General features: G+C 43.5%; 1 protein-coding gene and 1 pseudogene across 13 annotated transcripts; both read left to right on the top strand.

Moving 5' to 3' along the window:
* The first annotated feature begins 395,091 nt into the window (after positions 1 to 395,091).
* LOC114115444 (U6 spliceosomal RNA) lies at positions 395,092 to 395,185 on the top strand (annotated as a pseudogene).
* A 159,838-nt stretch (positions 395,186 to 555,023) lies between these two features.
* On the top strand, positions 555,024 to 1,023,425 carry LDB2 (LIM domain binding 2). 13 transcript variants are annotated; one of them, XM_060417462.1, is made up of 9 exons: positions 555,024 to 555,400; positions 727,164 to 727,266; positions 931,009 to 931,181; positions 941,135 to 941,257; positions 943,608 to 943,691; positions 1,011,701 to 1,011,824; positions 1,015,979 to 1,016,124; positions 1,018,770 to 1,018,909; positions 1,021,800 to 1,023,425. In XM_060417462.1, the coding sequence occupies exons 1-8, from the start codon at positions 555,269 to 555,271 to the stop codon at positions 1,018,872 to 1,018,874; spliced, it is 990 nt and encodes a 329-aa protein (XP_060273445.1). In that variant the 5' UTR covers positions 555,024 to 555,268; the 3' UTR covers positions 1,018,875 to 1,018,909; positions 1,021,800 to 1,023,425. The 13 variants fall into 13 exon arrangements, with proteins under 13 accessions (XP_060273445.1, XP_060273441.1, XP_060273442.1 ...); XM_060417458.1 differs by having other exon boundaries at positions 1,015,979 to 1,016,130; XM_060417459.1 differs by having other exon boundaries at positions 1,015,979 to 1,016,130; positions 1,022,059 to 1,022,171.
* The last annotated feature ends 130,008 nt before the right edge of the window (positions 1,023,426 to 1,153,433 follow it).

The following is a 1,153,433-nucleotide window of genomic DNA, read 5'->3' as shown; positions in this document are numbered from 1 at the left end:
GGCTGTTGCAAAGCTCTTATAACAGAAAGGCTCAAGGACAAAGTGAAGAGCCTCCCATTGCATGGTTTAGTGCAGGAATTTAAAGCACAGTGCAAAGCAAGAGGAACAGGGTGAGTAGTTGATGGGTTTAGGGCATGGAGCAAGTAGGGAAGAAGGACCATATTGCCTGCACCTGGGTTTATACAGTGCTCCCACGTCCCAGCTCTGTCTGCTTCCTGTCTTCCTGCCTGATGCAATGGTCACAAGGGGGAGAGTTGAGGCTAAAGAATGCTGGGCGGTGCTCAGTTGCTCCAGTCGTGTCTGACTCTTTGCGACCCCATGGACTGTAAGCCCGCCAGGCTCCTCTGCCCGTGAAATTCTCCGAGCAAGAATACTGGAATGGGTTGCCGTTTTTACTCCAGGGGATCTTCCCAATCCAAGGATCGAAACTGTATCTCCTGCACTGCAGGCAGATTCTTTAGGACTGAGCCACAGGGTAAGGAGGCTAAAGAGGGATGATGACAGATGAAGATGCCTGGGACCCACATGGGGTATTTGTTCTGTTGGAGGGATGGAGGGGCAGTTCCTCCTGACCCACAGCTGAAGCTCAGCACCTGATGAGCAGCTGTGGCCTCTTTCATTTGGCAGAGGGCTCGTGGGCCCAGAATGGGAGTCACCCGTGGGTGGCTGATTTAAGAGCTCATAAACGTAGAGTGCCTGGTGTACACCGAATGCACTGTGAGCATCTGGAACCTCAGGAGCTTCATGCATATTTAGTGAGTCATGGCAACTTGATGCCTCTCGGCCTTTCATCCCCTTCTACATTCAGCACACACGTGCTCTCCTTCACCTATGCCAACATCTCCCTATGTAACTTTTCTATATCTGTATGCACTTAACACGCCTAATGAATTCTGCCTGTATCTCGCAAACTGCTTGCTTCTTTACTTCATTTTGCTTATTCTCTTTGTGTTTTTTATTTCTACTTAGCAGAACTGAGTATCTTAAATAACGCTATAAACATCTTACAGATGTGTAGCGGTGTCTGCACGTGTCTTTGTGGGGACCAGGGACTAGGAGCCTTTTGGACAAATGGATGGTCAGAGGCAGCCAAATACAAAGAACATATGTAAGCTGTGGAGTTAGGCCAGAGCTTGAGCTCAGCTCCATCACTGCTGGGGCCAGGTTATTAGCCTTGTTGATCTGTTTCTCATGGAAAAGGGTGTGAGTACATATACCTCCAAGTGTTTGAAGATTTCATGATTTATTAAATAAGATGGAAAGTTTAAGCATGTACTAAGCATTAACACATGCCCTACAAGTACTCTATAAATGTAGTTTTACATTGATGAAAGAGTTTTACTCCGACGAAATTTTGCACCTCCTTTCTGTGCCTTTATAAAAAAAATGAGATATAATTGACATTGAACATCAGTTTCAGGTGAATAATATGATTCAATATTTGTATATACAGTGAAATGATCACCATAGTAATATGGTGATGAAAATCTAGTTAATATTTGTCATCATATGTAATTATAATTATTTTTCTTTAGTTGAGAACTTTTATGATTTTTTGTCTTAACTGTCAAATGTGCAATACAGTAGTATTAGCTATCGTTACCAGGCTGTAATTAAATCCCCGTGACATATATGTTTTACAACTGGATGTTTGTATCATTTAACCCCTTTCACTTATTTTGCTTATCCCTTACCTGCAAACTCTGGCAACCATTGATCTCTTCTACCGTCATTCAGATTCCATATATAAGTGAGATCACGTGGCATTTGTCTTTCTCTGATTTATCTCAGCATAATGCTTTCAAAGTCCACTCATGCTGTTGCAGATGGCAAGATTTCATTCTCTTTGTAAATAATATTCTTCTATCTTTTGCAATCTATTCGAATGCAAAAGCTGGAAGTTAAGAGATACCTGGAGTAATAGGCAAGTTTGGCCTTGGAGTACAAAATGAAGCAGGTCAAAGGCTAACAGAGTTTTGCCAAGAGGATTCACTGGTCATAGCAAACACTCTCTTCCAACAACACAAGAGATGACTCTACACATGGACATCACCAGATGGTCAATACCAAAATCAGACTGATTATATTCTTTGCTGCCAAAGATGGAGAAGCTCTATACAGTCAGCAAATACAAGACCAGGAGCTGACTGTGGCTCAGATCATGAACTCTTAAATGCCAAATTTAGACTTAAATTGAATGTAGGGAAAACCACCAGACCATTCAGATATGACCTAAATCAAATCACTTATGCTTATGACAAACAAATTCAAGGGATTAGCTCTGATAGAAAAAGTGCCTAAAGAACTATGGATGGAGGTTCATGACATTGTACAGGAGGCAGTGATCAAGACCATCCCCAGGAAAAAGAAACGCAAAAATGCAAAATGGTTGTCTGAGGAGGCCTTACAAACAGCTGAGAGAAGAAGAGAAGTGAAAGGCAAAGGAGAAAAGGAAAGATATGCCCACCTGAGTGTAGAGTTTCAAAGAATAGCACAGAGAGATAAGAAAGCCTTCCTAAGTGAACAACAAAAAGAAATAGAGGAAAACAATAGAGAGGGGAAGACTAGAGACCTCTTAGAGATACCAAGGGAGCATTTCATACAAAGATGGGCACAATAAAATACAGAAATGGTATGGACCTAACAGAAGAAGACGATATTAAGAAGAGGTGGCAAGAATACACAGAAGAACTACACAAAAAAGATCTTCATGACCCATATAACCACAATGGTATGGTCACTCACCTAGAGCCAGACATCCTGGAATGCGAAGTTTAGTGGGCCTTGGGGAGCATCACTATGAACAAAGCTAGTGAAGGTGATAGAATTCCAGCTGAGCTAGTTCAAATCCTAAAAGATGATGCTGTGAAAGTGCTGCACTGAATACGCCAGCACATTTGGAAAACTCAGCAGTGGCCACAGGACTGGAAAAGGAGTTTTCATTTCAATCCCAGAGAAGGGCAATGCCAAAGAATGTTCAAACTACCACACAATTGCACTTATTTTCACACCCTAGCAAAGAAATGCTCAAAATTCTCCAAATCAGGCTTCAACAGTATGTAAACTGAGAACTTTCAGATGTTCAAGCTGGATTTAGAAAAGGCAGAGAAGCCAGAGATCAAATTGCCAACATCCGTTGGATCATAGAAAAAGCAAGAGAGTTCCCAAAAAACATCTACTTCTGCTTCATTGAGTATGCTAAAGCCCTTGACTGTGTGTATCACAAACAGCTATGGAAAATTTTTCAAGAGATGGCAATACCAAACCACCTTACCTGTCTTCTGCGAAACCTGTATGCAGATTAAGAAGCATCAGTTAGAACCAGACATGAAACAATGGACAGGTTCAAAATTGGGAAAGGACTATGTCAAGGCTGTATACTGTCACCCTTCTTATTTAACTTATACGCAGAGTACATCATGTGATATTCTGGGCTGGTTGAAGCACAAACTGGAATCAAGATTGATGGGAGACATAATCATAACATCAGATATGCAGATGATACCATGCTTATGGCAGAAATCAAAGAGGAACTAAAGAGCCTCTTGATGAAGGTGAAAGAGGAAAGTGGAAAAGTTGGCTTAAAGTTCAACATCCAGGAAACTAAGATCATGGCATCCAGTCCCATCAGTCTAGTTCATTCGCTCAGTCACGTAGACTTTTTGCACCCTGTGGATTGCAGCACGCCAGGCCTCCCTGTCCATCACCAACTCCCAGAGTTTACCCAAACTCATATCTGTTGAGTCGGTGATGCCATCCAGCCATCTCATCCTCTGTCATCCCCTTCTCCTCCTGCCCTCAATTGTTCCCAGCATCAGGGTCTTTTCTAATGAGTAAGCTCTTCGCATCAGGTGGCCAAAGTATTGGAGTTTCAGCTTCAACATCAGTCCTTCCAGTGAACACCCAGGACTGATCTCTTTTAGGATGGATTGGTTGGATCTCCTTGCAGTCCAAGGGACTCTCAAGAGTCTTCTCCAACACCACAGTTCAAAAGCATCAATTCTTCCGTGCTCAGCTTTCTGTATAGTCCAAATCTCACATCCATACATGACCACTGGAAAACCATAGCCTTGACTAGATGGACCTTTGTTGACAAAGTAATGTCTCTGTTTTTGAATATGCTATCTAGGTTGGTCATAACTTTCCTTCCAAGGAGTAAGCATCTTTTAATTTCATGGCTGCAATCACCATCTGCAGTGATTTTGGAGCCCCCCAAAATAAAGTCAGCCACTGTTTCCACTGTTTCCCAATCTATTCGCCATGAAGTGATGGGACTGGATGCCATGATCTTCATTTTCTGAATGTTGCACTTTAAGCCAACTTTTCACTCTCCTCTTTCACTTTCATCAAGAGGCTTTTTAGTTCCTCTTCACTTTCTGCCATTTGGGTGGTGTCATCTGCATATCTGAGGTTATCACTTCATGGGAAATAGATGGGGAAACAATGGAAACAGTGATAGACTTTATTGTCTTGGGCTCCAAAGTCAATGCAGATGGTGACTGCAGCCATGAAATTAAAAGATACTTACTCCTTGGGAGAAAAGCTATGACAAAACTAGACAGCGTTTTAAAAAGCAGAGACATTGCTTTGCTGATAAGTGTCTGTATAGCAAAGCTGTGGCTTTTCCAGTAGTCATGTATGGATGTGAGAGTTGGACCATAAAGAATGTTGAACACTGAAGAATTGATGCTTTTGAACTATGGTGTTGGAGAAGACTCTTGAGAGTCCCTTGGACTGCAAGGAGATCCAACCAGTCCATCTTAAAGGAAATCAGTCCTGAATATTCATTGGAAGGACTGATGCTGAAGCTGAAACTCCAATACTTTGGCCACCTGATGTGAAGAGTTGACTCATTAGAAAAGACCCTGATACTGGGAAAGATTGAGGGCAGGAGGAGAAGGGGATGACAGAGGATGAGAGGGTTGGATGGCATCACCAACTCTATGGACATAAGTTTGAGCAAGTTCTGGAAGATGGTAAAGGACAGGGAAGCCTGTTGTGCTGCAGTCCATGGGGTCGCAAACAGTCAGACATGACTGAGTGACTGAACAACAATATCTAGCTATCTGCCACCTTTTATCTATCCTTTAATCCATGGATGGATACTTAGATTCTTCAATGTCTTGGCTGTTGTTTGGAATGCTCCAATGAACACAGGAGTGCACAAACCTTATCTGGTTAGTGTTTTCACTTCCTTCAGATGAATACCCAGAAGTGGAATTGCTGAATCATATAGCAGAGCAGGCTCAAAACCGGCAGGTAGACTCAGTGAATTTACTGGACTTCCCAGGTGACCCCAGCGGCAAGGACCTGCCTGCCAATGCAGGAGATGTAAGAAAGCGGGTTCGATCCCTGGGTTGGGAAGATACCCTGGAGAAGGGCACGTCAGTCCACTCCAGTATTCTTGCCTGGAGAATCCATGACAGAGGAGCCTGGTGGGCGACAGCCCATAAGTTCGTAAAGAGTCAGACAAAACTGAAGCAACTTTGGGGCACGTATATGCTATTTTTTGTAGTGGCTTCACTAATTTACATTCCTACCAACAGTGCAGAAGGGTTCCCTTTTCTCCATATCCTCATCAACACTGATATTTCTTTCTGATGATGTCCATTCTAACGGATATGAGACAATATCTCATTGTAATCTTCATCGCATTTCCCTGGTAATAAGTGATGCTGAGTACCTTTTCATTTACCTGTTGGCAATTTGGATTTCTTTGAACAAATGAACTTCAGATCCTCTGCCTGTTCTTAAGTAGGATTGTTTGCTTTTTTGCTGTTGAATTGTGTGAGTTTTTTAAAAAAATATATTTTTTTGGTTATTAATCCCTTATCAGAGATGTGATTCATAAATGTTTTTCGCTCATTCAGTAGGTTGCCTTTTCATTTTGTGGATGGTTTCCTTAGCTGTGAAGAAACTCCCCGTGTCCTTTAGATGCCATGGAACTCTCCTGCAGAGCCACATTTCAGTTGCTCAAGGTTGCTTTTCTGGTCAGAGAATACAATGGATGGGAATTTATACCTGCTGAGCCCCCAGCAGCCATTCTAGTTGCTGTGTGCCTGCTGTATTATTATGGTCCCACCAGGGAGGGAAGCACAGGAGTTGTGGGGACACAGTTTACCTAGTCAGGAGCAGAAGGGAAACTCTAGGAAGGCTCCCTGGAGTTGGTGAGCTTTGACTTGAAATTTGTAGGATGAGTGGGCATCAGCTAATTAAAATTGGGAGGAGGGGAATCTAGAAAGTCCAGCTGTAGGCAGGCAGAGTGGTATGGTTGACGAGTGACTTCTTGCTCCACATGGACCAGTCCTGAAAGATTAAAGGCCCAAAGATGGATGTAGAGTTGAAAATTTATATTTGCCTTTATTCAAGTCTAAGGAGTAAGAACTGCAGTGAAATTAGGAAAATGGATGAAGAGGAGGAGTAAGAAGTGTTTGTGTGTTGTGATTATGGAAATTTCACTTTTTTGTTTTTAATGTGTGAGATGCTTCTGTGCGTGTGTGCTGAATCACTTCAGTTGTGTCTGACTCTTTGCAACCCTATGGACTGTAGCCCACCAGGCTCCTCTGTTCATGGGGTTCTCCAGGCAAGAATACTGGAGTGGGTAGCCATACACCCTCCTCCACAGGATCCTCCTAGCTCAGGGATCAAAGCCTGGTCTCCCACACTGTGGGCAGATTCTTTACCATCTGAACCCCTGAGATGGTTCTAGCCTCTGGTGAATACTACCCAATATAATGGTTTTATTTTCATGTCAGGAAGGTGGTAAGAGTGGAGGGTCTGAGCTGCCTCTTCCAGGATTCTTAGTCAATATGCACGAGGCTGAAATGACAGGGCACGTATTCAAACCTGGCAGTGGTGGAGTTAAAAGGCAGCTTCATTTTTTTCTCCCCTGAGGGAAAGTAGGGAGGCAGAAGACTTAGCATCCGTTGAATTCATTCTAATTTCTTCCTGTTGGAATGTATCCCCTGCTCCCTGGTGAGCTGCAATAGAAAGTGGCCTTGAGAGTTAGGGCGGAGGTTATCTTTATGGTTATTTTAATGTAAATAGAACTTTAAACAATTCTTCCAGGAAGCAGCACTCAGACAAACTGACAGGTCTGAGGTTTTATTGTATTAAGTGGTTCTTCCCAGGAAAAAAAACGTGAGTGAGTCTGGTCACCTCTTATCCTGACACAAGCTTTTTCAGGAAGGGACACACCAAACTTCATTAGGGAAAGCAGAAGGCCCCATTATGAACCACTTTAATACAGCTTTTATTCAGTTGGCCATTTGCTAATTTAATAAAGATTGCATATCCCCTGGCTGATACTCAGAAGTTTGAGATGTCAATTCCTGAAGGAGTCAGTGGAAAAGCTTGAGAGAAAACTAGAGATGAACATTCCAGTTTTTAGAGAGGGAGACGTGCCTGGCTCATGTTCAGAAGGAGAAGCCAGGAAGATCGAGAGAGCAGTGGACCCAAAGACAGTACCTGGGCTTGGAGTCCCGACTTTGGCATTCTCAGGCTTCGTGCCCTCTCCGAGTGCCTGGACTTCTCTGAGTCTTAGCTTCCTTATCTGTAAAATGGACATGCTAATAGCTTCCTTCTAGAACTGTGAGCACTGGGTGAGATGAGGGGTATAAAGACCTTAGCCTTGTGTTTGCAATGCAAAGTCTTTGCCTTTGAGTGAGTTGGCACTGCAAGAGGAAAACGAGGGAGTTATGGGAGCCCATGCGGAGGATGGGGAGCCTTGCCAAGGCGGACGGCTGTGGCCCGATGCCTGCAGCCCTGAGCTCTGTTCTTGCGGCAGGTGTGGGAGGAGTGGGAGGAGCCACACCTAGCTTAGACTCTTCCCCGGAACCGTTAAAGGCTGAAAGGTGGGGGCCGAATTGCAAAAATTCTATCTGCCTTTATTCAAGTCTAAGGAGTAAGAATTGATGCTTTTGAACTGTGGTGTTGGAGAAGACTCTTGAGAGTCCCTTGGACTGCAAGGAGATCCAACCAGTCCATCCTAAAGGAAATCAGTTCTGAACATTCATTGGAAGGACTGATGGTGAAGCTGAAATTCCAATACTTTGGCCACCTGATGTGAAGAGCTGACTCATTAGAAAAGACCCTGTTGCTGGGAAAGATTGAAGGTGGGAGGAGAAGGGGACGACAGAGGATGAGAGGGTTGGATGGCATCACCGACTCAGTGGACGTGAGTTTGAGTAAACTCTGGGAGCTGGTGATGGACAGGGAGGCCTGGTGTGCTGCAGTCCACGGGGTCACAGAGAGTCGGACATGACTGAGTGACTGAACTGAACTGAACTGAAGGAATAGGAATGGTAGTGAAATTAGGAAAACTGATGAAGAGGAGGAATGAGAAATATTTATGATTATGTGAGTTTTTTTTTTTTTTCAGTTGTGGGATGGTTCTAGCCTTCAGTGAATGCAACCCAATATAACAGTTTAATTTCATGTCAGGAAGGTGCTAGAAATAGAGGATCTGCGCTGTCTCTTCCAGGGTTCTTAGTTATATGCACGAGGCTAAGATGACAAGGCACCTATTCAAAGGCACATATTCCTTACAAAGAACAGTTTCAGGCAGGAAAGGCATGTCGGCAAAACTCAGCACCTAGGAAGTAAAGAAAAGTACAGGTGCTCTCAGGTGGCAGGGCGAGTGATGGAGCTGGGAACTGACTGTAAGCCTGTGCTCCATCGCAGCCTCTCCAGGGCAGCTGGAGCTTCAGATATATTGACCAGAGGCCATGGGTACCCTGGAAGTGGTCCATCCAGTGCTCAGTCTCAGGGTCATGATGGGGATGCCTCTAGGAGGGGAGGGCAGAGTTTCAGGCAGTGGGTGATCCCCACAGTCAAGAGCCTTTGGGGAGAAGCTAGTATTTGGGGAAGGAAGGTTAGGACCCTTCGATGGAAGCCCCCTCCTGCTGAAAATGACATCACACTCCAGAAATTACAAGTGAACTGCTGAGTTAGAGTCAGAAAATGCAAGAAATGGTAAAATGCATACCCTAGAAACTGTAGATCATAAGACAATCCAAGAAAGACTTTCAAATAAATACATTTATAATCTTCAGAGAGATAAAGGAAGGGATAGAAGCCATGAGGTAAGAACAGGGCATCATGGCCTAAGAATGAGTGAATTTGAGGAAGAAACGAACAGAAATTTAAGAAATAAATATGTAGTAACTGAAATGAGACAAAAAAGGGCTCATTAAGTGGTGCATGGTAAGTTGCTTCAGTTGTGTCTGACTCTGCAACCCCATGGGGAGTAGCCCACCAGGCTCCTTTATCCACGGGATGCTCTAGGCAAGGATACTGGAGTGGGTTGCCATTTCCTCCTCCAGAGGATCTTCCTGACCCAGGGATCGAACCTACATGTCTGTCTTTTTTGTCTCCTGCATTTGCAGGTGGATTCTTTTCCACTAGCTTCCCCTGAGAAGTCTCATTAAGTGGCAGACTAGGGTATTTGAAGAGATAAGTAATCAAGTGGAAGACAGAGCTAAGAAAGTAAGCAAAATGGAGCGCAGGTATGAAGGAGGAACTATTAGAAAAGGAAGCTAGATCAAAACAAAAATACATCTAATAAGAGTGTCAGAAAGTTAGACTGGATATATCGGAGAAGAAGTACCCCTTCAAGGCAAAATGATAGAGACTTTTTGTGTTTTGAAGAAAGCTATAAGGTATTAATAAATTTCTCAGAGTTTTGAAAAGTATAAATAAAACAAATTAATTCATAGCCATACCTTAGAAAACCAGAACATCAAAGAGAAAGAAAAGTATTAAATTTTGCAAAAGAAAGAGGCATATTATTTATGAAAAATGCATGCTTCTTACAGACTCTGAAATATAACATCGAAAGTAAAGAAAAGCAGCATGCATAATTCAGTTTTCATCAACTACTCTATTTTGGCTGTACTTCTTTCATTTTAAGACTTTTTTCCTTCGAATATCTCTTTTTAAGAAAGTTTAACTCTTCAAGTATGCCCAGTTTTATGTCCTGCTTTTTCATTTAACCTGTCATGAATTACTCAATATTATTTCTGAAAACAATTTTTAATGTTGAGAAGTCTCAAACCTGCAGAAATGTGTCAAGTACAAGAAAAAGAACACCCCCTCCTCAGAGCCCTGGAGAGACAGTTGTCACTGATGCTCCATCACCTCCCGATACTTAGTGTTTATTTCCTACAAATAAGGACAGCTTTGCATATAACTACAATACAACCATGAAAGGCAGAAAAGTAATATCAACGGATTGCATTTAATCCTCAGACACTGCTCAAGTTTCGCAGACACAGACGGATCTAGCTGGTTCAGAATCACCGCATTTACCTGTTAGTCTGGAAAACTCTTCAGTCTTTTCTTGACTTTCATGACCTTTACACTTTTAAAGAGTAAAGGTCACTTATTTTGCATGGTGTTCTGAAGTTTAGGTTTTGCTATTTCCTTGCAGCTAGAGTCAGGTTACAATTGTTTTTGGCAGAAATATCAAAAACAGTGATGCTATCTCATCATTGTACCCTTGCAAATGGCAGAGATTCAATTTGCCCCAAAAGTAATGACACTCACCTTGACCACTTGATTAATGAACTCTTGGCCAGGCCTCTCTATTGAAATATTACTCCTGTTCCTTTTTAATTAATAAGCATTTGATGGGGGCAGGGTATTTTGAATCTGCGTAAATATCCCATTCCCCTCCAAACTCTTCTTTCTCTAGTTCTCCGTTAGTTATATCAGATGGACTCATGGCTTCCTGTTTTATTTAATGATGATAATTTATAACCATCTTTTCTTTAATGCTAAAATTTTCCAGATTTAACCCTGAAGCATCCTTCAAACTGGCTTTTGTGTCCTTTGAAATGTTCACATCCTTGTTGGAGCATTTCCTGATTCATCTGGTACATGTCTTCCTCCAGTCCTGCCTGGAATCTACCCCTTCTTCAAGGAGCTGAGTCCTCTTACTAAAGAAAGACATTTAGAAAGCTAGATCTGGATGCTAGGTGTTCTCACTGTTACTGGGGTATTGCTGTTTCTGGGCGCTCTCTCACATAGTCACATTTACATCTATTTTTCCATCCATCAGGTCTATCACCTGTCTCTCTACTGGTCCATCTATCGTCTCTGTATTATGTCTCTCTCTCTCTCTATCATCTATCTGTCTACATTTCTATCATCTATTATCATCTATCTATCTATCATAGCTATCTATCTATTGATCTATCATCTATGTATTATCTATCTATCAACCAGCTCAGTTGGTAAAGAATCTGCCTGCAGTGCAGGAAACCCGGGTTCGATCCCTGGGTTGGGAAGATTCCCTGGAGAAGGAAGTGGCAACTCACTCCAGTATCCTTGCCTGGAAAATCTCATGGACAGAGGAGCCTGGTGGGCTGCAGTCCATGGGGTCGCAAAGAGTAGGACATGACTGAGCAGCTAACACATATACACCTGTCACCCATCTATCTATCTATACCTATCAGCTACCCACCTAGCGTATCTATTGTCTATCTATCATATCTATCATCTATCTATTGATCTATCATCTGTGTATTACCTATCTATCTACCTATCATCTACCCATCTATCTACATACCTACTGAAAACCATGCATTTACATCAATGCCTTCAGTTCCAAACCAAGTAACACAAAGTTCATTCTTGTTTTCTCCCTCTTAATATGTGTAAGTTCTTTCTGCGGCGGTGAGAAACTCGCCTCCCATCACCTCAATGTATTTATTTACTCCATCAGTCACGCAGCAGGTGACCACTTCCACTGCAGCAGCTGCCTCTTTGCCGTGCACTCCTGCGGGGCTGCGGCCCCTACTCCCTCCAGCCCCGAGAAAGTCCTCCCCCAGCCCGAGAAAGTCCTCCCCTAACCCCAAGAAAGTCCTCCCCCAGCCTGAGAAAGTCCTCCTCCAGCCCCAGGAAAGCCCTCCTCCATCCAGGCTCAGACACCCGATGCTACACTGCCCCACCTACAGACAGTCTCTCCCCTAGATTATGACTATTTTTCATTGTAGTAAAATAGCCACTGCTTAAACCATTTTAGAGGATATAATTCATTGGCATTAAGTCCGTGCACAATGAGGTGCAGACATTGCCATGATCCAGCTCCAGCCTGGAGTTGCCCGTCATCCAAACCGAAGCTCTGTACCCGTTAAGCACTAGCTCCTCAGTCCCCTCTCCCCTCAGCCCCTGGCCACAGCCTTTCTACTTCCAGTCTCCATGAATTTGATGGTCCTCGGTACCTCACATAAGTGGAATCAGACATTATTTCTCCTTTTGTGCCTTATTTATGTCATTTAGCATAATATTGTCAAGGTTCATCTATGTTTGGAATATATCAGAACTTTATTAATTTTTAAGGAATAACATTCATATATATGTGTATATACATACATCTGTCGGTCGGTCTGTCTCTACATATATGCATATGTACGTATGCTATTGTTTTGTCACTAAGTAATGACCAACTCTTTTGTGACCTCACGTACTATAGCCCACCAGGCTCCTCTGTCTATGGGATGTCCTTGGCAAGAATACTGGAGTGGGTTGCCATTCCCTTCTCTAGGGGATCTTCCTGACCCAGGGCTTGAACGCGCATTCTGCTTTGGCAGGCGGATTCTTTACCACTAGCCACCAGGGAAGCCCATATATGTACACAAGTATATACTTTTGTTTATCCATTCATCTGTTGATGGATGTTCGGATTGCTCTAAATTTTGCCTCCTGTGAATAATGTTGCTGTAAATATTGATGTACGAATACCTGTTTGAGTAGTTACTTTCAATTCTATTAGGTTTATACCAAGAAGTGATATTGCTGGATTCATACTGTGATTCTATTTTTAATTTTTTGAGGAACTATCATATTGCTTTCTCAAGTGGATGCACCATTTAAAATTCCTATCGGCAATGCACAGGAGTTCCAGTTTCTCCACATCCTCCCCAATACTTGCCATAATAACTGAGGGTTATTTATTTCTTGATAATAGTCATCCTAATGGATAAACTGATATCTAATTTTGATTTTAATTTGCATTTCCCTGATGATTAGTGGTGTTCAGCATCTTTTCACATGCATGTTGGACATTTGTATATCATCTTTTGGGAATATGCCTGAAGTTCTTTTCCCATTTACTTAACTGGCTTCTTGTTGTTTTTGTTGAGTTGGTGGCTCAGTGGTAAAGAATCCATGGACCAATGCAGGAGACATAGGAGACGTGTGTTTGATCCCTGGGTTGGGAAGATCCCCTGGAGAAGGAAATGGCAACCCACTCCAATATTCTTGCCTGGAGAATCCCATGGACAGAGCAGCCTGGTGGGTTATAGTCCATAGGGTCACAAGGAGTCGGACATGACTTAGCAACAGGATACGCACATACAGGAGTTCATTATATGTTTTAGATATTGACCTCTTATCAGATTTATAATTTGCAGATATTTTTCCCATTCCATGGATTGTCTATTCACTCTGTTGAAAGTATCCTTTGATGCACAATGGTTTTTAATTCTGTCTAAGCCCTATTTATCTATTTTTACTTTCATTGTCAGTACTTTTGGTGTCATAGCCAGGAGATCATTGCCAAAGCCAATGTCACGAAGATCTTGACCTATAGTTTCTTTTAAGCGTTTCTAGCTTTAGCTCTTATGTTTAGACCTTTGACCCATTTTTTGAGTTAATTTTTTAATATAATGTAAGGTGTCCTGTATTATTTTAAATTCCTTATAAACAATTTAAAAGAGGAGCTGAAGTTATCTTAAAAATTACTTTTTTTTTGGACCTTTGGAATGCTTCCTTACATTTTGCTTTTATAATTTTATCACAAAAATCTTGAGCATTTCCTAAACTTTGGTATTCAGTAATGCCTGAACTGCTGGTGGGAGACAGCAAGGCTCAGTTGAAGACAGTGGAAGGATCAAAGTAGGGGAAGGTGAATGGTGGTGGAGGGATGGAAGGAGGAGGTTTTATGGGTTGGCTGCCTGCCTCTGGTCGGTAAGAACCAAGTCCCCTCCCATCCCCAACTTTCCCCTTTAGTCACTGCCTGCCCCTGGTCTTCAGGTGCCCTGCAGAATCTTATTCTCCCATGAGAATGGGTTTATTCTCCTGTGATTATTTTGTGGCCGTAGTACAGGACATTTGTCCTCAGGGTGGTGACAGTGGTTTTGTTGGAGCCCAGAGGACCAAGGGCACTTAAAAATAGCTGCTCCGAGAGATGCCGAGCAGAGCGACCAGCACTGCCAGAGAGGAAATGGCATCCGTTATTTAACCCACGATCTAGGGTAACGATTTTTCCCTAAGACATCTCCCAATTAGAGCGCTTAAGAAAGTTCAGTTGTGATTGCTTATCATTCTCTGATTGATTTCAAAAATGAAAACACATTGCCCATTGCAGAGTTCTTCTATAAATGGGGGTCAGTGGAGAGAAATCACAGACTATTGGACAATGAGAGATGGAAGGAACTTGCAGTATTTTTCAAATGTTTTTTAGCCACTGGATTTTTTTTCCCCAAGTGCAATCAATCATATGATCAATCCCAATAAATAAATAAACATGGAAAAATCATCTGCTTAGATTTCTCTCCTCCTGAGGCTTGGAGAAAGGAACTGGTGGGTTCAGAGTCATCCAGCTTGTGACTGGTAGGTTGGGACCAGAACTCATGTTTCCCAATTCGTAGGACAGGGCTCCTTAAGTCAGGCAAGACATGGCATGTTCCTCCGAGGTCTTTTGTTCTTCCAGAGCTCAGATGAAGAGAGAATGAAAAAGAAAGATTAATCTGGTCCCTTGTAGACACCCTCACAAGTCAGCAGGGAGTATGACTTAGCCAAGGGCACGCAGCTGGCCCTGGTTAGAAGGCCTGCTGGCAGGAGTTGTGTAAGGGTGCCTCGAGGTAAAAAATAAGGCATCTGTAAGGACTGGGGATGAGAAATTCTAGGAATACTATGCAAGGTGGCCTGAACTGTAGACAGGTACAGAGAGATGGAACAGTCCATTCTTGGGAGTCTCTTCCTGAATTTCTTTTGCAAACAGCAGGGGGCTTCCCAACCTCCCTCCTGTGGGGTGTGAGAGTGAGTTGGGAGGTACAGAGGCCCTGCTCCTCCCAGCTGCAAGAGGGAAGTCTCCAGCAAGGGCGTCTACTCTTTTGAAGGTTGTTGTGGGGGCTTGATGGCAGCAGGAGGCAGTGTGATGGGAAAGGGGGATGAGGGAAAGGTTTCTGAGCCTCTGTGATGATTGGGAAACTCTGGGCAAAGGAAAGCAGGGAGAGTTAGGGGATGATTAGAGCTAGAGAAGGGAGCTTTTTTTTTAAAACAAAAATTATTTTTAACTGAAGGATTATTGCTCCACAATGCTGTGTTGGTTTCTACCATACATCAACATGAATCAAACATAGGTGTAGATATGTCCCTTCCCTTCCTGTGAACCTCCCTCCTACCTCCCATCCCTCTAGGTTGTTACAGATGCCCAGTGTGAGTTTCCTGAGTCATATAGCAAATTCCCACCAGCCAGCTGTTGTACGTATGGTAGTCTATGTGCTTCCATGCTACTTTGCCCACTCATCTCACTCTCTTCTTCCTCACCTCTACCCCCATGTCCATAAGTCTGTTCTCTATGTCTGAATCTCCATGCCTGCCCTGCAAATAAGTTCATCAGTACCATCTCTCTAGATTCCATATGTATACATATGTATATGTATTCAGTTCAGTTCAGTCGCTCAGTCGTGTCCGACTCTTTGTGACCCCATGAATCACAGCACGCTAGGCCTCCCTGTCCATCACCAACCCCCAGGGTTCACTCAGACTCACGTCCATTGAGTCAGTGATGCCATCCAGCCATCTTATCCTCTGTCGTCCTCTTCTCCTCCTGCCCCCAATCCCTCCCAGCATCAGAGTCTTTTCCAATGAGTCAACTCTTCACATGAGGTGGCCAAAGTACTGGAGTTTCAGCTTTAGCATCATTCCTTCTAAAGAACACCTAGGACTGATCTCCTTCAGAATGGACTGGTTGGATCTCCTTGCAGTCCAAGGGACTCTCAAGAGTCTTCTCCAGCTCTACAGTTCAAAAGCATCAATTCTTCAGTGCTCAGCAGTCCAACTCTTCACAGTCCAACTCTCACATCCATACATGACCACTGGAAAAACCATAGCCTTGACTGGACGGACCTTTGTTGGCAAAGTAATGTCTCTTCTTTTTATGATATTTGTTTTTGCAGAAGAAAGATTTCAGGAGTCATTGTCAGAGAATTTTTCTGGACTCTACTGCTCGGTAAGGGAGAGAGACAGCCTGAGTAAAGAGACTGATCAAAAGAACTCTACTCAAAGGATGATTAAAATATTTTGCATTCATCGAGAACTCACTGGCTTTCACCATTTATTTCCTCAAGGGGCTGAATGAAGAGTTAAATTAGTTTAGAGCTCCTTTAAAAGAAAAACAAAACTGCTGGACTCTGATTCTTTGAAATGCAGAAATTGCAGCATGCAAAGTCTTGACTGTGTTTGGAATACTTAATGCATAGTGATCTGGTGGAGACAGTAAGGGAGCTGGGGCAGAGGGCCTCGGCTTTTGTTGGCTGTACTCTGATTTACGGATGCTCGCATCTCATGAAGCAGTGGGCTAACTTGAAGCAGAAGCCTATAAAAATACCATGGTGGAGAGGCTTGTTTCGTCTGCAGGTTGATGGCTGGCTGAGTGATGGATGGGCTGAGGCACAACCAGAAGTCTCATCTTCAGTTCCCTCAGTGTCAACCCATTGAGGTTCTCTCAGTCCCCAGTCCTGAGCTTTCCCTGGGATCTGGAGTCCTGGTTTTTTCACCCACTCTGTCTTGAGACTTATATTTGAATGTAGAGTTGTTGATAACAAGCCTCTGTTCTATTGCTCCATGCCCATGCAGATCCGGTTGTTAAATATTTAGATTTATCACCCCAGGTTTATCCTGCTTTCCAAGTATGCTGGGTGCAAAAATCTATCCTCCTGGTGAACATGCGAGCTTAACATTCTGTTGCAAAAGGTGTTGAAATCTGGGCAGCTTGGAGTGCTGTGTGGGTATATGGGCTGTGACTGGGAGATAGGGCTAGTGAAATTGACACACTGGATTCATAGGAAGACTGCAGGCTCTGGGTCTATGTTTAGGCTCTGCTTCTTGCCTCACAGATTTTGGCTGCAAGATCTTGTTTCCAAATGCAAATGCGAATATCTTAGTACTCCCTCTCAGTGATAAATAATATGAGCAATTTTTTCATTAATCACATCTCTTCCCACATCTATTCTGTGTTTGAAATTACACTGGTTTGCCGAACTTCTGAATTAAGCTTTTCTCAGAGGTAATTTTTTGGATTTGTCAGAATTCTTGATTGCAAGTGACAAAAATTCTACTGGAAGTAGTTTAGGTAGAAGGGAAATGTATTTTCTTGGGTAGACAACCCTGAATATTCATTGGGAGGACTGAAGCTGAAGCTCCAATACTTTGGCCACCTGATGCAAAAAGCTAATTCACTGGAAAAGAACCTGATGCTGGGAATGATTGAAGGCAGGAGGAGAAGGGGATGACAGAGGATAAGATGGTTGGATGCCATCACTGACTTGATGGACAGGAGTTTGAGCAAGCTCTGAGAGATGGTAAAGGACAGGGAAGCCTGGCGTGCTGCCGTCCATGGTGCTACAAAGAGTCAGGCACAACTGAGTGACTGAACAGCAACTCAGAGCATTAATTATGTACAATGGATTGAAGAGATCAAGCTGGATGGAAAAGTCACATCTTGGAGAAGATGCCACTTGAGCCGGCTGTTGAAGGTTGGGCAGAATTGGGGAGTAGGGAGAAGCAGGGACAGGGTGAGGGGAGGGAAACGGTTGTAATTAAAATGGTAAGGATGGAGGTTGGGAGGGATAATAAAATGCTAACTGTGCTAATAAATGTTAATTATAAATGGTAATTGTCATTACCACCAATAGCTAACATTTATTGAGTGGCAAAGGAAGATGGGAGATGTGAGGTAGAGAGCGGTGGGAGAGATATTTTGAATAAGAACTGAGGTATCACTGGTAGATGTATCAGTGCTGAATAGTGGCCGAGGGAAACCAGTTAGGCAATATTCAACAAGTATTTATTGATCCCTGATAAGGTCCCAGCCAGTGTGCAACTTTGCTTCATAACATTAAAATATGTTGCAAGTTGGCTCTGTAGCCTTTGCCTTTAAATTCTTATATTAGCCAAGTTAAGATAAGTAGTGCTGCATTAATAAAACACCCCCTAAATCTCAGCAGCTTAAGAAACCAAAGTATACTTCTTGCTCATTCAAGTCCACTGAGCATTTGGACCACTATCCAGAAAAAAGCTTCAGTGGCACTCCATCTCACCACAAGCCTTCTGATTCCAGTATGATTATCCTAGCAGGGGAAGAGAACACAGAGGGGGCTATGCCAGCAATTGAAGATGTCAAAGCAGACTCGTTACATGAGACCACCTACCTCCAAAAAAGGTAAGGACGTGTAATCTCTTCTGTGTCTGCAATAAGAAAACTGGTTATGAAGCACTAGCCCTCCAGCGTGTTTCCTGAATTAAGATACATGGTTATTTTCTTCCTTCTCTCTCCCTCTCCTTCCCTCCCTTCCTTTCTTCCATCCCTCCCTCTCACTCTTTCCTTTCCTCCATCTGTCTTCAGGACTGGCTCTAGACTTATTTCAGGCTTCCGAGGTGACACCGGTGGTAAAGAACCCGCCTGCCAGTGCAGGAGATGCAAGAGACGTGGGTTTCATCCATGGGTTGGGAAGATCCCCTCGAGAAGGAAACGGCAACTCACACCAATGTTCTTGTCTGAAAATTTTCATGGACAAGAGGAGCCTGGCAGGCTGCAGTAGAGTCAGTCAGACATGACTCAGCGCACACATACGCACACTGGAATTATTTCTAAGCCTTGGACTCGACTCTTGGAGACATCTAAGTGACCGTCCTTTGTTTGAGTTCTGCAGGTCTAAATTCAGAAGCTAGGGACCAGGGAAGCTGAGGGTGATTGATGACAGTGCTTGTGTGTGCATATACAGTATTGTACCACATTTTCAATCACAGTGCGCATCGGATAACTCTAAGACAGGTGAGGTGCACCTGCTCCAGGTGCAGCGGCCTCCAGGAACCCTCAAGAACCGCCCCAGGCGGGGGCAGGACAGCCGAGCTATCAAGACGGCAGACGTCTTCAGCAGTTGTTTACCTCTGAAATTCAAGCTGTGGGGAAAGTCTCTCCAGAAATAGGGTTTCTTTTAAGGGTTTTTTTTTTTGGTTCTGTTTTTTTACATGGTTAGAGTCTCCTGTGTATGATGGCTGATCTCTTATGCAATTTTTGTAGCTCTGAAGTGATAATTTTTAGATGACCTTGGTAATTTCTTCACCTGATAGAAGAGAATCTGTATGTCACCACTTTATAGCTTGAACTGTTTCAAACCCTACTCCTGGATGGCCCTCTGTGGTGGCCAAAGGACTCATCAGTGACACAGAACCATAGTATTCTCAATGCCCCAAAGAAACTAACACCCGTTTGCCTACCATTAGGCAGCACAGACACATGAAACTAATTTTTTTTTCTTTTGTTAGGAGTGTATTGGCAGAATAACAATGTTTAAAAGTATGGTTCCTGCTATCAGACCTGGGTTTAAATTATGGTTTGACCTTTCGCTGAACATGTGACTTTGAGGACGTAGCTCTTTAAACCTCGATTTTCACATTGATTAAAACTGGGGAAAATAGTAGTCCTGATGTCACAGAACTGCTGTGAGGACTCAGAGAGTTAATGCACAGAAAGCACTCTGCATGGCGCCTGCAGCAATAAGTGCTCAATTTACACAGCCTTTTTTTTTTAAACTCAATATTTATTCAAGAAGGAAAAAGAGAGGCTAGTAATCTCTCGTCGGCTTACTTGTGGGTCTGTGGTCAGCGTTGTCAGGCAGCTGCACACTCGTGCTCTGGAAAAGGTTGGAAGCGGGTCTTGCCAGTCCAGCTTGGGAACCGTAGGGCTCTACCATGTTTGAGACCAGGTTCAGGTCTACGTCCAGTGGCATCACAACAGACCCTCCTGCGCCAGAATCTTCCTCCCCTGAGTCGTCCTTGGCAGTCTGGGATAGAGGCTCCACTCACTTCTGGGTGGTGAACCTTTTGCCAGGGCTGGTCCGTGCTCGCTCCCAGTCCATCTGGGCCAGGATGACTTGGGATCATATAGACTCTCTTTCACAGATGCTTCTTCTCCAGGCTCCTGTGTCTCAAGACCCAGTCATCATCGCTGTCTAAACATTCTGAGTCTTCCTCATCCAGATCATCAGAGTCTCACTCCCCTCCCACCTCCCTCCCCATCCCACCCCTCTAGGTTGATACAGAGCCCCTGTTTGAGTTTCCTGAGCCATACAGCAAATTCCTGTTGTCTATTTTACATACGGTAATATAAGTTTCTATGTTCGTCTTGGAACAAGGAACACTCTTGGGGGGTGAGGTATATGGAAAGAGTTATATTGACTTTTAAAATATTATTATCATTTTTTAACTTTTTATTTTGTATTGGGCTATAGCCGATTGACAATGTTGTAGTAGGTTCAGGTGAACAGCAAAGGGCCTCAGCATATATACACAGGCATCCATTCTTCCTATAACTCCCCTCCCGTCCAGGCTGATACATAACTTTGAGCAGAGCTCCCTGTGCTGTAGAGTAGGACCTGGTTGGGTATCCATTTTGCTTTATTTTTATTTATTGTTAAACTCTGCTTTTTAATTGGAGGATAATCGCTTCACAATATTGTGTTGGCTTCTGCCTTGGTCCAACCTGACTTAGCCATAAGTATACGCCACATGCATGCATATGTCCTCTCCCTCTTGAATCCCCCTCCCATCCCCCACCTCGCCCCACCCCTCCAGGTTGTCACAGGATAGAGCTCCCGGTGTTACATGGCAACTTCCCATTAACTGTTTTACAAATGGTAGTGTGTATGTCTCAATGCCACTCTCTCAATTCATCCCACTCTCTCCTTCCCCTGCCGTGTCCAAGTCTATTCTCTACGTCTGTGTCTCTGTTCCTGCCCTGGAAATAGTTTCATCCATACCATTCTTCTAGATTCCATATGTATGTGTTAATATGGTTCGATGGCATCACCAATTCAATGGACATGAACTTGGGCAAACTACGGGAGATAGTGAGGGACAGGGAGGCTGGGGGTGCTGTAGTCCACGGGGTTGCAGAGTCGGACACGACTTGGCAACTGAACAACAACATAATATTTGCTTTCCTCTTTCTGACCTCCTTCACTCTGGGTAACAGATTCTAGGTCCATCCACCTCAATAGACCTGACAAATCAGTAAGTCTGTGTCCATCACAACCCCCCTAATCATCTCTCCCCCTCATCCTTCCACCCTGGCAACTGTGAGTCCATTCTCTGGGACTGCGAGTCTCTGTTTCGTAAGGAAGTTCATTTGTAACATTTCTTAGTAGATTCACATCAGCTTTTACTATTAATAAGCCCTATCTCCAGCTGTTCTTACAGAATACAGATATCAATCTTTTTCTTTGGCTAGTAAAACTTTGGAAAATGAATCATTATTTAATAAATAGCATTTATTTATTTATTTGACCCTATTAAAATCTGGGGTTCTAGGTAAGAGATAGAAAAGGGGGCTTTTAGTAGTGAAAAAAAAGTTAGGAATCACTGCTCATGTACAATAAGGCAAAAAAGTTACAAGCTACAGCCCACAGGCAAATGTGACCTCTAGAGGAGTTTGACTTGAGCAAGGCTATTTGGCTTTAACTTGATCTGGTGAGCATCCCTCATGGCTCAGCAGTAGAGAATCTGCCTGCCAATGTAGGAGATACGTGTTCGATCCCTGGGTTGGAAAGATGCCCTGGAGAATGAAAACCCACTTCACTAACTGTGCCTGGGAAATTCTATGGACAGAGGAGCCTGGCGGACTACAGTCCACAGGGTTCCAAAGAGTCTGACATGACTGATAGACTCAGCAATAGCAACAACTTGATTTGGCTGCTAACATTTAAGAACCAAAAGATTTCACATAAAAATTAGCATCTCCTTTTGGGCTTGTGTCTGGCTCATTTTCCGCTTTTACATGACCTGCTATGAATGACGGAATAATGGTCCTCCTGGACTGGAAGAAACACAAGCTGGAATCAAGATTGGCGGGAGAAATATCAATAACCTCAGATATGCAGATGACACCACCCTTATGGCAGAAAGCGAAGAGGAACTAAAAAGTCTCTTGATGAAAGTGAAAGAGGAGAGTGAAAAATTTGGCTTAAAGCTCAACATTAAGAAAACGAAGATCATGGCATCTGGTCCCATCACTCCATGGGAAATAGATGGGGAAACAGTGGAAACAGTGTCAGACTTTATTTTTCTGGGCTCCAAAATCACTGCAGATGGTGACTGCAGCCATGAAATTAAAAGATGCCTACTCCTTGGAAGGAAAGTTATGACCAAAACTAGAGAGCATATTCAAAAGCAGAGACATTAGTTTGCTGACTAAGGTCCGTCTAGTCAAGGCTAGGGTTTTTTCAGTAGTCATGTATGGATGTGAGAGTTGGACTGTGAAGGAGGCTGAGCACCGAAGAACTGATGCTTTTGAACTGTGGTGTTGGAGAAGACTCTTGAGAGTCCCTTGGACTGCAAGGAGATCCAACCAGTCCATTCTGAAGGAGATCAACCCTAGGATTTCTTTGAAAGGAATGGTGCTAAAGCTGAAACTCCAGTACGCTGGCCACCTCATGTGAAGAGTTGACTCATTGGAAAAGACTCTGATGCTGCGAGGGATTGGGGGCAGGAGGAGAAGGGGACAACAGAGGATGAGATGGCTGGATGGCATCACTGACTCGATGGACATGAATCTGAGTGGTCTCCGGGAGTTGGTGATGGACAGGGAGGCCTGGCATGCTGCAATTCATGGGGTTGCAAAGAGTCAGACATGACTGAGCGACTGAACTGAACTGAACTAAAAGATGTCCTGTCCAATTTCCTGGAACCTGTGAATGTGTTAGGTTATACATGGCAATGGCAAACTGAGGTCGTAGGCAGAATTAAGGCTGCTGTTCATCATCGTTAATATAAGGAGATGATGCTGGATTTTCTGAGTGTGCCCCATGTAATCTCAAGGGCCCTTATAAGTGGAAGAGGGACACAGAGCAAAATCAGAGAGAAGCGCTGTTGCAGAAGAAGGGTGGGAGACATGCAACTTGGTTGATTTTGAAGATGCAGGAAGCGGCCAGCAAGCCAAGGCATGTAGGTGGCCCCTAGAAGCTGGAAAAGGCAAGAAAAAAAATTGTTTCTTAGAGCCTCTGAAGAGGGACCCAGCCCTGTGACACCTTGGTTTTAGCCCAGTGAGGCCTATGTTAGACTCTTGACCTTCAGAAGTGCATGATAACAAAATTTGTGTTTATGGGACTTCCCTGGTGATCCAGTAGTTAGGGCTCCACCAAGGGATGGGTTTGATCTCTGGTCAGAGAACTAAAATCCTGAATGCCACATGCTGCAGCCAAAAAAAAAAAAAAATTGGGCTTTTAAGTAAGATATGAAATTTTCTGCAACTTGCTACAGCCAAAAACAAACAAACAACAACAATAAAAACAAACAAACTGCTGAATTCCCAGAGGATAAAATTATGTTTGCCTCTTCTTGATCCTTACGTTTTCAACCTAATTCTTTTGAGCTGTTTCATAATCCTGGCGAAATCACTAAGCCAAGCAGACCTGCAGAAGCTCCCTGACTTTCCTATCAGAAAATGTTGATCAATAAGACCGCTTGCTGCCTTTGATCAAGCTTCAGTGCTGGCGTCTGTAAAGGATTTTCACGTACACAAGACAGTGGTACTTTCACTGTTCTAAGAAAGTATTGAGTGATAATTGTTATTGTGGAACGGTTGTATTCCCTCCTCTGTAGGATATTAGCACTGGATTTTCACATGGTTTGGAAGTTGTTGTTGTTCAGTTGCTCAGTCATGTCTGACTGTTTGCAAGCCCATGGACTGCAGCTGGTCAGGCTCCTCTGTCCTTCAACTGAGATACACTGAATCGATGATGCCATCCAACCATCTCATCTCCTGCCACCTGCTTTTCCTCCCGCCTTCAATCTTTCCCAGCATCAGGGTCTTTCCCAGTGAGTCAGCTCATCGAATCAAGTGGCCCAAGTGTTTTAGCTTCAGCATCAGTCCTTCCAATGAATATTCAGAGTTGATTTCCTTTAGAATTGACTGGTTTGATCTCCTTGCTGTCCAAGGGACTCTCAAGAGTCTTCTCCAGCAACACAACTTGAAAGCATCAATTCTTCAGCACTCAGCCTTCTGTATGGTCCAACTCGCACATCCGTACATGACTACTGCAAAAGCCATAGCTTTGACTAGACGGACCTTTGTTGTCCAAGTGATGTCTCTGCTTTTAAAAGCACTGTCTTTGCTTTTCACAGCTTTCCTTCCAAGGAGTAAGCATCTTTTGATTTCGTGGCAGCAGTCACTGTCCATAGTGATTTTGAAGCCCCCCCAAAATAAAACTGGCCTCTGTTTCCACTTTTTCCCCATCTATTTTTCCATGAAATGATGGGACCAGAAGCTGTGATCTTAGTTTTTTGAATGTTGAATTTTAATGTTTGGAGGACTTCAACATTTTTCTCAAACACAAATTTCCTGGTCTGGATGCATCACGCTAGTTAGGAGGAGAAAGTCTTATCTGAGAACGTATGTTTTCATTTGTCTTTGTATGAAAGACCATGAAGCCCCTTGGAAGGAACTAGGACTGAGAGGTAGGAAGAAATAGCTCTTCAAAGATGCCCTGGAGCAAAGGGCAAGGGTGAGGGGAACAGACACATCTTGCACCCAGATGAGAGCCAGTTAGGATCATGGAAGGGCCTGAGTCCTTATGTGCAAGGTGCAGCCAGAGAAACTTTGGGAAACTTAGGAAAATACCCTTTTCCAGGTTGATGTATGCATAGAGTTCCAGGCCCCTCCCAGCCAAGGTCTTTTGAGAAAGGCCAACTCATAGAATGGACATGAGTTTGAGCAAGCTCAAGGAGATGGCTGAAGCCTGGCTTGCTGCAGTCCATGGTGTCGCAGAGTTGGACATGACCGAGCAACAGAACGGCAACAACTTACAGAAATGGAAGTGGCAGCCTGGTCCATTGGGGGGTTTGCAGAGTCCCAGAAGACACTCTTCTCTGGGCCTGACATCAAGACCATTTGAGAGATGGAGGCAGGAGTCAGGAAAATGGAGACATCAATTTTACTTTTGAGTGTATACCCTGAACAGTCAAAAGCAGGGAAAAGAACTAATATTTATACAGCTCTATTCTTTGCAGTATTGTTCAAAGTCATCAGAAGTTCAAAGCAAACTAAACATCCACCCACAGACAAATGGTTAAAAACAGTGTGGTGTCTGCATATAAAAGAATATTTTTCAGCCTGAAAATATAAGGCAATTATGAGGCACGCTGTAATTCAGGCTCCCCTTGTGGCTCAGCGGTAAAGAATCCACCTGCCAATGCGAGAGACGCAGGAGACGTGGGTTTGATCCCTGGGTTGGGAAGATCCCTTGGAAGAGGAAATGGCAGCCCACTCCAGTGTCCTTGCCTGGAGAATCCCATGGACAAAGAAACCTGCTGGGCTACAGTCCATGTGGTCACAAAGAGTCAGACATGACGTAGGGACTAAATATCAACAATATGCTTGGCAAAGGTGTCCCTTAGAAAATACTTTGGGGTAGCTGGGGAAGAGCCACTCTGGTGGGAGTAGAGGGCTCCATGAAATGGTGGTCTTGGTTCATGTTTAACTTGGGTCTTGATCTTGAACCAACTGTGATATTGACACGACCTCAGAATAAATGCAATTGTGACATATTCCACACTTTACCCTCCTGGACTCACTTATCCCCTCTCATGTTCTTTCACCTTTCTGAGTGTTATCATATTCTTGTGGGGTGACAGCAAGGGACACTGGGAATCAGTTGGGGGGCAGATCAGATGGATGAGGGATGGGTCTGCCCCGCCCCAGCCCCAAGCTCCTTCTCTATCTGACCCTCCCGCAGTGTCTTCACACCATTGGCTTCTGTTTGGTCCTGGGTCTCAACACAGAAAGAGTCCTGTCTGACTCTTTGTGACCCCATGACTGTAGCCCATCAGACTCCTTTGTCCATGGAATTCTCCAGGCAAGAATACTGGAGTGGGTTGCTGTTCCCTTCTCCAGGGGATCTTCCTGACCTGGGGATCAAACTCACGTCTCCTGCATTGCAGGCAGATTCTTAACGGTCTGAGCCACCAGTAAGCTGTGATTGCTACCAAATCCAATAGTTTCAATTTACTCCAAAGTATAAAACCTGCCACTAAATGGAATGCTTACCATTTGTCTTTGCATTTCAGAAGCGTGTGACTTTAAGGTTCCTTCCTGTCTCTCCAGCATTCATGCTGTGAAACTGAGCTTTTCCCAGACACAGGCCAATCCCTTCCTTCAGCGTGATGAATTTTGAATGCATTTTCGTAGATAGACTCAGACGCCGGCATGATCTCTAGTGACGTCTTAAAGCCAGGTGACTGAGGAGATCCGTTTAGTAACTTGGAAATTGCCTGAGCAGAGCTTTTCTGAGGTTTATGACATAAGCCCCGGTTCAAGTGGTACTTGTCTGGGATGGAGCAGAGAGAAATCACACACACAATGGCCACTGGCAGCAAAGAGACCCCAAGCCAAACACCATCTGACTTTCTCCTTCCTTGTGGCTGGGAATTTACCAGGTAAACGGTGGGATCTATATTGCCTAAACAAAAAAAAACAAGCAAAGCAAGAAAAAAGTCTGATAGTAATTACCTTTTGCAGGGGCACAATTTACCTGAAATCTCTAGACAGAAGGAGGGGATTCTAGCTCCCAGAAATGATGCTGCCAAAATGCTATTTGGAAAGCGAATCCATGGGCGGGAGCTTCATGCACCAGATTTATATGTGCTGTTAGCTTCTGAGCAATATAATTATTGTGGTTTTTCTGCCTTGAGCTACTGCCTCCAGTTTCTGGAAATAGGGCTCGAATATTTCCCACTTGGTGACATTTATTACCATCACCCCTCATGGCAAAACTCACCTTAGTTTTCCATCTCTCCAGCCTCCACTGAACCTCTTGTTTACAAAGAGCCATAATTTCTATTCTCAATTGTTAATGCAAATATGAATCAAGCGTCAAAGATTCATTTTTGCAATATTGTACTGAGGTAGACTTCCTTGTCTCAGAGAGCTGAGAAATCACCGATGATTCAGATCCCTGTAAAGCATCTGGGCTGAAACAGATGAGAACCCAGGCACATAATCGCTGGCTTTGTAATGTGGACAGGTCTGAGGATAGACCCCATAAGTGATGCCTTGATTTATGAATGCATCATGCTGGGGGATCATTGCCCCGAGAAGATGTAATTATTGGAGGCGAGGTTCTCCTCTGTGTGAGCATCAGTTCTCTCTCTCTGGTCTGTCCCGTCCTGACTCTGACTCAGAATTGGTGGCTGGGTGGCACGTGCTTTTACTTATTCAACTCTACAAGTTGAGGAGCCTATTCAGTGGGACTGTGCAGATGAACAATAGCTGGTTTGTGTCCTATTTTTCCAGCATCACCATCCTCATTCTCATCCTTATCATCATCTCCATCACCATCAAAATAGTGGCCCGCCATTACTAGGGCTTCCCTTGTAGCTCAGCTGGCAAAGAATCCACCTGCAATGTGGGAGACCTGGATTTGATCCCTGGGTTGGGAAGATCCCCTGGAGAAGGGAAAGGCTACCCACACCAGCATTCTGGCCTGGAGAATTCCATGGACTGTATAGTCCGTGGGGTTGCAAAGACTCGGACACTACTGAGCGACTTTCACTTCACTTGCCATTACTATGATCACCTTTCCTAAAATTTATTGAGGGTCTTCTCAGTCCAGCTCTGTTAAGCACTTCATTTGCTGCTGCTACTTACATATGTATTTCTTGTTTCTTTTTTTGTTCACTAGTTCGTTGTATTTTTCAGATCCCACATATCAGTTGTATCATACAGTATGTCTTTCTCCATCTGACTTAATGTCACTTAGTCTAAAACCCTCCAAGTCCATCTGGGTTGTGCAACGGGCAAAACTTCATTCAGTCTTGTGGCTGAGTAGTATGCCATTGTATATCTGTACCAAATCTTTAAGGTACTTCGGGTGCCTCCATATCTTAGATATTGTAGGTAATTCTGCTGATAACATTGGGGTGCGTGTATTTTTTTCAAATTTGTATTTTCATTTTGGGGGATGTGTTAGGCCCTTTAGCAGTATAATCTTGTTTGTAATTCTTAAAACAACACTGCAAGCTGGATATGATTGCTCTCACATGGCAGTAAGGTAGCTGCATTTCAGAGGGCTTAAGTGTCTTACACTAAGTCATAGAGTGAGACTTGAACACTGATCTGTTTGACTTTGAAGCCAGTATCCTCACTATCACACTGCCTTTCTTAGAGTCTAACTAACCATTTCTCTAAACAGAGGTTTTGTCATGCCCCACATTAGTGGGATTGGTAAAGCCAGATTAAACAAAAGAACTTCATTCAAGCTGCATGCCAAGATGAAGCAATGAACTTGTTTCCCCAAGCTCATTACAAGTATTAAGTGTTTAGTGATTTAATTAGGATGTGTCTATTAACAGCGTTTACTGAGGTCAGTGGAATACAAAGGTTTTACAGCTTGGTGTTACTGTTTGATTTTGTCTGGCTTTACCTCTTTGTGGATCCACCCGCAAGACCCTCTGAATGAAAACCTTCATCCTTCTAATGGTGCATTCCCATGCATGACTGTTTTATTAATTTTCTTGACTTCAAGAAAAGGAGAGGTTGGGGAGATTTTCCAGTTCATAAAACTTCATAAGATACAATGACCAAGGATGTTAAAAAAAAAAAAAACAACAACAACTGAAAAAAAATTCAACTCTCTGTTGGATTCTTGAGCAATGGATGGAGTGTCTGTGAGAAGTGGGGTGTCTGATGGAGGGCTGGAACCATTGGAGGTGGTGGAGGGAGGTGGCTACGTTGTAGGATAAAATACACCATTTGTGTCTTGTAAAAGTTTTCTACCAGCTGTTTTCTGCTCAACTCCATCATCGTTTCTTGACATGCTCAGGAGCTTGTCCATTGCCGATTCATTTACTTTATAACAGAAATATTGGATTAAGGTATAAGGGAAAAATCATTACAGTGATAGACTGAAAAGAGAAGAGGAGATTTGACCAGAAAAATCTTTAGGGAAAACACGTAAACTGTCCTTTACTCTAGTTTCAGTTATTTTTTTAAAAAATTGCTGCAGGACCCGATGCTCTCGAAGGATGGAGTCTTAAATATGAGACTCATGTTTAAGAGGAGAGAAGAGAGAATTATTTAAAATTGGAATTAGAGAGAATAGTGTTGAAACGTGTACATTATCATATGTGAAACCGATAGCCAGTCCAGGTTCGATGCATGAGACAGGGTGCTCGGGGCTGGTGCACTGGGATGACCCTGAGGGATGGGATGGGGAGGGAAGTGGGAGGGGGTTTCAAGATGGGGGACACACGTACACTGATGGCTGATTCATGTCGATGTATGGCAAAAGCCACTACAGTGTTGTAAAGTAATTAGCTTCCAATTAAAATAAATAAATAAATAAATAAAATTGGAACTAAAACACAAGATAGTGAGGGTCTCTAGGTTCTAGAGAAATCTAGAAAACATGTTTTCTAAGCTTAGAGAACTTGGGTTCTCCTTAGATCCACCTTCATTCTCTTGGGTGGTCTCAGCCCTTTGGGATGGATGCTGGGGAAGAGGGGTTTAAATCAAGGCAGCAAGCATAACTCATGCTAATTTTCCAACACCTGACTTGGGCAAGAGCTTTCCTGGTGCCAGAGTTTTCTTTCTTGCAGAGGTAGTGGTGGAATAAATCCGATGGGGTGCTTTGGGCTCCCAGACATTTAAATTATTTACACTCACTGAACCCTTGTCAATGAAAAATGCAATGCAGAACCAAAGAAAACTCAGACCTAGATACCATTCTTGTTATTGACAGTCAACCTTATTTCCTCACCATCTCTTCTTTTGCCCCTGCACACCCCTCCCACACCTCTTCCAAGACCCTTTCCTAAGGTGGAGCTACTTAAGCTAAATGTTGCCCTTATGTCTAGTTGTCTTTATGTGTTTGTGGTTTAAAAAAAATAAAAAGAGAGAGAGAGAGAGTATCATAGACTGGGGAGGGGCCTGGTTACCAAGGCAACTGAATTGGTTGCTGGTGTTTTTCTGGTGTCAACTGGACGCTCTGCTCAATTTGCTAGATCATTTGTGGAGAGTTGTTTCTATGATGTATGACCTTTTTAAAGCCTTAATGACCCAGAACACTCGAATTGTCTCATCACCCCCTGGGTGATCAGTTACTGGGAGCCCAAAGACAGAGGATCTGAAAAGACACATTTGAGCAAGGCCAAGTTCTGTCTTATGGTCTGGGGTCTACACACCTGGCCTTGGGGATAATGTACCGTCTGTATATGCCCCTGCCAGCATCAGACAGCTGGGCTCCCAGGAGCCCTTCATGGCTGAAATCTTCCCCTGGGCTGGCAGCTCCCTCTCCAGCTGGGTCCGCCTAGTTTTACATTTCTCCTTTACTCTTTTCAGGCAGTTGTTCATTCACCAGGGTTGTGGGGCCACATTTTATTTATTTTTGTGATGTTGTCCAGCACCTAGCTCAGGGCCTGGCATATGGCAGGAGTTGATAAATATTTGTCGAAACATGTGTGAAATAATTGGGGCTTCTGTGGTGGCTCAGATGGTAAAGAATCTGCCTGTGATGCAGGAGACTCAGGTTCAATCCCTAGGTCGGGAAGATCCCCCTGGAGGGGGCATGACAACCCACCCCAGTATTCTTGTCTGGAGAATTCCATGGACAGAGGAACCTGGCAGGCTACAGTACATAGATCACAAATAATCAAGTCTTCCCTTTACTTCCTGAGACCCAAATAACCCATATATCAATCAGTAAAAGTGTACAGAGTGCCCAGCTCGGTGCCTGCCCGGATAACTGACATGGTGTAGGCCCAAGAGGGTGGGGAAGGCAGGAGCGGGGTGAGAGAGGGCTCAGGGCAGCCAGCCTGCGGTGGGGCTGGAGTGCCGGCGCTTTGAACTCCGTCGAAGGTGAAGTACAATTTTGCAACTCATGCTGGTGGCTCTCCTCCCCCCAGGATAATGGATGCTGTTTTCTAACCGCAGAAGCAGTCTTGTGACCAGATTCAAGAAGCTTGAGGGCCTCATGAATTACTCTTGAAATATAAAGAGTATTAAAGTTTAAAGAATCAGTTTGTGAGGCTTCTTGGAGCAGGAAAAAGTGCTGTAAAAGATACTAACAGACAAAACAACTTCTGAATGCTGGCAGAGGACCTCAGGCACCCAGAAAAGCAGATCATTGTCTTCAAAAACAGATGGAGAAGTCATGAAGCTACTGTAAAAATGAAAGTGAAAACCAGAAGCAGGAGACTTAAGTCCAAATCCTGAGAACATCAGAGAACTCCTGACTCCAGGGAACATTAATTGATAGGAGCTCATCAAACGCCTCCATACCTACACAGAAACCAAGCACCACCCAAGGGCCAACAAGTTCCAGAGCAAGACATACCACGCAAATTCTCCAGCAACACAGGAACACATCCCTGAGCTTCAATATACAGGCAGCTCAAGTTACTCCAAAACCATTGACCTCTCATAACTCATTACTGGACACTTCATTGCACTCCAGAGAGAAGAAATCCAGCTCCAGCCACCAGAACTCCAAAACAAGCTTCCCTAACTAAGAAACCTTGACAAGCCACTGATGCAACCCCATCCACAGTAAGGAAACTCCATAATAAAGAGAACTCCACAAACTGCCAGAATACAGAAAGGCCACCCCAAACGCAGTAATATAACCAAGACGAAGAGACAGAGGAATACCCAGCAGGTAAATGAACAGGATAAATGCCCACCAAACCAAACAAAAGAGGAAGAGATAGGGAATCTACCTGATAAAGAATTCTGAATAATGATAGTGAAAATGATCCAAAATCTCAAAATCAAAATGGAATCACAGATAAATAGTCTAGAGACAAGGATTGAGAAGATGCAAGAAAGGTTTAACAAGGACCTAGAAGAAATAAAAAGAGTCAATATATAATGCATAATGCAATAAATGAGATCAGAAACACTCTGGAGGGAACAAATAGTAGAATAACGGAGGCAGAAGATAGGATTAGTGAAATAGAAGATAGAATGGTAGAAATAAATGAATCAGAGAGGAAAAAAGAAAAACAAATTAAAAGAAATGAGGACAATCTCAGAGACCTCCAGGACAATATGAAATGCTCCAACATTCGAAACTATCCTGATTCTGGGAAAGATTGAAGGTGGAAGGAGAAAGGGACGACAGAGGAAGAGATGGTTGGATGGCGTCATCAACTCAATGGACATGGATTTGGGTAGACTCTGGGAGTTGGTGATGGACAGGGAGGTCTGGCATACTGCGGTTTGTGGGGTCACAAAGAGTTGGACACGACTGAGTGACTGAGTGACTGAGCTGAACTGAACTGCTTTACAATGCTGTTAGTTTCTTACAATGAAATGAATCAGCTGTGTGTGTGTATATATATATCCTCTCCCTCTTGAGCCTCCCTCCCCCACATCACACCTCCCTAGGTCATTACCTAGCACCGAGCTGAGCTCCCTGTCTATACAGCAGGTTCCCACTCAGCTGTCTGTTTTACACATAACAGGGTATATATGTCAATCCTAATCTCCCAATTTGTCCCACCCGCCATGTTCCCACTGTGTCCACACCTCTGTTCTCCAAGTCTGCATGTCTATTTCTGCTCTGCAAATATTTTATTATTCCTATTTAACAGATTAGGAAATCAAGGCTTAAAGAAGCTGAATGACTTGCTGCAGATTACAAAGCTAAAATGTGATTAAGTTGGAGCATGAACCCATTACTTCCTGATACCTTTAAAAAGTCACGTGCTCTTAAATATGACGCTGCTCTAACTTAGGGTGACGAGGACACTGGGCCTTGAGGATGAGCAGGACTTGGGCAAACCTGGGTTTTGAGGACAACTTTTTCCCACCTCCCAAGAGTTAACTTGGATGTCCTCATTGTCTGGGTGAGAATCAAATCATTTACTATTGATCCTAAAAAAGCTACTGTTCCTTTTTCCTAAAGTGTCTCTGTAAATGCAACGTATTGATTTCCGAAGGACAATTCGAGCCAATTTATTTTTTTAAAACTAAGAAAATATAGATTTTGTTAAAAACTTGACTGTAAAGTCATTTTGATTTCTCATTATTGTGTTCTATCTTCTAACTCTCATCCAAGAAGGCCGAACGTTAACAAAGTACAGGAAGGGTTGATATTATTGACATACTTTGTCTTCACAAGGCTGAAGGCTTTAACTGAAGCGCAGAGGGCTTCTTCAGTCCCGCTCTGTATGTGCATGCCTGTGTGTCTAACGGCCACCAACATGCTTCTCTGTTCATGCTTTTACTTGAGAGTCTGGAAGGGAGGGTTTGGTATCCCTGTTCTTCAGCTGAGGAAAGGAGGACTCAGAGGGATTAAAGTGCCTAGGTCACAGCTCTAGAGAGAGAAGAACCTGTACCTAAAACCCCACCATCTGTCCCCCACCGCCTAACTCCTAGGGCCACTGGTTGGCAAAGGCATCTCCATCTAGAACTGGTCGGCCTGTCTGAACCCAAAACCTGATGTGTATTTTCCATCCCTCATCCAAGCTAAGGATACCAGTTTCCACTCAACTGTCTATGACGGAAGCCCCAAATATTCCTGAATCTTCCGCTTCCTATTTGCCTCTTTGCCTCCTCCTCCATTTAAAACTGCATCTTTTAATCTTGTATCCAAATATTGCTCAGACCTCACTGCACTTTGTCTGTATCATCACTGCCAGATTCATAATGCAATAGTCCCCTAATTGGTATAGAGCTGGAAAATGGATGTTCTTGGAGTTTCTAGGTAGGCTACAAATGTGGGATGCTTTGTCTCTTAAAAAAATTTTTTTTTTTATCTCTCTTTCTGTCTTCTATCACTGAGATAACCAGTACTGTTGCATGATACTGAATAATAGTGAAAGTGAAAGTCGCCCATTTGTGTTCGACTCTTTGCAACCTCATGGACTATGCAGTCTATGGAATTCTCCAGGCCAGAATACTGGAGTGGGTAGCCTTTCCCTTCTCCAGGGGATCTTCCCAACCCAGGGCTCGAACTGGGGTCTCCTGCATTGCAGACAGATTCTTTGCCATCTGGTCACCAGGGAAGCCTAACAGAAACTATCACTTAATGGTGAAATGCTAGAATAAGGCCCACTCATTGACTTATTCTGGCCTGGAGAATTTTCCATGGACAGAGGAGCCTGGCGGGCTACAGTCCATAGGGTCACAAAGAGTCAGATATGACTGAGCAACTTCACGCACACGTACACAGGAGAAAACATCATAGGCATCACACGCAGGATTAGGCGCCCACTGGGGGATTCACAGTGCATCTTCCACTGATAACAGACGGCTGCTCTATGTATGTGTGTGTGCGCTCAGTTGCTTAGTCGCTCAGACGTGTCCAACTATTTGCAACCCCATGGACTGTAGCCCACCAGGCTCTTCTGTCCGTGGAATTTTCTAGGCAAGAATACTGGAGCTATACTGGAGTGGCTTGCCATTTCCTCCTCCAGGGGATCTTCCAGACCCAGGCATCGAACCCACATCTCTCTCATCTCCTACATTGGCAGGCGGATTCTTTACCACTAGTGCCAACTGGGAAGCCCTTACTGTATATATACATACAGATATGAAAAAAGAAATATACATTATATATGTATGTATATATGTAAAATTATATACATACAATTATATAAATATATAATGTATACATCTTTTGATAATTTAGAGTTGTATACATACATTTCTATTTTCCTAATCTTTCATGATAGTGGATTTCATTAATGTATTTTTTCCTATTGTTGACTCACTCCTAATGTTTCCCCTAATATCGACAAAATACAAACCAGATTCGTTTGTTCACATTTTACAGGCATACCTTGGAGATACTGTAGATTCAGTTGCAGACCACTGCAATAAAGAATATATTGAAATAAAGTGAATCATCCAATATTTTTGGTTTCCCAGTGAATATAAAAGTTATGTTTCCATTATACTGTATTCTGCTACGTGTGCAAAACTATTGCTAAGAAGTGGTAACTACCATCTGAGCCTTCAGCAAGTCATAATCATTTTGTGATAATAAGATCAAAGATCACTGATCATGGAAGACCATGACAAATAATATAGAAAAAGTTTGAAATATTTTGAGCATTACCAAAATGTAATAAAGAGACCGGAAGCGAGCAAATGCATAGACTGACTTAGTGCAGCCTTGCAACAAACTTCCAGTTTGTAGGAAGTGCAATATCCATGAACTGCAAGAAAGTGCAGTGCAAGAAAACGAGGTGTGCCTGCAACTTGGAATTTTCTGTTTATGCTTGTAATTAAGTTTTGGCCAAAGTGGTGCATGTTTGTATAATGTCTGTACAATATATTTATTTGGATCTGGTTTTAGTACCAGGATGATGGTAATCCAATAGAAAAAACTGAAATACTTCTCATATTTTTCCAAGCTCTGAAATAGTTGCCATAAGGCTTAGTACTTCTCTTGCAAAACAATTTTATTGAACAAGTCTGATGCCTGATTAGTCCAAAGTTCTTGACTATATTTCACATTTCTTTCTTAATTATTAACCTATTCAGTTTTTAAGTTTGGAGTAAAATTTGTTCATTTATGTATTTTTAGAGAATCATACATTTTATCTGTCAGCTCCTGTTGCCAATGTTTCATTGCAGGATATTTTGCTGCCAACAAATTAAGGAAGACGTGAGCTCACAATAAAGGATAATTTGAAAGTATTAAACACTTTATATATTTAGCTTTGGAACAGTGAAGGACAGGGGAGCCTGACGTGCTACCCCTTCCATGGTGTCAGAAAGAGTTAGACATGACTTAGCGGCTGAACAACAACAATAACAATATTTAGCTTTTCAGAAAACACTGCCCTTGTCGTTCTGTTTCACTGTGGATCAGTGAACACTCTAGCGCGGCCTGACACTGAGATGAGGACTGGGTTTTGGGAGTCACTGGTTTACAACTGATATTTTAAGGCTCATCCCCCTCCCCCACATCCCACCATTTCTTGAATATTCCAAACCCTCTCCTTTCCTTTCCCTTCCTCCCTCCCTTCCTGTATTTCTTTCTTGCCTCTATGTATTTGCAAACAATTCCTATCTCTTCCTGAAATGTCCTTCCTCTGCTTCCATACACAGAAGTGACAGTTTATGTGAGGGATAGATTTTTGAAAAATTTACATAATTCAAAACTAGCATAATTAAAAAATTAATTTTCTTACAGATCTAATAAAAGTATTTCTGATGGTATTTGTTTCTTTTTTTTTTCCTCCTAAATGTTATTTTACTGTAAAATCATAAATACAGCAATGACAAGAAATCATTTCGACAGCTGATCATCTAACCATTAAAACCCTTGGCATCAACCAACTGGGAAGCAAGAATTTGGAGAGGTAGGGTGATGAGTTCTGGGCTGGAGCTTTAAGAAACCAAGTGGGCCCTTCCTCTTCTCCCTGTCGGACAAGAACAGACAGGTAAAAACAGCAACACTGAAACAGCTCAGTTTTCAGTTTTATCACTTTGTAAAATTCTTTTTTCTGTTCTTTTCCTCCGTTTGACATCAGTAAAAGTTTTAATTATCACAAAACTGATTTTGTTGTAAATGGAGAAAGGGCACAAAACCAAAATGTAACGAAAAGCCCAAAGGTCAGACCGCAAACCCTAAATAAACCCTCAGGTCTGATGAGGGTTCACACATCAGAAGGACCGTCAACTCCAACCCCATGCAATGTGACTCTTTGGAGGACTGTTGCAGCCACACCAACTTGACGCAGGAGTGTAAGCAAGGTCTGCTGTTAATTAACACGGCAAGGGCAACACTAGTAACTTTTTACAAAATACAGTAAAAGGTACACAGGGTCCCAAGAGAACCCTGCAGAAAGCCCTTGTGGAGATCTGAGCCAAGCACTGATTCTAAAGATACCATGTTGCTACAAAAGTACAAATTAATGCTACTGGTGTTAAGAAATATCAGACACATACAACTCAAATATTCATTAATACTTATGAAAACTCTCCCCTAAAAACAAGATGTTTTTTGTTATTTTGTAATTTTTTATGTATTTTTTTTAAAGATGAGTTTCTTGCAGTAAAAGAGAGACACAGTCAGACGTGCCTATAGTATTGCCTAGAATGTCCTCACTGCTGAGAAAGGATGGGGTGCACACTAAAGACTACTGGGTGAGGCTGGGAGGGAGGGGGCACCAAGATTCACCTGATAGGAAAAGATTACTGATGTGAAGTCTCCGGGGAAAGAGGAAGTAGGTTCCATACATGTGCGTTAATATAGGTTTAGTTGCTCAGTCATGTCTGACTCTTGCAAGCCCATAGACTGCAGCCCACCGGGTTCCTCTCTCCATGGGATTCTCCAGGCAAGAATACTGGAGTGTTCTGCCATTTCCTTTTCCAGTGTTAATATATGATATTTGTTTTTCTCTTTCTGACTTACTTCACTCCATATGACAGTCTCTAGGTCCATCCACGTCTCTGCAAATGGCACTATTCTGTTCCTTTCTATAGCTGAGTAATATTCCATTGTATATATGCACACATCTTCTGTATCCCTTCCTCTGCTGATGGCTTTCAAGTCCTGGCTATTGTGAGTAAACAGTGCTTCAGTGAACACTGGAGTTAACATACCTTTTTTGAATTATGGTTTTCTCTGGGTATATGCCCAGGAGTGGAATTGCTGGTTCTTATGGTAGAGATGGATTTATTTTTAAAGCAGAAACAGACACAGATGCAGAGAACAAATGCATGGATACCAAGTGGGGACGGGGCAGGGGCAGAGTGGGTGAGATAGATTAGAAGATTGGGATTGACATATATGTACTGTTGATGCTACGTATATTGATAAAATAGATAACTAGTAAGAACCGACTCTATAGCACAGGGAACTCTATTCAATGCTCTGTGGTGACCTAAATGGGAAGGGAAACCCAAAACAGGGCTATATGTATGCGTGTAGCTGATTCGCTTTCCTGTACAGCAGGAACTACCACAATATTGTAAAGGAACTATACTCCAATAAAATAAGAAGAGGCAGGATAATCAGAAAACGACTGAAAATAATTTTTGCTTTTCAAAAATATCTCTTCTTATTAGGGTGATGGTGGCCTCATAGAATGAGTTTGGAAGTTTACCTTCCTCTGCAATTTTCTGGAAGAGTTTGAGTAGGATAGGTGTTAGCTCTTCTCGAAATTTTGGTAGAATTCAGCTGTGAAGCCATCTGGACCTGGGCTTTTGTTTGCTGGAAGATTTCTGATTACAGTATCAATTTCCGTGCTTGTGATGGGTCTGTTAAGATTTTCTATTTCTTCCTGGTTCAGTTTTGGAAAATTGTACTTTTCTAAGAATTTGTCCATTTCTTCCACATTGTCCATTTTATTGGCATACAACTGCTGATAGTAGTCTCTTATGATCCTTTGTATTTCTGTGTTGTCTGTTGTGATCTCTCCATTTTCATTTCTAATTTTATTGATTTGATTTTTCTCTTTGCTTCTTGATGAGTCTGGCTAATGGTTTGTCAATTTTATTTATCCTTTCAAAGAACCAGCTTTTGGCTTTGTTGATTTTTGCAATGGTCTCTTTTGTTTCTTTTGCATTTATTTCTGCCCTAATTTTTAAGATTTCTTTCCTTCTACTAACTCTGGGGTTCTCCAACTCTTCCTTTTCTAGTTGCTTTAGTTGTAGAGTTAGGTTACTTATTTGACTTTTTTCTTGTTTCTTGAGGTATGCCTGTATTGCTATGAACTTTCCTCTTAGCACTGCTTTTATAGTGTCCCACAGGTTTGGGGTTGTTGTGTTTTCATTTTCATTCGTTTCTATGCATATTTTGATTTCTTTTTTGATTTCTTCTGTGATTTGTTGGTTATTCAGAAGTGTGTTGTTCAACCTCCATATGTTGGAATTTTTAATAGTTTTTCTCCTTTAATTGAGATCTAATCTTAATGCATTATGGTCAGAAAGATGCTTGGAATGATTTCAATTTTTTTTGAATTTATCAAGTTTAGATTTATGGCCCAGGATGTGATCTATCCTGGAGAAGGTTCCATGAGCACTTGAAAAAAAGGTGAAATTCGTTGTTTTGGGGTGAAATGTCCTATAGATATCAATTAGGTCTAACTGATCTAATGTATCATTTAAAGTTTGCGTTTCTTTGTTAATTTTCTGTTTAGTTGATCTGTCCATAGGTGTGAGTGGGGTATTAAAGTCTCCCACTATTATTGTGTTATTGTTGATTTCCCTTTCATACTTGTTAGCATTTGTCTTACATATTGTGGTGCTCCTATATTGGGTGCATATATATTTATAATTGTTATATCTTCTTCTTGGATTGTTCCTTTGATCATTATGTAGTGGCCTTCTTTGTCTCTTTTCACAGCCTTTGTTTTAAAGTCTATTTTATCGGATATGAGTATTGCCACTCCTGCTTTCTTTTGGTCTCTATTTGTGTGGTATATCTTTTTCCAGCCCTTCACTTTCAGTCTGTATGTGTCCCTTGTTTTGAGGTGGGTCTCTTGTAAGCAGCATATAGAGGGGTCTTATTTTTGTATCCATTCGGCCAGTCTTTGTCTTTTGGTTGGGGCGTTCACATCACCCTAATACCAAAACCTGACAAAGATGTCACAAAAAAGAAAACTACAGGCCAATATCACTGATGAACATAGATGCAAAAATCCTCAACAAAATTCTAGCAATCAGAATCCAACAACACATTAAAAAGATCATACACCATGACCAAGTGGGCTTCATCCCAGGGATGCAAGGATTCTTCAATATCCGCAAATCAATCAATGTAATTCACCACATTAACAAATTGAAAATAAAAACCATATGATTATCTCAATAGATGCAGAGAAGGCCTTTGACAAAATTCAACATCCATTTATGATAAAAACTCTCCAGAAAGCAGGAATAGAAGGAACATACCTCAACATAATAAAAGCTATCTATGACAAACCCACAGCAAACATTATCCTCAATGGTGAAACATTGAAAGCATTTCCCCTAAAGTCAGGAACAAGACAAGGGTGTCCACTTTCACCGCTACTATTCAACATAGTTCTGGAAGTTTTGGCCACAGCAATCAGAGCAGAAAAGAAATAAAAGGAATCCAAATTGGAAAGAAGAAGTAAAACTCTCACTGTTTGCAGATGACATGATCCTCTACATGGAAAACCCTAAAGACTCCACCAGAAAATTACTAGAGCTAATCAATGAATATAGTAAAGTTGCAGGATATAAAATCAACACACAGAAATCCCTTGCATTCCTATACATGAATAATGAGAAAGTAGAAAAGAAATTAAGGAAACAATTCCATTCACCATTGCAACGAAAAGAATAAAATACTTAGGAATATATCTACCTAAAGAAACTAAAGACCTATATATAGAAAACTATAAAACACTGATGAAAGAAATCAAAGAGGACACTAATAGATGGAGAAATATACCGTGTTCATGGATTGGAAGAATCAATATAGTGAAAATGAGTATACTACCCAAAGCAATTTACAAATTCAATGCAATCCCTATCAAGCTACCAGCCACATTTTTCACAGAACTAGAACAAATAATTTCAAGATTTGTATGGAAATACAAAAAACCTCGAATAGCCAAGGCAATCTTGAGAAAGAAGAATGGAACTGGAGGAATCAACTTGCCTGACTTCAGGCTCTACTACAAAGCCACAGTCATCAAGACAGTATGGTACTGGCACAAAGACAGACATATAGATCAATGGAACAAAATAGAAAGCCCAGAGATAAATCCACACACATATGGACACCTTATCTTTGACAAAGGAGGCAAGAATATACAATGGAGTAAAGACAATCTCTTTAACAAGTGGTGCTGGAAAACTGGTCAACCACTTGTAAAAGAATGAAACTAGATCACTTTCTAACACCGCACACAAAAATAAACTCAAAATGGATTAAAGATCTAAATGTAAGACCAGAAACTATAAAACTCCTAGAGGAGAACATAGGCAAAACACTCTCAGACATAAATCATAGCAGGATCCTCTATGACCCACCTCCCAGAATGCTGGAAATAAAAGCAAAAATAAACAAATGGGATCTAATTAAAATTAAAAGCTTCTGCACAACAAAGGAAACTATAAGCAAGGTGAAAAGACAGCCTTCTGAATGGGAGAAAATAATAGCAAATGAAGCAACTGACAAACAACTAATCTCAAAAATATACAAGCAACTTATGCAGCTCAATTCCAGAAAAATAAACGACCCTATAAAAAAATGGGCCAAAGAACTAAATAGACATTTCTCCAAAGAAGACATACGGATGGCTAACAAACACATGAAAAGATGCTCAACATCACTCATTATTAGAGAAATGCAAATCAAAACCACAATGAGGTACCACTTCACACCAGTCAGAATGTCTGCGATCCAAAAATCTGCAAGCAATAAATGCTGGAGAGGGTGTGGAGAAAAAGGGAACCCTCCTACACTGTTGGTGGGAATGCAAACTAGTACAGCCACTATGGAGAACAGTGTGGAGATTCCTTAAAAAATTGCAAATAGAACTACCTTATGACCCAGCAATCCCACTTCTGGGCATACACACCGAGGAAACCAGAATTGAAAGAGACACATGTACCCCAATGTTCATCGCAGCACTATTTATAATAGCCAGGACATGGAAACAACCTAGATGTCCATCAGCAGATGAATGGATAAGAAAGCTGTGGTACATATACACAATGGAGTGTTACTCAGCCGTTAAAAAGAATTCATTTGAATCAGTTCTGATGAGATGGATGAAACTGGAGCCGATTATCAAGAGTGAAGTAAGCCAGAAAGAAAAACACCAATACAGTATACTAACACATATATATGGAATTTAGGAAGATGGCAATGACGACCCTGTATGCAAGACAGGGAAAGAGACACAGATGTGTATAACGGACTTTTGGACTCAGAGGAGAGGAGAGGTGGGATGATTTGGGAGAATTACATTCTAACATGTATACTATCATGTGAATTGAATCGCCAGTCTATGTCTGACGCAGGATGCAGCATGCTTGGGGCTGGTGCATGGGGATGACCCAGAAAGCTGTTATGGGGAGGGAGGTGGGAGGGGGTTCATGTTTGGGAATGCATGTAAGAATTAAAGATTAAAAAATAAAATGAAATAAAATAAAACGCAAAAACAAACAAACAAACAAACAAACAAACAAACAAAATATCTCTTCTTTATATGGTTGTACAAAATGGCCTCCTGACGGCTGGGATCTGAATAGCCCCTCCAGTCCTTCAGGCCACTCTGTCTCCTGGCCGGTGAGCCCCAGTCCTGTGCTAGTCCATGAGCTCGCTCACCACTTGGGAACCAGGCCCCCCGGCACACTGGGAGAGAAGGGTCTCGGGCGGGACCAGCTGACACCAGTTTTGGGAGCAGTGTACCTTCAGCTGGCCTCAGACTCCATGGTCTCTGCCAGCCTGGATTTCAGGACGTGCTTTAGGGCTCCCAGGCCCCTGACATTGTGAACATGGCTGAACTGTGCCCCTTTAAGGAACTTAGGTTCCAAGAGTCAAGGTGCCTGGTGGGATGTTGGGTGGGGAGCATCCCCGTGGGTCCTGATCCTGACACCCCACTGCAAACCTAGCAATTCCTTCTCTGCACGTGAATTGAATCTTTAAAGCAATGTCTGTGGTGGTGGTGGGGAGGGGAGGGTCATGACTAGAACAGACAGCAATCCCACGCCCTTTACCCTCATCAAAGTAGGGGCAGGTGCCTCTCCACACAGAATCCACAGGGCCCTTCCAGGGAACAGCGAGCCTCCTCAAACCCAAATGAGAGCAGAGATGGTGGGTATTTCTGTTTACCAGCTCACGTGCTAGCAGTGTAAACACTGTCTACAATTCACTTGGCATAATGACATAAACAATCCCTGATGAATTAAACAATGGTTTGAAAATTGCATAATTTTGAATTTTGTGCATAAATCGGGACTTTATTAATATTTTTATTCACATAGCTTCAAATTAATTCAATGTTGCATAATATGCAGTCAGCCTCCATTATACTCCCTTCTCTGATTTCTCATTAGCGCTTGATTATGTCTGTGATATAATTGCAGTAGTTACGGCAGGCGCCTTCACTCATTCTCAACACAGGAGGTGCTGTCTGATTGGGTAGAGCCTGAGCCTTGATTGGGCAAAGTGAATGTTTAACTGATAAGCGTGCAGTACCTTGAAGGGAGGTGACTCTGCATCCAGTTTGCCTGACCTAGCCCTGGTTAATTACATTGGCCACCACGTGGTCACCCCTGACCAGGACTCATCAGCAACTAGATTCCTTGTACCTCCCACTTTCAGGTGACAAGCTCACCTAGATGGGGCCTGCTTGCTCTTTTGGTTCTGCTTTGCTCCCTGCTCTTAGAGGAAAAGCTCAGCCCCACAGACCCTGGTACCCAAGGTTCAGGGGGAGAGACTCTCTGGCTTCTTTGGACTTTGAGCCTTTCCATATATTCCAGTCTAGCATTTACCTGAAGACAGGGTATTAGGAGTTCCCAGTTTCTCTCTCTTCCATTAATGTGCTTTGTTTCCTCCAGTGGCTTGTGTGTACAGACAGACACACCTCAGAGATATTGTGGGTTCAATTCCAGACTACAACAATAAAGCAAATATTGCCATAAAACAAAGCATGTGAGCATAGAAAAGTTGTGTTTACCCTATACTGTTGAAGAATTGATACTTTCAAATTGTGGTGCTGGAGATGACTCTTGGGAGTTGCTGGGACAGCAAGGAAATCAAACCAGTCAACCCTAAAGAAAATCAACCCTGAATATTCGTTGGAAGTACTAATGCTGAAGCTGAAGCTCCAATACTTTGGCCACCTGATGCGAAGAGAAAACTCATTGGAAAAGATCCTGATGCTGGGGAAAGATTGAAAGCAAAGGAGAAGGGAATGGCTGAGGATGAAATGGTTAGATAGTATCACTGACTCAATGGACATGAAGCTGAGTAAATTCTGGGAGATGGTGAAGGGCAGGGGAGCCTGGTGTGCTATAGCTCACGAGGTTGCAGAGAAATGGACTCTACTTAGTGACTGATTCCAAAAACAACAGCAATTGAACAACTACAAAAACCCTACACTGTAGTCTATAAATTGTGAAATAGCATTGTGTCTAAAAATAATATACCTGTTTTAGTTAAAAATTACTTTACTGTTAGAAAGTGCTAACCATCATCTGGGCCTTCAGCAAGTTGCAATCTTTCTGCTGGTGGAGGGTCTTGTCTTGGTGTTGATGGTTGCTGACTGACCAGGGTGCTGGTTGCTGAAGCTGGAGTGACTGTGGTGATTTCTTAAAATAAGACAGCAGTAATGTTTGCTGCACTGATTGACTCTTCCTTCCATGAATGATCTTTCTGTAGCATGCAGATGTGTTAGACAGCGTTTTACCCACAGTAGAAATTTTAAAATTGGATTCAGGACTTTCCTGGCAGTCCAGTGGTTAAGACTCGGAACTCCCAGTGCAGGGGGGCACAGGTTCAATCCCTGGTCAGAAAACTAAGATCCTGTATGCTGCTCAGCCAAAAAAAAAAAAATTAAATTAAATTAAATTTGAGTCAATTCTCTCAGCTGTTGCTTTATCAACTAAGTTTATGTTAAATTCTAAATCTCTTGTTGTCGTTTTAAGAATCCTCATAGCATCTTCACTAGGAGGAGACTCTGTCTCAAGAAACCACTTTTTCTGCTCATCCATGAGAAGCAGTTCCTCCTCTGTGAAAAGTTTGTCATGAGGTATCAGAAGTTCAGTTCAGTTCAGTCTCTCAGTCGTGTCCTACTCTTTGTGACCCCATGAGTCACAGCACACCAGGCCTCCCTGTCCATCACCAACTCCCGGAGTTCACTCAGACTCACATCCATCGAGTCAGTGATGCCATTCAGCCATCTCATCCTCTGTCGTCCCCTTCTCCTGCTCCCAATCCCTCCCAACATCAGAGTCTTTTCCAATGAGTCACCTCTTTGCATGAGGTGGCCAAAGTATTGGAGTTTCAGCTTCAGCATCATTCCTTCCAAAGAACACCCAGGACTGATCTCCTTCAGAAAGGACTAGTTAGATCTCCTTGCAGTCCATGGGACTCTCAAGAGTCTTCTCCAACACCACAGTTCAAAAGCATCAATTCTTGGACACGCAGCTTTCTTCACAGTCCAACTCTCACATCCATACATGACCACAGGAAAAACCATAGCCTTGACTTGACGGACCTTTGTTGGCAAAGTAATATCTCTGCTTTTGAATATACTATCTAGGTTGGTCATAAATTTCCTTCCAAGGAGTAAGCATCTTTTAATTTCATGGTTGCAGTCACCATCTGCAGTGATTTTGGAGCCTAAAAAAATAAAGTCTGACACTGTTTCCACTGTTTCCCACCTATTTCCCATGAAGTGATGGGACCAGATGGCATGATCTTCATTTTCTGAATGTTGAGCTTTAAGCCAACTTTTTCACTCTCCTCTTTCACTTTCATCAAGAGAATCAGTAGATGAAATGGAAGTAACAAGAGAACTAGAATTAGAATGGACTGAACTTCTGATAAAGCAGAAATACTTAAAAAAAAAAAAAAGTAAAAGGCATTTCTGCTTTATCAGAAGTCAGTCACTTCTGATTCCAGTTCTCTTGCTACTTCCATTTCATCTATAGTTACTCCTCCATGGAAGTCTTGAACTCTCAAAGTCACCCATCAAGTGGGAATCAACAACCTCTTCCTGTGAGTCATGAATACTCTTCATGGCATCTAGAATGGTGAATCCTTACAGAAGGTTTTAAATGGTCTTTGCCAGCTCCATCAGGGGAATCACTATTTATAGCAGCTATAGCTTTATGGAAAGTCTTCCCTTGTGACTCAGCTGATAAAGAATCTGCCTGCACTTCGGGAAACCCTGGTTCAATTGCTGGGCTGGGAAGATCCCCTGGAGAAGGGAAATGCTACTCCTGTATTCTGGCCTGGAGAATTCCATGGACTGTATAATCCATGGGGTCGCAAAGAGTTGGACACGACTGAGCGACTTTCACTTTCATCTAAGAGATGGGCTTCCTAGGTGTTTGGTAGCTCAGTTATAGGGAATCCACCTGCAATGCAGGAGACCATGGTTCAATTCCTGGGTTGGGAAGATCCACTGGAGAAGGGATAGGCTACCCACTCCAGTATTCTTGGGCTTCCCTGGTGGTTCAGCTGGTAAAGAATCTGCCTGCAGTGTGGGAGACCTGGGTTTGATCCCTGGGTTGGGAAGATCCCCTGAAGAAGGGAAAGACTACCTACTCCAGACTGAGTGACTTTCACTTCACTAACTTTATGAAATGCATGTTTTAAGTAATAAGACTTGAAAATCAAAATAACTCCTTGATCCATGGGTTGCAGAACAGATGCTGAGTTGTGTGCTTAGTCACGCAGTCATGTCTGACTCTTTGCTACCCCATTGACTGTAGTCCACCTGTCTCCTCTGTCCATGGGATTTTCAGGCGAAAATACTGGGGTGGGTTGCCATTTCCTCCTCTAGTGGATCTTCCCTCCCCAGGGGTCAAACCCCAGTCTCCTCTGTCTCCAGAAATGCAGGTGGATTCTTTACCTGCTGAGCCATCAGAGAAGCCTGGATGCTGTATCAGCAGGCATGAAAATAACACGGATCTTATGCATCTCCATCAGAGCTCATAGGTGACCAGGTGCACTTCGGTGAGAAGTCTTATTTTGAAAGAAATCTCTTTTTCTTCTATGCAGCAGTTCTCAAAGGTAGGCTTAAAGTATTCAGTAAACCATGTTATAAAGAGACATGCTCTCATCCAGCCTTTATTGTTCCCTTCATAGCACACAGACAGCGTAATTTTAAGGTAAATTCTTCAGGGCCCCGGGGTTTTTGAAATGGTAAATGGATATTGTTTTTCGGTCAGGAGCTTCATTAGACCCCAACAAGAATCAGTTTGTTCTTGGAAGCTCTGAAACCAGGCACTGACTTCTGCTCTCTAGCTGTGAAAGTCCTGGATGGCATCTTCTTCCGGTTGAGACTGTATGTCCACATTGAAAATCTGTTCTTTAGTGTAGTTTCCTCCATTGATAATCTGAGTTGTATCTGGATAGCTCGTGTCAGCTTCCATCAGTACATCAGCTCTTGCTGCGTCACTTTGTACTATGATGTTATGGAGACGGCTTTCTTTTCTTACATCTCATGAATCAAACTCTGCCAGCTTCAAACTTTTCTTCTGCAGCTTCCTCACTTCTCCCAGGCTTTGCAGAATTACAGAGAATTACGTCCTTGTTTCAGATTAGGTTTTAGCTTAAGCGAATGCTGTGGCTGCTTTGCCACTAAAACCTTTCCCATGTCAGCGATAAGGCCGTTTCACTTTCTTACCACGTGTGTGTTTACTGGAGTAGCACTCTTAACTTCCTTTAAGAACTTTTTCTTTGTTTTCACAACGTGGCTAACTGGCACAAGAGGTTTAGATTGTGGTCTCTCTTGATGTTTTACATGTGTTCCCAGGTGGTGCAGTGGTAAAGAACCCACCTGCCAATGCAGGAGATGCAGGAGACGTGGTTTCCATCGCTGGGTTGGGAAGACCTCCTGGAGGAAGAAATGGCAACCCACTCTAGTGTTCTTGCCTGGAGAATCTCATGGACAGAGGAGCCTGGTGGGCTACAGTCCATGGGGTCACAACAGTCAGACATGACTGAGTGCAACGCAATACTCACTAAGCTTAATCATTCTAGTTTTTTACTTGAAGTGACAGATGTGAGACTCTTCCTTTCACTTGAACACTTAGAGGTCATTGAAGGGTTATTAATCGGCCTAATTTCAACATTGTGTCTCAGGGGATAGGGAGGCCTGAGGGGAGAGGGGGAGATGGTGAAACAGCCAATCAGTGGAGCCACCAGAACACATATAACATTTATCAGTTAAGTTCTGTACTGTGTGGGCATGGTTCGTGGTGCCCCAGAACAATGACAATAGTAACAAGAAAGATCACTGATTACAGATCACCATGACAAATATGATAATAATGAGAACATTTGCAATATTGTGAGAATTTCAAAATGTGACATGAAGACCTGAATTAAGCCAATGCAGTTGGAAAAATGGTGCCTCTAGACTTGCTCTATGCAGAGTTGTCTCAAACCTTCAATTTGTAAAAATGCGTGAGTGCATGCTGAGTCATGTCCGACTCTTTGTGATCCCAGGGACTGCAGTCCACCAGGTCCCTCTGTCCATGGAATCTTCTCAGCAAGAATACTGAAGTGGATTGCCATTTCCTCTTCCAGGGGATCTTCCTGACCCAGAAATCAAACCCATGTTTCCTTCGTCTCTTGCCTTCCATGTGGATTTTTTACTGCTGACTCACTGGGGAATTTTTAAAAATGCAGTATCTGCAAAATGCAGTGAAGCAAAGTGCATTCAACGAGGTATGCCTATATAGCTGCCTCTGCAGAGAATGGATGAAGGCACGAGTATGGCGTTGTCAACAGCCCTCTTCCTCTTCCTAACAAGCTTGCCAGTGTTCGCAGGTTGGGTGTGAGGCAGTGTAGACCCCTCCCCACTCTCCATGGGAAGGTCCTGCAGCTTAGAATCTGTGTCTTATTTATTCTTTAGGCTCAGTCCCCGCAGGCTCTGATGCTTAACATCCTTTTGATTAAATGAAACTGCTTCCCTGTTTAAACGGTTGCCTCTGATAGACAAGTCTTCCTTCTGGCTAAATGAAATGTCTTCCTCGTTGTATATTAAGTGCAGCTTTCTCCGTGTGCGTGGAGACCATCTGACCGGCGCCACTTCTTGTGACTCTTTTGGTATCTGAAGGCAGGCATCATCACCCTCGCATTCTATTCCTCTGGATTAGAAAGCCTCAGTGCAGCCAGTGTTTCCCCATGGTGATTCTGTGATCCAACAGTCGGGTCATTTCTCCAATTCCTTTTCACCCCTCTTCAGAGTGGCAGACCAAAGATGCAAGCCGAGTCTGGAGGAGGGATCCCTGGCTGGTATGTCTACATCCTTATCTCTCAGCTCAGCCCGTTCATCTTCTTTCTGGACACGTTTCTGGCTCATTCCACTTGCTGCCCATTGTGGTCCCTGTGGGCTTTTATTCTCTATTTTTTTTTTTTTTTTGCAGGTCATTGACCCGCTTGTATCTGTGGCTTTTCTTTGTTTTGGTTACAGTCTGATATCTTATACTTAAAGCCTCTTAAAAGGCATCCTTTGATTTCGTGGTTTGTTGAATTCCAGGTTTACTTGACAAATTATGTTGTGGAATTTTAGGAATTCTGCCCAAATCCTCACAAACTATGCTAATTGCTGCTTGGAAGTGATTGTTATGCATCTGTTTGAGGCATTATTCTAGGGCTGCTCTCTCTGACACAGTAGCCACTAGCCACATGTAGCTATTTAAAACTAAATCATTAAGGTTAAATAAAACTTAAAATTCGGTTTCTCTAGCCGCATTTCAAGTACCCAGTGGTCACGTGGGGCTAGGGGCTGCCATAGTGGGCACACAGATACACATTTTCCTTATTGCAGAGCATTTTATTGGATGGCGTGGTTCAGGAGGCATTCCAGCAGTTTTGGTAGCAGAAAGTGGCCATATTTATGATCTCAAATCATACAGTGTGAGATACTGAAGTCCCGTAATTCTTAGTATTCTTACTTTTTGGATTTCCTTCCCATTTAAGTCACCACAGAGGCTTGAGAAGAGTTTCCTGTGTTTATACACTTGTTTCTCATTAATTATCAATTTTATATATAGTATTGATGGTGTATCTAAGTCAATCCCAATCTTCCAGTTCATCTCATCCCCCCCCATATAAATCTATACACTTTTTCTCTACATCTGTGTCTCTATTTCTGCTTTTAAAATAAGACTTTTCTATATCCGTTTTTCAGATTCCACACATATGCACTAAATACTTAATCTCATTGGTTTAAATTTTATACTTTTCATCCAACTTATTGGTACCACATGTAATGCGTGTACAGTGTAGGCGTATATTGTGTCCAAATTTCTTTTCAACGATGGTGCACAGTCCGGGAGTGTCGAGGTTCTGCTGACCATTGCTTAATCTTGGCTGTACACGTTGAGATGTTCCTCTGGTGAAAGGATTTTCATGTTTGCCTTCCCCTAACCTATGCGAACCCTTTGCCCTACCTGTGTTCCTGTAGACTCTGCCTCCAGGAAATGGCCTCTTACTCAGCATCTTGTAAAAGCAGCTCCAATAGTCCCACTTGTTTTAGCAGAAAGGCCACCTGCTGATCCTCTATGACTTTTACAACCCTTAGCAGCCCAGGGATTTGAAGCTGGAAAACTTTGGTCTTAACCACATTCGTTTTCCTTTTTTTTCTAACTTAATTTTTGGCAGTGCCATGTGGTACATGGGATCTTAGTTCCCTGATCAGGGATTGAACCTGTGCCCTCTGCATTGGAAGCTTGGAGACTTAACCACTGCACTGCCAGCGAAGTCCTTTTGTTCTTTCTGTTTTCTGAATCTACAATTGATTCCATTCCAGACTTAGGAAAAGATTCAAAAAGCCGCATGTATATGGCTGAAAGGGTGACCTGTCATTTTAGTTTTGTCCAGCCTATCCCCGCTTCTCTGTCCCGCCTGCTCCTGCTCCCAGGGTATTGCCTGCCATACGAAAAGGGTGACATTTTTCCAAGCCTCTGTTCTTGGTCTCACTCATGAACCCCTCACGTGGAGGTATCTTGTGAACCTCCTTTTGTCTCGTATGCAAATGACTCTTCATCCACCCTCCTGGCTCAGTTTTGTTTTGCTCTTTGTCTGTTTGCTTTTTTGGGGTCTTGACTTCCTGAGTCTGACCTGGATTTCCCTTGACAAGTGTCTGGACCTGCTCCTGGTTTCCTTGGTCAGACTTTCTTGGGAATGAGTGGCTCAGTCAGTAAAGAATCCTCCTGCAATGAGAGAGACCACCTGCAGTGCAGGAGGCCTGGGTCCGACCCCTGGATTGAGAAGAGCCCCCTGGAGAAGGAAATGGCAACCCACTGCAGTATTCTTGCCTGGAGAATTCCATGGACAGAGGAGTCTGGTGAGTACAGTCCATGGGGTCATAGAGGCAGATATGCCTTAGCGACTAAAGCACCACCACCGTATCCTTTTACCTACTTGGTCATTATTCTCACATCGTTTATCCCAGTCCTTTGTGCTGTGCTTAGCTGCTCAGCCTTGTCTGACCCTTTGCAACCCCCATGGGCTATAGCCCACCAGGGTCCTCTTTCCATGAGGATTCTCCAGGGAAGAATACTGGAGTGAGTTGCCATGCCTTCCTCCAGGGAATCTTCCCAACCCAGGGACGAACCCAGGTCTCTGGCATTGAGGGCAGATTCTTTACTGTCTGAGCCACCAGGGAAGCCCATGAATACTGGAGTGGGTAGCCTATAACTTCTCCAGGGGATCTTCCCAATCCAGGAATCGAATCCGGTCTCCTGCATTGCAGGAGGATACTTTACCAGCTGAGTTACCCGGAAAGTCCACCCCAATCCTTTTAGGGCATGTCAAATATTTTCTTCACCCTCCACTTTCATTATCATCCGCTTTTCTCAGATCACTTCATTTACGAGTTGGAAGAGATCTCAGAGCTTATGTAGCCCAACTCTTTCCTCTTCTGAAAGCATGAATTACATAAAAGGATTCTCTCTAGACTATAGATAGGGAACTAAACGGGAGAGCTCACCTTCAGCTTTAGGTCTCCTGATATCCCTGCTGGTTGTCTTTTCATTTAACTAACATTCCCCAAACATTCTTGCTCAAAAAATGGTTCTGGGGTCCAATAAACTTAAGCAATATTGGGTCAACTAAATTAATATAAATTTCTTTGCTGCAAGACTTTTTTGAACCCTTAAGATGGAGATCCCCAAAGTGAAGCTCAAAGGTAGGTGGACTTGCACTATATCCAAGAATTCCCAACTTGTTTGAAAAGATAATTTTATATTGACTCAGAATTACTCTAGGCGGTGTTTCTTAGAACACTCGGTAAATATGATACTATCTGTTCTTTAAGGTCAGAATTCCTTGACTATTTGTTGTGGGTAATTAAGCACTCCTCAAATAGACATGTTTTTTTTCTTTTACCCACCAAAAAGTCTTTTTAATACCAGACTTTTTGATTCTTGAACCATCTTTACCGGATGAGGTCAAAATGCCAGGTGTTGTAAGAAGATAGCAGTCTCACTCAGTGTGGAATTTCCTTTAACTGCCTTCGGGGAATACACGTAGGATTTTGGGCATTCTGATTTGTTTTTAAGTTGGGTCCCTATTTGTCAAACCGTTAGATTTGGTTTATAAATATCAAGGTTAAATGGAGGTGAAACCAAACAGTTCTAGGAAAGTCAAGAGGCAAATGCTCATAGTTAATCCAAGTCTGTTCTCAGGGCATTTAGCCTTTCCTGGCATTAATACCCAGACACTGTTATTAGCACATAGACACCCAATCACCCCGTGTGCATTAGCCAAATTGGCTGTGTTGATTAGAGATACTAATTATGTGATATGTTTAACTATCAAAATAAGATGGATTTAGCTTGACAGGAGAGCATTGCTTTGCTGTGTATGTGTGTGTGTGTGTGTGTGAGAGAGAGAGAGAGAGAGACAAAGAGAGAGAGAGAAAAAGGAGAGATGGGATAAGTTACCTCCAAAATTTCCATTTTGCAATTTTTGAGAAAGCAGTTTCTAGCCAGAATCTAATTTCTACTATCTGATGTGGTATTACTGGGATATTATTTTTTTTTAAATTAGCATGACTGTACTGTGAAAATCCTAGTAAGTGTGAAATCAGTTAACAAATCAAATAAATCTAATATTATACCTGCCAAGTGGGGCGTTGCTGTATGCTGATGAGTGTTATACATCTCCAAGTCCTGTGTCACTCATCAGAGAACATGTGATTCTAGCTGGAACCATGTCACTTTAAGGAATACTCTCATTTCCTATAGAGGTGTATTTAATGGGACTAATAGATCATTTATCATCTTTCAAAATATAGTCACACACAGGAATGTTCACTGGGCAAAGGAAAGAGTTAGTCACAAAGAGCTTTCCAAGATAGATGCATTTTTTTTTTATCTTTCACAAAATTCATAAAACAGAATGGAAGAGGTACAAGATTATCTACATGTAGAACATAAAAACGGGAGTGAAATATTATACTGAGTGTTTAGATTGTAGTTACTGTAGCCTGTGCCCCTTCATCTCTTAGGTTTTACCCTCATCGACTGACAAGATAAAACCACATCAGATATTCACCTCGGGCACTGAGGGGCAGAGTTACTTTCTAGGTTCCCTGCAACCATTTATTTTTAATTACTTGCTGCAGGAGAGTTTAGCAAAGTCCTCATAAATCTAGCTCTTAAATTCTCTGATGTTTCCTCTAAGGAAGAAATGCATTTGCAACAACGAGATTTCCTTGACCTTTTCCCCTTATTTCATCATGGATTTCATTGAACACTATGGACTGTAAAATGAAGTATTATTTCATGTACCACTAAGAAAGAGAGATGTTTCTGCTTAAACTATGACATCTCATTATTTACAAGTTGCATCCCAAATGTGAGATGTGAAAATTTGAGAAAATGTATTAAAATAAATTACCTTGCCACCTTGACATCATGGTTAGAGACAGGTACGAGAGGGTTTAATTTTTATTCACAATTACCTGTGAATTTGAATCTTTTAAAATTATTTAACTTCTCATCGACTTAGGATTATCTTCCTAATTGAGTTGTAAGATTTTTTAATTGGATTTTCCAATCTCCCCCATAGTAGTGACTCTTACAAACAGCAGTTCTTGGTAGGCGTTTCATTTATTCATTCAGCAAAAGTATTTGCATATCCGACAGCTGTGTTGCTGCCCTGTCACTACTTTTTGCAACCCCAAGGACTGCAGCATGTCAGGCTTCCCTGTCCTTCACTATCTCCTGGCGTTTGCTCAAACTTAGGTCCATTGTAGTTCTTGCTTCTTCTGGTTGTCATCACTTCATGGCAAATAGATGGGGAAAAGTGGAAAAAGTGGCAGAGTATATTTTCTTGGGCCCCAAAATCACTGCAGACAGTGACTGCAGCCACGAAATTAAAAGACAGAAATGTTCAACACGTCCATTGAGTCGATGATGCCAACCATCTCATCCTCTGTCACCCCTTTCTCCTCCTATATGCCAAGTCCTATGCCAGGTAGAAGGAAGCCAGTGAACACAGTGCAACGAACATGATCCTTTGCAAGCATCTCACTCAAGAGTGGGAGAGGCAATGAGACATATCATCATAACACAGAATGTGAAGTGATGTCGGGTAGTGGTTCTGAGCTGCATGGGAGCACAGAGAGGGCCACCTGCTTGAGACTGGGGTCAAGGACGGTTTCCTGGAGGCAGTGAGGTGAGCCATGTTGGGGGGGAGGGTATGGATGTCAGCCTTCTAAACAGAAGCACAGCAGGTGAAAAGGTCAAAGGTAAGGAGAAGATGGAGAGCTTACAAAACTGAAAGAGGCTTATCAAGGGTAGAGAACAGACTCCAGAAGCAGGTGGGGAAATAGGAAGTAAGGTTGGCCATGGAACAGGATCAGATCATGATGATCTTAGACCTCTTGTATCCATAGCATCCAGATGATGCTGTGAAAGTGCTGCACTAAATATGCCAGCAAATTTGGAAAACTCAGCAGTGGCCACAGGACTGGAAAAGGTCAGTTTTCATTCCAATTCCTAAGAAAGGCAATGCCAAAGAATGCTCAAACTACTGCACATTTGCACTCATCTCACACGCTAGTAAAGTAATGCTCAAAATTCTCCAAGCCAGGCTTCAGCAATATGTGAACTGTGAACTTCCAGATGTTCAAGCTGGTTTTAGAAAAGGCAGAGGAACCAGAGATCAAATTGCCAACATCCGCTGGATCATCTATAAAGCAAGAGAGTTCCAAAAAACACATCTATTTCTGCTTTATTGACTATGCCAAAGCCTTTGACTGTGTAGATCACAATAAACTGTGGAAAATTCTGAAAGAGATGGGAATATCAGACCACCTGACCTGCCTCTTGAGAAACCTATATGCAGGTCAGGAAGAAACAGTTAGAACTGGACATGGAGCAACAGACTGGTTCCAAATAGGAAAAGGAGTGCGTCAAGCCTGTATATTGTCACCCTGCTTATTTAACTTATATGCAGAGTCCATCATGAGAAATGCTGGGCTGGAAGAAGCACAAGCTGGAATCAAGATTGTTGGGAGAAATATCAATAACCTCAGATGTGCAGATGACATCACCCTTATGGCAGAAAGTGAAGATGAACTAAAAAGCCTCTTGATGAAAGTGAAAGAGGAGAGTGAAAAAGTTGGCTTAAAGCTCAACATTCAGAAAATGAAGATCATGGCATCTGGTCCCATCACTTCATGGGAAATAGATGGGGAAACAGTGGAAACACTGTCAGACTTTATTTTTTGGGGGTCCAAAATCACTGCAGATGGTGATTGCAGCCATGAAATTAAAAGACACTTACTCCTTGGAAGGAAAGTTATAACCAACCTAGATAGCATATTCAAAAGCAGAGACATTACTTTGCCAACAAAGGTCCATCTAGTCAAGGCTATGGTTTTCCTGTGTTCATGTATGGATGTGAGAGTTGGACTGTGAAGAAAGCTGAGCGCCGAAGAATTGATGCTTTTGAACTGTGGTGTTGGAGAAGACTCTTGAGAGTCCCATGGACTGCAAGGAGATCCAACCAGTCCAATCTAAAGGAGATCAGTCCTGGGTGTTCTTTGGAAGGAATGATGCTGAAGCTGAAACTCCAGTACTTTGGCCACCTCTTGCGAAGAGTTGGCTTATTGGAAAAGACTCTGATGCTGGGAGGGATTGGGAGCAGGAGGAGAAGGGGACGACAGAGGACGAGATAGCTGGATGGCATCACCGACTCGATGGACGTGAGTCTGAATGAACTCCGGGAGTTGGTGATGGACAGGGAGGCCTGGTGTGCTGCGATTCATGGGGTCGCAAAGAGTTGCACATGACTGAGCAACTGAATGGAACTGAACTGATCCATATCATCAGTTGGTCAGTCAACAGGGATTTAGCCTCTTTCATGTACTTGGAAAAGAAAGAATCGTGATAATAAAAGTTTACATAGCACCAAATGCTGTTCCAGGTGCTTTGGATAAATTGAGTCATTTATTATTACCTTTTGGTGGCTCAGACAGTAAAGCATCTGCTTGCAATGCAGGAGACCTGGGTTCGACCCCTGGGTCAGGAAGATGCCCTGGAGAGGGAAATGGCAACCCACTCCAGTACTCTTGTCTGGAAAATTCCATGGACAGAGGAGCCTGGTAGGCTACAGTCCATGGGGTTGCAAAGAGCTGGACATGACTGAGTGACTTCACTCTAATATTCACAACCACCCATGAGGTGAGTATTACTGTCTTCCCATCTTTCAGACAGGAAAACTGAGGAGCAGAATGATGAAGTACATTGCCTGAAATCCCCCACTTAACACCAGTCTGTAATTCCTTCTGATGGTCAGTGACAGCTCCTGTGCTCATCACAGCTGTGCCCTCTGGTAGCTTATTAGGGTGATGATGAACGGGAGGGCTAGAATTCTCCTTTCATCCCTGTGCGTGGGGATGTGAGAGAAGATGAAGGCATGCTAAAGATGCTTCTAAATGGAAACAGTAGATAGAAGCTTGCTTTCCAATATCAATGGCTGAGAGACCGACGTAGGAAGGGACACCAGCCCAGGACCTGCTCCCAACATTGCTCTTCACAGATGAAGAACCTGTACAGTTTACACCAAATATCTCTCAGGGTCATTCACTTCTTGAGCTTGATTTCTTTTTTTCCCCCTTGTATCTATTTAAGCCTTTAATTATGATCTTTTTCAAGGATTGGAACCAAAATTATATACCAAAATATATAAAGAAATCTTACAAGCCAACAATAATACTAAACAACCCAATTTTTTCTAAAAGAAAAAGCTAAGCAAAGTATTTAAACAGACACTTTACAAAAAAAGATAGGCAAAAGGCCTGAGAAAATATGCTCAAATCATTACTAATGAGGGAAGTGCAAATTAAAACTGCACCTACTGAAGTGGCTAAAGTTCAAAAGACAGACAATACCAAGTGTCGATAAGTTTGGAGAGTAACTGGAAGTCTCAGTCCTTACTTGTAAAGGGGGAAATGATACCACATGTTTAGAAAATAATCTAGAAGTTTCTTTAAAAGATAAATATATACTTAACCATCATTGTTGTTCAGTCACTAAGTCATGTCTGGGACTCTTTGTGACCCCATGGACTGCAGCATGCCTGACCTGCCTGTTCCGTACCATGTGCTAGAGTTTGCCCAAGTTCATGTCCATTGAATCGGTGATGCCATCCAACCATCTCATCCTCTGTTGCCCCCTTCTCCTTTTGTCCTTAATCTTTCCCAGAATTGAGGTCTTTTCCAATGAGTCAGTTCTTCACATCAGATGGCCAAAGTATTGGAGCTTCAGCTTCAGTCCTTCCAATGAATATTCAGGGTTGACTTCCCTTAGGATTGACTGATTTAATCTCCTGGCAGCCTGAGGGACTCTCAACAGTCTTCTCCAGCACCACAGTTTGAAAGCATCAGTTCCTCAGATTTCAGCCTTCTTTATGGTCTAACTCTCACATCTGCACATGACTACTGGAAAAACCATAGATTTGACTATACAAGCCTTTGTCAGCAAAGTGATGTCTCTGCTTTTTAATACACTGTCTAAGTTTGTCATAGTTTTCCTTCCAAGGAGCAAGTGTCTGAGTCTTCAGTAGTCAGGGGGAAAAATACAGAAAATTGTTTACAGAAAAGAAATTCTGTTGGACTCACAGAGTGGAAATTTTCACCTACTTCTACCCCAAGGGTGCCCTTGGGGGAAGTGTTTCTGTCAGTTCTGTTTCACAGCTGTGAGATGTTGCTGCTTTGAGCTTTGATTTGGTGAGAATCTCAGAGGCCTAAACCCCCAGGATGGAGCAGTGAGCTGGACCATCTCTGAAAACAGTTCTAAAGGATCTTCCCATGAGGTGATGGTCTTGCTCACTCTGTGTCTCACCAGGGCTCTTGACTCCAAACTGTGAACCACTGACTGTACATATATCCTTCACCTCCCCCCTCCTACTTATTGATCTTGGACTGCGGTACTCTCCTCTCTTTGTTTTTGAGGGAAGTTGGTGTGAAGGAAGAGGCAGCATAATTTAACTGAAAAAGCACAGTTTTGTTGTCAAACAGACCTGCATGGCTCCACCACTTACCAGCTGTGTGACCCCTGGTCCAGTTGCTCTCTGAGCCTCAGTCTTGGGAAATGGAACCCATTATACTTGTTCTTCAGGGCTGTTTCCGTTGGGAGGATAAATGGAAATTACATGCACAGTAAAATGATGAGTCATGTGCCTGGCACACAGTAGATACTCAATGGATGGCATATCCCTCTAGTGGGGATTCCTTGTAATAGCAAAAGTAAGTATTTGTAGAATATTTACAATATTTCTGCATATTCACTATTCATGGCAAACCACTTCAGCATTCTTGCCGTGAGAACCCCACGAAGAGTATGAAAAGCTGAAGAGATGACACTGAAAGATGAACTCCCCCAGTCAGTAGGTGCCCAATATGCTACCGGAGAAGAGTGGAGAAATAGCTCCAGGAAGAAAAAAGAGGCTGAGCCAAAGTGAAAACAACACTCAGTTATGGATGGGTCTGGTGGTGAAAGTAAAGTCTGATGCTGTAAGGAAAATATTGCATCGTAATCTGAAAGGGATGGACATACCAGACCACCTGACCTGCCTCTTGAGAAATCTGTATGCAGGTCAGGAAGCAACAGTTAGAACTGGACATGGAACAACAGACTGGTTCCAAACAGGAAAAGGAGTACGTCAAGGCTGTATATTGTCACCCTGCTTCTTTAACTTCTATGCAGAGTACATCATGAGAAACGCTGGGCTGGAAGAAGCACACGCTGGAATCAAGATTGCCAGGAGAAATATAAATAACCTCAGATATGCAGATGACACCACCCTTATGGCAGAAAGTGAAGAAGAACTAAAGAGCCTCTTGATGAAAGTGAAAGAGGAGAGTGAAAAGTTGGCTTAAAGCTCAATATTCAGAAAACTAAGATCATGGCATCCAGTCCCATCACTTCATGGCAAATAGATGGGGAAACAGTGGAAACAGTGGCTGACTTTATTTTGGGGGGCTCCAAAATCATTGCAGTTGGTGATTGCAGCCATGAAATTAAAAGATGCTTACTCCTTGGAAGGAAAGTTATGACCAACCTAGATAGCATATTGAAAAGCAGAGACATTACTTTGTCAACAAAAGTCCGTCTAGTCAAGGCTATGATTTTTCCAGTGGACATGTATGGATTTAAGAGTTGGACTATAAAGAAAGCTAAGCACCAAAGAATTGATGCTTTTGAACTGTGGTGTTGGAGAAGACTTTTGAGAGTCCCTTGGACTGCAAGGAGATCCAACCAGTCCATCCTAAAGGAGATCAGTCCTGGGTGTTCATTGGAAGGACTGATATTGAAGCGGAAACTCAAATACTTTGGCCGCCTGATGCTAAGAGCTGACTCATTAGAAAAGACCCTGATGCTGGGAAAGATTGAGGGCAGGAGGAGAAGGGGACGACAGAGGATGAGATGGTTGGATGGCATCACCGACTCAATGACATGGGTTTGGGTGGACTCTGGGAGTTGGTGATGGACAGGGAAGCCTGGTGTGCTGTGGTTCGTAGGGTTGCAAAGAGTTGGACATGACTGAGTGACTGAACTGAACTGAACTGAACCTGGGATGTTAAGTCCACGAAAAAGGTAAATTGGAAGTGGTCATACAGAAGATGGCAAGAGTGAACAGCAACATTTTAGGAATCAGTGAACTGAGATGGACAGGAATGGGTAAATTTAATTAAGGTGACCATTGTATCTACTACTGTGGGTAAGAATCCCTTAGAAGAAATGGAGCAGCCCTCAGAGTCAACAAGAGTCTGAAATGCAATACTTGGGTGCAGTTTCAAAAATGACAGAATGATCTCTGTTCATTTTCAAGGCAAACCATTCAATATCACAGTAATCCAAGTTTATGCCCCAACCACTAATGCTGAAGAAACTGAAGTCGAACGATTCTGTGAAGACCTACAAGACCTTCTAGAACTAAAACCAAAAAAAGATGTCCCTTTCATTAAAGATGTCCTTCACCCAGCCCGGCATTTCGCATTAATGTACTCTGCATTTAAGTTAAATAAACACGGCGACAATCTACAGCCTTGAGGTACTCCTTTCCCTATTTGGAACTCCTCTGTTGTTCCGTGTCCAGTTCTAATGTTGCTTCTTGACCTGCATATAGATTTCTCAGGAGGTAAGTAGGTGGTCTGATATTTCCACCTCTTAATAATTTTCCACAGTTTGTTGGATCGACACAAAGACCTTGGCATAGTCAATAAAGCAGAAGTAAATGTTTTTCTGGAATTTTCCTGCTTTTTCTGTGATCCAACCGATTCTGGCAATTTAATCTCTGATTCCCCTGCCTTTTCTAAATACAGCTTGAGCATCTGGAAGTTCTCAATTCATGTTGAAGCCTAGATTGGAGAATTTTGAGCATTACTTTGCTAGCGTGTGATGAGTGCAGTTGTGTGGTAGTTTGAACATTCTTTGGCATTGACTTTCTTAGGGATTGGAATGAAAACTGATCTTTTCCAGTCCCACTGCTGAGTTTTTCAGATTTGTTGAAATATTGAGTGCAGCTCTTTTCACAGCATCATCTTTTAGGATGTGAGATAGCTCAGCTGGAATTCCATCACCTCCACTAGCTTTGTTATAGTGATGCTTCCTAAGGCCCACTTGACTTCGCATTCCAGGATGTCTGGCTCTAGGTGAGTGATCACACCATCATGGTTATCTGGGTCATGAAGATCTTTTTTGTAAAGTTCTTCTGTGTATTCTTGCCACCTCGTCTTAATATCTTCTGCTTCTGTTAGATCTATACCACTTCTGGTCCTTTATTGTGCCCATCTTTGCTTGAAATGTTCCCTTGGTATCTCTAACTTTCTTGAAGAGATCTCTAATCTTCCCCTTCTATTGTTTTTCTCTGTTTCTTTGCATTAATCCCTTAGGAAAGCTGCCTATCTCTCCTTGCTATTATTTAGAACTCTGCATTCAGATGAATATATCTTTCCTTTTTTCCTGTGCATTTTGCTTCAGAAATCCTCTGACCAGATCACTGGCAAAATTAGAAATCATGTCTCCAGCACCACCCTGTAATTAGAGCCTTGTTAGAGTCTTACCCCTTCTTCAGCCATGGACGTTGTGCTGGACTGAACAGTTCAGTTCAGTTCAGTTGCTCAGTCGTGTCCAGCTCTTCACGACCTCATGAACCACAGCACACCAGGCCTCCCTGTCCATTGCCAACTCCCGGAGTTTACACAAACTCATGTCCATTGAGTTGGTGATGCCATCCAACCATCTCATCCTCTGTCATCGCCTCTTCCTCATGCCTTCAATTGTTCCCAGCATGAGGGTCTTTTCAAATGAGTCAGCTCTTCGCATCAGGTGGCCAAAGTATTGGAGTTTCAGCTTCAACATCAGTCCTTCCAATGAACACCCAGGACTGATCTCCTTTAGGATGGACTGGTTGGCTTTCCTTGCAGTCCAAGGGACTCTCAAGAGTCTTCTCCAACACCACAGTTCAAAAGCATCATCAATTCTTCTGTGCTCAGCTTTCTTTATAGAAAGCTCTCACATCCATACATGACTACTGGAAAACCATAGCCTTGATTAGATGGACCTTTGTTGACAAAGTGATGTCTCTGCTTTTTAATATGCTGTCTAGGTTGGTCATAACTTTCTTCCAAGGAGTAAACGTTTTTTAATTTTATGGCTGCAGTCACCATTGGCAGTGATTTTGGAGCCCCCTCCAAAATAAAGTCTGACACTGTTTCCACTGTCTCCCCATCTATTTGCCATGATGTCATGGGACTAGATGCTATGATCTTAGTTTTCTGAATACTGAGATTTAAGCCAAATGTTCAACTCTCTTTTTTCACTTTCATCAAGAGGCTCTTTAGTTCTTCTTCACTTTCTGCCATAACGGTGATGTCATCTGCATATCTGAGGTGATTGATATTACTCTCGGCAGTCTTGATTCCAGCTTGTGTTTCTTCCAGCCCAGGTTTCTCATGATGTACTCTGCATGTAAGTTAAATAAGCAGGGTGACAATATACAGTCTTGACATATTCCTGTCCCAATTTGGAACCAGTCTGTTGTTCCGTGTCAAGTTCTAACTGTTGCTTCCTGACGTGCACACAGATTTCTCAGGAGGCAGGTCAGGTGGTCTGGTATTCCCATGTCTTTAAGAAATTTCCGTAGTTTGTTGTGATCCACACAGTCAAATGCTTTGGCATAGCCAATAAAGCAGAAATCGATGTTTTCCTGGAATCTTCTCTCCCTGCAGCCCAGACCGTGAAGCATTCACCCTGTAAGGCCACCTGATCGTTCCTCGGTGTTGCTGGTTATGTGCTTTTTGTTTGTTGGTTTGTTTGTTTGTTCACACTTCAGTACCACTTACAAAAGAACAGACTTTGATTGTCAGAGAAGAAGATAGGAGTAGAGCATATGAGAAAAGGAGGTGAAACTTTAAGTAACCCAATAACAGACTATGATCTGTAGGTACTAAACTGGAGGGAAATACTGCCCCCTGCCCATCCCCAAACAAGAGTGATAGTACAATGTTCACGGTTTCCTCTTTGGAAAGTCATCATTTGTGGATTTCATGGTGTTTGGACGTGGGGAGGCAGTTGTATCAGCAGACTCATTTAGGCAGAAGCCTGTATGACATGGCTTGGCCAATAGCCTCAGGCACACCACAAGAGCAGTCTAACGATACGGATTAAACTGTGGATCTGACTATAGGCAATGATCTCCCCAAAGCTCGGTGTCTGGTCTAATGGTACTCTGCTGGGGCTTCAGAACATCCATGGCGTTGCAGGATGGTGAGCAGGACTCCAGGTTTCTGGGGAGTTCCTTGTACACCGTGATCATTCAGTCCTCCCCTAGCTCCATGAGTTTTCTGCCTTTGACCTTCCTCTGCTTTCCATCTGGAAAACTCTCTTTCTCAACAGCAGGACTCACAACTCATGCCTCTTTTGAGCTTGTGGTTAATCTATTATGTATCTGTCCTTCCACTAGATAAAGGGCCAGCACTACTTTTTTTTTTTTCTGAGAAGGGCCAGATAGTAAATATTTCAGGCTTTTTGGTTTGTCTAGTCTCTGCCATACCTACTCAGCTGTGTCATTGTCACGTGTGAGCAGCCTTAGAGAGTACATAAGTGAACGCATGTGGCTGTACTCTAGCAAAACTTCATTTATGGACACTGAAGTTGGAATCTCAGACAATTTTCATGCGTCACAAATGGTCTTCTTTTGACTTGTTTTAATGACTGAAAAATGGAAAAATCCTCCTTAGCTTGTAGGGCTTGCAAAAAACAAGCCGCAGAACAGATTCGGCTTATAGACTATAGTTTGCCAGGTTCACTTTCTAGTGCTGCGTGACAGATGACCACAAATTGAGCAGCTGAAAGCAACACACATTGATTATTTCATAGCTTCTGCAGGTCAGGAGTTCAGGTACAGCCTGGCTGGGTCCGCAGAGTCTGAAAAGGCTGCAGTCAAGGTGTCAGCCAGGCTGTGCTGTCATCTGGGGGCTTGACTAGGCAAGAATGTCCTTCCGAGCTCATTTAGGCTGTTGGCAGAATTCATTTCCCGTGGCTGTGTGACTGAAGGTTCTGACGTTCAGCTCACAGTTAGCTGCAGTTCCTTGCTGTGTGGGCTTCCTCAGCATGGCCCCGTACTTCATCAAGCCAGCCAAAAGGGGGCTTGTAGGTTGTAACTCAATCATTGGGAGGGATGTCCCACCATCTTTGCCATATCATATGGATTAGAAGCAAGAGAGCCTGCCTGCATTCAAGGGCAAGAGATTATACAAGGTTAGGAACAGACCCCAGGACTCCCACCTCCTGATGTTCATAACCTTGTATAATCTCTTGCCCTTGAATGCAGGCAGGCTCCTTGCACTAGTTGATGAGTTCTGGGGACAGGAGCTGTGGAAGTAATCATGAATCATTAGGTATTTTCAGCCTTTAGCCCAGTGTCTGGCACAGAATGGGAGCTTGGGAAAAGTTGATTGAAAGAATGCCTCAACAGTGGCTCACACACACTCAGAAGAGTAGAAAAAGATCCTTGGAATTCTCCAGTAAAATTGTCACAATATTGTAATCCTTCCTGGTTCACAGCTACCGATAACACTAAGAACACTATGCTGGGGAAGATTGAAGGTGAAAGGAGGACAGGGAAGCAGAAGGTGAGATGGGTAGATGGCATTACCAACTCAACGGATATGATTTTGAGCAAACTCCGGGAGACAGTGAAGGACAGGGAAGCCTGGCGTGCTGCAGTCCATGGGGTTGCAAAGAGTTGGACGTGACTTAGCAACTGAACAACAGCAAAAGCATGTGGTAAATAGGATTTTCAGCAGAAACTAAATTTGGCCCACGTTCTTAGGTTTGGATTAATAGCTTGTTTGAGCACATCACATATCAAGAGAACTCTCCACGTGGGGAATAATGTGTCACTCCAACCACATTACAGTCAATCAGCCTAAAACAACACTGAGACAGGGGAACCAATTTTAAAGCCCCAAGCAGGCTGCTGGTATGACAGAAGATATTCAGAGCAGTTTTTGAAGACATGCCAACCGCAGCTTTTCTGGTGTTTACTTCCCTGAATAAGTTTAGCTAAAAACAAAGTGAATTTTTGTTTAAATGAAGGCTCCAAACTTCTGAGCAATAATAGGGAGTAAATAAAAGAGAGCTAGAATGTGAAGTCAAAAGGCCGCAAAATAATGGCATTGAAGTACATGTCTACGAGGTGAACATGACTCTGAGAAAAAGCTTCCAAACTACCAGGCTTTCCCCAAAGCCTCAGTTACTGAGAATTTTTTAATTGAAACACATGGAGCCACAGTCTTAACACCTGTTTTGTCTACCAACTTTTATCAAACACCTATATCCAATGCCATTGATTGCAATTTCTGTTGTGTTATCTGTCTAATCACCTATCTGTATGACTTCAGGTTTACAGTTTACCTTCTTATTTCCCCTTCCATTCAGAGAAGGATCTGGGGTGAGGGTTCCTTTATGTGCGGCTTGTTTTGCATCCCGGATAGAACAGATGGCTTCTGTAAACACACATCTGGTTGTGGACTATAAAAGGTCTCTATGTGAGCTTGCCAATGGATAGCAAGATGTGGCTTTCTTTTCTTTTGGGGAAATATCCTTTTTTTTAACTGAGATTACGGAAAATCTTCTGTTAATAAACAAATCACAAAAGTCAGAGCCTGAAGTTTTGGATTCAAAGAGCCCAATGGCTTTTGAAAGAATTAATTAGATTATTTGTTTTGCTTTTTATTGGAGCATAGTTGCTTTATACTGCTGTGTTAGTTTCTGCTGTACTGTAAAGTGAATCGGCCACACACACACACATATCACCTCTGTTTTAGATTTCCTTCCCATTTAGTTCACTACAGAGCATTAAGTAGAATTCCCTGGGCTGTACAGCAGGTTCTCATTATTTATCTATTTTACACATAGATAACTCTTAGTTATCTATTTTATCTGATTTGTTATCTATGTACATATTTTATAAGTGAAAATGAAAGTCACTCAATCATGTCTAAACTCTTTGCAACCCCAAGGACTATATCGTCCATGGGATTCTCCAGGCCAGAATATTGGAGTAGGGTAGCCATTCCCTTCTCCAGGGGATCTTCCCAACCCAGGAACCAAACCTAGGTCTTCTGAATCACAGGCAGATTCTTTACCAACTGAGTTACCAGAGAAACTCAAGAATACCGGAGTGGATAGCCTATCCCTCCTCCAGCAGATCTTCTCGGTCCAGGAATAGAACCGGGGTCTCCTGCACAGCAAGCAGATTCTCTACTAGCTGAGTTACCAATTTAAACGCAGCATCTATTTTATACAAAGAGTCTGACACAGTTGAGTGACTGAACTGATATACACACATCCAGTTCCATTCTCCCAATCCATCCCACCCTCCCCTCTGTCTTGGTATCTGTGTGTTTGTTCTCTATGTCTGTGTCTCTGCTTCTTTATCAGCTTTGACATACATGAATTGCTTTGGGTCACCATCTTGTCAACTCCACCCGTAGTATCACCTTCCCAAATCAAGGTGGTAGATTGTATGGTATCCAGGAGGGAGGGTCGGATATTTGGGTTATAGTTTGGGTTTTGGTTTTGAACCCTCATTTTCTCCAGGCCTGTTATCTTATCTGTTCTTTGAGATGACTGAACTAGGTCATCTTTACATCATCTTCAAACTCAAACTCTGTAATTCAAGGGTTACTATGAGAATTTACAAAAAAATAAAAAAAATAATGAGCTCAGATCATGTCTACATTTTTTTATTTTGAAAAATTTATTTTTATCTTAATAAAATGCCCGTTCAATTAAATTATGCCTTTATTAATGAAACACATACAAGAAAAATATTTTTGTGTCTTACATCTCTAACTCTCCCACTACTAACCAAACACACAAAAATGTCTGTTTTTAATGAGATTTGTGATAAAATCATGTGGCTTGGGAATCTCATTATTATATAATAGAAGAGCAGGTTGTTCCATGGCAGACACTGAGGGTACAAAAAGGAATAAAACATGGACTCTTACCACTTAAATCCAGCCTCCATCCTGGTGCCATGGACATAGATGGTACATGAAAGATGTTTCGTGTCTCTTGCCCATTTAAAGCTTTTCAGTGCTTTTCTTTTCCACCCCACCCCCACTTGGTGTGGACCATTTTAAAAGTCTTTATTGAATTTGTTACAATATTACTTGTTTTATGTTTTGGTATTTTGGCCCCAAGGCACATGGGGTCTTAGCTCTCCAACCAGGGATTGAACCCACACCCCCTGTATTGGAAGGCAAAGTCTTAACCACCAGACTACTAGGGAAGTCCCAACACTTCAGTGTAGTCCTTGATTTAATCTATTTAAATCAAGACTATAGACCAGACATTGGACTTGACATTGGGCTACAGAGTGAATGAGACAGACAAGGCACCTTCCTCCATCATGATTACTTTTCTAGTGGGAAAATTCAGGTTACAAACAGGAAGACAACAGATAAACTAAGATCTTTTCAGAGTTCCACAAATGTTGAAATAAATAGAGTGATATGTGAGATACTTAGTCTTGGTCCTGATTGACGCATGTGATCAGGGCATTCACTCTGAGGAGGTGCCATTTGAACTGATCCTTGAATGATGAAGCCTTGGGCTTCCCTGATAGCTCAGGTGGTAAAGAATCTGCCTGTGATGCAGGAGACTCTGGTTCAACTCCTGGATCAGGAAGACTTGCTGGAGGAGGGATAAACTACTCATTCCAATATTCTTGGGCTTTCCTGGGGGCTCAGCTGGTAAAGAATCTGCCTGCAGTGCAGGAGACCTGGATTAGATCCCTGGGTTGGGAAGATCTCCTGGTGAAGGGAAAGGCTATCCACTCCAGTATTCTGGCCTACAGAATTTCACAGACTGTATAGTCCATGGGGTTACAGAGTCGGACACAACTGAGTGACTTTCACTTTCACTTTGAATAATGAGAAGAAGGAGAAGGTACAGTGGGACAGTTAGATGTAAAGGACCTGAGGTGAAAAATACCTACACATGTTGAAAGGAAAAAAACAGAGAAAGCAATAGAAGCCTGCTTCTGAAGCTTGATAAGCAAGGAAGAGAGTAATACGGAAAATGCCATACAGGAGCCAGATCATATTAGGACTTATAGACTAAGATTGTTGTTGTTTTGCAGTTGCTAAGTTGTGTCAGACTCTTTGAGACCCCATGCACTGCAGCACGTCAGCCTTCCCTCTCCTCCACTATCTCCCAGAGTTTGCTCAATTTCATGTCCATTGAGTCGGCCGTGCTATTTAACCACGATGCTGATGCTGGGGAAAATTGAAGGCAAAAGGAGAAAAGGGCAGCAGAGGATGAGATGGTAGATAGCATAGATGTTTTTTCTAAGATTTTTTTTCTTAAATGCAATCAGAAGCCATTATAAGGTCTTCCATGGGTGAATGGCATGACCTGATCTATATTCTAAAAGGATTATTCTAGCAGTTCTGAGTATAATGCCTGCGTGTAGATGCTGGTTGGAGTGGAGAAAAGAGAGGAGGTCAGGAAGAGTGGCAGAGGGAGAAAAATTAGGAGATAGAGGGAGAAGAATAAGAGAGCTTGCTGCTTTGGGTTTTGAGTAGTGAAGATGGGGAGGCAGAAGATGGAGAGGGGACGTTTGAGATAGTTTGTAAATAGAGATTGTAGGACTTCTCAAAGCTGAGTGAGGGCAGTGAGGGAAAAGAAGGAACAAGGATAATTTCAAGTGCCTGGCTTGGGAAATGGTAGACAGCGGTGTCATTTACTGAGATGGGAAAACCTCAGGGGAAAAAGGGTTAGGAGATACAGTAGAACCAAAGAGTTCTGGTGGATGTGATGTGTTGGGATATCTTTAGCTGATTCTAGTGAAGGTGTGAAGGAGGCAGTTGGATTTGCAAGGAAAGGAGGCAAATTTGGCACTTGAGAGAGTATACGTGGTATTTTTATTCAGAGCTTAGGTGGTAGTTATCTAAGAAGAAAGAGAAGATGATCAGGAGAAAGGGACCTTAGACAGAGACATGAGAGGCATCAGCATTTTTGGTAGCACATTGTGGAAACCAAGTCCAACCAGCTGAAGCATATAAGGGAAAGGGGGGATTTACTAGGAGGATCTTGGGGGTGTTTCAGGTGACCAGAGGCAAGAACTGGAAAGGAGATTTCATGGACTCTAGATAGCCTTCTCTTTTGTTTTCTGGTTCCTTCTTTATCAGGCCCATTTGCTTATTCATCACATCCTGAGAACAGCTCTTGACACTTTTCCCTGTGTGTGGCCACCACGTAGCTTTTACATTTTCATCTCTATTCAAGAGAACAGCCTAGTCTTACTGGGAGAGTCTTATTAAGTACTGAATTTACCACAGAGAATCTGATTGGCCAGCTTGGGTCACATGGGCACCATAATCCAATAAACTGCACCCAGGAAGGTCATGTGACAGAAGTGTGGCTGCTGGGAGCTTACTCCTGTGGGTTAATATGGCTTCCCAGAGAAAGGGTGTTCCTGTTAGCTGGGCATTTACTGCAGTTCTCACCCAGGCCTTGCTTATCTCAATTTTCCACACTTGTCACATGCTGCTAGCTTCCTCCATAGCTGGGGTGGATTCATGGCACCATGACTTCCTTTACGTGGTTGCTTCTGACAGAAACATCAGGCCCCTCACTTTTTGCCTATGTGTCTCCAACCACTCAGGCTGCCGTAGCAGGATACCATAGACCGGATGGCTCAAGCCACAGAAATAGTTCTTAAGGCTGAAAAGTTCAAGATCAGGGTGTCAGTGTGGTTGATTTCTGGTGAAGACTCCCTCATTTCCCTTTTCCTTGTGTCCTCACATGGTGGGGAGAGAAGACAGAGAGCAAATTATTTGGTTTCTCTTCTTGTAAGGGCACTAATCTCATTGTGAAGGCCCCACCCTCACAGCCTCATCTCATCCTTATCACCCTTCAAGGGCCCCCACCTCCAAATACCATCACATTGAGGGTTGGGACTTCAACACATGAATTTTTGGGGTTAGATAGCATCACTAACTCAATGGACATGAATCTGAGCAAAGTCTGGAAGATAGTGGAGAACAGAGGAGTCTGGTGTGCTACAGTCCATGGGGTCGCAAAGAGTCAGACATGACTTAGATGCTGAACAGCAGCCATAAGGACAAGATACAATTCAGCCCATAGCACTGCCTAACCCTTTTCCAGGCTTCCCTGGTGGCTCGGGTGTTAAAGAATCTGCCTGCAATACAGGAGACCTGAGTTTGATACCTGGGTCAGGAAGATCCCCTGGAGGAGGACATGGCAACCCACTCCAGTATCCTGTCTGGAGAATCTATGGACAGAGGAGCCTGGCAGGCTACAGTCCACGGGGTCTCAAAGAGTCAGACACGACTGAGCAACTAACACTTTCACTTTCACTTCAATCCTTTTCTATCCTTCAGGTCTCAGATCCCCTGTTGCTTCCTCCAGGAAGACTTTTTTAGATTCTCCAGGGAGTTAATGGAAGGGGCTGTGTTGGATTAATCACTGTATTCCCAGATTCTAGCACACAGTAGGCTTTCAAAATGCTATTAGAGCTCAAGAACAACTATCAATTGCTAGTTGAGGAAGCCAGTGAATAAATCATGACATGGTCTGATCAGCACCATGGTGGAAGCAGCTTCAAGGTACAGAGAGCATAGATGATTCATTCTAATACCTAGGGTGGGGGGTGATGTCTCAGGAGCTGTGATCCTGAGCTGGCATCTGGAGGGTGCTTAGGAACTGGTGCATCAGACTCCGGTGTGTGTGAGCTGGGGAGACGTTAAGAGAGATCTGTGACAGTCTCTGCTCTGAGGAAGTAAATTTTAATTAGGTAGAGGGAGTGAACTGAATCAGAAAGCAGGGCTGCGGGGATGAGTGCAGAATGATTTGCTACTTGCTGATAAGAAAGCCAGTGAGTTACGCCATGCTGGCTTGCCACAGAGAAACAAATGTATGTGCAGCCTCTTCCCCCTGCCTGTGTGAGAAGGCCTAGGGAGGCCTGACCAGGGAAGGGCTTGGACCAGCCAGAGGAGGGTTAAAAAGAGTAGACTCTATAGACAGGAAGTGCTCATTGGTATCCTTTTTGATCATTGGGAGCCATTCAGTAGTAGTACTTTATTCATAAACTTCTGTTGGTGATAACATCTCCATCGACCATTACTGTAACAGGGCTTGTTATTTGCACCATGTCAAGCACACCACAGGGTACATGCCCAGAAATGGGGTTTCTGAGTCATATGGCAGTTCTATTTTTAGTTTGTTTCAGGAACCTCCACACTGTGAGTTCAGGAACTCTCCATAGCAGCTGCACCAATACCAACAATTACATTCCCATCAACAGTGCAAGAAGGCCCCCTTTTCTCCACACCCTCTCTAGCCTTTATTGACTCAGCAATCCCACTTCTGGGCGTATATCCTGAGAAAACCATATTTCAAAAAGATATATGCACCCCAATATTCATTGCAGCACTGTTTACAATAACTAGGGCATGGAAGCAACCTAAGTGTCCATTGACAGATGACTAGATAAAGAAGAGGTGTTATATACATACAACGGGCTATTACTCAGCCATGAAAAGGAACAAGACTGTGCCATGTGCAGCAATGTGGATGACCCAAGAGACTGTCATGCAGAGTGAAGTAAGTCAGAAAAACAATTATCATATTTTAATGCATATATATATGGAATCTAGAAAAATGGTACAGATGTATCTACTTGCAGAGAAGGAATAGAGGTGCAGATGTGGAGGGTGGACGTGTGGGAATAGGGGTGCAGGGAGGGAGGTGGGATGGATTTAGAGACTGGAACTGATGTGTGTGCCTGCTCCGTGTTAAATAGATAGCTGGCGGGAGCCTACTCTCCAGCGCAGCGAGCTCAGCTCGGTGCTCCGGGGTCACCTAGATGCATGGGATGGGGAAGGTAGGAGGGAGGTCCAAGAGGGCGGGAATACATGTGCACGCGTGGCTGACTCACTGTGTTCTACAGCACTGTAAAGCAACCACACCCCAATCTAAAGAAGAAAAAAGCACACCACACACTGTCTCACTTAGTCCTCAGAACAATGTCAAGGCAGGTGGGGGTTGCTGGGCGTCTAGAGAAAATTCTCATTTTTTCATCTGGGGTAACAAGGGCTCGGCTGAGGCCAAGGGAATTCCCTCCCCCCGCCCCCATTCCTGGCTGGTCCTGTTCACCCCTCAGTCTCCTGCGTCAACATGATTCCTCTGTGGAGGGGTCTCCACTGTTAGCCTCACAATTTAGTCTCCAGCCTGGGCTTCCTCAGGGCAGCCCACTCTTATGCTTCGTGTTGGTTTGCTTTTGCTAGGTAATAAATTGCTACGAACTTGCTGAAACCAGCACATGTTTATTACCTCATACTTTCATGAGTCAGAACCAGTTGCCCCAAAGAGCCTGGTACTTAGCAGGTGCCAGGAAGTATCCTTGGGCTTCCCTGGTGGCTCAGACGGTAAAGCATCTGCCTACAAAGCTGGAGATGGGCTTGAACCCTGAGTTGGGAAGACCCCTGGAGGAGGACATGGCTACCCACTCCAGAATTCTTGCCTGGAGAATCCCGTGGACAGAGGAGCCAGGCGGGCTATGGTCCATGGGGTCGCAGAGAGTCAGACCCGACTGAGCACAGACCAGTACAGGAGGCATGTCTTGGCTGAAAGAATGCTCAGTTCAGGGTCTCACTTTGACTTATCTGGTCAGTCTGTCAGCAGAGTCTCTGATCTTTCTAGTGCAGTTACTCCCTACCATGAGCACAAAAAAAAAAAAAAAAAAAAAAAAAAAGAAAGAAAGAAAGAAAGAAAGAAAAGAGGAAATTTTGTGTAGAAGGAACCGTCTTTTTCGTGTTGTCTGATGAAGGGCACTGGAGACTGTTCTTCTCCAGTCTGTCAAATTAAAATGTGAATTGTTTGGCAGAATGTTGCTTCCTGGAGCATGGAGAACTGACTTTGACGTCCACTAATTGATGTAATGAATTTTCTTCAACTCTATTTTTTATTTGTCATCATTATAATAGAAAGAACTCAAACATTCTCTTCTAGGATTTGAAAAAAAAAATTGAGAGAAAATTCTATTATTCTCATCCTTGCATGATCTTTTAGCCTTGGAAGACATGAAGGCCAGTCAGGATTTAATAAAGAAAACACGGATCATGGTAGAGGGCAAAATGTCCGATGGAGTAGATTTGAACTCTAGTTCCCACTGTAGCTCTGTGACCTTAGGGAAATTGCTTACCTTCTCTGGACTTCAGTGTTCTCGCCTTGTAATGCTCCCCACAAGGCAGAGTTGTGGTCATTTTAAAGAGGTTATGTGTATGAAGCTGCTGATGCTTTCTGCTGCTGCTGCTGCTAAGTTGCTTCAGTCGTGTCTGACTCTGTGCGACCCCATAGACGGCACCGCACCAGGCTCTCCTGTCCCTGGGATTCTTCAGGCAAGAGCACTGGAGTGGGTTGCCATTTCCTTCTCCAATGCATGAAAGTGAAAAGTGAAAGTGAAGTCACTCAGTCATGTCCGACTTTTAGCGACCCCATGGACTGCAGCCTACCTTTCTGGGGTTTCACAAATGGTAGTTACTTTCTTTTCTCACCGTTGACTACAGAAGAATAAAATAACTTTAAAATAATGAGAAAATGAAATGTGTAGAGAAGGGAGGAATTATAGCTACCACTTTCCAGTCCTTGGTTAAGGAGAAATATGCCCTAGAGCTCTGGTTTAGGGTGGGGAGGAAGAGACAAGCTGAGAAATACCCTCAGAACACTGAGGGTGGTGAGGGGTTGTCATTGGCTGTCTGCTGAGACCAAAGCAGTCTTCAGCTTACTGAATTCTTGTTCTGTTACTCATTGGAGCATCCTGGAAGCAAGAGGGGTGAAGCCATCAAAACGCTGTAGATTAAGAGGATGCTGCGTTTTCACTCCTTCTCTATGCAACAGCTTGGAGCGGAGTGCCTCTGCGGCAGGATGAAGTTTGAAAAGTGAATTTGTGCTTTGCTCTCCTCTCTCTCTGTTTTGGAACTGAGACTCCAGCTTTCTTCACTTCCAGGAAAATGTGCTTCAAAGGTTCAAGATTGGTCCTGGGTGGTCTCATGGAGAATTAGAGAGAAAGGTAAAAGCCCTTGAGAGCAGGGAGGCCAAATCTCTAAGAGAAGAGACGTGGACCCAGGACTAGAAAAGGACAGGGTGGTTTTGTAAGTACTGAAGATCCTTGCCCTGCAACTTCCTAGTATTTGGGACAGGAGAGGGCAGAACCCCAGAAGAGGAAAGACCCGAGGGGCACAGAGTTTAGGTTCCAGAGTTTCCAGGCCCAGCCAAGGCTCCCACATCCAAACCCGGAGTGTGAAGTGGAGGCTCTTGGTACTCTGCCCACATCTCCAGACCCATTGCTTCCCTGTGTTCCTGCGGGCTTCTATCTGCCAGTATGCACATCTCTGTAGCATAGGCGTGTATCCTGCTAATGGAGGTCTGCTCTGCTCTTCACCAGAGTCAGCCAAGTGCCAAGGAATTAATACTCTGGGAGCAGCCCTCTTCCAATGACTCTAGGGAGCTGGAGTATCAACACCCCAGCTCCCTCACCCCTTAGTTAGGATAACTCTGAGAAGGGTATTTTGCAATTTTTCTCATGATTTTTCCTATGGGATTAAGCTCCACTTGGCCAATCCTTTAATTGCTGCCTTCCCTTCCTCCTTTCAGTCCTTTCACCCTTCTGTCCTAGCGGTGCCTGCATCTCCTAAATAAACTGCCTCCCCTCAAGTCCTTATCTCTGGGTCTGCTTCTGGAGACCCAGAATGAAACAGCCAGGAAGCATAGTTCTAGAAGGGAAAGCAGAACCCTTTCCCTTATAGAACTATGACAAGGATATGGAATACATTAGCAGTGACCAGTGCAGACCCAAGACTGGGAGAGTTGCCTTGAATTTTCTGTTGTGAGATAGATCTCTGCACCTTCCTGGAGAGTACAGAGGAGGAAGTAGGGATTCTACCAACGTGATTGTCAGGAAAAAATGGTGAAAGACCAAAATGGACAAAGATGACTCAGTTCTCTGTGTAAATACATCCTTCCTGTTTATCTGTCTTTCACTGACTTTGAGCTATTTTTCATGCCGTGTGCTTAGTTGCTCAGTCATGCCCAACTCTTTGCACCCCATAGACTATAGCCCAATGGAATCCTTTGTCCTTGGAATTTTCTAGGCAAGACTGCTGGAATGGGTTGCCATTCCTTTCTCCAGGGGATCCTCCTAACCCTGGGATTGAACTCAAGTCTCCTGCACTGCAGGCAGGTTCTTTACTGCCACCAGGGAAGATTTTGAGCTGTTTTACACCTCTGTGAGTTGGAGAAACCTGTTGCTAGTGAAAGGATTATTGATTATGGAGATGCAAGTCAATTATGCCTGGTGGGATGCAACTGATTATTGCCATGTGGACAGATGCATGTTTGTAAATTCACCTTGGGGTTCTTTACATGCCTAGATAAGGTGTGGTTCTCGATCTCCTCCTTAAACTGGTGTTAACACCTTGCTAGTTCATCATTGAATAAGTTATAATAAAAATTTTAACACACGTTCATTTCATATTTATATGCAAATCTTGATATTACCTTAAATTTTTTTGTTTTTTAACACGACCAAGATAGAATTTTCTCTAGCCTTGGGGGCAGAGTCAGATTGAAGGTCTGCCTCTTGAAGAAGTCTCTGGGAAGATGCACAGGAGATGGGGACACTGGTTGTTGCCTTCAGGAAGGGAAACTGGGTGACTGGGGACTGAGGTGGAAGGGGAAATTTTTGTTCCTTTTGACTTTTGAACCGTTATCTATTCAAATGGATTTAAATGATCAAGGAACAGCTAAATTGAAATTTAATTAAAAATTAAATTAATAGAAAACTCTACCAAGGTTTAAAAGGAAATTAGTATTTCTAGTAGCCTCTCTGGGTATCAAAATAGGAAGAGAGCAGACAAGTTTTACTTATTTTGGCTTTTAGGATTTCTTTTGTGGAAAACTTTTCGGAAGTATTACAAGTATTGAGAAATTAACAAACATATTTTGGGTGAGAATCACCTTTGTCATTATACACAAGCGTTTAACAGATAGGAATTCTCCACAAATTCAGGTATGCCCAAAACGATTATTTCAGTCTTTTTCTGTACCATTTTCCCCACATAATAGCTTAAAAAGTTTATTTTTCTAAGAGAGAACACATTAAAATAGTGAAAAATTTAAAAGGCATACAAGTTGTAAAGTGGAAAGGAAGGCCTTTACGTAGATGACAGTTCTTGATTTCAAAAACATGCACAGTTTTGTCTGGTGCGTAGTGTAATTGTGCTTGTTTTGGAGTAAATGTAATTTTATTTCCTCCTCAGAAGTAGACGTGCTGGGGAAGGGGTGTGGATGTATCTATCCTGTCTTCACACCTCTTGGCACAGAGCCCCACAATGTAAGAGACCAGCTCCTTCATTAAGTGTTTATTATTTCACCTTTGTTAGAAACTAACTGAATTGGTGAAAGTCATGCCGGCTTTGTTAGCTAATTAGAAAGGAAAAAAGTTGTCTTAATTTTATTGACGTTTAAACAACTAACAATAATTCTTTTTTTTTTTTTTTTTTTGGTCAAGGTTTAATAGTTATTCAGCGGAAGGTTTACTTCCACATTCTGATAATAAAAACACATTCAATTCCAAGTTCAACTAATTACTTGTTGAATGCTTTGAAAATGTAATGTGCTTATGTAAACGCCTAGCAGCTATAATGGGGTGTTGTCTTGGTTTTGTTTTCTTATGAGTAGGGATTCCAATTTTCCTTTTGACTAACTGGGTAAAATCACGTAATAACACTGATTTTTAGTATAGGATGTTAAGTACCTGATGAAATGGCATGATACTTACACTAAAATGTCGTATATAGGTTGGATTTTCCCCAATTCTTATTGATGTGTAAAGACAATTAAAGTACTTACCAGTTTGGGGAACATGAGTTTTAATCTAGAATACTCATAATTTACCTTCATTTCTACTTTTTTATCCAAATAGATTCACCTTAAATTGCATAGTTCCCTTTAATCGCATCGCCTAGTTATTTTCTCTAGATAATGACATCAGTTTTAAGTGGCTTTTTTTGAAAAATAATTGATTCATTGAAACAGTTGTACCTTGAGTTAGCGCCTCACACATTCACATATACTTATTTAGTTTAACACTGTGTATAAGTACTCATAGATTCAGAAATTCTGACATACCTACCCATCTAAATCTGTTTTTCTAATCTGTAAAATTGGGTATCAGTCGCTGCTTCAGAGATTTGCTGAAAGGATAAAACGACATATCTGTGTATCATGCTTAGCATATTGCCTTTCACAAAATAAGTGCTCTACGTGTGTGATGATGAGGATGATAACGATGGTGATTGCAAGGGCTAGTAGTCCTCAATAGTATAGTATTGATTGTACTAGTGACAGATCAGGATGATGGACAATTTCTAGAAGAGGTTGACATTTTCATGCTGGAGAAAGAAGAGAGAAAAGATAGTGAAGTGAAGGAAAGGCACGGGAGGGTTAAAACCAGAAAGTGTCAGCAGTGTATTTGGGGAGTGAGAGGGTGGAGGGAGATAAGATTCAGAGTGAGTTCAGCTAGTGCGTTTGAAATTTATCTTACAAATCAAGGGACTCTACCCCAAGGACCTACTGCATAGCGTGTGGAACTCTGCTCAGTGTGGTGTGACAGCCTGGATGGGAGGGGAGTTCAGGAGCAGAATGGATACATGCATACGTATGGCTGAATCTTTTCGTTGTCCACCTGAAACTGTCACAATATTATTTATCAGCTATGCCCCAATACAAAATAAAAAGTTAAAAATAAATAAATCAAATCATTATGCTGTACACTTAAAAAAAAATCAAGGGACTCTCAACATTAAATGAGACAATCAGATATTTGTTAGCATTTATCCTAAAGAATGATTACAGAAATATCCTGAAGATATATGTTCAAGAATGCTCATGTGTGTTGCCTGTAATATCAAACATTCAGAAACCACCTAAATGTTCAGTAATAGAGAATTAGTTCAATAGTTTATGCTAAATTCACAAAGATCATTGCATGTTTTTATGTACTAAGAGGGAAAGTTGTGCATGATATTTTGAGTTAAAAGCAAAGAGGTCTTAAAATAGTCCTATTCTGATATTGTTTTCTAAGGATATATATGCATATCTGTGTTGGTTTGCTGAAAGTCTGGAAGGATTACACCGACATGTTAATAGTCACTATCTCTGGGTTGTGGGATTCGGGTGATTTAAAACTTTAATAATTTTTATTTTCTTATCTTTTTCTTTCCCGTCATTTTATAATGAATACAAATTAGGGATTTGATTGAAATGACAAAAAGGATAGTGCTTATGTTCTGTCAAACTAATGTTATTCATAAGTAAAGGGAGAAAATTCTTTTGTTCCAGAGAGAACAATTTCATGAGCGGTGCTAGCAAAGCAGATTGGAATAGGTGGAAGGTGAACTGCCTGGAATTGAAGGGATGGAAAAAAGGAGCCTGGGGTGGAGGGAGGATTTTGAGAAGATGGGAGAGGGAAGGCCTGGCAAGCTTATATCCTATTGTGTTTATTCCCCCCAGAACCCCACTTGCCTCCTCCTCTTCTGGACAAATCTCCCTATTGAGCTAGAACCCCTCCGCTGGTCTGCTGCTAGCATGAATGAGGGCTTCCCTGGTGGTTCAGACAGTAAATATACCTGCAAAGCAGGAGACCCAGGTTCAGTCCCTGGGTGGGGAAGATTCCCTAGAGGAGGGAACAGCTACTTACTCCAGTATTCTTGCCTGGAGAATTCCATGGACAGAGAAGCCTGGCTGGCTACAATCCCCATACCACCCAATTTTCACCAAAGTGTAAAAATATATTTTTGCTACAACTGCATTTACCATGGCAACAAGGCCCATAAGGTGGAGTTGAGGTGTGTGTGTGTGTGTGTGTGTGTGAGACAGTCTGATCTAAACAAATGTATATCACTTCTGAATTTTTAATACTATGTAGCATCGTTGCACAGGCTTCCCCAGTGCCTCAGTAAGTGAATCTGCCTGCACTGCAGGAGATGCAAGAGACGCAGTGTGGATCCCTGGGTTGGGAAGATGCCCTGGAGAACTGCTTCCGTTCTATGTTTTGTTTGTTTAGCCTCAAAGCACGTGGGATCTTAGCTTCCCAACCAGGGAGGGAACCTGTACCCCCAGCATTGGAAGGTGAGGTCTTAAACACTAGACTGCCAGGGAATACCCCTGAGCTCCATTTTTGCTGGAAAATGCCGTTCAGTCATAACATATGATTCCAGTCATCCCCACCATCCTCAGGAAATGGTCATCCTTTCTGCTGCTTAGGGTGACAGAAAGCAGAATGGGGACCTTGACTTGGTGTCTTTGGCAGGGCGTATTTGAAGTGTTCTAAAAGCAACCTTCTAGATTCTTGTTTGGAAATGTATGGAAAGCTTGTGCATAAGGCTCCTTCCACAGTGCACCAGTGTCTTTGGAGGAGAGTTTTGTTGCCAAAATCTTGGCTCTCTGTGTACCAATGCCAACATGAATACAGGGACAGAGTTATGGAGGAGAAAAATGGAGTGACTTTGTTACTTTGCCAGGCAAAGGGAAACACAGTAGTCTAGCCCATCAAGAATGGTGCCCCCTTCCCTGGTGAACAGGAAGAGGTTACGTTTAGGCAGGGGCATGTGATAAGGATCAAGGCAGTTAACAGTCTTGTATTCTTTCTTCTGCGATTTCTAAAGGATGGGGTTGCTGCCAAGATTAGGCTGTGTGCAGGGCCTTAGGTAGTCTCCTAAACTTGATGAGCCTCTTCCTCCGGTGGTTTTGTGTTTGATTAGCCCTTTGGAACTCAGAGGAGGTCATGGAGGCAGGAGTCCTGCCTACAAGGAATGGGGGACAAAAAGGCCTCCATGCCCCGGAGTCCCACAGGACCCTGCTCCGCTTCAGTTTTGACTTTTTCAGTGCTTTCACATAATAGTAACGACCAGTGGCATAAGCACTAACTATAAGTCACACACCTTGGTGAATGCTTTCTGTATATTGACCAATTTAATCGTCACAACAACCTTCTAGCAAAGAATCTTTCCTTTTTCCCTGTTTCAGATAAGGAACCCGTGGTATGGGCAGGGTAAATTACTTGCCTGCAGTCATGGAGCTCGTAGGCAGCAGAGGTGGAGTCTGAACCCAGCCAGTCCGGATCTTGAATCAGAGCTCTTTATAGTAATGCCAAGCTGTCCCCTAAATTTAATCTTCCCAGTGACTCTTGAAATAGTCAAGATAGATATCATTAGTTGTTTTTGGATAACAAGCTCAAGTTTCAGTGAACTCAAGTGACACAATTCAGTGAAAAAGTCAGTGGCCTAGAGCCTGCCAGTTCAGTTCAGTTCAGTTCAGGCGCTCAGTCGTATCCGACTCTTTGCGACCCCATGAATCGCAGCACGCCAAGCCTCCCTGTCCATCACCAACTCCCAGAGTTTACTCAGACTCACGTCCATCGAGTCAGTGATGCCATCCAGCCATCTTATCCTCTGTTGTCCCCTTCTCCTCTTGCCCCCAATCCCTCCCAGCATCAGAGTCTTTTCCAATGAGTCAACTCTTCTCATGAGGTGGCCAAAGTATTGGAGCTTCAGCTTTAGCATCATTCCTTCCAAAGAAATCCCAGGGCTGATCTCCTTCAGAATGGACTGGTTGGATCTCCTTGCAGTCCAAGGGACTCTCAAGAGTCTTCTCCAACACCACAGTTCAAAAGCATCAATTCTTCGGTGCTCAGCCTTCTTCATAGTCCAACTCTCACATCCATACATGACCACTGGAAAAACCATAGCCTTGACTAGATAGACCTTTGTTGGCAAAGTAATGTTTCTGCTTTTCAATATGCTCTCTAGGTTTGTCATAACTTTTCTTCCGAGGAGTAAGCGTCTTTTAATTTCATGGCTGCATTCACCATCTGCAGTGATTCTGGAGCCCAAAAAATAAAGTCTGACACTGTTTCCCCATCTATTTCCCATGAAATGATGGGACCAGATGCCATGATCTTTGTTTTCTGAATGTTGAGCTTTAAGCCAACTTTTTCACTCTCCTCTTTCACTTTCATCAAGAGGATTTTTAGTTCCTCTTCGCTTTCTGCCATAAGGGTGGTGTCATCTGCCAAACCTAGTACAAATCTCTCTCTCTCTCTCTCTCTCTTTTTTTTTTTTTTGCATTAGACCTTGATTAACTCTTTAGATTGCCAGGAGATAGAGGCAATTCAAAGTGCTTTATGTATACAAGGCCAGGCTTATTATCCAATAATTACCTCCTGTTGGGAGTGAGTTGAGATATTCCCCTGTCAAATGTTTCTGAGTCTTAGGGTTTCTCAGTAGGGTGGGGAGGGATTGGGGAGAAGAGCAGAGTGGAATCTTGCCAGAAGCAAACAGCCAAAACCTTGGAATACTGGTTCTTAAAAAGCGGGGACATCACTTTGCTGATAAAGGTCTGTATAATCAAAGCTATGGTTTTTCCAGTAGTCATGTATGGATGTGAGAGTTGGACCGTAAAGGTGGCTGAGTGCTAAAGAACTGATGCTTTCAAGTTGTGCTGGAGGAGACTCTTGAGAGTCCTTGGACTGCAAGATCAAACTGGCCAATGCTAAAGGAAATCAATCCTGAATATTCATTGGAAAGACTGATTCTGAAGTTCCAATATTTTGGCCACATGATTCAAAGAGCTGACACATTGGAAAAGACCCTGATGCTGGGAAAGACTGAGGACAGGAGGAGAGGGGATGACAGAGGATGAGATTGTTTGATGACATCATTGTCTCGATGGAGATGAGTTTGAGCAAACTCCGGGAGATGGTGAAAGACAGGGAAGCCTGGTGTACCGCAGTCCACAGGGTCGCAAAGAGTCAGACACAACTGAACAACAACCACTGGTTCTACAAGGGTAGGGGACATACAGCTGCCTTTAAAGTCTGCCCTAGGATCATAAATTGTGAGCCCATGTTGACATTGGATTGGAACTTACACTTTGCCTTTTGGAGGGTATATGTAAACAAGGCAAATTTCTTTCTTTCTTTTCTTTTTTTGGTCTTGTGGCATGTGGGATATTTGTTCCCTAACTAGGGATTGAACCTCTACCCCTGCAGTGGTGTGTAGAGTCTTAACCACTGGACATCAAGGAAGTCTCCCATAAGGCAGATTTCTAAACCAAGGGACTTTGAGGCAGGGGATTTGCAGGTGGTGTTTATTTTCCTCTCTCACTGCAGATGTGTGTCATATCTTTCAGGAAGGGACACAGAGAACATGTCATTTCTGCTTTCCGGATCAATAGTATTGACTTAAAAAATAGTCTCAACCTAAAATTTTTAGGACTTCAGGTTGGGGAGACACCATCGCCAGTGAACCTGAGAGAACTCTTTCCAAGGAGGTGAGGGGAGGAGCCAGGTTATATGGAAGTCTTGCAACAAAGGGCAGGTAGCCTGAACATTAAACAATTATTGTTAGTTACAGAAAACAAGATATCTCAAGTTAAGGAATTTAGCACTTTTCCGTGTAATGGAAGATCTAGTCGGGGCTCACCGAAATCATGCTTTTTACGTTCATCTCAGCTATCTGGCGGAGAAGGCATGGCACCCCACTCCAGTACTCTTGCCTGGAAAATCTATGGATGGAGGAGCTTGGTAGGCTGCAGTCCATGGGGTCACTAAGAATTGGATATGACTGAGCGACTTCACTTTCAATTTTTACTTTCATGCATTGGAGAAGGAAATGGCAACCCACTCCAGTATTTTTGCCTGGAGAATCCCAGGGACGGGGAGTCTGGTGGGCTGCCGTCTATGGGGTTGCATAGAGTCGAACACAACTGAAGCGACTTAGCAGCAGCAGCTCTCTGGGGCCAGTATTCTGCATTTTTTGCATCCCGAGTTCTTCAATACTTACCACAGGGAGTGGCTGCAGCCTGAGGGCTGCTGAATCACAAGCATCGTTCTCCTTCCTGGGTGCCCTTGTTCTTGTTGTTGTTCAGTTGTTAAGTCATGTCTGACTCTTTTCAACTCCATGGACTGTAGCACACCAGGCTTCCCCGTCCTTCACCATCTCCCAGAGTTTTCTCAAACTCATGTCCATCCAGTTGATGATATCATCCAACCATACCATCCTCTGTTGTCCCCTTCTCCTGCCTTCAATCTTTCCCAGCATCAGGGTCTTTCCCAATGAGTCAGTTCTTCGCATCAGGTGGCCACAGTATTGGAGTTTCAGCTTCAGCATCAGTCCTTCAGTGAATATTCAAGGTTGATTTCTTTTAAGGTTGACTGGTTTTATCTCCTTGCAGTCCAAGGGACTCTCGAGAATCTTCTCCCTCAGGGCTCAAACAGTCACATTTGGAGGGCCGGAAGGGCTGATGACTGATGTCCTTGTTTACTGATATGGCAGGAAACACTCCATTTCTCAACGGTCCCCATCTAGCCACTGCACATGTGCCTAGGAGACAGGAAGCACAGCTGTCTCCCACCCCACTGTGGGCCTTTGGAGAGTTTCCCACAACAGTCACGAAACTAGTAAACCATGGTGTCATGAGAGGAGCCCACGTTTTCAGGCAGACGAGGATCTCTCTCATCTGTTACGGTTCCCACGGCCTCACATTCATTCCTCTTTTGAACCTTTTGAAAACAATTTTAGTGCAACTGTTCAAAGTTCTCCTGTTGCAATAGAGTTGCCTCTATTGTTTCTCTAGATTGTGGGTTGAAAATGTTTGGCTGTGCTGGGTCTTTGTTGCTGTGTGTGAGTCCCCTCTAGCTGCAAGGAGCAGGGACCACTCTACTTGGGGAGCGCAGGCTTCTCATTGTGATGGCTTCTCTTGCTGCGAAGCCCAGGCTCTAGAGCGTGGGTCCTGGTGATTGCACTGCTCAGGCTTATTTGCCCTGCAGCATGTGGGATCTTGGACCAGGGACCAAACCCCTGTCTCCTGCACTGGCAGGTGGATTTTTAACCACTGGACTACCAGGGAAGTCCTAGCCTATAGCTTTTTGATGTTTGGCTTGTCACTTTCAAGTCCTTTTACCCCAAGCTTCATCTATAAAATAAAATCTACATCATGGGATTGCGGTAAGGATTATTGAATCATTACATATGTGTGTGCGTGCTCAGTGATGTTCAACTTTTTTCTGATTCCAGAGACTGTAGCCTACCAGGCTCCTCTGTCCATGAGATTTCCCAGGCAAGAATGCTGGAGTGGGTTGCCATTTCCTTTTCCAGGGGATCTCCCTGACCCAGGGATCAAACCCGTGTCTGTTGCATGTCTTGCATTGACAGGTGGGTTCTTTACCACTAGCACCACCTGGGATGCTGCGACCTGGGAGCTCTCAAATTCCTCCTGCGAAGCTGACTGCAGCCCCAGATGCAATAATTGTAGGAATGAAGACAATTTACAGCAGAATATTATTGTAATGGAGGGGGATCAAGTCAGCCTGGCGAGTGTGGAGGAGCTGGGAAAGTCAAGGAGATGTCTCATTATCTGATCCACTGGGCTCTCAGAGACATACTGAGCAGGAGGGAGCAGGATAAGGACCCAAAAGGCTAACAGGTACACAGCTTCTCCCAAAGTAATCTCATTTGGGATACAATTGTCCCACCAGGAATTTCCCTAAAATTCAATGGAAAACACTTCACCCTCTCACATTCACAAATTTTCCTTAACTGAATCATTTGAGGAAAAGCTACAGATGTGATGTCACAGTCTAATACTCCAGCAGGGGTCTCCCAGAACAAGGACATTCCACAACAAATGTTAACACTTTTGTTCACCTGTAAGCAGCTTAGTTTTTAAGTCTTTTCAGGATTTTAAAACCAATAAAAATAAAACAAATGCAATTAGATAAATATTATTATTTAAATAATAACCAAACTTGCAAGGAAGGTGACTACAGTGTTTAAAAATATGTGAAATAGGCTAGAGTGCCAGATGTGTAACCAATAACAAAACATTCCCTTTGTGTAGGAGGTGCTGTGAATTGGCAAAGGGAGAAATGATCTGAAGATTCAAGTGGCGCTGATGTGGTCTGAGCTCAGGTGTACCTGCTGCTCGAGGAAGGGCAGGCTGCAGTGGCTGAGAGTGGCTGAGGTTGGCTGAGGATGACCGAGGGTGGGTGGGACCCGGGTGGGAGCCGCGGATGCCCTCCCAGCTGTTCAGGTTTTACAGATCTGAAGAGGTCATGGCCTGTTTAAATGTGGACGTTGGATGCTCTAGCATCTTGGGGGAGTGGATTGAGAGGCTGTGGGGAGGGAGGGTGCAGGAGGTGTTAGAAATGGCAGGAGGGCAGAGACCAAGACCAGCTGGAAAGATGTTGCTGTCGCAAATCAGAGGAAACTAACCATCTGCTACCTGCCCTCTGACCTTCTGGAAAATTACTGAACTGTGTCAAAAATTACAAAAATAAACCCTGGAGTTCTCAACAGTGCCTTTCCTGCATCACCGGGAGGACTGTTAACATTACTGCTGGAGGGGATCTGATTTTCACATAGAATTTTCTTAGTGATTAAGAACTCTCGGGGGTTCTGTGAATGTGGGCTCATCACTTGGTCTGCCCTCCCTGCATTTTAAAATCTAATTTTTTGGGGGGTGAGACTGCTGGCTGAGATAAAGAGTAGGAATACCGCCTACCTAAATGGAATTAGCAAATAAATTATGGTGGGATTAGATATTGACTTTTTACAACCATCTATCACTTGTTGAGGCCAGCATAACTTCATACTTATTCAGATAACTCCCAAGGTTCAGTTGAAGAAAATAAGAAAATGCCCTGAGGACTAACAGCATCTTTAAAGACACCTTGCCTGATTTTGAGATTTTGAACCTAAAAATGGGTTGTAGGTAGACAAGCAAAGATCCTGCTTCTTTAATGAATGCTGCTTTTTCCTGGAAAATCCCATGGACGGAGGAGCCTGGTAGGCTGCAGTCCATGGGGTCGTGAAGAGTTGGACATGACTGAGCGACTTCACTTTCACTTTTCACTTTCATGCACTGGAGAAGGAACTGGCAACCTACTCCAGTGTTCTTGCCTGGAGAATCCCAGGGACGGGGGAGCCTGGTGGGCTGCCATCGATGGGGTCACACAGAGTCGGACACGACTGAAGCGACTTAGCAGCAGCAGCTGCGGCTCTAAATTAGCAATTATTAGCAGTGATTGCTCACGCAAAGTGTAGAAAATGTGTTTGCTCATCACGTGCTCACAGATTCTGTTTTCTGGAGCCTGTGCTGCATGGAACACTTACCTGGGAGAGTGGGAGGTGGGCTGGGAAGGGGTGACCTGAGAACTTGCCCTGGGGGAGGATGTGGCTGAGAGGAGGAGGCTGCAGTACTTGGTGCTGGGAGGAGATCCAGGGGTGGAAGCGGGGGGTGTGGGTTGGAAAGCTGCCACAGGGTGATAGGATCTCAGCATCTGACCTGGCTCTACCTCTGGAGCGGGATGTAACAGAGTAGGGAGTGGGCAGTCAAGAAAATGAACCTAACTATTTCTAGCAATTTCTAACTATTTCTGAGTCATCCATGATGGTTACTTCACCATCATGGATGACTCAGCCAGCTGGAGGAGGGAGTGCAGAGAGCGTGAAGCAGGTTAGACATTTATGGGGATTTCTCAAATCGAACAATAGCATAAGCAAGCGTTTTTGTTTTTTAACTCATCATATAGGCATCCTATGTGCATTCACATTCTATTTCTCATTATCCTCCATATCTGTTTTCTAGAGCTGCTGTAATTAATTGACACACACATGGTTGCTTAACACAGCAAAAAATTATTCTCTCACTATTCTGGAGGCAAGAGCTCTGAAAATAGGTTGCTGGAAGGGCCCACTCTCTCTGCAGGCTCGGAGGGAGAATCCTTCCTTGCTTTTTCCTACCCTTTGGAAGGGATTTCCCTGGTGGCTCAGTTGGTAAAGAATCCACCTGCCACGCTGGACACTGCCTGCAATGCAGGAGACATGGGTTCGATCCCTGGGTGCCTGGGAAATCCCATGGACAGAGGAGACTGGTGATTCCCAGCCATCTCTGGGATGGCTTGTTGACACATTGCTTGGATTTCTGCTCCATCACCACATGGCCTCCTCTGTGTAGGGCCCACTCATATCTGGGGCTTCCCAGGTGGTGCAGTTGGTAAAGAATCTGCCTGCCAATGGAGGAGACAGAAAAGACTTGAGTTCGATCCCTGGGTAGGGAAGAGGAGGAAATGGCAACCCACTCCAGTATTCTTGCCTGGAGAATCCCATGGACAGAGGAGCCTGGCGGGCTACAGTCCATGGAGTTGCAAATAGTCATACACAACTGAAGTGATGTAGTATACATGCTTCAACCCATTATACTCCTGTTACCAAGAGTAAGTAAGGGGCTTCCCTGATAGCTCAGTTGGTAAAGAATCTGCCTGCAATGGAACAGACCCCTGTGGGAAGATCCGCTGGAAAAGGGATAGGCTCAGCTCAGTTCAGTTCAATCGCTCAGTCGTGTCTGACTCTTTGTGACCCCGCAGACTGCAGCACGCCAGGCCTCCCTGTCCATCACCAACTCCCAGAGTTTACCCAAACCCATGTCCATTGTGTCAGTGATGCCATCCAATCATCTCATTCTCTGTCGTCCCCTTCTCCTCCCACCTTCAATCTTTCCCAGCATTAGGGTCTTTTCCAGTGAGTCAGTTCTTTGCATCAGGTGGCTTCAGCTTCAACATCAGTCCCTCCAATGAACACTCAGGACTAGTCTCCTTTAGAGTGGACTGGTTGGATCTCCTTGCAGTCCAAGGGACTCTCAAGAGTCTTTTCCAACATCACAGTTCAAAAGCACCAATTCTTCTGCACTCAGCTTTCTTTGGAGTCCAACTTTCACATCCATATGTGACTACTGGAAAAACCATAGGTTTGACTAGATGGACCCTTGTTAGCAAAGTAATGGCTTTGCTTTTTAATATGCTGTCTAGGTTGGTCATACTTTCCTTCCAAGAAGCAAGTGTTTTAATTTGGTGGCTGCAGTCACCATCTGCAGTGATTTTGGAGTCCCCCAAAATAAAATCTGCCACTGTTTCCACTGCTTCCCCGTCAAAGACTTTGACTGTGTGGATCACAATAAACTGTGGAAAATTCTGAAAGAGATGGGAATACCAGACCACCTGACCTGCCTCTTGAGAAACCTGTATACAGGTCAGGAAGTAACAGTTAGAACTGGACATGGAAAAACAGACTGGTTCCAAATAGGAAAAGGAGTGCATCAAGGCTGTATATTGTCACCCTGCTTATTTTATTTATATGCATAGTACATCATGAGAAATGCTGGGCTGGAAGAAGCACAAGCTGGAATCAAGATTGCCTGGAGAAATGTCAATAACCTCAGATATGCAGATGACACCATCCTTATGGCAGAAAGTGAAGAAGAACTGAAGAGCCTCTTGATGAAAGTGAAAAGAGAGAGTGAAAAAGTTGGCTTAAAGCTCAACATTCAGAAAACTAAGATCATGGTATCCAGTCCCATCACTTCATGGCAAATAGATGGAAAAACAGTGGAAACAGTGGCTGACTTTATTTTTCTGGCCTCCAAAATCACTGCGGATGATGATTGCAGCCATAAAATTAAAAGACGCATGCTCCTTGAAAGGAAAGTTATGACCAACCTAGATAGCGTATTAAAAAACAGATACATTACTTTGTCAACAAAGGTCCATCTAGTTAAGGCTATGGTTTTTCCAGTGGTCATGTGAAAGTTGGACTCCAAAGAAAGCTGAGTGCAGAAGAATTGGTGCTTTTGAAATGTGATGTTGGAAAAGACTCTTGAGAGTCCCTTGGACTGCAAGGAGATCCAACCAGTCCATCCTAAAGGAGATCAGTCCTGGGTGTTCATTGGAGGGACTGATGTTGAAGCTGAAACTCCAATACTTGGGCCACCTGATGTGAAGAGCTGACTCATTGGAAAGGACCCTGATGCTGGGAAAGATTGAAGGCGGGAGGAGAAGGGGACAACAGAGAACGAGATGGTTGAATGGCATCACCGACTCAATGGACATGGGTTTGGGTGGACTCCGGGAGTTGGTGATGCACAAGGAGGCCTGGCGTGCTACGGTTCATGGGGTCACAAAGAGTTGGACATGACTGAGCAACTGAACTGAACTGAACTGATGGGACCAGATACCATGATCTTAGTTTTCTGAATGTTGAGCTTTAAGCTGACTTTTTCACTCTCCTCTTTCACTTTCATCAAGAGGCTCTTTAGTTCCTCTTCACTTTCTGCCTTAAGGGTGGTATCATCTGCATATCTGAAGTTATTGATATTCCTCCAGGCAATCTTGATTGCAGCTTGTGCTTTTTCCAGCCCAGCGTTTCTGATGATGTACTCGGCATATAAGTTAAATAAGCAGGGTGACAACATACTGCCTTGACATACTCCTTTTCCTATTTGGAACCAGTCTGTTGTTCCATGTCCAGTTCTAACTGTTGTTTCCTGACCTGCATACAGATTTCTCAAGAGGCAGGTCAGGTGGTCTGGTATTCCAACCTCTTTCAGAATTTTCGAAGTTTATTGTAATCCACACAGTCAAAGGCTTTAGCATAGTCAATAAAGCAGAAATAGATGTTTTTCTGGAACTCTCTTGCTTTTTCGATGATCCAGCGGATGTTGACAATTTGATATCTGGTTCCTCTGACTTTCCTAAAACCAGCTTGAACATCAGGAAGTTCACGGTTCATGTGTTGTTGAAGCCTGGCTTGGAGAATTTTGAGAATTACTTTACTAGCATGAGAGATGAGTGCAATTGTGCAGTAGTTTGAGCATTCTTTGGCATTACCTTTCTTAAGGATAGCAATGAGAACTGACCTTTTCCAGTCCTGTGGCCACTGCTGAGTTTTCCAAATTTGCTGGCATATAGAGTGCAGCACACTGACAGCAGGGATAGGCTACCCACCCACGTCAGTATTCTTGGGCTTCCCTTGTGGCTCAGCTGGTAAAGAATCCACTTGCAATGCAGGAGACCTGGGTTCAATTCCTGTCTCAGAAGATTCCCTGAAGAAGGGAAAGGCTACCCACTCCAGTATTCTGGCCTGGAGAATTCCCTGGACTGTACAGTCCATGGGGCCACCAAGAGTCAGACACGACTGAGCGACTTTCACTTTCACCAAGAGTAAGTACACGATGCTTTTAATCTAGCCAACATGTGTGCTAGACTCTGGGCAAGGAACTGAGAATGAATAAGACACAGGAAGTACCCACACGCTGCTCAGTCTTGTGAACGGGAGGCAGGCAGAGACACAGGTAGACCCTTCTAATCCAAGCCTGGGGAGTCCTAGGGGAGAGTGTGGACAAGCTGCTAAGGATTCCAAGGGATTGGGCACCCAACTCAGCTGGGGGTGGGGCTGGGCTGGGCTGGGCTTCCCCTGGGTGTTCCAGGGGAAGTTTAGGCAGAAAAGAGATGAACAGGGTCAAGGAGGTGCAGGAGGGCTCTTCAGGCAGAAAGTATAGCGTGTGCAGAGGGGCAGAGTGAGGCAGGAGAGGAGGAGGGCGTGATGCAGCCCTAGAGCTGCGGGTCTGACTGGAAAGCTGAGCCTGGAGCTGAGGGTGGGCAGGTAGGCGGCAGTGAACAAGTCAGGGGGTGTCATGAGGAGGGATTGGACTGCGGCTTTAAAAACAAGTGGGAAATGAGTGAAATGCCTTAGAAACTAAAAGTGTTCTAAAGTGCAGAGTTCCAAAGAATAGCAAGGAGAGACAAAGACTTCCTAAGTGAACAATGCAAAGAAATAGAGGAAAACAATAGAATGGGAAAGACTAGAGATCTCTTCAAGAAAATTTGAGATACCAAGGGAACATTTCATACAAAGATGGGTACAATAAAGGACAGAAACTCTATGGAGCTAAAAAAAGGAGAGCATATTAAGAAGAGGTACAAAGAATACACAGAAAAACTCTACAGAAATTATCTTAATGACCTGGATAACCACGACAGTGTGGTCACTCACCTAGAGACAGATATCCTGGAGTCCAAAGTCAAGTGGGCCTTGGGCTGGTGGCTGTGTCAGGCTGGGCTTCCGCTGGTCACTATCACGATAGTCCAGCTACTCAGCCAGACTCGGACAGCAGGAATCAGCCTTGACTGGAACCTTCTCCCTCACAGCCCACCCCCCGTCACCCGCCAAGTTTTGTCAATGATACCTCTGCTCACTGTGTCCATTTTCTTCAGCCACTGTGGGATCCAGGCACCACCCTGTCTCCCGCGCCTGTGACTCTCTTTTCCTAATTTGTCCTCACCTTGCCTATCTCTCTTTGGCTCCAACTCACCCTCCAGATAGAAGCCAAAGGAGCTTTCCAGCCAGCGCTAGTGGTCAAGAATGGGATTGCAGAATCAGACACAACTTAGCAACTGAACAACAAAATGGACTTTCTAAGCAGGGGCCTTTTCATCCAACTTTAAAATACGTCCGATTGGAGCTTTCACAACATTGTCAATCGGCTATACTCCCGTATAAGACAAAAAGTTTAAACAATTTTTAAAAAGGTAAATAATGAGAACCTACACAGGGAACTCAAAGCTCTGTGGTGACCTAAATGGAAAGGAAATAAGAAAAAAACAAAAATGGAATATATGTATCCATATAGGTGATCCCTGGGTCAGAAGTCCCTAGAGAAGGGAATGGCTACCCTCTCCAGCCCTCTTGCCTGGAGAATCCCATGGACAGAGGAACCTGGCGGGCTAGAGCCCATGGAGTCACAAAGGGTCAGACATGACTTAGGTCCTGAATGACAGCAACAACATAGCTGATTTGCTTTGCTGCTCAGCAGAAACTGATGCAACATTGTCAAGCAACTACATTTCAATAAATATTAATTTAAAAAAATATGACTATGTGAGAAAGCACACGAGGAGAGACCTTGACCCCCTCTGACGTGATGCTTTGGATGTTGATTCTTCTGTGGCTGGTGCTGAGAGCTGTGCTCTCCAGTTCAGCAGACACTGCCCACATGTATCAGTGAGGCCCAAAATGTGGTCAATCTGAAATACAGCTTGTCCTCTAAGTGTAAAGTGCACCTTCTGTTTCTTTGCAGATTTAGTACAAAAGAGAGAATATAAAGGATCTCACTAGTAATTTTACAATGAATGCAACATTCAAGGGATAATATTTGAGTTACACAGAATAAATCATTAAAACTAATTTTACTTGTTTCTTTGTACTTTTTTGTGTGTGTCAATACTTTATTTTTGTGTAAAGACAGGAAGCTGGAAAATACATGTGTTTAAAATTTTCTTGGTTCCCCCTCACGTTGTGGAAGCCGCCTCCCCCCAGAGCTCATCTGTTCAAACTCAAATACTTAAAAATTACAGAAGAAAAACAAAAGTGCAGGAAGAAGAAAATCAAATAGAGAAGGTAGCCTGGGTCTTTTTATTTTCTAAATGTAAAATTACATATGTGGCTTGCAGTATATTACTATTGAAAGTCACTGGTATAGAAACCGCCCTGGTAAGAGTAAATATTTAAATTGTTACAGTAACATATCTTTTAACTGGTTATAGTGTTTTTGTTCATTGTAAAGCATTTTGAAACTATAATGATGAAAATAGAAATCTCCAGCAGTGTCATCTCTGCAATGAGCAGATACAATTTTCGGACATATTTTCTTTCATTTATAAAACAAAAGTGAAGCCATACTAAATATCCTCTTGAAAACTAAGCTTTTTTCCCACTTACACTTATGTTGTAAATATTTTACAGTGTTATTAAATGCTGTAAGAAACAACTATCTGGGTGGGTGCACAGCATTCTGAGAGTGACTCAGGGAACACACGTCTTTCCTCTTCTCTGGGGTTCTGACCAGTGGACTATACACCTGGGGATCAGTAGCCAGTGATGAATGGAGGACTCTATTAAGTGATGTTCAGGCAGGCTCCCAAGAATCCATCTTTAATTATCTGGTGAGAGATGGATTGAAGACCATAATTTAGGCTTACATCGGAATCTTGAGACTTGCATGGTGTGTGTGTGTGTGTGTGTGTGTGTGTGTGTGTGTGTGCGTGTGTGAGAGAGAGAGAAATGCCCTCCCCAAGTTTCCCCATAGAGGGGAGGATGAGGTACCCATGGACACAGACTGAATGCTTCCCACACATTCCAGTGCTTGCCAGGTGGCACAGTGGTAAAGAATCTGCCTGCTGGGTTCAATCCCTGGGTCAGGAAGATCCCTTGGAGAAGGGAATGGCTACCCACTCCAGTGTTCTTGCTCAGATAATTCCATGGATGGGGGGCCTGGTGGGCTACAGTCCTTCGGGTTGCAAAGAGTCGGACGCGACAGAGCACACAGCATATTCCAGTAGTATTAGTCCAAGCTCACTTTACAGACAAAGGTCTGTATAGTCAAAGCTATAGTTTTTTCCAGTAGTCATGTATGGATGTGAGAGTTGGACCATAAAGAAGGTTGAACTCTGAAGAACTGATGCTTTCAAATTATGGTGCTGGAGATGATTCTTGAGAGTCCTCTGGACTTCAAGGAGATCAAACTAGTCAATCCTAAAGGAAATCAACCCTGAATGAATAATCACTGAAAGGACTGATGCTGAAACTGACACTCCAATACTTTGCTCATCTGATGCAAAGAACCAACTCATTGGAAAAGACCCTAATGCTGGGAAAGATTGAAGGCAGGGGCAGAAGGCGGCAGCAGAGGATGAGATGGTTAGATAGAATCACCGACCCAGTGGACGTGAATTGAGCAAACTCCAGGAGACAGTGAAGGACAGGGGAGTCTGGCGTGCTGCAGTCCATGGGGTCTCAAAGAGTCAGTCACCGCCAAGAGACTGGAAGACAAAAACAGCTGTTGCAAGCTGTCCTGTCAGTTGGGCTGTTTGAAATTGTCATGCTGTCTTGGTGTATGTTAGTTGCTTACAAGGATCGTAGGTAAGTGAGAGCAATAGTCTCTTCACCCATGACCTTGGGACCAAGTGATGTTATCGGGAAGTTACAGTGAGTTCCGCCGCCACGCAAACATTTAGTAGGAAGCAGAGCCCACAGCAGTCATAGCCACGACCTTGTAATCCTGCTGAAGTCCCAGTTCTCTACCCTTTGACAAGCTCAAAAGCACCTTGCAAGAAAGACTTCCCACAGTCAGATGTAGCAGTAGTCTGCCTAGAGGGAGGGTTAGCTAGCTTTCCAGTTGGATCAGGAAAAAGAGTTCTCAGTCAAGTGGTATAACACTATTAAAATGAGATCAAGCCAGGCTCCCCACTGAAGTAGACTGTTGGGCTTCTCAAATTTTTATCCTTTATTTATGCTGAGATGAAGATACCTGTGTGGTATTTCGAATGAATCTGCATGTTTGAACACTATTCATTTCAACAGTGAGAAATTATTTCAAATATTCCTTGCGCGAAATGAATGATTCCTATATTTTAGATTAAGAATTTGATACTTGAAATGACTGTCATGGAGCTTCTGGAGTTGGGACTTCTAATTAGGATCTTTCAAATGTTAATTAATACTCCTGGGGTGTATATTTCTGGGAAGGGTTCTTCAAATGTTAACCAACCTACCCTATGGGGGAGATTGAAACTAATTCAGACACATGCATGGGCGAACACACACACACACACAGACACACACACTACGCTTCCTACACTGATGCACTTTAAAACAAATGATAGACATTATAATATAAAAATTCTGAAAAAATTTGGAGAATGGTACCATCCTGAATTCACTTTTCAAAGCCTTTATTCAAAATTGAAAAATTGGTCTAGAAATGTTGTAAGAACAGGTTTATTAATGAGTTTTTTTCGCTCAGTCTGTGGCTTTGTTTTCAAAATAAGCCAGGCTGGAAAGGTTTGATGCATAAACCATCTTCTGGCTTTTCTTTCCCCAGATCATTTTAGCAGCTTTTTTTTTTTAAATTAGTATCAGATATTTGTGGCACAGGAGTTAAGCTATTCAGAATTTCATATTTAAAACACAAAACCAAAACTTTCCACAGATACAAAATGAAATTCATTAAAGGTGAGACTATGAAAAATAAAGTCCACAGTTTCTCTTTCCCAGTGAAGTCACTGTTATTTATGTCTGCTGTTGTCTAGACTCTGTCTTTTCGAGGGCATGCGGGGACAGCTGTTTGTGCAGCTCCATCCGGGATTTCTGGGGTTAGAGTGGGCATATTCTGTTATGGACTGAGTAATTAGTCCATCTGGTCATAGTCTCAGAAAAGTGCCGAGACTGGAGAAGTAAACTCAATACCTATTTCATGTATCTGTTCTGGGAGTTAAAAGATAAAGTTTATGAAATTGCTTTGTAAATTGCAAAGAGGTATGTATTTACCGTTAAGATTCCCTGGTGGCTCAGACGGTAAAACATCTGTCTACAATGCGGGAGACCTGGGTTCGATCCCTGGGTTGGGAAGATCCCCTGGAGAAGGAAAGGGCAATCCACTCCAGTACTATTGCCTGGAAAATCCCATGGACAGAGGAGCTTGGTAGGCTACAGTCCATGGGATCGCAAAGAGTAGGACACGACTGAGTGACTTCACTCACTCACTCAAGATGATTACCAATAGCTCTATAAACCCCTTTGCTCCACAGTCTGGCTGCTTTTGTGCATTTTATTAACAGAGAATGCGTGTCTAAGGACAATCGCATCTTTGAGTTTCGTGTTTTTGAGTCCCTTGATGAGCACATTCTGAACACTGACCAGCAGCGCTGGGCTTGGTGTGAGCAGCAGCTGCAGCTTCTGCCTTTGCAGCCATCGGCGCACGTGGGTAAACAAAGCGCACACTGGACGTTCAGGGAGGGAGGCGGCAGTCTGCTCAAGTGTCAATCTCCTATTTGGTTTCAATGATCAGGAAGTGCTGGAGGCCAGATTAGTGGGCAACATAGACTAGTTCGGTTCAGTTTAGTTGCTCAGTTGTGTCCAACACTCTGTGACAGGCTTCTCCCTCCTCCGCTCTCTCCTGGAGTTTGCTCAGACTCATGTCCAGTGAGTGGGTGATGCCATCCAACCTTCTCATGCTCTGTCGTCCCCTGCTCCTCCCGCCTTCAATCTTTCCCAACATCAGGGTCTTTACCAATGAGTTGGCTCTTTGCATCAGGTGGCCCAAGTATTGGAGCTTCAGCTTCAGCATCAGTCCTTCCAATGAGTCCTTACAGTTGATTTTCTTTGGGGTTGACTTGTTTGACCTCCTTACTGTCCAAGGGATTTTCAAGAGTCTTTTCCAACACCACAGTTCAAAAGCATCAGTTCTTTGGCACTTGACCTTCTTCATGGTCCAACTCTCACATCTGTACATGATCACTAGAAAAACCATTGCTTCGACTATACAGACCTATGTCCACAAAGTAATGTCTCTGCTTTTTAATACACTCTCTAGGTTCATCATAACTTTTCTTCCAAGGAGCAAGCGTCTTTTGAGAGTTTATTTTCACTGAAAACATTTTCAGGAAAACTAGAAGGTGCTTTATTCCACTTAAGCTTCTTGCTTCTTGGGAGTGGATGTGCGGGCTCTGTTTGGTACTTGTTCCACTGGCATTTTCTTGAGTTTTCCCTAAACATTTTCCTGGGCGGGAGAGCAATCTGGTACTTGCTGTTTCCCTGATTTGTATCTGTTTCCTCCCTTCCCGGAACACCCAGCTTAGGTGGAGGACGAGGCACCAGGGGGAGCAAGGTGAGGGCAGGGTAGAAGGAAGAAGAAGTGGCCTGAGAAAATGCATCTGTGTTGCGGGCTACAAAGTCGATATCTTTAAGAAAGACTCTTTTGTTTTCAGATAGCAAATTAATGCAGCCTCATAGTAAAAAGAAAATAAAAAGTGTGAAGCAAATCCACATTAATCGTACCATTTGGTCTTAACAACTCTTAACATTTTGGCAGGTTTCTTCTCACTTTTTTCTTATCAATACTCACACTTTTCTTATTTTGGTTTAAAATATTTGATCACATCACAGGTAGCAGTTTTGCATCCTGTTTTTTTTTCATTTAGTGCTATTTTTTTTTCCATTTAGTGTCATTAAAAATACTTTGGAAACATCATTTTTGATGGTTACATAATGTTCTATCTTTTGATGAAGTCATAAGCGGAATTGTTGTATAGTTTGCTTCTAGTTTTTAAAATAATTACAGTAAGTTAGATCTCTCCCTGATAGCTCAATTGGTAAGGAATCTGCCTGCAGTTCAGGAGACCCCAGTTTGATTCCTGGGTCAGAAAGATCCCTTGGAGAAGGGAAAGGCTACCCACTTCAGTACTCTGGTCTGAAGAATTCCATAGACTGTATCGTCCATGGGGTCACAAAGAGTCAGACACGACTGAATGACTTTCACTCACAGTAAATTAGTGGTGACAATATTTGTGTCTAAATTACTGCCTTTGTTATTTGATTATTCCATTCAGGGGCACTGCTAGAAGGGGAATTATTGGGCCAAAAAGTAGGAATCTTTCATGGACTTAGAAGCATGTTACCACATGATTTGGTAGGACTGTGACAATTTACCTGGAGTGTTTCTGATTTAAGAGCCTTCCTGGAACAGAACATGGTTTGCTGGGTCTGGAGAGAAGCACTTCTGGCCAAATTTGGGTGAGAATTTCACGCTTCGTAAATCAGACTGATTGTAGGTTTCCCTCAGTCTCTGTGCTCATACCTTCTATTCTTCCACTTATTTAACTTATACTCAGAGTACAGCATGCGAAATGCCAGCCTGGATGAAGCACAAGCTGGAGTCAAGATTGCCAGGACAAATATCAATAACCTCAGATATGCAGATGACACCACCCTTATGGCAGAAAGTGAAGAGGAACTCAAAAGCCTCTTGATGAAAGTGAAAGAAGACAGTGAAAAATTTGACTTAAAACTCAACATTCAGTAAACTAAGATCACGGCATCCGGCCCCATCACTTCATGACAAATAGATGGGGAAACAATGACAGACTTTTTCTTGGGCTCCAAAATCACCGCAGATGGTGACTGCAGCCATGAGATTAAGAGACTCTTGCGCCTTGGAAGAAAAGTTATGACCAACCTAGACAGCATGTTAGAAAGCAGGGAGAATACTTTGTTGACAAAGGTTCATCTAGTCAAAACTATGGTTTTTCCAGCAGTCATGTATGGATGTGACAGTTGGACCATAAAGAAAGCTGAGTGCTAAAAAATTGATGCTTTTGAACTGTGGTGTTGAAGATTCTCGAGAGTCCCTTGGACTGCAAGGAGATCCAACCAGTCAATCCCATTGGAAGGACTGATGCTGAAGCTGAAACTCCAATACTTTGGCCACTTGATGCGATGAGCTGACTCACTGGAAAAGATCCTGTTGCTGGGAAAGATTGAAGGCAGGAGGAGAAGGGGATGACAGAGGATGAGATGGTTGGGTGGCATCACTGACTGGATGGACATGAGTTTGAGCAAGCTCTGGGAGTTGATGATGAACAGGGAAGCCTGGCGAACTGCAGTCCATGGGGTCAAAAAGAATCGGACACGACTGAGTGACTGAACTGAACTGATTTTCCTGCAACAAATGTAGGAACAGCGTTGGGAAAATTCCAGACTGTCTCCATGGTGCTCAGAGCCGACAGCAAAGGGAATTCTGTGCATACTTGATACAGAACTGCCAAGAGGAGAGGGTGTCATGTCAAGGGTTCGGCTGCCTGATGGCAGGAAGGGGCCATGTGAGACCCTCAAGGGAGAGATGACATGGTAGGGGAGAGTGGAAACTTGACCTTAGAAATCTCGTGTTTTGTTTTAGGGAGAGTGGAACCACCTGGTGTTCGTTAAAACAGCACCCATGCTGTCTTGGATGGACTTTATCATAAAGACATTAATTTTTGTCTGTTTTGTGTATTAAGGGTTCGTTTTGTTTGGATGGTCCTCTGACGTCTTCTGAGGACCGTTTCTAACATCAGCATTTTTTGGTTCTATAAGCAGGCTTTATTATCCCATTTGATGGATGGATACACTGAGACATTCATAGGTAAAGTCCTACAGAGAGTTAGCTTTGCACTGTAGGAGTGACTGTTCTTGAGTGAGTTAGTTAATTTCCCTGAGCCTCCATTTGCTCACTTCTAAGGGCAGAATGATAGTACCCACTCAGCAGGCTGATCTCAGGTTGGGAACCAAGAGCTAACATTTTCTCGACCTGAGGACCGGGCTTTGGGAATGAGCATCTAGTCCGTATTTGCCCAAATCTGACTTCCCTCTTCTCTCCCAGACTGCCTTGATTAAGTTGAAGTGCCCTGGTCATTTTATACATGGAAGAGGAAAAAAAGAAATGTGTGTTGGGTGTGTACCTAATGAAACTTCAGATCTGTTAGAACACACACCCTCACCATGCAATTCTTTTGTACTAGCAACATTTCTTTTGTGGTCTGTGGGGAAAGACCTTTTCCCCCTTCCATTAAGGAATTAAAATCCGGTCCCACAGAATCTCTTGCAACCTTTCCTTGTACTGCTTCCCAACTTGACTTTAACGTGCTGTGTGACTTTTGGGACCCCTCTTTACCTCTCTGAACCTCTTCTTCCTGTAAAATGAGGTGGCATCCATGGATCTTCCAGCTCCCCAGTTTTAAAATTTGAAGAAACTTCGGGAGTTAAAAAAAAAAAAAAAAGCCTTAAGTTTCTTATCTGAAGGGAAAAAAATTACCATCATTCGCAGTTGGCCACTTGGGGTCGCTAGCGGTCTAAGAGACTGGCTGGTGAAGCCCTGAAACCGTGTGGCACTTTAGCTAAGACTCAGGATGGTTCATGAAATTTTCTTTTTGTCTCTTCCTTTAGCTCCAGGATTCATCTGAAGGTGTGATCACAGCATTAATGTTGAGTGGACCACGAGCCTGTGCCAGAAGGAGCGTCCCAAGCTGGACTGAGGCATCCCAGTGCCCACTCCAAAGCAAAGGAGAAGGAAAAGAGAGAAACTATTGTTATCGTGGGTCTTGGTTGGCTTTCCTTTTGACTCTCACTGAAGTTGCTACTTATTGCAGCTTTGCAATTCCTTGACTTGAAAAGTAGGTCTCACAAAGTGAAAGTGCATGGCATCAAGCATGCCTTAGATGGTGGCGTAAAGGTTCGTCTTGGAGAGTCGGGAGTTATCAAAGGAAATTCCCACTGGAGAAGAGCTGATGGCAGTCTCTCTTTTGGCAGTTTTCCTGGTGGGCTTTGCTGATGCTTGAGGCAGAGGAGGGGCAGATTGGGAGGTCCCTGTAGAAATCGTTGAACAAGAAATAAACAAAACAAAAATCTAAAAGCTCAGTATCTGCCCACGCTGGGGATAGGGCCTCAGCAGAACTCAGGGCCAGATCGCACTGTGGAAAGTTGGCTGAGCCCTGCCCTCTGGGCACAAGGAATAGCGTCTCTCCTGCCAGGATCACTGTGTAAACATCCTTTCCCTACAGGACCCCACGGCGTGGGGCTCCAGAGGAGTGAAGGGTGAGGATTCTCGTGGAGACAGATCTCAACCTCCTGCCGTCCCTTCTCAGGTCATAAATCACTGCTAATTCTGATTATCCCCCCCTTTCCTCTCGTAATAGTTACAGAAACAGTAATTGACAACGAAACCAAGGCCCCAGTGGGTGTAGGGCAAGCTCTGGCTCCGCTGGCCGAGAAGCGGCCAAGTGTTTCCTTGTCGTCAAGTCCCTGCAACAAAGGTCCAGTGTTCCTGGACCACAGGTGCTCTTCCTGGCCTCCTGCAGTGTCCTTTTGTAGTTTTGCTGTTAGGGAGCAGGGCAAGAACTTTGATGATTTCTATTTAATTGGAAAGGTTTTTTTTTTTTTTTTTTCCCACTTTCTTTCCCTCCTCCAAGTCCAGGAGGCTACACAAACTGGCTCTGTGAGCTGTGAGAGGAAGCTGCTGAGAAATTGACCCCAGGTCTGTGTTGTTTCTTGGAGTTCAGGCACCATCTTACTTTGTAGAATTCATCCACCCATGGTGTTTGCCTAAGCCCTCTTTGCTTTAGGGGTATGCCCAAGCTTGAAATCAGTCAAATCAAAGTTTAAATTCTAGGTCAATCCACTTATTTAGCTGTTGAGTTCATCTCTTAGAGTCTCAGTGTCCTCATCTGTAAAATGGGTATTATTATGAATACTTTCCTAGGAGGATGATTGGGAAGATTAAATACGAGTGGCTGAGGCTTTGTGAGACCTTGTTAAATGCCAGTTCTTTCTTTTTTTTTTAAATTTTATTGAAATTTAGTTGACTTACAGTGTCATGTTAGTGTCAGATACACAGCAAACTCATTCCAGTCATACATATATATATTTTTTCTTTTTTAGATTATTTTACATTATAGGTTATTATAAAATACTGAGTATAGTTCCCTGTGCTATACAGTAGGTCCTTGTTGGTTGTCTATTTTATGTCTAGTAGTATGTATCTTGGAGAAGGCAATGGCACCCCACTCCAGTACTCTTGCCTGGAAAATCCCATGGATGGAGGAACCTGGTAGGCTGCAGTCCATGGGGTCACTAAGAGTCGGACACGACTGAGTAACTTCACTTTCACTTTTCACTTTCATGCATTGGAGAAGGAAATGGCAACCCACTCCAGTGTTCTTGCCTGAGAATCCCAGGGACGGGGAGCCTGGTGGGCTGCCGTCTGTGGGGTTGCATAGAGTCAGACACGACTGAAGCGACTCAGCAGCAGCAGCAGCAGCAGCAGCAGCAGCAGCAGCAGCAGCAGTCTGTATCTGTTAATTCCAACCTCCTAATTTATCCCTCCCTCACCCCTTTCCCCTTTGGTAATCAGACATTTGTTTTCTATGTCTGTGAATCTATTTCTGTTTTGTAAATTTGCATAGTTTTTTTTTTTTTTTTTTTAGATTCAGCATGTTGTTGCTTTTGTCCTGGCACTGAGTCGTGTCCGACTCTTTGTGACCCCATGGACTGCAGCACACAGGCGTCCCTGTCCTTCACTGTTGCCTGGAGTCCGCTCAGATTCACGTCCATTGAGCTGGTGACACCATCCAGCATCTCATCCTCTGTCACCCACTTTTCCTGCTCTTAGTCTTTCCCACCATCAGGGGCATTTCCAGTGATTCGACTCTGCACGTCAGGTGGCCCAAGTACAGGAGCTTCAGCATCAGCACCAATCCTTCCAATGAATATTCAGGGTTGATTTCCTTTGGGATTGACTGGTTTGATCTGCTTGCAGTCCAAGGGACTCTCCAAAGTCTTCTCAGCACCACAACTGGAAAGCATCAAAATTCTTCAGCATTCAGCCTTCTTTACATCCAACTCTCGCATCCGTACATGACCACTGCAAAGATCATATTTTTGACTATATAGACCTTTGTCTGCAAAGAGACCTTTGTCTCTGCTTTTTTAATATGCTGTCTAGGTTTGTCATAGCTTTTCTTTCAAGGAGCAAGAGTCTTTTAATTTTGTGGCTGCAGTCACCATCTGCAGTGATTTTGGAGCCCAAGAAAATAAAATCTGTCACTGTTTCCACTTTTTCCCCAACTATTTGCCATAAAGTGATGGGACCGGATGCCATGATCTTAGTTTTCTGAGTGTTGAGTTTTAAGCCAGCTTTTTCATCCTCCTCTTTCGACCTCATTAAGAGGCTCTTTTGTTCCTCTTCACTTTCTGCCTTTAAAGTGGTATCACCTGCATATCTGAGGTTACTGATATTACTCCTGGCATCCTTATTCTAGCCTGTGTTTCATCCAGCCCAGCATTCCACCTGATGTACCCTGCATATAAGTTAAATTAGCACGGTGACAATATACAGACTTGACGTACTCTGTTCCCAATTTTTCCCCTTTTCGTGAACAGTATGAAAAGGCAAAAAGGTTCTGCATGTGAGTGGCACCTTGTGAGGTTGGTCTTTCTCCGTCTGGCCCCCGTCACTTAGTAGGGTGATCTCTAGGCCGCCCGCGTCGCTGCAGACGGCGTTGTTTCATTCCTGCTGTGGCCGGGTGATATTCCATTGTGCATATAGTACATCGTCTTATCCATTCATCCTTCAGTGGACACTTAAGTTGCTTCCATGTCTTGACCATTGCAAGCAGCACTGCACTGAACATCGGGGTGCCCAGGTTTTTTCCCTTTTTGACCCGTGCTGTGCAACATGTGACTGTCGAGCACTAGAAATACAGCTACTTACAACTGAGACGTGCTGGGAGTGTAACACACACATTAGAGTTCAAAGACCTAATGTAGGAAAAAAGTTTTAAACATTTCACTAATAATGTTCTATACTGATTACATGTTGACATAATAATACTTGCATATAATGGGCTAAATACGTATATTTTTAAGTAAATTTCATCTTTTTTTTTTTTTTACTTTTAAAAAATGTGGCTATGAGAAAATTTTAAATTGCGCGCGTGGCTTGTATTTGGGGCTCACAATATCTTTCCATCAGACTGCCCTGCCCTAGTCCCTCCTTCACCCATCCCTCTATTCAAATTTATCCCTTCCTTTAAAGCCTAGCTCAAGCTTTCCCGGCTCCCTGAGGCAGTAAGGCCAATCGCTTCCTTTTCTGAAACCTCCTGGAGCTTTTGTCATTGGAAAAAGGGACACCGTGGATATCCCTAAGCCTAATTCAAGCAGGAAATGCATGTAACGTGTTTAGCTCAGTGCCTGGTAAATTGTAAACACATAGCTATTGTAATCCTGTCATTCTTACTATTATCACTGAAGTCTGCCTGCCTCGTCCAGCACTATATGGTGCCTCAGATCCTTCTTTAGTTTTTCTCTCGTGTGTTTACTCTTGTTGAATATAGTATCTCAGAGGACAGAGACCACGTCGACTCTGTCTCCTGGTTCTGTCCTTAACGCGGAGGGCAGCGCTAGGCACAGCAAATTCTCCCCCGTGGTCGGAGGGATGCCTGTTGACTGACGGACTTGGCTCCTTAGGGTCATTGCCATTCTTCCCTTCACTCCACAAATACTGGTTCATCCTGGAATGCTTTCTCCACCTCCCTTTCTTCGCTGAGCTAACTCGTATGCCTCCTGAACAATGCTAACAGTGGTGGATACACTCAGCGCTCACTGCGTGCTCACCCTGCTCTAAGACGCTTATGTGTGTTCTCATTCGCTCAGTCGTGTCCGGCGCTTTGTGACCCCGTGGACTGTAGCCCTCCAGGCTCCTTGGTCCAGGGGATTGTTTCCAGGCAAGAGTACTGGAGTGGGTAGCCATTTCCTTCTCCAGGGGATCTTCCTGACGCAGGGATCGAACTTGCATATCTTGCATCTCCAGCACTGTAGGCAGATTCTTCACCACTGCGCCGCTTGGGAAGCCCGAATAGTTTATAGCTATCCGGAGTCGGACGCGACTTAGTGACTGAGGAACAACAAAATGTTAGCGATTCTTTCATCTTACAGATGAGGAGACCGAGCTGTTAAGTGACTCATCCATGCCGCACAGCTTGCAACTGGTGGGGGTGGTATCGAGACCCAGGTATTTTGGTCCCAGAATCCTTGGTGCTTGGAATCTCCAGGCTCAATGTCAGTTTCACTAGGAGCCCTTCCGCAGCACTGCTCTCCGGTCTTCAATGTCCTATTTCTTTCCCTTCTCCACCACACGTTTGTCATAGCTCTTCCACCCGTGATTGGCATCCCTGGTTTACAAATGAGTTCCCCTCCTTGACCTGAAATCTCCCCAAGGACCTCAGTACCTGATGCCTCACCAGCCCTTGGTGAGTGCCCCACGGAAGACAGGGCGTGACTTCCAGCTGCTGGTGACAAATTCTGCGAGCATCCTAAGCGGTGGGTTCTAACAGAGACCTTCCTCTTCCATGTCATCATCCTGTTATATTTTTAAAATTCCATATATAGCAATCTTTAGCCATCTTGTTTTTTTTTTTTTTAAACTTGATGAAAAAAAAAAGTCTTTCCCGCTCCCAAAAATGAAGGTGGGGAACTTATCCATCTTGTTCACTCTTCTACCCCAGTGCTTGGCACAGAATTCAGTAAATATTCAGTAAATATTTGTTAAGCGTATAAAAGAATGAATGACTTCATAAGTGTCTACTCTGTGTGCTGGAGGCGGGATAAATGCCAAGGTTCTCGAAACTGGGTCATTTGTAGAGCTACAGATGGACCTAGAGGCTGTCACACAGAGTGAAGTAAGTCAGAAAGAGAAAAACAAGTATCACATATTAAGGCACATATGTGGAATCTAGAAAAACAGTATAGATGATCTTATTTGCAAAGTAGAAATTGAGACACAGATTTGGAGAACAAACGTATGGATACTAAGGGGGAGTGGAGTGGGAAGGATTGGGAGATTGGGGATTGACATTTATACACTGTTGGTACTATGAATAAAACAGATAACAAAAAAATAATGAGAGCCATGAGGACATACTGTGGACCACAGGGATCTCTACTAACACCTTGTAGTGACTAAAATGGGGAGGAAATCCAAGAAACAGGGGACGTATGTCTACGTATAGCTGATTCACTTTGCTGCACAGCAGAAACTAACACAGCATTGTAAGGCAACTACACTCAATAAAAAATTAATTTAAAAAATGCCACGGTTCTCATCTTCACAGGGTTTGCATGTTGAAAGTGTGACGGTGGTCGTGGGGAAGGTGGATCCAGAGGCAACAGCAACACAGAGGGAGAGAAAGGACAGGAAAGCCCTCGGCCTGCAGCATGAGCGGAATCCAGGAAGGATTTCTGCAGGAGGTGACTACCGAAAAGAGACCCAGCACCTAACGGGAGACAGGCACGCTGAAGCACATGGAAGGATGAGTGACGGAGGAGAGGGAGGCGATCTCAGATCAGGGGAGGAGACGTGGGGAAGACATGGCAACGTGGGCAGTCCCCCGTCCATTGGGTGCGAAGAAGAGGAGGAAGAGGCATGAGAAGTGAACCAGAGCACCTAGTTGCCCAAGGCCGGGGACGTATTGCACCTGCTCCTCGCAGGTTCCCTTCTCCACCGCCAGCCACCTTCCTCGTCCTTTCCATCTTTGTGTCTTTCCAGCTTCACTAGGTTCAGTAGGATGGTTTCAGCAGACTGGGTTTGCGTTGCTCTGCTTGTCAGGAGACAGCACCCTCAGCTGCTGATGTTCTCATAATTTTTTTTTGTCATCTCAAGATCTATTTTTTTCCATCTAAGAATGTTTGCATAGCTATCATTTGACCCCTCACAATAATTAGCTGAGTTATTCTCAGCCTAGACCTAACACTTGCCTATTATCAGTCCTCCCTGATCCTACCAGGATTCTCATAATTTTATTCATCTTCTCTGATCGTCCCTATATAGATGCTTCATGTACCAATGAATTTGCATTGCCCACCCCCCTTTCATATCATTTAAGAAACTTTCAAGCCAAAAGCACACCATCTGATGAATACTTAGAGGGTAATATGATGTCATATTTATACTCAGATCTGATCTGGGAGGTCAAGAGTGTGTTTTCTTAAATTTTATGTTTTGGATATTTCTCTTGTTGTTGAGACTGTCTAGTATATCTTTGGAGAGCTGGTAATGTTTAGAAATTTCTTTTCCTAGTGAGCTTTGATGTGTCTACCTATGGAGTACATTCCTTGGTCCTGGTTCTACAATTGGTCCAGGTGGGACAGAATAACATACGAACTAAGTGGGTCTGTGACATAGTTCTTTCAAGAAGCTGCAACTTTTCCTACATCATTGAAACAGCATCATAATAGTGTTGATAGTTGTAAGACATAGGCGGTGGCAGCTGTCTTTCTGCAGGGACGAGGACTAGAAGCAAGGGTGGTATTATGTCCAGATGTGGTCCCAGCTTCTCTCTGAATGATGACCCCAACCAGGAGCTTGCTTCTCACCTCGGAGCTGTTGTTGATTCTGTTGTTAACATCAAGTGTTGGTCTTTGGTAAAAACACAGTGGAGAGGCAGAGAAAGTGGGCCCACTGCCCCCAAGAGAACTGGGCGGAGGGCTGGGTCTATCCATGTGACACGACTCCCTCCCACCCCATCCCCAAGTGACACAGCTGAAGATCTCTTGGAAAGACAGCAGGCAAGCTATGGTGTCAGATACAGGGAAGATCTCCTGGAGGGGAAATTGTGGGGGAGCTCAGAGTCCTAAAAGACAGGGTCACACAGCTACCCCAGACTGCTCGATGTATGAGTTGGGTGCAGTGTGAAAATTTTACTGAGATCTGAACCCAGGACTCCTGTACCCTGGCCATTTTAGAGCAAATAATGAGGAAATGAGTGAGAAAGAGGCTGGAATTTCCCTCCGTTTCCCAGCAAACAGAGATCTCCAAGCACGTACATTGAAACGAATGAGTTCATTCCATTTCCGTTAAACTCTGTTCACACTTGCTGCCTTCAGAGTTTAAGCCTTGCAGTCTTCCCAGACCTCTTTGTTAGGAAAGAAATCTGAATTCAGGATGACAACTGATTTGTGGGGCGTTAGCCAGAGGAAGTGAATCTGGGCAAACAAACCCGGATGCTGTCACTTTATTTGTTAAAAAATTATATTCCAGTTCCTGTTTCTCTTTGGCTGTTGGGCAAAACAAATGCCTAATTAAGAACTTCACCTTTGACTGTTTAGTTTTCTTTTATTTTTCCTTTTAACACAGGTAGGAAATTTCCATTTTCATATAGTAATATCAAGATACCCTGCTACACAGAATCAATTGGTAGCTTTTGAAAATAAGCATAACAAGCCATATAAAAAATAAGAAAATCCACTTTTAGGGTTTTAGATTCATGCCGTTTAATTGTTCCTCTATTTCCATGATAAGGTGAGACGGGTCCTGTGTCACTGGAGGGCCTGTATCCTGCTGTTTTTTTCCCATCCTCATTTACAATGATTATGTTATCAGGCTAGCCAGGCAAAAGGGTGGAGCAACTATAATTTCAAAGCAGGATTAGGTTGAAATAACGAGGTCACCAAGTTGTGGTTACCAAGGCAACGTCACATCTAAGAATATGGGATGCTTCTAGGAGAGGAGGCAAAGCCCGGAGCCTTTTTTTCCCTCTTTGCACAAAAATCACTCATTTCCTAGATAAAAATTGCTTATTAATTGCTTTTAAATGCATCTCTTCTTTATTTTAGGCAAACAGTTTTTAAAATAGAATCTTGATTTAACCTTTTCATTTTTATTATTTTTATTTTTAAGTACTAAATATCGGAATAATCGATCAGACCATTATTTCCTTCTTTTGGGATTCATGTATACTTTCTTTTCTTTCCATTTTTTCCTTTCTTTCTTCCCTCCCTCCTGCCCTCCCTTTCTTTCCTTTTTTATCTTTTAGTATGGCAGAGAAGAGACATGGAACAAAAAGAGAAAACGGAAAGTTGGATGCTCTGGTCATATTTTGAGATTATAAAATTGAGACAGGGAATGAATGCTATAAGCTACCCAGAATACTTGTCCTACCCCCATCCCCTGCCCTCCTGAAAATTACTGAGCTTGAGAGAGAATAACATTGGTCTTCATTGTCTTTTCTTAAAATTTCAATCCATCTTTAAAACTGTGGACTCTGGAGGCAAAGCAGCTGAAGGGCAGAAGACCCATCGGTCCGTTTCTGATCAATATCAGCTAGGATCTGAACAGTTCCCACCAATTAACCTCCTTTCCCTCTGAATTAATTTCTGTCGTCTGAATTTCTAGATAATGGCATCAAGTTTCTTCATCTTTTTTTTTTTTAAGCAGGCTTATTTTAATATGAGCTTGTATTTGTGAAGCACAGATTTTACATAGGTTTATTATTTTTTTTCTTTTCCTAAAAGAACTTTTCTGACCTAGTGTCGGATCAGTGGACGCAGCCATTGGAACCGTCAGATTCCCTGACATTACAGCAGGGCTGCCCTTTAGGACGTGTTAGCCATTCATCTTTTTCCCTGGCTTTGCATAAGGAGCAGAGAGTGTGCTGGCCAACAGGACCCCGCTGGTGCACCGAGGTCTCCACCTCCAAGAAATCCATGTCAGAGCATCCCCGTTGCCTTCATCGAGTCCTCAGACTTGAGCCTACAGCGATGGCAAGTGTGCTGGTTACACGGGCTGCCTGATCTGTGTGTGAAGTGCTGCTGTGTGACCATGGGCATGTGCCGACATCTCTGACTTTCTTCCCAGGACCAGGTGAGGACTGAACGGAACATTATGGAGACAGCTCTTAGCTCAATGTCTGACACCTGTAGGGTCTCAAAATGAACCTCATCTTTCAAAAATAATAAAGAAATCTACGAAGTTAATCTCTTTCCTCCTGTCCTATCATTACCCTTAATATCATCAGAAGTGTCCCTAAAATATAAATCAGATTATATCATTCCCCTGCTATATACTCGGTTGAATAGTGTCCTCCTCAAATTCATGTCATGTGGAATCTGTGACTATGCCTTTACTTGGAAATAGGGTCTTTTCCAATGTAATCAAATTAAGATTCATCATCAAGGATGAGGGTGAGTCCTAAATTTAATACGACCAGCGTCCCTGGACAAAAAAGGGCATTTGGGCACACAGAGGAGAAGTTCATGTGACCGAAGTAAAGACTGCCTACAAGCTTGGGTGCATGCTAAGTCGCTCCAGCTGTGTCTGACTCTGCGACCTTATGGACTGTAACAGGCTAGGCTCCTCTGTCCATGGGGTTTCCGAGGCAACAATACTGGAGCGGGTTGCCATGCCCTCCTCCAAGGAATCTTCCTGACCAAGGGATCAAACCCAAGGAACATCAAAGATCTGCAAGTCTAGGGAGAGGCTGGGGAGTCTTCCTCCCCTAGAACATATGGCCCCGTGGACAGCTGGGTTTCAAACTTTAAGCCTTGAGAACTGTGAAAAATAATTCTGTTGTAAGCCTCCCAGTTTCTTTGGTTTCTTCTTTAACTTTTAATTTTGTATTGGCATATACTGATTAATAATGTTTGCAATAGTCTCAGGTGGACAGCAAAAGGACTCAGCCATACATGTACATGAATCCATTCTCTCCCAAATTCCCCTCCCATCCAGGCCTCCACATGACATTGAAGAGAGCTCCCTGCACTGGACAGTAGGTCCTTGTCGGTTGTCCACCTTAAATACAGTAGGGTGTACGTGTCTATCTCATGTTCTCTCTAACCACCCCTTCCTCCCACTCTTCTAGCCTGGTCACCATGAGTTCTTTCTCTACGTTTGTGAGTCTGTTTCTGTTTTGTAAATAAGTTCATTTCTGTCATTTCTTTTTAGATCCGCATGTAAGCGATATCATACAATATTTCTCTTTGGCTCACTTCACTTACTATTTACTAATAGTATCTAGGTCCACCCATATTGCTCCAAATGGCATTATTTCATTCTTTTTAATGGCTGAGTAATATTCCATTGGATATATATACCAAATTTTCTTTATCCTTTCCTCTGTCAATGGACATTTAGGTTTCTTCCATGTCTTAAGCCTCCCCACTTGTGATATTTTGTTGCAGCAGCTCTTCCTAGAACTATTATATGTGCTTAAAGTCCTACTATGGCCCTCCCTGTCATTAGAGTGAGGTCTAGAATTACTAATATTGCTCACGCCTCCTAGACCTGCTCCCGGGGATCTGTCCAGCCTCCTCATTGCTTATCCTTCCTTCTGAGCTGAATGTTCTTCAATCTTTGCAAGCAGATCTCCCTCTTAGCTGAAACCATCTCTTAAAGACCATTTGCTCATCTCTTCTTGGGCATGTTTTACTCTGTCTGGTCATGTGATTAACTCCTGCATATCTTACAGATATCAGCTTAACCATCCCTTCCCTAGAGGTCTTCAAAGACTGGAGAGTGATGTAAGCCCCTCCATGTGCGGCCTCAATGCTGGTCAACAAATGTCTGATTCCTTATGTTGAAGGCTCTCTTTCCACCTAGACCCAGAATCTGAGGAGCTCGGGGCTTGTTTTTTTTCTTGCTGATAGCTGTATTCTACATCCCAATATGAGGCCTGGCACAGTGTGGGCCCAAGTGGTCAGTATAAACTGAGTGATTCAGTGAAAGAATGATGGAATAAATGGCTATTTGGCATGAAGTTAAAACTCTTACTAAGATTTGGTGAGATGTTGACATGTTGCTGATGGGGTCAGAGATAAAATAGTAGCTAATTACAACTTGAATTGATTACTATGAACTGAAACTGATAGGGATTTTTACTGTCTTCATGAAGGATAGACCCACAGTTCTTTCTCCCCCCCATCTGATTGTTCTCTTTTAACTGAAAATTAGTATATGTTCATGGTAGAAAATGAAAACATTTCAGTGAACAGTATGTTTTCTTCCCATCTCAAAATCATGTCTCCTACAGCCTTCCCTAGAAGAAACAATTATTATAAGTTACTACTATTAATAAATTATTATTAAAGTAATAAATGTTCAATGAAAATAATGAAATCTTTTAAGTGAAATATTTTATGCATATAAAATATGTAGTATACATAATATTCTGCAGTTTGCTCTTATTCACTTATACTCTATCTTATAATCCATTTTGTATTGGCTTGTGTAATTGTATCTAATTTTTTATTGGTTGTAATTTATTTAATTTATTTAACTAGCACCGAATGTTGGAGATTTACATAGATTTTCTTGCTTTTTGATACTATACAATGCCATAATTAACATTTTTGTACACGAATCTTCATAAGAGCATAACTATAGAAGAAGTTTTTAAATGTGACATTGTTGTGCCCTTGAAAACATTATATGCGCAAACTAAGCCAACCACAAATGTATTAGGCCAAGTGATTAATTGCAGAATAACAATAATTTTTATTTAAAAAAACTCTAAGTACTGATAGAGTATAAGTGGAGACTGAAAAAGCTATTTGGGTTCCCCTGGTGGCTCAGTGGTAAAGAACCTGCCTGCAATGCACAAGATGTGGGTTTGATCGCTGGGTCGGGAAGATTCCCCTGGAGAAGGAAATGACAACCCACTCCAATATTATTGCTGGGAAATTCCATGGACAGAGGAGCCTGGTGAGCTACAGTCCATGGGGCTGCAAAGAGTTAGACATGACTTAGCAACTGACAACTAACCTGCACACGTGTGGTATTTAGTCGATTATTACAAGTTCTTATTATTACTTTTTGTCAGGGCTACTTATTTCTTTTTCTAACTTGGGGCAATACACTCTAAAGAAATGACACCTTGGCAAATTTTGAAATTATTACTCAATTTTGTTTTTGCTTTTGTTAACCATATGGTTTGATTTTTAATGAAATACATTAAAAAGAATAATCAAATTGGGGAAAAAAGAAGTAATGGCCCTAAATAACTACATTTTTACAAACTAAACACAAGCAAAATCTTATTTGAATTTAAGAAAGATTTAGGTAATCATTGTGAATTTATTATGCTAGTCAGGAGTATGTGTTTTAAAATGCTTTAAAAAAAAAAACAAGACTTTAACAGAATTAGAAAATTCACAGAACCGAGATTCTTGTAACTTATACAACATGATTTTGAAGACTTGAGATATTTATAAGTCAGCAGAAGAGAGACTTATAATCTAAAAAATCAAGACATATTGCAGCCTTCTTAGAGACAGGGGAATAAAAAGTCCATATAAAAAATGGCAAGTTTCAAGCCCCGGGAGTGCTAGGAATTTAATTCAATACTCATTTATTAAGGGCTTACTGTGTGTGTGTCATTTTAAAGAGTATAAGAGGGATGACTCTTAACCAAAGGAACTGGAATTTGTAATCCAAGACAGCCATTTCTGAGGACAACATCGCTTTATGCTGCGGAATTTCCCACTGGGGGAAAAAAAAAAGTAGGAATATGAATTGCTATAAGTCATTTTACCTTAAATATGTATTTAAACTTTTATCCAGTTTTGGAAATGTATCATAAAGGAGACAGTCTTGGACATGGGAGAGACTGCAAGAGAGAGAGGGAGAGACTGCAAGAGAGAGAGGGAGAGACTGGTTTGTTTTCAGGGTTTGCTTTGGTTTTGTTGCAACCAGATGTGAGCTGGCTTCTCCCCGCCCTTCCCCTTTGAGCTCAGGATAAAACTAGGATACGAGGATGTCTTCTGACTGTCTGCTTCCTTCTTCCTTTCCTTAGAGCTTCTCTTTTCATATGTCAATCCAGATATAAAATCCAGTTCCTTCAGTTCTGGAGGAAAGAAAAAAAAACAAAATATTACCCAAAACTAGGCTCAAGGGGATGATGGTGCACCACAAACTGCCTTCTGTTCTCCAGGGTCTGATGGGTCACCTGTGATCAGGGCCTTGCTCATGACCACCCATCCCCATCATCACATGCTGCCCACCTCACTCTCTCTACTCCTCCTTCCTCTCCCTTCCACCCACGTTCTCTCTCAGAACAATCAGAAAAGTCATCTCCTCTTGCAGTGAAGGCAGTTAACTCCTCTTCTTTGAAGTTTTGGGGGCCAGTTGCCATATACTCCTTAGAATACCACTGTACCTCGAAACTCTTAATAAGAGATTTTCCCCAAGTAAAACTTCCCTCCTAAAAGAAACTTTAGCACCAAAGATGCTTGAATAATATATTTTTTTTACGTCTCTTATTTTTACCATGGTAATAAACATTTGCAAACAATCTAAATGGCCAGAAATAAGAGAATGGTGGTTGTTGCTTTTCAGTTGCTAAGTCACATCTGACTCTTTGCAACTCCATGAACTGCAGCACGCCAGGGTTCCCTGTCCTTCCCTACCTCCCAAAATTTACTCAAACTCATATCCATTGAGTCGGTGATGCCATCCAGCTGGCTCATCCTCTGTTGAATGGTTGGATACTGTATAATCACACCTATATTGACTTTATACTATTTACAAAATTTTGTTTAAAAAGCTATTTGTCCCTTCATCCACTTATTTATTCATTCAGTAAGTGTTTATGAGGGTCTATTATGACTTGGCTTTTGAACTGTGGTGTTGGAGAAGACTCTTGAGAGGCTCTTGGACTGCAAGGAGATCCAACCAGTCCATTCTAAAGGAGATCAGCCCTGGGTATTCATTGGAAGGAATGATGTGGAAGCTGAAACTCCAGTACTTTGGCCACCTGATGTGAAGAGTTGACTCATTGGAAAAGACTCTGATGCTGGGAGGGGCTAGGGGCAGAAGGGGATGACAGAAGATGAGATGGCTGGATGGCATCACTGACTTTATGCATGTGAGTTTGAGTGAACTCCGGGAGATGGTGACGGACAGGGAGGCTTGGCATGCTGCGATTCATGGGGTCGCAAAGAGTCAGACACGACTGAGCAACTGAACTGAACTGAACTGATTATGAGAGCTGTGTCAGGCATTGTAAATAGTGGTGGTTTAGTCACTAAATCGTGTCTGACTCTTGAGACCCCGTGGACTGTAGCCCGTCAGGCTCCTCTCTCTATGGCATTTCCTAGGCAAGAATACTAGAGTGGGTTGCCATTTCCTTCTCCAGGGGATCTTCAGAGACCTAGAAATCAAACCTGGTCTCCTGCATTGCTGGCGGATTCTTTACCAACTGAGCTATGAGGGAAGCCCCCGTTGTAAATAGAGTAGTGTTGATAAAAGAGGAAAAATCTCTGTTTCCATCTAACAGAAGGATAGATAGAAAACAAATGGTTTTCTATTAGCTAATGAAGTACAGTTGTGGCAAGTGCTATAAGCCAGTGGTACTGGGACATTGCAGAAGTGGGTCCAGAACTGGTCTGGAGGAAGTAAACTCTGGAGGTCGCCTCTGAAGCCCTGTTACCCAAGCAGGTGAGGAGGGAGTGGTGTTGGGAGAGTTCCAGGCAGTGGGATAGCATATGTAAAGGCCCCGAGGTGGAGAGAAACAGGCTGAGTTTGAAGAACAGAAAGAGGGTCGATGGGGCTGGCTTATAGACAGCAAAGCAGGGAGGTTGTGAAATGCACCTGGAGAAGATGCTGAGGTGAGAACGTGCAGAATCCCTTGGGGCTTCATTAACAAAATTGGACTGTAGTCCTAAAAATAAGGGGAAGCCATTGCATGTGTTGGGTTTTAAAAGATCAATCTTGCTGTAGGGTAGAACGGACCGCTAGAGGTTAAGAGGAGATAAAACGGAGCCCATGAAGGAGTTACTGAAGGTGTTGTGGGAGACAGTGGTGGTGGTTGTGGTTTGCCAATTAGTCAAGCCAGACACCTAGGATTCATCTTTGTCACATGCATTCCCCTTTCCCCAGAATCCAATCTATCAGCAGCTTGTATCAATTGCACTTTCTAAATGTATCTCAAACTCATCTACTCCCCTTGTTCCCCATTGTCCATGTGAAAACGTCACGGCTACCGGTATCGCTCGTAGCTAACACTGATGGAGCCTCTAGGATGACTCTGACCGTGTAGTCTTAAGGACATAGATAAGCAACAACAGCACAGCTAACATTTTGGTGACTGTTAGAGATACTCAGCTGAGATTACGTCTCCCCTTCTGGGCACATGATAGGATTGTGCTTTCTCATCCCCATGTGGTTGGATGAGGCCACATGACCCCTGTGGCCAGTGATTTTTGAGTGGAAGTGTGACGTGTCATCTACATTATGGAATAGTTCCTTACTGGTACAAGACCTTCAGGGCTCTCTTTTCCTCTGACATTGTCAACCAGCAATATTCAAGATGATGCTGATGGTCAGCCTGGGTGATGTGATGAGCAGAAATCCCTAATAGATCTGATCAGTGTGTAGCATGAAGAAATAAATCCTCGTTTGTTCTATGCCATGGGCACACTGAGGCTGTTTGTTAACACAGCACATCAGAACTTATCCTGACACGAATGCTTGTTGAACCCTTGCTGCACGCTAGGAACTTAGGCAGTGCTTCGCATTTGTCATCTCACTAAATTCTCACTGGGCTTCCCTGGCAGCTCAGCTGGTAAAGAATCTGCCTGCAATGTGGGAGACCTGGGTTTGATCCCTGGATAGGGAAGATCCCCTGGAGAAGAGAAAGGCTACCCACTCTACTATTCTGGCCTAGAGAATTCCATGGACTGTATAGTCCATGGGGTCGCAAAGAGTCGGACACGACTGAGCGACTTTCACTTCACTTACTTTTCGCATCAACTTTAAGCAGAAGGTATGGTGATTGCCTTCATTTTCAGGGGAGGAACCTGGAACATGGAGCAAGTAACTTGCTCCAGGTAACGAGTTAGTGCAAAAGCTGAGATTCAGGCCAGGGAAGTCGGGCTCAACTAAGCCGCCACATTCTCATGGATGTTATACAAGATCCTTAGAGTTAACAAGAAGGAAATAAAGCTCTTGCCTTGAAAGATATTCCCAATTTATTTGGAGGAAAGCAAGGCACATCTTTGTGAAAACTTAACTGACAAAATTAGGCACAAATCTCATATAAATAAATACCAAAGGAAAGGCGTTGTCAACAGGCACTTTGAAAGCAGGATTCAGAGGAGGGAGAGAAAACAATGAGATCTGGGAACAGAAGGAAGCCTCCCATAGATGGAAACTGATCTTTGTTATGAAGGAAAATGGGAGCCTGGAGAGAATTTCATTGGGCAAAAATTTTATCTGAGATTTTGTAGAAACATAACTTCAAAGAGGACACAGATTCTATTTTTCATTCTCTCTGAATATTTGTTAAACTTTCTAAGGAATTAAATAAGTCATAAGTATCAATCACTCAGTCATTTCTGACTCTTTGCAACTCCATGGGCTATAGCCCACCAGGCTCCTCTGTCCATGAGATCTCCCAGGCAAGAATACTGAAGTGGGTGCCATTTCCTTTTCCAGGGGTTCTTCCCTGACCTAAGGATTGAACTCAGGTCTCCTGCATTGCAGGCAGATTCTTTACCACCTGAGCCTCCAGGAAAATCCAAATAAAATGGTAAGAACCCACTACAAATAAAACTTCTTAACCAGATTGATATTTCCCATTCTTTCTTGGACAATCATGCTTGACTTTCCTTTGGCATCTTAAACCCAATCTGTCCAAACCTGGTTCTTCTTGATAAATGATGTCAATTTCCACCCAACCTTTTAAGATAAAAATCTTATCACTCATGCCTCCTCTCCTCCCTTATCCTCCCTATTTAATTGGCCAACATGTTCTGTAATCAAACATGTCTCTCTGATTTACTCCCCTTTATTACTGTTGCCAGTACTTCAAATCAGGCCAGTATCATCTCAGACTTAGACAATTACGGAAGCTTCCATAAATGTTTCTTCTCCCCTTTCTCTCATGCTCCACACAGCCCCCAGTGGTCTCATCCATGTTATTGCTCTCCTGATTTCAAATTCCCATTGGCTTTCCAGTTCAATCCTTGGATAATGGCATGGTGAATAAGATCCCAAGAAACTGTCCTCCACCTTTTTGGTTTCATCTTGTGTTTGCCTGCCCTGATGCTGGGGAAGATTGAGGGCAAGAGGAGAAGTGGGTGACAGAGGATGAGATGGTTGGATGGTATCACCGACTCTATGGACGTAAGTTTGAGCAAATTCCAGAAAACAGTGAAGGGCAGGGAAGGCTGGCGTGCTGCAGTTCATGGGACTGCAAAGAGTTGTACATGACTTAGGGACTGAACAACAACTGCTTGTTATTCAAAGACATGGGTTGTACTCTGCAGGCACATACCTTGATGCCTTTGCTCTGCTGTTTCCTTGTGCCCGAATGTCCTTCCCCTGCTTCTCCAGCTGACCAGTTCCTGCTTGTCATTTATGGCCCAAACCAACGACACCTTTCATGGAGGCATGCGTGACTTCTGTATAGGGGTTGTGGAACCCTTTTCTCATGTCAGGTAGCAGTTTTCATTTATCTGAGTGTAACACTTTACCCAGTGTATTTAATTACTGCCTTCCAGATCTTCCTTCCCCGTTAAGCGGCATGATGTCTTCTTATTCTTTTAGGGAGGCACTTATCCCACTGCTTTTATGCTGGTCTTAAATACAATTCCTTATGTTGTTACTGTGAGGGATTAATCTACTGTCTTGAGTTCATTTTATTGGTGAGAAGAAAGAAAGATGCCCACTCTACGGATTTCTCTTTAAGCCTTCCTAATCACTGGGGCTCCCCTGGCGGCTCAGCTGGTAAAGAATCTGCCTGCAATGCAGGAGACCTGGGTTCGATCCCTGGGTTGGAAAGATCCCCTGGAGAAGGACATGGCTACCCACTCTGGTATTCTCGCCTGGAGAATTCCACGGACAGAGGAGCTTGGTGGGCTACAGCTCACGGGGTCATAAAGAATCAGACACAACTGAGCAACTAATACTAACTGTCACTGGGGAGATTTCACCACCATGGACAAAGGGAGTCAGTACTTGAATGCTTTTCTCTGCTCTCAGTAGCAGAACAGACCTTGGGTCCTTCACGAACAAGCGCAAGACCAAGAAAGGCTTGGCCAGAGTGTTTCAGCTAGGAACACTGTCAGGATGACATGGGTTCCCAGATCAAAACTTCAGTCAGAAATCTTTGCTGTGTACTTCCTTCCCACTTGCTGAAACTGTCTTTGGTATAAGGAGTGGACTGTTCATGAGGAGTCTGGACTTCTCCCTTTCCTTTTTAGTTTCCTCTTTTTTTTTTTAAAAAAAAAGTGGAAGTGGAGTTTATTTATAATTTTGCATTAATTTCAGGTGTACAGCAAAGTGATTCAGTTAGCTATTTGTTGCTGCTGTTTAGTCCCCAAATCATATCTGACTTTTTGTGACCCCATGGACTGCAGCATGCCTGGTCCTCCTGCCCCTCAATATCTCCCAGAGTTTGCCCAAGTTCATGTCCGTTGAGTGGGTGATGCTATCCAACCGTCTCATCCTCTACTGCCCCTTTCTCCTTTTGCCTTCAATCTTTCCAAGCATCAGGGTCTTTTCCAGTGAGTCATCTGTATATATGCTTTTTCAGACTCTTTTTTCTTCCTGGTGTCCTCTTAGGTGAAAGTGTCCCACAGTCAGCTGGTCACTCACCCCTCTGTAAAAAGGCCCATTTTGCGTGTATACTGATGTATCTTGCATGTTTGCTATGAGATGACGATGCATGGCTTGGATAATTTAGACATGGAGCAATATTTCAAATTGAAAAATAAACACACACACACACACACACATACACACACACACATGCAAAAGGATCATTTCACCTGGCTGTGCCTGGAATTTCCAGGATGGTCAGGTGGGCACAATTCATCAGCTAGACTATTGGCTAAACTTCAGTATTGGATCATTATCATTTTCCTCTCAAATTAGTTTACACATGAATATAATACAGACAACCCACTTGTATCCAAATTCCATTATCCAAACCAGCAATGTAGACATGGCTAAGGTTCCAGCCTCCTTCCCCAGTTGGGAACTCTTGGCAAATGTTGCCTTTGTGTCTCAAGGCATCACCACCCCTTGCTTCACTCACAAAATTGATTTTCCTCAGGATGGATCTCTCCCCTGTACTTATTCAGAGTCTTGAGGATGGAATATGCAGTTCTAAGGAAAAACACATTACATATTCTGTGTGGAAAAAAAAAAATCTCCCTGGGTATGATTATTTTTAACCATGTGAAGTTTCATGAAATATACAACCGTTCTGGGCAGAATTTTGAGACAGAGCAGGTGCTGTACTTTGTGACTGAGCCTCCAAAAGCATTCAGGCTGCTGGTTATCTGTCCTAAAGGCAACCAAGTTCCCACTTCTCATTTCCCTTCTGGCATCTTCCCCTCCTCACCCCAGATTTCAAGGGTTTGGTCCCAGCTCGTACAGGGAAGCAAGGGAACCAAGTGGAAGAAATAAACAGAGAGGTCCTTGGTACAAGTTCAGCAAAGTCTTAGAAAGATAAACAGCATCAATTGTAATAAGCTACATAAATAAATATCTGTATGAATGAAAGGGGAAGTGTTAGTCTCTCAGCAGTGTCTGACTCACTGTGACCCCATAGACTGTAGCCCACCAGGTTCCACTGTCCATGGAATTCCCTAGGCGAGAATACTGGAGTGGGTTTCCATTTCCTTCTCCAGGGAATCTTCCCGACCCAGGAATACAACTCAGGTCTCCTGTTTTGCAGGCGGACTCTTTACTGTCTGAGCCACCAGGGAAGCCCAACAATGCATGTGTGAGCGGGCGCTAAGTGGCTTCAGTCTCGCCGGCTCTTTGCAACCCTACCGACTGTAGCTCACCAGGCTCCTCTGTCCATGGGGTTCTCCAGCCAAGAACACTGGAGTGGATTGCCACGCCCACCTCCAGCGGATCTTCCCCACCCAGGGATCAAACTCTAGTCTGTTATGTCTCCTGCAGAGGCAAGCTTGTTCTTTCCCACTAGCACCACCTAACAAGTCTTATTTAGTAAGACAATATTTTTACTCATTTTACTCTACCTAATAGATTAGTATATTTTATATAGTTAAAAATAACAGCAGTGTATCGGAGAAAAGATGAATAATTTGCTTTAATGACTGGTCACCGGGTACTGGCTTCCTCTGTGGCTCAGAGGGTAAAGCTTCTGCCTGCAATGCGGGAGACACGGGTTCGATCGCTGGGTCAGGAAGTTCCCCTGGAGAAGGAAATGGCAACCCACTCCAGTACTCTTGCCTGGAAAATCCCATGGACAGAGGAGCCTGGTGGGTTACGGTCCATGGGGTCGAAAAGAGTCGGACACGACTGAGAGACTTCACTTTCTACCGGATATTGGAAATATCTTCCCAGAGAACTGTTAGACCCTTTCTTTATGAACTTTGGTGACCTGTCCTGATGATGTTACCGCAGAATAGATTAAAAACAGCCCCTACTTTCTGTTCAGCCACGATCAGAGGTGAGGGGACAGCCTGGTTCATTAATCTTTCCGATAAGAAGTAAACTTGTTTTCGGTAAACTGTTGGGAGACGGCTGCCCTCGCCCCTGGGCCGTTCTGTTTATTTGGTGTGGGAACTGTCTGGGCTTGTGGGCCCTGTCCTTGATTTGCCACCTCAGGAGAAGATAATGTGGGCTCTTTACACATTTCCAAATGACATCGTGCCGAAGCAGCTGACAGATGAGAGGTGCCCGCAGCGCCACTCCGGAGGGCGCACGCCACGAGGGGCCGGCGGCGTGCGCGGCGCGGCGCTTCGTTAACAGACACGTTTGATTCCCGAGGCTAATGTCTCTGCGCACAAGCCGAAACAATCTGCCCCCTTGAAACCAGACACTGAGCTGCCAGGAGGCCGGCTGGGCCCCCAGCAGCTTGCTCTCTGAGCTACTGTGGAGGCGCGGTGCCTTCAGGGGAAGCGGCAGTGGTCTTGCTTCCTGCAAGTTACTGCTCCTCCTGGCTTGCTGGAATTGCCCTCTTCCTAGCAGCTGCGGTTTGTCTGGCTGCTTTCATTTTCCTGTTGCCTGCGTGCTGAGTTGCTTCAGCTGTGTCCAAGTCTTTGTGACCCTGTGGACTGCAGCCTGCCAGGATCCATGGGACTCTCCAGGCATGAGCATGGGAGGGGGGTTGCCATGCCCTCCTCCAGGGGATCTTCTGGACCCAGGGATCAAACCCACTTCTCCTGCACTGGCAGGCAGATTCTTTATCACTGGCTCCACCTGGGAAGCCCTTCGCTGTTAAAGTGGAATTCATTGAAAAACAAAAATGGGGATAAGAATTTGGCTTCCACACTGGTGAGTGGTAAAGAATCTACCTAGCAAGGCAGGAGGTGGAAGAGACACAGGTTTGATCCCTAGGTGGGGAAGATTCCCTGGAGGAGGACATGGCGACCTGCTCTGGTATTCTTGCCTAGAGCATTCCATGGACAGAGGAGCCTGGTGGGCTGCAGTCCAGTGGGTCGTGAAGAGTCGGACACGACTGAGGGCCTGAGCACACACACACGAGAATCTGGGAACCCTGCTGGCTCACAGAAACTGTCACAGTCCCTAGTCCAGCACTGAGTCGTGTCATAGGTTCAATTACGCACATTTGTATATCAGATAATAGTAGTGAAAATAACCACATTCATCGGAGTGATTGCCTGGCACCAGACAGTGGTCCAAACTCTTCATGGATTAACTGAGTTCATCCTCACTTCAAGATGAGGTGGGTGCTGTTATTGCGTTCATCATTTTATAGACAAGGAAACAGACACAGAGTACCTTGCCCAAGGTTAGTACTGAAGAGAGAGAATCTCAGCAAATGCTCTTTCAGCTGAAATAAAGACAGCTGCAGAGCAGCGTGGGGAGTGGCCATCACTCTGAGCTGTGGAGACACGTGGCTCACCCAGGTAGGGATGACCTCATCTGGGGTCTCTCAGATTTCTTCATTTGTCTCTCCAGGACCTAGAGTCTGGCACTTAAGATGAACACCAGTTGAGATCAAACCAGTCAATCCTAAAGGAAATCAACCCTGAATATTCACTGGAAGGACAAATGCTAAAGCTCCAACACTTTGGCCGCTTGATGCAAAGAACTCACTCATTGGAAAAGCCCCTGATGCGGGGAAAGACTGAAGGGAGGAAGAGACAGGGGTGGCGCAGGATAAGATCGGTGGATGGCATCACCAACTCAAGGGATGTGAGTTTCAGCAAGCTCCAGGAGATGGTGAAGGACAGGGAAGCCTGGCATGCTGCAGTCCATGGGGTGGCAAAGAGTCGGACATGACTTAGGGACCAAACAACACCACCAGTTGGGACAGTCTTCTTTGACAACACGAAGAAGTGCTTTCTCGACCCCTAGCCAAGAGTTGTCTGACTTGAATCAAGGCTTTTATGCCAGGGGCTGAGAATGCTTAGTCTCCTTCTGTACAATTGATCCTAGCTTTCCTGATTGCTGGATTTCTATAGCCCTGGGTTCCCCTGTTAGCTACTGCACAGGTTTGTGTAAGAAGAAAGAAATGACATCCTTTCCTTTCCTCCTCCTCTGCCTCCTTCTCCATTATGCTTTCTGTTAAAGAGTCCTTGAGCCTGGAACACTGTCTCATGGATTCTGCTGGTCGCTTGGCATGTGCTTTTTTCTGTAGAGGCAGGAATCCACTGATGCTCTTCCTGAGAAAAGATGGTTGCCAACTGGACTACAGTTCAAGAAAGAGTCTTGTCTACCCCAACTCATTGGGGGGGGGGGGGAAACAAACAAACTTGGATTTAAAAAATCAGCTTTATTGAGGTATAATTGTTAGACAATGAAATTCACTGATTTTGAGTACAACTTGATTTCTTTTGAAAAATGTATATAACTTTGATTCACTCATCACTATAGCTTTGTCTTTTCTAGAATATGACATAAATAGTCATACAGTATTAAAAAAAGGAACCTCCTGCTGTTCTTATTTGTCTCCTTCCCACCCTATGGTATCTTCAGCAACTCTAACATTTGGCCGTTATCCATTTTCTTTCTGTGCTGGGTGGGTGACTCTGTAAGAAAACACAACTATCACCATCTCTCAATTTCTTTTATTTTATTGGAGTATAATTGCTTTACAACATTGTGTTATTTTTTTCTGTACAACAATGTAAATCAGCTATATGTATACATACATCCCCTCCCTCTTGAGCCTGCCTCCCAACCCCTCCATCCCACCACAGAGGTCATCGCAGAGCACTGAGCTGAGCTCCCTCGGCTAGACGGCAGCTTCCTACTAGCTATTTTGCACATGGTAATGTGTATATTTATGGCAAACCTAATCTCCCGATTCATCCCATCCCTCCCTTCCCCTATTGTCAACACTTCTAACTCTGCATCTCTGTCTCTATTCCTGCTCTGGAACTAGGTTGATCTGTACCATTTTTTAAAAAAATTCCACATACATGCATTAATATATGATATTTGTCAATTTCTAAGATGCAGGTTTCTCATTTTAACACAGAATTTAGGATGTTCCAACCAATGGTGCAGGAGGTTTAAATGGCACCATTTTTTTCTTTCTTAGAGATATTTAAAATCATAGTGAATGATAATAACTGATGGTCAGTTCAGTTCAGTTCAGTTCAGTCGCTCAGTCATGTCTGATTCTTTGCGACCCCATGAATCGCAGCACGCCAGGCCTCCCTGTCCATCACCAACTCCTAGAGTTCACTCAAACTCATGTCCATCAAGTTGGTGATGCCACCCAGCCATCTCATCCTCGGTCATCCCCTTCTCCTCTGCCCCCAATCCCTCCCAGCATCAGAGTCTGTTCCAATGAGTCAGCTCTTCACATGAGGTGGCCAAAGTACTGGAGTTTCAGCTTTAGCGTTATTCCTTCCAAAGAACACCCAGGGCTGATCTGGATCAGAATGGACCGGTTGGATCTCCTTGCAGTCCAAGGGACTCTCAAGAGTCTTCTCCAACACCACAGTTCAAAAGCATCAATTCTTGGGTGCTCAGCTTTCTTCACAGTCCAACTCTCACATCCATACATGACCACAGGACAAACCATAGCCTTGACTGCATGGACCTTTGTTGGCAAAGTAATGTCTCTGCTTTTGAATATGCTGTCTAGGTTGGTCATAACTTTTCTTCCAAGGAGGAAGCGTCTTTTAATTTCATGGCTGCAGTCACCATCTGCAATGATTTTGGAGCCCCCCAAAATAAAGTCTGACACTGTTTCCACTGTTTCCCCATCTATTTCCCATGAATTGATGGGACCAGATGCCATAATCTTTGTTTTCTGAATGTTGAGCTTTAAGCCAACTTTTTCACTCTCCTTTTTCACTTTCATCAAGTGGCTTTTTAGTTCCTCTTCACTTTCTGCCATAAGGATGGTGTCATCTGCATGTCTGAGGTTATTGATATTTCTCCCAGCAATCTTGATTCCAGCTTGTGTTTCTTCCAGTCCAGTGTTTCTCATGATGTATTATGCATAGAAGTTAAATAAGCAAAGTGACAATATACAGCCTTGACGTACTCCTTTTCCTATCTGGAACCAGTCTGTTGTTCCATGTCCAGTTCTACCTGTTGCTTCCTGACCTGCATACAGATTTCTCAAGAGGCAGCTCAGGTGATCTGGTATTCCCATCTCTGTCAATAAAGCAGAAATAGATGTGTTTCTGGAACTCTCTTGCTTTTCCATGATCCAGAGGATGTTGGCAATTTGATCTCTGGTTCCTCTGCCTTTTCTAAAACCAGCTGGAACATCTGGAAGTTCACGGTTCATGTACTGCTGAAGCCTGGCTTGGAGAATTTTGAGCATTACTTTACTAGCGTGTGAGATGAGTGCAATTGTGCAGTAGTTTGAGCACTCTTTGGCATTGCCTTTCTTTGGGATTGGAATGAAAACTGACCTTTTCCAGTCCTGTGGCCACTGCTGAGTTTTCCAAATTTGCTGTCATAATGAGTGCAGCACTTTCATAGCATCATCTTTCAGGATTTGAAATAGCTCAACTGGAATTCCATCACCACCACTAGCTTTGTTTGTACTGATGCTTTCCAAGGCCCACTTGACTTCGCATTCCAGGATGTCTGGCTCTAGGTGAGTGATCACACCATTGTGATTATCTTGGTTGTGAAGATCTTTTTCGTATAGTTCTGTGTATTCTTGCCACCTCTTCTTAATATCTTCTGCTTCTGTTAGGTCCATACCATTCCTGTCCTTTATTGAGCCCATCTTTGCATGAAATGTTCCCTTGGTGTCTCTAATTTTCTTGAAGAGATCTCTAGTCTTTCCCATTCTGTTGTTTTCCTGTATTTCAATGAAATGAAATGTGCTATTATGTATTTGAGGATCAGGAGGAAAAGAAATCTCTTTTCACACCTATATGTGTTGAAATCCTGCTATGAATAGATGTGAGGCCTTCACCAGATGCTGGGGAGATAGACCTGATCCTGCTGTGAAGCAGTCCCCAGCCTCCAGTTTGATGGGAGCAATAACAGGTTAAGAGGGCAGCACCTGGATGCACTAATGCCTGCAGAAGGTTTTATAAGTTTAAAGTTTAAAGCAATTGATCAGTATTAGGTATTATTTCCTGAGTTTTGTAATATGAAGATTGCCTGCAGAATTACCAGGCAGGGCTGTCAGCCCTTCGAGGCTGTCAGTGTGTCTCCTTGATGAAACATTTTCCTGACAAATCTGACAGGAGTCGACATGTCCTCAGAGCTTTCACTCTTGGAGTTTCTCTCAGCCTAAGGAAGAATCCTTTGTCTTAATTAGGTTTAAATATATCTCTCTTTTTTATTTTGACCCTAATCAACCTCTAGTGTAGAGCTGTGAATTTCTTAAAATTTTTTTTTTTTTTTGGTCTTTTCGTTGTTTTTTCTTAGCAAATTCGTTCAGTGAGCAGCTGCCTTCAGAACATGAACAAGGGGATGAAGCACAGGAGAGAAACTGAATTCTATGGAATGTTCTGTGGAGAGCTGTTCTCCTCAGGGCCTTGGGTCCTTGCTGCTCTGAGAGGGGTCCACAGTCCTACAGCCTCAGCACCATCTGTGAGGTTTTTAGAAAGGCTGCATCTCAGGCTCCACCCTGGACCTGCCGAAATAGAATCTGCTTTTTACCAAGAATCTTAAGGGATTTCCTAGCATCTGTGCTATTATTTACTGATAAGTTTTCTTTAAACATAGCCACCACTAAGTACTAATATTTATGAAACTATGGCTTAGAAGACGTGCTTGTTATATCTAATAATTACATCAGTACTGAAAATTTCTCTGCTTGAGTAAACTATCATTCATATGTGGACCAGTAGCATACTTTAGGAAACTTGCCTTGATGCCATATTGTCCACTTTTTATTTTTATTGTTTTAAACTTTGTATTTTATATCAGAGTATAGTTGATTAACAGTGTGGTGATGGTTGCAGGTGTACAGCAAAGTAATTCAGTCACACATACACAAGTATTCATTCTTTTTCCATTTAAGTTGCTGTATAACATTGAGCAGAGTCCCCTGTGCTGTAGAGTGGATCCTTGGTGGTTATCCATTTTAGATATAGCAGTGGGTACATATCCATGCTACACTCCCTAACATCCCTTCCCCCAGCCCTTCTCTCTCCCCAGCTGTAAGTTCATTCTCTGAGTTTGTTTCTGTTTTTAACACAAGTTCATTTGTATCATTTCTTTTTGGATTTCACATGTAAGCTGTATCATATACTTGTCGTTGTTGGACTTACTTCACTCAGTGTGATAATCTGTAGGCCCATTCATGTTGCTACAAATAGCATTTTTTCATTCTTTTCATGGCTTTGTAACATTCCAGCATATATATATGTATACATCAGTACTGAAAATTTATCTGCTTGAGTAAACTATCATTCATATGTGGACCAGTAGCATACTTTAGGAAACTTGGAATATATACATTCCAATATATATATATTACATCAGTATATATACTGTTAATTATATATATATATATATATATATATTGTTCATTCAATATGTGTATATATATCTCATCTTCTTTATTCATTCCTCTGTGAATAGATATTTAGGTCACTTCCACGTCTTGGCTATTGTAAACAGTATGGCAGTGAACACATATTGTCCATCAAGAAAAGCTTTAGAAATAGATTTAAACTCACAGAAAACTTGTAAGAATAATATATGAATTTCTACATGCCCTTCACCACATATTGCAATATTTATCCTTCTCTCAAAATCATAAAAATTAGTATTAATACAGTATTACTGGGCTTCCAGAGTGGCTCAGTGGTAAAGATTCCACCTGTGAAGTAGGAGACCCAGCTTTGATCCCTGGCTCAAGAAGATTCCCTAGAGGAGGAAATGGCAACCCACCCCAGTATTCTTGTCTGGAATCCCATGGAGAGAGGAGCCTGGGGGCCTAGGGTCCACGGGGTCGAAAAGAGGTGGACACAACTCAGTGACTAAATGACAACAAGACTATCATGTAATCCCTAAGAAAGGCAATGCCAAAGATGCTCAGACTACCGCACAATTGCGCTCATCTCACACGCTAGTAAAGCAATGCTCAAAATTCTCCAAGCCCGGCTTCAGCAGTACGGGAACCGTGAACTTCCTGATGTTCAAGCTGGTTTTAGAAAAGGCAGAGGAACCAGAGATCAAATTGCCAACATCCTCTGGATCATGGAAAAGCAAGAGAGTTCCAGAAAAACATCGATTTCTGCTTGATTGACTATGCCAAAGCCTTTGACTGTGTGGATCACAATAAACTGTGGAAAATTCTGAGAGAGATGGGAATACCAGACCACCTGACCTGCCTCTTGAGAAGTCTGTATGCAGGCCAGGAAGCAACAGTTAGAACTGGACATGGAACAACAGACTGGTTCCAAATAGGAAAAGGAGTATGTCAAGGCTATATATTGTCACCCTGCTTATTTAACTTATATGCAGAGTACATCATGAGAAACGCCGGACTGGAAGAAACACAAGCTGGAATCAAGATTGCCAGGAGAAGTATCAATCACCTCAGATATGCAGATGACACCACCCTTATGGCAGAAAGTGAAGAGGAGCTAAAAGCCTCTTGATGAAAGTGAAAGAGGAGAGTGAAAAAGTTGGCTTAAAGCTTAACATTCAGAAAACAAAGATCACGGCATCCAGTCCCATCACTCCATGGGAAATAGATGGAGAAACAGTGGAAACAGTGTCAGGCTTTATTTTTGGGGCTCCAAAATCACTGCAGATGGTGATTGCAGCCATGAAATTAGCTTACTCCTTGGAAGGAAAGTTATGACCAACCTAGATAGCATATTCAAAAGCAGAGACATTAATTTGCCGACTAAGGTCCATCTAATCAAGGCTATGATTTTTCCAGTAGTCATGTATGGATGTGAGAGTTGGACTGTGAAGAAGGCTGAGCACCGAAGAATTGATTCTTTTGAACTGTGATGTTAGAGAAGACTCTTGAGAGTCCCTTGAACTGCAAGGAGATCCAACCAGTCCATTCTGAAGGAGATTAGCCCTGCGATTTCCTTGGAAGGAATGATGCTAAAGCTGAAGCTCCAGTATTTTGGCCACCTCATGCGAAGAGTTGACTCATTGGAAAAGACTGTGATGCTGGGAGGGATTGGGGGCAGGAGGAGAAGGGGACGACCCAAGATGAGATGGCTGGATGGCATCACGGACTCGATGGACGCGAGTCTGAGTGAACTCCGGGAGATGCTGATGGACAGGGAGGCCTGGCGTGCTGCAATTCATGGGGTCGCAAAGAGTCGGACACGACTGAGCGACTGAACTGAACTGAACTGAACTGAACCCTTATTCAAATTCTGTCCCAATTTAAATTGTCCCCAGATGTTCATCAGATAGCATTTCTAAACAGTCTGGTCAAGATCTAAACCAGCATCACGTATTGTATTTGGTTTTCGTGTTCCTTTAGTCTCGTTTCCTCTGCCTTTCTGAGCATCAACATCTCTGAGGTGTGCAGGCCTCTTGTTTGCTGGAAGACCCCTCAGTTTTAGCTTGTCTGATGTTTCCTCCCAATTAGCTTCATGGTGCACTTGTTTGCCTGGAACACCACAAAGATGATGCCAGGTCCTTCTCAGTGGCTTAATTTATTTTCAGTTACTGTCCTATCCCCACTAAGAGGAATAAAGCCTCCTTAGAGACATGTCTGATTTCAAGGCTGGGCAAGGAAGTACAGATAAGCCTGGGACATTTTGCTGCCAATAAAATAAAGACACGCTGAAAAGCCTCCAGGAGCCAGTTGTAAGGGGCTACCTCTGCTCAAACATGGGACATTACAAACGAGCATTAAAATTACATCACAGTAGTGGATCAGTCACCCACTGAATAAAGTATCCATACTCAGTCAATGGGAGAGGTCTTCCCTGGAGTAAAATCCCAGCTAATATAAGTAAAAAAGAATGAAGAAGAAATAATAGACGCTAACTGATAGGTAAAGAGAAAGGAGTAACTGCCAACCAAAAAATTAGGAAAAAAAAAAAATCACCATTCTACAACCATGATAGTAATAATTGGTTCAGGCAAGGCTCCACCATGGATGTTAAAACTAGGGGGTAAAAGATTGCAGGACTTCATAGTGTCTCACCATATTGTCTTTTGTAACCAGATAGATATTCTATTAGAAGTAACTTGAACCCGGAAATGTTCTACCTGAAAAGGAAGATTTCAGTCCTGCCAGACTCATCAAATCGGAATGTCTTGGATTAGAGTCCAAGAACCAGCCTTTTTATAAGCATATTACAACTGATGAGGTGGTTAGATAGCATCAGTGACTCAGTGGACGTGAATCTGAGCAAACTCTGGGAGACAGTGAAGGACAGGGAAGCCTGGTGTGCTGCAGTCCAGGGTGCTGCAAAGAGTCAGACACGACTTAGAAACTGTCACAACTGACTTTGGGGTGAGTCTTTGGGGTGAGGAGAATTTCACCCTTGTTCTATTACTCTGTCCTGGGTGGGGTGATAGGTACCAGAATCACCAATATCATTTCCTTCTGATTTTGATCAGATTATTTCAGACCAAGGTCAAATGCTGTGTTAACTGGGGCTCTTGTGCTTGCTATAAAGCATCTTCCTTTTTTTTTTTTTTTGTTTCCCCTGCCAATCCAGCAACCAAGAATTCAGGTTACAATGTTCTATTTGCTATCCACGTGGCTTTAATTAAGTTTTAACTAATTCCCTTTATCTTGTCATAGTTATTATGACCCTCCAAGTCATGTCACATTAATATGTGAAAACAGCTCGCTGGCATGTCAGCCAAGGAACAAAGCCATTATGACCTGTCTTGCTAAATTAAAGTGGGGAGATTGATCAACTTGCATTTTGTTATTGTCTTTGATAACTGATGCTAAAGGTAAGCAAAGGTATAAAGGAGACAGTGCATCTCAGTCTATTACCCCTGCTGAGAATCCAGCAGATAGGAGTACTGCAGACTCGAGGTTTACATACATCACCGGGGGATTGAAAAATGAGGTGGCAGATTTTACAGAAGCTATTGAATTCATCTATTCCGACTCAAACTTTTAGGAGGGTTTGAGGCAGCAGAGAATGAGCACCACAGACTCGGATAGCATCACCGACTCAATGGACACAAGTTTGTGCAAATTCTGGGAGACGGTGAAGGACGGAGGAACCTGGCGTGCTGCAGTCCGTGGGGCTGCAAAGAGTCAGACACAACTTAGCAACTGAACAAAGTCTCTGTCATGACCCCGTTTTCCCTAAATAGGAAGTTGGCACACATCTTCAGACAACGGATTTTTTTGTTCCCTCCCAGTTCATGAATTCATTTAAAAGAAGGGTTTTGTAAACAAAGGGAAATGCATTGATCCAGTTGCTTTTTATCGAAAAGAATGACATGGAAACTCACATGGGAAACTCTGGGAAGAGTCACTGTAGGTGGGAACTACGTTTTGGGTAAAGCAAGATGAGGTTGCTGGCAAAGACAGTGCATGGTCCCCCTGCTGCAGCTGCTGCTGCAAACATGCTGACAACTCTGGGTGTGGTTAATGCAGGCGCGCTCCAAGCCTCTTGCTGCGCACACTCTCCAGTAACCTCACAGAGCAGGACTGCCAAGCCTCATTAAATCTTTCTGCTCATACATACTTCGGTGCCTACTCAGCAAGCGGCCTGTGTGTGCAGTTTGAGAGACCCTTAATTTAAAAAATTCTCATTGATTGATCTTTACATCTAGCTATCACTAATTGAGGGCTTCCCTGTGGCTCAGAGGTTAAAGTGTCTGCCTCCAATGTGGGAGACCCAGGTTCGATCCCTGGGTGGGGAAGATCCCCTGGAGAAGGAAATGGTAACCCACTCCAGTATTCTTGCCTGGAGAATCCCATGGACGGAGAAGCCTGGTAGGCTACAGTCCACAGGGTCGAAAAGAGTCGGACACAACTGAGCGACTTCACTCACTCACTCATCACTAATTGAGGATCTGTGATAGGCCATGTGCCAGGCTGAATCCTATACCCAAAAGTAATTTAACGCAAACAGTAAGCTTAGAAGGTAAATACCACGTCCTTCTACATGAAGAAGGTACCAAGCTCAAGGAAGTTCAGTAACTTAGAGGGAGAGTAAGGATTTGAACTCAGGTCTCTGATTTCCAAATCCATGGTGTCTGTTCCATTCCAGGGCTCTTATAAGACCCTCCCAAGAGTGATTCAGACGAGTCTTGGTCATGCTGTCCATCTGTCTGTCTTGGCTTTCTAGCCATTTGCCTCCCCGCTCTGTGAGCAGGACTTTATTCCGTGCCCCCTCCTGCACCGGTTGTTGTTAGTCACTAAATCGTGTCTGACTCTTTGAGACCCCATGGACTGCAGCACTCCAGGCTCCTCTCTCCTCCATTCTCTCCTGGCGTTTGCTCAAATTCAAGTCCATTGAGCCAGTGATACTATCTAATCCTTAATATATCTCATCCTTAACCGCTAACCGCCCCCTTCTCCTTTTGCCTTCAATCTTTCCTGCATAAGAAGCAGCCACGATTCCTCCCTGTTTTGTTCCCATGGCCCATTTATATTCTTCATCATAACAAGCACCACGCCTGATCAGTTCTGCACATTAAGTGTTTTTATTCACCGCTAGATTGTGGTGGCTCCATGAGGGCTGCAGCTGTGCCTCCGCCGGTCACGACTCTATTTTACGTATTGCATAGCGCATAGTAGGTGCTCAGTGAAATGGAATAAGTGAATGTTGGGCTGAACTCACCACTGGATTCCTGACACAGAGAAGAGTCTTTTCTCCAGATGTGAGTTTGCGCCTTTGTACTCATTCCATCTTTTCTTTCTCTCCTACGTTTTTGTCCTGTCAAAACGTGTGCAGTGAAAGAGCCAAGGTTCGGAAGGAGCCTTTCTTGTTTCTCCATTCCCATCCTTCCTTCACCCTACAGCGTGTTTGAAAGTGTAGCGGATGTGGCTGGCTGTGGCTCCTATCCAACCATCAGATGGTTTTCCTTTTGTTTCTTACTTTCTATCCCTAACATTTATATTTTTAATTTTATTTATATATTTTTTTCCTAGCACTAATTTTTAACTGGCTGCGGCACCGTAGCTGGAAAGCACCACCCTTGGAAAGTCCTGCTTACTCAGCTGAAAGCTGCAGCTGTTCCCATAAGCAATTTGACGTTTAGCACCTGAGATTGGCTCCCTCCTTCCAGCAAGACTGCAAGCTCGACAGAACGTAGGAAAGCGTGAAAAAGTTTCCAAGCCTTTTTCTCTTAATGCCGCAAAGAGCAAAGAGAGCAGCTCAGGTTGAGGCAAGATATTTGCTTCTGGACAGGAAGACCTGGCTCCCCCACACACAGTTTCACTTGGACTTCTTTTGAGGGAGTCCCAGGAATGAGGGATGCTTTGCCTGTCAAAGGCTATGAAGAAAAGACTGTCTAAGAGATGGTTTTGTTAGAACCCCAACTGTCTGTCCTAAGCAGCCTGCTGGTGTTCTTTCACTCCAACAAAGCTCTGGTTTGTTGTGTTTGCCAATTTCTGTGGTGTAAATTGGAGAAGGAAATGGCAACCCACCCCAGTATTCTTGCTTGGAGAATCCCAGGGACAAAGGAGCCTGGTGGGCTGCCATCTATGGGGTTGCACAGAGTTGGACACAACTGCAGCAACTTAGCAGCCCCAGAGACAGTGGTATAAATACTCCAGTGGGGGCTAATTTCAAGCTAGCAACATGATGTCATTGACTGTATAATAGAGAGATGATGCACGTGACAGGGCGGTCTAAGCCATGATCAGATGACCTAGCATAGCACAGACTCTTTTGTTCCCACTAGCCCCTACATGGAGAAGGCAATGGCACCCCACTCCAGTACTCTTGCCTGGAAAATCCCATGGACAGAGGAGCCTGGTAGGCTGCAGTCTATGGGGTCGTGAAGAGTCAGACAAGACTGAGTGACTTCACTTTGACTTTTCACTTTCATGCATTGGAGAAGGAAATGGCAGCCCACTCCAGCATTCTTGCCTGGAGAATCCCAGGGACGGGGGAGCCTGGTGGGCTGCCGTCTACGGGGTCGCACAGAGTCGGACACAACTGAAGCGACTTAGCAGCAGCAGCAGCCCCTACATAGACACAGACTCTTTCATTCCCACAAGCCCCTACATGGACACAGAGGGTGGCTTAGGCCCTGAGCCAGTCCTGAGGCTTCCCATGGGAGATGATGGTGGGCAGTGAGGCCAAGGGCCAAGCTGGTGCCTGTGGCAGACCGACAAGGGCTACAAGATCGGGTGTACAAAGGTAAACGTCCCCTACGGCAGGCCTGGGTGGGCGGTGCACTGGGAGTCAAGGGAGGGGTCTCAAACTCAAAAGTTGAGCACCAGAAGCAGATGGACTTGGAGAGGAAACATGGGTGTCACCATTGACCATCTGGTTGACCTTGAACGTGCTACCGAAATTCTCCATGCTTCTGTTTCTTTAGCTCTAAAGTAGGGATATATAATAGCAATTCTTATTTCAAAGAGGTTTTGTGGTGATGGATTATTATGATACATGTAAAGTGCTTAGTGTGGTGCAAGGTGAGTTTTCGATCTATACTCAGTTGATGCACACTTAGTCGTACATTCAGTTGCTCAGTCATGTCCGACTCTTTGCGACCCCATGGTCTCCAGCACGCCAGGCTTCCCTGTCCATCGCCAACTCCTGGAGTTGTACAGAAGCTATTAAAATTAGGCTGGAGTGGATAGGAATGGGAGGGCCTTCCTGGGGAATTGTCTCGAACACCAGGAGGTACTTGAAAATCATTCTCAGGGGCTGGTGGTGGGGTTGTGTGGGTCAGCTGACAACAAGTGTCAGGCCAGAGGTGAATGATTCACTGTAACTGTTGGTGAGAAGAAGCATCACAAGATTTGTTTTCGCTAATTGGTAACGCTTTTTATTTAAGAAAGAAATCGCGTTCTTTCCTTTGCGGCAGGTTGTGTAAACACATCTTTAAAGTGGGCTTAAGTAGCTCGTGAAAAACCAGAGTGCATTCTCATGCTGAAATTATGTTTAAGGAGAGATTGGAAACCATGTATGAAAAAGGTGAAGAGATGACAAAGCTGTTGCACCTAACGTCTAGTTCTGAGGGCTTCCCTGGTAGCTCAGTTGGTAAAGAATCCGCCTGCAATGCAGGAGACCCTGGTTCAATTTCTGGGTCAGGAAGATCCGCTGGAGAAGGGACAGGCTACCCACTCCAAGATTCTTGGCCTTCCCTTGTGGCTTAGCTGGTAAATAATCCACCTGCAATGTGGGAGACCTGGATTCGATCCCTGGGTTGGGAAGATCTCCTGATGAAGGGAGATGCTACCACCTCCAGTATTCTTGCCTGGAGAATTCCATGGACTGCATAGTCCATGGGGTCGCAAAGAGTCGGACACGACTGAGCGACTTTCACTTTAGAGAGGATGGCCATGTACGAGAGTGTAATCCATTACATAGCCAGCACTCATCACACGGCAGCTCTTCAGGCAAGACAGTCCTTTTTTTTAAGATTTTTTTTTTTTTTGATGTGAACCAGTTTTAGAGTCTTTATTGACTTTGTTACGATATTGATTCTTGTTTTTTTTTTTTTTTTTAAGTGGAGGATTTTTGTTTGTTTTTTGATTGCGGTGGGTCTTCTTGCGATGGGTCTTCCTTTCTTTGCATGGGCTGTCTCTAGCTGTGGCCATATGGGCGACCCTTGGTTGTGGTGTGGGGGCTTCTTGTCGCAGCGGCTTCTCTTTTGGAGCACAGGCTCTAGACACATGGTCTTCAGTAGTTGCAGCCCTTGGGCTTAGTAGCTGTGGTACTCAGGTTTAGTTGCCCTGCAGCATATGGGATCTTCCTGGACTAGGGTTTAAACCCACGTCCCCTGCATTGGCAGGCAGATTCTTATCCACTGTACCACCAGGGAAGTCCTGCGTCTATGTTTTTGAATTTTTTGACCTCGAGGTATATGGGATCTTGGCTCCCTGACTAGGGATCAAACTCACACCTCCTGCATTAGGAGGTAAAATCTCAACTACTGGACCACCACGGACATATATTTTCCCATTTTTGTTTCTGTTGTTCATTACATTTCAGTAGATTACTGTACTACCACTAGTCGCTCTGATCTTCAGAGTCTGTAAACTTGAGAAAAGCAGCCGCTGAGAATTTGCTGGGCCTTTTCTACAAAGCGCATTGTGTCCTAATGTTGCTGTTGTTCAGTTGCTCAGTCGTGTCTGACTCTTTGTGACCCCATGGACTGCAGCACACCTGGCTTCCCTGCCCTTCTCCATCTCCTGGAGCTTGCCCAAACTCATGTCCATCGAGTCGGTGATGCCATCCAAACATCTCATCCTCTGTCATCCCCTTCTCCTCCTGCCTTCAGTCTTTCCCAGCATCAGGGTCTTTTCTAGTGAGTCAGTTCTTCGCATCAAGTGGCCAAAGTATTGGAGCTTCAGCTTCGGCATAAGTCCTCCCAATGAATATTCAGGGTTGATTTCCTATAGGCCTGGGTGTATACTCCTGCCCTCAGTCTATTCCTCAAACAATATAAAAAGTAATGTTACGCTTCTAAGTTTGGACCAGGTCATTTTGTGGCTTGAACTCTGAATGCCCTGGGAATTGAACCAAACTCTCACCATGGACCACCCAGAGTTTGACTCCGACATCACTGCTGTGCTCTGTGCTGCCCGAGGTTCCATGATTCCTCTGTTCTGCCCCAGGGCCTTTGCACACAACCCTCCCTCAGCCTGGGATAATCGTCCCCTCTTCACAGAGGTGGCTCCTTCCCTGCTCCATGTGCTCCTCAGCCTCGCTGGTTGGCAGTTCCCAGGGCAGATTCCAGCTCTACTGTCTCCCTCTCAGATTCTTTTTCACTTCTCTAACGGGCTTTGGAAAAGGCTATACTGCATAAGATAAGATCAGAAAACAGCTTTATTTTTCACCTACACAACTTCAAACCTGCCTGGGTAGGCTTCTTGAGGAAGACTCTGCAAGCAGATTCTATGGCTTTTATGATAAGTTTCGAGTCTTAAAATCATCTAGTTTTTAGGTAAGAAATAGCCCAGTCCAATTTAATGCCAAAATTTCAGTTCTGCGTCCAGTTTTAGGCGTTTTCTGTCCTTCGAGGCTCGGGCTCGGCCTAAGGCCCTATCAACCAGAAGCAGGCAGGAATCCTGCGGTTTGACCTTCTAGTCCTCACCTCCCCAGTGGACCGCTACCGCCTGCTCCGAGTCAGGCTGAAGAGAAGGGTTGGGAGGAATGAGAGGAGTAAGAAGACCTTTCTGGGGAGCTGGTGCCGCTCTCGGTTCTGCCCTGATGGATACTTGCTGGTTCCTCCTCTGGACCAGACTCCCTGCTGGAGGCCTCCCTTCTGCCCTCCTCTGCTCCAGGTGTGCCCCTGAGAATGCTGACCCCGCAGCTCCTTCTCTGATGCTGTAGCGCACATCATCTTTGTCTGCCAGGGTGGTCTCACTCCGCTAAGTGGTCCTTTCAAGAGGAAGGCCAGGTGGCTCTGGTCCCCCTGGGAACGAACATCAAGTGTCTTGCCTGTGACACTCCAGAAGGACAGGCCCTTCCTTGGCTGTTCCATCACTGGCAGCTCCAGCCAGCCTCTCACCTTTGGATCCTTCCTCTGGCCTCTGCTGTGGATGCTGGAAGTCTACCCCAGGCAGTCTGTCTTCACGCTCTGCTCTGGTGCCATAGCAACACTTGGGACCAGAGTCCCTCATGCCCGCTGCGCCCCCCCCTCCTCGCCCGCCCCCCAGCAACTCCACTCCTTCTCTCCAGGCTGGGGACGCAGGTGGACCGTGGTCACAGGACCACACCCTGGTCTGGCTGCCTCTTAGGACGTGGCAACTGGGCGGTCCTCCCGTCTTTTGTTTGAGTTTGCAGGGATGTAGAGTGTGATTTCTTCATCACCTATTGTTCTCAGCCTGGGGCTTCAGCCTGGATTCTAAGATGACACCAGAAATTCTGTTTGATATTTTATTTCATCCTGGGTAATTATTTTATTCATTTATTTATGTTAGGAGCTCAGCAGAGCTGCAGAGCGTGCTGAGCTGCTGGGTATAGGAGCTGCAGACTAAAGCATCAAGGAGCCGGAATGAAGCACAGGGGAGCGTGCGCTGGTTGCATAAGGGAGAGGCTGAGCCAGAGGAGGCGAAGACCCTCCCCCATCCTCCCACCTTGCAGTGGGTCCTGATGGAGGGTCTGGCAGATCAGCACAGATGTGGGGGGCATCTGGTAGTTGAGTGAGCTTTGAGTAAAAGGCTCCAGCAGTTTTATGGACCTGGGGTGGAGGAGGAGAGTGAGGAGGGCGAGGAGAGCTAAAAGTGGAAAAACACTGGGTACTCACAGTGGAAAAACTTGTCTCCAAGGTTTCCTTTCCCCCTGCCATACGGAGGTTTTGGCAGAGGTGTCTGAAGACCTCTGCCCAAAGCCTGGAAGAGAGAGACTTGGGAATGCAGGAGCCAGCTTGGAATGCACGTGTGAGGGGAGTGTGACCAGCCGGGGGAGTCCAGTCTTTAACTGCAGCCCCTCCGGAGCCTGCTGTACACTGGCTGCTCCAAGCCTGGGGTTGGGGCCAGGGGGCGCAGCTGAGCACACAGAGAAGACCCTCTTGTGGCCTTTGCAGAGCTGTGGTGTGTCAAAGATGAAGCCTGAGTCACAGCGTCTCACAGGACAGCCCAGGCTTAGCCTCCAAAAGTCTTTCATTCTCATTAGAGGGAGAAAAGATGACTGTGATCAAAGGGGCCAGGAGAGCCTTCAAAGCGGGGCGTGGCTTGAGTTCATGGGTCCTTTCTGGATGGGATTTGGAGAGGTGGAACTCGGCAAGCGCCATTTGGCTCATAAACTTGACGTCAAGCTCACCTACACTTACTCAAGCATCTGTCTTGGTACCTTCACCTCCCTGCTCCTCAGCAGGAACACCCAGAGCAACCAGGATCTGCTGGTGCCTGCATGGCTCTCCCCAAGCACCAAACTGGGAGGAAGAGGGGTGGGGGAGTATTTGGGGGCCCTTCTTTTTTTTGGAGTGGACATTTTACTTCCTTGGGCTCTAGATCATTGCCTGTATTTTTCCCTCCAGATCATTTTTACTCTGTTTCATCCTCTGTCACTGCTTTGTGCTTCCTTTGGATGTGAAGCTCCTGTTTATTGAACATGGACGAGAGTACATTCAGGTTTGTACAAATGCACGAAGAAAGGAGATTTGCAAACGCACAGCAGTCATCACTATATTCTAGAAAGCTTTGATCCATACAGTTTGTGAAACGTAACCCTCCCATACATGACCCTAAAGGGTGGTAGTGAGGTTTGTGTTCCTTGTCTTTTAACCTTTTAGTCATTTGAGTAAAACCGCAGAATCATGGAACTCCTGTGTCTGAGAAGATCTTGTATGTATGTACGTATTTTATTGAAATATTGTTGATTTATAATGTCACGTGAGTTTCTGGTGTACAACAAAGTGATTCAGTTTCTGAACAGTGTTAGTATCTGCCAGACTTCTAATTTATCCCTCCCTGCCCCACCACCCTCTCTTTTGGTAATCAAACTTGTTTATCCTCCGTAAGAGAAGACCTTTTAAATTCTACCATATGTTAAAGGCAAAATTTATCTCTTGGGGAGATGAGTCTATTTTGTTAATATTGTTGTTCAGTCACTAAGTCCTGTTCAACTCTTTGTAACCCATGGACTGCAGCACTCTAGGCTTCCTTGTCCTTCTCTATAAACTTCTTGGCATTAGCTCAAACTCATGTCCATTGAGTTGGTGATGCCATCCAACTCATCCTTTGTTGTCCCTTTCTCCTCCTGCCCTCAATCTTCCCCAGTATCAGAGTCTTTTCTATTGAATCACTCTTCACATCAGGCAGCCAGTTTTGGAGCTTCAACTTCAACATCAATCCTTCCAATGAATATTCAGGGTTGATTTCCTTTCGGATTGACTGGTTTGATCTCCTTGCTGTCCAAGGGACTCTTGAGAGTGTTTTCCAGCATCAGAGTTCAGAAGCATCAGTTCTTTGACACTCAGCCTTCTTTATGGTCCAACTCTTACATCTATACATGACTACTGGAAAAACCATAACTTTGACTATATGGACCTTTGCCAGCAAAGTTGTGTCTCTGCTTCTTAATACACTGTCTAAGTTTGTCATAGTTTTTCTTGCAAGCAGCTGACTGAAGTCACTGTCCATAGTGATTTTGGAGCCCATGAAAGCAAAATCTATCACTGCTTTCACATTTCCCCCTTCTATTTGCACTGAAGTGATAGGACTGTATGCTGTGATTTCAGTTTTTGAATGCTAAATTTTAAGTCAGTTTTTTCAATCTCTTCTTTCATTGTCACCAAGAGGTTCTTTAGTTCCTCTTCACTTTCTGCCATTAGAGTGGTATCATCTGCATAGCTGAGGTTGTTGATATTTCTCCTGGCCATCTTGATTCCAGCTTGTGATTCATCCAGCCTGGCATTTTGTGTGATGTAACTTATATACTTTGAATATAAGTTAAGTAAGCAGAGTGACAATATACAACCTTGACATACTCCTTGACCAGTTTTGAGCCAGTCAGTTATTCCATGTCTGGTTCTAACTGTTGCTTCTTGACCCGCATACTGGTTTCTCAGGAGACAGATAAGGTGGTCTGGTATTCCCACCTCTTTAAGAGTTTTCTATAGTTTGTTGTGATCCACCCAGTAAAAGGCTTTAGTATAGTCAATGAAGCTGAAGTAGATGTTTTTCTGGAACTCCTTTGCTTTCTCCATGATCCAGTGAATGTGTGTGATAGTCTTCAGAATAACCACTGAAAGAATGATGGTATGTACATAAGTAGAAAATATATATTATAAATAATATATTTAAATTATGCACACTTAGAATATTTATCTATTGTACATATATAAATATATATTTAACAAAGGAAGAAATTGAACACTTAATATATCCAAACTGAGGCAGGAATTTAAAAGAAATAGAAAATATAACAGTATGATACAATTAACTCTGACTAGATCAGTATACATTAAGTGAAAGCTACTATCCCCATTGGGCTTCCCTGGTGGCTCAGAGGTTAAAGCATCTGCCTGCAATGTGGGAGAACAGGGTTCGATCCCTGGGTCGGGAAGATCCCCTGGAGAAGGAAATGGCAATGCAGTCCAGTACTCTTGCCTGGAGAATCCCATGGAGTGAGGAGCCTGATAGGCTACAGTCCATGGGGTCCCAAAGAGTTGGACATGACTGAGCGACTTCACTTTCACTTTCACTATTCCCATTAGAAAGCAAAATTGATCAAAATGAATGAAAAAAGACTGACTCTTTTCAAACCTCCTGATTCTGAACAGCAGACAGCCATGGAAGAGTACTGTTTATAATGGCTAACGTTACACTGGGTTATATCTCTTTAAACCTTTATAACTGCTTTGTCATTTACCTCTTGAGGTTGATCCTACTGTTTTCATCTTCTTGTAGGTGAGGAAACAGAGACACACTTGCTTAATGTCACATGGTTATTGCATGGCAGGGTGAGGTCCTCTGACCCCAGGGCTCATGTTCTTATCAAGCTGCTAAAGCAGTTGAGATATTTGGACTACTCTGTGTTTTATGGCATTTCTGGGAGTCTCAACTGATGGTATTTTTCCCACAAGTAATTGAATGATATTTTCAGAATGTATTTCCTTATATTTAGTTCAGATCCATTCTAACAGTCTTGGGTGTTCTTTGGAAGGCATGATGCTAAAGCTGAAACTCCAGTACTTTGGCCACCTCATGCGAAGAGTTGGCTCACTGGAAAAGACCCTGTTGCTGTGAGGGATTGGAAGCAGGAGGAGAAGGGGACAATAGAGGATGAGATGGCTGGATGGCATCACGGACTTGATGGACGTGAGTCTGAGTGAACTCTGGGAGTTGGTGATGGAGAGGGAGGCCTGGTGTGCTGCGATTCATGGGATCGCAAAGAGTCAGACATGACTGAGTGACTGAACTGAATATGTAAGAGCCCCTATTATCCCTATGCTTTGTTTTTTTACAAATAGCATTTTTTCTTTTTAATTTTTTTTTAATTGAAGGATAATTGCTTTACAGAATTTTGTTGTTTTCTGTCAAACCTTGACACGAATCAGCCATAGGTATACACATATCCCCTCCCTTTTGAACCTCCCTCCTGCCCCATTCCAGCCATCTAGATTGAGGCAGAGCCCTTGTTTGAGTTTCCTGAGCCATACTACAAATTCTCATTGGTTATCTATTTTACATATGGTAATGTAAGTTTCCATGTTACTCTTTCCATACACCTCACCCTCTCCAAAATAGCATTTATCGCACTCAGAAGTTGACAAACCACCTGAGTAGTCCTGCTGCTCTGGGATGGGCTTGGCTGATCTTGGCTGGACTAGCTCGTGGACCTGCAGTCAGCAGGAGGGTCAGTTGGTGGGTCATCTGGGAACTCCAGTCCAGTGTGGCCTCAGGCAGGCTATCTCTTGTCTGACTCTTCAGTCAAGCAGAGCACCCCACCTCATTCTCCTGAAGCCAGCTGGGATCCAAAAGAGCAAGTGGAAGCACCCAAGTCCTCTTGGTGTCCAAGGGGCACGTCTTGATTTCTGCTGCATTAGCCCAAGCAAGTCACCAGCCTAGTTTCAAGGGTGGAGGGATAGACTCTATCTTTTTTGTAGAAGTGCTAAAATTTCACATTTTCAAGAACCTGTTTACATGTTGAGGTTGAAAAGTAAAGTCTTTAAAGCAACCAGTCTACCACCTTAGCATCTTGACGTAACAGCACTGATTCTTCTAAATCAAAAGAACTTGACTGAAGGTAGGTGGCAGTGCTTGGTGAGTGGTGCCAAAGTGGCTGGCAGATTTTCCCCTGCTGTGTCCTGTCCCTATGCTGCGTTTTAGCCATATTTTCACTCTGGATCCTTTGGTTACAAGTAGCAGAAAAGGACTCTTCTTGCCTTAAGCAAAAATGAAATTTGCTGAAAGGGCATGGAAAAGTTCATAGCATTGACTATCAGTTCAGAAAAGTGGGCTCAGAAGTCAAGGCATTTATGAAGGAGAGTGGGGGTGTAGAGGTGGCAGGAACAGGGCAGCTGTCTTATTTGGCAGTTGCACTGGGATGTATGAGCTTTAACCCTTCCTTCCTTTCTCTTTCTTTGTTTTTCCTTGTCTTTTTCTTTCCTTTTTCCTTCCTCTTTCTCTCCTTCCCTCGCTCCCTCCCTCCCTCTCTCCTTCCTTCTCTGTCTCTCTTTATTCAAGGTGCAAATTTCAGCAAAGGAGCGTTCAACTGGCCTAAGTTCATCAGATTCCCTCCCCCATGGTTAGGGGAGCACAGGACATTCCAAGTGGCATTCCTATAAGACATATTCAATGGGAAATCATACCCCAAAGATAATATGGCACAGTTAACAGAAGAGGGTGAAATAGATGCTGGGCAGCCAGAATAGCTTATATCCAGTATATCCTTCCCTGGTGGCTCAGCTAGTAAAGAATCCGCCTGCAATGCAGGAGACCTGGGTTTGATTCCTGGGTTGAGAAGATCCCCTGGAGAAGGGGACATCTACCCACTCCAGTACTATGGCCTGGAGAATTCCGTGGATAGAGGAGATTGGCGGGTTACAGTCCATGGGGGTGCAAAGAGTCAGACACAACAGAGTGACTGTCACTCCACTATATCCTTAAAAAAATCCAAGTAGCTACTATGATTGCTTATTTTTTCAGGAAAAAGCAATTAACAATGGAAGAGCGTGTATATAGGGATGAAAAGACTAGGAAGATTTATAGGATAAAAGTAATTCTTTTTTTTTATTGTGGACTGGCTGGTTCCATTCTTTTCTTCAGTAATTTTTTCCTAATAGTGTGCTTCTATGACTTTTTAAAATTAAAAGTAAACTTTATTTTTAGGATAAATGAAGTGAGGGAGGTGTGTCTCTTTTGATGATCTGAGGATACAGTCACTGTGCATGAATGCTCAGTTGTGTCCCACTCTTTGCGACCCCATGGACTATAGCCCGCCCGGTTCCTCTGTCCATGGGATTTTCCAGGCAAGAATGCTGGAGTGGGTTGCTATTTCTTTCTCCAGGGAACCTTCCCAAGCCAGGGACAGAAGCCTCATCTCCTATGTCTTCTGCATTGCAGGCAGATTCTTTACTACTTGAACCATCAGGGAAGCCCATATTCACAGTTACTCTATGTTCATATCCTATATCTCTTTGTTAATATCCTCATATTAATATTATATATATATTCCTTTTGAAATGCAACAATGATCTGATATATTAAACTTTAAACAGAAACAAAAAGGACAGCCAAAAAAAAAAAAAAAAAAACCCACCCAATTTGGAAAGGGCTTATGCTTGTGAGTTGGGTCCAGAAGGAAGCAATTTCCCTCCATTTTCCACCAGTCCTTTTGCACATTGCCTTCTGTTTCACTAATAAGGTGTTTCATTATTTCTCCCACATAAAGAGCCTGTGCTGTGACGAGTTGCTGTCGAGGACTCTGGTTTGCCAAGATGCGTCTCATGTGTTGCCCATGAGACTTCTGAGGATGACTGGACCTGCGGGAAGAAGGGATCCTTTCTCAGGGTTTAGAAAAAGAAAAAGGAAAAAAAAAAAAAAAAGCCATTTGCCCTGCAGGGATGACAGAACACATTCTTCCCTAATCAGTGGGTCGCTCACCTCTGCTGTGCTGGGAGAACCATCAGCCAATTTCAAGCCTGGGGCTGGGTCATCGGATACACTGTCTTCTCCCAACACTTCTCTGAGCTCTGTACCAGTTTTCATCAGCAGCTCTCTCTGCTCCTGTGGACCAGAGGAAGAGAAGTTATGAGCTCTCTCCATCATTTGCCAATCTCTTAGGCCCTTTGTCCTTGGAAGTTTCCTTATCTGAGAATCCTTTTATCGCTTCCTCTCTGTGTTTCTTCTCCTTCCTCCATAACCTTTTCATCCCTGGAGAGTTCTGTCTGTGCCTCTGGGCCTCTGTCTTTCTATTTAGTTCTCAGAGCCCATTCTGGGATTATATTTTAGTCCATCCATCTCTCCACCTGACCTTGGTTGAAGCTGGGAGCGTGATCAGTCCCAGCGGCTGGAGGCGGCAGCTTTGGTTCTGCCCCACATCTGGGGATGTTTTCTGTTTCCTGTGATGCTCCAGGAAAGCTGCCCACTCAAAGCTTACATGGTGCTCTCTCTGCTCCTGCCAAGGAGCCCTGCTTCCAAAACCCAGAGTAGAAAAGATGGGACATTTGGAAAAGATGAGTTTGTACTTTCTCAGCATTTCCTTTTCCAAAAGCAGAGTTCTTGTGTGTGTGTGCTGTGTGCTCAGTTTTGTGAGACTCTTTGTGACCCCCATGGACTGTAGCCGGCAAGCCTCCTCTGTCCATGGAATTTCCCAGACAAGAATACTGGAGCGGGGTTGCCATTTCCTCCTCCAGGGGATCTTCCCTATCCAGGGATCAAACCTGGGTCTCCTGCATTGCAGGTGGATTCTTTACCACTGGGCCACCTGGGAAGGCCTTGGCAGAGCTGTGATGCTCTGTTAATTCCAGTGTGGGAACACAAAATGATCAGTGGGTTGTGATGGAGATCTCTAGCTGGAGATAAAACTTTCCTTTGAGGCCTCTTGCTGCCCTGTGCCCCCTCCTAGCTCTTCTCACTCTGTATTGATATGATCTGTTTAAAGGACTATGCTTTACCCACCAGCCGGAAGGCTCGGAGGACTCCTGTCTCCCAGGTCTGCTGGCCCCATAGGTGATCAACATGCATGCCTATTAAAGATCATTTTCTCCTCCTAAAAATTTGTCTTTAAGCTGAGCCATCCACTGAATATGTTCTGAGACCTTGGATGGTTTCAGCGATTCCAGTTGAGAAGGGCTACGCTTGCGGGGAGGAAGCTGAAAACAAAGAAGCAGGTTAGATGGAGGAGGGTAGAGGTGTGTGGCCCCAGGAGTCAGGACTGAGTGGATGCTGCTGAAATAGAATCAGAGGAAAGGGTCCCTTCAGTCTTCTCATCCTGGAGGACCTGCTTTCTTCAAATCTCCCACTTCCAAGAATAATAAAAGCAATACCCTCAATGATAATAGTGTTGAGTGATTGACACTGACATCGCCTTGCACGAACTGTCTTAAATGTTGTACCCTCACTAACTCATTTTGTCCTCCTAACAATCCTAAAATTAAAATGTGCATCCTGGTCTCACCACCCCCATTTCACAGATGCAGAAATGGAGGCTGAGAAACTTGCCTGAGGTCACACTGCTAATAAATGGTGGACTGGAAATGGTGAGTCCAGGTAGGCAGCTCCAGGGCTTGGTCTTGTCAACACCACACTCTGTGGTGATTCCCAAAGGCTGATCTCCAGGGCAGACTTGTCTCCTGAGGGTCCACTGATTGCAGCCTGCATGGGAGGACTACACGCTAGGACACTGATGTCTCCTGGCTTTGCTCCTCCGAGGTCATCTAGAATGACTCAGGGATGAAACTGAATGAGGGCCTGGGAAGATGGGGGATGGAAGGAAGGAATGGGGACCCCCCCCCCACCACTGACTTAAGCAAACCTGCTTTTATTCCTTCTCGCCTGAAGCAAATGGCACCTTCTCGCAACAGTTTAGGAACCAAACAGCCTGTGAATTTCCTGTGCCTCTTCTGTCCTCAGTCCCTTGTCACCAGGACTTGTTCTTCTGGCCTCTTAATGCTACCTACACCTTTCCCTGGCAAAGACCACCACTACCCACCTTCAGGTCCCCTCAGCACTCTCCAGGGCCCCTGCAGCAGTATCCTGTTGGGTGTTCCAGCCAATGAGAGCAGTGTCTAATCTAGCGCTTCCCACATCATTAAAACAGAGGTGCTAGGTCCCTGCCTGATTCTGATTCACTGAGCTTGACAATCTGCATTTCTAACAGGTTCTCAGGTACTGCCGGCTGTTCTTGGGGAATCACTGTCCTAACATACTATCCACATAGCCTTCAGAGAAAGCACCTCAAACCACGGACTCCCATGCTTTGAACCTGCCCTGAGTCTCCACCGCCCTCAGGAGGAAGTCCAGTCACTCAACCAATGCAACAGCTTACTACCTCTGCAGCTTCATCCTGCCCTGTGGGTTACTGGACTGATTCAGGGCAGAGCTGCTACTGGGACCACCCCTCCCTCCAACTCCCCAAGTCTGCGTGCTTTCCCACCCTTTCCCAAGCTCTGGGAACACAACTCATGACAGCTATTGTCCTTGTAGGATTAAAACTGATGGCTGCGGAGGCGCTGTTGGTGGCCGTGTCTGCATCTTCCCGTAGGTTCCTGAAGTCCCCTTGCCTGGCCTGGGGGCTACTATGATTCCCACAGGCAGAAGTTGCTCCTTGGTTCCCCCTCCCCTCTGCCCAGGCTGGGATGGCCCCTCTCTCTTCCCGGCCCCTTCGTCTTTGGATCTGACTTTGCACGTGCACGTGGGGCCTCCTGAGACAGACAAATCGCTAGCTTTGCCTCCCTGGACTCGTGCCTTCCTGCATCCTACTGCTCCGTAGGCAATCTCGACAGGATGGAACCTGCATCTTTGCAGCGTGGTCCCAGCCCCTTCCAGGGGGAAATCCCCTGCTAATTGCCAAGGAGATCATTCCTGTCACTGTCTCAGATGCTCTCTTGCTGCCAAACCAGGGGCGAGAAGGAGGGAGAAGAAACGCTGAACTGGAGAGAAGACTCATGGAGTCTGAGAGGAAACTGCAGTTACAGCATCGTTTCCCAATTTGCTCCTGTCTTAGGATCCACGTCAATATTCTACGCTTTGGAACGGATCTAAAGTGCCCAAGGAAACCTGCGTGACTTCATGGGTTAAATCCCTCCCCGCTTTCTCCAAGCCAGTGGGCAAGTCCTAGCGTTTCCCCAGAGGCTCCTGTTCCCTCTTTCATGGAATAAGAGCTCTGGAATAATGAGCACTAAGGATTTGTCCTTAGAAGTCCTGACTCCTGTCACTATGGGAATGTTGTCTGTTCCTAATTAACCCTGACCTTGTTCTCTCTGTAACCTCAAGCTAAGCATGCGCAGTGAACTAAAAAATGCAGGATGCGTTAGAGCAGGGTCAGAGGGAGAGAGTTCACTCTAAGGAAAATCCACTGGGATTCAGCAACTATTTGTTGAGCCCCCTACTCTATGTTCATGTCCTGTGCGAGATTCCCCTGCAGATGCACAGATTCTTCCTCAAAACCTGTCTTGCACCAAGATGTCCACATAAATAAGCAAATAAACAAAACAGTGAGATGACGAGCTTTCATCTGTCGTCACAACCCTCCCTAACCAGTTGCTTGTTTTGTTTGTTTATTTTAATGGAATTTGCATGTTTGATTTAGTCTTTTTTGGTGGGGATGGGTGCAGAATCTTTGGTTTTCTCTGACCCTGCAATTAAGACATTTGCTTTCAGATTGAAGACATTTCAAAAGCTGAAGTCTTTCTTAAATATCTTAACATGACTCAGGGAAAAGGCTCGAATAAGAGAATCCAGAATCTACCCACAGAGGCTCAACTCAGCCTGTTGTAAACTCAGCCTGCTGCATGTGCGATTTTCTGCTGCAGGAATAGAGCTCCCAGGGGAAGATGAGCGATCCCACGCTCTGGCACCTCACTGATGGGCAGAGGGTCAAGGCTTATGAAGTCCTCTTCTCCTTGGGAGTCCTTCTTCTCTGCTCAAAGCATCTCCTGCAAATTAACAGTCAAGCAATCAGCTGCAAATGTAAATGAAACAAAAGACAACAGAACACTCTCCCTAAATCTTCCATCACCCGCCCTGTTCTTCACCCAGGTCTCAGAATCCAAGGCCCTGATTCTCTTCCCTCCATCCTGTTCTATCCATCAGCCTTGCTGGCTCCTCCCACCGTGGGTTTGCTGAGGGCAGCTTCGCCATGCTATCTGCCCTGACTCTGTGTGCCAGACATCTGTTTGTTGTCTCTACCTTTTAACTCACAGATACTTCAAGTTTGAAGAAAGTCCAAAAGCTTGGAATTCTTGTTCGCAACTTTTGGATTCCAATGGGAGTCAACTCCAGGAATTCAGGAGTGAGTTGTTCAGTAGAATTTAACCTTAATAAAGGATAAGACTTTCAGCCGGTTATTCTCTGCCTGTTAAATATTGCCACAATATAGCAGAGGAGCCTATTTTTCAAAACTTTCCCTCTCAATGCCCTCTAGTTAGTTGCAGTTCAGTCACTAAGTCATGTCTGACTCTTTTTGATCCCATGGACTGCAGCACGCCAGGCTTCCCTGTCCTTCACCATCTCCTGGAGTTTGCTCATGTTCATGGAGTTGGTGATGCCATCCCACCATCTCACCTCTGTGATCCCCTTCTCCTCTAGCTAAGGTAAAAGGGAAAATGGGATTATGGGGAATATGGAATTTTGTATGGACCAGTGCATCGTACATGGTAGGCACATAACACAAGTCGGTTCTCCCAGACACTGTCCTAAAGGGTGATCTCTCTACAGATTCTGAAGCAGAAATTCTAACCTCAGTCCATAAGTGTGGATGGAAGAGAACTTCATCACTTCCACTATTTCTACCTGAAATTTCGGGTGTCTTTTAACAGCATGTGTGAGTAACAAACCACAGCAGTGTTAGCGACCCCCGTGCCTTTGTCACCAGAGACGCTCTCATGTTCTGTTACAACCATGGCAGAGAGCCTGCGGCATCATGTATGCTGATTTGCTACTTCAATCAGGTGCGCCATTTATTATTTAAGGCTTCCACAAAGAAGCACAGGCGTTACTTAATCTCAAATTTGTGGTTTTTAATGTGTTGGCAGCTGCATTTTTATAGAATTGGTTTCTTTCGTACGCATATGCATTTTACTTTATGTATTTAAGAACTTTATTCCGAGAAGGGCTCCATAGGACTCACCGGGCGACCTTCATCTTGGCTCAAAGATGAAGGCTTCCCTTTCAGAACACATTCTTAGGCTCTTTATATGGGTTATATGTTTCTTGTTGATCCCTTCCTCTTTAATGTCGCTTAGGATGTTTAAATACCTCTTTTTCTTTCTTTCTCTGTCTCCCTCCACCCTCTTTCTCTAGGTAAAAATAAAACACACACATAAAAAGTTGCAAGGGATAGAGAAAAATAACTGTTGTTTAAGATGCCAGAATCTTGGTGAAATCTAAGAACTATTTACTTTTATGCACGTATGCTCAGTTGTCTAGTCATGTCCAACTCTTTGCAGCCCCGTGGACTGTAGCCCACCAGGCTTCTGCGTCCATGGGATTCTCCAGGCAAGAATACTGGAGTAGGTAGCCATTCCCTTCTCCAGGGGATCTTCCTGACCCAGGGATCAAACTCACATCTCCTGCTTTGGCTGGCAGTTTCTTTACCACTACACCACCTGGGGTGTTCTTTATTTCTTAACATACTTGTAATCAAATGGTAGATTCTCATTTTGCAACTGGCTTCATTTTTTAAAAAGCTAGTGAAGCCTCGTGTATCATCGTAGCTGAGGCACCCTCCTCCCTTAATATGGTTGAAGATTGTGTGGTTCTTTGTTTGTTCTGAGTTATAGCTGACTGCTTTGCCTTTTGAAATTAGGTCAGGACACTGTCCTTGGAATATATCTGGCCTCCTTTAGGTTCTCGTGCTCTTAGTTTAGATAAAGTTTTGGGTCTTGCATATTTAACCCAGACCACTGAGGATCATCCGGGCATATTTAACATCACTTTCATTCTAAGAGGATAAACTCTGGGGAGAATTGATATGGGAAATTTGAATCCATAATGGCTTAATTGGAGGGGTCATTAGGCTTTTGGATACATTGTCTGGTTCTGTCTCTCAGATAACCAGGCCCCAGGGCTCTGACATTATGGGAATTTAGGTCAGTCATTTGCATGGGGGATGGATATAAGGCATGCCTCTTCTGAAGTTTATCCACGGAATTCAGGCAAACACTGGATCGGTCTTCTACTGCAGGCTGAAGGAATACACGTGTTCCAAATCCTCTGGAATCCATGGGATGGTTTGGAACAATCTTTGGAGACAGCTTCTCTAGTCCAATTATGGGTGGGAAATGTCAGTCTTAGTCTCTCAGGACCCACCCAGAGTGTCTTCCTTTTTCTTCCCTCTTCTCCCACATACCCCGTTGGCCATTTTCATCCTGTTGCATCTTTCTTTCAGCCTCTTCCTTCTCCCAGGATCTTGCTTTGAATTTGTGTTCTCAGTCTCTGCTCCATCCGGTCCCACTGATGGGAATGGCTGGGGGACAGACTGAGGGGCTTCATATCCTGCCCTGAGAACAAGGGAGAGGGCAGAGGTCCTCACCAAAGCCTGGCTTCAGAGCAAGGGGGCTGCTCTTTTTTTTATTGACACAAATTTTTAAAATCTTATTTTTTAATTTTTGGCCATGGAATTGAACCCACGTGCCCCTGCAGTGGAAGCGCACAGTCTTAACCACGGGACTACCAGGGAAGTCCCAGCATTTCACCTCTTGCCCTGTGAGAGTCAGCTCCTCTGTGCAGCACCTTCGAAGAGTTTGTGAGTCTTTCTCTTCTCTGAGCTACAAAGCACAGTCCTCTCTCACAGGCTTAGTTGCTGGGGTAGCAGAGAAAAGATGATGGGAAGAGGGGAGAAGTGCCCGTTCCACCACAGCGGAGAGCACGGATGGAGAACAGATGAGGCGGTGAGTGATTAAATGGAGTTCTTGCCTTGCCTGTGGCGCCTCACTGTGCAGGAATTTAGGGAGATGCAAAGCAAGATGTAAGCTTCCTGGGAGGCACTAGTGGTAAAGAACCTTCTGCCAAATCAGGAGGCATAAGAGATGTGGATTCGATTCCTGGGTCGGGAAGATTTCCTGCAGGAGGGCACGGCAATTCACTCCAGTATTCTTGCCTGGGAAATCCCATGGACAGAGGAGCCTGGCGGGCTACAGTCCATAGAGTCACACGGAGTCAGATACGAGTGAAGCGACTTAGTGTGCTCATGCACACACACACACACACACACACACACACACACACACAGAGTCAGACATGGTCCCTTCTGCCACACAGCTTCCAGGCTGGTGGTCAATCAGTCATTCCAAGTAGATTGAATTTTAGTAGGGCAGGAATACAAGGGGTTTCGACATCTGTAAGGGGTGACCTAGGTTGGCATGTGGTGTGAAAGTAAGGTTCAGGCTACAGTTTAAATGACTCGACAGAATGAACTAGATAGGAGTGAGTCGGGGGTGGGGTGGGGTAGAGGATGGGCAGGGGAGAGGACCACTCTCGGAGCAGAGAAAAGCATCATGAGAATCCTGAGGCTGAGCGTGTGTGGCCCCCGCATGGGACAGCAAAGTGCTCACTGGCCAGAGACCAGGAAATCACGGGGTGAGGACAGGCCGGCTCCCCGGCCGCGTGATTCTCTCCGAGGAGTTTGAGCTGTTTCTGAGGCCGAGAGGAAACGATTGAAGAATTTTAAGTAGTCAAGGGACATGAATAGATTTGCACTTTAAAAGAAATCCATCTGGAATGAGAGTGGAGAAAAATTGGTGGATGGAAGGGAACGGGGCAAAGCAGAGGCTGTTGCTGTGAACTCAGAATGAGAGAGGGTGAAATGAGGGGTGGTGGGGAGAATGGGAGGGCAGAGAACGGGGGGAGGTCCCCAGGTTCCATCCAGAGGACGCACTGGAGGCTACAGAGACGGAAGAGGAGTTTGTGTGGGGGATCTGTCTATGGGGCGCGTGCGCGCATGCTCAGTTGCTTCAGTCGTGTCTGTCTCTTTGCGATGCTATGGGGTGTAGCCCCTCAGGCTCCTCTGTCCATGGGATTCTGCAGGCAAGAAGAGTGAAGTGGGTTTGCCATGCCCTCTTCCAGGGGATCTTCCTGACCCAGGGATCGAACCCGTGTCTCTTACATCCACTTGCTTTGGCAGGCGGGTTCTTTACCACTAGCGCCCCCTGGGAATCCCCGTCTATGAGAGGTGGGGTCTGAAGATCCCAAGGTCTAGCCTGCACTGTGCCACTCCCAGCCAGCAACTGGTTAAAAAGAGGTCTTCTTGTGACGTGACGACTGCTCAGATGAAGAAGCAGACTCTGTCGGGGGTTAAATTATTAGCTCCATGTCAAGTAGTTGGAGATGGCTGATCAGGACTCACACCGAGGCAGAGGGACTCAAAAAGTCCACATCCTTCTCCATCCCCATAGTGTCTGGGGAGAAGCCTTCATCTGGATGCACCCTCCCTTGCACTATGAAGACTGACTCCTGATGTGTCATGCTCAAGGAGTCTGTGATTCCTTCTGTCTGAGTTGCTAGCACAGTTCTTCTCTTGCAGACTTAGTTTCTGGAGTTAGAAGGGGAAGAGGGATGGAACATGGAGAGACATGCCCACCCCATTAAAATGGACACCGCGGCCACCCTAGAGTGGAGAGGATCCAGCAAAGAAAAATTAGGAGTTGAGGGAATGTAGCAGGAGAGATCAGTGGGGGAGAGATCTCACTGTGAGTTTAGAGGACCGTGACCCTTCCTTCTCCCCATTGACCCCTGTGATCCAACCACGTGGCAGAATAGAAAGAGCAGAACTTTGACCCCTGGTGGTCCAGGAGGGGAATTTAGCCACTACCTATTGGTTGCTCTGAGGTTTTCAGCCTTTACACAAACTTGCTGAACCTCAATGTTTTTATCTGTGAAATGGGCATAATAACTGCTATATTGAGAGTTTTGAGGTAGATTGACCAAGAACATGTACTAAAAGAGCTGGTCAATACAACTGGCACATGGTCAGTATCACGGACCCTGGGTTCCCTCATTTCCAAGGTGACCATTACCTTTATCATCCAATGGGGATATTTGTAAAGCTGAAAGGAAATGTTCTAATAATTACACCAGGACAAGTGAAAACTGGGACTGTCCCCGAACCCTGGGACAGACCAGCAGTCTGTTCAAACCCACTCGTAGCAGAAGCGCTCACGTTGCTGTTCCATCAGCTCTGTCCGAGCCCAGACTTCTGCTCGTGGGCTGTCAGAACGCCTCACTCCTTCAGGTCATTCATTTGTTCTTTAAGCAAATAATGCCAGGTCCAGGGGGAAGTGAAAAGGCGGCCGCAGCTGACAAAATCCAGTGTGCGGTACTTCTCTTGGAGGAGCTCAAGGTTTGATGGAGGAGCCAGGCAGAGACCTCACCCTGTGATCACTGCAAGCTTAGTGTGACAGTATTGTGTCTGGAGGTGGAACAAAAAGGCATGGAATCCAGGGTTGGAAGAGATCCTTGGGTTTAGCGCATTTCCTTCATTCCATAGGCAAGGATGCTGAGGCCCAGAGAGGCAAACCAACTTGATTAAAGTCACCCAGCTAATTAGCGTTCCCATGGGAGACTAGAGCCCAACATTTCATCCCGAGGCAGGACCCCCAGGATACTGGTGACGCAGCCAGTGTCTCTGGAGCCTTGGGCCCCAGCTCTCCTCCCTGGGCTCCGCCCCGCGCCCCCCACCTTGTCTCGTATCAGGAGATCGGGCTCATCCCTCCTCTACATCCTGTTTCTCCTCACCATCTTCTTTTCCGTGCATTTGGTTGGGTACCATGGGGGATGCTGACATGGGTCCAAGAGTCCTGGTTCTTAAGGGAGATGGATAAACAAATACCGGATGAAAAAAAAATAAAAGGCAGAAAGAAGAAATTGTTCATCAGTGGTAAAAGCAATGTGTAGTTTAAGGCGATTAACTCTGATGTTCAGTTACTAGGTCGTGTCCAGCTCTTTGTGACGCCGTGGTCTGCAGCATGCCAGGCTTCCCTATCCTACGCTATCCCCCGGACTTTGCTCAGATCATGTCCATTGAGTCAGTGATGCCATCCAACCAGTTCATCTTCTGTCACCCTCTTCTCCTCTTGCCCTCAATCTTTCCCAGCATCAGGGTCCTTCCAGTGAATATTCAGGGTTGATTTCCTTTAGGACTGATTGGTTTGATCTTGCAGTGCAGAGGACTCTCAAGAGCCTTCTCCAACACCACTATTCAAAAGCATAAATTCTTTGGCACTCAGCCTTCTTTATGGTCCAACTCTCACATCCATAATGACTACTGGAAAAACTGTAACTTTCACTATACAGACCTTTGTTGGCAAAGTGATGTCTCTGCTGTTTAATACACTGTCTAGGTTTGCCATAGTTTTCCTTCCAGGGAGCATGCATCTTTTAATTTCATGGCTGCAGTCACCATCCAGTGGTTTTAGAGCCCAAGAAAATAAAATCTGTCACTGCTTCCACTTTTCCTCTTCTATTTGCCATGAAATGATGGGACCAGCTGCCATGATGTTAGTCTTTTGAATGTTGAGTTTCAAACCAGCTTTATCACTCTCCTCTTTCATCCTCATCAGGAGACTCATACTCACTGATAATTCAGTGCCTGCAACTTGCGAGCCAAACCAATCATAGTTGTTTAGATTTAGAGCTCATGACAAATTATTTGAGTTGGATGTTAAAGCTTCGTATTTTGGATGAGGAACTCAAGACTCATAGAGGTTACCTATTTATCTAAGTACATGCCAGGCGATACTTTGGCCACCTGATATGAAGAACTGACTCATTGGAAAAGACCCTAATGCTGGGAAGGATTGAAGGCAGGAGGAGAAGGGGGTGACAGAAGATGAGGTGGTTGGATGGCATCACCAACTCGATGGACATGAGTTTGAGTAAGCTCCAGGAGTTCATGATGGACAGGGAAGCCTGGTGTTCTGCAGCCCGTGGAATCACAAAGAGTCGGACATGATTGAGTGACTGAACTGGACTGATGACAGGCAGATGAACTATTTGATTCTAGACCTTGTTGCAATAGGCAGATGCCTCAGAGAAAAGTGGACGTGCAGTGGGAATGGTCTTTGCCACCAAGTGACCTGGATTTGAATCTTGCTGATGCTCCCTTCCAACCATGAGGCCCTGAGTGTGTCACCACTTTTCAAAGCTTCAGTTCCCAGGTCTTAGGCGTATTTACTGAGTGTGTTCCAGGTGCTCATTGCTTGTGCTCAGCCGCTTCAGTTGTGTCCAACTCTGTGTGACCCTATGGAGTGCAGGCAGTCAGGCTCCTCTGCCCACGGGATTCTCCAGGCAAGAATGCTGGAGTGGGTTGCCATTTCCTCCACCAGGGGGTCTTCCTGACCCAGGGATCGAATCCGTGTCTCCTGCATCTCCTGTGCTACAAGCAGATTCTTTACTAGGAAAGCCTTGGAATAGTATTAAAGGGATGTAACAACTGGTTGGCTTGGCACTGACCGGGCAAGATGGATACTATCTCTAAACAGTCAGGATGGCCATTCTGAGGACCAGCTTTGTCCATTTCCTTAGGCTGTTCCGAAAATCAAGTGAGATTGTACTTATAAATCATGTAGAACAATGCTTAGCACCTTGGAGGCACCCAGTAAATCTTGGAAAATCAGCAGGTTTAGGAGAAAACAAGAACAGAGCTTATAAAGAGAGGTCAGAGAGGAGTGATGAAGTGGGATGGATTCTAAAGAAACTGGCTTTGGAATACAGCTCTACAAGAAGGTAGGATTTAGGGTGCAACACATCCAGGTTTACATTTCCCACTTAGTGACTGATGTTGTCATGTGACCTTAGGCATACTGCTTAACCTCTTTGAGCTAGCACCTTCACATGTAAACAAGATTTTTAAAATACCTTCCTGTAGAGTGATTGCAATGACCATACATTATGGACTGAATGTTTGCGTCCCCTCAAAATTCATATGCTTAAATCCTAACCCCTGATGTAATAGCATTAAGAGGTGGGGGTCTTTGGGAGGTAATGAGATCATGAGTAAGAGGCAGGAAATACCCCCACCTCTCTCTGTCTCTCTCTCTCCTCACCCCCACCTCTTTCTCTCTCTCTCTCTTTTGCTCTCTGCTCTCTCCACCATGTGAGCAAACATTGAGAAGATACCATTTGCAAACCAGGAAGAGGGCACTCATCAGATACCACATCAGCCAGCACCTTGATCTTGGGGTTCCCAACCTCTAGAATCGTTAGAAATAAATGTTTACTGTTTAAATCACCCAGCAACTAGAGCTAAGAAGACATGTTAGTGATGTCTAGGAAGAGCTAGCACTCATGGCTTCACACAGTTTCACAGAAAATGACTTTTTTCACTATGGAGTGACTTACTGCTTATTTACAAGGGGGGTTGGTTTAATTGCGATCTTTGTTTTCTCTTCCCCACCGAATCTAGAAAAAAACAGATGGAAGTTTGAAATGGTGCTTGAAAATACCTTGATGTATCATAGTAATGTAGATTATTGTAGTCCTAAGTATATTTTTCTTTAGTTTATTGTGCTGAAGATGGTATTGTCTGTGTGCTATTATAAACCGAAACATGTGATGAGCTTAGACCAGGGAATGCACGCAGTGGCCACTAATTTGTTTGTTACTTAAAATGGCGCAGAGAAGAACAAAGGTCAGTTGGTGACATTAAGCTTGTACGTCTTCTGTTTCCCCCATGCTGCTGGTTGCCTAGCAAGGTGTGGGTGGGATGCGTGTACTCTGAGTTCCCAGGATGGTTAAAACTAGAGGAGACAGATTCTAGTGCAGGAGGTGAAGGGATGTAGGCAGCGGATCTTGGCTGAGTGGGAGTTTTGAAATTCAAGAGATTTCAGGTTGAATTCAGGCTCTGAAAAGTGTGTGTCCTTGGGCGGGTGGCTTTATAAATCTGAGTAACTGATCTTAACCATGGCATGAGACGAGTGCTGGAGGGAAGGAAAGAATGGGGCACTATTGGAGGAAATGTGTTGCCTCAAAGGACCAAAACCGTGTCCACATCTCAACATCAGGTGACTCAGATGGTACAGAATCTGCCTGCACTGCAGAGATGCAAGTTCAATATAAAAACACACCAGTGCTTAAAAGAGAGAAGAAGATGTGGTCACAAGGAGTCGGACATGACTGAGCGACTATCACTTTCACAGAGGAAAGCCACCCTTTGTGCCCTCCAAGATGTCTGAGCTGGCTTCATCAGCTTGGATTTGAAACTGAGTTTTTCAGGCTCCGAAGCTGAAGTTCTAGGCTTCATTTTTCTGAACTATTTTGTGCTTTATCATTTTGGCATGTTTATTCATGAGTTCCTTTACTACGGATGCCTTCATCCTTGCATGTCTAAATCTTACCAATCTTTTAAAACCAGCTCACATGCTACCTTGTCTAAAAAAACCTCATGTTTTTCTCTCTTTAAGCACTGGTTTGTTTTTATATTTTTGCTAGATTACAAGAATTAGCTTCCCTGCTAAGCAATAAATTCCCAGGTAAGCTCACCTCTGCGTCTCTTCCATAGCACTTAGGGTTGTGCAGTGTTCGTGATAGGTGGCTTATGCTTGTTTGTTGTGTTGCCTAATGTTTGCAGAGAGAAAGACTATTTGTTGCAAGGATTCAGGAAGCAAAGAAATGCAGCCTGAGAGGGGCCAGGAAGACAGTGAGAGTCTGGAAAGTAGGTTTAAGCACTGCCCATAGAAGTATTTGGTCATTAATACTTCTTAGATCTCTCATTGCTGTAATGTTCAAAGGGGGAGATCATGTTTCCACAGGGTGATTCTGTTTGCTCTACTATTTGTTTGTATCATTGCCAAGGCCAAGTGGATCTCCATAAGATGTATTTCTGGATAACAAAGCCCTGCTTTGTTGTTGGCCTCTTCCTGTGGTGATCAGAATCTTTCTATACTTTGCATAATTTGAAATGAAGCAGGTAGGAAGGGAGAGCAGAACCAGTCTAAGAAGTATTTGCTATGGTTCTCTTAAGCTCTTTTTTGGAGGGGGAGTTATCATACGAACAAAATGATTAGAATTCGTGGTGAAAGCAAAGGCCAGAATTAATAAAAGACAGCAGATTTGGGATGAAACTAGACCCAAATGAGATGAATTTTGAAAGTGAAAGTAAAACCCAAAGAGAGCTTATGTTGTGTGGTGTGTATGTTGAGAATAACAGATTCAAGATGCATTACTTGGGGGCAGTTACTAACCCGTGACTTTATTTAATAAAAGCAGCCTTGTTTTTGCAGATACTCTCCTGTTGTTTTTTTTTTTTTTTTTGTGCATGTTAGTTGCTCAGTCATATCCGACTCTTTGTGATCCCATGGACTGTAGCCCACCAGACTTCTGTATCCATGGAACTCTCTAGGCAAGAATACTGCAGTGGATTTCCATGCTCTCCTCCAGGGGATCTTTCCCAACCCAGGCACTGAACCTGGGTCTCCTGCATTGCAGGCAGATTCTTTACCATCTAAGCCACCAAGGAAGCTCTTTGTACAGACACATTTCTGGAAACAGGGATGGGCTAACCTCAGAAGTGTCAAAGGCACAAACACTCAGGTTAGTATGGGAGCTCCATTCGAGAATCCAAAACACTGTCTTCACTTTTAGTCACCATCTTCAATAACATATTATTAAGATATAATTAAGATATTTTGTACATAATCTTTCATTTCTTCTTCACAGTTACTTGCATGCCTGGTTGACCCAAGCTAAGTTCATTCAGCATTGACTTGAAGCGAAGCTTTCTGCTTTGGGTATGCTTGAAGAACTCCATCTTAATTTAGATAGCAACGTATATGAGGCTTAAGTTTCCTATTGCTTGTGACAAGGCTTTTACTTTTCCAGTTTATCCGGATTTTTATTAAAAATTAGGGACAAAATATAATAAAACAATGGTTTTTTAAACGAACAAACCATGAAACTCTTTTCAAATAGAATCTTTCCTGGACCCTAGCCTGTAAAGCCCATAGAAATGGAATAGTCTTGATGAGAATCAGGAGAGGGACACAGGACATCAAACACACCTCTCCAGGCCTCATGGAACACTGTTTGGTAAGCTTTGCAATATTATGCTTAGTCGTGGTCCAACTCTTTGCGACTCCATGGAGTGCAGCATGCCAGGCTCCTCTTTCCTTCACTGTCTCCCAGAGTTTGCTCAAATTTGTGTCCAAGCTGTTGGCAGTGCCATTTAGCCATCTCATCCTCTGCTGCCCCTTTCTCCTTTTGCTTTCAATCTTTCCCAGCATCAGGGTCTTTTCCAACAAGTTGGCTCTTCACATCAGGTAGTCAGAGTATTGGAGCTTCAGCTTGAGCAGTGGTCCTTCCAATGAATATTCAGGGATGGTTTCCTTTAGGATTGACTGGTTAGATCTCCTTGCTGTCCAAGAGTCTTCTCTAACCCCACAATTCAAAAGCATCAGTTCTTTGGCACTCAGCCTACTGTCCATGGCTAACATCCCAGAATTATAAAAGATGTTGGACTACCTTTGTTTCATTTATTTTCTATACTGATGGATTTTTACAAGATTGAACTCTGTACAATTGGCTGAGTATCAAGCTGAAAATATTGAGTTATGCTCTTGCTTTTTCTTCCACTGTAAGAAATGGCCATTTAAAGTAAAAGCTTAAACTGTCTTTTCTCTTTCCTTGTCTTCTCAAGTGCAACCTTACTGAGGATGGAAAAAAGCAGAAATGGAGAATGTTCTGCATATTACAGTAATTCAAACTAATAATGAGCCAGATCTTTTTCTGATAGCTGAGTTTTAATGCTGGGTCTCGTGAAATAAGAAAATAGGAGTCAAAGGATGATAGAAAGTTGACCAGTATTTTAGAATTTATTTAACACAATCTAACTAAAGCAGTGACAGTGAAAACTGAGATGAGGGAATAGGGTTTTGAGTTCTTCAGGACTTGACTGTCGGATGTGGGGGTCTCTAAAGGAGAAGGTGGAATTGGGTAGAGAGTGAAACTTTATCTTGGGCATCTGGGTATAATCATGGAATCAGGAAATGCCGGAGGAGGAGCAAAATTTAGGAAGAAAGTGTTGCATCCTGTTTAAATGCCCTGTAAGCTTCGCTAAAAATCACATAAGATGTGTTCTATGAGCTCAGTGGCTGTCTCCCAAGGTTATGGTCATCGAAGTGGGGATGGTTTAGTCTTGGTGGATTTTTCTGCTTGTCAAGTTGAATGCGGCACACCACCACAGTGTGCAAAGGCAAAATGGGCATGGATGTGGGTACACGCCTGCATGCGCGCATTTAAAAATATTCACTGTGTGCCTGCTCCGTGTCAGGCGTTGTTCTGGTGCTGAGGGACAGCTTGGTGAAGTAATGCGCAGGGGCCTTGCCCTCCTGGAACTCAGGCATCAGGCACTAGGCAAGTAAACGAACAGGAGAAATACGAGGCTGAGCTCTGCTCTGTGCTAAGACTGAGAGGTCCGCTGTTCTAGAGCATAACGAGCGCTATCTTGGACTGGATTCTGTGGTCACCGCTTCTGCTTATCTTTCGATAGTAATCTCTTCCCCAAGCCCAGCCTGTACCAGCTGGTACAACCTCAGTTTTCCTGGGGTGCTTACCCTCTGGTCATCTTAGGGAATGTGACTCTTCGCCAGACTCCCCTTCAATATCAATCATGGTCGTTTCTTCCTTTTTACTAGTGACTGGTTTCAGTAAAGCAGGTCCTGGCCAACGGGATTGAAGAGCTGCCAACTGTGGGACCTCTGGTAAAGGTTTTCCTACTGCTAAAAGCTGCATGGGGGGAAATGCCTGTCTTCTTTACGGGACACCGTTGTGTCTTCCTGACGGCTGGAGCATTTGCAATCCTCTTGTGATCCTGACAGGAGGATTGCTGGCCTGCTACAGATGGCAGAGTGAAAAGGTGGAAAGGACCTGGGTCTTTGCTAAAGTCCTAATGCTGTTGAAGATCCAATGTCAAAATTCTCCTTCCGCTATGTTCTGTGTTGCATGAATTACCAAAGCTTTGTTCTGGCTCTTTCTATTTGGGTCCTCCTTATTACTGTTGCTGAAGGCATCCTGACTGGTGTGTGTAGGTCGGGGAGGACCTGTTGAGATGGCTACTTTCAAGCTGCTGTTTGAATGTCATGAAGGTGCCGGGTTCCATAGAGAGCTGGGGAAAGAATGCACTCCAGGCAGCAGAATCAGCCAAACACAGATGCCCAAACATGGGAGCAAGCATGACATGTTTGGGGAAGAGAGAGGTCAGAGGAGTAGGACTCTGCCAACCTAATAAGAAGAAAGGAGCTGAGATTCTTTTCAACTATAGTAAAATAGAGAGGCTTGGATTTTAATCTAAATATGGTGGAAGTCATGGATGAAGTAGGCCCATCTCTTTTGTTTTTTTATCCCCTAACCCAGCATATAGCTGAACTAAATTCTAGCTTACAGGTTTTCAGTCTGATCAAAATAATTCCAATAATAGAAAGATCATTTGAAAGTGAATATTTCCCTCTAACGCTCTAGTGTAAAGAGGTAGCCTTCTCCTTGACAACAGGCAGAGGGTTTTCTCACGCTTCTTTTTATCAGACACAACTTCAGAAACTAAGTTTACAGGTAAAGAAAGTCAGAAGCCCATGCCGAGCTGCAGAGATGACGACTCTTAATTAGCTGCATCAAATGACTCTTGGCATTCCTAATTTTCACCTTTTTGTAACAATTCAATTCATTCCAAGGTTTTACCAGAGTAGACAGGCATGAAATGTATTCTCCATGGTAGGTTACCAATGGCAAAGAAATTGCGAGCTTTGAAATGGCTGGGAGGAACCACGTGAGCTCTGGCACTTGCTTTCCTCTAAACTCTGTGAATTCTGTCAACATTAATTCTGTGAAGTATGTAGGCTGCATTATTTGGGAGAAATGTACAATTTTATTTTCTCTAAGCTCTATCTGTATTGCCTCCTTTTCCTTAAGCCCCACTCACATCTCTGGTGGGTGTGTGGTGTAGTGGGTGATAACTGGAAATCAGAATACCTGGATGCTGGTGGAGTCTGGAGATGAGAAAAAGATAATGACTCGGGGAGGTTTAGCGGACTGTGTGCTCTGTGTGACTCAGTAGTGTGGGGAGCTGCCGTCGTCTTGTGTAATGAGCTTTCTCCTCGATTTCTTCTCCTATGTTCTAGTAGGCCCCTCGTTTGCCAGACGTGTGTTACGATTTGAGCTCTCCTGAAGAATCCACAGTTTCCTCCCATTGGGTTTTTTATTTTTTATCTTCTTCTTCTTCTTCTTCTTTTTTTTTTTTTTTTTTTTTGTCCTCACCACCTGGCATGTGGGATCTTAGTTCCCCAACCAGTGATTGAACCTGTGCCACCTGCAGGGAAAGTGCAGAGTCTTAACCATTGGACCACCAGGGAAGTCCCCATTCGTTGTTGCTCAGGTGCAGAGTCCTGTCTGACTCTTTGCGACCCCATGAACTGCTGGGGAAGATTGAGGACAGGGGTTGAAGGGGGAGACAGAGGATGAGATGGTTGGACGGCATCACCCACTCGATGGACATGACTTTGAGCAAACTCTGGGAGATAGTGAAGGACAGGGAGGTCTGGCGTGCTGCAGCCCACGGGGTGGCAAAGAGTCGGACACGACTGAGCGACTGAGCGAGAACAGAATAGCCGCTGTGGGACAACAGAAGCTCTCCTAACCCACCTCCTCTCACCAGCTCTTGGGCTGTGCCTGGCTCCCCGTTCCTTCCGTGTGCTCTGAACGCTCGCCACCGGTAGACTCCTTGCTGTGGTCTCATGCGCACTTATGCTTCCACCTGAGCTGTACACTTGTCCAGAGTCACTTTTATTCTCTCCAATGTTGTGTATGCAGGGTCCCCTTGTTATTATAATCATACAGTTAAATGTTACATAAGCCAGTACATTATGGATGTGAAAATAATAGAGCTGTGTCTATGAAAATACAGTTGAATAATTTAGATATATGGGCTGCTTTAAAAAGAGGCCTCCCGGGTGGCTCTAGGGGTAAAGAACCTGCCTGCCATGCAGGAGACATAGAGACATGGGTTCCCTCCCTGGGTTGGGAAGATCCCTTGGAGAAGGGCATGGCAACCCACTCCGGTATTCTTGCCTGGAGAATCTCTTGGACAGAGGAGCCTGGAGGGTTACAGTCCATAGGGTCTCAAGGAGTGGGACATGATTGAAGTGACTTAGCACGCACGCACGCTTAAAAAGGAACCAGAGTCATTACTTTTTGACCTTTTGGCTAAGATCAAGTATAAAAGGAACTAGAGTCAAATTAGATATGATAAGATAATTATAAATATTTTGGGGGAAATCGTAACATCTAGAAGGGTTTTATAATCACATGGCTTTCCGAGTGCATTTAAATTCTCATTCTACTTTAAATAAAACAAACTTATCAGATATATTACTGGTAGGGTTATACAAGAAAGAATACACAGAATACCAACCTGTGGACCAATAGGTACAGAAAAGGTCTTGACCCTACACCAGAAAATTGGCAGCCCTGGAAACTTAACAGCAACAAATGGATAATTTAAATGTAGAGAACAGCCATGGTACTCAGACAGTGGGCCCTGGAGGGCACAAGTTACCCCCTGATCAATTTGCTGTTTAAAAATCCACAGAGGAGCTAAAGTTACTTATCAATAGGAAAAATTTTATTAGAGAATAACTCTCCGATAAGGTTGATAGAGTTCGAAGATGTTTTCTAGAAAGTCATGGTGCAAATGATAATACAGCAAGCACTACGAAAATACACAAAATTCAAGCAATGATTTTCAGCAGCTGCTGGTAGCAATGCAGGTGGAATTCCAAATTCTGACTTTTTATTATGGGCAAAAGAAAAATCTCTGAGATTTAAGAGATATAAATTGGTTGTTTTTACAAGATAAGTACTCTTCACAAAAATCAGCACAGACAGACTGAATTATTCTATAAATTGATTTTTTTCCCCTATGAACATACACATTCCGTGAAGAAACACTTGAAGAAAATAGACACCTACAAAGTCTATGCTTTATCAATGTTTTTTAAATTATAGCTTTTGACTCTTGGTGGGTTGTGAAATACATTTAGCGAGTTGGGAAAAGAATTTTTTTTAATAAAATGAAACAGAATAAAATAGAATAGAAAATAACAGTGTGAATTATAGGTTGTAAGGGCACGTCATGAAAATTTTTCATTATACATGTGTGTATGTGTGATATAAAATTTCTCGCTGTGATGTAAAATTTCTCTTACCTTTCATTTCTGGCCCTAACTTCCAAGACCTTTGGTCTAATGTATGCTTCTTCATGTTTTAGTTATGAATAATGTAAAGAAAGTGATTTACATAAATGCCAGATTCTTATAACATGACGCAACTCCTTTGTTCCAAGCTATGGGTCATAGGGTTACAAAATGTTTTAAAGATAAATTTGAAGTTTCATTTCAGAAATAAAAGACATGAAAGTATATACAGACTATATGTAATCATTAAAAATCATTGACATTAAAGGAGATTTTGCTTCTCAGTTCAATATTGACTAAATCTCAAGAGACGACAAAAATGTTGCCTGAGGTTGACAACATTGGAAAAATTCTGAACTACAAGAGGATAATTAAGAACACGGTTTAGTAACTGACCCCAGACAAATTGGAGGGGCCAATGATTTACAGAAAGATGTTGTATAACAATGGACTAATGATTCCTATTTATTGCAATATATACTTAGTGTCAGGGATGAAATCCTTCAGGCCATACCAGAAATAGACAAATCAAAAAATGAGGAAGACAGGGAAAAGGAAATATAATATCAGAGCCCAATCTTCTCAGCAAGCAGAAGCCAAAGTTGCCCTGGGTGGAATTCTGTTGTATTGAACTGGTAGTCAACTGTGTTATGAAATGCACATGCTTCAAAAATATGTTTCACGAAGCATGTTTCTTTTTCTAAACAACTTCCAGATAATAAACAGATGAATAGCTATATAGTCTAAATTAAAGGAAAATATTAAAAGTTTACATGGATCATTTCTATGATTCTCTGCTTTAACTTCCCAGGTGGCTTAGTGGTAAAGTATCCGCCTACCAAGGCAGAAGACGTAAGACATACAGGTTCCATCCCTGAATCAGGAAGATCCCCTGGAGGAGGAAATGGCAACAACCTCCAATATTCTTGCCTGGAAAATTCCATGGACAGAAGGAGCCTCTTGGGCTGCAGTCCAGGGGGTTGCAAAGAGCCAGACATGACTGATCATGCATGCACTCTTTAACTGACTCCCCACTTAGGAAGCCATCACAGGTCTTGAGGGTTTGCGGAAGACTCTTGTTACTGCCTTCTGTTGCCAGCATTATCTTTCTGTCTTTCATGCCAGGAGCTGGTGTCATTCAAGCAGGTTGTTTCTGAATTCAAACCTCCTGAGTTGGACTGTAGCTTGTCTACCACACACTAAGGAGACCCTGGGTTTATAGTGCAGTCTCTTGGGGCTTCAGTTCTCCCGTTGGAAGGATGGGGCTGAGATATCACTTGATTTCATCAGATTTGAACTCAGATAACATTTGCAAAGCCCTTCCCTGGTGGCTCAGACAGGAAAGTGTCTGCCCACAATGTGGGAGACCTGGGTTCAATCCCTGGGTTGGGAAGATCCCCTGGAGAAGGAAATGGCAACCCACTCCAGTACTCTTGCCTGGAAAATTCCACGGACAGAGGAGCCTTGTAAACTACAGTCCGCGGGGTCGCAAAGGGTAGGGCACGACTGAGCGACGTCATTTCTAAGCATAGCATCAGATACACTGTGAAAGCTCAACAATGGTGGTTTTCCCCTCTCTGATATCTTAGATTTACCCTAAACACAATTTGTGTCATCTTTAATCGTTTCAAAACATTTTTCAGGGTATATTTCAGATGGCCTGCCATCAGTTCCTTTCAGTCGCTCACTCATGTACAACCCTTTGTGACCCCATGGATTGCCTGGCATAGCAATCATTTTTATTGCTCCCCAAATCTTTAGGAGTTTTCTCAGAATAATAGCAGTTAAAATGATAACATCATATATATATATATATTTTTTTTTCTTTTGAACTTTTGTATTGGAGTATAGCTGATTGGCGGGAGAAGGAAATGGCAACCCACTCCACTATTCTTGCCTGGGAAATCCTGTGGACAGAGGAACCTGGTGGGCTACAGTCCGTGGGGTCGCAAAGAGTCGGACACAACCGAGCAACTAAACAGCAGCAACAAGAGCTGATTGGCAGTGTTGTGATAGTTTCAGGTAAGTGAAGGGACTCAGCCATACGTATACATGTATCCATTCGCCAAATCCCCCTCCCATCCAGGCGGCCACCTAACATTGAGCCGAGTTCCCTCTGCTGTACAGTAGGTCCTTGCTGGTTATCCATTTTTAAGTATAGCAGTGTGTACAGGACCATCACAAACTCCCTAACTGCCCCTTCCCCTCCGGCAACCACTAGCTTATATACTGATGGCACTTTATAACTTTTAAATTTGAAGTCAGTGGCCTAAGAGGCCTCTTTTCCAGATTTCATAGTTCAGGATTACAATGGTCAGAAAGATTAGTTTACCCACTCCAGGTCATGCAGCTGATGGACAGAAAGGGGACTGACCCAGGCTCTCCTGCGAGGGAGCCCGTTTCTGGCCACCCCTTGTGCTCACGTGCACAGTCCTCTGCCTGAGCCAGCAGTAGATTGTAACGCCTGGCCAAGATGCTTCTCCTGAGAACTCGGAAACTGGTCCAACTTGGAGGAATCTCATTAGCACTTTTCAAAGCTTTACCCTGATCACATTTTAAGTTGTATAATTTTTCTGGATCTGAATCTCGAGTGGATGCTGCTTCTTGGTATCTCATTCGAGTGGAATTTTTCTCATAATAAGATTCAAACTGCATAAAAAGAAAAACAACCTAGAGAAAAAGGCAAAACAAAAACCCCTTCAAATAAAAGGCATTTAGAGCATCTCCTGCTCTTTGATTTATAAATATAATGGCAATGATTCACAAAGTTTGTTATCCAGTTCCTTCAAGACTCAAAGGTTCTTGCCATCTGGGCCTCTTGATTGGTCTCTGCTCAGCTTCTCTATCATGCCCCTTGCCTCTGTGTCTCCACAGCTGAAATACATTAGTGGGCTTCTCTTATCATTCATGCACACAATTCCAGACTTTGAAAAAAATATATACATAAAAAAAAAAGATTTCAGTAGCTTGAAGCTTTGCAATAGTTGTAATGTTTGGTGCTTTTTGTCTTGATTGTATTTTTAAATCACATCTAAAGCTCTTGGCTGGCATCAAATTATTCTACATTTTTGCTGTGTTATTCGCTTTCCCCAGACTTCCTAGATTGTGAAAGCTTAATTTTATTCCCTTCTCCATTTTATTAGGCTTATAGTCACCCTTAAAAGAATCAAGTTCTCATCCAGAAACAGCTTGCTGACTTTTTCCTAGAATCTATGGTTTTAGAGAGAGCAGTGAACTGATTAAATAAAATATAAGTTCTGTTTTGAAATTTTTTTCTTTGTCCAGCTCAGTTCCCATATTCCATATGTGAGTATATATTTAACTTGAAAAAAAATTTTTTAATTGATTTTTCTTCAAACTATGGCATGAACCCCAGGTAGATCTGGGTTTGAACCCCCAGTTTCATCTTGTGTGTTTTTAGGGCCCTAGGAGGACAGGTGCTTCTAAGAAGAGGTTTCCCATGCCCTGCCGGGAGTTTAGGGTGGCCAGCATTCCTTCCTTGTGTTCTAGAATAATCCCTCACGTATGGCCATGCTGGGGAGTGGTGAGGGAAAGTCAGGGGCAAGACAAATACAAGGAGGAAGGCGTGAGAGGATTTGGAGAAGGTTATTTTTCTCCCCAGCACATAATCACTTTACACAAAGAAGCCACCAAGCAGGATCTGGGGATGCCTGAAGTCTGGAAGAGGGGTAGACAGAGCTTAAAGCTGAAGTCTTGATTTTCTAGAATAAAACTCCCCCAGGTCTTCGAGACTTAGGCGATTTAGAGGCAGTAATCCATTTAGGATGCACTTATCTTCACTATGAGTGAACACGCGTCTTGGAAACACACAAAGCAGTCCTTTCTGGAAGATGAGCTCATTAGGACTTTTCCTGAAATGGTAGATCTGTGTGCATGCCCCGTCACCCAGTCGTGTCCAGCCCTCTGTGACCCCATGGGGTGCAGTCCACCAGGCTCCTCTGTCCATGGGATTCCCAGGCAAGAATATTGGATGGGCTGCCATGAGCTCCTCCAGGGGATCTTCTCAACCCAGGGATCAAACTTGTGTCTCCTGCATCTACTGCATTGACAGGTGGATTCTTTACCGCTGAACCACTTGGGAAGCCCATATACATGTAAGCGTGTGCTAAGCGGCTTCAGTTGCATCCGACTCTTTTCAACCCGATGGACTGTAGCCCACCAGGCTCCTCTGTCCATGGGATTCTCCAGGCAAGAATACTGGAGTGGGTTGCCATGCCCTCCTCCAGGGGAATCTTCCCAACCCAGGGATCAAACTTGCATCTCCTGTGTCTCCTGCAATAACAGGCGGATTCTTTACCACTGAGGCACCTGGGAAGCCCATAAACATGTAGATACACATAAGCATCCAGAAGAGAATACATCAGCTTTAACAATACCTAATTTTAGGTTCTGAGATCATGAGTGATGTGTTTTAAAAAATCTTTTAAATTACGTGTATTTGACTTTTTTAATGAACAGATATTATTTTTGCAATACAAATTAAAAAAAAGAGAAAAAGCACTGTGTCACTAACACATATTCTTCAAACACAGGATGATTAATTTCATTAATTATTGTTAGATATTAGGTGATTTCCAGTTTTTCCTCACTATAACAAAGTGACCTGCCCTTATTCAGGTAGAGTTTGTTTATTTGTTTTTTTTTGTTGTTGTTGTTAGAAAGGCATCTTTGAATACTTGAGTGGCTTATTGTGGCTATTTTTAATTTGCTCTCGTCTTTCCTTTTCAATGCATTTTATTTATTAAAAATTTTTAATTAATTAATTTTAATTGGAGGCCAATTACTTTACAATATTGTAGTGGTTTTTGCCATACATTGACATGAACCAGCCATGGGTATACATGTGTTCCCTATCCTGAACCCCTCCTCCCTCCTCCCTCCCCACCCCATCCCTCTGGGTCATCCCAGTGCACCAGCCCTGAGCACCCTGTCTCATGCGTCGAACCTGGACTGGCGATCTGTTTCACGTATGATATATACATGTTTCAATGTTATTCTCTCAAATTATCCCACTCGCCTTCTCCCACAGAGCCCAAAAGTCTGTTCTTTACATCTGTGTCTCTTTTGCTGTCTCGCATATAGGGTCATCATTACCATCTTTCTAAATTCCAGCCATGCATTAATATACTGTATTGCTGTTTTTCTTTCTGATTTACTTCTCTCCGTATAACAGGCTCCAGTTTCATCCATCTCAGTTCTACTGATTCAAATGCATTATTTTTAATAGCTGAGTAATATTCCATTGTGTATATGTACCACAGCTTTCTTACCCATTTGTCTGTTGATGGACATCTAGGTTGCTTCCATGTCCTGGCTATTATAAACAGTGCTGCAATGAACATTGGGGTACACATGACTCTTTCAATTCTGGTTTCCTTGGTGTGTATGCCCAGCAGTGGGGTTGCTGGGTCATATGGCAGTTCTATTTTCAGTTTTTTAAGGAATCTCCACACTGTTCTCCTTAGTGGCTGTACTAGCTTGCATTTCCACCAACAGTGGAAGAGGGTTCCCTTTTCTCCACACCCTCTCCAGCATTTATTGCTTGTAGACTTTTGGATCACAGCCATTCTGACTGGCATGAGATGGTACCTCATTGTGATTTTGATTTGCACTACTCTGATAATGAGTGATGTTGAGCATCTTTTCATGTGTTTGTTAGCCATCTATATGTCTTCTTTGGAGAAATGTCTGTTTAGTTCTTTGGCCCACTTTTTGGTTGGGTCACTTATTTTTCTGGAATTGAGCTGCATGAGCTGCTTGTATATTTTTGAGATTAATTCTTTGTCAGTTGCTTCATTTGCTATTATTTTCTCCCATTCCTTTTTCAATGAATTTTAAAGGAAAGAATGTTCACATTCCCTCTTCTCTACCTCTTTATGTAATGCCCTTGTATTTCCAGAAAAGACTGAGCTCTAAGGCAATTTGGAATTCTGATTTTTCTGGACATTCATGAAATGAGATAATCATGCTAAACTGCAGATAGAATGCAGGTGCTGTTGCATGCTCTCTTCATTCTGAAGGAAAGAAGACACTGCACGAAACCGAAAGGGGAAATAGCCAAACTGAACAGGCTCTTTACAATATCAGATATTTTACGTTTTCTCGCTTGATCATCAAAACAAAACCAAGCTAAACCAGAAGGAACATTTCTTTACCGCACGTTCATTGTGCCAACACATCCCTTTATATTAAAAATGAAAAGACCTTAAAATACCCTAACAGATAGCAAAGCCTTAGAGAGCAAGTTTACATGCAGGGCTGGAGATATTCATTAAAATTGTAATTAGACTCACGATTAAATTCATTCACAGTAGAAACTTTGCTTGTAAGTGTTGCTACAGGAAGAAACCTCCAGTCTGAAAATTAGTTCAGCCGTCTGAGCGATTTTAATTATGCAGAGTTCATTATCGCTAGAGAAGGAAACCTTTATTGCGGCAACAGAATGAAGATCTTTTTTTTTGCCCCCTTTTTGGTTCCCTCAGTTCATATAAGGTGCATATTTTGATAACCAAACGTTTCTGTGGGCAGAGAAAAAGTGCACAGCCGAAGAGAAGTTATTAAACAGCCACAGAAGAGATAAGACACACGATGCCAGGCTCAGCATCTTCTTTTCAGCGTAAGTCGATGGCATCATTTTAAGGGAAAGGCAAATGGATAGAAATGCATTTATTTCGCATCAACTATGTGCAATCGCTTGTGACAGGCAGCTGCTTTTTTCCCTGGCCCCCCTTTTGTATTTCCATTTTATAGATGAGCAAACTGACAATCAGGGAGGCTAAGCAACTCCAGTAGAGAGGAGGGGCATGCTTGGTTTGCCTCTCTTCCCTCTCCCTAGGAAGAAGCAGCCCAATGCGGCCCTTCCCCCTGAGCTGCTCTCCCTCATTCAAGTGCACACTCTCACGTGTTGTGCGCTTCCTTTTCTGCCGTCACTCAGTATCTTGGAAGATGCTTGCACCCTACCCGACCCTGCCTTGAACGAGCCAGTCTAAGTGGGACTAAGGGCAAAACTTTCTGCAGATCTGGCTCCATTTCCACCATTGGTCCAAAGCTCAGAGCCTGCAGAGCTGTTGAGCGCTGGTTCTAGTGGAAAGGTCCTGGATAAACATTTAGGAGATCGGATTTCTGCTTCCAGATCGCAGACCTATAAGCTGTGGAATTTGGGAAAAGCCGTGGGGTCTCTCTGGAATTCCATTGCTTCTCTATAAGATGAGCAGGAGGTGGCCTTGATGATGTGGGATGCTCTCACAGCAGTGAGTTTCCAGGATACCCTGAGGGTCTCACTGAGTTTTCAAATCAACCAAGGAAGATGAGGCCCCCTGAACACTTGGCCTTCCTCTTCTCCAGGCCCCAAAGCCATGCTGGGCATACAGAGCTTTAAAAATAACTAGAACCAATGTCAAACAGTAGAGAGAAGGATATAAGGAACACTTGTATACCCATCAGGCAGATTTCACAATTGTTTACATTTTTCCCATATTGATAGTATGTCTAACTTTGTCCTGCAATTTAAAGCAAATCACAAACATGATGTCATTTCAGCCATAAAAACTACATTTCTAAAAAAATAAAGGCCATTTTTCTATATATCACATGATTTTCACATCTAACACAAATGATAGTTTCTTCAAATCTACAAATAATGAATTCACGCTCAGATTTCTCCAGCTGTCCCCCAGATATTATTTAGCTGGCTTGTTTAAGGCAGAATCTGATCCCTGTCTGTATGTACAACACGTTTCATTGCTATGTCTCAAGTCTCTTTTAATCTCATATATTCTCCTTCCATTTCTTTTATGGCATTGACTTGACGATTTCAGAGAAACTGAGGCTGCTGTCCTGCCAGACTCTCTTTCTGAATTGTCTAATTGCTTCCACATGGTGTTAGGTTTCTTGTTCCTAAGTCCTGCATAAGCGGGAAATTAGATCTCCAGTGGTAACGAATTTGCCTGCCAATGCAGGAGATGTGGGTTCAGTCCCTGGGTGGGGACAATCCCCTAGAGAAGGAAATGGCAACCACTCCAGTATTCTTGCCTGAAAAATTCCATGGACAGAGGAGCCTGGTGGGCTACAGTCCATGGGCTTGCAAAGAATCGAATATGACACCAACTAAACAATTAGTCATAGGCTGGGTCAGCTGGTTGCTGCTGTTTTTGCTGTCACCCAGGAGATCCAACCAGTCCATTCTAAAGGAGATCAGCCCTGGGTGTTCTTTGGAAGGACTGATGCTGAAGCTGAAACTCCAGTACTTTGACCACCTCATGTGAAGCGTTGACTCATTGGAAAAGACTCTGATGCTGGGAGGGATTTGGGGCAGGAGGAAAAGGGGACGACAGAGGATGAGATGGCTGGATGGCATCACCGACTCAATGGACATGAGTTTGGGTGAACTCCGGGAGTTGGTGATGGATAGGGAGGCCTGGCACACTGCAATTCATGGGGGCGCAAAGAGTCGGACACGACTGAGTGACTGAACTGGACTGAACTGAGGAGATATCTTTGAGTGTTATAGGCATCTTATACTCTGCCTAGAAGGTACAAAGGATGTGAACATTTATGAACAACCACAGCTTGAGCCTTTGGTCAATGATGACGTGAATTCCAACATTGTAGAGCTTCCATGTAATCACTAAAGGAGAAAGTGAAGAGCCCTCCAGAACGGTGCACAGGGAGGTTATCTTCAAGGGAAGACTCTACTTAACTGATGATATGTAAGCAAGAAATCATTAGAGACACTTATCCTCTAATTAAAACAAAGCTTCCATAAGATCGTATAATCCCACTCCTGGACAGATATCTGGAGCAAACCATAAATCAAAAACGCACATGTACCACAACGTTCACTGCAGCCCTCATTTACAAAAGCCAAGCCAAGGAAGAAACCCGTGTCCGTCAGCTGGTGAACGTATAAAGCTGCGGCATATATACGATGGAATAGTACTCATCCATAAAAATAATGCTATTGCATGGATTACTTTAGATTATCATACTAAATGAAGTAAGCCAAAAACGAGTATCATATGATATCACTTACAGGTGGAATTAAAAAAAAATGATACAAATGAATTTGCATACAAAACAGTAACAAACACACACACACACACAGAAAAAAAAAAATCTATGATTACCAAAGGGGAAAGGCGAGGAGGATAAATTGGGAGTTTGGGATTAGCATGTACATGCTACCACATATAAGATATAATAGATAAGCAACAAGGACTTATTGTATAGCACATAGAACTGTACTAAATATTTTGCAATGACCTATACAGGAAAATAATCTGAAAAAGAATATCTCTATCTATATAATGGAAGCACTTTGCTGTACGCCTGAAACTAATGCAATATTGCAAATAACTATATGGCAGTGATTTAAAGAAAGAACACTTATCTTGAAGTATCTGGACTTCAGACCTCCAAATCTTAAATGGAGGACCTAGATAATCAACCCTGAGATGCACCCTGACCATCAGAAATAAAACAAGAAGACTTGCAAAGGGCTACTTTGATAAGAAGACTTATCAAGGGGCAACTATGATAAAACCAAAGGCTCTTTGCAGGGGTGCCGCATGAGCCATACTTAGAGTTTTCTGGGGTGGTGTAGTTTAGAGTTAGGCAGACCTGGGTTCCAATGTCAGGCTTCCCAGGTAGCTCAGCTGGTGAAGAATCCTCCAGCAATCCAGGAGACCCTGGTTTGATTCCTGGGTCGGGAAGTTCCCCTGGAGAAGGGATAGGCTATCTATTGCAGTGTCCTTGAGCCTCCCTGGTGACTCAGACGGTAAAGAATCCAACTACAATTCGGGAGACCTGGGTTCGACCCCAGGGTTGGGAAGATTTCCCTGGAGGAGGGCATAGCAGCCCACTCCAGTATTCTTGCCTGGAGAATCCCTATGGACAGAGGAGCCTGGTGAGCTACAGTCCATGGGGTCGCAAAAAGTGGGACTCAGTTGAGCAACTAAGCACAGCACAGCACAAGGGTTCCAGCATCAACCCCTACCTTTACCAGCTGAGTTAACTTATTAACCTTTCTAAAGCTCATGTGTCTCATTTGTACATAACGGGAGTCCCATGTGAGTCCAAGTTGGCATTCAGAGATACCTTTGTGATCCACCAAATCCATAGGCCTGTCCTGCTAGGAATCACTTGACATGAGGAAGTTTGATCCAGGGGGAATAAGCAGAGGTTTATGTCTGTGTCTCAGTGTGGGGAGGGAAAGGTGAGGGTTCTTTGGAGCCTGTGTTGGACGATGGCTTTTAAGTCTCAGGTCTCAGCCTGAAGATTGTGTCTAAACTGGAAGTGATGTTGGCTGGAAGCTGAGTATCTGCTCTCATGGCCCTGAAGGTTTACTACTGGGGCCCAGGAGTCAAAGTGATTCACATAGTGGGTAGACAACTGTGGGTCGTCCCCATACTCCTGTGTAGAGCTTAGCATGGCTGTGGTGTAGTGAGAACAGCAACGAACAAGGCCCACTTGGGCAGTTTAAGAGCTGATCACTTTGGGAGCTCCCCAGAGGAGATGCTTGGCAGAAATACCAGCTAACTCCCAAGTGGGAGCTAGTAGAGGGGGTTTGAGGGAAGTACTGACTTCGAATGCTTTCATAGGCTTCCTGGAGTGTCTGGAGCTTGAGAAGGATGCTGTGAGCTTAGGAAACACTCCAGCATCTGAGAGAGGAGGCAACAAGGGTGCAGGCTGGCCTGCACGGTTTGCATTATACGTAGAGTGGTTTGAGCCTATTTGCATTTCTAGGCTTGTGTGATGTTCTTGCTGGGGGTAGATTTACAGGAGTTTGGCCAACTGCAGAGAACTGCTTTAGGATTAAATACAGCAAGGAAAGCATCTAGCCCAATACTTGGCACAAGGCAGCAGTTTTATAATCACGAGCTCCCTCATGTTTTATTTTTATTCCCATCTCCATGGAGATATATGAGGTCTTCTTTTGAGGTCTAACTATTTGGGTAAGTGTTACCATTGTTATGTTCCTATTTATTTATTTTGCTGAGTTTTCTGTGCAAGAACACATTTTGGTATTGTCCTTTTGAGCTCTTTTTGTTGTTCTTAGAAACAACAGCAGTAACAGCTAAATATGGGTGGCCTTCCATTACAATCCCACAACTGTAAATGAAACTGGATTTTAAAAATATGTCCAGATTAAAGCGATTAACGTCTTCCTTGTCTTCTTGTTAATGCACACATGCCCAACCTGCATAATTTTCTCTCCCAGTCATGCGAGAGGCAAGGGTAATTTAGAAACAGTCATGCTGTCTTTGTACTGCTGTTGACAAAAGGCTCAGAGAAAAAAAAGTATAATACACCTTTGTTGAAAATAAACATGAATAAAGGCCTTAAGGCATACAAAGCAAGGTCTATAATTTGGTGCACATTTTTTAGCCTGAATAAATCATGCCTGTTATTTTCTTAGTGCCAAAGCAAGGAGAGGCTGCCCCCGGAGGATGACACTTTCTACCTGTTTCCAAAAGGCACTTGATGATGTTAGGAGGCAGTGTGCTCTGTGAGAAGGTCAGGCAGAAATCATCCAGTGAATATTCATGATTTGATGTTGTCGTTGAGTCACGAAGTCATGTCCAATTCTTTGTGACCCCAACTGCAGCGTGCCAGGCTTCCCCGTTCTTCACTATCCATCTCCCAGAGTTTGCTCAAACTCATGTCCAGTGAGTTGGTGATGCCATATAACCATCTCATCCTCTGTCGTCCCCTTCTCCTCCTGCCCTCAATCTTTCCCAGCATCAGCATCTTTCCCAATGAGTCAGCTCTTTGCATCAGGCGGCCAAAGTATTGGAGCTTTAGCTTCAGCAGCAGTCCTTCCCATGAATATTTAGGGTTGATTTCCTTTAGGATTCACTGGTTTGATCACCTTGTGCCTCTCAAGAGTCTTCTCCAGCCACAGTTTGAAAACATCAATTCTTCAGCGCTCAGCCTTTTTTACAGTCCAGCTCTCAAATCTGTACATGACTACTGGAAAAACCATAGCTCTGACTATATATAGACCTTTGTGGGCAAAATGATGTCTCTGCTTTTTAATATGCTATCTAGCTATGTCGCAGCTTTTCTTCCAAGGAGCAAGCTGCAGTCACAGTCCATGATGGGAAAGGGTAATTTCTTATGGATCTGAATCCAGGTCCAGTTAGTTTCTAAATTAGAGTAAAAACTCCCTCATTTATAGTCTCTCATGTCTCAATCTCATCTAGCCCTGTCAGGTGAACCCCTGCTGCCCTTTAAATGCAGATTCCATCCTCTCCCCCATCTGCATGGAGCTGACACCCGTCTTCCACGATACTTTGGCGCTCGGTATGTACTCCTGTTAGGGCCCCTGCCATGCATATTAGAGACTCCTGTTTCCATTCTTGTGTCCCTCACTCGAGAATTATGTCCTTGAAAGGAGAACCTCAATTTACTGTCATTTGATTCCCCAAAGTGAATTCTGTTCCTACCTGTGGAGTAATGTGTTTTGCACATTTGCTAAATTAAATCAGAATCTCAGGTTTGGAAGGAAACTTTCCCATCATTCTAGGAAGCATGGAACAGGAGAGCCAATGACATCTATGGCCCGTCCACCCTTCATTCAGTCAATGGGGTTACAGGGCTGGTTCAAGACCTCACAGCGAGTTGGTGGCAAGCCAGAGACTAGAATCCAGAAGGTCCCATAGCAGTCCAAGGACATAACACTCAGTGGAACGCCTGCATGTTATCAGTTTCTTTGAGAAAAAAAAAAATGTGCTGTATCTTCCAGTTAGTTGGCCTGGTTTCTTCACCATAAAACTCTCTTGTAAAGTTCCAAAACTAAGTGATGGTATGCCGCGTTTCCCAAATACGTTTCCCCATGGCACCTTTTCCTCACACCATCTGACTCAGCTGGTGTTCCCCAAAACACACTTTGGAAAACACAGTTGTGGTGGGCAGAATAATGACCCCCCTCCCCACACACACACCCAAATGTTCAAGTTACAATCCCCAGAACCTGTAAATATGCTATGTTACTGGACAAAGGAGGAATTAAGGTGTTGGATGGAATTAAATTAGATAATCAGCTCACCTTAAAATAAGAAGATTTTCCTGGATTATCCAGGTGGGCCCAGTGTGTGTACATGTGCTAAGTTGCTGAGTTATGTCCAACTCTTCGAGCCCCCATGAACTGTAGCCAACCAGGCTCCTCTGTCCATGAGATTCTCCAGGCAAGAATACTGGAGTGGGTTGCCATTTCCTTCTCCAGGGGATCTTCCCAACCCAGGGGTCGAACCTGTATCTCTGTACTGGCAGGCAGACTCTTTACCACTGAGCCCCTGGGGAAGCTCCTCTTAAAGGAGAAAGAAAGTGGCCAAGGAGGCCAGAGAGATGCAGTGTGGGGAGTGCTCAGTGCATCACTGTGGGCTTTGAAAGTGGAGGAAGGGGCCACAAGACAAGGGAAGCGGGTGGCCTTTAAGCTGGAAAGGGCATGGTAATGACTCGTCCCTCAGAGCAGGGCCCCAGCCTCAGGATCTAATGCCTGGTGAACTGAGATGGAGCCGATGTAGTCATAACAGGGGAAAAGTGCACGGTAAGGACAACTGGCTGGAATCATCCTGAAATGGTTCCCCCTCCTCCAGTCTGTGGAAAAATTGTTTCCTACGAAACCAGTCCCTGGTGCCCCAAAGGTTGGGGACTAGTGCCTGGGGGCCTGCAGAAAGGAAACGCAGCCCTTCCCATGTCCTGATTTTAGCCCAGTGAGGCCCGTGTCAGACTTCTGACCTCCAGAGTTGTAATACATTTGTGTTGTTTTAAGCCACAAAGTTGGTGGTAATTTGTTACAGCAGTGAAAGTCAATTAATACAATGGTTCTAGTGTCTCAAAATGCATGTTTTACTGTGCCTCCACAGTTCAGTTCAGTCCCTCAGTCGTGTCCGACTCTTTGAGACCCCATGGGCTGCAGCACTCCAGGCCTCCCTGTCCATCACCAGCTCCCGGAACTTGCTCAAACTCATGTCCATCCAGTCAGTGATGCCATCCAACCATCTCATCCTCTGTCGTCCCCTTCTCCTCCTGCCTTCAATCTTTTCCCAGCATCAGGGTCTTTTCCAATGAGTTGGCTCTTTGCATCAGGTGGCCAAAGTATTGGAGTTTCAGCTTTAGCATCAGTCCTTCCAGTGAATGTTCAGGACTGATTTCCTTTAGGATTGACTGCTTTGATCTCCTTACAGTCCAAGGGACTCTCAAGAGTCTTCTCCAAAACCACAGTTCAAAAGTATCAATTCTTTGGTGCTCAGCTTTCTTTATAGTCCAACTCTCACATCCATACATGACTACTGGATAAACCATAGCTTTGACTAGATGGGCCTTTGTTGGCAAAGTAATGTCTCTGCTTTTGAATATGCTGTCTAGGTTGGTCATAGCTTTTCTTCCAAGGAGTGAGCATCTTTTAATTTCATGGCTGCAGTCACCATTTGCAGTGATTTTGGAGCCCAAGAAAGTAAAGTCTGCCTGGGCATTATCAACAATCGTGATTATACGCTTTGTATTCACGGCTCTGTGGTGACAGGGAATGATTCTACTAAATGGTTGCAAGCTGACCCCTGAAAACCATGGTTTTCTTCTATTTTTATAACTTGTGCTGAGTTCTGCTCTTTAGAAGCTAGTCACTAAGTCCATTCCACATGCTCAGAGAGGAGATGACACAGGACCTGGGTACCAGGAGGCAGGGGTGATTGGGAGGTATTATGGAAGCTGCCTGACATAGACAGAAAGGATTAGTGACTTCTGTTTTCTAAGACTTTACTTCTTTTACCAATGATTTTGAAAGCCTCTTGAAGTTCTAGCACAGGTAAGGAACCATAAAATTTATCACCCAAGCCAAAAGTCTTCTGAGATAATGAAATGAGGGATGCTATAAATAACTATAGGCTTCCCTGGTGGCTCAGATGGTAAAGCATCTGCCCCCAGTGCAGGAGACCCGGGTTTGATCCCTGGGTTGGGAAGATTCCCTGGAGAAGGAAATGGCAACCCACTCCAGTATTCTTGCCTGGAAAATCCCACAGACAGAGGAGCCTGGTAGGCTATAGTTCATGGGGTCGCAAAGAGTCAGCCATGACTGAGTGACTTCACTCACTCATAAAAAACTACAAGGGGCAACAAGTATAAAACAGACACAAATGGTCACCCCACACCCAGATATAGGGTCACCCAGGCCAGGGTCGTCTTTCTCGGTATCTTTCTCAGCCACTAGCACAATGCCAGCATATAGCAAATACTTATTGTATACCCGCATGGGGAACAGCAAAATGATTTGTAGATACATGAAATCGTCAGGTGGTGCTAGTGGTAAGGAGTCTGCCTGCCAGTGCAGAAGATGCAAGAGACTCAGGTTCAATCCCTGGGCCAGGAAGATCCCCTGGAGTAGGAAGTGGAAGCCACTTCAGTATTCTTGCCTGGAAAATTCTATGGACAGAGGAGCCTGGTGGCCTATATAGTCCATGGGGCCACAAAGAGCTGGACACGGCCGAGCGACTAAGCATAAAGTTACCTGGGCTCTAATTATTTGGTTCTCAGGTATTGTTCATCATAGTCTAATTAGGGAGGCCAAGAAACCTTCTTATCATATTTAATGCTACTTTGCAATGAAAAACTAAATCTATGATGACACAGTGATTTCACCTTAGGAATCATGCCAACAGAAGGGTGTGTTGAATTACATAGCCATTGGCTCTGGCGTTTGGTCTCATAAACACAAGGCCATGTGGTGTGTGGTGAAGAGCAAGCTGGGTTTCTGGCACCAGAGACTCCTGAGAGCAAATCCTAACTCTGCAGGAGGTAACCAGAGGCAGATAATCTGACACTTCTAAACCTTAGCCTGCTTGTTTACAAATGACAGTTAATTGGATGTGACAATATTAATAAGGCACATAGTACATTTATTCAACACATCAACAAATATTTGGGCATTTGCTATGTGCCAACTCAGAGTTCCTAGAAGCTAGAGTCCTAGAATAATCTTTGTTTTTTTTTTTTTTTTAATTTCAGTTTTATTGAGATACAGTTGACATACAGCATTGTATCAGTTTAAGGTAGACAACATAATGACTTGTATGTACTGTGAAATGGTGACCATGATGTTTAGTTAATTTCCATCACCTTGTGAAGATACAAAAAAAGAAAATATATAAAACATTTTCCCCTTGTGATGAGAACTTTCAGGGTTCCTTTCTTAATAACGTTCAAATACACCATAAAACAGTGTTAACTACAGTCATCATGCTGTGCATTACGTATCTAGTGTTTACTTATAACTAGAAGTGTGTTCCTTTTGACCACCTTCTTATAATTCCCCACCCTCAACCCATACTAGAATATTTTTGATAGATGTATGTATTGCTACACAATCTGGGGTTTACAAAAGTGTTCTTGACATACTATAATTCTTAAGCTTATGGTAATTTACATTTTAACAGTGAATGATAGCAGCAACTGAAAATTTTAACCAATTTGAAACGAAATCAATAGCTCACGGATGAAGACAATTGGTCCTTATAACTTACAGGGATTTTATTCACATAAGTTTTCCCTCTGATATATATGTTCTTTCTCTGGACAGACTTATAAATGTTGTACTTAGATGGCAGAGTAGAATAATAAATTCAAGTTTTCAGTAAATTAAAAATGCTGCCATAGCTAAAAAACAATGTTTGTAACTCTTTTATAAGTCTATTTACTAGTTATTAGCTCCTCATTATACATGAAAATAGAATTTTATACAATTTTGCTTCTCACAGAAGAGTTAAATTTGAATTTCAGATGCTTTTACTATAAGTGTGTCCCATACAAGTTAAATTTGAATTTCAGATAATTTCTTACTCTAAGTATGTCCCATACAAGATTTGGGACATATTGTATTTGTTGTTGTTGTTCAGTTGGCAGGTCGTGTCTTTTGTGACCCCACGGGCTATAGCCCGCCAGGCTCCTCTGTCCATGGGACTTTCTAGGCAAGAATCCTGGAGTGGGTTGCTGTTTCTTTCTCCAGAGGATCTTCCCAACCCAGGGATCAAACCCATGTCTCCCGCTTGGCAAGCAGATAGATCCTTTACCACTGAGCTGCCTGGGAAGCCTCAGAACATACTGTATTTAGACTAAAAATTATTCAATCAGTATTTATCTGAAATTAAATTTTAACTGGATGGCCTGTTTTTTAATTTTTAGTTTTAATTTTAGTGGGTTTCCCTGGGGGCTCAGATGGTAAAGAACTTGCCTGCAATGCAGGAGACCTGGGTTCAATCCTTGGGTTAGGCAGATTCCCTGAGAAGGGAATAGCAATCCATTCCTTATTCTTGCCTGGAGAATTCCATGGACAGAAGAGCCTGGCAGGTTACATACAGTCTATGGAGCAGCAGAGTTGGACACAACTGAGTGACTAATACTTCACTTTTAATTTTAGTAAAAACTACACAATATAAATGAACCATTTTTACCATCTTTAAGTGTATCATTCAGAAATGTTAAGTATATTCACAATGTTGTACAACCAAACTGCAAACTTTTTCATACTGCAGAGCTGAAACTGTATACCTGTTAAGCAATAAACTTCCATTTCCTTCTCTTCCTTGCCTCTGGAAAATACCAGTCTTTCTGTTTTTATGAATTTGACTGCACTAGATATCTCACAGGGGATTCCCAGGCGGCACAGGGTTAAAGAAGCCACCTGCCAATGCAGGACACACAAGAGACGTGAGTTTGATCCCTGGGTTAGGAAATCCCCTGGAGGAGGAAACAGCAACTCACTCCAGGATTCTTGCCTGGGAAATTCCATGGGGTCTATAGTCTACAGGGTCTCAAAGAGTCAGACAGGACTGAGCACATCCCGAGTATTAACTCCAGGTAGTAGTGATTTAATAACAATTTAATGATGATTGTTAAATCTTTTCTCTGATTCTGTAGGTTATCTTTTCTCCTTATTAACTGAGTCCTTTGACACAAAAAAGTTCTGAATTTTGATGAGTTCCAGATAATCTATTTTTACTTTTATTGTCTGTGCTTTTTGGTGCCACTTCCAAGAAATCCTTGCAAAGTCTAATGTCATGAAGATTTTCCCCTATGCTTTCTTCTAAGAGTCTTGTACTTCAGCTCATACATTTATGTCCTTGATCCACTTTGAGTTAATTTTTTGAACATGGCACAAGGTTAGAGTCCAGATTAATTCTTTTGCATGTGAATCTCCAGTTTTCTGTGTTAAATGACTATTCTTTTCCCATTGAGTCTTGGCATCCTTGTTAAAGATTATTTAATTATATACAAAAAGCTGTATTTCTTGGCTCTATTCTATTCCACTGGTATACATACAAGTCTTTATGCCAATACACATTGTTTTGATTACTATAGCTTCATAATAAGATTTGAAATTAGGAAGTGTGAGACCTCTAAATTTGTTCTCTCAGAAGACTATCTGTTATTTTCTTGAGACTCAATGTAAATTTTAGCATGAATTTTTTTTATTTTTGCAGAAAATTTTCTATTCTGCAAAAAATTCTACTTGAAAGTGACAGGCAGTCTATTAAATATGTAGATAGTTTTGTGTAGTGATATTTTAATATTAAATCTTCCAATCCACAAGTGTGGATGTCTTTCCATTCATTTGTGTCTTTTACAATTATTTCAGCAATGTTCTGCTGTTTTTAGTGTACAAGTCTTTCACCTCCTTGGTTAATTTTATTCCTAGGAATTTTATTCTTTTTGGTGCTACTGTATATAAAATCATTTTCTTAATTTCCTTTCCAAATTGTTCATTGTCAGTGGATAGAAATAGAACTGACTTTTGTGTGTTGACTTTGTATCCAGCAGGTTTTTTTGTGTGTGTGGAATGTTTAGGATTTTCTACACATAAAATTAGGACCATCTGCAGAGATTGTTTTGCTTCTTTGTTACCAACTTGAATGCCTTTTATTTCCTTTTCTTGCCTAACAGCTCTGGCTAGGACTTCCAGTAGTACTCAAGTAGCAAAAAGGGCCTTCCTTATCTTATTCCTAATGTTAGAGAAAATGTTTTTATCTTTGTACGATGTTAGCTGTGGATTTTTCATATACAGTCTTTATAATGTTGAGGTAGTTTCCTTCTATTCCTAGCTTGTTGAGTGTTTTTCAATGATGGAAAGAGTTGAATTTTGTTCAATGATTTTCTGCATCAGTTGAGGTGATCAAGTGTCTCCCCTTTTATTCTATGGTGTATTACATTGATTTATTTTATACATTGAACTATCTTTGCATTCCAGTAGTAAATCCCATTTAATCATGTGTAAAATCCCTGTAATGTGCTATTCAATATGATTTACCAGTATTTTGTTGAGTAATTTTGCTTATTTAGCTTATGTGCAGAGTACATCATAAGAAACGCTGGGCTGGATGAGACACAAGCTGGAATCAAGATTGCCCAGGGAAATATCAATTATCTCAGATATGCAGATGACACCACCCTTATGGCAGAAAGCAAAGAACTAAAGAGCCTCTTGATAAAAGTGAAAGAGGAGAGTGAAAAAGTTGGCTTAAAGCTCAACATTCAGAAAACTAAGATCAAGGCATCTGGTTCCATCCCTTCAAGGCAAATAGATGGGGAAACAGTGACAGACTTTATTCTTTTGGGCTCCAAAATCATTGCAGATGGTGACTGCAGCCATGAAATTAAAAGACACTTACTCCTTAGAAGGAAAGTTATGACCAACCTAGACAGCATATTAAAAAGCAGAGACATTACTTTGCCAACAAAGATCCATCTAGTTAAAGCTATGGTTTATCCTGTAGTCATGTATGGATGTGAGAGTTGGACTATTAAGAAAGCTGAGCACCAAAGAACTGATGCTTTTGAACTGTGGTGTTGGAGAAGACTCTTGAGAGTCCCTTGGAATGCAAGGAGATCAAGCCAGTCAATCCTAAAGAAATCAGTTCTGAATATTCATTGGAAGGACTGATGTTGAAGCTGAAACTCTAATATTTTGGCCACCTGATGCAAAGAACTGACTCCTTGGAAAAGACCCTGATGCTGGGAAAGATTGAAGGTGGGAGGAAAAGGGGACAACAGAGGATGAGGTGGTTGGATGGCATCACTGACTCAATGGACATGAGTTTGAGTAAACTCCTTGAGTTGGTGATGGACAGGGAGGCCTGGCGTGCTGCAGTCAGACATGACTGAGCAACTAAACTGAACTGAACTGAATTTTGCATTAGTACTCATCAGGGATATTGGTCTTTTTTTTTTTTTTCTTCTTGTAATATCTTTGACTTTAGTATCAGCGTATTTCTGGCCTGAAAGAGCAAGTTCGGAAGCATTTCTCCCTCTTCAATTTTCTGTAAGAGTTTGAGGAGAATTGATGTTAATTTTTCTTTAAATGTTTGGTAGAATTCACTAGTGAAACCATATGGTCCTGGGCTTTCTTTGTTGGAAGGTATTTGATTACTAGTTCAATCTCCTTACTAGTTACATGTTTATTCAGATTTTCTATGTCTTCATAATTCAGTCTGATAGATGTATTTTTAGGACTTTGTCCATTTCATTTAGATCATCAGCATTGTTGAAGTACAATTGTTCATGGCATTCTTTTATATTGCTTTTTATTTTAGTAAAATTTGTTGAGAGCTGCTTTCTTTCATTTCTGATTTGAGTCTTTTCTCTTTTTCTATTAATTTAGCCAAAGTTTTGTCCATTTCGTTAATCTTCTGAAAGAATCAGCTATTGTTTTTTCTGATTTTCTTTACTATTTCCCTATTTTCTGTTCCATTGATTTCTGCTGTAATCTTTATTATTTCCTTCCTCCTGTTAGCTTTGGATTTAGTTAGCTCTTTTTTTTTCCTAGTTCTGATTTTCAATTTAATGTACACATTTATAGCTATAAATTTTCCTCTTAGCACTGCTTTGGGTGTCATGAATTTTTATTTGTTAAACGCAGAAACACTACTTATAAAAGTTTTGTGACTTTTGACTTACATCTTTTCTCACGCCTTCCCGCTTTCCCACTCTGGTGAAACCAGCTGCCACGCTGTGAGCTGCTCTCTAGAGGTCAAGAAAAAAAGAAACAGCGATCTTAGGCCAACAATTAATGAGGAAATGACTCCTGTCAACAACTACTTGAATGAATTTAAACATGGATCAACTCCCAGTTGAGTTTTAAGATAAATGCAGGCCTGGCCCACTCTTGGTTGAAGCCCTGTAAGAAATCAGAACCAAAGAACCCTGCTGAGCCGTGGCTGGATTCTGGACTCACAGATAGTCTGAGATAACAATTGTTTGTTGCTTTAAGCCATTATACTTTGGGGTAATTTGTTATGCAACAATACACAGAAGAACTGTACAAAAAAGATCTTCACAACCAAGATAATCACGATGGTGTGATCACTCACCTAGAGCCAGACATCCTGGAATGTGAAGTCAAGTGGGCCTTAGAAAGCATCACTATGAACAAAGCTAGTGGAGGTGATGGAATTCCAGTTGAGCTATTTCAAACCCTGAAAGATGATGCTATGAAAGTGCTGCACTCAATATGACAGCAAATTTGGAAAACTCAGCAGTGGCCACAGGACTGGAAAAGGTCAGTTTTCATTCCAATTCCAAAGAAAGGCAATGCCAAAGAATGCTCAAACTACTGCACAATTGTACTCATCTCACATGCTAGTAAAGTAATGCTCAAAATTCTCCAAGCCAGGCTGTAGCAATACGTGAACCGTGAACTTCCTGATGTTCAAGCTGGTTTTAGAAAAGGCAGAGGAACCAGATCAAATTGTCAACATCTGCTGGATCATGGAAAAGGCAAGAGAGTTTCAGAAAAACATCTATTTCTGCTTTATTGACTATGCCAAAGCCTTTGATTGTGTGGATCACAATCAACTGTGGAAAATTCTGAAAGAGATGGGAATACAGACCACCTGACCTGCCTCTTGAGAAACCTATATGCAGGTCAGGAAGCAACAGTGAGAACTGGACATGGAACAACAGACTGGTTCCAAATAGGAAAAGGAGTACGTCAAGGCTGTATATTGTCACCCTGCTTAATTAACTTATATGCAGAATACATCATGAGAAACGCTGGGCTGGAAAAACAAAAGCTGGAATCAAGATTGCTGAGAGAAATATCAATAACCTCAGACATGCAGATGACACCACCCTTATGGCAGAAAGTGAAGAAGAACTAAAAAGCCTCTTGATGAAAGTGAAAGAGGAGAGTGAAAAAGTTGGCTTAAAGCTCAACATTCAGAAAACAAAGATCATGGCATCTGGTCCCATCACTTCATGGCAAATAGATGGGGAAAGAGTGAAACAGTGTCAGACTTTATTTTTGGGGGCTCCAAAATCACTGTAGATGGTGATTGCAGCCATGAAATTAAAAGATGCTTGCTCCTTGGAAGGAAAGTTATGACCAACCTAGAGAGCATATTCAAAAGCGGAGACGTTACTTTGCCAACAAAGGTCCGTCTAGTCAAGGCTATGGTTTTTCCAGTGGTCATGTATGGATGTGAGAGTTGGACTGTGAAGAAAGCTGAGCACCGAAGAATTGATGCTTTTGAACTGTGGTGTTGGAGAAGACTCTTGAGAGTCCCTTGGACTGCAAGGAGATCCAACCAGTCCATTCTAAAGGAGACCAGTCCTGGATGTTCATTGGAAGGACTGATGCTGAAGCTAAAACTCTAATACTTTGGCCACCTGATGAGAAGAGTCGACTGATTGGAAAAGACCCTCATGCTGGGAAGGACTGGGGGCAGGAGGAGAAGGGGACGACAGAGGATAGATGGTTGGATGGCATCACTGACTTGATGGACATGAGTTTGAGTAAACTCTGGGAGTTGGTGGACAGGGAGGCCTGGCGTGCTGCGATTCATGGGGTTGCAAAGAGTTGGACACGACTGAGTGACTGGACTGAACTGACCTGAATGGGCAGCTAACTGTGACTTAACATTTCTTTGGATCTGCCAGTATACTCTGCATGGCTTTCCTTATATACATGCTTTCCACAGTCTTGGAGGTGTCCCTTAAGCATATATCTGATATGTGGGTTACTCAGGGACATGAATTAGAGAATCTGCCATAAAATTCAATTATGTAAATGACAGTATAGATACAATAAAGAATGCCTTTTGATTAGGCATTTCATTGGTCATAAAGCAACTACATTTATAAGACTTTCGTTGAAACTGCTGGAGAAGTTACTTCTCAGAGATTCAGCAAGTAGAAACTGAATCTTACAATATTTTGGTGTTTGAAATATGCTCCTTTCAACTTAGTGAACATATAAATGGCTTATATAGTATCATTCTTGAGCTGTTGTACATATTGATTACACTAATTATGATGTACTAATCAATGGGAGGTTCCATGGTTATTCAAGATGAGGTTCACCATGGAGACCAGATTTGTGGTTGACAAGGGGGAGGGCTTTGGGGGAAGGATGGAATGGGAGGTTGGGGTTAGCAGATATAAGCTTTTACATATAGAAGGGATAAACAACAAGGTCCTACTGTGTAGCACAAGGAACTGCAATATCCTTTGATAAATCACAATGGAAAAGAATATGGGATACGTGTATATGTATGGCTGAGTCCCTTTGCTGTTCACCTGAAACTATCATAACATTGTTAACTGGCTATAACCCCAAACAAAATAAACAGTTAAAATATGTATATGATAAAGTATCCAAAAATGAATGTATTTATATGTATAACTTTGTTATACAGAAGAAATTAATACAACATTGTAAATCAACTATGCTTCGATTAAAAAAATAAGAAAAAAAGATGAGGTTCACAAACGTATCTACAGATACAGAGATTTGTTCACAGTAAAATGCTAGTTGAAAAAGGCAGATTGATTACAGTGTTGCTATCATAAACACCACAGTGATGAACATCTTCGTAGCAGGAGACCAATGTCTCAGCTCAAAGACAGATTCAGAGGAAGAATTCTTTCTTCCTCAGCCTTTTATTCTATTCAGGATGTTAATTTCATCCAGAAACAGCCCCAGACACACCACTGAATAATGTTTAACAAAATATCTGAGCATCCTGGGGTTCCACCAGGTTGACACATGAAAAAAATGAGCCATCAGGGTGATTATTTACTTATAATGAATTCCTGGAAGTGAAATTACAGGGTCCAATATGCCACTTTTTAAGGGTTGTATCTCAGTTTAATCCTTTTCTGAGCATTCCCGGTGACCATGATAATGGATTTTATCCTCATCCCCAGTGTCTGCTAGTCTTCCTTGGTGGCTCAATGATAAAGAATCTGCCTGCCATTCAGGAGACCCCAGTTTGATCCCTGGTTCAGGAAGGTCCCCTGGAGAAGGAAATGGCAACCCACTCCAGTATTCTTGCCTGGAGAATCCCATGGACAGAGGAGCCTGCTGGGCAACAGTCCAGTGGGATTGCCAAAGAGTCCCTAGGACTGAGCGACTAACACTCACCTTTTTCAGGGTTTGCCTGAACCTTTGCAAATCACTAATGTAGACTCCGTAGGAGGGTCTCAGGAAACCTCTTGTCTCCAGGCTCCCTACCCTCCTCCGTAGTGGAGAGGTTGACTGACCCGGCCTCCGTCATTCCTGCTCCTCTGCTAAGTCCACTGCTGGACAGCGCTTTTTTTTTTTTTCCTAACATTATATTGATGACAGGTTCTGCATAGAATATATGTTTACCAGAGACGATTCTTCGGTTAAAATCCACACAATTTTCCCTGAGTGTGTGTTAAACAGAACACAACTGTTTATATTCAGAGGGAAACTAACCTGACTTTATCTGTAACTTAATTACCATGAAGTCCCATGTGTGGTCTGCAGAGCTGCATAAATTAATAATGCTGTAATTGCAGAGTTCACCTACCGGGATCCTTGCTGCGCCTTTCTCCCAAGAACCTGGTGAGCAAACAGGCTTTGCATTAACATACATTCTCTGAGTGGACTTTCTTTTTTCTCCCTGAGGCATTTCCCACCTCCTCCCTGCTCCCAATCCGCTCCCCGCGCCCCCCCCCCCCCTTTTTTTTTATTGTTCCTTTTACTCTCCTTGGAAGCCGTCGCTGGCATTCTTATGGCTACTGTTTCTCCTCCGGGTGCCTGTTGAAATACCCCACTAATATTTCTCCATTATAATGCGAGCCGTCAATAGCACAATGTCTTGTTGGCCTGCCTTTACAGGATGCAGTACAGAGCCATTCCATTACTCTGGCGTCCATCAGGATCGTAAGCCACAAATCTTTCTCAGTGCCGCTCCAGACGGGGCCGCCTTTGGGCTGGAAGGCAGGGAGCGGCAGAAATGTTTCCCCAGTGTGGCGAGAAATCACATCGGGGTCCTCGGTTTTCTTCCGCGTGGGCTCTTTGAAAATGAGTCACTGCCTCGATTTTAACGAGAGGCGGTGATTGGTAGGAAGGGAAATTTTCTTTGGCGAAATGATTTAGTCGGAGAGATTGCCCAAGCCCATTAGGGAAAGGATTCCAATATGTGCTTAATTTTCTTTGGAGGATTTACTAATGATTGGTGGGAGCCCCGGCTCTTATTTATTACTTACTTTTCTTGATAATGAAAAAGAGACCATATGTTGGGTGTGCTCCTTGCTGATAAACTCAGTTGCAGTAATGACTGGCAAGTATGTATATTTCCTACCTTGTGCTGTTACAAGGGAAATCCTAAACTCTATTTAAGAAACTTGCAGCCTTTGAAGCTAGTACCACTTGGCCTTCGAGGTTTATGCTAATATCAGCTAAACATGTGGGGTGTTAAGTGTTTTATTATGTTTTAGAAGAATTTTGAACATTTCTTACCTCACTAGGAACATCAAAATAAATTCCAGATGGGTTAAAAAGTTAAATATTGAAAAAATCTTAACTGTTAGAAAATCTGGAAGAAAATAGATGTGAATATTTATCCAACCTCCCAAAGGGGAGAATTTTCTAAGCTTAGAACTGATGGGATAAATCATCAAGGATGCGATGGATAGATCTGACTACATAAAAATTTAAAACCTTTATACATCAAAAAAAAAAATCACCAAGATTAAAAAGCCATCAATAAAACTGAGATAATGTTGCAGGAAGTTTAACAAACAGTAAGGTTTTAATAAATATAAAACTCACATAAATTTGGAAATACAAATACTAGGACCCTAGCAGATATGCACAGAAGAACATAAATAGGTCAAAGACAAATATGAAGTATGCTGATGAATAATTTCGGATTTTTTTTAAACTTTCCTAAGTAACCAAATAAATGTAAATAAAAGCATAGTGAGGGATTATTTCTTCTTTCAAAATTTCTCTATCAAATTTTCTGTTATCTAAAATGAAATGATAAAACCTAGTGTTGAGGAGGGTATAGTAAGATGATTGATTCAATCAATCATTCATTCCTTCAATCAATCAATCATTCATTGATTTGGAGAAAGTGAACAGATAACTTTCACGTTAAAAAAGTCCTTTAAAATAAAACCACATTAAAAACGATTTTAAATCATGACACTTTAGAGTGGTTTAAAAATGTTCTTAAGTAAAATTTTTTTCCTTTAATCTTTTCTTGAAAGAAAAGTGAAGTCGCTCAGTCGTGTCCGACTCTTCGCGACCCCATGGACTGTAGCTTACCATGCTCCTCTGTCCATGGGATTTTCCAGGCAAGAGTACTGGAGTGGGGTGCCATTTCCTTCTCCAGAGGATCTTCTTGACCCAGGGATCGAACCCAGGTCCCCTGCATTGTAAGCAAGACGCTTTACCATCTCAGCCACCTCTTTTCTAGGTTTTCTAAATTTCCGATAATAATCACGTATTACTTTTAATCTGAGGTTAATCCAAGCCAGAGTCAGCTGTGTGGTGCCCAGGAGGCCCAGCCACTTTCTTTGTGTTTTTTTTTGTGTGTGTGTGTGTTTGATTTGTTTTCATTGTTTGTTTTTTTTTCTTTTCTGCTACTGCTAGTTCTCATAGTGAGCAGATTTGGTTTTCTCTTTCTTGGAATCCTAGCCCTGAACATTTACACGTGATCCCATAACCTCCTTTCCTGCCATTAGTTTGTGAGTCTTTTCTGACAAACGTAAGTCCTTGTATTGCCTACGTCCCTGGCTAATACTCTCTCCTTCCAATCTGAGTGCTTTCCCCATAACTGAAAGGGAAAGTGTTAGTCTCTCAGCCATGTCTGACTCTTCCCAACCCCATGAACTGTAGCCCGCCAGTCTCTTCTGTCCATGGGATTCAGGAGTGGGTTGCCATGCCCTTCTCCCGGGATCTTCCTGACCCAGGGATGGAAACTGGGTCTCCTGCACTGCAGGTGGCTCTTTACTGTCTGAGCCACCAGAGAAGCCCATAAACCTACCTATAACCACAGCTTCTTTCTCTATGAACTTCCTCACTTTTACTGTGAATGCTTATTCTCTCTGAGCCTCAGTTTCCTCTTCTACTAATTGGGCACAATAATAATATCTACTATACAGAGTAATTTATATTACCCTGAGAATTTACTTCAACGACAAAATGGAAGGAAACATTCTTTGCAAGCCCTACTGCTCTAGGCCAATATCATTGCTGTTCTGAATGCTCTTGTTTACCCCATCTGTATTCAAATCTTGGAATTGTAATCAGAGATATTTTCTATCTGGACTCCTGATGAACTATCTCCTCTGCACACCCAGCCTCCATTGGAAGGAGGGCCACTTGGCCTCTGTCTTCATTTGGGAGAGCCTGGAGAGAAGAAGGTCTTTGCAACTTTGGGGAGAGCATGATTCAATGTTCTGTGTCCCAGAGCTGCCTCTGCTGGCGTGAATGGAGGAAGATGGGACAGGTCTGGAGCACTTGTAGAGGAGAATGGTGATTCCCAGGCCCCAGGGCAGGAGGGTGGAGGGTTCTACCTTTGCTTCTTAGTCTCCTTACTTGTCCTACATCAGAAGAACCTCATCAGTTCATCTTCTCATGGAGTGATGGATTGGTGGATTGCTCTTCACTGAGGGCCCATCCCAGTTCATCAGGCATTCCCTAGTGCCGGGTGCTGAGCTCAGAGATCAGGAAGGCAGGCCTGATCGTCAGGAACCTACAGCCCAAGGGAGGAGCCCTGACCTGTTAACAGATGGTCCCCATCAGTGTGGCCTAGGTTCTAACATGCATGCGGTTAAGAGCACAGAAGAGCTGGTTGCTAAGTTTGTCTAGGATATGGGAAGGGGCAGACAGGGTAGAGATGGCTTTATAAAGGAAGAAGCCTTTGGCATGAGCTCTGAAAGGTGCAGAGTATTCTTCTGGATAAAGAGGTAAGTTAGACCTGTCTCCCTTCCATATCCTGTATGGGAGCAACTGAAATGTCCTCAGCAGAGGAGTGGGTAGAGAAGATAGGGCGCATGTATACGATGGACTCTTTGTTGCTCCGTCGCTCAGTCGTGTCCGACTCTTTGTGATCCCATGGACTGCAGCACACCAGGCTTCCTGACCTTCACCATCTCCCAGAGTTTGCTCAAACTCATGTCCATTGAGTCGGGGATGCCATCCGAACGTCTCATCCTCTGTCATCCCCTTCTCCGCCTGCCTTCAATCTTTCCCAGCATCAGAATCTTTTCCAATGAGTCAGCTCTCATATCAGGTATTACTCAGCCATAAAAAGAAATGAAACTGCGCCATTTGCAGAGATGTGAATGGACTAGAGACTGTCATACACAGTGTAGTAAGTCAGAAAGAGAAAAACAAATATTGTATATCGATGCATGTATGTGGAATCTAGAAAAATGGTATGGATGAACCTGCTTGCAAAGTGGAAATAGAGACCCAGGTGTAGAGAACAAGCATATGGCCATCAAGGAGGTGGGCACAGGATGAACTGGGCAATTGGGACTGATGTACGTGTGCTGTGCGTGCCAAGTTGCTCAGTCGTGTCCGACTCTTTGTGACCTTATGGACAATAGCTCGCCAGGATGCTCGGTCCTTGGGATTCTCCAGGCAAGAATGCTGGAGTGGGTTACCATACCCTCCTCTAGGAGATCTTCCCTACCCAGAGATTAAACCTGTGTCTCTTACATCTCATGCATTGGCAGGTGGGTTCTTTACCACTGGTGCCACCTGGGAAGATGTGAAGATAGGTGAAGTAGGTGGCTGGTGAGGGCCTACTGTCTAGCCCTCATGGGGAAAAATATAAGGTACAGTCTGTACCTAAGTTAACCTTAAAAATGCATTCCGGTATACATTAGGTGCAGACAAACACTGTTTGATTCCGCTTATACGAGTTACCCAGAATAGTCAAATTTATAGAGTCAGAGGTCCATTAGTAGATGGCAGGGGCTGAGGGCTGGTGAGGAGGGTTGGGGACTTAGTGGTTAATGGAGACAGTTTCAATTTAGGAAGGTGAAAACTTTGGGAGAAGGATGATGGTGAGAGACGCACAACAATGTGACTATACTTCGTGTTACTGGACTGGACTGTTAGATATAATTAAAATAGTATGTTTTATATTATGTGACTTTTACCACAATAAAAAGCAGAAAATAAAAATTCTTTTAAAAACTTTAAAAAGAAAAAAAAAGGGGGGAGTGACAGAGAGATAATTCCATTCGGTGGGAGAAGTACACCAAGCCCTGGAGGAGGGGGACTATAGCAAAAGATGATGCTGAGGACTCAGTGTGTCTGGAAGAAATGAGCTTGAGGTTGCAGAGGGTGGGGTTGGCAGGGGCTGGCCACTGGGGACCATGTTTATCTTGAAACTATAAGCCCACAATCTGTTGTTCAAAAACCTTGGGGCCAGATGTGCTGTTGGAGTTAGAATTTTCTGGATTTTAGAGTGTAATATGGTAATTATATTGCATAAATCATACATATTCCCAGTGGGCCTGGGGCACTGCCCTGTGATAATCCTATTCGTTATTTTAACACTGAATAGTCACACCCAAGAAAGAAAGAACATAGATCAAGCTTTGCTGCCAAATATGTATGAATAAACTTTGAATTTCAGAGATGACTGAATTTTGAAATCAAGGGTAAGAAGGGTAGTAGGCTTGTTTGTTTGTTTGTTTAACTACTGAGGGCAACATGTGGCCATTAAAAGACTCTGCAGGCTTCCCAAGTGGTGCAAAGAATCTGCCTGCCAGTGCAAGAGATGTAAGAGACACAGTTTCTATCCCTGAGTCAGGAAGACCCCCTGGAAAAGGAAATGACAACCCACTCCAGTATTCTTGCTTGGAGAATCCTGGGGACTGAGGAACCTGGTGGTCTACAGTCCATGGGGTCGCCAAGAGCTGGACACGACTGAGTGACCGACCAGCCTGAAGGCATGCCAAATACTCTGCACAGGTCAGTGTTATCACCTTAATAATTGGATGACAGGGAAATGTACATGCAGCCTCTGTAGGGGGTGAACTGGAGAGGAGGCCGAGGGAATCTGATTTTCCCCAGCACTCTTCTCCTGACCCTGTTGCTCTCTTTGAACCTCCTCTCGTCACTTCCTTCTATCCCTTCCTGGTGCTCGCTGTCCAGGACATCTGTGTCTCAAACCAGGGGGTTGACTCCCCATGTGCTGGTCCTCCCTCCTGGCTCTGGGGTGGGGGGTGGGGGCTGTGAGTCTGCATTCCTCTTAAGCCCCATTTGCTCCACAGTCATCCCCTGCTTATGCAGGAAGTCCCTGTCCTTTCTTCCTCAGAGTTCACACTTGTCTTTCATCTGCCAGTAATCTTCCTTTAGCATTCAGAACTTCAGCATCCCATAAAAGAGCTATGAGGTCATTGATGGGTGAGTGTTCTAGAGCAGGGTGGGACAGAGCAAGTTGGCCATCCAAGATGGTTCTAGAGCCCAGAGACTATGGACTGAATGCGTGTGTCCCTTCAAAATCCACGTGTTGAAGCCTAGTCTCCAACAGGACGGTATTTGGAGGTGGGGTCTTTGGGAGGTAATTATGTCCTGGGGGAGGAGCCCTCATGAATGGGATTAGTGCCCTTTATAAGAAGAGACATGAGAGAGAGGATTATCCCCTCTGCCTTGTGAGGAAGACAGCCATCTGCAAACTAGGACGTGGATTCTCACCAGAAGGACCATGCTGGTACCCTGATCTCAGACTTCCAGCTTCTGCAACTGTGAGAAGTAATGCCTGCTGTTTAAGCCATAAGCCTATGGCAGTTGATGATAGCAACCTGAACTCAAAGCACCCCAGGCCTCCTTGACCCTCTCCTAGAGTCCCTTTCTCTGCACTGTGCTGTTCATGAGCTGTGCCTTTCTAGGCTGCCTTTCCACTTTGATGATTTGCTTTTTTGATGATTTTGCTTTTCCTTTTGATGATTTCCTTTTTTCCTTTTTGGGTAATTTGATGTCTATGTTGGGTGCTTTTGTTTTTATTTTATTCTTCATGATGCCTGACAAGATGCCAAAGAAATGATGGTTTAGATTCTAAGCTAACCTTTTTATACTTGATCTTTTTAGCATTTGTTAGCTGGAGTCACTATTTCATTCTTATCCGATGACATTTCTTATATACAACAGTATGCTGCTGCTGCTGAGTCACTTCCATCATGTCCGACTCTGTGCGACTTCATAGACGGCAGCCTACCAGGCTCCTCTGTCCACAGGATTCTCCAGGCAAGAATACTGGAGTGGGTTGACATTTCCTTCTCCAATGCATGCATGCATACCAAGTCACTTCAGTCGTGTCTGACTCTGTGTGACTCCATAGACGCCGGCCCACCAGGCTCCTCTGTCCACAGAATTCTCCAGGTAAGAATACTGGAGTGGGTTGACATTTCTTTCTCCATACAACAGTATAGTTATTATTGTTTTAGGAAAATTATTTAACAACTGCTAGTTGCATTTTACTACCTAAAGAGCGGAGAGTTTAGCATAATAGGAACTGAACGTTGAGGAAATGCAACAGAGCTCTGAATTCTTTATCAAATTATGATGCTGAATCTTTTCTCCTTTAGCAACGAAAAGGAGAAAGCTAGGAAGGAAGCTTGTGTCATACTTCTAAAATAGCACATCACCAGCTTTTCTGGTGGTCCAATGGTTAATATTTTGTGCTTTCAGGGCAGGAGGCAAAGGTTCAATCCCTGGTGAGGGAACTAAGATCCCACGTGCTGCACGGTGCCACCAAAGAAATTATAAATAAATTAATAAATAAAATAACACACACCTAAAGACCATTATAGGTGGCTCAGTGGATAAAGAACCAGCTTGCCAATGTAGGGCACTGGAGTTTGATCCCTGAGTCAGGAAGATCCCCGGTAGGAGGAAATGACAACCTACCCCAATATTCTCGCCTGAAAAATCCCATGGATAGAGAAGCCTGGCAGGCTGCAGTCCATGTGATTGTATAGAGTCAGATGTAACTGAGCTGCTGAGCATGCACACAAAAGACCGTTATATAAGTAAGATATTGCCTTTGGCCAAATGTTTTACTGAGCATTCAGTTACTAGAAAGAGAAGCTAAAAAGAGAAGAGGAAAGAGAGAAATATTAATCTATGAGCAGATTTCAAACGCCCTAAGTCACGTACTTTTTTTTTTTCAGCAATTTTATTTTCCTTTGTCCCTTGAATTTTCCCTTGCAGTGGGAAAAGGAATTCCTCCCACAATGCTTTGCAACAGGCACACATGAACTCTTCTTAAACATATTTCAGGTGATCTATAAATAGCTCACCAGAACAGCAGGGCACAGTTGCTGGGAGTCAGGGAAGCAAGGCAGAAGTCTGAGATCAGCAAAGCCTGTTGGAACATTCCAGGAGTAATTCTGATTCATTTAGGTCTGGTGATCTTGTGTTGGTTCTGACTGTTAGGGATTTTCTGGTCTGGCAGCTGGGGCTTGCCGAATGCCCGAGACATGATTGCAGCTTGTTCCTCTGAGGAAAGGGAAGTTGTTGTTCAGTCACTCAGTCGTCTCCAGCTGTTAGTGACCCCATGGACTGCAGCACTCCAGGCTTCCCTGTCCTTCACCACCTCCCATGCTGCTGCTGCTGCTGCTAAGTCGCTTCAGTCGTGTCCGACTCCGTGCGACCCCATAGACGGCAGCCCACCAGGCTCCCCCGTCCCTGGGATTCTCTAGGCAAGAATACTGGAGTGGGTTGCCATTTCTTTCTCCAATGCATGAAAGTGAAAAGTCAAAGTGAAGTCGCTCAGTAAGTGTCCAACTCTTTGTGACCCCATGGACTGCAGCCTACCAGGCTCCTCCGTCCATGGGATTTTCCAGGCAAGAGTACTGGAGTGGGGTGCCATTGCCGTCTCCATAGTTTGCTCAAATTCATGTCCATTAAGTCGGTGATGCCATCCAACCATCTCATCCTTTGTCTCCCCCTTCTCCTCCTGCCTTCAATCTTTCCCAGCAACAGGGTCTTTTCCAATAAGCTGCCTCTTCACATCAGGTAGCCATAGTATTGGAGCTTCAGCTTCAGCATCAGTCCTTCCAATGAATATTCAGGGTTGATTTCCTTTAGGATGGACTGGTTTTCATTCCAATCCCAAAGAAGGGCAATGCCAAAGAATGTTCAGACTACTGTACAATTGCACTCATTTCACATGCTAGTAAGGTAATTTAGCTCAAAATCCTTCAGGCTAGGCTTCACCAGTTAGTGAACTTCCAGATGTACAAGCTGGATTTAGAAAAGGCAGAGGAAAAAGAAGAGCTGGATCTTAGCTCTGCCACCTGCTAAACTTGTGACCTTGGGCTTGTAACTATTTCTTCCAGCCAAATTTCGTCACATGGCAAACTGATACAACTGACTCAAAAGACTGTTGCCGAGTGGAAACACGATTCTATGAGCTTCCCTGGTGGCTCAGTGGTAAAGAATTCTCCCGCCCATGCAGGAGACACAGGTTTGATCCCTGGTCTAGGAAGATCCCACATGCCAGAGAGCAACAAAAACAGTGTATCACAACTATTGAGCTTGTGGTCTGCAGCCCGGGATCGGAAACTACTGAAGCCCACGCACACTGGAGTCTGTGCTCTGCAGTGAGAAGCCACGCAGTGAGGAGCCTGAATGCTGCAGAGTGGCCCCCACTCAATGCAACTGGAGAAAAGCCTGAGGGCAGCCGCAAAGACCCATCACAGTGAAATATACGTTAGGAAATAAATAAATGCGTAAAAATTACAGGGAAAAAACGGGGAGATGGATACTATGGAAATACACAGTGTTGCACCCAGCACGGAGATGCTCAACAGATGTTGGTCTAACAAGGCCACATGACATAATGATAAAAGCGTGGTGTTTGGACTCATGCACCCTGGGTTCAAATCCGGCTCCCTCATTTACCCAAGAGGTAAATTAGAGTTAAGTTACTTAGCTTTTCCAAGATGCAGTTTCTTCATCTGCAAAATGATAATAACAAGTTGGTGCAGAAAACAATGCCAAGGGTTTACCATTATTTATTAAACCAATATTTGTGAAGTTCATATTGTCAACTAAGCACGGCTCTGGGCACGGGGCATAGAATAGTGCGTGATGCTTATTTCTTGCCCTTAGGTGCTCAGCTCTTAATCCCGGAGATGGATAATTGAGCAAACAGTTATATTATAGTGATAAGCCCCCTGCTGGATCATGCCAAGGCTCACGTGGGAACAACTATTGGGGAACCCAATCCAGAGTCTGGGGGTTATAGAGAGATTTTTAAAAGAGCAATTGCTCAGATGGAACCTGAAAAAAGTGGATAAGTTGGCTAGTTGAAGTGTGACTGGGAAGAGTTTTTATGCAAATGCATCATCTAAAAATGCTGTGTATTTCTCACTTGATCCTCATGATGACCCTAAGAAGTTCCTGTTATCACCCCGGTTTTAAGGGTAAGGAAACTAAAGGTTAGAGTACCATGTTCTGATTTACTCTAGAATGTTCCTTTTGAAGGTTTCATGGAGCTCATGACAATTCTTTCTTTTACGAATGCCTTCGCTTCACTCCCAAAATGCACACAGTGGGGTCACTAACAATGGGTTTATGCTTTGCGAGTGTGTGTGTGTGTGCGCCTGTGTGTGCTCAGTCGTGTCTGATGCTTTGTGACCCTATGGACTGTAGCCTGTCAGGTTCCTCTGTCCATGGGGTTTCCCAGGCAAGAATACTGGGATGAGTTGCCGTTTCTTCCTCCAGGGGATTTTCTTGACCCAGGGATCGAACCTGCATCTCTTGCAGCTCCTGTGCTGGCAGGTGGACTCTTTACCACTAGCACCACCTGGAAGCCCTCTGTCTTATATACCCATTCCTATCATTCAGATCAAGGACGAACACCTGACCAAGCTTTAACTGCCTACATTATCTTGCCATTCTGTAATGCAAGCCCTATTTACACTCAAATCATTTTGAGGAAACATGGAGGTTGGCTTTACACATAACCTCAAAAATGAACATACTCAAAATACCGTGCACCATGCCCAGAACATAATAGATAAAAATGATGGTTGGTTTTTTTCCCCTTATATTCTTTGTTCAGGTGAATATGCAAACAACAGGCTGAATTCAACCTAACACCAGCACCGTCAACATATTAGGATTGTGTTTTTCCTCACTTCGATTCCCAGCTCAGATTTTAACTTCACATTACAAATTATCTCTCCCCAAGCACTTTCTCCTTTATTTTGTTTGCTTACAACTATTTTATTAACTGACAGCTTCTAGAATGTCAATGGAAGTTCCAAATAATCATTATCTTGTCCATTTTCTTATACAGCAAGGAAAGGGTGAGAAAGAAATTTATTTGACCAGGAAAATAACAAGCCACTCAGCAATGCAAATTGAAGAAAACTAAATTATACTTGAACTAAATTAATCAATATGAATTAGACTGGTATTTAAACTGTTTTCTTTATATGGATTTTATTATAGTCACCTTAAACAGCCTGCTGTATAGGATGTAAAGTGGCTCATGAATGAAGCTAAAAAGCCAAAAATAATAATAATAATAATAGCAGCTGTGCAGTGTGCAGAATTTGAGCTTTTTGTTTGTTTTTAGAATTTGAGCTTTATTTAACTCCATTATGATTTTCCTTTTTTGCTGATTGAATATTGCCATACTTAAGTGTGGGAAGCGAATTTGAAGAGGATGAACCTTCAGACATAGAGCAAGTGAAGAATTAAGTACCCAGGTAAGAAGGGATGGGGGCAAGCTACCGGCTTTCCGTTTGCATGGAAGCTGCCTTTCCTTCACAGCTCACTCAGCTCCAGTGCTCTGAGCATGCTCTGCCACATCTTGCTCTCAGCAAAGCTGCATGTTAACTCCAAACTCCCAGAGGCAGCCGTGCAGCTGGCTCCGCAGTCTCTAGTCTAGGTTCCTTGACAGTCCTGAGACAACTGGGTTAGTCCACGTCAGGGTGACCACAGCCCAGCCCAAATGAAGCAAGGTAATCCGTCACTCTCTTGAGTGGGCTTAATACAGTGCACCTGTGTGCTAAGTCACTTCAATCATGTCTGACTCTTTGTGACCTTGTGGACAGTAGCATGCAGGCTCTTCTGTGCATGGGATCCTCCAGGCAAGAATACTGGAGTGGGTTGCCTTTCCCTCCTCCAGGGGATCTTTCCAACCCAGGGACTGAATTCACATCTCCTGTGGTTCCTGTATTGCAGGCCAGTTCTTTACTACTGAACCACTGGGGCAGTCCCTCGATACAGTGAAACATCTGCAGATCCCTAAATGGATTTCAAACCACTGGAGAGCTAGGTGCAAAGTCCATCCGACCATGCCCTTCAGACCCATATCCCTGTAGCTCCCCCAGAATAATAGTGCAATAGCCCCTTCTACTGGGGGGAATGCATTAGGTTCATATCACTTTTGGAGAAGGAAATGGCAGTCCACTCCAGCACTCTTACCTGGAAAATCCCATGGATGGAGGAGCCTAGTAGGCTACAGTCCATGGGGTTGCAAAGAGTCGGACACGACTGAGCAACTTCGCATTCATATCACTTTGATTTTGAGATTCAAGCTGTCCACAGCACCCACCATATCCACATTAGTAGAAGAGCCAATATCCCTTCCTCTCGTGTCTTGAATTATCCCGGGGAATTCCCCGGGCGTCCAGTGGTTAAGACTCAGTGTTTCCACTGCCATGGACCTGGTTCAGTCCCTGGCTGGGGAACCAGGACCCCGTAAGCCACATGGCATGGCCAAAAAAGAGAATTATCCTAGAAGCTTGAGGTCTACTCAGCCCAAAAGGTCCGGTCCTGCCCCAAAATTGTTCTTGGAGAGAAAACGCGACAATCTGTAAATGCTTTCTCAGCCCCTGTTTTTTTCTACCATTACCTTTGTAGCTATCATGTGGCTTTCAACATGAAGAGAGAAGATCGCGTTCAGCTCTGTGTCCTCCAGGCCTCACACTTTTCTTCCTGACTGTCCTGTGCTATTCTGGTCATCAGACCAGTCCACCTGCTGACAGGAGGTGCAGAGGAGGAATGGGAAACCCTCCCCAGAGTGTTATCTGTGCTCCTGGGAATTTAACGGGATGCTGGACATAGCCCTTTTGTAGCGTTTGAGGAAGCAGCTTTCTGCCTCTGCAGGGTTGCATCAGCCAAGGATTCTCTGAGCCACACTGCCGTAGCCTCGACATTATAACCCTTGGTCCTCTCAGATGAGGGCACTGGCTAGTCCCCAGGATGCTGTACAATAGACAGTCTAGAGCCCCATGGCCTCAGGGGCCCTGAAAACATCCCCCTTCTACCTTCATGTGTCTGCCACTGAAGTCCCTGATGCCCTTTGTTCCAAGTCCCCATCCACGTTCTGTTGCAGAATGAATACTGCTTTTAAGAGTTAAACTCTGTTCAACCACATACCAAAAGTAATGAAAAGAATGATTCCAAATGTAGTGGTCCATGCATGAGAAACATATGAGGTGACTTTGTGTAATTTTATAAATGAGAACACAGCAACCTAGCAAGGTTGACTCTAGCAGGGACACATAGCTGAGCCAGAGCTAGACCTCAGGTCTGCTGGATCCCCAAACAACGAGCCTGTAGGCATGAGGGTTCTGTCGGGCATCATTAGCTGAGAGGAGAGGAAGGGATGTGCCTGCGTGTGAAGGCTGTGATTCCAGTGACCACAGCGAGGACGCCCAGAGGGATCAGGAGAAACACATCCAGAGCGAATGATGGAGCTGGGTCCTCTCAGAACCCTCTGTCTCTTTCAGTCCTGACACTTACTTCCTTTTTCTTCCCCCTACTATTGTGCATGAAACCAAGATTTCAAGTCCCCGTGATACGCTAGGTAGCATCCGCATCCTTTTAGGTGCCACCATTGATTGGACCATGAGGGCCAGAATGAGAGCTCCCTGAGAGTCCAGGGCTCAGCAGGCACTGGCTCATGGTCTCTTTAGCTGATGTTTGACGATGGATGTTCATTACATGTACTCGTTGCAGCATCTGCAATCATATCACCTTCACAACTGAGTGTCTACGCACAGATAGTTCTTTGAATAAGGAGATTTACTTATGGGATGTGTAGTAAATATTTGATTAGAGTGCTGCCGATTTGTAGGCTGGCCACTGAGTCCTGATGAAGATGGGCCTGAGAAGTGTTAGTCATTCAGTTGTGTCCGACTCTTTGTGACCCCACGGATTATAGCCTGCCAGACTCCTCTGTCTGTGGGATTTCCCAGGCGAGAATACTGGAGTGGGTAGCCATTCCCTTCTCCAGGGGATCTTCCTGAGCCAGGGATCAAACCCAGGTCTCCTGCCCTGCACCAGATTCTTTACCATCTGAGTCACCAGGGAAGCCTTTGGGCGATGGTAATTAATGAGACCAGCTAGACTTTCTCCCTTTAATCTTGCTTGAAAAATAAACCAACTTCTCAGGGATGCAGACCAAGAAGACGCAAGCAGATGAGAGAACAAATGGCGAAGCCCCGGGATTGGTGATGCCTTGCGTTTTAGACAATGACCTGGCTTCCTTTGTGATCCAGTCTCTTTTGTTGACTTTGCCTCCCGACAATAAAGGTTTATTATCTGAAATAGCTTAACACAGTCTCCGTTTCTAGCAAAACCAAAGGAACCCTTTCTGAAGGTCAGGACCTGGCCCTGCCTTGGGGGTGCTGGCTTCTCACTATCAGACCACCTGCCCCTCCTGCCCATGCCTGGCCTGGCTCCCTGCTTGGTTCTGGATTCAGTTGGAACCTTTTCTTTCTAGCTCTCCCAGGGCTGTTCTTGGCCTCCCTGGCCCTCCTCAACATGGGGCCTGCCGCGTCCTAACACGGGGGCACCGAGTTCAGGGGGCAGGTACTGCATTGCTGGACTGTGGGAAATAGAAAGCGCACCTCCTCCTGCCTTCTCCATCTGTCTTCAGCTTTTGTGTTCACACGGCTTCTTCTGACAGCCTGAGCTTGCTGCTTCCTCCCCAGCGCCACAGCTCTGGAACGGAGGGATCAGCCTCTCTCGCGGATCTGGCTCCCTCTCATTTGTCTAGCGTCTCTCAAGGTCTCAGCTGCCTTCAGGTTTCTCGTGGCATCCTTTGGTTTTGCCGAGATCTCCCCCAAGGGGACCAGCCTCATCAGCAAAAGGAAAATAGTGGAGTCAGCGGTGACTGACGTCCCAAACTGTGTTGAAGGAGATTTGCAAATCTAGAGCAGTTAGGAGACTGTGCTCCTGGACAATGGCATAACTCTGTGGTTAATTTAAACACAAAACAGGGGACAAAGACTATTTTCTAGAACAATCAGTTCTTCGTGGATGAGGAAATTGAAGATTATAAAGGTCAACCCTTTGCCTAAAGTCACACAGGAAGGTATTTTCAAATCCACTGAAGAACTCTCAAGTCCTGACACCCGTGACATTTCTTCTCAACCAAAGACCCTCCATGAATGTTTTATTGAAGGTACAAGCTACGGAATTAGTCAGTCTGTAAACAGCATTTCTCCGAAAGGGGTGAGGGGATGAGTTGTGAGTTTGAACAAATTGCGTGGTCTGCTCGCGTTAGAGCCGTGCTATACAGGGCGGTCATCTAACTATGCCATGAGACGATTAGTACCGTACCCACTTAATAAACAGTAAAACTGAGACTCAGGAAGTTTCATAATAATGAAAATGATGACAGTCATTACATATTAATGACTTTATTCAGCACTTGTTATATCCTAGTTCCCAGTGATTCGCATGTATCACCTCCATCCTGCTCATAGTAACTTTACCAGGTAAACACTATTACTAAGTGAGTTCCCTAAGGACACACAGCCTGAGTGTGCATCGGGTCCCATCGCCCCGACAGCTGCCTTTGAGCCGAAGCAGATGTTCTTAGGAAAAATCAAATTTCTATGTAAAGATATGTGGAAATGTTTACTGAACCAGCATCAAGCATGCAAACACATTTATTGCATTTGTATCCCAGATAAACAAGCAAGAATCCCTGAGAGGTGGGTGAACCAGGTTTCCTTCGTGTCTGTCTCCCTGGACCACTTAGCATGGGAGGGCTCAGCAAGTGTCATTGAATGGGTAAATGAATGAATAAGTCTGTTTTCATTGCTCTGCCATTAACTGCATTGTGATGTTGAGTGATGACTTGGTCTCTCTGAACCTTTACTTCCCATCTGTAAAACACACAGGCAAAAAAGAAGGAGGCAGGAAGACCTTAAATGCTCAGGTTAACCTCTTTTGGGTGGGGTAGGATGGGGCTTTGAACCACTGTCCTGCGGCTTCTTGGGAGGAACAATGCAAGCCCTGAGCTACTCCAGCATAGCTTTCACTTTCACATCAGGTTTTAGGAATCACCTCTTAGGAGACAAATTGGTCCTAAAAGATGGGAGTCCTGATCTTTACTACTAAAGCTGTTATAATCGCATGGCAAAAGGGACTTTGCAGTTGGAATTAAAGTTACTAATCAACTGACTTTAAAATTGAGAGATTGTTCTAGATTATTCAGATGGGCCAGATATAATTTCATGGGCCTTTACAATCAGAGGAAGAAGGTGAAAGAGTCCATGAGAGAGAGAAAGCAAAAAGAGGAGACAAGAGGGAAGAAAAGGTGCAGCCTCACAGGACTAGACCCCCTGTTGCTGATTTAAAGATGAAAAGTGGACCATGAGCTGAGGAGCGTAGGCAGCCTCTTGAAGTTGGGAGCAGCCCCTTGTGACAGCCAGCAGGGAAATGAGGACCCTGCTTCTACAGCTGCACGGAAGCAAATTCTGCAGATAACCCGGATGCCAGTGAACATGGAGAACTCACAGACAGATCATTTGAAATTAGGCAGCTAAAGGAGCAAAAAGAAAAAAAAAGGATGAAAAAGGGTATGTGAATTATGGGACACCATTAAGTAAGCAAACATTTCTATCATGGGAGACCCAAACGAAGAGAAAGAAAAGGGGAAGAAATTCATTTAAAGCAATAATAGCTGCATGCTCAGCTGCTCAGTTGCGTCCAGCTCCTTTGTGACCCCATGGACGGTAGTCCCCCAGGCTCCTCTGTCCGTGGGTTGCCATTTTCTACTCTAGGGGATCTTCCCGACCCAGGGGTTGAATCTGTATCTCCTGCATCTCTTGCATTGGCAGGTGGGTTCTTTACCACTGAGCCACAAGAGGAGCCCCAATAATAGCTCACAATATCCCAAATCTTGGAAGACATATGGACATCCAGGTACAGGAAGCTCAAAGTACTCAAGCAACACCAAGCCAAAGATTCGTTCCAGACACATTATAATCAAAATGTTAAAAGAAAGTGTCCAGAAAAAGTGGTCTATCACATACAAGGGAACCCCCACAGGATCATCAGTAGATTTCTCTGGAGAAGTGAGTTGGCTCTTTGTATCAGGTGGCCAAAGTATTGAAGCTTCAGCTTCAGCATCAGTTCCTCCAATGAATATTCAGCATGGATTTCCTTTAGGATTGACTGATTTGATTTCCTTGCTGTCCAAGGGACTCTCAAGAGTCTTCATCACATTTTGTGATGTAAACATCAACTACTGATTTAACCAAAATTGTGGTTTAACGGCTATGTTTGGAGGATGAGGATGAAGCATGCATATAGGTGGGTACGTGTCTGTTTTAGTTACAAGGGTAAAATACCCTCCTTCCAAAATAGGAAATCATGGAAAAAACTGATTGTTGCCCATCAATATATATTCTTTTCTTTCAGAGCGAGAGAATTTTAGTCAATAGTGTGGTTATCTAGAATAAAGACCAGAGTTTCCAGCCTTCGTTGTGGGACCCATGACACCAAGTTCTGGACAACGGGATGTAAATGAAATTGATATGTGCATTTTCTGGGTGGTGTCTTTAAGGGGAAGAAAGATGTCTTTCCATTCCCTTTTCTCCCTTCCCATTGGATGAAATACAGCCATGGTGACAAGCCGTCTTGGATCAGGTGAATACGAGTCTTTTTAACTTGGTGCTCTGCCATTTACAAGAGAAAGATAAGCTATTTTAAGGCTCTGCCATTGCTGTCTTAGTCTCTGTCACAGCGCCCAAACCTATATCATATCTCAGGAACCAAAAGATCATGTCTGAAGTTGAACAATCAAGAACAAGTGCTATAAAGATGTTATTTAGAAATATTGAATCAAATACCAGAAGAAATTGCTAAAAGACATGAAATATGTTGTCACTGGGAGCCTTGAATTTATAGAGAAGGGTGGAGTAGGGGACCACTATTTGTCCTTTTAAATAGCTACATCAGTATTCCTGTTAAATGACATTAAAGTAAGTCATTCTCACATACGTGCACACACAAGGTTATAATTTGTGGTTGCTGTCACCTTGAGTGAAATATGTTTTCACAAGGAGATTGTGATTTAAGGTATTGGAGAAAGCACTTAGATATGGAGTCTTATTTGGAACCATGCAACCGCTGACAAAGGTTTGATCAATGAGATCGCTCTCGTGTTTGTAATCCCACAGCATAAATATATTATAAGACTGGAGGATGGTTTCAAAACAACCAAACTATTACATGATCGTCAAGAAATTTAAAAGGAAAAAAAATAGAATTTTGATGAGACCATTGGTCACCATTTCAGGAGTAAAGGAAGCAATTACTGTCAAGGACATTATAAACTTACCTTCCTGAAATGTGATCATGATTTCAGAAAATATATGTGATCTACCTGTGACATGGGATACAGAATGATACACTAGCCTTGGCAATGGTGTCAGGGTTGAGAATGTTAACAAGACAGGTCATCGATGTGACTGTTTGGAGCTCCCAGGGCTAGTGACATGTCCGCTTCATGTCCTGCTTTTACTGATAACATGCCTAATGGGCCCATGGTTTTTATGAGCCTGTAGATGAACAGGACAGTTAGGAGTTCAAACATTATCAAGGCAATGTGGACAAATGAGTTGATACTGTGTCAGAGAAGCAGAGGATCTGTCAATATTAGCTTTGGAAGGGGTTGTAAAGGTCCATTCCTGCAACTGTCTCACTTTGGGGAGGAGAGTGATACCCGGTGATGGTTGCTAATGGCCCAGTCACCCTGTGACTTGAAAGTGCTTACCCCAGATGAAGGAAGTGAAACATGGAAGCCGCAGAGAAAGGGGAACATTGTAAAGTAAGCGGGAAGGACAGGGCTTGTCTCCCTCTCTTGGTGTAGGCCCTTGGTCCATGGGTCAGGATCCATCGTAGACAGTGCTGGTGTAAGGGGGCGGGATGGGGGAGGGAAGACTGGAACAGTGAGAGACTGAAGCTGTGGTTTTAAGAAGATTGGCACTGAAGCACTGTTTACGGTAGCCAGGACATGGAAGCAACCTGAGCGTCCATCCACAGAGGAATGGATAATGAAGGTATGGGCCGTGCATGGAATGGAATGCTACTCACACATAAAAAGGAACAAAACTGGGTCATTTGAAGCAATGCGGATGGACTTAGAGACCATCATCCAGAGCGAAGTAAGTCAGAAAGAGGAAAACAAGTATCTTACATCTATACATACATGTGGAATCTCATACATTTACACATACATGTGGAATCTAGTCCTTAATGTTCATTGGAAGGACTGATAGTGAAGCTGAAACTCCAGTACTTTGGCCACCTGATGCAAAGAACTGACGCATTGGAAAAGACCCTGATGCTGGGAAAGATTGAAGGTGGGAGGAGAAGGGGATGAGATGGTTGGAGGGCGTCACTGATGCGATGGACCCGAGTTTGAGTGAACTCTGGGGGTTAGTGATTGACAGGGAGGCCTGGTGTGCTGCCGTCCATGGGGTCACAAAGAGTCGGACATGACTGAGTGACTGAACTGAACTGGACTGTGGAATCTAGTAAAATGGTGCAGGTGATCTTATTTGCCACACAGAAATAGAAACACAGATGTAGATAACAATCCTATGGACACCAAGCGGGGAACAATGGGGGTTGGGATGAATTAGGAGATTGGGATTGACGTATATACACCATAGATATCTGGTGAGAACATGCCGCATGGCTCAGGGAACACTACTCAGAGCTCTGTGGTGACCTAAGTGGGAAGGAAATCCAAAAAAGAGAGGATATTTGTACATATATAGCTGATCAGTTTGTGGTACAGTGGAAAATAATACAACATCATAAAGCAACTCTACAAAAATTAATTAAATAATTAAAATAGAAATTAAAACCAAAAAGATTGTACTTGAAAGTGAGCCAGAGAGAACTCAAGGTGGTCATTCTTGTAACTGAACATGTTCTGTAAGACACATATTGTACTTGAAGTACCTTCCAAGAAAGGACAAAGATGGGAGGTTTGATCAGGAATGGTTGATTTCAGTGATGATGGAGAAGTATAACCTTTCCCTGATTGTACCTCAATGAGTGAAGCCTGTTCAACAAGTTACATCTGTTTACACCCCATCCCACCTCCTGTCTCTTGGAGACTGTGTAGTTGATCCTGGCTTTCAGGGAGATGAGGAGGAGAGAGTAGTAGAGACAGCTGGGTTCAGTTTGCTGATGTTGAGTTGCAAGAGTTCATGGAATACTTGAAATACACTCTGACTTTCTCAAGTCTGACGCTTAGGCAAAAGGTCTGGAATGGAGTAGATAGAATTTGAGATCCATTAGGTGGTAATTGAAATAACGAAAATTGATAACACTTTTCAAGGAGCAGTGAGAAGAGAAGAGGCTGAAGGTACAGCCCTGAGGCACACAAACATTTGGAGTCTGAGTTGAAAAAGAGTAGCCCACAAAGAGAAACAGGGAGATGTGTCCAGAGATAGGAGGAAATCTGGAAGGATTAATGTCATGGAAACTAAAGAGTGTATGTCTTAAGAAGGAGTGGTTTTCAATAATGTCAGAAGGATCAAAGAAGAAAAAAATGAAGGCTAGAATTGTCTTCTGGATTTAAGGTCACTTGTGACCTTGCTAGGAGAAGGCAGTGGCACCCCACTCCAGTACTCTTGCCTGGAAAATCCCATGGGTGGAGGAGCCTGGTGGGCTGCAGTCCATGGGGTCACAAAGAGTTGGACACTTACTGAGCGACTTCACTTTCACTTTTCACTCTCATGCATTAGAGAAGGCAATGGCAACCCACTCCAGTGTTCTTGCCTGGAGAATCCCAGGGACGGGGGAGCCTGGTGGGCTGCCGTCTATGGGGTCACACAGAGTCGGACACGACTGAAGTGACTTAGCAGCAGCAGTGACCTTGCTAAGAGAATTTTAGAAAGTGGTGGGGGTGGAGACACAGCTTTGAAGATACACATTCTTTTTTTAAGATGAGAGACTTGAGCATGATGAAAGCTGCTTGAAAGGGACTGCAGATAGGAAGAGGATGTATAGAAAGTAAGGAGAGTGGTGGGGGATGGTGTGAAATCCTTGGAAAGGCAGAATGAGATGGGGTTATGAGTTCAGGGGAGAGATTGATCTTAAACAGTGGGAGGTACATCTCTTCTTAAAATAGGAAATGGGGAAAGCGTGGGAGTGATCACGATATATAATAATAGTTTAGTGGCTACTGGACATGTTGATGTGCTGGGGCCTCACTAATAGAAGTATAGCATTAATATCCAGAGAAGGCAATGGCAACCCACTCCAGTACTCTTGCCTGGAAAATCCCATGGACGGAGGAGCCTGGTAGGCTGCAGTCCATGGGGTCGCGAAGAGTCAGACACGACTAAGTGACTTCACTTTCACTTTCCACTTTCATGCATTGGAGAAGGCAATGGCAACCCACTCCAGTGTTCTTGCCTGGAGAATCCCAGGGACAGCGGAGCCTGGTGGGCTGCTGTCTATGGGGTCACACAGAGTCAGACAAGACTGAAGCGACTTAGCAGCAGCAGCAGCAGCAGCACCAGCACCACCAGCACCACCAGCAGCAGCAGATGTTCAAGGCAATGCTGTGTGTAGTCCTGGCTGGTACATCCTAAGTGAGAGACTGACCACCTGAAGAGCAGGCCTAGAGGAGTTAAAACCTGATGAAAGTGTTTGAAAATGACTGAAGAATAGGGAAATACTTGGCTCGAGAAATACAGATTTGGCAGATAAGTAACCATGGTCTTTAAATATTTGGAAGAGCAATTAGTGTTATTCTGTTTTGGTATTAGAGGGCAGACACAGGCAACTAGAGGACGTTATAGGAAATAAACCATTTTTGGTAATGTAATATGACTTGAATTTAAATGCATACTGACTTTTGTTAAGAAATATTAAGAAAAGTGGTTCATGGGAAAATATCTTCCTTAGCCAAGTTTTTCCAGAGAGTTTAGGACTACATAAATGTTTCATTCAAAAAGTATTGAGTTTTCAACATGTGCCAGATACTATGCTGGGCTCTGGCCACACAATCTGAATCAGGCAATTAGCCTGGAATCAAGTATGGGAAACAGATATATAAAAAGATACTTAGGATACAGCCAGCTGCACTTGGCGTTGCACTCCCCATCCTAGAAGACAGTCAGCTATTAATACAATATTAATGTGCTCTATTTATTTATTCATATATTTCATTGCAAACACAATTAAGAATCTCATTCTTCTCAGATAGAACATTTTATGACCTCAGTGATAGAACCCTTTAAAGAAAAACATAGTTGTTCATAACTAATATCAAGTTTCAAGAAGCAGAATTATGTCAAGCCTTTCTATTTTGCTGTAACAGACTAGGACCCTGTGAGGCTTTTCCAGGATAGATCCGCCCCTCTCCCCGTGTCTTCAACCTACCTCTTTCGTAAAATAATAAATTTAATCAGAGAAATGAGAAAATACAGAAACAAAGGAAAATAGTCAAGAAATACAGAATAAAAATGCATGAGTGCTCATTCGCTTCGGTCATGTCCAACTCTTGGCAACTCTGTGACTGTAGCCCACCAGGCTCCTGTCCATGGGATTCTCCAGGCAAGGATACTGGGGCAGGTTGCCATGCCCTCTTCCAGGGGATCTTCCTGACTCTGGGGATCAAACTTGCCTCTGCTTGCATCTCCTGCGTTGAAGGCAGATTCTTTACCCACTGAGCCAACTAGGAAGGTCAAAGTAATAATAATTAAGTCACTAAACAGAATCAAGGACTCAGTTACTTATCATGAACTAGAGGTAATATTCTGAGCTATGTCTTTTGACTGTTTTGTAGATACTGAAAACCCCACCAGGTGGAAGAAGTTAATTACATGAGAACCAGGCTGTAGCCATGATACAAACTGCCACAGTTCTGAGAACTGGCCTCAAGGAAATGGGAACAAAGCAACCCTGGAACTGAAGACTAACTGTACTTCAAACAATCAATCTGACGCTCGTCAGACCACTGCGTGACCAATTGCAAGACGACTGTCAGAGTTGACTGTTCTGGTCTGCATGTAGCCCCCTCCCTCCACTTATACCTCCTTGGCATTCCTCTTTCAAACTCTTGCCCCTGATCAGCAACGGGGAGTTTGCTCTTTGGGACATGAGTCCACCTTTCCCCCAGGATTGCTGGCTTCCTCAGTTAAGTCATTCTCTTCTTCCATCCAACACTTGTCTCTTTGCATTACATTCTTGAGTGACAAGCAGCCAAACCTGTGCTCAGTGACACTGCTCCTCTGAGAGGACTAGAAAGAGCGCAGGGGCACCACATTCAAAACAGTCCAAAGTTTAAAAATCTAAAATTAAAAAAGAGGAAAAACTGGCGCATTCTCTAACTGCCCGTCACCCCTTTGTGTCAATATTTGTAAGCCGACAGGGTTTTCACATGATGCCTGCATGCTAATTGGTTAAATGATTGGGAGGAGCCGGGGCCAGCTAACTCTGGAAAGCCCATGTAAGGCTTTTATACCATGCACATTGAATTTAGTGTGGGACAATGATGGAATCCTAGGAACAGGGGAACGGAGAGTAGAGATTCCTAATCCAGGGTGTGGGGTGTGGAAGGAGAACAGTCATGGGAGAGGACGTTGACACTGAATGGAACCAGCCAGAGGGGTGGGAAGTAGAGTCAGCCACATCAGAGCCCCCAGACAAAGTGGTGCATGGGTGAGCTGATGTGGCCTGTGTGTGTGTGTCTGTGTCTGTGTGTGTGTGTGTGTCTGCCATGCATGCCCTCACTGTGAGCAGCTCAGCAGTGCTATAGGCATGCAACGGGATGCTGGGGGTCAGTAAAGAAAAAGGCCTTTTGAGCTTAGTTGGAAAAGTTGAGTGGAGTGTGGAGATGTCAGAGTGGGCCAGACTGAAACAGAGATCCCTGGAGCCTGCAGCTGACATCCAGAAAGAGCTGACATGACTCTGGACCACCATGGTGAGCCCAGGGTGGAGGAGGAGAAGCCTTTGAAGAATCTGTAAACTTTGAAGATGATGTGGAATATCCTCTGCCTGTGGTAGAGGAAAGGGCCTTGATCAGAAATTTGGGAAATAAATATGAATATCATTCTAGCTCTGCCCTATTGGCCCTGTGCGTGCCTCTGGCAACCTGGTGAGCCTTGGTGTCCACATCTGCAAAATAGACAAGCAGGAGGAGACGGTGACAAAGCTTTTTCCAAGCATGGCAACTCATGACTCTCTTGTTTTCCACCCAGGATGAACAAAGAATAACAATTTTGTTATTCTTCCATTCCAGTAATCACGTATGGATGTGAGAGTTGGACCATAAAGAAGACAGAACAACAAAGAATTGATGCTTTTGATCTGTGGTCCTGGAGAAGGCCCTTGAGAGTCTCTGGGACTGCAAGGAGATCCAACCAGTCCATTCTAAAGGAAATCAACCCTGAATACTCATTGGAAGGACTGACACTGAAGCTCCAATATTTTGGCCGCTTGATGTGAAGAACTGATTCTCTGGAAAAGACCCTAATGCTGGGAAATGTTGAAGGCAGGAGAAGGGGACAACAGAGGATGAGATGGTTGGATGGCATCACTGACTCAATGGACATGAGTTTGAGGAGGTTTTGGGAGATGGTGAAGGACAGGGAAGCCTGGTATGCTGCAGTCCATGGGGTTGCAAAGAGTCGGACACAACTGAGCGACTGAACAACATTCAATCAAGACATATTTGGGACCGCTGAGGTGGCAGACAGAGAGTGGTAATAAACATTTTCCTTCTCTCAGAGGGGTGGATTAGGTCCTGGTCCCCAGAACAAGTTTATTCTCCTCGCTGATGGAAAGGAGCTTTTCACCTTCATTCGTATTCTCCTAGGAACCAAGCCCATTAAGCATGATTAAAAACAGGTCTTATCTGGAGTTGAAGCTGGTGTTCTGAGATGAAAATCCTAGGTGCAGCGAGCTACATTTTTGTAAGGATAAAAGAAGCCACAGAATGCTGGCCTTGCTATAGCTACTCGGTCTGTGCTCCAAGTGTAGTATTAAGAATTATCATTGATCTTCATCATGCTAATTTGTCCTTTTATGAAAGAATTTTGGAATCTGTGCTTTTACCACTCTTAGAAAGCTGGTGGTTTTGACAAATTCGCAAAATATGTTTCTAATTTCATTCTGCTCCTATCGCATCCCAGTAATTCTCACATTATTTCTGGAAGATTAGCAGACACACAGTTGTAGTGACATAATTAGTATTCAGAGTAGATAATAATGTCAAGGGATTTTTGTTGCTCTTAAAACCTAAATGAAAATATAAGGATAGCAGAAGTTGGATTTGTGATAATTTCTTGGCACCCATTGTGTGCTTATTCAAAAAAAAAATTAATGCCACAAATGAGATTGTTTAATGCAAACAGTTGGACAAATCATTTAGAAGAAAGTAAATTTTGTTTTCTTTGCTTCCTATCTGTAAGGGAAAAGCATTGCTCCTTCTGTAGAATTTCCTGTCTGCTGTGCAATGGTTAATCTTGAGAACAGTTTCAGGCAATAAAACACTGACTGGAATCTTTCCGACAATACTTTTCCTTCTTGATCTTTTTTTTATGACTAATTGAAATGAAAGCCTGGGGAAGCTTAATGTTAAGAAAACACTCTGTGCTCTGTGATGTGATTCTGTGAAAGGGGTGTCTGTGTGGTGGGGAGCTCTTGGTTCTGGAATTTTAAGTTGGAGACCTAACTGAAGAATCAATATTTCAATTAGATGCCTTAGTGGGTTGAGGATTACTGTTACTGTAGCTGGAAGATTGCTGGGTGTTTTCTTGGGAGGGGTCATTACTTTCTTTTTAATCAGAGCTCCCAGAATCTGTCTGCTTTGTTTGCATTTGAACCACTGAAGTGACCAACTAGGAAAGAAGAAAGAACGTAAATGATTAATATTATACTTCCCTAAAGACAGCTAATGGTGTATTCTTTAGCAGCCATTGGAGAGAAAGCAATCATTTGTTGTTGTTCAGTTGCTAAGTCATATCTGACTCTTCGAGACCCCATGGGCTGCAGCACACCAGGCTTCCTTGTCCTTCCGCTATCTCTCAAAGTTTGCTCAAACCTATGTCCATTGAGTCAGTGATGCTATATAAACATCTCATTCTCTGCCACTCCTTTTTCGTTTTGCTCTCAATCTTTCCCAGTATCAGGGTCTTTTCTGATGAGTTGGCTCTTTACATCAGGTGGCCAAAGTACTGGAGCTTCACCTTCAGCATCAATCCTTCCAATGAGTAGTCAGGGTTGATTTCCTTTAGGTTTGATAGCCTTGCTGTCCAAGGGACTCTCAAGAGTCTTCTTCAGTACCATAGGAAAGCAGTCATTATCTCTTATTTTATAGAATCCTAGAAGCAGTGACCCTTTGAGTTAGCAGAACCAGTTTTCAAATAGTGCTTCAGGGCTCACCTGGAGCCTTGGTCAGTGAGGTGATGGGGACTCAGTGTGAGTAGGGTCCTTCTATCCCACAGTGGATTCAGGAAACCAGAGTAGTTCCCCTTTGATCGGTTCTGTGTATTGTTTCACATGAAGTTTGATTTGAAAGATTATTTTATAAACCATGAGTGAGAAGGACAGACGCTAGGTCAGATTCCTTTGGGCTTCCTCAGGGACAGTCATCCGGTGTCTACAGAACCATTTCCAAGGCAAAACACTCCTGACTTGATCCCTTTATGTGAAACTACCGCTAGTCCTGTAAGGGGAAGCACACTGGCTGAAGCTACCCACCCTGGCCAGTCACCATGGTAGCCATTTGCACAAGTTATTTTACCACAGGAGGTCCTTGTAAGGAGCCACCAACAGGAAGATTTTGGGAAAGGTCAAAAGGAGACACCACGTGTCCAACCACCTCCCAGAATCCTTCTCACTGGCATCCATCTTGGCTGAGCAATGCATGCACAACCAGGAAGTGTCCTGAGTCCGAATGATTGGACAGAGACAATCTGGAAAGTAATCGCATCACCATAAAACCGGAGAGTGGGAGCCACCTGGAAGAGCTGTTCTCCTGGGTTCCCTTGCCTTGCTGCTCTCCACCCGGGTGCCCCTTCCCAATAAGCCTCTAGCTTTGTCAGCATGTGTGTCTCCTCAGACAATTCATTTCTGAATGTTAGACAAGAGGCCACTCAGGTCCTGGAAGGGGTTGCCTTCCTGCAACAATCTCAAAACGTTTTCTTGAGATTTGAAATATCTGGTCCATGATATTTCCATTTACCTTTGAAAACCTTTTCTTCATCAGAACCACATTTTGCCACCAAATGCTCTTTCACAGTATGGCCAAGAACAGTTATTTTTATAATCCTGGGGATAAGTGGAATGTCTTTCCCTCTTCTGATTTTTCCAAAAAAGGTTCAGCAACTCCATAAAATGATAATTCCTCAAGTCTCTTTGATCTGTGTTTCTCTCAATACTGGCTGCCTTTTAATCTAACATGTGTATCACATAACATAGAACATGATTAGGAAGAGATGCCCAAAAATACTCTTTTTGTTTAGCTTTTTAAAAAATTTACTCTTGCCTGGAAAATCCTGTGGACAGAGCAACCTGGTAGGCTATGGTCCATGGGGTCTCAAAGAGTCAGACATGACTGAGTGATTTCATTTTTAAAATTTTAATTAATTATTTATCTTTAAATGAACCAAAGATGACTATTTTAATGATAAAAATTACAATCCACAAGATAGAATCATAAACTATTAGACACCTAACAACCAATAAAGATTCATGAAGCAAAAATCAAGCGAAAAAATATATAATCATAGTGAAACATATTAATGTTTCTCAGAATATTTTATCAAATGCAGAAAAATAAGAACAGGAGCATTTTATAAAAGTTTATTTTTAATTGAGGGATAATTTCTTTATAGTGTTGTACTGGTTTCTGCCATACCTCAACATGAATTAGCCATAGGTATACACATGTCCCCTCCTTTCCACCTCCCACCCTGTCCCACCCCTCTAGGTTGTCACAGAAGCCTGGTTTGAGCTCCCTGAGTCATACAGCGAATTCCCGTTGGTTGTCTATTTTACATGCGGTAGTGTTTGTTTCCATGTTACTCTCTCCATACATCCCACCATCTCCTTCCTCCCCCTACCCCACCAGGTCCATAAGCCTGTTCTCTATGTCTGTGTCTCCATTGCTGTCCTGCAAATCACTTCATCAGTACAATCTCTCTAGATTCCATATACATGCATGAGTATGCAATATTTGTTTTTCTCTCTGACTTACTTCATTCTAGGTTCATCTACTTCGTTAGAACTGACTCAAATGCGTCCGTTTTTATGGTTGAGTAATATTCCATTGTATATTTATACCACCGATTCTTTATCCATTCATCTGTCGACGGACATCTAGGTTGCTTCCATGTCTTCCCTGTGGTAAATAATGCTGCAAAGAGCATTGGGGCACATGTGTCCTTTTCGTTTTCGGTTTCCTCAGGGTATATGCCTAGTCGTGGGACTGCTGAGTCATGTGGTAGTTTTAGAATAGGAGCATCTGGAATGACGTCATCACGGAAGAATTTATTTTTATCCAGCGATGTTATATTCCCAAATCATCTACTCCACTGGTACTGGCATTGCACCAGTTGAGTAAAGGCTGAGGGTTTTGACTGTTAGTATTCATTTACTTATTTTCGGCTGTCCTGGTCTTTGTTGCTGCTTGGGCTCTTTTCTAGTTGTGACAAGTAGGGGCTGCTCTTTGGTTGTGCCGCTTGCGCTTCTCACTGCAGCAGCTTCTCTTGTTGCAGAGCATGGGCTCTAGGGGCGGGCTTCAGCAGTTACAGCTGCTCAGCCTTAGAGCACAGGCTCAGTAGTCATGGCCCACAGGCTTAGCTGCTCCACAGCATGTGGAATCTTCCCAGACCAGGGATCAAATCCAAGTCTCCTCCATTGGCAGGCAGATTCTTTGCCAATGAGCCGCCAGGGAAGCCCGAATATCAGGTTTTTGTGTGTTTGTTTCGTGTACTTGTTTTTTCTATCAACTCTTTGATAGCAAGGATTACATTTTCTTCAATTATCTATTCCCAGAGATGACTTCCCTGGTGGCTCAGACGGTAAAGCGTCTGCCTGCAATGCGGGAGACTTGGGTTCGATCCCTGGATCGGGAAGATTCCTTGGAGAAGGAAATGGCAACCCATAGATAGAATTGCCAACATCCATTGGATCATAGAAAAAGTAAGAGAATTCCAGAAAAAAACACCTACTTCTGCTTTACTGATTACACCAAAGTCTTTGACTGTGTAGATCACAACAAACTGTGGGAAATCCTTCAAGAGATGGGAATACTGGACCACCTGACCTGCCTCCTGAAAAATCTGTATGCAGGTCAGGAAGCAACAGTTAGAACTGGACATGGAACAACAGACTTGTTCCAAATAGGAAAAGGAGTACGTTAAGGCTGTATATTGTCACCCTGCTTATTTAACTTCTATGCAGAGTGCATCATGAGAAACGCTGGGCTGGAGGAAGCACAAGTTGGAATCAAGATTGCTGGGAGAAATATCAATAACCTCAGATATGCAGATGACACCACCCTTATGGCAGAAAGTGAAGAGGAACTAAAGAACCTCTTGATGAAAGTGAAAGAGGAGAGTGAAAAAACTGGCTTAAAACTCAACATTTAGAAAACTAAGATCATGGCATCCAGTCCCATTACTTCACAGCAAATAGATGGGGAAACAATGGAAACAGTGACAGACTTTATTTTGTGGGGCTCCAAAATCACCACAGATGGTGACTGCAGCCATGAAATTAAAAGAAACTTGCTCCTTGGAAGAAAAGCTATGACCAACCTAGCTGCTAAATTGCTTCAGTCGTGTCTGACTCTGTGCAACCCCATGGACTGCAGCCCATCAGGCTCCGCCGTCCCTGAGATTCTCCAGGCAAGAACACTGGAGTGGGTTGCCATTGCCTTCTCCAATGCATGAAAGTGAAAAGTGAAAGTGAAGTCACTCAGTTGTGTCTGACTCTTCGCGACCTCAGGGACTGCAGCCTACGAGGCTCCTCCATCCATCGGTTTTTCAGGCAAGAGTACTGCAGTGGAGTGCCATTGCCTTCTCCGATGACCAACCTAGACAGCATATTAATAAGCAGGGACATTACCTTGCTGGCAAAGGTCCATCTAGTCAAAGCTATGGCTTTTCCAGTAGTCATGTATGTATGTGAGAGTTGGACTATAAAGAAAGCTGAGCACTGAAAAAGAAGTGATGATTTGAACTGTGGTGTTGGAGAAGACTCTTGAGAGTGCCTTGGACTGCAAGGAGATCAAACCAATCAATCCTGAAGGAAATAATTCCTGAATATTCATTGGAAGGACTGATGCTGAAGCTGCAACTCCAATACGTTGGCCACCTGACACGACGAACTGACTCATTTTAAAAGATTGCTGGGAAAGATGGAAGGCAGGAGGAGAAGGGACCACAGAGGGTGAGATTGTTTGATAGCATCACTGACTCGATGGACATGAGTTTGAGTAAGCTCCAGGAGTTGTCATTGGACAGGGAAGCCTGGTATGCTGCAGTTCATGAGGTCGCAAAGTGTTAGACATGACTAAGAGACTGAACTGAACTGATCTATTCCCAGCCCCTAGTGCCCTGTCTAGTACATAGTAGATACTTAACAAATGAAATTTGTTAATCTGGAATCAGAACACCTATGTTTGAGTCCCTTCCAAGTCAATTACTGTCTGTTTGACCTTTAACAAAGCATTTCACTCTTCCGGGATTCCACTTCCTGAAATGTAATTTGGAGGAATAAGAATAGTGTTGGAAGAGTTGAATGAAAGATCATAAAAACATATCAAAAGTTTGAGTGAAGAAATAAACAGATTGTTTGAAGGATTTAGAATCTGAGCATTTTTCAAGACATTTGAAACTTTGTCTTAAGATCAAATTAAATTACAAGACAGCCACATACTTGTAACATATTATAGGGAGATTCTCATAGAATCTCCTTCATTTAATAATTGCTAATTATAATTCTATTTTATTTCATTGTACGTTGAAATACATTATAAGAAACAGTTAATATGTCCTTACAAATGCATTTCCTACACGAATGTTGACAAAGAAGATAATGCTCAGAATCTTCATATAGGATTTATACTCATTTAATATTTAGTGCCATGTAGAAAGTTCTTTCATTTTAGAAAAGGCAGAGTAACCAGAGATCAAATTGCCAACATCCACTGGATCATGGAAAAAGCAAGATAGTTCCAGAAAAACATCTATTTCTGCTTTATTGACTATGCCAAATCCTTTGACTGTGTGGATCACAACAGACTGTGCAAAATTCTGAAAGAGATGGGAATACCAGACCACCTGACCTGCCTCTTGAGAAACCTATATGCAGGTCAGAAGCAACAGTGAGAACTGGACATGGAACAACAGACTGGTTCCAAATAGGAAAAGGAGTGTGTCAAGGCTCTATATTGTCACCCTGCTTATTTAACTTCTATACAGAGTACATGATGAGAAATGCTGGGCTGGAAGAAGCACAAGCTGGAATCAAGATTACTGGGAGAAATATCAATAACTTCAGATATGCAGATGACACCACCCTTATGGCAGAAAGTGAAGAGGAACTAAAAAGCCTCTTGTTGAAAGTGAAAGAGGAGAGTGAAAAAGTTGGCTTAAAGCTCAACATTCAGAAAACGAAGATCATGGTATCCCGTCCCATCACTCCATGGCAAATAGATGGGGAAAGAGTGGAAACAGTGTCAGACTTTTGGGGGGGGGCTCCAAAATCCCTGCAGATGGTGATTTGCAGACATGAAATTAAAAGACTCTTACTCCTTGGAAGGAAAGTTATGACCAACCTAGATAGTATATTCAAAAGCAGAGACATTACTTTGCCAACAAAGATCCATTTAGTCAAGGCTATGGTTTTTCCAGTGGTCATGTATGGATGTGAGAGTTGTACTGTGAAGAAAGCTGAGCACTGAAGAATTAATGCTTTTGAACTGTGGTGCTGGAGAAGACTGTTGAGAGTCCATGGACTGCAAGGAGATCCAACCAGTCCATCCTAAAGGAGATCAGCCCTGGGTGTTCATTGGAAGGACTGATACTGAAACTGAAATTCCAATACTTTGGCCACCTGATGTGAAGAGCTGACTCATTTGAAAAGACTGTGATGCTGGGAAGGATTGGGGGCAGGAGGAGAAGGGGACGACAGAGGATGAGATGGCTGGATGGCATCACTGACTCAATGGGCATGAGTTTGAGTAAACTCCAGAAGTTGATGATGGATGGGAGGCCTGGTGTGCTGCAGTTCATGGGGTCGCAAAGATTTGCACATGACTGAGTGACTGAACTGAACTGAGAAAGTTCTTTTAAAGGACTGGTATACATTGATATTTAGAATGATGTAAAAGCAGAAATATTATTTTGCCAACAAAGGTCCGTCTAGTCAAGGCTATGGCTTTTCCAGTGGTCATGTATGGATGTGAGAGTTGGACTGTGAAGAAAGCTGAGCATCCAAGAATTGATGCTTTTGAACTGTGGTGTTGGAGAAGACTCTGGAGAGTACCTTGGACTGCAAGGAACTGAACTAAACTGAGCTGAGTATGTTACCATTCTTCCTTTGGGTGCTGGGAATCTCAAAGCAAACTTTGAGGCTCAATTAGGAGAAATTCAATCACTGTCAACAAGAACAAGAGTAACTCATCTGGTCATTTTTTATGGAATAATTAACTAGATGGATAAAAAAATTGCTGGATATAAAACAGCATTTTAAGAAACTTAAATTTCTTGAAGTTGATTGAAATGGTTAGCACCTGGCTCAGTTTCTGAAAAATTCAGAACAAAATTGCCATAGACCTTAACAGATAACTTATTGTTAGAATCTAACATGGATTTCTAGTTAGCTCTAAGATTGCTGAGTTGAATTAAGAAAAACGGTTAGAGACACACATGATTCATTACATGAAACCAGAGGAATCTGCCTGACTGATAAATTGCAACAGCTATCACACTCTTAGAGATTAGTTCCCCAAATAAGGTACTGAATGTGTGAGGAGTGACTGGCAGAACACTTATTCCATTGGCTCATAGTGTCAAAGACTCAGGTGTTCATAACTTTGAGTGGGCTTCCCTAATGGCTCAGATGGTAAAGAATCCACCTGCAATGTGGGAGACCTGGGTTCGATCCCTGGGTTGGGAAGATCCCTTGGAGGAGGGTATGGCAACCCACTCCAGCATTCTTGCCTGGAGAATCCCCATGGACAGAGGAGCCTGGAGGGCTACAGGCCATGGGGTCGCAAAGTTCAACATGACTGAGCGACTAAGCACAGCGCAGTGAATTTTAGGGGAGGAAGGGGAGGTGATATTCAATGTCCAGCCTCCCTTCCTCTTTAGGGATATCTCCTGTTATATCCATGAGTGAGTGAAAGTCACTTAGTTGTGTCCGACTCTTTGTGATCCCATGGACTGTATTCTCCAGGCCAGAATACTGGAGGTTATTATATCCATTATATGTCTAGATTTGATGGGATGCAGACCCTAGTTAACACTATGTGAAAGATGAAATCTGAAAGATTCTTATCATATGTCCTTATCACCTAGGGCATGAGTATGTAACTTGAGTTGTCCAATATAAGCGCAGCATGAGACTTTGATTTTATGATATTGATAAAAGGAACACAGAGCTTTTTTGGATAGTGAAGTATATAGAACTTTCACAGCCACACATAAAATTCAGCTAAAGATAAAAGTGGTTACGGAGAGAGGTGGGACGTATAAAGAGGAAGGCAGAAAGTGGACCTAGAGCCCTGATCCTACTATACCTGAAACCTAACTTATCTTTGGTATTTCTAATTATTAAGCTGATTTGCTAGTCTTTATGTTACTTGCAATCAAAGCATTGATATAACCCTCACCCCTCAACCTCCAAAACACTCACCTTCTAAACACAGTAGATTTATGTATCTGTGTATATGAAGATCTAGTGGATTCTGGGAATGGTTTAGAGTCTATATCCTATCAACTTCGCTCTGTCAGGGACGTCATGGACAGTGAGTCTGGAAAATCCATTATAATTTTAATATGAAAAAATATAATCGAAAAGAACATGAAGCTAAAAGTGAAAGTGTTAGTCAATCAGTCCTGTCTGACTCTTTGCAACCCCATGGACTGTAGCCTGCCAGGCTCCCCTGTCCATGGGATTTTCCAGGCAAGAATACTGGAGTCATTACCATTTCCTTCTCCAGGGGATCTTCCCAACCCAGGGATCAAACCAGGGCCTCCAGCATTGTAGGCAGATTCTTTACCATTTGAGCCACCAGGGAAACCCATTGTAAGCTAAACCATACATCAAAACTCAGAAGAAGCACAGTTGTTGCAAACTGACTTTCCACTGGATCCAAAAAAAAAAAAAACACTTGAGAATTTTCTTGGAAGCCTCAATAATATTAGGAGACCATGGTCTCTATGAGAGAATAGAAACTGATATGAAAGCTAATATGATGAGAAATGTCACAGTATAAATTCAAAAGTAGAAAGGATAAGATGTAAAGGCAATAATAAAGCATGAGGGGTGAACTGGGCAAGGAAAGGATCATTAAAAGGAAGCAAATATTGCCATCAGAAAATTAAATTCTATATTTGAGGAAGTAAAAAGTAGATTGACCTTAGAAAATTAAATCAGTTATGTAGAAATTAAACTTCAGATCACTGAGAGAGATAGAGATTATATATACATATATATTATATATATATATATGGAGGAAAAGAATCACTTCTATTTGGTTAGGTGATAGGAAATTTTATTTTTTCTTTTGTTAGTTTTCAAAAGCGTTTCTTCTACAGTGAATATGTATTAATTTGGAAAGAAAAAAGCTGGTTTTTTAAAAATTGTGGTGATTTTTGTTGCTGTTGTTGCACTTTTCTAGAAACTTTGGCCACTCCTCGTGGCTTTCAGGATCTCAGCTCCCTGACCTGGTATTGAACTTGGGTCATGACGGTGAAAGCACCGGATTACAACCACTAGACAACCAGGGAACGCCCTCAAAGTCGCTACTTGCAGCAACATGAACGGATTTGAAGGGCATTATGCTAAGGGAAATAAGTCAAAGAAAGACTAATACTATATGAAATCACTTACATGTGAAACCTAAAAGAATACAATGAACTAGTGATTATGCCAGCAAAGAAGAAGGCCCACAGATATAGAGAAGAAGCTAGTGATTACCAGGGGGTGGGCGGCAAGCACCATAGGGAGGTACCAATTACTGGGTGTAAGAACATGGAGAATATAGCCAATATTTGTAATAACTATAAATGGAATGTGAAACAGTGGAAGTCGCTCAGTCGTGTCTGACTCTTTGTGACTCCATGGACTGTAGCCTGCCAGGCTCCTTTGTCCGTGGAATTCTCTAGGCAAGAATACCAAACTGAGTAGCCATACTGAATTGGGTAGCCATTCCCTTCTCCATGAGATCTTCCCAATCCAGGGATCAACCCCAGGTCTCTCAAATTGCAGGTGGATTCTTTACTATCTGAGCTACCAGGGAAGCCCAAATGCAGTGTAACCTTTAGCAACTGTATAAAAAATTTAAAATTTAAAATGGAAAGAAAATTGATACATTACTTAGATGGGAACAGTGATTCAAATGGCAGATGATTTCACACTGGAAACTGCAGAGTCCAGAAGGAAGTGATATATTTCTAAACTGTTGAAGGAAAAAAAAAAAATTCTATTTCCACTGAAAATATTCTCCAGCAATTAAGATGAAATAAAGACATGCTCAAATGAAGACTATCTAAGAGAATTTGTTCCCAGCACATGTGCTGTAAAAGAATTGCTAAAATTGTCTAATTTCTTTCGACAAAGGAAATGATAGCAGGAGGAAACTTGGAACATCAGAAATAAAGGAAGTACACCAGAGATTGGAAATGTATGGGTAAATATTATAGACTATATTTCTCTTCTTGCATTATTTGAAATGCTTGTTTATTTAAAACAGAAACTATAACAGTTTCCGATAAGGTATTCAATGTAAATATTTGTAAAACATAAGCCAACAGCATTATAAAATAAAGAGGGTAAAGGGACTCATATGATGAAAAATTTCTACATTCTACATGAAATGATAAAATGCTGATTTTAAGTAAAGTGTTTCAACTTAAGTACGTATATTGTCATCCCTCAATAATTAAAATACACAAAGAGATACCTGAGAGCACAATAGATAAAATAGAATACAAAATTGTTCATATAATTTAAAAGAAAGCAAGGAGTGGAAAATAGGCAAAAAGGGAAAAAAAACAGAGGAAACAGAAAGAAAACAAATCATAAAATGGAAATTTAAAGCCAAACACATAAATACTTGCATTAATTGTTAATGGTCTAAACACACTAACTGAAAGACAGAGATTGTCACAATAAATTCAAAAGCAGTATTTGACTATATGATGTCTACAAGAAGCTCACTTTAAATATAGTGATATAGGTATGCTAAGAGTACAGGGTGAAAATATACCATGCAAACACTAATCAAAAAACAAACAAACAAACAAACAAAAAACAGTATATTTATATTTGAGACTTCAGATCAAAGAAAATTGTCAGGGATAAAGAAGAACATTACATAATGGCAAAAATGTCAATCTTCCAAGAAGACATAACAATCCTAAGTATATATATACCAAAGATAAAACTTCACAATATGCAAGGCAACAGCCATCAGAACTGAAGGAGAAAAAGATATTTCTGTAATGACAGTTGGAGATGCCTCTCTCTGTAACTGATAGAACAGGTAGAGAGAAAAAATTGCAAGTAAATAGAACTGAACACCACTGTCTACCAACTGGATTGAATTGACATTTATAAGATATTTCACCCAACAACAGGGCTTCCTTGATGGCTCAGTTGGTAAAGAATCTGTGGGAGACCTGGGTTTGATCCCTGGGTTGGGAAGATCCCCTGGAGAAGGGAACTGACACTCACTTCACTCCACTGTTCTTGCTTGGAGAATTCCATGGACAGAGTAGCCCGGCGGGCTCCATGGGGTCACATGGGGTGACAAAGAGTTGGACATGACTGGGCCACTAACACTTCACTCACCCAACAACAGCAATAAACATGCTTTTTCTGACTGCAAATGGAATACTCCTCAAGGCAGATCCTAAGAGTTAAAAGAATTTGAACCAACATAGTACATTCTTGAACCCTGGTGTAGTGTGAACTGGACATAGTTTATAGAATTTCAAAATAGGATTGCTGAAATGAAACACACACACACACACACACACACACACACACACACACACACACACACACACACTGAAAAGACTAATAATAAAATGACCACATACATGGCTGAACACCATGAAAGACTGAGGGAAAGAATTCTTCCAGAATGAATGAGAAAAGATAGTGATGTAAAAAACTTAAGATTTCTAATGAATTTAATTTAAATTTAAGAAACAGAGAGAGCAGTCTGCACATCCGAGAGTAATTCAACAGGAGAGAAACGGGAGGCAGAGCGAGGTTCTCACAGAGGAAAATGTCCCTGGGTTGCAAATGTGGTGAAATCTGAGGTGCCACAGAGGAGGAAGAGGAGTTACAAGCTTCCTGAGAAAAGAAAACAAACAGAATAAAGTGCTGTATTAATCAGCATTCTCCAGAGAAATAGACCCGACAGGAATTGCTTGTGTTTTTTTCCCTCTTTTGTTGATTTGTTCTTTCATTCATTTACTTGCTTGCATGTTTCTTTGTTATTTATTTATTTAAAGTAGCAATTGACAGATTTTATAGATTGGCAAATCTCAAATGTTTAGGATAGGGTGGCAGGCTGGAGACCCAAGGAAGAGTTGCTGTTCGAGTCAAATGCAGTCTGGTGACAGAATTCCTTTTTGCTTGAAAGAGGTCACTGTTTGATCTATCCAATCCTTGAGCTGATTGGATGAAGTCTGTCCACAGTGTCGTGGTTGTTCAGCTGCTCAGTTGTGTCTGACTTTGCCACCCCACGGACTGTAAGCATGCCAAGCTTCCCTGTCCTTCCCCATCTCCCAGGGCTTGCTCAAACTCATGTCCATTGAAGACTGAAGGCAGGAGGAGAAGGGGACGACAGAGGAAGAGATGGTTGGAGGGCATCACCGATTCAAAGTCCTGGGGTGGCAGAGTCAGACACAACTTAGTGACTGAACAACAACTTCTAAGTCTTAATCTGCCTCTCCTCCTTTATCTCTCCTTTACTCATTGCGATTTATTTGTAGAAGAAACTGGGTTGTTTGTTCTGTGCAGTTTTCCACTGCATGTCTTTCGCTGATTACACTCCTGTGGTATCATTTACCTTGTTCCCTGTGTTTCCTATAATTTGGAAGCTTGACTTTTTTAGAAGTTGGAGGTTCAAGTTCAGGTTTTATGCAAGAATATTTCATAGATGGCATCATGTCTTTTTTATCAAGAGGCACTAATAGCTGATTCTCACTTTGTGATGTGAGTCAGATGTTGAAGGTCAATGACAAGATCCTTTACTTAGTGTTGTAAACTGGTGACGCTCCAACTGAACCATTCATCATTTTCTAAAAGAAATATTTCTATAAATAGACACTTACCCTCATCAACTTTTGGGTTACCCTGGAGTATAATTGGAGAAGGCAATGGCACCCCACTCCAGTACTCTTGCCTGGAAAATCCCATGGATGGAGGAGCCTGGTAGGCTGGAGTCCATGGGGCCAAGAGTCGGATATGACTGAGCGACTTCACTTTCACTTTTCACTTTCATGCAGCGGAGAAGGAAATGGCAACCAACTCCAGTGTTCTGGCCTGAATCCCAGGGACGGGGGAGCCTGGTGGACTGCCATCTCTGGGGTCACACAGAGTCAGAGACGACTGAAGCGACTTAGCAGCAGCAGCAGGAGTATAATTTGCACCAAAAAGACAAAATACATGTTTAAACTTTCTTTTTTTTTTTTTTACTATAAATTTTAGAGTACATGGTCTGTGCCCTAGCTAGTTTCAGTGATTAACCAAAATGTTTTTGTTTATTTTTGCTTATTTTTAAGCATCATTATGACATAAGATTTTAATATATGGACGTGCTTCAATCCATTGCATATACTACCCTTATTCACATTCAAGTCATCCCATATTTGGCCAGTAGGAGCCAGATATGACCTTAGTCATCTTTAGCTGCCTGTTTAATTTCTCATTTGACAAGCATTTTAGGCTTATCCTTTACATTCCTCTATTTATCCTTTATGTTTCTGTCCCAGACCAGGAATGAGCTATTTCTCCAGGCATTATTGATTCTTATTAGTGGGAAATAGTCCTAAGACACCACAATATGAACTGCTAATTTTTCTCTCTTTTAAAAAATTCTCTTATCTGATATTTGCTGCTTTTTTCTCCACTTAGTCTCTCATCTGTTACATTGCTTGTGATGTTTGTATTCCATACACTTTTGCTGTCATATAGATCTCTCATTTAAAAGATGTTGACTAAATTAAATCAATGACTAAAATATTGTCAAAAAGTATTCATAACTGAGAATTCTGTATTTATCACTCAATGTTGAGGACAAAGATCTTTTCTAAAATTAAAAAATGAAATCCTAGTAAGCTTGTCACCTATGCAACTTTTCTGAGGATATTAGCACAAATTAAAAAAAAATTAAATGTATTATGGGAAACACCATTAACAGTCATTCCCTCTTCATTTTCATAACAGAATTATTTTATCCAAGTACCAGACAGACATATATACTTAGGGTATGAGCCCCCTCCAACCACAAGGTGTTGAATCATGATTAGGTTAAGCCAGTCGTAGTGGTCTCATTCTCGTTGGCAGTGATGGGAGAGGGGAAACATACTAGGCTGCTTCTGGAAAAGATTTTCCTTGAGTCCTCTGGGAGGAGACATCTTTTCTGACATAGATGCTGTTTACTGAAAGTGACACTGGGAAATGCTATCATTGTTTTAAAACCATCATGAGCTCATTGGTTATGCTGAGCCTGGCAGAGCAGGAAGATGAGGGACCTCTGGCACCTTGATAACATGGCTGAGGTGCTAAACAGCCTAACCTGGCAGGGTCTACATCTAGACTTCTAGTTGTGATACACTAAAGGCCCCCATTCTACAGCCCACTGCTAGGGGTGGGGGTGAGGGTGAGGGTCTGCCTCTCATTGCTGGCAGCATCTCAGTTGGCACATTAGCTCCATAGAAAGTAAGTTGAATATAAGACATACTGATGAGCAAAGGAGCCAGCTGAGCTCATAATTATGCCTAAATAACTGTTATTAATGAGACTGAAATTAAAAGGAAAGGATTCCCAGAACATAAAAAGCATAGTGTTTAAAAAAAAAATCTGAATAGAGTAAAATTCCAGGTGTTTTTGCAAAATTTGGGGGAAATGGTGGTACAGAGGAGAAATAAATCTACAGTAAGGCTTGTAGCCTGTGTGTAATTCCAGGAGAGCTGCCCACCATCTGTCTTAAGACCTGAGAAGTGAAGTTGCTCAGTCCTGTGCAACTCTTTGTGATCCGGTGGACTTAGCCCACCAGGCTCCTCCATCCATGGAATTTTCCAGGCAAGAGTACTGGAGCGGGTTGCCATTGCCTTCTCCAGGGGATCTTCCTGACCCAGGGATCGAACCCAGGTCTCCCACACCGCAGGCAGACGCTTTACTCTTTGAGCTACCAGGAAAGCACCGCTTTTAGCCCTTCTCGTGGAACATTTAGCGCTGGCACACCAGTCCCTCTCTAGATGAAGGACCTCTCTGTCTGAGGTGCCTGGTTATCATGTATTTTTGTTTTTAATTTTTTAAAGGTATTTTTTGATGTGAGTCGTTTTTAATGTCTTTATTGGATTCGTTACAATATTGCTTCTCTTTGTCCTATGGGGACCCTGATAGCTCAGTTGGTAAAGACTCTGCCTACAATGTGGGAGACCTGGGTTTGATCCCTAACTTGGGATGATCCCCTGGAGAAAGGAAAGGCTGCCCACTCCAGTATTCTTGCCTGGAGAATTCTATGGACTGTACAGAGTCCAGTTGCAAAGACTTGGACACGACTGAGTGACTTTCACTTTCGCTTTGTCTTTTGGACCCACGTCATGTGAGATCTACACATGGACATCACCAGATGGTCAACACTGAAATCAGATTGATTATATTATTTGCAGCCAAAGATGGAGAAGCTCTATACAGTCAGCAAAAACAAGACCGGGAGTTGACTGTGGCTCAGACCATGAACTCATTGCAAAATTCAGACTTAAATTGAAGAAAGTAGGCAAAACCACTAGGCTATTCAGGTATGACCTAAATCAAACCCCTTATGAGTGTACAGTGGAAGTGACAGATTCAAGGGATTAGATCTGATTGACAGAGACCCTGATGAACCATGGACAGAGGTTTGTGACATTGTACAGAAGGTGGTGATCAAGACCATCTCCAAGAAAAAGAAATGCAAAAAGGCAAAGTGGTTGTCTGAGGAGGCCTTACAAAGAGCTGGGAAAAGAAGAGAAGTGAAAGGCAAAGGAGAAAAGGGAATATATAAGCATCTGAATGCAGAGTTCCAAAGAAGAGCAAGCCTATTCTTCGGAAAGAGAATAGGAAAGAGATAAGAGATAAGAAAGCCTTCCTCAGTGATCAGAACAAAGAAATGGTGGAAAACAATAGAATGGGGGAAGACTACACATCTCTTCAAGAAAATTAGAGATACCAAGGGAAGATTTCATGCAAAGATGGTACAATAAAGGACAGAAACAGCATGGACCTAACAGAAGCAAAAGATATTTAGAAGAGGTGACAAGAATATACAGAAAAACTGTACAAAAAAGGTCTTCATGACCTAGATTATCATGATAAGTGATGACTGGGCTAGAGCCAGACATCCTGGAATGTGAAGTCAAGTGGGCCTCAGGAAGCATCACTATGAACAAAGCTAGTGGAGGTGATGGAATTCCAGTAAAACTATTTCAAATCCTAAAAGACGATGCTGTGAAAGTGCTGCACTCAATATGCCAACAAGTTTGGAAAACTCAGCAAGGGCCAGAGGACTGGAAAAGGTCAGTTTTCATTCCAATCCCCAAAAAAGGCAATGTCAAAGAATGTTCAAACTACTGCACAATTGTACTCATCTCAGATGCTAGTAAAGTAATGCTCAAAATTCTCCAAGGCAGGATTCAGTAGTACGTGAACTGTGAAATTCCAAACGTTCAAGCTGGTTTTAGAAAAGGCAGAAGAACCAGAGATAAAATTGCCAACATCTGCTGAATCACCAAAAAAGCAAGACAATACAAGAAAAACATCTACTTCTGCTTTATTGACTATGCCAAAGCCTTTGACTGTGTGGATCACAACAGACTGTTCAAAATTCTGAAAGAGATGGGAATACCAGACCACCTGACCTGCCTCTTGAGAAATCTGTGTGCAGGTCAATAAGCAACAGTTGGCACTTAAGCACAGGTGGCTGCGAGCCGGTGCACTTAAGCGCGGCCGAGAGGAGCTACCTGGCAGAAAGTGAAGAGGAACTGAAAAGCCTCTTGATGAAAGTGAAAGAGGAGAGCAAAAAAGTTGGCTTAAAGCTGAACATTCAGAAAACGAAGATTATGGCATCCAGTCCCATCACTTCATGGGAAATAGATGGGGAAACAGTGGAAACAGTGTTAGACTTTATTTTTGGGGGCTCCAAAATCACTGCAGATATGAAATTAGAAGACACTTACTCCTTGGAAGAAAAGTTATGATTAACCTAGATAGTATATTCAAAAGCAGAGACATTACTTTGCCAACTAAGGTCCGTCTAGTCAAGGCTATGGTTTTTCCTGTGGTCATGTATGGATGTGAGAATTGGACTGTGAAGAAAGCTGAGCGCTGAAGAATTGATGCTTTTGAACTGTGGTGTTGGAGAAGACTCTTGAGAGTCCCTTGGACTGCAAGGAGATCCAACCAGTCCATTCTGAAGGAGATCAACCCTGGGATTTCTTTGGAAGGAATGATGCTAAAGCTGAAACTCCAGTACTTTGGCCACCTCATGTGAAGAGTTGACTCATTGGAAAAGACTCTGATGCTGGGAGGGATTGGGGACAGGAGGAGAAGGGGACGACAGAGGATGAGATGGCTGGATGGCATCACTGACTCGATGGACATGAGTCTGAGTGAACTCCGGGAGATGCTGATGGACAGGGAGGCCTGGTGTGCTGTGATTCATGGGGTTGCAAAGAGTCGGACACGACTGAGTGACTGAACTGAACTGAACTGAAGCAACAGTTAGAACTGGACATAGAACAACAGACTGATTCCAAACAGGGAAAGGAATACATCAAAGGTGTATATTGTCACCCCGCTTATTTAACTTATGTGCAGAGTACATCATGCAAAATGCTGGGCTGGATGAAGCACAAGCTGGAATCAAGATTGCCGGGAGAAATATCAATAACCTCAGATACACAGATGACATCACTCTTACGCCAGAAAGTGAAGAAGAACTAAAGAGCTTCTTGATGAAAGTGAAAGAGGAGAGTGAAAAAGTTCGCTTAAAACTCAACATTCAGATAACTAAGATCATGGCATCTGGTTCCATCACTTCATGGGAAATAGATGGGAAACAATGGAAACAGTGAGAGACTTTATTGTTTTGGGCTCCAAAATCACTGAAGATGGTGACTGCAGCCATGAAATTAAAAGACACTTGCTCCTTGGAAGAAAAGCTGTGACCAACCTAGACAGCATATTAAAAAGCAGAGACATTCCTTTGCCAACAAAGGACAATCTAGTCAAAGCTATGGTTTTTCCAGTAGTCGAGGTATGGATGAGAGTTGGGCCATAAGAAAGGCTGAGCACCAAAGAACTGATGGTTTCCAACTGTGGTGCTGGAGAAGACTCTTGAGTCCCTTGGACAGCAAGGTGATCAAACCAGTCAGTCCTAAAGGAAATCAACCCTGAATATTCATTGGAAGGACTGATGCTGAAGCTGAAACCCCAATACTTTGGCCACCTGATGGGAAGCACTTACTCATTGGAAAGTCCCCAATGCTGGGAAAGATTGAAGGCAAAAGGAGAAGGGAGCAGTAGAGGATGAGATGGTGGGATGGCATCACTGATTTAATGGACATGAATTTGGGTGAACTCTGAGAGATGGTGAGGGACAGGGAGGCCTAGTGTGCTACAGTCCATGGGGTCTCAAAGAGTTGGACATGCCTTAGAGAGTGAACACAGCAACAACACCATGAAACATTCTGTGGGTGGAAGCAAATCATGAGGTCAGCCCACATTCAAAGGTTGAGGAAATATTTCCTCTTGGTAGGAAATTCTACAAAGTCTCATTGCAAGGGTGCATGGATGAAGGTTGGTGTGATCAATTTCCATCTTTAAATATCATGCCTTAAAGCATTCCTGTCCCTTCCTGGCACCAGGGACACCACATTTAGCCATACAAGCTGCATATTATACAATTCCCGGGGTAGGGGAAGGAGCCACACTGTAAATTTATTCCACAAGGACTATACCCTATCATGCTTTCTTAAGATGTCCTTCAGGACTTCCCTGGTGGTCCAGAGGTTAAGACTTCCACTCTTCCAAAGCAGGGGGTGTGGACTTGATCCCTGATTGGGGAACTAAGATTGCACATGTTGTGTGATGAGGCCAAAGATTCAAAAAGAGTTGTCCTTCAGATATTCAGTGAAACCATCCCTTCATCTCTCTTCACCCCCAACCCCCACCTCACACACACAGACACAGACACACACACAGACACATACACACACACACACACACACACTCACACACACACACTCACACACACACACTGTTCCCAAAGGCAGATCAGTTTACTATAAAATTGGATCCTGGGGCATGAAAATGTCTGCTATTCTAAAATGTAGCTAACAATCCTAACATATTACAGGTTTAAATATACTGATTCTCTTTAACTTCAGCTGTTTTACATGGTGGTATTAAAGTTGCTTAGACAACAGAAAACTCACCCTGTTGATCCTTTAAAATAAATATTTACAAGTTTCATTTTCAGAAAAAAAAATTTAAATGTCTCTTGGTTTGTATTATCTAAAACTAAATGTATTCTGCAGGAGGTTTAATATGGACATTTCCAACATAATAATTCCCAGGCTTAAGTATACATTTCTGGTGAGGCCAGGAGATCATTCATGTAAATTAAGAGACTTACTTTTGTTGCCTCACTTTCTTATTTCAGTGAAAAAGGGGACTTTCATCAAGGCAGAGTTTTCATTTTGAAAAGATTATTCCATTAAAGTTGTTGCATTGCTGGGAGAGTAGATGAGTATCTATTTCTGTACATTAAGATCCAAATTCCATGTAAGCTGCCTCCTTGAAACTAACGATGCTATTAATAGGTTCTTCCAGTGTTCGGTTCAGTGTGGAAAGTGGGAGGCTGCCTCTGTAATTTACCGGGGATCGCAACACCCTTATACAACTGTTATTTCTGAAAGTAACCTTTACCTTTCCAAATGATCTATTTGTCCAATAGGATGGATGTTGCAGGTTTGACTTGCCAGAGGTTAGAAATCACTCATTTATGTAATATCTCTGGCAGGCTGATTGCACATACATTTTTTTGTTGTTGTTTTGGTTCTTTATTTGAACTGAACTTGAAGGTTTGTTAATAATCTCAGTTTCCAAACTGCATTTATGTTGACTGAATCTCTATGAATGCATTTACAGCAAAAGCATATTAATTTGGCCATGTTCATTAGGAATCTATTATTATTTAGACAAAGCTGAAGTTCATCTTTTAGTGATCTCTGAAAGATGGGATTAATAAATCATAAAATGGTTTGAACCCTACTTCTAGGAGAATGAACATCTCCTAAAGAACTTAATCTGCTCTAATGCCTTAGAAACACCTATTTGCCTCCAAACAACATAATCAAAGGTCATCTCCGCCAAAGCTCGTGTTTGAGTGTGCTAATTATGAATCATTCTTGCCTTTGTAATGAGGAAAACCTTGAAAAAATAAGCCCACATTTCTAGTAAAAATATTATATAATTTAGATCACTGCTGAACAATAATTTATGCAGGAGGGTCAATTCAGGAAATAATACAATGTTTGCAAGCTATGTTTAATTATTTTCTTTTTATTCAAAACAGGATAAGGTCAATGAGAAACATTGGTATTAGTTTTCAGTCATTAAATTTTTAATATTAGGGGATTGTGAAGAGAAGCAGTATGGGTTTCTATCTCCTTTATATTCTGAGACCTTTTAGATTTAATGAGATGTGTACATGTGTAATACTTCATTTTGTGTTCAAGTAGCATCCTAAATTAATGCTCACTTTACAGACAGGACAGAGAGGTTCTCATTTGTCAAGTCACATAGTGAGATGATCACAGTGCTGGGGGGATAGGGTTCATTTTATCTAGGGCGATATGTGTTACAAACTTCTCAGGTGGCTCACGGGTAAAGAATCTGCCTGCCAGTGCAGGAGATGCAGGTTTGATCCTTGGGTCAGGAAGACCCCCTGGAGGAGAAACTGTCAACCCACTCCAGTGGAGACACTGGAGAATCCCATGGACAGAAGAGCCTGGCAGGCTACAGTCCATGGGGTTGCACAAAGTCATATACGACTAGGTGACTGGGAGCAGGTGTGTGTCACAAGCTGGGGTGGACCGGGCACTAATCTAGACAAAAAGTTGCTTTAGACACATGTGATGCAATCCCCAACTTCCCATTCCTCCATCCTGATCAAGCCCATCTCTGGTCCCATCTTCACTTATAGATGCTATATGAAACTGACAATGTCCTTTACATTTCTGAGCTTCAGTTTTCTCATTTGTAAAGAAGAGGCTTAGATTTGATCAACATTTTCCAAACACTGGGCTTCCCTAATAGCTCAGCTGGTAAAGAACCTGTCTGCATTGCAGGAGACCCTGGTTCGATTCCTGGGTCAGGAAGATATCCTGAAGAAGGGAAAGGCTACCCACTCCAGTATTCTTGGGCTTCCCTTGTGGCTCAGCTAGTAAAGAATCCGCCTGCAATTTGGGAGACCTGGGTTCAATCCCTGGGTTGGGAAGATCCCCTGGAGAAGGGAAGGGCTACCCTACTTCAATATTCTGGCTTGGAAAATCCCATGGACTATACAGTCCATGGGGTTGCAAAGAGTGGAACACGACTGAGTGACTTTCACTTCTAAACACCATCCTTCCATACTACTTTCACTTCTAAACACCATCCTTCCATGTACTACCTGCAGAAATCACTCATAAGTATTCTTGGCTTGATAGGTTGCTATAATTCAATGGATGCTACCTTCCTAAATTTATTATTTAGAGGGAAACTTTTCATTGCTACTTTAAAAGGAAACCTAGCCTTATTCATCTTAGAGGGAACAAATACTGTAAAACAAAATAATAACAATCAACCTTCATACCTGCTATTGTGCGCTCTGCCATTGAAGAGGCCTCTCAGTTAAAAAAAAAAACAAAAACAGCAAAAAACCTATTGGCCAGTGTTAGGTGGAAAAGACATCACCTCGGAAAGGCTTTCTCCTTTAGATAACCAAATAATGAAAGGGGAAGAACTGATGCTGACGCTGAAGCTCCAATACTTTGGCCACCTGATACGAAAAGCTGCCTCACTGGAAAAGACCCTGATGCTGGGAAAGATTGAAGGCAAAAGGAAAAGAGGGCGACAGAGGATGAGATGGTTAGATAGTATCACTGACTCAATGCAATGAATCTGAGCAAACTGCAGGAGATAGTGGAGGACAGAGGAGCCCGGCGTGCTATAGTCTGTGGGGTCACAAAGAGTCAGATATGGCTTAGCAACTCAACAACAACAAGCAGGTGGAACTGGAAAGGGAACACCTCTGCTGCTTTGTGACACAGAGTCACTTAATTCTGTCTCTGCAGCACTCAAACTTCTCTGCTAGCAGTGGCCTGAGTCAGGTACTTTGAGAAACACTGTCAGGGAGATGGGTCTCTCAGTGTGCTCAGCGTCTCCCATTTATCTGATTTTAAAGACCTGCACTGCAAGACCCTGGCAGGTTCCAGGGCAGCCGATGCCTGTCCTCGACAGCTTTCAGGCGCTGCAATTCTTTTCCTTTTGCAGCCTATCCTGCTGTTCTGGAAGCTCAGGTTATCTTAACCAACCCTCGGTGGAAACAGAGAACTGCTGTTCACAGTTTTTTCCCAAATCCCCCTCTTAGGCTTCAAAAATTGCCAGTGAGCCACCTCTTGGACTTTGCCACCTTAAACCAAATTATGTCAGGTTCTTAACTTTCTCCTCCTCCATACTGTTTGTGGTTCTCTGATTTCCAATAAATTCTACATGCATCATTTGGCTTCTTGATTTCTCCCTAGCCTCAAGTCATGGTAGAAGGACTCCTCTGGAGGTCTCATAGCTCACCCCTCCCTTTAAGCATGCTCCCCAGAGCAGCACTAGGTGTCTGTAACACAGTAGCCTCTGTCCCGGGACCAGGGTGTTCTTGGCTGTCTCCTGCTTCCAGTTTCTTTCTCTAAATCTCTAGAACAGAAGTGCCAAATAGGCTACACAGTACTGGAGCTGGTACCTTTCATACGCTGCCCGATACTGTTCTAAGTGTGGTCCCTGGGCTGGCAGCATCAGTTTACTTGAAAACTTGTATGAAATGTACATTTTTCAATCCACTGACACCCAGATAATCAGAAACTCTTGCGATGGGGTCCTAGAATCTGCTTTTTTTTTTTTTTTCCTTTCTTGTAATTGTCTTGTCTGACTCTTTGCTACCTCACAGACTGCCTCCCACCAGGCTCCTCTTGTCCATGGGATTCTCTAGGCAAGAACACTAGAGTGGGTTGCCATGCACTCCTCCAGGGGATTCTCTCACCCAAAGGATCAAACCCGAGTCTCTGGAGTCCATTGCATTGTCAAGCGGATTCTTTACCACTGAGCTACCTTGGAAGCTGGAATATGTCTTAACAAGGTCTCCAATTGACACTCAGGCCCAAAAAAGTTTGAGATTTAACTGGGCCTCCATAGCCCTTCAAACATTTTAGCATATGACTCTATCTGGAAGTACCGGGCTTCCCCTCCCTCCTGGAATCCGCATCGCCAGTGCTTCGCCCCCCTGGTCCTGTGTGGTTCTAGTCTCCACGCAGAGGTGCAGTATCGCCTGGCAGTTTTCATCATGCTTGCGTTATGTTCTTCCTGGTGTGCAGGTAGTGGGATGTCAGATAGTTCGTGCACATATACTGCTTTCAAAAGTAGTCAAACCAAAGTTAGACCCAGAGGGCCATGTGAGTCATAGAAATGAAAAAAATAAAAAAAAAAAGATTTCTCAGTGAAAGCAGTCAGATTTACTTTAATCATCTATGTTGCTTTCCTAGCCCTGTAAATGTTTGAATATCGGATTCCTACTATAGATGCTACATCTTTTTGAAATTAATTTTATTGAAATATAGTTGTTTATAATGTGCTAGTGTCTGGTGTCGGAGAAGGCAATGGCCCCCCATTCCAGTACTCTTGCCTAGAGAATCCCATGGACGGAGGAGCCTGGTAGGCTGCAGTCCATGGGGTCGCTGAGAGTTGGACACGACTCAGTGACTTCACTTTCACTTTTCACTTTCATGCATTGGAGAAGGAAATGGCAACCCACTCCAGTGTTCTTGCCTGGAGAATCCCAGGGACGGCGGAGCCTGGTAGGCTGCCATCTATGGGGTTGCACGGAGTCAGACACGACTGAAGCGACTTAGCAGCAGCAGCAGCAGTGTCTGGTGTGCAGAAAAGTGATTCAGTCACACACACATACATCTACATTCTTTTTCCTGTTATTTTCCATTATGGTTTATTGCAGGATATTAAATATAGTTCCATGTGCTATGTAATAGGAACTTGCTGTTTATCCATTTTATATATAGTAGTTTGCATGTGCTGATCCCAGACTCTCAATCCATCCCTCCTCTCCCCCTTTCCTTCAGGCAACCGTAAGTCTGTTCTCTAAGATCCAGATCTTTTTAAAACCTTGTCTTATTGAAGTATAGTTGACTTGCCATGTTGTGTTGATTTCTTCTGTACAGCGAAGTGATTTAGTTATATATATATATATATATATATAGTTTTTCATATTCTTTTCTGTTATGCTTTATCAAGATATTGAACACAGTGCTATAGAGTAAGACCTCACTGTTTATCCATTTTATACATACTAATTTGTGCCTGCTAATCCCAACCTCCCAACCCATCCCTCTCCCAGCACTCTCCCTGTGGCACCCACAAATCTGTCTCTATGTGATGGATTTTTAATACTTGTTTGCCTTTTCCGGTAGCAGCTCTCTCCTTTGACCCTCCATATTGCCTTTCTGACCTCTACTTCCTGCCCAGACCCTCCTATCTATCCAAACCCTTGATCCTGGTCTCTTTCAACCCACCCTATCCCCTTTCTATCCGCAGCAGCAAGGCATTAAGGCCACACATCACTCTCCAATTGATTAACACTCAGTCTGTTCTTGGTTTAGAATGCTGATTTGTTCAGAATGTGCTGTGCTGTGGAGCATAAAGGAAATGCCTGGATTTTGGAGACAGGAGAGTTGAGTTTGATTTCAAGTTCTGAACTTACTGGATTGCTATAATAATTAAGTGAGACATACATGGGAAGTCTCAGGCACATAGCAAACATCAAGTAAGCGATATTTATGAATAAGAGTTTAGTCCTCGCTTATTTGGTCACAACGATAACTGTGTATTTAGCACCTACATTAGGCCAAGGCTGTGCTAAGTAGATACTGTAGTATAAAGATGAAGTGAGGGAGTCAGACACATGAATGCTTGTGATAAAGCAGTTTGTGCAAAGTGCTCTGGGATTATGGCAAGGGAGAGGTTTTGTGAGGTTTGAAGTAGGTTTCATGTAGGAGGTGGCAGACCAGCTTGACAGTCAAGGCTGAATAAAATTTTGTAAGCAGAGAAAAGAGTGACGGGCTCATAAGAGCCATTCTATATATAAATACTCAACGATGAGATAGGACATGGTGTGTCCTATGAATGTTCTAAAAATAATGACTACTTCCATAGTCCTGGATTACAGGGTCTGCAGAGAGAGAACATGAGCTCAGAAAGGTAGGTTAGGGGGAACAGTGAAGGCATCTTCCCAAGCTAGACGAGCTTCGATTTTATCTTGGAGTCAGATGTGTGTGTGTTGGAAAGGCCATGGGTACCTGAGTCACCCAGAAAACTTCAGTTAAATTAGACTCCATGGATCACACGAAAAGACAGAGACACAAGGAAAGAATTTGAGACATGTCCATCCAAAATGGCAACATTTTTCAAAGGACTCACGTGTCAGATTTATTGGAAACTTAAAGAACTTATTCCTCCCACATTTCAGTGACTTAAAGTTTTGCTGCCTCAGACGTTCAGCCAAGTCCATAGGAAGTTTGTGTTTGAAACTAAAAACGACCCTGGTTGTGACAGTCATTATCTTGGCAACACTGGGAAAGGCACAGTGAAGGACTATGGGTAATGGGCCAGGCGGTAGGTAAATTACTGTTTGGTCTGCTCTGGGCCAGTAAGTTAACACCACAGAAAAGCCTACCCTGGCATTTCCTGACTTGGAAGTGCTTTAATTCGCTCCTTTTGGCAAACTATCCCCAAGGGCTTCACTCTAGGTTGGCCCTTTGTGAGGCCCACGTGTGATTCGATGGACTTTGACAGGCCTGCCTGGCTAAAAAAAAATCTTGCTGGGCCCAGCATTCCCACGCGGAGAGTTTCTTCTGTTGGTTAACACATCACTTCCAGAGAGCTCTGCCAAGATGTACATGCATTACTGGGGAAATGTGACATACTATGAGGCAAAGAGCAGAGAAAAATACAGGTAGTGTTGAAAAGAGAAACTGGATCGGCAGGCAGACCCCCTGGATTTCAGCTTTACACTAACTCCAACACAGCCCTCTGGCCTCAGCCAAGGCCGTTATTATTACTAACATTTTTATTATTGTTAGAATCTTGGTTTCATCATGTACATGGATATAATAATATTTGCTCTCTTCATTGGTCAGTTTTAAAGGTTAAATGACATGGTAAAGGTGCCTTTGCAAACTGTAAAGTGTTATACAAAAGATAAGGGGCTATGACTGTATTTTAAATATTTCTAGGACTGAGATCCAGGATTTAACCTTTTGATTGGAGTTGAGGAGGGAAGGGTGTGATGACTGTAATATGGGGGAAAAGACAGTGACAGAGATGATAGGAGGGATAGGTGTTTTCTTGAGGTCACAGCATGACTCCCAAGTCCATGATACCCAACTGTCTCTTTGTATTTCAGCCCTCTGCCCTGCGGACCACACCATTTCTTGTTCAGGTCCTAAAAAGACTGTTCTGTTTGCCTGGATTCCCTCCCTCATCTCATCCACTTGAATCCCTCCCTCTTTTCATTGAAGATCCACCTAGACTGGTTAGAAGCTCCACTCTGAGAAATACTGGATACTTTTATAGTATTTCTGCCACACTGTGACAATTGTCTGTACATATTTCACTTTTGTACTTAGATGGTCTTGGAGACAGTATTGTGTCCTCCCCAAAATCTGTATGTTGAAAACCTAACCCTTAGAATGATTGAATATGGAAAGAGGGCCTTGAAGGAGCTAATTAAGGTTAAATGACATCATAAGGGTGGGGCCCTGATCCAACAGGATTGGTGTCCTTAAAAGGAGAGGAAAGGCACCATGAGCATGCACTCACCCAGGAAAGGCCACGTGAAGACACAGTAAGAAGGCTGCTTCCTACAACCTAAGGAGAGAAGCCTCATCAGATGCCAACCATGCTGACACCTTGGTCTTGGAAGTTCAGCCTCCAGAACTGTGAGAAAATAAACATCTGTTATTTAGACCATCCTGTTGTGGTATTTTGTAATGGCAGCCCTAGCAAGCTAATATAGCTGGCAAATATCTTAAGGGTGAAGACTTTATTTAATTCATTTTTGTACAACCAGGAACTGGCAAATAATAGACGCTGAGTAAATGATTCTTGACTGAATGAAAAAAATTAATTAATGTAGCACCACCTTGTCCCCACTGAGAGATCAGATGAGGCTAGGAGCTGAGACCAGATATTTATTCTGGGGCAATGACTATGGAGGGATGTTATTCATGGTCATGGGGGAAAACCAAGGCCAGCAGATGTAGAGCTGGGGGACTCACAGGGGGCCACAGGGAGATGTTCAGGCTGGCCCTAGAAGAGATGGTGGGAAAGGCGTCCAGTATCAGGGGAGGCTGAGGTGTGGGTAATAGCCATTTAAAACTTTCTAAGAGCTCCATCATCCACTGTGTAAGGTCCAAGCTTTCAACTTGGTCAATGAACCCAGAGTAACCCTGTGGTTAGCTGGTAGGTGTTCATCTAATGTCTGCCGCTCAAGAGCAAGGACCATATCTTCTTACTTTTGTTTACATCTAGAACCTGGATGGGGCTTCCCAGGTGGCTCAGAGGGTAAATAATCTGCCTGTGATACAGGAGATGCAGGTTCAATCCATGGATCAGGAAGATCTTTTGGAGGAGGGCATGACTACCCACCTCTAGTATTCCTGCCTGGAGAATTCTATGGTCAGAGGAGCCTGGTGGGCTACAGTCCATGGGGTCGCAAGGAGTTGGACACAGCTGAAGTGACTCAACACACATGCACATAGACCCTATACTATAAGAAGGCCTGCCATATTGTAGGTGCCCAGTAAATGTTTCTTTAATGAAAAGGCTGGGATATAAGGAGGTGGACTGCCAGCTGCTGGGACACTTACCTGTAAGGAATGTTTCACAGTGACTGGGAGAAGGAATCAGAACAGGACTCCTTTGTAGGGCTGTGTATAGTTCCATGTGGCTGCTGTAGCTAGTTACCAGAAATTTAGTGGCTTAAAACAATAGAAATTCATTGTCTTAAATTAATCCTTCTTTCTTCCTCCAGCTTGTGGTGGCTCCAGGGGTCCCTTGGGTTGTAGCTGCCAAACTCCCATTTCTGCTTCTGACTTCACATGACCTCTGCTCTGTGTGTTCTCTTCTGGTGTGTCTCCTCTCTCTTTGCTCTTGTAAGGACGTCTGTCTTTGGTTTCAGGGCTTGCCATTATCCAGAATGACCTTATGTCAAATCTTTAGCTTAATCACCTCTGCAAAGATTCCTTTTGAAATAAAGTCACGTCCAGTAAGGGTCAGTATGAATTTATCTTTTTGGAGATCACGCTTCAACTCACACACATCTAGAAACAAAGAAAGAATCACATATATTGTTGCTCAGTCACCCAGTCATGTCCAATTCTTTGTGACCCATGGACTGCAGCTCACCAGGCTCCTCTGTCCTTCACTATCTCCTGCAGTTTTCTCAGATTCACATCCATTGAGTTGGTGATTCTATCTAACTATCTCATCCTCTGCATCTGATATATATACACACACACACACACATATAGTAGTGTATCTCTATGTCCATATCTATATCTGCACATATCAGGGGAGATGATTGTATAAATCTCATTCCAAGGCCTGGAGAAAATGAAATGAAATGCCCCAGCTCATACAGTGAGGCAAGGGGGAAAAAAAAAGGGGGACTTCTTCTTTCTTCTTTCTGATCTAGTCAGGCCCTCACTGTGTTGGGTGATGCCCAAACACATTGGGGAGGGTAACTCACTTTACTGAGTCATTGATTGAAACGACAGTCTCATCTGGAAACACCCTCACAGACAAATCCCTAAATAATGTTTAATCTGGGCATTCCTTGGTCACACAAGTTGACATACGGCAGATGATCAGAATGAATTGGGACAACATTTTGGACACCAAGTATTTAAAGTTTTTTATTTTTTTTTTAATTTAAATTTATTTATTTTAATTGGAGGCTAATTACTTTACAGTATTGTATTGGTTTTGCCACACATCAACATGAATCCACCACGGGTGCACACATGTTCCCCTTACTGAACGCCCCTCCCACCTCCCTCCCAGTACCATCCCTCCGGGTCATCGCAGTGCACCAGCCCCAAGGATCCTGTATCGAACCTGGACTGGCGATTCATTTCTTATATGATATTATGCATGTTTCCATGACATCCCCCCAAATCATCCCACCCTCTCCCTCTCCTGCAGAGTCCAAAATACCGTTCTATACATCTGTGTCTCTTTTGCTGTCTCGCATACAAAGTTATTGTTACCATCTTTCTAAATTCTATATATATGTGTTAGTATACTGTATTGGTGTTTTTCTTTCTGGCTTACTTCACTCTGTATAATAGGCTCCAGTTTCATCCACCTCATTAGAACTGATTCAAATGTATTCTTTTTAATGGCTGAGTAATACTCCATTGTGTATGAAATTGAAAAATAAAAGCCATGTGATTATCTCAATAGATGCAGAGAAAGCCTATGACAAAATTCAACATCCATTTATGGTAAAAATGCTCCAGAAAGCAGGAATAGAAGGAACATACCTCAACATAATAAAAGCTATATATGACAATCCCACAGCAAACATTATCCTCAATGGTGAAAAACTGAAAGCATTTCCCTAAAGTCAGGAACAAGACAAGGGTGCCCACTCTCACCACTACTATTCAACATAGTTCTGGAAGTTTTGGCCACAGCAATCAGAGCAGAAAAAGAAATAAAAGGAATCCAAATTGGAAAAGAAGAAGTAAAACTCTCACTGTTTGCAGATGACATGATCCTCTACACAGAAAACCCTAAAGACTCCACCAGAAAATTATTAGAGCTAACCAATGAATATAGTAAAGTTGCAGGATATAAAATCAACACACAGAAATCCCTTGCATTCCTATACACGAATAATGAGAAAGTAGAAAAAGAAATTAAGGAAACAATTCCATTCACCATTGCAACGAAAAGAATAAAATACTTAGGAATATATCTACCTAAAGAAACTAAAGACCTGTATATAGAAAACTATAAAACACTGCTGAAAGAAATCAAAGAGGACGCTGATAGATGGAGAAATATACCATGTTCATGGATTAAGTTTTTAAAAATATACATACTCTATATTACAACAATACTTCAAATAGTCCTGGGTTCAATCCCTGGGTTGGGAAGATCTCTTGAAGAAGGAAACAGCAACCCACTCCAATGTTCTTGTCTGGAGAATCCCATGGACAGAGGAGCCTGGCAGGCTATAGTCCATAGAATCTTGAAGAGCTGTATATGACTTAGTGACTAAACAACAGCAGCAACAGCAGCATACACATTGCAATTGGAAAAAAAAAAAACTGGAAATAACTGGTATTTCCAGTAATAGGTGATGATTTGAATACATGGTGGCTATCCATACGACAGAAAGCCACATTCCAATTAAATAAAACAACAGTATTGTCCAACCATAAAAAAGAATGAAATGCTGCCATTTGCAGCAATATGGATGGACCTAGAAATTCTCTATGAGAAGGCGCTGGCGACCCACTCCACTACTCTTGCCGGAAACTCCCATGGATGGCGGAGCCTGGTAGGCTGCCGTCTATAGGGTCACACTGAGTCCGACACGACTGACGAGACTTCGCAGCAGTGGCAATAGCAGAGATTTTCTAAGACATGCTGAGTGAAACAAGTCAGACAGAGAAAGACTAGTATCATACGATATTACTTATACGTAAAATCTAAAAAAAGTGGTCCAAATAAACTTATTTACAAAACAGAAATAGAGGAGTCACAGATATAGAAAATAAATGTACAGTTACCAGGGGGTAAAGGGGTGGGATAAATTTGGAGATTGGGAGTGACATATACCCACTGCTATATATAAAATAACTAACTAACAAGGATCTGTTGTCTAGCACAGGGAACTCTACTCAATACTCTGTAATGAGCTATATGGGACAAGAATCTAAAAAAGAGTGGATGTATGTATGTGTATACGTGTGTGTACATATATAATTGATTCACTTTGCTGTACACCAGAGACTAATACAGCATTGTAAATAAACTGTATTTTAATAAAAATTGAAAACAGAAACAAAACAAAAAGCAATGATATAGTTGCAATGTGATCCTTCATCTGAAATGATGCTCCTCTATTGTTGGATTTTAAAGAAGCAGATTAAACACTGTATTAGGACTACCATGCAATTATAGTTAAATCATATTTTGCAAAATAATAGGAACATATGTACTTACATGTGAATAGTAATTATCTCCATTTGGAACAATTATAAGCAATTGCTACTTTTTCTCTTTAGGCTTTGACTATGCTAAAGCCTTTTACTGTGTGGATCACAACAAACTGTGGGAAATTCTTAAAGAGATGGGAATATCAGACCACCTGACTTGCCTGCTGAAAAGTCTGTATGTAGATCAAGAAGCAACAGTTAGAACTAGACATGGCACAAGGGAGTGGTCCCAAATTGGGAAAGGAGTACGTCAAGTCTGTATACTGTCACCTGGCTTATATAACTTACATTCAGAGTATGTCATGTGACATTCTGGGCTGGATGAATCATAGACTGGAATCAAGATTGCTGGGAGAAATATCAATATCCTCAGACATGCAGATAATGTCATCTCAATGGTAGAAAGTGAAGAGGAACTAAAGAACCTATTGGTGAAGGTGAAAGAGGAGAGTGAAAAATCTAGCTTTAAATTCAACATTCAGAAAACTAAGATCATGGCATCTGGTCTCATCACTTCACAGCAAGTAGATGGGGAGACTGTGGTAACAGTGACAGATTTTATTTTTGGGGCTCCAAAATCACTGCAGATGGTGACTGCAGCCATGAAATCAAAAGACTTTTACTCCTTGGAAGGAAAGTTATGACCAACCTAGACAGCATATTAAAAAGCAGAGACATTACTTTGCCAACAAAGGTCCGTCTAGTAAAGGCTATGGTTTTTCTGGTAGTCATATACGGATGTGAGAATTAGACCATAAAGAAGGCTGAAGCCTGAGGAATTGATGCTTTTGAACTGTGGTGTTGGAGAAGACTCTTGAGAGTCCCTCGAACTGCAAGGAGATCGGACTAGTCAATACCAAAGGAAATCAATCCTGAATATTCATTGGAAGGAATGATGCTGAAGCTCCAATATTTTGGCCACCTGATGTGAAGAGCCAACTCATGAAGACCCTGATGCTTGGAAAGATTGAAGGCAGGAGGAGAAGGGGATGACAGAGGATGAGATGGTGGGGTGGTATCACTGACTCAATGGCCATGAGTTTGAGCCAGCGGCAGCAGACGATGAAGGGCAGGGAAGCCTGACGTGCTGCAGTCCACGGGGTCACAGAGCTGGACATGAAACCTCTCCAGGTAAGCCATTTATCACTCTGCCTGAGTAGCCTCTGCCCCAACTCCACTCATCAGTCTCCAGTTCCCTACTCAACAGGCAAGCTCATACCTCCATTTCTTGTTCATTCTGCAAACTCCGATGAGTTTCCATTTCTGCTTGTTTGCATTTCACGGTTCCTCTGGTGTTATTTCCTTCCCGAAGCCTTTCTTGACTTCCTCTCCTAATTTGACTCTTTTTCTTTGGAGAGAATCATCAGGACTTATAAAATTATTTATTACTCTTATTGTCCATTTCCCCGCTGAATCTAGGCTCGTTTAGTGTAGGGGCCTTAGCTGTATTTCTCCCACTTGATGCAAAGTTCAAACACCATAGGTATTCAGTCAGTGTGAGTTAAATTCAATGAACTGAAATGGATTGAGTGGACCAGTATCACACAATCCACAAATCTAGAGTGGTCAGAAGTACTGTTTTCTCCTCCTCCACCCCTGCCCACACTCAGCTCATTCTCCGCATAGACCCTGGAGGTAGCTTTTAAATGCACAAAACTTGATTATCAGACATCTACTCCTTCCACCTACTGCAGTGGTTTTCAATGTATTAAAAATGGAACCCAAACTCTTTATGTGTTAGAATTGTTCACAGTGAAGGTTCTGCCAGTAAAGCAGCTGCGCATCCAAGGCAGGACATATGCACAGTTATTGTGGAGATCCCAGACGATACTCTGTATGTTACCAGATTCCTCTCCTTAGCTTGGTCTATGATGCCACATATGAGTCGGTCCCTGTCACTTCTTCCAGTTCATCTGTGTCACTTTCCAGATCCTTATCACATTCCAGTCACCCTGGTCTTCTATCACTCACTCCAAACTCAGTCCCATTTCATGGCCTTTTGAGCTTGCTGTTTTCTCCACTGGGCATGGCCCTTCTCCAGATCCCAGTGAGAGAGACCCTACTAATTCAGGGCTAGTCACAAATGTCATGCATCAGAGAAGAATACCCAGGCAAACTTATCCCTACTCCAACCACATTGGAGGACAGGGAAGTCTGGTGTGCTGTAGTCCATGGGGCTGCAAAGAGTCAGACGCGGCTGAATGACTAACTGAACAGCAACAACAACCAGTCACATTGCATTGTTGTAACTTTTGATACCACTTATCACTATTCACAGATATCTTGTTTACTGATTTGTTTCCTTTCATCTTGTCTTATTTCTGTGCACCAGGATGTCATCATGATAGATTACTGATGTAGTTCATGTTACTTTCTCTGTGTTAATTCTAAGTGTTTTTGTATTTATATGCAGTCTTTACAAGGACTTCATTGAGGAAAGAACTATTCTAGTTCCATTTTAAAGCTTAAGAGACTGAGGCACAGAGAGGTTAAAGACTCGGTCCAATGCCTCACAGCGAGTGAGTGAACATGTGAAGATACGGAGCCAGGTAGTTCCCTGATGGCTCAGCGGGTAAGAATCCACTGCAGTGAAGAAGACACAGAAGAGCCGGGTTTGATCCCTGGGCCGGGAAGATCCCCTGGAGGAGGAAATGGCAAGCCACTCCAGTATTTGTGCCTGGAGAATCCAGTGGACGGAGGAGCCTGGTGGGCCACAGTCCATGGGGTTGCAAGGAGTCGGGCATGACTGAGCATATGGCACGTGACCTGACCTGAGCTGGCTCCAAAGTCAGTTCCCTTAATCACCGCGTGAGGCTGCCCTGTGGGTGGGTGTGGATCTCACAGATTTTGTTCATTGTTATATCCTTCATGCTGAAAATATCGTTTGCATCCCTGTGCCCTTGAAAATAAATGAATGATGGTACAGTATTAAGTCCGCTCCCTCCCCTGGCCTCAGTAGACAATGGTTCTACCATTTCAGTGAAATGGATCCTAGAGGCAAAGTCAAATGCTTTTTGGTGTAAGTAAATGATCTTCACACTAATTCTTTTGGCTACATTTTTCTAGACACAAGTCTAAGAACCCCACCAACAACCCCCTAAACCACAGAAACAGCAACAAAAACCTTTATTTAAGCTAGAATCTTGTTGGTAAGGTTCACCACATTCTTGGGAAGACATAAAACTTCACTTTCTATGGTCCATAAAGTATCCAGAATAATTCTATGCATAATCATTAAAGAACTCTATAAAATGCACTGAATATCAAGACCACTCAAGCAATCTGATTGCTTAATTAAATCTCTAGAAATGTTCAATATGTGCCAATTGAAACTGTATCATCCATAAAAAAGAGCTACATGCCTTTCTTCTTTTTTTTTCTTTTTCTTTTTAGTTTATAATAGCAATGCTGACCTTGGCTCTGGGCATTTCCTGAAGATTAATGACCAGCTAGGTTTAATGGCCCCCTGGCTGCCCCTCCAATGGACCATCAGCTCCTCCCAGCTTGTCATTCTTGCTCTGAAAAGTACCCCAAGTCTCACTCTGGTTTGCCAGGGGATGTCAGGATTTGTCAAAGCTGATGGGGACTGGTGTATGACTAGTGATTTGTGGATCCTTGAAACTTTTATGAGAATAACAACATCTCTAAAGAAGACAAGTTCCTCGATACACTTAGCATATACCTAAGACAGGGAAGATGCCCTGGAGAAGAAAATGGCAGCCTACTCAAGTATCCTTGCCTGGAAAATCTCATGGACACAGGGGCCTGGTGGGCTGTGGTCCATGGGGTCGCAAAGAGTCAGGCACGGTTGAGCAACTAACACTTACTTACTTAAAACTTGCTTTCTGCCATTCCACTTTTCTGCTCAATGTGGTTAAAGGGGCTGAGAAGAAATCTCTTTGCTGTTCAAGTTTTGTTCTCTCGTCTTCTGCTATGTGACTTTCTTAAATCTGTGTGCGGGCATGAGATGCCTTGGAATCATGGAAAGAGCTTCTTCTGAAATGAAAGATGGTGGTGGTTACATCTAAGGAAATAGTTCTGAACAGCGCACAAGACAAGCGTGCTTTAATTCCTCCACCCCATCTTGCTCAGGCTGCCACTCCTCTGGAAGAACCTACAACTGGTTGCAATTCTAATTCTACTTTCCTGGCTTCCCAACTGTCAAGAGAGACAAAAACAAATCACTCTCTCTCCAGTTCCAGGATGCCAACGTGGCAAATCCTTAGCTACTGCTTCCCGTCTGTCCACAGGCATGTCAACGCTCTGTGAGCCTGTTATTAGTGTGTTCTTGAACCATTTGTCCCACTGCAATAATAGTAAAACTCTGACCAGTTGAATAGAACCATAGAATTTACAAAGTGCTTGGGGGCTCGGGATTAATCTTGTATTTACAGAAGAAGAAGCTGGGTTCGAGAGATAAAGTGACTGGCCTCAGATCATATATCCTGTAAGTAGGGGAGGTTTTCCTGATTTTCTGACTCTAAATTCAGTCTCTTTCTCAGTCCTTTCAATTTCTCATCTGCCAACTACAGTTCATCATCCTCCTTTTTTGTCCTTTAAATCATTTCTTTTTGATGTGTCTGAACAAGTGAAGGGATCTTGAGAATTGCTACCATTCACTGAGTGTTAACTATGGACACACGCTTTACATACATTGTTTCATTTTATCTTCCCAGCTCAGTGGGGCGGGAGCTATTACCAGATGACAGAGGAGGTGAATATAGTCAAAGAGGTCAAGTATCCCATCAGAGTTCCCACTGGGGCAGATTTGACTCCAAAACCTGTGCACATTGGCTATACCGCCACGGCACTCAAAGGGGGCTTGCTCTCCATGGGACTTCCATGGTTTGCCAATTTTTTCCTGTTGTGCACTATCGAATATGGCTGTTCATTAAGCCAAGAATGAAATCTTTGAGAATTCCAGACAAATAATGCTGCTGACCCCAGCAAGATGAAAATACCCACAGTTGGATGGCAGCCAGGCTGAGATCTCTTTCATGGTGTGTGGGATGGACCTAGGTACTGCATCGAATAGGAGAGAAAGATGTAATTTGACAAAAACCTGCACATTGTTTATTTTTCCCAACTGCGACTCCAAGTGATGTATTAAGAAACAGGGGCTAGCTGTCATATCTCTGGACATCTGTCTGTAGATTTTGTGATTGCTATGCTTTTCATAGTAAAATAGTGAAGGACAGGGAAGCCTGGCATGTTGCAGTCCATGAGGTTTCAAAGAGTCAGACATGACGGAGCAACTGAACAACAACAAAAAATGCTTAAATCTTAGGAGCAAATTAAAAAAAAACACAACTTTTTATTTTATATTGGGGTAGTCAATTAATGTGGTGTTAGTGCCAGGTGCACAGCAGAGGGGCTCAGCCAGGCACACACACGTATCCACTCTCCCCCAAACTCCACTCCCATCCAGGCTGCCACTCAACATTGAGCAGAGTCCCCTGTGCTACACCGTAGGACCTTCTGGGTTACCCATTTTAAATACAGTAGAGTGTACATGTCCATTCCAAACTCCCTAACTTAAGGGCATATTTTGTAGCTTCATGGGGCTATAAGTAGCCAGAAGAATCATTTAATTCATCTTTTATGTTTTTGATAATAAGGAAACTAAAATGCAGGAAAGCTAGATTAGTTGCTCAAAGTCTTTAAGCAAGTATTGGTCATGTTTTCCTGTGGCAAATGGATGGTTGGTGGGATGCCTTTCTGCTGTGTGCCAAACACTATTGCAGAGACTGGGAACACAGTCAGGAATAAGACAGACCCAGGCCCTGCCCTCAGAGAACATAGGGTCGAGCAGGCAGAGGTTAGGAATTTTGCTCTGACATCACTCTATAATCACCTAAGCATATTACTCATTTCTATGTGTAGTCAAAGCTATGGTTTTTCCAGTAGTCATGTGTGGATGTGAAAACTGGACCATAAAGAAGGCTGAGTGCCAAAGAATTGATACTTTTGAACTGTGGTGTTGGAGAAGACTCTTGAGAGTCCCTTGGACTGCAAAGAGATCAAACCAATCAATCCTAAAGAAAATCAACCCTACATATTCATTGGAAGAACTGATGCTGAAGCTGAAGCTCCAGCATTTTGGCCACCCGATGAAAGAGCTGGCTTATTGGAAAAAGACTCTGATTCTGGGACAAATGGAAGGAAAAAGGAGAGAAGGATGGCAGAGGATAAGATGGTTAGATAGCATCACCAACTCAATGGACATAAATTTGAGCAAACTCCGGGAGATAGTGAAGGACAGGGCAACCTACTGTGCAGCAGTCCATTTGGTCGAAAAGAGTCCGACATGGCTTAGTGACTGAGCAACAACATATTCCTCATTTGGGAACTATGCCTGTGCCTTTTCTCCCTCATCACCCTACCCGCCCGGCCCCGCCCCAAATCCCTGCCTGGGTGCATAGCCCCACATTCCCACAATACAGCACAGGGAATGTCAGTTCCATGCCCACAAATCCTAGCTAGAGTTTTCTTCTTTTAACTTGATCAGCTTGGGTTAATCTTCACATAATTCCAGGCTAAAACCAGGTCTGGGGGTACCTGCCACTTTCTCCTTGCCTTCTTTTCCCTGAGAGCTTAATTCCAGGGCTAGTCTTCCGGATTAGCAAGGGATACGAAAGGAAAGAGGTCGCTACATCCTTCCTCCTCTGCCTGTCTGCTCCTTTTCAAGACTATTTCATTCTCTGGTGGTCCCACGGGGCCATGTTGTTCTTCGGATGTCCCGATAGAGATGAGAGCGCCCCCTAAAGGTTAAAGGGAGGAAGGCAGGATGTGGTCAAAAGTGCATACCAGCAGGCATTGAAGAAAATCTCCAGAAATAAGATTGCTCAGTCAGTTTTTTCGAGTTGTTCATTTATATGATGTTATTACATAGCCTCAGGAGAACACCAAAACAAAACCAAACAAAAGCAAAGTTTAAAAAAAAAGGCATCTTGGAACTCTGGAGTCCATGAACATTTATTTTCTTAAGAAAGTTTCTCCTCTCTGGCTCCTAACTCTAGAGAACTTGATTTGCCATCAATATTTTAAATGAAAATGTTAAAGGTAGTTCATAAAAAAAAAAGAAAATAAAGTAGTTCAAGAAGATCACCAGTTACGTTTAATAGCATTTTTTAAACTATTAAAGTTGAGTGGTTACTTTTTATTTTGCATTTAGTCACTCATGGGAGACATTTATTTAGTCTTATGTGCTACAAATAGTGATGCTGTTAGTAGAGAAGATTCTCATTTTGAGTAATGGTCTCATTTATATAATATCTCTTCGTGTAATATATTCATACCTTACAGAGGAATGAAAATGCACCAACTGGTAAGAGAGCGAAAATACTGTGAAACTTATGCCCTTAAAGCTACAGGATTGTGAAATCAAGAAATGTGATAATTATTTTGAGTTGGTTGAATGGTATAGAGATACATATTTTTTAATCTACCTATGGGGAAAGGGACAACATCAAAAACCAAGCAAGCAATGTTTAACTTTTATTTCAGTAAGTGTAGGATGCAGTCAGTACCCCCAGTCCACTTCCACATCATGATCCAAAAGAACAAGAATTGAAAGGAAAAATATGGAGTGTAAATGAGATACTTTTTTAACCCTAAACCTCACTTTAAGAAGCAAATTTAAATTGCCATCCTGGCTCATCTGATAGACTGGTAGTCATTTTTCAATATAAGACTGTGATTCTGTACAAAACTTGCACCTTTTTCTTTTAATTGTCCAGTCTCCTGTCCACCAGTTTCTTGTGAACCAGAGAAAACTGCAGGTTCTGGACAAAAATGGCATTACCTTTTGAATGTACAGTTTTCTCCAAGGACCAAACGGAAATGTGGAAAGGACTGAAAACACAGCAGAGGGCACAGGTGTGTGTTGTAAGTCGCTAAAAACTGAATGAAGTCGCTCAGTTGTATCCCGGCTCTTTGCGACCCCATGGACTGCAGCCTAATAGGCTTCTCTATCCATGGGATTTTCCAGGCCAGAGCATTGAAGTGGGTTGCCATTTCCTTCTCCAGGGGATCTTCCCAACCCAGGGATCAAACCTAGGTCTCCCACATTGCAGGCAGATGCTTTACCCTCTGAGCCACCAGGGAAGCTAACTGTTACCTAATTCCTATGAAGATGGCATCCCATCCACGAGCACTGGGAACAAGTTGTTTTGCTGGATTCCCTGTCCTGGCTGGTTCTCGTGTGAGTTGTCCCCTTTATGAAGACAGCAACCTCCTGTTGGGTGCCTATTGTATGTCAGGCATTATGTTCCATTTGTTCTTGTTGTTCAGTGACTAAGTCGTGTCCGACTCTTTGCAACCCTATGGACTGTAACCCACCAGGCTCCTCTGTCCATGGGATTTTCCAGGCAAGAATAATTGAAGTGTGATGACAACCAAAAACATCTTAAGACAAGGCCAATTGTCCTGTGGGTGATGAGGGCAAGCTAAATCTCCTTCCTTCCCTCCAACGAACACTGCTAGGATATACATGAAGATACCTGCCAGATACTAAAAAGCAGAGACATCACTTTGTCAACAAAGATGTGTGCCGTCAAAGCTATGGTGTTTCCAGTAGTCATGTACAGAAATGAGAGTTGAACCGTAAAAGAAGGCTGAGAGCCAAAGAATTGATACTTTCAAATTGTGGTGCTAGAGAAGACTGTTGAGAGTCCTTTAAACGGAAGATCAAACCCGTCAATCCTAAAGGAAATCAACGCTGAATATTCACTGAAAGGACTGATGGTGAAGCTGAAGCTCCAGTACCTTAGCCCCCTGATGCACAGAGTCCACTCATTGAAAAAGACTCTGGTGCTGGGAAAGATTGAGAGCAGGAGAAGGGGGCAACAGAGGATGAGATGGTTGGATGGCATCACCGGCTCAACGGACGTGAGTTTGAATAAACTCCAGAAGATAGTGAAGGACGGGGAGCCTGGAGGTGTGGAAACTGGACTAGCAAAGAAAAATTATAAACAAGAAAAATTACCTTATTTTCCCAACAGCTCTCTGAGGGTCAGAGAGAGTCAGTAAATTGCCCAAGGTCACACAGCTAATGAGTGGTCAGGCATACAATCATTGTATTCTCTAATACAAAATAAACGGGTAATGAATAACATTTTTAAAAAATGTCTCTGTTATTCTTCAATGGCGGACTCGCCATGGGTTAACATAGTCTTAGGACCCAAGGAGACATGTTGTGTGTGTGTTAGTCATTCAGTCGTGTCCGACTCTTTGTGACCCCCTGGACTGTAGCCAGCCAGGATCTCTTTCCATGGGCTTCTCCCGGGAGGAATACTGGAGTGGTTTGCCATGCCCTCTCCAGAGGATCTTCCTTATCCAGGGATCAGACCCGGGTCTCCTGAATTGGCAGGCAGATTATTTACCCTCTGAGCTGCCAGGGAAGCCCAAGTGGATATGTTATACCTCCCTAATGTCAGTAATTTGCTAACCCTTTAGGGAAATAGAGTGGAGATATCTACTGGTCTAATTTAAAAATTAAAGTATATTTCTCCACAATTATAGTATCATAAGGGGTCAAATGATATATTTAAAATAACACTGTTTTAGGGATTTCTCTGGTGGCCCAGGGGTTAAGACTCCAAGCTCCCAATTCAGGAAGGGCAAGTTTGATCCATGGTTTGGAAAGTAAGACCCCACATGCTATGCGGCACAGCCCAAAAAATAAAAATAAAATGAAATAATAACAGAAATTAAAATAATAAAATAATGCTATTTTAGTATTAACACCGTCTTTTGAGTCATGATGAGTTAAATAGAGTTTTTTGCTCACTTAGGAAAGCAGCTATGATGACGAAACCGTTTCAGTGGGAGAATGTGTTCTGAACACTCACTCGTCAGCTTCCCAGTGAACTTCTGGACTGCAGTCCATTTCTAAGCTGGAGGCTGCCTGTGTTATGAAGCTGACACTGGTCTTTGAGGTTATTCATTTCTTCTAGGAGACTTGAAGTATTTGTTCCAAGTTTCAACCTGCTGGTAGAATTCCTAATAATAATGAAATCTATACAAGTTCCCACATTACAAACCAGAAAATGATCCAAGTCTAAGAATTTAGGAAACAATGGAAAAGTCCACACTGAAACTAGAGAGATTTACCTGTCACAAGCCATCTATATTCCCATTTTTAATCACAGGTCTTTGTTAATCATATTTGGACAGGTTATAAGTCACTGTATCTTAAGAGATTTCAACTCAATATTGAGCTCACAGTTGATTTACTTGCATTAGGCGGTAAGGAAACAGGATTGTTTTCACTTCATTTTAAAACTGCCCGAATCTGTGAAAGCCGAGATCTCCGTCCTCTCGAGGGACAGCATTTTGATGTGTCTTTAGAAACGTGGTGCTTCCTGCAACGTTTTCTTACCTGCCTCGCACATACATCTTCAACAATTTAACATATTCCCTTTAAATAGGCTGCCGTCTATTTCTTAACTTTTAAGCCTCTCTTTTGTATAAGTTGATGTTAATTATTAAGGGGAATCCCGTTACTTTAGTCAAAGTTTAACCCGATCAAGGGGCCTCTGGTGAGTTACTCTCTTCAAGATATCATGCGAAAATATCTATTTTAAACAAAGCTAAGAGCACTACTGCAGTAATTTTTACTTTTACAAACCAGTACCTTTGGAAACACAGTTCTATCAAGAGTGTTGAAGAATTGCAGAAAACAGCTGCACGGAATCTTGAGAGAAATAGAGTTTTGCTTTCTATAATTTTTGCACTGTTTAAGAACTGCACTGAAGGAATTTGAAATCGTGATGATTGACATCACTAAGCTTTTTTCACGCTGCACACATGGTCTTTTTTAAAAAGAGTACTCTGCACGCAAAACATAATTGCTCTCTGCTTCTGCAAAGGTTTCCCTTCAATAAAATTGCATTTTCCTGATGTAACTGATTAAAATAAATTAAATGAGCCACTCACTTATTCTTCCAGTTTGCAAACTTTGAAATTTTTCACAGGGTTTTTATACAGGCATCCATTGTGCAAGTCTACATACTGTTTAGTAAAGTGTATTTAAGTGCACTTTTCAAAAGCTAGATAGCAATTCTCTCAATCAAGAGAAAAGATGACAAAATGCCTAGCCCAGAGCCATCAAGCCTCTGCTCCTTGCCCATCAAGCAGGTGATGTCTCAAGTCAGCCAGTTCTTTTCTGCTCTGTCTAGGTCTGTTGCAAGATGGGCACTGCCTTGGGAGAAATGTTAGATTTCTGCATCATCTTCTGGTAAAAGGTGATGTGTGTGTGTGCATCTTCAGGCATGTCTGACTCTTTGTGACCCCATGGACTGTAGCCCACCAGGCTCCTCTGTCCATGGGATTTCCCAGGCAAGAATATTGGAGTGGGTTGACATTTCCTCCTCCAGGGGATCTTCCCAACTCAGGGAGGGAACCTGCATCTCCTGCATTGGCAGATGGATTCACTGAGTTACCTGGGAAGCCCTTGGTAAAGATGCTGTGCCGAGCCACTCAGTCATGTCTGAGTCTTTGCTAGCCCATGGGCTGTAGCCTGCCAGGCTTTTCTGTCCCTGGAGATTCTCCACGAAAGAATTCTGGAGTGGGTTGTCATGCCCTCCTCCAAGGGATCTTCCCAGCCTAGGGACTGAACCCAGGTGTCTCACATTGCAGATGGATTCTTCACCATCTGAGCCACCACAGAAGCCCAAGAATACTGGTGTGGGTAACCTATCCATTCTCCAGGGGATCTTCCCAACCCAGGAATCGAACCAGGGTCTCATGCATTGCAGGCAAATTCTTTACCAGCTGAGCTACCAGGGAAGCCCTGGTAAAGAGGAGGGGAAAGTAAAGGCTTTCCAAATCTTCTAAGGCTACTTTTAAGTCTTCCATGACCATCAACTTTTTTTTAAAAAAGAGAGATACATGCACACATACATACTGCTTTATATTACACTATCTGCTACATAGATTGTGTTGTCCTTCTGTTGCTCAGTTGTCCGACCCTTTGTGATCTGATGGACGGCAGCACGCCAGGCTTCCCTGTCCTTCACCATCTCCCAGAGCTTGTTGAGCCAGTGACGCCATCCAACCATCTCATCCTCTGTCCCCTTCTCCTCCTGCCCTCAATTTTCCAGCATCAGGGTCTTTTCCAACGAGTCAGCTCTTTGCATCAGGTAGCCAAATCATTGGAGCTTCAGCTTCAGCATCAGTCCTTCCAACGAATATTCAGGATTGATTTCCTTTAGGATTCACTGATTTGATCTCCTTTCAGTCCAGGGGACTCTTGAGTTTTCTCCAACATCACAGTTCAAAACATCAATTCTTCGGCACTCAGCCTTCTTTTTGGTCCAACTCTCAAATCCATACACGACTACTGGAAAAATCATAGCTTTGATAATACGGACCTTTGTGGGCAAAGGAATGTCTCTGCATTTTAATATGTTGTTTAGGTTTATCGTAGCTTTTCTTCCAAGGAGTAAGCGTCTTTTTATTTCATGGCTGCAGTCACCATCTGCAGTGATTTTGAAGCCCAAGAAAATAAAGTCTGTCACTGTTTCTACCATTTCCCCATCTATTAGCCATGAAGTGATGGGATCAGATGCCATGATCTTAGTTTTCTGAATATTGACTTTAAGCCAGCTTTTTCACTTTCCTCTTTCAGCTTCATCAAGAGGCTCTTTAGTTCCTCTTTGCTTTCTGCCATAAGGGTGGTGTCATCTGCGTATCTGAGGTTATTGATATTTCTCCCAGCAATCTTGATTCCAGCTTGTGCTTCATCCAGCCCAGCATTTCACATGATGTACACTTCATTTAAGGTAAATAAGCAGGGTGACAATACATAGCCTTGATGTACTCCTTTCCCGATTTGGAACCATGTCCAGTTCTAACTGTTGTTTCCTGGCCTGCATACAGATTTCTCGGGAGGCAAGTAAGGTAGTCTGGTATTCCCATCTCTTTAAGTATTTTCTAGTTTGTTGTGATTTACTTAGTCATAGGCTTTAGCATAGTCAATGAAGCAGAAGTAGATGTTTTTCTGGAATTCTCTTGCTTTTTCTATGATCCAACGGATGTTGGCAATTACATAGATACTGCATCATACTACAGTATTAATTCTATTCTATGTATATGCGTGTGTTACAAAGTCGGGGGCTTCCCTGGTGGTTCAGTAGTAAAGAACCTGCCTGCTAATGCAGGAGGCTCAGGTTCCAATCCCTGGGTCAGGAAGATCCCCTGAAGGAGGAAATGGCAACCCACTCCAGTATTTGTGTCCAGGTAACCCCATGGAAAAAGGAGCCTGGCAGTCTACAATCCATGAGGTGGCAAGAGAGTTGGAAGCAGTTTAGAGACTAAACAGCAACAGTTACAATTGCTTTAAGACTTTTTATAAAGAAACCACAACCAAGCTTTCTCATGATCTAGGCCACTTAGGAGCGCATGTATGATTTGGTGGTGAATCGACGTCACTCGCACTACACAGAATGCATCTGAGTTCGGAAAACATGCTGTGAAAAAATTGCTACTTGGCTTCACCTAACTTACTGAATATCTGGCAGGTGTTTTAAAAAAGTTTCTGAATTGAGCCGTCTAGGGACTTACAGAGTGACTCTAGACCAAAATAAGAGAGAACAGTGTAGAGTAGCAGAAGTGTGGGGAATTATCTACTCATTTTCAGTTTCCTTCTGAACTAGCCCACAGCTTATTGGGCCTGTTGTCACCAGGCGTTATAAACCTTCAATATGTGGTTTAGTTTGTTATTTTTTTCCCCCTCAGAGAAATGTGGGGAGAGTGAAGGAGAACTGGCGAGTCAAGATTTTAAACATTCCGATCAGGTTTCCTCCAGGGTCTAGCTGCTGAAAGAATGTCTTATGGAAAAATTTCCACTCTCTCGGTGGGGAGCATTTTGCATGAACCAACTCCCAGGAGAAAATGTTATTCCATAGAACAAAGCCCAGGCAGTGACTTATATTAAACTGACCAGGGTGGGGGAGGGGAAGCCTTGACCTGGAGGGGGTAGAATGTAGGGACACAATTTACTTTCTAAAAAATGACTATGGCTCCCTGGGAAATGAAAAAAACAAGCTCTGAATTCTCTGTGTTTCCTTGTGATGCTTTTATATAAAAAGTATTTGCAATGTGTCATAAGGATTTTCTAGGATGAAATGAAGATTCTTAGTCAAGGGAAGAAAAACCAAGTCTGTCTTGTAAAAAAGAGTAACAGCACTGTCTTTCTCATCTAGTTATAATATCAACCGTAATTGATAGGCGGGACATGGCTAATTTCATCATGCTCTTTACTGCTCACCACTAGAAACAAGACTTAAAAACGATGCTGACTTTAAAGGGGAGCCATTTCTTGCTTGGATTTGCATGATTTCAATATAACACAACCTAAAAATGGATTCTTTTCACATTTGCTGAAACAACTTGAATCTGAAACGCCTTTCTTTTCCACCAAAGTTAGAGACGCACAGACCATCCCTGCCCTGATGTTTCCTATTGTTGAGAGGCAGCTTTCTCGGTGAAATGATACAGCTCTGCCCTCCAATCCTTTTAATTATCTTTTTTATTATTGCAACATGCATGGGGTCCTAAACTTCTGAGGATTTACTGATAAGGGCATCCTCCACTTGTACTGTCTCGTTTTCTTGCTGTTTTTGTAATGGTGTCCAACTAATAAAATGTTATCTCGTTCATTTTGTTTATGTATAATAAATCAGAAGCTTTTCCTCTTCTTCTGCTATGCAGATATGGGTGTGTGCGAGCAGGGGAGATTGTCTCCGTGTGTTAAACCGATGACGTCTTTTGCATACAAATAGAAATTAGTACAAGAGCATTTAATTAAGGAGAGTATCGCAGTTTCTGTATGACCTAGGGAAAATTAATATTCTAAATACAAGGTCATGTGACTTGGGGTTTTTGCCTCTTTCCAGCAACTGAAGCTGTGAAAAGATGTCTGGAATGAAGCCTAGATTTCTTCTCGGTTCCTGTGAGCCATATTATTTCCTTGACGAAGGAAATAGATATGATGATGAAGAAGAAACAAACAACAACAACAAAAAAACAGTGCGTGTAGATTTTAGGCAGCTTTAAATCCCTGACTGCTGTATTCATTCAACAGATATTTATTAAACCCATGGAATGTGTCAGACGCATTTGAGGTGCCAGTGAACAAGAGACACGGTCCCTGCCCCCACAGAGCTTATATTTTTATGGGGCCATAGATCCCACGGAAATGACTGCATCACTGAATATGTAATTTGAACTGTGATAAGGGTTGGGGAGGAAATGCCTGGTAGCTGAGAGAGTATATCACATTAAGATTCACTCACTGTTTATTTTTTAAAAATTAAAAATATATATATTAAGGTATAATTGATCTATAATCTTTATTGATTTATTTTTTTAGAGTCACACTACCTGCTTTCGAGCACTGGCCCTGTCTCTCCTCCCGGCTGTGGGGATAGGGTCGGGATCGGGTCCGGGAGGCTCCGGCGCACGGATGTGCATACCCTTCATAGCGCCCCCGATGGAGATACTGGGGAACTGCAGCTCTGGCCGCACATTGGCTGGTGGAGCGAGATGGGAGGTGCTGAGAAACCGGTTCCTGCCTGAGTCGCCATTCTTACTAGCTTTCCAGGCGCAGGATGGGACAGGCAAAAAGCAAGGGAGTGGATTAGCAAAGCCACACCTTGGAGAAGAATGAATAGTTCTAAGAGGCGAGGACCTAGAACACAGAGTGGCTGGAGGTGAGCCTGGAAAGGCACGTCAAAGGTGAATGGTGATGGACGTTGTATTGCCAAGGCATTTGGACTTTGTTCGGAGCGTTGTGGGGAGCTGTCCTAGAAAAGGAGGAGCTACAGTGGACACAGTCAGTTGCCTGTGGAGCATCCACCCTGCCCATCACCCCTTCCGGAGTGTCCACCAGTTTACTTTCAGGGTAAGCTGAGCCTACCTGCAGATGCCCGGCTTGACGCTGTTAAGGTTACCTGCCACCCCCTTATACTTCCCCAGACGTGGTTTGACCCAGTGAACTCACATCTTCACATTGGCGACAGGGCTCCATTAGGAATGGGCAGGACCAGTTACAGGCGTCCCTGGTGGCCCAGATGGTAAAGAACCTGCCTGCAATGACGGAGGCCTGGACAGGATCCCTGGGTCAGGAAGAGCACCTGGAGAAGGGCATGGCCACTCACTCCAGGATTCTTGCCTGGAGAATTCCCTGAACAGAGGAGACTGGTGGGCTACATTCCATGGGGTCGCAAAGAGTTGGACATGACTGAGAGGCTAACACTTTCATTTTCCTGGACCAGTACCTGCGGATGCTAAGAGGGGGTCCATGGCAGGAGGAGGGGTGGATTCTGGGAAAGACATTATGTCTCTCTTAAGAGAAAGAGGCATTGAAAGGGATGACCTCTCTTCCCTAGGGAAGCCGTGAGGTGCCAATGTGAAGCCCTGATTTCTGATCATGTACCCTGCATGATCTCCGGAGGGAAGTCACCCTTGAGTTGAACCCCCACCATAAGTGAGGTGCAGGCTGCAGAATTTGTATTCTGACTCTGCCTCCTCACCTGCCTGTGATCCTTGGCAAAGACCCAGGCTAAGCTGCAGCATCCACAGTGGAGATCGTGATCGTACTTTCCTCTTGAGGGCTTGACAGAGTGCTTGGCTCATGGTAAGGGCTTAATGAATACTAGTTATTTTTACCCATCTATTAAATATTTACTGAGAGCTCTCTAGGGGCCAAGCACTGTGAGGCACTGAGAGATAAGTTGAACAAGAAAGACCTAGTCTTTGCCCTTGAGGAATTTTCATCACGTGACTTAGCTAGTATCTGTCTCTTGCAAGTATTTCATTACCCTCCATATTGTAGTTAGAGGTGGACATGGGCTTTGCTACTTGAAATGTACCCTCTGATGCCTATGATAATGGTTTACATGTAGTAAGAACTCAAGGTGGCCCTGATCCAGGCTACCTTGCAATGTTCACAGAGAAGCAATATGGTGTGGTAACGAGGGGTGTGTGAATAGACTGCCACTGAATTCTGGCTCTCGTGTTGACAAGTTGTGTGACCCTGGATGGATGACTCATTCCTTGCCCTAACCACGAGGATGCTGATATTTGTCTTATTAGGGTTGTTATGTAAATGCGATAAGGAGGGTTATATCTAGTACCTAGAGCATTTTTTGCTTGTGTACATGCTCAGCTATGTCTGACTCTTTGTCTGGAAGAAAGTAGCTGCTCAATGAATTATAGTTGTTGGTTATTGGGATATTTCACTGACAGGAAATTCATTTTTTATTCTTTCTGGGCGTTTGATTTTAGCAGATGCTGTGGGCTTTAGTCATTTAGGCTGCCCAGCTTCTGAACACTTTTTTGTTGGAGCAGAAGCCCAAAGAGGGACAGATGTTTTCTATCCCCATTGGCTAGTTGGTAGAGACTGGACCAAGATGCAATTGTGACTAGTCAGAAACTGCTGGGCTTTTATTTTGGAGGAGATGACAGAAGAGACAAGAACAGTTAGACTTTATTAATGGCAGCTATGCTAGACTCAAGAGGTTGATGCAGAGGTGAACGTCCAGGGCAACTGAGTCTAGCAGTGTGGGGGCTTGGGGGCACGTGGTTTGTGGTGATGGGACAGGACCCTGGCTATTCTTAGTCCCCGTTAGTATCTCCTGTGCCGATTTTTCCAGCATGTATATCCAGTCCTTGAATATCTCAATGCCCTCCTATAAATTCCCTTCCTATTTACGTTGACCGGAGCTGATTTCTGTTGTCTGACCCCATAGAACAACAAATGTTAGCGTTTTTAAATAAGAAATTGAAGTTTTATATTTTTATGGCGTTGGTGGACTACTTCATGAACTATTGAAGGTTGTTTGTGTTATTAAAAAGTACACTTGGAAAAAAAATCAATATCAAATCTTGTGTCTTACTCTTCGTAACCATTAAAAGCCAGATACCCAGCCATGAGGCTACCATAAAAAACAGCTTTTTATATTGCTCGAGCTTGGCTAAAATCCAGACATGATACTACTCACATAATGCTATTTTCAATGTGTCATTTTATTTCATGGCAATCTTTACTGTACGTGTAACTCAAGAAAATGTTGACTATAAGCCAGTCCATGAGGCCAAATCGAAAATCCGTCCCAACTTTTCACTTTAGCTTGCCTTGGAAATACAGTCTTGGTCATAGGTACTGTCTTAATCTTAGAGAAGGGGATCTTTTTATTGGCAATATTTAGATGACTTGTAGTTAAAACATTATTTTCCATCTGGAAGATAGTGCAGGATAACTGCGGAGTCTGGAGGCTTCCTGGTTCATTCTTATGCTGCTGCTTCCAGATGAGACTAGAAACTTTCCTTGCTCATGGTGTCTTAGTGTGCTGGCTTATATACACAGCAGGATAGACACAGTGATGGAATGTTAGAGCTTACTCAGTCTGGAGAAGTCAGAGAGACTTTCCCATGCACACCAACTTTTTAAAGATTTTATTTTAAATTGAAGGATAATTGGTTTACAATATTGTATTGGTTTCTGCCATAAAAGTGAAAGTTGCTCAGTTGTGTCCAGCTCCTTGCAACTCCATGGACCATACAGTCCATAGAATTCTCCGGCCAGAATACACATTGCAGGCGGATTCTTTACCAGCTGAGCCACCAGGGAAGCCCAGGCTCCAACATGAAGCAGCTATAAGTACACATCTGTCCCCCTCTTGAACTCCCCTCCCACTTTCCACCCCACTTCACCCCTCTAGGTCATTACAGAGCTCTGGTTTGAGTTCTCTGAGTCATACAGCAAATTCCCACTGGCTGTCTATTTCACATATGGTAGTGTATATGTTCCGGAGAAGGCAATGACACCCCACTCCAGTACTCTTGCCTGGAAAATCCCATGGACGGAGGAGCCTGGTAGGCTGCAGTCCATGGGGTCGCTAAGAGTTGGACATGACTGAGCGCCTTCACTTTCACTTTTCACTTTCATGCATTGGAGAAGGAAATGGCAACCCACTCCAGTGTTCTTGCCTGGAGGATCCCAGGGACGGTGGAGCCTGGTGGGCTGCCATCTGTGGGGTCGCACAGAGTCAGACACGACTGACGTGACTTAGCAGCAGCGGCGTATATGTTTTCATGCCACTCTCTCTACTCATTCTACCCTTTCTTTCCTCCCCACTTCCCCGTGTCTGTAAGTCTGTTCTCTGTCTGCATCTCCATTGCTGCCCTGCAAATAAGTTCATCAGTGCCATCTTTCTAGATTCCATATATGCATTAATAGACAGTATTTGATTTTCTCTTTTTTGACTTACTTCACTCTGTATAGTAGGCTCTAGGTTTAACTAATGGGTGAGGCTGCATGGAGTACTGTTGAGAATATTTATGAAATTGCACCCAAGTTCCGTGGGAAAGAATGCTGTGATCAATGAGTAACGTGTGTCATAGGAGTTGAATTGGACATCGGTAGCCCATGTGCCAATTATTTGCCCAATCCCTTCATCTCACTGAGGAAGGAAGACAGAAGCCCAGGAAGGTGAGGAGGTTCTCCATGGCTTATTAGCTTGGGGTGTTCCTTTTCTCAGATGAAAGCCTCATTTGCTCAGTGATTCTTTGTAGAACATGATTTCAAGTTCCCTGACCTCACCTACTCTGCATACACCCTGCTTTGCTGTGATCCTGAAAGATGTCAAAGATGTGGCGTCAAGACACACCTGGGTTTGAATCCCAGCTTGTCTGCTCCTTAACATCCTCTGAAACATAGCTTGTCCAGCTTAAAACAAGATCAATGCTTATTCCACTCACTTTGAGTTGTAAAGATTCATTTCCTCATTTCTCGAATATCTCTTGTGAACTTGCTATGTGTAAGGCATCGGGGATAGAATAGTGAACAAAACAGGCAAATATCTTGGCCCTCATGGAACTTTCTAATGTATCGGATGAGATTTTATTTGTGTGTGTGTGTGTGTGTGTGTGTGCACGCCCATGTGTACAAGTGTCTGATATGTAGTCATACCTAATAATCAGTACTTTCCTTCTATGTCTTGCTGGCCCTTGAGTATCCACTGCTCTGGTGTGGACTGAGGAGGCCAGAGCAGCTGAACCATCTTCATCAGGGACATGATCTAAACTTAGTTAAGAGCAGCCTCAGTTTCAGAAGAACTTTTGGAGGCATTTTTCCTCTGCTCTGGGGGTCCTGCCAGCTTGATCGGGGTATCACTAGAATCCAGGGATGGCCACAAACCACTGCTGCCCACTTCAAATGGTGAATCTCGGCAGAGTCCTCTGCGGCAATAAATTGGGCATGGATTTCTTTTTCTCTTTTTTCTAATATTCATTTTTATTTTATTTAGCTGTGCCTGGTCTTACTTGTGTCATGCAGGATCTTTGATCTTCACTGTGGCACGCAGGATCTAGTTCCCAGACCAGGGGTCTAACTTGGGCCCCCTGCATTGGGAGCATGGATTCTTAGCCACTGGACCACCAGGGAAGTCCTGGGCATGGGTTTCTTTGTCTCTCCTTTTCCTAATTCTCTCCCTCTTCACCTCCTTCCCCTCAACACAGCAAGGAAGGGATGAAACTCAGGATGAAAGCTCATCAGCTCTTTGAAAACCTCTCCCTCTCTCTTTTTATTTGCAGGAAGAAGGACTCCAGCTGCCCACCTCTCCTGCCTGAGCTCTAAGGGGATTCCTTTGGGAGCAAAGGTCAGGGCAGCACCTCCCTCCCTCATCAGCCCATCTTGCAGCTGTGATGTGCCTGCATGCTCAGCTGTGTCTCTTTGCAACCCCATGGACCATAGCACATCAGGCTTCTGTTTCCATGGGGTTCTCCAGGCAAAAATACTGGAGTGGCTTGCCAAACCCTTATCCAGGGGACTGTGCATATCTCCTTCCAATCCCTGTCCAGCAAACTTGGGAATATCAAAGGTGGCCAAACATCAAGAAAATCTAGGTAGTTTCAGTTCTTGTTGGGAAATACGAACCCAAATACCATAAATTAAACTGACAAAAGATCTCAGTGGATGATTCCTAGAGTCTAGAGAAACAGTTCAGGTAATATGACCCAGAATTGGATGCGTCTCCTTCCCTTCTGTATTTGCCTATTTCCCCCAGGTGGCCCCTACTCTCATGTAGTGAAGAGCTAGATGCCAAAGGAAAATGCCGTCTCTTTCCTGCTGGTTTTGGGTGTGCCATGGAAAACAGTGCCTGTGGAAAATGTTGTTGTGTTCCGTTACCTGTGGAGGACAGCCCAAGAGAAGCCAGTTGGAAATTAGATTTCTGTTCAGCAACTGTACAGATTTTTTTCTTTCTCCAGTGATGCTCTTGGTGGAGGAAAGTTTCCTGGGCACAAGAGTCTGGGGGCAGGCATGATGTCTGAGAGCAGCTTTCACATTTGGTTTTTTCTTCTCAGTTGTGAAAGCAAAAAAAGCAGTAGGGCAGATACCTTTCACACCCACGATGTCCTGGATGTGTGGAAGACTTTATAAGCTTCCCATATGTTTCACCGCCATCAGCTTATTTTGAATCCTGTAATGGCCTTTGGATGCAAGTGGGCAGACGCTATTTTCCCAACCTCAGAATTTGAGAAAACTGAGAGACAGCAGAGCAAAGTACAGTGTTCGTGCTCATGGAGTAAAACAGAGCAGGGCCAGGACCGGAACTCACAGCTCTTGCACCTAGAGCAGGTCTCACGTGGGCTTTTTTTCTGCTGCCACTGGCTGCACAGGTCCAGGACTGGGAGACCCCAAACTTCTTGACTGAGCTGTTGGTCTTAGCATTGGGTGGCTTGACATCTAGTCAAAGGGCTGAAAATTGGAAAGAGTTGCCAGTACTTAAAGCTGGACCAAACATGGACTTCTCTCTGTCCAACCAAGCCCCCACAAATAAAAGAAGTAATTTGGACTTTAAGTCACACACTGATCACAGGGTCGTAAGACCTGGATCTTCCATTCACTAGTCTCATACAAGTCAACTTGTCGAAATTCCAGTTCTATTATGTATGAAGTAGGGATGAGAACTGTTTGCCTCATGGGGTTGTCCCGATAACTCAGGGAGAAAATTAATGTGAAAATGCTTTGCAAAGGATAAAGTGCTGCATGCATGTAATTTATTCATGTATTACGTAGCCATTACTGTGAGCCAAGCCCTGTTTCAAAATCTTTACAAATATTAGCTCAAGTAATCTTCACACTAACCCTATGAGGTAAGTTTCATCATAATAATCATCCTCATTTTGCAGATGTGGAAACTGCTTGTCCAAGTCACACGTTTGGCAAAGGGAGGGCTGGGATATGAACCAGGCAGTTGGCAGCAGACCCGAGTCTCCAGGTTTGTCACGACCCCTGCCTATGATGATTAATATCAGGATTACAGATGCAGCTAGATTGGTGTTAGCTATGAAGGGCGCAGACAGATACCACTTTTTTCTCTTTTAAAAGCCTGTGAAAATTAAATTAAGCAAAGATCGAATAGAGGAATCCTGAAGATAAAAGCGGAAATGAATACATTAGAAAAGAAAAAAAAAAGCAGAAATGATAGATACTTCAAGAACTGGTTTTTTTGGGGGAAATAAAGCACATAAAAGGAGGAAACTTCTTGAAGTCTAATGAAGAAAAAGAATAAGTAAGAGCACAATGACAAACGTGAGGAATGATCAAAGATATGGTCACAGGTAGGGAGAAGGCAGTATATGTGTGAGTATATCATCTGCAATTCTGTAGCAAAGCGTGTGACAACAATGTTCTTAGATCGACTTCCTAAGTTAATTTTGGCAATTTAGATCAATCGATCTAGGAATTTTTTTTTTCACATTTTCTTGGAATAGAACAACCAGTATAATCCTTAATGATAAAACTTAAAGGGATTCTCATGAACATGAATATTTTCATTACCATCACTATATTGCAATTTTGATTGGGCAATAAGGGAAAGAAATAAAACAGAATTTTCAGAAGAGAGAAAAATGTTTGGATGACGTTCCTAATAATGTAAGAATCACAGCCTAAGAACCAATTAGTAGGAATTCAGCAAGGTGGTATGTTATGTCATTGTTGTTCAGTCATGTCCAACTCTGTGACGCTGTGGACTGCAGCACGCCAGGCTTCCCTGTCCTTCACCATCGCCCAGAGCTTGCTCAAACTCATGTCCATTGAATTGCTGATGCCATCCAGCCATCTTGTCCTTTGTTGTCCCCTTCTCCTCCTGCCTTCGATCTTTCCCAGCATCATGGTCTTTTCCTGTGAGTCAGTCCTTCACTTCAGGTGGCCAAAGTATTGGAGCTTCAGCTTCAGCATCAGTCCTTCCAATGAATATTCAGGATTGATTTCCTTTAGGATTGACTTGTTTGCTCTCCTTGTGGTCCAAGGGCCTCTCAAGAGTCTTCTCCAGCACCAGAGTCTTCTTTGTGGCTCACTCTCACATTCATACGTGACTGCTAGAAAAACCATAGCTTTGACTATAAGGACCTTTGTCAGCAAAGTAAATATCCAAAGTTTAAGTTTCTTGCATACTACCGTTTACTTGCTAAGTCGTGTCTGCCTCTTTGTGACCCCATGAACTGCAGCTCCTGCAGGTTCCTCTGTCCATGGGATTTCCCAGGCACGAATACTGGAAACCCCAGTGGAGTGGGTTGCCATTTCATTCTCCAGGGGATTGAACCCGGGTCTCCTGCAATGCAGGCGGATTTTTTACCACTGAGCCACCTGGGAAAACAGCAGCAAATAGTTGTAAGTGACACAAAAAAAGCAGCCCATTAATAATATCAGCCCAAATTTTAGAATAGTTATGAGTAAGAATGAAATAAAGAAGATATGTGCACTACAAGATTAACCTATTAAAGACGCTAACACCTCCCTCCATCGTGGTGGCCATAGAGGTTCTCCTCTCGGCTCTTCCTCCGCCCCTTAGAACTCCATGCCTGCGTCTGCCACGCCTCTGGCTGGATAACTCTCCACCCGGTGGAGGCCACGCCCCCGGCCGCTCCCAGCAAATGAGGGAGCCGGGTGGGGCATCTATCCCCTTGAAAACAGCTCAAGGCTAACTGCGCCAGATGCGGCGGCTTCTAAAGCTCAGTCCTTGCGCTGAGGCTCCCTATCAGCTCGATTGAGACTTTCTGAAAGCTCTCCGGCCGTCAGAGGCTCTTTTTACTCATTTCCTCCTCCTTCTCTGTTCCTTCTTCTCTTTTTTTAATGGGTATCAGATTTTCATTGTTGTCTGAAGCTGTTTCTGCCTTTTCCAGCTACTTCATTCTTCGCGAGCTCACCTCTACCTCCCCAATCTCTTAACCTCGATTCTCTTAGCATCTGCTTCAAAGAAAAGCTAAATGAAAACCATCGACAATGATATTTTATATTCCCCTTCCCAACTTTATTTTTTCTCTTTAATTCTTACTACTATTTAATAAGCTCTATTGTAGTTGTTTATCTTATTTATTGTTTTTCTCTTCTTAGAATATAAGCTCCCTGAGAGCAAGGAATTCTGTTTGTTCTTTATTATGTCCTCAATATCTAGAAGGAATACTCCGTAAATACTTCTAAGTGAATTAATGGAGAAAAGACATAAAATAAGACTTGAATCTATTACTTGGAAAAATGAAAATCCTAATGGAATTTAAAAATTCAACTTCAAAAATAAATACTAAAAATAGGCAAGAAAATGTCTCAAAGAATAGCAGAATGTTACATTTATACATTACATCAATACGATGTAAGATATTGAAGAATATAAAGATACAATAATAAAGGCAGCCTGATACCAGTTTTGACATTGACAGATTGGTCACTAAGATAGAAATCCAGTCTCAAAAATTCTTCAGAACTTGGTGTATGTATGGATAAATGTGGCATTTAAAACTTGTATGGAAAGGAAGGATTTTTCAATAAGCAGTGTTAGAAAAACCAGCCATCTGGGAAAAAAATAGATCTGAACTTTATTCCATATTCAACTTATATACCATATGGATCAAAGATTTAAATATAAAAACAAAATCATAAAGTACTAGAAAAAAAAGATGTGACTATTTATATTTGGGAGATAAAGAAGATATTTATAACATGCTACTAGAGGCAAAACCTTAAAGAAAAACAGTAATAAATCTAATAACCTGAAAAACAACACATCTGTATATTAGAAAACATAAATAACAGTGGAATTTTCCCAACCAAATTAGTGTTGGAAAATGTGTACAGAGTGTACGTGGCAAAGGTTAATTTTTAATGAATGTATCATGTTTCACTAATATCTATAATTATATACTTAACAAGTGGAAAGATAACAAGAAATCAGTAAGAAAATGATTTTTTAAAAGTTCACGAAAGAGAAAATACAAATAACCTATGCAATTATGAAAATGTATGTAACTCATTGAATTGCAATCAGAAACCATAAGGCACCATTTTCATTTTTAAAAGAAAGATGACTAGATAGATAGAATATTTATGTCAAATAAATAAACCATCTACTCTTTATGCCACTGATGATTTTGCCAATACTCTTGGCACTATATTTTTAAAAAACATGTGGTCTTCCTTGGTGGCTTAGATGGTAAATAACCCCCCTGCAATGTAGAAGACCTGGGTTTGATCCCTGGGTCAGGAAGATCCCCTGGAGAAGGGAATAGCAACCCACTCCAGTATTCTTGCCTGGAAAATCCCCATGGACAGGGGAGCTTGGTGAGCTACAGTCCATGGGGGTCACAAAGAGTCAGACAGAGCTGAGTGACTAACACTTTCACTTTCATGGTTATGTCTTCTGAACATATAGTTGCAGCATAAGGAAATGATCATAAATATAAGCAAAATATGACTAAAAATGTGCTCCTGACAAAACTGGTTATAATTTGGAAATAATTTAAATATTCAACTATAAGAGTCTAGTTGACTTAATCATAATAAAATATAATTCCACCTTTTAAGGCTCTTTTAGTATAATGTTTAATGTCAGAACACTGCTAAAGATTGTTTTGGTGGGGATAAACTCAATTATGCTGCAGTAACAACCCCTAAGTTTTTAATGTCTTACACAAAGACCGTATTGAGCTGGTTACTCTCAAGGGCAGCTCTTCGCCATGTGCTGACTTAGCATTTCGGGATCTTTCTGCCTCCAGGTGGCATGTGAAGCTTCAGCTTCCATTTCGTTTGCCAAAGTCAATGGCTGCACCCTATGTCAAAGGACAGAGAAGGCAGTCATCTAGAGAGTCAGAAAGTGGAGGGTAACTGGATATTGATGAGTACTAGAATTGCTTACCATAAAGATGTATCGTTGAGAGTCTAAAATGACAATACAGTTTGTAAAAACTGGGTGTTTGTGTGTGAATGCGTAGATAGATGTATATGTCTATACAGATAGATATGGATAGATAGACAGATATGCAGATAGATAGAGACAAATGCAAATGTGCATCTGTGGAGTCCACAGAGAATCTCTCAGGGTGGCAAGACTACGAATAATTTAAATTTGTGTGCTTTTCCTTATCTGTGTTTTCTGAATTTTCTACAATGAGTAAATGTTATTCCAATAGCATCATTGACCTTGAAAAGAAAAGCATCAAAGAACTTGTTGGATATATTTTCTTTCCCTCAGTAAATGTATGCAGTGCTCTATAGATGGAAGCCCAGATATTACAGGTCTTTTGAGACAGTCAAGTTCTTTAAATTTTACCCTATGCCATTTTTGCTTATCCCTCTCTTTCTGTACTACTTTCTTGGGTCCTTAAGTAGAAGAAATTGTTAAGCTTCGGTTGGAGATGACTGTCTTTAATTTCCACCCCATTCCAGTAGGATGGTGCTCCACTGGTGAGATGGAGCTGTGATGACGGTGGCCTCACTCCTCTTAAGGAGACACACGCAAAGAACAGATGGAGTTAAGTGCATTCTATGGCGTGCGCATAATTGCCACTAAAGACACTGAAGATGATGACCTTTTCTCTTTTATTCTCAGCTGCGAGTGTTATTACAGGGGGAAAAAGAAAAAAAAAAAAGACAAGGAAGAACTGTGTGCCTCTGGACAAGCATAGCTCCTGACCTCACTGTGCTTAGCAGGGATTGAACCCGTGTCTCCTGCCATCTCCTGCCTTGGCAGGTGGATTCTTTACTACAGTGCCACCTCTTCCCCCCTTAGAATTCAAATGTCTGCATTTCATGAAGGTGAAAACTCTGACTTAGATCCACCTGCAGTGTAGGAGACTCAGGTTGCATCCCTTGCTCGGGAAGATCCCCTGGAGAAGGAAGTGGAAACTCACTCCAGTATTTTTGCTTGGGAAATTCCATGGATGGAGGAGCCTGGAAGGCTACAGTCCATAGGGTAGCCAAGAGTCAGACGTGACTGAATACATGGCAATGGCAAAAGAAATGGCCCTAGGACTCGAGCTGAGCAGGGCCCCTTCAGAGGCTGCTGGTCATTTCTCCGAGCTTCCAGAACTGCTCTGAAGGCTGTAAGGTGGTGCCCATCGTAAAACATTAAAAATAACGTGTTGAATCTGCCTTTGAAAACAGGGTCTCCAGCATGCTTCCAGACCAGCCTACACACAGGACTGCTTATGTGTGTAAAGCAGACTCCTCAGAGAGATATATTTGGACTTTCACACATTCTGGTAAGTTCCTCAGTTGCTTTCGGATTTGAGGTTCCAGAAGGAGGACTTTTTGGTACACAAGCTTGCAACTCAGTCGCTCCTGGAGAATGTTGCTAATCTATTTTGAATCCTGACTTTATGAACTTTTCTTTGGAATTTTAAAAGTAAACAGACCCTATTCAGTTTACCCAAGCAATGCTTCTGCCATCAGTGCTTCAATCTGAGCTAACAACTTACAGTCATCGATAAGGAGGTCATGGAGGAACAGAACTCATCTTGAACTCAGGTGCACATAAAAAGAGTTCCTTTAAGGATATACACAGTTTTTATTGTTTGTTGTTTAGTCGCTAAGGCGTGTCTGACTCTTTTACCTCCCCATGGACTTCGGCCTGCCAGGCACCTCTGTCCATGGGATTTCCCAGGCAAGAATACTGGAGTAAGTAGCCAATGTTATGCCCAGAGTCCGAGTCCCCAAAACTGAGAGAATAAGACGTCCACAGCAATGCAAAAGCATGAAGGGGTTTTATTTCTAGCTCAAGCTAGGGCTTCCGCCACATCCAACGCAGTGGAGTGGAGCAAGGAGCCCCGAGCCCAGATTTACAGCAGTATTTATAGGTTTTAGAACAGAGAGCTGGCAAGGGCTGATTGGCTGCAGGAGTTTCCTAGTATTTACTAATTGGCTAATCTTTATTGGCTGCCGGGGTTTCCTGGTATTTACTAATTGGCTATGGGCTGCAGGGGGATGTCTTTTACGTCCTGATAAACTCAAACCAGGTTACGGGGAGTATGCTGATTAGACAAGTCCTGGCATCCGCGGGGATGACCTCACTGGGCAATGACTCAGCCTTTCCCGTGAGTCCTACCTTAGTCCCTGAAGCCTATCATGGCGTTTGTTAGGTCCCAACACCATTCCCCTTCACCTAGAGATCTTCCTCACCCAGGGATTGAACCCACATCTTCTGCATTGGCAGGCAGGTTTTTTATCACTGAACCTCCAAGGAAGCCTGGATATACACAGAGACACCCAAAACTTGTGTTCCAGTTCTGGAAGAGAATCCGAACGGTGTTTCTCGAGTCAGAGGACTTTGGACCCAAAGCCAAAGCTTTGGGACAGTGTAATGAATACAATTGTATCAGCTGATACCCCCAGGGGAGGATGGGAGGCACTTTTCAAATTGTGGATTTCTAGTAAATTACTGTGCAGTGAGTGTGTTATTGAGAACACTCTAGAGGTTCTTGTGGGAGGGATGCCAGTGCCCACCAATGTTCAGTCCCTTGCCTGCTCCTGGTGCATGGGCTACGGTGCTTCTCAGCTCCTTTGCAACTAAGTGAGGCCGCGTGATGTGTTCTGTTGTGGATGGAAGTGGAGCGGCACTTCTTGGTGGAGGCAGTAAAAGGACCGGGTGCCATTACCCAGTTTTGTGCTTCCCTACTGAATTGACCAAGGGGGTGGCAGAGAATGGTAGCATTTCAACAGCCTGGAATTTGAGGTCATCCCATGGAGAATGGTTGCCCTAGAATAGATACCTGGGCCAGAGGGCTGGATTTTTGTTGTTGTTGTTGTTTTAATCAGTGAGAAATGCAGCTTTGTGGTCTCAGTCCACTCAGATCTTGGGATTGTTACCGCAGCAAAGCTAATGACCTCGATATACTCCTTCTGATCCATGGGAAAATTATAGGAATCACAAAGAGTGAGGCCCTGCGTGGATGAGAGGTACCGGCCAGGGATCTTTGTGTTTTACATTTTGTTTATTTATTTTTGGCCTCACTGGGTCTTCACTGCTGTGCAGGCTTGCTCGAGTTGTGGCAAGGGGGAGCCGCTCTTTAGCTGTGGCTCTCACTGCCGTGGACTTCCCTGGGGGCTCAGACTGTAAAGCGTCTGCCTACAGTGCAGGAGACCTGGGTTCAATCCCTGGGTGGGGAAGATCTCCTGGAGAAGGCAATGGCACCCCACTCCAGTATTCTTGCCTGGAAAATCCCATGGATGGAGGAGCCTGGTGGGCTGCAGTTCATGGGGTTGCAGAGTTGGACACGACTGAGCGACTTGGCTCACTCACTCACTCACTCACTCATTGCAGTGGCTTCTCTTGTGGAGCACGGCCTCTAGTGCACGCACGCTTCCGTAGCTGTGGAGTGTTGATTTAGCAGTCATGGCTCCCAGGCTCTAGAGCACAAGCTCAACAGTTGAGGCTCATGGGCTTAGTTGCTGCACGGCATGTGGGACTTTCCTGGATCAAGGATCGAACCCATATCTCCTGCATCTGCAGGCAGACTCCTTACCACTGAGCCACCAGGGAAGTCCTAGCAAGTCATCCTTCGAAGCTCTGTCACCTCGCTTTCTAAGGCTGGGCCTTGAATAATCAGCTTAGGATCCATGCCATCTCCTCCAGAAAGGACGTCTGAGAGGGGCCGGGCTCCTTGGTGGTGGCCTGGAGCCGTCTCCTCCGCTTCCTCCCCTTGCCTTCTCACAGAACAAGAAAAACTTGTCCCATCTTATTAGATTTCAGAGACGTGGACACAGTGCAACACTCCTGATTCAAAACTGTCAGCTAAAAAAGAGAGGGCTGAAGTCCCGGGTTAGTAATTTGAAAAGACGTTGAGTGAAAAGAAAATAGTTGCAAGGCCAAGGGAAAGATTCTCCAACCAGGAAGGCCTCCGTGTTTCTCACCCATTAGCCTTATTAAAAAAGAAATTGATTATGCCTCAGTACTCTCCTTGACAAGGTCACCAGTGTGACTGGTCTGAATGAAACCGGCTCGGGGTTTTTCTCTGAGCAAAGAGAAAGAGGCAGATGGGGATTTTTTCTTTTTTTCTTTCACTTGAATATGAAAATCATGTAAAACCTTGATACATGAATGGACAAAGGAAACAAATGAAAAATTCACATCAGAGGAAATTTAAATCATAAACATGCTAGAGTAGGCTCATCTTGCCTTGGGTAGCCCACCCAGGAGTAGCTATGGAATGGTTAAACTGTCAGCCCCTAAGCTGTGCAGGTGGGGAGTGTTTTTAATAAAGTTTCTGGGGAAATGCCCCTGGGATTCACATTCCTACCCAGTTCAGCTTCATGTATGACTTCCCTCTCCTACCTTCCTCCTTTGGAGCTAGGATTACCTTCTTCTGGCAAGCCCCTCTGCTTCGAACCAGCTTGTCACTTGGAGCTCTCCTTTCATTACAAATAAACTATGGTAGTACCAGCTCTCACCTGGGGCCAAATTTCATATTCTAAGCATTCCCTTTTAATTTAATTGCCACCACCACCTACACTATCAGTCTCCCCCTCCTCTTCCTCTAAACCCTCTTTCTCATCTTCATCTTCTTTAAGTAAGAAACCAAGGCATAGAGAGCAAGCCATTTGCCTAAATTTATAGAACTGGGAAATGCTTAAGCTGGGATTGGGAATCAGGCAGGTTTTCCCAGGCAGAAAGAATCTGCCTGCCAATGCAGGAGATGCAAGAGATGTGGGTTCGATCCTTGGGTCGGGATGACCTCCTGGATTACAAAATGACAACCCACTCTAGTATTCTTATCTGGGAATCCCATAGACAGAGGAGCCCAGCAGGCTACAGTCCACGGGGTTGCAAAGAGTCAGACACGACTGAGCACCCGCTCAGGGCGAAAGCAAGGCTGACTTTGCTGCCCACACTGTACTTCTCTATTTTTAGCCTCTGTACCTTTTCATTGAAATCTCTCTCTTCCTTCTTACACTAGTTCTTCTTTCTCCACTTGTCATAGGACACCTATCTTGTGAGGCTGACTTGGTATCTCCCCAGGACCATGATTTGGTGGTCAAATTAACAGGAAAACATTACAACAAAAGATGTTTTGACTTTTTTTCCTGAATATTTTAGTTCGAGCAAGCTTCTCCTAGAAGAAGGTCAGTCATGCAGTATATCTCATACTTATCGGATCATGAGCTCTTTCATTTATTTGGTTGCACGTCTCTAACACCTGCAGGATCTTCTGCTGTGCAGAGCAGGACCCCACGGTACCCCATAGCAGATGGACCCGAGAGGACGCCTACTTCCTCTTTGACTGGAGGCTGAGTTATGTCCCACACCTCATGCCTCGTGGGGGCACAGGTTTGGGGGAAGTTCTCCTTGCTGCTTCCAGGCCATTTCTCTTTGATCTGCATGGAAATGAAAGCCTTCTTCCTTTGAAGCTAATGGCATCCATCCACACCACTCTCCACCACTTCTCATTGCCTTTATTTGCTTCACTTCTGACCTCTTTTCTTCTTCATGGAGACTTTGGCAATTACATAGCCACTTTCTTCTCCACCCTAATTCGTCCAGTTGTTGTGGGCAACATCTTTGTAGATGAGCCACCCAACAACAGCCAGACCTTGGGGCTCCTTTTCCTCTGCGACTTTCTGTGACCTTGCTTTATTGCCAGGAGTACCACACTGATAAAAATGTAAATTCTGGTAGCCCACAATGACCTAAATTCCCTCTCCTTCCAGCTTACTCCCTTCTTTGCAATGCTTTTTATTCTTCCCTCCACGACACTCACAAACCTCCCTTTGTCACATGGTCCCTCACCCCTCTTCCCAATGTTTCCCTCTCTTTCCACCCGGTTTAGATCACGTGGTTCACAGCTGCAGCTCCACTGCTGGAATCTTCAATTTTTTTCTCCATTTTGTTAGACCTTTGGAGTTCTGCTTGGTCATTCTTTCAATCCTGCTACTAAAGGTCTTCTCAGTTTAGCAAATTTTGCTGCTCGGAAGGGCAAAGGAAGATGATACTGATTACTCTCTCTGTCCAAATTGGGATGATCTGCTCCTTTTCTTCCAATCTGTTCTATTCGCAGTGATTACGGCTAGCCTTCCCGCCTCTTCTATACCCTCCCAAGGTTATCAGAAATCATCACCAATAGTTGTACCTTCTGATGCCATCAGTTTTGGGCATGAATGTTTATAATAAACTTCTTTCTGTAATCAGAATATCACAGGTTAGCACTGTCAGACTTTCTGCCTTCTTCAACAGGCTTCATATTTTCAACACGACTTTTCATTACAGTTGGCAATGGGTTGAGCTTGTCCCTTCCGCAAGCATCTATATTGCAGAACAATCTCTGTTCCTCCTAACACCTTTTGTTGCAAGCCAATTTAGGCCAAATTAGATTTCTCCTGATTTAATTAAAATCCCTGCTGTTCAGGAGACATTTTGTGGTGTGCACCCAACCTACCCAGCAGAAATCCATGTGTGTGAGAGTGTGTATGGGGGAGAGGGAGCGATGCTCTTGTGGGTTACAGCTTCTGGGTGCTTCCACTTAACAAAAATCACACAGGATCCTCCCAGACTTGGTATCCAAACACAGAAATACCTCAATAGTTCTTTATTTTAGGATTTTACAAAGATGATAAAAAGAATAGTTGAATAGGACTAAGAACCAAATACAGCTGATACAACAGGCATGAGTACCAGGATGCTCTGATGTCAATACGCGGGTCCTCCTTTGTAAGGCTCTATGAGGAAGCCTGATCCACTGGATCAGTGAAGCGTCTCTTATACTGGACTCGCTTGGACTCCTTTCTCTTCTTTTCTGTCTCCTCTGGTTGATTCCTCCTGTGTGTGTCCTATATAATCTTGTCCCCATGATTTTGTTCTCAGCCATTACTTCTGTGATTCATTGCTGCTCAGTTTAAGCAAAGTCTTTTTCCATTTATTTTAATTTTAGTTTTGTTTGCCTTTGACATGCTGTCTAGAATTTTGGGTGCCTGCTCTTTCTCTAACTCCAAAGAAGGCTTTTCTTGGCTTGCTTGGTGCTTCAACCCTCTCTGTAACCTGAGTCCTGGGTCCTACCCAAGTTCACTCTCCTGGGGGCTTGCAGAGGGTAGGCATTTATTCTCATTGGCTGGGTAAGAGAGCTGTTTGAGATGGGAGCTTAGAATGGACCCTTGAATTGTTCAGAGCCAGGAGAGACACTTGCTGAGCAGGGTGCTGCTCTGAATACTATTAGTATTTTGCTTGTATCCCTCTCCAGTATCTGCATCTCTCTCCCTGGGAACTTTGCCAGTCTTACTGCAACTGCAAAGTCAGGGTGAGAGGTAAGCATGAAATGTCCAGAAATTAACAACCGCCAAGTTATCCCCACAAGTCAATGACACAGCTTCCTCTCTCCTTGAGCTAGATATGTGTGTGTGGTGCATGCAGGCTTCCTCTTTTCTGACTCTGCAATCCCATGGACTGCAGCCTGCTAGGCTCCTCTGTTCATTGGATTTCCCAGGCAAGTTGCCATTTCCTCCTCCAGAGGATCTTCTCAGCCTAGGAACCAAACCCACATCTGCTGAGTCTTCTTCTACACTGAGGGCGGATTATCACCACTGAGCCATCGGCGAAGCCAGGTGCTTGTGAGGAGTATGCTTTGCACCATTTCTCAGAGTTTCTCCTCAGATGAAGCTCCAGGCACTCTCCAGGGCAGCTGGCTTAACTGCCCGCTCTTTGTTGACCATCTTCCCTTCTCTCTATTATTTCCCCTGGCCCCCTACTGGGATGCCCAGAACACCCCAAAGAAGGTATCTCAATCAAATGCCTGTCTCAGGGTCTTTTTCTGAAATATCCGAAATTGCAATAAGCATTACCTGTCTTTAGAGCAGCAGCAACTTTGGGAGGCTTGTACTTAACCACTTAATAGCCTCTATTGTGAGATACACTGGCAAAGGATTTTGAATTTCACTATTTTCCCCAATGTTTTTTCTATTGTGATGAAACAGACATAACATAAAATGGACAATCCTAACATTTTAGCTGTAGAGTACAGTGGTATTAAGTGCATTCATGTTATGGTGCAACTATCACCACATCTATCTCCAAAACTCTTTTCCTCATAAAACTGAAAGTCTGTGCCCATTACACAATAACTCCCTATAACCATGTCCTCACCCCCTGGAAACCAATATTCTTCATTTTTTCATCTCCCCCTTACTGCATGCTCTAGCCTCTGGTAACCAACATTCTACTTTATGTTACTACGAGTTCAGCTTTTTAAAAAAATTCCACATGTAAGTGAGATCATAGATGTCAGAGAAAACGTCAAAGTTTTCTGCCAAGTAGCCCAAGAACCTTTCTACCTAAGGAAGGCTTTTATTTCTCTAGGTGGGTCTCAGAGTCTCCTCACCCCTCTTAAGTGGGTTTCCCAGGCCATGAAATACACAGCCATTCTTGGAATAACAAATAGTGGGTTTAATTCTTAAGAGGAAAAGGGAATCAAGAAGATTATATCCAATGATTCTGAAATTATTAAAGGAGAGTAGTGGTGTGAAATGTTTGAAATGTGGTTGATTAATGCATTATAGATTTAAAACAATTCTGTTGAATTATATTCTGAGCAGCCTAAAAGTAAATGTATTCAATATAATGAGAGCAGCTTAGTGGTCCGGAAGAAGGTATTCAAATGCTTCCTGTTAATGGGGAAATTCTTCAAATGTAATCTATTCATGCATTCATTCATTTATATATTCTGCCAAAAGTATTATCAGGCACCTCCCATGAAAAGCATTAAGAATAGGAAGCATAGCAATGAAATTCAAGATTCTCTCCCCTCAAGAAGCTCAGCATCAACAGTAATGCAGGCAGGAAAACAATTGCAGTTGAGAATAGAAAGATGTAGGAGAAAAGTAAAAACAGATTAGTGATTCCTCCCCAGACTGGGTATTTAGGTGGGGTTTCCTTGAACTGTGACACCCCAGCTGACCCTTGAAGGATGCATGTGAGACAGCAGATTGACGAGAAGGGAAAGACACTCCAGAAAGAAGTACCGTCAAGAGGACGATCCTGCTTGGTGCCTTGTTGTAGGGACTTCAAGGACTTATTTAAGGCTGGATCCTGCGGTATAAAGGTGGTGCCACATGAAAAAGGTAAGGTTGGAGAACAGGCCAAATGGGTTTGGATGAGCTACCAACCTGTTTGTATTTAAGTCACTTAAAAATAATTCAAGAGAGAAGCAATGCAAAGTTCTAAGCATGGGATCAAGATAAAGTTTTTTTTAATCTTTAATTTTTTATCAAAGTACAGTTGATTTGCAATGTCATGGAAGGTTCCGGCGTACAGCACAGCAGTCCAGTTACAGTCAGTCCCCTACACGTGAACCGTCAAGTCGTGAACTTTCAAAGGTCAGACGTGGGCTTGCACATCCAGTCACGTAGTTAGCACGTGTGTCTGGTGTACCCTGTTGTGTCTAGGCATCCTCTACAAGTGGGTGTGTTTTGTACTTTACTTGTGTGTGAAAAATATGATAAACCTATTATAGTACAGTATTACATAGCTGATAGTGTGAGTTAGATACCCAGGTTAACTGTTGGAATTATGAACTGAGTGGACTTATAAACGTGCTTTCTGAATGGGGTTCTTTTGTATATAAGTCTTACTATATAATATACGTGTGTGTGTGTGTGTGTGTGTATATATATACTGAATATATATGTGAAACTGAATATATATAGCTTAATTATTCTTTTTCAAATTCTTTTCCCTTATGGGTTATTACATAATATTGAGTAAAAAGAAAGTTCCATGGAGCTATCTTAAGCTGTAGTGTGACAGTTTGAATTTCTTAAGGATGATTACATTGACAAAGGAAAAATGTCTTCTCTCTATGGAGAAGAGCTCAGATTTTCCACATGCTATAAAGCCTATTGCTGCAGAGAAAAGCAAAGCATTAGCTCCAACCACCTCTATCTTTCTCCTTCCACTCTAGCTCCTTTAATCCTGGTTTTCTCAAGAGGACTGCATGTGCTGTTCCTTCTTTCTGAGATATTCCTCCTTCAGATCCTGGCAGGGCAAGCATTTTCCATGTATGCAAATCTGCTTTTAGATGCAAATCTCCTTCTCCTATCCTTGGAGAAGGGACAGGCTGCCCACTCCAGGATTCTTGGTCTTCCCTTGTGGCTCAGCTGGTAAAGAATCTGTCTGCAATACGGGAGACCTGGGTTTGATCCCTGGGTTGGGAAGATCCCCTGGAGAAGGAAAATGCTGCCCACTCCAGCATTCTGGCCTGGAGAATTCCATGGGCTGTATAGACCATGGGGTTGCAAAGAGTCTGACATGACTGAGTGACTCACTTTTGCTTTGCTCGGTCAGCACCTCCTCCCGGGCTCTTCATCCCCTGTCCCGCTCCCTTTCCTCCACTGCACTTACCTCCAGCTGATATTGTTGTTCTGTCTATTTACCAATTGGTCTTCCACCTTCTCCACTAGGATGGGAGCTCCATGCAGGTGGGCAGGAGTTTACTTTTTCATCACTTTACCTTCAGAACCTCTCACAGAGCTTGATACTTCTCAATATCAGTTGAATAAATCAGTGAATAAAACCCAAGTTCTCCTCAAGCCAGAGACAAATAACTGATTAAATGGACCTGAAAATTCTAGAAGAACATGCTGTTATAATTTCACAACTGTTAGCAGGACTAAGCTGGCTTAATACTGTTACAGTCACACACAGAGACACAAAAAATCCCTAGCAATTTCCATAATAAACCCATTTTTCACAGACATGTGCCCTTTGCTTGGTCTTGTGGGCTGGTTACAATAGGCATAATTAAAGCAATAAATAAAAATGTCACCAACCACACGGGGCCTGGAGTCAATTCCTCAGGGGATTCTGTGGGTTTTGACCCCCGTTTCACTAAATAGAGACTTCAGTAGAGGAAGGAAAGTGCTCATAAATAAGGAATGAACGGGCGTGTGTCCACTGGCTGCCGTCCTCCAGAATTCAAGGCCACAGCTTGTTTGAGGTCCGAGTCCTTCTCCTCCGTGCACCTGAAAATGATGTTCGCAGTGATTGTTTCTAGAGACCAGAGCTACATATAACTTGTCTCTTGCATGGTTCACTCATAGCCATCCAACTGGTTCATCTCTTGAATGCTGATGCAACAGAGGCTTTTGGGAAACAGTTTTCCACAGAGTTTCTGCATTTCTGCACAGCTTGCAAACAGAGGTAGTGGCAATCATTTGTTCTGAGCTCTTTTTCTGAGAAAATTTGGGTAGCAAAAGACCTTGGACGAGAAAGATAGCATCACCCCTTGGAGCAAAGTTAGTTAGGTTTGTTTACATTCTATTACAGAAAAGATGGGGCTTCCTAATTTTATGGTTCTTCTGCTATAATAAAACCCGCCATGATTTCAATACCTGCTGCCCTTCATATCTCTCTGGGGCAGCTGAAACTCGGAGAACTGGTACAATAAAATCCTGCTACTCTGGCCGTTGCTCTTGCTGTTTGCATCCCAAACCCAGAAGTCCCCTATCTTTGGCCAGCATCCACGAAACAGTGGCAGGTTAACTTATTTACTTGCAAAGAGTATAAAATCTCACACCTTTACAGTCTTGGCAGTTGATACTCGGCACATTCTTGTTGACTAAGGAGGACCTGTAATGATGATATTTACAAAAGCTGGTAACCAAGATGAAGTATCAGAAAACCACCTTTCATGAAAAGCAGTTGAATGGACCCAGAGTTCAGCCCAGAGAACAAAAGGCCAAGAACAGGCATGAAGATGGACTTATACTCTGTGAAGAGCAACAGGAAAGAAAGAAGTCTCTTTGGCTGGACTGTTACAGAAGACTCGGTTCAAATCCATATAGGGAAGATACATTGAAGCAAATTTCAGCCACTGAGTAAGGGGATACACTCTTCCCTGCAAGGAGGTGCAACTGATGCACAAGGGTGAACTGGATTTAATTATAAGGGCTCAGAGCTGGAATTGCTGTTGTTTAGTTGCTAAGTGTTATTGCCTGGAGAATCCCAGGGACAGGGGAGCCTCATGGGCTGCCGTCTATGGGGTTGCACAGAGTCGGACACACTGAAGCGACTTAGCAGTAGCAGCAGCAGTTGCCAAGTGAAAAGTGAAAGTGAAAGCATTGGAGAAGGAAATGGCAACCCACTCCAGTGTTCTTGCCTGGAGAATCCCAGGGACGGGGGAGCCTGGTGGGCTGCCATCTATGGGGCCGCACAGAGTCGGACACGACTGAAGCGACAGCAGTAGTAGTAGCAGTTGCTAAGTTTTGTCATTTTCTTTTGCAACCACTTGGACTGTAGCCCACTAGGCTCTTCTGTCCATGGGATTCTCCAGGCAATGATACCAGTGTGGGTTGCTGTGCCCTTCTCCAGGGGATCTTCCTGACTCAGGAACCGAACTCACATCTTCTGAATTGGCAGGTGGATTCTTTACCACTGAGCCACCAGGGAAGCCTAGACTCTAATGAGGCGTGCTCAAAAATGCAATGGGTTTCTTTAATGGGTGCCATGCTCATAGAAATGGAAGGTTTTAAACACATCTCTGGGACCATCTTCTAATGGAAGAACCCTCTCTTCCTTTCGATGACAGATGGCTTCAGATGGCATCTTAGGTTTCTTGAACAAGCTTAGATTATTGAAATTCTTGGTTCTTTTCCTGTTCATGAATGCTTTCTAGACCACAGACCCAGAGAAGTTAGATTGCCGTATTTGGTGTGGACGTGCCTGGAGCTTGAAGCCATAATACAGAATTTCCCTCCATACTGTTCTGACATCTCATAAAAGTAGAACTCCAGTGTAGTAAGGAACAATAAACAGAGATAGGAAACCTGGATCGGTTGCCAAGTCAAACTGTTGACTTAGGCCTGTGCTCATCCACCCACTGCACAATTACTTAGCATCCACTGTATCCTAAACCTTGCACTGGGTATAGAGGCAGCAAAACACAGCTCCTTGACCTTGACGATTTCAGATCTAGTTGGGGACACAGATAAGTAAATCAACAGCTAAAGTGTATTTTCCTGAGTGCTAAGACAGGGGTAAATCCAGACTCTTATAGGAGCAGAGACAGGGAGCACAGAAAATAGACTTCAGGAGAAAAAGAGGGTTCTGAACAGTTTCCAAGGAGAGACTACAAGTGAGCTGAATTTTGGATGACAAAAAGGGATTGAACAAATTCAGAGGTGAAGTTGAGGTGTAATCTCCATAGGAAAGGCAGGTTGTGAGAGTCTCTAGAAGACAGACCATTCATTTCACCAACAAATTGATTTCAAGGGAAGGAGGAAAATGAAGAGATGATGAAGGATTAGAAGCGACTAAGGACTTATCAACCAATTGCAATTTTATGTGGATATTACTTGGATCTTGAGTTAAATTTAAAAAAAAAACAAATTCATGAGACCATTAAAAAAAAAAGAAAAGCAGGTTGTAAGGCACAGTAGAAGGTGTGAAACATCCCGGTGAGTTCAAGAAACAATAGTAGTATGGTCTATCCAAAGCCAGGGGGCATGTGAACAAGTGAGCAGGCTGGAAAATAAAGCAAGGGCCAGATCACAAAAGTCCTCGTGGGACAGACATGAGTTGTGACAGCTAGTCACAGCTAGACTGTCCCTTCACAGAGATGACTCTGCCTGCAATGAGCAGAGGAGGGAAGGACCTGGCGTTGGAAGAGAATCCATGAGGAGGTGGTTCCTCAGAGAGACGTTGAACTTGAACAACTGATGAGCTGCCCTCTCAATTACAGGCACAGAGATCTCCTGGATTTGCCTTAGACATTCCTTACGTGCCATGAGTAGTTCTAAATCCTCAGTCTTGGACTCTGCACCCTGCTCAGGTCAGGACTCCAAGACAAAACAGGCGGGGCTGGTCTATCACCTGCAACAGGAAAATCACACTGGGAGGGCCATCCCCACCCATCCTCATTCAGTTCAGTTCAGTTCAGTCGCTCAGTCGTGTCCGACTCTTTGCGACCCCATGAATCTCAGCATACCAGGCCTCCCTGTCCATCACCAACTCCCGGAGTTCACTCAGACTCACATCCATCGAGTCCGTGATGCCATCCAGCCATCTCATCCTCTGTTGTCCCCTCCTCCTCCTGCCCCCAATCCCTCCCAGCATCAGGGTCTTTTCCAATCAGTTAACTCTTCGCATCAGGTGGCCAAAGTATTGGAGTTTCAGCTTCAGCATCAGTCCTTCCAATGAACACCCAGGACTGATTTCCTTCAGAATGGACTGGTTGGATCTCCTTGCAGTCCAAGGGACTCTGAAGAGTCTTCTCCAACAATACAGTTCAAAAGCATCAATTCTATGGTGCTCAGCTTTCTTCACAGTCCAACTCTCACATCCATATATGACTACGGGAAAAACCATAGCCTTGACTAGACGGACCTTTGTTGGCAAAGTGATATCTCTGCTTTTTAATATCCATCCTCATTACTCCGGGCTTTTCCAGTTCCTCTAAAGGCATTATGGGTGCTGGATGCATCCTTCAATGTCTATGCAGAACATTGCTAGACCCTGAGAGAAGGAAAGGGCTTGGTTGCTAGGAAACTGATGACCCATTATTAACCACACCTACAGGGCAGCTCCAGATGAAGTCCTTTCTCTTTAGAAAGGAATGTCTAATTCCTCCCTTCAGTTGCCATTGCCTACATATTAATTTCCTTTTGGGGTTCAACAGCCATCTGGCCCATTAACAAAGGGTTTCTAACTGATTATGCAAAGTGTTCAGAGCTAAAACCTGGCCAGATGGGAGTCTTTCTTTTCTGCACTCCTCCTTTGAAACCAGAAAAAAAAAAAAAAGGCAGTTTTTTTTTTTTAAATTTCTTTCTTTGGGACTAAGAATAAATGACATTGTGACAGTACCGTTCAAAGTTTTTACCTGCATTTCTTTTCCTAAGTGATTTCTACTGAATACCCACCACTCCAAGCAAAGAACTGGGCTCATCATGGAGGCAGATAAGAGGGAGATTTGGACATTCCCTCCCGATACGTCATGATCTGCTGGAGAGAGAAGGTGCCAGCAGGAAATGGGAGCAGGAGGGGTCAGGCGGTGCTGACTCTCTTGCTGTGACTGAGCCCCAGCATCACTGCACAGTGCCTGGTCCTTGGTGGGCACTAAATACAGATTTGGAGAAGAAAAGAAATCTCAAACCAGAACTGACAATGCCCACTCCCCCTCAGCACACGCCATGGGTTCCAAACAAAATGAACAAAAAGTCAAAGCAGTTCCACCACCGTCCAACGTCATCAGCCCCGGAAAGAAACAGGTGCTCCCAAGGGCAGCCACATGCAGGGAGCACAGTGGTGGCCGCCTGACCCGGCTTTCACCCCAAGAGTGTAACCAAGAGGTCAGCCAATCTCTCTAAGGGTTCTGGTGTGCATTGTGTTCCCTTGTCCTCCAACCCCCAGTACCTTGGGTTGTGACCTTATTTCAAGATCATATCTTAAAAGAAGTGATTAAGTTAAAATTATAGAATTAAGTTGAGGCCATAATTGTCTCATTGTTGTTGTTTGATTAGTTGTGTCCAGCTCTTTGCAACCCCGTGGACTGCAGACTTCCCTGTCCTTCACCATCTCCCAGAGTTTGCCCAGATTCATGTCCATTGAGTCAGTGATGCCATCCCACCATCTCATCCTCTGTCACCCCCTTCTTCTCCTGCCGTCAGTCTTTCCCAGCATCAGGGTCTTTTCCAAAGAGCTGGCTGTTCAAATCTGGTAGCTGAAGTATTGGAGCTTCAGCATCAGTCCTTCCAATGAATATTCAGAGTTGATTTCCCGTAGGATGGACTGGTTTGATCTTGCTGTCTAAGGGACTCTCAAGAGTCTTCATCAGCACCACCATTCAAAAGCATCAATTTTGTGTGACCTTCATAAGAGGAGGAAGATACCCCAGGAAAGCTTGTGCACAGGGAAAAGACACAGCAGGAAAACAGCCTTCTGCGGGTCAACAAGAGAAGCTTCACATGACACCAACCCTGCTGGCATGTCGATCTTGGACTTCTATCCTCCAGAATGGTGAGAAAATAAACATTTGCTGTTTAAGCCACCGATTCTGTGGCTATAGCCATATATACTGTGCTATTATGGAAGCCCCAGCAAACGAATATAAGAATTCTTACACAGACAGTGCAAATCTAGGGAGATGTAAACTGAATATTCTCCTTTCCCTCTTCTAATTGAGAATGAATGGTGGAAACTTTTAAGGTGGGGCTAGTGAGACACAGAAATAAAGGCATCAGAGGCCAATCTGCTCTGATGAAATACAGCTCCAGTGCTGACTCAGGAATGAAGCTAAAGGTATGTCTTTTCCAACATAGAATAGCTCACTTTCATCTACTTCCAAATAAGTGGGCCCTGGAAGAGGATGTTCAGCACAAGCTCAGAAGTAGGAGCAACTGCTCCGGGTTCTGACAGGTTCTGTCTAACTGACAGAAGTTTCCACACTAGTTGGCTGATTTCCCTTCCTCTGTATCCCTGCCCCTTCTCCTTGCCCATCACCATCCACAACCTCAGGTTTCTGAAAGTGAAAGTCACTCAGTCGTGTCCAACTCTTTGCAACCCGATGGACTGTAGTCCACAGGACTCTCCAGGCCAGAATACAGGAGTGGGTAGCCTTTCCCTTCTCCAGGGGATCTTTCCAACCCAGGGATTGAACCCAGGTCTCCCTCATTGCAGGTGAATCCTTTACCAGCTGAGTTACAAGGAAAACCCAAGAATATTGGAATGGGAAGCCTGTCTCTCCTCTAGCGGATCTTCCTGACCCAGAAATTGAACCTGGGTCTCCTGCATTGCAGGCAGATTCTTTACCAACTGAGCTATCAGGGAATCCTGAAAAGATACACCAAAAGGAACACTCAGGAGCTTTTCTCAAAGGATGCCTTTGAGGAAGAAAATGAAAAGTCACTAGTAAAATATCAGCAAAAGTTCTGTCCAGAGCCAGCTTGTTTAAAAAAAAAAAAAGGTTTTTTTTTTTTTTTTTTTTCTGTCAATGCAGGAGACATAGGAGACTTGGGTTCAATCTCTGGGTTGGGAAGATCCCCTAGAGGAAGACACAGCAACCCACTCCAGTATTATTGCTTGGAGAAATCCCACGGAGAGAGGAGCCTGGTAGACACCAGTGTATGGAGTCACAAAGAGTTAGACATGACTGAAGCAACCTAGCAGGCACATAGCAACTATAGTGAAGTCACTCAGTTGTGTCTGACTCTTTGTGACCCCATTGACTGTTGCCTACCAGGCTCTTCTGTCCATGGGATTTTCCAGGCAAGAGGACTGGAGTGGATTGCCATTTCCTTCTCCAACTATACGAACCACATAACAAAGCAGAAAGAAAAACTCATGCCAAGGATAAACTGAGAACCCAGTCTCGAAGAAAACATAACCCAAGAAACAGAAGGCAATTGCCCACCAGTGTTCCTAGTTATTGAGGAGTCTAATGAGAGTGCGAATTCAATACAAACAAGTGTTCAAAGATGACATAATAAAGCAATAGAACATGATGAAAAGGGATGTTGTGGCCTCAAGGAAGAAAAATAGTCAAATAAAATATACTTTCATTACAGAACCAAAAAAAAAAAAAAATTAAAAAAGGAAGAAAGGGAACAGACATCGTTGAAAATTCAATTACCGAAAATGTGAAAAGACTTAAAACTAACACAAGGAAGGCAGATTAAAAAGAGAGAAAAAAAAAAATCAGATAGCTGCTAACAGATAGGGAGAGTGAAAAGGATAAACCCAAAGTTCATTCATATTCACTTTACAAACATGGAGCCTGTCCATGTGGATAGTCTCTGTCTTCAGTGCATTTACAAACAATAAACCAATGAGTCAATGTGTCAGATGGTGGCAGATGCTAAAGAAAGGCAGAAAACAAGGCTCAGGGTTGGAGGGTGTGGGGGTGGAGGAGTTGCTATTATGCACAGATGATCGGAGAAGAGCCCTGGGGTAAGGTGACTCTGCAGGTGAGCCCTGACTGGAGGCAGGGAGCCAGTCCAGAGTTCTGGGGGCAGAAAACACAAGGGTGAAGACCATAGGGTGGTTGAGAGTGTGCCCAATCAGTTTGGAAGCACAAAATGGCCTCTGTGACTGCAATGGACTCATCGATGGGGGTTATGCTAGGACATGAGGCTGGAGAAGAGGTAGGAGCCAGGTAACATGTATTGCTTTGTTGGCCATCATGGGTATCTGCGTACAGAATCCATAGACGGGCTTGAGCGGAGGGAAACAGCATCACTCTGACTGATGTGTTGCAAATAGATTGTTGCGGGGCAAGGGTAGAAGTAGGACACCAGTTCAGTGGTGACCGCCTGACCTGCGGCAAGAGGTAATGGGTTAGACCAGGGTAAAGGGAGGCTTGTAGGAAGTGGTCAGAATCTGATATATTGAAGGAGAAGATAACAGGATTTGCAGAAGCATCAGATATGGGGAACTTCCGTTCTGCAAGAGAGGAACCAAGGATAACGCCAAGGCTTTTAACTTGAACATCTGGAAGGATAAATTTCCCATTTATGAGACTGGGGAAACTGTGGCAGGAGCAGGCTTGCAATGGGAGCTAGAATTTGATTTTGGGTGTGTTAAGTGTGTTTCTTAATTCAAGGGGAGATATGAACAGGTAGCTGAATATCTAATTCCAGAATGCCAAGGAGCGGTCTGATTTAAAGATATGAATGTGTGAGTTGTCTGTATGTAGTTCTTGAGGTGGAGCACACACCAAATAGAACAGAAAAAATATTCAAGGACATAATTTTAAAAATGCATGACTCTGTAGATTAAGAGAACTCGCTCTGCTTCAGGGAAATTTGATGCAGGACATCTAAGCACAAAACGTGTGCAATTGCAGAGACACATCCTAATTCAGTTGCTGAAATTCAAGGATAAAGAGTGAGCTTTTCAGGCACCCAGGAAGGAGAAGGAAGTCCCAGAGGAAAGAGACAGAGGCTGATCGTAGCATTATTCAATAGTCAAAGGTAATAGACGAGTGTCTATATTTTCTGGAGGAAAGTGTGACTCAAGAATACCAGGCATAACCAAGACATTGTTCAAGGACAGGACAGCAGTAGTTATTCTTAGGTAACTCACATAGCTCAGAAAATATTGCACCCCTGAGTTCTTACTGGAAAAAAAAATTACTTAAAAATGAAATCAAGTCACTTAAGAGATGAATCAAAGTGTATAGAACTCAGGAATGGAGGATGTGGTAACACTGAACATTGAGTCCAGTTATATATAGACCTGATACTAAACAGTGAGGAAATGATTCTTACAAAGCAGAATGCAAATACTACAAACATTGACAGTGTAAAAACGAATATCTAACTAACAAAAATCAGGAGGTGGTAGGAGAGATGGTGGGAGGAAGCCTGTGAGTGCTAATGGTTTCATCATTTATGTGAATCAATCAATGCTGCTGAAAACTGCAGCTTGTAGTTTAAAATCACCTAATGTCTCTAATTATGATTTTCATAATTTTAATTCTTAATACCAGAGTATTTTAAAATATCTATTATGGTAAAGATTCAAGACTAGCAAATCCTTCCATTTTGTTTTCATTTCTTTATTTTGGTAAATTTGAAAGAAAAAAACAAGTACTTTGAATGAAAAATGGTACTTTATAGTATATTTTTAGGAAAACATCTTATCATTCTATCATCTATCTATATTTCTTTATTCCCCTAAAAATACTGACAATTAGTTTTGAGTGGGCTAATTTGATGTAATATTTTGTTTTGTGTACTTTTCTATATTGCTTGAATTCACAATAAGCATATATTATTTTTTTTCAAAAGCATACTATATTTCTTTTTTTAAAAAGTAACCATGAGAAATGGCTTGCAAGCAACTGCAACAACAAGCCAGAAAAATGATGATGGGATTGTCCTATACAAGGCTTTCTTGGGGGAGGGGCTTGAAACAGAACATTTACCAACGGGAAAGAGCTGGTTTGCCTAAGGAAAAGAAAACATTTAAAGCTGTGGAATCATACAGAAAAGGCTCAGACACAGGTAATTTTTTTATTCAGGGAATGATACAGGCTTTCTTATATTCATTGCCTGCTGTGTGTTAGAACACGAATACTGGTCTCCTGCAAGGTGAAGGTTATTATCCCTGTGTGTGGTAAAGGGTTAACTCAACAGACTCAGGGTGCTCAAGTCCTGCACCTACCAAAGAGAGGAACAACCCTTCACCTGCTTCCTGGACATAATGTCTGAATCCTTGGACTATCTTACCTAGTAAGAGTGACTTTGCGTACCTGACCATAGCTCACACCAGCTCATTAGACAGTTTATGTTAATGGTGTGACGTGTGGTGGAGCCCAGCTTTTGTTCTCCAGGACCTATTTTATATGGGCACAGCCTCTGGGGAGCCTGAAGACCTGGTGAAGGTCAGTCATGTGGGTGCACCATGACAAATATTAGCCTACGTGATCCAATAAAAACCCTGGACGCCAAGGCTCAGCTGAATTTCTCTGGTTGGCAATGGTTTGTGCTGTTGCATATCATTGCTGGGATAGTTAAGTGCTGTTTGCGTGACCCCACTGCTTCCACTTTTTCCCCTTCTATTTGCCATGAAGTGATGGAACTGGTTGCCATGCGGGGATGTGAGAGTTGGACCTTAAAAAAGGCTAAGTGCTGCAGATTGATGCTTTTAAAATATTGTTCTGGAGAACTCTTGAGAGTCCCTTGGACTACAAGGAGATCAAACCAATCAATCAATTCTAAAGGAAATCAACCCTGAATATTCATTGGAAGGACTGTTGCTGAATGAGAGAAGCTGACTCTTTGGAAAAGACCCTGATGCTGGGAAAGACTGAAGGCAGGAGGAGAAGAGGGGACAGAGGATGAGATCGTTGGATGGTGTCACTGACTCAATGGACATAAGTTTGAGATTACTCCTGGAGATGGTGAAAGACAGAGGAGCCTAGCATTGTGCAGTTCATGGGTTCACAAAGAGTCAGACATGACTTAGCAACTAAACACCAATAAATATGATCCGACTGCGGGGAGGGCAATAGGAACCCGTCATTGTCTCTCCTGGATTTTGTCCTTTTTCCTTTGGAGACTTTAATCTGTATCTTTTCACTTGAATAAACCATAACCACAAGTATAACAGCTTTCCTGGGTTCTGTGAGTCCTTTTGGTGAACCATCAAACCCTAGAGTCATCTTGTGGATTTCAATAGGACCCCGCTTTACAGATGAGCAACTGAAATTCGGAAGATTTTATGTGACTTGCTCAGACTTACAAAGCCAGTAATCCAAAGCTGAGATCTAAGCCTAGGTCTTCCTGGCTAGAAAGCATTACTTTTCTCCCTGTAACAGAAGTTTTCAAGCCATTTTTCTTTTTAGCACTTTTTAATACTTTGGGAGATATATAATGAAAATTTAACAGAACCCTTGATATGCAAATCAACTACTAAAAATAGTGTAACTTCACTGAAGTGTGGGTGGAAGGTTTCGGATTGTTTCATCTGGTCCCACACACCCAAGCCCCTGAAGCATCTGATGCTAAGCTAGACCTCTGGGGATAAGGCTATATACCTTCACCAAGCACATTTGTTGCTTTAAGACTGACTGCCCACCTTACCCTTCTCTACGGTCATCTCAGGCTTCACGTCTTCTTGAAAATTTCTCCTTATCCCTTAGGTCATAGTTCAGTGGCTCAGGATGACTACCTGCTCTGGTTTGCCTGAGTCCATCTTGGTTTTAGCTCTGCATGACCTAACCATCGGGAATGTTGATAATCTCCTTCAGTCTTCTGCTGCGGTGCCCCTCAAGCTTGACTATAGACACAAATCACCTGAATCTTGTTAAAATGCAGACTCTGATTCATTAGGTCTGATGGGGCCTGAGAATCTGCATTTCTAACAAGCTCCCAGGTGCTAGTGCTGCTGGTGGTGGCCCCTCTGGAGCCAGGACCACACTTTGAGTGGCGGAGGATGGGAATATGCTTTGTTTTCTGTATCTCAGTAAGTTTTGCAACGGATGGTAATTTCCTGTTTGTTGGTTTCCTCTGCTAACCTGCGAGTTCTCCAAGAATAGGAACCATGTTCCAAGTCCGTGTATTCCCAGTCCTAGGAGGGTGTACAACACAGAGTCTGTGCACTAAAGGATTCCTCTTGAATGCACAAAGAGTGGAATTCCTGGAGAGGGTCCCAGGATTCATGGCTGAGGGCCAGCCAGAATCTAGTAACCAAAGAATCTTGTGTGGGGCCATGAAGGAACTTGATGGACCCTAGAATGGGGATTCTCTAGCCTGCTATCTGCCCAGTCTCCTCACACTGAGTTATACCTTGAAAGATATCATGGGTGAGGGTGACCTGAGTCTAGAAATAGGAGTACCCATGTCTGAGATGGGATGAGTTAACTTCATTCAAATGCTCCGCTAAAGTGGATGCTCCACAAAAGTGCCCTCTGATTGTGTCATTATGAAATACACTGGGGTGCAAACTGCTTTCTCAAGAGCAGTCTTCACACTCTGAGATGCTGCTTCATGGAAGGTAAATGGAGCCTGGGCTACTTTGACTCTGGTTTTGTGAGACAGCCTATTGACAGGAGGGAAAGGGTCCGAGAAGTTGAGCACCTTGCCTAAGATCATGGCGAATGAGCTGCTCCAAGGGGATACGCTTCACTGATTCCTCGTCTAGAGCTCTTTCAACTGTAACATGTGGAATCCCAGGGTAAAAATTCACTGGGAGTGTGCCTGCTGGGGGGATGCATGATCGTGCCCCCATGATAGCATATTCAGGGAATCTGTGAAATGGCGTCATTCCACTCACAAGCAGAGCTATCAAAAGTTTTAAAAATTCAACTACATAGATTCCCAAAAGAAATGGCCATTTGGCCAATGACCTCTGAATTGAGCTCTGAAATGACTCTGTAGGGGGCATTGCCTGGAGCCAGCGGGACTGCAGCCTGACATATTCCTCATCTGTTCAAGGGATAAAGGGAATTGCAAAGTTGCCCCTTATCTGGGAATCCCCCTTATTTGGAGGATTTTGACTAGACCTTGATGTTAATTAAATTGTTTCTCAAGCTTAATGTATTATATGTAATGTTTGCTTTTTAATGACCACCAGATGGTTTTTCAATGCTAATGAGTCGGGTATAATGACTCCCAGATTCCTAGTAGAAGCTATAGAAGTCAGCATGCCATCAGCCAAATGGATGCCCTGGGCAGATTGAGCACTCCCCCAGGGCCACTGCCAGTCCAGCACCTGGGCAGTAGTGGGGAAGGGGATCTGCCACACTGGTGACATCACATCAGGCTCACAGCAATAAGGGAGTGCCCAAATGACCCTGACCTCAAGGTTAGCACACGGCAGGTACTACGTGGAGCATGTTCGCAGAATAAAGTGCATCATAGTTGGGCTGGATCTCAAGAGTCCAGAGTTGCCCACCTTTCATCAGTAGGGTAAGAAGTTTGTGGAAACTTCCCGTTGCAAGTGGCTGGCTGTGGGGGAGTATGGGTCTTGCTCTGATGGGTGGGGCCATGCTTGCTGCTGCTGCTGTTGCTAAGTCGCTTCAGTCGTGTCCAACTCTGTGCAACCCCATAGACAGCAGCCCACCAGGCTCCCCCATCCCTGGGATTCTCCAGGCAAGAACACTGGAGTGGGGTGCCATTGCCTTCTCTGGGGCCATGCTTAGTAAATCATTAATCCAATTTTCTGTTGATGGGTTGGGCTCTGTTCCCTCCTTGTAGTTTGTCCTGAGGCCAAACTATGGTAGGGACAATGGCAGCAATGGTGACCTCCTTCAAAAAGACTTATGCCAGCATGCCACAGTTCCTAGGAATGTTGTATTCAGTGCCCCTGACCCCACAGCAGGCCACTGTAAACCCACACCTCCACTGGAGATTTCTGGACACTCACAGGCAAGTCTGGCTCAGTCTCTTGTGGGGTCACTTCTCCCTTCTCCTGGGTCCTGGTGCGCACAAGTTTTTGTTTGTGACCTCCAAGAGTCTGTTTCCCCAGTCCTGTGGAAGTTCTGTAATCAAGGCCTTCAAAGTCAAATTCCCTGGGGGTCCTCAGTTCCTTTGCTGGATCCCCAGGTCGGGAAATCTGCTGTGGGCCCTAGAAGTTTCGCAACAGTGCGAGAACTTCTTTTACATCGTTGTTCTGCAGTCTGTGGGTCATCTGGTCGGAGGCTCTATGGTGGAGCTAAGAAGTCCTCCTCCAAGAGTGCTCATGCCACACGCAGCACCCCCAGGTCTGCGGCAGCCAGAGCCCCTGTCCCCGTGGCAGACCACTACTGACCCGAGCCGCCACAGGAGACACTCAGATACACAAAGGCAGGTCAGGCTCAGTCTCTTGTGGGGTCCCTGGGCCCTGGTACGCACGAGGTTTTGTTTGTGCCCTCTGAGCATCTCTGGTGAATATGGGTTTTGATTCTAAATGTGATTTTGCCCCTCCTACCGTCTTGTTAGGGCTTCTCCTTTGACCTTGAGTGTCTTTTTTTTGGTGGGATCCAACATTCTCCTGTTGATGGTTGTTTAGCAGCAAGCGGCAATTTTGGAGTTCTTGCTGGAAAAGATGAGCACGCATGCTTCTACTCTACCATCTTATGGCAGGATCACTTCATGGCAAATAGATGAAGAAACAGTGGAAACAGGGACAGACTTTCATTTTCTTGGGCTGCAAAATCACTGCAGATGGCAACTGCAGCCATGAAATTTAAAGATGTTTGCTCCTTGGAAGAAAAGCTATGACAAACCTAGACAGCATATTAAAAAACAGAGACATTGCTTTGCTGACAAAGGTCCATCTAGTCAAAACTTTAGTTTTTCCAGTAGTCATGTATGAATGTGAGAGTTGGACCATAAAAAGAGCTGAGCACTGAGGAACTGATGCTTTTGAACTGTGGTGTTGGAGAAGACTCTTGAGAATCCCATGGACTGCAAGGAGATCCAACTAGTCAATCCTAAAGGAAATCAGTCCTGAGTATTCATTGGAAGGACTGATGCTGAAGCTCCAACACTTTGGCCTCCTGATATGAAGAACTGACTCTTTAGAAAAGACCTTAATGCTGGGAAAGATTGAGGGCAGGAGGAAAAGAGGACAACCGAGGATGAAATAGTTGGATGGCATCACCAACTCAATGGACATGAGTTTGAGCATGTTGTGGGAGTTGGTGATGAACAGGGAAGCCTGGTGTGCTACAGTCCATGGGGCTGCAAAGAATCGGAAATGACTGAGCAACTGAACTGAACTGAATCAGTATGATAATTGTCCTTGATTATTTTAAAAAGTACCTTTTAAAAAAAACTTTATTATTAAAATCATGCAAAGCTTATTATTAATATCTCTCCAGAAAAATTACAAAGTATAGATAAGGAAGAAGAAATGAGGAGGGAAGAAAGAAATGAAACAAACACACAAAAACACAACAGATAAATAAAGAAAAAGGAAAAAAAAATAGATTCATTTGCCTAAATCTGGTTTGGCTAAAATACATATGCTGAGTTATGTGTCAGTTCATGTGTTTGTTTAAAATTCAACATCTTTTGCACCTTTTTGGATCTTACTCTTTGTCTTTCCATCTTTTTGTTATTTAAGTATTTTTAACAAAAAGTTACTTCTAACTTCAGAGCAATCTTGATTTATTTTAGAGTATCTAATTAGAGTTTATCAAAATCACAGTTTTACAAATAATGAAAAGCATCTGAAAGAGGGATAATTTTAGCAAACTACTTGTAGATATTTAGAGCACTGGTCTAGGAAAATTGGCTTTAGATGAAGTGGCTGTTACCAAGCTCTTTACCTATGAGTGACGAATCTCTGCATTGGTCTGTGGCCAATTGTTTTGACATGAGTTCACTCATTACTGTAGCATAAAATAGGCACACACACACACACACGCATACATGTACATATTTCATCAGATATATTAAATGTATCTTACAGGCACATCTTATATCACTATACTTAGAACAAGATTTTAATTTAAAACCTACTCAATGAAAACTGTATGTCACTAGAAATTTTAGTATAGCATCACTTTAAATTCCTGAGTACTATTGAGAATTGGACCATAAAGAAGGCTGAGAGCCAAAGAATTGATGCTTTCAAATTGTGGTGCTAGAGAAGACTCTTGGAAGTCCCTTGGACAGCAAGGAGATCAGACCAGTCAAGCCTAAAGGAAATCAATCCTGAATATTCACTGGTAGGACTGATGCTGAAGCTCTAATATTTTGGCCACCTGATTTGAACAACCAACTCATTGGAAAAGACCCTGATGCTGGGAAAGATTGAGGGCAGGATGAGAAGGGGGTGATAGAGGAAAAGATGGTTGGATGGCATCATGGAATCAATGGACATGAGTTTGAGCAAACTCCAGAAAATAGTGAAGGACAGGGTCCTGGTGTTCAGTCCATGGAGTCACAAAGAGTCAGACATGACTTAGTAACTGAACAGCAACAGCAACTATTGGGTTGGCCAAAAAGTTTGTTTAGTTTTTCCATATGGGAAAATCCCAAGCAAACTTTTTGCCAACCCTATATTTGTGTCTGCTGTGAAGTTAACATTGGACACGACAGTTGTTTCCACTGTTCTTCTATTACAAATGATATATTCTGTTACTGTCTTTCCTTTTTCTCTTAACAATAGAGTATCTCAAGCATCTTTTCATGACCTTATGTATAGAGGATTCTTTTGGACAGTTACTTAGTAGTCTATGAGAAGATGCTGCATAATTTTTAAAAACTATTCCTTATTCATTAGGTCTAAACTTCTGTGGATATGCATTGCATTTCCTCCTATTTAATCCCTAGAGGTAGTATGAATGTTTTTTAAAGCTTTCAATCACATATATTCCCAAATTTCCCTCTAGAAAGGAGGTGCCAATTTATATTTCCATCAATGGGATATAATAATAGCGATTTCTCTACAACTGCTCACAACTCTCAGTTGTTCTTTCTGCTTTCTCAATTTACTTCCAAATATAATGCATACTCATATTAAAAACAAATACAACAAAGCAACCCAATAGTACAAATTTATAAAGAGCAAAGGTGGTGCTATCAGTAAAGACCCTGCTTGTCAGTGTGGGAGACTTAAGAGACACAGGTTCAACCCCTGCGTGGAAAAGATTCCCTGGAGGAGGGCATGGCAACCCACTCCAGTTTTATTGCCTGGAGAATCCCATGGACAGAGGAGACCAGCAGGCTATAGACCATAGGCTTGCACAGAGTCGGACATGACTCAAGTGACTTAGCACATGCACACAAAAGGGACAAAGGCCCTTTCTTTCACTTTACTTTTCCTCCTGACTCCTGTATTCAATTTCCATACCAAGAAGGACCTCTGTTAAAGTTTGTTTGTGGACTTGCTTCCAGAATATGCATTTACGCATTTTAATTGCCTGCACTTGTTCCTAAGTGGAACCCACTCTATTCCCTGCATTTCTTTTTCACCTAATATATTTCAAACATCTCCCCGTGAGAGCTCCTACAGACAATTCTTTTGAACAAGCCCACAGTAGTACTCTACAGAATGCGTGTGCCACAATCTTTGAAAACTATTCTTAATTAACGAATATTGTGGCTCCATATACATATTTACTATTTCTAATGTTAAGAAAATTGGCCAATTTGATTAATGAGAATATTTTGGTTTCTTTTCTCTTAATACCCATTTCCCTGATGTCTAATTTTGATGTTTCATCTACTTATCGACCGTGTGTATTTCTCTTGAAAAACTGGTAGGTTGCATTTTGAAGCAGACACTTCTAATACATTAAGTCCCCTACATACAAATGAATTCTATTCCAAAAGTGCATTTGTAAATCCAATTTGTTTAAGTTCAACAATGTTAGCCTAGGTATCCAACTAACACAATCAGCTATATACTACTGTACTATAATAGGTTTATAATACTTTTGCACAAAAAAATGCATAACAAAGACAAAAAAAACAACAAAAAATTTTTTTAGTCTTATAGTATAGTACTTTGAAAATTACAGTAGTGCCAGCTACATTACGGCTGCTGTTACAGTTGCTTCTGGACACCTTGGGCTTGAAATAAAGACTCTGTCCTTCTGTGCTCTACACAGGCCTGTACAGTCATGTACACAACCGCTTGCAGAGGATGCACGCAGGTGACAGTGCATGTCAGACATGTGAACCAACCGGCATGATTGGACACGCGAGCATGCGTTTGCGTCTTTGAAAGTTCCCACCTTGAAGACTCGCATGCAGGGGACGTACTGTGATGTGCCACGCTACACTTGCTAGGTGGGACTGAGGGGCTGCTTCTTCTGGAGTAGATGTGAATGGAGAAAATGTGTATCATTCCTAGGTTGAGGCAGTTAAGAGTAGCGGTGTCCCACAGTGGGAAAAGGAGAGGGTGGTGTGAACTGAGACAGTAGCATTGACATGTACACACCATCGTGTGTGTAAAACAGATAGCCAGCAGGAAGCTGCTGCATGACACATGGGGCCCAGCCTGGTGCTCTGTGACAACCTGGAGGGGTGGGGTGGGGGAGGGAAGGGAGGAGATATACACAGAATGATGACCGGATTCACATTGTCGGATGGCAGAAACCAGCACAGCACTGTAAAGCAATGATCCTCCAATTAAAAATATGAAAAAAGGAGGACAGCTGTCCCAGAATCCAGTGAAGCCACAGTTGGAAGGGGCTTGGGTCCCTGAAGATGCTATGGACCAGAGCCTCCCATAGCCTCCCATAGACTGGCCCGGACTAGATACGAGGAACAAGTGAGCTCAGTGCTAAGCTGCTGAGATTGGGCTCGTTTACTACGGGAATCAGCATTACTTACTGTGAAAACCATATGTGAGCTCTTTTTTATCTTCAGAAATGATCCCTGGCCCTCAAATAACAGTGGTTTTATTTTTAGTGTTTAGGAATAAACATGTTCGAATTCCAGCAGCTCAGGGCATTTTTACTGCTGTCCCCGCTGGGAATATTCCTCCCACACAGCTGGCTGATGACTTCTCATCTCTCAGCCTCAGCTTGATCATCGCCACCTCAGAGGGGCCATCCCTGATCACCAGTTCAAGACAATAGCCTCCCGACGCCTTAGGCTTTCTCGCTGAGAGATGGCTAGTTTCCTAGCAGTCTCAGCACTGTTCCTTTCTACTTGGCCTATGTGTTTATGTTTGTCTCCTGTTCTCCGTGGGAAGTCCATGAAGGAGGTTGCTGGGCACAGAGCACTTAGCAGAGGGTGTGACTAACAGTGGACATTCCGTAAACGTTTGTTGAGGAATGAATACAATTCTCCACACTCTCTGCATACATTTAAGTGGTGCAGATGAACCTATTTAAAGCAGAAATAGGGACACAGAGGTAGAAGACAAACGTATGGACTCCCAGAGGGGAGGCAGGGGTGGAAGGAACTGGCAGACTGGGGCTGACATATACGCACACTGTGTATGAAATAAATAACTAATGAGAACCTACCATATAGAATGGGGACTCGACTCTGTGCTCCGTGGTGACCTAAATGGGGAAGAAATCCGGAAAGGAGGGAATAGACATATACGTAGAGCTGATTCACTGCTTTGCCGCAGAAACTATTAATAACAACACTATATAGCAACTAACCTCTGTGCTTGCATGCTCAGTTGTGTGTGACACTTTGCAACCCCATGAACTGTACCCTGCTGGGCTCCTCTGTCCATGGAATTTTCCAGGCAAGAATACTGGAGTGGGTTGCTGTTTTCCACTCTAGTGGGTCATTCCAACCCAGAGATGAAACCGACATCTCCTGTGTCTCCTGCATTGGCAGGTGGGTTCCTTACTACTGCACGACTTGGGAAGCCCTACACTCCAATAATTTAAAAAAAAAAAAAGCACTTCATATAAGCGTAATGGTGCTTCCGACATGGTGCCAGTGGTAAAGAACCTGCCTGCCACTGCAGGAGACATAGATGCAGGTTCAATCCCTGGGTCAGAAAGATCACTTGGAGGAGAAAATGGAAACCCACTTCCACTATTCATGCCTGGATAATCCCATGGACAGAGTCGCATGGTGGGCTACAGTCCATGGGGTCACAAAGAGTCAGGAACAACTGAAGTAATTTAGCATGCAGACATAGGCTTAAGTCCCCAAATGGCTGGATTTATTGATTTCTTATAGTAACTCTGTCACTTCTAGGAATTTGGGGTCCATGGTTCAAGTCCTTGCTATGATCAGAAAAATTCATTTAGCAAAGAGCAAAACTGAGACCCAGAGAGAAGTGATTTGTCCAAGGTCACCAAAAGAGTGATTGCTTAGCCATGCCCAGACTCTGGTTCTTCTAAAACCTATAGAAGTACAGAGCAGTGATTAAAATTGGCTGTGAGACACTTTACTTCAAATCCGCCCTCCCCCCACCCCACACACACACCAGCTCTGTCAATTACTTGTCTGATGGTCCTTGATAACTTGTCTAAGACTTTTCCCTTTGTACAAAGGGGACAATAATACCCTGGTGTCAATGGGGTTTAAATAGTTCATGTATGTGAGGTTATTATCATGGTGAAAGCATTCCTTTCTAAAGAGGTGCTCAATAAACAATGATGATGATCATAATTTGTATTTAGGGGTGCCGGGGTCCAGCCCCGGTGGATCCAGGGTGATTCGAAGGTGGGGACGGAGTCGGCGTCCTGGAAAAAACTTATTTAATTACAGATATAGAGGGAGATTAGAAACAGATAGTGTAGTAGGAGAATTAGTGGAGAAAAGAGGCTGAATAACTGGTTTACATGGAATACCAATCACCACCTACGTAGGCCACAGGCGTCTTTCCATTCTCCCAAAGGAGAGGAGGCACTGAGGCCTCCCCAGTCCGATCTCAGATGCCCAGGCAGAATTAGCAGGCTTGGTGAGTACCCACATTTCAGATGGGAATTCAGCCAGGAAAGCGGGGAGCGAGAAAGAAATGACACGGGGTAATCAGTCTTTCCAGAAACTGATCCGATTTCTTTATTTTTCAGGTTTGTTTATATACCTTTTTGTTATACATAGGGATGAATACAGAGTCACGTGGGGGTCAGCAGACCTGACCCTTGTCACAATCAGGTGCTTCATATAAAATTATACAAAGGTCTTATGAGTTTCATCATCTTTTAGCCATGAGGTCTGCTGACATTTTATGGCCCTTTCTGATACTGGTCAGTTAACCAGAAAACTTATTTTTCCAGGGGTCATTTTTTCTTAAATCAGGTGCCACCCTCCAAATAAAGTTGCATTCCTATAGGGTGAGGGTGTAGTGAGTTACAATCAAGAAAGGAATTTACTTAACCTAAGGTTTAACATGATTAATCTTAAAGGTTAATACTTATTTCTCCTATATGCTAGTTATATTCATTATAAGGGCAGGAATATGGAGATTTAGCAGCAAATATTGGCTCAACAAATGTAAACCCTTCACCAATGTACCCCTTAAGATCTATTTTGTCTTAAGATAGTGATAAAGTTACATTTTCACATAGCAAGGACACAGTGATTTATAACAAAGTACAATGGTCTATAATAAAAGAGAAAATTCATTAACTCAAAAAGTCTAGTATTGCTAACATCAAAAACTACTATATTTCCTTTTCTATATTCCAAATACATTGATTAATGTATTCCCAGGTGCCTAAGGATATGGAGGCCTGATGGCAATCATTGACTCATCAATGAAAAAAGCCCTACACTAATACTCCAAACTCTCTGTGCTGTTTATGGTTGAGAGGTTGTCACACACGAGCTAGTCTGTCAGCAGAGAGGTTTGACCTGAGACATCCTTGTCACACCCAGGGCAGGGAATTAGCAGTAATTATTGGCACGACAAATGAAAAAACCCTTCACCAATATAATTCCTAATCAACCCACTATACTATACTAATGATCTTCTAACTTCTCAAAAGAGTCTGTATTTAGAAAGTTTTAAAACATCCCGTGCCTCTCACAGTTGGGAGGCTGTAAACAATCACATGCGGCCAGACGAGCCTGATCAGGCAGGCCAGAGAAACTTCAGAGTTCGTAAGCTGAAACACTCTTGTCACGCCCAGGAATTTTTATTAACCGAAGCTGCAAGTTAACTCCTTCTCTGAGAGAAATGGTTATGGGGAGAGCTCCCCATAAAGTACTCTGGTTTTGGGGGTAGATGCTCGGGAACAGGGTTTTTCCTGAGGCTTGATCACGCCTTTGCGTATGCCAAGCTTCCTTCCTTATGACCTTTGCCATGGGCGGAGTTCCTCACGCTGGCTCCCAACATAGGGGACTTTACTCATCATTGATGTAGTCAAAGCTATGGCTTTTCCGTAGTCATGTATGGATGTAAGAGTTGGACCATAAAGAAGGCTTAGCCCTAAAGAATTGATACTTTTGATCTGTGGTGCTGGAGAAGACTCTTGAGAGTCCCTTGGACTGCAAGGAGATCCGACCAATCAATCCTAAAGAAAATCAACCCTAAATATTCATTGGAAGGACTGATGCTGAAGCTGAAGCTCTAATACTTTGGCCATCTGATGCAAAGAGTCAACTCATTAGAAAAGACCCTGATGCTGGGAAAGACTGAAGTCAGGAGAAGGGGACAATAGTGGATGAGATGGTTGGATGGCATCGCTGACTCACGGGGCATCGGTGTGGGCAAAGTCTGTGGGGTGGTGAAAGACAGGGGAGCCTGGCACGCTGCAGTCCCTGGGGTCACAAAGAGTCAGAGACGACTTAGTACTCAACAACAATTCATCAGCCAATTTGTTTCTTCATTTCCTTATTGACCCACTTTTGTTTTATTGTCAGATTCTTACTGGATATTGGGACACCAAATACATGTAAGACATTATCACTGCCTTTGAGAGCATCAAGGTCTGATGGTCTGAGGAAGATTAACAAGCACGTGGCTTGATAATGCAGGTTGATGTCACACACGGGCGCATCCAAAGGCATGCTGGGCTCTGTGAAGGTGGGTCTGTAGTGCCAAGAGAACTTGCCTTCGTTTCTGTTTCTAGACAGTGGTGCCCTCTCTCTACAAATGCACCATTTTCTAGGTGAGTGATGTAAGAAACAGGCGCCCATCAAAGATGTGCCAGTGTGATATTTGGAAGAGACATCAAAGTCTGAAGACTCGGATACCTCTTTTACAGACACACATGAATATACGCTCTCTTTATATCACTGCCGCAGCAAGGGGTTCACCAACTTGAGCACACATCAGAATCACCTAGAAGTCTCACTGGACACAAACCCAAGAATTTCTGACTCAGTGGGATGGGGATGCAGTTCAAGAATTTGCATTTCTCAAAACATCCCAGGATATGCTGACGTTGCTTGTCAGGAAAGCACCACTTTGAGAACCACTGGTCCACTATTGATACAATGACCCTCATCCTGGCTGTTCCATGGAATCATCTGGGAAACAAACAAGCAAAAATTATGTAGCAATGCCAGAACCTGACCTCCCAAATATTTTCTTTCAGTAGATCTGAGATGGAGCTCGGATGTGGGACTTTTTATCTTTTTAAATTTTTATCTGTTTGGATGCTCATGGCTGGTGCACTGGGATGACCCAGAAGGATGGTATAGGGAGGGAGGTGGGAGGGGGGTTCAGGATGGGGAACACGTGTACACCCATGGCAGATTCATGTTGATGTATGGCAAAACCAATATATTTAAAAAAATAAATAAGAAAAGAAAAATTGTAAACAGATTAATGAATTTTTTTAAGGTTATTTACTGTGGACTATTTTTAAAGTCTTTATTAAATTTGTTACAGTATTTCTTCTCTTTAATGTTTTGGTTTTTTGGCTGTAAAGCATGTGGGATCTCAGCTTCCCAAATGGGTATCAAATCCGCACCCCTTGCATTGGAAGGTTAAGTCTTAACCATTGGACCACCAGAGAAGTCCCAGACGTGGGTAGTTTTTAAAAGCTTTCTAGGTGACCCTAACATCAGGACTGAATATTATTGTTCTACACACTGGCTCAGCTTCTTTCAGGGACACAAGCCAGGCAAGATTGGAGCCATCCATAATATTTTATCTATTCAACTCTTATTAGTTGATTAGTTCACCCAAACTTCCCTCCTCTTTCATGCTTCTGGTCAATATGTGCAAAAAGTAATACATCTCTGTAAAGTCAAGCTTTGTGATCTCAAGCAAATCCTATCTTTTTGTCACATCTCAGGAGAAGGAAATAATCAGTGTGCTTGGATGAATCTGACAGGGCAGAGACATTGCCCTGTAGTGTGGTATCAGGGTCCTAGGACCTTAATTTCTTCCTAAAAAGATCAGGATTTGTTCTACAAGCTGGATTGTGGTGAAAAGTGAGTTGCAGGCAACTAGGCACTGCCTGATTCTTTCTTTTTTCTCCTAAACATTGTGAAAGTTGCCCATTTGTGAAATTCCTGGATTCTACAAGTTTCCAATTATAACTGTAGATACTGGTGTCTAAGCTCCCATCATGTGTTGACCCCATCACCAAACCTCACCACTTGTAATAAGATATTTTCACTCCTTCTCACAGATGAAAAACTGAGACTCAAAGAAATTAACTATTTTCCAGAGTAGTGGTTGTGGAGCTGAGATTCCTTCATGCCCATCAGTGCTTCTACCTTGATTTTTGGTCCAACAGCCTTTAGACACTCCTAAGTCTCGTCACAGTTAGGGTAGTTGGAAATTCCAGGCTGCATTCAAGGCTCACTGTGATGCGGGGCCACGAATTTGATGTGATATTTGTCAATTTGGTTACAATTGTCTCTTAGTATGTTTGGCTCTCTGAGTGCAAGCTTAGAGTAGGCAAAACATTGGGTGCAACCAGCACTGAGGTTCTGCTAGGCTTAAGACAATGAAAGGAAAGTAGGTAAGGGAGTAGAGGGGATATACAAGGAGGATAATCTAATGATGGGCTTTGATATCCAGCCTGGAAAGCCGATGTGTGAGCATGAAGACTAACAAGGAGATGGGATCAATGAATTGGAGGTTTCCATGGGGTTGAAGAGTTGTTCCTTTTTATGGCTGAGCAAAGAGTTGGACATGACTGAGCGACTCTGAACTGAACTGAATATTCCATCACACACACACACACACACACACACACACACACACACACACACACACACACATATATATATATATCCATTATATATTCCAGTAATATTCCATTATATATATATCTCTCTCACAGATCCTTTATCCATTAGAGACACAGATATGGAGATTGTATGTGCAGCCACAGGGGGAAGGGGAGGGTGCGGTGAACTGAGAGACTGGGTTTGGCGTGAGTTCAGCACCGTGTGTGAAACAGATAGCTAGTGGGAAGGGGCCGCATAGCACACGGAGATCAGCCCGGGGCTCTGTGATGACCTAGATAGGTGGGAAGAGGTAGGAGGGGAGTGAAGTCCAAGAGGAGAGGACTTGTGCACACATATCTCTGATTTATTTTGTTGTACAGCAGAAACTACTACGACATTGTAAAGAAACTATACTCCAATTTTAAGAAAAAAGTTGGAGTTGGAGAACTAGAGAGAATGAACTGGACAGTTAGACACAAAGGAGAATGGGATAGAACATGGTGATTTTGGAGGGTGTACAATTCCTGATAAGGACAAAGTCTAGGGGGGTAAAACCAATGGCATGAGGCATTAGGTTGGGCAATTGATCACTCAAGGGGAGTAAGTCAAAGAATTCAGTGGCCATCCCAGGAAAGACTCTTCTAGAATGACAGTTCACAAACCTTGCTTGCATCACCATCACCTGGAAGTCTGCCCCACACTCTGGGTACCCCCCTCCCATCTGTCACAGTCCAAGAATCTGCACTCCAAACATGTTCCCGTGAGATCCTCCTGCTGCTGTTCTGGGACCACACTTGGAGAATTATTGATCTACAAGGATATTGAAATCATGGAGGATCATGTCAGGAGTAGAATCTTAACTATCAGGAAATCAATTAAAGAGCCCTTGTCAGAATACATTTTATCACCAATTAGAGAAACATATGGTCTAGAGCAATGAGCCTGAAATTTCACTTTGTATCACAATTATCTGGGTAGCTTGTGAAAAATACGAAGTCCTGAAAAATCCCAGAGATTCTAAATCCATAAATTTACTGTGAGATTCAGAAATATGTATTTTAACAAATGTCAGAAGGGTTTCCAAATCTAGTGGTCAAAGGGCCACACTTCAGAAACACTGATGCAGAGTTAACTTTGCAGTTCAACTTTGTCCCTTGGGGTCACTTATCAACTCCTTTGAGGTGTAGATTTCTTGTCTGTCAAATGGAAATAACTAATTTGCCCACAGTGCTGTTTTGAGGGTTAAATGGAATACATGTGAAAGATTTTTTTAAACATTAATCTTTATCAACTGTCTAATACTTTAATAATATAAAGAATATTTTGTTGGAAGAACTTTCTCTATCTGGTGCACTAGTTTTAAAGGGAAGAGGGATGAGAAGAAAAAAGAATGAACAGCTGCTGTATGTGCAGTAACTATAGTAGGCATTTTACTTGTGTTTTTAAGTTTTGTTCTCACCGCAAACAAGAATCAGGTAAGGAAACTCCTGGAGTTTACAATGGGAGTAATCAATCAAAATGTTTTCCCTTTTCAATTTTTAACCAGTTGGGAATAAACACTGAAACCACATGAGAATCAAATGCCTTAATGATAAAAATCAGACTAGAAGCAGAGATGACCTTCCTGCTTCCCACTACTATCTCTCTTTCTCTTTCACACACGCACACTCACACATACCCCTTGTGCAATTATTAGTGCTTCCTTGATGACTCAGACAGTAAAGAATCTGCCTGCAATGCAGGAAACCCAGGTTCAATCCCTGGATCAGGAAAACCCCCTGGAGAAGAGAATGGATACCACTCCAGTATTCTTTCCTGGAAAATTCCATGGACAGAGGAGCCCGGTGGGCTACAGTTCATGGGGTCACAGAGTCAAACACGACTGAGCAATTGCTTTCACTTTTCACTTTCAGAGATGAACTTCCTACTTCACACTGCCTGCTCTCTCTCTCTCTCTCTCTCTCTCTCTCTCTCTCTCTCTCTAACACACACACCTTGTGCCAGTTATATGCTATTGTCTCTTGGCTCCAAATCTACTCTTTAATACCCAGCCCTTTGGTGGTGGGGCTGGGACTCTGCATTTCTACTTTGCCAGCTGCTCCCTGTTGCTCCTGCTGCTGCTGCTGCTAAGTCGCTTCAGTCATGTCTGACTCTGTGCGACCCCATAGATGGCAGCCCACCAGGTTCCCCTGCCCCTGGGATTCTCCAGGCAAGAATATTGAAGTGGGGTGCCATTGCCTTCTCCACTCCCTGTTAGGATCTGCCAACAGAGGGCACTAGAAACAGAGAGTAGGAGGCAGGAAGGAAAAGGAAGCTCCCATCTGTTGGCTTCCTGCCTTCTTTCTATTCCTGCGAGCATCCCCCAGCCTCACTTCTTTATTCCAACAGCGGTGGGGTCTTCCTACAGCAGCAGGTGAATCTATTTTGCAACTTTTTTAGTGCTTTCCAAAGCAGCATTATGACAGTCGCCAACCCCCACCCCTCACACACCAGTCCCCAAAACCACTAGCCTAGTAGATCCCTCCCCAGTGGTCTGGGTCCTGGCTCCACGAGCCCTCCTCCTCCAAGCTTCTAAGTTTAGTAATTCCAACCTCTTCCTGCTGTTCCCCCAGCCCTATGGGTGGTAGCTGCTTCTGGCAGTTACTATCTCTGTGATACTCTTGAGTTCTCTTTTATCCTTTCAGTTTCCTAGGTAACAAGTTCATACCTAGTTAACAATTCTTTATGTTAAATTCCCTCTTTTCAAATAACTGGTGTGATTTCTGTCCCCTGTATGCACTTTGATCAACACACACACACACGCACACCAGGCGGAGCAGATAAACACATGCAGAACTCCTCCCTCTACTCCCCAAGTCCAAGGTCAAAACCTGCTCCAGAGAGCTTGCCACATGGAAGAATGTGTGCATGGGTAGGTTTATTCCTTATTCCAAACAGGAAGTGGGAGCCAGAGAGGAACAGAACCATACACTTCCAGTTCCCTGGTGAGGACACTGCTGATGGTTTAAGTCTCCCTTTCCCTGGTGATTTTCTCAGCATTGAAGTCTTCACTCAATAACACCCTTACCCCAGCCTATCATTCATTTCTTCTCTGTGAAGATGCAGTTGGCATAGAAATCATCTCCTTAGCAAAGACTTACTTAGGTTACATCACTACCTCAAGCTGCAGTCTGTCTGATGCCAAGTCCTAATTTCCCCCTTACATCATGTGACATTTCTCCCCAGCTTAAGCTCCATGGCTGGGGACAGGGGCCAGATGTCAGCCCACATTTCAGAGGTGTCGTTTCATCCTTTGGGAAGAAGAGACTGCTCTGTGATCTGGAGAAGAACTGGATTGCCTTGTGCATCACCCACCCCAGACAGAAATACCTCCTCTTCCAGTGTTCCCATTTTACCAAGCTTTTCAAAACCAAGTTACTTCTGATTATTCAGTGTTGGGGCTTGGGAGTAGGATTTACAGGTCATTGAGGTTTTCATCTTTTCCTCTCTCCTCTCCACCTCTCAGCTCAATATGTCCCTTCAGAGTTGTTGCTGTTCAGTGGCTAGGTCATGTCCAACTCTTTGTGACTCAATGTATTACAGGTGAAGAATTAATGCTTTTGAACTGTGGTGTTGGAGAAGACTCTTGAGAGTCCCTTGGATTGCAAGAAGATCCAACCAATCCATCCTAAAGGAAATCAGTCCTCAATATTCATTGGAAGGACTGATGCTGAAGCTGAAACTCCCATACTTTGGCCACCTGATTAGAACAGCCGACTGACTGGAAAAGACCCTGATGCTGGGAAAGATTGAGGGCAAGAGGAGAAGGGAACGACAGAGGATGAGATGGTTGGATGGCATCCCTGATGTGATGGACATGAGTTTGAGTGGCTCTGGGAGCTGGTGATGGACAAGAAAGTCTGGCGTGCTGCAGTCCATGGGGTTGCAAAGAGTCAGACATGACTGAGCGACTGAACTGAACTGTACTACAACACGCCAGGCTTCCCTGTCCTTCACTATCTCCCAGAGCTTGCTCAAATTCATGTCTATCGAGTCAGTGATGCCATCCAACAGTATCATTCTCTGTTGTCCCCTTCTCCTCCCGCCCTCAGTCTTTCCCAGCATCAGGATCTTTTCCAATGAGTTGGTGTTATAATCAGGTGGCCAAAATATTGGAGCTTCAGCTTCAGCATCAGCCCATCCAATGAAAATTCAGAGTTGATTTCTTTTAGAATTGACTGATTTGATCTCCTTGCAGTCCAAGGGACTCTCAAGTGTCTTCTCCAGCACCACAGTTTGAAAGCATCAATTCTCCAGTGCTTAGCCATCTTTATGAGCCAACTCTCACATCCACACGTGACTACTGGAAAAACCATAGCTTTGACTATATGGATCTTTGTTGGCAAAGTGATGTCTCTGCTTTCGAATATACTGTCTAGGTTTGCCACAGCTTTTCTTCCAAGGAGCAAGAGTCTTTTAATTTGGTGGCAGCAATCACCATCTGTGGTGATTTTGGAGCCCCTTCAGGGTTGATTTATATTTTTCCCATTTTTGTAGATTTTTTTGCCATACTCTTTCAGCCAGTCCAATGGAACTTGGCATCTCTTAGAATCCTTTGTTCACGTGTTTTTTGCCTCTCAGGAGAATGAATTTCCTTGGGAGCAAGGACTGCATTTTATTCATCTGTGTATCTCTCTGCCTCAGAAGTTTCATCCAGGGTTGAAACTCATGGGGCTGGGAATTTGAAAAGAAACAGAATATGTCTTTATTTTCACTTATCTCTGACAGAAATTCAGGATGTCCTTCAATTGTGAATGTGGACACAGGCCACAATAGAATCATATAATAGTCACTGTGACTTTGCCACAGTTAGAAATCCCAGAGAGTGTTTTTCTATCATATTACAGGTTATTGCAGACATCTCAGAATACATTGGACTCATCACTGCTCTGAAACTATGGTAGCTATTCAATTGCTATTTATGCTGCAAGATTGTGTTAGGATGTTTAAATAAAGAAACATATATATTACTTGTGTTGAAATTTTTTAAAGTGTTTTGAAATCTGTATTTCAATATAATTGGTTTCTTTTGTAACCCTCTATTTTATTTTATGTATTTAAATACATTATTCTAAGCAAGGAATCCATAACTTGACCAAACAAACAAAAGAATCCTTGTCTTGGTGTCTAACTCTGTGCCTTGTTCTGTTTGGTGAATGAAGTATATAGTGAATGAAAGAATTAGACTAAATAATTTTTCTTTCAACAAAGACTATTTGATCTAAATTAGTAAGTAAATATTGGTGTTACAGATATAATTGGGCAAATCAATCCTTTGAAATTCATAGTCCTCACTGTATATTAAAACAAATTCAAGTGAATTAAATATATATTATGAATTAAATTAGATTCATGTACTCTTCAGTTCATTTTTTGGATGTCTGTTACATGCCAGACACAGTTATAAGCAATAAGATACAGTAATAAATAGAAATTAATTCTTGGTCACAGTTGGTACTGGAACAACTGGACTTCCATACAATTTACCCCAATCCATGTCTGGTACCACATATAATAATTAACCCCAAATGGATGACACTCATAAAATTAGATCTTAAATCTACAAACTTTTAAAAGCAATCATGGCAGAAAATCAGTATAACTTTAAATTTCAAAACAATCCACTAAAAATCTTATAACTTGGACTTCATCAAAATTAAAAAACTTCCATTCTTTGGCAGACACCATGAAGAGAACAAAAGAAATCACAGAGAGAAGATATTTGCAAATTTGTTATCTGATAAAAGACATATCCAGAATAAAGAACTCTGAAAACTCATGAAAATAAGGAAATAACCCAATAAAATTTAGCAATTAATTTAAACAGGTATCTCGCCAAAGAACACACATGGATAGGAAATATGTTCATGAAGAGACGCTCAGCACAATTTGTCATTGTGTTGTTGTCGTTCAGTCACTAAGCCACATCCAACTCTTTGCTACCCCGTGGATACAGCATGCCGCGCTCTTCTGTCCTTCAGTTTCCCACAGAGTTTGCTTAAATTCATGTCCATTGAGTCAGTGATGCCATCCAACCATCTCATCCTCTGCTGACTCCTTCCTCGGCCTTCAGTCTTTCCCAGCGTCAGGGTCTTTTCTAATAAGTCAACTGTTCGCAAGACATGGCCAAAGTATTGGAGCTTCAGTTTCATCATCAGTCCTTCCAATGAATATTCAGAGTTAATTTCCTCTAGCATCGACTGGTTGGATCTCCTTGCTGTCCAAGGGAGCCTCAAGAGTCTTCTCCAGCACCACAGTTCAAAAGCATCAAATTTGTCATCAGGGAAATGAAAACCAAAACCAGAGCAAGACACCACCATTTTCCTATTCTGATGACAAACAAAACACAAAACTGAATGTTGACGTCGGTGATCACCCAATGCTAAGGGCTGGGTGAGCAACCAGAACTCTCATACATGCTGTTAAGAATGTAAAATAGTCCAGAAATTCTGGAAAATAATTGGGCACTTATATAATTAAGCATGTACTTTCCATATGATTTAGTAATCTCACTCCTTGGCATTTACCTAGAGAAATGAAAGCTTATGCTTACAAATCAGTGTGTGTACAAATATTCACAACAGCAGGCCCAGTAAAAAAAACAACACAAATGTCCTCAAACTATGGTAAACCTACACGATGTCATAATTATTAGCATTTAAAAGACCATATTACCTACACACGCAACAACATAGATGACTCTTCATTGTATTATGTTAAATAAAACAAGCTGTAGAGGCTATAGGCTATGCGATTCCTTTTGTATGACAGTTCTGGAAAAAGTAAAACTAGGGATACAGAAAACAGATCAGTGATTGCCAGGGACTGGAGTGGGGAGAGGAGCTGGCTACAAAGGGCACAAGGACTTTTGCAGGGGACTGTTTTATATCTTGAGAATGGTAGTGGGTACATGACTAGGTGTTCATCAAAACTTACAGAACTCTACACTTAAAAAAGGCAGATTTTATTATATGCAAATGATACTTTAACAAAAATGAAAAAAATAGGCAGAAAACTAAACAAATTCCCAGCTTTTGTAGGGACAAATGGATTAAAAATCACACATACCGAGGTTCCTCTGGTGGCTCAGTGGTGAAGAATTCACCTGCCCATGCAGGAGACATGGGTTTAATCCCTGGTCCGGGAAGATCACACGTGCCACGGAGTGACTATCAAGCCTGTGCTCTAGAGCCGGAGAGCCACTACTGAGGGTCCCTCCCCCTAAAGCCTGTGCTCCGCAACAAGAGAAGCCAGCATGGGGGAAAGTTCATGCACTGCAGTTAGAGAATAGCCCCCAGGGACCATGGCTAGAGAAAAGCCCGGCAGCAATGAAGACCCAGCACAGCCAGAGACAAATAGTAAAAAATAATAATAAATCAAATTTTAAAATTACACAAGCTGATAGAAGTCAGTTGATGCGGAAGACTGTGAAGAACAGAGGACCAGAAGGAGGTTAGGAAAGCAGTGGGTGTGTTTAAGTCTCCAAAGCCCAGTCAGGGGCGCCCTCTCTGCTCTTGTGAGTTTAGGACAGAGACTGGAAGAGAGTTCATCGCATTTCTAAAATTGCAGAACAAGGAATGTGAATCTTTATGAAATCTCTGCAGGGGTGATGCTTTTCTAAACTCTGATGGCAGAAAAAAGATAAGTAGATCTTCCTTTGTGGTGTTTAAAAAATTCTGAAAAACCCAGCCCCTTAAAACGTTGTAGAAGATTACATGTAAGGCAACTGGTGCTGGGGTGTGTGCCTTCGTGGGTGACTTAGAACCTGACCTGAGAGGGGGTCTTAGGAAGAACATGAGGAAGAGGGAAGGAGGGGGGCACTGCAGAGAAAGAAGAGCATCATGATGGGATTTGGGGAGGTCCCCTCCTGCACCCCAGTTCAGAGCCCTGATCACCAGCCCTAGGGCCGACATCACAGCCTCCATACCCTCCTGTCTCTGATTGGAGTCTGGGAGGTTAAATGAGTCATTTCTCTTTGCAGGTGCTGTGATCAGGTGCCTTGTTCTATATATAAAACTCCGGTGCTCCTGTGCAGATATCCAGAAAGCTCGATTAATCCCAAACATCCTTTCCCACAGAGATGTACCAAAATAAAATCTTCAGCACATGCAAAGTAGCTTAACTGTTTCCTTGATTGAATGACTGAATTTAAGTCTATGAAGGGTTTTTTTGTGAGGAAGATACTGAACTTTATTCCGCAAGTTCACAGGCAGCTGAGGAAGAAGATAGGTGCTCACATTTAAGCCGAGGAGTTTGTGGCTGGACAAAAAGAAGAACTTAACCCACTGAGGACTGAAATGGAAGAACTGGCTGCATGGAGAAGTTACGGAAGTTCCATCAACAGATGTTCAAGGAGAAAAGAGATGTGTCAGCTGTCTCATTGATACTTGTCGATAGAGCAGAAACTATACCCTATCATATTCATCTTGAAGTCTAGATGTCTAGCTTAGTGCCTGATACATGGTAGACAAGCCTGCCTGAAAAACATATTTTAAAAGGGACTAGGGGAATGAACTGGTGAATTGGTGCCAATGATGCCGCAGATACGGACAATGATAAGATGTGGTGATTCTCTGAAGCGTCTGCCTCAGTGCTCCAGGGCCACAGTAACACCGCCTAACAAACAATTCCAAAGCCTTAGGGAGGGTTAGACATTTAATTCTGCCTATGATGAGTTTGAGCAAATTCCAGGAGATAGTGAAGGACAGGGAAGCCTGGCGTGTTACAGGTTATGGGGTCACAAAGAGTCGGACACGACTTCTCGACTGAACGACAACAATGAATTAGTGCGTTAGCTGAGTGGCACAGCTGGTTCTGCCTTGGACCTTTCTGTCTCTGCTGGGACAACCTTTGCTCTGTAAGGTCAGCCAATCTGCCATCCTCCATGCTTGTGTTCATGGTGGACTCAAGGGCCCAAGAGGGCAGAAGTAAGAACCCCATATCTTCTACCACATTCCTGACAAAAGTAAAAATCTAGTCCAGATTTAAGTGTTTGGAAATAGACTGGACTTCTTAATGGGAAAGTCATATTGCAAACCTTGGATGGTAGGCGGGGGGAGGCTTAAAAAATGGGGACTTTTTTGCAGTCATACTTAGCACCTCCTTTCTTTTTTTTATTCTCTAATTTTGTTTTTATTTACTATTTTTTTAATGTTTATTTTTACTTTATTTTACTTTTCTAGTCATTCTCGTCTTTTTTTTTTAAAAAAAGGTAAATTTTAAAATGCTGCCATAACAAATTTTAAAAGTAATGGGGCATATATAAAGATGTAACTACATTGAGTTAAAAAGAAAAATTGATGTAGGAGGTGGTATAGACTGTGCCTTAAAAGATAAATGTGTTTCGCAGAGTTGAGATGAGTCAGAGACATCGCCGACAGAGGAATAAGCAGGAACGCAGGCACAAAGGCAGGAAGGAACATGAGGTACTTGGAGGTGGAGAGAAATAAGGTCCAGGGCAACAGCATAAGGGCATCAGAGGTGGGAAGAGGAGCTAGTTAGTGTCAGGCTGTACTCTGCAAATATCTGGCTTATTTACATTTATTTGCTTACGGGTCATGTTTCCTACTGCAGTGTAAGCTCCATGAAAGCAGAAACCTTGATTTTCCCAGCTTATAGCTCTGTCCAGCACATAGCAGGGCTCAGAAAGTACTTGTTGATTGAATGGATGAAGAAGAGCCTTGTCAGCCTTGTGGGGGAAGTTGGACTTTACCCCAGGAGTAGTGGGAAGGGCTCAACTGTTGATAAGCAGTGAAGACTGTGAGAAGATTTGAGTTTCAGGAGGATAGCTCTGATGCTAGAAGAAATGAAGAGGGATGGGGTTTGGGGTTTGGAGCATGGAGTCACAGTGACGTTGCTGGAGGCAAGGGTATCAGGAAACTGGCTCAGAGTTTCACAAAAGAAAGGGCTGCAGATACATCCCTGCTTTCTGGTGTGGGCCTAACAGCTGAAGGGATAGCATGAAAGTGAAGGTGTTAGTCACTCAGCTGTGCCCGACTCTTAGCACTCCCATGGACTGTAGCTCTCCAGGCTCCTCTGTCCATGAAAGTCACTAGACAAGAATACCGGCTGGGTAACCATTCCTTCTCCAGGGGATCTTACTGATTCAGGGATCGAATCCAGGTTTCCTGCATTGCAGGTGGATTCTTTACCTCCTGAGCAGCCATTGCTGATCTGCTCAAGATTTTATGAGAAATTCAGTGAAAACTGTTGATTTTTCCCCTTTGTTAAATACTTATCATTCAATGTTCAGTTTTCATCTGGTATGGTCTTAAAACTGCTGTAATACACGATCTTTATTCCTCGATCTGCAGAGGTTTTGATGTGTTCGTGTGTATTTTCTGTGTTAATGGTGAGCCTTATAAGCTGAATGCATGGGTATCAGAGTGTTGAAGTCAAATGACTGCATTCACATCCTGGTTTTTCTACATGTTGGCTGTGTGACTAATGTGCTTTACCTCCAGCCTCTTCTTCCTCATTTATGAAACAGGGCTAATTGAACACATCCTGTCAACTTCAGAGGCTCATTAAAATAATCACATGGGATCCTGTAGGGAAAACACCCAGTATTTATTAAATACCAGTTACTCTGCTAAGCACTTGACAAGCATGTTCTAATTTAATCCCTATAATTGTCTACGAGGTACTAGAATACTATTATTATAGTACTATCCCCAATCTACAGATTACATGACTGAGGCTGAGACCCATTGAACTTAGTTCTGTTTTGTACACTGTAATGTGCTATTTAAAAATGTTTCTATGACTGCTACCTTTTGCTTTAGGGAGAAAACATAATGAATTTTCCATATGCAGATTCCACTTCTGAGGTTTGAGTGACTGTATAAATAGCTGAACAAAATAAAACAAATAACAAATACACATCAACAACCAGGCAAAGGGAGCATTCCGGTCAGGATAAGGCCATTATCAGGTCTTGGAGCAAGAGAAAGAGTGAAATGGGAGGCGTTCAGGAAAGACATCTGTTCACAGCTGCTGCAACAGAGACGATTACTTTCAGAGAGACAGGTCATGTCCCTAGATTGTTAACCCATCACCTGCAACCTTGGGGCAGCCGGGCTGGGCTGGAATATGATCTGTAGCTTCTCTCTACCCCTCCTTGAAATTGCTGCCAGGAGAGCCTGGAGGCCTCTGGAGCATAAAGGGGGGAACCCTGCTCTCTGTGTTCTCCCCCTAATGAGACATGATCCCACAAGGATCTTACATCGAGCCCCAGAGAGAAGGATAAGGACTCATAATGTCTGCCTTGTGTATTAGTTATAGTTCTCTAAGAAACAGAACCAATAAGACGAATGAAAAGTTAAACTGTTCGTCGCTCAATCGTGTCCAACTCTTTAGGACCCCATGGACTGTAGCCCGCCAGGCTCCTCCGTCCTTGGAATTCTCCAGGCAAGAATGCTGTTGCCATTTCTTTCTCCAAGGGATCTTCCTGACCCATGAATTGAATGTGTATCTCCTGCATTGCACACAGATTCTTTACTATCTAAGCCACCAGGGAACCCATATGATATAAACAGCTAGAAAGAGAGAGAGATTGATTTTAAGGAATTAGCTCATGTGATTATGGAGATTAGCAAGTCCAACATCTGGAGGGTGGGCCAGCAGGCTGAAGACCCAGGGAGCTTCCGGTGCTACAGTTCAAGTCTGATGGATGCTGCTGGTGGAATTTCCTCTAGCTCAAGGAAGGTGAGTCTTTCTATTTAGGCCTTCAACTGAGCAGATGAGGCTCACCCACATTGCCCAGGACCATCTGGTTTATCCACTGATTTAAATGTTAACTCATTCAAAAACATCCTCATAGAAACAACCAGAATAATATTTGACCAAATATCTGGACACTAAGGGCCAGTCAAGGTGACATGTAAAATGAACCATTACACCCAGCTTTCAACCGGAATCTGCAGTTGCCACAGCCCAGTTGCTGAAAGACCAGTAGGTGCTAGGCTGCTTGCTGGGTCAGAGCAGGACTATGGGTGGGAATGTCAACAACAGTCAGTTGGCTCTCTAGAGGCTTCTCCCCCTAGAGCCTGGTCAAGGTGGAGCCTGGTTAGGGCCACACAGAGTCCTGACCTAGGTGACAACAAGGCTTCACACCAACTGGCTCTCTGACTTGAGTCTCCCTGCCCAAGCCCTTTTATTCTTCACATCCTGCTGGAAATTTTGGGCTAAAAGGTGAGTCTGCCGTGTACATGTCATGTTACTTCCCTTCATGAGGACCCGGGTACATGCTACAAAGTCTACCCTAGCCCCACACCCCTCTCCAGCCTCCTCGCCGCCCTCATCCCCACAGGCAGCCTAGGAAATCCTGATGCACGGTGGCACCTGGCTGTTGTTCATGCTGTTTCCTCTGCTGAGTCTGGCTTTGGTCTCTTGGCAGGAACCTCCCCCAGTTCAGGGCTCACCCTAAGTGTTCCTTATTCCAAAATCTTCTCAAATTTCCCCAGTCACCCTCCTCTGAACATACAATGAACTAGCTTTCTCCACTTTTTTTAACTTTTAATTTTCTACTGGGGTATAGCAAAGCAGAGATATTACTTTGCCAACAAAGGTCTGTCTAGTCAAAGCTATGATTTTTGTAGTAGTCATGTGTGGATGTGAAAGTTGGACTATAAAGAAAGCTGAGTGCTGAAGAATTGATGCTTTTGAACTGTGGTTTTGGAGAAGACTATTGAGAGTCCCTTGGACTGCAAGGAGATCCAACCAGTCCATCCTAAAGGAGATCAGTCCTGAATATTCATTGGAAGGACTGATGCTGAAGCTAAAACTCCAATAATTGGCCACCTGATGTGAAGAACTGACTCACTGGAAAAGACTCTGATGCTGGGAAAGATTGAGAGTGGGAGGAGAAGGGGACGACAGAGGATGAGATGGTTGGATGGCATCACCAACTCGATGAACATGAATTTGATTGTTAGAATTTGAGCAAGCTCCAGGAGTTGGTGATGGACAGGAAAGCCTGTTGTGCTGCAGTCTGTGTGGTCTCAAAGAGTCGGACACAACTGAGCAACTGAACTGAACTGAAGGGATAGCCAATTAGCAATGTTGCGATAGTTCCAGGTGGACAGCAGAGGAACTCAGCCATACATATACATCTATGCATTCTCCTCCAAGCTTCCTTCCCATCCAGGCTGCCACATAGCATTGAGCAGAGTTCCCTGTACTACACAGTCAGTCCTTGCTGGTTATCCATTTTAAATAGCGTCAATCCCAAACTCCCTCCCACTTATAGAATCCATGGCACTTTACAGTATTTACAGGTTTGTTGTTGCGTCTGTCCTACCTGCTGACTGAGAGTTACACTTGTCACCTAAATGGTGCCCAGTATTTGTATACTAAATGCAGGATGAAAGAATGGGCAGGAATGAAAGGCGTCCGGGGTTACTGCACTTAAGGTAATAGTGCTGGGAGCTGAACGTGCATTTCTTTGACTGCAAAACCTTAAAACAATTCCTCCACAAGGATCGTCTGAAGATGGTGCTGGGATGGCTATATTTTAAATCTCCAGGGCAGGTGTTTGGTAAAAATACAGGTACCCAGGAGCCTCCCACATCCAGTAAATTGGATCTCTTGGTGGACTGAGTTAGAAGGGAAAGAAAAGGTGTTAGAATGCCTGCTTGTTTGTTTGTTTTTATAATCCCTCTTGGACTTGTTCCTCTAGGAATTTGTCCTCGGAAATAATGCACAGATGCACATGGACGTGGTCCATAGACACTCTTGCAATTTTATTTAAGATAAAAAGAAAAACTTGGAACCAACCTACATTTTCATCAAAAAAGGGGGGATGGTGGCCAAATGAATTATGTTATATGTGTATATATATCCTCTGGAATACCAGGGAGCCGTCACAAGAGAATGAGTAAAATGAACCTCCTTAAAAGGCTCTCTGAGACACATTTTAACTGAAAAAGGCAGGTCAGGGAGGAAACATGTGTTACAATCTTATTTCTCTTAAAACAAACAAACAGACAAAAATCTGACACACAGGTAGCTCTTATTCACCTTTGTAAGTGCATAAATACATTAGTAAAAGTGTGGGAAAATATTCACCATCTTGTTAACAGTGATTTCCTCTGTAACTTGAGGATAAAATGATTTAAAGTCAAAATCAGAATGAAAAGCTTCCCAGGCATAAGGGAATATTTTGGAGCGACAGAAATGCCACACTTGGATTGTATGTGCAAGTTTACTAAAAATTATAGAATTGTGATCTTAACAGGAGTGCATTTTATGATAGCCAAATTATACCACAATAAAAGTTGTTTTAAAAACAAGCTTCCCAGGTGATTTTGATGTGCATTTAATTTGGGGAAGCCCTAGCTGTAAATGCCTTTCCTTTTTCCTGAACCCTATCTTCCTTTCTTTTATGAATATGTTTACCTTTCCTTGGGAAAGGTGATAATAAAATCAAGAACACAATGAAAATCAAAACGTCATAAATACTTCCACAGAATTTCTGCCACTTTGTGTATTTGAGGAATAGTGAAATGAAAGCCCACCAAAATCAGAATCCCTGAGAGAATTCCTACTCTTCTCAAATTCAAGTTCAACAGAGGGTCTGACCTTGAACTTTACCATTGAAGTCTATGGCTAATCACCACTCTTGAAAAAACCGTGCCTACAGGGCTGCATTTTGAAACATGGGACTTAATAATACCCACCTCAGAAGGCTGTGTAAGGTAAAATGAAAAAACTTTGCATTTGATAGGAATCTACGGTACTCTGTATACCTGGCCTGCCCTGGTTCCCAGTCAAGAAAGCTGACATGTGGCCAATTCATGTTGATATGTGGCAAAAAACCATCCCAATATTGTAAAGTAATTATCCTCCAAGTAAAATAAATACATTCATTTTTTAAAAAGACAAAGCCGATACTGGAATCTTCAACTCAAGACCTCAGTGTATTGATCAGGGTGATACATTGGCTCATTAATAGTTGATTTAGAATTGGCAAGAGCCTGGGTGAGGGGCTTCCCAGGGGGCCCTGGTGGTAAAGAATCCCCCTGCCAATGTAGGAGACTCAAGAGACTCAGTTCGATCCCTGGGCTGGGAAGATCCCCTGGAGGAGGGCATAGCAACCCATTCCAGTGTTCTTGCCCGGAGAATCCCCATGGACAGAGGAGCCTGGTGGGCTACAGTCCACGGGGTCGCAAAGAGTCAGACACGACTGAGCACACACCGCGGCAGCAAGAGCCTGGGTGAGTGAGATTTAACTGCCAAGACCCGTGCTGACTCAGTGAACTAGTAAAACCTTTTTTCTAGGTGCTTAACTATGGAATCGGTTCATCGCCCTCCCGGTAGAGCACCGGACTGGGGAAGGGTGGACTAGCCTCTCGGCCATGACCGTCACCAGTTGGCCCAGGAGAGCATTTCCCATTGTCGAGCAGTGTTCCAGCCTCCACGTGGCCTGGCTGAGCACCTCATCCCTGTTCTTCTTCATTTCCTGTGCACTTCATGGGAAGCTCCTCTTTCTGGAAACCTAAGGAGACTCTGCACCTTGCAGGCAAGGTGGCCTCAGTCACCCAGCCCAAGAAATGGCCCATGAAGTGTGTGTCTGCTCAGTGACGTCCAACTCTTTGCGACCCTATGGACTGCAGCCCGCCAGGCTCCTCTGTCCATGGGACTGCCAAGGCAAGAATATGGGAGTGGGTTGCCATTTCCTTCTCCAGGGGATCTTCCCCACCCACGGACTGAATCTGTATCTCTTGCCTCTGCTGCATTGGCAGGAAGGTTCTTGACCAACTGTGCCACCTGGGAAGCCCATGTGCCCAAGAAGGGTGCTCACTACCACTGGCACTCTGTCGCTCACGCTGCCCTCTCTGTGCACCAGGCTGTTTCACACACGCCACACACATCAACTCCTTGACTCCTCCCTGCCCATCTGAAGCAGGTGCAATGTTATCGTCATTCCTATTTCAGAGATAAGGAAACTGAGACATCATTAGGTGGGTCACACAGTTAAGAGATGGGGCTGGGGTGAGAACACCTCCCTTCATCACCATTTTTTGCTGTGCCATTTTGCTCTCCATTAACAATAGTTCCCTTTTCCCTTCCAGTTTTTCTTTATAACACAATCCTTAAGAGTCTTATGAGGTCAAACTAGGTCACTGCTTCATCTTTCTATTTACCTTCAAGCCCAATGATTCAAGAACCTTCACCATCGCAGATTCTGCCTTTTTCCTGCTCTCTCTTTCCCCCTGATATTTGCATAACAGAGCAGCTCACATTTTTGGTGCTTTAACTCAAGGGAGCTAAATGTGCTCAGCAGTAGAAAGAGGCGTAAAATAGAAGGGAAAGTATAGACAGAGGATAACTTCAGTATCTGACCTATTTTCTTTTTGGTGTTGGAGACAGGTATTCCTTTCAAAGTACAAAGTGTAACTTGAGGGACCATGGAAACTTTAATCACTCTGGTACAATTTTTCTTCCAGTAGGAAATGTTTTCTTTACCTTGAACATGAACTTTTAATTTTTTTTTAAATGTAAATGTCCTTGAAGAAGAAATGTACGTGACAATGTGGAAGAGTGTGTTTCTGGCACAAGGACCTTGGTATCTGGTCTCCGTTCTGCCATTTGCTGGCTGAGTGGCTTTGGGTTTATCACTTGGATTTTCTGAGCTTCCAATTCTTCATCTATAAGTTCCTTGTGGGACTGAAAGGGTGAAGCTCCAGGAGCATGATATTCCACCCACAGGATTGGACACCACTAGATGGAGTCTTTTATTGCAAGCAGGAGTCATCCTATGCTCCTGGGCTTTATTCTTACATTTAACTATACCTTACCATCAGAAGCCATGAAAACTCTATTTGGGAGAGTGGGGGGAAATTTCACATTTTTTGGAGGATTGTTTACCAGGATTAAATAACAGTGAGGTGGAATAACTTTGGCAATCTACGTTGCCCGTAAGTGTAATGGATTATAATACTAATCCTTCATTCCAAAGATAGTTTTGAGCAGAAAACATGCCCAAGTCAGAGAAGGCATCATGTCTGCTATGGTTGTTATTTTATTGTTGGGTTGAATGTGACAGTGGTAAGAAATGCTGGGACCTCCCTGGTGGCCCAGGGGTTAAGACTCCACACTTCCACTCCAAGGAGCATGGATTGACCCCTGGTTGGGGAACTAAGATCCTGCATGCCTTGTGGCCAAAAAAAAAAAAAAAAAGAAAAAGAAAGAAAGAAAGCAAAAAAAAAAATTTCTTTAACTGAATACAAAAGAAAATACAACATGTCAACTTAACTTTTTCTAATTAAAAGATAAAAAGAAATGCTAAAGACTCAAAAGAAGAAGTGAGGGTCATCACAGGCAGATGAGGGAAGCTGGAGATATGGGAGGAGAATGGACGGTAGACAAAGGTGGTTGAGAGTAGACGAGCGTAGTTGGAAGTAGACAGGGAGAGACAACGGTTGCTGTTGTTGCTGTTTAGTGGCCCAGTCATGTCCGACTCTTTGTGACCCCATGGACTGTAGCCCACCAGGCTCCTCTGTCTATGGGATTCTCTAGTCAAGAATACTGAAATGGGTTGCCATGCCCTCTTCCAGGGGATCTTCCCAACCCAGAGACTGAACCCCCATCTTCTGCACAGGCAGGCAGGTTCTTTACCACCAAGACACATGGGAAGTCTAGACAAGGGTAGTGAAGGGTAACTAAGGATAGATGAACATCGTGGGGCTTCCCAGGTGGCTCAGTGGATAAAGAATCTCCCTGTAATGCAGGAGGCACAGGCGACACCGGTTCGATCCCTGAATTGGGAAAATCCCCTGGAGGAGGGCGTGAGAACCCACCCCAGAATTTTTGCCAAGACAATCCCATGGACAGAGGGACCTAGAGGGCTCCAGCCCATGGGGTCACAAAGAGTCGAACGTGACTGAAGAGACGGAGCCACACAGGCACAAGCATCAGCTGAGGGAGCATTTGGAATTAAACCAGGAGCATTAGCTGGACTGGGGAGGAGACAGAGAATTGCGTCATTGAGGTCATGACCTCAGTGGGGTAATGGGAGGTCAAGAGACCAGGGGACTAGCATGCGGCTGGTGCTATAGACTGAATGAGTATGTCCCCCTAGATTCTTGTGTTGAAACCTAACCCCCAATGGGTTAGTATTTGGAGGCGGGGCCTTTGGGAAGTGATTCAGTCATGAGGGTGGAGTCCTCATGATATTCTGATGAGTATCCATCTCTCGTCCCTCATCTCTTCTACCACGTGAAGGACCCAGCAAGAGAATAGGCACCTAGGAACCAGGAAGCGGGCTCTCACCAGACACCAGGTCTGAGGCGTCTTGATCTTGGATTTCCCAGCCTCCAGAATGGGGAGAAGTAAATGTCACCAGAGCCACCCCGTCTATGATATTCTCTCATGGCAGCCCAGACAGACCAGCACCCCAGGGACCTGCACCTGAGAACAAGGAGACTTCAAAAGCCAGAATCTATTTCTAAGCAAGGTTGTATCACGTTGCGATGCTTTGAGCACCAAAAAGGCAGCTGGTTTTTTTTATTTTTTCCTTTAATTTAAATATTTCATACTGTTATTGATTGACCTACCTCTTGTCTGGGCTCTAAGAGGGAGGCAGATATGATTTGTCTATAAACGGCTATCTGAGCTTCTGGAATGATGAACTGACAGCTCCCTGCAGACCAGCTGACAGACAGGGCGTGGTTATGGCTGCTCCTCCTTTTATTTTTTTAAGTTTTATTGTTTAAAACACGCTTATTAGCATACAATTGCTTTACAGTGTTGTTCCGGTTTCTGCTGTGGAGAAAAGTGAATCCGCTATGCGGATGCACATATCCCCTCTTCTGGGGACTCTTCTCCGCTATAGCTTATCACAGACTATTGAGGAGAGCTCCCTGGGCCACACAGTACGTTCTCACTGATCATCCATTTGATACTTCGCTAAGTCACTTCAGTCGTGTCCGACTCTTTGTGACCCTAAGGGCTCTAGCCTGCCAGGCCTCTCTGTCCATGGGATTCTCCAGGAAAGAATACTGGAGTGGGTTGCCATGCCCTCCTCCAAGGGATCTTCCCAACTTCCAGGGATCAAACCCACGGCTCTTGCATCTCCTGCATTGGCAGGCAGGTTCTTTACCCCTAGCGCCGCCTGGGAAGCTATTATTTTATACACAGTGGTGTGTTCATACATACGTCAGTCTCAATCTCCGAACTCATCCCACCTCTGCTTTCCCACCCTGGAGTCCATAGGTTTGTTCTCTCCATCTACATCTTTATTTCTGCTTTGCAAATGTGTTCCCCTGTATCATTTCTCTAGATTCCAGATATATGCATTAATATATTTGCTTTTCTCTGACTTACTTCCCTCCGTGTGACACTCTCTAGGTCCATCCACGTCTCTGCAAATGGTACAATCTCGTTCCTTTTTACGGCTGAGTGATATCTCGTTATATATGTGTGTGCCTATCTTCTTTACCCATTCCCCTGTTGGTGGACATTTAGGTTGCTTCCAAGTCCTGGCTGTTCTGAATAGCGCTGCAATGAGCACTGAGGCACACACGTCTTTTGGGATTATGGTTTTCTCTAGGTATATGCCCAGGAGTGGTATTGTTGAATCATACCTTAGTTCTAACTTTAGTTTTTTAAGGAACCTTCATACTGTTCTGTATAGAGACTGCATCAATTTACATTCCTACCAACAATGTAAAAGGGCTCCCTGATGGGGATCTACAACAGAAGACATCTCCTTGATCCTGGTGAGCCTTGGGCAGTGCAAAACCATATCTGAGAGAATAAGGCCGGGAGAGAAGGCTTCCTCTCTCTGAAAGTGTCTCGGCACTTCTGTCATGTACCTAGAATAGCCAATTTCCCATAAAAATTTAGAACAAATTATCTTAGAAGGGTTAATTTCCTGGAATTCTTATTAAATTCTTGTTGTTGTTCAGCCGCTAAGTCATGTCTGACTCTTTGTGACCCCATGGACTGCAGCACACCAGGCTCCTCTCTCCTTCACTATCCCAAAATTTGCTCAAATTCATGTCCATTGAATTGGTGATGCCATCTCATCCCTTGTCACCCCTTTTCCCTCCTGCCCTCAGTCTTTCAGAATCAGTCCTTCCAAAGAATATTCAGGGTTGATGATCTTTAGGATTGACTGGTTTGATCTCCTTGCTGCCCAAGAGATTCTCAAGAGTCTTCTCCAGCACCACCTTTCAAAAGCACCAAGATTTATGCTAAAATAAAGTCTCAAAAGCGCCTTTAAGAAAAGCATAGATCTGATGACAGCACTGCCTGCTCTGAAACCTTCCTGGGCATCCCTCTGCCCATAAATAAAGTTCAAGTTCCCTAAAATAGTGTGACTTGACCCCAGACCACCTCTTTGGGTTTCTCTGCCACTCTTCACATCTCAGACTCCTAACCTGATTCCTGACTCCGTCACCATTTCCCATACAGTCTGTGTGATTTCCTGCCCCATAAATTTGCTTCCCTTCTGAGCAAATCCTGGTGGATTTTACACCTGTCCTTTGATACATCCTTCACAGGACAGTGCCCCCCATCCCAGGGACTGCCAGTCTATAGCGATCTGATGCCTTCATCTGCCTAGGCTCACACAGTTTTGCTGATGAGTCTTTATAAAGGCAGGTGAGTATTTGAGTTTTATACTAATTTACAACTTAAATGTTCCTGCTTTGAATAGAAAGCATTTTGAGATGACCACTGTAGATTTTTTCTGTCAACACAGAAACCCATCTCCCTGCTGCAAGAGCACATTTCCCTTGCTGAGTTCCTGTGGTGGAGGAACTGTTAACGAGTACTGAGAGCATCGTTATTTGATGGCCCTGCTCCTGTTTTTCACAGATATTTCTGACCGCTTCCCTCGAAGCAGCCTGCTTGCTGACTCACTGAGAAGCATGCTCAAGATGGAAGGACTCCTCCTTTTCCCACCTGCCTCACCTTTCCTGGGTTTTATTGCAGTTTCCGAGGAGGGAGCCATAAATCTATGTCCTTCAGTTTGAAGAGGTGCACAAGGAATTCAGCAGCTTGGTAAGGGAGGCTAGAGAGAGGGTTTCTGAGGCAGAATAATGAGGCGCACAGGCAAAGAATCAAGAGGAATCCACAGGGCTGATGCTTTGCGTGGTGGATTCCTGTAGCGTTTATAGACCCAGTGGTTCCATTTAGGAGACAGAGAAGCGTCTTCCTGGAACGCAGAAATAACACATGCCCATATATTTCTTATTCCAGGATAGAAGGGCAGGCAGCCTCTGCAAACGACCTGATTTCTGCTGGCTAAGCAACAGAGATAAAGGCAACGGCTGCCTCTCCCGGCTCAGATGCGCTGGGACTCAGCTCCCCGACCTCAACTTCCAGAACTGGATATGTCTCTGCATTTCCAGGGACTATCCCCCCAACTTTGTTCTAGACTTCCCTTCAGCTTGTGTTTCTTTGGTAATGCTTTGTGATCCCCACCTGGGGGTTATTCTGTTGGACTGATACACAGCAGTATTGCAATTGAACCGAAATCTTTGTTCAGAGATATATCATGTTTCCATGCCAACGAACTCCAAGAGGCAACCAGTATTTCTCCCTTACTCCTTCTCTGCCTCCTTCAACCCCTCTCCCCCTCCCTTCCTTCTCTCTTTTTCTCCTTTCCTTTCTTCTTGCTTTCACCTTCTTTTTTTTTTTTTTTTCTTTCCTCCTAAATGCTTCATGCAGTATTCAACTTTGCATGTGTGGGCGTGCTCTCAGTTCAGTTAAGTTCAGTCACTCAGTCGTGTCTGACTCTTTGTGACCCCATGGACTGTAGCCCACCAGGCTCCTCTGTCCCTGGGATTTTCCCAGGCAAGAATACTGGAATGGGTTACCGTTTCCTTCTCCAGGGGATCGTCCTAATCCAGGGATGAAGCTAGCATCTCCTGCATTGGCAGTCGGGTTCTTTATCACTGAGCCACCTGGAAAATCCCACTCAATTTTGTAGGCGAAGGTAAAATGCAATTGCCAGAGGAATGAGCACAAAAGAAAAGAGGAGAGAATGGCTGTAAAGAGTCAAGAAAACAGTCTGTGTTCTTAAAGCAATTAGAATCCAGGCAGGTGGATTTATGCCAGATATGTGAACTAACTTACATGACTGGACATGTGAACGCATGTTTGCATCTTTGAAAATTGGAAACGTGAAGATTCATATGTAGGGGACTTACTGTAGAAAAAGTGCTTCTCTGCAACTGATTAGTTCCAGCAAAACATGCTGGGACTGAATCTGGTTGACAGGGCTTGTGCTTGTTAGCTTAGGTATGTATATACCTTGGAAGAAAAGCTATGACCCATCCTAGACAGTGTATTAACAAGCAGGCATCACTTTGCCGACAAAGGTCCCTATAGTCAAAGCTATGGTTTTTCCACTAGTCATGGACAGATGTGAGAGTTGGACCATAAAGAAGGCTGAGCTCTGAAGAATTGATGGTTTCAAACTGGTGTTGGAGAAGACTCTTGAGAGTCCTTCGGACAGCAAGGAGATCCAACTTGTCAATCCTAAAGGAAATCAGTCCTGAATATTTATTGGAAAGGCTGGTGCTGAAGCTGAAACTCCAATGCTTTGGCCACCTGATGCAAAGAGCTGACTCCATTGCTGAGAAAGACCCCATTGCTGGGAAGATTGAAGGCAGGAGAAGGGGGCAACAGAGGATGAGAAGGTTGGAAGGCATCACCGACTCAATGGACATGAGTTTGAGTGAACTTTGGGATATGATGAAGGAGAGGGAAGCCTGGCGTACTGCAGTCCATGGGGTCACAAAACATCAGACATCACTTAGCAACCGAGCAACAACAACAATGTACCAGTCACTCTGACTGTTGAGGTAAGACACTCTTATTGTCCACATCTGAGACTTGTATGTGACTGGAGGACAAGGAGTAGGGTTAGACTGATTTTCATCCAAGGATTAAAGTGGGAGAAGGATGGTTTGGGGGTTCCAATAGGAGATGAAATGCAGAAAAATATCAAGCAGCAAAAATTGGAGTGGTACTCACCGTGGTACCTTTTCTTCCCTCCCCACAATCACCAGTGTTGGAACAGTTGAATCTTGATTTACTCAGGCCAGCAAAGAGAGGGGGGGGGGGTTAAAAGAACCATCAATCCACCTGGTAGGATTTAGCTCCTCTTTGATAGCTGATGGCAACTAATGAACTTCAAAGTGGCATATCTTTGCATGTGGCCAGTTATAAGTGGCAGGCAGTTAAGCCCAAATGCTGTAATGACTAACTCAGAAAGTCCATTGTGAAACTCTCTGGTTCATTCCTTTCCAAAGATATTTATGAGCACTTAGAGTGGCTGCTTCCGGGCACTGGGAGAAAACATCACCATCTTACAACGTTATGACTTTAATACCAATAAATGGGAAGGAAGCATAAATGATAATAATCTGGGAAAAGCATCCTCTTCTCATTTCCTGCCTGCTTGCCAAGCTGTTTTGATAGGAAGCAGGGGAAGCATATTCAAATCTGTTCCTCGTCTCCATCAACGCCATCCTTGCTGTGGTTTCATCCTCACCATCTCTTTCTTGGACCACTCCTCTGCTCCCGACCCAGAGTCCCACCTCTCCTCTCCCCTGGTCTCAGGTCATCCTCCACTCTGCTGCTCTTGAGATCTGCGGAGCTCAGCACCATCCACAATGCCCTGCAAGTTCTCTCCTGCCTCTCTAATAGCTCCCATGGCTAACTCTCTAGAGCAATATTCCTCACACCTCCATCATGTGCCTCCTAGCTTTGTGATTTTTTTTGCTGCATTTTTGTGTCATCTTCACAATGCTTTTCTTAATATTTTCTTTAAGTTCACTTACTAATTTTTATTTCAACTTATCCTTTTCCTGAGCAACAATCTTCATTAAATTTCTATTTCCACGTTTTTGTGTGTGTGTTTTGCTTTTATCAAATATGAAGAAAAGTCAGAATAAGTAAAAGAGTGATTTAAAAAATTTTTTTCTAAAATGACCTGGTATGCCAACAAAGGTGTGTGTGTTCCCCTTTGGGAACACTAACTCTTGGGATTAAATCCAAACATAATGTGGCTTTTGATTCTTCTTAATCGGCCCCCAACTAGCCTTCTGGCCCTGTGTCTCTCTGGTTGGTTCTGCAGATTCTTTGAATTCTTCACATATGCACATTTGCCTTTGTACCTGCTGTTCATCTGCCTGGAATGACATCTTCCCACTTCCTTCTTTACTGGACAAACCATCTTTATCCTAAGCGAACAGCCAGTCAGACTGTGAGGCAAACATTGTACTGTGTCTGTGGATCATATAGTGTGTGCATGCTCAATCATGTCTGACTCTTTTGCAACCCCATAGATTATAGCCCTCCAGGCTCCTCTGTCCATGGGATTCTCCAGGCAAGAATACTGGAGTGGGTTGCCATTTCCTTCTCCAGGGGATCTTCTCGACCCAGGGATCAAACCCAGGGATCTCCTGGTGTGTCTGTGGATAACTTAGCCCATTTGCTGCCCTACTCCAGCCATGACCTCCCACCAGGTACAGGCTGTTCTGAGTCCTATCTGTATCGGAATGCCTGGCCCAAGGACCCCCTTAGACAAGATTCTCTGGACTTGCCACAATCATACCTGTTCCATTCCTCCTTTGCCAATAGCAATGGAGATCATTTTGCTCTCAAGAACTACAGTAGAAAGTGTTTGCAAAAGGTCCATAGTACATTCTGTGGGCAATGTGTCAGCCCACAGAACCACATGACTTTAGAAAGCAGTGCTTCCTGCTTCTCTTCTGGTCAGTTATGATAGAGTGTTACAGCAGAAAATGTTCATCTGCTCTGGGAGAAACGCGAGGCTCCTCGCTACAGTTTCCTATGTTCTCCTTGTAACTAATCCCATTCTCTCTCACCCAAGACGGCGAATTCCAAGTGTCAGTGAGAGGGATGTTTCCCACAAATAAAGTTGAATCCACTCTAATTCATTACTTTAAAAGAGATTCACTAGCAAATTTTAAAAATTAGGTTTCAGTTAAAAAAATTCACATATGAAACATCTCCCAATAGAGTAGGCTTTCCCCTACTAAAATATAAACTCCAAGAAAATAAGGATGATATCTGCTTTGGATTTCTCCTTTTATTTTATTTTTAAAATTTCACAAGTGCGTACTCAGTACCTGGGCACAGGGCCTTCAACATAGTAGATGCGTGGCACATGTTCTAAAGGAAAGGTTGCACCTATGTGCTCCTGACTGTGTGAGCTGCACAGCCCACTGTGCATGGGGGTGGACCCGGGCAGGTGGAGGCGGGTGGGCAACAGGGGAAGAAGACACGTGCACAAAGCACACAAACATCCTCTAGAGTCTGAATAAGTCACTGACACTCCTGCGTGACTACATTTCCAGTGACTGCATTTGAACCTCAGCTCTGACCCTAGGGATTTTCACCATCAATAAACAGCAACAAAATAACTTTTCTTTTGTGAGGTGGTATGAGATGATAATGCTAAATATGATAAATCCCCTTAACATATACGATTCTTTGAATATGGGTCCACATGGTGATTATCTTTGCATGAGATAAATTATGGCTATAATTTATGGGCTTCTTTTTGACTTGTTTACATTTCTGTAATAAACAGGAGTTGCTTTAAGGATGCTTTTTCTCTTTATGGTCGAAAGTTTCCCTTTCCTTCTCTTACAGAAAAGAAGGCTATTCAATTTGGAAAGTTTGGGGTTCCTGGTTCTAAATACATCTTCTTTGCCTCCCTTCTCCAAAAAAATTTCAGTCCCAAGAATCCTGGAGCTTCATTTTCCCCAACCTCAGCCCCAAACTCCTCTTTACTCCTCTCTGCATCCCACACCACATACCTGATGCCAACAATAGATGGGGCGGGGTCGGAGAGGGGTGGTAGATGGTGGGGGGGGGGGGCAGCGGGGGGGAGTTTGAAATGCCATTCTGAGCAGAAAATGAGAGTTAAGAGTTTGTGATCTCTTTGCCATGAGATGATGTGCTTTAAACAAAAATTTTCAGTTTTATTAAGATGTAACTCACTTACCATTCAAGTCAGTCAGTTAAAGTGTACAAGTCAATAGTTTTTAGTATATTTACAAAAGTTGCACCCTCACCACCACCACTGATTCTAGGATATTTTCATCACACCAGAAAGAACTCCATAACCATTAGCAGTCATTCTCCATGTCACCCCAACTCCCCAGTCCTAGGTCACCAAGAATCTATGTTCTGTCTCTAAATATATTTGCCTGTTCTGAACATTTCATGTCAGTGGAATCATAGAGTATGTGGCCTTTTGTGACTGACTTCTCTCACCACACATGTTTTTAAGGCTCATTCTCACTGTAAAACATGTTGGTATTTTATTTGTTTTCTTGCTTAGTAATGTTCCTTGCATGGATATATTGCATTGTATTTATCCAATCATCTTTTGATGCAAAGCTGTTTCCACAGTTGGCTCTTGTCAATAACAAGGTGAACATCTGTGTGAAGCTTTTGTGTGGCCAGAGGCTAGCATTTCTCTTGGATATATACCTAGGAGTGGAATCACTGGGCCAGGTGGTAACTCTCTGTGTGGCTTTTTGGGAAACTGCCTGAGGGACATCTCAGCTGAGAGAGTGGGAAAGGCCTGCTTAAAGATTCTTGCTCACTGAAATCTGGGGTGAGATGGGGTCCCTAGACGTGAGTGTAGACTTGGCCTTGTGAGGCCCCCAGAGCTGCAAATCGCCCCCAGAGGACTTGTTACCACTAAAGTCTGCATCTTGAGAAAGCCCTTGAAAAAAATTCAACATCCATTTATGATAAAAAACCATCCAGAAAGCAGGCACAGAAGGAACATATCTCAACATAATAAAAGCCATATATGATAAACCCACAGCAAACGTTATCCTCAATGGTGAAAAATTGAAAGCATTTCCCCTAAAGTCAAGAACAAGATAAGGATGTCCACTCTCACCACTACTATTCAACACTGTTTTGGAAGTTTTAGCCACAGCAATCAGAGAAGAAAAGAAATAAAAGGAATCCAGATTGGAAAAGGAGAAGTAAAACTCTCACTGCAGAGGACATGATCCTCTACATAGAAAACCCTAGAGACTTCACCAGAAAATTACTAGAGCTAATCAATGAATACAGTAAAGTTGCAAGATATAAAATTAACATAGAGAAATCCCTTGCATTCCTGTACACTAACAATGAGAAAATAGAAAGAGAAATTAAGGAAACAATTCCATTCACCATTGCAATGAAAAAAGTAAAATACCTAAGAATAAATCTACCTAAAGAAACAAAAGACCTATGTATAAAAAACTATAAAATACGGATGAAAGAAATCAAAGATGACACAAATAGATGGAGAAATATACCACATTCATGGATTGGAAGAATCAATATGGTGAAAATGCGTATATTACCCAAAGCAATCTATAGATTCAATGCAACCCCTATCAAGCTACCAACGGTCTTTTTCAGAGAACTAGAACAAATAATTTCACAGTTTGTATGGAAATACAAAAAATCTGGAATAGCCAGAGCAATCTTTGGAAAGAAGACTGGAACTAGAGGAATAAACCTGCCTGACTTCAGCCTATATTACAAAGCTACAGTCATCAAGAGAGTATGGTACTGGCACAAAGACAGAAACAGAGCTCAATGGAACAAAATAGAAAGCCAAGAGATAAATCCGCACACGTATGGACACCTTACCTTTGACAAAGGAGGCAAGAATATATAATGGAGAATAGACAATCTCTTTAACAAGTGGTACTGGGAAAATTGGTCAACCACTTGTAAAAGAATGAAACCAGAACACTTTCTAACACTATACACAAAAGTAAACTTAAAATGGATTCAGGATCTAAATGTAAGAACAGAAACTATAAAACTCCTAGAGGAGAACATAGGCAAAACACTCTCTGACATAAATCACAGCAGGATCCTCTATGACCCACCTTCCAGAGTAATGGAAATAAAAGCAAAAATAAACAAATGAGACCTAATTAAACTTAAAAGCTTTTGCACAATAAAGGAAACTATAAGCAAGGTGAAAAGACAATCTTCAGAATGGGAGAAAATAATAGCAAATGAAGCAACTGACAAGGAATTAATCTTAAAAATATACAAGCAACTCCTGCAGCTCAATTCCAGAAAAATAAATGACCCAATCAAAAAATGGGCCAAAGAACTAAACAGACATGTTTCCAAAGAAGACATATAGATGGCTAACAAACACACAAAAAGATGCTTAACATTACTTATTGTCAGAGAAATGCAAATCAAAACCACAGTGAGGTACCATCTCATGCCAGTCAGAATGGCTGCTACCAAAAAGTCAACAAACAATAAATGCTGGATAGGCTGTGGAGAAAAAGGAACCCTCTTACACTGTTGGTGGGAATGCAAACTAGTACAGCCACTATGGAGAACAGTGTGGAGATTTCTTAAAAAAAAAAAAAAAAACTGGAAATAGAACTACCATATGACCCAGCAATCCCACTGCTGGGCATACACACTGAGGAAACCAGAATTGAAAGAGACACATGTGCCCCAATGTTGATCCCAGCACTGTTTGTAATAGCCAGGACATGGAAGCAACCTAGATGTCCATCGGCAGATGAATGGATAAGAAAGCTGTGGTACATATACACAATGGAATATTACTCATCTGTTAAAAAGAATGCATTTGAATCCGTTCTAATGAGGTGGATGAAACTGGAGCCTGTTATACAGATTGAAGTAAGTCAGACAGAAAAACACCAATACAGTATATTAGCACGTATATATGGAATTTAGAAAGATGGTAATGATGACCCTATATGTGAGACAGCAAAAGAGACACAGATGTAAAGAACAGTCTTTTGGACTCTGTGGGAAAAGGCGAGGGTGGGATGATTTGAGAGAATAGTACTGAAACATGTATATTATCATAGGTGAAATAGATTGCCAGTCCAGGTTCGATGCATGATACAGGGTGCTCAGGGCTGGTGCACTGGGATGACCTTGAGGGATGAGATGGGGAGGGAGGTGGGAGTGGGGTTCAGGATGGGGAACACATGTACACCCACGGCTGATTCATGTCAATGTATGGCAAAACCACAACAATATTGCAAAGTAATTAGCCTCCAATTAAAATAAATAAATTAAAAAAATAAATAAAGTCTGCATCTTGCCTTCAGTAAAAGTCAGGTCCTTAATGGCTTCTGAGTCAAAAATTTGAGACTCCCCAGAGAAAAGTGAAAGTGAAAGTGAAAGTGAAAATGAAGTTGCTCAGTCATGTCCAACTTTTTGCGACCCCATGGACTGTAGCCTACCAAGCTCCCCAGTCCACTGAATTTTCCAGGCAAGAGTACTGGAGTGGGTTGCCATTGCCTTCTCCAGGGTATCTTCCCAACCCAAGGATGGAACCCGGCTCTCCCACACTACAAGCAGACGCTTTACCATCTGAGCCACCAGGGAATCCCCAGAGAAAACACATCCTAAAGTCAAAACCCACAACACATCATGAAAGTGAAAGTGATAGTCGCTCAATCGTATCTGACTCTTTGCGACCCCATGGACTGTAGTCTGCCAGGCTCCTCTGTCCATGGAATTCTCCAGGCAAGAATACTGGAGTGGGGTGCCATTTTTTTTTCTCCAAGGGATCTTCCTGACCCAGGGATCAATCTTCAGGCAGATTCTTTACTAACTGAGCCACCAGGGAAACTCCATGACACACCACAAAGAGTATTCTGTTCCACGAGAAAACAAACCGTGCAAAGTAGAAGACTGTGCTAGAGCATCCAGGCCCTTCCCTAGCTGATCCAGACCTGTGTTCAGGCTGACTTCATGGACTGTCCAGACTGTGGATTCCATGTCTAACTCTAGAACAATATTCCTCTCACCTCCATCCTGTGCCTCCCAACTTTACGATTTTTGGCTGTATTTTCGTATCATCTTCACAATGCTTTTCTTAATATCTTTTTTACATTCACTTGCTTTTCAAAATTTAAACTGACCCTTGTCCTAAGCAATAATCTTCATTAAATTTCCATTTCCATGTGCCAGGTTTGTTTGTTTATTCATTTGTTTTGTTTTCCTTAAATATGAAGGAAAATTAGAATATGTAAATACTGATTTTTCACGTTTTTAAAGTGACCTGGTGTGCCAACAAGGGTACATGTGCTCTCCTATGGGAACGCTGACCCTCAGGATTAAATCCAAAAAAACTGTCTAGAAATAATCCCTGCGATGTCTCACTGACTCTCTAAATTATAATATACCCTGAGCTTGAATACCTAAACCAAACCTCCACCAGCTGAGTTTTTATAAGACTATTATTATTAAATGGTCATCAAAATCAGAAGTCCACTTGTAAAGAGAAGGTCAAGCTTGCAAGAAAATATAAACAAAACAAATTAAAAGATGAAAACTTGATCATAATAATGTCAGGATCATTCCATCCTCATCACTGATTTATGCTTCCTATAAACACAGATTGGTAAGTTGAAAGCTTTCATTTGGCATTTACTGTACATTTTGGAGGGTTTGTAAATCTAGCTCTTTCCTGATGTTATGGATGCCTGGTAGGACTTTTAAATCACTTTTCTGTTGGGGTAAATCAATTTTGTTTAAGAGATGAAGCTCGGGGGCTAAAAGAAGTGAAGACGTAAAGGGATGCAAATATGTTGAGCTTTGGATGGAAGAATGTTGTGAACAGGCCTAGTGAAAGTTACCTGCATGGATGAGTGAAGGTTTTTTCAGACTTCTCTTTTGGTGATTATAGATTTTTTTTTTTTTCCTTGTGGACCATTTTTAAAGTCTTTATCTAATTTGTTACAATATTGTTTCTGTTTTATGGTTTTCTTTGGCCATGAATCCTGTGGGATCTTACCTCCCTAATCAGGAATTGAACCTGCACCCCACCCCCCACCTCCCTCATTAGAAGGCAAAGTCTTAGCCCCTGGCCACCAAGGAAGTCCCCAGATTTTAGATTATGGGTCACAAACTGACCTCCAGGGGCCAAACTACAGTCCATAAACATGTTTTGCATAGCTTGTGAAATATGTTTGAAATTTTTGGATTACTGTGATCAATGGAAAAATTCAAGCAGAAAGGGAAGTAAAAATTCTGTTTCCTAAAAAAAGAATCAGAAGTTCCTTCCACTTGGCCTATGAGTCTTCATGACCACAGGCAGCTGGTGTGGTGGGGGCCTGGCCTCCTTCACCTGGGCATGAGCACCACTGCTAGCTGTAGTTCCTACTTGGCCTGCTCTACTCATTCACATCACCTGTGTAGGTGAGCCTTTGATCTTACAAACCCATTTTAGATATTTTGGAGCATTCCAGAATTAAGAGTGTGTAGGAAAAATCATACCAGAAAGTTACTCGTGGCTTATCTGAAACTCAGATTTAACATGGTGTCACATCGGATCATTGTACTATGGTAGGCAGAATTCTGAGATAGCCCCCAGGTTTTCCAAACCCCTGATGAAGATGCTCTCCCTTGATTGTGGGCAAGGAAATGCCAAATCACTCCAGTATTCTTGCCTGGAAAATCCCATGGACAGAGGGACCTTGTAGGCTACAGTCCACAGGGTTGCAAAGAGTTGGAGATGACTAAGCAACTGAACAACAAGACTAGATACAATGGGTTTCATCCTATGAGCAGTTTACATGACATAAGTGAAGATATTTTGCAAGAGAATTTAAAATCCCAAATGGGTTGACTTTGAGTTAACCAAGAAAGAGATTGCTGTGGGTGGGTGAGACTTAAGGATGGAGCTTTTAAAAAGCTTCTTGAAAAGAAAGTTGGGGTGTGAGCAATTCTTTGGCTGGTCTTGAGGAAGTAGGCTGCCATGTTGTAAGTGGGCCTGTGGATGGGCCCAGGTGACTGTGGCCTGATAGGAAGCCCCCACTGGGAAGAAACAGGGAGGCATTCATGCAACCTCATGGAAATGAACTTGGCCACAACCAGTGAGCTGGGAAGATGGCCTGAGCCTCAGATAAATATGAGAGAAAAACAAATGTCCTACATTAACACATACATATGGAATCTCGAAAGATGGTACTGATGAACCTATTTGCAGGCCAGCAGTGGAGATACATAGAGAACAGATCCTGTGAACACACTGGGGAAGGAGAGGGTGGGAAGAATTGAGAGAGTAGCTTTGAAACAAATACATCACTGTGTGTAAAATAGATAGCCAGTGGGAATTTGCTGTGTGATACAGGAAGCTCAACCCAATGCTCTGTGACAACCTAGAGGGGTGGGATGGGATGGGAGGTAGGAGGGGGTTTCAAGGCGGGGGGGCACATATGTATACCTATGGCTGATTCATGCTGATGTGTGGCAGACACCAGCACAATATTTTAAAACAATTATCCTCCAATTAAAAATAAATATATATTTTTTAAAAGATAAATTTTTAAAAATGCAGCCATTGATTTTAGCCTTGTGAGACCCTATGCAGAGAACCCAATTGACCCCACCCAGATTGCTGGCCTGTTGCAACTGTGAGATAACAGATTCAGGGTGTTTTAAACCACTGTGTTTTTCATAATGCATTACCCAGCAATAAAAACGAATATATGATGTCAAGTGGATAGGAACAAGAAAAAAAAAAAAGATTTTGACAAAGTTTTAAATTTTAATTTTAAACAGCTCAGTTTTAAATTTTACTGTTTTTATTTCTCTGTTCTTGTCCCAAAGTGGGACATTCCCAGGGGGAAGAGGAAGATTCCACTTGGTTCCCTTAATTGTCAAAAGCCCCAGCCCAGAATCCAGCACCTCCTAACCCCTGAATTCTTACAACACTATTTCCCAGTTGATTGACACCAAGACAAGAAGACACACTTTTAATGGTTAGAGAGGATCATATGCTTATATGATTTCAGGTGTGTGCTGTGTTTATGGTTTTGCAATAAAACGACCTTCAGGAAGAAAAAGATGAATGCACAATCTAAGTCTCAATTTCTTTGTCTTTATTTTGTTAATTACAGCGATACTCATAAACCACTGATGAGTGAAATAACAAGTTCTTTTCCTTCTTAATTAAGTGGTGTTCAAGTTTACCTTTATCCTCAGAGTTCTGTTGTTCTGACTGCCAGTGAGACCCATGCCTTTGTCTGTGTGAAGGAAAATGAATGCACACATACATGTAACATGTGTGTACAATACACACGCATGCACACATACATGTGTGTGTCATCAGCTCCTACACGACGCCTCTACCCTCCTCTCTCCCTCATGGACGTTTCCTAATCTCTTGCACTTTCAACTTCTTAGGTCACTGCCAAAACTTATTTCTCCATCTTTTCAAATCTTACTATCTAATAGACAAATCTAGTGGTACTAACAGAGCTTCCCAGATGGTTCAGTGGTAAAGAATGCGCCTGCCAATGCAGGAGACTCAGGTTTGATCCCTAACTCAGGGTGATCCTCCGGAGAAGGAAATGGCAACTCACTCCAGTATCCTTGCCTGGAGAGTTCCAAGCACAGAGGAGTCTGGCGGGCTACAGTCCATGGGGTCATAAAGAGTTGGATAGGACTCAGTGACTGACCAACCATTATCACCACAACAGCGGGACTGACCCAAGTTTGCTTGCTGCCTAGATGACTTGGCCATGGTAATTTATTTAGAGATGGGCGTTTAGTCAGACAATATTTTGGGGGATTTTATATATGGCTCCTCGAAGAAAGAGAAGGTTTGTTCCTTCTGGGCTCATAAGGAGTGAGGATGCAGTAAGTTGAAGCTGTGTACAGCCACCTTTCTGGGCCAGATGAAGGAAACCACACACAGTGGAGGAGGACAAGACAAAAAACAAAAACACAGAGGCCAGCAGAAAAGGGGGATAAATGAAAAATGCCAACATCTGAGCCCCTGGCTTCAGCTGTGCCTAAAAGTCTCATTAACCCACGGTGACTTGGGCTGCTTTTGGACTTTGCAGTTATGGGCACCAATACATTATCTTTTGTGCTTAAATTATTCTGAAATGAGTCTTGTTTTTAACAATCAAGAGTCCTTGGATACATTTACCTATAAAAGGAAAAAAAAAGCACAGAGAATGAAAAAATTCTCTTACACACATACCAACATCCTTCTAGCAAACTTTAATACAAAATCACTAATAAATTCAACAAACTGGCACTTAGTTCTATTTTGTTCCAATCATTGTGCTCAACATTCTAGATGATACAAATTTTAGTAAATAACGGTGTTAGGTTGGGTTTCCTGGAGCTTGAGAGGAGAATTTCTCTGTAAGTGATTTTACTGATGGTGTGCTCTCTGGAGACCACATAAGGGAGCAAGGAAAGAAGGAGAGGGAGGAAGAAGCCCAGCAAGGTCAAGTCTAGCCTCAATCTTTTCCCAGGGGGATGTTCCAGAGGGTAATTTGCACCACAGGCTTTGTCCTTCTCTAAGGCAATTGTCTTTTGCGGCTCCTGCATCAGAAGTCATTGGCTGCTGGCTGCTGCGAGGAAGATCTAACTCTAAAGCAGTTAAAGCTGCTCGAAGGCAACCCTTTAGAGAAAATGGCAGTGGAGCCACAGTGCTGTCAGCAGCTGGGGCTTGGGCACGACCACCCGCAGGGCATCCCACCAGGTCTCAGGAGGCACCAACAGTATCTGCTACAAGAATGGTCCTGGCCTCCTAAAGTACTTACAGTTTGGAAAATACTAGTAAGTTTCATACAAATAATGCAGACAGATTTTTCTTTTTTCCCAAAAAGAGGGCTTAATAGCAACACTTTGTGGGAATGCAGAAGAAGGGAAGAAATGGAAAGGAGGGACTGAAATTTTGAGTAGAACTGTGTGTAAGACACTGGGGCATACGCATCAATCAAATGCCATATTTATTTCAGTCCTGTGCTCTTCCTATGGAGAAGGAAATGGCAACCCACTCCAGTATTCTTGCCTGGAGAACCTCATGGACAGAGGAGCCTGGCAGGCCATGGTCCATAGGGTCTCAGAGAGTGGACACAACTGAAGTGACTAAGCACATATGCACGCTCTTCCTAAGATATCCCTGTGTCTTTTATTTCTATTACACTTATGTGTCTGCTCTTAGAAAGACTTCTTTTTTTTTTTTTTTTTTTTGGCTGTGCTAGCTCTTAGTTGTGACACTTGGGATCACTGATCTTCCTTGCAGCATGCGTGATCTTTAATTGTGGCATGTGGGCTCAAGTTCCCTAACCAAGGATCAAACCTGTACCCACTGCCTTGGGAGTGCAGAGTCTTAGCCACTGGACCACTGAGGAAGTACTGAAAGATAGACTTTGATTAGGAAGGTTTTAGTGAAAATGTTGAATTGGGCTTTTAAAAATAGGAAAGACTTCCATATCCAAAGAAAGGGGATAGAAAGAAATTGATCAGTTGCTTTGTACCATTTCTTTTTGCTGTACACCTAAAACTATTACTAACAGCACTGTAAATTAACTATATTTCAACTAAAAGATAAATTAATTTTTTAAAGAAGAAAGAAGTTGACAGGTAATGAAAGGAACTACTTAAGATAAATTACTGATGGGCAGGATTGAAGCCAGGACAAGAAACATGGAGTATTTGAATCATATATTTAGTAAGTGATCTTAAAATACCAAGGTGTGCCGGGTGGTGCTAGTGTTAAAGAACCCTCCTGCCAATGCCGGAGATGCAAGAGATGTGGGTTCAAACGCTGGGTTGGGAAGATCCCCTGGAGAAGGTCATGGCAACCCACTCCAGTAGTCTTGCCTGGAGAATCCCATGGACAGAGGAGCCTGAAGGGCTACAGTCCGTAGGGTCACGAAGAGTCAGACACAACTAAAGCAATTTAGCATGCACACACTTGAAATGTCACCTGGGAAGCAGTTACATTTTCTTTCTTTATTCAAAAATAGAATAATTAATCTTCTGACAGGTGTTACCAGTGTGCACAAAATTGTATTGATTATAACCCTCAGCTCTGCCGCACTGTCATCCTTGGTCCATGCGTGGATCGTGGTTGTTTATTTGTTTTCACTCTGGTATATTGCTGCTGCAGCCCCCTTTTCCTCACCATGGTTTGCACCTCCCAAGTACAGTATGATATTAGGTTCCCCTAATACATAGTAATACATAGATATCGTGCACTAATTTTTTCTGCTGGATGAAAGTGTATTTTGTGACTATACTACAGTTTATCTATTTTCTTGGCAATGAAGTGTGGAACATTTCAATTTTTTTGCTATTTTGAATAGTATTACTAGAAACATTCATGTGCACATCTCCTAGTACACATGTTAAAGATTTTCTCGTGGGTATATGCCAAGAAGGGAAATTGCTGATTGGTGGGGTAAGCAAATGTTTACCTTTAAAAGAAAATGCCACATTACTTTCTAAAATTGCTATACCAGTTTTTATTCTTAACAGCTATATACAAGAATTCCCTTTGATCCACATCTCCAAAACATGGCATTGTTTACACTTTTACATTTTTTTTACTGTAAATTTTTCAAAAAGAAGAGACTGTCAATTAATTTGGTTTAAAATGTTATTTTTACCTTGGTTTGCATTTTTCCAGTTACTGTGAAGATTGAACATCTCTTTGTATTATTTTTAGCCATTTATATTTCTGCTCCTGTTTTATCCCTATTCACACTCTTTAAATCTATTTTTCATTCAGCCTTTTTTGTCTTTTTTATCATAAATTTATGATGCCTTGAAATATCCTTATTCTAGTCATTTGTCAATTAATCCTATTGCAAATATATTCTTCAGTTGAAAATCTGTCATTTTCAATTCTTGAAGATGTCTTGATAGATGATTTGAAACATCTTAAATTTCTTCCCAAATTTTCTATAATAAATATTCTTTTGTTTTAAAATTTTAAAAAGAAATTAAAAGTCTTGGATGAAGGATTTAGTAAAGACTTCATTAAAAAAAAATCCAAGTGCATATATGTATGTTTTTTGAAGAAACATATACAAAAAAATTTTAATATCTATTTTATAAACTAAGATTACAGGTATTAAATATCTTCATGTTTTTCTACTGTTAATACCATGCAATGGAAGTTACTTTTTATTTTATTTTTTTGAAGTTACTTTTTGAAATCAATTAAGAGATCACTGACTTTCAGAAAAGTTTAAAAATCTAACTCAGAAGCAACAATGTGTTTTTAAAAAATAAAGCATTTTTTTTCAAGTTCTTTTAAAAATAAGGTGACACCTACAGGTTCACAAAGAGAAATAAACCTCATAGTAGTAGGGCCATGGGCCATGCATTTCAAGCATGTAAATTCCCTTAATTCCTTAAAATACATAGCTTCAGGGGCTTCCCTGGTGTCTTAGTGGTAAAAAATCTGCCTGCCAATGCAAGAGACACAGGTTCTATTCCTGAGCCAGGAAGATCCCACCTGCCATGGGCCAAAAAAGCCTGTACACCATAATTATTGGGCCTGTGCTCTAGAGCCTTGAAGTGTCCCCTACTAAAGCCCATGCACCCCAGAGCCTGTGCACTGAACAAGAGAGGCCATTGCAATGAGAAGCCCAACCACACAGCTAGAGAGTAGCCCCAGCTTGTCACAACCAGAGAAAAGCCACACAGCAACAAAGACCAAGGCTAGCCAACAAATCAATATTTTTAAATATATAGCTCCAGAAAAACTTAATATAACCATTATCATTCATTAGAATTACCATCACTGAACCAAAGAAGCTGAAGCTTAATAGTCCAGCTTTGTGATAGAACAAACACCCCTTCCTGAGCCCCACTGCAACAAGGCTGAGTTGAAATTTATCCAGGGCCAGACACACAGCTTATTATAGTCCATAGCTAGCAAGTTCATTACTAAATTTATATTAAAGAAATAAGTGTCTGACTCACCATTTAGAAGGATGATAGCTGATTAAAATTTGATGGTATTGGGAGAGGGTGTGTCAAACACAAATTCAGCAAAAGTTGGAATATGTTGAGTTTATCATTTGCTAAGTCGCTTCAGTCGTGTCTGACTCTGTGTGACCCCATAGATGGCAGCCCACCAGGCTCCGCCATCCCTGAGATTCTCCAGGCAAGAATGCTGGAGTGGGTTGCCATTTCCTTCTCCAGTGCATGAAAGTGAAAAGTCAAAGTGAAGTCGCTCAGTCGTGTCCAACTCTTAGCGACCCCATGGACTGCAGCCTACCAGGCTGCTGCTTCCATGGGATTTTCCAGACAAGAGTACTGGAGTGGGGTGCCATTGCCTTCTCTGGAGTTTATCATTTATGAAACTTTAAACAGTAGCTTTCACTGATTTTGTTGGTAGAAGTATAGTGTGTTGTGTGCTCAGTCACTCAGTCATGTCTGACTCTTTGCAACCCCATGGACTCTAGCCCACCAGGCTCCTCTGTCCATGGAATTTCCTGGGCAAGAGTACTGGAGAGGGTTGCCATTTCCTACTCCAGGGGACCTTCTCAACCTAGGGATTGAACCCATGTCTGATGCATCTTCAGCGCTGACAGGTGGATTCTTTAGCACCGTGCCAGCTTATATTGTCCATTAAAAACAAACAAATGAAAATTGATGAAAGGAAAAGGCTAGGATAGGAGTTACAAATTTGATTTGAACTATCCTCTATGACAAGAGCTTTTGTTTATACAATCCACCAAAATTTCAAAATGGTTCCCACTTTTGCTCATTCGCCTGATCCCCGTGATAACCTTGTGTAGCACACAAGACACAAATCATTAGCTCCAGCAAGGCAATCAAATCTCTGAATGTGCGCACTCCCAAAGAAATATCATGGGCAAGCGATGATGCCGGGATCAAAGCCAGATTGCTTTTTTGCCAAATTCACTAATTTTTTTCCCCTATCACAGAATAGGACCAAGGAAATATGGCCATTCGGTAATCAATGCCAGAGTTATCTGTTTTTCCATTTCCTAGATGCAGTTGAGAAACTAATCAGTTTTGCAAGAGAAAATGCATTCCATTATGAAGTAATTAAATCAGTTATCCTCTTCCAGGGAAAAAAAAGAAAGTGGCAGTTCGGTTACTCAAAAAAGCCACATGAGATGTGGAGGGAAATGAAAGCCAAGGAGCCAGTTGGAGAAGCCTTGAAGAGTAATACAGGTGTCAAAATAGAGACACATCAAGGGGAAAGAATGCAAGACTTCTGCCAGGCTCTGCTTCGGAAAAGCATGCAATTACACGTGGGTCTTTTGCTTGCAGGATAAGTGGAGTCCGGGGAGAAAGGCAATGTCACCAGATTAAATCTAGGGCGTCTGGTTTAACAGAGCAGGTTTGGGATGGGGTGAAGGAGGGAGTACAAATGGTGTGAGTAAAGACCTATGGTTGGATGGATCCCAGGGGCTATGTAGGGGAGTGAAGAAGTGCAAGCTTTAATACAGAAAGTAACAGCCTCAAAAGATAGGAGGCGGGCCCTCATTGAAATAGATTTGTGTTAGATGTTTTTAATAGGGAATTTGAGTTGGAAAATAGGCAGTTAGAAAAACAAACAACAATAACAACACACACACACAAAAACCGCAGCGACCTTCCTGGTGGTCCAGAGGTTAAGAATCCACCTCCCAATTCAAGGAACACAGGTGTGATCCCTGACCTGAGAAGATCCCACAGGCTGAAGAGCAACTAAGCTCATGCACCACAAGTCCTGAGCCCACAGCCTCTAGAGCCTGTGCTCCTCAACAAGAGAAGCAGCTGCAATGAGACGCCCGTGCCCACAGCTAGAGAGTAGCTCTTGCTCGCCCCAGATAGAGAAAGCCCATAGGCAGCGATGAGACTCAGCAGAGCCCCAAATAAATCAGCACATTTTATTTAAAAATTTCTCTTAAAAAACCTGTTACACCGGACTGGAAAAGGTCAGTTTTCATTCCAATTCCAAAGAAAGGCAATGCCAGAGAATGCTCAAACTACCGCACAACTGCATTCATCTCACATGCCAGTAAAGTAATGCTCAAAATTCTCCAGGCCAGGTTTCAGCAATACATGAACCGTGAACTTCCAGATGTTCAACCTGGTTTTAGAAAAGGCAGAGGAACCAGAGATCAAATTGCCAACATCTGCTGGATCATCAAAAAAGCAAGAGAGTTCCAGAAAAACATTTATTTCTGCTTTATTGACTATGCCAAAGCCTTTGACTGTGTGGATCACAATAAACTGCGGAAAATTCTGAAAGAGATGGGAATACAAGACCACCTGACCGGCCTCTTGAGAAACCTATATGCAGGTCAGGAAGCAACAGTTAGAACTGGACATGGAACAACAGATTGGTTCCAAATAGGAAAAGGAGTATGTCAAGGCTGTATATTGTCACCCTGCTTATTTAACTTCTATGCAGAGTACATCATGAGAAACGCTGGGCTGGAAGAAGCACAAGCTGGAATCAAGATTGCTGGGAGAAATATCAATAACCTCAGATATGCAGATGGCACCACCCTTGTGGCAGAAAATGAAGAGGAACTAAAAGCCTCTTGATGAAAGTGAAAGTGGAGAGTGAAAAAGTTGGCTTAAAGCTCAACATTCAGAAGATCATGGCATCTGGTCCCATCACTTCATGGCAAATAGATGGGGAAACAGTGGCAGATTTTTTTTTTTTTTTGCGGGGGGTGGAGGGCTCCAAAATCACTACAGATGGTGATTGCAGCCATGAAATTAAAAGACGCTTACTCCTTGGAAGGAAAGTTATGACCAACCTAGATAGCATATTAAAAAGCAGAGACATTACTTTGCCAACAAAGGTTCGTCTAGTCAAGGCTATGGTTTTTCTAGTAGTCATGTATGGATGTGAGAGTTGCACTGTGAAGGTGGCTGAGCACCAAAGAATTGATGGTTTTGAACTGTGGTGTTGGAGAAGACTCTTGAGAGTCCCTTGGACTGCAAGGAGATCCAACCAGTCCATTCTATAGGAGATCAGTCCTGGGTGTTCCTTGGAATGCTATTAAGTTGCTTCAGTTGTGTCTGACTCTGTGCAACCACATAGACCGCAGCCCACGAGGCTCTGTGGGATTCTCCAGGCAAGAATAGCAGAGTGGATTACCATTTCCTTCTCAAATGCATGAAAGTGAAAAGTGAAAGTGAAGTCGCTCATCCGTGTCTGACTCTCTGCGACCCCATGGACTGCAGCCTACCAGGCTCCTCTGTCCATGGGATTTTCCAGGCAAGAATACTGGAGTGGGGTGCCATTGCCTTAAGGACTGATACTAAAGCTCCAATACTTTGGCCACCTCATGAGAAGACTTGACTCATTGGAAAAGACTCTTATGCTGGGAGGGATTGATGGCAGGAAGAGAAGGGGACGATAGAGGATGAGATGGCTGTATGGCATCACCAAGTCGATGGACATGAGTTTGGGTGAACTCTGGGAGTTGGTGATGGACAGGGAGGCCTGGTGTGCTGTGATTCATGGGGTCGCAAAGAGTCAGACATGACTGAGCAACTGAACTGAACTGAATATGCCACTTTGCTAATTCAAGTCAGCTGGTATTTTTAAAAAGGGGCACATTGGGTTTGGGTCCAGATTACAGAATATCAGTTGGGAAGAAACCAAACTGCGTCAGGTTTCAGGTTTCAATCTATCAAGAGATGGGTGACCAATTTATTGACTTGAATTTCTGAGACTTTGGGAACCCCATTTCCCCCAATGCATTTCTTTTGTGTCAGAAAAAAAAAGCATAATTCAATATTAAACCATGAGGACAATGATACCTTCAAGGAAATAAAATAGGACCCATTAGTTTCATACCTAGCTCAAATACAAAAAGCATCAGGAAAGCATTTTTGAACATGTAGTTTCTGTAACCCCTTCTTGAAGAAGCTACTGGAGTATGATTTTTAGCCAACCAAGAGATGTTAATCCATAGCACAGAAATCCATAAAAAGAAACTCATAGTATTATGCTTAGAAGTAAAATAAAGACTAAATAAAAATCAGTATAGCATATAAATGCTATTAATATTAGCAGTGTGCAAACTATGCAAATTACATGAGTTGGGAGAGAAGGGTGAGAAAAAAATTAAGAACTGTATGTTCATTTCCTTGTTCTTTATAACCAAGAGTAAAAATATGTCCTTTAAAGATGATAATTTATTAAAAATATCTTATAATCAACTAAAATTGGAGGATGGGGCAAGGGAAGATGTGGTCATGTATCAATTTTGTCACTGTTAGAATAGAAACTCAATTGATGCTGATAAGGAGTCTCAAGGAAGTCAAACAGGGGCTCTGTATCAACCTAGACCTAGAGGGGTGGGAAGGGGAGGGAGATGGGAGGGAGGGTCAAGAGGGAGGGGACATATGTACATCTACGGCTGATTCATGCTGCTGCTTGACAGAAAACAACAAAATCCTGTAAAGTGATCATACTTCAATTAAAAAATAAAAAAAGAAAAGGCTTAAATATATTATATTGTTATGGTTGTACAGAAATTGTCCTTGTGCTAGCAGAATATACAAACCTTCTAAATGATCAAAAGACTGTAACACACACAATATAGTAGAATGTTTTTTAAAAATTAAAGAAAATCTATGAAAATTGAAAATGTGCCATAAAGCCAAGATTAAAACTAAACAAATCAGACATATTAGTAACTACGTATAGGCCAAATGTCATAATTTTTTTTCATTATACACTTTTAAATGTTATTTTCAATTTACAGTTATTTCAAAATATTGGTTACAGTACATCTTATGCCTATTCCCCACTTTAGTAGTGCTAAATACTTTGGTTTTAAAAATACAATTGAATTACAAAACAAAACCCAACCATGTATTGATAAAACAAACGCATTTAAAACAAAGAATGGGTGAAAACGAAAGAATTAGAAAAGTCATGCCCGACAAAAGCTGTTGACGGAAATAAGAGCAGAAAGTAATTCTTTCAATATATTGGTGAACTAAGAGAGAAAAGCTGAGTTTTTAAGGAAAGGGCACAATAAGTAGATATATTTATTGCATAACTTAGGAGAGCCAGAAAGTACATTCTAATTAAACCATAAGAGGTAAATTATTACAGACAGAAAAATTATAAACTACATTGCTCAACACTGTGCAAATAAGTTGGAAAAGGTGAATAAACTAAATGTAATAAGTGATTATCTAGAAAAACAAATCACTAAAATTGACCCCAGAAGAAATAGAAATTCTCAGAACACCAAAGGCCATTAGATGCTGACATATGTGTTTACATATACAAACACACACCTGTAAGATCAGAAGTGGATTCTGGTTTTTGTGGTCGCAATAATTAAGCAATTTGGTCACTCTCTTTATAAAAATATACAAGTTTCTGAAGCAAACAAAAAAGAGGAAAGGAAGCACTTATTGGAAATGAAAAAAGGAAAAGTTAAAAACACCAAACCCAAATATTGCAAGGCTTGGATAAATAACATAAAATTTAATTTATTTGTCTATAATACATTTTCTTCTACAGTTCTACAGACTTTGTGATCTCTTCATATAGCAATGATTTTTGAGCACCACTCTCTACAGAAAGGCAAGAAATCAATTTGTTATTTCTTCTAGCAATATTTATCTAAATTTGTTTTTTGTTATTGTCTCTTTCAATGTCTTTCAATTTCCCAGCTCATTACTGAAAATATAAAAACATTTCAGGATGGTTGGAAAATTTGGGAAAACAGCTATTAAGTTTCTTTAATATACAAGATATGTGTTTTCAGGTATTTTAAGATTTCCTCTGCAGTGTTTAATCTTAAACACTGTTTGGATTGATGTTCGTCATTACCTAAAAAGTGAAAGTGAAAGTTGCTCAGTCGAGTCTGACTCTTTGTGCCTCCATGGACTGTATAGTCCATGGAATTCTCTAGGCCAGAATACTGGAGTGGGTAGCCTTTCTCCAGGGGATGTTCCCGACTCAGGGATCAAAACCAGGTCTCCCACATTGAAGGTGGGTTCTTTACCAGCTGTGTCACCAGGGAAGCCCCAGAACAATTCAAATGCATTTTTAAATTACTGTTATGTTCCACTGAGCTGCGTAACTGCGTAACCGAATTACTCATAAGCTAGATGCATTGACACACTGATAAGTAAGCGCAGTCTTGTCGGTAGAATGCTTTTTTTGTTCAGTTTCTTTTAGTTTTTGGTGGTAATTTGGCGTGACATTTGTCTGCAACCTCCCAGCTTTGCTAAGGTGTCTTCTCACAGAAGACAGAACCAAAATGCAGATATACTTTCTGTTTTCACTACTGCTTCTGATGTGTGTCCTACACATGAGGATCCTGGTACGTTCTGTTTCTTAACATTATTTACTTGTCTCCATCGGGTTTTAGTTGCTACACACAGGATCTCTGTGGCATGCGCTCAGGATCTGCTGTCCTCTGGGCTTAGATACTCCATGGCAAGTAGGATCTTAGCCCCCGACCAGGGATCAAACCTGTGTCCCCTGCATTGGAAGGTGGATCTTAACTACCAGACCACCAGGGAAGTCCTTGGTATGTTCTATTCTGCACACTTTGATTCTTTTTTTAAGTGTAGTACTCTTATAAATGTATATGCTACATTACTGAGTATTTTCCTCCCAGGAGAAATCTTTCATTTTGACTTGGTACTGACTGGAAAGAAATTCTTTGCTTACAAAGGTAAATGTTTGACAGGAAACTCCCACAGATGAGCTGCTGGCTTTATACAGTTCAAACTTTATTTCTTCTCCATACCAGATACTTCTAGAATAGGGTGCCATGGGGCAAGCTCATATCTCAGGGTAATCTCTGCTGTTTTTTCATGTCGGATGCCAGGTAAGTATATCTAGTGGGAAGTGGAAGGGAATTGTAAGCCGTTTCTATACACCATATCAGCTTGTTACTGTTGTTCTATCGCTCAGTCATGGTGACTTACAGTGTCCTTCCGCTTCCCACTAGATATACTTACTTGGCATCCGATATGAAAAAAACAGCAGAGATTACAGTGCGATATGACTTTGCCCCATGGATTGCAACATGCCATGATTCCCTGTCCTTCACCATCTCCTGGAGCTTGCTCAAATTCATGTTCATTGAGTCAGTGACGCCATCCAACCACCACACCCTCTGTCATCCCCTTCTTCTCCTGCCTTCAATCTTTCCCAGCATCAGGGTCTTTTCTGATGAGTCAATTCCTCGCATCAGTTGGCCAAAGTATTAGAGTTTCATCTTCAGCATCAATTCTTCCAATGAATATTCAGGACTGAGTTCTCTTAGGATGGACTGGTTGGATTTCCTTGTAGTCCATGGGCCTCTCAAGAGTCTTCTCCAACACCACAGTTCAAAAGCATCAATTCTTCAGCACTCAACCTTCTTTATGGTCCAACTCTCACATCCATACATGACTACTAGAAAAACCATACCTTTGAGTTTACAGACCTTTATAGGCAAAGTAACGTCTCTGCTTTTCAAAATGCTATCTAGGGTTGTCATAGCTTTTCTTCCAAGGAGCAAGTGTCTTTTAATTTCATGGCTTCAGTCACCATCTGCAGTGATTTTGCTACCATATGAGCTAGCAAGAACAAAGCAGTACACAGAGAGACTCCCTTGATGGTCCAATGATTAAGAATTTTCCTGCCAGCGCAGGTAACACAGGCTAGATCCTTGCTCTGGGAAGATTCCACATGCCTTGGAGCAACTAAACCTCCATGTCCAAACTACTGGGTCCACATGTTGAAACTACTGAAGCCCACATACTCTAGAGCTTGTGCTCTGCAACAATAGACGCCACTACAAGGAGAAACCCATACAATGCAACTAGAGAAAGCCCACAGGCAGCAAACAAAGACACAGTGCCGTCAAACACACACACACACACACATACAGATAATACACAGAAGTGACTGAAGATCCATAGTGCGTGTGTGTCTCTGTATCTGTGTGGTATTCCATTAAAAACAAACTAAATGTATACTGTCACCTTGCTTATTTAACTTAGATGCAGAGTACATCATGCAAAATGCCAGACTGGATGAAGCACAAGCTGGAATCAAGATTGCCGGGAGAAATACCAAGAACCTCAGATATGCTGGTGACACCACCCTTATGGCGGACCTTATGGCAGAAAGCGAAGAAGAACTAAAGAGCCTCTTGGTGAAAGTAAAAGAGGAGAGTGAAAAAGCTGACTTAAAACTCAGCATTCAGAAAACTAGGATCATGGCTTCCAGTCCCATCACTTTATGCCAAATAGATGGGAAAACAATGGAAACGGTGACAGACTTTATTTTCTTGGGCTCCAAAATCATTGCAGAATACAATTGAAGCCATGAAATTAAGATTTACTCCTTTGAAGAAAAGCTATGACAAACCTAGACAGCATATTAAAAAGCAGAAACATTACTTTACTGACAAAAGTCCATCTAGTCAAAGCTATGGTTTTTCCAGTAGTTGTGTATGGATGTGAGAGTTGGACCATATAGAAAGCTGAGTGCTGAAGAACTGATGCTTTTGAACTGTGGTATTGGGGAAGACTCTTGAGAGGCCCTTGGACTGCAAGGAGATCCAACCAGTCCATCCTAAAGGAAATCAGTCCTGAATATTCATTGGAAGGGCTGATGCTGAAGATGAAACTCTAATACTCTTGCCACTTGATGCAAAGAACTGACTTACTGGAAAAGACCCTGATGCTGGGAAAGATTGAAGATGGGAGAAGAAGGGGATTACAGAGGATGAGATGGTTGGATGTCATCACTGACTGGATGGACATAAGTGTGAGCATGCTCCGGGAGTTGGTGATGGACAGGGAAGCCTGGTGTGCTGCAGTCCACAGGTCACAGAGTCAGACATGACTGAGCAATTGAACTGACTGAAATACATACTGATTTCTACTTTCCTATTTCAGATTAGACTCTTCAGGGGCAGATATTGGGAGGCAGTTAGGGGTGCAAGGTGTTCATTAGGGATAGACATCTGGAGTGGGGAGCAAGCAGGACAGCACAGAGTCTGTGATGCTGAGAGCCTTAGAGATGGCTCAGCAGTGAGCTGAGTGCCTGAGACCCTCTATGCCTCCTCACTCAGTCACTGGAGAAGAGGGCTGTCCTAGGAGAGGAGTGATCTTGAGCAAGAAGTCTCTTTATGTCTAAAATAGACTGTGAAGGAGAAGACAGACAGAGACTGTCTCCTGACTATGCTTCTTGTGAGTCTTTTCTTGAAAGATGGATCTGAGTGGCACATTACCGAGGTTACTGTGTTCCCCTCAGCTAGATCCCCAAAACTGCCTGCAGCCACTCCAACATCACCAGCCAAAACCAGAAGAGTGACATAGAAATCAGCTTGGAAAGACACATTTGAAGACTTCCCCGATGGTCCAGAGGTAAAGAATCCACCTGCCAATGCAGGGGACATGGGTTTGATCCTTGGTTCAGGAAGATCTCACATGTTACAAGGCAACTAAGCCCATAAGCCTCAGCTACTGAGCCTGCCCACTGCAACTACTGAAGCCCACATGCTCTAGAGACCATGTTCTGCAAGAGAAACCAGTGCAATGAGAAGCCTACATATCGTAACTAGAGAGTGGCCCCAGTCTCTGCAGCTAGAGAAAGCCCATGTGTAGCAATGAAGACCCAGTGCAGTCAAAAATAGATAAATAAAACAGAAGTAAGAAAAAGAAAGAGGCCTTCACAAAAGGCCTTAGCCAACTGTGATTAAAAACACTACTTTGCACAAAAACCATATGACCGAGTAGATGGATTTCTAGGGTCTTTCAAGGGTTTTGCTAGGGTCCCACACATGAAGACTTAATAAAGGCTAATGAAGCATTATGTATCATTAATGTACATTAAATCTATGAGCACATTCAAAGTGCTGCTGCTGCTGCTGCTGTTGCTAAGTCGCTTCAGTTGTGTCCGACTCTTAGCAACCCCATGGACTGCAGCCTACCAGGCTCCTCCGTCCATGGGATTTTCCAGGCAAGAGTACTGGAGTGGGGTGCCATTGCCTTCTCCGACATTCAAAGTGCTATACCCCCCAAACAAGCATCTCGAATGATTTCACAGGACAATTATACTGTATCTGTAAGGAAGAGGTTAATCCAGTCCAACCTAAAGTGTTCTAGCACACGGAAATATAAAACCCTTTTTGAAGCTCTCTTTCTATGAGATTAGCATAATATTTAAACCTAAACCTTACAGAAAAAGAGAAAAGAAGTAAATTGCAGAGCAAACCAGTTTACATGTATTGATAACTTCTATGGACTGAATTGTATCTCCCCAACATTCATAAGCTGAAGCCTTGGCTCCCAGTGTGATGGTATTTAGAGGTGGGAGCTTGGGGAGGTGATCAGGTTTAGATGAGGTCATAGGGGTGGGCCTCTGTGATGGAATTTGTGCCCTGTAAGAAGAGAAACAAGAGAATACTCTCCTTCTCTCTCTCTCCTATGCGATACATAGGAAGAGGCAGCTGCCTACAAGTCTGGTGGAGGGCTGTCTCTAAAAATGAATTAATCAGCAAGCTGATCATGTTGGGCTTTACAGTCTCTGAAACTGTGAGTAATAAATGTCTGTTGTTTAAGCCACCTAGTCTTTGGCATTTTCTTATAGCTGCCCAAGTTAACTAAGACAATAATGAACAGAATCCTGCAACACCTTGAAAATATAATGCACCAACTGAAGCTTAATTCCCAAATGTTGAAAGGTTAGGAAGTCTATCCATATAATTCATCATAAAGTGAAAATGAATCAGTTGTGTTTAACTCTTTGCAACCTTATGGATTGTAGCCACCAACCTCCCTCAGGTTCTTCTGTCCATGGAAATTCTCCAGGCAAGAATATTGGAGTGGGGTGCCATTTCCTTCTCCAGGGAATCTTCCCCACCCATGGACCGAACCCAGGTCTCCTGCATTGCAGGCAGTTTCTTCATCATCTGAACCACCGGGGAAGCCCAATTCATCATAGGAATATATCAAAAGGGAAAAATTATAGGATCATCTCTAAAGATGCTAAAAGGATATTGAATTGCATAAATAGATGTTAAAAATAGTAGCTCTTCTTAATAAAAACTTGAACAAATAGAAAAACAGAGAATGTTTGCATGATATACAGCTTTATGAATATATACTTTAAATATATCCTGACCTCTAAAATAGATCTTCCCAGGTGGCGAACCCACCTGCCAAATGCAGGAGATGAAAGACATGCAGGTTTGATCCCTGGGTCAGCAAGATCCCCTGGAAAAGGGAATGGCAACCCCCTCCAGTATTCTTGCCTGGAGAATTCCATGGACAGTGGAGCTACACAAGCAGACAGACTATAATGACATAGATCAGGAATCCCAGAATATAACCCTGAATACATATGAAAATTTAAAATATAAAAAAAGCTAAAAATGATATCTAAAACGGATTTGGGGAAAATTGGATATCCATCTGAAAAAATATGTATAACTGGCTACTGACCATACTTCATACATCAAAGTGGACTCCATATTTTTTAAAGATTCAATACAAATTGAAACCATAAAACACTAGAAGAAAATATGAAAAATCTTTACAAATCATCTTGGATAGAGGAAGTAGTTTTTTATCACAACATGAAAAACTCATAAATCTAACCACATAAATAAAAAAGTAGAACCATGGAAATAAGAAATAAAGTCAAAAACAAGCTACAAAGTAGGAGCAAATGTTTGCAACTCATATTGCAGATGCAGAGATCCTCTCTTTATAGAGAGCCTCTACAAATCAATCAATGGGCTTCTCAGGTGGCGCTAGAGGTAAAGAGCCTGCCTCTCAACGCAGGAGACATAAGAGACTTGGGTTCGATCCCTGGGTTAGAAAGATCCCCTGGAGGACAGCATGGCAATCCACTCCGGCATTCTTGCCTGGAGAATCCCATGGACAGAAGAGCCTGGTGTGCTACAGTGCTTGGGTTGCAAAGTCAGACATGACTTCAGAGACTTAGCACACGCACACATCAATAAGAAAAGAAAAAAATCTAAAACAAAAACAGAAGATTTCAATAGAAGGCCACAAAATCAAAAATACAATTAGTTCTTATATATGTAGAAAAATTCTCAGCCTAACAATAAAAGTAGTGCAAATTATATTGCGAGGTACCATTTTCTACCTATGGCACTGATAAAGTTAGGGACATTTACATTCCATGCCAGCAGGGAGTGTGGAAAAATAGGAATTCTGACACACTGGAACCAGAATCGCACATTTTCCTTGAAGGGTGATTTGGAAATATTGATTCATTTTATAAATGTCCATCACCTTTATTCCAGGAATTTCACTTCTAGCCATTTATCCTTTTCAAAAAAAAATCAGGTTAAATCAAATGACACTATTGCTTAGATAAACCCAAAATGATTCACTAGGAGCAATTTCATATAATCCAAATCAATACTTGAAAATAGTCAAAATAATGAAGGAGAAAAGAATACACACAACAGAAATAATCTAACTGTCAATCAGCAAGGAACTGGTTAAATCAGTTCTGATACACCCTTTCAAGAGGAGACCAAGCAACTGTTTTTTAAATGAAGTATTTTCATTTATACTGATAATTTAATAATAACACATTATTGTTCAGTTAGCAAAATACTATTCATAGTAGGCTAATATTTGAGTAAAATTATTAAAAAGAATATATTTATGCATATTTTCCTGCATACGCAAAAAGTGTCCCTGGTTTGAACGATATGTAAGAAAATCATTATATTGTTGACTTTAAGGGAGGATAACTATACAAGCAGAAGCAGAGATACAAAAGCATTGTGTGACTTATGCAAACAAAAAATTGCAAAAAAGAGATAACCTAAGCTCTGAACTTTGGTGACATGGAAATTTATTTATTTTTATTAAATTGATATTTATTGAGTAGTTACACTCTATGCTAGACATAGTTTAAGTTGTCAGGTGGTAGCCATGAACAAATTCGACAAATATCCTGCTTTTTTGGTGATTTATTCTGAGGTTGTTGTTGCTGTTTAGTTGATAAGTTGTGTCTGATTCTTTTGCCACTCCATGGACTGTAGCCCGCCAGGCACCTCTGTCCCTTGGATTTCCCAGGCAAGAATACTGGAGTGGGTTGCCATTTCCTTCTCCAGGGGATCTTCCTAACCCAGGGATTGAACCCATGTCTTCTGCATTGGCAGGAGGATTGTTTACCACTGAGCCACCTGGAAAACTGTACCTTCATATAGGGGGAGAGAAACAATAAATAAGTAAGTTATAAAATACACACTTTATAACCATATAGAGAGGTGATAAGTACCATTAAGCAAAGTAGAGCAAAGTTGGGGATTAGGAAGTGTGCAAAAGTGGTGAGAGAGGGTCTGTCTAGTAATGTGACATGTGAGAAGAAGTCTCCAGGAGGTAAGGAAGCCATGGCAATCTGTGGGGTAGACATTGGCAGGCAGAACAGAATGATACAAGAGCCCCGAGGCATGAGTTGCCTGGTATATTTCAAGAACAGGGAGAAGAATAGTAAGAGTGGAGAAGGGGGCCTGGGGGAATGAAGCAGAGGTCTTAAGGGTAGATTGTTGGTGGGCACAAATAACGTCAACCTATGAGTGCTGAGGAAAGGCACTGAATTTAACAATCATTTACATCAGGGGCCCCCAACCTCAGAATCTAATGCTTGATGACCTGAGGTGGAGCTGGTATAATAATAACAGATAAAAAGTGCACAATAAATGTAATGCTCTTGAATCATCCCCAAACCACCCTCACTCCCTGCCAGTCCTTGGAAAAATTGTCTTCCACGAAACCAGTCCCTGGTGCCAAAAAGGTTGGGGACCACTGATTTACATTCCAATTTCAGCCCTTGATAAGGAAAACCATTTGAAGGACAGCAAGATGCAGAGGTCAGGAAGCAACAGTTAGAACTGGACATGCAACAACAGACTGGTTCCAAATAGGAAAAGGAGTACGTCAAGGCTGTATATTGTCACCCTGTTTATTTAACTTATATGCAGAGTACATCATGAGAAATGCTGGACTGGAAGAAACACAAGCTGGAATCAAGATTGCTGGCAGAAATATCAATAACCTCAGATATGCAGATGACACCACCTTTATGGCAGAAAGTGAAGAGGAGCTAAAAAGCCTCTTGATGAAAGTGAAAGAGGAGAGTGAAAAAGTTGGCTTAACGCTCAACATTCAGAAAACAAGATCATGGCATCTGGTCCCATCACTTCATGGCAAAAGGATGGGGAAACAGTGGAAACAGTGTCAGACTTTATTTTGGGGGGCTCCAAAATCACTGCAGATGGTGATTGCAGCCATGAAATTAAAAGACGCTTACTCCTTGGAAGAAAAGTTATGACCAACCTAGATAGCATACTGAAAAGCAGAGACATTACTTTGCCAACAAAGGTCCATCTAGTCAAGGCTATGGTTTTTCCTGTGGTCATATATGGATGTGAGAGTTGGACTGTGAAAAGGGCTGAGCACTGAAGAATTGATGGTTTTGAACTGTGGTGTTGGAGAAGACTCTTGAGAGTCCCTTGGACTGCAAGGAGATCCAACCAGTCCATTCTGAAGGAGATCGGCCCTGGGATTTCTTTGGAAGGAATGATGCTGAAGCTGAAACTCCAGTACTTTGGCCACCTCATGCAAAGAGTTGACTCATTGGAAAAGACTCTGATGCTGGGAGGGATTGGGGGCAGGAGGAGAAGGGGGCGACAGAGGATGAGATGGCTGGATGGCATGACTGACTCGATGGACGTGACTCTGAGTGAACTCCGGGAGTTGGTGATGGACAGGGAGGCCTGGTGTGCTGCAATTCATGGGGTTGCAAAGAGTCAGACATGACTGAGTAACTGAACTGAATTGAACTGAAGATGCAGAGAGGAGCCCAGGTAGGAAGGGGAAGCAAAGCCGTGGGACAGAAGATGGGAAGAACTGGGAGGGTGAGCTGAGGGCAATGAGCCTTGGTACATCTCTCAAAGAATGAGTGAAGCCCCTGATGATGGTCACCCAGGCAGTGAGAGCCTTAAGTCAGGACTCAACTCAAGCATCCCAGAGTGCTTCAGGTGATCAAAGGAGGAGTTGCACACCCTTTGGGAAATCAGTCTCCACATAAACACTCGCTTTAATGCCATGTTTTCTAGAAAACAAACTTGCCTCCAGCAAAGAGACCCTTGATGTTGACCTCCTCCGGATAATGCTGTAGCTCCTTGTGGACCTTGAGTACCGCAGTTGCACAAATACTGTCCACCCTTTTGTGAATCCTCCATACTTTATTGGATAGAGTTGTGATCTTCTCAAATGTTATCAGCACACATGCAAGTTGCCTTTCTGAAGTTTGCTGATTTTAAATCCCAAACCTCTGCCTTGTTGAGCATTGAAATGTCTTATCTTCCCCATCCTGGAACTTGAGGCCCCTTCTCCCTTACAGAAAACAGAGAAATATGGGAGAGGTCTTGGATGAACCAGTGGCTCATGGGTAAAGCATCTGGGTGCAATGCAGAAGACACAGGAGACAAGAGTTTGATCCCTGGGTTGAGAAAATCCCCAGGAGGAGGAAATGGTAATCTACTCCAGTATTCTTGCCTGGGAAAACTAGGGACAGAGGCGCCTGTGACTCCATAGGGGTCACAAAGAGTCAGACTCGACCAAAGGAACTGAGCACGCCCTTGGATTAAACTTGAGCATAAAAGAAAACATCTGAATTTTCATATTAAAGAATTGTGCTCCGGTGAGCCCAGACCCTAGCCGCACTGGAATCCTTCCTTTTGTGATACAGTTTTTATAAACAGCAAAGACTTCTTAGTTTAAATGGGGAGAGTTCATAAGAGGATAAATCCACTCAGCATAAGATTAAACTTTATGGCAGAACTGTTCAACAATGAGACGTGGTTCTTTAACAAGTATAGAACAGTCAAAAGGGATCTGAGTGACCACGTTCCAGAGAGGCTGAAAAAGGAATTCGTGAGGAGGTAGAACTTTGGGTTCAATATCTTTAGGTTTTTCCAACTCTGAGATCCTGGGAATGTGTCATTTTGAAATTCTGCCTTGGCTTTTGCAGTCTGTAGTTAAGGTTTTGCCGGATCCATCCAGATTCTACTTGTGATACCAGAAACCACTCAAAACTGCCCTCCTCACTGATGTATCTGCTGACTTAGACCCAGGCGATCTGTTCAGGATCTCCCGAGGTAACATAACTAGAATAAGAATCCAGATCACAGGACCTTCCCTGGTCCAATGGTTAACAGTCAGTTCTACCGCCGCAAGTGGTGTGGTTTCTAGTCCTGGTCAGGGGAAAAAAATTTTTTTCTTGAACTGAATGAAAATGAAAATACAATGTATCAACTTAAAAATAATTTAAAAAATAAAGTTTTTTTTTTTTAAAAAATCTGGATCACAGAGAAAGGAAGATGAAATGAGTGTCCTAGGCTGAGTTCACCAAAAATAAGCCTGGAGATAAGGAAGAATTTCTAGAAGATGCTGATGAGGCAGGGCAGAATTGGGACCAGAAATGGCAAGAAATCAAGCAAGGATACTGTTTCAGGCAGAGTCCCAGCCTCAGTTGGATCCCATAGGGGACCTCTGAAGTGTAAAGTACTTTTTAGAGTTTGCCCCAGTTTAAGGCACAGGAATTGGAGGTTTTTATCCCCACACCAGCTAGTTGTTGGCTGAGAGCCACACAGCAAGATATCAACTCCTAGGCTCCTGAGCTTGTGGAGAAAGAGACTCCAGTCACTCAAAGGAGGACCTCCAAAGAGGAGAGTTATATATGCGGGTCCTCTCAAGTAAAAACACTCCACAATCCTGTGGAAGGACACAAGGCAAATTTAAAAGGATCCAAGTGGATCTGGGCAGAAAACAGACAAAGCCTCCTACAAAATGTCACAGCAAGGAATATGGAATCCAACTTCAAGTTCAAATCATAAGACAGTAAAAGTAGTTAGGAGTAAATGTATCAGAAGCAAGCTTAGATTTGGGGTGCAGAAAAAATACAAGGGGTTCAGACTGTAAAAGTCAATTCTGTGATGGTGATGGAGGTTTAAATGCATATAGTATATCAGGCAGGGTTCTCCAGAAAAGGAAATATAATATATAACAAATATACACATAGCACACACAATATGTATCACATACACTGTTTGTACATATATTACCTACATATATCTATGTATTACATAGATGTGTGTGTCTATATATTAAGAGATTTATTTTAAAGAATTGACTTCCATCATTGTTGGAGCTGGAAAGTCCAAAACATACAGGGCAGGCTGGAAACATGAAACAAATTATGTTAGTCTGGAGGCAGAATTTTTTTCTTCTCTAAAAAACTTAAGTTTTTGCTCTTAAGGCCTTCAATCAACTGGCTCAAGCCTATCCACATTAGCAAGGGTATCTATTTTATTTAAGGTCTTCTGATTATAGATATTAGATATTAGCCACATCTGCAAAGTATCTTCATGGCAAACATAGGTTCAGTTCAGTTCAGTCGCTCAGTCATGTCCGACTCTTTGCGACCCCAGGAATCACAGCACACCAGGCCTCCCTGTCCATCACCAACTCTGGAATCTACTCAAACACATGTCCATACAGTCGGTGATGCCATCCAGCCATCTCATCCTCTGTTGTCCCTTCTTCTCCTGCCCCCAATCCCTCCCAGCATCAGGGTCTTTTCCAATGAGTCAACTCTTCATATGAGGTTGCCAAAGTATTGGAGTTTCAGCTTCAGCATCAGTCCTTCCAATGAACACCCAAGACTGAGCTCCTTTAGGATGGACTGGTTGGATCTCCTTGCAGTCCAAGGGCCTCTCAAGAGTCTCCTCCAACACCACAGTTCCAAAGCATCAATTCTTTGGTGCTCAGCTTTCTTCACAATCCAACTCTCACATCCATGCATGACCACTGGAAAACCATAGCCTTGACTAGACTGACCTTTGTTGGCAAAGCATTGTCTCTATTTTTGAATATGCTACTTAGGTTGGTCATAACTTTTCTTCAAAGGAGTAAGTGTCTTTAGAGAACATCAGCCTGGGGTCCCTCCCCAAGCCCCCTGCCCCAGATAGCACCCGCCCAGATCTATTCCCTGTTTAGTGTGGGGAAAAAAGAGAGTAGACCAGAGTTCCACTCTCTTGCCTTGTTTCCACTTCATTTAAAGAGAAGCACCATAAAGTAAGAGATTAAGTTTTTTATGACCCCTTGCAATTCATGGGGTCGCAAAGAGTTGGACATGACTGAGTGACTGAACTGAACTGAACTGACTGAACAACCTCTTCTCTGTGCTAACATAGTAAAAATAAACATCAGTACCTTGTTATACGTGAGCTTCCCTGGTGGCTCAGAGGTTAAAGCATCTGCCTGTAATGTGGGAGACCTGGGATCAACCCCTGGGTCAGGAAGATCCCCTGGAGAAAGAAATGGCAACCCACTCCAGTATTCTTGCCTGGAGAATCCCATGGACGGAGGAGCCTGGTGGGCTACAGTCCACAGAGTCGCAAAGAGTTGGACACAACTGAGTACCTTCACTTTCACCTTGTTATACATGTGGTTTATCTTCAGTTCAGTTCAGTTCAGTTGCTCAGTTGTGTCTGACTCTTTGTGTCCCATGAATCCCAGCACACCAGGCCTCCTTGTCCATCACCAACTCCTGGAGTTTACTCAAACTCATGTCCATAGAGTCGGTGATGCCATCCAGCCATCTCATCCTTTGTTGTCCCCTTCTCCTCCTGCCCCCGATCCTGCCCAGCATCAGGGTCTTTTCCAATAAGTCAACTCTTCACATGAGGTGGCCAAAGTACTGGAGTTTCAGCTTTAGCATCAGTCCTTCCAATGAACACCCAGGATTGATCTCCTTTAGAATGGACGGGTTGGATCTCCTTGCAGTCCAAGGGACTCTCAAGAGTCTTCTCCAACACCACAGTTCAAAAGCATCAATTCTTTGGTGCTCAACTTTCTTCACAGTTCAACTGTCACATCCATACATGACCACTGGAAAAACCACAGCCTTGACTAGATGGACCTTTGTTGGCAAAGTACTGTCTCTGCTTTTTAATATGCTATCTGCTGCTGCTGCTGCTAAGTTGCTTCAGTCATGTCCAACTCAGTGTGACCCCATAGACAGCAGCCCACCAGGCTCCCAATCCCTGGCATTCTCCAGTCAAGAACTCTGGAATGGGCTGCCATTTCCCTCTCCAATGCATCAAAGTAAAAAGTGAAAGTGAAGTCGCTCAGTCGTGTCTGACTCTTAGCAACCCCATGGACTGCAGCCTACCACGCTCCTCTGTCCATGGGATTTTCCAGGCAAGAGTACTGGAGTGGGGTGCCATTGCCTTCTCTGAATATGCCATCTAGGTTGGTCATAACTTTCCTTCCAACGAGTAAGCTTCTTTTAATTTCATGGCTGCAGTCACCATCTGCAGTGATTTTGGAGCCCCCCAAAAGTAAAGTCTGACACTGTTTCCACTGTTTCCCCATCTATTTCCCATGAAGTGATGGGACCAGATGCCATGATCTTCATTTTCTGAATATTGAGCTTTAAGCCAACTTTTTCACTCTCCTCTTTCACTTTCATCAAGAGGCTTTTTAGTTCCTCTTCACTTTCTGCCATAAGAGTGGTGTCATCTGTATATCTAAGGTTATTGATATTTCTGCCGGCAATCTTGATTCCAGCTTGTGCTTCTTCCAGCACAGCATTTCTCATGATGTACTCTGCAGAGAAGTTAAATAAGCAGGGTGACAGAATACTGTTTGGTTAAATCACTGGGTGTACGAGACTGGCCACACTGACACAGAAATCTGGCCATCATAGAGAGGACTCTGCCTGTCAGGAACAGTCTTCCTAAAAGTTAAAGAGGGTTTGTGAATTTTAGCAGTGCAAGCTATAAATTTGAGAAAGTGAATGTTTTAGCCAACATTTTGGTTGCTTAACTACTCATAATCTTGTGCAAATTGATTCAAATTTAGCCATCTGCTAATCCACACTTATTTTTCCAGGTGGCTCAGTGGTAAAGAATCTGCCTGCCAATGGATGAGGTGCGAGTCAACCCCTGGGTCAGGGGGTCCCCTGGAGAAGGAAATGGCAACCCACTGCAGTACTCTTGCCTGGAAAATCCCATGGACAGAGGGGCCTGGCAGGCTAATGTCTCAGTTCAGTTCAGTTGTGCAGTCATGTCTAACTCTTTTTGACCTCATGAACTGCACCACACCAGGCCTCCCTGCCCATCACCAACTCCCAGAGTTTACTCAAACTCATGTCCATTGAGTCAGTGATGCCATACAACCATCTCATCCTCTGTCATCCCCTTCTCCTCCTGACTTCAATCTTTCCCAGCATCAGGGTCTTTTCCAATGAGTCAGTTCTTCACTTCAGGTGGCCAAAGTATTGGAATTTCAGCTTCAACTGCAGTCCTTCCAATGAATATTCAGGACTGATTTCCTTTCAGATGGACTGGTTAGCTCCCTTTGCAGTCCAAGGAACTCTCAAGAGTCTTCTCCAACAGTAGAATTCAAAAGTATCAATTCTTTGATGCTCAGCTTTCTTTATGGTCCAACTCTCACATCCACACATGACTACTGGAAAAAGCATAGCTTTGACTAGATGGACCATAAAGTAATATCTCTGCTTTTTAATATGCTGTCTAGGTTTGTCATAGCTTTTCTTCCAAGGAGCAAACTTCTTTTAATTTCATGGCTGCAGTCACCATCTGCAGTGATTTTGGAGCCCAAGGGAATTAAGTCTCTCATGGAGTCTAAAAAGAACTGCACATGACTTAGCAGCTAAACAACAACTTCCTCACTTGGGTTAAGAATCTCGCCACAGGGCTTGGTTTCAAGCATGGCATTGAATAAACAAACACCTGATGCTATGTTTATATTAAGGAATTAAGAACAAATTAATTACTGAAAGCTCAGTTTTAGTGGTTTATGGAAGATTTCATATCTGTTTGGGAGTTTTCATAGTGTGACAACGTTGACTGAGTGATTCTGCAGCAGAAAAAGACTAGTACATCATGGGAACTTGTGGGTATTGTCATTCTTTTCCTGGCTGTCTGGCAGGTATGATTATAATAGCACAGAGGAGTCTTCCATTTCCAGCAAATGATGGTTGTATTTGACAAGAGAAACTTAGCCCTGACTCTGTTTAGGTTGATGGTCTTCATTTTTCCCCACCTGACATACCTGAAGGATATAACATTCTCTCATTAGCAGGAGAGGCTCTTTACAGAGTTCATGAGGGAACCATCACCCACAGCATCTCAGCATAGAGGGCAGAGGGAATTTATCTACCACAGTCTCCCCAGTGTGTCTGCCCATTGAGAATCACTCCTACAAATCACAAAACTGTGCTTAGCAAGTTGTGCTTAACGATATCTATAACACAGTAGATATTCAATACATGTGTCTAGTGTTAAAGAAATGATTTTTCTGGCACTTCTTAAAATGGTACTGCAGACCATATTTAGGACTAACATGATAGTTGTAGGGACCACTTCAGCAGGGTTGTAGTAGGTATGAGAGATCAGTTTCAAATTCAAATGCAATAAGGAAAAAAAAGGAGGGGGGCGGTATTTAGAGCCAAGGAGCAGGGTTTGGGTGAATGGGTAGAAAGTTACCAAGAGGAAACATCAGGAGCAGGGAGAAGCTTGCTAAACCAACTCAAGATGACTCTAGGTGAGAGCAGGCCAGGGTGATCAGACCTCATCGGGGGATGGTAGAAAATGTGAACATTTGATTAGGCATTGACGGTGATCAGATATCAAGTGTGTATTTGTTATTTCCAAATTCCTAGTTTATCTCTCCCCCCTCCCTGATCCCCTCTTTGGAAATCACATTTGTTTGCTATGTCTGTGATCCCTATGTCTTATTAACATCATACTTTAGTAGGAGAATTCCCCAGGCTTTGCAATTGCGTGTCATTTCACAAGTGCTCAATAAATGGTTCAGTTCCGTTCAGTTCAGTCGCTCAGTCGTCTCCAACTCTTTGAGACCCCGTGAATCGCAGCACGCCAGGCCTCCCTGTCCATCACCAACTCCCGGAGTTCGCTCAGACTCATGTCCATTGAGTCAGTGATGCCATCCAGCCATCTCATCCTCTGTCATCCCCTTCTTCTCCTGCCCTCAATCCCTCCCAGCATCAAAGTCTTTTCCAATGAGTCCACTCTTTGCATGAAGTGGCCAAAGTACTGGAGTTTCAGCTTTAGCATCATTCCTTCCAAATAAATCCCAGGGTTGATCTCCTTCAGAATGGACTGGTTGGATCTCCTTGCAGTCCAAGGGACTCTCAAGAGTCTTCTCCAACACCGCAGTTCAAAAGCATCAATTCTTCGGCGCTCAGCCACCTTCACAGTGAAACTCTTGCATCCATACAATAAATGGTAGCTATCATCATTATAGTGCAGATATTCAGGATAAGGTGCTACATTTTGGAAAAAATCAAAAGTGAAGTACAAAAAGGGCCTTATTATAAGCCGGCCTGACCCATTAAGACTGGTCTCCCAGACAGCAATGGAAGATGCCTGGAGAGGCTCTCCCTTGCAAAAGTTACCTGTTAGAAATGTCGCCCAATCTTTAGTTGTGAGTGCTACGTTCACACATTTATGACGATTCATTTTATTCAACTTTGACACCTCCACAGACTTCATTCAGTGTTATTTTCCAACAGGACTCCTTTAAAAGCGGGAAGAGGGTGCATTAAACAAATAAGAGTTCCTAATTTTTTCCAGCCATTAGGCATTAATTTATCAGTGCTCTTGTACATAATTAATGGTCTCTCACAGCTTGTGACAGCTGGTTTGTTACAGCCAAAACCAACCTTACTAAGTTAAGATTTGGAGGTGTGCCACCAGGCTAGTTAAACCTGTCACTAACTCCTCATTTGATATTTTAATAGGCTTTCCTGGCACGGGAGCTGTTTGCCTGGACTCACTTTCCTCTCAATGAAAAAACGCGCAAGTTCAGCTTCATCGCTTTGCATGTCCTCATCTTGTCTCAAACGCTCAGAGGACGGGGTTTGAAAGGTCACATCAACACAGAAGAGAAGTTTATGTGAAAGCTCAAATAAAAACACAATGGAAGTGCACAGAGAACCATGTTCAGTACTGGCAGCTCATAAAACAAAACCATGTTGTTAACATGACCAAACATTAACAAGTTCTATTCCCCAAATATGCCAAAAGGTCAAGGATTAGAAATAACGGGTAAGGGTATGGTTGTTTGTATGGACAGAAGGGTTAATCTGGTCTCTTCTGAGAAAAGAATGCCAATGTACTGAGCCCCTACTATACCTTGCATCCATATCAATGATCTCATTTGTTTCTGGCAAAAAATTGTTTGCTGAGCAAAGTTGTAAGTACTGGCTTTATAGGAAAAGGAGAAACAAAGCAGATGATTGACAGGTCACACGGCACCTGCAGGCAGAGCCGGACTTTGAACTCAAGTGCCTCATTCCAAGGACTCTGGGTCTTCTTCACTCTGTGCAAGTGGATTATTCAGTCTACACAAGGAGATTTGAATCCAAGAGGTCTCTTACGTTTACATTAATGGCTACAATTCTAGTTCCAACACCAATTCTACATTCGAATGAGTTCCATTCCAAGAGTGCACTTCTAAGTCCAATTTGCAAGTCCAGCAGAGGAGCCTAGCAGGCTACAGTCCATGGGATCACAAAGAGTCGGACATGGCTGAGTAACTGAGTACACACACACCAACAAGGTTAGCCTAGGTACCCCCAACTCCATCAGCTACATACCTTTGCTTTTATGCTTGCTTCCAGACGTCCTGGGCTTGCAGTAAAGAGACTGTACTCTCTACAGTACTGAATAATAAAGTAAAAAACACAACCACTTGCAGACAACATACACCAGACACATGAACCAACTTACATGATTGGAGATGCAAACACATGTTCACATCTTTGAAAGTTTGCAACCTGAAGGTTATATGTAGGGGACTTGAGGTATTTGCTGGGGATAGCATCAGAGCCCCTCCTCCCGTGGACCATGTTTTGTCAGAACGCTCTGCGGTGACCCGTCCATCTAGGATGCCTCTTATTTTCCTTGAGTTATGCAAGCCCCTTCACCACGACAAGGCAGTGATCCAATGGCAAACCATCCCGATATATTTGCCGTGAGAACTTCATGAGCTGTATAAAAGGCCAGAAAGATATGACAAGAAGACATGAGCCCCCCAGGTCAGAAGGCGTCCAATATGCTAACATGAACTTGGGCAAATTCTGGGAGATGGTGAGGAACAGGGCCACCTGGCGTGCGGCTGTTCATGGAGTCGCAAAGAATCAGGCATGACTGGGCAGCAACAACTGAACAGCAACAACAAGAGTCACAGGGTCAATCAGATTCCGCAGGTTAAAGCCTCTGTCCCATAATTCTGTACCCACTCCAGTCCAATCACATGTCCAGGTTGTTATTTGTACTTCTGACCAACTGGGTACAAATAGAGGCTTCTGTGACCTTCTTCTTGGGTTTGATTAATCTTGGGGGGCAGCTCCTAGAATTCAGGAAACTGGTTATATGTATCTATAGCTGGATGAAAAGATTCCTAGGGCAAAGACTCAAAGATCTCAAATGCAGGAGTTTCTGTCTCCATGGATTTTGAGCCCCAGTCTGTCAGCACAGAGATAAATATATTCTGCTTCACCAATCTGGAGGTCTCTGAACCATGACCTCTTGGGGTCTTATGGAGGCTTCTTTACTTAGGCATGATTGATTAAATCTTTGGCCTGGGGTGATGGAACTCAACCTCCAGCCTCATCTCCCTGGAGGTCTAAGGTAGGGATTGAAAGTTCAAATCTATTCACCAAGGTTTTTGTACCCCTTGGTACAAAACTCAGCAGTGGCCCCAGGGCTGGAAAAATCAGTATTCATTCCAATCCCAAAGAAAGGCAATGCCAAAGAATGCTCAAACTACCGCACAATTGCACTCATCTCACACACTAGTAAAGTAATGCTCAAAATTCTCCAAGCCAGGCTTCAACAGTATGTGAGCTTCCAGATGTTCAAGCTGGATTTAGAAAAGGCACAGGAACCAGAGATCAAATTGCCAACATCCATTGGCTCATCGAAAAAGCAAGGGAATAGACGAAAAACTTCTACTTCTCCTTTATTGACTATGCCAAAGGTTTGACTGTGTGGATCACCAAAAATTGTGGAGAATTCTGAAAGAGATGGGAATACAGACCACCTGACCTGCCTCTTGAGAAATCTGTATGCAGGTCAGGAAACAACAGTTAGAACTGGAAATGGAACAGACTGGTTCCAAATAGAGAAAGGAGTACATCAAGGCTGTATATTGTCACCATGCTTATTTAACCTATATACAAAGTACATCATGAGCAACACTGGGCTGGATGAAGCACAAGCTGGAATCAGGATTGTCAGGAGAAATATCAATAACCTCAGATATGCAGATGACACCACCCTTATGGCAGAAAGTGAAGAAGAACTAAAAAGCCTCTTGATGAAACTGAAAGAGGAGAGTGAAAAAGTTGGCTTAAAGCTCAACATTAAGAATACTAAGATCATAGCATCCGGTCCCATCACTTCATGGCAAATAGATGGGGCAACAGTGGAAACAGTGTCACACTTTATTTTTGTGGGGTCCAAAATCACTGCAGATGGTGACTGCAGCCATGAAATTAAAAGACACTTGATCCTTGGAAGAAAAGTTATAACCAACCTAGACAGTATATTAAAAAGCAGAGACATTACTTTACCAACAAAGGTCCATCTAGTCAAGGCTATGGTTTTTCCAGTGGTCATGTATGGATGTGAGAGTTGGACTGTGAAGAAAGCTGAGCATCAAAGAATTGATGCTTTTGAAGTATGGTGTTGGGGAAGTCTCTTGAGAGTCCCTTGGACTGCAAGGAGATCCAACCAGTCCATTCTGAAGATCAGTCCTGAATATTCACTGGAAGAACTGATGCTGAAGCTGAAGCTCCAGTACTTGGGCTACCTGATGGGAAGAACTGACTCACTGGAAAAGACCCTGATGCTGGGAAAGACTGAAGGCAGGAGGAGAAGGGGACGACAGATGGTGAGATGGTTGGCTGGCATCACTGATGGGATGGACATGAGTTTGAGTAAACTCTGGGAGTTGGTGATGGACAAGGAGGCCTGGTGTGCTGCAGTCCATGTGGTCAGAAAGAGCCAGACATGACTGAGTGACTAAACTGAGCTGAAACTGAACATGTACCCCTGGCAACCAGCCCTCATAGTTACCTGGGGGATTTCCCAAAGGCATCTCATTAACATAACAAAAGAGTTTTTTTGCCCAATTCGCTTAGAAAATTCCAAGGGTTTTTAAGATCTCTGTGCCAGGAATGGGGTGAAGATCAAATTCTTTATTATAGGTCACAATATCACAATGGCAAGTGATACTTAATAAAGCACATACAATCATGTTATTCCTCTCTAGGCTAGTGTTGGGTGAGTGTGAAAGTGAAAGTCACTCAGTCTTGTCCACCCCTTTGTGACCCCATGGACTAGACAGTCTGTGGAATTCTCCGGGCCAGAATACCGGAGTGGGTAGCCTTTCCCTTCTCCAGGGTATCTGCCCAACCCAGGGATTGAACCCAGGTCTCCCACAGTGCAGGCAGATTCTTTACCAGCTGAGCCACAAGGGAAGCCCAAGAATACTGGAGTGGGTAGCCTATCTCTTCTCCAGGGGATCTTTCCAACCTAGGAATTGAACCGGGGTCTCCTGCATGGCAGGCGGATTCTTTACAAACTGAACTATCCGGGGGGTCACCAATGAAGTCTCTCTAGTGTCACCTGTTCTGCTACCTGAGAGAAGGCTCTCTGGGGACGTGGAAATAAGCTGGACAGAAATAAATCTTCCAGTTCCTCCAGGTATCTTATTAAGTGCCTAATATTTGCAAGCAACTACACTCGACACTCTGTAGGGAATCCTTTCATCTTTACAGCAATACCTGTAATTATTGGCACTCTCAATATTACATATCTTGAAATTAAGACTCAGAGATGTGAGACAACTTGCTCAAGGCCACATAGCAAATAAGTGGCTATTCTAGCATTGAACTCAATTCTGTTCAACTCCCAAGCCCATGTTGCTCTGATCTTACTATATTTGCGACTTATTTCTTAGGCAACCAAGATGAATAGCTTGATCTCGCCTATCTGCGTTGACTGAAAAAATACACGCAGCCTAGAAACTGAGAGTTATCTTTTATTTGGTGGGAAGTTTTCAAGTCCCAGAGACACATTTCAAGCAACCCTAAGAGTTGGTAGGGGGTGGGGGTGGGGGGGAAGGGGTCAGGCTTAGTAGAAGTTTGCAACAAAAGCAGATCCTCTGAACATCAAAAGATTATTGTTAATTAAGGAAAACCAGATACCTCAAGTTAAGGAATTTAGCACTTTTGTATGTATGGGCAGTTGCAAGGGTCTGGGTTTACTGAAATCATTCTTTTCACATGCATCTCAGCTATCTGGGGGCCAATGTCTTGCCTGTTTTTTTAACATTCCCCCTCTTGTAGCTCCTCAGTACTCACTCTAGGAAGTGACTGTAGATAAATGGCTTCTAGATAGCAGGGCTTGTTCTTCCTGGGTACCTTTGGGGCTCAGAAATTCACATTTGGAGGGGCAGAATCACTGATGACTGCGCATCCTTGTTTACTGATAAGATAAGGAATACACATTTCTCATCTCAAAAGACACATAGAATCAACACCAGAGAGTGAATCTATTTTATCAAGGACACATTTCCTGAAATTTGGGCTTCGTTAGGAAGAGTTCAGATCTCCTGGATGGGGCTGCAGAAGTCCAGTTTGAGTCACAGGTGTGATCAGAAGGCAGTGCTATGGAAGCATCAGGTTCCATGGAGAATTATTCAGTGGCTCTTAGCTTTCTGGGGACAGGAGTCTTGATGGACTGCACTTCAGGTTCCAAACTCAGGAAGAGAGAGATAAAGCAAGGCAATGGTTAGTGAGCTAACAAGTCTAGCACCTTCCTTCCCCCTCCCAAATGAGCTCAATTATTGATATTTGATGGAAAGTTCCATTGTTTTACCATATTTTGCTTCCTTGAGTTACAGAACTACTTCAAATGTATATCGCTCATTATTACGTAGATTCTGCAGCAATCCTAACCCTAGGACCTCCCAGTAGGACACAAATGTTTTGAGAGGTTAGCAGGGACCATGTGATCATAGGTTTGTGATTGGATTGCTGTTCAGTCACTAACTCGTGTCCGACTCTGTGACCCCATGGACTGAAGCACACCAGTCTCCCCTGTCCTCCACTATCTCCCAGAGTTTGCTCAAATTCACATCCATTGACTCAGTGATGCTATCTAACCATCTCATCTTCTGTTACCCCCTTCTCCTCCTGCCTTCAATCTTTCACAGCATCAGGGTCTTTTTCAATGAACTGACTCGTCACATCAGGTGGCCAAAGTATTGGAGCTTCAGCTTCAGCATCAGTCCTTCCAATGAATATTCAGAATTGATTTTCTTTAGGGTTGACTAGTTTGATTTCCTTGCTGTCCAAAGGATACTCAAGAGTCTTCTTCAGCACCTCAGTCCAAAAGCATCAATTCTTTGGCACTCAGCCTTGCTTATGGTCCAATTCTCACATCTGCACATGGCTACTGGATAAACCATAGCTTTGGCTAGACAGACCTTTGTCAGCAAAGTGATGTCTTTGCTTTTGAATACACTGTCTAGGTTTCTCAAAGCTTTCCTTCCAAGGAACAAGTGTCTTTTAATTCCATGGCTGCCTTCAGGAAATCTTCATTGTGGTTAGGGTGATTAGTCTACTCAGAGCAAAAGGTCAACAGGAGACAGGGGACTAGATTCCCATCTGTGGAACTTTGGAGTGGAGGGTCCTGGTTGACAAGAAAGTGTTTGACAGACTGTTGAGATCCTAGTGTCTCTGTTGTAGCCACGTGTTCCTGGAAACAAACTCACTCAGAAGGACGATGCAGATAGTGGAGTGTAGCTTAATACACCGGTGGGCCCAAGGCAGAGTCTCCTCTTAGCCAAAGACCCCAACAAGTTTTTGTGAAAACCTTATATACCCTAAGTGTACGTGCCCAAATCCACCTCCCCAACCCCTGACAATCAAAGTTAATCCATGATTCATATGCCTTAAGCCTAGTAGTTAATGGTGGGCAATTATCAATAAGCCTGTGGTCATACCCCAATAAGCATAATAGAATGTATGGCTCTATTGGGTTACACAGACAATTAGGGTATTCTTTTAGCTATGGATAACCATGGGGCTCTTCCTTCTGGGGGCCTGCTTTTCCAGTTAGTATGTTGTTTCCTTAGATTCTGGACATAGAGCTCAAAGTCCACAGTCCAGCCCAAGATGGAGTCCTGCTTTCAAGATAGAACCTGTTCTGTTTCTTCCTTCATCTCCTGAGCAGCTCTGGCCTCAATGGGATTTGAATTTGGGTCAGCTTCCAGCCTCTGTGAATCAGGGAAAAAGGAAACTTTAGAAAGATGGTAATGATGACCCTGTATGTGAGATAGCAAAAGAGACACAGATGTGTAGAGCGGACTTTTGGACTCCGAGGGAGAGGGAGAGGGTGGGATGATTTGGGAGAATGGCATTGAAACATGTATACTGTCATGTAAGAAATGAATCACCAGTCTATGTTCGATGCAGGATACAGGATGGTTGGGGCTGGTGCACGGGGATGATCCAGAGAGATGATATGGGGTGGGAGGTGGGAGGGGGGTTCATGTTTGGGAACTCATGTACACTCGTGGCTGATTCATGTCCATGTATGGCAAAACCAATACAGTATTGTAAAGTAAAATAAAGTAAAAATAAAAATTAAAAAAATATATATACAAAGAAAAAAAAGAACAGAGAACTATAGTCAATATCTTATAATAACCCATAATGGAAAATAATCTGAAAAGTAATATATGTGTATATATATGACTGAATCACCTTACTGTACACTTGAAACATTGTAAGTCAACTATACTTCAATAAAATATATATATTAAAAGAAAAAAAAAAGAAACTTTCCTGGGTGGATGAACAACAAAACATGCTTCTTTTTCTCGATAGATATCACCCTCCATCAGGTTGCACAGTGTGGAGGGGAATTTGGGTCCCATTTCATTTCTTAACAGAGGCATATTTGGGCAGTGCAGAAACTTGATTACTGTTCATGTCAACCCAGCCTGGACAGGAATAGGAAAAAAGAGTAGAATCCTTCTGTATTATAAAGACTATAGTAATAATAGTAAAACCAACAGTTTTTAAAGAGAATCAAAAGAGCCTGATAATATAAATGTGCATGCTCTACCTCTCAGTGGTGTCCAACTCTTTGCAACCCCACAGACTGAAGCCCACCAGGCTCCACTGTCCATGGGATTCTCCAGGCAGGAATACTGGATGGGTTGCCATTTTCTCCTCCAGGGGATCGCCCTGACCCAGGAATTGAACCCCCATCTCTTACATCTCCTGCATTAGCAGGTGGGGTTTTTACCTAATATAATTCTATGATTTATAGTTCCTAGCACATACTAAGTATTAAATCAGAGCTTGTTAGCTAAATAAATCCCAAACCTGGTCAGTTTGGCAGTTTCCTTTTTTACCATACATACAGGACCCCTAGAGACAGTTTTCCACTTTTATGTCTATAAGTACTCAGAGTTCACTCTTGAGAGTACAGAGATTTTCCTTGCAACTTGAAATTTCATCCATGGCACTTAACTTTTCTTTATTACGTATTCGTCCATTATCTAATTGCTTTTTTTGTGCTAGTCTTACCATTTTATAAATCTGTGGTCATTTAGATTCAGAAGCCCATGTACTATATCTGTCTAGTTTGAGTCTCTCCTCAAGCTTCTCTCTCAGGAGATAAGAAAAGAGTATGTTATGGTGTGATGTTGCTAGAAAAGCATCTGCCTTTTTGAATGCCTAATATCTAGGTATCTAAGTGCGTTTATCATCACAAGCCATTAGTGATGACCTTCCTTTTCATTGTGTCATCCGCGTCCTAAGTGGTCCTGGCTGCACTTCAAGCCAGTAATCTGCAGGTGCTTTGCACTCTCTACCTGTGCACCCAGGGAGCTTTATCAGGTCTGCTCCCTATACTACATCATCCTTAGTTCTCACTTAAGCCACTGAAATAGTCTCCTAAAAGATCTTTTGCCACCAAATCATATTTCTCTAATCTATTTCCCCAACTGCCAGAAGGAAGTTTCTTAAATTAAAATCTTATAAAATTATTCAATGTCTCACCATTGCCTTAGGGAGACAAAAACACTCTTTACCTAATAAAGTACTTGTAGGTCTCTCCAGGGTCTGGCCCCGGTTTAGCTTCTTGACCTCATCACTACCTGCTTTCCCCTGGAGAGTCTACACTAACCCCGATGAATATATAGTTTTCTATATTGTTTCAGACCTCTGTGTCTTGGCTGATTCAAAAATATTATCACTCCTTCCCCTGCCCAAATGATGATCTACTAATGCTTCGAGGAAAGAAGTAAATGCTTCTTTCCTGGTGATGATTGATTTAGTTCTGCCACCGAACTTACTTTCTCCCTCTTGCTGTCTGTTGAAGATTGCATTCAACTCTGGGGTTGCAATTATGCATTTACACGTTTTTCTATCCTGCTATCCATCCTAAGGGTTTGTGGAGACCAGAAGGGTGCAGAATATTTTCAGTTTATCCCTCCAGATCTATTCTTCATGCTTTTCCACCCTGACCTCTGTCCAGGACTGTGTATGAACTATATCTGCAAGATCTCTTGTCCTAAGCAGCCTGGTAGTTTCAGCCAGTGGGAAAAAGTGGTGAAAGATCTGAGGGAGAAAGCAGAGTGAGATGGGGGGTTAGCTCCCCAACCAGGCTATACATTGGCTGTATCTGCATTCCCTTCCCAGAGACCAGAGGGCTTCCCTGGTGGCTCAGATGGTAAAGAATCTGCCTGCAATGCAGAGACCTGGGTTTGATTCCTGGGTCAGGAAGATCTCCTGGAGAACAAACCTAAACATTGTATTAAAAAGCAAAGACATCATTTTGTTGACAAAGCTGTGTATAGTCAAGTTTGTGGTCTTTCCAGGAGTCATGTACAGATGTGAGAGTTGGACAATAAAGAAGGCAGAGCACTGAAGAATTGATGCTTTTGAACTATGGTGCTGGAGAAGACTCTTGAGAGTCCCATGGACTGCAAGGAGAACAAACCAGTCAACCCTAAAGGAAATCAACCCTGAATATTCATTGGAAGGCTTGATGTTGAAGCTGAAGCTCCAATACTTTGGCCACCTCATGTGAAGAGCTGACTCACTGGAAAAGCTTCTAATGCTGGGAAGGGTGGAGAAAGGCAGGAGGAGAAGAGGGTAATGAAATGGCTGGATGCATCACAGATTCAATGGACATGAGCTTGGCAGAACTCTGAGAGATAAGGAACAGGGAGGCCAGGCTTGCTGCAGTCCCTGGGGTCTCAAAGAGTCAGACAGGACTTGGCGACTGAATAACAACAGCAACAAATGGCCGATTCATACTAATGTATGGCAGAAACCAACCCAGTATTGTAGCACAATTATCCTTCAATTAAAAATATATAATTGAAATGTTAAAAAATAAATGGAGCCATAAGTAGTAAGTGACACCAAGAAGCTCAGGAGCCAACCCAACAATGCAATGAAGAGCAGTCATCGCTGATTGAGTGACCAGTGGGCACCAGACATTACTTTGTCTATGTGATTTAATTCTCATGATGGTTCTGGGAGGTGGGTGTTACCATCCCTGTTTGAAAGGCTGAAGGTCAGAGAAGTTGCATTACCTGCCCAAATCATGCAGCTTGACAGCTGGGATTCAAAGGCTTGCTTCTTTGATTGCAAACTCGTGCTTGGGATCCAGAAATACGCTAGGGAACCAGAATAGAAGCAAGTGGACCCCAAGCCCTCTCTGGGCAGCACAGCAGTTGTACAGGGCTGGAGTGAGTGGCCACCGGGTTTAAAGGTCCATGCTGCGGGCAGGTACAGGACAAGGCTGCCTTTTTGTGAGGGCTCCTTTAGCCCACCGTGAAAGGCAAATTCCTAAGGCTTGATTTTGTCTGTCAGCATTTTTCATTCTGCCCACGCAACATTTCTTTCGAGTCTGGAGGGAAACCAGTGCTGCTTTCCACAATCAAGTTTCTCCTGTTACCCAGAATAGCCAACCTAGCTGGGCGCACTTCCTTTGCTGTATTTCAGAGCTTTTGTGCTCAGCCTCGCCGGGCCTCTTTCCCTTCCCTCTGTAAGGCTGAATTCCCTGATGGTAATCATAATTATAAGCATATGTTGTTGCTCTCAGCTACCACTGGACTTGCAAGCTTTAGTTTTAAAGGCAAAAACAAGAAAAGTCATTTTAGGAATACATTTTCTGTCAAGGGGCAGTTTCTGCGGACAGAAAAGTGATTGTCAAATGCATTCTTGGAGCAGATTTGCATACTAAGCAGGAGTTGGAACCAGGTAGCCATGTCAGGCAATTACTGCATCAGCAGAACAGTGTTTTATAGCTTCGTGTGCTGGTCACAGGATTTGAATCTCAGGGACTTGTTGGCTTACAAAATGCTAATGGGGAATTGAAAACTCCAACAAGCATCTCAACAATCTTTGCAAATCGGGCCAGGAATTATTTAAAAAGTCAGGCATTTTTGTAAACAGTGTTGATTTGTTTCACTCATGGCAGCCCCCCTTTTACAAATTCCTCTCTCCTGCAATTGAGAAGCACGCGTTCAGAGGCAAGCTGTCCAGGTCTCAGTGTGGTTGACCCCAGGCATCTGTGTAGGGATGGAGCAGAATGAAGTGGGTGGGAGATGAGATGGTACGTGTGTCTGTTTAGTGTGTGTGTTGAATGTGGTCAGCCTACCATCCCTTCTAAGGTTCCCCGACCATTGCAGAGGAAAAGGAAAGACTGCTGTTGCTCTTTAGTCACTAAGTCATGTCAGAGTGTTTGCAGCCTCCGGGACTGCAGCCCACCAGGCTCCCCTGTCCTCCACTATCTCCTGGAGTTTGCTCAGATTCATGTGCATTGTCTTGGTGATGCCATCTAACCATCTTATCTTCTGTCACCGCCTTCTCCTTTTGCCTTCAAGCTCTCCCAGCATCAAAGTCTTTTCCAATGAGTTGGCCCTTCTCATCAGGTAGCCAAAGTATTGGTGCTTCAGCTTCAGCATCAGCACTTCCAAAGAATATTCTGGGCTGATTTCCTTTAGGGTTGACTGGGTTGATTTCTTTGCAGTCCAAGGGACTCTCAAGAGTATTCTCTAGCACCAAAATTTGAAAACATCAATTCTTCAGCACTCAGCTCTTTATGGTCCAACTCTCAGTTCAGTTCAGTTCAGTTCAGTCACTCAGTCCTGTCTGACTCTTTGTGACCCCATGAATCACAGCAGGTCAGGCCTCCCTGACCATCACCAATTCCCGGAGTTCACTCAAATTCATGTCCATCTAGTCGGTAATGCCATCCAGCCATCTCATCCTCTGTCATCCCCTTCTCCTCCTGCCCCCAATCCCTCCCAGCATCAGGGTCTTTTCCAATGAGTCAACTCTTCGCATGAGGTGGCCATAATATTGGAGTTTCAGCTTCAACATCAGTCCTTCCAATGAACACCCAGGACTGATCTCCTTTAGGATGGACTGGTTGGATCTCCTTGCAGTCCAAGGGACTCTCAAGAGTCTTCTTCAACACTACAATTCAAAAGCATCAATTCTTTGGTGCTCAGCTTTCTTCACAGGCCAATCCTCACATCCATACAGGACCACTGGAAAAACCATAGCCTTGACTAGATGGACCTTTGTTGGCAAAGTAATATCTCTGCTTTTGAATATGCTGTCTAGGTTGGTCATAACTTTCCTTCCAACGAGTAAGCGTCTTTTAATTTCATGGCTGCAATCACCCTCTGCAGTGATTTTGGAGCCCAAAAAAATGAAGTCTGACACTGTTTCCACTGTTTCCCATCTATTTCCCATGAAGTGATGGGACCCAATGCCATGATCTTCATTTTCTGAATGTTGAGCTTTAAGCCAACTTTTTCACTCTCCTCTTTCACTTTCATCAAGAGGCTTTTGAGTTCCTCTTCACTTTCTGCCCTAAGGGTGGTGTCATCTGCATATCTGAGGTTATTGATTTTTCTCCCGGCAATCTTGATTCCAGCTTGTGTTTCTTCCAGCCCAGCGTTTCTCATGATGTACTCTGCATAGAAGTTGAATAAGTAGGGTGACAATATACAGTTCTCACATAATCCCAAATCCACTTCCCTCGATTTGCCATTAAAAAGAACTCAAGAGCCTGGGAAGGTTGAAGAGCAGAAGCCATGATTTCCTCGGGTCAGTGCAGTAGATGTCCTCTGGAAGATGGAATTTGCAAGAGTCTTCCTACAAATTCTTGAGAACCACCTGCTTCTGTGCTTCACCACAAAGATGTCAGCAGTGGCTTCTTGTGATTTTCAGTGGTGGCTGCTCTGTCCCTCACTTCCCAGCTCTTCCAGTGGTTGTAAAGCCTCCTAATTCCAATACCTGGAATCCTTAGAGTAGCTCCTGGTTTACTGAATGAAGCTTGGTTTTTACATTGTGTTTTTCAGAAAGTATAACACTTCATGAACCATCAACCTTCCAGTGTCTTCTTTTAATCACTTTAATAGAATCATAGCTTGTCAACCCTCAAAGAGACCTTTGAGATCATGTAAGCTAAGTTCCTCCAAATTTGATTTCATCAACAAAATTTTTAAAGTTTGTGGAACTGATATGGAAGTTGAATTTTCATTTTGCTAAAAATACGTTGATGTTTTTCAAGTTATTGACCATGGTCATTCTTAAAAGAAGGGTGTGTTTATCATCCTTTCCAACAAAGCACAGCATAACATCAGTGATAGGGACAAAATTTCTACATAAATAACCGTAGCTTTAGGAAAAGTGTGTTACAACTTTCCTTCACTCTGCGGCAGGCAATTCTAAGCTGATGTCTTCATTTCAGAGGTAAGAAAACAGAAGCCCATATAGGTTAAGTGCTTCTTTATCAGAGAGCATATTCACAGCAGAGTTAAGACCAGGATCCAGAGCTCCTCATTTTGGATCTAGGGTTTCACACCCTAAGTGCTATTGACATTTTGTGCTAAATAATTGCTTGCTCTTGTGGAAGACTCTTGAGAGTCCCTTGGACAGCAAGGAAACCCAACCAGTCTATCCTAAAGGAAATTAGTCTTGAATATTCATTGTAAGGACTGATGCTCAAGCTGAAACTTCAATACTTTGGCCACCTTATGTGAAGAACTGACTCATTTGAAAAGACCCTGATGCTGGGAAAGATTGAAGGCAGGAGAAGAAGGGGAAGACAGAGGATGAGATGGTTGGATGGTGTCACCGACCCAATGGACACGAGTTTGAGTACACTCGGAGCTGGTGAAGGACAGGGAAACCTGGTGTGCTGCAGTCCATGGGGTCGCAAAGTGTGGGACATAACAGAGCAACTGAACTGAACTGAACTGAATTGCTTGCTGTGTGTAGGGAGGGGGTGAGGCTGTCTTATGCATTGTGAGCTGCTTAGCAGGATCTTTGTCATCAACCCTCTAGATACCATAGTGTCCCCCAATGGTGACGACTAACATCTCCAGGTATTGCCAAATGTCCCCTGATTGAGAACTACTGCTCTAATGTAAGAGACTTATACCACCCTGTCTTGTTCTTTCTCTTTGCCAGTCCCTTCCTATCTGCAGAGCATGAAGGGTCGCACTTCTGCAGCTATCGAGAAAATGGTTCCACGGAAACACTGAACAGATGAAGGACCTGTAGCTCAGAGTGGCGAAAAGACTTGCTGAGGCTCATACTGGCAGTTAAGTGGGATCTTCCAGTCCTTCCTTCTCCCACTGAGTCCCTGGTCTGGTAGCCAATCTACATGGTGTGTGTGGGGACTGATTGATGGCAGGCACCCAGCAAGGCTCATTTGGTTGGTTTAGTGTCTGCACACGTATAAAACTATATTATAAATATTGTTCTCCCCTTCTTCAAATGAAAGCAGGTCTTCATTCAGTGTTGAGAGGGGACTGGGAGAGATACAAAATGTTTCTCCAAGATAGAGTTGTTGATTTCAGTACTGAAAAGCAGATGGTGCAAAATAGCTCCAAAGCTGTTGAAAATATGTGTCCGGTCAAAGGGCTCGCTAAAGGCTCAGCGTACAGCTGCAAGAGAAGGCGGAGGGAAGCAAGAGGAGGCTCCACAACCTCTCCCTCCCCCTCAGAAGATGAATCCCATTTTTCTAGGGATGTGGAGGGAGGCTGAGGGGGTCAGAAGAGCCCTCTCCTTTGGGTTTGTTCAGGGCTTCTAGACAGCAGCTGAGAACAGGCACACTGGAAAGGAATTTAGGAGGGGCAGGATTCTTGTGAAAAAAAGAAAAAAAAAAAAAGCTGAGTACTCCTGAGGACTCTGGGAGCGCCTCTCATGAAGGATGCTGCTGACAGCAGCGTGTGGCCTTGAGTGGCCACGGCAGTTTCAACATCACCAACCAGACGTGTGAACAGATTACCACCCCGTCAGCATGTGGTTCCTATTCTCCCCTCTCAGCGGGCCCATCCAGCCAAGGCTGTAGGTTTGGGGTTGAATAAAGACATTTGGAAGTAGTAGATTCCTGCAGAAGACAATCTCAAGAAAAGGAGGCCTTTCTTTCACAGACTGATGAGATGTCAGAGTTGGGAAGGACTTCAGAGGTCATGGAGTTCAGGGTCTGCTCACAGATTGAACCTGGAGTGGTGGTGCTGGATGATTTCCAAGAGCATGGCCTTGAAGGTGGTCTTGGGCATAGAGGGAAGGGATGCTGTGATGGATTAGGAATGTCTGGCCAAGGATCAGGAGTAGGAAATGGTGCGGTGATGGATTAGCAACGTCTGGCCAGGAGAAGGAAATGATGGTGTGGAACAGGTAGACCATTTGTCCTCCCTAATGGTTCAACCAACACATTCTACAAGTGAGTGAACTGAGACCCAAGAAGAGAAGCGACATTTCCAAGAGGCTGATTCAAGGAACAGTGACAGAACAGGTCTTAACATTTTGACTAGTTAGCTTTCTCATCCTGAGCTCAATCATTTATTTATTCATTTAACAGACATTTGTTGGGCATCTACTTTGTGATAGATGTTCTTATATCTTAGCACTTAGCCTTTAATGGAGCTATGGGCTTAGCTACTCATCTTTTGCAAGGCATCAATGTCTTTGGTTAAGTCCCGAGACAAATTTGTTTTAATATCCTGGACAGTGGCATCCTGTGCTTGCCCTGTAGCAAGAATTACCTCAGACACTTTGTGCATCTGAAATAACATATGGACTCTGAAGAAAACATCATGGACACCATGGACTCTGAAGAAAAACTTTCTGGGTCCTAATCTTGCCTTTGACTTACTTGCTTCTATTGCTAAGTTGCTTCAGTAGTGTCTGACTTTGTGTGACCCCATAGATGGCAGCCCACCAGGCTCCCCCATCCCTGGGATTCTCCAGGCAAGAACACTGGTATGGGTTTCCATTTCCTTCTCCAAGGCATGAGTGAAAAGTGAAAGTGAAGTCGCTCAGTCATGTCCGACCCTCAGTGACCCCACAGACTGCAGCCTACCAGGTTCCTCCATCCATGGGATTTTCCAGGAAAGCGTACTGGAGTGGGTTGCCATTGCCTTCTCCTTAACTTACTTCAGTTCAGTTCAGTTCAGTCACTCAGTCGTGTCCGACTCTTTGTGACCCCATAAATCGCAGCACTCCAGGCCTCCCTGTCCATCACCAACTCATGGAGTTCACTCAGACCCATGTCCATCGAGTCAGTGATGCCATCCAGCCATCTCATCCTCTGTCTGATATAAGCAAATTATTATCCATTTTCTCATCTGTAAAATGAGGACAACAGTACTGGTATTTAGCTCCTAATATTGTAATAATTCAATGGGTTAATCCATACAAAGCACTTAAAACAGTGTCTGGCATATAAGTGCTTCATAAACATAAGTTGGTATCATTTTTAAATGTAATCTTCACCGCAACCTATCAGTGAAATATTATTAACATCCCACATTATGAAACACAGTGTCTGGGTTTGGATCAAGTTTCTGCCACTGGTTGGCTAGGTGATCTTGGGCCTAAAATGGATTAGTAACAAAAAAGTAAAATACTGTACCAAAGTGCTTGTTTTTGATTTTTAGTTGCTAAGTTGTGTCCAACTCTTTGCAACCACATGGACTGTAGCTGATCAAGGTGCTCTGTCCATGAGATTTTCCAGGTAAGAATACTGTAGTGGGTTGTCATTTTCTTCTTCAGGGGATCTTCCTGGACCAGCAATCAAACCCACATCTCCTGCTTTGGTAGGTGGGTTCTTTACCACTGAGCCACCAGGGAAGCCCACCAAAGTGTTTAGATCAGTCGCTCAGTTGTGTCTGACTCTTTACGATCCCATGAATCGCAGCATGCCAGGCCTCCCTGTCCATCACCAACTCCCAGAGTTCACTCAGACTCACGTCCATCGAGTCAGTGATGCCATCCAGCCATCTTATCCTCTGTTGTCCCCTTCTCCTCCTGCCCTCAATCCCTCCCAGCATCAAAGTCTTTTCCAATGAGTCAACACTTCACATGAGGTGGCCAAAGTACTGGAGTTTCAGCTTTAGCATCAGTCCTTCCAATGAAATCCCAGGGTTGATCTCCTTCAGAATGGACTGGTTGGATTTCCTTGCAGTCCAAGGGACTCTCAAGAGTCTTCTCCAACACCATAGTTCAAACGCATCAATTCTTTGGCGCTCAGCTTTCTTCAGAGTCCAAGTCTCACATCCATACATGACTATGGAAAACCATAGCCTTGACTAGACGGACCTTAGTCAGCAAAGTAATGTCTCTGCTTTTGAATATGCTATCCAGGTTGGTCATAACCTTTCTTGCAAGGAGTAAGTGTCTTTTAATTTCATGGCTGCAATCACCATCTGCAGTGATTTTGGAGCCCCGCAAAATAAAGTCTGACACTGTTTCCACTGTTGCCCCATCTATTTGCCATGAAGTGATGGGACCGGATGCCATGATCTTCATTTTCTGAATGTTGAGCTTTAAGCCAACTTTTTCACTTCCCTCTTTTACTTTCATCAAGAGGCTTTTTAGTTCCTCTTCACTTTCTGCCATAAGGGTGGTGTCATCTGCATATCTGAGGTTATTGATATTTCTCCCGGCAATCTTGATCCCAGCTTGTGTTTCTTCCCGTCCAGCATTTCTCATGACATACTCTGCATATAAGTTAAATAAGCAGAGTGACAATATACAGCCTTGACGTACTCCTTTTCCTATTTGGAACCAGTCTGTTGTTCCATGTCCAGTTCTAACTGTTGCTTCCTGACCTGCATACAGATTTCTCAAGAGGCAGGTCAGGTGGTCTGGTATTCCCATCTCTTTTAGAATTTTCCACGGTTTATTGTGATCCACACAGTCAAAAGCTTTGGCATAATCAATAAAGCAGAAATAGATGTTTTTCTAGAATTCTCTTGCTTTTTCCATGATCCAGCGGGTGTTGGCAATTTGATCTCCGGTTCCTCTGCCTTTTCTAAAACCAGCTTGAACGTCAGGAAGTTCACAGTTCATGTATTGCTGAAGCCTGGCCTGGAGAATTTGGAGCATTACTTTACTAGCATGTGAGATGGGTGCAAAGTGCTTAGAACAGAGTAATTCTCAATGAGTGTTACCTATCAACATCACCAACACCATCATCAACACCGTCATCACCATTACCATCACTATCATGTACAAGAGCTAAGGATGATACAGAAGAGTTACAAACCTGAAAATTTAAACGTATTTGTTTGGGTCTATTGAGCTAATGGGCATTCCTCTTTTGTATCCATACATACAGTCATTTATTCAGCCTCAGCTGATATGTCTCAAACCACTTTATTTTCAGCATTATCATAATCAGACTCCTGATTTTACCCCTCCCTGTCCTTTCTGTTTCTCCCTTGTCTCAGGGGATGGTGCTGCCTCGAGAAGTGCCATGCCCCCATGCTTACGAGGCACGCTGACCCCTCACTCTGGGGATCTGAGTGCTCGCCCGTATTTGTTCCCCCTTTCTCGAAACTGCCACCCCCACCAGGCTTCACTGCCTTGCTTCCTCTCTAGGCCAAGTCAGCACCCCCTCTCACTGGACACTTGCAGCAGACTTCCCAAGAGCCTTCACTCTCCAGCACTCTCTCCATACTTCAGCCAAAGACATTTGTGTAAGATGCAGAGTTGATCATCTTACACCCCTCTTTTCTGCCCACCCCTTCCTAAGCATATACTTAACGCCTAAACAGGGTTGTTGTGGGAAAGGTCACAGTCCTCAGCATGGCACTCAGCAGTGTCACCAGGGTCCAGGCTCTTCTTCATCTTTCCAGTTGGCCAACCCCAGTGTGTCAGCAACGCCTCCTCTTATGAAGACGTGCAAAATGGCTGTAGCGAATTCACACACCCAAATCTCCAACAACAGGAAGGAGGAGAATGTTCTCTTTGTGTTGCCCTGGGGACCTGGGTCACATAGTAACTTTGAAACTAGTTTTTTGGGAGAGAGAGTACACTGGTTGTTTAAGATCAATCATAAGTCATCCCTAGGAACAGATTGCCAACTCATATCTGAAGTGATGCGAGTTCTCAGAGCAAGGAAGGATGAGATAGTGGATGCAAGTAGACAGACAATTCACTGCATTGACTGAGGTTTGGAGACAGCATTGCAGAGGTGAGGGAGTGGGACCCAAGGACCCAGAACTAGATGGATGCCCTTTGCTAGTGAAGCGGCTGAGTCTCTAACTGCTTCTAACAGGGCATTTGTCCAGATGGGACAAACCCCTTCTTGAGAGCAAATCATAGCGCAAAACCCCAGTGTTCTTGTAACCATCAATTATTAAATCTGAAGAATTGTAAGGACTCTTACATTTTAAAATAAAGCTATTTTTTCTGAAATCTTTCAGATACATAAAGACCTATGTTTGCATCTAAAATTTCTAGAAATATATACAATGGTTAGCAATGGTTGCCTCTGAGAAGAACTAAGAGACCAAGGGTAAGATAGAGGTCATTATCCATGCATGCCCCTCTGTATGTTTCAGTTCTGAGCATATGATTGCCATATTTTTTTTCAATTACAAAGACGTTTATTTTTTAAAAAAAATTCAAGTAATTATCTCCCATTATAAAATTTTCTCTAGCAAGGTATCCTCAATGCAGAAAATTTAGATGATATTTTTAAGTAGCTATTGCCAAATAATTGGCATTCATTTATTATGTTATTTAATCCTCGCAACAACCCTGCTTATAACCCTGTATTATTCCTGTCTTACAGATCATAAACTGAAGCCTAATGAGGTTCACAATCTTCCCCCATATCACACATGTAACTAGTAGACCTGGATTTAAAATCCATATTCAGCAATATTAGTTGCCTCTTAGTAGATGGCAGTAGAAAGAAAAGCAGAGGAGAGATATAGTCAGTGCTTATTCTTTGCTGAAGTAATGTTCTATGAAGTTGCCATTAACCCCCATTGGTGAGCACTGAACCATTGCTCCTGGAGGAAGCATAAAGCTAGTTTCCTGGGAAGCTCAGTCTGCATTGTTTAGTCAGTTAATCATCATATGGCTTTGTTTTATCTGCATTTTTGTTTAAAGACGCCTTATTTAATGTATTTGTGGATTCTTTACCACTAGATTCAGACCACAGCAAATGAACAAAGCTCACTCTAACACATATTTCCTCCATAAGGCATATTGCACCTTCCTGAACTTAAGAATACTACATCTCACTTCAACACTACGCTCCAGGGGCCATTTAAACAACAAATCACCAAGAATAAGCACAAAAATGCAGAAAACATTGCACTAAATGGGCCTTCAAAAGGACATTTGTTTATGATATGGAAACTAAGACAGGAAGAGAGCCTTGCCTCCTTGGACCTCAGCTGGAAATGCGCACACCAGGTGATTCAAAATTTTCCACATTGCAAAAATCCATGAATGACTGGGAAAGTGCTACCCGTGTTGATTTTGAAGTTACAGACACATTTTAGAAAGTAAGCAAATTCTCAGACACATTTAGGTCAATTATCTTTCAGAATTTCTGAAGTGAAAAAGATAACTGACACTCCTTCCTAACCACTTACATCAAATACAGCCTCTCCATTTGGTGGAAGCTAGTGGAATAATGGCTTCTATCCAATTCTTAACACCATTCAAATTTGATATAGCAATTATCACCTCCTGATCCATTACCTGTACAATGATATATCTCTTGCACTAGAATCTAATCTCTATGAGGACAGGCACTTTATTTTGTTCGGTCTCATATTCCCATGGCTTCTAAGAGTGCTTGTCCCAGAATAGGCCCTCAGTAATTTCATTGACTATGATAAATCCTTTGACTGTGAGGATTACAATTGTGAAAAATTCTGAAAGAGATGGAAATACCAGACCACCTTACCTGCCTCCTGAGAAACCTGTTTGAAGGGCAAGAAGCAACAGTTAGAACTGGACATGGAAAAATGGACTGGTTTCAAATTGGGAAAGAAGTATGTCAAGGTTGTATTCTTTACCCTGCTTATTTAACTTATATGCAGAGTACATCATGAGAAATGCTGAGCTGGATGAAGCACAAGTTGGAATCAAGATTGCCAGGAGAAATATCAATAACCTCAAATACACAGATGACACCACCCTTATGGCAAGAAGAATGATAGAACCTCTTGATGAAGGTGAAAGAGGAGAGTGAAAAACCTGGCTTAAAACTCAACATTCAAATAACTAAGATCATGGCATGCAGTCCCATCACTTCATGGTAAATAGGTGGGGAAACATGGAAACATTGACAGACTTTATTTTCTTGGGCTCCAAATATCATTTCAGATGGTGACTGCGGTCATGAAATTAAAAGACACTTGCTTCTATGAAGAAAAGCTATGGCACATCTAGACAGCATATTCAAAAGCAGAGACATGACTGCCGACAAAGGCCCATCTAGTCAAAGCTATGGTTTTTCCAGCAGTCATGTATGGATGTCAGAGTTGGACCATAAAGAAGGCTGAATGCCAAAGAATTGATGATTTTTAACTGTGGTGTTAGAGAAGACTTGTAATGTTAGAGAAGACTCTGGACTCCCTTGGACTGCAAGATCAAAACAGTCCATCCTAAAGGAAATCAGTTCTGAATAATCATTAGAAGGACGGATGCTGAAGCTGAAGTTCCAGTACTTGGGCCACCTGATGTGAAGAGCCAACTCATTGGAAAAGACCTTGATGCTGGAAAAGATTGAAGGCAGGAGGAGAAGGGAATGACAGAGGATGAGATGGTTGGATGGCATTACTGACTCAATGGAACTGAGTTTGAGTAAACTCAGGAAGTTAGTGATGGACAGGGAAGCCTGGTGTGCTGCAGTCCATGGGGTCGCAGAGTCAGCCATGACTAAGCGAGTGAACAACCTTTTTTTTTTTTTGCTGAATGAATGATAAATGAATGATTCTTATGTACTTGGCACTGAGTGCAATGGAGCTCCATTGCCTTATTGAAACTGCTCAAACATGTATGATGTCTCGAAGGCAATTCAATGGTGCTGCCAGAATTCTTGGCTTATCACTATGTGTATAAAACATTCCCACCCACCGCCGTGAAGAATATCCAGCACAGGCTGTGTTTCTGAGACTCTGGTGAAAATACGTAAAGGTTAAGTTCAGTGCTAAAACCACTGACATTTGAACAGCCTCAATGAGAAAGCAAAGTGGTTGTGAGAAACATTCATGTGAGGTTTTATGATGGAAGTGTGAGCGCCCACGGTGATGACTCTGAGAGAACCGTGTAGACTTGCCGGGGATTCGGATGAGGGGCGGTGGTGGAAACGCTGTTCATTACAGTAACAACACACAGATGCTGGGGTCCTTTTAACTGAAGGTCGGTGGAGTGTAGCGAAGAGAGGGTCAAGTTTAATTACCAATGCACCATAAACAATGTTCTTTGCTGGGTAAGCTCTCTTTGCACAGAGGCACAGTTATAGCTTCTTGTCTTTACTTGGCTTCAAGAACACGCTCACACCATACCATTCTACAAGGAGGCTTCTCAAACTCCCCACGTTGGAACCTTTCGCCCCCATGCCCTGCTGATGTTGAAGCATGCCTTACACAGATCAACTGTAGCTCACTCCATCTGCCTATGCAGGGACCCTATCCCCCACTGCGTTTTAAGTTTCCTCCTACTTTCCAACAACACCTTCTTCCTCGATATCCCCAAGTTCAGTCTTGCCCCTTTCTCATACATCTTCAAAGATCAGAGTGGTCTTCCCTGGAAAGCGGATCTGAGTCAGCTCTTTGTCATTTCTGTGTTTGTAACCCACCTAGTGCTCCCTGCTGATCCTTTGGGCAAAACCCCAGCTCCACCCAACTTGGCTCCCCACTCCTAGGTCCACAGAGCAAGCAACACTGGACATGTGATGACAGTGTTGGACTTGGTTGATGGGTAGATGGGGTTCATTACAGTATTTGTTCTCCTTTTATATATGTTCAAAATCTTCAAAAAGAAAAAGAAAGCTTCCTCAGGGTAGCTGGGTTCTTAGCCGAAACTTGAGTTTGAGGTGTCTTGGGTCAAACAGGTTGGAGAATGCCCTGCGGCCTGAGGGAAGAGCATTTACCAAGCCCTAAAGGTTACACTGAAACTTGTATGTGTTCATAGACTTGATGGAGCCCTGCTCTGAAAGGCATTTATGGCTTCCTTGTCAGACCCAGCTGTGATGGTGTGCACCATTCATGCCTTCTCAAATACATCAACTTGATTATCTTCAGAGGGTGCTGTGCTGTGATTAGTTGCTCAGTTGTGTCCAACCCTTTGAGACCCCATGGATTGCAGCCTGCCAGGTTCCTCTGTCCATGAGGATTCTCCAGGCAAGAATACTAGAGTAGGTTGCTGTGCCCTCCTCCAGGGGATCTTCCCAACCCAGGGATTGAACCCACATTGCAGGCAGATTCTTTTACTAACTAAGCTACCAGGGAAGCCCAAGAACACAAGAGTGGGTAGCCTATCCCTTCTCCAGAGGATCTTCCCAACCCAGGTATTGAACCGGGGTTTCCTGGATTACAGGTGGATTCTTTACCAGTTGAGCCACCAGGGAAGCCCAATTCAGAGGTTCTCTTGAGAGACACCAGCCTGTTGGAGGCCACAGAGGGCCGGGGTGGCTGGATTGTGACACGGGAATTCTGGAAACTGCATGTGGATAAGGAATGGGGGGTCTATGGTGAGCATTTGATGACTATTTGATGGCTGAGTGAACAAGTGTAAAGATGGGAAAAGAAATGCACGTGACATGGAAAGACTCAAAATCAGAGTTCAGTGAGGTAGAAGATGCTCAGACTGTTCAGTTCAGTTCGGTTGCTCAGTCGTGACCAATTCTTTGTGACCCCATGAACCACAGCACACAAGGTCTCCCTGTCTGTCACCAACTCCTGGAGTCCACCAAAACACATGTCCATTGAGTCAGCGGTACCATCTAACCATCTCATCCTCTGTCGTCCCCTTCTCCTCCTACCCTCAATCTTTCCCAGCATCAGAGTCTTTTCCAATGAGTCAGCTCTTTGCATCAGGTGGTCAAAGTATTGGAGTTTCAGCTTCAACATCAGTCCTCCCAATGAACATGCAGGACTGATCTCCTTTAGGATGGACTGGTTGGACCCCCTTGCAGTCCAAGGGACTCTGAAGAGTTTTCTCCAACACCACAGTTCAAAAGCATCAATTCTTTGGCATTCAGCTTTCTTCACAGTCTAACTCTCACATCCATACATGACCACAGGAAAAACCATAGCCTTGACTAGATGGATTGTTGACAAAGTAATGTCTCTGCTTTTTAATATGCTGTTTAGGTTGGTCATAACCTTCCTTCCAAGGAGTAAGCGTCTTTTAATTTCATGGCTGTGATCACCATTTGCAGTGACTTTGGAGCCCAGAAAAATAAAGTCAGCCACTGTTTCCACTGTTTCCCCATCTAAGAAATGACCATTAGGGTGTGTCTGGCAGGAGTGATGAGGACAGTATGCTCAGAGAGGCTCACATTTGTTGGGTATCCTGTGATGTGCTGGATGCAATCCTGGGGCCTTGACTTGAGTCTGTTCTTTCAATTTTAAGCTTGAGAAGTGTTCAGTGGGCACCAGCATAGTAAATAATGCTTTGTGGAGCACCTGGAAACCCAGATGGTCTTAAAGCATTGATTTCCATGAATGAATGAATAGGGAGAGCATATAGAAACATCTGGTCTTCGCTCTCTGATTTAACCTTGACTTGACTTATCTCAAACTGGGTTCCCTCAGCCTACGTGAATGGTCAAGTTGTAGTGATTATTCCTGTTGCTCTAATAGTTCCATTGATGATTTTTCAGTCGAAACATCCAGGGAAGAATTGGATTCCATGGCAAAATGTGAATCAATGGAAGATAAAATTTTCCAGAAGTTTAAAACTCAGATAACACTGGAACCAGTACAGGTAAGACAGAATGCACATACCTCCTCACTGTGTTCTTTCCAGATCAAGTTTTGCAAATATGATCCCTGCAAAGAAACTCTTTCCAATAAGCTGTTCTCTTCCTTAGGAGCCTCTAAAAGCAGGCTTCTGTTTTCTTGTCATAGGAGTTCTTCACACAGATGGCTCATGTAGGAATGAGCTTCTGCAATGCTGATCTATTTAGTAGCTATTTAAGCTAAAGGTTATACCATTTATCATATAGGATTTGTTTTCTAAAGGAAGCATCAGAGATGGGAGATGAAAAAAATGTTGCCTGTGATACATTGAGTTTAGAAAATAATAGCAAGAAAGAAAGGAAGCAAGAATGTGGAGGAGGGAGGAAGAAGGAAAGAAGGAAGAAAGAAAGAGGAAGAGGAGGAGGAAAAAAAAAAGGTAATTTGCCTGTTTTCCAACAGGAACCTTTAGTGTATGAGACCACATGACAGGTTAACACAAGACACGGGTTTTCTGAAAACAGGATGGGCTTTGTCATCGCAAAGACTCAGGTCTGACTCCTGGTTCCATGAGTTTGTAATGAGCTTCTGAGTTAATCTCACCTACAGTGTGTGAAGAAATTAGAGGGTGGCTGTGAAGTTGAAATGAGACTGTAGGCGCATAGTAAGTATTCACCTGATGCGAAGAACTGACTCACTGGAGAAGCCCCTGATGCTGGGAAAGATGGAAGGCGGGAGGAGAAGGGGACAACAGAGGATCACGTGGTTGGATGGCATCACCGATTCGATGAACATGAGTCTGAGTAAACTCCGGGAGTTGGTGATGGAGAGGGAAGCCTGGCGTGCTGCAGTCCATGGGGTCGCAGAGTTGGACATGACTGAGCGGCTGAACAGAACTGAATAAAGTAAGTATTCAGTAAATGTTTTCTTTCTCCACATTCTGTTCTTCCAGTCACATGATTCCTCCTAATGTGCCTCACAGGAATATATAAATCACTAAGGAAAATTCAGCTGAATTCCCACCAAATATCACTGAATCAAATAAACATCTCAGGGCTTATAGGAAGAACAGATCTAGGTCTTAAATGTTAGAAGGTGGTTTTAGAAATGTATGTGTTTTTAACAAAATACAGGAAACCCATCAGCTGTTACTAAAAGCTTATCATAATTACCTATGTTTGTAATACTTATCTAAATCCTGTTTCACTTGGTATGTCTTAAAACTTATAAAATAACCTTCCTAATATCTGTGTGAAGGTCAACACTGACTGATTGTGCTTTAGATACAGAACGTGATACTGTGGATGCTCTGTGTCTGAGCACTGACCCCTGCCTCCCAGAGCTCTGCTGCCCTCTGGCCGCTGGTTGACTTTGGCCAGGGGAGGGGCTGGATAGGGTGGAAGCTACAGGAAACAGAGTTCAAGGTGTGGCCTCCCATCTCCTCCCTGTTGCAGAGCCCGAGTTCCAGCTATAGCTTGGTCCCTTTAAAGCATCTCCTGGCGGGTGACCATCTTCACCATCCTGGTGGGTGGCCATCCTCGCAGCCCCAGTCTCACTGTTTTCTCCCCTGGGAGAGGTCCTGGCCTCATCTGTTTCCTAGTGCTTGCAACCCACTGACGTCACTGGTCCCTTAACCCTGCTCTGTGAGTGGACCTTTCTGTCTGCACTTGCCAGGACCCTGATGGATGCACCACCTCCCCTGACTCTAAGGCCCCACACATTGTGTCTCTAACTCTCTCAAGATGCTCTCTCCTTGCTCACCAGAATGTACTTTGCTGCAGGCTTTGGAAGCTACTGTGGCTACAGGAGACCCCACACAGTCCCTTGATTTCTCGTCATCTTTCTCGCTGCGTGTGACCACTTCCCAGGTCCCTGGTGATTTGTCTGGTCCCTCTTGTCTCACCTCAGGCTGTCCCCTCCCTCAGAGCATCTGCCCTGACACCCCAGGGGGCCCAGGAGTCCCCACTGTCGCTCCCGCAGCAGCTGGCCCTCCTGACTCCCTCAGTAAATGTGGCGACCTCTGGACAGGAAGAACTCTGTCTCTGCATCCTTGTTGCCGACTACAGGGACAGGTCTATGCCAGGGCTTAATAAATGTATTCTGAATCACAAATAATGGTGCTGACAAGCTTTGCACACAATGGGTCCCTTCTAGGCATATCCAGAAAGACCGCAAGAGAAGCCAATGAAAGTCTTTGAAGAATAAACAAACACTATTTTCTGCCTGAAATCTTTGAGTAGAGTCACATTTTCCAGGCACAAAGAGTAAAGAGTTAGAGGGTAGTCTGTGCCCCAATCTGAAAAGATGCAGCTGTCAGCTTCTCCTAGCTGCCAATTGCAAACCTCAGCTTTGGTCTTTAAAGAAGCTGTAGTCAGAAAAGAAAAATAAAATTGGTCCATTTCCTCTCTTCACCTATTCTCCTAACTGCTTTTCAGTGAAAACGATTTACCCATGTGAATTTTTTTGCCTGGGAACCTAAAACCATCACGGATCTATTCAATTTAAAACTATTTCTAGTCTTCTTATGGGACACACACTCTGGGCAATCCCAACACGGCAAAGTGGGAATCGAAAGAGTGGTGACAATTTCTGCAAAAACCAAAATGGAAAAGCAACAACGAACTGCTTTAAAATAAATTCTATCTGGACACAGCATTAGAAATCTTCGTTCTTATCATTTTAGCCCAAAGAACAACAACAACAACAAAAGGGGCTCATATACTGAAAGAGGAACAATACAGGGAAGATCACGGTGGCCTGTGTGCAAGGATGATGTGCAAACTCGTGAAGCATTTCATATTTTTTTTTTTGGTTTCAGGGGAGAAGGATGGGGAGAAAGGATAGTTAGGGGGTTTGCGATGGACATGTACACATTGCTATATTTAAAATGATAACCAACAAGGAGCTAGTGTATAGCACAGGGAACCACGCAGTGCTACATGGCAGCCTAGATAGAAGGGGAGCTGGGCAGAGAATGGACGCATGTGTGGGTATGGCTAAGTCACTTGGCTGCGCACCTGAAACTATCACATTGTTAATCAGCTTTACTCCGATACAAAATGAAAGTGGTTTTTTTTTTTTTTTTAAAGGCATTTACTGATGCCCTTATATGATATACAGATTTTTCCCACCCATACTTCATTTGAAGTTAAATCTCATTTTCTTCTCTTTGTACTATGACAGTAGGAAAGAGGAGCTGGTTAGCCTGATCCATACCTGGCCAGGTGCAGTAGAGGGTGAATTCATCAGACTTGTTCGCTCTCAAAGCGCTCTTGCAGTATAACAGGAAGTGTTAGTCTGAAAAGTTTCCTCAGGGATGCTGAGGCCATACGAGATTTTCAAGTCTTTCTCCTAAGAGCTTTTATACAGACAACACAAAGTTTTATATTAAAAAATACTTAGGCTCCCTTCTATTTCCCCAAGAAGTAGAAGAAGCCCATTCCCCAGGCTGACAAATACCCGAAAGACAAATTCCTCAATACTCAAGTTGAAAGAATTATATCCCAATGGATTAAAAATCAAAGCCTCAAACCTCTCTAGCCTTTGCAGCTATTTCTTTCTTTGCTTCTATCCTGATCTTGCACCTGAAGCTTTCTCTGAGCTTGGAGCAACCTTCCCTGACCCCCCATTGCCCTGGCATCCCTAACACTTTCCCCTGGAGCATTGATTTGGTCATTAATCAGCAATCATCTTCTGACAATAGTGCCCATCACTATTTAGATCTGGGCTATCATTTCTCTTCCTTTTGGCCATTTCTTGTTTTTATGTCTCTGAGCATGCAGCTACTTCTACCTGAAACATTCTGCTTTCCTTCTTTCTCTGCAAACTTCAACTCAACCTCCAAAACCTATCCTAAATCTTACCTATCTATTGAGACCTCACCATTTTCCTCTCTACATGATTAGGCAGCTTCTTACTCTAGATTCTGGAAGATTTTTTTCTTCTCTTCATCCTTTGAACATATTTGTCACAGCAAAATTATAAACTCTGTGCTTGCTCAGTGGCTCAGTCCTGTCTGACTCTGTGATCTCTGGGGATGGTGAAGGACAGGGAAGCCTGAAGTCCATGGAGTCACAGAGAATCAGACATGACTTAGCAACTGAACAGCAACTATACAAGAAATTGATTCTGAGAATTCTTTGTTAATTCATTTAAAAATCATAGTAAATCATGGAAACAGTTTTAGGAAGGACAGCTCTATTTTGGAAAAGAAAATGATCACGAGGAGAGTGTGCTGTTTTTCATTGTGAACATCTCTTTAGTGCCTGGTTTAACAGAAGCCAACTCGGTTGTTCTGTTTGCTTCTGCGATCTGTTGCAACTTCACATGTCACATTGTCTCTGGGAAACTCCACTTCACACTCACAAGAGAAAGAGGGTGAAAAGGCAAATACCACATCAGTTTCATGGTAAAAGTGTGTGGACCTTGCAGATCCACCGAAGTGTCTTGGCAGACCCAGAGGTGACTCACCATGCACTGGGCACTGGTGATCTAGGCTAAGACACATCCCATGATATTGCAGCTTTTTGTATCGTTTTTGTATCTTTGGCCCTTGTATGACTATGAGCTCCAACAGGGCCAGAACTCTAACTCAATTCTCTTTCCCTGGAGGCAAACACTCCATCAAGTCCTTGGTGGTGGTGGTGGTGGTGGTGGTTTAGTCCCTCAGTTGTGTCTGACTCTTGCAACCGCATGGACTGTAGCCCATCAGGTTCCGCTGTCCATGGGATTCTCCAGGCAAGGATACTGGAGTGGGTTGCCATTTCCTTCTCTAGGGGATCTTCCCAACCCAGGGATCAAACACGGGTCTCCTGCATTGCAGGCAGATTCTTTACCTGAGTTGAACAATAAATAAAAGAGCCTCCTACATTTTTCTTTAGAACTTAGAAATGTGATCTTTTCTTTTATCTGCTATGTTTCACTTTTTCTATTTCCTATTTAGTGCTCCCATTTATTTAGTTAATGATTTCCAATTTCCTCATCTCTTCTTTCTTTGATGTTCTTTTTTAAACCTTTATCAAGTGTAGTAGAAAAGCTTTTGTATACATACATATATATATTTTAGTAAACTTGTGAATTTTTGCTAACTAAAAAATGTATGACATTTTGATTCCGCTTGTTTGACGGAGTATGAACAGAATGCTAGATTTCTAATTAAAAAAATAGATATGCACCAAACAGCGAAGGTTTACTGTATAGCACAGAGAGCTATCGTCAATATCTTGTAATAACCTATAACGGAAAATAATCTCAAAAATAATATATGTGTACATGTATAGCTGGATCCCCTTGATGTGCCCCTGAAACACTGTAAGTCAACTATACTTCAATCAAATGTATATATATATGTATATATATGAAGCGAAAGAAAAGAACTTAGAAATGCATATGGCATAAAGAACAAAGAATAAGGAAAGGAAACCATTTGCTGTTCTGTTTTTGTTCTTCTGTCTGTAAAGGTCTGTAGGTGATTATAGTTTTCTAAAATCTGAAGAGATAGCTTGTCTTGAGAGATGAGCTGTCTGCAGGAAGAAAGTCAGTTGGTCCAGGGAGCAGCGGACTGAGGTTGAGAGACACAAGGAGACAACCCAAGCGATTTGCATCCATCCTGTTCCGCTGGACTCCCCCCTCCTCTCATCTCCTGCCATTTCTGATTTTTATGCTCCTTGTCAGGACACAGGAGGACATACAGGATCTATAACATATGTTGCAAGGTCCAGGAGGGCTTCTTTCCAGGGCCAGGCACAGCCAGGATCAATTAAGTAACAAGGAAGGTAGAAAATATAGCTGCAGCTGGAACAAATCAGTTGCTCAAGCACGCGGGGTTGCAACCCATAAAAGGTCAGCAGGCAACTGGCGTGAGTAGCCACAAGTGAAGCTTTTGGCTCCATGGAACTGGAGGGAGCAAGCGATCGGGCATCCTCGCGTCCTGCTTTCCAATCAGGCAAACTGTGGATGTTGAAGACGTTGTGAAGGATGGGTCGAGCTGTGCCCCGGTTTCATGTTTTATCTGGCTTCTTCTCAGTTGATTTTTCCCCCGCCCTCCAGCATGGGAGTTACTTCACCAAAGTGACAGGTTGATATTATGGGTTGGAGGCGGGCCTCAACTACTGAATGTCAGTGAGTGAGAGAAGCTAGACTCATGCATGAATTAGGAGAGTTCTTGGGAGGAGGAGCTGAACAGCAGTGATGCCTTAAAAACAGAAAAAGCTCAAGTTTCATCTTGCTGCACATGTGTTATAACTAGAGATCAAATTCCAGGTTAACTTCCAGCCATAGATAACTTCTCAGCAAATCAATTAGCTATCTGGTTCTTCCTTGGTTCAGTAACAAGAGATCATTATTTCTTAGCCTCACTCAGTTCTCATCCTGTTTTTCTCAGAATAATTATTCCATATACGTACATATATTTATAATGTTTGTTGTTTTCATCAAGGGCAAAAGCCTCAACAGATGTGCAGAGATATTTTATTGAGTATCCTGAAAAATTAAGCTCACTCTTCCATTCTGATCAGCGCTCAGAACACAATTAGGGAAGGAGACCCCAATCGAAATGAAGGGTTTTAACTGAAAATAGAGATGCAAACATGACCAATGACCCCATTTGCTAAACATTCATCCTTTCATTGAATAAATTGTTATTGAGCAACGGTAGGGCACCCGACTCAGATGCCACAGAAATGAATAAGGAGCCTATAGGTTAGCTAAAGTCATTTTGACACTGCCTGCTTGGGAAATAAGATAATGCACAGTAGGACCACAGGAGAAAGTTGACACTTTACCAGGTGTAACTTCACAGAAGGTAGAGTCTTAGAGGCCTTTGGAGGCCATTGGCTTACAGTGTACTTCCACACATGTTCAGAAGCTTAAGTACCCTTGAGGTAACGTTATATTATCTTGATTAGATCCAGAGATTATGCCTGGTGTTGAAGTTCAGGAAGCTAGTAAGAAGTAAAGGGCAGGCTCGGATTCAGATCTTTCGGTTGTAGAACTTTTCCTCCACTGTTTTTGGGGTGAGAATTTAATGAGATCATATATGTGAAAGCACTTTGGAAAGTTATACATAAAGATCAGATATTGTCATCGTTAAAGTGTTCTTTGTAAAATCATGGTAGTGAGAATTGAAACAGTATAACCCCTCTCCTTTTTCACACTTTCAAGCCATTTCATGCATAAGTGCATTCCTTCCAGTTCAGTATTTAGAAAAAGAAGACATAATAAATTATCCCAGTTCATTTATGTTTGAGAATGAGCATAGCATCCATAGCATCCAAAGAGGAGGACTTCAGGGGGAAAAATAAAATCTTACAAGGAAGCAAGCAGGTAAGGAGAGTTTTGAAATAGATTCTGGAGAGAAGTTGTTTCCCTTCAGGACACGGGGAACTGGAGGTGCCTGGGGTCTTTTGGAAGGAAACACTCAGGATATGGTAACTGAGAAAGGCGAGCTGAGGGAAGAGAGGTCCCACTGGCAGATAGAGGAGGAAGTATCCTTCCACCCGAAAAAGAATAATTTTCTGAATTTGAGGTAGCACCGAGTATGTGGAAATGTGGATTCTCACGAAGCAGGAACTCAGAACATGTTCAGAAAACGTGGCTGGATTTGCTAAGCCATGGGGTCTCTTCCTTTTATTGTTTTTTTGCTGGAGAGAAGGACACATTGTGGGTCATGGCAGTCTTCTCCCTTTGAAGTTTAAATGTTCACCAAAATAACCAAAAGTCCAAAATAACCAAAGCTACAGCACCTCTGGATTTGCTATCTAGGGCAGGAGTATAAGAAAGAGCGAGACGGAAACCAAAGTTGATCATGGACAGAGCGTCTGTTAATGGAGCAGGACCTTATTGGTTCTTCCCAGGACAGACCCAGCCCCTGTATACTCTGCTTTGGCTCCTCTCTGAAGTATCTAAATAATAGTATCTGGTGCATATTTGCCGAGTTGTTCAGATGCTGAAAAAAAACCCACCACCAAATGGAAGAAGTTGGACAGTAAGGAGATCAAACCAGTCAATCCTAAAGGAAATCAACCCTTAATATTCATTGGAAGGACTGATGCTGAAGCTCCAATACTTTGACCACCTGATGTGAAAAGCTGGCTCATTTGAAAAGACCTTGATTCTGGGAAAGATCAAAGGCAGGAGGAGAAGGGGACAACAGAGGATGAGATGGTTGGATCGCGTCACTGACTCAAAGGACATGAATTTGAGCAAGCTCCAGGAGATAGTGAAGGACAGGGAGGCCTGGCATGCTATAGTCCACAGGGTTGCAAAGAGTCAGACATGACTGAGTGGCTGAACAACCACAGCTACTGCTCCTTGATGATCATGAGATGTAGCCCCCGGAGCTTCTGGTGCCTAAGGACTGATCACCACCAACAAACCAGAGAACTGTGCACAAATTGATCACACGTCCTGGGATGCCCCTCTCTCACCTTGCCTTTAAACATGCTTTGCTGAAACTCTTCAGGGAATTCAGGGCTTTAGAGCGCAAGCCACCTGTCCTTCTTATACAGGTGCCTTTACAATAAACGTTGCATTTTGCCTCACGCAATCTGGCATCGGTAGATTGAGTAAGTGGACCCAAGGTTAGCCACTAACACATCCACACAGTAAAGTAGTGATTCAGCTCTCCATCCCCAAAGGCTTTGATGATAAAAGAATTTGGGAACATTTCAACCTGGAATAAGGAGGTCTTTTCCATCATAGTTACTGTGAGGCATAAATATGACCCTCTCTGGTGAAGACTTTCAAAGTTTGTAAAAGCTGCTTTGTGGACTGATATATATGAAGCTTAGATAAGGGACTGAGTTTTACACTTCGTTACCTGGGGAAACAGTGGAAACAGTGTCAAACTTTATTTTGGGGGGCTCCAAAATCACTGCAGATGGTGACTGCAGCCATGAAATTAAAAGACGCTTACTCCTTGGAAGAAAAGTTATGATCAACCTAGATAGTATATTCAAAAGCAGAGACATTACCTTGCCGACTAAGGTCCATCTAGTCAAGGCTATGGTTTTTCCAGTGGTCATGTATGGATGTGAGAGTTGGACTGTGAAGAAGGCTGAGCACCAAAGAATTGACGCTTTTGAACTGTGGTGTTGGAGAAGACTCTTGAGAGTCCCTTGGACTGCAAGGAGATCCAACCAGTCCATTCTGAAGGAGATCAACCCTGGGATTTATTTGGAAGGAATGATGCTAAAGCTGAAACTCCAGTACTTTGGCCACCTCATGTGAAGAGTTGACTCATTGGAAAAGACTCTGATGCTGGGAGGGATTGGGGGCAGGAGGAGAAGGGGACGACAGAGGATGAGATGGCTGGATGGCATCACAGACTCAATGGACGTGAGTCTGAGTGAACTCCAGGAGTTGGTGATGGACAGGAAGGCCTGGCGTGCTGCGATTCATGGGGTCATGGAGTTGGACATGACTGAGCAACTGAACTGAACTGAACTGAACCTGAGGTGGAAGAAAAGAGTGAGGACAAGTATTTTGTCGAGTGTATGTAAAATTGAGAACAGAACCACCAGTAAGAAAGGCTGTTTGACTCCTCCTCAACACGCACACCTTTTAGAGTAGGTTGACGAAATGAAAAAGGCCCCAATTAGTTCAGGAAAGAAGAGGTGGCTGGGAAGAGAATGTGAGCCAGTGTTGAGTCATTGTTCTTATAAAATCAAGCTCAGGCACACCCGGAATGAAGGGAAAGGAAGAAAACCAAAGTTGGCTAAAGACCAAAAAGCTCTCCCTTTGGACAAGAGCTGGTTATCACATGGCCTGGGTGTGACCTTGGGTTTTTGGTTGTCTGAAGGGACCACTTGCTGACCTAGGAGTTCCGGGGCACCAGTCCATGCTCACAGCGTGTCCCATGGCAGCACATTAAAACTAATTTCCACCTCAGACCTGCAGAAATCCACTCTCCCCAAGGGGATCCAGGAAGCTATTTATTTTGACAAGATCTCCAAGAAGCTTCTTTCCCTTTGACCAGAAATCTGTGATCATCCAGCAGCCCCCAGGAGCAAGGAACAGCCTTAACTCTTCTTTGAAAAGCACCGAACCTTGAGCCTCCTAGTGCAGTTTGTTTTTTTTTTTTTTTAAGAAAAAAATGTATTTATTTTTAATTGGAGGATAATTGCTGTACAATACTGTGTTGGTTTCTGCCTTACAACAACACGAATCAGCCATAGGTATACATAAGTCCCCTCCCTCTTGAGTTTCTCTCACCTCCCACCGCATCCCGCCTCTCTAGGTGTTCACAGAGCACTGGGTTTGAGCGCTGTGTCATACAGCAAATTCCCACTGGTTGTCCACTTTACAGATGGTAATGTTTATGTTTCAATGCTGCTCTCCCAGTTCATCCCACCCTCTCCTTCCTCCACTGTGTCAACCAAGCACTTGGTTCTTAAGAAGCGTTTGAATGGCACAGTGATCCGTGAACTTGGGTGGGCATGAGGCAGGGATCATTGGCAACGTGAGAAGCAGGGCTAGGGACCACTCACGTTGACAGAGTGGAGTCAACCACTCCATTCTAGAGCAACAGAAGGGAGGAGCGATCTCCCTTGGCAAGGGCCAAGGAAGGTGTTTCCTGGAGCTAAGTCCGAGCAGCACAGAGAAGAGGCCGTGTGGGGCCGGATGCGGCTGCCATGGGCCCCACTGTGCTTATCTGGCTGCTTTGGGTCCTGGCTCGGCTGCACGGGGCTTGAGGCATTGGGGCAATTCCGTCACCGTCTCCCCACACTGCCCCTCCAGGGCCTCATCTTCTCTTCCAGATGACATTGTGCCTAGGATTGACCACAGCTCCTGGAGACCCTCCTGGTTGACTACACCAAGAGGGACTTGTAACCACGAGTCCCGAGGACTTCCAGTGGCTCAGTGCAACGACAACCGTGGATCCTGACCATGTGGGAGGAGGGAGCGGCAGCTGTGTGATGTTGAAGGAAAGGCAGTTGTACCCCACAAGTGTGAATTTCAATTGACTGCCTCAGGGGTGTCCTCAAGATGGCTGGTTGACCCATGGCGGGATGGATGGGAAAAGACATATACATAAAGATGATGGGGCTCTCCCTCTAAAGTCCTGCAGACATGGTCCTGCTCTGTGAGACCTGGTCCATCATCTCTTGATGTTAAATAAAGTCCCTTTACTCCAATCATATTTAGGAAGACAGCAGAGCATGGTAGCTAAGGGCATGTAGGGTCAGCTCCTGAACGCCACTGTACCGAATGCCCTCTGCTGTAAAGTGGGAGAGATGCCGGTACCCACCTGATAGATACAAGGTGAAGGGTAACATTTAAAAATTCAAAGGTAGGACTTCCCTGGGGGTCCAGTGGTTAAGACTTCACTTTCCAATGTAGGGGTGTGGGTTCCATCCCTGGTTGGGGAGCCACCTCAAGGTCAAAACACTAAACCAGGAAAAAAAATTTGTAACAAATTCAATAAAAGCTTTTTTAAATGGTCCACATCAAAAAAAAAAATCATCAAAAAATAGGTTAAAAATCAAAGTTGATTAGGATAGTGCCTGACTCAATAAACACTAGCTAACACTGTTACACATGCTATTTTGCCCCAAATGATAGACCAAAAGTAGAATTAGACATTCGGGTCACAAGAGAAATCCGTATGATGGTGCTGTAAGACCCTCCTGCAATTTACCCTCCTCCTCCTGTCCTGCAAGGTGCAAAGCGGCACCCCTGGGTGCCCCATCCAAGACAGAGGATGGCCAGGGGATCATTCTCAGCTACCGACTGCTCAGGGCCAGCCTTCCTGCAGGAGTTTTCCAACAGAAAAGATCTTGGCTTGGACAATTCAATGCCCTCATTTGCAGATGAGGATCCTATGTGTGTGTACATCTGTGTGCTCAGTCGTGTCCGACTCTTTGTGACCCCATGGACTGTAGCCCTCCAGGCTCTTCTGTCCTGATTTCCCAGGCAAGAATACAAGAGTGGGCAGCCATTTCCTTTTCCAGCCTAGGAACTGAACTCGAGTCTCTTGCATCTTCTGCATTGACAGGCTGCTTCTTCACCACTGCACCACCTGGGAAGTCCAAGGATCCTAGGGCACAAGTCAGCCTGACACCAAACCACAAGAGCTGAACCGACAAGTCCCGAGCCCATGAACCGCTCATGGCGTCCCAACCAATGGAACCGCCACAAATGCTCCAGCTCACTGGCTTTCTAGACTTCAGGGCATATTCACTTTGATGCATTGTACAAATTAATTTTGTTTCTAAAATAGGAGTGGTAAATAAGAATGACTAGGGGCATTCATGCTTTTTATGTGCTCGGCATTTATGGAAGGATTTACAGTCTGGAGTGGCAGGATTGTGGGGGGTGGCGGGTGCATTGTGAGGCGAGGGAGAGTGCATTTGCCATGGCAACCAAAGCCAGCCTGCACCTTGCTTCTCTTTATTTCTGTGTTCCTGGAGGGCTCTATCCAGTGGCCTCTCAGGACTTGAAGGCGTGTCCTATCACTTGTGAATCTGGCTCTGTCCTCTCCTCTGCATCTCCCACCTTTGGTCTGTCAGGTCACTTCCCTGTAACCCCCATCCCTGCATGGGTTTTCCAGGTGGTGCTAGTGTTAAAGAATCTGCCTGCTAATGCAGGGGATGCAAGAGACATGGGTTCAATCCCTGGGTTGGGAAGATCTCTTGGAGAAGGAAACAGCAACCCACTCTAGTAGTCTTGCCTGGGAAATTCCATGGACAGAGAAGCCTGGGGGCTGCAGTCCATGTGGTTGTAGAGAGTCAGGCATGACTAAGCACACACACTGCATGGAAGGGCCACCAACCCAAGACCTCTCTCCTTTGCTGATGTGCTGGTGAGCCACTGGAGCTCACTCAGGGTTGGTGTGCTTGCGTTCTGAGCTGCATTAAAAAGTACCATAAGCAGACTGGCCTAAGCCAATACCTAAGAGGGATGTCCTGATGGCTCAAGTGGTAAAAAAAAAAATCTGCCTATGATGCATGAGACATAGGAGACAACATTGGGGGAGGGTGGTCTGATCCCTGGATCAGGAAGATCTCCTGGAGGAAGAGATGGCAACCCACTCCAGTATTCTTGCCTGAAGAATTCCATGGATAGAGCAGCCTGGTGGGCTACAGTACATGGGGTCGCAAAGGGCCAGACACAACTGAGCACTCCTTCATTCACTCAAGCAACAGAATTTTATCCCTCCATAGTTCTGGAGGACAGAATTTGAAATGAAGGTGTTGGTAGGGCTGTGCTCCCTCTGAGGGCTCCAGCTGAGGATTCTTCCTCACCTGTTCCAGTTTCTGCTGGTTGCTGGCTGACCTTGCTGCATCTGTAGACCCTTCCTCCAATCTCTGCCTTCATCATCACATGATCTTTCCTGCTCATCTCTGTATGCCTTTTCTGCTTCTTATAAAGACACCTGCCATATTGGATTTAGGGCTCACCCAAGTCCATCTTCACCAAATTGATGACGCCTACAAAGGCTGTACTTCCAATCAAGGTCACAGTCTTGGGTTTCAAGTGAATTTTGGGGGCACACGATTCAACCCAGTACTGCCTTGGTTTCAACAACGCTGTGGAATGGGTTCTCCAACGTCTAGCCCCCCATGTCCTGTAGCTCTCAAAGTTGTTATTTCCAAGGTTTAGAAGAGTTTGGGCTCAAAATCTTCCCAGGTTCAGTGCTTATCTATGACCTCTTGGTCCAGCTCTTTGTTTCTTAATGACCGAAATCTATTAACTTCAAAGAAGGCATTTAGAGCCAAGTAACTGGAATCATGCTTGCCACTCTCTCCCTAAAGCAAATCCATCTGCAACAGATTTTCCCCCTCCACCCTCCACCTCTACCATTCTCTGCATCTTGTGACCTTCACCTCAAACAAGAAGCACCCCCCAAATGTGTCTCCCATCCTCACCACTTAAGGCCTTTGCTCTGCTTTAAATGCCCCTTTCCCATTTCTGGCACCTCTGACATCACGGTATCTATGGATCCTGCCCCTCCTCTCTTCCTTCCATCCACATGTCATTGTTGCTGTAAAGTCGTGAAGTCGTGTCTGACTCTTTTGGACCCCATGGACTGTAGCTGCCAGGCTCCTCTGTCCATAGGATTTCCCAGGTAAGAATACTGGAGTGGGTTGCCTTTTCCTTCTCCAGGGAATCTTCCTGACCCAGGGATGGAACCCGCGTCTCCTGCATTACAGGCATATTTTTTACTACTGAGTCACTATTCATACTGTGATGACAGCACTCAGCACGTAATATCCACAAGATCCCTTCTGGAATCTTCTCCTTAATTAGTTGGGGCTCTCTGTGAACTAGGCTTCCCTGGTGGCTCAGAAAGTAGAGTCTGCCTGCAGTGTGGGACACCCAGATTCAATCCCTGGGTTGAGGAAATCCCCTGAGAAGGAAATGGCTACCCACTCCAGTATGCTTGCCTGGAGAATCCCATGGACAGGAATCTGGCAGACTACAATCCATGGGGTCACAGAGAGTCGGACATGACTGAGCGACTCCACTTCACTTCTCCATGCGCTCCCTTGTGGACCTCTCCCGGGAGACCTCCCACCAGGAAGGAGTGCCTGAGCTTCTCTTCCTCCTCCCCCACCCCTGGCAAGAAAAAATAGTGAGTGTGGAGGATGAATCAGGTTCTAGAATTCTAATCAGATCATACTAGTGGGTGATACAATGTTGTAAAAGAATATAAAGAAATCTGAAAAAATAATGATGCCTCTCTCTCTCCCTTCTCAGTCTCTCTCTCCAATATTTAAATTAAAATGGTACCTGGAGCCAGTGTTCTTAAGCAAAATGTGCCATCTGCATCTCACTGGTTCATTGTTGCCTTAAAAAATTCGTCAGCAAATAGAGGAAGGCCTCAGGGACAGGAACCCAGGAAATTCTTTTCACCCAGGCCAAGAACTCCTGATTATGCATCATATAGGTCGGACAGCCCAGGACAGAGGGTCCGCATGAGATTTACACATTGTGGCAGAGACTGCTAGAGGTCCCCCCAGCATCTGTTCTTTTCCTGAATAAGACAGCATCCAACCTGAGCTGAACTGCCCTGAATAAAGAGTTGATTTCTGACACCCCATACCACTGGGAAAGGTCACGTTGAGTGAGTTAAGGCAATGGGATGTAAACAGAATTGATATGCACCAATTCTTGGAAGTGTCCGCAAAGGAAAGACATATGACTTCTTCTGCTTCTCCTTCTTACAGTTGCTTGGGCTTCAGACAGGATGGCTGAGTTCAAGCAACCATTTTTAGACCATGAGGAAGGAACCAGTGCTCAAGGTCATTGTGAAGCTGCCATGTCAGTCTTGGACTCCTTACTTCTAGGATTCATTTCTGTGACAGGAAAAGTAAGTTCTCTCCTACTGAACCTCTTTCTGGGGGGAATTTTCTGACTCTCACAACTTAGCTGGAATGACCAAAGTCTCAGCTAGTAACAAGCTTCCTTCTTCCATGTTGGTTTTCTGTATGTGTCTCTTGAGAGCTCATGGTAGGTGATGTTGGAAGGACCGTGTCTGAGGATTTAGAATTCATGTTCTGGCTGTAAAAGAAAACCTTATCATTGACTGGCTCTAACTCAATATTTCTCAGTCAGTTTCTCACTGTAGACGCTTTTTAAAATTTATTTCATTTGTTTTATTTTTATTTATTTGGCTGCATGGAGTCTCAGTTGCAGTATGGGGGCATAGCTGCCTCACAGCTTGCGGGACCTTAGTCCCCTGACCAGGGATTGAACCCATGTCCCCTGCATTGGAAAGAGGATTCTTAACCACTGGATCACCAGGAAAGTCCCTCACAATTGACTCTTCAAGGACCTTTTGAAGATACTTGTTTCCTAATCAACTCCTCCCATGACATTTTAATGTCACAGATACACTGTGTATTTGTGTACGTATCATTTATATATTTGTGTTTTATACATAGAAACTGCAGAATCTTTTTGTGTCACATAAAAAAACCAGTCTTTGCTTTTTGAGGGCAATCTCACCCCTGTTTAGCATATGACCTAACTACAGACATTCTGCTAACCAAGGAGCAAGTTGTAAACAAACCTATACAGACCTATAGATTGCAGGGAAAAATATCAATAACCTCAGATATGCAGATGACACCACCCTTATGGCAGAAAGCAAAGAGGACCTGAGGAGACTCTTGAGGAAAGTGAGAGAGAAGAGTGAAAAAGCTGGCTTAAAACTCAACATTCAAAAACTAAGATTATGGCATCTGGTTCCATCACTTCACGGCAAATAGATGGGAAAACAATGGAAACAGTGACAGACTTTATTTTCTTGGGCTTCAAAATCACTGCAGATAGTGACTGCAGACACAAAATTAAAAGACGCTTGCTCCTTGGAAGAAAAGTTATGACCAACCTAGACAGCTTATTAAAAAGCAGAGACATTACTTTGCCAACAAAAGTCCGTCTAGCCAAAGCTATGGTTTTTCCAGTAGTCATGTGCAGATGTGAGAGTTGGACCATAAAGAAAACTGAGCACCAAAGAATTGATGCTTTTGGACTGTGGTGTTGGAAAAGACTCTTGAGAGTCCCTTGGACTGCAAGTAGATCCAACCAGTCCATCCTAAAGGAAATCAGTCCTGACCATACATTGAAAGGACTGATGCTGAAGTTGAAGCTCCAATACTTTGGCCACCACATGCGAAGAACTGATTCACTGGAAAAGACCTTGATGCTCAAAAAGACTGAAGGCTGTTAGGGACCAAACGATGGTCTCTAGGACCTGAGTCATGTTTACCAGAAAGAGACAGGATATGTGCTCATCCTGCCTGGCCAATCATGTAACGCCAGCTACTCCTGTAACTGAGACAAAGAACTGCCTGTATATAAGCCACCATACTCCTTTGTTCAGGGCTCTTGTCAGATTCCCTTGTATGGGATGAGACTTGGGCCCTAGCGCGCTAGGAATAAACAGACTCCCTTCTTGCATTTGCAATACTGTGATGGACTTGCTCTCTCGGTTGGTTTGGAGATACGGGCTTGGAGCATAACAAAGGCAAGAGGAGAAAGGGGCAACAGAGGATGAGATGGTTGGATAGCATCACCATATTGATGGACATGAGTTTGAGCAAACTCCAGGAGTTGGTGATGGACAGGGAAGCCTGGCGTGCTGCAGTCCATGGGGTTGGACATGACTGAGCGACTGCACTGATCTGATACAGCCCTATGGGCTCATTAAGTTTGCTTCAGGCTCCTATAACAAAATGTCACATCCTGAGTGACTTAACAGTAGAAATTTATTTTCTCTTAGCTCTGGAGGCTGGAAGTCCAAGATCAAGGTGCCAACAAGGCTGGGTTCAACGGTGAACTATCTTCTCGGCTGGCAGGTGGTCTCACATGACAGAGAAAGGAAGCTCTGCAGCTTCCTTCTTTCGTTATTATAAAATTTGTATTTTAGGCTTTTAAATATGGATAATTTTAAACATATACCAAAGTAGGAAAAAGGGTATGCTGTATCAGTGATCCCTAAACTTTTTGGCACCAGAGACAGGTTCAATGGAAGACAATTTTTGCCCGTATTGGTTGGGGGGAGGTTTCAGATCGATTCAAATGCATTATCTTTGTTGCACACTTCACTTCCATTATTATTCCACTTCACTTCTTTTACGGTTCCACCTCAGATCATTAGGCATTAGATCCCAGAGGTTGGGAGCCAGAGTGAGGAACTCCGCCCATGGCAAAGGTCATGAGGAAGGAAGCTTGGCATACGCAAAGGCTTGATCAAGCCTCAGGAAACCCCCTGTTCCCGAGCATCTACCCTCAAATCAGAGTACTTTACGGGGAGCTCTCCCCCATAACCATTTCTCTCAGAGAAGGAGTTAACTTGCAGCTTCGGTTAATAAAAATTCCTGGGCGTGACAAGAGTGTTTCAGCTTACGAACTCTGGAGGTTCTCTGGCCTGCCTGATCAGGCTCGTCTGGCCGCATGTGATTGTTTACAGCCTAACTGTGAGAGGCACGGGATGTTTTAAAACTTTCTAAATACAGACTCTTTTGAGAAGTTAGAAGATCATTAGTATAGCATTAGTAGGTTGATTAGGAATTATATTGGTGAAGGGTTTTTTCATTTGTCCTGCCAATAATTACTGCTAATTCCCTGCCCTGGGTGTGACAAGGATGTCTCAGGTCAAACCTCTCTGCTGACAGACTAGCTTGTGAGACAGCCTCTCAGCCATAAACAGCACAGAGAGTTTGGAGTATTAGCATAGGGCTTTTTTCATTGATGAGTCAATGATTGCCATCAGGCCTCCATATCCTTAGGCACCTGGGAATATATTAATCAATGTATTTGGAATATAGAAAAGGAAATATAGTAGTTTTTGATGTTAGCAATACTAGACTTTTTGAGTTAATGAATCTTCTCTTTTGTTATAGATCACTGTACTTTGTTATAAATCACTATAAATCACTATGCTATGTAACTTTATCACTATCTTAAGACAAAATAGATCTTAAGGGGAACATTGGTGAAGGATTTACATTTGTTGAGCCAATACTTGCTGCTAAATCTCCATATTTCTGTCCTTATAATGAATATAACTAGCATATAGGAGAAATAAGTATTAACCTTTAAGATTAATCATGTTAAACCTTAGGTTAAGTAAATTCCTTTCTTGATTGTAACTCACTACACCCTCACCCTATAGGAATGCAACTTTATTTGGAGGGTGGCACCTGATTTAAGAAAAAATGACCCCTGGAAAAATAAGTTTTCTGGTTAACTGACCGGTATCAGAAAGGGCCATAAAATGTCAGCAGGTCTCATGGCTAAAAGATGATGAAACTCACAAGACCTTTGTATAATTTTATATGAAGCACCTGATTGTGACAAAGGTCAGGTCTGCTGACCCCCGCTTGACTCTGTATTCATCCCTGTGTATAACAAAAAGGTATATAAACAAACCTGAAAAATAAAGAAATCGGATCAGTTTCTGGAAAGACTGATTCCCCCGTGTCGTTTCTTTCTTGCTCTCCGCTTTCCTGGCTGAATTCCCATCTGAAATGTGGGTACTCACCAAGCCTGCTAATTCTGCCTGGGCTTCTGAGATCGGAACGGGGAGGCCTCAGTGCCTCCTCTCCTTCGGGAGAATGGAAAGATGCCTGCGGCCTACTTAGGTGGCGATTGGGATTCCATGTAAACCAGTTATTCAGCCTCTTTTCTCCACTAATTCTCCTACTACACTATCTGTTTCTAATCTCCCTCTGTATCTGTAATTAAATAAGTTTTTTCCAGGACGCTGACTCCGTCCCCACCTTCGAATTCCCTGGATCCACCGGGGCTGGACCCCGGCACCCAGAGGCTGGGGACCCCTGTGCTATATTAACTATCAACCATCTTCATCAGCTATCAGCTCACGGCGACACATTTTTTTCTTTCATTGTATTGGTTTCAGGTGTAGGAGTACGTGACCAGTCGTGTTCGTCTCTGTAACGCTATAGACTGTACCCCACCAGGCTTCTCTGTCCATGGGATTTTCCAGGCGAGAATCCTGAACTGGGTACCATTTCCTTCCCCAGGGGATCTTCCACACCCAGGGACTGAACCTGTGTCTCCTGCATTTCCTGTGTTGGCGGGTGGATTCTTTACCACTGAGTCTCCTGTACATGAGCTGGTTTCAGGTGTACCGCAAAATGATTCAGTATATGCGTGTACTACAAAATGCTCACAATAAATCTAGTTAATGGTGCCTCTCCTTATGACATAAATCCCACTCACAAAGCACCACCCTCATGACCTAATCACCTTCCAAATGTCCCACCACCTAATGCCATCACACTCGGGATTAGGTTTCAACACAGGAATTTGGGGGAGCACACACACTCAATCTAGAGCGCCCTTCAAGGTTGTCCCCACTTCCGCGCTCTGGTCATTTCTGTCCCTTCTCCTTGGAACATCTTGCCTGATCTTCAGCAGGTATGCTGCTGCCTGCCTTTCAGAACTTAATGCGAGGTTGGCACACCTGTTAGAGAGCTTCTGCTCACAGAAGAAAGCCCTATTTCTTGGTCCTGCTTCTCTATCGCATCACTCCCTTTTATTTCTCTCTTGGTACCATTTTCTGAAGGTCTCTTGCTTACAGCAGTGTTTGTCTCCACCTGGTCGGATGTAAAGTTCCATGAAAGGCCTTCTAGTCTTGTCCGCTGTTGCATCCCAAGCATCTAAAATAGGACTTGACACACAGCAGGCATTCGACAAAAGTGGAATAAATGAAGAAACCGCCAGGATAAGCAGGCACCCTAGCCATTTTCTTACCTTTATCAAGCATGGAAGATCTTTAACCCTCATCGGGACACTTCACTAGAGATTACAAAGGACTTTCTTATCCATTTTCTCATCGATGGCTCTCAGCCTCCCCGGCAGGGCAGGTATTATTGGACCCATCTTGTCGGGAAGACCTCAGAGTCATATATTTGGCTGGTAGAACCAAAGGCCTCCTGATGCGAGGCCAGCCTCCCTCCATTACTCTCTCTCTTTCAGGGGGAAAAAACAACCCCAGCCCCAACCCCAGCAACCATCCATTACAGGGTCTCCACTTTCTAGCCTTGGACCCAAGGAAATGGCTCAGTGCCTCAGCCAACCAGGCTCCAGGTCAGATATTGACTCAGTCAATGGCCACTAAGCCTTAGGTTGCACTTAGGAGTAACTGCAAAGATCTTATCCAGCTTCGGTCTCTGAACTTTTCCCCAGCAGACCCTCGGGCTGGTCCCAGCCTCCTTCTGGGCATCGCTAGCTCTCTGCCTCCATCACACCTGAAAGAATGGTCCCGGCAGGGCTCGGGCAGAGGGAGCTGTGCCCACAGCTCCTACAGTAAGAAGCAGGTCTGGTGCGGGGCAGCCCAGGGCACACTGCAGCTCGCCCTCTGAAGCTGCATAATTTACGTAGTGCCTTTGGAAGAGCCCTTCCTTAGGTGAGGAAATGAGCCTTGTTCTGGGGGTTTCACGTAAGGGAACCATCCAAAATTCGCAGTGATGCGGAGTTTATTTTTGAAGGATTATACAGCCTCCTTTTCCAACAATATGGGAATGGTTAAATAAAAGTACAACAGATTCATGGAATGGTAACCAACATGGGATGTTACATAACCGCTAAGAATGATGGGTAGAAATATCTGACAATGATCTAGAAAACACTACATACCAACACAACTATCAAATAATACCCCCCAAAATATCCTGAGAAAAGCAGGATACAAAATTGTGCGTATATTCTAACTGCTGTAATATAAAGTAACTAGAAAAAGCCTGCAATGTAAGATACCCAGTTGTATGAGGATGAGAATGACTATATGCCCTTCATTATTTATATATGGGGTCTTTTCTTTGTTTTTATAATTTTTCTGTAATGTAAGATTTATTTTTCCTTAAAAAATTTAAATGGTATTTTTGTAATTGTGATATCAAGCACATTTTAAAAATAAATACAATCACGAAGGAAAAAGTTTGAAATGTACTGATAATATACAGGGGGATACCCTCCTCATAATCTGTACAGGAATATAAATCTACATTCTCATAAGCAAAAGTAAAATTCCCAGGTGGTTCAGTGGTAAAGAATCTACCTGCCAATGCAGGAGACCTGGGTTCAATCCCTGGGTCAGAAAGATCCCCTAGAGTAGGGTATGACAACCCACTCCAATATTCTTGCCTGGAGAATGCCATGGACACAGGAGCCTCAGGGTTACAGTCCATGGAGTTACAAAGAGTCACACACAATTAAGCAACTAAAAGCAAGAAAACAAAATCAATACAGTACCTATAATTCATAGTCTTTATTTTACTCAGTGGTATTCTATGAACATTTTGACAAGTCAATATTCTCCTACAGGATTACTTTAAATTCTGCTTGGTTTGTGCTGTGTGGGCGTCTCACTCTCTATCTCCTATTTTTGGCTGCTTGCCTTCAATTTTTTGATGTTATAAACTACAATTGTGGATGCTTCTTCTGACTAATTTGTGTCACGCATTCTAGATTACTTATGATAAAAATGTTTAAGTGGAATTTTTGAATGCTAAGGTATATATACATTTTTAAGCTTATATATATAATGTGTATATATACACACACATATATATACACACATACATATATGTATATGCCAGTTTATATTTATGGAAGTTGTGTAGGAGAGAGCCTATTCCCCACAGTCTTGCCAAATTTTGATTATTTTTACAATTTTGCACATTTAGTAGCCATGAGAGGGTATGCTATTTAGGTGTCTTTCAACGGCCATTTTAAAAAACTCAACTCAAGTTGCTTAAGAAAAGAAAGCAGAAGATAGGGGAGGGAGAGACTGGTATCTTGGGCAACTGCAAAGTACCAGGAGTAGACTACAGTTTAAGAAAAGTTACTTAAGTTCAAAACCTTTGTTGTGGCTGTTCAGTCGCTCAGTGGCATCCTACTCTTTGTGACCCCATGGACTGCCACGTGCCAGGCTTCCCTGTTCTTCATAACTTCCGGAGTTTGCTTAGACTCATGACCACTGAGTCGATGATGCTCTCTGACCATCTCATCAGTCAAAAGCATTGCGAGGCCTCATTTCTGAACTCCGCTTCTTCTGCTCTCTGTGCGATGTCGTCTCAGCTTCTGTGATGGAGAAAAGGAAACTGCAATGAAAACACTGGCCTTGGGAAACCTGGGAGGCCAGCCTTGCTGGCCTTGGCTGGGCCTCTCAGGACACGGGGCCCCCAGAGAACCAGCCAGAGGTGGGGCCTGGACCCTGGCACCTGCTCCTTCCCAGAAGGTTCTGGGTTACTGGCAGGCAAGAGGTAACTTCCTCAGAAACAAACCAGGGTATGTTTCAGCAAGCAGAGCAGCAGATGTTGGACTAAATATAATTGTATAGTGTAAAGGGAATTCATTGTTTCAAAAGGGAACATCAGATCATACTCGAATGTGGGTTTTGTATTATTTAAATTAATTTTATTGAAATATGGTTCATTTACGATGTTGTGTTAATTTCTGGTGTACAGCAAAGTGATTCAGATCTTGTTTTTTCATTAACGTCTTACATACATACATATACATCATATACAGATATATGATACACGTGTGTGTGTGTGTTTGTATATATATATATATAATGATTGGCAGTCCCTGGTGATTCAGATGGTAAAGACTCTGCCTGCAATGCAGGAGACCTGGGTTCGATTCCTGGGTCAGAAAGATCCCCTGGAGAAGGAAACAGCAACCCACTCCAATATTCTTGTCTGGAGAAGTCCATGGGCAGAGGAGCCTGGTGGACTACAGTCCATGGGGGTCACAAAGAGTCGGACACCCTGAGTGACTAACACAAACATATATATCATGAAATATACGGGCTTGCCCGGTGGGCACAGTATCAAAGAAACCAGCTGCCAATGCAGTATGCGGAAGACTTGGGTTTAATCCCTGCGTTGGGAAGATCCCCTGGAGGAGGAAATGGCAACTCACTCCAGTATTCTTGCCTGGGAAATCCCATGGACAGAGGAACCTAGTGGGCTACAGTTCATGAGGTCGCAGAGTCAGACATGACTGAGCGACTGAACACTAGCTCTCTCTCTCTATATATATATATATGTATGTATATATATATGTATGTATATATGTGTATATATATATATATGTATGTGTATATATATATATATATAAGAATTTTCACTTCCTAATCCTAATCACTACCCCTGAATGTTCTTAAAATGCATTTACCCTTTCAAATTGCTTATGGGATAAAATCTTCAAGGAGGGCTTTGCCTCCCCTTCTCCCCTCACTCTTTTTTTTTTCATTCTCAGCTTAATAGTACTATTCTTTGATCTGGGATAAACCATAATCTCTCTGGGCTTCAATGATCTCATCTGTAAAATGGGGTTACTAATTCCCATGTTAACCTGATGGAATAGCAGTAAGTCATCCTAAATGAGCAGGAACGTGGATGGAGTCAGTTCAGTCGCTCAGTCATGTCTGACTCTCTACAACCCCATGGACTGCAGCAAGCCAGGCCTCCCTGTCCATCACCAACTCCCAGAGTTTATTCAAACTTATGTCCATTGAGTTGGTGACACCATCCAACCATCTTATCCTCCTGTCGCCCCCTTCTCCTCCCACCTTGAATCTTTCCCAGCATCAGAGTCTTCCAATGAGTCAGTTCTTTGCATCAGGTGGCCAAAGTATTGGAGCTTCAGCATCAGTCCTCCCAATGAATATTCAGGACTGATTTTCTTTAGAATGGACTGGTTGGATCTCCTCATTGTCCAAGGAACTCTCAAAAGTCTTCTCCAAAACCACAGTTCAAAAGCATCAATTCTTTGGCACTCAGCTTTCTTTACAGTCCAACCCTCACACCTATACATGACCATTGGAAAAACCATAGCTTTGACTAGATGGACCTTGGTTGGCAAAGTGATGTCTCTGCTTTTTAATAAACTATCTAGGTTGGTCATACCTTTTCTTCCAAGGAGTAAGTGTCTTTTAATTTTATGCAGTCACCATCTGCAGTGATTTTGGAGCCACGAAAATAAAGTCTGTCACTGTTTCCCCATCTATTTGCCATGACATAATGGGACCAGATGCCATGATCTTAGTTTTCTGAATGTTGAGTTTTAAGCCAACTTTTCACTCTCCTCTTTCATTTTCATCAAGAGGCTCTTTGGTTCTTCACTTTCTGCCATAAGGGTGGTGTCATCTGCATATCTGAGGTTATTGATATTTGTCCCCGCAATCTTGATTCCAGCGTGTGCTTCATCAAGTCCAGCATTTCTCATGATGTACTCTGTGCATAAGTTAAATAAGCAGTGTGACAATATACAACCTTGACATACTCCTTTCCCCACTGGATGGAGTCAGTGGGGATTAAATTTTTGAACCCTTTGTAACATGGGAATCAACCGTACTTGATGTGAAGGTAGGGGTCAGGTGTTGGAGAATCAGATTGGTGTTTTTTGTAGAAAAGGAAACTGACATGAAACAAACTTACTCAGAATCAGGAGGAGGACCTGGTTTGGCAGGGAGCGTGGATAGTGAGCTTGATTTTTGACAGACTGAGCAGCAGGCGTCCCGCCCATGGAGGGAAGTCTGACAGGTCCCTGGAAATGGGTGTCCAGAACGCTGGAAGCGGATGGGCTGCACCGGGTAGGTGTCTCTAAGGCATTGCCTCTTACGTGCATGCACCTAAGTTGCTTAAGTCCTGGCTGACTCTATGCGATATGGTCCTCAGCCCGCCAAGCTCCTTTGTCCATGGAGATTCTCCAGGCATGAATACTGGAATGGGTTGCCGTGCCCTCCTGCAGGGGATCTTCCCAACCCAGGGGTGGAACCTGCGTCTCTTATGTCTACATGCATTGGCAGGTAGGTTCTTTACCACTGGCCTCTTACCTACCCAGCTACATATTACCGATCAGGGCCTCCAGTGTTTGGAAAACTTAAATAAAATCAATACCCCAAATGGGAACTTTCAATAGTTTTAATGCAGCTTGCGTGAAAAGCAAGCAGGCTCTTCCTCTCTCAGGCTGGAACACATCAGACAGTGACAATTTGAAATTTACAACTCAGACATTTAACACGTTTCAAGGGGAACATTATCATTTGAAAACCTTGTAAAGAGAAATGTGTCTGTACTAAGAAGCGACACTATCTTCCTTTTGTAAAGAGACCCCCATCATTTACATTTTTACTTTTGCTACCCTCTTGTGTTAAATAATTCTGACATTTTCTTCAAATGCAAATTATATTTCTGAAAATTTCTCAAATGTGAGGTTTTATTTTTCAAAAAAAAAAAAAAAGGTGGGGAGAGAATTTTTTTCATGTGACAAGTATGTGACAACTCTGGCCATCTCCTGGGTCTCTAACTCCTACCAGGTCTGGTTAAAAAAAGAAATGTACTAGTTTCATCTGGTTTTTCCTGACTGGAAATGCAACTTCTATCAGAAAGTGGCTCCTTGCATCTTGAGTGGCTAAGGAGCTAACTATTCAGATAAACATTCACGTATTCAATATTAATGTATGAAACCTTAACCTTAGGATGGGAAGGACCTTCAAGGTCATCAGATGATAGCTACTCTTCTCCATTACTGAATTTCCCTTAAATCTCTCCATATACTGGTACTCAGCCAGAGCTTGCATATCTCCAAAAGTATCCTCCAACTAAGATAATCAAATTAAATTTCAATTACATATAAAAGCTTCCTCCCATTGGACTTAGTTATCACTGGAGCCTTATCCTAGTTAAGAGTCGGTACTAAGTAGCTGGTCAGCTTGGGCTTTGCAGACAGAAATTTTAGGGTTCACATCCTTCACCTGATCCATGGATCATATTTTGAGCATCACGGGTATCTCCTGGGAGGTCATCAGAAGTGAAGAGCATCAAGCTCCACTTCAAGCTCACTGAATCATAGTCTTGTCTCTTCTTTTTAGATTTTTATTGATGTTTAGTTGCTTTACAATGCTGTGTTAGTCTCTGCTGTACAGCAAAGTGTGTCAGCTATATTCCTTCTTTCCTGGATTTCCCTCCAATCCAGTTGACCACAGAATGTTGAGTCGAGTTCCCTGTGCTATAAAGAAGGCTCTCATTAGTTACTTATTATAGACTGTAGTGTGTATATGTCGATCTCAATCTCCCAGTTCATTCCACCCCCCTACCCCCTTGGTACCCATATCTTTATTCTCTAGGTCTGTGTCTCTATCTCTGCTTTGGAAATAAGTTCATCTGTATGAATCACAATCTTTATTTTCATAAGATCCCCAGGTGATCCTCATATACAGGAAAGACTGGGGACTGTAGCTCTAGGGACTCAGTTAATCACCCACACACTCAGTTTCTTGTCTGAAAATTGAGAAGGTCTCAAAAAGTTCTCTTCACCTATCAAACATTAAAATAACAAAGACAGAATTCATAAAAATCTACTGTCAGAATACTTTAAATAAGGGAAACTTATTAATCTAGCTAGAAAGTATAGGGCAATTTTGAAATAAACTGTTATTTAGCCACTATTGAAAAATTACAACCAAATAGAAAATTCTGGAGAGAATATCATGAAAAGATTAGGATATGACTCCATTTAATAAACAGGAAAAAATTAGAAAAATACCAAAATGTGTGCAGTGATTATATATAGGTGAAGTGATTAGCAGTGTTTATTTACCTATCAGTATCTCCTCCTCAACGCACATTTATTAAGTATATATGATTTAGTAACAATGGGGAAAAAACCAAGCACCTTACTTTTTGATCAACCAGGATCAAATAGAAGATGTAAAATTTTCGAGTCTTACAAGCAAATACAGAATTCGCTTTATAGTGAATGTACCAAATACGTTCTTCACCCTACAGAATACATCCTTCAGCTATTGTCTTTCAAGGCCCAACTCAAGTCCCACTTCTTTCAAGCCATCATTTTATATACTCCGAGGTCAGGGATCTTATTAGAATAAACCGTGCATCCTCTTTGACAAAGGAGGAAACACTGATTAGGTACAAAGGAAATACGAAAGGAAGGGAAGGAAGGAAGGAATGGGGGAGGGAAAGAGAGGGAGGGAGGAGGAAGGAAGAACAAAAGAGCGGAAGCACATGCAAGCCTCAGGCTTGCTGGATCTCCAGTCCGCCTGGACTCCTGCAGAGTATTTCTGAGCCAGGTCTGGCTGTTAACAAACGGCCTTGCGCTGCTCCTCTTGCGTCACGGTCTTGCTTCCCCAGTGAGATTTCCAGTACCTTAAAAAGAGGAACACATATGCCTTAAAAATATGTGTTTGAATAATTCTTTCTGAAGGCCGCGTAGTTTGGGAGACATATTATTTATTCCTAGTCATGGAGAAGTAGGGTGAGACCTCAGGATGGTGAACAGTACATGCAAGTGCAAGGTGGGGCCACAGATGCTCTCCTGGGCTTTTTAAATTTACCCACATACCAGAGGATCTTGAATGTATGTGCATAATAGCAGTGCCGTCAATGCATGAGGCACACACTGATAAACTGCAGGGGGAACCAGACAAGTTCACATCAGATTAGGAAATTTCAATATTTCTCTTTCAGTAGTTTACAGAACAACTGGACGACAAATTAAGACAGACAGAGGAAGCTTGAACAACACGTCTGGTTGCCTGACTTAACTGACCTTGATAGTACACATTACGGCAGAATTAATGTTCGAGTGCAATGCGCTATTTATCAAAATACACTGTACTCTAGGTCACAAAAACTTGCAATAATTTAGACTAAATTCATGCAAAATATAATCTCTGAACATATTGTTTTTTTATTGAAAGCAGCTCTTTGCCCCTTTCCTGTTGGCCCATATTTGTTCCCCTCTAACATTAAAAGAACCTAATTGTAAGAATCAGATCACCAGGCAATTCAACCTCGCCTTTAACTTACGCTCTTCTGAATGCGCACCATGCCTTGCTTAACCTGTTGATTCTTTTCGTAGATAAAGAGAAGTGAGAATGAAGCAGCCCCCTCGTCAGTCCTATGAGGACAAGACAACATCTGAAGAGTCAGCCAGTCTGCGTGCAATGGAAGAGGATGCAGAGTCCAAACTCCTGCCTCAGTGATTCACTGAGACAGGCCCCCTCCCCGCCCTGCCTTATATTCCCTTTGAAAGCTGTCAAAGCTCAGCTGTCATGGCTGAGCAGAACCTTTGGAGCTGGTCTTAGGACACGAGGCTACTTTCTCCCCAGATTGCCAACTTTTCTAATTAAAGCAACTTCCCTTCCACTGATACTTGCCTCTTGATTTGTGGCTTTTGAGTGGTGAGCAGCCAAATCTGAGTTCACTAATAGATTAGAAACCAAAAATAGAAATATATATGAAAAAAATCCTAAATAACTGGATACTAAGTAACACACTCAAGTGTCAGTGAAAGTGAAAGTTGCTCAGTCCTGTCCGACTTTTTGTGATCCCATGGACTATACGGTCCATGGACTTCTCCAGGCCAGAATACTTGAGTGGGTAGCCTATCCCTTCTCCAGCAGATCTTCCCGACCCAGGAATCGAACCGAGGTCTCCTGCATTGCAGGCGGATTCTTTACCAACTGAGCTATCACGGAAGAGGAGAAGTAAAAAGGGAAATTAGATATTATTTTGAAATGAATGAAAATGTAAGCACCATATAATACAATTTGTGGGATGCAGCTAAAGCAGTGGTTAAACAAAAAATTTACAACACTAAACACCTATGTTAGAAAAGAAAATAGTCAAATCTTCCTATCTTAAGAAACTGAAAAGGGCAACTGATATTCAAAGTAAAATGAAATAGTAAAAACTGAACTGAAAAATCAATGAAATAAAAAACAGAAAAGCAATTTAAAAATCAATGCATTCAGAGTGTTTTTTTTTTTTCTAGAAGAGAAGTGAATGATCAGTAAAGAAAGAAAGAAAGAAAGAGTTAATTAACAGTATTAGGAATGTGAAACATGACATATAAATAGATTCTCTAGTAATCAGCATGATAATAAAGTTATATTAGGACTCCCCCGGGGGTTCAGCAGTAAAAAATCCACCTGCAATGCAGGAGACTCAGGAGATGATAGTTCAATCCCTGGGCCAGGAAGATCCCCCTGGAGGAGGAAATGGCAGCCCACTTCAGTATTCTTGCAGGAAAATCCCATGGACAGAAGAGCCCACTGAACACACACACACACAAGGTGACTTAAGAAAGAAAAAGAGACAAAAAACTTTACATTTGTTAAGAAAGTTGAATTTGTAGTTAAAATCCTTCCCACAAAGAAAACAACAGGCCTGGATGGTTTCCATAATGAATCCTACCAAAGATTTAACGGAAAAATATAACAATTCTATTCAATCTCTTTCAGAAAACTGGAAACATGTCCAACTACAATACATAGAAAATCTAAATGAGTCTATAGAAAATGTGTCTAAACTAAAAAGTTAGTTTAGGAAGTTTGTAGGATATAAGATCAATACACAAGAGTTGATTGCATTTCTATATACTAAGAATGACCACTGGAAACTGAAATTTAAAAATTAGCATCAGTAAATATGAAACATCCTGGAGAAGGGCATGGCAACCCAGTCCACTATTCTTGCCTGGAGAATCCCGAGAACAGAAGAGCCTGAAGGCTACTGTCCATAGGGTCGAAAAGAGTCACTCATGACTGAAGTGACTTGGCACAGATATGAAACAGGGATGAGCTGGAATGAGGGTGGACTGTATGAAACACTCACCTCAGTCCCAGAACTTAAAGAAGTACCAAAAAAAAAAAAAAAAAAAGACAAATGATATTATAGAGTAATCTAATGCAAAAGTTTGAAGTATCAAAAATTTTAAATGAGACAGAATGCTGTTTGGTTTGTGATTCTACATTATTGCGCAAGAGGAATAGTTTATCCCAATCAGTTGGGGGTTGCAAGACCTGTATACTGAAGATTACAAAACTGAGACAATTAAAGAGCACGTAAACAAAACTGGAAATTTGTATTGCGTTTATGGGTCAGAAGATTTTGTTTTATTAAGCAATCAGTTTTCCCCAAATTGATCTATAGATTTAACAATTATAATCAAAATCCCAATGTAATTTTCTGGTAGAATTTAAGAAGTTGATTCTAAAATTCAGTGAAAAAGAACAGAATAGCTAAAACAAGTCTGAAAAAGAAGGACCGAATTGGAGGACTTTTGCTACCTGACTTCTATATGTCTTCTTGTTCTCAGGCACTCAGTCGTGTCCAACTCTTTGCGTCCCTCCATGGACTGCAGCCTGCCAGGCTCCTCTGTCCATGGGATTCTCCAGGCAAGAGCACTGGTGTGGGTTGCCATGCCCTCCTCCAGGTCAATGTGTCTTATTAATCCACCACAATAACAGAAACAATGGGGTAGTGCCTTCGGGACAGACAAATAGAGCAACAAACCAGGACAGAGAATCCAGAAAGTGACCTATGCATATAGAATCTATTAATTTTCAACAAAGATGCAAAGACAGCTCAGTGGAGAAATAAAACGTTTTTAACATGATTAGATACCCATTTGACAAAAATTGTATTTTTAAAATTTTTTTGATTATTTCATAATGATTCTCAAAATAGTTTGAATAAAACTCCAAATTACAAAACTTATAGAAGAAAGTCTTCTGAGTTTGGGTAAGGCAAACATTTCTTAAACATAATATCTAAAGCATGATTTATAAAATAAAAATTATAAAATGGGCTTTCATCAACATTAAAAATGTTTGCTCTGTATAATATCCTGCTAAGAAAATGATAAGAGGAGCCAATGGGAGAAAATAATAGCAAATCACATATCTAATTAAGGGCTGTGTTTGGGATTAGCCACTCAGTCACACCGGACTCTTTGAGATCCCATGGATTGTAGCCATCCAGGCTCTTCTGTCCATGGGGATTCTCCAGGCAAGAATACTATAGTGGGTTGTCATACACTCCTCCAGGGGATCTTCTCAACCCAGGGATCCAACCCAGGTCTCCTGCATTGCAGGCAGATTCTTTACCATCTGAGCTACCAGGGAAGCCCAAGGACTTGTATCCCTGAATATATAAAGAACTCTCAATACCAAATAAGAAAATAAATCTCCTTTTCTCAAATAGGAAACACATTGAAAATAGACACTGATATACTGACAAAAAAACAAACAAGTGAAAAGAGTTTCAATACCATTAGGTATCAGAGAAATGCAAATTAAAATAAAAATTAAATGTGTGCTAGTCAGTCATGCCTGACTCTTTGTGACCCCATGGACTGTAGCCCACCAGGCTCCTCTGTCCATGGGATTTCCAAGGCAAGAAGAGTGGAGTGGATAGCCATTCCCTTCTCCAGGGGATCTTTCCAGTCCAGGGGTCAAACCTAGATCTCCTACACTACAAGTTGGCTGTTTACTGTCGGAGCCACCAGGGAAACCCCCCACACATATATTGAAATAGCTAAAAGTAAAAAGAATAAGCATTTTAGGTTTTGGCAAGGATATACAGCAACTGGAATTCTAATGTACTGCTGATGGGGATGTAAAATAGTTCTACCACTTTGGAAAACAGTTTAGCCATTTCTACAAAAGACTAGCACTAACATATACCTATTTTATGTCTAATCACTAATGCCTAGGAATTTATATAAGAATGCAGGTTCAGGAACTGTCAGATATGCATTTCAGGTATTGTAAGCCAACGTACTACGTATTCCACTATTTTAATTTAAAAGCAACTGCAGACGATAAGCAAATAAACACATGCAAAAGCATGGCTGAATTTGTGGAGAGTACAAAATAAGTCATTGTCTCTGGACCTCTGCAGATGTCCACGTAAAGACCTGTCCAAGAATGCTCAGAGAAGCACTCTTTGTGACACTCCAAACTGGAAACCACCCAGAATTCCACCAGTATAAACAATTGATAGTATAGCCATGCAATGGATTAGTACTCAGGCATGAAAAATAATGAATTAAATTCATGTCCCACTAGAGTCATCAAAAATAATGAATTATTTATCAGCACAATGTGATGAATCTCTAAATTATTATGATATACATAAATAGCTAGAACATCCTGCCCATTAAAAAAGACAGCGTATGGAATGATTTGACTTATATGTAATATTTCAGAAAATTCCAAGTAACATATAGTGACTAAAAGCAGATCAATGGTGGCTGGCAGAAACAAATGAAAGGGAAATTGGAGGAATTTCCCTTTCTTCCAAAAGGGCAAAAGGAAGCTTCTGGGGGTGATGGGATATCCATTATCTGAATTGTGGTGTTGGCTTCGTGGAAGTACACATATGTCAAGACTTGTCAAATGGTACACTTTGAATATGCTTGGTCTGTTGTATATCAACTATACCTCCATAAAGATGGCAAAAAATCAAGCATGTACCTGGTATGGAGGGGCAGGTGGAACTGGCCTCAGCATGGAAGCCGAGGCCTTGATGCCATTAGGACTCTCTCTCTTGATCAGCTTCTCTCTGTGTCTCTGTGGAGGCGCAAGGCCTCAAGCTTTAGAGGAAAGCCAAGTGATGTCCTTCAAAGGACATGGGCATAGGAGAAAGAGAGACCTGAGTGAATACGAGATCTACCACTTTCCTGCTTTGTGATTCTGGAAACGATCAAAACCTCAGTTTTTATAATCAGGAAAACAGAGGAACTGCTTACTTTGCAAGGTTGTTGCAGGCTTTAAAGAGATGAATGGGAATCATAAAAGGGCTTAGTGGACCTGCCAAACCCTAGATCTCTTTCTTCTTCACATACCAGCCCTGTTTGTCAGGGTTCTCCAGAGAAGCAGAACCATTCAGGTGCATTTACATAGACAGAGACTTATTTTATGAAACTGGCTCTTGGAGGTCAGTAAGTTTTAAATCTGTAAGACAGGCCATGGCCAGGAGACCCAGGGAAGAACTGATGTTGAAGCCTTGAGTCTGAAGGCCATCTGTTGGCAGAATTTCTTTTTCTTCAGGGACACTCAATGTTTTCTCTTAAGGGCTTTGACTGATTGGGTGAGCCCCATCCCCATTATGAAGGGTAATCTGCTTTACTCACTCTCCTGACTGAGTTATCATCTGGATATCTAACCCAGGGTATGGCTTATCATATGCAAAACATACCCCGCAGCAATAGCTAGACTGGTGTTTGGTAACTGGGCACCATCCCCTAGCCAAGTTGACTCATAAAATTAGCGATCACAACAACACTGAACTTCAACTATTTGAAGAGGCCAATTCTGATGATTTGCACTGTTTTCTTTAAAAACTAAACATTTTTAGATACTCTTTCCCATTCCGTGGCTAGTGATTCTTCCTTTGCTTTCAGTCCTAAGCTCTTTCATGTCTTCCTTCCCAGAAACTTAGAAATTCACCCCCAACCCCACCCCACCCAGTGATATTAGATCCAAGCTCCAGCATTTATAGACTTCATTTCCTTTGCATCTCGAAGTGGCCTCGTTCGTAGAGTTCAACCAATTGCTTAAAGAACTTGAGTTTGCAATGAAGTACCAAGATTTTTTTAAGACGCAAAACTCTTTCCTTCCATTAGGGCTTGACAATTTTATGAGAGATCAGAAAACACAGGATGAGCCCTTGGGCTTCAGCTATGGGCCATATGCCATGAGCCAGACTGCATCAGAGCTAAAGAATTTTAATTCCTTCACAATAGGTTTAGTCTTAGCTTGTATGGCTGCGCCTGGGCTGGGAATTTAAACGTCTAAGAAAAGGCAAATAGGTTGCGATTTCATTGCTTCTAAACATGCGACTGCCTCAGGGGCTTCTGATTTATTTATTTTTTTAATGGGGTGCGAGGCTATAAACCCTTCCTGCTGGCAGGCTGGCAGGCCGTGCACATTTTTAGAGGTGCACCAAGAATGGGGTTGGGAAGCTGACTGAGCCCCTGTAATTAAAACCATGCTCAGCAAATGCCTCTGATTCCAGGGGTCACATCTGATTTCATCTAAAACATTCTTTTTGGTCCCCTCTTAACCCAGTCTTGACTTTTGAGCATTCACATCATTACAGAGTGGAGGGTGGGAGGAAAAGCAGGGGGTGGGGGGTGGCAGAAGGATTCAGACCTGGGTTTTGCTTCTAATTACAATTGGACTTTTGCAGCACAGCATCCATGAGGGGTTTTTATTGTTGCGCTGTTTCTCTCACTAACAGTTTTTTTTTTCTTTCTTTTTCTGGGTACTTTCAAAAAGGTAAGACTAAAAACGAACTATTTTAGTGCAGTGAGTACCCCTGGTCATTCAAATCTCATATCTAACTCCTATCGTTTTCTGATGGGAAAATATACTGTCATTCTTATTTGCTTTAGCCAACACACATTTCCAAATGTCAGCAGTTTTTTTTTGTTTGTTTTGTTTTTTTTTACTTTCAGGTATCATCTGTTGAAATTGGACTTGGCCTTTACCTAAATATTTACCGTGCAGGGTTTCACTTTGGATGAATGTTTTTGTTCGGCGCCTGAAAAGTCTGTGTAGTGGATAAAATCTTTAACTGTTCCAGCTAGGGAACCTTAGTTCAAAATAGCCCTGCAGTTCTTGGCCACACTTTGGAGATCTGGAAGGGCTCATGTTTAGTATCTAATCTGATTAGAAAAAGAGGGCACACAGAGCTTCGCTAGGTACAATATGTTAGCCATTTGTTTTCTCTGTAACAACCAGTATTACATTTTCTAAGGTTTGGCACTTGTTTCTGCAACTTCACTTTAGTTTAGAATACAGTGACTCCCCTACATATGAGCCTTCAAGTTGCCATGTGTTTGCACACCCAGCCATATAAGTAAGCTCACGGATCCGGTGTGCATTGTCACACGTGAGGGGCTATGTTTTTGTGTACTTTACAGTACAGTACTATAGAGTACAGAATCTTTGTTTCAAGCCCAGGATGTCCAGAACAAGTGTAAAAGCAGTGGTGGTATAGCTGATATTTGCCTGTTCACCCAATTGCAGTCCCTGGATGCCAGCTGTTGTACCACACTGCCATACTTCTCAAGGTACTGTACCATAAGATGAAAAATGTTTTCTTTATATTTGTTTGTTTGTTTATGTATGTCAAAAGTACTATAAACCTATTACAATACAATATTATAGAGTTGATTCTGTTAGTTGGATACCTAGGCTAATTTTGTTGGACTAACAAACAATTTGGACTTAGGAATGTATTCTCGGAATGGAACTTGTTAGTATGTGGGGGAATTGCTGCATTTTCTTTTACACCTTTACACACACTTTACCAACAATGTAGGAAGGAGGAGGTAACAAATCTGAGGGTCCCTATTTTAGTTGTTATAGTTGATATTTACTGGGCACCTATGGGGTGCTGATTGGCACAAAGGCACTAAAGGAGGCAGCGTAAACTCCCTTCCTCTCTCTGCCTCAGGTTCTATCTGGAAAAATATAATGCCCAGTCAGTGCAAGGCAGGTAACTGTCTCACTATAGGGCTTGGGGAAGAAACCCTGATTGTGATGTCTGCTGAACACCCCTGGTAGCTTAGCTGTAAAGCATCAGCCTGCCAGTGCAGGAGCTGCAAGAGACACGGGTTCGATCCTTGGGTTAGGAAGATCCCCTGGAGAAGGAAATGGCAACCCACTCTGGTATACTTGCCTGGGAAATCCCATCGACAGAGGAGCCTGTCAGGCTACAGTCCATGGTGTCGTAGAATCAGACATGACTGAGCATGCACGGAAGACGTAAAGAATTCCACAATGGCCAACTTCGTTGAACAAAACAAGACCACATAAAGCTGGAAAGAGATGCTCACGGTCCCCAGGCCACCATCTCCTGCCTCCAGGACCCTGATCCGCTGGGTCGAGCTCCTGCGCTGCCTTTGCTCCAGAGCCACCTCTGAGTCTTGCCGACCCTCTGCCCTCTCCCCCAACATCCATCAGAGTGTCTGGGACCCCCTAGGGCACCTCACATCTCTTTGAGAAATAAGTGAATATTCAGCAGGAAATGAACACCCTGAATTTTGAACATTAGCTAAAGGCTATGTAGGCAAACACACCCGTATCTATAAACTTGCGGAATCTCCTATAAAGTGGGTAGCGGCTCCCCTCTCTCTGCGGTTCATGTGCTCCCAGAAGAAGAGCAGTTCCATAATCATGCTCTCTTCCTGGAGTTTTCCTGGCAAACCCACAGGCTGCCACTGGTGGTGACATGGCCTGTGGCTTTCAGCCTTGCTCTGTGGTTTCCCTACATGAAACCTTAAACCAAGCTCTTGAAAGAAGCTACGCGGGAAGTAATGATCCTCAAAAATGAATGCATTGTACCAGCAAAGAAGACATTTAATTAGCCACCATAATAGCATCGTTTAGGCTTCTCTTTTTCTTTTCTTTCTTTTAAAAATAAGTTCAAAAAAAAAAAATAAGTTCAGTGACTAACAATTGTGGGGACTGCTGCCTTAGTCCCTTTAATGCAAAGCCTGGGACAGAGCTGCGGCGTGGAGGGAGGGGGCAGGGTGAGTCTATTCTCTACATTCTAATTTTACATCTTGGCTCATCGGATTCCTTTCATGGTAATAATAGTAATAATTTTGTAAAACAGCCCCTCAAGCAGAGAGTGGAGGTTTGTCAAGGCACAGTGAAAGAGTGTAGACCTACAGGAGTGTGGGCGCTGACAAGTATCTGGGGGCAGTTCCCTGATGGTGCAGTGGTTAGGACTCATTGCTTTCACTGTAGTGACCAGGTTCAGTCCCTGATCAGGGAACTAAGATCATGCAATAAGGGAGGGGCAGTCCCCCCCACCCCACACACACACGCCATCTAGGGTGCCTGCTGCCAAGTCTCTTAGCATGTTTGATTAATAGTTTCCACTCTGTGTAGTGGGACTTCCAGAGCCATGGTGGGAGGGGCAAGGATGAGTCTGGCCAGTGGTGATAGAGAATCTCTAACTCAGAGGGACTTAGAGGTGGCAAAAGGGAGATCTAGCCAAGAGCGGTGTCTTTTCCTTGCAGCCCAAGTGATTTAGGGTGGTTTGGGGAGGACACACAAAGAAGTAATTCAGACCCTCACCACTCCCAGAAGCTGCCATTTGGATCAGCGCTCTCTCTTCCCACAGAGCCCCTTGGACTGCCCTGTTGTGACCTGTTTTCCCTTCAAGGCCACCCTTTGAGATCCATCTGTGATAAAGCAACCTTGCTGGTATGTGCGCACACGAGGTGATTAGCAGCTGCAACCTTGGGTAAGTTATCTAATCTAACTGGGACTCAGATTCTTCCTCTGTTACGTGGGGCCAGGGAAGTCCTGACCTTAGATATTGTGCGGACTGTGCTGAGTTTAGCCCAGGGTACATCCATTTAGCATTTGGTTTTTCTTTGAGAAACAGTGGGGAAAGCTGGAGGCAGAAGTTCAGGGCAGGAGACATAAGTCAGCTGTTCAGGGATGATCCCATTTGAGAGGTGTTTACATGAGTGGGGGTAGAGGAAAGCAAGGGATTTGGTGAGCAGAGGAAAATGGGCACCATTTGTGGGGTTTGCAGTGCTGTGGCCCCTGGTCCCCTTCAGGCCGGAAAGATTTATGGCCCCAGCTGGGGGAAGGTTGCCACAGCTCTTCAGCTGCCAGCTCTCAGCCACCAAGAGCCCCTTCACCCAAGGTGGCCCCTCTCCTTTGGGACCCCACATCCTAAGACTGACTGCCCTGGGGAACTGGAGAGCCAGCTCCTTATGCCAATTTGGGGTGACTCTGAAGGGCCACCCAGCCTCTGGCTTCTGCTGAGTTAACCGAGGCCTGCACCTGTGGCATAGTAAGAACCATATGTTTGGTCTCTGCCCTCCTTCCCCTGGGCTTCCCATGTGGCACTAAGGGTAAAGAACCCCCCTACCAATGCAGGAGGTGTAAGAGATGTGGGTTCAATTCCTGGATTGGAAAGATCCCCTGGAGGCGGGCATGGCAACTCACTCACTCCAGTCTTCTTGCCTGGAGAACCCCATGGACAGAGGAGCCTGGTGTGACCATCCGTAGGGTCGCACAGAGTGGGCCACGACCGAAGTGACTTAGCATGCACACACACACTCCTTCCCTTGCCTCCTGCACAGAGCTCCTGAAACCCCTAGAGTCCCTGAATGATAACTCTCTCCTGTACACTAATGAGATGCTTGGAGACTGGAGTTTCTGCAAAGAATCAGGAACGGTGCTGGGGGCCAGGAGAACCAAGCATCAGAGCAAAGGGTTGGTATTTTCAGCCATTTTCTTTGACCTTCAGGGAGAGAAAAGAGACCAGAAGTTGAATTAATCACAGTGGCCAATGATGTAATCATTCACGACTACGTAATGACGCCTCCATAAAAATCCTCCGTGATGACATTTGGAGAGCTTCTGGGCTGATGAACACGTGGAGGTTCTGGGAAGACGGTGGATCTGGAGATGGTGGTGGAAGCTTGTGTCCCATCCCCCATACCCAGCCCTGTGCATCCAGTCCAGCTGGCCGCCCTGAGTTGTATTCTTTTATAATGAGTCAGTAAACTAATAAGTGGGGCTTCTCTGGTGGCTCAGACAGTAAAGAATCCATCTGCAATGCGGGAGACCCAGGTTCGATCTCTGGGTGGGAAAGGTCCCCTGGAAAAGGGAATGGCTACCCACTCCAGCATTCTTGCCTGGAGAATCCCATGGACAGAGGAGTGTGGCAGACTACAGTTCATGAGGTCTCAAAGAGTCGGACACAACTGAGGGACTAAGACTTTCACACTTTAAGCTAATAAGGAAACTGTTGCCCGCGGACCTCCCTGGTAGCTCAGTTGGTAAAGAATCTGCCTGCAACACAGAGGCTCTGGGTTTGATCTCTGGGTCAGGAAGATCCCCTGCAGAAGGAAATGGCAGCCCACTCCAGTATTCTTGCCTGGAGAATCCCATGGACAGAGGAGTCTGGCGGGCTACAGTCCATGGGGTCGCAAGACACAAATGAGCAACTAAAGCACCTCAACCACCACAAACTGCTGCCCTAAGTTCTGTGAACCATTTTAGCAAATTACTGGACCTGAGGAGGAGGTCCTGGGAGACTGCGACTTACAGCTGGTTGGTTACAAGAGCAGGTGACAATCTGGACTTGCAGTTGGCATCTGAAATGTTTGCGGATGGGCAGTCTTGTAGGATGGAGCCCTCAACCTTCGAGAGTCAGCGCTAGCTCCTGGTAGATAGTGTCAGAATCGAATCAAATTGTAGGGACTCCAGCTTCCGCAGCAGGAGAATTGTTTGGTACCAAAATTTCACACATTTCGTGACCAGTGATGAAGCAACGCAAGTAGTGAAACAGAAGAAAACCAAGGTTTTTCCTCACAGTTTGGAAAGCACAGAGAGAAATAAGAGCTTTCCCCTTTCAGCACCACAGACTGCCCTTCCCCTCTGCCCACGTCTACAAGAGTCCTCCCCCATGAACTTCATTTGAAGATTGCAGGCAGGAGGAGAAGGGCGTGACAGAGGACGAGATGGTTGGATAGCATCACTGACTCAATGGACATGTGTTTGAGCAGGCTCTGGGAAGTGGTGATGGACAGGGAAGCCTGGCATGCCACAGTCCATGAGGTCGTAAAGATTCAGACATGACTGAGTGACTGAACTGAACTGAGATGTTGTAAGAGGTTGGCTCTTGTTGTCTGCTCTGAAGCTGTGGGCACAGGGCTGATGTGAAGGAAAAAAAAACGGTGCCTGATTCTCCACTGGCTCCTCTGTGGAAGCCTAGAATACGAATGCCAAGGTTCTTCAGTTGCATAAAAAAGGGGAGCTCTTTGTAAAAACATGTCTCCTCCTTCAGTAGACCCTAGACCTCTGACAGAGACAGCTTAGCTGCTTGAGGTCAACCAAACCTCAGGGTAAGTTGTTTGGATGAGCCTCAGGCTTCGCTGCCTCTGACAATAAAACCTGAAGCCAACTGACTTTCCCTGAGTGACCGTGGAGACCAGAAGCAGAGTCTGCAGATGTTATGTGAAATGAGCTCATCTCTGCCTGCTGCAGAGAGGCAAGGTTGAGAGAAACCATGTCTGCTTGATTAGGAAACAAAGACAGTACCTTTCAGACTTGAGAAGTTGGAAGATGAGCTCTTGACTGTCTGGACATTGTTAGGTGTCTCTGTGTCAATTTCTCCACCAATTCACCCCCACCTCTCTCCCGTGAAGTGGATGTGATCAGTTCTAGGGTGGATGTGCTGATGGTACATAATGATACACCCCTCCTCCCCTATGGCTGACTTCTCTTTTAATTGCTGGGTGCCTGAACAAGTTCACTTCAGTTCAGTCGCTCAGTCATGTCCGACTCTTTGCGACCCCATGAATCGCAGCACGCCAGGCCTCCCTGTCCATCACCAACTCCCGGAGTTCACTCAGACTCATGTCCATCGAGTCCGTGATGCCATCCAGCCATCTCATCCTGGGTCGTCCCCTTCTCCTCCTGTGCCCAATCCCTCCCAGCATCAGAGTCTTTTCCAATGAGTCAACTCTTTGCATGAGGTAGCCAAAGTACTGGAGCTTCAGCTTTAGCATCATTCCTTCCAAAGAAATCCCAGGGTTGATCTCCTTCAGAATGGACTGATTGGATCTCCTTGCCGTCCAAGGGACCCTCAAGAGTCTTCTCCAACACCACAGTTCAAACACATCAATTCTTCGGTGCTCAGCCTTCTCCACAGTCCAATCCTCACGTCCATGCATGACCACTGGAAAACCATAGCCTTGACTAGACGGACCTTAGTCAGCAAAGTAATGTCTCTGCTTTTGAATATACTATCTAGGTTGGTCATAACTTTGCTTCCAAGGAGTAAGCATCTTTTAATTTCATGGCTGCAGTCACCATCTGCAGTGATTTTGGAGCCCAAAAAAATAAAGTCAGACACTGTTTCCACTGTTTCCCCATCTATTTCCCATGAAGTGATGGGACCGGATGCCATGATCTTCGTTTTCTGAATGTTGAGCTTTAAGCCAACATTTTCACTCTCCTCTGTTACTTTCATCAAAAGGCTTTTTAGCTGCTCTTCACTTTCTGCCATAAGGCTGGTGTCATCTGCATATCTGATGTTATTGATATTTCTCCTGGCAATCTTGATTCCAGCTTGTGCTTCTTCCAGTCCAGCCTTTCTCATGATGTACTCTACATAGAAGTTAAATAAGCAGGGTGACAATATACAGCCTTGACGGACTTCTTTTCCTGTTTGGAACCAGTCTCTTGTTCCATGTCTAGTTCTAACTGTTGCTTCCTGACCTGCATACAGATTCCTCAAGAGGCAGGTCAGGTGGTCTGGTATTCCCATCTCTTTCAGAATTTTCCACAGTTTATTGTGATCCACACAATCAAAGGCTTTGGCATAGTCAATAAAGCAGAAATAGATGTTTTCTGGAACTCTCTTGCTTTTTCCATGATCCAGCGGATGTTGGCAATTTGATCTCTGGTTCCTTTGCCTTTTCTAAAACCAGCTTGAACATCAGGGAGTTCACGGTTCACATATTGCTGAAGGCTGGCTTGGAGAATTTTGAGCATGACTTTACTAGCATGTGAGACGAGTGCAATTGTGCGGTAGTTTGAGCATTCTTTGGCATTGCCTTTCTTTGGGATTAGAATGAAAACTGACCTTTTCCAGTCCTGTGGTCACTGCTGAGTTTTCCAAATGTGCTGGCATGTTGAGTGCAGCACTTTCACAGCATCATCTTTCAGGATTTGGAACAGCTCAGCTGGAATGCCATCACCTCCACTAGCTTTGTTCGTAGTGATGCTTTCTAAGGCCCACTTGACTTCACTTTCCAAGATGTCTGGCTCTAGATGAGTGATCACATCATCATGATTATCTGGGTCGTGAAGATCTTTTTTGTACAGTTCTTCCATGTATTCTTGCCACCTCTTCTTAATATCTTCTGCTTCTGTTAGATCCAGACCATTTCTGTCCTTTATCGAGCCCATCTTTGCATGAAATATTCCCTTGGTATCTCTAGTTTTCTTGAAGAGATCTCTAGTCTTTCCCATTTTGTTGTTTTCCTCTATTTCTTTGCATGGATCGCTGAAGAAGGCTTTCTTATCTCTTCTTGCTGTTCTTTGGAACTCTGCATTCAGATGCTTATATCTTTCCTTTTCTCCTTGGCTTTTCACCTCTCTTCTTTTCACAGCTATTTGTAAGACCTCCCCAGACAGCCATTTTGCTTCTTTGCATTTCTTTTCCATGGGGATGGTCTTGATCCCTGTCTCCTGTACAATGTCAAGAACCTCATTCCATAGTTCATCAGGCACTCTATTTATCAGATCTAAACCCTTAAATCTATTTCTCACTTTCACTATATAATCATAAGGGATTTCATTTAGGTCATACCTGAATGGTCTAGCAGTTTTCCCTACTTTCTTCAATTTAAGTCTGAATTTGGCAATAAGGAGTTCATGATATGAGCCACAGTCAGCTCCTAGTCTTGGTTTTGTTGACTGTATAGAGCTTCTCCATCTTTGGCTGCAAAGAATACAATCGATCTGATTTTGTGTTGACCATCTGGTGATGTCCATGCGTAGAGTCTTCTCTTGTGTTGTTGGAAGAGGGTGTTTGCTATGACCAGTGCATTTTCTTGGCAAAACTCTATTAGTCTTTGCCCTGCTTCATTCTGCATTCCAAGGCCAAATTTGCCTGTTACTCCAATACAAACCCGCTGCTAAATATTTTGCATATCACTTCTAGTTATCCTTGTTTTATAGATAAGAAAACCAAGCCTCTTAAGCAACAGGCCAGAAGGATGGAAACTGACCATGATTTGTGCATGGCATCAAAGGCTATTTGCTGTCTACCATGCCCACTGCCTTTCTGTTAAATACTAACACTGAAACGCTTATATAGTATGAAAGCGAAAGTCGCTTTGCAAACCTGTGGACTATAGTGTCCATGGAATTCTCCAGGCCAGAACACTGGAGTGTGTAGCCTTTCCCTTCTCCAGGAGATCTTCCCAACCCAGGGATCAAAAACCCAGGTCTCCCGCATTACAGGTGGAGTCTTTACCAGCTGCGCCACCACGGAAGCACATATAGTATGTCATAGTTTAATAACAGCTCTGCTTTTAAAACACATTAAGACACATTTCTTAGCATCGGTGACCATATTTCCAAGAAATAAAATTAGGACACTCTGATGCCTGGGTCACAGCCTGCTTCGATTAATTACATTGGGTGTGTCTGTAAGGGTGTGTCTGGATGAGATTAGCATTTGAGCCAGTAGGCTGAGAAGAGCAGACTGCCCTTCTTCTTGTGGGCAGGCCTATCCAACCCTTATAAGGATAGCCTGAATAGAACCTAAAGGCTGAGAAGAAAATACTCACTCTCTCTCTCTGTGACATTCTTTGAGCTGGTGGCAGGAGTCCCCAACCTCCTGGATCAAATACCTAATGATCTGAGGTGGAGTTGTCATAATAATATTAATAAAATGCACAATAAATGGAATAGTCTTGAATCATCCTGAAACCACCCATTCTCCCATCCCGGGCACCGTCCATGGAAAAAATATCTTCCACAAAACATGTCCCTGGTGCCAAAAAGGTTGGGAATGGCTGGCTGAGGGGACATGGTCAGTCTTTTCTAGCCTTCAGACTCAAACCTGAAACTGTAATTTACACTATTGGTTATTCTGGCCTTTAGATTTGGACCGGAACTATGCCATTGTTCTCCCAGGTCTTCAGCTTTCTGACTGCAGATTCAGGACTTCTAACTTCCATGAATAAGAGAGCCAATTATTTATAATAAATTTCTTTATAAATATAGTATAATAATATAATTATATGCATAATATAATGGCATGCATCTGTAAAGATATTTGCAATTATATAACTTATGATTACATATAATATAAACACGTGTAATTATGTATTACTATAATATAAACCCTATTGGTTCTGTTTCTCTGAACAGCCCATACTGATACAACCACCATTTAATAGCATGTGGTCTGGCAGAGATGAGTTGGAAATTGACAGAAAAGTACAAGGTAAGTGATACTTTTCTTGATCTGACACCAACCCACTGCTCCGCAGCCTCATCTCTGCTCCCGGCCCTTACCTGCCATGCCCTTCCTGCCAGGGCTGCAGGCTTTTGCCCTTGCCCAGACTTCTACATTAGTGCATTTTTTTTTCCTGAAGGATGACATGTTTTGAAGCCAGTTCAAGAAGATACTTCTTCAAGGGAGGCTTTCCTGACATCCTCAAGAAATTTGTTTTTACTTCTTGTAATTGTATCTCTTGGAGGAGGAGAGCGCAACCCACTCCAGTATTCTCACCTGGAAAATTTCACGGACAGAGGAGACTGACGGGTTACACTCGTGGGGTCAGAAGGAGCAGGGCACGACTGAGTACAAGCACAATTGTATCTCTGGCCTAACTTCTAAATAAAGGTATACACATTTACTTTTCTTTCCCCCTTTACACTGTGAATTTTTAAAAATGACATCTTCATCATTTTTAGCATCCTTGACATCTGGCATATAGCACACAAATTTAGAGGGTGTGTGCATGGCAACCCATGCCTGCATTCTTGCCTGGAGAGTCCCATGGACAGAGGAGCCTGGCGGGCTACGGTCCACAGGGTCACAGAGTCGGACATGACTAAAGCAACCTAGCGTGCACGCACATGTGAATGTATATCTGGTTGCTGGCTTGCTTTTCCAAATGGAAGACCAAAATGGTAAAGTTCTCTCTGTTATCCATTTCCTTCACTGTACTCAAAACCTTATACTATGCAAATCAATTTATTGTCGACTGTTCTAGAATCCTACACAGTTCCTTTCCATGGAGCCGATAAAGCAGGGCAGAGTGAGGGTGAGAGGACAGGTTTGGGATGAGAAGTGACTGGATCTGAATCTGGCCTCTAGCCACTTGCTATTCTTAGGACTTTGAAGGACTTAACCTCCTTCCGCCCGCATCTCTTCGCTGGTAAAACGGGGATGATTAGGGTGCTTATCTCCTAGACTATCGTGCGCAGTGATGAGATAATGCACGCACGGCACCTCCACGCAGTGCTCGGCGTTCTGTGCCATCTGGTAGTGATAGCAGAAACAGGCGAAGAGGAAAATTAATAGCTTCTCGGTGTTGAGCATGGCTTTTTCACACTTCTTCCCCAGAAAAAGAAAGCATTAGGATTGCCTTCCGATTTTCAGTTATCTTAAAATACCAGAATTTGAGAATTATGCTTAATGAGAGTAGAAGTATTAGCCGCTCAGTTTGCCCAAGTCTTTGTGACCCCGTGGACTGTAGCCCGCCAGGCTCCTATGTCCATGGAATTCTCAAGCAAGAATACTGGAGTGGGTGGCCACCTTCCTGACCCAGGGATTGAACCCAGGTCTCCTGCATTGCAGGTAGATTCTTTACCGTCTGAGACACCAGGGAAACCCATGCTTAATGAGTAAAATTTATTGTTCTTATGTTTGGATTAATCATTAGAAATGACCTTTCCAAGGGGGCACCAGCCACCTTCCATCTTGTGAAGGAGAGCTAAGCTGAGAGACATGGGTGCCAATATTTTTCCTTATCTCCGCAGCAGCTTGTTGCTAGGGAAAGTCGCTCTAGGAGGTTAATATCTTGATCTTTGGATAAAATGAAGACATAATTCATAAGAAACAGGTTCATATATGAAACCACAGCTGAGGAGGGAACAAGGAAAGGAACTTTCAAAAATAGAGAAAATTAGCAAAGTAGAGATACAAAAAATTAACGGCATCTTATGGGCTCTGAGCCAGGGGCCTAGGATAGAGTGGTGTTGACTGAAAAAATACACCCAATGTAAAAATTGAGAGTTATGTCTTATCCAGTGGAAATCTTAGGACTTAAACCAGGGAGGCAGCGTCTCAAGTCACCCCGGAGGACTCCTCTGAGGAGGTGAGGGGAAGAGCCAGGTTAAATAGAAGTTTTGCAACAAAGGGCAAGTAGTCTAATCATCAAAAGTTTTTTTGTAAATTGAAGAAAACCAGATATCTCAAGTTAAGGAATTTAGTGGTTTTCTATGTACCATTTCAGTTCAGTTGCTCAGTCGTGTCCAACTCTTTGTGACACCATGAACCACAGCACGCCAGGCCTCCCTGTCCATCACCAACTCCCAGAGTCTACCCAAACCCATGTCCATTGAGTTGGTGATGCCATCCAACCACCTCATCCTCTGTGGTCCCCTTCTCCTCCTGCCCTCAGTCTTTCCCAGCATCAGGGTCTTTCCCAATGAGTCAGCTCTTTGCATCAGGTGGCCAGAGTATTGAAGTGTCAGCTTCAACATCTGTCCTTCCAATGAACACCCAGGACTGACTTCCTTCCTATGTGTGGGAAGATGCAAAAGTTTGAGCTCAGCAAAATCGTTGCTTTGATATACACCTCAGCCCTGGTGGCTCAGAGGTTAAAGCATCTGCCTCTAACGCAGGAGACCTGGGTTTGATCTCTGGGTCGGGAAGATCCCCTGGAGAAGGAAATGGCAACTCACTCCAGCATTCTTGCCTGGAGAATCCCATGGACGGAGGAGCCCAGCGGGCTACAGTCCAAGGGGTCACCAAGAGTCGGACATGACTGAGCGACTTAACTAACTAACTCAGCTATCTGGGGCCAATATCCTGCATTTTCACGTCCTGGGCTCCCTTGGGGCTCGTGGTAGGGAGTGGATACAGTTTGATGACTGCATTCTTTCCTTCCTGAGTTCCCTCAGGGCTCACCAGCTCAGCTTGCCTGGCGGCTGCAATAATTAATAAGTGCAGGTAGCTCAGCAATAAAGAAATCTGTCTGCAAATGCCGGAGATGTGGGTTTGATCTCTGGGTCGGGAAGATCCCCTGGAGAAGGGAAGGGCAACCCACTCCAGTCTTCTTGCCTGGAGAATTCCATGCACAGAGGAACCTGATGGGCTACACCCTGTGGGGTTGCAAAGAATCAGACACGACTGAGTGACTAACCTTCACACACATTCCACAGAAAGTGGAGGTGACATGTCATTCATATCTCTTTCACTACATCTACCCTGAAGTGTTTTTTTTTAAAGTGGTTTCTAAAATATAAACATATTCTCTTCAGAAATAGAAAAACAAATGCATATTAACACATACAGGTGGAATCTAGAAAAGTGGTACAGATGAATGCGTTTGCAAAGCAGAAGTAGAGACACAGATGTCAACAATAAATATAAAGATGTCAAGGAGGGAAAGCAGCTTGGGATGAACTGGGAGATTGGAATTGACATATATACACTAGTACATGTAGATAAAAATGAAACCCTACTGCATAGCACAGGGAACTCCACTCAACGGGAACCTAAGTGGGAAGGAAATCTAAAAAGAAGGCATGTATGTGGTCATACAGTTGGTTCACTTTGCTGTACAGCGGACACTAACACAGCATTGTGAAGCATCTATATACTCCAATAAAATGTTTCTAAAGTTCTTTTCCAAAAAAAACCAAACCAAAGCAAAAAACATATTTCCCAAACCTCAAATTTAAAAATGATTATATAATATTGCACATCTAATTTTAATCGAAAATCATATTAGTTAAGTCTTTAATAGTTTTCATTTGAATTCTTTTTTTTAAAAAAAAATTTAATGTGTGTTTGAAGTGGGCAAGTGTACCACTACAATTTTTTTTTATGAAGCAAGGGAGGTATACTTCCATATATTTAACTACCTTATTTAATCCTCACCAGAAACTTATCCCACTGGCTCAGTGGTAAAGAATCCACCTTATAATGCAAGAGACACAGGAGAGGTGGGTTCAAGCCCTGGGTCAGGAAGATCCCCTGGAGGAGGAAATGACGATTCACTCCAGTATTCTTGCCTGGAGAATCCCATGGACAGAGGAGACTGGTGGGCTATGGTCCACGGGGTGGCAAAGAGTCAGATGTGACTGAGCAACTAACACTATGCTTCCTAGAGGGCAAAGGGGACGGGGGATAAATTGGGAGACTGGGATTGACACGTTGACACTAGCTCAGTCCAGTTCAGTCGCTCAGTCGTGTCCGACTCTCTGCGACCCCATGGACCACAGCACGCCAGGCCTCCCTGTCCAGCACCAACTCCCGGAGTCCACCCAAACCCATGTCCATCGAGTCCGGGATGCCATCCAGCCATCTCATCCTCTGTCATCCCCTTCTCCTCCTGCCCTCAATCTTTCCCAGCATCAGGGTCTTTTCAAATGAGTCAGCTCTTCCTATCAGGTGGCCGAAATATTGGAGTAGCTAGCTACTAAGAACCTACTGTAGAGCACAGGAACTCTACTCAATATTCTGTAATGGCCTGTGGGGGGAAATAAGATAAAAAAGAATGGGATGTATATGCATAAAATATATTTATATATGCATATATATGTGTGTATATATACATATGTATGCTGTGCTCAGTCACTTCAGTCTTTCGACCCCATGGACTGTAGCCCACCAAGCTCCTCTGTCCACGGAATTTTTCAGGCAAGAATACTGGAGCAGGTTGTCATATCCTACTCCAGTATGTGTGTATGTGTGTATATATATACATATATATATGTAAAAACTGGCTGTACAGCTGAAACTAACACAGCAGTGTAAATCAACTACACTTCAATAAAAATTTTAAAAAGAAAAGAATCACAGACTTGAACTCCCAAGTTCCTGTTCTATCTAAAAACAGCTGGGCCTCTCAGTTGTTCAAGGCCCCCTGGGCCATTGGAGGGGCGAATTTCCACATCAGTGGCAGAGGACATGGAAAATCCTTTCATCCTTGGCTTCAGTTCATGGAATCCACTCTCTAGACTGCAAAGTTGCTTACTCCTTCCTTCCTCCTGCCCCCAAACACCAGGAAGTGAGGACCCTCCCTTGACACTCTGCCTAGGCTCTTGGAGAAGATCTTTAAGAAAGAATCTTAGATTTCTGCGTTTGAAGAATGACTATTGAAATACGAGCTATCGGTTTTGGAGGGCTACTCCCAAGGAGATTCAAAGTTCCTTTTGATATTTCTTTGCCTTCTTCTCTCCCAGTGTGTGTTAGTCATTCAGATTCCATCCTGTCTGACTCTCCGGGACCCATAGACTGTACCTGCCAGGCTCCTCTGTCCTCGGGATTCTCCAGGCAAGAATACTGGAGTGGGTTACCATTTCCTTCTCCCAGGGATCTTTCCAACCCAGGGATCAAAGCCGGGTCTCCTGCATTGCCGACAGATTCTTTACCATCTGAGCCACCAGGGAAGCCTCCACCTTAAAATGCTCACTTTTCCTAGAAAGTGAGGCTCTTTTCCATCAAATGCCTACAATTTATTTTCCTTCCTGATTTTCAAAAAGGAATTAGGTGTTGGGATGTCAGGGCTTCTTGACATCATTTGTTGAACTCTGTTGGGGGATATTTATGGAGAATTTAGTTAACATCACTGTGGGCACTGCCAAGGAGTTTTCAGAAATGTTTTCTCTCCTAACGACACATCCTCTAAGAAGGCAGGTGGAACCTTTCCTATTTTCCCAAATATGAGACTCTGCCTTTAGATGAGACTGAGAAGAAGAAAAACAAGTCCCTAAGGTCATTGCAAATGGCTGTGACCGGAAAGCACACAATTTCGCTTAATGATGTTTAAGCGAAACACAGTCATAGAACATTTTAAAATATTCCTGATGCCTCATCTGAAAAGGGCAACTGCACTTACAAATTTAGCTTTTAAACCAGTGGAACCAAAGTATTCTTGGCAGAATAGATTATTTCTCCCTGAACTGGACATAGGTGATCCTTTTTAAGCTGGCTGCTTCCAAACAACTGCTGAAGCAGAGTCTGAGTTTGGGTTTCAGAGAGGGCGCTGAAAAGTCACATGAACGTTTGAAGCAAGTGCTGTGTGCACATAGTGTTTTTCTGGGAACAAATTTCAGACCTTGCACCTAATTTTTATAATGGACCTCGGCCCTAGACATTTTACACTAAATGATCTAATGCAGCATTGGAAAGAATTTTCTAGAATGAACTTGGCCTGTGCCTTTGGATGAGACCTGAGGAAGGAGGAGGGCAGAGGAAGAGCCTCATCTAAGGATCTGCTATCAGTGGATTCAGCCAGTCAACAAACAGCCAGCCAGGAACTTGCTCAGTGAAAGGCAGGAGATGTGATCGCCTGTCTTTAAAGGAGCGCAATCATAAATGCGATTGTTAACTTGAAATTGCCCACTCCTTTCACATCACAGGCTGCAGAACTGAAGCCTAGAGCCTCCAAATCCCCAGGGGAGACGGCATGCTGTGTGATTGGAAGTGTTCATTAGTTGATTTGTGTAAAGTGCTTTGAAGATGTGAAACACCAAAGTGTTAGAAACTGTCATCAACCTCCTTAAACTTTGTCTCTCTTTTACCTAAGGGCAATGGACAGTACCCAAACTACAGACTATGCCCTGAAGTCTCATCATTAATAAGATGTCTACCTGAATAGGGGCATGCCTTTTTTCCTGCAGAGAAGAGGACTTGCCTCCTGTAAGAGGCTAGTTTAGAACAGGTGCCTCCTCCGTGGAGAGAAGTGGCAGGTTTATGGGAAGATGCTTAAGACAAGTTAAAGCCTAGAGAGTTGGCAGTAAATTAAATAAGAGAATCTGCAGGCTGGATGTCCCAGTGCTTTGGAAGCCAGCTACCCACAGCGTGATCCGCACAGGCAACAGAAGGATCAGAATTTACAATCTAATTGGGGCAATTGTTAACAGATAAGGAAGTACACAGATAACTACAATATAAATCAGGATGTGTTCAGAGCTACAGGAAAGACTCAGACAACAGAAAGGGGTTGCAAATTGGGAGTGTCACCCTTTTTGGATTGAATCAAGAAATTTCAAGAAGAGAGTAGTTTGGGAAGAGAAACACACTAGAAGCAACATTCATTGAGTCCTCTTCGTGTGTTCATGAACTAAATCCTTTCCACGCATCATCTCATTAAATGAATCTTTTTTTTTCTTTAATGTTGACCATTTTTAAAGTCTTTATTGAATTTGTGACAATGTTGTTTCTGTTTTATGTTTAGGTTTTTTGTTTTTGGTGTTTTTTTTTTTTTCTTTTTGGCTGAGTGGCATATGGAATCTTAGTTCCTGGACCAGGGATTGAACTCCTATCTCCTGAAATGGAAGGTAAGGTCTTAACCACTAGACCACCACCAGGAAGTCCCCATTGAATGGACTTTGACTGGTAGGCAGGGTTGTGCCTGGTGATGGTCAGGGTTGGAGGTGACGTTGCTCAAGGGAGAAGCAAGGTAACACCCATAGCATCTCAAGCTCTTCTCTGCGGAAGCTTGCTTCTGCCTTTAACCACCCTTTCCCTGAGTGCTTATATACTGATAGTGATTTTTCTGTATGCTTCTACTTATCCTACTAACCTGGGCCAAGACCATCAAAATTGTTGTCTCAATGTTTACCTAGATCTCTTTATTATAAGGGCCATGTGAGGTATCAGGGGGAGAAGGCGATGGCACCCCATTCCAGTACTCTTGCTTGGAAAATCCGATGGACAGAGGAGCTTGGTAGGCTGCGGTCCATGGGGTTGTGAAGAGTCAGGCACGACTGAGCGACTTCACTTTCACTTTTCACTTTCATGCATTGGAGAAGGAAATGGCAACCCACTTCAGTGCTCTTGCCGGGAGAATCCCAGGGACGGGGGAGCCTGGTGGGCTGCCGTCTATGGGGTCGCACAGAGTCAGACACGACTGAAGCGGCTTAGCAGCAGTAGCAGAGGCATCAGGGGAGCTCTCTAGAGGGTCCCTGTAAAACGGAATTGAAGAACTTTCTGTTTACAGGGCTGTTGGGGACTTGTCTCAAAGAGGCTTTTCCTAGCCTCACACTATATTTAATTTATTGGAATTTGCCAGAGTTAGATCCCAAACTAGAGAAAGGGCATGAATGAAACAATTGGCAGCATTTAAATAAGGGCTGTGGATTAGTATAGAGGATTGGATTAATGTCAATGTCCTAATTTTAATTATTGTATTGAATATTATGGCTACGTAAGACTGATATTTGGCAAAGCCGAATATAAAGCATAAGATAATTCTTATTATTCTTTTGGCAAATTTTTTTGAGTCAAATTATTTCAAAGTGAAGAGTTAAAAATAAGAAAAAATGAGAATATTGAGGTGGATTCAAAGTGACTAGGGTGGAAGCTTGCTGGAGGTGGGAGGGGAAATTGAGACAAAACCCCAGTCCCATCTTTTGGCTTTGAAGCTTCTGGAACACTTGTTGAAAGCACTGTCCCCGGCCCCAGAAACTTCAGGAAAGGAGCCTGAGGGTCCTTTTTTTTTTTTTTTTTCAATTGAACAACAATCCACTTACTTTTTAAAAATTAATTAATTTATTTTAATTGGAGGCTAATTACTTTACAATATTGTAGTGGTTTTTGCCATACATTGACATGAATCAGCCATGGGTATGCCTGTGTTTCCCATTCTGAACCCCCCTCCCTCCTCTCTCCCCATCCCATCCCTCAGGGTCATCCCAGTGCACCAGCCCTGAGCACCCTGTCTCATGCATAGAACCTGGACTGGCAATCTGTTTCACATATGATAATATACATGTTACAATGCTATTCTCTCAAATCATCCCACCCTCACCTTCTCCCACAGAGTCCAAAAGACTGTTCTTTACATCTGTGTTTCTTTGGCTGTCTCACATATAAGGTCATCATTACCGTCTTTCTAAATTCCATATATATGCGTTAGTAGACTATATTGGTGTTTTTCTTACTGGCTTACTTCACTCTGTATAATAGGCTCCAGTTTCATCCACCTCATTAGAACAGATTCAAATGTATTCTTTTTAATGGCTGAATACTATTCCATTGTGTATATGTACCACAGTTTTCTTATCCATTCATCTGCTGATGGATGTCTAGGTTGCTTCCATGACTTGGCTGTTGTAAACAGTGCTGCGATGAACACTGGGGTACGTATGTCTCTTTTAGTTCTGGTTTCCTCAGTGTGTATGCCCAGCGGTGGGATTGCTAGGTTGTATGGCAGTTCTATTTCCAGTTTTTTAAGGAATCTCCACACTGTTCTCCATAGTGGCTGTACTAGTTTGCATTCCCACCAACAGTGTAAGAGGGTTCCCTTTTCTCCACACCCTCTCCAGCGTTTATTGTTTGGAGACTCTTTGATAGCAGCCATTCTGACCGGTGTGACACGGCACCTCACTGTGGTTTTGATTTGCACTTCTGAGGGTCCATATCTGGATAGACTCCTCCACTTGGTCCTTCTGAAAAGGGGAGTTTGAGAAACAGCATTATCTCATTTGTTTCTCTAGTTCCCCTGCAAGTGATAAGCATTTCCCTAGTTGTCAGGAGGGCAGGAGAGGTAAATTGAGGTTCAAGGAGGTTATGTTGCCGGTATCAGAGGTCCAATACGTGATAAAGCTGAAATTCAGTTTCTCCCTCTTTTGAAGTCTCTGGTAAAGCTTTTCTTGGAACTCTCATCTAACCTCACTGGATTTGTATACTCACCTTTTCTGAAACTCCTGGCAGACATTCCATCCCTGCCCCTCCCGCTGACCCTGATTTTGCTCTTCTGCATCTTTCCAGCACCCAACTCCATGTTAACACACACCTGGGCTGCCCTTTATAACCCCACTGACCTCTGCTTATCATCAAGGGTTTTTTCTTTCTTTCTTTTTTAATATCATTGGTCATTCTGTATGTGTGTCCCACCTACTGGATACAAATTATTTTTATTTGGGAAAACTTTTGGATTTATAGTCTTTAAATTTTGAGTAATGTTTCTGTTGCTTTGCAGTTAATTTGATGTACAGAAAACACACACAAATAGGTGAAACTAAACCATTTCACTTAATGTCAAATATTAATGCAAAGGTTTGGAATATAATTTTAAGTGATTTGGGGAATGAAATAATGCCATTTGCAGCAACACAGAGGGACCTAGAAATGAGCATACTAAGGGAAATAAGTCAGAGAAGGACAAATATATGATATCACTTATATGCTCAATCTAAGAAAATGATACAAATGAATTTATTTACAGAACAGAAATAGATTCATAGACACAGAAAACAAACTTATGGTTACCAAAGGGGAAGAGGGGAGAGGAATAAATTAGGAGTTTGGTATTAAAATATATATAATATATGAAATATTAGTATATATAAAATAATCAACCAAGATCTACTGTAGAGTGTAGGAATATACTCAATATCTTATAATAAGCTATAATCTATTATGGTAAAGAATCTGAAAAGAATATATCAGTTCAGTTCAGCCCCTCAGTCGTGTCTGACTCTTTGCGACCCCATGAACTGTAGCATGCCAGGCCTCCCTGTCTATCACCAACTGCCGGAGTTCACCAAAACCCATGTCCACTGAGTCCATGATGCCATCCAACCATCTCATCCTCTGTGGTCCCCTTCTCCTCCTGCCCTCAATCTTTCCCAGCATCAGGGTCTTTTCCAATGAGTCAGCTCTTCGCATCAGGTGGCCAAAGTTTCAGCTTCAACATCAGTCCTTCCAATGAACACCCAGGATATATGAATATATATACACATCTGAAATTAACACAGCATTATAAATGAACTATATTTCATTTAAATTTTTTAAAAAATGTTAAAAAGAAGCTGGGATTTGGGGTGGGCCTCTCTTCACAATGATTCCCACCTCTAAGTACTAACATTCTGGGCCTTTACATTCCCAGGCACTGCTTTGTCTCACCCACACTTGATTACAGGAACGGGAGAGGAAAGAGGAGCTGTGAGACTCTACTGATGGGTTCAGGAAGAGGAAGAACCCATTTCATCCCTTAAAAGAGTGTTTTGTAATAAACTAGCATTGCGTTCTGTCTAAAAGGGCCTTGTTATCCTTTCCATGATAGTTTAGACGATATCCACAGGCATCATTTTCCAGTCTTATACTCCAAGATTAAAATGATGGAAGACATGGGGTTTAGAGACAGGCAGGCCTGAGTTTAGGTCTAAGCTCCATCACTCACCAGCTATGGAGCGGGATCAAGTCACTTCCCTCCTTCTGACTCGGTTTCCTCGCTGGAAAAGCAGGGCCCACAGCACTGGATAGGATCTACTAGATCCCAGGCCTCTGCGTGCTGATCAGCAGGAAGGCTCCCTCCACGCCCCGCAGTCCTTGCCCTCCTCCCATTCAGCATCTAAACCAAGCACCCAGCATTCTCCGGGTGGTCTCTGGCTAATCTGAGAGACCTCAGTTCCGTGTGTTCTCAGCTGCCAGGAGACCCTCTCACTCCCTCTCCCATCACATCACAATGTACCCGTCTCCCATCCCCTTCCCTGGGGACACAGCCCTCTGCTCATCCCTCGCTCCAAGAAGAGTCACATGCTAGGGTATTCGTGGTTAATGATGGCTTTGTGCGTTATCTCTGTGGTTACGAGGCTCGTCCGATGCCATGCAGTTGGGTAGCAGTAAAGGGGAGGTTGAACTAGGGACTTCTCATTTCTAAAGCCAGCGTGGGCAGTTGTATTCCCTCCTTCCCATTCCTTGTGGGGCCCTGGGATACTGTCCTTCAGCCCCTGTGTTTTGTTGGGGGTCCCTGCAGTGCTGGGACCCCCTTTGACAACTGGCTATTGTGAACATGCTCTAGGTTTGAGTTTCAGCTCAGACAGACTTCTGGGATTGACATTTGAGGGCCTTGGGAGATTTTTCGTTTGTCTTTTGCTTTTTACTTTTCCTTTTCCCTAAGCCAGCAGAATGGTTTGAAAGGGACAGCATGTCAGCAGTAGCCTGGACCTCGTACCTTTAGTTTGCTCTTAGCATTGCTTTGAGAAATTGGAAAAAATGCCAATTCCTGCACTGCAATGCAACATATTGTGATAGATGCTTCTTCTGAGATCCCATATGCTTCATATTGCCATGGAAAAAGCACTGGCATAGCAAGATTTTTTTTCTATAAATTTCCCCAGAGATTGAATTGGATTTCTGTTGGTTGCTTTTACAGCAACATTGTCTCAGCAACAGAGAGAGGGGGTAAGGAGAGAGATTGCACAGTTAACAAAGGGTGTGGATTTTAATGCATACATGCTTAAAACGGCAGCTTGGAGGCCACAGCCCCAGAACGTTCCTCGTTCTCATTGCATGAGCAACTATTCAAAGAGATTAGTACAGGAATGATGGAGAAACTGTGAATTTAGGAGAAGAAGCCACAAGGCTTGACTTGGTCACTCACCAGCTCTCCATCTGAAATAAGTGTATCAATTACGTTTTGCTCAGATGATTTTGAGATTCAAGCACATTGTTTTTTATTTCTTACCGCCCAGTCTGGGCTGGGTCTGATAGGGTTGGATGGTGTAAGGTGACCTCAGTAATATCAGCTAGGGTGATGGGGTGCTGTGTGTCTCACCTTCCAACAGTTTACCCCAGCTCATCCCCATGGTGGAGGTCCTGGTCTAGGCAACATGACTTTCTAAACCTCCACTTTTTGTCATATTTGCTGACACCTGACTCGGTAAAGCAAGTCACATAACTAAGCCCACATCCAAAGAGTGGAGAAATAGACTCCTGTCTTGATGAAAAGTGTCTCAAGGTCACATTGCAAGTGAGGAGACATAGACAATCTACTTCAGCAAGTAAATTATACTCTGAGAGCCCGAATGTCCTCAAAGTAAAAATGGAGGACCACTGTATACCTAACCGTTCAAATTTACCAAGTCAAATATGAACTCTTGAGCCAGGGTGATTTTTCTCCATCCTTCTAAGGCTACTGCTGTTCACCGATTAGCTAAAAGCAGAAAGCTGAGAGCCACCTTTTCTTCTTCCTTTTCTATATCCCTGCTGTCTCTGATCCATCTGCAAGAAAGATCTGTGGACTTGCAAAGTGATCTTGAACCTGACTGCTTCTCTCCCGGTTTCTGCCCTCACTCCATTAGCAAGGAGCCTCTTTCCTTTCTTTGTAACAATTTTCCTGTGTGTATTCATGTGGTTCCTTCTGATCTTGGCTCAAACCCACATTCTGAGTGAGGTCCTCCTTGACCGCTAGATGCCATTGTCAAGCCTACTCTTCATATTTCGCATCCTCTCTGGCCTTATTTTTCTCTTGTATACTTATCATCGCATCGTTTATTTTTTAATCGTCTGTCTGCCCCACCATGGGTAGGGAGATATCTGGTTGTTCCGTTCACCAGTGAATCCCCTGTGCATGTAACAGCAGAGGGAACATGATTAGCTGAATAAATAAGGTAGGAAGATTTTAAGGGTACTTAATGCCACTGTCTAGATCAGTATTGACAAGCAGGCTCACCTTGAAATATCATGGACTGTTTTCTTGTGCAAAGACCCTGAGGCATCTGATCAGTCCTGGAGAGTCAGAGAAACTCACCAGAGCAGCTAAGATCTAAGACCTTAGTACATAGAACGTAGTAAGTAGAATGCACTTAAGTCATGTCCAACTCTTTGTGATCCCTTGGACTATACTGTCCATGGAATTCTCAGGGCCAGAATACTGGAGTGGGTAACCGTTCCCTTCTCCAGGGGACCTTCCCAAACCAGTGATTGAACCCAGGTCTCCTGCTTTACAGGCAAATTCTTTACCAGTTGAGCCACCAAGGAAGCCTAAGAATACTGGAATTGGTAGCCTATCCCTTCTCCAGCTAATCTTCCAGACCCAGTAATTGAACTGGGGTCTCCTGAATTGTAGGCAGATTCTTTACCAGCTGAGCTACCAGGGAAGTCCCCAAGACCTAAATAGAAAGTCACCATAAAAAGAGTGAAGTGAACACATAAGTGCCCTGCTGGATATGGATCAATTCGCCATTTGTGTCCATTCTTTTTCAGAATAAAACGAACTTTACTCATTTTTAATATACTGACTAGCACTGAGGTCCTTCATAAGTCCCCAAGTGAAACAGGCAGGGGCTCTAACTGTCACTAACACGTGGACAGGAGTCCTAATGGGGAGATCCAGGGCCCTGTAGCATGCAGAACTTACTCTTTATTCGTTTTAACCATATTTTGAATATTGAAGGATTCCTGTACCTTGTTGTATCAAGAAATTATAACTAAACTAACCTTCACAAAATGGACAAGCCACTTGGGAAAACTCCTGTAAAGAAACCAACTTGTATTAAAGATAATATTATCCAAGCTAGCCTAAAGGAAGACCCAGGAGGCAGAGATGACACCTCATCTCCTCCGAATCCCATGGATAGAGGAGCCTGTTGGGCTGCAGTTCATGGGGTCGCAAAGAGTAACATGACTGAGCGACTTCACTTTCACTTTCACTTTCAAAATAAGGACAATCTAAGCAGATCAGATAAGAAACTTGGGATGGGGGAAGATAAAATTGCAATGTTGAGACAATTTGAGAAATCACTTTTCATCAATTTTTGCTAATGATTCTGAACAGATTATGCTTAAGCTATTAGCAAATCAGTGATATGAAACATGTTGAAGAAGATATGAAATATTTTTCATAGAAATTATAATCTTATTTTAGCTTCTTCTGTATCGAGGTTTTACTTACAGACAATAAATTGCACAAATCTTAAGTATATGGTTCAATTAGTTTTGAGTAGTTTTTACAATTGTAAAATAAACACCCCAAATAAAATATGGGGTCTTTTGATCAACCCAGACAATTTCCTTATGCTCCACTTTGAGTCCCTCATTTTCTAACTTCTGTCACCACAGATTAATTTTGTCTTCTTGTACTTGTAGTCATGTGTGTGTAGCTTTTTTCTGTTTTTGCTTGATATAACGTCTAAAAAGTTCATCTGTGTTATTTCTATCAGTAGTCTGTCCTTTTTAATTAATAAATTGTATTTTATTATATACATTTACCACAAATTTAAAATCCATTCTCCTACCGATGGGTTTTGGGGGTGGTTCAAATTTCTAGCAGTTATGAATAAAATTGCTAGGAATATTCATGCACAAGCTTTAGTGTGCATTTATCTTAATTTCTTTTGTATAAATTCCCAGGAGAGATATTGTTGGATCAATGGAGAGGTGAGTTTTTACTTTGTGAATGGTGGTAACATTTGCATTGCCGTCAGAAATGTTAACACTGCAGTTACTCTTCACCCTAACAGCATCTCATGTTACCATCTATCTAATTTTGGTTTTTCTTGTGTGGTGGTATGTCGTTATAGTTTTTATTTTCATTTATGTGCTTCACAGTGTCGGTGAAGCATTTTTTCAAATACGGGTCATTCCTGTATCTTTTTTTAGTTAAGCATTTATTTATATCTTTTGCCTATTTTAAAACTATTTTTTAATCCTTGAATTTATATGTATAGCCTGAAAGAACTCCTTTATCAGACATTCATATGCAAATGTTTTTTCCTTGTCTCTGTCCTGACTGTTATCTTAATGATATCTTCTGGTGAATTTGTTGTTCAGTCATGTCTGACTCTTTGTAACCCCATGGACTGTAGCATGCCAGGCTTCCTTGTCCTTCGGCATCTCCTGGAGCTTGCTCAAACTCATGTTCATTGAGTCAATGATGCCTTCCAACCATCTCATCCCCTATTCCTCCTGCCTTCAACCTTTCCCAGCATCAGAGTCTTTTCTAATGACTTGGCTCTTTGAATCAGGTGGCCAAAGTATTGGAGCTTCAGCTTCAGCATCAGTCCGTCAAATAAATATTCAGGACTGATTTCCTTTAGGATTGACTGGTTTGGTCTCTTTGCAGTTGAGGAGATTCTCAAGAGTTTTCTTCAACACCATGTTCAAAAGCATTAATTCTGTGCCACTCACATTCTGTATGGCCCAGCTCTCACATCCATACATGACCACTGGTACAACCACAGCTTTGACGAGATGGCAAAATAATGTCTCTGCTTTTTAATATGCTGTCTAAGTTTGTCATAGCTTTTCTTCCAAAGAGCAAGTGTTTTAATTTCATGGCTACAGTCACCATCTGCAGTGATTTTGGAGCCCAAGATAATAAAGTTTGTCACTGTTTCCACCATTTCCCCATATATTTGCCATGAAGTGATGAGACTGGATGCCATGCTCTTTGTTTTTCAAATGTTGAGTTTTAAGCCAGCTTTTTCACTCTCCTCTTTCACCTTCATCAAGAGACTCTTCAGTTCTTCACTTTCTGCCGTAAGGGTGCTGTCATCTGTGTATCTGAGGTTACTGATATTTCTCCCGGCAATCTAGACTCCAGCTTGTGCTTCATCCAGCCCAGCATTTCTCATGATGTATTCTGCAATAAGTTAAACAGGGTGACAATATACAGCCTTGATGCACTGCTTTCCCAATTTGGAACCAGTTCCATGTCCAGTCCTAACTGTTGCTTCTTGACCTGCATACAGGTTTCTCAGGGGGCAGTTGAGATGGTTTGGTATTCCCATTTCTTGAAGAATTTTCCAGTTTGTTGTGATCCACACAAAAGTTTTGCCATAGTCGATGAGGCAGAAGTAGGTATTTTTCTGGAATTCTCTTGCTTTTCCTATGATCCAACGGATGTTGGCAATTTGATCTCTGGTCCCTCTGCCTTTTCTAAATCCAGCTTGAACATCTGGAAGTTCTTGGTTCATGTACTGGTGGATACAAGAGTTTAATTTGATGAAGTACAATTTACCATTTTCTTTCTTTTGTATGATTCATGACATCCATGTCCCCTCAAGGAAATGTTTTCTTACCTAAAGGCTGTGAGCAGTTTCTTTTGTGTTTTCTTCTAGAAGACTTACCTTTCTGACATTTATGTTTAGAAATACAATCTTTCTCAAATTAACATTGTGTATACTAGTATGAGGGTCTTCCCTGGTAGCTCAGCTAGCAAAAAAATCTGCCTGCAATGCAGGAGACCCTGGTTTGATTCCTGGGTTGAGAAGATCCCCTGGAGAAAGGATAGACTACCCACTCCAGTATTCTTGCCTGGAGAATTCCATGAACAGAGAAGCCTGGCAGGCTACAGTCCATGGGGTCGCAAAGACTTGGACTTGACTGAGTGACTAAGCACAGCACAGCATACAGGTACAAAGTAAGAATGTAAGTATTTCTTTCTCTATATGGATATCTATTCATTCCAGTGCCATTTGTTGAATAAACTTATCTTTCTCTGTTGAATTGCTTTGCACCTTTGGGGAAGTTAAACGACCACATGAAAGGATCAATTTCTGAATTTCATTCTGGTCCATTGATTGATTTGTCTCAGTCAGTTCACTTCAGTCACTCAGTCATGTCCAGCTGTTTGCGATCCCATGAATCGCAGCATGCCAGGCCACCCTGTCCATCACCAACTCCCGGAGTTCACGCAAACTCATGTCCATCGAGTTGGTGATGCCATCCAGCCATCTCATCCTCTGTCATCCCCTTCTCCTCCTGCCCCCAATCCCTCCCAGCATCAGAGTCTTTTCCAGTGAGTCAACTCTTTGCATGAGGTGGCCAAAGTACTGGAGCTTCAGCTTCAGCATCATTCCTTCCAAAGAAATCCCAGAGTTGATTTCCTTCAGAATGGACTGGTTGGATCTCCTTGCAGTCCAAGGGACTCTCAAGCGTTTTATCCAACACCACAGTTCAAAAGCATCAATTCTTTGGCGCTCAGCCTTCTTCACAGTCCAACTCTCACATCCATACATGACCACTGGAAAAGCCATAGCCTTGACTAGATAGACCTTTCTTGGCAAAGTAATGTCTCTGCTTTTGAACATACTATCTAGGTTGGTCATAACTTTCCTTCCAAGGAGTAAGCATCTTTTAATTTCATGGCTGCAGTCACCATCTGCAGTGATTTTGGAGCCCCCCAAAGTAAAGTCTGACACTGTTTCCACTGTTTCCCATCTATTTCCCATGAAGTGATGCGACCGGATGCCATGATCTTCGTTTTCTAGATGTTGAGCTTTAAGCCAACTTTTTTACTCTCCACTTTCACTTTCATCAAGAGGCTTTTTAGCTCCTCTTCACTTTCTGCCATAAGGGTGGTGTCATCTGCGTATCTGAGGTGATTGGTATTTCTCCCGGCAATCTTGATTCCAGCTGTGCTTCTTCCAGCCCAGCGTTTCTCATGATGTACTCTGCATAGAAGTTAAATAAGCAGGGTGACAATATACCGCCTTGACGCACTCCTTTTCCTGTTTGGAGCCAGTCTGTTGTTCCATGTCCAGTTCTGACTGTTGCCTCCTGACCTGCATCCAGGTTTCTCACCTGCATACAGGTGTCTATCCTTTTGCAAACCCTATGCTCTCCTGATTACTATGGCAGTATATGGTAGATTTAGAAAACATGGTGAGCGTCCTTTAGTTATATTCTTCTTGAGGACTGATTTGGTTATTCTAGGTCATTTACAGTTCTGTATAAACATTACGTGTAAAAGAAAGTGAAAGTGAAAGTCACTCAATCCTGTCTGACTCTTTGGGACCCCATGGACTATACAGTCTATGGAATTCTCCAGGCCAGAATGCTGGAATGGGTAGCCTTTCCCTTCTCCAGGGGATCTTCCCAACCCAGGCATCAAACCCAGGGATCCTGCATTGCAGGAGGATTCTTTACAAGCTGAGCCATAATAGAAACCCAAATATTATGTATAACTTGCAAATTTTTATTTAAAAAAATCTGCTGAAATCATGATTTGGATTGTGTTGAATTATTGGGGAACTATTGTTAATATCTTAAAAATATTAAGCATTTTTTAACTGTAGTAAGGACATATCTTCTCATTTCTTTAGATCATTTAAAATTTCTCTCTGTGGGCTTTGCTGGTAGCTCAGTGGTGAAGAGTCACTCGGCCCATAAAGGGGACACAGGTTGGATCCTTGGTCAGGGAAGATCCGGCATAACGCACACCAACTAACCCCATGGGCCACAACCACTGAGCCAGTGCTCTAGAGCCCGTGAGCTGCAACTACTGAGCTCATGGGTGTAGAGCCCTGCACTCTGCAACAAGAGCAGCAGCAGCAGTGAGAAGCCTGGGCCACATGAAGGGTAGCCCGCCGACAGCCAGTCACCACAATTAGAGAAAGCCCCCTACAGCAACAAAGACCCAGTGTGGCCGTTAGTAAGACAAATAAATAGCTCTTAAAAAAAACTTTCTGTAGTTTTGAGAAAGGAGTTCTTGTCTATCTGGTTTAATTGATTCCCAAGCCTCTGATGTATTTATGATGACTAGTAACTGAAATTGATTGCTGAGGAAGGCTTTCTTATCTCTTCTTGCTATTCTTTGGAACTCTGCATTCAGATGCTTATATCTTTCCTTTTCTCCTTGGCTTTTCGCTTCTCTTCTTTTCACAGCTATTTGTAAGGCCTCCCAGACAGCCATTTTGCTTTTTTGCATTTCTTTTCCATGGGGATGGTCTTGATCCCTGTCTCCTATAAAATGTCACAAACCTCCGTCCATAGTTCATTAGGCACTCTGTCTATCAGATCTAGTCCCTTAAATCTATTTCTGACTTCCACTGTATAATCATAAGGGATTTGATTTAGGTCATACCTGAATGGTCTAGTGGTTTCCCCTACTTTCTTCAATTTAAGTCTGAATTTGGTAATAAGGAGTTGATGATCTGAGCCATAGTCAGCTCCCAGTCTTGTTTTTGCTGACTGTATAGAGCTTCTCCATCTTTGGCTGCAAAGAATATAATCAATCTGATTTCGGTGTTGACCATCTGGTGATGTCCATGTGTAGAGTCTTCTCTTGTGTTGTGGGAAGAGGGTGTTTGCTATGACCAGTGCATTCTCTTGGCAAAACTCTTTTTAGCCTTTGCCCTGCTTCATTCCGTATTCCAAGGCCAAATCTGCCTGTTACTCCAGGTGTTTCTTGACTTCCTACTTTTACATTCCAGTCCCTTATAATGAAAAGGGCATCTTAAAAATTTGGCTTAACTCTCAACATTCAGAAAACAAAGATCATGGCATCTGGTCCCATCACTTCGTGGGAAATGGATGGGGAAACAGTGTCAGACTTTATTATGGGGGGCTCCAAAATCACTGCAGATGGTGATTGCAGCCATGATATTAAAAGATGCTTACTCCTTGGAAGAAAAGTTATAACCAAACTAGATAGCATATTCAAAAGCAGAGACATTACTTTGCCAAGAAAGGTCTGTCTAGTCAAGGCTATGGTTTTCCCAGTGGTCATGTATGGATGTGAGAGTGGGACTGTGAAGAAGGCTGAGCACCAAAGAATTGATGCTTTTGAACTGTGGTGTTGGAGAAAACTCTTGAGAGTCCCTTGGACTGCAAGGAGATCCAACCAGTCCATTCTAAAGGAGATCAGCCCTTGATGTTCTTTGGAAGGAATGATGCTAAAGCTGAAACTCCAATACTTTGGCCAGCTCATGCAAAGAGTTGACTCACTGGAAAAGACTCTGATGCTGGAAGGGATTGGGGGCAGGAGGAGAAGGGGAAGACAGAAGATCAGATGGCTGGATGGCATCACCAACTTGATGGGCATGAGTCTGAGTGAACTCCGGGAATTGGTGATGGACAGGGAGGCCTGGCGTGCTGCGATTCACGGGGTCGCAAAGAGTTGGACGTGACTAACTGAACTGAACTAACTGGAATAAAAAAAAATTTTTTTAATAAAAAACTTTTTTGGCAGAATAAAAAAAGAAACTTTTTTGGCTGTTTAAATATTTGTTAATAGTACACGGAAAAAAAGTAATGATTGGATGTTGAACTTGCTTGTGTTGTAAGATCTTGCTAAACTCACTTACTAGTTCTAGTTTATTTGAGAGGGAAAGGGGTTGGTTACTTATGATTTTCCACATAAAAATTAATAGGGAAGTTTTATTTCTTAATTCCTAATCTTTTTTTTTTTTTCTTGCTGTATTGAATTGGCTAGGGCCTCTAGTACAATGTTCAGTGGAAAAGGTGAGAATGAGTAACTTTACTTTGCTCTTGACTTATGATAAATTAGTTTAATATTTCACTATTAAGTATGATGGTAGCTCTAGATTTTTCATAGTTGCCTTTTAACATATTGAGGAATTTCTCTTCTGATTTTAATTTTCCCCAAGAGTTACTATTATGACTGAATATAAAATCTTATGCATTTATTGAGTTTACCATGCTTTTCCCTATTCTATAGTGTAAATTACTTTTATTTTCAAATGTTAAGTCAATCTTGCTTAACCCCCACTTAGTATAATATATTATCCTTTTAATGTGTTTATATTTTTATATTATTTACAATTTCTAAGTATGTTTGCATCTAGGTACATAAGGGATATTGACGTATATTTTTTTCTTGTACATTTTTTGTCAGGTTTTGGTATCAAATAGTGCTGTTACAATGAAATAAGTAAGTATGTGTTCCATCCTCTTTTTCTAATTTGAATGAGTTTGCATAAAATTGCTATCATTTCTCCTTTAAAGTAGAGCCCTTTTCTTGTTTGATAGAAATCACCTGCTCCTAGATATTTTAGTGTAAATGATTTTTCATAACAAATTAATTACTCTAATAAAAATGTGTGTTCAGATTTTGTAGTCCATCTTTTGTCAGTTTTGTTTTGTATTTTTTAAGGTATTCATGTTTTTATCAACATTGCTGCATTTATTGGCATTGTGCTATTCATAATGTTCTCTTATTTTCCTTTTCATGTGTATAGAATTTTCAGGAGATCCTTCTCTTTCATACTAGATTAGTTATCTATATATTTTCCTTTTCATTGATCAGCGTCCATAGGGATTTATCAATTTTATTGATCTTCTTAAGAAACTCATGTTTTAATTTTTTAAAGTTCTCTACTCCTTGTTTTTCTTCTATTTGATTGATATCAATCATGATCTATCCATTCTTACACTTTCTTAGGGTTTCAGTTTTTCCTCTTCTTGTTTGTTTTAGCTTTTTAAGATTGGAAACTAGATAGTTGATTTTTTTTTCTTAAGTGAGAATTTCAGAAGTTTTATACCACAATTGCCTCATATAATTTTTGATATATTCTTAAACTTATTTGACTAAAAACATTTTGTATTAATTATTTGACTCATGGACCACTTAAAAATATATGGTTTAATTACCAAGTATGACAGTCTTACTAGTATTAATTTCTAATTAGTTATTATTGTGGTTAGAACACCCACCTCCCAGAATATTGGAAATAAAAGCAAAAATAAATGAATGGGACCTAACTAAAATGAAAAGCTTCTGCGCAACAAAGGAAACTAGAAGCAAGGTGAAAAGACAGCCTTCAGAATGGGAGAAAATAATAGCAAATGAAGCAACTAACAAAGAAGTAATCTCAAAAATACATAAGCAATTCCTGCACCTCAATTCCAGAAAAATAAACGACCCAATCAAAAAGTGGGCCAAAGAATTCAGTTCAGTTCAGTTCAGTCACTCAGTCATGTCCGACTCCTTGTGACCCCATGAGTCTCAGCAAGCCAGGCCTCCCTGTCCATCACCATCTCCCGGAGTTCACTCAGACTCAAGTCCATCGAGTCCGTGATGCCATCCAGCCATCTCATCCTCGGTCATCCCTTCTCCTCCTGCGCCCAATCCCTCCCAGCATCAGTCTTTTCCAATGAGTCAACTCTTCGCATGAGGTGGCCAAAGTACTGGAGTTTCAGCTTTAGCATCATTCCTTCCAAAGAAATCCTAGAGTTGATCTTCAGAATGGACTGGTTGGATCTCCTTGCAATCCAAGGGACTCTCAAGTGTCTTCTCCAGCACCACGGTTCAAACGCATCAATTCTTTGGTGCTCAGCCTTCTTCACAGTCCAACTCTCACATTCATACATGACCACAGGAAAAACCATAGCCTTGACTAGACAGACCTTAGTCAGCAAAGTAATGTCTTTGCTTTTGAATATACTATCTAGGTTGGTCATAACTTTTCTTCCAAGGAGTAAGCATCTTTTAATTTCATGGCTGCAGTCACCATCTGCAATGATTCTGGAGCCCCCAAAAATAAAGTTTGACACTGTTTCCACTCTTTCCCCATCTATTTCCCATGAAGTGATGGGACCGGATGCCATGATCTCTGTTTTCTGAATGTTGAGCTTTAAGCCAACTTTTTCACTCTCCTCTTTCACTTTCACCAAGAGGCTTTTTAGCTCCTCTTCACTTTCTGCCATAAGGCTGGTGTCATCTGCATATCTGAGGTTATTGATATTTCTCCCGGCAATCTTGATTCCAGCTTGCGCCTCTTCCAGTCCAGCGTTTCTCATGATGTACTCTGCATAGAAGTTAAATAAGCAGGGTGACAACATACAGCCTTGACGGACTCCTTTTCCTGTTTGGAACCAGTCTGTTGTTCCACGTCCAGTTCTAACTGTTGCTTCCTGACCTGCATACAGATTTCTCAAGAGGCAGGTTAGGTGGTCTGGTATTCCCATCTCTTTCAGAATTTTCCACAGTTTATTGGGATCCACACAGTCAAAGGCTTTGGCATAGTCAAGAAAGCAGAAATAGATGTTTTTCTGGAACTCTCTTGCTTTTTCCATGATCCAGCGGATGTTGGCAATTTGATCTCTGGTTCCTCTGCCTTTTCTGAATCTAGCTTGAATATCAGGAAGTTCATGGTTCACGTATTGCTGAAGCCTGGCTTGCAGAATTTTGAGCACTACTTTCCTAGCATGTGAGATGAGTGCAATTGTGTGGTAGTTTGAGCATTCTTTGGCATTGCTTTTCTTTGGAATTGGAATCAAAACTGACCTTTTCCAGTCCTGTGGCCACTGCTGAGTTTTCCAACTTTGCTGGCAGATTGAGTGCAGCACTTTCACAGCATCATCTTTCAGGATTTGAAACAGCTCAACTGGAATGCCATCACCTCCACTAGCTTTGTTCATAGTGATGCTTTCTAAGGCCCACTTGACTTCACTTTCCAAGATGTCTGGCTCTAGATTAGTGATCACATCATCATGATTATCTGGGTCGTGAAGATCTTTTTTGTACAGTTCTTCCATGTATTCTTGCCACCTCTTCTTAATATCTTCTGCTTCTGCTAGGTCCAGACCATTTCTGTCCTTTATCGAGCCCATCTTTGCATGAAATATTCCCTTGGTATCTCTCATTTTCTTGAAGAGATCTCTAGTCTTTCCCATTCTGTTGTTTTCCTCTATTTCTTTGCATGGATCGCTGAAGAAGGCATTCTTATCTCTTCTTGCTATTCTTTGGAACTCTGCATTCAGATGCTTATATCTTTCCTTTTCTCCTTGGCTTTTCACCTCTCTTCTTTCCACAGCTATTTGTAAGGCCTCCCCAGACAGCCATTTTGCTTTTTTGCATTTCTTTTCCATGGGGATGGTCTTGATCCCTGTCTCCTGTACAATATCAGGAACCTCATTCCATAGTTCATCAGGCACTCTATCTATCAGATCTAGGCCCTTAAATCTATTTCTCACTTCCACTGTATAATCATAAGGGATTTGATTGAGGTCATACCTGAATGGTCTAGCGGTTTTCCCTACTTTCTTCCATTTAAGTCTGAATTTGGTAATAAGGAGTTCGTAATCTGAGCCACAGTCGGCTCCCGGTCTTGTTTTTGTTGGCTGTATAGAGCTTCTCCATCTTTGGCTGCAAAGAATATAATCAGTCTGATTTCAGTGTTGACCATCTGGTGATGTCCATGTGTAGAGTCTTCTCTTGTGTCGTTGGAAGAGGGTGTTTGCTTATGACCAGTGCATTTTCTTGGCAAAACTCTATTAGTCTTTGCCCTGCTCCATTCCGCATTCCAAGGCCAAATCTGCCTGTTACTCCAGGTGTTTCTTGACTTCCTACTTTTGCATTCCAGTCCCCTATAATGAAAAGGACATCTTTTTTGGGTGTTAGTTCTAAAAGGTCTTGTAGGTCTTCATAAAACCTTTCAACTTCAGTTTCTTTAGCATTACTGTTTGGGGCATAGACTTGGATAACTGTGATATTGAATGGTTTGCCTTGGAGACGAACAGAGATCATTCTGTCATTTTGGAGATTGCATCCAAGTACTGCATTTTGGACTCTTTTGTTGATGGTTACTCCATTTCTTCTGAGGGATTCCTGCCCGCAGTAGTAGATATAACAGTCATCTGAGTTAAATTCACCCATTCCACTCCATTTTAGTTCCCTGATTCCAGAATGTCGCCATTCACCCTTGCCATCTCTTGTTTGACCACTTCCAATTTGCCTTGATTCATAGACCTGACATTCCAGGTTCCTATGCAATATTGCTCTTTACAGCATCGGATCTTGAATTAAACATTTATTTCTCCAAAGAAGACATACAGATAAGTAATAAACATATGAAAATATGCTCAACATCCCTCGTTTTCAGAGAAACGCAAATCAAAACAACAATGAGGTATCATGTCATGCTGGTCAGATGGCTGCTATAAAAAAGTCTCCAAACAATAAATGCTGGAGAGGGTATGGAGAAAAGGGAACCCTCTTGCACTGTTGGTGGGAATGCAAACTAGTACAGCCACTATGGAGAACAGTGTGGAGATTCCTTAAAAACTGGAAATAGAACTACCATACAACCTAGCAAATCCACCACTAGGCATACACACCAAGGAAACCAGAATTGAAAGAGACACCTGTACCCCAGTGTTCATCGCAGCACTGTTTATAATAGCCAGGACATGGAAGCAACCTAGATGTCCATCAGCAGACAAATGGATAAGAAAGCTGTGGTACATATACACAATGGGGTATTACTCAGCCATTAAAAGAATACATTTGAATCAGTTCTAATGAGGTGGATGAAACTGGAACCGATTATACAGAGTGAAGTAGCCAGAAAGAAATACACCAATACAGTATACTAACACATATATATGGAATTTAGAAAGATGGTAATGATAACCCTGTATGCGAGACAGCTATGAGACACAGATGTGTAGAACAGTCTTTTGGACTCTGTGGGAGAGGGAGAGGGTGGGATGATTTGGGAGAATGGCATTGAAACATGTATAATATCATATATGAAATGAATCACCAGTCTAGGTTCGATGCATGATACAGGATGCTTGAGGCTGGTGCACTGGGATGACCCAGAAGGATGGTCTGGGGAGGGAGGTTCAGGATGGGGAACACATGTATAGCCATGGCAGATTCATGTTGATGTTTGGCAAAACCAATACAATATTGTAATTAGCCTCCAATTAAAATAAATAAATTTATAATCAAAAAATAATAAAATGCATCCACAGTAAAAAAAAACAACAACATATTTTATAGATATCAATGTTTGAAATATATTTAACTCATTTCATAGTGATTTTAAAGAACATTTTTTCTAGGTCTTATAATTGTTATCTGAAGGAAGGATATTCCAATCAAGTTTCTACCTGCATTACTTATCTATTATTGTGTAATAAACTACCACAACTTAGTGCATTAAAAGAACACATTTTATATCACAGTTTCTGTGTGTTAGGAATATGGCCATGGCTAAGCTAAGCTGACCAAGCCAGTCAATCCTAAAGGAAATCAACCCTGAATATTCTTTGGAAGGAATGATGCTGAAACTCCAATACTTTGGCCACCTAATGCAAAAAACAATGAAAAAAAGAATCAACTCATCTTAAAAGAACCTGATGCTGGGAAAGATTGAGAGCAGGAGGAGAAAGGGACGACAGAGGATGAGATGATTGGATGGCATCACCTACTCAGTGGGCATGAGTGTGAGCAATCTCTGGAAGACAGATAGTGAAGGACAGGGGAGCCTGGCATGTTGCACTCCATGGGGTCACAAAGCGCCAGACACAATTCAGCACAACATCTCTTCTCATGAAGGTTCTTTCTTGTATCCTGCCTATTTGAAACTGGATTATATGCTTTCTGCATCTGTGTGTATCAAGCTTGAGAGCTCTTTGTATATTCTAAATGCTAGCCCCTCTTCAGATATATGGCTTGCAAATATTTTCTTTCAAATGTGGCTGGCCTTTTCATTCTGTAAACAGGGTCTTTCATACAGCTAAAGGTTTTAAGTTTGATGAAGTCCAAATTAATCCGTTTTCCTTCTAGCTTTAAATTCCAAATATTTTCTCCTAATTTTTTTTCTGTAAGTTTTATGGTTTTATATGTAATTCCACAACCATCTTTGAGTTAATTTTCTGTATAAGATCTGAAATTTAGGTAGAGGTGAATTTTTATGCCTATACATTTTCAACTGCTCCAGAATCATCTGTTAGAGAGGCTATTTTTCCTCTGGCATTTTTTTCCCCCAAAAGATCAGTTGATTATAATTGTGTAGGTCTATTTCTGGATTTTCTATTTTGTTCTATCGATCTTTCTCTCCATTTTCATGCCCATCCTTATCACACAGTCTTGATTACTCTAACTCTATAGTTGTTTTGAAATCAAGTCTAATGTTTCCTTCTATTTTTCAAACTTATTTCAGCTATTGTAGTTCCTTTATTTTCCCATATACATTTTAGAGTGATCTGCATCTATATCTACAAACATCCTGCTGAAACTCTGACAAGAATTCTGTTAAGCCTGTATACGGGTGTGAGAAGAATTGGCATCTCTACTATATTGTCTTCCAATCCGTGAATATAGGACGTCTCCCATTTATTCAGTGCTTTGATTTCGTTCATCAGAAGCGTAATTTTCATCATGCGAATTTTGCCCATGCTTTGTTAGATTTACATCTAAATATTTCCTTAATTTTTTATTTAATATAAGTGGAGTTGTATTTTTCATTTTGGCATCCACATGTTCATTGGTATTAAATAGCTACATAATTGGTTTTATATGCTTATTTTTTATCCTGTGATCAGACTGATCACTTATTGGTTCTAGGAAATTTTTTAATTAATTCCTGGGGTTCTTCTATATAGAAAATTATATTATTTTCAAATAGAAAGTTCTATTGCTTTCCAGATAAACCATGTGCCCTTTATTTTATTTTTCTGTGACACTGACTAACTTCTACTATTTTGTTGAAAAGAGTAGTGAGAAGAAAGATCCTTGTCTTCCTGATTTTAAGGAAAAATCATTCAGCTTTTCACCTTTAAGTATACTGATAATAGTTTTGTTCTGTTTTTCCCCCACCTAAGATGTTCCTTATCAAATGAGGAACTTCCTCTCTATCATAACTTTCTAAGTGTATTATCATGAAAAGATGTTGACATTTGTTGAATATTTTTCCTACATCAACAGATAGGATCATGTGATTTTTTTTTCTTCTTTGACTTGTTAGTGTGGTAGATTACATTGATTGATTTGAAAGTATTGAATCAACCTTGTAAAGAGCAATATTGCATAGGAACCTGGAATGTCAGGTCCATGAATCAAGGCAAATTGGAAGTGGTCAAACAAGAGATGGCAAGGGTGAATGGCGACATTCTGGAATCAGGGAACTAAAATGGAGTGGAATGGGTGAATTTAACTCAGATGACTGTTATATCTACTACTGCGGGCAGGAATCCCTCAGAAGAAATGGAGTAACCATCATGGTCAACAAAAGAGTCCAAAATGCAGTACTTGGATGCAATCTCCAAAATGACAGAATGATCTCTGTTCGTCTCCAAGGCAAACCATTCAATATCACAGTTATCCAAGTCTATGCCCCAAACAGTAATGCTAAAGGTTTTATGAAGTTGAAAGGTTTTATGAAGACCTACAAGACCTTTTAGCACTAACACCCAAAAAAGATGTCCTTTTCATTATAGGGGACTGGAATGCAAAAGTAGGAAGTCAAGAAACACCTGGAGTAACAGGCAGATTTGGCCTTGGAATGCGGAATGGAGCAGGGCAAAGACTAATAGAGTTTTGCCAAGAAAATGCACTGGTCATAGCAAACACCCTCTTCCAACGACACAAGAGAAGACTCTACACATGGACATCACCAGATGGTCAACACTGAAATCAGACTGATTACATTCTTTGCAGCCAAAGATGGAGAAGCTCTATACAGCCAACAAAAACAAGACTGGGAGCCGACTGTGGCTCAGATTATGAACTCCTTATTACCAAATTCAGACTTAAATGGAAGAAAGTAGGGAAAACCGCTAGACCATTCAGGTATGACCTCAATCAAATCCCTTATGATTATACAGTGGAAGTGAGAAATAGATTTAAGGGCCTAGATCTGATAGATAGAGTGCCTGATGAACTATGGAATGAGGTTCCTGATATTGTACAGGAGACAGGGATCAAGACCATCCCCATGGAAAAGAAATGCAAAAAAGCAAAATGGCTGTCTGGGAGGCCTTACAAATAGCTGTGGAAAGAAGAGAGGTGAAAAGCCAAGGAGAAAAGGAAAGATATAAGCATCTGAATGCAGAGTTCCAAAGAAGAGCAAGAAGAGATAAGAATGCCTTCTTCAGCGATCCATGCAAAGAAATAGAGGAAAACAACAGAATGGGAAAGACTAGAGATCTCTTCAAGAAAATGAGAGATACCAAGGGAACATTTCATGCAAAGATGGGCTCGATAAAGGACAGAAATGGTCTGGACCTAGCAGAAGCAGAAGATATTAAGAAGAGGTGGCAAGAATACATGGAAGAACTGTACAAAAAAGATCTTCACGACCCAGATAATCATGATGATGTGATCACTAATCTAGAGCCAGACATCTTGGAAAGTGAAGTCAAGTGGGCCTTAGAAAGCATCACTATGAACAAAGCTAGTGGAGGTGATGGCATTCCAGTTGAGCTGTTTCAAATCCTGAAAGGTGATGCTGTGAAAGTGCTGCACTCAATCTGCCAGCAAAGTTGGAAAACTCAGCAGTGGCCACAGGACTGGAAAAGGTCAGTTTTGATTCCAATTCCAAAGAAAAGCAATGCCAAAGAATGCTCAAACTACCACACAATTGCACTCATCTCACATGCTAGGAAAGTAGTGCTCAAAATTCTGCAAGCCAGGCTTCAGCAATACGTGAACCATGAACTTCCTGATATTCAAGCTAGATTCAGAAAAGGCAGAGGAACCAGAGATCAAATTGCCAACATCCGCTGGATCATGGAAAAGCAAGAGAGTTCCAGAAAAACATCTATTTCTGCTTTCTTGACTATGCCAAAGCCTTTGACTGTGTGGATCCCAATAAACTGTGGAAAATTCTGAAAGAGATGGGAATACCAGACCACCTAACCTGCCTCTTGAGAAATCCGTATGCAGGTCAGGAAGCAACAGTTAGAACTGGACATGGAACAACAGACTGGTTCCAAACAGGAAAAGGAGTCCGTCAAGGCTGTATGTTGTCACCCTGCTTATTTAACTTCTATGCAGAGTACATCATGAGAAACACTGGACTGGAAGAAACATAAGCTGGAATCAAGGTTGTCGGGAGAAATATCAATAACCTCAGATATGCAGATGACACCAGCCTTATGGCAGAAAGTGAAGAGGAGCTAAAAAGCCTCTTGGTGAAAGTGAAAGAGGAGAGTGAAAAAGTTGGCTTAAAGCTCAACATTCAGAAAACGAAGATCATGGCATCCGGTCCCATCACTTCATGGGAAATAGATGGGGAAAGAGTGGAAACAGTGTCAAACTTTATTTTTGGGGGCTCCAGAATCACTGCAGATGGTGACTGCAGCCATGAAATTAAAAGATGCTTACTCCTTGGAAGAAAAGTTATGACCAACCTAGATAGTATATTCAAAAGCAAAGACATTACTTTGCTGACTAAGGTCTGTCTAGTCAAGGCTATGGTTTTTCCTGTGGTCATGTATGGATGTGAGAGTTGGACTGTGAAGAAGGCTGAGCGCCAAAGAATTGATGCGTTTGAACCGTGCTGCTGGAGAAGACACTTGAGAGTTCCTTGGGCTGCAAGGAGATCCAACCAGTCCATTCTGAAGGAGATCAGCCCTGGGATTTCTTTGGAAGGAATGATGCTAAAGCTGAAACTCCAGTACTTTGGCCACCTCATGCGAAGAGTTGACTCATTGGAAAATACTCTGATGCTGGGAGGGATTGGGGGCAGGAGGAGAAGGGGACGACTGAGGATGAGATGGCTGGATGGCATCATGGACTCAATGGACGTTAGTCTGAGTGAACTCCAGGAGTTGGTGATGCACGGCAGGCCTGGCGTGCTGCGATTCATGGGGTCACAAAGAGTTGGACATGACTGAGAGACTGAACTGAACTTTATCACTGGAATAAACCCCAGTTTAGTCAGGTTGTATAATTATTTTTATATATTGCTTAATTCTCTTTGCTAGTATTTTGTTAAGAATTTTTGTGCTTGTGTGCATGAGGAATACTGATCAGCAGTTTTCTGCTTTGTACTGTCTCTGGTTTTGTTAATACTAGCTTTATAAAATAAATTGAGAATTATTTCTTCCACTATTTCTGAAAGAAATTGTTTACAATTGTTGTTTATCCTTCTTTAAACATTTGAAAGAATTTTACAATAAAACCATCTGGGCTTGGTGATTTCTTTTTTGGTAATTTTTAAATTAAAAATTCAATTTTCTTAAAGTAAACCCATGCACTTATGGTCTACTAATATATAACAAAGAAACAAAAATATACAATGGAAAAAAGACAGTCTTTTCAATAAATAGTGCTGGACAGCTACACATTTAAAAATATGAAATTGAACATTCTCTAACATCATATACAAAAATAAACTCAAAATGGAATAAAGATGTAAATATAAGACCAGATACTGTAAAACTCCTCGAGGAAAGCACTGACAGAAAACTACTTTCATAGGAATTAAAAGTAAAGCCATGTGAAAATACAAATGGTCTTTTAACACTGGGACTGCTTTGTAAGTGAGTGAAATTACCATTCTATATTTTAGGACAGTATTTATGTGGATAGACTTCCTAGGTGGTGCATGTGCTGAAGAATCCGCCTGCCAATGCAGGACATGCAAGAGATGCTGAGTTCCATCCCTGGGTTGGGAAGATTCCCTGGAAAAAGAAATAGCAACTCAATCCTGCATTCTTGCCAGGAAAACTCCATGGACAGAAGAGCCTGCGGAGCTACAGTCCATGGGGTTGCAAAGTCTGACACGACTAAGCATGCAGCTTCTAGCCTTGAGTGGATAAAGGGGAAGAAACAGATAATTCAGATATGGCAGCAATCAAACAGTTGGACCTTTTTGCACGGCCAGCTTCCTTTCACGTCTAGGTCTCCACCAAACAGTTCCCTCCTCAGAGAGGCCTTCCCTGAATCTATAAAAGGGCCTCATCATGCTGTCCTTTATCACTACACCTGGGTTGACAGTTGCCCTCATTGCATTTATCACAGTATGAAATTCTCTCTTTATTGGTTTGCTTTCTTATTTCTTGCCTTTCTCCTTGCTGTGAATCCAGGAGACAAGAATGATGCTATCTTTCTTTCCCACTGTCTGCCCAACCCCGCTCCCAAGCACCTAGTTAGTGCTCAATAAAGATTTTTGAATGAACAGATAAAAGAATTAATAAAACTCCCCTGGGGTCCTTAATCTGTGATGAATTTACATATTCCCCCTTCCCTGACTCAGTGCAGAAAGATTTACAGCTTTCATCAGATTCTAAGAAATAATCCATGGAGTCAAACTATTTAGCTCCCTTGATTTGGGAAACAGGATGTAAGAGAGGATCCAAAAAAGGTCAGAGAGGAAAATTCTGAGGACATGAAGATGTTCTATATCTTGATTGCAATGGGGTTATTAAGGGTACACACAGACATTTGTAAAACTCATAAAACTGCATTTTTTAAGGGCCTTTCCTGGTGCTCCAGTGGTTGAGAATTAGCCTTCCAATGCAGGGGATGCAGGTTTCATCCCTGATCAAGGAAGTAACATGCTGCAGCTAGAAAGCCTGCCTGCCACAGCTATTGAGTCCGCACGCTCTAGATTCCGTGCTCGTTTGCAAGAGACTCTCCTGGTACACCACAACTATAGAAAGTCCATGTGCTGCAACAAAGATCCAGAACAGCCAAAATTTTAAAAAAAAAAAAATGCACTTACAAATCTGTGCATTTCATTAAACTAACATTAATAATATTAATGGGAAAGTCCATTGACCTTGCTACATTGCATTCTTTAAGTTAAAACAAAGAAAAGGGCTCTGAAAAAGTTATACATTAATTTTAAACCCTGAAGTCTGCTCTGGCCTTCAGCGTGAAGGATTTAGAGCCAGTTTAAACTCTGAATTCCTTTAGAGATCTTTTTTTTTTTTTTTTGTCCTATTCATTCCCTTCCCATAAATCCTCTTACTTTTTTTTTTCTGCACACACATAAGAGAAGCCAGTTTATAACTCTTAAAATCTTCACAAATACATAGAAAACTAAATAATTTCTGCCATAAAATTATAATTGATGACAGATAAGAATCAAAAACCAAAAGTTGTGGGAGGAAATGTAGTTTTTGACATCAGTTAGGAGTCAGGACACCACTCTCCTACTCGTCCTTTCTGTAAAAGAAGGAAGAAACAAATAGATATGACAGGTCCTATATACATGAGACTCTTCTTGGGTGATTGTACATAATAGGTCATCAGCAAAAACCTGCCCAGGTGAGGTAAGTAGTAAAAACATCAGGGGATTGTAGAGTGCAAATCCGAGGTGCCATATGTGCCAGGGCTTCAGAAAGTAAAAGGATTACCCAGTGTGAGAGAGAGGTTTTATAATAGGAATGATAATGACGTCTTTATTTTCTGAGTTAGTTAGGTCTGGAGATTTCTGATGTCATTCATTCATTCATTTTGCAAATATTTGGAAAGACCGCCTTTGTGTAAGAGGCCATCTCAGGTCTAGGGGTTCATGAATGAATATGGGTTGGTGACTGTCGTGGAGGAATTTCTAGCCAAGTAAGAGACAAGGACCTGGAAAAAGAATAGTAGGACCTGGTCGGTGTTGTGATGGTGTCGTGTCTGTGTGTGGGTGGAAGACCACCTGTGCCTGGGAAAACTTCACTCTGCTGGTTCATTTCAGGTAGGTTTCCAGAGTGATTTGACTGACATTTTATGTAATCCGTGTTCTAGACTTTTTGTATACATGTTCTCTCCGTCAGTCCTTTAAGTTACCATCTTGGGAAGTAGTCATGTTCTCCTGAAGGAGAAACATAAGGTTTGGAACAGCAAGAAAAACATTTTGTCTCAGTATTGTAGGTGGTCAGCGGCAGAGCCAGGATTTGAATGCAGGATTTGGATAGCAAATGTATAGTCCTTTCTTCTTGCCTTCCTCTCCCTTTCATCTTTACTTCTTTGCTTCCTTATTATCATTTTTTTTCTCTCAGTGTCCTTCCCACCATTTCATGTTAGATATTAAAATATTAAAAGAAGGATAAAAAATAGGCAGCTGGAAAAGCTGACCAAAGGCATCTCAGTCCCCACCCCCCGCCCCCGACTCCCCAACGGCCATTATGGACCAAAGACCCAGAGGTGTCATAATTGATTCAGGGAACAACCCAGAGATGGCAAAGTTTTCAAATTCATGTTCATTTTCTTATAATTCACCATTTTCTACTAGAATGTCCTTCCATTCCAACTCAACACCTTCCAATCACCGTGTTGAGGTTTCAGCCCTGATAACACATTTTCACAGTCAACAAATACTTTTTATTTCTTATTTTTATCATATCTGTGATCTGCGATGTGATACCTCACAAATTTGGAAAGAGGGGAAATAAAATGGCCCTTAGGGCTCAAATATGAAAGTAACCACTAAAAAAGCAGAGCAGAGATGTTCCAAGTCTCTTTGAGGAAATAGAAGGAGGTTTAAGCCATGAGCCCTGAGAGTAACTTGAAAAGTATTAAAAGCTATTAAAACTATTCTGTATTTCTTTGCATTGATCACTGAGGAAGGCTGTCTTATCACTTCTTACTATTCTCTGGAACTCTGCATTCAAATGGGTATATCTTTCCTTTTCTCCTTTGCCTTTAGCTTCTCTTCTTTTCTCAGCTATTTGTAAGACCTTCTCCAACAACCATTTTGCCTTTTTGTGTTTCTTTTTCTTGGGGATGGTCTTGATCACTGCCTCCTGTACAATGTCATGAACCTCCGTTCATAGTTCTTCAAGCACTCTGTCTAATCCCTTGAATCTGTTTGTCACTTCCACTGTATAATCATAAGGGATTTTATTTATGTCACACCTGAATGGTGTTGGGGTTGCAAAGAGTCAGACATGACTGAGCGACTGAACTGAACTGAACGGTGTGGTGGTTTTCCCTACTTTCTTCAATTTAAGCCTGAATTTGGGCTTCCCTGGTGGCTCAGAGGTTAAAGTGTCTTCCTGGAATACGGGAGACCCAGGTTCGTTCCCTGGGTCGGGAAGATCCCCTGGAGAAGGAAATGGCAACCCACTCCAGTACTCTTGCTTGGAGAATCCCATGGAGGGAGATGCCTGGTAGGCTATAGTCCATGGGGTCGCAAAGAGTCAGACACGACTGAGCGACTTTACTTACTTTACTTACTTGGCAACAAGGAGTTCATGATCTGAGCTACAGTCAGCTCCCAGTCTTGGTTCTGCTGACTGTATAGAGCTTCTCTATTTTTGGCTGCAAAGAATATAAACAATCTGATTTTGGTATTGACCATCTGGTGATGTCCACATGTAGAATCTTCTCTTGTGTTGTTGGAAGAGGGTGTTTGCTATGACCAGTGCATTCTCTTGGAAAAACTCTGTTAGCCTTTGCCCTGCTTCATTTTGGACTTCAAGGCCAAATTTGCCTGTTACTCCAGGTATCTCTTGACTTCCTACTGTTGCATTCCAATCCCCTATAATGAAAAGGACATCTTTTTTGAGTGTTAGTTCTAGAAGGTTTTATAGGTCTTCATAGAACCGTTCAACTTCTTCAGCATGACTGGTTGGAGTATAGACTTGGATTACTGTGATATTGAACTGTTTGCCCTGGAAATGAACAGAGATCATTCTGTCATTTTTGAGATTGCATCCAACTACTGCATTTCAGGCTCTTTTGCTGATTATGAGGGCTACTCCATTTCTTCTAAGGGATTCTTGCCCACAGCAATTGATATAATGGTCATCTGAGTTAAATTCACCCATTCCAGTCCATTTTAGTTCGCTGATTCCTAAACTGTCAATGTTCCCTCTTGCCATCTCCTGCCTGACCACTTTCAATTTGCCTTGATTCATGGACCTAACATTCCAGGTTCCTCTGCAATATTGCTCTTTACAGCAATGGACTTTACTTCCATCACCAGTCACATCCACAACTGCGTGTCGTTTTTACTCTGGCTCCATCTCTTCATTCTTTCTGGAGTTATTTCTCCACTGATCTCCAGTAGCATATTGGGCACCTACCAACCTGAGGAGTTCATCTTTCAGTGTCCTATATTTTTGCCTTTTCATATCGTTCATGAGGTTCTCAAGGCAAGAATACTGAAGTGGTTTGCCATTCCCTTTTCCAGTGGACCACATTTTGTCAGAACTCTCCACCATGACCTCCATGCCACACAGCATGGCTCATAGTTTCATTGAGTTAGACAAGGCTGTGGTCCATGTGATCAGTTTGGTTAATTTTTTGTGCTTGTGGTTTTCATTCTGCCTACCCTCTGATGGATAAGGATAAGAGGCTTATGGAAGCGTCCTGATGAGAGAGACTGACTTGAGGGGGAAACTGGGTCTTGTTCTGATAGGTGGGGCCATGCTCAGTAAATCTTCAATCCAATTTTCTATGGATGGAGGGGCTGTGTTCCCTCCCTGTTGTTTGACCTGAGGCCAAACTGTTGTGGAGGTAATGAAGATAACGGTAACCTCCTTCAAAAGGTCCCATGCAAGCAAGCACTGCCGCACTCAGTGCCCCTACCCTGCAACAGGCCACCTCCAATCCACACCTCCACCAGAGACTCCTGGACGCTCATGGGCAAGTCTGGATCAGTCTCTTGTGGGGTCACTGCTCCTTTCTTCTGGGTCCTGGTGTGCACAAGATTTTGTCTGTGCCCTCCAAGAGTCTGTTTCCCAGTCCTGTGGAAGTTCTGGCAGCTCTATGGTGAGGTTAATGGTGACCTCCTCCAAGAGGGCTTATGCCATACCAAGGTCTGCTGCACCCAGAGCCCCACCCCTGCGGCAGTCCACTGCTGACCCGTATCTCCACAGGAGACAGTGAAACACACTTCTGGATCAGTCTCTGGGTCCTGATGCACACAAAGTTTGTTTGAGCCCTCCGAGCATCTCTGGTGGGTATGGGGCTTGATTCTAAATGTGATTTCACCCCTCCCACCATCTTGTTGAGGCTTCTCCTTTGCCCTTGGACCTGGGATATCTTTTTTTGGGGTATGATCCAACATTGTCCTGTCGATGGCTCTTCAACAGCAAGTTGTAATTTTGGAGTTCTCATAGGAGAAGATGAGTGCCTGTCCAGAAATAAGAAAGTCTTCCTCAGTGATTAATGCAAAGAAATACAGGAAAACAATAGAATGGGAAAGACTAGAGATCTCTTCAAGAAAATGAGAGATATCAAGGGAACATTTCATGCAAATATGGGCTCAAGAAAGGACAGAAATGGTATGGACCTAACAGAAGCAAAAGATATTAATAAGAGGAGGCAAGAATACACAGAAGAACTATACAAAAAGATCTTCATGACCCAGATAACCATGATGGTGTGATCAATCACCTAGAGCCAGACCTCCTGGAATGCAAAGTCAAGTGGGCCTTAGGGAGCATCACTACAAACAAAGCTAGTGGAGGTGATGGCATTCCAGTTGAGCTATTTCAAATCCTAAAAGATGATGCTGTGAAAGTGCTGCCCTCAATATGCCAGCAAATTTGGAAAACTCAACAGCAGCCACAGGACTGGAAAAGGTCAGTTTTCATTCCAATCCCAAAGAAAGGCAATGCCAAAGAATGCTCAAACTGCCATATAACTGCACTCATCTCACACACTAGTAAAAGTAATGCTCAAAATTCTCCAAGCCAGGCTTCAACAGTATGTGAACTGTGAACTTCCAGATGTTCAAGCTGGATTTAGAAAAGATAGAGGAATCAGAGGTCAAATTGCCAACATCCATTGGATCATCAAAAAAACAAGGAAGTTCCAGAAAAGCATGTACTTCTGCTTTCTTGACTATGCCAAAGCCTTTGACTGTGTGGATCACAACACATTGTGGAAAATTCTTCAAGAGATGGGAATACCAGACCACATGACCTGCCTCATGAGAAATCTGCATGCAGGTCAAGAAGCAACAGTTAGAATTGGACATGGAACACTGGTTCCAAGTCAGGAAAGGAGTATGTCGAGGCTGTATATTGTCAGCCTGCTTATTTAACTTATAAGTACATCATGTGAAATGACGGGCTGGATGAAGCACAAGCTAGAATCAAGATTGCCGGGAGAAATATCAATAATGTCCAATATACAGATGACACCACCCTTATGGCAGAAAGCAAAGAAGATCTAAAGAACCTCTTGATGAAAGTGAAAGAGGAGAGTGAAAAAATTGGCTTAGAACTCAACATTCAGAAAACTAAGATCATGACATCTTGTCCCATCACTTCATGGCAGATAGATGGGGAAACAATGGAAACAGTGAGAGACTTTAGTTTTTTGGGCTCCAAAATCACTGCAGGTGGTGACTGAAGCCATGAAATTAAAAGATGCATGCTCCTTGGAAGAAAAGCTATGACCAACCTAGACAGCATATTCAAAAGCAGAGACATTGCTTTGCCAACAAAGGTCCATCTAGTCAAAGCTACGGTTTTACCTGTAGTCATATATGGATGTGAGAGTTGGACTATAAGAAAGGCTGAGTGGTGAAGAATTGATGCTTTTGAACTGTGGCATTGGAGAAAACTCTTGAGAGTCCTTTGGACCTCAAAGGGATCTAATCAGTCAATCCTGTCCTGAGTGTTCATTGGAAAGACTGATGTTGAAGCTGAAGCTCCAATAATTTGGTCACCTGATGTGAAGAGCTCATTCATTTGAAAAAACCCTGATTCTGGGAAAGATTGAAGGCAGGAGGAGAAGGGAATGACAGAGGATGAGAGGGTTGGATGACATCACTGACTCAATGGACATGAGTTTGAGTAAGTTCCTGAAGTTGTTGATGGACAGGGAGGCTTGGTGTGCTGCAGTCCATGGGGTTGCAAAAAGTTGGACAAGACTGAGTGACTGAACTGAGCTGAAAACTATTCTGTGCAAGTCATGGGGATGAATGGTCTCAGTGATAAAGACATGAGTAAAGCAAGCTTTCTGAACCTTAAGAAAGAGCTAGAGGCTGAATCAGACTTGCAGATAACTCATCTCTGCACAGGACAGGATGATGTTAATGCCAAATGGCTGTTTTTCCTGGAAACATCAAGTAGCAGATGATTCCTTTTGTCTAAGGTGGCGAAAGAGGAGAGTGAAAAAGTTGGCTTAAATCTCAACATTCAGAAAACGAAGACCATGGCATCCAGTCCCATCACTTCATGGGAAATAGATGGGGAAACAGTGGAAACAGTGTCAGACTTTATTTGGGGGGCTCCAAAATCACTGCAGATGGTGACTGCAGCCATGAAATTAAAAGATGCTTACTCCTTGGAAGAAAAGTTATGACCAACCTGGATAGTATATTCAAAAGCAGAGACATTACTTTGCCGACTAAGGTCCGTCTAGTCAAGGCTATGGTTTTTCCTGTGGTCATGTATGGATGTGAGAGTTGGACTGTGAAGAGGGCTGAGTGCCGAAGAATTAATCCTTTTGAACTGTGGTGTTGGAGAAGACTCTTGAGACTCCCTCCCTTGGACTGCAAGGAGATCCAACCAGTCCATTCTGAAGGAGATCAACCCTGGGGTTTCTTTGGAAGCAATGATGCTAAAGCTGAAGCTCCAGTACCTTCGCCACCTCATGCGAAGAGTTGACTCATTGGAAAAGACTCTGATGCTGGGAGGGATTGGGGGCAGGAGGAGAAGGGGACGACTGAGGATGAGATGGCTGGATGGCATCATGGACTCGATGGACGGGAGTCTGAGTGGACTCCGGGAGTTGGTGATGGACAGGGAGGCCTGCGTGCTGTGATTCATGGGGTCGCAGAGTTGGACACAACTGAGTGACTGAACTGAACTGAACTAAGGGCTCAGAATCCCTCATGGAAGAAGTGGCATTTGAGCTGGGATGATCGGTGGGTGAAAGTCTAAGAGGTAAGACTTGGCATAGAGTAAATTTCCAGTAAGTGTTGGCTGACAACTTCTGCATTTTGACTATTCCTCCCCCACACTCCTGCCACCTTTATGTCAGTATAGCAAAATATGATACTACTCCACCATACACACATTTTTGGCTTGCTTTTATTCTTGCTTACTACCTCCTTAATTCCCCATATTGAATCCTTGCAACTGGTGTACTGCCTGGCACTTATCAAGCATTCCAATGAACTTGATTCTGTAGTTAGGTTGTTTAGAGGTTCATTAGCAGCATCTATAATGCTCCTCCCGGGTACCCTTCAAGACTTAATGTCGAGTTGCTTCATACAGTTGGCATATAATAAATGTTGTTGATTGAAGAAAAGAAATCCACCTTTCTTGAGATTCTGAGCCTCTGTCTCTCTGAGGTAAGGCAATTACACAGACAATTAAAGCTAAAAGAAACTTGTTGTTTTCATTTGCACTGAACTACCAGGAATCTAGGTCTGCAGTGATCAGATTCTCTAGTTGATGGTTTAGCTCTCTGCCTCCCCAAGATTTACAAAGCCAGAACATGGAACCATCCTAGAGAGCCCCAAAGAGCTTGAGTTAAAATAATGGACAAACTTCACCTTTAAGAGAAAGAAAAAGAAAAGAGAGAGATGTCATTTTTATCTTCAGAAAAATGATCACCCCACTTAACTGCATTTTGGTAAATGACAGGTAGATGCCTATTAAGATAATGACTGAAAAGCTGAATGAAATTGCAGACAGAGGTCAAGAGCAGATTGTGGGAGACAGTTATTTGGTACTCGGTGAGATAAAGGATGGCACCTACCCCCACTTTCCCCATTTATCTCTTAGGATGAGGTCTTTTCTTGTTGTTCTTGTTAGGGAACCCCTATCTACCAGATACTCAGAAGAAAATTGAAACCTGGGGGGAGGAGTGATGCTGCTAGCTTTTGCCAGGCATGTCAGAAGGAAAGGCCATCTAGAGAGGTTCACAGAAGCGTGAGGAACAGAGAATGAGGGATGAGCTGTGATCAAGCTTCCTGGGAACCAGGGGTGTCCTTGGAGCTGCAAGGGGGTGAAGATGGGCCACTGCAGCGGAGACCTCCTGTCCTCTCCAGGGGCTCCTCAATGAACTCATGCACTGAGTGAAGGAATGTGGACTCTACCTCGGGACCAAGGGGAGAAGTGATGTATTTAAACAGGGCATGGAACTAAATTCTGCAAAGACCTTTCTGCCTGTAGAATGGATAAGGGGTGCAATGGCAAGAAGGACTTGGGGGAGGCTGGGGAGGCACCCAGGATAAAAAAAATGTAAGGAGGTGCTCCTTTTCAGGGTCTTGCAAGTGCCAACATTGAAAGACCTAAGCAGCTACAAGAAAGGATGCAAAAGGTGACAGGGAAAACCGGGCAGAAGTGGGCGGGGGATGATATTCAGCCTGGGGTTGGTTTGGAGTGAGTCTCCTTGCAGTTGACATCTGGCCCCTTCATGCACCCTCCCGGAGCCCTGCTGCAGGTCTCTAGAATTCTCTGAACCCCAGTCCCTTTAGCAAACAAAGATGAGCATTTACTCTGAAGTTAGAGTGGGTAGCCATTCCCTTCTCCAGACGATCTTCCCGACCCACAAATTGCAGGCAGATTCATTACCGTCTAAGCCACCAGGGAAGCCCGATCAAGGGAAACAGGATCTTGTCGTCTGAGGGAGGGGGATTTATACCTCCTCATTGGAGGAGGGGGGTATTTTTTCTAGGAAGCTGAGTCTGAAAATTCTCAAATCTGAGAGACCCGAGCTGAGTCAGGACACCAGATCCTGGCCTGGCCCTTTTCTAGCTGAGTGACCTTGGCTAAGTCACTTACCTCTCTGGGCTTACTTCCTTCTGCAAAATATGAATGGTTTACATTTCTAAGGTTCTTTTCAACTCTGAAGGAAAAATATATATATATCTGTGATTCCATGAACAGAGGAAAAAATGGAAACTAGACTAAAAAGCTAGTCTTTAATGAAAGGTTCTTTCATGAAAAAGAACTCCTTACTCTGAGCTCATCACAATTCTGATGAGGTGTTTTCCTTCTTAGCCATTGGTATATCATTATCTTCTTCAATCTTCATTGGTCTTTATTGTAAGAAACTGGGTTGAGTCTAAGGACCATGATGGTGTGATTTTATTTATTTATTAGTTAATGACTTTTAAAAATTGAAATATAGTTGACTTGCAGTGTTCCAGGTATATAGCAAAGTAACTCAGATATACATATATGTAGGTATATCTATTCTCTTTCAGATTCTTTTCCATTATAGGTTATTACAAGATGTTGAATATAGTGGCTCAGAGGTTTAGTTGCTAAGTCATATCCAAGTCTTGCAACCCCATGGACTATAACCCACCATGCTTCTCTGTCCATGAGATTCCCCAGGCAAGAATACTAGAGTGGCTTGTCATTTCCTTCTCCAGGGGATCTTCCCAACCCAGGAATCGAACCCAGGTCTCCTGCATTGCAGGCAGATTCTTTCCCAACTGAGCTACAAGGGAAGCCCTAAGGGAAGTTACTATACTGAATGTAGTAACCTATGCTAAACAGTAAATCCTTGTTGTTTATTTTCACATGCAGTTGTGCGTATTTGCAAATCCCATTTTCCTAATTTATCGCCCTCTTTCTGCTTTGATAACCGTAAGGTTGCTTTCTATGTCTGTGACTCTGTTTCTGGTTTGTAAATAAATTCATTTGTAGCATTTTTTTTTGTAGATTCATATACAAATGATATCATAAGATATTTATCTTTCTCTGTCTGGCTTCCTTCCCTTTAGTATGATAGTTTCTAGGTCCGTCCATGCTGCTGCAGTGGCATCTTTCATTCTTTTTATGGCTGAGTAATATTCCATAATCTATATATACAGGTGGCATGGTTTTAAGAGTCCTGGCTGCATCCCCCTGTTAAAGACCTCCACTGAAGATGCTGTTCTTCACCTTCACTGTCTATTGTTCCGTGGGAAGGCGGGCTTCCTTGGCCCTGGCAAAGGGCTGGCAACCACAGTCCATGGGGTCACAAAGAATCAGACATGACTGAAGCGACTTAGCACGCATGCACACTCCCTTGGAAGCCCCTATTAGAGGTAGACCTCCAGTTGACATCTTTCCAGGGTAGTGGGCAGAGGGGGTGGCTCAGCTCTTGTTTTGCCATCTCAACCCTGGGCACTGCCCCCTAACACTGTCCTGCTGGTCACTGTGCCTGGCAGATGGCACCCTGGCTTCTATGAGAAGCGCTGGCTGGCCTTCCAGATGCAGCCACAGCCCAAGCTCATCTGTATTTCCAGAAAAGGAAGGAGCAATTCAGATCATATTCTCAAGACGAACCCATTTGATCTTTCTTCTGAGAGTTAAAGCTGAAGCCAAGGCTCATGTAACAAAGAAGATAACATTCACGTGCAGACAATAGCTGTCCTAAAAGCGCTTGCAGAGCAGGCGACACACTCGGGATTAGAACAGCTGGCCTTGGAATTCATCTTAAGGGAGACTTGATTTATTGGGGAAAATGCCTTTGATTAACTTCTTGGGGATGAAATCCTGGGAGCCTGGATTAGCAGGAGAGAGAAAGAGAGGGAGGGAGAGAGAGCAGTCTGCCTTCCTAAAAGGAAGAAGAGTACGGGAAGTGGTAAATAGGCAAAGTGAACACGGCGGGAGTTTAGGGCCCAGTTAAGGGAGCTGGGGAACATTTTTCACACTTAACAGCAGTGATGGTCACAGCTCATTCTCCTGAGGAGCTTGTGAACAGCGGGCTCCATTTCATGGGTAAGGCAGAGTTCCTTGCTGCTTTCCTTGGCTTGTATGTGAAGACCGCGCTCTGTTGTCACCTCCCAGTAGACACAGCTACTCTCCTCTCTTGTGGGATGCCCAGTTGCTGTTTGCTAGCCTTTTAGTATGTTTGTTATCCACTCAGAAAAGCTGCCTTTAGGCTCTGCTCTCTGATATCTGTTGCATCTTTCATTTGGCACTTTTTGGCCACCTTGCGATGGAGGGACAGTGGCAGGGAGGGACAGCAAGGACAATGAGCTGCCGGTATGTCCTGCAGGCTGTACTTATGAACCCACTGGCCTGCGTTCAAATCCCAGCCTTCCTGTATCCTGCTGTGTGACCTGGAGCAAGCCATTTGACCTCTCAGGGACTCCATTTTCCTCTGTAGTTTGAGGGTCTGCCTCCCAGGACTGCTGCAAGGCTTAGAGCGGCCCCTGGCTCAGGGTCTGTGCAGGCAGTGAGTTACCTGTTGTTTCATTTCTTCCCTGCCCAGCACCACGCAGGAAAGCCAGAGGTCATACAATCATGCCCATTTCTCAGATGTGGTGACTCAGGTTTCCAAGGAAGTGGCTGATCCTTCCTTGCTGGGAAGAGGCCTGTGTGTGGGCTCCCTGAATTCATTCCTTGGACATGCACCCTGACTCTCTAGGGCCAGCACCGTTTTTCTGCAGGGTTCTGGAACTGTACAGGTGAAGAAAAGATTCACATTATCCCGAGAGCTTTTTCATGTAGCTCACCCTGTAACTCTTGACTTAAATGAGGACTCAAGTTTATGTATATTTGCTGTTGTTTAGTCACTCAGTCATGTCCGACTCTCTGCAACCCCATGGACTGCGATACATCAGGCTTCCCTGTCCTTCGTATCTCCTGGAGTTTGCTCAGACTCATGTCCATTGATTCAGTGATGTCATCCAACCATCTCATCCTCTGTCATCTCCTTCTCCTCCTGCCTCAATCTTTCCTGGCATCAGGGTCTTTTCCAGTGAGTCAGTTCTTCGCATCAGGTGGCCACAGTATTGGAGCTTCAGCTTCAGCATCAGTCCTTCCAGTGAATATTCAAGGTTGATTTCCTTTAGGATGGACTGGTTTGATTTCCTTGCAGTCCAAGGGACTCGCAAGGGTCTTCTCCAGCACCACAGTCTGAAAGCATCAATTCTTCAGTGCTCAGTCTTCTTTACGGTCCAACTAACTCAGTTACAATAACACGAACATTACTCAACAAACACAGTTTGAACATTTTATGAGATTGCTAGGGCTTCTATAGCAAAATACCGCAGACCAGTGGAAGTTTATTTCCTCACAACTCTGGAGGCTATAAGTCCATGATCAAGGTGTGGGAAGGGTTGCTTCCTCCCGAGGCCTCTTTCCTTGGCATGTAGGGGGTCATCTTCTCCCTGTGTCCTAATCTCCTCTTCATATAAGGACACCAGTCAGATTGTCTTAGGGTCTCTCTTGATGAGCTTATTTGTCCTTAATAACCTTGATAAAAATCCTATCTCTAAGTACTTTCTGCCACCGTGAGGGGTTAAGACTTCATCAGGGCTTCCCAGGTGGTGCTAGTGGCGAAGAATCTGCCTGTCAGTGCAGGAGACACAAGACACATGGGTTTGACCCCTGGGTCAGGAAGATATCCTGGAGAAGGGAATAGCTCCCCACTCAGTTGCCTGGGGAACTTCATGGACAGAGGAGCCTGGCGGGCTACAGTCCCGGGGTCACAAAAGAGCCAGACACGACTTAGCAACTGAGCACAGAGCATACAAGATTTCAACATGTGGTTTGGGGATGGGGCAGGGAAAGACACAGTTCAGACCGTGACAAGCATCTGCACGTGCCAGACATTGTTGTAAGATGCTAAAGATATGGCAGTGAATGTAAGAAAGTAGGGGGAGTGATAATGGACGAGAATAAAGGAGAGAGAAAACACAGCGGGCATTTTCTTGGGACTCTCCTTGACTGAGGGGAGAGGTTTCTGGCAAGTCTTGCTCCTCTGATGAGTCACATAGGATGTTCCGTCCTAAAGCCTCTTTCCTATTGACCCTCCCATCCTTTGAAGAGCATCATCTGCAGCCCTCTCCTCTCTGCTTCCTGATAAACAATCCCTGCCTCTTCTTCACTGTGTTTTTTATATGTCTGACTCCCCTGCCCGCTGTGAGAATACAAATGTTGTCTTATCCACTGCTGGGTCTGGAGCCTAACATGGAGCCTGGCTTGTAGAAGATGCTCAATAAATGTTTGATGAACAAATGAATAAAACCAGAGCAGGCTCGGCTCGGCAGGCTTTGCTGTCAGGGGCCTGTGGGATCAGGCGATGGGTGAGATGGAATTCTAATGAGCAGCAGAAAATTCAAGAACCTGAGACATCTAAAGGCGGCTCTGCTGACTTCCCTGCCATCAGCTGCAGGGTTTCTGAAAAGCAAAGATGGATAAAAAATTTTGTGGGCTGGTTAAAATAAAATCTGGAGTGTGAACGTTTTATTTTAGTTTTTAATTGTGAGGCTTTCTGCGAGAATCGTGGAGAGATTAGCTCTGCTCACCCACAAATGGAAGCCTGAGACTATGATTTGTCATTCCTTTAATGTTAAAAGTGCAAAGCGGGAGGTATGGGGGAAGGGGTACTAGGGGAAATAATGAAACTGCAAATTATTGAGTTCTCACCTATGCGCCTGGCACTTTGCTTGTTATGTTACATATATGATCTTATTTAACCCTTGTATCGACGGGCAATGAATACTTTCATTTCAAAGATGGGAAAGCTGCTCAGAGGGTGTGAATAACCAACTCAAGGACACGCAGTCTTCAGGTCTCAGAGCCGGGATTTATCCCAGATACTCCTGATGCTCTTGATATCAATGGCCCTGCTCTTACCTTCTCTTCATTTTTAAAGAAGATGGCTTTTATTATTTTTTTAATGTTCATTTATTTGTGGCTGTGTCACAAGGAATCTTTCTTTTCGGCACATAAGTTCTTTGTTGCTGTGTGTGGGCTCCAAAATTGTGGTATGGAGGCTTGGTTTCCCCGAGGCACGTGGAATCTTAGTTCCCTGACCAGGGATGGAACCCATGTCCCCTGATGGAGTCTTAACCACTGGACCACCAGGGAAATCCATTACCTCCTCTTCTTAGAAACTCCTTCTCCTATGTGACTGGTGATAGAAGCAAGGTCCGATGCTGTAAAGAGCAATATTCCATAGGAACCTGGAAAGTCAGGTCCATGAATCAAGGCAAATTGGAAGTGGTCAAACAAGAGATGGCAAGAGTGAATGTCGACATTCTAGGAATCAGTGAACTAAAATGGAGTGGAATGGGTGAATTTAACTCAGATGACCGTTATATCTACTACTGCAGGCAGGAATCCCTCAGAAGAAATGGAGTAGCCATCATGGTCAACAAAAGAGTCTGAAATGAAGTACTTGGATGCGATCTCCAAAATGACAGAATGATCTCTGTTCGTCTCCAAGGCAAACCATTCAATATCACAGTTATCCAAGTCTATGCCCCAACCAGTAACGCTGAAGAAACCGAAGTTGAACTGTTTTATGAAGACCTACAATATCTTTTAGAAGTAACACCCAAAAAGATGTCCTTTTAATTATAGGGGACTGGAATGCAAAAGTAGAAAGTCAAGAAACACCTGGAGTAACAGGCAAATTTGGCCTTGGAATGCGCAGTGAAGCAGGGCAAAGACTAATAGAGTTTTGCCAAGAAAATGCACTGGTCATAAGCAAACACCCTCTTCCAACAACACAAGAGAAGACTCTACACATGGACATCACCAGATGGTCAACACCGAAATCAGATTGATTATATTCTCTGCAGCCAAAGATGGAGACGCTCTATACAGTCAACAAAAAAAGACCAGGAGCTGACTGTGGCTCAGATCATGAACTCCTTATTACCAAATTCAGACTTAAATTGAAGAAAGTAGGGAAAACCGCTAGACCATTCAGGTATGACCTCAATCAAATCCCTTATGATTATATAGTGGAAGTGAGAAATAGATTTAAGGGCCTAGATCTGATAGATAGAGTGCCTGATGAACTAAGGAATGAGGTTCGTGACATTATACAGGAGACAGGGATCAAGACCATCCCCGTGGAAAACAAATGCAAAAAAGCAAAATGGCTGTCCGGGGAGGCCTTACAAATAGCTGTGAAAAGAAGAGAGGCAAAAAGCCAAGGAGAAAAGGAAAGATATAAGCATCTGAATGCAGAGTTCCAAAGAATAGCAAGAAGAGATAAGAAAGCCTTCTTCAGCGATCCATGCAAAGAAATAGAGGGAAACAACAAAATGGGAAAGACTAGAGATCTCTTCAAGAAAATGAGAGATACCAAGGGAACATTTCATGCAAAGATGGGCTTGATAAAGGACAGAAATGGTCTGGACCTAACAGAAGCAGAAGATATTAAGAAGAGATGGCAAGAATACACAGAAGAACTGTACAAAAAAGACCTTCATGACCCAGATAATCATGATGATGTGATCACTCATCTAGAGCCAGACATCTTGGAAAGTGAAGTCAAGTGGGCCTTAGAAAGCATCACTATGAACAAAGCTAGTGGAGGTGATGGCAATTCCAGTGGAGCTGTTTCAAATCCTGAAAGATGATGCTGTGAAAGTGCTGCACTCAATATGCCAGCACATTTGGAAAACTTAGCAGTGGCCACAGGACTGGAAAAGGACAGTTTTCATTCCAGTCCCAAAGAAAGGCAATGCCAAAGAATGCTCAAACTACCGCACAATTGCACTCATCTCACAGGCTAGTAAAGTAATGCTCAAAATTCTCCAAGCCAGGCTTCAGCAATATGTGAACCGTGAACTCCCTGATGTTCAAGCTGGTTTTAGAAAAGGCAGAGGAACCAGAGATCAAATTGCCAACATCTGCTGGATCATGGAAAAAGCAAGAGAGTTCCAGAAAAACATCTATTTCTGCTTTCTTGACTATGCCAAAGCCTTTGACTGTGTGGATCTCAATAAACTGTGGAAAATTCTGAAAGAGATGGGAATTCTAGACCACCTGACCTGCCTCTTGTGAAATCTGTATGCAGGTCAGGAAGCAACACTTAGAACTGGACATGGAACAACAGACTGGTTCCAAATAGGAAATAGAGTCCATCAAGGCTGTATATTGTCACCCTGCTTATTTAACTTCTATGCAGAGTCCATCATGAGAAAGGCTGGGCTGGAAGAAGCACAAGCTGGAATCAAGATTGCCGGGAGAAATATCTATCGCCTCAGATATGCAGATGACACCACCCTTATGGCAGAAAGTGAAGAGGAACTCAAAAGCCTCTTGATGAAAGTGAAAGAGGAGAGCGAAAAAGTTGGCTTAAAGCTCAACATTCAGAAAACGAAGATCATGGCATCTGGTCCCATCATTTCATGGGAAATAGATGGGGAAACAGTGGAAACAGTGTCAGACTTTATTTTGGGGGGCTCCTAAATCACTGCAGATGGTGACTGCAGCCATGAAATTAAAAGATACTTACTCCTTGGAAGAAAAGTTATGACCAACCTGGACAGTATATTCAAAAGCAGAGACATTACTTTGCCGACTAAGGTCCATCTTGTCAAGGCTATGGTTTTTCCTGTGGTCATGTATGGATGTGAGAGTTGAACTGTGAAGAAGGCTGAGCGCAAAGAATTAATGTGTTTGAACTGTGGTGTTGGAGAAGACTCTTGAGTCCCTTGGACTGCAAGGAGATCCAACCAGTCCATTCTGAAGGAGATCAGCCCTGGGATTTCTTTGGAAGGACTGATGCTAAAGCTGAAGCTCCAGTACTTTGGCCACCTCATGCGAAGAGTTGACTCATTGGAAAAGACTCTGATGCTGGGAGGGATTGGGCGCAGGAGGAGAAGGGGACGACAGAGGATGAGATGGCTGGATGGCATCACGGACTTAATGGACGTGAGTCTGAGTGAGCTCCGGGAGTTGGTGATGATAGACAGGGAGGCCTGGCGTGCTGCGATTCATGGGGCCACAAAGAGTCAGTACGACCGAGCGACTGAACTGAACTGAGCTGAAGATGCCTCAGTTGCCTTCTCCTGTCCCTTCAATTCTTTCCTCTTCACGGTTCCTTCCTTGTATTTGAACCACACCCTGGGGCTCACATATTCTGAGTCAAAAGAAAACTAACCAATCTGGAGACCTATTGGTAGAGCTAAGAGGTAATATTCAGTTGCTTGCTTGTTTTCTAGGTTTTGTTTTGTTTTGTTTTGTTTTCTTTGCTTTTGCAAAGTTTGGCATCAAAAGAAAAAACAAGACAATTAGCTCTCAAGAAGTCATTTCACCAAATTTTGCTCTGGGAAAGGTCAGCATGTGAATCTTTTTCTGAAGGCATAAACCCTGTCTAAGTCAACTTGAGCTTCTCCAACAGAAGTCCATAAACTGGTTGGCTTACAAAATAGAATTTCTTTCTCCTAATTCTTGGGTCCAAGAAATCCAAGATTAAGGGACTGATTGATCTGCTTCCTAGTAAGAGCTCTCTTGCTAAGGGCTGCCTTTTTGCCCTCATAGGATGAAAAAAGAGGATTCTGTCTCTCCTCCTTTCTTTTCCTATTCGGGCACTAATCCCATTATAGGAGCCCCACCCTTATAACCTCATCTAAACTTAATTACCCTCAGAGGCCCTGCCTTCAAATGACATTACTATGGGGGTTAGAATTTCAATATAAGAATTTTGAGGAGACATTAACATTCAGCTCAGAATAATCCCCTTGGCTGATTTTTAATAATTCAAACTGGATCTTTACTTACTCTTACCTTGACTTACAGAAGGCTCACTGAGGTAAGCAGGAGGCCAGTCCTGGCTTGATGTGTGACTGAATATTACTTTGATGGGTGATCTGATAGGACAAAATGCCCAGGAATTTGCTCAATTTCATTAAAGATGTCAACTGCAAGATGTATGCCTTATTTCTCCTTGAACAGCCTGTTCTATATCGGTACCACCTCCGAAACATCTTTCTTCTACTACATTATTTGTGTTGCAAGGTTAGAAAAATAAATATTTGATAAAAGAGAGTCATTTACCCAAGTTAGGAGGCTTAAGGTGATTTTGCTTTTTGATCTGTGATCTGGCATCCTAGTGACTGTAATCACCTGGAATGTTTATGAAGGTTAGAGCACCCATCTATAAAAATACACTCAACTCTGTCATCCTCTATGTGTATCAACACCTTGAAAAATATCACCAATCAAAGAAAAGTACATTTAAAGTAAGAACATAGGAGGACAGTTCTGATTTGAAAGGCAGGACTATTTTCTGAGCAAAGATAGAAAACAAGCGGTTTATTCATCTGATAATTATTTTCCACTGGTTTTAAAATTTTGCTTTGGTCACAGAAGTTCTCCCCCTAGGTCCCATCCTCCCAAGATTGTGCATCCTTTTTCTTCAACAAGTCGATATCATGTGTGTCATGAGGAATATCCTTAGCAGAAAAGTCAAGAGAGAGAATGGAAGGTACCTGATGGAGCTACTTTCTCTTGTAAGGTTTAAAGAGCATTGAACCCTGGTGGCTCAGACAGTGAAGAATCCGCCTGCAATGCAGGAGGCCAGGTTCAGGAAGATCCCCTGGAGATGGGAATGACTTCCCACTCCAGTATTCTTGCCTGGAGAATCCCATACAGAGAGGAGCCTGGAGGGCAACAGTCCATGGAGTCTCAAAAAAGTCAGACATGACTTAGCAACTAAACAACAAGCAAATGATAACAGCAGAAGTTATGAGGACTTAGTATCCTAACTTGACTATTTCTGAAGAAAACATACTAATAACCACCCTAAGTGGGATGAAGACCCTCAGTAGTGGTTAGATATGCAGCCATATGAGTTTTAAAGAAGCCTTCCAAATTTTCAGAGTACTTGGGATTTCAGAGTTCTGAAGAAGGGATTGTGAAGCTGCAGTGTGTAATTAAAAGAAAAAAAAAGACTCTATAATCTCATTTTCAGGCCATCAGCTGTCTTGGAGAAAAATCCTGGGGAAAATTTCCAAGACTTTCTCTCCCCATCACAACATTGCTCAATTAAACACCTTAGGAATCTGTGCATTTTGGTTTAAATCTCAGGGAAATTTCTCTCCCACCCACTGCTCCACATCTTGTTTTCTTCCTTAATTTGAAATTGTAGGAATTTAAGACATGGGGAAAAGGAGCAGATTTCTTCTTTGTGGTTTTTAAAAAATTTTATTTAGTTTATTGTTCTTTATTCTTTTTATGAAAGTCATACAAATTCATGGAAAAATTAAGTACAACAACCAAAAATAAATAAATAAATAAATAAATAAATAAATAAAAGACTTTCAAGCTCCTGACTACCCAGAGAAAATGTCTACAACATGCTATATATCTTTCTGGAGCTTTATTTTTCTAGGTGTTGAAACAATGATATTTTAGAAAAATGAGCAAATGCTATTTATATACAGTTCTCTGATGGAAGACATTTAGAAAAAGTAAGATTTTACAAATGTGGTATGTGTTTTTTCAGCAGACAGAAATTAAGAACGAAAACATCTGTAATCTCACCATGCATACTGTCAGCTGGCATTGGGCACTTTTCTTAATCCTACATTTTGCTTGGGATTTGTGTTAAAGTCTTAGGCTTCGGAATATATACATAAAACCTCTGGGAACTTCACTGTAGACCCTGGGCGTGGAGCTGTTTCTCACAAAGCATGACTGGATCTTTGGCTTCCTCCTTAAAATTTGACTCAAAACTAAAGAGAGAATTTCACAAACTTGTGTGTTAGTTGTTCAGTCATGTCTGACTCTTTGCAGCCAAATGGACTGTAGCCCTCCAGGAGCCTCTGTTCATGGCATGGGTTGCCATTTCCTGCTCTAGGGAATCTTCGCAACCCAGGGATCGGACCTAGGTCTCTTGCAATGCAGTTGGATTCTTTACCATCTGAGCCACCAGGGAAGCCCTCTAAAAAGTGACTTAAAACTAGAGAGACAGAGCATTTTACAAACTCTTAGAACTGCCAGGAAATGTGGAAATGAGGTTGAATGGTCAACATTCTCATTTCACAGACAGACACTAGGGCTGGTGAGGTCCACTTGCAGGCAGCAGCACTGGGTCCTGATGCCTGGATTCAAGTCTCAGAGACTCCCTTGAGAAAATCTGAGACTCTGTTTCCTGGTTGGATATGGAGTTAGTACCCGTATCCACCCCATGAAGCATCCTAGGAATGAAAAGAACTGATGCCCTTGAGGTCTAAGCCCTGTGTACAGTTGCTCGCGAGGTCCCAGTAAGTTTAGTTCTGCCTGTTGGCAACAGAACAGGATGCTGGACTTAATTCTCTTTAGTCCCAGTTCAGGCCTCTTCCCTGATGTCATCCAGGGTGGACTTAGGCCAGTAGCCTGCGATGGATGGGCTTTTGAAATGGTGATGTGGCGGAGCGGAGTAAAGGCAGGAAAAAACCACCTGATTCTTCCCTTCCCTCTCTCTTCCTTTAAAATAACCAATAAATACTATTGATTATATTTGCTATTGGTGTGGGGGGAGGAGGGGGAATGAGAGCAGCTGTAGGGACAAACCTCCTTTTGTAAGTGAAGCTGGAACTGTAAGCAGAAGGCGACAGTTCTTGATGAAACTTTCAAAAGGAAAACGGGGAGGGGGCGGGGCCTGGAATGCTGGGAAATGGAGTGAAGACGATCCCGGAAAGGAATCATTGCAGAAGGTGGGGGACTATCCATAAAGTAGGTTTTCCACCTAAACTAGTAAAAATTTTTTCTGAAATTAAGAGGATATTCTCAAAGGTGTAGTCTCCATGCTGGGCAGTAATGTATAGATTCCTCAATAGTGCATGAACACTGGAGTTTAATATCAACTTGCTACTTGGGAGATGTAGAAAACACACTAAAATTGGGCTTAAACCTGATTACTGAAGAAATAGACAGAACATTAATGCGAACACATCTGGCTGTAGGAAATATTAACTGCCTTTGGATTGCTTGCGCGCGCACGCACACACACACACATACACACACACTAGAGTATTCTCCTAAATTTCTTGGTGACCTGATGGATTAGGGAATTGGTGGTGGACTCTTGATGCATAATTTGCTGACTGTATGATCTCTTTTCTTTGCCGAAAATCCTTTGGCTATAAGATTCATCATCTCATTTCTATTTTTTTTTTTTTAAGTGAGGCTGCCACAAAAAGGAAGCTGTGTTTGTAACATCCATGTCTTTGAATCATATTTACTATTGGATTTCAGGAAATCTTGAAAATTCTCTTAACTTGGAGGATTCAAAGCACCCAAACCTCTTGGAAGATGGTGATATATAACCTTAATTTACTTAAAAGAAAACTCTAATAGGGTCAAATAATTTGTGGCCTGATACTAATTTTCATGCAACGCTGAGATGGCCATTCATCCTTTTCCCCAAGGGGGTTCTAGGGGGAAGGTGCCAAATCTCTCTAAATCACAAATGGAATTAGTTTGCTGGCTGGAATGGTTTTTTTTTTTTTTTTTAAGAAGAAAAAATTCCACCCCATTTCTCTTCATTGCCTTCGTGTTGTTCAGAGGAGGCTGTTTGGTGATCCCTGGGGAACAGAGAAAAGAATTTAGGGTTTAAATATAGTTTGGAATCAGTAAAAAGAGGAAAAGGAATCTAAGACTCAACTTCTATTTATTAAAAAATTGGAGGGGGAGACTGAAAACATAGGAGATAAGGGAGAGGCTGAATTTATCTATTTAAAGAAATGGCATCTGCATTTAACAATTAAAACTATCATACAATCTTTGCAAGAATTAATCCATTAGGACCTTTAGAAATTTCCTCCAGCAGGAGGAAGTGCTAGTGTAAACGGGAATTTATGGGAAAAAATAGAAAATTAAATAAAAATGCAGTATTAACAGTTTCAAACTTCAATAAATCAAATCTCAAAAAAGATACAGGAAAATGTTTCCTTTTCTTTTTGCAAGAAAGATCGGGCAGACAGACTCAGTTCCTCCTCTGCTGGAAGGGAAGAAAGTCCATTCACCACATTTCAGGTCCTTTGAGAAGGGTGCTGGGAACCCAGACCAACGCCGCGTGTGCTTCTGAGCTGTTGTTTTCAATGCCCCAAGTGCCTTGATGGCTGAGTTTCTGCCTGCCTTTCAGAGCCGTGCACGCGCATCTAATCCGCCCGTGAAAGTTGTCGGAGCCCTGCCCCCAGGAGGCTCTGAGCTCCTGGCAGAATCTTAGCTTCTCTGAATAAGATGGAAATTTATTAGGAGGAAATTATTCTGGTGTCTTCAGAAATACAACATTCCTGATAAGAATCTTGCTCCTGACAGCAGACTAACAAGATACATTTGTTAGTGGTTTCTGTTCCCGGGAATCCGCGGTGAATGCTCTGCCCTTTCATTGCACCATCGGAAGGAGAGGCATGCGGTGACAGGCGTGATTCAAGGTTTTCATTTCACCAACATTTGAGTTGGATATTGCGGGCCATGCACTCTCCTGAATACGCTCCAAGGAGAGACGAGGTTGGAGTCATGCGGTGTGTTCATCTCCAACACCATTTGCTGAGCACCTACTAAGTGCTAGGAATTGTATTTTTCACAGGGACCCCAGTGTGGGGTAGTGTCCACAACAAGGTGTCATTTCCGTATTAGTTCCAGATGGGTCACTTCATCTCTTGATCTCAGTTTCCATTTCTGTCAAATAAGAATGGAGTAACTACCGTAGGAAGTGTGTGTGTGTGTGTTAAATGAGATTTCTAAGCATTTTATACAATGCTTGATACATAGTTGTTCTTTAGTCTCTAAGTCATGTCCGACTCTTTGAGATCCCATAGACTGTAGCCCACCAAGCTCTTCTGTCCATGTAATTCTCCAGGCAAGAATACTAGAGTGGGTTGCCATTCCCTTCTGGAAGGGATCTTCCCAACCCAAGAATCGAACCTGAGTCTCCTGTATTACCAGGCGGATTTTTTACCATGGAGCCACCTGGGAAGCTCCTAATACGTAGTAGGAATGTATTAAATATTTACTACTTTAAGATTTATTGCTGATACAGCTCTTGCCTTCAGAGGGCTTATAGCCTGGCAGACAAACAGATCATTTCAGATACAGATAATTGGTCCACTGCACCTTTGCATAACCAAGCGCATGTTTTCTACTCAGATAGAAGCACTTTACTCACAAGACAGCATCTTAGAAAGCTGAGTTCTTTTTTATTTCCGAAAATATCATAAGAAGCTTGGTTTTCTGATTTCCTGTTTTATGGTACATTAGAAATAGCAATTAAGAAGTGCTGGCTCTAGCTAACCACAGCATAGAAGCAGGAGTAGGGTGATGTATCAGGATTTCAAGAGTGAAGAAGACAAAACAATCGGAATGATCTGGCCAGAGAATTCAGATGCCACAGAGGTTCTGGGGGAATTTGAGATAGTTGATAACTGAGTTGATATTACATCTCAATACATTATGGACATTTGAGCACACAGGTTCTACTTTACACAATCACATGTATGAGCCTCAATTACAAACAAAATGAAGACTCGAGTCTGTGCAGGGTGATATATGGAAGAAGGCTTAGAGTATATGATTCTTTTAAGAGAAGCTGAGAGCAACATAGTAAAATGTTCAGCTTTGGGGGTTTATAGTATCTGGACAACTTACTGATATGCTCTTTCCATTATCCACTCAGTCAAGTAAATACCTCACTGTATTTGAGAGAAGGAAATCCCTTCTTTAAGCATAAGAAATATTTGTAAGAAAGAGACAGGATGTTGATTATTTTATGCCAACATAAAATATTTCAGAGCTCCCTGAATACTTTGTTTTTAATTTGTAGTGTGTATCAGTTTCCTGTTGCCGCTGTAACAACACAGGCTTAAGTGACAGGCACAACAGACATACATGTTGGCTTACGGTTCTGGGAGTCAGAAGTCTGCTCAGCACAAGCCAAGTGTTGGCAGGGCAGGATCCTTGAGAAGGATCTGAGGGGAGAACCCATTGCCTTGGCTTTTCCAGCTTCCAGCAGCCTCTGCAGTCCTTGACCCCAGGCCGCATCCTCAGTCCTTAAGCCCACTGTACCCTATCCTCAGACCACTATACCCCATCCTCAGATCGCAGTACCCCACCCTCAGATCACAGTACCCCACCCTCAGATCACAGTACCCCATCCTCAGGCTGCTGAACCCCATCCTCAGACCACTGTACCCCATCCTCAGATCGCAGTACCCCATCCTCAGACTGCTGTACCTCATCCTCAGGCCGCTGTACCCCATCCTTAGGCCATTGTATCCCATCCTCAGACTGCTGTACCCCACCCTCAGATCGCAGTACCCCATCCTCAGGCTGCTGTGCCCCATCCCCAGACCGCTCTACCCCATCCTCAGCTCTCTCTCTCTCCCACTGTGTCTGTTGACACGTGACCTTTTCTGTCTCTAACCTCCCTCTACCACCCCGGGACACGTGATTACATTTAAGGCACATGTGGGATATTCTAGGATCATCTCCCCATCTCAAGATCCTTAACTTAATCTGAAAAGCCCTTGTATAGGTTCTGGGAATTTAAGATTTGAATATATCTGGGGACACTCACTCAGCCCACCCTAGGTAGGTAACCTTTGGAAGAGGGGGGACACTTCTCCACCTGATCTTACTTGCCCATCATCACCTTCATCTCATTCTGACCCCTTACTCTTTCTATCCCAGCTGAGGGCAAAAAATGACTTAGTCTCATTGGTAAGTATGAAAGGAGAAAGATGTGATCTTGGCTTAACTCCTCACATGCAATAATCCTAGCCTTAAAACCTGTGTCCCAGGGTTAGGGGATGGGGAAGGCTGGAGCCTCTGATATGAACTTCATAGTAATGGTGATGTTATTTTGGGCCCTGTTTTCATTACTGTTTTGTCATATTTCACATTTGGTATAGGACTCAGAGAAAGGGGGCGTTCTCCCAGGAGAATATCAGTAGTATCACATGCCAGTTATTGTAATTAAAATAATACACATTTTATAATTTTATAATTTATTATAAATTATTTTATAATTAAATTATAGATTTCATAATCTTTCCCCTTAAAGATAATTGTTGTGAACAATTTGAAGTACATAAATGAAATGCTTATGTATATTAAACAAATATATAGCATCTGTAATCTCCTTTTTACACTCAATGATGTATTATGGTTCCCTCTTCATGTCAATATATAGATATCCACTTCATTCTTTTCAGTAGTATCATCCTATTGTCTAAATGCACCTTAATTTATTAAACTAACCATCAAATCTTTTGGGTTGTGCTCAAGTTTCTGCTATTATAAAGAATGGTGCAATGACTTTTTATTCACAGTCCCCAAGGAAGTTTGTTAAATTTCTTAACTTCTCTAAGAAACAGTTTTCTCAATTATAAAATGGGGATAATACCAATATCTATCTCAAAGATGTTTAGGGACTAAAACAGGTCATGAATGGAAACTGAATATCATAGTGACTAGTAGCTATTTCAATAAATATTAGCTATTGTTTCATTATTATTTTCACAATTACTACTAAGCATCTTTTCACATAATCTTTATTGAGTCCTTTGGATAACTTTTTAGAAGTGAAGTTATTGGATCAAAGAGTTTGCACATTTAAAGTTTGATACATGTTGCTAAATCCCTCAGTTATGTGAAATGGTGTCTCCATACCCCTTTATCAACAGGAGACAATTTTCAATCTTTGAAAATCTGATTAGATTAAAATTACATCTCATTGTTTTATTTCCATTTAGTTGATTAATACAGAAATAACGTTCCTTTTATGATCATGGCCTTTTCTGTTTTTTCATTTATGATTTTCATGCTTTTTAGGAAAAAAAACATACCTTTCTTCTTATTGATTTATAGAAGCTGTTTATGTATTAAGAGTTTTTAATCCTTGTAGTTCATCCATTTAATAAATATTTTCCCACATTTTTCTTTGGTCACCAAAACATATTTATATTGTATTTTCAATACCTCTAAGGCTTCAAAACTTTATAATGGCATATCCTTAGAGATATTATAGTAATAGGAACATTCTAAATAATATTTTAAAACCAATAAGTAATTAAAGTAAATGTTGAGTTATTATACTGCCAAAAGTGAATGAATAGTCTTTTCTAATTCATAAAGGATAAGAAATAAGTTAGTGTAAAGATTTTCTTAATTTTTGATTATTTTTCTTTAACTCACTTATTTGTTAGTAAGGACAAACAACAGCAAACACTAAGAAAATTTGAAAACAATTATTCTTAGTTTGATAGTAGTTATTCTTCTTCATGAATATACATGCTCATTGTAGCGTTTTTATTTTGGATATTTATCTTGCAGCCTAAATACATAATATATATTCTTATAGATTATATCCTTTTTAATATTCATTTACTAGCTGATTCTATTGGTGTTGTTTGAACACCTGCTGATGAGCTAGGCTCATATTTGTAGTGTACATTTTTCACAGTATAGTGGATTGATCCTTGGGCTTCTGAATCCTTTCAATCACGTTAGTTTCTTTTCCTCTTTCCAATGTTCTCTCATTACACGTCATTTTTTTTTTCCTGTTCTACATGATTTTATTACCTTCTGTCATGCGTCAAAGACTCCCTTGGGTACATTGTGAACTTCTCCAGGGCAGATAAATGCCCTATTCACCGAGGCAGCTCCACAAGGCCTAAGACAGCAACTTGCTCATGCAGAGGGCTCAGTAAAAGCATTGTCACTGGGTGAGCTGAAGATTTGGCATCTTGTTCTGTGATCAAGACTCTCCTGGTGGCTAAGATGGTAAAGAATCCGCCTGCCATACAGGAGACCTGGGTTCGATCCCTGGGTCAGGAAGATCCTCTGGAGAAAGGAATGGCGACTCATTCTAGTATCCTTTCCTGGGAATTCCTGTGGAGAGAGGGGGTCCTGGGGTCACAAAGAGTCGGACTGGACTGAGCCGCTAACACTTTCACTCTCTGTTGTCAGCAGTGAGCTTCTCCCTAAATCACTGAACTGACTCTTGCTTCAGTTTCCTCATCTGTGAATTCAGGGGTGCAGTCCCTGAAGAGATGGGCTCACAGTGCCTCTGGCCCTGCCATGGCTGAGAAATGCATTGTGCTTTCTTGGACTGAGCGATGTGACTGGGACAGACATTGGCATTGAGAGAAGTGAAGTGAAGTGAAGTCGCTCAGTTGTGTCCGACTCTCTGCGACCCCATGGACTGTAGCCCACCAGGCTCCTCTGTCCATGGGATTCTCCAGGCAAGAATACTGGAGTGGGTTGCCATTTCCTTCTCCAGGGGATCTTCCCAACCCAGGGATCGAACCTAGGTCTCCCGCATTGAAAGAGGCAGCTATCAATTACCAACATCTGCTGTGGGGAAACAGGCAAGGAAGGGCCCAGGGCTTCCATCCAGTAAACTGGAGCAGCTCTAAGTTTCTTTCTAGTTAGATGATCCTATATTTCATGGGCTCTATTTATTAATCACCCTCTCCCTTTTTTTTTATTTGACACATACTGAGCATGTAGAATTATTCAGATTTTGAAGTAGCTTTTTTTCTTCCCTCTTGACTGTTCTGAAACTCAAAGGGATTTAAGGCCTGTGGAAACTTGCCCATTGCAAGTCAGTGACACCAGATGGTCCCCAACCAAATATACAATTGCTTCTGACTTTCGCTAACAAACCAGGCGATGAGCTCATGAAAAGGTAATTGTGAAACAGTTGTGTTCTGATGATTTTGAGAATGGCTTCTATTTTTTAGGAAATAAATAACTCTGGCACTTTTAATCAATAAAATAGGAATATGCTTTTATTGCAGACTTCTTAAAAGTACATGTAATCTAAAAAAAGAGTATTTTTAAAACATTCATTATTCTACCACTCCAGGATAACTACTATTAAAGGTTCATGCTGCCATTTCAGGCTTTTGATCTACTGTGAAATGTTACATGCAAGTAAATACATGTACTTTAAACAAAACCAAAATCTCAGCGCACATTCTACTTCATATTTTTTTCTATAACAGCATATAATGATGTCATTCTATCATTCTGTATCTATTAACATGTATAAATAAACATATACCTATTGTTTTAAGCTTCTTGCATGTTATTCCGTGGTATTATGTTGGAGCTTTGGGAACACCTGCAAAAGAGACAATATCTTTCCTACCTGAGCTGTGAGCTGTTTGAGACGTAAGTGTCACCTCCACGCCCATGGGGCTGCTATCGGGCAAGGTGGCCAACAGTTGAAGATGGGTAGAGAATCCCAGGGGCAGGGGAGCCTGGTGGGCTGCCGTCTATGGGGCAGCACAGAGTCGGACTCGACTAAAGCGACTCAGCAGCAGCAGCAGCAGCCTTCCTTAAGGGCTTCCTGGGTGGCACTGGTGTTAAAGCACCTGCCTGTCAATGCATAAGATGTGGGCTTGATCCCAGGTCAGGAAGATCCCCTGGAGAGGGCATGGCTACCCACTCCTCTATTCCTGCCTGGAGAATCCCATGAACAGAGGAGCCTGGTGGGTTACAGTCCATAGGGTCACAAAGAATTGGGCATTACTGCTTTGTTGACTATGTCAAAGCCTTTGACTATGTGGATCACAATAAACCGTGGAAAATTCTGAAAAAGATGGGAATACAGACCACCTGACCTGCCTCTTGAGAAACCTATATGCAGGTCAGGAAGCAACAGTTAGAACTGGACACGGAACAACAGACTGGTTCCAAATAGGAAATGGAGTCCATCAAGGCTGTATATTGTCACCCTGCTTATTCAACTTCTATGCTGAGTACATCATGAGAAATGCTGGGCTGGAAGGAGCACAAGCTGGAATCAGGATTGCCGGGAGAAATATCAATCACCTCAGATATGCAGATGACACCACCCTTATGGCAGAAAGTGAAGAGGAACTCAAAAGCCTCTTGACGAAAGTGAAAGTGGAGAGTGAAAAAGTTGGCTTAAAGCTCAACATTCAGAAAACAAGATCATGGCATCTGGTCCCATCACTTCATGGGAAATAGATGGGAAACAGTGGAAACAGTGTCAGACTTTATTTTGGGAGGCTCCAAAATCACTGCAGATGGTGACTGCAGCCATGAAATTAAAAGACGCTTACTCCTTGGAAGGAAAGTTATGACCAACCTAGATAGCATATTCAAGAGCAGAGACATTACTTTGCCAACAAAGGTCCGTCTAGTCAAGGCTATGGTTTTTCCTGTGGTCATGTATGGATGTGAGAGTTGGACTGTGAAGAAGGCTGAGCACCAAAGAATTGATGCTTTTGAACTGTAGTGTTGGAGAAGAAACTTGAGAGTCCCTTGGAGTGCAAGGAGATCCAACTAGTCCATTCTGAAGGAGATCAGCCCTGGGCGTTCTTTGGAGGGAATGATGCTAAAGCTGAAACTCCAGTACTTTGGCCACCTCATGAGAAGAGTTGACTCATTGGAAAAGACTCTGATGCTGGGAGGGATTGAGGGCAGGAGGAGAAGGGGACGACCGAGGATGAGATGGCTGGATGGCATCACAAACTCGATGGACGTGAGTCTGAGTGAACTCCGGGAGTTGGTGATGGACAGGGAGGCCTGGTGTGCTGCGATTCATGGGGTCGCAGAGTCAGAATGACTGAGTGACTGAACTGAACTAAACTGAACTGAAGCAACTTAGCAAGCACGCACACAGCCTTCATGACATTGAACCCCAGAACAATACAGAGTCTCCTACCCAGCCCCAGGCAGTGCTGGACAGGCAGGTTCTGCCTCTATGGAGATGGACTCCTATGAACACCTCATTCCTAAGAGAGGGCGGCTCGGTCTGTCCTGTCTATTCTCCCCAAATCACCAGTTAGAGAATCATTCCTCCTTTCCCATGGAAGCTCGAACAGAGGACCAAGAAGGATGGAGACTGTCCTTGTGAGCACCCTCCACATCAAAGGGAAAATCAGAAATGGAGAAGAAGCTCCCCAGGTGTGGGTGCAACAAAATTTTTATAATCAGCCCTTGTGGGACATTCGCTTGTTTCCAACCATTCCATTATATCACAAGTTATTTTGTCTGGACATAATTGAGGAGGGCATGGCAACTCACTCCAGCAGTCTTGCCTGGAGTATCCCAGGGACACAGGAACCTGGCAGGCTACCGTCCATAGTGTCAAAAAGAGTCGGACACAACTGAGCAACTTAGCATGCAGGCACAGACAAGATGATTCCCCGTCCTCCCTTTCTCCTGCCCCAGGAAAGGATGCTCAGCCAGTTTCCACATGTTATGCACCTCAGCCATTAGTGTTGGACCTGCACTTTGAATTCAAGTTCCCCCAAATCTGAAATCCCACAGAGACAAGGCAATTCAGAGGTCTCCCAGGAGGATACTTCAGGCTGCTATGTGAAAGCCTGGATGGCAGAGAGAGGACTTGCTGGGTCTTAAGTACAGAGTCAGAGCAGCTAGAAAGCTACACAGGTATATGACAGTCGGCCATGCATACATGGCAGGTGAGTGAACCCAACTCCGGGACGAAATTCGGTAGGCAGGATTGTATAAAGAGGGACTCGTTCTGTGTGCTGCCAGCCAGCCTGTAAACAGCAATGTGTGTCCTTTATCATCTTTCTAAAGGACTGCCCTGATACAGTTCCCCTGACAGTGACCCCGCCTAACCTTCACTTCCCAGAAGATGGCAAGAGAAATTACAGACATGTGTCTTCAGAGCCAAGTCCCAGAGGCTAGTTATTGGAGACCTGGTCATAAACATAAAGTAGAGAAAGCAGCACCCAAAGTGTCAGCAGTGAGACTCAGATGGCAGGGGCTGGCAGCCTTCCTCATAGCCTAGGAGTTGGGTCTGAAGGTAGGTGTTCCATGGATAGCAGGCACTCCTGGTGTGACACATTCCTCACTAACAGATCACTCTCGTTTTCTAGTTTCTGGCCTAATGGTCTGCAGTGTGTAAGTATCAAATAGTTTTTTTTTTTTTTCTTTCTCCTCTTCTTCATGTCTCAAGGCCCTTCTATTCACTCCGACTTGAGAGATAGACACAATCTTGCATTTTTGTCAAATGTATGATGTGCTTTATTTAGCTGGGATCTGCTAAGATGCTGGAGATAATTCTTTGCCTAAGTGTCGCTTGGCTGCCTCGTTTTGTAGCAAGTGTTGATTCAGTGCTGGTAGGAGAAAAACAAAACTGCCCGGTAGAAGACAGAAGCAGATGGTTAAAGGGAGGGGAGGGGGCCTGGTGCGTGAGACCACAGGCAGACGCAGAGGAGATGAGGCTAGAGAAGGCCTGCACGGGGGTGGAGATGCTGTCCGTCTCATTCATTCATTTATTTATTCCTCCTTCCGGCCTATAGGCGATAGGTGCTTAGGATACGCAAGGCTCTGTATTAAGAGCAGCTTTATGTAATATGCTTGGATAATACAAAAAGGAACACAACATATTTCCTGTTCTCAAAGGGCTTAAAAATAAGGCAAGCACACAGCGATAAAGTGAAACAATGAGTGACTGCAGACTGTAATGGGACAGCTTGTTAGATGCTAATTTGCATCTTGTTTGCAGTCTCTTTCCCCTCTTCTCCCAGAGTAGCTCCAGGAAAGGGTTCTGTTGAGAAGAGACGTAACCTGCTGGCCAAGCACTGACCAACTTTGCTGAGATCCTACGTGTCACCGGGGATGAGACTAAGCCTAGTGAATTCATTTAATGATCTGAAGGATGTTTAGTTCCAGCGCTACTTACTGAGCTGCCCTTAAAGCCAAGTGTTTCATTCCCAGTTCCTGTAACCTCATTATTGGGCTTTCCCGATGGCTCAGCAGGTAGAATCCGCCTGCAACACAGGTAACAGAGGAGGCTTGGGTTCAGTCCCTGACAGGAAGATTCCCTTGGAGGAGGAAATGGCAATCCATTACAGCATTCTTGCCTGGAGAAGCCCATGGAGAGAGGAGCCTGGCGGGCTACATTCCAAAAGGTTGCAAAGAGTCAGACACCACTGAGCAACTAAGCAAGCACTCACAACCGCATTATTATTGCAGAAGTTGTCAGTAGCTTTGCCCCATTCAAGAGGTGAGTAAACTGAGGCCCAGGGTTTAAGGAACTTGTCCCATTCGCACTGTTTAGTTAGTGGCAGAGGTGGGATTTAAAGCCAGCCTTGTTTCCATTCCAGCCACTTTCTGTGGATTAAAGTTTTGGGTGTTGGGACTACAAGCAATTCTTCACATTCTACCAAGAATCTTTCAGGCTCAAGGGATATGGACTCTCTAACCTAAAGATTGGAGTCAAGCCATTGAGAGCTCAGAGTGGAACAAAGGGAGCCAGGCTGGTGGGATGAAAATAAGGTGGGTGATTGGCCTTAAGCTGGAGCCCACCTGCACCTATAACTGCTCTGTAATTTTGGAGCAGGCTTTCTCCTCTGTCTCACTCTTCTCATTTACAGGGAGGATACTGAGCTGACAAAGTCCTAGATCTCTGTCCAGTAGAAACTGCACTGAAAAGAGAGTTCAAATTATATAATAAGAAAGAAATATTGGAATTCTTGAATATAAAATTCAGAAGGGTGAGTGAATATAAGACTTCAGCGTAAGACAGGACATATTGATATCGACATACATGCTGACGTGTACCTTCAGAAGCTTGCTAGCTAGAACTGCCCAGTTTTGAAAGTAAGTTCTCAATAAATACTTATTGACTGATATAGCTTACATTGTAAGAGCTGAAATTCACGTCACTTAAAAAAAATGTAATTGGTATTAAAAGTGAAGTCACTCAGTGTCCAACTCTTTGAGACCCCATGGACTGTAGCCTACCAGGCTCCTCTGTCCATGGGACTTTCCAAGCAATAGTACTGGGGTGGGTTGCCATTTCCTTCTCCAGGGGATCTTCCCAACCCAGGGATCGAACCCGGGTCTCCTGCATTGTAGACAGAAGCTTTACCATCTGAGCCACCAGGGAAGTCCCAATTGGTATTAAAGTTAAATATAAAAATAATATCTTGAAGAAAACAAGAATTTGAGTCTATTGATTCTCAAAATTAGGCAAATATACATCTATTTTGATTACAAAATTATCATTTCCCAAAGTTTATCTATAATATGCTTGTCTTCAGGATCTCATGTGATTAAAGAACTTTATGATCACACAAGTTTAGTATATAGTCATTCATACCTCCTCTTAGAGATTTTGTCTATATATTAGCATATCACAGGTCCTGAAAGGTTCCTCAATGAGTAGATCCATTACGAGTAGATCCATTACGAGTAGATCCAATGAGTAAATCCAAGACTTCTCATCATCACCTCCTTTTTTCTAAAAATATAATATTTATTTACATATAAAAACTTTGTGAAGCACTGAATTAAACAGCTAATCCAGGGAAAAGAAAGATAGATTAAGTAATTCCTCAAAGCCCTCTTTATAGTTGATGAAATGGCTGGATGGCATCACCGATGCAATGGACATGAACATGGGCAAACTTCAGGAGGTAGCTGAGGGACAGGGAGGCCAGGCGTGCTGCAGTCCATGGGGTCGAAAAGAGCCAGACATGACTGGGTGGCTGACTGGGTGGCTGGAAAACAAGCAGTTGATTTACAATATTTTATTAGCTTCAGTGATGCTTTCAAATTGTGGGGCTGGTGAAGACTCTTGAGAGTCCCTTGTACTGCAAAGAGATCAAACCAGTCAATCCTAAAGGAAATCAACCCTGAATATTCACTGGAAGGACAGATACTAAACCTGGAGCTCCAGTACTTTGGCAAAGTGACGCAAAATGCTGACTCATTGGAAAAGACGCTGATCCTGGGAGAAAAAGAAGGCAAGAGGGGAAAGGGATAACAGAGGATGAGATGGTTAGATTGCATCACTGACTCAGTGAACATGGATTTGAGCAAACTCTAGAGATGGTGAAGGATATGGGAACCTGGTGTGCTGTAGTCCATGGAATTGCAAACAGTTGGACATGACTTAGCAACTGAACAATGAGAGTTCACTTCAGTTAAGTCGCTCAGTCATGTCTGATTCTTTGCAGTTCCATGAATCGCAGCACGCCAGGCCTCCCTGTCCATCACCATCTCCCGGAGTTCACTCAAACTTACATCCATCGAGTCAGTGATGCCATCCAGCCATCTCATCCTCTGTCGTCCCCTTCTCCTCCTGCGCCCAATCCCTCCCAGCATCAGAGTCTTTTCCAATGAGTCAACTCTTCGCATGAGGTGGCCAAAGTACTGGAGTTTCAGCTTCAGCATCATTCCTTCCAAAGAAATCCCAGGGCTGATCTCCTTCAGAATGGACTGGTTGGATCTCCTTGCAGTCCAAGGGACTCAAGAGTCTTCTCCAACACCACAGTTCAAACACATCAATTCTTTGGCGCTCAGCCTTCTTCACAGTCCAACTCTCACATCCATACATGACCACAGGAAAAACCATAGCCTTGACTAGACAGACCTTAGTTGGCAAAGTAACGTCTCTGCTTTTGAATATACTATCCAGGTTGGTCATAACTTTTCTTCCAAGGAGTAAGCGTCTTTTAATTTCATGGCTGCAGTCACCATCTGCAGTGATTTTGGAGCCCCCCAAAATAAAGTCTGACACTGTTTCCAGTGTTTCCCATCTATTTCCCATGAAGTGATGGGACCGGATGCCAGGATCTTCATTTTCTGAAAGTTGAGCTTTAAGCCAACTTTTTCACTCTCCACTTTCACTTTCATCAAGAGGCTTTTTAGTTCCTCTTCACTTTCTGCCATAAGGGTGGTGTCATCTGCATATCTGAGGTTATTAATATTTCTCCCAGCAGCCTTGATCCTAGCTTGTGTTTCTTCCAGCCCAGCGTTTCTCATGATGTACTCTGCATAGAAGTTAAATAAGCAGGGTGACAATATACAGCCTTGATGGACTCCATTTCCTATTTGGAACCAGTCTGTTGTTCCATGTCCAGTTCTAACTGTTGCTTCCTGACCTGCATACAGATTTCTCAAGAGGCAGGTCAGGTGGTCTGATATTCCTATCTCTTTCAGAATTTTCCACACCCGAAAAGAACTAACACCCCAAAACGATGTTCTTTTCATTATAGGGGACTGGAATGCAAAAGTAGAAAGTCAAGAAACACCTGGAGTAACAGGCAAATTTGGCCTTGGAATGCGCAATGAAGCAGGGCAAAGACTAATAGAGTTTTGCCAAGAAAATGCACTGGTCATAGCAAACACCCTCTTCCAACAACACAAGAGAAGACTCTACACATGGACATCACCAGATGGTCAACACCGAAATCAGATTGATTATATTCTCTGCAGCCAAAGATAGAGAAGATCTATAAAGTCAACAAATAAAGACCAGGAGCCGACTGTGGCTCAGATCATGAACTCCTTATTGCCAAATTCAGACTTAAATGGAAGAAAGTAGGGAAAACCGCTAGACCATTCAGGTATGACCTAAATCAAATCCCTTATGATTATACAGTGGAAGTGAGAAATAGATTTAAAGGCCTAGATCTGATAGATAGAATGCCTGATGAACTATGGAATGAGGTTTGTGATATTGTACAGGAGACAGGGATCAAGACCATCCCCATGGAAAAGAAATGCAAAAAGCAAAATGGCTGTCTGGGGAGGCCTTACAAATAGCTGTGAAAAGAGGAGAAGCGAAAAGCAAAGGAGAAAAGGAGAGATATAAGCATCTGAATGCAGAGTTCCAAAGAATAGCAAGAAGAGATAAGAAAGCCTTCTTCAGCGATCAATGCAAACAAATAGAGGAAAACAACAGAATGGGAAAGACTAGAGATCTCTTCAAGAAAACTAGAGATACTAAGGGAACATTTCATGCAAAGATGGGCTCAATAAAGGACAGAATTGGTCTGGACCTAACAGAAGCAGAAGATATTAAGAAGAGGTGGCAAGAATACACAGAAGAACTGTACAAAAAAGATCTTCACAACCCAGATAATCATGATGGTGTGATCACTCATCTAGAGCCAGACATCCTGGAAAGTGAAGTCAAGTGGGCCTTAGAAAGCATCACTATGAACAAAGCTAGTGGAGGTGATGGCATTCCAGTTGAGCTGTTTCAAATCCTGAAAGATGATGCTGTGAAAGTGCTGCACTCAATATGCCAGCAAATTTGGAAAACTCAGCAGTGGCCACAGGACTGGAAAAGGTCAGTTTTGATTCCAATTCCAAAGAAAGGCAATGCCAAAGAATGCTCAAACTACCGCACAATTGCACTCATCTCACAGGCTAGTAAAGTAATGCTCAAAATTCTACAAGCTAGGCTTCAGCAATATGTGAACTGTGAACTCCCTAACATTCAAGCTGGTTTTAGAAAAGGCAGAGGAACCAGAGATCAAATTGCCAACATCTGCTGGATCATGGAACAATGATAGGTATACCACAAATGATTTGGAGATATATATATATATATATATATATATATAAGATTCTTTTATATATATATTCTTATTTCTGATATATATGTAAGAATCTGATATCAGTTCAGTTCAGTTCAGTCGCTCAGTCGTGTCCGACTCTTTGTGACCCCATGAATCGCAGCACGCCAGGCCTCCCTGTCCATCACCATCTCCCAGAGTTCACTCAGACTCACATCCATTGAGTCCGTGATGCCATCCAGCCATCTCATCCTCAGTTGTCCCCTTCTCCTCCTGGCCCCAATCCCTCCCAGCATCAGTCTTTTCCAATGAGTCAACTCTTCGCATGAGGTGGCCAAAATACTGGAGTTTCAGCTTTAGCATCATTCCTTCCAATGAAATCCCAGGGCTGATCTCCTTCAGAATGGACTGGTTGGATCTCCTTGCAGTCCAAGGGACACTCAAGAGTCTTCTCCAACCCCACAGTTCAAACACATCTATTCTTCAGCACTCAGCCTTCTTCACAGTCCAAGTCTCACATCCATACATGACCACAGGAAAAACCATAGCCTTGACTAGATGGACCTTAGTCGGCAAAGTAATGTCTCTGCTTTTGAATACACTATCTAGGTTGGTCATAACTTTTCTTCCAAGGAGTAAGTGTTTTTTAATTTCATGGCTGCAGTCACCATCTGCAGTGATCCAATTCTTTTCCATTATAGATTATTACAAGACATTGATTATAGTTCCATGTGCTCTTACTTATCTATTTTGTGTATAGTAGTCTGTATCTATTAATCCTATACTCCTACTAATTTATCCAGACGGTTACACATCTTTAAGTTTGCCTTCTGAGTTGATCATCTATATGCAACCTAAAAAATGGACATTGTTCGTGTATTTCTGTATGATGTTTTACTAAAGCCTAGATGACAAAGTTCAAGTTCTGACATCTCTTAACATCACTTAATAAGTTCCTACCATTCACCAGGTACTATGAGAGATGTTGGACATACGAGCGGTCAAAACCAAGCATTGACCTCAGGAGTTTGTCTTCTGAGAGAGGAGATGGTCAAGCAAGCAAAAATACTGCAGTTCAGTGTTATTAATGCAACTGTGGATTCATCTCCAAGACAGAGAGGTGGTCCCGGGAGGGCTGGATGCATTCAGTGTGGGAAAAGGGACCCAGGAAAAAGCTTCTGGCTGGTGATTTGTTAAAGAGGAAAGAGGATTTACCAGTGGGGAAGTGTAAAAACTTGCAAAATAGTACACCGTTTCCTCTTTCATTTTTTATTTAATTCTACGTGGGTTAGTGATATGAGGACAAAACAAACAGGGCCGAGATCAGACAGGAGAAAAAGGCCTGGAGCCAGAAAATAGTGGGATATCAGTATCATTTTGTGGAACTTGAATTCTGCTGTGGTGGTGATATAATTACTGAAGGATTAAAAGAAGAGGAGACACACAAAGACCTTTGTTTTAAAAAGACAGAGACAGTGGCCTTCTTATATTATAAAGCGTATTTTATGTTTAATTTACACACACATATGCCTGTTTTTCTCTGTGCATGCATTTTATGTGGTTATTTATATGCATACGCTATACAAACACCTCCACTATGATTCAGTTGAACTGCATAATATTGCCATTTTTATAGGTCAAAAATGGTCAAATGACACAATTCCAAGTAGCTTGACCTGTAATTTATAGTGCGCCAGAAGAGATCTTGAAATAGAAAGCTTTAGGTTTGAAACTCAAGGTCTTAGCTTGAGTTCCCTAGAACGAGATTCTGACCCAAGGACTCAAGGTCAAGGAATTTACTTGGCAGGTAAAGGGTACACTTGTTGGGAAAGTGACACAGAGACAGGAGGGCAGCCAACTCTGGTATGCCATCAAGCCAGCCACCACAGAGATGAGCGAAAGTTTAATCTCTCCTGGCAAATGAGAAAGCCTGCATCGATGCTTATCTCAGAGGTTCCCAATCAAGGGCAAGGGCGCTGGGGTATTTCTACACCTGCTCCCATCAGTAGCGGATTGAGGACTACACCTTGGGTTGCTAATTTGGAGTGCCTCTTTCTGAGAGTCAGGCAAAGTGGCCTTCCAAGCTTCAGAGAGAGTCCCCTGTGGATGAAGTTCAGGAATCAGCAGTTTGAAGTCAGCCTGGCAGCATTCAAATGATAAGGCCCAAGGGACGTTATCCACCACACCCATCCTTCCTACTCCCCAGTCTTGACCTCGTCCCTTAATTTCTTGAGATTTCCCTTTCTTATGAGCAAGGTGGGGCGAATGCCTACTTCCTCTGATTTTGTAGGCTAAATTGTATGCCCCAAAATTTATATGTTGAATTCCTAACTCTCAGTATCTTAAAAGGTGACGATAGGAAGAGACAGAATCTCTTAAGAGCTAATGAAGTTAAAATTAGGCACTATGGGTGGGCTTTAATCCAATGTGAATGGTGTCCTTATAAGAAGAGGAGGTTAATAGACACACAGAGCAGCAAGACCACATGCGTACACGGGGAGAAGACAGCCATGTTTAAGTCAAGGAGAGAGGCCTCAGAAGAAACCAGACCTGCTCACACCTTGACTGTGGACTTCCAGCCTCCAGAACTGTGAGAAAATAAGTTTCTGTTGTTTAAGCCCCGAATCTGAGGTCCCTTGATATGGCAGGCCCAGCAATCCTAGGAAGGATTAACACATTTTGCTGTGTTCGAAACAAATGTTACTAACGTCATATATTTCTAGGGCATTAAATCCCCAAATATATAGCCATCTCAAAATTGAGGAAACAAGCCCAGTTCTCACCTAGCCGTTCTTGTTAATGACCTCTCGTCCCTGTTCCCAGAGGAATCTCACAGGTACATCGACGTGAGAAAGTAAGAACCTTGAATTTAGTGGGATAAGCTCTTAGTATTGCAAAGTAACGTGGGCTTCCCAGGTGGCTCCAGTGGCAAAGAACCCACCTGCCGAGGCAGGAGACATAAGAGGTACGCCTTGATGCCTGGGCAGGGAAGATCCCCTGGAGGAGGGCAGAGCAACCCACTCCAGTATTCTTGCCTGGAGAATCCTGTGGACAGAGGAGCCTACTGGCTCCCTGTAATCTATAGGGTTGCAAATAGTCTCATACGACTCAAGTGACTTAGCACATTGAGGAGTACCTTACGCCTATTCACTGTGATCCTTGTAGTCAAATGCAGCCCGCTTATAGCTAATAGTATCTCTGCTGGTGACGGCAATGGAGAGGTCACTTGTGCAGCCTACAGAGAAAGCTTGTGTGGTTTCCATGGGATCAGAGTAAGAATTCTGGGTCTTGACTGCATCAAGAGGAGTTCAGATCTCATTCAGATCTCAGAGGTGACCTGCTGCTCTGCACTGATGCAGAATTCAGCGAAGCAGAATTCAGATTTCTAAGGGGGTCCCACGTTCTTCCGTACCAGACACACACCCGGCAGAGAGACCCGGAAGGTGTGGCCTTCCAACATAAAATGCCTGTCTTGCTAATCTCTGAAATTCTACTACTAGCAACACATTCCTTTATGTTGGATATTTTTTTCTGTCTCTTTCTTGAAATTGAGGTATAATTATATAGGGTAAAGCACACAGATCTTAAATGTAGAATTTGATGAGTTTTGACAAATGTATACACCTGTGTAACCAATAGCCCACACAAGATAATAGAACATTGCTATCACCTTAGGAAGTTCCCTCCTACCCTTGTTCATTCATCTCCCCTGACAACCATTGTTCTCACTCCTGTATCCACAGACTAATTTTGCCTGAACTCGAAATTCTTAACAAAATTACTCAATATGCATCCTTTTGTATCTGGGTCCTTTTATTCAATACAGAGTTTTTAAGACTCATTTATGTACTGGAGTGGGGTGCCATTGCCTTCTCCCATGTTGCATATTAACAGTTTCTTTTTCAATGCTGAGTAATATTCCATCACCTAATATGCCACTATTTCTTTATCTGTTGGTAGACTTTGGGTGGTTTTTAAAATTTTTTTAAAATTTTAATTGAAGGCTAATTACTTTATAATATTGTAGTGGTTTGTGCCATACATTGACATGAATCAGCCACGGGTGTACATGTGTTCCCCATCCTGAACCTTTCTCCCACCTCCCTCCCCATCCCATCTCTCAGGGTCATCCCAGTGCACCAGCCCTGAGCACCCTGTCTCATGCATCAAACCTGGACTGGCGATCTGTTTCACATATGATAATATACATGTTTCAATACTATTCTCTCAAATCATCCCACCCTCGCCTTCTCCCACAGAGTCCAAAAGACTGTTCTTTACATCTGTGTCTCTTTTGCTGTCTCGCATATAGGGTCATCATTACCATCTTTCTAAATTCCATATATGTGTGTTAGTATACCGCATTGGTGTTTTTCTTTCTGACTTACTTCACTTGGTATAATAGGCTCCAGTTTCAACCACCTCATTAGACCTGATTCAAATGTATTCTTTTTAATGGCTGAGTAATATTCCGTTTGTATATGTACCACTGCTTTCTTATCCATTTGTCTGCTGATTAAAAAAATTTTTTTTGCTATTGTGGATGAAGCTGCTGTGAACTTTCTTCCATAAGACCGTTTGTGCACAGAGGTTCTCATTTCCTACAGGAAAATGCCTTGGAATGTTGCTTTGAAAAAGTAGATACACAAATGTCCAATAAGCACACGCAAAGATGTTCAACATCATCAGTCATAAACAGATGCAAATCATAATCATTACAACATAACATCATGTCTTACTAGGATGTCTACATTGTACAAATACTCTCTTTGAACAGATGAATTAAGAAAGAGCATTTTTAAAATTTTTTTAATGCTCTCGTTAGAAAAGTTTTGAAACACACAAGAGTAGAAGAAAAGTATAATCAACTACCATGAGATATTATTGTTTTTCAGTCACTAAGTCATGTCCCACTATTTGTGACCCCATGGACTGAAGCACACCAGGCTCCTCTGTCCTTTACTATCTCCCAGAGTTTGCTCAAACTCAAGTCCATTGAGTTGGTGATACTATCTTACCATCTCATCCTCTGCCACCTCTTTATCTTTTTGCCTTTACTCTTTCCCAGCATCAAGATCTTTTCCAATGAGTAGGCTCTTTGCATCAAGGAGTCAAATTATTAGAGCTTCAGCTTCAGCAGTAGACCTTTGAATGAATATTCAGAGTTGATTTTCTTTAGGATTGACTGGTTTGATCTCCTTGCAGTCCAATGCACTCCCAAGAGTCTTCTCCAGCACCACAATTCAAAAACATTAGTTCTTCAGTGCTCAGCCTTCTTTATGATCTGACTTTCACATTCACACATGACTACTGGAAAAAACATAGCTTTGACTATAAGGCTGTCCATCAGCAAAGAGAATACACTGTCTAGGTTTGTCTTAGCTTTTCTTCCAAGGAGCAAGAATTTTTAAATTTCATGTCTGCAGTCATTACCCGCAGTGATTTTGGAGTCCAACAAAATAAAATCTGTCACTGCTTCCAATTTTTCCCCTACTATTTGCTATGAAGTGTTGGAACCAGATACCATGATCTTAGTATTTTGAATGTTGAGTTTTAAGCCAGCCTTTTCACTCTCCTCTTTCACCCTCATCAATAGGCTCTTTAGTCCCTCTTCACTTTCTGCCATTAGAATGGTATCATCTGCATATCTAAGGTTGTTAATATTTCTCCTGGAATTCTGGATTCTAGCTTGTGCTTCACCAGCCTGGCATTTCGCATGATGTACTCTGCATGTAAGTTAAATAAGCAGGGTGACAATATACAGCCTCAATGTACTCCTTTCCCAATTTTGAAACAGTTGGTTGTTCCATGTCCGGTTCTAACTGTTGTCCTTTGCCCTGCATACAGGTTTCTCAGGAGACAGGTAAAGTGGTCTGGTATTCTCATTTCTCTAAAAATTTTCCACAGTTCGTTGTGATCCTCAGAGTGAAATGCTTTAGCATAATCAATGAAGCAGATGTAGATGTTTTTTTCTGATATTCCCTTGCTTTCTTCATGATCCAACAAATGTTGGCAATTTGATCTCTGGTTCCTCTGCCTCCCAGCTTGTACATCTGGAAGTTCTTGGTTCACATACTACTTAAGCCTATCTTGAAGGATTTTGAGCATAGCCTTACTATCATGCAAAATGAGGGCAATTTTATGATAGTTTAAACACCCTTTGGTATTGTAATCTTTGGGGCTGAAATGAAAACTGCCCTTTTTCAGTCCTGTGGCCACTGCTGAGTTTTCCAAACTTACTGGCATATTGAGTGCAGCATTTTAACAGCATCATCTTTTAGGATTTGAAATAGCTCAGCTGGAATCCCATCACCTCCACTAGCTTTGTTTTCAGTAATGCTTCCTAAGGCCCACTTGACTTTACACTCCAGGATGTCTGACTCTAGGTGACTGATGACACCATCATGGTTATCCAAGTCATTAAGACCTTTTGTGTATAGTTCTTCTGTGTGTTCTTGCCGCCTCTTCTTAATCTCTTCTGTGTCTGTTAGGTCCTTACGGTTTCTGTCCTTTATTATACCCATTTTTGCATGAAGTTCCCTTGATACCTCCAGTTTTCTTGACGAGCTCTCCAGTCTTTTCATTCTATTGTTTCCCTCTATTTCTTTGCATCATTCATTTAAGAAGGCCTCCTCATCTCACCTTGCTAGTCTCTGGAAGCCTGCATTCAGTTGAGTATATCTTCCCCTTTCTCCCTTGCCTTTTGCTTCTCTTCTTTCCTCGGCTATTTGTAAAGCCTCCTCAGACAACCACTTTGGAACCGCCATGGAATTACCAAGTACCATCCCACACAAAGACAACCATTGTCAACATCTTGCCACAAGTTCCCTGTGACTCTTTCCAGCCACAATCAGGTCTCCAGCACCAACTGGGTGTCCTGCGATCCCGTTCTGACACTAACTCCCTCTAGTTAGCTCAGACTTCACAAGTCCAGGGATCGGTCCCATGGCACTGCCCCTGTTTCACACGCCAGCTGCCAATGGGATCCCTATTTCTTAAACTTCTGCCTATCTGACTGCAGCCTCAGAGGTTCCCATACCAGCCCCCATCAGGTCTGATAAGTCACCAAAAGGACAAACAGAACAGGAAGGTGCCATGTTATTATGATGAATGAAGCCCCAGTGACATCCAGATGGAAATGGGACATAGGATCAAGTGGGAGGAAACAGGTGGCGCAAAGCACCCCTGCCCACTCCAAGTGTGCCACCCTTCCGGCCCCGCAGGGTGTTCACCAGCCCAAAGCTGCCTAAGCTCTGATGTTCTCGGGCTTTACATGCAGTTTCACTGGGTAAACAGGACTGATCAACTCAACGGCTATTGGGAACTGAACTCAATTTCCAACCCTTTCCCCTCCCCAAAATTTGAGGGTGGGGCGGGAAGTTCCAACTTTCTAATCATACGGTTAGTTCCTTGGGTGATATACCCCCATCCTGAAGCCAGCTAGGGTACCACCATGAATCACCTCAATAATATAAACCCAGGTGCAGCTGAAAGGGGCTCTTTATGAAAACAAAAAACAGTCCCACCACTCAGGAAGTCCGAAGTGTTCTAGGCACTCAGTGCCAGGAACAGAGGACAAAGATTAAACATATACTTTGATTATACCACACAACCCAACAATGCTTTATTTGTATGTATGTAACTATTTGCTTATTTTGCTGTAGTATTTTAAAGAAAACCCTTTACACCTCTTTAGTCTGCCCTTGTTGCTGTTGTTCAGTCACTAAGCCTTGCCGGACTCTTTACAAGCCCATGGGCTTCAGCACACTAGGCTTCTGTCATTCATCCACTAGCTCCCAGACTTTGCTCAAACTCATGTCCACTGAGTTGGTGATGCTATCTAACCCTCTCTTCCTCTGTCACTCCCTTCTCCTCCTGCCTTCAGTCTTCCCCAGCATCAGGGTCTCTTCCGGAGCTGGCTCCTTGCATCAAGTGGCCAAAGTATTGGAGCTTCAGCTTCAGCATCAGGCCTTCAGCTTCAGCATGAATCTGCCCTTAAACAATGACGTTTCACACATAATCAAAATAATGCTTTCATACCGAACAAACAATAATAACTTAATATTATGTAATGTTCCCTATACTCAGATTTCCTAATCATTTCATAGATACATTTATAATAGGCTTACACAATGCATTTGACTGCAATATACATTTAAGTCTCTTTTATTCAAAGAGAACCCTATGCTATCCCTGACTTATTAAAGAAACCAGATCAGAGAAAGACAAATATCATATTATATCACATATATGTATAGCCTAAAAAAATGATACAAATGAACATATTTACAAAATAGAAATAGACTCTCACACATAAAAAAAATGAACTTAAGATAACCAACGGGGAAAGTGGTAGGGTGGCAGAGCAGGAGAGATAAATTGGGAGTTTGAGATTAACAGATATACACCACTGCCTATAAATAGATAACAACAAGGACCCACTTACAGCACAGGGAACTATATTCAGTATTTTATAATAACATATAATGGAAAAGGATTTGAAAATTGGGTTTCCCTGGTGGCTCAGACAGTAAAGAATCTACCTGCAATGAGGGGGACATGAGTTCCATCCCTGGGTCAGGAAGATCCCCTGGAGAAGGGATTGGCAACCTACTCCAATATTCTTGCCTGGAGAATTCCGTGGACAGAGGAGCCTGGTGGGCTACAGTTCATGGGGTCACAAAGATTTGGACATGACTGAGTGATTAACACTTTCACTTCATATACATATATCATGGACAGGGAGGCCTGGCATGCTGCGATTCATGGGGTCGCAAAGGGTCAGACACGACTGAGCGACTGAACTGAACTGAACTGATATATAGATATATATAGATATAAAACTGAATCACTATGCTCTACATCTGAAACTAACGCAACATTGTCAATCAAGTATACTCCAATTAAAAAGAAAGAAAAAGAAACCAGACCAACTGCCCACAGAATCTACATTACGATTGTTTCCTGATAGTGTAATTTTCCTTATTCCTCCAATGCTGACTTTTATTTATTTATTTTTTAGCTGAAGGATAATTGCTTTACAGAATTTTGCTGTTTTCTGTCAAACCTCAACATAAATCAGCCATAGGTATACATATATCCCCTCCCTTGTGAGCCTCCCTCCCATCTCCCTCACCATCCCATGCCTCTATGTTGATACAGAACCCCTGAGAGATTCAAATTATTGTTTTTAATAATAAGAAGCTATTAATAGATCTAGAAGGCTTAGGTTCACATTCAACACTTCGTAGGTAGTGTCATTTATTTTGAAAAGTTTGGTTTTTTTTTTTAAGTATCTTCGATGACAGAGGATGAGATGGTTGGATGGCATCACTGACTCAATGAACATGAGTTTGGGTAAACTCCAGGAGTTGGTGATGGACAGGGAGGCCTGGTGTGCTGTGGTTCACGGGGTCACAAAGAGTCGGACATGACTGAGTGACTGAACTGAACCGAACTGAACCGAACCATGTTTTTAGCTCTGGGAGTTTCAAAGGTAAATACTATATGTCATAGCCTTGCCATTAAAGATCTTACAGCCTCGTAGGAGAGAAAGGCATGTAAACCAATGAGTGGAATGGTATAGGGGTCATGGAGGATTTGTGTGGGGTTATAAATTCCGATGGGAAATCCAGGCGGCATGAGGAAGTGATGAACGAGCTGGCTCTGGAGGGAACAGTAGAGTCTATCAATCAAAGGAGGGAGAGTGAGGCAGGCACAGTGAGCCTGGAACCCACGTGTCTAAAGGAGGAGACACATAAATGCATGGGGACAGATTGTGCAGGGCCTTAGCTGCCAAATTAAGGAATTTGGACTTTGTCTTTTGAGCAATGGCAAACCCAGGAAGGATTTGATAGAGGGAGATTTTCAGCTCTGTGTGTAGTTCTTAGCTTCTTAGCATGAAAAGTCCCAGAAACTGCCCTCCTAGCCCAAAGTGGACTCTGTAAGTCCTGTGTCAAGTCCTCAGCATGTGGTTCCAGACTAAAGCTTGACGTTTGTCATTTGAGAGGCCCTGATGCCATGTTTATTCTGCTCTCTAGCCCATTAAGTGGCCTTCAGAACCACGGCAGCAGGCTTTAGTGTCTCCATCTAGCAGCGTACAAAGAACAGACATGCAATAAACAGCTGCGATGTGCTCTCTGCATTATTTCCCTGCTCTGCCTAGCGAGGCTAACCAAGTTGCAGCGGAAGCAGGCCCTCAGGTGGTGCCAGCTGCCTCCTCTTCAGGCCCTTTTTGCTCATTAATGGTTGAAAGGGTAATTGTGGCACCTGCTCAGAGGAACCAATAAATAAAAGGCAGGTTCCCACCTCTGGGAAACTGTGCAATAGGCTCAAAGAAAGAAGCCAACTGGAAGCGCTAAAACAGAGACAGGACCATCATCTGTTGCTTCCGTACAAAGCGGTGACCTTGGATTCTCTCATCTTGTTTGCACACAGAGGCCAGGAGCCAGATATAAGATGTTTACAAAATATTACCTTCCAGCCCCTACCTACATACATGTCCATCAAGGTGAGACTTAGGCACTAATTTTTCAAAATTTCCAGGAGATTCCAATGCAAATGAGTTTGCAAATATAAGAGAGGGGAGAAAAAAACAAAAAAAAACCTCTCCTTTTCTGTATTAGGTACAGTGTCTGGGGTCTGTGAATTAAATGGAAAGAAAAGAGATTAACAGGAGAAAAGGTTAATTCTAGGTGTATATGGAGACTTTAAAGAGAAAAAGTGAAAACTCCAAAGAGTGGCTGGACCCAGGAATGTATATACCATTTTAACAAAAAGTAATAAAGAGTTAAGAAGAGCCCGGACAAAGGAAAAGGATCTGGGGCTTTCAGAGAAATGGTGTTGTTCATTGTTGTTAAGTTGCTAAGCCGTGACCAACTCTGCAACCCCACAGAATGCAGCACACCAGGCTTCCCTGCCCTTCACTATCTCAGGGAGTTTGGTCAAACTCATGTTCACAGAGTCAATGATGTCATCCAACCATCTCATCCTCTGTCGCCCCCTTCTCCTTTTGCCTTCAATCTGTCCCAGCATCAGGGTCTTTTCCAATGAGCCGGCTCCTTGCATCAGGTGGCCAAAATATTGGAGCTTCAGCTTCAGCATAGGTCCTTCCAGTGAATATTCAGGGTTGATTTCACTTAAGAAGTGTAGCCAACAATTTACTAGTAATAGTCAAAGATAAAGAAACCAATCAATGAATATTACTAAACACTGTGTTTATATTTCTTTGCTCTTTGATTTTTTTTCCCCAGGGCACATTTCACCATCTAACATAATTCATTCATTGATTAAGTACATTATTTACTGTTTGTCTGCTCATGCTGGAATATAAGTTCCTTTGTGTCTGTGTTTTGTGATTGTCCCACGTCCTAGCTCAATGCCTTGCACATAGTAAGCGTCAGAACTAATTACTGAAGGAAATGCGTGAATGAAAGAAGAATGGCACCTGTCTTCTGGGGATTAGGTCGCATTAACAAAATGTGCTAGGGCTTGACTTACAAATCCAAATTGCAGTTTATGAATTAATCCAACCCCTTTTGGGTTACTAGGAAGCACCAGAAGTTTGTTGAAAGCAGGTCCCTTCAGAGAGCAAATCAACATCGGCAGTCAGCATGGTGAGCCAAGAAGAAAACTTAGCACTTCGATATCCTTTAAAGCTAGTTTCAACTAAATGGATGCTGCAAACAGATTTTTTTCCCCCCACTTTGGGGATTTTTGTGTTTAGATCCTTGGAAACTATTTTACTTCATTTGCAAACTAATTCAGTGAAAGTATTATGATCCATGCTTACTGGAACAGCAATTTTAGCAATTTTGAAGAAATAGTTACTTTAGACTGCAGATTTTTAACTCCTTAAGAGCAATGTCCTAGTTTTGGGGGTCTAGCACACAGAAGAAATTTTCTATTAAATACTCTCTCTCTCTCTCTCTCTATATATATATATGTGTGTGTGTGTGTGTGTGTGTGTGTGTATGTATAAAATATATGCACTTGTTAAAATAGAACCAAATAACTCATCCCCAGTTCATAAATGGAGAGGTCAAAATTTGAACTAGGTCCTTTCTCTTTCCAATGCCCAGGCTGATGATAATCACGATTCCTAAATTTTCTGAGTGTTACCCACGTACCAGGCATTGTTCTAAATACTTTGTATTTTTAAATTCAGGTTCCCGGTGAGAAGGAATTTTGAAGTTCAAGCTGCCTTCCTCCAGGGCACAGCTTATCTTTGTATTTTCACGTCCCTGAGATTGGCTCTTATGCACAGAAAACACTACTCAAGAGTTGTATTTCGCCTTAAATAATTCATATTCAATTTATTAAAGTGACAGATTCACAAAATCTAATTGTCCCTTAGGATTTTAGCTTCATTCTTATAAATTTATGCTTCCTTTATAAATCAAGCAAATCATTTATTTATTTCTGCAAAGTAATGATGACTTAATTCTTTTTATTTTGGGAAAATTTTAAACATACACAAAAATTGAATAGATAAAATAATAAATTTGCAGGAATTCATCCCTCAATTTCAAAGATCATCAGCTAATGGCCAATTTATTTCATCCATACTTTCACCCACTTCCCCCTTGGTTATTAGTATGAGCTAATCCTCAGTGTCAAAGCATTTTATATATAAATGTGCCCATATATACGTTAAAATGGTAAAAGCTCATACTCATAAACATTCAGAATTTGAAATGTGTTGAATACTGCATAGTTTATTGGTGAGAATTCATACTTCATGACTTTCGCTTTAATGTCTTCTTAGTCATAAATTTAGGCGTGTTTTCATGTGCTTTTCCACCAGTAGGGATCCTCTTGCTTTACTAACTTGCTCATGTCCCTTATTTATACACTGCCATTAATATTTGTATTGATTTGGGGAAGCTTTTTGAAAGTTTTGTTCTTTGAAACCCCATAGACTGTATGTAAGCCTGCCAGGTTCTTCTGTCCATGGAATTCTCCAGGCAAGAATACTGGAGTGGGTAGCAATTCCTTTCTTCAGGGGATCTTCCTGACCCAGCTCTTGAACTCAGATCTTCCGCATTGCAAGCAGGTTGCTTACAGTCTGAGCCATCAAGAAAGCCCTTCAACTCCTATTGCTCTAAAATAAATCATTCTAAAACTGAAAAAAAAGTTAAAAGCACCTTTAAAAACATAGCCCTATTTTATTATTATACATGAACAAATTAGCAATAAATTACTAATATCAAGGGTCCAGTCTTATTAAATTTCAGATTATCTCATAAAATCATTTCTTTAAAAACATTTTGTTAGCCTGAGTCAGAATTTAAGAATATTCATATATTACCATAGTTTGATAAGTATTTTAAACTTATTTTAACCTAAAGCTTGCTTTCCTCTCTCTTTCTGCTATTAGTTTATTTTGAATAAAATGAGTCATTCATTTCATAGTTCTTCCTTCACAGTTATGATAAAATTACAATTCACATAATTACTCAATTATTTCTCAAAGCAAATGCAACAGTGTCAAAATAACGTTGCTATAGGCGACAGGGGTGGGAGGTGTAGTTCTTTATCTCCTTAGGGATGAAAAGTCAAATTACTGTGTTTACAATCCCTTGGAATACTTTCTCTCTTGTGGATTTGACACAAATTGGATACTCAGCGAAGTTCATCTGTTTCATTTTACGATGCGTTCTTCCTTACTGATTTTTAAAAGTTAAATTTTGTCTTAAATTATGTCAATTATTTGCGTGGCTTGAGAGTCAAATCTACAAAAATCCCTCGTAGGTCCTCATTTTCTTCTATTTCTTCTTCCAGCATTTGCTCTTTGTTAATATTAGAAGATATATACATCCATTCATATTCCCTCTGATTAAAAACAGAACACTATTCACATACTTTGCCTTACCTTGCCTTTCCCCATGGTATATCCTGGCTCTCACTCCATAGTAGCACGCAGATAGATTATTCCCTGTGAGTCTATAAAGCTGCATGTTACGGCATCGTATGAATACATACAAACTTCTTCAATCAGTATCCTGTTGATGGACATTGGGTCTTTTTCCTGTTTTTGCTATTACAATTAGTTCTGCAATAAATGCCCTTGAAATCAGAATATTGTCCTTCCTTCCTTTATTTTGCCAGTGTATCTATGGGATACATTTCTGAAAATTGGGTTGTTAAAGTCAAAGTTTAAATGCACATAAAATTTTCTTAGATGTTGCCAACTCCTCTCCTCTAAGAATAGTACCATTTCCTATTTTCATAAGCAATATATGAAAGTGCTTATTTGCCTGAAAAGGCTTGTCTACAGGTTCTTCCCTGGTATCTCAGTCCAGGAAAGAACTTGCCTGCAGTACAGGAGACCTGGGTTCAATTCCTGGGTTGGGAAGATCCCCTGGAGAAGGGAATGACAACCCACTCCAGTTTTCCTGCCTAGGAAACTCATGGACAGAGGGGCCTGGTGGGCTACAGTCCTGGGATCACAGAGTCGGACACGACTTAGCTACTGAACAACCAGCAGAGGATTTTTACCAAAAACTCAGAAGAAAGTTTGAATTTGCTGCCCAGTAGTCAAGACATCTCAATCAGTCTGAAGCAGATCTCTTCTTTCATGAGTGAAATTGAACATTCACATGATCGAGTCAATCCTAAAGAAAACCAACCCTGAATATTCATTGGAAGGACTGATGCTGAAGCTGAAGCTCCAGTACTTTGGATCACCTGATGTGAAGAGCCAACTCATTGGAAAACACTCTGATGCTGGGAGAGACTGAGGGCAGGAAGGGAAAGGGATGGCAAGAGGATGAGGTAATTAGATAGCATCACCAACTCAATGGACATGAATATAAGCAAACTCTGGGATATAGCAGAGGATAGAGGAGCCTGGCATGTTGCAGTTCACTGGGTCACAAAGAGTCGGATGTGACTTTGCAACTGAACAGCAACATGATCAAGTTATTTATGTTTATTTTTCTGTGAGTCATTTGTTTATTCTCTACCTTGTTTTCTGTAAATTGTAGGTATTTACAAAATTTTTTTTTTTTTTTGTAATTCTATGTATGTTAGCTGACTGGTTCAAAATTGTGAAAGGAGTACGTCAAGGCTATATATTGTCACCCTGCTTATTTAACTTATATGCAGAGTACACCATGCAAAATGCTGGGCTGGATGAAGCACAGCTGGAATCAAGATTGCCGGGAGAAATAGCAATAACCTCAGATATGCAGATGACACCACCCTTATGGCAGAAAGTGAAGAGGAACTAAAGAACCTGTTAATGAAGGTGAAAGAGGAGAGTGAAAAAGCTGGCTTAAAACCCATCTTTCAAAAAATGAAGATCATGGCATCCAGTCCCATCACTTCATGGCAAATAGATGGGGAAACAATGGAAACAGTGACAGACTTAACTTTCTTGAGCTCTAAAATCACTGCAGATGGTAACTGCAGCCATGAATTTAAAAGACACTTGCTCCTTGGAAGAAAAGTTTTGACCAACCTAGACAGCCTATTAAAAAGCAGAGACATTACTTCGCTGATAAAGGTCCATATAGTCAAAACTATGGCTTTTCTAGTAGTCATATATGGATGTGAGAGTTCTACCATAAATAAGGTCGGGCACCGGAGAAGTGACGCTTTTGAACTGTGGTGTTGGAGAAGACTGTTGAGAGTCTCTTGGACTGCAAGGAGATCCAGCCAGTCCATCCTAAAGGAAATCAATCCTGAATATTCATTGGAAGGACTCATGCTGAAGCTGAAGTTCCAATACTTTGGCCACCTAATGCAAAGAGCTGACTTATTGGAAAGGACCCTGATGCTGGGAAAGATTGAAGGCCACAGAAGGGGACAACAGAAGATGAGATGGTTGGATGGCATCACTGACTCAATGCACATGAATTTGAGCAAACTCGGGGAGATGGTGGAGGACAGGAAGCCTCGCATGTGGCAGTCCACGGGGTTGCAAGGAGTCAGACATGACTGAGCAATTCAACAACAACAAATGTATGTCAGCAATATTTATAAATATATATTTGTTGTTCTACAAGGCATTAATGATTCTTCCCTGGTAGCTCAGATGGTAAAGAATCTGTCTGCAGTGCAGTAGACATAGATAGGTTCATTTCCTGAATCGGGAAGATCCCCTGCCTGGAGAAGGAAATGGAAAACCACTCCAATATTCCTGCCTGGAAAAATCCCATGGGCAGAGGAGCCTGGAGGGCTACAGTCCATGAAATCTCAATAGTCGGACATGACTTAGCAACTAAACCATGACAACCAAGCAGTTAATATTTTCCCAACTTGACTTTTTTCCCCTTTGCTTTTGGCATCTTTAACATGAAAACACTTTTTTTTCTTTTTATAGTTTGACATTTATTTATAGTTCTTTTGGATTTTGAATAATAAGAACATTTTTCTAACCCTACATTGTAGTGGAGTTCACTCATGGTTTTGTTTAGTGCTTGGGTTTTAATTTTTTCACACTTAAATATCTTATCCATTTGAAATCTATTCTGGTATATGGTGGAAGAAATTGATACATTTTTATCTTTTTCATCTGATTATCCAATGATCCTGATGTTACTTATCAAAAAGTCGATCTCTCCTCCACTCATTTGAGAAGATATCTGTATCACATACTAAATTTGTAGCTGTAATTTTTGTCTGTTTCCTTGTTTTCTCTCTTGCTTAATTGATTTGCCTGTCTATTCACCAATTTTAGATATACCAAATTTTGTAGTGTGTTTCCATATATGATAGGATTATCATCCATGGAGTTCCTCAGTTCCAGGGTATTTCTGGCTATTCTTGCTTGTTTATAGTTTCAAATGGAATCTGTAATCCACTTGTATTGTTTGAGAAAAAGAAATCTGATATTTCTGCTGGGATTGTATTATCTTTGTAAGTTGACAGGCAAAAATAGCCTCTCTATATAGGAACAGTAGAGTTTAAGTCTACTTTTGGGTCTTTGGGAATTTTATTTAAGATACTAATGGATATTAATTATATAAAGCCATTCCCCTAGAGAAGGGAATGGCTGTTCACCCCAGTATTCTTGCCTAGAGGATTCCATGGACAGAGGAGCTTGGCGGGCTACAGTCCTTGGGGTCACAAAAGAGACAGGACTGAGTGACTAGCACTTTACTCTCACATTTTATCTTAATGCCTCTGTTATATTAATATTCTGTTTTATTATATAACTGATGTAAAAATAGCACACACGACCTTAGCAACAAAATCAGACTCTTCCACTCCTCAGGAATAAGAAGAGTGAAATGCATCGCTATGTAACATTTTGTGGGAAGTATTAGTCATTGCAAATGTTACATACAGTGGATTACATGAATGCATTTATATGAAGGTGATGGATATCACGCGTTTGAAGGCTAATTTTAGTGAATATCTCTGGCTTTATTATTAAGGTTATGTATGTAATTTTTGCTTCCCTGGTGACTTGGTGGTAAAGAATCTGCTTCCCAATTCAGGAGACGTGGGTTTGATCCCTGGGTTGGGAAGAACCCCTGCAAAAGGAAATGGTAACCCACTCCAGTGTTCTTGCCTGGGAAACACAGTCTACGGGGTCATAAAGAATCGGGCATGACTGAGCAACTGAATAACAACAAAAATAATTGTCACATATGATAAGGAAATATCTAATAATTCTTCCTTGATCATTTTTTAAAATTTAAGATATCAATGTTTAAAATCTATAAATGGATTTTGGCAATGTTCTTTCTACATCTCTGGTATATAATCATGATTTTTCTCTCAGGTGTTTTAATTTGATGAATTTTATAAAGATAACTCTTAGTAATGAACCACTTTTACATTCCTCAAAAAATGGACACATGTTTTTAATGTATAGTTTTAATGGACTGTTTGCTAATATTTCATTGAAAATTTTTAGTGTGAGTACTTATTTTTCTTTTTTGAACTTTTTGAATAATTTTATGAATTTTCAGTATCAATGTCATACTTACTTTATAAAGTGCATCTAGGACTTTTCCTTTTTATATTTAATTCCTAGTGTCACTGGGATTGAAAAATACATATTCATTGAAGAGCAGTTTTACCATTCCAATTAACTAAGGCTGCCTATCCATTAAGGAAGGCAGATAACATTCCAGTTAACTGTATAAGAGGCTTTGGCTATGAATGAGGCTGAAAGCTTCAGGCAGCCATGTGTCACGCTCTCAAAGCTATTTTTTCTCATTTCAGAAGATTGGATAGACATAGTAAGTGCTCAAAACTATTAGATATTGTGATAAGATGACCAAAAATTCATGAGCCTAATGAAAATCGTGAATCTGAAATAAAAATCAACAAACACTGTCTGACAATAGGATAGAATATTTGAAACGGACTCTTCTGGAAACTCCTGGGTGTATTGTTAGGGCTTTTAGAGACGCTCTAATGTTTATGTGACTTTAACATTTGCCATGTAAGAGGAGCAGAAGAAAAGGAAATGAACTAACACTTAAGAGTATTTACTAAACCTGCAGCTTTGTTCTAAGGGCTTGTCTTACTTGATACTACTGAATTCAAGCGAAGAGTCTATGGGAGTAGCTATCACTTACTGGGGCTTCCCAGGTGGCTCTAGTGGTAAAGAAACTGACTGCCAGTGCAGGAGATGCAAGACGTGAGGGTTCGATCCCTGGGTGGGTAAGATCCCCTGGAGGAGGGCCTGGCAGCCCACTCCAGTGTTCTTGCCTGGAGAATCCCATGGACGGAGGAGCCTGGCAGGCTGCAGTCTATGGGGTCTCAAAGCGTTGGACACGACTGAAGCAACTTAGCACACACACATGCATGACTTATTATTGCTCTTTTCAAGTGAAGAAACTAAAGCTTAGAGCAGCTAAGAGACTTTACATAAAATTATAAATTTTAAACATAAAAATTAAGAATTATGATTCATAATTTTAGGAAGTGACAAAGAATTTTAAGAAAACATTTTTAATAGAACTCACTTTAACTACTTATGCTCATGATAAGGGATTTTTTTTTCATTTTTGAGATTATTGGGGTACTCTATGTTGGTAGCAGAAAATTTAGAAAACCAAAATAAGAAAAAGAGAAATGAAAGTAGTCTGAACTGCCACCATTTAAGAAAATTAATGTGGGGTATCCAGAACATTTTCTGGTCAGATTCACTGCTATAAATATGCATATATATTCATAAATATGTATAAAAGTACATATATATTTATACTTTTTAGTAAAAGTGGAAACATTCTACACATAGCATCTTGTTAATTTTTATTTTTTTAACTGAACAATACATGAAGGATTTTAGAGTTTTTGAGGTTCTGCTTTAAAAATGTTTAATAACAGAAGTCTCCTTCTGGCTCAGATATCACTGCATGCTCACTTAGGCATCTTTTTTGTGGTCACTGGTCACTCACCTCCATTCCTCTGCCATTGCTCCTGAAGGACGTGTACATGTTTTACAAGAGAGAGCAAAAGGGCTGAAGAAGGATGGTTAAATCAGTACCTGGCAAAGGTAAAGAAAGTGAAAGTGTTAGTCACTCAGATGTGTCTGACTCTTTGTGATCCCATGGACTCTAGCCCACCAGGCTCCTCTCTCCAGGGCATTCTCCAGGCAAGAACACTGGCGTGGATTGCCATTCCCTTCTCCAGGGGATCTTTTCGACTCAGCGATTGAACCCAGGTCTCCTGCATTGTAGGCAGACTCTTCACCAACTGAGCCTCCAAGGAAGCCCTGTCAACAAATGTTTACTCATTGAATTAAAACATGCATGATGGATTACAATTCTTGAGCATGTGACTGCAATCATTTCATCCTTTTTAGTAAGTTATGAGGGATGCAGGCTTCTAGGATGGGACCACTGCTGAGAAACGGTTGTCATTATGTGATTCTTTCAGGAGAACCGGCTCCAGTACTGAAAGGGAAAAGGGAAAGGAGCTCAGTAATCAGTGTGTGAAGAAGTAAATTGTTATGCCCTTTTTGTGTTTCTCTGAACCTCCAAATCTTTCTCAGCTAACAATCTGATGGTAGCAAAGCAGGTCACAGCCATAAACTAGCAGGTTCAGAACAGGATAATATAGAGATGAGTAATTAACATGAAAAGTACTTAATCTCAGTCTCATTCAAAGAAATGTCAATTATTATAAATTCATAAGTATGAAGTTATTGTCACATGCAGTATATATTTTGGTTCAGTTCAGTTCAGTTCAGTCGTTCAGTCATGTCCGACTCTTTGCAACCCCATGAATCGCAGCACGCCAGGCCTCCCTGTCCATCACCAACTCCCGGAGTTCACTCAGACTCACGTCCGACAAATTGCCTTTCAAAAGGCGCTACACATTTATACTCTTTTCCATGATGGCTTCCCTGGTTACTCAGATAGTGAAGAATCTACCTGCAATGCAGAAAACGTGGGTTTGATCCCTGAGTCAGGAAGATCCCTTGGAGAAGGAAATGTCACCCACTTCAATATTCCTGCCTGGGAAATCCCATGGAGAGAGGAGCCTGGCGGGCCACAGTCCATGGCGTTGCAAAGAGTTGGACACGACTGACTAACACTTTCACTCTTTTTTACCTCATAACTTTGGCCATTTCTCCATATTCACAACAGCATTGAATCTTTTTTTGTTTCACTAATCTAGTAGGAAAAAAAAATTCTCTGCTGATTTCCATTTTCTTGATTTTAAGTAAGGTTAAATGCCTTTCCCCATTATCATTGGCCATCTGTATGATGTGAATTGTTTGTGAAAATCTAATCTCTAGTTTCTATATTCTTTTCTTTTTCTTATTGATTTGAGAGAATTAAAACTTGAGGTTATTAATCCTTCATTATTTATGTTGCAGATATCTTCATCGAATGTTTCACTTACCGTTTATCTTGGTTTACTGTGCCATGCAAACATTTAACATTTTATTGCCAGACTTGACAACCGCTTCTGTACCAGCTTCTGAGTCTTATATTTGACTCCGGAATACTTTTGTCATTGAAATATTTTTTCCTATTGCCATATTATAAAAATTTTCACCTTTAAATACCATCTCTATATGTCTACACATAGCTCTTTATCTAGAATTTACCTCTGCATGTGGGGTGAACTCAGAATCTCTAGCAAACTGTCGTTTTGATGCTATAATATGCAGTGGGGGAAAAAAATCACCACAATTGATTAATTCTCTGCTGCAGATATTGGATGGAGAGTAGCAAGATTGATTCATTAATAAATGCATACTGGAGCCTTTCTCTGCTCTGTTCCAGGCACTACTATCAATTCTGGGAACACAGCTAAAAAAAAATAATCACTGTGCTTGTATGAAGCTTACATCTAAGTTGCAAAAGAGGTAATACAAGACTGAATAAGAAAATGTCAAGTATCAATGACTACCATGAAAATTCAGCTTAATAAAATATGACCACGTGATGGAGAAAGACTGGGTAACCACTTAGGGAAGATTTCTCTGAGGTCGTTGTATCTAAGCTGAAATCCGAGCGATGTGAAGAAGCTGGGCTTAAGGAATCTGAGAAAGATACCCCCAGAGGGCAAAAAGCAAGCAGGACAGAAATTCTAAGGGCGGCTGTGATGTTTGTGGTGCTTAGTCAGTCATGTCTGATTCTCTTGCAACCCCAGCGAGGATACTGGAACGGGTTGCCATTTCCTCCTCCAGGAGATCTTTCCGTCTCAGGGATCAAACCACATCTCTTATATCTCCTGCATTGACAGGCAGATTCTTTACCGATAGCACCACATGCCACCCTTAGAGGGAAGGCCTCAAAGGGTAGTTGCGGTTGTAGTTCAGTCACTAAGTCATGTCTGACCCTTTGCGACTACATGGACTACAGCGTGCTCACCTTCCCGGTCCTCCACTATTTCCTGGAGTTTACTGAAACTCACATCCATTGAGTTGGTGATGCCATCCGACTATCTCATCCTCTGTCGTCCCCTTCTCCTCCCACCTTCAATCTTTCCCAGCATCAGGGTCATTTCCAATGAGTCAGCTCTTCGCAGCAGGTTGCCAAAGTATTGGAGCTTCAGCTTCAGCATCAGTCCTTCCAATGAGTATTCAGGGCTGATCTCCTTTAGGATTGACTGGTTTGGTCTCCTTGCTGTTCAAGAGACTCCCAAGAGTCTTCTCCAGCACCACAGTTCAAAAGCATCAATTCTTTGATGCTCAGCCTTCTTAACGGTCCAGTTCTCACATCCGTACATGACTGCTGGACAAACCACAGCTTTGACTATACGGACCTTTATTGGCAAAGTGGTGTCTCTGGTTTTGAATACGCTACCTAGGTTTGTTATAGCTTTTCTTCCAAGGAGCAAGCATCTTTTAATCTCACGGCTGTGATCACCGTCCATACTGATTTTGGAGCCCAAGAAAACAAAGTCTGTCACTTTCCATTTGCTCCCCATCTGTTTGCCATGAAATGATGGGAATAGATGACATGATCTTTGTTTTTTGAATGTTGAGTTTGAAGTCAGCTTTTTTACTCTCCTCTTTCACCCTCATCAAGAGGCTCTTTTGTTCCTCTTCACTTTCTGCCATTACAGTGGTATCATCTGCATATCTGAGGCTGTTGCTATTTCTCCCAGCAATCTTGATTCCAGCTGGCGCTTCATCCAGCCCAGCTTTTTTGCATGATGTACTCTGTGCTAGTCTGTAACATTTGAAGTCAGAATGAAGGCGGAAGTATTGAGAGAACAAAAAAAGTAGAAGTGGTCATTGAGGTAAAGGAATCCAGATGGTGCTTAGCCTTGCAGAGTCTGGTAAATAATGAGGTTTTATTCTAAGTGATGGAAAGATTGGAAGATTTTAAACAAGGGCACTATGTGGTGGGAATTAGAATTTGCATTTGTGTACCTGCCATTCCCGAAGCTGCCACTAGAGGGAGGCAGGCAGAGTTGGGGCAGTCACAGTGCAAGCGGTCCCGTTCACATCCTTTCCCGTGAAGAACACCTTCATGAACTGCTTACAGAGGAGGAAATGTCCAGGAGAAGAGACTGTATCTGGTAAAAGAAAGAGGCCAGAAATGTCTCATTTCAAAAAGGTGGATCTTACATGGAATTTTATAGATGACTTTCAGAGACTGTTTCCAATAGCAAGTGAGAAAAGCTGTGTCCCCAGTACTGGGTTCCCAGGTGGTAAAGAACCTGCTTGCCAGTGCAAGTTCGATGTAAGAGACATGGGTTCAACCCCATGATCCCCTGCAGGAGGGCAGGGCGGGCCACTCCAGTGCTCTTGCCTGGAGAATCCCATGGACAAAGGAGCCTGGAGAGCTGCAGTCCGTAGAATTGCACAAGAGTTGGACGTGACTGAAGCGACTTAGCACATACGCAGGACTGGGGTGCCATGCAAAGCTCACAGGCGGCAGGGACCCTGTGAGGGGCTTCTGGCGACTTCTCCAAGGCTCTGACCCAGCAAGTCTAGGCTTTCAGCATTTTTTCAGTACTCCCAAGGCAATGGAATGAGAAAGGCTGAGATTCAGCCACCTCAGGAGAGACTGGCACATAAAGGCCAGAGGAACCATGGATGAGACAGCAATCAACGCCCTCTGCCAGGCAGGCTTGCCCTGGCACATCCTTACCTTAATAAAATAAAGTGTGTTATTTGCTCAGTCGCGAATGATACTTTGCAACCCCGTGGACGGTAGCCCTCCACACTCCCCTGTCCATGGAATTCTCCAGGCAAGAATACTGGAGTGTGCAGCCATTCCCTTCTCCAAGGGGATCTTCCTGACCCAGGGATCAAACCCAGGTCTTCCATATTGGAGGCAAGTTCTTTACCAGCTGAACCACCAGGGACCTGGGAGTCAAGCTGTCGTCAGCCACATGCTCGTGAGCAGAGTGCAAGTGAAAGGGAGGTGAGTGAAGAAAACAGAAAAGGTTTCATGATATAAGGCTTTGATTTTTCTTTTTTTAAAAATTGTTTACCTATGTTTGGTTGCACTGGGTCCTCACGGCTACACGCAGGCTTTCTCTAGTCGCAGTGAGCAGAGGCTGCTCTTCCTTGCGGTGCACGGGCTTCTCATTGCAGTGGCTTCTCTTGCTGCAGACCACAGGCTTTAGGCACGCAGGCTTCGGTGGCTGCAGCATGCAGAATCAGTGGTTGTACCACACCGGCTTAGCTGCCCAGTGGTCGGTGGGCCAGGGATCAGAATCATTTCCTCTTCCCTGGAAGGTGGATTCTTAAGCACTGTACCACCAGGGAAGTCCCAAACCCTTTGATCCTGAATTATTCAACTTGACCATTACCTTCAGCTGAATCCTCTAAATGGCAAAATTGTATGGCTTCAACCTCTTTATAAGAACCATGTTGGGGGAAAAAAAATGAGTAATCAAATTAGGTTCCAGTAGACAATAAACTTATTTTTCAAGCTACTGAAACTGATGCATCAAAATTCCCATCAAGCAAAATAACTGGGATTCTTAGATGGTAATATAGCGGAAGCTGAAACAAAGAATCTGGTAAGAGGACCTTAATGGCAAAAGAGAAATGTCTTTAAGATTTTAAGCTCAGAAGAATATATGCCTCTCAAGGGAATGTGATCTGAGATCTGGGTCATTGACCACGTTGACTACTGAAGCTTGACAAAAAGGGATTTCTAAGAAAACACTGTTACCATTTATGGGGAGACTGAAAAGGGCTGCCAAAATTTTTTAATTGTCTTAAGAAACACGCTACTGTAGTAAATATACCAGAGGCAAAGTTAAAATTACTCCGTGACTGGGAGAGAAGTAACCCATACCCATCCTGGGAGAGGAAAAGTGAGTGACAACCTACAGTTTGTTCCTATGTTTGTTAAACGTTGCTAGTGCTAAGTGGGTGTTTAGACAATAAATGACCAGTACACCAGGAGGCGTCTACATTTAAAGCACGTTAGTCAATATTTCAGCCATTTCCTTGCAGGTAGAAATGTATTTCCCATTTCTAAAGTAGAAGCTTCAAAGTTAATCAGTGGAATGTGTACCAGTATCATGAGGTAATTATAGATAAACTTGCAGATACTCCAACTGTACTGCCCTCTGGCCTCTCCCCCAAATGACTGTGGTCGGCAAGAGGCAAATGGCAAAGGAACCCATTTATATAAAGAACACTTAGCATGGACTTCCCTGGGGATGCGGTGGTTAACACCCTATGATTCCGCTGCAGGGGGGACAAGTTTGATCCCTGGTTGGGGACCTAAGATCCCACATACGACACAGCACACCACAAAAAGGAGAGAACAAACAAGAACACACAGGACAACTCTATTAGCCTCTATCAGAACTTGGTTCTCCAGAGACCCGGCGGGACACCTGCAAGTATAGACAGATGTAGAGTTAGAGACGGGCCTCCCTGGTGGTGCTAGTGGTGAAGAACCTGCCTGCCAACGGAGGAGACCCAAGAGACGTGGGGCTCAGTTTCTACCCCTGGGTTGGAAAGATCCCCTGGAGGAGAGCATGGCTACCCACTCCGGTATTCTTGCCTGGAGAATCCCATGGACAGAGGAGCCTGGCGGGCTGCGATCATTAGGATTGCAAAGAGTCAGACGCAGCTGAAGTGACATAGCTTGCTCACATGCAGAGATAGAGACAGATGTAGACCCCGCTCAGGCAGAAAGAGGTGCTGTTGCAGGTGCAGTCCAAAGGCGGCAAGGCTACTGGAGGATTCTCTCTCACTTGTACACGTGTGTGCTAAGTCACTTCAGATGTCTCCAACTCTTTTGTGGCTCCATGAATTGTAGCCCACCAGGCTCCTCTGTCCATGGGATTCTCCAGGCAAGAATACTGGAGTGGGTGGCCCTGTCCTCCTCCAGCAGATTTTCCCCACCCAGGGACTGAACCCATGTCTCCTGCACTGACAAGTAGATTCTTTACTGCTGAGCTGCCTCAGCCAATCTCTTGTTCTACTGAGGTCTTCAACTGATTAGACAGGGCCCACCCTGTCATTACAGAGGGCAATCTGCCTTACTCAAAGTCCACCAGCATAAACGTTCATCTCAATTAAAAACAGCCTTACAGAAATACAGAGAATAATGTTTAATTATATATCTGGGTATCCTGTCTCCTAGGCAAGCTGAAAGACAAAATTAACTATCACAATGACCTACTTAAAAAGAACACTCTTGAGTAATAACACAGTCAGCCCAGTCTTCTGCACAGACTTCAACATTGATGCTGATTTAGACAACTCAGCTCAGGCACCATGATGAATTTGTTAAAGAAAGATACTTTTATAGCTACTAAATTTAAGGATGTGGCTAAGGAGAAGAGCCAGAGCAAATGTTCCTTTAGTGTGAAACAGACAAGCCTGAGTCAGTTACTCAAAAGGGTGCAAATTATTTGATGTCTTGGAATGTATTTCTTCAACTTCAAAAGAAACGTCAGAATATAGGACCTGCCCTTCATCTATGGGTTTTTGGCAAGTTCAGTTAGGGCTCACCATACATCTGAGAGAACATTTTAGAAGTTCTGCTTCCATAGGCCTCATATTCTTCTCCATCAGAAGGCAGACAGAATGAAAACCACAATCACAGAAAACTAACCAATCTGATCACACGGACCACAGCCTTGTCTGACTCAATGAAATTATGAGCCATTCCATCTAGGGCCACCCAAGATGAATTAGTCATGGTGGAGAGTTATGACAAAATATGGTCCACTGGAGAAGGGAATGGCAAACCACTTCAGTATTCTTGCCTTGAGAGCCCCAGGAACAGTATGAAAAGGCAGAAAGATAGGACACTGAAAGATAAACTCCCCAGGTCAGTAGGTGCCCAATATACTACTGGAGATCAGTGGAGAAATAATTCCAGAAAAATTGAAGAGATCGAGTCAAAGCAAAAGCAACAATGAGTAGTGAATGTGACTGGCGATGGAAGCAAGGTCCGATGCTGTAAAGAGCAATATTCCATAGGAACCTGGAATGTTACGTCCATGAATCAAGGCGAATTGGAAGTGGTCAAACAGAAGATGGCAAGAGTGAACATTGACATTTTAGAAATCAACGAACTAACATGGACTGGAATGGGTGAATTTAACTCAGATGACCATTATATCTACTTCTGAGGGCAGGAAGCCCTTAGAAGAAACGGAGTAGCCATCATAGTCAACAAAAGAGTCTGAAATGCAGTACTTGGATGCAATCTCAAAAATGACAGAATGATATCTGTTCATTTCCAAGGCAAACCATTCAATATCACGGTAATCCAAGTCTATGCCCCAACCAGTAATGCTGGAGAAGCTGAAGTTGAACGGTTCTATGAAGACCTACAAGACCTTCTAGAACTAACACCTCAAAAAAGATGTTCTTTTCATTATGGAGGACTGGAACGCAAAAGTAGAAAGTCAAGAAATACCTGGAATAACAGGCAAATTTAGCCTTGGAGTCCAAAATGAAGCAGGGCAAAGGCTAACAGAGTTTTGCCAAGAGAACACAGTGGTCATAGCAAACACTCTTTTTCAACAACACAAGAGAAGACCACACATGGACATCACCAGATGGTCAACACCAAAATCAGATTGATCATATTCTTTGTAGCCAAAGATGGAGAAGTCTATACACTCAGCAAAAACAAGACTGGGAGCTGGCTGTAGCTCAGATCATGAACTCCTTATTGCCAAATTCAGACTTAAATTGAAGAAAGTAGGGAAAACCACTAGACCATTCAGGATGACCTAAATCAAATCCCTTATGATTATACAGTGGAAGTGAGAAATAGATTCAAGGGATTAGATCTGATAAAGTGCCTGAAGAACTATGAACAGAGGACATTGTACAGGAAGCAGGGATCAAGATCACCCCCAAGAAAAAGAAATGCAAAAAGGCAAAATGGTTGTCTGAGGAGGCCTTACAAATAGCTGTGAAAGAAGAGAAGCCAAAAGCAAAGGAGAAAAGGAAAAACATACCCATTTGAATGCAGAGTTCCTGAGAATAGCAAGGAGAGATAAGAAAGCCTTCCTCAGTGATCAGTGCAAAGAAATAGAGAAAATCAATAGAATGGGAAAGATCGGCAATCTCTTCAAGAAAATTAGATACCAAGGGAACATTTCATGCAAAGACAGGCAAAATAAAGGACAGAAATCATATGGACCTAACAGAAGCAGATGATATTAAGAAGAGATGGCAAGAATACACAGAAGAACTATACAAAAAGATCTTCACGACCCAGATCATCACGATGGTGTGATCACTCACCTAGAGCCAGACATCCTGGAATGCAAAGTCAAGTGGGCCTTAGGAAGCATCACTACAAACAAAGCTAGTGGAAATGATGGAATTCCAGTTGAGCTGTTTCAAATCCTGAAAGATGATGCTGTGAAAATGTTAGTCATGTATGGATGTGAGAGTTGGACTATAAAGAAAACTGAGCACCAAAGCATTGATTCTTTTGAACTGTGGTGTTGGAGAAAACTCTTGAGAGTTGAGAGTCCCTTGGACTACAAGAAGATCCAGCCAGTCCATCCTAAAGGAAATCAGTCCTGAGTTTTCATTGGAAAGACTGATGCTGAAGCTGAAACTCCAATACTTTGGCCACCTGATGCAAAGCACTGGGTCATTTGAAAAGACACTGATGCTGGGAAAGATTGAAGGTGGGAGGAGAAGGGGACGACAGAAGATGAGACGACTGGATGGCATCACCGACTCAACAGACATGAGTTTCAGTAAGCTCTGGGAGTTGGTGATGAACAGGGAAGCCTGGCGTGCTGCAGTCCATGGGGATGCAAAGAGTCAGACATGACTGAGCGACTGAACTGAACTGAACTCAATCACCTAGAAGGAGAAGTAGGCTGGTAATGATGGCATTCAGTTCAACAATTGTGGGCATCAGTTGCCTTTACACCCAGGATGCATTCAAATGTGTTGGAGTGAATTTCTGTTGGTAAAAGTAGCTAATGCAAAAGCATAGGTGCACAGAAGCATAGTTTGGAGCAGAAATACAGTTTGAGGCCTTTACATAGCAAGGTCTCTTATGTGGATGAGGCAAAAATTCCGCCAGGTATTGGAAAGTAAGGATTCAAATTCTATTATTATATTTATTCTTTTTAATTAAAAAATATACACTTACAGAAAAGTTGCAAAAATAAGGCAGAGAATTCTTATATATGCTCTACCCAGCTTCACCTAATATTAACACCTTAGAGAATCATATTGCAGTGATCTAAACCAGGAAACTACACTGATAAAATACCATCACCTATTGTATAGACCTAATCTGAATTTTTCCAGATTCACTACTAAAGAATTTTTTTTTAATATATCCAGATCCAGTTCAGGATCACATATTAATTTAGTTGTTACGTCTCCTTAGTCTTCTTCAATCTCTAATGGTTCCCAGCCTTTGTTTTTCAGCTTTAAAGACTAGTGATCACTCATTTGGTAAAATGTCCTTCAGTTTAAGTCTAACTAATATTTTCTCGTGATTTGTCTAAGGTTTTCCACTTTTTGGCAAGAACTTCATAGAAGTGATATGCCCTTCTCAGTATATCGTATCAAGTGGTACATGATGTCAGTGAGCCTTATTACTCTTAATGCTAACTGTGGCCCCTTGATTAAGATGACACCTGCCAAGTCCACTGTAAAAATGGCTATTTTTTTCACTAGCAATTAAAATGCTTATGGTGGAGAGAGATTTTGAAAATATGCAAATGACCTGTTCTCATCCCACCTTTACCACTAAGTTTATCTTCCACCACTGGTCCCTTCTGTGATTTTCTAATGTTAACCAAAAATAGGAAAGGAGTTTAGCTTTATTAATATTTCATGGAATTTACACTGTCACCTTATTGAATCCACAAATCAAGATAAATACATAGGGTTTAAAAATAATAAGATGGCTGATCTGCCCAACTCCAACTATGACATTATCAAGAATGCCATTTAAAGTGTGAATGTGTGTATCTGTTATCAATAACCATAAACGTCTTCCCAAATACGCATTGCATGATGTGTGCTTTTCCAAAGCAATTCTTCAGTCCTGACAACTATGATAATCAAGTCTTGAAATAATTTGAACTTAGAACCTAGTTTTCAAAAGCTGTGTCTATGTGTTACAAAATGAATCCCCAAAATAGTAAAGATTTCTCAAGCCCATCTTTATCACTAAAAATTTGTATATAATAATTTTAGGAAGAGTTTTCCAAAATTATATTACTAAGAAATAAACGAGATAATTATTTGTTTTATCTTTAATCCTTTAAGACTCACAGTTTGGCATTAGTTAATGTTCAGGTATAAATTAAACACAGAGAATACATTTTTCTTAGACATGAAGGCAATTTGTTTTCCTAATAAGGTCATTTAAGCAGCAGATTTTGGAGTTCATTCTTTTTTGAATAAGTAGAATTTCAAACATGTTTGTAAAATTGGTCAGCATTTCATTTCTTTCCTCTGAAAAAAAGAGTCCTATACTATTTATTCTCACTATCATTTACTAAAACAAATAATGTTTTTATACTGAAAGGATCCGTTCAGATCAGATCAGTTCATTTCAGTCGCTCAGTCATGTCCAACTCTTGAATGGTGCTACCCCGTGAATTGCAGCATGCCAGGCCTCCCTGTCCATCACCAACTCCCAGAGTTCACTCAAACTCTTGTCCATCGAGTCGGTGATGCCATCCAGCCATCTCATCCTCTGTCGTCCGCTTCTCCTCCTGCCCTCAATCCCTCCCAGCATCAGAGTCTTTTCCAATGAGTTGACTCTTTGCATGAGGTGGCCAAAGTATTGGAATTTCAGCTTTAGCATCATTCCTTCCAAAGAATACCCAGGACTGATCTCCCCTAGAATGGACTGGTTGGATCTCCTTGCAGTCCAAGGGACTCTCAAGAGTCTTCTCCAACACCACAGTTCAAAAGCATGATAGGGAGATATAATCTTAGAATAAAGAATACTTTAAATGGAATACATTTAGCTTTTACTTAAAACTAATGTTATTATTTTCTTCCTGTTCACTGGGAAAATTTTCTACAGTATCCCAACATTACAGGTTGAATGGTGTGCCCTGCCTCCACCTCCCAACAAAGAGAAGTTGAAGTCTTGACGGGCAGTACTTCGGAATGTGAACCTGGGAATATAAACAAAATGCCTAAAAGAAGAGAGAATGGTCAGAAGATGATGGCAAGAACTTTGCTGAGAGGTGTCAAGAACCCAACTGTAAAGGGGGTCTCTGAGAAGGAAGACATGGTCCTAAAATTAGGTTGTGGAGGGTTTTTTTTTTTTTGAATAAAAAAATATTTTGTACTCATAACTGCAGAATGTCTATCAAATAGGAAAATAATTTTTAATATTATGCAGAAAGCTTGAAATTGGGTCTACTTCTAGATTGTAGAATCCTGTTCATGGGACTGTCTCCCATGGCAGCCATGACGATGTCCTCAGCCTCTCAGCTCTCTGAATGCCAGGAGCAGAACTGATTGACAGCCCCAGCGGCCGTGCACTGAGATCCGCCATTGCAGCCCAGCCAGGCCCCGCCCCTGACCGTGGGTGCCAGCCAATGGCTGAGAGCAGCAGAGATGCGTACGTAGGATGCTCCTGCAAGGAGATAGGGGACTTGTCTGCTGAACTGTGGCTTCAGTTAGGTCCATTGTGGGGCTTCCCAGGCTGCTCCGTGGTAAAGAATCCACTGGCCAATGCAGGCAAGGCTTTGATCGCTGGGTCAAGAAGATTCCTTGGAGGAGGAAATGGCAACCCAGTCCCATATTCTTGCCTGGAGAATCCCATGGTCAGAGGAGCTTGGCAAACTACAATCCTTGGAGTCGCAAGAGGTGGATGCGACTTAGCGACTAAACCACTACCATCACCACCACCCATACTCTTGCCAGGAAAATCCCATGGACAGGGGAGCCTCCAGGCTACACAGTCTATGGGGTCGCAAAGAGTTGGATACTACTGAGCACGTTCGCAGGCAAGGTCCATTGAACTTCTGGAGTTTTCTTAGAACTGCACTTCAGACTAAGGCTCTTCCAGTCAACTGTCCTCCCTCCTCTCTCCTCTGCAGGAGTTAGACCTGCCTTTTGTTGGCATAGCTCTTCCCTGCCTCCTACCAGCTCCCTCCTCATTCTCCCTCAGGCGATTCCCCTAATAAATCTCCTACATTTCTAATCCTGTCTTGTGTCTGTATCTCAGAGGACCTAGACTAAAGGAAACCATATAAAGGTTGAAGATTTACAATGACTACTCATCTCAGTATTATTCAAACAGCAAGTGATTGGAAATTTCCTAAAAATCCAGTAATAAGAAAATGTTTCAATCAATCATGATAACCCCATAAACTAGAATATTATAAGATTAGTGCATAAGAAAATAATATTAATGATATACGACAATGGTCATATATATGTGAAAAAGATAGAAAATTTTATATATAATCTTATCTCAATTATGCTGTGCTCTGCTGTGCTTAGTTGCTCAGTCACATCTGGCTCTTTGAGACCACATAGATTGTAGCTCGCCAGTGTTTAGTCTGTCCCTGGGCTCCTCTGTCCATGGAGCTTCTCCAGGCAAGAATACTGGAGTGGGTTGCCATGCCCTTCTCCAGGGGATCTTCCCAACCCAGCAATCAAACTGAGGTCTCCTGCACTGCAGGAGGATTCTTTACCAGCTAAGCTACCAGGGAAGCCCTATCTCAGTCATATATAAATATCATCTACATGTGCATAAACAATCCCAGGAAAAAAATATGTCAAAGTGTTAGTGATTATTTCTCTGGGTGGTAGAATTACTGGTTTCCAATTTCCTCTTTATTGTTTTTTAATTTTCTTAATATTTAAAATGCTCTATGTGAGATGATAAATAGCAAGGACCTACTATATAGTACAGGGAACTATATTTAGTATCTTGGAATGACCTATAATGGAAAAAATCTGAAAAAGAATGTATGTATTTGTTACGTACGTGTAACTGAGCTGCTTTGCTGTATTCCTGAAACTAGCACAGCACAGTAAATCAACTATACTTCAAAACGAAACCAGTATAATACAGAGAAGAGTATACAACCCTTTAAACAAAAACAAAAGAAGTACTGTAATGACCATCGCTACAATTATAATTAGAAAACTATTAAATAGCTTTAAAAGGATCCTTCAGTCTTATTTAAATATAGCGTATGTAACATAAGGCTTCCCAGGTGGCACCAGTGGCAAAGGATCTACCTGCCAATGCAGGAGACATAAGAGACGTGGGTTTGATCCCTGGGTCAGGAAGATCCCCTGGAGGAGGGCATGGTGACCCACACCAGTATTGTTGCCTGGAGCAGCCCATGGACAGAGGAGCCTGATGGGCTATAGTCCCTAAGGTTGCGATGAGTCAGACAAGACCAAAGTGACTTAGCACACACGCAGGCATGCATAATATGAGAAACAGCTATGAGATTTTTGTCTGCTTTTTCAGGTGATGTCTCACTTGATTCCTTTCTGCAACGCTTGGCCAGTTCTTGCGCAACTCTTCCAGGGAAAGGGAGCTGGCGTTTCAGTACAAGAAATGAGTAAGAGTGTATATCATGCTTCCGATATGAAAAGACGCACAGAGTTGTGCTTACAATTATGGGAAGACGCCCTAGTTCCCGGGGACTGGAATGAATTACTCCAGCCTCTCAGTGCCCTCCAATGCTATCCTGACCATTCAGTAATTCCATTGTGCATCACCCAGCAACCTTAAGTTCCTTAAGGGCAGTCATCTTGCGACCCTCAGTGCTCAACTCTAAAAGAGAAAGTCATGTCCAACTCTTTGCGACCCTCCAGGCCAGAATACTGGAGTGGGTAGCCTTTCCCTTCTCCAGGGGGTCTTTCCAACCCAGGGATTGAACCCAGGTCTCCCGCATTGCAGGCAGATTCTTTCCCAGCTGAGCCACCAGGGAAGCCCAGGGATACTGAAGTGGGTAGCCTATCCCTTCTCCAGCGGATCTTCCCAACCCAGGAATCAAACCAGGGTCTCCTGCATTGCTCACGGATTCTTTACCAATTGAGATATGAGGGAAGCCCCTAAACACTGAAGGCATCTGATTATAGCCTGGGTCATTGAATTGAATCATCCATCACCAATACAACATCCTGTATTTTTTTTCAAATCAATGAAACCAGAAAGCAGTATATGATTTTAAATAATATCATTTTTATATCATTTCTGTTATTTCATGCCAGAAACTGTATGTGAATAATGTTGTCTCCTCTGCCTCCTTGATTTTCCACTTGAGTTCTTTTGCTGTGCTCATTCTTCAGGCATTTGAAGTTTCTCATTGCCCTCTGCTGATTTTTCCTTCTGTGACTTTGCATATGTCCTTCTCTCAGGCTTGAGAGTTAGACAGCTCCTCTGTCCATGGGATTTTCCAGGCAAGAAAACTGGAGTGGGTTGTCATGCCCTCCTCCAGGGGATCTTCCCAATCTGGGGTTTGAACCTGAATCTCTTATGTCTCCTGCATTGGCAGGCGGTTTCTTTACCACTACTGCCACCTGGGAAGCCCAACTGCCCAGCAGTTACAGTTTCAGTCACCACCCAGGGAAACTTACAATAAGCCATTGTTATTCCCCAAGACCCATCTGTCTTCTGCACAGACCAAATGAGCAAGTGAAATGGGGATGTGTTGGGAATTCCCATCCTTATTTCTTTCTGGTCCTTGATGGTGGCTCTAATCTCCAAGAATGTAGCATTTCTTTCATTTTTACTATTTTCCTAGGCAGAGGCTGTTCTATGACTTCCACTTGGTCTTTCCCATTATGATAGCCCTCCATCCACAAGTCAGGGAAATGAAGTAGGAATTTTGCTGGTAGCTGAGCAAGTCTATTTCAATTATGCATTCCAAAACTGAGGTATGGATTGGAGACCCATGGTTCCATCATGAGATGAACCTGAGCTAACATTTCATTGATCACATGACCTAAATAAGAATGTACTCTAACTAGTATAGTCAAAGCTATGGTTTTTCCAGTAGTCATGTACAAATGTGAGAGTTGGACCACAGAGAAGGCTGAGCACTGAAGATTTGATGCTTTCGAATTATGGTGCTGAAGAAGACTCTTGAGAGTCCCTTGGACAGCAAAGAGATTAAACCAGTCAATCCTAAAAGAAATCAACCCTGAATATTCATTGGAAGGACTGATGCTGAAGCTCCAATAATTTGGCCTCTTGATGCAAGAAACCAACTCATGCTGGGAAAGATGAAAGGCAAAAGGAGAAGGGGAAGACAGAGGATGAGATGATTAGATTGCATCACTGACTCAATGGACATGAATCTGAGCAAACTCCAGGAGACAGTGGCTTACCTGGTAGCTCAGCTGGAAAAGAATCCATGATAGTAAAGGACAGGGAAGCCTGGCATGCTGCAGTGCATGGGGTCACAAAGAGTCAGACACAACTCAACAACAGCAACAGCAACAGCCACTAGCTACCGGATTTTGGTAATGTTTTGGGTTCCTTGTAATTACTTCAGTTCAGTAGTCCCCTAAAAGTCTGATTATTTCCTCTTCTATAATGCACAAATTACCATGATAAAAACTCACAGATCCTTTTGGGGAAGTGTGGGAGAATGATTAACAATATAAATTTTGGCAGTGTACCAGGAGCCTTCCTCGAAAGGACCAATCTTAGGGATTCCAGGCCTGTTGACTGGCTCCAGTCTGGGAATTAATAAAGGGGCTGTGAGTCTCTATTTTTATGACTCAGTTGATAGTTCTGTTCATTTCACCTTGAACTTTGCTCTTTATTCAGGGCAAATAAGAATTTAGTAGGTTTCCACGTCACTGCTAGGAACCACGTGGTCAATAGCCAACATCACAGGCTGGGTGAATTAAACACTTCTGGTTGGTGTTTTGATGCCTCTGCCCATGATGGTAACCAGACCCATCTCGCCTCTGGTAGTTGAATGGTTCCATTTGGCCATAGGATCCTGGAGTCCAGTTACTCTCAGTGCGTTTAGATTTCCTGATTCAGGGACTGTGGTTCACACTGCGAGGTCTAGTCTAAATAGAAAAGTGATCAAAGAGAGCTTCAAGGGTGCTAGAGCTGCCCCCCGCCAAACTTTACTTCTCACAGTAATTGTGAAATGTGTGTCTTCTGGACCCTCACAAGGTGAATGGGTAGGTCTTACGTGACAAATCCAATTTAACACACCAGTTTCCCTAAACCTATATATCTCTTTATCTACACTAAATTCAGGAAGATCCAGCATTTCTAGTTTGCCCACCATTGATCACCTTTTCCATGTCCACGTTTCAGCCAGCCAACCAACCAACAAAACTCTTAGAGTCCCTTCTAACTCCCTGAAGGGACACAGAATCCCAGATCAGTGAGCCCATCTCAATGCCTGGCCTGATCTAACTTAATGATTCTTCCACCAATAGTCCACACCCTTAATACCCATTCCCACTCATATCCCTCAGATTGCGTCTATATAAGTTAGAGAACTCAAGCAGTGCTATTTATAATAGCCAGGACATGGAGGTAAGCTAAATGTGCATCAATAGAGGAACGGATAAAGAAGATGTGGTGTGTATATATATATATATATACACACACAGTGGAATATTACTCGGCCATAAAATGGAATGGGATTCTGCCATTTGCAGAGATGTGGGTGGATCTTGACTGTCATACAGAGCAAAGTAAGTCTGAAAGAGAAAAATATCATGTATTAACACATTCATGTGGACTCTAGAAAAATGGTATAGCTGATCTTATTTGCAAAACAGATATAGATGCAGAGAACAATCATATAGACACCAAGGGGGCAAAGGGGGATGGGATGAATTGGGAGATTGGTGCTGACATATACACGCCATTGATCCTACGTATAAAATAGATAATGAATGAGAACCTAAGTAGCGCAGGGAACTCTACTCAGTGCTCTGTGGTGACCTAAGTGAGAAGGAAATCCACAAAAGAGGGGAAATAGGCATATGCACAGCTGATTCACTTTGCTTACAGTTGAAGCTAACACAACATTGTAAAGCAGCTATACTCCAATAAAAATTAATAGAGACAAGGACGCTCAAGGAGTTCTTTTCAGTTTTGTGTGCTTCTTCATGGGTCATGCTTTGCGCCTCACCTTGAGGAACTTGCGGACTTGAGTCTCGTTACGGGTCTAGAAGCACGGCATGGCGGTGGGGGGTAGTTCTGAGGAGAATCAGGGCTGTCTCACACAACTGCCCAAGGCTGGTCATTACTGTTTTCCCAGACCACGCAAGGTTACCCCCTCAGCCAGGGATGGAGAAGCAGTCCCCACGGGGATGAAGAAACCTCTTGACCTAGTGAAGAAGACTCATCAGAATTTAGGGGCACAAAGTCCCCAGCATCCTCAAGGTCTTCCCACACATCCCCGTCCCAACTTTCAGGATTCCATTTCTTCCCAGTCAGGGTCCTCACTTTAACAGTAATCCATCTACAAGGCTGAACCGCTCCTCAGATTGTAATTGGCTGGTCATTGGATGAGACTTTGGGTTTGGTTTTCCGCAATCTCAGTCCTGCAGCTATAGGAGATAAGCCTCTCCTTTGGGACACACATAGAAGGCTTTAGGTCATTTACATGGCACTAGAATGGAGAATCTGAGGCCCTGAGCTCATCTTTTTCTTTCTTCCCTTTGTCCGGTAACACTGAAAGCAACCAACCAATCTCAATTTATTTGTTAGTTTGAAAAAAAAAATGTTTAAAAGTATTATACGCATAGTCACCCAGATACTCAAGTGGGTGATTAGGGGCATCCAGGGCTTCCCAGGTGGTACAAGTGGGAAAGAATGTGCCTGCCAATATGGGAGATATAAGAGACACAGGTTCAATCCCTGGGTCAGGAAGATCCCTTAGAAGAGGGCATGCAACCCACTCCAGTATTCTAGCCTGGAGAATCCCACAGACAGAGAAGCATGGTGGGCTACAGTCCATTGGGTCACAAAGAGTAGGACACGACTGAAGCAACTTAGCACGCATGCACAGGAGCATCCAAAGGTGATGTTACAAATCTCTCTTGAAAGATCATGTCATGGACCGTCATTATTCTCTAAATTATGGAAATAGAGTCATTAATATATTTAAGTCTAATGACTTGATGCTTTCAGTTTGTGGTGCTGGAAAAGACTCTTGAGAGTCCCTTGGACTGCAAGGAGATCAGACCAGTCAATCCTAAAGAAACCAACTCTGAATATTCATTGGGAGGACTGATGCCTAAGCTCAAGCTCCTCTACCTCGGCCACCTGATGCAAAGAGCTGACCCATTGAAAAAGACCCTGATGCTGGGGAAGATTGAGGGCAAGAGGAGAAAGGGACGGTAGAAGATGAGATGGTTGGATGGCATCACTGAGTCAGTGCACATAAATCTGAGCAAACTCCAGGAGACAGTGAGGGACAGGAAAGCATAGCATGCTGCGGTTCATGGGGTCACAGAGTCTGACATGACATGACTTAGCGACTGAACAGCAACAACCACGACAGTGACTTTATTCCCAGTCATTAGGACAGCTCGAGGAATCACGGTCCCAAAATTCAGACTATACTACAAAGCTACAGTAGCTAAAACAGTGTGGTACTAGCACAGAAGCAGACACACAGATCAGTGTCAGTTCGCTTCACCCAGTCTTTGAATTCAAATATTAATCTCATCCAGAAACACCTTTACTGACACAGCCAGAATAATGTTTGACCAAATATCTGTGCACCCTTTAGTCCAGTCAAGTTGACATAAAATTAACCATCCCAGTCTTTGATACTCAACTAGTACCTAATGCATTGTGGTGCCAACAGAAGTTTATTCAACTGAACTGAGCATACAGTTCATTGTGTATATAAAACATTGATTCACTTTGAAATTAGTTTGTCAATGATGACACCTCTCACAATATGCTATCAGTGCAGCTCAGTCCAGCCATTCAGTTGTGTCCGACTCTTTGCAACCCCATGGACTGCAGCACGCCAGGCCTTCCTGTCCATCACCAACTCCTGGAGCCTACTCAAACTCATGTCCATTGAGTCTGTGATGCCATCCAACCATCTCATCCTCTGTCATCCTCTTCTCCTCCCACCTTCAATCTTTCCCAGCATCAAGGTCTTTTCAAATGAGTCAGTTCTTCGCATCAGGTGGCCAAAGTATTAGAGTTTCAGCTTCAGCATCAGTCCTTCAAATGAATATTCAGGACTGATTTCCTTTAGGATGGACTGGTTGGATCTCCTTGCTGTCCAAGGGACTCTCAAAATCAACTCACTTTGAAATTAGTTTGTAAATGATAACACTTCTCACAATATGCTATAGATTTTGAAATATTTACAACATACGAATAATCAATTGGGCTTCCCAATTGGCCAGTGGGTAAAGAATCTGCCTACAATGCAGGAAGTGCAGGAGACATGGGTTTGATCTCTGGGTCAGGAAGATTCCCTGCAGCAGAAAGTGGCAACACAGCCCAATATTTTTGCCTGGAAAATTCCACGGACAGAGGAGCCTAGCAGACTAGAGTCCACAGGGTCACAGAGTTGGACATGACTGAGCTACTGAGCACAGTCATTGTACCCAGACCTAGTTTGTCGTGATGTGTTGAGTATAAAGTACTCTGAGGGCGCTAGTTTCTGTGCAGAGCACTCAGAGCCTCTTAGTCTTATTAATGAGACCAATAAAAAGCTGAAATATAGATTGGGGAGTTGAGAAATTCCCTCTAAAGAAGTGAGATTTACAACCAAGCCTGAAGGATGAATGACAGATAGTCACTGTTCTGTATTCTTATGATTGTGAAAGAGTCAGGGATTTGTCTGCCAGCCACAGTCCTGTATAGAGGATGTCCCGTTACCACCATCTCGTGGATGTGTGACAGCTGGGGGGGCTGACCCAGAGGTGACCTGCTGGGTCCTTCTGTAGAGTGTAAACAACAGAGAAAGCCAGGTACACGGCTCCTTTTCCTTCATACTTTGAAGACCTGTATGAACTTCCTTTACAAGCATCTATCATGCTTACCTCCATAATAAGTCAGAATTAGAAACTGCTGGTAGCACTCTATCCCTTCTATTCATTTATAGGGCAATTTGGTAGTGAAGTGAAAGTCGCTCAGTCTTTGCGACCCCATGGACTGTATAGTCCATGGGATTTTCCAGGCCAGAACCCTGCAGTGAGCAGCCTTTCCCTTCTGCTGCTCAATCCAGGGATTGAACCCAGGTCTTCCTCATTGCAGGCAGATTCTTTACCAGCTGGGCCACAAGGGAAGCCCAAGAATACAGGGGTGGATAGCCTTCCCTTCTCCAGCAGATCTTCCTGATCCAGGAATCAATCCGGGGTCTCTTGCATTGCAGGTGGATTCTTTACCAACTGAGTTACTAACATGTCACTAAAGGTTTATAAGGACCATACCCTTTGCCTTAAGACAATTTTATTTTTAGAATGTTGTTGTGGATAAATGCGGGCATGCAAAAAGGTCTATAATCATTAACACCAACCAAAAGGTGTGAAGTGATAAATGTGTTAATTAACTTGATTGTGGGAATAATTTCACAATGTATACACATGTCCAATTTCCACATTGCACTGCTTAAAGAGATACGATTATTATTGATCAGTTATACCTTCATAGGCCTGGGGGAGGGGGAAAGAATGAGATTACCCATGCAAGGATTGTTACATTAGAGAAACATGAGAAATAATGCAAGTATCAACTCTGGGGGAGCAGTAGGATGAGTTAAAGACCATTCACATAAGGACATCCTCCCCAACCCTTAGAAACGAAGTGTAGAAGACTAGGCAATGACAATTCACTTGGGAAACAAACCAGATAAAAGCAAAAAGTGTGATGATAAAAGCAGGGGTAAGTGATGCGTCCCCAGCAGACGGCAGAGACACACAGTGCCGCTTTCAGGAGCCCAGCTGCCACCCCAAGTTACCTCGGCTGTTAAGCGCTTCAAAGGCGATGGCAAATGACAGGGGAGACCTGGCCGGGGCTGGAAAATGTACCATTATGTACAGTTATTTTCCAAAATAAATTGTTTGATCTTGGATTAGAGTAGGGCTTTTATGAAAGAAAAACATACTCACACTTCAAATGTCAGTCCCGATAATAGAAGGACTCAGAAGTCAATTCTGAGTAAGTTCAGGCCTCTGGGGTTTCTTTGTTCTAGAATGACTCTCCAGGTCCACGTTGCAGGTAGAAATGTGTCCTTGGCAGGCCTTGGGGGGCTGGGCAGCCTTGCTGTCTTCAGGGTGTTGGCAGCCAACCTGTAGTCTCTCTGGGAAGCCCATGGGTCAGGGGCACAAGGTCCGTGGCTGAGATCTAGAAAAGCAAAGGTGGTTCTGGCAGATAGGGCGGTGAAGGGGGGCACAGATGCTGTGGGGGGCAGGGAAGTGGCACTGAAAGTAAGGTCTGGGAAAACAGAGGGCAAACTTGATATCCTGGATAATAATTCTTAGTATGTAGAAAAGAGTCTGCGTAATAGAGATTTCACCAGTGCAGGCTGTCATTCAGGCACGTGTGAAATACCTGCCACCCAGGTGGTACCGGTGGTAAAGAATCCGCCTGCAACGCAGGAGAAGCAAGAGATGCAAATTTGATCCTTGGGTTGGGAAGACCTCTTGAGGTAGGAAATGGCAGCCTGCTCTAGCATTCTTGCCTGGAAAATTCCAGGGACACAGAGGCCTGGCAGAGTACAGTCCCCGGGGTCACAGAGAGTCAGACATGACGTAATGACTAAACAACAAAGAGTCCCAAATGATCCACTGTGTTCACGTTCACATTTACATTTTCATTTTTTCATGGCAAAGTATGCTGCCTGTCTGTGCTACCATATACTGAAAGTGAAAGGGAAGTCGCTCAGTTGTGTCCAACTCTTTGTGACCCCATGGACTGTAGCCCACCAGGCTCCTCCGTCCATGGGATTTTCCAGGCAAGAGTACTGGGGTGGGCTGCCATTTCCTTCTTCAGGGGATCTTCCTGACCCACGGATCGAACCCAGGTCTTCTGCATTGCAGACAGATGCTTTACCGTCTAAACCACCAGGGAAGTTTTACCATATACTAGAAAAGGTCTGCTCTCTGTTTTCAAACAGTTCACAACCTAGGGTGCAGATGGACAGGAGGCTGTGGATGATATTGGCTGAAACCCTCAACAGTGAGGACCAGAATGCCAGGGTTCAGTTCCACCCTACCCACCACCATGTGGGTTACCCTGGACTAGTTACTCAGCCTCTCTATGTCTATGCTTTCTCATCTATCAAATAAGAGGAATCCTTGTTGCAAGGATTGAATTAGTTAGTATTCATAAGTACAAGGAACAATTCCTCAAGCTTCGTAAAACTTGTGTAAGGGTTAGTTACTGAGTAGTAAGTATTCTTCCTAAATTCCCATAATGGCCCCATGAAATTAGTGCTGTTATTTCTACTTTACGAATAAAGAAAACTGAAGCTAACTTCAGCGATTTAATAATTGTGTGAAATCTAATTCACACCATGAGGAAGTGCAAGACTGAATCCAGAGTGCAACATCTTTGACGTTTGACCACATGGTCTGGCATGGGTCAGTAGTAGATCACAGAAGCCTCAACAGCAACTCTGAGGTCTTTTGGACAGTGAACAATTTAAGATGATGACAGAGAACCTTATAGGGTAGAGGCTTCTGAAAATGGAGTTTCTTCAGCTATCAAATTTGCCCATTTTTGTTTGGCCGGGACCTAGCATAGTAACTGACTTGTAATAAATGCCCACTAGATGCTTTCCGAGTGAGTAAATGAATGGATGAATAATAGCTTTTACACATCCTTTTATAATGGCTTTTTATCTGTATATTATGGATAAACTGGCCTAGAATTAAGGGATGTAAATTGCTAGGATAGCTCCTCGAATTCATTCTGATAAGTGTTTACCTATTTATTTTACAAAAATATACTGAGCACCCACAAGCAGGCAGCATGCTGAATTCTGAGCGCACATGGGTGGCTAAAACCGACATATCACCAGCACTCATGGAATTTATGATTTCAGGGCAGACACAAGCAAGAGGAAAGGAAATAGCCAATACAGACATGATTACAAATAATGACAGAGACCAAAGCAACAGAATTCAGTGATAGAAAGTGATGGCCCATGGATAGGACATTTAGGTAATTGGTCATGGATGTCATTCCATGGACTTACGGAATGGTGAAGTGAATACTGGGTGGTCGATGCTGTGGGGCTGGGTTTTACCATTGAGCTGTTCTCAGCAGCTACAGCCTTCTTGTGCTATGCTCTGCTGTGCTTAGTAGCTCAGTCCTGTCCAACTCTTTCTGACTGCATGAACTGTAGCCCACCAGGCTCTTCTGTCCGTAGAATTCTCCAGGCAAGAATACTGGAGTGGGTTGCCATTCCCTTCTCCAGGGGATCTTCCCAACGCAGGGATCAAACCCAGGTCTCCTGTATTGCAGGCAGATTCTTTACTGTCTGAGCCACCAGGGAAGCCTTCCTAGCCACTACAAATACTTAGTGAATTTAGTTTAGGCAAGCGAACGGTAGAGACATCACAAAAAAAGGAAATCCAAGATGTCTCCAAAGTTTTGAGGTTGAGACAGATTTCCAAGTTCTTTGGGAGCGTCAGCAAGGCTCTCCTGAGTTGCAGACTCCACTTATAAATTTTAAATGCCTGAATCAGGATAACTGATCCAGATGAGAAGTCGGCCTTTAGGAGTTCTGTTAAGTCATCAATCATCTTAATTTCAGGTGATACCCAAAAGTAAGGAGAGAAGTTTTTCAGCATCCCTTTGGGGTATTGTTTCCTCTGTTCCAGAGAGAAATTACTTAGTAACTGTTTTAGGGATTCCTGGGGTTGAAATTAACCTCCCAGAGCCTCCTTCAGGTCTTGGGTCTGAGTCCCTGTCACCCTCCTCATATCTGTATGTCCTCTCATTCAAACCAAGGGCTTATTTTGTCATTGATTGGCTCCCCAGGATCCATGCAAGAGACTGCAAACTTCTTAAAATGGTACCTAAGGCCTTCTAGAGGGCACCAACATTTTTCACTATTTCTACTTTTGCAAAGTTTCTTGACTTTTCTTGATGTCAAATATCTTCATTTCTTTAGTGTCCCCTCTGCTTGTCATGACTTTCTGCAGACTCTCACCTTTGTCTCTCTGACACATCCTTCAAGGATAAACACAGATGCCAACTTCTCTGTGAAGCCTTCTTTGACTTTACTAGTTTGAATAGATTCCTCCTTCCTTGAAGGCTCTTTGTACATTATTTAGCTTTTCTTTGATGAAGTTTGAAGATACCTACCTTAAGATGCCTTAGATTTATTTCTGCCTTATCTCTAGTGTTAATGCCTACTTCCTATCTGAGCCTGTCCTTCACACTCCAGTGTCATTTTACATGTATTTCTGAGGTTGAGTAATCCCTGTTACGTTTTCTAATAATAGCAGTAGCAACTATGAGCACTTACCAAGTGCCAAGCACTCTTCCAGTCAATTTATTGCATCCTAAATGTCTGTTCAGAGAACTTTTAGGGGTGATTCAATACTCAATATGCAAAATTATATGCAAACTAGTATGGTTTAATTTTGCACTTTTATTGACTTATTTAATTCTCATAAAAACCATAGGATTGCTATTAACCCATTTCACAGGTTAGGAAACTGAGGCACAGAGAAGTTAAGGGACTAGGATCACACAGCTAAATGCAAGATTCAAGCCAAGTCACTGAAGTTCCAAAGTGCATCCTCTAAGAGAATATTCATGTCTTTGTTTATTTTATCTGCCTGTCACATTTCAGCTGTATTTTGCATGTATATGTTAGCTAAATGCTTATGGAATGAAGAGGCAGAAAGAGAAAGTAAAAGGCACAGATATAGGCAAGGAAAGGCAGAGAGGCAACAAAAGAGTGGGAAGAAAGCCGGCTTTCTAAAGCAAACACAGCTTAGCAGGAGGAACTGAAGCCCTTGCAACTGGATAGATTAAGGAAAGGGAAAATGACTTCAGTATCTAGATGAGTCAGACAGGCAAATGGAAATTAGGGACACAGGCTGGTGACGGCTGGGGAGTGATGGAAACCCTGGAGGATGGACAGGTGCTAACGGTCCCACTGCACGCTGCCCTGCTGGCAGAGACGGGGCCAAGGGGTGCAGAGCTTCTTTTCAGGAGAAGATGAAAATCTAGATTTTACATGAAATTCTTTGTTTTTGTAAGCTGTTGGCAAGTATTTCAAGTGAAAGGAAAAATAAACTCTCTGTGGGTTAAACCTAGGGGGACTATAGTAAGATGAAGCCGCAAACTCAAAGGTCAGGCCAGGTTTTAGGGCACCCTGAATGTCTGTTGAGAGAACTTTGGGGGCATATTCAACACTCAGCATGCAAAATTATATGCAAACTAGCATGGTTCAATTTGAGGGGTAACAGAACTGTTGCACTGGGGTTAGATGTGTTCACTCTTTTATGGTATACAAACATTGCTTCTTGAATTTCTTTACGGTTTCCCGAAAGAGTTGATTTACAGGCTTCAAATGAGCACATTTCTTTCACTTCTCAGGCTTAACCCTGGGACAGAATAAGATGAGTCATAGCTGGTCCCTTAGCGGTGGGGGAGGGATAAATAAGAAGGTTGGGATTAACAGAGACACACAAATATATACATATGTGTATAACAGATACTCAACAAGGACCTACTGTATAACATGTGGAACTCTGCTCAGGACTGTGGAATAACCTATATGGGAAAAGATTCTGAAAAAGAATGGAGATATGCACATGTGGGAACCCCTGGCGGCTCAGTGGTAAAGAACCCGCTTGCCAAGCAGAAGATGAGGGTTCAATCCCTGGGTTGGGAAGATCCCTCGGGAAAGGAAATAACAACCCACTTCCAGTATTCTTGCCTGGGAAATCCCATGGACAGAGGAGCCTGGCAGGCTGCAGTCCTTGGGATTGCAGAAAGAGTTGGACACAACTGAGTAACTGAACAATGCCAACATATGCATATGTATAGCTAAATCCCTCTGTTGTACATCTGAAACTAACACCACATTGTAAATCAAATATATCCCAATATCAAATAAAAATTTTAAGAAAAGAGTAAGAAAAACCAGAAAAACAAAAGAAGCAGGGAAGTGGCAAAACCAGGCAGGTAACTTGATCACGCAAAGGATTAAACATCTAACGGTGTGACTTTGAGAGTATGTGCTGGAAGATTCGGACGATGAAAAAAGCAGAAGTAGTTTGGCAAGGCTTCAGGGTAGAAGTGGGGTGGTGGGGACAGCGGGTGTCTGACACTGAGCAGGACAAAAAATGAAATCCAGGTGATGAGAGCCATTTCATGCGCTTGCCTTTTTTTTCTAATTAATTCTGTACGCATGGCTTGGGTACCTACCCAAGGGCTCAGTACTCTGCTGGCCGCTGGGGATAAAGAACAGAGAGGCTTTAAAGAGGAGCAGGAGGGACCGAGGTTCAAAGTAGCAAAATGCTTAAGACTCAGGCAGACTGGTATGAGTCTTGTCACTGTCATTAATTATTTGATCTTGAAGGAGTTTCTTAGCCTCTCCAAGTCCTAGTCTCCATATCTGTAAAATAGGGACAGTAATTCCATCAATCACATAGGTTTGTTGTGAGATTAGCAAAGAATGTTTGCGTAAACCAGTCAGCACAGTGCCTGCCACATAGTAAGGACTTCATAAAAAATAGCAATTACTACATCTATGTATAAATTCTCCAATAGAAGAAAATAGAAAATACAGTTTACGCAAAGGGGGAAATTATTGAATATTTCTTATCTCTTTCATTTTTTTTCTTTCATAGCATACACTACAATTTGAAATTATGTTTCCTAGCACAGAGAAGGAAATGGCAACCCACTCCAGTGTCCCTGTCTGGAGAATCCCAGGGACGGGGGAGCCTGGTGGGCTGCCGTCTATGGGGTGGCACAGAGTCAGACACGACTGAAGTGACTTAGCAGCAGCAGCAGCACCTATGCATATATTACGTACCTAACAGCAATATTTTTGAGCACTCATATGTGTGGGCTCTAATCCATTCTTGTGCATCATCTCATCTAATCCATTGCAGCAGTCTTATGGATTGCTACTATTATTTTTCCCAATTTAGGAATAAGGTTCCCAAGGCATGCAGAGATCAAGGCACTTGGTCAAGTTCATAAGACAGGTAAGTGGTAGAACCAGGGTTGAGATGTTCTCTGGCCAGTGTTCCAGTTGTGCCAATGCCAATGAAGTATGTGTGGAATGAACGCATCAGTGAATGGGTAATGAAAAAAAAAAAAGGTTCACAGAGCGGGGGTTACTTTAATTGGAGAGGAGGGTGAGTAGGAGTTTTCAGGAAGCAAGGGACTAAAGGACCAATGCTTCCCAGCATGAAATGAGAGTGTAACCACAGGCAGATTGAGTATAGCAAATGAACAAACTCTGTGTGTGTGTGTGTGTGTGTGTGTGTGTGTGTGTGTGTTTGACAGAGACACAGAGAGACAGAGATAGACAGAAAGAGATGGAGAGGCAGAGAGAGAGAGAAAGTTTTAACAAGCTTGGGCATTACCCCACCGACAGTAGAGAAAACACTGAAGGGGAAAACGTGGGTAAGCTTACTTCCTTTTCTATAATCAACCTTCGGCTTGTAATAAGGATGAACCCCAAGTCAGAAGAGAATTGTGGATGTGTGAACAGTATCAGATATTTCCGAACTTGGAATCTTTAGGTATTAACAGGAAGATATATTTCCAATAACCGTTTGGAACCGTCTATAAGAAATAATGAGAGCAAAACTCCACCTTATTCAGAAAGGGATTCCCTAAATGGATCGTTGAGCTTTTCCCAGTTTTGATCAGTATGGGACTGCACCGGCCTGCTCGGTGTTACTTTAATTCTCCAACCGAGACAGCCACGTAAACACACACTTGGGCGGCACTGAACTCGTGGGCCGCCTTGAGTTGGGGAATTTAAACACAGGCAACGGTTAGGTTTTGCAGTGGCCATCATTCCAAAACATAAATCAAGCCAAATTTGTTTGAAATTCTGTCTTTAGAAGGTTGTGTGTTTTGACAAACCTTGCAGCAAATTTGGTCCAGCTTTTGGATTTGTAATGAAACCTGAAACCCAGCATGCTGGCCTGCCCTGGGGTCCTCTGAAAGGAAGCCTTCCAAGCAGCCTTACTGCACGTAAGGCCTTCCCTAATCTCACCCTGGCAAGAGACAGTTACTGTATTGGGTTGCACTGTAACTTTGAGGTGGACTCTGCAAATATTTTATGCAGTTATGGAGAAGGACAAATCAAGACTGCAGTTTGGAGGCATTTTGATGCCTGAGTATTCTTAAGAGTGTAAATTGGAGAATTAGCAATACCTATCCCCTGTTGGCTAGTGACTTGAAGATACCCCAAGCCATGGTTGGGGCAGAAAGTTAATTAACCTGCTTATTAAAAAGGAGAAATGTCTCATTTGCATGCATTTACATTCAAATCTTACATGCATCAAGCTTTTTGGAGGTCTCTGCTTTCTTTCTTTAATACCACTGACCTAGCTAGACACTGGCTCAAAACATTCATACTTTCGGTGCTTTTATATCTGGACTTTGTTTAAGGGGTAGATGTCTGGTTATCATTGGTTCCAGCAGAATTTGATTGTCATATAGATTATTTCACCACTATAGACATCATCTCCCCTCCCGTGGGTGGTGCAGGCTTTCTTCCAGTTATCATATACCATGACTGAGAAAAGATTCATGGACATAACCCATCTTAGAAAATAAAGGCCTTGTCTCCATCAGAGTTGGACATGTTATTTGGGGATAAACCATTCAATTATTTGCAATTTCCTACTCAACTGAATTTTCCATGGACATTTTTTGCAGGAGTTTTCTCTGTCTTGCTTTTCCCATCTTACTTGGAGGTCTGCTTTGGGAGATTTTGTTTCCTTTATTCTGTCTCCTAGGGAAAGAAGACCATTCCACCATGGGTGTTTCTTGGGCATTCCACATTCCAAATAATCATTATTTTGAACCTCAAAATGTTTCAGTGACCTGAATCTAGGCCCCGGGAGAGGGAGTGGGCTGGGAAGAAGGGTGACAGCTAGGGGAGTAGGGGGCTCCAAGGGAGGGATTGAAATGCAAAGACTCTGCCAAGCTCTCAAACAGCAAGGAAAACCAAAACTACAGAGGGAGCTTAGTGCAGAGGGAAACCTGCCTGGGAGTGCACCACCAGCTCAGCTCTGGGGGACCCGGACACCCCCTGTTCTTCGTTTTATAGCCATCATATCTCTGATCCATGACAATGGTCGTGGTGGGGGGCTGAGTGGCTCAGCTGGGAGCAGTTAAACCACCTACGTGCTAACAAGCCCAGCCATCAGGTTGTGAAGGGTCCTGGCTGGAGGGGAAAGGGAAAAATAAAATAAAATCCCACCAAACCTTAGACCTCTGTCAGACTGCGAGGAGAAGGATATTTTTTGAACTAGTCTACGGTGCGGACAGGAAATGACCTCTCCACAAACTGCTTCTTTAAAAACAAGCAGTGATGCCTAAAGCCATCCAACTCCCCTCTCCCTCCCTCCCTTCCTCTCTCCCAGCCTCCCTCCCTCTCTGAAGCTCCAGCTCTCCGGCTCTCCCTCCCCTCCCTCCTCCCACCTCCCTCCTCCCACCTCCCTCCTCCCTGCCTCCGGCTCTCCGCTCTCCGGTCTCTCGCTATAGAGGCTCCCACGGCAGTTCCCAGCCACTGTGTTCAGCCTGCCTGCCTGCCTCTGTGTGTGAGTGTGTGTGTGTGTGCGTGCGTGTGTGTATGCGCGCGCGCGCGTGTGTGCGAGCGTGTGCGTGCGGCTACTTTGTAGTGGGAAGAACACAGCCCATGTGCTCTGCATGGACGTTACTGATACTCTGTTTGGCTTGATTTTCGACAAGCAGGCAAGATGTCCAGCACACCACATGACCCCTTCTATTCTTCTCCTTTCGGACCGTTCTATAGGAGACACACACCCTATATGGTTCAACCAGAATACCGAATCTATGAAATGAACAAGAGGCTGCAGTCCCGCACAGAGGTAAGGACTTCAACCTTGGGTGTGTGTTGCTGTCTTTTTTTTTTTTTTCTTCCCCCAAACTGTGCCCGAGCTTTCCCTGCGTGGCTGGCTGCATCCTGCGGGAAGTGTCCCGCTAGATCCTACCGCGTACGTGGAAATGAGCGCCAGGATGAAGCCACGAGTTTGAACGCTGGGTTTCTTGCACATCAACTCTTGGAAGGTGGGGACAGTTTCTGCTGGAATCTTGAGATAGACAACCCAGCACTTGATTCGCCTGTCGGGTCTCCAGAAATGCTGCTTTCCCAGAACTCTAGCGTCTTGCAGGCTCCGGGTCGGTCCCCTCTTAGTGTTTCTTGAGATAGACTTCTAAGAGATTCCATGCTCATTGGCATCCAGCAAAATATTTTTTTAAAAAAAACAGCAAATCCCAGAGGAAGTCTGCTTTGACCTGTGTTTGCTTTTCAAAGTCATCAGGATTGAGGTGAAAAGGGCAGCAGAGCCACCCGTGGTACTTTTCAGAACTGGCCCCTGAGGGACCTGATTGTCTATTTCCCTGTTAAATTCAGAAACCACTTGCTGGGAGCAAGGGGTTCTTGACTCTCTCCCAGGGAGGGTAGGGGTATCTCCTGGGCTCTCCCTTCCACCAGAGCTGGCTCAGAAATCAAATCAGCTTGAGTTTTTGGCAAATTTTGTGATTTGGTGCCTGAGAGAGGAGCCTCACCTCCTCACTAGCAACTCTGGGAGCCAGGAGAGACAGGACTTTGAGAACTTTGTAAATGCAAAAACTCCAGACTGCCTCCTGCGATTTAAATATTTAACGCCCGCTGACTTTTCCTCCCTGCTGGCTGAGCTGACAGGTCCTACAGCTGGGCTGCCCCTTTGCCTTTAAGTTGGGGCTTTGTGTTGAAGTGTTCTGAGGAGTTTGTCACAGAATCACTTTAGAAAGTAGAAATCTCTGGGAATTTTGTCCTTTCTGCAGAGTATGGATACCTGGAGGGTCACTAGCAAAGAGCTTTTGGGGAACTAGCATTGGTAGAATTTTAGGTAGAAGACTGACTCTCAGTTCCAAAGACGGAGTCAGTTAAGGTTGTATGAGAAAATAAAATACACTTTCTTGACTTGTCAACAGAGCCATAGAGAACTCCTGATGTTTAATGTATTTAATGTGGCTATCAAGATGTGACCCGCTTTCTGACTGGCTAACTGCTGGGCTAGGACTGATTAAAAAAAAAAAAAAGTAGCTGAGCTGTCTTTATCACTGCTGTTTTCTTAATGTGTTAATACATCATAGATCTTACATATACTTGATACTATTGCTCTCCCCAAAAGCCAGTAGCTTTGACACAAGTGTAAACTCCTGTGCAAAGGGTGGTGAGCCTTTGGATATAAATGATATATGTGTTGTTGAGTATGTATGTTATAGTTTGTATATTTCAATGTTCATTTCGATCTTTGCAACTGTGTATTGGAATCTTCAACTCTTACCCAAACTGTTGGTTGTCACAGCCTGATTTCTAAATTAGGAGGATAGAGACTGTCTTCTAGTTCAGGCACACATAATGGCAACACAGATTTGGGGTAAAAAAAATGCCTTGAAATATGATTAGTTTTTTTAATAAAGAGACCAGGGGCCTTGATGGATCGATTGTCGAAGAGCAGCAGGATTTAAAAACAACCCGTGTCCATCTTATATCTTAGAAAGTTTTTGTGGAGTTATAAGAGGAGGTTTTCCTCCCAACAACCTTCTCTGTTAGGGGAGCAGGCAGATTTCTCAGACGTCTGTGTTCTCCTGTGTCCCTTAATTATCACCTGGCGAGTTCTGAGCTAGCATACTTATCTGGAAGACTTCTCTACGCTGGTCCTCATAAAACTCTGTAGGATGCAATAAGGTGCCTACATTTGTTTCGCATTTGAGAGGAAACCTTTGAAAGCCCCTCATTCATGGCCTGTTTCTTAAAAATGGCACATTATCTTTTGTGAGAGCTAAACTTGGGAATTCTTAACTTTTGGATCCTGGGGTATTACTTTTAAGTAGAAAAGCTGCTTCATAGCTCAAGAAACTAGAAAAGGAAATCTTGCTATGACAGATCTTAAAGATGTTTTAAAACCTCTCTGGCTGACAAAAAAGCACGGAAAACTGTTTGTAGAACTGAATGTTCTAGAGCCTACCTTAAACATTTCTTCCCTTAGTTAGATTTTTAAAGTAATTATCCAAATAATTACTCTGACGCTTCCGTTTTGCTTTGCCAAGCAGTAAAGGATGTCATGAACCCGAGGCCGTAAGTTTGCTTTCATTTCATAATGAAAAAAAAGGAGAGAACCAAATAAGTACTCCTAAGATACAGAAATCTTAACATTCAATATTAGACTGATCAAAGTTTATAATGGAAAAAAAAGGGTTTAGAAAAGAATAACTTTTCTTGAAAAAGTTGCATTGTGCCTTTACCAAGGATGATTATTTATGATGAAGTTATTCTGAACCCTAGAGAGAGATGGGCTGGAATAAAGTACAGTAATATCCAGCAAGAGTTATCAGTTTATAATCACGCGCAGAAATCAAGTAGATGGTTGCCGGATCACTTTTAGAATGTAACCTGTGCATCCATCCATTTTGGGCAAGAGAGGCTGACCCCTCTTTCTTTCTTTCTTCTGGTTCCTGCTTCTACATTACTTGGTGTTGTTTCATCGACTCCTTACACGTGTACACACACACTTGCCCTCACGCACACATGCCTAGGTAACACGCTCGACTCTCCATTCCTTTTTGAATGTACACTTGCCTCGAAAGAAATTGTAGCACATCCCATTTGCGATGAAAAAAATTGTAGCCAAGTTTGCAGAAATTTCCTGGAAACGTCCTTCTTTATGGAAAGGAAAGAAAGTCGTGAAGAAGAAGCATGGCACCCACCTACCTTCCTGCTTTTTCTTGCCCCCCCCCCCCCCGAACATTCTTTTCTGGGATTGATGCATTTCTTCCAATTAAATCCAGTCAGAGCCCTTCAGGAGCTGGGTAGTCTTAAAGAACCCAGGATTGGGAGTTAATCCTGTTTCAGACTTGTTTCTTCACTTACTAACTTGTTGGCATGGATCGTGTTTCCTCATCAGCAAATCCCCTGCAAGGCCCCTTTAATTTGAAAATCCAGATTCTTTCGAAAAAACGGAATCAAACCAGGGTTTGGTTTCCTTCAGTATGAACAAAGTGTTGTAAACCAGAGTAATGAGCAAAGACATTATTTCTTGGCTCAGGGTATTTAGTTCAGAATTGCAAATGGTGATGTGAAAGCAGAGTCATAGGGGAGAAAAGACTGCAGAGAGAGACCCTGGCAGTCTCCTTTAAGGCCAGCGCTGGAAGCAAGCAGTTGCTGGGACAAAGTAGGTGCACAAGAAACATCTGTGAACACGCGATCACGCATCAGTAAATGACAGAGGAGAGAGAGTTTAGCTATGTCATTGATTCTTGACCTTCTGAGCCACCAGGGAAGCCCAGTGTCACTGAAATTGGCATCATTCCTGAGAAGGACAATTCTGATGCCTTTGGGGGGTGCTGGTACCTCCTGAAGCTGCTTTAGGGACCAACTTCCCAGTGCCCTAAAACTGCGCATCTCCGCCTCTCCACATTTCTTTCATCATGAGGCAATTAAGATCTGTAATCTCTGTGGCCAAGGAAAGCAAGTGTCTAAGAAATTATGGGACCTCATTTCTTTTTAAAGGAATATAAACGCTTTACAAAGCAAATGAACACAACATAAATATGTTTTCAATGCTGCCAGCTATTCTGGGAAATAAAAATTTCTTTGCAACACCAGAATCTCAGTGGAATTTCATAAAGAAATGCATGGATGTTCCCCCCTCTTCTTAGCTGAAAATAAGAGAAACTCTTGGAGTTTTTTCTCAGTGTTGATCTGTATCCCAGCCAGTGGGAAGAGGGCTACGCTGTTTTCCATTGTGTATGTTACCATGAATTGACCTGAGGTCTTCGCAAATTCATTTACTATTTGAACGATCTTGCTGTCTCAAATGTGTTTTTGGAAGAACAGAACTGCATAATTTTTTGTTTAACGCTGCACACAGAGTATAATCAGATAGGACATAAAACTATGTCCTAAAGATTTCAGAATTTATTCTATAACAAGCTTCAATAATAATAGAAGAAGCAGTGTTATTTTCATTTCCTGAGGTCTGTGCTACAAGATAAAAAAAGTATGTACAGGTAAAATATAAGATCATCATAGTGACCTTCATTTTTAGTGAAAGGATTTCAGTAATGTCGGATTTTTATAGAATTTAAGGAACTTTAATCAAGTTATAAAAATTTTGGTTACTGTAGGTAACTTTTCTATACCTTATTTCCTCATTCAAAGACCAAAAATGTGTGTGTTCCAGTGAAGAGGTTTGTAAGTATATAGTTTTTTTTCATGTTGGCAGTCTGTTGATTTTGATAAATGCCACAAGCATCAGGAAAGTGTGGGTACCATGATGTGTTTCTTTTGTTTTGAGGGCTTTTCCCCTTTTATCAGTATTACACATTCCACTCCCAAAGAGAAGACGGTGATTACAATGGGAAGCCACCGCGCACACAAGGGTTTTCTTAGAATTACGGTGTTTAGTTTTACAGGATTTAATATGAATGTCGAAAATGTTTGAAGACCTTGAAATTTAAATCTGCTGCTTTAGCCCCGCCTCAGCTCAACTCTCCAACTCCCCGGGGAGGGGGTGGAAGGGGGTGGAGGGCTCGCAGGCTTTTCTTTCAGCTGCATTTTTATATACTTTAGTCACAGAGTTTCCCTTGTGACATCATGTTTATTCATGGGCTAGCTGAGTATCATTGATGTTCAGATGGAGCCTAGTTAAAATGAGATTAGGTATTTTGGATAGGTGGGAAAAAAAAAATGAAAACTGCTTTGTGATAAACTTGGAGTTTTTTCTTTTTTTCCTCTTAGAAATTTAGAAAGAAAAATGGTGCTGTTACTCTGAGGCATATGAATGATTTTCAGTGTTAACCACAGAACTTTCCAAGTTTTTCGAAGGGGGGTGGTGAGGAGTGGGGGGCGGAGGGTGGGTTAGTAGTGGTAAGGAAAGCTATTTTGAAAATGTTAAATGAAACCAAAACTGAGTTTTTTTTTTAAAAAATGAGAACTCCCAACCTCTCTTAGTTTTCAAGATCTCTACAAGGCCTCAGAAAACAAATTGCAGGACTCTTGTACCGATTTTATTTTCCTGAAGTCTTTTTTTTTTTTTTTCCATTTTCTTACTATGGGAACTGTTTTTAATTAAAAATTGCTGCAAACTAACTATTCGTAGGAGGCCAAGAAGAAGAAAAAAAAATCTCTCAACACCATTCAACACAGATTCTTATCAGCCTAAAATCAATGCATACTTAAATCTCCCCCCTTTTGGTGTGTAAATTATGATATAGGATTTAAACAGTATGCATCCTTTAAGCATTTGGCTTTTTGTTTGGGTTTCAGAAAGAAATTAATTTAAATTGTATGGAGATAGGGCTATAAATCTCCTTTTATTACGTTTGTCCACATTAACTCATTTTCATGTGGAACACGGAACACCCCCTTTCCGAGCAAGCAAACGCAACATAAAACAAACAACGCCAGATACTCTCCAGAACAAGATTCATAAACTTACTTATTTGGATTCAGTTGGTGGGTCATGGAGTATAATTGATCTGGAAAAACAATCTTTTTGAAGGTAGCAGAAAACGAGGCTTTAAAAACATTTTCAGCTAAGGTAGGTATTACATATATCTTTGTGATTTCCTAAACAATCTATTTTCCTCTTTCCTTTTTCTTCTTCCTTCCTCTTTCTTCCTGTTCTTTCCTCTCTCCCTCCCTCTCTTCCTTTCTTTCTCTTTCTTTCCTTTTTTCTTATCAATTGAGCTTAGGTTTTCTTTTTACATTAAAATTCTGGCCACGTGCATCTGAACACAGGCAACTATTAATACTTGAGACAAACTTCAGCCATTCCTTCAAGAATTTTCCTACTTCAGGCAATGACAGTATCAAAGTCTGGAAATGCAAAGACTATTAAGACATTTTCTGTGTTTAGAAGCTTACCATTTGGTAACCAAGGGCAGAATACAAAACCAACTCTTGCAGTGAAGCCCCCTGTGAGATGGTTGGATGGCATCACCAACGCAATGGACATGAGTTAGAGCAAGCTCCAGGAGTTGGTGATGGACAGGGAAGCCTGGCGTGCTGCAGTCCATGGGGTCGCAAAGGGTTGGACTGAGCGACTGAACTGCACTGTTGGGTTAAGACATTGTGCCTTTGACTGTTGAAAGATGCACAGCTTTCTGAAAAGTAGTCATGATGATAGTAACTAATATCTATGGAGGGTTCCCTATCTGAGGGCCAAGGTGCTCAGTACGTTCTGTAGGTCAACTCACATCACTGTCATAATTACCACCTGTAATTGGAACTTCTAACCTCTGAAGCCTTACTGATGAGGAAAAACTAAGGGTTACGTAGATTATCTAAGGTCGCACGGATGGTAGTTTTGTTTTAGAAGTTATCCTCTTAACCGCGGCACTTCTCTGAGATAAGAAATACTAGTGAGGATTCTAGTTTTGCCTGTGGACATGTATTGGTTGAATACATTTTTTCCTTGGATAGATTGACTTTGGCAGTGGCTGGAAAGTTGACCCCATCTAACTAACCTGGTTGGATTACTTGCCTCTCAAATATCTGACTCATTTCAAAAGGGCCCTTGTGAAATTCCAAAGGTTGGAGTCAGAGCTGGAGCATATACCCCGGTTATCAAAAAAGAGACCGCAATCACATCTATCTACTGAAGAATGGATAGTTTCAGTATTCATTGAAGTGATCTTATCTGAAGAGTCACTGGAATTGTTGTGGGATACTATGTTTAGTTATCTAAGAGTTTAATTTTTTTTTCAGCTTAAGATACTTAGGTTTCCACTCAGCGCTTGACTTGTCTCAGGTCTGCTCTGTGGGAGACGGTGGTTTAATTATTTTAAACATCAGTGGGATGAGTAGAAAAACTAACCCAACTTTGGTGGGATACCAGATTAGGAGAGTAAATTAGAATCTGGCATGATATTGGCTTCCTTTGCAGGTAATCAACTAAGAATCGTAGGAAAAAGAAAGGCAAAGAGAGAAGAGCCCTTCCAACTTGTGTTGGTTTCTCGTTGTCCTATTTTGATGCTAAGAGACAGTCTGTCCACATCAGAGTTCCTCGTGGAACACAAGGTTGCTTTCCTAACGCTGCAGCCTCCTTTAGCTCTCTGCGAGGCTACTGTCTTTACAGTAGATGCCTGCCCGTGACTAGCGATAAGATGGATCTCTTCCTGTGATGCACTCGCCAGCCCCAGGTGCCCGTGTTCTGGTTCTCCTTTAACGAATAAGGAAGCTGAGGCTCAGAGAGGTGAAGACCAAGTCTGTGCATGGGTGTCTCCGGGTCTGGATCTTTTGACTCCCCTGAGTCTGCTGGTGAGGGCTTCCTACGCGCTGATGGAACCCTGACAGCCACCCCTTGCCCTCGCTTCACTGACAGTTTTTGTCCTTACTGTTCAGTCGCTCGGTCATGTCTGATTCTTTGTGACCCCATGGACTCCAGCACACCAGGCCTCCCTGTCCTTCACCATCTTCCGGAGTTTACTCAGACTCCTGTCCATTGAGTCAGTGATGCCATCCGACCATCTCATTCTCTGTCGTCCCCTTCTCCTCCTGCCTTCAATCTTTCCCAGCATCAGGGTCTCTTCCAATGAGTCAGCTCTTCACAGGAGGTGGTCACGGTATTGGAGCTTCAGCGTCAGCATCAGTCTTTCCAATGAATATTCCGGGTTCGTTTCCTTTAGGATTGACTGGTTTAGTCTTTTTGCAGTCCAGGGAACTCTCAAAAGTCTTCTCTAGCACCGCTATGAACCAGTCTAGTTTGAAGTTTCAGCCTTCCGATTAAAAACAACGCTGAGCATTAATGATGTGGTTGTTGTTTAGCCACTCAGTCGTGTCCGACTCTTTGCCACCCCATGGACTGCAGCACACCAGGCTTCCCAGTCCTTCACTATCTCTCAGAGTCTGTTCAAGCTCATGTCCATTGAATCAATGATGCCATCCAACCATCTCATCCACAGTTGTAGATTCCTGTGAAGAAGGGGAACCACCCCTGTTCTGGGGACACCACAGGTCCCCATGCTCTCTTTTGAATTTGAATGATCTCCTATCCTCTCTGCTCCCTCTTCCTAATACATAATCTGTTTTCCCATAAGCAGCCAAGGTGATATTTTTGAAACAGAAATCAGAGCAAATCACTCTCCAACTCCCCTCCCACTGGAATAAGCTCTAAAATCCACTCTCTTGCTTGAAGACTCTGTTGATCTGCTGCTTCCTGATGGATGTTCAGCAAATTCCAGCCAAAAGAGACTTAGTTGGATCCATTAGCATGCCAAGCTTGTCTGTACCTCAACACCCTCTCCCTTAGCAGGAGAATGCACATACAGATTTCTTTTTGATAACACTTATAAGTATTGCCTGACTCTTTGCAACCCCATGGACTGCAGCATGCCAGGCTTCCTGGTCCATCACCAACTCCTGGAGCTTCCTCAAACTCATGTCCATCCAGTTGGTGATGCCACCCAACCATCTCATTCTCTGCTGCCCCTTCTCCTCCTGCCTTCAATCTTTCCCAGCATCAAAGTCTTTTCCAATGAGTCAACTCTTCACATCAGGTGGCCAAAGTACTGGAGCTTCAGCTTCAGCATCAGTCCTTCCAATGAATATTCAGGGTCGATTTCCTTTAGGATTGACTGGTTGGATCTCCTTGCTGTCCAAGGGACTCTCAAGAGTCTTCTCTAGCACCACAATTCAAAAGCATCAATTCTTAGGCACTTAGCCTTCTTTATGGTCCAACTCTTACATCCATACATGACTACTGGAAAAACCATAGCTTTGACAATATGGACCTTTGTAAGCAAAGTGATGTCTCTGCTTTTTCATATGCTGTCTAGATTTGTCTTAGCTTTTTTCCTAAGGAGCAATCATCTTTTAACTTCATGGCTGCAGTCAACCATCTGCAGTGATTTTGGAGCCCAAGAAAGTAAATTCTGTCCATTTTTTCCCATCTATTTGCCATGAAGTGATGGGACCAAATGCCATGATCTAGTTTTGTGAATGTGTGAGTATTGGGAAATCTAAATGAATTGGAATTTGGCATGGTGTTGGCCTGATTTGCAGGTAATTGATTCAATGTCCCAAAGAAAATAATGACCATGAAAGAGATTCCTAGCACTTAGTAGGGCCTTTTCAGATCAACCCCTGTCCCAGAGAGACTCCCTTAATCACCTCAGTTAAAATTGCCTCTCGCCAGACATACAACCTCACTCACTTTCTATCCCATGCCCTGATCACTTTTTATGAAGGAATTATAGCAAGCTGGTATTTTCTTGCTTGTAGTTTATGTAAGTGTCTGCTTATCCTCAATAATATGTGTACCATGTGAGGACAAAAGACTCAGCCATCTCCTTCATAATTGTCTGCCCAATGCCTCATTGCACATAGTTGATATGCAAAATTCATCTGTTGAATAAAGGAAATTATGTTGTGCTTTTGAACTGCGGTGCTGGAGAAGACTCTTGAGAATCCCTTGGACAGCAAAGAGATCAAACCAGTCAATCCTAAAGGAGATCAACCCTGCATAGTCATTGGCTAGACGAATACTGAAGCTCCAATACTTTGGCCACCTGATGCAAAGAGCTGACTCATTGGAAAAGACCCTGATGCTGGGAAAGACTGAAGGCAGGAGAAGGGGACGACAGAGGACGAGATGGTTGGATGGCGTCACTGACTCACTGGACGTGAATTTGAACAAGCTCTGGGAGATGGTGAAGGACAGGGAAGCCTGGCGGGCTGCAGTCCATGGGGTCCCAAAAAGTTGGACACGACTGAGTGGCTGGACAATGACATCAAGGACTTTCTACACTGACACCGGATTTTACCTTCAATCTTCCCAACAATAATCTGTAGCTCCAGCTGGAAAAGAATCTGTGCACCTAATAGCTGGGTGAAAATTCACAGAATGTTCTGCTATATCTGCCAGGGGGAAAAAAAAGGAGCCTGAAAAGAATTGCTTCTGTGAAGGCAGGCAGTGTTGGACTGAGAACTTTGCCCTCTGGGTGGTATGAATCTGTTGGGAATCTCCCGACTTCTGATGAAAAGCATTTATGCTTTTCTCATTTGCTCTTTCTACATTTCCTCTCCTTGGATCTACCGGCTCACAGCCATGAATTATGATGTGAATTGTGATAACACCTTACATTTCCTGGAGCACTTTGTGACTTGAGAACGTGCTTTCAGGGCCATGAATTAGCTTTTTTTCAGGTGTTTAGCATAACAGAAAATATGGGAACATATTAGTGTATGTTGTGTGTGTGTTCAGTTATGTTCAACTCTCTGTGACCCAATGGACTGTAGCCCTCCAGGCCCCTCTGTCCATGGGATTTTCTAGGCAAGAGTCCTGGAGTCGGTTGCTGTTTCCTCCTCCAGGAAGCTGACCCAGGGACTGAACCTGTGTTACTTGCATTTCCTGCTTGGCAGGCAGATTCTTTACCACTGAGCCTAACTAGGACCTGTGTGATGTGTTTGGGTGTGTTTGCGTGCAGCGTGGGCATGTGTATATGACAGAGGCAAAGAGGAGACGAGAGAGAGACATCCTGAACCCAATCAGATTGTGTTTGTGTACGTATGAAACTCCTGGTTAGGAAACATACACAACTTTTTTTTTTTTTTTCCCTTTAGCATGTGTGGAATGTAAAGATCTGTACTGATGAATGGCTTACAATAAGTCAGATTTGAGCCAAACCCTGACTCTCCCTCTTGTTTGCTGTGTGATCTTAGGGAGGTCATTTAACTGTTCTGAACCCTTGTTTTCTTAGCCTGAGTTTTAAGTTGGCAGGTGAATGGCTAACGTGTGTAAAAATGCCTGGTATACAGTAAGTGCTCAATAAGTGGGAACTGTGATGATGACGGTAGGAAGGGGGATGGTGATGATGATTATGCTGCCCGGGTTCTCTGTCTCATTTGCAAAATAAGTCATATAAGTCATACAAAACATTGATTTTCTAATAGTATTTACTTATATTTTATTAATGTATAGTTGATCAGGTATACAGGAGAGTGATTCAGTTATATGTGTATATCTGTATCTATCCGTGGTCATGCTAGTCACTAAATCATGTCTGGCTCTTTTCTTACCCCATGGACTCCAACCACTCCACTCTCCCCCACCCCACAAGGCTCCTCCGTCCATGGGATTTCCCAGGCAAGAACACTGGAGTGAGTTGTCATTTCCTTATCCAGGAGATCTTCCCAACGTAGGGACTGAACCTGGGTCTCCTGTGTTGGCAGGCAGGTTGTTTACCACTGAGCCACCTGGGAAGCATCTATATCTACTATCTATTTATCTATCTTTTTTCATATTCTTTTCCTTCATAAGTTACAACAAGATATTGAACATAGTTCACTGTGAAAGAGAAGTGAAAGCGAAAGTCGCTCAGTCGTGTCTGACTCTTTGCGACCCCATGGTCTGTACAATCCATGGAATTCTGCAGGCCGGAATACTGTGCTATACGGTAAATCTTTGTTGTTAATCTGTTTTATGTAAAATGGTATGTATCTGTTAATCCCATACTCCTCGCCCTCCCCTGTCCCCTCTGGTGGCCATAAAGGTATCTTTAAAAACATGTCTTACTTGGCTTACATAAGCAGATTTCAATTTAGTAAATGAAACTTGCAGTGATATGTTATAGGATTTGTGGGCTTGGGGTTCTTATAACACGTAATGGTACCATCGTTCACTAGTGAGAATTATCACACAGTTTCCAGTGGCCATGATTCCCCTCAAAGTCTGAGTTATAAGTATCTCTTAGACATACCGAGGGCTTCCCTGGTGGCTCAGAGGCTAAAGCGTCTGCCTGCAATGCAGGAGACCTGGGTTCGACACACCGAGTGTCAGGATTAAGGAATGACCATCGCATGGGACACATATGCACTCCTTTCTGTGGGAAAACAATCTGTGTTCAGGGTTTGCTCTAGCTAGGGACTCAGGGGGGTCAACAGGACACTGAAATATTCCCCTTCCGCAGTGCCTCTGCTGGGCCCCGAGGAGGGCTGGAGAGCGCACGCCTGCTGGCCTTGACTGGTCGTTCTGTCTAAAGAGGCACACTTTCTCCAAATGCAGCCTGGCCCAGACTTCTGCGAGGGAGTAATGTCAGGCGCTGGGCGAAGCCTACAGCCCCACCTGCGTGTCTGGACTGGTAACAGCCCGGCCAGGTGAGCCACCGGGACGCCTTACAGCTTCCTCCTTAACACGGGGCGATGTACACGGGTGGAAATGGTGTTGCTGTAAACAGTATCTAAAAGATACCACGTGCGGGTATCTTTCTGGCCAGAGGGGTCATGGTAATGGGAAGTAAAGCTGCCTGCCTCCACTTTGTGCATGAGACCGCAAGTGGTCATGTGTCGATTTGTCTCATCAATTTCAGGGTCCAATCTCCCTGACTTTTCCTACTGAATTCCTTAATGTACGCATGCATACCTCCCTACACTTCATTTCACTGACTAGGCCACCTGTGATTTTTATGTAGAATTCCACATTAATAATCATTTGTGATTAACTTTCGAGAGAAATAGCTTGCATAGCTCGAACATTAGTGAGTGGAACTGGCTCAGTTGTGTCCAGCCCTTTGCCACCCCATGGACTGTCACCCGCCAGGCTCCTCTATCCATGGGAACCTCCAGGCAAGAATACTGGAGTAGGTAGCCATTCCCTTCTTCAAGGGATCTTCCTGACCCAGGGATCAAACCCAGGTCTCCCTGCATTGCAGGCAGATTCTTTACCATCTGAGCCACCAGGGAAACCCAGCTTAAACATTACATTGTTTTGTATTCTAATTATATATATATGAACTAAAATGTAATTTGAATTCATATTTATTTTATATTTTTTATAGATCTTCAATTTTTTATTCCAATTTCTGTTGGTTTTCTATTGACCTTCTTTATTTCGGGGAAGGGCAAATTTTTATTTTATTTATTTTTGTTTTATTTTTGGCTGTACCACACAGCATGTGGGATGATCTCTGTTCCCTCACCAGGGATCTAACTGCAACAGAAAAGTGGATTCTTAACCACTGAACCTCTCTTTAGGGAAGTCCCTATATGTTATTTTTTCTGTAAAAGTAGTGCTTATTACATTTTACTTCCAAATATGGTCCATTTCTTAGGACTCATTAGGATTTGATCTTGAGACTCAAAATCTATGTAGATAAGCAAAAGTTAGACAAATAAACAAGGCTAACTATTTGGCAGTGCGCGCACACACACACACACACACACACACACACACACACACCCCACTATGCCTTATAACATTGGCCATGACTATCCTACAGTCGGCTGAAACTTCTGCTTGAAATTGAAGCTAAGCAGTCAGTGCATATCACCTGCCTTTAAAAGGCTCTTAAACAGAACGGTAGATGGAGACTGACTTCTCAGTTGGCTGAATCCCAGAATTTCAGGGCTGGAATTAGATCCGAGTGATCATCTAGACCAACGTCTGATTGTGGAGATTGTGGGTTTTCTGAAACCAGACCCAGGATGTGCTTACCTGAACGATGATGTGCTGAGGATTCAGAAGTAGTCTCAGTTTCCTAAAGCATGACACTGGCTACCCAAGTACCACTCAGGAAGTGACCGTATCAAACCCTCCGACTGATCACTAAGTTACACTTCAGCTCTATAAACACGTCTGCTTTTCAAGTCCCTTTCTTCCTTTCCAGTTTTCCAATTTGTCCAAAAGCATGATGCTATTGATGTTGAAAGATACGTGACTAAGCTTTATTGCTTTGAAATTAATGACTGTCTTCCTTGCCAATTTATTTAAAGTTGAATATGTTTTAAGACATAGATCTACTTTTGCTGATTTTAAGAACTTGGTGTGTGAGGAACAGAATATCTGTAAAGTATAACAATGTACAAAGAGGTAGATAAAAATCGTCTTTAGTTCTATCACGCAAAAATTGCTGTTAACAATTTAGCATATCAGTCTAGTGCAGACACATATATGCATCAGTCTTTATATGTTTAGGGACATACCAAGCACCCTTTTGAATCCAGCTCTGTTAATTAAAATTATGGGTGTTTCACTGTGTTCTTAAATCTTAAAATATGATTTTGAGTTGTCTGAATTATTTACACAAATGTTTCTGTTTTAAGACTGAACATGAAGACATATTTAAAAAAATTTTCTGGCTTCTTTGGACCTTGATTTGAACTCAAGGAAATAGTATTCTTAATAATCAATCTGTCCCTAGTAAGATGGAGGGCTTCTGATATAAGGAAGTTAGCCATGATGACTATGGTGATTACCATGATGATTTAATACCAGTTAGAAAGCTTGCACCCAGGGCTCCCTGTCTCCTTTTAAGAAAGCTTTTCCCTCTTAGCTTGAGAGCAGATCCTTTTCCCCGTGTTTTTCTTTCTCTTGTATTGAGTCCAAAGGCAGTCAGCACAACCCTGTGCAATCCCTGTAAATCAAAAGGTTTTTGCAAAATTCCTACTGGGAAGAGGGAGGTTGAATTCATGTTAAGAGCTAGTGCTGATCTAGAACCAGCACTTTGGCATACAGCCAGTTAATTTATGAGACCGTTTGAAGGACAAATGTTCGATTCAAGGGCAAAAGTGATATTTCATAAAGTGGGCAATGTTATGAGATGTATGTAATGTTACCTTATTTTCCTCACTGGATCGAAGAGATCCTTGGGGTCAGGTACGACCTTGTTCGTGTTTTATCCATCTTGGCAATTGACAGACTTGGTGACCAGTGGCAGTCATTTTTTAAAGGCAGATTTCACAGTGGTCACCATTTTGTAACTAGGTTCTGAGTTTTCACTGTTTTTACGTGGGTGATATGCCTTTTACGGGCTTCCCAGGTGGCTCAGATGATAGAGAATCTGCCTGCAATGCAGGAGAGCTGGGTTTGATCCCTGGTTTGGGAAGATCCCCTGGAGAAGGAAATGCCTACCCACTCCAGTATTCATGCCTGGACAATCCCATGGACAGAGGAGCCTGGCGAGCTACACTCCACGGGGTCACAGAGAGTCGGACACGACTGAGCAGCTAACACACCTGCATTTTATAGATAAGCTTTACAGGCATATGCTCTAGGACAGAGCAGCCACTAGGCTATGTCCCCTACCGCAGCATGAACACTGAATGATTCACTTCTGGAGTCCAGCAGACTTGTTTCCCTCCTTACTGTTTGTGTGGCCTGGGGGGAGTTAATTCACCCCTCTGTGCTCATGGGTAAGATGGGATGGTGATACAGTCTATGTCATAGGGTTTTTATGAGACTCGGGTGAGCTAACTCTTATATAATGATGCTCACAGTGCCTGCGGTCTCTCGGTGTTTATCACCACGATGATGCTGATTTGTTTGCTGGATGTTGAAGTCTACTGTATGTGGTATTACTGGTCTGGAGGTGGAGAGGGCAGCATGTGTGACTTGAAAGGTCCAAGTGAGGCCACAGTAGGGATTGGCAGGGCAGGAGGATCTTGGGAGGGATAAATGGGAATTTTGCTAATTTGAGAATAGTGGTGAGAAGGCTGCTTTTGGCTGAAAGAAAGGCACAGGCGTAGAAAGCAAGTCTCCAAAGGCGATGGTCTGTTGGAGGAAGGGTGCGGATGTGAGCACAACTAGGGCTTAAGGTCTAGGGTATACGTGCTGTGTTCAGTCTCTCGGTTGTGTCTGACTCTCTGTGACCCCGTGGATTGCAGCACGCCAGGCTTCTCTGTCCATGGAATTTTACAGGCAAGAGTACTGGAGTGGGTTGCCATTTCCTTCTGCAGAGGATCTTCCTGACCCAGGGATAAGACCCACGTCTCTTTTATCTCCTGCACTGGCAGACAGATTCTTCACCACTAGTACCACCTGGGAAGCCCTGGGATGTATGTATGAGTACATATGTATGTGTAGGGTGGGGTTGGACTACGGTAGGAAATAGATCTGGAGAGGAAGTGAAAGCCGATTGTGAAGCTTTGTTATATCCAGTGAGGCCCTGGTCTCTATCCTTTGAAGACTGTCTATTGGACTTCAGCATGGTGATATGAGCAGGACCCCGGCATGATCATTTAATTTCTCAGTGCTTTGGTTTCCTCGTTTGGAAAAGGATGCAAGAGTAGTCCTCCCCTGCTAGGTTGTGTTCTAGGGAATCTCACGGGATGGGAGAGCTTTAAGCTTTTAGACCAGCTGGTCCATCACAGCACTACTGTGTAGGAAGGACTCCACCAACCCCGGCTTCTACCACCGGGCAAAGGGAACTGATCAAGGGCACCTTTTGGCCTGGGTGATGAAACCGTGTGCTGCGCCCATCGGCAGGATCACTCTGGCCACTTCGTGCAGGGTGGACTGGTGGTCTGTCTGGGAGCATGTTTGTCCACTGAGGGGCGTGGATCAGCGGATGGGGAGAAATAACACGCACTTACTGGCCGGCTGAGCTATTTTTAGCCTAGTGTGTCTGAAGTAAAGGATAGATTCTCATGGCATTTTTTAAGACGAAAAATTACCGTAAGCCAAGGTTATGTAACTTGCCTGGGGACACTTGATTGCCCGCCAGTGAGGCTACGGTGGGTCTACTACTGGTTTCAGCAGCTGGTGGGCCCCCATGTTCGCCAACCTTGGCTTATCCTCACACACCTTACCTGGCAGCCAGCTTGGCACCAGGACCCCAGAGCGAGGCAGCAGGGAGTCCAGTGAAGAGGCTGCCTGGGGAGAGAGAAGGTGCAGAGGTTGAACTCCTTCCCCCCCAGCCCCGCCACCCCTGCCAGGCCATGTCATATGAGTCTCTGAGCCTCAGTTTCCTTGGTGGAGGATGGGCAGAGCCAGAGGTCAACATCAAAGGAACACCTTGAAACCTCGATGAGATGGAGGAGGGGCACGGCCAGGACCAGGTGGTCCTGGGAGGGGGTGTGGTGGCCCTGCCCTTCCCTGTCTGCAACTTCATGCCACAGAGGGCCAAAGATCGTTCGTTTCCAGAATGTTTCTTTTTAGCCTCTTCTCGCGTTGTCTTTCCTCCCTAAAGGGGAGGAGCCTGTGACCTCAGATGAATCTTCCCCTTTCCGGAGCCTGTTTCCTCTTCTGACAGTCCCGGATTCCAGGAGATATGAACCGCAAGGCGTCCTTTTCCCGCTGTTCTTACTTGGATTCCCATTAGGTGGACTCTTTGCTTCTGTGTTTAATCTCCCCCATGAAACATACAAAGGAGGTGAATTGCATGTTGCTGATGCTTCCCACTGAGCCTCCCACCCTCTGCTCCCCGCCTCCCTCACTGGGGGGATCTTGCTGAGTCACCGCAAGACTTTTCTTGCTTTTCTGCACACACAGGCTGGAGCTGAGCTCCACTCTGCCCTCCTCACTGCCTGGACACCATTGTCTTAAAACCTGCACATGAAAGAAGGTCCAGGGATTGTTTTTTCCGGTCATCATAAAAGAACCGCAAAATGCGAATGCAGGATGTCCCCAAAGTACCGAGTTCACTGGGGCTCTCAGTACCCGTTGGTTTTTTAGTGTCTTTTTTTTTTTTTTTTTTTTTAAGAAAGGTTAAAATTCATCTGAATCAAGACTGGAAAATAAAGCTTGAGGTGTTAGGTTATTCCGAAAAGACTGTTAACGCCTGTCGGCTAAGTGCATTAAACTGCTTTGAAATGAGTACTTGTGTGTACTACTTTAAAAATCGCTTGCTATGCGGGTGATTTAAACCTATTTTTTTCCAGACTCAAAACTTCACATTTGTCTGTTGAAAAATATACTGTACTTGAAACAAATAAACATTAAAGTATAGTTTATTATATTTCCAGGCGTTCATCTGAAGGGAAAATATGTCAAGACATTTATAGTCAGACACTGAAAACTCCACCTTAATTTGCTCCACTGTATTTCCAGGGAGCCCAGCCATATATAATATCATCAGGCCTCCCAAGGCCTCCTTGAAGGGCCACCAGATACTCCTGGTACAACAGGAGATTGGGGGAGGTGGGGAGAGAAGCCTGGGGAATGGTTTCCATTCCTAATTCTATAGTTCCTGTGACTTTTTTTTTTTTCTCCTTCCATTCTTTTTATTTATTTTATTTTTTTTTCTTTTTTCACAACATTACCTTTATTTTTTTTTTCTTTTATTTTGACTTTTTTATTTTAAACAGGGTCGGGGGAAAAAGAGAGAAGAAAGGACTCTGCTGTTACTTTTAGTTTTGCTTTGATTTTAAAACAATTTTGGGCTTCCCTGGTGGCTCAGCTGGTAAAGAAACTGCCTGCAATGTGGGAGACCTGGGTTCTTCCCCTGGGTTGGGAAGATCCCCTGGAGAAGGAAAGAGCTACCCACTCCAGTATTCTGGCCTTGGAGAATAACATGGACTGATAGTCCATGAAGTGGTAAAGAGCTGGACACTGTTTCACTTTTAAACCATTTAAAAAGGAACATTCATGACACCCTGGGTGTGTAGGATGGGACTGCATTGGCTCATTCAACCCTCTATCACCAATTGAGTTATTATGGGCTCAGTGGCAGAGGTATACCAGCAAGCCCTGCCCTCAGGATGCACACAGCCTAGTGGGGAAGCCAGTCAGCTGAATGTCTGCTTAGGAGGGGCAAGCCTGGTCTGTTGAGAGCAGTGAGGAGGAGGTCATCCTAGCAGAGACTCAGGTGCTGAGACACACACGGCCGTTCACACGCCAAGTTGCTTATGTTATAGCATCAGTGGTGCCCTAAATATTCATACTTTTCGTTGTTGTTTGGAGGTAAGTGTGTATTTGTGAAACCAGCCCTATAATCTATTCCATAAACATATCTTTTGCTGTTGTTATGTTAGTTGCTCAGTTGTGTTCAACTCTTTGTGACCCTCATGGTCTATCCGTGGAATTCTCTAGGCAAGAATACTGGAGTGGGTTGCCATAAACATACCTATCACCTCCAAAAGCTTCTTTTTTATTTTTTTTCTTTTTGTGATAAGAACACTTATGGTCTTAATATTTATGTTTTAATCTAGGGCACTGCTAACTTTAAGACGACACTCTGTATCCGATGATCTGTAGAAGAGCTAAGCTGCTTTTCTGTTGTTCAATCGCTCAGTTGTGTCTGTCTCTTTGCGACCCCATGGACTGCAGCACGCCAGGCTTCCCCGTCCTTCAACATCTCCTGGAGTTTGCTCAAACTCATGTCCATTGAGTCAGTGATGCTGACTAAGCTGCTTAAACATCCCAAGACAGGGAGATCAGTCGTGAGGCATTCATGCCCCTGTGATGGCTGCAGCCAGGTCCTTTAATCTGCTATAACCTAGACCTTGGGTGAGGAGGAAAGAAAAGGGGACTCCTCTAAGACTACTTAGAAGTCAAGATGTGCAAAAATAATCCTTTGTGGGGGGGCCTCGGCCATGAGAAATTGTATATAGGGTAGAAAATTTCATCCTTACCAAGGAGTTCACCGTATTAATGTTTGTAATTTTTTTTCTCATTTAATGAATCTTAATTAAATAAAAATCTGCCTCCTCCCACTATGAGCTAGACAATATTAAGAGACATTTAGGAAGAAAACAGATCACACAAAGCCTCGAGTGATTTAGTTCAGTTCAGTTGCTCAGTCGTGTCCGACTCTCTGCGACCCCATGTATCGCAGCACGCCAGGCCTCCCTGTCCATCACCAACTCCCAGAGTTCACTCAGACTCACGTCCGTCGAGTCAGTGATGCCTCCTAGGCCTAGTGGCCATTTCATCCTCTGTCTTCCCCTTCTCCTTCTGACCCCGATCCCTCCCAGCATCAGAGTCTTTTCCAATGAGTCAACTCTTCGCATGAGGTGGCCAAAGTACTGGAGTTTCAGCTTTAGCATCATTCCTTCCAAAGAAATCCCAGGAAAACTGAAGGCAGGGAGCTGGATGAGAAAAAAGCAGTATCTCAAAAACTCAAGATCAGGAACAGTGATGATCACAATGCGTGGTTGCTGAGTGTCTCTGCCTGTTAGCCTCCCAGCTGAGTGCTTTAACCTTACTGCCTCAATTAAGCTGCACAGCAGTGTAGTCAGTAGGGTTATTACCCCCATTTTCCAGATGAGGGAACTGAGGCTGAGAGGGGCTTTGTAATTAGCCCAGGGCTTCACAGCAGGCAAGAGTCTCACTATGGCTTGATCCTGGGTGCACCCAAGCCCAGAGGTGATCTTCACCCTCAATTCTAACTCTGCAGGTGGTGCCCCACTTTACAGGTGGGAAAACTGAGGCCTTGGCAGGTTCAAGCAAGCCTCAGGTCATAAGATGCTGCTGCTGCTGCTAAGTCGCTTCAGTCGTGTCTGACTCTGTGCGACCCCATAGACGGCAGCCTACCAGGCTCCCCCATCCCTGGGATTCTCCAGGCAAGAACACTGGAGTGGGTTGCCATTTCCTTCTCCAATGCATGAAAGTGAAAAGTGAAAGTGAAGTCACTCAGTCGTGTCTGACTCTTCGCGACCCCATGGACTGCAGCCCACCAGGCTCCTCTGCCCATGGGATTTTCCAGGCAAGAGTACTGGAGTGGGGCGCCATTGCCTTCTCCGGGTCATAAGATGAGGCACAGCTAAAACCTTTCCGTTGGTGATGACTTTGGGTCTTCAGTGGGAACCAGCGTATGTACAAAGAGAGTCTACCATGAGTTCACATGATCCTGGCCTTCTTGAGATCAGGGACCACGCATGGCTCATCATTGTATCAGCAACATGGAACATAGGGCCCTGTGCAGAAGTGATGCCGGAGACCTTTCTTGACTGGATCAAGGCTATGAGAAAAGAAGCAGGCCCAGAAGTTTAAACACAACTGTTAATAACTGGGGGCTTCCCTGGTGGCTCAGATGGTAAAGAATCTGCCTGCAATGTGGGAGACCTGGGTTCGATCCCTGGGTTGGGAAGATCTCCTGGAGAAGGGAAAGGCTACCCACTCCAGTATTCTTCCCTGGAGAGTTACGTGGACAGAGGACCCTGATGGGCTACATCCATGGGGTCTCAAAGAGTCGGATATGACTGAGCAGCTAACACTTTCACTTTTTATTAATAACTGAGCTCCACACCGATGAGCACAGGGCCTGTCCTCCTAGGCCTAGTGGCCTATACGTTATGTTTACATGAATTATTAAAAAGGTCTTCTCACTGGGTAAGCCTCTGTGCAAAAGGAAAACTTTCTGGTCTTCCTGGCAGACACGTGCCCCTCAGGGCTTGGCAAAGTGTTTGGAATTTCAGACCCTCCTCCTATTTCCCTGGCAAATTGCCTTTTCTGCAGTATGGAAATTGCCCAGATGTACAAATAAGACTATTTATTTAAAAACATTTAGTCACCCAGTGTCTAACCTAGGACCTAAAATCTGATGGATACTCATGATACATCAACTGAACACATAAAGAATGTTTTTTAATTTGTAATTGCTTTATTTTTTCTTTCTTTTTTATTTTTAAAATTATGAATGTATGATAACACCTTTTACAGGGGACTTGGAAAATACAGAGCAAGATTACATATAGTTCCACTATATACTACGATTATTTTTTAAGTAAAGTAAGACTTTTAGTTGGAGTTTCAATATCAAAAACAAAAATTCACAGAAGAGATATACAAAAGAGTAGAAGGATAGACCTGAAAAGTAGACCTGAAAATCACCATGAACCAATTCAACATAGTTAAGATTAATACAGTTTTCACACAATAGCACGTTCTATTCCATTCAAGTTCCCATAGACTATAAACCAGGAGACACCGAAAAATACCCAGTGACGTAAAACAAGGTACAAAACTTCATGGTCTGAAGGTATTGAAATCATCCAGAGACTGCATGCGTATCACTGTAGAATTAGAATTTTAAAGGTAGTGCTAAAATGGTCTACTGCCATTAGAATATAATGAATACAGTAGAAAGTTTGAGCACGTATCATGGAAAAGGTTGGATCTGAACTGGTCTCATAAGGGATTCGAGGATGTGGATGTGTTGAGGAAGAGAAAGAGCATTCCAGTTGGAGGAAACAGAGGCCTGAGCTGTCGGTCTGAGGCAGGGATAGGATGTGATCGGCTGCGCTCTGCTCAGGGACGTCTCTGCAGGTGTGCAGAGAGTGCCTGCTTTTATTTTTAGATTTGTTTAGTTGTTGTTTTTGGCGGCCCTGGGCCTCGTTGCTGCACTCCTGGGCCTTCTCTAGTTGCGGCGAGCAGAGGTTACTGTTCATTGTGGTGCTCGGGCCTCTCAGTGGTGGCTTCTTTTGTTGTGGAGCACGAGAGTGTGTGGGGGGTGGGGGCTCCAGTAGATATGGCACATGGTCCAGTTGTCCCGAGGCATGTGGGATCTTCCTGGACTGGGGACTGAACCCGGGCCCCCTGCCTTGGCAGGCGGATTCTTTACCACTGGACCACCAGGGAAGCCTGAGAGTTGCGTCCTTAAAAGAGGCACCGTTCTGTTCTCACGGTGTTCCATGCTTGGGTCCCACGCCCCCAGGATACAGTCATTCTAACGGTATTTTGAAAACATCACTCAGGTTGCTGAATGCAGAATGACTTGAGGGGGATTTAATAGCAGCTGCAAGAAGACAAGTTAGAGAAAGATATTACAGGTTTTCAGGCAAATAATAATAATGAATTGGATTACCTTGGAGCTCATAAAGGGGTCAGATGAATGTGGAGGGACAATGGTTGGCAATGCATTGCCGATGGAAGGCATTAGGGGAGGTCTTGAGCCTAACTCTGAGGCCCTGGGAATAAGAGTATGGACCCTTTCCAGACATTACCTCTGCTCATTCTTGCCAATAGCGCACATCTGTGTCTTCAAGCCCCAAATCAGTGTGCAGTTCAATGGTGTTCACTCTCTGTTTCCAGAATCCATGTGAAATAGCAGTAACAGCATCTGTCATGTCCATCAGTTTTGTTGAATTCCTCTGTAGCCTTCTCTGCCTCCCCTGAGGTGTGCATTTCCCAAGCCCCTTCCCTTTGCCTACTTTTGATGAGCATCTAATTTCATAGCATCTTCATCACTTATCAGTTTGTTCAACATTCGCGGTTTTTTTTTTTTTTTTTAAGCAAGGATTTCTTCTCGTCCCCATTTCTGAGTCTCATTATTTCCCTGTTTCTTCTTGGTTATTAGTGGCCCTGTTTTCTCTCAAGTGCCTCTCATCTTTGAAAAGCCCTTGTGATTCTCTTAAGCCCATTTGCCATTTTGCCAGCCTGTCTGCCTCTTCCCCATCAGCCTTAATTACGGTGTCACGGTTTTCTTTCATCTCCACTTCCCTTCGCCAGGTACAACTGTAGAAACTTGACTGCCCTGAGTTTGCCAAGCAGTGTTTGACTCAACACGAAAGCTCAATAAATATTAGTTAAATTTGTTCCTTTTCTTAAATGTGCAGACTTTCACGAAACCACTTATAATGCTTCCGATATCTGCTCTCTTTTATATTTCTAGAGGCCTTCCCTGTGGCTCAGTGGTGAAGAATCCGCCTGCCAGGCAGGAGTCATGGATTCAATCCCTGGGTCAGGAAAATCCCCTGGAGGAGGAAATGGCAACCTACTCCAGTATTCTTGCCTGGAGAATTCCATGGACAGAGGAGCCTGGTGGGCTACAGTCCATGGGGTTGCAAAAGAGTTGGACACAACTTAGCAACTAAACAACAACACAACCTGAATCCAGACGTCCCCTGGGTAAACTCACAAAATAATTTATTTCTCTATGAGTCGATAGCATTGAGGTGGATTTTCACCCATGCGTATGGGACTGCCTCAAAAGTACTGAGTATCCATCATGAACATTCAGTCAGTTCTTATGTACGTATTTAATTTTTAAATTAGTTGCTAGATGACTTCTGACTTTTTTGCATAATGATTATGGATCTCAGTTTCTAAACGTGTTAAGTGCAATAATCAAAGAATCAAAAAATTTAGGGTCATTTACAGAGTATGCATTTATTCCACATACGGGGACTATACTAGGTTTCAAAGATGCAAAAATGGTTAAGGCTAGGAAGGAGAACGAAAATAGGATGTTTGTTGGAACGACACCTTGAATGTCCAGGTGGAAGTCAAAGAATTTTTTACCCTGAATTGGAACTGTCCCCTAAAGCAAGGTCATTTCTTTAAACTTTATCTGGCCTGTCTCTCTTTAGGTTAATGTTAAAGGTGAAAGGAGGTAGCATTTGAAAATGTTTCCAATAAACAGAATTACTTTATTCATTCCACACTGGGAAATTATCACTAAAATCAGTGGTTAGAAGATTTATACCACGCATGGGGCATTTGGTGAGTGAAAGGAGATTTTCAAGGATCGATACAAATAGTTATTTCTGGAAATAGCCTGTTGTTTGCTGATTACTGCTAGTTGGCATCCGTTTAATGCCTTTTCCCTTAAAGTAGCTAGAGATTTGTGATGGAATTATCTATGCAAATTGAATACTCGAAAAAACCCTTTGCAAACCTGTATGTTATATTTATAAACTTTACATTGTACTAAAGTCAGCAAATGTCACAGAATTAAAATCAGTCAATGCAAAAGTGAAGGTTTCCATAGCAACAGTAACTAACCCACATTGCATGTAAAATAGAATGTACGTTAGGATTTACATTTAATCGTCTATTAGTAGAGAAAAATACTATACAGAGCAGGTGCAATACGGTGACGTTCAGGTGACCCTAGCCGCTCTTTATCTTTTCAACTTCAGGCTTTAGCTAGTGTAGCTCTCTTGTATCTGCCTAATTTTGACTCCTTCAAGGAAAATAAGGTATGGAAAATTAGAGGTGGTGTTAGGGCAGAGGTATGCACCCTAGATTTAAATGTAGCAGAATATCATCCTTGCATAAATTATCAATCAACTCCATAGGTGTTTCAGAGAAAGAAATAGATCTCGAATGCTAAATGTTTATGGAGTTGTTGCCGGAAGCACACTTAAGAATTTCTGTCTCCATAGTCAGTTTACCCAAATGGTCAGTGCCTCTAAAGCACAGTCATGCACAGTGATTTTGAGGCTTTGAACTGGTTGTGGAAAGGCCTGTTAGGAGGGTGGCAGGATTGCAGCAAAGACATGGATCATAGCCCCAGCCCACTGCCTCTGTGCATCTGGCCTCCCTCATTGAGGCCAGATGAAGCCTCAATGCAACCCTTATGTATCTGCGAAGTCCTCCTATAATGCAACCCTTATCTAACACTAAGGGTTCTCAGTGTCTCAAATTGGAACTAGAGGAGGAGGATGTGAGGTATTTTGGGGACTTGTAGCCACGTATGGATGTGAGAGCTGAACCTTAAAGAAGGCTGAGCACCAAAGAATTGATGCTTTTGAAAATTGTGGTGCTGGGGAAGACTCTTGAGAGTCCCTTGGACAGCAAGGAGCTCAAACCAGTCAATCCTAAAGGAAATTAACCCTGAATATTCATTGGAAGCACTGATGAAGCTGAAGCTCCAATCCATTGGCCACCTGATGTGAGGAGCCAACTCATTGGAAAAGACCCTGTACCTGAGAAAGATGGAAGGCAAAAGGAGAAGAGAGCGGCAGAGGATGAGATGGTTATGTAGCATCACCAACTCATTGGACATGAGTTTGAAACTCAGGGAGACAGTGAAGGACAGGGAAGCCTGGCATGCTGCAATTCATGGGGTCACAAACAGTCGGATAGGACTTAGCAACAGAACATAACAACAAGCTCTTTATGTGGATGAGGGCATGGCTACAGTGTGAGCTGCTTTCATAAGAAGCATCACTCCAAAAGCTAGACTCTGCCTTTGACTGTCTTCCCTGGAGATGGCCTGTCCTAGGCTGTGGGCTTACATGGCAGGATGTCTCCCCTCTGTGAGGCCTCCCTGATTCTTATGGTGGTAAGTTCTGAGTCACCACCAAGAACACAGGCCTCCCCAATCTCAGTCTAGATTAGGAGGTAGCTCTAGATGGAGACACTTATTGAACAAAATTTTCCTTTATAAAATTTGAAGAGATATTAGTACTGACTAAACATCTAATTCTCTCTAGAATGCCGTCAATTTTCAAAAATAACTTAAAGTAAAATGAATCATAATGTTTTCCTCCATATACTTGCACAGTCTTTAGTATTCTCAGCTTTGATTTCCAGTTCTTTGATACGGTAGATCTGGAGGAGAGCACACAATCTGCTTTTTATCGAGTAACCATGGTAATATCTAAAAATTTCTTTTAAAATCAGCCCATTAATTTTGTAAAGCATAAGGTGTTAAAATGAGATTATCTGGCTAGAAGGTCAGAATTTTGCCACCAGCCCAGAAACCCTGACTTTAGTCGCAACCCTCTTCCTTGCATAGTGTTAATAGACATTTTTGCTTTCGGTGTTCTGGTGTTTTCCCTATCATTTCCAGTGGGTATTTTCAAACGGGTCTGCCTCACTTTCCAGTGAATACCTGTTGGGTATTTTGGGGGCACATTTTCTGGGCCATCAGATGAGTCCTGGCTTTCTTCTGCTTCTCCTTGCCCTGATTCTGAAAACGCAAATGTCCTGGGGTCACCCGTGCTCTCTTCTACCTGCTGTGTCTTGGGGTTCATGTCAACTTTTCTTATCACATAAAACTTTCATTATACGATCATTGAGAAAGCTCTTTCAGACTTTGCCTTGTTAAATCCAACCTCACTCATGCGTACATAAACAGGAATATAAATGAAATACATTGGTTAGATGTTCCTAAGACTGTTCGTATTCAGAGTCTGGCATTTTGTTCTTTGACTCACAGCTGTCCATGGGTTTCCATGTTGTATTGTCTCTGGGCCATCAGGAACGCTGGTGAGACAGCACACTTCAAAATAACCGGTTTGAAAAAAGGCCGCTGGTGCTGAGCTCTGAGCAGATTTGCAGCACGTTGTCGTTATTGTTTAGTCTTGTCTGATTCTTTGCGGCCCCATGGACTGCAACATACCAGGCTTCCCTGTCCATCACCACCTCCCGGAGCTTGCTTAAATGCATGTCCATTGAGTCAGTGATGCCGTCCAACCGTCTCATCCTCTGTTGCCTCCTTTCTCCTCCTGCCCTCAGTCCTTCCCAGCATCAAGTCGTCTCCAGTGAGTCGGCTCTTCCCATCAAGTGGTCAAAGTACTGGAGCTTCAGCTTCAGCATCAGTCCTTCAGTGACACAGAACTTGCCTTATTTTTAATTCAGTGTTCAGAAACCTAGCTCGCCTTACTGGATGCACAGTCTCCCTGATTCTGATCTTGAACCATTTGATTCTGAGAGGTTCAAAAGTGATCCTTTTCGTCGTTCAGTTTCTCCCAAGTCATTCACACCCAATATGAAAATCTTGATGTTCCTGTTTTTGATATTGGCACGTGTACAATGATACTGATGGCTTGACAGAAACGATAAATTAAAATCTTATTCTAAAACACGCATTGAGACTTCAGAGCCCAGGGCCATTGATACTAGAAAAAAGTGAGCACCCTAGAATTAATGTAATAATTAATTATAGATTATTACAGATAGAAATATTTGGGATTTCACTGCAAGCATTATTTTGCAACCTGCTTTTTTCAGCTTAAAATATGTTCTAAACATTTTTTCATTAAGTAGGATATAAAACTGGACTTTGAGACCTTCATATTCCCTAACCTATGCTTTCCCATGATCCATAACCAAAGCGCTTTTGGTCTTGTTATTTAATTTTGTTGTGTTTTCCATGAGTTCTTGGTATTGCCCAACTCTGTCTGGTTTATGTGGGGAGTTGGAGATATTTTAAAATGATGCTATCATTGTTCATAAGACTCAAAAACATAAAAAGCCCAAATGCCTGTGAACGGGTGAATGGATAAATGAAATGTGATATATTCATACAATGGAATATTTTGAAGCCATAAAAAGGAATGGAATCTAATAAATCTAATATATACTATTGGTAAGGATGAACCTCAAAAATATTATGCTGAATAAGTCTGTCACCAATGACTATGTATTATACGATTATGTGGGAGGGATGGGGTGGAAACAGGAGTCTCTGCCACGGGCAGAAGAGAAGTAAGCTGGAAACGGTTATGAGGGTGAATGTCCAACTTGGTAAATATACTAAAAATGAAAACATGTGCATTTTTATGGCTTGTTGATTATACTCAATAAAATCACTTAAAATTACCTTCCTGCCACGACTGCTGTGTTCCCAGAATATTAAGTTTAAAGACTAAACATAGACTAAAGAATATGATATAAAATAATATTAAATTATCCTTTCATTTGCTTTTTCATTCTTTTTTTAGAAAACTTTTTTAGAACTAAAACAATCTGGTTTCTGTTTATCTTTTTAAGGCATGAGGTGAAGTATTGAAAGCAGAACAATGACGGGGTTTCATCACAAGGTCTCCCGGTGAAGAGACTGTTGACATCACCAGGGTTAACCACGTGCTGGATGTCAGATTCTCTTTTCCATCAGCCTTACCCCATTCCGCTCCTCTGCTCTCGCACTTTCCATCTGGAAGCCCACCTCTTTTTGAGGCAATTCAACCTGTTGTCTGAGGTGCCAAGTGTTGAGAGGAATAGAAAAGATTAAACTGAAGTCTTAGGTGCCTTCAATCATGAGTCATTTTCTAAGCTTGTAGAGACCAAGTTCAGTCTTTCGTAAGACAGTCCTCCACTCTCCAAATGTTGGGAGTTGAATTAGCCCACACTTCTAGGTGTTTGTCATTGTTGGGCTAAACATCCCCAGAGGCCTACAGGCACCCTTTAGGCACATGGGCCAGCCTCCTTCATGGCATTTTTACCAACCTGCCTCTTGACTCATCTGACTCTCCCTAAACAGCGAGCAAGCATCTCACTGGCCTGATTGCCCTCCTTGGCCACTTGTTCCGCTGCTGGTGGAACACTTAGAATGTGGCAAGTTACCCCACAGGTGATCTGGGCAACTTTGGTTCCAATACGATGGGTCATCTGCTTTCCGTGCTTCCTTACAGAAGTCATAAGAAACACGTGTGTAGGCTGTGTCATCTTTTGCTCAACAATACTGACCGTAAAGTAGTAGACGCTAGTTTCACAACGGTGATCAGAAGCTGTAAAATCTTTTTCTTTCCTTATACTGATTTGCAGTCTACTTGCAAAGGATCCTCTTGGCTGTAACACAACGAGAGGGGTCTGGAGTGCTTATCTGCATCTGTGTGCTCAGTCGCTCAGTTGTGTCCAGCTCTTTTGCGACCCCATGGTCTGTAGCCTGCCAGGCTGCTCTGTCTATGGAATTCTCCAAGCAAGAATACTGGAGAGGGTTGCCATGACCTTCTCCAGGAGGTCTTCCCCACTCAGGGAGCAAACCTGTGTCTCTTGTGTCTCCGGCACTGGCAGGTGGACTCTTTACCGTGATGGCATCTGAGTAGCCCTATCTACATTTACTTGTAACCAGCGACGCCATGAATTTACTTAAGAATCTGAGAAGACCTTTTGAATTCATTCATTTTTTTCAAAAATATTGGTTAAGTGCCTGCTGTATGCCAGACATCTATTCTCAGTGCATGGGTGGGGGGTGAAAGAATCTGCCTGCAATGCAGGAGACCTGGGTTTGACTCCTGGGTCAGGAAGATCCCTTGGAGAAGGACATGGCAACCCACTGAAGTATTCTTGCTTGGAGAATTCCATGGACAGAGGAGCCTGGCGGGCTACAGTCCATGGAGTCACAAGAGTCGGACAAGACTGAGCAACTAAACCACCACCAGTGGGGGGAAAGAAGCAATGTCCACAGAACAAAGTGTGTTTTGTTTGCTGTTTTATAACTCACAGTTCAGTGGGGAAACCAGACGGCAAGCAAGTAAGCAGATCCATGCATAATACAGTAGTAAGTAGTGATAAATACTGTGGAGACAACGTGGAGCCCCTGGGGATAGCTGTGGTGGGTACAGCTAATGTGATCAGTGAAGACCTCTTCTAGAAGATAGCGTTTGAGCAGGACCCAGAGAAAGTGTAGGAGTGACAGCCTGGTGTGTGGGTTGCTGTTTAATGACCAGTTTTCTTCTTTTAAAAAAACTTATTGACATATAGTTGCTCTACAATGTTGTGTTAGTTTCTGCTTTCTATAAAAGTGAGCCAGCTACAAATCTCCCCTCTTTTTTGGATTTCCTTCCCATTTAGGTCACTGCAGAGCACTGAGCTCTGTGCTATACAGCAGGTTCTCATTAGTTATTTATACATACATAGTAATGTATATCCGGATAAGGCAATGGCACCCCACTCCAGTACTCTTGCCTGGAAAATCCCACGGATGGAGGAGCCTGGTGGGCTGCAGTCCATGGGGTCGCTAAGAGTCGGACACGACTGAGTGATTTCACTTTCACTTTTCACTTTCATGCATTGGAGAAGGAAATGGCAACCCACTCCAGTGCTCTTGCCTGGAGAATCCCAGGGACGGGGGAACCTGGTGGGCTGCTGTCCATGCGGTTGCACAGAGTCGGACATGACTGAGCAGCTGAACTGAACTGAACTGAATATGCCATTGTATATATGTACCACAGCTTTATGCATTCCACTGTTGATGGACATTTAGTTTGCTTCCAATGACTAATTTTCTAAAAAAAAGAAAAAAGAAAGAAAAAAGGAGGCATACGTATATATATGTATGTTTATTATAAATTTAACTGATAGAAATATTTATAGTTCCCAGTTTATGAATAATAATAAAATATACAATGCTCTTTGTCATAGATTCCATAGAACCAATTAATTCTCCCAAATGCTTTCACTGGTGTGTGCTGAACTCTTGTATTCCTAGCCAAACTATAATTTTAATTGACAAGAGTGGTTTTGATATGAAAGTTGACATACTTTCTTTCACACTAATGAATAAGAAGAAAGTGAAACAACAGAGATGAATATCTGAATTTCTCTTTCCTCAGAGGCATGAGTTACTTCTCTTCTGAATAAGAGTGAGTGAAAGTCATTCAGTCATGCCCGACTCTTTGTGACCCCATGGACTATATAGTTCATGCAACTCTCCAGGCCGGAATACTGCAGTGGGTAGCCTTTCCCTTCTCCAGGGGGTCTTCCCAACCCAGGGATCAAACCCAGGTCTCCCACATTGCAGGCAGAATCCTTACCAGCTGAGCCACAACGGAAGAGGGGTTTTTAAATTCTGGAAGGATATTTCCTCAAATGTACTATTCATGGTATAATGGCTACCAACAAGAAGCACATGCTTAATCTGCACTGTCAGTGATTTATCGATCACTTTTGTAAGTCTAGACAATCAACAAAGCAAAAAAACCCCCAAGTCCTGATTTATAGCACTGACTGATTTCAGTGGTGTAAATACTCCCACTGTGGCCAATTTAAAGTTACCAATGTGCAGTCATTAAACGTGGCATTGGGAAGAGCTGCCCACATGATGGTGGGGTATCCATCATGTGGGAAGAGAACACATGAATAATCCCAAAAGCTCAGTAACAGCAACATGGAAAGAAATAACTTGGAAGTTGAGAGCATTCAGTACAGTCATTTTTAATATAACGTATTTAACTGGAAATAAACCACTGTTTCACAAAATTCCTGCAGATGTTACACCAAGAGCATGGATCTGTGCTGCCTTCAGCCCACTGCTGAGCGAAGCGTGTGTACGCTCGAGTGAAGGCTGGGAAAATTGGCTGTGGAAAGGCCCTCAGATGGGAACCTGGGGGGGGTCAAGGTTGTGGAAACCAAGTGGACACAAGGAGGGAGGTGGGCAGCAGAGGTAGTGTGGCCAGAACAGAAGGGGTCTTTGTGCTTGGTGGAGGAGTCGTTTTAAGGGGAGTAGGAGTGACCCATGGATGTGAGTTGGACCATGATGAAGGCAGAGCACTGAAGAATTGACGCCTTCAAACTGTGGTGCTGGAGAAGACTCTTGAGAGTCCCTGGGGCTGCAAGGAGATCCATCCAGTCCATCCTAAAGGAAATCAACCCTGAATACTCACTGGAAGGACTGATGCTGAAGCTGAAGCTCCAATGCTTTGGCCACCTGATGCAAAGAACAGACTCTTTGGAAAAGACCCTGATGCTAGGAAGGACTGAAGGTAGGAGATGAGGGCAACAGAGGATGAGATGGCTCGATGGTATCATGACTCAGTGGACATGAACTTGGGCAAACTCTGGGAGATGGTGAAGGACAGGGAAGCCTGGTGTACTGCAGTCCATGGGGTTGCAAAGAGTTGGACATGACTTGGCGACTGAACAACAACAAGAAGAAGTAGTGACCCACTGAGAACGAGGCCCTTATGTGTGGCCACCTTCCATTGGCACACACCATCCTTCACATCCGTAAGATGTCAAGCCCCCAACCAGCTATGTGATTTTTCAGGAGCTACTCATCTCCTGGGTCATTTTTCTTACCCAGGATTAGAAAGTTGGACTAATGTGACATGCTGGCTTCCTTCTGATTCTGACTATCTCTGAATCTGGTTGTGAGACTTCCAGTCCTTTTCCTATGGTGAATGCTTGATGCCTGTCTGTGTGGTGCCTGGTCTTTCTCAGCATGCCCTTCATACTGATATGGGCATGGTTCATTTTCTCAGCACCTTGAATCCACCGCATCTTCTGCACCTCCTCCTTTCCTCTGAATGTACGGACCTGCCCCAACAGCTGTCTTGTAAGAAATCCAGTGACTTGCTTAGCATCTAGGGATGGTGGGGGAGCAGCCCCACTCATTTCCAGTGTTGTTGCTGGTTGGCATTCCGGCTCACATCAGCTCCTGTCACTGTCTGAATGGACAAGTCCCTAAAGACTGAGATGTATGGTTGAGAAAAGGTTGCAGGTAGCAAAACAGACTCAAAGAACTTGCTGCGTGCTGTTCTAGAATCTCTGCATTAATCTTCTAGACCCCTTCTAAATTTGGAACCAAAAAGCTGTGTCTTCTTCAGATTGCTAAGATGGAGGGTGATCGAAGGTATCACTGGGGAAGGGAATGCCTTTGTATCAGTTATGACAGGCTCCACACTCGACGGATGAAGCGCTTGGACTGTACCCTTGACTTAGGAAGTTCCGGTCTCAGTAAGAATGATGTTTTATTAATAGAAACACTCACAGTGTAGTGGTTAAGATTCAGCCTTAGGACAAGACTGTCTGCATTTGGATATCAGGTCAACCGTCCCACGATCAGATTACCCAACAGTCTGTTTCTTCATCTCTTGATTTCAAGATGCAAAGTGATCGTGACAATGGGCTTCCCAGGTGGTGCTAGTGCTAAAGAACCCATCTATCAACGCAGGAGGCGTAAGAGATGTGGATTCTATCCCTGGGTTGAGAAGATTCCCCTGGAGGAGGGCGTGGTGACCCACTCTAGTATTTTTGCCTGGAGAGTCCCATGGGCAGAGGAGCCTGGTGGGCTATAGTTCCTGAGTCACAAAGGGTTGGACACAACTGAAGTGACTTAGCACACATGCACAATGACAATAGCTATCTTACCAGGCCTTTGTGAGAACGAGGAGGATTTATACTGTTTCATAGTGTTCATATAACGTGGTAGTTTTATTTTACTATTTATTTCTCAAAGTATTTATTCTTTTGGCCATGTTGAAACTTAGGTGCAGCATGAGAGATGTTTTGTTGTGGCACACAGGCATGATTGTCCCAAGGCATGTGGAATCTTGGCTCCCTGTTCAGGGATTGAACCAGAGTCTCCTGCATTGGAAGGTGGATTCTTAACCACAGGATCACCAGGGAAGTCCCCCATGGTAGTTTTAGAAGCCCCATCATACCTAAGATTTTGCTTTCTCTTTATAGTTTGGGCTCCTATGACAAAAATACTACAGAGTATGTGACTTCAGCAACATATTTATTTTTCACAAATCTGGAGTCTGGGCAGTCAGCATCAAGACATTGGCAGGTCTGGTGTCTGATGAGACACTCTTCCTCACTGTGGTTAGCTGCCTTCTTGTTGTAGCTTCACACAACTGATAGAGCAGGCTCTAGTTTGGTCTCTTTCTTCCAGTGAGGTTGTGGTGGTGGTTTAGTTGCTAAGTCGTGTCCGACTCCTGTGACTCCATGGACATAGCCTGCCAGGCTCCTCTGTCCACCGGGATTCTCCAGGCAAGATTGTCCCAACCCAGGAATCGAACCCAGGTCTCCTGCATTGCAGGCAGATTCTTTACCTGCTGAGCTACAAGGGAAGCCAGTGAGGACACTAATCCTATTGTGGGAGCTCCGCCCTCTTGACCTGATCACCCTCCCAAGGTCTCTGTCTCCAAATACCACCACATTGTGCGGTGAAGATGTCAACACACGGGTTTTGAGGGGCTACAACATGAAGCCCGCAGCAGCCCCCCTCTCTGAAGAAGCTTGGTCGATATCAGCACCTCCATTTCAGAGGGGTCAGCAGAGCATGATCCACCTTTCCCCAAACTTCAGTCATTTGTGAATTATTTTTTAGGATTTTTGCCATCTGTGTACCGGAAGTCTATCTCTGGAGCTGTCTTGCCTGAGATTAATTTCCAGTTAAGATCATATTCATACTTATGAGTGTCTTTGAGGACGTTCATTAACCTCTCCAGGCCTCAGCTTCTGCACCTAATGAAAGTATAATAATAACAACAACAACCATAATAATATAATGATAGCTATGCCCACATCATAGTGTGATTATGAATTAAATGAAACAGTGAGGCATGGAGCATGGTGCCCGATCAATGGTGGTACCAGTTATCACCAACATCAGTATCACCCATAACATCACCATCCTCTTCTTCACCCTTATCCTTATCATCAGCATCACGACCATCGTCATCCCATGAGAGGAAACAGGGCTTCAAAGAGGTGAAGGGACCGGGCTAAAGACAAGCATGGAGGTGGAAGGTCTTGGGCAGGCAGTGCCCCATGTGAACAAGAAATGCTTCTGTGTTACACTCTGCATGCTTATGACAATGTTGGTCTTCATCCTCTGATGAAGGGTCTGTTCCTTCTTAAAAGACTCCTTTGAAACTGTGAAACACAGGGCAGTGAAGAAGGCATTGGGCCTAGAGTCCAAGTTCTGCATTTAATTCTGTCTCCTCATTGACTAGCCTTGAGTATGACCTTGAGCAATTCACTTCCCTTTGAAGCTCAGTTTCTTCATCTGCAAATCAGGGTATTAGACTAGACAGCCTCTATGGTCTCTCCAAATGTTGCAGTGATCTTCATTTATTAGATTTAATTGATTTATGTATTTATTTATTTTCAAGTGTATTCTTAAGCCTGATAAAATAATACAAAGTAGTGCACAGAATTTTGAAGAGTGAGAGAGAGCTATCACTTATTGCATCCCCTAAAAGTTTTGTGTTGGCCTATTATACCCCAATCCTTGTGTCTTAGTAAAGTGTGCTACTTTATAATCTGTGTTTTCATTAACCTTGCTTCAAGTGTATTTTCCATATTGATGCTGTTTTGTGTATTGATTGTTTTTAAATGGCACTTAGAAAAAAACTAAAAAATCCTGCACAGTCACTTTGCTTTCTCGGCAGCTCTTATCACCCAGTCCCCGGTAGATATCCTGTTTGGCTAGAACAACAATTATCATACTTCCATGTGGTGATAAGGCCTTTGGAGGAAAATAAAATGGGACGAGTGGTTGGAGAGACTGGGGTGGGGAAGCTGACTTGGGAAGGGTGAATAGGGGAAGTCTCTGAGCAGAGGCCACCTGCAGGAAGCAGAGGCCCGGACCCCGGGGAGGTCTGGGGGAAGAATACTCCAAGCAGAGAGCAGCCGGCACAAAGGTGGGGATGAGTCTGGAGTGTCGGGGGGGCAGTGAGAAGGCCAGTGTGGCTGGAAGCGTGAGTGGAAGATTCCACCCTTCAGTTCTCCGGGATGCATGCCCCGGCCCTTCCCTTTTCCAAAGTCAAACTGGATCACCTCCAGTGTGACTGGAGACTGCCACGTGGTGGAATGCTGACGCATGAATCCTTAGTCAACTGCTTTTTTGGTGTGAGGCTGACTTGGGCCAAAGGGGAAGAGGGGATTTGGAGGGATTCTTAATCCATCTGAAGTCTTTGTTTCACAGTTGTTATTGTTGTTCAGTTGCTAAATTGCGTCCGACTCTGCCACCCCATGGACTGCAACACGTGAGGCTTCCCTGTCCTTCACCATCTCCCAGAGTTTGCTCATACTCATGTCCATCAAGTCAGTGATGCCGTCCAACCATCTCATCCTCTGTCATCCCCTTCTCCTCCTGCCTTCAATCTTTCCCAGCATCAGGGTCTTTTCCAATGGGTCAGTTCTTTGCATCAGGCGGCCAAAGTATTGGCGCTTCAGCTTCAGTCCTTCCAGTGAATTTTCAGTGTTGATTTCCTTTAGAATTGACTGGTTTGATGGGTGAGGAGGACACATTTACTAGATGGGAACAGCCCTTCTCTTGGAGGCTGCAGTCTCTTCACCACCCTGGGGGCTGGTGGTAGTGGAGACTCCCTGGCTGCATGTCCAGCAGGGTGTGTGGAGCTGAGCCCACCACCAGGCCAGTCCCAGGTCCCTTAACATCAGGATAATCAATGCAGTTGCTCTGCGAAACTCCTGCAACAGGGCAGGCAGCAGCAGTTTCTAAATACTGCTCAGGGCGGGGGAGGCGGGGGAGTGCGGGGGAGAGGTTGGGGAGGGCGGGGTGGGAGGCAGTAGGGAAGGCAAAAGGGGTCTCAAGATAGCCAAGTGAGCTCAAAGTATGGACTATTTTTTTAAAGTTTTTTTTTTTTCTTGATGTGGACTATTTTTAGTCTTTATTGAATTTGTTACAATATTGTTTCTGTTTTGTTTTTTTTTGGTGTTGGATCTCAGCTCCCTGTTCACACCCCCTGCATTGGAAGGCAAAGTCTTAACCACTGGACCACCAGGAAAGTCCCGGAGGCATGGGCCATTTTTAAAGAGATGGTTACGGTTCCCCAGTTTCTGTCTTTGTGGCAGATTTCTTTGTATTCCTGTTTGCTTTGTATCTCCTGAGAGGGGCCTTTAATCCTCTCTGCATAATTACCTACCTTAGTCTTTAGTCCATACATTTCGCTTGAGTCTAACATTTGATGTATTAGTTTGGCTCCAACATGAGTAGAGGTTTAAGGCATAATCTTGGATGTGCAGTGAAAGTCCAAGAGACCTCTTATATTTGAAGGAGTGTCCATTCTCATATCTGAGAGTGGGATTGGAGTTTAATGTAATGAATCACTCCTCGACTTTCTTCTGTGTTTACCAGTTTTGCCCTTAAAAACTGTGACTCTTTAGAATGAAAATTTAATGAAACTGTAGAATAAGGACTTCCCTAGTATGGCTAAGATTCTGTGCTCTCCATACATGGGGCCCGGGTTCAATCCTTAGTCGGGGAACTAGATCCTGCATGCCACAACTAAAGATCTTGCATGCTGCAACTAAGCCTTTCAGTTCAGTCACTCAGTCGTGTCCAACTCTTTGCGCCCCCATGAATCGCAGCACACCAGGCCTCCCTGTTCATCACCATCTCCCGGAGTTCACCCAGACTCATGTCCATTGAGTCCATGTTGCCATCCAGACATCTCATCCTCGGTTGTCCCCTTCTCCTCCTGCCCCCAATCCCTCCCAGCATCAGAGTCTTTTCCAATGAGTCAACTCTTTGCATGAGGTGGCCAAAGTACTGGAGCTTCAGCTTTAGCATCATTCCTTCCAAAGAAATCCCAGGGTTGATCTCCTTCAGAATGGACTGGTTGGATCTCCTTGCAGTCCAAGGGACTCTCAAGAGTCTTCTCCAACACCACAGTTCAAAAGCATCAATTCTTCGGTGCTCAGCCTTCTTCACAGTCCAACTCTCACATCCATACATGACCACAGGAAAAACCATAGCCTTGACTAGACGGACCTTAGTAGGCAAAGTGATGTCTCGGCTTTTGAATACACTATCTAGGTTGGTCATAACTTTTCTTCCAAGGATACATCCAAATTAAAAAAAGTAATTTTTTAAAATGTAGAGTAGAAAAGAGTAATGTAGATTCATCAAGTGAGACTAACTACACTAAGAAAACCTTCAAAATTCAGTGCCTTCATTAAAAAAAAAAAATTTTTTTTTCTCTCTCTCACTCCTGTGACAGTCCGCAGGGCTGGTGGGAAGAAGGATGGGAATCTGATCCACTTGATGGTTCCAGGACCCCCCTCTTTGAGCAGCTCTACTGCCTCCCCTGCCCAAGGATTCCCTTGGGTACTCCGCATGCAACCAGCCAACAACCATGGGGTGTGCAGATGGTACAAGGGGTGCGAGAGCCAGGGCTGGGGCGGGGCACGTCACTTCCGTTATCCAACTGAGCAGAACACGGTCATGTGACCGGATGTGGTGGGTGATCTGGAAGAATAAAGCTTCTCTGGTCCAGACCAAGACCTCAGGAGGCAGAACAGCTGAGCAGGGGGCCAGGGGATCTGCATGGTAATAAGCTGCTGAGCCTGGCTTTCAGAATGCCCTGATGTTTCAGATCCACCGGCTCAGAAAGTAGGGGCTGAAGTTACACAGGCGCAAACATGACACACGCTCCCTGGGTCCTTCCTTCTCTCCCTCTGGCACCTTTTCAAAGAGGAGTTAAATTAATAACTTGTTGATGTGTAACTCTTGCCCTTTAAGCATGTAAGCTCTCAGCACGCTGAATGTTGGAATCGTTAGTCCGTACATCAATACTCTGAAGGCATCTGTTCACTTAACGAATGAAGCAAAGCCAAGGTTGTTTTTTTTTTTTTTTTTTTTCCTCGCCGCACTGTCCTTGGCCAGCCAGGGCTGGTGCCCTCTGTGACTGGAAGCGTGCAGGCTGCCTGGGAAGGGCTGGTGACGAATGGCCCCTCAGCTCAGCTGCCCGTGACCCTGCGTATCCTCTTCCCTTTCCCGAGCCTCTTCCTTTTGCTGGTCACCAATCTCTGCTGGGCTTGGCATCCTTCTGAGTGTTAACACAAAGAACTTCGAGTTTGCTGGACTTGGGGGCGGAGGACTGGGGCATTGTTCCTGTCTCTCCTGTTATCGTTTGCTTTAATAATTCCCGTTTCCTTATATTCCCGTGGGAAACGGGAAGCCTTTGGAAAAAAACTCCTGTTGGTGGCAAAGAGTGTGGGCTGCAGATAGCACTGTTCTGAGAGAACTCACCCAAGGCCAGAGCTGGAGGCTCTTTGATTCTCACAAGATAGGGCTGTTTCTATAGTTACCCTGGAATCCAACTTGTATTCGTAGCTCCAAGTACTTAAAGGAAAAATACAATAATCCAAAGTGGGAAAAATGGAATTTCTAAAAAAAAAAAAAAAAAAAAAAAAGACTTGAAGGTTTGCAGGTCCACTTCTGTATATTAAATGTGTGAAGATTGTATAGTCCAGACAGTGGGTCCATTCTTGTCAAGCCATTTTCAAAGATTGGTAAGAACAACCAGATAAAGGAACTTTTCATTGAGGACTTGTTAGGTGGCAGGCATCTGAAGTCCTTTACTTCTCATAGTGGACATGCGAGTGAGGCTTCAATGTGCCCAGCCTACAGATGAGGAAACTGAGGTCTCAGGCAGTGGGGGAGCTCGATGTAGTCCGTTGCTGTGGCAACTGAACAGGGAGTCAGTTCAATTCATTTTTTTTTTAATTGGAGGATGATTACTTTACAGTGTTGTGACAGTTTCTACTGTACAACAACATGAATCGGCCATACGTATGCATACACCCCCTCCCACCCCAACCCCATCCCACCCTTTCGAGGTCAGCACAGAGCAACAGGCTGAGCTCCCAGTGTAATGCAGCAGCTTCCCAGGTAGAGTTCTCAAGAACGTGTATTCACAGCAGGTGTATGGGTTTAGAAGGACGGTTCACACGGTCTCTGTCCGGAAACACAGGAACAGCATTGTAGGCAGAGGAACAGATATGTTCAAGGGAGGCGAGGCGTTGCATGGGGAGCCTGGGAAGTGTCTGCTGCTACCCTGTGGCAGAAATATCAATCACGCTTGGGACTGAAGTACCATCTGGAAGCCACGCAGAGCTGTCTGTGACTTTATAACCTGTGAGGAAAAGACTTGAGAATATTAAAACAGAGGTTCAGCATGATTAGAAGGAGAGTCGTACCCAGAAAGTTAAAAGTGGAGTCATCGGAGCCTGAGCTCGACCTCAGTCCTGAGGGCAGCTGAAGAGTCGTCACCCACCCTGAATTCTTCGAACATCTGTGGCTCTGGCTTTGACTGGGGGCTGAGTTTGCCTCACCAAGAACACTTTCAGGTGTCACAGCTAGAGTGCGGAGCTATTGACATCTAATGGGTAGAGACCAGGGATGCTGCTAAACATCAGACTATGTACAAGACAGCGCCCACAACAGAGAGTCGTCAAGCCCCGAGTGTCAGTGGTGCCGAGGCCGAGAGACTGACTCACGGTGATTCAGGGTACAGTTGGCCGAGTGTGGGCTCACTGTAGTTTCCATGATTCACAGTCTCCACAATTTTTCTCTCTTTTGGTCAACTTAGTGAGTCAGTGCTTGAGTTTCCTTAACAGTAGAAAAAAGATAACAGTAAGAATTCAGTTGCAGGACAAGCAATTTTATGAACAGTCTAGCAGTTATTTTTAATATGTATGTTCTTTATAGACTCATACTCACATAAGAGAGAAACCTCCTTACCCTAATGAAGGTGATTGCACGGGATGGGTGGTTCTGTTTGGTTAACATGCTCATTACCTTTAAGCTAAAAACCCTTGTTTCAAGACTAACACCTGCTTTTTTGGGGGGAAATTATTTTAGACTGATTTTTTGCAGCGTCAGTTATGCCATATCCTGGGATATCCAGTTTTCTCTACTGGCAAGATATGGATCCAAGTGGTAAAGAACACCTGTGTTGCCAAGGTCAATCTATTGCTGGATATGAAATAAATTCACCAAGAGTGATTTGGTCTACAGATGTGGAATCGCTGCCAATATTGCTTCAACATTATAAAGCCTCTCACTGGATAGGCTGCTCATGAAACCAGTGCCCTTTTCAATGAGCTCATTTTAGCATACTCTGTCAAGGAACCATAGAGCGTTTGGACGGAAGGGACCAGTGATTTTGTTCAGTCCACGTGTGCTTTTCCAGATGAACAAATGGGACCAGAGACATTGAGTGACTTGCTTGAGGTCACATAGCTGATGAATGATAGCCTTTAGGTCCTGTTTATGAGGATGTAGATGTTTAAAAACCACTGCACCAAACCAGCCATCTCTATTCAGGGATGAGCAGATGTTGTTTCCTTTCAGGTTGAGCAGAGATGGATCATTTTGATTGAGATTTTGGGGTCTCTTTCTAATAGATGGCCTTCCCTGGTGGCTCAGCTGGTAGAGAATTCGCCTGCAATGCAGGAGACCCTGGGTTGGGAAGATCTGCTGGAGACGGGAAAGGCTACCTACTCCAGTATTCTGGCCTGGAGAATTCCATGGACTGTATAGTCCATGGGGTTGCAAAGAATTGGACACGACTGAGCAACTTTCACTTTCATCTAATAGATGAGCTTCCTAGGTGCCTGGTGGCTCAGCTGGTAAAGAATCCATCTGCAATGCAGGAGACCATGGATCGATTCCTGGGTCGGGAAGATCTGCTGGAGAAGGGATAGGCTGCCCGTTCCAGTATTCTTGGCCTTCCCTGGTGGCTCAGCTGGTAAAGAATCTGCCCGCAATGCGGGAGACCTGGGATTGATTCCTGGGTTGTGAAGATCTCCTGAAGAAGGGAAAGGCTACACACTCCAGTATTCTGGCCTGGAGAATTCCATGGACTACATAGTCCTTGGGGTTGCAAAAAGTCAGACACGACTGACCCATCTAATAGATACGCTTCCTAGGTGGCGCTAGAGATGAAGAACCTGCCAGCCAATGCAGGAGACATAAGTGACTCAGGTTGGATCCCTGGGTTGGTAGGATTCCCTGGAGGAGGGCATGGTATTGTACTCAGTATTCTTGCCTGGAGAATCTCATGGACAGAGGAGCCTGGCAGGCTGCGGTCCATCGTGTTGCACAGAGTCAGACAGGACTGAAGAGACTTAGCATGCATGCACATCCAATAGATATCCTCTGAGCTGGGAGAATCATGTATCTGCTCATAGGAGAGGGTTTTCTTTGTAACAGTAGGTCTCCTTGTGCCTAAATGATCAAGGCTTCAAATTTAGTTGAAAAGGCTTTCATGGTCCACCCCCCCGGCTTTTTTTTTCAAATTAATAAGTCCCATTTGCATTAAAAAAATTTTTTTTCACCATGTCACCTGGAATGTGGGATCTTAGTTCCCTGACCAGGAGTTGAACCCATACCCACTGCATTGGAAACCCTGAGTCTTAACCACTGAGCCATCCATCAAGGAAGTCCCCCTACCTGCCACCATTTGTGTTTAAATGTTATAGGAAAGAGTAGGGAAAGGAAGGTCACCGTGGGGATGGTGAAAAATGTTACTTCTTGGCCTCCCCAGATCCATCTATCTTTCTCAGTGTTTGTCTCAGAAGAAATCTATAGTTAAGAAGGTCCTCTGTGGCTCAGTTAGGGCTTTGGAGAGTTTCATTCCATGTGGATTCCCTCATGTTTATAGCACAGCAAGGACCATGTTGCCAGACAGGCCTGGGCCTTTGAATCTTATCTTATGACTGAGTGGTCTCTCTCTGAGGTTTTCTCACCTGCCTTGTGGGGATAATTGGAGAAGCCAATGGCAACCCACTCCAGTACTCTTGCCTGGAAAGTCCCATGGACAGAGGAGCCTGGTGGGCTGCAGTCCATGGGGTTGCGAAGTTGGGCACGACTGAGCGCTGCACTTTCACTTTTCACTTTCCTGCATTGGAGAAGGAAATGGCAACCCACTCCAGTGTTCTTGCCTGGAGAATCCCAGGGACGGGGGAGCCTGGTGGGCTGCCGTCTATGGGGTCGCACAGAGTCGGACACGACTGAAGTGACTTAGCAGTGGGGATAATTAGAATACTTATCTCCAAGGTGGAGAGGGCTAAATTCTTTTAAAAAACTGCCTTAAGCACTTTGCATAGTACTTGCCAGATGTTAAGAGCCTGATGTACTTGCCTGTGTACTGTTGCTTCAAATGTGTCCAACTCTTTGTGACTCCATGGACGGTGACCTGCCAGGCTCCTCTGTCTTTGGGACTCTCCAGGCAAGAATTCTAAAGTGGGTGGTCCTGCCCTCCTCCAGGAGATCTTCCCTACCTAAGAATCAAACCCGTGTCTCTTACGTCTCCCGCATTGTCAGGTGGGTTCTTTACCACTAGTACCACCTGGGAAGCCCAAGAACTTGATACATATTCACTATTATTATGTTAATATTGTTATGATTATTGTTATTTTATTATGCAGTGTGTCTAACACAAGGCAGGTTTTCAACAAAGGTTGCTTTTCTTTTCGAGTAACTCCTCTGCCACCAAGTCACTATGTGGCCCAGAAAAAGGTACCCTCTCCTCTGGACCTCAGTTTCCTATTTTGAATGAAATGAAGACAGCCCCTCCCAGCTCTGCACACTCTCTATACTTAGTCTCTAGAGTCTGCGATTCTGCACGGCTCAAGAATCCAAAGTGACAGTCAGAGGGAAAAGGGATGTGAGCGTATTGAGGATGCAAAGAACAGTTCTCACGATGCTGATTTGCTTGTAAAGGCTCATTCTGTAATCAAATCAAAATAATCAGGAGGAGAAGAAAGAAATGAAGCATTGTGGCAGCTTCAATGTTGCCATACTCCTCATGGCTTTCAAAACTCGGTTTCATTTCTGGTTAATTCGTTCTGGTACCTGGGTGAGTCACCCACACATACAACCAGTATGTTGTATGTATATAGACAGGGAGAATAGGATCCTTACTCTGTGTAGCCCTTACTCCTAGAACCCCATTGATCTCAAACTAAAGTAGCAAAATATTTCAAGGGCAAGTCACTTCTTTTATCTGAAGCATAGAGATCTGTAGTCAGACCTCCAGGGATCACAGGACACGTCTGTGACTTAGTGAGAAGGGCCATCCCATCTCTTTTCTTAACTCAGTTTCCTCATCTGCAAAATGGGAAATATTCATGGTTGCACGGTGTGGCAGGACGTTCAACAGATGATGCATCGCCTTGTGTCTGACACATTGGAATCTCAAAAAAATGCTGTTTTCTTTGTTTAAAAAATATATAGTGAGTTAGCAAGGCTCTACTGGAAGCCTCTTTAAAAAATTTATGATTTCAAGTTTGAAGGGTTGGTTGATCACGGGGCAATTAGCAAAATCTTTTAATGGATTTCAAAAAAGGAAAAACGTGGGCAATGATACAGAAAGAATTGTCTATTGACGCAGTTTGTAGAATTCAATAAATATTGTATCAGGTCCAGGATGGAAAAAGGATGTTGCCTAAATCACTGTGATGTGATAGTCTAAAAAAATAAACCCAACAATAGGCCAGTGCGCTGGCCAGCAGGAAGCCCCAACAATACCCCCACCTTTTTCCTGTACCTTACCCGGAGTTCCTTCCAGGCCACACAGATAACCAATGGGTGATAAAAAGTCACAGACTGGGTCGGCTGCCAGCAGAAAATGGAAGAGTGAGTGGCAAATTGTTATCTGATCAGAGAACGGACTCAACAAACACCCTTCCTAGGGTGTGTTTAAGAAAGTCCCTGGTGGAGGGAAGTCCTTTTTTCACCTGAGCGGTCCCTCTGAGTCACGCTGACCCACTGAGACTCAGCTCCCCCAGAAGAGGACCACCTCCATCCCCGGGGCCCTTTTAGCATCCTGCCCAGTGCCGTCGTTGCCCGTGGTGATGTGAACAGTAATTTCTCGCATTTATAGAGAGCACCGAGCTCTCAGCCTGTTGCCTTCCCTCATTCCCTTTAGCTCTGGAGGCAGCTCCTTCCTGGCTTTGACTATTCCCTCCGTGATTTATGCAGAGCTGGGAACCTGGCACGTGACTCATGCCCTCTGTGCCCCAGTTTCCTCATCTGCAAAGTGGGCGATAATGACAATATCAGTCCAGTGAGTTGTTGTCGGGATTATGTGAGATAATGCAGGCAGGCTATTTAGCAGTGTGCCTGGCATCACTTGCTAAATTTTCATAATGAAATAAGCAGTAATTGCTATTAATAACAGTCCTGTAAGGGACAGTAGTATCTCCATTTTAGAAGTAAGAAAGTTGAGGCTCATTCTATCAATATAAGTATTGAGCAGTATGTCCCATGCACTATTTTAGGCTGGGCTGAAGAGGGAGCGGTTGTAAACAAGCATAAAAACTAGACATGTTAGGTTCTGGTAGGTGATTTGAAGAAGACAAAACTGAGGACAGGAAGAGAGGATGAAGGAGCTGGTGGAGGTAGTCTATTTGATTAGGTAGGATGAGCAGGGACCTTTGCAGCAGAGACTTCTGTAAGACAGAAGAATGAGCCTTGCCAACATTGCAGGGAAGAGCATCCAGGCAGAGGGAACAGCCTGTGCAAAGGCTCTACAGAAGAAATTTCTTTATCAGGGGAATGGCAAGCCCCCTGGGTACCCAAAGCAGAGTTAGCCAGGACCTCAATAGGAGATGAATTCAGGAAGTCAAGCTTTGAAGGCCCTGGTGAGGATTTGCAATTCTATGTAGTGACTAGCTGCTAGAAGCTGCTGAGTGGAGGTTTTGATCTGAATTGAACTTTGTAAAGCTCACGCTGGACCCTGTGGAGGAAACAAGGCTGCAGGTGGGTAAAATAGGCTCCAGTACTTTGGCCACCTGATGCGAAAAGCCAGCTCGTTGGAAAAGACCCTGATGCTGGAAAAGATGGAGGGAAGGAGGAGAATGGGACCACAGAGGATTAAACTGTTAGATAGCATCACTGACTCAAAGGACAGGGATTTGAGCAAACTCTGAGATAGTGAAGGACAGAGGAGCCTGGCGTGCTGTAGTTCATGGGGTCTGCAGAGTCAGACGTGACTTGGCGACTGAAAAGATAGGATCAGGTACGTCAACCTGGAGACTTTTCAGCTCAGAAAAGCAATGATGGTGGCTTGGGCAAGAGTGGCAGCAGTTTCCATGTTATAAATTATCTACACCTCAATAAAATTACAGAAAAAAAGAGGGATAGTAACAGTGCAGTTGATAGAGAGTGACAGATGCCAAAGAATGAAAAGGGAGCCTGAGAGTGATTCATTCTTTTAAGATTGGGGGATGTGGACCATTCTTAAAGGCTTTATTGAATGCATTACCGTATTGTTTCTGATTTATGATTTGGTCTTTTTGGCCACAAGGCATATGGGATTGTAGCCGCCTGACCAGGGATCGAACCTTACCCCCTGCATTGGGAGGCATAGTCTCAACTATTAGACCCCTAGGGAGGTCCCCAAGAGACATTCATTCTTAATCCTTAGAGAACTGCTGGTCGACCAGGATATAGAAGCTAGGCGGCTGCTGCTGCTGCTGCTGCGTCGCTTCAGTCGTGTCCAACTCTATGTGACCTCATAGACAGCAGCCCACCAGGCTCCCCCGTCTCTGGGATTCTCCAGGCAAGAACACTGGAGTGGGTTGCCATTGCCTTCTCCGAGAAGCTAGGCTGGGAAACAGTAGACGCCATAATTTCCAGGGATAATGTTTCCCTCGGATTAAGAAGAACTGGGATTATGATGGCCTGGCAGTCAGTACAATGTTTAAGGAGAGCTTGGGACTTCAAATGTACTCAGAAAATTTGAATAAACCAAGAAATGAAATCAGAAATTTCATTCCACTCTATTTTGGAAGATCTATTAAGGGGAGACACCGACCAGAACAGACATCATGTTTAACGTCTGTAAATATTTAAGTCATTTCTGTTTTTTTGCTCTGCAAAATAATGTTGCGGCAAACATCCATGGATTAGCTGTGCAACCTTAGGTGTTACATAACCATTCTAGGCCTCATTTTCCTCATCTAGAAAATAAAGAAACCAACAGGATTTACTTTGTAGAACTGTTGTGTGAATTAAATGGGATAAATGTGTAAAGTGATTAGGGCAGTATTTAGCACGTAAGAGATCCAACCAGTCCATTCTAAAGGAGATCAGTCCTGGGTGTTCTCTGGAAAGAATGATGCGAAAGCTGAAGCTCCAGTACTTTGGCTACCTCGTTCAAAGAGTTGATTCATTGGAAAAGACTCTGATGCTGGGAGGGATTGGGGTCAGGAGGAAAAGGGGACGACCCAGGATGAGATGGCTGGATGGCATCACCAACTCGATGGACGTGAGTCTGAGTGAACTCTGGGAGTTGTTGATGGACAGGGAGGCCTGGCGTGCTACAATTCATGGGGTCGAAAAGAGTCAGACATGACTGAGTGACTGAACTGAACTGAACTGAAACAGTACAAAAATGTGAGCATTTCTTTAAAGGTACTGCAGAGCAGAGTAACTGAAGCATGAGTGTATACGTTTTAAATATAAAAAAATCTTTAATGAGTCTACCAACGACAAATGCTAGAAAGCGTATGGAGAAAGGGGAACCCTTCTACACTCTTGATGGAATGTAAATTGATGCAGCCACTATGAAAAACAGTATGGAGATTCCTCAAATAACTAAAAGAGTTGCCATATAATGCTGCAGTCCTACTCCTGGGCATATATGTGGGGGAAAAAACTATAATTTGAAAAGATACATGCACCTTATGTTCATTGCAGCACTGTTTACAATAGTCAGGATATGGAAGCAACCTAAATGTCCTTTGACAGATGAATGGATAAGAATTGTGGTATATGATATATATATATATATATCTCAAGCCAGTTGAAATCAACCCTGAATATTCATTGGAAGGATTGATGCTGAAGCTGAAGCCCCAATACTTTGGCCATCTGATTCGAAGAGCCAACTTATTGGAAAAGACTGGTGCTGGAAAGATCGAAGGCAGGAGGAGAAGGGGGTGACAGAGGATGCGATGGTTGAATGGCATCATTGAATCAATGGACATGAGTTTGAGCAAATGCTCAGGGAAATAGTGAATGTCAGGGAAGCCTGGTGTGCCACAGTCCATGGGGTCACAAAGAGTTGGACGTGACTGGGCAACTGAATGACTATATATATATATGCTACACACACACACACACACACACACACACACACACACACACACGGAATATTGCTCAGTCATAGAAGATGAATCAATGCCATTTGTAGCAACATGGATGGACCTGGAGATTATCATACTAGGTGAAATCAGAAAGAGAGACACCATACGATATCACTTATACGTGGAATCTAAAATATGACAGAAATGAACTTATCCCCAAAACAGAAACAGACTCACAGCCACAGAGAACAGACTTGGGATTGCCAAGGTGCCAAGACAGAGCAACGTGGGGGAGGAGTGAATTAGGAGTTTGGGTTAGCAAACTGCTATACCTAGGACAGAAAAACAGCCGAATCCTACCATATAGAACATGGAAATATGTTCAATATCCTGTGATAAGCCATAATGAAAAAGAAAATGAAAATGAATGTGTGTGTATGTATATATAATATGCATCACCGAATTACTTTGCTGTATAGCACGGGCTGCAATGGCGCCCCACTCCAGTGCTCTTGCCTGGAAAGCCCCATGGACGGAGGAGCCTGGTGGGCTGCAGTCCATGGGGTCGCTAACAGTCAGACATGACTGAGCGACTTCACTTTCCCTTTTCACTTTCATGCATTGGAGAAGGAAATGGCAACCCACTCCAGTGTTTTTGCCTGGAGAATCCCAGGGACAAGGGAGCCTGGTGGGCTGCCGTCTATGGGGTTGCACAGAGTCAGACACGACTGAAGCGACTTAGTAGTAGTAGTAGTAGATATTAGCACATTATAAATCAACTATACTTCAATAAAATAAATTTAAAAATATAAATAAGCTGTTAAATATAAATAAGGCTCCCCCTGCTTTTTGCTCTTCATAGAAAAAGTTTGCCAAACTCTAAAATAGACCTGGCCTAATTGACCTTTAAAGTAACTGGACCAATTTATAATCCGTTTAGCAATCAGAGTATGAGAATATTCACTTTCTCTACCCTTACTGATGTTTATTATTATTAATTTTGACAATTTTAGCTAAGCTGATGGGTCAAAAACTGGTTTTTAAATTTAACGTTCATTTTCTTGACCAGAAGTTCTCCAGGTTTTTGTTCTCAGGGCTTCCTGACACTCTTCAAAATGTTTGAGGGCCCCTAGGAGATTTTGTATCTGTGGGTGATAGCTATCAAGATTTACCATGTGATAAATTAAAGCTGAGAAATTTAAAAAATAATTTTTATCTAAAAGTGGCAATAGTAAACCTATTACATGTTAACATGATGACATTTTTTTAATTAACGTGAGAAATGTTGGTCGCTCAGTCATGTCCAGCTTTGTACAACCCCATGAACTGTAGCCTGCCAGGCTCCTCTGTCCATGGAATTGTCTAGGCAAGAATGTTAGCATGGGTAGCCATCCCCTTCTCTAGAGGATTTTCCCAACCCAGGGATAGAACCCTGCTCTCCTGCATTGCAGGCAAACTCTTTACAGTCTGAGTCACCAGGAAAGCCCTTTATTATTATTATTATTTATTTATTTATTTATTTTGACCAAGAGGCATGTGAAATCTTAGCTCCCTAACCACAGATCGAACTCATGTCCCTTGCACTCAAAGTACGGAGTCTCAACCACTGGACCACCAGGGAAGTTAACATGGACGACAGCTTTTAAGTAGAAGAATTACACTTTCTCAAACAAATTAGAAGTGAGAAGATGGGCATCTCTTTCCATGTTTGCAAATCTCTTGGTGTTTGCTTAATGGAATAGGCGATTTCTTACATCAGCTGCTGCGTTCAGTCAGCTGATAGGTTGTTTTAGTTGAAGGAAATATGGAGACGATCAGTGTCACATAAATTTGTGGTTGGGAAAAGGGGGATATGCTCATAGCCTTTTGAAATAATTATTTGTTCCCATACCAAAACTCTACAAGTGGTATTGGGTTAGCCAAGAAGTTTGGGTTCCTCCATACTACCTTATGGAAAAACCTGAAAGAACTTTCTGGCCAGCCTAATAGTTTGGCAACCTAATAGTTTCTTTCAAGATAGATTTCAATGTAGACTCTGAAACCATATCATTGAACTTTGCATCTTTCTAATATTAAAATTCATCAGTCCGTTTTGCACTCTGAATGTTGTACCCACTCGTGAATTTATGTCATGCATTGGTTATTTGGAAAATATTGGTTCACTGAATTTTGCAAATCTTCCAAATTGGTTCACTTCTCATTATGCAATAGCAAAAAAATCACATTTGTTAATATCACCATCAATCTCATCAGAAGAGTCTTTACTAATGGAAAGCTATCAAGCTCACAGTGGCAGATATGTTTACTGTAATTTAATTTTTGCTCAAAAGTTCAAAGTTTGTCATTGGCAACAAATATCAGTCGTTTTGTTTAAAGTGATCAGTTCACTCTGTTCTTTGAGAAAATCTCTGCCAAATAGGCTTCTAAATAACTAGTTTTCAGTTGCTCTTTCACCTGAAATAGAATTGAACGAAATAAGCCACTGGTTGAGCTTACCACAATCACACAAGTGTTCCTCCTAGAGATAGTATTCGTCTGTCTCATTTTGTCACACAGAAAAATAGAGAGGCTGCTGTTCAATGGTAGAGATATAATACAATTTATAATTTTTATTCCTTCATCAAAAAATATATATTTTTTAACTCCAAGGGCAAGGTGGTAAAGAGTACAGTTCCTCCTGTCTAGTTTGATGCTGTGCTTTGATTTTGTGTGAAGGTTCCAAGTTTTTTCCACCATTGCTATATGCTATCATTGCAAATGTTGGCACAAGGGAAAAGACAAATAAGGGAAAATATGACAAAAAGAGTTTCGATCTCACGTTTCCCCTGAAATGATCTTGGGGACTTTTTCAGGACTGCTACCCTAGGTAATACTGAGAAGGAGCATATTTTTATCTGTATTTTCTTCTGCAAACTGGCTACTCCTTATGCCAATTTGTTTAGTGGGTTGTCTTTTTCTTATTGATTTTAGAAATGAGATGTATACATATGTGTATATATGTACATACACATATATATATGCATATACACACATATACATGCATATATATGCATATATACATATGTTTATGTTTGGGTTTCTCAGGTGGCGCTACTGGTAAAGAATATGCCTGCCGATGCAGGAGATACAAGGGACATGGGTTCAGTCCCTGGGTTGGGAAGATTCTCTGGAGGAGGAAAGGGCAACTCCAGTATTCTTGCCTGGAAAATTCCATGGACAGAGGAGCCTGGTGGGCTCCAGTCCCTGGTGTCACAGAGTTGGACATGACTGAAGTGACTGAGCCCACATAGCACCTTTATGTTTATATAGGGAATAGTGATTATGCAGTGAAAGGGGTTCAGTCATGTCCCACTCCTTGCGACCCCATGGACTATACAGTCCGTGGACTCCTCCAGGCCAGAACACTGGAGTGGGTAGCCTTTCCCTTCCCCAGGAGATCTTCCCAAACAAGGAATCAAACCCAGGTCCCCCGCATTGCAGGTGGATTCTTTTCCAGCTAAGCCTCCAGGGAAGCTCTATAAACTAATATATATATTATATATATATATATAGCAAATATTTCTTCAGGAATAGGGCAAAACCTAAATAATTATGAGCCTCTGTACACTGTAAAACGTGACAGTGCATGGAATGATATATTAATAGAATGCATTGACAGAAAGTCCTGAAAGATAGTTTATTGTAAGAAAAATGGCACGTTTCAGAAAACATAGAGTGTATTATGGATAAATTACTGTACCCAATCAAAAACAGTTTTAAAAAATATATATAATTGTATAACAGTTATATATATAAATACACTTATATGTAATGCATAACTATTTTGAATATAAATCATATACATAGATGTCAAATATATTTAAAGGTGCAGGAAAATCAACAATATCTGGAAGGATTAACTCTAAAATTATATCACCCAATGATAATAATCATTATTTTAGATGGATGGGAGAACTGACAACAGGAAGTTATATCAATTGTGACTTTTGATTTATTTGACATTACATCTTTTTACAAGAAGGATATAGTTATGAATGTATTAACAAAATTGATAACTTTTAACAATTATGGAAATCTGGCTTCTTAAACCTTACAGAATCATTCACAAGAGGAAATCTTCCCATTCCATGTGCCGTGGGAAGAATAACAGCGCCTATGTACTTGAAAAAACAACGACAGTGTTTTCTGGAAGCTCCAGTGCTTGCTTTTGGTTTCCCCCTCCTGAGAAATGATGCCTACCTATCCTGTTATGGAACTCTGGGCCCAAGTTTTCACTAAACTTAAAGTGACCTTTCTGTTTTCCATTTTCCAAATTCTGACTAACTAATATAAATAAGCCTAATTCAATATTTATATGAAATCCAGGGTGCAGTAACCACTGTTACTTAAAATATTTGGATCAGCTTATTTGATTTAAATATTAGTGACTGACTTTTACACTTTTGTAACTGCCTAACTTTCTTATATTTACTGTTGGAAAATAAATATGGTTAGGTTTTCGGCCCCCAGGGAACTATTTAAGGGGTTTAAAGCAAATATTACTCTAGTATTGAGTTCGTATAAGAAATGAGATCATAAAAGCTAATGTCAAAGCAGGAAAAGCTGGAGCAAGTTAATTTCCTAGGTATGATCTTCTGAAGTTATACCGACTTCATAACCTCTCGTGATTCATACCAACAGAACACGTACTGGGTAACGACCACAGACGTCCATGTAACGTCTTTTGCCTAGATGACCCTCAAGTGTTTTATGAATGGATTCCCCTCCATGCGGCTGTGTCTGGCTCAGCCCACGTGTGTGAATGTCCCCGCCTCACTACGCTGTCGTGGTGTGTGAGGAGGGAGGCAAGCCCATCCTGTTTATCCCTTATGCCCTGGAAACGGCATGAGTTACCCAGCAGAAGGCACATTTCCTTCCTCCCTGATGAGGAAAGAGCACAGGATATCTTTGTAATAGTGTAAATGCCTTACTGCCCGCGGAAAGGGAGGAAGCAAACTAAAACGGATCTGGGGTCCACCCGAGGCAGGGTGCTTTGACAGGTCCTCTACACGTTCGAGAACTGCATCTTCCTAACAACCCCCTGAGATGAGGTTATTATCACCTGCATTTTAAAGCTGTGGAGGTGAGTCTTGCCTGAGATCTCGTGATAGAGTCGGGACTTCTCCCCACCGTCTCTGATCTCAGCAGCCAAGCCTGGTCATCCCGATTTCCTTCCTGCTGGAGAAGATGACAGCAGAGCAGACAGAACGTCCCCTGAACTCTCTTCCTCTCTCTAGCACATGGCGGTGCTCTTTACCACCCTACCTTCTCCTTGGCCAGTCGACATGGGTGGCGATCGTCCTCAGCCATCTTCTGACTGCCGTACTCTCTCTAGGAGCTCATACCTCTTGGGTTGCACTCAGACCCTGCACCCGCTCTCAGCCTCACTTTATGTCTCCCCTGCCTTTCCGAAGCCAGAATCTTGAAAGGCTTTTCTAGACTTGTCTCGAATCCCTTTCTGTTTGTTCCCTGCCAAGCCACTGAAGCTGGGCTTCCCCTTTCCCCCTTTGCTGTTTGTACCTCTCAAGGATATGCCTCACCCACCTATTAGCAAAAGGATATTTTGTGCTTGTTTCCTGAATCTCTCTGTTGTGATTGCAATAGTCCCTACTGAGAGGCTCAAGACCGTTGACTTTCAGGGTACCGTCCTCCTCGCTCTTCTACTCCCCTGGACATTTTCGTGTTCAGTCCTTTTTATCCTCCCCCTCCTGCCTTGTGTGGCTCATACTCGCTTGTGAAAGTCAGTGGTTAATTCTTCAGGAACTTTGTGAGCCCCTCCGAGTCATGTTGATAGCTTGGAATTGGCTATCTAGAGTATTCACGCCATGGAGATTGGCAACTGTTAAATATCAGCTCCCCTCCAAGAATATCAGACATTCATCAGTCCCCACTGCTTCTACTCCTGCATAATGAGGGATTTCTTAGAATAGTCATTCTGAAATTTTTTTCTCACTTGATACATATTTTCTCCAACACACACACACACACACACACACACACACACACACACACACACACACACACACAATCTTATGGTTTTAACAGACAGCTGTACCATCGCACCTATCTGCAGACATGAACTCACTCCAGAATTTGAGACCTGCATATCCCCCCAGTCACTTCCTGAAAATGTCTGTTTGGATGTTGAACAGACACCTTAAGTTCTCCACGTCCCAACCTGAACTCACCCTCTGGCTCTTGTCCTATAATGGCTCCATTGTCTTACTTCCATCTATTCCAGAAATTTGCTGGGACCTCTCTCTCATCTTTTCATGCTGAGCCCAAGAAAGCATTGTCAAAAGGAGTTCTCCTTCTAGAACTAGTTCTTGGAGTGGGAACGTGAAGGAAATGGTGATTTGGGGTAACAGGGTGGTTTTCAGTTGGAGACTCAGACTTTTGAAATTTCTGCAGTGTGGGAAATTTGACATCTGAAATCTATGCAGTGAAAACAGCATCCTCCTCTGTGCTCAAGGAAGGGAGGAAATAAGCTCATGTAAATTAAGCATCTACTGGATGCTTTTAGAAGCTTTTTCTTACATCAGTTGACTTAATCTTCTGGATATTCCTGTGACTTAGGTATTACCATAATATTTTTGCACACAGGAGAAGTTGAACCTCAGCTAAAATAAATAGCTTGTCCATAGAGCCCAGTTAGTAGGTGTAGAGCCGTGATTCAGACAGGCCCATGGGGCTTCAAAGGCTGTGATCTTTTCATTACCACCCGGTGCCCATGACTAGGTAGTTTCTGTGCAAGAAACTGGCCACTCGCAACTGAAATGGCCTCTTGCCCTCACCTCAGGCAGAGCTCCAAAGGTCTTCATCGTTTCTAGCACAGCCTTCGTGTGTTCCCCACCTGCAAAACCTCGCCTGCCGCCCACGGTCCTAGGTAGTTCAGTCAGTTCAGCTCAGTCACTCCACCATGTCTGACTCTTTGCGGCCCCATGGACTGCAGCATGCCAAGCTTCCCCCTGCACCAACTCCCGGGGTTTGCTCAAACTCATGTCCATTGAGTCCGTGGTGCCATCCCAACCATTTCATCTTCTGTCGTCCCCTTTTCCTCCCATCTTCAATCTTTCCCAGCATCAGGGTCTTTTTCAGTGATTTTGGAATCTGCCCCCACCAAATAAATCTCTCACTGTTTCCATTGTTTCCCCGTCTGTTTGCCATGGAGTGATGGGGCTGGATGGCATGATCTTTGTTTTCTGAATGTTGAGTTTTAAGCCAACTTTTTCACTTTCATCAAGAGGCTCTATAGTTCCTCTTCTCTTTCTGCCATAAGGGTGTTGTCATCTGCATATCTGAAGTTATTGATATTTCTCCCAGCTATCTTGATTTCAGCTTATGCTTCATCCAGCCCAGCATTTTGCAGAATGTGCTCTGCATATAAGTTAAATAAGCATGGTGACAATATACAGCCTTGAAGTACTCCTTTCCCAATTTGGAACCAGTCTGTTGTTTCCATTTACAGTTCTAACTGTTGCTTCTTGATCTGCATACAGATTTCTCAGTAGGTAGGTAAGATGGTCTGGTATTCCCATCTCTTTCAGAATTTTTCACAGTTTGTTGTGATCCACACAGTCACAGGCTTTGGCATAGTCAATAAAGCAGAAGTAGATGTTTTTCTGGAATTCTCTTGTTAAAGCTCAACATTCAGAAAACATCATGGCACCTGGTCCCATCTCTTCATGGGAAATAGATGGGGAGAGAGTGGAAACAGTGTCAGACTTTATTTTGTGGGCCCCAAAATCACTGCAGATGGTGACTGCAGCCATGAAATTAAAAGATGCTTACTCCTTGGAAGGAAAGTTATGACTAACCTAGACAGCATATTGAAAAGCAGAGACATTACTTTGCCAAGAAAGGTCCATCTAGTCAAGGCTATGGTTTTTCCAATGGTCATGTATGGATGTGAGAGTTGGACTGTGAAGAAAGCTGAGCGCCAGAGAATTGATGCTTTTGAACTGTGGTGTTGGAGAAGACTCTTGAGAGTCCCTTGGACTGCAAGGAGATCCAACCAGTCCATTCTAAAGGAGATCAGTCCTGGGTGTTCTTTGGAAGGACTGATGCTAAAGCTGAAACTCCAATACTTTGGCCATCTCATGAGAAGAGTTGACTCACTGGAAAAGACTCTGATGCTGGGAGGGATTGGGGGCAGGAGGAGAAGGGGATGACAGAGGATGAGATGGCTGGATGGACATGAGTCTGAGTGAACTCCGGGAGTTGGTGATGGACAGGGAGGCCTGGTGTGCTGCAAGTCATGGGGTTTCAAAGAGCCGGACATGACTGAGAGACTGAACTGAACCGAACTGAACTGAATGGATGTTGACAATTTGATCTCTGGTTCCTGTGCCTTTTCAAAATCCAGCTTGAACACTTGGAAGTTCACAGTTCATATCCCATTGAAGCCTGACTTGCAGAATTTAGAGCATTACTTTGCTAGAGTGTGAGATGAGTACAACTGTGCAGTTTTTGAACATTCTTTGGTCCTTCCTAGGTACCCTCGTGCCTAATGGAACAGCTGGGTGAGTGGAGTCAAAGTTCATTCATATTTCTTGCAGTTTTTAGGCTGGAAGGGCCCTACACTCTTGGAGAACATTGTTACAAGGATGGTTTTCACACTTTTTGGAGATCACTCACCTGTTTGCACATGCCCGCTATATGACTGGCTTGTTTATTAGGTGGGATCAAATATAACATGGGGCAGGTATGGGGCTAAGAGCTTCAGGGTAGGTAGGTAGGTAGGTATGTAGTGCCTACCTTCAGGGTGCTGACTCGCCAGTAGGAAACAGGATCCATGAAACAGTCGGAGAATTAGAAGAAGGAAATTAGGGACAAGTGTCCTCACATTCTTGATAGCTCTGCTTCAATAGCTACACTTCAAGAATGTGTTATTTTTGACAATCAGGAAATATTTGTGTCATCAAATGTCACTTAAGTATCCATCAGTCACTCTTATGTTAAATGGCTCTATTTCGTGGAGTTAAAAATGCATCAATACATCATCAGTAGGGCCAGAGGGCTTGCAGGAAGTCACACAACTCTCTGAAAAGGCTTCACAGTGAGCCACTGGGCTCCTTAGAGCCTAGTGACTTTGTGTTGCTTTTCCTGTTGTGGAATTCTTGGTAAAGTGTATCTAGGCTTCTCTGGTGGCTTAGAAGGAAAGAATCCACGTGCAATACAGAAGAATCAGGTTTGATCTCTGAGTTGGGGAGAGAGATCCCCTGGAGAAAAAAATGGCAACCCATTCTGATATTCTTGTCTGGGAAATCCCATGGATGGAGGAGCCCGGCGGGCTACAGTTCATGGGATCACAAGAGTCAGACATGACTTTGTGACTAAACAACAATGACAAAAATGATATCAAACAGTCATTCCATCTGTATTAGCTAAACACGTGCTTTATACAAAGCATTTTGAATGAAACAAAATGAATACAATTGATAAGGTCCCTCTGTTATGGAGCTTGCACTGGGTGAAATCAATAAGAAAATATCAAGTAGTGATCTCAGTAATAAGAAGAAGAAAGAAAAGAGGCTGATGGGAGAAAATATATTAGGGACAGCTTGAGATGCGGTGGTCAGGGAAGTCCTTCCTGGCGAGCTGATACTTATATTTAGGCAAAGATGTGTGTGCGTAAGCCAGCCCTATGGACATCTGGCAGGAAGCATTCTAAGTGGTGGCCAAGGGCAAATACAGAGGAAAGGGAGAGAGAAAGACAGTGAGCCAGACAAAACAGCTGAAGCACATGGCCCAAGGTTAGATTGAAGAGATACTTGCAGGCCAGATTTCATTAGGCCTCGTAGACTGGGGAAAGGAGTTTTTATCTGGGATTTAATTGTGGTGTGGGAATTCTTCGGAAAGCTACAAGTGGGAGGGGTTTAAACTGACTTAATCTGTAGATATATCATTCTGGCAGTTGTACCAAGAGTGAATTTCAGGGAATAGGGAAAGAGTGTAGATAGTTAGGGGGCTCCTCCATTCTCGAAAGTAAGATGCTGGCTTGGACCAGAGTGTGGCAGGAGGGTTGGGAGAAGTGGCTGAATTTGAGATGGATTTTGCTGATGGACTGGATGTGATTGGCACAGGGAAGAGAAGGTCTCAATATGTATCTTCAGCACCCATGTGTGTATTGGTGCAGTTACTGAGCTGGGGATTAGTGAGATGGAGGAAGGAGAAGGCTTAGGAAGGAAATGATTTTTCCTACATTCTAGCACATGGCCCTGCAGCCTCTGTTACAATCCTGTTCAAGTTAAGGAGGATTAGGCCACCCACTCCTTGGTGGGATGTCTCTAAAGGTGAATAATTCTTTCCCATGGTAATCTGGACTCTGCCTTCTAGCAACTTCCACCCGTGTGTACATTTTTATTTCTCTGGAAACACATGGAATACATCTGCTGTCTTTGCAGAAAGTCTTGCCAAATATTTGAATACCAAGATTCTTGACATTGTTTTAGCATATTAAAATTTCAAATTAGCTCTGGTAAAAAAGCCATTGATTTGATTGTCTTGTATATACATGGGCTTCTCCAGACTGGATAATCTCTGTGTGTGGAACCATGTTATGGAGCCTTAGTTTTGAATGAAATGTTAAGCTTTTAGTGGTGACTTGTCTCTCAGACCCTTTACATAATTCTTTTCCATCTCTTCTGCTTTCTATAATTTACTTTGTACTTCATTTTAATGTAGTATCTTCTTATAGAGTATAAGAAAGGAGAGACAAGAACCTAGATTTAAAATATAAGTGCCATCCAGCATCTCATCACTCAAAGACCTTGACAGTTAAGTATTTGGCTTTTTTTTTTTTCCAGCATTTTTCTTCTAGTTTTTCACAAGGGGACGGTGCTTGTGCTATACACTTATGTTTTACTTTCTTCATTTGCATTTGTTATAACAAATGTTTAAAAATACTGCTTTTAAAGAACTTCTCAGAAAATGTTTCTCACACTTGCTGAGTAGTTTTTTCAGTCATTAAGATGATTCCATTTATTGCTAATTTTTCTTCTTTTGCAGTCAATTGTATTTATTTTATTTAGAGTAATTATATGTGGGTCCGATTCCAAGTTCCAATTACCTGCAAAAAAAAAAAAAAAAAAGCCTCTGTTGAAAAATCAACTGAACCTCCAAAGGCTTAAAGTTCATAGCAGCTAGAGTGAAAGGGGTAGAGGATATTCTTCCTTGTCAATGATCCTTTTTGTTTTTTTTTTAACTTATTTTATATTGCAGTATAGGTCTTTAACAATGTTGTGATAGCTGCAGGTGGACAGTGAAGGGATATGTATGGCTGAGTCCCCTTGTTAAGAGTTTTAACAATTACTATTATTTTGATGGCACTATAGTGAATAGCTTCAGTTAAAAGGATTTTTTTCCCATAATTTGGATCACATCCTCAAGGGAGTTACAGTCAGTGTGGAGATTCCTGAAACTCTTCATACGGTGTGACAATTCCGAATTCCCCTTAAGGTCATGTAATTAGCTCTGCTATTACAGATGGGCTTGGCCATTTGACCACACCCAGGCCTCTGTTAAATATCATTAAAAGAAAGCTTTGCTGACTTAATTGACAAAAACCATTTGCATGAGAATTACTAATGAGGGCAATATTTTTTCTATATGTTGTTAATCTTTACATTTTCTTGCTTCTGAATTGTGTCTTTGCTTTTGCCCATTTATCAGTTGAATCTGTTATTTTTAAAACGCTTCCCTGCCTGTCATATCATTATTCCTTCCCTTATCTTCTTATAAAAACATTTGTAAGAGTTTCTTTGTAAACGGGGATTCAACAATTAATAGAATGTTAACTATTCGAATTTTGGGTGAGAGGCAAATTGAAAAAAAGACATGACATATACTACACACGTAGAAAAATTCAAATAGAGTGCAGTCTTTTCTGCAGCTCTCAGTATAAAACTCATCAAAGCAAAAACTGTTTTATTTAGACATCTGGGAAATGTACTTTGACAAACATCGGCTTGATGACTGTCAGCGTCATAAAGACACTTTGATATCAAAAATTCACAGAAACTGCTGAAATAAATTATATATATTTTATGACAAAGCACAGTTCGCTCACTCATTTGCATTGTCCATGTGATGTGGCTTTAGCATCTTAATACAAAGAAGGGCTCCCTTGTCATGTAAATAGCATGGTGGAGTTAGTAAAGAGCTCTGAGGATCTACCAACTGCAAGAGCAGGATCCCTTCTACCTGCTCTGAGCAAGGCTTACACGTGGTGGCTCTTCAGTGTTTTTAACATGTTTCCAAAATTTACATATTCAGTGCTGTTATAGCTCTAGAAACACTCTCACAAACTACCGCAGAAGGTAACAAAACATCCTTCAAAAAGTCTGATTTCTATGCATGTAGGCCATAAAAAACATAGAGAATCTTTAGCCCTACTGCCAATAAGTTAAAATGCAACCAGTTCTGTTAGAGGCTTTGGTCTTGTGTATATCCACAGCACAAGGAAGAGCATACCTCACCTTCTGTTTATAAAACCTTCCACTACTGGGCTACTAGCTGTTTGAAATTGTTAAAACTGATGAGCCATGCTGATGGACTTACCTGTTACATGAGATTTCTCATCAAACTAACTTGGCAAACCGTGTGTACTAGACAATAGGCAGAATGTCAGTAGTGGAACAGTGTGATGTTATAGAACAAGTATGAGAGTTGAGATCAGAAAGACAAGCCTTAAAAGCCAGTCTTGTTCCTTAGTATTGGCTCATCTCTTCTGGGGCAAACTGACTCCTCGGGCACTCAGTTGCCTCATCAGTGACCTCATAAACTAGAATTACCAATACCTACCTGGCCGGAAAGTTAAGGACTGAAAGAGACAGGATATATAAGTCACCTAGCTCAGCACTTGGCCCGTGGTAAATTTACATAAGTCCTTAAGCTAATATTATTGATTTCCTTGTTTCTGCATATAACTATTGCCATCGTTATATATCTATAGCAGTATAGAATGCTGCTGGAAGAAGAAACCGTGAATGCAGAATGACAGGTGATCATGCATTTTGCAAACAGCCCATATGATCTTGAATACTGACAACTGCAACAAATATTCACTGAGCACTTGACATGTCTCAGGCCCTTGTGCCTTGTGCTAAAGGAACACGAGGGAGAAAAGTGACCCCTACTCACTGCTGTCTGGACTCCTTTGATAGGGAAAGCTGTTACTGACAAGGCTTACCCATCCACCCATGCTCAAAGGGAACAGGTGTGGCTGTAGCATCCTCACATGCAGTCAGGGTCCCAAGCTCAGTGTGGCTGTGGTTACCGAAGCTGCTCTTCCTTGTGGAGGCTTGGCGTGTGAACTTGAAACTAGGGGATCTGCTCATCCCAGGTACCCCACTTTCCTCCCACGAGGCCCTCTAGAGCTTCAAGAACAAATACCACTGACCTGGTACCAACTCATCTCTTGGATTTTACAGCATGGTGCAATTGAGACCCCAAATCCTAGGAAACCACCTCTCAGCTGGGGCTGGCCAGAAACATTCACTGGATGGGTCTATTGTGTAGACTCTATTTTTTCAAATTTATTTTTAATTGGAGGACAATTGCTTTACAATGTTATGTTGGTTTCTGCCATGCAATGTGAATCAGCCATAAATATACAACTATTTCCTTCCTCTTGAGCCTCCCTCTCCCCGCCGTACCCCATCCCACTCCTCTAGGTTGTCACAGAACAGTGGCTTGAGCTCCTTGTATTTATACAGCAAATTCCCACTAGCTATCTGTTTGACACATGGTAATGTCTGTGTTTCAATGTTACTCTTTCAGTTTGTCCCACCCTGTCCTTTCCCTGCTGTGTTCACAAGTTTCTCTATGTCTGTGTCTCTATTCTTGCCTTGCAAATAAGTTCATCAGTACCATTTTTCTAAATTCCATATATCTGGGCTAATAGACTGTTTCTCTTTCTGACTTTCTTCACTCCGTATAACAGGCGCTGGATCATCTACCTCCCTGACTCAGATACAGACGGTCAACAAACACCTGGGAAGATGCTCAACATCGCTCATGATTAGAGAAATGCAAATCAAAACTACAATGAGCTATCACCTTACACCAGTTAGAATGGCCATGTGCTGTACAAACTCTTAAAGAGCCAGAGTGAACTGGCCCCCCGTGGCCCATAGATTCCCCTGCATCTGCTTATAGGTATTTGCTCTTGACCCACCATTAGCAGACACGACATGACGTAGTTTTCCCCCTTGCACCTTTAGCCACAGGCCACATTCCATTTGCTTTGAATGTTTAATCCAGTATTAAGTCTGAAATTAAAGGAATGCAGGCGGAGAAGACATTAGGCAGCAGACGTCAGGGAAAAGCAATGTTTTCAGAGATTCTGGAGGATGAGAAGAGACGCTCGGCAATAAGATTAGGGAAGGAGCATTTTGAATCACTGTCAGGGAGTCCTCGCCATCAAGATTCAAGTTTAGAAAGACCAGAGAAATGCTTTCTTTTCTTTCTTAAATTTTGTTTTTTGAGTGTGTTGTGTTTTAAATGTTGTGTTAGTGTCTGCTATACAGCAACATGAATCAGCTATGTGTGTGAGTGTGTGTGTGTGTATGTGTGTGTGTGCTCAGCCATGTCCAGTTCTTTGCAACTCCATGGGCTATAGTCAGGTCCTCTGTCCATGGAACTTTTCAGGCACGGATACTGGAGTGGGTTGCCATTTCCTCCTCCAGGGGATCTTCCCGACCCAGGGATCGAACCTGTATCTCTTGCATCTCCTACATTGGCAGGCAGATTCTTGACCACTGTGCCACCTGGGAAGGTGGGTGAAAGCACCTACGTCATTGGATAAAGGTAGTTTGTAGAGAATCAGCTATATATATGTACATATATCCCCTCCCTCTTGGACCTCCCCCGACACTCGACCTCCCCATCCCATCCCTCTAGGTCATCGCAGAGCAATGAGCTAAGCTCCCTTTGCTATGAAGCAGCTTCCCACTAGCCCTCTATTTTACATACTGTAGCGTGTATATGTCAACCCTACTCTGCCAGTTCATCCCGCCCTCTCCTTCCCCGGACGCCTTGCCCATGTCTGTTCTCTATGTCTGTGTTCCTATTCCAAGGCAGGAGGAATATTTTCTTGAATGCAACGAGTCAATCAGTTTGATTTCTTAAAAATGAAAAACTTCTGTGCCTCGAGGACTTATCCTAATTACACAATAAAAAAGCAGAATTAGGAAAAAAAATACTTACGAGAAAAGTAAAAGACAAACTCTTAATATCTTTACTGTATAAAGGGCCAGGAGGGAGCCACATGGGTCCTTGTGAAGTCAAGTTTTAAGGTCTCTTTTCCAGATGTGGAACTCCAGAAATGTAAATAAAGCTGGAGCGAAAGGATGTCCTTTTAGTGAAAGGATGTCATTGGCCGAAGAATTTGAAATGAGGCAGCCAGGGAAATGGAGAGGAAGAAAGGATTTACTTTAATCTCTAGACCTGTTGCTAGCTGACCCACTATTAATTGGTCCTCATAGAAGAGGCCAGCACCTTGGTTTTTGAAGGAGTAAAATATTGGGCATTGGGTGGGGGCGGGGGCAGAATTCCCTGGTGGTCTCGTGGTTATCCTTGATGCTTTTACTGCTGGGGCCTGAGTTCAGTCCCTAGTCAGGGAAATAAGATTCCACAAGCTGTACGGTGGGGCCAAAAATTAATAATAAAAAAATTGTAAACAAAATTTTATCGGGCTTCCCTGGTGGCTTGGTGGTAAAGAATCTGCCTGCCAGTGCAAGAGACACAGGTTCCATCCCTGGTCTGGGAAGTTCCCACACATTGCAGATCAACTAAGCTTGCATGCCGCAACCACTGGGCCTGTGTTCTAGAGACTGTGAACTGCAACTATGGACGCCTAAACACCCTAGAGGCCGTGCTCCATAGCAAGAGAAGCCAGTCAACCAAGAGTAGCCGCCCGCTAGCTGCCACTAGAAAAAGGCCCACATGGCAACAAGGACCCAGCACAGCCCAGAATAAAAATAAATGATAAAATTATAAAAAAAGTTTTTTCAAAGATTTTGGTAATAAAAGTATCCATTTGCTAATGCCTTCAGTAATGTATGGAGTGAAACTATTCTACAGTTGTTAATACTTGGCATTTACATTTTCGTGGACGATATTTTACACTTATACCCAGTGTTTAATGTATAACGTGTTGAAGTCATTCATTCATTTGTCAGTTCTTGAACCAGACTCTCTGCTAGTCTCTGGGGACTTAACAATAAAGAGGAAAGACATGATTCGAACTCTGAAGAAGCACATATATGAAACATTCATTCTTAGGAAATAGTGCAGTGTGTGGAAAATGCTAAATTCAGGAAGACATTCATTACACCATTATTTTTAAAGCTAACATTGGAAACAACCTCGGTGTTTAAAAACTAAGGAAATGATTACTTATAAGTTTACCAGGTGTAGATATCGAACATGGCCTTTGTGAGAAAAGTGTTTATGCTCTGTTGAGAAATAGAGTACAGATTTGTATATACTGAATGGTTGCAAATATGTTAACAATGAGGAAAGGGAAAAGTACAGCAAAGAAGAAAAATATGCTGTTTGTGTGGTGTAATTATGGTAGACTTTCTTTTTCCTTTACAATATTTCCTCTTTGTTGATGTGTAATGATCACTGTTTCCTTTTATAGTAAACTTACTCTGCTGGGTTTCATGAACTTGATATACATCTGTTCACGTACTCCTCATAACAGCTGTATGGCAGGTAAGGAAAACTGGGTGATGAGAGCTGAGAGCTTAGATTTCAGCTTGGGAGTCTAACTCTATGCCCAGCTGTCCTTCGGAGAGAGAAATTGGTATGGTTTTAAAAATATGAATCCAGGGCCTTCCTTGGTGGCTCAGTGCTAAGGAGTTCCCCTGCCAGTGCAGGAGGCGCAGGGCAATCCCTGGTCTGGGAAGATCTCACATGCCACAGAGTGACTAAGCCCGTGAGCCACAGTTACTGAGCCTGTGCTCTAGAGCCTGGTATATAGAACTACTGAAGCTACATGCTGCAACTGCTGAAGCCCTCAACCCCTAGAGCCCACACTCTACTGCGAGAGAAGCCACTTCAGTGAGGATCCTGCACACTGCGAGTCTGGAGTGGCCCCCACTGTCCCCAGCTAGAGAAAGCACACACGCAGCAACAGAGACCCAGCACAGCCAAAAACAAATAAATAAAATTAAAAAAAAAAAAAAAAAAACGAATCCAAGCCGTGGTCTCCAGAGTTCAAGCTCTGTGTCTTGTTACTAAGATGGATTTTTCATTTTTAAGATATTTTGCTGTTGTTGTGGACAATCTTTTAAAAGCCCTTATTGAATTTGTTGCAGTATTTCTTTTGTTTTATGTTTTTGTGTTTTGGCCTGCAAGGCATGTGGAATCTTAACTCCCTAATCAGGGATTGAACCTGCACCTCCTGCATTGAAAGACGAAGTCTTTACCACTGGACCACCAGGGAAGTCCTCAGATGGATGTCTTAATAATATTCACTACCCGAGGGCTGCTGTGTGGAGTGTCAAACATGATGATGTTTGTGAAAGGTGGTTTTTTTTTTTTTTGTAAATTTTAAATTTCCACTCAAAAGTCAGTGATGTGCGTATTCAGAATATTTTTGAGTATCTTAGTCAATGTGTATATTGTACAACTTTAAATATGCTTTAGTGGAAGTGTACAAATGTAGGTCAACTTGTTTATATATTTTAAATAGCTATGTAGAACATAATTTTTTTAATTGATGAAAAGCTGCACTGGATAAAGGTATATTTTGTAAGTTAGTTTTTTTTGCTGCTGGGTCAGCTCCTTTTTGCTGTTTCTCTCTTTATCTTTCTGACATTCTCTGTCCCACCCATTGTGTGATTTTTTTTTTCTTTTTTCTTTCATTGAACATGCATCTTCAAGGTCAAGAAACCACTCTAATTTGTACTTTGGAGGTATCTGGCAGCCAAAGGTTTAAATTCTCAATGAGCAATCGGAATTCTGGGCTTAGATTGCTTTATTATGCTTTATATCTGTTGACCAGGAGCAAAAAATAATATGTGGAGTAGAATTACAAAGGTGACTCTTCAAAAGCACGTGGAAAGATTACAGCTTTAAAGCGTGCTCACCAAAGCCATGAAAATAGACGAGTTCCCCAAGAGGCACAGAGCGATCCCCTTTTATAGACTTACAGGATGCATATATGAATTCCATGTGGTCCTTGATGGCCTCTTGGAGAAAATGGGGAAGAGCTTTGTGTTCTAAGAGTTTATGATGTTTTGAGTTGCATCGTATGCAGCTGACATTTAATTTGAAAGTGGTCTGTTGAAAATGTCATCTGGTTTTCATTTGTGGGGGCCCACTTGAAAACAGGAGGTTGGATTCTGTGACCTCCTAGTTTCCTCTTAACTCTGAATTTTTTTTTTTTTGAGATTGTTTGATTCAAGGATAAATATAAAGTTGATTTTCTAGCCCAACAACTGATATTTGTGCAGGGCTTCAGAACTGACAAAACATTTTTCACATATTCCATCCTGTCTTCAAGAAGGGTAAAGGGAAAAGAAAAAAAGCCCTTGTTAAATCTAGATTAGAATATGTAATATACAACACAGTGGGTATTTTCAGTGGGTGTTGCTTGTGGTCAGAATGGAAAAGTATTACTCAAAGGTAACTACGTGAGAATTAGAATCTTACTCACAGGCAACGTGTTCTAAAGGATTATCAAACACCTGTGAGATAGTTGCACACATGATAGATAATGCCTTTGAAAAAGAAGTTTCAGCAGGTGGGAGAGTTTGAATAAATCATGTCATCATCTAATTTAAATATTTGGTTCATCTGCTTTAGATATTGAGGGGGAAATAATTATTTTTTCCCTTGGATATTAGGACTCCACTCACATTTTCTATGTTCTAAAACAGACTTCAGTATACTGGTTGTGTTAGCTAGGCTTTCCCTGGAAATTCAGGGCTGTTCAGAAATGTCAGGGCTAGAGCTATGGTTATGCCTGCCCTGAATTTTAAAAAATGTAATAACAGAATCTTTTTCTATGAGAGCTAAGGAAAAAAAATGGTATTCTATAATTTTCCTTAGGGACTTGGGTAGATAAGACAGGGCATATGTGGTGTACCCAATCAAAACACAATTTCACAGGTTTATGAGTTTGCATGAGATGCTGTCTGTCTCATGGAGCCTGGGTTTGAGGGTGCATGCCAAAGCCAGGGACCACTGCTGCAGCCCAGCATACCTCTGGATCCTCTTCACTGAGGCAGTATTCCTGGGACCAGTTCCTTCCTGGCTGGGTCTTTTAGGGGTTGGTCAGGGAGCTGTGAGCTAACATACCACTTCCTCAGGTGGAAGAGAAGGAGATGTCTTTGTCCATTTTTAGACAAGAAGAATGGACATATTAAGAGCTTCGAATAGTGTTTGTGTGCGTCTTTATCATCTCTATTCTGCCAAGTGCTATAATCCATTTGGTAGTCTTTGTGAGTTGGGCATCTTTGTCTGAGGTGGAGGTCAGGGGTCATGGTCTAATCACTGTTCTTTGCTGGTGCTGCTGCTGCTGCTAAGTCGCTTCAGTCATGTCCGACTCTGTGCGACCCCATAGACGGCAGCCTACCAGGCTCCCCCATCCCTGGGATTCTCCAGGCAAGAACACTGGAGTGTGTTGCCATTTCCTTCTCCAATGCATGAAAGTGAAAAGTGAAAGTGAAGTCGCTCAGTTGTGTCCGACTCTTTGCAACACCATGGACTGCAGCCTACCAGGCTCCTCTGTCCATGGGATTTTCCAGGCAAGAGTACTGGAGTGGATTGCCATTGCCTTCTCCGAACCACTGTTCTGTCCTATCACTCAAAATCCCAAAGTGCCTTCCTGCAAGGTTAGTAGATGTGCTACTCAAGCCACATGGTAGGTGGGGTTAGCGCTTCGACCCTTTTCTCTCCCCAGTGTGGACCTTCTATGAATTTTCCTCTCTTACATGTTATGTGCTTAGTTGCTCTGTCGTGTCTGACTTTTTGTGACCCCATGCACTGTAGCCCACCAGGCTCCTCTGTCCATGGGGATTTTCCTAGAAATGTTCAGTGGCTGGGAAAGATGAGAATTGCATTTTTTGCATAACTTGTAACCAGTCTCATTCATCATAGAATGCGTGGTGTGTGTATATTTACATCACTGCGATCATACACAGTACATATATAAACTTAGGTTACACTTTGTCACTTATAGTCATGTCCCTTTCAAGTTTACCACCTGGTGCTGAGGATTCCTTGGGTCCAGTGCCTAACTTCTCCATTATTATTGGCTGATGAGTTGAAGCAAGTTGCTTAACTTCTTAAATCCTTAACTCCTCAAATGTGAAGTAATTTTATTGTCTTTCTTTAAAAAAAAATTACTGAAGTATACTTGAGTTACAATGTTGTGTTCATTTCTGCATGTAGCCGAGTGACTCAATTATATGTATACATATTTTTCATAATCGTTTCCATAATGGTTTATCCACAGGATACTGAATATAGTTCCCTGTGCTGTACAGTAGGACCTTGTTGCTTATCCATTCTATGCATAGCTTGCATCTGCTAATCCCAGCCTCCTAATCCTTATCTACCTTAGCCTCCTCCCCCTTGGCAACCACAAGTCTGTTCTCTCTGGTGGAAGTCTGTTTCTGTTTCATAAACAGGTTCATTGGTGTCATATTTTAGATTTCACGTAAAAGATAGGATATGGCAATTGTCTTTCTCTTCCCTAAGTATGATAATCGCAAAATCCATCCATGTTGCTGCAAATGGCATTATTTCATTATTTTTTATGGCTGAGAAATGGCAACCCACTTCCAGTACTTCTGCCTGGAAAGTTCCATGGACTGAGGAGCCTGATGGACTTATAGCACATGGGGTCGCCAAGAGTGGGACACAACTGAGCGACTTCACTTTCTTTCAACATTCCGTTATATATACATACCGTATCTTTCTTATCCATTCATCTGTTGACAGACATTAAGTTGCTTCCATGACTCGGCTTTTGTAAATAGTGCCTCCATGAGCCTGAGAGTGTGTGTATCTTCTCCAGTTATAGTTTTGTCGGGATATATGCCCAGTAATAGGATTGCTGGATCTATAATATTTCCTTTATGATAGGATTGCTGGAAAGATAAAAGAGATGATTTTGCAAGTACTTTATAAATTGAAAAGGTAATATAAAGTATTAAATATACAAAGATTTAGGGGACCTTGATATCCCTTTCAATCCAGAGAATTAGTGAGCTCCAAGAAAACGTTAGTTCATTCTTAATCACTAAGTCATGTCTAACTCTTTGTGACCCTGTGGACTGCAGCACGCCAGGCTTCCCTGTCCTTCCTGATCTCCCGGAGCTTGCTCGAAGTCATTTCTATTGAGTCGGTGATGCCATCCAACCATCTCATCCTCTGTTGTTCCATTCTTCTGTCTTCAATCTTTCCCAGCATCAGGGTCTTTTCTAATGAGTCAGCCCTTCGCATCAGGTGGCCAGAGGACTGGACTTCAGCATCAGTCCTTCCAATGAATATTCAGTGTTGATTTCCTTTAGGATTGACTCGTTTTATCTCCTTGCTGTCCAAGGGACTCTCAAGAGTCTTCTCCAGCACCACGATTCAAAAATTCTTTGGCACTCAGCCTTCTTAATGGTCCAACACTCACATCTGTACATGACTACTGGAGAAACCATAGCTGTGGCTATACACGCTGTTGTCAGCAAAGTGATGTCTCTGCTTTTTAATACTGTCAGGGTTTGTCACAACTTTTCTTCCAAGAAAGCAAGTGTCTTTTAATTTTAATTAAAGTAATTAATTAAAAGAAAATGTTGACCACTTTCAAAAAAGTGTGTGTGTGTCTATTAGTGGACCTGTTCATAAGGAGCTAGATTCAGAAGAGCGGTTTCCTTATCTACAAATCAAGTCTAATAACTTCTTCATATTTAAATAAGAAAATGGACGTGAGGCTCGTAGCACAGAGTCTGGGACATAGATAACTCTCAGAAACAGTCTCTTTTTCAGTTTGTACGTTTCATATAAAGAACAGAGGCTCGATTCATTTTAAATATCTGTTCTACCATTAATTAGCTGCCCACCCCCAACTAATCCCGACAAATTCCTTAACCTGAACAAATCGTGACACGTTCCTTAACTCAGGAAAATGACTTTGTCGACTCAGCCTCAGTTTCCCCTATGTATAATGAAGGTTATTTCCAGCCCCCGGAGGCATGGCCCAGCATCCACAGAAGCGTGAGTGGTCAGTGTCTGAAACATAAGAAGCTCAAGAAGCGTGTAGTTCTCTCCGTCTTCCATCCGCTCTGGTGGTCAGCATGGCATTTTTGAATCCTGCCTGCAGGACACACTTGGGAAAGTTACTTGGCTACGGTACGGGACTTTCTCACTCACAGCGCAATTCCAACTCTACCGAATATCTTGTTCTAACCTGCAATGGAAGTAAATGTAAAAAACAGAATACATATTCTGAATCACATTGCTGTACGCCAGAAACTAACGCAACATTGTCAACCAACTGCATTTCAGTAAAAACGAAAGGGATTTCCCTGACAGTTCATTGGGTAAGACTTCACCTTCCAGTGCCGGGGGTGCGGGTTTGATCCCTGATTGGGGAACTAAGATCCTGTGTGCCTTGCGGCCAAAAACTCAAAACATAAAACAGAAGTAATACTGCAACAGATTCAGTAAAGACTTTTAAAAATAAATAACTAAAATTAAAAAAAAAATTAAAACCAAAAAACCAACCAAGGTAAATGAAGCCTTCTGAGGCCAAGTCACTGATGCAGCCATGCCTGGCAGACTTCTGGGCTAAGTTCTTCCAAAATGCATGAACTATGTTTTTGCTTTTTTTCTTCACTCAGTGCCCAGACTGCTGAACCGTTTATTAGCATCAGTGGAGAACAGATTACAGTCCTCCCCCTGAAAGTTACCTGCTTGGTATGGCAGGGAGATGGTGGAGGCCAGGGTGTGACTTGAGTGTGCACTGGGGGCTTTGCAGTGAGTGTTCTTCTGCAAATACTCACCAAGAAGTGCACTCAGATTCCAAGTGTGCTTCCGAAGTCACGGTGCACAGCTCATGCTGCAGGCTTCAGTGACATGGGTCTTGTATCTTTAATGGCCAAAGGGAGCCACTGGTGTGCTGGTGAAATCAGGTTATGGCACCAGAGAATCTTAAAATGTTATGTTACATGAAAGCCAGAAAAAGAAAAAGAGTATGGTTTTGCCATACATTGACATGAATTATTGTAAAGTAAAATAAAGTAAAAATAAAAATTTAAAATAATAAAATTATTAAAAAAAATAAAACAATCTAGTTTAAAAAAAGAGTATGAATTATAATCCCCTTTATATGAAATTCAAAATTAGGGGAGTTTATCTATGAAAATTGAGAAGAACACGGGTGACCTTTGGAGTGATGATAAGATTGACTGAAACGGAAGTTTCTAGGGTTATATAAAGATTCACATTGTGATAGGATGGTGGCTACATGCATAGGTAAATACGTGTTCAAATCTCAAGTTGTAAACTTGCAGTCTAGGTATTTCATGGCTATATACATGTGACCTTGATTGTGAAAATCAAGGATCATATTCTTAAACGTGGTGGTGATGGTTTAGTAACTAAATCGTGTCAGACTGTGACTCCCCAGACTGCAGCCCACCAGGCTCCTCTGTCCATGGGATTTCCCAGCAAGAATACTGGGGTGGGTGGCCATTTCCTGCTCCAGTTGTTAGATGCAGGAGATGCTAGAAAGAAGTGCTTCTTTATTCATTGTCACTGTGATAGAGAAGCCAAGCTGATGGGCCCAAGGTTTAAATTCCATCTCTACTGTGATTTTGGGTGAGTCACTTAGCCTTTCTGAATTTCAACTTCCTCTTCTGAAATTCAGGGAGAATATAAACCTACTCACTGAAAAAGACCCTGATGCTGGGAAAGATTGAAGGCAAAAGAAGAAGAGGGGGCAGAGGATGAGATGGTTAGATAGCATCACTGACTCAATGGACATGAATTAGAGCAAACTCCAGGAGATAGGGAAGGGCAGGGATGCCTGGTGTGCTGCAGTCCATGGGGTCGCAAAGCGTCAGATACGACTTAGTAACTGAACATACACGTATTCATTTATTCATTCAGTCAGTAATCCCGTTTGCTACTTGCTGTGTAGACGCGGGAAGTAGGGTAGTGGACAAGACAAACCCTTCTCTTAGGGATCTTACCTTCTAGAGCTGGTGCCTTTAGGGGTTAAGACAACAGTGTTCTGATAGCATTCTGTCACAGACTGCCTACCACTGCCCTGTGTGAAGGAAACAATCACTGTTCTATTCTAATTAAGCCACATCATGTTCGCCTAATGGCCCAGTGGTACTAGATCTAATTTTGCAAGAGAGTCTGGAGGCAAAAATTTGACATTTTGTTCATTTTTTTCCCCCAAAACACATTACAAGCTAAACATTTAGGTTTGTGACCTCTTGCAAAGTTTATTCATCCATGCAGCATTTATTAATAAACTCCAGTCTGAGGTTTATCCTGTCTGATCTTTCATCACTATTTCACCTTTCTTAGCAGTGAAATAGACACATTCAAGTTTGAAATCATACAGTAGGTGCTCAGTTAGGTAAGTTTTCCTGAGTCCCTCACCTTACAGACTTTTTCTGAATTCCTCCAATGGTCTTGAAGTTTGGCTCTCTGGGAAGGAGAGAGGCTCTCAACCTCATTGCCATCCTAGGTCACTTATGTTCCCTTTCGTCAGCAGTGTCCATGACGCCGACCGAGACCCTCAGTTCTTATCATCTGCGTCTGGGCAATAGTCTTTCTCAGAGCGTTGTAGTTAGATAATTAAAATGCTGCTCAAAAATTCAAAATCAGCTCCTTATTTCTATTCTAATCAATTTCAAGCCTTAAGGCATATTATTTTGTTTCACTATGAATTTTGACCTTACAGGGTAAAACTAGAGTTAGTGTCAGCATACTTAGCAAAAGCCAAAGTCATAAACAATTTCTTTAAAAAATGGCATAGTTTAAAAACTAGTTTTTAGTCTAGCTGAAGGAATATAACCTGAGTTCCATTACATTTCAGTGTCATTAAAGATGTCAGAATGCAGTGCCATCAGATAAGAATAACTAGGATATCCTCCATTCCCTGTATGTTTTCATCCGTTTGTCCTCCCCCTTTATTGGTCAAATTATAGCTGCCCTGGCTCTCCTAATTATAAGCTGGGCAAGTGATTGTAGACAGATTATGTAAGCTCTCACTGCACTAGCTTTCTTTTTTTAAAATGGAGACAGTAATAGTACGTCTGTCTTGGGATCGTAAAGACAAAAGAACATGGTATGTGATGTCAAGTACTTTCCAGATTACCTGGAACCCAGCAAGCATTCAACAAACATATAAAAACTTGTCATTGGAAATTCCCTTCCCAGTGGTTAAGACTCTACGCTCCCCATTCAGAAAGTGTAGATTTGATCCCTGGTCAAGGAACTGAGATCCTCACCACATGAGGTGTGGTGCAACGAAAAATAAATATATACATTAAAAAAATAAAATGATGGAGCATTTATGTGAAAAAGTTTCTCTTATCAAACAAAAAAAATAGCTGTTGTTATTTTTATTACCCTTTGATTCAGTTCGGATTAGGGCAACTATGAAGGATAGAATAATACGCCAAATTATAGTGTTTAAAACAAGTTGAAAGTTTAGTTATTGTCCACAGGAACGTGGGCAGTCCGGGGCTGGTGTAGACCCGCCAGGATAGGTGAGGACCCAGGCTTCTTTCCTGAGAGCTGCCACCTTCAACACACAGGTCCTACTCCACCTGAGACGGCTGTTCTAGCTCTGGTCATCCTCATCAAAAGGCGGAGAGGAAGGCAAAAGGGGAGGGCATGCCCCCTTCTCCAAGGACATCTGCCAAGGATGCATGATGTACTTTAACCCATTGGCCACACGGGCTTACTTGTTGCCGGTGAGACTAGAATATATGGGCGGTTGTTTTTTTTTTTTTTTCCCTAGGCAGTCACATGCTGAGCAGGGGGCCAGTTAGTGAGGAAGAAGGGGCCAGCTTACACCTTTGCTCTGTCACGTCCTTTATAGTAGAAACCTCTCTTGCAACATTGTCTGCAGCTACCAGGATTCCTTGGTTGTTCCTTTCCTTCTAGAACACTCAGGGACACACTCTCCTGAGTCTGACTTTTCCTGGGTTGGGTCCCACTGTCGTCACTGCCTTCATCCCTGCCTCTGGCCTCTGGATGAGGATGACTGTAGCCGCCACCAAGGGGATGTCTGCTTCTGCCCACCATCCTTTCCACACGGTAGCCAGAGTAAGCGTTTGAAGACATAGGTCAGATCATGTCTGTTTTCTCTTTGGTACCTTCCAATGGCTTTTCATATTACTTCGAGGCAGAGGCAGGCGTGCATGCTTAGACTGATTCTACGTGACCCTGTGGTTGTAGCCCACCAGGCTCCTCTCTTCTTGGGGTTCTCCAGGCAAGAATACTGGAGTGGGTGGCCATTTCCTTCTCCAGGAATTCTTCCTGATCCAGAGATCGAACTCGCTTCTCTTGTGTCTCCTGCATTGGCAGGCAAATTCTTTACCACTGAGCCATATTAATTACTGTGAAGAAAATCTCCAGTCTTTGCCCTTCCCTCTGAGATCTGTGGGCTTCCCAGGTGACGCTAGTGGTAAAGAACCCGCCTGCCAACGCAGGTTAGACATAAGACATGCTAGTTCAATCCCTAGTTCGGGAAGATCCCCGGGAGAAGGTAATGGCAATCCACTCCAGTATTCTTGCCTGGAGAATCCCATGGACAGAGGAACCTGGCAGGCTACAGTTCATAGGATCGCACAGAGTTGGACACAGCTGAAGCAACTTCTCACAGCACAGCACGGCACTGAGATCTATAGGACCCAGCTCCTCTTTTGCTGTTGTTCAATTGCCAATTGAACTCTGCAATCCCTGGACTGCAGCATGCTGGGCTCCCCTGTCCTTCACTATCTCCCAGAGTTTGCTCTAATTCATGTCCATTGAGTGGGCGATGCCATCCAACCATCTCATCCTCTGTTGTCCCCTTTTCCTCTTGCCCTCAATCTTTTCCAGCATCAGGGTCTTTTCCATTGAGGCAGCTCTTCACGTCGGGTGCCCAAAGTATTGGCGCTCACGCTCACGGTGACTTCCTCTCTCTCCCTCTCTCTGTGTACTCCAGCCATACCAGTCTCCTGACTGCTTTCTCTCCTCCAGAGGAAGGTACTGCTGCTGCTGCTGCTAAGTCACTTCAGTCGTGTCCGACTCTGTGCGATCCCATAGACGGCAGCCCACCAGCAGTCTTTCCTTGAGGCCTTTGCACTCAAAACGGAAAAACAGGCTCAGAGAGGCTAAGCTGCCCAAGGCCATCCTGCTTAGAACTAATGGAGCCAGGCTCTAAAACCAGGTCAGGCAGCCCCCACGTTCTGTATCTTTTTATTCAACCCCATTGCATAAATGCTTAATGACTGTTTGATTGCTCGGTAATAGATTCCATGAAGGCCATCAGTCCCTTCTGCGAAAAGACTGCTCAGCATTTCCAGGAGAGCCACGGGTCTTTCTGAGAGAGGAAACGAGGTCTAGAATCTCGCTCTGCCAGAACCATTAGGAGCCCCTACCCTAGGCTCTGTTGCTGAAGGAAATAATAAGCCTTGTCAGGTCTGAGGTCAGCAAAGGCTAATTGGATCAGCCATCTTCCTTTCATGGACCGAAAGGAAGAATGGTCCCTGGGAGTTCCGGCTGGTTCTCCTCAGGTCCGTGGGCCCTTCTCATGTTCTTTGTGCCGAATCATTTCTGTTTGACACAGACACGATTAGATTCAGTTCTTATCCCATTCACTGAGTTGCCTCTTTTGCTGAGCATTGAAATTGATTTAAAAGAAATGAAAAGGAACATACACGCCCTTAAAGACTTCATTTAGATCAATTATTTAACCTGGGGAGGGGTCCTTTTCTTTGAGCCTCAGAGAATCTGAGAGGCCTCTGAAATTACGTGTAAACTCTTATCTGTACAGATAGATGCATTTGTTTTTCCACTGAGAGGATGCAGAGCTTTCATCAAGTTCTCCCAGGGGTTTAGCACTCCAAAAATGGTGAGAACTTGTGGAAATAAAAACTTCTCTCAATGCCTATCATTTGTTTTGCAGAGAGTACACTCTGTGTTTCATCGCTCCTGTTAATCCTCAGAACAACTCGTGAGTTGGGATATTACCAGAGTAATTTCATAGATGCAAGAACTCAGGTCAGAGAGCCTCAATTATTTTTTAATGTTACACATAGGTTTTAAACATAGGAATCATATTTTAAACCCATGTCTGTTATCCTCCCAAGAATGCATTCTATTTTCATCTTGACCCATATTTTATTCAAACAGCCTATAGACACATGGTTTTAAAAATTAAGCAGTACTTTTAAAAACAGTTTTCTTCTCCTTCCTGCATTGTCTCTTTCCTTTGGGTTTTCTCCTCATTTTTTTTGGTGTTCATTTCTGCTTCATGTTGGAAGCTTTGCTTAACTCTGTGACTCCTTGGTTACCTTTTGATATTCAAAATGTTCTGCCCCTAAAGCTCATTACAAGCTCTGTGGGGCTAAGTCACTTCAGTTGTGCCCAACTCTGTGACCCATGGACTGTAGCCTGCCAGGTGGCTCTGTCCATGGAGTTTTCCAGGCAAGAATACTGGAGTGGGTTGCCATGCCCTCCTCCAGGGGATCTTCCCTACCCGGTGATCAAACCGGCATTTCTTATGTCTCCTGCATTGGCAGGCAGATTCTTTACCACTGAGCCACCTGGGAAGCCCACAAGCTCTGAGGGCAGGTAAATCTTTTTGCCTTGTGGGTCTCACCACTGAGGGATTGGGTAGCCAACAGGCATTTTCATTGGTAACACTCACCTGAGTTTCTAGAGCTTGTTTTCCAGATCCTTTAAATTTCTCCAAACAAGAACTCTCCAGCTCCTTGCTTAGGTGAATGAGATCTACTGTTGGTGGGAGGCGGTTAGCAGTTCTGAGTAGGTAGAAGGGAGGATGGAGGGGGACCTGATCTTGTAAGTGCTCCATAAGCAGAGCCCATTTCCAGTTCTAGGCTTCACCGGCCTTTTTAGTGCACACATCCAACTTCTGAGCCTCTCTGAGGATCTGTATGATGGACATCCCTCTGGCATCTCTCTCTGCAGGCTGCCATATCCCAGGTGTCTCCACTTATAGTGAAGATATTATTGTGTCTCCATTCAATTTCCAGCTTCCAAAAATCTATGAAATGATCTCACCTGTCTCATCTCTTCTGCTTCCTTTCATCCCTGAAGTTGCACCTCCTTTATTCCTTCTCTATCTCTTAAGATAGACTTTTTAAAGAAGGCACATGGTCCTGCCACAACCCTGAAATGGAAGTTTCTAGGGTTTTTTTTTTTTTCTGCTGTCAATATATTGGGTTGACCAAAAAGTTTGAGTTTTTCCATAACATTTTATGAAAAAAAAAAAATGAACGAACTTTTTGTCCAACCCAGTACTACTACCTCTCGATATCTATCATGTTCTATCCAGAGTCTGAGATGCAGGAGAAGCCTTCAAGGGATTCTGGAGTGTTGATTATTCTACCCCGTGATGAAATCACGCACGTAGACGGCACCCCTGCTACGAGCACACGATTGTACATCAACAGGCAGGTTACAGAGTGAGGGCTGCAAGTTTGCCTGCCCAGAGGGATCCAGAAAGGCACACTCAGGGAGCCAGAGAGTGGTGTATCTAAGACTAGGGGGAAAATAGGGGCAAAGTCCTAAAGGCGGGCAAGTGCAGGGGCTGAGAAAAAAAAAAAGTGTGTCCATCAGCTTGGCTTGAGGAAAGGAGTTTACAGAAGTAAGTATTAATATGCAGGCCTTTCTCTTGCAGGCGCAGGGTGCAGGCAGGCTGCAGTGTTTGATTAGAAGTTTGGGAAAGATTTTCTCTTAAGGTGATGTCTTGGGCCTCTGAGGTGGTGCCGGTAGTAACCCACCTGCCGATGCAGGAGACGTAAGAGATGTGAGTTTGATCCCTGGGTCGGGAAGATCCCCAGAAGGAGGACATGGCAATCCACTCCAGTATTTTTGCCTGGGGGATCCCATGGACAGAAGAGCCTGTCAAGCTGTATTAGTCCATGGGTCACGAAGAGTCAGACACAATTGAAGTGACTTTGCACATATGCCCACAAGGTGATGGCTCAGCACGGATAACCTACAAAATGATGATATAAAGAGTGTCTATAAGGGGACTTCCCTGGTGGGTCCAGTGGGTAGGAATCTGCCCTGCAATGCAGGAGACTCAGATATGGAAACCAGGATTAGGAAGGTCCCCAGAGAAAGAAATGGCAACCCACTCCAGTATTCTTGCCTGGAATAGCCCATGGACAGAGGAGACCAGCGGGCTACATGGGGTTGCAAGTTTCGGACATGACTTAGCAACTAAATCACCTCTACCACCACTGGGAATTAAGATCCCACATTCTGTAAAGCAAGTAAGCCTGAGAGTCACAACTACTGAGCCCGCAGGCCACAACTAGAGAGAAGTCTGTGTGCTCCTAGAAAAGATCTGGCATGAAGATCCCACTTGCTGCAACTAAGACCCAAGGCAGCCCAATAAATTGGAAAAAATAAAAATAAAAGGAGATGATGGGTTTAAAAAGAAAAACTGTCTATAAGAACTAAGACGTGTGGAGGGATTCCTAGAAGGGAAAGATTGGAGAGCAGACAGAGAGCTGGAACCATCCTTGGAAAGAGGAGAAACTAAAATCTTGGGATGGGAAGGAAAGGAAATAATTTGGCCAAAGTGGGGACTGGGGCAACGGAAAGATTCCAGGAAGAAACTGCAAGTCAATAGTCAAAGGGAAGAAACCCAGGCATTTCTGCCTGATGGGAGAGTGTGTCTAACTTAGGACTTAAGAGACGGGAAAGTCACTGAAGGGTCTTGAGGTCTGGACCAACCGTGGCATGTCACATGGACAGGGTTACACCCTAGATGCTGATAAATCTGGGCTTTTCCCTGAATCTTTGTGATTTCTGTCTGCTCCTCCGCCTGTTATCTAAGGTCAGACATACGTGCAAAGTTTTAGAATAAGAACAAAATAATCTTGATTTTGCAGTTCAGGTGAAATGTGAATATTGAATTGTGTGCAGACAAGAGCATTTTCATGATCTATTCATATTCCGGATTCTTTCTCTTTTCTTTTTTTTACCTCTTTCAAAAATGAAGAATCTTAAGCATTAATCTGCTTAGCAAATCGTATGAACTAAATTGAAAGCCTTGCAGACCTGTTGCCAAGCATGTGAGAATTATAGATTTTTCTTAACCTATTACCCTGGTGTTCATTCTATTTTCTTTTTTTTCCCTTCCCAAGTAAGGTAGAAAAATTCTGAATATGTTGAAGAGTGAAGATAATTATTTCTTGCACGTTTTATAACTCCAAATTCCCTTTGAAAACATCAGCCCCCCCACCACCACCACAGCCTCTCTACACTGGCCATTTCTATGCTGCCCTCCAGCTATTTGAAGGTTCCCTAGCTTGAACCCAGGTTGGATCCCTGGGTTGGGAAGATCCCTGAGAGAAGGGAATGGCTACCCACTCCAATATTCATGAGCAGAGGAGCTTGGTGGGCTGCAGTCCCTGGGGTCGCAGAGCGTCAGACAGGATTGAGGGACAAACACTTTCACCCGGAGTGGAGCTGCCTTCTCTGTGGACCAGGGGGATGGCCCGTTCCTCTAAGGAGATTCTTTAAGCACACCTCCAGATCTGGATTCTGGTTCCTGGTGGTGGGGGTTGCTGTTTTAATTTTATGGGTCCTCCTTTAAATATGGCAGGATGTAAAAATGAATAGCAAATGAGAATTCTCTAAATGCCTTTTCTGTGAATGGGTTTGTGCTTTCTTGGGTGACTCTCGCCCCCAGGAACCTTCCTGTAGGTCCCTTCTCCAGGTCAGGATTATGATTGAACCATTCCACCCATCAAGCCTAGTTCTGTATTTAATCAATCTTGAATCACCAGTCAAGTCCTTGCAGTTCAAATGTCAGGCTTCAAGCCTCCCTAACTTTTGCCATTGGCATTTCTTGCAGTACTTTTTCTGTGTGTGTGTGTCTGTGTGTGTACGTGTTTTATCCCTTCTCTTTTTCCTCCTATTGTCCTGACTCTTCCCAGAATGTTTACACTTGTTGAAAAAAGCAGATTTTTCTCAAGCATTTGCAGTCAAATGAATAAGCTCATGAATCAGAAACGGGCTTAGACAGAGAATTTTCCTGCTTCAAGGTATGCAGTAGAGTTCAGTTCTGGCAGCTGTAGGAAAGGCTTCTTGGAGAACCCTCTGCGGGAGGAGCCCTGCTCACCAGAGGGAGGCAGAAGGGATTGCTGCTCACCAGAAAGGTGATGGCCTTTTCATAAGAATGTAATCCGTCCATTTGCTGCTGAATATTCATGTTCTAGGGGTGGGGTAGAAGTTTCAAAATTCACAGATTTGTGGAAGTAGTAATTGTAAATCAGTATCATCTATAAATGTAATAGGGACTTGTTTGTTTTAAAAGGCCAGGATCACCTAAACTGAGTTTAATTTTTATCCTTTTTCTTTTGTTTATACTGAAATTAAGGCTGGAAGCTTATAGATACTGAACGATTGGAAACAGATGTGCTCTGATGACTTTTATTTAATCATAAATGGGATTAAAGTCAATTTGCTCATTTCTGAGTATTGTTTTTCTCTTAATGTTATAGCTAGCTTACTCTATCTATCTTCTTTGTACATATTTCTTTATTAAATGATAATCCATAAATAGATTAGCTAGAACATTAGAGCTAAACTAACATTACAGATGTCAATGATTTATATATAAATAATAATTATATAATGAATATATATGTGAGCTTCATACATATACATGTCTAAAATCAGTTCTATGGGTGATTCATAAGTAAACTAAATTTGGAGTGCTTTAATTATATTAAGGCATTCTAGAGAAAATGAAAAGAAAATTGCTATTTATTAATCTCTGTGGGAAATAATTTGGCTATATAACGAAGCTCGTATATCATGTAATTCTCATGACAACTCCATGATGTAGATGTGAAAAAACCAAATAACAGAGGGTGAAGGCCCTTGCCTAAAATCGTGGAGCTGGGCTCAGGGCGTTTTCCTATTTTCCTAGAGAAATGTGGTTCCTCCATCTCACTACGAGGACAGAACTAGAACTGCCTCGTGTATCATCCTCATCTCCTTCAGACATGAATACCTCTTCATCTCAAGGTCTTGCTTTGGTGAACATTGCATCACCCTCAAGGTCTTGCATTGGTCTTATTTTGGATACTATACGGTCACCCGAAGACCTAGGTGGATCGCAGACAGGACACGGCCAATAGATGTTCAAAGTACCACACTTGCCTTGGAGGTTTAAAGTCTCAGGGAAGATCAAGGTCTTTGAGTGCTTTTCACACTTAGCATCACTAATCTGGAGAACCCTAGCTCCTATCTCAGAGCTAGTTGTTTTTTCACTCATTTCTTCTTTCTGGTGTAAATCTTCACTCAATGAATGACCACATATAGGGTTCATACTTCAGAAAAATAACTAGAGTTGCATACTTCAAGTCCTGACATCTCATTATGCCACAAAGTGTTTTTCTTTCTTTCTGGAGTGTCCTTTCCACACTACCTGTCTAGTGAACTCATCATTCTTCAAGGCTTTCTCTACAGCCACCTTCTCCAGGAAGCCTGCCCTCTCCGAACTTCCCAGACATAGTATCTCAGCTCCTACTGAGCCGCAAATACTTCTCTGGGGTGTGTGTCTGTGTCTGTATGTGTGTGTGTTATTCACTCAGTTGTGTCCAGCTCTTTGGGACCCCGTGGACTATAGCCCACCAGGCTCCTCTGTCCATGGGATTCTCCAGGCAAGAATACCATTGCCTTCTCCAGGGGATCTTCCTGACCCAGGGGTCAATCCAGGGCTCCTGAATTGCAGGCAGGGTCTTTACCTTCTCAGCCACCAGGGACGCCCCATCCCCCATACATTGCACTGCGCCTAGTCTGCCGGTGCCGGTGAGGTCCCATTGGCCTGTCTTACTCTGCAGGGCAACACTTCCTTTTCCGCCTCCCTCGTGTGGTTATCAGACTGAGATGTCCTCTGTCTGTTGAGGTAAGATCCGCCTTCAGTCATATGCGCATGCTCTGGAACGCTTTGAACACTGGATGGATTCAAGATGGCAAAACTCTGGGCTGTGAGAGTACGGAGAGAGACGAAGAAGGGACTGAGACTTCGAGGCTCGGACAAAGTTGAGACCACACAGGTTTCCGTTCACATTTCACGTTGCCTCTTGGACAGAGACGCACTTCAGATTCTTCAAATTAAAAAAATGATGACGATAATACCACACTTGGTTGTTTTGTGGATGAAATAAAACAATGTTATGTGGATTAACTATGGTAGCTTCTAGGACAGGAACTCACCTCAACTTGCCCATGAAGTAATGATGTGTGATGGCTTGTTTGTCAGTATTCTAACTAGTCTTGCATGTCCAGAAGCTGGCGGTGATTAGCTTGTACCCTTCTGCTTTGTAAGAAAGTACATGTGTCCACGGGATGAGATTAATTCTCATTAGAAGGAAATGTAGTCGCTCAGTTGTGTCTGACTCTTTGTGACTCCGTGGACTATGGAATTCTCCAGGCCGGAATACCAGAGTGGGTTGCTGTTTCCTTCTTCAGGGGATCTTCCCAACCCAGGGATCAAACCCAGGCCTCCTGCATTGCAGGTGGATTCTTTATCAGCTGAGCCACCAGGGAAGCCCTAATCCTCATTAGGCTTTCATTTGTGTCTAAAAACCGGAAGACAGTGGTCAGCCCTCCTTCAGATGTATTCAGTAAAGCAGTGAACGATAGCATCCTGCCTTTTACATGGTGAGCAGTACGCTCATCTCTAAGTTTGGAATTCAAGTACAGCATCCCTTGACGGTGCCACCCAGTAACTGGTGTTGTGATGCGGTGTTTAAAAATAGATGTAAATAGTTAACACGTCTTTGAAAAGGAATCAAATCCTCACTTATAGCCTTTATCAACCAGCTGGTTCTTGTAAGCGTCTTCCCGATCTGTGTGCAAACATTACTTTTAAGTGATCAGCTGGCATAATTAGGTAAGATTGTACGCTGGAAGCACAATCCGGTTCTCTCTTCATCTCGGCTGGAAGAAGAAACAAACATCGCGGATGACGATGTGACGGTGCGTTAGATGTCGGAGATTTTTCAGCAGCTGCAGTACCTTGCTCATCAGCGGAGCTAGTTGTTTATTTATTTGTTTTTCTTTTCAAGTTCAAGGATGCAGCTTTGCAGAACCTCAGTTAGAGAGATAATTACGAAGCCAAGTACTGGGGGGTGGCGGGTACAGATAGCAGCTCAGCTGACCTGGGCTTCTGTATCCTGTCTTCTATCTGGATGCTTTTAGTATTCAGTTTAAAAAAATTCTTTAAATTCTCGTTGTATTATAGATTTAAATCAGATTCAGAGAAACTGATTTTAGACCTGATGGGGATGGAGGTGGGGGCTGTGACTTCAGAGACAAGGTGTCAAATGAGTAGGAAGATGCTATGAAGCAGGGAAACCAGTGTGGCTGGATGAAATGGCTACAAAGTGGCAGAGAGAGGAGATCACATTCTAGCGTCCGCTGTGCCCACTGGGCAGTTCACTAACCCTCTCTTGACCTCATTCTCTGATCCGTGGAGATGAGGGTTTGGAAATAGTCTCCAAATGGACTGAGTGCCTGTTGCCTATCAAAATCCGGGGTGATCCTCACCCCGTGGGGCTCAGCTGTCCAGGAAGACAGACCAGCTGGGTGCAGAACAGTGTGTGAAGGATCCCGATGGAGAGAGTGCAGGGGCCGTGGGCTAGCAAGGCCCCGTGGACTCTGGAGCTGGACCGTAAAGTGTCACGGTCATCACTGAGGCTACCAGCTGTGTGATCTCCACAAAGACACCAACACCTGTTGCCATGGGCTGTTGTGAAACATAGAGAATACTGCCTGATAGATGGTATGTGCCCAGGAAATCTAGTTGTTCACTTGGGATCACAGCACAGAGAACTAAGATTGTGTCTAGAGGGTATAAGAAGATCAGACCTGAAAAAAAATCCAGTTGGTGATTGCAAGGCATCTCCCACTTGCCAAGGCTGGGTGACCTGTTTCCTTCCTTCTGAGCAACATGCGTTTGATGTGCATGCTCAGTGCTAGCAGGCCACGCTGTCTCAGCTTCAACCAATGTTCCATTCACTCACCAACCACCAAGCCTTCTTATACCAGATAAAGAACATCTCTGACCAGGGAAGACAGCCAGTATATTCAGTTCAGTCGCTCAGTCGTGTCCGACTCTTTGCGACCCCATGGACCGCAGCACCCCAGGCCTCCCTGTCCATCACCAACTCCCAGAGTTCACCCAAACCCATGTCCATTGAGTCTGTGATGCCATCCAACCATCTCATCCTCTGTCGTCCCCTTCACCTCCTGCCCTCAATCTTTCCCAGCATCAGGGTCTTTTCAAATAAGTCCACATCCGGTGTCCAAAGTATTGGAGTTTCAGCTTTAGCATCAGTCCTTCCAATGAATATTCAGGACTGCTATCCTTTAGGATGGACTGGTTGGATCTCGTTGAAGTCCAAGGGACTCTCAAGAGTATACTGTGAAAACTTTAAATGGAGAATAACCTATAAAAATTGTAAATCAGTATGTTGTACACTTGAAACTTTTATAATACTGTACATCAACTATACCTCAATAAAATTTTTTTGACAAGAACATCTACTGTAAAAATGGTTCTTAATATTCATGGAACAGACTGGGCTTCCCTGGTGGCTCAGATGGTAAAGAATCTGCCTGCAATTCAGAAGACCTGGCTTTGAATCTTGGATCAGGAAGATCCCCCTGGAGAAGGGAATGGCAACCCACTCCAGTATTCTTGCCTGGAAAGTTCCATGGACAGAGGAGCCTGAAGGGCTGCAGTTCATGGGGTCACAAAGAGTCGAACAGGACTTAGTGACTAACGCTTTCACTTTCACTGGATCCTAGGCACAGATAGTGACTCAGGTGTACGTGTACAGTAGACCCAGATGACCTCGTTTAATCTTTCGTTTACAATCTTTTGACAAAAGAGCTCTTGAAGTAGGAGAGATTTCAGTCTGGGTCTCTTTGGGACCAAAACCACCTTATCTGAAGGCTCTTTACAGACTTATCAGATGGAGAAAGTGACCAGAACTTTCCAGAGAGAGAGAACAACATGTCTGAAGCCTCAGAACACACTCGAATTCTAGGATGCTTTCCTTCCGGCGGTCACATTTCATTATTTAATAAGAGTGGCCCTGAGTTTCACTGTAGAGAATGAGGTTTAAAGAGCTTAGGGGATTTGCTCAGTGATTTTTTTTTTTCAAATATAATTTCCTTAAGATTATTTTTGTTTGTTTGTTGGAAACATTGAAATGTTTTCCATTCTCGGGTACCAAAGATAAAAGTCTTTCAAATAGTCCATGCAAAAGGCTGTGGTCTATGTTCAGACTTTTTGAAAAGCCAGAACCAAAGCAGCAGTTATGGTCCTGAAGCACTAAAACCCTCAGGAGAGCTAAATCAGAGCCTTCTCCAGGAAGGGCCCTACGAGTGTCTCTTTAACCGCCTCTAGCCCTTTGCTGTCCCCGCAGTGCAGGGAGTGCTGATGAAGGAGGAGGGATGAGGTGCCGAACTGCTAAAATATTTTGGAGAAAATCAGGTCTAGCCCCAGGCATCTTCTGTTAACAAAGGTGGCTCGGATGGCAAAGAATCTGCCTGCAATGCAGGAGACCCAAGTTCAGTTCCTGGGTCAGGAAGATCCCCTGGAGGAGAGTGTGGAAACCTGCTTCAGTATTCTTGCCTGGAGAATCCCATGGACAGAGGAGCCTGGCATGCTCCAGTCCTTGGGGTCGCAAAGAGTCAGACATGACTGAGCGACACCAACAACTCTCACTTCCAGACGTGAGCATCCTCTTTGGACAAAAAGAGGTTTTTTTTTGTTGTTGTTTTCTTTCTCTTTTGCAGCTGTAAAGCATTTGGTGGTTAGTCAGTCCATTTTTAAATTGTCAAATAATGATTAAGAAATTAAAACAAAACCTAAATATTTAGAGCATGACAAGATCATTGCTAATGGAAACTTGGCATCTGGAGAAATCAGGCTCAAGGGAAAGGAAAAAACAATTCCTTATACAATCACGCATGATCAGTCTGATCTTTGTCCTAAAGGGACTTTAAAAATCAGATTTCAGAACTATCAGACTAGTTCACACACTGCAGCTAGAGAGTAGCCCCTCTGCTCCAGTCAGCGACGAAACCCCAGCACAGCCAAAAACAAAAACAAAAAAGCCTGTTTTGAGTATGTACTATGCAGAAAAAATTGTATTGTGTTTTTTTCTCAGTTCCCTCTTCCCCACTCCTCAAAATATGGGACAAATAGGGCTTGAAATTGGGCTTCCCTGGTGGCTCAGATTCTGGGAAAGAATCTGCCTGCCATATAGGCGATCTAGGTTTGATCCCTGGGTTGGGAAGATCCCCTGGAGAGGGGAACGGCTATCCACTCCAGAATTCTGGCTTGGAGAATTCCATGGACAGAGGAGCCTGGCGGGCTACAGTTTATGGGGTCGCAATGAGCTGGACACGGCTGAGTGACTAAGCAGGCAGTGGGTGGAGTTGGGAGGATTAAGAATGAGGTCTTTAAATGCATATATCCGTGTGGAAAGAAAGTGCTGGGTATGTGAGAGTCTTTATTCTGTGCTTGCCCATCTCTCCTGGAGAACATGCTAGGCCTGTTTCCTCTTGGAGATCTTTGTCCCAGTAAGTTCACTGCCAGGAAAACTCTGCCCTTGTGTTTTTGGGGGGTTCATTCCTTCCTGCTTATCAGGTCTGGGCTCAAATGTCACTTCCTGAGAGATTCCCTTGACCTGTGCGTCTGGTCATCTCTGATCTTCACAAGCTGTTCACGCCACCCTCCCCCTTCATAACACTTATCATAGTCTGCAATGATCTGGTTCCATTCTGTCTTCTTGTCACCCCCATCCACTAAGCTTTAAACTCCAGGGGGCCTTGTCTGGTTCTCTACTGCCCAGGGCAGAGCCTTGCACAAAGCAGGCACCCAATAAATATTTTTGAGTAAGTGAAAATAAGTGCTTTTATAAAAGTAAAGCACCCTATAAATATATTATTATGTGAACGTTGAAATCAGAAAATTTTCCCAAAAAGAATTTTAAAAATATTTGTCACTTCATTTCTAGAATTTTTTGAGCCAACACTTCCCCTGAAAGCTCGTTTTAACTGAACTCTTCATGGACTATTTACCCAAATGCCATTTTCTAGATGTTCATTGTTGTTCAGTTGCTCAGTCATGTCTGACTCTGCAACCCCATGGACTGCAGCACGTCAGGCTTCCCTGTCCTCCACTATCTTCCGGAGTTTGCTCAGATTCATGCCCATTGAGTCGATGATGCTATCTAACCACCTCATTCTGTGCCACCCCCTTCTCCTTTTGCCTTCGATCTTTCCTAGCGTCAGGGTCTTTTCCAATGAGTCAGCTCTTTGCATCAGATGTTTAGGAAATCAATATTTTCTAAAATAAAGTAACTTTATATTTAGAGTAAAAAAGCATCTTGCTTGTTAGCTGAATATATAGGGAAGAGCCTGCATTTTTTTTTTTAATATTCGTGAGAAGAAAAATGACTAGGTCGCTATCCCAGCCTACCAAATGCAACGAATCAGGGCAATCCACAGTTCATGTGTACTCAGGACTTCAGAGCCTGTGGCTGTCAATGTTCGCAGAACTGCTGAATCATGGAATTTCAGCATCAAAGGAAACTTGCGGTTCATTCACTTTACCCAGTCTGCAGATCTGATATGTGTGTCCCTAAATCATTTCTTTAATTCTGTAGGTTGTATCCTCTGCATTAATTAAGAATTGATGTAGTCTCGCTCACACTTGTGTTTTAAGATATTTTCTTGAGGTTTAATTTCTAGACATCATTTACATTGAATAAAAATTGAATTGTGCATGCTATATCCCAAATTGGAAGGATAGTTCTGATGCTTTTGAGGTAGTAAAATTTCATTTCAAAAATATTGCCTGAAATGAATACAGAATTTATGAGCTGGGGTTTGGGAATACTTACTGTGCAGAGATTTTTGTCCTGAGGGCAGGAAGGTTGGGTGCAAGAAAGTTTTTATTTTTGGACAAAAATTTGACCTAAGGTAGAGAATGTTCTTTGAGTTTGAACAATAATATATGAGATGATAAATACGTCAAGTGTGTTAGAACAAATAGTCATTTTATTCAAGGTCTTGTTCAAAGAAAGTGGCGATATAGCCTCTGTTTTATACAAAATCATGGTTGAAATGATGCCTCCTAGAATCCTGTCTTTTTGATCTGGAAGGAATCATGAAGATCAGCTAGCCCAGTGGCTTTCAAACTTTTCTGTCTGCTGCCTACAGGAAGAAATATGTTTAGGGGGCAGCATCCCACACACACATCATGCGGACAGGCAACCACAACTGAAGCCAGAGATCCAGTATCTGCCTCCTTGCATAAGATGCCTTCTGTTTTCTATTTTTATGCTGCATCATTTAAAAAGGTATTGGTTGTGCCTTCACAGATCAAGCTCAAGAACACGAGTTTGTAGATTACACATATGTGCATTCAGTCAGATCAGTCGCTCAGTCATGTCCGACCCTTTGCGACCCCATGGACCGCAGCATGCCAGGCCTCCCTGTCCATCACCAACTCCCGGAGTCCATCCAAACCCATGACCATAGAGTCGGTGATGCCATCAAACCATCTCATCCTCTGTCATCCCCTTCTCCTCCTGCCCTCAATCTTTCCCAGCATCAGGGTCTTTTCCAATGAGTCAGCTCTTCGCATCAAGTGGCCAAAGTACTGGAGTTTCAGCTTCAGCATCAGACCTTCCAATGAACACCCAGGACTGATCTCCTTCAGGATTGACTGGTTTGATCTCCTTGCAGTCTGAGGAACTCTCAAGAGTCTTCTCCAACACCACAGTTCAAAAGCATCAATTCTCTGGCGCTCAGCTTTCTTCACAGTCCAACTCTCACATCCATACATGACCACTGGAAAAACCATAGCCTTGACTAGACGGGTTTTTGTCGGCAAAGTAATGTCTCTGCTTTTCAATATGCTATCTAGGTTGGTCATAACTTTCCTTCCAAGGAGTAAGCATCTTTTAATTCCATGGCTGCAATCACCATCTGCAGTGGTTTTGGAGCCCAGAAAAATAAAGTCAGCCACTGTTTCCACTGTTTCCCCATCTATTTGCCATGAAGTTATGGGACCAGATGCCATGATCTCTTTGTTTTCTGAATGTTGAGCTTTAAGTCAACTTTTTCACTCTCCTCTTTCACTTTCATCATGAGGCTCTTTAGTTCTTCTTCACTTTCTGCCATAAGGGTGGTGTCATCTGCATATCTGAGGTTATTGATATTTCTCCCAGCAATCTTGATTCCAGCTTGTGTTTCTTCCAGTCCAGCGTTTCTCATGATGTACTCTGCATAGAAGTTAAGTAAGCAGGGTGACAATATACAGCCTTGACGCACTCCTTTTCCTATTTGGAAGCAGTCTGTTGTTCCATGTCCAGTTCTAACTGTTGCTTCCTGACTTGCATACAGGTTTCTCAAGAGAATGCACGATATTTATTGTTCTCTGTCTGACTTACTTCACTGAGTAAGATTGTCTCTAGGTCCATCCACATTCCTGAAAATGAGAGTTTCCTCCCATGTTACGGGTAAGTAATATCCTATTGTATATATGCTTATATGGCACATCTGTTCTATTCATTCTTCTGCTGAGGAATGTTTGCGTTGCTTCCATGTCCTGGCTATTGTAGACGGTGCTGCAATGAATGTTGGAGTACATGTATCTTTTGGAATTACGCTTTCTTCCTAGTTTATGCCCCAGAAGCAGAATTGCTGGGTCGTATGGTAGTTCTGTTTTTAGTTTCTTTAAGGAACCTGCGTGCTGTTCTCCATAGTGGCTTCACCAATCTACATTCCTACCAACAGTGTAAGAGGGTGAAAAATGGTACAGATGGGCCTGTTTGAAAAACAGGGATAGAGACAAAGATGTAGAGGACAAATGTATGGACACCCCAAGGAAGGAGAGGGGAGAGTGAGACGAACTGGGAGAGTGAGACTAGCATATATACACTACTGTGCACAAAACAGATAACTCATGAGAATCTACCAGATAGCACGGAGAACTCTACTCAGTACTCTGCTGTGACCTAAATGAGAAGGAAATCCAACCAGAGGGGTATATGTATCTGCATGACTGACTCACTTTGCTGAACCACAGAAAGTAATACAACACTGTCAAGCAACTGTACTCCAATAAAAATTTAAAAAGCAAAAAAAAAAAAGAACAGTTTGGAAAATACTAACCATTCACTTTACTAATGGGAAGACAAAGGCACAAAGGAGGGGGGTGGTTCATCCCCCAGCTCTTAGCAAATTCAAGGAACCCTCTTGCTAAATTGTGTGCAACACGCTGCGTCTTCTCTGTCATTCCAATCAGTGAGCCCATGAAACCATAAGAAGTTACCATTTGCTATGCTAGGCTTAGCTGCTCAGTCATGTCTGATTCTGCAACCCCATGGACTGTAGCCCCCCAGGCTCCTCTATCCATGGGGTTCTCCAGACAAGAACACTGGAGTGGGTTGCCATGCCCTTCTCCAAAGGATTTTCCCAACCCAGAGATTGAACCGTGGTCTCCTGCATTGTAGGCAGATTCTTTACTCTCTGAGCCACCAGGGAGGACCATTTAGTTTAGTTAAATCAAAAGAAAACCCACATTTTCCCAGTTTAATCCCAAGTCCTCAATGTCACGTTTCCTACCCACTCTGAGCACTGTGCACTGGTTCCTTATAGCAGAGCTTGAACCCTTACCATAATGAGCCAGTGTTGCTCTCTAGGATGGGTATGAGAAAACATGGGTAGAGAAACCTGATTAAAGAACTCCTGGCTCTGGTTCTACCCTACTCCCTTTCCCTCCCATGAATAATGACTTTTTGAAAAAGTATAAAAATAAAGACCAAAATATACAATATTGTATTTTGGCTTAACCTTCTAAAAGTCAACCTTTTCGGGGATGCTGTGTAGATGAAGGTGGCCACACATTTGCTGATGGTTCTCCTGTGAAGAGGCAGGGTCTGTTTGCCCTCTGCTTGAACAGGCACCCACAGCAGATGCGGTGCCAGCTAGACCTGATCTGCAGGTGAATGGTAGTTTCCGCCCTGGTCCCTGTTCTGAGTCTCCCTGGAGACGTGTGACTACCCAGCTCAGGGACCCTGAGAGAGGCCCTGGCACTTCAAGGAGGTGGAGAGGACTCAGCAGAAACCATCTTCCAGCGGTCCCCATCTGGGGGCCAGGCAGGTGATGAAGTCTCAAGGACCTTTCAGTACGGGTTCAAACAGGGTGATATTCACATAGATGGACCTGACTCCAGCCCAATACCACCCTCTTTGGACCAGTTTGATCCTCCATGCAACAGAGAATCACCCAGCTAAGTCACTGACCATAAAATCCTGAAATTTCATAAAATGGCTGTTGTTTTAAGCCACCAAATTTTGGGGTAACTTTTGAATGCAGCGATGGAAAACAGAACTCTTGAGTTGCTGCAGATAGTTCAAGTAAGCTGTTTCCTAGAGGCAGTATTCCCAGGTGGCACAGTGATAAAGGATCCGCTTGCCAGTGTAGGAGATGCAAGAGGCACAGAGTTGATCCCTGGGTTGGGAACATGGAAGAGGAAAATGGCAACCTGCTCCAGTATTCTTGCCTGAAAAAGTCCATGGACAGAGGAGCCTGGTCCATAGGGTCACAAAGAGCCAGACACAACCAAGCATAGCACAGCACTCAGGCAGTATAGCATGGCACAGATTCTGGAGCAAGAATATTTCCTCTGAATTTCCATGTGCCTCGCTTTCCTCATCCATAAAATGGGGATAATAACCACCTCATAGGAGGATTACTTGAGGATTAAAAAAAGTTAATACCAGTATATATAAAGTCCTTGGAACAGCATCTTATACACAGAAAGTGCTATGTAAATATGTCTTATTATTCTAGAGCAATAAATGACAATTTGAATGCTGGTTTAGGTAACAATTCTTTTAGATTGTGACCAGGCCTTTGTGCTGGGTCTTCAGGTCTCCTAAAATCTGACTTGCAAAAATAATTCAGATTGGGCTTGGAAATGAATATCCCCATGGGACCTAAGAGAGATAAAGAATCGTAAACAAGGAGCAGAGAGACATGACATTTGCTACAGTGGCATTTAGTGACAGATCCACTGGTCTTAAACATTGTTATTAGCCATATGAACAAGAGGTTGAACAGCACATTATTCACACCTGTACCATCAAATCAAGTAGAAGACTTGAGAAAACGGATTACATCTCCATGTCAGAAGAGAGTAGGAGGCTGCGCTGGGGAGAAAATGAAACAGCAAGATTCACTTCTGTCAAGTTCAAGATTTTGAATTGAATTTGTCGAAATATCAGTCCTTTCCCCAAAGGACGATTTGCAGCCTCTCAGTTGAACAAGTGTTTACAGAAGGTATGCCAGGCACCATGCCCGAAAATGTAAACTCCAAGGTGGGTAAGGCCTGCCCCTTCTTGTAAGGAACTCACAGTCTCGTAGGCGATGCAGGTAGAAACCAGTAAGAATTAGGGTGGCAGGTGCCAGAAAAGGAAAGTATGAACAGGAGGTTCCTTAAAAGACTAAAGATAGAGTTACTGTGAGCAATCTCAATCCTAAGCATGTATCCAGAAAAGACTAATCTGAAAAGATACACACATGCTCCATGTTCGTCGTGCAAAAGCCAGGACTTGGAAGCAACCTAAATGCCATTGGCCAAGGAATGGGTCAAGAAGGTGCTGTATATTTGTATGGTGGAATACTGGTGTTCAGTCACTAAGTCATGTCCAACTCTTTGCGACCCCGTGAACTGCAACACGCCAGGCTTCTCTGTCCTTCACTATCTCCCGGAGTTTGCTCAGACTCATGTCCTTTGAGCCAATGATGTCATCCAACCATCTCATCCTCTGTCGTCCCCTTCTCCTCCTGCTCTCAATCTTTTCCAGCATCAGGGTCTTTTCTAATGAGTTGGCTCTTCACATCAGGTGGCCAAAGTATTATAGCTTCAGCTTTGGCACAAGTCCTCCCAATGAATATTCACAGTTGATTTTCTTTAGGATTGACTGGTTTGATCTTCTTGCTGTCCAAGAGACTCTTAAGAGTCTTCTCCAGCTCCGCAGTTCAAAAGCGTCGATTCTTCAGTGCTCAGCCCATGAACAGTATGAAAAGGCAAAATGATATGATGGAATACTACCCAGGCATAAAAAAGAATGAAATAATGCCATTTGTGACACCATGGATGAAACTTAGAGGTTATCATACTAAGTGAAGTAAATCAGAAAGAGAAAGACATATGACATCACTTACATGTCCAATCTAAAAAAAATGATACAAATGAAATTATAAAACAGAAATAGCCTCACAAACATTGAAAACAAACTTATACTTACCAAAGGGGAAAGGGGAAGGATAAATTAGGAGTTTGGAATGAATAGATATACAGACTGTGGGCTTCCCTGGTGGTTCAGTGGGTAAAGAATCTGCCTGCAATGCAGGAGACCTGTGTTTGATTCCTGAGTTGGGAAAATCCCCCAGAGAAGGGAAAGGCTAACCACTCCAGTATTCTGGTCTGGAGAATTCCATGGACAGAGAAGCCTGGTGGGCTACAGTCCATGGGGTCACAAAATAGTCAGATACTGCTTAACTACTAAACGAAGAAGAAGAAAGAGCTATGTTCACTTAGCCATTCATTCACTGAAACTGACACCATGGAAATAACACATAGTCAATGCTCTTCCGAAACCTGCAGGGAGAATCATTAATCAAATAATTGTCACACACAACAGATCAACAGTATATAATCATAACTTTTTCACCTTATGAAGGAAAAGCAAAGTGATCTATTGGAGGACAAGTGGTATCTAGCACTAGAGGGCAGGGTAAAGCAGTTCTTTAAAAGAATGATGCTTGGGCTTGAGGCTTGAAGGATGGCATACACAGTTAAGAAGAGAAGGGGAGGGAACAGGGTGGTTGGGCAGAAACTACAGTCTGTGCAAAGGTCCTGTGGAAGGAGGATCTTGCAACATAGCTTTGAGGAAACAGAGGATTTGCTGGAAGGGATGCTAGGTATCAGTAAGTACCACGTGGTCTTAAGTAGAACCATTTGGATTTATTTAATCTCAATTTAAAAAATCAGGGCTACTGTAGACTTCAGTGGACTATTTTGGATAGTGTAAATCTTTTTAAACTAGGAGAAACATCTAAAAGAGGCTAGTCTATGTCTCTTCACCCAAAATGTCACTAGTATGAGGGATACTACAGAGTTGCTTTTTTAATCTGAAATCATTATTCTACTTAGGATACTAACCAGTATAGTGCTACTATAGCGTTCAGTTGGAAACCTGGTTCTAAACCCAGGAGGATTTTACACTGTCATCCTGAAGGCAAAGAAAAACACAATACTTTGCTCTTTATTTACAATTAAAAATGTTTGTTAAAGTTCACGTTCTCCTGCTCTGTGGTAATTTTCAGGCTCAATATGAACAAATGCTAAGTAACACATGTGAACGATCTGAATATACAGAATCATATTTCCACAAATGTTCTGCTTCTCCATCAATCACTCATTGCCTCTTAGAAGGAAAATAAATTTGCTTTTGAATGGAGAACCAGTGATTATTTTTTCTTCCTAATATTAGATTCTAAATATTTGAACGGGTTGCAAAATCTGTTCATAATTTAGGACCTAGATGAAGCCCCTCCTCCAGGAAGCCTTCTTTATTTCTCTGCTTAGCTTGATCTGCATATTTTTCTGATGCCCTTCACTTTGTATCCCTGACTGTGGTACTTCATTTTATCTTTTTTTTTTTTTAACTCTCTCTTAGGTGCCTGCCTTTTTTCCCCAGTTCAGTTCAGTTCAGTTCAGTCGCTCAGTCGTGTCCGACTCTTTGCGACCCCATGAATCGCAGCACGCCAGGCCTCCCTGTTCATCACCATCTCCCGGAGCTCACCCAGACTCACGTCCATCAAGTCAGTGATGGACCCACCCACCCACAGATGCCACCCAGCCATCTCATCCTCGGTCGTCCCCTTCTCCTCCTGCCCCCAATCCCTCCCAGCATCAGAGTCTTTTCCAATGAGTCAACTCTTTGCATGAGGTGGCCAAAGTACTGGAGTTTCAGCTTTAGCATCATTCCTTCCAAAGAAATCCCAGGGTTGATCTCCTTCAGAATGGACTGGTTGGATCTCCTTGCAGTCCAAGGGACTCTCAAGAGTCTTCTCCAACACCACAGTTCAAACGCATCAGTTCTTCGGCGCTCAGCCTTCTTCACAGTCCAACTCTCACATCCATACATGACTACTGGGAAAACCATAGCCTTGACTAGACAGACCTTAGTCGGCAAAGTAATGTCTCTGCTTTTGAATATACTATCTAGGTTGGTCATAACTTTTCTTCCAAGGAATAAGCGTCTTTTAATTTCATGGCTGCAATCACCATCTGCAGTGATTTTGGAGCCCCCCAAAATAAAGCCTGACACTGTTTCCACTGTTTCCCCATCTATGTCCCATGAAGTGATGCCCAGTTGTATTCCAAACCATTCCTAGCACGGCAGCTGGCACTGAATAATTGTCAATATGTGTGTCTGTTGGTGGGATGGATGAGGGAAAGAAAGGGACAATAGAGTTGCATTAGCTCAGGCTCTTACAGAAAATAGAATGTGACTCTTGTGAACCTAAGAAGACAATGTATTACAGGGGTTTCTCTGAGGATGGACAGGAAGTTTGAGGAATTTGGGAGAGTTGAGAACCAGAGGACACCACGGGATACAGCAGCAGAAACGTCATGATCATAACTGCTTGCCATCACTGGGTTGAGACCATCCTTTCTCCCAACCTTGTGTCCTGCTCTTCAAGACTCAAAGTCATAGGAGAGGGAATCCAGAACTAAATCTAGGTTTCCCTGTTGACACATGACTGCACCAGGTCAGGACGAGGAAGAGCCTACAGGACTCGCTTACTTTCTGTGGGTGGTGTGTTTACTATTCAACCAGGTCTCTGCATGTTGGCAAAAGTTAATTTTCCAGAAGAAAATCAATTAGTGCTATTAGAAAGATCAGTATGGGTAGGAAGAAAAACCTGTAGACATATCCATTGCATGTGGAAAGGACTCCACAGTAATGAAGTTGGTTTTGCATTTGTCTTGAAAGAAATGGCAACCCACTCCAATATTCTTGCCTGGACTATCCCATGGACAGAGGAGCCTGGCGGGCTGTAGTCCACATGGTCACAAAGAGTCAGACACGACTGAAGTGACTTAGCACCCACACACTAAATGGCTGGTGACCTTGGGTATATCATTTATCCCCTCTGGTTCTTTGCTTTCTCACTTATTGCATGAAATAACCTTGTCTTCCTGACCTCCCTGGTTGGTTGTAAGGGTCATAGAAGACAACGTATCTAAAATTACTTTGTGAATGAGAAGTGCTCTGTAAATGCAGAGCACTCTCTTTACAGGTGTTTGGTCTATTCTGCAGCAGCATTATTCAGTAGGTGCTGGTGAGCGAAACTGAGATGTTTATTTCTCTCTTGGGTGTTACGTGTCCAGAGGAAATGTGGAGGTGACTTGCTTTCACTTGCACTATGCATTCCAACAGCAGTGTAAATATCACGCATGTTTACTGAACGTTCACTATGTGTTGGGATCTCGTCTCAACCACTTTCTGTGTCCTAACTCACGTAATCCTCACAACCATCTCATATGTTAAATGATGTGAATATTCTTATCTTACAAATGAGTAAATTGAGGTACATCCATCCTCAGAAGTGTCTCATCAACATCCCCTTCTACCCTCTAGATCCCACTGGCAGAATCTGAATATCAATTTTTACTTCTTCACTGCCTTGCTAGATTATAAAGAAGATTAATGGGGAAATGTTGGCATAATATTTAGTGTTCATTGGAAGAAATCTTCTGGTGAAAGCTATTATTGTGGTGCATTTTCCTAATAACGAAATATGAAATATTGTAGTAGTTTTATGCTCTTCTTCTCTTGAATTAATCTTTCTAATCCTAGCTCACTATCAACTAAGTTTTCAAAGACTTCAGAATAGTTACTCTTTCTTAAGGATTTTCTCCATGATTTTATACAAATACACACACATATATATATATATATGTATGTAGCTATAATAATATATGTATGTAGCTATCCATGTAAATATATATGTATGTAAACATATTTACATACATATGTTTACATGTATACATATATTTATGTAGGGGCTTCCCTGGTGACTCAGGGGTAAAGAATCTGCCTGCCAATGCAGGAGACGCAGGTTCAATCCCTGGATAAGGAAGATCCCCTGGAGAAGGAAATGGAAACCTACTTCAATATTCTTGCCTGGGAAATCTCATGGATAGAGAAGCCTTGCGAGCTATAGTCTGTGGGGTTGCCAAAAGCACTGGACATGACTTGGCAACAAAACAACCAAGCTATATATATATTCGACTCACTATATTCAGTAAAGTGTATTCATTGTATATATTCATATACAATTCACTGGTTCCAGTCTCAACTATATACTGTTTTTCCCTTGAGGGTCAGCACTCTTGAGTTTAAACCCTGCGAGAGTTTAAACTCTGGGTCCAAAAAGGGTTGTAGCCCCTCTGGAGAGCTGATGATCAAGTTTAGACTTGGGAGAACAAAGCAAGGAAGCCTATGTTAGAACTTTAGCTGCAGCTGAAGAATCAATGCCAGTGCTTTTTAGGGTATAAAAAGGAGCCCTTCCTGGCTTCAGAGAGAAGGAAAAGGAGAGAGGGAATGAGTGTGATCTGGAAAACTTTCCCCTGACATCCTGTCACTCACCCAAATGGCTGGTGATAATTGGCACCAGAGACGTTTGTAAGATCAGATGGGGTGCCACGTCTGTAGAAGCTGCATCTGACAATGGAGTGTCAGTCACGGGGACTCTATGCCTCGCTAATGTCAATGTGCTAAACCTCAATTGTCAGGAATGTGGTGAGAAATTATAAAAGTTGGGACAGAAGACTTTATCCAGGGGATAGAGTTTAAGACTGGGTGTGATAATCCCAAATTTCCCCATGAGCAAAATAAAGATACAGGCATATTGGGGCAAGATTGGGGGCCTAGAAGAAAAATAATTGGAAAGATTTCTATAAGACTGTGAATGAGTTCTGATAATTTTATTAACTAAAATATTATAATATTTTTGTGTTCATTAGCCAATCTTCCAAATTCAAGAAAAGCTCCTTTACAGATCAAATATACAAGTATATAGATAGCCTCGCTCTTTGTACTGGGTTTTCATAACTGCATTTTTATAACACTCTTCCCCAATGGAGAATAAAATCTTTTACAGCAGTCCTAGATATACGTCGGCACATGTGTTTGTATTGTAATATAAATGAAATGGTTACTCTGTTAAACTTAACTTATATGTCTAAGGGAGAGAAGTGTGCATTTAGGGATGGATTAGCTCTATTTAAAATGTGATGTAATTTTACAAAAATAACAGATTGTATCCAATTATCATTGCAGAAAATATGGTCTGATAAATGCCCTTTCTCTAAAGGACTTTTTTCAAGTTTAATTAGTATATGATAGAGACTTGTAATACACCACTGAAAAGTTTAGTCAACAGTACTATTTGAATACTTGAGTAAAAATAATACAGTGGGATAATTTAAAGGTTGTTTTACCCAGTGGTAAAAATCCCCATCAGTCTATTAAAAACCATGTACTGCGGACCTGTCATAAATAAGGGGCTCGGCTTGGTAGGATGGATGAACCTTGGGGCATAGTAATGGGTCTATATGTGACTCCTGCTAAGGGCTCAATAGATGTTTGCAACATGAAAGGAGAAATGAACATAGAAACCTTAAATGACACCAATGACTTTTTGGAGTAGATATCCCGTGCACAGCACATCCCATGAATCAGTCCACTTAATCCTTACAACAAACCTGTGCTGTAATTGATTAGTCTTGAGATGAGGTTGGTTACAATGACAGACTGAGACGCTTACTTGAGGCCAGACCTCTGCAGTGCGGGTAGTAAAACTCGGATTTGAACCTGGGTTCATCTGTTTGGGGAGCTCATGGATTCCTTAGACCTGCTGTGCAGCCCCTGGAAACCTTTCTCATTCGACTGTAAATTTTTCCAGAGCAACCATTAATAGCATTCATCACCTCAGTGAGATCTATCATGGGGTCCCATGTATTCTTTCCAAATTTAAAAGGCTCATACAGGATTGGAAAACTAAGATGTAGTCGTAATAGAAAAATTTAGTGTAGGTAGTAAAATTCCCCTTAAATATTCATTGGAAGGACTGATGCTGAAGTTGAAACTCCAGTACTTTGGCCACCTGATGTGAAGAGCTGACTCACTAGAAAAGACCCTGATGCTGGGAAAAACTGAGGGCAAGAGGAGAAGGGGGTGGCAGAGGAGATGGTTGGATGGCATCCCCAACTTGGTAGACATGAATTTGAGCAAACTCTGGGAGGTAGTAAAGGACAGGGGAGCCTGGTGTGCTGCAGTCCATGGCGTCACAAAGAGTCAAACAGGACTGAGCAGCTGAACAACAACAATAAAGTTCAACATAGAAAGTGTGTGATTAATTTCCTGGAACTGTCATAGGGCTGAAGTGGTAGAAACGCCTGTTGGGTGGCATGATTTGGGAAGGTTTCCCTTAGGAAGGGGGCTTCCCAGGGAGCTCAGTAGTAAAGAATCTGCCTGCCAGTACAGGATACATGGGTTTGATCCCTGGGTCAGGAAGATCCCCTGGAGAAGGAAATGGCAACCCTCTCCAGTATTCTTGCCTGGGAAATCCTATGGACAGAGGAATCTGGTGGGCTACAGTCCATGGGGTCGCAAAAAGTTGGACGTGATTTGGTGTTTAAACAGCAACTTTTAAGAAGAGGCATTTGAGATGAGCCTTGAAGGACAGTGCTGTGCATGCGTCAGGGAACTGGGTTCCAGCCTGGTGTGCTGCCACCAGACTCCTCTCCCTCCCCTCTCCCTTGGGGACATTTGACAGCAAGGAGGAATTAATTACCACACATTTCCCTCTGCTTAGAGCCGATTACCTGCAAGGCTGCTCCATGAACATCAGGCTGAGAATAGCAGGGAAAATGCCATTTGGAAATGTTCTGCTTGGAGCGGGTGTCCAGCTGCTCATTTAGATCATGAACTGTTTGTCAATACTGACAATTAGTGGGCTAAAGATTGCATTGACCACATGACAAGAATCGATACGTGCAATACTTGTTAGTTATTTACCGCCGAGTGTATTAAAGCCTCTAGATTTCTTATAAATCCTTCAAAGCCATCCTGCTATGATCCTCTCAGCAACACGCATTGACACATCAATAAATCCTTTTGACAAGGGTGATCTGTGAAAATCAATACCAGTTTATCAGCGATTCCCATGTAGTTCTTTTTTTTTTTTTTTTTGACAGGCCAATAGAGATTTAAGATCATTTCCCAAAGCTGAGAACCTACACGGTTCAGGTACAAGGCTTGTTGTCATTGTGCCTGCAAGGCACTGACCTTGATCACTGCTCTTTGCTCAAAGAGTCTTTGTAAATCCCACAGGAGAGAGACAGAGACCCACTCCCTAATAAAGGTGATGACTGCAGCCTCTTTCAGAAGTGGGGAGTTGAAGGTCTTAGTGCATAGCTGTCTGCAGCTGTGCCTAAACTGCCTTCAGCTCCTCTCTGTCTTGGAGAACGCTAGAGACCTTTCCAGCAGCTCCTCACCCTGATTCTTCATCAGCCTTTAGCACTGGTGCTCAATAATGTCTGCTTCTTGAATGGATTTGCCTTACATTTTTTATTATATGAGCTGAGTTAAACCTTCATGCTAAACAAAAATGCAGTTCAAGTTTATATACACAAATAGTGCATTAGTTAGCATGAGACCAGCTGCTGTAACAAAGCAAAAGAAAAGTGAAAGTCTCTTAGTTGTGTCCGACTCTTTGTGACACTGTGGACTGTTACCTGCCAAGCTCCTCTGTCCGGGGAATTCTCCAGGCAAGGATACTGGCGTGGATTGCCATTTCCTTCTCCAGGTGATCTTCCTGACCCAGGCATTGAACCCAGGTCTCCTGCACTGCAGGCAGATTCTTTACCCATCTGAGCCACCAGGGAACCCCAGTTCAGTTCAGTTCAGTCACTCAGTTGTGCCTGACTCTTTGTGACCCCATGAATCGCAGCACGCCAGGCCTCCCTGTCCATCACCAACTCCCAGAGTTCACTCAGACTCATGTCCATCGAGTCAGTGATGCCATCCAGCCATCTCATCCTCTGTCGTCCCCTTCTCCTCCTGCCCCCAATCCTTCCCAACATCAGAGTCTTTTCCAGTGAGTCAACTCTTCGCATGAAGTGGCCAAAGCATTGGAGTTTCAGCTTTAGCATCATTCCTTCCAAAGAAATCCCATGGCTGATCTCCTTCAGAATGGACTGGTTGGATCTCCTTGCAGTCCAAGGGACTCTCAAGAGTCTTCTCCAACACCACAGTTCAAGAGCATCAATTCTTCGGTGCTCAGCCTTCTTCACAGTCCAACTCTCACATCAAGCAACCTCAAAATGCCAGTTTCTGTATTACAGCAGGTTCAGTGCCGCTGCATGCTGGACATGAGGATTCAGAGACCCCGGGTCCTTCCATCTGTGGTTCTGCTGTCCTCTAGTATCTGAGTGATCTCAGCCTGAACATGCAGAAACCCAAGAGAGAAAGAGAAACCCATCCATTGAAAAAAAAAAAAAATCCTGACCTGGAAAAGACACATTTCATGGGCTTATGCTCTGTGGAGAAGAACTTGAATCAGGGTGACACGATGCAAAAAGGGATTTGTTAGTTTAGTCTTAGATGGACAGTCATCCGAGGGGCAATCCCATACTGCAGAAAGAGCACGGGTTTTCTCGGGAGAGCTGGCCAGAGATGCCAACTAGGACTGGCTACATCTGTGGCTTCAAGGGCCTGCGCTACAGACACGGAAAATACACCATTCAAATGCTTCACAAAGTATGCGGGCAACTGGGGGAGAGAGTCTGTCTTCCTGAAACCAGCAGATTGCATGCAAATATTCTTCTTCACCTTCTCGCTAATCTCCATGGTCAAAGCTTCCAAATACTGATAGCCTTTATTTTTGGGGGGTTCCATAGACCTTGGCTTCTGGCATAGCAGTTGCTACATCAAAACTGAGTCTTAAGTCTCTTGTTTGAAAGTTCTGTTGGCAGCAGCTTTAAAGGATACTGAAAGATGAAGTGTTCATAATCATCTCATGTTCTGTCTCTGAAATATAATCTCAAAAGAAGCAACTGCACTATAGTTTAGACTCCCAGGTTCCGCTGGTTCCTCATAAAATCTGCCCCCAATCAGGGCTTTCTTGCTTCTCTCTGCCTTTTTGCTGAACCGCCATGTCTCTGTGTTGCTAAAACGAATAAAATTCTATCTATGACTCTTTTGGGGATCTCTAGCCAGAGTCATATTTGAGATCCAAAGACAAGGAGAAGTTTCTGCTGGTATTTTGCTGTAATTAAAGATACAGGAGTTTTCTAGAGGAGCGTTTCTAAGGAAAGAGATGTCCACTAGCTTGGGGATCTTGAGGGTTTTTTTTTTTTTCCCTTCTCTTTTCTTTTCTTTCTTCCTTTTACTTCTCTTCCTCTTCTTCCTCTTCCTGAACCTTCTGCTCTTTCTTCCTCTTCATTTTTTCTTTTTAGATGACTATACCAACTACATTGGATATTTAAAGTTATCTGTTTTCTCACTTTTTTAAGCATAGAAACTCATTTGACATATGGAACTGGGAGAAGAAAGATGCTTTGGAGAAAGCCTACCTTCTCTTTATATAGGTTCACTGAAATATCTAAATTCTGGAGGAAAGTTCCCCATTGATAAGGCCTATACTTTCTGAGTAGTCTTTAGTTTTTTAGCTATATATATTCATTTCTTCAGCAATTTCTTTTGTGCTAGGGTGACAGATAAGTGGATATATGGAAAGACGTGGGTAAAACAAGACTGGATGTGGGAGAAGAGAAAGCTGACCTTTGTGTCTTATATTTTTAGCTGTCCGCATTTCTCTAAATGCAATATTTAAAGAATACAGCAGTGGAGGTTGGGGGCGTTCTGTTCCTCTCTAGCTCGGTCCGCCATGAGAATCAGGATGAAAGATTGGGTGGTTTTCTACAGTGTAGCAAATGAAATAGCTCATTAGCTGTAAGCAGCCAATAATCTGTCGTGATTCACCAAGAGCTACTATTCCTCAGGGAAATTTATGCTAGGCAAGGCAGGAAAGGTGAGAGAGCAAGAAGAAAGAGGGTGAAGAAAGCAAGCAAAGTATGAGTGGAAGTATGCTTCCCGTCCTTGCAGAAGGCTGTTTCTGATACACTAAGAGACTTTTTTTTTTGCTGTATTTCATCTTTGTGTAGAGATTATTTTTAGCATCCAGCATTATTCCTGGTTAGAAGGATGACTTTGAGTATTATCCATGATTAATTAAGGCCATATGGCTCTTGAAACATTCTCTGCTTGTGGATATAATCATGAATAAGACCATAACTGTTTACATTCTTTCAAGACATGATCACAATACATTTTAACCCCATGAAGTACGCAGGCAGGAATTCACTCCTGGTCTGCAGCTGGAATGATGAAATGACATATCTTAGGTTTACATTGCAGGGGTGAAAACTTAAAACAGGGCCGCAGCCCCATGTAAGAGGGACTCGTCGGTGCCATCCCAGGATGGGACAGATTCAGGCCCAAAACTAGTTTTTTGAACTGCCAATCCTTGTTGCACTGAGGAAATTTGAAATAGTAATATGCTAGTGATAGTTGACTTGTATGAAGCATTTGTTAAATGTGTTTCATATATTGACTCGTTTGTCCTTCAAAGCAGTACTATGGTATAGTCCTGTTACTAACACTCTTTTTTGTCCTTTTTTTCTTTTTAAAATTGTGATATGATTATTATTATGGTATTTTATTTTTTGAAATATGATAACACACTTACAGGAGACTTGGAAAATACAGAACCACGTTACATATAGTTTCACTATGTATTTTTATTATTTTTTAAGTAGATATATTAGGCTTTTTAGTTGGAGTTTCAATATCAAACTCTCAAAAATTAATAGAATGAAGAGACATAAACGTGGAAGGATATAGTAAACCTGAAAAGCACTATGAACCAATTCAACATAATTAAGATTTATCCAATTTTCATACAACAGCAGGATACAAATTCTATCCAAGTTCCCATAGACTGTAAACTAGGAGACACTGGAACATATCCAGGGACATACAACAAGGCGCAAAAGTTTCATGATCAAAAGGTATTGAAATCATGCAGAGTCTGTTCTCTTTTCACTGTGGAATTATGTTAGAAATCAGTATCAAAAGACATTTGAAAATAACCCATATATTTTCAAGATTAGCACTCTTATAGATGAGAAACTAGGGGCCAGGAAAGGTGAAGCCGCTTATTCTTAGTGACTCAAGTCATAGAGGAGGAGGCTGGGAGTACAATCCAGGCAATTTGTCTGCTGACCCCAAGTTAGGAAACTCCACGCAGGGCTTCCTCTCCACACCAAAGAGCTGCAAGTTCCAACAGCTGTGCAAGATTCTCAAAGGCTTCCCATGTCCTTGAGGATCCAGAGTTTGGATATAAGACTTAGCTGTCTTTTCTCCCAAGTCCTGATAAACTGCTATGAAAGAGTTTTCATATAAACTGGGGGTGGAAATCACCCATAAAGTGGTTCCTCTGCCACAGTCCCTTCCCTTAAAGCAGGGGAAGCTGCACAGACCATCTGTGTCCTGAGATCCCTCTTGGTGTACAGAACTCAGACCAGTCTGATGACCATGTATTCACACCTTCTTCTGTTGGGTACTGAATGTGTATTGTGAGCTACAGAAGACACAAAGATGGAGACACTCTGCTCTTGGTCCTCAAGGAGATCAGGGTCTCCAGGGGAGACAAGGATGTGGAATCAGATGGTTATTATATACAGTGAGTGCTACCAAGGACACAGAGGCAACGTTCTCCTCGAGCCAGAGATGGGCAGGACATCTTTGGGCCAAAGAAATAGAAGGGGTCAAGGCAGAAGGGATTCACCTTCTGCTCAGGGACTAAAATCCGCCAGCTCTGGGTTCAAGTCATGGCTAGGCCAATGGGAAATATTAGGAAAGTTATTTTTCTTTACTGTGGCTCAGTTTCTTATCCTGACAAATCAAAATGGTAATGTCCCTTGTGGGGTTACAAAGAAGATTATGGAGAAATCTAAAGAAAACAGATCCCATAGTATGTGTTTGGGGAAGATGATGATAGCGATAATAATCATCTTGAGAGCTTCACAGAGGCTGTGACACCTGGTGACTGCATCACAGGCAATGTGAAGCAGGTTGTTGGGGCAGAGAAGTGTCTGAACGTCAGGAGGGCAGTTTCCATGCTGGAAACCAGCACACATGAACAGAGCCTGGAATAATTCCTCCTCATAGCACAGCCCTAAGAATATTGTCTGGCACAATATTCCTTCTGCCTTTTCTCTCTGTAGGCTTTTCTGATTCTAGTTGATCCTACATATAGTTGAACATTGCCTTAATTGCTGCCACACCATTTTCCCTCTTGAGAATGAGGCAATGGCTTCCAATTGCCTCTTGAATCAGCCTGAATCAAAGTGAATGTGAGTTTCCAGCCCACCTCACCCCCATCCCTCATCTCGTCTCTCGCCATACCTGGGTTTTTGCTCCACTCCAATCAAGGAAACTAGCTGGTCCTGAGTCTCCACATTATTTTCCATCTCTCCCTCTTCAGGAAAGGGTGGACTCCCTGCATATGGGTTTGACAAAATTCCCAAAGTGGGTGGTGTATGACTGTGGTGTGTGTGTGTGCATGTGTGTGTGCATGCGTGTGCACATGTGTGAGTATTGTGTTTCCAGTGATACAACATGGAGAAGCTTGGATGGTGGAATTTTGTTGTTCAGTCACTAAGTCATGTCCAACTCTTCATGACCCCATGGACTGTAGCACAACAGGCTCCTCTGTCCTCCACTATCTCCTGGCGTTTGCTCAAATTCATGTCCATTGAGCCAGTGATGCCATCCAGCCATCTCATTCTCTGTCATCCCCTTCTCCTTCTCCCTCAATCTTCCCCAGCATCAGGATCTTTTCCAGTGAGTCAGCTCTTTGCATGAAACAGCCAAAATATTGGAGCTTCAGCTTCAGCATCAGTCCTTTTAATGAATATTCAGGGTTGATTTCCTTTAGGATTGACTGGTTTAATCTCCTTGCAGTCCAAAGGACTCTCAAAAATCCAGTACTACAATTCAAAAGCATCAGTGGCTTTGAGTCAGACAGGCATTTGCTGATGTAGAATGAATTTTGTTGGTCTAGTCAGTGTTTAGAAATATTCAAATACAGTATTATGGACTAAACGTGTTTCCCCCTCTCCTAAATTAGTATGTTGAAGTCTTAATGCCTATTTGATGGTACTCAGAGATGGGACCTTGGGGGGACAATTAGGCTTAGATGAGGTGGAAAAAGGGGCCCCTCATGGTGAGATTAGTGTCCTTCCAGAAGACTCTCCAGAGATCTCCCCTTCCATCTTCACCATGTGAGGACATAGTGGGTGGTCGTCAACAAGCCAGGGAAAGAGCCCTCACCTCAGTTGGACCAAGCTGGCGCCCTGACTTTGGAGTTCCAGCCTCCAGAACCATGAGAAAATCCATTTCTATGAAGCCTCCACATCGACCATACTTCGTTATGATAGCCAGAGCTGACTAATACTTCTAGGTTTACAGCTTCTAAACAAAAAGTAGAAAGAACAAAGAAAAACATGAACAACAAACAAAACAAAATAAAACAAAACAGAAAGACTCAACGAAGACCTAAGTCTCCTCCCACATGGCCAGAGTTGCGTGGAGGCCGCCTTCTTTCCATGGGAAGCTCCAGTTTCCCACAGTCCTCAGCGGTTTCTATTGCTTCCTGCTGCTGCCCTGGCCCCGGTATGCTAAGGGTGGTCATTGAGCTTTCTTTTCCTGCTTTCAAATCATCCTCTATTATTGGGAGCACACCTCTTTGAAGACCAACCACTGCTTTTATTGCATAAATGAAACAATGAAGTAGTGTTTGTGTGTGCAGAATCAACCTCAATAAATCTGAGTCAGCAGTGAGGTGCAAAGGGTAACTTGGGGAACTTGGTTCTTCCGTACTTGTTATTTGACATCTTGTCCACTCCTGGGCAGAGCATTTGCAAAGGTCTGTTTATCTCTGTTTCTTTCCCTTTGTTTCACCCTTTCTTTCCCTGTGGGCTTCCCAGGTGGCTCAGTGGGTAAAGAATCCACCTGCAGTGCAAGAGATACAGGAGGCGTGGGTTCCATCCCTGGGTCAGAAAAGATCCCCTGGAGGAAGAAATGGCAATCCACTCCAGTAGTGTTGTCTGAACAGAGGAGACTGTCGAGCTACAGTCCATAGGGTCACAAAGAGTCAGACACTACTGAAGTGGCTAAGCACACACACCCTCTTTCTCTGCCTCTGTGTGTGTACATACACATATATGTCTATATGTATGTATTCATGTAGGTATACTATACATTATGTAAAATATGTAACATCTAATTCTATAAAAATATGTATCTTCTCAATTTTCACATTTACATAGATCAATAAAAATTTGCCAACTGTCTCCAAGATGCAACTTGTAATTATATTCTAGGTGTACTCACTCAAGTGATGAAATCAATTCAGTCTTCAGGAGTCTACTTGCTTCCTCCAGTAACCTTGACAATTCTCAAAGGTTAGCAGACTGTTGATTCTGTGTGACTGATTCGAAAACTATTTCAGACCTGTATTACTTAGTAAGAGAAATCAAAAGAACAGCAAGCGTTGTATCTTAACAACTAAGTATTCCTTAAGCAACTGCCCTATGCCCAGCACTGTGCTAAGAAAGGGACTGCTCTCTTCATCTCATTTAGGACATGAACAAACCTAAAATAAGCAGGGTTATTTCCTTTTCACAGATGAGGAAGTTGCAATGCAGTTGAGTCAAGAAACAATAAGACTTAACCACAGAGTCATAATCCAGACTTTCAACTTCAGCCCAGTCCTTCTTCCATTTTTGCCCTATTATTCATGACCCTGGGGTTGAGACATTACTAGTTATACGTGAGGGCTTTGGAACCATAGCAATTTGGTGGATTTACACACCTAGCTAAATGTGTACTGGTTTGATTTAATTTAAAAATAAGAAGGAACTTTGCCCTGAGGTCAAACCATCCTTTATAATTTTAACTCTGAACTATTTTTTTTTAATGATGCAAATTTACACTTGCTCCAACTCTTCCCCAAAATCCTCCTTTCCTAGAAAGTCAGCTTTCTTCTAGATTATCAAGAGCCATCATATTCTTCTATATAATTCGCAAGAAATTGATTTCAATTATCTGAGTCAATGACTTAATGCAGACTTGGAAACTTTTAAACCAAAAACGGGATTGGAGATGGGTCAGGAGTGAAAGGGTTCACTGATTTGTGAATCAAGACTGTGATATTCCTCAGTTTCAGTTCAGTTCAGTCGCTCAGTCATGTCCGACTCTTTGCGACCCCATGAATAGCAGCACGCCAGGCCTCCCTGTTCATCACTGTCTCCCGGAGTTCACTTAGACTCACGTCCATCGAGTCCGTGATGCCATCCAGCAATCTCATCCTCTGTTGTCCCTTTCTCCACCTGCCTCCAAACCCTCCCAGCATCAGAGTCTTTTCCAATGAGTCAACTCTTCACATGAGGTGGCCAAAGACTGGAGTTTCAGCTTTAGCATCATTCCTTCCAAAGATATCCCAGGGTTGATCTCCTTCAGAATGGACTGGTTGGATCTCCTTGCAGTCCAAGGGACTCTCAAGAGTCTTCTCCAACACCGCAGTTCAAACGCATCAATTCTTCAGCACTCAGCCTTCTTCACAGTCCAACTCTCACATCCATACATGATCACAGCTAAAACGATAGCCTTGACTAGCCGGACCTTAGTTGGCAAAGTAATGTCTCTGCTTTTGAATATACTATCTAGGTTGGTCATAACTTTCCTTCCAAGGAGGAAGCGTCTGTTAATTTCATGGCTGCAGTCACCATCTGCAGTGATTTTGGAGCCCCCAAAATAAAGTCTGACACTGTTTCCACTGTTTCCCCATCTATTTCCCATGAAGTGATGGGACCAGATGCCATGATCTTCATTTTCTGAATGTTGAGCTTTAAGCCAACTTTTTCACTCTCTTCTTTCATTTTCATCAAGAGGCTTTTTAGCTCCTCTTTACTTTCTGTTATAAGGGTGGTGTCACCTGCATATCTGAGGTGATAGATATTTCTCCCGGCAATCTTGATTCCAGCTTGTGTTTCTTCCAGTCCAGCATTTCTCATGATGGACTCTGCACAGAAGTTAAATAAGCAGGGTGACAATATACAGCCTTGACGCACTCCTTTTCCTATTTGGAACCAGTCTGTTGTTCCATGTCCAGTTCTAACTATTACTTCCTGAGCTGCATACAGATTTCTCAAGAGGCAGGTTAGGTGGTCTGGTGTTCCCATCTCTTTCAGAATTTTCCACAGTTTATTGGGATCCACACAGTCAAAGGCTTTGGCATAGTCAAGAAGGCAGAAATAGATGTTTTTCTGGAACTCTCTTGCTTTTTCCATGATCCAGCGGATGTTGACAATTTGATCTCTGGTTCCTCTGCCTTTTCTAAAACCAGCTTGAACATCAGGGAGTTCACAATTCATATATTGCTGAAGCCTGGCTTGGAGAATTTTGAGCATTACTTTACTAGCATGTGAGATGAGTGCAATTGTGCAGTAGTTTGAGCATTCTTTGGCATTGCCTTTCTTTGGGATTGGAATGAAAACTGACCTTTTCCAGTCCTGTGGCCACTGCTGAGTTTTCCAAATGTGCTGGCATATTGAGTGCAGCACTTTCACAGCATCATCTTTCAGGATTTGAAACAGCGCAACTGGAATGCCATCACCTCCACTAGCTTTGTTCGTAGCGATGCTTTCTAAGGCCCACTTGACTTCACTTTCCAGGATGTCTGGCTCTAGATGAGTGATCACATCATCATGATTATCTGGGTCATGAAGATCTTTTTTGTACAGTTCTTCCATGTATTCTTGCCACCTCTTCTTAATATCTTCTGCTTCTGTTAGGTCCAAACCATTTCTGTCCTTTATCGAGCCCATCCTTGCATGAAATGTTCCCTTGGCCTCTCTACTTTTCTTGAAGAAATCTCTAGTCTTTCCCATTCTGTTGTTTTCCTCTATGTCTTTGCAAGTCTTTCCCATTCTGTTGTTTTCCTCTGTTTCTTTGCATGGATCGCTGAAGAAGGCTTTCTTATCTCTTCTTGCTATTCTTTGGAACTCTGCATTCAGATGCTTATATCTTTCCTTTTCTCCTTTGCTTTTCACCTCTCTTCTTTTCACAGCTATTTGTAAGGTCTCCCCAGACAGCCATTTTGCTTTTTTGCATTTCTTTTCCATGGCGATGGTCTTGATCCCTGTCTCCTGTACAGTGTCACGAACCTCATTGCATAGTACATCAGGCACTTTATCTATCAGATCTAGGCCCTTAAATCTATTTCTCACTTCCACTGTATAATCATAAGGGATTTGATTTAGGTCATACGTGAATGGTATAATGGTTTCCCCTACTTTCTTCAATTTAAGTCTGAATTTGGCAATAAGGAGTTCATGATCTGAGCCACAGTCAGCTCCTGGTCTTGTTTTTGTTGACTGTTTAGAGCTTCTCCATCTTTGGCTGCATAGAATATAATCAATCTGATTTCGGTGTTGACCATCTGGTGATGTCCATGTGTAGAGTCTTCTCTTGTGTTGTTGGAAGAGGGTGTTTGCTATGACCAGCGCATTTTCTTGGCAAAACTCTATTAATCTTTGCCCTGCTTCATTCCGCCTTCCAAGGCTAAATTTGCCTGTTACTCCAGGTGTTTCTTGACTTCCTACTTTTGCATTCCAGTCCCCTATAATGAAAAGGATATCTTTTTTGGGTGTTAGTTCTAAAAGGTCTAGTAGGTCTTCATAAAACTGTTCAACTTCAGCTTCTTCAGCGTTACTGGTTGGGGCATAGACTTGGATAACTGTGATATTGAATGGTTTGCCTTGGAGATGAACAGAGATCATTCTGTCATTTTTGAGATTGCATCCAAGTACTGCATTTCGGACTCTTTTGTTGACCATGATGGCTACTCCATTTCTTCTGAGGGATTCCTGCCCGCAGTAGTAGATATTGATGGTCATCTGAGTTAAATTCACCCATTCCAGTCCATTTTAGTTCGCTGATTCCTAGAATGTTCACGTTCACTCTTGCCATCTCTTGTTTGACCACTTCCAATTTGCCTTGATTCATGGACCTGACACTCCGGGTTCCTATGCAATATTGCTCTTTACAGCATCAGATCTTGTTTCTATCACCAGTCATATCCACAACTGGGTATTGCTTTTGCTTTGGCTCCATCCCTTCATTCTTTCTGGAGTTATTTCTCCACTGAACTCCAGTAGCATATTGGGCACCTAATGACCTGGGGAATTCCTCTTTTGGTATCCTATCATTTTGCCTTTTCATACTGTTCATGGGGTTCTCAAGGCAAGAGTACTGAAGTGGCTTGCCATTCCGTTCTCCAGTGGACCACGCTTTGTCAGACCTCTCCACCCTGACCCGCCCACCTTGGGTTGCCCTGCAGGCATGGCTTGGTTTCATTGAGTTAGACAAGGCTGTGGTCTTAGTGTGATTAGATTGACTAGTTTTCTGTGAGTATGGTTTCAGTGTGTCTGCCCTCTGATGCCCTCTTGCAACACCTACCATCTTACTTGGGTTTCTCTTACCTTGGGCGTGGGGTCAACACAGAGTAGTTCCTTTTATTCCTGGTGTGACTCAACAAGCAGGATCCTCAGATATAACTGCTTCAAAGCTGATGTTTTTGGGGCTGCGCTGCTGCGTGACTTGCAGGATCTTAGTTCCCTGAGCAGGGATCAAACCCCAGTAGTGAAATTGCAGAGTCCTAACCACTGAGCTGCCAGGGAAGTTCCTGAGATATAAGTGCTTCAAACCATCTCTCTAGGATACCAGTCTTACACTGCCTTTCCTTTAAGCCATGAGACACAAAATGTATTTTTTTTCCAATGCCATTGGTGAAGGGGACCTTTAGGCCAAGTGACTGCCTCCTGACTGTTTCATGACTCAGTTTCAGTCTCAGGAAAGCAGGCAAAGATCATCTTATTTAAGGTTCCTGAAGTTCAGAGGTTTTCCCCTTAAAACCTTGGCCTGAGCTGAATGCTCTTGGACATCAGGAGTTCACACCAGCCCTGGACCCTCTTCCTTGGAGTCCTTGTCCACCCTTCCCATCCATGCCCGTTGCAGTTCCACCAGCAACTGGCCACAGGCAAACCTCTATTCAAAGCCACTCCTTCATTTTCTAGCAGCCATGTGGCCTGGGGCAAGTTCCTCACATTCCTTATTCTTTTTGAGGGAATTGACTACTTCAGAGTATTATCAGGAGATCAATGAGATGGCAGAAATAAAATCTGTAGCACCAAATTTCCAAACAAATACAACAGCTTTATTGTTAAGAGTTGGAAAGAAATTGTGTCTGACTCTTTGCTCCTCTGTCCCTGGAATTCTCCAGGCCAGAATATTGGAGTGGGTGGCTGTTCCCTTCTCCCACAGTCTGGGGTCCCATCATTTGGTTTGATAGAACAGTGTTGCTGCCACCGTCTTGTTATAAGACCATGGGGAAGTTTCAAAACATCTTTGTGACACTTTCTTCATTTCTCAAATGAGGATGACAATTGTTCCTGCCATATACGCCTGGCCAGGAGGGGATAAGAGGATGCAGAGAGAGCACTTAATAGGGTGCTGGGCATGTGATAAGCCCTCAGGATCTTTTAACTCTTGTTCGTTGATAGAATTCTTTCTGTACTTGAGTGAGCCTCTTGAAACAGACCTGCCTTGTGTTCTGAAAGGTGGGTGTTAGAGTCACAGGGAGTGCAAGTTACCGGTGAGAGCTGCCAATGGGGTGCACACGCACCCTACCATCTCCTGCTCCCCACATCTGGGTATCACCCCAAGTTCTCCCTCCAGAAGGACCAAACCCACATTGTGACTCCAGCTTACCCTTTGTCTGTTTGGGGGAGAGGGTTCTTTGGGCCCAGGTTTTGTTCGTTGATATAGGAACAGGGGACAGTAGCTGTTGAATGACCACTGATCACTAGGCATGTGCTGTGACTTGTCCAGAGAGAAGTACAGGTCGGAGAGAGCCTCCAACACCTGGTTGCAGCTCGCTTTCTCCATAGAAAGAATCAGCTTGTATCCACAGAGGAAATGGCATGGTTGGTGGTGGGGGCGGTGGGTGATAGAGAAGGGCCATCCTTAATGTTCTCTGAGACTCAGATCTCTGCAGTAAACACCATCTAGCTAATTCACCAGCATGAGGCTGTCCAGGGAGGGACTCTTACGAATGGAATGCACAGCCTCCAGAGAGGGCTGGAAATCAGGTTATCTCTGGGGAATGGGGAGGCATTGCAGGAATCTGACATTCTATGGAAGCTTTTAATTGGTAACTGAAGGAAGAGATGGGATGACACGTTAGACAAGACTTAGGAGTTTGCATTTTCCCCGGGAGCACCTTTCCTAAATGAATTGGCTTTTTTCCAGATTGTGGCCACTTGAGATTCAGAAATGTATTTTTTCTTTCATCCTTTCAAATAGGGATTTTTTTTTTTAAGAAATACTAGAAAACGCAGAAATTTTAGGTGCACAATTTTATAATTCAGTTTCATAGGAAGAGTAACAAAAATTGCTATGCTATGATGTCAACTAATGTAGTAATTAGTTCTGTGTAGTCAGATAGAGAGAAGGAAACGGCAATCCACTCCAGTGTTCTTGCCGGGAGAATCCCAGGGACGGGGGAGCCTGGTGGGCTGCCGTCTATGGGGTCGCACAGAGTCGAACACAATTGAAGTGACTTAGCAGTCAGATAGAAGGGAATCCTTGGGTAAGAGTGGATCAGTACCTGGGGTGGCGGGGGACAAGGGGATTAGTGATTTGTCCCCTAAAGTGTTTTTTCTAGGGAAATAAAGCTGATGTGAATCTGCTTGTCTTCGTCCTGTGTTTCTCATTCCCTCAGCTTACTTCTCTTCTGTTTGTCAGTGATTCTATTACGCTCTTTGCGCCATTTATTCACTTAGCATTTTTTTTTTTTTTTTGAGTGTCTCTGTGAGTCAAGCCCCTCTGCCTGGAATTGGTAATGCACAAGTAAACAAACCAAAGCAGGTTCTGGACCCTCCCCTCACAAAGTGCCATCGAACGCAGGCTACAGACAGTTAAGCAGTCATTGCAATGCACTGAGAAAAGTGTGATGGCTGTGGAGCCCCCAGGATGGGCATCCATCTAAATCAGGCTGACAGGGGTCAGGAGAACTGGAGGCAGTCTCATAATGGGGGTGGGAGGGAGTCCTGCTGCACACAAAGGCCAGGGGTAGGGGGACACGGAGCACCGCCCCCAGGATGGGGAGTTTTGGCTTCATCCTTGGGGCCATGTCTCCAAAGCCAGGAAGTTTTCTGGGGAATGATGCCATCAGCTTTACTTTTCAAGATGCATTCTCTTCTGTTCCTCTCCACCTAGTCCCCTTGTAAGAATTATCATTTTTTTAAATTTATTTTTAATTGGGGAAAAATTGCTTTATAATGTTACATTGGTTTCTGCCATAAAACAATGCAAAGTAGCCATTGTTGTTGTTGTTGGGTCACTAAGTCATGTCCGACTCTTTGCAATCCCGTGGACTGCAGCACGCCAGGCTCCCCTGTCCTTCACTATCTCGCCGAGTTTGCCCAAACTCAATGTCCACTGAGTCAGTGATGCCATCCAACCATCTCATTCTCTGTTGTCCCCTTCTCCTCCTGTCTTCAATCTTTCCCAGCATCAGGGTCTTTTCCAATAAGTTAGCTCTTGCATTAGGTGGCCAAAGTACTGGAGCTTCAGGTTCAGCATCAGTCTTTCCGATGAATATTCAGAGTTGATCTCCTTTAGGATGGACTGGTTGATCTCCTTGCAGTCCAAGGGACTCTCAAGAATCTTCTCTAACACCACATTTTGAAGGACTCAGTTCTTTGGCGCTCAGCCTTTTTTATCATCCAGCTTTCACATCTGTACATGATCACTGGAAAAGCCATAGCTTTGACTAGCTGGACCTTTGTAGGCAAAGTAATGTCTCTGCTTTTGAATATGCTGTCTCGGTTTGTCATAGCTTCTCTTCCAAAGAGCAAACGTCTTTTAATTTCATGGCTGCAGTCACCACCCACAATGATTTTGGAGCCCAAGAAAATAAAGTCTGTCACTGTTTTCATTGTTTCCCCATCTGTTTGCCATGAAGGGACGGGAGCGGATGCCACGATCTTCGTTTTTTGCATGAGTTTTAAGGCAGCTTTTTCACTCTCTCACCTTCATCAGGAGGCTCTTTAGCTCCTCTTTAAATCAGCCATAATTTTACATGTATCACCTCCCTCCCTTCGCACATCCCACCCTCTTAGGTCGTCACAGGAGCCGGGCTCTGTGCTCTGCGTGTTACGCTGCAGCTTCTCACCAGCTCTCTGTTCCACACCTGATGGCGTGTATACGTCAGTCTTGCTACTTTCCGTTCTAGTGAGGCGCATGAACCTAACGCCTGTTACACAGAGGGAAGTAAGTCAGAAAGAGAAAAGCACATATCGTACATTAGCACATGTATGTGGAATCTGGAAAAATGGTGCTGATGAGCCTATTTGCAGGGAAGGAATGGAGACACAGACGTAGAAAATGGAGGCGTGGACGCAGGGTGGAAAGGAGAGGGTGTGACGAAAGAAATGACCATTTAAGCTTCTTTCCAGACTCACTGTCCAGAGAAGAATGTCGCTGCAGAATAACTTTTTATAACAGGTAAAATAGTGAATCTTATAAATATGAAATATGCATGCCAAATAATAATGGTAAAGATTAATTTAACTCATTAGTAAATGAGGGAACTGGTGAGATGTTATGACCAGTTCAAAGAAGAGTTGAAAGAACTACATGTTTAAGTGTGCTGAAGGAACGCTGATGCCAGCTTATACACAGATGCGGAGCTGGGTCTGTCCATAGCACAATAAGTAACCTCATGTAAGCGAAGCTGAAACGCCAATGCTTTGGCTACCTGATGTGAAAAGCCAACTCACTGGAAAGGCCCTGATACTGGGGAAATCTGAGGACAGGAGAAGAGGATAACAGAGGATAAAATGGTTAGATAACAATCCTGTCTCAATGGACATGAGTCTGAGCAAACTCCTGGACAGAGTGAAGGACAGGGGAGCCGGGCATACTGCTGTCCGTGGGGTTGCAAAGAGTCGGACACAACTTGGTGCCTAAATAAGAACAACAGAGTTAGAATAACTCAGAGATGGAGAGAACCCGGATGGACAGGAAACCCCTGAATCCTTCTGGTCCATCTCAAAGTTTTTCACAATTATTTTCTGACAGGTTCTGGAAGCCTGAATTGATTTCTGAGGTTTGCCATTCTAGTTTGAACCCCAGAAGTCCAGCCACTTCCTCTTCTGGACCTCAATCTTTCTATTTTAATTTATTCATACACAGGGCATTTAATTTACTCATACACTATTCATGCGCTGTGTGTAATACTACTTAAACAAAGCAAGCCAATGAAGCACAATTTATATTCTTTGTAGGGCTGCCAGATTTCACAAATAAAAAATACCGAATGCCCAGTTAAAATTGAATTTCAGATAAACATCAAGTACTTTTTTAGCATATGCACATCTCAAATGTTGCATGGGATACTTAGACAAAAACAAATCTTAATTTGTCTGAAATTCCAGTTTAACCCAACATCCCATGTTTTATCTGACAACCCTACCTGTATGCCAAGGACTAAGCAAGGGGTGTACACCGTAGTACTGAGTTCACAAGAAAACGTGGTCAATTCATACTGCTTATATGCAGAATCTAAAATATGGTACTAATGAATTTATTTATAAAACAGAGGTAAAAAAGAATCTTATGTTTACCAGGGAGGAAAAGGAGGGGTGGGATAAATTGGGAGACTGGGTTTGACATGTGCACACTGCTATATAAAATAGATAAGGAATAAGAACCTACTGTATAGACTACAGTGTCCAGCATCCCAGGGCAGAAGCAGAGGAAGAAAAGTGTGCTGGGATCCTTCTGTGTTCTAGGGGGAAACTGGACATTCAGGAGCAAATTCTGTCTTTACAGAGAATGCTGGACAGAGAAAGGTCTACTGGGCACTGGTCCCTAGGATATGTGGGGAGAGAGTGGTGTTTATGGTTTTATCAGAAGCGGTCTGTCTACCAAGTTTTCCTGGCAGTTATTAACAACAACCAGGAAAGTGTTTGTAAAATTGCAGAGTTTCAACCAAGGGTAGTTTTGATGCTGTGTCCTCATGTTCTTAGATTCCTGCTCTTAGCCCCTGGACCTTCCTCCCATTCCCAAAATCTCATCACTCAGGGTCCTAGGAGTTGCTTCTTTCCAAGATCCTGAGTCTTGGACCTCCTCCCAGATGGTTCTGACTCTGTTGTCTTCTTACTGTGAGTTCTGGGCCAGTTACTCTATAAAATGATAGCAGTTACGACCACACATGATCATATTTGCTATGTAGAGAAATAACGGCTGCAAAGCCTTCAAGAAGCCTCAAGGGTACCACGTTGAGCAGTTTACTTTGCACCAACCACGGAGTCATCTCTATACACACATTGAATTCTCATAATAACCCTGTGATGAGGGAGCATAATTAATCCCACTTTACAACTAAGGAAACTGAGATACAATTAAATCAATTCGCCTAAGATTGGACAGCTTTTAAGTGCTGCTGCTAATATGTGAATAGGAAGCCTGGCACATGGGACTACAGTATTAACCAGGATGCTTAGAGGTTCTCTAAAAATATTAGTAGTATTATTACTGTTATTATTATTATTCCTGACTATTCAAGAGAACACTAGAGCCCAGGAGAATCTAACAGCTATTCAGTTTCCCAGTCACACTCATTGGGGAAGGTTCGTAGTGTTTCCTAACATATTGAAGTATCTGAAAAGTCAGATAGTAAAAAAAAAAGTGAACTTGCTCAGTCGTGTCTGACTCTTTGCGACACCGTGGACTGTAGCCCCCAGGCTCCTCTGTCCATGGGATTCTCCAGGCAAGAATACTGGAGTGGGTTGCCACTTCCTTTTGTTGCTGTTCAGTTGCTCAATCATGTCCAACTCTTTGCAACCCCATGGACTTCAGCATGCCAGGCTTCTCTGTTCTTCACCATCTCCCAGAGTTTGCTTAAACTCATGTCCATTGAGTCAATGATGCCATCCAACCATCTGATCCTCTGTCAGCCCCTTCTCCTCCTGTCTTCAATCTTTCCCAGCATCAGGGTCTTTTCCAATGAGTCAGCTATTCACATCAGTTGGCCAAAGTATTGCAGCCTCAGCTTCAGCATCAGACTTTCCAATGTATATTCAGGGTTGATTTCCTCTAGGATTGACTGGTTTAATCTAGCTAAGATCATTGTACATTTAGTATGTGTTTTAAGTTCTTTACATATAGTAACTTATTATTGATGCTGTCAGTCCAGTTAGGTATATGCTCCTATTATTTACATTTGGTCAATGAAACGACTGAGGCACAGAGAAGTTAAGTAACAGGCCTAGGACCACACAGCCCAGTAGGAAACCTAGGACAGCCCAGAATGTCTACTTTAGAACCATGAACTCTTAGTCAATATCCTGAAAGCAAGGAGGACAAGGAACGTGGAGGGGCATTACAGAAGATATGAGAAGATGAGATGTGCATTTTCCATAAAAGAGAAAGTTCGTTGAGCAGATTGACGTCTGTAAGGAGTGGCAGCCAACTTGAGATGGTCGTCCTGAAATTAGCAGTTTCTCTTCACTTCTTCCTTTAGATATGGCATCTCCCCACTCCCTCTTTCTGCCACCCAAGGTACCTTCAGCATGTGCAGACTTCAGCTTGGCATTTCAAGAGATTAAAGCCAAACCATGTCAAATATGCCCAGGGCATCAACGTCACCCTGCCTAATCCACTGGAGGCCACATGTTTGTTTTGCTTGCCATGGGCTTTAAGGTCTTTAGTGGGTTCTAAAAGGGCTGTTTTCTCTGCTGCTTTTTGCTGAGACTCTTCTCCCGAAAGTTTTCTGGGGGATTTTGGGTATGGTCATATTTATTGAAAGAGGCAGCTATGGTGTTTGGCTGTTGCAACTAAGAATTTATTGAGATTGTGAGGAAAGGAGACTCAGGTCCCAGACAAGTGTTTTTGGTGTTCTTATCATCCTGTGGAGCTTTTCAAGGCCTCAGTGAGCTTCCACGTCTGTAAAATGGGAGAATGACTCGCCTCCTCCGTTGAGCCCCACCCCTCTGCATCTCCATCCACTGGTGGTCCTCCTCCACACTGGTTCACACTGATACTTCACACAGTCTTGCTCCAAAAGCATGTTGCATATCCTGTCTGCCCCGACAGAGTGACCTAATCTGCAAACACAGGTCAAGAAGAGCAGCCATTACAAATCTCTTCGTAATCATTTGTGAATTATTTACTCGGAAGATTGAGATCTATTCAGATGTCTTTACTTCCATGAGTAAGACATGCTACTTTTTGCGTGCATTTACGAGTGCTTACACGCAAAAATCCCCTTAACCTGAAGAAAATCACATCCTGGGTAAAGACTCAAGTGATGAAAAGTAAGAAGCTTGATGGCTCCTTACAAACTGATGGCTTGGTCATTTGGGCTTCAAATGGAATTCCACCCACAGAACCTTTACGTATAATTAAGCACAAAACACCACCTGAAGGAACTCTGAGGATTTGATGTACGCCTGCAGAAGCCAGAAGATTCAGAATTGAAGCTCTAAAGTCACCAGGCTCATCCTGCCCTGCCTGGTTAGAGGGCGCTTTGATAATGTTTTTGCTCTTGGGAGCGGGCCGGGGGCAGGAGTGGGGATGGCAGGGCAGGAGCAGCATTTAATCTCCTAAACCACAAGGACCAGGAAAAGGGGAACAAAAGCTCAAATTAAAGGCAAAGTGCATGCCAATTTTCAGCTGCTTCCCTTTTGTCATCTGAAGGAAACCTAGAGATTCTATCGAGCACATTTAGAAATGAAGTTTCCTGATTTGGAAAATCAAACGCTTGAACCGTGCAGAGAAAATAGCCACCTCCACCCTCTACTCACATAACCCTAAACCTGTCACAGTGACACACATTGGCCAAGGGGCGCTGTTGCTTTGGGGCCCAGCTCCTTCCATTTGGGGTGAGGAAGGCTTGCTTTCCAAGACCCCTCAGAGAGGTGGGCGTGTCCCTCCTGCACTTATGGGAAGTATTTCACTCCCTAGCAAATCAAAGAGAAGATAAATGTTAGCACCCCTCGGAGGCAGCAAAATGGGACAGAATGGGTGTCCTGGGTGGGAATCAGCCCAGCCTGGTAAACCCATAAAATAGGATCAGAGGACATATGTACACCTATGGCTGATTCATGTTGATGTATGGCAGAAATCAAACCAATATTGTAAAGCAACCAGCCTTCTATTAAAAATAAATAAATAAATAAAATAGGAACAGAACATCCCTCCTAGGACTTCAGAGAATGTCTTTTTAAAACACAAAACAGGACACTTACCCATTAATACATAGACCTTACAGTAGCAGATTGTCCTGGAAAGACAAAATAGGTTAATACACACGGAAAGAGGAGGAAGAGAAGGAACACCCAAAGTTTATGAAGTGGCCGAGATGGAGCATTATACTTGTGTTGTAACCCCATAATTTAATTTTACTTCATTTTGGTAAAAATCTTTGGAGTACATTTTCTACAGACGAGGTTATAGCCCAGAGACATTAAGTAACTCACTCACATTCACACAGCAAGTATGGGGCAGAGCTGAGATTTAAACCCTGAAAGCCATGTTTATTTCTACCAGAGCAAGGGGAAAATGCCTTCAAAGTACAGTCATAGAATGTGCTGTAGCATTCTTTCTTGCTTTTCTCTCAACAAAGCTTCTTGCAAGAGTTTTCATAAATCCTGCCTGCAGTGCTAAGCAGAGAGAACTTTTTTTAAGAGTGTTTTTCCTCTGCTGTAGGTTTTTATATATAATTTTATGTATTTATTTATTTGGCTTCCCAGGTGGGTCAGTGGTTAAAAAAAAAAAAAAAAACACACACACAAAAACAAAACAAGTCTGCCTGCCAAGCAGGAGATGGGGTGTTCAGTCCCTAGGTAGGAAAAAATCCCCTGAAGGAGGAAATGGCAACTCACTCCAGTATTCTTGCCTGGAGAATCCCATGGCCAGAGGAGCCTAGCGGGCTGTAGTCCATGGGGTCACAACAAGTTGGACGTTTTTGTTGTTCAGTCGCTCAGTTGTTTCTGACTCTTTGTGACCCCATGGACTGCAGCACAACAGACTTCCCTTCCTTCACCATCTCCCAGAGCTTGCTCAGACTCATGTCTATTGAGTCAGTGACGCCATCCAACCATCTCACCATCTCATCCTTTGTTGTCTCCTCCTCCTCCTGCCTTCAATTTTTCCCTGTGTCAGGGTCTTTTCTAATGAGTCAGCTAAAATAGTCAGACACTATTTGGTGACTAAACAACAACATTTATTTGTTTATTGTTTTTGACTGTACAGTGGGTCTTCAGTGCCACACACGGGCTCTCCATAGCAGCATGGAGGCTTTCTCTAGTTGTGGTATGAGAACTCCAGAACTTGCAGGCTTTAGAAGTTTCAGTGGGTGGGCTGAGTCGCTCCATAGCATGTGGGATCTTAATTTCCAGACCAGGGATCAAACCCATGTTCCCTGCGTTGGCTGGTGTGTTCTTAGCCATTGGACCACCAGGAAGCCCCTAAGCAGAGAGAATTTTAAGTTGAATTGATGGTCACAGTAACCAAGAGGGAACAGGAATATGATAACCAGAAGTAATGCTAGGTTTCCAGATTTCTGTGCCTAGATTGGCAGGAAATGTCTCCGGGCTCTGTCTTTCCCAGAATCACGATGAAAGGAAATGAGATGTTGGTCAGAAAGAGTAATTATAATTGGTTTTGGGGAAAGGGACTTGCTAGACCAGGAGCAGTTTTCAACTCCATGACACTTTCAATCCACTTTAGAATATGAAATAGTTCTGAGAAATTCATCCTGTGTGATGTTATGAATATTTCTTTCCTACATGTTAGAGAGAAATAGAAGCTCATGGCTGGGACTCAAGTCAGATCAGATTTAAAGGAAAAAAAAAATGTAAGGTGCAAATCAATACCTATCTCATAGGGCTGTTGCTGCTGCTGCTGCTGCTAAGTCACTTTAGTCATGTCCGACTCTGTGTGACCCCATAGATGGCAGCCCACCAGGCTGAGGATTAAATAGTGATAAAGCAGTTAGAGCCTGGCACGCAATAAGTATTTGCTAAGTAAAAGTCATTGGATCACCTTATTGTTCTTGCTAAGACATGTGTTCCAAGGGTAGTATCCGTTCCTGTTATTCAGTAAATACTCATTAAAGTTTAGTGGATGAAAAGCCCAGGGTGACCATAATGGTCTCAAAATACATGAAATTCTCAAATCCATGCCTATTTTGTTTCTTATTTAGCATGTATGTTTCTCATTCGTGTGGGAGTATAAGAAATTATAGTATCAAGACTGTTCAACTGACTTTCCTCCTCCAATGTTGGGAATTCATCTACATAAGTCTCTTAAGATTCTTACACCCTAGTGTTCATTGCAGCACTATTTACCATGGCCTGGACATGCAAACAAACTAAGTATTCATTGGCAGCAGAATGGATAAGGAAGATGAGATATATGTATAGGAACAATGGAGTACTACTCAGCCATGAAAAAAAGAATGGAGTGATGCCGTTTGCAGCAACATGGGTGGACCCAGAAAGTGTCAAACTGAGTGAAGTGGGCTAGACAGAGAAGGACAAATACCATATGACATCACTTATATGTGGAATCTAAAAAGAAGAAAAAGATACAAGAGCACTTATATACAAAACGGAAACAGATCCGAGACATAGAAAACAAACGTGTGGTTACCAAAGGCGGAGAGTGGGGAGGGATAAATTAGAAGTTTGAGATGCACATATACACACTACTATATGTATTTTGTTGGCCAAAAAAGTCTATTTGGGTTTTCCCAAAACATCTTATGAAAAACTCAAATGAATTTTTTGTCTAACCCAACAAAATAGATAAACAAGGACCTACTGTATAGCACAGGAAGCTATAATCAGTATTTGGTGATGTTTTTGAACTGTGGTGTTGGAGAAGACTCTTGAGAGTCCCTTGGACTGCAAGGAGATCCAACCAGTCCATTCTGAAGGAGATCAGTCCTGGGTGTTCATTGGAAGGAATGATGCTAAAGCTGAAACTCCAGTACTTTGGCCACCGCATGCAAAAAGTTGACTCATTGGAAAAGACTCTGATGCTGGGAGGGATTGGGGGCAGGAGGAGAAGGGGATGACAGAGGATGAGATGGCTGGATGGCATCACGGACTCGATGGACGTGAGTCTGAGTGAACTCCGGGAGTTGGTGATGGACAGGGAGGCCTGGCATGCTGCAACTCATGGGGTCTCAAAGAGTCGGACACAACAGAGCGACTGAACTGAACTGAACTGATAAGGGGAAAGAATATGAAAAGAATATATATGTATATACACATATATATATATATAACAGAATCACTTTGCTATACACCTGAAACTAAGACAATATTGTCAATCAGCTAAACTTCAATAAAAAACAAAAAACAAAAATTAAAAAAATTTTTTATTGCCTTGGTAATAAAAAAATATAAAAAGACTCAGACACATTACATGTAAAAATATTTGCAGCCTCAGCTTGTAGCCATGCAAGTGGATACCGTTCCATGTGACTGTCTGAAATGCCCACGTTGGCTGGTGAAATGAATGTACACAAGTTATTACAGGTGAGCACTTCAGGAAACCTAAAGCGTCCGTTCGTAATCTTCAATAAAGTGTCGGCTTATCCGTATGCAACTCCCAACCCCCTCTGCAACAGCAAGAAGGAGGAAAGTACTACAACAAATTCCTTGATTAGCTATTTTTCAAAATTAAGTTGGTTCTGATCTGGATGTTGTGAAAAAAAAAAAAAAAAGAAAGAAAACCTAAGGCCTGGGGAAGATTACAGTGTTTATAAATCAAAACCAGCCGCTTCTATTTGTCATGGCATTCTGTTTAAAACAATCTTGATTGAACAATCCCCTTTCAGGTTTGCTTTCCCTGCAAGTGTGAAAAAACAGGCAAGGTATTAAAGCACAAAGAACAGGTTTTGCCATGAAAATTCTGCACTGCCCTTCCCTGTGGTGGTATGTGAGGTGTCTGCTTGGCCATCCATCAGAGAGAGCTACCCCAGCAGCTGATGATGACAGGTAGTTATGTAAATGGATTTCAGGAACCAGGCAGTGGGGTTTCCACAGAGAAGAGTCCACTGAGCAGTAAGGATGCTAAGAAAAGGCTGGCATGAAGGTGTATACAGTTCTCATTTACACACAGTGCTGAGTGCTAAGTTGCCTGCTTATGTCTCTACAAAGGATGTGCGATTTAACAAGAGACCCCTTTCACGATGGCCACATTGCTTTGGGTTCAAGGCATTTTTGTTTCTGGTTCATTCCCGAAAGTAACTTTGTAAGAGTGCTGAGTTTCGATCTGGATTAGCTGGGACAGAAAGACAGCTCAAAGGGCCATCATCTCATGCGTTCTTCTCCAGTGAGTGAGTCAGTGGATGGGGACTCGAGGACGTTCTAACACCTGAAACTTTCTTCCTGGTTATCAAGGGAAATACAGGTTCATGCCATCAGACTGCTTTGTGTTATGTTCTAGGGAGGCCAAAAGATTGCAGGGTCACACAGCCATAAGTCTGAATGCTGCCTTCACCCTTTACTAGTTACGTCATGTAGCAGGTAAGTCAAGTCAGTGAGGCTGTCAGCCTGTAGGACATGGCTGGTAAGCGCTGACAGGAGAGCTGTGCGGCCAGGCTTCTGCCTGCTCTTTAGTGGGGGCTTTAATCACTGGCTGTTATTCTTGATTGTACATCTTTGAAAATGACATCAGGGGGCAACATTGCATTTGAGGTCACACAGATGTGTGTCTTCCAGCAGATAAGGTATAGACCTCTCTGAGCCTCGGTTTCCTCATCTGTAAAACAGGAATAACTGTACCCATCTCACTGGGTTTTTATGAGGATTAAATGAAACTTTCGGTGAATGTCTTGGAGTAGGAAATGGCAACCCACTCCAATATCCTTGCCAGGAAAATTCCGTGGACATAGGAGCCTGGCAGGCTACAGTCCATGGGGTCGCAAAGACTGTCTAGACTGTAGTAAACATTGAGTAAGCAAATTAATAGTAGTTGTTTATTAGTGTTTTATTGCTGGTTGAAACTGCTACTGTAAATAAAAACAAAATAGGGCTGTCCTTTCCTATCACTTGTTATTAACACAGTGGTTTCCTAGCGTTGAAAAGGTTTGCTTAACTTTTTGCTGGAGTCTTGTCTCACTTCCCTCCTAGAATAAGCTTAGGAGGTCAGGGAGTCTTGATTTGTAGAGTTCACTGCAATTTCCTCCATCTCCTAGTTTGACGTCTGACTCATCGTGGGCTCTCAGTAAATACCGGCAGGGTGAATGCATGAATGGTTGAATGGGGCTCTAGGTGGAACACCACTTGCTCTGCCCCTTTGGGACCCCTGGGCCCCTGTGCAGTGGGGCTGGCTGCCTGATGCTTGGTTGATTGGCCTGTTGCTGTGAGTGAGCATCTTCCTCCAAGAAGATCCTCCCCGCCTCCTGGCATCTTCTGCGGCCGGCCACCTCCTTCCCCTGCCTGCTGCCCCTCCCCCCAGCCAGTGTATGCTCAGGGAATGCAAACTAATTTAACCAAAGCCAAACATAATTAGGAGCGTAAATCTGCTGCTGCAGTGGCTGGAACAGCAGAAAAATGAAAGAAAAAAATCTTACAGTACGTTTCAAAATGAAACCCAGTCTGGCTGCTCTTTGGACCCCACCTCCTGTTAGCATAAAGGCTCTGCCTCTGTGGGCTTCCCCCCCATCCCAGGCCGGGAGGGAAAGAGGTAATTGCACAGTGGGGCCTCTTTGCAGCCAGTAGTGTCAGGATGACATCCATCCTATGCATGTGCCCGGGCTTCAGGACTGACTGTTCTTGTCGTTTGACACCAGACAGCGCCGGATCCCAGGTGCTTCTTCCCTTTGCTCACACACTCATTCCTGTGCCCACTCACCCATCCATCCACCAGTGCTTAGCCCGCATCTGCCTTCGTGCCGGGCACTGTGCTGAGCGTCTGAATTACAGAAGACAGCGGGAAGCTGACCCAGAACCAGGGTGTGTGTGGGGGCAGGAGAGAGGGTGGTTTGGGGAAGACTAGTCTAGGGTCCAAGGTGCCCCTTGGGGTCTCCTGGTTTCTTGGAGACTAGAATAGAGCTCATTCCATAGATCTCCCAGGGACAGGAAGGCTCAGCGTTTGAAGAATTAGCACAGGGACTTCCCTGGTGGTCCAGTGGCTAAGACTTGGCACTCTCAATACAGGCAACCCCGGTTCCATCCCTGATCAGGGAGCTAGATCCCACACGCTGCAGCTAGAGATCCCACATGCCACCATGAAGATTCTGCAGTCTGCAGCTGAGACCTGGTGTAGCCAAATAAGTAAATAAGTCTTTTTAAAAGAATGTAGCAGAGCAAGCACTTTCCTCTGACTTTGACTTTGCATCAATTTGGGTTGCTTGAGGTGGAGGAACCTGACTACACAGAGGACCCCTTTTCCATTCCCACCTCTGAAATCTCTTTAGCCATTCCTTGGATCATGCCCCCATGGTAAAATTATAATCTCACGTTAACAGGATCACACACAGCTCCTTAAGCACGCTCAGCACAGGAGAAAGGCTGTTGGGGAACCTCTTGGGACGTGTTGAAGCCAGATGGCACACGTCTGTCTGGGTCTCCATTCCTGATCCCCACTCCGGTGTCCAGACACCGTACGTGCACGTGTGCTCGTCCACTTCGGTCGTGTGCGACTCTTTGTGGCCCCATGGACAGTAGCGCCTCTGGCCATGGGATTCTCCGCAAGAACACTGGAGTGGGTTGCCATTTCCTTGTCCAGTAGATCTTCCTGACCCAGGGTTCGGACTACATATCCTGCATTAGCAAACAGGTTCTTTGCCACTAGTGCCACCTGGGAAGCCCTCACTGTACAGGGAACTCCAGTCAGGAGCCAAGGAAGGCAGCAACCCAAGGGCGAGGAAGAAGGATGATGAAACATCCATATCCGAGCTTAGTTACACTCAGTCCTAAATGACCTTGACCTTGTGCCTATGTGCTCAGTCGTGTCCGACTCCTTGTGACCCCATGGCCTGTAGCCCTCCAGGCTCCTCTGACCATAGAGTTTTCAGACAAGATTACTGGAGTCGTTTGCCATTTCCTCCTCCAGTGGATCTTCCCAACTCAGGGATCGAACCTATGTCTCTTGCATCTCCTGCATTGGCAGGTGGATTCTTTACTACTTGCGCCATCTGGAAAGCCCTAAAGAGGGGTCACTGTGGCTGTATGGGCCGGCAAACAACCCGGGGCCTCCCGCGTGGCAGGCGAGAATTCTACCACTGAGCCACCCACGCACCCAATCCTAAATGGCGGGAAGCAAATCTGAAGGCAGGTCCTGACATCCCCTTGTCTGATATGAATGTTTACGATGCAGTGAGTGCTTGCACTAGGTCTTGAACTTTGCTGAGCACTTTGTACACGGAAGCACGCTGAACCCTTACAGCAGTCTTGCACGGCAGTGAAAGCATTCCCCTTTTTGAGTCTTGAGATCACAGCTTGACAGTGGCTGATGGCCTGCCGGTGTCATAGGCCTCCTAAGTGGCAAAAGTAGGGTTTGAAGGAAGGCTTGCCCTTATTTTGCTTTGGCGGCATCCTCTGCTTTGCTTATAATAAAATCCTGTTGCACCCTAAGATTAGTACCTATTTGCTCTTCTGTGTTCCCTCTTGACCAGACTCTTTTTCAGGTGTTAAATTTTTTTTTTTTAAATTGCAAGATATTTGCTTTACAGTATTGGACCAGATACTTTTTGAGGCAGGGCTGTGTCTTTCGGTTCCCTCTGTGTCCCCAGCTCTTAGCACAGTCCCTCACATAGCATAGCTGTTCCATACATATTTATGGACTAAAAGAGGGAACACGTGAATGAATGCCGCTTCCCCACCGGGCACTTCTTCTGTCCTCCACAGCAGCCTTGAAAACGATCAAGCTGTCTTACACAGAAGATTTTCATTTCTGTCTTGTGACTTACTTGATTTAAATATCAACAGTGGGTTCCCTCCCTTTCAGCACCTGTAAGACAACCCCACCTCTGAGGCAAGACAGCCGAGAAGGAGGGGTCCTGGGCATCAGTCTGCATCCACCAGGGATGGGATCACCTGCAGGACTTGGGGTCCAGTTGGTGTCGGAGGAGAGGCAGGGGCCTCCAGTTTTTCTGGTGTGTGTGTGCATGCGTGGTCAGTTGTTCACTGTCTCTGACTCATTTTGACCCTATGGACTGTGCCCACCAGACTCCTCTATCCATGGGATTTCCCAGGCAAGAATACTGGAGTGGATTGCCATTTTCTTCTCTAGGGGATCTTCCCGACTTAGGGATTGAACCCATAACTCCTGCACTGATGGGCAGATTCTTTACCACTGAGCCACTAGGGAAGTCAAGTGAAGGTTAACAATATGCAAACCAAAAGTATTCTCCCCAAGACGTATGATCTTACCAAGACAAACCTTACAAAAATACGCAGAGAATTTTTTACCAAACCAAGTATATTCCTTCCCCATCTAAATTTTCTAAGCACTGCTAAGCATTATTTCTCTGTTCGAGTGTATGTTTATACGTGCACGGTCATCTAGCCAGGGAGACCAAAAATTTATTCCTGGTGGGACCTGTTTGCATCCCCAGGCTCCAGTTCCTCAATACATGAGAGGGTCAACCTGTAGGGGAGGAGAACTATATTTTTCCTTTATGTATTTTAGGTTGTCAGGCAAAGGCCTTGCAAATGGAACAGATTTACTAGCGAAAGATTGACGAGAGAAAAGTAGGAGTTTATTCAGTGTGTACCCTGCATAGACACAGGACCATTCAGGGAAGACTAACTCAAAGAGGTGGTTAGAACTTGGGCTTATATAGTATCTTAATATAGAGCATACATTTGTAGAGAATTGGCAAGACAAAGGAAAAGAACTTTGAATTTCTGGGAGCAGAAAATTATGGGAAGGTAAATATATGGAGATCCAACCAGTCCATTCTAAAGGAGATCAGCCTGGGGTGTTCTTTGGAAGGAATGATGCTAAAGCTGAAGCTCCAGTACTTTGGCCACCTCATGCAAAGAGTTGACTCATTGGAAAAGACCCTGATGTTGGGAGGCATTGGGGGCATGAGGAAAAGGGGACGACAGAGGATGAGATGGCTGGATGGCGTCACCAACTCGATGGACGTGAGTTTGAGTGAACTCCAGGAGTTGGTGATTGACAAGGAGGCCTGGTGTGCTGCGATTCATGGGGTTGCAAAGAGTCGGACACGACTGAGCGACTGAAATGAACTGAACTGAACTGAAATATACGGAGATGGTGAAGGACGAGAAGGCCTGGCATGCTGCAGTTCATGGGCTCACAAAGAGTCAGACGTGACTGAGTTCTGAACGACAACAAATATACGGAAACTCATGGAAGAGAAGAGCCAGTTAGCAGCTTATTACGTAGATTCCTCGAGTACTAATAAGGGTCTAGAGTTGTATTTGGTGCTTAAGTGCTGTCCTTTCTGGAAGACAGGAGAGGGGGATCCCTTCACACATTTATGTCCCTCTGTCTACGTATTTATTCTTGGCTGTGCCGGCTCTTTGTTGCGGCATGGGGGATCTTGCTCAGCGGTTACAGTGCAGGCTTAGTTGCCCCAAGGCGTGTGGGATCTTAGTTCCCCAAGCACGGATCGAACCCATATCCCCTGCACTGGAAGGCAGATTCTCAACCACAGGTAGGTCTGACTTTTAAGCAGATAGGAGGAGGGCAGAAAGCTTTCCTATATCCACTTCTTCTCAGTTGCTTTCAGTTCTAAATAATTCTTGTGCCAAAGTGTCATATCTTGGGGTGCCATATTTGGTGGTATGTATTAGAGGCCCACAAGTGCTGGGAAGCTGAAGGTTACAGACGAAAATGTCTGCTTTGTTGAGCTCACATTCTAGTTGGGGGTAAGACAGACAATAAACAAATAAATACATATAGGAGGGCAGATGCTCCAAACTTTCGTGGTGGATAATGATGCCGACTGCAGCATTTGCAGCTCCACTAATGAGTCTCCCTGGAAACCTGAGTGGTTGATAAGAGTATTAAGAACCTAGAAAAGTCCTACTTGGTAGACTGGCCGACTTACGAGTTATAGAAGCCTGTGGGTCATGATGAAGACAGGCTTCTGTCAATTGCATTCTGGCTGAGAAGAAATTCAATTAAAATGTATATGTTGAAACTTCCTTCTTAAGATATTTGTTCCAGAAATCAGAGCTCCCTTTTAGTGGTTGTTAATTTCAGGAAATAAATATCTGATTACATTTTTCAAAGGCGAGTCCCTTAGCAGCAAGTGGAATCTCATTATATCATAGCTTCTGCATAATTCATGTTGGGGAAAGTCCCTTGAGTTTTGCTTTCAAAACTTGAGGAAACAAATGAAGCTCCTTTAGGGGTCATTCAGAGTTTTTAACCTTTCAGGATAAGCAAAAATATCTAGTGTGGTTCCAGGAACAGACCCTGAAATGTGGATTTCTTGAGAAACGACAGAGGAGCTAGGCCATTCTCTCTCTCTTCTGGGGTGGGAGTGGAGGGCGGAGGCCAGGGAGTGTTCCAAAAAGCCAACCAGCAGGTGTGTTTTCCACGCTACCTTGTTTATCCATCCTGCATTTTGCAGGGACCGCGCCACATGCTTGGCTAGTTCATTATCATCAGAGGAACATTGCAGAACACTGTTGTCTTTGCCTTTACCTGGTCCAGGGGCAGCCCCGCCACCGGAATCGACATAGGTGATGCTTGTACGCAGCTTTCTGGCCTGTCTGTGGAGCTGGGGTGGGCCCCTGCTGCTGTGTATAATGGTGACGTGTCCCCTCTCACCACACGGCCCTTCGTGTCTCAGCAGAGCACGAAGGGTTCTCCTGGGAGCTGGCCCTGCCCTCTTTTGCTCCGCTATGGCCCGTGGTGGAACTGAGACCCAGGAAGTAGCTGAAAGAAAGTTGCATTTGGTTTGCACTTTCTCTGGTCCTGACACACTCTGAACACCGGGGACAACTATGGCCTGGGGTCCTTGGGAGTCTTGGATGCAGCCGTGTTTTTCATGCCAACAGACATTTTGTGTTACCTTTAATTTAGCCACCCAGAGAATTTCTTCCAGGCTTTTAAAAAATAAATATATTTGTGCAAAATCGAGATCATTGCATATGTACATGTATAACTTTACATAATGCTTATTTCATTCACTATTGGGTCTTAGGATCTTTCTATGATATTAACAACTGGATAATAACCCTTTCCCTCAATTGTCCACTTGGGCAGCTGTAACAAAATACCATAAGCCTTAGTTCAGTTCAGTTCAGTTGCTCAGTTCAGTTGCTCTTTGCCACCCCGTGAATCGCAGCACGCCAGGCCTCCCTGTCCATCACCATCTCCCGGAGTTCACTCAGACTCACGTCCATCGAGTCCGTGATGCCATCCAGCCATCTCATCCTCGGTCATCCCCTTCTCCTCCTGCCCCCAGTCTCTCCCAGCATCAGAGTCTTTTCCAATGAGTCAACTCTTTGCATGAGGTGGCCAAAGTACTGGAGTTTCAGCTTTAGCATCATTCCTTCCAAAGAAATCCCAGGGTTGATCTCCTTCAGAATGGACTGGTTGGATCTCCTTGCAGTCCAGGGGACTCTCAAGAGTCTTCTCCAACACCGCAGTTCAAATGCATCAATTCTTCGGCACTCAGCCTTCTTCACAGTCCAACTCTCACATCCATACATGCCCACAGGAAAAACCATAGCCTTGACTAGACGGACCTTAGTCGGCAAAGTAATGTCTCTGCTTTTGAATATACTATCTAGGTTGGTCATAACTTTTCTCCCATAAGCCTAGTGGCCTAAAAACAAAAGAAGTTTACTTTTCACGACACTGGAGGCTGGAAGATCAAGATCAGGGTGCTAGCATGGCCAGGTCCTGGGGAGGGCTCTCTCCCGGTTGCAAAGTACTGTCTTTTCATTTTGACTAAACCCGTTCACGAGGACTCCATCGTCATGACCTAAGCAACTCTCACAGGCCCTGCCTCCATGATATTGGGCATCAGGTTTTAATATATGAGTTTGGGAGGACATTCAGATCACAGCACCCATTTACTGAAGAAAATTAGACAGCATAGGGGACTGGAGTGTATCTGAGGATGACAGGGCCGAGGGGCGTGGCAGTCTATGCCCAGGGAGCCAGACCTTCAACACTGCTTTAGTGTTAAAGCAAAGAAAGTTGTAGGGGGAAATGGATGTTTCTGTCACTGCTTTGGGGAGAATAAAACCCAGTGCAGAAGTGTGTGAAGCATACAGCAGGCTGGGATAGAGGTGTTGGGAGGAATCCGAAGGAAAGATGGATGGGCTTCCCTGGCAGATTGAGATGAGACCCCAGAGAGCACACTGAGGAATTTGAACTTTGTTTTCTGAGTAGGGGGTTCTGTTCAAGGCTTTGACAAGTAGAGAGAAAGATCAGGCGTGGGCTTAAGGAAACAGTGTTCTTGTTTTGCACAGCCTCTGGCCACCTGTGCCTCTGAAGCAGTTCCTGGGTCCCGAGCCACTCCTTGTCATGGAGGAAAGAAGCAAACATTCTGAGGTGGTTGTTGTTGCCGATCCGAAGGCAGGGACCAGCCTCTGGGACCCTAGAAAGGGAAATGCACCTTGTGTCCCTCTAAGGCTGGGTAGGGGTCTGCAAGACTGGAAGGCTGGCATGATACACTTCTTTGGAAATCACTTCTGCTGGTGACAAACCCCACAATTCTGCAGGTCTAAAACTGAGGTCCAGGCAGTGGAGCAAATTAGAGAGACATGGCAGTAATTATCAAGGCAGGTCTTTATGGTGGGTTGTCTCTCCAAGCCTCGGTGACTTCATCTGTAAAATGGGATGATAGAGGACGAGCCTCACATTGTTGTTGACTGGATTCAATGACACAAAGCATGTGAAGTATTTGGCACTGGTGCTTGGCCCCTGTTACAGTAACAGTAACCACTCAGGTGACAGTAACTATTATCATTGTCAGCAGTCATGTCATCATCCCCATCCCTGCTGCTGTTCCTGGAGTGGAGGTACTGCGGCATTTTGTTTTTCAGTCGGTAATTTGCGTCCGACTCTGTGACCCCATGAACTGCAGCACGCCAGGCTCCTTTGTCCTCCAGTATCTCCCAGAGTTGGCTCAAATTCATGGCCATTGAGTCGGTGATGCCATCCAACCATCTCATCCTCTGCCGCCCCTTCTCCTGCCTTCGATCTTTCCCAGCATCAGAGTTTTTCCCAGTGAGTTGACTCTTCACATCGGGTGGCCGAATTAGTGGAGCTTCAGTTTCGGCAGAAGCCCTTCCAGTGAATATTCAGGGTTGAGTTCCTTTAGGATTGAGTCGATTGATCTCCTTGCTGTCCAAGGGACCCTTAAGAGTTTTCTCCAGCACCGCAGTATGCATTAGTGATTGATAAACTTTATATCAATATATGATGATTGTTTTTCTCTTTCTGACTTTCTCCACTCTGTATGACAGACTCTAGGTTCATGCACATCTCTACAAATGACAAATTTTGTGCGTTTTTAAGCGGTTGAGTAATATTCCTTTGTATATTTGTACCACATCTTCTTTATCCATTCAGCTATTTTGGGGCATTTATGTTCTTTCCACGTCCTTGCTATTGTAGATGGTGCTGCAGTAAGCATTGGGGCACATGTGTCCTTGTGAATCATGATGTTCTCAGGGTATATGACCAAGACTGGCATTGCTGGGTATTCCACTTTTCAGTTTTTAAGGAACCTCCATAATGGCACACATGCACGTATTTCCAGGGCAGGAATAGAGACGAGATGTAGAAAAAGGACTGTAGACACGAAGTGAAGGGCTTGAGGGGACGGGGAGGGTGGAACAAGAGAGTGCACTAACTTACACACACCACCGCGTGTGAAATAGATAGCTAGTGGGAGACTGCTGTACGGTCCACAGCTCAGCTTGGAGCTCTGAGATAACCTTGAGTGGTGGGGTTTGGGGGTGGAGGTCAGGGTGGGAGGCCCAAGAGGGAGGGGATATATGTCTACACAGAGCTGATTCGCTTCATTGTACAGCAGAAAATAGCACAGCATGGTAAAGTGATTATCCTCCAATTAAAAAAAAAAAGCACAACCTAATGTCAAGCGGCTGGCAAAAGGCAGATCTTAAGGCATGTTTGCTGCAAGCGCTGGTCGAGGCACAAGGCCTGAAGAGTATCTCCCCACCTGCTGGTGATCTGCCTAGATTCACATTTTTAATCACAAGGGCCTTAAAGGCAAGTTAAAAAAAAAAAAATCCACTTTCAGATCCATGACTGTGAAGGCAGGGGATCCACTGATTGGGTTCCGATGAAGAAGAGCTCTTGCCTACTGTGCCCTCTTTGTTACTGAAGTGGATTTAACCTCTTGGTTTCTCCCAGCCCCAGGTAGAGGCACATAGACGCTCTTTGCTGTGACTTTGTTTCAAGCCAAACTGGAATAGGGCTTGTTTAGAGGCTCCCATCCAGCTCTGCCTCTTCCCCCGTTCTTCCAGCTGCTCCAGGGTGGGTGACAGGGTGACAAGCACGTCCCATGCAGAGCCTACCCAGAGGCTGGGCCCTGGCGCCCTGTGCTTCCAGCAGCCTGGCCTCTCTGCTGAACACTTTCTGAGTCAGTGATTGGCACAGCAGCCTTGAACAGGCGCAAGGCCCTCCCTCACCTCCTGCCTGAGGCAGGAGGTGATGGACACTTGGCCGGGGAGGAAGGAAAAATACGAAGATTTAACACTGTCAGAGACGTGCTTTGCTCTTTTACTTTATTCATTCACTCACGTGATGGAGAAGGCAATGGCACCCCACTCCAGTATTTTTGCCTGGAAAATCCCATGGATGGAGGAGCTTGGTAGGCTGCAGTCCATGGGGTCGCTAGAGTCGGACACGACTGAAGCGACTTAGCAGCAGCAGCAGCAGCATGTGTCATGAGGTTGTTCAGTTACGTTCCTCACTCAGTTGTGTCCAACTCTTTGCGACCTCACGGACTGGACCACGTCAGGCCTCCTTGTCCATCACCAACTCCCAGAGTTTACCCAAACTCATGTCCATTGAGTTGGTGATGCCATCCAGCCATCTCATCCTGGTGTCGTCCCCTTCTCCTCCTGCCTTCAATCTTTCCCAGCTTCAAGGTCTTTTCCAATGAGTCAGCTCTTCACATCAGGTGGCCAAAGTATTGGAGTTTCAGCTTCAACATCAGTCCTTCCAATGAACACCCAGGACTGATCTCCTTTCGGGTTAGGGTTGAGTGCTCGATAACTGTTTGGGGGCTTAAGTCACATGGTAAGTGTTTTGGGGTCTCCACCCCACGTGTGTATGAGACAGTGCCGCATTAAGCAGTTTCCACGGGGGCTGAGTTCCTTCCTCTCTGGGTGGGGCTGCCCGCTTGACCTCTGCTGTGCAAGAGAGGAGAGGAGATGGTGTTTCTAGCTCACATGTGCCTGCTGGACAAGTAGAAGATGGAAAACCTAGGCCTAGAGGGACACTAGACAAATGTGTGTCCCTCATATTCTAGTGACTTTGGGATCTGAACCCATATTGAGACAGTCTGAACAAATTTGGCATTCCATGGAGAGTAGAACCCCAAATCTGCGTGGAGAGTAGAACCTTCTGGAGCCAGCCAGGCTTGGATCTGAGTCCTGGATGTGCTTTAATGCTCTTGGCCTCAGTTTCCTTATCTGTAAAATGGGACGAGTGGTGCTTTGTCTTGAAATTTTATGAGAGTTACATATGAAGTGTGCAGAGTGCTGATATCATATATCAGCTAGGCAGACTAGCAGCTAGTAATTCTTCACTAAATTGCTTTTGTTGTTTCTTTCTTGCCTGCAGAGAGAGGTAAAGTTCTAAAGGATAGGTGATATTCTTATTTCCATTTTACGGGTGAAGGAGTTGAAACGCAGATGGCAGGTTAAATCGGCAACACTGAACACTAAGTGAGTGGCCAAGTTGGGATTCAGATCCAGGCTTCTGATCCTCAGTCCCATATTCTAGATCATTGGGCTACTCTGCCTTTTACAGGAAGGCTGCTGGTTTAAAGGTGTTGAGGTGGCCTGGACTTAGTGTGTCTAAGGCATGGGGCTGGCCTGAGTGGAGTGACTGCAGAAAGGAGTGTGAGGGGGGAGGACAGAGGGTGGCAGGCAGCTGGCTGTTTGGGGGTTGTGGGCTATTCTAACGGCTGCCTTTTCCTCTGCATTGATTGAGAAGTTCCTGGGGGCATTTAAGCAGAGATGAGACATGATTTGTGTCTTGAAAGCCTATATTTTAACTCCCTCTCTTCTTAGGAATTGCTAGCATTTATAGAACGCTTACTGCATGCATCCTTATGCTAAGTGCTTCATGTGCTCTTTCTTATTTAATTCTCAAGCCAGATTTGCAAGGCGGAAATTACCAGCCCCAGTCTACAGATGAGGAAACCGAGGCTTGGAGAGTTTCACAACTCGATCAAAGGTTCCATAGTTTGTCAAGAGTACAATCCAGTTTGGTTAAAACAGTATAATCCTGCTTAGTTCTGAAACCAGTATTTATGTTTTTCTCTCTCATCTCCAAAGAGTTTGTCTGCTTTTGCATGCTGGGCCATAGACTTCGTTCCAGATGATCCATATCTTACTTAAAGGGAGGGCCCGGGAACTGTGACATGGCAGGCAGTAATTATTCAATAAATTCCATTTGTCCTTATTTCTTCCTGTCTACATAGAGAATTTAAGTTCGTGAGATAGGTAATGTTATTGCCTCCACTCTACAGATGAGGAAGTTAAAACACAGATGTTAAGTTACTCGCCAACATCAGACACTAAGTAAGTGGCCAAGCTGAGTTAGGACTCCATTGCAGACTCAACAGTTAGGAGAGGGAACTTTTTTAATGCACCTGCTGTTATATCGCCTGGGCTTTCCAGGTGGCGCTAGTGGTAAGAACCTGCCTGCCAATGCAGGAGGTGTAAGAGACCCGAGTTCGATCCCTAGATTGGGAAGGTCCCCTGGAGGAGGGCATGACAACCCACTCCAGTGTTCTTGCCTGGAGAATCCCACCGACAGAGGAACCTGGCTGGCTTCAGTCCGTGGGATCGCAAGTGTCAGACATGACTGAAGCGATGACTTAGCCCGCATGCATTATTTCTCACTAAGCTTCCCTCGTGGTACAGCTGGCAAGGGTGAGATGGTCACAGTGACACTCACGAAAATTAGGAATCTATGAGCTCTTTGACCTAAATTCTAATTTCATGTGAACCAGCAACTAGCTGTGTGATCTTAAGCCCCAGTGCTCATCTAACTATAATCAACAGTGTCTGTGAATTGGTGTTTTAACGTCTGTCTTCCCAGAAGCCTTCAGGAGGATAAAGTCAGGGATTATCTCATTTCTTGCTGTATCCTCATTACTTGAAGCAGTGTTTGACAGATAGCACAAAGCCAATCACTATTTGAATGAAAAATAATAATAGCTGGCTATAATGGAGTGCTTTCTCCCTATCAAGCACCTTACATACATTTTCCAATGTCACTGAATCGTGACAGCTATATATTTTTGCTGTTGTTCAGTCACTAAGTCATGTCTGACTCTTTGCAACCTCATGGTCTGCATCACGCCAGGCTCCCCTGCCCTCCACTATCTCCTGGAGTTTGTTCAAATTCATATCCATTGAGTCAGTGATGCCCTCCAACCATCTCATCCTCTGTCGTCCCCTTCTCCTCCTGCCCTCCATCTTTCCCAGCATCAGGGTCTTTTCCAGTGAGTCAACTCTTTGCATCAGGTGGCCGAATTATTGGAGCTTCAGCTTCAGCATCAATTCTTCCAGTGAATATTCAGGGTTGATATCCTTTAGGATTGACTGGTTTGCTCTCCTTGCTGTTGAAGGAGCTCTCAAGAGTCTTTTGAAATAATATGATCATTTCCACTTTACAGATTAGGAAACTGAGGCCAGTAAGTCCTAGCAACTCATTCAAGATAACATGAATCAATACATAATGAAGGTGGCTTCAGTGTCAATGACCTCAGATGGGAAATTAGAGACTTGAATTAGCTCACAGCTGTGGGTCCTTCCCATTGTAAAATCAGACCTAAAGAACCTGACTCCCAGGCTAAAGCTTTTTCATCCCCATCTCATTGTGTCTCTGTAACTCAGAGGAGGGAACATTTAGGACAAATGTATGGCTTTCACAAAGCTCATTTTATATCTTTCTTTGTGTTCCGTTTTTTCAGGGAAACACATCGGGACGGATGAGTTAGCCTGGCCATCTAGCTATGGGGGGTAGTGAGCTGGAGAGGAGTCTCTTTGCAGAACTTGGCTTAGGTGGCCCAGGGATTTGAACCTGGGCCACTGCTGGCAGGATTCCTCACTGCTGCTCAGATGAGCCGCGGTCATGCAATTTGCTTTCCCTCCGCAAGTGCACCACAGGATGCCTGGGCTTCTTGAAATCGCTCTCATTTAAGAATCCATTGTTTTTAAAGCAAATGTGTCATCTGAAACCTTTTATGGCTTTATGGAAATCTAAACGCACTTTCGAAGCACAGATGGCCTGGGTTTACCTGCCTGTTTCTTTCACGCAGACTGTTAGCACATAGGAAGGCGGCTGGGGGGCAAGTTACATATCTCTTTGACTTCAGCCCCACCACCCTGGAGGATGAGAGGAAATGAAGCTCTGTCCTTTGAGAAAGAGTTGGAAGTCTCAAGGTGATTAGTTTGGAGACGAGGAAGGGCCGTGGGGGTCATGACTGTGTCCTCAAATGTTTGAAGGCCATTTTTCCTTTCAAGAGACATATTTAGGACATTCAGGTGCTGAGTAGCCAAGGAAAAGGGGTGGCTGGGGCAAGTTAATATTGCTGTCACTTCCTTCTCTCTCCCCACTTCAGTTCAGTTACTAAACAAACAGCCAGAAGTGTCTCAGAATTTCAGGCATCAGTTAAATTTATTCTAGATTATATATTAATACACGTTTCCTACTATTCTTAACTTGCTGCGAATAATCCCACGAGTAGAAATTAAATGTGAAATTCTTCCTTCTTTCATTTTCTTCTGCAAATTGCGCAGTTCTCTCCCATGTCTTTTTTTTTTTCTTTTTTTTTTTTTAAGTTTATTGCATCACATTTTATTTTTTTTTTTATGTTTTTTTTTTTAAATTTTAAAATCTTTAATTCTTACATGCATTCCCAAACATGAACCCCCCTAACAGTTGAAACAATGAAACGAAGGCAGGATCTCCATTTGCTGTCCCAGGATTTAATTTATTTCCTTGTTCATTCTTTTGACAAATGTCACTGGGCATGTTGCCCTATGCGAGGCCCCGGGATTAGGGAAAAAGCTAGAGCCAGAGACAGACAATAAACACAGGAGCAAATAAAACAGATACCATCATTTGTATGAAGGGGATGAGAAAGATGGACTGAGTCTAGGGGAGAGGTGTCCTCTTTCAGGTAAACCTGGTTTGGCAAGGCCTCTCTGCGAAGGTAACATTTAAGTCACTTGAAGAACGGGGAGGCACCAGCCACGGAGGAAAACTGAACCTGTATATCCGCGAAAATACAGGTATTTCTTTCTAGACCTCAATCCAGTATATTTTCTCTCTCCTGTAACTTTATTAGCTCTATATCAGATCTTTCGATTTTCTTCATGCAATTCAAAAAACATTTATTGAGTACATCCCCTGTGTCTTAAAGAAAGTGAAGTCGCTCAGTTGTGTCCGACTCTGGCACACCATGGACTGTAGCTCACCAGGCTCCTCTGTCCATGGGATTCTCCAGGCAAGAATACTGGAGTGGGTTGCCATTTCCTTCTCCAGGGGATCTTACCGACCCAGGGATCGAACCCGGGTCTCTCTCAGTGTCTGCAGACATTTTCACCTCTGAGCCAGCAGGGAAGCCCCACTGTGTCTTGAACTGTGCTATATGCATCATTATTTTAGAATGTAATATATACTTTAACCCCCATTTGGTAGGAATCGACATCCATGAGGCAGTGGCCACTAGGAAGGTTAAGCCGTTGCTCCAGAGCGAGATGCTTAATGAAGATCAGGGCTCAGATTTGGACTGTGGGCTGTTGGATTCCTGCGTGTCGTCTCTCTACTGAGCCTCACTTTGGGGCTGTTCAGGGGCACATCTGGGACACGGGTTGCCTCGACGTGGCTGCGATCCTCTCCAATGAGGGGACCAGTTAGCTGTCTCCAGACTGGGGCCTTCTCTTTGGGTTTCAGGGACCTCGGTCTCCATCCCTGAGAAGAGCTAACGTGATGACTTGGAAAGGAAGTGGAGCAGGAAGACAGAAGCAACAGCTTGGGAGCAGGGCCACGTTTATACCAGGAGGGACAGCAGAGAGGCCAGGCTGGGATCTCAGCGGCCACACAGAAGAAGCGCGAATGGGTGGCAGTTTCCTCAGCGTCCCCGAGGGCTTCACAGTGACTCCTCCTGTCGAATGTCCCCCAAAAGCCCCCTCCCCCTTGGCCAAACCCAGACCGAGAGATGAAGCAGAGGCGGAGGCGACGGAGCCCTCAGCTGAGGGAGGCTGCGTGGGGGACACATCGCCGAGGTGGCATGCAGCCCCTGACCTACTTCGCCCCTCTGCCATCCAGTAGGTTGACTCCATCAGAGGCAGAAGAAGAATGTGGGTCACCCCTCACACTTTGGCAGACCCGTGTGCTCAGCGGAGAGTGAAATTCTGTCACACTAAATCCATCAGACAAACGGTGCTCGTGAAAGGCATTCTCTTGCCCAGAATCAAAGGCTAAGGAAGGTGTAGCCAACAGCCCTGGGTTGAAGACTGTGTTCTCCTTGAACTCGTCTTTCCCAAATCCCGGAATCTCAGAACATGAGCTTTTGGCAATAGGGTCTCAGAAGATGTACCTAGTTAAGACAAGGTCACACTGGATTCGGGTGGGTTTACATCCCAGCGTCTGGTGTCCTCCTGAGACGCAGAGACAGACACACAGGGAGATGGCCGTGTGAAGGCAGAGGCAGAAATCAGAGTGACGTGCCTGCAAACCAAGGATGCCAAGGGTTGCTGGCCACCTCCAGAATCTAGGAGAGAAACATGGAGCAGATGCTTCCTGATGGTTTGGAAGGAACCAAGTCTGCTGACACCTTGATTCAAGAATTCTGGACTTGAGAACTGTGGAAGAACAAGTTTCCGCTGTCTTAAGCTACCAGCGTGTGGACATTGGTTACAGCAATCACAAGGCCTACTTAATACTACTTTACACTTTTTCATTATTAAAAAGCAGAAACATCACTTTTCTGACATAGGTCCGTATAGTCAAAACTATGGTTTTTCCAGTGGTCATGTATAGATAGATGTGAGAGGTGGACCATAAAGAAGGCCGAGTGCCAAAGAATTGATGCTTTTGAACTGTGGTGTTGGAGATGACTCTTGAGAGGCCCTTGGACTGCAGGGAGATCCAACCAGTCAATCCTAAAGGAAGTCAGTCCTAGGTGTTCATTGGAAGGACTGATGCTGAAGATGAAGCTCCAATACTTTGGCCACGTGATGCGAAGAACTGACTCACTGGAAAAGACCCTGATACTGGGAGATTGAGGGCAGGAGGAGAAGGGGACGACAGAGGATGAGATGGTTGGAGGGCATCACCAATTCAAAGCGCGTGAGTTTGAGCAAAGTTTGGGAGATGGTGAAGGACAGGAGAGCCTGAAGTGCTGCAGTCCAGGGAGCTGCGAAGAGTTGGACACGGTTGAGCCGCTGAACAACAACAACAAACCTACTTCACAGCAAGGACCTCTGAAATTCCATTCCTCAGGCCAGGTGACATTACCCCTGGCCGAGTGCCAGCCCCTACTTGGTGCCCTGACATGTTCTCCTCCTCATGTCCTGCTGCGGTAGCCTGCCTCCTCTTCCTTCTCTTCATCTCCATTCCTAACTCCTTGTGGGCAAAGACCCAGATTTAATTCCTCGCTGTATCCCTAGTTCCTGGAACATACTTGTACTCAACAGATATTGAAAGAATGGATGCATATGAATGAATAAATTAGATGCTTCTTGGCTAAAGCTGTGCTTCCCCAAATTCAGAAACTCCAAACAGCACACCATTTTATGCATTCATTGTACTGATGTTATTAAGTGCCTGCTCTCTGCCAGAAACTGTGCTGGGAGTGTGGAATATGGTGGCAAAGAGATAAATGATCAACACTTCTGCTTCCTCATGGTTTATGATCTAGAGGAGACATTGGTCAAGGGGGCAGGTTAAATCAGAAAGTACACTGATGAGTTAATAGCAGAGGTTCTGAATGGTGATAAGTTAAAAAAAAAAAATCAGACATGATAATGTGTAGAATAAGTGGAGGATTCAAGTTTGGAGAGCTGGAAGACCAGCCCCATAGGCAGAGGGAACATCCAGAAACAAGACTGGAAACAGGTATTAGCATAAGATGTTGGGAGCCGAGGGAAAAAGCCACAGAGCAAGGTCCAGGGGCTCCGGGAGAGGGAATGGTGTCAGTGAGATAAACTTGTCTCCTTTTTCATCGCCTGAAGCCAAAAGAGCTCCAGTTCACAGGAAAGTGACTTATGTATGCTTTTGTGTAAGGGAAATGGCTTAAAATCAAAATTACGTTGGGTGTTTATGGCTGGCGAAGGGGAGCCTCAAGGATGATCACATTCTGCTAAGGAATGGGGCCAGCTGTGCACCAAGGCCAGAGCGGGGCAGGGGGGAGGGGGGGCTGTGGGGGGTGGTGTGGAGCCAGACCGCACATGCATTTTCTCCTCCTGAGAGCCCTGGTCTCAAAGGCCACCCGCGGAGGAGGCTTGGTGCAGTTACGCTTGGTCTTTGTTTTGCTTAAAGCTCTGTTTCCTTTGTGTTCCAGCAAATGGCAGACTGGACTTTGGGGGCCTGTGACGCAGGCTGATCTGAGGCTTGTGTCACTGGTACCAGCTTTCAGCCATTCTCCGTCCTACAGTGTGGTGGCAGGGGTTTGAGAAGTAGCCTCATGTTATGAAGGTGTTTTATTTGTCCTCGGTTTTCGCATTTTCATTAAATCATAGGTGTCTTTAATTGCTTCCATGTGGCCGAAATGCCCCTTGATTGGAATTCTATAGAAAATAGAGTTTGCTTTATTAAATAGTGTTTCTTGAGGGATTCAAGTGCTCTTCGGTTTCCTTCCTCTCCCTCCCCTCTTTGTCTCTGAGTTTTTAATTTGTTGCAATGTGTAATTGCTTGCTTCAGTGCTGGAACTGCTCTCCAAGCTTCCACAACTGTGCATTATAATTCCCTTTATTACTGCAGAATCATTTTTAGCCTTCAGTTAAGATGACTGGACAAGAATCAGATGAAATGGAATTAGTATCTATTTTTCATGGTGCGTTGCTCCTGAAGCCAGCAGTCCCCCCTGCTTGCTAACTTTTGTGTGTGTGTGTGTGTGATTTGGGGATGAATGAAATTAGAAATAATCAATTCCTGATCTGTTTTAAGCCTCACGGCTTATGGGGGGCCTAGGTGTATATCACCCACATTCTTCCTCCTTAGAGAGGTCATCTGACTTTTCCACGGTCATCCATGCAGGGTGTGTCAGAGCGTCAATGCCCACCACGCTCCTAGAAATCCAAAACCATTTCTCAGATCCCTTCTACAATGTGATTTTCTAAAATATAAGTGAGCAGGGGGAAAACCTGCTTCTGAGATGTTGAAACAAAGCAAATTACATCTAGTGAAATGTGTTAGTGAGTCCCTTGCTGCAACCTATTGATAATTAATGCTTCTTCACCACCTGGAATAAAAAGAATCCTATTTCTACTTAATACAGAGAATGGAAACATACCAGGGCTTAGGTGCATACCAGCATATTAGTCAGGGGTCTCCAGAGACACAGAACCAATAGGATATATGTATGCATAGAAAGAGATTTATTACAGGAAATTGGCTCATGCAGCTATGGAGGCTGACAAGCCCCAAGATCTGCATGGTGAATTGACAGGCAGAAGACCAAAGAAAGCTAAACCAGGAAAGCTCTTGTCTGAGTCTAAAGGCCTGAGAAACAGGGTAGCCAACAATTCAAGCTCCAGTCCCAGAGCAGGCGGTGACTAATGGCTGAGCTCAGGCTGGTGAAATTCCCTCTTAGCCTTTCCGTTCCATTTATGTCTTCAACTGGTTGGATAGGGCCCACCCATCGGGAGAGCAATCTGCTTTACTCAGTCTCATCCAGAATCACCTTTACAGAAACACCCAGAATAGAGTGTAGCCAAATATCTGGGCACTCAGTGCCCATTCAAATTGACACATAAAATTAACGTCACAACTGCCTAGATTTGAATTTTACCTTTATCATTCACTGATGAAGTGGGCTTGGTCAAAAGTCTTACTTCCTTCATCGGTCGGTTGGAAACAATAATACCTATCTCAGGAATGTTGTAAGAATTTAATGGGTTAGTTTTGTAGTAGTCATGTACACATGTGACAGATGGACCATAAAGAAGGCTGAGTGCTGAAGAATTGATGCTTTGAGAGTCCCTGGGACAGCAAGGAGATCAAACCAGTCAATCCCAAAGGAAATCAACCTGGAATATTCATTGGAAGGACTGATGATGAAGCTGAAGCTCTAATACTTTGACAATCTGATGCAAAGAGCTGATTCATTGGAAAACCCCCTGATCCTGGGGGAAAAAAGGCAAAAAGGAGGCGAGGGAAGCAGAGGATGAGATGGTTAGATAGCATCTCTGACTCAATGGACAAGAATTTGAGCAAACTCTGGAAGATACTGAAGGACAGAGGAGCCTGATGTGCTGCAATCCACAGGGTTGCAAAAAGTCAGACATGACTTAGCGACTGAACAACAGCAAGTTTTGTAAAGTGCCCAGCACACTGCCTGTCCAGATAAAGTGTTCAGTGATTGCTAGGTATTTTTGTTACTATTACCAGATACTATTGATGACAACAAGTTTTTGTAAAGTGCCCAGCACACTACCTGTCCAAATAAAGTGTTCAGTGATTGCTAGTTATTTATTTTTTTGCTACTATTACCATGGTGCTGTTGATGACAACAAGTCCAGGAACACACAGGCAGTACTTTTGCGTATATACTTACGCTGCATATTTTGAGTCTAAACATTTTAAAGTTTTGGCAAATACCGATTTTATTTAAAATACAAGTCTAGCCGCTGGAAGTTAGAAGATTCGTTATGTAGCTAACGGTTTTGACATTTGCTTTCTGGGAAACTTGGAGCACATTGTTGGCTTGCTCATATACAAAACACCTGTGTTATTAGTATTCCTGTCTTGGTATGAGAATCACATAAGATACAGTATGTGACATCACCGAGTTTGCGTCAGCCCCTCCAGAGGATGCTGACTGGGCTAGAGAGGAGTCACTCTCTCCTCGGTGTTAGGCTCTATGCGGGTGCTGGTATCCAAGTTAAGAGGGATGGAATTACTGCTGCTGCAGATAGTGGGGGAGCAGAGGGGTTGGGGGCAGGAGGGTTGGGAAGGACAACTCTTTCAGTTGTCCACTGGTGGAAATACTCTGGACCATGAATTGGGGGAAAATAATTTATAGGTAGAAGCATCATGTAAACACTATATGGCTGATGAGAAGCAGTAAAGGAAATTCCCTGGTCATCCAGTGGTTAGTACGCTGTGCTTCCACTGCTGGGGGTGCAGGTTCGATCCCTAGTCAGGGAACAATGATCTTACAAGTTGCAAAGTGCGGCCAAAAATGGAAAGACAGCAGGATACTGTCATTAGGTGGGGGAGGGGTGGTTTGATGACCCCCAGAGGTGACAGTGGATTGGTTTAGAAGCCGTTCTCAAGGTAGAACTGAGAGTCATACTTATAGGAGGCCTTACAGTATTTACGGAAATAGAAGGCCTCTTTAACATTGGTTTTCAAATGGAAGTATTTGCCCCAATAGAAACTATTGATGGAAAATTTGCAGCCCAGGTGTGCAGAGAAGCTGGCAAGTAGGTGGTGCCATAGAAGCAGAAACACAGGGTCCTGGGGCAGAGGCCCGAGGGCAGGGGTGGGGGCCAGGGAAGGGTGGGGATGGGGGGGGGATGCGTGTGAAAGCTAAACCTGAGAATCCCCTGGTGGTCCAGTGGTTAAGACTGCTTCCAATGCAGGGGGCATGGTTTCAATCCCGGCTCTGGGAACTAAGATCCTACATGCCACGCAACATGGCCAAAAAAATTTTAAAAAAAGAAAGCTATACCTACAATAAATTTCACTGGGTCTTGGTAAGCTTCCAAGAGAAAGGGAAGCAAAGAAGAGCTGTTATTTGTTTAAGGAGCGTGCTCTTCATCAAGGCTAAGATTATGATCCAGTGTGCATTGCCTTCTAGACAGGGTTCTAAATGCTTTGCTTAGATTCTCTTCTTTAATAATACCTCTCAGCAAACCTGTGAAGCAGCTACTCATGTTGCCCCCAATCCCAATTTTACAGATGAGAAAACTGAGGCCCCGTGTAGCAAAGGAATTCACCCAGGGCCACACAGCTATTCAGGAGTGACGGTCATTTGTCTTTTCATAGGAGGTTCTTGGAATCTAAATTGATCGTGACTCTTTCCTGCTTAAAACTTTCCTAGGAGGTCTTGCCAGAGAAGGCAATGGCACCCCACTCCAGTACTCTTGCCTGGAGAATCCCATGGATGGAGGAGCCTGGTGGTCTACAGTCCATGGGGTCGCACAGAGTCAGACACAACTGAGTGACTTCACTTCACTTTTCACTTTCATGCATTGGAGAAGGCAATGGCACCCCACTCCAGTACTCTTGCCTGGAGAATCCCAGGGATGGGGGAGCCTAGTGGGCTGCCATCTATGGGGTCGCACAGAGTTGGACACGACTGAGCAGCTTAGCAGCAGTAGCAGCAGGAGGTCTTGCTTGGAGGAAGAGATCCCAGGCCCTCACCCGGCTTCTCTTCGGCCTCTCTCCTGCTCTCAGCCCTTGGCTACGATGCCTCCCTTTTAGTTTCTTAAACACAGCACCGTCTCCTGACCTCGTGGGTGGGGCACTTCTGTTTCCTCACTTCTGTGGACCAAGACCTCTCTCTCTTTTTTTTTATTATAATTTTTGATTGAAGTATAGTTGATATACAATATTGTATGTTACTGGTGTACAGTATAGTGGTTTATAATTTTAAAAAGTTATACTACATTTATGTGATGCATGCTTTGTTTCTAAATTGTGTCTGACTGTTGAGACCCCGGTTACCGTAGCCCAGGCAAGAATACTGGAGAGGGCTGCCATGCCCTCCTCCAGAGGATCTTCCTAACCCAGGGTGGAACCCATGTCTCCTGTGTCTCCTGCACTGGCAGGCGGGTTCTTTACCACTAGCACCTTCTAGGAAGTCCATACTCTGTTTATAGTTATAAAATATTGGCTATATTCCCCGTGTTGCATAATATATCTTTGTAGTTTATTTTATTTTACTTTATCTTATCTTCTTTTACTTATTTAAAAAAAGAAAGAGAGAACTCTCTTAAGAACAAGTATACGTGAGAAGATATTTGTTTGATGTAAGTTGGCTGTGATGGGGGGAGAAGGGAGAATCCATCTTTTTCACCGCTCTGTCTCCGGTGTCTGACCCGGGATCCTTCTAGACCTCTGCATGGCTCTTTCTCACTCTTCCTTCAGGTTTTTACTCTAAACCAGTGATATTGAACCTGGAGGACAATTGGCAACGTCTGGAGACATTGTTGGTTGTCACACTGAGGGGCATGTTGGCATCTCTTGGGTAGGGACCAGGGATGCTGTCAAACACCCTACAATGCACAGGACAGCCCCCTCCCCAACTAGGAGCTTCCAGCCCAGGGTCAGTAGTGCTGAGGTTAATAAACCTGGCTGTGAAGAGACCTTCCCTGGTGACTGTATCCACTTACATTCCCACCAACAGAACAAGAGGGTTCCCTTTTCTCTGCACCTCTCCAGCATTTATCGTTTGTAGGTTTTGTGATGATGGCCATTCAGTGGAATATTACTCAGCCATGAAAAGGAACGAAGTTGGGTCTTTAGTAGAGATGTGGATGGACCTAGGGTCTCTCATAGAGAGTGAAGTAAGTCAGAAAGAGAAATACAAATATTTGTATATTAATGCAGAGGATGAGATGGTGGGATGGCATCAGTAACTCAATGGACATGAGTTTGAGCAAACTCAGGGAGATAGTGAAGGACAGGAAGCCTGGCGTGCTGCTGCAGTTCATGGGATCACAAAGGGCTGGACACGACTCATGACTAAGCAACAGTAATAAGTGCATATACGTGGAATCTAGAAAACTGGCCCAGATGAACCCATCTGTAGGGCAGGAATAGAGACGCAGACGGAGAGAATGAACACGGGGGACTCAGGCGTGAAGGCAGGGTGGGAAGAACTGGGAGAATGGCGAGGGGGACCCTGCTGTTTGGCACAGGGACCTCAGCTTGGTGCTCTCTGATGACCCAGAGAGCGGGATGGGGGTGGCAGGGAGGTCCAAATGGGAGGGATATACACAGAATCGATTCACTTTGTGGTATCGTGGAAACTCATGCTATAGTCCAATTTCATTAAAAGAGAGGGACATGCCAGCAAGCCTATGCATGATTGCCCCCTCTAAAGTCTCATGGCCCCTTCCTCACCTCACACTCTGTTCCCATTTCCTGCTTTCTTATTTTCCTTCTGTGCACTAGTCACTTATTTATATGTCACTTATTTATCATGCTTATTGTGTGTCATCCACTGCTGGATATACAGATATATATACATATACATGAATTTGAACAAACTCTGGGAGATGGTGAAGGACAGGGGAGCCTGGCATGCTGCAGTCCACGGGGTCTCAAAGATTTGGATACAACTAAACAACGAACAACAGCAACGGTTTATGCTCTCCAAGGACAGAGATTTACGTCCTTTTTGTTCACTGCTTTCTCATGAATGCCTCGGACATTGTCTAGCCCACAGTAAGTTCTCAATAAATATCTGTTGCATGTGAGAATGGATTCAGAGTCCTCGTGAACAGTAACCCATTCATCAGAGGCCACTTGGGTTAAAATCCATTTGCCATCCTTATGGGGACTATTCTCGGACCCTGGGAGGTGGTGGAAGTCTTCCCTTTATACACCCTTTGGTGACGATGTTGCCTTTTACTATAGCCCTGACCATGATACCCCAAAAATGTTTTCCCTGAAAGCAAGAGTCGGGAAGGTGGGCAGGTTCATTTGGTGAAAAACAAATCCCTGAGGAAGTGAGTGTTCTGGCAGGATGCCTTTGGAAGGATCCTTAGATCCTCATATTTGACAGACAGAAAAAGGGAGGTCCGAGCACATCCTCCAGGGACATTTGGAAGACTTAAGATTCTTTGATTTGTACTTGTGTGAAGTCACCCAACGAAGAATTACTGGCATCAGAATTAGAACCCAGTTTTCTGTCTTCCATGGAGATGGAAAAAGAAAATGAAAGATCCTGAAGGCCCCAAATCAGAGTGCTGGCAGGCAAGCCACTGTTCCCTAAAGCTCCCTTTTGCCTTGCAAGTTGTGATATCCTGTTGACAAGGGAGCAAACTGAGTAGCTAAATGCAGAGCCTTCTGAGATGCCGAGATGCAAATTAGCCTGAACCACATGCAAGTGTAGATTTGAGGCTGGCGTGCAAGGCAAGAGCTGCTCTCCCTTCAATCTGCATTGAAAACTCACTTTGGTGGATAGCACACACTTGCTCTTTCCCAGGCAGGCATTGTGCAAGGCACAAGGGAGATGGTGGAAAACAAAGGATCAATCCCACCCGTGCAGACTTGGCAGGCTGAAGAGGGAGACAGCCAGAGAAGGGCATTCTTGTGTGCATATGCGGTCAGTGGCGATGCCGGGACAGCTGGGTTATTGGATAATACATTTTCTGAAGCTAGAGATCTCTATCTTGGGTGTCTTTAATGCCACCTAACACTGATGGCAGAAACAATAATGAGAGAATGAGAAGTAAAAATAACAAAACTAAAACACGTCTCGTGTGCCAGGCACTGTGCTAAGCTCATCAGTGTGCATGCCTCAGTTGCTCAGTCTTGTCCAACTCTTTGTGACCCCATGGACTACAGCCCGCCAGGCTCCTCTGTCCATGAGATTTCCCAGGCAAGAATACTGGAACCGGTTGTTGGTTCCTTCTCCAGGGCATCTTCCCGACCCAGGGATCAAGCCTGCATCTCCCACGTCTGCATTGCAGGCAGATTCTTCACCACCGAGCCACTAGGGAAGCCCACGCACATCAATGCATCAGTGTGTTTAATCTTCACAACAGCACTACAAGGTGCCGAGACCATCCTCATTCTCATCTTCACAGCAAAGGCAGCTGAGATCGAAGAACCTGCCTAGAGTTATAGAGCATAGACACGCTGGCATTGGAATCCAGCCCCTGGAGGTCAGGTTGTAAAGTGTGTGGTCTCTTATGTAAGATACACTGCTGATATTTATTATTTAATATCCACCCAACCCTGACCTTGGGACTTTCTCTACCACTTAGTAATAGTGCCCATTATTGGGCATTACTCCAGTCATCGGTCCATGTATTATCTAGTGTAATCTTCCCAATGAGAAGGATGAATTATTATATCTATTTTACACTCAATGAAGCAGAAGCACAGAGAGCTTATATAATTTGCCTGAGATCACACAGCTAGTGAGTAGCAGAGCTGGGATTACGGATATTTCATCCAAATGGAATCATTCAATATGTGGCATTTTGTGTCTGGCTCCTTTCTCTTTGTGTAGTGTTTTTGTGGTCCATATTCAAGCACTTAGCAATATTTAAATCCTTTCATTGCTAATAGTGTTCCATTATATGGTGATACCACTCTGTTTATCCATTCATGAGCTGATGGACATTTGGATGGTTTCCATTTCTGGCTGATTGTGAATGGTGAAGCAATGGACATTCACGCACGAGTCTTACATGTGACTTATCACTGATATTTTCTCTCATATCAGTGAAAAGAAATGAGTTCTGGAACTGCAACATGGCTTTGATCACTGATACGAACATATACCATTTGTGTGACTGGGAAAACTGAGTAACCTTTCTGAGCTTTTTTGTTGTTGTTCATTTGTAAAAGGAGAATAATAGTAGGTATCTGATCGTGCTCCAAAGCCTGAAACAGATAATGCACAGTGTTTGGTTCATAATTAAACATATAAGAAATGTGTGCGAGGTAAGCAATGGAAAGCAAAGACCAACCCAAAGTATCTGATGTCTCTGTTCATGGACTTCCCTTGTGGCTCAGTTGAATCTGCCTGCAATGCAGGAGACCTTGGTTCGATCCCTGGGTTAGGAAGATTCCCTGGAAAAGGGATAGGCTACCCACTCCAGTATTCTCTGGCTTCTTTTGTGGCTCAGCTGGTAAAGAATCTACCTGCAATATAGGAGACCTGGGTTCGATCCCTGGGTTGGGAAGATCCCCTGGAGAAGGGAAAGGCTACCCACTCCAGTATTCTGGCCTGCAGAATTCCATGGAGTGTATAATCCATGGGGTCGCAAAGAGTCAGACACGACTGAGTGACTTTCACTTCACATCCATGGACTTGAGAGTCATTGAGACGTGACTGCAATAACGAGACATCATGAGAAACAAAATCAAAGTATTGTACTACCGGTTCTGTCAGCATGAGGCTCACAGTCATTGAAAATTTTGTTTCTCAGCCTAGAAAACAGAGACTTTTCTATAGTTTGGAAATCCTGGTGAGTTTCAGGATGGAGGCCAGAGTTGGTGGAGGTTGAATGAGTCAAGATAGTTGGAAATTAGTGGAAGGGTGGTGTGAGACGAGTGTTGCAAGTGAAGGGATGGAAGGGTGAAGGGCAAGTCCATCCAGGAGGGCCGTACATGCTGAGCGGGCGGGGATGCAGACATCTGTCCACTTCATGCGTTGGGGCTTTCAGACCCTGAGAAGTGATCTCAGTGTATGAGAATTCCTATTTCCACAGCTCTCCAGGGACATGTGGTATCGTTCAATTTTTTAACTTTTTTTTTTTTTTTTTTTTTTACAATCTCATGGATGTTCAAGGACTTAGATTTAATTTACCTTTTCTTGGTTACAAGCGAAATAGAACAGCTTTTCATTGCTTTATTTATTTTCTGGGAATGGTACTTTCATAACTTTTTTCCTCTTTTATTTTTTATTGATTCTTGATTTCTGACAGTTTGTTGTGTATTCTAGTGGCTAATCTTCATCCAGGTCATACTTACATTGTGGCCTGTTTATAACGTCTTTTGTCCCATGAAATGTTCGTCGCAGGAAATGTTGATGGATTCAAATGGATCGCCTGCTTCTCATACGGTTTGTCCTTGTGTTTGTTTACCAATCTCCCCCCGTGTTGTGAGGTCATACAAAATAGTCTCTCTTTGCTTCTAATGGTTTGAAAACTTTGTTTTTCTTTTTATATGGTTGATCCATCTGGAATTTATATTTGATTATGTGTTGTTGTTGTTCATCACTAAATCATATCCAGCTCTTTGCAGCCCCATGGACTGCGGCACGCCAGGCTTCCCTGTCCTTCACTGTCTCCCGAAGTTTGCTCAAACTCATGTCCATTGATTCAATGATGCCATCCAACCCTTTCATCCTCTGTCACCCCTGTCTCTTCCTGCCCTCAGTCTTTCCCAGCATCAGGATCTTTCCCAGTGAGTTGGCTCTTTGCATCAGGTGGCCAAATTATTGATAATGTGAAGTGGAATCAAATTTAATTTTACATATGAAAAATCAACACTACTTACCAATGGTCACCCTTCCGCTTCTCTCCAGCAAGGCCATCTCTTTCACAGACTCAGGCCCCAGGCCCGCTTCTGCATCTTTGTCACCCTCCATTCGGCCACACAGCTCTGTGTATCCATCGTCCTGTCTCTATTTAACATTATAACCTAAGCATACCTTTGTATTATTATAAACCATAAGCAAACATTACGTTGAAAGATTCCTAATTTTTTTCTAGTGGCCAAATCATGATTTCTGGTATCATTTCTCCCTTGTAAGGCAGCATATTGTTCCTAGTTTTTGGTTATTTCTATTATGAAGGCTCCTATGGTGAATACTTTTGCATATAAAGCATTTACATATTTTTGGATTATGTTCTTTGGATGGGTTCCCAGAAATAGAATTACCTAGTCAAAGGGCATGAATGCTTTTTAATGCTTTTAATTCATGGCATATATTTATTTTAAAAATTAAAGGGAATAAAGATTCTGGTAAGTTTCTGGGACTCTATTATGTTGTTGAAGCCAACTGGGTTGTGACAAGCCTGGGTCTGGGAATAGTTGCCCTTTGGAAATGCAAGCAATTGATTTCTTTGATAGATTTTTCTCTTTTCTTGCTTAACACATTTTTTTTTCATATATTCATTTATTCAAGCTGTCAGCTATTAAGCACCTACTAGGTACCAGTGTTAGTTGCTCAGTCATGTACAACTATTTGCAAACCCATGGACTGTAGCCCACCAGGCTCCTCTGTCCATGGAATTCTGTGGGCAAGAATAGTGGAGTGAGTTGCCATTTCCTTCTCCAGGAGATCTTCCCGACCCAAGGATTGAACCCGGATCTCCTGCATTGCAGACAGATTCTTCACCAGGGGAGCCCCCAGGCAAAGCACTAGGTGTCATGGTCTACAGCAAAGTGGGCAAGAGGATTCCATTCTCCCAAGGAGCTTACGTTTTCCAGTAGCTAGGAAGACAACAAGCAAATAGACACAAGCAAGTAATAAGGACTTCGCAGAGAAAACCACTGACAGATTTGGGTGTTTTAAGGTTAGCTCCTATGGATTGTTGCTGCTGTTGTTTAGCTGCTCAGTTGTGTCCGACTCTTTTGCGACCCCGTGGACTGTATTCCACCAGGCTCCTCTGTCCATAGGATTCTCCAGGAAAGAATACTGGAGTGCCTTGCCATTTCCATCTCCAGGGGATCTTCCAGACCCAGGGGTCGAACTTGCGTCTCCTGCATTGGCAGGCAGATTCTTAAGTGACACAGGACTTGAGATTTGAATGACAAGGAAGAGAAAGACACGTCAAGTAGAGGAAAGGTGTCCACTTGTGGATGGAAGAGCGATTGCAGAGGTCTCTGTGGTGGCCAAGAGTGTGGTCCCGGGTCAGAAGGAACATTTCTGTGGCTAGAGCCCAGATCTGTGAGCCGTGTTCAGTGAGGTGAACTGAGCCCAGGGGGAAGGACCAAGTCCCAGGCGTGCAGGGCAGGGTGTGCTACGGCGATAAGCAGCCACGGGACTCCATGAGAGGCTTTCAGCAGGAAGTGATGTAATCTCATGGGCGTCTTTCAAATATCAGGCTTCTTTGTAGAGCACAGGTCCAGCAAATCCCTTACATACAAACCTTCAAATTTTGAACTTTCAAAGATCAGAACACGTGTTTGTATCTCCAACCGTGTAAGTTCGTTCTCGTGTCTGGCGTACATTGTCACGTGTGTGCATCCCCTGCAAGTGGGTGTACTTTTGTGTACTTCACTGTTCCGGGCAGTTCTGCATAGAGGACAGTAGTCGGTGTCTTTACTTCAAGCCCAGATGTCCGCAAGCAAGCATGACTGCAGCGGTGACGTAGCTGCTACTCCTGTACTTTTTTGTACTGTAAGGTGAACAATGTTTCCTTTATTGTTTGTGTTTGTCTTTTGTGTGTTATTTGTGTAAAAAGTAGTGTAAACCTATTTCTGGACAGTACTATATAACCCACTGGGTTAGTCGGGTGCCTCAGCTAACTTTGTTGCACTTACAAAGTGGACTTCAGAACGCGCTCTCGGGATGGAACTCATTTGTATGTAGGGGACTTACTGTACAGGGAAACAGGCTTTTGGCAGAAAGAAGGATTAGGAAGCCAGCACTGCTGTGCAGGCTGGAGGGACTGGAGATCCAGGTGAGGAGCAGGGGTGGAAGACGAGAACGGTGAATGGGCCCTGTTATAGGCTGGAAATAGATGCATGGAAACTGCTGATGGATTGGAGGTGTGGGCTTAGGAAAAGAGAGGGATCAAGAATATGTCCTATTTTGTTCCGTTTGTCATTGACTTCAATCAGAGTATCCTGGATGAAAGAGAGAGAGAAAAAAAGAACATGTCCTAAAAGTTTGGGCTAAAAGCAGATTGATATTGAGAATAACAATCTGGAGTGACGTTACTGAGTTGGACAAGAGTGGGGAGAATAGGTTTGGATTGTGGAGAAAATAGGGGCAGGTCTGGCTTTGGTTAACAGATGGGGAAGTCAGTGAGGCAGGTGGAGTTAGAGGAGCCCCAAGGAGAAGCTGGGAGCTGTGATCAGACACAGCCTCTAAGGGCTCTAAGGCCCCAATAAACAGATGGGTAAACTGAGAACAGCGTGGAGGCCTTCGACCATGGTCCAGAGAAACCTAATGTCTTCCTTCTGAATTTTGAGATTATGTTCATCTTTGTGAACAAAAGTCCTTTTTTTCCCCCCTGTTCCCAAGGAAGGAGAGGGGGAAACACCAGTTTTCTTTCCTCACTTCGGTCCCAGCACGAGCTTCCAGTTTTCAGTGGGGACTCTAGGAGTGATCCCTGTCATTTGATTCCCATGCAATTGGGCAGGTCACAAAAACAAGCTTTTGCATCTCGCAGACTTTTCCAGAAATGTTCTCTTGCTGTCTGCTGTGTTTAGGTTGGGACAGAAAATCTGTGCCTGATTTTGCGGTGTGCCTTTCTCAAGATACACGACTCGCTGCCTCATCAGATTGCCCTGCCACTCAGGACCTCTCACACCTAGAGGGTGTGATGTAATGTGAGCTCACCGTTCAATCTGTCCCGAGCGAGACCCAGGCTTCCAGAGTAATTCTTCATGACGTCATCGGCAAAATGAGCTTGCTCAGGGTCTCTAGTGTATGCTTTTCGATATGTCAGAGTGCACGTTTCCAGGTTGGCGTCTAATAGAGAAAATTTAATTATGATGAAAACACTAGTCCTTCACACCAGAATAATAGAGATGAGAACAAGGCAATGAAGCTTTGCAGATAGAAACACACATTTAAGAATCACCTTATCTTTGACAAAGGAGGCAAGAATATACAATGGAGTAAAGACAATCTCTTTAACAAGTGGTGCTGGGAAAACTGGTCAACCACTTGTAAAAGAATGAAACTAGATCACTTTCTAACACCGCACACAAAAATAAACTCAAAATGGATTAAAGATCTAAATGTAAGATCAGAAACTATAAAACTCCTAGAGGAGAACATAGGCAAAACACTCTCAGACATAAATCACAGCAGGATCCTCTATTGTCCACCTCCCAGAATGCTGGAAATAAAAGCAAAAATAAACAAATGGGATCTAATTAAAATTAAAAGCTTCTGCACAACAAAGGAAAATATAAGCAAGGTGAAAAGACAGCCATCTGAATGGGAGAAAATAATAGCAAATGAAGCAACTGACAAACAACTAATCTCAAAAATATACAAGCAACTTCTGCAGCTCAACTCCAGAAAAATAAACGACCCAATCAAAAAATGGGCCAAAGAACTAAATAGACATTTCTCCAAAGAAGACATACGGATGGCTAACAAACACATGAAAAGATGCTCAACATCACTCATTATTAGAGAAATGCAAATCAAAACCACAATGAGGTACCACTTCACACCAGTCAGAATGGCTGCGATCCAAAAATCTGCAAGCAATAAATGCTGGAGAGGGTGTGGAGAAAAGGGAACCCTCCTACACTGTTGGTGGGAATGCAAACTAGTACAGCCACTATGGAGAACAGTGTGGAGATTCCTTAAAAATTGCAAATAGAACTACCTTATGACCCAGCAATCCCACTTCTGGGCATACACACCGAGGAAACCAGAATTGAAAGAGACACATGTACCCCAATGTTCATCGCAGCACTGTTTATAATAGCCAGGACATGGAAACAACCTAGATGTCCATCAGCAGATGAATGGATAAGAAAGCTGTGGTACATATACACAATGGAGTATTACTCAGCCATTAAAAAGAATTCATTTGAATCAGTTCTGATGAGATGGATGAAACTGGAGCCGATTATACAGAGTGAAGTAAGCCAGAAAGAAAAACACCAATACAGTATACTAACACATATATATGGAATTTAGGAAGATGGCAGTGACGACCCTGTATGCAAGACAGGGAAAGAGACACAGATGTGTATAACGGACTTTTGGACTCAGAGGGAGAGGGAGAGGGTGGGATGATTTGGGAGAATGACATTCTAACATGTATACTATCATGTGAATTGAATCGCCAGTCTATGTCTGTCGCAGGATGCAGCATGCTTGGGGCTGGTGCATGGGGATGACCCAGAAAGATGTTATGGGGAGGGAGGTGGGAGGGGGGTTCATGTTTGGGAATGCATGTAAGAATTAAAGATTTTAAAATTTAAAAAATAAAAAAATAAAAAAATAAATAAATAAAAATAAAATACTAAAAAAAAAAAAAAAAAAGAATCACAGTGTCCAGGCATTAAATCCCAGGGCTGCCTCTTCCTCAGTCTCTGGCCTTGGGTACATGTCTTTTAAAATATTTGATTATTTATTTTTATTTACTTGACTGCACCAGGTCTTGGTTGAGGCAGGCAGGATCTTTAGTTGAAGCAGGTAAACGTTTAGTCGGACCACGTGGAGTCTAGTTCCCTGACCAGGGATCGAACCCAGGCCCCCAGCTTTGGGCATTGGGAGTTCAGAGTCTTAGACACTGGATCATCAGAGAAGTCCAGTGGGGATATATCTTAACCTCCTGGGCTTTCAGTTTCCCCATTTAAATTGAGATAGTACAAGTACCAACTTGATAGGGATACTGTGAGGACTAGAATGTAATTCCTTGTGAAACTCTTAAGCCCTCGCATTGTCACTCTTTGAAGATTTAACACACCCCATCTATTAATAACAGACACGTGAACCAAAAAAGAGAATAGATATGTCCAACCATCATGAAGATACGATGGTGCTTCTTTGGGGTTTTGAGAATATGCTGGCTTTAAATTAAACAAGTATTTGTTTGTTAAAAGAAACAATTTAAATAATCAAGTAATCGAATACTTATCTGTTGCTTGCCTGCCAGATGATAGCAAATGCACAGATACAGGTAGTGATCCTGCCCTCATAAAGCTGATAGGAATTTCAATGCATGAGACAGGGCGCTCAGGGCTGGTGCACTGGGATGACCCTGAGGGATGGGATGGGGAGGGAGCGGGGAGGGGGTTCAGGATGGGGAACACATGTACACCCACGGCTGATTCATGTTAATGTATGGCAAAAATCACCACAATATTATAAAGTAATTAGTCTCCAATTAAAATAAATAAATAATTTAAAAAAGATTATTAAAAACAATTAATGAAAAGTGAAGTGAAAGTGTTAATCGCTCAGACATGTCTGACTCTTTGTGACCCCATGGACTGTAGCTTACCAAGGTCATCTGTCCATGGAATTTTCCAGGCAAGAATACCTGACCCAGGGACTGAACCCCGGTCTCTGGCATTGCAGGCAGATTCTTTACCGTCTGAGCCACCAGGATTTCATAATAGTTGCAAGAAGTACAAAGCTTATTTTTGGTACCTCAACTGTATACATTTTACTCATTATTTTTAGATTATTGTAAATAGCCTTTCTCTTTGGTCTCTTTACGATTAATTAATGCTTTTGTAGGTCAAGGATGGAGATTGAAATACATGGATTTTCCAGGTGTTTGGGGCAAGGGGAGGCATTGATGTAGCTACAGCTATAGAATCATTTCTGCCAGATGCCAAGTTCTGTCTCTCTGCCTGTTTTAATACATATCTTTCCCAAGTGAAATGCAGGAGGTACTTTCTAAAAAGGAAGCCTTGAATTGTGAGTGAAACCCTGACATGCGATTTACTCTCTTGGTAACATGCTGCCGTTTTAGAATTTCTCTGTTAAAATGATAACTAACGTTTACTGGTAAATAAAATACAGTTTAATTGAGAATAAACAAATCCTAGTTGACCATGAGAGAAAAAGCAAATCAAAACTACAACCCCAGGGACATGAGATTTTTAAAAAATCCATAACATTAAATAAAAAGGAGGGATTTAAAATTCTGTGTGTCCATTACTAGCTTGCGCAATTAGCAGCTGGTGAGAGCAAGTGATCTTACTGCCTTTATCTCTGCTTCAGTGTAGAATTCCATCGATGTGGTGGAAAACCTCGCTTTGGACTGTCTGTTCACAAGATGAAGCCTCAAACATTCAGTGCATTAATTGGATATGGAAACAATTAAGAAGACAGTAGAAATTTTGAAGAACAGTATTCTGGACAAAGGAATAGCTGAGTAGCAGAGTGGTTATATGAGCCTCAACTCAAGAGCCCGAGTTTGAAATCTCTCCGTTACTCGTCAGCTGGTCAATCTTAAGCAGATATTTAGCTTCCCTGTGCCTCAGTTTTCTCATCTGTAAAACGGGATGAATAGTAGGACTTATCTGCTAGGCTCACTGTGAGGTTTCAAGGAATTTATGTTTTTCAGTTGGCTCAGAATGGTGGCCAGCTTGCAATAACTGCGATGGAACTGTTTATTGTTATTTTAATTTTTTTTTTTTTTGGAGTACAGTTGCTTCACAACGATGTGTGATTTTCTGCTGTACAGTCAAGTGAATCAGCTGTATGTATACATATGTCCCCTGATTTGGATTTCCTTCCCATTTGAGTCACCACAGAGCACTGTAGAGACTTCCCTGTGCTATCCAGAAGGTTCTCATTGGTTATCTATGTAGTATCCACCATGTCTAAAGGTCAGTCCCAGTCTCCCACTACATCCCACCCACTGCTTTCCCTCCTTGGTGTCCATACTTTGTTCTCTGTGGCTGTGTCTTTATTCCTGTCCTGCAAATAGGTTCATCTGTACCATCTTTCGAGATTCCATGTACATATGTTAATATATAACGTTGGTTGGTTTTTTTTCTTTCTGACTTACCTCACTCTGTACGACCATCTTATTAAATGTAGCTAATTTGACATACACATGGTTTGATACAAGACTCCTACGCTTGGAGAAACGGATGGAAGCAAGACCTTATTGATGGAGAAAATGAAAGACATGCACCCCTCTTCAGTCCGAGGGGGGCCTCCTTTATAAAGGGAAAGGCAGGAGATTTGGCATTGTCAAGGTCTTCTGTCTCAAAACATGCCTGTGACGGGCAGAGACATTTAGAGAAAGCAAGTCTGGCCAAGCGTGTGTCCGCTTCGGTCGTGGAGTCACATGAGAGAAGCTAGCTGACATGTGTCCGATGGGAGTGACCGCAGTGGTCAGAGGCAAATGAATAGTGTGCTGTCTGTGTGTGCCTCTGTGCAAGACGGTAGGGCTGCGGGATGAGGTATCATCATTTTCTAGAGTCTCAAGGTACAGAAGAAAGCCATTGCCCTCCTCTTCCCCCTGTTTCCAGACCCCTTCATACCGTTTTCTCCACTTTGACCTGTTTATTTTCATAAAAAAAAAATGCAAAAAAAAAAACCCTACAATTTTCAAGCAACAGCTTTATGTATAGTTCATTCTTCAGAGGGGGGTGTATGTGTGCCACGTGACAAGTGGTTGCCATGGTAATTTCTCATTATTGTTGAATTGAAAAATAATTACTCTGGCAAAAACATATCCCACATAACCTGTCAGTACTGAAGTTAGAGTTGCCCTGGGGGCAACCCTGGCACCCGGATCCTGTTTTTGGCGGAGAGAGACACGGACGGGAGTGGACGCCGATCCGGGATGGGAGCAAAACGCGTTTGTGGATTTTTGAATCTAATTAAGACACTCTTCTGCTGTTTGACCCGAGTGCATCTCTCCTCCCGGTATATGATCTGGCTGCTGGGGCTACGTGGGCTCACCTGTGAGATGAGACAGAAGGACCGGGGGCTTTCGTCGCAGAAATGCATATGGGGGATTATTTAGAGTGGAGAAGCGCCACTGGTATTTTTACCTAATTAAAATGTACAGGGATTGTCAGCACCAGGCTCCATGCCTGAGCTCAGGCTGAGTTAATTTCGTCTTTCTTTACCTGGAGGCTGCACTCTGCTATTGTGACTTTCCAGCTTAGGGAAAAGAATCCACTCTTTACTTTTTAATATTCACTAACTAGTAAATAAGCACTGCTCAGATACTAAGCAACAGCAAGGTCTGAAAGGCCCTCTCTGTTTGGAAAAGGGAGGTGTGACCTCCATGAGAAGCCGGGTGGTAGGGCATATGGAATTAGCTGCCACCCCCCCCATTCTCCACTTTTGTGCCCACATGTTGGGGCCTTTGGTCCTCACTCATCCTGTCTCATGAGCCATTTTGGAAGACCCTAGCAACTGTGCTTCCTTTCTTGTGTTGTGGCAAGAAACCCTCCTTTTGGCTAATGAAGCCCTCTGATACACTCTGCCTTTAAGAGAATGATAAGCAAAGTTTTATAAGTGCTGGTATTTGATCACCGCATCTTCTTTGGATGTTTGGATGCTGATCCTTCTCCTAGCAGAGCCGGACTCTGTTTAGTGATTATGGTAATACTGCTGTTAGATGCCACTGAAATACACCACTTAGAAATGCTCTTTGCTTCAACTCTACCTGTGCGAGTCCAGACCACAAGTGTCCAATCGGGAAGCGCAGGGATCTGCTAATGGGAAAGCACACACTCTACGCCTAGGTGTGGCCACTTCACCCCGGAGACGTTCGTACGCATTAGCACAGCGGGACACGCAAAGATGCTGCCTGCAGCATTGTTGTGATGGCAAAATATCAGAAACTGTCTAGAGGTCATTAGTAGCAAAATGCTTAAATAAAATATATTCTGTTCATTCAGGGTGCTACCATGTAGCTTATATAAGAAAAGAAGAGACTCTAATATATAAAATAGAGAGGTCTCCAAAACACAGTGTTGAAAAAAAGCAAGTTTACAAAAGGAAACATAATGTATGACATCATTTAAACGAAATATTAAAAACAGAAAACAGGACTGCATGTGAATGGAGTTATGTATTATGTATATATATGCATATATATACACAAAGGATGGGCTTCCCTGGTGGCTCAGCTGGTAGAGAACCCACCTGCAATGCAGGAGACCTGGTTTCGATCCCTGGGTTGGGAAGATTCCCTGGAGAAGGGAAAGGTTACCCACTCCAGTATTCTGACCTGGAGAATTTCATGGACCATATAGTCCATAGGGTTGCAAAGAGTCAGACATCACTGGGCGAATTTCAGTTTCACACAAAAGATGGACTATGAAGGGCTATATGATTTGCACGAGACGGTTGTTTATGAGAGCCTTAGAAAAGGCAGAGGAACCAGAGATCAAATTGCCAACATCCGCTGGATCATGGAAAAGGCAAGAGAGTTCCAGAAACATCTATTTATGCTTTATTGACTATGCCAAAGCCTTTGACTGTATGGATCACAATAAACTGTGGAAAATTCTGAAAGAGATGGGAATACCAGACCACCTCACCTGCCTCTTGAGAAATCTGTATGCAGGTCAGGAAGCAACAGTTAGAACTGGACATGGAACAACAGACTGGTTCCAAATAGGAAAAGGAGTATGTCAAGGCTGTATATTGTCACCCTGCTTATTTAACTTCTATGCAGAGTACATCATGAGAAACGCTGGACTGGAAGAAATACAAGCTGGAATCAAGATTGCCGGGAGAAATATCAATAACCTCAGATATGCAGATGACACCACCCTTATGGCAGAAAGTGAAGAGGAGCTAAAAAGCCCCTTGATGAAAGTGAAAGAAGAGAGTGAAAAAGTTGGCTTAAAGCTCAACATTCAGAAAACGAAGATCATGGCATCTGGTCCCATCACTTCATGGGAAATAGATGGGGAAACAGTAGAAACAGTGTCAGACTTTGTTTTTTTGGGCTCCAAAATCAGTGCAGACTGTAACTGCAGCCATGAAATTAAAAGACGCTTACTCCTTGGAAGAAAAGTTATGACCAACCTAGATAGTATATTCAAAAGCAGAGACATTACTTTGCCGACTAAGGTCCGTCTAGTCAAGGCTATGGTTTTCCTGTGGTCATGTATGGATGTGAGAGTTGGACTGTGAAGAAGGCTGAGCACCGAAGAATTGATCTGTGCATTTGATCTGTGGTGTTGGAGAAGACTCTTGAGAGTCCCTTGGACTGCAAGGAGTTTCAACCAGTCCATTCTGAAGGAGATCAACCCTGGGATTTCTTTGGAAGGAATGATGCTAAAGCTGAAACTCCAGTACTTTGGCCACCTCATGCAAAGAGTTGACTCATTGGAAAAGACTCTGATGCTGGGAGGGATTGGGGGCAGGAGGAGAAGGGGACGACCGAGGATGAGATGGCTGGATGGCATCACGGACTCGATGGACATGAATCTGAGTGAACTCCGGGAGTTGGTGATGGACAGGGAGGCCTGGCGTGCTGCGATTCATGGGGTCGCAAAGAGTCGGACACGACTGAGCGACTGAACTGAACTGAACTGGGGGAAGGGAGAGAAAAACAGAGCTGGCTTTGGATTCCTGGGACATCAATTTTTATTTATAATTTTTCATTCCTTTTAAAAAGGAAAAAAGATATTATTTTAATGATGATTAATTATTAAGCTATTATTTAAATTATCAAACCACCTGGATAATGGGCCCATGGGTCTTCATCATATTATCCTCTATTCTCTGTTTTTAAAAATTGATAAAATAAAAAGTCTCTTATTTACGTTACAGTCAATGAAGTGTATTCGCTTAATGAACATTGCACTGAAAAGAGCAAGAAAAATGCCCACAGGTGGTTCAGTGGAGCAGCAGCATGAGTGAGAGGTCCTTCCTGCCTCTGTATGAGCGAGTCGCACGCGTGGGTGGTGTGTCCACTGATAACCAGGGGGGCAGCAGTGATGTGACGCAGAAAGGCCCTCTTGTGTGAGGTCCTGGGCCCCTCGCCACGGAGTTTAGATTCAAGATTCCCTCCAGTCTTCGAGGAAGAGTCTTGCTCACGATGCGGGTATGGCCTCTCCGTTTCTTCCACTCCTTAACTGTAGATGGGAGACCTGTTGAGGATGGAGACTCTTAATACCAGGTCCTTTGTTTTCCCTGGTGGCTCAGATGGTAAAGCATCTGCCTGCAGTGTAGGAGACCCGGGTTCCATCCCTGGGTTGGGAAGATCCCCTGGAGAAGGAAATGGTAACCCACTCCAGTACTCTTGCCTGGAAAACTCCATGGACTGAGGAGCCTGGTAGGCTACAGTCCATGGGGTTGCAGAGTCGGACACAACTGAGCAACTTCACTTTCACTTTTCCTTAGGTATCTAGTACGGCAGTCACAAGATTAGATAAACCTATTGGGTTGCCCCAAAAGTACGTTCTGGTTTTTCTGTACCATCCTAAGCAAAACCTTGAGCAAACTTTTTGGCCAAGCCAGTATATTTCAAGGCAGTGGTTCAATTATAATTTAATCTACACTCTTAACTGGGTAGAGGTGTCGAGCTTTTCTAGCACAGAAGACACGGAAAAGGGAATCCAAGGACTGAGACTTGGTCTTTGCTGGACATGCCTGTCCAAAAGCACAATATATGCAAAGATTAGGGGGGCAGGAAATGGTTAACAAGAGACCCTTGGTTTGAAAAGCTAAGCTGCTAGGTCCTTTGACTCCACACAGGCCAACTCCTCACTATGCTGGTCCCCAGAAGGATAATAATGGCTTTTCTCTGGATTGCCTGATAGTTCGACAATAAAGAATCTGCCTGCAGTGCAGGAGAGGCAGAAGATGTGGGTTCAGTTCCTGGATCGGGAAGATCTCCTGGAGAAGGGGATGGCTACCCACTCCAGTTGTTCTTGCCTGGATAATCCCATGGACAGAGAAGCCTGGCGGGCTACGACTGAGTCTCAAAGAGTCGGACAGGTCTAAGGAACTGAACACACCTGGATAGGATGTGTTTTACAACATATCCACCAAATATTGTATCTATTGTATTGGCAGTGCTGGTGTGCGTGGCCACCCCCACACACCCCAGAACAAAACCTCTGGCTCTTGGTTTGTTTTTAAGGGTATTTGTCATAACCTTTACTGCTGAATCTTGAGAGGTTGATCTTGACCCGCTGGTGAGTCTCAAGGCCCTTCCTGGTTAATCTCCATGTTGGTATGAATTGAGGGGTGGCCTTCATGGAGAGTTGGCAGCATCCTGCCTGCTCTCACCTCTTAGGGGAAACCAGGCTTTGCGAGCTCCTCTGTGGAATCCTTGCTGCTAAAAGGCCCTTGGACATTTTCCGCATGCAGCCTCTTGCTGGTCAGCTGACTGGACTTGGCCATGCAGCCTGCTCCAAATGGAACTTCCTGGATCATTCATTTCTCTGCTGATGGAGGCAGCATGTTTGCAATCAGGAGACAGAAGTGCTAGCCTGTGGGTAGAAAGGCAGAATCGTGACCAGTCACTTTCTGTTGCCTTTCCTTGGTCTCTTTCACATGTGGTCAAGCAGAGCCCTGTTGCCTTTGTCTGCAAGGCTCACGCCATCTAGATGACTGACATCTAGAAATCGAATATGGAAGCACTGATTTTTTTACCATTGCCCACAGCTCGTGAGGTTGTTAGCTCAGCTCTGTGGCTGAGAACTGAGATCCCACCTGTCACACTGCTAGATTTTCTGCTAGAAATTTCACATTTGGTTCAGCATGGGTTTTTATAGTTGTATTTCAGCTTCTCCCTGGACTCCTGGCCTAGCTACTATGCAGATTTCTTCCATAAAATTGCCTCACTGATCCCAGGAACTATACTAGCCAGTGAATGGCAGGAGGGGGTGTTTAAAGAGAAGGTTTATCTTCAGAAAAAAAAACCCAAAACACATGAAGGTTGGAGAAGGGGGAAAAATTTGGAAGAACTGGAGGAGATCCGCTCAAGCAAAATTTCCTGCAGCCAATGCCAGCCTCTTCTACTCTTGCTTGTTGTCTTCAATCTAAGGTGAAAATCACTTTTTGAACAGAACTGTTTGGTAAAAAATATGGGCTGGTCAGTTCATCAGTTATACAAATCCACATGAGTTTGAGTGAACTTAGGAGTTGGTGACGGACAGGGAGGCCTGGCATGCTGCAATTCTTGGGGTTGCAAAGAGTCGGACTCGACTGAGCAACTGAACTGAACTGCTGTAGTGAGCAAGGCTCTGCATGTATGTGAGCAAGGAGGTGTGGGAATCTTCTGTACTTTCCTCTTAATTTTGCTGTGAACCTAAAACTACTCTAAAAAGATTAAATCCATTAAAAAAAATAGGCTAGAATTAGCAGACTTTCATCAGCTAGAAAGTGGTGAAGCTAAAGTTCCCATGTTGTTGTGTGTGTGTGGACTAGGGAAAGCACAGCATGGGAACTTGGGCTTCACCACTTTCTAGTTGATGATCTTGACTGAGAAGTTTAAGTTTTTCAAAATTCAGATTCTCTACTCACAGATATCTTAAGGTCAAAGAAGACCATAATAAATATTAATAGCTGCCATTTATTGAGCAACAATTATGTGCCGGACAGTTACTCCCTAGGCTCCACAGTCCACTGCAATAATTGTTCCTGGTTTGCAAATGAATAAATAGAAGCAAGGAAGTTGAGGTTTTGACTTAGGTCATCAGTGAATAAGAGGCAGAATTTATATGTTGAAGCCAATGTAACATAGAGGTCAAAGGTATAAATTCTCTCTAAAGACTGCTTGTTCTGCCCCTTGGGAACAACTAGGGCAGCTGTGAATATAAGATGGTTCAATTCATGGAAAAAAAAACACTTAGAAACTACTGAGTTACAGGTGGTACTACTAACCCAGTGCTCCTGCCCCTCCCCCTCCCCCCCCCACCTACCGCGGCTATGTATGTTCTTTCCATGATCTGCTTCCTTCAGGAAAAAAAAGCCAAGCTAAGCCTGGATTGTATTTGACATTTACTAATTTTTTTCCTAAAAATACTACTTTTTAATTCCCCCTTTCCATCAGAATTTTTCTCTCATAACTAAGGACTCATTTAAAAACTTTATAAATGTGTGTTGGGGGGGGGCAGTTGACAATTAGAGCTTAAAAATAGTGTCCAAACATTTTTTTGGTGCCAGTTTAAAAATATTGACTGACAGCTAAAGTAGGATCGGCCATCCTAACCTCACAAAAACGTGTACATGACTTTCTTGAGTTGGGTTGTCTTTGATGGCCCAAAAAAGAAGTCCCGTTTCTCATCTATTCCTTCATCCTATCAGCCCACATGTGCGTATATTCTGTTATGTACCTGTGATGTGTCTGGTCCTGTGCAACTATGTTTTTGTTTTTGTTTTTTTGTTTTTTTTTTTTTTTGGAATGTTCTCCCAAGATCTGTGACCCAAGCTAATTGATTTTGTGTATGTGTGTATAGTCATTCGATGTAGCCTTCTCCTACCAAAGCTGTCCTGACATTTCCCGAGACACTGAGTCATCTCATGTTCCATCACAGTTGGTTTGAATCAAATGTCATCCCCCACCTCTGGGGTCTTCACTCTCCCCTTGACTTCTGCCAGCGCTCCCTTGTCTGGGTCCCACAGAAACGGTATGGCTGCTCATAGACAGTCCTCCCGCCTCCTGACAGCCTAGATTCTTTCTTTTTTCCTAGTGACTTCAGATCAGCCTGGGTGCCCCCTGGGCTTTTATCTTCCACTGGTCTACTTTCTAGCAAAAGGGCTAGAAACCCAGAGTGAGATGACAGGAGGATGGAGCTGGAGGAACTGATTTAGTCACTGGGTCTTTGAACAATTAGCAAGGGAAAGAGAGTGGGTTAATTTCTTTCTTTTTTTAATTGAAGGATAATTGTTTTGCAATGTTGTGTTGGCTTCTGTCATACAACATCGTGAATCAGCCACCAGTACGCAAGTGTTATGTCCCCTCCCTCTTGAACCTCCCCCCACTCCCCTGCATCCCACCCCTCTAGGTTGTCACAGAGCACCGGGGTGAGTTCCCTGGGCCCATACAGCAGCTTCCTGCTGACTGTCTATTTTACAGATGGTAGCATTTATATGCAGAGAAGGCAATGGCACCCCACTCCAGTACTCTTGCCTGGAAAATCCCATGGATGGAGGAGCCTGGAAGACTACAGTCCATGGGGTCACTGAGAGTCAGACACGACTGAGGACTTCACTTTCACTCTTTACTTTCATGCATTGGAGAAGGAAATGGCAACACACTCCAGTGTTCTTGCCTGGAGAATCCCAGGGATGGGGCAGCCTGGTGGGCTGCCGTCTATGGGGTCACACAGATTTGACTTAGCAGCAGCAGCAGCAGCAGCATTTATACGGGCTTCCAGGTGGTGCTAGTGATAAAGAACCTGCCTGTCAATGGACGAGACAAAAGAGACATGGGTTCGATCCTAAGGTTGGGAAGATCCCCTGCAGGAGGGCATGGCAACCCACTCCAGTGTTCTTGCCTGGACAACCCCATGGACAGAGGAGCCTGGTGGGTTACAGTCCATAGGGTTGCAAAGAGTTGGACACGACTGAAGCGGCTTAGCATGCAGGAGTGTATATATCTCAAGGCTACTCTCTCAATTCGTCCCATTGTGTCCAAAGTCTGCTCTCTAGGTCTGTGTCTCTAGTCCTGCCCTGCAGATGGGTTCATCCGTCCCATTTTTCTAGATTCCTTATATTTGTGTTCATTTATGAAATTTGTTTTTCTCTGTCTGACTTACTTCACTCTGTATAACAGGCTCTAGGTTTATCCACCTTACTAGAACTGACTCAAGTATGTTCCTTTTCACGGCTGAGTAATATTCCATCACATGTATGCATGTACCACAACGCTTTATCCATTCATAAGTTTCCACTATGTCACAGACAGGTATTTTGCCAAGAAATGGGCTACAGACAAAGTGATTTCGAAACATACTCAATTTGGAAACAGTTTTGATGTAGAGTTCTTCAGAACATGAACTGCTTCATCCCTTAGAATTGATATTAAAGATGGTAGATAGGTGAAAGGGGCATTGCATTGATCTTCACTGTGTTCCCAGCACTCTGCTAGGCATGTTATAGCCACTGACTTACTGAAATGCCACATCTTCTGTGCAAGATTATTAATATAACTGTGGTTGTATCTTCTGGTTGAGATATGTATTACTGTTGTCATTATCATTATCCTTAATTTCCAAGTAAGGAAATAGGCTCATGGGGGTAAAATAAGCTGTTCAAGTTCACATAGCTTGTGTCAGGGTGTGCCTGCTCCGAGGGCTGTGCACAGGATGGACCCACCAATGATGTATTAATAATACAACCCGCCCTACTGTATGGTTTGAACCTCCTCCTGAGCATGAGTCCTGACCGTGGAGCAGTAGAGTGAAGGGCTTGAAAAGAAACCAGACTGAGACAAAATATGACCCTTTCCATCACCCTTCCCTCTTCCTGAACCCTAGTCCTTGCCTCCCCCAAGATGCAGAAAAATGAGTTGGGCAGGGGGTGGGGTGGGAGGAATTGGGAGGTTGGGATTGACACATACTGGTGTTCAGTTGCTCAGCTGTGTCCAACTCTTTGCGACCCCATGGACTGCAGCACACCAGGCTTCTCTCTCCTCCACTATCTCCCTTGAGTCAGTGATGCCATCTAACCGTCTCATCCTCTGTTGCCCCCTTCTCCTTTTGCCTTCAATCTTTCCCAGCATCAGGATCTTTTCCAATGAGTTGGCTTTTCACATCAGGTGGCAAAAGTACATATATAGATGTGTGTGTGTGTACACGCAAATGTACGCACATGTGTACACTCTTGTCCAACTATTTTCAACCGCTCAGACCATAGCCCACCAGGCTCCTCTGCCCATGGGATTTTCCAGGCAAGAATACTGAAAGGGGTTGCTCTTTCCTCCTCCAGGGGATCTTCCTGACCCAGTCATTGAACCAACATCTTCTGCATTGACAGGCAGATTCTTTACCACCAAGCCACCAGGGAAGCCTCATGTTGCTGTTGGTGTTCAGGCACTAAATTGTGTCCAACTCTTTGTGAGCCCATGGACTACAACATGCCACACTTCCCTGTCCTTCACTATCTCCTGAGTTTGCTCAGACTCATGTCCATTGAGTTGGTGATGCCATCCAACTCTCATCTTCTGTCATCCCCTTCTCCTCCTGCCTTCAATATTTCCCTGCATCAGTGTCTTTTCCAATGAGCCAGCCCTTTGCATCAAGTGGCCAAATTATTGGAGCTTCAGCCTCAGCATCAGTCTTTCCAATAAATATTCAGGGTTGATTTCCTTTAGGATTGACTGGTTTGATCTCCTTGCTGTCCAAGGGACTCTCAAGAGTCTTCTCCAGCAGCACAATTGAAAGTATCAACTATTCAGCACTCATATATGTCTATATATACATTTGTACATGTACATATTATTCATACTAAGTACAAAATAGATAACTAATGAGAACCTACCGTATAGCACAGGGAACTTTACTCAGTTCTCTGTGGCAACTTAAATGGGAAGGAAATCCTAAAAAGAGAAGATATATCCATATGTGTAGCTGATTCACTTTGCTGTACAGCAGACATTAACACAGTATTGTGAAGCAACTGTCCTTCAATAAAAATGGATTAACAAAAATTAAAATTAAAAAATAATTTGGGAGTAAATCGAGCACTATACAGAGAATGAGGCACAGGTTGGACGCCCCTCTTTTAAACACAACACTATCCCCCCAGTTCCCTGTTAGGGAAGCCCTTCTCTTGCCCTTGAAGATTTGCAGTGACTGGGTCTTCAACTGGGTCAAGTTCAAAGTATTTTCTGGATGAACAAGGGAAACTCTCAACCCAAGACAAACCAGCAGAGTTCCTATGGATGGTTTGCCTTCTGCTGAACTGTTCTGGTTTTAATGACTGATCTAGTAACGAGCTAGTGGTTGCCTGTCATCTTAAACCAGTCCCCGAGAATACTCCACATGTATGTGATGACTGCCTGTGCACATACTCATCTTTCTACATAAATCCAGGCAGCAACACCTGTGTCTTTCATAGGGATATTTACATAGAGGAACGCCACAAGCCACACACAATCTTTTCTTTTTCTTTAAGTAAATTATCTTTAAAAATATGTAGTCTCCTTAACCTGGTTGTAATATTGTGGTTTCTGTTTGTAAAGTCGGGCTCTTAAAAGAGCAAAGTGAAAGAAAGAGAAAAAAGGCTGAGTACATTTTACATTACGTGCAAACCCTTTTCTTAAAAACTTTCGCTGTATTCCAAAATACGTTTATTAAATCTCCCCAAATATGTCCCCCAGAATTAATTTTCACTTGCTTTGCATTAACTTGTTTATCAAATTGGAATTCGGTCCCCATTCGAGGCAATTAATTTGAAGAGTGACCACACACCCACCCACACTCCTTCCAGAACACCCACACACATATGCCGAGTCCCAAGCCACCGGTGACTGAGTTTATCGGCCTTTTTCCCTTTCTCAGCTCCTCTCTGAGCTATGTTCTGCTCTTGCCTGCTAAATAAATGATCTGTCTCTTTGCAGGACAGCGACAACCTCTGGTGGGACGCGTTTGCCACCGAGTTTTTTGAAGATGATGCCACATTAACCCTTTCATTTTGTTTGGAAGATGGACCAAAGCGATACAGTAAGAAAGCAGTTTATTTTCTCTAATATTTCCTCTTTTTTTTTTTTTTTTTTTTTTTTGCGCCCGAAAGAAAACCACAGGGGTCTTCAGAGAATAGAACGGTGCTGACAGGCTGACAGTATTCCCTGCCCTCCTGCCTCTGATCAAGGCCTTGTCACCGGGCGGCAGCCTGACTCAGAGGTGGCGAGATGTTTCCTTTGCAGCTTAGGATGTCTAGGCATTTGCCTGTTTTGAGAGCGAGGCAGATGTGAACCAAGTTCCCCAATGATAGGTGGGAGCTGAACTGTGGACAGTTGTTACCCCTCACTTCCCTGCAAACCTTCTTTATCCTTGACAACTCATACTTCACACGTACCGTTTTGCTTCTGAAGTTTCCTTTAAAAAAAAGTCTTACAGTCACGGCATCAGCTGAATCCTTCTAATCCCCTCTTATCAATTATCTCAAGTATTTATTTGACAAGTGCTATGTTTTCTTGCGGGCTGGGGAGGCCCCAGCTGCTTGGAACACACACTTTGGGATTCCTGTTGACAGAATTTATAGTTCCTTGTCTTTCCGGCGAGTGATAACTCTGTAAAGAACCACAAATTACAGCCCGTGGCACCTTGGGTAACAGCTGATCTGTCCTGATTAGGTTCAGCCAACTTGTCAGAGATGAGATTTGCTAGTTATGCTGGAAGACTGAGAGGCATAGATACATCAGCACAAAAGCAATTAATGTCCGGTTAGATCAGAAGAGATGTGTTTTCAGAAATCGGCCTTGTGCAGTAGGAAAGGATCTGTCTGTCAGAGGGGAAAACATCCCAAATGTCACAGACACGGGGCTGATAATGGGAGCAGCCACAGTATGTACAAACGGGTTGGTTCAGATCATTGGGTAATTGATAGGTAATAGCAGTCTTGATGAACACCATGAAAAGATCTAACGGCTTCTAAATGTATTGCAAAGCAATTAGCGTACAATAAGTGTATTTTTTTTGTTAATGTTACAGGGCTTCAGCTAACTTAGTATTTGGATCTATTGCGAGATGAGTTGATTAATTATGCCAATACATGCATGGTGATTTTGAAAAAGTGGCAAACTGGTGGGGGAGCAGGACAGCTTGCTCGACGGAAGGTCAGAGCCAGGAGCGTCTCTTCAGATTTGTATATTGCAGGCTTTTAGAGGTGGGGGACATGATCAATACATGTTTTGTATGAGAGGGGCAGCTACTGTGCCAGACAAGGGGCTGTTCCGGAATGTCGTTACATTCGACATAAGGACGCTTGTTGCCAAGTGCCAGCAGATCCACTTCACTGGGGTCCTAATGAGTTCACTAGCTTTTCTGTGCGTGGGTGCTCCCAACCTCCTCACACCGCAGAGAGTGGGAGAGTCAAAGCTACTATCTCAGAATTCCCTGGGAGATGAATGAACTCAGCAATCTAACAGTTTCTCTCTCCCCAAAAGTCTGCCTGATCAATGATGAATAATTGCAAACCTAGCAGCCATCCATCCTCCGAGCCTTATTTTTTTTCTGAGGCATAAGCTCAGATAACTTCAAGTTATCATTGTTTCACGTTCCTGTGCTTATGTGTGTGTGTGTGAATCCATCAGGCTCTGCTCGAGGAACTAGAATTACTAATAAAACAGATTCTCAGTCTTCCATCTGTCCACCCCTGACCCCAACATCATCTGCGGGGGGGGGCGGGGGTGAGGCATGATCAGGGCTCGCTGAAGATCTTATATCCACGTACAGGAGTGCCTGCCTGACAACGAGCCATTGTTGCCCAGGCTTCTTTGTTTCTCTGAGCCAAAATATTTCCCGAGCGGCAGAGAGAAACAAAGATGATTGACAGTCTGGAGCCGAGTCTCATCAGCTGCTTTGCTGACAGTCGGGTGATGTGCGCACGCTTGCTGATGTGCGGGCTAGTGACAGCTGATTGACAGCCGAGGACTGGGAGATAGGGAAGATGAAGGATGCTTGGAGTGTCTGACACGCGCTGTTTATGCAGCGCTCCAAGCATCTCGCAGCTACCTTAACCCATTGGCGGTCCAGGCACACTGTGCCGGCTGGGCAGGGAAAACGCACGCTGGCCCCGTGCTGGGGGCTGCAGCCTTCTCTTGACACCTTGCAGGGAGCTGAGAGCTGTGTATTTCTGAGGGAGAAAGTAGGACTTGGCTATTACACTTATATATGTAAGACATTTCTGCAAATTACTTTCGTTCTAAGTACCAAGGAATATTCCAGGTGAGGTTTACTTAACCCTTACTAGAAAAAAACTTTTCCTTCTCCCTCCCTATCTCTGTGTTTTCAGAGGGTGTCTCAGCTCTGAGATAGATCGTATCTCGAAGCTACCGTAAATCCTGTAATATGTGTTTACTTGTTTATTTGTTGCTTGTCATCCTGTATTAGAATGTTTTCTCTCTGTGCACCAGGGCTTTGTTTTATTTATTGCTGAGTTATCAAGTTAATACAGAAACTGGCACAAGACAAGTGCCCAAAAAATACTCATTGAATGACTATATGAATGACATTTAAGGGGAAAATTTTATACCACCAAACAGAATGCTGGCAAAACCATCCCTTGACCGAGGTCTTTGCACTTCTTTAAATGGGGAGAACTCAAACCAAAGTGTTCTGCTTGGTTTTCAAATAAGTTTTAGGGTGTGGTTGGGAGGGGAATGAAATGGTTGGGTGGCATCACCGACTGGATGGATATGAGTTTGAACAAGCTCTGGTAGTTGGTGATGGACAGCCTGGTGTGTTGCAGTCCATGGGGTCTCAAAGTTGGTCACGACTGAACAAGTGAACTGAACTGCCCTGGGAGGGACACACCTAATCATATAATAACTCAGGAAGTAATTATGTTTGGGAAGATACACTACTCTTCCACTTATTATTTAGTTTTTGGCTGTGTGGCCTCCAGGATCTTAGTTCTCCAACCAGGGATCAAACCCCTGTCTCCTGCATTGGAACTGAGAAGTCCTAACCGCTGGCCTGCTGGCCAAGTCCCACTGCTCTGCCTTTTAGAAAGCCCCTGTTGCTCCATCCACCTGGGTCCCTACTCTCCTGATGGAATTGGGCTCCCTCCCCAGGTCGGGTATGATCAGGACTGCCGATGGAGACTGCTGCTGTCTTCCTAGAGGACTGGGGTGTAGTTGATGAGGAGAGGACCCAGAGGAACAGAGTTACTGGAAAACGTCTGCCATCAGGCTGTGCAGCGCCTAAGGTTATGTGCCTGCCGCTGCCTCGTGAGCCATCCTGAAGGTATTTTCCCAACAGCTGGAGAAACCCACAGTCCAGCGAGGTGGTTTCTCTTTGGGTGAGGTGGACTCTCAAATGGGGAAGAGGGCCAGGCGGAAGAGATTCCCTCTCGCTCAGCAAGTCCATAGTTAAAGATCAGGAGAGCTGAAGAGTGTCTTTTCTGGAAGTGGACCCTTCCTCGGCCCCCAGAGCCCCAGCTGGTGAGTCATGAGGCCTCAGGCCGACCACCTCCAAAGTCAGAGTCAGGGCACCCCGCCCCGCCCCATCCTACCCTTTCATCTCCCACTGCAAAGGGGGAAGAAGTGCGTGTCAATTCACACACTTCTGAAAACAGCAGTCGCAAATCATAATGTGTCTTATTTGACGGAGAAGACAAGTGAGAAGAGGAAGGGGATGGCAGAGCCCTCTGCACGCTCGTTTTGCAGTTTTAAGGTGGTGCGTGACTTTCTCCTCCATCCTGTATGGAAGTGACCGTTCTTAGGTTGCCTGCTCATTGTCAGCATCAAGCGAGGGTTGATTTTCCTTTGCACCTTTTCTGGGCACAGAGCCAAACTGTGGGCACAGTCTCCCCAGCTCCTGGTGACCAGCACAGACACTTTTGGTAAAGACACTGGTTAACCCCCTAAAGAGACCTAGGCTAATGTCCAGGGTCACGATGGCTATATTCTTCATCTATAGGAAATACGTGATTCCCAGTTCATTCAGGAAAGGGTTCTCTGCTGGGAGAGATGCATGGAGAAAGTTCTCCTGTGTTCCATGGAGACAGTGGAGAGGCTGGGAGGCGGTTGGATATATTCAACAATAGAAAGCACACGAGAGTTCAATGTGAACACTCTTGGGTCTTAACGTATGCCTTGATTATTAAAGAGAACCTCTATTTCCTCATCTGTAAAATGGACTCAATACTACCATCACTGGCTTATGATGAAAGATGATCAAAGATCCTTGGAGCATTTGAACAACGTGGCAGTCAGCACTATTATTCTTTTTAATATCTATTTGTTTATTTAGGGCTTTTGTGGCTCAAAGGGTAAAAAATCTGCCTGCAGTGCAGGAGACCTGGGTTCCATCCCTGGGTTGGGAAGATCACCTGGAGAAGGGATTGCTAACCCACGCCAGTTTTCTTGGCTGGAGCACTCCATGGACAGAAGAGCCTGGCAGGGTTGCAAAGAGTCGGACCTGACTGAGCCACGAGCACTTTCACTTTATTTGTTTCTTTGGGTGCATCAGGTCTTAACTGCGACATCCAGCATCTTTCATTGTGGCGTGCGGGCTTCCCTAGATGTGGCGCGTGAGCTCCGGAGAGTGGTGGCTCAGTAGTGGAAGCCTGTGGGCTTAGTTGCCCCATGACATGTGGGGTCTTAGTTCCCAGACCAGAGATCAAACCCATGTCCCCTGCATTGGAAGGCGGATTCTTAATCACTGGACTGCCAGGGAAGTCCCCACTATTGTTACTGATAACAGTACACAGCCTGGGCTTCAGTGCAGTTTCTGTGCATTGGAGAGGCTTGCTGTGGTCAAGTCCTTATCGAGTACCTAGAGCTTGCTGGGCAGCAGGGAGCCCACAGACAGCTTTGCTGGGCAGTTCCTGCTGAAATGCAGCATTGAAGTGACCAGCTCCTCCCAGGCTTTCCACTGCAGAAAACCCACAGTCATCACTGGTGAGTGAAGTGGGAGAGGGAGTGAAGAGTGACTGAGTGTGTGTGGGCTCTGGCCTTTGGGGGCTGAAGACTCCCAACTCTACACTATGTCCAGGTTGGCCTTGCTCTGGAAACTTGATGGGGAAGGATGATACAAATAGTAAAATGCCGTCTTATTTGTGGGCACTTCTCATTGGCCCCCAATTTTAAAAAAATTTTATCCCCCTCATTATTTTTAGGAAGAGGTGTGTGGTTCAGGCAGGAGTTCTGGGTCTGATACCTGGATTCAGACCCACCTTTGTCTTTTGCTTGATTGCTATCAAACTACTTGATCCCAGCTTCAACTCATTTGGACAGAGATCATGCCTGTATGCCCTGTCATGTCCGACTCTGGGACCCCATGGACTGTAGCCTGCCAGGCTCCCCTGTCCGTGGAATTTTCCAGGCAAGAATACTGAAGTTGGTTGTCATTTCCTTTTCCAGGGGAATCTTCCCAATACAGGGATCAAACCCACGTCCCCAGCGTCTCCTGCCTTGGCAGGCGGATTTTTTACCACTGAGCCATCCTGTCTTTTACTACCTGTGTGATTTGGTCCAAGTCACTTTTGAAGCATTAGCGGCCTCCTTTGCAAAGTGAGGGCTTGATGAGATGACGCATGTAAATTTCTTAGCAGAGTTTCCAGCATACAGAAAACAGCTTCATAAACAGCTGTTGTTTTTCAATTGAATTCCGATGAGCGTACTTCGGCCTCTAGATTGAGATCGAGGGCAACTCAGATAACGCAGTCGTCGCTAATCCTTTAAATATTGTTCGTAATTTGAGGGTGACGGGTCCCAGTAATTTGCCGTCTTACAACCTATATTATGCTGAGTCCCACGTTCCTTCCAGAGTAAAGGTTTCTGGCAGGACCGCATACCTTTATAGTCACATGAGCCCAAAGACTATTTTTGTTTCCTCTGTGGCTTCTGGGGGTTCATTTATTTTACCGTCCAAAAGCAGAAAGTTGTTTGGGGACATGCCATCACTCTCCGTGCTGTTTCCTTAGTCGTCAGATCCCAGTAGATGTTTGAAGACCTGCGCATCGGCCCCTCCGTGGAGCAGTTTCCACACATCTTACCTCTCTTTTACATTTTTTTTTCCTGTTTCCCTTTTATTCTGAAAATTCTGATGGCGCTGCGATATTGATGCAGTTCTTCAGTTTCGTCATTGTAATATGTGCTTTCTCTGCGGTGTATTTGGATGTGTGCCCTTAAGGTAGAGAAATTCTATGAGGCCCGAGGAGCTTGCCTATCTCTGGTTGCTATTTTTTTTTTTCCTGGTTTATATTGGTTCACCCTGTCCAGCTGTGTTTTTATTCTGCTTGCTATATCGGAATTCTGAAAATATTTCCCCCCACTTTCTTTTTCTCCCTGCAATATCACCTTACATGATTAAAAATATGTTTCTGGGAAAATGATTCCTTGAATTAGCATTTTGAGACCACACTTAATAACTATTAGGATATGAGCATGGGTATGTTTTTTTAATAGTACACCTATATATTTTCTTTCTTGTTTTTATTCTTCAACTAAAGAATATTTTATTAAAAAAATTTTTTACAACGTTGTGTTGGCTTCTGCCATACAGCAGTGTGCATCAGCCATAATTATACACACATCGCCTCCCTCCCTAAGCTCCCTCCCCTCTCCCCATCCCATCCCTCCAGGTCATCAGAAAGTGCAAGGTCGGGCTCCCTGCGCTGCACAGCAGCTTCTCACTAGCTATCCATCTTAGACCTGAGAGCGTAGGTTCTCCGTTTGTCCAACCCTCTCCCTCCCGCGCTGTATCCGCAAGTCCATTCTCTACGTCTGTCTCCATCCCTTCCCTGCAAACAGGCTCATCAACACCATTTTTATACATTCTATATTTTCTATATAACTCATCCTCTGTCACCCCCTTCTCTTCCTGCCCTCAGTCTTTCCCAGCATCAGGGTCTTTTCCAATGAGTCGACTCTTTGCATCAGGTGGCCAAACTATTGGAGTTTCAGCTCCAGCATCAGTCCTTCCAATGAATATTCAGGGTTTATTTCCTTTAGGACTGCCTAATTTCATCTCCTGGCTGCCCAAGGAACTCTCAAGAGCCTTCTCCAGCACCACAATTTGAAAGCATCAATTCTTTGGTGCTCAGCCTTCTGTATGGTCCAACTCTCACATCTGTACATGACTACTGGAAACACCATAGCTTTGACTATATGGAGCTTTGTCAACAAAGTGACATCTCTGTTTTTTAATACACTGTCTAGGTTTGTCATACTTTTCTTCCAAGGAGCAAGCATCTTTTAATTTTGTGGCTGCAGTCACCATCTGCAGTGATTTTGGAGCCCAAGGAAACAGAATTTGTCACAGGATTGTGTAGCTCGCATTTAGAGACCTGTAGCTTCCTTGAGAGACATGTGCCAATTAGTCCAGGGGTTCTTCCTCTGTGAAGTGATTTTGTTCTTCTGAAAATTCTTCATTCCTTTTCTTTCTTTCTTTCTTTCTTTTTTCATTTAAGGAGGTAGAGTTCAAAATCCCTGACTCTGGGTCCTTTTGAGCTTTGGCTCCACCAGAGCTGTGTGAAATTAGGTGTGTGAGGTAGTGAACCTCAGTTTCTTTATACATAACATCAAGGTGATCAGAATCCAACATCATAGGGTCCTTGTGAAGACTGAGAGGGAGTTGGAAGTGACGGTTGCTCAGTCGTGTCCAACTCTTTTTAACCCCATAGACTATACAGTCCATGGAATTCTCCAGGCCAGAATACAGGAGTGGGTAGCCTATCCCTTCCCCAGGGAAATCTTCCCAACCCAGGGATGGAACTATGTCTCCCGCATTGCCGGTGGATTCTTTACCTGCTGAGCTATCAGGGAAGCCCAAGAATACTGGAGTGGGTAGCCTATCCCTTCTCCAGAGGATCTTTCCAACCCAGGAATTGAACCAAGGCGTCCTGCATTGCAGGCAGATTGTTTACCAACTGAGCCACCAGGGATTAAATAAGATTAAGTAACACGCACTTTAATCTTCGATCACTTCTCCCTGGTGATCTCCCCGGTGATGGACAGGGGGCCTGGCGTGCTGCAGTTCATGGGGTCGAAAAGAGTCAGACACGACTGAGCGACTGAACTGAACTGAACTGAACACATACCCTAGCTTAGTGCTGTCCATGAAAAACACACAGCAAATGTTTATTGCTTGGATGAATGAATGGATGGATGAATAAGAGAATGAGTTGAACCTATGATATGCCAGTCACTTGGCAGTAATACTACTTCCCTGGCAGCTCAGCTGGTAAAGAATCTGCCTGCAATGCAGGAGACCCCAGTTCAATTCCTGGGTTGGGAAGATCCCCTGGAGAAGGGAACAGCTACCCACTCAAGTATTCTGGCCTGGAGAATTCCATGGACTATACAGTTCACGGGATTGCAAAAAGTTGGACACTACTGAGAAACTTTCACTTTCACTTTGGCATACATATAAAGGATAGTTCCCTTTATTTTTTTCATCATTTAACACACAGTAGGAAAATCTCTGGCTCTGGGCAAAGCTTGATCAAATTTGTCTGCCACAGGGAAACCTTGAGAATTTAATGACCAACTGGGAGAAAAGTTGATACTAATGGAAGATGGTGACTTAAATATACAAGTGCCAAGCTATTACAATGATGACACTTGTCCAATAGAAGGTAAAGTTTCCACCCCTTATTTTGCTCGGAGGTCAAGGAGTGCCATCCTGTTCTAGGCACTTTGGGGTTCTATATCTTGTTTGCTGAGGACCAGATGAAAGGAAGGGAACTGTGCATTCAAAATTTAATCTGAGAAGAAGGAATGCACTTCTTCAGAGTGGGCCCTGATGGTTCATTACTGGGTGATTGTGGCGCTTCCGTTACGAAATGACATCATTGTCTTTGCTTCAGGTAACTCAGGACAATGCTGTTCTCTGATGGGGCTGCACTATAGGGTTTCTGGAAAGGTCTAGTATTTGAAATTTTAATTCTAGTGAGTTATCCTTTTCAACAGAAGTCTTTATTGGGCTGGCAAGATTTGGAGTAAATTAAGTTCATTTACTTAAGCAGGCATTCATTTAAGATCATTTTTCTCTTCACTCGCTCATTGATTCACGCATTCAGAATGCACTGAATTCTTGCTTTTCACCAGGCGTTGTCATCATGGGGTAGTTAGTCTTGAGAGGAAGGCAGTTCATCACTATTTTTTTCATTGACTTTTAATTTCATTTAATGAAAAGCTCTTGCCTTAAATTAGCACAATCTGCTAAGTAGCACAAAGAGAAAATATTCTCGCAATGTTAATGCAAAATCTAGGAATAGTTATATATTTTTTAAAAAAGGCCTGAGAGAAAGCCTACAGCTGACGAAGCAATACACAGACTTCTGGAGGGAAAGATGAGCCTGAATCTTTCCTCATCTGTGGTTTCAAACTGATGATATCAAGAAATGCAAATTGGCCACAGCGATAGATTCAGCATATCTCCCATTCACTCATCTGCTAATAAATACCACACTAACGATCAAATGACATAATGGGCAGAAAAGTGTGTTACGTAAAGTGCTATTTAAGTTGAAAGCGTAATTATCCTCACATTTGTAATTGACCTTTTGGATTTGGTGACTTTATTTTCCCTTTATAAGTCAAGCAGTTAGGAAGTCTGGGAGGAGTGTTGGATCTTTCCTTATGGGGACAAAATTCACTGACAATATTATACAGCTTAAGCAAGTCAGACTTGTAACTATTCTCAAGAGCTTGGTTGAGAGGTCTAAATGAGGTTCTAGCCAAGAAATGGACAAGGATGTCTCACTGTTGAGACTGTGTGGCTATGATATCTATGGAGTACTGGTATGTACATTTCTTGACTCTTGGTTTCATGGGTATATTCCTATTCTCATTTGCTTCCCTATGGTTTTCAAACCAATATGGCACTACCTCATGGTGGGTAACAGGATGAATGTAGCCAACTTTTCACTGTCACAATGATAGGTGATGCTACTGGCATTTATTGTCAGGGAGCTGGAGAAGATAAATGTTCTACTCAATTAAGAAACATCTTACCTGGCCCTCTTCCCATCCAATTTACTCCTCATCTTGAAGGTAGTGTCGCTAGATAAAATCTAAGTATACAAATGCAATACATGGGACATAATTAATACTACAAAATCACTTATTGTTTATCTAACAATCTGAGTTAACTAGAAGCCCCGTGTCTTTCTTTTTTAAAGCTGGCAGCCCTACCAAAGGACCCCAGTTCATGCTCAAATATGAAATCTAGACAATTCCAGAGCAGTTCCAATGGAGTGTGAACACTATACATTATATGGGAAAATCTCTAAGAGTGTTACTTGGCCCTGTTATGCGCTAGAGTCTTGCCTCTGCTTACATTCAGCAACTGTTCTCATGAGTCTTGCTGCTGCTGCTAAGTCACGTCAGTCGTGTCCGACTCTGTGTGACCCCATAGACGGCAGCCCACCAGGCTCCCCCGTCCCTGGGATTCTCCAGGCAAGAATACTGGAGTGGGTTGCCATTTCCTTCTCCAATGCATGAAAGTGGAAAGTGAAAGGGAAGTCGCTCAGTTGTGTCCGACTCGTAGCGACCCCATGGACTGCAGCCTACCAGGCTCCTCCATCCATGGGATTTTCTAGGCAAGAGTACTGGAGTGGGGTGCCATTGCCTTCTCTGTCTCGTGAGTCTTACCTAAAGAATAAAACACCTCAGCAGTGGGAGCATGGTGTAGGGTGGGGGATGGGGGTGGGCAGTAGGCTAAAGCCTGCCTGATTTTGAATCCAAAGTCCACATTGCAGGCCTTCCACAGTTGACTGCTGCACTTGAGCAGGTACTGAGCACACAGGAGTACTATCACCTGCCTAAAAGGAGCTTACAGTTTAACAAGGGAAATGGAGGTAAGCAATTAAGTCCAGTGCAATAATATCCCCACAATGGAAGGGTAAGCCTAACATAGCCCTTGGGGCATAAAGAAGAAGGTGATCAAATCTGCTTCCAGGAGAGAAAGACTCAAACTGGTAAAGGGGTCTTTCCAACCTTCTAAAACCTTTGGTTCTTTGAAGCCATGACAGAAAGCACGCTACCAGGATATCTTGCAAAGATTAAGTTTTCAATAAATGTTTGTGGATTAGACAGATGATAGAGCAAGGGTGTGTGCCTGCTCGGTTGCTCAGTTGTGTCTGATTCTTTGCAACCGCATGGACTATAGCTTGCCAGGCTCCTCTATCCCTGGGATTTCCCAGGCAAGAATACTGGAGCAGGTTGCCATTTCCTTCTCCAGGGTACCTACCTAACTTAGGGATCAAACCCATGGGCTCCTGCATTGCAGTCGAACTTTTTACTGCTGAGCCACCAGAAAGTCCATAAATAGTATCAATATGATCCATGTGAACTGATTATTTAACCCACAGGCATGTTAACTGCACGTACAGTTTTTCTCATGTTTTAATACATTTCTTCCATCACGATCTCTAGCTGTAGTGACTCATTTTGTATTGTAGAGTAACAGAAATGTCACAGAGCAATTTGGAAGTTTGTCCATAAACAGAACTGAGACTTAGACTTAACATTTTAAACAACAAATGAAAATCATATCTACCCATAAAAAAGATGTGGTACACATACCCAGTGGAATATTACTCAGCCACATAAGGGAACCTGACTGTGCCATGTGCAGACATCAGGATGGACCTAGAGACAGTCATACAGAGTGAAAGAAGTCAGAGTGAGGAAAACAAATTTCACATATTAACACATGCATGTGGGATCCAGAAAAATGATATTAGTTCAGTTCAGTTCAGTTGCTCAGTCCTGTCCAACTCTTTGCAACCCCGTGAATCACAGCATGCCAGGCCTCCCTGTCCATCACCAACTCCCGGAGTTCACTCAAACTCATGTCCATCGAGTCGGTAATGCCATCCAGCCATCTCATCCTCTGTTGTCCCCGTCTCCTCCTGCCCCCAATCCCTCCCAGCATCAGAGTCTTTTCCAGTGAGTCAACTCTTCGCATGAGGTGGCCAAAGTACTGGAGTTTCAGCTTCAGCATCATTCCCTCCAAAGAACACCCAGGACTGATCTCCTTTAGAGTGGACTGGTTGGATCTTCCTGCAGTCCGAGGGACTCTCAAGAATCCTCTCCAACACCACAGTTCAAAAGCATCAATTCTTCGGCACTCAGCCTTCTTCACAGTCCAACTCTCACATCCATACATGACCACTGGAAAACCATAGCCTTGACTAAACGGTCCTTTGTTGGCAAAGTAATATGATAGGCGAAGAAAAATGATATAGATGATCTTATTTGCAAAAGAGAAATAGAGACACAGATGTAGAGAACAGACATATGATACCAGCAGGGGGAAATGGGGCTTGGGATGAATTGAAGATTGGGATTTCCATATATACACAACTGATACTATGTATAAAATAAATAACTAATGAGAAACCTATAGTATAGCTTAGGGAATGCTCCTCAATGCTCTATGGTGACCTAAATGGAAAGGAAATCCAAAAAAGAGGGATATATGTATCGGTGTAGCTGATTCACTTTGCTGTAAGCAGAAACTAATGCAACATTATAACTATACTCCAATAAAAATTAATTTAAAAAATATTTACCCAACCTAAAATACTAGGATCAATTTTTTTTTTTCCTTTAATGCTTTGGGCCATAGATTAGTGGAGTATTTCAGTACACAATCTGCTAACCTTCCTGGTAAGTCTGATTGTGTCATCAAATTTCATAGAATAAGTAGTCCTCAACAACCGTACTTAAATCTCCTTATTGAAAGGATCTTTCTGGACACAGTTGCAGTTGAAATACCTATTTATTTATTTAACTTTTCTCAAGGACTTTCCACGTGTCACCTACCTGTGCCCTTGTGATAAGAAGATGGATGAGCAAAAGTTCTTGTCTAGGAGGAGCTGAAAGTGTAGTGAGCTATTGCTTCTAAGATTTGACTATTAGCAGATCTTAGCTAGATTTTTTTTCTTGTTGCTGCCCTATGCCTCTGTTTATTAACCTGTTCTTTAAAAAAAATCTAATGAATTAATTTGTGGCTGCACTGGGTCTTCACTGTTGCATGAGGGCATTTCTCTAGCTGCGGCGCGTGGGCTTAGTTGCTCCATAGCATGTGGGATCTTCCCAGACTAGGGCTCGGACCAGTGTTCTCTGCACTGCAAGGTAGATTCTTAACCACTGCACCACCGGGGAAGCCCTATAAACCTGTTCTTATTAATGTTCACCATCACATTTTTAGATTCTACATCTAAATGTAGCATTGATATTATTTTCAACATAAATCATTTTGAAAACTCAGTGTTAAGCTGGAATGTATGCAGTATTTCCTTGGTACAATGCTGGTGTGTGAAGCTCTTATTTAGTGACATGAGCCAACTTGAAGCACCCTCCCCCACAAACCAGTGTGTAGCTTCCTCTTCACTGTGTTATGTTTGCAGGTTGTGAGGGCACCTTATTTATGCAAATGGGATAAAATAAAGCATTTGTTGAAGTCAGGTTAAATTAGCATTCTTCTACAACTGTATTAAACAATGTTCATGTGTATTTTATTAAGAATATAGAGGTTCCATGACAAAATCACCCATCGGGGTATGTTTCATTATTTACTGTTCAATCAAGGTGGTTGTTTTGGAATACTTAAATTCAGGAGCTTACAGAACTTAGTGCCTACTTGTATTTTGCTTTTATTATTCATTCCAAGAGAATTCACTTCACATAACCATTATAATGTGCTTATTTATTTTTATGAAGTTGGTCCTTTCCCAGTTGGTGCTGCCTTTAATGTATTCTTTGATGAGAACTTCCCTGATGCAGCATTATCTTTGGGTTTTCAATAAGTCAGGAGGACTTGAAATTGACAGCAATCAACTTTAATAATCATTCTGAAGATCTGTAGAAGGAGGAAGAAGGTCACCTGGGAGCCTGGTGATAAAGCCACTCCCTTTTCATGTGACAAAGTCCCCATATTATATACAGCAATCAAAGCATTACATTACTTTTTAAAGACTTTTCTCTAAATATATGTATCTTACTTAATCCTGCCTTTGGATAATCTGATTTGGAATTTGATTGTCTTTTTTTTTTTTTTTTTTAACTTTGAAAAACACATCATTGGCTATGCGAGAATGGGTTACTTATACTGAGGACAGTGGAAAGACAGAAGTTCTAAAATCAAATTATGGGGAAGCTTAGTCAGTAATGCTGGAGAGGATATTGCCTCACAGACATATATGCTATCTCCATGTTGCTCTCATATTCCAGATAAAAATCAACCACTTCAGATGTTTCTCAATAAAAGGCTATTTGTGTGTTGTTTCAGAATTAATGCAAACTTTGAATATATTCCGAAGACTGAAGTTAGTTACCTGAGAGATGTATTTGCTCCAGAAACACTTCCCTTGGAAATGCTTGTCACGTCATACGTGTGAAGGAGCGCTAGCATTTGATAAAGTCAATAGCACTTATTCAGTTTTCAGCTGAGGCATTTAGGACACTTCAACTTTCAAGCTTTAAAATAATAATAATTACCAACTTTTTGCAGGTTACCTGCATGTTAGTGGTAATTGCTCAGTCGTGTCCGACTCTTTGCAACCCCATGGTCTGTAACCCACCTGGCTCCTCTGTCCTGGAGTTCTCCAGGCAAGAATACTGGAGTGGGTAAGCCATTCCCTTCTCCAGGGGAACTTCCTGACCTAACTTAATGTTCCCACACTTATTTGCTTCTTTTCAATAGGACCATAAGAGAAATGATATAGGGTGTTTGACTGATTATGTAAATAAACTGCTAATTACATCTTTAATAGTTCCCCATACTTCTAGACACTGTACCTGAATGTATTTCCTATAAAATGCTTTAGTACATAGTGCTCTATTATTTTTTAAAAAAGATGGGCCCAAAATCAGTAATTATGAGCTTTATTATTCAGGTTCACAGCAGTGCGGCTGCTATTCTTCACTTGATAATTACCTTGTTAAACTAATGTCAGACCAGCGCCATACCTTAGTTAAGAAAATGGCCCACTAGCTCCATGCCAGCAGGCCCAGCTGTGAAAATATTAAAAGATCTATTAAATCCAGACTCCTCTTCAGCACTGCCGCAGTGACATTAGTTACGGAAGTTCTGATAAGTCACGTACTTCTCAGTAGATGTTCATAATTGATTTACTGAGGTCCCATTGCATCTGTTGACAGTTGATGCTTCCAACTGTATTTCTCCATTCTCAACTCTGGGCTTTGTTGCCAACCATGTGTGTGCGTGTGTGTGTGTTTGCATGTGTGCGCACACACACACACGCACGCTCTAACATCCAATTCTTTGTGACCCCATGTACTATATAGCCCACCGGGTTTCTATGTCCATGGGATTTCTCAGGCAAGAATACTGGAGCAGGTTACCATTTCCTACTCCAAGGGATCTTCCTGACCCAGGGATGCAACCCATGTCTCTTGCATCTCCTGCACTGGCAGGACAATTCATTATACACACTGTGCCACCTGAGAAGTCCGACTGGGCACTGCTTAATTGGCACTATCCCCGCTCAGAACCTCCAGGGAGCAAAGAGAAGACCCAACCCCAGGGAAAGGAGAAATGTGTATGAGGCCATTTCTCTTCCTACTTTCCCTGGTTTTACATTCCAGTTTTATTTATTACTTCTTTCCCTTTGGAAAGGGGAAAAAAATCAAGATCTTCCAATATTAGCTGTGGTTTTGCTTAAAAAAGAAGACAGTTACCAATTCCAATTTTTATGCCAAAGTAATTCTAGCTCTGATCTTCTAATTTGCTAAAAAGGAAAGAGAGAGAGAGATACTTCGTGGATTCTTGCCTTGATGTTTTTCAAATGTGGCCAACAGTAACCTCCTACATTGGTGGATGAGTTCAAATGACAAGTGTTCTGATCGTGGTTTGCAGTTTATAAATGCATTTCATAAATCAGGAGCATCTGAAATCTCATGGAGGGAAAAGACTGGACCATGGTCTCCTCTGCACCCTCAGGGCCTGTGGCTGTAAGCGAGAAAGAGGGGGACCATGGCTTATATTTGCTGAGTGGAATTGGATGGCAGTACCTCATTCCATCCTTGCTATGAGCCCGGAAAAAGGTATTATACTGATTGTACTGTAGAAATGAGCTGAACTCACTTGCTGTCAGTGTCCATATTGAGGTCCATTTTTATTCCCATTTCTCAGCATCTTTTTTAAACAGTAGAGAATTTTTAAATGCTGCTTCTGCTGTTATTGTTCAGTCGCTCGGTTTTGTCCATTTCTTTGTGATCCCATGGACTGCAGCATGCCAGGCTCCCCTGTCCTTCACCATCTCCCAGAGTTTGCTCAAACTCATGTCCATTGAGTCGGTGATGCTATCTAACCATCTCATCCTCTGTTGTCCACTTCTCCTCCTGCCCTCAATCTTTCCCAACATCAAGGTCTTTTCCAGTGAGTCAGCTCTTCGCATCAGGTGGTCAAAGTATTGGAGCTTCAGCTTCAGCATCAGTCCTTCCAGTGTGTATTCAGGGTTGATTTCCTTTAGTATTGGCAAGTTTGGTCTCCTTGCTGTCCAAGGGACTTTCAAGAGTCTTCTTCAACACTACAGTTTGAAAGCATCAATTCTTTGGTGCTCAGGCTTCTTTTTGGCCCAACTATCACATCCATACATGACTACTGGAAAAACCATAGCTTTGACTGTATGGACCTTTGTCAGCAAAATGATGTCTCTGCTTTTTAATATGATGTCTAGGTTTGTCCTAGCTTTTCTTCCAATGGTGAAGCATCTTTTAATTTCATGGCTGCAGTCACCATCTATAGTGATTTTAGAGCCCAAGAAAATTAAGTCTGTTAAATGTTACTTGTTTCCATTTAAAACAAAAAACAAAAAAACCAACCTCTTGCTCTGAATTCTGGAGTCTTCTTCTCCTCTATCCTCATCACTCCTCCCAGAAACAGCACAGGTTAAGAAGAATTCTTTCTTCATTGGAACATATACCTCCAGCATAATTTTGCTCATCAGAGTTAAGTGCAGAGCACTTCAGTCCTTCCAACGTTGCTGCCTCAAAGCTGACATTTATAAATTTTCTTTTTCAGCACAGTATGGGATCCTCCAAATGTCTTCCATAATAACTATCTATGTTTTCAGGGAATCTAAAGATTTATTTCCTTCCAACTCCTTGTTGCTGGCATTTTCTCCAAGCCTCCAAAACTGCCAAGAGATGAACTTCAATTTAGAGGAACTGTTACATTTGTCATTGTGAATTTGCTAAACTTTGGATAAATTTGAAGATTTATGCTTATTCCCAAATGGGCCCTGAGAATATCTTTGAAGCTCAGAAAGTTCATGCTTGACTTCCTTTCCGCTGTTCTCAGTAAACAGGTCTTTAAATCTGTGCAGTCTCCCTGCCTGGGCACTGGGTTTGTGTCATTGTCTAAACCTGGACACGTTTGCACTGCCAGAAACTCAGATGTGACTCATTTCTAGGTGTGAGGGAGGAGTCTTCTTGGGGCCTTATGCTGTGGAAATCACGTTATGTCTGTATCTCTAGAATGATCCAATTGGAGAGGTCATTCAGTAGCTCAGTCATGTCTGACTCTTTGTGACCACATGGACTTTAGCCGACCAGGTTCCTCAATCCATGGAATTTTCCAGGCAAGAGTACTGGGGTGAGCTGCCATTTCCTTCTCCTGGGAATCTTTCCAACCCAGGGATCAAACCTGGGTCTCCCGCATTGCAGGCAGACGCTTTACTGTCTGAGCCACAAGGGAAGCCCCTACTGGAGAGGGTAGCCTTCCCTTTCCAACCCAGGGATCGAACCTAGGTCTCCTGCATTGCAGATTCTTTACCAGCTGAGCCACAAGGGAAGCCCGAAAATACTGCAGTGGGTAGCCTATCCCTTCTCCAGCAGATCTTCCTGACGCAGGAACTGAACCAACGTCTCCTGCATTGCAGGGGGATTGTTTACCAAATGAGCTATCAGGGAAGCCCCACATGGAGAAGGTCTTATATTAACTCCTCACTTTAATAGCCCAGACCTGTGAGACAGAGAGCCTCCAAATTATGACCTTATGCAGTAACCCATAACCTTGGTTATTATACCCAATCTCTCCGAACCTCACTATTTTCATCTATAAAATGAACATAAAGTATATCTGGCTATGGCAGGGTGGTATTTGTAAATGGAATACATGCAGTCCCTGATGCATGAGGATTTACCAACAGTATCAGTTCAGTTCAGTCGCCCTGACGTGTCTGACTCTTTGCGACCCCATGGACTGCAGCAGGCCAGGCCTCCCGTCCATCACCAACTCCTGGAGCTTGCTCAAACTCAGTGTCTATCGAGTCAGTGATGCCATCCAACCATCTCATCCTCTGTCGTCCCCTTCTCCTCCTGCCATCATTCTTTCCTATCATCAGGGTCTTTTCCAATTAGTCAGTTCTTCACATCAGGTGGCCAAAGTATTGGAGCTTCAGCTTCAGCACCTCCAATGAATACAAGTAGCTATTTTAATAGTGACAGATAACCTACCAAGAAGTTGACTTGGCTTTGACTTATTCAAGGCAATTGGCTATTTGGTGATAGAACCAGGATCGAGTTCACATCTCTCGACTCTTTACAAAACACAAGATTCCACTTAGTGTCCAGCTGACAGCTCTTCGTGGCTTATAAACATGGTTTATAGGGACCAGGTATAATTTAATTTTGTTCTTTGGATCATCTTCAAAATAGTTCAGAGCCAAGTACAATATAAAATGTCCCTAAATTCTTTGAATTCAACGGTGTGCCAAAAATTAGAATCGAATGGGTGTTTCATTTGTCTGCTGCAGCCTATCAAATGACCACAAACTTAGCAGCTTAAAATACACATTTGCTGTTTCACCTTTTCTGAGGGTCAGGAGTCCAGGCTCTGGCTAACCGGATCCTCTGCCCAGGGTCTCATAGGATAAAAACTGACGTCAGTTGGAACTGTGACCCCTTCTGAGACTCAGGACTATTGGCTGAATTCAGTTCTCTTGCGGTTGTAGGACTGAAGTTCCCCCATTCTTGCTGGCTGTTATTAGAGAGTATTTAGAGGTCCTAGATGTGTCCCCTGCACGACATGGAGACTTGGTATTTCAGATCATCAGGAGACTCTCTCCCTTCTGACATGAGGGATTCACCTGATTAGGTCAGGCCCACCAAAAAGAGTCTCTTTTCTGATAACTTAATCTGTTTAAGGACTTAAATAACCTCTGCACAATCCCTCTGTGATCTCATGTGTCATAATCATGGAGCAACATCTCATCACTATCATAATGGCTATTCACACACAGAGTGGAGAGTCGGGGGAGATAATGGAGGGTGTGCCCACAGGGGTTGAGAATCTTGAGGGTCACCTGAGAAGTCTGCCCGTCAGGGAAATGAGACAAGTTCATAGCTATGATATACCACTTTCTGGCAAATATCATCAAAGAAGTATTATGCGCCAGGTGAAGCCCAAGAAGAGAGGTGATTTCCTGCTATGGGGCTTGAGAGGCATGACAACAACAGGGGGCAGAGTTCAGGTGGACAGAGGTCAAGGCGAGCAAGGACAGTGAGGAAGGAAGAGAGTAGAAGAATCACATCCTGACCGAGGCAAAGTAAGGGATGGAGGTGTTTACTCACTAAGTCGTGTCCGACCCTTCAGCGACCCCACAGGTAGTAGCCCGCCAGGCTCCCCTTTCCATGGGATTTACAGACAAGAATACTGGAGTGGGTTGCTATTTCCTTCTCTAGGGGATCTTCCTGATCCAGGGATCCAGCCTTTGTCTCCTGCTTGGCAGGTGGAGTCTTTACCACTGAGGCACCTGGGAAGCCCAAATGAACTGAGACTTGGCTCTCAGGAGTTTCTCTGTGGTTTTTAAAAGGTTATCAGGTTTTTGAGCAAATGAAAGAAAGAAAGAAAGAAAGTGAAGTTGCTCAGTCGTGTCCGACTCTTTTCTACCCCATGAACTGTAGCTCACCAGGCTCCTCTGTCCATGGAATTTTCCAGGCAAGAATATTAGAGTGGGTTGCCATTTCCTTCTCCAGGAGATCTTCCTGACCCAGGGATCAAATCCAGGTCTCCTGCATTGCAGGCAGATGTTTTCCTATATAAAATGTGATGAGAACTACCTGATTCCATTATTATCCTTTGCTGCTTTTTTTTTTTTTTACAGTCTTTATTGAATTTGTTACAATATTACTTCTGTCTTATGTTTTGGCCTGTTTGTCATAATCCGTGTAGAATTTTAGTTCCCCAACCAGGGACTGAACCCGAACCCCCTGCATTGGAAGGCAGAGTCTTAACCACCGGCCCGCCAGGGAAGTCCCTGTGCCTTGCTTCTTAATGCACCGGCTCATCGAGAAGGGCAGATTCTGGCCACGTGTCCTCTGTCTGTAAGGTTCGGAATCCTCCTTCTGCTGACCCTTCAGGACCTGGCAGAAGTGGCTTCTTCTGCAAGTTCAGTCCTGTAAGCTATAGGCGACACCAGCTGGAGCTAAAAGACCCCAAGGCTGTGACATGTGGCGATCAGTGCACTTACTCATCATGTGTTTGTTGACTAAGCATGTCACCAAGTCCCTTGGTGCCCCTCCTTCTGCTTTGCTCCGGAGATGCAGTAAATGAGACCGCCTTGGCTCCTGCCCGCATGAGGTTTATAATCTAGATCCAAGACAATTCTAGATCATTCAGGCTTTAGATTCTCAAGGTATAGAGAGCTAAGGAAGAAACACTCATTATGAATACATTTCAACTCTGGTAAGTGCTGCGGGCAAAATATCAGGAATGCTCTGAGAGCAATATCAGAGGCTGAAACCAATCTCTGTAGGAGTGACATCAAATTAAACCTCTCTGAGCAAGTTAGAAAGGATAAATAAAATCTCTTGGGAGAAGAGACAAATTAAAGTGAACACAGAGTTGTCACGTGTCTCTCAGGCAAACAGCAGGTACATCATTTTGCCAACAAAGATCTGTCTAGTCAAAGCTCTGATTTTTCCAGTAGTCATGTGAGAGTTGGACCATCAAGAAGGCTGAGTGCCAAAGAATTGATGCTTTTGAGCCGTGGTGTTGGAGAAGACTCTTTAGAGTCCCTTGGAGATGCAACCAGTCCATCCTAAAGGAGATCAGTCCTGAATATTCACTGGAAGGACTGATGCTGAAGCTGAATCTCCATTGGCCATCTAATGGGTAGAGCCAGCTCGCTGGAAAAGACCCTGATGCTGGGGAAGATGAAAGGTGGGAGGAGAAGGGGACAACAGAGGATGAGATGGTTGGATGGCATCACCGACTCAATGGACATGGGTTTGAACAAGCTCTGGGAGCTGGTGATTGACAGGGAAGTCTGGCGTGCTGCAGTCCATGGGGTCGCAAAGAGTCGGACACGACTGAGCCACTGAACCACAACAGAATGGATCCGCTTGGATGTGTTTCTTGTCTTTCCTGCCTGGGCACCGGTGCTCTCCCCTCGAGCCTGCCTCTCTCCCTAGTTCCCTCCAGAGGGTCGATCGCCCCCTTCTGTACGTGCTGGTGCCATGTGGCCCTTTCCTCCATCACGTGGCCTTCAGTCACCTGTTGCCCAAGGTTCGGCTAGAGGCTCACAGCCGATGTCCTCAGACGGTGACTGTGGCTGCTTTATCTTTTCATCTCCATTATCCACTGCTTCGTCTGATGACACAGTTCGTGCAGGATAGTATTTGTTGGGCTTCCCTGGTGGCTAGAAAATAACAAATCCACCCACAGTGCGGGAGACCTGGGTTTGATCCCTGGGTTGGGTAGATCCCCTGGAGGAGGGCATGGCAACCCACTCCAGTATTCTTGCCTGGAGAATCCTATGGACAGAGGAGCCTGGCAGGCTAAAGTCCATGGGGTCACAAAGGGTGGAACACTACTGAGTAACTAAGCGCAGCACAGCATAGTATTTGTTGGGTGAATAAACCAGAACTAGTTGGATATAAACCAGAACTAGTTGAATGAATAATCTAGAACTAGTGATGAAAGTAACACACTGACCAGCCACCAGACTTTAAAAGGAAGATCTTGAAAAAGAAAAAAGAAAATCAGTTTTCCAAAGTGAAAAGTTCTGTCTCAGAGTAGAGGTGGAACTCACCTTCCCTGGAGAGGACAGAAGTCCCATGAGTTTTTGTATATGAATCCGAACTGAGATAGAATTAGAAAAACTTGAGTATGTCTACTATCAATTATCAAAGTATGCTTTTGATCTTGATAATTTGAGAGAGTTGATACTTTTTGCTTTTTAAGTATGAGACTCCTTTTATTTTTGTCTCTCTCTTTTTTCGGCCATACCGCCTGGTTTGTGGGAACCTAGTTCCTCAACCAGCTATTGAGCCCAGCCCCACAGCAGCGAGAGGGCAGGGTCCTACCCACTGGACTGCCAGGGAATTCCCATGATGCGTTTTTTAAAGGACTGAATTGAGGTCCAGCCCTTCCTGATAGGGAGGGTCTTGCATAACGGGGCATTTCTCAGATGTGCCAGGCATTTTAGACTTGTTACAGAATGTTACATTTAGGAATAGGAAGATAACGGTTTTTTTAAGTATGGACACAGCACAGAGATAACATTAAAGAGATAGTCCAAGTCATCAATAGGACTAAAATGTCTATCAAACTATGAATGAAAAATGCCTCTAGGACAGATGGACAGACGACGACATCTCTTTCTATAGAGGAAAAATGCCTGTTTGTATATACATCAGTAAATGTCCTGCAGGATATAGTTCTCCAAAGTCAGAGACAAGCCCAAGGAGGGGTTGTGCCTGAGAGGTCCCTCAGTGGTTTTAGACAAGCACAGCATTAGCATGAGACAAAACTCAGACTGATGCTGAAAGCTCGGGAGTCTGTCCCTAGCGTGCTGATTTGAGCAGCAGGAAAGGCAAAGGATACGGAAGGACAATCAAAAGAACAGCTCACACTACTGGCGCCCTGGTGGGACTGGTCCGTGGGCAAGGAACAAAGGATGCGCAATGTAGCTAAGCGGCTGATAGCAGAGTACGCGTCGCTCGAGACACCTCCAAGCCTCCAGGGCTCACAAGTGACCTGTTTAGGGCAGTGTAAGACGGAATATAACCAAAGGCAACAAGACAAAAGAGGAATTTAAACAGCTGGGTGTCTGCCAGCAGAAGAAACGATGAAAACTGCTTTTTTAGAGACTCAAAAACAAAGCTGATTTCTTTCAAATGTTAGATGTCCCGGTTTAGTGCTCATGAGACCAAACCAAGAAATATTTATTGAGACTGTCCTGTGAAATCTCTGCCAGCCCTTTTCTGTCTCCAATTCCAACTTTAACATTTTAAACGTTTTGTTTCCGCTAATCATACATGTCGAACCGTGGTATCCCATGAATCTTTAATTTCATGTTCCTCATTTAATCCAAGTAATGAACACATCAGTTCATTTTAATTTTAATGTTTAAAGGCAGGAAAGTTTGTATTCAGATATAAAATGCCATCAACTTAATTGAAAAATAGGATTTCTTGTTTATTTTTTTTGTTGAAGAATACTTGGCATGCAATAGTATATTCATAAAAAACAGAGCATATATGTTTCAGGTGTATAACATAGTGAATTAATAGCTCTATATGTTACAAATAAATCACCATGCTAAGTATAGTAACCATCTGTCACCACACAAAGTTATAGCAATGTTATTAATCATACTCCTTAGGCTGTGTATGACATCACCATTACATCACCATGACTTACTTATTCTATAACTGGACATTTATATCTTTTCATCCCCTTCACCTGTTTCACCCATTGCCGCCCGGACCTAGTGACCACACACTTGTTCTCTGTATCTATGAGTCTGTTTCTGTTTTGTTTTGTTTTCTTTGCTCATTTGCTTTGTCTTTTAGATTCTATATATATGAAGTTACACCGTATTTGTCTTTTTCTGACTTATTTTACTTACCACTAGTTCAGTTCAGTTCATTCGCCCAGTCGTGTCCGACTCTTTGCAACCCCATGAACCGCAGCACGCCAGGCCTCCCTCTCCATCATTAACTCCCGCAGTCCATCCAAACCCATGTCCATTGAGTAGGTGATGCCATCCAACCATCTCATCCTCTGTCACCCTCTTCTCCTCCTGCCTTCAATCTTTCCCAGCATCAGGGTCTTTTCCAATGAGTCAGGTCTTTGCATGAGGTGGCCAAAGTATTGGAGTTTCAGCTTCAACATCAGTCCTTCCAATGAACACCCAGGGCTGATCTCCTTTAGGATGGACTGGTTGGATCTCCTTGCAGTCCAAGGGACTCTCAGGAGTCTTCTCCAACACCCCAGTTCAAAAGCATCAATTCTTCTGCATTCAGCTTTCTTTATAGTCCAACTCTCACATCCATACATGACCACTGGAAAAAACATAGCCTTGAAAAGACGGACCTTTGTTGACAAAGCAATGTCTCTGCTTTTTAATATGCTGTCTAGGTTGGTTATAACTTTCCTTCTAAGGAGTAAGCGTCTTTTAATTTCATGGCTGCAATCACCATCTGCAGTGATTTTGGAGCCCAGAAAATTAAAGTCAGCCACTGTTTCCCCATCTATTTCCCATGAAGTGATGGGACCAGATGCCATGATCTTAGTTTTCTGAATGTCGAGCTTTAAGCCAACTTTTTCACTCTCCTCTTTCACTGTCATCGAGTTCTTTAGTTCTTCTTCACTTTCTGCCACTTACCATGATGCCCTCTATTTTCATCCATGTTGTAGCCAATGGTAAGATTTCCTTTTTTGTTGCTGAGTAATATTATTTTGAAAGTGTTAGTTGCTCAGTCATGTCCAGCTTTTCGTAACTCCATGGACTGTAGCCCGCCAGGTTCCTCTGTCCATAGAATTCTCGAGGCAAGAAGAATACTGGAATAGGTAGCCATTCCTTTCTTCAGGATATCTTGCCAACCCAGGGATTGAGCCCAGATCCCCTGCAGATTCTCTACCCTCTGAACCACGAGGAAGTCTATACACGTATATATGTGTATTACAGTACATCTTCTTTATCCATTCATCCGCTGGTGGACACTTTGCCATCTTCCGTATTTTCCCTCTTATGAATAGTGCTATGCTTTAGTGTATTTTGAAACAATAACAATTTCATTTCTACTCTGCACTTGTTGAAAAAAAAACTTCTTCAAAAAAATTACCTGTGATAGAACATTTAAAATATTAATATCCTCAAAGGAGTTTCCGAAACTGATAAGAGTGAGCAAAATTCAACATTCTAAAGGACGATTACTTTGGTGGTCCCTTAGATTGGTGTAATTAAAGAGACCCCATAGGAAAGCTTCATTTGGGAAAACTGGAAGGCAGTCGTCTCTTTCAGTCTCTCTGTCTCTTTATCTTTCTCTCTCTCTCTCTCCTTTTAAAAATTAATTTTTAATTTCTTCTATCACAAAATTTTGGGGACAGATGCCCCAAGTGATAAGGATTTTCCAGTTTAGAAGGATTGGATCCAGAATATGTAATTACTCCCCTTCATCAAAGAACCCCAAATTACCAGAACTGTCCCAACCTGCATGGAGAGGATTTGCATATCCTATGGGTAAACAATCCGTGATAAGAATTTATTCAATATGGGACCACAAATGTTAACTTCATCTCTTCACATATTCATTCATTCTATACTTAACACTCCTAACATTTGTTCATTAATTTGCCAAATGTTCTGTGTCTCCTTGTACTTAATACATACAAGACAGATTTTCAGTTTTCTCTGAGGACGCTGGTAGCCATACAAAGTTTTCATTGATAGTTTCTGAAAACGAAAGTGCCTTTCCATTTGATACAAGTAAGTGTGGGTTTGTGCAGCAAGGTACAAATTAATTTTATGTCCTGCAGAAAAAAATATCAAAAGTCATAAAGTCCGCCTGAGAGCTTCTAGTCTCAAGCAATGAGTTCTATGAAGGCTGAAGAAAATCATTTCCTGTGTTGGCTCCTCTGTGTATGTTTCGTCCTGAAGCACCACCGCCTTGCCTGCCCCTCCCCTCTATGTCTTCTTCCTCTTCTTCATTTTTAACAATATGGCAGCATTGTCAGTACATTGGTCTGAGGATGATGAAAATTGAGCCATTCCCTCTGGTGAGAAGCTAGGTGAGGGGCGGTGGTGTACCCAGCAACAGAGCCTATGAAATCCCTAATCTTTATTTTCCCTGATATACATTCTGAGCGACAGGTCCCATTTGTAGATTCCTTCCAAACAATTTGCCACATCAGACCATTGATACCATGGGCAGGATATTCTAAAAGGAGCCCCAAATCCTCCCTCTAGACCTCTGAACTTAATGACTTATCTTCCTTTTTAACTGGAGTGTAGCTGATTTACAATATTCTGTTTCTCCTGCACAGCAAGGTGAATCAGTTATGTGTGTGTATGCGTGCTAAGTTGCTTCAGTCGTGTCTGACTCTTTACAACCCACTGGACTACAGCCCACCAGGCTCCTCTGTCCATGAGCTTTCCCAGGCAAGAATACTGAAGTGGGCTGCCATGTCCTCCTCCAGGGGATCTTCCCAACCCAGGGGTTGAAACCGTGTCTCTTAAGTCTCTTGCGTTGGCAGGAGAGTTCTTTAGCACCACCTGGGAAATCCTATAAATGCGTGTATATATATCCTCTGTGTTTTGGATTTCCTTCCCATTTAGGTCACAACAGATGTGGAGTAACATTCCCTGTGCTATACAGTTAGCTATTTGTTCTATAAATAGTAGTGTATGTTTGGGGTTTTCCTGGTGGCTCAGTGGTAAAGAATCTTCCTGTCAATGCAAGAGATGTGCATTTGATCCCTGGTCTGGGAAGATCCCCTGGAGAAGGGAATGGCAACCACTCCAGTATTCTTGCCTGGAGAACCCCTTGGACAGAGGAGCCTGGCGGGCTACAGTCCATGGGAGTGCAGACTCAACACGACTTGGCTGACTGAACAAAAACAAGTGTATATATGTCAACAACTAATCTTAACCATTGAATTAAACTGAATGCGAGCTGGGATAGAAATAAACTCATTTAAATGACTACAGGAACTAGCTGTCTATAGGCATTATTGAATCATGGGAAGACATAAATCCTTATTCTAAAATCCTTTTCTGGGTAGTATAAATTGTTCAAAAAATAACCACAAGCAATTTATGCTTATTGATGACAATTCTGAAATACAGAAAAAGAAGAAAAAAGAAAGAAAAAAAATAGAAATTATTATAACTCGGAGCCTAATTACTTAATATTTAGCTTATGTTTCCAGTCTTTGTCATGTATGTTCAAATGCTTTCTCTTTACAACATTGGAATGGTAAGGGCATGGACTTCTTGCAAGCTGTCTTTCCCTTGGCTCAGTATAAACAATCAGCATCTTTTTAACATAAAATTTTCATTTATGATATCCCTTTTAATGCCTGTGTAATATTCTATTTTATATGTGAGTTTCATATGATTAACTGATGTTTGTTAATGACTATTTAGCATGTTTTAATTTTTTTGTACTGTTTGTCTTACCAAACATCTTGTCACTAAATCTTTGTGAATAAACCTAGATTTTTTTCCCCTTGGAATTTATTCACAAAAGAAAAATTGCTGGATAGAAGCAATATAGGCTTTTAAAAATTTTTTATATTTAAAGCCTTTTAATAGATATGGCCAAATTTTGATCCTTAAACTTGGTATCAGTTTACACTCCTATCAGCAATAGATTGGGAAGTCCATGTTCCTGCACTCCTAGCTGTGCTAGTTATTATTGCAAAAATTACAGTTTAATTTCTACTTTTACTCTTATTAAAATGTCTATATTGCCAAGGTTTATATTTAAAATTGACTTCAAGCATAAATTGGTTGGGGCTTCCCAGGTGGCACTAGCGGTAGAGAACCTGCCTGCCAATTCAGGAGACATGACAGACAGAGATGTGGGCTTCATCCCCGAGTCAGGAAGATCCCTTAGAGGAGGGTGTGTAACCCACTCCAGTATGCTTGGCTGGAGAAGCCCATAGACGGAGGACACTGGCCAGCTACAGTCCATGGCGTTAGAAAGAGTCGAGTCAGACAAGACTGAAGCAAATTAGCACCCATGGATGCATAAACTGGTTAACAAATTTTTTTTGTTACTCCAGTTTTAAGGGATTAAATCAAAATTAAGATCTCATAGAAACACCCAACAATTTTTGGTTCGGGTTTTTTTTTAATTTAAATATTTGATAGCAAATATTTTTGTGTAGAGGTCTCTGTTGATGTGAGTTTCTGACCTATTTTATATTATTTCCTAAAGACAAAAGGAGGCAAATTCTAGAGGTTTGGGGGTTTTTTTTTGTTAGTTCATTGGCTGGTTTTGTTTTCTTTAAAAAAAAAAATAACTGAAGAACACACTGTCAGTGTTTCAGAATTTAAAGGTAAAGTATAGATTAAGTTCCCTAACTTGCACAGTCGATACCTTGGCTTCAGGAAGATTCTGTGTTTTGCCCGGATCCTCTTATGCTTACTTCTGTGTGTTTCTTTTTACCTTCTACTAAAGGTGTGAACATCCCCTCCTGTTCAGTGCCCCATTTATTCAATGCAAAGTGCTGCAGAAATATTACATAAGATCAAGTATAGATATAAGCATCCCATCAAAGCTGAGGGTGGAGTGAGCCTTTAAAACATATAGGCAAATAGACGATGTCAAAGTCGGACTCTGGCTTTCTGTGTGGACAGACTCTGGAATATTGTGTGGGGAGTATTAACTTTTCCTTCTGGAAGGATTTTATTTGATTGCCTTTGATCTGTGAAGTCCTCTGAGAAGGTTGGAATGTTCCAGAACAATGCATGTGAGAGGTGTGCAGGCCTGAGGCCAGAGAGGGTGGGTGGGTAGTGGGGACACCTCCTGCCCAGAGCTGAGGTTCAGGGTGCCTGGTGGGAAGGAGAAGCTGGAGGTGGAGGCTGGCCTCCTACTGTGGAGTCTCTGGCCCTTGCCTGCACCTGCCTAGGTCTAGCTCCCTGGACACCCACCCATCTTTTAAAAGGAGGGAAGGAAGGTAGAGGGGAGGGGTGGCTCCCTGTATCTGGCCCCCGGGGTGGGGGACAGCAGCTGCTTCATCTGGGGAGTCAGTTTGAGGCTGTCTTCTCACAGGTCCTCCAGGACCATTTAACTCCACGCCCTACCTTCCACCACGTCAGAGCAGAGAAGAATGACCTGGAGCACAAAGGACAGGAATGACCGTAAGCTGCGTCGTTGTTTGGTGTCCCCCAGGTGCATGCTGTTGTGGTTGTTCAGTTGCTAAGTTGCGTCTAAGTCTTTGCAACCCCATGGACTGTAGCATGCCAGGCTTCCCTGTCCTTCACCATCTCCCAGAGTTTACTCAGACTCGTGCCCGTTAGTCACTGATGCAGTCATTCTCTGCCGTCCCCTTCTTCTTTTGCCTTCAGTCTTTACCAGATCAGCATCTTTTTGATGAATCAGCTCTTTGCAGGTCTTCGGTTCAGTTCAGTTCATTTGCTCGGTCGTATCCGACTCTTTGTGACCCCATGGACTGCATGCAGCACGCCAGGCCTCCCTGTCCATCACCAATCCTTTAAGCTAGGCTTCAGCAGTATGTGAGCTGAGAACTTCCAGATGTACAAGCTGGGTTTAGAAATGGCAGAGGAACCCGAGATCAAATTGCCAATGTTTGCTGGACCATAGAGAAAGCAAGAGAATTCCAGAAAAATATCTACTTTTTCTTCATTGACTGCCGCTAAAGCCTTCACGTGGATCACAGCAAATCAGGTACCTGACCAGCCCTTAAATTGGGGGAATGATGAACTCATCTCATTCTTTTGTACCCATATGACAGCAGCTCTCTGCACAGCTAAGTCCTTAAAAGAGCGACCAGCTCTTCCTTATCTTTGGTGCAAACTGAGCAGAGGGTGCATCGCACAGTGTGGGCAATACCAGAGGAAAGGCCCCTGATGACAGACGGAAGTAAGGTGGGTGGGTAGGCAAGGGCTGCGTGTGGATAAATACTTCCAGAAAGTGAAAGTCACTTATTCATGTCCAACTTTTGCGACCTCAGGACTACACAGTCCATGGAGTTCTCCAGGCCAGAATACTGGAGTGGGTAGCCGTTCCCTTCTCCAGGGGATCTTCCCAACCCAGGGATCGAACCCAGGTCTCCCGCACTGCAGGCAGATTCTTTACCAGCTGAGCCAGCAGGGAAGACCACGTAGAATGAGGGAAGGGCCAATGGGCAGGAAAGGGTGCTCCGCAGTGTAACAATGTTCGTTGGGAAATGTTTTTTGTTTTTATTTTTTAATATTAATAATTTTATTGTTTTTAATTAATTTTTATTGGAGTATAGTTGCCCATTGGGGAATACTTTTTAATTTCTTCATTTTTAATTGAAGGATAATTGCTTTACAATAGTATATTAGTTTCTGCCGTACATTAACATGGATCAGCCATAGATATACATATGCCCCTCGCTCTTGAACCTCCCTCCCACCTTCCACCTCCCACCTCCAACCCCATCCTATTCCTCCAGTTTGACACAGAGCCCTGGTTTGAGTTCCCAGAGACATACAGCAAATTCCTTTGGGGAATATTTTTAAATGTTTTATTGAACTCCCTCCAACAAATTCTGAATACCAGGCACTGTTTTTCGGGACCAGTGGTTCAACGCCTGAATTGTTCAGTGATGGGCAATGTTAGCTATATTCCTTAAATCATCGTCTTCCTTGTATTCATTCATCTGTTTGCTCACTCACTCCTTAATTGGCTTAATTAGCATGATTGAATGTACTGTAGTTGGATGAATTACCCTAGTGTGTGAGTTTTCACACATCTTGCTTCAAAGATCTGACCTAACGAACCGCTTTTATTAGTCATCATCATTATCATTACAGCCATTTAAGGAGAACCTCTGGGCCACAAACTTGGTTACAGTATCACGTAAAGCATCTCATCTCTCTAATCCACCCAACAAGTCTGTAAAGGTCAGTATCATTAGTCTCATTTATCAGATGAGAAAACAAAGGCCAAGTCAACATTTCAACTCAGGTTGTTTCTCCTGAATCCAATTCTGTTCTCCTCTCCCTGCGCCTGGCTGCCTCTGACACATAACAAATTGTCTTCTGCGGCTTCATTTTGCCCAGACATGGAGATTTTATTTATTTTATCTGTTACCACTAATAACAATATTTTTTAAAAAAATAAGCCAATATGTGAGAGTGTGAAGAGTAAACATGGTAATTAGGCAACTTCAAAATGAAGTTAATTACTGCCTTGATGACTAGGGTGGTTTGTGTACAATAGATAAGACAGCGTAAGCGTCATATCAGGACACGGTACTTCTGCCAGTCTGCCACGTCACAAGGCCAGGCTTGTCGTAAGAGTGGATCGCTGGAAAGCGAGCAGATTCTGGGTTCACTGGTGCCACACAAATAGTTTTTACCCATGGCTGCTATCTCACACGGCTTTCTCTTCTATTATTCCATCATATCCCAAAGCTTCCCTTTGAGGCAGACGTAGTACACCCCGAGGTGTCAATGTTTGGGTTTATAATTCAGCGCCATTGCTTGATCTGTCAACAGCCGGATTCCCCACTCCAAGCCAATTCCTAGATGGTATTCGTGCATCCTGTGTTTGTCGAGAACTTCCAGAACAGCTCAGGAATCAGACACCAAGTTTTCCTGTACAATAATTGGATATTTGTTTGGGTTCATTTGAATTTTGCTGCTCACATCATCTGCCACTCCAGGGCACCCGATAATCATGAAGGACTAGACCACACCCCTCTCCATCCCTACCTGCCTGTATTATTGTTCTTGGTGTTCAGTCACTAAGTTGTGTCTGCCTCTTCTGCAACCCCGTGGACTGTAGCCCATCAGGCTCCTCTGTGCAAGGAGTTACCCAGGGAAGAATTACTGGAGTGGGCTGTCATCTCCTCCAGGGGATCTTCACAACCCAGGGATCAGCCCGTGTCTCCTCCATCGCAGGTGGATTTTTTTTTTTTTAACCACTGAGCCACCAGGGAAGTCCAGCATGAATATTAAACATAGGAAATATGTACATACCTCCAGGTAAATTCATTTGATTTGGGGCCATTTTTTGCTGTTGTTATGCTGTCCCATTGCATCTGAATGCTCCTCTAAGCCGTGGCCTGAGTTTGATGCTTGTCCTAATCACAGCTTTACTTTTTTTGTTCCAGTGGTTTTTAAAAAATCTCATGTATCTGGTTCCAATCCAGGCTAGTTTCCTTGACAGTGATTTTCTGTAACCTCAGCACCTAACCCAGAGGATTACAAACATCCCCCTGTGCCTTTGTCCCCAGACTGAAAAAGTTCGCCAGTGCAGAGAAACAAGAGCTAGGTAAAAGTGGATGGATTTGCATAATTTGGTTTTCCAAGGGCAGAGTGTTCATTTTTAGCTTACATTGGTTTTGCTTTGTTGACAAACCCCTTTTCAGGGAAAAATGCATCCCTTATTCCTATCCCCGCCTCCCCCCCCCCCCCACCCCCGCTCCATTCTGGTCCCTAACAGCTGATTCTTCAGATGTGTATATTTGTTCATCCAAACAGATGAGAAAGCATCCTCCCTGTTTTCTCCTATCAAAACACAGCTCTTGTGTTAGGCAGTTTCTCACATTTTCCAGTTTGACTTCTGTATAGAACTGTAGCCGCAGATGGTAATGACTTTGCTGCAGCAGTTTCAGGCTTCTGTACTCTACAAATCCTGTTCTGTCCATGCACGATAATTAAGGTTATTAACGAGGGACCAGGTTTAGTAGGAAAACAGTATACTGAGCCACTCCGATTTGCTTGATGTAGGTTAATAATTATATATTATACAGCATTTGCGACCTCCTTGGGTTTCAGAATAGAAGCTATGGTGGCAAAGAGCATTGTGATCAAATCCACACTAATGAAGCAACATTTGGAACTTGGCGGGGTAGGAAAAGGGAGGCACTGTTATTGTGAGTGCTGTGGTATTGTCCTTTACCATTTGGGGATGTATTGAAATGCATAAGTAATAATTGTATTTGCATTTATGTAAAAGGGCTCCAGCCAAGTATCAATCCTTTCAAAAGGCATGGCTGGGAGGTAACAATCTTAAACCCAGGTGTCCCGAAACAACATTCTTTGTGGAAGGAGACTTTTTTTTCTCTATGCAGCAGGTTCAAATCCATAATGAGAGAGAGAATCTGAGCAACTCAAGGTTGATAGCCTAAACCCATGAGTGCTTGCTCTATGGTGTCTGATCCTTTGCGACCCCGTGGACTATAGCCCACCAGGCTCCTCTGTCCATGGACTTCTCCAGGCAAGAATACTAGACTGGGTTGCCATTTCCCCCTCCAGGGAGTCTTCCCAACCCAGGGATCAAACCTGTGTCTCCCTTTGGCTCCTGTATTGGCAGGCGGTTTCTTTACCACTGCACCGCCGGGTAGGCTGAATAGTTCAGACTAAATTGCTTTGAAGAATCGGATCTACCTTTCAAGGCAAGGCCTCTGAATTCCTGTTAGAACACCCTGCAAATCCCACCCACAGCTTGAAAGGCCACCTATGTGAGGTTTTTTTTTTTTTTTTAATTAGAGGATAATTACTTAAGAGCATTGTGATGGTTTTTGCTATACATCAACATGCACCAACCGTAGGTATACGTATGTCCCTCCCTCGGGAGCCCTCCCTCCCCCCTTCTTCCTCATCCCCCTCTTCTAGGTTTTCACAGAGCACAGGTTTGGGGTTCCCTCTGTCTCTTACATCAAGTGAGTTTTGAAAAAGGAGTTTGAATTTGCCTCAGGTAGCTTTGGATTTGTTTTTTTTTTTTTTTTTAACCTTATCTTTTAATCGGAGGATAATTGCTTTATGATGTTGCAGTCGTTTCTGCTGTAAAATAACTGGATTCAGCTATATCCACATAGCTCTTCCCTCTTGTATTGGTTTGCTTTCCCGAGACTGACTGCCTTAGAATGGAAGCGAGCAGGCCCAATGGGCAAAAGAAACCTTCTCAGCGAATGTTACAAGCGGAAGACAGCCTAAGCCAGGATGAGGGTTTTGGAAATGGAAGCAGGCTGAGGGGGCTCACAAAGACTTTTGGGAAAATGTGAGTGTTTTGATCAACTTGGGGTGCCACAGTGAAATATCGCGTTGGCCAAAATTTTCTTTTGGGTTTTACTGTGCTGTCTTATGGAAAAGTCCAAATGATTTTGATTCTTTTGGCCAACCCAATACTACAGCCTGGGTGCTTTCAACAATAGAAATTAATGTTCTCACAGTTCTAGAGGTTAGCAAGTTCAAGATCAAAGTTCTAGGCAATCTGATTCCTGACTTCTGATTTCTGAGCTCTCTTCCTGGCTACCATCTTGCCTCTTGGTCACATGACCTCTCCTTTGCATACACCCAGCAGGGGGGAAAGGGCATGCAAGTTTTCTAATGCCTCTTCTAATAAGGGCACTAATCCTGTTATGAGGGCCCCACTCTTGATCTCTGCTAATCCTAATTATCTCCTAAAGGTCTTCAAATATCATCACATCAAGGGTGATGAAGCCCTGGCTAGGGCTTCCACATATGAATTTTGGGGGACATAATTCAGTTCACAGCAATGAGTAAATCTATGTGTCAAGGGCTTCCCAGGAGGCTCAGTGGTAAAGAATCTGTCTGCCAATACAGGGGATGCGGGAGACACAGGTTCAATCCTTGGGTCAGGAAGATCTCTGGAGGAGGAAATGGTGATCCACTCCAGCATTCTTGCCTGGGAAATCCCATGGACAGAGCGAGCCTGTTGGGCTACAGCCCATGGGGCTGCAAGAGTCAGATACAACTGAGCAACTGCACACACCCACAGATGCGCCAGGTGCAAAGTTGGTCACGTGTTTTAGTCCGCTTCAAATCAGTCTGCTCCACCTCATTCTACCTCCACCCATTCTCTTCCGCACTAATCCACTCTATTCCATTCCATCCCACTCTGGTTCAACAAATGCCTGCCTGAGTCCTTCCTGTGAACCCTGCAGCCTGCTTTATTGGACTCCCTCTACTTCCCTTCTGCCATTTTCCTCCCTGTCTGATTCCTTTTGATGACCAAGAGCAGCTCCTGTTTTTGTTTTCTGCCTAATTTCCCTCCCTCCCTCCAATTCCAGCTCCCCTGGGCGAGCACTGGGAAAGCTTTGCCCAACAGACAGGACTTTAAGCTTGGCTTCTGACATTCCCTACTACCCCAGAGGACTCACTTGAACTCCAGGTTGCTGTGCTCCTGACAATCAGAGGGGATGAGGACAGTGGCAATTTTTCATGAACAGGATAGTTGTATGCCTGAAGGATGTCTCAGAACAAAGAGCTTAGTACCTGGAGCCAAGGTTTCAGTACTATTTACCGTGAAATGTAGACTTGACTCTCTTATGCTGAGGATTTCTTGGTGGGAGTCTAGGGGGTCAGCCCTGGGGCTCTGAAGGCAACCTGTGTGAGTTTAAATGCTGACTCTGTCCCATGCTTTCGTATCTGGGCAAATGACTTAGCCCCTCTAAGCCTCCATCTGAAAAACAGGATGATATTAGTCACTGCTTTACGGAGTTGGAGAGAGGAGTAAGTGGGATTAATGCATGTAAAGTACTTGGTTTGGAGTGTACATACTCTGTCAATATTAGCTAGCATTATTATGAAAAAATCTATAATGGGCTAAGTGATACAGTTATTGAGTCTTTCTCACAGCCAGCTCATGAGGCTGGGCACAGAGTATCAAAGATGAGTAAGAGTCTCTGCTTTCATGGAATTCAGTGTTACGGAGCAAAGATTAGACAGTATACACTTGTAACCGTGGTAATGACCGTGAAGCAAAGATTTCTGACACTGTGGCACTGTGTGAAGCAGGCACTGAGATCTGGGTAGGGGTCTCGGATTTAGAGCAAATCTACCAAAGAGACAGACACTGGCTACCTTAGGATCTCCCACCGCCCCCAGCCCCTGCTCAATTTGCCAGCAATCAGGGGAAAAGCCAGGAGCAAAAAAAAAAAAAACAAAAAAAAAAACGCCAAGCGGGATCTGTTACATTCCAATGTTGCTGTTCAGAAATTGGAATTCATTATAAACAGCAAAAAAAAAAAAAAAAAAAGGCGAAAATAAAGCAGCCTAGACCTCAAGTACTTGGATGATACCTTGCCAGCGTGGTTTTCAGCCCAAGAGGAATTTGCTTCTCCAGGAAAAAACTCGATCAGGAGAGCAAATATTAGAAGACAGTCTTGGTTATGCCCTGGTATTAAACAGTTACACTAACCACTGTTCACTTTCCTCCCAAGGTGTTAAAAATCGATGCTAATGATGAAACACTTTGTGCCGTGGTGATCTGAGAAAATCCCTACTGAAAACAAATGCAGAGGCAAAGTGTGCTCCGTGCCAGATTTGTGTGTGCTCCTTGGAAAGATGATCTAGTCCCTGCAGAGAAGGGAAAGAATTAGAAATGATAACCGCTTTTTAAATACATCAGCTTGCTCATGTGTCAGTGGTAGTGTATTTTTTTTTTTATCAGCTTTTCAGCCAAAGCTTCATTTGATTTGTGCAGGGAGGTGTATAATAGGGGAGGCCAGTGAGCTGATTTTTATAGAGTCCGTTTGTAGCTTAAACAAAGATGGGGGATTTGGAGGATAAAGGCAGCCTGAAATATAGCAGATTATGCGGCTTTATTTTTCAGAGATTTGCTAATTCCCCTCCTCCCCATCCTGCTCCCTGACTGAGCGGGTGGTTTTGCATTTTCTTCTTTTAGTTGCCATTCAAAGAGAAAATGGTAAGTTTTCAACTTGAATTGTGGACTGAATTCCATGTAACCCAGCTCTGTTACCTTGGCCGATCCTCTGTAAACACATACATGTTACCTTTAAACAATGTAGCCTTATAATAAATGAGGAGATAAATCAAGGCTGGACTTATAAAAACCTCTTTTAACATGAGAAAGAGAATTCACAGCGTGAGCAGAGAGGGCTGGAGGGTTTGTGTTTGTGTTCTTAACGTGAAAGATGAAGTTGCTTTGAAAGCTGAAATCATCTGAAATACAGTACGAAAAGGAAAATGCTTTAATTTTCAGCAAGTTGACGACTTTTGCCTTTTCTGTGTAATTCAGGGAATTTTCTGTGTTTTTAGGATCTGGCTACTGATGACAGACGAGCTTTCATGCATTAACAGACCATCGATCTAAATACAAGTCTTTCCAATAAAAAAAGGATCTCATTTGATTTTTTTTTTAATGTGGCTTTAATTTCTTGGTGGAGTTTAGTGCTTTATTTGCATGCACGCTGCTGAGGCAAAAAGTCCTGCAGAGCCTTGTTTGAGAATTCTTCCTTCTCTCCTCAACTTGTCCATGAGATCATCACAGTCTCTCCTTTTTTTAGCAAATATTTATTGTGCTCTCATCTTGCCCAAAGCCTTGACTGTACCTGTTGAGGGAAACAGGGATGCCAGTGATCATGTGATCAGTGGCCCTCCAAAGGAGGCCATTCCGTAGTACCCCTTGGAGACAGAGGTACTGGGGTATTTTCATGTTGTGTCAGCTAGAAATTACATGAATATGAGGGATAGGCACATTATATTAGTTATCGTGCTATGTGACAATGACGCATTGTAAATATAGCATTGATTACTGATTATGCTATCAATGTATGTATAGTCTATGTATAGACTTCTAATTTTATATATATATATATATATATATATCAGAGAAGGCAATGGCAACCCACTCCAGTAGTCTTGCCTGGAAAATCCCATGGACGGAGGAGCCTGGTAGGCTGCAGTCCATGGGGTCGCTAAGGGTTGGACACGACTGAGCGACTTCCCTTTCACTTTTCACTTTCATGCATTGGAGAAGGAAATGGCAACCCACTCCAGTGTTCTTGCCTGGAGAGTCCCAGGGATGGGGCAGCCTGGTGGGCTGCCATCTATGGGGTCACACAGAGTCGGACACGACTGAAGTGGCTTAGATACATTTGACTGACTTGAAGGTGTTCATAATGCTCTCTTCCCTTCTTACCTTGCTAGGTTTTGAGTACTTAATCCTACTTGATGTTGATATTCATGCTCTGTCTGACAATATCCTGAACTGTTTAATTCAGGCTCGATCCCTGGGTCAGGAAGATCCCTTGGAGGAGGGCATAGCAACCCACTCCAGGATTCTTGCCCATGGGCAGAGAAGCCTGGCGCGCTTCAGTCAGTGGGGTTGCAAAGAGCTGAACACGACTTAGCAACAGAGCACACTCATGCACCTCTCTTCTTAACGTGAAACACCCTCATTCCCCCAGTGAGGGTGCATCTTCATTTTTAACTTTTTTGTTTTGCTTTTCAAAATGAGAGCAAATCCTATTTAGTAAACTGCATAAACATGTAATAAGAGAATGTTAATGTGAGAAGGAGCCCCCACTGTTATTATTATTACCTAGCCCAAATTTTGCAGAGAAGTACATGACATGGGAGCTCAGGAAAGTTTATTTCTAAAGAATCTCGGCCATAGAAGGGGCCACTGACAGGAAATGCCTGTCTTATGAAATCCCACTAGAGAAAAAGCAAAGATTTCCCCTGGGGGAATCAAGCCCTCTATGGACATCTGAAAGTCGTGTTTATTGCTTACTTCTGCACATGAGGATGAAGGCGTTTAATGAAAGGGGAAAAAAAGATGGGGGGAGAGAAGGAAAAGAAGTATGGCAAAATATGGGGGTGGGATGGGGGGGAAGGAATAAACTATCAGCTTTGTTTGAATGGGGAAGTCAGAGAAAACTTGGCGGTGGAGACAGCATCTTCGTGCAGGAAGACATATGAGAGATGGCACCTGCACTCTAGATAGAAAACTGGCCTGCAGGAAATATAAGAGACCATGGGTACTGGTAGGGCAAAACAGATTTCACGAGATGGTGTACCGGTGTCTCTTCTTTAGAAGCAGAAAGGTATCTCTTGTGTTTGAAGAACTGAGAATATTGGTGAGGAGTGCCTGGGGCAGAGGGGTCCTGAGCCACCCCTGCCTGCTTTCCCAGCCACCCCTGCCTGCTTTCCCACATCCTGGTGGTCCACGTTCATGGAGAGGGATGTGGCGCGCACGCCAACCTGCACGCAGGCTGCGTGAACAGAGACAGCCTCTGGCCTGGCTTTCTATCTGTATCACCCCAGGATGCCAGCTTCTTGCTTTGGAAACTGCCAAGGCGGTTTCTTTCTCTCTGCAGAATAGAACTTCTGCTCTTCCTCCTCCCGGGCACTGTCTATAGCATCACCCTTTTTGTTCCAATTTCTGGTGGCCTGGCAGTCTTCTTTGAGTCAATGAATTAGGAATCCATGCCCCTGGTTGCATCTGTCTTCGTAGTTCTGCGTCTATGTTCCCCCAAGAGAAAACTCAGCAGCCTTGCCCGTCGTTTAAATGCATTTCGGTTGATTCATCAATCTGTGCAGTTACTTATGAAATAACGTACCAGCAAACTACCACAGGTGCAGTGGGAAAGAGCCTGCCTGCCGATGCAGGCGACACAAGAGACGTAGGTTTGGTCCCTGGGCCGGGAAGATCCTCTGGAGAAGGGAATGGCTGTCCACTCCAGTATTCTTGCCTGGAGAATTCCGTGGAGAGAGGAGCCTGGTGAACTATAATCCATGGGGTCACGAAGAGTTGGACACAATGGAGCAACTGAGCACAGAGAAACTACCATTATTATGCCATTTTTCTAAAGCAAGCTGACCCACATTATCATGAACATTGTTAAAAAATAATTACATGTGTACACCTATAATATATGTACGCAATTTCTGTGTTCCAGATTTCTTACTGTTTGGGGCTATTTAAGGCTTTTGAAAGAGAGCCAGGCTTTTCTGGAAGGTGTCCAAGGATGGATTTAGGACTGTTTTGTCATCTGATGAATATTTTTTCTTTATTTGCTTTAATTCTAAGTGACATTCAAAAACACCTTAAATAGGCATTGAACACATGTTAGCAGTAATGACAGTTTGGTTGTAAATGACCCTCAGGCTGGTCTTCCTTCTGCTTAAAGCCTTCCTTGTACATAATATCACGTGATTCATCTGATGTGGTTTAAATAGCTTCTCATTGTCAGCACTTTACTTCATTTAAATGAATATTTCCTGCCTGCTGTGTAGTTGACCAATGGTGGACTCCACATACTAATTTAGATTTGAACAAATTCAAGGAACTTCATTCTGATGCTGCAGTTTTTTCATAACTTCCTGTTATTTTGTGTTTGTTAGAATATACATGTATTCATTGAGCATTCGCTTTCGCCTGGTGTTTTCATAGGTACCCTGGAATGTCGTCTTCACCATCACCCTACTAGTTTGGAATGGTAGGAATTCAGCAGATGAGAATACTGCTGACTCAGGTGAGACTCAGAGAGGTTAGATCACTTGTCCTGGTCCACAGAGCAGGTGCGTGTTAGAACTGAGTTCAAACACAAGGCTTTTTACCCCTGAACTCAGTGTTTACTCAACTAAGCTACGTACACTAAATAACTGGCAGTATGTGACATGTTTTCAGGTGGTAACTGAATCAAGAGCTTTAACTTAACAAACATTTAGTACTGATTAGAAAATTACTAGTTTATCACTGTTTAAGATAGAAGTGTGAAAGTGCCCTTTAAAAAGAAATTTAAAGTTTTCTAGAGAATATGTTTAAAGAAAAATATTAGACAAACAATAGTTCATTGGTTATGTGGGAAATATATCCGTATATATATATATGAATAAAATTATATGTGTGTGTACATACATGTATGTATGTGGGCTTCCCTTGTGACTCAGTTGGTATAGAATCCACCTGCAATGCAGGAGACCCAGGTTCAATCCCTGGGTGGGGAAGATCCCCTGGAGAAGGAAATGGCAACCCCCTCCAGTATTCCTGCCCAGAAAAGTCCCAGGGACAAAGGAGCCTGGTGGGCTACAGTCCGTGGAGTTGCAAAAAGTTGGCCTAGTGACTAAACCACCAGCGTATATCTGTATATGGTCAGGCCAAAAGTTGATTCAGGTTTTTCCATCATTTGTTATGGACAAACCCAAATTAACTATTCAGCCAACCCAATATATCTATATATCAGCCAAATGAGGAAAGCAAAGGATGTTGATTCAAAGCCTGCTCCAGTAACGGAATCAGTCACCAGCACCTGAGTTCTGGTAAAGAATCAAAGGCAAGCAGAGGAGTGGGAAAGCTTTCTAGTGGGAAACAGAAGGTTTCCTATCAGCCCTGATTAGAGGCTCGTGCCCTAGGGAAGCTGGAGGTGGTCATCCCAAGGTGGTTGGGGGTGCCTGTTTGGCTTTCTCATGCTGGATCCTAAGTTGGAAGCGGGGACAAAATGTAATCAGCAATCAAGTAGTCAGTTTTAATTGAGTCCTGGCCAGTTTAAACCGATTGTTCCAGAAGTTATCGTTTCGCTTTCTTGGATTGTCGCTAGAAAGAGTAATCAGGCTTCCTGCAAGTCTGGCTTGTAGCAGGCTCACTGCCTGGGTTGTTCATTGTAGAGAAGGGTTGGGTTCCCAGGCAGGTGCTTCAGGTTGTGGGTGAGTTTTATATAGAGTCTGGCCATTGTTCATTTGTACATTGTTTCTCCCTCTCTACCTCCCTGCCTCCCTCCTCCCTTCTATATCTATCTGTTAGATATTTTATGTAGTAGTTGCTTCCCATCACTAATAACTCAAGTGCATGCCAGTGACTACGTAGTGGTAACCTTGAATTCTCCAAGAAGCCATTCTGCATCTCCTCCATGTGGACAAGCAGTGGCAAATGACAGAGCAGGACAAGTCCTTATTGAAATCGGAGGCTTTGATTTCTCAGGCGGAGTAAACAGACCTCAGACTTCTGATTCTTCCAAAGACACGTGGTGTCACCACCTGCGGATCATTTTAGATTTCTGGATTTCTCCTCCTGTTCCTCTAGAATAAAGCTCCTAATGTTTGTCAGCTCAGGAAGTGACAAGAACATGTACATGCATTGAGCAGTCTTGATCTGGAAGAGTCAGCAACCAAATAGGTAAGAAGGACGAGCTGATGATAGTGCACGTGGTGTGATGAGAGCCAGAGCTGAGACTGAGGGCAGTGTTCATCTCACAGAGGCTGCACTGTGCCATGCTCCTCAGGGGCAGAGGAGATAATATTCCATCTAGGTTTTGAAGGAGACATATTTCTGGAAATGGACATCCCCTCTGAGGCTAGCCCTTTCAAATTGTTTATTTAATAGATATTTTGCTCTGTTGTAGAATCACAGAATATAAGAGCTAAAGGATCCGGAGAGAACACCTAATTTAACTCTCACATTTTCTGACAGAGAGGCAGTGCAGCATGATGGTTAAGCGTGTGGGTTGGAATCTGATTTGACGTCACTACATACACCTGCTTTGGACACATTACTTTCTATGCCTTTCTTTTGCCGTCTGTAAAATGGGGTTGCTCATCCCACCTAACTTATCAGGTTGTTGAGTTAATTGCAAAAGTGATTTTTAAAAAGTTACCAAGGCATCGTAAGATAGCTTTCCACAAGTAGTAGCTGTTGCTATGATACAGAAACTGGGAAACAGAGAAGTCGAGTGATTTGCCTACCGTCTCAGGTAATTACTGGCAGACTCGGATGAGCATCTCTGCCTTCCACTTTCTAGTCCAGGACACAGCATTTCATTCTGTCTTGAACTGGTTTATGTTGTTTTAACTATTTATTGAAACAAAACAGAAATGAAGGTAAGCTTTTTCTCCCTTTGCTGAGCCATGGTTTGCAATGCAGGAAATGAATGCAATGAATTTCCTACTTTATCTTCAATTCCTCAAACTTCTTTGAAGCTACCTCTAAGGCCACTGTGCCTTCACTCTCTAGCCTTCTGGCTTAGACTGTCTAGAAACTGACTGTCCTGCAGCCTAACCATGTCAAGGGAGCAAATGCAAAGTTTCAGGGACAAGGTAAGATGAAAAATCTTCCCCGGTGAATAGGTTCGGTGTGAGCTGCATTTAGGATGTAAGGTGTCTTATCACTGACAAAGTAAGACGCTGCACAGTTTAGGTTTGCTAATCCATATACTGGGCTTCCCAGGTGGTGCTAATGGATAAAGAAGCTGTGGTACACATATAGAGTGGAATACGACGCAGCCATAAACAGGAGTGTGTTTGAGTCGCTTCCAATGAAGTGAACGAACCTAGAGCCTATTACACAGAGTGAAGTAAGTCAGAAAGAGAAAGAAACATATCATATACTAACACGTATATACGGCATCTAGAAAGATGGTACTGGTGAAATTATTTTCAGGGCAGCAATGGAGAAACAGACATAGAGGCCAGACCTGTGGACACGGTGGGAGGGGCAGGGGGAGAGGCTAACATATATGGAGAGAGTAACATGGAAACTTACAATACCACCTGTAAAATAGATAGCCAGTGGGAATTTGCTGTGTGACTCAGGGACTTCAAACAGGGACTCTGTGACCATCTAGAAGGGCAGTATGGTAAAGGCGATGGGAGGGCAGTTCAGGAGGGCGGGTGTACCCATGGCTGATTCTTGTTGATGTATGACAAAATACCACAAAATACTATAAAGCAATGATCCTTCAATTAAAAAAAAAAAAAAGGAACCCACCTGCCAATGCAGGAGACATAAGAGATGTGGGTTAGATGCCTGGGTCATAGCAGTGCTGTTTTAAAACAGCCAAAACATGGAAACAGCCTGAATGCTCATCAAGAGATGGGATAGAGAAGATATGGTTGATATATACAATGGAATGTTACTCAGCCACAAAAGAATGAAATGATGCCACTGGCAGTAACGTGGATGCAACCAGGGATTATCACACTAAGTCAGTCAGAAAGACAAATAGATGATATCCTTTACATGTGGAATCTCAAATATGGCACAAATGAACCTATCTACAAAATAGAAGCAGACTCATAGAGATAGTGGAGAAGGAAGTGGTAACCCACTCCAGTATCCTTGCTCAGAGATTCCCAGGGGTAGAGGAGCAAGGTGGGAGACTCGGCCTGCAATGCAGGAGACTCAGGTGTGATCCCTGGGTTGGGAAGATCCCCTGAAGGAGGAAATGGCAACCCACTCCAGTGTTCTTGCCTGGAGAATCCCATGGACAGAGGAGCCTGGTGGGATATAGTCCACGGGGTCGCAAAGAGTCGGACTCGACTGAGCAACTGACACTTACTCACTCCACAGGTATAGAGAACAGACTTGCAGTCTCCAGGGAAATTGAGGGGAGGGAGAGGGCTGGACCGGGGGTCTGAAGTTGTAAACTGTTACATTTAGAATGGATAAAAAACAAGGTCCTAATGTATAGCACTGGAGAAGGAAATGGCAACCCACTGCAGTGTTCTTGCCTGGAGAATCCCACGGATGGGGAGCCTGGTGGGCTGCCGTCTATGGGGTCGCACAGAGTTGGACATGACTGAAGTGACTTAGCAGCAGCAGCAGCAATGTATAGCACAGGGAACTATATAGAAACCGTAACGGAAAGGGATATACAAAAAGAATGTCTATATGTCTATAACTGAATCACTTTGTTGTGCAGCAGAGATTGGCACATTGTAAAGTAACAATATTTCAATTCCAACATTAAAAACATAAAAATAAGGGAAGCAAAATTCTACCAAGGCAGTGGATTATTTTTTTTTTTTTTCAGCGAAAGTCACCTCTTAAGCATGGAGCAGTAGAGTGCAGGATTTAAAAATCAAATGTAAACAAGTTTGCCGCTGATTGCTGATTTGGATTATCTGTCCATTTACTCTATCTATCAATGTGGATAATTGAGAACTGACTCTGGTTTAATTTGCATTTTTGTTTGGTGCCTGTTTATGGATCTTTGCAGATACCCTTATTGGGGGAGGCTACTAAAGTAGAGATAAGGTTCACTGATTTAATTTTGCCAGAAATTCAAGCCTGCACGTACTCAGTCTTTGAGGACAGTTTTATCACCAATTTAAAAATAATGTTATGCAGGCTTAGTATGTAAATGGCCAGAGGACAGAGTTTTTGCAATAAGGGAGCTTACAGTTTGTCATCTTTAGCTACCATTCAATGCCAGATTCCCTCCCTAACTTGCAAAATGCCTTGAATCTGAGTTTCCAGACCTTGACAGATGGAAAGCTTCCCACCTCTCCAATCAGCCCAGGTTTGATTTTATGCTTAGAAAATTTGTCCTTGTATTGAGTAGGATCCCACCTCTCTATCTTCATGAAATAAGATTATGACTTCAAAGATCTTGATCATTTGCTGGAAAGTGGTACTTCCTTAGTAAATGTTAATTTACTTTACTATTTGTATACTATTACTAGTACAAGAAAGATAGCATTTCTACAAGTTAAAGAACGGTTGTATTACGTATTCCTGGTGGGTCTCGTTAAAGCTGCTTAATCAAGCCAGTAGGGTTCTGATAAAACCAAGACCTCTCTGACCAAGACGAGCTGAGTTTTAACGGTTGGCAGTGGTGTGTGCGCTCAGTCGTGTCCGGCTTTGCAACACCATGAACTGAAGCCCGCCAGGCTCCACTGTCCATGGAATTTTCCAGGCAAGAATACTGGAGTGCGTTGCCATTTTCTTCTGCAGGGGATCTTCCTGACCCAGGGATCAAACCCACGGCTCCTGCACTGGCAAGTGGATTCTTTACTCCTGAGCCACCAGGGAAGCCCTCATAATTAAGTCAATAGGCCAAGACCTCCTTGATCGAGATAAGCTGAGTTTTGATGGTTACCATGATGCTAATTGTTCAGAGCTGAACTGTCTCTGGACACAGAGATTTGGGTCTTAATCCAAGTGTTTCAACTAGAGAAACAGAACCAGTAGCAGATACACATTAGGAGATTCATTGTAAGGAATTGTCATGTGAGTGTGGGGGCTGGCTTGGCAATTCCAAAAATTACAGAGTGGGCCCCCTGGGAAGGGTAGGCTGGCACTGACAGGTGTGAGCTGATGCTGTAGCCCTAAGTAGGCTTTCTTCTTCCTTGAGGGCTATGATTTCTGCTCTTCGGGACTTTCAGTTAATACAATTCGGCCCATCCAGACTAGGACAGTCTCCCCGACTTAAAGTCAACTGCTGATGGCCTTTACTCACATTGAGGAAGGAACTTCCCAAGGACACTTAAATTAGTCTTAGCTTGAATTACTTACCACATTAACCCAGAAAACTGGCCATCACCCCAGGCTCCACTTTTGACTCCATCTGACCTTGAAGGAGCTGCTGAACTCCTCCACTCTTGAATTTTCTCATTGTAACAGTTGGAGTTTAACGAGTTATAAGACAATAAGTATTTAAATTGACCTTGGATCATGCATAAAATAATTGAGGATCTGGTTGCTTTTGGCTTCAAGCTGTTTTGTGTCACTGATCTTCAGTTTTCTCATCCATAAAATGGGACAAACAATACTATCTACTCGATAATGTTGTGAGGAGTGAAAGAGGAATTGAATTTCAAATTGCTGGCAAATTATAACTACAGCCAGCACGCAGGGCACCTTTACACGGGCCAGATGCTGTTACAAGTCCATTGCTTGCGTTACCACATTTAAGACCACAATAAACACCACTCACAGTAACAATAACTGTAAACATGAAAATCTTTTTAGTGGAGAGAATTTACTAAATTTACTGAACTGTCGATAGGTCAGGAGCAGGGAGGGTGGAATTGTGAGACACACTGGCGTTTTCAAGCAGATCAATTGGATGAGTAATGGAGAATGCACCTGTGCTCAGTTGCCAAGTTGAATCCGACTCTTGGCGATCTTATGGCCTATATTCCGTCAGGCTCCTCTGTCCATGGGATTTCCTAAGCGAGAATATTGGAGGGGTTGCCATTTCCTTCTCCAGGGAATCTTCCCAACCCAAGGATTGAACCTGCATCTCCTGTGTCTCCTGCATTGGCAGGCAGATTTTTAACTGCTGAGCCACCTGGGAAGGCCAATGGCGAATATGTATATCCATAAAATTTACTTATTTTTATGTATAAAGATATATATTTGGTGCATACCCTATCTTTTTGCGTCAATCTATTTCCTTTTTTAAGCTGCTTTATTGAGATATGATTGATATCTAGAACGCTGTATGTAATTAATATATACGATTTGATCACTTTGGAGGAAAGGATACGCCCATGAAACCATCATTATAATCTATGCCATAAACATATCTGTCACCTCCAAATGCTTTCTCCTGTCTCTTTATATTTTATTATTTTTAGTCATTTGGGAGGATAAGAATGCTTCATATAAGACCCACGTTCTCAGCAAACTTTTAAATGTAGGATTCAGTTCTGTTAACTGCAGGCCCCGAGCTGTACCCTAGAGCTCTAGCGCTTACTCATGTTGCAAAGCCGAAACCTAGGACCCTGTGAGATTTTTTTTTAAGGGATTTTTCTTGTGCTACAGAAGGCCTTATTGAAGAACAAAAGGCCAAAGTCATACTCACTCTCTGTAGAACTAACATCGTGGAAATAAGGTTATTTTGGCTTCCTTTATTGATCTTTTGACTAGATTCTTATCAAGCTACGGAGCTCCCCATGCTTCTCTGCAGGCACTTGTTTTGTAGTTGAAAGGCATGGCTTCCTTTAGCTGACCATGTGTGCTGCTTTCTCTGAAGGAATCATCTGCAACTTGAAACTAACAAAGCTATCATGAAAGAATGGACTAAAACAATTGGACCATGTTTATGTCGAGAAGAAAGGAACAAGGAAAACCAAGCAGATCATAGAGCCTCTTTAACTACAGATTGGCTGCTGCGTATAAAATCTTTTCATTTTTTCCTTTTGCATTTACTCATAACCTTTCACACTGCAGGTTATTCCCTCTAACACACCTACTTACTTTGAGGTTCAATAGGCACAGCTTTCTTCAATATTTAAACATTAGTTTCTGCAAATGCACACGGCAGGATATGACAGTTTAATCTCTGGAAGGTGTCTCTGGGATCAACAGTACAAGCAGGCTACAGATATTCTTTTAAGAGCAGTAGATACATGTTTGCTATCTATTACTGCAGTAGTTTTGAGAGAATGTTCTGGAATGTCAATAAATAGGTGCTACACAAGGAATTCTGTCCGTGAGGAGGCAAGTCTGGGAAAGTCTGGTGTTCATAAATTATACCAGGTTCTTTGATGCAATACCTCACCTAGGTTTTCGTATGTGGATTTGTTATGAATCTCTAAGATGGAGAAAAAATATTCAATGATTTCCCAGTTAAGTTGGTCATGCCTCCCTCCCCATCCTCATTTTTTTTTTCCCCCTCAAGGGATGATGAGCTATACGATATACTCGGAGAAATTATAGCACAGCCATTAGGTCAATGACTACACATATCCAGACTGGCTGCCTTGAATATGCAAATCGCAATGTTTGCCCATGTGTCTTGTGTCTAAAGATAGCAGTGAGAGTAAAAGTTGTCAGAATAGCATTTGGTTTAAAGCCATTTAAAATTCTTAGACTCAATCTTATCTTGAAAATTCTCTTAGACTTTTTTCGTTTTTCCTTTTCATTGCATTAGACAGCTTATTAAGTGGATTGAAGATTATACACACGTACATCTATGTAAAATCATATCTGTTACATATATACAAATAGTTACATAATTAAAAAATTCTCCATCTAGATTGGCAGCCCCCTGAGGACAGGATCCATGTTCTGTGTCCCTCCCTTTCTTCTATTTCCCTGGTAGCTGGGACAATGCTCAGCACCCAAAGCAGACTGAATACATAATTATCCAGGAGGTAGATGACCTGCACCGTTACCAACCACTGCCCTCCGCCCCCCAGTGAAACTCACATGCATCAGTTGCTTTTTGTTTTTTTTTTCCCTCTCAGAAAGAATGATGTCGCTAATTTATTTGCATTTCTAAACTTACCTGGATATCTTTATTAATCCCCCACTGGGTTCCGCATTTCATATGATTTTTGTCTACCAAACTGCATTTATTACATAACAATGAACTTGTTTTCCCATTGTTTGCTGTTGAAAGATAGAGCTTCTGATTGTAGCAGATAAGCACTGTTATCACTGTTTCTAAATCCCTGCTTAAAGCAAAGGAACTTGATATTTTAGTTAATCTTGGCAGTCCTATTTTGGGGGGTAAAATAGAGCCTGGGTGCTGCAGCCTATGGGGTCGAAAAGAGTCAGACAGGACTTAGGGACTGAATAACAGCAGAAAGGATCTTCTGAGTGCTTTGAGCCTTGGGGGCCCCCATTACCACTTTCAGGAATATTTAAAAGGGACAAATGTACATGCCGTGTCACTGGCAGAGTATCAAGCAACACAATCCATTCATCAAAGGGGGAAGTGATTATCGAGTAATACATTTGGATATAATAGGCACAAGGTAATCAGTGAATGTCAGAGAACCATATGTATTCTTTGTTCACTTGCAGGGCCGCAGGGTGGCTAAACACACAGACTTGGCAAAACACAGAATTCTTTTTGATATGATTATTAAGATTCTTAAAGTATGAGTTTTAATCATAGTTTGGAATCATTTTTCTTCCCCTGGGGAAACTTCCCTGCCAATGGAAGCTAGTCAGTGAGTAATGGCAATATGCAGCTATTTGCATCCCCTTACAGAATGCATTTCACATGCACAGTGGGGTCAGGGTATGCTTGGTATTCAAGGTAGCGATCCAGTTTTCTCCATCAACACCCAAGTAACCAGGCCTGCCTTTTCCAACTTGTAGAATAAGCAGAGCTATTGTTTCTTATGCTGAGTCATCGTCTCTTAATCACCTATTTCTAGTCCCAGTGGAAAGGGAAGTGGAAAAGAGAGAGAAATGAAGTTAGTCATCATCTCTATTGTTATCATTATTATTTACCACCAGTTCAGGCAAAAAAATGAAGCAACTAAAGTTATTAACTATGATTTGGTCTTACCTTTAGCCTTTGTTTTTTCCAAACTAACCTAACCATCCATGACTTTGAATAGTTAAGAAACATCTAGTATATACTTGTAAGCAAAGAGGGGAAGACAGAGAACTTTGCTTGGATCTGCTTCTTCTCACTTGCCTTTAGTTCTAATTAATCCGTATGTTAGTATTAGCCAGTGTTAGTCACTCAGTTGTGTTCCACTCTTTGCAATCCCATGGACGGTAGCCTGCCAGGCTCCTCTGTCCATGGGATTCTCCAGGCAAGAATCCTGGAGTGGGCTGCCATGCCCTTCTCCAGGGGATCTTCCCAACCCAGGCGTCGAACCCATCTCTTTGTGACCTCATGGTCTGCAGCACACCAGGCTTCCCTGTCCATCACCAACTCCTGGAGTTTGCTCAAACTTATGTCCATCACGTTGGTGATGCCATCAAACCATCTCATCCTCTGTCATCCCCTTCTCCTCCTGCCTTCAATCTTTCCCAGCATAAGGGTCTTTTCCTGTGAGTCAGTTCTTCGCATCAGGTGGCCAAAGTATTGGAGCTTCAGCTTCAGTATCAGTCCTTCCAATGAATATTTAGGACTGATTCCTGAATTCCAATTCCTTTAGGATTGACTGGTTTGATCTCCTTGCAGTCCAGGGGACTCTCAAAGAATTAGGTCTAGCTCGAGTCATTTCTTTTTTCTTTTTTTTTTTGATTTATTTTTTATTGAAGTATAGTTACTGTACAGCAGGCTTCCCTGGTGGCTCAGATGGTAAAGAATCTGCCTGCAATGCAGGAGACCTGGGTTTGATCCCTGGGTTTGGAAGATCCCCTGGGGAAGGAAATGGCAACCCACTCCAGTGTTCTTGCCTAGAATATAAGTTACAGGTGTACAATATGGTGATTCACAATGTTTAAGGTTGCAGTCTTTATAGTTATTGTAAAATGTTGGCTGCATTCCCCATGATGTACCATACGTCCTTTGTCTTATACCTAATAATTTGCATGTCTTAGTTCCCCAGCAGTGTATTGCCCCCCACCTTCCCTCTTCCCACCGGTAACCACTAGTTTTTTCTCTGTATCTGTGAGTCTGCTTCTTTTGTGTTACGGTCACTAGTTTGTTTTATGTCTTTAGGTTCCACATGTGAGTGATGGCATATAGCCATTGTCTTTCTCTCTCTGACTCATTTCACTTAGCATAACGCCCTCCAAGTCCACCCCTGTTGCTGCGAATGGCAAAATGTCATTCTTTTATGCCTAGAAAGCCATTTCTGATTTTTGCCAGATCCTATTGCAGTCTTGTTGACATCTCTACCCCAGTGTCCAATACAAAGTCTGTGGCATTGCAGGCATTTATTTAATCAAGAAGTATATATTAAGCGCCTCCTGTGTTGTTTGCTAAGAAACAAATGAATGAGATCTGATGTTCCCTATAATCTACATGAAATTGGTACTTTGTCTTGTTGTGCCTCTGTGGGAGGCAGTATCGAGACCTTGTTTGCATGCTCCAGAAGCACTCTACATGCCTTTCTGAATAGTGAATTTCAGAGAGGAAAACTTTTTTCTTCTGTCCCTCTGGGCTCTTTGGCTGGTCTTGTAACTCAGACCAGTTTAATCTGCTATGCACAGAGGCTGCACAAAGACACGTGCTCCTCCTGGAAGTCAGGTGACTGAGGCTTGTACACCACCCTGGGCTAAGGAGGAGGGGACAAGGGCCCAGGGTCTCAAAGGCAAGGCACAGAAATCTCAAGAAGGCGAGATGTTTGGTGAACCACTGTTTTATATGCCATGTGGATAAGACTTTCTGATATAGAAAATTATCTTTGGTATTAGCTCTCTTCCTGATGAAAGCCCTCAATTTAAGTTTATTTTAGGCACTTAAGGGAGAGGTTAAAAATAAACACTTCCCCTGAGTCTGCTAGGCCTTAACTGCCCTCAGGTTAAAACAACCCATATGACAAAGTGGCAGATTTGGGGTGGTGTCTTTTGTCCCCCTCCTCTCTGAGTGACATGGGCCAGTTAGTCAGTCTCTTAGCAACCTCATTTATAAGATGTGTGTAACTTTTTATTGGCTTCCCAGGTAGATCAGTAATAAAGAATCTGCCTGTCAAGGCAGGAGATTCAGGAGACTCCGGTTTGATCCCTGGGTCGGGAAGATCCCCTGGAGAAGGAAATGGCAACCCACTCCAGTGCTCTTGCCAGGAGAATCCGAAGGACAGAGGAGCCTGGCGGTCTACGGTCCACGGCATCACAAAGAGTCAGACTCAGATGAGCAGGAACCATCACCACCAAGTTTTATGTGGTATGGAATAAATGCAGTTATGCCTCTGAAGCCCCTTGAGACACAGGGTCCGTATAAAATCTCACTAAGTGTTAGCTATTTGTCAGCAGAGTGATTCTGTACCCCTAAAAGATATGCTCAAGGCCTAAGCCCCAGCACCTGTGCATGTGACCTGATTTCGAAATTAGGTCTTTGCATGTGTGCATGCTCAGTTATGTCCAACTCTTTGCGACCCTGTGAACTGTAGCCCGCCAGGCTCCTCTATGGGAATCTCCAGGGAAGAATACTGGAGTGGGTTGCAATTTCCTTCTCCAGGGGATCTTCCCCACCCAGGGATCGAACCTGCGTCTCTTCCATCTCCTGAGTTGCAGGCGGATTCTTTACCTCTTGAGACACCTAGGAGGCCCCTTGAGGTTTTGCAGATGTAATTAAAGATCTCAAGATGGACTCCTGGATTTAGTGAGTGTCCTAAATCCTATGACAGGTGTTCCCAGGAGCGAAAGGAGCAGGAGGTTTGAGATACAGAGGAGAGGACCACAGGGAAGCCCTGTGAAGACAGAGGTGAAGGTTCTAGCTACGTGCCTCTGAGACAAGGAGCCCCAAGGTCTGCAGCAGCCCCAGAGGCTGGAGAAAGGCCTGAAACGCATTCTTCCCCAGAGTCCGCAGAAGGAACTGGCCCTGAGGAGATCAGGATTTTGGACTTGTGGCCTCTATGGCTGGGAATGAAAAAATCTGTCTCCAGCCACCCAGTTTGTGGTAATACGTGACAGCAGCCAGCCACGGGAAACCAACACACTATTCTAACCATAGGGGAAGAGTCAGGCTTTATATTGTTATTTTTTCCTGAACTGGAGCGTTGAGGACACCCCCCAGTTAACAGGCTGGTCTATTTCAGACTCTACACTGGGAAAAGAACTTTTGAGCTTGAAGAGACCTTGGCATCCATCTGCCGCAGTCTTCTCATTCTCTGCCCAGAAAGGTGATGGTGCTCACGGAAAGATGGGCCGGCAGTGGAAGTGGGCAAAAGGCCTCTGGGGAGTCAGCTGGTCTCCGCTAGGCACTGCCCACACCATGATGCCCTCCCTGGAGAGATGTGCCTGGACCATGTGTTGGAGTCCAGGTACACGGCCATCTCAAACCTGCCTGAGGTGAGCAGGCAGGCAAGGCTTGCTTGTTCATTCCTTACACAAGTAAAATTTCTGCTGAAGAAACACGGCAGCCTGGTATTTATTCCTCTCCAGTTCATCTTCCAGCAGCTGAGTACCCAGGTTGGACTAGTCACCAAAGAAAAGCCAGTTTCTCAAGGTGAAACTTCTTAGCACGAGACAGATAGGAGATGGCTTCCTGCTTCCTGCCCAGAGGAAGCCATGTTCCACCCTGTGAACTTTTCCATGGCAATTTCTGGCTGCTTGTCAGGAAGAAGCTGTTAATTGCCTTTTAAATATCTTCTCAGTAGTGAATGAGTCCTAACTGCTCTTAATTTCTCTCGGGCTGTTGGCCTGGCCTTACCGTTTGGCATTTCTGATGATCTCAGGCAGAGGTCATCAATATGTAGATGAACATCCCTACAGAAGGCAATGGCAAAGCTGGCATAGATTTGCTCTGGCCAGAATCCACAGCCAGAAAAGAAGAGCTGTGCATGTTCCCCGCCATGTGGATCAAGATCACTGTGTGGATAACCTGTGGAAATAAAGGGTTACCAAGCATTATAAGGAATTCCCTGGGTGGCCTGCGAACTTGACCCTTCTTCTAGTCAGAGATAGTGTCACCGGATCACCACTTACTGTGTGACTTTCAGAAAACCTCTTAACCTCTCTATGCCTCGGCAGAGTTTTTTCATATATAAAGCATGGATAATAATGGGCTCAGTGTTTAATCATGTCTGTCTCTTTGCAACTCCTTGTACTGTAGTTCAGCAGGCTCCACTCTCCTTGGGATTTTCCTGCCAAGGTTACTGGAGTGGGTTGCCATTTCATCCTCTAAGGGATCTTCCCTATCCAGGGATCAAACCTGCATCTTCAGGCAGGCAGATTCTTTACCACTGACCCACCTGGGAATCCCATGGGTAGTAATAGTCCCAACCGAATAAGGTTTCTACAAAAACCATGCAGTGATTCATATTAGACCCATAACAGTGTCTGGAACATAACAGTTGCTCAATTAAGTTGATTCATCAGTATCATCCTTGTTTTCAATCTTTCAATCCTAGAATATTTTTTTTCCTGCCACACACTTTTATATCTCTTTCGTTTCCAAGTTCAAATTCTGCTGATGCTATTTTTTTTATTGTTGGTTCACATCACATTCCTCCATTCTTCATCTTCTTTTTTTAATGTCTTTACTGTTTATTTTATGCATACCATAAACTTGACCCGTGTTAAGTATACAACTCAATATTTTTAAAATTATGCTTACAGAGCTGTTTGAACAGAACCACAATCCAGTTTCAGAACACTTCCATCACCCCCAATAATACCACCGTTTAAGAAATGTGTACACTCTGCATTGCTGCCTCTTAGTTCAGTTCAGTTCAGTCGCTCAGCAGTGTCCAACACTTTGCAACCCCATGAATCACAGCACGCCAGGCCTCCCTGTCCATCACCAACTCCTAGAGTTCACTCAAACTCATGTGCATCAAGTCGGTGATGCCATCCAGCCATCTCATCCCCTGTCGTCCCCTTCTCCTCCTGCCCCAATCCCGCCCAGCATCAGAGTCTTTTCCAATGGGTCAACTCTTCGCATGAGGGCCAAAGTATTGAAGTTTCAGCTATAGCAACAGTCCTTCCAGTGAACACCCAGGACTGATCTCCTTTAGGATGGACTGGTTGCATCTCCTTGCAGTCCCAAGGACTCTCAAGAGTCTTTTCCAACACTACAGTTCAAAAGCATCAATTCTTCAGTACTCAGCTTTCTTCGCAGTCCAACTCTCACATCCACACATGACCACTGGAAAAACCATAGCCTTGACAAAACAGACTTTGGTTGGCAAAGTAATGTCTCTGCTTTTCAATATGCTATCTAGGTTGGTCATAACTTTTCTTCCAAGGAGTAAGCATCTTTTAATTTCATAGCTGCAATCACCATCTGCAGTGATTTGGGAGCCCCCCGAAAATAAAGAGAGCCACTCTTTCCACTGTTTCCCCATCTATTTCCCATAAAGTGATGGGACCAGATGCCATGATCTTCGTTTTCTGAATGTTGAGCTTTAAGCTGACTTTCTCACTCTCCTCTTTCACTTTCATCAAGAGGCTTTTTAGTTCCTCGTCACTTTCTGCCATAAGGGTGGTGTCATCTGCATATCTGAGGTTATTGATATTTCTCCCGGCAGTCTTGATTCCAGCTTGTACTTCTTCGAGCCCAGCGTTTCTCATGATGTACTCTGCATAGAAGTTAAATAAACAGGGTGACAATATACAGCCTTGACGGACTCCTTTTCCTTTCTGTCTCTAAAGGTTTACTTTTTTTCCTGTACATTTTCTATAGTTGGCACTGCGCAATATGTGGTCTTCTGTGTCTAGCATCTTTCATTTGACAATATTTTTGGGATTCATTCATGTTGTAGGATGTATTACTATTACGACTTCATTCATTTCTGTTGCCAAACAGCATTCCATTGTATAAACTCACTGTGTGGATACACTGCGATTCGTAGGTTCACTCATCAGTTGTAGACTTCGGGGTCATTTCCACTCTTTGACTATTATAAATAATGATGCTCCGAAGATGTGTGTATAAATCTTTGTGTAGATATATTTGTATGTTTACATAGATGCATAAATGTAGAATTACTGGGTCATATGGTAATTTTATGTTTGACATTTTGAGAAACTGCCAGACTGTTTTTGCATCCCTTTATGTTTCCGTTAGCAAAGTGTAAGGGTTCGGATAGCTCTACATTCTCTCCAACATTTGTGATTTTCTCTCGGACTATACTCATCCTAGTGGCTGTGGTGTGTATATCCCTAGGGACTGAATGTTGCTTTCACCTGCTTATTGGCTATTGATAGATTATGGTGAATGATGTCAGATTCCTGATCTCCAAAGAAGATTTAGCTTCGGGACCAGGAACCAGGCCTGATCACTCAAGAGCTTTTGTGTAGCAGAGCTTTATTAAAGTATAAAAATGGACAGAGAAAGCTTCTGACACAAACATCAGAAAGGGAGGTGGAGAGTGCCTCCTTTGCTAGTGTCAGCAAGGGAACTGCATCCTTTTTAATTGGTTATTACAATAAATCAAAAGGCTATCTCAAGGTTGTAAAGATCTTACTCAGTTCAGTTCAGTTCAGTCGCTCAGTCGTGTCCGACTCTTTGTGACCCCATGAATTGCAGCACACCAGGCCTCCCTGTCCATCACCAATTCCCGGAGTCCAAACTCAGAGTCAGTGATGCCATCCAGCTATCACATCCTCTATCATCCCCTTCTCCGCCTGTCTCCAATCCCGCCCAGCATCAGAGTCTTTTCCAATGAGTCAACTCTTCACATGAGGGCCAAAGTACTGGAGTTTCAGCTTTAGCATCAGTCCTTCCAATGAACACCCAGGACTGATTTCCTTTAGAATGGACTGGTTGGACCTTGCAGTCCAAGGGACTCTCAAGAGTCTTCTCCAACACCACAGTTCAAAAGCATCAATTCTTTGGTGCTCAGCTTTCTTCACAGTCCAACTCTCACATCCATACATGACTACTGGAAAAACCATAGCCTTGACTAAATGGACCTTTGTTGACAAAGTAATGTCTCTGCTTTTCAATATGCTATCTAGGTTGGTCATAACTTTCATCCAAAGAGTAAGCGTCTTTTAATTTCATGGCTGCAGTCACCATCTGCAGTGATTTGGGAATCCCTCCAAAAAAAGTCAGCCACTGTTTGCACTGTTTTTCCATCTATTTCCCATGAAGTGATGGGACCGGATGCCATAATCTTAGTTTTCTGGATGTTGAGCTTTAAGCCAACTTTTCACTCTCCTTTTCACTTTCATCAAGAGGCTTGTTAGCTCCTCTTCACTTTCTGCCATAAGGGTGGTGTCATCTGCATATCTGAGGTTATTGATATTTCTCCTGGCAATCTTGATTCCAGCTTGTACTTCTTCCAGCCCAGCATTTCTCATGATGTACTCTGCATAGAAGGTAAATAAGCAGGGTGACAATATACAGCCTTGATGTATTCCTTTTCCTATTTGGAACCAGTCTGTTGTTCCATGTCCAGTTCTCACTGTTGCTTCCTGACCCGCATATAGGTTTCTCAAGAGGCAGGTCAGATGGTCTGGTATTCCCATCTCTTTCAGAATTTTCCACAGTTTATTGTGATCCACACAATCAAAGGCTTTGGCATAGTCAGTAAAGCAGAAATAAATGTTTTTCTGGAACTCTCTTGCTTTTTTGATGATCCAGCGGATGTTGGCAATTTGATCTCTGGTTCCTCTGCCTTTTCTAAATCCAGCTTAAACATCTGGAAGTTCATGGTTCTCATATTGCTGAAGCCTGGCTTGGAGAATGTTGAGCATTACTTTACTAGCATGTGAGATGAGTGCAATTGTGCTGTAGTTTGAGCATTCTTTGGCATTGCCTTTCTTTGGGATTGAAATGAAAACTGACCTTTTTCAGTCCTGTGGCCACTGCTGAGTTTTCCAAATTTGCTGGCATATTGAGTGCAGCACTTTCACAGCATCATCTTTCAGGATTTGAAATAACTCTACTGGAATTCCATCACCTCCACTAGCTTTGTTCATAGTGATACTTTCTAACGCCCACCTGACTTCACATTCCAGGATGTCTGGCTCTAGGTGAGTGGTCACACCATCATGATTATCTGGGTCGTGAAGATCTTTTTTGTACAGTTCTGTGTATTCTTGCCACCTCTTCTTAATATCTTCTTCTTCTCTTAGGTCCAGACCATTTCTGTCCTTTATCGAGCCCATCTTTGCATGAAATGTTGCCTTGGTATCTCTACTTTTCTTGAAGAGATCTCTAATCTTTCCCATTCTGTTGCTTTGCTCTATTTCTTTGCATTCATCACTGAAGAGGGCTTTCTTATCTCTCCTTGCTATTCTTTGGAACCCTGACTTCCCTTGTGGCTCAGACGGTAAAGCGTCTGTCTACAATGTGGGAGACTCGAGTTCGATCCCTGGGTCAGGCAGATCCCCTGGAGAAGGAAATGGCAATCCACTCCAGTACTATTGCCTGGAAAATCCCATGGACAGAGGAGCCTGGGAGGCTACAGTCCATGGGGTCACAAAGAGTCGGACATGACTGAGCCACTTCACTTCACTTCACTTCTGCATTCATATGCTTATATCTGTCCTTTTCTCCTTTGCTTTTCGCTTCTGTTCTTTTCATAGCTATTTGTAAAGCCTCCTCAGACAGGCATTTTGCTTTTTTGCATTTCTTTTCCATGGGGATGGTCTTGATCCCTGTCTAGATCTTACTGCTGCTGCTATTGCTAAGTCGCTTCAGTCATGTCCGACTTTGTGCGACCCCATAGATGGCAGCTCACCAGGCTCCCCCATCCCTGGGATTCTTCACTCAAATAATTTTAAGATAAAAGGACTAACCAGAAGGTTTTCAGGAAGGAGAGACTGTCCTCAAGCAGGATACATTGTTGTTATATAATCCTTAGGACAGAGTTTAAACTGAGTTGTTTGTTGAGTAATTATCAGTCCCAGGCTTAAAGGAAAAAAACGTTTTATGTGACTAGGACTAAGGAGCATTAAGGAGAAAAAAAAAAAAAGACGTTTTTCCTTTCCTCCTGCTTGAAAATTCCAGACCCCTATCTCCTTTTCGGGAGCCCCAGATGCCCCTCTCCTCCTCCGGGACCCTGGACTTTCTATCTACCTGCCTAGGAACTGACTCTCTCACTCTTCACATATCTTCTTTGGAGAAGTGTGTACTCAACCTTTTGCCCATTATCAAATGTGTTACTAGTCTTTTCTATTGTTGAGATACAAGAGTTACTTACATATTCAGGGTAAAAGTCCTTTGTTGAACATACAATTTAAGATACTTTCTCCATGTATCTGGGTTGTCTTTTCACTTTTTAAATAATTTCTTTTGAAGTTCAAAAATTTGTAATCTGATGAGGTGCAAATCATTGGTTTTTTGTGGGATGTACTTTTGATATTATATTTAAAGAATCTTTTAACTTGCAAAAATTTTTATTGGAATATGGTTGCTTTACAACTAGTTTCTGCTATACAGCAAAGTGAGTCAGCTGTATGTGCGCACCCATCCCCTCTGTTTTGGATTTCCTTCCCATTTAGGTCACCACAGAACGCTGTGTGTATAGTCAGTTCCCATTAGTGATCCTTTCATGCAGAGCAGTGTACATGTCAATTCCAGTCTCCCAGTTCATCGTATCCCTCCTACCTTCTTGGTGTCTATATGTCTTTTCTCTCTGTGTCTCTATTTCTGCTTTGCAAATAAGTTCATCTGTACCAGAGATTCCACATCTATGCATTAGTGTACTATATTTATTTTTCTCTGACTTACTTCATTCTGTATGACAGTCTTTAGCTCTAGCCACTTCTCTACAAAGGTTACAATTTTGTTCCTTTTTTTTTTGACTGAGTAATATGCCATTTTATATATATATACACACCACATCTTCTTTATCCATTCCTATGTTGATGTACATTTAGACTGCATCTATGTCCAGGCTATTGTAAATAGTACTATAATGAATATAGGGGTATGTGCATCTTTTTGAATTATGGCTTTCTCAGGGTATATGCCCCATAGTTGGATTGTTGCTATTGGTAGCTCTATTTTTAATTTTTCAAGGAACTTTCATATTGGTCTCCCAAGTGGTTGTATCAATTTACATTTCCACCAACAATGTAAGAGGGTTTCCTTTACTCTACATTCTCTCTGTCATTTATTGTTTGTAGACACATTTATGATGGCCATTCTGACTGGTATGAAGTGGTACCTCATGGTTTTTTTGATTTACAGTCCTCTAATGATTAGATCAACATTCAGAAAATGAAGATCATGGCATCTGGTCCCATCACTTCATGGGAAATAGATGGGGAAACAGTGGAAACAGTGTCAGACTTTGTTTTTTGGGGCTCCAACATCACTGCAGATGGTGATTGCAGCCATGAAATTAAAAGACACTTACTCCTTGGAAGGAAAGTTATGATCAACCTAGATAGCATATTGAAAAGCAGAGACATTACTTTGCCAACAAAGGTCCATCTAGTCAAGGCTATGGTCTTTCCAGTAGTCATGTATGGATGTAAGAGTTGGACTGTGAAGAAAGCTGAGCACTGAAGAATTGATGCTTTTGAACTGTGGTGTTGGGGAAGACTCTTGAGAGTCCCTTGGACTGCAAGGAGATGCAACCAGTCCATCCTAAAGGAGATCAGCCCTAGATGTTCTTTGGAAGGACTGATGCTAAAGCTGAAACTCCAATACTTTGGCCACCTCATGTGAAGAGTTGACTCACTGGAAAAGATTCTGATGCTGGGAGGGATTGGGGGAAGGAGGAGAAGGGGCAACAGAGGATGACATGGCTGGATGGCATCACTAACTCGATGGACATGAGTTTGAGTGAACTCTGGGAGTTGCTGATTGACAGGGAAGCCTGGTGTGCTGAGATTCATGGGGTCACAAAGAGTCGGACACAACTGAGTGACTGAACTGAACTGAAGTGAATAATTAGTGATACTGAGCAACTTTTCATTTGTTTGTAGGCCATCTGTATGTCTTCTTTGGAGAAATGTCTATTTAGGTCTTTTGCTCAAGCTATGACAAAACTATTGAAAGAAGAGATATCACTTTGAGAGCAAAGGTTCGTATAGTCAAAGCTATGGTTTTTCCAGTAGTCATGTACAGATGTGAGAGTTGGACCGTAAGGAAGGCTGAGCACCAAAGAATTGATGCTTTTGAACTGTGGTGTTGGAGAAGCCTCTTGAGAGTCCCTTGGACTGCAAGGAGATCCAACATGTCCATCCTAAAGGAAATTAGTCCTGAATATTCATTGGGAAGACTGATGGTGAAGCTGAAGCTCCAATACTTTGGCCACCGGATGTGAAGAGCTGACTCACTGGAAAAGACCCTGATATGGAGAAAGAAGGCAAAGGAGAAGAGGGCAGCAGAGGATGAAATGGTTGGATGGCATCACTGGCTCAATGGACATGAATTTGAGCAAATTCTGGGAGACAGTGAAGGACAGGGAAGCCTAGCATGCTGCTTCCATAGGTTCACAAAGAGTCAGGCATGACTTAGCGAGTCAAAACCTATTTTTTGACTGGGTTGTTTATTTGATATTGAACTGCCTGAGCTGTTTGTATATTTTGGACAGTAATCCCTTGTCGGTTGCTTTGCTTGCAAATATTTTATTCTATTCTGAGTTCTTTTAACTTTTAGTCTAGTTTATGGTGTTCTTTGCACAAGCTTTTAATTGGGTCTCATTTGCTTATTTTTGTTTTTATTTTCATTACTTTAGGAAGTGGATCAAAAAGATCTTGTTGCGATTTATATTTGCTTAAACCAAAGTCTTATGCTATCTTCTAAATTTTTCTGTTTTGGGTCTATGATTCATTTTGAGCTCATTATGATGTCTGGTATGATTTAAGGGTTCAAACTCATTCTTTTGTATGTGAATATCCAGTTAACCTAGCACCATTCATTGAAAATACATCTTTCCCTACTGAATTGTCTCTACTACTTCATTTAAAGACCATTGAGAGTAAATGTGAAGACTTATTTCTGTACTTTCAATTCTAGTCAGTTGATCTATATGTTTATCCTTATACCAGAACCATATTGTCTTTATTACTGTAGCTTTACGGTGAATTTTGAAATCAAATCCTTATCTGTTCTCACCTGAATGACTGGACCATCTTCCTAATTGGTCTCTTGCCCCTAGTCTCTGCCTTTTGCAGTCCATTCTCTATATAGCATTCAGAGAGATCTTTCTAAAACCCTATCTGGCTTGTCATCTTTTTATTTCTAATAAATAAAGTTATTTATTAAGGGAAGGTGCCCCTGCCTATCCATTCATTGTCATCCCATCACATCGCCACTCAAGGTTGTTCATTTCAACATCCCTGGGCTATTCAAACTGCCCAAAGAAGCTGTATGCTTTTAACATCTTCAAGCACCAGAGCCTAGCTCACTGGCAAGCCTGGTGCCTGGAAAAAGTAGATATCTGTTATATAAGATGGGCTTCCCTGGTGGCTTAGATGCTAGAGAATTTGTCTGCAATGAGGGAGACCTGGGTTGGATCCCTGGGTTGGGAAGATTCCCTGGAGGAGAGCATGGCAACCCACTCCAGTATTCGTGCCTGGAGAATCCCCATGGACAGAGAAGCCTGCTGGGCTACAGTCCGTGGGGTCTCAAAGAGTCAGATATGACTGAGTGACTAAGCATAGTACATTATATAAGATGAACAAACCAGGGATACCCATGATCATTTCTTGGGCACCATTTTTCTTTCTTTTTTACCTGGTAAACTGCTCCTAGAAGTTTTCCCTTGGCCAAATACTCCCTTGTTGCCATGTACTTTAGGTGCCCTGGAAATAATCCTAGCATACCAGTTATCATATTTCAATATGAGTGTTGGTTTATATGTATATACCTTCTCCTAGGTTGTAAGACCTTCAGTATTGACCTTCATAGGACCTGGTACCCAGTAACATTGTTGAATGAATGGATAGGTAAATGCATGTTTTGAAATTTATTTTTTAGGGTTTTTCAGAAAGCACCTACACAGCCAGGGATACTTCACAAGATTGCTGGAGTCTAGATGCTTGGCTGTGTGCAGTGAGATTGTTGCCCAGCCTCTGGCAGTAAGGGAGGAGTCAGTTGCCTTTTTGGCCCTTTCTTGAGCCCACTGCTCTCCACCCTCAGTTTTGCGTCTTTCCCTGTTGACTCAACCTATTATGTTGAGATGGTTCTGGGCCAATAAACAGTGGATTAGAAACAAAAAGAGGGAAAAAATTAAACAAGAACAACTCTTGGCATCATGATAAAGCTCAGCTTGAATATTGCTTAAGGATAAGTTGCGGAGACTTTTGTCCTAATTCAAATCCAATAAAATATCCTTGGAAACACAGTTTTGTTTTGTTTGTTTGTTTGTTTGTTTTTTCTTGTTTTCTTAAAAGAGCCTTCAAGAAAACCATCTTGTCAGCTATTAGGGAATGGCTTTCTGAGCTTGCTTTCTACTTGGGTGTATGTTTTTTTCCATCTGGATCGCTAGTATTTATCTTTCATGCCATCTTCTAGTGTTCTACCCACACATAAATGACTCCAGATTTCTCAGGAAGCCTGGATTCTCTTCAGACTCACAACAGTTTTCACTTCATTATGTTACTGACAGGTCTAACCCAAAGGAGAAGGATTTGACTCTCGGACGCCAAACTCTGATTGCAACCACTCCACTTTTGGAGGTGTCGGTGGATCTCACTGTCAAACCAGGCATCCTTCTAGCATTTTCTAGACTGTATGTAGTCATGGCTGTCCCTTCTCCTCCCCACAGGCCAGCAGGGAGAACGTGGAGAACAAGTTAACGCACCCCACCCTGTTTGCAGCTTACTTGGCTGGTTGGAGAGTATTTTGAGTTTTATTTGTAAAGGCAGAGAGCTTTTTTAAAGTAGTTTTTCTTCCCATCCCATCACTCTCCATTTTAAACTCTGTTAGAAAATTGCTAAAGGATTTAAACTATAAATTATTAAGAATCAAAGAGCACCTTAGGGCGCCTAATCACGAATGATCTCTCTTGCTTCTCCTCTAATACGCTTGTTTAGATCAGAGTCACAGAACCAAAAACCTCTGGGGTGTATGGATGCATGAGGCCAGCCAGGTGTGGCCCACCATGAGGTGGAGAGTTTACGCCCCACTCAAACAAGATGGGAGCTTTCTAAATAAACGGCTCCTGGCTTTATTCCCACTAGCGCTATTTCTAGATTCGCTCTCATATTTTCTCAAAAATATAAAGGTTAAATATTTTAAGGCCACTGGCTGATACCTTCTTGCACAGAAACACTTAACAAACAAAAACATCTTATAAGTCCCAAGTTTATTTTAGCTCCTTCATTTAATATGTTCAGCAAGTATTATGAGCACCTTTTGGTGCTAAGTAACAGAGATTCAGCAGTGGATGAGATAGACTCCATGGAATGCTCGAGAAATGGGCATTCTAGTCAGGTGTTTGGGACCATGGCCCCTTATTGATGGACAGTTGGTTCTCAACTGGTAGATCAAGTTCCCTTTGGCCTTGAAGCAGACTCATGATAAATTCAGAACTTCTTTCTGTTCTTGTGCACTCCAGAATAGTTTCATGTGGTCACAAGTTTCTACTCAAACATCATCTACCGTATTGGTAGATATTATAATGTTAAAAACAATTCATTAATTTAACACATTATTTATTCATTTAGTTTGTTCAAGAAGTATTTACTGAGCATCTTTATGCAGGAGGCACTGATCAAGTAAGTGAGAAATTGGTGATGGATATAGTAGCTGCTTATCATAGAACTGGCTTCGCAGGTGGTGCTAGTGGTAAAGAAGCCACCTTCCAGAACAGGAGACATAAGAGATGTGGGTTTGATCTCTGGATCAGGAAGATCCCCTGGAGGAGGGCAGGGCAATCCACTCTAGTATTCTTGCCTCAATCATATGGACAGAGGAGCCTGGTGGGCTATGGTCACACAGCATCAGGCAGGACTGAAGTGACTTAGCATGCATGCCTTCTGTACAAGGGCCTGGACCTGGACCAAGCATGTGTTCCAAGGAAGAGCTGCCATTTAATCCAGACCTGTAGTTTGGGAGCAAATGGCCAGCTCTTGCCTTCAAGATGTTGGAGGTGCTAGGGCAGGAAGAGGTGGCCTGCAGAGTGAGTTTTTGTAGAGCATGTTGCTATTTTCACAGGTTCCCTTCCCATGGAGACCAAGGTCATGCCTGTCTCACCCTCCCATTCTGGAGGAAAGCAAGTGTGGTGGAGGGACAGAGCTTCCAGAGAGAACAAAGGAGACCTGAGGGGGGAGGAGAGGCGCCCCCCTTCTTACAGTCTCTACTGTCCCGAGTGGAGGATGTTGATGGTTTTACCACATAGCAAGTGCCCTACATATGAATGAGCTCTGTCCCAAAAGCACATGCATAAGTCTACTTTGTTTGGAAATCCAACAAAGTGAGCCTAGGTACCCAGCTGACATGATCAGCTATACAGTACGATACTTGCATAGGTTTATAATACTTTTCACACAAGTAATACATTAAAACAAACTAAAAAATAAAGAGCTCATTTGTCATCCTATAGCACAGTACCTTGAAAAGTCCAGTACAACAGCTGGCATATAAGGGGCTGGCATCGAGTGAACAGGCAAGAAGAGATACTGAAAGGGAGAGAGTAGGAGGTCGGAGAGAGTGGAGCTGAAGGATCGTCAGCAGCAGAAGACCAGGGCAAGTGGCAAGTTGGCTCTACTTGATGGTGATGACACAGGTTCTGGTTCCTTGGTGGATTCAGTCCTATCTACAGTCTTAAAAAAACGATCCAGTGACGTCTGGGTAGTACTGTGGCAGCTCCATTGCTTTTTTTATTCTTGCCTGTTTCTGGGCATCTTGTCTTGAAATAAAGACACAATACTCTACACAGTGCTGTACAGTAAAGTACACAAAAGCACAGTCTCTGGTTGAGGACGCGTACACGTGTGACAATGTGCGCCGGACATGTCAACTGACTTCCATGATGGGACATGTGAACATGTGTTTGGCTCTTTGAAAGTACACAGCTTTAAGGTTCATACGTAGGGGACTTACTGTAATTACTATCTTTCCTGTCGACTCTACTCTTCATGAAACAGACACCATTTCTATTTTGTCCAGTAATGGATCTCCAGCACAAGGCCCAGAATCTGGTACCCAATAGGTGCACAGTAAACGCTGCTGACTGAGGAGGGAGACGGCGTGAAAAGGGGGAGAGCTGCAGAGGAAGGAAACGGTAGGCAGTTCAGTTCAGTTCAGTTCACTCGCTCAGTCGTGTCCGACTCTTGGCGACCCCATGAATTGCAGCACGCCGGGCCTCCCTGTCCATCACCATCTCCTGGAGTTCACTCAGACTCATGTCCATCGAGTCTGTGATGCCATCCAGCCATCTCATCCTCTGTCGTCCCCTTTACCCCCTGCCCCCAATCCCTCCCAGCATCAGAGTCTTTTCCAGAGTCAACTCTTCGCAAGAGGTGGCCAAAGTACTGGAGCTTCAGCTTTAGCATCATTCCTTCCAAAGAAATCCCAGGGCCAATCTCCTTCAGAATGGACTGGTTGGATCTCCTTGCAGTCCAAGGGACTCTCAAGAGTCTTCTCCAACACCACAGTTCAAAAGCATCAATTCTTCGGCACTCAGCCTTCTTCACAGTCCAACTCTCACATCCATACATGACCACAGGAAAAACCATAGCCTTGACTAGACGGACCTTAGTTGGCAAAGTAATGTCTCTGCTTTTGAACATACTATCTAGGTTGGTCATAACTTTTCTTCCAAGGAGTAAGCGTCTTTTAATTTCATGGCTGCAGTCACCATCTGCAGTGATTTTGGAGCCCAAAAAAAAGCAAAGTCTGACACTGTTTCCACTGTTTCCCCATCTATTTCCCATGAAGTGATGGGACCAGATGCCATAATCTTCGTTTTCTGAATGTTGAGCTTTAAGCCAACTTTTTCACTCTCCTCTTTCACTTTCATCAAGAGACTCTTTAGTTCTTCTTCACTTTCTGCCATAAGGGTGGTATCATCTGCATATCTGAGGTTATTGATATTTCTCCCAGCAATCTTGATTCCAGCTTGTGTTTCTTCCAGTCCAGCGTTTCTCATGATGTACACTGCGTATAAGTTAAATAAGCAGGGTGACAATATACAGCCTTGACATACTCCTTTTCCTATTTGGAACCAGTCTGTTGTTCCATGTCCAGTTCTAACTGTTGCTTCCTGACCTGCATACAGATTTCTCAAGAGGCAGGTCAGGTGGTCTGTATTCCCATCTCTTTCAGAATTTTCCACAGTTTATTGTGATCCACACAGTCAAAGGCTTTGGCATAGTCAATAAAGCAGAAATAGATGTTTTTCTGGAACTCTCTTGCGTTTTCCATGATCCAGTGGATGTTGGCAATTTGATCTCTGGTTCCTCTGCCTTTTCTAAAACCAGCCTGAACATCAGGGAGCTTACGGTTCGTAGTAAATGGTAGGTGAATTCCTGCAGGACAGAGGTAGAAAGCGGGAGCAGGGAGCGCCCAAGGTAGGAAAATGTCAGTGGGGCGGAGGCTCAGCGGCCCTGGAGGAATGTTGTCCTGGTACGTGGTCAGGTCGACAGTAAGAAGGTCGAGCAGTGGCTGACCATTCTGTAGAACTTTCTAAAGTTGACTGGAAGTCGAGGGGACCTGCGCTGAGGTTCTCAGTGAAAGATGGGTTACCACCAATAGGGCAAAGTTAAAGGAACCAGGTTTCTAAATTAGACAAAACTCACTTTGTTAAGCACAAAAGTTCCCGTAGCCGTCCAAGGTCACCACATGTCAGTCAGCCCTGGAAATCACTCTTTTGAGGCACACGCTTGAGGCTCTCATTCTACATTACCTAAGTTTGCATGTCGAGTTCCCCACTTTCCAGCCCTGAGTCATGTGGACCTCTGTGAAGGTCAGTGTATAATGATACAACATCTTGTGTGCTGACATTTTTCACGATGTATTTTCCTACTCAAGATTTCTAAAAATCAATCATTCCATTTTTAAGCACTTTTTTTTTCTTCTGAGCTGAACCTGAGCAGCTGGATGTTGGAATTTGCCATCAAACCATTCACCCATCCCTAACCTTTAAATGTTTGGAGAGGAAAATGAAAAAAGACCGGTGTAAAATAATTTAGTAACCCACAGAATTCATTTAGTTTAATTTATGCTAATTACAGCATATTGGTGTACTGGCAGATAAAAATAAAGCTGGTGGAGAAGATTGCATTGAATAAACTGAGACAATTAACCCTCAAAATTATCACGTGAAATGATTTGAGCTTGCTACTGAAAATAACAGGCCCTACCAATTGTCTTAACTGGTGATGATTAAAAAGCTCATTAAATTCCAGGATTTATTTTACATTATCCCTGCATCCATTGGTCATTTTGTATAATATTTTAATTATAGGGTTTTTTTCCTTCCTCTAAATGGTTAGAGCACAAAATTAGAATTTTATTTTATTATCATGCTCAGTTATTTGGCCAAATGTAAATAATAGAAAGATAGTGGTCCTCTTGTATGTCACAAATGTTAAGTTGAAAATTCTCAGTGACATAAGATGACACACAGCATTGTCTTTTGAGTTGTGAGATAATTCACAAAATATCAAATTTTTGTCTCATCCAATTAGTTCCTAGACTTCCATGTGCAGCTTCTGCCCCCTATAATAAGTACAATAGGATTATCATTAATTTTATGATGGAGGGCAAATAAATAAAAATTGTGAATATTTTGTCTAAACCCAGGTGGCTCAGTGGTAATATATCTGCCTGCCGATACAGGAGATGCTGGAGATTCAGTTTCAGTCCCTGGGTTGGGAAGATGCCCTGGAGAAGGAAATGGTACCCTATTCCAGTATTCTTGTGAAGAATCCCAAGGACAGAGAAGCCTGGTGGGCTACAGTGCACAGGGTCACAAAGAGCTGGACACAACTGAGAAACTGCACACACACGCACACGTGGCAGACTTTGCTTTATCCCAGAGAACCTGCCAAAGTAAAAGATACAGTCATTTTCCCAGAGGGCTGGGGGATATGGAGAAGATAGAATCATAGCCAGTGAAGGCAGACAGAACCAACCTTGTGCTCAAACTGCGAACTTTGGAGGAATCAGCTGCTTCCCAACCAAGCCATCCTTGTTACCCTGCCGGCCATGATGTCTCTGAGAAGAGATGCTGTCAATTTTATTTTATCTTTTCCAATTTTATTATTCACTCAACTGTCTCTTTCTGATCCTTTAAAATTTAATCAGCTCAACCTGCTTCAAGAGGTCTCCTGATTTTCCTCAGGTCCTAGTTAGATGCTTCTTCTTTTATACCCCACTGGAGAGAACCCTCTATCTAGCCAAATACTTGATGCACTAAAGTTGAGATGTCCAGGGAATTGTGTCTCCCAGGACAGTATAAAGGACTTCAGGCCAAGAACCACGAGCTTGCTTTTCCTACCTCAAGGAGATAATATGGCGCTTTGTTGCTGTTCAGTCTCTAATTCATGTCCTTTGAGACTCTTTGTGACTCCATAAACTGCAGCACGCCAGGCTTCCCTGTCCATCACCATCTCCTGGAGTTTGCTCAAACTCATGTCCAGTGAGTCAGTGATGCCATCCAACCATCTCATCCTCTGTCGTCCCCTTCTCCTCCTGTCCTCAATCTTTCCCAGCATCAGGATCTTCGCAGAAACTCAGTTTTCTGTCAAAAGGCTTATTCCATGAATAAAGAAATACACAAATTCAGAATTGTTTTGACTGGTATTATTGGACCCTCCACCATTCAAAAATGCAGTAAATATTTTCTCCTACAGCTTTGCTCTAGTTTAGTTTTTTGACCACGCCATGTTGCACAGGGAACTTCTCTGACCAGAGATTGAACCTGCATTCTCACTGCAGTGAGAGTCTTAAACTCCTGGACCACCAGGGAATTTCTCGGACAGTGTGTAACGTGACACCAGAGCTTTTGTTCATAAGATTCGCCTGTTTATTTGGTTCACTTAAAAAAAAAATTGATTCTACAGTTACTGGGAAAAGTGGAAGAACATCCCGTATGTATTATGTCTACCACTTTTAATGTAGGGTCGCTTATTTCTCTTAAACTCACGTCTTATCGGTGACAGAGGACTGGAGTAATACAATAAGCTCATGCAATAGACTCATAGACCATTAAATATGATGTGTTACACACTGTCCTAAAGAGCGCAGGAAACACCAATGGACCAGACCCTGACGTTAACTTTGCAGATTTATGGTCATTCAAGGAATCATATAATGTGCGCTAAGGGCTAATGATATACTGTTCAGCTATATCAGCCTATTGTGCAACATCAAAATCCAGGGACTTGAAGCACCAACTGTTTACTTTTTGCTTCCTGGGTCTGCGGTAGGGTGGGGCAGCCCTATATCAGGCTCGGCTCAGCCAGGCTTGGCTGCAGGCCCACCTACTGGGCATTAATGTGCCTCATCCTCCTTGGAACAGCAGCTTTGGGTCAGTGGTTCTCATAGCACATTATCAGAGATCAAGGAGAGAGGGGAACTTGCTCTGTCCTCGAGATTTCACAGTCACTCTCTATTGGCCAAGGGTGTTACAGGGTCACGCCCAGTCTCAAAGGGTGGGAAAATATACCCCACTCAACTCCAATAGGAGACCCAGCAACTCAGATGCCACATGGATGTGTGATTCTAACACAGGGAAGATGTGAAGGGTGTGGACGTTGATTCGGTCTGCTGTGGGAGGCAGAAAAGTCACAAGACTGGTTCTAGTCTTTTTTTAAAAAAAAAACAAAAACTTTGTTTACTTATTTATTTTTGGCTGTGCTGGGTCTTCCTTGCTGCACGGGCTTTTTTCTAGTTGTGGCAAGAGGGGGTTACTCTCTAGGTGCAGAGCACGGGTTTCTCGTTGAAGTGACTTCTTCTGTTATGGAGCATGGGCTTTGGGCTCTCAGGCTTCAGAAACTGTGGTAAAGGGACTTACTTCCTCTGAGGCATGTGGAATCTTTCCAGACCAGGAACTGAAGCCATGTCCCCTGCGTTGGCAGGCGGATTGTTTACTGTTGAGCCACTGGAAAAGCCCATATATAGTTGTATGTATATGTGAGTCCCAAACTCTTAATGAATCTCTCTCCGCCCACTAATATTTGATCAGAGATTTTTCTTTATGTGACTGTCATTGACCTTGAAGCTAGACATTAAATCAGAAGCCCAGTATATTATTTGTAAATTTTTTCTTGCTTTGAACCTTATCCAGGATTTAGTCTTTATCTATAAATTATACAAGCTATGTAAACGTGTATATATATATATGCAGAGAGAGAGAGAGAGAGCAGGTGTGGGCATAAATGTGAAAGTGAATAGAGATGTATGCGGCTTGCCTTTGATTTAGTATCTACTGCCAATTGACATAGGAAATCTCTGTTCTGGTTATAGCATCAGAAATAATCATCATAATAATGTTAATTAAACCCTCTTTTCTAATAATCGTAATGACAGCAGCAGTCATAATCGTAATAACAGTAAGATAGCTATATGGATAGGTTATAGTTTGGGGTTGCAAACAAAAGGAAATAACCCTGGTTAATTTAACCAAAAGGGACATTTTCTTCCCTTTCATGGGAAAAGTTTCTCATAAGGTTTCTCGTGTGTAACTGCCCTCTGCCCATCCGGTGACCAGAAAATGTCAACTGGTCATGACAGTCACTTCACTGAGACACAAACAGACCACTAATATTCTCTAGGAAAATCTCTGTCCTTCCCACGTCACACCCATTCTACCCTAGCATGTTTACAGTGCACCTGCACCTGGGCTCCTCCTATGGCCCAGGGGTAAAGAATCCGTCTGCCACTGCAGGAGACATCGGTTCAATCCCTGGGTTGGGAAGATCCCCTGGAGAAGGGAAAGGCTACTCCATTCTGGCCTGGGTAACAAAGAGTCAAACATGGGTGAGCTTAGCACACAGAAGATGCCCAGTGAATGTGGGTTCTCTGATACTCAGCAAATAAATAATACACAGGGAGAAAAAGGAATCCAGAATGTTTTTGTGATTGAGAATGGCTTTCTAGAAGGTACCATGTTTAAACTTAACCATTCAGGATAAGTGGAGGGAAGGAGTTTTGCATATGGAAGAATTATTTGCATCAGACCATGGAGAAGGCACATTGGACATCCAAGGACTGGGAGAAATTGAGGATGGCACAGTGGGAGGGACAGGGCTTAGAAGGTCGTCAAGAGCAGACTCAGCAAGCCTCTTAAGTCACAGGAAGGAAGGAAGCCATAGTCACGTTGCTAGTCTTCCTTTGGGGGCATGTGTGTGTCCAAAAACCCCTCTGGGACTGGGTTCACACCTCAGTCCCCGTGCAGACCAAGAAGGCATCTAGACCTCATCAGCCATTTCTTTCATCTCCAGAATGAAGTAGAGACGCAAAGGATGGTGCTAACCTGCCTCCCAGGGTCTGCTGGCAAGGAAGCAGATCTTGCTTGGAGAAGAAGATAAAATCCAACAATGCCTAAAACACAATAGAAGCTTCTCTCACCTTCGCTTTGTTCTTACTTACCTCTTGAAAAGTACCCTGAAAGAGAGGACGTGGAGGAAGGGGAACAGGCGGAAGCTTTAGTGCTGTTAGAACCATGCGTGCAGGCTTGTTCAGGCAGTTCAGGGTGGTGTGTCACGTGGCTACTGGGCGCGTTTCAGACGTCTAATCCACGCTCCGCTCGTCATCTCCTTTGCTTCACGCCCAGGAGCATAATGGGTGGTGAGGCTGGTCCTCAGAGAAGCGTGATGCTTGTCAGCTGGCAGGCTGTCTACTGAGCAGTTAGGTCTTCACTGTGGAGACTGAGGCTGCCAGTGTGGATTCTGATATAATCAGAATAAGACCTCTGGAGAGGCCATTAGATTTGCTCCACATGGCTATTCTGTTTTGTCACTCTTGTTTTGTCTTTCCCTTGTCAGATAATCTGAGGAACAAGCCACCTCATAGAAAGCAAGCATCCATCCCATTCTCTGCCTTGGTTTGAATTTCATCCGGGCCACTTGCAGGTGGGGTAACCTGGGGTCATGATTTAACTCTTCTGTGAGTTAGGCTTCTCTGCAGTAAAGTGGAAGTAATAAGAGTTCTTCCCTTATGGGACTGTTCTAAGTAACAAATGAGTTAATATATAGAAAACACACTTCAGGCGAAATGAGAGCATTGTTCGATATTGGCTGTGATTTTCTCACTCATTTGTCCCTTTACTTGGTGGAAGCTGATGAGGACATTTATTCGTATATATTCAGCAGAGGGCTTTAACTTTTTTTTATGAAGGCATTATCTAGATTGCTTCTGTATTCAAACTGGTCCAGGGGAAGTCAGAAATTATTGCTGTAGTTAACAATTCAATGAGGTTTTGTTTTCACCTCAAGTCTTTCCACTTCCTATGGGCTTCCTAGGTGACTCAGTGGTAAAGAATCTGCCTGCCAATGCAGGAGATGAAGGATTCTCGGGTTGGATCCCTGGGTCAGAAAGACCCCCTGGAGGAGGAAATGGCAACCCACTCCAGGGTTCTTGCCTGGGAAATCCCATGGACACAGGAGCCTGGAGTGCTTCAGTCCATGGAGGTGGACACAATTTAGCGACTACACAACAGCCGCTTCCCACTTCGTCACTGATAAGAGGTTTCCATGGACTTCTCACTACATAGTCTGGCTTCTCCCCAGCATAACGTGTTGCTCTCCAACTCATGACCATCTTTGCATGCATGATGTGATTGAATACAAATTGCCACTAGGAACAGAACAAATACAGTGATTGTTTTTAATCCACTGGAAGTTTCCAGGTGGAAAGCATGGGGTAATTGTTCCTCAGATCAGAATATGTTTATATACAAATGAAATATGTGGTTAGGTTTTTTCCCCTAAGACGTTTGGAACTTCTCAGGACAAGAATGTCTTCTTACACAGCAACCAAGTGTTTTTAACAGATAATATAGAGACCTTGTAAATTTGGTGACCATCTTTATAGACTGTGGAGTTCACAAAATAAAAATAAGTTTACCATCCATGAGGGTTGCCAGGTCAAATGTAGGGCACATTTGCAATATTTGTAACATTTTGACTCTAAAAATTAGTCAGTATTTATCTGAAATTCTAATTCAACTGCATGTCTTGCATTTTTCCTTGTTGAATCCTGCATACATTTGTGTATTTTATATATATATATATATACATATACATATATGTGGCATGCTGCATAGCATGTGGTATTTTAGTTCCCTGAATAGGGATCAAACCAGTGCCCCCTGTAATGGAAGCACAGTCTTAATTACTGGACTGCAGGGCGACTCCCCTTTATCTGCTGAATCTGGCAGCCTTGCATCCATGTGTTACCAGTGGATGCAGCTTCAGCCACCTTGGGAATAGAGTGCATCATGGGAATTCCAGCCTCTCGGATTTCTCCTGATTTTCCTCCCAGAGAAGAGAGAAGTGAGCAATGAAAGACTGAAGTTTTTCTTGGGAATAATGATCATTTTAAGCTATAAGTCTATCTTTGGCCTTTTCTTCATGGTTCCTCTTCTCTATAGCTTTTATTTCTGAAGGTTGGAGTTATTACCTTAGTTGTCTCCCAGTTGTTAGACAAGGAACCACGTTAGTGCAGTGTCTATTTCTAGGTGTTCCACAGACTTCTCCATCTCAAACATTCTCCAGGAGAACATAGGTTCCTTTGCATAATGGATGTTGATACCAGGCCACCGTATATCTAATTACATGAAGAAATTAAGTGGAAAGTGGTATTGATATTCAGAACTTAATTTTACAGGCAAACTCATACATGAACTATTCCCATGAACTGTTAAAAAAAAAAAAAACACCTGTTACTTGACAATATCACTTCAGAGTGAAATCTGTATCAGGATTCACTACACCATTAGTTAGTAACGATCCTTATCAGGGAGTGTTGGTTTGATTTTTGCAGCATGGACTGAAAAGATTGGCAGAATCTGTTATTTCAAATGGGTTCACTTTATTACAAAGTCATGATCAGTCAGCAGGAGACAGCATTGGACTTCGTATTAGGAGGAACTAGCTCACATCAAAGCTGAAGGATGAGCAGCCCCCAAAGATGCTGTCACCTCCTGTGCTTGACCTCTGTGTACCCTGCTCCTCTGCCTGGACCACGATTCCTCTACCTCTTATCTGAACAAATGGATAAGAAGTTGTTTAACACTATAAAGGGCTGCCTCTTAAAACAGGAAATTTAATACCTATGGCGGTTGAAGGAGAAACTGACCAATTTTTCATCAGAGACATCAAGAAGGAGATTTCATCATTGACTGCGGGGAAAGACGTCCTTAGTTTTCTTTGAAAGTGAAAGTGAAGTTGATCAGTCGTGTCTGACTCTTTGCGACCCCATGGACACCAGGCTCCTCCATCCCTGGGATTTTCTAGGCAAGAGTACTGGAGTGGGTTGCCATTTCCTTCTCCAGGGATTCTTCCTGACCCAGGGATCGAACCTAGGTCTCCCACATTGTAGACAGATGCTTTACCATCTGAGCCATGAGGGAAGTCCAGTGCCTTTAATTGCCAACTCTAGGAATTCTGTTTTTAACATAACTACTATAGACTGAAGGTTTTTGGCCTTCCAAATGCATGTGTTAAAAGCTAATCCCCAGTGTGATGGAATTAGGTGGTAGGGATTACTTGGAGTTGATTAGGTCACAAGGGTGCAGCCCTCATGAATTGAGTTAGTGCCTTGTAAGAGGAATAAGAGACAGCGCCCATGTCCTTTCCACCAAATGAAGACACAGGGAGAAGACGTCTCTCTACGAATTAGAAAGGAGGTTCTCACCAGACATTGAATCTGCCGGTGCCTTGATATTGGACTCCTAGGCTGCAGAACTGGAAGAAATAAGTTTCTGCAGTTTAAAGCCCAGTCTGTGGCATTTTATATACTAGGACTAGGACAATGGGGTAGGACAATGACTTCATTCGTGATGAGACAATAAGATCCTTACTACAAAAAACAATCATTGCCAAGGAACCATGAAAGAATATAGCATGTTTGCATTTATACAAATAAAAAACTTTCTCATAGGGCAAATAAAAATACAGTAATAAATAAATAAAAAATAAATGTGAAAGGAAAAATGACAAATGTGAAAGAAACTTTCATAATATGAATCATAAATCAAATTAATTTACAAAGAATCCACAGAAAGGAATAAGGAAAAAGGTGAACAACTTAAGAATAAAGGGCAAAGGATATATGAAAAGACAGTTCAGAAAGGAGTGCAAATAGCCCATAAACATATGGAAAGATGCTCAGGCTCGTTCATAATTCAGTTCAGTTCAGTCACACAGTCGTGTCTGACAATTTGCGACCCCATGGACTGGAGCATGCCAGGCCTCCCTGTCCATCATCAATTCCCAGAGTTTACTCAAACTCATGTCCATTGAGTCGGTGATGCCATCCAACCATCTCATCCTCTGTCATCGCCTTCTTCTCTCACCTTCAGTCTTTCCCAGCAACAGGGTCTTTTCAAATGAGTCAGCTCTTTGCATCAGGTGGCCAAACTTTGGAGTTTTAGCTTCAACATCAGTCCTTCCAATAAACATTCAGGGCTGATCTCCTTTCGGATGGACTGGTTGTATCTCCTTGCAGTCCAAGGGACTCTCAAGAGTCTTCTCCAACACCACAGTTCAAAAGCATCAATTCATAATTAAAGAAATGCAAGTCAAATGGAACAAGCAGACATCCATCAGACTGGCAAACTAAAAGTCTGACAACAGAGGGGCCCTGTGAAGTATATGGAAGCAGCATTATTGTTGTGCACTGGGAGTGTATGGGCATTCAAATGGCAATATTTTTGATCAAAGTTATATGGCTTATATTCTCTTGACCCAATAATTTCACCCCCTAGGAATGTCCTTCACTAATGTGGTGCCCAGTAAATCAAGATATATATTCATAATGTTCAGTGAAATGATGTTTCAAATTACAAAAGAAAAAAGAAAAAGGAGGAAAAAAAAAACCAAGAAATGATCTATCACCAGGATTCAATTGGATGAAAACAGTAAATAATAGGGTAGATCTGTATGAGCTTATGAGAAAAACTGTCTAAGATATATCATCCACAGCAAAAAGTAGAACGCAGGACAGCACATAGATTGTAATCCTTTTTGTGTTAGCATTAAAAAAAGAGCACACATGATAATATCTAAAGTAGACAGCCATCAACGACACACTGCAGAGCACAGGGAACTCTGCTCAATGTTCTATAACCACCTCCATGGGAGAGAATTTGAAACCAATAGATACTTGCGTATGTATAACTGAATCTCTTTGCTGTACACCTGAAGCTAAAGCAGTATCAACTACACTCCAATATAAAATAAATTTTTTATAAAAAATGTGCATACATGAAGAGGAATCCAATTTTAACTAACATTTACTTAATACCTCCAGTGTTCCAAGGACCTTTATAGGTGCTGCAGTGGCACCCCACTCCTGTACTCTTGCCTGGAAAACCGCCTGGGCAGAGGAGCCTGGTGGGCTGCAGTCCATGGGGTCGCTACGAGTCGGACATAGCTGAGTGACTTCACTTTCGCTTTTCACTTTCCTGCATTGGAGAAGGACATGGCAACCCACTCCAGTGTTCTTGCCTGGAGAATCCCAGGGATGGAGGAGCCTGGTGGGCTGCCGTCTATGGGGTCGCACAGAGTCGGACACGACTTAGCAGCAGCAGCACTACAATGGCGAGGGAATTTTGGTCACATCATTTTATTTTCTTTACATTACGTGGCACTGCTTAGGTCAGTCTTACTTGTGTATTTTCTTGTTTCCTCGCTGTCTGTTCCTGCTAGAATGTCAGACGGATGAGAACAGGAGCACTGTCTACCTCTCCTACCAGGCTATTCCCAGAACTGGGCTGGGGGCACCAGGAAGCTTCGCTGCGGAGGTCCTAGAGGCAGGGAGGCAAACAGACCCAGCGCCAGAGCTCTCAGGGTTCAGGCGGAGGGAGGCAAGTGCAGGGTCCCTGTGGCGGGTGGACAGGTGGTGGATTTGAGACGGGAGTGGAGGAGGAGAAGCGAGGTGATGCTGATAGCATCAGACATGTGGGCAGAGGTTGGGTCTCATGAAGCCTCAGAGGCCATGGTGGGGCGTGGGTGCCATCCCTTTAAGTTTAATAGGAAGTCATAGGAAGGTTTTAAGCAAAGAAGTATCTTGATTTGATTTCTGTTTTTCCAAAGTCCTTCCAGCTGCTCTGAGGAATGTCCAGGACGAGGCAGGAGAGAGCAGGCAGAACCTCCTGCTCTGGTCCAGGGGGAGATGCTGGAGGGCCTGGGAGGCCTCCCCGAGCATCCAGTCGTCGAGCTGATTTGGAAAGGTAGATAGTGGTTAGTTATTTGCAGGTGGAGGAGGCTGGATCAATCCAGGCTGAGGGAACCACATAAATCTAGCCTTGAGGTGCAGAGCATCCCGGAAATGTAATTAGAAACTTCTGCTCAGCAGCCAAAAGTGGGAAAAAGCACCTGTGAGGTCACAGGTGGAGGCCACAGGTCACTATTAGCCATGCGTATAGTTTGCGCTCAGCAAAGGCTTTCTGGTGGTTGAACTGAAAGTGACATATCTGGGGGGAAAGAATGAATGTATGAATATATCTGGGGAGGGTAGCGATCTGCTGGGGCAGACACATGGCGTGGTGCAAAGATATTTTGAAAGCTTGCACTTCGTTGTTACTAAAGATGGAGATGCAACACTTGGTAGTCTTCGAAGCTCGTTCTGGGCTTGGTTGCCGTGATGTCCATGGAGACTGTAACGGCCTTTTCAACACCCCCTCCCCACTTCCTGAAGAAGCTGGCCTTGTGGTTCACTGGAGAAGTGAGCTCAAACCTGACTGGTAGTTTGTACGTTTAGGTGCTTGGGGAAAAAATATCAAAAGAAGAAAAGTATTTCCTAACACTTGAAAGTCATATGCAACTCGCGGTTCAGTGTCCGTCAGCGAAGCCTTATCGGCACACAGCCGTGCCCGGTCATTGCGTTTGTCTGTGCCTGCTTCCCCCTGCAAGGGCAGATTGGAGCCGTCTTCATAGCGACCCTGTGGCCAGCCTGAAGTATTTTCTGTTTGGCCCTTTGTAGAAAACATTTGCCAGTGTCTGATCTACTTGTTTCTGATCGTGCTTATACTAAAAGCTCTTTATTGTTCAGTCACTCAGTCGTGTTCGAATTTGAGGCCCCATGGACTGCAGGATGCCAGGCTTCCCTGTCCATCACCAACTCCCGGAGCTTGCTCAAACGCATGTCCTTCGAGTCGGTGATGCCATCCACCATCTCATCCTCCGTTGTCCCCTCTCTTCCTGCCTTCAATCTTTCCCAGCATCAGGGTCTTTTTCAATGAGTCAACGTTCTAGATACAGTTTAAAGCACTATGAATTTTTGGTCTGACTTTTCTTTTGGTGAGGCTCTTTTGTTTTTTGGGTTTCTTTTTTTAAAATTTATTTCTTTCTTGAAGGATAATTGCTTTACAGAATTTTGTTGTTTTCTGTCAAACTTCAACGTGAGTCAGACATAGGTATACATGTAACCCCTCCCTTTTGAACCTCCCTCCCATTTGGTGAGGTTTTATAAGGCTGTCCATTCTTTCAAAGGCTTTGAGAACTGTTTTCTTACTAAACCTGTCACCTTTCCTGATGTGTCTCTAGTTCCATGAGGACCCCTGATCACTGTAGAGAGGTTGGAATGTTGACGGTCCCCGGCGCCCCCCCGGAACATGACTGCATCAGTTCCCGTACAAGCATACATATTTTCTATCTTTCTGCTGAGGTTCGTGTTCCCGTGCTGACACTAACCAGGGCAAGGTGCAATTATAGGAGGTGACGTGACACACCAGCCTTTTCTCTCCCTCCCAAGGCAGCAGTCTGAGATGCAAATGGACGGGAATTACCTCGAGCCGCCCGCAATACGTACACAGAATGAATCATTCTGCTGGTCACTGAATCAGCAAAAGCTGAAAAACTACAGCTCCATGGACCACTCCTGGGGTAACCCATCTAAGCCGTGATGCATTTTCTTTTATTCTGCCCCAAAGCTGCAGAGCTTAGCACAATGCCCACACTGTGAGGAAGCTTCTTTAGCCAGGATTTGGTCTGCACATTTGGGATAACCTACTGGAAGGATTTTAATGGATTTCTGACCCCGATAGTCACTTGTGAAAACAGCATTTTACAAACATGTTGCCATATTTACTCTCACATTCACACTTTTGCTCTGATTTTCAGAAGAAACTCAGGAGAGATGTTCTCTGTATCCACTGCCTCCTTATCTCCAGCCTTTTTCTCTCTCTTTTAAGAACATGGACCCATAGATTGACATGTACACATGGCTATATTTGAAGTGGAAAACCAACAAGGACCTACTGTATAGTGCAGGGAACTCTGTTATGTGGCAGCCTAGATGGGAAGGGAGTTTGGGGGAGAATGGATACATCAGTGTGTATGTCTGAGTCCCTTTGCTGTCCACCTGAAAGTAACAACATTGTTAATCAGCTGGCTACACCCCAGTACAAAATAAAAAGTAAAAAAAAAAAAAAAAAAGAAGAAGAAGAACATGGACCCATAACAGCTGGTGCTATAACATCTGAGAGAAGACTCATTGCATAATTAAAAGTATCATTGTGGTTCATGTTTATTTTAATGTAGGGTGAAAGTGAAGTCACTCAGTCTTGTTGACTCTTTGTGACCCCATGGACTGTAGCCCACCAGGCTCTTCTGTCCATGGAATTCTCCAGGCAAGAGTACTGGAGTGGATTGCCATTTCCTTCTCCAGGGCATCTTCCAGACCCAGGGATCGAACCTGGGTTTCCGACATTGTAGGCAGATGCTTTTACTGTCTGAGCCACCAGGGAAGTCCCTAATGAAGGGTGCTTCTTGTGAAAAAAGCAAAACACTAAATTAGACATCTGGCAATGATCTACTGTGATAGCTTACGCGTTACCTCCTGCAAGACATTTCTCCTGTTCGTCCAAAACTTAGGAGGACACACCTGGCTTAAAACTTCTAATGGGATATGTGTTGTAGGCTCCGACATGAAGACAAAAGCCAGCACAAACACTGATAGCAACTTATTTATCCTGGAGGGTCTAGCATCATACAGCCTAGATGCACACCCTTTATCTGTCTATTCTATACTGCTCACACGTATGAAGAACCTATACCCTGAGAAGATTTAGAGTACTGGTACAGCTAGCACTCAGGACGATGCCAGGAATATGATCATTATTTAACAAACGTTGTTTGTTGTTCAGTTGCCAAGTCGTGTTTGACCGCATGGACTACAGCATGGCAGGCTCCCCTGTCCTCCACTGTCTCCTGGAGTTTCCCGGAATCCCTCCTCTAAGTCAGTGATGCCATCCAACCATCTCATCCTCTGTCACCCGCTTTTCTTCCTGCCCTCAATCTTTCCCAGCATCAGAGTCTTTCAATGAGTTGGCTCTTCACATCAAATGGTGGAACTATTGGAGCTTCAGCTTCATGATTATAACTCTTATTTTTACCCATGCATGAAATTCATGGCTTTTTGGTAGGGAACAAAAAATTTCTTGTTTAGGAATTTCTATACTTACTTTTTCCATTTTTTCCCCCATAATCTCCTTCCCAACTCATTCTTCTTCTTATTATTATTTTACAAGTAGTACTTAGTAGTTAGCTTTGATTATGTCATAGATTTTGCTAGAATGGATTTATAACTTAAGGTCCAAAACTTATAACTTCAGGAGCCCATCAGTGGCTTGAACACATAATCAGTTCAGTTGAGTCGCTCAGTCGTGTCCGACTCTTTGTGACCCCATGGACTGCAGCGCACCAGGCTTCCCTGTCCATCATCAACTAACAGAGCTTGCTCAAACTCATGTCCATTGAGTGGGTGATGCCATCCAACCATCTCATCCTCTACTGTCCCCTTCTCATGCCTTCAGTCTTTCCCAGCATCAAGGTCAATGAGTCAGCTCTTCGCAGTCCTTTCAATGAATATTTAGGACTAATTTCCTTTAGGATTGACTGGTTTGATCTCCTTTCAGTCCAAGGGACTCTCAAGAGTCTTCTCCAACACCACAGTTCAAAAGCATCAATTCTTTGGTGCTCAGTTACTTTATGGTCCATCTCTCACATCCATACATGACTACTGGAAAAACCACAGCTTTGATAGACGGACCTTTGTAGACAAAGTGATATCTCTGCTTTTTAATGTGATGTCTAGTTTTTTCACAGCTTTTCTTCCAAGAAGCGTCTTTTCATGGCTGCAGTCACCATCTGCAATGATTTTGGAGCCCAAGAAAATAAAGTCTGTCACTGTTTCCATTGTTTCCCATTTATTTGTCATGAAGTGATGAGACCAGATGCCGTGATCTTAGTTTTTTTAATAAGCTGTTGACTAGATTTTTCATCCTCTTTCACTTTCATCAAGAGGCTTTTCAGTTCCTCTTTGCTTTCTGCCATAAGGGTGGTGTCATCTGCATATCTGAAGTTAATAATATTTCTCCCAGCATCTTGATTCCAGCTTGTGCTTCATCCAGCCTGGCATTTCACATGATGTACTCTGCATAGAAGTTAAATAAGCAGGTTGACAATATACAGCCTTGATGTACTCCTTTCCCAATTTGGAACCAGTCTGTTGTTCCATGTCCAGTTCTAACTGTTGCTCCTTGACTTGAAACAAGTTTCGCTGGAGACAGGTAAGGTGGTCTGGTATCCCCATCTCTTTAAAAGGTTTCCATAGTTTGTTGTGATTCACACAGTCAAAGGATTTAGTGTAATCAATGAAGCAGAAGTAGTTGTTTTTCTGGAAATCACTTCCTTTTTCTATGATCCAACAGATGTTGGCAATTTGATCTCTGGCTCCTCTGCCTTTTCTAAATCCAGCTTGAACATCTGGAAGTTCTCAGTTCATGTACTGTTGAAGCCTGGCTTGGAGAATTTTGAACATTACTTTACTAGCATGTGAGATGAGTGCAATTGTGTGGTAGTTTGAGCATTCTTTGACATTGCCTTTCTTTGGGATTGAAATGAAAACTGTCCTTTTCCAGTTCTGTGGCCACTGCTGAGTTTTCCAAATTTGCTGGCATATTGAGTGCAGCACTTTCACAGCAGCATCTTTTAGGATTTGAAATGGCTCAGCTGGAATTCCATCACCTCCCCTAGCTTTGTTTGTAGTGATGCTTCCTAAGCCCCTCTTGACTTTGCATGCCAGGATGTCTGACTCTAGATGAGCGATCACACCATCTAGGTTATCTGGGTCATTAAGATCTTTTTTGTACAGTTCTTCTGTGTATTCTTGCCACCTCTTCTTAAAATCTGCTTCTGTTAGGTCCTTACCATTTCTGTCCTTTATTGAGCCCATCTTTGCATGAAATGTTCCCTTGGTATCTATAATTTTCCTGAAGAAAGCTCTAGTATTTCCCATTTTATTGCTTTTCTCTATTTCTTTGCATTGATCACTCAGGAAGGCTTTCTTATCTCTCCTTGCTATTCTCTGGAACTCTGCATTCAGATGGGTACATCTTTCCTTTTCTCCTTTGCCATTTGCTTCTCTTCTTTTCTCAGCTATTTGTAAGCCCTCCTCAGACAACCATTTTGCCTTTTTGCCTTTCTTTTCCTTGGGGATGGTTTTGATCACTGCCTCCTGTACAGTGTCACAAGCCTCAATCCATAGTTCTTCAGGCACTTTGTCTGTCAGATCTAATCCCCTGAATCTGTCACTTCCACTGTATAATTGTAAGGGATTTGATTTAGGTCATACCTAAATGGTCTAGTGTTTTTCCCTACTTTCTTCAATTTAAGTCTGAATTTTGCAATAAGGACTTCATAGAGACACAGTCAGCTCCCAGTCTTGTCCTTGTGACTGTATAGAGTTTCTCCTTCTTCGGCTGCAAAAAATATAATCAATCTAATTTCAGTATTGACCATCTGATGATGTACATGCATAGATTTGTCTCTTGTGTTGTTGGAAGAGGGTGTTTACTATGACCAGTGCGTTCTCTTGGCAAAACTTGCCTGTTACTCTAGGTATCTCTTAATTTTCTACTTTTGCATTCCAGTCCCCTGTGATGAAAGGGCTATCTTTTTTTTGGTGTTTCTTCTAGAAGGTCTTGTAGGTCATCATAGAACTGTTCAAGTTCAGCTTCTTCAGCATTAGTGGTTGGGGCATAGGCTTGCATTACTGTGATATTGAATGATTTGCCTTGGACGGGAACAGAGATCATTCTGTCGTTTTTGCAATTGCACCGAAGTACTGCATTTCAGAATCTTCTGTTGACTCTGAGGGCTACTCCATTTCCTCTAAGGAATTCCTGCCCACAGTAGTAGATACAATGGTCATCTGAATTAAATTCTCCCATTCCAATCTATTTTAGTTCACTGATTCCTAAAATGTTGATGTTCACTCTTGCCATCTCCTGTTTGACCACTTCCAATTTACCTTGATTCATGGACCTGACATTCCAGGTGCCTGTGCAGTATTGTCTTTACAGAATCAGACTTTACTTCCATCAACAGTCACATCCACAGCTGGGCTTTGTTTCACTTTGGCTCCATCTCTTCATTCTTTCTAGAGCTATTTCTCCACTCCTCCAGTAGCATACTGGGCACCTACCAACCTGAGAAGTTCATCTTTCAGTGTCATACCGTTTTTCCCTTTCATACTGTTCATGGGGTTCTCAAGGCAAGAATACTGACGTGGCTTGCCATTCCCTGCTCCAGTGGACCGTGTTTTGTCAGAACTCTCCACCATGCCCCGTCTGTCTGGGTGGCCCCACACGGCATGGCTCATAGTTCCATTGAGTTAGACCAGGCTGTGGTCCACGTGATCAGTTTGGTCAGTTTTCTGTGACTGTGATTTTCATTCTGTCTGCCCTCGGATGGAGAAAGATGAGAGGCTTGTGGAATCTTCCTGATGGGAGGGACTAGCTGTGGGGGAATCTGGGTCTTATTGTGATGGTGGGGCCATGCTCAGTAGATCTTTAATCCTATTTTCTGTTGACGGGCCATGTTCCCTTCCTATTGTTTGGTCACGGCCAAACTATGGTAGGGGTAATGGCAACCTCCTTCAAAAGGACTTATGCCAGCATTGTTCTATTCAGGCCCCTGACCCTGCAGCAGGCCACTGTAAACCCACACCTCTGCCGGAGACTCCTGGACACTCCCAGGCAAGTCTGGCTCAGTCTCTTGTGGTGTCACTGCTCTTTTCTCCTGGGTTCTGGTGCATACAACGTTTTGTTTGTGCCCTCCAAGAGTCTGTTTCCCCAGGCCTGTGGAAGTTCTGTAATCAAATCACACTGGCCTCCAAAGTCAAATTCCCTGGGGTTTCTCAGTCCCTTTGTTGGATTCCAAGAGTTAGAAATCTGTTGTGAGTCCTAGAACTTTCATAACAGTGTGAGAATGTCTTTGGTAAAATTGTTCTCCAGTTTGTGGGTCTATAGTGGGGCTAATGGCGACCTCCTCCAAGATGGCTTATGCCACGTGCCATGCCTCCCAGATCTGCTACACCCATAGCCCCTGTCCCCACCATGCCCACTGCTGACCCGTGCCTCTGCTGACCCATGCCCACTGCTGACCATGCCCACTGCTGACCCGTGCCACTGCTGACCCTTGCCCACTGTTGACCCATGCCTCTGCTGACCTGTGCCCAATGCTGACCCATGCCTCTGCTGACCTGTGCCCAGTGCTGACCCGTGCCTCTGCAGGAGACAGGCAAACACACACAGGCAGGTCTGACTCAGTCTCTGTGGGATCTCTGGGCCCTGGTGCACACAAGGGTTTTTTTTGAGGCCTCTGAGAGTCTCTGGTGGATATGGGGTTCGATTCTAAACATGATTGCATCCCTCCTACCATCTTATTGGGGCTTCTCCTTTTCCTTTGGATGTGGGATGTCTTTATTTGGGGGGTGGGATCCAACAGTCTCCTGTTCAGCAGCAAGTTGCAATTTTGGAGTTCTCACCAGAGCAGATGAGCTCACATCCTTCTACCCCACCGTCTTAGCACTAACTGCTTTGTAATATGTATTACTAATGAGCTAAGATTTGTGTTATAAAAATAGAATACAAATTTTTAAACATTTGTGTTAGTATGTCTGTGAATTTTTCCAAGTCCAGTGACTATAGATTTTTGTCAGTGTCAGAGGGGTGCAGGCCACAAAAAGGTCCCTAGTTCTTCTCGCTAAAGATCCCTTAGGTCCCCAGATTGATGAGTCTCAAATAAAATCATGTTCGATAGTCAGATCTTTGGTTTTTCTCTGGGACTCATTCCCTGTGTGTCTCATGCGATGGCAGCCTCCCTGCCAGTGTCCTGCAATAAGCCAAGTCAAGGTCCCCGAAATCTATTTACCCACTTTCCTTGAGAATTACAGGATGTCTGGCCCAGAGAATTACCTAATTCTCAGTGTAAAAATTAATGGGGCTTGGAGGTGAGGAGAGGAAATTTGGAGAGCACATACTTTTATACTAATTCTACCCCAGGGAAGAGAAGAACTGATGCCAGGGCTCACAGTGAGGAACAGTTGTCTTCGATTTCCAGGGCAGACATCAGTCTCATATTTTCATATGTCTGTGTAAGAACTTGGTGGCTCAGATGGTAAAGAATCTGCCTGAAATGCAGTGTTTGATCCCTGGATTGGGAGGATCCCCTGGAGCAGGGAATGGCTACTCACTTCAGTAATCTTGCCTGGAGAATTCCACGGACAGAAGAGCCTGGCGGGCTACAGTCCATGGGGTCCCAAAGAGGCAGACGTGACTGAGCAACTAACATTCAGGACCACTTTGTGTATCCATGAAGAATGCAAAAGGGACTCAGACATGCTCACCAGCTTAGCACAGGCTCAGCATCAGGCTTGAGGACCCGGAAACCTCTCTGAAATGCACCAACTGACAAATCTTCATCTCTGTGCCTCTTTCTGGCTCTATGTCCTCACTATGCTCTCTAACTAGACTGATGGGGGCAGTGGAAATTCCCAAATGGACGAGGTTCTTTTTTTCCCTTCCTCCTGCTGTGCTGAGCTTTACTGAGAGAGAGAGAGAGAAAAAAAAAAAAGTAGATTTCTGTCTTTCCACAGCAAAGAAGAAAAAAATTAAAGTTGTATAGCATTATAAATATTACATGCTCAGAGCACCATTTCCTGTGTATCTCCACGTTCAGAGGCTGGGTTAGAGGTAACCCCTTTCCTTGATGTTATTGGATTTAGACTTGATAGATCCCTAAGGACAAGATTGTACCCACCTTTTTATTTATTTGTGTATTAGCAAGAGAATTGATAGGAAGACATCAACTGTGGCAATTCTGAGGGTCTCAGCAATTAACGGAAGATTGTTTTCTCCTTTATATCCTCCAGGCATGAGTCAATGTATTTACATTCAACTTCTGCTTTATCAAATTAGGATGTGTAACCACAGAAGTTTATAGACACCGAGATATCTTGATGTTTTGATAACACATAAGGCTTCTTTCCCTATAAGATTTCTCCCCCCAAATACATGTTTCTGGGTCTCATGATGAAGCAAAGGGTAATTCTTTCACATAATAGTTAGAATACTTAGATCCTGTGATTCTCAGAATGTCACCAAGGCCATGGTAAGGTCACTGGAATATCAAAGAGAAAAGGTCAGGAACTTAACTCTTTGTAACCACAACAGTGTTGATAACTAGCAGGCAGGGAAAAGAGACAAAGCTCAGGACAGGAAGCAGCTTCTCAAAGGATCCTTAACTTAAGGAGAGAGGGGGTCCCTAACAGAAGGAATGGAAACCTGAATTTGTCAGACACCTAAACGCCTTTCGATGATCTTCATCATGAGAAGGAAATGGGTTAACTTCTCCCTTTCATTTTAGAATGAGGAAGTGGGAAGATCAGAGTGTAGAAAGTGGTTGTGGTTCAGTCACTCAGTCATGTCTGACTCTTTGTGACCCCGTGGACTGCGGCATGCCAGGCTTCCCTGTCCTTCACTATCTCCCAGAGCTTGCTCAAACTCATGCCCATTGAGTCAGTGATGCCATCTCATCCTCTGTTGTCCCCTTCTCCTCCTACCTTCAGTCTTTTCCAGCATCAGGGTCTTTTCTGATGAGTCCACACTTTGAATCAGGTGGCCATAGTACTGGAGCTTCAGCTTCAGTGTTGGTCCTTCTAATGAACATTTAGGGTTGATTTCCTTTAGGATTGACTGGTTTGATCTCCTTGTTGTCCAAGGGACTCTCAGGAGTCCTCTCTAGCACCACAGTTCGAAGCATCAATTCTTTGGCACTCAGCTTTCTTTATGGTCCAACTCTCACATCCGTGGAGAAGGCAATGGCAACCCACTCCAGGGTTCTTGCCTGGAGAATCCCAGGGACAGAGGAGCCTGGTGGGCTGCTGTCTATGGGATCGCACAGAGTCAGACATGGCTGAAGCAACTTAGCAGCAGCAGCAGCAGCTCACATCCATACATGATCACTGGGGGAAAAATGAAGGTGGTGAACTCCCTCTATTCCCCAAAGAAGGCCTGAAACAAAATGCTGCCAAAGCCCACTCACCAAGTTGAGACTGAGCTCAGATGGGCCACGCAGAGTTCTCAGTCTTGAAATCAGATATCATGTTGTTCCTACATGAAGGACCCTACCGTGTGTGTTCTTATATCCCTGATCCCATTGCCTTCTTTCTATCTTGTGGTTAAAATGTCTCCTCTACTACCCAATGGGTAGCATCATTTAAATACTTATATTTGCGCACGGGGATAACATCACAGACTCAATGGACACAAATTTAAGCAAACTCCAGGGGATAGTGGAGGACAGAGGAGCCTGGTGTACTGCAGTCCATGGGGCCACAAAGAATCGAACACAACTAAGCGACTGGACAACAGCAAGCATGCACAATCCTTAGTTGCAGAAGAGTCTCCTTCCCTTCAGGACAGGGAGCGTGCACTTAGTGTGGTGACTTACATTTGCACAGCTGTTCACCCCATGCTTATTCTTGATGTTTCAGAGCTCAGTACTGTTCCATATACACGGTTAGCCTTCATTAGTTATTTGCTTAAGGAATGAATGAATGATTGAATGATATTTTCTCACAGAAGAGACATAGCATTGTCCGTTGGGAAAAGCATGCGCAACCGGAAAGCTGAGAATTGTGTTTTATTCCTCAAAATTTCTGAGGGCATAAGCCCGGAAGAGGGCTTCACTGGTGGCTCAGACAGGAAAGAATCTGCCTGCAATGCAGGAGGTGTGGGTCCGATCCCTGAACTGGGAAGATCCCTTGGAGAAAGGGACAGCTACTGACTCCAGTATTCCTGCCTGGAGAATCCCATGGAGAGAGGAGCCAGGTGGGCTGCAGTCCATGAGGTTGCAAAGAGTCAAACATGACTGAGCCGAATACTAAGCCCAAATGACAGCCTCTTGGCTTGCTCTGAGGGACTGTCCCAAAGAAGTAAGGGAGGAACCCGAATATATAGGGTTTTTTGGGTTTTTTTCCCACAAAATACTCGATAGTTGGAACACCTCAAGCTAACTCCTAATTAAAGAAAACCAGATGTCTGAAGTTAATGAATTTAGCCCTTTGCTATGTATGGGAAAATGTAAGAATCTGGGCTCACCGAAATCATCGCTCTGATATGCACCTTCAGTATCTGGGTTCAGTATCCTGCTTTCCTCCATCCTGAATCCTCTCAGGGTGCACAGCCGGGAGTGGCTGCAGTGGCTGCTGGCTTGACAGCAGCGATGGCCTTTGTTTGCTGATGTGGCAGGTGACATTTTTCCTCCACACGTGGTCCAGCTGAAAGAGGAAGGCCCTTAGAGCCTTAGAAATGAACAGCCTGGGTTGGATTCACACTTCTGCTATGTGAAAGCTGTTTGACCTTGGATGACCCACCTAATGGAGACGGAAATGGCAACCCACTCTAGTACTCTTGCCTGGAAAATCCCATGGATGGAGGAGCCTGGTAGGCTGCAGTCCATGGGGTCTCGAAGAGTCGGACATGACTGAGCGACTTCACGTTCACTTTTCACTTTCATGCACTGGAGAAGGCAATGGCAACCCACTCCAGTGTTCTTGCCTGGAGAATCCCAGGGACGGTGGAGCCTGGTGGGCTGCCATCTATGGGGTCGTACAGAGTTGGACACAACTGAAGCGACTTAGCAGCAGCAGCAGCAGACCCACCTAAGTTCTCTCACCTTGGTGTTCTCATCTCTAAGATTTAGATAATGATGCCTATCCTGCAGTTATGCCTCAAGACTTGGAAATCCTTAATGGAAATGATTTGCCTATTGTATGGATTAATAAATAGCAGTGAAGATGCTTATATTTAAGAGGCATAAGAGGAAATCTAAGATAACTGCTTTTCCACCTGGGGGAAACTGGCCATCTGACTCAAGCTTCTTTCTAGACAAGTACAGAGTGGTTTTAAACTATATTTAAAGCATCTCTAGAATCCCACTGTGTAAAATTTTAGGAAGTTTACCCCAATATGATCTCTCAATAACTTTGTCTCTCTCCCATAAGTTTCTCAGGCCTCAATTCTCAGGTTGAAGTTTCTAATCAGACTTCATTGCTAGCATCTACATTTGTTTGACCTCTTTCCCCTGAGCCTGAAGGCTGTCCTCACTTAGGAGGACCCATCCCAGCTCCCAAGATGATCATAGCAGGTGCAAAAAACCATAGCTCTTCCAAGTACATTTTGATACTTGATGAGGAAATCTTGTCAGTAGCTGGTGTGGCATTGTTTATAACACCCAACCTTGTGATGAGTTAGAGAGTGAAGACAGCCTGTCCTTGTTTTAAGAGCACTTGGCCACGGAGGTTAGCCCAACCATCTTTGTTTATTTGGTTGGGTAACTGAAGTTGATGAATTGTACAGATGGGTTTCACCCAATTTGGGCCAGCCCCTTCTGCAGCCTCCTTCGGAAGCTGCTTTCTACTGTTAATTTCTCAGGAGGGATGGCTTTAAGGAAGAGGAACTCTGCAAATAGATTTTCATATTTACAACATCAAGGCCTAACTGCTCTTAGAACTTTCCCCCCAGACACAGTCCATTCCATTAGGTTGTACAATATACAGTGAGTGATTTAGGGAGATGAACAAATAGAAACCATTAGCTCTCCGAATGCATCATAATTTATCTGCAACCCAGAGAAGCCTGCACTATAGTAAGAAGCTACTCATTTCCTGAGTGCAGGGAGGCTTAAGCCATGTTTCAGTATTTCATCTTTGTGCTGTCCCTACGTGGATGAGTTTTTTCCTCCCATATTGTAGATGAGAAAACTGAGCCAGACATAGTAATTGAACAAGAGTCAGAAATCTTATAAGTGGGAGAGCCAGGATTTGAACCCAGGTCGACCAAGCTTGCACCTATTACATCTAAGACCTGGGGCAAGCACCAGACTCCTGGCTGGTGCTTGCCTTTGAGGCTCACAGGCTATTGTGCGTATGTGACTGTAATGTCTGGCTGATGTAGACATTGTCTGTGGCAGAGGCTGAATCTCTTCTATGAGTTGGTTCTTCTGGAATTGCCCTTCCCTCCATATCACAGGTCACGAGTGGTTCCTGCTCCTACCAGGAGACCTTGCATCCAGAACTCCTGTCTTCCTTTGTAGCCTCAGAGCTCAGGTGGGCTGAAACCATCCATGCATCTCAGATGGGACTCAAACCCACATGCCAGGGCTTGAACTCAGCCACAATCCAAACTGGGACTTGAACCCTTATCTTTTAACTGAGGCCATGCACCAGGTCTTAGAATGTAGTGAAGCTCAGGTTCTTGATGTCTTGTCACAGAAAGAATTTAGAGACAAAGTGATAGGTGAGAAGTGGTTTGATTTAGAGAGACACACACTTCACAGGCAAAGTGTGGGTCACATCAGAAGGTGAGAGGTCTCGGCATATGATGTGGTTAGTTCTTATGTGCTAGGCAATGCCAAAGGCTAATGGGTGGGATGTGTGTGTGTGTGTGTGTATTTAGTCATGTCCGACTCTTTGTGACCCCATGGACTGCAGTTCACTAGGCTCCTCTGTCCATGGGATTCTCCAGGCAAGAATAGTGGAGGGGATTGCCATTTCCTTCTCCAGAGGATCTTCCTGATCCAGGGATCAAACCCAAGTCTCTTGGGTCTCCTGCATTGGCAGGTAGGTTCTTTACCACTGTGCCACCTGGGGCTTCCCTTGTGGCTAAAGAATCTGCCTGCAGTGTGGGAGACCTGGGTTCGATCCCTGGGTTGGGAAGATTCCCTGGAGAAGGGAATGGCTACCCACTCCAGTATTCTGTCCTGGAGAATTCCATGGACTGTATAGTCCAAACAGTTGGGTCGCAAAGAGCTGGACACAGCTGAGCGACTTTCACTTTCACCTGGGAAGCCAGGTGGGAGGATTATTCCAGTTTTTCCAGGGAAGGGGTGGTGATTTCCAGGAATTGGGCCACTGTCCACTTTTTGACCTATTGTGGTTAACCTTGGGACTGTCATTTAGCCAATGTATTACAGTGAGCGTATAAAGAGGCTCAAGGTCTGCTGGAAGTCGAATCTTCCACCGTCTCAGACCTAACTGGTTCGTCCCAGCTTTTGTCACGTCCTATGGCTATACCATGTTTTTAAAGACTGTGCCATGCCCCCTTCCCTCCTGTTTCACTCCTCCCTTAGAGATCTTACTCTTGTATTTTTACGGGAAGCAGACGGGCTATAGTCCTGCTGTGGGTAATTTCTAGATCACTCTCTGCCCCTGAGTTGTTGTCTCTGCTCCTCTATCATCTGTGAAGACAATGCCTGTGCTGGACCCCCTCTGCTTGGGATTCCTAAAGTGGGATTTGTTTCTGTGACTTGACCTTGCCTGATGCAGAATCCAAAGCTAGACATCTGATATATTGTTTCTCATTTTTAAAAAGCCACAAAAATAACATATCAAGACTTGAAGATGTATATGTTAGGAGGAAAAAAGGATTGCTAGGGGCAAGAAGAGGGGGCAGAGACTCTGAGTTTAGGCTCCGAGACCCTGTTGTTCTAACATTGCGCCTGCAGACTTGGAGCAGAGAACGTTACATAGAGCACATACCTCATTGAAATGCAGCCCATTCTCTGTTTTGAACACAACCGGATTGAAAAGGCCCCACACTCTGTCTCCTGGGCAAATCGCTAAAGATGCTGAGAGAAGCGAAACTACGTTATCATTTTTTTAAATTATTATCAGATCTCATATTCTAATCGAGTGCTGTAACAGTTATTATAGCTACAGAGTAAAATACGCGTCTGTGCTTTTTTAAGAAAATGGAATAAAAGGGAAAACAAGAACCTGCAATTTGCTACCTGTCCAGTGCTTGGGCAGTGACAGCAGCTCCCGGCCTCTGCCACTCTCTGCGTTTAAGCGGCCTTAACTCTAACATGGCCCTTCACGTCCGGTGGGGTCTCCTCCATGGCGCCAAGGTGATCGCACCTTCCCACCATCCCTGAGGGTAATGGGGAAACCTCTCTCCAGCCTTGCTCAAAAGGGATGCGATTTTCCTTTATTTCCTCTTACGGATCTAAAGCGAGCCTTCTCCTTTCTTCATAATTTCCCCAGGAATTACTTACCCATCATCCTCTCATCGAGTCCCTCCTTGGTCTGCCTCTCCTCCTCTTCCCCAAAGAAATCCGTAAACCAGGTTAATCTAGCCCCCATCCACAGAGTCCATAGTGAGCAGCCTGTGAGGTTGGAAAAGGCCCCATGTGGACTCTCAGCAAACAAGCTCATGGGCTGCTCAACTTGCTTTTCCTGGCCTTGGGAAGGTGCCCGCACCTGTTGGCTGGTCTGCCCTCACCCATGCACATCTCCTTGTCAATGTCTGAATGCGCTCTTCCAATTCAGAACTTCTTAGACACAAATATTAGTAAAGAGAAATTGTATCTACAGCCCACTGCTGTGTGTGTGTGTGTGTGTACATAGACAAAGCCACAGTTGTCGTTCAGTTGCCAAGCCGTGTCCAACTCTTTGCGACCTTGTGGACTGCAGCATACCAGGCCTCCCTGTCTCTCACGATCTTCCAGAGTTTGCCCAAGTTCATGTCCATTGAGTCAGGGATGCCATCCAGCCATCTCATCCTCCACAAAAGTAGCATGTGCATTAACTCCAATCCTTCCCTAAACATTTTTATGAATTCCTCTGGTCCCATCTGGACCCTCTTTGGCTTCTCCTGTTATCTGTGGGTTCCATTCTGCTCCCTGTCCCAGGTCATGTCCCACCTGGAATTCTGCTCCCCAAAGCCACAGAGACCATTTGTGAACATCTGGGTTGGGGTGTCGGTTGCATGTAGTTACCAGGTTTAGAGATTAAAGATTAAGAATGCAGGTTTTACTTTTGGACACAGTGAGGGAAGGAGCAGATGGGACGAACTGGGAGAGCAGCATTGAAACGTATACAGCCCCATTTGTAAAATAGATAGCCAGTGGGAATTCGCTATTTGATGCAGGAAGCTCAAACTGATGCTCTGTGACAACCTAGAAGGGTGGCATGGGGTGGGAGGTGGAAGGGAGGTTCAAGAGAGAGAGGACATGTGTATACCTGTGACTGATTCATGTGGAAGTATGGCAGAGTCCAACATAGTGTTGTAAAGCACTCATCTTCTAGTTAAAAATAATAATACAATTTTAAAAAAAAATGAGTGCAGATTTTGGTAGGAGGCAAAGCCAGGCTCACCTCCTAACTTCACTAGCAATCAAATTGTGGAAAGCAGACTCCTAAGCAACCCTTTCCTCATTTATTAACAATAAACTCAAAATGAGAATAACAGTACCTCCTCCAAGGGTTATAGGGGTGAAACAAAATTATGTAGGCAGAGAGCTTATCAAAGCTCCACATGACTGGTCCATGCTAAGCGCTGACTAAAGGCAGGCACCCATCCTAATACTCAGTGACAGCAAGGGGTGTACTACCCTTCAGCCAGCTGGGTGATTGCTGCAGCCCCAGGATCCCATGAGCTCCGCAGTGATGCAGGGCTTCCTAGGGCTGTGGGGCCTGAGGCAGCTGCCCTGCGGAGCTGGCGGCTGCATAAACACCTGCCTGAATTTGGTGGGATGGGGGATCTCTGAGCCAATACCTACTTGATGGAAAAGACGTTCGTTCAGTGGGTATTTCCTTTGTCCTCTTACCAAGTTCCCGTATTTGGCTCCCGTGGAGCCGCTCTTTTCCTGCAGCACAGAGATCACTCCTGGATGCAGAGTGGTTGCGGTAGCAACAGGGGGTTTCGGGGCCCCAAGGACCGGAGTTCAAACCCCCTTTCTTGCCCTTCCACACCTTGTAACTTGGAATAATTCAGTTTAGTCTTGATGACTCATTTTTACAATCTGTCTCATAAAGTCTGAGTCTGCAGCTAAAATTTAATATAAACACATCCAGCCCAGTGCCTAACACTTACTGGATGCTGAACAAGCATGAGACTCTTTCCAGTATTTATATCTGCAATATGAGTTGAATTGAAGAAGGTCTCCCACTCAACTGTTTATTCCCCATGTTTTTGTTTATGATGAACAAGGTTACTTCCACGCTTAACTTGCCTATCCTGAAAACACCTCAGTCAGTTCCTAGAGTCACATATTCTCACATTTTAACTTTTTCCGCAGTCTCCTTTTTGATCCAGGCTCAGTATGCACCCTGAACAAAGGAAATAATGGGGGGAAAAAGAAACTCCTTGAATGAATGAGTGAGCATTTTTTGGCATGGGTGGATATATTTCCCAATAGCATCTGTTATTGTTTGGTTTCTAAAGAAATCCAGACTTAGTTTATGTATGTCTTAAGTCACCATCTTCCTTATTATTATTATTCCTGCACCTGAAAATAGGACACTTAATAAGAAGCACATGGTGTTGCCTTAATGAACTCATGTTTCTTTTTAAGTTTATAAAGTCATAGGATTTAAATGTATATAAAAACAAAAAGTCCTTCCTCTCACCCAATATTCTACCAGTGGCAGGGGGGGGGGGGGGGGGGGGAAGAGAAGAAAATCTGAGGCTTTCTTTCTGAAAGCATTTGGGATGAAGATGAAGGACAGTGGGGAAGAAAGGTAGGAGGCCAAAGAAAATAGAAGGTCAGGCTTCCAAAGGCTGAAATCTGGATGAATAGGGACAGAAAAATGTGATTTGTGGCAAAGAGCTAGGACATGTGCTAAAAACAAAAACAGAAAAGGCAGCACAAGATTTATTTTATCCATGGATCAGTATGGTGCTGGCAACGTAAATATAAACCAGTCCTTCATTGACTCATTTGTTCATTCAAAACCATGTAGAGCTCACGTGCAGTGTGCATAGCTCTGCTCCAAGGTCAAGAATAACCTGATCCTCCTGACTTACATTCTGATTGTCTTCCTGTCTTATCGGTCTTCTAGAAGAGAGTCCCGTGGTTTGGGGAAGCAGACCCTGGTTTTCAGGTTCACTGGGAAGTTTGGTTTCAGACATCCTGCCTCACTTATTCAGATCCACCCAAAGATTTTTAACTTCTCTTGAGATTTGGGCCTAAGAACAAAAGCACAGTCTCTGTGGAATCAAACAGTCCTCCCTGCAGGCTTTGTTTTTGGAAAGTTATTTAAGCCCGTGTCTCCTCCACCTCTCAGCATCAGTGGGAATGAGAAGCGTCATGCCAACTGCAGAGAAAGGCTGTAAATGTACAGTGAGAAAAATGCCCTCGGAGGCCAGCACAATGCCTGGCACAAGGGAGGTAATCAGCTTTCACCCATGCGTGGCTCAGTGCTCTCAAGCTGTGGGATCTGGGCTCGGGCTGTGATGAGGAACAGCCGCAAGGAAGGGAGAAGCTGGACTCTAGGTCTCCGAGCGTCTAGCGAAAGGACTGGGGGGCATCCCCGTTCACGGCTGCTCCTCCGTTAGAACTTTCTGCCCTGTGGAAATTACATCCTTGAGGGCTTGCGTTTAGCCTTGATCAGCCGCATTTACATTTTTTAATTACTTGATTTTGATGATCACTTCCAGGAAAATGCTTCTAGATTCTAAGGGATTGGGGCAGCTTTGATGGTCACATTAGGATAACTGAAGTGAAGGAAGTTTCCTTAAATTAGCCATGGATTTGGATTCGACTCACATTGCAGTCATGAAATTAAGACACTTGCTCCTTGGGAGAAAAGCTATGACAAACCTAGACAGCGCATTAAAACATTAAGACATCACTTTGATTACAAAGGTCCATATTAGTCAAAACTATGGTTTTTCCAGTAGTCACGTATAAATGTGAGAGTTGGACCATAAAGAAAGCTGAGCACTCAAGAACTGATGCTTTCAAACCGTGGTGCTGGAGAAGTCTCTTGAGAGTCCCTTGGACTGCAAGTAGGTCAAACCAGTCCAACCCTCTATATTCGTTGGAAGGACTGATGCTAAAGCTGAAGTTCCAATACTTTGGCCACCTGATGTGAAGAGCCAACTCATTGGAAAAGACCCTGATGCTGGGAAACACTGAAGGCTCTCCTGCCTTCAAAAAGGGTACAACAGAGGACGAGATGGTTAGATAGCTTCACTGACTCAATGGACGTGAATCTGAGCAAACTCTGGGAGATAGTGAAGGACAGGGGAGCCTGGCATGCTTTCCATGGGGTTGCAAAGAGTTAGACACAACTTAGGGATGGAACACCACCACCACACTGGACCATCAAGATCCGGGTGTGGCCCTGCCACTCATCTTCACATCGTGTATCCCACTTCATCCTGTCAGATAAAGTGTACTAGGCTCATCGAACAGTTGGAGAAGCTAGACTCAGAGGGTTTAAGTAGCTCATCCCAGATGGCATACCTGGCAAGACGTAGGACTGTGCCCTCTGGGTCCAAGTCTGACGTTTTCTCCAGCACAGTTAGCTCTTCAGTCTAAAAAGAACCTGAGAGATGTAAAGGGTATTCCAGGTAATCTCGCCCGACTCCCTCATTTTAGGGAAGCAGAAACAAAGGCCTATTGAAGTTAAATGAGGCAAGTGAGATCACATCCATACCAGCACAACCAAAATTAGAACTCAGTCTTCTGGGTGTCAAACTTTGTTCATTAGCAGCTGGCAAATGTTCTTCCCTTTCATCACCTGTTTACCATAGAGACAGTATCTGTTTTATTTTTTATTTTATCTTTTTTCTATAGAAATATAATTGCTGTACAATATTATGTAAGTTACAGGTGTACAATATAGTAACTCCTAATGTTTAATTATACTCCATTATTAATTATACTCCAGTATTAATTAATTAGATTATACTCGTTATAGTCATTATGAAATATTGACTGTATTCCCTGTGTTGCACAATATGTCCTTGTAGCTTATTTTATGTCTAATAATTTGCATCTCTTAATCCTCTTAATCCTGTGCTTTCGCTTCAGTCTTGTCTGACTCTTTGAAACTCCATGGACTGTAGCCCGCCAGGCTCCTCTGTCCACAGGATAGGATTCTCCAGCAAAAATATTGGAGTGGGTTACCATTCCCTCCTCCAGGGGATCTTCTCAACCCAGGGATCAAGGCCGAGTCTCTTACGTCTCCTGTGTTGGCAGGTCGGTTCTTTGCACAATCTGAGAAGCCCCCTTAATCCTCTGCACCTGTAATCCTCCTTCCTCTCCCTACTGGTAACCACTAGTTTCTCCTCTGTATCTGAGTCTGCTTCTTTTGTGTTATATTTACTGGTTTGTTGTATTTTTCAGATTCTAAATAGAAGAAATATCATATAGTATCTTTCTTTGTCTCTCTGATTTATTTCACCTTGTACAATGCTCTCCATGTCTTCCCATGTTGCTGCAAGAGGCAAGAGTTGGTTCTTTTTTCTGGCTGAGTAATATTCCACTGCACATATACACCAAATCTTCTTTATCTGTTTATCTGCTGATGGAAAAGCATCATCTATTTTATAGACGAAGTTCCAAACAAACTAGGAACATTTAAGTCCAAAGTGGAAGAGCAAGACAGGCCGCCTGCCAGCCATGAGTGAGGATGTTTTCCACTTTGGACTTTCTACCACCATGTCTGTATTTTAGGGGCCAGTAAGTTATAGCCTGGAGAGTCAGAGGCAGTTCATCATCTGTTTTTGTAAATAAAGTTTTATTGGAACACAGCCATGTCTATTTCCATCTCATCTATGGCTGCTTTCTGCCTCCCTGCTACAATAGCAAGGTTCTTTTTTCTTTTTTTTTCCTGTCCCAGGAGCTGAGACAGAAACTAAATGGCCTTTGAAACCCAAAGTATTTGCTGTACAGCCCATTACAGAAAAAAAAATTTTTTTTCAACTTTTGCTTCAGTTAATATTTGTTGTTGGCCTAGAAGTCTGAAATCACATTTTTAATAAGCTTTTCTCAATTATCAGTGATAATGTATGGTGGAGATGTTATTAAACCCCAAACCCAAGGATTCAGTTGCCTCTACTGGACTCAAACCTGCATTGACTCAATTTACACTTTTCTTTGCCTTGGAGAGCAAATTTAAAAGAAAGTTCAGCTACCTTAAATAATAACATGACACTTTTTCAAAGTGTTTTTTTCCCCCACACAAAACAAGAAATATAACTCTGTCAGCAGCTCAGTAAGCCAAACTACGATGAATGGGCAATCAAGGAATATATACATATTTTGTAGAATATTCTTGATGAGTTGAATTCTACCTGAATCCAGCCATTCTTCATGTGTTCGTTCTTATTACAGTTGGACAGACATAACAGCAGTCACGTTTTCTCTCCTTGTAGTCATCTGACTTGTATTTCTGCTCACACGCATTGAAAACGAAAACGGTACACGGAGCAAAACACACGCTCCATTTCAGCTGAGCTGAGCTTGCTTTTCATCGTGAATGGTGCTGTTTTATTTGGCACATTTGTGTTGCATAATTAAAACCAGATAAAGCAGAGATCAGTTGCTAACAGGCAAGTTGCCATGAAGAATAGAAGGTTTATATCTGTGACGAGCACATCACATTAACTGCGAAAGATGCAGCCGTTGTTTCCCAAAGATGGACTCTCCGTTTCTGTGGAAGAGAGTTCCTGCTGCAAAGTGCATACCCCACCAGGAACTAGAATTCCTTACCCCCTTTCTTTATATCTAGGCAAGGCCTTCCTGGCAGCTCAGCGGTAAGGAACCCGGCTGCAATGCAGGAGCTGCAGTGTCGGGCCCCTTAACCTCAGCCGAGTCGGGCCTTAAGCGAGCCTCGCTGGATCTGCTCGTGCTGGCTCCCCGCACCGCAGGAGATGGGACTTTCATCTCTGGGTTGGGAAGATCCCCTGGAGAAGGAAATGGCAACTCACTCCAGTATTCTTGCCTGGGAACTCCCATGGACAGAGGAGCCTGGCAGGCCACAATCCATGGGGTCGCAAAGAGTTGGACAGGGCTGAAGCTACTTAGCAGGCAAGGCCTTATGACCCATTGCTGCCAACAGAATGTGAGAGAAGTGATGTGTGTTATTTCCGAGCTGAATGGTAGGAAGGAATGTACCTTCTTCACTGAATTTCACTTCAACTCTGGAAGGAATTGATGACCTAGAGGGCTGAGGGTGATGGGGCCACAAGCCAGGAGTTGGGGTCCTCAGTGAGCAAGAAACTCATTTCTGTTGTGCTAAACCACTGAAATCTGGGGTTTTCTCTGTTACAGTGGCTAACGTTAATTAATACACTCATCCATAATTCTGCTTTATTCTATCATGGCACCTCCCTAATGTGAACGATTCCCAGTGACTGTGATGTTCACCCTCTTCTCCAGGGGACCCTTCCCCACCTTTCTGATTAATTCTACTCATGTGTTCTTTGTTAATTAGAGCCAGGAGGCACTTGGGAGATTACAGTCCAACCAGCTGCCTTTGCAGGTTAGTTAACTGAAGTTTATAAATGATATCAAGCAATTCAGTCAAGATCCCATTGCTCATCAGTGGTTCAGTGTCCTCATGCCCCCAGAATTCAGTGTTTTTTTTATTTTTGTTTTTTTCCAACCTCACCATAGTATACCTTGGTAATCTATTAGTTTATACTTGAAACTACTTACGTTAGCTTTTAGGGATGGGGAAAGCATAATATTAGTATTGAGGCAGGAAGTAGCCCTATGTGACATTGTCCAGCTGTACAGTTATCTCAAGTGGAATTTTCCAAAACAGAAATATATCTGGAGATAAATGCATTGTTGCTTTTGTAATGGATTATTTAAAGTGGCATATTATTATCTCCTGGACCCCGTAAGCATTTATTTAAGTTTACTTCTCATTTATCTTTGGAATGTAGAGCTTCCAGGTTGGGTGAGTTTGTTAGATAGAAAAAACAAAAACTGCTTAGTGTAGTTTATTAGAGAGATTTGCAACTAAAACTGAACCCCCACTAAGGCAAATGGTCTGGAAGCATAGTAGCTCAATCACGACCCTCAAAATAAAATAGAGATGAGTTACAGTGTTTGGGGTAGTGATTGGGAGTTCAGAACAGAAAATCCAATAACAAGTGCCCTATTTCCCATCTTGGTTCTAAACAAATAGGAAAATAGAGCATTGAAGAATAGGCTGAAATATCACCTTTCTGATTAAGAGGTCAGATTGGAGGGCTTGTCATGAGGTACACTGTCCAAGTGGGCTCCTTATTCTGAGCCCTAGAACCAGGTGCAATAAGGCTAGACTTTTGAAAATCTCCTATAGAAGCCGAGTTGGTCCCTGGAGGATCAGCTGGCTTCCTTTTGTTTGTTTGCTGTCTGTTTTTTCATTGAGGTATAGTTGATTTACAATGTCGTGTTAATTACTGGGGTACAGCAAATGATTCAATTATACGTAAATACGCATTCACGTTTTATAGTCTTTAACACTATGGTTTCTCGTGGGATATTGAACATAGTTCAATGTGCTGTACAGTAGGACTTCATTCATCCATTCTACATATAAAAGCTTACATCTGCCAGCGCCAACTCCCACTCCATTCCTGTCCCCACCCTGCGCCCCCTCCCTACCTTTGGCGACCATCTCTTTGCTCTCCATGTCCATAATTCTGTTTCTGCATCTCAGACAGGTTTATCTGTGCCATGTTCTGCATGTAAGTGACATCACGTGGTATCTGTCTTTCTCCTTCCGACTTACTTCCGTTATTATGATAATCTCTAGGCTCATCCATGTTGCTGCAAATGGCGTATCCCGTTCTTTCTATTGGCTGAGTAATATTCCATTGTATGCATCACGTGTCTTTTATCCATTGATCTGACCATGGGCTTTAGATTGTACTGTGAATAGTGCTGCTGTGAGCATAGCGGTACGTGTATCTTTTCATATTAGAGTTTGCCTGGATATGTGCCCAGGAATGAGGTCGCTGGGTCATTCAGTGACTATGGTTTTGGTCTCCGAAGAACCTCCATACCGTTTCCCACAGTGGCTGAGCCAACTCACATTCCCACCAACAGTGGAAGAGGGTTTCCTTTTCTCCACACCCTCTCCAGCATTTGCTATTTGTAGACTTCTTAATGATGACTGTTCTGACCAGTGTTGACTTCTTGAAGGAGGTGGGGTGGAGACGCACTGAGCGTGCCTGGAGTCTTGAGCTAGCTGAGCTGCTGCCACGGGAAAGAAACGTCAGGAGTGAGAAACAGCATCTCCAGCTCACCAGGAGGTTGTCCACAGGGGCAGGGATAGACATTCACTGAGCATCTGTCCACAGTTGTTACTGTCCTAAATGCTTTATAAAATATTGGCTGTCCTGATAGCCATCTCATGATGAGGCTCAATGGTCAGTGAGAAGGCGGAGCTTCAGGTGATCAATGAGGGAGAAGCCACCGGGCAGATCCTGGTCCTCCCTTCCCTTCTGCATCATTGCACCCATTTCCTCATCTCTGACTCTCATCCTCAGAGACACGAAATAGCCAGATTTCAGGGCTGACAGAACCTAAACGGAGACCTCACTTCGTATTACTTTTTAACTTGTTTCTAAGGCTTTTCTTTTTTCCTGACAGATTAAACAACATGATGGTGTGGGAACAAACACTTTTTACTTCTTTAAGACTCAAATCCCATCAACTATCTTACACAATTGTCTTCTTGCTCTCTATATAAAATAAACATGTTGACGAGCAATGTTCAAAATGACATTAAAACCTTTTGGAAAAGAAACCGTCTGGGAAATAAATTAGTCTGCATGTTACTGTAAGTCTTCATTTATAAACAGGCAGCTGTTTCCTATGTTTCTAGATGGTTAAACTTAATATGGCTAAAAGTAGGAAAGGTTTCCCCAGTTCTCAGGTTTGCAGAACCGGGATCACATATTTTATTAAAATGAGGAGCAGAGTACATTTCAATGATGAATATTATCACAGCGAAATTCATATATTCTTTTATTTATTTATATTTTTGCTGTGTAACAAATTACAACAAACAATGGTTTAATGTAGAAGTGAAGTCGCTCAGTCGTATCCAACTCTTTTCGACCCCATAGGCTGTAGCCTACCACGCTCCTCCATCCATGGGATTTTCCAAGCAAGAGTACTGAAGTGGGTTGCTATTTCCTTCACATCCATTACACCTTAGTTTATAAGACACCCATCAGATGGGTTCAACTTAGGGTCTCACAAGACCCAAGTCAAGGTATCAGCTGGGTTAGGCTCCTAGCTCATTCAGGTTGTTAGAAGAATTTGACTTCTTGTGGCTTTAGGGCTTTTTGCTGTTCAGTTGCTCAGTTGTGTCTGACTCTGCAACGCAATGGACTGCAGCACACCAGGCTTCCCTGTCCTTCACTATCTCTTGGAGTTTGCTCAACCTCGTATCCATTGAATCAGTGATGCCATCCAACCATCTTATCCTCTGTTGCCCCCTTCTCCTCCTGCCTTCAATCTTTCCCAGCGAAGGATCTTTTTCAATGAGTTGGCTCTCGCATCAGGTGGCCAAAGAATTGGAGCTTCCACTTCACCATCAGTCCTTCCAATGAATATTCAGGGTTGATTTCATTTAGGATGGACTGGTATGATCTCCTTGCTGTCCCAGGGACTCTCAGCTTTTTCCTTTTCTGTGACCAGCCAGAGAATATTCTCTGTTTTTAACAGGCTCATGAGATTGGGTCAAGCCCACTTGGATACCCTCCATATCTTAGGCTGATTAACTGGGACTTCAGTTACATCTGCAGAATCTCTTTGCAGCTGCACCTGGATTAGTACTGTATTGATAAGCAGGGACCAGCGTCCTATGGCACATCTGAGAATTCTGCCCACCAAAGGTCTATTTTCTTGTGACCTTTCATCTTAATGGTAGGTTCTCAGGTTTACTACATAACTGAACTGTGAGTGGCTGTTTCTGCCCTCTTTGGCTGTAAATAGTCAGAGACTGTTGATTCTAAGGAATAAAATAGGAGATGGCTAGTATGTTGGATTGCATGAGGGTCTTTCTCTCTCTCTCTCTTTTTTTTTTTCCTTTTGCATTTGCCCTCCCCCCTCTTCTATATCCTCTGCCACTTGTGGAAACAGTGGCGAAAAGCTAAGTGTTCAATAAGGGACAAGAGCATGGCTTTGGAGGAGTGACCAGGATTCCAATCCGTGCCTCTCTACCTACTTGCGTGCAGCACTGGGCACGCTCCCTAGCCTTTCTGAGTCTCGTCTCCTACCTCTAAACGAGAAACAAACCTTCCCAAGTGCTCTCTGTTGTCCGCAAGTAAGTTCTCTGTGTAGCCTCCCAGCATGTTGTCTGGATCCTGCAAATGGTGACTAGTTTAGTTGTTTACACAGTAAAGTGTTTTTGTTTTTTTTTTTTTCAATTTGGCCCAACTATGTGGCATGTAGGATCTTAGTTCCCCAACCAGGGACGGAGCCTGTGCCCCCTGCATTGAAAGTGCAGAGTCTGAACCACGGACCACCAGGGAAGCCCCCCACAGTAAAGTTCCAAGAAGCCGAATATCAGCCCTCATTCCTAGAGGTGATTTTTGAACACAGCTGGCAAAAGAAAGATAAACCAGAAGCAGATATGTTGTTTCCCTGCCTCCACGTCACTGAGTCTAAAAGGTGGAAGTTAAGATCAGCTTTGATTGAGGGAAAGGGACAAGAAAGAGAGCATCAAAGTAGAGAAGGGACGGTCTGTATCCTTAGAAGATGGGCTGTGCCCAGTTGCTCAGTCATGTCCGACTCTCTGCCACCCCATGGACTGTAGCCTGCCAGGCTCAGAGTGGCAGGGGCCGACCTTCCAGTCTGGTCAGGCTGGTTGGCAGGTGTCCTTGGGAAGGGTCTTTTCCTGCCCCACCTCTGGTCCTTTATCCTCATCTGCTGTTCCTTCTGGATCACTCTCATGCCCCCCCTCCTTCTCGTACTTCCTTGCCTGATCACCCTGCTCCGTGGCCGCAGAGGGTAAAGGTTTAGAAGCATGTGGCTGGACTGGAGGCAGCCCAGGGACACTCACTTCTTGCCCCTTGAAGGTCACGTGGACTGCCAAAAGGCCGCTTAACTTCTGTCTGCCTCATTTGACTCCTCTTTGAAATTGACATGAAAGACAATAGTATCGACCTTACAGCACTGTTGTGAGGATTAAATGAGTTCATGAAGGTAGAAGATTAGTGCGTGGCCATAGCAAATGCTTGAGAAGTGTTATGCTCAGCATTATTAATTGTCATCATCATTATTCTCTTTCAGCCTAGAAAAGTGCCCTTCTCTCTCCCCTGCCTTCATCCCCAACTCTCTCCTTCTCTCTGTTATTTCTTTACTACACAATGTCAGCATCCACAATTAAAAGCAGCATTCAATCGCAGTCACCCCCCTAAACTCACTTTGTTTTGTGCATTGGTTTTCAGTTCTTGGCCATATGAATGAAAAGGATGAAAGAGGAAAGGTCTAAAAAAATCACCTTAGTGCCCTTTACATTTCTGCAAGGCACTGAAATAATGCAATGTTTTATTTCATATCTTTCAATTTTCTAAGTTTGTGTGTATGTATGTATGTGTGTGTGTATATGTTTTCCTGCCCCAACCTGGTGATAAGCTCAGAGACCCTGTTTTATATTTCTTAGATTTCCCACCACTGAGATTTGGAAAAGCCTAATAAACATCATGTTCATCTCTACACTTGTTTGACAATAAAGAGAATTCAAGGAGATGGATGGTAAAGAATCCACCTGCAATGCAGGAGACCCAGGTTCGACCTCTGGGTTAGAGAGATCTCCTGGAGAATGGAATGGCAACCAACTCCAGTATTCTTGCCTGGAGAATCCCATGGACAGAGGACCTGGCGGGCTACAGTCCAAGGGGGTATCTAAAAGTCACATGGGTGACTTTCACTTTCAAGAAGATGGAAATAAAAAATTGCTAGTGTTAATGCCTTAAAAGATGAAGTCTAGTTTAGAAAATGGGACTTCAGGCCCATGAATCAACTGGATTCTCTCCTAGGGTCCTCAGAGAAGACGCTTACCCATCCCATGTGAGCAGGGCTATCATTTCCTAATCCTTCTATCCATCTCTCTCCCAGGCCCTCCTGAAAGCAGATGGCAGAAGAGCAGGGAATGGGTCCTTTCTGCAGGTCTGTTCCATAGAAGAGAGGCTGAGGCCAAGCTGGATTTTCTCAAAATCTCCTGCAGAGTTTACCAAATCATTCATTCCACATTTCCTGAGACAGAGTAAGAAGGGGGCCCAAGAGAGACACAGGGCATTACTCTAAAGAGGCTCACTCCACTTGGAAAACCTGAAGGCCGGGACGAGGTGCCCCCCTGGACCCGGCTGAAACCCTACCAGTACCCAGCATTGCATGTCACACACTATACATTTGGAGCACTTCAACTGGACACTTGATACCCACGTGGGGTTAAGAATCCCTCCAAGTCAATAACGTGTCTGGTTTGTTGTATGTCAATTACACTTCAGTGCAGCTGTGAAAAAGGAACAGAGTTTACCAGCAGGCCTGGCGCAAAATAATTGCTCAACAAATGTTAACTCTTGAGCTGACCTTTGTTGCATTCCCGTGGTGAAGACAAAGGCCACAAAGATGTCATCCTTCACTGTGGCCTGTAGAGCTATAGAATCTACAGAGTTGAGAAGCCCTCTCTGGACTCCTTGGTCACTGTCTGGCAGGCTTGGCCATCCCGCCTGGGGACTTCTGATTTGGGGCTGAGCTCCGAAATCACTGTTTGTTTTCTCTGTCCACTGCTGTCCAGACACAATGGCCCATCTCTCCCACATGGCAGCTCTCAGGACTGCTCATAATTGTCTCAGATGCTCTGGGTGAATGGCTGTGTATATAGCTTCTAGGCATTTCCCAGACCACTCCCTGCAAATTTTACAGAGATCCACGTTCTGATTCACATGGTCCCCAATATGCCCACCAAACAAGGTGAAAATATTTCCAGCCATTTCCCAGTGTTTCTATAATAGAGCAAAAAAGCAGAAATTTAATATCATTTATAAAGTTATTTACGTGGGTTGTATGAAATTGGAACACACGCTCTGGTTTGGCTGGATATTTCAGTTTCTCTCCATTTTCCTGGCATCCCAGCTGTTTTCACATTTGCCAGAACAAAAGCCTCTCAGTTTGGATAATGAACTTTGTGGGTGTGTGTTTGCCGCTCAGTCGCGCCCGACTCTTTGCGCCCCCGTGGACCATAGCCCGCCAGGCTCCTCTGTCCATGGGATTCTCCAGGCAAGAATACTGGAGTGGGTTGCCGCTAATCATATAATAAATATAAAAATATAATAACATAGCTGGAGTCGCCACTGCAATGATAAACTATGGGAGTGCGTAATTATACAAAACGAGATATTTGATCTAAAAACAAGTCATGTTCTGGAGCTATATGGAAGCAACTGGAAACTCAGATTGCTCAGTTCTCAGGTCCTTTCCCGAGGAGGGGTCCTGCCTGGCCGGGACCAGCGTCACCAGGCTGCTAGGCTGAAGCTCTGAATGTGGGGCGTGTGGATCGCATTCCCCTGCTCTCCCAGCGAGTGTCTCTCGGCTTCACTCACCTTTCCTGCCGGGTCTAGCCGTCCCTCCTGCCATCTATCTTTTGCAGTCCTCTCCCACGTGCTTCTCTCCGTTCTGTTCAGTTGGCTGTCAGTAACTTTTGTGACCACACTATATGCACATGTGTTCATTTGTTTCCACGTAACTGGATGAGGACAGACGACCCTTCACAGCCTGGGAAAGAGGTTCAGGTCCACTGCCCCACGCCAGGCCCCCTGAACTCTGCCCATGCTTCTGACCCTCATGCACACTCTATCTCCTCTCCCCGCAACCTCACACCTAGTGACGATCTTCCTCCAGAGCTGATTGAATATGCCAAGTGCTTCACAGGTATTAGCACGTGCAGACCTCACCATGACCTTACCCCGTGCCCACTGCCCTGTCTCCACTTACAGATGAAAACTGAGTCTCCAAGAGCTTAAGGAACTCTCTCGCTGCTAATAAGAGAGGAGCCAAGAGGCAGAGTTCAGCTTCTCTGATTCAAACCCCAGAGGCAGGTCTCTGTCCTGCTTTCTGGCTTGCACCCAGCTCCAGGCATCCTCAACACGAAATGCGGAGACAGCACCACGTGCAATAACCCTTTCCTGACTTGGCTGTCAAGTTCCCCCTTTCCGTGTGGTTTCCTTAAACTGTCATGGCTTAGACCTCATGCATTTATAAAATCAAGCATTATATCATTCTTGTACCTGCCTTGAAATGCTTCTCATTTCTGGCTTATTATTTATTTTTTAATATTAAGATTTTTTGGTTGTTAAATTTCCTTTCATTAGCACTTGTTTACATATCTTTTTTCATTGCCTTTTTTCCACCTGTCTTCTGTCTTCTAACCAGTATACAACTGTATTGGTTCCTTTAAATCCTATCTAACAGTTTTAATAGATGAGCTTAACCATATTTATTACAAGTATTGATATGCTTAAACTTTCTTCCTGACATCTTATTTTGGGTTTCCTATTTAACCCATTTCCAAGAATTTTTTTTAAGTTTTCTTTTTCTTTTTTTTTTTTAATTTTTTTTTTTAGTTTTTTATTATTTAAATTTTAAAATCTTTAATTCTTACATGCATTCCCAAACATGAACCCCCCTCCCACCTCCCTCCCCATAACATCTCTCTGGGTCATCCCCATGCACCAGCCCCAAGCATGCTGCATCCTGCGTCAGACATAGACTGGCGATTCAATTCACATGATAGTATACATGTTAGAATGTCATTCTCCCAAATCATCCCACCCTCTCCCTCTCCCTCTGAGTCCAAAAGTCCGTTATACACATCTGTGTCTCTTTCCCTGTCTTGCATACAGGGTCGTCATTGCCATCTTCCTAAATTCCATATATATGTGTTAATATACTGTATTGGTGTTTTTCTTTCTGGCTTACTTCACTCTGTATAATCGGCTCCAGTTTCATCCATCTCATCAGAACTGATTCAAATGAATTCTTTTTAACGGCTGAGTAATACTCCATTGTGTATATGTACCAAAGCTTTCTTATCCATTCATCTGCTGATGGACATCTAGGTTGTTTCCATGTCCTGGCTATTATAAACAGTGCTGCGATGAACATTGGGGTACATGTGTCTCTTTCAATTCTGGTTTCCTCGGTGTGTATGCCCAGCAGTGGGATTGCTGGGTCATAAGGTAGTTCTATTTGCAATTTTTTAAGGAATCTCCACACTGTTCTCCATAGTGGCTGTACTAGTTTGCATTCCCACCAACAGTGTAGGAGGGTTCCCTTTTCTCCACACCCTCTCCAGCATTTATTGCTTGCAGATTTTTGGATCGCAGCCATTCTGACTGGTGTGAAGTGGTACCTCATCTTTGACAAAGGAGGCAAGAATATACAATGGAGTAAAGACAATCTCTTTAACAAGTGGTGCTGGAAAAACTGGTCAACCACTTGTAAAAGAATGAAACTAGATCACTTTCTAACACCGCACACAAAAATAAACTCAAAATGGATTAAAGATCTAAATGTAAGATCAGAAACTATAAAACTCCTAGAGGAGAACATAGGCAAAACACTCTCAGACATAAATCACAGCAGGATCCTCTATGATCCACCTCCCAGAATTCTGGAAATAAAAGCAAAAATAAACAAATGGGATCTAATTAAAATTAAAAGCTTCTGCACAACAAAGGAAAATATAAGCAAGGTGAAAAGACAGCCTTCTGAATGGGAGAAAATAATAGCAAATGAAGCAACTGACAAACAACTAATCTCAAAAATATACAAGCAACTTCTGCAGCTCAATTCCAGAAAAATAAACGACCCAATCAAAAAATGGGCCAAAGAACTAAATAGACATTTCTCCAAAGAAGACATACGGATGGCTAACAAACACATGAAAAGATGCTCAACGTCACTCATTATTAGAGAAATGCAAATCAAAACCACAATGAGGTACCACTTCACACCAGTCAGAATGGCTGAGATCTAAGTTTTCTTTTTAATGTAGACCATTTTAAAGTATTTGTTGAATTTGTTACAATATTGTTTCTGTTTTCTGTTTTGTTTTGTTTATTTCTGAGGCATGTGGAATCTTAGCTCCCCAACCAAGAATGGAACACACACCCATTGTATTGGAAGGCAACGTCTTAACTAATGGACCACCAGGGAAGTCCCTGGCTTATTATTTAGACTGTGTAGTTCTCAAAGCTACTGATAATTCCTTTGGGCTATTTGCACCTCTGGAACTTAGCAGAGTGTCCATCTGCCGTGTTTGTGTTGTGTTGTGTGTGTGTGTGTGTGTCTGTGCACATGTTCAGTCATGTCCAATTCTTTGTGACCCCATGGACTGTGACCCATCACATTCCTCTGTCCTTGGAAGTTTCCAGGCAAGAATACTGGTTGCTGTTCAGTCCCTCAGTCGTGTCTGACCCTGCGATCCGATGGACTGCAGCACACCAGGCTTCCCTGTCCTTCCCCATCTCCTGGAGTTTTCCCAAACTCATGTCGATTGAGTCAATGATGCCATCCAACCATCTCATCCTCTGTCATCCCCTTCTCCTCCTGTTCTCAATCTTTCCTCATCAGGGTCTTTTCCAATGAGTCAGATCTTCTCCAGGTGTTCAAAGTATTACAGCTTCAACTTCAGCATCAGTCCTTCCAATGAATATTCAGGACTGATTTTCTTTAGGATGGACTGGTTGGATCTCCTTGCAGTCCAAGGGACACTCAAGTCTTCTCCAGCACCACAGTTTGAGAGCATCAGTTCTTTGGTGTTCAGCCTTCTTTACGGTCCAAATCTCACATCTGTACATGACTACTGGGAAAACCATAGCTTTGACTATACAGACCTTCATAAGCAAAGTGTTATCTCTACTTTTTAATATGCTGTCTAGATTTATCATAGCTTTTCTTCCAAGGAGCAAGCGTCTTTTAATTTCATGGCTGCAGTCACTATCCATAGTGATTTTGGAGCCCAAGAAAGTAAAGTCTGTCACTGTTTCCATTTTTTCCCCCATCTATTTGGCATGAAGTGTTAGGACTGGATGACATGATCTTAGTTTTTTGAATGCTGTGTTTTAGGCCAGCTTTTTCACTCTCCTTTTTCACCTTCATCAAGAGGCTCTTTAGTTCCTCTTCACTTTCTGCCATTAGGGAGACATTATTTGCATATCTGAGGTTATTGATATTTCTCCTGGCAATCTTGATTCCAGCTTGTGTTTCATTCAGCCCAATGTACTGCATGATGAACTCTGCATAGACGTTAAATGATATGCAGCTTTGACCTTCTCCTTTCACAATTTAAAACCAATATGTTGTTCCATGTTCAGTTCTAACTGTTGCTTCTTGACCTGCGTACAGGTTTCTCAGGAAGGAGGTAAGATGGTCTGGTATTCCCATCTCTTGAAGAATTTTCTACAGTTTAATTGTGATTCACACAGTCAAAGGCTTTAGTGTAGTCAATGAAACAGAAGTAAATGGGTTATTCTGGAATTATCTTGCTTTTCTATGATCCAATGAATGTTGGCAATTTGAACTCTGGTTCCTCTGCCTTTTCTAAATCCAGCTTGTACATCTGGAAGCTCTCAGTTCACATACTGTTGAAGCCTAGCTTGAAGGATTTTGAGCATTAACTTGCTGGTGTGTGAGATGAGTGCCGTTGTGCAGTAGTTTGAGCATTCTTTGGCATTGCCCTTCTTTGGTATTAGAGTGAAAACTGTCCTTTTCCAGTCCTGTGGCCACTGGTGAGTTTTCCAAATTTGGTGGCATATTGAGTGCAGCACTTTAACAGCATCATCTTACTGGAATGGATTGCCATTTCCTTCTCCAAGGGATCTTCCCGACCCAGGATCAAACCGTGTCTCTTGCATCTCCTATATGGGCAGGTGGCTTATTTACCACTGTGCCACCTGAGAAACCCACCTATGCCCTAGGAGGTGAATGATGCTCACTGGTCAATAGAAGTTTCCTCTTCTGTATAAGTCCCAACAACATCTGCCATGCAGCCTTGTACAAAGCAGGGATTCTGATCTAGCCTGTGTCACCAGTGGGCACGTGATCCTCACCTGGGGGGTTTGCCTTCTTGTACTTCAGTTCTTCCCAGGTAAAACCATTTCAACCCCCTCTCCACTCTCTAGGGATAGAGGGATGGGATACAGAAAGAGATGAAATACTCTCCAGTCCAACTCTTTGCAATCCCGTGGACTGCAGCTCGCCAGGCTCCTCTGTCCATGGGATTCTCCAGGCAAGAACACTGGGGTGGGTTGCATGCCCTCCTCCAGGGGATAGACCCAATTCAGGGATGGAACCACATCTCTTAAGTCTCCTGCATTGGCAGGTGGGTTCATTACCACTAGCACTACCTGGGAAGTCCCAGGATGTGATGATACTCAGTTATAAAAACTGACTTCTCCCAACAGAGGTGTTCGTGTGGGTATGAAATATACTGTTCATCTTCCTATCATTAATAAAAGCTTAATGAGCATCTGCCAATATGCCAAATAGTCCTTCCTAATCTGACAAACATCTTTGATTAATTAAGCACAGACAGATACGTGTATTCAATGGGATTCTAAATAATCTTGTACTAAAAAATGGGGAAATCTCTGTATAAATAAGTCAAGTCTGCCTTTGATTTATTTTTATGTTTTAACATATTGAATTAAATTGTTGCAATGGGAAAAGATACACAGACCTCATCTTCATAGATCATTAGAGCTCATATTTTTAAATGTTCCACATATATTGCATGGGTACTATATTAAGATGTATATAGTGTTAAGGGTTTAAGTGACTTTGGGCTCAGGGCCAACATTTTGATAATAACCACCAGGATATATAATTTTATTCATCTTGATTATTTTTGCAGCAGCAGTTGACCCTTGAGCAACATGGAATTGGACTGTATGGGTCCACTTACGTGTGGATTTTTTTTCAGTAAATATGCATAGCCATACTGCATGATCCCCGGTTGACTGCATCCCACCAATGCAGGATTGCATAATCAGAAGGCTGACCATAAAGTTCTATGTGGATTTTCAATTCCACTGGGAATCAGCGCACCTATCCGTCGTGTTGTTCAGGAGTCAACTGTAGTTGAAAGACTTCTTTTATTTTGCACTTGCTGGGTTCTATAATTATCTACATTCCTGCCTTTCCCATGAGACCAGAAGTGCCAGGACAGCAGGAGCTGGGTTTTTCTTTTCTCTTCCTGCCTAATGTTTTTTATTTTATGAAAGTGCCTGGCAGAGAACATCTTCAGTGAATCTTTTGAACTATTGTATCTATATTAGGAATGTGACTCATCATTGTTTTTGCACTAGTTGACTTTCATTGAAGTTGCATAGAACTCTTAGCATATTACAAAATTTAAAAAGTATGCATGTGATAAAATTGCATAAGATTAAGGGCACACTCAGTGTAAAGAATCCGCCTGCCAGTGCAGGAGACTCAAGAGATGGAGGCTCAGTCCCTGGGTTGGGAAGGTCTCCTGAAGGAGGGAATGGCAACCCACTCTGGTATTCTTGCCTAGGAAATCCCATGGACAGAGGAGCCTGGTGGGCTACACTCCATGGAGTTTTGAAGAGTGGGACATGACTGAGTGACCGAACACAAACACGCGCACACGCCCACACACGTGTGAATGTTTGTGCAAGTAGTGAGCCCTGACTCAGGTGGGGCTGAGGTATCAAGGCCAATGTCAGTTCCCTGGATGCAGTTGTTCCTATACTTGGGCTCTGCCAGGGAGACCGGTGGGGAGAATGGAGGGAAGAATATTCTGGATCTCTCTGTATTATTTCTTACAATGGCAGATGAACCAACAATTATTTCAAAATGAAGAGTTTTTAAAAACGAGTACATCCATGGTACAGAGGAGGTGCTGTGACAATGCTCAGAATTGTAGGCACAAGTTAGCAGCAATCTGATCATTTCAAGGTTCATGAGGCTTCTTTATATGTAGACATCAATGCCAGTGAGAACTTCATTTTGGGGTTCCTCATCCATAAATTAGGTATTTTGCTATCATAGTGCTGAATGGAAACAAAAGCCACCCGCCATTCCTTTACTGTTGACAAAGAACAAGATGTATATGTGTGTGTGTGTGTGTGTGTGTGTGTGTGTGTGCGTGCGTGTGTGTGTGTGTGCTGTCAAAAGATGAGATCTTTATTTCTTCTACAATTTTATCCAGAAAAATGACAGCAACAACAAATACTAATTCAATCCCTCCTGTGTGCAAGGTACCACACATTTGCAGATCCCAAGAAATGCAATTCTTTGTTACAGATGATGAGGGCGTGGTGGGGGTGGGGCGGGCCGTGGGGATGGTGTGCCAGGCAGACCAAGGTTCAAAGCCTGAGTCACAGGTTGTTCCTGTTTGTGTGCCTTCATTGTTTACTTGTGTGAGGCGATTGCTCAGCTTCTTGGTTTCCTTACCCATATGTACATGAGTGAGTGACAATCCCTACCTTGCAAAAATACAGCCCAGAAATGAAATTATTGGGTTGGCCAGACAGTTTGTTCAAATTTTTCATAAGATGGTATAGAAAAACCTGAATGAACTTTTTGGCCAAATCAATATAGTATGTACGGATATTATATAAACCAAGTCCCAGTCTAGCCCATTACATGGGAACACAACAAAAGATATGTGCTTCTAACTTACTGCTTTGCCAACAAAGGTCTATACAGTCAAAGCTATGGTTTTCCCAGTAGTCATGTATGGATATGAGAGTTGGACTATAAAGAAAGCTGAGCACTGAAGAATTGATGCTTTCAAACTGGTGCTAGAGAAGACTCTTGAGAGCCCCTTGAACTACAAGGAGATCAAACCAGTCAATCCTAAAGGGAAAACTGCATATTCATTGGAAGGACTGATGCTGAAGCTCCAATACTTTGGCTGCCTGATGTGAAGACCTGACTCATTAGAAAAGACCCTGATGGGGAAAGACTGAAGGCAGGAGAAGGGGATGACAGAGGATGAGATGGTTGGATGGCATCACTGACTTGATGGACATGAGTTTGAGCAAACTCCTGGAGATGGTGAAGGACAGGGAAGCCTGGTGTGCTGCAGTCCATGGGGTTGCAAAGAGTCGAACACGACTTAGCGACTGAACAATAACTTACCACTGGGAACGCCTCGGTTCCCTCTTCCAATCACCTCCCCATGGTGACTGCTCTCATCTTTGGCATTTCAAAGACTAAAGACAACCTCCATGGCTGGGTATCAGTAGAGATGCCAGCAAGAATTTCTACCAGCATGAGATTTGGAAGTAGATACCTGTGATGGATTATTACAATTTTCTATCATGTAATATCATGTAATTGCTTTCCTGTTTGACCAAAGGTATTTCATTTAAGCTATTTCTAATTTGCTTTAAACTATTAACTCTGGAAATGCATAAAATGGGAATCTTCTTTGGGCAACCTCCCAGCTTCCTCAGCAGTGCAGCTGCAGTTGAGTTAACCTATGGGTGCAAGCTCTGTAAACAGTAAAGTGATGCACAAATGCGGGTCATTATTGCTAATACTGTTATTGACCTTTGCTCTAATTTTCCTGTGCGCTCTCTCTGTGCTCTGGGCAGAGGTGCCATGAAATTTAACAGGCCTCTCTGCAAGGACGGGAGGCATGCAGAAGAGGAAGAAGTGTACTCATTTTGATATTCAGGGTTCCCTTCCTCTTCAACAAGACCTTTTGTCAGGGTAATTTGGTTTCTCAGCCTCAGCACTAGGGGCTTTTTGGTGTGGATAGTTTTATATTTGGGGGTGAAGAAGGAGATGATAATGCATGTTCAGTGACTTCAGTCATGTTCAACTCTTAGCATTCCTGTGGACTGTAACCCACCAGGCTCCTCTGTCCATGAGATTCCCCAGGCAAGAATGCTAGAGTAGGTTACCATCCCTTCCTCCAGGAGATCTTCCCAACCCAGAGATCGAACTCATGTCTGCCTGTATCTCCTGCATTGCAGGTGGATTCTTTAGCCACTGAAGCACCTGGGAAGCTGGAAAAAGGAGGAGGTCCTATGAAACGTAGGCTATTTGGCAGCATCCCTGGCTTCTAGAGGCCGATTACCCCCTCATCACTTGTGGCAACCATAGTGTGTCCAGATACGGCCAGACGTTCCCATATAACAGTATATTCATGCCAGGACTTGCTTGTCAACAGCAAAGAAAAATAGAACACTCAGCAGCATAAGGAAACCAAAAACCTCTGCAAAATTCTGATGGCTTCACAAAACCTACTGCAACAAATTTCAGAGCTACCTAAAATGAATTCTTAAACAGAAGGCGTGTGTGAAAAGAAGGTTTTTAGAAGACCTTAGGTTTTGAAATGGCTACCCACTTTAGTATTCTTGCCTGGAAAATCCCGTGAACAGAGGAGTCTGGTGGGCTACTGTCCATGGGCTAGCAAAGAATCGGACATGACTGAACGTCTGAGCATAGGTTTTGAGAAGACCTGAGTGTTTCTTATTGCTAACTAATCTAAAAGTGACACACAACAACAGCCCCAAAATCTAACGGTGGTAATGGGGGAGGTGTTGCAGAAATAACCTTGACTTTGGCCGTCTAGTCTACTTCTGATATTCATGTATTCATTCACTCACCAATTAGTTAATAAGTATCCACTCACTGCTTAGTTAATAAGTATCCACAAGTGTTTTCAACACAATCTTTGAGCAGATTATACACATGCTGAAGACGTTGGACTGGTGTTGTAGGAAGAGGGTATCCCATAAAGAGTTTGTATTTATAAATGGTAAGCAAAGATATTAACTGTGAAACAAATTCATGCCCTTATCCCTGAAAAGGAATATCATGGTAATTGCCACCGTCCTTCAGAATCACAGCTTCCCTGGTGGCTCAGACAGGTAAAGAATCTGCCTGCAATGCAGAAGATGTGGGTTCAATCCCTGAGTTGGGAAGATCCCCTGGAGCAAGGAATGGCTACCCGCTCTGGTATTCTTTCCTGGAGAATCCCATGGACAGAGGATCCTGGTAGGCTACAATCTATGGCGATGTAACGAGTCAGACAGGACTGAGCGACTAACACTTTCACTTCAGAATCAAAACCTTGTTGGTCACAAATCAGAATTTTCAGTGATGAGCTGGAAGAAGAAGGAAGGGAGAGAGGCAGGGAGGAAGGGAAAGAAAGAAGGCAGTAGTTTTGTTTTTTTGTTTTTTTCCCTTGAAGGACTCATTCTCTCCTTGTTACTGTAGAGAATGAAATGAGCTATTGTTTCTCCATTGTTTCTTATTTTCCTAACCCTGCCAGAGGCAGGGGGTTTAACTGGAGGTCCTCAGCCTGTTGACCGGCTGGTGCAAACCCCGCCTCCATGGATCCTCGCTGCCTGTAGCCTGGCTCTTTTTTGCTCATGTGTGTCTATCTGTCTGTTCTGTAGCTGCTGCCTAAACAGATTTTCTGTTTTTAATAAAGAGTGGGAAAGGCTTATAGTCCTTCCCAGTAGGATAGTTGAAAAAAGAAACTGGAACGCAAGTCAACAGGGGCACAGTTGCCCTTCTGTTAACTCTTGCCTGTCTGGTGGTGAGCCTGGGGCGCTGTCCGCCAGCCTCAGCATCTTCTTAGACAACATTGCCAGACTTCAAGCAACTTCCACCAGGCTTCCTTCCCTCCTGCTCTTCTCCTGCTCTGTCTGACTTGGCCACAAGAGAATGTTGGTTTTGGGGGACACACTTATCCTGGGAATCACTAGAGATAGAGGCTAGGATTGCTGGTTCTGAACTTGAACTGATTTCTAACTGGGTTCTGTCACTTACAGGTTGTGTGATCACAGGCCAGTTGGTTAACATCTCTGAGTTTTGTGTTTTTGTTTTTGTTTGTTTTGCTGTAAAACTGGGATGATAATGATACCTTCCTCATAGGAGTAGCTCTGAGTAATGAATGAGGAAGCGTCTTTAAGGCACCGGATAGCTGGCAAACAGTTGCTGCTGTTTTTTTGTCACTATCACCAGAGTCTTGGTGTTCTCCACACACCCGGGCAGGGAGCTGGGAGGCAGGTCTGGAAATTGCATCCCAGGCATCATTTTTCCTGCAGAAACTAAGAAAATGGTGAGTCATTAAAACAACAGCCAGACGGCTGCAGCCCACTGTTGTCCTGTGTGGAAAGCAACTGACTTCTTGAACCTGGCTGTGTGTGTGTGTGTGTGTGTGTGTGTGTGTGTGTGTGTGTGAAAGTCACTCAGTCATGTCCAACTCTTTGCCACACCATGGACTATACAGCCCACTTGTTGTCCTGTGTGGAAAGCAACTGACTTCTTGAACCTGGCTGTGTGTGTGTGTGTGTGTGTGTGTGTGTGTGTGTGTGTGTGTGTGAAAGTCACTCAGTCATGTCCAACTCTTTGCCACACCATGGACTATACAGCCCACTTGTTGTCCTGTGTGGAAAGCAACTGACTTCTTGAACCTGGCTGTGTGTGTGTGTGTGTGTGTGTGTGTGTGTGTGTGTGTGTGTATGTGAAAGTCACTCAGTCATGTCCAACTCTTTGCCACACCATGGACTATACAGTCCATGGAATCCTCCAGGCCAGAATACTGAAGTGGGTAACCTTTCCCTTCTCCAGGGGATCTTGCCAACCCAGGGATCGAACCCGGTTCTCCCACATTGCAGGCGGATTCTTTACCAGCTGAGCCAAAAGGGAAGCCCAAGAATACTGGAGTGGGTATCCTATCCCTTCTCCAGCAGATCTTCCCAACCCAGGAATCAAACCCGGGTCTCCCACATTGCAGGCGGATTCTTTACCAGTGGAATTACCAGGAAGGCCCCTGAACCTGGTTGGTGTCATCTAACCACGGCTCCAGACACCCGCCTGCTTGCCGAGTCACTCTGTGCCAATAGCTTCTGGCACGCAGGAGGACCTCTGGGCTCCACGGTATCCCCCGAGCTCTTGGGCGCTTCTCAGTGGAGTGGACCCCGCCCGCCGTGGGACAGCGACTGGGCCCCTCTGTCTGGGCTGCTGGACACTGGAGCTCCCAGAGTCAGCACAGGATGTTCATCCGTTTGCACGTTAAGCCCAGAGTTCTAATTGTACATTGGTCTCCGTCTCTGGGGGCTTGACTGACCTGTGCCCAGAATAGGCTTGGGTTCTGGCTGCTGAGGGAACCCAGATGCCTTGGGATAGTGACAGGGGAGCCGAGGGCTCTCAGGGTGCCAGGAGCCCCCACTTTGGGCAGCAGGTTGTACACAGAAAATCTCATTTCTCTTTCACTACAAACCTGGGAGCCTGGCTCTGTGCAGATGAAAAAACTCTTGATCGACTGAAAGGGAGTGTGAGTCTAAGCTCCCAAGATAGAGATTTGCCAGAATTTTCCTCCCGACATCCATTTGACAGGTGATGTTCTCATGGTTGACGTGCTCTCGGGGGGTAAACCTATGATTTTAATAAGCCGTCCTCTGAATTTTTCAGAGAAATTTGAGAAAATTGGGTTTAAACTCAAAGCTCTTGTTTCTGTGTGCATGCTACTTAAAAAAAAAATTTTTTTTTGAGTATTTGAGTAATGATATCATCCAGTGAAAGATCTATTTCTGAATATCACAAAGATAACACAGGCTGTGAGTTCTACACCATCCCCCACACACCAGCTGTGACTAACTCTTCCTCCTAGGAAAGGAGCCCACACACCGCAATTCAGGGTCACAGGTTCAAGGTAATCCACGCACAGCTCTTAGAATACAATTGCATGGTCAACACGCTCAATAAATAACAAGAGCGAATCTGCATACAGCCTTTGGTTTGGGAAGATCCCCTGGAGGAGAGCATGGAACCCACTCCAGGATTCTTGCCTGGAGAATTCGCATGGACAGAGGAGCCTAGCGGGCTACACTCCATGTGGTCGCACAGAGTCGGACACGCCTGAGCATCTTTCCCTTTTCTAGCATTCTCTCACTGTTGTTGTTCAGTTGCTAAGTCACTTCTGACTCTTTGTGACCCCATGGACTGCAGCACACCAGGCTCCTCTATCCTCCACTATCTCCCGGGGTTTGCTCAAATTCATGTCCATTGAGTCAGTGATGCTATCTAACCATCTCATCCTCTGCTGCCCCCTCCTCCTTTTGCCTTCAATTTTTCCCAGTATCAGGGTCTTTTCCAAAGAGTTGCCTCTTGGCATCAAGTGGCCAAAATATTGGAGCTTCAGCAACAGTCATTTCCTTTTAGAATTGACTGGTTTGATCTCTTACTGAGTGACATATTTTAACAAATTTAATTGCCACAAAAACCTTTTTAAGTGAGTATTGTCATCACCTGCATTTTATAGATAAGACTCCTGTTGCCTAGGGTAGAGTATTTGCCTAAGGTCTGAATGTGGAAAGCAGTGGACCTTGAATTTAAACTGAGAGGAGCTTCCTCTGATCAGAGTCTGCCATCTTTAATTGCATTTAATTGGTATTTTACCATGAACTTGAACTGGCTTGTTTTTATTTAATAGTCAGTGAGTCCTGAGAGTCAGGATTTGAACTGTTGTTATCAGCAAGTTACTGTAGCAGTCTCTTAGATCCCAGGGAGACCACTATCTGTGACTCCACCTTGAGAAACACCCTGGAAGGTGGTCGGCAGAGAGCATAGTGGCAAAGACTGACAACTTTTGTGTGTGAAGTCACAGGGCAGTCTGCCCCTAAAATTAGAGATTTGCAAAATAAATGCCATTTGAGGGCATGTGGCTTATGTTAGTGAGCCTCTTGACTCATGGGGCTGCCATTTTTCTTGGACTGGCATATACTGGAGTTTCCCCATGGTTCAGCCATAAAGAATCTACCTGCATTGCAGGAGACTCAGGTTCAGTCCCTAGGTCAGGAAGATCCCCTGGAGAAGGGAATGGCTACCCATTCCAATAATCTTGCTGGAAAAATCCCCTAGACAGAGGATCCTGGTAGGTATATATCACTAAATTGTGTCCTGGCTCTGGACAAGCTCTGACTCTAAGGAGTGCCGCTCACAAGCCATCTGCAAAGGATTCCAGCGGTGGGCACAGGGCGGACCTCAGGCTGCTTCCGTTCAGCTTCTTCATCAATGACTTAGATGAGCAGGTGCAAGACTTTTCATGAAGAGTCAGAGAGGAAATGCTTACCGCGTTGCAGACTGTTGGGTCTCTGTCATACCTACTCATGTCTGATATCCTTGCATGTAAGTAGGCTTCAGTTCAGTTCAGTTCAGTCACTCAGTCATGTCCGACTCTTTGTGACCCCATGAATCGCAGCACACCAGGCCTCCCTGTCCATCACCAACTCCTGGAGTTCACTCAGACTCACGTCCATCGAGTCAGTGATGCCATCCAGCCATCTCATCCTCTGTCGTCCCCTTCTCCTCCTGCCCCCAATCCCTCCCAGCATCAGAGTCTTTTCCAGTGAGTCAGCTCTTCACACGAGGTGGCCGAAGTACTGGAGTTTCAGCTTTAGCATCATTCCTTCCAAAGAAATCCCAGGGTTGATCTCCTTCAGAATGGACTGGTTGGATCTCCTTGCAGTCCAAGGGACTCTCAAGAGTCTTCTCCAACACCACAGTTCAAAAGCTTCAATTCTTCGGCACTCAGCCTTCTTCACAGTCCAACTCTCACATCCATACATGACCACTGGAAAAATCATAGCTTTGACTAGATGGACCTTTGTTGGCAAAGTAATATCTCTGCTTTTGAATATGCTCTCTAGGTTGGTCATAACTTTTCTTCCAAGAAGTAAGCGTCTTTTGATTTCATGGCTGCAATCACCATCTGCAGTGATTTTGGAGCCCCCAAAAATAAAGTCTGACACTGTTTCCACTGTTTCCCCATCTATTTCCCATGAAGTGATAGGACCGGATGCCATGATCTTCATTTTCTGAATGTTGAGCTTTAAGCCAACTTTTTCACTCTCCTCTTTCACTTTCATCAAGAAGCTTTTTAGTTCCTCTTTGCCTTCTGCCATAAGGGTGGTGTCATCTGCATGTCTGAGGTTATTGATATTTCTCCTGGCAATCTTGATTCCAGCTTGTGCTTCTTCCAGTCCAGCGTTTCTCATGATGTACTCTGCATATAAGTTAAATAGGCAGGGTGGCAATATACAGCCTTGATGTACTCCTTTTCCTATTTGGAACCAGTCTGTTGTTCCATGTCCAGTTCTAACTGTTGCTTCCTGAAGATCCTTAAATAAATGTACACAGCTATATTCCAATAAAACATTATAAAAACAGGTGATGAGCCAGTATGTGACATGAACCTTAGGCCCTAGTTTGCCGACCTCTGATCAAGATCCAGAAGGCAGGGACTTCCCTGGAAGTCTAGTGGTAAAGAATCTGCCTTCCAGTGCAGGGTACACAGGTTCTAGCCCTGGTCAGGGAATTAAGATCCAGCATACTTCAAGGCAACTAAACCTGTGCCACAATGGAGACCCAGCACAGCCAAAAACAAGCAAATAAAAAGCTATATCTGAAGACACAGAGACAGATTTATTACACTAGTAATGACAAAAACCTGGGAAAGAGGGCTGAAATGTGGGTGCTGAGAATGAAGATTCACAAAGCTCTCAGCGGTCCAGGACAATAGCAGGTAGTAAACGTTAGAAATTCTGTGAATAGCTGGGTTGGAATTCTGGTTCTGTCACTCATTAGGCTTGTCTGCCTTTGGCAACTGATGCAATGCACTTCCTCTTTCTGAATCTCACTTATGTCTTCTGTAAAGGAGAGAGCATCATGAACCTTCCTCTGTGCTCAATCATGTCCAATTCTATGTGACTCCATCAACTGTAGCCCACCAGGCTCCTCTGTCCCTGGGATTTCTCCAGGCAAGAATGCTGGAATGGGTAGCCATTGCCTTCTCCAAACCTTCCTCTGTGGATCCATGTGAAGATCAAATATAGAGCTATATTTATCAATAGACAAAAAAATGCATTTTTTAATTACAAAAGGATAAAGATAGATACTTCCATTTATCTTTTAGGGGATAATCAGCAGAAGTCTAGACTGCAAGAACTTGGTTAAGAATCAGGGTCCAGATTTTAGGTGACTGAAAGCCTAGGATGAGCCAGGTGTGTGGCCTGGCTACCCTAAAGGCAGCTGCCACCATCCCTGCGTGTTTGGGGGTGGGCAGCGGATACGAAGGAAACTGGTGTCCATAGGCTGGACCAGCCTGGGAGGCAGAGTCATTGCTGTCAGAGAAGCATAGCAGAGGGCAAAGGACAAGAACTGGGAATTCTGGGCTAGCATCCCAGTTCTGTCACCTCTTGGCCTTGAGATCTTAGTCAAATCACATAGTTAGCCTGACCTTCAGTTCTGCGTCCAAGAACAGCATCTTGCTTCCAGAATTGTGGGGACCCTGATAGATGACTCTCCCTCCAGTTGGTCAACATTCACCCTCTTTTTTCTGAGCTGGCCACCTTCTCCCCATGTCCTCACATGGCAGAGGGAAAGCTTCAGTCTTTCTTTCTCGCTCTTTTTGTTTGTTTTGGTTTTTTACAGCATGTGGGATCTTAGTTCCCTGACCAGGGACCGAACTAGCACCCCCCCACCCCCAGCCCCGCACTGGAGGTTCGGAGTCCTAACCATGACTCCCAGGGAGTCCCGAAAGCTTCGGTCTTTTCATCCCCTTACAAGGCACTCTCCATTCATGAGGGTTCCATTCTCATCATCTGATTACCTCCCAAAGGCCCCACATCCTGATACCATCACACCCAAGGGTAGGATTTCAACATATGAATTTTTTGGTGTGAGAACACCAACATTCAGTGCATAACACCTTTTATAGAGAGGATTTTTTTGGTTTTTTTTTTTTTTTTTTTTTTTTAAGGACTCTAGCTCACAATGGGCAACATATTGTATTCTGGCGAGGATATAGGATCATGAGAAAAGAAGGGAAAATAGTAGACATGGATGCATGGGTTTGGGGCTCATGGGCCATAGCGAGCCCTGGGGCCAGGAGGAGCATGCCCAGGGCATGTCCAGAGGCGTGGAGACGCCTGGGCTGGGTCTCACAGTTCTGATTGCAGTGTGACCCCAAGCCCATCACCTTCTCTGAATCTCAGCCTGTCCTCCTTCACAAATTGGGTGGGTTGGACAAGTGACATGGTGGCTAGCTGGTGCTTCTTGATGTGAACCATACATCACAGCCAGGGCTGGAGGATGTGTCTGGGCATCTCCTGAAGCAGTTCTTCCAGGCTGAGCCTGAGCTTTTACATTCTTGTCATTTGCTGCTTAGTTACCAATTGCTGTTGTTCCATATTTTACTCATTGAAAGACAGTCATCCCAATGACAGCTAACATTTATGGAGCACTTAGTATGTGTCTTCTCTAAGAGCTTTCCTTATATTAACTCATTTAGTCTTTATAACAGTTCTGTAAAGTAAGTACTATTATTATGCCTACTGTGTAGATAAGGACCCAAAGATTGACTATCTTGGGATGGAGAAGCCCAAATTCAAACTCAGGGTGTTTGTCTCCAGAATTTGGGCATGAGTGATCACAGAACCACAGCTCCAGAGAGTAAAATAATCCCTGAAAAATGTTTAGCCTGGATCCTAGCCTAGAGTGAGGACTTGATGCATATTATACTTTTCAGCTGCAAAATGGATATTAAAAAATATTACACCTCCCAGGTTACAAGGTATTGTGAGAGTAAATGAAAGAGCAACCGTGCAGTTTTTCAGACAGCACTAGGTTCCCTGCAGAGAAGTGCTAAGTGCTGGCTATTAATACCTTTAAATTAGTGTTCATCTTCAGTCATGTCCGAGTCTTTGTGGCCCCATGGACTGTAAACCTCCAGGCTCCTCTGTCTGTGGGATTCTCCAGGCAAGGATACTGGAGTGAGCTGCCATGGCCTCCTTCAGAGGATCTCCCTGACCCAGGGATCGAACCCACATCTGTCATGTCTCCTGAACTGGCAGGCGAGTTCTTTACCACTAGCACCACCGGGGAAGTCCTTGTAAATAAATAAATATACTGAATTAGTGTTTAATCAGCAGAAGCACGTATGTCCATTTCTTACTATACTCCAATCGTAAATCGACTAAGAAAAGAGATCAGATGGACAAGAAGACATCTCAAAGCTCTTCTTACTCAACTGTGTCCAGAATTTGCTTTCCACTCAAAACTTGTAGGACAAAGTATCTCATTCGAAGGAGATAAGACAAATCTTGGGATCATCACTGTAGAGATGAGAAAACTGAGGCTTCCTTAGCAAAGTCAACCATCCGGGAGAGAGCCTGAAAAATCAGCCACCTTTGTAGCTTTAATTTACCGCCGTTGACTCTGTTCCGGATGCTAAGTGTGATTTATCCCACGTGATTAGTTCAAGCCTCCGTGACGTGGGTGCTGTCATCCTCATTTTCCAGGTACTGAAATCGAGGTTAAAGAAAATGAATCTTGCCAGTCTGATCCTCTAGTCTCAGAACCAGAGTCCAGGTCTTGTGTCCTTTCCATTCCAGCATTCGAGGAACCCTCATGGGTTTCATGACCTCAGTTCTTTATTTTTCTTTACTTTTTTAAAAATACTTATTTATGTTGTGGCATGGGAGATCTTCGTTAAAGCACGTGGGTTCTCTCCAGTGTGGTCTGGAGGGCTTAGTTACCCCGTGGCATGTGGGATCCCACTTTCCCAGCCAGGGATTGAACTCGCGTCCCCTGCATTGGGAGGCAGATTCTCAACCACTGGACCATCAGGGAAGTCCCTGATCTCATTCTTTTAAATGAATTGAACCTACTTTGCCCTGAATAGTTTACTCTTCTGCCAATATCCGATGTGAATCTGATACTATCATGAGTTTCACTGCCTGTATTTTTGTTGTTTTGGCAACTGTCAACGTATGGTGGGATCATCCAGGTGCATCATGCAGAGACATCGTTACTGAAGACCATTTCTGAGCACCTAGTCTGTGCTAGGTGAGGCTCTTTGCATCTGAAATTCTGCCCAGTCCTCTGGAGAACCTAACACAGCAGATATCACCACCCCATTCACAGGGGAGGAGAGCAAGCACCCAGAGGCTATGACTCATGCCCCTTGGTTGCAGAGCTCAAAAATTGAACAGGGCAGTATTCTTGCCCAGGACTTCCCTGGGGATGCAGTGATTAATAACCCACCTGCCAATGCAGGGGACACGGGTTCGGTTCCTGGTTTGGGAAGATTCCAGCGCTGCGGGGAACCTAAGCCAGTGTGTCACAACGACTGAAGTCCTTGCACCCGAGATCCTGTGCTCTGCCAGGAGAGAAGCCACTGCAATGAGATTCCCGCACTCCACAATGCAAGAGTGACCCCAGCTCGCCGCATCTAGAGAAAAACCCGCGTGGCAACAAAAACCCAGTGCAGCCAAAAATAGACAGATAAATAATTTTTGAGAAGATGCATACCCAAATCTCTCTGAGTACAAAGTTCCTTCTGCCACAGCATTTACATAAACCCATATGGAGGGAGCCCGAAATAACCAGAAGCACAAGCCATGTCATATGGCGGCATGTGACGGATCGTCAGGCACCGGGACTAGGGCGGAACTTCAGAGCAGAGCATCGGTGGGATGGCCTTGAAAGGTTTCACCAAGTGCCAAAACCCTGTGAAGTGAAGTTAAAGTGTTAGTCCCTCAGTCCTGTCCGACTCTTTGCGGCCCCGTGGACTGTAGCCCGCCAGGCTCCTCTGTCCATAGACTCCTCCAGGCAAGAGTCCTGGAGCGGGTAGCTATTCCCTTTTCCAGGGGATCTTCCTAACCCAGGGATTAGACCCGAGTCTTAGGTCTTGCAGGCAGATTCTTTACCGTCTGAGCGCCCAGGGAGGCCATTAAGGATAGGTCAACAGGAGAGAAACCCAGAGGTAAAGGAAGGTGAGCAGTCAGGGAATGAGGGGATTCCAGGGTCCTTGAACCTCAGGTGCTGTTAGGAGAACAAAGGCAGAAAAGATGTCTTCGCCTGGCCCTTGTCTGCCACGGCATCTGCCTGCCAGAACGTCTGAGCAGATGAGCCTTGGTGGTGAACAGAAGTAGCCCCCTCCTCCGCCTGGTTTCTGGGCCATCGTCCTGCCTGGGGCCAATGGTGCAGAAGGCCGGCGGAGGCCCCCCGGTGGGAAGGAAGCTCCTGGCTTCATCAGGTGCTCCCATTACATAAAAGTGCACCCAGGGAGCAGAGTTTGGGGCCGGTCCAGAGACGTGGGGGTGGGGGACAAGCACCTTCTCCCCTTCAACCACGTCCAGGCGGACATTGCTCGTTGATCCCGGCACCTTTTTTACCTCCAGGTCTGAGCTTGGCCTCTATGTCTAGACAATTGCTCCCCAAGAGGAAATCTATTTGCCATCCATGCATGTGTGCATGAGTGCCTAGCCACTTTAGTCGTGTCTGACTCTCTGCGACCCCATGGACCATGGCCTACCAGGCTCCCCTGTCCATAGGATTCTCCAGGCCAGAACACTGGCGTGGGTTGCCATTTCCCTCTCTGATGCCATCCATGAGTTAGCCTTATAGCTGAGAAAGAACAAAGCTCTGGGAGTTGTCTGAGCCTAGAGTCCAGCCTGACACACAGCTCTGCCTGACTGCAAAGCCTTCATTAATTCTTCTGCCTCCGACCTGCTCTGTGGGGGTTGGAGTGGCAAGTGTAGCAGAAAGAACACCAAATGGAGAGACCTCCCTGGTGGTCCCGTGGTTAAGGCTCCTCGCTTCCAGTGCAGGGGACATGGGTTCCATCCCTGGTAGGGGAACTAAGATCCCACGTGTCCCATGAGACAACCTAAAAATAAAAATAAAGCAACAACAATAAAGAAATAAAGGGGGCAGAAAATGCAAGTAGTTACTAAAGTAAACATTAAAAGAAAAAATGGAGATCCCAGGTCTGCTGGAAACCAGCCAAATCCTTTCTCCTCTTTCGACTTCGGACTTTCCCAGTGGCTCAATGGGTAAAGGATCCTCCTGCAATGCAGGAGACACAGATTTGATCTCTGGGTGGGGAAGATCCTCTGGAAGAAGAAATGACAACGTACTCCAGGATTCTTACCTAGGGAGTCCCATGGACAGAGGAGCCTTGCAGGCTATACAGTCCAAAGGATCGGAAAGAATCAGACAAGACTAAGCCCATGCTCACACTCGACTTCAGCTCCCTCAACCCTAAGATGGAAGTGATTCCTGGGGGCTGTCAGGAGAGCAGCAGGGAAAAACCCAGGAAAAGCATGGAGCCCGAGGCTTGCACACTGCAGAGCCCGAGAAACACCCGACCTCCCATCGCTGCTCAGCCACAGTTGGAAGCCCCCATGGTGTGATGGAAATGCCTTTGTAACTGTCAGATACGAAACGAAGGTCGCCCCGAGATCATGGAGACCAAGCCTAGAGACGGAAGAGTTCTGGGCTGAGACACAAGTGCTCTCTCTTCCTGTCTCTGTATGTCATTTGACAAGTCACTCACCCTCTCTGTGCTTCACTTTATGAACAAAACTGAGATGGAGATTGAGTGATCTGGGACATTCCCAGACACCCTAGAGTGGCGATCTTAGTCTGACAGCCAGACACGGTGTTCAGGATCTAACTAACCAGCTTATGCCCACGCCCACCCCTCCAGCCACACCTCCCCAACCCCCAACTCAAAGGGAAAAGCCCCCACCCAACCCTTGTGGATAAAATAAGGTCCCTTTCTTTGCCCCTGTCTCCCATTAAAAAAAATAAAACACACAACGAGGCTCTGTGAGAAAACAACCACCGCCTGTTTTTCAAATCGAGTCAAGGGGGAGAGATTGCAGCGCTGCTTTTGGACGGGCGTGTGTCCAGGTTGCTGCTGTGTGAAGACCCACAGGTCTTTCTACTTCGGAGGTTTTGTGAAATATTGTGGATTTTCTCTGTAAGAGCCTGTCTCCATAAAAGGGTCGTCTACCAGTAGGGTGCTCGGTAAAGCCACAGTAAAGCCCGAAACTTGAGCTTCAGCAGACATCTCTGCGGTAGGAAGGAAATGAGACCCACCCAGAGGACCAGCAGAGGAGGGACCAGCACTGCTGGCAGGGATTCCACCCTCAGCAGAGCTGCCTGGTTTCTTCCAGGGCTAGAAAGTGAGCCTCGGGGAGGCTTCAAGACCCCCTTGTGGAGTTGCAAACTGGGGGTCAGCTCCAGGCCCGGGAGGCCTTCTCTCCTTCTCAGCTCTGTCCCTTGACTGGCTGATTGCCGTGGGCAGCCGTCTGGGGCTATGACTGCTCTTGGCGAGGCTTTTTCTCTTCATTAGTGCACTCCCTAAGCCAGAGCTAGACAGGTAACCACCCCCCACCCCGTAACTCCTGCATGGCCCAAGCTTGTCATGTGGATTACGGTAAAACAAGCCCTTACTTTGTCTTCCCAGCATCTCTTCAAATTTACCCCAGGGTGTCTTTGTTTCCTGTGGCTTCCATACAAAAGTACCCCAAACCTGGCTGCTTGAAAACAACAGAAACTTACTCTCCCGATTTTAGAGGCTAGAAGCCGAAATCAAGGCGTCTGCTGGGTTGAGGCTCTGAGATTGTTCTGGGTGTCCCTTCTCGAGCCTGGTGGCTCCTGGCAAGCTTTGGCTCGTAGACAAATCGCTCCTCTCCCTGCCCCTGTCTTCACATGGACCCCTCCCCTGTGTCTCTGGGTCCATTTTCCCTTCTTAACCTCTCATAAGGACTTATCATTGGATTTAGGGTACGCCCTAATCCAAGATAATCTTACATTTTCAACTAGATTACATCTGCAAACACCCCCCTTTTTCCATGTTGTTGTTCAGTCACTAAGTTGTATCTGACTCTTTGCGATCCCGTGGACTGCAGCACGCCACGCTCCCCTGTCCTTAACTATCTCCCGGAGTTTGCTCAAACTCATGTCCATCGAGTCGATGATGCCATCCAACCATCTCATCCCCTGTCATCTCCTTCTCCTCCTGCCCTTAATCTTTCCCAGCATCAGGGTCTTTTCCAATGAGTAGGCTCTTCACATGAGGGGTCCAAAGTGTTGGAGTTTCCGCTTCAGCATTAGTCCTTCCAATGAATATTCAGGGTTGATTTCCTTTAGGATTGACTGGTTTGATCTCCTTATAATCCAAGGGCTTCTCAAGAGGCTTTTCCAGCACCACAGTTTGAAAATATCAGTTCTTTGGTGCTCAGCCTTCGTGATGGTCCAGCTCTTACATCTGTACATGACAGGTTCCAAGTGGACCTAACTTTTGAGTGGGGTGGGGCTTCTATTCAACCCACTGCAGATTTTTTCCTCCTTTTGTCCCTGGTTTGCTTCTTCTCAGGTATGACTCGGCTACTTTGAGTTTCAGTTCACCTGCTGGAACATCTAATCTTGAGTAACAGCCATATCCTGAGCTCCAGTTAGATCTTCTCTGCTGTGCAGCTCAGACTTGGTTCAGACTGAAGGATGCACTGGGCAAGGAAAGCATTGTCCTCTCTTTTCTACTCACCTCCGTCTGTCCCCCACCCGCAGCTGCTGCTTTACTCTCCTTCAGAGTCTGTGGGTGAGGTGGGGATGCTGGGAGGGTTCACATTCTGGGCTTGGCAAATATTCCAAGCAGAGATCCTGGGTTGGCCTGGCCTGTGTGGACAGAGGTTTGTTCCCTCACAGCCCCGTCCCTCCTGCAGTCCCCATGCACAGGGTCCTAAGTCCTGGTGTTGCAGAGAAGAAGTTCTGACTCCGTGTTGGAAACTGTTTCTTTGACTTCCTTTTTGTTGCTTTTGTTATTATCATCATACATAATGGCCTGCCTCAGAGGACACTGTCCGTCTGCCCGACTGTAAACTAAAGTGCCTAGTCCAGCTCATAGAGAGATGATCTGACCCTGCCCAGCTGGGAAGGCCTGACTCCTTGGAAAAGACCCAGATGCTGGGAAAGTCTGAGGGCCGGAGGAGAAGGGGGCGGCAGAGGATGAGATGGTTGGATGGCATCACCGACTCAATGGACATGAGTTTGAGTAAACTCCAGGAGATGGTGAAGGATGGGGAAGCCTGGTGTGCTGCAGTCCATGGGGTCGCAAAGAGTCGGACATGACTGAGCGACTGAACAACACAGCCCTTGCAAAGGCTCGCCCTTCCCTTGGAGATGTTTTGCAAGCCTGGAGACCCTTTCACTTTACTTTCCCACTGCCTCTCCCTCTCTATTCTGCCTTTTGACTTCAGTTCCTCATTACTTCTTTCTCTCTGACTCCACAAAGGAACCTGGCATCCAGACCCCGACAAGATTGTTTTTTGAGGTGCTAGCCTGCCATCTTCTCAGTCAGCCAGCTCCTAGAATAAAGTCTCTTCCTTGCCTTAACCCTTCTTCTCTCAGATGTATCAGCCTGTCATGTGGCTCGATAACACTGGCATTAAGCCAGCACCCGTAGAGACATTACTTTGTCAACAAAGGTCTGTCTAGTCAAGGCTATGGTTTCTCCAGTGGTCATGTATGGATGTGAGAGTTGGACTATAAAGAAAGCAGAGCACAGAAGAATGGATGCTTTTGAACTGTGATGTTGCAGAAGACTCTTGAAAGTCCCTTGGACTGCAAGGAGATCCAACCAGTCCCTCCTAAAGGAGATCAGTCCTGGTTGTTCATTGGAGGGACTGATGTTGAAGCTGAAACTCCAATACTTTGACCACCTGATGCAAAGAGCTGACTCATTTGAAAAGACTCTGATGCTGGGAAAGATCGAAGACAGGAGGAGAAGCAACTGAACTGAGCTGAACTGAACTGTAGAACTGTTTTACTGGGCCTGCCCTCATTCCCCCTTTGATTATCCGGCACACAGGCACAGCATCAGGGTCTTTTCCAAGGAGTTAGCTCTTTGCATCAGGTGGCCCAAGTATTGGTCACCCAGCAGGAAGGCGTTTAGCCTCCCCTGGCCTTTCTTATGGAGAAGGCAATGGCACCCCACTCCAGTACTCTTGCCTGGAAAATCCCATGGATAGAGGAGCCTGGAAGGCTGCAGTCCATGAGGTTGTGAAGAGTCAGACACGACTGAGTGACTTCACTTGCACTTTTCACTTTCATGCATTGGAGAAGGAAATGGCAGCCTACTCCAGTGTTCTTGCCTGGAGAATCCCAGGACACAGGAGCCTCGTGGGCTGCCGTGTATGGGGTCGCACAGAGTCGGACACGACTGAAGCGACTTAGCAGCAGCAGCAGCCCTTTCTTAGGGCTCGAACTCCCACACCCGATCCTCTCTCACGCTTTCAGGTGTAGGTCGGTCTCAAGACTTCTGTTTTTCAACTGCCAGAAATGCCAATGGAAATAGACTTCAAGAATCTGCATATCCCTGGAGCTTCCCTCTGGAGTGTGTGTATGTTAGTCACTCAGCTGTGTCCCACTTTTTGTGACCCCGTGACTGTAGCCCGCCAGGTTCTTCTGTCCATGGAATTCTCCAGGCAAGAATACTGGAGTAGGTTGTCATTCCCTTCTCCAAGGGATCTTCTTCTCCATCCAAGGACTGAAACCTGGTCTCCCACATTGCAGGCAGATTCTTTACCATCTGAGCCACCAGTGTCTAAGGTCATAAAAGCCCCATGCCCTGGGGAAAGGGTGAGACTCCTATGAACTTCAGGCCCTCCAAGAACTCCCTTCCCCTGGGCTCTGTGCCCACACCCAAGGCTCCTTTATCTGCTTGTTCTGCTGGCTCTGTCTGTCTGCACACAGAAGCATCCTGCTGTCTCCCACTTAGTTCTCTCTGTGATTATTGCATTAGCTCCCTAGTCACAATGAAAAAAGGCGGCGCCTATTCTAGTTATGTGGATTATCTTAGGGCACCCTTTCGATGAGGGCATTCTCACTATTTTAGCTCTCACTGCTGTTAAAAAAAAAAAAAAAAAGGCAGGCGCAGCACAGTAGATTGGGAATCTCTGCAGAGAAGCCAGTCTGAAGTTTCTGGAATCATGCAGAGAGTACAAGTGTGCCTCCATTCTGCATCTATTACCATAAAGACCCTTGAAGGATGGGGAAAGGCAGAAAAGAATTAAATATGGGCCATTGTTTTACGCCTTGTGGAAAGGACCTTCACCGCAGGAATGCAGATTTGAATAGCAGACTTTTTTTTTTTTTTTAATCTCTTCTGTGAAAGTGGTGAGGTATTGGGTGGTCTTTTTTGATTAAAAAAAAAAGAAGAAGAAAACTCATTGGTAACAGATGAAATGGAAACCCGAGAGCTCTTTCTTAGTTCAGATCAGCCATGGGGGTCTTTGTTCCGACCTTCATTTCCATGTTCCTGGCCTCGTCAAATGACCCACCACTCCTGGCATGCTGCCCTGCCCTAATTTCATGTCCCAAATCTTTTTGAATTCTCATTTTTCTCTCGCTTTTATGTAAGCCTCATACCACTTTGTCCTTCCAACCTCTACCTGTCTGCCAAGAATGCCGTTTTCAGGCTCCAAGTTGTGTCCAACTCTTTGCGCCCCACTCCAGTATTCTTGCCTGGAAATCCCATGGACAGAGGAGCCAGGTGGGCTAGGGCCCACGGGATTGCAAACCAGTGGGCCAGGACTCAGTGACCAAACGGCAACAAAAGCGCTAACACCAAACATCTGGGCTTCCGTGCTGCTGTGCCTCTGGAACGCTGTTCCTGTTTCACATGAAGTGAAAAGTGAAAGTCGCTCAGTCGTGCCCGACTCTTTGCCACCCCTTGGACTGTATAGTCCATAGAATTCTCCAGACCAGAATACTGGAGTGGGCAGCCTTTCCCTTCTCCAGGGGATCTTCACAAGCCAGGGATCGAACCCAGGTCTCCCGCATTGCAAGCAGATTCTTTCCCAGCTGAGCCACCAGGGAAGACCAAGAATATTGAAGTGAGTAGCCTATCCCTTCTGCAGGGGATCTTCCTGACCCAGGAATCAAACCGGGCTCTCCTGCATTGCAGGCAGATTCTTTACCAACTGAGCTATGAGGGATTCTGTTTCAGAGATAAATTCACATGGAAGCAATATCATAGGATTTTTGCCTTTCTCTCTTTTAAGAGAAACTATGAGAATCAAGGAAGGCATACAAAAGGAAACACTTTGGGCTTCCTAGAAGGAAAGCTTTCTTTTCTTTATTCCTTGGCTCCAAGAAACGAAGGCTCCGGGTAATTCAAGTTCTCTTCTGAGGTCCAGCTAGTTAGTAGCAGATCCTGGTGGGAGAGGCCCTCTGCTCTGTTTGTTATTGTAATGTTTCGAATCATCCTCTTGTTCAACAAAAATAGAACTCTGTGACATAAAGTCTACTTTAAACCTCCTCCTCACTGTGTGCTATGACTGGATAATGTATTCTCACCAGATATTAATTGGTGCAAGACATGGTGTGGGAGATGGTGGGCTTATAACAGTCAGGGATAGGGGCTCTAGAAGTTTATGGCCAATGCTTGTTTTTTAAAATCATTTTTTTAATTTATCTTGATTTCTGACGGCACGGAGTCTTCGTTGCTGAGCAGGCTTTCTCTAGTTAGAGTGAGAAGGGGCTGCTCTCTAGTTGCAGGGCACCGGCTTTCCGTCGTGGTGGTTTCTCTTGCTGCAGAGCATGGGCTCTTGGGTGCAAGGGCGTCAGTAGTTGCCGCACCTGGGCTCCCTAGCTGTGGCCCAGGCTCTAGACCACCGGCTCAGCAGTTGCGGTGCCTGGGCTTAGTTGCACTGTGGCATGTGGAATTTTCCTGACCCAGGGTTTGAGCTCACATCTCCTGCAGCTCTTGCCTTGGCAGGTGGATTCTTACCCACTGAGCCACGTGGGAAGCCCCAGGACTTATGGAGCCAAGATCCATACTCTGTTTTGCTTGGATTGTTTTCATCTTTCAACAGCGATTGTTGAGCATCTTCTGTGCTGTGTTTGGGGCAAAGATCAAGAAGAATCTAATCCCCCTGTGGGATGTGCTGAAGGCCCAGAGTCAGTGTGTTTATGGAATGGGTAGACTTAGTGGTTAAGAAAGGCCTGGGTGGGGTGCCAACCAAATTCTTCCAGAGTAAAGTGGACCCAGAAGGATAGTCACAACAAGAATTTGCACAGAACGAATCTCGACTTTTCTAGCAATCAGTTACCTCCTCCCCTTCTACCTCTTCCTTAGAAAAAGGAGAAATAAATAATTGAAAGGCTGGAAGGAGACCAAGAGTTCATCAGGGGCTTCCCTTGGCTGAAGGCTGGAATCTGTGTGGACAGTTTCCAAGAATGAGCGTCACCTGCCACATTAATCAAAGTTCGAGGGGAAGACGTCTCTGTGAGCCCTTCTGCCAACATCCTGCAGGGTCAGTCTTCCTGCTGACAAGGGATCTCTCTGGCTTTCACTCTGTCTTGACTCAGTTTCTACTCTGGATCTCTTCCACAGCATTTGGATGTATTTCATTCCATCATTTATTTATTTTTCAATCGCTATGGAAAACCAACTGTGTACTAAGTCAGTGATTTTTCAAATGGGTGGAGCTTTTGGAAAAAAATACTGATGCCCGGTCCCTCATTCCTTAAAAGTGATGGAATGCTTCTGGGCTAGAACCCAGGGCCTCATGTAATGATGATGGTGATGACGACGATGATGAGGATAATGCTAAAAATGGTAGCTGCACAGTAATAGCAACTACACAGTAAACACTTATTGGGTGCCAGCACCGTTCTGTTCTGTACAGATTATCTCATTGAATCCTCCCAACAGCCCTATGGATGCACAATATTATCCGCATAAAAGATGAGGCAACTGCAGCATGGAGAAGCTAAACAACCTGCTGCCTGGCCCGTACAAGGTCAGTGGCAGTTGGTGTTTGAGCCCGTTCACTGTTTCCTAACCACTGTGCTTTGCCTCCGTATTTCCGTAAAGTTTCCCCAAAGCTTCTGATGCGTTTCTGCAGTTGAAAACCATTGCCATTGTGATGGTGCTTGCCACAAGTAGGCTGTTTCTCCAGACTGGTTTCTCCTTTCCTTTTGCTCCCTGATTCACTGTCTGGCATGACTCAATGGACATGAATTTGAGCAAACTCCAGGAGATAGTGAAGGACAGAGGAGCCTGGCATGCTGCAGTCCATGGGGTCGCAAAGAGTCAGACATGACTTAGCGACTGAACAGCAACCGCAGTCACTGTCCAGCAGTGGGAACAGGCGCACTGCATGCACAAACGCACACGAGCACACCGTGTGCAGTGCCACACCTCATGCTCCACGCTGGGAGGTAAAGCTTCCCGGGTGTTGGAGGGAAGGCTGGGAAGGATAGGGTGTCAGTTCCATTCAGTTCAGTCTCTCAGTCCTGTCCGACTCTTTGCAGCCCCATGAACTACAGCACGCCAGGCCTCCCTGTCCATCACCAACTCCCGAAGCTTCCTCAAACTCATGTCCATCAGGTTGTTGATTCCATCCAACCATTTCATCCTCTGCCATCCCCTTCTCCTCCCGCCTTCAATCTTTCCCAGCATCAGGGTCTTTTCAAATGAGTCACTTCTTTGCATCAGATGGCCAAAGTATTGGAGTTTCAGCTTCAGCATCAGTCCTTCCAATGAATATTCAGGACTGATTTCCTTTAGAATGGACTGACTGGATAGAGTGTCATTTGGCTTTAAAATCAGAAGTCTATTCACAGATCTTCAGGAGAATTAAATTTGCATAGGAGCCCTGCTGTCCTGTGGAAGTGTTCTCTATAATCCTTTCTAGGACAATGATTGTCTTCCTGGTTCTTCTGGAAAAAGTGAGCCTGTGCCCGAATCTGATTGGGCCGAACTCCAAATAACTGATGCAACCTGTTTCCTAAGCCAGTCCCATACATCTCTCCAGCCATTCTTGATCTCAGTTACATCTTTCTCTGAGGGTCGCCAGTTATGAAAGGGACCATGTGATGAGGCATCAGGACTCTTCTACATCCATTCCCGTATTTATTTCTCTTGTTCTGTCCAGTGATCATAAGATCTTGGAGAACAGGAATTGATGCAGCAAGGGAATAGGGTTTGAATGTTTTGCTCGTATTTATAACCCCTGAACTTCAGGATGCCCAGCCTGTAGCAGGTGCTACATAAATAATTCAGTAAATAATTGCTGAATAAATAAATGAAAAAGAAAGAATGAATGAAAAAGGAAGCTGTTAATTTAATATGGACACTTGTGGTCCATCTGGATGTTGAATGATGGTGATGGTGGTGGTAGTGGTGACATCTGATCATGCCTGATAGGCATCATCTCATTGAATTTTCTCCAGTATCTTGTGAGATCAGATGGGCAGCTATCATTATCATCTGCAGCCCCACTGATACATAAACAAGCGAAGTTTCAAAGAGCTAAAAGGCTTCGCCTAAGACCACTCGATGGCCTGCGCAAAATATGGGTCTTGTGCTCAGGCTTCTGGAATTCAATGCCTTCTCTGCAACTGCGAGAGGCATTGCCCATATCAGCTACAAAATAAGATTTCTTCACCAGAGGAACTGGAGAAACAAGTGCTTCATTTTCCCTGTGAGATGAAAGATACCTCCATAATCTCTTTCTCTTCAGGGCAAACTCTCGTATCACACTTTCTCAGTTTTGTGGTTTGATCTACCCACTGAAGGCCAGTGGCAACACCACCAAATCTTGACCACCAAAAATGTCTTCAGACATCGCTAATTGTCCCCCCGGGAGCAAAATTCTCACGTGTTGAGGTCCACTCGTCTAATGATTCTGTCCAAAAGATGCATTTCCAATTAGTTCTGGTCACATGTGTGCTTAGTCACTCAGTTGTGTCCGACCCTTTGCAGCCCCATGGACTGTAGCCCACCAGACTCCTCTGTCCTTGGAATTCTCCAGGCAAGAGTCCTGGAGTGGGTTGCCATGCCCTCCTCCAGGGGATCTTCCCAACCCAGGTATCAAACCCAGGTCTCCCACACTGCAGGCAGATTCTTTATCGACTGAGCCACCGGGGAAGCCTAGTTTGGGTCACACTATCTCCTTTTCTCCTTAAATGAAAACTCTGAGCTACATAGTTACTTGTAGTCTGGTTTAAAAAAAGAGGTTAGGAGTCAGAAGACAAAGTTAGTCAAATATAATCACCAGAGTCACGAAACCATCTGACACAGGGGAAGTGACGGGAAAGTCACCCAGTCGTGTCTGACTCCTTGCGACCCCGTAGACTACACAGTCCACGGAATTCTCCAGGCCAGAAGACTGGAGTGGGTAGCCTTTCCCTTCTCCAGCGGATCTTCCCAACCCAGGGACTGAACTCAAGTCTTCCGCATTGCAGGCAGATTCTTTACCAACCACAAGGGAAGCCCAAGAATACAATCACAATAAAATAATCCTATTTCATTTTTTAAAAATTTTTAAATTTTTAATTACTTTACAGTATTGTAATGGTTTCTGCCATACATCAACATGGATCAGCCATAGATATGCATATGTCCCCTCCCTCTTGAAACCCCCTCCTGCCTCCCATCTCCCACCCTAGTTTTATTTTTCACATTGAACTTTAAGCTTCTGTCCATTTACTCATCTCAGAAGTCTGATTATATTGTCACATTCTAAACACATGTATGTATGTGTGTATGAATATTATATAATATATATATGATTTTTTTCTTTAGAAGTGTTCATAACTCTCTCCCTCCTGACTACTTCAAATTAACCAAAGAAATTAATTAATAACAAAGGTAGAAAACTTCGGTCTTTGAGTCGCGAGTAGCATTTCTTTTCTAACCAACAGACGAACATTGAAATTCAGGGAAAGTATGGAATTAAAGCCTAATAAAATGTTATATAAACTCTTAAGTCATGTTGACTTAAGTGGTGAGATCATGCCAGGAAAGTTAATGGAGCTGGCTCCAGAGACGCCAATCCAGTGATTTATCCACCTCTGTGCATTTCTAAGCAGAAACACATGTCTGCAAAATGAACTCTGCAAAAACCAAAGAGAGAAATATCAAACTGCCAAGTGTATCTCAGACCTTTTCTGTACAGTTTAGATCTTTCTGTGTACTCTTTGGCTGTACTTGAGCAAGGTACAGCAGAACCTTCACATAATTGAGGACATGTCTTTGGAGGGTGTTGTCTGGGTGGTGCTCTTGGTCATGCTTAAAATATGACCCCATCCTAAAATTTAAGCCAATTTGGTGGGCCTTTTAGAAAGAGATTTTTTTTTCCTCTCTTTGTTTTAGAACCAGTCTGGTATCTGTAATTATAAAGTTAGAAGGAAAATCAGTGTATTGGAAAGATCAATGGCTTTGATTTTCAGCCCCTGCCACACCAACTTACTGACCTTGGGTGAATTACTGGGTTAGCCAAAAAGATTCATTTGGGAAATCTGAACAAGTTTTTTCTTTTTTTTAACTTTCTTTATCTTGTATTGGGGTATAGCTAATTCAAAAACAATGTTTCAGGTGCATAGCAAAGGGACTCAGCCATACATATACAGGCATCCATTCTCCCCCAAACTCTCTTCCCATCCAGGCTGCCACATAACGTTGAGCAGAGTTCCTTGTGCTGTACAGCAGGTCCTTGTTGGTTATCCATTTTGAATACAGCAGAGTATACATGTCCATCCCAAACTCCCTAAATATCCCCTCCCCCCAGCTTTCCCCCTTCCAAAGCATAAGCGAATGAACTTTTGGGCCAACACGATGCTTAACCCGTCTGTGTCCTACTCTTCTCTGCTGTAAAGAGAGCTAATGAGATGCGGTTTTCAGGCAGCTGGAGAAATTGGAGGTTTCAAGTAAAAGCCTAAATTGCAGGTGTTTGAAATAAACAGAATCAGAAGATCTGGTGACACTGGGGCCCTGTAGATGGGGCGCCTTGCCCCAGTTTCCCGATCCCCATCACTCTCTGTTGTCTCACACCTGGCTTGCTTTTCACACCTCCTGTCACCTGCCTGATAGGTTCAAGACTTGAGCTTTTCGCCACAATGCAGATAAACAATTACAGAGACTCTGGGTACCTAAAAGGAAGGCCTCCAGGATGCAGAGACCGACCACCACAGTTCCTGCCTTCAAGGAATTCACAGTCTTATTAAGGCCTATTGTAAGTGATGATTTCAATTTAGCAGGAATTTATTGAATTCCTACCGCAGATCCAGCATGGAGGACACAAAATGTAATAAGATACGGCCCCTGCCCAAGAGGAACCTGCCCTGCTGACATCTTCCATCCGTTGATCAGATTGCAATTTCTGTTTTCTGTTTTCATCCTGGGTTGAGACTCGTAACATCATTAACTTTTCATATTCTGCTTACGAGCCCTAGTTTTGTTTTGTTTTGTTTTGTTCCATGTACTGATAACATAACCTCATTGGAATGACTTGCTGTAGATAAATTTAGTCTTCCTAAAATTTAGGAAAACAGAAGACACAAACAGAAGCCGTTTTCTTCCCCCCCCCCCCCCCCATAGAGAGACATTTTTCTAAGAAAAACATCTGGCTTCCCAGCTCCTAACTAGTGCCTGGCAAAGTGCGGGAATTAAGTAATGTTTGTTTGTTGAAATAATGCATGAATGCCTATGACAAAAAATGGATGGAGGAAATTCCAATGTCTAACCCAATTCACTCTTCCCCTGACATCCCTTTTATTTACTTAATCAGTGAGGTATATACAGAGCTGGGGAAAGAGGGCTTCAGACAAAGGGACAGTGGGTCCGAAGGCCTTGAAATGGGAACAAGCTGGGATACCTTCCAAGAAGCAGAAGTAAGGCCAGTGTGGTTGGAGGATGCAGGGAGAAAGGCAGTTAGAAATGACACTGGACACTTATTCAAGGCCTGTAGGCTTTGTCATGGGTCTTGTGTATTTTCTGAGTGTGGTGGGAATGAGAAAAGTGATTTCCATTTTTAAAAGATCTCATTGATCACAATATGGAGAATGGGTTACAAGGAGGCAAGAGAGAAGCCAGAAGGCCAGTAAGGTGGTGTCCAGCTTAGTGCAAGTGAGAGGTGATGGGGGACACTGCTACCAAGTCTGAGCTCACTCTGCTTGCTGTGTGCATGCGTGCGTGCTTGGTTGCTTCAGTCGTGTCCAACTCTTTGCGACCGTATGGACTGTAGCCCACCAGGCTCCTCTGTCCATGGGATTCTCTAGGCAAGAATATTGGAGTGGGTTGCCATGCCATCCTCCAGGGGATCTTCCCAACCCAGGGATGTAACCCAAGTCTCCTGCGTTGCAGGTGAATTCTTGGCAGTTTCCTTACCTGTTGGCCAGTTAACCGAGAGACAAGGGGTTGAGGCAAGGAATACGACTTTATTCGGAGAGCCGGCAGGTCGGGAAGAGGGCAGACTGATGTCTCAAAATAACCATCTTGTCATCACTCTCTGGATGCCACTTTCTTTTATAGAACAGAGAGGGAGAAAAGGTGAGGAAGCAAAGTAAAAAGGCCATTAGTCTTACAAATAACTCCCGAAATGGCCAACGTCAGGGAAGAGATGTGCTTATTTCTTCCTTCCTGTAGCCACTCACTGGTGGACAGGGTCTTGGACAAAGGCAGTTTGGTTTAACATTCAGGCAGCTGGTTAAGGTTCCCCAAGGCAGGCCATTATGTGTGGACATTACCCTTCTAGTGAACAAAAGCATCCAGAAGCAAAAGTAAAAGAAACAGATCCAACATGGAGCCAGCTCTTCCCCGTACCAACGCCTGTGGGATGACGATGGCTAGGGAAGCAGATTCGGGACAGATTTTGAAGACTGAGTGTGCACTGGCCCCATGACACTGTCTAGCTGATAGGGCACACAAACTATATGTGTGATTTTAAATTTTCTAGGAACCATCTTTTCTAATAGCAACGGTTTTGGTTCACATTTTGGAGGGGGGAGCTCTTTTCAAAACTACTGATATTTTCTGAAAATGTCTTTTTATATTGTCCATTTTATTACATTTCCCTTTTACACAACAATCAGCTTTATTCTTTTCTGCTGCAGTAAATCGCAGTCAACATACCTTGAAACTTGTGGTATTCCATCTTTTAGTCTAAAGGGGGGGATTTTTTTTTTTTTTTTTAGTCTATTTTGTCTTAACTTTTCTGGTTGTAGAAGTGGCTTGTAATTTGCCCCTAGCACTTTAAAATCTGTCTCTACTTATTTGTTTTAACTGGAAATTAATGTAATGATTTACAACTAGCACCATTATTTTAACTCTCAATTATGATTTATGTAGAAATACCTGTTATTTATGCTGTCTGCATAAAATATTTAAATAAACATATTATAATGCTGTCTGTTGCAAAGGAAAACCATTCAAGCTGAATCAATGTGTTGACAGGAATGAACACACAATGTTTGGTAGCATCATAGAAATGACACATGTGCCCCACTCTCTCAACTACGAAATGACTATATTATCTTGTGTGATACAATAGCTACATGGATGGAAATGGATCATTCCAGCATCATAGCCATGCTTGATGGAAAGGTATTTTGCACTGCTTAAATTTTTAAATTTAACTCTGCATCAGTTAAATTTAAACAAAAATTTCAGTTCCCTGGTCTCCCCAGCCACATTTCAAGTCCTCAACAGCCACCTGTGATGACTCACTGATGCCTGCCATGTTGGACATGCAACCCCAGTAAGATTCTAAGCTGAGAGGCCCTGCCCTTACCTCTCCTGGCCTATTCCTTTCTGACCAGAGAAGGCACTGGGTGATAGGGACTCTAAATGCCACACTCTCTGCTTTCCCATCCCGTGGGACTCAGAACTGAACTCTCAGGGCTTGCGAGGGCATTCCATTAACAAACAAGCCAAGGCCACATGACGCCAAGCACGTGAGAGCCTGGTTACATGTAAAAGCTGTTTGACACACAGACCGATGAGTATTTTCTTTACGAGAAGGAAATGGTCCATTTGACATAGAAAAATTGTCTCATGCACACAAATGTGACTTTCTTTTACCTGTTCCATTTTAAACAAGCATGTTCATAAGCCTGGCAGCCTTGAGTGGGCTGGGACTGGCTACCAGCCCTGATGGCTGATGTCCACATCACAGCTTTGAGGAGTGGCTGCTGAAAGTTGGCAGAATATGTGCATTTTTGCTAAATGCCAACTAGGGGGCTGTTGGAAGGCTGTCATGCTCCATCGAACAAATCATGCCAGTAAACACCATCGGTATTCAGTAGACCGTCACATTTCTGAAGTCTGTTGAGCAAATTATACTCATTTTAAAATTTGTGTAACTGGGAATTGACACTTATTCTTGTGTTTGCTTGATAGGCAGAGTCATTGGCTGTCGCTCACACACACACACCCACACACACACACACACACACACACACACACACACACCCATGCACAGACTCTCACTCATCTATGTCCATCACATTTTTGTTCTGTAGAAGCACTATCCTGCGTAAACTTTGATCCCACCGTAGCCCTCCTAATGGTTCTCTGGACCTGCCAACACTATGCCTTGTCCTTGGGGAGCACTTTAAAGCCAGAACAAATCCCTTAATGTCTGCGAGACTTGGGTTTCAAGAAGGATCCACTTTGACTTCCTGCTGCTGAGGCAAGACCCTCTTTGCAACCCCATCCCCCGTAGCTAGTGTCACAAATATTAATGCCATGCTTCCACATGCTGGGCTCAGAACGGCCCCTTTTAATTAAAATATGGATCTATTTTTTTCAAATGCATTTTCTGATATCTGTACATGGGGAGAAGTGCTTCTCCTGCCGAGCGCAATTTCAGATTGGGCAAAATAGGTGCAGATTTCATTCGAGTCTCTTTGAAGTTTCTGAACGTCCTTAAACCCTAGGATGATTTTTTGCTGCTTTTATATTCTCAATGGTTTCCTGGACATTAGGGAACAACTTTCATGTATTCACTTCTTTGGGATTCTGAAACATTATTGGATAAATATTAAAGAGAACCAAATTGAATCGAGGTTAAAGTGAATCAAATAGGCCCTAAATAAAATTTTAAAAGCAACACTTAAAATATATTGTTATTAATCAAGACTTTGGGGGAAGTTATAGATTAAATGTGGCTCTCATACCAATGAATTGAGGGCTTCTCATGGGGAAAAATACCCTCTATTTTTGCATATCCATGTGTTCACATGGAAAGCTCAGAATGCGTCTCTTTAGGCAGCAGAGGTGAAATATCAAGAAAGGAACTTTCTCTGAGCTAAATGTCTCTAACTTTCTGAGTGGATCATGGCTTCCTTTGGGTCCCACAGTACATTTCTGAGCCTAATTTTTTGCATTTATAGCATATTGGGCTACCCCAAAATTTCATATCAATTTTTCCATTACATCTTATGGAAAAACCTGAATGAATTTTTTGCCAACCCAGTACCTCACTGGCATTAAAATTTTATATATATATATATAAATAACATATATATTATATATATATTATATATATATATATATTAAGGAACACATCTGCTTCTCCCGCTAGATTATTAAACTCCCTGAGGACCAGAATGATGCTGAGTGCTATTAACAACAGCTTACGTGTTCCTTCATTGGCCCTCTAGATGCTCCATCGTTTTGTCGCTGACTTACTCTCAATTTCTCGCTGTTTCAATGAAGTAAGGCAGCTTGCAATGACCTATTCTGCAACTAAGGAGATAAAGCAGGGATTTAGGGAGCAGGCATCATGTTGACCTTGTTTTCACTAACGTACAGTGTTTCAAGAGAGCTTCCTGGATTCCTGTTCCTTCTCTTGTCCATAATGTTCACAGGTTGGTCAGTATTCTCACACTCAAATGCTTGTCTGCATTAAATTTTTGTAAAGTTCTTTGTGCTCATATTTGGACCCTGGGAGTATAACTCAATCATAGAATTTTAGTATTGCTGTGCGTCATTCATTTAGAATGACGTTCCAAGGCTTGTCTGGGGCTTTCCAGAATTAATACTGTGAAGTTCAAGGAAGAGTTCCAAATTCCATCTTCTCTTACCAGTTTAGTTCCCCCAATGAAATAAACCTTACATACAATCACCGCTGGAGTCACTGACAAGAATGGCCAGATCTGAGAAGGAGCAATCATGACATGCTTCAAAGACCTTGAATCATGTCAGACCAGCCACATTAGGAAGCTGCCTTACTCCCACCATGACTCAGCCCCAGAAATGAGCCCAATCCCCTCATGTCCTTTAGCACTATTTCCCTGACTTAATTGTATTGTTTGGTGTGTTCATGTTCCCTGCCTTATTTGCACTCTGTTTGCAAAATTTTACAAAATCTGTTTTGTTTAAAACCTTCCTTTTTCATTCCTCAGCTGATTGTAGCCCTCTTATTCTCTGGATTTTAAGCCTTTTGAGGAGAATGGGGTCTGATCTTTGTGAGGGTGGCGGTGTTTCAAAGGCAGGTGAAGACTTTACAGGGATGCCCCTTTATTTGGAATGTTAACACTTTGCTTTTGCCAAGCCACAGTCTTAGAACTTTTGTTTACAGGACCTAACTCCCAGGTTTGGTTTGTGCTGATGTTTTCATCACCAAGCCCCAGTTGGCAGGCAGAACATCACCACGTGTAAGACTCACCAGTGGGGGCTTGCTGAGTCCCACCTGTGTGTACCTGCTGGTGTTGTTTTTCTTTTTTTTTTTTTTTTTATGGTGGGGACAGGGGGCACTCAGCCACAATCAGCAAAAACCTAAGAATGAAAAAGAAGGTGTGAGTCAGGAAAGGTGAGAGGGCGCCCTCAGGACCGAGTTTTCACGAGGCAGGACCGAGAGACAGTTCGTTTCTGATCCGCTGCAGGGCCCGGGCACTAGCAGCTCAAGCTGTGCCTCACAGCCACTCCCAAGCGTTAACTTCAAGCACATTTCCACACTGTTTGGCTCAAGCTCCTGGCAGCGTTCCTAAACACTCTGAGGAAATAATTCCACAAAGTGGCATAAATTAATGTGACTAATTAACATGATGTTAATTATTTGTAAATTGTATGTTTGGATACACATTACTTGAGAGGCATATGTTACATTCAATGTTTACTGAAACAAGTGACTGCTAATAGCGCCTCCTGAGTGTTCCCTGCATGGCAGTCAGCAAATGGAGGCTCCTCTAAAAATAAAAACCGTGTCCTCGGGGGAGCTGTGTGAACGCCTGAATATCAAGTGCCACAGGAGTTGCCCGCTCCCTTGAAAAGTGGGGCTTCCTAAGGCTTCTTGCTCCACACCTGGAGTGTTGGAGTATGGCTTCCTTAAAGCTGTTTCTTCTTTCCCAAAGCCCAGAGAGCAGGGCTTTGGGGACACTCCCGAAGTGGTACCCGGGTCTGACAGCTCAGCATCTCTGCCAGATATGTGTCTGTGAGGTCCACTCCACCCTCAGCAGCTCCCCGCTGGAAGTGATTGGGATGAGGTGGCCATTATACCAGCCTGGCCGTTATACATTGAGTTGTGCATGGCTTCTCACTCAGCAACATAGCAATATCTTTGGGCTCAAACTTGATGTTCTTATTCTTGGTCCTGGGATCAACCAGTCTAAGTGGCTTTTAAGTTCTGACGAGGGTATTTTATTTCTTCAAGGTTCGTTAGTTTCAGATGCTTTGGGTATGTATTGTTGATCAGTCGCTAAGTCCTGTCCGACTCTGAAATCCCATGGGCTGTAGCCTGCCAGGCTCCTCTGTTCTCCATTATCTCCCAGAGTTTGCTCAAATTCATGTCCATCAAGTCAGGGATGCTCTCTAACCATCTCACCCTCTGCCAACCCCTCTCCTCCTGCCTTCAATCTTTCCCAGCATCAGGGTCTTTTCTAATGTCTGCTGTTTGCATCAGGTGGCCAAAGTATTGGAGCTTCAGCTTCAACATCACCTTCCAATGAATATTCAGGGTTGAAGAAAATCAACCTAATCAATTAAGTTGATATTCTTCAACCCTGAATATTGGTTTTCTTATCAATCATGATTGATTTTCTTTCATCAGGATTGACTGATTTGACCTCCTTTCTATCCAAGGGACTCTTAAGAGTCTTCTCCAGCACCACAATTTGAAGACATCAATTCTTCAACAGTCAAGAGAGTTATGGAAACCTTAAAACATTTTGATTTACTCACGAAAGCTATTGACTTAAGTAATAGCAAACAATTTTGCTTAAAATACACAACTGATCAGCACCCATATTGAGGTTGGGACCAAGTCCCAGTGAAGTTGGCGCTTGTCTTAGGAACCGTCACATCTAATGCTAATCTTACCTTTCCCGTCAGGACCACCACAAGGCAAGTGCCTGGCACAGAGTGGAATCTAAAGTCATGGGAGGGATGAATGTCTGAGGCCCGGTGGGGAATTAAAAAGAAAATGTGTATCCTTCTAAGACCTTGATAACATGTGGGTGTGTGCTCGGGCGCTTCAGTCATGTCCAACTCTTTGAGACCCAATGGCCTGTAGCCCACCAGGCTCCTCTGTCCATGGGACTCTCCAGGCAAGAATACTGGAGTGGGTTGCCATGCCCTCCTCCAGGGGATCTTCCTGACCCAGGGATCAAACCCACATCTCCTACATCTCCTGCATTACAGGTGGATTCTTTACCACTGAGCCATCAGGGAAACCCCCCAGATAACATAGTCATTCTCAAAACTTTGTAACAACACAGGAAGAAAAATTATCCCAATGTCTCCAGAGAAAATGTGAGCTGATTTCAACTAAGTTGACAGAGTGAAGTTATGATCCTTGGAAGGTATAAGGGCACAGGAAAAACGTGGGAGGAAAGTTGGCAAAAATGAATTACCCATGAATGTGGTGGCCCATAAATAGGAACGAAGGAATTAGAACTTCCAGAAGGGATTTTGTATACTGATTTGGAGAGCACAACTTTGAATTGAGTGGAAAGTGTTGTGTCTTGGAGGAATAAAGAGTGTGGACATTCACATGACAGTGTTGTAGGAGCATATGCATTCAGATATCAGGAGGAGCCACCTTTGCAATGACTCTGAAAACTTTGGGATCTTTCAGTGTGTCTGCTTGCAAAGAGATGTCATAACTCAATGCTAAAAGGAAGATAGCAACTGTTGCTATACATGGCAGGCTTGGTATTTTAAGTGAAAGTGAAAGTCTCTTAGTCATGTCCGACTCTTTGCGACCCCACGGGCTATACAGTCCATGGAATTCTCCAGGCCAGAGTACTGGAGTGGGTAGCCTTTCCCTTCTCCAGGGGATCTTCCCAGGGATCGAGCCCAGGTCTCCTGCATTGCAGGTGGATTCTTTACCAGATAAGCCACCAGGGAAGCCCATTGGTATGGTTTTTGCATTCTTTTTGTTTGTTTGTTTGTTTGTATTTTAAAACATAGACAAACTAAATGTTATAAGTAGAGTTCTAGAACATATTATTTTTAAATTGTGCTAATGACTAGTTTTATTAGTGAAAGAATTGGGAAATATTTTTCACCTTCCAAACATAATCTTAGAGAAATTGTCCTGAATTTAGATTCTTTGCAACCCTAGCACACAGCATGAATCCCAACATATGGTTAACCCTCAGTCAATGTTTACTGGATGAATGAAAAAATTCCACTAAGCAAACTGTCAAGATGTGAAGGTTTATGATAATAATAACAGCAAATGTGCTGCTGAGAGTCGGCTCTATCACGGGCCCAGTTCTGAGTGCTTAGTGTGTATATCTCTTTGAAGCTTCCCATTTCTTCATCGGGTATGTTCCGCCATCATCTCTGTTGTACAGAAACGGGAATCTGACACAGAGAGGTCAGCAAACTTGCCTAGGGTCACACAGCATACGAGAGTGGTGGCCCCAGGATTGGAAATTAGACGTGTTGGTTCCGGAGATTGTACTTCTAAACATTCCTTCACCTGATTAAAGAGAAGACAAACTTTCAATCAGAGGAAGCATGCTTTTGCCTCTGTTAACAAGCAATTTCAGGAAGAACCAGGACAAGAATCATACCTGGGAGCAGAAATGGGGACAAAGTGAGACCCCCCCAACACACTCCCAGTCAGGCATCTACAGGATAAAGGGAAAAGAGAAGTATTCTTTACCACAGATATTTTCTCTGCTACAGCCACCAGCTTTATAAATCCCTTGAAGTACTGTTGCAAATAACCCTCACCTCCCAGGCACTTTGATGGCATGGCATTCATTAATTAGTTTAATTTTCTGTATCTTATGCTTCTTTCTTAAGTTCTAGTAGCAGTAATGAGAAAAAGAAGAGGTGAATTCTGATTCAGTGTTTTCTATATGCAAAGCACCGTTCTAAGCCCTTTGCAGTAAGTGCAGCCCATTTTACAGATGAGGAAACTGAGGCACAGAATTTAAACGTGTTAGTGAGTGGCAGAGCTGGGACCTGGGCAGTGTGGGTCTGCAGCTGCTCCCATGATTCCTTCGTAGGTCTTAATGCACATACAATGAAATCAGAGTGAAGGAGGCACGCCGTAGATGACTTACTCTAGCAAATGCAGATGTGTTACGCTTCGTCTGCCCTTTGCATAAGGGAAATCTGTTAAACGCTTGTTTCTAAAGTTATTTGTTTTTGGCTGTGCTGAGTCTTCACTGCTGCATGAAGGCTTCCTCTAGAAAAGACCGCAGGGTTTTCATTGTGGTCAGTTGCTTCTCTCATTGCAGAGCATGGCCTCAGGCTTGCGGTGCACTGGCTCAGTTGCCCCAAGACATGTGGGATCTCAGTTTCTGGACCAGGATTGAACCCATGTCCCTTACATTAGCAAGCGGATTCTTAGCCACTGGACTCCCAGGGAAGTCCCTAAACATTTTCTTTTCTTCTTTTAAAATGTATGCCAACCTGTCTGTGTCATCAGAAACCTAAGGAAAGTGAAAAGCTTATAACACGTCAGCCCAATTAGTCTTTGGTCGTATATTTTACCTAAACGTGTTCTTTCTTTTCTTCTTCTTCTTTTGTAAATTTATGCCAACCTGTCCATGTCTTCAGAAACCTAAGGAAAGTAAAAGGTTTATAATATGTGAATGCAGTTAGTGTTTGGTCGTATATTTTACAGGGAACATTTTGGTCAAACGTATACTTCATCATGAGGAATGGAAGTCTTTCATTCTCAGTATAAACCTAGCTAGACCTGCAGTTCTTGTATCAGTTCACTCTGAAGGCCAAACATTACAGTCATCTGACAGCAGAGAATTCTGGGTAACGTTCCCACTAGGGTAATGCCAAGGGAAGATACAAAGAAAGAAAGTTTGAAGCTGAGACTTGGCTTCCTGCCACCATCTAGTTAACATAAGATTAATATTTTCCTTTTCTACATAAAAAAGTAGTTTTCTAAGGGATCATAAATTTTTAAACCAGAGACTGTCTGTGATTTCTGAATTTTTTTTTAATAAATTCAAATTATTGGCTTCAGCTCCCATTTTTAAACTCTGCCCTGCTTTGTACTTACTGAGAACATTCAAACTTCAGAGCCCTTCATCTGTGAATTAATCATGTGTGGAGTATATGCAGTTGGAATTTAGCTATAAATATAAATGAAATGGCTCCAGCCATGGCAGGGTTCAGAAAAACTAAAGTGATTTGGAGGAGTTCTCAGTTAAAAAAATAAGAGAAGTTTTAAGGAAGAAAAAAAGGAGGAAAATTGAGAGGAGTGATTAAATATGATACAGTCTCTTTGCATTAAAATGTTGGGCTTGTGTGGATTCTGTACTTTATTCCTAAGAGTCTGCAAATCAGCTTATAAGCTCCAGTGTCAAGGTGAAAGGCACTGCATAGTGTTCACCAGACTCTGGAGTATCTTTCTCACTTGCCCGGCAGACACGTGAAAGGAAGCCACGGATATTAATCACTCTGAAAGGTGACCACATGAGGGGTTCTACGGCTTTTCTGGGCACCAGTTGGCAAGAAGGCTTGCCAAGCTGGACAAGTGAGACAGATGGGACAGGGCGGGAACCGTGCCTGCTCACCTAAGGTTCTGCAGCGCATGCATCTGAGATGCTCTTTTCCTCCCAGAAAAGTCTGGGGTATAAACAGCTGGGAAGCTCTCCCACCTACTCTCAAGTCTCATCAGCTCTAGTTGAAATGTCTGCACCGCTGATGAGGGAGGAAAAGGAGCTGAAATCTGAGGCTGGGGCTCTGAACTTCAGTCCTGATTGGCACACGTACTAGCTGGGGGCCTCCAGCAATTACCTCGTCCTCTCAGAGACCGAACTTCGCCATTCGTAAAACAAGGCCTCTGCCTTTTAAGGTCCCCGTGTGTCCACAGTTGGGATCAGCTGCTTGAATTGTGGAGCTATATTGAATGTCTGTTGTGTGCAGTGATGCTATGCGAAGGGCTAAGGATATGAGAGACAGTTACTTCTCTCGAGGAAGTTACCTCTCAGGAAGACAGACTAGTGAACGATAATGAAGTTAAACTGTGAGAAATAAAACAGTACAAATGGGTTTAGGGTGTAGGCCTAGACAGCATATTGAAAAGCAGAGGCATTACTTTGCCAACAAAGGCCCGTCAAGTCAAAGCTATGGTTTTTCCAGTGGTCATGTATGGATGTGAGAGTTGGACCATAAAGAAAGCTAAGGGCTGAAGAATTGATGCTTTTGAACTGTGGTGTTGGAGAAGACTCTTGAGAGTCCCTTGGACTGCAAGGAGATCCAACCAGTCTATCCTAAAGGAGATCAGTCCTGAATATTCATTGGAAAGACTGATGCTGAAGCTGAAGCTCCAATACTTTGGCCACCTGATGCGAAGAACTGACTCATTGGAAAAGACCCTGATGCTGGGAAAGATTAAGGGCAGGAGGAGAAGGGAATGACAGAGGATGAGATGGTTGGATGGCACCATTAACTCTATGGACATGAGTCTGAGCAAGCTCCAGGAGTTGGTGATGGACAGGGAAGCCTGGCGAACTGCAGTCCATGGGGTCACAAAGAGTCGGACATGACCGAGTGACTGAGCACAGCACAGCACATATAGCTTGCCAGTCGCGCAGTCACGTCTGACTCTGCGAACCCATGGACTATAGCCCGCCAGGCTCTTCTGTCCGTGGGTTTTCTCAGGCAAGGATACTGCAGTGGGTTTTCATTTCCTTCTCCAGGTGATTTTCCAGACCCAGGGATTGAACCCAAGACTTGCGCCTCTCCTGCATTGGCAGGCGAATTCTTCACCACTGAGCCACCAGGAAGCCCTAACCATGTCGTACAATTTGCCTATTTAAAATACACAGTTCAGTGGTTATTCCTATATCCATTGAGCTGCGCAACCATAATCACAGTCAATTTTAGAACATTTCTTCACACCCCAACACCCCATACCCATTGACTGTCATATTCCTTTCTCCCTTCTCCCAGCCCCTGGCAGCCTCTAACCTCCTCTCTGTCCTGATGAATTCTGGACATTTCATTCATGGGGCATACAGCTTGTGGTCCTTGGAACTGACTTCTTTCTTTGCCTAAGCTTGTCTTCAAGGTTCACCCATGCTACAGTGCGTTATTGGAAATTCATTCTTTTTTATGACCACACCTTTTTCCACTGAGTGGACAGGCCCCTTCTCAACTGACGGCTATTTGGGTTGTTTTCTATTTGGGGCTGTTATGAATGACGCTGCTCTGAGTACCCACGTTCAAGTTCATGTGTGGACAGCATATGCTCTTGTGTCTCTTGAGTAGGTACCTAGTAGTGGTATTGTTGAATCATGTTTAACCTTTTGAGGAACTGTCAGACTCTTCCAAAGCAGCTGCACCATTTCCCCCTTCTTCTCTTAATGCCCGAAGTATTGTCTATTGTGCAAACAATACCTCCCCAGGGTGTGAACTGGGGAAGAACCCGAACAGGGAGACACAAGTAAGTTTAGTTTGTTTTCACTTGGTAGGCCAGGGAAGGGTTAGCTATCATTGTGATAACGTTGCATAGAAAGCCCAGATCTCAGTGGCTTAAAATAGCAAATATTTATTTCTTGCTCTTAGGTCTGCAAGTCAGTGGTAACTCTGCCGCCTCTGCCAGGAGAGGCAGGGCCTGACTGCAGTCTGTAGGGCAAGTTCATTCAGGGGCCAGTGGCTACCCAGGCTCTATTCTCCTTACGGCAATGACAGACGTGCATGAGGCCATGTCAGACTAGCAACATTCCTTTGGCCAAAGCAAGTCACACGGCTAGGCCCAAGACTCACCGTGTGGGGAAGTTTGCTCTAGCTATTCTTTTGGAAGATTCTGCAGTGTCACATGGCACAGTATGTGTTTGTATAACCGATTATATAAATGGAGTAAAGATCTGGGAAGAATGACCTAACACAGAATTTACAGGTCTCTAAATCAAGGTGAGAACCAGGGAAATAGAAAGGGTAGAGAGATTTCCAAATTATACTTATTGTTTAAAAATTAAGACGTGAGAAAGTCATAGTAATTTAGAAGCCATTCTTTGGACATGCACTGTAATGAAAAGGTGAAGGCATTTTGTAATTAACCTATTGATTCTTAAAATATTTATCTATTTATTTGGCTATTCTCAGTCTTAGCTGTGGCACTCGGCATCTCTGGTTTCAGCAGGCATGCAGGATTTTGTTCCCTGACCAGGGATCGAATCCAGGCCCCGTGTGTTGTGAGCTCAGAGTCTTAGCCATTGGACCACCAAGGAAATCCCTAACCTATTGATTTTACATATTCTGTTTTGATGCTCCTAGAGTCCTCAAATGCTTGGTTACTTCACAGAATAACAAAATTCAGGGATGGAAAGAGCCTTCAGAGATACCTCCATCTGTCTGTAGAATCGCTAAAAGAGGGTTGAAAGGTGTGAGCCCTGGCTCCAGCCTGAATGGGGTCCCCTTGTTAATGCATCTGGTTCTCTGACAGTCACCCTGTTTGGTTCTCATGGTGATTACCCAGGTACTCGTGCATATGTACAGTCATCCCGTCATGTCCGACTCTTTGAGACCCCATGGACTCCACCAGGCTCCTCTGTCCGTGGAATTTTCTAGACCTTTCCCACTCCAGTGGATCTTCCCAGCCCAGGGACTGAAGCTGTGTCTCCTGTGCCTCCTGCATTGGCAGGCATGTTCTTTACCCCTGTGCAAACTGGGAAGCCCTGCTTACACTTTGGAGCTACCCAACTGATCCTTTTTTATAACTATTGTAAAAGGAATCCTTGACCACCCCTGTGAACTCACTTAGTTCTGAATTGGTGGGGTCTGAATCACTGGGGTTTAGTCTGTTGCCTAAAAGATGCTCTGCTTTCTGCATGGCCTTCAATTGCCCGCCCTTCTCCCTTTGGTCACAGCCTAAATGGAACACAGCTGATACACAGAATGGAAAGTTGCTTTATTTCAAAACTAGTAAGTCTTTTTTTCCTCAAATTAAGTGTTTGTACTTATGCCTTTATATCAGGCAAACCACTGGAAGCAAATTAGATTTTTGGAAGGTACTTAGAATGGTAACAGAGTGATGGTGAGAATGAAAAAGGGGGAAAAAAAAAACAGTGTCAGGAAGGTTAATTGTTCTGAATATCTGATATGGAAGGTGAATGGAAAAGATATAGTTTATCAAGAGAACATTATGGGGATCTAAAATGTAGGATTATGAAAGAGAGGAGCTGTATCAGAAAGTATAAAACAAAAACCGGCTCCTGGGAAATGCTGATGATGAGGCTAGTGGTGAGAACGGGTACCTTGCTGGCAGGAGGAGCCAAAGGCATTTGGCCAACCTGTCCTTAAGGAAACCCCTGGAGCTTGAAATGAAATATTGAAGCACAGGCCCCATCCATTCGTGTCTCTGCACTGGTCGTCATTCTGTATTCAAAGAAATTCTGTCAAAATCTGAATCTGCCAAAAGAGTGGCAATAAATCTCCCATGGACTCTCTCTCTATCATCCTGGACATGAACAGAACTCACTCAAACAGGGCTGCCATGTTCAAAGGCATCCCAAAAGGATGAGCCTCTCATCAGACTGTAGACAGCTGTGCTATTTGAATGTTCATGAACTGTGTGCAAGCAATTGACACGTTGACAAAACATTGACAAAAAACAATTACTCAAGAAGCGGCGCTTGGAAAGGTTGCTTGTCGTTGAGGAGATACCAGAGAAAGAACAAGGGAAGATGCTCTTTATGCCAAGGCGCTAAAACGTGATTTCTCAGACGGCATCACAGAGCTATCTGTAAGGAAAGAGTCAACAGATGAAATGATATACTCTAATATAATAAATGGGCTCGCCAGGTGGCCACTGTGGTGAAGAATCCGCCTGCCAGTGCAGGAGATGTAAGAGACGCCAATTCAATCCCTGGGTCGGGAAAATCCCCTGGAGGAGGAAATGGCACACCACTCCAGAAATCTTGCCTGGAAAATTCCATGGATAGAGGAACCCGGTGGGCTACAGTCCATGGGGCTGCAAAGAGCTGGACACGACTGAGTGATTGAGCACACAATACAGTAAATAAATTCCTTACATTTTGTTTGTGAGATGCGCTTTATCACTGGGCAGCTTAAAAAAAAAAAAATCACTAATCACTTTCCACCAAAGACCAAAATGCAGAAGTTATTTTAAGATGCCTGTATTCAAATACTTGAAATAGACAACACCCTTTGAAGTGCTTAAAATACAAAATATATCTTATCAGTTTGAAATAATTGCTATATTTTTAGGCATGATCTGCATACTCTCCTTATTTTGAGACTGATTTGCCTTCTTGGGTTGGAAAATACAAAGGAAGCAGTCTTTAAAACAATTTAACAACAACAACAGTAATAATGATTTGCTGAGGATGATGTAAAATACCATTTAGGGCTTATTTTGTGCCAGTTAGTCACGCTCAGTGTTTTACTAGTATTGTTTTAAAACTCCTTGATCCCTCTCTATGAGACAGGAACTTCTGTTAAGCCTTTTTACATATAGGAAGTTTGAACCTTGAAGCAGTTATATTACTTTTCCAAGATCATACAGCTAGCAATCAGAGGAGTGAGGTTTTGAACATAGGTATGTTGAATTCCTGCCCTGGGCGCTGCAGGTATACACATGGAGTCTCCATGGGAATTAGGAAGCAGTGTCTCTCTCTCAAGATACTTTAATCTCCATCTATTTGATGATTGTTGTAATAAACTGACGGTGTAGACGGCTTACTGCCATCTACCGGAAAATTGTTGTAATAAGTGTAAAAATCTATGATCCCCTCGATGTGAAAGGTATTCCCCTGGAGGTGGCTCTGTCTCCAGTTCGAGCAGAATATCCTTGTCTTCTAGGAAAACTAAAGAAGATAAAGTTCTCCCACCTTGCCCCCTCCTAGTTTTCCTTTTTATTCAGACTTAAACCGTAATGAAAGACTGTGCTGATCTTGATACCAATTATCTCTTCGTGTGTGTCCACTCAGTCCTGTTCAACTCTTTGGGACCCCAAGGTCTGTGGCCCACCAGGCTTCTCTCCAGGCAAGAATACTAGAAAAGGCAAGGAAAGTGAAAATTGCTCAGTCATGTCCAACTCTCTGCAACCCCATGGACTATACAGTCCATGGAATTCTCCAGGCCAGAATACTAGAGTGGAGTAGCCTTTCCCTTCTCCAGGGGATCTTCTCAACCCAGGTCTCCTGCATTGCAGGCGGATTCTTTACCAGCTGAGCCACAAGAATACTAGAGTAGGTTGCTATTTCCTTCTCCAGGGGAATCTTCCCAGCCCAGGGATCAACCCCAGGTCTCCTAGTTTGGCAGGCAGATTCTTTACCCTTAGTGCCACTTGGGAAGAGGCCTGACCGCTGACTGTACTCTTCCAAGGGGATGCAGAGAAGAGTGAGCATGTCTGCTTCTCAGGAACCCACAGTCTAGGTGGGGCAATGGTTAAACACATTATTACAGTATGGGATAAAGGTCCCTGGGTTTCCTTGTAGGAATTCCTTCCAAGCGGTTGCTCATGTGGAGGAGAATCACTGATCTCGAGGAGGAAATGGACCACATTTATGCAGATACATCCATTCTTTTCTGATTCTTTTCCCATATCGGTTATTATAGAACTTTGAGTAGAGTTCCCTGTGCTATGCGGCAGGTCCTTCCTGTTTATCTAGTTTATATATAGTAGTTATTGTATGTTAATCTCAAACTCTTACTTTCTCTCTCCCCTGAACCTTTCCCCTTTGGTAATCATAAACTTGTTTTCCAAGTCTATGAGTCTGCTTTCATTTTGAAAGTTAAGTTCATTTGTATCATTTTTTTTTTAGATTCCACGTATAAGTGACCTCATATGATATTTGCCTTTGTCTATCTGACTTATTTCATCTAGTATGATAATCTCCAGGTCCATTCATGTTGCCGCAAATGGCATTGCTTCTATCTTGTTTGACTGAGTAGTATTCTGTTATATATATATACCATATCTTCATTACCCATCCATCTGTTGATGGACATTTAAGTTGGTTCCATGTCTTGGCTACTGTAAACAGTGCTGCTATGAAAATTAGAGTGCACATATCTTGTCAAAGATAAATTCCCAGGGGTGCAATTGCATGATCATATGGTAGTTATATTTTTTGTTTTTCAAAGAACCTCTGATACTACACTTTTGGGGAGAATCTATCACCCGATCAGTTCAGTTGTTCGGTCGTGTCCCACTCTCTTTTGACCCCATGGACTGTAGCACACCAGGCTTCCCTATCTATCACCAACTCCTGGAGCGTGCTCAAATTCACATCCATCAAGTCGGTGATGTCATCCAACCATCTCATCCTCTGTCGTCCCCTTCTTCTCCTGCCTTCAATCTTTCCCAGCATCAGGGTCTTTTCCAATGAGTCAGTTCTTTGCATCAGGTGGCCAAAGTATTGGAGTTTCAGTTTCAGCATCAGTCCTTTCAATGAATATTCAGGACTGTTTTCCTTTAGGATTGACTGGTTGGATCTCCTTGCAGTCCAAAGGACTTTCAAGAGTCTTCTCCAACACCAAAATTCAAAAGCATCAGTTCTTCAGTGCTCAGCTTTCTTTATAGCCCAGCTCTCCCATCCATATGTGGCTACTGGAAAAACCAAAGCTTTGACTAGATGGCCCTTTGTCAGCAAAGTAATGTATCTTCTTTTTAATATGCTGTCAAGGTTGGTCATAACTTTTCTTCCAAGGAACAAGTGTCTTTTAACTTCATGACTGCAGTCACCATCTGCAGTGATTTTGGAGCCCAAGAAAATAAAGTCTCACCGTTTCCATTGTTTCCCCATCTATTGTCATGAAGTGACGGGACTGGATGCATGGTCTTTGTTTTTTGAATGTTGAGCTTTAAGCCAACTTTTTCACTCTCCTCTTTCACTTTCATCAAGAGGCTCTTTAGTTCTTCTTGGCTTTCTGCCATGAGGGTGGTGTCATCTGCATATCTGAGGTTATTGATATTTCTCCCGACAATCTTTATTCCTGCTTGTGCTTCCTTCAGCCCAGTATTTCACATGATGTACTCTGCATATAAGTTAAATAAGCAGGGTGACAATATACAGCCTTGACATACTCCTTTTGGGGACCAATCTGTTGTTCCATGTCTGGTTCTAACTGTTGCTTCTTGACCTGCATACAGATTTCTCAGGAGGCAGGTCAGGTGGTCTGGTATTCCCATCTCTTTCAGAATTTTCCACAGTTTATTGTGATCCACACAGTCAAAGTCTTTGGCATAGCCAATAAAGCATAGAAATCGATGTTTTTCTGGAACTCTCTTCCTTTTCCAATGATCCAGCAGATGTTGGCCATTTGATCTCTGGTTCCTCTGCCTTTTCTAAAACCAGCTTGAACATCTGGAAGTTCACTGTTCACATATTGCTAAAACCTGGCTTGGAGAATTTTGAGCATTACTTTGCTAGTATGTGAGATGACGGCAATTGTGTGTTAGTTTGAACATTCTTTGGTATTACCTTTCTTTAGGTTTGAAATGAAAACTGACCTTTTCCAGTCCTGTGGCCACTGCTGAGTTTTCCAAATTTGCTATCATATTGAGTGCAGCATTTTCACAGCATTATCTTTTATGATTTGTAATATCTCAACTGGAATTCTATCACCTCCACTAGCTTTGTTTGTAGTGATGCTTCCTAACACCCACTTGACTTCACATTCCAGGATGTCTGGCTCTAGGTGAATGATCACACCTTTGTGATTATCTGGGTCATGAAGATCTTTTTTGTATAGTTCTTCTGTGTATTCTTGCCACCTCTTCTTAATATCTTCTGCTTCTGTTAGGTCCATAACATTTCTGTCCTTTATTGTGCCCATCTTCCCATGAAATGTTCCCTTGGTATCTCTAATTTTCTTGAAGAGATCTCTAGTCTTTCCCATTCTATTGTTTTCCTCTATCTCTTTGCATTGATCACTGAGGAAAGCTTTTTAAATCTCTCCTTGCTATTCTTTGGAACTCTGCATTCAGATGGGTATATCTTTCCTTTTCTCCTTTGCCTTTGTTTCTCTTCTTTTTTCAGCTATTTTTAAGGACTCCTTAGACAACCGTTTTGCATTTTTGCTTTTCTTTTTCTTGGAGATGGTCTTGATCCCTGCCTCCTGTACAATGTCATGAACCTCCATCCATAGTTCTTCAGGCACTCTGTCTGTCAGATCTAATCCCTTGAATCTGTTTTGTTTTGTTGTATTTTCTTTTTAATTTTTAATTTATTTCCGTCTGACATTTTTTCATCTTGCTTCTGAATTTTTAATTTACTAAATTCATAATCTTAACAAGCTGCTGTAACTTATGAATTTGTATGGGACATTTTTTCCTTATTTACTTTTTCTTAGAAGTGCATTTTTCTTTCATCTCTTACCTTCTTTGCTCTCTTTTTTTCCTGTTCTATTCACAGATATTCTTTTTCTATGGCTTGTCTCCAAGGTTACTGTGTAGTTTAGGGTCGTATTGGTCTTGCTAGGCGATGCAGACTTTCCAGGTGTCCTGATGGAGTAGGGACAACCTCTTTGCTCTCCTCTGTACTGAAACTGCTATGATTTTCCCTCTAAGAGACTCTCTTTTCTGAGGCCATTTGATTTCTGGGGCTGAGACTGGCTCTGGCAGTCAGGTCGTGAAGCACCTCTTCCTTCCACTCGAGAATCGCCTGTTCTTAAATTTCATTACGTCACGTCCCTTCACTCTCTGGTTGCACGTAGTCTTAACCCCAAGAAAGCTCTCTGTTCTCTGGTTACCTTTTTAAATATCACTTTTCTATCAGTTTTCCGTGTTCCCTCACCTGCACTACCCGTTCACATATCTAGACACACGCACACCCTCTGGTATAAGGATTATTCATTACTTTAATCTGTATCTTCTTTTCTCTAGGTTTATCGCGATCTGCATCATAATTTTGATTTCTTTGTCGTGTGGGACTTGTATTCTGTCTGTCCCAAATATGCAGCGCTGGGATAGGAAGTAAACTAAATGCACACCTGTGTGTGCAACACACACACGCACACACACACACACACACACTTTAAGACAATGGTGTCGACTATGCTCTGTGCTAACTTCCTGATATTGAGAACTATAGCTGGACTCTACCAGGTAGAACAGTGATGTAGTGTGGGTTGGCTTCATTGCATAGACCGCTGTGAGCCTCAAGTGGAAATAGACTCAACTTAAAGCAATATTATCATCTAGACGTCATGGCTGAATTTTAAATAAAATGGCAATATTTCCTAAGAAGAACCAGTTTCAAATGCGCATCTTAGGTACAAAATGTTAGATAAGCCATTCATTAGGAGCCCTTTAAAGTAGAATCTGCACTGTCCAGAGAAACATTGGAAGCAAGACCATTTGGGTTTGAATCCTGTGTCTGTCAATTGCCAGCTACAAGATCTGAGCCAAGTTACTACACCTCTTTATTGGTTAGCTTCAGTATATGTAGCCTGAGATCATAGTAATATCATTTTCATAGACTCTGTTTTATAATTAAATTAATTCACAAATAACAAGTGGTTTTAATAACACCTGACTGGTAGTAAATAATCCAAAAATATTACTAATATCTTCCTTTATCCCATGGGATCTGAGAAATAATAGGGAAGGAAAAGGGATGAGTGCACATCCCTAACATTGTTCTTGTGGCTTCTTCCTTCTCCTTAAAGAGTCAGGACCATCTCTGGAGACTTTCTAACAACTCAGCACACTTAGGAGATTTTTATCATTTCAGTTAACTATTTAAAATCCCTTAACCATCTAGAGAGTTCCCATTACTGCGTTTACTTGGCCATATTACTGTTCTCTCTGATTTTTCTTCACTATTCTGTGTGTTCATCTCTTTGTTTATTCTGCATTTTTTTGCGGACCCACAAGGTGAGATGCTAAACTCTCATATTCCTTATAGAATAAAAGAGTCTTAAGATGCCAAATGGCTGATTATACTAGTAGTTAGCATATTCCAGTTGTGATAAGTACTTGTAAAAGAGAAATTTGTTGTTGTTCAATCACTAAGTTGTGTCCAACTCTTTGCGACCCCGTGGACTGCAGCATGCCAGGCTTCCCTGTCCTTCACTATCTCCCGGAGTTTGTTCAAGCTCATGTCCATTGAGTCAGTGATTCCATCCAACCGTCTCATCCTCTGCCACTTCCTTCTCCTCCTGCCCTCAATCTTTCCCAACATCAGGGTCTTTCCCAGGGGGCTAGCTTTTCACATTAGGTGGCCAAAGTATAGGGTGCTACAAAAGTAAATAAAATAGGCTGGCACGTAATGGATGTTAACAAATAATTAATGACTATATGGGTATATACGTAGATAAAAACTTGAGGTTTAACTAACTGTACAAAGTGAGGCGACTGTAGCGTCCTTTGGAAACGGATGGATAATGGATGCGTTCAGTCATCTTTGCACCTACTGGTATTTTAACAGGCTGTGTGCACCTTGAAAGCACCTTTCTGTGTGCTGTCTGTTCTACCGCCTCTGAGTCTCCAGTTGCACATTCGTTGAAAGAATGAATTTGACGTAAAATGTAAGCTACATTCAATATTTGAAAAAAAATTATTTGGTTCTAACTTTCTGTATATTTCTCTCTTTTCTTCATCATAATAGCTATCTTGTTCTCATTAAAAGCTTTGTTTTGCCAGGGTTGTATTTGGAATGTTACACTTATCCTTGAGTTTTGTCTTATAGTTCTCTCTGAAGCCAAGGAGTACCTACACGAAATTTCTATTTACCCAATTTAGCACAATTAACTTTTTAACCTCTAAACTATTTCACATGGCAACAGAAATTTGGGAGGTGGTTCGTGTTGTTATTTTTCTTTGGTTGGTTTTGCCAGACAATGTTAGAAACCTTTTCCCCAGAACTAATTCTACGTGGAATTATTCAGGGTGAGAACTGTAAAACTAAGTGAGGACTATAATTCTTCTTTAGTCTCTTTTCCTCCTTCTGCAGTCGTTTTCAAGTTTTTCTCAAACTCTTCTCTGAAACATTCCAAAGTTGGAGATCCAAGCTTGAGTTTACTGCTGTTTTTTACATCACAAGAAAATAAGGCATTTAAATGGTTATCTTACAAATTCCGAATAGGAGATTGTCTCTTTGCTCCCATAACATCCTGTGCTGGCTTCTATCACAGAGCACACATTCTTGTCTTCTTGAAACAATCTTCCCTTACGTGTGTTGAGCATCAAATGATGGACTTGCGTGCAGAAAGTAGAACATGCCTGCCTCTGTGCTCTGATAGCCAGCAAGGTGCTTGGCCAGAGAAGGAGCTCAGTGGATTAATGTTTGCCTGGTAGCTGAGGGAACATGCAGACTTTCAAAGTGCAGTGTGCGTGGGGTTCCCAAGACGCAGAACCAGGGAACGTTAATTTGAAAATCAAGGAAAGACAAATACCACATGACATCACTTATATGAGTTTATTTACAAACCAGACTCACAGATATAGAAAACACTCTTATGGCTCCCAAAGAGGAAAGCGGGAGATAAATTAGGAGTCTGGGATTCACATATGTACACTGCTGTATATAAAGTAGATAACCAAAAAGGACCTACTGTATAGCACAGGGAACTCTACTCAATATTCTGTAATCACCTATAATGGAAAAGAATCTTAAAAAGGACATATGTGTGTGTGTGTGTGTGTGTGTGTGTGTGTGTGTGTGTGTGTGTGTGTGTATTAGACCATAAGAAAGTGTTAGTTGTGTCTGACTCTTTGTGAGCTCATGGACTGTAGCCCTCCAGGCTCCTCTGTTTATGGAATTCTCCAGGCAAGAGTACTGGGATGGGTTGCCATGACCTCCTCCAGAGGATCTTCCTGACCCAGGGATCAAACTTGGGTGTCCTGCATTGTAGGCAGATTCTTCACCATCTGAGCCTTCAGGGAGAACGGGTACATGTGTGCGTATTGTTGAGTCCCTTTGCTGTTCACCTGAAGTTACCACAACATTGTCTGCTTACCAGCTATACCCCAGTACAAAATAAAATGTTTAAAAAAAAATTTAGTGGAAAAAACAAACAAACAAACTTCCTTTCTGTAATGGCAGGGGATGCTGAAAAAAGGAATTACTCAGGAAAGAATTTCCATGGAGCATTCAAATCTTTCTCACAGAGAACTGGGATTCCTTATGTGAGGTTGAGAAACAACTCAGGTTTTGTGACTGAAACTTCCTGCATTTAAACTCCACAAATATAGAGTCTGGGAATATTTTACCTGGCCTGGGCTGGGCTGCGAAAGTGTTTCCAAACCCAGATGATTTACAGCAACAAGCAGAAGGCACTTTTGTTTATTCTAGAGCAAAGTGGTTTTGAGGAATCTCAGCACCCAAATTGCTGGTGATCAGTAGGGGGTTTCCGATTTCAATTAAAGCAGATCCAACTGGACTTCTATCTGGAAATTCTTTGTTATCAGGAAGCACAACTTGCGGAATAAACTTGACTGCAACCAGGTAGTGCTTCCTGAAGTCTTCTGCAATTACATCGCTTTTCCTTCTAAAAGGCTTCTCCACTCGCTTTTGTGCAAATCCCGTTTAAACCGCTTTGACATATATGAGCTGTAATACTCCAAGCTACTTGAGAGCCTTTTGTTCTTGTTTGAGCTGACAGATAATTTATAAATTAATTAAAGAGAAATGTCATCTCTCTCTAAAATCATTGTAGGGTCTAGGCTTCTCCCCAGTTCTAACTGCCGCTCTTGTCCGCTTCCCCCCACCCCCACTCTGCACGCCCCTTGTCAAGATGTAAGAGGATTTGCTATAATAAAGTGATTCGTCTTATTAATCTCCAAGAATAAAGATACAGAGTTGAAAACAAAATACACAAATAGAAGTTGTCATATAGCAGGAAGCATCATCAGATAAATTATAGCATCTTATTGTCCAGGGATGGAGAAGGCAATGGCACCCCAATCCAGTACTTTTGCCTGGAAAATCCCATGGATGGAGGAGCCTAGTAGGCTGCAGTCCATGGAGTCTCTAAGAGTCAGACACGACTGAGCGACTTCACTTTCACGTTTCACTTTCATGCATTGGAGAAGGAAATGGCAACCCACTCCAGTGTTCTTGCCTGGAGAATCCTAGGGATGGCAGAGCCTGGTGGGCCACCATCTATGGGGTTGCACAGAGTCAGACACGACTGAAGTGACTTAGCAGCAGCAGCATTGTCCAGGGATCAGCTTATCTCCTAAATAATCAGAGAGTGATTACCAGAAACGTAACACTGGTGGGCTGGCCACAGCCTGCTCCCATGGGCTGGCTACCATGGGCCTCTTGGCTGCTAAGCATGATCTCTCTGTCTCTCCACTTGCAATTTCTCTGATCTGGTAACTTTGGGAGAAAAGAAGCAAATGTAGGATGGCTGGGGCAGCAGGTAATGACAGAGGATTGTCTACATTGCTGTGGACCCAGGCAGACTGGGATCTCAGCTCTGTCTTTGATATGATAGTATGATCCTAAACACTCCCTGAGACTCAGTGTTCTCATCTGTGAAATGGGAATACCATGCTCACGATGTTCAGGATTTGACCTTCAGTGTAAGTCAATGGGAACTTTAATAATTTATAATGGCTCTTTATGCTACGTGTGCTCCCATATAAAACAACCCTCAACCCTACAAAAGTTCTGGATGACTAAGCACCTTCATGCTTCTTCCAGTCTTAAGGAGCCACTTCTTAGTAAGAGCATCTGTTTATCTGGAACATATCTGTGAAGCTAAGACATGACAAATGATAACCAGAGCCCCCTATATGGGAATGATAAATCCCATGCAGCAAAGCTCTTGAATTTCACTGATAGCAGAACCCGTGAGCCCAGATTTGAAACCATATTTACTTTTTCTACACATTTCCAAATGGCTTTCTTGGTTTTCTAATTGATGGGCGAGTAGGAACAACAATTAAAACAGAAGGGTTGCTACAAAGTTGAATGAGCAAAGCAGAGTCAGGTGATAATACAGCAAAGACAAGGCAGGATTTCTCTTTTTCTTTTAATTGTGCCCAGCTTTATTACAGATACTTTTCATAAACAATCATGGTATTTTAAGCAGGACATGAACATTTAATTCTAAAGTGGTTCCTGCAAAGAAGGAAGAGAAGTTACCCGAAGGGAAAAGGGGGAAAGCTGATGCTGGCAAGGATAGGTGTAACCTGGCAGAAAATGGAGATGCCAAAACAGTCTCGGTGCAGAAAGCTGAAGGGGCTGGACACGCCAAGTGAAGTATGTGCAGGTGTGATGACTGTGTGCTTCTGCTGACTGTGCAGAAATAGTTTTCTATCATTCAGTCAGTCCATTCAGTCCCTCAGTCGTGTCTGGCTCTTTGCAAACCCATGGACTGCAGCACACCAGGCTTCCCTGTCCATCACCAACTCCCAGAGCTTGCTTAAACTCATGTCCATCCAGTCAGTGATGCCATCCAACCATCTCATCCTCTGTCATCCCCTTCTTTCCTAGCCTTCAATCTTTCCCAGCATCAAGGTCTTTTCTAATGAGTTGGCTCTTCACATCAGGTGGCCAAAATATTGGAGCTTCAGCATCAGTCTTTCCAATGAATATTCAAGACTGATTTCCTTTAGGATGGACTGGTTGGATCTCCTTGTAGTCCAAGGGACTCTCAAGAGTCTTCTCCAAACACCACAGTTCAAAAGCATAAGTTCTTTGGTGCTCAGCCTTCTTTATGGTCCAACTCTCACATCCATACATGACTACTGGAAAAACCATTGCTTTGACTAGATGGAACTTTGTCAGCAAAGTGTCTCTGATTTTTAACATGCTATCTAGGTTGGTCATAGCTTTTGTTTCAAGAAGCAAGCATATTTTAAATTCATGACCACAGTCACCATCTGCAGTGATTTTGGAATCCAAGAAAATAAACTCTATCACTGTCTCCATTGTTTCCCCATCTATTTGCCGTGAAGTGATGAAACCAGATGCCATGATCTTCGTTTTTTGAATGTTAAGTTTTAAGCTAACTTTTTCACTCTCCTCTTTCACTTTCATCAAGAGACTCTTTAGTTCTTCCTCACTTTCTGCCATAAGGGTGGTGTCATCTGCATATTGGAGGTTATTGATATTTCTCACGGCAATCTTGATTCCAGCTTGTACTTCTTCCAGCCCAGCGTTTCTCATGATGTACTCTGCATATAAGTTAAATAAACAGGGTGACAATATACAGCCTCAACATACTCTTTTCCCAATTTAGAATCAGTCTGTTGTTCCGTGTCCAATTCTAACTGTTGCTTCTTGACCTACATACAGATTTCTCAGGAGGCAGGTAAGGTGGTCTAGTATTCTCATTTCTTAAAGAACTTTCCACAGTTTATTGTTATCCACACAGTCAAAGGCTTTAGTATAATCAATAAAGCAGACATAGATGTTTTTCTGAAAGTCTCTTGCTTTTTCGATGATCCAACAGGTGTTGGCAATTTGATCTCTGGCTCCTCTGCCTTTTCTAAAACCAGCTTGAACATCTGGAAGTTCACGATTCATATACTGCTGAAGCCTGGCTTGGAGAATTTTGAGCATTACTTTGCTAGTTTGTGAGATGACTGCAATTGTGTGGTAGTTTGAACATTCTTTAACATTGCCTTTTGGGGGGGTTGGAATAAAAACTGACCTTTCCCTGTCCTGTGGCCACTGCTGAGTTTTCCAAATTTGCTGGCATATTGAGTGCAGCACTTTCACAGCATCATCTTTTAGGATTTGAAATAGCTCAACTAGAATTCCATCACCTCCTCTAGCTTTGTTTATAGTGATGCTTCTTAAGGCCCACTTGACTTCACATTCCAGGATGTCAGGCTCTAGATGAGTGATCACACCATCGTGATTATCTGAGTTGTGAAGATCTTTTTGGTATAATTCTTCTGTGTATTTTTGCCTCCTCTTCTTAATATCTTCTGCTTCTGTTACATCCATACCTTTTCTGTCCTTTATTTTTTTTTTATCAAGCTTTATACAAATGCAGAATTTCGTCTTACTTTTTAAAGAGCTATGTTGTTAGTACACAGAACACTTCGTTGTTGTGTTTTGGGCAAGGGCACATGTCACTAAAAGAATCGCTTTTTGTTCCACCTTCCTTTTCCTTCAACACCAGGACTGGAAAGCATGGCTGACGTAGATATAAATATTCCCATGTGTTTTCGGGAACATTTCAGGGCATGACTGCGTTCCAACACTAACCAGTACACTCACGGCAAGCTTCCCATCACTCCACCCACCTGTGTCCAGAGCAAACATCACAAGTCAATCTCATACTCTCAACTAAAGCTAGTACATGAGATCCTACACTGGCTCCAGAACCTTTTCTCTGTCTTACTCAGGCACTGCCTACAAGCCTCTGAGTGAAGTCCATGAGCTGACATTTATTCACGCTCCATGTGATGGCCATTTGAAAGGATAGGAACATGAGTAGCCACATTTGAGAGAGTTTTTTTCTTTTTCTTTCTGATGTTGCGGGAGAGGGTAAAAAAATGTTGGACTCATTGCAGGATGTGTAGGATTTTGTCGAGCGAGAAAGTTGAGAAAGGCCTCCCCTGAAGTTATTTTTCTCTTCCTATGATTATTAGGGAGATGGAGCATGGCAAATCAATCTGAACCAAATTCGCTGGCTGTTAATTTGAGTTAGAATCAATTACTTTGGGCCAGAGCTCCCATTGTAGCTAAAGGCGTGGCGAACCGCCCCGAGACATTCTAAGTCAGATGACACTCTCCCCTGCTGTGAGGATCCTATTTGGAGTTTGGGGGGCATGAGATAAAGAAATGCTTTTCTGTAAGGTTCTCTGGAATTCACATAATCCTGACAATACAATATTTTGATGACTTGAATCAGAGGAATGCAACCGTCTGTTTCTGATTCTTGTGAAGTTTATGAGGGTTTAGAAGTTAGAAGGAGAGGGTGCCAGGCAAGACGTAGCGTCCAATTTCACTAAGCCCCAAACACTGTGAACAGAGCCTCCTCTTCCTTTCCTTGCATTTAACCCAAAGCTCAGGGACTTTCTGGCCCGTTCAGGAACCTTTCTAAGCTGCCCTGGGCTTTTATGACCCACCTGGGGACCAAGGTGTGTTTCTTTAGTGATACATGCACAGACGCACAGTGAAGGGACATTATCCAAACAGTAAATTGCTGGCATGTGTTCATTTCACATTGGTTGCTTGGCCCTCCTGTCTGCAGGGACTGGGTGATCGGGCCAGTCCTCAGACGCCAGTTCTCTGAACCCTCAGTGGAATGTGTAGAGATGTTGAAACTCAGCCTCTGCTCACCAGGTTCCAAATAGGAACATGGAGACAGAGTTTGGGATGAAGTAGAAAAGAGCACCTTTTATCACTTTACCAGGCACAGGAGGCCACAGTGGGCTCATGCCATTAAGACTGTGTGACCCACCCCAAAGGATGTAGTGAGGAGTCTTACAGCGTTTAGAGAGCAGGGTGGAATCAGCTTGTGGACAGTTCTCTGATTGGTTGGCATCAAGGTGGAATTTCAAGCATCACTAACCTTCTAGTTTTAAGCAGCCAGAGTCTATGTTCCTGTGATCAACAATTTTCTTCGGGAGGGGTCTGCTTCCTGTAAAACCAACTTAGGAATGTGTGTCAGGCCTTTATCTGTGTCCTTCAGGAAACTCGGAGTTCAGTGATTCTGCTGTGTGGCAGAATTAGTCTAAATTGCTGCCAGTTCCCCAGCCCAACACCAATTCTTTGCTTCTACATCTTCATATTTCCTAACTATTAACTCTGGAGGCAGCACATTACTTCAAAAGACAAGGACGCAGGGGCTTGTACACGGTTTCAGGAGTAATTCATTAAAAAGTGCAGAGCACTATGCCTCCACGTGCAGGCACATTTCAGGGACAAACCATTTCGACCTTCTTCATGAGGTTGCTCTTCCTCCCATGCTTTCCCGTTACATGTATATATTCATTTAAATAATATTTTTGACCCCCTGGAGTGTGCATTTGGGATACTGAAATGCCTGCTATCAGCTATAATTCTCAGTGAATAGGAAAGAGCGATCACAAATACAGATCCTTGTAATACAGCACAATGCATGCTGTATGAGAGGAAATACCTGCTGTTATGGGAGGACACAGTGGCTCTTCTGACAGAGCCTGGGATACTGGGATGGGGGAAGGTCACCAGATGTCAGGAAAGATGTCCTGCAAGAAATGGTCTGTGAATTGGGTTTTGAAGTATGTGTAGGAGTTCACCAGAATGATAAATAATCGTGAGGAGGATAAAAGGGAGATGGAAAAGAGAGCAGTCCTAGGGGGAGGTGCAGCACGGGTAAGCACTGAGGCCTGAGGAAGCATGGGACGATGCCTGGCGGTGCTGCTAAGCAGGCGATGTCACTCAGATCACCCCCGGGCAGTGAAATGGAGTCCCCTTGAGTCCCACATGGCTGGTGAGGTCCATTATGTGAGAGCCCCTAAAGGCTGAGAGCTGAAGTGGGTCTTGAATATAGATTCAGGATGTAGAGAGAAGAACTTGGGTGGAGGATATAGGTGCGCCCAGGTGGCTCAGTAGTAAGGAATCTGCTTGCAATGCAGGAGACGTAAGTTCAGTCCCCAGGTTGGGAAGATCCCCTGGAGAAGGGAATGGCAATCTGCTCCAGTATTCTTGCCTGGAGAATCCCATGGACAGAGGAGCCTGTGGGCTACCACCCATGGGGTCTCAAAGAGTCAGATGTGACTGAGCTACTGAGCAGCAGCTGCAGATATCCAACGCTTTTCAGTCTTCCTGTGTCTAACCACTGCCCCCCGCGTTTTCCTGAGACCCTGCAATGGGCCTGCCTCCTCCAGCTTATGTCCAAATGCACAACCCAACTTGCCCTGCACCCCAAGCCAGTGCCCCACAGGAAGAGCCTCACACATTTCCAGATCCTCTCTGCCCCTGAAGGAAACAAAACATGACCCTCTTCTCAGAAGGACACAGAGTCATCAGGACTCTGGCCCTGGAGGAGGAGTCTGCAGGCACTGGAAAGACATACCGTGCAGGGAGCTCTGAAAGCGGTCCCCTTTATGACTCTCAGTGGGCCTCTCTCATTGACTCCCACCTATAGGCTCCGCAAAGGAATGCCACCCAGTTCTCCCTTTGAAGCTTCAGATCCAAGTAAAGATTCTGAAACACCACCACCAATAACAAAAGTCACCTCTGTCTTGCCTCTGGTTAGATCATTACCATCTTTGAGATTTCCTGGGATGTTCACAAAGACTTTCCCAATCAACAAGAAAACTCAAAGGGAAGATAAACAAAGAGAAGCCCTGTTGAGTGACACCATGCAGCTTCCTGGGGCTATTCCTAGGCTCCACAAGTCCTGTCTTAGTCCACTTGTTATTAATAAGACATAGTTATGACCACAGCCAATGGAAGCCCATGTATGAGTTGGAGGGTAATCCCCTTCAGGAGGATATAGCCAATTTCAGTTCACTCTTGCCGACTGTAGTACCTTTGGGTTTCCCTGGTGGCTCAGATGGTAAAGAGTCTACCTGCAATGTGGGAGACCCTGGTTCAATCCCTGGGTCAGGAAGATCACCTGGAGAAGGGAATGACAGCCTACTCCAGTATTCTTGTCTGGAGAACTCCATGGACAGGGCAGCCTGGCAGGCTACAGTCTATGGGTCGAAAAAAGTTGGACATGACTGGGTGACTAACACATCATTTTCACTTTTTTTCCCGCCTCTGAGCGGTGCCCATATACTACAGCTGTATATGATGCCCTGTCTACAGTCTAGCCCCAGCGTATCTCAGTTCTTGAACTGTGCACACCTCGGCTCCTTCTTAGAGCCCAGCAATGGTGGAGCGTGAGAAGGTCAGACTTTGGGATTTCTTAACCAGCTTCCCTCTACTCTTTCTTCTCTCCTTCTCAACTCCCAGTCTTTCTGTGTTTTGCTCCATTGCGAGTCATCCTTGGGATGAGGTCCCCAGAGCACTGACTTGCAACATTACAATGCGAAGACAGGTGTCCTAAGGACGCAGTGACACAGAAAAAGAGCCCAACACTTTAGCTTTGAGGTCAGCCATGCTAGCTTCCCTGGTGGCTCAGAGGATAAAGCATCTGCCTGCAATGCGGGAGACCTGGGTTCGATCCCTGGGTCAGGAAGATCCCCTGGAGAAGGAAATTGCAGTCCACTCCAGTACTCTTGCCTGGAAAATCCCATGGATGGAGGAGCCTGGTAAGTCCATGGGGTCTCAAAGAGTCAGACACGACTGAGGGACTTCACTTTCCTTTCCAACCAAACTAAGTTGGTGTAAGAGTTCGACTTTTGCTAAGGTGATGCTAATGGTAAAGAACCCACCTGCCAATTCAGGAGGCATAAGAGATGTGGGTTCAGTCCCTGAGTTGGAGGAGGGCATGGCAACCCACTCCAGTATTTTTGCCTGGCGAATCCCATGGACAGAGGAGCCTGGAGGACTATGGTCCATAGGATCGCAAAGAGCCAGACAAGATTGAAGCGAGTTAGCACGTAGCACACGTGTAGTCCATTAGCACAAAACGCAGCAGTTGAAAGAGCGAACATTTATTATCCCACAGTCTCTGTAGTTTAGGGATCCCAGTGTGTCTCTGCTGGGTGCCTCTGGACCAGTGTTCCTCACAAAGCTTGAATCCAGATGTCAGCTGGGCCTGCGTTCATCTCAGCGCTCAACTTGGGGGAATCTGCTTCCAGGCTCACTCTCATGACTGCTGGCAGATTTACGTCCTTGGTGTCTGCAAGCCAGAGACATCCTGCCATAATGCAGCTCACACCTGGCCACTGGCTTCCTCGGGGTGAGCAGGCAATACAGGCCAGCCATGATGAAAGTCACGGTCCTTTAGTCACCTAAGCTCAGAAGCGATGCCACGTCCCCTCTGCCACAATCTGGTATATTGCCAGAAGCAAGCCACTAAATCCAGCCCACGCTAAAGGGAAAAGGATTGCCCACAGGTTCAAATACCAGAAGGCCAGGATAGCTGGGTGCCATCTTGGAGGCACCCTGTGCAAAAGTGTGTTAGTTGCTCAGTCGTGTATGACTCTTTGGGATCGCGCCAGATTCCTCTGTCTATGGGATTCTCCGGCAAGAATACTGGAGTGGATTGCCATTCCCTTCTGCAGGGGATCTTCCCCACCCAGGGATCAAACCTGGGTCTCCTGCGCTGTGGGCAGGTTCTTCACTGTCTGAGCCCCCTGGGAAGCAACCTACTGCACTGGAAATCCTAACTCTCGGGCACTTAGTATCTGCGTGAACTTGAACAGTTCATCTAATCTTTCTCCATCAGAAATCTTCATTGATTTCTCCATCAATCAAATGGAGATAATTCATGTAAATGACTTGATATATAATAATAAGTAGCAGCTAAAAATAATCATGATAGTGATAACAGTAGTGATGATGATGACGATGAATGTTAGTTTTTGTGGTTTTTTTCCCTTGTTTCCAGAAGGTAGAGGAAGGTCCCAGTGAGCTGCTAGTGGAGCAGTCATTTGTGTGGAAGGATGGGCTGGATGAATGCGCCTAATGCTGAAAACATTAACCACCCATTTTCTGTTAGGCTAGGGGAGAACAGAAGCACATTGCCTTAGGAATAGGAACCACACCCACGACATCCATACCCATTTCTAGTCCTCTCAATGATTATTTATTTTCCAGAAGCTTTAAAAACATGAAGTAGCAAATGGAACGCGGAATTATGTGCTGTGGGCATGACACCGAAGGGAATAATCCTTTTCCCTGGGCACTGGGCTCTCAACGTGACTCATGGGCTTGTCTCGCTGCCAGGAAGCCCTCATGACTACAAATACGCAGCCCTCAGGGAGGGAGACATTGAGGAGAGTGGGTGTTTTTTTATTTCAGAGAGCCTCCCCAGGAGAGTTTCTTTTAAAAGCATGTGCTCAGGGGCTCAGTCGTGTCTGACTCTTTGCAAACCCATGGACTGTATAGCCTAGAAGGCTCTTCTGTCCATGGGATTCCCAGGCAAGAATACTGGGGTGGGTTGCCATGCCCCCCTCCAGGGGATCCTCCCGACCCAGAGACTGAACCCGTGTCTCTGAGTTCTCCTGCATTAGCAGGCGGGTTCTTTAGCACTAGCGCCACCCGGGAAGCTCTCTTTACACAGCAGCAGCAGCCTTTAACAAGGCTAAGACGCCACTCTCTGTGCCCATCCTCCTTGCAGTTCTTGCTGAGTCCTGTGTGTAATCTGGTTCTCCCTTTGCGGCCATCCAAGTGGACCTGTTTTCTGCAGTGTTTTCTTCCAGGTGTGGGCGTCTGTTCAGAGTAGAAGGCAGGAGAGGCCTTGCGCTGAGGCTCCTGCGCATTAAATACATGGTTAACTGGACCTCCACTGACGGTCTGTCTTCCAAAGACCTCATCGAAAACTCACTACACTCGAGAGGAGGGCTGTTATCACTCCCATTTTATAGATGAGGAAACAGCCTGTCTCATGTCACAGAGCTAGGACATGAAAAGATGTTTGTGAGAGTCTGCAACCTACTGCAGTTTTGCCCCGAGCGCCACTGGAAAAGGGTCCAAGCTGTACTTGCTTCATCTTTTCCTGAGAATCCACCTTGGTTCCAAGCACTGGATTGGGGCACAGAGCTAGCAGGATTTTGAAATCAGGGCTTCTCAAAGCTGTCGACATAAGCTGGTCACTCCTGACCAACTTCATACTTTAGGCTTTATGGTGACATGTCTCCCAAGGCAGTACATTGAGAGTAAGTTCAGTGACATTGTTCTAATGCAAAACAGAGAAAGGATCAGTTCAGTTCAGTCACTCAGTCGTGTCCGACTCTTTGCGACCCCATGAATCGCAGCACGCCAGGCCTCCCTGTCCATCACCAACTCCTGGATTTCACTCAGACTTGCGTCCATCGAGTCAGTGATGCCATCCAGCCGTCTCATCCTCTGTCGTCCCCTTCTTCTGCTGCCCCCAATCCCTCCCAGCATCAGAGTCTTTTCCAATGAGTCAACTCTTTGCATGAGGTGGCCAAAGTACTGGAGTTTCAGCTTTAGAATCATTCCTTCCAAAGAAATCCCAGGGTTGATCTCCTTCAGAATGGACTGGTTGGATCTCCTTGCAGTCCAAGGGACTCTCAAGAGTCTTCTCCAACACCACAGTTCAAAAGCATCAATTCTTCAGCGCTCAGCCTTCTTCACAGTCCAACTCTCACATCCATACATGACCACAGGAAAAACCATAGCCTTGACTAGACGGACCTTAGTCGGCAAAGTAATGTCTCTGCTTTTGAATGTACTATCTAGGTTGCTCATAACTTTTCTTCCAAGGAGTAAGCGTCTTTTAATTTTGTGGCTGCAGTCACCATCTACAGTGATTTTGGAGCCCAAAAAAAATAAAGACTGACACTGTTTCCACTGCTTCCCCATCTATTTCCCATGAAGTGATGGGACCAAATGCCATGATCTTTGTTTTCTGAATGTTGAGCTTTAAGCCAACTTTTTTACTCTCCCCTTTCACTTTCATCAAGAGGCTTCTTAGTTCCTCTTCACTTTCTGCCATAAGGGTGGTGTCATCTGCATATCTGAGGTTATTGATATTTCTCCCGGCAATCTTGATTCCAGCTTGTGTTTCTTCCAGTCCAGCGTTTCTCATGATGTACTCTGCATAGAAGTTAAATAAGCAGGGTGACGATATACAGCCTTGACGTACTCCTTTTCCTATTTGGAACCAGTCTGTTGTTCCATGGGGCAAATGAAACTCAGGGGCTTGGATTGCTGCTGAGGCTTAAATCTCACATTCTCTGGATGGTCTGGTAACTGATGTGTATTCTGATTGGAAGGCAGTGGTTTGGAGAAGGGGATGGGGACCAGGCACTAGATGTTCTAGCCGGTGTGGAACTTTAGACCAGACGCTGTGCATCTTTCTGTGATGTGGGGTGAATAGTAGGGACACAGGAGGAGGAAGGAGAGGATGAGGAGGAACAGGGGATGAAGGGAACTTGTGAGAAATAAGATCAAAGAGATAAGCAGGGACCCCGTCATGAAAGACCCTTGGAAATCATATTAAAGAGTCTGCACTTCACCCTAATGTAAAGAGCCAACTCACTGGAAAAGACCCTGGTGTGGGGTAAGACTGAAGGCAAAGGAAGAAGGAGGCGGCAGAGGGTGAGACGGTTAGATAGCATCACCGACACAGTGGACCTGAATTTGAGCAAAGTCCAGGAGATACTGAAGGACAGGAAAACCTGGCATGCTACAGTCCATGGGGATGCAAAGAGTTGGACATGACCTAGCAACTGAACAACAACAGCCTTGCCTTGCAAACAATGGGAGAGCCACTGAAAGATTTTAAAGACTAGTGAATTGGCCAGACACTTTTGGCAAATGGTTACACTAGGCGATCTTTAAGATCCCTGTAGATTTGTGCCATCTCCAAAAGATACTATTGTATTCTCTTTGAGATGCTTTCCAAATAAATAGATTCTTTAATATTTAAAAAATAGTCAACTATACTATCACACCCTTTATTCACACTGCTACTGCTGCTAAGTCACTTCAGTCGTGTCCAACTCTGTGCGACCCCATAGATGGCAGCCCACCAGGCTCCCCCGTCTCTGGGATTCTCCAGGCAAGAACACTGGAGTGGGTTACCATTTCCTTCTCCAGTGGCATCAATCTAGCAAAACTTTCACTCTTCATCTGTTATGCGGCTGACACCATTCTGGGTGTACTGGGAGGTTTCATTTGTGCATAAAGTTAAATAAAAACTCTAGGGACACATAACCTTCCTACACAATAAAAGAGGGGGGCATGAGATGGATTAATATTATTGATTGGTTGATTTGGGGGTCAGACATTCTAGACACTCATTCCTCTCTGAGCCTGGGCCCCTTTATGTATAACATTCAGATAACAGTCGTAACTACGATGTCATGTCATTGAGAGTATTAGAGGAAATAATAGAATTAAAACAAACAAACTTAATCCAATGACCAGCACCTGAGAAGAACTTAAATTTAGTTAGCTATTAACAGCCTTCTAGGTAGCAGTAGGACTGATATTTTGGGGAAGCTAAAACTGGAAGAAAGGGTTTGGATAACAACAGTTAAGTTACTACCATCACATTACCAGCGGCAATATAATCCATTTAAACACCTCAAATTCAGGATCCTGTTGATCTGATGTAGTGTGAAGTTCTTTTCTCCAAGAGACTAAAACCCATTTGCTTTAAAATAAACAAAGGAAAGTCTGGCAATTGTAGAGAAGACTGTTATCCTTCAGTCACTAAATCATGTCTATCTCTTTATGACCCCACAGACTACATCACACCAGGCTCTCTGTCCTCTGCTATCTCCTGGACTTTGCTCAGATTCATATCCATTGAGTCAATGAAGCTATCTAACCAGCTCATCTTCTGCCATCTCCTTCTCCTCTTGCCTTCAATCTTACCCAGCATAAGGGTCTTTTCCAATGCGTCGGCTCTTTGCACCAGGTGGCCAAAGTATTGGAGCTTCAATATTATTCCTTCTAATGAATATTCATGTTTAATTTCCTTTAGGATTAACTGGTTTGATCTCCTTGCAGTTCAAGGGACTGTCAAGAGTCTTCTCCAACACTTTCAAAAGCATCAGTTCTTCGGCACTCAGCCTTCCTTATGGTCCAACTCTCACATCCACACATGACTGGAAAGATCATAGCTTTGACTATATGGACTTTTGTTGGCAAAGTAATGTCTCTGCTTTTTAATATGCTGCCTAGGTTTGTCATAGCTTTCCTTCCAAGGAGCAAGCATCCTTTAATTTCATGGCTGAAGTGACCATCCACTGCAGTGATTTTGGAGCCCAAGAAAATAAAATTGGTCACTATTTCCAATTTTTCCTTTGTATATGCCATGGTAGAGGAGGTTGGGGTGTTTGGTTCAGTTCAGTCACTCAGTCATGTCTGACTCTTGGCAACCCGTGGACTGCAGCATGCCAGGTCTCTCTGTCCATCACCAGCTCCTAGAGCTTGCTCAAACTCATGTTTATCAAGTCAGTGATGCAATCCAATCATCTCATCCTCTGTCATCCCCTTCTTCCCCTGCCTTCAGTCTTTCCCAGCATCAGGGTCTTTTCCAATGAGTCAGTTCTTCACATCAGGTGGCCCAAGTATTGGAGCTTCAGCTTCAGCATCAGTCCTTCCAATGAATATTCAGTACTGATTTCCTTTAGGATGGACTGGTTGGATCTCCTTGCAGTCCAAGGGACTCCCAAGAGTCTTCTCCAACACCACAGTTCAAAAGCATCAATTCTTTGACACTCAGCCTTCTTTATAGTCCACCTCTCAGATCCATAAATGACTACTTGAAAAACCATAGCTTTGACTTGATGGACCTTTGTTGGCAAAGTAATGTCTCTGCTTTTTAAAATGCTTTCTAGGTTGGCCATAGCTTTCCTTCCAAGCAGCAAGTGTCTTTTAATTTCATGGCTGCAGTTACCATCTGCAGTGATTTTGGAGCCACCCTCCTAAAATAAAGTCTGTCACTGTTTCCATTGTTTCCCCACTTATTTGCCATGTAGTGATGAGACCGGATGCCGTGATCTTAGTTTTTTGAATGTTGAGTTTTAAGCTAACTTTTTCACTTTCTTTCATTTGCATCAAGAGACTCTTTAGATTGGGGTGTTAAACTCTTAAAAAAATATTTCCAGTACATTAAGCCACTTCTAGGTATATATGCAACATGATAATTATAAATGTGGCCTTACTGATCTATGCAAGTATTAATATCTCTAAGTATCACATTAATTGGTAGCACTTGATAGCCATTGATTTTAAAGAGCATGTTTAAAAGCAAGAAAATGGCATTTCTCTGCAGAACATTTTGTCCTTTTTATTATTTGGCATGGCTTTCTTCCCCTTGCTTTCCTCTGGTTACTTTCAGTGAGTGTTGTTTTTGCTAAATTCATAGCTATCATCATTTATTTATTTATTCAACAAATATTTATTGAGTCCCTGCCCTGTGCCAGGAAATAGTCTGGGCCCTAGAGATACTGAAGGCATAAGAAGTACAAGTCTTCCCTCTTGGAACTTGCATTCTGGTCATATATTTGGCTTGGGAATGGAGCAGTTATCATCTTTGGGAGGTGGTTAGAACTGTCTAGAGGTAGGCGTAGAAAAATAAATGTGGTAAAATGGGAGATTGGTAGAATGATAGGTTTATCAGACTTTAGATCATTACACAGGGTTATAGACTCAGGATAATAGCTTTTATTTGACCTTGTTTTTGTAGAGGTTTTTATTAAGTCTTGAAAATTACACAAATGACTCCTTTTGCACACAGAGATTTGTTCATTCTCCTCACTAACTAACACATGCTTTCACCCCATACCAGATCCATTAAAATTCCTTCTTAGTTCCTCCGTGATTTGATGCACGTATTAACAGAGAAAATTAAGCATTACTGGGCTGTTACCAAAAGCAGTCATGGAAATTTAAAGCCAGGAAATATTTAAATCCAGATCCATTCCAAGGTTCAAAACCCTTCATAACTTCTCTCTGCAGAGCAAAAGCTGAACTCGAAAGCTTTCTTTCAAAACTGCCATAGGAAGTTAGCCAGCAGCTGTTGCTCTTCTTGCTATTTTGTCTTTAATTCCCAAGGCTTCCTGAAAACGCTGGGGACTTTGGGTGTGCAGGAGAAGATACCCCAAAGCTATTGCCTGTAACTTGAACCACTGCCTCCTCTCAGTGTTTTGCGATTTCTACTTGTCTGGGCTTTCTTTTTCTAAGCATGTGTGTATTTCACTTATGTCATTCAGCCAAGAGATATCAAAGGCGCACTATATGCCAGGTAGTCATTGTTTTTGTTTTTTCTCTTTATTTGTTCCCCTTGAAACATACAATCCAATCTGTGGTTCCTCTGAATTTAAATAAGCATTCACTGTTGGCATTCTCCAACTGACACTTGACTCAGTCATTTAGAGAATCAAAAATAATCTTCCCCATCAACAAGCAAATGTCACGGTTCCACTAATTCTTTCCTAACCATCTGACCAAAAGAAAAGACTCACGGAAGGAAGAAGCAGGAGATCTTTGCACACATTTTTTATCCACCTACCTAGCCAGCCTTTATTTTTGTTTCAAAGCATCTTACTGTTGAAACACGATTCTTCATCTAGAAAGAATCTCTACTCTACTATTTTTGAAAAACATCTTCTAAATGTGCGTGATTTATTTAGAGTGCAATTGTTACAAGAGCTCAAACTCTCTCTCTCTCTGACTTGTCACTTTGATCACTGGAGGTGGAGAAGATTTTTACCTTCTTCACAACACAAGTCTTTCCATAACCAGTAGAACTTATCCATCCATCCATCTAGCCAACAATTCCATTATGATGTTCTAGGTTAATCCATGTTCCAGACACTGAGACCAAGGTGAAGACTAAGACAGAGTTCTTGCTTTCAAGGGCCTCACATTACAAGGCACACTTGGGGCTGCAAATGCGCCTTGTAATGTGAAACCTAGGTCAATCAAAGAGCTTGCATATCTAATCAGGGGCACTGGGCAATGGGTTTTGCCATTAAGTCAGCGGTCATGACATCTGCTCCCCGCCTTAAGTCTAGAATGTTGTATGGTACCCTGGCCTGAAATCTTGTCTTGGTTACTGCTGTAAACATTCCAAAAGGCAACATGGGGCTGTACACATAGTAGGTGTGTGAAAAGCATTTGTGAAATTGAATTGGGTTGAGATGTTTGCTACCTGCCAACTATTTGTCCAGTGAATTGAGATTCCAATAAGTGGCACATTTTTTCTAAACACTTAAAAGTTCTAAACCAATTGAGAAAACAAAGGAGATGCCAGATGCAGATGACTATAATTCTGGTACAGATACTCTTTGGAGAACACACTGTATATCCCCAGGCAAATGGCTTTCCTAAAATTAAGTCCAAGAACAAGTAGACTTACTCACGCCATCACCAGCGTTGCTTGTCACCCTAGAGGGCAGGTTCTGGCGCTACGGAAGCTGAGTGGAACGCACATTCCCTGTAGAGCTTGTATCCAAGAGAAGGAAGCAGAATGACGAGGACTACACATGCCTAATTTTGCCTTCTGAACTTTCAGCTCTTTGGTAAGATTTCTTATGCCCCGGCTTCACCCAGGTGCAGTAAGCAAAGAGGCAAAGAGAGGTGAGGTGTATCACTTTAATGAAGATTCCTCCACAAAGAAGAACCCTCAAGAGTCTAGAATATTCCCTGGCAATGCCAATTCCCTGTTGATTCAGAAAGCCCTCCTTACCTATTCCCTGCCTGTATTTTTGTATTAGTCTTAGGCAACTATTTGTTTCCTCTTCCACATCATTTGAGTCTTTTAATTCCAACCCAGAATTTCCTTCCCTCTTTTTTTAAAATTTTTTGTTTTATATCAGAGTATAGCCAGTTAGCAGTGTTGCAGCAGTGTTAGGTGGACAGCAGAGGGACTCAGCCATACATATTTGTTGTTCTTATTCAGTTGCTGTGTCATGTCCAACTCTTTGTGACCCCATAGATTATGACACACTAGGCTTCCCTGTCCTTCACTATCTCCTGACGTTTACATAGATTCATGCCTGTTGAGTTGGTGATGCCATACAGCCATCTCATCCTCTGCCATACCCTTCTTCTCCAGCCTTCAATCTTTCCCAGCATCAGGGTCTTTTCCAATGAGTCAGCTCTTCGCATCAGGTGGCCACAGAGTTGGAGCTTCACCACCAGTCCTTCCAGTGAAGATTCACAGTTGATTTCCTTTAGAGTTGACTGGTTGGATCTCCTTGCAGTCCAAGGGACTCTCAAGAGTCTTCTCCAGGACCATAGTTCAAAAGCATCAATTCTTCAGCACTCAGACTTTCTCATGGTCCAGCTCTCACATCCATACATGACCATTGGAAAAGCCGTCGCTTTGATGATATGCGCCTTCATCATCAAAGTGATGTCTCCACTTTTTAATATCCTGTGTAGGCTTGTGTATCCAAACTCCCCTCCATCCAGGCTGCCAAATAGCATTGAGCAAACTTCCCTGTGTTGTACAGCAGGACTTTGTTAGTTATTCATTTTAAATATAGCAGTGTGTACATGTCCATCCCCAACTCCCTAGCTATCCTGCCTCTTGATTCTTCCATCCTGGTAACCATATGGTCATTCTCTAAGTCTTTTACATTTTATTCTCTAAGTCTTTATCTTACATTTTATTCTCTAAGTCTTTTATTTTTAAAGCAGAGACAGAAGCACAGACTTAAGAGAACTTCCTTCCTCCTTGCCTCGTGTCTCTCACCGTCCCCTTCCCCAGAGACTCACCCCGTTTCCTGGGTCATATCTGTCTGGGTTGGTTCCTAATCCCAGTCTACCTGATCAGTTCCTGTCTTCCAACTCTTAGAAACCCAAGGTGACGCCAAGGAAACCAGAATTGAAAGTGACACGTGTACCCCAGTGTTCATCGCAGCACTGTTTATAATAGCCAGGACATGGAAGCAACCTAGATGTCCATCAGCAGATGAATGGATAAGAAGGCTGTGGTACATATACACAATGGAATATTACTCAGCCATTAAAAAGACTGCATTTGAACCAGTTCTAATGAGATGGATGAAACTGGAGCCTATTATACAGAGTGAAGTAAGCCAGAAAGAAAAACACCAATACTGTATACTAACACATATATAAGGAATTTAGAAAGATGGTAACGATGACTCTATATGTGAGACGGCAAAAGAGACACAGATGTAAAGAACAGTCTTTTGGACTCTGTGGGAGAAGGCGAGGGTGGGATGATTTGAGAGAATAGCATTGAAACCTGTATATTATCATATGTGAAACAGATCACCAGTCTAGGTTTGATGCATGAGACAGGGTGCTCAGGGCTGGTGCACTGGGATGACCCTGAGGGATGGGATGGGGAGGGAGGTGGGAGAGGGTTTCAGAAGGGGGGACACATGTGCACCCATGGCTGATTCATGTCAATGTATGGCGAAAACCCTACAATATTGTAAAGTAATTAGCCTCCAATTAAAATAAATAAATATAAAAAAAAAGAAACCCAAGGTGATGAATGAACACATCAATTATTTAGCAACTATGGAGGGTGCTGGTTTGGGCATTCAAGATGTGGAGGTGAACAGACATGGTTCCTTTCTTACAGAAGCCTGAGACACTGGGGCTAAAAGATGTCATGACGATTAAATCTCACCCTCATAATCTTTCAGGCAGAGAAAGAAGTGCCTCTGACATATGCAGGTTTCTTGTCACATTAACTACAGATACTAAAATACGCATTTGAAATGTTTTCAGTGGTGTTTAAAGGGCTGATAAAATGGTTCTTCATAGTTTTATTTTTCTGTCTTCACTACTTTTTTCTGCTTACATTTTCTCTACTATTGACCTCGCTGGTCAAGGAAGGGGAAAAAAAGAAATCTAACCTTTCCAAAGTCTTATGCAGCTAGGAAAAAAAAAAATCGAAGATATCCACCAGCAGCTTGCAAAAACAAGAGGGAGTCCTGGGGGTTATAAAACATATGCTTGACAACTGATATTATCCACTAGTGAGATATTGTTCATATCTCCACAGCCTGAAATTGCACGAGTGATCACTCTGGTTATCAATTCATACATGCTCACAATGGCCTGTTGGCTCTGGGAATTGCCTTCTTGGATTACTGCAAGTCCCTCATCTCCAGCACATTCATCAAGCGAAGTCCCCACTATAATGAACCTGGAGGAAAGCTCAGCACTCAATTGTATTCTAAAATGTTAAGTGGAGTGTGGGCAGTCTCAGATTTATAACAGTTTGGGGGTGTGACTGATAGAAAAGAGACTTCGTCTTTCCAGTGTTTCTTAGAATTATCTTGACACGTGGCCCCACTGCAGTCTTGGTTGTTTGGAACTGAAGTATTTGTTTTCTCAGCAGAAGTGCCACCAGGGAACACTCCCACCGGGTGGTGCTGAGGTTCCTTGGGCAGGGTCTGCACCCAGGAAGACTCAGCAGGGGGAGCCCAGTGGAGTGTCTGGCAAGACAGAGGTGGCCATTCTTACCTAGTCACCAGTAAGTGAAGGTTTTGCTTTCTGAGAATCCTGTCCATTCTCTTGGCAACACATGATGGAAGAATCAGTGATGACACCCAGAGGCTGTGAGATTCTGCTCCTCAGTGCTCCATGCCCAGAGGCTGTGAGATTCTGCTCCTCAGTGCTCCATGCCCAGAGGCTGTGAGATTCTGCTCCTCAGTGCTCCATGCCCAGAGGCTGTGAGATTCTGCTCCTCAGTGCTCCATGCCCAGAGGCTGTGAGATTCTGCCCCTCAGTGCTCCATGCCAACATCATTCTCATCTCTGTCAAACACGGAGGACTGCCAGACACAGCTCCGTACCATACCTACCAAACACACGGAGGAATGGTAACCTACCTACCACCTACCTAACCTACCAAACAAAGCTCCATACCATGTTCACTCTGTGACTGTGTGTGTGTGTGTGTGTGTGTGTGTGTGTGTGTGGACATATGCACATACAGATGTATATATGTACATATACAGATACACAGCCATCTACATGCCTACATACACATATAGGGAGTCTAGCTATGGTAAACCTATTTAAAAGCAAAGACGTCACTTTGCTGACAAAGGTCCATATAGTCAAAGCTATGGTTTTTCCAGTAGTCATGTATAGTTATGAGAGATGGAACATAAAGAAGGCTGAGAGCCAAAGAATAGATGCTTTCAAACTGTGGTGCTGGAGAAGACTCTTGAGAGTCGCTGGGACTGCAAGGAAATCAAAAAAGTGAATCCTAAAGGAAATCAACCCTCCATATTCATTGGAAGGACTGGTGCTGAAGCTGAAGCTCCAATACTTTGGTTACCTGATGCAAACAGCCGACTTATTGGAAGTCTCCGATGCGGGGAAAGATTGAAGGCAGGATGAGAAAGGGACGGCAGAGGATGAGATGGTTGGATGGCATCACCGGCTCGATGGACATGAGTTTCAGCAACCTCTGGGAGCTGGTGATGAACAGAGAAGCCTGCGTGCTGCCGTGTGTGGGGTCTCAGAGAGTCAGACACGACTTAGCAACTGAACAGCAACAAAACAGGGGGTGGCTGTTATTGAATGCCGATTGCTCAGATCAGTCCTCCGCAGATTTGGTTTCTGTTCTCATGGACCCGACATAGGAAGAGGACTCAGAGAGAAGTCAGATAAACCAGAGTCTCTGATTACGCTCTAGGGATTCTCTGTGACCAAAGCATCTGGAATACTTGTTAAAAAAATACCAGATCCTGGCCCCATCCCACTCCTGCTGAAACAAATGCTTTTGGAGGTGAGGTTTGGAAATCTTTATCTCAACAAGCTCCCCAAGTTGCAGTCTGTTGGAGAACCACTGTGATACAATAAATCCTATGACAGAGAAGGAGAGGCTGTCAAAAGAATTTGCAAGAAATAGACCAAACCAGCTTGACCTGCGGAAATCAGAGAAGTAGTTCCTCCTTGGAAGAAATAGTTCCCAAGTCAGAAGCAAAAGAAGAGGAAGAGTTACCCAGAAAAAAAATAAAGGAAGGAAGAAGGGTCAGCAAGAATGCCCAGCAAAGGAAAACCAGTCAGACTATGGGGAGATTTTTTTCAAAGCATACATGCCTTGATGACTAAGGGACTTCTGGTGACAGAGGTCACTGTGACGCCTCCTCCACAGTAATGCTTCCAGGTTAACAGGAGACAGAACTTTCCTTGGCATCTTGCTAAGCTGCATCCCTTAGCTTCCCTTCCCCTTCTGGTGCACATTTCTTTCCAATGATGACAGCGCCACGGAAGCCTGAACTGATACGTGATGGCTGGAGCCAGACCTCAGCTCTAACCCTTCCACGGGCACGCTCAGGAACCCTGAATCGAGCTCACGCTGGGCGCTGTGACCACCACCTCCATGGAGTGAATGAGTTCACGTTTCTGTGCAGAACCAAGAAAGTTCCGAGAAAGTGAAACTTCAATTGTCTACACATGGATGGTCCATTTCTCCCCCTGGATGCTACCGACTTCTTAATTTTATGTTTGTTTAGGATCCAGCTTACTGAGGTCAATTAAAGTCAGGAAAAGATGTCGGTTTGATTTAGTAAAATTGGATTCTTTCTGCCTTGGGTTTATCTCCTTGGGCTGGGCTGTCATTTGAATTTTATGTTTTTGTCCTTATTTCTTCAGACCTTTTTTTTTTTTTTTCCGGGAAGGGTTTTCCAGTGTTGGGCCTGCTCTGTCTGTTTGCGAGGAAGGTGTTTGCTTCTATAAAGTGCCTGTCCCGTCTGATCTCCATCATCTTTATGGGCTTGCATTCTGTCATCACGGCTCATGTCTGGCTGTGGTTTTTTGTTATGTTTTGACAGGAGTTTGTTATAAAGCTTGGGGAATCACGTCTCTGACTTTGCCTTTCAAACTTTCTTCTTTACAGTAGCCATAAACCCATGCTGCTAAAATGGTCCCTCTGGGGGAAGGGGTGAAATTCTGCAAACACAAACCTTGGAGGAAAGGAAAGAAAGGGAGAGGAGGAAGAGGGGAAGGAGAGAAGGGGAGCTGGAAGGAGGAAGAATTTTGTAGAGATGCTATTAAAGTAGCCAGGTACATTCTGTCATTCTGGCCAGCTGTCATTCCAACGTAAACCATGAAAAGAATACAAAGAGCTGCCAAAGACTGAGAAAGTAATGGCAGGCAGGCAAGAAAAATGTACCCATGTTACTATGCTCTGCTGGTTTTAATCTTTGGGATCTTGGACAGGTTTGGAAGTGCAGACCAGTGAGTGCAGTTAGCTCTGCGTTTGCTAGAAAAGGAGAGAGCAAGGTGGGAACAGACCCTGAGCCCCTCTGTCCTTAAAAGCAGCCGTCTTGCAAGATCCTTTCGTGAAAACACTTAGAATCATCTTTTGTGTGTGTGTAGATGGTTGTGGTGGCTGTTGTTGTTCAGTCACTAAGCCGTGTCTGACTCTCTGTGACTCCACAGACTGCAACATACCACACTCCCCTGTTCTCCTGAAGTTTGCTCAAATTCATGTCTGTTACCTAACCTTCTCATCCTCTGTAGCCCCCTTCTCTTGTTGCCTTCAATCTTTCCCACCATCAGGGTCTTTTCCAATGAGTTGGCTCTTTGCATCAAGGGACCAAAGTATTCTGTTGATGGTGAGAGATTTATATGATTTTTAATGAGCTATCTGGATTTCAACCTTTGTTCTCATTTTCAGTAAGTAAGTATTGAGGACTTGCTGAGTGTGAGGTCCCAACTGTGTACCCCTACCTGTCAGAGTCTATTGAGTCCTGGGAGCTCAGCTAGATAGTCAATGCCTTTTTCTATTTCAGTTAATCCTTAAGGTCATCTAGAAAGTAAGTAATACTATCTCCATGGAACTAGCTATGACCAGCCACCAAGGTACATAACACATGTGTAGGGACATGGACTGATGCTAAAGCTGAAGGTCCGGTACTTTGGCCACATGATGCAAAGAGCCAACTCATCGGAAAAGACCCTGAGGATGGGAATGATTGAAGGCAAAAGGAGAAGGGTATGGCAGAGGATGAGATAGTTAGATAGCATCGCTGACTCAATGAACATGAATTTGAGCAAACTCTGGGAAATAGTGGAGGACAGTGGAGCCTGGCAGTCTGCATGCAGTCCATGGGGTCGCGAAGAATCAGACACGACTCAGCAACTGAACAACTACAGTGATGGGGAGGGGCAGGGGTCTACAGAGACAAGGAGCAAGTGGATCCATTCGCATTAACTGTCTTACACCGTGGCTCCCTGTAGCAGCGCAAGTAGGTTTGGCCCTGTTCTATCTGGTTTCACGGCTGTGTCTCTCATGCTACCCCAAGCTGATTCTTCTCTAACCACCTATGAGGGAGAGGATGAGGCGAGCACCAGCTCACTTCATGGGAAGGTCTGGGCACCTTTTACTAAGCAGGCAGTTGCACCCCTGATTGCCTAGCCTGGGAAATAGCTCAGGAGATGCCTCGAGATCCCAAACGCAGCTGACTTGCTGCCACTCCTGTGCAGCCGGAGTAACTCCCACCCAACACGAGTCCTCCTTGTCTCCTTGGTCCTCAAGCACCGCTCACACATGGGTGTTTGCCCAAGGATTTCAATGGCACTGGCCCTCCCACCCATTCCCCTGATGCTGGCCTCACGTTCGCCTCATTGCCTCCCATGCAGAAGTTGTTTGGGAACGTGTTTGCTCCTCTTCCTTGCATTTGCCCACCACCTCCTTCCTTTTTTCTTTCTAGCCTTTATTCGCTGTGTGTTGAACACAACCTCAATACGCAGGCATGCTCCATGCTATTTAATCGGTATGGCATGCTAATAATAGTAATAATGATAGTAATGTCTTAACGTGTGTGCAAGCTAAGTTGCTTCAGTCAAGTCCAGCTCCTTATAACCCCATGGACTATAGCCCTCCAGGCTCCTCTCTCTATGGGATTCTCCAGGCAAGAATACTGGAATGCGTTGCCGTGCCCTCCTCCAGGGGTTCTTCCCAACCCAGGGATCAAACCTGTGTCTCTTATCCTGCATTAGCAGGCAGGTTTTTTGTTTTTTGTTTTTTGTTTTTTACCACTAGCACAATCTGGGAAGCCTGATGTCTTTTTGTTCACCCATGCAAAATTCAGCCATTCTACAAATAGTAAGTTCCTAGTCTTTGTTCCATATTGCTCTGGGTTCTGAGACAATACAGCCAGGAGCAAACAGACACAGCTCCGCCCTTCTTGGAGCTTGTATTCCAGTGAAGGAGCAGATAATACACAAATATTATATGTGATCAATTCTATGAAGGAAAATTAATTAGGATATGATTAATAATTACTTAATAGCCAGAGGGGAGAACATTCTGTGGTTGCTTTTACGTGCTCTGCACAGCATCCCTGTGGGGCTGGCCCTGTCCGCATCCTTATCTGACAAATGAGGAACCTGAGTTCAGGGTGACTGAGCTTGCCCGAGGTCACACAGCAGCGGAGATGGGATTCAAGTTCAGGCCAGGAGGCTCCGAGTGCACACTCTTGACCTCATGGCCCACTCCTCGAAAGAGGTCAGGGCTAGTGAGACCTCGGAGCAACAAGGCCAGGAGTGTCCCTGGGCCTTTTTGTCAGTTCTTGATAGTGACAGAGGAGAAAGGGAGGAGTGAGGGTGAGGACAGACTCGTGTGCCTCTCAGGAGGCAGTGGCCCGGCTCCAGATCCTGCGGTCCAAGGACCCTCGCCTCCCTATGAGGTGGCACCTCCCCTCAGAAGTGTCCTTTCAGCCTGGGGATAGGGGAGGTGAGTCACAGTCTGTTTACTGAGAGGAGCTGGGCAGCCAGGGAGGGGCTATTGGATGATGCTGGGTAGTGAGGGGATTTTTTTTTAATGCTTTTTAATGCACAAGAGATGTTAGCATCATGCTGGTAACTGGGTACCAAGGCTCAGGCAAACCAGACCCATCCCAGAACCCCCAGAGCACTCAGAAGCTGCTTTCTCTTGCCTGAATCCTCGGGTTTCTCTGAAACCTGCACTCGGCATGTCAGACTCCAACAGCTGGCACCCACGCGGTTTCACCAGATGTGGGTGGGTGCAGTGGGGCTGTTAAGCGCTGCTGCCAGAAAGCCTACGCAACATTGAACTCACTGTCGGAATCGCTGTTCCTTTGCTTGTAGACACCGTTTAAGGGTCAGAAGCACAGCCCCCAGTGGACTTCTGTGGAATGCGAAGCTGACCCTCTTTTACTGCTTCTCATTTCCAAGGATTTTTACATCCCTGTAAAATGCCCCTGGAATGCTGACTCGGCCTGCAGATGGTGCCTTTCTTTCTTTCTTTCCGTCTTTCTTTCTCTCTCTCTCTCTGCCTTCCTGACTTCATTCCATTCTTTCCTTCCTTTCCTTCTCTCTTTCTTTCCCTTTTCATGCGTGCATGCTAAGTCGCTTCAGTCATGTCCAACTCTTTGCAACCCTGTGGACCGTAGCCCACGAGACTCCTCTGTCCATGGCATTGTCCAGGCAAGAAGGCTGGAAAGAGTTGTCGTTCCCATTCTCCAGGGTTCTTTCCCTTTAGTTTCTTTCTTAAAGAGGCCTGCTCTTGTTTATGGAGTTTGGATGTTTATAAATCAGTCCCACAGATACAGTAAGGGGGAAGCCCCTCCAAACTAAGGAGTCTCAGTTGAGACACTTTTTTACTTATAAAATGCAAAATTAGCTTTAATCCCAAGATGAATCTTTCAAAATGACTAATCTTTGATCCTTAATTATCTGGACCAGAACATCCAGATATGAAAATTCCAGACATGGGACCTTAAAACCTTCCTTTCTTCTCCTTGTGATTTTGGTTCTCCAGCCCTGAACTCTGAAAGTGGCTTCACCTCTGCATTAAAACCCCACGTGTACACGTAACCAGGCTGGGGCTGGCAGCCTCTCTATGCAGACATGCCAAATCTACCTTCATCTACATGCTAAACGTCTCTTAAGTAGCTATTCACATCCCGAATGTGCTGTGATACTAAGATGATGGAGAAATGTTCTCTGCCTTCAGGGAACCTCCGTCAGTGATGGCGAGAGAATAAAGTGGAGGATGCCAGGGCTGCAGGGTAAAAGCTGCATGGTCCGTGCACACGCGGAGCGTTATGGGAACAATGACATGCATTAAATGCTCACAGAGTCCAACCCTGTGCCAAGTACTTTACACGTATGATGCTAGTAATACCTCTAACTGCTCACTGAATGCGTGGATCTGCTACTCCTGTTTCTACGATGAAGAAACTGGGATGTGAAGGGCATAAATGGTTTGTTCAAGGTCACCAAGAAAGTCAATGAATTTAGAACTTTGACCACAGCGTCCAAGCTTAAAATCACTTGAATGGTACCAAGGAGAGGGGCTCCCCTGGTGAGCCAGTGGTTGGGACTCTGCCCTTTCACCACAGGGGGCACAGGTTTGATCCCTGGTCTGAGAAATAAGATCTCACTTACCTCGGGCACAGCTAAAATAATAGTAATAATTTTAAAGAAGAGTACTAAGGACAGAGAGGAAACCTAGAAGGGGAAAAGGGACCCTCCACTATAGGATGTGGTCCTTGAGCTGAGACTGAAGATTGCCTAGGCCTTAGGATGAAGCAGAAGAGGGAAGATTAGGGGATCACAGGCAAAGGATGCTGCGTGAATGATGGTTTCAAGGTGTGCTGAGCCTGGAAACACTAAGGGAATGGGTGAGACTGAAATGGAGTTGGGAGAACGGTGGGTACAGCCAGTTTATTATTTTAATTCTACAAACCTTTCCCGTGACTTCAAAATCCACTTTAAAGGGTCATGTTTTATTAGCTTCTATTTTAGTGACCACTTAACACCTTACAGGGAACGTCTTGTGTAATATCCAGTCCTGGGGACGGGCCCAGTTTCCCCGTGTCTGCCTGTCTCTACAGAGAGGAAATGGTCTCTTTCGCCACTCTTGGCATTGCTAAAGGTTGCCGAGCCCTGGTTTCGATTAAGTTTGAAATCATACACATATGTCTGTTTCTCTGGCAGCCTTCCTCTAACTCAGTTGAATTGTGCTGATATTAAAACACAGAACTGAATGACTTATGGTGTCCCCACGGGTCTGAGTTTGAGCAGTTCCAATAAATCATCATATTGAAATAATTTCATAAGAATTCTTGATGTTTGGCACCTTTGAAAAATCAAGGAATGGATTTTTTTTTTTTTTTTTTGCTTCTCTAGCCTAGAGGAGTTATTTTTCTTTTAGTAAAATGAAGGGGTTTGGGGTAAAAAAAAAGTTCCAGAAAATGGCAAACCATCTGAAAATGTCAGATATGGATAACTCACTTGGAACATTAACCCCATGAGTTGGAAGTCTGTGGTTAATTACTTAATTTCATCATCTACACATACATAAAACTGCATGATTGAGGGTTGTCACATCATGAGGGAAATGCTTTGGATCTAAATGGCAGAAAAAATGCAAAAGTTCACAATATTCAGTGCTGGTGAAGTTGTGGAGAAAGTGTGTGCTATCAGGGATCCATGGTCTTCAACACCTGGCTGTTAGAGCTGGGAAAGAGCTTATCGGTTACACATAGAATGATTTCATCCATTATTTCTGAAAGTTGAATAGTTTTCCTTGATGTCTGCTTAGTGGGAAAAAAATGAAAAGAATAGAAACATCCATTGGACATTGGTTTCAACGCCATCATAAGGCAGCCTCCCAGCCATAACGGAGTTTAGGAAGTGAGGTCTACTCTACGCCTAGAAAAAAAAATCAGATCTAGTGAACAGTTAGTGAGTCTTTGCAACCGCACTGTATTAACTTTTTGCATGTGGATCACTCATGTAACTAAAAAATTAATGAAAATTAAATTCAGGCATAGAAACAAACAAGGTTTGGTCAGTTAAAAAGAATAAGCAGTCTATGTCCGATGCAGGATACAGCATGCTTGGGGCTGGTGCACGGGGATGACCCAGAGGGATGTTGTGGGGAGGGAGGAGGGAGGGGGGTTCATGTTTGGGATCACATGTACACCCGTGGTGGATTCATGTCAATGTATGGCAAAACCAATACAGTATTGTAAAGTAAAATAAAGAAAAAAACAAAGAATAAGCATTCTACTTTATATTACCCTGGCTCCAAGCAGCTATGCAGTATTCTTCTCTAGCCATCAGATTCTTCTGCAAAAAGTGAGGGTGTGAAATATAATCATGGATAATCTTATTACATTTATTAAATAATTGTTAGTATACGGTATCATATTTTCCCCACATATGTTAAGTGTTACTCATAATCACTAATCAGGAGCTAATCAGTATCACCATGAGTTGAGTTCACTTTACTCAAATCAGAGAAACATGCTAAACGTATTCTTTTTTAATAGTACTTTTGAAGTACGGAACTAGCTAGGGGTGCTTCTTAAGATCTTCAGAAACGCACTGGAATTAGAAAATGCTGGAGTCCCTGGACTAAATGTGAGGTCGTCTCTTGCCCCACCGTTCTAAGTTAGTACCTAGACTAACGCCTCATATAAAGCACTGCTTTCATGGGTCTTTGTTAAAGAAACTAATAAAATCACAGATTTATACAAAACTTTATTTAAAATATATGTGTGCACAAGAAAAAGGTTTATACCAAGTACAAAAATTATTTGATAACTGCAAATATATTAATAGGTAGTTTTCTAAAGGAACTTAGATAGCCAACTCAATAATAAGTGAGGAAGCACTTGATCAAATTAGACATTCATCAGGATTAAAAAGGACAAAATCATAAACACAAGAGTTACAAAAATAATTTGTTTCTCTTTCCATAGTAAGTTAAATGATCAGATCTCAAATCAACAAAAAGTACTTCCCTTACTCTTAGAGGAAATGCTCAAAAAAATCAGGGGTAAAAAAGAAAGCCTACTACTTACCTCATTATTTTTCCTTTTGTCCTGGAAGAGCTATTCCAACTATTGTAGTAAAATGAGAAATTAATGGTATAAATATATTGGAAAGAAGGAAATACATAGATTTCTTCACCTAGAAAAATCAAAGCAATCTTCCAAAAGACTATTAAAATAGTAAGAGCATTCAAGTAAGTGTCTGTGTTCCAAACAGAAAAATAATGAAAAAAATTACATTAACCATTCAGCATAACTAAAATATTCAAGCACTGTTAGCTATCTACTTATAGAAAGCTACAGAATTATTGTGAGGTGGAAATAAAGATTTAAACAAATGGACATTTTATCTTCTTTTATGGGATGATTGGGTATTCTAAAGATGTCAAATTTTTTTAGCACATTTAATTTAAACGAACCTCCTTCCAATTTTTCTTGGTAGGGGGGCAGGACTTGCAAAATTATCTTAAAGTTTATCTAAAAGAATAAACAGTATCCGTATCAGTTATGAAAATATTGAAATAAAAATAATAGAGCAGAAATAAATCTGCCAGATGTAAACTACTTTATAAAATTTGGATAACTAAAAGAATATCATACTGTCCTAAGGAAAGAGTGAGAAAATGTCATGGTTATGTAATAGTTCATCCAGACAAACTCTTCTGAAGTACAAATATATAAGTTCTGGTTGCTACTTCCTCTGTGGCCCAATAGTTAAGACTTCGCCTTCCAATGCAGAGGGTGCCAATTCAATCCCTGGTCAGGGAACTAAGATCCCATATGCCCCACAGCCACAAAATGTACAACAGAAGCAAAATCAATAAAGATTTTTAAAACAGTTTACATTAAAGAGAAAACTTTAATTTTTTTTTAATTTTTAAAGATTAAAAAAAGGCCGCAGCCCAAACCATGGGAAATGCACATGCTCCTTACACACAGGCTGTCTCCTCGGCCTCCCTCTGGTCCCTTGTGTCTGATTGGTGTCTACGTTTCCATGATGGCTCGGTTGGCAAAGAATCCACCTGCAGTGCAAGAGGCCCCAGTTCGATTCCTGGGTCAGGAAGATCCGCTGGAGAAGGGATAAGCTGCTTACTCCAGAATTCTTGGGTTTCCCTTGTGACTCAGCTGATAAAGAATCCACCTGCAATGTGGGAGACATAGGTTCAGTTCTCGGTTTGGGAAGATCCCCTGGAGAAGGGAAAGGCTACCCACTCCAGGATTCTGGCCTGGAGAATTCCATGGACTGTATATTCCATAGGGTCGCAAAGAGTCAGATACAACTGAGTGACTTTCACTTTCATCCTTCAGCTCGGGTGTTTCTCTGATGCCTCACTCTTCTCATCAACACTGGCTCGTGTCATTAGGTACAGTAACTAGGACATGGATTTAATCTGGAAGTTATTCAAGGGTTTCAATTTCATACCTATAGGTACTGATTCGTGGTGAGAGGTGCACAGTGGCTGTGGACTACCCTTGCACAATGTCGTTATCAAAACTGTGGGTCAAAGAAATAAAGAATTTTGCCCATCATGAGAGGCACATAAGTGAGAAAAACACTCTGTGGTATAGCTGAAAAAAAAATCACGGACCAAAGTTCTCTGATTATGCCCAATCACTGGGTGAATTAAATAAGGTGAAATGAGGCAAGTCTTACACGTAAATTCTTGGAACTTTTAAACTGTAAATCCATTCATGGATTGCACTCACTCATTCAGCAAACATGTATGGGTTCCATTTGTGTGTCCAGAATGAATAAACAATGGAGAACAAGAACAAGCCATGAGTTGCATCCTATTATATTTGTCCTTAACTAATGAACTCACAACTCTAAGAATCACTTGACCAGAAGCTCCCTAAGAGCGGGATGAGATTTATCACAGTCTGCACTGTTCTTCCAGCATCTCTGCTAGGTGGTGTCGAATAGAAGTCTTCTGGTAGAAAACGGAAGAAAAATGCCTATTAGATTTCTGGGAGGAACAAAAAACTTTGTGGCACTTTGGAACCGTGTTGACAGGTGGATGACACATTTAAAAGCAGCAGCTTCATCAGATCATAATATAATATAATACGTTGAAAAACAGAGTAAGTCTGTCTGATCACATCATTGGCTAAAGCCTGAAACTGCTGTTGATCTGCACTGAGATTGAGCTGCCAGTCTTTGCAGCAGCCAAGAAGTTTCTGGATAGTCTGGCCCCACCTCCTTTTCTGAACTCACCTGTCATCTCACTCTCCAGGACTGTGGTCCCGCCACACTTCCTTCTTTCTGACCCTGGGACACACCAGGCTCATTCAATTCCAGCTCACTTCTGTCTTAGGGCTTTTGCCTTATAGGACCTTTTCGTTCCCAGATGCTCACATGACCTGTCCAGCCTAGACTCAGCTCCATCAAAACCTCACCACTGCAGCGTTGCTGACCAGCCAACCTAAACCAGCCTGCCTTCCTTCCCTACCAGTTTTATTCTGTCTTCCCACTTGTCTGCTATTTATCTCCAGCACCTAGAACAATGTTTGGCCTATAGCAGGTACTTAATAAACGTATATTGAATGAAAGTCTTTGAAATAGCAAGAAAGAAGAACGTTTAAATCAGATTGCTCTGTTTACAAAAAGTAGTTAAAGGTACATGACAATGAAGATAATTTATGAAAGTCAAGTGATTTGGGCTTGTTTACCTTCATCAAGACAAAGAAATCTGCCTTAATCCTGTATCACCCCCATCAAAGTTCAAGCATGTTTTAATTTCATCGTTTTGATTATATAGTTATATTTGGTGGCTCAGTAGTAAAGAATCTTCCTGTCAATGCAGAAGCTGCAGGATATGCAAGTTCAATCCCAGGGTCAGGAAGATCCCCTGGAGGAGGAACCGGCAACCCACTCCAGCATTCTTGCCTGGAGAATCCCATGGACAGAGGCTCCCGTGGGCCACAGTCCATGGGGCTTGCAGAGTCACACACAACTGAGCTACTGTGTATGATGTCACAAGGACCATAAATAAAAACATCAGTATTGTTTATTTCAGTACTAGAAGCATTCCCATTATGTTAGCATAATGTATTTACTAATTTCTGAATTCAGAGAAGTCTAAAGTTGACTGAATCTTCACGTGTATTATGAGTAGAATTTTGTACGTATGATGTAGTGGTATCTCTCGTAGAATTTCCTTTTGAATTTTTGAGGTACTGCAGTTTTAGAACAACTCTACAAAAACTACTCAGATTTAGGCAACCGGTTTATCCATTGTCATGTTCATGAAAAAAAATGTTTAAAAATCATAGTTATCAATTGCTTTATAATAATTAACTATGCCTAATTAAAAGCACTAATGCACAATATGGTAGCATGATTTCCTTTTCCAATGAGGTAGAAAATCACTAGTTAAATAATTGTCAAGAGTGAAGTGGTCCTAATATATTGTTAGTTATATGCATTGTTCTTATTCCCCATTTTCATTTAATTCCCTCAACCTTTTACATTTTTTGGAGTGAATTTTCTTTGAAAGGTGAAGTTATAGGCATTTAGAATATAAGGGATGACCCCGAACCAAAAGGTCTTCGACAATGGTTTTCAGAGCACTGAAGATCTGAACACTAGAACCTCAGTTTGGCCAGGATCTTTACCAAGAGCTTAGCGTCACGTCTAATAAGCTATCTGAGAGTTAGACACTCCCCACACTAGGAGTAATTGTTACATTGATTTCCCTAGAAGTATCTGAGTATGCTCATTTCACCACAGCCTCATCAGGTTGATGTTCTAATCTCTTTAATTTTATTCTAATATGTATTTTCGTTACTAGTTTTAATTTTATTCTAATATGTATTTTGGTTACTAGTTTGAACGTTTTCTCGTGTGATTATTTTCTTCTTGCAATTTCCTTCATGTGAATTCCTTCTAAACATCCTCAAGAGTTTAAGAAAAGCATTTCATAATTATTAGCAGAGACAAACTGCTCCAAAAGGCGGATGCTTATATCTTCTCAGTGATTAAGAGCTACCAATGTGTACCATTTGGTTTCTAAATAGGGGGGAAATCAGCTAATATCTACAGGTATCCTGTAGACAGCTCGATGTCTACAAGTAACCCTTATGAGAAGAAAGAGAAGCTAGATCCTGCCTCCACAGTTCCATCAGCCCTCCAATTTTCCCAGCAAGAATTTCTGGGGAAGTGGTGCCAATAGTTGGGGACAAACAGAACAAGGGAAAACTTCCCGAGGAACTGGAATTCAGAGCTCAGCACCAAATTCCCTTTGGATAATGGGCTTTCCTGGTGGCTCAGATGGTAAAGAATCTGCCTGCAATGCAGGAGACCAGGGTTCAGTCCCTGGGTTGGGAAGATTTCCTGAGGAAGGAAATGGCAACCCACTCCAGTATTCTTGCCTGGGAATTCTTATGGACTGAGGAACTGGTGGGCTACAGTCCATGCGATCGCAGAGTCAGACACAACTGAGCGAATAGCATACACACACACACACAGACACACACACACACACACAAATTGTTAGCTATTCTGAACTAATCGTGTTTACCTACAAGGTAGAGCATTGTTTAAACATTCTTTATACACATTTCAGACTCCTGAATAATTTAATCTGTGATCTTCTTTTCTGTTTCATAAACACATGGATAAATATCATATACAGTATTCCACTCACATAATATCACAGAAAATCTTCTCATGCTATCTGACTCTCCATACTCCCTCTTTCCAGTTTTTTGGAGCTTTGACCTAAATGTGTTAGAAAAATAGAATCACTTTTATAATTATTAGAATCTTAATCTCTTTTCAAGTATATTTGAAAGATACAATCCCTTTCATGGAGGCACAAATGTAGATTTCTCATATCAATACTTAAAATTATTTTTTATTCCAAGGATTAACGTATCAATGTAAAGCATAGGTGTAGCTTATGAGTGGGACAGTATGCAACTTAAATAGATTCAGAATTGGTATGGCTGATGAATTAGGGGTCCACGGGGTCTAAATCTGAAATGTTCACTTTAAAGTCATTTATATTAGGCTTGGTGGTGTGGATGCACCATTTATTAAATTAAAAGGACATTTTAATCTTAGTGCCTCAAAAGTAATAAAATTGTACCTCAAATTCAGGATTCAGGAGAAAACGGCAAAGTTCAAAATCACAAATCTATTTTTAAACTTTATTTTTACATTATGTTACAGATACTTAGATATTTGTTATGAGAAATGAGGTGTTGAGACAAGGACAAAAATCTATCTTTGTGTTTCCAGCACCTGCCAAGGAGCTTTGCACCTGCTCTGGGTTCTGTAAAGGTTTATAGAGGAAATCAATGAACACGCTATAGAGCGGGCTCCTCAAACACATGCAATTCTTTTTTCTGGTTTCTCTTCCCATTCATTGCACATTAAATGTTGTATCTAGTGTGCATGTGTGTGCTGTATTTTTGACTCCACTCCCTTGTAGAACAGAAGCTCTTTGATTGCAGACAGAATAACAGCCTCCCAGAAAAGTTCAGTCCTAACCCCTGGAACCTATGAAGACGTTACCTTTTGGCAAAATGAACTTTGCAGATTCGATTAAATGAAGGATCTTGAGGTGGGCAATGATCTTGGATTATTTGGGTGGGCCCAGTGTGCTCAGGGGGGCTTCCCAGGTGACTCAGTGGGTAAAGAATCTGCCTGCAGTGAAGGAGATGCAGGAGACCTGGGTTCAGTCCCTGGCTCAGGAAGACCCCCATGGAGGAGGCCACGGCAGCCCACTTCAGTATCTGCCTGGAGAATCCCCCGGGCAGAGGAGCCTGGCGGGCTGCAGTCTGCGGGGTCGCAAGGAGTCAGACACGCCTGAAGCAACCGAGCACACGCACAGGCACGCTGCACTCACAAGGGCCCTTCACAGTGGGAGAGGGAGGCAGAGGAGGAGGCAAGGATAAGACCACGTAGAGCCCACCCACCATTGCTGACTCTGAAGATGGAGGAAGTGGCCACAGTCAGGCAGTAAGAGAGAGCCTGTGGATGCTGGAAGAGCAGGAAAAGTGAGTCTCCCCTAGAGCCTCTAGAAAGGAGCACAGCCCTGCTGACACCTTAATTTGGGCCCAGCAAGACCCACGTCAGACTGTCAGAACTATAAGATAAGTAATAGATGATAGATAAATAATAGAGGGTAGATAGACAGGTGGACGTCAAGGCTCTAAGTTTGTTGCTGTTGTTTAGTTGCTAAATCATGTCCAGCTCTGAGGCCCCATGGGCTGTGGGCCCCCAGGCTCCTCTCTCCAAGGGATTTCCCAGGCAAGAAAATTAGATTGGCTTGTCATCTCCTTCTCCAGGGATCTTCCCAACCCAAAGATCGAACCTGCGTCTCCAGCATTGGCAGGTGGATTGTTTACTACTGAGCCGTCAGGGAAACCCAAGTTTGTAGGAGCAACGATTAAAATACAGGTATAGTCTTTGACAACTTTTTCTTATCACTTCCTCTTTATTTTGTGTGTCCACTCTTTATTCCATGCTGAAACAGGACAACATGAATCAAGATATCTCTGTTCACTAATTGCAGAAATCTAACACAAACTCGAGCAAAAAAGTAGGGGTACGTATTTCACATAAGTGAAACCTCCAAGAGATGGAGTTGGCTTCTGTCCCAGCTAAGATGAGACCCGCATCAGTCCACAGAGAGTCAGTCTCTCTGATCTGCTTCCTCTGTACAGAATTTCTACAATTCACATGCTTTTCGTGGCAAAACTATCCTCTTCCAGGGAAGAATTCCAATTCGTCCATCTTTGTAGCCTAAGAGATTGAAAGTCTGCTGTGATTAACCTTTGCTGTATTTAGAAATGCCCCAAGATGCTTGTTTTATTGACCCATGATTCTGCAGTTTGGGCAAAGTCTCTGGAAGGCAACTAGCTTCTGATCCATGTAAGACATGCTCAAGGCAGCTCTTTGGGGGCTCAAGTGTCCAGAACGTCCTTCCTCATGCAAGCTACTGCTGGCTGTTGGCTGGATGCTCAACTGGGGATGTTGTCCTTTGTACTCCCCTTCGTGCGACTGTTCCACGTGGCTAGGTTGGGCTTCTTGCAGGATGGCAGTTTTAAGAGTAGTTGGACTTTGCACATAGCAACCTGTTTTTCCCTTAAGCTCAAGGTGGAAGCATCTAGGCCTTACCAGGTTTGGGCCCCAATAGACACAAAGTTACTTGTGCCACTTTATATATTTTTTTATTTATTTATTTTTAATTGGAGGATAATCGCTTTACAATATTGTGTTGGTTTCTACCATATGTCTACATGAATCAGCCACAGGTATAGGCATGTCTCCTCCCCCTTGAACCTCCCGCCCTCCCCCCACTCCATCCCGCCACTCTGTTGTTCAGTCACTCAGTCATGTCTGACTCTTTGCGACCCTATGGACTGCCGCACACCAGGCTTCCCTGTCCTTCACCATCTCCCACAGCTTGCTCAAACTCATGTCCGTTGAGACAGTGATTTCCATCCAGCCATCTCCATCCTCTGTCGTCCCCTTCTCCCCCTGCCTTCAATCTTTCTCAGCATTAGGGCCTTTTCTAATGAGTCAGCTCTTTGCATCAGGTGACCAAAGTATCGGAGCTTCAGCTTCAGCATCAGTCCTTCCAATAAGTATTCAGGGCTGATCTCCTTTAGGATGGATTTGTTGGATCTCCTTGCAGTCCAAGGGACTCTCAAGAGTCTTCTCCAACACCACAGTTCAAAAGCATCAGTTCTTCGGTGCTCAGCTTTCTTTATGGTCCAACTCTCACATCCATACTTGACTACCAGAAAAACCATAGCTTTGACTAGATGGACCTTTGTCAGCAAAGTAATGTCTCAGCTTTTTAATATGCTGTCTACGTTGCTTATAGCTTTTCTTCCAAGGGAGCAAGTGTATTTTAATTTCCCACCCCTCTAGGTTGTCACAGAATTCGGATTTGAGCTCCCTGCATCATGCGGCAAGTTTCCACTGACTATTTTATACAGGGCACGGCACACATGTCAGTGCCTTCTCTCCATTCGTCCCCTTCTCTGCTTCCCTGGCTGTGTCCACAAGTCAGTTCTCTGTGTCTGCCTTTCCATTTCTGCCCCGCAGATAGGTTCATCAGTACCCTCTTTCTAGACTCTATATAAATACGTTAATATAGGATATTTGTCTTTTTCTTCTGGATTTATTTCACTCTGTGTAATCTTCAAAAACCAGATGCTGGAGACAGTGCTAAGAAAGGGGATCCTTCTTGCCCTGTTGGTGGGACTGCACATTGATACAACCACTATGGAGAATGGTGCAGAGATTGCTTGAAAGACTAGGAATGAAACTACACTATGACCCAGCATTCCCAAGACTGGGCAGATATCCTGAGAAAACTGTAATTGAAAAAGACACATGTACCCCAGTGTTCACCGCAGCATGATTTACAATAGCTAGGACATGGAAGCAACCTAGGTGTCTGTCAACAGATAGATGGATGAGGAAGTTGTGCTGTACGGACACAGTGGAATATTGCATGTGTGCTTGCTAAGTCACTTCAGTCATGTCCCACTGTTTGCAACCTGTGGACTGAAGTCACCAGGCTCCTCTGTCCATGGGGATTCTCCAGACAAGAATACTGGAGTGGGTTGCCATGCCCTCCTCCAGGAGATTGTCTCGACCCAGGAATTGAACCTGAACCTCTTATGTGTTCCTGCATTGACAGCCAGATTCTTTACCACTAGCCTCCTAGGAAGCCCCAGTGAAATATTACTCAGCCATAAAAAAGGAATGGGCTTGACTCAGTTCTAATGAGGTAGATGAACCTAGAGCTTATACAGAGTGAAGTAAGCCACCTTCTATTTATGAAAGCAGATCACAGGATCCAGGCCGATCTGAAAAGAGGAGGCTACATATGGAAGGTTGTGAATCCCACTGCTGTGATGCAGTGGGGTCATCAGAGTAGCTAGTCTACCACAGAGGATAACAGAGCTTCGTGCATGATGGTCCAAGTCAGACAGCGGGAAAATGGTAGATGTAGTCCAACAAAGGACACGGGACTGAAAACAACCCTCAGGTATCCTTAACAATCATCTCCTTCAGTGATAGAGCGGATTCAGTGAAGCAAAGTCGCCACCCTCTACGTCTATTGAGTATAGAGCTTGTGCATTATCTGGAGTCAGAGAGGCCATACCAGACGCACACGGATACCCTATAATTCCCCTTATACACGTCACCTAGAGTAGTGACATTCATAAAGTCAGATGCCAGGGAACAGGGGGTCAGGAGGCAGGGAGGGGGAGGTAGTGTTTAAAGGGGACGGAGTTTCAGTTTAGGAAGGTGAAAACTTCAGGAGGTGGGTGATGGTGAGAGTTGCCCAGCAAAGTGAACATACTTTTAAAATAGTATGCTTTGTTTTATGTGACTTTTATCACACAAAAAAAGATTGAAAAATTTCAATTGAAAGTTAAGGAATTTTGAAGGTTTTTTCCATTTGAATTTCCTTAAACTATGAATGAAAATAATGCTTACATATAGCAAACACTACTACAGAGAAATTAAATTGTGCATGATTCATGAATAAATGATAATGTGGCTAATCCAATGATGCTTATTTGCATAACCTTTTTAATGTGACAATTCCTTGGATATTGTAGTGAAATATTTTCACCCTACATCTATATTTTTATGGTGTGTGTTTACTTTCCACAGTACAGATCCCAAAATGTCAAATTGCTAGAGCTGATTTATGGTAATTAGTTTTAACTTGGAATATTTGAAATGCGTTTAATTAATTTTAGCTGTTTAGCAAAGTACAATAAGGTTTTTCATATTAGCAAAGTTTTCTTTATGACATATCAGCTATGTATATGTTTAAGGATATGATGGACTCAAATGACTCTTCTTTGAATTTTATATTTAGCAAATAAACATGCACGATTGGGGATTAGGCAGTATTTAGGAAGTGTATGTATAAGGATTATTTAGGATGAAATTGCCAAAGATCCTGGAATATTCAGCACACACTTGTTGATTGATTTCACTGCAGTAAATATGAAGCAATAACAACTATATAAATTATTCAGAGACTAGGCATTCACATTGGGATTCTTTAGCGATCACTTCAGAAAACATTTGGCAGAGTATTCTTTTTATAGTATTTTTTCCAAATCCGTGTACAAAAGAGATATAGATTCATACAAAATGGATTAATACTGATTCTTTTAAAATGAAATTAAACACTTTTAAACATTCAAGTGATGATTGAATGATCTTTCCTACTAAAGCACTCTATGGTAATGTATTTATCTTAAATATTATTTTTGTCTTTCAGGAAGCCTTATATAGTAAATGTAAGAGATTTATTAAAATCTTGAAATCGCTTGAGAGTGCTTTAGTACTTTGCCTCAAAATCTGCACATAGGCAAAATTCCTGATATTATGAGTTGGGATTTTCAGTGTAAGAGGATTTAAAATCTCTGCTAAAGCAAGGGCTTGTTAGCTGTTTCTAAGCATCATATATCAGAGAGACCCAGCTACTTACGAATCCCTCAAACTAAAATGGGACAGGACAGGACAGGACACGCAGAATGAAAGAGACCAATTTAGACCAAGTAGAAGGTATCAAGTTTTCTTAAGATGGCCCTTTGATTCTGGAAAGAGATTTTCTTTCAACTCCAGAAGCAGATAGAGCAGTGTGCATTCACGTAGGTATGGATTTCTTTGTATACAGATAGGGATCACTTGTTAAAGATATCCATTCATTAAAGCAGTTTGAGACATGGTGTTGGAAAGTGTTTCAATGTAGATAGATTTTTTTTAAGTTTTTATTTTATGTTGGAGTATATCTGATTAACAATATTGTGATAGTTTCAGGGGAACTGCAAAGGGATCCAACCATACATATACATAATATCCATTCACCCCCAAACTCCCTTCCCATCCAGACTGCCACATAACGTTGAACAGAGCTCCCTGTGCCATGCAGTAGGTCCTTGCTGGTTACTCATTTTAAATAGAACAGTGTGTACATGTCCATCCCAAACTCCTATGGGTGTTTGCAGATTTGACGTTAGAGACCCCAGTTATCTACTCATAAGTCACGTGACTTTCAAACATTCCTAATAACTTTTACTCCTATGATAATCATTGTGCTTCCTACAGTTCCCTAGTCTTTTGACTTTGTGCTGAAGATCCAGTGAGCGAGTGAAGCCCCAAAATAATTCATAGCCCACAAAGCATTACATTATCAAAACTTATATTATTATGACTGCTACTACTGATAAAACATGATTGAGTAACTGCTGTGCAATCCATTGAAAAGTGCAAGTGGATTGGATATGTTTTATTTTTTGAAAATATGTTAACTTAGAGAATATCCATGAGGTCAAAAGTCATCAGCATTTCCCCCTTTATGTTTAAAGTACTAACTCTTACATTATTGATGGACGCCAAATCTGGAGAGATGACTGCATAGATTCTTCGTGAAGAGATTCGATTTTATTAGCTGTAAGCCGTAAGGGATATGGCAGTTGGTAAGGAGAAAAGCTTTGCCTGTTGCTATGATCTGTATCCAGTTGGAGGTCTGGCCGTGGTGTGGGGTATATGGGACGATCCGGACATGATTGTTGATGGTTTGTTTCTCTGTGTGTCTCTTCCAGCTATCGGCAGGACCCTCATCCCTCGTTATTTTAGCACTGTGTTTGAAGGAGGGGTGACCGACCTGTATTACGTTCTCAAACACTCGAAAGAGTCCTACCACAACTCATCCATCACCGTGGACTGCGACCAGTGTGTGATGGTCACCCAGCATGGGAAGCCCATGTTTACCAAGGTACGGGCTGGGCTCGGCGACAAGGCTTGCTCTTCTCTGGGTGTGCTGGAGGATACTGATTAGGGTTTTCTTCTGGAACTTTAAGCTGACCTCTCACATGTCAGATACGAGCAGCCCTGTGAGGTCATCTTTTTGGTTTGTAACCCAGCAAGACTCTCTGGGGGAGCCCTGTGCATTTGATACAGACCCCAAGAAAGTCAAACAGGATAAACCTTCAAGAAAGAGAAGAGAGTTTTGGCTGCCTATCAAACTTAGGCTACTAAATTACAATTTCGGTGGTTTTTTTTTTTTTTTAATTGAGATATAATTGACATTTAACAGACTTCTCTGGTAAAGACTCTACCTGTTAGGCGGGAGACACAGGTTTGATCCCTGGGTTGGGAAGATCCCCTGGAGAAGGGAATGGCAACCCACTCCATTATTCTTGCCTGGAGAATTCCGGGGACTGAGGGGTCTGGCGGGCTACAGTCCATGGATTCACAGAGTGTCGGACACTACTGAGCGACTAACACTTATACCACTTACACGTAACAGTGTATTTGTGTTACGTTTACAACATGTTGATTTGATATATGTGCATATTGTGAGGTGCTTACTAGTAAGTTTAGTTAACATCCATCACTATGCTCAGTCACTCAGTCGTATCCAACTCTTTGCGACCCCATGGACTGTAGCCCCCCAAGCTCCTCTGTCCATGGGATTTCCCATGCAAAAATACTGGAGTGGGTTGCCATGCCCTCCTCCAGGGGATCTTCCTGACCCAGGGATCGAACCCAGCTCTCCCACATTACAGGCAGATTCTTTACTGTCTGCGCCACCAAGGAAGACCCCCAACCATCACTCACTTCAGTTCAGTCGCTCAGTGGTGTCTGACTCTTTACGACCCCATGAATCGCAGCATGCCAGACCTCCCTGTCCATCACCAACTCCCAGAGTTCACCCAAACTCATGTGCATCGAGTCGGTGATGCCATCCAGCCACTACACATGCTTAAAATCTCTTTCTTGTGACAAGCCCTTTAACACATTATTGACTGGGGGATTTTTTTTTAGAAACTAATGCCTGTGGTGTTAATATGTCTCTGGTCAGTAATGTGTTAAAGACTATTAGTAACTTCCAAATATACACCACTCGAAAGATACTATGTATAATTCACTCTAGCCCATGATGATATACATTACATAGAACTTCAGTTTTGATACTCAGGGATATCCTACAACTAAAAGAACATTCTTCTATTATTGTGAAGTCAGTATTTGTGCTTTGTTACTGAAATTAAAGTTTTTAAAGCTGAATTCAAATATTAAGAAGCAGGGGGAACATCAACAAACCACAATTCAACTAGTCATAATCTTTAAGGAATACAAAAGTATAAAAGGAACACTATAGACAATCCCTTTGTATCATCTCCCAAGCAGAAAAATTAGTAAGAATAAATATTTAGTCAAAGAATCTGGCAAATGGAAGTTTATTTTAATGAACACTAGTTCACTGCGTTTTGACTAAGACTCAGTGTGAAACTAATTTGTAACATCAACAAGACCAGTTCTTTCTTTTAGCTGAAAACACAAATGACATCCTTCTCTTTATAGTTAAGAGAAGCTGAATTATCAGGGTTAATTGCGGAAGCCTAAATTATAAAACTGAAGATGTGTCTGCTACTTACACACTATTTTGCTGAAAGAGTAGATATAAAACATTTATTATTTAAAGTATTCTTTGATCTTGGTGCAATTTCACCTTTCTGGTGCCCACAGGGGTGTTAAAAACCACAGGCAAAGAAAATGCTTATATAAATGCAAAAACGAATCATCCAATGCCATTGAGTTTATGGTGTCTTGATTATCATCCACAGAAATTTTAAATGTGGAACAGGAGGAGGGTTTTTCCCACTTTCCCTTTTTAACCACTGAGCGGAGAGAAAAGCTGTCAGTCTGGGATAAGGAAGATTCCCACTGCGTGTGTTGGAGCGTGCTGGTCTTGAGAGTTTTGCTGTGTGGAGAGGAATGGTCACCTGGGTGATGGTTTACTCTGCCCATGACTCACTTGTTTTTGAAGACACCAAACATTTACATCACCTTGTGGATACAGGAGCCATTTCTAGCATTATAAAGCCCTAGCGCTGCAGGGAAAGCCTTTTTCTGTTGCCTCAGTGTCCTTTGTTGTAGGCTTAGTGTTACTTTCCCCGGAAAAGGGAATGGCAACCCACTCCAGTATTCTGCGACTGAGCTAACACACACATACATGGTGCTACTTTTGGGCTTTCCACGTGGCGCTAGTGGTAAAGAATCCGCCTGCCGATGCGAGAGACATAGGAGACACGGGTCCGATCCCTGGGTCAGGAAGATCCCCTGGAGAAGGAGATGGCACCCCGTTCCAGTACTCTTGCCTGGAAAATCCCACGGACCGAGGAGCCCGGCGGGCTACAGTCCACGGGGCTGCAAAGAGTCGGACACAAGTGAGCCACTGCCACACTAACACTCGTGTTACTTTTAGGTCATTCACGAAAAACACACCAGTTCCTTATGCTTTCAGAGAAAAAAGAAACCCGTGATAATTAAACTTGGCTGTAATGAAGGAGCTACTTCCCAAGCCTGTAGCCACTGAAAATAAAAATGCATATTGCAAGGAGCCTTTCATATATTTCCTCCATTTCTTTCTCAGACCGAAACTTTTTTCAGAAGTGAACACAGTCAGTTGCTCTGAAGATATCATGCTGTGCATGCCAGATTGGTTTTAAATCAAAAAGAACCCCATTCTTCCTATGAATTGATAAGGTGTTTTTTTTTTTACTATTCAAATTAAGAAACCAAGGTTCTCCTCCGTTGCCTCCTCCTCCCTGCTGGAGCACTCCCTCTCACATGGCACCCCCTCCCACACGGGGACATTCTCCTGAACTCAGCTCTCTGGGTTTCAAGCTTTAATTATTTAGATCACCCATCTGACTCTACTCCGTGGCAATACTTTTGCCAGCTCCGGTAATGAATATTTCTATACTGTGATGAAAAATATCACTTTCTGGGAAATGTAGCTTAGCTGTGTGGCCTTCGTCCAGATGCTAATTATGCACATTTATTTTTAGAATATTCCAAAGCGTTTCATTTTCTCTCTCTCTCTCTTTTTTTTTTTTTTGCTCCTTGGGTGATTATTATACTACCCAAAGAATCTTTCCAATTTTTCTTTTGTTCTTACATTAATTAAAAATAACTCATCTTTGTGTAATGAAATAATATGGTGATTTAGTAGAAATCAGAAAGCTAATGACCTTTCAGTATCACAAAGAAAAACAGTTTGGTAGCTGATGCTTAATTTTTTTTTAAAGCGGAGCCTGCTATTAGTACATGGTATCACTTAGCACATTATGTGTAGGCATTTTCACATTGTTCTAATTTAGACTATCAATAAACTCTAATTCTCCAAATAACGTTTGACTCTGCATTTCTGAGTTGCTTTTATGAAAATGTGGTCAACTGGTGAATCAAAAATCAGCCACAGCCTTAATCAACAGTAATATTTAATATTCTTCAGGACCACAAAGCATGTTTTGCAATTTCCTGACCCTAGGAACACTATAGATGCTGTAATGAGAGTTTTTACACATATATTCTGAAAGCTTTCTTTTCTGTATTCAACTTTGAATCAAATTGGAAACAAAGCTTAATAATCAGAAGAGCAATCCCCAAGGTTTTCAGAATTAAAGACCCTTGAATTATATTTGAGGATGTGAATTCTGGCCGATACTGAAAGGACCCTCTCTGAGATACATGTTGCATCATTTTGGGGTTCACAAACTGGAACCATAATTACAGCCATTATTGGACATCTTATCATTTCTATAAACACAGGCTATGGTCTTTCCTTATCTCAATTACTAACTGTGAAATTATTTACTACTGTGGAAAACTACCATGGAAATACCAACCAGTGTGGGTCTCCCTGGTAGCTCAGCTGGTAAAGAATCCGCCTGCAATGCAGGAAACCCCAGGTCTATTCCTGGGTTGGAAAGATGCCCTGGAGAAAGGATAGGCTACCCTCTCCAGTATTCCTGGACTCCCCTCAGAGTGGCTCAGACGGCAAAGAATCCACCCGCAATGCAGAAGACCTGGGTTCAATCCTTGGGTTAGGAGGATCCCCTGGAGAAGGGAATGGATACCCACTCCAGTATTCTTGCCTGGAGAATCCCATGGACAGAGGAGCCTGGTGGTCTACAGTCCACAGGGCCGCAAAGAGTCGGACATGAGTAACTTTCACTTTTTTCCAGTATGAACCCTCACTGATGTCTCTGACAGTTGGTTCACGATTCTTATTATGTTATACTCTTGGGTGTGTGCTCAGCCCTCAGTCGTGTCTGACTGTGACCCCATGGAATGTAGCTCCCCAGGCTACTCTGTCCATGGGATTTTCCAGACAGGACTACTGGAGTGGGTTGCCATGCCCTACTCCAGGGGATCTTTCCAACCCAGGGATTGAACCAGTGCCTCTTAAATCCAGCTGCATTGGCAGGTGAGTTCTTTATCATCAGCACCACCTGGAAAGCCCTTTATGCTCTCATCCTGACTCTAATGGAATTACTATAACATCAATGAGTATATCACTCTAATAAATGTATATATATGTATTTACATATGAGCTTCCTTGGTGGCTAAGTAGGTAAAGAATCTTCCTGCAATGCAGGAGACCCGGGTTCAATCCGTGAGTCAGGAAGATCCCCTGGAGAAGTAAATAGTAACCCACTCCAGTATTCTCGCCTGGGAAATTCCATGGACAGTGGAGCCTGAGGGGCAAAGGTGTCCATGGGATCACAAAGAGCTGGACACAACTTAGCAATTAAACCACTATGGATTTACATGTGCAGCATTTCCAAGTAAGATACACTGAGCTTTATGCAACTGTTAATCTAAAAGCCTTAGTCCATGCATACTGTTCTAAGCATAAAGACCAAGAAAAATTAAATTAATACTCCCATCTAACAAACATATTATATTTCGTAAAAGCTGCATGAGAATCATTTTGTTATACAACGACATGGTCAGTATTGCCTTACAATTACACAAAGAAAGAAAAGGGTTAAAAAGCTCCGGGTTAGTTTGAGAAATGTTCTTTTTTAGTACTCTTGTTCCTGGCCTACTCTCAAGCCAACACGTGATGCACTGAATGCCTGCCAGCCTCTTTCTTGTTGATCCTCCGGAGACCATCTGTGCTGGGGGCATTGATTAGAGTGTGTCTGCTGGGATTACATCTTTTCTGTTGCCATGCCAACTAATCAGCTGATTTTGGTTACCACAGAAACAAAATGTCAGAGCTCACAGTAACATGAATTCAGCACAACAGAAAATGTTTTCTTAATTGGGGACCCTTTTGAATTTGGATTCCAAGTGAAAGGCAGCTTTTTTTTTTTTTTTTTTAGAAAAAAAGGCCAACTTTAGATAAAAGCTACATTAATTGTATTGATTACAAGGAATGTGCAGAGTTTTTCTGAAAAGAAGAAACATTAATTCCTCTTCGTAAGCTATGCTCATTCTTTTTTAACTATTCCAAACAAGGAATATATATATGTATATATATTTTTTATTAAGCATCTCTATTTCATTTTCTGATTGTTGCATGTAAAATAAAATAAATCACAAAACCTTCAGTTTCCTTTGACCTCCATAAGCGGGGCAGGGGTTGGGAGGAGGCTGTGGGAAGAGCTGCTTGGGGAAGGTCAGCATTGATCAAATTGTCTCCCATCCTTTCATTCAAGGAAGTCACCAGGGCTTCTCAGATGCTAAAGAATCCACCTGCAATGCCAGAGACCTGGGTTCAATCCCCAAGTTGGGAAGACCCCTGGAGAAGGGAATGGATACATACTCCAGTGTCCTTGCCTGGAGAATTCCATGGACAGAGGAGCCTTGCAGGCTACAGTCCATGGGGTCACAAAGAGTCGGACACAACTGAGTGACTTTCAGGCCACTTCAGTCATTTAGTTTCCCTTAAAGAAAACACTCAACACAAGTGACTTAGATTCAATTCTCAGGATTCCTCTCTTGCTCATGCTATGTCCCAGATAAACCTGAGAAAGGAGGAGCCCAGGGCTGTTGCAGTGTTTCTTTTCGTAGGCCCTTAGCAGTTTGATGGCAAAAAGAGTCCTCAGTTGTTTTGCTACATCACAGTAAACAAAGAACACAGTTGAAGATGGCCTTAGAGATTCTCCAACTGAGTAATTCATCAGAAGAGCTCCATCCAGGCCTTCCCTTTATGAAATTCTATTCCTGTAGAAGTAAACCAGAACCTCTCTCTGCCTTGGGTTTGTGTCTCATAAACACAAAACAAATAGATTAGGTAATTTTAAAAAAGCATGACATTCAACTGGGCTAATATTTGCTTAAACAGCCAATAACCCCCTCTCTTTAAAAGAACAGGATTATGGCACCCCAATATCCCTGTCCTGCCTTGTCAAGACACTTCTCTGCCCATGTCTGGCTATAGTCACCTCTCTTCTGGGAAAGCCTCCCCTGCCAGTGGCTTCTGTCCTATTAACACACAGGGAAGAATTGTGTGGCTTAATCGCCATGCAACTCTTTGGAAAATCTTAGTATATTAAGTCTGATGCTGATAGGCCAGGCTCTGGAGGAGTGGTGTGGGGACGCTGAAGTCTTCCCCCATTTCACTGTGCTCGACTCTCATGGCGAAGATCCAGAAATGAGGCCCTGAAGACCACTCAGTCGAGGAGTTTGAGGGCAGGGAGCCCAAATGCCTGGAATTACCCACAGCTTGTGCCAACTGGATCTGAGTCAGAGGCCTTCACCCAGATTATCAATAATTATCTGACAGTGCTTCTGAGACCTTTGATGAAATGGAAATGGCAGGTGTTATTAGCATCTTTCTTTCTTTTTTTTTAAGCATCTTTCTTAAGTGGTGCTCTGTCAACAGGTTCCTAACTCTTCTCCACTTGGTGTTTTTCTTGTTTAAAGAAAATAGTTCTTTAGAGAGACTCGAAAGCACCTAACCCAGTACCTAGGGCATAGTCGGAATTCAACAAATGATGGTTTGGGGTATAAAATTCCCAAAGAAGGAAGTGATTATTCAGTTCAGTTCAGTCGCTCAGTCCTGTCCGACTGTTTGAGACCCCATGGACTGCAGCATGCTAGGGCTCCCTGTCCATCGCCAACTCCCGGATTTTACTCAAACTCATGTCCATTGAGTCAGTGATGCCATCCAACCATCTCATCCTCTGTTGTCCCCTTCCCCTCCCACCTTCATTCTTTCCCAGCATCAGGGTCTTTTCAAATGAGTCCCTTGGACTGCAAGGAGATCCAACCAGTCCATCCTAAAGGAAATCAGTCCTGAATATTCATTGGAAGGACTGATGCTGAAGCTGAAACTCCAATACTTTGGCCACCTGATGCGAAGAACTGACTCATTAGAAAAGACATTTGAAGTGATTATTAAGATTTCATAAAAGGTTGATGTGCTGTGCTATGTCACTTCAGTAATGTCCAACTCTTTGTGACCCTGTGGACTGTAGCCCACCAGGCTCCTCTGTCCATGGGATTCTCCAGGCAAGAATACTGGAGAGGGTTGCTGTGCCCTGCTCCAAGGGATCTTCCTGACTCGGGGATTGAACCTGTGTCTCTTATGTCTCCTGCAGTGGCAGGCAGATTCTTTACCACTATCGCTGCCTTGGGAAGCTCAAAAGAACGATTTGCATTGCTAATTATCTTCATGGCCTATAGTTTAGACTATTTCTAAAATGATCATATTCCCTATTCAGTTGACTGTTATTTTTTCTTTAAGTGTAAGTGCAATGATTTCCAAAGTGTTGTACTTTTTTTTAGTCTAAGCAATCTTTCTCCAGACAGGCTTGATCAGAGGTCCACTACTTAAAACAGATAAAACTGAAGCTGTTCTGGTTGAATCAAGAAAGTGAGCGGGAATCTCAGGGTTAGGTGGAGGCTTAGCTCTTCCCAGAAGAGCCTGCGATGCACTGCTCATAAGCACCCAGGTCTCAGACAGGACATTACAACAACCTCTGCTCCAAGGCTCTGGGTTCCTCGGTTGCACGTCTTCCATCTTTAAACTATCATTTACTGTCAAGTGCAATACCAGGCGGGCTTCCGTGGTGTCTCAGCTGTAAAGAATCCACGTGCCAGTGCAGCAGACATGGGTTCAACCCCTGGGTCAAGAAGATCCCCTGGAGAAGGAAATGCAACCCACTCCAGGATTCTTGCCTGGAGAGGTCCGTGGACAGAGGAGCCTGGCGGGCTACAGTCCATGCAGTCACAAAGAGTTGGACATAGCTTAACAACTAAACAACAGCAACAATACTCGGCAATCTATACACAAAACTTCACTTAATATGCTTTCCCAACGTCCCTACCTAAGGGTATTCTGATCCTCATCCTGCAGATGAGGAAACTGAAACTTAGGGAATCTGCTGCAAAATAAGTGGAAAACAGAGTCAAGATTTGAATCTAGGACTTTCTGGTGCGAAAGCCTCCTATTTTGTCCTGCTTCTCTAGGCAAACGTGGGCTGAATAATGAGCTGCAATTGTTTAAACTGGACCAATATATGGTCACTGCTTCCCATCTTAGAGGTGAGACAGAATGAGCGGCGTAAGACTTCCCACATTTTCTTTCATTTCAAAGTCATTAACAGTGAAAAAAGGCTTCCCCAATGGCTTAGTAGGTAAAGAATCTGCCTACAGTGCAGGAGACACAGGAGATGCAAGTTCAGTCCCTGGGTCGGAAAGATCCCCTGCAGAAGGACATGGCAACCCACTTCAGTATTCTTGCCTGAAAAGTCTCATGGACCAAGGAGCCTGGCGGGCTGCAGTCCAGTGAGTTGCTCAAGAGCTGGACATGACTGAGCAACTCAGCACACAGCACAACAGTGAGGAGAAATGTGAATAAAATAGAAACTACGGAATTTTCTGACAGCCCAGTGGTTAGGACTTGGCTATTTCACGGCCATGAGCCCAGGTTCGATGCCTAGTCAGGGAACTAAGATCCTGTAAGCTGCCAAATAAAAGAAAAATGAACTGCATGCCCAAAATCATCTGACTTTCAAAAGCAGATAAAAATGCTACCCTGTCACTGATCACTCTATAAGACTCACTATATCTCATTAATAATATACATTTATCTTAGATTAATTTGGTTCCCCAAAGCCTGGCCCTTTATACAAGCAGAATTCATCATATCTAATAGAATGTGATTCAAGGAATTTACTCTAAAATGCCTTTCTTTCCAAACATCCATAACTGATAACCCACAGCCTTGGGTTAAGCACCACCCTCTGACATTTCCCTTTGGAAACGAAAACTTCCTCTGCTTCAGTTCAGTCACTCAGTCTTGTCTGACTCCTGGTGCGCCCATGGCCTGCTTCCCTGTCCATCACCAACTCCCGGAGCTCGCTCAAACTCATGTCCATCAAGTCGGTGATGCCATCCAACCATCTCATCCTCTGTCGTCCCCTTCTCCTCCTGCCTGGATGGCCTTGAAGTAACTCATACTTACACAGGAATGCTTTTATTAGGTACTTTCTCCCAGAGTAGGATAACCGAGATTGGAACAGAGCTCAAACGCTTATTCTAGAAGGATGATGAAAGTGGAGGAGAAAGGGGGTGAAAGCATGTTAGTGTTATGGGGGACACAGTTTACCAGGAGTGTTTGACATAGCATTGCTATAAGATGGGTTTTGTCTGCATATTTACAAATGAAGAAATAGGGGCTCGTGGAGTTTCTGCCAAAACTAGTTGAGTTACCAGTAGCTCCTGGCTGGTGAGCTGCTGTGCTGACCTTTGACCCCATTAATTTCAGAGCTGACACCTTCCCTGTGCCATGATTTTGCTAAGATCGAGCACCTCCCAAGAGGAGTCAGGGAGACCGCGTTGAGTGGCTGACATGTGAATTACAAAAACGTCGCGATCACCAAATGCATAACCATTGAGCCCCCTGTTTGTCCCTTCCAGGTGTGTACAGAAGGCAGACTGATTTTGGAGTTCACCTTTGACGACCTCATGAGAATAAAAACGTGGCACTTTACCATTAGACAATACAGAGAGTTAGTCCCAAGAAGCATTCTAGCCATGCACGTAAGTACCTTAATTTCTCTTTCACTTTCTTCCCTTTCATCCCCTCCTCATCTCACCCAGAAAAGAGAAGCCCTGTTTTCTCACTATGAAAAAACTCCCAGAAACTTCACACTTTAGGCAATTAACTCTAAATTTTGAGTTTTCCCTTCAACCATTTTCATCCATAGGCCCCTTTTTCCCTCCTTTGTTTCTGAGTTTGGTAAGTTGTGAGACTATTTCCTTTCCTACTTTATTATTTTAAACTCCAAATGGAGGTTACCTCAATAAACAGTCTGTACTTTTCTTAAATTCCACGCATTTGTTATCAAGTACCACTCGGCCTGGACTAATAAACTTGTTGTGTATAAATGAGAGAAACAAAACAAGGAGTAGGAAAAACAGTCTCCAGTTTTTATTGGAACCATCTGACAAGATGTGGGGCTCACATACCTCGGGTGTGCGTCCACACACCTCCTAACCACAGCGCTGGAAAGCGGAGGAAGACCTGGGTTCCTCTTGATTGCATTTGGCTGTAAATCATATCAAATGGGTTGGACATCAGGAAGATGCAAAGGTGGATTCGATGCCAATCTAGAGAGATGTTTTAATGGTAAGACTTGACAGAAACTCATCAGGTCAGTCCCTTAAGAAGGAATCAGCAGGCATTCACTTAATAAATGCTTCTTCCAGAATACACAATCCAGCAGTTTCTGGGAAAATGCTTTGGAGCAAAATCAGATTTGAGCCTGATTTTTAAGACCCTATGTGGTGAAAAGAGAATACAATTACAGTTGTAATTGCAACCCACTCCAGTACTGAATGACAACCCACTCCAGTATTCTTGCCTAGAGAATCCAATGGACAGAGGAGCCTGGTGGGCTATAGTCCATAGAGTCGCAGAGGCCGACACAACTGAAGTGACTTAGCATGCACGCATGATGTCTACAGAGGACCCTCATTTCAGAAATTGAGATGAAAAGTGGCAAGCTATTTTCACCTACATTCGATTTTTTTTTTTAATTTATATACACAAAGCCAATTGGTTGCATTAAGCACAGAAAAAGAATAAATTAAGATGTTAGTATAACCTAGATAGTCTCATGAATGCAGAACCGGAGGCAAGGAGATGTTTACTTAAGACTTCCTCTGTTTAACAATAGTTCATATCTATCAAGAAAGAAGGAAAAACAAACAAAAAGGAAGAGCAATGACTAAGAGACTCACCTTACAATGGAATCCAGAAAGAATTTATTTTCTTTTCTCGCCAAACAGAACATGGGGGTTGGCCCATGAAACATGACATCTTGATATTTTTAATGTGGCTGGTATTTCTGAAAATAGAATGCATACCTTTACAGTCCTTCTGGATGAAAGTTGTTGAGGACATCTATTTCTAGCCTCAGTTTAATGGGGAAGAGAGTTAGACATTTTTAATATATATGTATTAATATATTTCATGGCAGTTCCAAAATTTTCAAATATAGGACTCAACGCCAAGCTGCTGCAAACACTGTCATGAGATTTCCTTGGTGGTCCAGTGGTTAAGAATCCACATTTCCCATTGCAGGGGTCTCAGGTTCGATCCCTAGTCTAGGAACAAAGATCCCCCATGCCTCATGATGTGGTCAAAAATAAAATAAAAATGTGTCCTCCCCCCATAAATAATGTCAGTAAATAATTAATAGAGATTAGAATAAGAAATTTGAATATCTTTTTTTAAAAAAACTATTATCATAACACACAGCAAAGGCCAGTCCTAAAGCATGTGTGCCTGTGTGCTAAGTCACTTCAGTCATGTCCAACTCTTTGCAACCCCATGGACTGTAGCCTGGCCAGGCTCCTCTCTCCATGGTAATTTTCAGGCAAGAATACTGGAGTACGTTGTCATTTCCTTCTCCAGGGAATCTTCTCCACCCAGGGACTGAACCCAAGTCTCTCACGTCTTCTGGATTAGCATCGGCAGGCAGGTTCTTTACCGCTAGCACCACCTGGGGAACCCTAAAACATGGTTCTGCCAAACCCAGACCCCACCTCCCCTCAGGGTTAAGGGGGTGCCAGGGGCCTGGACGTGTCCTGATCGGACTTAATAACTCTCCTCTGGAAGACACAGGGCCTCTCACAGAGGATGTAAAGTCCTTTCTCCCATCTGACTCAGTTCGGTTCTCCCTGGCAATGAGTCTTGCACCACTGAACCAAAGGTGACCTTGAGCATTATACGCACGTTTCTTCAAAATGTAAAACAAATTATCTGCAGCAACCTACCCTCTGAGAAAAACTGACAAGATGCATGTCTTAGCAGCAGTAGCACAGTCAGGACTTCCTTGATACCGTCTTGCAGGGATAAAATATTTGATTTTTGTTTCCTGTTTAGGCACAAGATCCTCAGGTCTTGGATCAGCTGTCCAAAAACATCACCAGGATGGGGCTGACAAATTTCACCCTCAACTACCTCAGGGTAAGACCAATGGGCTGAGAATATTTCCCATTGAGTTTGAAAAGTGTTTTAGAGATTTATGTGTATCTTGAACCAAGGAGTTAAAATGTGATAACATAGCACGATACATATGTCTTTTTAAAATGTATCTTATTCAAGCATTGTTCATTTACAATGTTGTGTTAATTTCTACTGTACAGGAAAGTGATTCAGTTATACATATGTATACATTCTCTTTCATTTCGTATTCTTTCCCATTATAGTTATCACAGGATATTGATACAGTTCTCTGTGCCGTAGGAGTTTGTCGTTTATCCATTCTGTGTATGGTAGTTTGCATCTCCAGATCCAAAACTCCCAATTCATCTCTCCTTTGGCAACCACAAGGCTGTTCTCTAGAGCTGTCAGTCTGTTTTGTAAATAAGTTCATTGTGTCTCATTTTAGATTCCACCTGTATGTGATATTACTTCTATTCTGAGAAGTATTGTCTCTCTTCTTCTAACATGCTTCGCTTACTACGATCATCTCCAGCTCCATCCGTGTTGCTGCAAATGATGCTATTTCATTCTTTTCTGTGGTTGAGCAATATTCCACTGTATATGGGTACCGCATCTTATTTATCCGTTCATCTACTGATAGACATTTAGGCTGTACTCAGGCCTTGGCAATTGTGAACAGTAGCACAGTGTGTATGTCTTATACCACCGTCTGTGCATGTGTCTGTGTGATCAATGGATGATTGGATTTAACTAACAAAAAGCTGAAAGATTGAACCAAGACTTTGTCAGGGTTGAGCATCTTCTCTATGTTTGTATGACTCCCAGAATGAATTATTCAAAGGCTGGCAATGTCTCTCTCATCAAATGCCTCGGTGCTGTGTCCCTCCTGATTATCTCAAGTCGCCAATGTACTGTTTCTGAGTTCATAGTCTCTGTGTCTACGTCCAGGGACTCCTCACTCCTAAGGAGGTTCAGTGTGCCTTCCAGAGAGGGTCCCCTGAAAAAACTCGCCTCGGTGCTGGAACACAGACATTTATTTCTAAGGCTTGTTGGGGACTCTCTGTGTAACATGTAATCAGTTTTCTGGTTTAGATATAGCATGAAGATTTATTTTTAAAAAATTAAATGTTAGGGAAAACTCTCTGCCCACGTAATGCAGCCTCCAGAGTTGGTCTCTGGTAACAAACATCTTTATATTGGTCTACAGTAACAACTACAGTAACATAGTTGGTCAGGGTAACAAACATCACACTGCCTCTTTTTTAAATATTCTATACTCATTTTTATAAATCAGTGTTACTTAAATTCACTTTTTGATCAGAGTATAATTGCTTTACAATGTTGCGTTGATTTCTGTTATGCAACAAAGTGAATCAGCTGTGTGTGTATATACCCCCTCCTTCTCAAGCCCCCCTCCCACCCACCCCCACCCTTCTAGGGCATTACTGAGCACTGAGTGCTGCACAGTAGATGGCCACTAACGGTCTGTTTTGCACGGGGTGGTATATATATGATCCCCTGGAGGAGAGCATGGCAACCCACGCCGGTATTCTTGCCTGGAGAATCCCATGGACAGAGGAGCCTGGCGGGCTGCGGTCCACAGGGTTGCACAGTCAGACACGACTGAAGTGACCTTGCACACACACGTGCATGGTGTCTATATGTCAGTGCTGGTTTTCAATGTGGAGTGGCAGTCACCACGCTGCAAGCAGAGGATACGGTCTCCTTCATAAAGCCAGCACTGCCTTCCAGAACCAACAGGAAGGCAGTGGCCCCGGGCCACATCCCTTTGCCTCTGAGTTGCTGGCTTCCACATCACCCTGCTTCTCCATGGGCCCGCCCCATTGGAGTGTTTATGCCATTGTTTCTTTTCCTTTTTATCTACCTGAAAACTTATGTTTACTATTAGATGAAAGCATTGGAACGTGTTCATTTATTTGGCACTAGATTCTGAGAAGTGGAAAGAATCAGATTCATAGTAAATTCACATTTACGCTTTTAAAAATGTCAATTAAACAAGAAGGACAGCAGCTCTGCTGTAGGATCTGTTCAGCTCAAAAATAGTAAAATGGTTGATATTAGCAAATTTGAAGGCTAGAAAATAATGTACGATTGTTTCTTTATCCCTAAGGGAGGGCTTGTGAATCCTACTTTGCATTCGCTGTCCTCTAGGTTCAGTCTCGTTTGCATACTTCTACATGTTGAAATGCTTTGGTAATACTTCTGTAAATGAAGAATGATTTTCACAAATGTTTCCAAATTGTGCCCTCATTGCAATGCGATGGGCGCTGAACTAGATGCTGAAGATTCAAAGACAAACATCATGGCACCCGTTACAAAGAAACCCTCCCCTATGAGGGTTTATAAAGAGAGATCACTGTATATGAAAGGGTGAATATTGTGATAGAAGTTTCCAGACTGAGTTACGGGAGTACAAGATAGACACCTCTGGTGAATCAATCAGAGAAGGTTTCATGGAGGAGGTGATGCCTGAATAGAGTGTGAAAGAATGAATAAGGAAAAGCCAAAGGAAGGAGGAGGAAGGCCTTTTCCATCAGAGGGAGCGGAAGGGGCACAGGTTAGGGAATGGGACGCCGAGCAGTTTGGTGATGCTGAGATGTGAAGGGAGCGGCTGAGGAGAAGAGGGAGAGAGTTAGTTGAGAACCAGGTCTTAGAGGAACTGGCTGGCCAGGCTACCGGGGCCAGGAACCCCGAAAGGACTAAACATGAGGATAGCAGGGCCTCCGTCCTGAGTAAAGGAAGAAGAGTCTTCTTCTATTCAGTTTAGATGCCCCAGAACCAAATCCAGCTGTTGTGGCAAGACCCAGAGTCAGCTTCACTCCCCACCACTTCACGCCAACACGCCTGCCATCTTGGACGCCCTCAGCCAGGTCGCTCTCCACTAAACGGCCCCCTGGCTCCTGCTCAGAGGGAAACCAGGGTCTGCCCGGGAGGCTGGGTAGGAGCAGAGAGCTCTCAGCGGGATAGATGAGGCTGTGTTCTCCCCAACCTCCAGGCTCTGCATTCAGCACCGGCTCCCGTAAGGGCTGTTGGCACAGAGTGGGTAGGACATGGGGGTATTCAGTGCTGTTCCAGCCGCAGGATTTCAGAAGGCGGCCCCACACCGCGCAGCATTGCATCTTGTCAGGGGCTGGGAGAGATTTCCTTTGACCCATCTAACGATGCCTCTCCTTAGGCAGATAGAGAAGTCCCACACTACATGTCCTCAGCTGACACCTCCAAGGAATCTGGGACTTTGGCGTCCATCCTAGACCCGGTCGTTCAGTCTCTGATGAGATTTTGAACAGACTATTACATATTTCAGCTGCATTTAACACAGAGCGATAAATGCTGAATTTCCCTCCTCCCTCACCCACCCAGCCCCTCTGTTGTCATCAGTAAAATGGTGACCTTCACTGTGGGATCAGCAAGGTTCACTGGTCCCCACGTCTGCAGTCTTTTGATGGGAAAGACTAGAGATCTCTTCTAGAAAATTAGAGATACCAAGGGAACATCTCATGCAAAGATGGGCTCAATAAAGGACAGAAATGGTATGGATCTAACAGAAGCAGAAGATATTAAGAAGAGGTGGCAAGAATACAGAGAAGAACTGTACAAAAAAAATCTTCATAACCCAGATAATCACGATGCTATGATCACTCACCTAGAGCCAGACATCCTGGAATGTGAAGTCAAGTGGACCTTAGAAAGTATCACTATGAACAAAGCTAGTGGAGGTGATAGAATTCCAGTTGAGCTATCTCAAATCCTGAAAGATGATGCTGTGAAAGTGCTGCACTCAATATGCCAGCAAATTTGGAAAACTCAGCAGTGGCCACAGGACTGGAAAAGGTCAGTTTTCATTCCAATCCCAAAGAAAGGCAATGCCAAAGAATGCTCAAACTACTGTACAATTGCACCCATCTCACACGCTAGTAAAGTAATGCTCAAAATTCTACAAGCCAGGCTTCAGCAATACCTGAACCGTGAACTTCCAGCTGTTCAAGCTGGTTTTAGAAAAGGCAGAGGAACCAGAAATCAAATTGCCAACATCCGCTGGACCATCGAAAAAGCAAGAGAGTTCCAGAAAAACATCTATTTCTGCTTCATTGTCTATGCCAAAGCCTTTGACTGTGTGGATCACAATAAACTGTGGAAAATTCTGAAAGAGATGGGAATATCAGACCACCTAACCTGCCTCTTGAGAAACCTATATGCAGGTCAGGAAGCAACAGTTAGAACTGGACATGGAACAACAGACTGGTTCCAAATAGGAAAAGGAGTACGTCAAGGCTGTATATTGTCACCCTGCTTATTTAACTTCTATGCAGAGTACATCATGAGAAATACTGGACTGGAAGAAGCACAAGCTGGAATCAAGATTGCCAGGAGAAATATCAATATCCTCAGATATGCAGATGACACCACCCTTATTGCAGAAAGTGAAGAGGAACTCAAAAGCCTCTTGATGAAAGTAAAAGAGGAGAGTGAAAAAGTTGGCTCAAAGCTCAACATTCAGAAAACGAAGATCATGGCATCTTGTCCCATCACTTCGTGGGAAATAGATGGGTAAACAGTGGAAACAGTGTCAGACTTTATTTTGAGGGGCTCCAAAATCACTGCAGATGGTGACTGCAGCCATAAAATCAAAAGACGCTTACTCCTCGGAAGGAAAGTTATGACCAACCTAGATAGCATATTCAAGAGCAGAGACATTACTTTGCCAACAAAGGTCTGTCTAGTCAAGGCTATGGTTTTTCCAGTGGTCATGTATGGATGTGAGAGTTGGACTGTGAAGAAAGCTGAGTGCTGAAGAACTGATGCTTTAGAACTGTGGTGTTGGAGAAGACTCTTGAGAGTCCCTTGGACTGCAAGGAGATCCAACCAGTCAATTCTAAAGGAGATCCGCCCCAAGTGTTCTTTGGAAGGAATGATGCTAAAGCTGAAACTCTAGTATTTTGGCCACCTCATGCGAAGAGTTGACTCATTGGAAAAGCCCCTGATCCTGGGAGAGATTGAGGGCAGGAGGAGAAGGGGATGACAGAGGATGAGATGGCTGGATGGCATCACTGACTCTATGGACATGAGTTTCAGTGAACTCTGGGAGTTGGTGATGGACAGGGAGGGCTGGTGTGCTGCGATTCATGGGGTCGCAAAGAGTCGGACACGACTGAGTGACTGAACTGAACTGAACTGCACAGAGTAAGGACATCATACCAGCAGAGAGGGAATGGCATCAAGCCCTCTGGTGATAATGACATAGGGAACCATGCATGGTTTGGGGCAACAGAGAGATGCATTGCCAAGGCTACCACCTACAGTGAAGTACTGCGGGCTGTCCTGATGTAGCTGGACTCCACAATGGCCCATGTGAAACCGTGCACACCTTCACTTTCTCATAAAGGAGCTGGCACCGGGGATAGAAATAAAATCAACCACCCAGCTTTATGCCCCCAAATGGCAGAACTGGAACTGGAACTCTAGAACCTATGTGCTCCATGGCAAAACACTGTCTTTCTAGTAAGAATGTACAATGATAATTTAAAACTTATTTTTCTAATGACATAGTTGATTCACAGTTTGTGTTAGTTTCAAGTGTACAGCTAAGTGATTCATAAATATATATGGTATATGCATATATATTTTTTTTTCAGATTCTTTTCCATTCTAGGTTATTGCAAGATATTGAATATAGTTCCGTGTGCTATGCAATGGGTTCTTGTTGTTTATCTATTTTGCATACGGTGGTGTGGGTCTGTTCCTCTCAAACCTACCCCCTTCCCCTTTGGCCATTGTGAGTTTGTGTCCTACGTCTGTGAGTCTGTTTCTGTTTTGTAAATAAGTTCATTTGCACCATGTTTTGTTAGATTCCACAGAAGAGTGACAGCCTATGATATTTAGTTTTGTCCGTCTGACCTGCTTCACTTAGGATAACCCTCTCTGGGTCCATCCATGGTGCTGCAAACAGTATTTTCTCATAGAATGATGATATGGATAGGAACTGGATCATGCCTTTCCTGCCTTGACAGAGAAGTCAGTGTTTCTCACTGGACCCTTAATCTCCTTCACCAAAAGTTATGTCAGCTCCTTGTAGGGTTTAATGTAAGGATTTGTTATTGTTTAGTCGCTAAGTCATGTCCAGCTCTTTTGGACCTCAAGGACTATAGCCCACCAAGTTCCTCCATCCATGGGACTTCCCAGGCAAGGATACTGGAGTGGGTTGCCATTTTTTCCTCCAGGGGATCTTCCCAACTCAGGGATCAAACCCGTGTCTCTGGCCTCTCCTGCACTGCAGGTGAATTCTTCGCCACTGAGCCACCTGGGAAGCCCAGTGTGAGGATTAAGAGAGGTAACCCACACAAAGGGCTTAGCCCAAGGTCTCAGCCAGAAAGTGCCCAGTCAGTGTTTGTTGTCATAGTTTACCGAGCGCCCGTTATGTGTCCATCTTTGTCCTCCAGCCTTGGAGCAACATGGCATCTGGCTCTCTCCTCTCACTCACAGTCCTCCTAACACCACTTGGCTTCCCAAGCTCATGCGTCCTCGTTTGGTGGCCATTTGCCTTTCTTGCCTCCACTCACCCAACCCCTCATTCACCTATTGATTGGTTTAGGGCACTTTCTGAGCCCACTCTGTCTTCCTGTGCCAGGCGATAGACCTCCATCATGGAGCTGTGGCCCCCTTCCTAGGGTAGTGGTCACAGGCTGGTGGGCGAAGCTGGCAGGGAGAGGTGTGCTGGCTTGGAGGGGTGTGCAAGGCCCTTGAGAAGAGCCTGGGGAGGGACCCGTGGGTCTCGCGGGGAAGATGGTCGGTGTAGAAGCCAACCTCCCATCCACAACCCCTCGGGGCAGCTGAGGACCACTTGGCAGGTCATGGCTGAGCAGAATCTCAAACTCAGAGCCCAAAACCAGTGCACAGGGCTTGCGTGACAAGACCTGGCCTCGTCAGTGGTCACCAAGAATGAGAAATAAAGCTTAATTTCTTCATTTTAGAACCAGGCTCTAACATTTTCCTAGTACCCTTATCACCTAATATTTGCAAAATAGTTGAGCAATAAGAAAACACATTTACTGGGATTTCCTTGATGGTCCAGAGTGGTTACAACTTCACACTTTCAGTGTGAACGGTACAGGCTCAATCCCTGGTCAGAGAACTAGATTCCACATGCTGGGCAGCAGAAAAAATTTTAAAAAAAGAGGAAACAAAATAATTTTATTTATAAAAACTACTTCAAAAGCTCTCCCATCCTTCTGAGGAAATGGGCTTTTGGCTCCAGCCTCAGAAAGTCACCTGAAGAGTTGTTTCAACAGTTAGCCAGAAATTTCGCTAGCCACACCCAGCATCGGAAGAAGTCAGACATTTTATCTGGGCAAACACTAATCCAGGGCCTTCTAAATCAGAGGAAGAGTTTTAAACATCAATGCACCCTGCTTTGGAAAGGAGGGATATAGGAGATTTTTAAATACTTCAGGCATCTGAAATTTCAATAAGCTTTGTCTTTCAGGAAACAAAATTAAGCAATACAGGAGGTAAGCAGTTATGATCACCCAGCTTTGCCTGAAATTCCCAATCGCTCTCGGGCGGCCTGTGGGAGGGGTTACAAGGAGGCGGCTCCCCCAGTTAGCGGAAGGAGCTGGCGAAGCACGGGGCCCAGCTCCGGGGATGTGAACACGGATGACGTTGCTGGAGCAGCTGGCAGCGCGCTGCTGGGGACTCTGTTGACCTGATGCTTTTGAAGTGGCCACAGACCGGCTGTTGTCCTTTAACTTGAGTTGTCAGGTTGCCTGCGTTCCCTCGGCCACCTCCAGCACGTCAAGGCCGGAGGGGCGTGGTGCCCGGGGGCACACTGGCCGGCTCGCTGGTCCCCGCAGAGCAGAGCAGAGGCTTGAGGAGGCAGAGCAGGGATGGCGTCCTGACCACGTGCGGCCTCGCTTCCCCTGGATGCCCAGGATGCCCCTGCTGACCTCCAGGAGGCCAGGGCTTGCTGACCTTGTGTCCCTGGGGTAGTTCTCCTGGCTGCGGCCGGGCTAGAAACAGGCCTGCTGAGTGAGCAGTTGTTAGCAGTCCCGGAAACTGGGTGGTGTGTTTCAGGAACGTGTCCACCGTCTCCTGGAAGTGGAGGAATTTACTATCTTGGGGGTGATGGCGCCCCTCAACCAGTGTGTTCTGGGGAGGGAACGCTAGATATAGAGTGGGGAGAAGCAGGTGGGATTTCAGGCATGTGTTCTGTGCCATGTTTGCTGGACACAGCATCAGACAGGCTGTCCTTCCAATCTCCTGAAGAGCTTGGTCCACGGAAGGCCAGGCGCCCTCGGAGAGGCATGGGGGGTCCAGGTCAATGAGACCTGCCTGTGCAGTTCATCAGTACTCCCCACCCCCTCACCGCACCAGATCCTCCTTCGGCCATTATTCATGGTTGTTCCCACAAGCATCTGTGAGACACTACGTATCCATCATCCTTAAGGAGATCACTGTCTAGTAAGGGAGAAAGAAAAAAGACTGCTGGGAGAGACATCTGCCTGGTCACAGCAATGCACAAAATGCTAGCTAACATCACCAAGTGTTTCCTGCATGCCAGGCACGCTGCTGTGCTCTAGGCAAGGAGTTATTTTATTTTTTAATGCTCACAACAACTTTATGGTATTCTTGTTAGCCCTATTTTGCAGGTGAGGAAACTGAGGCTTAGGAAGGTACTTCCCCAAGGTCGCAGGGCTGGTGAGTGGCTGAGAAGGAATTAGAACCCACAGTCTGACTCCAGGCACAAAGAACAGAGAGATTGTTGGACAGTGGGGGTGGAAGGCCAAGTTTCCAAAGAGGAACCGGCTCTTGAATTGATTCTGAAAGATGAGTAGGTGGTCCCAGCCAGGAGTAGCATCAGAGAAGGGTGGAGAAAACTGGGGGTATGGATGGACTTTAGGCAGTTTCACTTGTTCAGTCGCTAAGTCGTGTCCGACTCTTTGAGAACCCCCTAGACTGCAGCACGCCACCAGGTCTCCCTGTCCTCCTCTATCTCCCGGAGTTTGCTCAAGTTCATGTCCATTGCATGGGTGATCCATCCAACCACCTCATCCTCTGCTGCCCCCTTCCCCTCCTGCCAGCAATCTTTTCCAGCATCAGGGTATTTTCTAATAAGTTGGCTTCACATGACTGGAATGTAAATTTTAAGCTTGTTTAACTTGGGTGTAAGGGTCAGACAGACAAGAGTATATATAAGAGGACTGCTGCTTGCTAGCTGTGTGACCTTGGAAAAGTTACTTGACCTTTCTGAGCCTGTTTCCCTATTTGGGAAATGGCGTGTAACCCCCCTTAACTGATTTCCAGTGAGAGACATTCATGTGGAGCTCCCTCCTCTTTGCAAGCACGCTCTTGTAGGGTCTCTGGTCCTTTCTTCTCGGTGGGACCAAGTCATTCATCAGATTCCCCTGTGCTCAGAGCTTACGAGAAGAGCTCCAGTTGGTCAGAACACCCAGAAGTCCTATCCTTTTTTTCCATTTCATCCAAGTGAAAACCCTTTCTAACTCAGGGTTTGAAATTGCCACCATCCCAGATTTCTTATATGCAGTTCTTATATGTGAATGTTTACTGTGTGGAGGATTTATTTTCTTTAAATAGCTTCAAAGATAAGACTTTAAAATTGAAACTGAAATAACTGACGTCTGTTTCATTTCCTATCCCATAAAAAGAATGAAGGTTGGTAATGCAGAAACCCTGTCCGTAAGCATTTAAAGGAAACCCCCGCGAATTTCTGCCTTGGCCGTAAGTGGGATGTGCCATTTTCACTCATCTGCTGTCAACAGTAGAAACAGACAATCTCTGCCCACTGGATACCGCAGGATGACACCGCTTTATCCCTTGACGAGGTGGGGTAATTTGGCTTTGTGTTTAAATTTTAAGTCAATCGTCTGGCCAAGAGACGTTTTGGATGGCATCTACTAGGCCCCGGGCACAAAAGGAACGCGGTGTGGTGTTCATAAGGATGGATAAGGCACATTCCCTTTTGTGAGGAGTTGAAGACACTGTATTAGGTAGGTCTGTTCAGAGTTCACACTGCCCAGCCTCAGCTGGGGCCCTCAGATCACCCCCGAATGTCCCACTGCTCCTACTACGCACCCGTGTGGGCCTCAGCAGATGGCTTAAGCTGCGCTTGTGCAGTTTCTAGTCTGCCCATCAGGTGCTCTGCTCCTGACTGTGGCTCTCAAAGCCCTCCACGGTGGGGCCTTTGCGTTTCCCAGCCTTGGTCCACCTCCCTTCCCCACATCGTGTGTCATCCTGTAGCCACACGGACCACCTGCCCATCCCCAAACTGGCCATGCTCTTTTGCCTACATGCCTTGGCACGGTGTGGCTTACTGCCTGGACCGTGGTCCCTACCCTCCCCTTCCATCCGATTTCCCCAGTCTAGCTTCTCCGCATCTTTCAGGACCCACCGTCCATCACCTCTTCTGAGCATCTCTCTCTGACTCTCAGTGGGGGCACCTGCCCCTGCCCTGTGCCCCTGGTGTCCTGCACACATGATACTTCTTACCTCTCGGCAGATCCTGCGTAGGAATCGTCTCTCCAGGTTCCTCTTTGTCTCTGTGTTTAGTCTTTCCTTGTTTCCTGTGTGAGACTCAGAGGAACCCGAGGACAAGTTGACTGTCTTGTATTTCTAGGGCCTCACAGGGTCTAGATCACGATAAGTGATTCCCTCAGTCATGTCAGACTCTTTGCGACCCCATGGACCGTAGCCCACCAGGCTCCTTTATCCATGGGAATTCTCCAGGCAAGAATACTGGAGTGGGTATGCATTCCCTTTTCCAGGGGATCTTCCTCACCCAGGGATCGAACCCAGGTCTTCTGCATTGCAGGGGGATTCTTTACTGTCTGAGCCACCAGGGAAATTGGTAGGCACCCAGTAAATGCCTCTTGAATGGATAATTGGTGGATGGGAGTTTGGTGAATGGAAAGCTGGATTTTGAATGACATACACACACACAAAGTAACAGAACTCAGATGAATTCACTTGCCCTACAGCATCTAAAAAACAATGTGTGATTCATTTTCAAACCCGCTACCTAGAACTTTACCATGAAATCTAGAAAGAAGCAGAGTTGAATGCATTGAGGAAATGAAAGAAGCATGGCCTTTGGATCACTCTAGTGTACAAAATCTCCACTTAAAATACTCAGACTTCCCAATGTCAAGCTTTTACTCTAAAACCGCTCTGAATCAGTATGTAATTTTTGCCTTAAGTGCCATTACAGCCATCTCATCATTTTAGAAATATCTTCTTTAAATTCTTGAGAACACATTTCTTAGTGGGTGATTATTTTTGTCTATTTCCTTTGGCCAGCTTTTCCTGATGCCTGGATGCACACACTTCTTCAAGCATTTTGTTTTGTTTAATGCAGCTTTAAAACATCTTGGGCTTCTCTGGTGGCTCAAATGGTAAAGAATCTGCCTGCAATGCAGGAGACTCGGGTTCAATCCATGGGTCAGGAAAACCCCCTGGAGAAGGGAATGGCTACATACTCCAATATTCTTGCCTGGAGAATGCCATGGACAGAGGAGCCTGGCGGGCCACAGTCCATGGGGTCACAAAGAGTTGGACACGACTGAGCAACGAATAACGCTAAAGCATCTTATTGTCCTGTATCCCAGCCAAAAGCTATTTTCTTTGTGGGTCTTACACTTTATCCATCTATATGCATAATTTCTGCATAAATGTAATCAGTACACATACGATTTCTTAATGTTATTTGGTAAACACTTTTGCCTGTTTCTACATAGTCATCATATTAACCGTTTATAATAGCTGCAAATACCAGTGTGAGGGTAATTTAATCATTTCTCTAAATGTTGAAAACTGACTCATATGCAAGTTGTTGCTGTCATTAATACCATTCCTCTAAATGCCCTAGCCAAGTCCTGCTCTCAGTGCTGTTCTCTGCAGAGGCTGAACTGTTGAGGCCACATAGTGAGTAAAACAGATGTGCTTCAGATTCAGAGCAATGTGGGTCCAGATCCTAGCCCCCTTATGACCTATATCAGTCTTGAACAAGTTTAAATTCTCTGAACCCCACTCTCGTCATCTGAAAATCAAGAAGAATAATGTCTCACAGATTGGCACAAATTACGATTTATAAGATTAGATCAGCTACAAACTATAAGAGCCTGGCACAGGTGGCTCAGTGGGTAAAGAATCCGCCTGCTGCTGCTGCTGCTGCTGCTGCTAAGTCACTTCAGTCATGTCCAACTCTGTGAGACCTCGTAGACGGCAGCCCATCAGGCTCCCCCGTCCCTGGGATTCTCCAGGCAAGAACACTGGAGTGGGTTGCCATTTCCTTGTCCAATGCATGAAAGTGAAAAGTGAAAGTGAAGTCGCTCAGTCATGTCCAACTCTTCGCGACCCCATGGACTGCAGCCTACCAGGCTCCTCTGCCCACCTACAATATGGCAAACACAGGAGATTTGGGTTCGATCCTTGGGTTAGGAAGATACACTGGAGGAAGTGGACGTGGCACCCCACTCCAGGATCCTTGCCTGGAGCATCCCATGGGCAGAGGATCCTGGCAGTCTACAGTCCAGGGGGTCACAAAGAGTCGGACATGACTAAAGTGACTGAGCACACGTGCACACAGCATACAGAAGGAGCATAATAAACCCTACTCCCCTCCCGTGTTGTCCAGAGCCGTGGGTCAGGGCTCCAAGGTCACTATTGATTGACTGCCTTAATTTCTCAGATCTCCTGTTTTCTCACTTGTGAGTGATTACGTACACTGTGACTAGCAAGAATCACACCACTGGCGAGGGTTAAAACGATAATGCATGTGAAGAGCACATGTTACTTGAAATGACTACACCAGGAAGGCAAATAACTCCCATTCCATTTATCATCTCCTGTACAAAGGTCATGGCCTTGAATTCTACACTGACATTCTGAAGCCAGATGATGGGGGGCGGGGAGAGAGAGAGAAGGGATTTGCAAATGACAGCTGCCAAGAAGGGGGGCAGGAGAGAGTCTGAGGCATGTGCCAAATATTTGAAACTCCCTTTTCAATAGAAATGTTATTACAAACATATCACCGTCATCGCTGGGTGTTTTCAATGCTATTTATAACCTTTTGTTGTTGTTAAAGAAGTGTATCCTTTCAAAAATGCAGTATCCTCAACTGGCCTTGAAAACGTTGAGTTTTCGGTTAATGTTTTCTGACCCTGTACCTTTAATTTCCCAAGTGAATGAAGCTTTTTTTGTGATTCTTAGGCCCTAAAGAACACTGGTGCCTGCATGTAGCTTGTACTGATACCAAAGGAGTATCATCCAGTGCCTGGAAGAACTAGGCAATTTGCTTTGGAAAATGACCTTCAACTGAATGATACCAAGTGGCTTTTTAGAGGGAGAGTGACTGTGGCAGGAGTCAGCCCTTTGAAATCCTGCCAAGAGTTGTTGTTTTGTGAGGCTTGACTGCCAGCCAGGATGTTTTCCTTGGGTTTTATGGCACGAGAAAGGATGGCAATCCAACCCCCTTTCCTGTCTACATGCCAAGCCAAACCTGAGGGTGGAACAGGATCCTTGCTCAGAGACCAAGATGAACTATGGCGGTCACCACGGTGATGGGCTGGCACCTGGGCAGACTGTTCACTGTTCTTGTGGGCATACCAGCAGCACAGGCTTCCTAAGCACTGAAGTGTGGGGGTGTGGGGGGTGGCGACCATCCCAGCAAATCTCCCGGGCTCCCCACAGCACCTGCACCATATGGATCCTCTAAGGGCTCACAGCCTAAAGCATGGATCACTGCAGGCTTACAGTTCATTATCAGTTTGTGATAAGTTCAGAAAATGAGAATTAAAAGCTTTAAAATTACTACAGCAGTTGGACATCGCCAGGACGTCCAAGTTCATCCAAGTTCATGCAGTGGACTCAACCCACTGACCAGGCTATGAAGGGGTACGGGTGTTGTCTGACTCATGGAGCACGTGGTCACAAGTCAAGGGCACGTGACCCACAGTTGGACAAGCACTGGCTAGAGCGTCAGACATGGAACGGATTCAGACACCTTTCAGCACCATCTGGACCATCATAACACCATTAGTGAGGCAGGAACTTCTCTGTGCTCTCAGCAAAAGGATGAGACAGCAATTATTATCCACATCTTACAGATGAAAGTCAGTCCATGCCTAAGGTTGCTAAGCTGGTCCTGGAGGCAATGCTTCCTGGCTTGGCCCCAAGCCTTCATCCCACCCCACCCACTGCTGCGGGGGACCGGCTTCTAGCCCCTGCAGGAGAGATGGTGCCTTAAGACCGAGGGGTCTGGCCTCCCACCTCATTCTGACTTTCCGCTGCTCCACCTTCTTCTCCTTGGAGGAAAGTTCCATCCGAGAGGAGGCCAAGAAAGGCCTTCTGAGCCCGGGAACGCTGCACACGTGGAATGATTAAAACTTGGAACACCCAAAGGGCACTTTTAATTGCGTTTTGAGATGGAAAAGTAGCTCACGTGACTGCGTGATCAGGGGATTAAAGCAGTTCACTCTTAAAGAGCTAAAATAATCATAACCCCGCTCCATTACTCTTGCCTGGAAAATCACACGGACAGAGGAGCCTGGTAGGCTGAGGACTATGGGATCGCAAAGAGTCAGACACGACTGAGCGACTTCACTTTCACTTTTCACTTTCATGCATTAGAGAAGGAAATGGCAACCCACTCCAGTGTTCTTGCCTGGAGAATCCCAGGGACAGGGGAGCCTGGTGGGCTGCCGTCTATGGGGTCACACAGAGTCGGACACGACTGAAGTGACTTAGCAGCAGCAGAGAGAGCCCAGTGTCCAGAAAACACGAATTCCTAAAGTCAGGCATAAGCAATGGCTACCAGAACATTAAAGGAAAACACACACACACACACAAAGAGTATTTTAACAGGGCAGTCTTAACTGAAAACTATTTTAGAGCCATGCATGCTTCTAAAATGCTTGGCCTTAAAGGTACGAATAGGGCTGGGATTAAAGAAAGTAATTTCCCAGTCTCAGGTACTAGAGAAAGAGAAAGAAATTGTCATTTAACAAGACACGGAAAATCAGAGGAGATAGGAAGGTGGGCAGTGAGATTCTAGGTGGAAATGGATGAGGGACTGCAAGTGAAACGCAGGACAGAGCCCAGAGTTCCGGGTCCCGAGAAACAGCCTTCCTAGTTGTCTCAGTCAGTCAGTTCAGTCACTCAGTCGTGTCTGAACACTTTGCGATCCCGTGGGCACCAGCACGCCAGGCCTCCCTGCCCATCACCAACTCCCGGAGTTCACTCAAACTCACGTCCACTGAGTCGGTGATGCCATCCAACCCTCCCATTCTCTGTCGCCCCCTTCTCCTCCTGCTTTCCATCTTTCCCAGCATCAGGGTCTTTTCCAGTGAGTCAGCTCTTCGCATCAGGTGGCCGAAGTATTGGAGCTTCAGCTTCTAATTGCCTAGAGTGGGTCACAGATACGTCAGGAAAATGCAGGGCAGGCAACCAGAGGAGAGCTGTTTGAATTTATCTTAAGAGCACAGCCAGGGCTGACTTCCCAGGTGGCTCAGTGGTAAATAACCTGCTTGCCAGTGCAAGAGACGAAGGAGATGTGGGTTTGATCCCTGGGTTGGGAAGATCCCCTGGAGGAGGGCATGGCACCCCACTCGAGTGCTCTTGCGAGGAGAATCCCATGGACAGAGGAGCCTGGCGGGCTACAGTCCATGGGGTCGCAAAGAGTCGGACACAACTGAGCACACGCACACATCCAGGGAAGGAGCCTGAATATGAAGAGGGGCCGGTTTCCCTGCATCGCTCTGAGGCTCGAGACCTTTCTCCGGGGTCTCTGTTGTTGTCCAACTTTGCATGGGCACCGTGTCACTGCCACAGAAAACGCCCATTCCTTAGAGGGAGCGGTGTGGTTGTTAGGCTGCCGGACCTCACTGTCTGTCCCCAGCAGAGTTCAGGGCGCAGAGGAGGCAGGGAATAAACAAGCATGTGGAAAGGAGGGAAGGCAGGGAGGTTAAACCCCCCAGTCCTGATCTTCACCAGCAGCTTGGGAGTGGATGGAGGGTGTGCACCATAATTAAGGAGAAAGGGAAGGCAGAGAACTAGGACTGTTGAGTGCCTAGAGTGGGCGCTAGACAGAAACTTTCCCGGGTAGCTCAGATGGTAGAGAATCTGCCTGCAATGCGGGAGACCGCGGTTCGATCCCTGGGTTGGGAGGATCCCCTGGAGAAGGGAATGGCTACTCACTCCAGTATTCTTGCCTGGAGAATTCCATGGACAGAGGAGCCTGGCGGGCTATAGTCCATAGGGTCTCAAAGAATCAGACATGACTGAGTGACTACCACTTTCACCTTTTTGCTCTTCTCTCTCTAGTTTTATTTAATCCTCACAACTGGTTTGGGAGGTGGGTGTGCATGGCCTCATTTTACAGAAGAAACTGACACTCATCCCGTTCTGTTGCTCATCTAAGGTCATTCAGTGGGTAAACTGCCAGGCTGGGTGGGATCCTGTGTGGGCCTGGTACCCCACCCACTCTCATGTTGCAGAAATATCACCTGCTAACATGAGCTGGGTTGAAGATTAGGTCAGCCACTTCCACTGAGATCTCCAGGCTGTTTTGGCAGACTATCAACAGATGCCTTGGATGACAAACACTTTCACAGAACAGACACTGGCCTGCAAGGCTCTATAGGATCTGACCTTCCCAAGTTCATCTCAGACCTAACTCCAGTGCCCCGGCCTAACTTTTGCTTTTCCAACCTACTAAGTTCCTCCCCACATAGCAGGGGCTCTAACTTGCTCTATCAGATCATTTAGCTATAGAACCACAGGCAACTCTCTGGCCTTTCTGTGCCTTGATTTTCCCATCAAGAAAATGGGGATAATAATAGTCCCTTACCTCAATGAGACATCGAGAAGGTTGAATAACATGGCACTGGTGCTTAGAATAAAGCCTGGAATGTAATGAGTCCTCAGTAAATACCATTGTCGTCAATGTCATCATCATCAACCCTACTGCCTGGGGTACTTCGGCCAGATTTTTGCTTGGGCTTCCCTGGTGGCTCAGATGGTAAAGAATGCCTGCAGTGTAGGAGACCTGGGTTTGATCTCTGAGTCAGGAAGATCCCCTGGAGAAGGGCATGGCTCCCCACTCCAGTATTCTTGCCTGGAGAATTCCATGGACAGAGGAACCTGGCGGGCTGCAATCCATGGGGTCTCAAAGAGTTGGACACGACTGAGCAACTAACACTTTCACGTCTCCCTATTAGTCGGGTCTCAGGACGCGTCTGCTCCTCCAAAACGTCTCACTTGGTCAGCCAATCTGAAGAAGACTCCCCGCCCAGTTATCTTCTGTCTCCCCTTTACCTGGCTTCTTTTCCTCGCAGCAGTTTTCATCAGTTGGATTGTCCTGCATAACCATCAGTTTCACTTTTCTGTTCCCCCCTCATACCTGTCACTGAAATGCAGGTGTTTTGAGAGCAGCTATCTTGTCTCTTCATCCCTGAATAGAGAGCTGTAACGGTAAGTCTCCTCAACTTGCTTCTTGATCAGCTGGAAGTTTTAAAGAGGAAACCACTTATAAAATCCCAAATCCAAGTGTTGCCTTGGAATATCAAGGACACTTGTGTGAAGGCTGTTACCATCCTGACACTACCGACTGAGTGCCTGCAGCATTTTCCTCCATGGATCTGATGTTCTTATTTGCAATTATCAACAATCCTGTCGGGGACGGCGAGGGAGGGATGTCATTAACTTTATCTGATGAATGTGCCTCATCTATAAAACACAGGAGATGAGCGTGACTTCCAAGGACTTCTACTCAAGCCTTCTAAAAAGGAGGAGCACAGAGTAGAAATATTAACACATACAACAAATAAAATGTTAAAGAATCTGTGCTGGAAATGAGGAAACTACACTCAGGAGGTTGCAGGTTGGCCCAGGTCTGCCATCTTATTAGTATAGCATGGTTTATGGTTTGCTTTCTGTCTTGGTTCCCCATTTTCAGGACGCATTCACATCCATTCAGTTCACAAACATGTACTGAACCCCTACTGTATCCCTGGGTTTACTCTGGTCCTATTCAATCTACAACTGTTTACTGAGCCCCTTTTGTATCCCTGGGTTTACTCTGGTCCTATTCAATCTGTAAGTGGTTACTAAGCCCCTACTGTATCCCTGGGTTTACTCTGGTCCTATTCAATCTATAAGTGGTTACTAAGCCCCTACTGTATCCCTGGGTTTACTCGGGTCCTATTCAATCTACAAGTGTTTACTGAGCCCCTTTTGTATACCTGGCTTCAGTTCAGTTCAGTCGCTCTGTCGTGTCCGACTCTTTGCGACCCCATGAATTGCAGCACACCAGGCCTCCTTATCCACCACCAACTCCCGGAGTTCACTCAAACTCACGTCCATTGAGTCGGTGACGCCATCCAGCCATCTCATCCTCTATCATCTCCTTTTCCTCCTCCCCCCAATCCCTCACAGCATCAGGGTCTTTTCCAATGAGTCAACTCTTCACATGAGGTGGCCAAAGTACTGGAGTTACTCTGGTCCTATTCAATCTACAAGTGTTTACTGAGCCCCTGTTGTATCCCTGGGTTTACTCGGGTCCTATTCAATCTACAACTGTTCACTGAGCCCCTTTTGTATCCCTGGGTTTACTCTGGTCCTATTCAATCTATAAGTGGTTACTAAGCCCCTACTGTATCCCTGGGTTTACTCGGGTCCTATTCAATCTACAAGTGTTTACTGAGCCCCCTTTGTATACCTGGTTTACTCTGGTCCTATTCAGTCTATAAGTGGTTACTGAGCCCCTACTGTATCCCTGGGTTTACTCTGGTCCTATTCAATCTACAAGTGTTTACTGAGCCCCTATTGTATACCTGGTTTCAATTCAGTTCAGTTCAGTTCAGTTCAGTTCAGTCGCTCCGTCGTGTCCGACTCTTTGCGACCCCATGAATTGCAGCACGCCAGGCCTCCCTGTCCATCACCAACTCCCGGAGTTCACTCAAACTCACATCCATTGAGTCGGTGATGCCATCCAGCCATCTCATCCTCTGTCATCTCCTTTTCCTCTTGCCCCCAATCCCTCACAGCATCAGGGTCTTTTCCAATGAGTCAACTCTTCACATGAGGTGGCCAAAGTACTGGAGTTACTCTGGTCCTATTCAGTCTACAAGTGTTTACTGAGCCCCTGTTGTATTCCTGGGTTTACTCTGGTCCTATTCAGCCTACAAACGTTTACTGAGACCCTATTGTATCGGAGAAGGAAATGGCAACCCACTCCAGTATTCCTCCCTGGAGAATCCCATGGACGGAGGAGCCTGGTGGGCTACAGTCCATGGGGTCTCAAGGGGTTGGACACAACTGAGCGACTTCACTTTCACTTTCTGTTGTATACTTGGGTCTACCCTGGTCCCATTCAGTCTACAAATGTTTCCTGAGCACCTATTTGTATCCCTGGGTCTACTGTGGTCTCTAGCCAACAGATTCCCTATTCGATACTGAATTTTTCTGTGCTCATGAGAATCTCATCTATGTTGCTTCTGATTTCCTTAAAACTTTTCCTAGGTCAGTCATAAGATAAGGCTAGAAGTCTACCTGAGAAGGCAACTCATTTCCCCCTCCTCTCTTCCTGCATGTTCCCAAGATTTGGGAGGGATGAACTGACCCCTTTTGGGTTCAATACAGCCTTAGATCATTATGGAAACTTTAGGCATAAGAACAGCCTCAACTCCAGAAGCTTCACAATGTGGCTTTTGTAGAATAAATGTCTGTAGCCTTAGGAATTGATCAAAGCGGTTGTCTTCCTTCTTCCCTTTTTGATGTCCCTTTGGGAGTGTGCCTATGTTTTACCTACAGAAGGAGTTTGTGGTCACCTATCATATTCTTCAGTGGTTTTACCATGAGGGGGAAACTTAGGTAGAAAAATTAGAGTTTTCTTGATGTTGGTTAACAGAATTTACAAACATATGCAGAATGGTAGCCACCCTGACCAGTGCTGTTACTCTCCCCTGCGGGCTTCCCTGGTGCTCCAGGTGGTACAGAATCCGCCTGCAAGGCAGGAACCCAGGTTCAGTCCCTGGGTCAGGAAGATCCCCTGGAAAAGGGAATGGCAACCCACGCCAGTATTTTTGCCTGGAGAATTCCATAGACAGAGGAGCCGGGCAGGCTACAGTCTATAGGGCCACAAAGACTCAGACACATCTGAGCCATCCGTGCTGCTCCTACCGCTGACACGCAACTTCTGAGCTTCCGGGCTTTTGATAGCTCACTAACAGATGGAAGGCAGGAAGGACAAGTGTTTGCTTTGGAAGAGACGTGACCTGTAGTCTTCCCACTGAACAGGCGCCCTGTCCTACAGTAGGTCTCGTTTCTTGTCAGGTCCCTCAGCACCAGTTGTGTTGCATTGGTTAGCACTGGCTTGCAGTTGAAAGCAGAAACAGTTCCCCTTTTGTTAAATGGGATGGGCATTGGGATAACACCTGCATAGATTAAGAAATATGTGAGGTCACTTATAATAAAATGCTTTGAAAGCTATGAGGTTCTTTTGCAAAATAGGTACCCCTCATTGACTATCGAAACCCTCAACGTCCAAACTTGTTATCTTAATTCAGGAATCAATGAGTTTTCGGAGAAGGCAATGGCAACCCACTCCAGCACTCTTGCCTGGAGACTCCCAGGGACGGGGGAGCCTGGTGGGCTGCCGTCTATGGGGTCGCACAGGGTCGGACACAACTGAAGCAACTTAGCAGCAGCAGCAGCAATGAGGTTTTTTTTTTTAAAAAAAAAATAAAAGTTTAAATAAATTTTTCCTTATCCAATTCAAGATACTCACTATCCAAAGTATCAAGCTTCCCTGGTGGCTCAGAGGTTAAAGTGTCTGCCTCCAATGTGGGAGACCTGGGTTTGATCCCTGGGTTGGGAAGATCCCCTGGAGAAGGAAATGGCAACCCACTCCAGTATTCTTGCCTGGAGAATCCCATGGACAGAGGAGCCTGGTAGGCTACACTCCACGGGGTCGCAAAGAGTCGGACACAACTGAGCGACTTCACCACCACCACTATCCAAAATGCAGGAACCAAATGAATCCATGTAGTTCAGTATTCCCATTATTCTAACTCACTCTGAATTCTCACTCTCCAAACTGGAAACCAGGTACATTTCAATGGTGAGGAATCATTGAACATTATTCTCACGATCACCTACAGTCTAATTTACAAAGAATAAAGTAATTTGGGGTTGAATTATATGAAATTGTTATTTCTGCGTGTCAAATGCTGTTAAATATTGGCTATTTCATATGGTTCATTCTAATACTTAGGGACTGCTGCTGCTGCTAAGTCGCTTCCGTCGTATCCGACTCTGTGCGACCCCATAGACGGCAACCCACCAGGCTCCCCAGTCCCTGGGATTCTCAGGCAAGAACAGTGAAGTGGGTTGTCATTTCCTTCTCCAATGCATGAAAGTGAAAAGTGAAAGTGAAGTTGCTCAGTCATGTCCAACTCTTAGCGACCCCATCGACTGCATCCTACCAGGCTCTCCCATCCATGGGACTTTCCAGGCAAGAGTACTGGAGTGGGTTGCCATTGCCTTCTCCAAATACTTAGGGACACGGCACCTCATATCCAAGATAGACCATCACTTGACTCCATGATTTTTCCATTTTCCACCATCATCTTTCAATTGCTATTTAACATAATAATAGCAAATGTAACAGCCATTTATTGCATGCTGACCCTGTGTCAGGCATTGTAAGTCTTTTAACTAGTCCTCATTACCTCATTAAAAACTTAATTATTTATATTTTGAATAGATAATGTATTCATATATATTGTAAAATTTTTTTAATGTAAAAATATTTTTAAATAGACAACTTTTACACCTAGTTTCAACCTCTCAGTTCACCTCCCTAGAAGCAGCCAACATTGTCAGTTTCTTGCATTTTCTTCCTGGAATATTCTCTGCATATACTTTAAATATATACTCTTTTAAACACGCACAGACACACACACACGCGTATATGCACAAATGGTAATATAATGTTCATACTGTTTTAAGAGCTGAGCGGTGATCCTGTTTATAAAAGCAGCAGAGATATAGTCTAAAGAGGTATATCACTTTAGAGATATAATTTATTTTGCAAGTACTTTGTTGATGGACATTTGGGTTATTTCTAATCTTTTTCTATTATTAACAATGATGTGCAAATGTCTTCTTATATTTGATTTTACTCAAGAGCAACTAAAAGACTAAATTCATAAAAGAAATTCCTGGAAGTAAAATTTCCAGGTCAAAAGACACGTACATTGCAATTTTGATAGATATTGTCAAGCTGTTCAACATAGAGGTTGTCCCAAGTTTCCATTTCCCCAGCAGCACATAAAATGACTATTTTCCACACTTTTCAACAACTAAAGGTTATCAAATTTTTCTATGTTCCAATATTGTAGGTGAAAAATGGTATCTCATTTTCATTGTAATATGCCTTTCTCTTATTACAAGAGAGATTTATTATCTTCTCATATACTTACGAGCCATTTGTATTTCCTTTCTTGTGAATTATTTGTTCATATAATTTACCCCTTTTTCTTTTGGCTTGTTCCTTTCTTATAATTTAAAGAAGTATACACTTTTTATGATATAATTGAAATTACATTACAAGTTTTGGGGATTTTTAAATTTTTCTATAAAGTTGTTTTGTCCTAATGTTTTTTGAAATGTCAAATGAAGCAGTATTTCCCCTATTCTTTTGTTTTGTGTTTCGTATTTAGCATTAGTCCTCTGAGCTAGTAGTAATTAAAATATAGTCTATGCTTTCTAATGCCACTTTTAAAAGTTGGAGGACTTTTTCATGTTGGAGAAGGCAATGGCAACCACTCCAGTACTCTTGCCACGAAAATCCCATGGATGGAGGACCCTGGTAGGCTGCAGTCCACAGGGTCGATAAGAGTTAGACATGACTGAGCGACCTCACTTTCACTTTCACTTTTCATGCTTAAATAATTGATCCACATGGAATTTGGGGGGTATAAAATGTGACAGTGAAAATGTTAATCACTCAGTCATGTCTGACTCTTTGCAACTCCATGGACTGTAGCCCACCAGGCTCCTCTGTCCTTGGAGTCCTCCAGGCAAGAATACCGGAATGGGTAGCCATTCCATTTTCCAAGGGATCTTACTGACCCAGGGATTGAACCTGGGTATTCTGTATGTAGGATCCTAGGCAGATTTCTTTACCATTTAATTAGTCAGTTGTCTAAACATTCTCTGTTAGTTAATGCATATTTTCTCCACTGATTTGAAATTTCAATTTGGCATTTTCTTCTTTGCCCTAACTGTTTGAGCCTACTTATGAACTCTAATTTTTGTTCTGTTAACCTGTCTTTATCTTCTTTATCCCGAACCACATTTATTCATTTATTTAAGCTGTGCCACACAGTATGTGGGGTCTTAATTCCCCCACTAGGGATCGAAAATTCACCCCCTGCAGTGAAAGCAGAGTCTTAACCCCTGGATCACCAGGGAGTCCCCCCAAAGGAAGTTTTAAAAATTACCTTTCCATTACAACATACTTTAGCATCTAGTAGAATTAACATTATATCATTATTTTTCTTTATAGAATTCTTAAAGTTTTTATATTTTTCATCTAAACTTAAAAAGTGTATTTGTTGTTGTTCAGTCGCTCAGTCATGTCCAACTCTTTGTGGCCCCATGGACTACAGCATGCCAGGCTTCCCTGTCCTTCACCATCTCCTGGAGCTTGCTCAAACTCGTGTCCATTGTGTTGTTGATGCCATCCAAACATCTCATCCTCTGTCTTCCCCTTCTCCTCCTGCCTTCAATCCTTCCCACCATCAGGGTCTTTACCAATGAATCGGCTCTTTGATCCACGTGGCGGAAGTATTGGAGCTTCAGTTTCAGGATGAGTCTTTCCATTGAATATTCAGGGTTGATTTCTGTTAGGATTGACTTCTTTTTAATATGCTCTCTAGGTTGGTCATAGATTTTCTTCCAAGGAGCAAGTAGTGTCTTTTAATTTCATGGCTGCAGTCACCATCCGCACCGATTTTGGAGCCCAAGAAAATAATCTGCCACTGTTTGCATTATTTCACCATCTATTTACCATGAAGTGATGGGACCAGATGCCATGATCTTAGTTTCCTGAATGTTGAGTTTTAAACCAGCTTTTTCATTCTCCTCTTTCACCTTCATTAATAGATTCTTTAGTTCCTCTTTGCTTTCGGCCATATGAGTCAGTGATGACATCCAACCATCTCATCCTCTGTCGTCCCCTTCTCCTCCTGCCTTCAGTCTTTTCCAGCATTAGGGTCTTTTCCAATGAATCAGTTCTTCACATCAGGTGGCCAAACTTTGGAGTCTCAGCTTCAACATCAGTCCTTCTAATGAACACCCAGGACTGATCTCTTTTAGGATGGACTGGTTGGATCTCCTTGCAGTCCAAGGGACTCTCAAGAGTCTTCTCCAACACCACAGTTCAAAAGCATCAATTCTTTGGCTCTCAGCTTTCTTTGTAATCCAACTCTCACATCCATACCTGGCTACTGGAAAAAACATAGCTTTGACTAGATGGAAACTAAATTTACGTTGGAGTTAATTAAATTAACATTGGAGAAATTGCTGTCATTATGACCTTTGGTCTTTCTATCCATAATTTTGGATAGCCTTTCCAATATTAATGTCTTTTTTGTGTCCCCTGGTAAAGTATTGAGGGTTTTTTTTTCTTTGCATGTATGTGCACATGTATTTGTATTTTATATATAGATATAGACATGTATTTTATTTTACATCTCTTGATAACTTTGCATCTGCATCTGGTTTTGGCTCTGTCTATTTTGGGTTCGTTATCATAAATATGGTCTTTCCATTTATTTTATAGTTTAATTGGTTTCACTGTATTTATAAAAGTTATTGAGTTCTATATATTAATTTTATTCCTAAGCATCATAGAGAATCTTCTTAATAGTTTCAGGAACTTTTTTTTCAGTTTGTCTTCTTCGGTGGGTGTTCCAGCTAAGTTATCTCATTTGCAGATTATGGTGATTTTACAAAGCCTTGTCCAATTTTTATATTTTCTTTTCTTTTTCTAATTATATTGGCTAGTACCATCAGAAAAGTATTAAATAATAGGATAATTGACATCCTTATCTTGTGTCTGACTTTAATGGGAATGCTTCTAGATTTTTTCCATTAAGCAGGATGATGGCTTATGATTTGAGATAGACATATTTCTCATGTTAGAGTAATATCTATCTATTCTTATTTTATGAAGAGCTCTTTAAAGAGACAGATGGACATTGAATTTTATCTAATGTATTTATAGTGTCCAAGGAGATGATATTATTTTTCTCTTTTTATTATTGTGATTAGATATATTAATAAAAGTAATTGGTACTAACTTGGTGCAGTTGTTATCCAAAGTGGTATTTTAAGATCTTTACATGTATCAACTCACTTAATCCTTACCCAGTCTAGAACTCAGTATTATTAGTACTTTCACTCTAAAGTGAAAAACAAACCCTCACATTTACAGAGGTTAAATAACTTGAATAAGATCAGACAAGCAATCAGTGGCAGAGCTGAGAGTGGATTCAGGGCAGTTCTTCTGTGTGCAAACCTATTTTCCTTGATAAGTTTCTTAGTAAAATATCATTTCATTCTTGGAACAAATTCCACTTGTGACAGATGCTTTTGGTGTGTCCCAGGTTCCACGTGTTAATATTTATTTACAGTTTCTGCATCAGTCTTAAAAAAATCCAACTAAAGTTCTCCTTTTCTGATGTTTGTCCTCAGTGCCGAGGCTTGTTGGTAACCTGGCCTCATCAATGTTTGGGAAATATTTCTCTTTTGTCTTTTTCCAGGAATATCTATGTAGCATTGAAGTTACTTGTCTTTTAAAGCTATTAGAGAAGTTCTCTATGAAACTACCTTGGACAAATTCCCCCATGAAAAAATCTGGGCTTGGGGCTTTTTTTTTTTTTGGAGGGGTAGCGTCCCGATAAATTTTTAAATTTGTTCTAGGTAATTGGTCTATTTAATTGGTCCTGAGGTCAGTACAGTTTGACATATGGGGATGATACTCACTGAATGAATAAAACTCATGAATGTAAAATTATAATCACAGTAAGGTCTGGGAAAGAAATCATATGTCAGAAGAGAGAAAGTAAAAGTCATGGAGGTTGGAGGCAGACGGGGAATGGAGGGGGAATTCTCCCCAAATGAGTAAAAACCCGGTATGGGCAGGGGGCTTTTATATAGTGATATTTCAGGGACTAAAAAATTTGAATGCGGCTGGAACCCAAACAGCCAAATAGAGAGCATGGTTCAACCTGAGGCTGGACCCCTATGATGTTCAAAATTTTACCCTAAATCAGTGCAAAGCTGTTGAAGGTGAAGAACACAGAGAAATGAGTGCATCTGAAAGGTCTGAGGAAGAAAAGTTAGTGAGTAGATAGGATAAAAGGTGTGAGGGAGAAGGAGGTATCCGCTCTGTGTCTGGTTGTCAAAACAGGCTGGGTGCTGGACACCTGTACTGAGTAGGGACTGGATGAAGATTTTGTGTAGGGTGGGTGTCAGGGTAGGGGCTGAGTGCAGAGAGTCACGAGTTGGTTTTTTGTTTGAATGTTTGTTTTGTGATGTGTTGGATTAGAAGGTATTTGAGACAGGTATATTGGCAAAAAGGGATTGAATACAAGCTGGGAGTCTTCTTAACATCTGACTACCTGGCAATTACAACCTTGAAGATCACTATGCAGGATGAAGCCCGGGAAGAAACAGGGAGCCTGGAGCCAAAGCTCACAGATGTTAATTCTTGGACCATTTCGTCCATTGAGCATTCGGTCCATTTTGCTAGCCACCAAGACTCTTTATCATCGAGTCTGTGAATTCTAGGAGGAAGAAATCTGGAGAGCTTCCGAAGAACATCACTGACTCAGGGGGTCTCAGGGAATACACAGGTGCCTGTGCTTAGGGAGATATTCGGTTTCATCCTTCACAAGATCAGGTCTAAAGTGTTGTGACTGCCTTCTAGTCTTTCTGTTGTGTTGTTTTAGACTCTCTGAGCAGATGTTTTAAAATGTTTTTTAATAACACTGTGGTTTGTAATTCAGTACATACACCCAAAAAGCCTCTTAAAACATGAGAGGTTTTTAATACAAAAATATTCTAATGTTCAGAGGCACACGTAGAAACCAGTGTCTGGAATCCTGAGGGAGATTTGTCTACTCATGAAAATTCTATAAATTCTTTAAGAAAAGGAAGTATTTTCACAGTTTTAATGTGACTCTCTGGAATAATCTCTGGATATGATCATATTAGCACATAGAGTTACTTTTTTAAAATTTAATAAAAGTTAACTTTGGTTTTTCTAGATGTAGAATTTTCTAGAAAACTCTAGAGTTTGCCTTGCCCCCAATCTGAGTCTAAGGAATATTCTTATGTTATTCCTTCATTCTTAAAAGTATCAGGCATGCTTACTTCATTAGGCATAGCTATAAATTGATAAGGGGACTGCCTCATTTTTTTAAAAGTAGTTATAGCCATGCTTTCAATAACTACATTTACATACAGTTGATTCAACTTTTAACTACATGTGTTCACTTAGCTTTTTCTTATTAGAGGTCTTTCACCCCTCTGAAAACTGTTATTTCCTTATTAATTTCCCAGTGGCTTTAGGCAATCTCTAGCTGTGGCAATGACTGTGTGTATAAACAGTCTTTATTGTCTATGGTTTTATGATAGAGAAAAATACCTTTGATATACTTAAAATGCTGATTATTAGATGAAGTCAAAAGAATAGTTATTACCTTTGATAATACACAAGATAATCTCTTACGCTCACTGTATTCCAAAGCCTGGGGATTATAAAAATGAAGGTGTGTTGCTGCTCTCACCAAGCTTAGCATTAATGCCCAGAATATCCTGATCACTTATTATGTGCTGAGCATTCATCGACTCTGGTAGCAAATGTTTAGGAAGCCTGCTAGGTGCCAGGCATGGTGTGGGGTGCTGGAAACAGAGATGAGCAGGGAAAGTGGTATTCAAGCTTCCATACGCTCACGGTGGAGTGGAGAGACATTTACTCAGTTGTTGTTCGGACGCTAAGCTGTGTCTCTTTGCAACCCCATGGACTCCAGCGTGCAAGGCTCCTTTGTCCTCCACTGTCTCCCCGAAAGTGAAAGTGAAGTCACTCAGTCACGTCCGACTCTTTGCGACCCCATGCACTGAGAAGCCTGGTAGGTAAATGGTAGCCTACCAGGCTTCTCAGTCCATGGAATATTCCAGGCAAGAGTACTGAAGTGGGTTGCCATTTCCTTCTCCAGGGGATCTTCTCAACCCAGGGATCAAACCCGGGTCTCCTGCATTGCAGGCAGATGCTTTACCATCTGAGGCAACAGGGAAGCCCTGATCTCCTAGAGTTTGCTCAAATTCATGTCCATTGAATCTCACACAAATGTGGGTGTATTAATATTTCTTTTTTAAAAATTGAGGTATAGCTGATTCACAATGTGTTGAGTTCTGCTGTACAGCCAAGTGCTTCAGTTATACATACAAATACGTCCTTCTTTATAGTATCTTCCATTACAGTTTATCACGGGATATTGAGCTGTAGAGGAGGGCCTTGCTGTCTATTCATTCTACATATGATAGTTTGCAGCTGCTAACTCCAGGCTCCCAATCCATCCCTCTCCAGCCCCCTGCCCTGTGGCAACTGCGCGTCTGTTCTCTCTGTCTGTGAGTCTGTTGCTGTTTCATAGATAAGTTCATTTGTATCATATTTTGATTCCACATATAAGTGATATCATATGGTATTCATCTCTCTCTGACTCAGTATGATAATCTCTAGGTTCATCCACGTTGCTGAAAATGGCATTGCTTCATTTCCTTTCGATGACTAATATTGCATTATATATATATATATATATATATATATATACCACATCTTCTTTATCCATTCATCTGTTGATGGACGTTTAGGTTACTTCCATGTGTTGGCTATTATAAATAGTGCTGCAGTGAACGCTGGGATGCATGTATCTTTCTGAATTATAGTTTTTCCTAGGTATGTATGCCCAGGAGTGGGATTTCTGGATCATATGGTAGTTCTAGTTTTAGGTTTTTAGGGACTCTCCACACTGTTTTCCATAGTGGCTGCAGTAACTTACATTCCCTTGGTGGACATTATCCAACCCACTCCAGTGGGAAGGTCTTGAGCAAGGAGGCAGGAAGACTTGGAGCAGAACAGTTGGAGAAGGACCGGCACTGGAGGGAGAGAACCCTGAAAGGAGACCCAGGAGAAGTCATCAGAGATGGAGGGAGGCAATCAGGAGAAAGACCTAGAAACCCAAAGAAAGTATATCATGTATAAAAAGGATGGCGTGGCAGCAGCGTCAGATAGCCCTGAGCGGTGTGGCACCCAGACAGTGGGTTAGCAGTGGGGGCGGGGGTGGTGACCTTGACATGGACCATTTGGGGATTTATTTTTTCAATCAGCAGTGTTGGTGGGAAAGACAGCGGCGTGGAGCTGAGATTCCTGGTAGACAGCACTATCACACGACTTGCAAGCTGTTCAATGACATTCTACGCATCAGCAGCTTAGCAGGGTCCAGACAAGGATACTCTCATATTCTAACCCTCCCCCACCCCTTATGTAGACATAAGAGTGTGTTTTACACTAACACTCACTTCTACAATTACACTGAAGTACAGATAAATGAATGACTTCGTCTGTATAAGGTAATTATGTTAGCTGACAATATTTTGACTCTCCATTTCCTTTAAATTAGTTTTACATGGTAGGGGGCCAATTCACATTTTTGAGTTGGTTCAGAAGTTGTTTTAATTGTGCCTTCAAACACAGATACCCAGGCTTCTGAGATGTCAAAACTCGACTGCATTTTGGGTCGCAATAATGATATTTCTTATATTTTGAATTTCACTGGTACGATCATGCAAGTGTCCATTGTGAAACAGCAGGGCATGGAGCTGACCCCAAGTGGAAACTGGATGCTTAAAAAATTACCTTCTTGTATCGGCTAGTCTAAAATAAGAATGTAAACTTTTCTTACAGTTACCAGAGTTCATTTCAATTAAATCTTAATGAGGAAAAATGTGACAAATGGGTCCACGAGCAGCACCTCACAGACCTTTTAATTTTTATAAATTCACTTGCTGAGTTAGACTTCCCTGTTGCAATTATTTCATTTGGCACTTGGAAATTTCACCTGAATTTCATATGGTGGGTGCTAGAGGCAATCATCTGCTTCGGGGAGTTTAACTCTTGTGGTCATGCTATCCATCTAAATCTGTAATCGGAGAAGGGGGCGTGCTAAAAAGGTGAAAAGTACCATTTGTCACAGCACTCTTGCGTAAAGATGGCTGGGGATTAGGAAATAAGGCAGTAGAGGCAGTTTTTCTTCTCATTAGCTGCTTTATTTGTAGCTGCCGGGGCTGTCAGAAGCATGGACTTAATAACCTTCAGGTTCTTCTGCCTTAATATAAGAAAGGTTGCATGAATTTTGGCAAATCCTTGTCCCCATGAGGTTATTGGAAATACTTTGGCAGGTGAATACAGAATAACCCTTCACTGGGGAGTGCCCAGCTGAATTAAATGTATAATTGAAGTGGATTCATCTAGAATGAGACATTTATGCTGATCATGTATGCTTTCTGATGATGCTGAACCTTCACGTGGAGTGCCTTTTCAGTTCTCCACGGGGAGAAGTTGGGAGGAAAGTTACCAGCCATGCTATCATTATAGTAACAGAGTGCACGGGATGCTTTTTGTACTTGAATATGATTTTATCTATTTTGTACTGAGATAGCTTTATCCACTAGGTCTTTGCATGCCTTGGGAGGTATCAGAAGAAAACAAGAGTCCTCAGTTCTATGATGAGGCCCAGAGAATATAAAGCCTGCCCGGATCTCAGCTAACTGGGGAAGGAAGGAAGAGAGGAAAGGAGGATGGGTTCCTTCTCTTCTCTCTCTTTTTTTTTTTTAATTGAATGATAATTGCTTTACAGTATTTTGTAGTATTCTGCCATACATTAACACGAATCAGCCATAGATATCCACACGTCCTATCCCATCCCACCCGTCTAGATGGTCACAGAGTACCAGGTTGAGATCCCTGTGTCGTACAGCACCTTCCCTTTAGCTATCTATTTCACACATGAAAGTGAAAGTGAAGTCGCTCAGTCTGACTTTTGGCGACCACATGGACTGTAGCCTACCAGGCTCCTCCCTCCATGGGATTCGCCAGGCAAAAGTACTGGCGTGGATTGCCATTTCCTTCTCCAGGGGATCTTCCCAACCCAGGGATTGAACTTGGGTCTCCCACATTCCAGGCAGATGCTTTAATCTCTGAGCCACCATTTCAATGCTACTCTCTCAATTCATCCTGCTCTCTCCTTCCCCTACTACCACCATGTCCATAAATAAGTCTGTTCTCTATGACTGTGTCTGTACTCCTGCCCTGCAAATAGGTTCATCAGTACCTAAATGACCTCATTTTAAAAATCAGCTGGACTGCTTTGGGAGTCTAAAAGTGTCCCGAGCAAAGTGGTCCTTTCTCACAGATTCATTTTTCCAAGGCATTCAGTTCCATGTACATTCCTTTTGTGCCAAGTTCTTCCTGGGAAGTATTTCTTTTTCCAAATAATCACCACAGCTCTGCTTTCAAGGAACTTATAATCCAGTAGGAGAAGGAGGACTGTAAATAATTCTTGAAGGACATATGCAGGGAATCTATGTGGTGCACTGAGGCAGGAGATTAAATTGGGGAGGAAATTCTGGTGGGAAATAAAATACAAAGATGAGTAGATCTATCTTACCTGCCAGGCTCAGGAATTCAGACATAGCCGGAGCAGTGGAAAATCTTTGAAGACTTTTGAGCAAGAAAGAGAAGTGAGCTCAGCGAACCCTATTATGAGATTAGCAATAGCATGTTTTCTCAAATACTTCTATTTGTCTCTGTTCTTTAGAAGATATGTGTCAACCTGAGATAAAGACTAATAGAAGGTAAGGAATAAATGCCAACATTGGAAAACTGTTGTAGGAAGGACAGGTTAGGCTATGTCAGAGTAAAGATAAGACCCCAAATTGCAGCTGGCTTGACCCAATAAAGACTTATTTCTAGCTTGAGCTGGCCACTCTCTGCCATCTTGAAGCTATCGCATCTAGAAGATAAGATGTCCGTGTGTCAGGTGAAAAGCAATTAAAAGAAAGGAAGTAACTACTTTAACCTGAAATGACACCTCACTTCTTGTCCCAGCCTATCGGTCAGAATCAGTCATGTGACTTTGGCTCAACTGGAAGTTGGGATGGGGGAGTGGGGCAGGGATTAGGAGATTCAAGGGAGCACGTGGTTATTTGGTGAACATTAACTCTGAACTTTTAGTGGATCTGATTGATTTTTTTTTTTTTTTTTTGCTCTTGCTGGATAAGAAAAATAACAGTAGACTCCTAGACTCCAAATGCAAAGCAAACAAATAAAAAGCACTGTTTGATCACTACCTTTGGGCGTGGCTGAGTACATCTGGGACAAACTCTTGTAAGCAACTAGAGGTCAAACTATTTTTGTGTAACGGGGATTAAAAATACTCCCTGTGTTGCCTTCTTCATGGGATCAAATGATATACTGTAACGTATGTGGTTGTGTTTCATAAACTGCTGGGTGTTGTGCAAATCTAATCTATTATCATCATCACCACTATCATCACCATGGTTACCGGCGTGGAGGAGGGCAGCGACTGCTCCAGTCTGTGTATGTGACCAGAGAAAATTAAAGTCCCTGCTCATCCTTTTAGCTTCATGTCCCTCCTTTTTCTTGTAAATATCCTGCATTCCAACCCTGCTGAACTCCTGACAGTTTCCCAAACACGTCTGATTTTTTCTGTGTTTTGTACCCCTGTCTCTCTCTACCCGAAATGCCTTGCCCCTCCTTGCCTCCTTTCCTTCATCGAGAAAGTACACACGTCCTTCAAGATTTCACTTGAAATCCCCTATCTGTTAAGGTTTCCTTGACCTCCACCTCTAAGATGGGTTGAGTTCCCTCCATATGTCATAGCCCTGTTGTGAACCCGTGCCTACATATCACAACCACTTTCACGCCTGTCTCGCTACTAAGCTGTGAGCATCTTCAGATTAGGGACCGAGTGGTGTGCTTTATCCCCCAGGACCAGCACAGGACGACTGAGTGTGAATTCCCATCCCAGTTCAGCCGCTCACTGGGGATGTGACCCTGAGTTATTGCACCTGTCTTTGCTGCCATTTCATCATCTGTAACATGAAGATAATGAAAGGAACTGCCACAGGGTTGTCTTGACGGTCAAATAAAAAGTACACCCCGCAGTGTTTAATAATAATAATGCCTGGCATGCAGTAGGTGCCCAGTAAACAGAGTAGGTAGCTCAGTAAATGTTTAGTGAGCAAAGAAATAACAATGTCTGGTGCGCGGCAGGTATTCAGTACCCAGGTAGTGAGTGAAGGAGTGAATGAATGAATGAGTGAGTGATTAACCGACTCAGTCTCACAAGCTGGTACTTCTCAGATGAGGAAACTGCGACTGAGGCTTCACGAAGGCTTTGTGCTCAAGGCCGCACAGCTGCTTTGAGCGGGCTGACTCTAGAAAATCCACTTTTTATGCCGTATGTGTGCATGGCCGCTGCTTCTCAAATGGGTGGGATAAACATCCGTGCCGACCTGGATGGGAATGGTGGGAAGGGAAAAGGAAAGGGCACGTTGAGCGAAGCTTCAGGATAGCAGGCCTCCTCTCTCACTGAATCTTTGCTATTATGATAGCTTTTCCTTCTCAGACTTGCCTGATTTCATTCTAGTGAATAGCAAAGAGAAGCAGTCCGGGCAGCAGGATTGGAAGGCTCTGGCTGCAGAGCAGGGATTTTTCATTTCTTAGTCACATGCAATGCTCAGCAGCCCAGCTCACAAAGTCAGTCTTCCGTCATTTCTTTTTAATTGGAATATAGTCGGTTTTCAATGTTGTGTTCATTTCTGGTGAACAGAAAAGTAAGCCAGTTATATAGATATATGTATTCTTTGGAAGATTCTTTTCTACTGTGGTTTATTATAGGATGTTGAATATAGTTCCCTGTGCTATACAGTAGCACTTTGTTTTTTTATCTAATTTATGTATAGCTGTTTGTATCTGTTGGGCTTCCCTGGTGGTTCAGCTGGGAATCTGCCTGCAATGCAGGAAACCTGGGTTCGATCCCTGGGTCGGGAAGATCCCCTGCAGAAGGGAAAGGCTACACACTCCAGTATTCTGGCCTAGAGAATTCTGGACTGTATAGTCCACGGGGTTGCAAAGAGTCGGTCACGACTGAGCGACTCTCACTTTCGCTTCTGTGTGTATCTGTTAACCCCAAACTCCTAATTTATCCCTGTGAATTATACATATACATTCTTTTCACATTTTATATTACATTATAGCATAACTGATTTAAAATGTGTTTCAGTTATACAATAAAGTGATTCAGTTATATATACATATGCATCTATTCTTTTTTCAAATTATTTTTCCAATTAGGTTGTTACATAATATTGAGCAGAGTTCCTTGTGCTATACAGTAGGTCCTTGTCGATTATCTTTTTTTTTTAGCTGTGTGCACATGTCCATCCCAAACTCCCTAACTGTCCCTCCCCTGACCCTTCCTGCCAGTAACGTAAGTTTATTCTCTAAGTCTGTGAGTGTTTCTGTTTTGTAAGTGTGTTCTTTTGCATAATTTCTTTTAGATTCCACATATAAGTGACATCATATGATGCTTGTCCTCCTCTGATTTTCTTCACCCAGCATGACAATCTGTAGGTTCCTCCATGTTGCTTCATTCCTTATAATGGCTGAGTAATATTCCATTTACACATCTTCTTTATCCAGTCACATCTTTATTCTTAATGCCTGCTTGATGCTGGGAGAAAGCAAAACAGAGTTTGTTGCTTAGAAATGCAGTCCAAGCCCATCAGAGAATAACCCCTCTTTCTTCTGCTGCTGTGTTAAGAAAGCAGATGAGACATCCCAGGACTTGAGATCAGCAAGTGCGAGGTTTGGGGGTGACTCACGGGGAGGTGCCCACAAAGTCACATTCACACCCGGCCTCCTCGGTTACCAAGATGCTATAGTATATCCCCCATGCCCAAGCCCCTTGTCCCAGCCCTGATGTTAAACGGAACAAGTGACATGATATAAATGAAAGAGGGCTTCCTCCCTCAGCAGTCAGACTTACTTTCTTACCGTGGGGGTGACCTCTGTAATAAGTAACTCCCTGCACTATGATGTAGGCAACTCAGTGGAGCAGAGGCTTCAGAAACCAGGGGCAGCCAGGGATAGACAGGAAAAGACCCGGACTCGAATCCCACTCCAGTCCTGATCGCCACCGGTCAGGGCATTGCACATAACATCATCATCTTGCTTAGACTGCCTTTAAAAAGGAGGAGGGATCTTCGTTGACCCTCCCCGCTGGATGGTTAGGGGAACATTAGGAACAGTAATCCACCCTCCACGAAAGCTCTTTGCAAACTGCTGTGACCTGTAACCACATATGGGCTTCCCTGGTGGCAGAGTCGGTAAAGAATCCACCTGCAGTGTGGGAGACCTGGGTTCGATTCCTGGATTGGGAGATCCCCTGGGGAAGGGAACTGGCTACCCAGTCCAGTATTCTTGCCTGGAGAATCCCCATGGACAGAGGAGCCTGGTGGGCTACAGTCTATGATTTTGCAGAGTTGGACAGGACAGAGCAGCTAAGCACAGCACAATAACCACGGAAAACAGGAAGAGGGACTAGAGGGTTTTTGTTTTGTTTTATTCTTTGAATTTCTTTTTTATTCGTCTGCACTCAGTCTTAATTGTGGCACACGGGATCTTTTTCTTGTTCCAGTTACGGAATGTGTGCTTCCCCGACCAGGGATCGAACCCAGGCCCCCTGCATTGGGCACACGGAGTCTTAGCCACTGGACCACCAGGAAATCCCAAGAACGGCTAGTGTTGACCTCAGACACTGATAGGCCGAATTCCCAACACCCTCTGTGCTATCAGTCACAGACTCAGTTTTCTCAGTAAAGAAGCAAAGAAGGAAAAACAGACCAGGCTGTCATGGATTTAAAAGAATTTTTGCTTGAAATATATATTCCCCCCGGAGTTATGCCTTCTCGGGTTGCAGCGCTTCTGTATCGAGGTCTTCACACAGGAAGAAGAAACTAAGGAAATCTACACTTCTCCTTCTAAAAGAGGGAAGATCAAGAGAAACTAGTTGTTACTCAGTGAAAAGTAAACTGTATTGTCCCTGACAAAGTCTCCCGGGGTTTTCTTATATTGTCATTCAGGTGAAAAAAAATATTTTAAAAACTGATGTTTCTAGGAATCAAAAGGAAGATAGTCTCTCTGTCCTTAAAAAAAAAAAATACCCATGGTCATGCGAACATGATTTTTCATGTCATATAACAATGAAAAAAAATCAACTTTTTAAAAATCTCCAAAAAGGCAATGTATAAATATGACTTCAGAAGAAAAAACAAAACAAGCCTGGAGTAACACGATTGGTGGCCCAGCACTGGCTACGCGCCAGCTCAGGACTGGGCCTGGCGCCTTACATGCATCGTCTTGTTTAAATTCCAGAGCATCCCTGAGAAGGAGGCTGCATTTTGAGCACAGAGAGACTGAGGAACTGGCCTAAGGCCACACAGGGATAAGCCGGGGCACAGGATTAACAAGCAGACATGTTTGACTCCTGACCTATGCTCACCACCTAGGCCTTCCTGCCGCCCCCTCAAGCCCCCAGGAGGGTGTTCAGCTGCCTTGCCACCCCCTCCTCTAGCCCCTGTCCATCACCCGAGCCATCGGTGGCCCGTGATTCCAGAGGCTGGCGGACAGGAGCCCGGACGGACCCTTGGACCGTCTCCTTTTCTGTGAGGACACAAGTCCTTACCCAGGCCAGTGTGGGGTCACACGGGTGCCTGTGCTTCACATCACTGCTCCACCTTCTCACCCAGGGGGCAGGGATTTTTGTGTCACTGGAGGCAAAAGCATCTTTAAAACGTTCTGTCTTCTCTGCCCAGTGGTGGAGGCCACCTGGGCATCTGACCAGCAGCCCAGCTCCCCTGAGCACCCAGCTTGTGTGGTCCAGGTGGATCACACACTTTCTCAGGCTGTTACTTGGCTCTGGTCTTCAGGATGAGGCGAGGCCTTTCTTGTTGTTGTTCCGTCCTGAGTCATGTCTGACTCTTTGTGACTCCATGGACGGTGGCCTGCCAGACTCCTCTGTCCTTCGCTGTCTCCCGGGGTTTGCTCAAACTCATGTCCATTGAGTCGGTGATACTATCTAAACATCTCATCCTCTGTCCTCTTCTCCTCCCTCCTTCAATCTTTCCCAGCATCAGGGTCTTTTCTAATGAGTCAGCTCTTCGCATCAGGTGACCAGAGTATTGGAGCTTCCACATCAGCATCAGTTCTTCCAACGAATATTCAGGGGTGAGGCCTGTGATACAGCAAACACTAAGTCCAGTCTGTTGACCTTGGGCTGTCTGTTGATCTGAGTCTCCTTTTTTCATATTATGCCCTCAAGTACCTAAGGGGTGACTTGGAAACATTTCTGCTATTTATAGGTAGATCTTCTTGTCCTGGAGAAAAGTCCATCAGACAGCCTGATTTCAAAAGTTTTTATTAAACAGCAATTAGTCTGGAAGTAGGGACGGTATGCAAGGAAAATATGACATATTCCATTTTCATAAGGGAAAACAGATGGGAAAACACTTCTATTCATATTTTGCAAACTGTTCTCCAAAACAGAAGTCCCTGATCAAAGAGCTTGGTGTAAAATGCTAGTTTGAATCATATAAAATTACCACTATTTGACTGTTTCTTATCTACAAAAATGGCAAATTTGATTTTTGCTTTAAAGAGTTCAACCTAGTAATAAATTTGGGAAAGCCTGTCACCTTCTCTTGGGAATTCAGCTGATGGCTCTGAGAATTCCTGCAGAAAATTTCCTTCATTGTAATTCATTCAATACTTTATTCCAAACGACTTCAACCTGGGATATTTTTTATTCTTTTGCCAAATACTTGTTAATATCTGCAAAATATATAATAGGAAATATTGATAATACACACGTTATAGGCCCTGGGCTTCATTTTCCGTCAGTCTTGCTCCCCCAACTCCCCACCACTAAGTCATGTCAGATGCTCTTCAAATATACTATTAATATTACGGCCTGATGTTCTATGTGTCTGCATGTGATTTTCCCTCTTTTCTGTCTGGAAAATTCCTTTTCACATTCAAAACCTAGCTCAATGGACCTTCTTCATGGGATCGCCTTTATTTTTGTTAATTGGAGGATAATTGCTTTGCAATGTTTCGCTGGTTTCTGCTATCCAACCACGTGAATCAGCTATATGATACATGTATCCCCTCCTTCTCGAGCCTGCCTGCCGCCCCCCACATCCCAACCCTCTAGGTCATCACAGAGCTGAGTTCCCACTAGCCATCTATTTCACACATGAATGCGTGCTGGCGTGCTCTTTGCGACCCCATGGACTGTAGCCCACCAGGCTCCTCTGTCCATGGGATTTTCCAGGCAACCATACTGGACTGGGTTACTATTTCCACCTCCAGGGGATCTTCCCAACCCAGGGATCAAATCTTTGTCTTTCGAGTCTCCGGCATTGGCTGGCAGATTCTTTACCACTGAGCCACCTGGGAAGCTCCCAGCAATTCTACACCCTAAACCTATTTCTGTATTATTTCTCACAGTGTAGCTTCATTGTTGTTCGCTAGTCTGTCTTCCTGAGAGGTAACTTCCTCCAGAGAAGTAACTGTTTCTCGTATCCTTAGCCCTTCGCATAGCGTCACCGCACACAGCAGATATTCTGGTTTTAAAATCTGAGGTTCTCCCAGGTGAAGAAGTTGATCACTCTCATTCCATCCCATAATTTTACATCACATCATTTGCATCATCTTCCCTGATGACTAATATCATCAGTTTATCCCGAAGAGGGGGTTGGAGGCGATTAACCAGCTGGTACTCAGTGCTCAGTCATGTCTGACTCTTTTGCAACCCCGTGGACTGTAGCCCTCAAAGCTCCTCTGTCCATGGGATTCTCCAGGCGAGAATGCTGGAGTCTGTTGCCATGCCCTTCTCCAGGGGATCTTCCTGACCCATGGATCAACCCTTGCCTCTTCTGTCTCTTGCAACGGCAGGCGGCGTCTTTGCCCCCGAGGCCCCGGAAGCCCCATGTTACACATGGCAGTGCACAGACGTCAGCGCTACGCTGTCAGGTCAGCGCACCCTTTCCTTCCCCTGCCGTGCCCGCAAGTCCATTCCGCACCTCCATTCCTGTGGGCACTCCTTTCTGACCCTCACACAGAAAAGAGAGCAACTCCCTTCTCCGAGCCAAGGCATCTCAGCCACGCCCATCCTGAGTGTTAAGGGGGACCGAAGTGCTGGGAGTCAGATCACCGCAGTTTCACCCAGTGAGTAAGACCCAGACCCAGACCGGATGCTCCTCTTCATGCTGGGTGGGAACATAAAGCTACAGTGGGAGATGCTGCTTTTCCTCAACCTGCTTGTGCATTGTCAGGCGGGAGTGGGTTAGAGAGAATAAGCCCCTCATGACTCTACAGAGGTCTCATTTATGTTCTTGTTTTTCACAGTGAATTATATTCAGCGGGTTTTGTTTTCACTTGTCCATCTTCCTCACTGGGCTTTGAGATCCTCTGAGTTAGAGAACAGGGCTTATTTATTTCAGCATCCTCAGAAGCTAGCCTAGTGTCCATCTAATCTCTGGTAGATCCTTGGGAAAGTCTTTTTAAATTGTTACCGCCTTTTTAATGGAGGCACAAAGCGTAAGAAAACACCAAAGGGCTAGATTCTGGTGGAGGAATGCCTACTCTGGGCATTCTGAGCAGAGAGACCTCACTGTAAAGGGCAGTGTGGGGAAGGTGCTGATGAGGGCGGCCGGGTACCTTGCAGACAGATGGAGAGCCAGAAGCATCATCTGATCCTGCCCTAGTTCGTTCTTCGTCTGAAGTCCTCCTCCATGTTGCCATCTCAGCTGAGCTGTGCTCTTCATAATCCATGATGGCAAATGAAAATAGCAATTTCCGATCATTTTGTGTCTATCCAATTGGCAAACTTATTTTTTCAAGGGTAAGACATTTGTGAAGATATACAGAAGTGGGTGCCCTTATAAGCTGCACAAGAAATATAAGTTAGAGCTGCTCTGTTTCAATGGGCTTCCCTGATGGCTCAGTGGTAAAGAATCCATCTGCAACACAGGAGACTCGGGTTCAATCCTTGTGTTGGAAAGATGCCCTGAAGGAGGGCAGGGCAACCCGCTCCAGTATTCTTGCCTGGAGAATCCCATGGACAGAGGAGCCCGGAGGGCTACAGTCCATGGAATCACAAAAGAGACACCGCATAGCAACTAAACAACAAACAACTATTTCAGTATTTTATTTCCTTTCTCAGGAACGGCACAGGCCTTTAGCAAAACCAGAGATGACAAAATGTGCGTCTTCCTTACCCGAGTGCTTCTGGTACTAGAGGCAAGAGTCTTACAAAGTCACCCGGAGTGTTGAAGGAGGGGCTGGAAATAGTGGGCCAAGCCCACTGGGGTAAGACTTGGTCTCTAAGTTGCTCAGGAAGGCCTTCCTGCTCAGCTCATCTGTCGGCAAGTATCATGATGTCCTGTGGATTTAAAGATGGAGCCTTAGATAGAATAAGCACTGCTCGGATATTCGTCATATTTTCCCATGTAGAAAATTTGGGAGTGCAGCCAAATTCACTCAAGCTTAGACTTTAAAACCTATTTCATTCCCCAAGGCGCTGTGGACAGGGCATTCGCTGTTATTTAGTGATCGCCAGAGAGACGGGAGCTATGCACCGGGCACCCTGCTCTGCGGGGCTCTCCTAACCCCCACGTTTAGGTTCATTTACCTTGAAAGCTAAAATTAGAGCTTGGCTCTCTGCGCGAAGGCTCTGTTGGTGTAATTAATAATGCAGAGTCCTCACGTGCTGTATGATAGGAACTGTGTTGCTAATTATATTGTTATGAATGTGGTTTTGAGTATTATTAAGGCAGGAAATAGCAATTCTTAAAAGCTCCACTGCTAGGGAGATTTTTGCTTCAGCAGGCATGAGCTGGCCTCTGAGCATTAAATACTCTCTTGGTTAGAGGCATTAATCAGTACTCTCTCTGAATACATTTAATTAAAAATTGTGACTTCCCAGTCATTGTCATTTTTATGTAGCCCCAAAATAGAATTTCAGTGGAGGGCAGGGTCTTTTATACAAGCACCATCTGTCCAGCCAGGAGATGGTGAAGGAGGCGGACTTGTCAGTCTTGCTTTCCTGGGGAAATCGCATGGGAGTTAAGAGGAAGGGACCACCATGGACGGCAGGATTTGACTGTGCCATTTGCCGTCACGTTTCTGGAACCCACTTCCGAGAGCCCATCACAGACCACCTAAGAGCCCCCCAATCCCTGCTCTAAAGTTTATTTCTTTCTGCGTGTGTGTGTGTGTGTGTGTGTGTGTGTGTGTGTGTGTGTGTTAGTTTCAAGAGTACAGCAAAGTGAACTGGTGATACATATACATATATCCACTCTTTTTTAGGTTCTTTCCCCATATAGATCATTGCAGAATACCGAGTGGAGTCCTTTGTGTTAGACAGCAGGTCCTTATTAGCTATCTATTTTAGATACATACAGTTCATTATTCCCTATATATGCAGATTTTGCCTTGTCTCATTCGAGAGATGAGGTAGCAGTTATTTTTATTTTTGCCCACGTGATGCTTTTATAACTTCAGAAACGACCGTGGCAGTGGGAATGGGCCAGGGCATGGCGTTCTACAACTTAAATATCTTACGTTACTTAAACCTCACAGCATACTAAGACTAGGCATTCACCCCATTTTGATAACACAGCGGCTTGGAGAGGTTAACGGGTCACCCAGGGTCACAGAGCTGACAGGGGCCACTGGAATTTGGAACTGGGTCTGACCCTACACCCGAGCCCCTCCGAGTTTCCTTCACTCAAGCTGGTGAGTCTACCATCTAGGGTAACCAACACCCCACTTTGAGTGGGACTGAGCGGTTTCCTGGGATGCAGGACTTCTGATTTTAAAATCTGGGGCTGTCTCAGGTGAAGAAGTTGATCACCCTCATTCCATCCCATAATTTTACATTACATCATTTTACGCCATCTTCCCTAATGACTAATATCATCAGTTTATCCCAAAGAGAGGGTTGAGAACCATTAACCAGCTGGTGCTCAGTGCTCAGTCGTGTCCGACTCTTTTGCAACCTCATGGACTGTAGCCCTCCAGGCTCCTCTGTCCATGGGACTCTCCAGGCAGAAATCCTGGAGTGGGTTGCCATGCCCTCCTCCAGGGGATCTTCTGACCCAGGGATCAATCCTTGCCTTTTACATCTCCGGCACTGGCACTACCTCCACCTGGGAAGCCCCCAAAAGTGGCCGACCTCCAAAGAAAGTCAAAGTGAGCACAGAGGGGGCAGATGCCACCATGAAGGACAGAACTTCCCTGAAACAAATGTGACCCAGAAAGTTCACTCAATGGCCATGAGTCAGTTACCAGCAGATGCTAATCCCTCTGTGGGAAAAGATTTCCGCGCGTGTCAAGTTTGGGAAAACATAACAGTATTGGTCGATGCCACCTGTCATGGAGTCAGAGAAACACACAAGTTCTGCTAGGGTGACAGAGAAAAAGGAATGTTTATCAAGTGTTCACCTTTCCAGATAATTTGCAGCAGATTTAAGAGGCCCTCCATGAACATGCCACAGAGTATCAGGCTGGGAGATTTTACTAATAAAGTTGGAAACATGCTACTGTGAATCTCGCTGGCACTAAAGAAAAGGAAATAAATGCCTGGACGTTTGTCAGCTTATTAATCAGTCCTTTGTAAGCGGTGTTCTTACTCCATTGCTACAGCGTCTACCCACAGTTCATTGGCTGAAGGCCAGGCTAGCTTTCACGTTGGTGTATTACCATGCACTGGGCTTCTGTGCTTCGTGTCCATTTATTAGAGCTGCAGACTTCCTACAATTTAGTCTAAAAATAGCACCAGTTCTGTGAAAAACACTGCATTTGTGCTTTAGCCGTGGTATAGAAACCTAAAAGAAGGTGTGTGTGTGTGTACCACATACATGTGTACATGTGTGTGCATGTGTGTGTGCATGTAAGTGTGTATTGTATGTGTGCATATTCCATATTTCAATGTATGCATGTGTGTGCCTGTGGGTATGCCTGTGTGTAAGTGTGCATTGTGTGTGTACCTGGAGAAAATACTGTGATGCCTGAAATCCATAATTTGTTATGCTTCTGAAAACCTTATTTTTGGCATACTGAAAATTAAAAGAAACAAATTAAAAAGGGAAGTTGGGCGGATAAAAAGGAGGGTAGTAAAGGAAGCTGATTTTTTTTCCCCAGAACCCTAGCTCTGTATAATCTGTTTATTTTTAGTGCCCAAGAGGATCACGCTAAGCCAGCATGAAACTTAAAAACAACCTTTTATTAGAGCCTGTCATTCCTAAATGAAAACTGTGCCGTGCTCCCCTTTAGGCGCTCTTCCGCTTTCCCTCATAGTTTGAGCTGCCAACTGTCCGCAGGAAAAGCGATCCGTTGGCATGTTTCCTTAGGTGATGCAAAACTGCATCCTTTTGGGGTACTTTTGGACAGAAGACTCCCAGATAAAAGTTATTCCAATAGTATGGCTTTCCTAAACCACATCCCTGGTTTGCCTACGTCCACCTGTCTACTCAGCCGCACGCCAGTGGGGCACGTGCAACTCTGGGCGACAGGGCGATGATTTATTTTGGACCCCGAAGAACTTGAACAAGACGAATAGTGTTTGAGAAGGCACATGAACCTGAGGGAGCTGCCAAGGACACAGGTGAAGAGTGATAGGAGATGCATTTCATAATGGAAACTCGAAGTGCGGGAGGAGCGATAAGATGTCTCCGCTGCACAAATAGAAAAAGCGAGTGGCTTGCCTATCAGATGCATCGGGTGTTAGGATTGGACGCAGTACTCCTGAATAACGTGTTGTTGGCCTTTTGGAGAAATTAAGAGGAAGGAAATGTCATTCTGAAACTTCACGCCAAATAGCAAAGAGAGACGGGAGACCAGGAAACCGTCACTTCCCAGGCTGCTTCCGAAAGATACCGCTGGGAGCCGTGGGTTCCAGGGAGGTCACAGAGGCACGGGGAGCCCAAGGCCGGCCCCAGGAGAGCGCTCTTGGCAGGATTCTTTTTAAATCAATCTTGATTTCAAAACCGGTGTGCTCAAGGAAGGCGTAACTTCGCAACAGCAGAGGAGGGTGGCAGAAGGAATGTGGGCTTCGGAATAATCCCTGTCTTCAGTTAGATGTTTATCGAGCGCCTGCTATTGGCTGCGATCCTGTCAGAGTCTAGGAATAAAGGAGTGAGAAAGAGAAAACCAACATGGTATATTACTGCATATACGCGGAATCTAGACAAGCAGTGCAGATGAGCCCATCTGCAGGGCGGGAGCAGACATGCAAATGAAGAGAATGGGTGGCGGTGGTTTATTCGCTCAGTCGTGTCAGACTCTGTGACCCATGGACTGCAGCCCGCCAGGCTCCTCTGACCGTGGGATTCTCCAGGCAATAGTACTGGAATGGGTTGCCATTTCCTTCTCCAGGAGAGCTTCCCAGGGAGTTGAACTCGCATCTCTTATGTCTCCTGCATTGGTGGGTGGGTTCTTTCTCTAGTGCCACCTGGGAAGCCCAAAGGAACTATACTCCAATAAATTAAAAAAAATTTTTTTTAATGTTTGGACCCATCTAGATAATCCAGACTACTCTCTCCATCTCAACATCAGCTGATTAGCAATTTTAATTCCCTTCACCATAACCTGACATAGTCACACACCCAAGAGTTTGAGCCATTAGACTCTGCAGAGCTATGAATCTTCCAAGCACAGTGACTTTAGCCAAAATGTCCAAATTTTCCACCCTCCTTGATTTTTTTTCCCTCTTTGGTACGCCTCACTAACATATATGTTTTGCTTTTAAAATGCATCCATCTCCTTCACTAGAATGTAGTTCCTTAAGAGGAGTGGGCTCCAAAATCACAGCAGATGGTGATTGCAGCCATGAAATCAAAAGATGCTTACTCCTTGGAAGGAAAGTTATGACCAACCTAGGCAGCCTATAAAAAGCAGAGACATTACTTTGCCAACAAAGGTCCATCTAGTCAAGGCTATGGTTTTCCTAGTAGTCATGTATGGATGTGAGAGTTGGACTATAAAGAAAGCTGAACACTGAAGAATCGATGCTTTTGAACTGTGGTGTTGGAGAAGACTCTTGAGAGTCCCTTGGACTGCAAGGAGATCCAACCAGTCCATTCTGAAGGAGATCAGCCCCGGGTGTTCATTGGAAGGACTGATGTTGAAGCTGAAACTCCAATACTTTGGCCACCTCATGCGAAGAGTTGACTCTTTGGAAAAGACTCTGATGCTGGGAGGGATTAGGGGCAGGAGGAGAAGGGGACGACAGAGGATGAGATGGCCGGATGGCACCACTGACTCAATGGACATGAGTTTGAGTAAACCCCGGGAGTTGGTGGTGGACCAGGAGGCCTGGCGTGCTGCAGTCCATGGGGTTGCAAAGAGTCAGACACGACCGAGCTGACTGACTGACTTAAGGGGAGTGATTTTCTTTATTCCTGTTTACTGCATTCCCAACACCTACTGCAACATGGGGTACATAGTATGCATTCAATACGTAAGTGCTGAGTGAGTGAATTCCAGCCTCTTCCAGCTCCATTTTCATGAACCATTGCCACTGTCAACATGAATGTTGGTTTCCACACATCCCTCTTCATCATTGGGCAGGGAAATGGCTGCTGATTCAAGGTTCCACAGGTGTGATGATGGAGGTGCCTGAGGAGCAGTCAGGCAGCTAAGAAATCAGTCCTCCCCTTTGCGTCAGGTTCTGTTGCCTGGCAGAAGCTCCCAGGCAGGCAGGCAGGCACTGCACAGACAGCTGTGCTCTGGGTGCCCAGGACCGAGAGAGACAAGTCCGCATGCCCAACCCGATGAGAGGGAGCCCAGCCGCCCTTCCAGACAGTGGCCAGGGGAGTGCTACCCCAAACCCCACGATGCAACACTGTCTTTAACAGCCTCCTGGGCATTTACAGCAGGGCAGGAGGGAAGGATACACACGCAGTTAATGCTCAAGTGGGGTTTTTTTTTTTTTTGATTTAATCATGAATTTTATTTTTTTTTGATATGATAAGACTGTTTTTTTTTTTTTTTTTATTTTTTATTTATTTTTTTTTTTAGTTTTTTATTTTTTTAATTTTAAAATCTTTAATTCTTACATGCATTCCCAAACATGAACCCCCCTCCCACCTCCCTCCCCATAACATCTCTCTGGGTCATCCCCATGCACCAGCCCCAAGCATGCTGCATCCTGCGTCAGACATAGACTGGCGATTCAATTCACATGATAGTATACATGTTAGAATGTCATTCTCCCAAATCATCCCCCCTCTCCCTCTCCCTCTGAGTCCAAAAGTCCGTTATACACATCTGTGTCTCTTTCCCTGTCTTGCATACAGGGTCATCATTGCCATCTTCCTAAATTCCATATATATGTGTTAGTATACTGTATTGGTGTTTTTCTTTCTGGCTTACTTCACTCTGTATAATTGGCTCCAGTTTCATCCATCTCATCAGAACTGATTCAAATGAATTCTTTTTAACGGCTGAGTAATACTCCATTGTGTATATGTACCACAGCTTTCTTATCCATTCATCTGCTGATGGGGCATCTAGGTTGTTTCCATGTCCTGGCTATTATAAACAGTGCTGCGATGAACATTGGGGTACATGTGTCTCTTTCAATTCTGGTTTCCTCGGTGTGTATGCCCAGAAGTGGGATTGCTGGGTCATAAGGTAGTTCTATTTGCAATTTTTTAAGGAATCTCCACACTGTTCTCCATAGTGGCTGTACTAGTTTGCATTCCCACCAACAGTGTAGGAGGGTTCCCTTTTCTCCACACCCTCTCCAGCATTTATTGCTTGCAGACTTTTGGATCACAGCCATTCTGACTGGTGTGAAGTGGTACCTCATTGTGGTTTTGATTTGCATTTCTCTAATAATGAGTGATGTTGAGCATCTTTTCATGTGTTTATTAGCCATCCGTATGTCTTCTTTGGAGAAATGTCTATTTAGTTCTTTGGCCCATTTTTTGATTGGGTCGTTTATTTTTCTGGAGTTGAGCTGCAGAAGTTGCTTGTATATTTTTGAGATTAGTTGTTTGTCAGTTGCTTCATTTGCTATTATTTTCTCCCATTCAGATGGCTGTCTTTTCACCTTGCTTATATTTTCCTTTGTTGTGCAGAAGCTTTTAATTTTAATTAGATCCCATTTGTTTATTTTTGCTTTTATTTCCAGAATTCTGGGAGGTGGATCATAGAGGATCCTGCTGTGATTTATGTCTGAGAGTGTTTTGCCTATGTTCTCCTCTAGGAGTTTTATAGTTTCTGATCTTACATTTAGATCTTTAATCCATTTTGAGTTTATTTTTGTGTGCGGTGTTAGAAAGTGATCTAGTTTCATTCTTTTACAAGTGGTTGACCAGTTTTCCCAGCACCACTTGTTAAAGAGGTTGTCTTTACTCCATTGTATATTCTTGCCTCCTTTGTCAAAGATAAGGTGTCCATATGTGTGTGGATTTATCTCTGGGCTTTCTATTTTGTTCCATTGATCTATATGTCTGTCTTTGTGCCAGTACCATACTGTCTTGATGACTGTGGCTTTGTAGTAGAGTCTGAAGTCAGGCAAGTTGATTCCTCCAGTTCCATTCTTCTTTCTCAAGATTGCTTTGGCTATTCGAGGTTTTTGTATTTCCATACAAAGCTTGAAATTATTTGTTCTAGTTCTGTGAAAAATGTGGCTGGTAGCTTGATAGGGATTGCATTGAATTTGTAAATTGCTTTGGGTAGTATACTCATTTTCACTATATTGATTCTTCCAATCCATGAACATGGTATATTTCTCCATCTATTAGTGTCCTCTTTGATTTCTTTCATCAGTGTTTTATAGTTTTCTATATATAGGTCTTTAGTTTCTTTAGGTAGATATATTCCTAAGTATTTTATTCTTTTCATTGCAATGGTGAATGGAATTGTTTCCTTAATTTCTTTTTCTACTTTCTCATTATTCGTGTATAGGAATGCAAGGGATTTCTGTGTGTTGATTTTATATCCTGCAACTTTACTATATTCATTGATGAGCTCTAGTAATTTTCTGGTGGAGTCTTTAGGGTTTTCCATGTAGAGGATCATGTCATCTGCAAACAGTGAGAGTTTTACTTCTTCTTTTCCAATTTGGATTCCTTTTATTTCTTTTTCTGCTCTGATTGCTGTGGCCAAAACTTCCAGAACTATGTTGAATAGTAGCGGTGAAAGTGGGCACCCTTGTCTTGTTCCTGACTTTAGGGGAAATGCTTTCAATTTTTCACCATTGAGGATAATGTTTGCTGTGGGTTTGTCATAGATAGCTTTTATTATGTTGAGGTATGCTCCTTCTATTCCTGCTTTCTGGAGAGTTTTTATCATAAATGGATGTTGAATTTTGTCAAAGGCCTTCTCTGCATCTATTGAGATAATCATATGGTTTTTATTTTTCAATTTGTTAATGTGGTGAATTACATTGATTGATTTGCGGATATTGAAGAATCTTTGCATCCCTGGGATAAAGCCCACTTGGTCATGGTGTATGAGCTTTTTAATGTGTTGTTGGATTCTGATTGCTAGAATTTTGTTGAGGATTTTTGCATCTATGTTCATCAGAGATATTGGCCTGTAATTTTCTTTTTTTGTGACATCTTTGTCAGGTTTTGGTATTAGGGTGATGGTGGCCTCATAGAATGAGTTTGGAAGTTTACCTTCCTCTGCAATTTTCTGGAAGAGTTTGAGGAGGATAGGTGTTAGCTCTTCTCGAAATTTTTGGTAGAATTCAGCTGTGAAGCCATCTGGACCTGGGCTTTTGTTTGCTGGAAGATTTCTGATTACATTATCAATTTCCGTGCTTGTGATGGGTCTGTTAATATTTTCTATTTCTTCCTGGTTCAGTTTTGGAAAATTGTACTTTTCTAAGAATTTGTCCATTTCTTCCACGTTGTCCATTTTATTGGCATACAACTGCTGATAGTAGTCTCTTATGATTCTTTGTATTTCTGTGTTGTCTGTTGTGATCTCTCCATTTTCATTTCTAATTTTATTGATTTGATTTTTCTCTCTTTGCTTCTTGATGAGTCTGGCTAATGGTTTGTCAATTTTATTTATCCTTTCAAAGAACCAGCTTTTGGCTTTGTTGATTTTTGCTATGGTCTCTTTTGTTTCTTTTGCATTTATTTCTGCCCTAATTTTTAAGATTTCTTTCCTTCTACTAACTCTGGGGTTCTCCAACTCTTCCTTTTCTAGTTGCTTTAGTTGTAGAGTTAGGTTATTTATTTGACTTTTTCTTGTTTCTTGAGGTATGCCTGTATTGCTATGAACTTTCCTCTTAACACTGCTTTTATAGTGTCCCACAGGTTTTGGGTTGTTGTGTTTTCATTTTCATTAGTTTCTATGCATATTTTGATTTCTTTTTGATTTCTTCTGTGATTTGTTGGTTATTCAGAAGTGTGTTGTTCAACCTCCATATGTTAGAATTTTTAATAGTTTTTCTCCTGTAATTGAGATCTAATCTTAATGCATTATGGTCAGAAAAGATGCTTGGAATGATTTCGATTTTTTGAATTTATCAAGTTTAGATTTATGGCCCAGGATGTGATCTATCCTGGAGAAGGTTCCATGAGCACTTGAAAAAAGGTGAAATTCGTTGTTTTGGGGTGAAATGTCCTATAGATATCAATTAGGTCTAACTGATCTAATGTATCATTTAAAGTTTGCGTTTCTTTGTTAATTTTCTGTTTAGTTGATCTGTCCATAGGTGTGAGTGGGGTATTAAAGTCTCCCACTATTATTGTGTTATTGTTGATTTCCCCTTTCATACTTGTTAGCATTTGTCTTACATATTGTGGTGCTCCTATATTGGGTGCATATATATTTATAATTGTTATATCTTCTTCTTGGATTGTTCCTTTGATCATTATGTAGTGGCCTTCTTTGTCTCTTTTCACAGCCTTTGTTTTAAAGTCTATTTTATCGGATATGAGTATTGCCACTCCTGCTTTCTTTTGGTCCCTATTCGCGTGGTATATCTTTTTCCAGCCCTTCACTTTCAGTCTGTATGTGTCCCTTGTTTTGAGATGGGTCTCTTGTAAGCAGCATATAGAGGGGTCTTGTTTTTGTATCCATTCGGCCAGTCTTTGTCTTTTTGGTTGGGGCGTTCAACCCATTTACGTTTAAGGTAATTATTGATAAGTATGATCCCGTTGCCATTTACTTTATTGTTTTGGGTTCGGGTTTATACACCCTTTCGTGTTTCCTGTCTAGAGGATATCCTTTAGAATTTGTTGGAGAGCTGGTTTGGTGGTGCTGAATTCTCTCAGCTTTTGCTTGTCTGTAAAGCTTTTGATTTCTCCTTCGTATTTGAATGAGATCCTTGCTGGGTACAGTAATCTGGGCTGTAGGTTATTGACTTTCATCACTTTAAGTATGTCTTGCCATTCCCTCCTGGCCTGAAGAGTTTCTATTGACAGATCAGCTGTTATCCTTATGGGAATCCCCTTGTGTGTTATTTGTTGTTTTTCCCTTGCTGCTTTTAATATTTGTTCTTTGTGTTTGATCTTTGTTAATTTAATTAATATGTGTCTTGGGGTGTTTCGCCTTGGGTTTATCCTATTTGGGACTCTCTGTGTTTCTTGGACTTGGGTGATTATTTCCTTCCCCATTTTAGGGAAGTTTTCAACTATTATCTCCTCAAGGATTTTCTCATGATCTTTCTTTCTGTCTTCTTCTTCTGGGACTCCTATAATTCGAATGTTGGAGCGTTTCATATTGTCCTGGAGGTCTCTGAGATTGTCCTCGTTTCTTTTAATTCGTTTTTCTTGTTTCCTCTCTGATTCATTTATTTCTACCATTCTATCTTCTATTTCACTAATCCTATCTTCTGCCTCCGTTATTCTACTATTTGTTGCCTCCAGAGTGTTTCTGATCTCATTTATTGTGTTATTCATTATATTTTGACTCTTTTTTATTTCTTCTAGGTCCTTGTTAAACCTTTCTTGCATCTTCTCAATCCTTGTCTCTAGGCTATTTATCTGTGTTTCCATTTTGATTTCAAGATTGTGGATCATTTTCACTATCAATATTCGGAATTCCTTCTCTGGTAGATTCCCTACTTCTTCCTCTTTTGTTTGGTTTGGTGGGCAACTCTCCTGTTCCTTTACCTGCTGAGTATTCCTCTGTCTCTTCATCTTGGTTATATTGCTGTGTTTGGGGTGGCCTTTTTATATTCTGAAAATTTGTGGAGTTCTCTTTATTATGGAGCTTCCTCACTTTGGGTGGGGTTCTATCAGTGGCTTGTCAAGGTTTCCTGGTTAGGGAGCCTTGTGTTGGAGTTTTGGTGGGTGGAGCTGGGTTTCTTCTCTCTGGAGTGCAGTGGAGTGACCCGTAATGGGTTATGAGACATCAAAGGTTTGGGGATAATTTTGAGCTGCCTGTATATTGAGGCTCAGGGGAGTGTTCCTGTGTTGCTGGAGAATTTGCGTGGTATGTCTTGTTTTGGAACTTGTTGGCCCTTGGGTGGAGCTTGGTTTCAGTGTAGGTATGAAGGCATTTGATGAGCTCCTATTGCTTAATGTTCCCTGAATTCAAGAGTTCTCTAATGTTTTCAGGCTTTGGGTTTAAGCTTCCTGCTTCTGGTTTTCAGTTTTATTTTCACAGTAGCCTCTAGACTTCTCCATCTATACAGCACCGATGATAAAACATCTAGGTTAAAGATGAAAAGTTTCTCCACCTTGAGGGACACTCAGAGAGGTTCACTGAGTTACAAGGAGAAGAGAAGATGGAGGGGTAGTTAGAGGTAACTGGAATGAGATGCGGTGAGATCAAGAGAGGAGAGAGCAAGCTAGCCAGTAGTCACTTCCTTATGTGCGCTCTATAGTCTGGACCGCTCAGAGGTATTTACAGAGTTATACGGGGAAGAGGAGAGGGAGGAAGTAGACAGAGGTGACCAGGAGGATAAGAGAGAGGAATGAGTAGGAGAGAGACAAATCCTGCCAGTAACCAGTTCCTTAGGTGTTCTCTACCGTCTGGAACACACAGAGATTCACAGAGTTGGATAGAGAAGAGATGGGGGAGAAAAGAGACAGAGGCCACCTGGTGGAGAAAAAGGAGAGGCCAGAGGAGGAGAGAGTGGACAAGCCAGTAATCTCGCTCTTAGGTAAACTTGGGTAGTGAAGTTTGGGTTTTTAAATGGACAAAATTGACAACAAAGATTAAAAATCTGGAGTAGAGGTTGGATTTTCAAAGATACAATATTAAAGAAAAGCAGAAGGAAAAAGGAAGAAAGGAAAAAAAAGAATTATTAAAAACAAACAAACAAACAAAAAAAAACAAAACAAAACACCAACAACCATCCAAAGAGTATATATGGTGTTTGCCTTAAAAAAAAAAAAGAAAAAGTCTTTTTTTTTAAAAAATAGTAATACTAGGTTATAGAAATAAAAATTAGAGGAGAAATAGAAGACTTAACAATTAAAAAAAAGCTCGGAAAAAAAAGAAAAAAAGCAAAAGGCAAAAAAAAAAAGAATGATTTTAAAAAATATTAAAAAATTAAAAATATATCTGACTCTTCTCTGATGTTATGGGCCGTGTGGGCTCACTTCCAAGGTGGTTCCCTCTGTTTAACTTCTTCTGTTTGCTGGTTTTTAGGCTCACTAGTTCAGTCGCGCTGTGGGGAGGGGGGATGCTGCAAACAAATAGCACTGTCGTGTGTACACAGAATCTCTGTCCCGCTTGACCTGTCCTTCCTCGCGGCGCACAAACCGCTCCAGCTCTACGATGCTCAGCCGGGAACCGTCTGGGGCCGGCCCTAGGCTGCGTGCACTTCCCCGGTCCAAGCCGCTCAGGTTCGGCCCTCAGGCAGCCCTCAGAGGCACAAATGCGGCTGGGACTGCGCTTTGTGCCCTTCCCAGGTCCGAGTAGCTCAGGAGTTTGGCGAGCGCGGTCGCCGTGGCTTGTCACCTTTTCCGCCGCTGCCGCTCAGCTCTCTGGGTGGACCACTGGCGCACCCCGTGAGGCAGACTGTGACTGTCCAGCACCCCCAGAAGTCTTAGCAAGGGAGCCTGCTTGCAGTTAGGTAAGTAAAGTCTCTCCGGGTCCGCAATTGCCCCTTTCCAGTCCTTACGGCTCTGGCTGCCTGTCCCCGGCGGGGAATGGTCTGCAGCCGGCTTTTTCCGTTCCGTCCTTTGTTCTGTGCTCCGTCCTGGCGGTGTCTTATGTTCGAGCTTTTCGCGTGGTAGCTATCCCACAGTCTGGTTTGCTAGCCCAAGTTAGATCGTTCTGGTTGCGCGTGGGGCGTTCCTGCCCGATTCTTACAAAGCTCTGCAGCCCGCGCCTCCCGCGCGTCCCTGCCCTGCCCCCACTTCCCAATGGCGGATGCAGGCGGCTGTGCTGCTTTTCCGCTGGGGGAGTTACTGGTGGGCTTGTAATCTCTTGGTTTTCATTATTTATCTATTTTTCCTTCCTGTTATGTTGCCTCTGTGTTTCCAAGGCTCGCCACAGACTCGGCAGGGAGAGTGTTTCCTGGTGTTTGGAAACCTCTCTTCTTAAAATTCCCTTCCCGGGACGGGCTTCCCTTCCCGGGACGGAGCTCCCTCCCCACCTCCTTTGTCTCCTTTTTCGTCTTTTATATTTTTTCCTACCTGTTTTTGAAGACAATGGTCTGCTTTTCTGGTTGTCTGATGTCCTCTGCCAGCCTACAGAAGTTGTTTTGTGGAGTTTGCTCGGCGTTGAAATGTTCTTTTGGGGAATTTGTGAGGGAGAACGTGATCTTCCCGTCCTATTCCTCCGCCATCTTTCCCTCCCTCCTCTCAAGTGGGGTTTTAACTGCACAAGCAGATAGCTGTGTTCCTTGCAACCTGTGACTGACAACTCCCAAGGACCAAATCTGAATTCTCCCACCCACAGTACTGAGATTATAAGGACTCATTCATAAATGCCAGTGCGTAAACACTGCTTCAGCACAACTACACAGTTTCTCAGTTCCCAGGAAAAAATAACCTACATGTGACAAAAACTACATCTTTCCAATGAGGGACTGCATCAGTCAGTTCAGTCTCTCAGCCGTGTCCGACTCTTTGTGATCCCGTGGACTGCAGCACGCCAGGCCTCCCTGTCCATTACCAACTCCCGGAGCTTGCTCAAACTCATGTCCATCGAGTTGGTGATGCCATCCAACCATCTCATCCTCTGTCGTCCCCTTCTTCTCCTGCCTTCAGTCTTTCCAAGCATCAGGGACTTTTGCAATGGGTCAGTTCTTCCCATCAGATGGTCAAAATATTGGCGCTTCAGCTTCAGCATCAGTCTTTCCAATGAGGAACCGCATGGACCGGTGCAAATGCTCCCAGTGCGGCAATCAACACGGATTGGCTCAGTTGGGGGGTTGGGGCGTGGGCAGTCTCCACTGCCTGGAGCCTGAGCAGCCAGTGATTCCCTTTGGGGACATTTGGTGCTTTTGTTTTACCAGCCACATCCCAACGTTGATGAGGCCCTCCTCAGGCTTAGGAATCTCGGGTGAAAGAACAGCGTGATGTTTACCGTGTCGTGGTTCAGGGTTCAGCCAAGTGGCATTCGTGGAGGCCACATCAGTTGCCCGTCCCGGCTTGTCTGTGGGGCAGAAACTGGGGCCTTGACGAGCCTGGCCCCTGCCTGCCTCTGCACTGCAGCTCACACGCGTCAGCCCATATGCCGCCGTTCCGCGGTCTCTGATTCTGTGTCCTCTCTTGCATCCCCATGTGCATTCCCTCAGCCTCAGATGCTCACCTTAACCTTTGTCCTGGCTAAATTCTCTCTCACTTGGCTGGCTCCTGACTCACTTCAACTTAAATATTAGTGCCTCCTGGCAACCTTTCCTGGTGTCACCTGCCCCTCTCCTCTATAATGTGCAGCCCGTTTGGGATTCCTGTTTATCCTCTGTCTCCCATCGAGACAGTAAGCTTCCAGGGAGGGAGGCTGTATCTGCTGTTTCACCACCACATCCCTGGTACCCCGGTTACTATAACTACCAAGTGGATGAAGCAAGATCCGACCCATAGATACACTGCTGACACCATGTATAAAACAGATGACTGATGAGAACCTGCTGGGTTTCTCAGGGAACTCAGTGCTCTGTGGAGACATAAACGGGAAGGAAATCCAAAAAAGAGGGGATATAGGTTTGCACGTAGCTGATTCGCTTTGCTGTACAGCAGAAACTTAACACATTGTGGGGCTTCTGCACTCTGATAAAAAATAGACTAAAAAATTATCTGACTCATTTTCTCATATCTGATTGCCTTTTTGTTTTTCATTCAGTGGTATTCATGGATTCAAGGAGTCATTCCATCCACAGACATTACACTCATTGCTTGGTACTGGGTATTATTTTTTAAAATAAAATGATTTGTATCTTATCTTTTCCCAGGTCTCCACTTCTTGCAGGGTAGTAGGGAGGCTATGATAGTTCTCTGTCTTTCAGGCAGACCTAAGACCGTCACGCTGCCTTAACAAAATACCACAGACTACGTGGTTTAAACAATAGAAATCTATTTTCTTACAGTTCTAGAATCTGGGAAGCCCAAGATCAAGGTCTGGTAGGGTTCCCTTTCTGCTGAGAGCTCTCTTCCTGGTTTGCAGAGGACTCCTCTTACTTTATTGTCCATGGTGGACGTGGAGAGAGAAAGATATCCGTGATGTCTCTTCCTCCTCTTACAAGGCCACCAATATGTCCGTTTTGAACCCCGCTGTTATGAGCTCATTGAACCTTATTGACCTCCTAAAGCCCTATCTCCAAATATAGTCACAATGGGGGTTAAGATGTCAATGTAGGAATTTGAAGGGGTCACATTTCAGCTCAGGTTAGCTAGGGTACCAGTTTTTAATCAAAGGCTAATCTAGGGCTTGCTGTAAAGTTATTTGCATCTGGTTGGCATTGGTGATCATCTAGCCCTCAGACTGAAGGCAGGAGGAGGGGGCAACAGAGGATGAGATGGTTGCATCACTGTCTCAATCGACATGAGTCTGAGCAGGCTCCAGGAGATAGTGAAGGACAGGGAAGCCTGACGTGCTGCAGTCCACGGGGTCACAAAGGGTCTGACACAGCTTAGCGACTGAACGACAGCCGCCCTCAGGTGACTTTAAGTGAAATACATTACTGTTGGGTGAGCTTCATCCAATCAGTCGAAGTTCTTAAAAACAAAACTGCGGTTTCCTGGAGAAAAGGGAATTCCATCTCGAGACTGAAGCTTTAACTACTGCCTAAGATTTCGGCTCTGGAAACTATGGGTTTCAGACTTGCTAACCACCACAGTCACGTGAGCCAGTTCCTTAAAATACATGCACACACTCACCCTTATCTCCTATTAGTTCTGTGTCTTTTTCTGGGGAACCCTAATGTAATGACAGACAATAAAGAGGCTCTTAGAGGAATTCTGAGCCGCTGACCTTTATTTTCAGGGCTTGTGTGTATGTGTACATGTTCAGTTACTCAGTCGTGTCCAACTCTTTGTGACCCCGTGGACAGTAGCCCACCAGGCTCTTCTGTCCATGGAATTCTCCTGACAAGAATATTGGAGTGGGTTGCCGTTTCCTTCTCCAGGGCATCTTTCTGATGCAGGGAAAGTCTCCTGCACTGGCAGGCGATTCTACTGAGCCACCTGGGAGGCCCCCTGGTTCATCTGAGGGCACAATAATTGCTCAGCAAGAATTTTTTAAAATGTACCTAAATTTTGCTCAGAGCCCTCTAGGTAACCGACCACTCATTAGATATTTATTAATGATCATAGGGTAGTTCCAGGCTGGTGCCATCTTTTTCCTTTGGAAACATTCCAGCTCCTGTGCTCTCAGATTTAGAGCTGGAACACATGAATATGATACGTGTGGCAAAGGCTCAGTGGTCAAAGCAGGTTATTTATAGGAGAGGCATGCAGACTGAGCGTTTTAAACATCCGTGTATCACCAAGATCTAATAATTAACCTGTGTGTATATATGTGTATACACTGAGCTGGCCAAAAAGTCTGTTCAAGTTTTTCTGTAAGATAGTACAGAGAAACCCAAACAAACTTTTTGGCCAGCCTAATATACTGAGCAGGGAGCACCCATTAAATTTTACTAGGTGTGTTCTGACAAGTTTCCAGATGTCTTCCATGAAGCCCCTGCCTCACAGATTGGTGATCAGCCCCATCATAATAAACAGGTATAGAGAACACTTTCCATATGTTAGAACCTAGGGACACAATTTATGTCCCTAACATGCTAATCAGATACCATTAGATACCACTGTTACCCTGACTTTGCTGATGGAGAAGTTCAAACACCAAGAGCTTAAGTAACCCACCCGAGGTCATCCAACTACTAAGTAGCTGCCATTTGAACCAGAGACACAGCTCTGTGCCTAGCCCCTAACCCAGGACGCTTCCACACACCTTTCTGTGCTGTCACTCAGCCATGTTCCACTCAGGGGCCCCACGGACTGCAGCCCACCAGGCTCCTCTGTCCATGGAATTTTCCAGGCAAGAACACACCTTTTAGACATGGCCTAATGTCTGACAAACCATGAACGCCAATCGGAGTCTATCCAAAAAAACAAAACTCACAGCAGGCAATTTAATAGAGATATAATACGGCAAGCTATTGATAGAAGTGTTAGAGCTAGAAAAGCCACCAGGGGAAGATGAGACAGCCGTTGAGTCTATTTACTGCCCTCCTGGGAAGAAAGGCAAGAGGCTTCCTGGCAGGCCACCTGGACCATCGTGGACCTTGATGACAGCTGCTGGAGAGGCCATCTGAACCACAGAAAGGACAAGAAACACCCTTACTCCCCTTTACCCATGCCGTACCGTGAGTGCTGTTCCTCCAATATCCATGTTTATCTCCAACCTCAGGATGTGCCTGTTTGGAAACCCAACGACTACTGCCTTTGTAAGGAGAAGAAAGAACACAGAGACACAAGGTGGGGGAAGGCAAGGCGAAGACAGAAGCAGAGGTTGCGGTGATGCAACCTGAAGCTGAAGAGCACTGAGGCTAGCCAGGGCCAGCGGAAGGTGGAAGATGCAGGGAGAGCTTCTTCCCTAGAAAGTTCAGAGAGAGCACAGCCCTGCTAGCACCTTGATTTCAGACTTCCGCCCTCCAGAATCGAGAAGGAATAAGTTTCAGTTGTTTCAAGCCACCCGGTTTGCCTTCCCTGGTTATGGCAGCCCCACTCAAATAGCTCAACCCACTTCCTCCTAGTCTGCCCTGGTTCCTTCAACTGGCCCAACCTCACTCGAGGCCAGTTGATAAAAGCAGCTGGGAAATAATATGCAGGGGTCTGTCCTCTGCAGGAGAGCAGGGAGAAAAGGTGGATCTAAGGACAAGAAGACAGATGACCAGAGCAACGTGGAAGGGGTGCCTGTGCCGAATGACGGGGTGGGGGCTTTCAGTTCATGGGTCCGAAGGAAAGAGAATAAACATTCAAAATCTTGGCCCATCTCATCATGGGCCTGACTGGTTCAGCAGAAACCAGCCCCGAGCTTGGCTCTGCAGCTCAGGAAAATAACCCAGCGCTTCTCCCCTGGTGGATCAGAAAACCAGGGGCCTCCGTCGTCACGTAAAGGCAACCTTCCTCGTGGCCTCAAAATTGAGGTCAAGGCATAGATTCTGAAATGCGCATGCGTGAGTCCTCTGGCAGAGGACCGTCCCTCCCATCCCTCCACGACCAGACGGGGTCCGCTGCACCCCCTCTGCTGACGGAGCAGAGCATGCAGAGAGGTGCCCATCTCTGGCGGAGGGACGTGATAACTTCCCTGAGTAATCAATTTGCAAAACAATTGAGAAAAGGCAAAGGCTCCCCTCGTTGAATCTTCAGATAAAAAGAGGATGTTTTGAATTTGACAATCAATCTACCTTTAATCCTATCAGGAAATAAACCCGAATCATAATCTGATGTTCTCGAATTGCACAGCTTCTCAGGGAAAGCCTTTCTCCCTCTCCCCTGGTTTTCATCCTTGAAGGCAGAGTGGGTTTTACCCCTGTGGGTGCCTGTTATTCATTCTTATCTGTTTCTAGGGGAATTATCCGCTTGTTTCTTTTCCTTCTAGATTCTGTAAGTTATATTTTTTTTCTATTGTTTATATGAGATCTCTTTTTGTGCTGTGTTTCTTAATTAGGAGAGGCTCCTTCACCCTTAGATAAGAACTTGTTCTTAACCAGCCCTCCCCCATCCGCTGATATTTTTCTAATTCAGAGTTACCCAGAAGAGTAAGTTACTGGGGGAAACAGAAAAGAAATAAAGGACTCTGGTCTGTGGATTTGAACATTTTGTATTTATTGCTAAAAATGGGTTATTATCAGAGCCCTGGGTCTTCTGCACTGCAGGCAGATTCTTTACCATCTGAGTCACCAGGGATGCCCTAAGCATCCTGGAGTGGGTAGCCATTCCCTTCTCCAGGGCATCTTCCAGACCCAGGAATTGAACCCGAGTCTCCTGCATTGCAGATGGATTCTTTACTGTCTAAGCCACCAGGGAAGCTCAATTATCAGAGACATTAGCTACTAAATTTCCACGTACCATTGGCCTGATTACCATCCCTTGGAGCATCTGGAGCCCCTAAGTCTCAGGGAAACAAGGTGATTTACTTCCCCAACTAGCTAACCAGTCACATCACACATTGATCTGTTGGCTCAGTGGGACTGCACCATAGATGCAGCCAGTATTTATCATAATGTCAATTTCCATCTTTTGAGTACCAACCTCAGTCTAGGCATTGCATTAAGGATTTACATGTATTCTTAAAAATCTTCAGAGATAAGCATCAGTGTCCCCATTTTACAGATGAGGAAACTGCAGTTCAGAGAGGCTGAAATTCTTGGCCAAGAACACACAGCTAGTAGTAAATGGCAGACACGTGGGTTTGAATCCATATGAATCTGGCGCCAAAGCCTGCACCCCTCTGTATCACCCTTGTCTCCGTATAGACACACCTCTCTATGTGCATTATTCCTTGCACAATAACAAGGAGCAATATAAAAGACAGAGAAAGCCTTGGAACTTGGAATCTTGGCAGAGACTTAGGCCATTCGTAGTCAGAGAGGTGGACAGCAGATCAGTAAGGGGTTAAGAGTGCAAGGCTGGAGTCAGGCAGACTTGACCATGAGCCTCTTTTCTACCCTTCAGATGGTTATATAAGCTTGGATACATTATAAGAATCACACTCTTTAATATCAAGAGTGACTTAATGGCTTTGAGCCTTTGAGTTTTCTCACCTGTTAAAGTGGAGCAGGAAGTGGTGAGGGTTAATGATATAATATATGGCAGGTACATACTCCAGAGACAAACATAGGTTAGATAACTCCACGGTGATTATTAAGGTGTGACTCAACAAATATTTGAGTATACCTCATACCGTGTTAAATAAAAGGGAGAGAAAAGTAGAATAGGGCTTGCTAGAGATAAGGCAATGAAAAAAATCCACAAGACAGGAAAATTCCCAATGCAAATATAAACTCCGGGATGTACACAGATTAGTAATAAGTGCTGCAGATGTAAGAGTCCTTTGCGAGTGAGGATGGTCAGAGACAGATATTAGCTCTGGGCTGGACCTTGGAGAACCTTAACAGTCATACTGTGTGAATCGAATATGGTCTGCCCACCAGGGCCAGACTGCAAACTCTTAGTGATCCACACCAGAAGGAGGAGCTCGCTCTAGAATGTGAATCGACCACCTTATTGAATACATTGTTTAGTTCATCTGACTTACTTTTTGACACAAGACTTTCTTAATGAAGGAAGCAATGGGCTGAGTTATGCTCTGCCTGGAGCTCCTTATCCCTTCGAGGACACAGCACCTCCTTTGAGTGGCATTGGTTTAGGACAGAAGTTAGCAACCTTTCTGTGAATGGCCAGATAGTACATATTTTGGGAGTTTATGGGTCACATAGACTCTGTTGTACTTATTCAGCTGTGATGTTGCAACACAGAAACAGCTCAGGACAATACAAAGGCTTGGTCACAGTAAACCCACTGGCTGTAGCTTGCCAATATCCCATTAAGATGACTGAGAAGGAGGGAAGAAGGTCTTTAAGGCAAGAACAACATGAGCAATGGACTGAGCTGCTGTGACCACCATGATCCTGGATCAACCTATATATGAATAGTGGGTGGTTCAAGCTCAGAGCATGTCATCCATCATCCAGAAAGACTGAATTAAAATGTTGGTGGTCAGGACCCATCTTTGGGAGTTAGCCAAAGGCCAATCCCAAGGTATCAGCTTTTTAAGCCAGCGCCAACTCACCAGGGATTCCCTGGTGGCTCAGACGGTAAAGAATCTCCCTGCAATGCAGGAGACCCTGGTTCAGTCCCTGGGTCAGCAAGATCCCCCTGGAGAAGGGAATGGCAACCCACTCCAGTATTCTTGCCTAGAGAATCCCATGGATGGAAGAGCCTGGTGGGCTACAGTATTGGGGTTGCAAAGAGTCCAACATGACTGAGTGACTAATATTTCATTTCATTTTTTAACTCAATAAGCACCACCCATTCCCAGGTTCAGATCAGGAGATAAGCAAAAAGAAAGAGTATGGGTGTATAGTTATGTTTGGATAAAGAGAATCAAATTTCTCTGGGAGAACTGTTATATTTAAACAGAACAAAATGGCATGCTGTCAAGATTTGCTAGGCTCTTTGTTACTATGAAAAGGCAGGGGTCTGGGGCTGAGCTAAGGTCACCTGGCTCAGCCAGGACATGTAGTAATTATATATATGCATGTATACATGTGCAAAGCATTCTGCACAGACAGGGCAATCAGTTTTTTATTAAATGGACAAATTCATCACCTCTAAGCCAAGAGGACAATGCCTAATTTGTCTGGCACTAGCAAATGACTCTTTGCTATAAATCTGGCCATGATATCTGTTCAACATTCTTTCATCCATCCACCCATTCATTCATTCCCTCAGCAAGTCATCATTGTGGCCATAATCCCAGAAAATGAAATTGGAAGCATCGAGGGCTCAAGCCCAGCCTAAAACTCTCACCAAGTCTGCCCAAGCCATCCTCAGAGCTTTGCCAGGCTGGCCAGTGGTTTTCTTTGGGATCTTAACTGGACCAAGCAATGAATACCAGTTTGAGGGCTTACTGTTCAGAGAGATCTCAGGCCTTGCTGATTCCTGTTCCCTCACACAATGCCCTGGGTTTCCCCTGATATCCTCGAGAAACCTTAAAAAAAAAAAAAAAGAGGTAAACTGAGGCAAGCTCAAAAGACCAGAAATTGAGTGCATTCAGGAATAGCAGAGAAACTGCAACTAGGGAGCGGTATGCTGTAGCCAGCTCCAGCAAATCGGTTAAGGGTTTGAGGCGGGCTGTGTTTGTGGACAAGGAGTGCAAAGGAAGCAGGGGTGTAGCCAGCATCCCAGGCACAAGTTCATTGGCTCGAGGATGGAGGTAGATTCTGGGTGGCCGTTCATTGGTCAGGAAGTCAGTTTATGTCATCTCTGTAGGGGAAACTAGTCTCTCCGCTCTTAAGTTGCCTTCTTCTGAGCGCTGGGGTCGGGTCTCAGTTTCCTAGCTTCTGCTTCTATTTTAGATCCTTTCACCCCTCCAGCAGCCGTTCAGGTGGAGACCAGACTCAGGCAGGCTAAGGCAGTGTTGCAAATGTCATTGTCTGAATTTTTTCTTTCCAAGCAGAGGGACCGGGACTGGGAACTTTATAGCAGACACAACTTGGCAGATAACGTTGTTCTTTAAAATCAGAGAATTCTTTGCTATTCTGCTCAGTTCCATTAATATGCATTTGAGGTTGGAGTGGTGTGTGTGTGTGTGTGTGTGTGTGTGTAAGGTGGGAGCAAAGGCACCTTTGAAATCTGTCTCTTCTTGTATAGTCTCTTATATAGTCTCTAAGTGTATATTACTAACAGGGGACTCTTTACCTACAGACAACGGATGGGAATATAAGAGAGTTTATAAACCTCCAAATATTTTGTGCAAAATTTGGAAGACGGGCTGCATAGCCTTCACCAGATCCTCAAGGGGGTCTGAGACCTCAAGGAGAATAGGAATCCTGGCTCCGGAAGGATTTAGCGAGTGACTGCCTCAACCTACTCAACGAACCATCTTCCCGATCTCATTCCATAAGGCCTCAGGCTTCTGCTGTTGCCAAGATGCACTGGCTTGCTGCCTGAGAGGGAGGCTTTTGTCTGAGTTAGTTCTGCCACCTACAGCACGCAGCCGGGCAGAGGCGCCGCTCGGCTCCCAGAGCGGGAGGCTTATTTGCATACATGAATAAGGGGCGGTGCGCGCTGCCTCTCCAGCCTGGTACTCCTCCGCTAGAAGAAAAATGGCTTTGGGAATTCCTGATTAGTATTCAGAGATGCAAATTCCTTTGGGATGAGTTACAGCGATGGGAAGATATTTTTACATGAAAGGGGAAGGGATAAATCCTGAGGATTAGCACCTGAAAGAAGTGTTGCCCAAAAACCCAGGAGGAAAGGGGGGAAAAGAAAGAGAAAATGAGCTCCTGAGTTCTCACGATAAATGCAACTCTTCCATTTCTTAGCATGTTCAACGCTGACAACCCATTCTAAGTCCACATAGGTAACTGGTCATATAATAAAAATATTTGCCATCTAATTTGTAATCATGAAACTATCTGCTTCAGGAAGATGTGATTTTCTAAGCAGCTTGAAGTGCAAACATAGGACAGTGTTCTTAATATACTTAAAATCATTTTTAAGGGACTGAATTTTGGGGACCGAGATTGTATTATTCTCATGCTGCTGCTGCTGCTAAGTCGCTTCAGTCATGTCCTACGCTTACCGACCCCATGGACTGCAGCCTACCAGGCTCCTCTGTCCATGGGATTTTCCAGGCAAGAGTATTGGAGTGAGGTGTCATTGCCTTCTCCAATCATTCTCATAGTTATGTCCTAAGCAGAGTGCCTGAAATTTAGGAGGAAATTCAATAAATTGTTGATTTAACGTAATAGAAATGTGCTTTGTTTGCAATGTGTGCTGTGCTTGTTAATATATGATCATATCTACTGTTTGTTGAACTTATGTGTCAAGGCATATCATCTCAACTTTTTCAAATATCCAAGATATGTATGGTTTTACAGATGAAACCGAGTGCCAGCATTATTACGTGTTTCAGCCAAGCATAAGATTATAGCTAGACCTCTCCGTTTTTAAGTCCATGTTTGTTCCACTCCATCCATGAAATTTTATAACCACTGTAAATCAATTTCTCGAGAATGGGAATTGACCACAAGGAAATGGTTTTAAAATCTTTACAACATTTTTTAATTAAAAGAAAAACTTTCCCCAGTCCTTAGAATTTCTCTGAAAGCTTTTCTTAACTGTTCTAACTTAATAATAGATCCAAATATCTTCTGACCCTGTCTGAAGCTAATAGTAGTTCTTTGATGGATAATGCAGTCTTATCTCTATGTGGCGAGAGGATGTGGAACCTTTCACTGTGTTTGCTATGAGTGACAAGGGAAGACCTGAGAGTGTCTGTAATTTGCACACATATTTTGATTTCCAGTAAAGAATTCTTAGTAGAGGAAAACACACTGGAATATGGACTTAAATGTATAGGAACCCTCCTTCTTTCACAGGTTTTTCTTTATTAACATTTTAGGTGTCAAGTTCAGTTCAGTTCAGTCACTCAGTCATGTCTGACTCTTTGTGACCCTATGGACTGCAGCACATCAGGCCTCCCTGTCCATCACCAACTCTTGGAGCTCGCTCAAATTCATGTCCATCAAGTCGGTGATGCCATCTAAACATCTCATCCTCTGTCGTCCCCTTCTCCCTCCAATCTTTCCCAGCATCAGAGTTTTCTCCAATGAGTCAGTTCTTTCCATCAGGTGGTCAAAGTATTGGAGTTTCAGCCTCAGCGTCAGTCCCTCCAATGAATATTCAGGACTGATTTCCTTTAGGATGGACTGGTTTGACCTCTTTGTAGTCCAAGGGACTCTCAAGAGCCTTCAACACCACAGTTCAAAAGTATCAATTCTTCAGCGCTAAGCTTTCTTTATAGTCCAACTCTCACATCTATACATGACTACTGGACAAACCATACCTTTGACTAGATGGACCTTTGTTGGCAAAGTAATGTCTCTGCTTTTTAATATGCTGTTTAGGTTGGTCGTAACTTTTCTTCCAAGAAGCAAGCGTCTTTTAATTTCATGACTACAGTCACCATCTGCAGTGATTTTGGGGCCCAAGAAAATAAAGTTTCTTACTGTTTCCATTGTTTTCCCATGTATTTGCCAGGAAGTGATGGGACCAGATGCCATGATCTTGGTTTTTTGAATGTTGTGTTTTAAGTCAACATTTTCACTCTCCTCTTTGACTTTCATCAAGAGGCTCTTTAGTTCTTCTTCACTTTTTGCCATAAGTATGGTGTCATCTACATATCTGAGGTTATTGATATTTCTCCCAGCAATCTTGATTCCAGCTTGTGCTTCATCCAGCCCGGCATTTCTCATGATGTACTCTGCATATAAGTTAAATAAGCAGGGTGACAGTATACAGCCTTGATGTACTCCTGTCCCAATTTGGAACCAGTCTATTGTTTCAAAAAGTTTTCAAAAAGGACTCTCAAGTAAACAAGAAGATAGGCAAATTGAAGATGGATCGGAACTAACCCAGATCTCATTACTTTGCAGCCTGATGCACTAGTGACTTTGACTCTTTGAATCACACTGTACCTGTGTTGCTCAAGCTTTGAAATCTTAGTCTCTTTTCCTGAAGAAACTGCAAATGCAAGGAGATTACAGCTGGCCCTTGAGTGGGGTTGATGGTTTTGGCTTAGATCATTGATAGCTAGGAAGGGCTAAGGTATTTTTCTAGATGATGACAATTTTTATTATCATGCTTAGACTTGAGAAGAGGGAAAGTGGGGTGGGGACGGTGAAAAGAGAAGGAAATTTGAGCAGAAAACCCTTGGAGATCTGTGCGTGACTTGCTTCTGTATTTATCTCTGCTAAAACCCAGCATTTGCAGGGCAGTGCTCTCAGCTTTGGGTAATACTTATCAGAATTAGATGAGGGAATGCTTTTTTTAAATGCAGATTCAGGGCCCCACCTCCAGAATCAATAAAACAGAAAGGGCAGAGCCCAGAAGTCTGCATTTTTAACAATCAACTCATCTGATTTTGATAGAAGTGTGCCTTAGACTTTGAGGAACATTGGCATAGAAAGGTCCTCCAGTCTTTCTGAGAAACACTCTTTCAATACATCCATTCATTTGAGCCAAGTCTAGGAACACAGAGATAAAAGGCATAGTCTCATTTCAGCATTCAAAGAGTTCAAGGTCAAGTGGAGAAGAGAGTTGGAAGCTGTGGTTACAAAATGTAAATAAGTTCATAGAGCAGAAAGAGCTGTGTGCTTATGGAGAGCTGGAGAGGTATTCAGCTCAGCCCACATGGGAAGAAGTGCACAGTCCTGGGGAGGAGGGCGAAACAGAAGAAGGGATTCTGCCTTCAAGGATGAGTGGGCATAAACCAGGAAGAGAGGAGGGAAGAATTCCCGGTTGAGGGAACCCAGTGAGCAATAAGAAGTGTGGCCTCTAGGGAAATACTCAGATGAGACAGGGCAGAAGGGAAAGGGGTAGTAAAAAAGATGGGCGGATGAAGGCAGAGATTGAATGTCTGTCTTTCATCATAAAATGATGTCTTTTCACACAGGTAGGTACATTGCCAGGGCTTTCTGGGTGGCACTAGTAGTAAAGAACCCGCCTGCCAGTGCAGGAGATGTAAGTGCTGCAGGTTCAATCCCTGGGTGGGAAAGATCCCCTGGAGGAGGGCATGGCAACCCACTGCGGTATTCTTGCCTGGAGAATCCCATGGACAGAGGAGCCTGGCGGGCTGCAGTCCTTGGGGTCACGAAGAGTCGAACACGACCGAAGCGACTTAGCAGGCATGCACAGGTGCATTGCCAATGTTCATGTTGCTATTGTTGCAACAGCAGTGGATGCGTCGTTCCAGGTTGTGGTCTTTGCCTTCTTAGCAACAGCCCTCTCAGTGCAGCAGTGTTCTGATAAGCTTCCAGCTGAGAAGGAATTCAGAAAAACCCAGGGCAATCCTAACTGGATTTACCTTCTTGTTTCATTCATTAATCTTTGTCATCAGATGTCTTGGACTGCAGTAGAGCTGAAAGGTCTAACTCAAGGAAGCAAGAAGGGTGACTACGTACAGAACCAGAGCAAAAACTCCACAATGAATATATGTGGGAGTATACATTACCAATTTTCACATCTTGTGTAAAATACAAATGAGTCCATGGATAAAAATGAAGTCATGTTCATCACAGTTTTTTATAAAAATCAGGATTAAAAAACGTACCTGAAGTTACCACTTTGTTCTCAAATGCTTGAATGATGCCTTCACTGCCACAAAATCTACATAAACTGCCATTGTAACTCACAGTGTGTGGTTATGCAAACGGAAAAAACAACAGAAGCTAGAGTAGAAATCTGAGCATGCTGTGCTAATATGAAAGAGCTTTTTTCTTTAACCAGAGAAAATCATGTCATTTCAGAATAGTACTGCGTATATCCACCCAACCATCAGTATAGAATATGTGGGGAAATGTGTGTGTGTGTGTGTATAAATCACACTCAGCTGTATTATGATATTATAAATGATAGTAAAGAGAGTGAGCATTATCAAGTGTTGGTAATATTTCTTTTCCTCCACACTTATACAGAAAAAAATTTAAAATGGTGTTGGAGGGGGCAGGAGGGAAGAAAAGTGTCTTTAAGCTTCGAAATGGATTCTGACTGTAAATATCATTTATTGCAAATAATATTATCAAGTAGTGAAACACCTGTCTTTGAACTCCTTGCAGTTGTGTGTAATACTGGAGCCAATGCAAGAACTGATGTCCAGACATAAAACTTACAACCTCAGTCCGCGGGACTGCCTGAAGACCTGCTTGTTTCAGAAGTGGCAGCGGATGGTGGCACCGCCAGGTACGACCTCGCTCTTCACTTTCCATCTACGTACTTTTTCCGAGGCTTCTTCTGGGGATGAAGGGATAGGAAAAGGGAGTGATTATAAATGTATCAGGCAAAGTAGTTTATAAGGGATGTTCTGACCCTGGTGTTGGATCCAAAGACACTGAGTTGGTGAAGGGCAAGCATCCTTCCTCTGTGTGGTGGCCATGCTCCACAGTCTCCTCACTTGCTAGATTTAGGAGGACCTGAAACTCACAGAAGGAAATTGATTTCTTTAATGTTACTGAGAAGATGCTGATAAAGCCAAGATGAGAATCAAGGTTCACTATCTCCCAGGCCAGTGGTCGTTCCACTGGACAAGACTGGTGACCACGGATGGCTTACTTTAGTTTTCTTTGTCCTTTGAGGAATGGTAGATATTACTACGGAGAAGGCAATGGCACGCCACTCCAGTACTCTCGCCTGGAAAATTCCATGGACAGAGGAGCCTGGTAGGCTACAGTCCATGGGGTCAAGAAGAGTCGGACACGACTGAGCGACTTCACTTTCACTTTTCCCTTTCATGCACTGGAGAAGGAAATGGCAACCTACTCCAGTGCTCTTGCCTGGAGAATCCCAGGGATGGGGGAGCCTGGTGGGCTGCCGTCTATGGGGTCACACAGAGTCGGACACGACTGAAGCGACTTAGCAGCAGCAGCAGCAGAAATTACTAAAAGAAAGGGGGTCAAGGAAGAAGAAAGGAAGAATGGGGGGATAGGCAGAAGAGAAAAAGAAGGAAGGGAGGGAGGGGGAAAGGAATAGATGGAAGAAAAAAGGGATGGAAGGAGGGAGAAAGTTTTGCCCTATTTTTAAAGATACATAATATCAAAGGGTACTCTGATCATGAAAAGAATACATAAAAGACCCCGTTTCTCTCACTTCCCTAGGATGCAGTTTAGATACTGTAGTCTCCTGCTGGGGTTCTGAAATTACTGCTTCAAGTCATCATTAATTGTCTTTCTATCTAATACATTTCACTCCCAGGCGTGTGCTGAGCCTCATTGATCATAAAAGCAAAATGTATCCGTTCGCTAAAAATTGTTTTTATGAAGAGTAATTATTAACATGAGGCACATAGCTTTCTGAATCATGAAATATAATGGTCACCTTCCACTGGTAATTGGCCAGGGGTTTTAAATAAACAGGATATAGTCAATATAATCAAGTACATGTTTAGAAAGCTGGGGAAATGAGCATTACTTTACATAGAATAGTTGCATCCCCATCTTAGGGGAGTTTTCAACATTTAGAACATTGTTTTTCAAAGATATTAAATGCGCTTAAATTGGCCTTATTTTCTCTTTCAATATCAATAGGGTTTTATGGGGGAAAAATTTCACTCACTACAGATCTTGAAAACTTCTATTTCCTGATGTATGCACACATAATTCATATGACGTGTGTGTGTGTGTGTGCGTGTGTGTGTGTGTGTTAGTCATTCAGTCATCTCTAACTCTTTGAGACCCCTTGGACTGTCACCCACCAGGCTCCTCCGTCCATGGAATTCTCCAGGCAAGAATACTGGAGTGGGTTGCCTTTCCCTTCTCCAGGGGATCTTCCTGACCCAGGGATTGAACAGGGGTCTCCTGCATTGCAGGCAGATTCTTTACCATCTGAGCCACCAGGGAAGCCCCATAATTCGTATATTATAGATTAATTCAGTCATTAACTCAACAACTATTTATTGAGCCCCTACGAGATACCAGGCACTGGCCAAGCCACTCTGCTTACAGCACTGTGTGAAAACAGTCACAAATCACAGTCTCTCAGACCTTTCTTAATTTTTTTATTGAATCTTCACTAGGGTTGTTGTGAGGTGTGAGATATTTCTTGTTATTTCCGTTTGATATAATAGGCCTGAGATTTAAAGTAGAGCTTGCCAGAGTTAGTGCAGGGCTAATCAATGGAGACCTATGTCACAATACGTTTTTATGTCTTCAGTTCATGACTGCATTCCTACAGCCACGTACAGGCAGTAGGAGCCACCCAGAGCCAACATTTTAGGCATATTTTCCCAAAATTCCATTAAAAATACAATTAATTTTTTTATATAAAAAGCAGCAGATTTCATGTCAAAGGAAGAAGACGCTGGTCAGGGGAAACTGGGGTATTCGCCTAACTTTAGACTGTACCACTCAACTCACCTCCAGCTGCCTAAGTTGGAACAATTCTGTTTCCCAGTTTCCATAACCTTCAGAATAAGCACCATGACTCTCCATGGATAGGAATGTTAGGCCTCTGTCGACGAATATCTTCAGACATTAAGACGAAAATATTTATGAAAGAAAAAATAGTGTATAAATAGAAACCTTCTACTTCTTCATCAAAAGTCAGGAATAACATGATGGACCCAGTAGTCTTTGAAATGAGCCTTAAAACAAACTCACCCCATCGTCCAATAGAAGCAGCAAAAATGTTTCAAGAAAATGCCAAAGGTCACCTCACTTAGTTCCAATACAGCCCTAGCTTACCCTCTTCCCATCAGGGTTGGACCTAGAATAGGGTTAGCTCTTACATACCATTTCCAGTTCATTTAGTAAGGGCCTGGAACAGGCTTCTGGAAGTTTCTCATTCTCAAAACAAAGATTATATAGCACCTAACTAATAGAGTTGCTATGAATATAAAATAATGACCCAAAATATCAGAAATATGAAAACATTGAGTCATGCTCATAATGCATAATAAATAAATGAAATTCTTCTTACTACACATTTCCATAAGTCTGTACACTTCCAATAAGATCTTGCCTCATCCTTCATGTTCAAAAAAAAAAATTTTTTTTTTCTATTTCTAAACCTTCTGGAAGAGGTCTAGTTTCCTTTCATTAAAATATTGATTATAGCATATTAAGACATTTCCCCCCAGGAATTTTCAAGTTAGTTGCATCCTTTAAACACCAGGGTGCAAACCATGGGCATTTCTCCTGAGCTTGGGAATCCATCCATAAGTTCTACATCAATGGCTGGTTGGATGGACACTTCTTTTTACTCCAGCATTTATTTCAAGGTGCAATAGAACTTGGCTGCAATATGACACTTGGCCAGTAGGTGCTGCTGTTACTCACTGGGTCCCTAATTTAACTAAATTCATACAGGTGGCGCTGCTAGTGGTAAAGAATCCACCCGCCAATGTAAGAGTTACAAGTTTCATCTCTGGGTGGGGAAGATCCCTGGAGTAGGAAATAGCAACCCACTCCAGTATTCCAGTATTCTGGAAAATTCCAGAGGAGCCTGGTGGGCTGCAGCCCAAGGGGTCACAAAGGCTCAGACACAACTGAGGGCACACGTGTGTGTGTGCACACACACACACACAAACACACTTTTCTCAGGCCTTGGAGGCTCCCTAGGAATCTCAGTGTGACTAGTTTGAAAGTCGCTCAGTCGTGTCCAACTCTTTGCAACCCCATGGACTGTACATTCCATGGAATTCTCCAGGCCAGAATACTGGAGTGGGTTGCCATTTTCTTCTCCAGAGGATCTTTCCAACCCAGGGATCAAACCCAGGTCTCCTGCACTGCAGGCAGATCCTCAGAGCTCTCTTTTTATTATAAAAAGAAGGTAGGCCATAAAATATTTTTCTCAAAATTCATAATGGTAATAATATTTTAAGTTCAAACTGTGATAGTGGTATAACCCACCCCTAAGACTTACTGATAGAGTCCAGACATATAGAGGGGCTTCCAAGGTGGTGCTGGCGGTAAAGAATCCACCCACCAATGCAGAAGAGGGAGACTCAGGTTCAATCCCTGGGGCAGAAAGATCCCCTGGGGTAGGAAATGGCAACTCACTTTAGTGTTCTTGCCTGGAGAATCCCAGGGACAGAGGAGCCTGGTGGGCTACAGTCCATGGGGTCACAAAGAGTGGGACATGACTGAGCGAACGACATAGAGATGAAACCAGAAAGAACAATTAAATGCAAATCGCTTTATAGACACGTTAAAGAAAAGAGTTTCCATCATTTCGTGCTAAAACTCGACCATCAGTTTTCTCCTTTTGGGTTTTGTCAAGTTAAAAGAAATGGGGAAAAAATGTCAATAGCCTACTCTTTTCAGTTTACAAAAGCGGCGTCACTGGAGGGACCCTGGTGGGTTGCCCGGGAACTGATCCTCCTTGCATTCTCCATATTGCAGCAGAACCCACAAGGCAACCGACAACCAAACGGAGGAAAAGGAAAAACTCCACGAGCAGCACCTCCAACAGCAGCGCAGGGAACGCTGCCAACAGCACCAGCAGCAAGAAGAAGACCACGGCTGCCAACCTGAGTCTGTCCAGTCAGGTACCTGTAAGTCTCGCTTTCCTTTTAGGCGGCAATTCCTGCCTTTACCGTCTCCCAATTCCAGGGGGGCCTGCGGAAAAGACTCTTAGCTGCAAAGACCTTCTGCGCCCGGCGGGCGGGAGGTGGGGTGGGGGAAGGGGAAGGCAGGGACAGGAATTGGGAGGAAGGGGGAGGACTCTGTCCTGAAAACCAGCCCCTGCAAACTGGGAACTAGAAAGCAATACACAGAGTCTGTGCTGCAGCGGGACAGGAATGAAAATGCCGTCAGAGTCGCAGACAGGAGATATGTCACCTAAGGTTTAATTAAAATATCACTGAGTGATGAGCCTGGTGGCAGATAAGGGGCTCTGGGCACCATCGCTGGGACCCTGTGTTCCACTGGAAAGCTAGCTCCGGGCACTCAGACTCCAGATTGTCATTTGATTGTCCCCAAACCGCCCCCCCCACCCCGAGACGTGAGCATCTCCTCTTATTTTAAGACTCAGGTAATTAACTCAAGGCCAGTGCAGCTCACTGGATTTCGCTTTCCCTGTTTCATTAGCTTAGAGGGAGGTTCAGCCCCAGGTTTGGTCTGAACTCTCTTGACATCTTGACCCTTTTCTCTCAGTTGAGGGTCTTGACAAAGGAAATGGGCCTCTCAGAAGGGGGCTTCTTTGAACTCTGAGACTGAAAGCCGAAGGTGTCCCCAGAAGGGCAAACCTGGCAGATGGGACCTTTCTTCCTCTCTTCTTGATTTCTTCCCCAATCCTCTCCCTTTTTCCTGATTCCTTCTGGACATTGAATTCCTCATCCCAGAATTAGACCGCTTACCGCTTTTACTGATAAGTTCTCACGTTCCTTGAAGCACGTCTTGCCTCTTCAGTGGCCTGTGGGTTTTCCTTCTCTGCGGCCCTTGGTACATCACCCCAGCAGGCTCTCGACTGTCCTTCCTTCCAACCCGGGGATTCTCGTGGTGCCTCAGAGGCGCCCTCTAGATCCTGTGTCTTTGAGAGTGTGTCCTTTCTCGTAGGCTCCCTCCACCTCCAATGCAGTTTTTTGGTTTTTTTGTTTTGTTTTGTTTTGTTTTTACCTTTCCCCTCTTTCTCACTCTTGGGCTGTGGTCCTTCTCCTTCAGGCTCTGATCCTGCTGTGTCTCCTGTCCATGTGACAGTGGACCATCCTTTCCAGAACATTCTCTGCTTACTTCTAAGTGTGGCTTTCAAATCTGTCCCCCCACCCACTTGCCCCCACGTCCCATTGGTCAGTTCTCTTCGGCTAAACCCAATCCCATCAGTGTATCGGAGAATTACCTGGCCTCTCCTCCTGTCCTCCATAGACAGAGGGTACGGTTGCCATTCCCCAGTACATTGAAAAGAAAGAGTCATGAGAGAGTGGCCAGCCTGTGGGATAGGTGTCATTTTAATTTTAAGAGCATTAGGAATTTCAGTCTTTAGATAGTACCAGAGCCACCTCTGTTTTTAACTGGGCTATCATCCCTGAAGAGTGAGGGGGGTGGAAATCAAAGGAGAAAAGCAGTCTTCTTATTAAGGTGCCAATAAGTTATACCCACTGCTGCTTAGTTAAATGGAAAATGCATAGAAAAAAAAATGGCCAGATGTAAATAAACCAGCCCCCAAAGCATACATAAGTAGCCTATTCATTAATTTAATCCAAGAGTTTTAGAAACTAAAGGTTGTTAATTTCCATAAACAATTGAAAGTACATTCCAGAGATTTCTGGAACTCTGACGTAGCTACTTAAAGGCACAGGGACTGCAAGAATTCAGAGTGGTTCATCAAGCATTTTCTGAGCTCCTATTGTGTGCCCTATACTATACCAGGCAGTGATAATCCCAAGATACAAATTTAAAAAAAAAAAACCAAGACCAAAAGATGCCCAAACTCCATCATTGACGAGCTCACTGTCTAAAGGAGGGACGATGAAGAGGTTGCTTCTCTCCTGCCAACTCAGTCTCCTGGGGTCAACTCACAGGGTAGAGTGTCCAGAAAGATTCCGAGCCTGAACTAGGTGTGGTTGGCCATCCATTAGTGATGTCTGCCATGGGTACAGAATAGCAGCTACCTGTCCGTGTATTTTCACATACCTGGCCTAGTCAGAAGCATTGCAATGTTTTTTAAAGAACACCTGACTTTTTCTACTCCATTACATTCTTGTCCTCCCAACCAACCATCGCATTTTGCTGGAAGATGCCTGTGTTGAGTGGGTCTTTAATGAGTTAAGACCCTTCTGACAAAAGCAAGGCACCATTAGAAAGTGCAAGAAGAATGTTAGCAGTATCCTCACCATGCAATGAAGGATGTTTTCATTAAGTGAAACTTACAAATGGCTGAGAGAAACAGGGAAGTCATCCAGTTTAGGCAAACGTGTCCATTTCTGCAGGTCCCCCAGCTGGTTGGATGTCAGATGATAAGCACTGACTGGCTTGTAAGGATCACATCTTTTGTGTGTCCTGAATCACCCACACCCCATTCCTGTTTAACTAGAAATGCCACTTGTTGGCCTTAGCTGCCCTGTCTGAAGGCACGGACAGGGGGGACGTGTTACCACGGCCACGGCTGTGGTCCGCCCAGCGCCGGACGGCAGCATGTATGTCCAGCAAGGGCTCAGGTTTAATGCTCGGCTTCTGCTTCTCACTCCATGAGCAGGGGCTAGGAGCGACCCTGAACCGCAGCCTCAACCCTGGGAGGGATGGAGACCTGTGTCAGTCCACAGCAGTGACCCCTGCTGGCCAGTTTAAGGAGAAGCATTGAGGGGCCCTGAAAGGAGTCCCTTCCCGTCCTCAGAGGTTGGTGGTCCTTGCTCGGGGGCTTAGGGAGAAGAGGTAACACGGGCACCAACTGGTGGCATCCCAGGGCCTCCAGCAAGGAGCAGAGGGATCTGCCTCGTGGGGAGTTGAGACCACACGGGTTACTCTCAGGTGGACCCATATCGCCTTGGGGGGGTCCCACAAGACAGGGCAGGAAGTTCAGCTCTCACTGTGGATGTTGAATGATGTGGGGTCGGGGGGATTTTTAAAGATGTGGGGGTGTGGGGAAAGTGATGCCACACCCCCCGTTACAAGAAGCCCCAAATGTGCATTGGGCTTCCCAGGTGGTGCTAGTGGTAAAGAACTCAGCTGACTATGCGGGAGACAAGAGAGATGAAGCTTTGATCCCTGGGTTGGGAAGATCCCCTGGAGGTGGGCATGGCAACCCAATCCAGTATTCTTGCCTGGAGAATCCCATGGACAGAGGAGCCTGGTGGGCTCTAGTCCACGGGGTTGCAAAGAGCTGGACACAAGTGAAGTGACTGAGCATGCACGCAAAACGTGCCTTATGTCTCCATCCATTTTGCGAAGATAGCAAGTCAAGCCCACCTGAGTGGAGAACCCATGTGCTAGCCTGGAGGTTTAGCAGAGCCAGCTAGAGTCCTGTGCATAACTGTGTAACTGTCCTCAAGCCTCTAGGTGCATACAAAGTCCTTAGCACACATCTGTCTAATTATAACTTGCCGTCTAGTCATCACTCACACAGGCACACGTGTGCACACACACTCACATACGTACACCCACAATTATGCATCTGGCTAAAGATATGTTTTATAATCAGTAAGGCAAACGTGGCATCTCTCTGAAATTTCAGATACTCAAAAATATCTATGCCTGGGCATCTTTTCCGGTTGTTCCTGGAACAAAGATACCCCAAACATACTATGAGCCTGTATGAGCCCCATTTGAAGAGATTCAAATCACTGTTTTTGGAGGACTTTTCTAGAATGGCTGTTGTTTGCTGATACAGTGAAGGCATCTGGAGTGTTGGGAACTTCTTGGCTACTATCACGTTTAAATCGGCTTCTTCTGTTTCCAAATTATGCTACTTCCTCCCATTCCCCCAGCCTCTCTCGCTGACCTTGGACTCGCAGTGCTAATGCAGACCCATGCGTTGGCTCTAACATTCTTCTCCTGCCCTGTGACACCAAATGCATGTGTTTTCCCAGCCCTTCAAAGGGCACTGCACACAGGTCACGAGCTGGGGTTCACCCTCGTGTGGCTCTCTGCCACATCTTAACCTGGCCTTGCCTCCTGCCTTTGCTCCTGACTGTAAGCACAGTCTCCTGAGGGCCTGCAATGAAGGGGCCCTTTTGGTATCCCCAACACCCAAAGGGGTCGGGTGGAAGCCCCATTCCATTTAACGTCCCATCGGCTTTCTTGACACTCAAAGTCTGTGTCTATTTTACATCTCATTTCAAGAGTCCTTGTGAGGCTCTTAGAAATCAGTGTAACATCTAGCTCCTGGTGGCATCATAAGGACGTTCTTAGGGACTCACAGTTGAATACCCCACTGGCACCCCGATGGCTGAGTCTACTCAGGTCACCTTTGAGCCATTTACTTCATCTGAGACATTTCTCTTTAACATCCTTGTTATCAATTCACAAGAGTGATTAGTCTGAAAACACATTGTGAAACCTATTGATTATCTTCCCTCTAATTTGAGGGGAATCGATCTATCAGACAAACAAGGTTTTCCATTCCAAAACAAACCAGATGGCCACAAAGGGATTAGTTCAGTGGGCACCTTCAAAATTTGAGAAGGGTCCTGGAGGGACAGCTGGACCTTTCTCCCGACCACAGGCAGTGTTCCACTCATAGACTGCCTCAGGCAGCCTCTCTTGCCCCAGTGGAAAGAGCATTTGCCCAGTTGTCAAGGCAAATTCGCACCTGTATCAGCAAATGCTTACTTACATCTCCAAAAGCATCTGGCTGGCCCTGATGTTTCAGCTTCAGCCGAGGTCGAGGGCAGTCAGGCACTCTTAAGTAGATTGTTGCTCAGAGTTAGCAGAGCAGGATTCACCTGACGGATGCCCTGTGCCATGCCCAAGTCAGCCACTGGGCCCATAAGGCCCCCTTGGAATACGGAGGCCAGAGCCATGCCTTGGGTAGGCTTTCTCTCCCCTGTCCTCAAGCCTCTGCAGCAGTGGCCTCTGCCAAGCTCCCAGCTCTAGGAGGTGCCTTCCTTGTTTGCATGGAAGGACAGTTTGTACTTAAAGGAGTGATTAGATGGATTCTTCTTGCACGCTTCCATCTCTGATGATGACCAGCTTCATCGATATAATTATCATTAGTTCTCTTCATCTTCCTTTAATGGCACCAGCTGGACAGACTAGTTCTCTTTACTGCCCAGATTGGTGGTGGGGTTGCCTGTGTGGGGATAGGTGACAGGCACCATGGAATAACAGATGGTAAATTCAGGGCTTGTTGGCAATCAGCAGGTTTTTGCTAATGACTTAATTAGCTATGCAAATTGTCAAATCAGTGTGAACATTGTTTTTATCGAAAACTTTACCTAAATTAATTACCATAATTAAGTAGCAGAATGTCAAGGATGTTGGCTGCATAAAAGGGCCTGGCTGAGTAGGAAAAAAGAGAGATCTGTCTTCAATTAAAATGTATACCGTCCTTGGGACAGAGAAGATGCCATTTGGAATGAGTTGCGTGAAGGTGGCAGAACCGCCTCCTCCCCGGCGTTGGCCGCTATTCTCAGTAGTTGGCAAAGCCGTCCCGAGACCCTCAGTAAAAGTGGTGGCGTTTCTGAGGCCTCACACAGCGCCCACTGCCCTCTCAAGAGTCCCCAGTGTCGGCAGGTTGCAAAGCGTGGATTTTTTTAATTTTGAAAAATCCATTTTTTTATTTCTGCAGATTGCTAGCATTGCTCGTTCTCCGGTGTCAGGCTGCACACTAAGGACATAAACTCGCGTGGTTGTTTCCCGTCAGGAGGCGATGTTTATTTCCTGTAGAAATCCAATATGCGTCTTGGCCCCCCCGACACTGAGACTTGACCCCGGTGTACAGGACACGGTGTGTCTGACCCAGGTCCCCCAGCGCCTCCTCCCGCTAGTGTTTTAAGGGGCTTCTCTCTCCCAAGGTTCCCTGTAATAATGTCAGCTGCTGTTCACAGGATGTGATGGTGGTAGGAGAGCCAACTCTGATGGGAGGTGAGTTTGGGGACGAGGACGAAAGGCTAATCACTAGATTAGAAAACACGCAGTATGATGCGGCCAACGGCATGGACGACGAGGAAGACTTCACCAATTCACCCGCCCTGGGGAACAGCAGCCCATGGAACAGTAAACCTCCGGCCACTCAAGAGACCAAATCAGAGAACCCCCCGCCCCAGGCTTCCCAGTAAGAGTGACCGGCTCCAGAATCCACTGTCCATAGCCCCCGTGGGTCACGCTCACTATTTCAGATCCTTACTTGCAGGAGAGGAAGGAGCAAGACGTTAAAACTTTGCCACGCAAATACCGATTTCTAAACCACAATGATCTGAGTTTCTTTCTTCCTTTTTTTTTTTTTCATTTTAAATTGAGAGGACCATTCCAAATAAACTTCCATGACCCCTCCCTGGAGGCCTTCGCAGGTAACACAGATACTGGCACTGATCATAACTAAAACAAGAGCAAATGCTAGCGCTTCTCCTGGCTCAGTTTGAGCCATGTTTGTTAATTTCCTTTCGCCAACCCCGCATCCAACCGTCCAACGAAGGCCATATTGTCAGTAAACCCTCAGTGCTCAGGATCCCATTCTATGCCGAATCCAACTACAGATGACTTTTTAATATTGTAAAATATTTTCTGCTTTTTGACTTGCATCTGAGAGTTTCTTGTTTCAGTAAAAAAAGAAAAGGAAAAAAAATCCGCTTTTGAAAAGTAATTTAAACGTACCTTTTTTTTTTTCTCTCTCTCTCCTTCACCTTTTCTTTCTTTGGGTAACAGCGAAGAGGGCCCAGCAGGGTAATTTATGGCCAAGCTAATGTCAATTGGTCCTCGAGCCCGAGTTGGTTCAGTCGAGCCCGAGTGCAGAAACAAGAAATGTCTTTTTGTCATCAGAGATACCAAGGCAGATTTTTACGTAAAGAAAGGCACCTGGCCCCTTGAGAATGTATTCATTTGTAAAATTGCTGTTGATCCAAATATTTTCAAGCCATGTAATCCATTAATTTTGTGGGCAGTTTAATAAATCTGAAACTTCTGGGTTTCTTTTTTTTTTAGTGTATCTGAGTTGACTGTTGTTTCTCTTCATAGTATATTTCCTGTATAATATTTTGTAAAGCCCTCGCCTGGTTCTTTTATGGGGACTTTTCTTTGGGGGCAATCCCAGTGTATTTATGTGAAACTTTATAAAAGAACTAATTTTTCCATTCGCATATTAATATGTTCCTCTATACATGTAAAGACACAGTGGCTCGTGTGTTATAAAACAGCTGTATTTTATGTATGCTTTACTGATAAGTGTGCCAATAATAAAACTGTGTTAACGACCAAAGCAAATGAGTCTGCGTATCTGTGATCCTGGCAGAGAAATCTGCCCACGATGATGAGAAGTACTGAGCATGGATTTATGACCCAAATCCCACATGGAGTGGGACTGTGAAACGGCTCATCTTTACAAAGTACAGTTCCTTCCACACTCGCTGCAGTTGACTTGGGCAAACACAGGGATGCCTTCTCTGTGCTGGGCACTCTGCTGGCCACAGACACGGGGATTGGAAAGCAAGGGTTGGCCTGGCTCCCAATGGCTGGTCAAATACAAGGGCAGAGGCTTCCACTCACTGAGCACTTACTCTGTACCAAACATCTCAGTTTAAGGTCCACAGACATTACTTCGGGCTTCCCCGAGAGCTCAGACAGTGAAGAATCTGTCTGTAATGCAGGATACCCAGATTCTATCCCTGGGTCAAGAAGATCCCCTGGAGAAGGGAATGGCAACCCACTCCAGTATTCTTGCCTGGAGAATTCCATGGACAGAGGAGCCTTTTTTTTTTTAGCTAATCCTCACAGCTCCACCAAGAAGGCCTTCATCTCCCCATTTTTTATAAATCAGTGCTCTCACTTGCCTATTTTTCTAAAAAGCTTATTATACACAGATTATGGAAAACTCATTTGAGGACTTTGGGTTTCAAGAACTTTCGTCACATTTGTCTACTCTGTTCGAATGAGGAAGATGAGAGAAGAAATCTGTTAGCATTCATTGGGTGTGTATAAAGTGCCAGGCCATAGTACTAGATCATCTCAGCCAGTTCTGGAAAAGAGGGGCTTGAAAAAGAGAAGAGAAGGGAGAGTGTGTCTCTTAGGTTGAGATTCCCGGAAGCAGAACCTGGCACCAGAATTCAGAGCACAGAGTTACTGAGGGGGTCTTCTTCAGTTTAAAAAAAAAAAAAACAAATCTTTAAGGGAGTGGAGAGGCGAAGATGGAGAAGAGGAAAGAGCTAGGAAAGCTGCAAACTCAGGAAGCTCACTTCCTGAGCCTGGTCCATGGTGCAGGGGAAGGCTTGGGGCACAGAGCTATCTAACCCTCGCAACTCAGCTGCAAGATTTCTGTACACCTGTACCGGTCAGTCATTGGCTGGGGCCACCCCGAGGGGGTGTGGGAGGCAGTAACTTCAGAATAAGATGGGCCCCCATCAGCCAAGGGCTGTCCTTCAGAGGAGAGATCAACTGGAAGGCAACAGTCTTAGCATCTCGGCATGGGTAGGTTAGTCCCAGAAAGGGCGTCTGGGCAGGGGACCAACCGTCTGCTTCAGTAAGCTACTTGCTCCATCTCTCAGCTCACGGGTGACGTCGGTGGAATTTGTTTCTGCAGCTCCCTTGACTACAAAGCCTGGCGTCTCTCTAGAGCATCACGCTGTCTCCTTAGAACATTAGCATGGGGAGGGAAATGTGTGGTACAGTAGCAACAGAACCAAAGGAAATTGAGGGAAACAGCTACTGTAATTGAAACTTCCCCACTAGAGCAAGAGGACTGCCAGCTTATCCTCCGCCCACCTCATCATTTCAGGTTTTCTTTTATCCGTTTTTTAAAGTCACCAACCTGCAGTCATCACTGATGATTTCTGGGACAATTTGTTTGACGTCTGCTCCACTTATCTATTGCTGCACAGCTGATCGACCCCAAAGTCAGAGGCTGAAGAGGCAATTTATTATTATCAGTTAACATTCTGAGAGCTCAGTGGTCAGGCGGTCTGCACTTAGGGGCACAGATGTTGGTTGGGGATGGTGTCATCAGAGGTTGGGCTGGGCTGGACATTCAAGATGACGCAATCACATAGCTGGCGATTAGGATGGAATTTAGGGCTGTTGAATACAGCCTCTCCACGAGGCTTTCACAGAATGATGGTTGGGTTCCCAGGGGAGAAGAAGCAAACTGCCAGTGCCTAGAACTGAAACACCATCACTTCTCTGTGCTGTCCATCAAGGCAGCCCAGAATCAAGGTGCAGAGACCCAGACTTCCCTCTGTGGTGGGTAAGTAGCACGTGCCTCCAACAAGGGGAGAGACTGCAGGCGGCCTTGTTCGGAAACAAACCTCTACAGCATCCAACACAGTTCACAGGCTGGTCCTTGCTTCCCTGATGTTGTGTCCTTAGCCTCTTCCCACTGGTGCCCTACCACCATCTACCTACACTCCCTTCCGTTGTCTGAATACACTAAGTGCTCAAGTCAGACACGTCTTTGCATATGTTTCTCCCTCTTAGAATGCCACCCCCACCTTTTTACATAACCAGAGCTACTCAATCCTTTTTTTCTTATATTTTAATATAAATTTATTTATTATTATTGGAGGCTAATTACTTTACAATATTGTATTGGTTTTCCATATATCAACATGAATCTGCCACGGGTATACACATGTTCCCCATCCTGAACCTCCCTTCCTCTACCATCCCTCTGGGTCATCCCAGTGCACCAGCCCTGAGCATCCTGGATCATGCATGTAAACTGGACTGGCGATTTGTTTCACATACGATATTATATATGTTTCAACGCCATTCTCCCAAATCATCCCACCCTCGCCCTCGCCCACAGAGTCCAAAAGACTGTTCTATACATCTGTCTATTTTGCTGTCTTGCATACAGGGTTATCGTTACCATCTTTCTAAATCCCATATATATGCATTAGTATACTGTACTGGTGTTTTTCTTTCTGGCTTACTTCACTCTGTATAATAGGCTCCAGTTTCATTCACCTCACTAGAACTGATTCAAATGTATTCTTTTTAATGGCTGAGTAATACTCCATTGTGTATATGTACCACAGCTTTCTCATCCATTTATCTGCCGATGGACATCTAGGTTGCTTCCATGTCCTGGCTATTATAAACAGAGCTGCGATGAACATTGGGGTACATGTGTCTCTTTCAATTCTGGTTTCCTCGATGTGTATGCCCAGCAGTGGGATTGCTGGGTCGTATGGCAGTTCTTTTTTTGTTTGTTTGTTTTGTTTTGTTTTGTTTTTTATTTTTTAAATTTTACAATCTTTAATTCTTACATGCATTCCCAAACATGAACCCCCCTCCCACCTCCCTCCCCATAACATCTTTCTGGGTCATCCCCATGCACCAGCCCCAAGCATGCTGCATCCTGCGTCAGACATAGACTGGCGATTCAATTCACATGATAGTATACATGTTAGAATGTCATTCTCCCAAATCATCCCACCCTCTCCCTCTCCCTCTGAGTCCAAAAGTCCGTTATACACATCTGTGTCTCTTTCCCTGTCTTGCATACAGGGTCGTCATTGCCATCTTCCTAAATTCCATATATATGTGTTAGTATACTGTATTGGTGTTTTTCTTTCTGGCTTACTTCACTCTGTATAATCGGCTCCAGTTTCATCCATCTCATCAGAACTGATTCAAATGAATTCTTTTTAACGGCTGAGTAATACTCCATGGCAGTTCTATTTCCAGTTTTTTAAGGGTTAATATTTTTTTTAAACTGGAGGATAATTGTTTTATAATATTGTTTCTGCTGTACAACAGTGTGATTCAGCTAAATGTGTAGGTGTCTCCCCTGCCTTCTGGACCTCCCACCTCCTACCCTCCTCTTCCCATCCCTCGCAGTCATCCCAGAACACCAGGCCGAGCTCCTTGTGTTGTACAGCAGTTTCCCACTAGCTGTCTATCTTATATATAGTGTTAGTCCCTCAGTCCAGAGAAGGCAATGGCACCCCACTCCAGTACTCTTGCCTGGAAAATCCCATGGACGGAGGAGCCTGGTAGGCTGCAGTCCATGGGGTCACAAAGAGTTGGACACTTACTGAGCGACTTCACTTTCACTTTTCACTTTCATGCATTAGAGAAGGAAATGGCAACCCACTCCAGTGTTCTTGCCTGGAGAATCCCAGGGATGGCGGAGCCTGGTGGGCTGCCGTCTGTGAGGTCGCACAGAGTCGGACACGACTGAAGCGACTTAGCAGCAGCAGCAGCAGTCCCTCAGTCATGTCTGACTCTTTGCAACCCCATGGACTGTAGCCTGTCAGGCTCCTCCGTCCATGGGATTTCCCGGGCAAGAATATGGGAGTGGGTAGCCATTCCCTTCTCCAGGGGATCTTCCCTACCCAGGGACTGAACCCAGGTCTCCTGCATTGTAGGCAGATTCTTTTCCTGTCTGAGCCACCAGGGAAGCCCCATTTTATATATGGTAGTGTATACATGTGGAGTAGGAAATAGCAACCCACTCCAATATTCTTGCCTTGAAAATTCCATGAACAGAGGACACTGGCAGGCTACAGTCTGTGGGGTCACAGAAGAGTTGGCATGAGCGAGTGGCTGAGCATGCACGCATACACAGTGCGTGTATGTCGATGCCACCCCCTCAATTCATCCCACCCTCTCCCCTGCTTACGTCCAGAAATCCATTCTCTAGGTCTGCATCTCTTTTCCTGCCCCGCACATCAGCTCATCAGTACCATTTTTCTAGACTCCATGTATATCCGCTAGAATTTCTTGCTTCTCTTAACCAACAGGATCTAACAACCATAGACTCACACGTCTGAACTCCTGGATGGTGACACTGCGCTGGTGTCTGGTCATGGATGCCCTTCTTAGATGCTCCAGCCTGTCACCCTGACACCATTTTTCTGAGTCACTCGACCTGCCCAGCTTTAGTCATTAGCTGCTCTACCTGTTTTCCTCATTCTCTCTATTCCTTAAATCCTCATTTGGAGGCATTAGGGGCCCATTTTGCAGATGCGAAGATTGATGCGTGAGCAGTTTAGTTAACACTGTTGATTGCACAGCTCATAAATGGTAAGATGGGCTTTGAACCTGGGTCCTCGGGGTAAAAGCCTGGGCTCCACCAAACCAGGCTGGTTTAGGAACCACAGTGGTAGTTTGACCTTTGGTGGATTAGGTTAGAAATGAGATAAGCATGATCTCACTGAGTCTTTGCAATATCTTTGGTGGTGAGATGAGGTTATTTCCCCCCTATTTTGCAGATGGAGTATAGAGCACTTAAACAGTTTGTCCAAGGTCACAGAGCTCATGAAGGACACCATCATGTCACCTTGACCCTGACCCACTCTGTTAGACTCATTGTCAAGTGTACAGGCCATAGATGGGGGGTTTGGAGAGAGAAGAGTCCAGCCTGGGAGAAGGGTCCTGGCATCCACCTTCTGCCACTGACTTTATGTTTCAGGGGGTGTCAGAGAGTTTGACCAGAAGCCACAAATTGTCACTCACCTGATAATAAAGCAAAGCAGATCCTCTGAGGGCAATGAAATCACAGGGACATCTAACAAGGGATTTATAAATAAGTGGCCCAGTCCCTTAGGGAAATCCTCTCTCTTTCTCCATCTCCCTTTTACTTTGAGGTGAACATTTAGTACAACAGGAAAACACAGCTCACACTGATACAACTTGGGGATGGGCACCATGAGAGCCAGGCCAACAAGGTCAATTTCTCTTAAGCAGGATTGGCAGCCTCCTTGAGAAATTCATTGTGTAGTGGGATATCCCCTCCATCTGCCATAAAAAATTACTAGGCTTTTTCTCTAATGGTTAAACAACACATGCTCATGTAGACCATTTGAGAAAATGGGGACAAGAAGAAAATAGAGTAATCCCCCTATCCTGATATAACTGATGCTAATATTCTGATTCTGTTTTTTTTTTTCTAGGTTCATCTACACTACAATGTTGGTAATATACAGAATAGATAATTACCTATCCCGCCCTTTTCATATATTATATCATGAGCTACCTCATTAACTATTCTTTAAAAACATGATTTTAATTTCAATATAATGATCCACTAATGGAATATTACCATAATGCATTAAGCCAATTATTTATGACTGGTCAACTCCCTTTTTACACCCCATTAGAATTCCATAATCATGAAGAATAAGCGGGTTGAAGGTTGATGAGCGTGTATTAAGTTGAAGTTCACTTACTCGCTATTTGCCCAGCATGATGCTGGGCATTATACGGGATTCCTTCACCTGGTCCTGCCTTCAAGGCGCTCACAGTTGGGATAGAAGACAAGCGCATAAAAGGCATTTGTCTGAGTATACACAAGTGTCCACAAAGCATCAGGAATAAAACTCCAAGAAGCTATGAGAATGGCACTCACGTTCATTCTCCCTTCCTATGTTGTGCCCTGCATCTCATAAGCAGGGATGCAGGTGTTTTGTCCAAGAAGATCAGAGAGGTTGAATCACTTGCCCAAGGTCAAATCCAGCAAGGTCAGATTTGCATCAGCGCCTGCCCCCAAGGTCTGTTCTTTGGTGAGCCACAGGAAATCCCTGGGCAGACACAAGTGCCGTGACTGTGTGTTGGTGGCAAAGACTCCACCCAGAGGGGTGATGCCTTGATGCATATGTGTGCATCTGAGTGTCTGGTGGCTGCTCTGAAGCTGCTCTCTGGCTTCGCCTCCTTTGATCCATCACTGCTGTCAGCTCAGTGCCTCTGATCATCGGGAATGCTGGGGACTTTGCGTTGAAACAAAACCTACCGTATCAGCACTGTTGGTGTGTATACAAAGGTGTGTTTTTCCACTGGAAGCCATTGAGCTAGGAGAATCAGGGAAAGATAATTAAAACTATAAATTAAGGAAACTAATGAAGCAATGGCTATGGCCTTGCCCGTTCCTGTTTTATTTTCAGTTCCTATTCATTCCAGAACTTTACCATCCTTGGAGAAAGAAATATTTTCTTGTTTTCCAATGGCCTTCAATGAATCTCCATAAAATACAGTCACCCCTCATCATCTGTAGGTGACTGGTTCCAGAACTGCCCCCCTACTTTCCTTTAACCTCCCACCCCCACCCCCTCAACCTTCGCTTACCAAAATCCTGGATGCTCAAGCCCCTTACATTAAACAGCGTGGAATTTTCATACAATCTTCGCACATCCTCCTGCATACTTTAAAGCATTTCTAGATTACTTACAATACCTAATACAACATAAATGCTACATTAAATTGTTGCCAGTGGGCAAATTCAAATTTTGCTTTATGGAACTTTCTGGAACTTTTTTCCCAAATATTTTTGATCTGCAGTTCATTGAATTTGCAGAAAAGGAAATCCTGGCTATTCTGGGCTGACTGTGTTTCTTCCTGAGTTAGGGAAACCTGTTTGGGAGGAAGTTATTGGGAGGAATCTCTTGGGAGGAATCTCTTTCAGAGCTGACAGGCTGTATCTTGAGCCCTTTTCCAAAGATAAGTCATTCTCTCCTTTTTCATTCTTGCTGGGAGAGTTAAGTCCACTTTCGGGGGGTTGCAAATTCTTCTGTTATGTTCTGATGAAGGTGTTAACGCTTTAAGTGTAAACTGTAAAAATTCACAAATGAATGTGAAATTAACAGAACTCCTGAGACCTAACTGAAGTCAATTGTCACAAAAATGAAACTTTAAAAACTTATATTTGGTTAGTATTGTTTTTCAGTCGCTAAGTCACGTCTAACCACCTCTTTGTGACCCATTGGACTGCAGCACAACAGGCTCTGCTGTCCTCCACTATCTCCCGGAGTTTGCTCAAATTCATGTCCACTGAGTCTGTGATGCAATCCAACCATCTTATCCTCTGCTGCCCCCTTCTCTCCTGCCTTAAATCTTTCCCAGCATCAGGGTCTTTTCCAACGAGTCGCCTCTTTGCATCAGGTGGCCAGAATATTGGAGCTTCAGCTTCAGCATCAGTCCTTCCAATTAACATTTAGGACTGATTTCCTTTAGAATTGACGGGTTTGATCTCCTTGGAGTCCAAGGTAGAGAGAGGGAGTTTTGGAAAACTGAGGCACTGTCTAAGGGATCGAACCCTATTTGTTGATCATGGCAACTTGGACCTTGTGTTGGGAAAGCTTCTGAGGCGCCCTCACTCAGGGAAAGATTGACATGAACCGGATTAGCATGCTTGACACAAAATTCATCATGACTGTCTGCCGGGGGCCAGCGTGAGGAACTCCGCCTCTGGCAAAGGTCATGAGGAAGGAGGCTTGGCATACGCAAAGGTGTGATCAAGCCTCAGGAAACCCCCTGTTCCCGAGCATCTACCACAAAACCAGAGTCTGTTTTATGTTCTCCCCCATAACTGTTTCTCTCGGAGAAGGAGTAAACATGCAGCTCCAAGGCAATAAAAATTCCTGGGCGTGACAAGATTGTTTCAGCTTACGGACTCCTCTGAAGGTTATCTAGTCTGCCTGTATAGGTTCGTCCGGCCACATGTGATTGTTTACAGCCTCCCAACCTGAGAGGCATGAGATGTTTTAGACTTACTAAAGGCAAATTCTTTGGGGGAGTTAGAAATTATTAGTATAGTGGGTTGGTTAGGAATTATATTGGTGAAGGGTTTTTCATTTGTTGTGTCAATAATTGCTGCTAATTTCACCTGCTCTGGGTGGGACAAGGATGTCTCAGTTCAAACCCCTCTGCTGACAGACTAGCTTGTGTGACAGGATTATCCACACTCCTGCCACTACACACATGATTGTTTACTACCTCTCAACCATAAACAGCACAGAGAGTTTTGGAGTATTTTGAAAGTCTTAATTAGCATAGTGCTTTTCTCATTGTTGAGTCAATGATTGCCACCAGGCCTCCATATCCTTAGGCACCTGGGAATATATTAATCAATGTATTTGGAATATAGAAAAGGAAATATAGTAGTTTTTAAGGTTAGCAATACTGGACTTTTTGAGTTAATGAATTTTCTCTTTTGTAATAGATCACTGTACTTTGTTATAAATTACTGTGTCCTTGCTATGTAAAAATGTAACTTTATCACTATCTTAAGACTAAATAGATCTTAAGGGGAACATTGGTGAAAGGATTTTCATTTGTTGGGCTGATGTTTGCTGCTAAATCTCCATATTCCCTGCCCTTATAATGAATATAACTAACATACAGGAGAAATAAGTATTAACCTTTAAGATTAATCATGTTAACCTTGGGTTAAATAAATTCCTTTCTTGATTGTAACTCACTACACCCTCACCCTATAGGAATGTAACTTTATTTGGAGGGTGGTGCCTGGTTTAAGAAAAAACACCCTTGGAAAAATAAGTTTTTGGTTATCAGAAAGAAAGGATCATAAAATCCCTAAGACCTTTTTATGTGAAGCACCTGATTTTGATAAAGGTCAGGACTGCTGACCCCCACATGACTCTGTATTCATCCCTATATGTAACAAAAGGTATATAAGCAAATCCAAAAATAAAGAAATCAGATCAGTTTCCGGAAAGACTGATTCCCCCATGTCGCTTCTTTCTTGCTCCCATTTCTCTGGCTGAATTCACATCTAGATTCAGCCTCCTTTTCTCCACTAATTCTCCTACTACACTATCCATTTCTAATCTCTCTATATATCTGTAATTAAATATGTATTTTTCCAAGGACGCCGACGCCGTCCCCACCTTCGAATTCCCTGGATCCACCGGGGCTGGGCCCCGGCAACTGTCTCCCAGAAGAGAGTGACTAACTCCACTTTCCTGGATCCGCCCCGGTTGTAACACTGAACATCTCTCTTCCTGGGAAACTCCTCCATCCCAGGCAAACCTGCCCACACCTGTAACTACACAGTTCAGTTCAGTTCAGTAACTCAGTCGTGTCCGACTCTTTGCGACCCCGTGAATCACAGCATGCCAGGCCTCCCTGTCCATCACCAACTCCTGGAGTTCACTCAGACTCACGTCCATCGAGTCCGTGATGCCATCCAGCCATCTCATCCTCTGTCATCCCCTTCTCCTCCTGCCCCCAATCCCTCCCACCATCAGAGTCTTTTCCAATGAGTCAACTCTTCGCATGAGGTGGCCAAAGTACTGGAGTTTCAGCTTTAGCATCATTCCTTCCAAAGAAATCCCAGGGCTGATCTCCTTCAGAATGGACTGGTTGGATCTCCTTGCAGTCCAATGGACTCTCAAGAGTCTTCTCCAACCCCACAGTTCAAAAGCATCAATTCTTCGGCGCTCAGCCTTCTTCACAGTCCAACTCTCACATCCATACATGACCACAGGAAAAATCATAGCCTTGACTAGACGGACCTTAGTCAGCAAAGTAATGTCTCTGCTTTTGAATATACTATCTAAGTTGGTCATAACTTTTCTTGCAAAGAGTAAGTGTCTTTTAATTTCATGGCTGCAATCACCATCTGCTGTGATTTTGGAGCCCAAAAAAACAAAGTCTGACACTGTTTCCACTGTTTCCCCATCTATTTCCCATGAAGTGATGGGACCAGATGCCATGATCTTCGTTTTCTGAATGTAGAGCTTTAAGCCAACTTTTTTGCTCTCCTCTTTCACTTTCATCAAGAGGCTTTTGAGTTCCTCTTCACTTTCTGCCATAAGGGTGGTGTCATCTGCATATCTGAGGTTCTTGATATTTCTCCCGGCAATCTTGGTTCCAGCTTGTGTTTCTTCCAGTCCAGCGTTTCTCATGATGTACTCTGCATAGAAGTTAAATAAGCACAGTGACAATATACAGCCTTGACGTACTCCTTTTCCTATTTGGAACCAGTCTGTTGTTCCATGTCCAGTTTTAACTGTTGCTTCCTGACCTGCATACAGATTTCTCAGGAGGCAGGTTAGGTGGTCTGGTATTCCCATCTCTTTCAGAATTTTCCACAGTTTCTTGGGATCCACACAGTCAAAGGCTTTGACATAGTCAGTAAAGCAGAAATAGATGTTTTTCTGGAACTCTCTTGCTTTTTCCATGATCCAGCAGATGTTGGCAATTTGATCTCTGGTTCCTCTGCCTTTTCTAAAACCAGCTTGAACATCAGGGAGCTCACGGTTCACGTATTGCTGAAGCCTGGCTTGGAGAATTTTGAGCATTACTTTACTAGCATGTGAGATGAGTGCAATTGTGCGGTAGTTTGAGCATTCTTTGGCATTGCCTTTCTTTGGAATTGGAATGAAAATTGACCTTTTCCAGTCCTGTGGCCACTGCTGAGTTTTCCAAATTTGCTGGCATATTGAATGTAGCACTTTCACAGCATCATCTTTCAGGATTTGGAACAGCTCAACTGGAATTCCATCACTTCCACTAGCTTTGTTCGTAGTGATGCTTTCTAAGGCCCACTTGACTTCACATTCCAAGATGTCTGGCTCTAGATGAGTGATCACATCATCATGATTATCTGGGTCATGAAGATCTTTTTTGTATAGTTCTTACGTGTATTCTTGCCACCTCTTCTTAGTATCTTCTGCTTCTGTTAGGTCCAGACCATTTCTGTCCTTTATCGAACCCATCTTTGCATGAAATGTTCCCTTGGTATCTCTAATTTCCTTGAAGAGATCTCTAGTCTTTCCCATTCTGTTGTTTTCCTCCATTTCTTTGCATTGATCGCTGAAGAAGGCTTTCTTATCTCTTCTTGCTATTCTTTGGAACTCTGCATTCAGATGCTTATATCTTTCTTTCTCCTTTGCTTTGTAACTATACAGACATATGCAAAATCACAACCGTTGCTGCTTATTGAGCGTCTTTTTCACTCTGGACACTTGGCATGTATTGATTCTAATACACCCACCCCTGGGTGGGGAGCCCTTAATGTTATCATTTAACAGGTAAGAAAGCTGAAGTGAAGAAACATGAAGGAAGATGCCCAAGATATTCCAGCTAAACAGCAACAAAGCCAAGATCCAGCCCTCAAGGTGACTGGCTTCCAGCCTGTGCTTTCTCTTCTATGTCCTTGGCTTTGAACTTCCTCTCTTTTTTTTGGCCAGGCCTGCTTGCAGGATCTCAGTTTTCTGACCAGGAATTGAACCAGGACCATGGCAGGGAAAGCCCAGAATCTCAACCACTGGGCCACCAGGGAACTCCTGGAACTTCTATTCTAAATAAGACCAAGATAAGTGCAATATATAAGCTGACTAAGAGGAACAATCAAACATCAGAGACTCTGAGATGCAGAAAAATTCCCCAGGAACCAAAGTCCTGGCCGGGCAAGCCAGGAACACAGCTGCCTCTCACACCATCCCCTCCTCCTTCAGTTACAGAAGAACCCCCCTGGTTCAGAAAAAAATCCACCATGCACTATTATTTTTACTGGAGTATAACTGCTTAGCAGCGTTGTGCTGGTCTCTGCTGTAGAGCAGAGTGAATCCGCTGCATGTTTACGTATGCCGTCTTGAGCCTTTTGAGCCTCCCTCCTACCCCTCTGGGTTATCACAGAGCACTGAGCTGAGCTCCCTTCCGTATAGAGCAGCCTCCCACTGGCATCTAATTCAACAGGATACTGTATCTATGTCATTGCTCCCCTCTCAATCCGCCCCACCCTTTCCTTCCACAGCCCATTCTCTAGGTCTGTGTCTCTATTCCTGCCCTGAAAATAGGTTCATCACCTGAAAATAGGTTCATCACCACCATTTTTCTAGATTCCATATGTATGCATTAATATTCAATACTCCGCTCTATGGCAGACTCTAGGTTGAATCTGGCCAATTAGAAAGCATTCAGACAAATGACATCAGGAACATACAACAGGCAGGCAAAGAATTATCCCATCTGGCCCACTGAAAACCTCCCTTTCTGCCTAAACGAGGCCAACCTAGCCTGTCTTAAGGACTCACCCGTGGTTTTGCTCAAGGCAAGAGAACAGCTAGAAACATCTGTAGCTACTTTGCACATTCTTTCAGTTACCTCTGCAGCTGGATCTGGGGAGTTTGCCTTTGCTAGGGGCACCCTGGGAGATTCTTGGCAAAAACTCAAAAGTGGAAGCTGTTGTCTGGAGTGAGGGGAGAAATCTCCCGGGTGGACGCTTGTGTAAGTCAGCCACGGAGTCTGCCCTTCTGTCGCCACCCAGGAGGGTCAGGGCGGCTTACCTGTCACTGCTGAACTCAGGTAATGAGGGTACAGAGTCCCCAGGCAGTATGTTTCTATACAATTTTGTTTTTTTATTTTTGGCGGCGCAGGGTCTTCATTGCTGCTCGTGGGCTTTCCCCTAGTTGCGGTGGGTGAGCGAAGGCTGCTCTCTAGTTGTGGCGCCTGCGACCCTCATTCCGGCGGCTTCCCTTGTTGGTGAGCACATGCTCTGCGGAGCTTGGGCTGCAGCGCTTGTGGTTCCCGGGCTCGAGAGCACAGGCTCCGTAGTTGTGTCACGTGGGCTCCGTAGTTGCGGCACATGGGCCCAGGGGCTCAGTTGCTCCATGGCACGTCAGATCTTCCTGGACCAGGGATCGAACCCCTAACTCCTGCACTGGCAACAGGACTCTTTACCACTGAGCCATCGGGGAAGTCCTTCAGTCTGCAATTTTGAATGGAAAGACACAGTACCTTTTAAAAGACAGAAGATTGTCTCTGTTAGCAAATTTAATCTCAACGGTGGCAAAGCCCAGGCATCCTTTATTCTCTCCTTTCTTTCAAATAGGTGCACAAAGTTGACATCACTTTTAAAGATCCAGATGAATTATTTTTTCTCTCCAGCAAGATTGCTTATTTGTTTATTTTGTTTCAAGGAATGTTTTAAATATTAATATTCAATATTAATATTTTAAATATATTTCTATTATTTTATTAGCTTGGTCCATGTAGAAAATTTTAAAAAGTACTGATAAGCAGTAATAATAATTATTATTGTAACAATAATAATAAAATAAAGTTGAAACCAACTATATTACCACCACCAAGAGATAGCTGTGTCTCACACTTTGGTTTGTTGCTTTGCTTTTCATTTTTTTATTGAAGTGTCGTCAATTTACAATGTTGTGATAATTTCTGCTGCACAGCAAAGTGATTAGACAACATGTGTATATTATTTTCCACTGTGGTTTATCCCAGGATCTTGAATAGAGTTCCCTGTGCTTTACACAAGGACCTTGTTGCTTATCCATTCTGAATATGAGTCTGCATCTACTAGGCCGAAACTTTCAGTCCATCCTTCTCACTTCTCCGCCCCCTTGGCCGCCAGTCCGTTCCGTGTGTCTGTGAGGCTGTTTCTGTTCTGTCGATAGGTTCATTATTGTTTTATATTCCTAGGAAAGAAGTTTGTGGATAATTTCTGATTTAAAACGAGACCAGTTAAACATTGCCCCTAGCAGTTGCCCTTAAAACAGAGCACAACTGATTTCACTTCCATCAAAAACAAATACTGGAAGGTACAGCCTGAAACATTTTTGAACATGAACAATGGGGGGAACCTGACTCCCGGAGACGTCAGAGCAGAGTGTAAGATGGTGAAGCATCGGCCCCGTAGCAGGCACACCAGGCAAGGGTTCAGACACACACCGACGCCTGAATCTCCATTTATGGCATTTTGTATCTATGAGCAGATCATGAAATAAACTAATATTTAAACTGTTGGCTATACATTGTTAAATCATTATTTTACATCCTTACCTTAGCCTGCAAATAAAATTTTCAGATGGATTAGAGACTCAAGCTAAAACTACAAACCACTAGAAGAAAACAAGAAATCATACTAATATTGGGAGCTGAAAAACAATCTCTCTTCTCTAAATACCAAGACTAGATATCTTTTTTTTAAATGCATGTATTTAGAAGGACATGTATATAATCGTGGTGAAACGTCTGAACTCTGGAGGGTCAGACCTGGGTGCAAACCCTGACTGTGGCATCCTCTGGCTGGATGACCTTACAAATGCCTAAACTCCTCTGATTTCTGTAGTCTTATCTATAAAACAGACATGTCAGTAGTTTCTACTCAAAAAGTTGTGTCACAAATTAAATAAAATATCATACATAAAACATCTACCGCAATTAACATTATAAATTATTTGTATTAATATTTTACATATAAGAACATATAAAACTTAGAAAATGCAATAGGAATAAGGTCAAACTAAGGGCTATGATAATAAGCCTAACTGGCTTAAACTCCCCGTTAAAAGGCAAAACACAAAACAGAGACAGACGCAAAAAAAAATCAGTATTCAGCCATTAAGAAAACACATATAAGAAGAAAATGACATAGAATGATTAAATTAAGCAGATGGGAAATTATCAACTATACATAAACAAAAAGAAATCAAGATACATGTTAATTTTAGGCAAGTTAAAATTTATGATAAAAATATTAAATTTTATATTAACTAAAAGTGCCATTATGTTCCAAGCAATAAAGCATCAAAATATAAAGCAAAAGACTATTAGAACTCAAGAATTTGATTAAAGCACAATGGCAACATATCACTTTAGTTTTTCAGAGATTAAACAAGAAAAACTGGAAACAGAAAATTAATGTAATTAGATTGGAATAATACATACATTTTTATCTTTAGACAGATTCATTTTCTTGGGCTTCAGGAGATAGTAAAGGACAGGGAATCCTGGAGTGCTGCATTCCATGGGGTTGAAATGAACTGGACAGGACTTAGGGACTAAACAACAACAACATACACAAAATTGTTTTAAATAACAGATCCAAAAAAAAATTATAATGCAGTAATTTGTATGAGTTGCTTGCTTTAATTGCAATATAATAATAAAAAATGTTTAACAGAAACCTAGACAAATATTCTTAACCACTTAAAAATTTTTAAAGTTTTCCTAAATAAATATTGGGTCAAAGAGAAAATGTAGTTAATATGCACACACTATTTTGAACTAAAGAAATTAAACCATTGCTTCTAAAACCAGTTGTGGAATTCCTGGGCTCCAAAACTACTGAGGATGGTGACTGCAGCCATGAAGTTAAAAGATGCTTGCTCCTTGGAGGAAAAGCTATTGACAAACCTAGACAGCGTATTAAAAACCAGAGACATTACTTTGCCTACAAAGGTCCAATAATCATGTACGGATGGAGAGCTGGACAATAAAAAAGGCTGAGTGCCGAAGAATTGATGCTTTTGAACTGTGGTGTTGGAGAAGACTCTTGAGAGGCCCTTGGACTGCAAGGAGATCCAACCAGTTCATCTTAAAGGAAATCAGTCCTGAATATTCATTGGAAGGACTGATGCTGAAGCTGAAACTCCAATACTTTGGCCATCTGATGTGAAGAACTGACTCATTAGAAAAGACCCTGATGCTGGAAAAGACTGAAGGCAGGAGGAGAAGGGGACGACAGAGGATGAGATGGTTGGATGGCATCACCGACTCAATAGACATGAGTTTGAGCAAAGTCTCAGAGATGGTGAAGGACTGGGAAGCCTGGTGCGCTGCAGTCCATGGGGTCACAAAGAGTCAGACACGACTGAGCAAGTGAACAATAGTTGCTTTACAATGTCGTGTTAGTTTCTGCTGAGCAGCAAAGTGGATCAGCTATTTCTATACATGTATCCCTTCTTTTGGAGATTTCTTTCCCACATAGGTCACCACGGAGAATTTAATTGAGTTTCCTGTGCTACACAGTAGGTTCTCATTATTTGTCCATTTTATAGATAGTAGTGTGTATATATGTCATCCCAATCTCCTAATTTATCCCACCTTCTCTTTCTCCCCCTTGGTATCCATACATTTTTTCCTCTACTTCTGTGTCTCTATTTCTGCTTTGCAGATAATATCATCTACACAATTTTTCTAGACTCCACATACATGCATTAATGTATGACATTTGTTCTTCTCTTTTGATTCACTTCACTCTGTATGGACCTTTACTTCTTCTTAACTAGGTGAAATATTGGTAGGACTGCAAATCAAGCTGTTCTGCTCTTCTCTAGCCAAGGATGTGACTTCCAGATAGACCATTCAGAGTATTGCTCCCAGGGAATCAAGTTGAGAGAGAAAGAAAATGACTAAATAATCTTAGATGGCCATGGGGGGCATGAAAAACACGAAATGAAAGAGTGGGCTAGGCCCTACCTTCAGCTTCCTCAGCTAGGGAGTGAGGTCACACGCAGTAGGACAGGCTCGGCCTGAGTCACTATCATAAAAATATGAAAGGCACCTCCGTTCCACTGAAGTCCAGCAGGACCCAGTTCTAGGAGAAATTCACCAGTGCTCAGGAAGAGTTGATGCTCCCTTGTATGATAAATGCATTACCTCAGTCATTCCATGAGTTTTACATTTAAATGCTCAAGAAAATGTTTACGGGGGTGGCTTCTTCCCTTCCAATTCTATTCTGCAACTGGCCCTCATAATTTGTTATAAGAATTCAGATGGTACCTAACACAACATTTTTTCCTGTTGTATTGTTCAGAGAGAAATGAATGATTGTCTATTTTGAGTATTAATCTTCCGTTGTCTCCATGGATACCTGATTCCCTTAGAAATGAGAGGATCAGAAGCCAGAGGACCTATATTTGGTTCCTCAAGGATGGAGAGTCTGAGGCTCAAGGAAGGGAAAATGTAAACCCGATCATGACGGGCACGGATTGGCTAAGCAATAAAACACCATCTACAGTGTTTGAGAAAGAGAGAAACATATTCAATCATTTTTACAGCTGATGTGATAGCCTCTGAGTTTCTGCTCAAAGAAGGAATCCATTTTCAGATCACACCCCAATCAAAAGGATTCTCTTGCTGCTGAGAAGAGGGGACTATAAACCCACGGCCATCAGACTCAGAAGGAAGAAAGGCGACTATAGATGCTCTCAGAGACTGAGATGGGCAGGGCCATGTGGAAGCATGGGCAGCCCTTCCTGGGATGAAGCTTTTTCAGAAATGTTTTCCATTAAGTGCATGTATTTAAAATCTTATTTTTTAATCACAGTATGCAGAAACTAAGAGTTTGGTCTGCAGTCTTACGTTATGTAAGTACTCAAGGGAAAGTACGCACCCTGGCAACTGACCTACGTCAAAAGGTGCAGAGGGCAAACTGGTGAGAACTAAGAGAATCTGAGTAAAGAGAAAGTGGGACCAGAACAAATGCAGATGATTCTTTGATCCACAACTCGTCCAGTGACTTCACCAGTTCTTTATACAAGAAAAGAAAACATACCCAAATCCCTCTGTATTTTTTTTTTGCATTTTAATGTGTATTGTTACACTTAAGTTGACCACTTTATTTTTTTTATATAAACAAGAATTTTTATTTTTATTTTGTATATATATTTATTTTAACTGGAGGCTAATCACTTTACAGCATTGTATTGGTTTTGCCATACATCAACATGAATCCGCCACAGGTATACACGTGTTCCCCATCCGGAACCCCCCTCCCTCTTCCCTCCCTGTACCATCCCTCTGGGTCATCTCAGTACAACAGCCCCAAGCATCCAGTATCATGCATCGAGCCTGGACTGGCGATTCGTTTCATATATGATATTATACGTTCCAATGCCATTCTCGCAAATCATCCCACCCTCTCCCTCTCCCACAGAGTCCAAAAGACTGTTCTATGCATCTGTCTCTTTTGCTGTCTCTCATACAGGGTTATTGTTACCATCTTTCTAAATCCCATATATATGCATTAGTATACTGTATTGGTGTTTTTCTTTCTGGCTTACTTCACTCTGTATAAGTTGACCACTTTAGCACTTAAGGGTCTAAATATCCTGATGGTTAAGACAAAGAGAGAATTATGAATGATGACTCTTATATGCTGGAGCAGGAGGGTCTTAATCCGTAAAAGAGTCTCATTTCTGACCAGGTTTGGAATCAATTCAGAGTTGGATGTAGATTATAGTATATGCATATCAGACTATTACATCATTACGGACTATACCGATGTGGAGAATGTGGCTTATATCTGCATGCACACAGGCTTCCAAGAATAATTAGAGAGACATAGCTGGCTAATCACGGGTAGCCCTGTGGTCCTGCAGGCCTCCTGGCAAGACCTGCTTTGCCATGCCACAGTGTGCTGAGTCAGCAAAATATGTGTTCCCTTCATGAGAGCAAGGAGAGGGTTTCCTTGTCCCTGGTTTCACTTCTCAAAACCATCCAACCAGTAAGACTGTCCACTGCCCAGGCAGGAGGGTTGAGAGGGGTCAACAGCATTAAGCTGGTAGATTTCCTTCCACAAGGGGCGGGACAGACAAATCCGCTACCCCCAACTCAAACATTAGGGTCCAAAGATTAAAAAACCGTTTCTTAGAAAAGCCAATTTCCTTGGCACTAAGACTTGAATTCCCAATACTATGATCTGAACCTCCTTTTCAAAGCACTGTACCCTTTCCATGTCCTTCAAGACCAACATCCTCCTAACGATAATAACCAAAATGATCTCTGAGATCCATTCACAGAATTTGAAAGGTTACTCCCCACAGTCAAGGGAATATATCTTTGAATACAGGAATGTGTTGGTTACAAAGAAATGGATTATTATGGCGCAGTGTGGAAGGTCACAGAACTGGGGAAGGATGGAGAAGAAGGAGGAAACTCAAAGCCATGTTGTGTACTGCCATTTGAGTTCACTTGGGAGAATCCAGTTTTTCAGATTTGATAAGAACTTAACTACCATTTACTGAGGGCATCAGTCTCTCCAGTCTCCATTATGATAGCCTTTGCTTTCATCTTACAAAAGTCATCTAAGACACTGACCCAGGAAAGTAGCCCTTGGGACAGCATCATGGCGGAAGAGCGTGCTCAGTCGCTTCAGTTGTGTCTGACTGTTTGCAACCCGTTACCTCAGCCCGCCAGACTCCTCTGTCCATGGGATTCTCCAGGCAAGATATAGGAGTGGGTTGATGTGCCCTCCTTGTAGCCGGAAACACTGGTCACACAGCAGACAGATTTCAATTCTCCGAAGTCTAGTTCTTTGCAATGTCACATAGTTCTTCAGAAGAGTTTAAAGGCTCAAGTGTCTTGAACCCTTCAAATATCAAATTCCCTCCAACATTTTCTGCATCTGTGGACACTTCCCTAAACAAACACCAGTAACTATGAAAACTATTCCTAAACCAGATCATCTGTCAAGAAGATAGTGGCTGTGTTTTAAGTCAAATTCAACTCAACGATTGATTTCAGAAATTATTTTGGAAACTCCTATTATGTACTTTTGTTATTTCATCTCTAAGTCGTGTCTGACTCTTTGCAACCCCATGGACTGTAGCCCACCAGGCTCCTCTGTCCATGGGATTTCCCAGGCCAGGAGACAAGGGCGGGTGGGCTGTGGAAACACATAGGGACAGAAGCATTTTCTACCTGGAGAAGAGATGAGCTCCAAACGAAGCCTTGCTGTAAGGACAGGAATTGAATTGAGTCGAGGCTACGGCTCATCTTGTACATATGCACGTGGCTAGTGCAGACAGGGTTAATTTAGAGAACGTTGAGCTTCTGAGGCCTGTCACTTTGTCTCCTATGCTCTATGATCTGATCCTGCCTGGAACTTCTAGGCCTTTCAAGGGTCAGGAACCAATCTGTGACCTTCCAAGGGCCAGTAAGGAGGAGCCCAAGCTATCCACCATCTTCCTCTGACTTCTCTACGGTGAATGCCTGTGGATACTCCCAACACATCTCCCAGTCACATCCAGCATATGAGCTAGGGGCAGGATGGAAAGCCTGGATCAGAGTTTCTCAAGGTCAAGGATTTATCTCCTAAGGCAGGGGTCCCCAGTCTCTAGGATCTAGTGTCTGATGATCAGAGGCATCATAATAATAATAGAAAGAATATGCACAACAAATATGTGTGCATGTGAGGTCGCTTCAGCTGTGTCCAACTCTTTGCAATCTTATAGACCCCCCGTCAGGCTCCTGGGACTCTCCAGGCAAGAATACTACAGTGGGTTGCTATGCTCTCCTCCAGGAAGATCTTCCCAACCCAGAGATCGAACCTGCATATCTCACGTCTCTTGCATTGCCAGGAGAGTTATTTACAACTACTGCCACCTGGGAAGCCCTGATAGGTCAATTTCACCCTAAATCCTCCTGGAGGTGGCCAGCCATCCCAAGGTCACTCTTTATGGTCAGTCACCTTTCACTTGTGCGTTCAGGCAGTGTCCACAGCTGGGATCCAGGGAAGAGATTTCACCCACAATCACAAGTCTTAGCAGTTTATTCAAAAGAGAAATGTTCAGAAGCATTTTCCTGAGCAAGGTCCCATGAATGCAGAGGCTTTACAGACTCTACCGTCAACTCATCCCAACCAGATTCAAAAGCTCCCTCCAATCGATTACGCGGACACAAGACATAAACTGAAACACATACACACAGAAGCTTGACAAGTTCCAATGCTTTTGGGGATGCAGGGATTCCTAAAGCTGGAGCCTCCTGCTGGCTCCAAAGGAGAAGGCTGAAGTGACCATCCAGGGCAGTAGGGCTCCTGCAAGCCTCGAGGAGAGCCTCAACCAGACAGTGTCTCTCTGCAAGAATTTTTTTTTCTGCAGATAATAGAATGCACATTGTTTCCCCTTAGAGAAAAGCATGGCCTGGACAGCATTGTGATCCAGGCTGTAATTTTCAAAATTTTAGAATGCTAATCATCACTCTGCATTAGATTTGCATAAGTATACTTAAAGGGTCTTCCTTATTAAACTTTTAAGATGAGCATTAGCATTTTAATTTCTGAAAGATTTATTACATGATATTATGCCTCCCTTACCAGTAAACAAACACAAACAGTTGGAAATGGAAACACTCGTATGTTTGAGATTCACCCCTTTTGATATGAACAACAAAGAAGCTCAACAGAGAAGAGACTCCGTTTCTACAGGGTTTCAAGATGCCCCACTTTCCCACCTGAAAGTTGTTACTTGGCTCTGAGGGATTCTGGGAGGGTTTGTCATGGACCCTACCTTGTCTGGGCCTGGATCAGAAGCTCACTGCACGGCCCCGGTAAGTCTCACCCTCAGATATAAACAATGCTAGGACCAGTATTTGCACTCCCGAGAGAACAAGCAGATGAAAAGCTGCAAATAATTTACCAGGAACATTGTATGAGGGTCTTTGTACAAGAAAGACTATCCACGGCCACGGCCCAGGTCTCCGCTCCCCCAGGAAGACTTCCTGGAACACAGTCCCTCAGGTTCTCTCTCCAGAGAACTTTGATCACCCTTGCTGTTGTTGTTGAGTCGCGCAGTCTTGTCTGACTCTTTGTGACCCCATGGACTGCAACACGCCAGACTCCTCTGTCCTCCGCTATCTCCCAGAGTTTGCTCAAATTCACACCCATCAAGTCAGTGATATGATATAACCATCTCATCCTCTGCCACTCCCTTCTCCTTTTGCCTTCAATCTTTTCCATCATCAAGGTCTTTTCCACTGAGTCAGTTCTTCACATCAGGTGGCCAAAGTATTGGCGCTTCAGCTTCAGCAGCAGTTCTTCCAGTGGCTATTCAGGGCTGATTTCCTCTAGGATTGACTGGGATGATTGGTTTGGTTGTCTTTATGACACACAACCAAATGCTCACTGAACCACAGATAGAGCTGGAGAGGATCTCAGGACATCTATCCAGACCATGGTCCCCCAGTCACTGCCCACAGACAAAGTGACCTGCAGATGTCCTTGGTTTGGGTATGTAACATTTTGGGAAATATGTAATCACTCAACAGCATTTAGAACTTGGAAAATTTTTAGTTTTTTTTTTTTTTTTTCCTTTGGAACTAGACTTCTTCTTGCTTCTCTTGAAAAATAAAAAGGTCTTACAAGGCATTTTTAATTTTCTTTTGTTGACTTTAGGTTGCGCTGAGTCTTCGTTGCAGTGTGTGGGCTTTCTCTAGTTGCAGCGAGTGGGGTCTACTCTTTGCTCAGCTGCACAGGCTCCTCATCGCAGTGGCTTCTCTTACTGTAGAACATGGGCTCTAGAGCGCAGGCTCAGTAGTGGTGGGTACATGGGCTTTATTGCCCTGCAGCACGTGAGATCTTCCCAGACCAGAGATCAAACATGTGTGCCCTGCAGTGGTGGGCAGATTCTTAACCGCTGGGCCACCAGGGAAGTCCCAATGCCAGGCATTTTGGTTATTTTTTAATTAATTTATTTATTTTAATCGAAGGCTAATTACTTTACAACACTGTAATGGTTTTTGCTATATATTGACATGAATCAGCTGTGGGTGTACACGTGTCCCCCATCCTGAACCCCCTCCCACCTCCCTCCCTATCCCATCCTTCAGGGTCATCCCAGTGCACCGGCTTTGAGTGCCCTGTTTCATGCATAGAACTTGGAAAGTGAAAAGTGAAACTGAAGTCGCTCAGTCATGTCGGACTCTTTGCAGCCTCATGGACTGTAGCCTGCTAGTCTCCTCTGTCCATGGGATTCTCCAGGCAAGAATCCTAGAGTGGGTTGCCATTTCCTTCTCCAGGGGATTTTCCCAACACAGGGATCGAACCCCGGGTCTCCTGCATTGCAGGCAGAGTCTTTACCGTCTGAGCCACCAGGGGTTCCTGCATTGAACCTGGACTGGCGATCTGTTTCACATATGGTAATATACATGTTTCAATGCGAGTCTTGCAAATCATCCCACCCTCGCCTTCTCCCACAGAGTCCAAAAGTCTGTTCTTTACATCTGTATGTCTTCTGCTGTCTCACATGTAGGGTCATCGTTACCATCTTTCTAAATCCCATATATATGTGTTAATATACTGTATTGGTGTTTTTCCTTCTGACTTACTATTATACTCTGTATAGTAGGCTCCAGTTTCATCTATCTCATTAAAGCTGATTCAAACGCATTCTTTTCAATAGCTGAGTGGCGTTTTGGTTATTAAACTACAGGCTCTCCCGTGCTCTGGAGCCCACACTCTGGAGGTCATGCTCCTCACCAGGAGTAGTCACCACAATGAGAAACCCAAGCTCAGTAATCAAAAATACTCCCACTCAAGTAACTAGAGAAAGCCTGCGTGCAGCAGCAGCAAAGACCCAGCACAACCAAAACAGAAATAAATAATTAAAACCAAATAAATAAATTATAGGCTCTCCACTCCAAGCCCATTCTATCCTAATCTGGTCTGTGATGCTGGCACTGGGGCTCTGCAAACAATTCTCTTTTGCCAGCTGCTTCCCTGTTAGACTCGGCCAGTAACAGCTGTTAAAAAAGAGAGGGTCTGGACGGTGGGACACATACCTTTCTGGGTGCTTCCTCTTCCTGTCTTTGTCACATCAGCAATGGGGTTTCGTGCTCTAGCAGAGCAGGTGGTCACAGCCGTGGTTTCTCCTACACCCTCCAAAGCAGTGCAACCGGACCCCTCACTGAGATGCAAGCTCCAGCCAGCCCACACCCCCTCCTTGCACATCTGGGTCCCCATGCTGTGGGGCTCCTGCCCCTCACTTCTAGGTTAGCACAGTAACAGAAGGATAATGAGAGCCACAAATGTGAGTCACACATGTAATTAAAACTTTTCTAGTCACTACTGTAAAAATGATAAAAAGAAATAGGAGAAATTTAACTTTTACTAATCACTTTTACTCATCTCAATTTATCCAAAATGCTATCACGGTATACCATCAATATTAAAAGCATCATTAATGCCATAATTTACATCCTTTTTAATGTAATGGAGACTTTGAATCCAGGATGCATTTTATATGTAGAGGAATTCATCATTCAGATTGGCTCCATTTCAAGCCCTCGAAAGACACTCGGAACTGGTGGCCACTGTGTTGGATGCTGCGGCCCTAGGCTGTAAGAACCCAGTCCTCTCTGCCCAGCCTCCAGTGTAGCAGCTTCCTGCAGTTATTAAGTCAGCACTGTCTCAATGTGCTCCTTAGGACTTTACAGTCCCCTAGACTTGCCTGGTGTCTCAGACAGTAAATAATCTGCTTGCAGTGCAGGAGACCTGGATTCGATCCCCGGGTTGGGAAGATACCCAGGAGAAGGGCATGGCAACCCACTCCAGTATTCTTGCCTGCAGAGTCCCATGGACAGAGGAGCCTTGTGGACTACAGTTTATGGGGTCACAAAGAGTCGGGATACGACTGAGTGACTAAGCACAGTATCTGTTTCAGTTCAGTCCAGTCTCTCAGTCGTGTCCAACTCTTTGTGACTGCATGGACTGCAGCACGCCAGGTTTCCCTGTCCATCACCAACTCCCGGAGCTTGCTCAAATTCATGTCCATCGAATTGGTGATGTCATCCAACCGTCATCCTCTGTCGTCCCCTTCTCCTCCCACCCTCAATCTTTCCCAGCATCAGAGTCTTTTCCAATGAGTCAGTTCCTCCCATCAGGTGGCCAAAGTATTGGAGTTTCAGCTTCACCATCGGACCTGATTTCCTTTAGGATGGACTGGTTGGATCTCCTTGTAGTCCAAGGGCCTCTCAAGAGTCTTCTCCAGCACCACAGTTCAAAAGCATCAGTTCTTCAGCACTCAGCTTTCTTCATGGCCCAAGTCTCACATCCATACATGACTACTGGAAAAACCATAGTTTTGACTAGACAAACCTTTGTAGGCAAACTGATGTCTCTGATTTTTCATATGCTGTCTAGGGTGGTCAGAGCTTTTCTTCCAAGGAGCAAATGTCTTTTAATTTCATGGCTGCAATCACCATCTGCTGTGATTTTGGAGCCCAAAAAAGTAAAGTCTGACACTGTTTCCACTCTTTCCCCATCTATTTCACATGAAGTGATGGGACCAGATGCCATGATCTTTGTTTTCTGAATGTTGAGCTTTAAGCCAACTTTTTCATTCTCCTCTTTCACTTTCATCAAGAAGCTCTTTAGTTCCTCTTCACTTTTTGCCCCAAAGGTGGTGTCATCTGCATATCTGAGGTTATTGATATTTCTCCCAGCAATCTTGATTCCAGCTTGTGCTTCTTCCAGCCCGGCATTTCACATGATGTACTCTGCATAGAAATTAAATAAGCAGGGTGACAATATACAGCCTTAACGTACTCCTTTTCCTATTTGGAACCAGTCTGTTGTTCCATGTCTGGTTCTAACTGTTGCTTCTTGACCAGCGTACAGATTTCTCAACAGGTAGGTTTGGTGGTCTGGTATTCCCATCTCTTTCAGGATTTTCCACAGTTTATTGTGATCCACACAGTCAAAGGCTTTAGTTTAGTCAATGAAACAGAAATAAATGTTTTTCTGGAATTCTCTTGCTTTTTCAATGATCCAACAGATGTTGACAATTTGATCTCTGGTTCCTCTGCCTTTTTCTAAAACCAGCTTGAACATCTGGAAGTTCACCGTTCATGTACTATTGAAGCCTGGCTTGGAGAATTTTGAGCATTACTTTACTAGCGTGTAAGATGAGTACAATTGTGCGGTAGTTTGAGCATTCTTTGGCGTTGCGTTTCTTTGGGATTGGAATGCAAACTGACCTTTTCCAGTCCTGTGGCCACTGCTGAGTTTTCCAAATTTGCTGGCATATTGAGTACAGCACTTTCACAGCATCAACTTCTAGGATTTGAAATAGCTCAATTGGAATTCCATCACTTCCACTAGCTTTGTTCATAGTGATGCTTCCTAAGGCCCACTTGACTTTGCATTCCAGGACGTTTGGCTCTAGGTGAGTGATCACACCATTGTGGTTATCTAGCTCATGAAGATCTTTTTGGTATAGTTCTTCCGTGTATTCTTGCCACCTCTTCGTAATATCTTCTGCTTCTGTTAGTTCTATACTGTTTCTGCTCTTAATTGTACCCATCTTTGCATGCTGGGAGGGGTTGGGGGCAGGAGGAGAAGGGGAAGACAGAGGATGAGATGATTGGATGGCATCCCTGACTCAATGGACGTGAGTCTGAGTGAACTCCGGGAGGTGGTCATGGACAGGGAGGCCTGGAGTGCTGCGATTCATGGGGTCACAAAGAGTCGGACACGACTGAGCGACTGAACTGAACTGAACTTGCGTGAAATGTTCCCTTGGTGTCTCTAGTTTCCTTGAAGAGATCTCTAGTCTTTCCCATTCTATTGTTTTCCTCTGTTTCTTTGCATTGATCACTGAGGAAGGCTTTCTTATCTCTCTTTGCTATTCTTTGGAACTCTGCATTCAAATGGATATATCTTTCCTTTTCTCCTTTGCCTTTTGCTTCTCTTCCACTTTAAAATGAGTGAAGTGTTTGAAGTTTCCTGAGAGATCGTGACCCATATGGTACTTGAAACGACTGCTGAGCAGCATCTGCCCTTCTGCTGAGTCTAGGACTCTGTCTTTTAACCCAGAGTCCATGCACGCCAAGTCACTGCAGCCGTGTCCAACTCTTTGAGACCCTATGGACTGTAGCCAGCCAGCCTCCTCTGTCTGTGGGATTCTCCAGGCAAGAATACTGGAATGCATAGCCATGCCCTACTCCAGGGGATCTTCCCAACCCAGAGACAAAACCCATGTCTCTTAGGTCCCCTGAATTGGCAGTTGGTTTTTTTGTTTTTTGTTTTTTGGGTTTTTTTTTTGCCACTAGCACCACCTCGGAAGCCCCCAAGCCCACCTCTCCTGAACTCTGAGGCTGACCAGCAAATGGGTTGTGATTTATCACTCCATTGTTAGTAAAATTATGATGAAAAAGATGTTTCCAATAAACAGGTTCTCTTCCAAATTTGGAAAAGAAGTGAAGAAACTGGTTTGTGTGCTTAGTAAAATGTGAATGGCTTTGCCCCCCACCCCCGAAAGTGTAGACTCTTCTTATAGTTTTAATCCGTAAACAGTGGCAGTGTTCCTTACCCAGCTCTTTCACTCAATCACACCATTCCCCAGGGCCCTCTGGGCATGTGGGACTGCAGTCCCAGTTCTGGATTGTTCTGGGTATGAGCTCTCAGAGAATGGGTTATACATCCTGGGGGAAGCCGACGACCTTCTGCCTGATGAACAGCTTGGCAGTTGATCATGTCACAGGCCAGGCTGAGAATGAGCAATGGTAACTATGATGATGCTTTAACACTCACAAATTATTGGGTTCACCAAAAAATTTGTTCAAGTTTTTCCATAAGATGTAACAGAAAAACTCCAATGAACTTTACAGCCAAACCAATACCTTCACTTGTATTATCTCATTAGCCAGATACATATCCATTGCCCTCCTACAGCCTTGCTTCTCTGTCCACTGCCAAGCCTACAAGACTCCTGGCCTTTGTAAAATAGGCTGCAGTTGTTGGGAGTGAAGACTGAAACCAGAATCCCTGGGCTGGGGTTCTGGTCTAACTTTCCAGGGACAAGTTCCTTAACTTCTCTCTTTGTGCCTTGACAGCCACATCTAAATATCAAGGATAATAGTGGTGTGGACCTCGCTGGGTTGGTGTGAGGACCAAATGTGTTAGAGCGTGCTCACAAGGATACCTCGTGCTTGGCATCTAGTCAATGCTCAGTAAGCGTTTGGAGGAAGCAGCAGCAACAGCACCACTTTCTGGCCTGATGAGATCAGTAGGAGGAGATTAAAAATATGCATCTGAATTCAGACAAATCCATGTTCAAATCTTGGCTACTACACTTGCCAGCTGTGTTGCTTTCAGCAAATTACTTAACCTCTCGAAGCTTCAGTGTTCTCATCTATAAAACTGTAATATATGCCTCAAAGGGTTTTGCTGGGATGTTCAAGCTGGATTTAGAAAAGGCAGAGGAACCAGAGATCACTTTGCCAACATCCATTGGATCATCAAAACAGCAGTCCCTTGGACTGCAAGGAGATACAACCAGTCCATCCTAAAGGAAATTAGTCCTGAATATTCATTGGAAGGACTGATGCTGAAGCTGAAACTCCAATACTTTGGCCACCTGATGTGAAGAACTGACTCAGTGGAAAAGACCCTGATGCTGGGAAAGACTGAAGGTGGGAGGAGAAGGGTGAAGGAGTCTTAGCACCTAGAAAAGAAAAGAACAGCCTCAAAGGCCCTTGCTGAATCATCTATCTTCAGAGAAAACAAAATGGAACTTTAGGTCCCTCCCTGATGCTCCAGTTGCATCTATCTGGAACTTCACCCCCTGTCCAGAAACCTTCCATCCCCTACACCTGCTAGAAGACTAATCACCCCCTGCCCAACTACAAATGCCATTTCAACTAAAGAATACCCAAAACATCCCACCTGATTAATGTTTCCCTTATCACTTCCACAAACCTCCTTATAAATATAGAGCCTCCCTGATTCCTCTCGGCACTCAGCCTGGTCATTAGGCCGACTGTCGCCCCTCCTTGCCTGAATAAAGGTAACCTACTTCCGTTGAGGTCGTCTCTCCTTTTCTGTCTTGGCCTGAACTATACTTTACAAAAGGGACAACAGAGGATGGGATGGTTGGATGACATCACCAGCTTGATGGACTTGAGTCTGAGTAAGCTCTGGGAGTTGGTGATGGACAGGGAAGCCTGGAGTGCTACAGTCTACGGGGTCACAAAGAGTCGGACACGACTGAGTGACTGAACTGACTGACCGACTGAAAGTAAAGCAATTCATGGTCCACAGCATTAAGTATAAGACAAAGACTAAAAGAAATCACGACTGAGCGACTGGACTGGAAAAGCACATTATTATCATCATCTTTACCACTTTTAGCATTATCTTTCTTCCCAGTAAAAAACACTCAGTCTGTTTAGATTCCCTGTATTCAAGGTCAAGGGAACCTTACAAATTCGTGAAGTGTTTCCACTAGACCATGAAGCATCTCCCACTTCTCTCAACCTCTCTTCATAAGTAAATTAAGAGATATGGGCTAAAACCCCAAAGATCTCTCAGGCTTTGAAATGTTTTATTGTCTAAGTTCTATAAACATTCCCATGAATAGGATTTTACAATAAATCTCAGGTGCCCAGAGAGCCTCAGGGACAGAATACAGAAAGAGTAATTTGGGGATCGTAGAAAAAAGGAAAGATGAAGTGATTAAAATATGGATATAGAGAGATAGATTGATAGATTGACAGACTACTTAATGCGGCAGGTTCAAAGTTTCATCTGGTGCAGCAGAATCTTAGAAGGAAGATTCAGTAAACGGAAAGAATGGGGAACCAAAAATTTACTGGACTACTACTACACAGGTCAACTTAAACTTGCTATTTTATTTCATTGCCCACATCTTATAGTTGCATCTCAGAGATGAAGTGTCAAAAGTCACAGTACTTATAAGTGGTAGAGCATGAACTTGAACCAAGGACTATTGAACTCCAAAGCTCAAGTTCTGTTTCCAAAGAGTTGAGTCTTCCAGTTCAGAGTGAAGCTGGCTGGAAGGGCAACCACAAACTTGAATCCTTAATTAGAAAGGCAAAGGCAGGATAAGAAATGGTGCGTGGTTAATTTCATACGAAATTCCTTCCCCTTCCAAGTGTGGGGGAAATGGACTAAAATGAAACTGTCATCATGGAAATAAAATCTGTGCAGCCAGCTGAGTCTAAGTGTTATATGCTTTGCAATTGGCTCTTTGGAAATTTAAGCTGGATTGCTCTGTGCTGACCTCCTTAACCAATTTTAAATCTAGGCAATATTTAAAACATTTTACTCTGGGGGGAAAAAAATCTTTCTCATAAAGCAATTAAAGAAGCTGAACAAGAAATAGGATGCCTTTTCTAGGAATAAAGGATGAAATTGCTTGTCCTGCATTTTCATAACTTGTTTACTCAAAATTTTTCCACCAAGGAGTTCACACAGCACAGAATTCCCCAGCATCCAACTTAATCAACTACAGGGCCCCTCAGAAACCAGCTCAGCTCAAGCTAATCCTCTCATCAGTTAGATACATAATATCTTAGACCTTTCTCAGAGTGATCCAATTGGCTTTATTATTGTTATAAGCTTGTTACTTTCATTTCCACCATTGTACAATTTAATACTCAGATCTGATACTCAGAGTCCACCAGGCAAAGGTCATGGCTTAAAGGTCAGAAAGCTTTGGGGAAGGAAAAGTCTCAATGAAAGTACAAAGGGTGGGGGATTTCCAAGAACATCCAACAATTTCCAAAATCTAGGCAGAGATGGACCAGTTGAGATTGTTTGTTTTATTTTATGGTTGTGGAAACTGAGCTGAAATCAAGGAAGTGACTTGCCCAGACACAACCTAGTGAGTGATAGCATCTTGACTCGTGGCTTAATGTTCCATCACTTTTTGCTGCTTTAGTCTGTGTGTCTTATTTCATCGCTGAACCTGCAGACGTACCTTACAATTCCCCTCTCAGCCTCTGATTTTCCCATCTGTACCAATGCATGACATGGGACAGAACAACTCGAAGAGATGAACATTGTGATGGATTGAATTGTGTCCTCCAAAAGGATGCTGAAGTCCTAAACCCCAGTACCTGTTTCCTTCAGCACTTGGTATACACCTGTATCCTCCTTCGCCTCCTTGTATCAGTCAGCTCCTGTCTGCAATAAAGCTGCATAACAAACAACCTCCAAACTCAAAGGTTTACAAGCACAAGTACTTCTTCCTTTCTCATGTTGCATTTTAGCAGCAGCAGGTCAAATGCGGTGGTTCTACCAGCTTGCAATCAAGTTTGGGTCTGGTCCTCATTTTTTTCTCATTTAAGTACCCAGGCTGAGAAGCAATCCCCCATTCAGAACCATAAAGTCCTCAGGGTTGAAGGTGGGAACACAAAAGAAAGCTAGAGAGAAAATGTTCAATAACTCTTAAAACCTCTGTTGGGATATGGCGAATGACCACCCCCACCCCCACACACAATTCCATAGACAAAAGCAAGTTCACACAGCCAAGTCTAACATCAAGCACACTGTCCTTCTGAAGGAGTGAGAGTGAGTCTTTGGTGATAATAATACAGCCTTCCATGCTCCTGATGTTGTAATAATGTATTTATCTTTCTGACATTGGCACTAGATTGAGCTCTTATATAACGGATGCTCATGGTGGCTTTTAGAAACTCATATTACCAGATTTCCTCGCAGCTAAGGCAGCTAAGCGTGTGACTAAGGCTTCTCCCATCAGAAGGACTCACTGGAGACTTCACTTCAGGCACAGTATCATGAAGAAGGCAAGATGATGAAGAAGCCATTTCAGCAAGAAGGATATTTGACCCCCAGCACTGGCTCCAGGCTGAGAACCTCTCTTCCAGTGACAAGACTGGAGGATCCGCTGGTTCAGTCCCGTGGAAGAACGTGGCATTGTGACTGCCAATGTTGGCCAGTAGCTAGGCCTCCCAGAGACACTGTGTGTTCTGTGCCAAGTCGCTTTAGTCATGTCCGACTCTGTAACCCCATGGACTATGTCCCGCCAGGCTCCTCTGTCCATGGGATTTCCCAGGCAAGAATACTGGACTGGGTTTCCATGCCCTCTGCCAGGGGATCTTCCTGATCCAGGGATTGAACCTGAGTTTCTTATGGGATACATTGGCAGGCATTGGCAGGTGGGTTCTTTACTATTAATACCACCTGGGAAGCCCCCCAGGGAATCTATGAGCTACCAAATATCCTTTGATAAGCAGGATCCTCTTCTGTCTAGAATAGCTAAAATCGATTCTGCTGTTTTGCAGCTCTAAGCCTAATACCCTGTGTCTTAACATTGTGCCCATTATGTGGTAGATGCTTCAGGTTTGATGCAGAAAGAACAATGAACAAAATTAGGAAGAGCCAGTTTATTGAGCAGTTATTGTATACTGGGCACCGTTCTAAGACATCTTAGTCAATTTTCTCATTGAATTTTTATAATTTCCCTTGAAAGTGAACCCATTGTAAAGAGCAAAGCACTGAGGTTAAGAATGAATAACGATCGCATTATCAAATAACTAGCAAACACTTCTCTGGAGACATGATTTCTCTTGCACTGCTTTAATTAAAAAACACAGTCTCCTAAACTCTGCATGTATCTTATTCAGTCAGGAACCTCTCTCTTAAAAAAAAAAAAATTATTGGAGTATAGTTGCTTTACAAAGCTGTGTTAGTTTCTGCTGTATAGCAAAGTGAATCAGCTATGTGTTCACACATACCTCGTCTTTTTTGGACTTCCTTCCCATGTAGGTCCCCCAGGAGCACTGAGTAGAGTTTGCGTTATACAGTAAGTTCTCACTAGTTACCTGTTTTATACACAGAAGCGTATTTATGTCAATGCCGATTTCCCAAGCCATCCCACCCCAACTTCCGCCCTTGGTATCCATGCGCTTGTCCTCTATGTCTGTGTCTCTCTCTCCGCTTTGCAAATAGGTTCATCTGTACCATTGTTCTGGACTCCACACATATGTGTACACACATGATCTTTGTTTTTCTGTCTCTGACTTAGTTCACTCTCTGTGTGACAGTCCCTAGGTCCAGGGAACCCCTCTCTTGAATGCCCCTGTGGAGTTTCCTGGCGTCTCTTTCGTCAGTGCATTTAGATAACATTTAGTGAGCACTCGATTCGGAGCAGTTGTTTAGCTCTTACCGTATCCTCCTTCAATGCTCATTTCCTCACATAAAGTTTTATTCTTCTCCTTAAATGATCTCTGGGGGGTTGAAGGACCGAAAAAGCTTTTAACAATGATTGTTTGAGTAACTCCACTAGCCTCTTTAGGAAAATGGCTCTGAAATAATTCAGGTGTTATTTTTAAATCTCTGCTTAGTGAATTTAACCCTTCAGCTGCTTTCAAAGATGAGAGGCATTATCACTTCTGTTTTGCTAACTTTACGCTTCAAGATTAGACACCCAAAGTTAGACTGAATTCTTCAACATCCTGGAAGATTATCATTTAGGGCAGGCTTTGCTGCATCATCTTAAACATTTTATCTCAGCTGATTCTATTGATGTGGGTAGCTTTGGGCAGGAAAAAGAAAAGGAAAAACAAAGCAGTTTATAATGTGTAGGAACTGTGCTGAGAGATCTCAGTGCAGAGTTCTTCCTCCCAAAACCATCCAGATGAAGAGATTTTACTCTCTCACGTTAACTGCCAGCCCCTTCTCTCTGCTGTCTGTTCTGGTTTGGGTCTCCTCCTATTTTTGTTCATTAGGAAGGAAGGAAGGTAGCAATGCTAAGAGCCAGATGAGTAGGTGCTGAGCAGACAACACGCAATCTCACTCCATTTTTACAACCACCATTGTGGATCCTGGTGAAAACAGACAGAGCTGAAGTCTGGAGGAGCAGAGAGGCCAGCTAACGAGCAGCAGAGTTGAACTTCTAATGCCGTTTGCATTGTATTAGATCATGTAATGTAATCATGTCGTCCTGAGAGATATTTGCATTTTAAAATTCAAGGATGAACATTCCCGAAAGCACAAAGAAGGGAAAGAAACAGCTGGACCAGAAACATGCTTCTGTCAAGCATGTTGACCTGCAGACAGGGTGGAGGAAGCCTGCTTCCTAAGGAAACCCTAAGCTAGACTGGCACTGTCGGGCACTTTTATTCTCACAGTTTCACTTAAGGCAATAATTTATCCAGAGACTGACCACTCCTAGGGAACGCCACCTGGTGTGCCTGCGGCAGGGGTTCTCTCTTGGGCTGGCTGGAGTAATGACCTTTTGTCCTTGCTGTTGTGGTTCAGTCACCAAGTCATGTCTGACTCTTTGCCACCCCATGAACTAGGAGCACACCAGGATCCTCGGTCCTTCACTCTCTCCCGGAGTTTGCTCAGATTCATGTCCGTTGAGTCAGTGATGCTATCTAACCATCTCATTCTCTGCCACCCCATTCTCCTTTTGCCTTCAGTCTTTCCCAGCATGAGGGTCTTTTCCAATGAGTCTTCTCTTTTCATCAGGTAGCCAAAGTATTGGAGCTTCATCTTCAGCATCAGTCCTTCCAATGAATACTCAGGGTTGATTTCCTTTTGGATTGACTGGTTTGATCTCCTTGCGGTTCAAGGGACTTTCAAGAGTCTTCTCCAAACCACAGTTCAAAAGTATCAATTCTTTAGCACTCAACCTCCTTTATGGTTCAACTTTCACATCCTTACATGACTATTCGAAAAACCACAGCTTTGACTTTATGGAACTTTGGCAGCAAAGTGATGTCTCTGCTTTTTTAAAAAAATATGCTGTCTAGGTTTGTCATAGCTTTTCTTCCAGGGAGCAAGTGTCTTTAAATTTCATGACTGCAGTCACCATCCACAGTGATTTTGGAACCCAAGAAGTATAATAAAATGCAAGATCTGAAATCTCACCTGGTCTTCCAGCTCCAGCATAAATGGCCTCCTCCTCAAGCCTTCTTTTCAAGAAAGAAAGATCTTTTTGAACATCAGGGAAGACAGGGACTCGGTGCTCAGTGAACCCATGTATCTGTTCTGGGTGGGTCCACAGCACCAGCCCACCCAGTGACATGGCGACACATTCTGATGACCACCACATATGGACCAGCATGGTACAGACCAAGAAGGGCTCGAGAACTGGATCCTGCCTCTCCATCTCGGTTTGGTTGTCGAAACAACATCCTCATTGATTTTCTGTCTTACCTCTTCTATCAGTCATTGAAAGAGGGGTATTAAAAGTTCCAACTCTTTTGGGTCAGGTCTATCACTTGTTTCTCCATGTATTTTAATGCTCTGTTATCAGTGACACAGAAGTCTAAAATCGTCATGTTCTCCTGTTGAATTTACCCTTTCAGTTGAGTTCAGTTCAGTCGCTCAGTCGTGTCCAGCTCTTTGCGACCCCATGAACCGCAGCATGCCAGGCCTCCCTGTCCATCACCAACTCCAGAGCCCACCCAAACCTGGGTCCATCGAGTCAGTGATGCCATCTAATCATCTTATCCTCTGTCGTCCCCTTTTCCTCCTGCCCTTAATCTTTCCCAGAATCAGGGTCTTTTCAAGTGAGTCAGCTCTTTGCATCAGGTGGCCAAAGTATTGGAGTTTCAGCTTCAACATCAGTCCTTCTAATGAACACCCAGGGCTGATCTCCTTTAGGATGGACTGGTTGGATCTCCTTTCAGTCCAAGGGACCCTCAAGAGTCTTCTCCAACACCACAGTTCAAAAGCATCAGTTCTTCTGCACTCAGCTTTCTTTATAGTTCAACTCTCACATCCATACATGACCACTGGAAAAACCATAGCCTTGACTAGATGGACCTTTGCTTGCAAAGTAATGTCTCTGCTTTTTAATATGCTGTCTAGGTTGGTCATAACTTTCCTTCCAAGGATTAACCACCTTTTAATTTCATGGCTGCAATCACCATCTGCAGTGATTTGGGAGCCCAGAAAAATAAAGTCAGCCACTGTTTCCACTGTTTCCCCATCTATTTGCCATGAAGTGATGGGGCTGGATGCCATGATCTTCGTTTTCTGAATAATGAGCTTTAAGCCAACTTTTTCACTCTCTTCTTTCACTTTCATCAAGAGGCTGTTTAGTTCTTCTTCACTTTCTGCTATAAGGGTGATGTCATCTGCATATCTGAGGTTATTGATATTTCTCCCGGCAATCTTGATTCTAGCTTGTGCTTCTTCCAGCCCACTGTTTCTCAAGATGGACTCTGAACTTACCCTTCAACCATTATGAAATGGCCTTCTTCAAATGTGGGGTTCTCTGTTCTGAAACCTAATTTGTCCAATGTTGATACAGACACTGCAGCTTTCTCTTGCTTGGTGTTAGTTTCTATGTCTTTTTCTGTTGTTTTTCTTTAAAACTATTTGTTCCCTTTTATTTAAATGTGCTTATTGTACTAAGAATATTGATGAATCTTATCTTTTTTTTCAATTTGACAATCTCTGCTAAAATGATTCTTAACATAACTAGGTTTTTTTGTTTTTAAATTCAAAGCAATGTTTTAATAAACCAAATACAACTATACATAAAAGGCTAACACACAGTGATCAAGAGAGTTTATCCCAAGAATGGAAGATGGGCTTAACATTCAAAAATCAGTGTAAGTCATCATATCAACAAATTTTCTAAAACTGATACAATTCTTTTTTCTTTATTTTATTAATATGACTAGGTTTAAATCTATCACCTTTATATTTGCTTTCTACTTGCCCCTCCTTCCGCCTACTCTATTTTTCTTCTTTTCATCCATTTTAAGAGTAAATATTTTTATTATTCCATATCTCCTCTTTGGCTTAACTATTGCTTTCACTGTGTTGATATAGTGGTTGCTTTAGGCTTATAATATACAGCTTCAGCTTATAGCAGTCTGATGCTGCTGCTGCTAAGTCACTTCAGTCATGTCCAACTCTCTGTTACCCCATGGATGGCAGCCCACCAGGCTCCTCTGTCCCTGAGATTCTCCAGGCAAGAACACTGGAGTGGGTTGCCATTTCCTTCTCCAGTGCATGCATGATGCCTGCTAAGTCGCTAAGTAGCAATCTACCTGCTAGTGATAGTTCACAATTGTGTATATTGTATAAGAGATTTTCAATAATTCTGTGCTTCCTCTTTCACGTGGGTGTCATCACTTTGAAACACCTTATTTTTAAATAGCTATAAATCACACAGTACTTTGTTACTACTTTTGTTTAAATAGTAAATTGTCTTTTATTAATTAAACTTTTTTTCTTTGAGATAACTATAGACTGCAGGAAATGACACAGAGATTCCATGTACTGCTTACCGAATTTCCTTCCATAGTGGTATCCTGCTGAACTGCAGTTGAATATCACAGTCAGGATACAGACATCCATGTTGTTGTTGTTCAGTCACTAAGTCATGTCTGAGTCTTTGCAACCCCATGGACTGCAGAATGCCAGTTTTCCATGCCCTTCACTCTCTCCTGGAGTTTGCTCAAATTCATGTCCATTGAGTCAGTGATGCTATCTAACCATCTCATCGTCTGCCACCCTCTTCTCCTTTTGCCTTCAGTCTTTCCCAGTATCGATGTCTTTTCCAGTGAGTCAGCTCTTTGCATCAGGTGGCAAGCATATTGGAGCTTCAGCATCAGTCCAGAGAATATTCAGGGTTGATTTCCTTTAGGACTGACTGGTTTAATCTCCTTGTGGTTCAAGGGATTCTTCAGCACCACAATTTAAAAGCACCAATCCTTTGGCACTCAGCCCTCTTTATGGTCTGTTTCTCACCTACATGCATGACTACTAGAAAAACCGTACCTTTGACTAAACAGAACGTTGTTGGCCAAGTGATGTATTATATACACAACCAATCTTACTCAAACTTCCACAGTTTTCTTTGTACTGATAAGTGTGTGTGTTTATTTAGATCAGTACAGTTTTATTACACATGTAGGTTCATGTATCTGCCACCACAATCAATTATCTTTAAACAGATTGCTATGGACTGAATTGCTGGAGGCTCAATCCCAGTGTGATGGTATTTTGGAGATAATTAGATTTAGATGTTGTAAGGGCTGGGCCCAAATGATGGGATGATTGTCCTTGCAAGAGACACCAGAGAGCTCTCCCGGCTCTCTCTCTCTCTGACTCCCTCTCCCTGCATCCTTTCTCCCTCTGCCATGTGAGGTCGCAGTTAGAAGGCAGCCATCCACAAGATGTGCTGCAGACTGAACTGTATCCCTTCCTCCTCCTCTCATTCCCAATCCATATGTTGAAAGGCTAACCTCTAATTCCTCACAATGTAACTGTGTTTGGAGATGGGGTCTTTAAAGAGATTGTTGTTGTTCAGTCTCTCTGTCGTGTCCGACTCTTTGGGACCCCATGGACTGCAGCACGCCAGGCTTCCCTGTCCTTTGCCATCTCCCAGAGCTTGCTCAAACTCATGTCCACTGAGTCGGTGTTGCCATCCAACCATCTTATCCTCTGTTGCCCCTTCTCCTGCCTTCAATCTTTCCCAGCATCAGGGTCTTTTCTTAATGAATCAGTTCTTTGCATCAGGTGGCCAAAGTATTGGAGTATTAAAGAAAGAATTGAGTTAAAATGAAATCATCTGGATGGGCCTTAAACCCGTGGCCTTAGAAGAAGAGGAGATTAGGACATAGACACAGAAGGAAGACCATAGAGAAAAGACAAAGAGAGAGGCCTCAAAAGACTCCGATCTACAGAGATCTTGTTCTTGTACTTCTAACCTCCAGAACTGCCAGAAAATAAATTTGTGATATGGAAACCATCTACTGTATGGTGTTTTGTTATGGTTAAGTCGCTCAGTCGTGTCCGACTCTTTGCGACCCCATGGACTGTAGCCCACCAGGCTCCTCGGTCCATGGGATTCTCCAGGCAAGAACACTGGAGTGGGTTGCCATCTCATGGTAGCCCTGACAAATTTAGTCATCACGAGGCTAAGATTGGATCCTGCGCAATTCATTGTACAGTTTTTATTAGGTATTTAATATCTAACAGATAGCAGGGGCTTCCCACTTGGCGCTAGTGGTAAAGAACCCTCCAGCCAATGAAGCAGAAGCCAGTTCGATCCCTGGGTTGGGAAGATCCCCTGGAAGAGGAAATGGCATAAAGAGTCAGACATGATTGAAGTGACTCAGCATACACGCATGCAGGCAGGCTGGCAAACAGATAGCAATATATTAGATATCTCTTTGGCACTAGCAAACGTCTAGTTCTTCATCAAGCTTTCATCTAATGATTTTACTGCCAATAGAAAATCTTTCCGTCATCAACATTTCCAAGAGAGTTTGAGGATTTGAAAAATGAGATATTTTATTTCTATTATTTCATTCCTATTTATTAGCTGGTGTTCTCTTATAAAACAGAGATTTCTGTCATCAACTAAGGCTATTTGTTAACACAAAAGCATGAATTCTATTGGATAGACAGAATAAATGGTTAAATCTGTTCATATAATTACCAATTTTCTGAGTAATCAGTTGTTATTTTTTAAATTGCCTCAAATAACAAATGAGATATTTCTTTATGTTAACTTTATTACAGACTCATGGATTTTTATTGATTAAATGCTTTGTTAGTGTCAGTTGCTCAGTAGTGCCCGACTCTTTACAATCCCATGGACTCTGGCCTGCCAGGTTCCTCTGCCCATGGGATTCCCCAGGCAAGAATACTGGAGTGGGTAGCTATTTCCTTTTCCAGGGGATCTTATTGACTCAGGGATCGAACCTGGGTCTCCTGTATTGCAGGCATATTCTTTACCATCTGAGCCACAAGTAGTGAAAGTCGCTCATTCTTGTCTGACTCTTTGTGACCCCATGGACTATACAGTCCATGAAATTCTCCAGGCCAGAATACTGGAGTGGGCAGCCTTTCCCTTCTCTAGGGGATCTTCCCAACCCAGGGATCAAACCCAGGTCTCCTGCATTGCAGGCAGATTCTTTACCAGATGAACCACCAGGGAGGCCCTCTGAGCCATGATGGAAGCCCCAAGTGTTTTAGCCTATTGTAATAATTACAGCTTTAATGTTCAAATTCTCATAACATTTTATAGCCATTTTTAAGCTGACTCCTGGGTCTTTTTCACATTACACTATTAAACTTCGAAAGTTTCTTTGCTTTTTGGCGTAAGATGTTTCTAGTTCATCTTGGCCTCAGTCCTAGAATTTCCCATTTTTCTAAGAATCTCCAGTTCCCTTTAGTGGATAATTGGATGAGAGGTCATAATCTGGATGTAGGGAAACCAGCGTGAGCGTGAGTGTGTGCGTGTGTGTATGAATACATATGTGTACAGAAGCATAAATGAAGTGAAGTGAAAGTCATTCAGTCGTGTCTGACTCGGTGACTCTGTGGACTATACAATCCACGGAATTCTCCAGGTCAGAATACTGGAGATGACAGCCATTCCCTTTTCCAGGGGATCTTCCCAACTCAGGAATCGAAACAGGGTCTTCTGCATTGCAGGCAGATTCTTTACCAGCTGAGCCACCAGGGAATCCCAAATATATATATCATTCTGTGTCCTTATTGACACTTCAATTCAGTAACATTTCCTTTAACCATATAATTGTGTCTTACCTGAAAATGATGACTTCTGAGAGCATTAACATGATTATTCATTTGTTCTAACCAACATTATAAAAAATTAGTTTCAGAGTATCAGAGCTGAAGTTACTATAACCAACAAAATTGTTTGCGGAAGTTGAAAATGTCTTTATACCTCTTCTCATCCTTAGAATATGTTCCACCGAGGATCTCAGTATTCCAAAGCACATGCAATAAATGTGGGCTTTGCGCCTGTGATGCCAATTTGACATATGGTTAGAGTCTTTCGCATATTACTTTCAATTTAAGAAGTTGGTTTTTTTTTTAAAAATAGCAGCATATTTGCATGATCTAAAGGCCAAAACTATACAGAAAGTCCTATCCAGAGAAAAACATGTTTCTACTCTTTACCCCTCCCTCCTCTCCCTTCCATCATAGCTGATCTATTTGCATTAGCTTTTATCTTTCCAGGGTGTTTGCCAGTTTCCATGGTGTAAATATTATAACCATGCCGATTTCAAGCTTCCATGGGGATGTCCGTTGGCTGGCAAAGTGCCTGAAAATTCAACAGTCAGCCTCGGAAGCTGGTACAAGCTGCCTCTAGGACACCTTGCCGCTCTCCCCATACCCCACCGCACAGGCAGTAAGCTGCTCTGAGCCTTGGCCTTTTTTGTTTTGTTTTGTATTCCCCACTTAATAACACCTGGTTAGATGCTACTACATGATGGCCATATAAGTCACTAGAACCTCTTCCTTCCTGTTTCATTTCATGTGACCTGATTTTTCACTTTTTCCCTATGTATGGACTTATGGGAGAGTATAATTTGAAATTTAAAAAGATTTAATATGTGTGAACTTTGGCTGGTTTCCTCACCTCTCTGAACCTCAATTTCCTAATTTATTAAATGGAAATCATAACAAAAGTTTATGGTTTCATAACTGACAAAATGTTCAAATATAATATTAATGATTATTTCAATAGCCAGCACTTACTGAGTGTTGAATTTTTTCCAGACATGATTCTTAACACTTAACCTAGAGATTCACTCACTTCATCAAACATGGGGTGTACACTCTTCACAGCGTCAAAATGATGTGTGTACAATTATTGTCACCACTTTACACACGGAGAAAGTGAGTCACACAGAGGCTAGGAAATTTTCCCACACTCATACAGCAAGTAGGTGACGAAGCTAAGATTATACTAGGGCCATCTACCTCCAGAGACTGCCCTGGGTTTAACTACTGCCTTCCAGCAAGTGCCGGCATAGAGGAGCCACTCGAAGGAGTTCGTTTCCCACCTCAATATCTTCTTGTTCTTTGATTCAATGGAAACGCTCTCTTAGTTATTCATGAAAGGTTCTTCTCAATCACTGGATATCCTGAGGTTCTCCTACCAACCACCCATCTTCCTTATCTTCTCCCACCCTCCCGATTACTACCTATCCACTCAGGTTCATGCCCACAGTCCCTCTGTGGGGAAACTGAGAAACGGATAGGAAGGTCTCAGCAGTCAGCACTGCCCCAACCTCTCCCTAGTTCAGAGACCTCTGGAACTGCCTCCTGCAGCTACCCACCAAATAGCATGTCCATATGGATAGATCGGTATCTTTGCTGGACTAATTGTAAATATTTAAAATATTTAGCAAGTCTCCATTGTATAGATTCTCATTGTTCAAATGGGGAGACTGATTCAAAGAGATTAAATAATTTACCTGAATCCCAGGGAAACCAACCCTAAGATTCAAGCCCAGGTCAATGAAACTACCAAGCTCTTTTTCTTTTTTCTTTCTTTTTTTTTTTTAGTTTTTTATTTTTTTAATTTTAAAATCTTTAATTCTCACAGGCGTTCCCAAACATGAACCCCCTCCCACCTCCCTCCCCATAACATCTCTGTGGGCCATCCCCATGCACCAGCCCCCAAGCATGCTGTATCCTGCGTCAGACATAGACTGGCGATTCAATTCTTACATGATAGTATACATGATAGAATGCCATTCTCCCAAATCATCCCACCCTCTCCCTTTCCCTCTGAGTCCAAAAGTCCGTTATACACACATCTGTGTCTTTTTTCCCCAAGCTCTTTTTCTTAAGCTATAGAAAGAAAAAAAAGAAAGTGAAGTCGCTTAGTCATGTTCGACTTTTTGCAACCCCATGGACTGTAGCCCGCCAGGCTCCTCTGTCCAGGAATTTTACAGGCAAGAAAACTGGAATGGGTTGCCAGTTCCTTCTCCAGGGCATCTTCGCAACCCAGGAGTTGAACCCGGATCTCCTGCATTGCTCATTCTTTACCCTCTGAGCCAATAAGGACAAGTTAATTGAACCTCAAATGTTAATAATTATTGTTATAACAGGTGGAAGAATTATAAAAATTATTCCATTTCTTTACTTATGAGCCATGTTTAACATCACATTTATTTTATTTTTATGTTAATCATGAAAGTGAAAGTTTGCTCAGCTGTGTCTGACTCTTTGCAACCTCATGGACTATACAGTCTACGGAATTCTCTAGGCCAGAACACTGGAGCGGGTAGTCATTCCCTTCTCCAGAGGATCTTCCGAACCCAGGGGTCAAACCCAGGTCTCCCGAATTGCATAGAAGAAGATATAGATTTATTGCTGCCAACGTACATTTTGAACAATGATTTTTGTTGTTCAGTCGCTGTCATGTTTGACTCTTTGTGACCCCATGGACTGCAGCTTCCCACCCCAAGGAAGCCAGGCTTCCTTGTCTTCCACTGTCTCCAGGAGTTTGCTAGGATTCATGTCCACTGAGTCGGTGATGCTGTCTAACTATCTCATCCTCTGCCTCCCTCTTCTCCTTTTGCCATCTGTCTTTCCCAGCATCAAGGTCTTTAACATCACGTGACCAAAGTATTAGAGCTTCAGCTTCAGCATAAGTCCTTCCAAATCAATATTCAGGACAATAGTAATGCTCTATAATGTGAAATTATTAGAATTTATTTTTTCAATTAAAGAATCATAGACTTTCAAGGTCAAAAGTATTTTTAGAGCTTGTTTTGTCCATCCATCCTCAACCTCTTAAATCCCTCTATCTACAACCGCTTCTTTGGTCCTTCTCCCTGTTGACAGGGAGTGGGTAGGGAGGGTTGTTCCTCTTTGGTGAAACTGAGAGGCTCACGGAGAAAGCCAATGGCCAGCTGGCATGGTGGATAGTGCCCCAGAAAAGGCGCTGCTGCTGCTAAGTTGCTTCAGTCGTGTCCGACTCTGTGCGACCCCATAGACGGCAGCCCACCAGGCTCCCCCGTCCCTGGGATTCTCCAAGCAAGAACACTGGAGTGGGTTGCCATTTCCTTCTCCAATGCATGAAAGTGAAAAGTGAAAGGGAAGTCGCTCAGTCATGTCTGACTCTTAGCAACCCCGTGGACTGCAGCCACCAGGCTCCTCCATCCATGGGATTTTCCAGGCGAGAGTACTGGAGTGGGGTGCCATTGCCTTCACTTTCCCAGTATCAGGCACTTTCTCAGCATCCCTTTCCATTGAATCAACTCTTCGCATCAAGTGCCAAAGAATCAGAACTTCAGCTTCAGCATCAGTCTTTCCAATAAATATTCAGGTTTGACTTCCCTTAGGATTGACTAGTTTGATTTCCTTGCTGTTCAAGGGACTCTCAAGAGTCTTCAACAACACAGTTGAAAGCATCAATTCAGCAGTCAGCCTTCTTTCTGGTCCAACTCTCACAAGTGTACATGACTACTGGGAAAACCATAGCCTTGACTCTATAGACCTGGTTTCACATTAATTCACAAAACTATCTCAACCATGTTACCAATTTTAATCTATATATTTTCTAATGTTTTCTAACATTTTTACTAGTTTCTCTCTATATATTTTTTCCAGTTCAGTGAAATTCTTGATACATGTGGAAGTGGAACTCTGGTCTGCCTGCCCTTGAACTTTCAGCAGGCTCTTGTAGGGGAAGGGAGGGAAGGAAACTCACATTTATCTAGTGCTTGTTACACACCATTTGGCTTCCATGTCTTATTACTTCGCTTTGACTATGAACCACAGAAAGTTATAATTATCTGTATTTAATAGATAAAAAGGGCTTCCCTGTGGCTCAGTCAGTGGTAAAGAATCTGCCTACCAATGAAGGAGAGTTGATCTTCAATCCCTGTGTCAGGAAGATCCCCTGGAGGAGGAAATGGCCACCCACTCCAGTAATCTTGCCTGGGAAATCCCACGGACAGAGGAGCCTGGTGGTCTTCCTTCCATGGGGTCTCAAAAGAGTCAAACACAATGGAGAGAGTAAACAGCAACAATAGATAAAGAAACAGAAGGTCAGAAAAGTTAAGGAACTTAACTAGAACCTCATAGAGACAAGCAGCATTGTCCTTACGTCTGTGAAGTTCACTTGCTTCCCTCCAGCCCCATGTCTGTCATTTGTAGTCACATCCCTGACTATGGAGTGAAGCTGGGGGGACCTGATAGTTAGAAAGATGGGGATCCCCAGTCACATGTGATCTGTCTGTGGCTACACACCCCTCCCTGCAGTGAACCAGCCTAGTGAACAAGAGATAACCTCACAAAAGAGCAGACAGCCCCTTCTGAAGCTCTGCACGTTATGCTTCCAAATTGAAATGTGAAATATCCCACAGGCACAAGTGACCCTCAAACTCTTGCATGTGGAGGAAGATCGGTGTGAGTCCCTGGCAGATGTGACTCAACCCAAGGAAAGGTGCTTTGGAGTGCAAACAACCTTCCCCAAGAAAGCAGGGGCTTCATCTATCTTCAAGAGAAAACTTCTCCCGAGATGTCTGGGTGTCTGCCTGTATGTCCAGGGCAGACCACCAACATGATGGAAAGGGACGAGATACATCCAGGCCCCTGGCCATCCCCCTTCTGCTTCAATGCTACAAGCACATGCCCATGGCCTCTTGTTCCTCCATCATCCCCTCTCTGAAGCTCTGAGCCATTTCTGCAGACACCCCACCCACCACCCAAACCTGCTTCCAGATGCTTCCTCGAGTTTTCACTTTCAGCTGTCAGGAGGTCTCAGTGATGCTTTTCCGTTCTTTCCAGGTAGTCTCATTTCATACTCCTTCCTGTTCATTTCAATTTTAGGGTTAAATATAGCACCGTGTTCTACTTACCCATGAAATGTAACTTACAAGACTGCATTTCCAGAACAAGCAATGTCATTTTACACTTATAAGCAGAACACACGGAACTACGACTGGTCCTGTAGACAAGCCATAGAACCTCTAGACCCAGCTTCAGCATATAGAAACTACGGGGGAATCAATCACCTGAGTGAAATCCTACTGGTATCATTTATAGGAGCCCCACCTGGTATTGGCACCCCTCCTCCCTTCTCCATCCTTCTTTTCCTTTGGGGCACTTAGCACATGGTTTTGGTGCTGATGGATGCTCACCTGTATACCCAACGGCATCCTGGTGGCTCAGGGGTGAAGAATCCGCCTGCCAATGCAGGAGACGTGGGTTTGATCCCTGGGTCGGGAAGATCCCCAGGAGGAGGAAATGGCAACCTACTCCAGTAGTCTTGCTTGGAGAATCCCATGGACAGAGGAGCCTGGGGGCTACAGTCCCTGGGCTCACAGAGTCAGACACGACTGAAGCAGCTGAGCAGGCCTGGCAACACAGCTTTTTGAAGGCTGAAACCGCTGTGTCCCCAACATTGATTACCTAATAAACCTTCATTAAAAAAAAAATGTCCGTGGGAAGAATGAATAGGTTTAGAAGCTGCCCTTGAGTTAAATGTTTATAAATTGTAATCTCGTTCAAGTGGTACTCATTGGGCACTTTTGAACTAACTTGGGGCAAACTGATTTTTAAAGCAGTTCCTTCAGGTGGTGTTAATAGGTGAGAGAGTGAGTAGGGCCAAGAGAAGAAAGCTCAGCCCCGAGGAAGGAGGGCCAGGCGTGGACCAGGTAGGAGCTGATTCACTGAGGGTTCCTGGCATCACAGGGTGCATGTGTGCCAAGTCACTTCAGTTGTGTCTGACCCTTTGTGTCCCTATGGACCTGTAGCCCACCAGGCTCCTTTGTCCATGGGATTCTCCAGGCAGGAATACTGGAGTGGGTTGCCGTGTCTTCCTCTAGGGGATCTTCCCGACCCTGAGATTGAACCCGCGTCTCTTATGTCTCCTGCATTGGCAGGTGGGTTCTTTATCACTGGGAAGCGGAGACAGAGACCAAAGGCCAAAACGGAAATCTGCCCTGTGGTCTGCACCAGCCCGGAAGGTGGTCCTGCTGTGACTCAGTGTTAGGATCAAAGGGTCCCCAGAACGTGGGCGAAGGAGACCCATAAAGAGCACCTGGGAACCCAGGGATGGTTTTCAAAGTGGGACGCCCTCGGGTCACTGCATCCGTTGGCCCATCAAAGGGAGACGAGAAGAGGAGCTGCTTGTTTGCTGTGGGGCGTGTGCCAACAACTCCACAGCTGGAGCTAGCTCTTAAAGAACAGAGATGTAAAGAAGGCGATGCAGACAGGAAGAGAGCCAGCGAGAGACTGGGACATCACCCCCAAGGGTGCAGGCTGGGGGCATCGCAGTGTTCAGGCGGGGCAGCAGGGAGTGTCTGGAAAGTGTTCTAGTGGATCACCTGTTTTCAACGTCACCATGGAGAGCCCAACTTTAATATGCACCATGCAGGTTAACAGATCAATTTCACTAGTGAAAAACCATTTCAGACATTCACTGAGTTACTCAGCAAAGCCTAAGCTATAGATCCAGTATGGTTAGCAGACATTTGGGTCTCTGCCCATCAGTGTGGGGACTCCTGATTAGAAAGTGAGCAATGTGTAGGTGATAGATTAACACCACACACACACACACACACACACACACACACACACACACACACACACACACACATAAGATCACACTTTGTATACTGAAGTATGTTCGGGTGCTTTCCAGATGCCATAAATGAACAGTGGCAAAACTTCAGGTTGACTTGGGGTCTTCCCTGGTGGTCCAGTGGTTAAGACTCTGTGCTGTCAGTGCAGGGGGCTCAGGTTCGATCCCTGATCAGAGAACTAGATCCCACATGCAGTGCAGTCAAAACAAAAAGAATATATATATATATATATATATATATATATATATATATATATAGGACTTCCCTGGCAGTCCAGCAGTTAGGACTCTGCTCTTCCACTGTGGGGCACAGGTTCGATCTCTGGTCAGGGAACTAAGATTCCACAGGCCGTGCAGCACAGCCCCCCCTGCCAAAAAATCCCAAAACTTCAGGTTGGCTTGAGTGCTTGAGATCTTGCCATCATTTTCACATCTTCGGGAGCTGAGGCTCTGCGGCTCAGTGTGTCCATGAGTAGGCGCGGTCAGCCACTCAGCAGAGCTCTGCACCGCGCTGTCCTTGGCGAGACCAAGACCCAGGAAGGTGTCCTCAGCCCGAGAAACTCCTGTAGCTCTTCCTCCAACTCCTGGAACAACCTAGGAAGGAGTCACTAAAAGTTGGGTATTTTTTCGTTCAACTGTGGGTTTGTTGGTCGAGCCATATTTGGTTTGATTTAGAAACAAAGAAATCAAGCAGCGTCCCTGACACGTGACTCTGAAGGAGCACAAGCATATTCGTGACACACCCGTTCTCTAATTTAATTCCCAAGCCAAACTGCGGGCTTGGGAGTAAGTTTCCCCACTCTAAAGAGGGGAAAACTGAGGCCCTGAGCGGTTAAGAAATCTGCTTATCGCCACATAGCTAGTAAACCAGGACTTGCCTCTGCCTGATTCTAGTGGGAGTGTTTTCTCTCCTTCCCAAGCTGACTTTTCTATCAAGCGGCAAAAAGCTGTTTAAACGTGAGAACAGACATATTCTTAGGCCATCAAGAGTGACTAAGACACAGAAAAGAGTCAAGGGAGCATATTTCCATTTTATTGCCACTTCTGTCCATTTAAAATCTCTTTTCTTTTACATTCTAGGGTTTTGACCCCTAGTCCTACTGAAGTAATAACTGGTGAGTCTTCATTGTTTAATTAGAAATATGGCACCATTATTCAAAGAGTTGTCATTACCTAAGCTGTATCAGTCGGAGAACAGTCTAAATACATTGAGAAAAAAATTCATGACCCATCTCTTTAATTTAATCGTATTTATTTTCACATTTCTAAAAATAGGCACTCTGCAAACAGCTTCTGGGCACAAATTCAAAGCCATAAATCCGCCAAGCCAATGGCACACTCCTCTGCTTCCTCATTTAGGTAATACCCCAAAGTCACTGTAGCGTCTCTTGTTTTCTAAATACTGTGCTCAAAGCCAGTCGTGGATGGCTCCGGCTCTGACTCTGGTAGCCACCTGGCTAGGCTTTCAGAAAACCTGGTCTAGACGAAGGGGAAAGATAATTTCCAGACCACCCATCAGGAAGCTGAAATGTTTGCAAAAATGACACTTAACACTTATTCAACATTTTGTGTCCGTGAACTTAACTCATTTATTCTCTATAACCCTTCTAATAAACCCATTTCACAGATGAGGACACAGGCCCAGAGTTACTAAGGAAACAGAAGGAAGGATTCCTGGGGTGACTATGCAGGTCAGGAAAGGGTTCTGGAGAAGATTTCCTGAGCTGAGTCCTAAGGAAGGAGTGAGCGTTGCCAGGCAACCAGAGGGAGGGAGAGTTTACAAGTAGAAACAAAGGAATCATAAGGAGAAAAAGCTGCCTGCCAGTAAATCTTCTGGAAGTTGCTTTTATTGACCTGGCGGGTAGGGGGTGAAAACCCAGAGTGGCCAAGTGCACTGAAAAAAAGAGGAGAAACAGAGAGACAGGGAATATTTTGAAAGAAAAGTCAGCCGTACTTGCTGGATTCGATTCAGAAGCAGAAGACGAAGAGGAGCTGAAAGGCTGGCAGGGGTCTGGATGGACAAGGGAGACGGGATGAGGACTTTGATGGGGCGCAGTAAGCGGCCATGCCCATGCACATCTTGGAGATGCTTGGGGGGCAGCTACCCACAGGAGTGGAAGTTGGCAGAAGGTTGGACTCTGGAGGTAAAAGAGATTGACAAGCAGGCAGCAGCAGTGGGAGCCGACATCCACAGACCACGCTTCCTGCACTTTCAGGGGCCCACAGAGCACCTGAGGATCTCGTGAGAAATCAAGACAGCAATTCAGTGGCTCTGGGGTGAGAGCCGAGATACAGCATTTCTTACAAGCTCCCAGGTACTGCTAATGCTGCCGGTCCACAGACCACATTGTGAGCAGCAAGGTCCTAGACCGTCCCAGCCCCCGAGGAAGACTATTCAGAGGAAAAAGCAGCCGATTGCTAGTATATACCTACAGGAACATCAATATTGAGAGGGGGCTTTTGTCTCAGAAGTCAACCATGCAAGAGTTTTCACAAAAGCTGTGGCCCGCATCACTGAAAGGAGCCAAAGGGCAAAGTCCACCCCTTGGGTTTGGCGGATGACACAGCACAGAGATCCCCCTCTGACTTTCGGCAGGTGGTCTTACCAGTCGGCTGAGACCGAGGTCCCAGGGTGATAACCAGGTCTGGTCTGTATCACACGCCAAGTGCTAACCCAGGGCCTGACACATAACAGGCAGAACAGGCTATGTCGTGCCCCAATCTCACAGACTGAAGTCCTAAGCCTCAGCACCCCAGGATGGGACTCTGAGTGGAGACAGATTCTTTCAAGAAATCTTCAAGATAAAACGAACTGGGCCTCATCCTGTAAGACCTATGTCCTTATAAGAAGGGGGAACTTGAACACACAGATGCAACACACAGGCTTCCCGGGGGGGCACAGCGGTTACGAATCCACCTGCCATTGTAGGGGATGAGGGTTGATCCCTGGGTCAAGAAGCTCCCCTGCAGAAGGAAAGGGCAACCCACTGCACTCCAATATTCTTGCCTGGAAAGTCCCACAGGCAGAGGAGCCCAGTGTGCTGCAGTTCATGGGATCACAAAGAATCGGGTGCAAATGAAAAGCAGCAATGCAACACGCAGGGAAAGACTGCGTGAGGACCCGGCAAGAAGGTGGCCATCTGCAAGCCGAGCAGAGAAGCCTCAGAAGAAGCCAACCCCCCCACCCCACCACCACCTCCATCTCAGGCTTCTAGCTTCCAGAAAAGGGAACAAATGCATTTCCATTGTTGAAGCGCCCCGTCTGTGGTATTTTGTGACGGCAGCCCAGCTAACACAGTTGGTGTTGAGTAATGACTCAGTGAGATGACCTGAAGTAGTGTGCCCCAGTGTCCTTAAACACTTGGAAATCCCGCAGCTCACTTCACCAGCCTCCGCTGGTTCCGGCATAGCAGGGAGTTTTTGGTATCTCCTCCACCAGGACCACCTGCCCCAGGCTTCCACGACCCCTCCACGTGCCTGTGCCCAGCACAGGCCATGGCACAGAAATACAAGCGGCCCGAAGTGGAGCCGCAGACCCCTGAAAGGAGAGGAACAAGGGAAGGCAGCTGACGGGGCTGCCCTTCAGACGGCGTTTCCACCCAAGGCGCCAAGGGTCTGACAAGTCTCAAGGCAGAGGGGATGCTGGGCCTTTGCCTTGTTGCCCAAGGCGACTGGCTTGCTTATTCAAGACCGAGGTCCCTTTTGCAGTGACTATCAGATCCCAGTGACTTTTCCCTATGTTTCAGTCAGATGGTAATTGACTAGTATCGGGAGGTCATGCCCAGTAAACTGACCAAATCACACACCCCAGATTCACAACCAACAGGATCTGAACACCTGAAACACTGCCTACTCCCGACTCAGCCAATATCTCTAAAGCTGACTACCAGTAGTTAAGCAGTTCCCCCACGTGGCAGAACCCCCTGGAGCCCCCCCCAAAAGCACAAACACTTTAAACAAATGGAATTCTTGTGTTTAAATGTTCAAACAAGCCCCATCAGAATACAATTCAAAAATATCGCTTTGAAATAATTTACTTGGGAAAACCAAGTATTCTATGAAGGCATGCTGAGAAGGCATTCCAAAGCATCCTCGGGTAAATAAGGACCGACTTAGGACACCAAGGCACTTTCTTCTTTTCCCAAATGTCTGGCATCTAGCAGGGCTCCTTTCTCAAAAGGCACATCACTAAACCATGAAAATGACCACTGAAGCACTTATGTTCAATTTGTAGAGATAAAGATACTTAGTGCAGAACAGCTTAAGCAATGAACCCCCGTAACCACACATAATAAATGGAGAGGGAAGAATTTTTCTAAAGCAAAATTACCCATTTTATTCCATTCCATCAGCTGAGAATCATCGCTCTATTGCCAAGCTTCCCTGGTGGCTCAGACGGTAGAGTCTGCCTGCAGTGCAGGAAACTGGGGTTCGATCCCTGGGCTGGGAAGATCCCTGGAGAAGGAAATGGCTACCCACTCCATATTCTTGCCTGGAGAATCCCATGAACTGAAGAGCCTGGCAGGCTGCAGCCCATGGGGTCACAAAAGAGTCAGACACAACTCAGTGACTAGACAGCAAGGAGGACAACAAATTCAGTATTTTACTTTAAAAAAATCACAAAATGTTACAAAATAAAAGAACAAACGGTATTACTTAATGTGCTGTGCGGCGTGCAATCGTGTCCAACTCTGCGACCCCATGGACTGTAGCCCGCCAGGCTCCTCTGTCCATGGGATTCTCCAGGCAGGAACACTGGAGACGGTTGCCATGCCCTCCTCCGGGGGACCTTCCCCACCTGGGTCTCCCGCATTGCAGGCAGATTCTTTACCGTCTGAGTCACCAAGGAAGTCCATGTTACTTAATAAATATGATTAAAATTAAAGTGAAAATGAGATAGATTTTAGGTTAGAAACACTGTTTGACTCGGGAAGCTATACAAGCTCTGTATACAGACATTTTTATCCATACGTGTGTGTGTGTGTGTGTGTGTGTGTGTGTGTGTGTGTGTGTGTGTTAGTCACTCAGTCATGTCCAACTCTTTGTGACCCCATGGACTGCAGCTCTCCAGGCTCCTCTATCCATGGAATTCTCCAGGCAAAAATGCTGGAGTGAGTAGCCATTCCCTTCTCCAGGGGATCTTCCCAACCCTGGGATTAAACCCAGGGATCAAACCCAGGGATCTTTCCAACCCAGGGATCAAACCCACATTGCAGGCAGATTCTTTACCATCTGAGCCACCAGGGAAGCCCACAAGCTCTGTATACAGACACTTTTATTGGTACATAATACAGGGCAATCCTATTTTGGAGAAGGAAGGATTTTATCTTCGTTTCTCCTGTATCCAAAGCCTGCAAGTTTTCTCCTATCAGCACCTTCTCTTAAGGAGTTCTTCCTTCTGAGGTTACTTGTGTTGTTCATTTCATATCGATTTGCCTGAACACTGTGCAGGCACCAGATTAGACCCAGAAATCTAACCCCAGAGCATCAAGCTGGTGACCTCTCAATGCACCTTCCCTGGGGACTAAAGCCACCTTTTTTTTTTTTTTCATCCATCCAGTCCCCTGTGCTGTTTTAATCAATAGCCCCTAAATCCGGTTCAAAGAAGAGCATTGTCTGGGATCTAAATCGCTCATTGCAGAATGGTTTCAAACCTCTGTTTACCTGCAAATTTCAGGAAGAGACCAGCCTCTTTTATGAACTGTTGTCTCTATGATCAAAGCAAATCATTCAGCCTCATCATCAAAGAGCTGCAAACTCCCATCTGGCCTCCTTTCCCAACCTGTAACAACTTCTACTACGAAGTCATAATTAAAAAATAGTTCACTCAAGAATTCTGATTATAATAAATGAACGACCTTGTCGCCGGCAGGCTGTGAACAAAGCCACAAAGAGGGCCAGTATAAGCTTCTATATTATGAGGAATTATGGTGATCGTAAATGCCGTGGTTGTGCAGGTCAATATGCTTTAACCTGCTAATTGGCCCTAGAAATCTTGGGGTCGCCCAGCATAACCCAGACAGAAAGGGGAAGGAGAAGGCAAGATGGAGAGGGACCAAGGAGATGAGAAACATGCCACAAGCCTTTGAAGTCTCCCCAGCAGTGCTTGCCAATAGGAGAATGAGACCTCATAAACAGAAGCATCACTTGGTGACACCCCCATGTTGGGGGTAGTTTAGTGAATTATGTCTGCGGCTGACACAATACGCAAAGCAAACCTCATATGTCTCAGGCCAATATCATTCAGCAGCTGGAGAGATCTCGATTCCCATGGGCCTTCTGAAATGTGACTTGTTATAAAGGGCTGGAGCAGAGGACAGGGACACAAGACCACTTAGCTTCTCCAAAGAGGGAGAGGTCAAACACTAAGACATTTTGGCAAAACACAGTAAATCATCCGGCTCACCAGGAAAATAACAGCCAGCCATCCTTGGAGATACTGATGGAGCCCACGGTGTGCATAAGGCTCTTACTTAAAGGCAATCGAGGCCAAGACCTCTGAAGCTTAGCTTGTGCAAGGGGGTGTGGGACGGCTCTGGAGAAAGTGCAGCCATCTGAATGTTCTGTGTCTTCTCTGCAGCTTGGAGCTACTGATGCATGCTTGAAAAAGTCAGGTGGGAGCTTTAGCTGGGAGGTGAGCATTCAGGGTACTGTCCTGCGATGACATCCTATAGAAACGTGTTCACTGCAACTTCCCCAACCAAGAGCTCTTCAGGTGTCACGGCACGGATGACCTGGCTATTGGGCTCATGCTTCTCTGTTAATCTTCAAGCTGGTCCAGTTCTTACCCAGCAGACTTGGTGTGGGGTATGAGTGGTGGGGGATGGGGAACATATGTGGTGATTAAAGGAATACGGATATGGACTCGGAGGAATAGGGAAATGCACTCTCGTTGTGCAAGTTGGGAAAGTGGAGGCCCGGGAAACACTAATGATCAGCCATTAGCACTTGTAGTAAGAGCATCCTAACAGATGTAGTAAGCACATCCTAATAACCTGTATTGAAGATTGCATATGCAGACACTGGAAAAGCTTTACAAATGCTATTTTCATATGTACCTTCAAGTGGTGGAGGAAGTGTAGGGTGTAGTGTTTAGTTGCTAAGTCATGTCTGATTCTTTGTGAGCCCGTGGGCTGTAGCTCGCCAGGCTCCTCTGTCCATGGGGTTCTCCAGGCAAGAACACTGGAGTGGGTGGTCACACCTTCCTCCAGGGGATCTTCCCGACCCAGAGATCGAATCACTGTCTCCTGCATTGGCAAGTGGATTCTTTACCACTGAGCCACCAGGGAAGCCCAGTGAACCCTCACGTAGGTGCTATTTATTTAGTAATAAATATTTCATTTTTCAGATGAGAAAACTTGAGGTTGCAGTTAGGTAACTGGCTGAAGTTTACATGCCGGTAAATAACAGAGCTAGGATGTGAACTCAAGCCTTTTGTGGCAGCAGAGACTAAGCTTAGAACTTCCACTCTTGTTCAGCCTAAAAAGGGCTCAGAAAGTACTTGCAGATTTACACCAAATATATAAAAGGTGCCCAGATTGATGAATAAATAAATGAGTAGTAGCTTCACTTTGGAGCAGCCCCAGATTCTTTTATTACTGCTGTTGTTCAGTTGCTAAGTCATACCTGACTCCTCGAGACCCCATGGATTGAAGCACACCAGGCTTCCGTGTGCTCCGCTATCTCCCGGAGTTAGGTCAAATTCATCCATTGAGTCGATGATGCGATCTAATCGTTTCTTCCTCTGCCACCGTCTTCTCCTTTTCCTTCAGTCCTTCCCAGACCTTCAGTTCTTTTCCAGACCAATGCTCTGAGCCATATAATTCTCTCTTTTATATGAGTAAAGTCTCTGGGACAAAAAATAAACCATTGCTGCTCTTCTATTAGTAATTAATGATAAATAAGCCCATTGTTAATAATTAATGAAACAAAATATTAAGCAAACCAGGGCTATATATAATGTAATGTAGAATTTTAGCAATGGTTTGCAAATAATAAGCTATTATTACCATGTAGCAATAGGTTAAAGGCAAAAAAAAGTATGTCATTTGAATAAATGGTAAAAAGACACTTTATAAAACTTGTGACCAACTTCTATTTTAAAAATTCAAGTAGGAATATAAGAAAAGCTGCTAACCATGAAAAAATATGTATTTCATAGTAATAGCTGACAATCACTTGATAAAATAGCAACATTAAGAACGAAAAAAACAAGCTTTGTGTCATTATTCATTGTTTGAGAAATTCTGATGAAAGGAAAAAATTAAAAGCAAAGTTAAATATTGAAAAGAGAAAAAAAATTTTCTTTATAACTCATGTTCTTATAGATCTAGAAAATCCAAAGGAATGAGGTAGATACTATCAAGACTATAAAATATAGGAGTTTGAATCTAAAATAGACAAATGTTGTTGTTGTTCAGTCTCCCAGTCATACCCAACTCTTTGTGACCCTGTGGACTGCAGCACGCCAAGCCCCCGTCCCTCACCATCTACCCAAAGTTTGTCCAAGTTCACGTCCATTGCATCGGTGATGCCATCCAGCCATCTCATCCTCTGATGCCCTCTGCTCCTTCTGCCCTCAATCTCTCCCAGCATCAGGGACTTTTCCAATGAATCAGCTGTTCGCATCAGATGACCAAAATACTGGAGCTTCAGCTTCAGCATCAGTCTTTCCTGTAAATATTCAAGGTTGATCTTCCTTAAGATCGACTGGTTTGATCTCCTTGCTGCCCAAGGGACTTTCAGGAGTCTCCTCCAGCACCACAGTTCCAAGGAATCAATTTTTTGGCATTCTGCCTTCTTTACGGTCCACAGCTGTACATGACCGCTTGGAAGGTCATAGCCTTGACTATATGTGCTTTTGTCAGCACAGTGATGTCTCTGCTTTTCAACACACTGTCTAGGTTTATCATAGCTTTCCTGCCGAAAAGCAATTGCCTTTTGATTTCATGGCTGCAGTCACCATCCCCAGTGATTTTAGAATCCAAGGAGAGGAAACTTGTCACTGCTTCCACCTTTTCCCTTTCTATTTGCTGTGAAGTAATGGGGCCAGATGCCATGATATTAGGGTTGTTTTTTTTTTTTTCCAATATTTAGTTTTAAGCCGGTTCTTTCACTCTCCTCCTTCACCCTTATCAAGAGGCTTTACTTCTTCTTTGCTTTTTGCCATTAGAGTGGTACCATCCTCATATCTGAGGTTGTTGGTGTTTCTCGTGCCTATCTTGATTCCAGCTTGTAACTCATCCAGCCTGGCATTTCTCATGATGTGCTCAGTGTACAGGTTAAACAAAAGAGTGACAGCAGACAGCCCTGTCATACTCTTTTCTCAATCTTGAACCAAACAGGTGTTTCTAACAGGGTTCTAACTCTTGCTTATTGACCTGCATACGAGGTGATGGAATTCCAGTAGAGTTATTTCAAATCCTGAAAGATGATGCTGTGAAAGTGCTGCACTCAATATGCCAGCAAATTTGGAAAACTCAGCAGTGGCCACAGGAATGGAAAAGGTCAGTTTTCATTCCAATCCCAAAGAAAGGCAATGCCAAAGAATGTTCAAACTACCACACAATTGCACTCATCTCACACGCTACTAAAGTAATGCTCAAAATTCTCCAAGCCAGGCTTCAGCAATATGTGAACCATGAACTTCCTGATGTTCAAGCCGGTTTTAGAAAAGGCAGAGGAACCAGAAATCAAATTGCCAACATCCGCTGGACCATCGAAAAAGCAAGAGAGTTCCAGGAAAACATCCATTTCTGCTTTATTGACTATGCCAAAGCTTTTGACTGTGTGGATCACAATAAACTGTGGAAAATTATGAGCGAGATGGGAATACCAGACCACCTGACCTGCCTCTTGAGAAACCTGTAGGCAGGTCAGGAAGCAATAGTTAGAACTGGACATGGAACAACAGACTGGTTCCAAATAGGAAAAGGAGTGCGTCAAGGCTGTATATTGTCACCCTGCTTATTTAACTTCTATACAGAGTCCATCATGAGAAATGCTGGGCTGGAAGAAACACAAGCTGGAATCAAGATTGCCAGGAGAAATATCAATAACCTCAGATATGCAGATGACACCACCCTTATGGCAGAAAGTGAAGAGGAACTAAAGAGCCTCTTGATGAAAGTGAAAGAGGAGAGTGAAAAAGTTGCCTTAAAGCTCAACATTCAGAAAACTAAGATCATGGCAAATAGATGGGGAAACAGTGGAAACAGTGGCTGACTTCTTTTTCTTGGTTTCCCAAATCACTGCAGATGGTGATTGCAGCCATGAAATTAAAAGACACTTTCTCCTTGGAAGGAAAGTTATGACCAACTTAGACAGCCTATTAGAAAGCAGAAACATTACTTTGCCAACAAAGGTCTGCCTAGTCAAGGCTATGGTTTTTCCAGTGGTCATGTATGGATGTGAGAGTTGGACTGTGAAGAAAGCTGAGCACAGAAGAATTGATGCTTTTGAACTGTGGTGTTGGAGAAGACTCTTGAGGGTCCCCTGGGCTGCAAGGAGATCCAACCAGTCCATTCTAAAGGAGATCAGTCCTGGGTGTTCATCGGAAATACTGATGTTGAAACTGGAACTCCAATACTTTGTCCACCTGATGTGAAGAGCTGACTCATTTGAAAAGACCCTGATGCTGGAAAAGATTGAGGGCAGGAGGAGAAGGGGACAACAGAGGATGAGATGGTTGGATGACATCACTGACTCAATGGACATGAGTTTGGTGGACTCTAGGAGTTGGTGATGTACAGGGAGGCCTTGTGTGCTGTGGTTCATGGGGTCTCAAAGAGTCAGACATGGCTGAGCTACTAAACTGAACTGAATACATCATATACTAATACATGGTAAATAATTCATAATAAGTCAACTCCCATAAAAGCTAGGATTTTTCAGTGAATGGAGCTAGGACAGTCACCTAACAATTTGATATACTATATATTTAGATTATATAATTCAAAGGCCATTTCTGATGAATTAGAGAATATAACATTTATAAGTAAAAATTAAAAGAGTGTTGCATCTAATTCTCTTTTTTTGGAGGGGGAAAGTTTTTGATTCTCAGGAATGATAAAATAATTCATAGAGAGAAAGATGGACAGACAGATGCTGGTATAGTATACAGACAGCACCCAGCCTGATGGATTTGTGCTTGCATTATACCCAATATTTACATTTTGAAAATCACTTGTGTGTGGCAATTGAAATTTTTGTGGGTAAAAACAAAAATATAATGGTAACCAGAAGACTAATAATAAGAAGAAAATAACTGAACAAATATGAGAAATAAATAAGCAAAGCATGATGACTCTTATAGGTAAGTTAGCCAAGGAAAGAAAAATTTACCAAAAAGGGAAATGGAATCAGCAAGTAAAGTATAAGAAAATGATCAACCTCAATACATATTATAAGATACTACTTTTTCTGATAAGACATTTTATATACGTTTGCCTTTAAAAGAAAACAACAACAAAAACCCCTAAAAAATCCTCATGCGAGAGTGAGGTAAAACAGACACCCTCATATATTATTAATTGCAATTTAAATCTACAGCTTTAGAAAGGAACATAGCAATTTGTAGAACTTTTAAATGCTTATTTGCAGACTTTGACCCAGGAATTCCTCTTCTGGGAATCTATCTTAGTAATTCTAGATGTAGAAAATGCTCTGTGAATGAAGATGTTAATGCTGTGGTATATATTGTCATTGTCTTAGTTGCTCTGTTGAGTCCAACTTTTTGCACCCCATGGACTGTAGCCCACCAGGCTCCTCTGTCCATGGGATTTTCCAGGCAACAATACTGGAGTGGGTTGCCATTTTCTTCTCCAGTGAAAAATAATAACAGTTCTTCAATTGCAGAAGAAATGTGTAATGGGTTGAATTATACCTCCAAAAAGTTACATTACAGTCCTCACTTCCACTACCTATGAACCATACCTTCTTTCACTTTGTTTTACAATAAGGTCTTTACAGATGTAATCAAGTTAAGGTCTTGTTTAGTCACTAAGTGGTATCCAAGTCTTTGCAACACCGTGGACTGCAGCATGCCCAGCTCCCCTGGAGTTTGTTTAAATTCATGTCCATTGAGTAGGTGATGCTATCGAACCATCTCATCCTATTCTGCCCCCTTCTCTCTTTGCCTTCAATCTTTCCCAGAGTCTTTTCCAATGAGTCAGCTCTTTGCATCAGACAGCCAAAGTATTGGAGCTTCAGCATCAGTCATTCCAATGAAGATTCAAGGTTGATTTCTTCTAGGATGGACTGGTTTGATCTCCTTTTAGTCCAAGGGACTCTCAAGAGTCTTCAGCACCACAATTCAAAGGCATCAATTCTCCAGCATCATCAAGTTAAGATGAGGTGAAACTAAGTTGGAATAGATCTTAATCCAATATGCCTGGTGTCCCTATGAGCAGAAGAGATACAGAGCCACACTGGAAGAATCTCCTGTGAAGATACAGAGATTGGAGTAAGGCACATACATACAAGCTAAGGGATGCCAAGAATTGCTGACGATACCAAAAGCTAGGAGAGAGCCGTGGACCAGACTCCCCCCAAGTAGAGACTTCGTAAACAGCATGGCCCTGTTGATACCTTGATCTTGGACTTGAACAGTCAACTAGCAATATGTTTTATACTTTTCTAGAGTTTTTAATTTTGTTTATTGAAAACACAGCCATAATTAATTATCATAGGTGGCTGAGACTAATCAAGACACCCTAAGATTTGGGCTTGAGCTGTCTTTTATAAGGTCCTTGGCCCTGGAGTTGAAAACCTGAACAAAATTGGATTTCTGTTTACAAAGAGGATGGAATGTTAGGTAGACAACTAAAAAATGTCTGCTATCATATTCCTGGTGGCACTCCAAACTTGACAGAAGCTGTGAAGAGGCAGGGTTGAAAAGGTACTTTAATTAATGTGGAGAAGAAATGATGTATTTCCTGAATAATACCACTGAAATGCTTTACTGGTAAAGCTCAACATTAGTATGTTACAAGTTGATCACCTAAGAGTGAATCTTAGAGTAACCAACAGGCTAATTTTCTTCTTCTTGGTAAGCTAAATACTAGAAAAGTTCTTACAGTTCCTCCTTATACAGACAGGATTTAATCAATCACAAAAGGTCACAAAGTCCGGTAGTATATATTCACAATTCAGTTGGGTAAACTATGATATACCTGCAACATGCAATAAATCATATTTCTTGCTCAATATTGGGTTGGGAGTTCATGTAACAGGACTGAACAAAAAAATGTCATAATCTCAACCCTTAAATATCCTGTAGTCACGTTGGAGAAAGTGAAAGCGTTAGTCCTTCAGTTGCATCTGACTCTTTGTGACCCCATGGACTATAGACCACTAGGCTCCTCTGTTCATGAAATTCTCTAGGCAAGAATACTGAAGTGGGTGGCCATTCCCTTCTCCAGGAGATCTTCCCGACCCAGGGATCGAGCCTGAGTCTCCTGCATTGCAGGCAAATTCTTTACAGTCTGAGATAGTACTCACTCTTTATCGTAGAAACCAACTTTAAACAAAGCATGGTACATAATATGTAATTATGATTGTGACTGTGGGCACACAAGGAGGACAATAGGTGCTGTGAGAGTACATAATGAGGAAAAGTAGTCTAGCATGGTGAGCCTGGGAAGTGATATTTGAGTTGCCCTGTTTAAGATGATGTTAAAACTGATTCAGTGTCATTATTCACTGTTATTTTCTTGGGCTCCAAAATCACTGCAGATGGTAACTGCAGCCATGAAATTAAAAGACGCTTATTCCTTGGAAGAAAAGTTATGACCACCCTAGATAGTATATTCAAAAGCAGAGACATTACTTTGCCGACTAAGGTCTGTCTAGTCAAGGCTATGGTTTTTCCTGTGGTCATATATGGATGTGAGAGTCGGACTGTGAAGAAGGCTGAGTGCCGAAGAATTGATGCTTTTGAACTGTGGTGTTGGAGAAGGCTCTTGAGAATCTCTTGGACTGCAAGGAGATCCAACCAGTCCATTCTGAAGGAGATCAGCCCTGGGATTTCTTTGGAAGGAATGATGCTAAAGCTGATGATCCAGTACTTTGGCTGCCTCATGCGAAGAGTTGACCCATTGGAAAAGACTCTGATGCTGGGAGGGATTGAGGGCAGGAGGAGAAGGGGACTACAGAGGATGAGATGGCTGGATGGCATCACTGACTCGATGGACGTGAGTCTGAGTGAACTTGGAGTTGGTGATGGACAGGGAGGCCTGGCGTGCTACAATTCATGGAGTCGCAAAGAGTCAGACACGACTGAGCAACTGAACTGAACTGAACTGAAAACTGATTCAACGGAAAGGAGGAACTTGCCAAGCCAACTGGAGAATGGAAGTGATTTGACTTTCCTGAATAGAAGGAGCACCTTGGGCAGAGTTTCCAAGTCTAGACCTGGTCTGGCTGATTTGACTGATAAAAGGAGGCCACTGTACCTGGCATGCAATAAGCAATGTGGAAAGAGGGTGAGAGATGAAGCTGGAAGTGCACGTTAATGTTAGTGTTGGTCACTCATCCGTGTCCAACTCTTTGTGACTCCATGGACTGTAACACACCAGTATCCTCTGTCCGTGGAATTCTCCAGGCAAGAATATTGAAATGGGTAGCCATTCCCCACTCCAGGTGATCTTCCAAACCCAGGGATCAAACCCAGGTCTCCTGTTGCTGGCAGATTCTTTACCATCTGAGCCACCAGGGAGTCTTTTAGACAATGCTGCAAATTCAGGACTGGACCCTGAGTGTAACGGGAGCCAATGAAGGACTGTATAACATAGAAAAGATAGTGATGGACGCTCTAAATAGATCAGGACAGGGCAAGAGTAGATGATCGGAGATCAGGAAACAAGTAATGTCACGAGTTCTGGCCAAAGGTAATGGTGGCTTTTCTTACTAGGAAGTGAGAATGTAGAACAGATTCGAGATATTTATGTATAACTAAGTAAATTTGGCCACACTGGAATACTGACACATGTTGAACACCAGGAAACATTGGACTACAATGATCTAATAAGGTTCTCCTTTGATCTCCTCATTCATGAATTCATTCAACACTCATTTACTATATGCAAATATTATATTCAAACTCACCAATTCATTATCCAGCTGCATCCGTCAGTCAGTTGAGCTTTCCATTCTAACGGTTATATTTTTTTTAAATTTAAGATCTCTGATGTTTCTCATGTGCTTAGTCTGTCCACATAACAACCCCCTGAGATTTAATTTCTCTTCTTTATCTTCTCACATAATATTGAGTACACTTTTAAAAGTTTTTTTCTTCCTATTCTGAAGTATTCACTCTATTTTCTCATATAAACACTCTTGCAGTTTTAAGGTTTGTGGTCTCTTTCATAATCTGGGCCTTGTTCAGATATTTAGTGAGACTTAGGAGCTCCCTTTTGTGAACTGGGCTGGGTGATAACCTTCATTAATAGCTACGTTGCCTTGTGGTATCATACATCTTGTTACAGCAAATATTCACTTTCGCCACATTCAACCCCCATGGAATGAATACATACCCCTGAACCTTGGGTGTTAGGCTTGACCATGTGACTTTTCCTGGCCAATGAGATGTTGTTAGCAGGCCTAATAAAAGTAAAGACCTGCTTTAGTGATTAACCTTGCTTTCTTAAACGTTTGTCATCCCCGTGAGAAACACAAGCCCTAAACAGCTGCTGGTCTCAGAAGAAAGAAAATGGGAGGAAAGGTCTAAACTAAGCCTGTGGCCAGGAGCCAAGAAAAAGTGAGCTCAGCTAGACCAGCTTTATGCCAGCCAATTCTCAACCCATCACTTGAAGAAATATCACCCAGATGACTCCCCCAGGCTAATGAACAAAGTTGCTGTTCTGCCACTAAGCCATGTCTGATTCTTTGAGACCCCATGAACTGCAGCATACCAGGATTCCCTGTCCTTCACTATCTCCCAGAGTTTGCTCAAACTCATGTCCATTGAGTTGGTGACGCCATCCAACCATCTCATCCTCTGTCGTCCCCCTCTCCTCCTGCCTTCAATCTTTCCCAGCATCAGGGTCTTTTCCAGTGAATCAGCTCTTCGCATCGGGCCACATTATTGGAGCTTCAGCTTCAGCATCAGTCCTTCCAATGAATATTTAGGGTTGATTTCCTTTAGGATTGACTGGTTTAATCTCCTTGCTGCCCAAGGGACTCTCAAAAGTCTTCTCCAGCTCCACAGTTCAAAAGCAGCATTTCATCGGTGCTCAGAGCTTTTTATGATCCAACTCTCATACCCATATATGAACAAGGAGTAAATATTTATTATTCTATGTCATTATTATTTTTGTGGTGGTTTAACAGCAATATCTGGTTAACACATCTTATCCCTTCTACTAAGAATTTTTCACAACTTCTGGCCCATAAAGAACCTTCTCTTGTTTTCAAGTGCTAGTATCATTTATTTATTAATATTGTATACTCACTGATGTTTATTTACAAGGTTATTTTTTTTTATCATTTATAGGTCTTTGCTGTGAAAGAGGGATATTTCAAAGAATTCTCAGGCCACCATCTTGACTCTAGAAATCTGATCACAAGATTGAATCTCTTGTAGGATTATTCTGACTGATTTAATCAGATAAGCTCTAGGAACTTTGGAGAAGTTCAGAGACTAGCAAGATCAAACCAGTCAATTCTAAAGGAAATCAATCCTGAATATTCATTGGAAGGACTGATGCTGACGCTGAAGCTCCAATACTTTGGCCACCTGATGTGAAGAGCCAACTCATTGGAAAAGACCTTGATGCTAGAAAGACTGAGGGCAGGAGGAGAAGGGAGTGACAGAGGATGAGATGGTTAGATAGCATCCTGACTCAAAAGACGTGAGTTTGAGCAAATTCAGGGAGATAGTGAAAGACAGGGCAGCCTGGCCTGCTGCAGTCCATGGAGTCACGAAGAGTCAGACACAACTTAGAGGCTGAACAAGAACAGGATGACAGCGCTTGGAGGAGACCACTCACCCCGGGGGCTCAGTGGTAACGAGCCCGTCTGCTGACACAGGAGACGCTGGCTCAATCCCTGGGCCAGGAAGGAATGCCACCTGCTCTAGTATTCTGGCCTGATAAAGCCCCAAGGACAGAGGAACGAGGCGAGCTATAGTCCCTGGGGCTGCAGGAGTCGGACACAACTGAGCACGCGTGCACACACTCATCTGGTAACGACGTCCACGTTATAGCAAAGGGCTGCTCTCCTGGTGACACCAAGGCTACCACTTCTGGGCTCAGACACCATGATGACATGTCTGCTGCTGGATGGCACCACTAGAAACTCTGCTTCGGGCACCTCTGCCCGCTGGATGATCCTGACCCTGGCTTCATAAGGATGGATCTTGCCCAGCATATGAGTCTTCACTTCGCTAGCTTCTGAACTGAAATCTCCTGCAAGTATCTAGCCAGAGCTGAAGTCACATTCCAGCAAGAAAGGCATGGAAGGTGAATTTCTGGCTTCATCTAGGCGAGGACTAAACCTATAATGTAGGACATTTCTCACACTTAGAAAGGCAGTTAAGGATGTTGACAAGCATGCCTTATGATCACTGCTTGGTTATGTTAAATATGAGGGAAAAAAAAGAAAACAAGTTTATACATTTAAGAAGGTCACAGACTACAACTCTCAATTACAATTAATTGATATAATATTCGTAGATGTCCCTGGCAGAGTCCCCATCACATAGCAGACACTCAACTAATGAGAAATCAGTGAATTTATAAATGAAACTACAAACTACTCCATTAATACAAAGCACAAATGCCATTATTCTAGATTTGTAGTCTTGTCTCTAATTCTCCAGTGAGCTGCCTTTTTTCCCCCCTGTTCAAATCTTCATGTTTTACTTTCTGTTTTCACCTTTGATCTTCTGTGGGGAAGATCTCATTTCACAGGACACACTTGTCAAAGCCTTGCCACCTGGACCTACTTAAGCCTTGCCATCTCCTAGTCCACTGGCTAACAGTCTCTTCCTGCAAATGTTCATTCCTGGTCTGCATCAAGAATTTAAAGAGAGAAAGATCAGTGGACCAGTGATCCTAAAAATTATAATTTGACAAAACAAAACAAAAACAAAAACACCTTTCCAACATGCCAAAATTAATATACAATAATACATCATGGGGACTTCCCAGGTGACTCAGTGGTAAAAGAATCCACCTGCCTGTGCAGGAGATGCAGGTTCCATCCCTGGGTTGGGAAGATGCTCTGGAGGAGGAAATGGCAACTGTCTCCAGTATTCTTGCCTAGAGAATCCCATGGACAGAGGAGCCTGGGGGCTACAGTCCATGGGGTCGCAAAGACTCAGACACAATTAAGCAAGTGAGCACACAATATGTAATAAAGTGTTTCCCCTCCCTTTCTTGTCTTCTTGAACTAGTGAAATTCCACATGTGATGAAGTCGCGTCCGACTCTTTGGGACCCCGTGGACTGTAGCCCACCAAGCTCCTCCATCCATGGGATTCTCCAGGCAAGAATACTGGAGTGGGTTGCCATTTCCTTCTCCAGAAGTAAGACCTAGAGGACAGCAAATGTAAATTAAAGAAAAATGAAAGCATAACTTTATAGCTTTGTTAATGTAAAAATATACTTTACACTTTAGGTATTTAGAGGATTGGGCAACTTCTGAAAAAAAATTCAACTTTTATTGAAACCCCATTGTATGCCAGGCAGTTGGCCTCTGAGGTACAGAGGTGAGCAGTACCAATGGGGTGAAGAAAGAATAAAAACACTAGTCGCTCAGTTATGTCCTACCCTTTGCAACCCCATAGACTGTAGGCTACTCCTCTGTCCGTGGACTTTTCCAGGTAAGAATATGGGAGTGGGTTGCCATGCCCTCCTCCAGGAGACCTTCCTGACCCAGGGATTGAACCTGCGCCTCCCACATGCAGGCAGATTCGTTACCATCTAAGCCAGGACTGGCTCCAAATCTGCTATATTTGCACTTGGGCTTCTCAACCAGATCCTTCTACTAAGCTCAAAATATTTCTTTATCCAAGAAAACAGATCAATATCACTCTGGAAAAAAAAAAAAGAATTAGGAGAGAAGGACGAAAGGGAGGATGGAAGGGAGAGACAAAACCTTAGCCTGGGTTCCTCATAAACCAGAGTCTGAGACAATGGTTTATGGGTGGGGGGGACATTTACTTGAAAGTGTGGGCTGTGGAGGAAGAGTTGAGAGAAGGACTGAAACAGGAAAGGAAAGCGTCATCTTCCTTCCTTCCTCCCTGCCTGCCTTCCATTCCTTGTTGACTGTCATATGTGACTGGACTCTTGGTCCCATTCCCCTTTCTTCCATTCCATTCCTGCCTTCCATTCCCTGTTGACTGTCATAGACGACCGGACTCTTGGTCCCATTCAGGAGCCTTTTAACACGTTATTGACCAAAGACCTATTAATACATCTCTTGTTACCCAACCGTTACTGACTGGAGACATATCAATATGTTTTTAGAGAGTAATACAATTCACATCGTAGTGGGAAGTTGTTAGAGCCTAAAATTGATCAAAGGTTCATTATGCAACTTATGATGGTTGTTATCTTTCACATTGTGCTTCAATTACGTTTTTGTTCCAATCTTATGTATATTATAAATGCAAACTTATTACCATAAAATTTTCAAAAATGATACATCCTGAAATTTTGAATGAAGATGAATTTCTTAGTGAATTTTATGCAGATACCATCTCCAGCTGTCTGAATGACATATGCTAGTGTTTCAGAAGATGACAAGTCTTCAAAATATAGTTCTGATTCAGATGATATGATTTTACAATTAAACAAAAGACGAACATCTTTAAGGACTGATTCCGATTACGAAAGTGAAAATGAAATGCAGGGTGCTGGGGAAGACTTTACAGGTGTGTGAGATGTACCTATTGAATGCCATAACCTGCAAAGTGCTAGCGACATGACAGATTTTTTGGCCAGCCAAAATAAAAATCGCCAGCCACAGGCGTTAGTTTTTGCCAAAAATCCCCCGGTTAGTAATAAATTAAAAATGCAAGGAAGGAAAGAAGAGAGGAAGGAACGAAGACAAGCTCTTGACATTTTGATTTTGGAGTCAGAAGCATTAATAGAAGCAACACTCCAATACTGGACAGTGGTGCAGTGGTAGAAAATCTGCCTACCAATATGGGAAATATAAGAGACGTAGGTTTGATCTCTGTGTTGGGAAGACGCCCTGGAGGAGGAAACGGCAACCCACTCCAGTATTCTTGCCTGGGAGACCCCACGGACAGAAGAGCCTGGTGGGCCACCGTTTGTGGGGTCGCTAAGAGTCGGACACAATCGAGTGCACGTCACCATGTCTATAATTATTGTGGCTTACCCTTCCTGATGATTTCATTTGCTCTCAAGAGCAACCCTTGGAAGTAGGGATCATTGCTCACAGAGTAGTGAGCTTCAAAGTGTGGGCCCTGGAGTCAGACAGCTTGGAAAGAAACACTGGCTCCATCGCTTATTAGTTATGTGACCTCGGGCAAATTGCTTACAGTTTTTCTCATCTGTGAAAATGGAGATAATAAAGGCACATACCTCCAAGGGCTGTTTGTTGTGAGGATTAAATGAGTTAATATTTTTAAAGTACTCAAAACAGTTCTGGCAAAGAGTAAGTTAGCTATTATAAAAGCCTGCCTTTTTTTTTTTTTTTTTTTCTGATGCTCTTAACTGGGCTAAAGGACAGATTTCAAATGCTTTCTGATCCATAAAATAGGAACAGCTCTTGCATTAGCAGAATTACTTTGAAACTCTTCAAAGTGAAATGTGCAAGAAACTGTCCTCAACAAGGCTACTGGGCAGCTGGGAAGCTCTGAAACGGAGGGGTGGGGCTTAACTGGGAAAGGGCGTTTGGAACAAACACACACTTCACTCATCAACAGCTTCTTGTGGGATGTCTTCCCTCCATCGTTTCTCTAAAATGTAAAATCGTCATTCTGGGCAGGGTGCCAGGTTTCTCTCCCTGGGACCCAGTAAGCCAGTGTTCCCTTCTCCCTGGCCATTTGGAGCGAAAGAGAAGCCAAGATCTTGTTTCAGTCCAAATGTTCAATGTTTATGGAAATGGGTTTGGATGGTTTACAAAAGCTAACCACCCTCCCCCTTTCCACTCCAGTGGACTGATTTTAGCAATTCCGGGGTTCTCTTCCCTGTTTCCTACCCCGCTTCTTGGCAAACTAGCAAAGAAGTCTCCTCTCCCTCACGTCTCAACATCCCATGGATTCTACACAATCTGTGAGGCCATCAGCATGTTAAAAAAAAAAAAAAAAAAAACGTGTCCCTTGCTGAAGCCTGGGAGGCCACACCTAGCACAATCAGGAGTAGGGAATATTTAGAGAGCAGGTCTACGGTTTGATAATGGGGGAAGCAGTGTCGCAGCTGACTCACAGAGCATTCAGCCTTGACCGAGAGAGGAGCTGGGGAGACAGTGGGAGCAGGCAAGATGGTGAGAGACGCTAAGCCATTTTCCCCACTTGGGAGGTGTATTAAATATTGGCAGACAGCAATCATTGCAAAATGTGTATTTATTTATTTATTGGAATGGATGTACTCAGCCATTGCCTCTTCCCTCTGGGGGCAGCCGGGAGAGACAGAAAATGAGCCTGGCTCATATCTTGCTTTTACAGTTTAAATGACTCCTCTCAGAGTCCATAAACAAGTCATCTCTTATAGTCTCACCCGTGCTCACACCCACCCTCGAATCTCAACCCAAATTCCATTTAGATTCTAGAATCTCCAAACCAAAATGGACCAGTGTGTTTCCTGGCAGTGGTAGAAGTGAAACTAGAGGCTCGCTCTCTGAATCCTGCCTGCTTATAAATTGTGTCCATGTACACACACACACACACACACACACACACATGCACACACACAAGTATCCTGTATACAATTCTGAGTCAAATAACTGCACTCTTCACTGAAAAACCGTTTAAGCGTTCTGAGAATTGTGGAAATCTTCTAGATAAAGTCCCCAACCACTCCAGATCCCTCTCATTTCCCCTTCATGCTGAACTTTGTCTTCTGCCCTACCCACATTAGTTACAGATCCTCAACTATCAAGCGGGCTTCCCTTGTAGCTCACTTGGTAAAGAGTCTGCCTGCAAGGCAGAAGACTTGGGTTCGATCCCTGGGTCAGAAAGATCCCCTGGAGAAGGAAATGGCAACCCACTCCAATATTTTTGCCTGGAGAATCCCATGGAGAGAGGAGCCTGACAGGCTACAGTCCATGGGGTTGCAAAGAGTTGGACACGACTGAGCAACTTTTGCTCGATTTCAGCTCTAGTTGTTTCCCTGTTCCTGTCTGTCTTTACTGATTCACACAAGATTTTTTTTTCCCTCCAATAGAATGTCTCTGTCTTTTGTGTTCCATTAAATGTTAGAGCCAAGAGGTTACCCTTCAGAGTTCAACTGTCTTCATTTCCAGGTGAGATATTAAAAAAGCCTGGAGAGAAAAGTGATGTGTCTGCTCTAAGACGACTCTCCAAGTGCTTACTGGATTTTGAACCCAGAGTGGGACATTCCTAAAGGAAGACAGAGATATCTCTTAAACTCCTGGGCATGTCTCCACCATTTTGGAAGGGAGTGGCCTCAACGTTTGCGCAGGTTGTACAAAGCAATTTACTAATAGACACAGTTACCCACATAAGTTAGTGAAGTCAGTCACTGGATAGGGGATATGAGTTCAAAATCCACCTCAGCCTCTTTGTGGCCATGGGCAATTCAGTTATGCTCACCAACCCTTTAAGGGCTTGGCTTCCTCATCTATAAAATGGGGGCATAGGACCAAATGAGATCCGGGGTTGCTGTAATAATTAAAACAGTTAATATTATTTGAGGACTGGACCAAGAGTTTTAAAAGCCATTTTGCAAGGCGTGAGTAGTTGCCAGAGCTTAGGCATGATGGGGGTGAGAGTGGTGGCTGTGTCTATGAAGGGGTAGAGAAATCTGTGTGGTGACTGAATAACTGTGGGGGGACGCTGGATGACATCACAGAGTGTTGCTGTGGGGGATTAGATGGATCTCACATGATAAAATGCCACAGAATTACACCCACATTGTACCACTGTCAAGTTTCTTGTTTGATACTGTATTAGAATCATGTAAGATATAATCATTGAGGGGAAATTGAGGTAAGAATACACAAGACCTCTGTAATATTTCTGCAATTTTTGTCAAAATATAATTGGGCTTCTCTGGTGTCTCAGATGGTAAAGAATCCGTCTGCAGTGCAGGACATCCGAGTTCGATCCCTGGGCAGGGAAGATGCCCTGGAGGAGGGCATGGCAACCCACTCCAGTATTCTTGTCTGGAGAATCCCATGGACAGAGGAGCCTGATGGGCAACAGTCCAGGGGGTTGCCAAGAGTCAGACAGAACTGAGCGACTAAGCATACACACATATAATTAATTAAAAAAAAACACGAATAAAATCCATTTCCAATTAAAACACTAGACTTTAGAAAGGTTAAATAACTTGCCTGAGGTAACACAAGCATTGCATGGCAGAGACAAGCTTCCAGCCCCACCTGTTGACAGCGAAGATCATGTTTTCCCACTCTGCGATGGTGCTGAACACGGTGCCAAGCGTTGCCCCCATCCTCTGTGCCCAGACCGTAACACATAAAAATCGATCATCTGCTTTCTGAGACAAGCAAGGGACAGTTAAGTACTTGCTCTTCTACCCCATTCCTTTAGGCATTTACAATGTGAACAAACCCTCTAGATTTCACAAAAGCCACAGAGATGTAAAAACGGTCATCACTAAGGATCCTAATTCAAAGGGTTAAGGACACATCAACCTCAGAACATAAGGTGTGACCTGATATATATTTGGACCCCGTTCACCTCACCCTGGAATAATCAGCACGTTCAATTGTGATCATGCAGACTCAAGCAAACCTTACGTCTAGAGCAGGCACACTTGCTTTGGGATTTCCTCCACGCTCAGCCAGCACTCAGCTACTGAGTGCTCTGTAAATGTCCCTTCGGAGCTAGCTGGACACATTCATCTCCAGAGCTGTTTGTGTGACCACGTGGCCCTGCCCTGCTGAATTGAGTACCATCTCTGCGCTTCTTCCCTTTTCTTCTACCCCATTTCCATTTTTCTGGTTTGCTCTTTTACACAAAGCACTGAGCTTGGCTTTGTGCAGAGTGAAGAACAAACTCTTGAGTTTCGGATTAAGCCAAAACTCAATTAGCAGCGTCCTTACCTGGAAGAGCAGTCCAGATGAAAAGATACAGAACATCAAAGAACAAAGAAAAGGATAAGATGTGATAGGGAAGACTTCATGGAGGAGGTAATACCAAGATGGACTTAAAAGTTCATTGATCCAACTCTTTTATCCTTGAAGGCATAACCTTGGCAGAGAGGAGGTTCTAAGTATCAGCTGTTGTTCAGTTGCTCAGCCGTGTCCGACTCTTTGCGGCCGCATGGACTGCAGCACGCCAGGCTTCTCCATCTTTTCCAGCACCGCGGGTCAAAAGGATCAATTTTTCGGCGCTCAGCCTTCTTTATCAGTGTCAGCTGGAATTTGAACAAATCCACTCCACATTCCTCTGTTTTTATGGAGTGCCAAGGACAGAATCCGTGGTGGAGTCAGAACAAGTGCAACAGTCCAAGGTAGGTTTTTAAAAGTCTAAAGAACACCATGGTAGTTACTGTTGCGTTTGGTCGCTCAGTCGTGTCCAGCTCTTTGCGACCCCATAAAGTGTAGCCCACCAGGCTCCTCTGTCCTTGGGATTTCCCAGGCATGAATACTGGAGTGGGTTGCCATTTCCTTCTCCAAACACCACGGGGAGGATGCCAAATATTCAGTGTAGATTCACTCCTTAACAATAAAAAAATCCTTCCCATTTTCTTCAAAGGCACAGTTGAGATAAAAACATACCAACCTACATTCATGAACAGAACATGAGTATGGCCGCAGGCAGTTGACGGATGGCCAGGCCAACATTTCTCTTTTTCCTTGACCTGCAGGAAGCACTGGGCCAGTCCCCACAGTCATCCACCCAAACCTGGACACGCCCAGTGCAGAAAGCTCCCGGCCGAGGCCCCCACGGGGCTTCCTCTAGGCCCCCTGCCTGCTCTTCTATTTCTCCAAGGTATTGGAGAAGTGGGACTTCCCAGGCGGCACGAGTGGTAGAGAACCCACCTACCAGTGCAGGAGAACGAAGAGATGCAGGTTCCATCCCTGGGTCAGGATGATCCTCTGAAGGAGGAAATGGCAACCCACTCCAGTATTCCTGCCTGGAGAATCCCGGGGACAGAGAAGCCCGGCAGGCTACAGGCTACAGTCCATGGGGTTTCAAAAGGTCAGACACGACTAACGCAACTTAGCACGTTGGAGAAGTAGTTCCAACGGAAGTAACTCATCCTCAGAGTAGTGATGAGATCTGAGTCTCAAATTTGTGTTTTACGTAGGCAAGTAGAGAAAATGGGCTTGTGAATTCCCTTTGAGAATAGCATATCAGGCTGATCAAACTTAAGGAAAAGCATTTGCTCTTCTAAAGCCCAACCTCTCCACTGACTTCCCCTGCACTCCCAAAGTTACCTCTTTCCCTCAAGGGCAGAAGCTGCTGTCCATCTGCTGAGATCTTACAGAAGATGTTCAGGGATGCTATCTCACCTGGATAGAATCGTCTCCCAAATAGTTCAGGCTCTTGGTTATATTCATGTGTTATTTTGATCATTATTTTCTCAGCATCTTTTAATTGACTATAAATAGCTGCATAGTCCCACGCAGTCATAGCTACACAATCACAACTTAATGTTCCAATTCTGTGTTCTCATACTCATTAAAATACACACACGGCTGTTAAAATGAGGATAGGTAATTACCTCCTAGCACCTACGGTCATCTGCTTTTATCATTGGCGGATGCGCAGACCCACTTTGGGAACTGCCTTCCAATGCTACAGTTCTGATTATCACAGACCGGGTTTGAATCTGTTTAAGAAGGAAGGGATATGTTGTAATACAGGCTCAACTAGGAAAATACAGTGTAGCAAGATGTATGCAGTTCAAGCCTGCCAGAGAACAGCAGGAGGCACACATTCACAGTTTTCTAAATAGACATAAAAGAGCTAAGCTGATCCCTGGGGAGGCAAGTGTGTCCACTCTGGACTTGTCTTGTTCTGAGCCGCTGAGTGAATTTCTGTTTGTATTTGAAGAGGAGTATTGGTTTTTCCTCTCACTTGAAAAAAGAAGATAAAAAGAATTCTACATGTCTCTTCTGTTTCAACAGGATGGATGGAGTGGGCATTCTCCTTGAATCTCCATCAGGGTGTTTTGTTTTGCCTTTTTTTTTTTTTTCATTTGTTGGTTTTGGGTTGTCTGTTGAAAACACTGATGGGGTTTTTTTTGTATGTATCAGAATGTATCCAAGTGACCCAAGTGTAAGGCCACTTGAATCCACTCGTAAAGAAACAGCCATGCAATACTACTAATTCATGATATCTCAAATGTGGTCTTTTCTGTATTAGGGAACCAACATTTTAACTAAAGTTTGCAAAATATGCTTGAAGTCATAAATGGTATTTTCTCCAAGCATTTCTCAGAGCACTATACTTTCCCCAGAAGAGCATCTAGGTCATAACTCTTTTTTTTTAAATACTTACTTTTTATTTATTAGGGCTTCCCTGATAGCTCAGTTGGGAAAGAATCTGCCTGCAATGCAGGAGACCCTGGTTCAATTCCTGGGTCAGGAAGATCCACTGGAGAAGGGATAGGCCACTCACTCCAGTATCCTTGAGCTTCCCTGGTGGTTCAGCTGGTAAGGAATCCGCCTACAATGTGGGAGACATAAGTTTGATCTCTGGGTTGGGAAGATCCCCTGGAAAAGGGAAAGGCTGCCCACCCCAGTGTTCTCGCCTGGAGAATTCCATGGACTGTATAGTACATGCGGTTGCAAAGAGTCAGACGTGACTGAGCGACTTTAACTTTCACTTCATTTTTATTTACTCATTTGCTGCACTGGGTTCTAGTTGGAGCATGTGTAATCTAGCTCCCTGACCAGGGATGAAACTTGGGCCCCTTCTCTGGGGAGTGCAGAGTCTTAGCCACTGGACACCAGGGAAATCCCAGATCATAAGTGTTAATGTTTTTCCCCTTATAAAGGGAGCATTGGCAATGCCCTCTAGGGCATTTCCCCTAGGGGGGAAATGACAGACATTGGCAACACATTTTTGGTGATTCAACAGCCTTTTGAAATACTGAGCACAACCCTCATGATTCATATTCCAATTCTCAAAGTTGTTGGAAAATTGCTTCATCATCTTGACAAACATTTTCACAAGAAAGCCTTTGACATTTCTTACCTCTTGTAAAATAGTGTGTCAGAGTCCGGGGCTGGGGGGGGGGGGGGGGGGGGGTGGGCAGGTTTGCAGGCTCTGCCCTCGCAGAAAAGATGGAGTGTGTGGACAAGAGTGTGGAATGTTAGAAAAAGTGGTTTTTTTGGAGTGAAGAGAGCTGAGTTCAAATCCTAAGTCATACACTATGAGCTGTCTGTCTTAGGGGAAACCAACTCTCCTTCCCAATAGAGATGACTTGCCTGGTATTGAACTCCTAAGCATTGAAATACTTTGCATCCATTAAACACAGTAGCTTCCCTGAAGCCAACAGACAGAAAAGTTTGGGAGGGAGCTCAAGGGTGCTTTTCTCACCTGCGGGGATATCCTCCTAAGACCCTCTGCCTCTGGTGTACGTTTTGTTTACTCAGTGAGGAGCATAGATCCCCATACATTTTGAGGAAAGAATATGAGCAGAGAAACTTCCCTTTCAAACACACACAGGCACACACACACATGCTCAGAGTAACTAAAGACAGGGGGAATACCAGTTTGTGAGTCTATGCTTGTTTGGGGCCAAACGTGTGCATGGAGAAAGAGTGTCTTTCTCACATTCCTTACATTTCAGGAGAAGAACCACCAATGGATGCTGAATACAAGTGATCATGCTCAGTCACTCAGCTGCGTCTGGCTCTTTGTGATCTCGTGGACTGTACCCCACCAGGCTCCTCTGTTCATGGGGTTTCCCAGGCAAGAATACTGGAGAGGGTTGTCACTTCCTCCTCCAAGGGATTTTCCTGACCCAGGGATCGAACTCGTGTCTCCTGAGTCTCGTACATTGGCAGGTGGATTCTTTACCACTGAGCCACCTCGGAAGCCATGAAGAAAGTTGTAGGATCATAGACAGCAAACAAATAAATGAAGTTCAATGATTCCTTCATCTCTACTTCTGTTAAAATATTTTTAAATCCAAGTAAAATAAAACTGACTACTTTTTAAAATTTTTAAAATTAGAGATAAAATGTACCTGCCTCAAGCTTCCTGAGGGCCCCTCCAAGCTGGAGCTGCCTTCCTAAACTTTTCTGGGACCAGCTCTTCTAAATGGTCATAGCTTGTGCCTTTCTGGTGGTTAACTATTTTAAATATCCCTGTTGCTCTCAAGCCTCTGTGTCTGACTCTTTGTGACCTATGGACAGTAGCCCTCCAAGCTCCCCTGTCCATGGAATTCTCCAGGCAAGAATACTGGATTGGGTTGCCATTTCCTCCTCCAGGAGACCTTCCCAGCCCAGGGATCGAACCCAGGTCTCCTGACTCTCCTGTACTGAGAGGCGGGTTTTTTTCTACCACTGCTGAGACACGACTGAGCGACTAAACAACAACAAGGATTATCATAGTGATTGAAAGAAACAACTGAATGTGCCCAGCAATTCAGCAAACGATCAACAGATGTTAACCGCTGTTACTCTTCATGTCAAAGAGATTTAGTCTTCATTCCGAAAGACCTTTCTTCTCCACTAATTTGAATAAATGTTTCCAAGCCCAGGACTCAAACTCCCATATACACAAACAAACACTCACACACACACACACACACACACACACACACACGCACACACACACTGTAATGTTCTTGTCACAACTAGTTTGTAGCCGAAAGATCAGAGGCCCCTTCTCCTGTCGCAGCACTTGACATTAGGCAAACATGGTGATATCCTTGAAAATACAGAATTTCGCGTTACCGCATCTCAGCCCTCCCTGAAGCCTCCCCTCCGCGCTTCCAAACTCCCTTTCATGGGCTGTCAGATCGATTTTGCAGCCTGTTTGAGCAAGTTGATTAGGGCCTGAGGGAGCTGCCCTGGGTTTCCGGCAGACCGATGAGGAGGGGGCCGGGCTGCTGAAGGCTGGGAAATCCACCTCCTTTTTTCTCTTCAAACTATGTTCTGGGGGGTGGGGAGTGATTTCGCCCAGTTTTGCAGCTTCCTAATGTCCCCCAGTCATTTGAGCTGGAACATATAAATCCAAGCTTCTGCCAGACACAGATTTTTTTCAATCAGTCTGTTTTAATTGCATAAACGTTCCTCTTTGTCTTGAAGGGAAAACATGATGCAGGGTTCATTGTAAAAGGATTTTGCCTTGATTGGCATAATGAAGAGTTTCTGTGCAAATGTACCATACAAAGACCAGACAAAAATCCTCTGTCCATGGGATTTCCCAGGCAAGAATACTGGAAATGCTTGTCATTTCCTTCTCCGGGGGCTTTTTCCAACCCAGGGATTGAACTCAGAAACCCCGAACTGCAGGCAGATTCTTTACTGTCTGAACCACCAGAAAAGTCTCTCTTTTCAAATTGACTCCAAAAATCAAGGAGCTCTTATCTGTAATCTTTTAATTAAAAAAAAAAAGCATGCATGCATGCATACTAAGTCGATTCAGTCATGTCCAACTCTTTCCAGCACTACGGACTGTAGCCCACCAGGCTCCCCCGTCCATAGGATTCTCCAGGCAAGAATTCTGGAGAGGGTTGCCATTTCCTTCTCCACTGAAAAGCATAAATAGAGGAAAAATAAATAAATAGCCTTCCTCTCTCCTAAATTATTGTTTTCAAATTCTAAAGCAAGTTTTTGTAGAGTTTGCCTGTATTAAAACATTGAAGGCATCAAGGAGGAGGTTTGGAGGGTGGGAAGGGGTGGTGGGAATCTCCTCTCTTGAGAAGGGACCGGCATTGTTAGGATCCTGGAAGTGTACTTGGAGCTCTCTCACACGTTCAAAGTTGCCATTGTTTTATAAAGTGTAAGATAGAGGGCCGGAGGAGAAGGGGTCAGCAGAGGATGAGACGGTTAGATAGCATCACTGACTCAGTGGACAAGAGTCTGAGCAAGCTCTGGGAGATAGTAGAGACCAGAGGAGCCTGGCATGCTACAGTCCATGGGGCTGCAAAGAGTCAGACACCATTGGTGACTACGCAACAATAAATTTATTCTAAGAAAATGTGATTTAGCTTTCATCCATTAAAGCTATTGTTTAGGAATTCCCTAGCTGTCCAGGGGTTATGACTTCACATTCCATTATAGGGGTACAGGTTCAATTCCTGGTGGGGGGATCTAAGATCCTACCTGATGCAAAATGCAACCAAAATTTTTCATATTTTTAATTAAAATACATACATTATTTAAACCATGTTCTGTGTTGAATTTTGTCCCCAACAAAGATACATTTGAGTGCTAACTCAGGACATCAGTGAATGTGACCTTCTTTGGAAGTCAGGTCAGATGAAATCCAGTTAAGATGAGGTCCTACTGGATTATGGTGAGCCGTAATCTGATGACTGGCCATGAGGAAAGATGGAGACAGGGAGACCAGACATGCAGGGAAGAAGCATGTGAAGTCAGAAGCAGGAACAGAGTTATGCTGCCACCAGCCATGGGATGCCAAGGATTGCTGGAATCTACTAGAAGCTAGAAGCATTCTTCCCTAGAGACTTCAGAGCACGGCACTGACGACACCTTGAGTCCAGACTCCTGCCCTCCAGAATTGTGAGAGGACACATTTATGTTAAGTCACCAAGTTTGTGGTGATCTTTTATAATTTTGTAGCTAAGTCATGTCCAACTTTTTGTGACCCCATGGACTGCAGCAACCCAAGCTCCTCTGTCCTCCACTATCTCCTGGAGTTCACTCAAATTCATGTTCATTGAGTCGGTGATGCCATCTGAACCATCTCATCCTCTGTCGTCCCCTTCTCCTCTTGCCCTCAAGCTTTCCCAGCATCAGGGTCTTTTCCAGTGAGTCACCTCTTTGAATCATGTGGCCAAAGTATTGGAGCTTCAGCTTCAACATTATTCTTCCAATGAATACCCAGGACTGGTCTCCTTAAGGATGCACTGATTGGATCTCCTTGCAGTCCAAGGGACTCTCAAGAGTCTTCTCCAACACCACAGTTCAAAAGCATCAATTCTTTGGCACTCAGCTTTCTTTATGGTCCAACTCTCACATCCATACATGACCACTGGGAAAACCACACCTTTGACTATACAGAGTTTGTTGGCAAAGTGATATTTCTGCTTTTCGATACACTGTCTAGGCTTGTCTTTGTTATAATAACCCTAGGAAATTAACACAAACCCCAATCCCTAGGATTCAACAATGAAAAAAGAGACAAGCCTGCCCGCCATTTTGTGGGAACAAGACAACATGGCTGAGCCCCCTGAATAAGCTGAAGTAAAAGCTTCCTTTGAAAACCCTGTCTGAGGGGAGTGGGGGCTCAGTGTGTCAAACTCCCTGCCCTCCCATATCTGCATCTTGTTTCACATGCATCTCTCCTGATTTCCACCCAGAGCATTTCAGCTCTTCAGATTCCCTCTAACCTCCCAGCCTTTCCACGTCGCAGGGCTGGAGGTGCCAAATCTGAAACATAGGCACAGTCTCACCCTCCCGCTGATCAACTCCACTTTCCCCGGGGGTGTTGGGGGAGTCGCCTTGAACACACTGGCCCGTTTGGAAATCAGAGACAGTAATATGAACCCCACACAGTTTTGGAGAGCTTTCCATGAAGTGATTTACATTTAAAAAGATCTTGACATCTAATTGTTCTTTGATAAAATTTAATGCCTCTCATTCCCCTTCCCAACAGACATACATACTATGAGCTAAAAATGGTAAGAAGGTAAGTCTAGAGAAGCTGGGCAGAGAAGAGAAGATTAGGAATTCCTGAGCACAGAGGAGGACCCCTCCAAGGGCCAGGCATTCCATAGAGCCTTTGTAAGAGCCAATGAATCTTTACCCACAGTCCAGGAAGCACATACTGCTGTCTCCCCAGTTTTCTGGAAAGAGCCTAAATTTAGAACAGGGCTTATCAACCCAGCACTATTTGGGAACAGATAATTCTTTACAGAGCAGGGCTGTCCTGTGTGTTTTTGGATGTTCACCAGACCCCTAGCCTCCTCCCACTAGATGTCAGTAATACCCCTTCCCCCAACTGGGACAACCAAAAACGTCCCAGACATTTCCAGATGTCCCCTGGGGGGAAAATCATGCTGGTTGAGAACCACTGGTTTAGAGAGATTCAGTTACTGCTCCAACATCACAAAGCCAGTACCACTGAGGGTTTCAAAACCCAAGTGGATTTCATTAATGAAGAATAACAGAGAAGGTGAGAGGTGAGTGTTTACTCCAAAACATAGACAACTGGTTTTTTCTCTATTCCAGTGTTGCCCCAGTAACACTGACTTTTGATGAAAGCAGTAAGGGATGCTCTTTATACTTAAAACACATCCCAGGACACAATGAGACAAGCGCAGAAGGTTTGAATTAGGAAGATTTCTCACAAGGGTCAAGTTAGGTGATGAAGATACACTAATCCCTCCTTGTACAGAAATCGAATTTTTAGATGATCTTAGAGTCAACTACAATAAAGATATCCTCACCCAGCCTCCCTTGCAGCCATGTGACTCAGATCTGGCCAATGGATGTGAAGTGCTAGAAATACAAGCATCTTCTGGGACACGTGCTCCAAAGAATGGCATATGTGCACCTCTTAATCACTTCTTCTTCAAGGAGGAGCTTGGCAGGCATCAGAGACTGTGAAAGAAAGACAGCATCTTAGACACGGTAGAGCCAGGAGCCAGAAGCGCCTGCCTGGGCCCTGCCAGCCTTGCAGAGCAGAGCTGCCTGGCCACCATGGACTTTACCCAAGAGAGAACTAAGTTTCCACGTTTCTTTCAGGCACTTTCTCTTTGGGTCTCTGCTATAGACAGCTGAGACAATAGCTATATCTCTCTGTAGAGGGTATAAACACCTTCAAAATGATACTTTAGACCTTCTGACATTAGCATTTAATAGGACTCATACCTTAACCCAAGCAATTATTCAGTAGCTGAAGCCCGACCACTGATCCAAAGGGCTGCACATCGGGTTGGCAGAGCGGTGGTGTGAAGTAGGTGAAGACATAGGCTTTGACCTTCAGTTGGCCAAGTTCAAATTTCTACCTTCTGTTCAAAGCTGTGTGACTTCAGGAGAGCAATTGATAATCTTTTCATGCTTCAGTTTCTGTTGTTACAAAATGAGGATTAAAATTGTACCTCTTTGGGGAACGTTTTTGTGTGAACTAAATAAGTTAGTACATATAAAGCACTTGGAGAAGGAAATGGCGACCCGCTTTTTGTATTCTTGCCTGGAAAATCCCGTGGACAGAGGAACCTGGCAAGGCTACAGTCCATGGGTTTGCAAAGAGTAGAACACGGCTGAGTGACTAACCAATACACAACATTATGGAGCACTGCAACAGCTCATGGCGTGTGTAAAACCAGCCGACAGATATTACCCACCGTTACTTCTTATATATTGCAGTTTAGCTCTCATTCTCCCTACAAGTGCATGTACACACACACACACACGCGCACACACACGCACACACACACGCACACACACACGCACACACACACGCACACACACGCACACACTGATCTTCCCCTCTGTTTATCTCTCCAACATAGTTATTTGATCTACTCTGTATTTGGTATTTATCAGACTGATTTGTGTAAATCTATTCACAGCTAATTAGGTTTCCCTTCTGAAATGTTTTCTCTTGAGTTAATAATGGCCTTGCATTTAATCTGCTTAATGTTCTACCAGCTCATCACAAATTCCTCTCCAAACCCTATGGGAATCTCAACACCCCCCTCAGCTGTTTCTCTGTTGGAAACCCTCTTCCGCAGCTTTCTAGCACTCTCTGGATGCGGTTTCTTCTGAGTCTGCTGCCAGCTGTCCTCCCCAGCCGTTTCTTCTCATCGTCTGGGGACCCCTTCCCTGCTCCGCTGGGTGGGACTCACTCTTCCGAGAGTCCCGCCTCTCCCAACCGCTGCTCCTATGTCTTTTTTGTTGTGAATCACACCCTTCTCGGAAAGGGATTGTGAAGAGGGGGGTTTTTGAGATTTTCAATGGCTACAAACCTCTTTACTCTAGCACCACATTTGAACAATCCTGGGTTGGATTTAGAGCCCTGGAATGGAGGGAACTTTCCCTCTGAATCTAAAGTTGCTCCTCCGCCTCCGGGCTCCCAGGACTGCTGCCAAGACGTGTGGCGTCATCCTGATTCCTAGTATTTTGCAGGTGCCCTAGTGTCTCTCTTTGGAAGATTTTTGATCCTTTTTTTTTTTTTTTTTCAGTGTTCTGAAATTTCCTTCTAATATGCCTCGATCAAGGTCTTTTTAAAAATTCTTGATATTGTTTTTAAAATATGGGGAGTTTTCTTCTGTTATTTTCCTGGTTTCTGTCCCTCATTCTCCTTGCTTCATCTACTTTCTTGGTCTCTTTTTCTGCTTTCATTGGGATGCTTCAACTTTGCCTTGCAACTACTTTATTGACTTTTTAATCTTTCCAGTCGTAGTATATATTTTCTTAATTTTCAAGAGTTCTCTTTTCAATTCTTCTGAATACTCCTTTACAGTCCTTCCATGGGTATACTATCTAGCCTTACCTTCCTAAGGCATTATTGTTAATTGTTGTGTTGTTGTAAATTTTCTTCTCTTTACCACGTTGCTCCTTTTTCCTCTGGGTTTCTTTCTTTCAATGGCTTGTTGAGGTGCCTATTTTTCATACTAGATTTTTTTTGCAAATATCAGATGATCTGCAGTTGTCTGTTCATATTTGGAGTGAGACTTTTAGAAGCTGCCTGGGACCCCTGTGTGAGGGCAAGATTTACCAAGTCATGGAGTTCACCATAAAATGACAAGACTTGGACCCGGCCGTTATGAGGGACCTCTCCCCGAAACTGTCAGTATCTGCAGATATTTTTATTGGGGCTTGACTGTTTCTACTCAGAGAATCCTCCAAGCTCCCATCAAGGGCTGTAAGTTTGCCTATGAACATTCATAGCACAGTCGGAGGCTGAGAATTTCACAGTTGAATTTGTAGATTCCCACTCAATCTACATTTATTATTATTATTATTATGAAGCTCCTGTGTTTCTCTATCTTATGTCTCAGGTCCCAGAGTCCAGAGTCCATTTGGTTTCACTTCTGCTTAGAGCCAACCTCCATTTTTCCACCAGGTAGGACAGGACAGTTCCTACTTAGAGAAAAGACCTGGGCCCTTCCTGTTTCCATGAAGACTTTCAACCATCCGTCCTGCTCTCAGTTCCTTGTATCCCCTGCCTTCAATTCTGCCTGATGCTGTGATCCTCTCTGCAGGATTTTGTAACATCTGTCTGTTTTCTTCTTATGTTTAGAGCTTCCTTGGTAGTTCACCTGGTAAAGAATATACCCGCAATGTGGGAGACCCTGGTTCAACTCCTGGGTCAGGAAGATCTGCTGGAGAAGGGATAGGCTACCCACTCCAGTATTCTTGAGCTTCCCTTGTGGCTCAGCTGGTAAAGAATCCACCTGCAATGCAGGAGACCTGGGTTCCATCCTTGGGTTGGGAAGATCTCCCAGAGAAGGGAAAGGCCGCCCACTCCAGTATTCTGGCCTGGAGAATTCCATGGACTGTACAGTCTGGAGCTGGACATGACTGAGTGACTTTCACTTATGTTTACCCCAGTGAGCAATTAAAGTTCAACTTATTCAGTCACACAGCCCAGCTGCCAAGATTCAGTCTGCTTTCCAGCTTTTGAAAATGAGCTGATCTCTCCCATCCACTTTAGTCAGCTTCCCTGATAGCACAGATGGCGAGGAGTCTGCCTGTAGTGCAGGACAGCCCAGTTCGATCCCTGGACTGGGGAGGTCCTCTGGCAAAGGGAATGGCCTCCCGCTCCAGTATTCTTCGACTTCCCTGATAGCTCAGTCAGTGAAGAAACCACCTGCAGTGCAGGAGACCTGGGTTCCATCCCTGGGTCGGGAAAGTCCCCTGGAGAAGGGAACGGCAACTCACTCCAGCATTCTTGCCTGGAGGACAGAGGAGCCTGGTGGGCTATACAGCCCATAGTGTCGCAGAGTTGAACATGACTGAGCAACTGAACACACATGCCAAAATCAACAACATACTGAAAACAAATGCCGTCCTGGACAGATCAAGCTAGTCTCACCGTGCTTCCTAATGAAGCTGAGACGCCGTTTAGGGATGCAGGCAACAGCTTGCAGAGCTATTACAGGGTTTCCTGTCCAGAGGCGCCTAAAAAGGCAGAAGCCTCTGTACCAGGGAAGCACAGGGCGAGCTGGGCAGCGCAGCAGGGTGATGGACTTGGGAGCCAGAGAGATGTAGATGAGTGACAATACGTTCCACCTCTGCCTCCTGGGCCTCAGTTTCCTCATCTGTGCAATGGGAACACTGACACTGCACAGGACTGTTTTCAGGCGAAGGAGAATGTCGCAAATGGCTTCTTGCTCACATTTCACTTGTAGACCTGAACAACGGCTTTAGCTCCTTCCCTTTCCCTCCAGAAAAGGTACTTAGATCTTATTTTTTTTTGCCCCCCCAAAAAACAAATGCCAGAAGACCGATTTATCTTTTACATTAGAGTTCAGAAAATAAGTATCATTGATTCAGTGATTTTTAGTTTCAATTTTTTAAAGCCACAAACTATTAATATTTTAAAGGGTTTGTACTTTCTGTCCCCTCTTTCACTAAGAATGTCACTCCTACACTCTACCTATAAAATCACGCCCCTGGGTTTAAATGATTTCAGGTTATCATATATCGATGAGTTTATTACGTGGCTACTGCAGTTTGTTTTTTGTTTGGTATAGTTTTGATATATTTTGTTGTTTAGACCAAATCACGTCCGAATCTTTGCGACCCCTTGGACTATAACCCACCAGATTCCTCTGTCCGTGGGATTTTTCAGGCAAGAATACTGGAGTGGGTTGCCATTTCTTTCTCCAGGGGATCATCCCAATCCAAGGATTGAACCCAATTCTCTTAACATCTCCTGCACTGCCAGGTGAATTCTTTACCGCTGAGCCACCGGGGAAGCCCTTTGATATATGTAGTGAATGAACTAACAAGGCACAGCACAATGGCAAGCTGGTGTTTCATCTCAACCACTCAGAAAACCCCAAGGTTGATGAGCCAGGAGTGTTAGTAAAAGTTGGAATTTATATGGCTGAAATCAGATGTGGGCTTAAAACCTCCTATTAAATTTCAACTGAGTTATTTTTAAAGTAAACTATAAGTCTACTGTAGCAGAGAAAAGAGTGTTTTATTAGGAAGCTTCTGGTAAACACCCAGATCATTCACGCACATTGAGGAAACACTGAAATATATCTGGCCAGATTAGACACTGACGCAACCATAAAGAAAGCAGTGTATTTCCAAGACTAGCCACATGCCATGGGCATCCAGGGGTTAACAGAGCTGGATGTGAAGCAAGCTGTTAAGAAAAGACAGTTTATATGAGTAGCAAAAGACATTGAATAACTCCTGGCGTGTGATGTGATAGACGAGCTTGTGGGATGGTTTATACGACTAGTCCTGAGCGGAGGGATAAGACTCAATGGCTTCACCCGCTACAGTCTGCTCCATGGTAGGTTTTGCAAAGTTAAGATTATCTGTGTGTGCATTTCATACACATACTAATCCTATGGTAGTGTATCTTGTATGGTGGCTTCTTATAGGCAAAGTTAACAGAACATTTCGGAGTTTTTTTCACATTAAAGCATTAAATAGAGTAAGTGATCTGTGCCGTGTTGTTGCTTTATCTCTTAGTCATGTCTGACACTTTGCGACCTAATGGATTCTGGTTCTCCAGCACTGTCCGTGAGATTTCCCAGGTGAGAATACTGAACTGGGTTGCCATGCCCTCCCCCAGGGGATCTTCCCAACCCAGGGACTGAGCCTGTATTTTCTGCATCTCATGCATTGCCAGGTAGGTGCTTTACCACTGAGCCACCTGGGAAGCCCCAGAGTAAGTGATCTTCCCAAATATCCTGCATCCTCTTGTGGGACAAAATCCCCAGAAAGAGATTTGTTTTATTTAATTAATTTTTTGAAATTGAAATATAGCTGATTTACAGCATTGTGTTAGTGTACGACAAACTGATTCAGTTATACAAATACGCATATACATGTGTAGAGTGTATAGAGATTTATTCATTCTCAGATTCTTTTCCCATTTAGGTTCTTACAAAATATTGAGTGGTTCCCTGTACTATACACTGGGTGCTTGTGTTTAACTATTTTATATATAGTAGTGTGTATATCTGAATCCCAAACGTCTAATCTATCCCCCCACACTTCTCACCTTGCATGTGTGTGTATGTGTGTGTGTGCATGTGAGCACCCGCGCATGTGCCCTAAATCACTTCAGTCGTATCCGACTTTTAGTGACTCTATGGACTAAATAGCCCACCAGCCTCCTCTGTCCATGGGATTCTTCAGGAAAGAGTACTGGGTTGCCATGCCCTTCTCCAGGGGAATCTTTCCCACCCAGGCCCTTGAAATCTTACTAAGATTAGAACTTTTATAATCTATGAAAATCTCAATGCTTGCAGCCAATATTTCAAACAATTGGGAGAGCAGTTCCATTCTTGTGGTTTTCTCTGCCTTGAAAACCTTGCTTCTACATCCTCATTCATAGGAGAAAAGAGAATTCTTGCTCCACCGCAGCAACATGGACCCCAACAGAGAGCTCACACGGAATCTCGGAGTGCTCGTGGACAGTCCACGTTATTGCATATTTGGGGGGAAACCAGGGGAGATGGAGAACGGGTTTGCATCATGGGAAAACCAAGAATTTCAAACTGAACGTTAGGACAATTCTCTTCTTAAAATCTCTTTTGGCCATCTCTGCACCCCGGAATTGTCACCACTCACCCACCCCTGCCTTGGCACTCACTTTCTTGTTTCCTCCCCTCTCACCATCCTTCTGCCCAAGTTGAGATGCTCACTCTTGGGTGTGACAAGCCTGTCCTCCCCATCCCTGGCTTCCGAAAGCAACTCCAGGCCAGGTTGACACATCCAGACCCAGCAGAGCAGACACAATCCTGGCTTCCCTGGAGGCAGCTGCCCCACAAAATAGTATACTCTTTCCAGCCCAGTGAGATGTCTGACCTGGTCGACTGACATTCAATCTCAGCAAAGCCGGTAAGCCACATGGAACGGCCCCACTCCACCCAAGAAGGCAGACTGGCAGCTCTCTGCTTTGCCTCCTGGCTGGTCTGTTACCCAAGCTTTCTTGTCCTGCCTCACTCCTCAGCCCCAGGGCACTAGTCTCTTTCACATGCAGGGACCATCTTTCGTCCATGAATTCTGTAGACCCCATGACCCCAGTCCATCTGGTCCATCTCCGTGTCCCATGTATTAATAGATGTATTCCACTTCGAAAATCAACTACACTGAATTCTGATCATGCAGCTCTTAAAGAACTTTAAGGATGATCAGATTCACAGTGTATTCCAGCAGTTCTTAAAATTACTTTTCCTCCCTTTTTCTCCCCTCCAGGACTCACCCACTCCACTTTACCTGCACGTGCGTGCTCAGTGGCTCAGTTGGGTCTGACTCTTTGAGACCCCATGGACTGTAGCCCACCAGGGGAGTAGGTTGCCATTGCCTTCTCCAGGGGATCTTCCTGATCCAAGGATTGAACCTGAGTCTCCTGGGTTTCCTGCATTGGGTAGGTAGATTCTTTACCTCTGACACCACCTGGAAAGTCCTGTATCTGTATTTAAAACCTTCAAGGTCACCTCTCTGTTCAGGCGCCCTCAAAGTCCACGGATCCAGAGCCTTTTTCTTTACTTTACTTCCCTCCTCACTCCCAGATTTGTTTCTAGACATTTTTCCATGTGTGCCTTCCCAAATCCTAACAACTCGGAAGGCAGCAAGATCTCTTTCAAAAAGGTAGAGTGGGGAGGAAAAGGATGTTTGCACAACTCAATGGTCATGAGATAGTGAAGGAGAGAGGAGCCTGGCATGCTACAGTCCATGGGTCACAGAGTCAGACATGACTTAGTGATGGAATACCAGCAACGTTCTTTCTTAGTCTCAGAGACCTGCCCCTTCTCTCAGCCCAGCTTCAGTGCTCTATGTCCTTCACAGAAGCTGTTAAGCTAAGCTTCAAATCATTAACATAATATTTGCCTTTCATTTCCTGAGTTTAGAGAAGAATGGTCATTTTGAAATATAATACCCTAGCTTGTGCAAAAGCAATAAGGTGGGCAACTGAGGAAGAAGCAAGTGACTTGTTTCTGTGCCTTTCCACTGGTGAGGATCCTCACATTTGGCAGATGGGGGCCTGTCATAGGCCCTCTGAATCCTTGGACAAGGACTTCCTAACAGCTACTGACTGCTCTGCTGGGTGTGTCCTGCTCCAGAAATAAAGAGTATGCTGTGCAAGCTTGGCAATGGAATGACAAAGCCTTCCTAGCATAGTGAAGGGATGAAAGGGAGACAAAAAGGACATTTTAGACAAACGTATTGCTGAGCTGGTTCTTGAAGGATGAAATTACCAGATAATGAAACCTGGGATCAAGCTACTGCATAAAAAGGTAATTTGGGAGAGGAAGGTATATAGGGTAGCTCACAGGTTCCCTGGGCACCATTTAGGCCTGTGATTGGCTTTTGTGGGCTTAGAATGGCCCTGGACGTTTGTCTGTTCCCATTAATAGAGCCCTTGGAGAAGGCAGCTCAGGAGTCAGCCTCATCTGGCCCCTTCTCTCTGCCTGTCTTTAGCAAATACGTGCCTATTTGATGAAAATATGGAGAACTTTCCTGGTCTAGTGTGTCAACTGAATGTGGCCCATCCAGTTTGCTTTAGTGAATCATATTTGAATCAGTAGTATTGATTTTAGAACCGGAAGGGGAATTGGCATGCATCTAGTCCGTCTCTCTGTCCTAATCTGGCTTTTGAAGATGGACAGAACTTGTTTGAAACTCTCACTTCCCTCCTTGGGCCATGAGACCAAGTTAAGTCCTCACCTCCGTAAGCTTCAGTTTCATCTGTACAATAAGAACAATAACACACAATCCACAGGGTACCATCAAGATTCAATAAAATAATGGTGTCAACAGCAAAGTGCCCTGCACAAAAATAGACGCCCACAAAAATATGGCACATGTAACCATCATGTTACAGTCTTTTTAAAGGTAAGACAGCTGAGTCAGTCCGCAGTGGGCTTCCCAGATGGCTCAGACGGTAAAGAATCTGCCTGCCAGGGAGGAGACCTGGGCTTGATCCCTGGGTTGGGAAGATCCCCTGGAGGAGGAAATGGCAACCCACTCCAGTATTCTTGCCTGGGAAATCCCATGGACAGAGGAGCCTGGTGGGTTACAGTCCATGGGGTCTCAAAGAGCTGAATACAACTGAGCTACTAAACAGCAGCGGTTACTGGGTCCCCATGAGGTACTTCACCTGCCTTCCAGTGAACACCCGTTTGATCCGTGCTTCCTAGAAGTGATTTTTTTTTAAGATGTGTTCTTTAAAGGAAGAGCTGATCCAGTGGAAGTCAGCTGTCTGTAATCATACCCTTCTGTGATGTGGTTCTCTACTCCAGCTAGCAGAAGCAAGGTGGTCTTGGGGTCCCAGACTTTTCCCCCAACTCCAGAACTGGGATGGTATCAAGGAAATCATGAGGAAAGCTGGAACGTCCCAGGATTTTTATTACAGTCTAAAAAGACATCCTGATTTGCCTGCAAAATCTCTACTGTTGCTTGCAGATAAGGACAAGGGTAAAGTTAGACCCGAGTCCTCATGAAACTCCACCAAGAAATACAATCCTCTTCTCCTAGAGTTTCTCATGCAGAAAAGCACTGTGCGCCCCCAAGGTGTGGGAAAGGGGGAAAGAAACCGATGTTGTAACGGGATCTTGGAGGGAACTGAACCTGATCCTGTGTCTTTCAGCATCTCTCTGGGTCCACCAAGAGTTCTCACAACCTTTCAACCCCAGGCTGGGCTGTATTTTATTAAATGAAATGTATCCATCCCACATCACCCCCACTCCTACCCAGGGCTGTACACAGCTGTGTGCCGTGTGACAGAGGGAACTCTTTCTTCAGCCTTCTTCTCAGAGAGACCCAGAAATCCTTGTGATCTGTGTTTATTTGGTTATTTGCACCCTGCCTTGTTTCACAAGGGGTTTAAAGCAGATTTCAGCCAAAATTAAAGAGTTAATCGCTCAGTCATGTCCAACTCTTTGAGACCCCATAGAATAGACCGTGGCCCACCTGGCTCCTCTGTCCATGAGACTCCCCAGGCAAAAAACACTGGAGTGGGTTGCCATTTCCTCCTCCAGGGGATCTTCCAAGACCCAGGGATTGAACCTGGGTCTCCTGCATAATAGGCAGATTGGTTACCCTCTGAGCCACCAGGGAAGCCAAAATAAAGACAGTGAACGAGTAAACAAACCGAAGAACACACTGCCACAGCCAAACTAAGCACCGAGAATTGAGGCCAGTGGTGCAGTGGCTAAGAATCCGCCTTGCAATGCAGGGGGCTAGGGTTCGATCCCTGGTCGGGGAACTAAGATCCCACCTGTGGGCAATCAAGCCTGCCCACTGCGGCAAGGGAAGCCTGTGAGACACAGCTAGAGAAAGCCCACCCGATGCAAGGAAGACCCAGCTCGGCTCAAAACAAAGAAGAAAGAGGACCGAGGCCAGCAAACATATAAATGAGAGTTCAGGATGAGGATCACAGGGGTGCTCACAGGACACCCGCAGCACCGCAGTCGCCTCAGAAGCACCTTCAGAAATCAGTGTGCCCAGTCGCCCCTTCCAGTGAGCGTCCCCTTTTCTCTCCCACCTCTCCTTTGCCTTTGGGAGGTGGCAGCAGGCCCTGCGGTGTGGATAGGGGCTGTGGGTGCCCTGCTCTCTTATACCTCGCTGTGTGGCTTCGGGTAAGTTGCTTCCCCTCTCTGGACTTCAGCCTCCTCATCTGTAAAATGAGAGAAAGAAAGAAAGTCAAGAAAGTGAAGTCACTTAGTTGTGTCCAACTCTTTGCAACCCCATGGACTGTAGCCCACCAGGTCCTCTGTCCATGGGATTTTCCAGGCAAAAGTACTGGAGTGGATTGCCATTTCCTTCTCCAGGAGATCTTCCCGACCCAGGGATCAAACCCTGGTCTCCCACATTGCAGGCAGACGCTTTACTGTCTGAGCCACCAGGAGAAGGGGAACATTAGTAACCCTTTCCCCCTTCCAACAGACAGATAAGAGAGAGAACGAAAGGGCCTCACCTTCCTCCTCCAGCCCTCACAGGATGCTGGGGCAGCAGGTGCCTGCGTGCGGAATTCCAGGCTCCCGGGGGCAGCAACAAGGGTGGGCCAGCTGCGTTAAGAGCCCACTCGGGCTCCAGGCCCCGACTTTTTTATTCTAAGAAGGAGGGTGTCCAACAGAAATAATGTGAAAGTGAAAGTGAAGTTGCTCAGTCGTGTCTGACTCTTTGTGACCCCCATGGACTTTAGCCCACCAGGATCCTGCATCCTTGGAATTTTCTAGGCAAGAGTACTGGAGTGGGTTGTCATTTCCTTCTTCAGTGGATCTTCCTGACCCAGGGATCGAACCCAGGTCTCCCGCATTGCAGGCAGACACTTTACCGTCTGAGCCACCAGGGAAGCCCATTTCATAATGTGAACCATGTAGGAATTTTAACCTTTCTGTGAAACACTCAAAATGAGTAAGAAGAAACTGGTGAAATTAATTTTAATAGTGTTTACTTGACCCCCTGGCTCAGTCATGTCCGACTCTTTGGGACCCCTTGGACTGTAGCCCACCAGGCTCTTCTGTCCATGGGATTCTCCAGAATACTGGAGTGAGTTGCTGTTTCCTCCTCTAGGGGATCAAACCCAGGTTTCCTGCCTTGCAGGCAGATTCTTTATCATCTGAGCCACCAGGGAATCCCCATCCCAGGACCAAAATAAAAATTACCACTGATGCATTCATTGTCCATCTCTCTGGTACCAAGTCTTCAAAATTTGGAGTGTATTTCACACTTAGAGCACGTGGCAACTTGAACTGGCTGCATTTCTGGGGTAGACAGAGTTGCCCCCTGGGCTGGTGGCTGCTATACTGGTTGGAGGCGCTTTTGCTCTGAGGAGAAAGGAGGAACAGGGTCTCATTGTTGGGGATCGGGAGCCCCCAGGACAAGGGAAAGACACAGACCTTGAGGATGCAAGGGGCAGAGGCTGGGGCCCACTCCAGAGGCCACAGGACAGACATTACAAGGGGGCTCAGAGAGGGCGATCAGACACTAAGCATGGTGATTCCAGGGGACTGAGTGGGGGTCCCTGAAGTATGAAATCAATCCAGTTAAGGCATCTCTGAGACCCACTAGGAGCAGAGATGCTCAAAATGATATTGAGGGGCAGCTTCTGACTCCAGCATTATGTAACAAAGGAGTATGGCCAGCACGGCTGGGGACCAACCCCCCCAAAACAATATTAGGGTGAGAAGGGGGCCCCAAGCAAGCCCCATCCAGTGGCTGTTACTGGGCTTCTCAGGGATCTTGGTGTGCAGTGGTCTTGAGCCGGAGTTGACTCCATTTAGATAAATCTAGAAACGTGACATTTGCTAAATGCCTAAGTCGCTTCAGTCGTGTCCGACCCCTAGCGACCCTATGGACAGCAGCCCGCCAGGCTCCTCTGTCCATGGGATTCTCCAGGCAAGAACACTGGAGTGGGTTGCCATTTCCTTCTTGAGGGGATCTTCCTGACCCAGGGATCGAGCTCACAGCTCTTCTGTCTCCTGCCTTGGCAGGCGGGCTCAGTGCCACTAGCACCGCCTGGGAGCCCCCACGGGTGACATTTGGTCCACCCCAAATTTTTTCAAGAAATTTATATCTGTGGAGAAGGAAATGGCAACCCACTCCAGTGTTCTTGCCTGGAGAATCCCACGGACAGAGGAACCAGGTGGGCTACAGTCTATGGTGTGGCAGAGTCGGACACAACTGAGCCACAGACACTCACACTCACAGGTCCTAAAGTCCCTGTCCCACGTCTTTTTTTTTTTTTTTCATCCCCAAAACAGAAAGCTGGACATTATCACAGATCCAGGAATCATATTCACAGAGGCTCATTTCCACCCGACACGGACATCTAGTCCTGCCCTGCCTTCCCTTGGGAAATCTCCACCTAGGGTTTGTCCAGACACCAAAAGCATCACAGACACTTCCCACTCAGAGGTGTGCCCTCCGTTGGCTCTATCTTCTTCCTGCTGTTTTTTCTCGAACAAGATGAGATGAGTGGAGCCAGACACAGAGCAGGTGGTCCTCAAAGACCCACAGAGAGACAATCATGACCCCGAATTCCCTCACCTGCACCAGCCACCTACCAAAGTGGCCACCATCTCCCTAGAGGGAACACTTCAGGCAAAACCATCCCTCCTTGGTAGCCAGAGACACGGTCCTAAAGCTCTGTAGGGAATTCTTCCCCAGGGCGGGTGAAGAACCTCCGAGAAACACTGGAATTCTGGACCTTGACCCCTTTAGCTTCCCACCAGTGGCTTAGTCAATAAAGAATCCATCTGTCAATGCAGAAGACCCAGGTTCGGTCCTTGGGTGGGGAAGATCCTCTGGAGAAGGAAATGGCAACCTACTCAATTATTCTTGCCTGGGAAATCCCATGGATAGAGGAGGCTTGTGGGCTACAGTCCATGGGATCACAAGAGTCAGACACAACTTAGCAACTAAACCACCATGTTTAGCTTAGGGCTTAGATTAGTGATTTTTTAGATCTGGAGTCCTAGATCACTGTACATCAGGGTCCAAGATGCCGACACATGAGAGCTGCTGCTGCTGCTAAGTCGCTTCAGTCGTGTCCGACTCTGTGCGACCCTATAGATGGCAGCCCATCAGGCTCCCCCATCCCTGGGATTCTCCAGGCAAAAACACTGGAGTGGGTTGCCATTTCCTTCTCCAATACATGAAAGTGAACAGTGAAAGTGAAGTTGCTCAGTCATGTCCAACTCTTAGCAACCCCATGGACTGCAGCCCACCAGGCTCCTCAGTCCATGGGATTTTCCAGGCAAGAGTACTGGAGTGGGGTGCTGTGCGACCAGGGCTGCTCAAACTGGTGTGTCCGTACAGATCTCCTGGCGCCTTAACATGCACAGGCCCGGGGTGGATGCAAGATTCTGCACCTACGACAGTATCCTAGCAATTCTGACGCCACCAAGCCACACTCTGAGTAACAAGGCAGCCAGGTGCATTCCGCAGAATAAAGAACTTGTCACCTCATCTCTCTTTCTGATCCAAACTCCACTACTGCACACTCTGACCCAGTTGGGTCTTTGACCTTGAATGTGTCAGAGCGATTCTGCCCAGGGATGGGGTGGGAGAAGGTTGCTAAGTTTAGCAGCTTTACCGCAGAACTCAGTGGCTCACAGCTAGAGGTGGCATCCACAGGACATGGCGTTTGCCATGCAGCGGGGTCCACCCTGTGGCTTTCCCATCATCTCTTTGCCCCAACTCCCCCAAGACTCCTGGGTCATGGCGGAGGTCTTCTCTATCATTGCTGTTTAGTCCCTAAGCTGTGTCTGATCTTTTCACGACCCCATGGTCTGCCAGGCTCCTCTGTCCATGGGAGTCTCCAGGCAAGAATACCGGAGTGGGTAGCCATTCCTTTCTCCAGGGAATCTTCCGGACCCAGGGATCGAACCTGAGAATCCTGTGTTGGTAGACAGATTCTTTACTACTGAGGCCCTGGGAATCCTGATACTTTCTCTAGCTTGTTGCATGTAAAGCAGAGAGATTCTTAGGGAAAGAGGAAACGTGGAAGAAATGTGAGAGTGTGCAGAGCCTCTCAGGGACTCTGATTTGACTGCGCAGAGCCCCCTAGAGGTTGTTGCTGCTCAGTGGCTCAGTTGTGTCCGACTCTTGAGACCCCATGAAGTGCTGCACACCAGGCTTCTCTGCCCTTCACCATCTTCCGGAGTTGGTGCCAAACTCATGTCCATTGAGTCAGTGATGAGGAGACAGCTTAACAGCTACCCAGGATGGAGTCTCTGGTCTAAATACTCCCTACCAAGGCCACATTATAGCCCCCATGAATGCTAGATATTTTACCTTCATGGATCCTTTCCTTCATGAAAAATAACAATAGCAATAATAATATAAACTTTTATGATTGTATTCATATAAACATGAATATATTAATGTTATGTATTAATACCTACTTCCACTTAAAAGTTCATTTTTTTCCTTTCTGATTTTACCAGAAATTAAAACATTATGCTGGACCCCTAAAATTTAAGGATTTGTCCCCAATCTGGTGCCTACGATGTCTGATGGTAAAGCTGGCCCCGCTTCAGACATAGACATCCATTTAATACTCCTAAAGACACATTTACAGGTGAGGAAGCAGAGCAGAGAGAGACTATTACCTGACTTGTCACACATTAAGTGATGGAGCTGTATTCAAACCCAGACCACGTGGCCTAGCACCCTAGTCATTACCGCTGTACCACACCACCTCTCTCCTTTAAATGTCCCGGGACAGCCCTCATGTCCTCATGCCCTTTTCTCCAGCAAACTCTCCCAGTTCTCTCAAACACAGGACAGGATAGTGTAGTGGACACAGAACAGAAATAGGGACTAAACATGGGGGGTTGTTCTATTTTTGCCCCAAATCAGCTATTTTAATTTTCCTGCCTCACGAACTCTCAATGGGTCTTGATTGCTCAATCTGACAAATTGGCACAGTGATGCTTGCGACAGTAATAATACTTGGGTCATGGCAAGGATCATGGCTGACGAGGAATGCTGGCAAATCAATGTTAGCTGTTACCACTGCTGATCAATGTTAGCTGAATTAAATGTCATGCTAGCTGATTTGCAAGACACACTATGAAATGTACTAGCGGGAACTATCATTGAGCCACACATAATGCTGTTCATCTGACCAGCATTCTCTCTTTAAATCTGTGCAACTGCCCAGTCAGGTGTACACATCACCTTTATTCCCCAAGGTTAGGACTTGGAGGTCCCAAGAGGTTAAGGAAAGCTTATTCAAGGACACACAGGGGGACTTCCCTCGTGGCCCAGTGGTTAAGAATCCACCTTGCAATGCAGGGGACATGGGTTCAATCCCTGGTCAGGGAACTAAGATCCCACATGGTGTGGAACAAGTAAGCTAATATGCCACAACCAGAGAGTCTGTGTGGCTCTAGTGAAAGATCCCACATGACACAGTGAAGATGTCACAGGCTGCAATTTAGACCCAACACAGCCGAATAAATAAAGAAAAAGACATATGGTCAGCAACACAAACCTGTCCCCCCTGATCTCTTCACTAAACCCCACACTGTATTAAGACAGTATTTATATGTTATAAAGTGAATATGAAAATACTACTAATATCTAACTTCCACGTAGGGCGTACAAGACACAACTCTGCGTGCTTTCCGTGAAACAAACTCACAGCAACCCAGGAGCAAAGTCCTACTATGACGCCCAAAGGAAAGTGAAGCAGACATAGAGGAAACTCACTGCCTTACGTCACTCCTAGCAAGAGACAGTGGGCCAAGTGCAAGTGGTTTCTGAAGGACTGTCTTTCAGATAGCCTGAACAGGGCAGGGAAAGTAGGGCAGGGCAGGAGAGGAAGGCCAGCAAAGGGTAAGAAATAGGGCAAAGTCTAGAGGGAACTTCATACCCCCAACCCCGATTTTGTGCTTGCACTCTGGGATGCAAGCGATATCAAAATTGTGCCGACTCAAACCAAGAGACCCAGCCCTGCACACTCCTGTGTTCCTTGGTCATGAGCTGAGGCTCATCCCAGGGCGTCTACAATGAAGGGACTCAAGGGAGTTAAGATAGAGCACCGACCTTGCCCCTGCACTTGACCAAGACACAGCTCTGAGCACCGAGGTAGGATCGGAACCCAGCCAGCCTAGCTTCAGCACCCATTATCTTAGTCACTATTAAATTTCCCTTTAAAGAATAAGGAGGGATTCACAGATGTAGAGAAGAAATATTTAAATACTTAGGGGGAAAGAGGGTAGGATGAATTGGGAGATTGGGATTGACATAGATACCCTATTAATACTATGGATAAAATGATGGCTCATGAGAACCTAGTGCACAGCAACTCAGTGCCCTGCGGTGACCTAACCGGGAAGGAAATCCAATACGGAGGGGATACACGTATATGTATAACTGACTGACTTTGCATACAGCAGAAACCAACACAGCATTGAAAAGCAACTATCAGTTCAGTTCAGTCGCTCAGTCATGTCCAACTCTTTGCGACCCCATGAATCGCAGCACGCCAGGCCTCCCTGTCCATCACCAACTCCCAGAGTTCACTCAGACTCACGTCCATTGAGTCACTCCCATACAAATTTTTAAATAAATAAAACACATAATAAATTTTTAAAAAGAAGAAGAAAGGATACCAAACTATATAAACAGCAAGGTCCTACTGCATAGGGAATCATATTGAATATCCTATAGTAAACCGTATAGGAAAAGAATACGGAAAAGAATGTATCTATGTTTAGCTGAGTTACTTTGCTGCACAGCGGAAATTAACACATTGTAAACTGACTAGCGCGCTCCTGCTCAGTCTCTCAGTGGTGGTCGACTCTTTTTTCAGCCCCATGGGCTATAGCCCACCAGTCTCCTCTGTCCAAGGGGTTTTCCAGGCAAGAATACTGGAGTGGGTTGCCGTTGGCTTCTCCAGGGGATCTCCCCGACCCAGGGATCGAACCTTACTCTCCTTCTCCTGTGTCTCCCAAATTGGCAGGCAGATTCTTTACCACTGAGCCACCAGAGAAACCCAAATCAACTATACTTTAACAAAATAATTGTTTAAAAAAAATGATAAAGAGGGATTTAAAAAGAAGTAACACCAAATCCCAGGGATGGGGGAGCCTGGTGGGCTGCGGTCTATGGGGTCGCACAGAGTCGGACATGACTGAAGCGACTTAGCAGCAGCAGCCGCAGCAACACCAACAACTCTTTACCACAGGCTGTCCTGTCTCAATGTGCCATTGCTTGGCCTGGTATTCTGAGCTCATTAAATTTAAAAAAAAAAAAAAAGAAAAGAAAAGATTGCACTAATTGAATCTCACAAAACTAAAGGGCTATGAAGGGGAAAAATAGACTTCTAATTTATTTATGCAGATTATATGTTTCGACATCTGCCAGCATAGAGCCAGCAGACGTTAAGTGTTTATTCAAATGGGCACACATTTGAGAGTTGTTACAATACCTGCGACTTACAAGATGAACATAATTATCCTATTTTTACAAACTCTAATGTGATCTCAATCGGTGTCAGTAAGTTTTGATTGAATTTACTGCTGATTAGAGCTGATCGTCTCTTTGAACAACAAGAAATTATGTCTCGTTCAGTTCGTTAGCAAGACTAGCGCTCAGCTTACGAGCCATAGCACCAGTGGTAATTATCAAGGATAATTGATTTCTAATGTGGACATATTAATTACATAGCTATAGGAAAATTAAAATATTTCACCCTGCCAATTATTATTATGAAAAATAAACAAACCGTAGACCATGGACAAGAAAGTTTAGTTCACTCTGCCAACTCCCCTCCCCTTTTTCTCCCTGGGAAACTACATCCCAATATGTAGTTATGGCACAGCCCTCAGCCTTCTTTATGGTCCAACCCTCACATCCGTACTTGAGCGCCATGCATGCGTGCTTAGTTGCTCAGTTGTGTCTGACTCTTTGTGATCACATGGACTGGAGTCCACCAGGCTCCTCTATCCATGGAGCTCTCCAGGCAAGAATACTGGAGTGAGTTGCCATGCCCTCCTCCAGGGAATCTTCCCAACCCAGGGATCGAACCCAAGTCTCCTGCATTGCAGGCAGAGTCTTTACTGTCTGCGCCACTGGGGAAGCCCATACATGACTACTGGAAAAACCATAGTTTTGACTATACAGACCTTTGTCAGCAAAGTGATGTCTTTGCTTTTTAATGCACTGTCTACGTTTGTCATAGGTATTCTTCCAAATAGCAAGTGTCTTTTAATTTCATGGCTGTAGTCACCATCTGCAGTGATTTTAAAGCCCAAGAAAATAAAATCCACCACCGTTTCCACTTTCAGTTCAGTTCAGTTCAGTTCAGTCACTCAGTTGTGTCCAACTGTTTGCGACCCCATGAATGGCAGCGAGCCAGGCCTCCCTGTCCATCACCAACTCCAGGAGTTCACTCAGACTCACATCCATCGAGTTGGTGACACCATTCAGCCATCTCATCCTCGGTCATCCCCTTTTCCTCCTGCCTCCAATCCCTCCCAGCATCAGAGTCTTTTCCAACGAGTCAAGTCTTCTCAAGAGGTGGCCAAAGTACTGGAGCTTCAGCTTTAGCATCATTCCTTCCAAAAGAACACCCAGGGCTGATCTCCTTTAGAATGGACTGGTCTATTTGCCAGGAATGTCTGTGGATGCCATTATCTTGGTTTTTTGAATGCTGAAGAAGAATTCTGAAGAGCTTTGTACACTCAAGAACGCCATAGTTGGAGCCAGAAAACTCACTCACAAGGCACTCACTCTGGGAAAATGGAAACAGGATTTATCAGATGCCTCTGTAAACTGAAGGTAGCATGTTATATCATGTGGTCAGTGATTCAACCTGTTCTTTCAAAAACGTTCAGAGTAGGAGTGAATGTGGCTTAATGCTATCTATCTTGAGATAACATTTAATGATTTTCAAGTCTAACAAACTATACAAAGCAAGATATTTTATGGTGTCCATAACCTTGACCTAGAGTTGAATTCCTGAATTGACATGACAATGACCCGTGGAGGAGAAAGAGGGTAGTTGACTTTCCATGCTGGTGCAGGCCCACAAACCAAGCTTGACTTTAGTCAGAAGAATTGAAGATGCCCGTGGAGAGTAGGCTTCCCTGATAGTTCAGTTGGTAAAGAATCTGCCTGCAATGCAGGAGACCCCAGTTCAATTCCTGGATCTGGAAGATTGCCCTGGAGAAGGGAAAGGCTGCCCACTCCAGTATTCTGGCCTGGAGAATTCCATGAACTGCATAGACCATGGGGTTGCAAAGAGTCGGACACGGCTCAGTGACTTTCACTTCACTTCACTTGAGAGTGGTTCAGAACTGGTTCTGATGACCCAGAATGGAGCCCTCCTGGATTCATATCCAGCCAGTGTCAGTGGGATCCAAGTAGCAGTCAACTAAGTCCAAGAGACAGGGCTCCACATGGGTTACGATCCCAGAACTGCCATTAGGATGTTGCATAACCTTTCCTATGCGTCAGACACTGTTCTAAGCAATGGGGATGACAATCATATGGACATTGTGACCATGTGAGAACAAATGAATATTCTACACATATGCACACATTCGTATAGATATATCCAGGGATACATAGAAAGTGCTTAGTGCTTACATACATATTTTCATTTCATTTATTCTACATATGTTTATATTTAGTTCTCATGATATATATTATTATTATCCATTTTTATCTCAATTATCTCAATTACCCCCAAATGTTGATATTGAAATATTGTGAAAATAAATATTATACCTACACACACATAGTTTAGTCCTCGAATGTATGTGTGTATATGCATGTGCTAAGTCACTTCAGTCGTGACCAACTCTTTGTGACCCCATGGACTGTAGACTGTAACCCACCAGGCTCCTCTGTCCATGAGATTCTCCATGCAATTATACTGGAGTGGGTTGCCATGCCCTCCTCAAGGGGATCTTCCCAACCCAGGAATCAAACCCATGTCTCAGGTCTCTTTCATTGGCCTACTGGTTCTTTATCACTAGCGCTACCTGGGAAGCCCTTGTGTATGTATGTGTGTGTGTATGTATAAAACATGTATTTATACCTTGAGCTGTGCTGCGCTTAGTCACTCAGGCATGTCTGATTCTTTGCCACACCAAAGACTGTAGCCCTCCAGGCTCCTCTGTCCATGGGATTCTCCAGGCAAGAATACTGGAGTGGTTTGCTATGCTTTTCTCCAGGGGATCTTCCCAACCCAGGGATCGAACCCAAGTCTTCCACATTGCAGGTGGATTCTTTACTGTCTGAGCCACAAGGGAAGCTCATTAACACTGGAGTGGGTAGCCTATCCCTTCTCCAGGGGAATTTTTCCAACCCAGGAATCAAACTGGGGTCTCCTGCATTGCAGGCAGATTCTTTACCACCTGAGCTACCAGGTGTATGTGTTACATATATATATTATTATTAACATATCCATTTTCAGATAAGTAGCAGATTGGGCACAAAGGGTTAAATAACTGTCCAAGGCTGTGCAGCTAAAAAGAAGCTTCAGAGTCTATGCTCACCTCTTCACGTGGCGTTCCCAACAGACACAGAAGGAGGTGCATGAAGTCAGCTCACTGGACACAGAAACTGGTTGGATGGTGGATCTCTAACCCAAGCTGGTCCAGTCATTGAACCATGGCCCATGGCCTCTAACGGGTCCAAACCATATGGATATCATTCAAGTTTAGTCCAGTCAGATTATTTCCTGAGGGTTTTTTTTTTCTCTCTGGTGGCCAGCCTGAGAAGAAGCAAAGTAAGGAGCTGCAGATGCAATGAGCCCAGTTTTATACACAAAACAAGGGGAAGAGGGATGCCCCAACCCAGAGAGTGGGGAGAGTGAGAGGGAGAGGGAGTAAACTGCGGTGGAGTTCAGACCCCTCCATCTGGTTCCCCCTGTGCTCATGTCTGTCCTTCTTTCCCAAGGCCTGGCTTTCAGCTCTTCCTTTAACTCTTTCTTTTTTCAATTTGGCTGTGCCATTCAGCATGTGGGATCTTAGTTTCCTGAAAGTGAAAGTGTTAGTCGCTCAGTCATGTTCCACTCTTTGCAACTCTATAGACTATAGACCGCCAGGCTCTTCTGTCCATGGAATTCTCCAGGCAAGAATCCTGGAGTGGGTTGCCATTTCCTCCACCAGAGGGTCTTCCTGACTCAGGGATCGAACCCATGGCTCCTGTCTCCTGAATTGGCAGGCAGATTATTTACCGTCTGAACCTCTAAGGAAGACCCATAAATTACATATGGAAGAGGAAGTTGCTCAGACATGGCTGACTCTTTGCGACCCCATGGACTGTAGCCCACCAGGCTCCTCTGTCCATGGAATTGTCCAGGCAAGAATAATGGAGTGGGTTGCCATTCCCTTCTCCAGGAGACCTTCCCTACCCAGGGATAAAACATGGATCTCCTGCATTGCAGGTAGATTCTTTACCATTTGAGTCACTAGGGAAGCCCCACCAGGGATCAAACCTGTGGCCCCTACTTTGGCAGCGTGGAATCTTAACCACTGGCAACCAAGGAAAGTCTCTCTTCCTTAGACTCTGAAAGCAACTTCGGAATCTCAGACTGGTTCCAGTTGGGTTCAGGTCCCTCATAACCAAAAGCTGTTCATCCAGGAAGGTTACTGACTAGCAGAGATGAGCACAGCTTTCCATCACCATCCTGCAGACCCAGGGTGAGGTGCTGAGTGCTGAAAGTAGTATTAATTAAGTCTACATGTTTCTGTCCCCTGAGGGACTCTGAAAACAGTGATTAAAGTTCCTAGGAATCATTCGCTCAACAGCTTCAGCACATTTGGGTAGTATCTGAACTTGGTGACTTTCTGCTTTCAATATTTAAGTGACCGCCACCAATAGCACCCAGCAGAAGGTGGGAACCACAGCTCCGAGTCTGTGTTCTCAATGGCATTCCCTGTTCTTTGAATCTTCGTCCACTAGGCACCTACTTAATTTTAATCCTTGATAATGACATCTATAATTAAGAGGACACAAATCATCCAGAATAATGAAGGCCAAGGTTGGCCGTGCAGGTAGGGAATAAAGAGGTTTGAAGTATATTTTCTGCATTTGGCCCAAGTGTGGCTTTTCTCTGAAGGTTGTCTTTCTCCTAACTAAATTGTTTCTAATGTTATTATAATTCAGTCCTTCATCACAGCTTTCCTGAGTGTCTACTACATATCAGGCACTGGGCCCAGTGTTAGGGTGTAAATAGGAAACAGGCAACATGACTGTCTTCAAGGAGATTCCTCTAATGGTAGATACAGGCAGTACCTGTCTGACTCTTCAGTCCCATGGGTCGTAGCCCGCCAGGCTCCCCTATCCACGGAATTCTCCGGGCAAGACTCCTGGAGCGTGTTGTCATTCTCCACTCCAGGAGATCTTCTCAACCCAGGGATCAAACCCACATGCCCTGCACTGGCAGGCCAATCCATCACTGCTAGCGCCACCAGGGAAGCCCTTCTGGTCACGGGATGCAATGAAACTATTACAACCAGCACACATCCGACGTGGAGAGGAAGACAGAACCTGGACGAGAAAGGGCCAAAACAGAGAGACTGAACTGAAGCCATCAGATCAGGCCAACCTGGGAACCCAACCAGCCCCACCTTCCCGTCAGCACAGGTCTGTGTTCAAGTTCCTCCTCACTTAAGGAAGTCTGAGTTAGTTTCCCTCTAATGGATGGAGACAGATGAAGAGAAACTCAGGAGGCAATACAAATGTGTACGCAGAGTGTTACAGGAAGTCAGAGGATGTGGTGTACTTCCATATCCCAGCAGGGGTGGGGATTGCATAGACAGGCCAGGGGAAGCGACATCTGAGAGGAGCCTTCAAGGATAAAAGGGGGCAAACTAGTGATGGAAGGGGCTAGGCAAGGAGAGCATTCAGGTGGAGGGAACAGTCAGACAGAAACCCAGAAGGAAAATAGAGTGAGACTCAATACGCCCAAGTCATTGCTTCTAGTGTGGAAAGTAGAAGGTAAGGCTGGAGGCAGATGGTGAAACATTTGGATGTTTGTTTCACAAGCTTTTTTTTTTTTTCTCCATGGAAAGGAGCTTGGACTTAGCCTGTAGATGATGGAGAACCACTGATACAAGGGAGGCGGGCCTGACATCGTCAGATTCGCACTGTAGGCAGATCCATCTGGTGCTCACGTAGAGGATGGACAGGCAAGTCTGTCCCAACTTCTCAAGTCTATCTTGGCAGTGCAAAAGCAGCCAGAAGCTGCATGTAAATTAATGGACATGGCTGTGTTCCAATAAAACTTTATTTACAAAGATAGGCTCTGGGGCCTCCCTGGCGAGTCAGTGGTAAAGAATTCACCTGCCAATGCAGGAGACCCAGGTTCGATCCCTCGTCCACGAAGACTCGATGTGCCGCAGAGCATCTAACCCTGGGAGCCACAACTACTGCCTAGAGCCTGTGCTCGGCAACAAGAGGAGCCACCGCAATGAGAAGCCCTCTCATTACAGCTAGAGAGTAGACTCCAGTCTCCAAAACTAGAGAAAAGCCTGTTCAGCAGCAACAAAGACCCAGCACAGCCAAAAATAAATATAAGATTTAAAAAAAGAAAAATAGGCTATGGCCTGACTTCCAGATCCCCGACGCCTTGTAAGCTCATAAAAATCACAAGTCAAGAGGATCCATCTCCTGCTCACAGCCATCCTGGGATCTCCCATCACACCTGAAGGAGAACTTAAGTTCTCTACAGCCACCCAGGCTCTGAGCAGCCCCTGCCTCCCTTACTGACTTCGCCTCCTTCCACTTCTGCCGCTGCTAACGTCACTCGGCCCCTGTGGGCGTCTGCTGTCTTCTGGATACTGTTGGGTGATTTCCATGTGAGAACCCCAGCACCAGCCTCCCCTCCTGCATGGAATGTCCCCACCTCCAGAACTCTGCACCCCCTGCTCCTCTATATGACTTGCCATGGGTTGCCATGCTCTCCTCCAAGGGATCTTCCAGACCCGGGAATCAAACCTGCGTCTCCTGCGGCTCCTGCACTACAGGCAGATTCTTAACCTTTGAGCCACTGGGGAGCCCTATGTGTGACTCATCTCACTCAAATGTCCCTCCCCAGCGACATCTTTACCGACCACTCTGTCTAAAATCACTCCCCCTCCTCCACCAGCAAGTTCCATTCCCTAAACCTGACAAATTATTTTTTTTCACAGCACTTATTACTGCCTGACATTATGTTATGAATTTGCTTGTTTGCTGATTTCTTATCTGATTCTCTCGCTGAAATGCAGCTCCATTAGAGCAAGCAATTTCTTGTCTTGCTAGCTGCTACGTCCCCAGCACCTAGAATATTGCCTGGCATATCAGAGACAAACAGCATTTGTCAAATGGCTGGATGAATACATTTCTGCCCTGTATCTCCACAGCAATCCATATGGGGATCTTATCAGAAGAGACCAAAAGCCTCAGTTTGAAACTGTGACCCTCGGTTCCTATACAGAGATCATCACGTTTCCAATTTAGTGAGCTCAGGTCTTCTCGTGGGCTCTTAGCATCCTATGATACCTCCCATGTGCTCATCCTGGGAAAATTCGGGATGCTCTTGTATCAGGATGTATCATTTGCAGTATCTGGCAAGGTCAAGCATCCAAAAATCACCAAATGAGCCTATAATTAAAGTCAATGGGAAGTCAAGATATTGGCTTGATAGAGGCATGATGCAGAAGGATGCAGGTCGAAGTGGGCGAGAGTCTGGAGGAGGTTGACCGAATGAGTTTAAGAACCCCAACAACAACACTGAATGTTCACGATGAAGGGAACCTGCTCTTGAGATCATCTACCCTTCATGCTGCTTTAGCTGTGGCCCCTGGATCAGCGAGGGTGTCCTCGGCGGCTCAGTGGTAAAGAATCTGCCTGTCAATGCAGGAGATATGGGTTCGATCCCTCGGTTGGGAAGATGCCCTGGAGAAGGGAATGGCCACCAGTGTTCTGGCCTGGAGAACTCCATGGGCAGAGGAGCCCGGTGGGCTACAATCCATGGGGTCACAAAGAGTCAGACACAATTGAGCAACTCAGCAACAACAATGGACCAGGAGCATCATATTGCCTGGTATGTGTAAAAATCAACTATTACTTCAATTTAGAGGATAATAAAAACAAAACAAAAAGAAATAGTTTGTACTTAGAAAGACCAGAGTTCAAGCCCCAGCTCTGCCACTAATCAGTTGTGTGTACTTTCACATATCACTTAATCTCTCTGGGTTTAGGTTCTTCATGGATTAGATAAGGTTAATAACAGCACTCACCTTATTCTGAGAGTCAAACAAAATAATGTGTGTAGAAATGCTTAGCCTGCTGCCTAGGGCAACAGTAAATATTCAATAAATGAGAGCAATTATTATACATCAGCCCAGAAAGAAAAATATCTCAACACAACACTTAGAAACACCTTAGAGGTTTATAAACCAAAAATGCAGGTATAGAGAAGAAATGGAGAGAAAGAAATCTTATTCCTCTAATCTAGGAAGAAAGGAGACTCCAGGGGAAGCAGAAACTGCGATGTATAAACAGCTTTGAGATTACAATATAAATTAATCAAGGGAATTATTCTCCCTTTCAGAGGATTTAGACTAAGGAGCAATGGCCTGAAGCTACAGAAGGGGAAATTTGGGTTAGATACAGCAAGACAAGAATGTTCTCAGCAGGGAAAGTAACTAGGAAATGAAATGGGCTCCCTGGGGTTGGGATGGAAGACTCTTCCAAGGCAGTGATCAAGGAGAAACGAGAGGAAGAGGACAGAGCAGGCAAGAATTGCAACATATCCATCCTTTGGGAGAAGGAGCAGGTGCTTCTAAACCTTTTAATGTGTCCGTCAAGTAGCCAGTGATTGGACTTCCCAGGTGGCTCAGTCGATAAAGCATCTGCCTGCCAATGCAGGAGACGCAGGAGACATGGGTTCCATCCCTGGGTCAGGAAGATCCCTGAAGAAGGGAACGGCTCCCCACTCCAGTATTCTTGCCTGGAGAGTCCCATGAATGGAAAATCCTCATGGGCTACAGTCGATGGGGTCCCAAAGAGTCAGACACACCCAAGTAGTCCACCAGCAGTCATTTATGGTGGCCTTTTTCTTGGTGCCCTGTAAGGTCTCAAGAGAGATATGAAAGCAAGACAAGAAGGATGCTGACCTCAGGAAGCTTGCCATCTCTTCTTGGAGAAAGCAGAGTTCCAGACACAATGGAGGAGGGTGAGGGGGTTCGGGGACTGGCGCCATCTAACCTGGAGGACTTCTTCCCTGCTTGGATAACACTCAAGTACTTTGTCTGCTTGGTTTTGCTTTTTGTTTTTAAATAACAATCAACTTATTTGGCTGCACTGGGTCTTAGTAGTGGCATGTGGGATCTTTAATTGCAGTATGTGAGATCTGGTTTCCTGACCAGGTTTGATAACCCCAACCCGGTACATTGGGAGCAAAGAGTCTTAGGCACTGGACCGCCAGGGAAATCCCTCACGTGCTTTCTTTGCTTTTTGTTTCTCTCTTGACAAACATTTTGTCATGGAACAACATCATGAGGCAAGTTTAAGAATTAATATTATTGATTTTATGCGGACAGTTAAAAGTTCTTTTTTCCCTTCAGTCGTGATGATCTTACATCATGAGTTGCTGAAATGGGACACAGTTTTGGTGGGGCAGTATGGCAAGGTCATAGAATGAAGGGGAACAGAATATGCCACCTCTGAATATCTCACTTTGGCACATTGATTACTTTGAATTAAAGTTATCTGAGAAACAGCCAGGACAAGAAGGACATTCTGACCCTCGCTTGTCCCTCTGAAAGCAGGAGATAAATCTCCCCTGTGGAAGGTCCGCTCCCTGTCCCAGGAGGGTAGAAGGCATCCTCTCCACCAGAAATAGGGAATTTAGGTGCGAGAAGGCCGAACAAACTAATCTTGCTATTTCTTCACTAATTTACTACCCCAAGGCCAAACCCCTCTGTCTTGTCAAGTCTCTACAAATTTACTGTTTCTTTGTCTAAAAGGTGTGAAAGCTTGGTCATTTCTTTGAGTCTCATATTTTGAGGGGGTCTCCAGTACAAATGAAATGAAATTTGATTTTTTCCTATTAATCCATGCTGTGTCCATTTAATTATTAGGCCAACCAAAGAACCTAGAAGGGAAGGAGGGAAAATTTCCCTGCCTCAGTAGGGAGCCTCTTCTGTACAAGAGGAAAATGGGAAAAGTCACAAGACAGAACTAAGATTGATGCCTAATTCTATGGTAAGGAAATGCAGCTAAGTGGACGATCATGGTAGATTGATGTGGGCAAAGATACCTCCTTAGGATTAGGTGAGGTAGAAGCTAGACTTTAACCTGGATCGAGATGCACTTAAGACAGTGGACAGTCACCATTGCCTACCTATGGCCACAGTACTGCGTCATAACAGAAATTCACAGCAAAACTCAGTGGCCTATAACAATAGCTCTGAATTGACACTCACAATTCTGGGGGCAGCTGGGTGGTTCTGTTGATCTGGACTAGGCTTGGCTGGTCTCTCCTGGGCTTGCTCACAGCTGTGGTCAACTGGTGTGTACGCGGGGGCCTGGGTGGTCAAGGATGCCCTCATCGGCCCTGTCTTCTGTGTGCCTCCCATAGCCTCAGCCTCCCGCAGGCTTCTTGGCTTGCACTTGTGACCAGAGCAGAGGCAGAGAGGCCTCCAAGGCCCGGGTTCAGAACTCAGAACTCTTCCTGACTTCTCCAACACCCCTTTATTGCAGGAAGAAGATTCTGGTGACCTTCATTCCTGGCTCTTCTTTGTCTGGTTGGATCCAGATAATGAAGGCTGCGGGGATGATGTTGATTGAGAAGATAAAGACTTGGGCTAAACAAGGAAAAGGAAGAGACAAAAGAGTGAGACCTTTAGAGAGAGTTGTATGGCTTCTTTGAGAGCTTCCCTGAGAGCTCAGTTGGTAAAGAATCTGCCTGCAATGCAGGAGACCCTGGTTCCATACCTGGGTCAGGAAGATCCACTGAAGAAGGGATAGGCTACCCACTCCAGTATTCTTGGGCTTCCCTGGTGGCTTAGCTGATAAAGAATCCCCCTGCAATGTGGGAGACCTGGGTTCGGTCCCTGGGCTGCGGAGATCTCCTGGAGATGGAAAAGGCTACCCACTCCAGTATTCTGGCCTGGATTCACAGAATGACTTTCACTTTCACTTTAGAGAGAAGCAAAATTTGGGACTAGAATATGCCAGCAAAACCCATATATGGCAAAGATGGAAACTCTAGGTTTCAAAACGTTTCACTGGGAACAAGACTGAGACCCTCTTTGGAGCTCTGGGAAAGGTGTTGGTAGAGGTTCGATCGCCTTGTACTTATTCTACCACTGGGACTGGCATTGCTTTGAGCGTGAGTGTGTGCAGCCTGGCAGTGGCTTGGCGGGGGGACAGGACAGTGGGCCACTGGGCCAGGCACACCACCAGCCTCAGGCCACAGTCTAATAAACATCTCACAAACACCTCAGTTCAAGTACCAGGTGGCACTTAACCAAGGGGATAAATCAATCTCAACTCTAAATGAAAGCTGGAAATGAAATGGCCTTTCCTAGAAAGAAACGGCCAATTCACCTGACCGCACATAAATTTTGCCTTCATTTGAAATTGGAAGAAATCTTGCAGATCCTTCTTCCTGATTAAAAATGTCGTAAATCCCAGGGATCAGAGGGAGAACCAAACCCTCCCTGGCCTCTGAAGTCTAATGCATTCCAGAACGGGGTCCACCCAACTCGTAAAAGTCCCCTAATATGTGGTTCTGAGCCCACAGAAAATATTTGCAGAAAATCACCAGTTGCTCACTCAAGAATGTGTCCAAAGGATTTCTGAAAACACATCCTTATTGTGAGATTCTACTTTCCGTGTCTTTTCTGTCTTTGTGGACTAAGTAGCTTCAGTCATGTCTGACTCTTTGTGACTCTATGGGCTGTAGCCCACCAGGCTCCTCTGTTCTTGGAAATCTCCAGGCAAAAATACTGGAGTGGGTTGCCATGCTCTTCTCCAGGGGATCTTCTGTCTTTAACTAAGTGTTTGTAGACACTCAGGCACTATATACTTGTTTTATAACCAAAGAAGAAAATGCAATTCCAAGAATCTTTTGGTCGTGTCAATGTCTGAAGAACAATACACGAGTTAGCAGGTATCTTTATCTCGGCACTAACACTTGATGACTTCTGTGCATGGGAAAGAGACGGACAAGGACGTGGACTGGCCTTAGGGGAATGCCCTTTTAGAATGGCAGCCAGCTTCAAACAGAAAACAGAGCTTGCTACCCGGGGTCAGACTCAGAAACCTGGATTGCTCCATAAGTCTCACAACCTGGGGGCTGTCTTTACAGATTTTTTTCATGAGTTGCCATATGAAATTTCTCTGAGTTCATATCTATTACGATCTAGCCCTTATATTTTCATCTTTTTTTTAAATTAAAGACCATACATTATTCAGATAGCTTCCATTTTCCCCTAATATCTTTTTATTTTTCCAGAATCCCATCGGGGAGACCACATTACAATCATGTCTCCTTAGGCTCCTCTTTTATATATGCATATATTTGTGTATTAATTTATTTATTTTAATTGGAGGATAATTACTTTACAATATTGTAGTGGTTTTGCCATACATTGACATGAATCTCATGTGTCCCCCCATCCTGAACACCCCTCCCTCCTCCCTCCCCACCCACCCCTCTGGGTGGTCCCAGAGCACCCGGCTTTGGGTGTCCTGCTTCATGCATTGAACTTGCACTGATCACCTATTTTACATACAGTAACATACACGTTTCAATGCTATTCCCTCACATCATCCCACCCTCCCCTTCTCCCACGTAGTCCAATAGTCTGTTCTTTACATCTGTGCCAAGTTCAAACTTGCCAGGATCTTCCAGCTAAGAAGAGAAATTACGAAAAGATGAAGTTTTTGATGATGAAATGAGAAGAACATAGGTCCTGTGTCAGGTTGGGGGTAATGTCTGAAGTCTTTTCCAAACTACAATCAACAGGTTCAGACTTAGGATTCAGATGCTAGGGAATTTGTTAGTTTGAAAAAGACTTGGAAAGAACTTCTAGGCTAGAAACCACTTTTTCTCTATATTAATATTTCAATCTTATCTTCCTGGGCCACAAATAAACACAAGGAGCTAAAGGATTAGCCGAGAATCTTGAAAGATAGCTTTTCATTCACTTTATTGTAAGGCTATTGAACACCTACTATGTGCCAGGCACCTGGAAAGCAAGGGGCCACGAAGATACATACACAGACTATGAACTGATTGAGCAGTGCCCAGTCTATGCAACTGTTCCTGACAGCCTGCAATGAGCATAAGGGCAGTGGAATTACACTGTACACTATAGCCATAGGTATATGCCATCATAAATTTGTCCACAGGATATACGTTAAGAGTGACCCCTAACACAAACAGTAGAAGTTGAAGAATTAGAATGTGTCAGTGGAGGTTCATCATTTGTGCCCCTCTGGGGTGGGATGTTGATCATGAGGGAGGCTGTGCATATGTGAGGGCAGGGTGTGTATGGGAAATGTCTGTATCTTCTCTTCAATACTGCTGAGAATCTAAAACTACTCTAAAAAAAATAAAGCCTATCAAACATTAAAAAGAAAAAATCCTCCAGTGGTTGCCGGTGTCCTGAGGGAAAGCTTCTACTTCTGCGCACCAAAAGGACTGCCCAAACTCAGGTCCCAACTCACCTCCTCGGCATTTTCTCTGTCAGCCACCAGCTGCCTGCCATCCACCACTCCATCAGGTACATGTGGAATCTTAAAACCATCAGTAAGTTCTGGTGAAACAAAACAGTCCCGGAAGCGGCTCGTGGGTCTCTGCCTGCTGGGAAACGTCTCCAGCTTCTGTGTCTTTGCACATTAAGCTTCCACTGCTTGCAAGGCTCTCTCTGCTGCTCCAGATGGTGGAGGAAACCCCCTCATCTCAGAACTCACCCCCTCGGAAGCCTTGCTCAACCACCCTAAGCAGCTATATGTCCCTCCAGCCCACCTCTCTGAAGCCCTGTGTAACTCTGTCCATGGCACTCACTTCCTTGTCCTGTAAAGCAGGACATCTTCCAGACACCCACCAGGGAGAGCTGATATCAGATAATCAACCCAGTACATTTGATAGCAGTATTTATGTTAACCCTACATACTCAGATGAGTGGTTAACAAGTATATACTGATCAACCTGACATTCCTCAGGGATAATCTGCATCTCTTTAGTGAGGAGACCAGGTTAGCTTCATCATTTATTCATTCACCAGTACATGCCTGTTAAGTGTCATCTATCTGCCCTCGTATCAAATAATCTGTTGCTCTTAAAATTTAGTGGATTGCAATTTAAAACTTAGAGGCTTCGTATTTCCACAAACATTCATTTGATCAGCATTCTGAGATTCGGGCAGGTCTGGGTTGGAACAGTCTGTGTCTGTTCCATGTGGTGTTGGCTGGGATGGTTCAGCTAGGCTGGAGGATGCAAGTTCATTTCATGTCTACATCCGGTGTCCCTGCTCAGATGACCAGAGAGGCTGTGGGGTAGCTGTGTCTCTCCTCTCCTGTTCTCTCATCATCCAGGCTCTGTCTCTGCAGGTGGTGCCTCTAGCTGGCTTGGACATGGGATCACAGGGTTCCCAGAGAGGGAACGCAGAAGCCACAAGGCCTCTTAAATCCAGGGCTCTACAATGTGTATAAAGTTACCTGCACCACATTCCATTGGTCAAAACAAGCCACGTGGTCAGCCAGTGTTCAAGCAGTGAAGAGATAGACACCACCTCTTGATGGGGGGCGGGAAGGGGATGAGGGAAGCAAGATTTGTCAAGGCCAGTATACAAAGTCTAGGCCACACAGGCTGTGGTAGGTGCTGGAAAAGCACTGATGAATAAGACACAGCTCCTGCCCTCAGAGTTTAAGTTGGGGAGATAATACAGTGAGTCCCCTACTTACAAACTTTCAGGTTGCAAACTTTCAAAACCGTGAATGTGTGTTCCCTTCAGTCATGGAAGTAAGTTCACGTACGGTGTACATTGTCACGTGTGTGCCTACTCTACACATGGTTGTGATTTTGTGTACTTTCCTATACAGTTCTGTATAGAGCACAGAAGTACAAGTGTCTTTTTTTCAAGCCTAGGATGTCCAGAAGCAAGTGTAAAAATAGCAGCATATAGCTGATTGTGTTACTTTGGTTCCCAGGCTAACTGTGTTGGAACTATGAAAAAATTGGACTTAACGAACACACTCTCGGACGATTGCTCAGTACTAAATTAGGTGCCACAAATGTGTGCAGGTTGGGTACTTTTCTTCACCCTTATTTATAAAGCACTGCTGCTGCTGCTGCTAAGTCACTTCAGTTGTGTCTGACTCTGTGTGACCCCACAGACGGCAGCCCATCAGGCTCCCCCGTCCCTGGGATTCTCCAGGCAAGAACACTGGAGTGGGTTGCCATTTCCTTCTCCAATGCATGAAAGTGAAAAGTGAAAGGGAAGTCACTCAGTCATGTCCGACTGTTAGTGACCCCATGGACTGCAGCCCACGAGGCTCCTCCGTGGGTGGGATTTTCCAGGCAAGAGTACTGGAGTGGGGTGCCATTGCCTTCTCCAAGCACAACATTTGTAAAAGAAAAATTACTATGATCCTCCCTACTAAGGAAATGGAAACCCACTCCAGTGTTCTTGCCTGGGAAATTTCATGGATAGAGGAGCCTGGCAGGCTACAGTCCAAGGGGTCGCAGAGTTGGACATGACTGAAGCGACTAACCGTGCGTGCATCCCTACTAAGGAAGGGGTGATAAGGGCTGGGGGAACATACTTGCCTTGTCTTCCCAAAATATTTGCAGACTCCTTGGAACCTTGAAGACCAGTGTTCTCCACTCAGGCTTCTCTCACCATCAATTTGCCCTCTTCTCTTCTCTTCTCCTACAGTGGTCCCTTTCATCTTCCTCTTTTCAGGCATCAGGTTAACACACCCCAGGAGAAATCCTTACTGCTTCTTTTGTCTAGCTACTCTCTCCTTGCGCCACCTGTGGCCACCTTCAGAAGTTCGTATCTTCACCTGTACATCCCATCACTGCTCCACCTGACTCAGATTGATTGAATACATTCTACACATTAACACAAAACCTTTTACAACAGACCTTGTTCATGAACAAGCAGCTTTTAAACGTTTAGGAATCTGATCAAACCTACGCACCCTCTCTCGAAGTAAATTCATAAGCTTATCCTTGCATCCTGCTTACAAGATCAGATGGCCTACCCACCTCTAAAATCTAGGAAGGGACCACGGCACTGGTTTTGTGTTTTCATCTCTGCTTCTCTATTTTTCTGCAGGATGCTCTGCGTGATGCACAAAAGCACAACAATGATACGAAAACGAATCAGCCAGTCCATCCATCAGGCTTTCAGGACAATGGCTTTTCTGGTGAGAGCAGTGAGGTCTACTTCTTGCTGAAATGTGTACTGTCATCTCAATGGTTAATCAAGAACAAGCTGGAGAGGATTCCAGAAGTATTCACAGTCAAATCCCTCAAGCCTGCGGTGAGAGCCAGGGCGTCTGAGCATTTAGAAGAGGCTTTCTCTTTACAGTAACTCAGCAATCCTTGTCTCAGGCCGGATCACTGCCTAAGCCTGTGTCAAGGACAGGAGCTTAGCTGCTGGTCACGTGATCTCATCCTTCCCCTGCCCCTGCGGTCCCCCAGACACCCACCAATTGACGGTGTAGGAGGAGAGCCTAAGAACTGCCAGAAGGAAGACAAAACTGTCAATCACTTTCCAATTCCTCCCTGATGTAGCGGGAAGCGGGAGAGGCTCTGAGCCCTTCTGCTTCATGAATTAGCTCTAATAACAGATGATTTGTGAGAGAAAACTTTAAACAAAATTTTACAAATGTAACAAAAGAAAATCATTTCAAATAAATAAAACATTTTTAGATTGGAAAAAAAAAAGTGAATGGATAGATCCAACACAGCAGGCTGGATCCAAGAATGTTGTCCTCGTGTGGCCAGACCTGATGATTTAATTTAATAGCATCTTTTCTCTTCTCTTCCCTTCATCTCCCTGTTCCCCAAGGAATAAAAAAGACTTTGTGGACTTGGTTTCATTAGTCTTCAGAAAATCCTGGGGGACAGACTGGGGGCAAGATGCTGAATCCTTCTGTGTCCCAAGAGACTGTGTCTGGGAGAGGGAAAGGCTTGCTAAGGTCATCAGATGCTTGCCAAGGTCACAGGATGCTCAGCTTCCAATGCCAAGAGCCTGGCTCTAACCCTAAACCAGTGCTTTCCAAACTGCCTGGCAGGCCATGGAGGGTTTTGAGAGGGACTTGGGGACAAAGGTGGCACCCGGTGCGTGCTTAGTAGAAGGAGCTTTAATCATCCATATTCTAATCAGCTGCCCCAAACACAGGCATCTTCAAATAACCTAGAGTCTAATGGCATCCCACACCTGATCTGTGTCTAAGAAAACCTATGTCTGGTTTTTCTGGTGGCTCAGTGGTAAAGAACCTGCCTGCAATGCAGTAGGTGTGGGTTGATGCCTGGATCAGAACGACCCCCTGGAGAAGGAAATGGCAACCCACTCCAGTATTCTTGCCTGGGAAATCCCATGGACAGAGGAGCCTGGCAGGCTATAGTCCACGGATTCACGAAGAATCAGAAGCAACTTAGCAACTAAGCAACAGCAACCTACCTCTAATAGAAGCCTGTGACAATAATTTATAACCTGTTATACAACATGCATTATCTGTAATTATGTTAGATATCACATGGTGGTTTTGTGGTTTAGTCAATGAGTCATGTCTGCCTCTTACGACACTATGGACTGTAGCCCGACGGACCCCTCTGTCCATGGGATTTTCCAGGGAAGAATACTGAGTGGGTTGCCATTTCCTACTCTAAAGGATCTTCCTGACCCAGGGATCCAAGCCAGGTCTCCTGCATTGCACTTGGATTCTTTACAAGCTGAGTCACAAGGGAAGTCCATATATATCATATAATATAACCTGTGATAACTCATAAGAATAAAAAGCTGCACCCAGTAAAAGCCTAAATATCCTATATTTGATAAAACTTTGCTATTTGATTATAGTTTGAGACAGGTCTCTGGTTCCCTTTTACAACCAGATTAATGGTCCTAATCTCCTTTGATATTGACATGCTGAAGCCCCCACAGCTAAAGGCAAGGAGAGGCTGTGTAAAAGTGATTTAGAGGACCCCACCCCACCCCCGCAGAGCTGTTTATGTACAGGAAGTCCCCTAGGTACCAATGCGCTCTGTTCCAAGAACACATTCATAAGCCGAATTTGTTGGTGCGTGCATGCTGTCGCTTCAGTCATGTCCGATTCTTTGCGATCCCATGGACTGCAGCCCACCAGGCTCCTCTCTCCATGGGATTCTCCAGGCAAGAATACAGGAGTGGGTTGTCCTTTACCATTGGCTATGTACTGCTGCTTTTACACTTGCCTCTGGGCTTGAAATAAAGATAGTTCACTACTGTGAGCTATAGGGTAATGTACAGTGAAGTACACAAAACCACAGCCACGTGTGGAAGATGCACACGTGTGACAATGCATAAATGCGCATTATCTTCATCTCTATCAAGATTTTGCTTATTTTCTCTCGAATGGAATCTCACAGGAAAAAAAAAAAAAAAAAAAAAAAAGACCCTGGAAGAGTTTAAAGTTGCTAAGGCTCAGATTTCTCAGTTGCAAAATACTAAAAAAAAAAAGCCGCAAGGATGAGAAAATCCTGTGGGTAGCATTCTCCATGCAGGAGGCCCCATTTCATAAGTTTCTGTTGAAAAAGTGAAATCGGTTTTGCTTCAATCCTCTATTTCTCATACTTAACAGGGGACCATGATCTCAGTCTACTTATAATGTTTATAGAAGGAAGGAATGCACTCCGAGACTACATATAAATGATTTAAACACCATACAGTGTTTCGGAACATCCACCTTATGACTCAGTTGCAGAGCACCGATAATCAAGAACTGTTTATGTGATCAGTAGGCAAAATGTCACCAGAATGACAGAAGGTGCCAATTAAGTAAAGTAATTTATCATGGAAACATGTTGAAAGACTCTAGAGCATTGTGCACAGGGACCATTCTATTACTTAGATCTATGTTTTACTGGGAAATTTATGTCAATAAAATGGCATAAATTCATTCTCATTAAGCGTAATGAGTTCATCCAACTCAACTAATAATATGGAACATCTGTCAGGGTGACCTTCCAACATGCTCTTTTCAGTGATGTCACAGAGCTAGTTGATTTGTGCTTCCTCGAGTGTACCAGGGGGTCAAGGTCAGCCGAATGGTCAGTGAGTAATTACTGGAAGACCCACCTCTCACTTGCTATTGTGGATTGAGCCCTGTCCCTGGAGCCAAGTCACCCAAATTGCATGCTAGACAAGTCTAGTCATTTGGGATGTTAGGAGAGATGAAGTAAGGGAGGGGAGAGGGGGAGATGGAAGGAAGAAGGCAGGAAGAATGAATTTTCATGATCCCCCATGTTTGGCAGACAAAGGATGAAATCTTTATTGCAAAACTTCTCAGAGCCTTTAATATAACTCTGCATTATGACTTCCCAAGCGGAAGATTGGATAGTCAGTATTTTGTCGTTGTGGAGTCACTGAGTCAGGTCTGACTCTTTGTGACCCCGTGGACTGCAGCATACCAGGCTTCCTTGTCCTTCACCATCTCCTGGAGTTTGCCCAAACTCATGTCCGTTGAGCCTGTGATACCATCCAACCATCTCATCCTCTGTCATCTGCTTCTCCTCCTTCCTTCAATCCTTCCCAGCATTAGGGTCTTTTCCAATGAGTGGGCTCTTCACATCAGGTGGCCAAAGTATTGGGACTTCAGTTTTAACATCAGCCCTTCCAATGAATATTCATGTTTGATTTCCTTTAGACTGGTTTGATCTCTTTGCTGTCCAAGAGGCTCTCGAGAGCCTTCTCCAGCACCACAGTTCAAAAGCATCTGTTCTTCAGTGCTCAGCTTTCTTTATGGTCCAGCTCTCACATTTGTACATGACTACTGGAAAAACCATAGCTTTGACTAGATGGACCTTTGTCATCTGTTTGCATGATGTATTGGAAAGAATGATGAAAATGCTCATGAAAATGCTCGTGAAAATGCTTGGGAGGATATGGGATAAAATTCTTCAGCCCGGCTCCTTTTTCACTGAGTATGACCCAACATGAACGTTCTTTGTTCAGGTTCTGCCCAAGCCCTCAGCCGTTCTTACCGTAAATAGTTTGGATATCTCGTGAGACGAGTGCTGCCCAGTGGGACTTTTCTGCCCATCCTAGCTTCTTTGGAGACCTTCAAACCAGCATGGCAGGTCTCCTCAGGACCCCACAGTGGACTGGGACCAGCCCTCAGTTCCCAAGTGGAGGAAGACCGGAGGAAGGCTGTATATAAGTGAGTCCCATCTTTGGGCAGAGCCAAGCTTAAACTAAGGGGTCTTACTCAGGCCTCACTTACCCAGTTCAAAGAGCATAAGCAGTAGATGAAGTCAGTGGTCCCAAGTCCATGTATCCACTAAGGATGAGCAAGGGGCAAGAATAACAGGAAACGTGGGAGCCAAAAACATGTGCCCCAGGTATTGCTGAGGCTGGACCTGGGGACACAGTGACTGAAGGGGGCGGCCTATTTTCAGAGCCAAGGTCCTGAGCAGGCTCTCAACGAGGCAGGTTGTGCGATGGGGAGCACAGGCTTACAGGATGGTGGCAGCTGGAATTGCCCTTGTTCTCATAGTCCTGGAATCAGTGAGTCTGGGGGCTTCCCAGGTGCCTCAGTGGTAAAGAATCAGGAGACGTGGGTTCCATCCTTAGGTCGGGAAGATCCCCTGGGGGAAGAAATTGGCAACCCACTCCAGGATTCTTGCCTGGGAAACCCTGTGGGCAGAGGAGCTTGGCGGGCTATAGTCCATGGGGTTGCAAAGAATCGGACACGACAGAGCAACTAAAGAACAAGACGTCTGGAGTGAGCCTTTTGCCCCTGCAAGCTCGCTGACCCCTAATCACCACTGTATCTGTCTTAACTTCCAGTTGGATAAATAAAGGGCTTCCTAATAAAGCCCTTCAGGATTTTGGAGGCTAATGAACTGCCTCCTTCCTTCCAGACCCTAACCATGACTTTGCTTCTGTGCCCCAGCTGCCAGATGGGTCTTGTGTCAGAACAGAAAGAACACGCAGAGCAAGAATATCTCTACCCTCCCGACGGTGCCAACATCCCAGCTGCCTGGAGGTTCCTGAGAGGATGGGGTGGGGCAGGGGGTAGACAAGAGAAGACCCCAACAGGGGCATGAGAGATGTCTATCTGTGAGAGGTTGTGGCTGCTCCTCGCTTATCTTAACCTCCACTTTTATCCCTTACAGTGGTGTGAGTCTCAGACACTCCTGCGTTCCTCTCATCTCTTCCAAATGTTCCTTGCACTGCTTCTAAAAAATGCTGTATTATAATCGCATTGCAATGTTTAATATTAATTTTATAACTACAAGCACTATCATTTATAATATTTTAATTAATACTTTTACAATTGACATACGGGAGAACAGTTTATAAGTAAAGGGATAATGCATGTTTATAATTTTAACAGAAGAAGATTAAAACTTGAATGGAGTATTACTCAGCCGTTAAAAAGAATTCATTTGAATCAGTTCTGATGAGATGGATGAAACTGGAGCCGATTATACAGAGTGAAGTAAGCCAGAAAGAAAAACACCAATACAGTATACTAACACATATATATGGAATTTAGGAAGATGGCAATGACGACCCTGTATGCAAGACAGGGAAAGAGACACAGATGTGTATAACGGACTTTTGGACTCAGAGGGAGAGGGAGAGGGGGAGGGAGAGGGATTTGGGAGAATGACATTCTAACACGTATACTATCATGTGAATTGAATCGCCAGTCTATGTCTGACGCAGGATGCAGCATGCTTGGGGCTGGTGCATGGGGATGACCCAGAAAGATGTTCTGGGGAGGGAGGTGGGAGGGGGTTCATGTTTGGGAATGCATGTAAGAATTAAAGATTTTAAAATTTAAAAAAAATAAAAATAAAAATAAATTAAAAAAAAAAAAACTTGGTATCTGCCTTTCAGTTTAACAAATAGCAGTCCTGTAAATTCCCAGTTTGTGTTTAATGCATTACTTCACCCTTCTAACCAACAGAAACGCTATCCTAAGTCTTATAGTAATCATTCTCTTGCTTTTCTTTATGATTTTTCCATGGTAAACCCCAAGCAATATTGCATTTAGTTTTGCCTGTCTTTGAACTTTGGATGAATGAAGTCATGTGTTCTTGGGTGTGTGTGCTCAGTCCTGTTTATGTCCAACTTTTTGCAATACTGTTGTAGCCACACGTTCCGGGAAACAAACTCACTCAGAAGGACAATGCAGACTAGTGGAGTGCAGTTTATTACACCGGCGGGCCCAAGGCAGAGTCTCCTCTTAGCCAAGGACCCCGACCAGCATTGTGAAAATCTTTTATGCCCCATGTGTACGTGTCTGAACCCACCACTCCAAATCCCTTGAGACTCACATAAACCAAGGAAAATACAACGCCAGTAACCCCATCATTCACGTGCTATGTGCTCATGTGCTCAAACAGTCTAACAATTAGCCAATAATGAGTAAACCCGAGGTTACACTCCAATTGATACAGAAAAATTGATGGCCTGTCTGGAGGAAGGGGCGATTAGTGTATGTTTTCTCTTAGGCGATGAGTAACCTAGATACGATCTTCAAGGTTCCCCTGTCTGGAGGGGGTCTTATCCTTCTGTTGTTGTTTTCATAGGCACTAATCACAGAGTTCAGAGAAGGCAATCGCACCCCACTCCAGTACGCTTGCCTGGAAAATCCCATGGACGCAAGAGCCTGGTGGGCTGCAGTCCATGGGATCGCTAAGAGTCAGACACAACGAAGCGACTTCCCTTTCACTCTTCACTTTCACGCTTTGGAGAAGGAAACGGCAACCCACTCCAGTATTCTTGCCTTGAGGATCCCAGGGACGGGGGAGCCTGGTGGGCTGCTGTCTATGGGGTCGCACAGAGTCAGACACGACGGAAGCGACTTAGCAGTAGCAAATACAGAGTTCAGAGTCCATTGGAAAGGTGGCCAAGCATGATCAGCATGAACAGGCCTAAGATGGAGTCCAGGCCCTGTGAATTCCTTCTTTAATACTATGGACTGTAGCTCACCAGGCTCCTCTGTCCATGGAATCTCCCAGGCAAGAAAATTGGAGTGGGTTTCCACGCCCTCCTCCAGATAAAAGAAATCATAGTGTATATATTATTTTGTAACTATCTCTTGTCACTCAACTTTGAAACCATAATGATAAATATGTCTCATTTCTTAAATTTTATTATTACATGATATTTCATCATTTGAATGCATCATACCTTATTTCTTGACTGTAGTGCAAATGAGCATTTGATTATTCTAGCATTTTGCTGTTATGAACGAAAAAGCATTCTTATATTTGAGCCCTACTGTGTATATGCAAGAATTTTCCTAAGACAAAGCTCTTCAAAAAAAATTATTTTTGCCTGAGTATCTGCTAAAGACTTTGAGAAGCAAAATTATTTCTTTAAATATTTTTAAGTAAACATTGAAACATTTTATATAGTCTTAAGTGTTTGCAAAGACTGCAATATTTGACATGGTAGAAACATGGAAAAGGGCTTCCCGGGTGGCTCAGTGGTGAAGAATCTGCTTACCAGTGCAGGAGACTCGGGTTCAATCCCTGGATCAGGAAGACTCCCTGGAGAAGGAAATGACAGCCCACTCCAGTATTCTTACCGGGAAAAACCCCATCACCAGAGGAACCTGGTGAGCTACAGTCCAAGGGATTGAAAAAGAGTTGGACATGACTTCGAAACTAAGAAACAACAGCAAATACGGTAAAACCTTATGATGATGCAAATTCACATACAAATCCATGAGCAGTTGGCGCTCTCACCCACCATTTCCTGTTCTCAAATCAGATTTTATCTTCTGTAGAAGTGGGGCAGAGAGAGACCCTAAAGGAGTGGATGAGGCTGGAGAGGAAACTGCAGGCCCCAGGCAGCCCTGTTGCCAGGCACAGATGAAGGAAAGTGTGTGCGCGTGTCTCCAGGAACCGCCCAGCCCAGACTCCCACACCCAGGCTGACAGGCTGCCTTCAACTCACAGAGATTCCTGCAGCTGCTGCGGTGTTTCTGCACATTACAGGAAGCTTCACGACACAGAAATATTGCCATTGATATTAAAGCTGGAAAGGAATATTATAGAAAGATCATTTGATGCTTTGAATTCTTCTGTGGTTTTATGCAGAGTCACTTAGTAATCTAGCATTTTTAAAAATGATTGTTAATGATCCCTCAGCTGACAACTTGATGAGATCCTTTTTTGATTTTGTTGAAAGTAAAGAACTGTCAAGTACTTGACTCATAAAATCCTTTTCAGTCATTTGAGGAATGTTTTTTATCAAATTGTGGGAAACAGAACAAAGAATTTTTATCCTATGTTTGTTCCAGAAAGATTTATCAAGGGCTAATATTGTATCTATAATTTTTTCATTTAGAGTCCCCTTGCCTATAGGTTATGTAAACTGGAAAGGTTAAAAAAAAGGAAATATTGTTGATTCTAATCAAATATTGCTCATATAATATTTTTAATAAAATTCTTTTTATCCTAACATGTACTTTTAAAACATTTCCATCTAAACTTTAGAAATGAAGATAGAATCCATTCAATTTATGAGTAATAACCAGGATATAACTGAACAGGCAAAACTAATCTTTAGCTTTAACCAATCAGTCAGGCCAGACTTTGTGTCAGAAAAAAAGATCTGACTTTGTATCTCAAATTAAGCGAAAGTGTTGCTGTGAAACCCTGGCAAACATTTTACTTTTGATTATGATTCTAACATAGACAATACATAGGCAGATGATACATAGGATGGATGTGTGCATGGCACGTGATAGAAATATAGTCTTGCTCTAAATTTGTCTCGTGGATGAAATAAGACAATGCTACCTTTGATATTCACAAGAGTGATGTGTTTTGGAGAGTAGTTGGTGATTTCAGGAGGCAAGGAAAACTGTCACCTCTGAAGCTAGATTCAGAATATCCTGATGTGAACCAAAATATTCCATTGCTAACACAACACTCTGCTCTGAACAGAAAATTTACAAGACCACAAAAATCACAAAGCCTCACCACAGGTTAATGGTATCTTGATTGACGGAAGCCTCAGGGCAACAATATCTCGCGTTGACTTTTTGGCGCTCCCCAGGGATTTTTTTTAACATCCCAGAGAGATGCACCCGAGTAAGAGAGGGTCAGTGAGAGGTTTCCTTTTGTAGCAACAGAATAAGGATGATTGTGAAAAGGGAGAACCAACAAAGTTGTTTTTTTGTTTTCCTAAACTGTGTTATCAGACAGAACAATTTTAGAAGAGTGCAGATAGATATTGAAGATCTAAAAATTAATTCACTCAAAGACACCTATGCTTGCAGAGCCCTGGGAAAATCTTCATGAAACCCCAGGAAACATTTGCACTACAGTGTGAAGACAACTGCCAAAGAGCAAATACTCAGGGGTAGAATCGAGGGTCATAGGATGTGCGTAGCTTCAACTTTACGAGATAATCACAGACCGTTTCCCAAAGTGATTCTGCCAATGAATATTCCCACCCGCAATGTACCAAAGCTCCCATTACTCCACATTCTTGCCAAAAACTGGCGTTTTCAAGATATTCGCTTGCCAGTATAATAGTCGCAAAATTTTATATCCTATTTTAATTAGTGTTTCTTCCATTACTAAGGCGATTGAATATCTTTCCTCATGTTCATCGACCATTTACATTTTCTCTTTTGGGAAATTCCTCTTCTTGTGTTTAGTCCATTTACCCATTGGAATCACTGGGGGTTTTTTCTGGTTGGTTCTCAAGAACTCTTCTTCAAACATACTGTACATATTAGTACTGTCTCAATTTTATGTATTGAAAACATTTTCTGTTACTCACAGACTTTTAGAATGAATTTATGGTTGCCCTAGGGGAGGATAGGGGGAGGGGAGGGATAGTTAGGGAGTTTGGGACGGACATGTATACACTGCTATATTTAAAATGGATAACCAACAAGGACCTACTGCCTAGCAGAGGGAACTATATTCAATGGTATGTGGCAGCCTGGATGGGAGGGGAGTTTGGGGGAGAATGGATTCCTGTATACGTATGGCTGAGCCCCTTTGCTGTCCACCTGAAACTATCATAACATTGTTAATCAGCTATGCTTCAATACAAAATAAAAAGTTTTATAAAAGTATGTTCTCTTGGTTCATACGTTACCTTTTTATTCTGTTTATAATATATTTTTATGAACAAAAGTCAATTTTAAGGTATGAAATTTATCAATATTCCCCATTATGATTTGTGCTTTTCAGATTTTAAGAAGTTCTTCCTATCTCAAGATCATAAAGACATTCTCCTATATTTTCTTGTAAAAGTTTTGCCATTGACACTAAGTACTCAATCGATCTGAAATATTCTTTTGTCTAAGACAAAGCGAGGATCCATTTTCACTTCTTACCATCTAGATAACAAAGCATCCTTGCAGCATTTACAGAGTTTCCCATCTTTCCAAATATGTATGGATCAGATATTGGACGCCCTGTTTCTTCCCATTGGCTTGCCTAACTATCCCCATATTAATGCTGTAACACCATAATTACTACAGTTTTATTATGTCTCCTTATTCAGAAGGGCAAATCTCTTCCTCCTGATTTTGGCGCTTTCTCTTTTGTGGCGGTGACTGCAGCCATGAAATTGAAAGATGCTTGCTCCTTGGAAGAAAAGCTATGACAAACCTAGACAACATATTAAAAGAAAAGAAATGACTTTGCTGACAAAGGTCCACCTAGTCAAAGCTATGGTTTTTCCAGTAGTCATGTATGGATGTGAGAGTTGAACCATAAAGAAAGCTGAGTGCCAAAGAATTGATGCTTTTGACTGTGGTGTTGGAGAAGACTCTTGAGAGTCCCTTGGACTGCAAGGAGATCTGACCAGTTCATCCGCAAGGAAGTCAGTCCTGAATATTCATTGGAAGGACTCATGCTGAAGCTGAAGCTCCAATACTTCGGCCAACTGAATGGAAAAACTGACTCACTGGAAAAGACCCTGATGCTGGGAAAGATTGAAGGCAGAAGGGGATAACAGAGGATGAGATGGTTGGATGGCATCACCAACTCGATGGACATGAGTTTGAACAAGTTCCAGGAGACGGTGAAGGACAGGGAAGCCTGGCATGCTGCAGTCCATGGGGTCCCAAAGAGTCAGACACAACTGAGTGAGAAACTGACTTTTGCAGCAGCTGAGAAAGCACACGCTTAACTGAGATCTCTCTTCAAAGAGAGAACGAGCCATAGGGAGAACAGTCAGCGCACCATTTCCAGCTGGAGGTGACTCCAGAGTCTTCATCATCTTTAAACCCAAGGCCATGCACTCCATGGACAGGCCCAGTTAATGACCAAATACAAGGGTGGTTGAGGAAGGGCTCCCACTGGCCTGAGTGGGAGTCCTCTCCAGGCAGCCATATACCCAAGTCCCCCATGGACTAGTGGAGACCTCTGATAGCTACTCTGCAGACCGAGGCTCTCCTTGCCTGGTTCTCCCTTCTTCCTCCTATCTTTTCACAGGAGTAGAATCAATCTGAAGGGTCAATCTGCCCCCCCAGCTCCCTCTTTCCTGTATCTCTCATGGACATTACACTCAATAAACCTCTAACCTCATCTTTGCAACTGCTTGCCAGAAAATTCGACCAATGTACTTTATGAAAACTTTAGAATGTTCTCATCATGTTCTACTAGAAAACCTGTTGAGATATAAACTAGAATTGAAATGAGTTTATTAATCAGTTTGAGGAGAACTGACATCTTTACAACATGAATACTTTCTATACATAAACATACGATGTCTGTTTAACTAGGTCTTCTTAATGTCCTTCAATAAAGTTTTTAATTCATCATCAAAAAAGTAATTTGTATGCCATTGCTAAAATCTTATTCCTTTGTAGTTTGCATTTTTGGTTGGGGTGATATCTGGATAGCTAAATTTTTATTTTCTGATCTTTTGAACTTTCTTTTTTGGATCTAAAGAAATGTTCTAACTTTTATATTTAGATCCATAAGCCTTAATAAACACTCCTACTAATTCTTTTCACTTCTTTGTATATTCATTTACATTTTCTTTGTAGACAGTATTATATATGAATTATGGCAGTTTCACATCTACCTTTCCAAACTTTGAAATTAATTTATAATTCTTATCTAATTACATGAGTTATGGCTTCTAGAGAAAGTTTGAATAGAAGAAGTTAAAGGACCATCCTGGTCTTATTCTTGAACTTAAAGAGAATCCTTTTAACTTTCTACCTTTGAGTATACCATTGGCTGTACATGTTCTGTCATTAACTTTAGAAAGGTTTCCTTCCACTGATAATTTCCTAATAAGTTTTTTTAAGAAAAATAATGAACAATACATTAGACCCCAGTGTACCCTGCCCCAAATTATTCAGTCTTCTCTTTTTCTATAGCTATTGCTGCAGTTGAACAGAACTTGCCTCTGAGGCACCATAGTGTCGTATTATTGAGAGTTGAAAACTATTGCCGCTGTTATACTTTATACATCCTATTTTATCTTTTTTCTATTTTTTTTCTCCTTTCCACTTACTGGCTTAATTGAATTCCTCTTCACTCCACACACACATCCAACTTTTTCTCCTTTACTAGCTTGGAAATGTACTTTATAATATGCTGTTAGTTTTCTTGAAAATTTTAAACCACTTATTTAGCTTATCAAAGGCTGGTGGCTCAGACAGTAAAGCGTCTGCCTACAATGTGCGAAACCTGGGTTCAATCCCTGATTTGGGAAGATCTCCTGGAGAAGGAAATGGCAACCCACTCTAATGTTCTTGCCTGGAAAATCTCATGGACGAAGGAGCCTGGTAGGCTACAGTCCATGGGGTCGCAAAGAGACGGACACGACTGAGCAACTTCACTTTCACTTTTCAGGGAGATATAAAACTTTACCTTCCTCCTGAACAACATTACTTTTGAGCGCTTTTAACTGCAAATATCCTTCCTGATTTATACATTATAAATATGCATAATTTTATATCTATGCCAAATTTTTATACCTCCATAAATTAGACATTGTAGACTCTGCCTCTTAAGGTCAGTCTTTGGAGAGTTACCTGTAGGTTTACCATTATCTTTATTCACATTTCTATCTTGCATTTCATATCTTTTAGGATTATTTTTCATCTCTCTGAAGTGTATTTTTTAGAAATTCCTTTAGTGGAAGCCTAATGGAAATTAATTAGTACAGATTTTGTTTGATATGTTTTTATTCCAAAGTTATTTCTAAAAGATCATCTCCTTGCATTAGAGTTATAATTTGAAAGTTATTTTCTCTTGACACTTTGAAAAATCTTTTCTTCAGCCTTATAACTTCCTTTGATACTATTTTTCCAGTTTTATCAAGATATAATTGACCTACAGCACCACGTGTACAGCATAATGATTTGATTTACATATTTAATGAAATCATTGCCACAATAAGCTTAGCTTTGTTACCATTCAGAAATCAGTTGTCAGTCTAATTTCAGTTTCTTTGTGCATTTCTATCTTTCTTCTCTCACTGGTTTTAGGATCTTCTCTTTGTCTTTACTGATCTTCAATTTTGCTATGTATCTAGGTGATACTTTTTTTTTTTTTTTGATCTGGCTTGGGGTTTATTTGGCCCTGTAGATGTGAGAAATAGTATGTTTCATAGGCAATAGAAATTTTCAGAGGTGTTTTTTTTTTTTTTTAATGTGACTTTTCCCTGTTCTCTACCATTTCTTTCTGGAACTTTCATCAGACTTCCTAAGTCCTCTGTGTTCTTCTGTTCTCATTAATACTTTTCTTGGCTCTCTGAGAGGCACTGTATGTAATTTCCTCATACCTATCTCCCAAAACCCTTGTATGTGTGTGTGTGTGCTTAGTCACTTAGTCGTATCTGACTCTTTGTGACCCCATGGACTCTGGCCCACTATGTTCCTCTGTCCATGGGATTCTACAGACAAGAATACTGGAGTGGGTAGCAATTCCCTTCTCCAGGGGATCTTCCCGACCCAGGGATTGAACTGTGTCTCCTGAATCGCAGGCAGATTCTTTACCATCTGAGCCAAGAAGCAACAGACAAATAACAATCAAGGGGGCATCCTCCAATAAATGTCAGTAATCCTCAAAAGCATAAAAATCATCAAAAATAAGGCAAGTCTGGGAAACTTACAGCCAAAATAGTCCTAAGACATATGACATTTAAATGTAATGTGTATCTTCCAGGATGGAAGCTTAAAACAGGGGGAAAAAAAAGACATTAAGGAAAAATCAAGGAATTCTGACTAACTTATGGACTTCAATGAATAATAATGCATCAATATTGGTTAATTAATCATAATAAATGTACTCAGCTAATGTAAGACGATAATCATAAAAGAAGCTGGTCCTGTGGTTATATGGAAATGCTGTGCTAGCTTTGCAATTTTCTTGTAAATCTAGACTGTTCTAAAATGTAATGTTTATTAATAAAATAATTTATGTAGCATTTTTAGAAGTACTATTATGGGAGGAGTCTTTTCTAACATCTAGTCATCCATATTTCCATAAATATTTCCACTCTATTGAGAGCTTTATTCCCATATGTCATTTTCACCTTGATTGGTATATAAGGCTTCTCCAGAGAAATAGAACCAATGGAAAGGAGGTAAATATAAACAGACATAGTTATATAGACAAACATCCATATATTATCTATGTGTATACACTGGGGTTGGCCAAAAATGGTCATTCGGTTTTTCTATAACATCTTACAGAAAAACCCAAGCAAACTTTTTGACCAATCCAATTTTACTTATTATAAGGAATTGGCTCACACGATTATGTAAGTTGAGAAGCCCTAAGACCTGCAGTTGGAAAGTCAGAGATTCAGGAGCATTGATGGTGTGGATAGCATTTGAGTGTGAAGGCTTGAGAACCGGGAGAGTTGATGACATAGGTTCCAGTCCAAAGCCAGCAGGCTCCATACCAAAGAAGAGCCCAAGTCCCAGCTCAAAGCAATCACGTAGGTGGAGTTCCCTCTTTCTGAACTTCTCTGTTCTACCCGAATCTTCAAGTGATTAGCTGGAGGTCCAGCCGTATCATCTTCCCAGATGGCTCAAGTGGTAAAGAATCTGCCTGCCAATGCAGGAGATGTGAGTTCAATCCCTGAAGCAGGACGATCCCCTGGAGGAGGAAATGACAACCCACTCCAGTATTCTTGTCTGTGAAATCTCTTGGACAGAGGAGCCTGAGGGGCTATAGTCTATGGGGTAGCAAAGAGTCAGACAGAACAGAGCACACACATGCACCCATATTAGGGAAATCCATCTCCTTTATGTGGTCTACCAAATTCAAAAGTTACTCTCATGCAGAAACACCCAGGATAATGGGCTAATGTTTGACCATAAGCCTGGGCACACTATGACCCAGTCAAGTTGACCTATTGAATGAATCGTCACAGTGGGAGTCAACAATGAACCAGACTGCAGACTCCAGCTTCCATGCTCCTTTCAGCCCAGGGAATTCAGCAGCAGGGTCTACTTCGGACATGTTTTGGGGGGCACAATTCCCGACAATGATGAGGGACCCCAAACAGCCACTGCCTGAGCCCCTTGTGAAGACTGGACGCCAATTGTGTGTGGAATGCACTGTGTAGGCTGTTCACTTCTGCAGAGGTGAAGGACTGCCATTATTCCACTTATTTTCCTGGGGACTACCAGCATTCACATTATCTTCATTTTTTTCTAGGCAGAAATGAAAAGATAACATATCTGAAAAGCTAAGCCCCTATGAATTCATAAAGAGAGTTTAGCTGACATCGTCTGCATCAAAGAGAAGAATAGCAGTGCAAATTTCTGTGTTGCTTCTGGCACACAAACCATTTTCTAGTGCATTATCTTGTGTAATCCTTACCAAAATCCTGTACTATAGAGGCTATTATTATTCTGCTTTTTGTAGATGTAGAAAAAGCCCAAGAGGGGTTAAGTGACTGGCCCAAGATAACACTGCTAGGAAATAACTGAATTATATTTTTAACACCAGTCTTCGATTTCTAAATCTGTATTCTTCTCACTGTATCACAACCCCTCTCTTGAGAGGGAACAGTCAACTCAGCCCTGGGCAGCATAATTACCAGTAAAGAAAGACAAGAAAACTTGGTGATACCACTAAATTCCCTGTGGGTCTCCTAGGTACAAGGCCTCTCTGAGCCCCCATTTCTTTGATTACAGGAAATAGCCTTCACTTGGTCTCCATGACCTTCTCTGAGTTGCACTGCGCAGACTCAAGCAGTCATTAATTAGGGAAGAGAGGGGATGTGAGACCAGGCATAAATTAACAGTCAAGAGCAGCCTTGGATCAAGGTCCTGTTTTCCCATCCAAGGATACGCAACAGTACCTTTGAGCTACTTTGCAGATACTGCAACCCCTTCCAGTTGGGAGAAGTTAATGACTGATGGTATACTGCCCACAAGCATGCAGACCCCAGACCAATTGGACCTGAAGTTTGATGATACTGACCCCTACTTGCCTCACCACCAAATCATCAGAAGAACATCTATGTGCTGATCATGCCCTCTTTGAATGATTACTATAAAACTTCTCACTATCTTCCCCAAGTTGGGACATATGGTTTTGAGGGCATTAGTCTGCTATGTTCCCCTCTGCCTGGCAAAGCAATAAAACTACCTTTTTCTACTTCACCCAAAACCCTGTATCAGAGAATCAACTGGGCCTCTGTACAGAGAAGCTGAGTTTGGGGCATCATTTGCTAATAGCTGAAGATTCATATTTTTGGTTCTTCTACACTTAGAAGAACATACCCAAGTGAGGGGTATCAGTATCTAAGGAATCCAATTTCCTGTGACTCATAAA

Source organism: Ovis aries, chromosome 6 (assembly GCF_016772045.2).
Source record: "Ovis aries strain OAR_USU_Benz2616 breed Rambouillet chromosome 6, ARS-UI_Ramb_v3.0, whole genome shotgun sequence".
Taxonomy (NCBI): Eukaryota; Metazoa; Chordata; class Mammalia; order Artiodactyla; family Bovidae; genus Ovis; species Ovis aries.
This window is presented reverse-complemented; position numbering and strand designations above follow the sequence as displayed.

Excerpts from the sequence above, each read along its gene's own strand:
- LDB2 (XM_004010007.5), top strand. The coding sequence starts at position 555,269 with ATGTCCAGCACACCACATGACCCCTTCTATTCTTCTCCTTTCGGACCG. Across the intron at positions 555,401-727,163 it reads GGCTGCAGTCCCGCACAGAG|GACAGCGACAACCTCTGGTG; the intron begins GTAAGGACTTCA and ends GTCTCTTTGCAG. Across the intron at positions 1,016,131-1,022,058 it reads GTCTGTCCAGTCAGGTACCT|GATGTGATGGTGGTAGGAGA; the intron begins GTAAGTCTCGCT and ends TGCTGTTCACAG.